Here is an 848,333-nt window from a genome sequence, read left to right as displayed (position 1 = left end):
GTGTTCGGACTGACCCCTGTGGTATGGTGACTGCGTTTGGACTGACCCCTGTGGTCTGGTGACTGTGTTCGGACTGACCCCTGTGGTCTGGTGACTGCGTTTGGAATGGCCCATGTATTCTGGTGACTGCGTTCAGACTGACCCCTGTGGTCTGGTGACTGTGTTCGGACTGACCTCTGTGGTCTGGTGACAGCAGTCGGACTGACCCCTGCACTCTGGTGACTGCCTTCGGTCTGGCCCCTGTAGTTGGTGACTGCGTTCGGACTGAGCCCTGTGATCTGGTGACTGCGTTCGGAATGATCCCTGTGGTCTAGTGACTGCGTTCAGACTGACCCCTGTGGTCTGGAGACTGCCTTCGGACTGACCCCTCTGGTCTGGTGACTGGGTTCGGAATAACCCATGTATTCTGGTCACTGCGTTCGGACTGACACCTGTGGTCTGGTGACTGCGGTCGGACTGACCCCTATGCTCTGGTGGCTGCGTTCACACTGACCCCTGTTGTCTGGTGACTGTGTTTGGACTGACGCCTGTATTCTGGTGACTTCGTTCGGACTGACCCCTGTGGTCTGGTACTGAGTTCGGACTGACCCCTTTGGTCTAGTGACTACTTTCGGACTGACCCCTGTATTCTGGTGAATGCGTTCGGACTGACCCCTGTATTCTGATTGCTGCGTTCGGACTGACCCCTGTGGTTGCGTTCGGACTGACCCCTGTGGTCTGGTGACTGCATTCGGACTGGACCCTGTAGTTGGTGACTGCGTTCGGAATGACCCCTGTGGTCTGGTGACTGCGTTCGGTCTGAGCCCTGTATTCTGGTGACTGGGTTCGGAATGATCCCTGTGGTCTAGTGACTGCGTTCGGAATGACCCCTGTGGTCTGGTGACTGTGTACGGACTGGCTCCTGTGGTTGGTGACTGTGTTCGCACTGACCCCGGTGGTCTGTTGACAGCCTTCGGACTGACCCCTGTGGTCTGGTGACTGTGTTCGGACTGACCTCTGTGGTCTGGTGTCAGCAGTCGGACTGACCCCTGCATTCTGGTGACTGCCTTCGGTCTGGCCCCTGTAGTTGGTGACTGCATTCGGACTGAACCCTGTGGTCTGGTGACTGCCTTCGGACTGCCCCCTGTATTCTGGAGACTGCGTTCGGACTGACCCCTGTATTCTGGTGAATGCGTTCGGACTGACCTCTGTATTCAGATTGCTACGTTCGGAGTGACCCCTGTGGTATGGTGACTGTGTTCGGACTGACCCCTGTGGTCTGGTGACTGCGTTTGGACTGACCCCTGTATTCTGATGGCTGCGTTCGGACTGACCCCTGTGGTCTGGTGACTGCGTTCGGATTGACCCCTGTGGTCTGGTGACTGTGTTCGGACTGACCTCTGTGGTACTGGTGATATTGCAGTCGGACTGACCACTGGGGTACAGATATTTTAGGGAGAATGACCGCTGGGGTACAGATATTTTGGGGAGACTGATGTCTGAGGTGCAGATGTGTAGGGCAGACTGACCCCTGGGGTACAGATGTTTTGGGGAGACTGGCGCCCTGGGGTACAGTTGTGTGGGGGAGACTGACCCCTGGGATACAGATGTTTTGGGGAGACTGACCACTGGAATACAGATGTTTTGGGGAGACTGATGTCTGAGCTACAGATGTGTAGGGAAGACTGACCCCTGGGGTACAGATGGTTTGGGGAGACTGACCCCTGGGGTACAGATGTGTGGGGGAAACTGACCCCTATGGTACAGATGTTTTGGGGAGACTGACCCCTGGGGTACAGATGTTTTGGGGAGACTGATCCCTGGGGTACAGCTGTAGCGGGGAGACTGACACCTGGGGTACCGATGTGTGGGAGAGACTGACCCCTGCGGTACAGATGTTTTGGGGAGACTGACCGCTGGGGTACAGATGTTTTGGGGAGACTGACCCCTTGGGGTACAGATGTATGGGAGAGACTGACCCCTGGGGTACAGATGTTTTGGGGAGACTGATGTCTGAGGTACAGGTGTGTAGGGCAGACTGACCCCTGGGGTACAGATGTTTTGGGGAGTCTGATCCCTTGGGTACAGATGTGTAGGGGAGACCGATGTCTGAGGTACAGATGTGTAGGGGAGACTGACCCCTTGGGTACAGATGTTTTGGGGAGACTGATGCCTGAGGTACAGATGTTTTGGGGAGACTGACCCCTGGGGTACAGATGTGTAGGAGAGACTGACCCCTGGGGTACAGATGTTTTGGGGAGACTGATGCCTGGGGTACAGATGTGTTGGGGAGACTGACCCCTGGGGTACAGATGTTTTGGGGAGACTGATCACTGGGGTACAGATGTAAGGAGGAGACTGACCCCTGGGGTACAGATGTATGGGAGAGACTGACCCCTGGGGTACAGATGTTTTGGGGAGACTGATGTCTGAGGTACAGATGTGTAGGGGAGACTGACCCCTGGGGTACAGATGTTTTGGGGAGACTGATGCCTGTGGTACAGATGTTTTGGGGAGACTGATGCTTGTAGTACAGATGTGTGGGGGAGACTGATCCCTGGGGTACAGATGTGTGGGGGAAACTGACCCCTATGGTACAGATGTATAGGGGAGACTGACCCCTGGGGTACAGATGTTTTGGGGAGACTGATCACTGGGGTACAGATGTAAGGGGGAGACTGACCCCTGGGGTACAGCTGTATGGGAGATACTGACCCCTGGGGTACAGATGTTTTGGGGAGACTGATGTCTGAGGTACAGATGTGTAGGGGAGACTGACCCCTGGTTTACAGATGTTTTGGGGAGACTGATGCCTGTGGTACAGATGTTTTGGGGAGACTGATGCCTGTAGTACAGATGTTTTGGGGAGACTGATCCCTGGGGTACAGATGTGTGGGTGAAACTGACCCCTATGGTACAGATGTGTGGGAGAGACTGATCCCTGGGGTACAGATATTTTGGGGAGGCTGACACCCTGGGGTACAGATGTGTGGGGGAGACTGATCCCTGGGTTATAGATGTATGGGAGAGATTGACCCCTTGGGTACAAATGTTTTCGGGAGACTGATTACTGAGGTACAGATGTGTAGGGGAGCCTGACCCCTGGGATACAGATGTTCTGGGGAGACTGACCCTTTGGGTACAGATGTTTTGGGGAGACTGATGTCTGAGGTACAGATGTGTAGCGGAGACTAACCCCTTGGGTACAGATGTTTTGGGGAGACTGATGCCTGAGGTACAGATGTGTAGGGGAGACTGACCCCTGGGGTACAGATGTTTTGGGGAGACTGATCCCTGGGGTACAGATGTTTGGAGGAGACTGATCCCTGGGGTACGAATGTTTTGGGGAGACTGGCCCCCTGTGGTACAGATGTGTGGGAGAGACTGACCCCTGGGGTACAGATATTTTGGGGAGACTGACCCCTTGGGGTACAGATGTTTTGGGGAGACTGATGTCTGAGGTGCAGATGTGTAGGGCAGACTGACCCCTGGGGTACAGATGTTTTGGGGAGACTGATCCCTTGGGTACAGATGTGTAGGGGTGACTGGTGTCTGAGGTACAGATGTGTAGGGGAGACTGACCCCTTGGGTACAGATGTTTTGGGGAGACTGACCCCTGTGGTACAGATATTTTGGGGAGACTGACCCCTGGGGTACAGATATGTAGGAGTGACTGACCCGTGGGGTACAGATGTTTTGGGGAGACTGATCACTGGGGTACAGATGTAAGGGGGAGACTGACCCCTGGGGTACAGACGTTTTGGGGAGACTGGCCCATGTGGTACAGATGTGTGGGAGAGACTGACCCCTGGGGTACAGATATTTTGGGGAGACTGACCCCTTGGGGTACAGATGTATGGGAGAGACTGACCCCTGGGGTACAGATGTTTTGGCGAGACTGATGTCTGAGGTGCAGATGTGTAGGGCAGACTGACCCCTGGGGTACAGATGTTTTGGGGAGACTGATGTCTGAGGTACAGATGTTTTTTGGAGACTGACCCCTGGGGTACAGATGTTTTGGGGAGACTGACCCCTGGGGTACAGATGTTTTGGGGAGACTGACCCCTGGGGTACAGATGTTTTGGGAAGACTGACCCCTGGGGTACAGACGTTTTGGGGAGACTGGCCCATGTGGTACAGATGTGTGGGAGAGACTGACCCCTGGGGTACAGATATTTTGGGGAGACTGACCCCTTGGGGTACAGATGTTTTGGGGAGACTGATCCCTTGGGTACAGATGTGTAGGGCAGACTGACCGCTGGGGTACAGATGTTTTGGGAAGACTGACCGTTCTGGGACAGATATGTGGGGGAGACTGATGCCTGTGGTACAGATGTTTTCGGGAGACTGATGTCTGAGGTACAGATGTTTTTTGGAGACTGACCCCTGGGGTACAGATGTGTAGGGGAGACTGATCACTGGGGTACAGATGTAAGGGGGAGACTGACCCCTGGGGTACAGACGTTTTGGGGAGACTGGCCCATGTGGTACAGATGTGTGGGAGAGACTGACCCCTGGGGTACAGATATTTTGGGGAGACTGACCCCTTGGGGTACAGATGTATGGGAGAGACTGACCCCTGGGGTACAGATGTTTTGGCGAGACTGATGTCTGAGGTGCAGATGTGTAGGGCAGACTGACCCCTTGGGTACAGATGTTTTGGGGAGACTGATGTCTGAGGTACAGATGTTTTTTGGAGACTGACCCCTGGGGTACAGATGTGTAGGGGAGACTGACCCCTGGGGTACAGATGTTTTGGGGTGACTGATCACTGGGGTACAGATGTAAGGGGGAGACTGACCCCTGGGGTACAGACGTTTTGGGGAGACTGGCCCATGTGGTACAGATGTGTGGGAGAGACTGACCCCTGGGGTACAGATATTTTGGGGAGACTGACCCCTTGGGGTACAGATGTATGGGAGAGACTGACCCCTGGGGTACAGATGTTTTGGCGAGACTGATGTCTGAGGTGCAGATGTGTAGGGCAGACTGACCCCTGGGGTACAGATGTTTTGGGGAGACTGATCCCTTGGGTACAGATGTGTAGGGCAGACTGACCGCTGGGGTACAGATGTTTTGGGAAGACTGACCGTTCTGGGACAGATATGTGGGGGAGACTGATGCCTGTGGTACAGATGTTTTCGGGAGACTGATGCCTGAGGTACAGATGTTTAGGGGAGACTGACCCCTGGGGTACAGATGTTCTGAGGAGACTGACCCCTTGTGTACAGATGTTTTGGGGAGACTGATGTCTGAGGTACAGATGTGTAGGGGAGACTGACCCCTGGGGTACAGACGTTTTGGGGAGACTGGCCCATGTGGTACAGATGTGTGGGAGAGACTGACCCCTGGGGTACAGATATTTTGGGGAGACTGACCCCTTGGGGTACAGATGTATGGGAGAGACTGACCCCTGGGGTACAGATGTTTTGGCGAGACTGATGTCTGAGGTGCAGATGTGTAGGGCAGACTGACCCCTGGGGTACAGATGTTTTGGGGAGACTGATGTCTGAGGTACAGATGTTTTTTGGAGACTGACCCCTGGGGTACAGATGTGTAGGGGAGACTGACCCCTGGGGTACAGATGTTTTGGGGTGACTGATCACTTGGGTACAGATGTAAGGGGGAGACTGACCCCTGGGGTACAGACGTTTTGGGGAGACTGGCCCATGTGGTACAGATGTGTGGGAGAGACTAACCCCTGGGGTACAGATATTTTGGGGAGACTGACCCCTTGGGGTACAGATGTATGGGAGAGACTGACCCCTGGGGTACAGATGTTTTGGCGAGACTGATGTCTGAGGTGCAGATGTGTAGGGCAGACTGACCCCTGGGGTACAGATGTTTTGGGGAGACAGATCCCTTGGGTACAGATGTGTAGGGCAGACTGACCGCTGGGGTACAGATGTTTTGGGAAGACTGACCGTTCTGGGACAGATATGTGGGGGAGACTGATGCCTGTGGTACAGATGTTTTCGGGAGACTGTTGCCTGAGGTACAGATGTGTAGGGGAGACTGACCCCTGGGGTACAGATGTTCTGAGGAGACTGACCCCTTGTGTACAGATGTTTTGGGGAGACTGATGTCTGAGGTACAGATGTGTAGGGGAGACTGACCCCTTGGGTACAGATGTTTTGGGGAGACTGATGCCTGAGGTACAGATGTGTAGGGGAGACTGACCCCTGGGTACAGATGTTTTGGGGAGTCTGATCACTGGGGTACAGATGTAAGGGGGAGACTGACCCCTGGGGTACAGCTGTATGGGAGATACTGACCCCTGGGGTACAGATGTTTTGGGGAGACTGGCCCATGTGGTACAGATGTGTGGGAGAGACTGACCCCTGGGGTACAGATATTTTGGGGAGACTGACCCCTTGGGGTACAGATGTATGGGAGAGACTGACCCCTGGGGTACAGATGTTTTGGCGAGACTGATGTCTGAGGTGCAGATGTGTAGGGCAGACTGACCCCTGGGGTACAGATGTTTTGGGGAGACTGATCCCTTGGGTACAGATGTGTAGGGCAGACTGACCGCTGGGGTACAGATGTTTTGGGAAGACTGACCGTTCTGGGACAGATATGTGGGGGAGACTGATAACTGTGGTACAGATGTTTTCGGGAGACTGATGCCTGAGGTACAGATGTGTAGGGGAGACTGACCCCTGGGGTACAGATGTTCTGCGGAGACTGACCCCTTGGGTACAGATGTTTTGGGGAGACTGATGTCTGAGGTACAGATGTGTAGAGGAGACTGACCCCTTGGGTACAGATGTTTTGGGGAGACTGATGCCTGAGGTACAGATGTGTAGGGGAGACTGACCCCTGGGGTACAGATGTTTTGGGGAGACTGATCACTGGGGTACAGATGTAAGGGGGAGACTGACCCCTGGGGTACAGCTGTATGGGAGATACTGACCCCTGGGGTACAGATGTTTTGGGGAGACTGATGTCTGAGGTACAGATGTGTAGGGGAGACTGACCCCTGGTGTACAGATGTTTTGGGGAGACTGATGCCTGTGGTACAGATGTTTTGGGGAGACTGATGCCTGTAGTACAGATGTTTTGGGGAGACTGATCCCTGGGGTACAGATGTGTGGGTGAAACTGACCCCTATGGTACAGATGTGTGGGAGAGACTGATCCCTGGGGTACAGTTATTTTGGGGAGGCTGACACCCTGGGGTACAGATGTGTGGGGGAGACTGATCCCTGGGGTACAGATGTATGGGAGAGATTGACCCCTTGGGTACAAATGTTTTCGGGAGACTGATGCCTGAGGTACAGATGTGTAGGGGAGCCTGACCCCTGGGGTACAGATGTTCTGGGGAGACTGACCCTTTGGGTACAGATGTTTTGGGGAGACTGATGTCTGAGGTACAGATGTGTAGCGGAGACTGACCCCTTGGGTACAGATGTTTTGGGGAGACTGATGCCTGAGGTACAGATGTTTTGGGGAGACTGATCACTGGGGTACAGATTTAAGGAGGAGACTGACCCCTGTGGTACAGATGTGTGGAGGAGACTGACCCCTGGTATACAGACGTTTTGGGGAGACTGGCCCCCTGTGGTACAGATGTGTGGGAGAGACTGGCCCCTTAGGTACAGATATTTTGGGGAGACTGACCCCTTGGGGTACAGATGTTTTGGGGAGACTGATGTCTGAGGTGCAGATGTGTAGGGCAGACTGACCCCTGGTGTACAGATGTTTTGGGGAGACTGATGCCTGTGGTACAGATGTTTTGGGGAGACTGATGCCTGTAGTACAGATGTTTTGGGGAGACTGATCCCTGGGGTACAGATGTGTGGGTGAAACTGACCCCTATGGTACAGATGTGTGGGAGAGACTGATCCCTGGGGTACAGATATTTTGGGGAGGCTGACACCCTGGGGTACAGATGTGTGGGGGAGACTGATCCCTGGGGTACAGATGTATGGGAGAGATTGACCCCTTGGGTACAAATGTTTTCGGGAGACTGATGCCTGAGGTACAGATGTGTAGGGGGGACTGACCCCTGGGGTACAGATGTTCTGGGGAGACTGACCCTTTGGGTACAGATGTTTTGGGGAGACTGATGTCTGAGGTACAGATGTGTAGAGGAGACTGACCCCTTGGGTACAGATGTTTTGGGGAGACTGATGCCTGAGGTACAGATGTTTTGGGGAGACTGATCACTGGGGTACAGATTTAAGGAGGAGACTGATCCCTGGGGTACAGATGTTTGGAGGAGACTGATCCCTGGGGTACGAATGTTTTGGGGAGACTGGCCCCCTGTGGTACAGATGTGTGGGAGAGACTGACCCCTGGGGTACAGATATTTTGGGGAGACTGACCCCTTGGGGTACAGATGTTTTGGGGAGACTGATGTCTGAGGTGCAGATGTGTAGGGCAGACTGACCCCTGGGGTACAGATGTTTTGGGGAGACTGATCCCTTGGGTACAGATGTGTAGGGGTGACTGATGTCTGAGGTACAGATGTGTAGGGGAGACTGACCCCTTGGGTACAGATGTTTTGGGGAGACTGATGTCTGAGGTACAGATGTTTTTTGGAGACTGACCCCTGGGGTACAGATGTGTAGGAGAGACTGACCCCTGGGGTACAGATGTTTTGGGGAGACTGATCACTGGGGTACAGATGTAAGGGGGAGACTGACCCCTGTGGTACAGATGTGTGGAGGAGACTGACCCCTGGTATACAGACGTTTTGGGGAGACTGGCCCCCTGTGGTACAGATGTGTGGGAGAGACTGACCCCTGGGGTACAGATGTTTTGGGGAGACTGATGTCTGAGGTACAGATGTGTAGGGCAGACTGACCCCTGGGGTACAGATGTTTTGGGGAGACTGATCCCTTGGGTACAGATGTGTAGGGCAGACTGACCGCTGGGGTACAGATGTTTTGGGAAGACTGACCTTTCTGGGACAGATATGTGGGGGAGTCTGATGCCTGTGGTACAGATGTGTAGGGGAGACTGACCCCTGGGGTACAGATGTTCTGAGGAGACTGACCCCTTGTGTACAGATGTTTTCGGGAGACTGATGCCTGAGGTACAGATGTGTAGGGGAGACTGACCCCTGGGGTACAGATGTTCTGAGGAGACTGACCCCTTGTGTACAGATGTTTTGGGGAGACTGATGTCTGAGGTACAGATGTGTAGGGGAGACTGACCCCTTGGGTACAGATGTATGGGAGATACTGACCCCTGGGGTACAGATGTTTTGGGGAGACTGATGTCTGTGGTACAGATGTGTAGGGGAGACTGACCCCTGGTGTACAGATGTTTTGGGGAGACTGATCCCTGGGGTACAGATGTTTTGGGGAGACTGACCCCTGGGGTACAGATGTGTAGGAGAGACTGACCCCTGGGGTACAGATGTTTTGGGGAGACTGATCACTGGGGTACAGATGTAAGGGGGAGACTGACCCCTGGGGTACAGATGTGTGGGAGAGACTGACCCCTTAGGTACAGATATTTTGGGGAGACTGACCCCTGGCGTACAAATATGTAGGAGTGACTGACCGCTGGGGGACAGATGTTTTGGGGAGATTGACGTCTGTGGTACAAATATGGTGACCCCTGGGATGCTGGTGTGGGGCTGACTCTGTCCTCTGTCCCTCAGCACCTACCAACAGCTATGGCGTCGTGCACAGCAAGGTGTCGAGGAGATCCTGCAGCTGGAGTCCAAAGGTGCCAGAGCAGATGGCCAGCTCGAGGAGTTCCGACACCACCACAACCTGTTCGTCAAGTACGTGCGGATCTTCCGGAAGCTTCAGCTGCTGCAAGACCAAGTGGTGCAGCCGCAGAAGTGGCAGCTGGTGGACGAGCTGCTGCGGGCGCTGACGGGGCGGCTGCTGGAACTGCGTCTCCAGATGGTGCAGGCAGGCCTCTCGGAGTTTCATTACATGGACGACACCCTCCAAGACCTGAAGCTGACCCCCGTGAGTGTTCCCGGGAATGGCACTGTCACTGTGGGCGAGGATGTGAGTGTGTGAGAGTGACTGTGCATGTCAATGAGAGGGTGTGTCACTGTGAAGCTGTGTTTGTGTGTGTGGAGGCGTCACTGTGAGGCTGTGTCTGTGCGTGAGTGTGTCAGTGTGCATTCTCACACCATTCACACGTGTGTGTCTGCACAGGCATGGTTTCTCCAGGCACACCAGTTGTCCAGGTGCATGGATGTGTGTGCAAAAGAACCTGTGTGTAAGGAGCACTGAGTTGGGTGAGTTTGTGCAGGATTCTGCGTGAATGAGCACAATGTCTGTGTGTGTGATCTGTCTATGCGTAGGGGAGTGTTGGGGGAGCACACAAAGTGTCTGGGTGTGAGGACACTCTCGATCTGTCACCGACCCTACCCCAGTGTTAATGGACAACCACATCTCTGGGTCTGTAGTTACAATGAGTCAGGAGAGCACCAGCAGCCCCACACAACCGATGAGATTTCCACAATACCCACTCCTCTTACCAACAACATCTGCAGATTAATTCCCTGAATGTAAACTCACAGTTGGAGTTCAGACTCAAACTCACATCCGAAATCCTGGGCAGAGATGGACATTAACCTATCAAATCCGAATGATTTGTGGACCCATCAGAAGGACCCCATTCTACACCTTCATGTCGAGGGAGGAGAGGCAGACGGAGAGGAAAAAAAGAGGAGGAGGGAGGTAGGGCGAGGGACGGGAGGAGTGAGATGAGGACAGAGAGTTTGAAGCACCTGGTACTTGGGCCCATGGAGCACGGTAGGTGTCACAGACGCAAGCTCGGTGCAGACAGACACCAGGCAAGGGGTTAATGTGGGGGCTGTGGTGCTGAATACATAAAACCACTGGGGGGCAGCAGAGCTCCATGTATGAGAGCTGGAACCACAAAGTCTCACACTCAGCCACATATCCACACTCGTCACACACACACACAGCTCTCACAGTCACATCACACTCACACTGCTTTCACAGTCACACTGGTCTCACAGTCATATCACAGTCAGACTGGGAACACAGTCACATCACATTCACAAAAGGGCATACAGTCACATAACATTCACACAGCTCTCACAGACACATCACAGTCACACTGGTCCCACAGTCACATCATAGTCACACTGAGCACACAGTCACACTGAGCACAGTCACATCACACTCACACTGGTCTCAAGGTCACATCACACTCACACAGCTCTCATGGTCACATCGCAGTCACAATGGGCACACAGTCACATCACACTCACACAGCTGTCACAGTCACACAGCTCTCACAGTCACATCATACTCACACTGGTCTCACAGTCACATCACAGTCACACAGCGTCGCAGTCACATCACTTTCTTACTGGGCACATAGTCACATCACATTCACATTAGTCAAACAGTTACATCACAGTCACACTGGGCACACAGTCACATCACAGTCACACTGGTCTCACAGTCACATCCCAGTCACACGGCACACAGTCACATCACACTCACACTGGGCACACAGTCACATCACACTCACACTGGGCACACAGTCACATCACACTCACACAGCTCTCACAGTCACATCACAGTCACACTGGTCTCACAGTCACACAGCTCTCACACAGCTCTCACAGTCACACAGGTCTCAAGGCCACATCACACTCACACAGCCCTCACAGTCACATCACACTCACACAGCTGTCACAGTCACATCACAGTCACACAGCCCTCACAGTCACATCACATTCACACTAGTCTCACAGTCACACTGGGCACACAGCCATATCACACTCACACAGCTCTCACAGTCACATCACACTCACACAGCTCTCACAGTCACATCACAGTCACACTGGACACAGTCACATCACAGTCACACAGCTCTCACAGTCACATCACGGTCACACTGGTCTCACAGTCACACAGCTCTCACAGTCACATCACACTCACACTGGTCTCACAGTCACTTCACAGTCACACAGGGCACACAGTCACATCACACTCACACAGCTCTCACAGTCACACAGGTCTCAAGGCCACATCACACTCACACAGCTCTCACAGTCACATCACACTCACACAGCTGTCACAGTCACATCACAGTCACACGGCACACAGTCACATCACACTCACACTGTTCTCACAATCACATCACACTCACACAGCTCTCACAGTCACACAGGTCTCAAGGCCACATCACACTCACACAGCTCTCACAGTCACATCACACTCACACAGCTGTCACAGTCACATCACAGTCACACGGCACACAGTCACATCACACTCACACTGTTCTCACAATCACATCACACTCACACAGCTCTCACAGTCACATCACAGTCACACTGGACACAGTCACATCACACTCACACAGCTCTCATAGTCACACAGGTCTCAAGGTCACACTCACACAGCTCTCACAGTCACATCACACTCACACTGGGCTCACAATCACATCACAGTCACACAGCCCTCACAGTCACATCACATTCACACTAGTCTCACAGTCACATCACAGTCACACTGGTCTCACAGTCACATCTCAGTCACATTGAGCACACAGTCACATCACATTCACAATGGGCACACGGTGACATCACATTCACACAGCTCTCACAGTCACATCACAGTCACACTGGTCTCACAGTCACACTGAGCACACAGTCACATCACATTCACACGAGTCTCACAGTCACATCACAGTCACACTGGGCACACAGCCACATCACACTCACACAGATGTCACAGTCACATCACAGTTACACTGGTCTCACAGTCACATCACAGTCACATTGGGCACACAGTCACATAACATTCACAATGGGCACACGGTGACATCACATTCACACAGCTCTCACAGTCACATCACAGTCACAGTGAGCATACAGTCACATCACACTCACACTGGTCTCAAGGTCACATCACACTCACACAGCTCTCACAGTCACATCACAGTCACATCACAGTAACACTTGGCACACAGTCACATCACAGTCACACTTGGCACACTGTCACATCACAGTCACAGCTCTCACAGTCACATCACAGTCACACTGGTCTCACAGTCACACATCTCTCACAGTCACATCAAACTCACACTGGTCTCACAGTCACATCACACTCACACACCTCTCACAGTCACATCACAGTCACACTGAGCACACGGTCACATCACGTCACACTGGTCTCACAGTCACATCACAGTCACACTGGGCACACAGTCACATCACAGTCACACTGGTCTCGCAGTCACATCACACTCACACAGCATCGCAGTCACATCACAGGCGTACTGGTCTAATGGTCACATCACACACGCCTTTCACAGTGACACTGGGCAGCAAAGTCACATCACACTCATACAGCTCTCACAGTCACATCACAGTCACACTGGTCTCACAGTCACACTGGGCACACAATCACATCACATTCACACAGCTCTCACAGTCATATCACAGTCACACTGGTCTCACAGTCACATCACAGTCACACTGAGCACACAGTCACATCACGTCACAATGGGCACACAATCATATCACACTCACACTGGTCTCACAGTCACATCACACTCACACAGCTCTCAGTCACATTACAGTTATACTGGTCTCACAGTCACATCACACTCACACACCTCTCACAGTCACATCACAGTCACACTGGTCTCACAGTCACACTGGGCACACAGTCACATCAGACTGACACCGGGCACACAGTCACATCACACTCACACAGCTCTCACAGTCACATCACACTCACACTGGTCTCACAGTCACATCACTTTCTTACTGGCCACACAGTCACATCACATTCACACTGGGCACACAGTCACATCATAGTCATGCTGGGCACACAGTCACATCACAGTCACACTGGTCTCACAGTCACATCACACTCACACAGCATCGCAGTCACATCACAGGCATACTGGTCTAATGCTCACATCACACTCACACACCTCTCACAGTCACACTGGTCTCACAGTCACACTGGGCACATAATCACATCACATTCATCCAGCTCTCACAGTCATATCACAGTAACACTGGTCTCACAGTCACATCCCAGTCACACTGAGCACACAGTCACATCACGTCACAATGGGCACACAATCATATCACACTCACACTGGTCTTACAGTCACATCACACTCACACAGCTCTCACAGTCACATCACAGTCATACTGAGCACACAGTCACATCACACTCACACAGCTGTCAGTCACACTGTGCACACAGTCACATCAAAGTCACACTGGTCTCACGGTCACATCACACTCACACACCTCTCACAGTCACATCACAGTCACACTGAGCACACGGTCACATCACTTCACAATGGGCACACAGTTACATCACACTCACAGAGCTTTCACAGTGATATCACGGTCACACTGTGCACACAGTCACATCACAGTCACACTGGGCACACAGTCACATCACACTCACACAGCTCTCACAGTCACATCACAGTCACACTTGCTCTCCCAGTCACATCACACTCACACACCTCTCACAGTCACATCACAGTCACACTGATCACACAGTCACATCACAGACACACTGAGCACACAGTCACATCACAGTCACACTGGTCTCACAATCACATCACACTCACACAGCTCTCACAGTCACACAGGTCCCAAGGTCACATCACACTCACACAGCCCTCACAGTCACATCACATTCACACTAGTCTTATAGTCACATCACAGTCACACTGGTCTCACAGTCACATCACAGTCACATTGGGCACACAGTCACATCACATTCACAATGGGCACACGGTGACATCACATTCACACAGCTCTCACAGTCACATCACAGTCACACTGGTCTCACAGTCACACTGAGCACACAGTCACATCACATTCACACTAGTCTCACAGTCACATCACAGTCACACTGGGCACACAGTCACATCACACTCATACAGCTCTCACAGTCACATCACAGTCATGCTGGTCTCACAGTCACATCACACTCACACAGCATCTCAGTCACATCACAGGCATACTGGTCTAATGCTCACATCACACTCACAGACCTCTCACAGTCACACTGGGCACATAATCACATCACATTCATCCAGCTCTCACAGTCATATCATAGTCACACTGGTCTCACAGTCACATCACAGTCACACTGAGCACACAGTCACATCACGTCACAATGGGCCCACAGTCACACCACAGTCACAATGGGCACACAGTCACATCACGCTCACACAGCTCTCACAGTGATATCACGGTCACACTGGGCACAGAGTAACATCACAGTCACACTGGGCACACAGTCACATCACACTCACACAGCTCTCACAGTCACACTCACACACCTCTCACAGTCATACCACAGTCACATTAGGCACACAGTCACATCACACTCACACTGGGCACACAGTCACATCACACTCACACTGGTCTCACAGTCACATCACTTTCTTACTGGGCTCACAGTCACATCACTTTCTTACTGGGCACACAGTCACATCACATTCACACTGGGCACACAGTCACATCATTGTCATACTGGGCACACAGTCACATCACAGTCACACTGGTCTCACAGTCACACTGGGCACATAATCACATCACATTCATGCAGCTCTCACAGTCATATCACAGTCACACTGGTCTCACAGTCACATCACAGTCATACTGAGCACACAGTCACGTCACACTCACACAGCTGTCAGTCACACTGTGCACACAGTCCCATCAAAGTCACACTGGTCTCACGGTCACATCACACTCACACACCTCTCACAGTCACATCACAGTCACACTGAGCACATGGTCACATCACGTCACAATGGGCACACAGTCACATCACACTCACAGAGCTCTCCCAGTGATATCACGGTCACACTGTGCACACAGTCACATCACAGTCACACTGGGCACACAGTCACATCACACTCACACAGCTCTCACAGTCACATCACAGTCACACTTGCTCTCCCAGTCACATCACACTCACACACCTCTCACAGTCACATCACAGTCACACTGAGCACACAGTCACATCACAGACACACTGAGCACACAGTCACGTCACACTCACACAGCTGTCAGTCACACTGTGCACACAGTCCCATCAAAGTCACACTGGTCTCACGGTCACATCACACTCACACACCTCTCACAGTCACATCACAGTCACACTGAGCACACGGTCACATCACGTCACAATGGGCACACAGTCACATCACACTCACAGAGCTCTCCCAGTGATATCACGGTCACACTGTGCACACAGTCACATCACAGTCACACTGGGCACACAGTCACATCACACTCACACAGCTCTCACAGTCACATCACAGTCACACTTGCTCTCCCAGTCACATCACACTCACACACCTCTCACAGTCACATCACAGTCACACTGAGCACACAGTCACATCACAGACACACTGAGCACACAGTCACATCACAGTCACACTGGTCTCACAATCACATTACACTCACACAGCTCTCACAGTCACACAGGTCTCAAGGTCACAACACACTCACACAGCCCTCACCGTCACATCACATTCACACTAGTCTCATAGTCACATCACAGTCACACTGGTCTCACAGTCACATCACAGTCACATTGGGCACACAGTAACGTCACATTCACAATGGGCACACGGTGACATCACATTCACACAGCTCTCACAGTCACATCACAGTCACACTGGTCTCACAGACACACTGAGAACACAGTCACATCACATTCACACTAGTCTCACAGTCACATCACAGTCACACTGGGCACACAGTCACATCACACTCATACAGCTCTCACAGTCACATCACAGTCACACTGGTCTCACAGTCACATCACACTCACACACCTCTCACAGTCACATCACAGTCACATCACAGTCACACTGGGCACACAGTCACATCACACTCACAGAGCTCTCACAGTCATATCACAGTCACACTGGGCACACAGTCACATCACAGTCACACTGGGCACACAGTCACATCATACTCACACAGCTCTCACAGTCACACAGGTCTCAAAGTCACATCACACTCACAGAGCTCTCACAGTGATATCACGGTCACACTGTGCACACGGTCACATCACATTCACAATGGGCACACGGTGACATCACATTCACACAGCTCTCACAGTCACATCACAGTCACACTGGTCTCACAGTCACACTGAGCACACAGTCACATCACATTCACACTAGTCTCAGTCACATCACAGTCACACTGGGCACACAGTCACATCACACTCATACAGCTCTCACAGTCACATCACAGTCACGCTGGTCTCACAGTCACATCACAGTCACGCTGGTCGCACAGTCACATCACACTCACACACCTCTCACAGTCACATCACAGTCACACTGGTCTCACAGTCACATCACAGTCACACTGGGCACACATTCACATCACACTCACAGAGCTCTCACAGTCATATCACAGTCACACTGGGCACACAGTCACATCATACTCACACAGCTCTCACAGTCACACAGGTCTCAAGTCACATCACACTCAAACAGCTGTCACAGTCACAACACAGTCACACTGGGCACACAGTCACACCACAGTCACAATGGGCACACAGTCACATCACACTCACAGAGCTCTCACAGTGATATCACGGTCACACTGTGCACACAGTCACATCACAGTCACACTGGGCACACAGTCACATCACACTCACACAGCTCTCACAGTCACATCACAGTCACACTTGCTCTCCCAGTCACATCACACTCAAACAGCTCTCACAGTCACATCATAGTCACACTGGGCACACTATCACATCACACTGACACTCGGCACACAGTCACATCACACTCACACAGCTCTCACAGTCACTTCACACTCACACAGCTCTCACAGTCACATCACACTCACACTGGTCTCATGGTCACATCACACTCACACACCTCTCACAGTCATATCACAGTCACATTAGGCACACAGTCACATCACACTCACACTGGGCACACAGTCACATCACACTCACACTGGTCTCACAGTCACATCACTTTCTTACTGGGCACACAGTCACATCACATTCACACTAGTCAAACAGTCACATCACAGTCACACTGGGCACACAGTCACATCACACTCATACAGCTCTCACAGTCACATCACAGTCACGCTGGTCTCACAGTCACATCACAGTCACACTGGTCTCGCAGTCACATCACACTCACACAGCATCGCAGTCACATCACAGGCATACTGGTCTAATGGTCACATCACACTCACACGCCTTTCACAGTGACACTGGGCAGCAAAGTCACATCACACTCATACAGCTCTCACAGTCACATCACAGTCACACTGGTCTCACAGTCACACTAGGCACACAATCACATCACATTCACACAGCTCTCATAGTCATGTCACAGTCACACTGGTCTTACAGTCACATCATACTCACACAGCTCTCAGTCACGTCACAGTTATAATGGTCTCAGGGTCACATCACACTCACAAACCTCTCACAGTCACATCACAGTCACACTGGTCTCACAGTCACATCACAGCCATACTGAGCACACAGTCACATCACACTCACACAGCTGTCACAGTCACATCACAGTCACACTGGGCACACAGTAACACCACAGTCACAATGGGCACACAGTCACATCACATTCAAACAGCTCTCACAGTCACATCACAGTCACACTGAGCACACAGACACATCACGTCACAATGGGCACACAATCATATCACACTCACACTGGTCTTACAGTCACAACATACTCACACAGCTCTCAGTCACGTCACAGTTATACTGGTCTCAGGGTCACATCACACTCACACACCTCTCACAGTCACACCACACTCACCCTGGTCTCACAATCACACCCACTTACCCTGTTCTCAATGACACTACACTCATATTGGTCTGACAATCACACCACACTCACCCCGGTCTCACAATCACACCACACTCACCCTGGTCTCACAATCACACCACACTCACCCTGGTCTCACAATCACACCCACTTACCCTGGTCTCAATCACACTACACTCACATTGGTCTCACAATCACACCACACTCACCCTGGTCTCACAATCACACCACACTCACCCTGGTCTCACAATCACACCACACTCACCCTGGTCTCAATCATCCCACACTCACCCTGGTCTCAATCACACCACACTCACCCTGGTCTCACAATCACATCACACTCAGATTGGTCTCACAATCACACCACACTCACCCTGGTCTCAATCACACCACACTCACCCTGGTCTCAATCACACCACACTCACCCTGGTCTCAAACACACCACACTCACCCTGGTCTCACAATCACACCATACTCACTCTGGTCTCACAATCACACACACTCACATTGGATTCAGTCTCACCACAATCCCCTCAGTCTCACAATCACAACACAATCACCCTGGTCTCACAATCACACCACACTCACCCTGGTCTCAATCACACCACACTCACATTGGTCTCACAATCACACCACACTCACATTCGTCTCATAATCACACCACACTCACCCTGGTCTCAATCACACCACACTCACCCTGGTCTCACAATCATACCACATTCACCATGGTCTCACAATCAGACCACACTCACTCTGCTCTCACAAGCAGAAACATTGGTCTCAATCTCACCACAATCATTCCAGTCTTACAATCACACCACAATCATCCTGGTCTCACAATCACACCACACTCACCCTGGTCTCACAATCACACCACACTCACCCTGGTCTCACAATCACACCACACTCACCCTGGTCTCAATCATCCCACACTCACCCTGGTCTCAATCACACCACACTCACCCTGGTCTCACAATCACATCACACTCAGATTGGTCTCACAATCACACCACACTCACCCTGGTCTCAATCATACCACACTCACCCTGGTCTCACAATCACACCACACTCACCCTGGTCTCAAACATACCACACTCTGCCTGGTCTCACAATCAGGCCACAGTCACCCTGGTCTCACAATCACACCACACTCACCCTGGTCTCAATCACACCACACTCACCCTGGTCTCACAATCACACCACACTCACCCTGGTCTCAATCACACCACACTCACCCTGGTCTCACAATCACACCACACTCACCCTGGTCTCACAATCACACCACACTCACCCTGGTCTCACAATCACACCACACTCACCCTGGTCTCACAATCACACCACACTCACCCTGGTCTCACAATCACACCACACTCACCCTGGTCTCACAATCACACCACACTCACCCTGGTCTCACAATCACACCACACTCACCCTGGTCTCAATCACACCACACTCACCCTGGTCTCACAATCACACCACACTTACCCTGGTCTCAAACATACCACACTCACCCTGGTCACACAATCACACCACATTCACCCTGGTCTCACAACCACACCACACTCACCCTGGTCTCACAATCACACCACACTCACCCTGGTCTCAATCACACCACACTCACTCTGGTCTCACAATCACACACACTGACATTCGATTCAGTCTCACCACAATCACCTCAGTCTCACAATCACAACACAATCACCCTGGTCTCACAATCACACCACACTTACCCTGGTCTCAATCACACCACACTCACATTGGTCTCACAATCACACCACACTCACATTCGTCTCATAGTCACACCACACTCACCCTGGTCTCAATCACACCACACTCACCCTGGTCTCACAATCATACCACATTCACCATGGTCTCACAATCAGACCACACTCACTCTGGTCTCACAAGCACACACATTGGTCTCAATCTCACCACAATCATCCCAGTCTTACAATCACACCACAATCATCCTGGTCTCACAATCACACCACACTCACCCTGGTCTCACAATCACACCACACTCACCCTGGTCTCACACTCACACCACACTCACCCTGGTCTCAATCACACCACACTCACCCTATTCTCACAATCACACCACACTTACCCTGTTCTCACAATCACGCCACATTCAGCCTGGTCTCACAATCACACCACACTCACCCTGGTCTCACAATCACACCACACTCACCCTGGTCTCACAATCACACCACACTCACCCTGGTCTCAATCACACCACACTCACCCTGGTCTCACAATCACACCACACTTACCCTGGTCTCAAACATACCACACTCACCCTGGTCTCACAATCACGCCACATTCACCCTGGTCTCACAATCACACCACACTCACCCTGGTCGCAATCACACCACACTCACCCTGGTCTGAATCACACCATACTCTCCCTGGTCTGAATCACACCACACTCACCCTGGTCTCACAATCACACCACACTCACCCTGGTCTCAATCACACCATACTCACCCTGGTCTCACAATCACACCACACTCACCCTGGTCTCTCAATCACACCACACTCACCCTGGTCTCACAATCACACCACACTCACCCTGGTCTCAATCACACCACACTCACCCTGGTCTCACAATCACACCACACTCACCCTGGTCTCAATCACACCACACTCACCCTGGTCTCACAATCACACCACACTCACCCTGGTCTCACAATCACACCACACTCACCCTGGTCTCACAATCACACCACACTCACCCTGGTCTCACAATCACACCCACTTACCCTGGTCTCAATCACACTACACTCACATTGGTCTCACAATCACACCACACTCACCCTGGTCTCACAATCACACCACACTCACCCTGGTCTCAATCACACCACACTCACCCTGGTCTCACAATCACACCACACTCACCCTGGTCTCTCAATCACACCACACTCACCCTGGTCTGACAATCACACCACACTCACCCTGGTCTCACAATCACACCACACTCACCCTGGTCTCACAATCACACCACACTCACCCTGGTCTCAATCACACCACACTCACCCTGGTCTCACAATCACACCACACTTACCCTGGTCTCAATCACACCACACTCACATTAGTCTCACAATCACACCACACTCACCCTGGTCTCACAATCACACCACACTCACCCTGGTCTCAATCACACCACACTCACCCTAGTCTGACAATCACACCACACTCACACTGGTCTCACAATCACACCACACTCACCCTGGTCTCAATCACACCACACTCACCCTGGTCTCACAATCACACCACACTCACCCTGGTCTCAATCACACCACACTCACCCTGGTCTCACAATCACACCACACTCACCCTGGTCTGAATCACACCACACTCACCCTGGTCTCAATCACACCACACTCACCCTGGTCTCAATCACACCACACTCACCCTGGTCTCACAATCACACCACACTCACCCTGGTCTCACAATCACACCACACTCACCCTGGTCTCACAATCACACCACACTCACCCTGGTCTCAATCACACCACACTCACCCTGGTCTCACAATCACACCACACTTACCCTGGTCTCAAACATACCACACTCACCCTGGTCTCACAATCACACCACATTCACCCTGGTCTCACAATCACACCACACTCACCCTGGTCTCAATCACACCACACTCACCCTGGTCTCACAATCACACCACACTTACCCTGGTCTCAAACATACCACACTCACCCTGGTCTCACAATCACACCACATTCACCCTGGTCTCACAATCACACCACACTCACCCTGGTCGCAATCACACCACACTCACCCTGGTCTGAATCACACCATACTCTCCCTGGTCTAAATCGCACCACACTCACCCTGGTCTCACAATCACACCACACTCACCCTGGTCTCAATCACACCACACTCACCCTGGTCTCACAATCACACCACACTCACCCTGGTCTCACAATCATACCACACTCACCCTGGTCTCAATCACACCATACTCACCCTGGTCTCACAATCACACCACACTCACCCTGGTCTCACTAATCACACCACACTCACCCTGGTCTCACAATCACACCACACTCACCCTGGTCTCAATCACACCACAATCACCCTGGTCTCACAATCACACCCACTTACCCTGGTCTCAATCACACCACACTCACATTGGTCTCACAATCACACCACACTCACCCTGGTCTCACAATCACACCACACTCACCCTGGTCTCTCAATCACACCACACTCAGATTGGTATCACAATCACATCACACTCACCCTGGTATAAAGCACACCACACTCAGATTGGTCTGACAATCACACAACACTCACCCTGGTCTCAATCATACCACACTCACCCTGGTCTCACAATCACACCACACTCACCCTGGTCTCAATCACACCACAATCACCCTGGTCTCACAATCACACCCACTTACCCTGGTCTCAATCACACTACACTCACATTGGTCTCACAATCACACCACACTCACCCTGGTCTCACAATCACACCACACTCACCCTGGTCTCAATCACACCACACTCACCCTGGTCTCACAATCACACCACACTCACCCTGGTCTCACAATCACACCACACTCACCCTGGTCTCAATCACACCACACTCACCCTGGTCTCACAATCACACCACACTCACCCTGGTCTCAATCACACCACACTCACCCTGGTCTCACAATCACACCACACTCACCCTGGTCTCACAAATCACACCACACTCACCCTGGTCTCACAATCACATCACACTCACCCTGGTCTGAATCACACCACACTCACCCTGGTCTCAATCACACCACACTCACCCTGGTCTCACAATCACACCACACTCACCCTGGTCTCACAATCACACCACACTCACCCTGGTCTCAATCACACCACACTCACCCTGGTCTCACAATCACACCACACTTACCCTGGTCTCAAACATACCACACTCACCCTGGTCTCACAATCACGCCACATTCACCCTGGTCTCACAATCACACCACACTCACCCTGGTCTCAATCACACCACACTCACCCTGGTCTCACAATCACACCACACTTACCCTGGTCTCAAACATACCACACTCACCCTGGTCTCACAATCACGCCACATTCACCCTGGTCTCACAATCACACCACACTCACCCTGGTCGCAATCACACCACACTCACCCTGGTCTGAATCACACCATACTCACCCTGGTCTCAATCACACTACACTCACCCTGGTCTCACAATCACATCACACTCACCCTGGTCTGAATCACACCACACTCACCCTGGTCTCACAATCACACCACACTCACCCTGGTCTCACAATCACACCACACTCACCCTGGTCTCACAATCACACCACACTCACCCTGGTCTCACAATCACACCACACTCACCCTGGTCTCACAATCACACCACACTCACCCTGGTCTCACAATCACACCACACTCACCCTGGTCTCAATCACACCACACTCACCCTGGTCTCACAATCACACCCACTTACCCTGGTCTCAATCACACCACACTCACATTGGTCTCACAATCACACCACACTCACCCTGGTCTCACAATCACACCACACTCACCCTGGTCTCAATCACACCACACTCAGATTGGTCTCACAATCACACCACACTCACCCTGGTCTCAATCACACCACACTCACCCTGGTCTCACAATCACACCACACTCACCCTGGTCTCAATCACACCACACTCACCCTGGTCTCTCAATCACACCACACTCACCCTGGTCTCACAATCACACCACACTCACCCTGGTCTCACAATCACACCACACTCACCCTGGTCTCACAATCACACCACACTCACCCTGGTCTCACAATCACACCACACTCACCCTGGTCTTAATCACACCACACTCACCCTGGTCTCAAACATACCACACTCTGCCTCGTCTCAGAATAAGGCCACATTTACCCTGGTCTTACAATCACACCACACTCACCCTGGTCTCAATCACACCACACTCACCCTGGTCTCACAATCACATCACACTCAGATTGGTCTCACAATCACACCACACTCACTCTGCTCTCACAAGCAGAAACATTGGTCTCAATCTCACCACAATCATTCCAGTCTTACAATCACACCACACTCACCCTGGTCTCACAATCACACCACACTCAGATTGGTCTGACAATCACACCACACTCACTCTGGTCTCAATCACACCACACTCACCCTGGTCTCAATCACACCACACTCACCCTGGTCTTAATCACACCACACTCACCCTGGTCTCAAACATACCACACTCTGCCTGGTCTCACAATCAGGCCACAGTCACCCTGGTCTCACAATCACACCACACTCACCCTGGTCTCAATCACACCACACTCACCCTGGTCTCACAATCACACCACACTCACCCTGGTCTCACAATCACACCACACTCACCCTGGTCTCAATCACACCACACTCACCCTGGTCTCACAATCACACCACACTTACCCTGGTCTCAAACATACCACACTCACCCTGGTCTCACAATCACACACACTCACATTGGATTCAGTCTCACCACAATCCCCTCAGTCTCACAATCACAACACAATCACCCTGGTCTCACAATCACACCACACTCACCCTGGTCTCAATCACACCACACTTACCCTGGTCTCAATCACACCACACTCACATTGGTCTCACAATCACACCACACTCACATTCGTCTCATAGTCACACCACACTCACCCTGGTCTCAATCACACCACACTCACCCTGGTCTCACAATCATACCACATTCACCATGGTCTCACAATCAGACCACACTCACTCTGGTCTCACAAGCACACACATTGGTCTCAATCTCACCACAATCATCCCAGTCTTACAATCACACCACAATCATCCTGGTCTCACAATCACACCACACTCACCCTGGTCTCACAATCACACCACACTCACCCTGGTCTCACACTCACACCACACTCACCCTGGTCTCAATCACACCACACTCACCCTATTCTCACAATCACACCACACTTACCCTGTTCTCAAACATACCACACTCACCCTGGTCTCACAATCACGCCACATTCAGCCTGGTCTCACAATCACACCACACTCACCCTGGTCTCACAATCACACCACACTCACCCTGGTCTCAATCACACCACATTCACCCTGGTCTCACAATCACACCACACTCACCCTGGTCTCACAATCACACCACACTCACCCTGGTCTCAATCACACCACACTCACCCTGGTCTCACAATCACACCACACTTACCCTGGTCTCAAACATACCACACTCACTCTGGTCTCACAATCACGCCACATTCACCCTGGTCTCCCAATCACACCACACCCACCCTGGTCGCAATCACACCACACTCACCCTGGTCTGAATCACACCATATTCTCCCTGGTCTCAATCACACCACACTCACCCTGGTCTCACAATCACACCACACTCACCCTGGTCTCACAATTACGCCACATTCAGCCTGGTCTCACAATCACACCACACTCACCCTGGTCTCTCAATCACACCACACTCACCCTGGTCTCACAATCACACCACACTCACCCTGGTCTCAATCACACCACACTCACCCTGGTCTCACAATCACACCACACTCACCCTGGTCTCAATCACACCACACTCACCCTGGTCTCACAATCACACCACACTCACCCTGGTCTCACAATCACACCACACTCACCCTGGTCTCACAATCACACCCACTTACCCTGTTCTCAATCACACTACACTCAAATTGGTCTCACAATCACACCACACTCACCCTGGTCTCACAATCACACCACACTCACCCTGGTCTCACAATCACACCACACTCACCCTGGTCTGACAATCACACCACACTCACCCTGGTCTCACAATCACACCACACTTACCCTGGTCTCAATCACACCACACTCACATTGGTCTCACAATCACACCACACTCACCCTGGTCTCAATCACACCACACTCACCCTGGTCTCACAATCACACCACACTCACCCTGGTCTCAATCATACCACACTCACCCTGGTCTCAATCACACCACACTCACCCTGGTCTCAATCACACCACACTCACCCTGGTCTCTCAATCACACCACACTCACCCTGGTCTGAATCACACCACACTCACCCTGGTCTCACAATCACACCACACTCACCCTGGTCTGAATCACACCACACTCACCCTGGTCTCAATCACACCACACTCACCCTGGTCTGAATCACACCACACTCACCCTGGTCTCAATCACACCACACTCACCCTGGTCTCACAATCACACCACACTCACCCTGGTCTCACAATCACACCACACTCACCCTGGTCTCACAATCACACCATACTCACTCATTGGATTCAGTCTCACCACAATCCCCTCAGTCTCAAAATCACACCACACTCACCCTGGTCTCACAATCACACCACACTCACCCTGGTCTCAATCACACCACACTCACATTGGTCTCACAATCACACCACACTCACATTGGTCTCATAATCACACCACACTCACCCTGGTCTCAATCACACCACACTCACCCTGGTCTCACAATCATACCACATTCACCATGGTCTCACAATCAGACCACACTCACTCTGCTCTCACAAGCAGAAACATTGGTCTCAATCTCACCACAATCATTCCAGTCTTACAATCACACCACAATCATCCTGGTCTCACAATCACACCACACTCACTGTGGTCTCACAATCACACCACACTCACCCTGGTCTCACACTCACACCACACTCACCCTGGTCTCAATCACACCACACTCACCCTATTCTCACAATCCCACCACACTTACCCTGGTCTCAAACATACCACACTCACCCTGGTCTCACAATCACGCCACATTCACCCTGGTCTCACAATCACACCACACTCACCCTGGTCTCACATTCACACCACACTCACCCTGGTCTCAATCACACCACACTCACCCTGGTCTCACAATCACACCACACTTACCCTGGTCTCAAACATACCACACTCACCCTGGTCTCACAATCACACCACACTCACTCTGGTCTCACAATCACACACACTGACATTCGATTCAGTCTCACCACAATCACCTCAGTCTCACAATCACAACACAATCACCCTGGTCTCACAATCACACCACACTTACCCTGGTCTCAATCACACCACACTCACATTGGTCTCACAATCACACCACACTCACATTCGTCTCATAGTCACACCACACTCACCCTGGTCTCAATCACACCACACTCACCCTGGTCTCACAATCATACCACATTCACCATGGTCTCACAATCAGACCACACTCACTCTGGTCTCACAAGCACACACATTGGTCTCAATCTCACCACAATCATCCCAGTCTCACAATCACACCACACTCACCCTGGTCTCACAATCACACCACACTCACCCTGGTCTCACAATCACACCACACTCACCCTGGTCTCACACTCACACCACACTCACCCTGGTCTCAATCACACCACACTCACCCTGGTCTCACAATCACACCACACTCACCCTGGTCTCAATCACACCACACTCACCCTGGTCTCACAATCACACCACACTCACCCTGGTCTCACAATCACACCACACTCACCCTGGTCTCAATCACACCACACTCACCCTGGTCTCACAATCACACCACACTTACCCTGGTCTCAAACATACCACACTCACCCTGGTCTCACAATCACGCCACATTCACCCTGGTCTCACAATCACACCACACTCACCCTGGTCGCAATCACACCACACTCACCCTGGTCTGAATCACACCATACTCTCCCTGGTCTGAATCACACCACACTCACCCTGGTCTCACAATCACACCACACTCACCCTGGTCTCAATCACACCACACTCACCCTGGTCTCACAATCACACCACACTCACCCTGGTCTCTCAATCACACCACACTCACCCTGGTCTCACAATCACACCACACTCACCCTGGTCTCAATCACACCACACTCACCCTGGTCTCACAATCACACCACACTCACCCTGGTCTCAATCACACCACACTCACCCTGGTCTCACAATCACACCACACTCACCCTGGTCTCACAATCATACCACACTCACCCTGGTCTCAATCACACCATACTCACCCTGGTCTCACAATCACACCACACTTACCCTGGTCTCAATCACACCACACTCACATTAGTCTCACAATCACACCACACTCACCCTGGTCTCAATCACACCACACTCACCCTGGTCTCACAATCACACCACATTCACCCTGGTCTCAATCACACCACACTCACCCTGGTCTCACAATCACACCACACTCACTCTGGTCTCACAATCACACACACTCACATTGGTCTCAATCTCACCACCATCACCCCAGTCTCACAATCACACCACACTCACCCTGGTCTCACAATCACACCACACTTAACCTTGTCTCAATCACACCACACTCACATTGGTCTCACAATCACACCACACTCACCCTGGTCTCACAATCACACCACACTCACCCTGGTCTCAATCACACCACACTCACCCTGGTCTCACAATCACACCACACTCACCCTGGTCTCAATCATACCACACATACCCTTCTCTCAATCACACTACACTCAGATTGGTCTCACAATCACACCACACTCACCCTGGTCTCAATCATACCACACTCACCCTGGTCGCAATCACACCACACTCACCCTGGTCTGAATCACACCATACTCTCCCTGGTCTGAATCACACCACACTCACCCTGGTCTCAATCACACCACACTCACCCTGGTCTCAATCACACCACACTCACCCTGGTCACACAATCACACCACACTCACCCTGGTCTCACAATCACACCACACTCACCCTGGTCTCAATCACACCACAGTCACCCTGGTCTCACAATCACACCACACTCACCCTGGTCTCACAATCACACCACACTCACCCTGGTCTCAATCACACCACACTCACCCTGGTCTCACAATCACGCCACACTCACCCTGGTCTCACAATCACACCACACTCACCCTGGTCTCACAATCACACCACACTCACCCTGGTCTCAATCACACCACACTCACCCTGGTCTCACAATCACACCACACTCACATTCGTCTCAAAATCACACCACACTCACGCTGGTCTCAATCATACCACACTCACCCTGGTCTCACAATCACACCACACTCACCCTGGTCTCACAATCACACCCACTTACCCTGGTCTCAATCACACTACACTCACATTGGTCTCACAATCACACCACACTCACCCTGGTCTCACAATCACACCACACTCACCCTGGTCTCATAGTCACACCACACTCACCCTGGTCTCAATCACACCACACTCACCCTGGTCTCACAATCATACCACATTCACCATGGTCTCACAATCAGACCACAGTCACTCTGCTCTCACAAGCAGAAACATTGTTCTAAATCTCACCACAATCATCCCAGTCTTACAATCACACCACATTCAGCCTGGTCTCACAATCACACCACACTCACCCTGGTCTCACAATAACACCACACTCACCCTGGTCTCAATCACACCACACTCACCCTGGTCTCACAATCACACCACATTCACCCTGTTCTCAATCACACCACACTCACCCTGGTCTCACAATCACACCACACTCACTCTGGTCTCACAATCACACCACACTCACCCTGGTCTCAATCTCACCACAATCACCCCTGGTCTCACAATCACACCACACTCACCCTGGTCTCACAATCACACCCAGTTACCCTGGTCTCAATCACACCACACTCACCCTGGTCTCACAATCACACCACACTCACCCTGGTCTCACAATCACACCACACTCACCCTGGTCTCAATCACACCACACTCACCCTGGTCTCACAATCACACCACACTCACCCTGGTCTCAATCATACCACACATACCCTTCTCTCAATCACACTACACTCAGATTGGTATCACAATCACACCACACTCACCCTGGTCTGAATCACACCACACTCACCCTGGTCTCAATCACACCACACTCACCCTGGTCTGAATCACACCATACTCACCCTGGTCTGAATCACACCACACTCACCCTGGTCTCACACTCACACCACACTCACCCTGGTCTCAATCACACCACACTCACCCTGGTCTCACAATCACACCACACTCACCCTGGTCTCACAATCACACCACACTCACCCTGGTCTCAATCACACCACACTCACCCTGGTCTCACAATCACACCACACTCACCCTGGTCTCACAATCACACCACACTCACCCTGGTCTCACAATCACACCACACTCACCCTGGTCTCACAATCACACCCACTTACCCTGGTCTCAATCACACTACACTCACATTGGTCTCACAATCACACCACACTCACATTGGTCTCACAATCACACCACACTCACCCTGGTCTCAATCACACCACACTCACCCTGGTCTCACAATCATACCACATTCACCATGGTCTCACAATCAGACCACACTCACTCTGCTCTCACAAGCAGAAACATTGGTCTCAATCTCACCACAATCATTCCAGTCTTACAATCACACCACAATCATCCTGGTCTCACAATCACACCACACTCACCCTGGTCTCACAATCACACCACACTCACCCTGGTCTCACACTCACACCACACTCACCCTGGTCTCAATCACACCACACTCACCCTATTCTCACAATCCCACCACACTTACCCTGTTCTCAAACATACCACACTCACCCTGGTCTCACAATCACGCCACATTCAGCCTGGTCTCACAATCACACCACACTCACCCTGGTCTCACAATCACACCACACTCACCCTGGTCTCAATCACACCACACTCACCCTGGTCTCACAATCACACCACACTTACCCTGGTCTCAAACATACCACACTCACCCTGGTCTCACAATCACACCACACTCACTCTGGTCTCACAATCACACACACTGACATTCGATTCAGTCTCAGCACAATCACCTTAGCCTCACAATCACAACACAATCACCCTGGCCTCACAATCACACGACACTTACCCTGGTCTCAATCACACCACACTCACATTGGTCTCACAATCACACCACACTCACCCTGGTCTCATAATCACACCACACTCACCCTGGTCTCACAATCACACCACACTCACCCTGGTCTCACAATCACACCACACTCACCCTGGTCTCACAATCACACCACACTCACCCTGGTCTCACAATCACACCACACTCACCCTGGTCTCACAATCACACCACACTCACCCTGGTCTCAATCACACCACACTCACCCTGGTCTCACAATCACACCCACTTACCCTGGTCTCAATCACACCACACTCACCCTGGTCTCACAATCACACCACACTCACCCTGGTCTCACAATCACACCACACTCACCCTGGTCTCAATCACACCACACTCACCCTGGTCTCACAATCACACCACACTCACCCTGGTCTCACAATCACACCACACTTACCCTGGTCTCAATCACACTACACTCACATTGGTCTCACAATCACACCACACTCACCCTGGTCTCATTAACACCACACTCAGCTTGGTCTGACAATCACACCACACTCACATTCGTCTCATAGTCACACCACACTCACCCTGGTCTCAATCACACCACACTCACCCTGGTCTCACAATCATACCACATTCACCATGGTCTCACAATCAGACCACACTCTCTCTGGTCTCACAAGTGCACACATTGGTCTCAATCTCACCACAATCATCCCAGTCTTACAATCACACCACAATCATCCTGGTCTCACAATCACACCACACTCACCCTGGTCTCACAATCACAGCACACTCACCCAGGTCTCACACTCACACCACACTCACCCTGGTCTCAATCACACCACACTCACCCTGGTCTCACAATAACACCACACTCACCCTGGTCTCAATCACACCACACTCACCCTGGTCTCACAATCACACCACACTCACCCTGGTCTCACAATCACACCACACTCACCCTGGTCTCAATCACACCACACTCACCCTGGTCTCACAATCACACCACACTTACCCTGGTCTCAAACATACCACACTCACCCTGGTCTCACAATCACGCCACATTCACCCTGGTCTCCCAATCACACCACACCCACCCTGGTCGCAATCACACCACACTCACCCTGGTCTGAATCACACCATACTCTCCCTGGTCTGAATCGCACCACACTCACCCTGGTCTCACAATCACACCACACTCACCCTGGTCTCAATCACACCACACTCACCCTGGTCTCACAATCACACCACACTCACCCTGGTCTCAATCACACCACACTCACCCTGGTCTCACAATCACATCACACTCACCCTGGTCTGAATCACACCACACTCACCCTGGTCTCACAATCACACCACACTCACCCTGGTCTCAATCACACCACACTCACCCTGGTCTCACAATCACACCACACTTACCCTGGTCTCAATCACACCACACTCACATTGGTCTCACAATCACACCACACTCACCCTGGTCTCACAATCACACCACACTCACCCTGGTCTCAATCACACCACACTCACCCTGGTCTGACAATCACACCACACTCACCCTGGTCTCACAATCACACCACACTTACCCTGGTCTCAATCACACCACACTCACCCTGGTCTCACAATCACACCACACTCACCCTGGTCTCACAATCACACCACACTCACCCTGGTCTCAATCACACCACACTCACCCTGGTCTGACAATCACACCACACTCACCCTGGTCTCAATCACACCACACTCACCCTGGTCTCTCAATCACACCACACTCACCCTGGTCTCAATCACACCACACTCACCCTGGTCTCACAATCACACCACACTCACCCTGGTCTCAATCACACCACACTCACCCTGGTCTCACAATCACACCACACTCACCCTGGTCTCACAATCACACCACACTCACCCTGGTCTCAATCACACCACACTCACCCTGGTCTCACAATCACACCACACTCACCCTGGTCTCAATCACACCACACTCACATTGGTCTCACAATCACACCACACTCACCCTGGTCTCAATCACACCACACTCACCCTGGTCTCACAATCACACCACACTCACCCTGGTCTCAATCACACCACACTCACCCTGGTCTCACAATCACACCACACGCACTCTGGTGTCACAATCACACACACTCAAGTTGGTCTCAATCTCACCACAATCACCCCAGTCTCACCATCACACCACAATCACCCTGGTCTCACAATCACACCACACTTAACCTTGTCTCAATCATACCACATTCACCATGGTCTCACAATCAGACCACACTCTCTCTGGTCTCACAAGTGCACACATTGGTCTCAATCTCACCACAATCATCCCAGTCTTACAATCACACCACAATCATCCTGGTCTCACAATCACACCACACTCACCCTGGTCTCACAATCACACCACACTCACCCAGGTCTCACACTCACACCACACTCACCCTGGTCTCAATCACACCACACTCACCCTGGTCTCACAATAACACCACACTCACCCTGGTCTCAATCACACCACACTCACCCTGGTCTCACAATCACACCACACTCACCCTGGTCTCACAATCACACCACACTCACCCTGGTCTCAATCACACCACACTCACCCTGGTCTCACAATCACACCACACTTACCCTGGTCTCAAACATACCACACTCACCCTGGTCTCACAATCACGCCACATTCACCCTGGTCTCACAATCACACCACACTCACCCTGGTCGCAATCACACCACACTCACCCTGGTCTGAATCACACCATACTCTCCCTGGTCTGAATCCCACCACACTCACCCTGGTCTCACAATCACACCACACTCACCCTGGTCTCAAACATACCATACTCACCCTGGTCTCACAATCAGACCACACTCACCCTGGACTCTCAATCACACCACACTCACCCTGGTCTCACAATCACACCACACTCACCCTGGTCTCAATCACACCACACTCACCCTGGTCTCACAATCACACCACACTCACCCTGGTCTCAATCACACCACACTCACCCTGGTCTCACAATCACACCCACTTACCCTGGTCTCAATCACACTACACTCACATTGGTCTCACAATCACACCACACTCACCCTGGTCTCACAATCACACCACACTCACCCTGGTCTCACAATCACACCACACTCACCCTGGTCTCACAATCACACCACACTCACCCTGGTCTCACAATCACACCACACTTACCCTGGTCTCAATCACACCACACTCACATTGGTCTCACAATCACACCACACTCACCCTGGTCTCACAATCACACCACACTCACCCTGGTCTCAATCACACCACACTCACCCTGGTCTGACAATCACACCACACTCACCCTGGTCTCAATCACACCACACTCACCCTGGTCTCTCAATCACACCACACTCACCCTGGTCTCAAACATACCACACTCACCCTGGTCTCACAATCACACCACACTCACCCTGGTCTCAATCACACCACACTCACCCTGGTCTCACAATCACACCACACTCACCCTGGTCTCACAATCATACCACACTCACCCTGGTCTCAATCACACCATACTCACCCTGGTCTCACAATCACACCACACTTACCCTGGTCTCAATCACACCACACTCACATTGGTCTCACAATCACACCACACTCACCCTGGTCTCAATCACACCACACTCACCCTGGTCTCACAATCACACCACACTCACCCTGGTCTCAATCACACCACACCCACCCTGGTCTCACAATCACACCACACTCACTCTGGTCTCACAATCACACACACTCACATTGGTCTCAATCTCACCACAATCACCCCAGTCTCACCATCACACCACAATCACCCTGGTCTCACAATCACACCACACTTAACCTTGTCTCAATCATACCACATTCACCATGGTCTCACAATCAGACCACACTCTCTCTGGTCTCACAAGTGCACACATTGGTCTCAATCTCACCACAATCATCCCAGTCTTACAATCACACCACACTCACCCTGGTCTCACAATCACACCACAGTCACCCTGGTCTCAATCACACCACACTCACCCTGGTCTCACAATCACACCACACTCACCCTGGTCTCTAATCACACCACACTCACCCTGGTCTCACAATCACACCACACTCACCCTGGTCTCAATCACACCACACTCACCCTGGTCTCACAATCACACCACACTCACCCTGGTCTCACAATCACACCACACTCACCCTGGTCTCAATCACACCACACTCACCCTGGTCTCACAATCACACCACACTTACCCTGGTCTCAAACATACCACACTCACCCTGGTCTCACAATCACGCCACATTCACCCTGGTCTCACAATCACACCACACTCACCCTGGTCGCAATCACACCACACTCACCCTGGTCTGAATCACACCATACTCTCCCTGGCCTGAATCGCACCACACTCACCCTGGTCTCACAATCACACCACACTCACCCTGGTCTCAAACATACCATACTCACCCTGGTCTCACAATCAGACCACACTCACCCTGGACTCTCAATCACACCACACTCAGATTGGTCTGACAATCACACAACACTCACCCTGGTCTCAATCATACCACACTCACCCTGGTCTCACAATCACACCACACTCACCCTGGTCTCAATCACACCACACTCACCCTGGTCTCACAATCACACCCACTTACCCTGGTCTCAATCACACTACACTCACATTGGTCTCACAATCACACCACACTCACCCTGGTCTCACAATCACACCACACTCACCCTGGTCTCAATAACACCACACTCACCCTGGTCTGACAATCACACCACACTCACCCTGGTCTCACAATCACACCCACTTACCCTGGTCTCAATCACACCACACTCACATTGGTCTCACAATCACACCACACTCACCCTGGTCTCACAATCACACCACACTCACCCTGGTCTCAATAACACCACACTCAGATTGGTCTGACAATCACACCACACTCACCCTGGTCTCAATCACACCACACTCTGATTGGTCTCTCAATCACATCACACTCACCCTGGTCTCAAACATACCACACTGTGCCTGGTCTCACAATCAGACCACACTCACCCTGGTCTCAATCACACCACACTCACCCTGGTCTCACAATCACACCACACTCACCCTGGTCTCACAATCATACCACACTCACCCTGGTCTCAATCACACCATACTCACCCTGGTCTCACAATCATACCACAGTTACCCTGGTATCAATCACACCTCACTCACATTGGTCTCACAATCACACCACACTCACCCTGGTCTCAATCACACCACACTCACCCTGGTCTTACAATCACACCACATTCACCCTGTTCTCCATGACACCACATTCACCCTGGTCTCACAATCACACCACACGCACTCTGGTGTCACAATCACACACACTCAAGTTGGTCTCAATCTCACCACAATCACCCCAGTCTCACCATCACACCACAATCACCCTGGTCTCACAATCACACCACACTTAACCTTGTCTCAATCATACCACATTCACCATGGTCTCACAATCAGACCACACTCTCTCTGGTCTCACAAGTGCACACATTGGTCTCAATCTCACCACAATCATCCCAGTCTTACAATCACACCACACTCACCCTGGTCTCACAATCACGCCACATTCAGCCTGGTCTCACAATCACACCACACTCACCCTGGTCTCACAATCACACCACACTCACCCTGGTCTCAATCACACCACACTCACCCTGGTCTCACAATCACACCACACTCACCCTGGTCTCAATCACACCACACTCACCCTGGTCTCACAATCACACCACACTCACCCTGGTCTCACAATCACACCACACTCACCCTGGTCTCAATCACACCACACTCACCCTGGTCTCACAATCACACCACACTTACCCTGGTCTCAAACATACCACACTCACCCTGGTCTCACAATCACACCACACTCACCCTGGTCTCACAATCACACCACACTCACCCTGGTCGCAATCACACCACACTCACCCTGGTCTGAATCACACCATACTCTCCCTGGCCTGAATCGCACCACACTCACCCTGGTCTCACAATCACACCACACTCACCCTGGTCTCAAACATACCATACTCACCCTGGTCTCACAATCAGACCACACTCACCCTGGTCTCAATCACACCACACTCACCCTGGTCTCACAATCACACCACACTCACCCTGGTCTCAATCACACCACACTCACCCTGGTCTCACAATCACACCACACTCACCCTGGTCTCAATCACACCATACTCACCCTGGTCTCACAATCACACCACACTTACCCTGGTCTCAATCACACCACACTCACATTAGTCTCACAATCACACCACACTCACCCTGGTCTCACAATCACACCACACTCACCCTGGTCTCAATCACACCACACTCACCCTGGTCTGACAATCACACCACACTCACCCTGGTCTCACAATCACACCACACTTACCCTGGTCTCAATCACACCACACTCACATTGGTCTCACAATCACACCACACTCACCCTGGTCTCACAATCACACCACACTCACCCTGGTCTCAATCACACCACACTCACCCTGGTCTCACAATCACACCACACTCACCCTGGTCTCAATCACACCACACTCTGATTGGTCTCTCAATCACACCACACTCACCCTGGTCTCAAACATACCACACTCTGCCTGGTCTCACAATCACACCACACTCACCCTGGTCTCAATCACACCACACTCACCCTGGTCTCACAATCACACCACACTCACCCTGGTCTCACAATCATACCACACTCACCCTGGTCTCAATCACACCACACTCACCCTGGTCTCACAATCACACCACACTCACCCTGGTCTCAATCACACCACACTCACATTGGTCTCACAATCACACCACACTCACCCTGGTCTCAATCACACCACACTCACCCTGGTCTCACAATCACACCACATTCACCCTGTTCTCCATGACACCACATTCACCCTGGTCTCACAATCACACCACACGCACTCTGGTGTCACAATCACACACACTCAAGTTGGTCTCAATCTCACCACAATCACCCCAGTCTCACCATCACACCACAATCACCCTGGTCTCACAATCACACCACACTTAACCTTGTCTCAATCACACCACACTCACATTGGTCTCACAATCACACCACACTCTCTCTGGTCTCACAAGTGCACACATTGGTCTCAATCTCACCACAATCATCCCAGTCTTACAATCACACCACACTCATCCTGGTCTCACAATCACACCACACTCACCCTGGTCTCACAATCACACCACACTCACCCTGGTCTCACAATCACACCACACTCACCCTGGTCTCACAATCACACCACACTCACCCTGGTCTCACAATCACACCACACTCACCCTGGTCTCAATCACACCACACTCACCCTGGTCTCACAATCACACCACACTCACCCTGGTCTCACAATCACACCACACTCACCCTGGTCTCAATCACACCACACTCACCCTGGTCTCACAATCACACCACACTTACCCTGGTCTCAAACATACCACACTCACCCTGGTCTCACAATCACACCACACTCACCCTGGTCTCACAATCACACCACACTCACCCTGGTCTCAATCACACCACACTCACCCTGGTCTGAATCACACCATACTCTCCCTGGTCTGAATCACACCACACTCACCCTGGTCTCACAATCACACCACACTCACCCTGGTCTCAATCACACCACACTCACCCTGGTCTCACAATCACACCACACTCACCCTGGTCTCTCAATCACACCACACTCACCCTGGTCTCACAATCACACCACACTCACCCTGGTCTCAATCACACCACACTCACCCTGGTCTCACAATCACACCACACTCACCCTGGTCTCAATCACACCACACTCACCCTGGTCTCACAATCACACCCACTTACCCTGGTCTCAATCACACTACACTCACATTGGTCTCACAATCACACCACACTCACCCTGGTCTCACAATCACACCACACTCACCCTGGTCTCAATCACACCACACTCACACTGGTCTGACAATCACACCACACTCACCCTGGTCTCACAATCACACACACTTACCCTGGTCTCAATCACACCACACTCACATTGGTCTCACAATCACACCACACTCACCCTGGTCTCACAATCACACCACACTCACCCTGGTCTCAATAACACCACACTCAGATTGGTCTGACAATCACACCACACTCACCCTGGTCTCAATCACACCACACTCTGATTGGTCTCTCAATCACATCACACTCACCCTGGTCTCAAACATACCACACTCTGCCTGGTCTCACAATCAGACCACACTCACCCTGGTCTCAATCACACCACACTCACCCTGGTCTCACAATCACACCACACTCACCCTGGTCTCACAATCACACCACACTCACCCTGGTCTCAATCACACCACACTCACCCTGGTCTCACAATCACACCACACTTACCCTGGTCTCACAATCACACCACACTCACATTGGTCTCACAATCACACCACACTCACCCTGGTCTCAATCACACCACACTCACCCTGGTCTCACAATCACACCACATTCACCCTGGTCTCAATCACACCACACTCACCCTGGTCTCACAATCACACCACACTCACTCTGGTCTCACAATCACACACACTCACATTGGTCTCAATCTCACCACCATCACCCCAGTCTCACCATCACACCACAATCACCCTGGTCTCACAATCACACCACACTTACCCTTGTCTCAATCACACCACACTCACATTGGTCTCACAATCACACCACACTCACCCTGGTCTCACAATCACACCACACTCACCCTGGTCTCAATCACACCACACTCACCCTGGTCTCTCAATCACACCACACTCACCCTGGTCTCTCAAACACACCACACTCACCCTGGTCTCTCAATCACACCACACTCAGATTGGTCTCACAATCACACCACACTCTCCCTGGTCTCAATCATACCACACTCACCCTGGTCGCAATCACACCACACTCACCCTGGTCCGAATCACACCATACTCTCCCTGGTCTGAATCACACCACACTCACCCTGGTCTCACAATCACATCACACTCACCCTGGTCTGAATCACACCACACTCACCCTGGTCTCACAATCACACCACACTCACCCTGGTCTCACAATCATACCACACTCACCCTGGTCTCAATCATACCACACTCACCCTGGTCTCACAATCACACCACACTCACCCTGGTCTCACAATCACACCCACTTACCCTGGTCTCAATCACACTACACTCACATTGGTCTCACAATCACACCACACTCACCCTGGTCTCACAATCACACCAGATTCACCCTGGTCTCAATCACACCACACTCAGATTGGTCTGACAATCACACCACACTCACCCTGGTTTCACAATCACACCACAATCACCCTGGTCTCACCATCACACCATACTCAGCCTGGTCTCACAATCACACCACACTCACATTGGTCTCACAATCACACCACACTCACCCTGTTCTCAATCACACCACACTCACCCTGGTCTCACAATCACACCACACTCACCCTGGTCTCAATCACACCACACTCACCCTGGTCTCACAATCACACCACACTCACCCTGGTCTCACAATCACACCACACTCACCCTGGTCTCAAACACACCACACTCACCCTGGTCTCACAATCACACCACACTCACCCTGGTCTCAATCACACCACACTCACCCTGGTCTCACAATCACACCACACTCACCCTGGTCTCACAATCACACCACACTCACCCTGGTCTCACAATCACACCACACTCACCCTGGTCTCAATCACACCACACTCACCCTGGTCTCACAATCACACCACACTTACCCTGGTCTCAATCACACCACACTCACCCTGGTCTCACAATCACACCACACTCACCCTGGTCTCACAATCACACCACACTCACCCTGGTCTCAATCACACCACACTCACCCTGGTCTGACAATCACACCACACTCACCCTGGTCTCACAATCACACCACACTTACCCTGGTCTCAATCACACCACACTCACATTGGTCTCACAATCACACCACACTCACCCTGGTCTCACAATCACACCACACTCACCCTGGTCTCAATCACACCACACTCACCCTGGTCTGACAATCACACCACACTCACCCTGGTCTCAATCACACCACACTCACCCTGGTCTCTCAATCACACCACACTCACCCTGGTCTCAAACATACCACACTCTGCCTGGTCTCACAATCAGACCACACTCACCCTGGTCTCAATCACACCACACTCACCCTGGTCTCACAATCACACCACACTCACCCTGGTCTCACAATCATACCACACTCACCCTGGTCTCAATCACACCATACTCACCCTGGTCTCACAATCATACCACAGTTACCCTGGTCTCAATCACACCACACTCACATTAGTCTCACAATCACACCACACTCACCCTGGTCTCAATCACACCACACTCACCCTGGTCTCACAATCACACCACATTCACCCTGGTCTCAATCACACCACACTCACCCTGGTCTCACAATCACACCACACTCACTCTGGTCTCACAATCACACACACTCAAATTGGTCTCAATCTCACCACAATCACCCCAGTCTCACCATCACACCACAATCACCCTGGTCTCACAATCACACCACACTTAACCTTGTCTCAATCACACCACACTCACATTGGTCTCACAATCACAGCAGACTCACCCTGGTCTCACAATCACACCACACTCACCCTGATCTCAATCACACCACGCTCAGATTGGTCTCACAATCACACCACACTCACCCTGGTCTCAATCATACCACACACACCCTTCTCTCAATCACACTACACTCAGATTGGTCTCACAATCACACCACACTCACCCTGGTCTCAATCATACCACACTCACCCTGGTCGCAATCACACCACACTCACCCTGGTCTGAATCACACCATACTCTCCCTGGTCTGAATCACACCACACTCACCCTGGTCTCACAATCACATCACACTCACCCTGGTCTGAATCCCACCACACTCACCCTGGTCTCACAATCACACCACACTCACCCTGGTCTCACAATCACACCACACTCACCCTGGTCTCACAATCACACCACACTCACCCTGGTCTCACAATCACACCACACTCACCCTGGTCTCACAATCACACCACACTTACCCTGGTCTCAATCACACCACACTCACATTGGTCTCACAATCACACCACACTCACCCTGGTCTCACAATCACACCACACTCACCCTGGTCTCAATCACACCACACTCAGATTGGTCTGACAATCACACCACACTCACCCTGGTCTCACAATCACACCACACTCACCCTGGTCTCAATCACACCACACTCACATTGGTCTCACAATCACACCACACTCACATTCGTCTCACAATCACACCACACTCACCCTGGTCTCAATCATACCACACTCACCCTGGTCTCACAATCACACCACACTCACCCTGGTCTCAATCACACCACACTCACCCTGGTCTCACAATCATACCACATTCACCATGGTCTCACAATCAGACCACACTCACTCTGCTCTCACAAGCAGAAACATTGTTCTAAATCTCACCACAATCATCCCAGTCTTACAATCACACCACATTCAGCCTGGTCTCACAATCACACCACACTCACCCTGGTCTCACAATAACACCACACTCACCCTGGTCTCAATCACACCACACTCACCCTGGTCTCACAATCACACCACACTCACCCTGGTCTCACATCACACCACATTCACCCTGGTCTCACAATCACACCACACGCACTCTGGTGTCACAATCACACACACTCAAGTTGGTCTCAATCTCACCACAATCACCCCAGTCTCACCATCACACCACAATCACCCTGGTCTCACAATCACACCACAGTTACCCTGGTCTCAATCACACCACACTCACCCTGGTCACAATCACACCACACTCACCCTGGTCTCAATCACACCACACTCACCCTGGTCTCAATCATACCACACTCACCCTGGTCTCACAATCACACCACACTCACCCTGGTCTCAATCACACCACACTCACCCTGGTCTCACAATCACACCCAGTTACCCTGGTCTCAATCACACCACACTCACCCTGGTCTCACAATCACACCACAGTTACCCTGGTCTCAATCACACCACACTCACCCTGGTCTCAATCACACCACACTCACCCTGGTCTGAATCACACCATACTCTCCCTGGTCTGAATCACACCACACTCACCCTGGTCTCACAATCACATCACACTCACCCTGGTCTCAATCACACCACACTCACCCTGGTCTCACAATCACACCACACTCACCCTGGTCTCACAATCACACCACACTCACCCTGGTCTCAATCACACCACACTCACCCTGGTCTCACAATCACACCACACTCACCCTGGTCTCACAATCACACCCACTTACCCTGGTCTCAATCACACCACACTCACATTGGTCTCACAATCACACCACACTCACCCTGGTCTCACAATCACACCACACTCACCCTGGTCTCAATCACACCACACTCAGATTGGTCTGACAATCACACCACACTCACCCTGGTCTCACAATCACACCACACTCACCCTGGTCTCAATCACACCACACTCACCCTGGTCTCACAATCACACCACACTCACCCTGGTCTCACAATCACACCACACTCACCCTGGTCTCAATCACACCACACTCACCCTGGTCTCACAATCACACCACACTCACCCTGGTCTCAATCACACCACACTCACCCTGGTCTCACAATCACACCACACTCACCCTGGTCTCACAATCACACCACACTCACCCTGGTCTCAATCACACCACACTCACCCTGGTCTCACAATCACACCACACTCACCCTGGTCTCTCAATCACACCACACTCACCCTGGTCTCACAATCACACCACACTCACCCTGGTCTCAATCACACCACACTCACCCTGGTCTCACAATCACACCACACTCACCCTGGTCTCAATCACACCACACTCACCCTGGTCTCACAATCACACCACACTCACCCTGGTCTCAATCACACCACACTCACATTGGTCTCACAATCACACCACACTCACCCTGGTCTCACAATCACACCACACTCACCCTGGTCTCAATCACACCACACTCACATTGGTCTCACAATCACACCACACTCACATTCGTCTCACAATCACACCACACTCACATTCGTCTCATAGTCACACCACACTCACCCTGGTCTCAATCACACCACACTCACCCTGGTCTCACAATCATACCACATTCACCATGGTCTCACAATCAGACCACACTCACTCTGTTCTCACAAGCAGAAACATTGGTCTCAATCTCACCACAATCATTCCAGTCTTACAATCACACCACACTCAGCCTGGTCTCACAATCACACCACACTCACCCTGGTCTCACAATCACACCACACTCACCCTGGTCTCAATCACACCACACTCACCCTGGTCTCACAATCACACCACACTCACCCTGGTCTCACAATCACACCACACTCACCCTGGTCTCAATCACACCACACTCACCCTGGTCTCACAATCACACCACACTTACCCTGGTCTCAAACATACCACACTCACCCTGGTCTCACAATCACGCCACATTCACCCTGGTCTCACAATCACACCACACTCACCCTGGTCGCAATCACACCACACTCACCCTGGTCTGAATCACACCACACTCACCCTGGTCTCACAATCACACCACACTCACCCTGGTCTCAATCACACCACACTCACCCTGGTCTCACAATCACACCACACTCACCCTGGTCTCACAATCACACCACACTCACCCTGGTCTCACAATCACACCACACGCACTCTGGTGTCACAATCACACACACTCAAGTTGGTCTCAATCTCACCACAATCACCCCAGTCTCACCATCACACCACACTTAACCTTGTCTCAATCACACCACACTCACATTGGTCTCACAATCACAGCAGACTCACCCTGGTCTCACAATCACACCACACTCACCCTGATCTCAATCACACCACGCTCAGATTGGTCTCACAATCACACCACACTCACCCTGGTCTCTCAATCATACCACACATACCCTTCTCTCAATCACACTACACTCAGATTGGTCTCACAATCACACCACACTCACCTTGGTCTCAATCATACCACACTCACCCTGGTCGCAATCACACCACACTCACCCTGGTCCGAATCACACCATACTCTCCCTGGTCTGAATCACACCACACTCACCCTGGTCTCACAATCACATCACACTCACCCTGGTCTCAATCCCACCACACTCACCCTGGTCTCACAATCACACCACACTCAGATTGGTCACAAAATCACACCACACTCACCCTGGTCTCAATCACACCACACTCACCCTGGTCTCACAATCACACCACACTCACCCTGGTCTCAATCACACCACACTCACCCTGGTCTCACAATCACACCCACTTACCCTGGTCTCAATCACACTACACTCACATTGGTCTCACAATCACACCACACTCACATTCGTCTCATATTCACACCACACTCACCCTGGTCTCAATCACACCACACTCAGATTGGTCTGACAATCACAACACAATCACCCTGGTCTCACAATCACACCACACTTACCCTGCTCTCAATCACACCACACTCACATTGGTCTCACAATCACACCACACTCACATTCGTCTCACAATCACACCACACTCACATTCGTCTCATAGTCACACCACACTCACCCTGGTCTCAATCACACCACACTCACCCTGGTCTCACAATCATACCACATTCACCATGGTCTCACAATCAGACCACACTCACTCTGCTCTCACAAGCAGAAACATTGTTCTCAATCTCACCACAATCATCCCAGTCTTACAATCACACCACACTCAGCCTGGTCTCACAATCACACCACACTCACCCTGGTCTCACAATCACACCACACTCACCCTGGTCTCAATCACACCACACTCACCCTGGTCACACAATCACACCACATCCACCCTGGTCTCACAATCACACCACACTCACCCTGGTCTGAATCACACCACACTCACCCTGGTCTCACAGTCACACCACACTTACCCTGGTCTCAAACATACCACACTCACTCAGGTCTCACAATCACACCACATTCACCCTGGTCTCCCAATCACACCACACCCACCCTGGTCGCAATCACACCACACTCACCCTGGTCTGAATCACACCATACTCTTCCTGGTCTGAATCGCACCACACTCGCCCTGGTCTCACAATCACACCACACTCACCCTGGTCTCAATCTCACCATACTCACCCTGGTCTCACAATCACACCACACTCACCCTGGTCTCTCAATCACACCACACTCAGATTGGTCTCACAATCACATCACACTCACCCTGGTCTAAATCACACCACACTCAGATTGGTCTGACAATCACACACACTCACCCTGGTCTCAATCATACCACACTCACCCTGGTCTCACAATCACACCACACTCACCCTGGTCTCAATCACACCACACTCACCCTGGTCTCACAATCACACCCACTTAACCTGGTCTCAATCACACTACACTCACATTGGTCTCAAATCACACCACACTCACCCTGGTCTCACAATCACACCACACTCACCCTGGTCTCACAATCACACCACACTCACCCTGGTCTCAATCACACCACACTCACCCTGGTCTCACAATCACACCATACTCACTCATTGGATTCAGTCTCACCACAATCCCCTCAGTCTCACAATCACAACACAATCACCCTGGTCTCACAATCACACCACACTCACCCTGGTCTCAATCACACCACACTGACATTGGTCTCACAATCACACCACACTCACATTCGTCTCATAATCACACCACACTCACCCTGGTCTCAATCACACCACACTCACCCTGGTCTCACAATCATACCACATTCACCATGGTCTCACAATCAGACCACACTCACTCTGCTCTCACAAGCAGAAACATTGGTCTCAATCTCACCACAATCATTCCAGTCTTACAATCACACCACAATCATCCTGGTCTCACAATCACACCACACTCACCCTGGTCTCACAATCACACCACACTCACCCTGGTCTCACAATCACACCACACTTACCCTGTTCTCAAACATACCACACTCACCCTGGTCTCACAATCACGCCACATTCAGCCTGGTCTCACAATCACACCACACTCACCCTGGTCTCACATTCACACCACACTCACCCTGGTCTCAATCACACCACACTCACCCTGGTCTCACAATCACACCACACTTACCCTGGTCTCAAACATACCACACTCACCCTGGTCTCACAATCACACCACACTCACTCTGGTCTCACAATCACACACACTGACATTCGATTCAGTCTCACCACAATCACCTCAGTCTCACAATCACAACACAATCACCCTGGTCTCACAATCACACCACACTTACCCTGGTCTCAATCACACCACACTCACATTGGTCTCACAATCACACCACACTCACATTCGTCTCATAGTCACACCACACTCACCCTGGTCTCAATCACACCACACTCACCCTGGTCTCACAATCATACCACATTCACCATGGTCTCACAATCAGACCACACTCTCTCTGGTCTCACAAGTACACACATTGGTCTCAATCTCACCACAATCATCCCAGTCTTACAATCACACCACAATCATCCTGGTCTCACAATCACACCACACTCACCCTGGTCTCACAATCACACCACACTCACCCTGGTCTCACACTCACACCACACTCACCCTGGTCTCAATCACACCACACTCACCCTATTCTCACAATCACACCACACTTACCCTGTTCTCAAACATACCACACTCACCCTGGTCTCACAATCACGCCACATTCAGCCTGGTCTCACAATCACACCACACTCACCCTGGTCTCACAATAACACCACACTCACCCTGGTCTCAATCACACCACATTCACCCTGGTCACAAAATCACACCAGATCCACCCTGGTCTCACAATCACACCACACTCACCCTGGTCTCAATCACACCACACTCACCCTGGTCTCACAGTCACACCACACTTACCCTGGTCTCAAACATACCACACTCACTCTGGTCTCACAATCACGCCACATTCACCCTGGTCTCCCAATCACACCACACCCACCCTGGTCGCAATCACACCACACTCACCCTGGTCTGAATCACACCATACTCTCCCTGGTCTGAATCGCACCACACTCACCCTGGTCTCACAATCACACCACACTCACCCTGGTCTCAATCACACCATACTCACCCTGGTCTCACAATCACACCACACTCACCCTGGTCTCTCAATCACACCACACTCAGATTGGTCTCACAATCACACCACACTCACCCTGGTCTCAATCACACCACACTCACCCTGGTCTCACAATCACACCACACTCACCCTGGTCTCAATCACACCACACTCACCCTGGTCTCACAATCACACCCACTTACCCTGGTCTCAATCACACTACACTCACATTGGTCTCACAATCACACCACACTCACCCTGGTCTCACAATCACACCACACTCACCCTGGTCTCAATAACACCACACTCAGATTGGTCTGACAATCACACCACACTCATCCTGGTCTCACAATCACACCCACTTACCCTGGTCTCAATCACACTACACTCACATTGGTCTCACAATCACACCACACTCACCCTGGTCTCACAATCACACCACACTCACCCTGGTCTCAATCACACCACACTCAGATTGGTCTGACAATCACACCACACTCACCCTGGTCTCAATCATCCCACACTCACCCTGGTCTCAATCACACCACACTCACCCTGGTCTCAATCACACCACACTCTGATTGGTCTCTCAATCACATCACACTCACCCTGGTCTCAATCACACCACACTCACCCTGGTCTCACAATCACACCACACTCACCCTGGTCTCACAATCACACCACACTCACCCTGGTCTCACAATCACACCACACTCACCCTGGTCTCACAATCACACCACACTCACCCTGGTCTCAATCACACCACACTCACCCTGGTCTCACAATCACACCACACTCACCCTGGTCTCAATCACACCACACTCACCCTGGTCTCAATCACACCACACTCACCCTGGTCTCACAATCATACCACATTCACCATGGTCTCACAATCAGACCACACTCTCTCTGGTCTCACAAATACACACATTGGTCTCAATCTCACCACAATCATCCCAGTCTTACAATCACACCACAATCATCCTGGTCTCACAATCACACCACACTCACCCTGGTCTCACAATCACACCACACTCACCCTGGTCTCACACTCACACCACACTCACCCTGGTCTCAATCACACCACACTCACCCTATTCTCACAATCACACCACACTTACCCTGTTCTCAAACATACCACACTCACCCTGGTCTCACAATCACGCCACATTCAGCCTGGTCTCACAATCACACCACACTCACCCTGGTCTCACAATCACACCACACTCACCCTGGTCTCAATCACACCACATTCACCCTGGTCAGAAAATCACACCACACTCACCCTGGTCTCACAATCACGCCACATTCACCCTGGTCTCACAATCACACCACACTCACCCTGGTCTCACAGTCACACCACACTTACCCTGGTCTCAAACATACCACACTCACTCTGGTCTCACAATCACGCCACATTCACCCTGGTCTCCCAATCACACCACACCCACCCTGGTCGCAATCACACCACACTCACCCTGGTCTCACAATCACACCATACTCTCCCTGGTCTGAATCGCACCACACTCACCCTGGTCTCACAATCACACCACACTCACCCTGGTCTCAATCACACCACACTCACCCTGGTCTCACAATCACACCACACTCACCCTGGTCTCAATCACACCACACTCAGATTGGTCTGACAATCACACCACACTCACCCTGGTCTCACAATCACACCACACTCACCCTGGTCTCACAATCACACCACACTCACCCTGGTCTCAATCACACCACACTCACCCTGGTCTCACAATCACACCCACTTACCCTGGTCTCAATCACACTACACTCACATTGGTCTCACAATCACACCACACTCACCCTGGTCTCACAATCACACCACACTCACCCTGGTCTCAATCACACCACACTCACCCTGGTCTCACAATCACACCACACTCACCCTGGTCTCACAATCACACCCACTTACCCTGGTCTCAATCACACTACACTCACATTGGTCTCACAATCACACCACACTCACCCTGGTCTCACAATCACACCACACTCACCCTGGTCTCAATCACACCACACTCAGATTGGTCTGACAATCACACCACACTCACCCTGGTCTCAATCACACCACACTCACCCTGGTCTCAATCACACCACACTCACCCTGGTCTCACAATCACATCACACTCAGATTGGTCTCACAATCACACCACACTCACCCTGGTCTCAAACATACCACACTCACCCTGGTCTCACAATCACGCCACATTCACCCTGGTCTCACAACCACACCACACTCACCCTGGTCTCACAATCACACCACACTCACCCTGGTCTCACAATCACACCACACTCACCCTGGTCTCAATCACACCACACTCACCCTGGTCTCACAATCACACCACACTCACCCTGGTCTCAATCACACCACACTCACCCTGGTCTCACAATCACACCACACTCACCCTGGTCTCACAATCACACCACACTCACCCTGGTCTCACAATCACACCACACTCACCCTGGTCTCACAATCACACCACACTTACCCTGGTCTCAATCACACCACACTCACATTGGTCTCACAATCACACCACACTCACCCTGGTCTCAATCACACCACACTCACCCTGGTCTCACAATCACACCACACTCACCCTGGTCTCAATCACACCACACTCACCCTGGTCTCACAATCACACCACACTCACTCTGGTCTCACAATCACACACACTCAAATTGGTCTCAATCTCACCACAATCACCCCAGTCTCACCATCACACCACAATCACCCTGGTCTCACAATCACACCACACTTAACCTTGTCTCAATCACACCACACTCACATTGGTCTCACAATCACACCACACTCACCCTGGTCTCACAATCACACCACACTCACCCTGGTCTCAATCACACCACACTCAGATTGGTCTCACAATCACACCACACTCACCCTGGTCTCAATCATACCACACTCACCCTGGTCTCACAATCACACCACACTCAGATTGGTCTCACAATCACACCACACTCACCCTGGTCTCACAATCACACCACACTCACCCTGGTCTCACAATCACACCACACTCACCCTGGTCTCACAATCACACCACACTCACCCTGGTCTCACAATCCCACCACACTTACCCTGTTCTCAAACATACCACACTCACCCTGGTCTCACAATCACACCACATTCAGCCTGGTCTCACAATCACACCACACTCACCCTGGTCTCACATTCACACCACACTCACCCTGGTCTCAATCACACCACACTCACCCTGGTCTCACAATCACACCACACTTACCCTGGTCTCAAACATACCACACTCACCCTGGTCTCACAATCACACCACACTCACTCTGGTCTCACAATCACACACACTGACATTCGATTCAGTCTCACCACAATCACCTCAGTCTCACAATCACAACACAATCACCCTGGTCTCACAATCACACCACACTTACCCTGGTCTCAATCACACCACACTCACATTGGTCTCACAATCACACCACACTCACATTCGTCTCATAGTCACACCACACTCACCCTGGTCTCAATCACACCACACTCACCCTGGTCTCACAATCATACCACATTCACCATGGTCTCACAATCAGACCACACTCTCTCTGGTCTCACAAGTACACACATTGGTCTCAATCTCACCACAATCATCCCAGTCTTACAATCACACCACAATCATCCTGGTCTCACAATCACACCACACTCACCCTGGTCTCACAATCACACCACACTCACCCTGGTCTCACACTCACACCACACTCACCCTGGTCTCAATCACACCACACTCACCCTATTCTCACAATCAAACCACACTTACCCTGTTCTCAAACATACCACACTCACCCTGGTCTCACAATCACGCCACATTCAGCCTGGTCTCACAATCACACCACACTCACCCTGGTCTCACAATCACACCACACTCACCCTGGTCTCAATCACACCACATTCACCCTGGTCACAAAATCACACCAGATCCACCCTGGTCTCACAATCACACCACACTCACCCTGGTCTCAATCACACCACACACACCCTGGTCTCACAATCATACCACACTTACCCTGGTCTCAAACATACCACACTCACTCTGGTCTCACAATCACGCCACATTCACCCTGGTCTCCCAATCACACCACACCCACCCTGGTCGCAATCACACCACACTCACCCTGGTCTGAATCACACCATACTCTCCCTGGTCTGAATCGCACCACACTCACCCTGGTCTCACAATCACACCACACTCACCCTGGTCTCAATCACACCACACTCACCCTGGTCTCACAATCACACCACACTCACCCTGGTCTCACAATCACACCACACTCACATTGGTCTCACAATCACACCACACTCACCCTGGTCTCAATCACACCACACTCACCCTGGTCTCACAATCACACCACACTCACCCTGGTCTCAATCACACCACACTCACCCTGGTCTCACAATCACACCCACTTACCCTGGTCTCAATCACACTACACTCACATTGGTCTCACAATCACACCACACTCACCCTGGTCTCACAATCACACCACACTCACCCTGGTCTCAATAACACCACACTCAGATTGGTCTGACAATCACACCACACTCATCCTGGTCTCACAATCACACCCACTTACCCTGGTCTCAATCACACTACACTCACATTGGTCTCACAATCACACCACACTCACCCTGGTCTCACAATCACACCACACTCACCCTGGTCTCAATCACACCACACTCAGATTGGTCTGACAATCACACCACACTCACCCTGGTCTCAATCATCCCACACTCACCCTGGTCTCAATCACACCACACTCACCCTGGTCTCACAATCACATCACACTCAGATTGGTCTCACAATCACACCACACTCACCCTGGTCTCAATCATACCACACTCACCCTGGTCTCACAATCACACCACACTCACCCTGGTCTCAATCACACCACACTCACCCTGGTCTCACAATCACACCACACTCACCCTGGTCTCACAATCACACCACACTCACCCTGGTCTCAATCACACCACACTCACCCTGGTCTCACAATCACACCACACTCACCCTGGTCTCACAATCACACCACACTCACCCTGGTCTCAATCACACCACACTCACCCTGGTCTCACAATCACACCACACTTACCCTGGTCTCAAACATACCACACTCACCCTGGTCTCACAATCACACCACACTCACCCTGGTCTCACAATCACGCCACATTCACCCTGGTCTCACAATCACACCACACTCACCCTGGTCTCACAATCACACCACACTCACCCTGGTCTCAATCACACCACACTCACCCTGGTCTCACAATCACACCACACTTACCCTGGTCTCAAACATACCACACTCACCCTGGTCTCACAATCACGCCACATTCACCCTGGTCTCACAATCACACCACACTCACCCTGGTCGCAATCACACCACACTCACCCTGGTCTGAATCACACCATACTCTCCCTGGTCTGAATCACACCACACTCACCCTGGTCTCAATCACACCACACTCACCCTGGTCTCAATCACACCACACTCACCCTGGTCTCACAATCACACCACACTCACCCTGGTCTCTCAATCACACCACACTCACCCTGGTCTCACAATCACACCACACTCACCCTGGTCTCACAATCACACCACACTCACCCTGGTCTCACAATCACACCACACTCACCCTGGTCTCAATCACACCACACTCACCCTGGTCTCACAATCACACCCACTTACCCTGGTCTCAATCACACTACACTCACATTGGTCTCACAATCACACCACACTCACCCTGGTCTCACAATCACACCACACTCACCCTGGTCTCAATCACACCACACTCACCCTGGTCTGACAATCACACCACACTCACCCTGGTCTCACAATCACACCCACTTACCCTGGTCTCAATCACACTACACTCACATTGGTCTCACAATCACACCACACTCACCCTGGTCTCACAATCACACCACACTCACCCTGGTCTCAATCACACCACACTCACCCTGGTCTGAATCACACCACACTCACCCTGGTCTCAATCACACCACACTCACCCTGGTCTCACAATCACACCACACTCACCCTGGTCTCACAATCACACCACACTCACCCTGGTCTCACAATCACACCACACTCACCCTGGTCTCACAATCACACCACACTCACCCTGGTCTCACAATCACACCACACTCACCCTGGTCTCACAATCACACCACACTCACCCTGGTCTCAATCACACCACACTCACCCTGGTCTCACAATCACACCACACTCACCCTGGTCTCACAATCACACCACACTCACCCTGGTCTCACAATCACACCACACTCACCCTGGTCTCACAATCACACCACACTCACCCTGGTCTCACAATCACACCACACTCACCCTGGTCTCAATCACACCACACTCACATTGGTCTCACAATCACACCACACTCACCCTGGTCTCAATCACACCACACTCACCCTGGTCTCACAATCACACCACACTCACCCTGGTCTCACAATCACACCACATTCACCCTGGTCTCACAATCACACCACACTCACTCTGGTCTCACAATCACACCACACTCACCCTGGTCTCAATCTCACCACAATCACCCCAGTCTCACCATCACACCACAATCACCCTGGTCTCACAATCACACCACACTTAACCTTGTCTCAATCACACCACACTCACATTGGTCTCACAATCACACCACACTCACCCTGGTCTCACAATCACACCACACTCACCCTGGTCTCAATCACACCACACTCACCCTGGTCTCACAATCACACCACACTCACCCTGGTCTCACAATCACACCACACTCACCCTGGTCTCACAATCACACCACACTCACCCTGGTCTCACAATCACACCACACTCACCCTGGTCTCAATCATACCACACTCAGCCTGGTCTCACAATCACACCACACTCACCCTGGTCCGAATCACACCATACTCTCCCTGGTCTGAATCGCACCACACTCACCCTGGTCTCACAATCACATCACACTCACCCTGGTCTGAATCCCACCACACTCACCCTGGTCTCACAATCACACCACACTCAGATTGGTCTCACAATCACACCACACTCACCCTGGTCTCAATCACACCACACTCACCCTGGTCTCACAATCACACCACACTCACCCTGGTCTCAATCACACCACACTCACCCTGGTCTCACAATCACACCCACTTACCCTGGTCTCAATCACACCACACTCACATTGGTCTCACAATCACACCACACTCACCCTGGTCTCACAATCACACCACACTCACCCTGGTCTCAATCACACCACACTCAGATTGGTCTGACAATCACAACACAATCACCCTGGTCTCACAATCACACCACACTTACCCTGCTCTCAATCACACCACACTCACATTGGTCTCACAATCACACCACACTCACATTCGTCTCACAATCACACCACACTCACCCTGGTCTCAATCACACCACACTCACCCTGGTCTCACAATCACACCACACTCACCCTGGTCTCAATCACACCACACTCACCCTGGTCTCACAATCATACCACATTCACCATGGTCTCACAATCAGACCACACTCACTCTGCTCTCACAAGCAGAAACATTGGTCTCAATCTCACCACAATCATTCCAGTCTTACAATCACACCACAATCATCCTGGTCTCACAATCACACCACACTCACCCTGGTCTCACAATCACACCACACTCACCCTGGTCTCAATCACACCACACTCACCCTGGTCTCAATCACACCACACTCACCCTGGTCTCACAATCACACCACACTCACCCTGGTCTCACAATCACACCACACTCACCCTGGTCTCAATCACACCACACTCACCCTGGTCTCACAATCACACCACACTCACCCTGGTCTCAATCACACCACACTCACCCTGGTCTCACAATCACACCACACTCACCCTGGTCTCACAATCACACCACACTCACCCTGGTCTCAATCACACCACACTCACCCTGGTCTCACAATCACACCACACTCACCCTGGTCTCACAATCACACCACACTCACCCTGGTCTCAATCACACCACACTCACCCTGGTCTCACAATCACACCACACTCACCCTGGTCTCAATCATACCACACTCACCCTGGTCTCAATCACACCACACTCACATTGGTCTCACAATCACACCACACTCACCCTGGTCTCTCAATCACACCACACTCACCCTGGTCTCACAATCACACCACACTCACCCTGGTCTCCAATCACACCACACTCACCCTGGTCTCAATCACACCACACTCACCCTGGTCTCACAATCACACCACACTCACCCTGCTCTCACAATCACACCACACTCACCCTGGTCTCAATCACACCACACTCACCCTGGTCTCACAATCACAACACACTCACCCTGGTCTCACAATCACACCACACTCACCCTGGTCTCACAATCACACCACACTCACCCTGGTCTCACAATCACACCACACTCACCCTGGTCTCACAATCACACCACACTCAGCCTGGTCTCACAATCACACCACACTCACCCTGGTCTCACAATCACACCACACTCACCCTGGTCTCAAACACACCATACTTACCCTGGTCTCACAATCAGACCACACTCACCCTGGACTCTCAATCACACCACACTCACCCTGGTCTCACAATCACACCACACTCACCCTGGTCTCAATCACACCACACTCACCCTGGTCTGACAATCACACCACACTCACCCCGGTCTCACAATCACACCACACTCACCCTGGTCTCACAATCACACCACACTCACCCTGGTCTCAATCACACCACACTCACCCTGGTCTCACAATCACACCCACTTACCCTGGTCTCAATCACACCACACTCACATTGGTCTCACAATCACACCACACTCACCCTGGTCTCACAATCACACCACACTCACCCTGGTCTCAATCACACCACACTCACCCTGGTCTGACAATCACACCACACTCACCCTGGTCTCACAATCACACCACACTCACCCTGGTCTCAATCACACCACACTCACCCTATTCTCACAATCCCACCACACTTACCCTGTTCTCAAACATACCACACTCACCCTGGTCTCACAATCACGCCACATTCAGCCTGGTCTCACAATCACACCACACTCACCCTGGTCTCACAATCACACCACACTCACCCTGGTCTCAATCACACCACATTCACCCTGGTCTCACAATCACACCACACTCACCCTGGTCTCACAATCACACCACACTCACCCTGGTCTCAATCACACCACACTCACCCTGGTCTCACAATCACACCACACTTACCCTGGTCTCAAACATACCACACTCACCCTGGTCTCACAATCACGCCACATTCACCCTGGTCTCACAATCACACCACACTCACCCTGGTCTCACAATCACACCACACTCACCCTGGTCTCACAATCACACCACACTCACCCTGGTCTGAATCACACCACACTCACCCTGGTCTCACAATCACACCACACTCACCCTGGTCTCAATCACACCACACTCACCCTGGTCTCACAATCACACCACACTCACCCTGGTCTCAATCACACCACACTCACCCTGGTCTCACAATCACACCACACTCACCCTGGTCTCAATCATACCACACTCACCCTGGTCTCACAATCACACCACACTCACCCTGGTCTCAATCACACCACAATCACCCTGGTCTCACAATCACACCACACTTACCCTGGTCTCAATCACACCACACTCACATTGGTCTCACAATCACACCACACTCACCCTGGTCTCACAATCACACCACACTCACCCTGGTCTCAATCACACCACACTCACCCTGGTCTCACAATCACACCACACTCACCCTGGTCTCACAATCACACCACACTTACCCTGGTCTCAATCACACCACACTCACATTGGTCTCACAATCACACCACACTCACCCTGGTCTCACAATCACACCACACTCACCCTGGTCTCAATCACACCACACTCAGATTGGTCTGACAATCACACCACACTCACCCTGGTCTCAATCATACCACACTCACCCTGGTCTCAATCACACCACACTCACCCTGGTCTCAATCACACCACACTCACCCTGGTCTCACAATCACACCACACTCACCCTGGTCTCACATCATACCACACTCACCCTGGTCTCACACACATCACACACACACTCACCCTGGTCTCACAATCACACCACACTCACCCTGGTCTCACAATCACACCACACTCACCCTGGTCGCACAATCACACCACACTTACCCTTGTCTCAATCACACCACACTCACCCTGGTCTCACAATCACATCACACTCACCCTGGTCTGAATCACACCACACTCACCCTGGTCTCAATCACACCACACTCACCCTGGTCTCACAATCATACCACATTCACCATGGTCTCACAATCAGACCACACTCTCTCTGGTCTCACAAGTACACACATTGGTCTCAATCTCACCACAATCATCCCAGTCTTACAATCACACCACAATCATCCTGGTCTCACAATCACACCACACTCACCCTGGTCTCACAATCACACCACACTCACCCTGGTCTCACACTCACACCACACTCACCCTGGTCTCAATCACACCACACTCACCCTATTCTCACAATCACACCACACTTACCCTGTTCTCAAACATACCACACTCACCCTGGTCTCACAATCACGCCACATTCAGCCTGGTCTCACAATCACACCACACTCACCCTGGTCTCACAATCACACCACACTCACCCTGGTCTCAATCACACCACATTCACCCTGGTCACAAAATCACACCACATCCACCCTGGTCTCACAATCACACCACACTCACCCTGGTCTCAATCACACCACACTCACCCTGGTCTCACAGTCACACCACACTTACCCTGGTCTCAAACATACCACACTCACTCTGGTCTCACAATCACACCACATTCACCCTGGTCTCCCAATCACACCACACCCACCCTGGTCGCAATCACACCACACTCACCCTGGTCTGAATCACACCATACTCTCCCTGGTCTGAATCGCACCACACTCACCCTGGTCTCACAATCACACCACACTCACCCTGGTCTCAATCACACCACACTCACCCTGGTCTCACAATCACACCACACTCACCCTGGTCTCAATCACACCACACTCAGATTGGTCTCACAATCACACCACACTCACCCTGGTCTCAATCACACCACACTCACCCTGGTCTCACAATCACACCACACTCACCCTGGTCTCAATCACACCATACTCACCCTGGTCTCACAATCACACCACACTTACCCTGGTCTCAATCACACCACACTCACATTAGTCTCACAATCACACCACACTCACCCTGGTCTCACAATCACACCACACTCACCCTGGTCTCAATAACACCACACTCAGATTGGTCTGACAATCACACCACACTCACCCTGGTCTCACAATCACACCACACTTACCCTGGTCTCAATCACACCACACTCACATTGGTCTCACAATCACACCACACTCACCCTGGTCTCACAATCACACCACACTCACCCTGGTCTCAATCACACCACACTCACCCTGGTCTCAATCACACCACACTCACCCTGGTCTCAATCACACCACACTCACCCTGGTCTCACAATCACACCACACTCACCCTGGTCTCACAATCACACCACACTCACCCTGGTCTCACAATCACACCACACTCACCCTGGTCTCACAATCACACCACACTCACCCTGGTCTCACAATCACACCACACTCACCCTGGTCTCACAATCACACCACACTCACCCTGGTCTCAATCACACCACACTCACCCTGGTCTCACAATCACATCACACTCACCCTGGTCTGAATCACACCACACTCACCCTGGTCTCAATCACACCACACTCACCCTGGTCTCACAATCACACCACACTCACCCTGGTCTCACAATCACACCACACTCACCCTGGTCTCACAATCACACCACACTCACCCTGGTCTCAATCACACCACACTCACATTGGTCTCACAATCACACCACACTCACCCTGGTCTCAATCACACCACACTCACCCTGGTCTCACAATCACACCACACTCACCCTGGTCTCACAATCACACCACACTCACCCTGGTCTCACAATCACACCACACTCACCCTGGTCTCACAATCACACCACACTCACCCTGGTCTGAATCACACCACACTCACCCTGGTCTCACAATCACACCACACTCACCCTGGTCTCACAATCACACCACACTCACCCTGGTCTCACAATCACACCCACTTACCCTGGTCTCAATCACACCACACTCACATTGGTCTCACAATCACACCACACTCACCCTGGTCTCACAATCACACCACACTCACCCTGGTCTCACAATCACACCACACTCACCCTGGTCTCAATCACACCATACTCACCCTGGTCTCACAATCACACCACACTTACCCTGGTCTCAATCACACCACACTCACATTGGTCTCACAATCACACCACACTCACCCTGGTCTCACAATCACACCACACTCACCCTGGTCTCAATCACACCACACTCACCCTGGTCTGAATCACACCACACTCACCCTGGTCTCAATCACACCACACTCACCCTGGTCTGAATCACACCACACTCACCCTGGTCTCAATCACACCACACTCACCCTGGTCTCACAATCACACCACACTCACCCTGGTCTCAAACACACCACACTCACCCTGGTCTCACAATCACACCACACTCACCCTGGTCTCACAATCACACCACACTCACCCTGGTCTCACAATCACACCACACTCACCCTGGTCTCACAATCACACCACACTCACCCTGGTCTCAATCACACCACACTCACCCTGGTCTCACAATCACATCACACTCACCCTGGTCTGAATCACACCACACTCACCCTGGTCTCAATCACACCACACTCACCCTGGTCTCACAATCACACCACACTCACCCTGGTCTCACAATCACACCACACTCACCCTGGTCTCACAATCACACCACACTTACCCTGGTCTCAATCACACCACACTCACATTGGTCTCACAATCACACCACACTCACCCTGGTCTCAATCACACCACACTCACCCTGGTCTCACAATCACACCACATTCACCCTGGTCTCAATCACACCACATTCACCCTGGTCTCACAATCACACCACACGCACTCTGGTCTCACAATCACACACACTCACATTGGTCTCAATCTCACCACAATCACCCCAGTCTCACCATCACACCACAATCACCCTGGTCTCACAATCACACCACACTTAACCTTGTCTCAATCACACCACACTCACATTGGTCTCACAATCACACCACACTCACCCTGGTCTCACAATCACACCACACTCACCCTGGTCTCAATCACACCACACTCACCCTGGTCTCACAATCACACCACACTCACCCTGGTCTCAATCACACCACACTCACCCTGGTCTCACAATCACACCACACTCACCCTGGTCTCACAATCACACCACACTCACCCTGGTCTCAATCACACCACACTCACCCTGGTCGCAATCACACCACACTCACCCTGGTCCGAATCACACCATACTCTCCCTGGTCTGAATCACACCACACTCACCCTGGTCTCACAATCACATCACACTCACCCTGGTCTGAATCACACCACACTCACCCTGGTCTCACAATCACACCACACTCACCCTGGTCTCACAATCACACCACACTCACCCTGGTCTCAATCACACCACACTCACCCTGGTCTCACAATCACACCACACTCACCCTGGTCTCAATCACACCACACTCACCCTGGTCTCACAATCACACCCACTTACCCTGGTCTCAATCACACTACACTCACATTGGTCTCACAATCACACCACACTCACCCTGGTCTCACAATCACACCACACTCACCCTGGTCTCAATCACACCACACTCACCCTGGTCTCACAATCACACCACAATCACCCTGGTCTCACAATCACACCACACTTACCCTGGTCTCAATCACACCACACTCACATTGGTCTCACAATCACACCACACTCACATTCGTCTCACAATCACACCACACTCACATTCGTCTCATAGTCACACCACACTCACCCTGGTCTCAATCACACCACACTCACCCTGGTCTCACAATCATACCACATTCACCATGGTCTCACAATCAGACCACACTCACCCTGTTCTCACAAGCAGAAACATTGTTCTAAATCTCACCACAATCATCCCAGTCTTACAATCACACCACATTCAGCCTGCTCTCACAATCACACCACACTCACCCTGGTCTCACAATCACACCACACTCACCCTGGTCTCACAATCACACCACACTCACCCTGGTCTCAATCATACCACACTCACCCTGGTCTCACAATCACACCACACTTACCCTGGTCTCAAACATACCACACTCACCCTGGTCTCACAATCACACCACACTCACCCTGGTCTCACAATCACACCACACTCACCCTGGTCTCACAATCACACCACACTCACCCTGGTCTCACAATCACACCACACTCACCCTGGTCTCACAATCACACCACACTCACCCTGGTCTCAATCACACCACACTCACCCTGGTCTCACAATCACACCACACTCACCCTGGTCTCACAATCACACCACACTCACCCTGGTCTCACAATCACACCACACTCACCCTGGTCTCACAATCACACCACACTCACCCTGGTCTCAATCTCACCACACTCACCCTGGTCTCACAATCACACCACACTCACCCTGGTCTCACAATCACACCACACTCACCCTGGTCTCAATCACACCACACTCACCCTGGTCTCACAATCACACCACACTCACCCTGGTCTCACAATCACACCACACTCACCCTGGTCTCACAATCACACCACACTCAGATTGGTCTCACAATCACACCACACTCACCCTGGTCTCAATCACACCACACTCACCCTGGTCTCAATCACACCACACTCACCCTGGTCTGAATCACACCATACTCACCCTGGTCTCAATCACACCACACTCACCCTGGTCTCACAATCACACCACACTCACCCTGGTCTCACAATCATACCACACTCACCCTGGTCTCAATCACACCATACTCACCCTGGTCTCACAATCACACCACACTCACCCTGGTCTCACAATCACACCACACTCACCCTGGTCTCACAATCACACCACACTTACCCTGGTCTCAATCACACTACACTCACATTGGTCTCACAATCACACCACACTCACATTCGTCTCATATTCACACCACACTCACCCTGGTCTCAATCACACCACACTCACCCTGGTCTCACAATCATACCACATTCACCATGGTCTCACAATCAGACCACACTCACTCTGGTCTCACAAGCACACACATTGGTCTCAATCTCACCACAATCATCCCAGTCTCACAATCACACCACACTCACCCTGGTCTCACAATCACACCACACTCACCCTGGTCTCACAATCACACCACACTCACCCTGGTCTCACAATCACACCACACTCACCCTGGTCTCACAATCACACCACACTCACCCTGGTCTCAATCACACCACACTCACCCTGGTCTCACAATCACGCCACATTCACCCTGGTCTCACAATCACACCACACTCACCCTGGTCGCAATCACACCACACTCACCCTGGTCTGAATCACACCATACTCTCCCTGGTCTGAATCGCACCACACTCACCCTGGTCTCACAATCACACCACACTCACCCTGGTCTCAATCACACCACACTCACCCTGGTCTCACAATCACACCACACTCACCCTGGTCTCACAATCACACCACACTCACCCTGGTCTCACAATCACACCCACTTACCCTGTTCTCAATCACACCACACTCAGATTGGTCTGACAATCACACCACACTCACCCTGGTCTCAATCACACCACACTCACCCTGGTCTCACAATCACACCACACTCACCCTGGTCTCAATCACACCACACTCACCCTGGTCTCACAATCACACCCACTTACCCTGGTCTCAATCACACTACACTCACATTGGTCTCACAATCACACCACACTCACCCTGGTCTCACAATCACACCACACTCACCCTGGTCTCAATCACACCACACTCACCCTGGTCTGACAATCACACCACACTCACCCTGGTCTCACAATCACACCCACTTACCCTGGTCTCAATCACACTACACTCACATTGGTCTCACAATCACACCACACTCACCCTGGTCTCAATCACACCACACTCAGATTGGTCTGACAATCACACCACACTCACCCTGGTCTCAATCATCCCACACTCACCCTGGTCTCAATCACACCACACTCACCCTGGTCTCAATCACACCACACTCAGATTGGTCTCTCAATCACATCACACTCACCCTGGTCTGAATCACACCATACTCTCCCTGGTCTCACAATCACATCACACTCAGATTGCTCTCACAATCACACCACACTCACCCTGGTCTTAATCACACCACACTCACCCTGGTCTCAATCACACCACACTCACCCTGGTCTCACAATCACACCACATTCACCCTGGTCTCAATCACACCACACTCACCCTGGTCTCACAATCACACCACACTCACCCTGGTCTCACAATCACACACACTCACCCTGGTCTCAAACATACCACACTCACCCTGGTCTCACAATCACAACACAATCACCCTGGTCTCACAATCACACCACACTTACCCTGGTCTCAATCACACCACACTCACATTGGTCTCACAATCACACCACACTCACATTCGTCTCACAATCACACCACACTCACCCTGGTCTCAATCACACCACACTCACCCTGGTCTCACAATCATACCACATTCACCATGGTCTCACAATCAGACCACACTCACTCTGCTCTCACAAGCAGAAACATTGTTCTCAATCTCACCACAATCATTCCAGTCTTACAATCACACCACAATCATCCTGGTCTCACAATCACACCACACTCACCCTGGTCTCACAATCACACCACACTCACCCTGGTCTCACACTCACACCACACTCACCCTGGTCTCAATCACACCACACTCACCCTATTCTCACAATCACACCACACTTTCCCTGGTCTCAAACATACCACACTCACCCTGGTCACACAATCACACCACATTCACCCTGGTCTCACAACCACACCACACTCACCCTGGTCTCACAATCACACCACACTCACCCTGGTCTCAATCACACCACACTCACCCTGGTCTCACAATCACACCACACTTACCCTGGTCTCAAACATACCACACTCACCCTGGTCTCACAATCACACCACACTCACTCTGGTCTCACAATCACACCACACTCACCCTGGTCTCACAATCACACCACAATCACCTCAGTCTCACAATCACAACACAATCACCCTGGTCTCACAATCACACCACACTTACCCTGGTCTCAATCACACCACACTCACATTGGTCTCACAATCACACCACACTCACATTCGTCTCATAGTCACACCACACTCACCCTGGTCTCAATCACACCACACTCACCCTGGTCTCACAATCACACCACACTCACCCTGGTCTCACAATCACACCACACTTACCCTGGTCTCAAACATACCACACTCACCCTGGTCTCACAATCACACCACACTCACTCTGGTCTCACAATCACACACACTGACATTCGATTCAGTCTCACCACAATCACCTCAGTCTCACAATCACACCACAATCACCCTGGTCTCAATCACACCACACTCACCCTGGTCTCACAATCACACCACACTCACATTGGTCTCACAATCACACCACACTCACATTCGTCTCATAGTCACACCACACTCACCCTGGTCTCAATCACACCACACTCACCCTGGTCTCACAATCATACCACATTCACCATGGTCTCACAATCAGACCACACTCACTCTGGTCTCACAAGCACACACATTGGTCTCAATCTCACCACAATCATCCCAGTCTTACAATCACACCACAATCATCCTGGTCTCACAATCACACCACACTCACCCTGGTCTCACACTCACACCACACTCACCCTGGTCTCAATCACACCACACTCACCCTATTCTCACAATCACACCACACTTACCCTGTTCTCAAACATACCACACTCACCCTGGTCTCACAATCACGCCACATTCAGCCTGGTCTCACAATCACACCACACTCACCCTGGTCTCACAATCACACCACACTCACCCTGGTCTCAATCACACCACACTCACCCTGGTCTCACAATCACACCACACTTACCCTGGTCTCAAACATACCACACTCACTCTGGTCTCACAATCACGCCACATTCACCCTGGTCTCACAATCACACCACACTCACCCTGGTCGCAATCACACCACACTCACCCTGGTCTGAATCACACCATACTCTCCCTGGTCTGAATCGCACCACACTCACCCTGGTCTCACAATCACACCACACTCACCCTGGTCTCAAACACACCATACTCACCCTGGTCTCACAATCACACCACACTCACCCTGGTCTCTCAATCACACCACACTCAGATTGGTCTCACAATCACACCACACTCACCCTGGTCTCAATCATACCACACTCACCCTGGTCTCACAATCACACCACACTCACCCTGGTCTCACAATCACACCACACTCACCCTGGTCTCAATCACACCACACTCACCCTGGTCTCACAATCACACCCACTTACCCTGGTCTCAATCACACTACACTCACATTGGTCTCACAATCACACCACACTCACCCTGGTCTCAATCACACCACACTCAGATTGGTCTGACAATCACACCACACTCACCCTGGTCTCAATCACACCACACTCACCCTGGTCTCAATCACACCACACTCACCCTGGTCTGAATCACACCACACTCACCCTGGTCTCAATCACACCACACTCACCCTCGTCTGAATCACACCATACTCTCCCTGGTCTGAATCACATCACACTCAACCTAGTCTGAATCACACCACACTCACCCTGGTCTCACAATCACACCACACTCACACTGGTCTCACAATCATACCACACTCACCCTGGTGATTCAGTCTCACCACAATCACCTCAGTCTCACAATCACAACACAACCACCCTGGTCTCACAATCACACCACACACACCCTGGTCTCAATCACACCACATTCACTGGTCACACAATCACACCACACTCAGCCTGGTCTCACAATCACACCACACTCACCCTGGTCTCAATCACACCACACTCACCCTGGTCTCACAATCACACCACACTTACCCTGGTCTCAAACATACCACACTCACCCTGGTCTCACAATCACGCCACATTCACCCTGGTCTCACAATCACACCACACTCACCCTGGTCTCAATCACACCACACTCACCCTGGTCTCACAATCACACCCACTTACCCTGGTCTCAATCACACTACACTCACATTGGTCTCACAATCACACCACACTCACCCTGGTCTCACAATCACACCACACTCACCCTGGTCTCAATCACACCACACTCAGATTGGTCTGACAATCACACCACACTCACCCTGGTCTCAATCATCCCACACTCACCCTGGTCTCAATCACACCACACTCACCCTGGTCTCACAATCACACCACACTCACCCTGGTCTCAATCACACCACACTCACCCTGGTCTGAATCACACCATACTCTCCCTGGTCTGAATCACATCACACTCAACCTAGTCTGAATCACACCACACTCACCCTGGTCTCACACTCACACCACACTCACCCTGGTCTCAATCACACCACACTCACCCTATTCTCACAATCACACCACACTTTCCCTTGTCTCAAACATACCACACTCACCCTGGTCTCACAATCACGCCACATTCACCCTGCTCTCACAACCACACCACACTCACCCTGGTCTCACAATTACACCACACTCACCCTGGTCTCAATCACACCACACTCACCCTGGTCTCACAATCACACCACACTTACCCTGGTCTCAAACATACCACACTCACCCTGGTCTCACAATCATGCCACATTCACCCTGGTCTCACAATCACACCACACTCACCCTGGTCGCAATCACACCACACTCACCCTGGTCTGAATCACACCATACTCTCCCTGGTCTAAATCGCACCACACTCACCCTGGTCTCACAATCACATCACACTCACCTTGGTCTGAATCAGACCACACTCACCCTGGTCTCAATCACACCACACTCACCCTGGTCTCACAATCACACCACACTCACACTGGTCTCACAATCACACCACACTCACCCTGGTCTCAATCATACCACACTCACCCTGGTCTTAATCACACCACACTCACCCTGGTCTCAAACATACCACACTCTGCCTGGTCTCACAATCAGGCCACAGTCACCCTGGTCTCACAATCACACCACACTCACCCTGGTCTCACAATCACACCACACTCACCCTGGTCTCAATCACACCACACTCACCCTGGTCTCACAATCACACCACACTCACCCTGGTCTCACAATCACACCACACTCACCCTGGTCTCAAACATACCACACTCACCCTGGTCTCACAATCACACCATACTCACTCTGGTCTCACAATCACACACACTCACATTGGATTCAGTCTCACCACAATCCCCTCAGTCTCACAATCACAACACAATCACCCTGGTCTCACAATCACACCACACTCACCCTGGTCTCACATTCACACCACACTCACCCTGGTCTCAAACATACCACACTCTGCCTGGTCTCACAATCAGGCCACATTCACCCTGGTCTCACAATCACACCACACTCACCCTGGTCTCACAATCACACCACACTCACCCTGGTCTCAATCACACCACATTCACCCCAGTCTCACAATCACACCACACTCACCCTGGTCTCACATTCACACCACACTCACCCTGGTCTCAATCACACCACACTCACCCTGGTCTCACAATCACACCACACTTACCCTGGTCTCAATCACACCACACTCACCCTGGTCTCACAATCACACCACACTCACTCTGGTCTCACAATCACACACACTCACATTGGTCTCAATCTCACCACCATCACCCCAGTCTCACAATCACACCACACTCACCCTGGTCTCAATCACACCACACTCACCCTGGTCTCACAATCACACCACACTCACCCTGGTCTCAATCACACCACACTCACCCTGGTCTCACAATCACACCCACTTACCCTGGTCTCAATCACACTACACTCACATTGGTCTCACAATCACACCACACTCACCCTGGTCTCACAATCACACCACACTCACCCTGGTCTCAATCACACCACACTCACCCTGGTCTCACAATCACACCACACTCACCCTGGTCTCAATCACACCACACTCACCCTGGTCTCACAATCACACCCCACTCACCCTGGTCTCACAATCACACCACACTCACCCTGGTCTCAATCACACCACACTCACCCTGGTCTCACAATCACACCCACTTACCTGGTCTCAATCACACCACACTCACCCTGGTTTCACCATCACACCACAATCACCCTGGTCTCACCATCACACCACACTTAACCTTGTCTCAATCACACCACGCTCAGATTGGTCTCACAATCACACCACACTCACCCTGGTCTCAATCACACCACACTCACCCTGGTCTCACAATCACACCACACTCACCCTGGTCTCACAATCACACCACACTCACCCTGGTCTCACAATCACACCACACTCACCCTGGTCTCAATCACACCACACTCACCCTGGTCTCACAATCACACCACACTCACATTGGTCTCACAATCACACCACATTCACCCTGTTCTCAATCACACCACACGCACTCTGGTCTCACAATCACACACACTCAAATTGGTCTCAATCTCACCACAATCACCCCAGTCTCACAATCACACCACAATCACCCTGGTCTCACAATCACATCACACTTACCCTTATCTCAATCACACCACACTCACCCTGGTCTCACAATCACACCACACTCACCCTGGTCTCACAATCACACCACACTCACCCTGGTCTCACAATCACACCACACTCACCCTGGTCTCACAATCACACCACACTCACCCTGGTCTCACAATCACACCACACTCACCCTGGTCTCACAATCACACCACACTCACTCTGGTCTCACAATCACACCACACTCACCCTGGTCTCAATCTCACCACACTCACCCTGGTCTCACAATCACACCACACTCACCCTGGTCTCACAATCACACCACACTCACCCTGGTCTCAATCACACCACACTCACCCTGGTCTCACAATCACACCACACTCACCCTGGTCTCAATCATACCACACACACCCTTCTCTCAATCACACCACACTCACCCTGGTCGCAATCACACCACACTCACCCTGGTCCGAATCACACCATACTCTCCCTGGTCTCAATCACACCACACTCACCCTGGTCTCACAATCACACCACACTCAAATTGGTCTCACAATCACACCACACTCACCCTGGTCTCAATCATACCACACTCACCCTGGTCTCACAATCACACCACACTTACCCTGGTCTCAATCACACCACACTCACCCTGGTCTCACAATCACACCACACTCACCCTGGTCTCACAATCACACCACACTCACCCTGGTCTCACAATTACGCCACATTCAGCCTGGTCTCACAATCACACCACACTCACCCTGGTCTCACAATCACACCCACTTACCCTGGTCTCAATCACACTACACTCATATTGGTCTCACAATCACACCACACTCACCCTGGTCTCACAATCACACCACACTCACCCTGGTCTCAATCACACCACACTCAGATTGGTCTGACAATCACACCACACTCACCCTGGTCTCAATCATAACACACTCACCCTGGTCTCAATCACACCACACTCACCCTGGTCTCAATCACACCACCCACAGATTGGTCTCTCAATCACACCACACTCACCCTGGTCTCAATCAAACCACACTCACCCTGGTCTGAATCACACCACACTCACCCTGGTCTCAATCACACCACACTCACCCTGGTCTGAATCACACCATACTCACCCTGGTCTCAATCACACCACACTCACCCTGGTCTCACAATCACACCACACTCACCCTGGTCTCACAATCACACCACACTCACCCTGGTCTCACAATCACACCACACTCACCCTGGTCTCACAATCACACCACACTCACCCTGGTCTCACAATCACACCACACTCACCCTGGTCTCACAATCACACCACACTCACCCTGGTCTCAATCACACCACACTCACCCTGGTCTCACAATCACACCACACTCACCCTGGTCTCACAATCACACCACACTCACTCTGGTCTCACAATCACACACACTCACATTGGTCTCAATCTCACCACACTCACCCCAGTCTCACAATCACACCACACTCACCCTGGTCTCAATCACACCACACTCACCCTGGTCTCCAATCACACCACACTCACCCTGGTCTCACAATCACACCACACTCACCCTGGTCTCATAATCACACCACACTCACCCTGGTCTCAAATCACACCACACTCACCCTGGTCTGACAATCATACCACACTCACCCTGGTCTCACAATCACACCACACTCACCCTGGTCTCAATCACACCACACTCACCCTGGTCTCACAATCACACCACACTCACCCTGGTCTTACAATCACACCACACTCACCCTGGTCTCACAATCACACCACACTCACCCTGGTCTCAATCACACCACACTCACCCTGGTCTGACAATCACACCACACTCACCCTGGTCTCAATCACACCACACTCACCCTGGTCTCAATCACACCACAGTCACCCAGGTCTCTCAATCACACCACACTCACCCTGGTCTCACAATCACACCACACTCACCCTGGTCTCTCAATCACACCACACTCACCCTGGTCTCACAATCACACCACACTCACCCTGGTCTCAATCACACCACACTCACCCTGGTCTCACAATCACACCACACTCACCCTGGTCTCACAATCACACCACACTCACCCTGGTCTCAATCACACCACACTCACCCTGGTCTCACAATCACACCACACTCACCCTGGTCTCAATCACACCACACTCACCCTGGTCTCACAATCACACCACACTCACCCTGGTCTCAATCACACCACACTCACCCTGGTCTCACAATCACACCACACTCACCCTGGTCTCACAATCACACCACACTCACCCTGGTCTCAATCACACCACACTCACCCTGGTCTGACAATCACACCACACTCACCCTGGTCTCACAATCACACCACACTCACCCTGGTCTCACAATCACACCACACTCACCCTGGTCTCACAATCACACCACACTCACCCTGGTCTCACAATCACACCACACTCACTCTGGTCTCACAATCACACACACTCACATTGGTCTCAATCTCACCACCATCACCCCAGTCTCACAATCACACCACACTCACCCTGGTCTGAATCACACCACACTCACCCTGGTCTCAATCACACCACACTCACCCTGGTCTCACAATCACACCACACTCACCCTGGTCTCAATCACACCACACTCACCCTGGTCTCAATCACACCACACTCACCCTGGTCTCACAATCACACCACACTCACCCTGGTCTCACAATCATACCACACTCACCCTGGTCTCAATCACACCATACTCAGCCTGGTCTCACAATCACACCACACTCACCCTGGTCTCACAATCACACCACACTCACCCTGGTCTCGCAATCACACCACACTCACCCTGGTCTCACAATCACACCACACTTACCCTGGTCTCAATCACACCACACTCAGATTGGTCTGACAATCACACCACACTCACCCTGGTCTCAATCATACCACACTCACCCTGGTCTCAATCACACCACTCTCAGATTGGTCTGACAATCACACCACACTCACCCTGGTCTCAATCACACCACACTCACCCTGGTCTCAATCACACCACACTCAGATTGGTCTCTCAATCACACCACACTTACCCTGTTCTCAATCACACCACACTCACCCTGGTCTCAATCACACCACATTCACCCTGGTCTCAATCAGACTGCACTCACCCTGGTCTCACAATCACATCACACTCACCCTGGTCTGAATCACACCACACTCACCCTGGTCTCACAATCACGCCACACTCACCCTGGTCTCACTATTTCACCACACTCACCCTGGTCTCACAATCATACCACACTCACATTGGTCTCAATCACACCACACTCACCCTGGTCTCAATTATACCACACTCACCCTGGTCTGCACCACACCACGCTCACGTTGGTCTCACAGACACATCACACTTACACTTGACTCAGAGTCACACCACATGTACACTAGTCATGCTCATATCACTCTCACCTACACATTCCTCCAGACACACTCGCTGCTCATACTTACACTCACACCTTGAACTTTTTGGCCAATATATTGGATCTCCTCCTGTTAATTGCAGCTGATCTCTCTTGTACAAGTCACCCTGCCCAGAAATAGTCCAAATGATCCATGAATTTGAAGCCCTGCCCTCTGCATCAGTGTTCAGTTATTCAAATATCCGTTCTATCTTTGTATTCCTGCCTGGACTCGCACTTGGCACCAGGAGAATGCACAGATTTCTACCTTCAAAGTTCTGTTTCTTGGCCTCTTTCCTAACTCCCTTTACACTCTGCACGGAACCTCTTCTTCCTTTCTCCTGTCACTGATGCCAATACAGCACGGCCCCTGGCTGCTCACCCTCTGCTTTGAGAACATTCTGCATCTCTCCAGAGACATCCTCAACCCTGGCATCTGGGAGCAACACCCATTCAAGCATCTCTTTCATGGTCACATAGCCTTCAGTCTGTACCTCTAAACATCAATTCTCCTATCAGTATCAACTTTACCCCTGGCTGATGAGCCACAGGGCCAGTCTGAATGTCATTGCACTGCCTGACGAGCCACAGGGCTAGTGTGAATGTCACCACCCTGGCTGATGGGCCACAGGGCCAGTGTGAATGTCACTGCCCTGGCTGATGGGCCACAGGGCCAGTGTGAATGTCACCGCCCTGGCTGATGGGCCACAGGGCCAGTGTGAATGTCACTGCCCTGGCTGATGGGCCACAGGGCCAGTGTGAATGTCACCGCCCTGGCTGACGGGCCACAGGGCCGGTGTGAATGTCACTGCCCCTGGCTGATGCTACTGGGCTCTGATAGGTTACCACCCAACCCAGCAGTATCCAGAGGGAAAGACTTGTTGCTGAAGGGAATGGCTACAAGGCATCCTGCACTAACTGCCTGCTCCCTCCACCTTTACCAGTGGGAGTCATTGGTTTAGTAAATTTGCTTGTATGTTCTATGTTGAGAGGGATTTGGGCCAAAAGTGGACACAGAGGACACACTTAGACAGAAACCTTATTCGCCAAGGACCGGTTGGGCTGAAAGGCCTGTTTCTATATACTGTGCCTCTCCGACACAGCTCCTTCATTCTCTCTGACTCTGATCCCCCAAATTCTCTGACTCCGTTCCCCCACTCTTTCTGCCATGTGTTCACACAGTCTCCCTGACTCTTTTCCCCCACTCTCTCCATCGTATGCTCCCCCAATCTCTCAGACTCTGCTGCCTAACTCTCTCTGACTCTGTTCCCCCACTCTCTCTGTCTCTGTTTTCTCACTCTCTCTGTCTCTATTCCCCCAATCTCTCTGACTCTGTTCCCCGACTCTCTCTGAATCTGCTACCCCACTCTCTCTAACTGTGTTTCCTCACTGTCTCTGACTGTGTTCCCTCACTCTCTCTGTCTCTATTCCTCCAATGTCTTTGAATCTGCTCCCCACTCTCTCTGACTCTGTTCCTCACTCTCTCTGAATTTGCTACCCCACTCTCTCTAACTGTGTTCCCTCACTGTCTCTGTGTTCCCTCACTGTCTCTGACTCTGTTCCCCCGCTCTCTCTGTCTCTGCTGCCTCACTCTCTCTAACTGCATTCCCTCACTCTCTGTCGTGTGTTCTCCCGCTCTCTCTGTCTCTGTTTTCTAACTCTCTCTGTCTCTATTCCCCCACTCTCTCTGACTCTGCTGCCCAACTCTCTCTGACTCTGTTCCCCCACTCTCTCTGTTTCTGTTTTCTCACTCTCTCTGTCTCTGTTCCCCCAATCTCTCTGAACCTGATCCTTCACTCTCTCTGACTCTTCTCCCCTACGCTCTCTGAGTCTGTTCCCCCACTCTCTCTGACTCTGATCCCCCACTCTCTCTGACTGTCTACCCCCACTCTCTCTGACTCTGATCCCCCACTCTCTCTGACTGTCTACCCCCACTCTCTCTGACTCTGATCCCCCACTCTCTCTGACTGTCTACCCCCACTCTCTCTGACTCATCCCCCACTCTCTCTGACTGTCTACCCCCACTCTCTCTGACTCTGCTCCCCACTCTCTCAGACTCTGTTCCCACATTCTCTCTGAATTTGCTATCCAACTCTCTCTAATGTGTTCCCTCACATTCTCTGTCTCTATTCCCCCACTCCCTCTGTCTCTATTCCCCCATTCCCTCTGACTCTACTACCCCACTCCCTCTGACTCTGTTCCCCCACTCCCTCTGACTCTGCTACCCCACTCCCTCTGACTCTGTTCCCCCACTCCCTCTGACTCTGCTACCTCACTCCCTCTGACTCTGTTCCCCCACTCCCTCTGACTCTGCTACCCCACTCCCACTGACTCTGTTCCCCCACTCCCTCTGACTCTGCTACCCCACTCCCTCTGACTCTGCTACCTCACTCCCTCTGACTCTGCTACCTCACTCCCTCTGACTCTGTTCCCCCACTCCCTCTGACTCTGCTACCCCACTCCCTCTGACTCTGCTACCTCACTCCCTCTGACTCTGTTCCCCCACTCCCTCTGACTCTGCTACCCCACTCTCTCTGACTCTGCTACCCCACTCCCTCTGACTCTGTTCCCCCACTCCCTCTGACTCTGCTACCTCACTCCCTCTGACTCTGCTACCCCACTCCCTCTGACTCTGCTACCTCACTCCCTCTGACTCTGCTACCCCACTCCCTCTGACTCTGTTCCCCCACTCCCTCTGACTCTGCTACCCCACTCTCTCTGTCTCTGATCCCTCACTGTCTCTGACTTTGTTCCCTCACTGTCTCTGACTCTGTTCCCCCACTCTCTCTGTCTCTATTCCCCCACTCTCTCTACTGTGCTCCCCCAGTCCCTCTGACTCTGTTCCCTCACTCTCTCTGCCGTGTGCTCCCCACTCTCTCTGAATCTGCTACCCGACTCTCTCTAACTGCGTTCCCTCACTCTCTCTGACTGTTTTCTCACTCTCTCTGATTCTCTTCTCTCACTCTCTCTGACTGTCTACCCCCACTCTCTCTGCTGTGTTCCCCCAGTCTCTCTGCCATGAGATCCCCCACTCTCTCTGACTCTGTTCCCTCACTCTCTCTGTCTCTATTCCCCCACTCTCTCTGAATCTGATCCCTCGCTCTCTCTGACTCTGTTCCCCCACTCTCTCTGTATTTGCTACCCTACTCTCTCTGTGTTCCCCCACTCTCTCTGTCCCCTCACTCTCTCTGTCTGTTTTCGCACTCTCTCTGTCTCTGTTCCCCGACTCTCTATGTTCCCTCACTCTCTCTGTCTCTATTCCCTCACTCTCTCTGTCTCTGTTTTCTCACACTCTCTCTGACTCTGCTTTCCGCTCTCTCTGAATCTGCACACTCACTCTCTCTGACTCTTTTCCCCCACCCTCTCCATCGTATGCTCCCCCAATCTCTCTGACTCTGTTCCCCACTCTCTCTGTATTTGCTACCCCACTCTCTCTGTCTCTGTTCCCCCACTCTCTCTGTCTCTGTTCCCCCACTCTCTCTGTGTTCCCTCACATTCTCTGTCTCTATTCCCTCACTCTCTCTGTCTCTGTTTTCTCACACTCTCTCTGACTCTGCTTTCCGCTCTCTCTGAGTCTGCACACTCACTCTCTCTGACTCTTTTCCCCCACCCTCTGTCTCTGCTCCCACTCTCTCTGCCAGGTGCTCCCCCCTCCCTCTGCAGTGTGGTCTCATGGTGAGAAAGGTCCTCCTCATTTCCCTTCTATATCTCTTCCCCTTCCCCCTGAATCTACCTGTCAGAGGGGAAAGTTTCCTGCATACTCCCCTATCTCTACTGTACATAGAATATAGAGCACAGAACACAGGACAGTCCAGCACAGCCGATCATTGACCCGGGGAAGCCACTCCCCACTCCCTCTCCATCACTCCCTCCCTGCTCCTCTTCCCTGCAACCCCCTTTCCCAATCTCACTCTCTCTCTCTCCCCCCACTCCCTCCCCATCACTCCCTCCGCCTCCTCTCTCCTCTTCACTCCAACCCCCTTTCCCAATCTCACTCTCTCTCTCCCCCACTCCCTCTCCATCACTCCTTCCCTGCTCCTCTCTCTCCTCTTCACTCCAACCCCCTTTCTCAATCTCACTCTCTCTCTCCCCCACTCCCTCTCCATCACTCACTCCCCCTCCTCTCTCTCCTCTTCAACCCCCTTTCCCAAACTCATTCTCTCTCTCCCCACTCCCTCTCCATCACTCCCTCCCCCTCCTCTCTCTCCTCTTCACTCCAACCCCCTTTCCCAATCTGACTCTCTCTCTCCCCCACTCCCTCTCCATCACTCCCTCCCCCTCCTCTCTCTCCTCTTCACTCCAACCCCCTTTCTCAATCTCACGCTCTCTCCCCCCCACTCCCTCTCCATCACTCCTTCCCTGCTCCTCTCTCTCCTCTTCACTCCAACCTCCTTTCTCAATCTCACTCTCTCTCCCCCCCACTCCCTCTCCATCACTCCCTCCTCCCATCTCTTCACTCCAACCCCCTTTCCCAATCTCACTCTCTCTCTCCCCCACTCCCTCTCCATCACTCCTTCTCTGCTCCTCTCTCCAGCCCCCTTTCCCAATCTCACTCTCTCTCTCCCCACTCCCTCTCCATCACTCCCTCCCCCTCTATCACTCCCTCCCCCCCTCTCTCTTCTTCACTCCAACCCCCTTTCCCAATCTCACTCTCTCTCTCCCCCACTCCCTCTCCATCACTCCCTCCCCCCTCTCTCTCCTCTTCACTCCAACCCCCTTTCCCAATCTCACTCTCTCTCTCCCCCACTCCCTCTCCATCACTCCTTCCCTGCTCCTCTCTCTCCTCTTCACTCCAGCCCCCTTTCCCAATCTCACTCTCTCTCTCCCCCACTCCCTCTCCATCACTCCCTCCCCCTCCCCTCTCTCCTCTTCACTCCAACCCCCTTTCCCAAACTCATTCTCTCTCTCCTTCCCACTTTCATCCCCACTCCCTCTCCAGAAAGTTCTGATTCATTTACTTTCTGTCGCAGAGCAACGCCGAGATTCCGATCCCCAGGTATATTTCCAGAGAGGCAGAGAAGCTCCGCGAGGAACGGAAGATATTTCTGGGGCAGCTTCTGGAGGAGGAGAGCTCAGCACTGGTGAGCAGCTCTTTTCTGGGATCTGTAGCATTTCTGATCAAAGCCCACTCCTGGAGCACTGAGCGCTGCACTGAATATTCCCTAAGATTGGTACCCTGTCACGGACACCCTGGTGCTGTCATGGACAAGGTTCTGTCATGGACTATGTAGTCCTGTAATGGACTGGTCCAAATATGGATAGAGTGGTCTTGTAATGACAATGGTGTCCAGAATGGGCCAGACGAATGAATGATGTGGCCCTGTAATAGCTATTGATGTCCTGTAATGGCTATTGATATTCTGTAATGGAGAAAGTGGCCCTGTAATGGCTATCGATGTCCTGTAATGGACTGGTTCTGTAATGGAGAATGTGGTCCTGTAATGGCCATTGATGTCCTGTAATGGATGGTAAGGGGGTCCTGTACGGAGGATTTTGATGCCGTACTGCAGCCTCGGTCACAGGGTGGATGCAATATCAGGGATCCGTGGTTGGTGAATGGCACGAGCCACTGTCAAGCACGATCGGCAGCTGGTTGACTGAGTAGGGTCTGCCTGTGCACTGTTTCAGGTGGAAGAAGCACTGCTGACCACGGATGAGGCTGTCCGCATCATCCAGGTGGCAGAACGCGGGAGGCAGGGCCGCCTGCGTGCAGAATTCATGAAGAAGATCTGGGAGGAACAACAGAGGGGCAAACGCAGGAAGATGATGGCCCCCATCTCCATGGAGAGTCAAGAGGCTGCCACACTCATCCAGAAGGTAAGGGGGCAAGGGTCAACCTCTGGGTGGTGGTGGGAGGAGGGAAGGGGTGAGAGTTTTTGAGGAGGGAAGGGGTCAGGGATATGGGGAGGGAGAGGGTGGGTTTTGATGGGTACGATGAGGCTGAACCTCGGGGAGGGATATGGGGTAGGAGAGAGGGTTGTGAGGTGGAGGGAGGAACGAGAGGGATGGGGAGGGGTATGTAGAGAGGGAGAGGAGGAAGAGCAGAAAGGGGGAACTGGGTGGGGAGAAGGAGGGAAGAGGGTAAAGGAAAAGGAAGGGGAAATGGGAGGGAGGGGAGAGTGACAAAGGAGAGAGAAAGAGGACAAGAAAACCCTCTCATCCTGGGAATGATCCCATTGAGCCTTGTTGGGACAGGCTCCAGAGGTACAAAACCCCACAGTGGGGCAGATGGTACGCAGTGCTCGAGCTCCCAGACTCAACAACGCCCTGAATAGCTGGAACAGAAACTTTCTGCCCTGCAGCGGGAGCCCCTCGCGTTGAAGACCAACACACTATTCCCCACCTGAACCACTTGTCCAGGAGCAGTCCACTGATCCGCTGGTCACCCCTTCGCAACCCCTCCCACTCAGCCAGCCCTCTCTTCCTGCTCCCCACAGGTGTGGAGGGGTTACTATCAAAGAAAGCAAACCGTCCGCGAGCGAGCCCAGGAATTTGAGCTCATCGGAATGGTGAGTGCACACGTGTGTGTGTATGTGTGTGTGGGTGCATCAGTGTTTGTGTTTGTGTGCGTGCGCGTGTGTCTATGTGTGTTTCTCAGCATCGACTGAGAATGTGAACAATCCAGGGGATGTTAGAGACGGCCCTTCCTCGGTGTGGGGAAGAGGGTTTCACAGTGGAGAGAAGGACTGACCTATTGGGGAGCGAGTCCTCGGCAGGACAGTGTGTGACACGGAGTGGAAGCTGAAGGTGGTGGTGATCTCCCTCTGTCAACGGGGGTGGGGGGTGGGGAGCTGGGCCAGTAACTGTGGTAATGGTTTGTAGATGGTGCCCGTTGCAATCACTGTGGGGGGTGGTGGGAGTGGAAGAGAGGTTGTTTGGAGGGTTCGGGTGGAGGGTGGAGGTATTGTTTGTGTGGGTGTGTGTGTGTGTGTGTGTGTGTGTGTGTGTGTGTGTGTGTAGGGAAAGGATTGTTTGCTGTACTTGGGAGTGCGTGTTTCAGCAGTGTGGTTTTGGGGGAGTGTTTGTGGTGGGTGAGAGGCTGGAATGTTTTATGGCTGAGAAGTGTTTGGGATTGGTAGCGGAGGGGTGTTTATGGTGGGTGAGGGAGGAGTGTTTATGGTGGGTGAGGGAGGGTGTCTATGGTGGGTGAGGGAGGGTGTCTATGGTGGGTGAGGGGAGGGGTGTTTATGGTGGGTGAGGGGGGTGTTTATGGTGGGTGAGGGAGGGGTGTTTATGGTGGGTGAGGGAGGGGTGATTATGGTGGGTGAGGGGGTTGTTTATGGTGGGTGAGGGAGGAGTGTTTATGGTGGGTGAGGGAGGGTGTCTATGGTGGGTGAGGGGAGGGGTGTTTATGGTGGGTGAGGGAGGGTGTCTATGGTGGGTGAGGGAGGGTGTCTATGGTGGGTGAGGGGAGGGGTGTTTATGGTGGGTGAGGGAGGGTGTCTATGGTAGATGAGGGAGGGGTGTTTATGGTGGGTGAGGGGTGTGTTTATAGTAGATGAGGGAGGGGTGTTTATGGTGGGTGAGGGAGGGTGTTTATGGTGGGTGAGGGAGGGGTGATTATGGTGGGTGAGGGAGGTGTGTTTATGGTGGGTGAGGGAGGAGTGTTTATGGTGGGTGAGGGAGGGTGTCTATGGTGGGTGAGGGGAGGGGTGTTTATGGTGGGTGAGGGAGGGTGTCTGTGGTGGATGAGGGAGGGGTGTTTATGGTGGGTGAGGGAGGGGTGATTATGGTGGGTGAGGGGGGTGTTTATGGTGGGTGAGGGAGGGGTGTTTATGGTGGGTGAGGGGGTGTGTTTATAGTGGATGAGGGGGGTGTTTATGGTGGGTGAGGGAGGTGTGTTTATAGTGGGTGAGGGAGGGGTGTTTATGGTGGGTAAAGGAGGTGTGTTTATGGTGGGTGAGGGAGGTGTGTTTATAGTGGATGAGGGAGGGGTGTTTATGGTGGGTGAGGGGTGTGTTTATAGTGGATGAGGGGGGTGTCTATGGTGGATGAGGGAGGGGTGTTTATGGTGGGTGAGGGAGTGTGTTTATGGTGGGTGAGGGGGGTGTTTATGGTGGGTGAGGGAGGGGTGTTTATGGTGGGTGAGGGGGTGTGTTTATAGTGGATGAGGGGGGTGTTTATGGTGGGTGAGGGAGGTGTGTTTATAGTGGGTGAGGGAGGGGTGTTTATGGTGGGTAAAGGAGGTGTGTTTATGGTGGGTGAGAGAGGTGTGTTTATAGTGGATGAGGGAGGGGTGTTTATGGTGGGTGAGGGGGTGTGTTTATAGTGGATGAGGGGGGTGTTTATGGTGGGTGAGGGAGGTGTGTTTATAGTGGATGAGGGAGGGGTGTTTATGGTGGGTGAGGGAGGTGTGTTTATGGTGGATGAGGGAGGGGTGTTTATGGTGGGCGAGGGAGGGTGTTTATGGTGGGTGAGGGGAGGTGTGTTTATGGTGGGTGAGGGAGGGTGTTTATGGTGGGTGAGGGAGGGGTGATTATGGTGGGTGAGGGAGGTGTGTTTATGGTGGGTGAGGGAGGAGTGTTTATGGTGGGTGAGGGGGGGTGTTTATGGTGGGTGAGGGAGGGGTGTTTATGGTGGGTGAGGGAGGAGTGTTTATGGTGGGTGAGGGGGGTGTTTATGATGGGTGAGGGAGGGGTGTTTATGGTGGGTGAGGGAGTGGTGTTTATGGTGGGTGAGGGAGGGTGTCTATGGTGGGTGAGGGGAGGGGTGTTTATGGTGGGTGACGGGGGTGTTTATGGTGGGTGAGGGAGGGGTGATTATGGTGGGTGAGGGAGGGGTGTTTATGGTGGGTGAGGGAGGGGTGTTTATGGTGGGTGAGGGAGGAGTGTTTATGGTGGGTGAGGGAGGGGTGTTTATGATGGGTGAGGGAGGGGTGTTTATGGTGGGTGAGGGAGTGGTGTTTATGGTGGGTGAGGGAGGAGTGTTTATGGTGGGTGAGGGAGGTATTTCTGGTGGGTGAGGGGGGTGTTTATGGTGGGTGAGGGAGGGGTGTTTATGGTGGGTGAGGGAGGTGTGTTTATGGTGGGTGAGAGACGGTGTTTATGGTGGGTGAGGGGAGTGTTTATGGTGGGTGAGGGGTGTGTTTATAGTAGATGAGGGAGGGGTGTTTATGGTGGGTGAGGGGTGTGTTTATAGTAGATGAGGGAGGGGTGTTTATGGTGGGTGAGGGAGGGTGTTTATGGTGGGTGAGGGAGGGGTGATTATGGTGGGTGAGGGAGGTGTGTTTATGGTGGGTGAGGGAGGAGTGTTTATGGTGGGTGAGGGGGGTGTTTATGGTGGGTGAGGGAGGGGTGTTTATGGTGGGTGAGGGAGGAGTGTTTATGGTGGGTGAGGGGGGTGTTTATGATGGGTGAGGGAGGGGTGTTTATGGTGGGTGAGGGAGTGGTGTTTATGGTGGGTGAGGGAGGGTGTCTATGGTGGGTGAGGGGAGGGGTGTTTATGGTGGGTGACGGGGGTGTTTATGGTGGGTGAGGGAGTGGTGTTTATGGTGGGTGAGGGAGGAGTGTTTATGGTGGGTGAGGGAGGTGTTTATGGTGGGTGAGGGAGGGGTGTTTATGGTGGGTGAGGGAGGGGTGTTTATAGTAGGTGAGGTGGGGTGTTTATGGTGGGTGAGGGAGGAGTGTTAATGGTGGGTGAGGGAGTGTGTTTATGGTGGGTGAGGGAGGAGTGTTTATGGTGGGTGAGGGAGGGGTGTTTATGGTGGGTGAGGGGAGTGTTTATGGTGGGTGAGGGAGGGGTGTTTATGGTAGGTGAGGGAGGGGTGTTTACGGTGGGTGAGGGGAGGGGTGTTTATGGTGGGTGAGGGGAGGGGTGTTTACGGTGGGTGAGGGAGGAGTGTTTACGGTGGGTGAGGGAGGTGTGTTTATGGTGGGTGAGGGAGGGGTGTTTATGGTGGGAGTGTTTGAGGTGCGTCACACCACATACCATGCCTAGTGAAGATGGGGAGGGCTCTCAGGTCTCTGTAGTGTGTAAGGTGTATTTGGTGTGTGGGGCAGTTCCCCTGCTGTCTCTGCTGTTGATCCTCTCGGGGCTGGGAGGGGAGGGACCCGTGGTGGGGGGGGGGGGCAGGACCACTAGAGATGGGAGGGACCCAATTGGAGGGGCAGGACCGGCAGGCTGGGCTGCAGAATCAGGCAGAGCCACACCGAGGTGGTGGTTGGGATGTGGGAGAGGGAGGGTGGGAAGGGGGGAGTGGGAGGCGGATCCTGCGGCGATCACTTACTCCCATTTGAGGAATGAATTTATTTTTGTGCTCGGTACTTGTCCCATTAGTAAGTGTTTAGTTCAGCGTTTTAAATAATTGAGTGTTCTGAATGATATTTAAAATACATTTGGGAGGCAATGAGGCAACAAAGTGCTGAGGTTTTTTTGATGGCCCGCCAGCCATCAGAGGAGGAGAGCGGCCGATGAATATTACAACCTCATTACAGGAGTCATTTGCTGTGAGCGGCGCTCGCCTAATGACAGCTCGGCGGCCCGCTCCAGCCTCCTAATGTCACCTCCATTACGGCAGCCGCAGCTTCCTCACACACAGATTGCATCCCGCTTAAAACACATTCCCTTCCCTATTAGTCCTGTCTCCATGGTAACCGGCAGCGAGATGGAAATGGTAGCAACATGGCTCCATTATACAAACTAGAAATCAGCTCTCAGCCCCCGAGCTGTAACCTGGTTCCTAACTTCACCAGAGCCTCAGCCAAAGGCATGGAATGGTTGGAGGGGGGCAGGTGGGTGGGGGTGGTGGGAGAAACAGTCCTCTTGTGGGAGGGAGATGCGGGTAGAACATAGACAGCAGAGCACAGTACAGGCCCTTCGGCCTACAATATTGTGCCGAACATTTAACTAGCTCTGAAATCAGTCTGACCTTCCCCACATTGCCCTCCATTTTACTTTAACTATGAGCCTATTAAAAAGACTCTTAAATTTCCCTAATGTATCTGCCTCTACTACCACTCCTGGCAGCTCATTCCATGCACCTACAACTCTCTGTATAACAATAACTACCTCTGACACCTCTCCCTATACTTTCCTCATATTATTCCTACTCATATTAGCCATTCTGCCCTGGGAAAAAGTATCTGGCTGTCCACTCTAGGTATGGCTCTTATCATCTTGTACACCTCTATCAAGTCACTTCTTATCCTCCTTCTCTCCAAAAGAGAAAAGCACTAACTCACTCAACCTCTCCTCATTAGACGTGCTCTCTAATCCAGGCAGCTTCCTGGGAATCTCCTCTGCACCCTCTCTAAAGCTTCCACATACTTTCTATAATGAGATGACCAAAAGTAATCACAACATTCCAAGTGTGGGTTAATCAGAGTTATACAGGGCAGCAACATACCTCCTGACTCTAGAACTCAGTCCTTTGACTAATGGAGGCCAACACACCATACACCTTAAACTCTATCACGTTGTGCTTCAACTTTGAGAAATCTATGGACATGGACCCCAAGATCCCTCTGTTCCTCCACGCTGCTAATAATCCTGCCATTAACCCTGTGCTCTGCCTTCAAGTTCAACCTTCCAAAGTGAATCACTCCACATATTTCTGGATTGAACTGCATCTGGCACTTCAAAGCCCACCTCTGCATCCTGTAGTGTGATGCGATACCAGTTTTGGGCATTCCAGAGTTCGGAGTTCAATTCCGGCACCATCCATAACGAGTTTGTACATCTCCTTGTGAACTGTGTAGCTGTCCTCCTGGTGTTCCGATTTCCTCCCTCAGTCCAAAGAGATTCTCAACCACAGAAGTCAGGCTAAATGACCAATAATTTCCTTTCTTCTGCCTCCCTCCCTTCCTAAACACTGGAGTGACATTTGCAATTTTCCAGTCCTCAGGAACCATTCCATAATCTAACGATTCTTCAAAAATCATTACTAAAGCCTCCACAATCTCTTCAGAACTTTGATGTGTAGTCCATCTGGCTAGGTGACTCATCTACCTTCAGATCTTTCCACTTCCCAAGCACCTTCTCCTTAGTGATAGCGACTACATTCACTTCTGCCCCTTGACGCTCTCGAACTTCTGGCATACTGCTAGTGCCTTTCACAGTGAATACCGATGCAAAATACTTATTCAGTTTTTCCACCTTTTCCTTGTCCCCCCATTACTACCTCCCCAGCATCAATTTACCAGTGGTCCGATATCCATTCTCACCTTTTTACGCTTTCTGTATCTAAAGAAACTTTTGGTATCCTCTTTAATATTATTGGCTAGCTTACTTTTGTATCCAAGATATCCAAGATATCTTTGTATCCAAGATATCTTTCTGTGTGACATTTTTAGTTGCCTTCTGTTGGCAATCCTGCTTCCCATCCTCTAAATTGCCACTAATTTTGCTCCATTATATATCCCCTCTTTTGCTTTTATGTTGGCCTTGGCTGCTCTTGTCAACCATTATTCTGTCACGCTTCCTCTGGAATAATTCTTCCTCTTTGGGATCGATATATCCTGCACCTTCCCAGTTGCTTCCAGAATTTCTAGCCATTGCTGCTCTGCTGTCATCCCTGCCAGTGTTCTTTTCCAATCAATTCTGGCCAAGCCTTCTCTCGTGTCCTTTTAATTCCCTTTACTCCTCTGTAATGATACATCTGACTTTAGCTTCCAAATTACAGGTTGAATTCTATCATATTACAATCACTTTATCCTGAGGGTTCCTTTACCTTAAACTCCCTAATCAATTTTGGTTCATTGCACAATACCCAATCCAGAATAGCTGATCCCCTAGTGGGCGAAACCACAAGCTGCTCCAAAGTGTCATCTTGTAGACATTCTAGAAATCCCCCCTGTTGGGATCCAGCACCAATCTGACTTTCCCACTCTCCTGCATATTGAAATCCCCCATGACTATTGTAACATTGTCTTTAGGCATGCATTTTGTATCTCCTTTTGTAATTTGTAGACCACATCCTTACTGTTTTGGTGTCTGTAAATAACTCCATTCATTGTCTTTTTACTCTTGCAGTTCCTTAGCTCTAACCACAACAATTCAATACCTTCCAGCCCTATGTCACCTCTTTCTAATGATTTGATTTCAATTTTTACCAACAGAGCCACACCACCCCCTCTGCTTACCCACCTATCCCTTTGATACAATGTATATTCTTGGATGTTAAGCTCCCAGCTATAAACTTCTTCCTGCCACCACTCAGTGAAGCCCGCATCATACATGCCAATCTGTAACTGTGCAACAAATTCATCTAGCTTATTCCGTATACTGTGCGCATTCAAAGATAACACCTCCAGTCCTGAATTCATCATCCCTTTCAATTTTTTCCGACTTTTAAATTGCAACTCATCCTGTTGACTGCAATTTTGCCCTATCGTCAGCCTCTCCTTGCTTGCAGTCTCACTACACACTGCCTCTGTTTGTAAACTAACTACCTCATCCTCAGCACTTTGTTTCCCATTCCTCCAGCCAAATTACTTTAAACCCCCCTGAACAGCTCTAGCAAACTCACCCACAAGGATATTGGTCCCCTTCGGGTTCAGGTGTAACCCATCCCTTTTGTACAGGTCGTACCTTCCCCAGAAGTGGTCACAATGATCCAGAAATCTGAACCCCTGCTCCCTGCACCATTTCCTCAGCCACTCATTCATCTTATTCTTACCCTCACTGTATCCAGAGATTCCTACCCTGGAGATCCTGATTTTCAGCTTTCTACCCAGCTCCCTAAAATCTCTCTTCAGGACATTCTCACTTTTCCTGAATTATGTCATTGGTGCCAATATGAACCAAGACTTCTGGCTGATCACCCCTGCCCTTGAGAATACCATAGACCCAATCCGACACACCCCTGACCCTGGCACTGGGTGGGAGGCAACATACCCTAGTTTATTAACCCCTTCGTTCCCAGAATCATCCCCGTGAACTTCATCTAGACTCTCTAATGACAATACATCCTTGAGCGAGACCCCTGGATGGTATGTTGCCTCTTATGTACCAGGGTCAGGGACATCTCGAATCAGAGGGAACAGCCAGACGACTTGGTACATATGGGTACCAAACACATAGGAAGGAAAAGCAATGAGGTCCTGAAGAGAGAATTTAGAGAGCTAGGTAGAAAGCTGAGAAGCAGGACCTCCAGGATAGTAATTTCTGGATTGCTGTCTGTGCCACACGCCAGTGAGGGAAGAAACAGGATGATTTGGCAGATGAACATGAGGCTGAGGGGGACCAGTATTCTCATGGGCAGGTTTGTTAGAGCTTTTAGGGAGGGTTTAAGCTAATTTGGCAGGGGGGGTGGGAACCACAGTGATGGGACTCAGGATAGGACGGATGGTAAAAAAGCAAAGATAGCATGCAGTCAGACTGTCAGGAAGGGCAGGAAGATGGTAGGACATAATTGCAGCCAGCAGGGTGAGTATCAGTGCATTAGGGATGCAGAATCAGAATGGGTAGCAAATACGGTACTCAAAGTGTTATATCTCAATGAATGGAGTACAAGAAATAAGGTGGATGATCTTGTTTGCATTATTACAGATTGTCAGGTTTGACGTTGTGGCCGTCACTGAATCATAGCTGAAGGATGGTTTTAGTTGGGAGCTGAATGTCCAAGGTTACACGTTGTATTGGAGGGATAGGAAGGTAGGCCGAGGGGGTGGCGTGGCTCTTCTGGTAAGGACTGGCATCAAATCAGTGGAAAGATGTGACATAGGATCGGAAGATGGTGAATCGTTGTGGGTTGAGTTAAGAAACTGCAAGGGTAAAAGGACTCTGATGGCAGTTATATGTAGGCCTCCCAACAGAGGCTGGGATGTGGACCACAGATTACAACAGGAAATAGAAAAGGTGTGTCAAAAGAGCAATGTTGTGATAGTCATGAGAGATTTTAACATGCAGGTTGATGTTAAAATCTCCCATGACTGTCATATCAGGTTGGTAATGGATCTCAAGAGAGAGAGTCTGTTGAATGCCTATGAGATAGCTTTTTAGAGCAGTTTGTCATTGAGCCTGCCAGGGGATCAGCTATACTGGATTGGGTGCTATGTAATGAACCAGACAGAGGTGATTAGGGAGCTTAAGGTAAAAGAGTCCTCAGGAGCTAGTGATCACAATATGACTGAGTCCAACTCGAAATTTGATAGGGAGAAAGTAAAGTCTGATGTAGCAGTATTTCAGTAGAGTAAAGGAAATTACGGTGGTATGCAAGAGGAGTTGAACAAAGTAAATTGGAAGAAGCTGCTGGCAGGGATGTCAGCAGATCGGCAATGGCATGACTTTCGAGGAAAAATGAGGAAGGTGTAGGACAGATGTATTCCAAAAATGAAGAAATACTCAAATGGAAAAATAGACAACCATGGCTGACAAGGGAAGTCAAAGCTATTGTGAAAACAAAAGAGAGGGCATAAAACAAAGTAAAAAATAGTGGGACGATAGAGGATTGGGAAGCTTTTAAAAACCTTTGAGAGAAAATCAAAAAATCATTAGAAGGGATAAGATGAAATATGAAAGCAAGCTAGCAAACAATATCAAAGTGGATAGTAAAAACCTTTTCAAGTATGTAAAAAACAAAAGAGAGATTAGGGTGGATATAGGACCACTAGAATATGAGGCCAGAGAAATAATAATGGGAGACAAGGAGATGGCAGATGAACTAAGTGAGTGCATTGCTTCAGTCTTCACCGTGGAAGACAGTAGCGGTGTGCCAGATGTCGTAGTGTATGAAGGGAGAGAAGTGAGTGCAGTTACTATTACAAAGGGAGAAGTTGCTCAAAAAGCTGAAAGACCTGAGGGTATATGAGTCACCCAGACCAAATGAACTGCACCCTCTAGGGTTCTGAAAGAGGTAGCTTTAGACCTTGTGGAGACATTAGCAATCTTTCAAAAATCATTGGACTCTGGCATAATGCCAGAAGATTGGAAAACTGCAGATGTCACTCCACTCTTTAAGAAAGGAGGATGGCAACAGAAAGGAAACTACAGATCAGTTAGCCTGACCTCAGTGATTGAGAAGATGTTGGAGTCAATTGTTAAGGATGAGGTTATGGAGTACTTGATGACACAGGATAAGACAGGACAAGTCAGCATGGTTTTCTTAAGGGAAAATCTTGCCTGATGAACCTGTTGGAATTCTTTGCAGGGATTACAAGTAGGATAGATCAAGGGTTTGCACTGGATGTTGTATAATTGGATTTTCAGAAGGCCTTTGACAAGGTGCCATGCATGAGGCTGCTTACCAAGTTAGGAACCCATGGAATTACAGGAAAGTTACTACCATGGTTAGAGCATTGGCTGATTGGTAGGAGGCAGTGAGTGGAAATAAAAGGATCCTTGTCTGGATGGCTGAGAGTGACTAGTGTTGTTCCGCAAGGTCGGTGTTGGGACCGCTTCTTTTTATGCTGTATATCAATGAATTAGATGATGGAATAGATGGTTTTGTTGCCAAGTTTGCAGATGATATGAAGATTGGTGGATGGACAGGTAGTGTTGAGGAAACAGGTAGGATGCGGAAGGACTTAGACAGATTAGGAGAATAAGGAAGAGGGTGGAAAATGAAACACAATGTTGGAAAATGCATGGTCATGAACTTCAGTAGTAGAAATAAATGTGCAGATTATTTTCTAAACAGGGAAAAAATCCAAAAACCTGAGATGCAAAAGGTCTTGGGAGTCCTTATGCAGAACACCCAAAAGGCTATCTTACAGGTTGAGTCAGTGGTGAGGAAGGCAAATACAATGTTAGTATTCATTTTAAGAGGTCCAGAAGATAAGGGCAAGAATGTGATATTGAGGCTTTATAAGGCACTGGTGAGGCCTCACCTTGAGTATTGTGAACTGTTTTGGGCTCCTCATCTAAGTAAAGGATGTGCTGGCATTGGAGATGGTCCAGAGGAGGTTCACAAGGATGATTCCAGGAATGAAAGGGTTATCATATGAGGAACGTTTGATGGCCCTGGGTCTGTACTCTCTGCAATTTAGAAGAATGAGGAGGGATCTCACTGAAACCTTTCAAATGTTGAAAGGCCTAAACAAAGTATATGTGGAAAGGATGTCTTCCATGGTGGGGGAGTCTAGGACTAGAGAGCACAGCTTCATGATAGAGGGGCTTCCATTTAAAACAGAGATGGGAGAAATTTCTCTAGCCAGAGGTTGGTGAATTTGTGGAATTTGTTACCACAGGCAGCTGTGGAGGCCAGGCCATTGGGTGTGTATAAGGCAGATATTGATAGGTTCTTGATCGGGCACAACATCAAAAGTTACGGGGAGAAAGCTGGGAATGGGGTTGAGAAGGGAAAAAAGAGATCAGCCATGATTGAATGGCAGAGCAGACTCAGTGCCAAATGGACTAATTCTGCTCTTATATCTTCTGGTCTTCAGGTCTAAAACTATTGACAATTTGATAATACTCCAAGTGCGACCTGACTAATGTCTTATAAAGCTTCAGCATTATTGCTTTGTTTTTATATTCTATTTCCCTTGAAATAAATGCCAACATTCCATTTGCCTTCTTCATCACAGACTCAACCTATGAATTAGCCTTTTGGGAATCTTGCACGAGGACTCCTAAGTCCTTTTGCACCTCTGATGTTTGAATTTTCTTCCCATTTATACTTTATACTTTATACTTTAGATAATAGTCTGCACTTTTGTTCCTTTTACCAAAATGCATTATCATACATTTCCCAACATTGTCTTCCATCTGCCACATTTTTGTCCATTCCTCCAATTTGTCCAAGCCCTACTGCAATTGCATTACTTCCTCAGCACTACCTACCCCTCCACCGATCTTCGTATCATCTGCTAACTTTGCCACAAAGCCATCAATTCCACTATTGAAATCATTGACAAAAATGTCAAAAGTAGCGGTCCCAATACTGACCCCTGAGGAACACCACTAGTCATTGGCAACCAACCAGAAAAGGCCTCCTTTATTCCCACTTACTGCCTCCTGCCTGTCAGCCATTCTTCTATGCATGCCAGTATCCTTTCTGTAACACCATAGGAATTTATCTTGTTAAGCAGCTTTATGTGAGGCACCTTATCAAATGCCTTCTGAAAATCTAAGTAAATGACATCCACTGCCTCTCCTTTGTCCACCCTACTTGTTACTTCCTCAAAGGATTCTGACAGATTTGTCAGGCGAGATTTCCCTTCACAGAATCCATGCTAATTTTGACTTATTTTATCATTAATCTCCAAGTACCCCAAAACCTCGTCCTTAATAATGAACTCCAACAAATGAGGTTAGGCTAACTGGCCTATAATTTCCTCTCTTTTGTCTTCCTCCCTTCTTAAAAGTAGGATGACATTTGCAATTTTCTAGTCCTCCGGGACCATGCCAGAATCAAGTGATTCTTCAAAGATCATGACCAGTGCATCCAGTATCTCTTCAGCCACCTCTTTCAGGACTTTCGGATGTAGTCCATCTGGTCTTGGTGACTTATCCAACTTAAGACCTTCCAGTCTGCCTCACACTTTTTCCTTCGTAATGGCAATGGCACTCACTCCATTCCTCTTCACCTCTCTTCTCTCCTGATCCACAGCACCAAACTCAGTGCCAGAGACCCAGTCACTGTGGTTCGCCCTGGTAGGCTATCCCGCTGAACAGTATCCAAATGGGAATACTTATTATTGAGGGAATTGGCCACAGTGATGCACTGCTCTGGCTGCCCATTTCCCTTCCTTCTCCTGACAGTCACCTGGTTACCTGCCTCCTGCAACCTAGGGGTGACTACCTTCCTGTAGCTCCAAACTAACACTTCTTCGGTCTCCTGTATGAGCTGAAGGTCATCAAGCTACAACTCCAGTTCCTTAATACATTCTCAGAGGAGCCACAGCACAGTGCACCTGGTGCAGATGTGATTACCCTGATTCTGATCCGATGATAAAGTCAGCAGATGGAATTAATGTTGATACTCTTTTGGAGGACTATTTGAGGGTAGGACAAAGACCATGAATGGTAGGGCCTGAGGGAATACTGAGGAACAGGGAGACCTCGGACTACATGTCCAATGATCCCTGAAGGTGGCAGTGATAGTGGGGAAAGGAAACAGGATACTTGCCTTCATTAGCTGGGGCAATAGCAGAGAACTTAAAGTACAACTTTATAAAATATCATTCGGGCCTCAGCTGGAATCTTGTACACAGTTTTGGTCACCACACTTTAGGAAGGATGTGACTGCACTGGAGATTCCTTCACACATCACAAGTCAAGTCAAGTTTATTGTCATTTAACTACATACATGTGTATCACATATATAATGTATATAGAAACGACAATGTTTCTTCGAACTAGGTGAAAAACATATCACACACAATACCTAATGAAGGTAAGGAGAAAATCTACAGATGAATCACACATAAATAACAAACTAAAGTGTATTAATATCAAATATTGTAAGGTACAGAACAGATTAACCAATGAAACTTCGAATACAATGCGGCCAGGAGTTCAGAAGCCTAATGGCCTGGGGGAAGAAATTGTTTCTCATCCTGACTGTTCTTGCTTTTATGTATCATAGTCTCCTGCCTGATGGTAGAAAGTCAAAGAGGGATGGGGATGGATGAGTGGGATCCTTAATAATACTAAACATTATTTCAGTGCCAGAAATCTGGGTTCAGTTCCACTGTTGTTTTTAATGGGCGGTGCAGGCTCACTGGGCCAGAAGGACCTGATACTGTGCTGTATCTCTGACTGACTAACTTGTTTGCCATCACTTATGTAAGACTCACTGGCCTATAGTTCTGAGGGTTATCACTATTACAATATCCTTATTGAACAAAGAAATAACACTTGCCACCCTCTGATCTTCTGCCGCTATTCCTGTGGCCAGTGCAGACACAAAGATCATTGTCAAAGGTGTAGCAACCTCTTCACTCACTTCTTATCTATCTTATATATCTAAGTATCTTAACGTTTTTCAGAATTTCCAGCATATCCTTTCTTAATGTCGATATGTTCCAGCATTTCAGTGTGTTCTACACTGACCACATTTTTCAAAGTCCCTCTCACTGGTGAATACTGAAGCAAAGTATTCATTAAGGACCCCACCTCCACCACTATCACCTCTTCCAACTCCAGGAGCGTTTCCACTTTTATCCCTGATTGGCCCTACCTTCATTCTAGTCATCCACCTTTTCTTCATGTATGTCTAGAACGCCTTGGGGTTTTCCCTAATCCTACTTGCCAAGGCCTTCTCATATCACTCTTCCTCTTGACTAGATGTTCCACATCTCTTGTCAACCATGGTTCCTTCACCCCACCATCCTCTTCCTGCATCAATGGATCAAACCTATACAGAACACTCCCGAAACAACCTCCACTTCTCTGTTGTGCATTTTCTTGACTACATCCATTCCCAATTCACCATAAAATCCTAAGACATAGGAGCAGAATTAGGCCACTTGGCCAATCAAGTCTTCTCTGCCATTCCATCATGGCTGACTTATCCCTCTCAGCCCCATTCTCCTGCCTTCTCCCCGAAACCTTTGACAACCTGATCAACAAAGAACCTATCAACTTCTGCTTTAAATAGACTCAATGACTTGGCCTTCACAGCAGTCCGTAGCAATAAATTCCATAGATTCCACACCCTCTGGCTGAAGAAATTCCTTCCCATCTCTGTTCTAAGTGGGTATCCCTCTATTCTGAAGCTGTGCTCTCTGGTCCCAGACTAACCAACTACAGTATAAGAAACATTCTCTACACATCCACTGTCTACTCCTTTTGATATTCAATAGGTTTCAATGAAATCCCTCCTCATTCTTCTAACCCCAGCTAGTACGGGCCCACAGCTATCAAACACTCCTCACACCTTAACCCTTTCATTCCTGTGATCATTCTCATGAACCTCCTCTGGACCCTCTCCAATGCTAGCACATCTATTAATTAAGAGGCCCACAACTGTTCACAATACTCCCAGTGCAGTCTGACCAATGCCTTATAAAGCCTTGGCATCACATCATTGTTCTTATATTATAGTCCTCTTGAAATGAATGCTAACATTGCATTTGCCTTCCTTATCACCGACTTAACTTACAAGTTAACACTTAGGGAATCCTACATGAAGTCTCCCAAGTCCCTTTGTACCTCTGATTTTTGAATTTTCTCCCTATTTGGAAAATAGTCCATGCCTTTCTCCCTTCTACCAACGTGCATGACCATACACTTCCCTACACTATATTCCATCTTGCCACTTCGCCCATTTTCATAATCTGTCCTAGTCCTTCTGCAGACTCCCTGCTTCCTCAACACTACCTGACCCTCCATATATTTTTGTATCGTCTGCAAACTTGGCCACAAAGTCATTAATTCCATCACCCAAATTGTTGACGTATGATGTGAAGAGAAACGGTCACAATACTGAACCCTGCAAAATACAACGTCACCAGCAGCCAACCAGAATAGGCCCCCTTTATTTCCATTTTTTGCCTCCTGATGTCAGCCTGTCTTCTATCCATACTAGTATCTTTCCTGTAATATCATGGGCTCTTATCTTATTAAGCAACCTCATGTGTGGCACCTTGTCAAAGGCCTTCTAAAAGTCCAAATATACAACATCCACTGCATCCCCTTTATCTATCCTACTCATAATCTCCTCAAAGAATTCCAACAGGTTCATCAGGCCTTCTGAAAATCCAAGTACTCAACATCAACTGATTCTCCCTTGTCTATCCTGCCTGATATTTCCTCAAGGAATTCCAACAGATTTGTCAGGCAAGATTTCCCCTTAAGGTAACCATGCTGACTTTGACCTATTTTATCATGTGCCTCCAAGTATCCAGAAACCTCACCCTTAACAATGGACTTCAACATCTTCCTAACCACGGAAGTCAGGTTAACTGGCCCATTATTTCCTTTCTTCTGCCTCTCCTTTTAAATAGTGGAGTGATATTTGCAATTTTCCAGTCCTCAGGAACCACTCCAGAATTTAATGATACTTGAAAGATCATTGCTAATGCCTCCACAGTCCTATTCAGCCACCTCTTTCAGAACCCTGGGGTGTATTCCACCTGGCCAGGTGACTTACCTACCTACAGACCTTTCCGTTTCTCAATCACTTTCTCCTTAGTGATAGCAACTTCACTCACTTCTGCCCCCCGACACTCTCAAATTTCTGGCATACTGCTAGTGTCTTCCACAGTGAAAACTGATGCATACTTATTACATTTGTCCACTATTTCTTTGGCCCCATTAGTACCTTTCCAGCGTCATTTTCCAAATCCACTCTTGTCAGTCTTTTACTGTTTATGTATCTGAAAAAAAACTTATGCTATCTTCTTTTATATTATTGGCTGGCCTACCTTCATATTTCATCTGTTCTCTCCTTATAGATTTTTTTTTTGTTGCCTTCTGTTGGCTTTTAAAAATCTCCAAAATCCTCTAATTTCCAACTAATTTTTGCTATATTATATGCCCTCTCTTGTGCTTTTATGCTGTCATTGACTTCCCTTGTCAGCCACTGTTGCCTTATCCTCCCTTCAGAATACTTTTTCATCTTTGGGATGTATCTTGCACCTTCTGAATTGCCCCCAGAAATTCCAGCCTTTGTGGTTCTGCTGTCATCCCCTTCGAATCAGCCTTGGCCAGCTACTCACTCACACCTCTGCAATTCCTGTTACTCCACTGTAATACTGATACATCTGACTTTATCTTCTCCCTGTCAAACTGCTGGGTGAATTATATCATTATGATCACTGTCTCCCAAGGGTTCTCCTACCTTAAGATCTCTAATCAAATCCAATCCAGTATTGCCTTTTCCCAAATGGGCTCAACCACAAGCTGCTTTAAAAAGCCATCTCGTAGGTATTCTACAAATTCCATCTCTTGGGATCCAGTACCAACCTGATTTTTCCAATCTATTTGCATATTGAAATCCCCCATGATTATCATAACATTGCCGTTATTACCTGCCTTTTCTATTTCCTGTTGAAATTTATATCCCGCATCCTGGCTACTGTTCGGGGACCTGTATATAACTCCCATCTGGATCTTTTTACCCTTGCAGTTTCTTAACTCTATCCACAAAGATTCTACACCTTCCGATCCTATGTCACCCCTTTCTCAGGATTTGATTTATTTTTTACCAACATAGCCACACCACCCCCTCTGCCTACCTACCTGCCTTTTGATACAAGGGGTGTATCCTTGGATGTTAAGCTCTCAACTATGATCTTCTTTCAGCTACATCTCAGTGATGCCAACAACATCATACCTGTCAATCTTTAACTGTGCTGCAAGAACATCTATCTTATTTTGTAAACTGCGTGCATTTAAATATAACACCTACATTTATCACCCTTTTCGATTTTGCCCCCATGTTACACTGCAACTCATCCCAGTGACTGCAATTTTGCCCTGTCCTTCCTCACAGTCTCACTACACACTGCATTGACTTGTTTATCAACTGCCCCTCCTCAGCCCTATCGCTCCAGTTCCCAACCCCTTGCCAACTTTAGTTTAAAGTTGAACTAAGTCAAACCTGCTAGAGCAGTTACACTCCTAAGTTCCTACCTAACGGAATGATAATTCTATTATACCCTTCCCCAATTAAATACTTTCTCATACCATCAGCTCCTGTCTCTGTCCAAGGGTATGACAAAGGTCAGGAAGTTGTGGTCACTGTTTCCAAAATGCTGACACACTGAGATATCTGACATCGGAGCAGGTTCATTGCCTAGTACTAGATCCAGTATAGCCTCTCCTTCAATCAGCCCATCTGCATATTATGTATGAATTCCTCCTGGACGCACCTAACATATTCTGTGCCATTTTTGCACTAAGGAGGGGCAATTAATATCAGGGAAGCTGAAGTCACCCATGGAAACGACTCTGTTATTTCTGTATATTTCAAAAATCTGTCTTTATCGATAGAATGCTGGCAGTAGAGTGATTGCTCCCTTCCTTTTACTGACTTCCACCCACACTGACAAAGAAGATAATCCCTCCAGGACATCTTCCCTTTCTACACCTGATAAGCAATGCCGTTTCCCAGCCTCTTTCACCTCTTTCCTTGTCTCTTTTGAAACTTCCAAACCCCAGAACATCCAGCAGCCATTCCTGCCCTTATAACAGCCAAGGCTCTGTAATAGTCACAGCAGCGTAGTTCCATGTACTGAATCCATGCTCTAAGTTCATTGCCCTTGTTCCTGATACTTCTTGTATTAAAATAGACGCACTCCAACCCAGCCAACTGATTGCAGTTACGCACCTCCCACTGCCTATCCTCCCTTCCAGCCTCTACACACAATATACCAAGGTAGCAGGGTGGAATGATGCCTGGGAGAGCGGGGTGGTCCCTCCTGGGGAGGAATGGAGGGAAGGAATGACCCCTGAAAGGGAGAATCACTCCTCTGGATGGAGGGAAGAGATGGTGGGATAGGCAACCCTGGGAGGAAGGAAAAGGGTCAGACCTGCGGAGGTAGGAGGGAGGGAGAGAGGGGGTCATCACTGCTGGCAAGGATGGGACTGACCTTTGGGAGGGAAGATAATCATTTCTGGGAAGGTTAGCAGGGGTGACACTCAGTAGGGAGAGAAGGGTGACTCCTGGGAGGGAGAGGAGGAAGGAGGTGTCTCCTGGGAGAGTGGGGTTCACTCCTGGAGAGGGATGGAGAAGAGGGTGACCCCTGGTTTGGAGAGAGTGAACAGGCAACAGGAAGGAGTCGCTCACCCCCTCTAACTACTGTGTGCTGAGGAGACGATGGTTGCTCTGACTTCAGTCTCAGTTCCATTCCTTCTCTGCTCCACACCTCCCCCCCCCACCTCACTAGTCCATTGGCATCCATGGATCCCCACAGCCCCACAGAATTCCAGAGGGACCACCCTTGGAGAGGAGGAAAAAGACCCCTGGCCCCAGTGCAGATCCAGTAGCTGTAGAGGCGCCACCTGCTGGAGCTCAGAGGGTCAGACAGTGTCAGGGGTGGGGGAGGGGGCGGCGCGGGGAGAACCTTGAGATCCACAGGTCATATCTGTCATTCCTCTCCCCAGATGAGAAGCCACTTTTCTCATCCTGTAAATCTGCCTCATCCATGTTTCCCATTCTCCCCCTCAGAAACGTCACACTGAGCCTCACACACTACCACCCACCCCCGCCCCCGGAACCATCCTCAATCCTCTCCCTACTGCCCTGTACAGGCACAGTGACAGGGAGAACCGACGTGGATACTGTGTGGGAACACTGACCCATGCCCCCCTCCTGTTCTCAGAATGCCTCCATTTCTCCCACCCATCCACGCTCTGGGGCCTGCTGGGGCAGAGTCAGGGGTGTGGGGGTGGGAACGGGGGGAAAGGACCTGTTTTACTTCTTGTGTGTGGCTACAGGTCCCCGGACGGACCAGGTCAGCAGTGTGAGGGGTCTCATGCAGCAAGGGGCTGAGGATGGAAGGTGAGGACCTGTTTTAAGCCATGTGTGTGTTCACAGGTCCCCAGTGTGGACACGGAGAAGCCAGGAGCCGCCTCGGTGGCAGCGGAGGAGGCTGCAGAAAGGATGCATGAGTTACAGCGGCGGCACTGGGCAGAGTTCGTCAGAGACCAAGACCGCATCAAGCAGCTGGTGATGGACACAGAGGGTCCCGACATCAAGGAGACCCTCAGGGACCAGATCCGCAACTGGTTCATCGAGTGCTAGTGAGCCTCACTCCCTTTCACTGGGACTCCACCTCCACACCATGGGAGACCCCAAGGGCTGGGCAGCGTGCCATAGGATAAGGGGGACGGGGGGGAGGCTGGAGATGGTGAAGTTCCACCTTGGAGGATGGGGGCTAACATTTCTACTGGTCAGGGGGACCTCTGAGCAGATTTCTGCATGGAAGGGGTAGGGAGGGGGAGGAGATGGGTGTGGGACCAGGAGTGGGAAGAGGGAAGAAGGAAATGGGTGAGAGACTGAGTGTAGAAGGGAAGAAAATGTAAGACGGATTAGTAGGAGTAGGGGAAAAGGGGTGGGTGAGGGGCCTGGGGTTGGAGGGAGGAAGGGGGATGGGTGAGGGACTGGAGAGAGGGAAGAAGGGGGTGGATGAGGGGTCAGGGGTTGGAGGGAGGAAGGGGATGGGTGAGGGACCTGAGGGAGGGAGGATGGGTGAGGGCCTGGAGGGAGGGAGGAAGGGAATGGGTGAGGGGCCTGGGGTTGGAGAGAGGAAGGAGATGGGTGAGGGCCTGGAGGGAGGGAGGAAGGGGATGGGTGAGGACCGGGGGTTGGAGGGAGAAACGGGATAGTAGAGGGGGCTGGGGTTGGAGGGAGGAAGGGGATGGGTGAGGACCCTGAGGGAGGGAGGAAGGGGATGGGTGAGGACCTGGGGTTGGGGGGAGGAAGGGAATGGGTGAGGGCCTGGGGTTGGAGGGAGGAACGGGATAGTAGAGGGGGCTGGGGTTGGAGGGAGGAAGGGGATGGGTGAGGACCCTGAGGGAGGGAGGAAGGGGATGGGTGAGGACCTGGGGTTGGAGAGAGGAAGGAGATGGGTGAGGACCTGGGGTTGGAGGGAGGAAGGAGATGGGTGAGGACCTGGGGTTGGAGGGAGGAAGGGGATGGGTGAGGACCTGGGGTTGGAGGGAGGGTAGGAGATGGGTGAGGACCTGGGGTTGGAGGGAGGAAGGGGATGGGTGAAGGAGCAGGAGTTGGAGAGAGGAAGGAGATGGGTGAAGGCCTGGAGGGAAGGGCAATAGTTTGCTGAGGTCTGGTCACACTTGCAGGTGTGGGTGCTGGGAGCAGATTAACGGTGTTAAGATGGACGTTAAGAGGGAGGGGGATGTACAGTTCCATTCCCACCCCAGGGCTCTCCATTCCGCCACTCCCCCCTGGGGCAGTGGTTGGGGTGGGTGGGAGTGGGTGGGTTTAATCCTCTGCCCCTCCCCATCATCCCGTCCTTCACCTCCCCTTCGTACCCTAACCCCTCCCACACCTCTCTCCTTCCAGCCCCTCACTCCGCTCTGCTTTTCCCACAGTAATTCCACCGGTAAATTCCCCGATTTTCCCAGTGTGGAACAAGGCGGCTCGGAGATCATTTTCACCGAGAAAACACCAGAGCAGGTCCTGTCTGAGCCAGGAGTGGGCATCGGGGGAGTTTGGGGGTTGGGTGGTCAATGTGTGGTTGCATTAGAATCACAGAGTCAATGTGGATATAGCACATTCTGCCCCAACCAAAATACCCAGCCAGCTAATCCCAATTTCCTGCGCTAGGGTCAGATCCCTTCAAGCCTTGTCCCTCCATGTACCCATGCAAGAGCTTCCTAAGTGATATATTGTACCTGCCTCAACCACTTCCTCTGACTGCTTATCCCATATACTCACCACCCTCTGTGTGAAAAGGAGCCCCTCAAATCCCTTTTAAATCTGTCTCCTCTTATCCAAAACCAATGGCCTGAGTTTTGGACTTCCCTACCCTGAGGAAAAGATTATTACTATCCACTTTTTCCTATGTCCTTCATGATATTATAATGACAATAAGTTTGCCCCTCATTCCAGGGAATGAAGACCTAGCCTATAGCACAGACCCTCTCATCCAGTCAATATCCTCATAAATCTTCTTGGCACTCTTTCCAGTTCAACCACATTTTGCCTACAACAGTGTGACCAAAACAGTACTTCAAATACAGCCTCACCAATGACTTATGCAACTGCAACAGCAAGTTCTAATTTTTCTACTCATTGTCCTGACATTACTGGGGTGTGCGTGTGTGTGTAGCAGTTGTAGAAGTTAGGGTTAGGGTTGAGCCTGGGATTGGGACTGGGGCTGGGATCAGGGGTGGGTTTGGGGTCAGATTCAGTCCGAGTAACTGGGGCTGTGAGAGGAATGAGGAGACAGATGTGTTGACTCTAATCTCTGCTAACATCTGGAATTGCTGTTGTAGCTATTGGCTGAAATGGCAGCAGAAGCTGAGGAGAAGGAACGTCAGGCAGCAAATAAGCGTTCAAAGAAGGAGACGGTGCCTCAGGAGAAGAAGGGTGCGGAGGTGAGGCTGTGTCCACATGTTGAATGCTGTATCCTCCACTCAGCACACAGTGTACAGGACTGTGTCATGCCCTGTACACAGGGCATACAACTGCATTGAGCTGCTGCAGCTAAATAACAAGTTCCATGACATATGTTAGTGTTAATAACCCTGATTCTGATTCATGACCATAAGACCATAAGATATAGGAGCAGAATTAAACCATTTGGCCCATTGAGTCTTCCCCACCATTTCATCATGGCTGATCCAATTTTCCTCTCAGCCCCAATCTCCTGCCTTCTCACTGTATCCCTTCATGCTTTGACTAGTCAAGAATCTATCAACCTCTGCCTTAAATATATCCAATGACCTGGTCTCTACAGCTGCCTGTGGAAACAATTTCCACAGATTCTCCACTTTCTGGCTCAAGAAATTCCTCCTCACCTCTGTTCAAAAGGATGCCCCTTTATTTTGACGCTATGTTCTCTGGTCTTAGACTCCATAAAAAAAAATCCTCTCTGCATTCACTCTATCGAGGCCTTTCAACATTCAATGTGTTTCAATGTCACCCATCATTCTTCTGAATTCCGATGAGTAGAGGCTCAGAGCCATGAAACACTCCTCATATGACAAGCCTTTCAATCTCAGAATCATTTTTGTGAACCTCCTTTGAACCCTCTCCAACGTCAGCACATCCTTTCTAAGATAAGGAGCCCAAAACCGCTCACAATATTCCATGTGAGGCCTCACCAATACCTCATAAGGCCTCAACATTACATCCTTGCTTTTATATTGCAGATGGCATTCAACCCAGATAAGTGTGAAGTGGTTCATTTTGGTAGGTCAAATACCATGGCAGAATATAGTATTAATGGTAAGACTCTTGGCAGTGTGAAGGATCAGAGGGATCTTGGGGTCTGAGTCCATAGGGCACTCAAAGATGCTGAGCAGGTTGACTCTGTGGTTAAGAAGGCATATGGTACATTGGCCTTCTTCAATCATGGGATTCAGTTTAGGAGCCGAGAGATAATGCTACAGCTTTATCAGACCCTGGACAGACCCCACTTGGAGTACTGTGCTCAGTTCTGGTCACCTCACTACAGGAAGGATGTGGAAACCATAGAAAGGATGCAGAGGAGACCTGCAAGGATGTTGCGTGGATTGGGGAGCATGCCTTATGAGAATAGGTTGAGTGAACTCGGCCTTTTCTCCTTGGAGCGATGGAAGATGAGAGGTGATCTGATAGAGGTGTATAAGAAGATGAGAGGCATTGATCGTGTGGCTAGTCAGAGGCTTTTTCCCAGAGCTGAAAAGGCTATCACGAGAGGGCACAGTTTTAAGGTGCTTGGAAGTAGGTACAGAGATGTTAGGGGTAAGTTTTCTACACAGAGAATGGTGAGTGTGTGGAATGGGCTGCCGGCAACGGTGGTGGAAGCAGATACGATGGGGTATTTTCAGAGATTCCTGGATAGAGGGCTATGGGTAACCCTAGGTAATTTCTAAGGTAAGGACATGTTCAGCACAGCTTTGTGAGCTGAAGGGCCTGTATTGTGCTGTAGGTTTTCGATGTTTCCATGTTTGTCCTATCTTGTCCTGTGTCACTAAGTAGTCCACAACCTCATCCTTAACAACTGAATCCAACACCTTCCCAACCACTGAGGTCAGACTAACGGGTCTATAATTTCCTTTCTGCTGCCTTCCTCCTTTCTTAAAGAGTGGAGTGACATTTGCCAGAGTCCAATGATTTTAGAAAGATCATTGCTAATGCCTCCAAAATCTAACACTATCTCTTTCAGAACCCTGGGGTGCAGTTCATCTGGTCCAGGTGACTTACGTCCCCATAGTTTTCAGCTTTTTGATCACCTTCTCTCTTGTAAAAGTAACTGCACTCACTTCTCTCCCTTCACACACTACTACATCTGACACACTGTTAGTGTCTTCCACAGTGTCTATCTCCTTGTCTCCTGTTATTATTTCTCGGGCCTCATTTTCTAGCAGTCCTGTATCCACTCTTATCTCTCTTTCATTTTTTACATACTTGAACAAGCTTACTATCCACTTTGATACTGTTTGCTAGCCTGATTTCATATTTCATCTTTTCCCTTCTAATGATCCTTTCAGTTGCTCTGTAGGTTTTTAAAAGTTTCCCAATCCTCTATCTTCTCACCAATTTGTGCTTTGTTTTACGCCCTCTCTTTTGTTTTTACATTAGCTTCGACTTCCCTTGTCAGCCGTGGTTGTACTATTTTTTCATTTGAGTATTTCTTCATTTTTGGAATACATCTGTCCTGCACATTCCTCATTTTCCCAGAAAGTCTCACCATTGCTGCTCTGCTGTCATCCCTGCCAGAAGCTCCTTCCAATTTACTTTGGCCAACTCCTCTCTCATACCACTGTAATTTCCTTTACTCCACTGAAATACTGCTATGTCAGACTCTACTTTCTCCCTATCTAATTTCAAATTGAACTCAATCATATTGTGATCACTGGTTCCTAAAGGCTCTTTTACCTTAAGCTCCTTAATCGCCTCCAGTTCATTACATAACACCCAATCCAGTATATCTGATCCCCTTGTAGGCACAATGATAAATTGCTCTAAAAAGCCATCTTGTAGGCATTCAACAAACTCTCTCTCTTGAGATCCATTACCAACCTGATATGATAGTCAAGGGAAGTTTTAACATCAATCTGCATGTTAAAATCTCCCATGAATATTATAACATTGCCCTTTTCACACACCTTTTCTATTTCCTGTTGTAATCTGCAGTACACATCCCAGTTACTGTTGAGAGGCTTGTATCATTTATTCTGTCCGGAATTATGAATTGAAATAACAAATATAGGTGATTTCAAAATTATAGTCAGTGATGGGGAAATTTCATGATAATTTCCATGATCAGCAGCCCAAATTCCATAAGGTACACCCAAAAGTATTCAGGAAGCAACATCTGTGTTGCCCAATGTAACCAAAAGGTAGATGTGGGTAGAGCAGTGGATGTTGTCAATTTTGACTTTACGAGGCTTTCAACAAAGTAGGGCATGGTTGGTTGGTCTGGTAGGTTAGATCTCATGGAATCCAGAGAGAGCTAGTTGGATGGATTCAAAATTAACTCTAGTTAGGAAGCAGAGAAAGGTGGTTGAAGACAGTTTCTTGAAGTGGAGCCTGGTGACCAGACATGTGCCCAGAGGGGTTGGTGTTGGGACCCTTGTTATTCAATATTTATATGTGTTTTGGATGCAAATGCACAAAGCTTGATCAGTTGGTTTGCAGATGAAACAAAATTAGGGGGAGTTGTTGACCGTGCAGATGGTTGCCATAGATTACAGGCATTGATCAGATAGGGAAATAGGCCCAGCAGTGACAAATGGGTTTCAATATAGGGAAGTGTGAGGTGATGTAGCTTGGAAAGTCAAAGCTGTGTAGGACTTGTATTATGAATAGCTGGGGACTAGGGTGTATAATGGAACAGAAAGACTTAGGAGTACAGTGCATAGTTCATTGAAAGTAGTGTCACAGGTAGACAGGGTGGAGAAAATGGTGTTTGGATACCCTGTTATAGGAAGGATATAATTAGACTGGAAACAGAACCATGCCGTGTGAAGTCTTTATAGTACAGCACACAGGTCCACGAGTTGCACTGTGGGTTGTGCTTACAGTAATAAGCCTGTGCACTGCACTGTGTGCCGAGTTTACAAATCACAGGTCCGTGCACTGTGTTGTGTGCAGCGTCGACAGTGCAAGGTATTGTGTAGACACTGCACACTTTAGTACACAGATCTGATTACTGCACTGTGTACAATGTTTACAGTATACAGGTGCCATGCACTGAGTTGTGTATAGTGTTTACAGTACATAGGGCTGTGCATATGGTAGATAACAACTTATGTGTGTTATGTGATTTCAGCCGAAACCAGAGGGTATCTCCAAGTTCCTCTCTGATATTGCCAAGGAACACAAAACATACACAGGTACAGAGCACGGTGACTCTGGGCAGAGGGGAGTGGGTGTACCTGGGTCAGTCAGGTGGATCTGGGTGTACCTGGGATGGGCCGTTTGGATTCAGACTTGGGACATCTTATTCACATGATTAGCCCCTTTGTCCCATCTCTCCTGTGCTGACCATGGTGAGTATCTACACAGGTCCCAATGCCCATGTTTGCCCACATCCCTCATCACCTTCCCTCTGAATGTACCTCGTCCCCTTTGAGTTTTACCCTCTAATGTGCCCTCAGGCTAAGGACAACCCACCCACAGGACAACCTGTCCAATCTCCAGCCCACAGGGGGCCACCCTCTCAAAGGGAGAAGGGGAGGGCCCTTCCCCCAGTTCCCACTGAGATGCCCCACCCAGGAGAAGACTGAGATCCAGTGGTGCCCAGTGTGGGAAGAGGTCAGGGCAACAGAGTGAGGTTGTTGGGTAAGGAGTCAGGGGTGTTGCTGCAATGGTCAGGGGGAGGGGAATCAGAGGACTTGGGTGGCAGGGTCAGGGGAGGGATAGCAAGTGGGGGAGGCATGAGGGTCAAGAGGTCAGTGACAATCCCTGACCAGTTCATCTCTCCCAGAGAGGGCTTGGATGCATGGGTTAGGGACCGGGGAGGAGAGTTTGGGGTCAGGGGTTAGGGGTTAGGGAGGTGAAGTGTGTTCAAGGGTCAGGTGGAATCAGAGAGGAGAGGAGGTAGTTTGAATCAGGTTGATGGGGTCACGGGTCAGGGTTGAGGGAAGGGAGGAGGGTGTTCAGGGGTTGGAGATGAGCACTGACCACTCCTTCTACCCCAGCCGTGTGGAAGGAACGGGACGACTCCTCCAACTTACAGCAGCAACACGATGTGGAGCTGGAGAAGGAGGTGAAGAGGAAAGAAGTGGAGGTGGAGATCCGTCAACAGGTATTGACCCACTGACCCACACCAGCAGGGACACCAGCAGGTTCACACCGACATACAGGAGCAAGGATACCAGCAGGAACACGGAGAAGGGAGGGAAAGGAATTCAGTAAAAAATGTATTTATTCCAATGTTCAAGGTTTAACAGGTAAAGCAGACAAACTCAGTGTGGATTGGCTCTGAGGAGTGGGATGTTCCAGTCATAGCAGAAACATGCCTGAGAGAAAGGGCTGGTAGTTCAATGCCACAGACATGACAGAGGTACCAGTCAGAGAGGAGGGGCAGCAGATTTCTTCATAAGGGAGGATAGAACAACAGTGCTTAGAGATGACATTCTTAAGGGACATTCCAGCAAGGCCATGTGGATAGAACTTCAAAGCTCCAGTGGGCTGTATTATAGACCCCTCCCCACCACCTGCAATAGTCAGAGAAAATTACAGGAGCAGGTATATAGAGAAGTTGCTCATAACTGTAAGAATAACTGGGTTGTAGTAGAGAAATGGGTTTAATTCCCCTGGTGCTGACTGTGCCACCCAGGGTTTCAAGGGCCTGAATGGTGGAATTTATGAATGTGTCCAAAAAAGATAAACTGAGATAGCTACACTGACACATATGTTTTGGTCTTATTCTATATTGGAACAGTTCTGGAAGTCAGTTTTTTCAACAATTTCTAAAGCACTTAAAATTAATCTACAACCTAATAAATTAACTGTGCTTTGTGGAATAATTCCTCAAAATATCCATGGTATTTCTGTGTCTGACCAACATGTTATTGCATTTGTTACATTGATAACGAGGAGGGCCATTTTGTTGAAGTGGAAGGATACATCAGCTCCCACTTTGTCACAATGGTTCTCTCAAGTGATGCTATGTCTTAGTTTGGAGAAAATTAGAAGTCGAAGCTTTGAACCTTTATTTGATTTTGAGAAAAGATGGGGCTCATTTGCTCGTTATTATCATTTGAGCTAATTGATAGATTCTTTTCACAATCTCATTGTAAATATTTTGGTATATTTTCTTTTCTTGCTGGTGGTTTGATGTTTATTTTTAGAAGCTTTTTGTATGACGCATGGCTCTGGGGTTGTACACCTAATGGGTTTTTTTTCCCCCACTTTTTCTGCTTAGTAGGTTTTTTTTGTTATCACAAATTTTTTTCAATCTTTAAGATAATGTCTTTTTTGAGACATTGTAAGTGTTGTTACTTCAACGTACTTGTGTTATTTCTTTTGTATAATATAACAATAAGAAGATTTGAAAAGAAAGAAAAGATCCCTGAGTCAATATACAGAGGACCCTACTGGAGGGGGAATCAACATAGGACCTCTTCTGTTGGAACAAGGCAGGACAAGTAACTGAGGTGGCAGTCAAGGAGCACTTTGGCTTTAGTGACCATAATTCAAGTGGTTTTGAGATAGTGATGCAATAGGGCAGATCCACAGGTTAAGGGTGGCCACCATGGTCAGCATGGACTGAATGGTCAGAAGGGTCTGTGACAATGGCGCTCAGCATGCGGGTGGGGTCAGGGGTCGGCTGTCATGTCAGGGTTAGGATTGGATGGTAGGTGCAGTGGGCAGGGATCATAGTTGTTCTCAGAGGTCAGTGGTCGGAGTTGGGTTGAGGGTTAAAGGTTAGGTTGGATGTTGGGTCTTGAATTGGGTCAAGGGTTGAAGGTTGGGGTCAGAGTCTGGTGTTGGGTCAATGATCGGGGTCACTGGTTGGAGTCAAGGGTTGAGGTTTGGGGTCAGGGTCAAAGTCAAGTGTTAGGTCAGCGTTAGTGTTTGGGCACAGAGGTTGAAGGTCAGGTGTTACGTCAGGGATCAGGCTTAGGGTTAGCCTATAGGAAAGGCAGGTGGGACTTGGACAGGGTGAACTTGGGAAGGAGTGGGGCGCCAAATATATTTCAGACTCTAACACCCATGGGATCTGAATTCATTGCTGACAGTGACCTCTGACCCTGGCAGGTGGATGAACTGATGAGGGAGGAGCTGAGGAATTTACGAATGGCGATTGAACAAGATTTCAGTGAACCACTCAAAGCAAAGCCCAGGCCAAAGAAGGTACGACAGGGTTCACTGGTCACGGTGGGGGTCAGATGCCACATCTATGTAATGTGATCCAGAACCTCACCCACTCACCCCTGGTCCCCATGTCCCCCACATCCGGGATACCCCACCACCCCCAGCCCCAGTATCAGTGGGTAGGGGAGTGCGGGAAGGGAGGGTGTGACCGACATCTGAGGCTGGTCGACAGCACCAGGCACCATCAGATTCAGCAATCCAGCCTTTTGCATCACCTGACCCTGATCCCCATGCACTCTGACCCATAACCCCCGTGCACTGATTCCTGACCCCTGTGCTCTCTGTCCTCCTGACCACTGTGCATTGTGACACTGACTGCTGCCTCACTATCTGTCTGTCTCCCTCTCTCTCCAGAAAGGCAAAGATAAAGGTGCAAAGAAGAAGGACAAAGACCTGACGGCGCACAGGTAACCGCACACCCATAGATGCCCTGGGATCCCGGGTGGACCCCTACAAAATGGTACCTCTGTCTCTGCCACTGGATCCCCTAGGATCCTTGTCTGTCCTCAGACCCTGCATAGAAAGGGAGGGTGGGAGTGAGGAGAGAGAACAGGGGCAGAGTGGGGAGATGGAAGGGATGGGCAGATAGGAGTGGGGAGGCATGAATGAGAGTGAGGAAGAGGGGAGGGTTGAAGTGTGAATGAGGAGGGGATGGAAGTGTGAGTTGGGAGGAGGAGGAATGGGTGGTAGTGGGGAAGCTCAGCACAGGCCAGTGAACTGCAGTGATACCAACTGAAGGAGAAGCTCCCAACCCTCATAAACCTCTCACACTCTAGCTCTACCCTACCATCTCCTCTAACAACCATTCCTGATTGTTTCCTCCACCCTCCTGTTTTGGATTTCGTAGCTTTCTCAATTTTGTGTCTGTGGCTATTTTGAAAACATTAGGAACCTTTTTCCTTTGATTTTAAACTGTCTTTAATGACCACCTTTTAAATACACCGTACTTCTTTTCCTGTTATGTTTTCTTGCTTTGTAAACCATGCGTTAATTCTTTGAACGTCAGCCCTTTGTCATTGTACTGAACAGGATGTGGGCTCACCTGACTCCAGAACTTTACCCTCCACACTACTAATAGGCTTAGTTCAGTACACATTACAATATCACTGTACTGTCCTAATCCATGCCCTCTAATAACTCGCTTCACACTCTACCCCATGTCATAGTTCCCATTTGTAGCCAGTGGGCATGGCCTCCATACTCCATTCGAACTCATTCATTTTCCTCATATTGAGTATTTGGGGGCTTGTGCTTGGGATTGTTTTTGGGGCTTTGGGATAGGAGCAGGGAATTTATATCATCTTCATAACAGAAACACTCCACCCAGGAATCCTCTCTGCACCCTCTTCAGTGCAGTCACATTCTTCTTATAGTGTGGTGACCAGACTATATTCCAGCTGTGGCCCAATTACAAAGTTGTACCATAACTTCTCTGCTGTTGCCCCAGTTAACGAAGGCAAATAATTTGTTTGCTTTCTCCACCATCACTGCAATCTTCAGAGATCATTGGACTTGTAGACCGAGGTTCCTCAGTGTTCTCTCAGGCCTTACTATTCGTGGTCTTTGTCCTATCCTCATTAGTTATCCGGAAGAGTATCAGGATTAAATTCCATCTGCCCATCTTACCAATGGATCAGAATCGGAATCAGGTTTATCATCATTGAATTACGTTGTGAAGTTTGCTGTTTGCGGCAGCAGTACAGTGCAATACGTAAAAAATAAGTTACAATAAGTATATTAAAAATGACAAAATAAATAGTTGAAAGAGAGAGCAAAACCATGAGGTGATGTTCATGGACCACTTAGAAATCTGATGCTGGGGGGGAGAAGCTGTTCCTAAAATGTTGAGTGGGGTCTTCAGGCTCCTGTACCTCCTCCCTGATGATAGTAATGAGATGAGGGCTTGGTGTGAGTCCATAATGAGGGACATCATCTTCTTGAAGCATCACCTCTTGAAGATGTCCTCAGTGGTAGGGAGGCTAGTGACCATGATGGAGCTGACTGAGTTTACAATCCTCAGGCACTTAATATCATTCCCTTTCCCATGATCACCTTCCTGCCTATCAGCAACACCAATTTTTGTGTAAACAGCAAAATTATCAATCTGAGCTCCCTTTATCCATACCCAAATCATCATTGTACATAATAAAAGCAAGGGTCCCAGCACTGATTCCTCTTGTACACTGCTAATCACAGGCTTCCAGTCTCAATAGCAACCCTCCATCACTGCCTTCTGCCTCCTTTCATGAGCCAGTTGAGGATCCATTTTGCCAACTTGGCCTGGATCCCTTGATCTCTGACCTTCCAGACCAGAGACAGCAGCGCACCGTGCGCGCGCAGCCCTCCGGTGAAAATAATATCGTATCCATTAAATAGGGGCCGTGGACAATTCTGATTTGATGGAGACAGACGTGAAAGCACAGAGGAACATCTGGAGAAATTTCTGAAATGCCAGTTCGCTGCCGTTGTTACTACGCGATCGAGAAATCTTCCGGAGGGAAGGCGCCAAAATCCCTGGCTTTACCTGTTGCTGGCAACAGAGATTGAGGTCGAATCGTTCGGATAGAGATGGTGCTCAGTACTCGGTGTCGGAGGGCTGATCGGAGGCTCGAAGTTTTTGGATGACTCAGAGTCGGACTGTGGTCGGGCATGGCAGGGATTTTTTTTCTTCCTTCTCCCGTCTGCGTGAGATGTGGGACATTTGAGAGAATTTGAACTTTTTACTGTGCCATGGACTGTTCTTCATCAAGTTATGGTATTGTTGCACTGTTGTAACTATATGTTATAATTATGTGATTTTGTCAGTTTTTTCAGTCTTGGTTTGTCCTGTGTTTTGTGATATCACACCGGAAGAAATATTGTATCATTTCTTAATGCATGCATTACTAAATGACAATAAAAGAGGACTGCGTGTCTTCATAATCTAATCTAAAAGCCTTGCCAAAGTCCATTTGGACCATATCTACACTGCACATTTCATTATCTTCTTGAAAAGAATTCTATCAAATTGGTCAGGAGAATCACCTCTAACAAATTACCCCTCAACTGTCAGTCTCTTCCACGAGAGGGGATAACTTCAATCACCACAACAGTGAACTGATTCCACAGCGTATGGACTCACTTTTAAGGACAGTTTGTTGCCTTTTGCACATTGGTTGCTTGTCCGTCTCTGTTGTGTGTGGTTTTTCATAGATTCTGTTGTGTTTCTTTCTATTTACTGTGAATGTCCTAAAGAAAATGGATCTCAGGGTAGTATATGATGACATATATGTACTTTGATCATAAATTTACATTGAACTTTAAAATGTCTGCTATCTATGATTAATTCTAGCCTGTCCAAGTGCAGAATAATGCTGTCCCTCAGAAGATTTTCCATTCCTCTTGTCCCAAACAGATCTCACTCTTTTCCTAGTTACCCTCTCTAGGCTATAATGTAAAATGCTTTTGATTTTCAAAATTCATGCTGGGATTTCACATTGGGCTATCCTTTTGGGGTTTCACGTTGGGCTATGCTGTTGGGGTTTCACGTTGGGCTATGCTGTTGAGGGTTCACATTAGGCTATGCTGTTGGGTTTCACATTGGGCTTTGCTGTTGGGGGTTCACATTGGGCAATGCTGTTGGGGTTTCAGGTTGGACTATGCTGTTGGGGGTTCACGTTGGGCTATGCTGTTGGGGTTTCACGTTGGGCTATGCTTTTGGGGTTTCACCTTGGACTATGCTGTTGGGGTTTCACGTTGGGCTATGCTGTCGGGATTTCACATTGGGCTATGGGTTTCACGTTCGGCTATGCTGTGAGCCGTATGTGTCCCTTAGGACCCTGTCCTCACTGTGTGACGAGCTGATCAAGCAAGGACTGCTGAAAACCGCGCCCCATGTCCGTCTCTCCAACTATCTGGGTGAGTGAAGCTGGTGCATCCACGCATGACCCCCCCAACCCCACCCCCTCGCCTGATACTTCCTCATCTGCACTCTGACCCCTGACCTAAACCATCAGACACCTGACCTCTAAACCCCGGCAACGAGAAACCAAATTGTTCCAGACCGCGATGGATGACACTGTCTATCAACCCAAACCCTTGCCTTCTCCCCCACCATCCCCCAGCCCCACATTCCCCACCTACTCCCTCAAATCCTCCCTCCCTACGAAGCCCCTGTCTACGCACTGCTGACTGAGGCACTCCATCCCACAGGAGACTTTGGTTACCTCGGCAGTTCTTTGCTGGCCGCCGACATTGAGCCTCAGCCCTCGCTTTGCGACATCCGGCAGATCATCACCACGTATGCCATCTTGCCGCTGGGTGAGTGGGAACAGCGCAGACAGCTGTGGGGTGAGGGGAGGGTGTGGGAGCTTGTGAGGGGTGGGGTGACGCGATGGGGATGGAAGGGCTGAGGGAGATCAAAGGTTCAGAAAAAAAGTTTCGAAGGTTCATTTATTATCAAAGTGTAAGGCAGTATACAACTCTGAGATTTTTCTGTTCCAGATAGCCATGAAACCGAGAAAAACCATGGAAGTCAGTTCAGAGAGAAACAGCAAACCCGCCATCCCCAGCCCGCACATAAAAGAATGACAACATGATTATCAATCCCCAAACCCTCTCCCCTGCACGAAATACAACAAGAACATCATCCTTCAAATTCCCCTCCCCCTATACAAAACACGACAAGAATATCGACCCCGAAATCCCCTCCCCTGCACCAAGGAAACAAGAAAGAATGGGCAAAAGCACAATATAAAAACTGTAAAACAGATAAAAAATGTCCATAGTCTAAATCCATATCCATAAACGCAGATAATCCCGGTAACATCATCTGGGCACAGGATCCCCTCTCCAGCGTATGGTGCAGGGGGATATTGGTGTGGGTCTACGAGGTTAGGGGAGATTTTGGAAATGATATAGCAGCAGACTTGGTCTAACCTAGATCACTAGCTGAAGTACCTCATCATCCCACCCCCACACCCCATCTTCTGTCTCCACCCCCCTCAATTACCTCCTCCTCTGTCTGTATCTGGGTTACATCTTCGGACTGTACCAGTTACAGGTGAACGGATTGGGTCTGTATCAGGGTTGCAGGTCTTAGAACCACAGAGCACTACAGCACAGAAATAAGCTGTTCAGCCCATCGAGTCCATGCCAAAGCACTGTTCTGCCTGATCCCATTGACGCCCTCCTCGACCATATCCCACCATACCCCTCCCATCCATGTACTTATCTAAACTTCTCTGATACAGTTGCATTCAAACCCGCATCACCCTCTGACTAAAGAGTTCCCTCTCAGGTCCCACTTAACTATTTCACCTTTCACCCACCTATGACCTCTACTAGTGTTGCCTAATAACAGTGGGAAAAGCCTGCTTGAATTTACACTTTCTATACCTTTATCTGGGTGGCAGGTGGACATACATCTCTATCAAAGGAGGTGTAAGGTGTTCTTTTCTTCTGCTAGGCTGCAGGCCACCCTTGGGCAAGGTGTAGCACCTGCTTAGCTCCCCAATCAGGGTCACATGAAGCAAAGGAGCAGGTGGTGGATGGTCGTTTGAGCAGCTGGTGCACATCACAATTCCTTATTACACCACCGCCAATGCCAGGTGGACAATCTCTGAAGAGTATTGACAATGACTTGGGTCACCTGTCTTATAAAGACACTGCCCAGAACTGGAACAATGGCAAACTCTGCAGAGAAATTTGCCAAGAACAATCATGGTCACGGATAAGACCCTGATCACCCATGACATACAATACTGCACATAATGATGATGATGATACCTTTATTAGATCGCCCCTCATTCTCCTACACTTCAGGGAAATAAAGTACTAACCTATTCAACCTTTCCTTATAACTCAGGTCAAGTCCCAGCAACGTTCTTATAAATGTTCTCTACACTCTTTCAATCTTATTGATACCTTTACTATACATAGGTGATTAAAACTGCAGACAACAATCCAAATTTGGCCTCACCAACGTCTTGTACAATTTCAGCACACCATACCAGCTCCTCTACTCAATAGTCCTGATGAAAGGTCTCGGCCCAAAATGTCGACTGTTTATTCCTTTCTATAGATGTTGTCTGACACTCTGAATTCCTCCAGCGTTTTGTGTGTGTTGCTCTGGATTTCAAGCATTTGCAGAATCTCATGTACTCAATACTCTGATTTATGAAAGCTAATGTGAAAGCAACGGAAGCTTATGAAAGCAATGCTCTCTTTACGATCCTATCTACCTGTGAAATCACTGTGTTCCCAGATCTCTCTGATCTACCATGCACCTCAGTGCCCTACTATTCACTGTGTAAGTCCTACCCCGATTTGTCCGACCAAAATGCAACACCTTATCTGCATTAAATTCCATCTGCCATTTTTTCTGCTGGTCCAGATCCTACTTCAAGTTTTGATAGCCTTCCTCGCTGTCCACTACGCCCCCATTCTTGGTGTCATCCGCAAACTTATCAATCCATTTTACCACATTATCATCCCAATCGTTGATACAAATGATGAACAGACCCAGAATCAATCAGTATGGCACACCACTAGTCACAGGCCTCCAGTCAGAGAGTAAAACATCATCCCCAACTTTCTGGCTACCCCCACAAAGCTAATGCTCATTCCAATTTAATATCTCATCCTGAATGCCATCTGAACCTTCATGACCAGCCTCCCATGTGGGACTTCGTCAAAGGCCTTACTAAAGTCCATGTAGACAACATTCACTGTCCTTCCTTCATCAAGGTGAAGGGACTGGGTCTGTATCAGCATTACATGTCAAACCATTTGGTCTGTATCAGGGTTATAGGTCATAGAATCATAGAGCACTACGCTCCATCTACTCCTTGCCAAACTGTTATTCAGCTAGTCCCATTGACCCCACCTGGACCATATCCCTCCATACTCCTCATATCCATGTACTTACCCAAATTTCTCTTAAGTGTTGCAATTGAACCTGCATCCACTTCCACTGGCAGCTCAATCCATGCTCGCACCACCCTCTGAGTAAAGAAATCCCACTCAGATTCCCTTTAAACATTTCACCCTTAACCTATGACCTCTAGTTCTAGACTTGTCCAAAATCAGTGGGGTAAAAAGCCTGCTTGCATTTATACTTTTAATAACCCTCATAATTTTATATACCTCTACCAAATCTCCTCTCATCCTCCTGTGCTCCAGGGAATAAAGTCTGAACCTGTTCAACCTCCCCCTGTAACTTGGGTCCTCAAGTCCCAGTGACATCCTTGCCAAATTTCTCTGCATTCTTTCAAATGTATTTGCATCTTTCCTGTAAGTAGGTGACCAGAACTGCACACAATACTCTAAATTAGGCCTTCACAACATTTCAAACAACTTCAACATAACATCCCAACTCCTGTATGCAATATTCTGATTTATGAAAGCCAATGTGCTCTCTTTACAACCCTATGTGCAGTTTCTATCTACCTGTGATGCCACTTAAAAAGAACTAACGTGTCTGTATTCCCAGATTCCTCTGTCCTACCACACTCCTCAGTGCCTTACCAGTCACTGTGCAAATCCTACCCTGGTTTGTCCTCCCAAAATGCAACAACTCACACTTACCTGCATTAAAATTTTCAGCCCATTTTTCCAGCTGATCCAGATCCCACTACCTTCCCCAATGTCTCATCCGCAGGTTTGCTGACCCATTTTACATTATCATCCACATTGACAGGGTTGGCAAACAACAACAGACTCATCACCGATCCACGCAAACAACATCCACTGTCTTTCCTTCATCAGCTTGAAAGGAATGAGTCTGCATCAAGGTGACAGGTGAACTGACTGGGTCTGTACCAGGATGACAAGTGAACAGACAGGGACTGTATCAGGATTATAGATGAAGGGACTGGGTCTGTATCAGGATTACAAATAAACTAACTGCGTCTGTACCAAGATTACTGGTGAACTGACTGGATCTCTATCAGGATTATTGGTGAACTGACTGGGTCTGTACCAGGATTACAGGTGAATTGACTGGGTTTGTATCAGGATTACAGGTGAAGGGACTGGGTCTGTATCAGGGCTATAGGTGAAGGGACTACAAGTGAACTAACTGGATCTGTACTAGGAGTACAGGTGAACTGACTGGGTCTGTATCAGGATTACTGGTGAACTGACTGGGTCTGTACTAGGATTACAGGTGAACTGACTGGGTCTGTACTAGGATTACAGGTGAACTGACTGGGTTTGTAACGGGATTACAGGTGAAGGGACTGGGTCTGCATCAGAATTACAAGTGAACTGACTGGGTCTGTACCAGGATTACAGGTGAACTAACTGGGTCTGTATCAGGATTATCGGTGAATTGACTGGGTCTGTATCAGGATTACAAGTGAACAGACAGGGACTGTATGAGGATTACAGGTGAAAAGACTAGGTCTGTATCAGTATTACAGGTGAACTGACTGGGTCTGTACTGTATCAGTATTACAGGTGAACTGACTGAGTCTGTATCACTATTCCAGGTGAAGGGGCTGGCTCTCTACCAGGATTACAAGCGAACTAACAGGATCTGTATCAGGATTATAAGTGAACTGACTGAGTCTGTGTCAGGATTACAGGTGAAGGGACTGGGTCTGTTTCAGGATACAGGTGAACAGATTGGTTCTGTAACAGGCTTACAGGTGAAGGGACTGGGTCTGCATCAGAATTACAAGAGATTGACTGGGTCTGTCTAAAGATTACAGGTGAACTGACTGGGTCGGTATAAAGATTACAGGTGAACTGACAAGGTCGGTATAAAGATTACAGGTGAATTGAGTGGGTCTGTACCAGGATTACAGGTGAACAGATTGGGTCTGTAACAGAGTTACAGCTGAAAGGACTGCATCTGAATCAGTGTTACAGTTGAACTGTCTGTATCAGGATGACAGGTGAACAGACAGGGTCTGCACTAGGATGACAGGTAAACAGACAGGACACCGCCCTGTGAAAATTCTCTCTTTTGCTCTGTTATACAGGTTCGCAGACACTCCACGAGAAGGCTCCCCTGGTGCGCTCCATTCTCCTGGCCGGACCACCAGGGGTGGGCAAGAGGATGCTGGTGCACTGCATCTGCACTGAAACCAGTGCCAACCTGTTCGACCTCTCCGCCAAGAACATCGCCGGCAAATACCCCGGCAAAGCAGGGCTGCAGATGATGATGCATATGGTCCTCAAGGTAGGAGGGGCTCACCCCAGCAAAGGAGGAAGGAAAGGGTGGGAAAGGGGGTGGAAGAGGTGGTGGGAGGGTAGGGGTGGAGAGGGAGGAAGGGTAGGAGAAAAGATGGAGGAAGGATAGGGGCAGAGGTGAAGGGAAGGTAGAACCTAGTGAGAAGGACATAAGAAAGTGAGGGTAAGGAAGGTGATGGGGAGGTGGGGAGAGATTGGTGTGCTGTCACATTCAATGTTGATAAAACAGAATGGGTGGGCCACTCAGCCCTTCTCTGCCTGATAGCTCCTCCACTTCCAGCCGAGAACATTCCCTGCGAAGTATCAGACAGGGCCAGGAAAACTTCCAGAGCTTGGAAGGACGGGGACAGGGTGACAACCACAACCTGAGAGGAAATGGGAGAACCTGGGTCTGATCAGAGGGTAACAGGACAGGATGGGAATGTGTGCAGTTCCGAAAGAAAACACTGCCTCAGTCACTGCCCCAATGGAGAAGTGGGATTGTACCGGAGAAGGAACATGGATTCGCATGAGCTACAGAGATTCACCTTTGGGACCATATCAGAAAGGGGACATGGATTTACAGAGGGGACAGGGATCCAGCAGGACTTTACTGGGAGTGCAGACACTCCTGTGGGGATAAACTGGAGGAGCCAAGATTGTTGTCTGTGTTGGGGAATGGGGCTGAGGCGGAGGGTGCCTGGGCCACTTTAAATGGTGGGGGCAAGGGACTGACCCAGTACCAGTTCTATGTGTGTGTGTGTGTGTGTGTGTGTGTGTGTGTGTGTGTGTACGTACGTGTGTGTGTGAGACTGTGTGTACACACGCACGCTGACTGGGATAGCATATGTATGACAGGCTGAATGACTAGCTGCTGTGCTCTGGCCCCAGTAGGTGGCGAAGCTGCTGCAACCTTCAGTCCTGTGGATTGATGATGCAGAGAAAACGTTCCTCAAGAAAGTGAGCAAAGAGGAGAGGGCGGTAAGTCCAGCTCAGGCCCAGGCCCAGAGCAGCCTCCTTCTCTCCCTCTGTCCCTCTTTCCGCTCCTCCCCACCTTCTCTCTCCCCTCCTCTCCTTCCTCCCTATGTCCCTCCTTCCCCTCCTCTCCTCCCTCCCCTTCTTCCTCCTCCCCACCCAAACTTTCCCTCTCCCCTCCTCCCCGCACGCTCTCTCCCTCCTTCACCCTTTTCTCTCTCTCCACACTCTCATTACTCCCCTCTCCCTGCCCCTCCACCTTCCACTCCTCCCCTCCAACCCTCACTCCCCTTAACCCTCACTCCTCCCCTCCATCATCTCACTACATCCCTCACTCCTCTCCATCCGTACCTACCCTCTCCTCCCTCCCTCCCCTCCATTTTTCACTCACCTCCCTCACCCACCATTCCACCCTGCCTTTACCCACCCCTCCTCTCTCCCTTCCACTTCTCCCTTTCTACTTCCCCTCTCTTACTCCTCCCCTCCATCCCTTTGCCTCCATCTCCCCCACCCTCCCACTCTCCCTCTCCCTTGTTACCTTCAGAGCCCTGACCTAATCCCTTGTACCTGTCCAGCCTCCCCATCAGCCACTGCCCTGTCAGCGGTCCAGGTGTCCTGGGAATGAGTGGCTGTTTATGAGTGGGGAAGTGTGGTTCCTGGGATGGGATTTTGGGTGACAGTGGAAACACAACATTTCCCTCCACACACATACAACCAGACCGGGGAGGGCTGAGGGGGTCCAGAACAGCACTCTCTCCAATTGTGGATTCAGCTGGAGGAACTGCAGAGGCTTGGCAGGGCCGCTGGGGCTGGGCAGGGTGTCGAGGGGTGGCTGAGAGCAGGAAACCAGTGCTGAGGGGGGCAAGACCAGCTAGAGCAGAGCTGAATATCCTCCTCCCGCTCCATCATTCCCAGTCATACCAAGACCACACAATCACCCATTGCTGTGGAAAGGGACTTCTTCCCAATCCCCCCACCATGTTCCTGGGGAGTGGACTCCCATGCCACCCCATCCCTTTAGAAGGGAACTCCCCCAACCCCAACATCCAGTCACTGACGGAGGGCACTTTTCCCTACCCTCACCTCAGGCCCTGTTGGAGGGTACCTCTCCACCCTTGTACCTATGGGAGGCAACATCCCCACCATGAACCCTCCCACCCCCCCAGTCCCTGTTCTTCACCACACCCCACCACAGCCCTCATTCACATCTCTCCACCATCCCATACATTCCCATTCTCTCTCTCCCTCTCTCCATCTGTCTGTCTCCATTCAGCATCAGTACTGAACCAGAGAGCTACTTGCATCACTGAGAGAGGCTGAGGTGACAGAGGAGCTTGTGGGAGATTCTCACAGTCGGGCTGAGAACATTCTCACTGGGGATGGGCAGGCTCGTTAGGACAGAGAATGATGTGAGACTGTAGGAGACAGATCAGAGGAAGCCTGGCTGAATGCGATAGAGAGGAGGAGCTGGGAGTGGGGGGAAGATGACACCACACAGTGACAGCACGTCATTGGAGAGCAGCAGGTGGGACTGACCAGGGAACAGGGACACGCCAACGGCCACACAGGGGGAAGGAGCTGGCAGAGCATCAGGAGGCTGGAAACCATGGAGGGGGTGAGGACCGAGAGGCGGCGAGTGTAGGGAACATCCACCTCTCACCGTGGATAAATCTGCAGGCCAGGGCAGCCTGGATCCCAATATACAAAACAGAGTTCAATGGTGACAGTGTAGTGGTGGGGTGGTTACAGTGTAGGGAGAAGAGCCAATTGTGAGACAATCGTTCAGGTGCGTGGACATTCAGAAAACATCAAACATAGAACAGTACACCACAAGAACAGGCCCTAACAAAGGTAGTAACTAAATTGGTATTGAAATCCCCAACTAAACCAATCCCTTCCGCGCACACGATGTCCATGTCCTTCCATTCCTGCACATTCCCCTGCCTATGTAACAGCCTCTTAAACACCTCTGTCATATCTACCCCCACCACCACTCCTGGCACAGCATTCCAGAAACATACCCCACACATCTCTCACCTCAAACAGAGGCCCTCTAGCATTTCAACCCAAGGGAAAAGACACAGGTAGTCTCCTTTATCTCTGCTTCTCTAATTTTATTAATCTCTATCAAGCCTCCCCTCTGCCTCAGCTGCTTCAGAGTGAACAGCCCAAGTGTGTCCAACCTCCCCCTATAGATCGTGCTCTCTAATCCAGGCAGCATCCTGGTGAACCTCCTCTGCACTCTCTCCAAAGCCCCACACACTTCCTGTAACAGGGCAGGAACTGCAGGGATCTGGTCAGAAACGTGCAGTGGGTGAGGGTTGCAGTAATTGGAGGGGGCAATGAGTGGGCAGAGGCGGATTGAGTGGGTAGGACAAATGACCCATTCTCAGCCCCACTGACACTGTGAAGGGTGGGTCCCCGAATGGTTGTGGGGATGGGGGTTTTCACTCTGAGACAGGAGATTCCTGGGGCAAAGGCTGAGGGGTGGGGAGAGACTTCCCACACACAGGAATGGATGAATGGAACTTGCCACAGGGCAGGTCAGAGAGCTGGAGGGAAGGTGCAGAAGGTAGTCAGAGAAGGGTGAGAGGATTAACGGGGTGGAGGGCTGGTGAGAAAGGTGCGTCATGAAGTGCCACTAGGGGTGGGAGGTGGTGGGTGGGAGTGTCAGGGTGTGAGAGATAGTGGGGATTGGGTTGAGGGACAGTGGGTGAGGGAGAGTCCTGGTATGGAAGGTTGTTGGGGTTTGGGAGAAGGAGCGGTGGTGGATTCTGAATGGACAATGACCCATGAACACTACCTCAGTGTGTGTGTATATATATATATATATATATATTTGTTTTTCCCCTCATTTTGCCCTACTAATTCAATTTAGTTATATATACTTCTTAGTGTAATTTATATTTTTTATTATTTTGTCTGCCATGTACTGCTGCTGCAATAGAACATATGCCAGTGATATTAAACTGGGGGGGGGGGGTTCTCTGAGGCAGTGTCTCTATGTATGGGAGATGGTGGGGTGGGGGTGTATAAGTGTTGGTTAACAGGGAGGGTATGGGGTGTGGGGTGATACTTGACAGTAGGTGGTGCTGGAGGGGGGAGTGGATGGGAGCCTGTCAGAGCCCACAGTGACCCCCACCTCTGGGGAACAGCTGGAGCCAAAGCGCCTGAGGAAGGAGCTGCCAAAGCTGCTGAAACGGATCGGGACAGCGGACAGAGTGCTTCTGATCGGGACCACGCCGCGGCCCTTCGACGCTGAACCCCGACCCTTCTTCCGGGTGTACGAGCACATCATCCCCATACCCCGCCCGGACTACTCCTCCCGGATCCGTGAGTGCCCCCCACGGGAGAAGGGGGAGGCTGGAAGGGGAGTGGTCAGGGGAAGGTGTGGGGTAGGGGAGAGGTGGGGAGAGGTGAGGAGAGGGGGAATTAGGGGAGAGGAATGGGATCAGAGGAGGGGTGGGGGATGGGGAAGGGGGAATGAGTAGGAGGGTGAGGGGATGTGGTATGCTGTGGGGTGGGATAATGTGAGGTCCTCCTCCTCACTCCTTCCACCCTCCCTCATCTCCTGAGACCCCCACTGCCCCACCATTACGAAACAGAGCTCCTCAGCCCACCGCCCCCACCCTGAGTCTGGGAAGGGGGTGTTATAGATACCATGGCCGTGAGATGGGGGGTTGATGTTACCCAGCTGGCTGATGTGGGCAGACCAGGATCCTACAGAGCCATCGTGATGAGTGGGTGCCCTGGGTGGTGCTGTGGTGCTGGGCTAGGCAGGGGCAGAAACATGCCCCGACAGGGGTATGTGAGAACGGGGTTTATATGGTGTCTGGGGGAGCAGGGTCCCTGGGTGGTGACGCACATGTAGGGTGGGGTCTGTAGCGAGGGAGGAGGAGGGAGGAGGACTTCTGGGGTGCCGTGCTCTGACGGGGAGGGTGGGAATGGGAGGTTGAGGAGTGTGGGGAGGGGTTTTTCAGTTGTGGACATCAGGGTAGCCGTGCTCTGTGAGAGAGCCATGCTCTGACTGTCTGCCGTTTCCCCCCACCCCGTGGCAGTGATCTGGAAGAAGCTGGTGGAACAACAGGGAGCGGCAGTGAGCAGCCCCCTGGAGCTCGGCTCCCTGGCCCGGATTTCGGATGGTTACACCCCAGGACAGTTGGTCCAGGCAGTGCAGACTGTGCTGAATGACCAACGACTGCGGCCACAGACACCCACACCCCTGACTGCAAACAGCTTCATCCGCACCCTCAGCAGCATTACTCCCATCTACATGGACCAGGACGAAGCCTTCAGGGTATGGGGGAGGGGGGGGAATGTAAGGGAAGTGGTGGATGGGGGACGGGTATAGAGGAGGGGGGAAGAGGAGGACAGGGAGGGAATGGGTGCAAGCGGAATAGAGTGAGAGCAGGAGGGAGAGAGGGAGGGAGGAGAGAGACAGGGAGGGAGGGAGAGAGGGAGGGAGGGAGAGAAAGAGGGAGGAGAGAGGGAGGGAGGGAGGGAGAGAGGGAGAGAGGGAGAGAGGGAGAGAGGGAGAGAGGGAGAGAGGGAGAGAGGGAGAGAGGGAGAGAGGGAGAGAGGGAGAGAGGGAGAGAGGGAGAGAGGGAGGGAGATAGAGAGTGAGGGAGAGAGGGAGGAGAGAGATAGAGAGGGAGGGAGGGGTGAGGTGGCAAGAGGGTGAGCAGGAGGAGAAATAGTCAGATGGAAGGGGAGGAGGAAGCAGGGTGATTGGTGAAAAATACAAGGGAGATGGAGAGATAGGTGAGAGAGAAAAGATGGAGACGGGGAGAGAAATTGGAGAGAGAGAGTGGGACTAATGCAGGAGGAAGAAGAGTTCTGGAGAGATATTATTTCTCTCTCTCTCTCATTCCCTCTCTCTTTTGCTCTGTCTCATCCCCTCTCTCCCTCTCTCCCCCTCTCTCTGTCTCATCCCCTCTTTCCCTCACTCTCCCTGTCTCTTTCTCTCCCTCCTCCCCCCACTCTCTCCATCACTAATGCTGTGTCCCTGCTCCCCTAGAACTGGTTTGCTAAGACCCCCCTGATGAAGGCAGCTCTGAAGATCCGTCGGGAGAAGGAGAAATCTGAGCAGGAGGTGGCGGAGAAGGAGAAGAAGAAGAGGAGATGAGGGGCCTTGGAGCCAGTGTCACCACTGCCCTGGGATGGCACAGATTCTGAAATAAAGAGATTGATTTTACAGAGTTACTGAGTAATGAAGCACAGCAACAGGCCCTTCAGCCCATCATGATCATGCTGACCATCGAAAAACCCGGTCCTTCCTGCTGATTCCAATGTTGTGTCAAACACTGTGGGAGTCCCTGCCTCCCCACCCCTTCACTACCTCAGGGAGTGTGGTCGGGGGAGAAAGCTCTTACCCCAACCCTAAACTGATGTCCTCTGGTTTCAGAAACCTCTGTCACAGAACACTTTCCCAATATTTACTCTATCTATGCCCCTTGTGATTTTTCACACCTCAGTCAGATTCCCCCTCAGCATCCTCTGCTCCAAGGAAAACAGACCAAGCTTCTCTACCCTCAACCATATCCCTCCCATTGTATGCTGACCACATGTGTACTCTGAGTACTATAACTGCTCTCGTTTCGGGACGAGACCCTTCATCAGGTCTCGGCCCGAAACGTCGACTGTTCCTCTTCCTAGAGATGCTGCCTGGCCTGCTGCGTTCACCAGAAACTTTGATGTGTGTTGCTTGAATTTCCAGCATCTGCAGAATTCCTCGTGTTTGCGACTATAACTGCTCTACTCAGTTTACCAATGGATCAGTAGTAACATGTTCTGTGCAGATTACCAAAGGATCAATAACAATCTGCTCTGTCCAGATTACCAATGGATCAATCATAATCTGCTCTACCTGCATTACTTATGGATCAATAATAATCTACTGTTCCCAGATTACTAATAGATCAATAATAATCTACTCTTACCAGATTACCAATGGATCAATCAATAACAATCTGCTATACCCAAATTACCAATAGACCAAGATCATCCTGTACCTATGTCATCCAGCTCACTGTTAACACCATCAATGTCTGTGTAATCTGCAATTTTATTGATTACACCCCTTGCCTTCATATCCACATTCTTTGTGGAGAGGAACCAGGAGCAGGACAATCATAAACACAGGAGATTCTGAAGATGCTGGAAATACAAAGCAACACACACAAAATGTAGAAAGAACATAGCAGGTCCAGCAGCATCTATGGAGAGATATAAAGAGTTAACATTTTGGGCTGAAACCCTTCATCAGATCTGTCAAATGTCTGCACACCTCCGCCTCTGGCAACCTGTCCCAGGCACCCACCATTCTTTGTACAATAAAAACTGGACCCACATATCTCCTTTCAACTCTCTCTTCCTCCTCTCTCCTTAAATGTCTTCTGGTGTCTCACATTCCTACCCTGAGAAAAAAACTCAGACTATCCACCCTGTCTGTGCCTTTCATAATCTTATAAACCTCTATCAGGTCTCCCCTCAAACATCCAGAGAAAACAATCCCCCAAGTTTGTCCAACCCCTCTAACCCAGGCAATATCCTGCAGATGGAGTTTAATCCGGGCAAATATGAGATGTTGCACTTTGGGATGCCAAATGAAAGGAGAAAGTATAGAATTAATGTAGATGTCTTAACAGCATTGAGGTACAGAGAGGTCTTGGGGTCCAAGTCCATAGCTCACTGGAAGTGGATACGGAGTTAAAGGGGCATATGACAGGCTTACCTTTATTGGTGAAGGTGCTGAGTATAAATGTAAGGATGTCATGCTGCAGCTTGTCAGTCTGCACTGGGAGTATTGTATACAATTTTGTTTGCCCCATTGTAGCAAAGATGTGGAGAGGGTGTTGAAGAAGTTTACCAGGATGCTGCCTGGATTAGAGAGTATGAACTTCAAATAGTTGGACAAACTTAAGTTGCTCTCCCTTGAGCGTCAGAGGGTGAAGATAGAGTTTATAGGAAAGGCACAGATGTGGTAGGCAGTCAGAGTCCTTTTCTAAAGGTAGAAATGCCAAAAAGCAAAGGATATGCTTTTAAGGTTCAAGTTAGGAAGTTTAAAGGGGAGGTGAGAGGCAAAGTTTTTTTTACACAAAGTGTTAGGTGTCTGGAATTGATTACCAAGGTAGTAATGGAAGCAGGCAGTTTGGTGGAATTTAAGCCACTTTTTGATAGACACAAAATTATGAAGGGAATGGATGAGACACAGGGAGAATGACATTTGCCATCAAGGTCAGCACAGAATCATGGGCTGAATGGCCTGCCCAGTGCTGTATTGTTTTATGTTCTATCCTGGTAAACCAGTTTTGTACCCTCTCCACATTCTCCATATCCTCCCTGTAATGGGATGAGCAGAGCTGCAGATAACACTCCATGTGTGAACGAACCCAAAGTTTTACACAGCTACAATAACTTCCTGATTTATACGCAATACCTTGACCAACACTGTATGCCTTCATTACCACTTTTAGGGACTATGAACCTGAACGCCCAAAATCCCTCCGTACATTAATGTTAACGGTCATACTGTATACTTAAAGGTTGTACTATATTCTGTAAACTGTATACTTTCCCTTATATTTAATCTCCCAAAATGTAACACCTCACATTTATCTGGATTAAACTGTATAGTGTATGGTCTTTTTACATTTGACCTTCCAAAGGGCAATACTTTACATTTGGCCAGGTTAATCTCCATCTGCCATTTCTCCACCCATAATTGCAAACTGATCTATATCCTACTGTTCCTTTGTCTTTCTTCTGCACCATCCACCAATCTTTGTATCATCTGTGAATTTACTAACTCACCCACCTATATTTTAATCCAGGCCATTTGTATATATCACAAACAGGAGAGGTTCCAGGACAGACCTTTGTCACAGATCTCCAGCCAGAATAAGTCCCATTGGCTACTACCTTCTATCTTCTATGAGCAAGCCATTTCTGAATCCAAACAGCCCATGCATCTTAATCTTTTGGATGAAAAGTTTAAGGGTGATGTGTTATATTTTGGAAAGACAAACCGGGGTACGAGTGAATGGCAGGGGCTTGGGTAGTGTTGGAGAACAGAAAGACCTTGGAGTACAAGTACATGGATCCCTGAAAGTGGTGTTGCATATAATTAGGATGGTGAAGAAGGCATTGAGTCAGGAGTTGTGATGTTACGTTGCAGTTGTACAATGATTTATGTTATAGTTGGTGAGGGCACACTTGGAATTTTATGTACCATTTTGATCGCCCTGCTATTGGAAAGATGCCTTTAAACTGGAAAGAGCACAGAGGAGATTTATGTTGTGGGGACTCGAGGAACTGAGTTATGGAGAGAATCTGAACAGGTTGGGACTTTTTTCATTAGACTGAGGGGTGATAATACAGAGGATGTATAAAATCTTGAGGGGCATAGATAGCGTGGACATGCACAGCCTTTTCCTCAACATTGTGGAATCAAGGACTAAAGAGCACAGGTTTCAAGTGAGAGGGAAGAGATTAAATAGAAGTCTGAAGGAATTTTTTTCATTTGAGGCACACACAAGAGGGAAATCAGGACAACTAAGAGAAGGCATCAAGTTACTCTGGCAGACACGGTGAAGGATTTTTATAGATACATTAATAGCAAAAGGGTAGCAAGGGACAAACTTGGTCCACTTGAAGATCAGCATGGTCATCTATGCATGGAGCCAAAAGAGATCTCAAATGGATTTTTTGCATCTGTATTCACTCGTGAGATGGACACAGTGTATAGAGAACTGAGGCAAAACAGGGAGGAGTTCATGGACCATATCCAGATTACAAAAGTGAAAGTGCTTGTTGTCTTGAGGCAAATTAAGATGAATATATTCTCAGGGCTTCACAGGGAGTTATAAGTAATGATTGATTAGGTTGCCAAGTAGAAGATTGAGGGAAGATTTGAGAGAGTTATACAATTTTTTGAGGAGTATAGATAGGGTAAATTCAAGCAGGCGTTTTTCACTGAGGTTTAATGCAACTACAACTAGATGTCATGGGTTAAGGGCGAAAGGTGAAAAGTTTTAAGTGGAACATGAGGGAAAACTTCTTCACTCAGAGGGTTGTGAGAATGTGGAATGAGCTGCCAGTGCAAGAGGTGCATGTACGCTTGATTTCAAAGTTTAAGAGAAGTTTAGATAGGTACATGGATGATAGGGGTATGGAGAGCTATTGTCCAGGTGAAGGTAGATAGAAGTAGGTGGGTTAAATAGTTCTGCATGGACTAGATGGGCTGAAGGGCCTTTTTCTGTGCTGTAGTTTTCTATGACTCTAGTGAGAGAAGCCAGAGAGTGGTAGTAAATGGTTACCTCTCTGACTGGAAGCCTGTGACTAGTGATGGGCTACAAGGATCTGTGCTGGGTCCATTATTATTTGTCATCTATAAAATGATTTGGATGATAATGTGGTAAACTGGACCAGCAGACTTGTGAATGACACAAAGATTGGGGGTGGAGTATCAAAACTTGCAGCCAGATCTGAACCAGCTGGAAAAATGGCATATGGAATTTAATGCAGACACCTGTGAGGTGTTGTAGTTTGGGAGGACAACTCAGGGTAGTACTTACATAGTAAACAGAGGGGCGCTGAGTGGTGCGGTAAAATAAAGGGATCTGGAAATTCAAAACCATTTTTGCTTGAAAATGGTGTCACAGGCAGATGGGGTTGTAAAGAGAGCTTTCGGCACATTGGTCTTCAAAAATCTGAGTATTAAGTACAGGAGATGGGATGTTATGTTGAAGTTGAATAAGACAATGGTGAGGTCAAATTTGGAGTACTATGTACAATTCTGGTCACCTACCTACAGAAAGATTGAGAGTACAGAGGAAAAATACAAGGATATAGCCAGGGCTTGAGCACCTGACTATAGGGTGAATGCAAGGAGGCTTTGTGAGGTTATGTGAAACTTGAACTAGCAAGTGAAAAATGAAACATTTAAGAGGGACAAGGAGGAGCTTCTTCATTCAGAGGGCAGTGCAAGTGTGGAATGAGCTGCCAGTGAAAGAAATGGATGCAGTTTTGACTGCAACATTTAAGAGAAGTTTGGATAAGAACGTGGATGGGAGGTGTACGGAGGACCTCCGATACAGAATAAGTTTGGCATGGTTTCTGAGCTGCAGTGTTCTATAACAAGTAGTACTCTATTTTAAGAAGCACTTGGACGTGTACATTGACAGGAAAGGTTTAGGGGGATATGGGCCATATGCAGGCAAATAGGACTAGCTCAAGTAGGCAATTGGTCATCGTGCACGAGTTGGGCCAAAGGACCTGTTTCCATGCTGTATAACTGTGACTTGGTGGACCTGTCTGCTAACTCTGAGTGACTGGAACACCTAGATCCCTCTTGCAATTTCTCTCCACACAGACAATAATCTGCCTGGTTTCGCTCACTGAAGGGCATGAGCCCACACTCCCTAACACTATACTCCAAATCACGCTCTTCTACCTACGTCCGGCTGTGTATCCCTATCATAATGCATTCTATCTAGTTTTGTATCATCAGCAAACCTGGGACCTTACACACTATTCCTTCCAGACCTTTAATGTAAACTAAACAGTAAACCAAGGACTGAACTCTGGGTTGGAGTCCACTAGGCTAGCCAACCTTAGGAAAGTGACCCTGCCAGTGTGTCACAGTGCAAAGCAAGATCCCAGAAGCAATAACTGTCAAAGTCCACGGGAAGATCTCAAAAGCCAAGTCTGAAGACACCAGTTGCAGCACAGGGCTTGTTACAACTGATCATTCTTCTCACTGGGGCCTTCGCACCTACTCTCCCCACCCACACCCACTCCACCTCGACCCGCACGCGTCGCCACCCAACACCCCATCGACCCCACTCCTCACCGTTACCTTGTACCCTTTCCATGGCGGGACCTTGCCCAGTACCGCTCCAGCACTGAGGAGGTTAAACCGCTCTGTAAACAGTTACGGAAATAGCAGCTGGCCAGAGCCAGGCCCGGCTCTCTGTGTTGATCAGGAGGGTGGCGGGCCTGCCGGTGATGTCCCGCCGCGGCCTCGCGCTGAGGTCTCTGAGCCGGGACAGGGAGGCAGCTGTGTGGAGGAGGAGGTGGGGTCGCGGCTGCCTCCCGCCCCACTCACTGGTGTGTGCGGACAGCTTGGTTCACAACGCCCTGTACACCGGAGACCTGCACAGGGTCCGATGCCTCTTCACCAGGGGCAGCGTCGGGGATCTGCTAATCCCACAGGCTGAGGAGAGCGTGCAGCCGGCACCCAGACTGGGTGAGTGCGGGGAGGGGCTGCACCCGTAGGTCAGGTACACCGCAGAACGGTTCTGAAGGAGTATTGTCTTGTAGGACAGGGCACTGAGGGAGGGGTGGTGAGAGAGGGAGATGGTAAGGAGGGTGAGACAGTGAGGAGGGAGGGCGTTGATGTGGGAGGGGGGTTGAGGGATGGGTGAGCCCTGATAGATCAGAAATCAGGATTTAGTGTGGAGAGGTTTGAAACAGTAGGGGAGTTGGATGGTTGGAGGTGTTGGGATGAGGGTTGATGGGACACACGGGTCTCCCTAGGACCTGATCTCATTACGGCCCGGCCCCGGGATCACTCGCCGACCACGTACCAGGGACAGACAGACCACATGGGACGTGTGGGCGAGGGGAGCCCATGGGGAAGGATGGGAGGGGATGGATAAGGACCGGGGAGGGTGACAGGTACCTTGGACACATTGGCGAGGTCTGGGTCACACCGTCAGAATCAGAGGGACTCTGGGAGGGAGGGGATGTTTTGGCTGTGGATCACTGAGAGCAGGGCTCGCTACCAGAGACCGCATGGGGCAATGGGTGAGTGATCTCCTGGGTCGGGGACTGACTGGGCGGAGCAGCGGTCTGACACCAAATCCTGAGCTGTCTCGGAGCCAGAGCATCACGAGGGGCTGCAGAAAATAGCCTCAGCTGTGGAAAGGAGCAGTCAGACCTCCCACCACGACATGTCCAATGTCATTGTCACCGCTAAGGCAGAAGGTCCCGCCTGGGAATTATGGCACGCCCTGCTACTGGGGGAGGCAGAGACGGTGCTACTCCTGACTACGGACCCCCAGCACCCCCACCTTCACCCCAACGTGGTGTTTGACACCAGCGACGTAGAACAGTGGAGGAACTACCGCTACAACCTGCGGGCCCTGAGTGCGTGAGCCGGGGGAGGGACAGATACGGGGAGTTTCGGGGAGTAGAGGAGTCAGGAAAGGGGAATTACGGGGGGGGGTGTCTGGTGCAGGGTCGGGGGAATTACAGAGGGTCGATGGACAGGGCAGTTACAGGGGCGGATCTGGGGGAAATATATTGTGTTTGGGGGTCACTGGGATCTTCGGGATGAAGAAGTGATCAGTGGGGACAAGGCGGGGTCAGGAACTTCAGGACACGGATTCCTCAGTGAGGGTCTCAAGAAAGATACATACCACGCGGGACACGCCCGCGTCACGGTACAGTCATCAGTGAGGAGGTGCAAGAGCGATTTCAGGACCAGCTTCCTTCCCTCCTCCGTCAGATTTCTAAATGGCCCATGTTCGCTACTCCTCTTTCTCACTGTTTTTGGAAGTTGCTGAAAGTTTTTATGTTTTACACCGTACTGCTGCCAGAAAACAACACATTTCACCGCAATGTCGTGATGATAAACCCGGTTCTGATATAGAGGGGGTGTCCCGAATACATTTCACCGCAATGTCGTGATGATAAACCCGGTTCTGATATAGAGGGGGTGTCCCGAATACATTTCACCGCAATGTCGTGATGATAAACCCGGTTCTGATATAGAGGGGGTGTCCCGAATACATTTCACTGCAATGTCGTGATGATAAACCCGGTTCTGATATAGAGGGGGTGTCCCGAATACATTTCACTGCAATGTCGTGATGATAAACCCGGTTCTGATATAGAGGGGGTGTCCCGAATACATTTCACTGCAATGTCGTGATGATAAACCCGGTTCTGATATAGAGGGGGTGTCCCGAATACATTTCACTGCAATGTCGTGATGATAAACCCGGTTCTGATATAGAGGGGGTGTCCCGAATACATTTCACTGCAATGTCGTGATGATAAACCCGGTTCTGATATAGAGGGGGTGTCCCGAAGACTCGTCAGGGCATTGCTCGGGACAGAGGGTTTCAGTTACGAGGAGACTGGGGTGGCTGGGTTGGATTTCCTTAAGGCGGTAGAGGCTGGAGGGGATGGGACAGCTGACAGCGATGATAAGGGATATTAGGAAACCTTCCTCTGTAGTGACAGTATCAGAGAACACGGAAACGGGCCCTTCGGCCCAACTGGTCCGTGCCATCCAAGCTCACACTACTGTGCCGCCTCATAGAGCGTGTTGCACAGTACAGTATCACACAGACAGATAAATGCGTGGCTGAGGAATTGGTGCAGGGGGCCGTGGTTCCGATTTGTGGATTACTGGTATCTTCTCTGGGATGGGGGAGAGCAGTACAAGATGGCTGGGTTACAGCTGAACTGGAACAATGTTCTGATCAGCACATTTCCTGGTACTGTACTACTGGGGAGGATTTAGACTAGATTGGCGGAGGTGGTGGGATCCAATGCATCAGGAAGGCAAATGAGAGGCTGGAAGCTGATACTGAACTCAGTTTCAGAAAGGTCAGTCGACAAGACAGGAAGCAGCCTGGCAGCAAGGGAGAAAAGCTTGCTGGATTAAACTACATTTCTTTCAATACGAGGAGACCTGACAGGTGGAGCAGGTGAACTCAAATGGTGGTTAGCTATGTGGGACTTGGATGTTATAGCCATTACAGAAATATGGCTGAAGAAAGGACAGGACTGCCAGTTAAATGTTCCAGGTTACAGGTTCTATTGGTGGGGGGGGGGAGTTGCATTTCTTATTAAAGAGAATATCACAGCAGTGGTCTGAGATGATATTACTGAGGCATAGTGCAGTGAGGCTTTCTAATTTGAGCTGAGAAATAAGAGGATAATCACATTGTTGGGCTTCTACATTATGCCCCCAAATAGTCAATGGAATTTGACGAACAAATATTCAGGGAGATTACAGACAGCTGCAAGAATAATGGGGCTGTCAGAGTAGAGGATTTAACTTTTGAAATTCAAAGTAAATTTATTGTCAAAGTACGTATATCACTGTATCCTACCTTGAGATTCAGTTTCTTGGAAGCATACACAGTAGAACAAAGAAATGCAATATAATCAAAGAAAATCTACCCTCAAAGACTAGCAAGTAACCAGTGTGCAAATCAAGACAAACTGTGCAAATACTGAATAGGTAGATTGATGGATAAAACTGAGAACATGAGTTGTAGGATCCTTGAAAGTGAGTCCATGCATTGTAAAATATGTTCAGATTTGTGGTGACAGGAATTATTCACACCGGTTCAGGAACCTGATGGTTGGAAAGTAATAACAGTTCCTGAACCTGGTGGTGTGGGACCTAAGAATGCCATACCTCCTTCTCTATCCACAACCTGGATCAACAGGTTGATAACACAAAATAATCTGCAGATGCTGGGATCAAAGCAACACTCACAACACACTGGAGGAACGTAGCAGGTCGGGCAGCAACCGTGGAAACGATGAGTCGACGTTTCGGGCCGGAACCCTTCGTCAGGACGTATCGTGTGGAGGCGTATCCACAGGTCGATATCGTGTGGAGGCGTATCCGCAGGTCGATATCGTGTGGAGGCTTGTGTGCGTCAAGGACTCCATCAGGCGATGCCAACTCCAGGCCACCCATGTTGGAATGGCTGTGGACAAGGTGCCAGATGAAGATCAATCCAACCCCGCTCCCGAGCAGACAGGCGCGTGTTTGCCCTTTCTGGGCCACACTTCAATTAGAAGTGTGAATGCCACATAAAACAATCTCCTTACCAACGGCAGCAGCAAGAAGAGAGTATGGTCTGGATGGTGGAGGTCCTTGGTTTCTTGTGACAGTGATCCTTGTACATGTTCTCACTGGTGGAGAAGGCTTTGCTTGTGATGGATTGGGCTGTATCCACAAGTTTTTGTGGGCTTTTCCATTCTTGGGCATTGGTAGTTCTACACCAGGCCATGATGCATAGGTATCCTAACATAAACTGAACTGTTGTAGAGCCAAGGGTTTAGATTGGATGGTATTTCCTCAGGCAATATATGAAGGGCCCTACTAGGTAGGGTCATTTGGCAACTGGGAGGGTATTAAGAGTGAGATATGGCAGTTCATGATCTACATGTTCCTGATAGAGTAAAGGGTAAGGATAACAACCTGTACCCACTCCCCTCAGTAATGACTACATCCCCTGTACCCTCAGTAATGACCTGTGCCCTGTTCCCCAGGTAATGACCCATGACCTGTACCCTGGCAATGACCCATGACCCGTCCTTCCTGCAGGGATCTGGTCACTGTGCTACAAGCAGGAGTTCACCACGCCGCTGCAGATCTGCTCGAGCAGGGGATATGACCAGTGTGTGCGGCACCTACTGTCCTGTGGAGCTGAGCCCGACTTTTCTCCCGGAGGGAAGACTGCCCTGCACGAGGCGTGTGAGAACTCCCAGGCTGAGTGTGCACGGCTACTGCTGAGAGCGGGAGCTAACCCAAATGCAGTGTCCGAGGACGGCTATTGTCCGCTGCATCTCTGCACCTCCCCCGAGTCCCTGAGGTAAGTTCAAAACTCACAACTCTACTGCTGCAATATTGCTGTGCTGAAACTTTGGACAAAAACCTTTCAAAGCCCACCCTTCCCCCTTCAACCTTCCCTGATATCCCAGCTTCCCCCCGCCCCCCACCAACCTCATCCTCATCGGACATCCTACCTGCCTAGTATCAAGCCGAGGAACGACCCTGAATTGTTCGGGCAGCACAGTGGTGTCTCACAGAACAAGTGTCCATGGTTCAGTTCCTGCACACTCTCCCCATCACTGCATGGGTTTTTCCTAAGCACTCAGACTTCTCCCACGTCCCAAAGCCATGCTAGTTGTCGGGTTAATTGGCCACTGTGAGTTGTCCCTAGAGTGTAAGCAAGTGGTGGAATCTGGGTGTGTGACAAGACACCAGTGACTACAGATCCTGGAATCAGGAGCAACACACAGTCTGCTGGAGGGACTTCAGCTGGTCAGGCCACATCTATGAGGGAAGAGGAATACTGAAACTCGAAACATATACAATTCCTTTGCCCCCACAGATGCTGTTCAATCTACTGTGTTCCTCTGACGTATTGTATTTGCTGCTGGTGAAGGTCAGTACAAATTCAGTAGGCCACCTGTGTAGCTCAGAATGAGAATCCAGGGTGGGGTTACTGTCTCTGTAGTGCTGGGGTCAAAAATACCTTCGATCACCTGAAAGGAGAGGGTGAGTAGCCCAAAGTCATGGTCCATATTGAGACCAGTGACACAGGCAGGAAGGCAGGTGAGATCCTGCAAAGGGAATTGAGGAGTTAAGTTGAATGTTGAAAAGCAGCACTTCAGAATTGGTAAATTGGTTTATTATTGTCACATGTAACAGGGTAGAGTGAAAAGCTAACCATACAGATCATTTCACCTCATCAGGAGCATTTTGTAACTCGTGACCAAAGTTCCATGAGTTTTAAACTAATTATGGAAAGGGACAGAACAGGTCCACATGTTCATGTTCTATATTGGGGGAAGGCAAATTTTAATGGTATGAATATACAGCACAATACAGGCCTTTCAGCCCATGATGTTGTGCCAACCCTTTAACCAACTTCAAGATCATTCTATTTTACTTAGGGACTCTTAAATGTCTCTAATATACCTGCCTCTATCACCACCCCCCCCCCATAACGTGCACCTACCACTCTCTGTATATTTTTTAAAAACTACTTCTAACATCCCTCTATAGTCTCCTCAAAACACCTTAAAATTATGCCCCCTCATATAGCCATTACTGCTTTGAGAAAGAAGTATTGAGCTGTTCACTGTATCCATCCTCTTATCATATTGTACACCTCTGTCAAATCATCTCTCATCGTCCTTCACTCCAAGGAGAAAATCCCCAGCTCAGTCAACCTTTTCTCATAAGACATGCTCTCTAGCTCAGGCAGCATCCTGAAAAATCTCCTCTACACCCTGTCTAAAGCTTCCACATCCTTCCTATAATGAGGCGACAGAACTGAACACAATACTCTCAGTGTGGTCTTCCTGTAGTAACCTTGTCCAGCTCCGGGGAATTATCTATCTTATGGTATGAGACATGAGCTTGATTGGAATAGGTTGTTTGTGAGCAAGTGGGAGACACTTAAAGGTGAGATGGTGAGACCTCCAGCCCTGCATGTTCCTGTTAGAGTGAAGGTCAAGCCTGGTAAGAATAGGGAACCCTGGATGACAAGGGATAATGAGGCCCTGGCCAGGTAAAAGGGGACAGTGACATGGATCAGGTAGAGACAGCTGGGATCAAGCGAATCCCAGGAGCAGAATAGGAGGTGCAGGACTGTACTCAGGAAGGAAATCAGGAGGCATGGAAGGGGAATTGAGATACATTTGACAGAGAAGATTAAAGAGTATCCAAAGAGATTTAATATACTTATTAAGGAAGAAAGAGTAACGAGAGAGAGAATAGGACCTGTCAAAGACCAAATGGTGCATACTTGTGTGGAGCACAGGAGATGGTCAAGGTCCAAAATGAATACTTTTCCTGGGTTTTTACTATGGAGAAAGACATGGAGACTTCGGAACTAGAAAAAGTAAATGTGGAGGTCTTGGGGATAGTCCATGTTACAATTAGGGAGAGGTCTTAAAAAGTATGAAAATAGGTTGGGCCTAATCAGTTTTTATCAAAGGACACTGTGGAAGGCTAGAGAAGACATCTGTGGAAGGTAAGTTACTGGAAAGGATTATGAAAGATAAGACATGAATACATCTGGAAGGATGGGTTAATTAAGGGTGATCAACATGGCTTTCTGTGTGAGCAATCATTTCTTAGGAATTTGATTAAGCTTCTTGAAGTAACCAAAAGGTCGATGAGAGTAGGGTGCTGGATATGATTTAAATAACAAAGTACAGGGCATGTTAAGTTTGCAAATGATACTAAAATGGTTGGTATAGTAGATAATGAAGAAGGTTATCAAAAATTACACGTGAATCTTCATCAGCTGGGTAAATGAATAAGTGCAGGATGTTGTGTTTTGGGAAGTCAAATCCAGGATGAATATTCACAGTGAAAGGCAGGTGACTGAGGTGTATTATAGAACAGAGGGATCTTGGAGTACAAGGACAAGTTTCCCTAAAAGCGGACTCACAAGTAGACTGGATGGTGAGGAAGGGTTTGTGCATGCTGGCTTTCATCAGACCATAAGATACAGGAGCAGAATTGGGCCATTCAGCCCATTGAATCTGCTTCACCAGTCCCTCGGCTGATCCCGAATCACACTCAACCCCATACACCTGCCTTCTCGCCATATCCTCTGATGCCCTGACCAATCAGGAAATGATCAACTTCTACCTTAAATATACCCACAGACTTGGCCTCCACCACAGTCTGTGGCACAGCATTCCATACATTCACTTCACTCTGGCTAAAAAAATTCCCCTTGACCTCTGTTCTAAAGGGTTGCCCCTCAATTTTGAGGCTGTGCCCTCTAGTTCTGGATATCCCCACCAAAGGAAACATCCTCTCCACATCCACCCTATCTAGTCCTTTCAACATTCAGTAGGTTTCAATGAGACCCCCATGCATTCTTCTGATTTCCAGTGACTACAGGCTCAAAGCTGCCAAGTGCTCCCCATATAACCACTCATTCCTGGAATCATCCTCAAGATTGCATTTATATTCTATTCCCCTTGAAATAAATGCCAACATTGCATTTGCCTTCTTTACCACAGACTCAACCTGTAAATTAACCTTCTGGGAGACTTACACAAGGACTCCTAAGTTCCTCTGCACCTCTGTTTGAATCTTCTTCCCATTTAGATAGTAGTCCACACTATTGTTCTTTTTACCAAAATGCATTATCGTACATTTCCTAACATTGTATTTCATCTCCCACTTTTTTGTCCATTCTTCCAGTTTGTCTAAGTCCTGCTGCAATCGCATTACTTCCTCAGCACTACCTAACCTTCCACCTTTCTTTGTATCATCCACAAACTCGCCACAAAGTAATCAATTCCATTATCCAAATCATTAACAAACAATATGAAAAGTAGCGGTCCCAATTCTGACACTGAGGAACACCACTAATCATTGGCAGCCAACTCGAAAAGGTTCCGTTTATTCCCACTCACTGCCTCCTGCTTGTCAGCCATTCTACTATCCATGCCAGTATATTTCCTCTAAGACCATAGGATTTTATCTTGTTAAGCAGCCTTACGTGTGGCACCTAAGCAAATGAAAATCAAAGTAAATGCCATCCACTGCATCTCCTTTGTCCACCCTGCTTGTAACTTCCTCAAAGAACTCTAACAGATTTGTCAAGCAAGATTTCCCTTCCCAGAAACCATGCTGACTTTGACTTATTTTATCTTTAGTCTCCAAGTAGCCTGAAACCTCAGCCTTAATAATAGACTCCAAAACTTTCCCAACCACTGAGGTTAGGCTAACTGGCCCATAATTTCCTTTCTTTTGCCTTCCTCCTTTCTTAAAGAGTGGAGTGACATTTGCAATCTTCCAGTCCTCTGGGACTATGACAGAATCAAGTGATTCTTGAAAGATCATGACCAATGCATTCATTATCTCTTCAGCAACCTCTTTCAGGACTCTGGGATGTAGTCCATCTGATCCAGGTGACTTATCCATCTTAAGACCTTTAAGTTTGCCCAGCACCTTTACCTTTGTAATAGCAAAGGTGCTCACTCCTGCTCCCTGATACTTACGGACCTCTAGCACACTCCTCGTGTCTTACACAGTGAAGACAGATGCAAAGTACCCATTAAGTTCATCTGTCATTTCTTTGTCCCCTGTTACTACCTCACTAGCATCATTTTCCAGTGGTTTTCCACATTTGAGTGTATGAGTTATAGGAAGAGGCTGGAAAAGCTAGAACTTTATTCCTTGGAGTGTAGGAGACTGAGAAGTGATCTTATAGAAATGTTTAAAATTGTCTTTTCCCCAGGATTGAGGAATCAAGAATTAAAGGGCATAGGTTTAGGGTGAGAGGGGAGATATTTAATAGGAATTTGAGGGCCAATTTTTTCTAACATGATGAGTGGTGCATATGTGCAATTATCTACCAGAGAAAGTTGTTGAGGCAGGTACAATAACAACTTTGAAAAGGCACTTATTGTTGTTCAATTGTTAAGTCAAGTCAGACTCTTCATGACCTCATGGACTTTTCCATAAGGTTTTCTTGGCAAATTACTGGGGTGGGTTGCTACTTCCTTCTCCAGTGGACCATATTGAGTCTGACCTCTCAGCCATGACCTGTCCATCTTGAGTAGCTCCACATGGTATAGCCCATAGCCTCACTGAGATACACAAGCCTCTCACCACAACAAGGTAACAGACCATGAGGAGGCAAAAGGCAAAGATAGGAAATGTTTAGAGGGCTATAAGCCAAACAGGGGCAAATGGGGCTAGCTTAGATGGGAATCTTGATTAGTATTGATCAGGTGGGCCAAAGAGCCTGTTTCCGTGCTGTACGACTCAACGATGAGCAGTGACTCATTGAGTTTATATTTTGTTGAGCGGTGATTGGTTGAGTGTGCTGTTTGGTGAGCAGTGATTTGCTGAGTTCATTGTTTGGTGAACAGTAATTGGTAGAGTGTGTTGTCTGGTGGGCAGTAATTGTCTAGGATGGAATAACTGCAGGTGTTCTTGACAGATGTGCGCAATACTTACTGGAACTTGGTGGCCACGTTAACAGTCGGACCGAGGAAAAGGATGACACTGCACTGCACATTGCTTCCAGGTTTGGCCTGGAGGAGCACGTCAACTTGTACCTCAACTACGGAGCCTCGATTAACCGGTTAAATAAGTGTGGTCAAACTGCCTTACACTGCGTGTGTGGTCAGCCCCACAGCCACGCAGACACTGAGAGGTATTACCGGGTGTGCAGAAAGCTGGTGGAGAGTGGAGCCAGTGTGACAGCTCTGGACGAGGAGCAGCAGTCTGCTCTACACCTAGCCTGTTACACAGCCAACCACAGGATCGTGGACCTGCTCCTCGCCAAGGGCATTGATGTCAACCGCATGGATTACGGTGGCAATGCCCCACTTCACAAAGCCCTGCAAGCTGTCAGCTACAAGCTGGATCATGAGCCCGAGCGCATAGTGCGGTCCCTCCTGAACTACGGATCCATCCGCATCTGGCCAGGTGCTTTTCCCAAGGTGAGGTACAGCTTGCCGTGTGAGTGTCTGTTGCAATGGGTGTGACCAGCACCTCTCAGTTACAGTCTTTGAGTTATACAGAAAGAGGCCTTTTGGTCCAGCTCATCCATGCCAGCCAGTGCTGGTCGTTTACACTTGACCCATATCTCCCTGAACCTTTCCCATCCTTGTCTATGTCCAAATGTCTTCTGAACATTGTAATTGTACCTGCTTATTCCACTTCCTCTGGCAGCTCATTCCAGACACCCACCATCCGCTGTGTTAAAAACCTGCCCCTTGGCTCCTTTGAACTTTTCCCCTCTCACTTTAAAACTGATCTCCAGTTCCAGACTCATCTCTAGAATCTTATTTATACCCTCATAATTTTATAAACCTGTGTTAGGCCACCGCTCAGCCTCCTTCGCTCCAGGGAAAACAGATCAGCCTGTCCAGACCCTCCCTATAACTCAATCCCTCCAGGTCCATCAACATTCTCCTGAACATCCTTTTCACCAGTCCTGATGAAGGCTCTTGGCCCTAAAAACATTGACTCTTCATTCATCTCCATAGATGCAGCCTGGCCTGCTGGTTCCTCCAGCATTTTGGGTTTATTTCTCTGGATTTCCAGCATTGGCAGAATCTCCTGTGTTCATGACATCACCCAGTGATTCTGTCTCCACAGCCCAAGGAGCAGAAATTCTTTCTGGGTTCAGTCCTAAATGGCCAAGGCATTGACCTCTTGAGTTGATGACCATGATTAATACAAGCCTGGGAGGGAATGACACATAGGAAACTGCCTCAGTAACCACACCATCCATCTGCTCCACGACTCCCAACTCTGGGCTGTTGTTGATTCCAGACACACCAACACAATGGACTTGCATACCCTCCCGAAGTAGCCTTGCAAGCCACTCAGGTCAATGCCCACTGAGGATGGTACACTGCCCCCATACAGGGATAATTAAATAACCGAAAAAAAAGCTTGTGCATGGAGACGCAAATCTGGAACAACACACAGACCCAAATGTTGACTATACAGTTCTCTCCACCGGCACTGCATGACCCAATAAGAGCAAGTGCAGGCTCTGCTGTCTGGTGTCCATCCTCTGACTAACCTTTTCCTACCTTTTTCTCCCTCCCTCTCTCCTTCCCCGTATCTACAATCCCCTCCACTATCTTATCTCCCACCCTGCTCCTTCCCTCTCCTCTCCTTCCACTGCCACGCTCCTTTTCCCACCCTCATTCTCTCCCCCTGCCCCTCTCACCCTCTCTCTTGGCGCAGGTGTTGAAATACTGTTCCAAGTCTCCGGCAACGATTGAGGTTCTGCTCAATGTCTACGACCACCTCAAGGTGACAGACGAATGGCTGAAGGCAATCCCACTGGAAGTTCTGCGGGTATGGTCTATCAGCAGGGAGCAGGTTGTTGTGGCAGGGAGTCACAGCAGTCTGTGGGATATGGAGAGAGGGTCACAGGAGACTGTGGGATATGGAGAGAGGGTCACAGGAGACTGTGGAATTTGGAGAGAGGGTCACAGGAGACTGGGATATGGACGGGGGGGTCACAGGAGTGTGGGATATGGAGGGGGGTCACAGGAGACTGTGGGATATGGAGAGAGGGTCACAGGAGACGAATTTGGAGAGAGGGTCACAGGAGTCTGTGGGATATGGAGAGGGGGGTCACAGGAGGCTGTGGGATATGGAGAGAGGGTCACAGGAGACTGGGGTATGGACGAGGGGGGTCACAGGAGACTGTGGGATATGGAGAGAGGATCACAGGAGTCTGTGGGATATGGAGAGAGGGAGGGTCACAGGAGACTGTGGAATTTGGAGAGAGGGTCACAGGAGTCTGTGGGATATGGGGGGGGTCACAGGAGACTGTGGGATATGGAGAGAGGGTCACAGGAGACTGTGGAATTTGGAGAGAGGGTCACAGGAGACTGGGATATGGACGGGGGGGTCACAGGAGACTGTGGGATATGGAGGGGGGGTCACAGGAGACTGTGGGATATGGAGAGAGGGTCACAGGAGACTGGAATTTGGAGAGAGGGTCACAGGAGTCTGTGGGATATGGAGAGGGGGGTCACAGGAGGCTGTGGGATATGGAGAGAGGGTCACAGGAGACTGGGGTGTGGACGGGGGGGTCACAGGAGACTGTGGGATATGGAGAGAGGGTCACAGGAGTCTGGGATATGGAGGGGGGTCACAGGAGACTGTGGAATTTGGAGAGAGGGTCACAGGAGTCTGGGATATGGAGGGGGGGTCACAGGAGACTGGGATATGAAGGGGGGGTCACAGGAGACTGTGGGATATGGAGAGAGGGGAGGGGGTGACAGAAGACTGGGATATGGAGGGGGGTCACAGGAGTGTGGGATATGGAGAGAGGGGGGTCACAGTGGGATATGGAGGGAGGTAACAGGAGGCTGTGGGATATGGAGAGAGGGTCACAGGAGGCTGTCGGATATGGAGAGAGGGTCGCAGGAGACTGGGATATGGAGAGAGAGTCACAGGAGACTGTGGGATATGGAGAGAGAGTCGCAGGAGACTGTGGGATATGGAGAGAGAGTCACAGTGGGATATGGAGAGAGGGTCGCAGGAGACTGTGGGATATGGAGAGAGAATCACAGTGGAATATGGAGAGAGGGTCGCAGGAGACTGTGGGATATGGAGAGAGAGTCACAGTGGGATATGGAGAGAGGGTCGCAGGAGACTGTGGGATATGGAGAGAGGAGCTGGAAAGGGACACAGAGCATTTCATCTGATTCACTCAGTGGCAGGAACTGGGTCACAGAGATTCCAGAAGAGTGAGACCCCTGGATGAAAAGAGACAGGACCTAGCAGGCCATTTGCCTCTGCCTGAAGCCCTAGGTTTCCTTAGCAATAAAAATCCAGCCTTCAGATGCAGGAAGTTCAAAGACACGGTGCCCTCTGCTCGAACTCTTCCCCATCTGGTGCAGAGTTGTGGGTGTGGGATGCACCCACAGTGTCCAGCCCTCCCAATCCCGAACAACCTTATGATGCAGTCGGGTCACCGTTCATTCCGGATACTAGCCATTGGGTTCTCACCTCACACAGCCCATCCCCACGAAACCACCGTCCATCCCAGAATCTCCCCATCAACCCCGTCTGCGCTGCCTGTCAATAACGTACCTGTCCATTAGTGGAAGGCCAACCTGTTCACAGAGTTCCAGCTATGTCTCACCCCAGGTGTGGCTTGAAATAAAACTTGTACGGGGCTGGGGGGCTGAAGGGTTAGGCTGAGGGCTAGGGGAAAGGTCAGGGGTTAAGGTGAAGGTGGGGTGGGGAGGTGAGAATAGGGTGCGGTGTATGTGATTGATGATCTGTCTCCATCTCTCTCTCTCTCTCTCTCCCACACCCGACCCGCAGGAACACGCCGAGTTCTACAGCTTGCTGGACTCGGTGCTGCGCACTCCGCGCTCCCTGCAGCACCTGTCTCGGTGCGTCATCCGCGCTCACTGCCGAGGCTCGTGCGCGAGCGCCGTGCCCGCGCTGCCGCTGCCCTCCGCCCTCAAAAACTTCCTGCTGCTGGAGATCCACGGTTTCCTGATGTAGGGGTGGCAACAGGTCCGCGCACCCGGCAGGTACACCGTCAAGCTAGGGCCACACCCGATCAGCACTGACTCCGCCCACTGGACATTGGCTCCTCCCATCGGAACACAGAACCACCCCCACCCCCCACCCGTCCCCCGGGACCGGCCCCGATCACAGCCTCACGGGAGTCCGCTGTCGAGTGAGTTCAGTGTAGTCAGTGAATGGAAGAGGGTGTGAATTGGGGGAGGGGCAGAGAGGGTCGGGGGAGGAGAAAGAAAAGGTGGAGAATGTGGAGGGGTGCAGGGAGAAGGATGAGGACTTGAGGAAGAGGGACTGGAGAGAAGGAGGAGGGGATAATAGGGTCGGAGGAGAAAGGGAGGGATCGAAGGAGAAGAAAGGGTTGAAGAGGGGAGAAGGGCAGGAGTGGTGGAGGGGTCAGGAATATGAGGGGAGGATGCCTTGTCAGTGAACTCTCCCTGATAGTGGATGTGCTCCACACCCAGCGGTCAGTGAAGTGGGGTTGCAATCGGTGAGGGGATGGGTCCAGCAAGGGGGGGAGGGTGAGTCACTAAAGGAGGTGTGGCTATAGAGGGGTGGGTCGGGAACGGGGCGAGATGGAGCTACATTGTCCTGCGACTGAGCAGATCCTCTGCTCTGGGTATGCTGTCTAATCCTGGGAGCGGCGTCTGGCCAGGTGGGGAATGGGTCTAATCCTGGGGGGTGGCTGGGATGTGTGGGCACGTGGCCAAGTGGTTAAGGCATTGGACTAGTGACCTGAAGGTCGTGAGTTCGAGCCCCAATGACGCGTTGTGTCCTTGAGCAAGGCACTTAATCACACATTGCTCTGCGACAACACTGGTGCCAAGCTGTATGGGTCCTAATGCCCTTCCCTTGGACAACATTGGTGTCGTGGAGAGGGGAGACTTGCAGCATGGGCAACTGCTGGTCTTCCATACAACCTTGCCTAGGCCTGTGCCCTGGAGGGTGAAGACTTTCCAGGCGCAGATCCATGGTCTCGCAAGACTAACGGATGCCTTTAACGGCTGGGATGATGGATGATAGTTCACTGAAGGGTGGGGGAGGGGAAGACCTGACTGGGGGTTGGGGGGTGGGGCTGAATGAGTTTGAAAGTGTGGGGAGTAAGGTGGGGGTAGTGGAAGTGCAAGTGCAAATGCTGAAACTGATGGGAGATCCAGAGCTCCTTCTGCCTGTCCCTCCCCCCACCATCCGAAGGTGGGTTGGGCGCTGGGCCCCAGAGTGACCCTGCCTCCATCCCCAGCTCCTTCATCATCTGGATCGGCTCCAGGGCCCAAGTCTGCAGCCTCCTCCGGAGAGACTTTCATCCAATGAGAGAGCTCCCATCTCCTGTGCAAGACATCTGCGTCTAGTGGCTACAGTCTGAGGGACACTTGCTGATGGAAGGCTGGCAGTTTACGGAGTTTGTGGACCAGATCTGCTCTGTGATTTACTGTACTTCAGACTGTTTAATGCCACTTGTTTAGTGGGAATATGACAGAAGAGTTTTTGTAACACACACACACACACCAGGAACGCTGGTCTCTCCAGACAGGTCTGTGATGTCAGCCCTCCTGCCTCCACCCTCTACACCCCACCCTAGCAGTGAGGCCGCCAAGGAGAGGATACCCGACTCCCACCAGTCGCCATCCGTTTCAGCCTCCGGAAGCAGGTTCACATCCCGAAGCACCCGCAAAATACCCGAGGAACTCAGCAGCATCTATGGAGATGAATAAAAAAATCAACGTTTCAGACCAAGACCTTTCCTCAGGACTGGAAGAGAAGGGGCAAGGTGTCAGAGTGAAAAGGTGGGGGGAGGGGAAGCAGGATAGCTAGAAGGTGATGGGTGAAACCAGGTGGATGAGAAAGATCAAGGGCTGGGGAGGAAGGAATCTGATGGGAGAGGAGAGTGGACCATGGGAGAAAGGGAAGGAGGAAGGGGAAGGTGATTGGCAGGTGAGAAGAGGTAAGAGGCCAGACTGGAGAATAGAAGAAGAGGGAAGGAGGAGTGAAAAAAATACTGGAAGAAGAAATGGATGTTCATGCCATCAAATTGTAGGCTACCAGGACAGAATATGAGGTGTTGCTTCTCCACCCTGAGAGTGGCCTCATTGGGGCACAAGAGGCCGTGGACAACATTCTGGAATGGGAGTAGGAATTAAAGTGGTTGGCCACCGGGAAAATCCACTTCTGACGGGTGGAGTGGGGGTGCTCAAGAAAGCGGTGCCCCAGTTTACAATGGGCTCACCAGTGTAGAGGAGGCCACATCGGGATCCCCTGTTACAGTAGATGACCCCAGCAGATTCATAGGTAAACTGTTGCCTCACCTGGAAGAACTGTTTGAGAACCTGAATGGAGGTGAGCCAGGTATAGCACTTTGGCCTCTTGCAGATATAAGTGCAGATTAGTAGGGATAGACAAACAGACAAGGGAATCACAGAGGGAGTGATCCCTGTGTAAAGTGGAGAGTGCGTGCAACAGCTCATATTCTGTCTGGGCAGTCTCCAACCTGATGACAAGAAAATTAATTTCTCCTTCTGGTAAAAAAAATTTCCCTCCCCCTTCCCTCTGCTGCTTTTCCTCAGTGTGACCTCATCTCTTCTCACCTGCCTATTACCTCCCCCAGTGACCTATCTCCTTCCCTTTCTCCCATGGTCCAATATCCTTTCCTATCAGACTGCTTCCTCTCCAGCCCATCACCTCCTAGCTATCCCCTCTTCCCTTCCCCCACCATTTTATTCTGACATTTTCCCCTTTCCTTTCCAGTCCTGGAGGAGGATCTTGGCCCAAAACGTAGACTGTTTATTCATTTCCATAGATGCTGCCTGATCTACTGAGTTCCTCCAAATTGTGTTGCTTTGGATTTACAGCATCTGCAGAATTCCTTGTGTTTCCAAAAAAACCACAGCGACCGCCCATCGTATCCCTGCAGCCAGAGAGTAGTCATGCAGCACAATCCTCGGTACCTGGCATTTAACATGCCGCTATTTCAGCTTGGGGCATCATTCCAGCATCATTCTGTAAGGAGTCTCTGTACGTTCTCTCTGTGGAATGTGTGGGCTTTCTCTGGGGCCTCTGGTTTCCACCCACAGTTCAAAGATATACCAGGTACAGTAATTTAATTGTGATTGTGAATTGTCCCATGATTCACCGGGGTTGCTGGGGCAGCGTGGCTCAAAGGGCTTACTCTATCACTAAATAGATAAAAAACATAAACTTCACCTCCCCTCCCCTGACAGATCCCTGTCTCTGTGGGTCAGGGCTCCTCAAGGACACTCCCAGGTCTGAAGTCAATGTGTCAGGTATCTTTGCCTCTTAGTGAGGATCTCCTCATTTGCCCTCCAACCCCCAGCTCTGGTCATTGACCCTATGCTCAGGGGAACAGCTCCATCTCATCTACAATCATCATTCACGTTCCCAACAGCCAAACAGCAGACTGCTACTCTCCAGTGATCACTGGGTCTAAGCCCTGGAAACCCTTCCCACCAGCACCATGAGAGCACCTTCATCAGAAGGACTGCAGTGGGTTATGAAGGCGGCTCACCCTCATCTTCTCAGAAACAATGAGAGACAAACAATAAACACTGGCCTGCCTAGAGCTACCCCAGTCCTGAAAAATCCTTATGAATTCCCTCTGCACTGTCTTTGGTGCCATCACATCTCTCTAATGTGGAGACCAGAACTTCCCCCACTGCTCCAGCTGTGGTCAGCACAGTTCCAGCACGCTCTCACTGCATTCAGCCTGGGCTAATGAAGGAAAGCCTCTAGTGGGGTTGGTTAACCACCTTACTGACCTGTTCTACTCCCTTTAAGGATGTGTGGATGTACAGACCACTCAGTACCTGCCATTAACAGTCTGTTCTCTCACCCTGTTCCATCAACCTACGTTGCTCCTAACTGAACTCCATTTGTCATTGTCCTGCCCAACTCCATCACTCTCCCCATCTTCGTGCAGTTTGTCTCCCTCCTCACTGGCTACCACCACCACTTTCTGTATTATTTCTGAGTTTCTTTACCCTGTTGTCTACCCGTCATAGAGAGGGATGTTTATCTGGACCCTGGGACCCCACTGGGAAACGGTCTTCCAGCCCCAAAGCTCTTGTCAACCATCACCCGCCACCTTCTGCCTCTTAGTCAGGTTTGCATCTAATGCCCCTCCCCTGGGCCCATGGGTTTTACTTTGTTGACCAGTCTGCCACATGGGATTTCATCAGGAGCCCTGCTAAAGTCTGTGTAGAAAACATCTACAGCTGCCCTCATTGACTCTCCTTGTTATCACCTTTAAAAGGTGGATTGCATATCAGACATGAACCTCCCTTACCAAATGTGTACTGTGACCCTGATTCATATATGTAAGAAAACTTTAGAAATGATTGATATTTGATGTTGTAGGCATCAGTATCACCATCAGCTTCATCTGGTTCCTGTATACTAATGCGGTGATCAAGGTAGCACCTCAGTGAAAGGACTTCCTTAGGTGTCTGATAAGGTTTAGCATGTCGACAAGGATTCCCCAGACAAAGCTCTCCAGACACACTCTAAAAAGTGTCTTGACAGTGGGTGAGCCTGACGTCAATCGTCGATAAATTATTGGAAGCTATTCTGAGGAACAGAATATATATTTGGATAGACAGGACTTTATTAGGGATAGACAATAATGCCTTATGCTTTACAGATCATGTCTAACCAATCTTAGAGAGCTTTTCAAGGAGGTTACAAGGAAGGTTGATGAAGGTATGGTGATGGACATTGACTACATGAGCTTCAGCAAGCTCTTTGACAAAGTCCTGCATGGGACGCTGGTCCAAAAGATTAAGTCACTTGGCATTCATGATGAAGTAGTCAATTAGATTCAACATTGGCTTAGCGGAAGAAGCCAGAAGGTGGTTGCTCAAGATGGTTGTCTCTCTGACTGCAGGATTGCGACCAGTGATATAGGCTGCAGGGATCAGTGCTGGATCCATTGTTGTTTATAATTTATATTAAAGATTTAAATGATAATGTACTAAACCAGATCAGCAAATTTTCAGATGACACCAAGGTTTGGGGAGTAACGGACAGGTTTGGGGAAGAAGGTTATCAAAGCTTGCAGCAGGAACAGGACTAGCTAGGAAAATATGCTGAAAATGGTAGACAGAATTTAATTCAGAGAAGTGTGGGGTGTTGATTTTGAGAATACAAACAAGGGTAAAGCTTACACCACGAATGGTAGAGCACTGAGGTATGCAGTAGAACAAAAGGACCTGGGAATACAGAATGACAGTTCCTTGAAATTGGCATCACAGATTGATAGAGTTGTAAAGAGAGATTTTGGCACATTGGCCTTCATAAATCAGGCACTGAGTACAGAAGTTGGAATGCTATGTTGTATTTGTGTCAGACACTGGTGAGGCCAAATTTGGAGAATTGTGTGCAGTTCTAGTCACCTGCCTACAGGAAGGATGTCAATGAGCTTGAAAGAGATACAAGAAAACTGTGGATTGGGGGATTGCTTTGTTGAACAGCTTTGCCCACTCTGCTGCAAAAGGCAGAACTTCTCGGTGGCTATCCATTCCAATTCAATATCCCTTTTCCATTCTGACATGATCCGTGGACTCCTCTACTGCACGATGATACCACATTCAAGTTTGAGGAGCAACACCTCATATTCTGTGTGTATAGCCTCCAACCTGGTGGCATAAACATCAATTTCTCTAACTTCCAGTAATTCCACCCCCACCCCAGCCGTCCATTCCTCATCATGGTTACCCTCTCTCCCATTCTCTTCTCACCCACCCATCACCTCCTTCTGGTGCCACTTCTCCTTTATTCTATGGGGCACTAACCTCTTTTATTAGATTCCTCCTTCTCTATCCCTTTATCTCTTCCACCTATCACCTCACAGCTTCTTACTTCAAACACTCCTTCTCCTCACCTATCACCTGCTAGCTTGTGCCCCCCCCCATTCTTCCAGCCTCCTTGTTCTGACTTCTGTCCCTTTCCTTCCAGTCCTGATAAAGGGTCTTGGCCCAAAACATTGACTGTTTATTCCTCTCCATAGATGCTGCTTGACTTGCTAAGTTCCTCCAGCATTGTGTGTGTGTTGCTCAAGATCTCCAGCATCTTCAGAATCTCTTGTGTTTATAATAATATTGTTGGGGCTTGAGGACCTGAGTTACAAGGAAAGGTGAAATAGATTCGGACTGTATTCACTGATGTGCAGGAAAAGTAAGGGAGGACTTATAGAAGGATATATATATATAGGTGAATGACGGGTTGAGGGCTATGGTCCGAGTGCAGGTCGATAGAACTATACAGGAGATCAGGTCAGTATGGACTAGGTGGGTCAAGGGGCTTGTTTCTGTGCTGTAGTACACTATGCCTATATGACAGGTTGCATTTCAGTCTTGTAAGACAGCTGCTCTGCTTGGTCTATTGGAATTTGCGGAGAGTGGTAAACACTGTCCAATCTGTCACAAGCACATAACTACCTTCTATCCGGTCCATCTTCATGGTACATTGGTTCAGTAAGGCTAACATCATCATAAATGCCTTCCATCCTGGTCATTCCCTTTGCTGTCTTCTACATTCTGAGAGAAGACACAGGAGCTTGAATGCACGGATAACCAGACTCAAGAATTCCTTCTTTCCCACTGCTATCAGACTTCTGAACGTCCTTCACATCCCCTTCCCTGTGCGGCTGCCCCATGCTTAGACACTTAACACTACCTCTCTCAGTTTTTCTGTTACTGTCACTTTATCATTTCTTTTTGCACTACTTCAGACTGCACTATTGTCTCTGTACTATCCTGCTGTTTTGTGCTCATCTCTCTACTTATTGTTGTGTTTATTACTAGCTGTTTATTCTGTGAGCTTCACTAAACAAGGAATTTAATTTCACCCCCGTGTATATGATAATGAACTAATATGGTCTGATCTTCGGTTAGGCCACATTTGGAATACTCTGTGCATTTCTGGTCACCCTATTACAGAAAGAATGTGGCGGCTTTAGAGGGGATGCAGAAGAGATTCACCAAGCTGCTGCCTGAATTAGAGAGTATAAGCTATAAGAAGAGGCTGGTCAAACTTGGGTTGTTTTCTCCAGAACAGAGGAGGCTGAGGAGGACCTTAAGAGGTATTTAGGTGGCCACATATGCAGGCAGATGTGATCAGTTAGTTTGGCACCATGGTCAGCACACATTGTGGGCCAAAGGAACTGTTCCTGTGCTGTCTTGTTCTGCGTTCTATGTTCTTTCACAATACAAAGGGAGTCATACAGCAGGGAAACAGACCACTGGATCCATCATGTCCACACCAAACAATGGGAGCCCATCCATACTAATCTCCTCTCCCACAGCCTGGTCCATCACCTTCTAATCAAGTCACATCTATTGAAATTAATTTGGTTTATCATTGTCACGCGTACTGAGATACAGTGAAAAGCTTGCCTTCCATACTGTTCATACAGATCAAATCATTACACAGTGCATTGAGGGAGTGCAGGGAAAACAATAAAAGAATGCAGAATAAAGGGTAACAGCTATAAGAAAGTGCAGTGCAAGCAGACAATAAGGTGCAAAATCATAACGAGGTAGATTTGAGGTCAATAGTCACATAATAGCGGGATAGAAACTTTCCTTGAGTTTGGTGGCACACACTTTCAGGCTTTAGTATTTTCTGCCTGATGGGAGGAGGGAGAAGAGAGAATGTTTGGAGTGGATGGGGTCCTTGAGGATACTGCTGCTTTATCAAGGCTGTGAGAGTGTAGATAGTCCATCAAGGGGCAACTGGTTTCTGTGATAGCCGGCAACACATATAAAAGTTGCTGGTGAATGCAGCAGGCCAGGCAGCATCCCTAGGAAGAGGTACAGTTGACGTTTCGGGCCGAGACCCTTCACCAGCAACTTTTATGTATGTTGCTTGAAATTCCAGCATCTGCAGATTTCCTCATGTCTGTGATAGCTGGGCTGTGTCCACCACTCTCTGCAGTTTCTTGTCGTTTCAGGCAGAGCAGTTCTCATACCGAGCCATGATGCATCCAGACCTTTCTATGGTGCATTGATAAAATTGGTAGGATCACTGGGGACATGCCAAATTTCTTTAGCCTCTTGAGGAAGTAGAGGTGTTCATGAGCGTTTTTGGCCATGGCATCTGCGTGGTTGGACCAGGATAGGCTGTTGATAACATTCATTCCTAGCAACTTGAGGTTCTCAACTTCAACGCCATTGATGTAAACAGGAGTGCACGCATGCCCCTCTTCCTAAAGCAAAGACCAGTTTTTTTGTTTTGCTGATATTGAAGGAAAGGTTGTCATGACACCAGTTACTAAGCTCTCTATCTTTTCCTGTACTCCAACTCATCACTATTTGCGATTTGGCCCACAATGATGGTATAATTTGCAAACTTGTAGATAGACTTAGAGCAGAAACTGACCACACAGTCATGAGTGTACAGGGAGCAGAGTAGGAGCTGACAATGCAGTCTTGTTTTGAAAATAATCATGGATGAGGTGTTGCTGCCTATCGTGGCAGAGGACTGTGGTCTATTGGTCAAGAAGTCAAGGAGCTGACTTCCTGCAGAGAGAAGCATTGACTCCCAGGTCTTAGAATTTGGTGATGAGTTTACTTGGAATTATACTTCAAGATGGAGCTGGAATCAATAAAAATAATCTAACATACAGTAAGTGTATTTACTGTATAGATTCTCCAGAGATGAGAATAAGTCTAGGGAGATGGTGTCTACTACAGAACTGTTTCAGCAGTAGGTGAATTGCAGTGTGCTGAGGTTGCCTGGGAGGCTGGAGTTAATATGCGTCATGACCAAACTCTTGAAGCTCTTCATAATAGTAGATGTCAGCAACACTTGCTGGTAGTTATTAAGACACATAATCATATTCTTTTTAGCTACTTGGATCATAATCTTTTTAAAGCAGATGGGATCCACAAATTTAAAAGTTCAAAGTAAATTTATTATCAAAGTACATATATGTCACCAAATACTTCCCAGAGATTCATTTTCTTGCAGGCATTCACAGTAGAACAAATAAGTGAAATAGAATCAAAGAAAAACTACACACAAAGAAAGACTGACAAATTGTGCAAATACAAAAAGAAACAAGTAATGATAATAATAATTAAATAAATAATACTGATAACATAAGTTGTAGAGTCCTTGCAGGTTATATATGGCGTTGTTGTGAGTGAAGATCTTTAATCTGATTAAAGAGCCTGATGGTTGGAGAGTATTAACTGTTCTTGAACCTGTGGCTTGGGACCTAAGGCTCCTGTATCTCCTTCTTGATGGTAGCAGCGAGAAAAGAGCATGGCCTGGATGGTTGGGGTCCTTGATGATGGATAGTGTTTTCTTGTGACAGCACTCCTTATAAATATGCTCACTGGTGGGGGGGGGGGGGCGCAGTTTCCTGTGATGGACTGGGCTGTATCCATCACTTTCTGTCGGCTTTTCCATTCTTGGGCATTGGTGTTTCTATACCAGGCCATGATGTAACCAGTCAACACACTCTCCACTGCATGTCTACAGAAGTTTGTCAAAGTTTTATATGCCATGCTGAATCTGCATAAACTTCTAAGAAAGTTTGAAAGATTGATCAGGGAGAGGTTAAAATGCCTGTGAATGCCCACGCCAACTGATCAGTGCAGAACGTAAGGACATGGCCAGGGACCGTATCCGAGTTGATGTTTCCGTTCACTGTAAGTGTTTGCGGGTCCATGTGCACTGGAGACAGTCAGGAAGGGTGGTGACATACCCATTCCCTTCTGTTCAAAATTAATGTAGAAAGTGTTAAGCTTCTCAGGAAGGAGGGTGCTATTCTAGACACTTCTTCAAAGCTTTCAGTGCTATCTGTGTCCAACACCCTCTCCAGCTACTCATCGCTCTCTGGGTGAAGGTCCTCCACTCAGAGCACCTATAATCTCTTCTCCATTATCGTAAATCTGTGCCCAAACTACCTTTGATATGGGCAATGGTTTCCTGCATAAGATGTGAAACTTTGTGATCTAAGTGGTTCAGTATAGGATAGTTTAGGACAGTTTGGGTCGATGTGGATCAAGTTTGGTTGGTGTGGTCAGTCAGAGTCAATGGTGAGTATGGGTCACTGTAGGACAGGACGGGTTGATGTAGGACAGTGTGGCCGGTATGGGTCAAGTTTGGTTGGTGTGGGTCAGTGTGGTAAGTGTTGGTTGATGGACAGTGTGGGAAAACATGAGGCAGTTGTGGGTTGTTGTTCAAAGTGGGACAGTGTGGGTCTGTGTTGTCAGTGTGGGTCACTGTGGGACACTAGTGTCACTGTGGGACAGCATGAGTTGATGTAGGACAGAGTGGGTCAGTATAGGTCAAGCAACACACATCAAAGTTGCTGGTGAACGCAGCAGGCCAGGCAGCATCTCTAGGAAGAGGTACAGTCGACGTTTCAGGCCGAGACCCTTCGTCAGGACTAACTGAAGGAAGAGTGAGTAAGAGATTTGAAAGTTGGAGGGGGAGGGGGAGATCCAAAATGATAGGAGGAGGGGAGGGATGGAGCCAAGAGCTGGACAGGTGATTGGCAAAAGGGATACGAGAGGATCGTGGGACAGGAGGTTCGGGAAGAAAGACAAGGGCGGGGGGGAACCCAGAGGATGGGCAAGGGGTATATTCAGAGGGACAGAGGCAGAAAAAGGAGAGTGAGAGAAAGAATGTGTGTATAAAAATAAATAACAGTTGGGGTACGAGGGGGAGGTGGGGCATTAGCGGAAGTTAGAGAAGTCGATGTTCATGCCATCAGGTTGGAGGCTACCCAAACAGAATATAAGGTGTTGTTCCTCCAACCTGAGCATGGCTTCATCTTTACAGTGGAGGAGGCCGTGGATGGACATATCAGAATGGGAATGGGACGTGGAATTAAAATGTGTGGCCACTGGGAGATCCTGCTTTCTCTGGCGGACAGAGCATAGATGTTCAGCAAAGCAGTCTCCCAGTCTGCGTCGGGTCTCGCCAATATATAAAAGGCCACATCGGGAGCACCGGACGCAGTATATCACCCCAGCCGACTCACAGGTGAAGTGTCGCCTCACCTGGAAGGACTGTTTGGGGCCCTGAATAGTGGTAAGGGAGGAAGCGTAAGAGCATGTGTAGGGTTCCCCCCCCACCCCCGTCTTTCTTCCCGGACCTCCTGTCTAATGATCCTCTCGTATCCCTTTTGCCAGTCACCTGTCCAGCTCTTGGCTCCATCCCTCCCCCTCATTTTGGATCTCTCCCTCTCCCTCCAACTTTCAAATATCTTACTCACTCTTCCTTCAGTTAGTCCTGACGAAGGGTCTCAGCCTGAAACGTCGATTGTACCTCTTCCTAGAGATGCTGCCTGGCCTGCTGCGTTCACCAGCAACTTTGATGTGTGTTGCTTGAATTTCCAGCATCTGCAGAATTCCTGTTGTTTGCAGTATAGGTCAAACTTGGTTGATTTGGGTTAGTCGTGTGTGTCCATGGACAGTGTTGGTTGGTGTAGTCATTGTGGTGTGAGATGGACAGTGTGGGAAAGCATGGGGTAGTGTGGGTTAGTGTGGGTCTGTGTGTGGGACAGTGTGGAAAGTGTAGAGCAGTGAGTGTCGATGTGATTCAGTGTATGCGTCAGTGTGGATCAGTATGGGACATTCTGTGTTAGTGTGGAACACTGTAGATCTGTGTGGGTCAGCGCAGGACAGTGTGGAATACTTGGGTCACTGTGGGACAGTGTGTTTGTGTGGGACCATCTAGGTTAGAGTGGGACGATATGTTTGTGGATTTTGCTCCAGGTTTCCTAGTGTCAGTCTAACGGTGGTAAGGCCAAGCCATATGGATGGACATAATGTGATTTCTGTGAAACAGAGTTTCAGCTGAGCAGGCAAACAAGGTACCTTCAGCAGAGACTCTGAAGGTATGGTTATCAGTTTTGTAAAACTGGTTAGACCACACTTCAGAGTATTGTGTTCAGTTCAGGTCACCTCATTATAGGAGGGATGTGCAAGCTTTAGAGATTTATCAGGATGCTGCCTGGATTAGAGAGCATGTCTTATGAGGAAAGGTTGTGTGAGGTTCAGGTTGAGTGTGATACTGGTGTCTACTTCACTGGTTGCAGAGTAATTGAACTTTAATAGTGGGAAGGGACTTCAAAACCCTACCACCCACCACAGCAGACTCCAGCCTGCAGACAGACAAAGCACAAAGCAAATCACTCCTATAGTCTGCATGATTACATCTGTGGGAGCTGCCTACAGGTTTGATTATCTGAGCCTGAATGTTGCCTGGAGAGACACCAAGCTTCATGAGCTGAGTATTACAGGAAGAGTCTGTGCATCTGCAATGTACCTACCGGAATTGATTAGAGAGCTTAAGGTAAAAGGACCCTTAGGGGAAAATGATCATAATATGATCAAATTCACCTTGAAATTTGAGAAGGAGAAGCAAAAGTCTGATGCACCAGTATTATAGTGGAGCAGAGGGAATTACAGAGGCATGAGAGAGGAGTTGTCTAGAATTAATTGGAAAAGAACACTGGTATGATGGCAAAGCAGCAATGGCTGGAATTTCTGAAGCAATTTGGAAGGCACAAGATATATACATCCCAAAGAAGAGGAAGTATTCTAAAGGCAAGATGATACAACCATGGCTAACAAGAAGAGTCAAAGCCAACATAAAATCCAAGAGAGGGCATATAATAGAGCAAAAAATTAGTGGGAAATTAGAAGATTGAGAGGCTTTTAAAAACCAATAAAAGGCAACTAAAAGAAGTCACTAAGGTAAAGATGAACTATGAAAGTAAGCCAACCAATAATATTAAAGAGGATACCAAAAGTTTCTTCAGATACATTAAGTGTCAAAAAGAGGCGAGAGTGGATATCAGACTGCTGGAAAATGATGCTGGAGAGATAGTAAAAGGGGACAACAAAATAGCGGATGAACAGAGTAAGTATTTTGCATCAGTCTTCACTAAGGAAGGCACTCGCAGTATGGTGGAAGTTCCAAGTGTCAGGGGGCATGAAGTGTGTGAAGTTACCACAACTAAGAGGAGGTTCTTTGGAAACTGAAAGGTATGAAGGTAGATAAGTCACCTGGACCAGATGGTATCCCAGAGTTCTGAAAGAGGTGGCTGAAGTGATTGTGGTGGCATTAGTAATGATCTTTCAAGAATCACTGGATTCTGGAATGGTACTGGAAGAGTGGAAATTTGCAAATGTCACTCTTCAAGAAGGGACAGAGACAGAAGAAAGAAAATTATAGGCCAGTTAGTCTGACCTCAGTGGTTGGGAAGACGATGGAGCTAATAATATTAAGGATGAAGTCAGAGTTCTTGCGGGCATATGATAAAATAGTTCGTAGTCTGCATGGTTTTCTCAAGTGAAAATCTTGCCTGACAAATCTGTTGAAATCCTTTAAAGAAGTACCAAGCAGGACAGACAAAGGAGAATTGGTGGATGTTGTGTACTTGGATTTTCAGAAGGCCTTTGACAAGGTGTCACACATGAGACTGCTTAACAAGCTATGAACCCATGGTATTACAGGGAAGATTCTAGCATGGATAAAGCATTGGCTGATTGGCAGGAGGCAAAGAGTGAGAATAAAGGGAGTCTTTTCTAGATGGCTGCTGGTGTCTAGTCGTGTTCCGTGGGGGTCTGTGTTGGGACCATTTTTTTTATATTATATGTCAATTATTTGGATGATGGAATTGATGGCTTTGTTGTAACATTTGCAGATATTATGAAGGTAGGTGGAGGGGCAGGTAGTCTTGAGGAAGTATAGAGGCTAAAGAAGGACTTTGACAAATTAGGAGAATGGGCAAAAAATGGCAGATGGAATACAGAGTCAGGAACTGTGTGGTTATGCACTTCAATAGAAGGAATAAAAGCACTAACTATTCTCTAAATGGAGAGAAAATACAAAAAACCTGAGGTGCAAGTGGACTTAGAAGTCCTTGTGCAGGATTTCCTAAAGGTTAATTTGCAGGTTGAATCTGCGGTGAGGAAGGTAAATGCAATGTTAGCATTAATTTCAAGAGGATTAGAATATAAAAGCAAGGATGTAATGTGAAGACTTTATAAAGCACTGGTGAGGCCTCACTTGGAGTATTGTGAGCAGTTTTGGGTCCTTTATCTTAGAAAGGGTGTGCTGAAACTGGAGAGAGTTCAAAGAATATTCACGAAAATGATTCCAGGATTGAATGACTTGTCGTATGAAGAGTGTTTGATGGCTCTGGGCCTGTATTCAGAGGAGTTCAGAAGAATGAGGGGTGATCTCATTGAAACCTATCAAATGGTGAAAGGCCTTGATAGCGTGGATGTAGAGAAGATGTTTCCTGTGGTCTGAGAGTCTAAGAATAGAGGGCAAAGTCTCAGAATGGGGGTGGTCGTTTAAGAACGGGGATGAGGAGGAATTGCTTAGCCAGAGGGTGATGAATCTGTGGAATTCTTTGCCACAGGCAGCTGTGGAGGCAGTCTTTATGTATATTTAGGTGGAGGAAGATAGATCCTTGATTGGTCAGGGCATGAAGGGATACAGGGAGAAGGCAGGAAGTTGGGGATGAGATTAAAATTGGATCAGCCATGGTGAAATGGTGGAGCAGACACAGTGGGCCAAATGGCCTAATTCTGCTCCTGTATCTTATGTTATCAGAACCAAACCCAGTACAGTGAGAGAACCTGATGGTACAAAGTCACAAGGGCCAAAGAAAAGGTAGGCTATAGGAAACCATTTCCATGGCTAAGCCCTGCAGCCCATCTTGTTCATGCCCACCATGATAAGATCATAAGACATAGGAGCAGAATTAGGCCATATTGCCCATCAAGTCTGCTGTGCCATTTCATCATGGCTGATGCATTTCCCCCTCAACCTCATTCTCTCACTTTCTCCTAAACAAGAACCTATCAACCTCCATCTTAAGATGCACCCAGTGACCTAGCCTCCAAAGCCAGCTGTGACAATGAATTCCACAGATTCACCACCCCCTGGCTAAAGAAGTTCATCCTCATTTCTGTTCTAAATGGATGTCCTCTATTTTGACACTGTGCCCTATGGTCCACTATAGGAAACCTCCTCTTCACATCCACTCTGTCTAAGCCTTTCAACATTCAATAGCTTTCAATGAACCCCCATTCTTCCAAATTCCATCGAGTACAGGCCTAAAGCCTTCAATCACTGCTCATACGATAACCCTTTCATCCCTGGAAACATTCTTGAGAACTTCCTCTGAGCCCTCTCCAATGTCACCACATCCTTTCTTAAATAGGGGGTCCCAAACATCAATACTCAGAGGGAGGGAGGGCTCTCCAGTCCCTTATACAGCCATAGCATTACATACTTGATTTTATATACTGTACTAGCCCTCTCAAAATGAATGTTATCCATTGCATTCACCTTCCTCACCACTGACTCAACCTGCAAATTAACCTTTAGGGAATCCTGCACAAGGATTCTGAAATCCCTTTGCACTTTGTAATTTTGTATTTTCTCCCCATTTAGAAAATAGTCCATGCTTTTGTCCCTTTCACCAAAATGCATGACCATACACTTCCTCACACTGTATTCCATCTGCCGCCTCGTGCCCATTCTCCAAATCTGTATAAGTCCTTCTGCAGCCTCTCTGCTTCATCAACACCACCTGCCCCTCCACCTATCTTCGTATCATCTACAAACGTTTGCACAAAGCCATCAATTTTGTCATCTAAAACATGGACATTCAATGTAAAGAGAAGTGGTCCCAGCGTAGACTCCCGTGGAACACCATTAGTCACCGGCAGCGAATCCAAAAGGGATCCTTTTATTCCCACTCTGCCTCTTGTCAATCAGCCAAAGTTCTATCCATGCTGGCTATCTGCTCTGATCCTATTTCCCTGCATTAAGCCCATATCCCATTACACATTTCCAATACAAGTGCCCGTACAAACTGCTTTTAAATGTTGCAATTGTATCTGCCTCATTCCAGATACCCACTGTACACTACGTGGAAAAACTTACCCCTCAGGTAACCTCTCTCACCCTAAACTGTGCCCTCTAGTTCTAGACGCTAGACTAACCTTGGGTGGACTCTTGTACAATAACGTGGACTCTCAGCCTCACAATCTACCTCATGATGATCTTGCACTTCAGTCTTTACCTGCTCTGCACATTTGTGGTCGTCTCTACACTTTATTCTGCATTCCTATTGTTTTACCTTATTCTAGCTCAATGCACTGTGTAATGATTTGATCTGTATAAAACAGTATGCAAGACAAGCTTTTCATTGTATACTGGTACATGTGACAAAAATAAACTTAGTCCTGAGGAGGGTCTTGGCTCAGTATGTTGACTGTTAATTCATTTCCACAGATGCTGCCTGACCTGTTGAGTTCCTCCAGCATTTTGTGTGCATTGCACCAGCTAGACTCTCCTGTCCTGAGAAAAAGACTATGACTATCTACCCTATGAATGCCCCTCATATGTTTATAAAGCTTTATAAGGTCATGCCTCACCCTCCTGTGCTTGAGTGACAGCAAAGCCAGCCTGTCCAATCTCTCCTTTTAACCACAGCCGTGGGGAAATACTGGAGAATCTCTTTTGCACTCTCTCTATTGCTCCAATATCCTTCCTACGGTGTGGTGACCAGAACTGTACACAATATTCCAAGTCTGGTCTGATTCATGCTTTGTACAACTGCAATATGTCATCCCAACTCTTTTATTCAGTGCCCAGGCATCTGAAACAAATGTACCAAATGCCTTCTTCACTGCCATCTGTGTCACCACTTTCAGGGAGCTACAGGCTTGCACCCCAAGCTCCCTGCACGTCAGTGCTCCTGGCATTCCTGCCATTTGCTCTATATGTCCTAACAGAACTTGATCACCCAGAAAGCATCCCCTTTGACACTGCTCTGTCCAACTTTCTTGGTGATCCATGTGCTGTGATTGTAAATGGCTTGATGGTCAGCACAGGAAGATCCCGTTCGCCTTTTCTGGGATTCCACCTCATTCACCTGTTCACTGTAGCTCATTTGAATTTGCTAACCTTGTTGTTACCCTTAAATAACTGTACAATTGTAACCTTGGACCCAGTGTTCAATCTTCAACAGAATATAAACCTTTCTGTCTGTTTAATCCACATCCCAACACACTGTGCTCTAATTTATTTAATAATCTCTTGCACAGTACTTTGCAGGGAATTCTAAAGTCCAAATGCTTCAAATTGACTGGTTTATTTTACTAAAATTCTGGAACACTCCAGCAGGCTTGCCAAACTCTGCCCTTAGACTTTGTCTCCGAATCCCCATTTCCCTTAGATCTTTGGTCACACAGCCCAAATTTCCCCCTCTCTTCTTTCTCCATCTCCACCCCTCCCATCCCTCTCTCCACCTCCCTCCTCCTTCTTCATCCCACTCCCATCCATCCCTGCCTCTCTCCCCATCTCTCTCACTGTCCTACTCCCCTCCATTCACCTCACCATGCTAATCCCTTCCCTCCCACTCCTCTTCCTTTCCGCTAATCCTTTCACCCAGCTTCTTTTCTCCATCACCCCGCCTTACTCCTTCCTCTCTTCCCCTCTCCCTATCATCACTACCTGCACCTCCAGAAACCCTCCTCACCCCAACCCCCTACTCATCCCCTGACCCCCTCATCCTCTCTCTCAGGCCCTCCCTCCTCCTTCTCACCCTCAGACCCTCTCCCTTCTTCCCCTCTCCCTATCATCACCACCTGCACCTACAGAAACCCTCCTCAACCCCTGACCCCCTCCATCTTACTTCCAGACCCTCTCCTCCTTACCCCGACCCCCTCCTCATTCCTTGACCTCCCTCACCCCGAAACTACCTACCTCCTCCTCCTCCTCGACCCCTGAACACTTCCTCCTCACTCCTTCCTCTATCACCAGCTGCGCCTCCAGAAAGCCTTCCTCACCTTCTGACCTTCCTCCTCCTCCTCCTCACTCCAGACCTTCCCTCCTCCTCACCCTCAGACCCTTCTTCCTCACCCCAAACCTCACCCTCACACCCTCCCTCCTCACCCTCAGACCCTCCCCCTCCTCACGCTCAGACCTCCCTCCTCCTCACCCTTAAACCCTACCTTCCTTCTACTTCTACTTGCTTGCCTCCACCTCCCGCCACTCACACTCTACCCCCTCCCTCTCCCTCCCTCCCGCTTTATTTGATCTCGCAGCCGCGCATAGCTCTGGCTCTGCTCACTTGGAGTCGAGTAGATTGTTTTTGCGCCGTGACGGCCGAGCCGCTGGTTATTTATGGTCAAACACACACCCTTAATCAGGGAAAAGGCTTTGAAACCATCTGCTCCCCACCCCTCTCCTCAGCCGCCCTACCACCGCCTCTCAAACTTTAACAAAGACACTCTTGTCCCACCGCAGCTCATCAATCTCACTTAGTGATAGACCACTGCTCCGGTCCGACACGGAGCGGCTGGGCCGGCACTGGGACCTGTCTCACCCCTCCCTCCATCCCTTCCCACCCTCCCTTTACCCCTCCTTCCCTTCATCCACCCCCTCCTTACATACCCTCCCTCCCCCCTCATCTTCTCCATCCCTCCCCTCTCATCTCCCCCACGCCCTCTTTTCCCCTTTCCCCTCTCTTCCTCCCACTCACTCCCTTTTCCGTCCCCGCCCTCCCCGCTCGGAGGTCTGACATCCCCCCCTCCCCTCCCCTCCCCTCCGCTCGGACAGCCGGTGCAGGGGGAGGAGCGGCCGGTGCGGTGCGGGAAGTGCCGCGCTCCCTGATGATGAATGATGTTGAGGGGGGCGGCCCCTCCGCCGCTCGGCCCCTCGGCGTTTATGATGCCGCGGCGGCGGGTGCCGGGGCTCAGAGTGGAGCGCGGGCGCGGCCAGCACCGACATGCAGCGGCCGAACGGCCCGGGAGCCGCCTTCTCCATCGACTCGCTGATCGGCTCCCCGGCGCCGCGCCCCGGGCACCTGCTCTACACCGGCTACCCGATGCTGATGCCGTACCGGCCACTGGTGCTGCCGCAGGCAGTCCCGCCCGCCCTGCCGCCGCTCGCACCTCTCGCCTCCTTCGCAAGTCGCCTCAGCAATTCGTTCTGTGCCGGCCTTGGCCAAGCCGTGCCACCCATGGTCGCCCTCAGTACCGCACTGCCCAACTTCAGCGACAGCGCCGACAACTTCTACCCTGCGCCCGAGTTACCGGCGTCCCGCAGCCACCCCGATCCCGCCGGCCGCCGGCACGGTAGCGAATCCGAGAGCAAAGGGGCCGAACAATCGTACGGAGATGGGCTGCAAACTCTGCCAGGTGAGAGACCACGAAAGAGTTGGGGGAGCAGCGGGGCGAGGGAGCGAAGAGTTGGCGGTACAACGGGGAGAGAGAGCGAAGAGTTGTAGGTGCGGCGGGGAGAGGGACGATGAGTTGGAGATGCGGCGGGGAGAGGGACGATGAGTTGGCGGTGCGGCGGGGAGAGAGAGCGAAGAGTTGGAGATGCGGCGGGGAGAGAGAGCGAAGAGTTGGAGGTGCGGCGGGGCGAAGGACGATGAGTTGGAGATGGGCGAGCGAAGAGTTGTAGGTACAACGGGGAGAGAGATCGAAGAGTTGGAAGTGCAGCGGAGAGACAGAGCGAAGAGTTGGAGGTGCAGCGGAGAGTTGGGGAGAGAGCGGGCTGTAGGAGGGGAGAGTTGGAAAAAGAGCGGGAAGAGAGAGGCAAGTTATAGAGGGAGTCGAGAGTTGGTGAGAGCGGAGAATTGCAGAAGAATTGGAGAGGTGGGGAAAGAGGGGAATGTTGGAGAGGGAGTGGGACAAGAAGTTAGAGGGAACGGAGCCCGCCGGGTTCCTGGTCCGGTCTGGGCTCTATGGAGCCCCGTGCCACTCGGTCCCGAGCTATGAGTCTGGCTCCGCTCTCTGTGAAGCTCTTGTTGCTGTCTCAAAGTTCGCTCAGAAACTGATGCGGAGGCGCCGGACCGACCTCCCGGTCGCGGACTGAGCCGCGCTCACTTCTTCAGTTCCCCGTGGGCTGTTGGGGTGGGGGCGTGAGGGAAGAGGCGAGCGCCAGGCCAAGATGGGACGGGAGTGGGAGAGGTCGGGAGAGGACCGGAGGAGAAACTGGAGGAGACGGGAACAGAGGTGGAGGGAGCCGCTGTCCCAGCGCACTGACCGCTGTCCGTTGTCCGCAGGGGACGCCCGGGGCTGCAGTTCGGACGAGGAGAAGACGGATTTAAAGTCTCCAGAGCACGGGAGCAGCGAGCGGGAGGAGGAGAGCTCGGCCGACAGCGAACCCGAGTGCTTGTCGGACACGAGCGCACCTTTCGGCGGCCGGGCGCGCAAGGCGGCGCCGCAGGAGGCTGTGGGCTCGGGCAAGAGCCGGCGGCGGCGGACGGCGTTCACCAGCGAACAGCTTCTGGAGCTGGAGAAGGAATTTCACTGTAAGAAGTACCTGTCACTGACCGAGCGCTCGCAAATCGCGCACGCCCTCAAACTCAGCGAGGTGCAGGTGAAGATCTGGTTCCAGAACCGGCGCGCCAAGTGGAAGCGGATTAAAGCGGGCAATGCCAGCAACCGGTCGGGGGAACCGGTGCGGAACCCCAAAATCGTTGTCCCCATCCCCGTGCACGTCAACCGCTTTGCCGTCCGGAGTCATCAGCAGCCGCTCGAGCCCAGCGCCAGACCGTGATCTACTCCCGCCCGGGACAGCGCGGCTCAGACCGGGCACGGTCCTATTGACCTGGGACAGTTTCAGATCACCCAGTGACGCCTGGGACAGCACAGTTTGGACCCAGAACACAACTTTTACTGACGCGGGACAGCGCTGCCGCCCGAAACAGGACACCTCTGGACCTGGGATAGGACACCTCCGGATCCGTTATACGGCTCCCACTAACCCGCGACAGGGTACAGCTCTACCTGGAACACAACTTCTATTGATCCCGGCCATCTCCAGATCGAAACCCTCCCCCACCCCACCCCCGCCGCCCGGGACAGCAAAGCTCGGATCCGGGACTTGGCTCCTACTGACCCAAGACTGTGCCAGGCCGTGACTCGTTGCAGTTCGGCCACTGCTCCCGCGGCAGGACATCACGGATCTCGGACAGATTCCAAAGCGGGAAAAGACCCGAGCTCTGATCCGGGGTCCAGACTGGGTACGGGGAGGTTGTTCACTTCCGGGAAGAGCAGCAACGGGAGAGGCCATTCGGCCCAGCGGGTCTGTTGGGGCTCACAGTGGGTCTCGCCAGGCCGTTCGCCCGCGAGAGGGAGCGTTCGACCCGGCGCCGATTTAAGCCCGCTCGGACCGATGCGCCGCGCCGAACACCCCCTCTCCCTCTCCGCATTCCCTCTCTATCTCCCGCTCCCTCTCTTGCTTCCCTTCTCCTCCCCCTCTCTCTCTCTTCGCTCCCTCAACCGCATTGAACCCCTTGATCCGCGCTCCCCCTCTCCCTTTCCCAACTCCGCTCCCTTGTTCTGATCCCGTCGCCCTTTCACGCTATGTATCCCGGACCCCAGAAACCTTCTCTCCCCTCATCCATCCCCGGTCCGCCTAGGTTCCCCCACCCAGCCCACCTCCCGTCCCCGATCCCCAGACGCCGCTCTCACTGATCCCGCGCGATCTGCCAACGCGGAGCGACCCGATTCCCCATCCTATCACGCCTCCGACCCATCCCTTTCCGGAACCCCCCGTCCTGCCCGGGACTGACCGCCGTCCAGCGCGGGTATCGGCCCCGTTATTCGAGGTGAGGAGTGATGCTCCGGGACGGACTGGGGCCGAGAGCGCGGCCAGGGTAGAGCAGCGGGTTCCCGGGGTACGGCAGACTGAGGGACGAGTTCCCATTTATTTATTAAACCCCGAGCCCACCCAACTTGTGGGACATGTAAATAGCAAATCCCTGCCCCCCACCTGGATGTAATAAATCTGTACATTTTTGTGATTTCAATAAATTAATATTTTCTATGTAAGTGGCGTGTGAGCAACGGAAGAGAACAAAGCCCTGGGCTTGACTAGGGTTATGTCCCCTGCCCGAGAGAGCAAAACATCACAGAAGGAGGGTAACAAAGAAGGGGACAGAGAGAGGGGGAGGTTGGGAATGAATGGAGGGAGAGAGAACACGGAGCCTGGGAAAAGTTTGAGGACGCAGCATGAGAGGGGGAGAAAAGATAGCGAGAACCGGGAGATGGAGAGGGACAGAAAGAGGGGTCAGAGCGGAGAGGAGTCAGAGAGAACCGGGATATGGAGAGGGACAGAGCGGAGAGCATAGAGTTGAAACACTGATCAGAGAGGGAGTGCAGTGGGAAAACAGGGAACGGTCGAGGGGTTACAGGAAGGGGGAGAGAGTTATAGAGATAGAGAGGGGTGTAGGGGCCAGATATGATTAATGGCATTGATCTAATATTGACAAATGTACTGTACCAAGAAAAAGTGAAAAGCTTCTTTGCGTGCTGCCCATACAAACCATTCTGTGCACAAGTTCATCAAGACACTAAAAAGGGAAACAAAATAAAGAGTTAGAGAGAAGGTGCAGCGCAGGCAGACAAGAATGTGCAAGGTCACGGCGAGATGGACTGTGAGGTCAAGAATCTAGTTTATCGTACTAGGGAAACCATTCAATAGTCTTAGAACAGCGGGGTAGAAGCAGTCCTTCAGCCGGGTGGTTCGTGTTTTCAGACTTTTGTTCTGCCCGATCGGGTGTGGGCAAAGAGAGAATGCCAGGGTGGCTGCGGGTTTCGAACACGCTGACTGCCTTACTGAGGCAGCGACGAGTGTAGACAGAGTCCACAGAGGAGACCCCGCTTCCTGTGTCCGCAACTCTCTGCAGTTCGCTTTGTGCGGTCAGTTGCCTTACAAACCGGTCCGGATGATTTCTGTGGTGCCTTGGTAAAAATTGGTGAGCGCCAGCGGGAACATGCCTGAGGAACTAAAAGAGCTGAGCGTCTTCTTGACTCTCGCGTCTGACACAGTCAGTACCGGAACTACAGCAGGGGCCACCAGTCCTGAGGGTAGTGGTGGCTGACTGCAGTCTGTTGGTTAGGATCCAGTCACAAAGGAAGTGATGAGTCTCAGGTTTAGGGGTCTGGAGCAGGGTGCGGGGTGGTGGGGGAGGGACACAGGGAGTTACATCGGCAGGGAGAGATGTAGGGAAGGAAAGGAGCTACTGGGAGGGGTGTGTGGACTGGAGGGTCACTGAGATAGGGAGGGGTGTAGGGGCCAGAGGGGATTGCAGAGCAGGAGAGGTTACAGAGACAGGGTGGCTGGGAGTGACTTCCACCGAGTATCTGGACAATGGACAAGGATGTAAGGAGAGGTGGTTCAGTGTGGAATGGTGCAAGGGAAGCTTTCAGGATCCAGTTCAGGTTGGCCTGTCTGATGACGGTGTGTCAGCGCCTGATGTTCGGGTTGGTGGGGTTATTCCACACCTCTGGATCCTCAACACCAGAGAATCTGGCTATGAAGTTCAGCATCCTACAGCACCCTCCACCACTCCACCACCCCTCCCTACAACCCGAGGTGTAAGCCTTGCCCAGCCAACAGGGAAACTCTGACAACAGATAGCTACCATCCTGAGAAATACCTCACCAGCACACACCTCCCAAGAAATTATTCGTTGTACAGGGATCTCTGCAGGGTCTGGAGGTGAAGAGTCATCACCCGGTACAGACAGTGACTGACCAAACCCCACCCCACCCCACCCCCCCACTGGAAGACTGAGATCCTCTGTTTCCTGTTGCCCCAGAAAGAAACTACCAACAGGATGCAGAGCTGGGCTGAGAGTGACAGACGGAGTTCAACCCGAAAAAGTGTGACGTGATTCTCTGTGAAAAGTCGAACCTGAAGGTAGATTACATGATTAATTGTAGGATTCTTAGCAGTTTGGAGGAACAGAGAGATCTTGGAGTCCACGCCCATAGATCCCTCAGAGTTGCAGCACAAGATGATAGGATGGTTAAGAAGGTACTGGTCTTCTTTAGTCAGAGGATTGGGCTGAAGAGCCACGTGGTAATGCTACAGCTCTTGAAAACTCTGGTTAGACCACACTTGGAATATTGTCTTCTGTTCTGGTCACATTATGGGAGGGATGTGGAAGCTTTAACAGGGTGCAGAGGAGATTTGTCAGATGCCGCATGCATTAGAGAACATGTCTTAGCCAGGGTGTTTCTCTTTGGAGCGACAGAGCATAGTGTTGTATAAGATGAGAAGAGATAGAGACTTCTTCCAGGGTGGCAATGGCCAATATCAAAGGTGAGTGGAGGGAAGTTTGGGAGAGATGTCAGAGGTAGGTTTTTTAAGAGAGGAGTAGTGGGTACAATAGGGACATTTAAGAGACTCTTGCATAAAAGGAAATTGGGCTGTGTCAGAGGGGTGGATTAGGTTGATCTTGGAATCGGTATAAGGATTGGCACAACATTGTGGGCAAAAGAGCCTGTACTGAGCTGTATTGTACATTGTTGTATGCTCTCGATGCTGGTGACAGTGCCAGGAGAGGGTCCAAAGTGGCTACTAGTTCCACCACATGGAAGTCAGCAGCTGGTTTAAGAGCCCTCTGGGGAACCCCTTGGAACAGTCCTCTCATCGGTGGTGATCTAGCCCTCTGACTTTTGCAGTTTGCCGGCCAGACCTCCTCAGTGAGGTTCAGCTCAACTTCCAGGTATATACTCCTCTACGTGAGATCTCATCCCCTGAGGCGAGGAGCCCACCCACCATAGACCTAGCATGTCATCAACATTCCTCCTCATTGATCCATGCAGAGGTTACAGAGAGACAAACCTATCAACCCTCGAGTCCCCTGCCAGTCCACAGTGTCTGTGACCATCAGGGGTTTGTCATTCACTGTGAGAGTGACCTCCATGTCTGACCAGAACAGTGGTAAACCCATCAATCTCCTTCAACAAAGACACAGCAACCCAAAAGGATCAGGAATAAGTGCTGCACAAATATGATGGGGGTCTCTGTCTCCCCCGCCTCTGACAGTGAGGACCAGACCTGCCTCCCTCTGGGCAAATGTGCTCCACTGAGCACTTTAAACATCTGTCCCTGGTCTCACATCACCTTCTACATCTCATCTCCCCCCAACCAATGAAAACAGCCCTGCCCTCTTCAATCATTTCTGATGGCTTCAGGCAAAGTCCTGGTAAACCTCAGCTCCCTCTCCACTGCAGCCCCTTCTGTGGTTACAATATTTCAATGCCACTTGGACAATTACATAGATAGGAAAGGTTTAGGGGGATACGGGCTAAATGTGGACAAGGAGGACTAGATTGGATGGGAACCTTGGTCGGCAGGAGTTGGGTGGAAAGGCCTTTTTCTATGCTGATGACAATGACTCTCTCCTGCATTGGTAACGGAGCAGTATGCTTGTCTGAGTAGAGCATTGGTCAATGAAGTCTCATCCTAATAATAGAAGGGTGATGGAACATACACCATGAATGAAAGGGTCCTTGGTAGTGGTGTCCAAGGATGCTGGAGGTGGTTGTATACTAGCACACAGGGTGTGAAGACGCCATTAATTGTATTAGCCTTCATCACCTGGGGCACAGAGTATACGAGCAGGGATAATTTTATAGAACTTGGGTAAGGTTAGAGCAGTTCATGAGGTGACCACACGGCAGGAGGCTGTGACCGCATTGGGATAAGTGAGGGGAGATCCACCACGACGTTTCCTGGGATGGAGTGTTTCAGTTACAAGGAGAAGCTGGAGTGAGTAGGAAAGCTGGAAAAGCAAAGATTAGAAAATATACAAGCAAGGGATCTATGTGAGCCTCTGAGTTCCCTGCTGATTGGTCGGGCCTTCCTCAGTGATACATCAGTAAGTCAGATACCGCAGGAGAATCCTGGACTGTGACTGGAGGGGCAGTGGGGCTGTTAATGTTTTGGGCCAGAGGGTGTTCAAACAAGAGAAAGGATGGTGGGGGGGGGTATAAAGCGATGGGGGGGTATTGGTTGGTACAACTGGTTTAACCATCCCAGCTTGCAGAGGTGCCGGATGTTTGTGGGATCATCAGGTGGGTCGAACAAAGGAAGAGGGCCCACTGCTGGAGGCTGAGAACGTGCTACTGGCCTGTGAACAACCTACAGGTGGCAGCTGGGTAGGTAGCAAATCTCTGCAGAAATCCCAGGATCCCAGCAATCCTGGCTGATTTCATTGTCTCAGCTCTTAACAGCAAATGGGCAGGTGGACAAGGAGCAGAGGGCAAGCATGCTAAAGCAACATTCTGCAGAACTTTCCACATCTAAATACAATACCAGCTGGAGAGTGGACAACCCTGGGTAGAAACTTCAGGGAATAATGCTGAGCAGATGGGAGAGTATCAGTGGAGGAGCGTCTTGTGGCACTGGTCCTAACTTGGTCAGAGTTCGGACTGTAACAGGAAAGGATAAGGAGGAAAGGTTCCAAGCAAGGTCAGCATATTTTCCTGTACAGAAAGGTGCGCCAGACGCAGTTATTGGAGGGTAGGTAGGTCTGCCAGCAATGGAATGGGTGCAACACGACACTTGGGGGTTTAAACACCTTCCACAAAGAAGATTTGAATTGACTTTATTTCTTACATCCTTCACATACATGAGGAGTGAAAGTCTTCACGTTACATCTCCATCTAAATGTGCAATGTGCAATCATAGTAACTTATAAAAAATAGAACAGTCAATATAATACAGAGTACACTCAAATCAGCATGAGTTCATCAGACTGATGGCCTGGTGGAAGAAGCTGTCCCAGAGCCTGTTGGTCCTGGCTTTTATGCTGCGGTGCTGCTTTCCAGATGGTAGCAGCTGGAATAGATTGTGGTTGGGATGGCTTGGGTCCCCAATGATCCTATGGGCCCTTTTTACACACCCTGTCCTTGTAAATGTCCTGAATAGTGGGAAGTACACAACTACAGATGCGCTGGGCTGTCTGCACCACTCTCTGCAGAGTCCTGTGATTGAGGGAAGTACAGTTCCCATACCAGGTAGTGATGCAGCCAGTCAGGATGCTCTCAGTTGTGCCCCTGTAGAAAGTTGTTAGGATATGGGGGCCCACACCAAACTTCAGGTCCCAGGTGGAGAGGGTAAGGAGTACTGTCAGACACTGAGAGTCTCACACACAACACCTGAAGAGCGTGGGGATTGTGGGAGAAGAAATTAAATCAGGAAGGAAAAGAGGGAATGGAAAATGCAGAAAATTAAAACCAAGGTGTCCATGTTATTTCACCGGTTTGCAAAAGTCAAGGTGATTACCAATTACAGAGTCGGGCCTGTTCAGCCCACTGTGTGGAAGCAGATAATGTGGGGAAAGCAAATGCTGTTGTTCTGGGTGAAATACTGAATTGCAGGAACAGAAGTATGAAGTAGAAGTTTAGTGTCAGTGGAAGTGGAAAACTCAGCGATCTCAGTGGACTAAGATCACAGAACAGTACAGCATAGGAACGGGCTCTTCAACCACCATGTCTGGGCTGAACACGATGCAATGCCATCTGCCTGCACAAAGTTCATACCCCTCCACTCCCTGCCCATCGAAATGCCTCTTAAACATTGCTATCTGCTTCCAGCATCATCCCCGAAGTCTATTCCAAGTACCTACATTTAAAAAACCTTGCCTCACACATCTCCTTTAAACTTTCCCTCTCACCTTAAACCTATGAACTCTTGAATTTGACTTTTCCATTCTGGCAAAAAGATGCTGATTCTATACTTTCCCTATTCCCTGCACAGTTTAATAAACTTCAGTCAGCTCTCCCCTCAACCTTTGATGCTCCAGAGAAAACAATCCAAATGTTCCCAACCTTTCCTTATATCTAATACTGTATAATCCAGGCAGCGTCCTGGTGAAACTCTTCTGCACCTTCTTCAAAGTGCCCACACCCCTCCAGTGATGGGATGACCAGAACTGTACACTGTACTCCGAGTGTGGCCTCACCAAAATCATTTCCTGACTTTCATACATAACGCCCAAACTTATGAAGGAAATATGCCATACACCTTGTTTACCACCCTATGTATTTGTGTTACCACTTTCAGAGATCAATGAAATTCCACCCCAAGGTCCCCCTGTACATCAATGGTCCGAAAGGTCCTGCATTTGACCTCTCTAAATGCATCACCTCATGCTTATCCAAAGTAAACTTTATCTGCCATTTTTCTACCTACATTTCCTACTGGTCTATAATCCACTGAATCCTTTATCCACAACGCCAATGAACTTGAGTGTCATCAGTCCACCTACATTTACATCCAATATATCACAAATAACAGAGGTGCTGAGAGTGACTCTTGCAGAACACCACTGGTCATGGAAAACAGCCCTCCACCACTACCTTCTATGGACAAACCAATTTTGAATCCAATCCACCATGTTTCATGGGTCTCATGGATTAGTCTACATAAGGGACATGCTGACAACATCCACTGCCCAACTCCCATTAATCACCTTGGGAACCTCCTCTAAAACAGAAACCAAATTTATAAGACAGGACTGTTCTTGAACAAGGCTATGCTAATTTTCCCTAGTAAATCCATGGTTTTTCAGATGCAAATAGATCATATCCCTAAGATTCTTTCTCCAGTAGCTTCCGCACCACTGATATGAGACTCACCAACCTCTAATTTCTATTCTTGGTGCCCTTATTAAACAAAGGAACAACATTGCATCCTCTCCAGTCCTCTGGGTCTATGGCCAAAAGATATATAAAGATCGACACACACAAAGTGCTGGGTCTCAGCCTAAATCACAAACTGTTTATTCATTTCCATAGATGCTGCCTGGCCTGCTGAGTTCCTCCAGTATTTTATGTGTGCCGCTCTGGATTTCAGCATCTGCAAAACCTCTTGTGTTTAGGATACAAAGATCTTTGTCACGTCTTTTATAATCTCCTCTACATTCTCCACGTCCTCAGATAGTGTAAGAAACAGGGGAGGGAACTGCAGGACTGCTAAATGTTCATTGACTTGAATATCAACTGTTTCTTTCCCCACATACACTGCTTGACCAGCTGAGTGTTACATTCTTAGAATGGAAAGGCCAGTGACAGAGGGATGCAGCACAGAAACAGGCCCTTCAGCACCAAGGCTGGGATTGAGCCGATGTCTCTGGAACTGTGTGGCAGTGCACAGGGTGGCTGGATTCGGGAATGAGCTGCAGTAAACAACATTTACTGTTGCTGCCTCCAGCACTCAGTCTGGCAGCTCAGTGGTGAGATGACCATCCTCGGACGCACCTACCCAGGTATCTGTACGGGATAGGTGTGAGGTGATGTTGCAGATCGGAGTCTGTGAGTTTGGCTCAGCTGGTGGGAGTGAGCGGAAGGAAGGGGAGGGGTTGGGGTGGTGGGGTGCAGGGAGCGGATGGTGTCAGAGTGCAGGACTGGGCTCGGTCCAAATTCTCTGGCTGCACACTGACTGCCTGATCCAGTCCCACTCAACTCTCATTTTATTCTTCTCTTGTTGGCCGCTTAATGAGTCTGAGAGACAAAAAAACAATTTATCTTGTTGAGGGTAAATGGTTGCTGGCTGCTCAGAGATGGGCCACATTAAATGGCCATTTACTGGTGCATTCTAATGAACCCTTCAATCAATCACCCACATACAGAGAGAGAGAGAGGGAGGGACGAGCTCACCAGTAAAACACAGAGTAGACAGGACGCTTGTTAACCCTGCAATCCCACACCATGTCAGTCAGGCGAGCAGCTAGCATTGTCTGATGCAGAGAAACAAGCCACATGTTGGGGTCACATTCAAACTACACACAGACCAGACGTTCCATATTAAACTCCAACCCATGCAACGTAACAGAAGCCAAGTAATTTCCCTTCTACATCGTCTCATCACGCACTCCTGGGGTCAGACACGAAGCGAAGCTCCCTCTGCACTGTCCCGTCACACAATCTTGGGGTCAGACACAGTGAAATTCCCTCTACACTGTCCCGGCACACACTCCTGGGGTCAGACACAGAGTGAAATTCCCTCTACACTGTCCCGACACACACTCCTGAGGTTAGACACGGAGCGAAGCTCCCTCTGCACTGTCCCATCACATAATCCCAGGATCAAACACAACATCTGAGGCTGCTGGGCTTGGCGGGGACCAGTTGATCAAGTTTGGATTGTTGAGGAAGAAGGGCAGACTCTGGAAGGGAGGGAGGGGTGAGGGGAGGAGGAAGAGTATGAGGTAGGATACCCAGGTAGGAGGGTGTGGAGAAGGTGAGGGAAGTGGTTTCCGGATGATGTTGGGGTGAGTGGAAGGTGAGAGGAGGAGAGGGTGTGGGGAAAGGGTCCAAGGTGAGGTAGGGAGGGCAGGGCGAAGAGCTCCTTGCGAAACAGTGGCACATCTTTGTACAAAACTGAAGGCCACCGGAACTTGTGGCACATGTCAATAAGGTAGTGAAGAAAGCAGACGTAATGCTGGCATTTACAATCAGGGCAGTGAATGCAACGGTAGGGAAGTTATGTTCCAATATTATAAACTCTGGTCAGACCACAGCTGGAGCACTGCATGCATTTCTGGTCAGCACACTATAGGAAAGGTGTGATGGTACTGGTGGGGCTGCACAGGAGCTTCACCAGGACATTGACCCAGGCAACTGCAGATGATGGAATTTAAGTTCAACCCATTTCCCTGCATTTGACCCATATCCCTCCAAAACACTGCTATCCGTCATCTGTCCAAATGTCTCTTATGTGTTGTTGTTGTACCTGTCTCAGCCACTTCCTCTGGCAGCCTGTACCATATATTGACCATCCTTGGTGAAAATGTAACACGAAAATGGTTAATGTTTGCTTTGGGGAGGAGCAATCATAACAGGCTAGGATTTTACTTTAGATAGACAGATTTAAAGTTGTTGCAGTTCAATGCAAAACCAAGGTTTTAAATCTAAAGAAAGGAGGTGTTGAATGTATGGGGGTATGAAGGTAAGATGATCATTTGGGAGAAGCTATCGAAAGATTTAATGATGGAGATGCATTTAAACAGGCGACATAGAAATTACAAAATATATCAGTACGCAAACAGGAAAAGTGGTCCATACCAGCAGATAGGAGTAACATAAGGTACACATCTCCTTTAAACTCTCATAGAGCATAGCACAGTATAGGCCATTCAGCCCACAATGTTGTGCAGACCTTTCCACCTATTCCAAGATTAACCTAACAACATTTTTCCCTGCCCACTAGTATTTGACATTTCTATTCCGGGGAAAAGATACTAGCTGTCTACATGTACATGAAGAACAGGAGGGTAACTAGGGTGAGGGTAGGACTGATCAAGGAGAAAAGAGGAAACGTGCCTGGCGTCAGAAGAGGTAGGGGAGGTCTTTAATGAATACTTTGCTTCAGTATTCACTAGTGAGAGGTATCTTAGCAAATGTGAGGTTAATGTCACCAGGCTAATATGCTCAAACATATCTCAATTAAGGATGAGGATGATTTTTAAATTTTGAAAAACATTAGGAGAGATAATTCCCAGAACTGGACAGGATATGCTCTAGATTACTACAAAAAGCAAGGGTAGAGACTGTTGTGCCTTTGGCAATGATCTTCATTGGCCACAGAAGTAGTACATAAGACGAGGGTGGCAAATGTTATTCCTTCGTTAAAGAAAGGTAATGGGGATAATCCTGGGAATTATAGACCCGTGAGTCTCATGTCAGTGGTGGGTAAACTATTGAAGAGGATTCTTAGAGACAGGATTTATAAGCATTTGGAGAAGCATACTCTGATTAGGCATAGTCACCATGGCTTTGTGAGGGGCATGTCGTGCCTCATGAGCCTGATTGAATTCTTTGAGGATCTGACAAAACAAGCTAATGAAGTTAGAGCAGTGGATGCAGTGTAAGGCATTTGACAAGGTTACACATGTCAAGCTGACTCAGGAAGTCAGGAGGCATGGGATCCGGGGAAATTCGGTTTCCCTGAATTGGCTACTTATAGATGACAGAGGCTGGTAGTAGATGGAGTGTATTCTGCCTGGAGGATGGTGACCAGTGGAGTTCTGCAGGAATCGGTTCTGGGACCCCTGCTCTTTGTGAGTTTGGTGCAGAAGTGGAAAAGTGGGTTAGTATGTTTACAGATAAACGAGGGTTGACAGTGTTGTGGATAGTTATGAGGGTTGTCATAGAATCCAATGGGACATTGATTGGACGCAGAGCTGGTCAGAGAAGAGGTAGATGGAGTTCAATCAGAAAAGTGTTGAAAAGTGATGCATTTTGGAAGGTAAATGTACAGGATTAATGGCAGGATTCTTAACAGTGTGGAGGAACAGAGGGATCTTAGGGTCTATGTCTATAGATACCTCAAAGTTGCCACACAAGCACATAGGGTAGTTGAGAAGGCATATGGTGTTTTGACTTTCATTAGTTGGGGGATTGGGTTCAAGAGCCACAAGGCATTGTTGCAGCTCTAAAAAAAACTCTGGTTAGCCCACCCTTGGAGTATTATGTTCTGTTCTGCTTGCCTCATAGTATGTAGTCCTGAAGAAGGGTGTCGACCCGAAACATCGACTGCTTATTCATTTCCATAGACGCTGCCTGACCTGCTGAGTTCCTCCAGCATTTTGCCTGTTTTGCTTCATATTATAAAGGTTGTTTTGCCTTTGAAGACAGTGCAGAAACGATTTATTAGGATGCTGCCTGGATTAGAGATCATGCCATACGCGGGAAGTTTAAGCGAACTAGGGCTTTTCTCTTCGCAGTGAAGAAGGATGGGAGGCAATTTCATAGAGTTGTATAAGATGATAAGAGGCATAGATTGAGTGGACAGCCAGCAATTTTTTCCACAGGACAGTAATGGTTAATACAAGAGGACATACTTTTAAGGTGATTGAAGAAAAGTATAAGGGGGATGTCAGAGGTAGGTGTTTTACACAGAGAGTGATGTGTGCATTAAATGTACTGTCAGGGGTGGTGATAGAGGCAGATACATTAGGGATGTTTACAGAAATCTTAGGTAGGCACATGGATGAAAGAAAAATGGAGGGCTGTGTGGAAGGGGTGCATTAAACTGATCTTGGAATAGGTTAAAAGGATGAGACAGTATTGTGGGCTGAAGGGCCTGTACTGTTCTTTGTTCTATGTTATATGGACTTTATCTATGCTTCTCATTGTCTTATAAAATTCTATCTGCTATTCCCTCAGCCTCTGCTGCTACAGAGAAAACAATCCAATTTTGTCCAACCTCTCCTTATAGCTTATACCTTCTAATCTAGGTAGCACCCTGGTGAACCTCACCTGCACGCTCTCCGAAGCTTTCCTGTAGTGGGGTGACCAAACCTGCACGCAGTACTCCAACTGTGTCCCGACCAAAGCTGCAACATGACTTCCTGACCCTCACACTCAACATGCAGACCGATGAAGGCAAAGGTCCTGTATGCCTTCCCTATCACACAATCCACTTGTGTTGCCACTTTTTCCTTGGGTAGCAATGGAATTTTCTCCCAAGGTCACTCTGTACATCAGTGCTCCCAAGAGTCCTGCCATTTACTGTAAAATTTCCTTTTGCATTTGAGCTCTCAAAGTGCAACACCTCATACTTAGTCGTATTAAATCTTGGTGAGCACTTTCACCTTTCTCCACAACTACCTTGAAGCTGATGTGACTATAGGCACTGTTCGCAAAGTTTTCCTGCACAGATTCTTCAATCATTTGTCCCTCCTCATTCTCTACACACTGCGACAGGACATTATCTTGCTCCACTAAGCCTCTTGCACTGAGGCAGCCCAGTCAATCCTGGAAAAGCTCAGTTCCCCACTGCTACCACCCTGTGCTTTTACACTCTGCCACCATAAAACTATAAGGCAATACAACATAGAAACAGAACCTGGCCATTAGGCTCATCGAGTTTGCTCTGCCATTCAATCAACACCATTCTCCTGTCTTCTCTACATAACCTTTGACATCCTTCCTAATTGAACTAATTGACCTCCATTTTAAATATACCTAATGACTTGGCTTCCACAGCCATCTGTGGCAATGAATACCACAGATGCACCACCCTCTGGTTAAAGAAATTCCTCCACACCTCTGTTCTGGAGGGATTACCTTCTATTCTGAGGCTGTGCCCACTGGCACTAGACTCTGCCACTACTGGAAATATCCTCTCCACTTCCATTCTATCTAGGCCTTTTAAAATTTGATGGGTTTCAGTGAGGTTCCCCCCTCATTCTTCTAAACTCCATTGAGTACAGGCCCAGAGCCATCAAATACTCTGAAACGTTGAAACCCCAGAATTTAAAGCTGCTCACAGAATATAAGAACAAGGGGGCTATGGAATTTTATAAAATAATACTTTGACCCTACACTAGACCGACGTGAACAGTTCTGGTTACCACACTATAGGAAGGATGTGGTGACGTTGGAGAGGGTAGAGAGGGGACTCAGCAAGGTGCTGTCCGGATTGGAGGACTTTAGTTATGAGGGGAGAGGATGAAGGAGCATCGTGTTTACTTTGGACTGGAGAATATGGAGGGGGGATCTGATAGAGGTGTAGGAAATGTGTACTTTGTAGAGAGAGGGAAGTTTTCTCATTGCTAGGGTATCTAAAACTAAAGAGCATAGGTTTAGGGTAGAAGTAGGAAGTTTCAAAGGGATGGGTGGAAGGACTTGTTCCCCCAGGGTGGGGTTGGAGTCTGGAGCCACTCCCTGAGGGCTGGTGGAAACAGAGACCCCCACAGTAGCTTGGTGAACACTTGCATTGCCAACATGTAGAAGGTGCTGGACTATGTGCCAGTAAGTTTAGGTGGGTCAGCATGGATGTGCTGGGCCAAAGGGCCTGTTTCTGTGCTGTCGGACTCTTTAACTCTGAGGTCGATCAAAACAGAGCAAATAGATTTCTGGAAAGGAGGAGGTGAGCTGTGCAGAATCAAAGCCTCTGTTTGCTCCTATTTCTTTCATTCAAGTTCCCCATTGTTCAGTCCCAATCACTGTTTTCATTTCCCATCTGAGTCCCCAGTTCCCAGCAGCTAGTTCTGTCCCCAATCCCAGTCCTCAGATCCCAGGTCGCATTTCCATTTCCACTTCCCAGCTCCCAACTTCAGCCCTGCTCTGAATTCCTATTTCCCAGTCTGTTCCAAGATCCTCGGCCTAGTTCTCAGTTCCATTCCCAGTTCCCAGCTCCCAATTCCCAGTCCCCAATTCCTTCTCCATTTCTCATGTCTCAGTTCCCAGAGCCCAGTTATACACGTCCCTTTGCCAGTGCGATGCCTCAGGGGGTGTGACAGACCCGTGGGTGATGCAAACTCACATGGATTAAACCACACAAGATAAACAACCGATGAATTTCATCATCACCATCATAGCTTTCATTTGGCTGCCTAATGACTCAGATCTAGCAGATAGATAAAAGTTGTCAGTGACTCCACTCTAATGAATTTCTTGCCACTTGTAATCAAGGCTGCCTGTCGAGGCGGGTGATTAATGGGCCCCTAGAGGATTCCCCACCACTCAGGTTTCATTAGCTTTAATGCATTCACAGGCAAATTAACACTAACTTGTGTACGTGTTTCTGAGAGCAGCACTGATTAATTCTGATGGAAGCAGAGATCGTTTAGGCAAATGATAACTATCCCAGTAACAGGCAGATTCAGAGAGAGCAAACCAGGAAGAGTGAGACAGACAGAGAGAGAATAAGCTGAGGGATGGTTAGAGGAGAGGGGTGTGGAGATTGAGGGTGGAGAGAGGCAGAGAGAATGGGACAGAGAGAGAGAGCAGGAAGTGTTGCAGACAAATTGGGGCAGAGTAAGGAGCTCAGTAGAAGTGGAAAGGTACAAGTAAAGAGGGCCAAGAGAGAAGACAGGTGAAGAGGAACGAGAGAGAAGACAGGTGAAGAGGAATGAGAGAGAAGACAGGTGAAGAGGAATGAGAGAGGGAAGACAGGTGAGGAGGGCCAAGAGAGAAGACAGGTGAAGAGGAATGAGAGAGAAGACAGGTGAAGAGGGCCGAGAGAGAGAAGACAGGTGAAGAGGGCCGAGAGAGAAGACAGGTGAAGAGGGCCAAGAGAGAGAAGACAGGTGAAGAGGAACAAGACAGAAGATGGGTGAAGAGGGCCGAGAGAAAGAAGACAGGTGAAGAGGGCCAAGAGAGAGAAGACAGGTGAAGAGGAATGAGAGAGAAGACAGGTGAAGAGGGCCAAGAGAGAGAAGACAGGTGAAGCGGGCCGAGAGAGAAGACAGGTGAAGAGGAATGAGAGAGAGAAGACAGGTGAAGAGGAACAAGAGAGAAGACGGGCTGAGAGAACGAAACAGGGGAGAAATAGACATGAACAGAATAAAATGGGAAAGGAAGGTAAGAGAGATGCGAGTACAGAGAGGCAAAGAACAAGAGTGGACCTACAGGAAAGAGTACAGAGCAAATTTACAGGAATGTTGCTGGGGCTTGAGTGCCTGAGTAAAGTTGAAAAGATTAGGATTTTAGTCAGTGGAGCATAGGAGAATGAGGGGAGATCTTACAGAGGTACGCAAAATTGTGAGGGGCATAGATAGGGTAAATGCTTGCAGGTTTTCCCCTCAGGCTAGCTGAGGCTAGAAATGGAGATCATACGTTTAGGATGAAAGGTGAAATATTTAAGAGGAATCTGAGGGGGAGCTTCTTCACTCAGAGGGTTGTGTGAATGTGGAACGAGCTGCCAGCAGAAGCAGTGGATATGGTTTCAATTCTGATATTTAAGAGGTCTGGATAAGTATATGGATGAGAGGGGTACAGCTAGATGGATCTAGGCAGACTAGGCCAGCAAGGACTAGATGGGCCGGAGGGCCTGTTTCTGTGCTGAAATGCTTCATGAATCTAAGTGGAGGTTACAGGAAAAGTATCGGAGTAAATGATAGGTAAGGGCTGGGAATGGGTCAAGGCAAGGGCGGCACAGAAAAAAAGACAATTCACACACATGGAGATAAGTGAGGAAGGTTGTCAGAAAAATAACATCTTAGTTAAGAATGGCATGAGACAGGGAGAAAGGGGGGATACAGAGAGGGAGGAAGGAAGAGAGACAGAAAGAGTGGGATGGAAGGAGGAAGGGAGAGGGGAGACAAATAGGTTGAGACAGACTGATAGAGGGAGAGGGAGAGAGAGATCCCAAGTCAGAGCTGGTCACAGACTACACCTCATCTCCCTCTTGCCCTCAGTCCCTCGGCTCACTGACCCCATTGTTTCCCAACACACAAAGTGTTAAATTTCTTGGTGCTGATTTCCCTGCATGGTTTATTTCCCTCCTCCACCTAGGTATCACAGATATCCCACCCTCCTTCACCTGGGACCACAGATATCCAACCTCCTCCACCTAGGTACTTTATACTTTAAACTTTATACTTTATTATCACCAAACAATTGATACTAGAACGTACAATCATTACAGCGATATTTGATTCTGCGCTTCCTGCTCCCTGGATTACAAATTGATAGTAAATATTAAAAATTTAAATTATAATTCATCAATAGAAAATAGAAAAATGGAAAGTAAGGTAGTGTAAAAAAACCGAGAGGCAGGTCTGGATATTTGGAGGGTACGGCCCAGATCCGGGTCAGGATCCATTCAGCAGTCTTATCACAGATGGAAAGAAGCTGTTCCCAAATCTACCACGGATATCCCACCTTCCTCCACCTGGGTACCACAGATATCTCACCCTCCTCCACCTGGGTACCACAGATATCCCGCCTTCCTCCACCTGGGTACCACAGATATCTCACCCTCCTCCACCTGGGTACCACAGATATCCCACCTTCCTCCACCTGGGTACCACAGATATCTCACCCTCCTCCACCTGGGTACCACAGATATCCCGCCTTCCTCCACCTGGGTACCACAGATATCTCACCCTCCTCCACCTGGGTACCACAGATATCTCACCCTCCTCCACCTGGGTACCACAGATATCTCACCCTCCTCCACCTGGGTACCACAGATATTCCACCCTCCTCCACCTGAGTACCACAGATATCCCACCCTCCTCCACCTGGGTACCACAGATATCCCACCTTCCTCCACCTGGGTACCACAGATATCTCACCCTCCTCCACCTGGGTACCACAGATATCCCACCCTCCTCCACCTGGGTACCACAGATATCCCGCCTTCCTCCACCTGGGTACCACAGATATCTCACCCTCCTCCACCTGGGTACCACAGATATCTCACCCTCCTCCACCTGGGTACCACAGATATCTCACCCTCCTCCACCTGGGTACCACAGATATTCCACCCTCCTCCACCTGAGTACCACAGATATCCCACCCTCCTCCACCTGGGTACCACAGATATCCCACCTTCCTCCACCTGGGTACCACAGATATCTCACCTTCCTCCACCTGGGTACCACAGATATCCCACCCTCTTCCACCTGGGTACCACAGATATCCCACCTTCCTCCACCTGGGTACCACAGATATCCCACCCTCCTCCACCTGGGTACCACAGATATCTCACCCTCCTCCACCTGGGTACCACAGATATCCCACCCTCCTCCACCAAGTCTCTTCAGAACCCTTGAATGTCTGCACACATCATAGCTCACTCACCTTCTCCAACTCTCAAAATGTTGCTCCAGTTCTGGGAGGTGTTGGTGGGGCGGTCCAGACATGATCCCAGTGCCAAAGTAAATGCTGTAGGACATTCATAAACCACTGGTCAGGCCCCATCGGCGGGACTAGGTCCATTTCTGGTCACCACACTGCACGGTGGGTGAGGATCTTGGGGATTTCCCCGAAGAGTTCTGGGGAACGGGGTTCACTCAGGAGCAGACACGAAAAGCTGGGCTCAGTAAAGCAGTGAAGGTCGAAAGAAGGTCAGGGGTGGACAGAGAATGGAGTTAAAGGGATGGTGGACCCATGTCCAGGGGAATACAGTCTGGGATTTGTGTGAGGATGTGGGGAGGGACCATTTCCTTAGGGAGTGGGAACAGTCTGAAACCTGCAGTCTGAGAGGGAGGCAGTGATGTTTCAGAAAGGCAACATCCATAAGACCACGAATTCATTCAGGGCCTCACCATCTGGGCCATGGCCTTTCTTGGGTGCTGCCATCAGGACACACTTTCACCTCGGGATTCAACAACAGTTTCTTCCACGGTGCTATCAGCTTATTGAACAAACCTGAGAAGCCCTAATGCAATGCTGTCTATTGTACTTTATCAAGGTCTTCAACAGGATATTGCATGGGAGGCTGGTCCAGAAGGTTAGGTCCCATGGAATCCATGAAGAGCTGTTTAGGTAGATTCATCATTGACTCAGAGGTAGGAAGCAGAGGCTGGTGGGGTGGTGGATGAAGGTTGTTTCTCTAATTGGAAGCCTGTGATTAACAGTGTGCTGATGGGGTTGGTGTTGGAACCCTTGTTATTTGTTACTTTATAAATGATTTTGATATGAATGCACAGGACGCTTGTTTCTGGCAGTAAATTTATGGATGATATGAAATGAGGAGTTATGTCGATAATAGTAAAGATGGTTATCGTAGATTACAAGGGGACATTGATCAGTTAAGGAACTAAGCTGAGGAGGGGCCAATGGATTTTAAAACAGATAAGTGTGAGGTGACGTTTGGAAAGTCAAGCCATCAGAGGATTTGTACTATGAATGGTAGGGCAATAGGAAGGGTAATGGAACAAAGGGACAACAGCATAGCTCATTGAAAGCAGTAGACAGGTTGGTGAATACATCTAGCACACTGGACTTCATCAATTCAGAGACAAAGTATTATAATTGGGACCTTATGTTTGCTGTTGTATAAGTCATTGGTGAGGCCACCCGTGGAGTACCTTGTGCAGTTTGATCACCCTGTTATAGGAAGACATGATTAAATTAGAAAGGATTCAGTAAGAGACTTATGAGAATGTTGTCAGGACTAGTGGGCTTGAAGGGCAACTTTTTCATGCAAAGGCTGTTGAGTACATGGAATGAACTGCCAGAGAAATTGGTTGAGGCAGATACAATAATATTGAAGAAACATTTGGATAGGTACATGCAGAGATGGAGTCCAGAGGGATATGGGCTGAACACAGGAAATTGGGACTAGCTGGGTGGACTCCATTGTCAGCATGGACTTGTTGGGCCGTAGGGCCTGTATCCAGCTATATTGCTGTACGACTCTGTGACACTACCTTGATCTACATTTTTTACACTCTGAATCTAGTGCTATTACTTACTTTGTAGTTTATTTTGCACACACATGTAAGTTATGTATAATTTATGTTAACTGATTTTTAATATTTTTTATGTACTGTGCTGCTGCCGTAAATCCAGCTTTTCATTCCACATGTATACTGGGTATGATGCCCATGATGAACCTGCATTTGAGGGAGCTGACTCGAGGCGACTGGTGGGATTGATGGCATTTTTCTCCCCATGGGCTGGCATCCACTCTGGGGTGAGTGGTTCGCCCTGTGTCTGATGACTCCATTTCAAGTGTGGCTTAAAACCAGCCTGGGAGAGTTTACGGTCCGTGTAACCACATCACACACAGAGGGTGAGAGAGAGAAGCTGTTCATCTCAGGAGGGTCTCCACAGTTCCAGTTCCTGCGAGTGGTTGCAGAGGTGAAAGTAACAAAGAGGGAACTGTTGATCGGGGATGCAAATTGGCAGGGGGATTAAATTGGGGAGATGAATCAGAGGAGTGTAAATGAGGGGGATTAAATCAGCGGGGTGGATCAGGGGTATTAAATCAGGAGGTATGCATTGGGGGATGTGAATCGTAGGGTGTGAATTGGGGGATGTGAATCGTAGGGTGTGGATTGGGGGATGTGAATCGTAGAGTAAGGATTGGGGGATGTGAGTCGTAGGGTGTGGATTGGGGGATGTGAATCGTAGGGTGAGGATTGGGGGATGTGAATCGTAGGGTGTGGATTGGGGGATGTGAGTCGTAGGGTGTGGATTGGGGGATGTGAATCATAGGGTGAGGATTGGTGGATGTGAATCGTAGGGTGAGGATTGGGGGATGTGAGTCACAGGGTGTGGATTGGGGGATGTGAATCGTAGGGTGAGGATCGGGGGATGTGAATCGTAGGGTGAGGATTGGGGGATGTGAGTTGTAGGGTGTGGATTGGGGGATGTGAATCGTAGGGTGAGGATTGGGGGATGTGAATCGTAGGGTGAGGATTGGGGGATGTGAATTGTAGGGTGAGGATCGGGGGATGTGAATCGTAGGGTGTAGATTGGTGGATATGAATCGTAGGGTGAGGATTGGGGGATGTGAATCGTAGGGTGAGGATTGGGGGATGTGAGTCGTAGGGTGTGGATTGGGGGATGTGAATCGTAGGGTGAGGATTGGGGGATGTGAATCGTAGGGTGAGGATTGGGGGATGTGAATCGTAGGGTGTGGATTGGGGGATGTGAATCGTAGGGTGAGGATTGGGGGATGTGAATCGTAGGGTGTGGATTGGGGGATGTGAATCATAGGGTGAGGATCGGGGGATGTGAATCGTAGGGTGTAGATTGGTGGATATGAATTGTAGGGTGAGGATTGGGGATGTGAATCGTAGGGTGAGGATTGGGGGATGTGAGTCGTAGGGTGTGGATTGGGGGATGTGAGTCGTAGGGTGAGGATTGGTGGATGTGAATCGTAGGGTGAGGATTGGGGGATGTGAATCGTAGGGTGTGGATTGGGGGATGTGAGTCGTAGGGTGTGGATTGGTGGATGTGAATCGTAGGGTGAGGATTGGGGGATGTGAATCGTAGGGTGTGGATTGGTGGATGTGAGTCATAGGGTGTGGATTGGTGGATGTGAATCGTAGGGTGAGGATTGGGGGATGTGAATCGTAGGGTGTGGATTGGGGGATGTGAATCGTAGGGTGAGGATTGGGGGATGTGAATCGTAGGGTGTGGATTGGGGGATGTGAATCGTAGGGTGAGGATTGGGAGATGTGAATCGTAGGGTGAGGATTGGGGAATGTGAATCGTAGGGTGAGGATTGGGGGATGTGAATCGTAGGGTGTGGATTGGGGTATGTGAATCATAGGGTGAGGATTGGGGGATGTGTGTCGTAGGGTGTGGATTGGGGGATGTGAGTCAACGGTGTAAGTCAGGAAGGTATTAATCAGACAGGAGTGAAACTTTCCCAGTGTTCACTGCAATTGCCTCAGTGCCACAGGCTTAGGTGGATGGAATTTGTAAAATGCATCTCAGAGGGTTTTCTGACGCAGTGTGTAGAGACGGGTCTACACTAGACTTTATATCAGGGAATGAGGATAAGAACGTTGTTGTAAACATAGTCAAGAAACAGGACAGCCACACACAATCTGTTGGAGGAACTCAGCAGATTGAACAACTTCTGAGGGGGGAAAAAGAATTGTTAATGTTTTAGATCAAAACCCGACATCAGGATCCTGCAAATAGAGTGTTGCTCCAGATTCCAACATTTCATCAAATGCATCAAAGAAAGCACCCTGTCCACATGCATTATGGCTTGTTATGGCCACTGCTCTGTGCGTGACCACAAGAAGCAGCACAGGATTGTGGACACAGCTCAGCACATCACGGAAACTAGCCTCCCTTCCACGACTCTGTCTACACTTCTCGCTGCCTCAGTAAAGCAGCCAGTATCATCAAGAGACCCTACCCACACCAAACATTCTCTCTTCTCCCCTTCCCTCCAGGCAAAAGATACAGATGCTTAAGGGTGTCATCTATCCTGCTGTTATAAGAGTATCGAATGGTCCACTAATACAGTAAGATGGATGCTTGATCTCACAGTCTACATCACTGCACTTCACTACCTGCCCGCATTGCACTTTTCTGTAGCTGTTGCACGTTACCCTGCATTTTGATTGTTTTACCTTGTACTGCCAGAATGCACTGCTGCAATGAATTGATCTGTATGAACAGTATGCAAGATGTTTTTTGCTGTATCTTGGAACATGTGACAATAATAAACCAATTTACCATCTACGGCCCCGTGTGTCTCCATTGATAAAAAGATAATATTGGTGCACATATTCTGGGTCTGGAACAGATGGAAGGTGGATTTTGGAAATGGAAATGGAAATGGTTACGAGCTCTCTGCAGTTCCTTGCAGTCAAGGGCACAGCAGCTGCCATACTGAATCGTGAAGCACCTGGATAGGACGTGCCTAATTTCTTTAGCTTCCTGAGGAAGTAGAGGCACTGGTGACCTATGAATGTGGTTAGACATCACAGGCTATTGGTGATGTTCACTCCTAGGAACTTGAAACTCTTGAAAAGATTTACAAGAATGTTGTCTCGACTTGAGGTTGCGAACTACAGGAAGAGGCTGGGCAGTCTAGGACATTATTCCTTGGAGCATTGGAGATTAAAGGGTGATTTTATGGAATGTATAAAATGATGAAAAGTATAGATCGGGGAAAGCATATGAGCATTTTCCAAGCATGGGGAAGTCAAGACTAGAGGGCATTGGTTTAGGGTGAGAGGGGAAATATTTAAAAGGGACCTGAGGGGCAACTTCTTCATGCAGAGGGTGGTGGGTATAGTGTCATGGTCCGGTCCATGAAGTCCACATTCCGGTTCACGGTCTGGTCCGTGGACTCCGAGCTCCGGGTCTTCCGGCTGTCCCTTGTTTCAGTTGGGCTTAATCATAGGCACCTGATGCTTGTCCTGAGGCTGGGAATATAAGTGGCCCTGGGAGTGAGTGTGGGGGCTGGTTTGTCTTGTCAATATCCCCTTGGAGCAACCTGCTGGTAGAAGGCTAGAGTAGCTACTTGTGATCTCTAGGCCTGGTTAGAGGACCACTGCTTCATGGATCATTGTTGTCTCTTGTCAGAGCAGTCATCGTGGTATGGATTTGGCTGTTTCCGGGGCCAGTTGAGTGGCCATCTGCCACTCCGAGCTAGATATGGATTCGGCTGTTTCTGTGGCCAGCAAAGGTTGCTGGCTGCCCTGAGACCCGGAGCCACCCTGGATTGAGCTCCCTTCCCGTCCTTGCCTCCATGGGGTAAGCCAGGCTGTCTTTGCTGTTACCCTGAGGCTGGTCCGTTCCCTTCCCCTCTCCATCTGAATCCCTGACAGTTTCTTTGGCGGTTTACCTCGGCAGTCATCCCGGCCCGGCATCCTAGAAAGGATTCTGGCCCTGCGTTCCAAGAAAGAGCTCCTCATCCTGCCCAGGAAAGCCTCGAAGAACCCAAGCCTTGGGGTCCACGGTCTGAGCCCGAGTCAAAACCGTCCCTGACTCGGAGTCCAAGCCCGGGCTCCTAGCTCCCAGTTCCTTGTCCTAGTCCTGCTTTCCCAGCCAAAGTCCTAGCCAAAGTCTGTGTTCCTGTCCCAGCTCTTAGTCTGTGTCCGGTCCCGTCCCTATCTCTAGTCCAGTCCAGTTCCCGGTACTTCAGTGTCTGTGTCTTGCATTTGGGTCCACCTTCAGTGCCCCCGTGTGACATATATGGGACAAGTTGCCAGATGAAGGAGGGAGAGAGAAACCGGGGAATTATAGGCCGGTGAGCCTAACGTCGGTGGTGGGGAAACTGCTGGAGTCAGTTATCAAGGATGTGATAACAGCACATTTGGAAAGCGGTGAAATGATCGGACAAAGTCAGCATGGATTTGTGAAAGGAAAATCATGTCTGACCAATCTCATAGAATTTTTTGAGGATGTAACTAGTAGAGTGGATAGGGGAGAACCAGTGGATGTGGTATATTTGGATTTTCAAAAGGCTTTTGACAAGGTCCCACATAGGAGATTAGCGTGCAAACTTAAAGCACACGGTATTGGGGGTAAGGTATTGGTGTGGGTGGAGAATTGGTTAGCAGACAGGAAGCAAAGAGTGGGAATAAACGGGACCTTTTCAGAATGGCAGGCGGTGACTAGTGGGGTACCGCAAGGCTCAGTGCTGGGACCCCAGTTGTTTACAATATATATTAATGACTTGGATGAGGGAATTAAATGCAGCATCTCCAAGTTTGCAGATGACACAAAGCTGGGTGGCAGTGTTAGCAGTGAGGAGGATGCTAAGAGGATGCAGGGTGACTTGGATAGGTTGGGTGAGTGGGCAAACTCATGGCAGATGCAATTTAATGTGGATAAATGTGAAGTTATCCACTTTGGTGGCAAAAATAGGAAAACAGATTATTATCTGAATGGTGGCCGATTAGGAAAAGGGGAGGTGCAACGAGACCTGGGTGTCATTATACACCAGTCATTGAAAGTGGGCATGCAGGTACAGCAGGCAGTGAAAAAGGCGAACGGTATGCTGGCATTTATAGCGAGAGGATTCGAGTACAGGAGCAGGGAGGTACTACTGCAGTTGTACAAGGCCTTGGTGAGACCACACCTGGAGTATTGTGTGCAGTTTTGGTCCCCTAATCTGAGGAAAGACATCTTTGCCATAGAGGGAGTACAAAGAATGTTCACCAGATTGATTCCTGGGATGGCAGGTCTTTCATATGAAGAAAGACTGGATGAACTGGGCTTGTACTCGTTGGAATTTAGAAGATTGAGGGGGGATCTGATTGAAACGTATAAGATCCTAAAGGGATTGGACAGGCTAGATGCGGGAAGATTGTTCCCGATGTTGGGGAGGTCTAGAACGAGGGGTCACAGTTTGAGGATAGAGGGGAAGCCTTTTAGGACCGAGGTTAGGAAAAACTTCTTCACACAGAGAGTGGTGAATCTGTGGAATTCTCTGCCACAGCAAACTGTTGAGGCCAGTTCATTAGCTATGTTTAAAAGGAAGTTAGATATGGCCCTTGTGGCTACAGGGGTCAGGGGGTATGGAGGGAAGGCTGGGTTCTGAGTTGGATGATCAGCCATGATCATAATAAATGGCGGTGCAGGCTCGAAGGGCCGAATGGCCTACTCCTGCACCTATTTTCTATGTTTCTATGTTTCTATGTTTTCTATGAAGTGGTTGAGGCAGCTACAATAACAACATTTAAAAGAAATTTGGACAAGTACATAGATAGAAAATGTTTATAGGGATATGGGCCTAACACAGGAATCAGAATCATGTTTATTATCACTGATTTATCCAGTGAAATTTGTTGTTTTGTGGCGGCAGTACAGTGGAAGACATAAAAAATTATAATTTACTCAATAAATAAATAGGGCAAAAGACTAATAATAAGAGTGATGGTGGGTTCATGGACCATTCAGAGATCTGATGACAGAGGGGACAAAGCCACTTTTAAAACATTGGGTGTGGGTTCTTGTACCTCCTCCCCAAATGTCTAATGTGAAGAGGGCATGTCCCAGATAGTGAGGGCTTTTAATGATTGTTGCTGCTATTTTGAGGCATTGCCTTTTGAAGATGTACAACATAATCATACTCTCAGTTCTAATCAACAAGCTTCAAAACCTGGACCTCTATATTCCCCTCAGCAACTGGATCCTTGACTTCTTCATTGGTTGACCAGTCTGTGCAGATTGGAAATAACATCTCCTCCTCACTGACAATCAGCACTGGTGCACCTCAAGAATGCGAGCTTAGCCCACTACTCTACTCTCTGTACACCCAAGATTGTGTCACTAGGCAAAGCTCAAACACCATCAATAAATGTGCTGATGACACAACTATACTATGCAGAATTTCCATAAGACCATAGATATAGAAGCAGAATGAGACCATTTGGCCCATCGAGTCTGCTTCACCATTTCATCATGGCTGATCCATTATTCCTCCCAGCCACAATCTCCTGCCTTCCCTCTGCATTCCTTTATGCCCTGACCAATCAAGAATCTATCAACCTCTGCCTTAAATATACATAAAGGCTTGATCTCCACAGCTGCCTGTGGCAACTAATTCCACAGATTCACCACTCTCTGGCTAAAGAGCTTCTTCCTCATCTCCTGCATCCTCAAGGTCCTAGACTCTCCCAATATAGGAAACATCCTCTCCACATCCACTCTATCAAGACCTTTCACCATTCAATAGGTTTCAAAGATATCACCCCTCATTCATCTGAATTCTAGTGAATACAGGCTCAGAGCTACCAAACACACTTCATATGAAAGCCATTCAATCCTGGGATCATTTTCATGAACCTCCTTTGAACCCTCTCCAGTTTCAGCACATCCTTTCTAAGATAAGGGGCCCTAGACTGCTCACAAACACCGTGAGGCCTCACCAAAGCTTTATAAAGCCTCAACATTACATCCTTACTTTTCTATTCTAGTCCTCTTGAAATTAATGCTAACATTGCATTTGCCTTCCTCACCACAGACTTAACATGCAAATTAACCTTTAGGGATTCCTGCACAAGGAGTCCCAAATCCCTTTGCGGCTCAGATTTTTGAATTTTCTCTCCATTTAGAAAATAGTCCACTCTCTTATTTCTTCTACCAAAGTGCAAGACCATACAATTCCCAACACTGTATTCCATCTGCCACTTCTTTGCCCATTCTCCTAATCTGTCTAAGTCTTTCAGTAGCCTCTACTTCCTCAAAACTACCTGCTCCTCCAACTATCTTCATATCGTCTGTAAACATTGCAACAAAGTCATCGATTCCATCATCCCAGTCATTGGCATACAACGTAAAACAGATCGGTCCCAGCACAGAACCCCATGGAACACTACTAGTCACTAGCAGCCAGACAGAAAAGTCTCCCTTTACTTCCAGTCTGCCACTGCTTTATCCATGCTAGTACTTTCCTATAATACCATGGGCTCTTAACTTGTTAAGCAGGCTCATGTGTGGCACCTTGTCGGAAGACTTCTGAAAATCCAAGTACACAACATCAACCAATTCCCCTTTGTCTATCCTGCTTGTTATTTCTTCAAAGAATTCCAACAGATTTGTCAAACAAGATTTTCCCATGAGGAAATCGTGCCGACTACAGCCTGTTTTAACATGTGCCTCCAGGTAACCCAAAACCACATCCTTAACAATTGACTCCAACATCTTCCCAACCACTGAGGACAGACTAATTGGCCTATTATTTCCTTTCTTTTGCCTCTCTCTTCTTGAAGAGTAGAGTGACATTTGCAATTCCATTCCAGAATGTAGTGAAACATCATTACTAATGCCTCCACAATCTCTTCAGCCACATCGTTTAGAACCCTGGGATGTATACAGTCTGGTCCTGGTGATTTATCTACCTTCAGACATTTTAGTTACCCAAGAACTTTCTTCCTAGTAATGGCACCTTCATACCTGCCACTCTGGAACTTCTACCATACTGCTAGTATCTTCCACAGTGAAGACTAATGCAAAATACTTACTCAGTTCATCCACCATTTCCTTATAACCCACTACCACCTCTCCAGCATCGTTTTTCAGTGATCCAATATCCACTCTCGTCTCTCTTTTACACTTCATGTATCCGAAGAGACTTTTGATATTTTCTTTAATATTATTGGCTAGTTTACTTTCGTATTCCACCTTTACCTTCTTAATAATTTCTTTAGTTGCCTTTTGTTGCTTTTAGAAGATTCCCAGTCCTCTAACTTCCCACTAATTTTTGCTCTATTATATACCCTCTCTTTGGCTTTGGCTTCTCTTGTTAGCCACAGTTGTGCCATCTTGCCTTTAAACTATTTCTTCCTGTGCCTTCAGCCATTGAAATTGCAGCCATTGCTGCTCTGCCGTCATCCCTGCCAGTGTTCTTTTCCAATCAATTCTAGCCATCTCCTATTTCATGCCTCTGTAATTTCCTTTACTCCTGTGTAATACTGATACAATTGACTTTAGCTCCTCCTTCTTAAACTTCAGGGTGAATTCGATCATATTCTGAGCACTTTCTCCTAAGGGTTCTTTAACCTTAAGCTTTCTAATCAATTCTGGTTCGTTGCACAACACCCAATCCAGAATAGCTGATCCCCTAGTAGGCTCAACCATAAGTGGCTCTAAAAAGCCATCTCATGGGCATTCTAGAAATTCCCCTCTTGGAATCCAGTGCCAACCTGATTTTCCCAATCTACCTGCTTATTGAAATCCCCCATGTTTATTGTAACATTGCCCTTTTGGCATGCATTCTCTATCTCTGCTGTAATTTGTAGACCACGTCCTTACTACTGTTTGGGGTCTGTATGTAACTCTCATCAGGGTCTTGTTACCTTAGCTCTATCCACAGTGATTCAACACCTTCCGACTCTGGCACCTCTTTCTAATGATATGATTTCATTTTTTACCAACAGAGCCATGCCACCCCCTCTGCCTTCCTCCCTGTCCTTTTGATACAATGTGTATCCTTGGACATTAAGCTCCCAGCTATAATCTTCTTTCAGCCGTGATTCAGTGATGCCTACAACATCATACATGCCAATCTGTGAAATAACCTGTACAAAAAGGACAGGTTACACGTGAACCCACGGGAGATCCAATATTCTCGTGGGCACGTTTGCTCGAGTTGTTCAGGAGGGTTTAATTTGGCAGGGTTTGGGAAGCAGAGTGGAAGTGCTGAGGATGAGGTCATTGGTTTACAAACAAAGGCAATCTGTAGTGAAACTCCTAACAAAGCGGGTAAAATTACAGTCAACAGGAAGAGTTGTGATGTAAAAGGCAGAAAAAATCAAAAAGTGTGAATATGGGACTGAAGGTGTTATATTTGAATATTTGTGTACGGAATAGATAGATGAACTTGTACCTTTCACAGAATCTCGTCTCTGTTCCTCCGACTAAGGAATCTCCTATCAACACTGCAGACCTCTTCACCTCTCTGCTCTTCTGAGCCACAACACCAGACTTGGTGTCAGAGACCCGGTTACTGTGTCTCTCCTCCGAGCAGGACGTCCCTCTCGACAATATCTAAAGTTGTATATTTAATATTGAGGGGAATGGCCACAGGTGTACTCTGCTCTGGCTGTGGATTTCACTTCCTCCTCCTGACAGTTACCTGCCTCCTGCATCCTAGGGATGACTACTTTCCTGTAGCTCTATCATCTCCTCAGTTTCCAGTAGAGTCAAAGGTCATCAACCTGCAGCTCCACTTCCGTAATACATTCTCTCAGGAGCTGCAACTCAGTGCACCTGGTGCAGATGTGTTTATCTGGGAGACTGGATCTCACCGAAGCCAGATGAGCCAAAGACAGGCACCCTCAAGAGAAAGGCTGCTCCACTTGCACTCACAGTTTTATATTCGCCCTTTCTAATCAATCCCTCTGTTGACTGGTCGCCCCACAACTCAGATGTGAAGTCACAATTTCAGATGGTGATGGGGAGGTATGCAGTAGTAAGATAGATCTGCTCGTTGAGTGCTGTCATAGCAACATCTTGCACTCAATGTCAGGAAGACCAAGGAATTGACTGTGGACCTCAAGACAGGGAAGTTGAGGGAACCCTCACCAGTCCTCATTGAGGGATCAGCAGTGGAAAGGGTGAGCAATTTCAGGTTCCTGGGTGTCAGCATCTCTGAGGATCTGTCCTGGGCCCAACGTATTGATGTAATTACAAAGAAGGTATGACAGCAGCTATATTTCATTAGTAGTTTGAGGAGAATTGGTATGTTATCAAAGGCACTCAGAAATTTCTACAGATATAGTGTGGAGAGCATTCTAACTGGCTGCATCACTGTCTGGTATGGAGGGTTCACTGAACAGGATCACAAAAAGCTGCAAAAAGTTATAAACTCAGCCAGCTCTGTCACGGGCACTACCCTCTCCGGCATCCAGACATATTCAAAAGGCGATGCCTCAAGAAGGAGGCACTCATCATTAAGGACCCCCTGATTTCATTACTACCATCACCGAGGGGTACAGGAGCCTGAAAACACACATGCAATGTTTCAGGAACGGCTTTTTCCTCTCCGCCAACAGATTTCTGAATGGACGATCAACCCATGAACAACACCTCAGTATTTTTCCCTCTCTTTTTGCACTACTTGTTTAATTTCCCTTTCTTTTTCAGTCCTAAAGAAGGGTCTTGGCCCCGAACAACAACTTATTTTCATAGATGGTATCTGATTTGCTGAGTTACTCCAGCACTTTTGTGTGTTGCAGAACGTCTTGTGTTTATCATTTAATTTCGGTTTCTTTTTTATTTATATACTTACTGCAATTTATAGTTTTTATCATTATGTACTGCAATGAACTGCTGCTGCAGAGCAACACATTTCATGATAAATTCTGGTGATGTTAAACCTGATTCTGATCCTTATGTCCGTGGTGGTGGGGAGGCAAGCTTCCGAGAGGTGACCCTGTCTAAACCCACTGCAGCCCTGTACTCTGCAGGTTCCATGCCAGGCTGTGTTGCAATCAGTCAAACTGCTCTCCACCATACATTTGTAAAAATTTGCATGTTTTTGGTGGCATACCAAACCCCTCAAACTGCTAATAAAGTAGAGCTGTGGGCATGCCTTCTTCATGGTAACAGGACTAGCTCAAATGATAATGGGAAAACAGGGCTAGCTCATGTGAGCGTCTTGGTCATCATGGACCATTTGAGCCAAAGGGCCTGTTTTCCATGCTGTATGATTCTGCCACTCTGGGATGCTATGTTTCTACAACCCACAATCTAAAAAAAACTCTGACTACCCACCCTATCTATGCCTTTATAATTCCATACACCTAAAGCTTTCTCTGCAACCCAATCTGTGATGCCAAATTTTAAGGAATTATGAATCTGTATTGCCAGATCCCTCTGTTCTGCTGACCTCTTCAGTGCCCTACTGTTCACTGGGGAAGTCCTACCCTGGTTTGTCCTTCCAAAGTGCAACACTTCACTCTTGTCAGCATTAAATTCCATCTGTCATTTTTCAGCCCATTTTTCCAGCTGGTCCAAATCCCACTGCAAGCTTTGATAGCGTTGCTTCTGTCCACTACATCCCCAATCCTAGTGTCATTCACAAATTTGCTGATCCTCTTTACCACATTATCATCCAAGTCATTAATATGGATGACAAACAACAATACTTTGTATCCAGGTCTTTCTGTTCACTGACATTCCTCAGTGCCTTACCACGTTCTACCCTTACCTGGCTTCCCAAAATGCATCATGTCACACTTGTCATGATTAAATTCCATCTGCCAGCACTCCATCCAACTTCCAGCTGATCTATATCCTGCTTCACCCTCAGAAAATCTTCCTCTCTACCCACCACATCACCAACTTTGTGCCATCCGCAAAGCTACTAAGCCTATCTTCCACACGTACCCTTCTCACCTACTATTTCCCAGTTCCCTGCTGTCCATTTACGCACCATATTTTCTGATCAATGTCCCTTATCATCTCAGTTCTCTAGTTTCATATTCTCTGCTTTTCACTGAGTCCAATAGACTGACCCATTCACACTCCCATTAAACTCACCAAGGCCACAGTGCCCTTTTGCTTAACAATGGCCTAAAAGAGCTGCAACTATGTTAGGTGTTAGTTCAAACTTCAAGGCACATTTATTATTAAAGTATGTGTCTGTTACCATATACTATCCTGAGATTCACTTCCTTGCAGGCATTCATAGTGGAACAAAGAAATAAGACAGAATCAATGAAAACTACACACAAAGACTGACAAAGAATTGATACGCAACAGACAAATACAAGAAATAATAATCACATTAGGAAATAGATAATACTGAGAACATGAGTTATAGAGTGCTTGAAAGTGCATCTACAGCCTGTGAAATCAGTTCAGTGTTGAGTGAAGTTATCCACGCTAGTTCAGGAGCCTGATTATTGAGGGGTAATAACTGTTCCTGAACCTGGTGGTGAGGGTCCTGAGGCTCCTGTACCTCCTTCCTGATGGCAGCAGCAGGAAGGGAGCGTGTGCTGGATGGTGGGGTCCTTGATGATGGATGATGTTTTCTTGTGACAGAGATCCCTGTAGATGTACTCTGTGGTGAGGAGGGTGTTTCCTGTAATGGACTGGGCTGAAGCCATTATTATTTTGGAGGCTTTTCCATTCTTGGTCATTGGTGTTTCCATACCAGGCCATGATGCAACCAGTCAGGGTACTCTCCACTGCGCATCTATATAAGTATGTCAAGGTTTTAGATGACATGACAAATCTGTGCAAACTCTTAAGAAAATTGAGGTACTGCCATGCCTTCTTTGTGATGGCACAAATGTGCTGGTCCCAGGACAGATCCTCTGAAATGATGACGATAATTTACTGTCCCTCTCCACCTCCAATACCCCAGTGAGGACTGGTTCATGGACCTCCAGTTCCTTCCTCCTGCAGGCACTAATCAGCTCTTTGGTTTTTCTGATGTTGAGGGAAGGGTTGTTGTTAAGGCATCATTCAAACAAAGTTTCAGTCTTACTCCTATATGCCAATTCGTCACAACATTTGATTCAGCCCACAACAGTGGTGTTGTTAGCAAACTTAAATGTAGCATTGGCGCTTTACTTAATCTCACAGTCATAAATGTAAACCAGGTGGCTAAGCAAACTGCCTTGTGGTGCACTTGTGCTAATGGTGATCGATGATGAGATGTTGCTGCCAATCCAAATTGACTAGTTAATTAGTTAATTGATAACAGCCAGTAAAAAGAGGTCAGACTCAATCAGAGTAGCCACTTTGGAATGAGAATTTGGTTCAAGATATTGCAGTGTGAAAAGGTTTGGGGAGTGTGGGAATAGTGGTGCAGTTTTGTTTGGTACCTGCACATATGGGTTTATTGGGTAATGGAAGGGCAGATGTTACAGCAAAACAGGCACTTACTAAATCTGAGATGGATATTATAGTTAATATGGGAGAGTATGAAGCCAAATCTTGTATTAGGTGGGCTGGGAATTGAGAAATAGCAGAAATTGTGGGATTGGAGTGGGAAAGGGAGGTGGTATTACAATGTGTTTCTATCAGTCCAGGGGAGGTACCTTTTGAGAAGGAATCGGAGGAAAAATGTATAGTTGGTGAGACTGAGGTTTTGGACATACGGGTTTGCACTCTACGTTGGCACTTGTTAGTAAGCATGGGAATGGGTGGTGTGATATTTGTAAGGTCCCAGAGATGGTGGAACATGTGGTCATGGTGTGCTACAGATATTTGTTGGAATGTGGGAAGCTATTTAGGTAATTATTGGGTAGGTTTGGAATGCTTAGATTTGCTGGATATTCTAGCACCTGAGGCAGGGATGGGTAAGTTGTGTAGGGCCCTGGTGAACTTGTTAATTAAAACAGGTTTGGGAGGTAGGATCTGATCCCTGTCATGGCTCCCTTCATACTCCATTACTGTAGGTGGCGGTAATGCTCCTTCTGATAGGTACAAGCTGCATTAGCACAAGAGGAAAGGAGGTTTGGGGAGTGAGAGCAGATCTTTAAAACAAAACTTCAGTGAAAAAACACAGGTAAGGCTTTATCTTTCTGTTTATCCTTAGTCCTTGATTCAGTGTTGGTAGGATGTGGGTTAAGGCAGTGGAAAGTTCCTCCTGTGGGATGCTGGAGATCTAGAACACACACAATGCTGGAGCAACTCAACAATTCAGGCAGCATCTATAGAGTGGAATAAAGTCAATGTTTTGGGCCAAGTCCTGATGAAGGTTCTTGGCCTGAAATGTCAACTGTTTCTCCCCTCCATGGAAGTTGCCTGATTTTCTGAGTTCCTCCAGCATTTTGTGTGCATTACAGCATTCTCCCTGCTAGTCCCCATTGCCCATCGAAGCATCTATCCAAAATGTTGCACTTGTACCCTCCTGGACCACTTCCTCTGGCAGCTCATTCCAGCTACTCACTACCTTTGGTGTGAAGCAGCTTTCTCTCAAATCTTCCTCTCCTTATCTTGCATCTGTGCCCTCTAGTATTGGGCTTCTCCCAGCTCCAGGGAAAAGACTATCACCATCCTCCTCATCCATTCCCTTGTGCTTTTACAGCCTTCTATGGCCACCTCTCATTCTCCTACCCTCCGAAGAATGAGGTTCCAGCCTGCCTATTCTCCCTATTACTCAGACCCTCTAGCCCAAGTAGCATCCTTGTAAACCTCTTCTGTACCTCTCCAGCTTGACAATGTCTTCCCATGTAACAGGGTAACTTGAAGCTGGTGAGTCTGGAGATCAGATTCAGGTACATTTTCACTGACATGTTGTGAAATTTGCTGTTTCATGGCAGTCATACATAAAAATCACCAAGTTACAATAATAAATAGAAAATAAATAAAGGTGCATAAAAAAGCAAAGAAATGAGGTATTCATGGTTTCATGGAGCATTCAGAAATCTGATGATGGAGGGGAAGATGCTGTTCCTAAATTGTTGTGTCTTCAGGCTTCTGTACCTCCCCTCTGGTAGTAACAGGAAGAGGGCTTGTCCTGGATGATGAGGGCCCTTAATGATGGGTGGTGCCTCCTCGACATATTGCCTCTAATGCTATCCTGGGTAGTGGGAAAGTTGTGCCCTTGCTGGAGCTAGTTGAGCTTTCCAGTCTCTGAAGCTTTTTCCAGATCCTGTGCATCGGTGCCTCCAGAGCAGGCTGTGATGCAGCCAGTAAGAATGCTCCCCACTGTACACCTGTAGAAATTTGGCTGAGTTGGAGGCCCGATGCCAGAGTCTGAAGCCACACTGTTAATGTTGGAGGCCTTTCCTGGAATTGAAGGCTTGTCTGTGTGCGTGGCTGGGAGGTCAATATGAAAAGGGTTTGTTTTGCTGTTGCTTGTATGTTGGCTGAGTGTTGTTCTGCTGAACATGATATGTTGGTGCTGGAATGTGTGGTAACACTTGTGGGCTGCCCCCAGCAAATCCTCAGATTATGTGGGTTGTTAATGGAAACACTGCACTTCACTATGTTTTGATGTACATGAGATTAATAAATAAATCTAATCTAATACTCCAAATGTGGTCTCATCAATGACTTGTATAACTTACTGCTGTAACTCCTGAAGTCACTGCACTGACTGAAGGCAAGCATGCTAAGTGCTTTCTCCACCACACTGTCTACTTGCACAGCGAACAGTGCGCCTGTAATACCAGGTTTCTCTGTTCCACAACACTCATCAGGGCCCTGTATAGGTCCTATCTTAGTTTGATTGTCCAAAATGCATCATCTCTCACTTAGTTAAATCAAAATCAATTTGCCTTTCATTAATCTCATTTCCCTACCTGATCAAGGTCTCACTGTAACCAAATCATTTACATAAATAGTGAATAACAGAGGTCCTAACACTGACCTGTGGGGCACCCAGTTAGTCTCAGGTCTCCAGTCAGAGAATTGAACTTTAACCATCATCCTCTGCTTCCTATCATCAAGCCAATTCTGAATTGACCTCACTAGCTTCCCCTGAATCCCAAGCAACTCAACCTTTCAGATCAACCTGCCATACAGTACCTTGTTAAAGGCCTTACCAAAGTCCACATTGACAACATCCACTGCTCTGACTTCACCTGTCTCCGTAGTTACCTCTTAGAAAAGTTCAAAGATTCATCAGACATGACGTCCCACGCACAAAACCACGCTGACTCTTCCTGATCAGGCCTCGACTATCCCAGTGATGACAGACTTGTCTCTCAGGATTCCCTCCAGTAACTTTCCTACAACTGAAGTCAGGCTTACGGGCCTGTAGTTCCATGGCCTGTCCTTGCTACCCTTCCTGAACAATGGAACAACATTGGCCTCCCTGCAGTCCTCTGGAATTTCACCAGTGCCTAATGATGAAGCAAATATCTCCACAAAGGTCTCTGCCATTTCTTTCTTGGCCTCCCATAAGGTCTGGGTGTGCACTTGGTCAGGCCGTTGGGTTTTGCTCCATTTAATGAGCTTCGCCTGCAAATGCTTCTTTCCTCACAATATGCATACGTTCTAAGACCTCATTACTTATTACCATTTCTTTGGCATCTATGATATTTTTAGTAAACATTGAAGAGAAATAGACATTAAAAATCTTCCTTGGCTCCATATATAGGCAGCCTTTCTGGTGAACTCACTGAGACCCTTTATCCCAACAGATTTGCAGGTGAAGTGTTGCCTCACACAGAAGGACTCTTTGGGGCCCTGAAAGGACATGTGGAAGTGTGAGACTGTGAATCTGTTGGGGTCTTCTATCGTATCTAGTGCTCCTGATGCCTCCTCTTCACGGGTGAGACCTGACATAAATTGGGGATTGTTTTGTTGAGCACCTCTGCTCTGTTGGCCAACCAGTTTAATTCCTATCCCCATTCCCGTTCTGACAAGGAGGTCCATGGCCGCCTCATTTGCCATGATGAGACCACGCTCAGGGTGGAGCAGCAACACCTAGGTTCTCTCCAACCTGATGGCATAACATTGATTTCTCCTTCTGGTAACTTTTTTCCCTCCCCTTTCCTCCTTCTATTCCCCACTCTGGTCTCTTACCTCTTCACCTCACCTGCCTATCAGCTCCCCCAATGTCCCTCCTGCTTCCCTTTCTCCCGTGGTCCACTCTCCTCTTCTATTAGATTCTTTCTCTGGCCCTTTACCTTTTCCAACAACCTGCCTTCACCTATCACCTTCTTGCTAGTCCTCCTTCCTCTCCCCACACGTTTTTATTCTGGCATCATCCCTCTTCCTTTCCTGTCCTGAAGAAGGGTCTCAGCCAAAAACGACAACTGTTTATTCATTTCTATAGATGCTGCCTGACCTGCTGTGTTTCTCCAACATTCTGTCTGTTTTGCTCTGGATTTCCAGCATCTGCAGGATCTCTTGTGGTTGTGTCAGTGGCTTCAGGTTTGGGACCAACTACAGGGAGAGACCATCTTGGCTTCTGTCAGGCAGAAGAAAATGAAGAGATGAAGATCAAGAGATTGGAGATGAAGAGTGCACAGGGTAAGGGCTGGAGAGAGGGATTCACCCCAAATGCCCCCAGTGAACACTGCTGACTCTGTATCACTGCGATCTTCAAGGATGAGCAGCACTTGGTGAAGGAAACAAGGAGGCATTGTGGTGGAAAGATTGACCTGGGGCTGTGTGGACTGCAGGGCAGTGGGATTAGTTTGGGGAATGGCACATGGCTGAGTGGAGGGAGCGGGGCAGTGGGATTGGTGTCGGACATCCCATTAACAAGGTTTGCTGGAATCATCAGGCTGTTCGTACAACGATGACCAAATAACCTCACTGCCCCCAACCTCAAGCAAGGCTAAAGCATTTCTGCATGAGGGGCAGGGCTGCTTGCAAACAGGCACACAAGCCAGAAAAGACAATTACAAGTGTTGGAACTAGTGAAGCAACCCTTCATTGCCTTTAACAGAATTCATTTACAAAGGCAACAAGAGTGTTGACAGGAGTATATTCTGTGCCTTTGATATGGCACTGTGCTGCAAGGATTTGATTCTCACAACCCTGTAGACTCTCCCAAGTACTTGATTATATTTGGTAATAGGGTATGTAATTAACAGCAATACACAATGACAACAAAATAATTTATCACAGTTCCAAACCAAGCGCAGCAAGTGCCAGCCAATACACACAGCCCTTATTCACTCCAACCCCTGCAGCAGAGAGCCTGACTCACCTGCCCACCCCAACACCGTCAGATCCGGGGGTGGGGGGGGTGCAATTGGTCAGATGTGGTACAATTACAGGGGCTTGTCTGTTACAAGGATGGTGTTGGCTGCTTCATGTTCCAGGGCTTAGATATTTCAGAAGGAATAGGGAGGGAGGTAAATGAGGTGGGGAGTAGCATTGCTGATCAGGGATAGTATCACAGCTGCAGAAAGTGAGGAATTCATGGAGAGATCATCTACTGAGTCAGTGTGGGTAGGAATCAGAAACTGGAAGCAGCAATCACTTTATTGTGAGTATTTTATACCTCCCCAGTTGCAACAGGGACTTTGAGATGCAGATCAGGAGGCAGATTTTGTAACAGTGCAAACATAACAGGGTTGATGGCATGGGAGACTTCAACTTCCCCCATATTGATTGGCAGCTCCTTAGTGCAAAAGGTGTAGATGAGGCAGAATTTGTTAGGTGTGTACAGTCCAACTAGAGGAGAAGCCACAATGGATCTAGTTCTAGACAACGAACCTACTCAGATTGGGAACAAATGTTTCCAGGGAAATGCGCAGCAGAAGTGTTGAGGTTGTTTAGTGAGTACTTACTTGGAGTTCTGGATAGATTTGTCCCATTGAGGCAGGGAAATGATGGTAGGGTGAAGGAACCATGTTGACAAGAGATGTGAAACATCTAGTCAAGGGAAGAAAGAAGTTTACTTGGGTTTAGGATGCTAGGATCAGACGGGCCTCTTGATAGATACAATGTAGCCAAGAAGAAGCTGAAGAGTGGATTTAGGGGAGTTAGAAGGGATATGAGAAGGCCTTGGCAAGTAGGATTAAGGAAAACCCTAATGTTTCCACACAGGTATGAAAAATGAGGATGACTAGAATGAGGGTAGGACCAGTTGGGGAGGTCCTTAATGATACTTTGCTTTCGTGTTCATTAAGGAGAAGGGCCGTGAATGAGAGGATAGTGTACAACAGGCTAATGTGCTAGAACAGCTTGAGGTTAAGAAAGAGATGGTGTTGGAGCTTTTGAAACATTAAGCAAGATAAATCCTTGGGGCCAGGCAGAGTATACCCCAGACTACTATGAGAAATGAGGGAAGAAATTGCAGCATTGTTTGCAATAGTCTTTATGTCGTCACTGGTCACAGGAGAAGTGCAGGAGGAACAGAGGATGACAAATATTGTTCCATTGTTCAAGAAAGGTAATAGGAATAATCTTGGGAATTAGATGAATGAGTCTTGCATCAGTGGTAGGCAAACTATTGGAGAGGAATCTTTGGACAGAATTTAAGAGCATTTAGAGAGTCAGTCTGATTGAGAATAATTGGATTTATGATGGGAGGTTGTGCCTTGGGAGCCTGATTTTTTTTTATCGAGGTAATGAAACAAATTGAAGGTAGATTCAAGATAATCTTAAAAACAAATTGAATGAAGGTAATGCAATAGATGTGGCATATATGGATTTTAGTAAGGTGCTTGACAAGTTGATCAATAGTAGGCTCATTCAAAAAGGTAGGAGGCATAGAATCCAGGGGAACTTGGCTGCATGGATTCAGAACTGGCAGAGGGTGATAGCAGGTGGAGTATGTTCTGCCTGGACTTCAGTGACTAGTAGTGTTCTGCAGGGATATGTTCTCGGACCCTTGCTATTTGTGATGTTTTTAAAAATAAATTACTTAAATGAGCAAGTGGAAGGGTAATTTAGTACAATGCAGATGACATTAATTTGGGTGGTGTTGTGGATAATGTAGAATGTGGTTGAACAGGACATTACCAGAATGCAGACCAGCCTAAGAAGTGGCAGATGAAGTTCAATCCAGAAAAGTGTGAAGTGATACACTTTGTAAGATTGAACTTTATGACAGAGTACAAGATTAATGGAAGTATTCTTAGCAGACTCAGAGGGATCTCGGGGTTCATATCCATACATCCTTCAAAGTTGATAGAATGGTTAAGAAGTTGTGTGGTGTGCTGGCTTTCATTAATCAGGGCATTGAGTTAAAGAGCCATGTGGTAATGTTGCAGCTCTATAAAACTCTGGTTAGAACACACTTGGAGTATTATGTCCAGTTCAGGTGGTCTCATTATAGGAAGGATGTGGATGCTTTAGAGGGGGTGCAGAAGAGACTTACCAGAATACTGCCTGGATTAGAGAACATGTTCTATAAAGAAAGGTTGAGTGAGCTCAGGCTTTTCTCTTTGGTGCAAAGGAGGTTAAGACAACTTGAAAGAGATGTATAATATTAAGAGGCATAGATAGAATGGACAGCCAGCACCTTTCCCCAGGGCTGCAGTGACAAATACCAGAGGGCATTCTTTGAAGGTAAGTGGAGGAAAGATTAGGAGAAATGTCAGAGGTAGGGTTTTCACACAAAGTCAATATCTCTAACACTGCCTCCATCCTGATACCCCTGGTTCCACACCATCAGTGTACATGTCCCCATCAGAAGGGGGTACAAAGAATAACAAATATTCACTCCAACAATGAAAAATTCCAAGTAGGGGTGGATGGGAACAGTATCAGCCTTGAAGATAGACCCAACCAGATGGCCGATGAGCATGTTGGAGAGAAAACAGGCTGACAACGAACCACTTATTGAGGGGGAGAAAAAGGGCTTTCAAGTGAAGCCGCACAGAAATATTGGCTGCCTTAATGACGATCGACAGTGATGAAATGATTTGAGGGATTGGTCATGACTGGGCTGAGCTCCTGCCTCAGCAAGGACCTGGACCCATTGCAACTTGCCTATCGCCACAATAGGTCAACAGCAGATGCAATCTCAATGACTCTCCACAAGACTTTAGACCATCTGGACAACCCAAACACCTGTGTCATGATGCTGTTCATCGACGATAGCTCAGCATTTAATACCATCATTCCCACAATCCTGATTGAGAAGTTGCAGAATCTGGGCCTCTGTATCTCCCTCTGCAACTGTCTCCTTGACTTCCTAACTGGAAGACCACAATCTGTACGGATTGGTGATAACATATCCTCACTGACGATCAACATTGGCGCACCTCAGGGGTGTGTGCTTAGCCCACTGCTCTACTCTCTATATACACATGACTGTGTGGCTAGGCATAGCTCAAATACCATCTACAAATTTGCTGATGATACAACCATTGTTGATAGAATCTCAGGTAACGAGGGCATACAGGAGTGAGATATGCCAACTAGTGGAGTGGTGTCACAGCAACAACATGGCACTCAACATCAATAAGACAAAAGAGCTGATTGTGGACTTCAGGAAGGGTAAGACGAAGGAACACATGCCAATCCTCATGGAGGGATCAGAAGTGGAGAGAGTGAGCAGCTTCAAGTTCCTGGGTGTCAAGATTTCTGAGGATCTAACCTGGTCCCAACATATCGATGTTGTCATAAAGAAAGCAAGACAATAGCTATACTTTATTAGGAGTTTGAAGAGATTTGGCATGTCAACAAATACACTCCAAAACTTCTATAGATGTACCGTGGAGAGCATTCTGACAGGCTGCATCACTGTCTGGTATGGAGGGGCTACTGCATTGGACCAAAAGAAGCTGCAGAGGGTTGTAAATCTAGTCAGCTCCATCTTGGGTACAGCCTACAAAGTACCCAGGACATCTTCAGGGAGCGGTGCCTCAGAAAGACAGCGTCCATTATTAAAGACCTCCAGCACCCAGGCATGTCCTTTTCTCACTGTTACCATCAGGTAGGAGGTACAGAGGCCTGAAGGCACACACTCAATGATTCAGGAACAGCTTCTTCCCCTCTGCTAAATGGACATAATCTTTGGACACTACCTCACTTATTTTAAAATATACAGTATTCCTGTTTTTGCATGTTTTTTAAAATCTATTCAATATATGTAATTTACTTGTTTGTTATTTTCTTAAATTTAATTTATTATTTTTCTCTCTACTAGATTGCATTGAACTGCTGCTGCTAAGTTAACAAATTTCATGTCACATGCAGGTGATAATAAATCTGATTCTGATATCAATGTGAAACCAGGAGCTTCAAGAGATACTTTAACAGAGTAGTTAAAGTGTTGGTCTTTAGAAAGTGAGTTTGGGAAATTTTAAACTAGAAGACAGATGAATTGAATGGGTGCTTTGTTAGTTTTACTACAGAGGGTATAACTAGCAGCTCAGAAATAACTGATCTCCCTAGCTAACTTTTAAACAGAGTTTCAAAGAGGTACAGTAAGTTCTGTGCTTGTGACTTTAACTTTTCAGGAAATTGGGATAAGTTTGCTAATTATTAGTTAATAGTTGATTGGTTCATTAACAACAGCCAAGAAAGAGGTATGGGGAGCTGAGGTTTACATTCAAAGTGAAGTGGTTTTTGTGAGGAGCTACAGGCAAGTTTTTTATTTTGCTGCAAATAAATCGTGTAGCATGGAAGACAGCAGCCCATCTTTTGCAGATTAAAGCACTGAGGAAGATTAAAATCATTGAGGTGAGTGTGGAGAGTGAGCGAATGTTCAGTACCCTCTACCAGCCTCTCAGTCGCTGCTGCTGGCAGACGGTGTTTGCGTGTGGCTCTCTCTCTCTCTCTCACTCACTCACTGATCCCAAGGGAAGGTCCCTGCATTTTGAGTGATCTCTCCCTCTCCCTCAATGCTGTCAAGGGGTGGTGCAAGAGCACGATTTGCAGATCTGGACTCTAATTCAGATTTATGATGTGTTCTAGCAGCTAATGAACAATGAACTGAAATATGCCTTTTTGATTTTGTTTTATTCTGTTTTCCCTCATTTTTCTTGTTGCAGTTTGCACATTTTTTTTATGCATAGAGGGTTTGATGCTTTTCTTTGAATGGGTTGGTTCCATGGCATTTCTTTATTGCATGGTGGTCTGTGGGGAAGACAACTTTCAGGGTTGTATGCTGCATACACACTTTGAATATTGATCCTTAGTGCTGGACTCAGTACAGGCAGGACATGGGCCAGGATTGTGGAAAGCTCCTCCCGAGGGATTTGTGAAGTCAGGGAACCTCGTGGTCTCCCTCATGACTACATCCGTAGGCAGTGCACCCAGCTACAGCTCCTGACACATTGGGTTAAGGTACTGGAGCTGGATCAGAATCATGCAAGAAGCTGAGGGCTTCAGAAATGAGACTTTCACTGAGATGGTCATACCCCAGGTACAGGCTTCAGATTGATGGGTGACAGCCAGGAAAAGTAAGAGGAGTAGGCAATCATTGCAAGGTTCCCTTGTGGCCATTCCTTTCACAAGGACAATGTTACAATAGTTATGGGGCACTTCAATGTGCAAGTAGATTGGGAAAATCAGGTTGGTGCTGGATTACAGGAGGGGGAATTTCTAGAGAGTTTATGAGATGGCTTTTTAGAGCAGCTCATGGTTGAGCCAATGAGAGGATCAGCTATTAGGTATTGGGTGGTTGTGCAATGAACCAGAATTGATTAGAGAGCTGAAGGTAAAAGAACCCTTAGGAGCAAGTGATCATCATACAACCTAATTCACACTGAAATTTGAGAAGGAGAAGCTAAAGTCAGATGCACCAGTATTGTAATGGAATAAAGGAAATTACAAAGACAGGAAAAGAGGAGATAGCCAGAATTGATTGCAAAAGAACATTGGCAGGGATGACGGCAGAGCAGCAATGGCTGGAATTTCTGGAAGCAATTCAGAAGGCACAGGATATATACATCCCAAAGAGGAAGAATTATGCTAAAGGCAAGATGACTCAACCATGGCTAACAAGAGAAGTTAAAGCCAACATGAAAGCCAAAGAGAGGGCATATAATAAAGCAAAGATTAGTGGGAAGTTAGAGGATTGAGAAGCTTTTAAAAACCAACAGAAGGCTAAAAAAAAGTCATTAAGAAGGTAAAGATGGAATATGAAAGTAAGCAAGCCAATAATATTAAGGAGGATACCAAATGCTTCTTCAGGTGCATAAAATGTAAAAGAGGTGAGACTGGATATTGGACCACTGGAAAACGATGCTGGAGAAGTAGTAATAGTGGACAAACTGAATAAGTATTTCACAACAGTGCTCACTGTGGAAGACACCAGCAATATGATGGGAGTTCCAGGTGTCAGGGGGCATGGAGTGTGTGAAATTACCATCACTAGAGAGAAGGTTCTTGGGGAAACTGAAAGGTTTTTAGTGAGATAAGTCACCTGAACCAGATGGTGTACATCCTGGAGTTCTGATAGAGGTGGCTGGAGAGATCAAGGAGGCATTATTTATGATTTTTCAAGAATAACTAAAAAGGAGAGGGGCAGAAGAAAGGAAAGTTAGACCAGTTAGACTGATCTCAGTGGTTGGGAAGATGTTGGAGTTGATTGTTAAGGATATGGTTTTGGGGTACTTGGATGCACATAATAAAATAGGCTGTAGTCAGCATGATCTCCTTACAGGAAAATCTTGCCTGACAAATCTGTTGGAATCTTTGAAGAAGTAACAAGCAGCATAGATAAAGGAGAATCGCTTGATGTTGTGTGCTTGGATTTTCAGAAGGCCTTTGACAAGGTGACTGTTTAACAAGCAATGAACCCATGGTATTACAGGAAAGATTCTAACATGGATAAAGCAGTGGCTGATTGGCAGGACACAGAGTGGGAATAAAGTGATCCTTTTCTGGCTAGCTGCCGGTGACTAGTAGTGTTCCACAGGGGATTGTGTTGGCTTTGATACTTTTTACGTTATATGTCAATTATTTGGATGATGGAATCAATGGCTTTGTTGGAAAGTTTACGGATGAAATGAAGATAGGTGGGGTGGGGGCAGCCAGTCTTGAGGAAGTAGAGAGGCTACAGAAGGATTTCAACAGATTAGGAGAATGGGCAAAGAAATCACAGATACAACATAATGTTGGGAAGTTTATGGTCATGCACTTTGGTAGAAGAAATGAAAGGGTTGACTATTTTCTAAGTGGAGAGAAAATACAAAAAAACTGAGACACAAAAGGACTTGGGAGTCCTTGTGCGGGATTCCCTAAAAGTTAATTTGCAGGTTGAGTCTATGGTGAGGAAGGCAAACACAATATTAGCATTCATTTCAAGAGGACTAGAATATCTAAAGCTTTGGTGAAGCCTCAGTTGGAGTATGGTGAGCAGGTTTGGGACCCTTACCTTAGACAGGACGTGCTGAAACTGGAGAGGGTTCAAGGGAAGTTCATGAAAATGATTCCAGGATTGAATGGCCTGAAGGCTCTGGGTCTGTATTCACAGGAATTCAGAAGAATGAGGGATGATCTCATTGAAACCTATTGAATGGTGAAAGGCCTTGATAGAGTGGATGTGAAGAGGATGTTTCCTATGGTGGGAGAGTCAAAGACCAGAGGATACAGCCTCAGAATAGAGGGGTGTCCTTTTAGAATGGAGATGAGGAGGAATTTCTTTAGACAGGGTGGTGAATCTGTGGAAACCTTTGCCACAGGCAGCTGTGGAAACTTTTGCCACAGGCAGCTATGGAAGCCAAGTTGGAACGTATATTTAAGGCAGAAGTTGATAGATTCTTGATTGGTCAGGGCATGAAGGCATAAGGGGAGAAAACAGGAAATTGGTGCTGAGAGGACAATTGGATCAGCCATGTTGAAATGGCACAGCAGACTTGATAGGCCAAATGACCTAATTCTGCTCCAATATCTTACAAATGGGTATATACTGTTGAAAGGGGTGTTCTTTCAGAATTAGGTTTATTATCACTGATGCGTATGTTGCGTAATTTGTTGTTTTGCAGCAGCAGTCCAGAGCAAGAAACAAAATTACTAAGTTACAAAAATAAACAAGTAGTGTAAAAGACAAGCAACACACATAAAAGTTGCTGGTGAACGCAGCAGGCCGGGCAGCATCTCTAGGAAGAGGTACAGTCGACGTTTCAGGCCGAGACCCTTCGTCAGGACTAACTGAAAGAAGATCTAGTAAGAGATTTGAAAGTTGGAGGGGGAGGGGGAGATCCAAAATGATAGGAGAAGACAGGAGGGGGAGGGATGGAGCCAAGAGCTGGACAGGTGATAGGCAAAGAGGATCATGGGACAGGAGGCCCAGGGAGAAAGAAAAGGGGGAGGCGGGGGAATAACCCAGAGGATGGGCAAGGGGTATAGTGAGAGGGAGAGAGGGAGAAAGAGGAAAGAGAGAAAGGATGTGTGTATATAAATAAATAATGGATGGAGTACAAGGGGGAGGTGGGGCATTAGCGGAAGTTTGAGAAGTCATTGTTCATGGCGGAATGTTCATGGTTTTGCATGATCCTCTCATACCCCTTTTACCCATCCTCTGGGCTTTTCCCCCCTCCCCCTTTTCCTTCTCCCTGGGCCTCCTGTCCCATGATCCTCTCATATCCCTTTTGCCAATCACCTGTCCAGCTCTTGGCTCCATTCCTCCCCCTCCTGTCTTCTCCTATCATTTTGGATCTCCCCCTCCCCCTCCCACTTTCAAATCTCTTACTAACTCTTCCTTCAGTTAGTCCTGACGAAGGGTCTCGGCCCGAAACGTTGACTGTACCTCTTCCTAGAGATGCTGCCCGGCCTGCTGCGTTCACCAGCAACTTTGATGTGTGTTGCTTGAATTTCCAGCATCTGCAGAATTCCTCCTGTTTGTGTGCAAAAGACAAATGGGGTTGTGTTCATGGTTCATTCAGAAATCTGATGGTGGAGGGGAAGAAACTGTTCCTAAGATGTTGATATTGAGTGCAGGCCTTCAAGTTCCTGTACCTTCCCAATGCTAATATCAAAAAGGGGGCAAGTGCTGTTGGGTGAGGGTCCTTAATGATGGATGCTGCTTTATAGGGCACCACCTTTTGAAGATGTCCTTGATGATGAGGACGCTTGTGCCGTGATGGAACGGGCTGAATCTACAACCATCTGCAGCCTTCTCCATTCCTGTATATTGGAGTAATGCAAACAGTCAGAATGCTCCCCGAGGTACATTGGAAGAAATTTACAGGAGTTTTTGGTGATATACCAAATCTCCTCAAACTCCTTATGAAGTAGAGCTGCTGACTGTCGTGATTGCATCATAATTGCTTTACGATGGCGAGAAGGCTGCAGAATGATGTGCGAGCCGATTATAGCTTCCACTGTTCACCAATTAAAGCAATGAGGGTGATTGAGACATCAAGACAAGTGTGGAAGTTTGGAGATTGTTTGGGTGTTCCAGCACTCTGCAGCCTCCGAGAGGATTCCGGGAGGCAGAGGCAGCGTGTGCAAACTTCGTAACAGGCAGGTTGCAGGACGGGATGCAAGCTGATGTTTGGCTCCATTTTGCCATTGTTCATCAATTAAAGTGATGAGGGAGATGGAAGCATTGAAGCGAGTGCGGACGGTGAATGCTTTTTGCTTGCCTTTTGGCTGGTTGCTCTGTACCAGAGAGGGGTGAGCCTGCCATTCCACCCCCAGTGTTGCCCAGGCTTTTTCTGCATTTTGGATGTGGACTTGGAAAATGGACTCTTCTCTTTTCAGTCTTATTTTTTATATTGGTTTTCTTTTTTTGCCTCATCTGTTGTTTGTTCGGGATAAGGGATTTGGAGGTCTAAGTGCCTGATCCATTTTGTTTGTTTTTTTGGTGTGCGATGAGGGATTTGGGGGCTTTATCTGCCTGGACCATTTCTGTTCATTTTTTTGTGGGGAGGTGGGATTTGGGGGTTGATAGTCGTGCTGCCTTTCATTTCATTTTTGGTTTCATAGTTACCCAGAGAATTGAAGAATTTCAAAATTGTATACTTTGATAATAAATGAACCTTTGAATCAAAATGTTGAGCCCAGGATAGATCCACTTGAGATGTTAACTCCCAGGAACTTGAAGCTATTCGTCTTTTCCGCTGTTGAGCCTTCAGTGAGGACTGGTGTGTCTTCTCCTGACTTCCCTTCCCTGAAGTCTGCGATCAATTCTTTGGGCTTGCTGTCATTGAGTGTGAGGATATTGTTGTGACACCATCCATCCGATCTGTCTTGCTCCTGAATGTCTGCTTGTTGCCATCTGAGATTCTGCCAACAACAGTGTCATCATTGGTACTTTACAGATGACGTTTAAGCTGTGCCTCGCTACACTCATGAGTGTAGAGTGTAGAGCCGTGAGCTGAGGATGCATCCCTGAGGTGCATCTGTGGTGATTATCATTGAGGAGATCCACACTGGATTCAATTTTAGAAGGTGGTACCGGCCCAGGTTTTGAACACTGAGGTGTAATCGATAAACAGCCTGAAATGTGTATATTTACATGGGGCTAGCAGCAGTAGTTGGGTGCCACTGTGACCAGTTCTGAGCCTGAAAGGGGGGAATGTAGTCAAACAGGGTGACAGTGATAGAAGACGATAATGAGGAGACTGTCGCCATAGAAGAGGCACCAAAGTGGTGTTGCCAGGATCAAGGATGTCTCTGAGCAGTTGCAAAATTTCTTGAGGGGGCAGGGTGAGCAGTCAGGAGTCGTTCTACATGTTGGTATAAATGTCAGAGGTAGAATGGGGGATGAGGTACTACAGAATGAGTACAGTGAGCTAGGTAAGAAGTTGAGAAGCAGGACCTCAAGGGTAGTGATGTCTGGATTAATCCCAGTTCCATGCACTAGTGAGGCCAGAAATAGAAAGGTGGGCAAGATGAATGTGTGGCTGAAGAGCTGGTGCAGGGAGCAGGTTTTTGAACCATTGGAATTTCTGGGGTAGGGGGTGACCTGTACAAGAGGGGCAGGTTGCATGAACCAGAGGGACCAATGTCCTTGCAAGGAAATTTGCTAATCCAATACAGGAGGGTTTCAATTAGATTGGGGAGGGGGGTGAGAGGGAGAGCAAGTTATGAGGAAAAAATAGCAGCCAATCAGAGCAAGCCTGGCAACCAGGATGGCCAGGAAAACAGTAAAGACAGGGAATGGAATACTCGATTAAAACAAGTTGATTTCAATACTTGAGTTTGTTTGCATTCCCTGTTAAGCCTCGTTCTGTAGACTGGGATGGAGTAGCAAGAACAAAAAGGTTGAATGGAGGACAAGCAGCTCAGTATTCCAGGATACAGATGGTACAGGTAAGTGAGGAGGGAATAGCCTTTTTGATAAGGGAGCAGTTCTTGGAGATAATGTTCTTGGGGAATGGTCCAGTGAGGCCATTTGGGTAGAACTTCAAAACAAGGGGTGGGCCTCTCTACTGGTGTTGTATTGTAGACTTTTCACACCCCACCCCAATAGTCAATGGGAATTTGAAGAACAGGTGTATAGAGAAATTTCTCATCATTGTAAGAAAGCAGGGTTGTATGAGTGGGCACCCAGAAAGTTAAGGATTTGGATGAGGGATGATGTGAAATTGTATCGAGGAAAGCTACCTAAGTCAATACTTAAAACATTGCAATCCTGGAAGAAGGCAGGGCAAGCGACAGAAGTGGCAATCAGGGAGCATTTTGGCTTGAGTGACCATAATTCTACTAGTTTAAGACCATAAACCATAGGAGCAGAATTAGGCTATTCATCCCATTGAGTCTACTCTGCCATTCCATCATGGCTGATTTATTATCCCACTCAACCCCATACTCCTGCCTTCTCTGTGTAACTTGTGATGCCCTCTCTAATAACGTATCTGTCAAGATCCCCCTCAAATATACCCAATGACTTGTCCTCCACAGCCATCTGTGGCAATGAATTCCATAGATTCTGGCTTTAAAATAAAACTAATCTCTGATTTAAAGGGACACCCTTGTATTCTGAGGCTGTGCCCTCTGGTCCTAGACTTCCCCACTATAGAAAAAGTCCTTTTCACATCCACTCTATCTTGGTTTTTAAATATTTTATAGGTTTCAATGAGATACCCCCTCATTCTTCTAAAATCCAGCAAGTACAGGCTCAGAGCCATCAAACACTCCTCATATGTTAACCTTTTCATTCCCAGGATCATTCCATGAACCTCTTCTGGACTATCTCCACTGCAAGCAGATCCTTTCTTAGATGAGGAGCAAGCTGAATCACCTGCAGCTCAACGTCAGTGAGACAAAGGAGATGGTGATGGACTTTAGGAAGATTAAGCCTGCACTGCTCTCTGTTACTATTGCTGGTGAGGACGTGGATAAGGTGAGGACCTACAAGTACTCAAGGGTGGACTTGGATGACAGGCTTGAGTGGAGCACTCACATAGAAGCTGTGTACAAGGGCCAGAGTCACTTTTACTTCCTGAGCAGACTAAGGCTCTTTGGAGTATGCAGTCCTCTCCTTCACATGTTCTACCAATCTGTTATCACCAGTACATTCTTTTATGCAATAGTGTGCTGAAGCAATAACATCAACATGGGTGATGTCAACAGGCTCAATAAACTGATTAGAAAGGCTGACTCTTTTACAGGAGTCAAACTGGATACACTGGAGGCTGTGGTAGAACAAAGGACCCTCCGGACAATCCTGGCAATTCTGGACAATGTTTCTCACCCTCTGCATACTACTTTGGTTGAACAGAGGAGCACTTTCAGTAATAGACTAAGTATATGAGGCTATTAGGCTCTATAATGAGTCAACCTGTCGCTGGGGAAGTGAAGATCCCCTCTTGTCAGACTGTTTGAGGTAACTTATTTTTTATTCTTTCTTTCTTCTCTTCTAATATTTGTATATCTGCACTTGTAATTCTACTGTGACACTAATTTCCTTTGGAAGCAAGAAAGTATCGACCTATTAAAGCTGCTCAAATACCCCAAGTGCAGTGTGACAGTTCCTTCAAGCCTCAGAATTACATCTTTGTTTTTGTATCCTAGTCCTCTTGAAATGAATGCTAACACTGCATTTGCCCTCCTGACCACCAACTCAACCTGTAAGTTAACTTTTAGGGAATCCTGCAAAAGGGCTCTCAATGCTCGACATACCTCTGATTTTCGAATGTTCTCCCAGTTTAGAAAAGTCTATGCCTTTATTCCTTCTACCAAAGTGCATGACCATACACTTCCCTATACTATATTCCATCCATCACTTCTTTGCCCACTGTCCCAATCTAAGTCCTTCTGCAGACTCACTGCTTCTTCAACACTATCTGCCCCTCCACCAATCTTTGTATTGTCCACAAACCATCAATTCTGTCATCCAAGTCATTGACATATAATGTGAAAAGAAGCAGTCCCAACACCAACCCCTGTGGACACCTTGCCATCAGTAGCCAACCAGTAAAAGCCCCTTTATTACCACTCTTTGCCCCCTGCCAGTCAGCCAATCTTCTATCCATGCGAGTATCTTTCCTATGATACTTGTTTAGCAGCCTCATGTGGAGCACCTTGTCAAAGATGTTCTGAAAATCTGAGTACACAACATCCACTGACTATTCTGACTACTATTTCCTCAAAGAATTCAGACAGGCAAGATTTCCCTTTAGGGAAACCATGCTGACTTCAGCCTATTTTATCATGTGCCTCCAATTACTTTGAAGCTCTATCCTTAATAATGAGCTCCAACATCTTATCAACTAAAATCTGGCTAACTGGTCTTTACTCCACTGTAATATTGATACATCTGATTTCTCACCCTCAAACTGCAGGGTGAATTCTATCATATCATCACCAACCCCTAAGTATTCCTTTACCTTAAGCTCCCTTAAGATAGTGATGGAAAAGGTTGGGACAAATCCACAGGATCAGGGCTAATTTTGAGGGATTTAGCCAAGATCTAGCAGAGATCAATTGGGTAAGCTTGTTTAAAGGGAAAGGAATGAATGGCAAGCAGGAGGCTTCTAAGACTATGATATCATGAATCCAAGGGAAGCACGTCCCTGTTAAAGTGCAGGGTAAACCTGGCAGGTTTGGGAACCTATCTGATAAGAGATATTGAAGCTCTGGTCAACAAAAGAGAATGATATACAAACAAGAGAAAATCTGCTGACACTGGAAATCCAATCAACGCACACAAAATGCTGGAGGAACTCAGCAGCCAGGCAGCATCTATGGGAAAGAGTAAACAGTCAAAGTTTCAGGATGAGACCCTTCATCACTCAGGTTGGAGGAGTAACACCTCATATTACAACTGAGAAGCCTCAAACCTGATGGCATGAACACCCATTTCACAAACTTCCAGTAATTGTTCTCCTCCACAACTCTTCTCCCCCCCCCAACCATTCTCATTTCCCCCTCACCTTATCTTCTTACCTACCCATCACCATTCTGGTGCTTCTCCCTTCCCTTTTTTCATGGTCTTCCACCCTCTCCTTTCAGATTCCCCCTTCTCCAGCCCTTTACCTCTTTCACCAATAAACTTTCCAGCTCTTTACTTCACCCCTCCTAGTTTCACCCGTCACCTACCAATTTGTACTTCCTCCCCTCCCTCCACGTTCTTACTCTGATTTTTCTCGATTTTTTTCCCAGTCCTGATCAAGGGTTTCGGCCCAAAATATTGACTGTTTACTCTTTTCCATAGAAGATACATGAAGTTTAGGAGGTCAGGATCAAGCAAATTCCTTGACTATAAAAAAAGATCAGGAATACTCTTAAGGAAATCAGGAGGGCAAGGAGAGGGTATGAGATGGATCTGGCAGGTAAGGTTAAAGAAAATCCCAAGAGGCTCTATATATTAAAATGGTGACTATGGAGAGAGTAGGTCACCTTATTGATCAGCAGGGCCTCCTTTAACTTGAGCCTCAGGAGATGGGTGAGATTTTTAATGAATACATCTCTTCAGCACTTAGGAGAAAATCATGGTTGTTAAAGGGATAAGAATCAAAGATATGTTGCAGAACACTGACGTTGGCAGGTAAGGGGTATTTGCAGTCTTACAGTTCATTAAGTTGGATAAATCCTCAGGGCTTGACCTGGAAATACTTGCTTTGTTGTTAGCCACCGGTGAAGCTGCTAAAGTGGCTAATGCTGATCTGTTTAGGAAGAGTAGCAAGGACAAGCCTGGGAACTACAGGTCAATCAGCCTAACATCAGTAATGAGAAAGTTACTGGAGAGAATTCAGAGGGACAAGATCTACCAACATTTAGATAGACAGTTTGATGAGGAGGAGATAATGGCTTTGTGCTTGGAAAATTGTTCTTGACCAACATCTTAGATTGTTTGAAGAAGTAACCAAAAAGGCAGATGAGGGTAAAGCAGTGGATGTTGTCTATTTGGAATTTAGCAAGGTCTTGCATGGTAGGCTGGTCTAGAAGATTAGGTCCCATGGAATCCACAGAGTGCTAGCTTGGATTCAAAATTGGCCCAGATGTAGGAAGCAGAGGGTGGTAGTTGAAAGTTGTTTCACAGAATGGAAGCTGACGACCAGTGTTGTGTCACAGGGGTTAGTGTTGGGACCCATTATTCATTATTTATATAAATTGGATGTAAATACACAATGCTGATCAGTAAATCAGCAGTTAACTCAAAATTAGGTGGTGTTGATTGTGAAGATTGTGGATTATAGGGGGATCTTGATCAGTTTGGGAAGTTGGCTGTGAGTAGCAAATGGATTTCAATACAGGTAAATGTGAGGTGATGCATTTTGGAAAGTCAAACCAGTGGGAGACTTACAAGCAACACAAACAAAATGCTGGAGGAACTCAGCACACCAGACAGCATCTATGAAAGGAGTACAGTTGATGTTTCAGGCCAAGAACCTTCTTCAGGACTTGTAATATGAATGGTAAGGTAGTAGGCTATGTAATGAAAAAGTAACATGGTGTGCAAGTACATAGTTTGTTGAAAGTGATGTCCTATGTACAGGGCAGTGAAAAGGGCTTTAAGCACACTGGCACTCATCAGTCATTGGTGAGGCTACACTTGGAATTCTGTGTACAGTGTTGGCCACCCTGTTATAGAAAGATATGGTTAAACTTGTAAGAGTGCAGAAAAGAATTGATGTTGCCAGAACTGGAGGGTCTGAGTTTTAAGAAGGTTGGCCAGGCTAGATCTTTATTCAGGAGAATGAGGGGTGGCCCTATGTTTAGAAATGTGAGAGGCATAGATAAAGTGGACGGTAAGTCCTTAGAGTAGGGGAGTCCAAGATTAGGTGGCATAGATTCAGGGTAAGAGTTGAGTGGCAACCTTTTACATACATAGGGTGGAGAGTATATGGAAGGAACTGCCAGACAAAGTGGTTAAGGCAGGAACAAGAATATCATCTAAGAGGCACTAGGATAGGTAGTGGAGGGGTGGGATTTAGAGGGATATGGGCTAATTGAGGGAAGTTGGGGAGGCACCATGGTCAGCATGGACTAGTTGGGCCAAAGGGCCTTAATCAGGGCTGCACTGCTCTAAGACTGAATAACATGAGATATGTGGTTGAAGATGATAAGTTTTGGCAATTTGACCACTTGAGTCTGTAGCTAACATGGGCGCAAAGGCTGTAAAATTCCATTTATAAGAAGCAAATTTGAGCATCTGTAATCACTGAAAATGTCTGTGTTACCAGTGCAGGTGACAGAATAACAATGAACAGTCTGGTTCCAAGCCAGAATCACCCAGACCTGGTCATGCATGTCCAACTCCTGGGTCACTCTGCCATCTTCTCACAAATCCCAGAACATTCTCACCTTCTCCACATGCCCACAGGAACTGGTAATGCATCTCATCCTTGCCTTGACACAGTGCCAGTGATGAGGGTGCTCCTTAAGCCAGACTGTTGAAGAGTAGTGTGAGTGAAAATAGGCATTGTGTTGTACAGCATAGAAACAGGCCTTTCAACCATCTAGTCTATGCTGACCTGATCATCTTACCTAGTCCTGAATGCAGACCATCTCTCTCCAAATCACTCTCATCCACGTAACTATACAAACTTCTTTAAACTTTACAATTGACCTTTCATCTACCACTTCCAGGGCAGCTCATTCTGTATTCTAAATGAAGAAGCTTCTTGCTAAATGTGTCTATGCTGACCAGGGTGCCTTCCTCAGCCAGTTCCATTTACCCACATTCCTCTAAAATTTTCTATCCAAGCAACTGTCCAAATGTCTTTTAAATGCTGCAATTTACTCACCTCTGCCACTTCTTCTGGCAGCTTACTCCATATGATTTTTGTCCTACTGAAGGGTCTTGGCCTGAAACGTCCATATTTATTCCTTTCCATAGATACTGCTTGACTTGTTAGTTCCTCCAGCATTTTGTATATGACTCTGGATTTTCAGCATCTGCAGAATCTCTTGTGTTTATGAGGAACTCATTCCATATATGCTCTCTGGAAAAAGTTCCCCTTTAAATCTTTCCCCTTTCAGTCTAATCCTATGCTCTGTAATTTTTGACTCCCCTACACTTGGGAAAAGACTGTAACCATTCACCTTATCTATGTCCCTCATGATTTTATAAGCATCCAAGGTCATGTTTCACCCTCCTTCACTCCATGGAAAATGGTCCCAGCCTGTCTAGTCTCTTCTGATAACTCAAGCTTTTTAGAATCATCTCTGCACTCTTTCCAGCTGAATGACATCTCTCCTACAGCTGGGCAACCAGAACTGCACTCATGACATGTTATCCCATCAGGATGCTGTGTGAGTTGGAGTGGAAGCTGCCCTTCTCTTGGAGCGGAGCACACTGCAGCAATGGTGCCCCAGTGATGGAGGAAGAGAATGTTAAGGGTAGTGGATAGGGATCATGATTACTCAACATAACATCTTCCTGAAAGAATGAGTTGGGAGTTGACATAAAATCAATGGAAACATTTACTAAGTAATGCCAGACACTGACAAACAACCCTTCACAATCCAGGCTCCTGTTTAGCTCTTTATTCCCCCATTGAGAACCCGTGTGACTGAGTTCCACCACTTGAATGCATGGGAAATGCAGTGATGTATACAAAGTATAGGTATTGTATCAGTTGACTGGACCCCTGCCTTTAACCTCCCATGCACCGAGCACCAGCCACTGCCCACTAGGATTGCTTGTTCAACACTGTCCTCCGAGTACAGCCTCACTTAATCAGACCTCAGTCCTCACTGCTGCACATGAGGCAGCCCCACTCACTTCCTCCCCAGAGTTTACCGACTCATTTGCAATGGGCTGGAATTTCATCAGATCTCAGTCTATAAGCTCCACTCCCTGCTGACCTCTCCTTCTGTGAACAGCTCCACTGCCTAACCCTCCTTCACTGGGACAGAAACCCTTTCCATCTCCAAACAAAAGTGTTTGAGTGTGTGAGAGAGGGACACAGAGGCTGTGGGGTCACCCCGGGAACTGAGCACAGCTGCTGTTTTATTACGCTGTGTATGGATATGTCAGAACTGTCCAAGCATAGAGCAAAAACTGAACACAGCACATCCAAACAATATTTACAGCCGGAAATATAAATATTTCGAATATACATATTATACACAAGTACCGTTATGGTGAGTGATGTTTAAATACGGTAATACCAAACTAATTTCTAAAGTGTAAGAGATTTTAGTGTTTTGTACGATGATTCCAGTATATCACGCTGCCTTGGAATAAAAACCAGAGGATTGAAGGGTTAACAGAAGCTCACACACAGTATTTGGGTGCAAGTTCATCCACAACTGTTAACGGTGACTGATTCAGACAGAAGAGAGTTAACAGACAATTCACTATGATTAGCCCACCCTTAACCATGGTCCAGGAATGATGGGAAGGGGAAGGGGAAGGGGGGAGGGGGTAGAGAAAGACGACCCCCAGGTTACTGTGTTGACTTCAACAGCATTGACTCTCTTTTCCTGGGAGCCCTGACACCCAGAATCTATCCAGCAGCTGAGGTATAACTAGAAGAGGGCAGCATTGGCAAAGGACTTGGCGACTGAACCAGCACTGTGGCAGGATGGGCACAAGTAGTGGGCCGAGTGGAGGGGGGGGTGAGGTGGAACACATAACGAGGTGCTACACAATGACCCGCATGGGCCAGTGAATGGACAGCAGTGTGATTATAGGGCTGGGGTAATCAACCTAGGAGATCTCCTTCCCTGTAATGGCACCACCACATCGTATTGCTGGACAGCGTCCGTACCCACACTGACCCCGTGGCTGGGTGGCCTTTTCCAAGGCCAGGCAGTGTCTGTACCCACACCAATAATTCATTTGTATTTGTACCTAGAGCCGACTGCCAGACATTCACTCCAGGGTGTGGCACCTCTGCATCTGCCAGTATTTGTACCCAGTGATGTCAGACCCCAGAGAAATGCCCGATCTAGCTGCTGGGTGTCTGCTTGGATCTGGGCAGTCTGTCCAAGCTCTGTCCCACTGGCAGTGTCTATGCCAGGAGTTTACACCCTTGGGCAGAGCAGGGTACAGCCCACAGGGCAAGGTGCTGCCTCTCAAGGTGAGACGGTTGAGCCTGGGAGAGATAACCCCACGGGCACAAGGAAATATCCCTTCACACCCCAAGGAAGATTGAGGCACAGCCAGAGATTAAGGGAGGGGACTACTCTGGGGCTGTAAATTAATTCAAAGTATCTTGATCCTGATTGAAGCATTTGACTAATTATTCTTCATTCTAATGTTTCAAACTTTGTTCATGCAATCACTCTCGCTCCTCATTAACCGTTGCACTCCCCTAAGCACACTCAGGTGCAGAAAGTTGGAGGACACAAGCTGATCAAGGGGTGTGCAGCGTGGGTGAAGAACTTGGGCTGAGAAAGGGGCAGCAGCCAGCTGATTCATCCTGCAGTCCATAGCAGAGGAAAACAAGTCTGTGTCCTCCACTGGCTTCACCACGTCACTGAGCGTGCATGGCGAGTTTGCAACGTGCGTGTGGAATAAGCATTCAAAATGGCTGCGTAATGTCTGTAGAATGGGTGTTCAAAGAGAGTGGGCATAGGTGTGCACTGGGCACAAGCCCGTGCAGGACGAGTACTGAGATTCTACAGCAAGTGTGCAGAGTGAGTGTCACTGTTCGCACGCAGTGCCGGTGTCACTGACAAACTGCACAAAAACAGCCCAGGGCAGACTGGTGCCAGAGGCTCTTTCACAGGGACAGGAGCAGGATGTCCTGAGTGTCTCTGAGCCACTGTCTCTAACATCACCCTGCCCTGGTAGAACATAGACTGACCTGCTTGGTGTGGTTCTTCTCACCAACCACAGAGTGGTCATCAGGTCACTGATGGAGGAGTCCCAACCCCACACAGGCAGCAGGAAGGAGAGGATAGTAGGAGTTCAGGGTGGGGGGGGTATCGATGGGGGAAGGATGGTGAGTGGGGTGAGGGGTAATAGATTCCACCATACTGACCCGTTTTGAGTGGATGGAGTGTACCAGGGAGACTCCAGCATGGCATCTGGGGCTGGGGTGGGTTCACGGAGAACCCTGGACTTTGCAAGTGGGAGGGTAGCAGGGTCTAACAGAACTCACCCCTTCACGCCCAAGGTAACCCCAGCTGTGTCCTATCTCTCTGGACTGAGTCATTCTCCCCTATGTCACCCAGCCTTGCCCCCACCTCTCTCTCAGCCTCTTCCCCCACACCCCCCATGTTACAGTGTCGGTGAGTGAGCCCCGACGCTCCTCAGTGACTTGCACCCTTTACTGGGGGAGGGGGGAGGTTGTGGGTGGGACAGTGCCACCCCAGTGCCCCAAAACCACCCTTCTGCCCACAGTACTGAGCCCCTCCAGACATCCATGTTGCCTTCTCAGCCGCTCCTGCGTGTCCAGCTCTGACTCAGAGGTTGGTGCAGCCCTAGTCCAGCAGAGAGCACAGGACGCTGCCCGCATCAGCCGGGGGCAGAAGGGGCTCCAGCAGTCGGTGGTGGGATACGAGGGGGGCTGAGGGACAGCTGCGACAGAGCGGGGCTGGGACCAGTGTTGCTACATTAGATGATGCTGGCACTTCGATACAGCTCCGACTGTGAGTTGTTATTCACGTTGGTGTTCCTGCGTGACAGATTCGGAGTTGGGATTGGGATAAAGTTATCGCTGGGACAGCCGTGCTGTGTGAGAATCTCGATGCACTCTGGGCTTCCTGCCCGACGAGCATAGGCTAACGGCGTCAGTCCTCGTGCGTCTCGACTCTTCACATCCACTCCGTACTGTAGGGGCAAAGGAGGCACTGTCACTCACTGCAACGTGTACAGCTGGTGGGTGTGTTGAATGTGAAATGTGTAAGCAGGTTACTGGAACATTGTACATGTCCAGGTCTAAGCATGTACTTTCCAAGGTGAGACCACACTTGGAGTGCTGTGTACAGTTCTGGTTGCCCAACTATTGAAAGAATGACATTAGAATGTAAAGGGTGTCGGAAAAAAAATCACAAGCATGTTACCGGTGCTGGAGAGTTTGAGTTATAAGGAGAGGCTGGACAGACTAGGACTGCTTTTATAAAATCATAAGCAGTATAGATAAGGTAGATGGTCACAGCGTAGGTTTTAAGGTGTTAGGAGAAAGGTTTAAAGACACCTGAGAGGCAACATTTTCCAAAGAGAATGAGCTACTGGAGGAAGTGATAGAGACGGGTATAATTACAAAAGTTTAAAGGACATTTGGACAGGTACGTGGATAGGGAAGGCTTAGAGGGATAAGGGTCAAATGCAGGCAAGTGGGACTAGCTCAGGAAGTTGGTCTGTGACTGTATAAACTGCAGGGTAGCAAGATGGATAGTGAATGGTTGGAATGTGAGGAGAACTAGGGCGAGGCAACTAATTGTAAAGGTAGGACTGTGAATACTGCGAACCGGACCGATATTGGAACTGAAGCAAACCAGGCAGTCCAGGAGATGGGCTGAAAGGAGATCAGACTGTGCTCTTACCCAAATCAGGAGCTGGGTGATGACAACATTGGCCATGGCGGAGGAGAGGTGCAGTGCTGTCCGCCCATCGCCATCCCCGTACGTTTCATTCACCTCTTCCTTTGTACCATGAGCCAGGAGCAGGACGACCAGACGTAGATCATCTTCCACCACAGCTCGGAGCAGCTGCTGGCCCAGGGGAATGTCAGACTGCGGCAGCGGAGCCAGTAACAGCTTCTGCTCGTACTTTGCTCTGATCCAGCGCTCCTTTTCCTCTCTGCAACACATGGTTCAAATGTGACACAAGGCAGCTCTGAGATTAACGAGAGATATGGTGCACACCAACTAATCCCAATCTCCACTACACACCTACCCAGTTCCCATCTTGTTCTGTACCAGGAACGTGGCCCGTGGTTAAATAACTGGATGCATCTGCAAACCAGAATGGTATTTCTTGCCCATCCCAATCCCGCTCAGAAAGTGGTGCTGAGCTGTCTTAATAACCAATGACATTTCTGTCAGAACTCCAATCGTTGTTGGATCTAGACTCATCCAGATGAGTGGAAAGTGTTCTATCTCGACGGGGGAAAGCTCTGATAATTCACCAAGTGAGCCACTAGCTATGGGATTCCCAGCTTTGGGTGATTCAATGGGAGGTGATTATTAGAACTGGTTTATTCTTGTCATATGTACCAAGATACAGTGAAAAGTTTTGTTTACAAGCCTTCCAGATAGATCATTCCATACATAAGCACACTATTATAGTACAAAGGGAAACATAATGCAGAACTTGAGGGAGTCTAGTCTCCAACTAGAGAGTGAGACACTACATTTCCTATTATGGAATGAGACAGGCCAGATGACAGAGGTTTGTGTAGGGGAACACTTTGCAGCTTGTGATCATAATGCCATTAGTTCCAAGATAATTTATGGAGATGGATAGGTCTGGTCCTTGGTTTGAGATTCTAAATTGGAGAAAGGCCGATTTTGATGGTATCAGAAAGGATCTGGAAAGTGTGGAATGGGACAAGTTGTTTTCAGGCAAAGGTGTGCCTGGTAAATCGGAGGCCTTCAAAAGTGAAATTCTGAGAGTACAGAGTTTGCATGTTCCTGTCCAAATAAAAGGCAAGAATAATAGATTAAGGGAATCTTAGTTTCCAAGAAATATTGAGGCCCTGGTTAAGAAGAAAGGGGTACATGGCAGTTATAGGCAGGATGGAACAAATGAGATACTTGAGTATAACAAATGCAAGAGAGCACTTAAGAAGGAAATCAGGAGAGATTAAAAAAGGCATGAGGGTGCTCTAGCAGACAAGGTGAAGTAGAATCCCAAGGGCTTCTACAAGTATATTAAGAGCAAAAGGCTGTCAAGAAACAACATGGTCCTCCTGAAGATCAGAGTGGACATCTATGCACAGAGCTGAAAGAAGGGGGAGATCTTAAATGGATTTTTTGCATCTTTATTTACTTAGATGACAGTCTATACCAGGGCCTGACTGTGTTCCCTCAGACCTTGTGGGAGACTAGTGCAGAAATTGCAGGGGCCCAAACAGAAATATTTAAAATGTCCTTAGCAACGGGTGAGGGGCTAGAGGATAGTTAATGGTCCATTGTTTAAGAAATACCCTAAAAATAAGCTGGGAAATTGTACACCGGTGAAACCGGCATCAGTAGAGAGTAAAATACTGGAAGATACTCTAAAAGACCAGAGTATTTGGATAGACATGGACTGATTTGGGATGGTCAGTATAGCTGTTTGCAATGTAGGTCATGTCTAACCAACCTTGAGAGTTTTTCAAGGAAATTAGCAGGTCATTTGAAGGCAAGGTAGTGGATATGGTCTACATGGACTTTAGCAAGGCCTCTAAAGACCTGCATGGGAGATCGGTCAAGAAAGTTCTCTCACTTGGCATTCAGGATGAGGTAATGAATTTGCTTCACGAGAGAAGCTAGAGAGTGGTAGTAGATGGTTGCCTCTCTGACTGGAGACCTGTGACTAGCGGGTCTGGGTCTAGTGTTGGGTCCAGTGGAGCTGGGTCCAGTGTTGCTTATATCAACGATCTGGATGATAATATGGTTAACCGGATTGGCAAATTTGAGGATGAAACCTCTTGAGAATGAGGAAGGCTATCAAATCTTGCAGCAGGATCTGGACCAGCTGGAAAAATGGGCTGAAAAATGGCAGATGAAACTTAATGCAGATAAGTGTGAAGTTCGCACTCTGGGAGGACAAACCAGTGTAGGACTTGCAGGTGAGCAGTAGGGCACTGAGGAGTGTGGTAGAACAGAGGTATCTGAGAATGCAGATCCATAATTGCTTGAAAGAGGAGTTACAGGTAGATGGGGTCATAAAGAGAACTTTTGGCACATTGGCCTACATAAATCAAAGTACCAAGAACACGAGTTGAGATGTCATGTCGACGTTGAATAAGATGTTGGTGAGGCCTAATTTGTAGTACTGTGTGCAGTTCTGGTCACTTGACTATGGGAAAGATTACAAACTGCAGAGAAAATTTACAAGGATGTTGCCAGTACTTGAGGACCTGAATGAAAGGGGAACGTTGAATAGATTAGGACTTTGTACCCTACAGCGCAGGAGAAGGAGAAGGAGGGGAGATTTGCTAGAGGTACGCAAAATCATGAAGGGTATAGACAGGGTAAGTGCAAGCAGAGGAAAGAGTGGAATGAACTGCCGATGTGAGTGATGAATGCGGGTTTGATTTCAACATTTAAAAGAAATTGGGATAGGTCCATAGATGGGAGGGGAATGGAGGGTTGTGGTCCAGGTGCAGGTTGGTAGGTCTGGTCAGATTAATAGTTCTAGCATGGAGTAGATTGCCGAATGACCTGTTTCTGTGCTGTAGTGTTCTATCTATCTAACTCAAATATTGTACTACAGCTGCAGGCAGGCAAAGTGTCAGGGCCACAATGAGGTAATAATTCAGTTATTTTCACATATGAGAGGTCTGTTCAAGAGTCTGAATATAGAAGCATGATAGATGCTGTCTTTGAGCTTGATGGTACATCTTTTCAAGTGTTTTTTTTGATCTCCTGACCAATGGGAGTGGGGGAGAGATGACAGAGTGACTAGGATAGCAGGACTCCTTGATTATGTTGGTTGCTTTCCCAAGACAGCTGGAAATGAAGGAATCTTTGATTTGTGTTATGGATTGGGCTGTGTCAACAATTCATCAATTTCTTGCAGTCTTGAGCAGAGCAGTTGCTGTACCAAGCTGTGTTCATCTGGAGATGTTTTGTTGCCTAGTATTTCAGTGGCATGAACATTCACCAGCCTTTGATACATCTGCTCACAGTCTGTGGAGTGAGAGGAACTGGGTAATCATCAGCAAACATTCCTTACAGTGGAGGAAAGGTCACTGGTGAAGCCGCTGAAGATGGTCAGGCTTTGAACGCTGGCAGAAGTTCCTGCAGTCATGTTCTGGAGCTGATGTGATTGACCTCCAACCACAATGTATTGATAGTATGGACTGCTTTCAGGTAGACCAGGGTTCCCTGATCCACACATTCTCCTATGTAGAGTGTACTTGCTCTCACTCCCCTCCCATTTGGCCTGTGTTTGGACAGAGTCTGTGCTGAAGTCTGGAGCCAACTGACCCTGGTAAAACCCAGGCCTGTCGCTGATGCATCACAACTGCTTGGCAGCACAGCCTACAGCACGTGGCTGATGGCTGAGAGCAGAATAAGCCAGATTGGTCTCCGTTAACAGGATCCACCTGGGCAGCCCTACCCACCAGTGTTGTACCTGTACTGCAACTGCATGGTTCAAGACACAGCTACTCCTGGAACACGGGTCTTCAGTACCACAGCTTGGAAGTTGCCTGGTCTCACTGTAATTGGGGTGCCCACTGTTCTCATATAGACTATGAGAGTAACTCAGGGTCAGTGGGTGGCTGAAACCTCTCCTGTGACGGTGGGACTCTCAGGAGGAAGGCGAGGTGGATTCATTCTGTACCTCTGACTGGAGGTAGTTGTGAACGTTTCAGCCTTTCACAGGACACAGATCAGTGTAGCAAAGATGAGGCCCTTTGCCCATCATGTCCCCAGTATTCATGTGCTGGGCATGAACACTGCTGGGACTGGGGACGTTCCTGGTCACCTTCCCCCATTGGATGTGTCATTGCCTCACCATTCACGGTATGGTATGGCATGGTAGTGTAGAGGTAGTACAATACTTTAAAGTACCAGCAATCAGCTATTGAGGTTCAATTCACACAGCTACCTGTAAGGAGCTTGTACATTCTTCCAGCAATTGCGTGGGTTTCCTCTGGGTGCTCCAATTTCCTCCCACATTCCGAAGACATACAGGTTAGGGTAAGTAAGTGGTGGACATGTTATGCTGGCACTAGAAGCACAGTGTCACTTGTGGACTGTCTCCAGCACATCCTCCGAATGTGTAAGTCGTTGATGCAAACAACGAATTTCACTGTATGTTTTGATGATTTGATGTATTTCAAGGGGAACAGAAATATAAAAACAAGGAGATAATGCTGAGGCCTTATAAGACACTAGTCAGGCTGTACTTGGAGTATTGTCAACAGTTTTGGGCCCCATAATCTCGGAAAGGATGTGTTGTCGTTGAAGAGAGTCCAGAGGAGATTCACAAGGATGGTTCTGGGAATGAAGGGGTTAACAAATGAGGAGCATTTGGCAGCTTTGGGCCTATACACATGGGAATTTAGAAGAATGCTGGGGGTTGGGGGGGATCTCATTGAAACCTACCAAATGTTGAAAGGACTACATAGGGTGGATGTGGAGAAGATGTTTCCTATGGTGGGGTATCCAGAACTAGAGGGCACAGCCTCAAAAATGAGGGGCAACCTTTTAGAACAGAGGAAAGGAGAATTTTTTTTTTAGCCGGAGGGTAGTGAATCTATGGAATGCTCTGCCACAGACTGTGGTGGAGGCCAAGTCTGTGTGTGTATATAAGGCGGAAGTTGATATTTTCCTGTGGGGCAGCTTCACCAGGGCAGCACCACTTGTCCAGCACCCACTTCCACACCCCTCACTGAAACATGGAGGACAGGGACGGTGGATCCCTCACCCAGGCTGTAGGTAGAACTAACACCTCCAGTGGCCCAGATCCTCAGGATGGGATGACAGAGAGGGGTTAAAGCTGGGAAGGGCTATAAAGGTCAGTGATTGCAAGGAATGTGCCGGTATGATCTCAGTGATCACTGTGACAAAGCAGCGCTCCGCACTTTATCAGCAGCTTCTCAGTCCATACTGCACTTGTCTCGCGCCTTCGCTGCCATTCACAAAGGCTCCCACTGTTCAGCCACAATTTAACTGCCCAAGGGAGCACAGAATCGATTGGACAGAATAATACACCCACACTGTCCAAGTCACTGTTGACAAAAAGAAATCCATCTCGCTTCATACGGCTTATCCGTCAGGATCTGTCGCAGAAACGGAATCAATACCCTGAATGACGGGCAAGCAGGAGCATGCTCAGTGCGTGGTCACCCTCTGACCCTCTGCATTCACTGATAAGGTTTACAGTCGCCAGGCTGCTTGTCCTGTTGTCTAAGTGAGTGACTGACAGAGGCTCGGCCTGATACTGACGACCAACACACAGCCCCTCTGAGACCACCCCTCCACTTATCAATGTCAGTGCATAATTAACCCTTTCAGTACGCCACACACCAGACTTTCGAGGCTCCATTGCCACGTCTGGCCGATGAAGGGGCAGATAGGAAGGCTCAGCAGCAGCTTTGCCACGCTAGTGCCAGGCAGAGTCCCAGAGAAGGGGAGAGCAGACTCCACCAGGGCAAACAGGATGCCTGTGCTTCAGCACCAGGAGTGGCCATTGCGTTGTCTCACTATCCTCACCAATGGGCTTCAGGGATTGGAGTCTGTTCCCATTCCCAGTGTGCTTCATATCACTGAGAGGCTTGTAATGGAATTAGTCCAGGGATTGGTCACTCTGCTGGCCCCTTGCCACTCCTGTAACCATTCAGCATCTGCTTATCAAGAAACAACCTACCTTGGCCTTAAAGTTCAGCTTCCATCAACCTTTGAGGACACGAATCCCAAAGTTAAAATCACCCCATAGAGAAAACTCTTGCCTGTAATAAATATGTAGCCACTTTAAACAGTGATCTCTTGTTCCAGACTCTCCCACAGGAGGAATTCTCCTTCTACACAGCCTTCCTGCCAACACCCCTCAACTTCTATCACCCCACTTCCCAAACTCCAGCAGACACTAGGCGAAGCAGTCCATCCTTGCCTCTCAGGTCAGCTGGCCAGTTCAGTCTTGCCCACCTACAGTGAGTTCATCACACCTGTCTCAGTGCTCAGACAATCCCTGCACTGTCACAGGTCTGCCCTCTGCCCAGGTTCACACATGGCAGGGAAGCCCTATACAACAGGGTACAGGCTTAAATTGAGAGGAAGTTTTAAAGAGGATCTGAGATTTATTTTTTTTACAGAGTGGTTGATGTCTGGATCTTGCTGCTAGAGTTAGTGATGGAGGCAGATATGTCACTGTGTTTTAGAGACATTTAGAGAGACATGCCAATAGACAAGATATAAAAGGGTACAGTCCTAATGTGGGCAAAGGGGATCAGTGCAAATGGGCAGTAAGATCAATATGGACATGGTGGGGCAAAGGGCTTGCTTCAATGACTCTGCTAACTGCCAGCTGAGAGTCTGCGGAGACCATCTTCCTTGTTCTGCTCTCCACGTTACGGGTCTGCAGGGATGTGGGAGAAGCTGGTGTGCAAGAATGTTCCAGCATGATGCCCTCCTGGAGTGACAGTGCGGGGGCAACGTGGGTGACAGTTGCACCTTTGGACAGGGGGCCAGGCTCTGAAATGACACAGAGTGACTGCTCAGAGACTGGCACATGAGCCAGTAACGAGAGTCCTCCAATGGACCAGGAAGAAGTCCAGTCTCTGGTTGGAATTAAAAGTAGTTTCTAGTGGTAGAGAAACCAGGAGCTGAGATCTGAATAGGTTTTGCAGTCTGTACCACTGGAGAGGGAGAGAGATTTGTCAGGATAAGTAGGGTGGTCACGGACTGAAGAATCATAGAGAATTTATGGCACAAACTTGGCCCATTGTGTCTGTGCCAACAGAAGGAGTTTTGCAGGGCAATCCTAGCAGTTCACAGCTCTGCAGACCACCCATACTGTTAAACTGCAACAGAGGTCGAGGTCTCTGCCTCTCCTACCCTTTCAAGTAGCAAGATCAATACTACCACTACCCTATCCTCTGAGAGAAAATATTTCCCTCACCTTCCTCCTAATCCTACTGTTTGGACGTCTGCCCCTTGTTTACTATCCCTCTGCTAAGGGAACAGGTCCCTTCCACCTTCTCTGATGCAGTCTTGACCTGAAATGTCAACAACCTCAGATTCTGCCTGACCACACCACGCCCCCCCACCCCCACACCCTGAGTTCCTCCAGCAGATATTTGTTGCTCCAGATTCTGGCAGCTGTGGTCTCCTGTGTCCTCTCTGTCATGGCCCCTCATCATCTCATAAACCTCACTTGTCTCCCTCGGACCCTCCAATCTTTCCTCATTTACAGTTCCCCAGTTCCGTCGACATCTCTTTATCTACTCCAATATAACCATGTCTCTCCTGTAACATGGCAATCAAAGTCAAGTTTATTGTCACATGCATACTGTGCACAGGTGCAAGGAAAAGCTTAGAGCATGACAGTCACAGAGCATGAGATAAGCACAACTGTTAACAATGCTCCAGTTGTGATCTAGCTACTGGTGTACACTGTTCTAGCACAACCTTCTTGCTCTCTGACTAGGCCAATTTATTTTTCTTCAGCACTGTCTTGTATAATTTATATTCTATGTGCAGTATGTGCCTGTGATGCTGCTGCAAGCCAGTTTTTTCACTGTTTTGGTACCTCAGTGTACTGTACATATGGCAATAAGCTCAACTTGATCTGAAGGAAAGCCTCCAGCAGACCTTGTAACCACCTTACTGACCTGTCCTGCTCCCTTGGTGGATGTGTGAATGTGCACTCCACGCGGTACCTGCCCATGAACAGTCTGTTCCCTCACCCCACGTTGCTCCTGACTGAACTCCATTTGTCATTGTCCTGCTCAGCTTCCTCACTCTCTCTACTCTCGTGCAGTTTGTCTCCCTCCTCAGTGGCTACCACCATGGCTTCCTATATTATTTCTGGGTTTCTTTACCATGCTGTCTACCCATCATAGAGAGGGATGGTTGTCCAGACTCCTGGGAACCCCACTGGGCAACTGTCTTCGAGCTATAAAGCCCTCGTCAACCACCACCATAAGACAGAGGAGCAGTATTCGGCCATTCTGCTCACCTAGTGTGCTCCACCGTTCAATCATGGCTGATCCTTCTTTCCTCTCCTCAACCCCATTCCCCGGCCTTCTCCCTGTAACCTTTGATGCCCTGTCCAATCAAGAACCTATCAATCTCTGCCTTAAATGCACCCAATGACCTGGCCTCCACAGCTGCCTGTGGTAATAAATCCCACAAATTCACCACCCTCTGGTTAAATAAATTTCTCCGCATCTGTTTTAAATGGACGCCGCTCTATCCTGAGGCCGTACCCTCTTGTCCTAGACTTACACACCATGGGAAACGTCCTTTCCACATCTACTCCGTCTATGCCTTTCAACATTTGAAGGGTTTAGAAACATAAAAACATAAAAACCATACAGCACAATACAGGCCCTTCAGCCCACAAAGCTGTGCCGACCCTTAAACCCTGCCTCCCATATAACCCCCTACCTTAAATTCCTCCATATACCTGTCCAGTGGTCTCTTAAATTTCAGTGTATCTGCCTCCACCACTGACTCAGGCAGTGCGTTCAGACAGAGGAGCAGAAGTCGGCCATTCTGCCCATCGAGTCTGCTCCGCCATTTTATCATGAGCTGATCCATTCTCCCATTTAGTCCCACTCCCCCGCCTTCTCACCATAACCTTTGATGCCCTGGCTACTCAGATACCTATCAATCTCTGCCTTAAATACACCCAATGACTTGGCCTCCACTACTGCCCGTGGCAACAAATTCCATAGATTCACCCCCTCTGGCTAAAATGATTTCTTAGCATTTCTGTTCTGAATGGGCGCCCTTCAATCCTTAAGTCATGCCCTCTCATACTAGACTCCCCCATCATGGGAAACAACTTTGCCACATCCACTCTGTCCATGCCTTTCAACATTTGAAATGTTTCTATGAGGTCTCCCCTCACTCTTCTAAACTCCAAGGAATACAGTCCAAGAGCAGACAAACGTTCCTCATATGGTAACCCTCTCATTCCCGGAATCATTCAAGTGAATTTTCTCTGTACCCTCTCCAACGTCAGCACATCCTTTCTTAAATAATTCCACGTACCAACCATTCTCTGAGTAAAAAAAAACCTTCCTCTAATATCCCCCTTGAACTTCCCACTCCTTACCTTAAAGCCATGTCCTCTTGTATGGAGCAATGGTGCCCTGGGGAAGAGGCGCTGGCTATCCACTCTATCTAATCCTCTTATTATCTTGTACACCTCTATCATGTCTCCCCTCATCCTCCTCTCCAAAGAGTAAAGCCCTAGCTCCCTTAATCTCTGATCATAACGCATACTCTCTAAACCAGGCAGCATCCTGGTAAATCTCCTCTGTACCCTTTCCAATGCTTCCACATCCTTCCTATAGTGAGGTGACCAGAACTGGACACAATACTCCAAGTGTGGCCTAACCAGAGTTTTATAGAGCTGCATCATTACCTTGCGACTCTTAAACTCTATTCCTCAACTTATGAAAGCTAACACCCCATAAGCTTTCTTAACTACCCTATCCACCTGCGAGGCAACTTTCGGGGATCTGTGGACATGTACCCCCAGATGTCTCTGCTCCTCCACACTACCAAGTATCCTGCCATTTACTTTGTACTCTGCCTTGGAGTTTGTCCTTCCAAAGTGTACCACCTCACACTTATCCAGGTTGAACTCCATCTGCCATTTCTCAGCCCACTTTTGCATCCTATCAATGTCTCTCTGCAATCTTCGACAATCCTCTACACTATCCACAACACCAGCAACCTTTGTGTCTTCTGCAAACTTCCCACCCCACCCTTCTACCCCCACATCCAGGTTGTTAATAAAAATCATGAAAAGTAGAGGTCCTAGAACTGATCCTTGTGGGACACCACTAGTCACAACCCTCCAATCTGAATGTACTCCCTCCACCACCACCCTCTGCTTTCTGCAGGCAAGCCAATTCTGAATCCACCTGGCCAAACTTTCCTGGATCCCATGCCTTCTGACTTTCTGAATAAGCCTACAGTGTGGAACCTTGTCAAATGCCTTACTAAATTCCATATAGATCACATCCACTGCACTACCCTCATCTATATGCCTGGTCACCTCCTCAAAGAACTCTATCAGGCTTGTTAGACACGATCTGCCCTTCACAAAGCCATGCTGACTGTCCCTGATCAGACCATTATTCTCTAAATGCCCATAGATCCTATCTCTAAGAACCTTTTTCAACAGCTTTCCCACCACAGACGTCAGGTTCACTGGTCTATAATTACCCAGACTATCCCTACTACCTTTTTTGAACAGGGGGACAACATTCGCCTCCCTCCAATCCTCCGGTACCATTCCCGTGGACAACGAGGACATAAAGATCCTAGCCAGAGGCTCAGCAATCTCTTCCCTCGCCTTGTGGAGCAGCCTGGGGAATATTCCATCAGGCCCGGGGGACTTGTCCATCCTAATGTATTTTAACAACTCCAACACCTCCTCTCCCTTAATATCAACATGCTCCAGAACATTAACCTCACTCATATTGTCCTCACCGTCATCAAGTTCCCTCTCATTGGTGAACACTGAAGGGAAGTATTCATTGAGGACCTCGCTCACTTCCACAGCCTCCAGGGACATCTTCCCACCTTTATCTCTAATCAGTCCTACCTTCACTCCTGTCATCCTTTTGTTCTTCACATAATTGAAGAATGCCTTGGGGTTTTCCTTTACCCTACTCGCCAAGGCCTTCTCATGACCCCTTCTTGCTCTCCTCAGCCCCTTCTTAAGCTCCTTTCTTGCTACCCTATATTCCTCAATAGACCCATCTGATCCTTGCTTCCTAAACCTCATGTATGCTGCCTTCTTCCACCTGACCAGACTTTCCAGCTCACTTGTCACCCATGGTTCCTTCACCCTACCATTCTTTATCTTCCTCACCGGGACCAATTTATCCCTTACATCCTGTAAGAGATCCCTAAACATCAACCACATATCCATAGTACATTTCCCTGCAAAAACATCATCCCAATTCACACCCACAAGTTCTAGCCTTATAGCCTCATAATTTGCCCTTCCCCAATTAAAAATTTTCCTGTTCTCTCTGTTTCTATCCTTTTCCATGATAGTGCTAAAGGCCAGGGAGCGGTGGTCACTGTCCCCCAGATGCTCACCCACTCAGAGATCTGTGACCTGACCCGGTTCATTACCTAGTACTAGATCTAGTATGGCATTCCTCCTAGTCGGCCTGTCAATATACTGTGAGAGGAATCCATCCTGGACACACTTAAACTCTGCCCCGTCTAAACCATTGGAACTAATCAGGTACCAATCAATATTAGGGAAGTTAGTCACCCATGATAACAGCCCTGTTATTTTTGCACCTTTTCAAAATCTGCCTCCCAACCTGCTCCTCGGTATCTCTGCTATTGTCAGGGGGCCTATAGAATACTCCCAATAGAGTAACTGCTCCCTTCCTGTTCCTGACTTCCACCCATACTGACTCAAAAGAGGATCCTGCTACATTACCCAATTACCCACCTTTTCTGTAGCTGTGTATAGTATCCCTGATCAGTAATGTCACCCCTCCTCCCCTTTTCCACCCTCTCTATCCCCTTTAAAGCACTGAAATCCAGGAATATTGAGAATCCATTCCTGCCCTGGTGCCAGCAGTCTCTGTAAGGGCCACTGCATCATAATTCCATTTATGTATCCAAGCTCTCAGTTCTTCACCTTTGTTCCTGATGCTTTTTGCATTGAAGTACACGCACTTTAGCCCTTCTACCTTAGAATTTTTCTAAGTTCCATGTAGCCATCCAGGAGTCTCTTAAAAGACCCTATTGTTTCTGCCACCACCACTGCCACCGACAGCCCATTCCACGCACTCACCACTCTGTGTTTTAAAAAAAAACAAACTTACCCCTGACATCTCCTCTGTACCTACTTCCAAGCACCTTAAAACTATGTCCTCTCATGCTAGCCATTTCAACCCTGGGGAAAAGCCTCTGACTATCCACACGATCAATGCCTTTCATTATCTTGTACACCTCTATCAGGTCACCTATCATCCTCCGTCGCTACAAGGAGAAAAGGCCAAGTTCACTCAACCTATTCTCATAAGGAATGCTCCCCAATCCAGGCAACATCCTTGTAAATCTCTTCTGCACCCTTTCTATGGTTTCCACGTCCTTCCTGTAGTGAGGCGACCAGAACTGAGCACAGCACTCCCAAGTGGGGTCTGACCAGGGTCCTATATAGCTGCAACATTTCCTCTTGGCTCCTAAACTCAGTCCCACGGTTGATGAAGGCTGATGCACCGTATGTCTTCCTAACCACAGTGTCAACCTGCGCAGTGTCAACCTGAGCGTCCTATGGACTTGGACCCCAAGATCCCTCTGATCCTCCACACTGCTAAGAGTCCTACCATTAATACTATATTCTGCCATCATATTCAACCGACCAAAATGAACCACTTCACACTTTTCTGGGTTGAACTCCATCTGCCACTTCTCAGCCCAGTTTTGCATCCTATCAATGTACCGCTGTAACCTCTGACAGCCCTCCACACTATCCACAACACCTCCAACCTTTGTGTCATCAGCAAACTTACTAACCCATCCCTCCACTTCCTCATCCAGGTCATTTATAAAAATCACGAAGAGTAAGGGCCCCAGAACAGACCCCTGAGGCACACCACTGGTCATCGGCCTCCATGCAGAATATGACCTATCTACAACCACTCTTTCAATGAGATTCCTCCACCATCACCCCCCCCCACCATTCCTTCTAATTCCAGCGAGTACAAACCCAGAGCCATCAAACATTCCTCATATGATAAACCATTCTCGGAATCATCCTTCTGAACCTCCTCTGAACTCTCTCCAATGCCAGCGCATCTTTTCTTAGATGAGGAGCCCACCCTCCACTTCCTGCCACTTAGCCAGGTTTGGATTCTTGGGGCCTGTGAGTTTTAGATTAGATTAGATTCAACTTTATTCTCATTGTGCTGAGTACAGATACACAGCCAATGTATCTGTACTCGGCACAATGACAATAACTACTTTATTGACCAGCCTGCCACATGGAATCTTATCAGGAGCTTTGCTAAAGTCCATGGAGACAACATCAAACACCCTGCCCTCCTTGTTATCCCCTTTAAAGGATGAATTGTATGTCAGATATGAACTTCCCTTAACAAATCCATACTGAGTTACTCCGATGCATCTGTACCACCTTCAGTAAGGGTTTACACTCTTCCTCAGAATGGATGTTACCACTCAGGTCAACCTTACTGGCCTGAAAGGACCCATTCCCTTATCCTATTATCCTTTTGTCCAAGAACGGCATTTTTCCAGTCCTCTGGCACTGTTCCTGATGGTCAGACCCTCTGCAATATCCTGGCATCTATTTCATCTGGGACTGGTCTTTTCCCAAGGTGCTGAGACCCTTCAAATATTCTCTTTTACTATATACATCCCATTCATTAATAACTCCCCCAAAATAAAACATTGATCTCCCTGTTGTTATAAAAGGTTTTGAAACCTCTGAGGGAACATGCTTACCCTTATCCCTTTTGAATGCCTAATTCTCTGAGATTGATTTATTGTTTCATAGTGGATCCAATTCACTGCCTGCCCTGTCCTAATTTACACACCTAGCTCCTGCTTTGCCTTTTTCTTAACTGAGCCAAATCAAACTGAACAATAATCACCCCCACAAAACCACTCCCTCCACCAGTCAAGTTTCATTTCCTAAAATAAATCCAGAATTGCTGCCTGTTAATCTTCCTAGTGTAAGAGTTCACCTGTACATAGCCTGCATGTTTTATATGAACTATCTCAGTTACTCTTGATTATACACTCCTTCTGCACTCGTACTTTTGCACATTGGAAATGGACTTTTCAGTTTCTCTCGAGCTGTTGAAAACGCTCAAAAATGGGTCATCTCATCGTTCTTTAGTTCAATTTATGAAGCCAAATTTGATGATTCCTCTAATACATCACCCCGTTTCGTGGCAAGGTTCTTTCACATATAGAGTCATTCAGCAGAGAAACAGGCCCTTCTGCTCACTTTGTCTGTGCCACTGGTGATACCTAACTGCATTCATCCCATAAATACACATCCCTACAACTTTCCTATCCAATACCTGTTCACTTCGGTGAGAAGAGGCAGAAGCTCATTTTATTTTTCTTTCTTTCTTTCTTATTTCACATTTAGAGCAATGATGATGTCTGGCAGGACAGCAGAATGCTGCTCTAATGGGATGGGAGAAGACAGGGAGACCACCAGAGTCCCTGATGACTACACATGCAAGAAGTCCATCCACAGCTTCTTTCACACCAAATTAAGGAACTGGAGCTGGAGCTGGAGCTGGATCTGGATGAACTCCAGATCATTCGGGAGGCTGAGGGTAGTTACATCCAAGGTGCAGGACACAGGACACAGGGTGATTGTCAGGAGGGGAAGAGGGTAGAGACAACCAGTGTGGAGTATCCCTGTGGACATTCTCCTCAAAAACAGGTATACTATTTTGGATATGTTTTGGGGGATGGGGGTGGTTAGGTGACCAAGCAGAGAAAAGCCACAGGGCCAGGTGTCTGGCTCTGTGGCTCAGAAGGGAAGGGGGAGAATAGGCAAAGGATAGAGGATTCATTGGTTAGAGGAACGGACAAGAGGTTCTGTGAATGAGATTTCCGATGGAATTTTGCCTCCCAGGAGCTAGCATCAGGAACATCTTGGATCAAGTCCAGAGCAGCCAGAAGTTGTGGTCCACATTGGTAGGAAGAATGACAAGGTCCTGCAAACTGAGCTCAGGGAGTTAGGTGCTAAGTTAAAAGACAGGATCTCATGCTAGTGAGGCCAGAAGTGGGAAGATCATACATTTTAAAATGTAGCCAAGGAGAAAGTGCAGGAGGGAGGGCTTCAGAGTTTTGGATTATTGGGGTCCCTTCCAGGGAAAGTGGAGCCTGTACAGATAGGACTGTTTGTACCTGAAATGGGGAACTGATATCCTGTGGGAAGGTGTACTAGTGTTGCATAGGGGGGAGATTTAAGTTGGAGTCATAGGGGAATGGGAACAAGAGCACCAGAACAAATAGTGGGGTGGTTGTGGGGAAAGACGTTAAGCCTACATACAAACTCGGGGATCAAAAGATTGAGCATGGCAGGACCAATGTTCTGAGCTGTGTCTATTTCAATGTAAGGGATGCAGGTGGATGAGCTTACCATGGATCAGCACGTGGAATTACCACATTGTAGCCATTGCTGAGACTTTGTTGCAGGATAGACAGTACTGGCAATGTTCCTGGGTTCTGTTGTTTAGGACGTGATAGAATGGGAGGGATTAAAGGGAGAGGGGTGGCATTACTAGTTGGGGAAAATATCTTGGTGATGCTCAGACAGAACAAACTGAACAACTTGTCTACTGAAACAACAGGAATTCTGCAGATGCTGGAAATGTAGTCCTGACGAAGGGTCTCGGCCTGAAACGTCGACTGCACCTCTTCCTACGGATGCTGCCTGGCCTGCTGCGTTCACCAGCAACTTTTATGTGTGTAACTTGTCTACTGAGGCTGTTTGGGTAGAACTGAGGAATAAGAAAGGGATGACCACGTTAATGGGATTATATTATAGATATTATAGACCGAGGGATTTAGAGGACCAAGTTTGTAGAGAGATCACAGACTGTTGCAGGAAACATAAGGTTCTGACAGTAGGTGATTTTTACTTTTCACATATTGACTGGGTCTCCCATATTGTAGAAAAAAAAGTAAATCTCCTATTAGGGAACGAGATAGGGCAGGTGGCAGAAGTTTGTGTCGGGGAACACTTTGCATCTAGTGATGATGATAATACAATTAGTGTCAATATAATTATGGAGAGGGATAGGCCTGATTCTCCAGTTCAGAATCTAATTTGGAGAAAGGCCAATTTTGATGTTATCAGAGTGGATCTGGCAAGTGTGGATTGGGACAGGTTGTTTTCAGACAAGGGTGTGCTGAGTAAGTGGGAGGCCTTCAACATAGGCATTTTGAGAGTACAGAGTTTGTATGTTCCTATCAGAGTAAAAGACAAGGATAACAACTTTAGGGAATGTTGGTTTTTGAGAGAGATTGAGGCCCAGGTTCAGAAAAAGAAAGATGCATTGCAGATTTAGGCAGGAAAGAGTAAATGAGGTACTTTAGTATAAGAAATGCAAGAGAACACTTAAGATGAAAATCAGAAGGGCTTAAAGAAGGAATGTGATTGCTCTAGTAGACAATGTGAAGAAGAATCCCAAAGGCTTTAATGAATACATTAAGAGGAAAAGGATAGCAACGATAAAATTGGTCCTCTGGAAAATCACATTAGCCATCTATGCATAGAGCCAAAGAGATGAGGAAGATCTTAAATGGATTATTTTTAATCTGTATTTACTCAGGAGATGGACACAGTTTATAGAAGTAAGACAAAGCAGCAGTGAGGTCATGGACCATATAAAGATTTCAGAGGAGTACGTGTTTGCTGTCTTGAGGCAAATCTGGGTAGGCAAATCCGCAGGGCCTGACAATCCCCTTAGACCCTGTGGGAAGCTAGGGCATAAATTGCTGGGCCCTAGCAAAGATATTTATAACTTCCTTGGCCACAAGTGAGGTGCCATAGGATTAGAGGATAGGCAAAGTTTTTCCATTGTTTAAGGAAGGCTCCAAGAATAATACAGGAAATTATAAGCCAGTGATCCTGACATCAATGGTTGGTAAATTATTGGAAAGTATTCTAAGGCATCAGTTGCTTGTGCTTCTGTTATGTTATCCATTTGGGCCAACAGAATACAATTCAGAAAGCAGTGATTTTTGATTTTTTTTTACTTTGACCTAAAAATTTTCAGACCCTTGCCAAGATGCAGGGAAAAGATTTTGACACTTGCTGAAAATATTACCCACATGTCTGTGCTGATTTCAACATTTAAGACATGGATGGGAGGGGTATGAAAGGCTATGATTCGGGTGCTGGTCAACAGGACTAGCAGATTAATAGTTTGGCATGGCCTAGATGGGCCAAAGGGCCTGTTTCTGTGCTGTAGATCTAAACAGTGCCTCAGCCTATGTGGGTAAGCATGGGAAATGCGATTTTCACCACCCAATCCACTGCGATCTACAGCCAGCAGAGATTATCTCAGCATCACATCCCTCTGACATTAGTGCTGCCACTGCAGAAACATGTATGAACACCTCTGGATCACATGCAGACACAGGGATGGGAGCAGAATATGGCATGTCACCAAAACTTTGAATCACTTCTATAGATGCACAGTGGAGAGTATCTTAACTGGTTGCATTATGGCTTGGTATGGAAACACCAATGCCCATGAATGGGGAAGTCTACAGAAAGTTGTGGTTACAGCCCTGTCCATCACAGGCAAAGCCCTCCCCATCACTGAGCACATTTACATTGAGTGCTGCCAAATCAAGCATCCTCACCATCCAGGATTAGAATCGGTTATTACCCTATAACCATCAGGCTCCTTAATCAGGTTGGAAAACTTCACTCACCACAACTCTGAACCGATTCCACAGACTCACTTTCAAGGACTCTTTCCAGCTCATGCACAACTATTATACCTTTATTTCCACAATTTGTCGTTTGCACATTGGATGTTTGTCAGTCTTTCTTTATAACAAGGGTCCCTAACCTTTTTTGCACCGCAGACCGGTTTAATATTGACAATATTCTTGCGGGCTGGCCAACGGGGTTGGTCGGGGGGGTGTTAATCATGACCGGAATATAGGTGGTAAGTGGCTAATACACTCAATTTCGTTTCTAAAAGGGTTTATCTAATGAATTTAATATTAAACACACAGCACATATTTTCCTCACATGAATATAGTGATAAGTCAATTATAAGTTACTTATAAGTCAATAGCATCATAACATGTTAAGTAACGTTTGGATATTAAACACACAGCACATATTTTCCTCGTATGAACATATAAAATCATTGCAACACACCAATATCGCTGAATCAGTGGGAGCCCCGGGCTTGTTTCACTGCAACAAGATGGTCCGATACTCAAAGGGGTTCCTTATGCCCCCTTTGAGTCTATTGTGCAATTAAGTTTTCGTTGCAATATATATCGCACATAAACCAGTAGTATTTCCTTATTGTTGACATCGGTAGACTCGTTGACCTGGATAACATGCCATGGTGACTCGTTAAGCCGTTCCAACAGCTGTGCTTCGATGTCCTCCGCTATGTCATCGATTCTCCTTGAAACTGTGGTAGCTGAAAGAGAAACCTGTGCCATCTTGTTAGCTGCAGCTTCTCCCAACAGTTCACGGCACATGTCCTTGGCAGCAGGCAGAATCAGTTCTTCACCAACAGTGAAAGGCTTCTTAACCTTAGCAACATGGCTAGCCACTAAGTACGACGCTCTCAAGCGGTAGAATTTGTGGAGGTGGTGGCTCTCAGCACTTGCTTCCGACCCGCTTGCTCACGTTTTTTCTGCTCAAAAAACTCACGGGTTTGTCTTTAAGTGCAGGATGCTTGGACTCAAGGTGCCGAAGCAGTTTTGAGGGCTTCATTACCTCATTGGACAGCTTGTCTCCACATATCGCACACAGGGGGCTTGGAGCGTGCGAGTCACCGGTTGCAATAAAGCCATATTTTATGTAGGACTCGTCGTATTTTCTGTTGAAGGAAGCTTTCTTTTTTTTTGCAGTCTTGGCCTCAGCTGTCTCTGCATTATCATCATTAGGCCTTTTATGTCCCCTACCACCTCTTCCAAAGAAACTCTCAAGCAACGGTTATTTTTCACTCATCGAGTAGTTGTAGGATAATGACCAACTGATGACCTCACATGACAGGGAATGAGGAAAGGTGCAGCTGACTCACATTGTTTCCTCACGGCCCGGTAGCACATGCTTTGCGGCCCAGTGGTTGGGACTCACTGGTTTATAAGACCATAAGATACAGGAACAGAATCAGGCCATTTGGCCCAACGAGTCTGCTCCACCATTTCATCCTGGCTGATCCATTTTCCCTCTCAGCCCTAAGCTCCTGCCTTCTCCCTGTATCCCTTCATGCCCTGACCAATCAAAAATTTATCAATCTCTGCCTTAAATAGACGTAAAGACTTGGCCTCCACAGCTGCCTGTGGCAACAAATTCCACAAATATACCACTCTGGCTCAAGAAATTCCTCCTCATCTCCGTTCTAAAATGACACCCCTTTTTACTGAGCTGTGTCCTCTGGTCTTAGCGACACTCATACCATAGGAAATATTATTTCCACATCCACTATCAAGGCCTTTCACCATTCGATCGATTTCAATTAGGTCACCCCCTCATTCTTCTGAATTCTTAGGTATAGCTTTTTTATAAATTCTGTTGTATTTTTTCCTAGAAATGCCTGCAAGAAAATGAATCTCACGGTAGTAAATTGTAACACAATGATAACTTTAAATTTGACTTTAAGTGATCTGCACAAAGTCTGGTCTTGTTATAGGAAGGCACATCGCCAGCCACTCCAGGATGTCTACTTCAGTCTCATCTCTCAGCACTCCAGAGTGATCATGGAACCCAATCCATGATAATGACAGTCTCTCTACAATGGACACAAAAGCTGCCTGAACTGTTGCATTTTCCTTTTATTTCCCAACTTACAACTGCAGCGATGTTTAATTCCCACAGTTCCATCATTTTTACTCTGGTCTACCTCTTTTTACATCCACTCCAGAGAGATTAGCTGTGATTAACAAGCCTCAACACACTGACCTGTCAACCCCGCTCTCTATCCTGTCCAATATCCACTTTCTTCTCTATGTCCTTCTCCCTTTCTGTAAGTTGTAACAGACTTGTTCTCAGTTATGCTGAAATGTTATTCCTGTTTTTCCCTCTAGAGATGCTGCTTGACCTGCTGAGCACGCCAGAAACAAAAGCACTGCTGTCAGCACACCACAGTACGCTGGCAATGATTGTACACGTGTCCCTCAGTCAGAGAACAACAGTACACTGGTGATGATCGTACACGTGTCCCTCAGTCAGAGAACAATAGTACACTGGTGATGATCGTACACGTGTCCCTCAGTCAGAGAACAACAGTACACTGGCGATGATCGTACACGTGTCCCTCAGTCAGAGAACAACAGTACACTGGCGATGATCGTACACGTGTCCCTCAGTCACAGAACAACAGTACACTGGCGATGATCGTACACGTGTCCCTCAGTCACAGAACAACAGTACACTGGTGATGATCGTACATGTGTCCCTCAGTCAGAGAACAACAGTACACTGGCGATGATCGTACACGTGTCCCTCAGTCAGAGAACAACAGTACACTGGTGATGATCGTACACGTGTCCCTCAGTCAGAAAACAATAGTACATGTGTCCCTCAGTCAGAGAACAACAGTACACTGGTGATGATCGTACACGTGTCCCTCAGCCAGAGAATAGTACACTGGTGATGATCGTGTACGTGTCCCTCAGTCAGAGAACAAAAGTACACTGGTGATGATCGTACACGTGTCCCTCAGTCGGAGAACAATAGTACACGGTGATGATCGTACACGTGTCCCTCAGTCGGAGAACAATAGTACACTGGTGATGATCGTACACGTGTCCCTCAGTCAGAGAATAGTACACTGGTGATGATCGTACACGTGTCCCTCAGTCAGAGAACAACAGTACACTGGTGATGATCGTACACATGTCCCTCAGTCGGAGAACAATAGTACACTGGTGATGATCGTGTACGTGTCCCTCAGTCAGAGAACAACAGTACACTGGTGATGATCGTACATGTGTCCCTCAGTCAGAGAACAACAGTACACTGGTGATGATCGTACACGTGTCCCTCAGTCAGAAAACAATAGTACACTGGTGATGATCGTACATGTGTCCCTCAGTCAGAGAACAACAGTACACTGGTGATGATCGTACACGTGTCCCTCAGTCACAGAACAACAGTACACTGGTGATGATCGTACACGTGTCCCTCAGTCAGAGAATAGTACACTGGTGATGATCGTACACATGTCCCTCAGTCAGAGAATAGTACACTGGTGATGATCGTACACGTGTCCCTCAGTCAGAGAACAATAGTACACTGGTGATGATCGTACACGTGTCCCTCAGTCAGAGAACAACAGTACACTGGTGATGATCGTACACGTGTCCCTCAGTCAGAGAATAGTACACTGGTGATGATCGTACACGTGTCCCTCAGTCAGAGAACAATAGTACACTGGTGATGATCGTACACGTGTCCCTCAGTCAGAGAATAGTACACTGGTGATGATCGTACACGTGTCCCTCAGTCAGAGAATAGTACACTGGTGATGATCGTACACGTGTCCCTCAGTCAGAGAACAATAGTACACGGTGATGATCCTGTACGTGTCCCTCAGTCAGAGAACAACAGTACACTGATGATGATCCTGTACGTGTCCCTCAGTCAGAGAATAGTACACTGGTGATGATTGTACACGTGTCCCTCAGTCAGAGAACAATAGTACACTGATGATGATCCTGTACGTGTTCCTCAGTCAGAGAGCCGCAGGGTGCTGTCGATGGCTGTACACGTGTCCCTCAGTCAGAGAGTCACAGAGAGCGTCCATGGTGCATTTGGTGCACAAAGCCAACCCCGGGCATCACAGGAGAAAGGTGAGAAGATTGTGACCTGGGAACACAGCTCATGTCTATGGAGCAGCAGTAAGCCCTGTTCTCTGGTACCTTTGAGACTTGGGTGACCTACAGTAAGCACTTCCAGCCTCATACAAGACAGCCTGTCTCTGCAAACTTTCCCCAAATCCATTTGCAGGATGTGGAGCCATGGCAGCCTCCACTCCCAGATCTGACCACATTCAGTTGGATGTGAGGGCAGGAGCCCAGACAGCAGAACCTGATCTGATGAGACACACATAGGCTGTGAGAACACTGAATTCAACAATTCCCCATGACAGTCACCAACCTGTTGCTTGAACCTGTGACATTTTTCTCTCCCGCTTCCTGCAAAGTAAAAGATGTTGATTTCTACCTTTCTCCTAGCTCTGCTGGAAAGTGATTTCCTGAGGTGAGAACACTATTCTTCTCTACATAGATGTAGCTGGAGCTGTCAAAAAGATTTCAGATCACCAGCAACTGCAACTGCTTGCTTTTTGATTACTGTCCCTTTAAGGGTCCAGCCTATATATTCCAGCAGTACACAGCCCTCAGCTAAAGGCAGCCTATAATTAGAATTAATATCAAGCTTCACTTATCCGACTGGAGTCATTCCAAAGGCTGGGTTTTGGGAAGTACCATAACTACTGATTAATTAGTTCCTAACACATTTTAATAGGGAAACACAAATCACTTTCCACTGTTGCCCTCTTTGCTGTAAGCTTTTTCATGTGAATGGAATAGAAATGAGATTGTGAGCACGTTACTGCTCCCAGCCCAAAATGGGCTGTTACCTGCTCGCTGAGAACCCCACTCGCTGTGCCGAGACTCAGCCAATCACTAGTGCTGAGTAGTCCCAACAATAACACCAGGTACTCCACTGTTTTAGTAAAACTTGCAGTTAAATGATCCAATAACATCAAATGTGATGGCCTACATGAATCACAAGAGACAAACCAAGGTCAGACAAGAGCTGACATGTGCCAGATGTGGATGATGCCCACTCTGTTTATGTGCCTCTTAAGCATTGCAATAGTATCTTCCACCATCACCCTTGGTAGCGTATACCTGTTACCCATTACTCTCCTGCACATCTCCTTTAAACTTTCCTCTCTTACTTTGAACCCATGCCCTCAGCTATTTCTACCCTGGAACAGGCTTTGACTGGCCCCAATTCCGTGATCAGCTGCAGTGAGGTTTGCAGCAGCAGAGACCATAAAACATAGGAATAGAATCAGGCCAATCGGCCCATCAAACCTCCACCATTCAATCATGGCTGATTTTTCCCTTACCAATTAACCTTAAATATACCCAACTGACTTGGTTTCCACAGCCATCTGTGGCAATGAATTCCACAAATTCACCACCCTCTTGCTAAAGAAACTCCTCCTCATCCCTTTTCTGAAGGAATGTCCTTCTATTCTGAGGCTGTGCACTCTGGTCCTAGACTTTCCCACTCCTGGGAACATCCTCTGCATGTCCACTCTATTTAGGCCTTTCAATATTTGGTAGTTTTCAATGAGATTCCCCGTCATTCTTTTAAACTCCAGTGAGTACAAGCCCTGACACTCCTCATACATTAACCTTTTCAATTCTAGGATCATTCTTGTAAACCTCCTCTGGACTCTCTCTAATGCCAGCACATATTTTCTTAGATATGGGGCCTAATAGTGTTCACAAATGTGGTCTGACTAATACCTTATTAAGCCTCAACATTACATCCTTGTTTTTACATTCTAGCCCACTAAAATGAATGCCAACATTGTATTTGTCTTCCTTAGAGACTGGGGTCAGGCAGGGGTTTGGTCAGCAGGAAGTTGGAACAATGAGTGCTGTAGCAGTAAAGCTGAGGGTTGAGGAAACTGGAGTTGTTAGTGGAGGGGAGTTCAGTGAGTCTCAGATGGTTAAAGGAAGCAGGCCATTTGGCCCATCAAATGCACGCCAGCTCCATCTAAGAACAATCCAGTTAGTCCCTCTGCTGTCTCTCCCTTTGTCTTCAGCAACTTCTGTAACCAACACATCACTGTAACTGAGTGACAATTCAGCGAGGAAGACCAAAAGGGGCTGGTGGAGGAGACATGCTAATGGAAAAGGCTGCAGACCAAGACTGGAGCAAGGAGGGCACTGGAGGGGGGAGACCAGGGCTGACTAAAACCATGGGTAGATACAGTAGGTCCCTGGGAAGGAGATGCAGTGGGGATGGTCAAGTGGGTAAACAGAGGTAGGATTAGGGATACACGCTGCAGTGGACGCGATGTATCAGCGAACAGGGTGCCGAAGCCATAAATTCTAGGAATACTAGTCCTCTGGATTCCTACACCCCACTAAATCCACCCTCTCTGCCTCTGCAAACCCCTGAATGGGCAGACTCAGCATCCCTGCCTCAGGCCACTCGTGGACATCACACTTTTTCCCAATGACTCACCAGAATTCTCCACATAGTACTGTACTCAAATGACACAAAAGATTTACTTCCCCTCACGGGGCTAACCCAGAACACCATGAAGCTGAGCACGGCCGTGTAAGTCAACAGGGTGGTGAAGAGGCCTTTGGCACACTGGCCTTCATCAGTCAGGGCACTGAGCTGAGGAGTATGTTGTATTTATACAAGTCGGGACTGTTGTACATGGCTTTGGTCACCCTGTTATCGTAAAGCTGGAAAGGGAGCAGAAGTGATTTATGAGGATGCTGCCTGCACTAGAGGGTCTGCGTTACAAGGAGAGGTCAGCCACACTGAATTTTAATTCCCTGTAGTGTAGGAGAATGAGGGCTGACCTCAGAGTATTATAAAACCATGAAGGGCACGGATACGGAGGATGGTCATAGTCTTATCCCCAGGGCTGGGAAGTCCAAAAATGGAGGGCACAGATACAAGAGGGGAGAGATTTTAAAAAGACCTGAGCAAAAACTTCTTTACACAGAGGATCGAGAGGATCTGGAATGAGCTGCCAGTAAAGTGGTCAATTTCAACTTCTAAGAGACATTTGAATAGGTATATTGAGAAGAGAGAGGTTTAGAGGGTAATGGGCTGAATGTGGGCTAGCAGGGAGGTTGCTGTGGTCAACCTGGACCAGTTGGACCAAAGAGCTTGCTTCATCCTCTGTGACTTTATGCTAAATCTAGTAAGCCAACATTTAGAGAAGCTCCTTCCCAAAGTTGTACTCTGACACCAGGTAATGAGATGTGCTAATAAAGACAGTGTGGTCAATGTAGTCTTCATGGATTCCCGTGGGATGTTTTCAAAATCCCACATGGGAGATTGGCCCAAGGCTCAGAGCCCAGGGGCTCTAAGGAAACCTGCTTACCTGAATCCAACTGCTTAACTTGGTGTTAGGAGGCAGAGGGTGACAGTGGAGTGTTGTTTTTGTAAACAGAAGTATGTGATCAGCAGTATACCACAGGGCCAGTGCCAGGACCCTTGCTGTTTCTGTGCTCCGGTGAAGGTCTGCGTGTGTGTGTGTGTGTGTGTGTGTGTGTGTGTGTGTGTGTCCGTCCCTCGTCCCCAGTGAGAGTTGGTGTTTAGAAATGGGACAAGTCCCTGTGGGAATAAAAACATGCATGAAAGAATTACTGAACAACTTACGCGCCTGTATACTGGGGCTCCCAAGGATTAATGAGTCTCGGAGTGTGTTGGTGACACCGATCTCATTAGTAGTACAAGATGCAAGGTGAAGGGCTAGGTAATTAAATTAACAAGGTGAGAGGCAAGGGAAGCTGAGTAAAAAGGCAGGATGCTCAGTAGATGCAGATTAATTAATGTGGCTCAGTGCAGGAGGGGGCAAGAAACTAGAGATTAAAATTTAACCAACCATTAATAGTGTGTAATCAGCAGAGGGGTAAAGTGGTCGAAGACTTGCTCTGTCAGTGAGCATCTCCGAGGATCAGCTTCACACAGACAAGGTTTACCTGTTCACAGCTTGTGGCGGGCATCTGAGGTGCCACACCACCAGCTTCTTCCCTTCAATTATTCAGTTCTTGAACCAAAAAGCATAACCCAAATCATTGCCTCAGTACAGTAAAACCGTCACCACTTTGACCACTTGCATTACTCCGGACTGAGACCTCCAAACCTATCCTCCACCCCCTCCCCACCCCACTGACACCCAACTCCTGCCACTCTTGACACCTCCATCCCATCTTCCTGATGTCCTCCATCCCCAAGACCCCTAGTCAGGTGCTTCACTCCCTCACTGGCATTTTCACAGGTGCAGGGTGACCACTGGAAGCAAGCTGGAAAGGGTTAACAACAGACCTCATTACCAGACACAGCCGCAAAGAGCCAGGTCAGAAAATCAGTTGTGACACAAAGTAGAGGGCACGGATCAGAACAGTTTACTGTCTTGCCCGGGGCAGGTGGGGGGTGGGTGCGAGAGAGCAAGGATACCTGATAGGACAGTTGTAAAGCATGAGAAATGGCGAGCAATGTTGTACAGAGAGCAGAAAGCAGAGGTGAGGAGATTAATGAGGAGGTCAAGACTAATGTAGTGGGGCAGATAGAGGCTGTGGCATCCACACTACCCAACAACATTCCCTGCAGTTAATTACACCTGTCAGGGGAATACAGTGAACCTCTCTGATAATTAAAGCGATTGTGCTTCTATCTGCATTCGAGGTTGCAATGAAATTATACCAACACTTCTAATTTACTCAGCACTAATTAACCTTTACACTGCCAGATCCTTGCCACCAGAATCCAATAATTCTGCCTCTTGCCCTTCCATGACACGACACTTTGCACAGTCTGCAGCATCAAGCAGGAACTCAGCCAAGCACCCGCCTTCCTTCTCAGGGACAGTGCAGCAAAGCCCAAAACCCTGCCTCTCCTCTCCCTAACCTCAGGGTCACTGGATAGTGATCTCTACTTCGGAGACCAACATCACAACATCCTTTAAGAGGGTGAACTCCGGCAAGGTGTCAGGTCCCAACTGCTGGAGTGTTCAAGAACATCTTCAATCTCTCACTGTTGCAGTCAGAGTTTACCACCCGCTTCAAAAAAGATATCAATCATATCAGTGCCCTGCCTCAACTGCTCTCGTCCAGTAGTAGTCACAGCTACTGTGATAAAGTGCTTTGGGAGAATTAACTCCTGCCTCAGAAAGGAGCTGGACTTACTGCTGTTCATCTAATGCTACAACAGATGTATAGCAGATGCAATCTCACTGGCTCTCCACTTGGTTTTGGAGCATCTAGATTACAGCAAAACATACATCAGTCTGCTGTTTATCAATTACAGCTCAGTGTTCAATACCATCATTTACTTCTATTAATCACCAGGCTTCAAAGCCTGGGCCTCTGTACCTCCCTCTGCAACTGAATCCTCGACTTCCTCATTGGGAGACCACAGTCAATATGATCAGTAATAGCATGTCTGGTCACTTACAATCAATACTGGTGCATCTCAGGGATGTGTGGTTAGCCCACTGCTCCACTCTCTCTACATTCATGACTGTGGCTTGTCACAGCTCAAACACCATCTATAAATTCAGAGGTGACACCACTGTTGAACAGCAGACCTCAGATGGAAAGGAGCAGGTGTACAGGAGTGAGATAGATCAGCTGGCTGAGTGGTGTTGCAACAACAACCTCACTCTCAGTGTCAACACGACCAAGGAATTGATTGTGGACTTCAAGAAGTCAGAGAGAACACACCAATCCTCAGTGAGTGGTCAGTGGTGGAAAGGGTGAGCAGCTTCAAGTCCCTGGGTGTCAACATCTCAGAGGATCTTTCCTGGGCCCAACACAGTAATATAATCACAAAGAAGGCATGCCAGCGACTATGCTTCAACAGCAGTCCGAGGAGATTTGGTATCTCACCAAAAGCTCTTGCTAATTTCTAGATGTGCAGAAGAGAGCATTCTGAGTGGTTGTATCACAGGCAGGTATGGAGGCTCCAATGGACAGGGTCACAACAGCTTCATCATGGACACAACTCTCCCTGTCATCCAGGCACCTTCAAGGGGAGATGCCTCAAGAAGGCAGCATCAATCATTAAAGATCTTCACCAACTGGTACATGCCCTCTTATTACTACCACCAGGGAAGAGGTACAGGAGCCTGAACACTCACACTTACTGTTTTAGGAACAGCCTCTTTCCCTCCACTATCAGATTTCTGAATGGCCCATGAACCCATGAACACTACCCTGTTGTTCATCTGTACACTATATATTTTGTATCTTATGGTAATTTTATGACTTTGAACTGTACTACTGCCAGAAAACAACTTACCTTACAACATATGTCAGTGATAATAAACCTGATTCTGAGGTTTGTAGATTCAGTCAGCTATATCATGGGCATAATCTTCAAAAGTTGGGGCCTCAAGATGGCAGCATCCACCATTAAGGACCCTCATCATTCGGACATGCCCTCTTCTTGTTACTATGATCAGGGAGGAGGGATAGGAGCCTGCAGACCCACAGTCTACAATTCAAGAAACAGTTTCATCCCCTCTGCCATCAGATTTCTGTACAGCCCATGAATCCTTGAACACTGCCTCACTGTTTCTTGTGTTTTGTTCTGTAATGTTTTTGCAGTGTACTGCTGCTGCAAAACAACAAATTTCATGCCATGTAAGACAGTGATAATAAGCCTGATTTTGATTTCCCCTCTCTCTAAGCCTGGCATCATAGGGCAGTGAAAGGGAGGAAGAACCCAGGTTGATTCCCCCTCACTGAGCAGTGACCAGGCGAAGGAACCCTGGCTGTTCCTATCCCTCTCTAACCCTGGGGTTGTTGGGCAGGGATGGGAGAGCAGGAACCCTGGCTGTTCCCATCCCTCTCTAACCCTGGGGTTGTTGGGCAGTGATGGGGAAGTAGGAACCCTGGCTGTTCCCATCCCTCTCTAACCCTGGGGTTGTTGGGCAGGGATGGGAGAGCAGGAACCCTGGCTGTTCCCATCCCTCTCTAACCCTGGGGTTGTTGGGCAGTGATGGGGAAGTAGGAACCCTGGCTGTTCCCATCCCTCTCTAACCCTGGGGTTGTTGGGCAGTGATGGGGGAGCAGGAACCCTGGCTGTTCCCATCCCTCTCTAACCCTGGGGTTGTTGGGCAGGGATGGGGGAGCAGGAACCCTGGCTGTTCCCATCCCTCTCTAACCCCGGGGTTGTTGGGCAGTGATGGGGAGCAGGAACCCTTGCAGTAGCTGTGAGCAGGAGGTCGAGCTCTGGCTGGACTGGTCTGTGGAGACAGTGTCACTCAGAAGAGACTGACAGATTGATGGATATTATACAAATCAAGGATGATGGGGTTCAGGTAGAAAGGTGTTGCTGAGATCAAATGTTGGCTGGATGTTGTAGGATGCTGGAGCTGAATGATCTATAACTGGTTCTGCTCACTGTGGAGAGTTTCTTCTCCCAATCCTGAGAAGCAGGGTTGGAACCCACGTTGGCCCTATCTGGGGACGGATGTCCTCCCCTAAAGACCAGTGCGACCACCTGTCGGTTTAACCACAAGGACCTGCAGATGTGTAGAACATGTGTTCCCGCTGCATACTCTGAATGTAAAAAAGCTGGTGAGCAATCACTCAAAGCTGAATGTAAAAGCAGTCAAATGCCCGACCGTACAAGCTCCTGGCACTTTAATGCATTTACAAGGTTCCCTGCTTTAACTCATTAAAAATCGCCTCATTAGTTTTTATTCTGATGTAAAAACCACCCATTTCTTGTTTGTTTGCAGCTAATGCTGCAGAGGGAGGGTGAAGGAGCCGGAGAACGCAGGTCCACACCATCTCAGGACACACCGGACAGGAGTATGAGAGACAGGGTCAGGGGCACACCCACACACAGTGCAGCTACACTCTCCTTCCTGCCCTCGGGGACCAGACTTAGCAAACTCCAACCCTGTTCAATTCAGGATCCACAGTGTGGGAAGAGCACTGGCAATAACTGGATGTCTGTACCCTGGGTGTGGGTGTCTGCACCTTGAGAATGGGTGGCTATACTCTGGTGGGTGTGTTAGGTGTGTATGCTGGATGTGAGTGTCTGTACACTGGGTGGGGGTGTCTGTACCTTGGTAATGGATCACTGTACCCTGAATGGGTATGACTATAACCTGGGTGTGGGTAACTTTACCCTGGGACTGGGTGGGTTTCCGCACCCTGAACACAAAGGGAAGCAGGTCTGCTCGAGTTCTGAGGAAAACTTTGAATAATATATTTCAGTTCCAAGCTGTTTTCAGCACAGAAACGAATGATAAAGACTAGCACAACAAGGTCTGAGACTCCAGATGAGTGGAAGGCAAGGCTTCCTCCCAGACAAACCATGCTCACGCCTGCCTGCGGCACCCAGGCGATGGCTATCCTGCCTGTCAAGTCTCCACCATATCTTCATTCAGGGAACTAGGTTTATTGATTGGCCACAGACAAGATTAATAGGTTCAGACCCTTATGAGAACAGTTACTGAGGCTGAAATGAAAAAGTGAAGAGACTGGCCATACTGCCCCTGGCGACACTGCAAACTTCCCTGCCGCTTAACCCCTTGTGGGCACTCCGACAAGGTGTTAGATCAGGGTGGAACTCAAGATAAGCAATCAAGTCCACACTGCTTACACCAGCCATGTCTTCTCAACCACAACTGTCCACAGTCAAAGTTCAAAGTAAAACTTATCATCAGAGTACATACATATCACCCTGAGATTTTTTTTTCTGTGGGCATATTTAGCAAATCTATAGAACAGTAACTGTAAACAGGATCTGTAAACTGCAAACAAACTGCAAGTACAGATAATAAATAATTAGCAATAAATAATAAGCATGAAATAACAAGATAAAAGAGTCTGTAAATGAGTGTAGTTATCCCCTTTTGTTCAAAAGCCTGATGGTTGACGGGTAGTAACCTGGTGGCGAGAGTCCTGAGGCATTTGTACCTTTCTTCTGATGGCAGCAGTGAGAAAAGAGCGTGGTCTGGGTGGTGAGGATCTTTGATGATGGATGCTGCAACATTTCATGTAGATGTGCTCAGCGGTTGGGAAGGTTTTACCCGTGATGTACTGGGCCGAATCCACTACCTTTTGTAGGATTTTCTGCTCAAAGGGTTTGGTGTTCCCATACCAGGCCGTAATGCAGCCAGTCAGCACACTTTCCACCACACATCCATAGGTTTGCCACAGTTTTTGATGGCATGCTAAATCTCCACAGACCCTTGAGGAACTAGAAGTATTGTGCTTTCTTCACAATAACATTTATATGATGGGTCCAGGACAGGTCTTCTGAGATAATGACTCACATGAACCTCTCCACCTTGGATCCTCCGATGATTACTGGCTCATGGACCTCTGGTTTCCCTCTCCCGCAGTCTACTATCAGTTCCCTGGTCTTACTGACATTGAGTGAGAGATTGTTGTTATTACACCACTCAGCCAAATTGTCAGTCTCTCTCCTTTGATACAGCCCACAGCAGTGGTGTTATCAGCAAACTGGTACATGGTATTGGAGCTGTACTCACCTACATACTCATAGGTGTAAAGTGAGTAGACAGGGGCTAAGTAACACACCTTTGCGGTGCTCCTGTGCTGATGGAGATTGTGGAGGAGATGTTTTTGCCAATCCGAACTGACTGGGGCCTGCAAGTGAGTTAATCCAGAAGCCAATTGAACAGGGGAGTACTGAGGCCTTGGTCTGTTTCTGATTATTTCAGGGGATGATGGTGTTTAATGCCAAGCTATAATCGATGTATGCATCTTTGATGTCCAGATATTCCTGGGTTGTGTGAAGAGCCAATGAGATAACATCCGCTGTAGACCTATTGCTTCAGGGATCCATCCAACATGCAACAGCCCATCCCACCGAGAACAAGAAGGCAGAGAGAAAAATTGACCCACTGGAAGGAACATCATATCTGTGGCTCTGTCCTTGATGAGAGCCCCGGACTCCATTCAAAAGGGTGATAATCATACCAGTGCCCAAAAAGAGCAGGGTGAGCTGCCTCAACAACTATCACCCAGTACACTCATACCTACTGTGATGAAGTGCTTTGAGAGGTTGGTCATGGCCAGAATCAGCTCCTGCCTAAGCAAAGAGCTGGACCCACTGCAATTTGCCCATCGCCACAGCGGGTCTATAGTGGATGTAATTTCACTGTCTCTCCACACAGCCTCGGATCACCTGGACAGTAGCAATGCCTACATCAGGTTGCCGTTCGCTGATTCCAGCTCAGCGTTCAACACAGTCATACCGTCAGTTCTAATCAACAAGCTCCAAAACCTGGGCCTCCGTACTTCCCTCTGCAACTGGATCCTTGACTTCCTCCTCAGGAGAGCACAGTCTGTGCACATCAGAAATAATATTTCCTCCTGGCAAACCTCAAGGATGCATGCCTAGCCCACTGCCCTAATCTCTATACACCCACGATTATGTGGCCAGGCACAGCTCAAACACTATCTATAAATGTGCTGATGACATAATTATTGTTGGCAGAATTTCAGATGGCGATGAGGAGGCACATAAGCCAGACAGATCAGCTGGTTGAGTGGTGTTGCAACAACGATCCTGCGTTCAACGTCAGTATGATCAAGGAATTGATTGTGGACTTCAGGAAACACACACCAGTCGTCTTTGAGGGATCAGAAGTGGAAAGGATGAACAGTTGCAAGTACTTGGGTGTCAACATCTCTAAGGATCTATCCTGGACCCAGCATATTGATGCAATTACATAGAAGGCATGACAGCAGCTTTATTTCATTAGGAGTTTGAGAAGGATTGGTATGTCATCAAAGCTTTCTATAGCTGTACTGTGGAGAACATTCTAACTGATTTCATCACAGTCTGGTATGCAGGGGCCACAGCACAGGATCAGAAAGAGCTGTAGAAAGTTGTAAACTCAGCCAGCTCCATCATGGGCACTAGCCTCCGCAGCATCCAGGACACATTCAAAAGGTGATGCCTCAAAAAGGCGGCATCCATTATTAAAGATCCCCATCACCCAGGACATGCTTTCTTCTCATTGCTACCATCAAGGAGGAGGTATAGGAGCCTGAAGACACACGCTCAACATTTTAGGAACAGCTTCTTTCCCTCTTCCATCAGATTTCTGAATGGACATTGAACCGATGAACACTACCTCAGTATCTCTTCAATTATAGTTTTCGTTACATATTGCAGTGTACTGCTGCCACAAAATAACAAATCTCATGACGTATGTCAGCCATATTAAATCTGACTCTAATTCGAGCGTTACAGAATACTACGACACAGAAACAGACCCTTTGACCCATCTAGTCCTTGCCAAACTGTTATTCTGCCCAGTCTCCATCGACGCTCCATATCCCTCCCATCCACACACTTATCCAGACTTCTGTTATATTTTGTAATTGAACCCACTGGCAGCTCACTTCACCTCGCACTACCCTCAGTATCTGATCAGTCTGCGTTCAGAGGATCTGAGAAAAATCAGCCAATATAACATGGTGGCAGTGGTGTATAACCACATAGAGCCACTGACCCAGGGACAACAGCAGAGTCCAGGGCCAACCGAGTTATCGACCGCAAAGACATCTCTGCCTCAACCTCTGCACACTGGAAATGACTGAACATAAAAAGTCAAAATACTCTACATGTGAGTGAGGGTTAGAAATTGGAGAAAATTAAGGGCAGAGGCCGATCGGAGGCAGAAAAAAAAAATGTGCTCATTGAAGACTTTCCATCAGTCTCCACTGAGCAGAAGACACTACTAGAGTCTTCTCAAAGGGGGGGTTACGGTTATAGAACACAGAACATTACAGTCCAGTACAGAGCCTTCAGCCCAAGATCTGCTCTAAAATCAATCTAACTTTTCCCTCCCACATAGCCCATTTATCTTTCATCCATCTGCACATAATCCTTTCATCGTATTAGCAGATGTAGTTCAAGTAGATTTTAAACCAGTTGGTTGTTGAGGGCCAGAGGCTCCAACCAAATACCCTCAGATTCAGGAGTGCTGCTTGTCGCAGATGTTCGAACGTTCTTCACTGTGTTTCTCTCTCGCCACAGATGCTTCCCAGTATTGTCTTCAGGTTTCCAGCATCTGCACTGTAATTCCTCACCAGTATCGACAGCCAAAGGTTCTCCTGACAACATCCTCCAGCATTTCAACAGGAAACCGCACCATGTGCACGCACAAAACACGCACATACATACACATGCACAAAATCAGTGCTCATGTACACGGACACACTCACAGATGTGGGGACACAAGCTGTGCCCTTACCTGCTGCTGTCCTGGGTGGGTTTAACCAGCCCCTGAGTTGAGTCCTCCCACACACTGTTAGCCATGGTGTTCCCAATGCCGGTCATCACCATGATCAGCTCAACCGGCCAGTCATCCAGGTCCAGGGAGCGCACCCGCGACAAGTGCGTTCCCAGGTTCCGATGGATACCTGAACATTCAATGCAGATCAAGGCTCCGAGGTTCAGACTCGCCCAGTCAGGATCTGTGAAAGAAAGCAGGTAACATTCAGCTATGGTGGAAATGAGAATGGTGTATCAGCCTGTAACATAGGGACACGCAAGAGCAGTGGCCAGTAATGCTACGAGCAGTGACCTGTAACAAGGAGACACATGTGCAGTAACCTGTAACACATAGGAGCAAAGGCCTGTAACATCAGGGATACACAGCAATAGAATCTAACACTGCTGGTAAAGACCCATAGGAGCCATGTGGCCTGTAACACATTGACACACAGGAGGCATGTGGCCTGTAACACATTGACACACAGGAGCAGTGGCCTGAAACGCAGGAACGCACAGGAGCAGTTGCTTGTAATGCAGAGACACAGAGGAGCAGTGGCCTGGAATGCAGAGGGCTGTGGTCTGTAACAGAGAGACACAAACTGACTCTGCTGACAGCTATAGGCAGCATAGTGTGTTGGGTAACCTCAGGATGTGAATAGGGCCTGCGAGGAGATCAGGAAAACTGCCCATTAGCCCAGTTACGTTCCATTTCCATTCGAGCCAGGAATATAGCCTGGGTGCGGGTGGATGGCTCTAGGTAAAAGGAGCAGGTCGGTGTGGTCTAGGTGGGCTTAAGAGTCTGCTTCTGTGCTCATCTCAATGGATCAGCACAGCCCACCACAACCCATCCACCTTCTCCAACACTCGGGCCCTCAAATTGCTGGCAGAGGGCATTGGGTGCAATTATCGCGTGCCTTGATCCTCATTACAGCCCCATTTGCGTGGCAGCGTAGCGGTTAGCGCGATGCTATTACAGCTCAGGCGTCCGAGTTTGGAGTTCAATTCCGATGTACGTCCTCCTTGTGGAATTGTGGTTTTCTCCAGGCCCTCTGGTTTCCTCCTATAGTCCAAAGACAAACCGCTTAGTAGGTTAATTGGTCATTGTAAATTGTTCCATGTCAAGGCTAGGGTTAAATCAGAGGTTGCTGGATAGTGTAGCTCGAAGGGCTGGAAGGGCCAATTCTAGACTGTCTGTCATTACAGCCCCATTTCATCCCACCTCGTCCCTGGTTACAGCCTCGTGCATGATATCCAGTGTTCCTATACTATTTCTCAGGACACAGTACTCACTGGGTGCATCGCAGTCAACGCAGAAGCTGTTTCCTCGCACGTTCCGGATGGACTGGATGGCTACGGCATCACTCTGGCTCCCCAGTCGAGACTAAATCAAACAGAGGAACGGTTACTTGATCTGGGCATCACTCCTCATTGTCCGAGGGCAGAACAGCTGAGTGGGAACTTTCTCTGACATCCGGTATAGGATGCCAGACACACATCACCTCCCACAGGGCCTTCCTCCCCAAAATCAGATGTATTTGTCCCATCCCCTGTGAAGTCTTCTCTCAGCGAATTCATCCCTTGTACAAGGTAAGGGAACATATAACAAACACTACACCACATACAAGCCCTTTGGCCCGTGATGTTGTGCCGACCTTTTAATCTAAGATAAGTTTAATGCTTCTCTCTCACATAGCCCTCCAGTTTTCTTTCATCCATGTGCCTATCTGAGTCTCATAAATGTCCCTAATGTATTTGTCCCTACCACCATCCCAACAGTGTGTTCCACGCTCCTACCATTCTCTGCGTAAAAGTCTTACCACTGACATCCCTTCTATACTTTCCTCCAATCAGCTATGTTCCCCTGTATTAACTATTTCCACACTGGGGGAAAAGATATCTGACTGTCCACTCTATCTATCCCTCTTATCAATCCATACACCTCTATCAAGTCACGTCTCATCCTCATTCCTCCAGAGAGAAAAGCCCTAGCTTGCTCAACCTTTTCTTACAAGTCATGCTCTCCAGTTGAGATCCTGGAATCCTCTATAAAGTTTCCACATCCTTCCTGTGGTACAAACCAGAACCAGAAGTGAACACAATACTTCCAGCGTGGTCTAAGCAGAGTTTTACAGAGCTGCAACATTATCACACAGCCCTTGAGCTCAGTCCTCCGACTAATGAAGGCCAACACACCATATGCCTTCTGAACCACTTGCATGGCAATTCTGAGGGATCTATGGACATGGACACCACCTATCTGTTCCTCCACACACCTAAACTGCTGCTGTTATACTGACACTCTTGTACTGAGCTACATCCCTGGGAAACCTGCACACAAGCTGGTTACAGTAATGCAAAAAGTGGGCTCTTTACTCCAGCAAGTCAGCTGCAGGTCCCATCCAGTATCAAACTGACCTGTGTCCGACAATTTCGTGTGCTTGAGACACAGACCAAGTACTGCTCTGTTGCACGTAATGTAACGATAAACCATTTTGATGAAAATGCACGTTATCTGATTTGCAAGTTTGCAGACAATTGGTGGAGATGTAGATACTGAAAAAGGTTGTCACAGGATTTGGCAGAACATAGATAGCTGTCAATTTGAGCGGATGAGTGGCAGGTGAGATTAGAACATAGAACAATGGAGCACAGGGAAAGGCCCTTAGGTCCACAATGTCTGTGCTGACTGCGATGCCGATCCAAACTAATCCCACCTGACTGCATGTGGTCCATATCCCTCCACTCCCTGCTTGTTAATGTGACTATCCAAATGCCTCTTAAATATTCCATCATACCTGCCTCCACCACCTACCTCGGAGTGTGGTCCAGGCACCAATAACTCTCTTTGTAAAAACCCTGCCTTGTAAATCTCCTTTAAAGCTTCCCCCCTCACTTTAAACCTTTGTCCTCTGGCCTTTGACAACTCCACCCTAGGAAAAAGACTGTCTACTCTATCTATGCCTCTCATTATTTTATAAACCTTTATCAGATCTTCTCTCAGCTTCTGCCAGTCTACGGATAACAATCCAAGTTTATCCAGCTGTTCATTATAGAACATGTCCTCCAATCCAGGGAGCATCCTGGTGAATCTCTTCTGCACCCTCTCCAAAGTCTCCATATCCCTCCTATAATGGGATGAGCAGAACTGTAGAAATACTCAAAATGTAGCCTGACTAAAGTTTTATATGGCTGCAACTTGACTTTCTGACATTTTTACTCAGTGCCTTGACCAATGGAGGCAAGCATGCCTTCTTTACCATCCTATCCACTTTCAGGGAGCTATGGATTCTCACCTCAAGATCCCTCTGTTCATCAATACTTCTAAGACTTCTGCTATTTACTGTATAATTTTCTCTTACATTTGACCTCCCAAAGTGAAACACCTCACACTTATCTAGAATAAACTCCACCCACCATTTTTATGCCTACATTTCCAAATGGTTTACATCCTGATGAATCCTTTGGCAACTTTCCCAAGCATCCACAACTTCACTACCTTTTGTGTCGTCTGCAAACTTACTACTTAGACTACCTAGATTTTCATTCAAGTCATCTATATACAGTGGATTCCGGTTAATTGGGACACATTGGAATGAGTACATTTTGGCAAAATTAGGTGGCTGCCTAATAAAAAAGACAAACTACCTTTTAACTGAGTAACAAATTATGTATTTAAATGAAATGCAGAACAAGTTAGAACACTACCAATACTACTACAGTACTATAAAACTGTATTTGTTCCTAATTGTTATCGACAGATGAATTAATCCAGTATACTCTACCATGTACTTTTGATTGATTGTGAATGAACAAAATTAGTGCAGACACCTCATGCTGATAATCTGATAATACAGGGGTCCCCAACCATTTTTTGCAACGCGGACTGATTTATTATTGACAATATTCTTGCAGACCGGTCGACCTGGGGTGGGGGGGTGGGGGCGGTGGTAAGGTTGCCAACAGACAAGAAATAGCAGTCAAATACGTTGTGTTTACCCCGACAAGACTACAATGACCATGAAGCTTTGCGCATGTGTGTACGTGCCGATTTTCTTCTACAAATCGTTTTTAACGATTCTGTTCGGGGAGGTGGTGGTAGTGTTAATCACGACCGGAATATAGGTGGTAAGTGGCTAATACACTCAATTTCATTTCTAAAAGGGTTTATCTAAATGAATTTAATATTAAACACACAACGCATATTTTCCTCATGAATATAGTGATAAGTCAGCTATCAGGGGAGGACAGGGGAGCTTGAAGTAAGTGTTGAACAAACATCCAGTAAAATGGTAAAGGCAGTTTTGATATTATCATTTAAAGAAAAATTGGATAGGTATATGGACAGGAAAGGAATGGAGGGTTACGGGCTGAGCGCAGATCGGTGGGACTAGGTGAGAGTAGCGTTTGGCACAGACTAGAAGGGCAGAGATGGCCTGTTTCCGTGCTGTAATTGTTATATGGTTATATAAGTCACTTATAAGTCAATAGCATCATAACATTTTAAGTAACGTTTGGATATTAAACACACAGCACATATAAAATCATTGCAACACACCAATATCGCTGAATCAGTGGGAGTCCTGGGCTTGTTTCCTTGCAATGAGATGGTCCCATTGAGCAGTGATGGGAGACAGCGATACTCGAAGGGGGTTCCTTATGTCCAGTCTATACCGCAATTTAGTTTTCGTTGCATTCATTGCAGAGATATGTTGGAAATGGAAGCAACGTTTTCAGTGCTTTCATGGCTATCTCAGGATACTTAGCCTCGAGTTTGATCCAGAATGCCGGCACAGATGTTATGTCAAACAAACTTTTCAGCCCACCGTCATTTGCAAGCTCAAGCAGTTGATCTCCTTCCTGCGCTGACATGGATGACGCGTGGGTCATCACCTCGCGTGCGTTCATGCTCAACAGTGGGTGTGACAGGGAATGAGGAAAGGTGCAGCTGACTCCTATCGCCAAATCATATCATTTCCATGCTTTGCAGCCCAGTGGTTGGGGACCGCTGTGATAATGGACCGCCATCATACAATGCTTTCAACAAATGCATTCCCCAAATCTTCATTTTCATTGTAACATTTGAGATGATTGTTGATACCTTCAAATGCTTCTTAGATTATAACCTATTGAGATAGTGAAGTCATTTCATTTTCACTCTCAGCTGTTTCTGGCATCTCTAAGCATGAATGCTTGAAACCTCAGTGAGCAAAATAGCAAAATAGTTCTAAATTGTCTTACTGCTTATTTCTTGCCAACTATCAGCAACCAAAAAAATCATTGTGTTTTAAACTCAAACAAACTCAAAAACTGTCGCTACTTAAAAACTATTCACTCTCAGCATGGTGTAGTGTCTAATGGCCACACAAACTCACGCAACCTTCACTAGTTAGAAACTGTTTAGCAATAGTCTCCTGTCCCAATTAAGCGGCACAGTGTCCCAAATAAATGAAGAGAATCCTGGATATTTTCTTGAATTCTTCACCAGGAAACCATAATCAGTGTGAATCCGAAATAACATCTCCTCCATGTTGGCAATTAATACTATCACACCTCAAGGATGCGTGCTTAGTTTAGTCCACTGCACTACTCTCTCTACACCTACAACTGTGTGGCTAGGCACACCTCAAATGCCATCTATAAATGTCCTGATGACATAATTATTACTGGAAGAATTTCAGATGGTGATGAGGAGGCATACAGGAGCGAGATACAGTGGCATGCACAAGGTTGGGTACCCCTGGTCAAAATTTCTGTTACTGTGAATAGTTAAGTGAGTAGAAGGTGAACTGATCTCCAAAAGTCATAAAGTTAAAGATGAAACATTCTTTTCAACATTTTAAGCAAGATTGGTGTATTATTTTTGTTTTGTACAATTTTAGAATGGAAAAAAGGAAAGGAGCACCATGCAAAAGTTTGGGCATCCCAAGAGATTTGAGCTCTGAGATAACTTTTATCAAGGTCTCAGACCTTAACTAGTTTGTTAGGGCTATGGCTTGTTCACAGTCATTGTTAGGAAAGGCCAGGTGATGCAAATTTCAAAGCTTTATAAATACTCTGACTCCTCAAACCTTGTCCCAACAATCAGCAGCCATGGGCTCCTCTAAGCAGCTGCCTAGCACTCTGAAAATTAAAATAAATGATGCCCACAAAGCAGGAGAAGGCTATAAGAAGATAGCAAAGCATTTTCAGGTAGCCGTTTTCTCAGTTCGTAATGTAATTAAGAAATGGCAGTTAACAGGAACGGTGGAGGTCAAGTTGAGGTCTGGAAGACCAAGAAAACTTTCCGAGAGAACTGCTCGTAGGATTGCTAGGAAGGCAAATCAAAATCCCCATTTGACTGCAGAAGACCTTCAGAAAGATTTAGCAGACTCTGGAGTGGCGGTGCACTGTTCTACTGTGCAGCGACACCTGCACAAATATGACCTTCAAGGAAGAGTCAACAGAAGAAAACCTTTCCTGCGTCCTCACCACAAAATTCACCATCATAAGTTTGAAAAGGAACATCTAAACAAGCCTGATGCATTTTGAAAACTTGTCCCGTGGACTGATGAAGTTAAAATAGAACTTTTTGGCCGCAATGAGCAAAGGTATGTTTGGAGAAAAAAGGGTGCAGAGTTTCATGAAAAGAACATCTCTCCAACTGTTAAGCACGGGGGTGGATCAATCATGCTTTGGGCTTGTATTGCAGCCAGTGGCACAGGGAACATTTCACTTGTAGAGGGAAGAATGAATTCAATGAAATACCAGTAAATTCTGGAAGCAAACATCACACTGTCTGTAAAAAAGCTGAAGATGAAAAGGGGATGGCTTCTACAACAGGACAATGATCCTAAACACACCTCAAAATCCACAATGGACTACCTCAAGAGGCGCAAGCTGAAGGCTTTGCCATGGCCCTCACAGTCCCCTGACCTAAACATCATCGAAAATGTGTGGGTAGACCTCAAAAGAGCAGTGCATGCAAGACGGCCTAAGAATCTCACAGAACTAGAAGCCTTTTGCAAGGAAGAATGGGTGAAAATCCCCCAAACAAGAACTGAAAGACTCTTAGCTGGCTACAGAAAGCGTTTACAAGCTGTGATACTTGCCAAAGGGGGTGTTACTACGTACTGACCATGCAGGGTGCCCAAACTTCTGCTTTGGGCTCTTCTCCTTTTTTGTTATTTTGAAACTGTAAAAGATAGAAATAAAAAAGTAATCTCGTTTAAAATATTAAAGAAATGTGTCATCTTTAACTTTATGCCTTTTGGAAATCAGGTCTTCTTTCACTCATTTAGCTATTCACAGTAACCAAAATTTTGACCAGGGGTGCCCAGACTTTTGCATGCCACTGTAGATCAGCTAGTTGAATGGTGTTACAACGGCAACATTGTACTCAATGTCCACAAGACCAAAGAATTGATTGTGGATTTCAGAAAGGGGAAGTGGAATCGGTGATCAGTTTCAAGTTCCTGGATGTCAATATCTCTGAAGATCTGTCTTGCCTCCAACGTACTGATGCAATTACAAAGAAGGCATGACATTATTCCATTAAGAGTTTGAGGAGAATTGGTGCATCACCGAAGATTCTGCAAAATTCAATGGATGTATCGTGATGAACATTCTAACTGGCTGCATCACTGTCTGGATTGGAAGGGCCACTGCACAGGATCAGAAAAAGCTGCAGAATGTTGTAAACTCAGCCAGCTCCATCGTAGGCTCTAGCCTCCCCAGCATCCAGAACACCTTCAAAAGGCGATGCTTCAAGATGGCTGCATCCATTATTAAGAACACCCATCACCCAGGACATGCCCTCTTCTCACTGCTACCATCAAGGAGGAGGTACAGAGCCTGAAGACATACATTCAACATTTCAGAAACAGCTTCTTTCCTTTGGCCATCAAATTTCTGAATGGACGATGAACCCGTGAACACTACATCATTACTTTCTTTTCTCTCTTTTTGCACTATTTAATTTAATGTTGTTATATATTTCTTACTGTAATTTATAGTTTTTAAAAGTATTACCCTGTATGTATTGCTATGTTGTGCTATTGCAAAACAACAAATTTCACAACATATGCCAGTAATATTAAACCTGATTTTGGTTCCAATGGTTTTTGTTCTTTAAGAGTTGTCCCAAATAAGTAGCTGCCCCAATTAACCAATTATTTGACCAAATTCACTAGAATCTACACTGAGTCCACACAGAAACAACTGAGACCAGAAGACCTTGGAGCAGAATTGGGATATTCGGTCTATCGAGTCTGCTCTACCATTCCATCATGGTTTTATTATGTCTCTCAATCTCATTCTCCTGATTTCCATTAGTAACCTTTGATGCACTGATTAATCAAGAACCTCTGCCTTAAATATATCCAATGACCTGGCCTGCACAGCTGCCTGTAGCAAAGAATTACACAGATTCACCACCACCTGGTTAAAGAAATTTTTCCTCATCTCTGTTGTAAATGGATGCCCTCTTTCCCGAGGCTAGGTCCTCTGGTCCTAGACACCCCCATGACAAGAAACATTCACTTCGCATGCACTTTATGGAGACTTTTCAAAATTTGTTAGGTTTCAGTAAGTTGCCCCCCATCATTCTTCCAAATTCACTGAAGTCATCATATGTTAACCCTTTCATTCCTCTGATCATTCTTGTGAACCTCCTCTGGAATTTCTTCAATGCCAGCACATCTTTTCTTAAATAAGGGGCCCAAAACTGCTCTCAATATTCCAAGTGTGGTCTGACCAATGCCTTATAAGGCCTCAGTGTTACATCCTTGCTTTTGTATTCTAGTTCTCTTGAAATAAATGCTAACATTGCATTTGACTTCCTTACCATCAACTCAACTTGCAAATTAACTTTTAGGAAATCCTGCACAAGGACTCCCAAGTCCCTCTGCACTGATGAGTTCTGAATTTTCTCCCTGTTTACAAAATAGCCCACACCTTTCATCCTTCTCCCAAAGTGCATGACCATACATTTCCCTACATTATATTCCATCTGCTACTTCTTTGCCATTCAACTAATCTGTTTAAGTCCTTCTACAGACATCCTGCTTCCTCAACATTACCTGCCCTTCCACCTATCTTTGTATTATCTGCAAATCTGGCCACAAAGCCATCAATTCCCTCTTGTCTCCCCCTTAATCAGTATATCTGGAAAAACTTTCTGAAACCTCTTTTATATTATTGGCTAGATTACCATTATATTTCATCTTTTCTTTCTTTAAGGCTTTTTAAATTGCCTTCTATTGGTTTTTAAAAGCTTCCCAACCCACTACCTTCCACTAATTTTTGCTCTATTATTTGCCCTCTCATTTACTTCTATACTGTCATTCACTTTCCTTGTCAGTCACGGTTGACTCATCCTCCCTTTAGAATATTTCCTCATCTTTGGGATGCATCAATCCTGCACCTTCTGAATTGTTCCCAGAAACTCCAGCCATTGCTGCTCTGCTGTCATACCTGCTAGTGTCAACTTTGGAGAGCTCCTCTCTCAATAACCTTTACTCTACTGTCATACTGTTACATCTCACTTGAGTTTCTCCCTTTCAAATTACAGGGCAAATTCTATCATATTATGATCACCGTCTCCTAAGGGTTCCTTTACCTCCCCAATCAAATCCAGTTCATTGCACAACATCCAATCCAGAATAACTGATCCCCTAGTGGGCTCAACCACAAGCTGTTCTCAAAAGCAATCTTGTAGGCATTCTACAAATTCTCTCTTGGGATCCAAAATCAGCACCAATCTGATTTTCCCAATCTACCTGCATATTGAAATCCCCCACAACTAATGTAACATTGCCATTTGAACATGTATTTTCTATCTCCTGTCGTTTGCAGCACACATCCTGGCTACTGTTCGGAAGCCCGTATAACTTCCATCAGGGTCTTTCCACCCTTGCAGTTCCTTAACTCTACCTACAATGATTCTACATCTTCCAATCCTATGTCATGTTTTTCTAAGGATTTGATTTCAGTTTTTACCAGCAGAGCCACAGCACCACTGCTGCCTACATAGCTGTCCTTTCGATACAATGTGTATCCTTGGATTTTAAGCTCCAAACTATAAACTTCTTTCAGCCATGTCTCAGTGATGCCAACAACGTCATACCTGCCAAGCTCTAACTGTACTACAGATTATTTACCTCTGTTCGCATACTGTTCAAATGCTTCAGTTTAATAACAGAGAATGTATTTAGAATGCACACTGAAATTCTTAATCTTCACAGACATCCACCAAACAAGAGACCCCATAGAATGAATGATAGAAACAGCAGAACTCTGAAGCTCACCCTCTCCGTTTGGAATGCTTGGACCTGATCCAAGATGTCCCTGGCCCTGGCACATGGGTGTTTCTTACATGCCCCAAAATCTGCTTTCTAATCTTTTAATTATATAATCCTCTATCACTACTGCACTCCTCTTCTCCCCACTTCCCTTCTGAGCCAGAGCCAGAGCCAGACCCAGTGCCAGAAACCTGGTCATTGCGGCTTCTCCCTGGTAGGTCCACCCTCCCCCTCAAACAGTATCCAAAGTGGTATACTAATTATTGAGGGAAACGGCCAAAGGAGCATTTTACACTGACTGCATATTCCTTTTCCCTTTCCTAACAGTCACCCAAGAGCCTGCCTCCTGTAACTTAGAGGTGACAGAAGCTACATCCCTGTAGCTCCTAAATATCACCTCCTCATTCTCTCATATGAGTCAAAGGTCATCAAGCTGCAGCTCCAGCCCCTTAACACAGTCTCTAAGGAGCTGCAGCTCAATGCACTTCATGCAGACGTAGTTATCAGGGAGACTCTCAAATTTCCCACATCTCACACAAGGAATATACCACTACCTCTGGATCCATTCTCAGTGCACTAGCTACGTACTTACAGAGAAAAAAAAAAATTCTAAAAGCTTTCTTACTTACTTACTTCAGACTTATTGTGCTTGCGTAAGCCTGTTGAGCTAAAGCTAGACCACTCTAATAATGCCCCATTCACACAATGACCGCTCTGCCTTTCTTTTTATTGGCCCCATGCTGATTGTCACTTGCCAAGCAAGAAACAAAAAGCACCAGAGCTCTTTTTAAACCTTGCAATGCGTGACCAACGAACAATCTCTTGTGCTGATTGCAGCCTGCCAAAAGAAAAGCCAAAAAGCTCCCAAGCTTTTTTTAAACCTCACGCTACATCACCAATGAACAATCTCTCACACTGATTGCTGCCCGCCGAGAAAAGAAGAGGTCCCAGTACCAGTCCTGATGGAACACCACTGTTGACAAACACATCTATAACTGCTTTGAACTGAGTGACTTGCAGGGACATTTAATAGTCAACTGCACCGGGTATTTAGGACCAACCTCTTGGCTGTGCCAGGAAAAGATGGCAGATTTCTTCCAACACAAATTCCTGAAGAAGAATTTTCCCCCACAAGCTGGTGGTTTTGCTGAATTCATTCCACTGCTACCTTATCTGAACTTGGAACTATGCCTTGAATAATCAGTAACCACAATCTTACAATGATCAAAGAAACTGCAGAGATCCCCACCATCAATTCTCTTCCTCCCTGGGCATGGGAATGGTGCTGCAGAATCAGAGGATGCAAAACATGGCATCGTTAATTACAAAAGCATGGAAGGGATCAGTCAACTTTTATCTTTAATTGCCGGAAAATTATTGCAATTATTTCTGAGCCTTTGGAAAGGCACAAGTACACCTGGAACAGTACATGTGGGTTTCTCAGGAAAATTGTGACAACTCTGCTTTCAGAGAAAATGAGGATTACTGAGAGTGCTACAGGGATTTTCAAAAGGCTTTTGATAAGATGTCACATGGAAGGTTGGTCAAAGAGCAGTGAGAGCACTGACAGTGTCTCAGTGACAGGAAGTGGGCTCGGGACCGATTCCAGGGATGAGCTACAGGCATGAATACTGTGGGGCCAGTGAACTTTTTCTGTGCCATGATGTTCTACAGTTCCATGAATCTCCATAGCACTAGAGTGAGAACAGCAATCCACCCTCTCTGCTCCTAGGGGCTGGTGTCAGGGGGTCAGGGGGTCAGCTGGGGCTACACTGAGGTACTCACAGCTTCCTAACTGCCCAGTCAGGCCTGAGGGGCCTTTCCCAGTTTGCCACCCACTTTCCATGGGACAGACCCACAGGAGATCTGCCCTCCCCAACACACCAACCTTATTTTTGCTGCTTTCACAAGACTGGAGACTGGCGAAGATCTGACTCTCGATGGCCAGGACCCACGATTCCCTCTCTTCAGAACTTGAGGCCTCAAAGTGCCACGTCTGCCCAGTCAGCGAGACAATGACGAACTCGTAGCTTTCTTCCACATCTGTGAGAGAGAGGACGGGGCAGTCACAGCAGGGGTCAGTGATGGACTGGGACACAACATCCCATCCAAATGTCCAACTCACAACCCTCCCTTCCCTCCCGTCACCTCCCCACCATACATCCTTCCCCCACTCCTCTCTCCATCACACCCTCGCCCCCTCCCTCCCTACACTCTACTCTCTACCTTACATCGTTCCTCTCCCCTAGCCCCACCCCATCGCCTCCCACCCTTCCTTCTCTATGCTTTGTCCTCTGTGCACTCTCTCCCTCCCCTATCCCCACCACAACTCTCTCCCCTCCCTCTCCATATTACCTTCCTTCCCTGCTCTCCCCAAACCACAGGGTGACCATGGAATAGACGGTTATTTGGTCAATGGGAGTAATCAGAGTGAGAACACAGAGAAAGCAAAGTAGAAGCTGTGAAATGCAGAGCCAGAGGACACATCCGGCTGGTCAGTAACTTCCAGACGACCGCAATCCCTCACTACAATTCTCCCAACTCATTCTCACCCATACACTTTCCACCTCTTGCCTCCCCTACCTTACTGCAACTCTGGCTCCATCACACTGACTAACAACTCCGCCGCGCCCACCCCCCAATGTAATATCCCAAACTGCTCTGATTAACTATGTATGAAGTGCTGTCTTTAACAATGTGAAATTTGAATCCCTTACAGTCTGTAACTGCAATGACTGAGAGTGAAATGTGCCTCACAATCCCCCTCCTCCTGCAATCTTCATCCTCAGAATGAGTGGTCCTCTCCGCACTCTCTGTACTTCAATCTGCACCAATTCCTTTTGGTGCACCACAGAAAGCATCCCATCCAGATGCATCACAGATTGGTATGGCAATTGCTCTGCCTATGACCATAAGGAACAGCAGAGTTGTGGACACAGCCCATCACATCACCGATTCCAGCCTTCCCTCGATGTACTTTGTCAGCATTTCTCACTGGCACAGTAAAGCAGCCAGCATAATCAAAGAACCTCATCCACCCAGACATTCTCTCTTCTCCTCCCTGCCATCAGGTATAAGATACAAAACCCTGAAAGTACATACCACTAGGCTCAAGAACTGTTTCTACCCTGCTGTTATCAGACTATTGAACAGTCCCCAGTTTTGATAAGATGGACTCTTGAACTTGCAATCTATCTCATTATGATCTTGCACCTTATTGTCTACCTGCACTGCACTTTCACTGTAACTGTAACACTTAAATAGACAGTGGGATACAGATCAGTTGCAGATCTGGGCAGAGAAATGGCAGATGGAGTTTAACCTGGCCAAATGTGAGGCACTGCACCTTGGTAAGTCAAATGTAAAGTCTTTACATTTGACTGTTAGGGCAAGACCCTTAACAGTGTTGATGAGCAGAGGGGTCTTGGGGTCCAAGTCTATAGCTCCCTGAAACTGGTGACAGATCAATAGGATATGACAGATTGATAAGAAGACATATGGCACATTTGCCTTTACTTGTCAAGGCACTGAATTCAAAAGCAGGAAGTTATGTTGCAGTTTTATAAAACTGTAGTAGGGCCGCATCAGGAGTATTGCTAGCGTTCAGGTCACTGCATTATAGGAAGGATATCAAGGCTTTGGAAAGGGTGCAGAAGAGATTTACCAGGATGCTGCTTGGATTCAAGGGCATATGCTATAACGAGAATTTTGACAACTTGGGTTGTCTTCTCTGGAGCGGTAGAGGCCAAGGGGAGATCTGATAGAGGTTTATAAGATTATGGTAGACAGGCAAGAAAAAATCTGTAAATACTGGAAATCCGAGCAACACACACAAAATGCTGGAGGAACTCAGCAGGCCAGGCAGCATCTATGGAAAACAGTACAGTCGACGTTTCGGGCTGAAACCCTTCAGTAGTACTGGAGAAAGAAAGCTGAGAGTAGTTTTAAAAGGTGGAGGTAGGGGAGAGAGAAACACCAGCTGATAGGTGAATCTGGAGGGGGAGGTATGAAGTAAAGAACTAGGAAGTTGATTGGTGAAAGAGACAGGATGCCATGGAAGAGAGATAAAGGGAGAAGAAGCACCAGAGTGAGGCCATGGACGGGCAAGGAAATGAGACGAGAGAGGGAAAGGGGGATGGGAAATGCCGCCCGCCCCCCATCCTTCACCATTTCCCCTAACTGGTAGTAGTAGGTTAATAACCTACTAACTGGTACATCTTTGGATTGTGGGAGGAAACCGGAGCACCCGGAGGAAATCCACACACACACATACACAGGAAGGATCATACAAACTTGCTTACAGAGGACGCTGGAATTGAACTCCGAGTTCTGACGCCCGGTGTTGTAATGGCGTCACGCTAACCACTATGCCACTGCAGCACCCCAGGTTTTAAGCGATATTTAAATAGGCACATGAATGTGAGGGAAATGGAGGGATTTAGACGTTGTGTAAGCAGCAGTTTAGTTAGACATTTGATTACTAATTTAATTGGTTCAGCACAATGCTGTGGGCTGAGGGCCTGTTCCTATGCTGTACTGTTCTATGTTCTAGGAACGCTAAAGCTGCATTTGTCTCCCTTACTACTGACTCAACCTGCAAATTAACTTTTAGGGAATCCTGCACTGGAACTCCCAAGTCCCTTTGCATCTTTGACTTCTGAATTCACTCCAAATTCAGAAAAGTCTACGCCTTTATTCTTTCCACCAAAGTGCATGACCATACACTTCCCTACAGTGTATTTCATCTGCCACTTCTTTGTCCATTCTCCTACCTCAGCACACGTGATGATTGAACCACCTTCCAGCACTAGGAACAGAAAAGAGGCAGGAACAGAGACAGGAAGCATGATACCATCTGGTCCAAGAGACCCCACACCCAAGACCAGAACTTTCCCTCCCAAAATTTGACCCTATCATCAAAAGAACTGCTCTTCGGACTCGATCGGCAAAAGGAAACAGTGAACAGCAAATGATACATCTTCACACATACTTGATCACATAGCAAACAGATTAGTAATTACCTAATTAGGGTTATGCAAATACAATACTCATTTGCATAATGCCTCATTCCCTAAGCTCTGTAAGCTGTCGGCCAATTGCTTTACGCAAGACAAACGGCAAAAAATATCTGTATCACTGCACGGCTCAGCAACTCAATAACTTCATCCAAGTCTAAATCGGAGACGAGGACCCTGCACAGGCAAGGAGGGAACAGGCCTTCTGATCCAGGAGATTCCCATGTAGCAAAGAGAGAGCCTGGCGTTCAGAAGCTATGGAAGAGGTGGACAGCTATTTCAACCGTGTGACAAGGGCATCACTGACAAGGTCAGAATTCACTGACCATCACCCTCTGTCTCCAGCCGTTAGTGAGAGGCAGCAAGTCCAGAACACTGCACTCGCTGTGTGAAAGTGCTCACACACTCCAGCACCTCCTCCACCTCTCCAGCATCTTTCACAGCCCAGAACATCCACAGCAGCTCACAGACAGTGAAGGTCTTTTGTAGAATGGCCACTCCCATAATAAAGTAATGATCACAAGAGCAGGCATACAGCATGAAAACACGTCATTCGGCCCATCAAGTCCAAACCACTGGGCAATCGCCTGCATTAATCCCATCTCTCAGCACTTGGCCTGTAGCCTTCAATGCCCGGCAATTCAAGTTCTAGGCACCTCTTCAAGAGTGTCAGTGACTTTGCATCCACTGCTCTGCAGTGTGTCCTAAGTATTCGCCTTTCTCTGGTCCTCCTCAGATCCCTCCAAATCTCTGCCCACTTAACCTAAATCCTTTGCTTCATATGCCTTAGATGAAGGGAAAGGTTCTCTGCAGTCTACCCCCGTCTATACTCCTCATTATTTTATATACCTCCATTATCCTTACTTATTACTTAGCCTCCATTCTAGGGAGAACAGACTCAAACTCTCAAGTCTCTCCTCTAACTGAAACACTCCATTCCAAGCAGCAACTATTGTTAGCAGAATTTCAGGTGATGACGAGGAGGTGTAGAGGAGTGAGATAGATCAGCTGGTTGAGTGGAGTTGCAACAAGCTTTCACTCGGCATTCGTAAGACCAAGGAAATGACTGTAGACTTCGGGAAGGGGAAGTCAAAGGAACACACTTCAGTTCTTATCACAGGATCAGTAGTGGAAAGGGTGAGCCGCTTCAAATTCCTGAAATTTCTAGTCTCTGCAGACCTATTCTGAGCCCAACACATTGATGCAATTGCAGAGAAGGGATGGCAGTGGTTATATTTCATTAGGAGTTTGAGATTTGGTGCATCAGCAAAGACTCTAGCAAATTTCTACAGTGTACCATAGAGAGCATTCTAACTGGTTGCATCACCGTCTGGTATGGCGGGGGCCACTGCACAGGATCGGAAAAAGCTGCAAGCTCAGCCAGCTCCATCGTGGGCACTAGCCTCCCCAGCGTCCCGGACATCTTCAAAAGGTGATGCCTCAAAAAGGCAGCGTCTATCATTAAGGACCCCCATCACCTAAGACATGCCTGCACTCATTGCTACCATCAAGGAGGTGGTACAGCAGCATGAAGACACACTCTCAAAATTCTTCCCCTCCGCCATCAGATTTCTGAACAGACAATGAATCCATGTATACTACCTCACTATTTTTGCTCTGTATTTGCACTATTTATTGAATTTAATTTTAATATATATTTCTTATTGTAATTTATAGTTTTTTTTATTATGTATTGCAATGTACCACTGCTGCAAAATAACGAATTTCACTAAATATGCCAGTACGAGGAATTCTGCAGATGCTGGAAATTCAAGCAACACACATCAAAGTTGCTGGTGACGAAGGGTCTCAGCCCAAAACGTCGACTGTACCTCTTCCTAGAGATGCTGCCTGGCCTGCTGCCTTCACCAGCAACTTTGATGTGTGTCACTAAATATGTCAGTGGTATTAAACCTGATTCTGATTCTGATTCTGATTCTAATTCTGATGAATCTTTTCTGCACTCAATCACATTGTTCCTGCCCAGAACTTCCTGACCTTTACTATAACCTTGGAGAGGGATAGGAGAAGGTGGTACGGGCAAGTATTTAATTGAGGGAGGCGTTATTATGATGCTATTTGGCAGGAACTTGGGTATATAAACTGGAATGGGGGCACTCAGGGAAATACACAACAAAAGTGTGGAGGTTGTTTTGGCTCAGGGAAAGAATGGTAGGGTGAGGAACCATGGTTGATAAGGGATTTGAAACATCTAGTCAAGAGAAAGAAAGAAGCATACTTAAGGTATAGGAAGCAAGGATCAGAAAGGGCTCTAGAGAGGATTCTGAAGATACACAGTCAATGTTTTAGGAACGGTTTCTTCCCCTTCTCCATCAGATTTCTGAATGGACTGAATCAACCCATGAACACTATCTCACTAGTTTTGCTCTCCTTTTGCACTACCTTTTAACTTGCGTCGTAAATGCACCCCTATTATTTGTTGTAATATTATTTTATGTATTGCATATGTAGTTTTATGTATTGCCGTGCACCTTGGTCTGGAGGAACATTGTTTCATGTGGTGATATACTGTACATGCATACAGATGAATAACAATAAACTGAATTTGAACTTCGACATACTTCAACATACTTCTCTTAACAGGGGCAGAGAATTCACATGTGGAGAAGGGGTAGAGGAAGATGAGGGAAATATTCACACCAAGAGCATGGGAGAGGTGCAGACCTCACCACCTGACAGGGTGAGAAAGGCAGAGACACTCCATGGAATTGAATGGTACCTGGCGTGCACATGAACAGGGTTACCTTACCGTCTCCCTCTCAACTCCTGAGAGCTGCTGGGCACAACGGTAGTTTAAAGCATCTGAGAACTAAAGACCCACCTTGGGGAAGTGGGTTTCTCGTCTTTGTCCAGGGGGTCAAATGCCTTCTTCCCTATCAGAAACCTTTCATCATTCCACGCTTTACTCTACCACAAGTACGTCTTTCCTCACAGAGAACAGATCTGTAGCTGGGATTCCAAGTCCTGTCTCAATGGGCCTCTAAATAAATGGAGCAAGACATCTCTACTCTCGTATAAAGATCTCCCTGTAACAGGCCAAACACACCACCGGCTTTCCCAGCTGCACATTACCTCCCAGTGATCAATATACCAGCGTACAGGTCTCTCTGACCACCAGCCCACTCCTCACCTGATAAAAACCTTCCAACTTCAGTGGATAACTTCATACTTTCTTGCATCAAGCTGCAAGGCCTAGCACATTCACATAGCTTGCATAGCCCATCTGAATCTGAGGTTATAGACTGAAGTTACTGACAGGGTGAGGGTGGTTGGAACCTGGAATGCACAACTTGAAGAGGAGGCAGAGACTCTCAAGCATTTGAGAAGCGTCTAGTCGAGCAGCTGAAGTAATGAGCCAGATTGTGTAATAAATAGGATTAAGGTCGATGAGCATTCAATGGATGGCATGGAGGTGGTGGGCTGAAGGGCCTGTCCCTGTGTTCAGTAACTACATGATTTGGGTGTATTACACTTGGTTACCGTCTGTGAATGGATGGAACGCCGGTACTGACCCCCCCACCCCCCAAGAATGACCCACCCCTACCTCCCTCAATAACTCCATGATTTGGGTGTATCACACTTGATTACCGTCTGTGAACGAATGGAATGCCAGTACTGACCCCCCTCCCAAGAATATGGTCTAATTGTCTTTAAAATTGTCTGCCACGCACCTCAGCAAATTATTAAATCCATTAGATGGACGAACACTGCCCTCTGTCGAAAGTTAATTGGGGATAGGTAATAAATACCGGTCTGGCCACAATACAGGGAGCCACTGCCCTGGGTGCTGGAACCCCTGGCTGGTGCTGTTTTCTGTTCAGCAGTGAGCGAGGCTCGTTTATTGGTCTAAACCAGACCGACTGTGGCATTCAATAATCAGAGTGCTCATTAGAATACCTGAAATAATGAGAAAAAACAGGACCTCTTGAATTGTTCCTAATGGGCACGATTAGAAGATGGAACTCTCTCATCTCACGCTAGATAAACCAGTCCGAGAACTCAATGGGTTTTTGGAACTTGCCAATAAACAGCAACACAGCAGGAGGCTTTTGTCATTACATTTCTGCTCTTCTTATTAGCGTGTGGCTTTGTCTCTGCCGTACAAGGTGGATGCTTGTGCAGTCTGCTTCATCACCTGCAGCTCATCCACACCAGGCTGATGGACCAGGCTCTTCCAGCAACCTCTAAGGGACCACACCAGGGAAATACACAGAACATAGAACAATCCAGCACAGGAACAAGCCCTTCAGCCCATAATGTTGTGCCAAACTAACTAAATTAGTGATCAAATGCCCAGCTAAAGTAATCCCTACACAATATCTATAGCCTTCTATTTCCTGCATATTCATGTGCCTATCAAAGAGCTCCTTTGAACACCACCACTCAGCTCATGCTTTCTTCTCGCTGCTGCCATCAGGAAGAAGGTACAGGACCCTCAGGACTCTCATTAGCAGGTTCAGGAACAGCTATTATCCCTCAACCATCAGGCTCCTGAACCAGAGGGGATAACTTCACTCAACTTCACCTGCCCCAACACTGAACTGTTCCCACAACCTATTGACTCACTTTCAAGGACTCTTCACCTCATGTTCTTGATATTTATTATGATGTATTTTTCATTCCTTTTGTACTTGCACAGCATACCGGCTTTTGCACACTGGTTGTCCGTCCTGTAGGTGCAGTCCATCATTGACTATATTATGGTTATTGGAGTTATTGAGTATGCCCGCAATAAAATCAATTGCAGGGTCGTATATGGGGACGTGTACGTACCTTGATAATAAACTTACTTTGAACCTTGAACTCTGTGGTATTTGCCTCCACCACCACCCCTAGCTGAATATTCCAGGCACCCACCTACCACCTTGAATGCATGCCCTCAAATTAGGAACTTCAACCCTGGGAAACCGATACTGTCTATCTATTCTATCCATGCCTCTCATAGTTTTATGAATCTTCATCAAGTCTTTGTCACCCTCTGCCGCTCCAGTGAAAGTAACCCAAGTTTGTTCAACCTCTTGTTATAGCTCATACTCTCTAATCCAGGCAGCATCTTTTGCATCCACTGCAAAACCTTCACACCCTTTATAGAATGGAGCAACCGGAACTGAATACAATACTCCAGATGAAGTCCAACTGAGTTTTTCAAGCTGCAATGTAACTTCCTGACTCCTGAACTCAACAAGGGGGAAGAAATTTTTTCTTTCAGGTGCAACTTTTCTGTTTGTAGGTCAACCTATAACTGCCGCTGCATCAACATGCCCAAACCATCTCTGCACGGCAAGCTCACACACACACTCACACACAGTGATAACTGGCGGTGTAGAGGAGAATCCACAGCTCCCCATCAAACAATGAACTGTTGATCACCATTTCTCAAATGCATGGGAAGTAGTCACGTCTGAAGAATGACAGATCTGTGATAGCTGAGCTCATAACAAGCTGACACCCACTCAACACACTCATAACCTCAACACACATGGTCGCATTAGTCCCAGCAATGGCACTAGCTTGCACACTGGCATCAACTCACAAACTGGCACTGACACACACTGGCACTGGCTCATACATGAGCACCAAAACAAACACACACAGGTACCACCCTGTGTACCACACTGGTTCATATTCTGGCACTAAATCGTACTGTGGCGGCAGAGTGGACCCAATAGTAGGGCCACTGCCTCCAAGTGCGAGAGAATTGGGTTCACACCCGACCCCCATTCCTATCCTTGTGGAATTTGCATTTTCCCCGTGACCAGGTGGGTTTCCCCAGCTGCTCCCGTTTCCTCCCAAATACTAAAGAAGTGCAGGTTGCTACATTAATTGGCCACTGTGAATTACGTCTCACATGTGGGTGAGAGGGAGAATCTGGGAAGAAACTGCAGAAAATGTGAAGAGAATAAAATGGAATTAGTGTAGGATTAGTGTAATCGGATGGTTGGGTGCCAGCATAGACTCAGTGGCCTGAATGGCTCAGTTCCATGCTGCATCTCTGACTATTGATCAGCCACACATCCACGGCCAGTTTTCCATGTGTGCACAGATCAGAATTGGTTTCTGAAGGAGCCTGAACAGATTTGTAAATCTGCATTTGCAAACAATTCTGATTATCATCTGGTGCTCCACAATATTGTTGTAACTGCACAGTGCAGCCGTTCCCGAATTAGCCCTCCTCTGAAAGTGAGGAATATAATATCAAATCCCCAGAGAAAGGGAGCAAATACAAATTCACCAATGGCACTCAGTGCCTGAGTAATTAGGGGGCAGCAAGAGAAAACAATCCAATCCAGCACCTAGTCTCGTTATTATTTAATAGGTTTTTAAAAGCCTAAGACCATTCAAAGTGAATCAGAGAACCTGCAGCTTGTAATGCATGTTAACCCTGCGACCCTGCCTCACACACTACACCAGCAACAAATGCTTTCAAATTAGAGGTAAATTAAGGAAGGACGCACTCTGTTGCATGGATGAAGAGATGCAATTTAAATCCAATACCAAAGTCAGCCACAGTAAAAGGACAAATATGATTTTCCATTAATTAACAGACGGCAGTAGAAAAGAAATTAAACAATCTGGTTGTAGCTTGGGGGGGATGGGTCAGAGGTGCATAGGGTGCTGTCACTGTCCTGCTGCTCTCAAATTTTGGAACTTGTCATCCTGTCATGGGGTCAGCATGTACATGATAGCTCGGCACACCACTCTGGTATCTGGTACCAACAGGTAAACAAACTCGCCCATTCAGGATGGGAAAAGAGATCCCTCCACCTCCCGTCCCCTATTCACAGGTCATCACAAAGCCTTCCCTAACATTAATAGAAATGTGAAAAGGCTGCCACCAACTAGTGCACAGCAAGTAATTTGATCAGCTGAGTGATAATAACCCGATAATCTGTTTCTGTGATGTTAGTTCAGAAATAAGCAATGTTCCAAACTTCTCACTCCGTGGTTACAGCCCAGATATCCATCCAACACAATTGACATGAAAAGCCTTCAAATAAAGCATTCCCAGCAGTGCACATATGTCAACACTATCTCTCCACCGCTGCAGTACTCCCTCAGTACTGCCCCTCCACAGAGTCACCCTCCCTCAGAACCGCCCCTCCCACTGTCACCCTCCCTCAGTACCGCCTCTCCAGTGTCACCCTCCCTCAGTACCGCCCCTTCCAGTGTGACCCTCCCTCAGTACCGCCCCTTCCAGTGTCACCCTCCCTCAGTACCGCCCCTCCCAGTGTCCCCCTCCCTCAGTACCGCCTCTCCAGTGTCACCCTCCCTCAGTACCGCCCCTCCCACAGACTGACCCTCCCTCAGTACCGCCCCTCCCACAGTGTCACCCTCCCTCAGTACCACCCCTCCCAGTGTCACCCTCCCTCAGTACCACCTCTCCAGTGTCACCCTCCCTCAGTACCGCCCCTCTAACAGTGTGACCCTCCCTCAGTACCGCCTCTCCAGTGTAACCCTCCCTCAGTACCGCCCCTCTAACAGTGTGACCCTCCCTCAGTACCGCCCCTCCCAGTGTCACCTCCCTCAGTACCGCCCCTCTAACAGTGTGACCCTCCCTCAGTACCGCCCCTCCCAGTGTCACCCTCCCTCAGTACTGCCTCTCCAGTGTCACCCTCCCTCAGAACCGCCCCTCCCAGTGTCACCCTCCCTCAGTACCGCCTCTCCAGTGTCACCCTCCCTCAGTACCGCCCCTCTAACAGTGTGACCCTCCCTCAGTACCGCCTCTCCAGTGTCACCCTCCCTCAGTACCGCCCCTCTAACAGTATGACCCTCCCTCAGTACCGCCCCTCCCAGTGTCAACCTCCCTCAGTACCGCCTCTCCAGTGTCACCCTCCCTCAGAACCGCCCCTCCCAGTGTCACCCTCCCTCAGTACCGCCTCTCCAGTGTCACCCTCCCTCAGTACCGCCCCTCTAACAGTGTGACCCTCCCTCAGTACCGCCCCTCCCAGTGTCACCCTCCCTCAGTACCGCCCCTCTAACAGTGTGACCCTCCCTCAGTACCGCCTCTCCAGTGTCACCCTCCCTCAGTACCGCCCCTCTAACAGTATGACCCTCCCTCAGTACCACCCCTCCCAGTGTCAACCTCCCTCAGTACCGCCTCTCCAGTGTCACCCTCCCTCAGAACCGCCCCTCCCAGTGTCACCCTCCCTCAGTACCGCCTCTCCAGTGTCACCCTCCCTCAGTACCGCCCCTCTAACAGTGTAACCCTCCCTCAGTACCGCCTCTCCAGTGTCACCCTCCCTCAGTACCGCCCCTCTAACAGTGTAACCCTCCCTCAGTACCGCCCCTCCCAGTGTCACCCTCCCTCAGTACCGCCTCTCCAGTGTCACCCTCCCTCAGTACCGCCCCTCTAACAGTCTGACCCTCCCTCAGTACCGCCCCTCCCAGTGTCACCCTCCCTCAGTACCGCCCCTCCCAGTGTCACCCTCCCTCAGTACCGCCCCTCTAACAGTGTGACCTTCCCTCAGTACTGCCCCTCCCAGTGTGACCCTCCCTCAGTACCGCCTCTCCACAGTGTCACCCTCCCTCAGTACCGCCCCTCCCAGTGTCACCCTCCCTCCCTCCCTCAGTACCGCCCCTCTAACAGTGTGACCCTCCCTCAGTACCGCCTCTCCAGTGTCACCCTCCCTCAGTACCGCCCCTCTAATAGTATCACCCTCCCTCAGTACCGCCCCTCCCAGTGTCAACCTCCCTCAGTACCTCCTCTCCAGTGTCACTCTCCCTCAGAACCGCCCCTCCCAGTGTCACCCTCCCTCAGTACCGCCTCTCCAGTGTCACCCTCCCTCAGTACCGCCCCTCTAACAGTATGACCCTCCCTCAGTACCGCCTCTCCAGTGTCACCCTCCCTCAGTACCGCCCCTCTAAAGGTGTCCCTCCCTCAGTACCGCCCCTCCCAGTGTCACCCTCCCTCAGTACCGCCCCTCTAACAGTGTGACCCTCCCTCAGTACTGCCCCTCCCAGTGTGACCCTCCCTCAGTACCGCCTCTCCACAGTGTCACTCTCCCTCAGTACCGCCCCTCCCAGTGTCATCCTCCCTCAGTATCGCCTCTCCACAGTATCACCCTGCCTCAGTACCGCCCCTCCAGTGTCACCCTCCCTCAGTACCGCCCCTCTAACAGTGTAACCCGTCCTCAGTACCACTCCTCCAGTGTCACCCTGCCTCAGTACCGCCTCGCCACAGTATCACCCTCCCTCAGTACCGCCCCTCCACCGTATCACACTCCCTCAGTACCGCCCCTCCAGTGTCACCCTCCCTCAGTACCGCCCCTCCAGTGTCACCCTCCCTCAGTACCGCCCCTCTAACAGTGTAACCCGTCCTCAGTACCACCCCTCCAGTGTCACCCTGCCTCAGTACCGCCTCGCCACAGTATCACCCTCCCTCAGTACCGCCCCTCCACCGTATCACACTCCCTCAGTACCGCCCCTCCAGTGTCACCCTCCCTCAGTACCGCCCCTCCAGTGTCACCCTCCCTCAGTACCGCCCCTCTAACAGTGTAACCCTCCCTCAGTACCGCCTCTCCAGTGTCACCCTCCCTCAGTACCGCCCCTCTAACAGTATGACCCTCCCTCAGTACCGCCCCTCCCAGTGTCACCCTCCCTCAGTACCGCCTCTCCAGTGTCACCCTCCCTCAGTACCGCCTCTCCAGTGTGACCCTCCCTCAGTACCGCCCCTCCCAGTGTGACCCTCCCTCAGTACCGCCTCTCCAGTGTCACCCTCCCTCAGTACCGCCCCTCCCACAGACTGACCCTCCCTCAGTACCGCCCCTCCAGTGTCACCCTCCCTCAGTACCGCCCCTCCAACAGTGTCACCCTCCCTCAGTACCGCCCCTCCCAGTGTAACCCTCCCTCAGTACCGCCCCTCCACAGTATCACCCTCCCTCAGTACCACCCCCCCAACAGTGTCACCCTCCCTCAGTACCCTCCCTCCACAGTGTCACCCTCTCTCAGTACCGCCCCTCCAGTGTCACCCTACTTCAGTACCGCCCCTCCCAGTGTCACCCTCCCTCAGTACCGCCTCTCCAGTGTCACCCTCCCTCAGTACCGCCCCTCCCACAGACTGACCCTCCCTCAGTACAGCCCCTCCACAGTGTCACCCTCCCTCAGTACCGCCCCACCCACAGTGTCACCCTCCCTCAGTACCGCCCCTCCCAGTGTCACCCTCCCTCAGTGCCGCCCCTCTAACAGTGTCACCCTCCCTCAGTACTGCCCCTCTAACAGTGTCACCCTCCCTCAGTACCGCCCCTCCCAGTGTCACCCTCCCTCAGTACCGCCCCTCCACAGTATCACCCTCCCACAGTACCGCTCCTCCAGTGTCACCCTCCCTCAGTACTGCTCCTCCAGTGTCACCCTCCCTCAGTACCACCCCTCTAGTGTCACCCTCCCTCAGTACCGCCCCTCCACAGTATCACCCTCCCTCAGTACTGCCCCTCCAGTGTCACCCTCCTTCAGTACCGCCCCCCACAGTGTCACCCTCCCTCAGTACCACCCATCCCACAGTGTCACCCTCCCTCAGTACCACCCCTCCCAGTGTCACCCTCCCTCAGTACTGACCCCCCACAGTCACCCTCCCTCAGTATCGCCCCTCCACAGTATCACCCTCCCTCAGTACCGCCCCTCCAGTGTCACCCTCCCTCAGTACTGCCCCTCTAACAGTGTAACCCTCCCTCAGTACCACCCCTCCAGTGTCACCCTCCCTCAGTACCGCCTCTCCACAGTATCACCCTCTCTCAGTACCGCCCCTCCACAGTATCACCCTCCCTCAGTACCGCCCCTCCAGTGTCACCCTCCCTCAGTACCGCCCCTCCAGTGTCACCCTCCCTCAGTACCGCCTCTCCACAGTGTCACCCTCCCTCAGTACCGCTCCCTCAGTACTGCCCCTCTAACAGTGTAACCCTCCCTCAGTACCACCCCTCCAGTGTCACCCTCCCTCAGTACCGCCTCTCCACAGTATCACCCTCTCTCAGTACCGCCCCTCCACAGTATCACCCTCCCTCAGTACCGCCCCTCCAGTGTCACCCTCCCTCAGTACCGCCCCTCCAGTGTCACCCTCCCTCAGTACCGCCCCTCCCAGTGTCACCCTCCCTCAGTACCACCCCTCCAGTGTCACCCTCCCTCAGTACCGCCCCTCCACAGTATCACCCTCCCTCAGTACTGCCCCTCCAGTGTCACCCTCCCTCAGTACCACCCCTCCCACAGTGATTCTCTCTCAGTACCACCCCTCCCACAGTGTCACCCTCCTTCAGTACCGCCCCCCACAGTGTCACCCTCCCTCAGTACCACCCATCCCACAGTGTCACCCTCCCTCAGTACCACCCCTCCCAGTGTCACCCTCCCTCAGTACTGACCCCCCACAGTCACCCTCCCTCAGTATCGCCCCCCCACAGTGTCACCCTCCCTCAGTACCGCCCCTCCACAGTATCACCCTCCCTCAGTACCGCCCCTCCAGTGTCACCCTCCCTCAGTACTGCCCCTCTAACAGTGTAACCCTCCCTCAGTACCACCCCTCCAGTGTCACCCTCCCTCAGTACCGCCTCTCCACAGTATCACCCTCTCTCAGTACCGCCCCTCCACAGTATCACCCTCCCTCAGTACCGCCCCTCCAGTGTCACCCTCCCTCAGTACCGCCCCTCCAGTGTCACCCTCCCTCAGTACCGCCTCTCCACAGTGTCACCCTCCCTCAGTACCGCTCCCTCAGTACTGCCCCTCTAACAGTGTAACCCTCCCTCAGTACCACCCCTCCAGTGTCACCCTCCCTCAGTACCGCCTCTCCAGTGTCACCCTCCCTCAGTACCGCCCCTCCCACAGACTGACCCTCCCTCAGTACCGCCCCTCCACAGTGTCACCCTCCCTCAGTACCGCCCCACCCACAGTGTCACCCTCCCTCAGTACTGCCCCCCCACAGTGTCACCCTCCCTCAGTACCGCCCCTCCCACAGAGTCACTCTCCCTCAGTACTGCCCCCCCACAGTCACCCTCCCTCAGTACCGCCCCTCCCACAGTATCACTCTCCCTCAGTACCGCCCCCCCAACAGTGTGATTCTCTCTCAGTACCGCCCCTCCCACAGTGTCACCCTCCCTCAGTACCGCCCCCCCAGTCACCCTCCCACAGTATCGCCCCTCCACAGTATCACCCTCCCTCAGTACCGCCCCCCAACAGTGTGATTCTCTCTCAGTACCGACCCTCCCACAGTGTCACCCTCCCTCAGTACCGCCCCCCCAGTCACCCTCCCACAGTATCGCCCCTCCACAGTATCACCCTCCCTCAGTACCGCCCCTCCCAGGGTCACCCTCCCTCAGTACCGCCCCTCCCAGTGTCACCCTCCCTCAGTACTGCCCCTCCCACAGTATCACTCTCCCTCAGTACCGCCCCCCCAACAGTGTGATTCTCTCTCAGTACCGCCCCTCCCATAGTGTCACCCTCCCTCAGTACCGCCCTCCCACAGACTGACCCTTCCTCAGTACTGCCCCTCCCACAGTGTCACCCTCCCTCAGTACCGCCCCTCCCACAGACTGACCCTTCCTCAGTACCACCCCTCCCATAGTGTCACCCTCCCTCAGTACCGCCCCTCCCACAGACTGACCCTTCCTCAGTACCGCCCCTCCCACAGTGTGATTCGCTCTCAGTACCACCCCCCCACAGTGTCACCCTCCCTCAGTACTGCCCCTCCCACAATGTCACCCTCCCTCAGTACCACCCCCCAACAGTATCACCCTCCCTCAGTACCACCCCTCCCACAGTGTCACCCTCCCTCAGTACCGCCCCCACACAGTCTCACCCTCCCTCAGTACCGCCCCTCCCACAGTGTCACCCTCCCTCAGTACCGCCCCCACACAGTCTCACCCTCCCACAGACTGACCCTTCCTCAGTACCGCCCCTCCCACAGTGTCACCCTCCCTCAGCACCGCCCCTCCCACAGACTGACCCTTCCTCAGTACCACCCCTCCCAGTGTCACCCTCCCTCAGTACCGCCCCTCCCACAGACTGACCCTTCCTCAGTACCGCCCCTCCCACAGTGTGATTCTTTCTCAGTACTGCCCCCCATAGTGTGATTTGCTTTCAGTACCGCCCCCCCACAGTGTCACCCTCCCTCAGTACTGCCCCTCCCACAGTGTCACCCTCCCTCAGTACCACCCCCCAACAGTATCACCCTCCCTCAGTACCGCCCCTCCCACAGTGTCACCCTCCCTCAGTACCGCCCCCACACTGCCTGACCCTCCCTCAGTACCGCCCCCACACAGTCTCACCCTCCTTCAGTACCGCCCCTCCACAGTGTCACCCTCCCTCAGTACCGCCCCTCCCACAGTGTCACCCTCCCTCAGTACCGCCCCTCCACAGTGTCACCCTACTTCAGTACCACCCCTCCCACAGTGTCACCCTCCCTCAGTACCGCCCCTCCCACAGTGTCACCCTCCCTCAGTACCGCCCCCCCCACAGTGTCACCCTCCCTCAGTACTGCCCCTCCCACAGTGTGAATCTCTCTCAGTATTGCTCCTCCCACAGTTGGGAATCCCTCAGTACTACCCCTGGAGAGTACAGCACACCTCCAATGCCATCTCCAAGGTGGTGTTGGGAGGTACAAGGGGAGATGGGTTTGCTGGGCATGAAGGGAAGGTGAGGTTGGACGTCCAGGTAAAGATAGAGTTAGGGATACATGGAGAATGGTACCGGGAATACAACGAAATCCTGAGAGTGAGAGATGGAGAAGAGGTGGGGAGAAAGGGAGTTCAGGAATTTGAGTGTGCTGGGCAAAGGTGAATTAGGGGATAAAGAGAAGAACGTGCAAACACAATAATCTGGAGTAGAGGTAGGCTACTCAACCCTTCAAACCCCCCCACTTAATAAGATCATGGCTGTTCTAATTGTAACCTCAATTCTACATTTTTGTCTATTCCCAATAACTTCCACTCCTTTGCTAATCAACAATTTATTTCAGGCAGAGTCCTGATTGAAAATGTCGATCATCCCTTGCCCACACAGATGCTGCTCGATTCACTGGGTTCCTCCAGCAATTTGTTTTTTTTGCTCCACATTCCAACATCTGCGGTCTCTCGTGTCTCCTGCTGTTAAAATACTTACAGTTTCTGCTTCCACTTCAGGAAGAGAAATCCAAATAGCCTGGCCAATGAGGGGAAAAAAAGTATTTTTTTCTGCAAAGTAGTTGAGCCTTTAGTTTTTAACAGTGACTAGAAGGGTGGATAATGTTGTGCTCTCTTTTAAGCAGGTTGCAAGGACAAGTCAGGGAGCCTAATATCATGGTGGGAAAGTTAATAGAGATGATTCTGAGACAGCATGGGAAATTATGTCTTCTAAATTAATAAGAGTTTTTTGAAAAAGTGACCAAGAAGATTTACCACAGCAGGTCATTAGGAGTTATCTTCATGGACTTTAGCAAAGCCTTTAACAAGGTCCCTTATTGTAGGCTGGTTCTGAAGGTGACATCACTTGGGGTTCAGGGTGAGATAGCCAACTGGGTACAGATTTAGCTTGGTGGTAGGGGTCAGTGGGAGGTAGTGAAGGGTTGTTTTTTCAGATTGGAGGCCCATGACCAGTGATGTGCTGCGGGGATCGGTGCTGGGTCCAATGCTGTTTGTCAGATATATTTCCTATTTTGGATGAGACTGCAGATGGCATAGTTAGTAAGTCTACAGATGACCAACTTCTGGTGGGGAAGTTGTCAAAGGTTACAGCAGGATCTAGAACTAGGTCTAAAGGAAAAGTGGACAAAGTAATGGCCGAAGGAATTTAATTCAGACAAGTGTGAAGTGATGCAGCTTGAGAAATTAAAGCAGAGCAGGATTTTCACAGTGAATGGCAGAGCCCTGGGGAGTGTTTAGAACAAAGTCTGAGGATATAAGTCTCTGAAAGTGGTAACACAGGTAGACAGGGTGATGAAAAAGGTGTATGAAATGCTAGGATGGGGCGATAAGTTCAAGAGTTGGGATGTCATGTTACTTGATGAGATGCACTTGAAGGATTGTGTGCAGTTCTGGATGCCATATTATAAGGAGGATGTGATTAAGCTGGAAAGGGTGCAGAAAAGATTCACGAGGATGTGGTTAACACTCGAGGGTCTAAGTTATAGGGAGAGTCTGGACAGGTTGGGACTACTTTCCCTGGACAGAAGGGGGATGAGGGGTAACCTTATAGAGGTTTATACAATCATGAGGGGTGCAGATAGTCAGTCTTTTCCCCAGGGTAGGAGAGTCTACACTAGGGGGCATGAGTTTAAGGTGAGAGGGGAGAGATTTAAAAGGGGCTGAGAAGTTACTGCTGGCTCTGTTTTCCCACAGAAGGAAATTATCTTTTCATCCAAGCTGTCACCCATCTCACTCCAGCAGATACAGTCTAACCTGTTCAACCTTCTCGTAAGAGAATCTGCCAAACACAGTACCAGATGTAAATGTATTGATGCCCTTTACAACAAGCAAATCCCCCTGTTCACCCTTCCCCAACTTTTGTTTTAAATTCCCCAGCGGTAAACAACAGCATTTGATCCATTTTCCTAAGCAGGGGTGGGGAGGTGGGGAGGTGGGAAGAAGTGGTGCGATGAAGTGAGGAGATATTGGGCTGGACAAAACATGAGAAGGTGGGGCTTGAGTTGGGGTGAAGTGGGGCTGGTTCCTGGAAGTTTATTGTGACAGCTCCTAATCCCTTGTGCTCTTTTCTCTGTACCAGATGGTGTCACTGCTGTACTAGTGCTGATTTGGTTCTAAGCAGCAAAAGACACCAGTACAGTGCACAAAGTAATAATTGCTCAGCCCACGTTCAGAAACAACTGCTTTCCGAGGCTCCTGTGATACACCACCTGAGCTGTACCAGCACTCAGTCCCACTGAACAGGCAGATTCAGTAACACCATCACCTGCAAACAAGCAGAGCCTACACCGAGTGGTCCCAATTCCTCCACTGATGGCTGGGGGGGAGGCGCACAGATTTTCTAAATTCCACTGTGAGGCAGCGAGTGTATTTGATTATGACAGGGAAGTGTATCGGGACGGAGAGAGGACAGTAAATTGCAGAGGTGCTGCAATCACAAACAAAGCAACCACCATCTGTAAATGTCAGCGTACTGCCTCCTCATTTTGCAGATCATTACACCCAATATTCCTAACCTGTATTACTATAATCAGACCTCAGCCATTATGGAGATACAGGCCTGGGGGAAAGTGCCAGGAAAGGAAAGCAAGTGAATTAGAAGTAGGGGAGGTTGCTAGGTAAACTCAGTGCTCTGACTTGTACAGAATGAGTTGAGATCCCAGCCCAGTTCACTGAGGTTAACCAGCAGCTCCCTTTAATCAAACAGATGCAAATATACCAAACACTCTCCTGCCACAGAGACACTATTTTATAAATGCCCTGTGTGTGTCTAATGGAGACTGATAGCAGGACAAACCTTATCTGATGTTGCTTCCCAGCAGGACATCAATTTCCTAAATTCAGGGTTAAAACTCCAGATTTAGGAACCAACTGAATAATGGATTTTAACCATTCGTCAGTCATTTTTAAAGAAAAATAAAGTCAGATTGAATCGGAGAACTATACAGCTCAAAGGATCACCATTGAGCCCATGATCTGTGCCGGCCTTTTTAAGGAACAACCTAATTAGCAAAGCAAAAAGCAGGTCCCATCCCCCATCTCCATAAATGCAGTCCCGACACTGATGCAAACTTTTTTATTCATTCAAACAATGTGGGTTTTGCAGGTTGAGACAGCACTTAATTGCCCATCCCTAGTTGCCCTTGAGAAGGCAGTGGTGAGCTGGAGGTGTGCCTACAATTCAGTGCCAGCAAAGGACTCTAAAACTCATTACCACGACAGTCCTGTCCAATTTACAGGCCATATTATTAACTGCCCAGCGCACTGAAAGAGTTCTACTTCTCCGCCCCTCCCTAGCCTCCATCAGGGTCACCCTCACTTTCATCCTTGCCCTCAATAACAGGCTCTGGTCAGAACTCCCCAAAACTCCTTTAAATTCTCCTCAGTCAGGTGCCATCTGTGTGAATTCAGTACTCGTTCTATGTCCAGAAAGATCCCATGAGTCCTGTCCATGACTGGCCTGGCTGCAAACCATCGGGGGGGGAACTTCATGAACATCAGTTTCCAAACATCACAAGGCCCTCTTCGCCTTGGTGTCCAATTCCTGCCACCAACATAATACCTTTGGGGATAAAGTTCCATTATTGTCATAAACGTGTTAACAAAGTTTGGGACACAGCCAACTTATCCTCCTTCCTTTCCCACCACTCAGCTCCCTTCCACCTCCTGTCACTCAGCCTCATGGAAGAAACAATGAGGCAAGTATACATCAGAGACAGGCGGAGGGAATGAGATAAGCCAATGGGTCAATCCAGAGGATTTCAAAAAATGAAACAATAAATATCATAGCACCATAAAGTTCACCATTGACTATATTATGTTCAGTGCCCCTCTGTCTGTTGCCTGCTTGGTCTTCCTTACCAAAAACTAGGCCCACCCTTACACTTCCTTGTCATAGAGTTAATCAGCATGGAAACAGGTTCTTCAGCTCATTCATCCAGGGCAACCAAGCTGTCTATTTGAGGTAAGCCTATTTGCCTTTATTTGGCCCACATCCTTCAAAATCTTTCCTAGCCACGTACGTGTCTAAATATCTTTTAAACAGTGTACATACTTCCACTGCTCCCATGGAGCTCATTTCATGTACCCACCACCCTCTGTGTCATAAGAAGTTGCCCCTCAGATCCATTTTAAGTCTTTCCTCTCTCACCCTAAACCTACAGCCTCTAGTTTTAGACTCCCCCATCCCTGGGGGAAGGACTGTGACTATTCACTTTATCTATGCACCCCCCCGCCCAATTGATTTTTAAGCCTCCATCATACCACCCCTCAACTCCAGATAAACAGTCCCAGCTTGTCCAGTCTCTCCTTGAACTCAAGCTTTTTAGTGCCAGCAACATCTTTGTGAATTTCTTCTGCATGCTTTCCAGTTTAGCTGGGTGTCCAGAAATGTACACAGTACTCCTAGTGCGGTTTCACCAATGTCTTGTACAGTTGTAACATGATGCCCAAACTCTTGTACTCAATGCCGTTGTAGATCTAACAACTGACCTAATATCCCTCTTTTATCATTTCTTCAGAATCTCCCCTGCCCATGATCCTTCCCCATGCTCCAAGGATCTGATCTATCTTGTGGCATTTGTAGAGTTTCCACTCTACGACTCCACTTCCTCAGAAGCAGGGACATGATGAGTTTCAGTGGTAAATAAGGTTCCTGGTCCAACCAGGCCATTTCCAGTGAAATTAGGAGTGGTCAGTTCCCTAGAAAGTAACAGTACCTTGTGTTAGTGAGCCTCACAGTCTGCTATCCTCCTCCAGAGTCCCTTCAGTAGGGAGGGGTAGTGATCCAGGCAACAGGCTTCCCATTTTGGTTACCCTCTCACTCTTTTCTTCTCCTTAATTACCCATTGTCCCCCTCTGGTTTCCCTCCTCCTTCCATGGTCCACGGTTCTCTCCTATCAGACTCCTTTTTCTTCCCTTTACCTCTTCCATCTCTCGCCTTCTAGCTTCTTACTTATTCCTTCCTCTCCCACCTTCCACCCTCTCTGACCTCACTTATTACCCGCCAGCTTATGCTCCTTCACCCTACCCCTACCTTCATATTCTGGGTTCCGTCCCCTGCCTTTCCAGTCCCGACGAAGTGTCACAGCTCACTCTGTCGATTGTTTACACATTTCCAAAGATATTGTCTGACTTGCTGAGTTCCTGCAGCATTTCCTGTGTCTTGCTCAAGATATTCAGCATCTGCAGACCCTCTTGCTTAAGCTTCAAACCTTTTCACCCATCTTCATTTCTTTTTGATGAAAGGCCTTTGACCAGAAAGACTGACAGTCCCCCCCGTAGATGCTGACTAGCCTACTGAGCATTATGCATTTTAATCTACTCTGGTAAACATCAATTAGCCCATTTTGTTGTGAGTTTCTCCTCCAAAGAGTGCGCAATGAGAGGGGACAACAACAGAAGATACTAAACGATTCCGGATACATCCCTCATCAAGATTGTGCCATTTCCATTTCACAGCTGCCATTTATTTAAAAAAATGCCCTGAAGGAAACAAAATCTCAGCAGCGACTCCCAGGAACAGGGTCTAATTACAAACACAGTTTAAACACAATTTGTCAAAACATTTATCGTGTGCAGCCGGATTAAATGCAATTAAGGGTAAGTCACGGCAAGATGTCCAGTGTTTCCAAAAGCCTGTCCTTTCACAGAGGAGGCTGACAAGGAGTCCCACCCTCCATACAGGTGTCCTGCGCCCCTGCCCGCATCCTCACTGACTCACCGAGTTCCAGCACAATGACCTAGCTGTCCTTGATCCTTTCGATAATAGTTTGTAAGACTCACAGAGAGACAGAGAGAAGCCCTTCCTGCCGAAGGGTTTTAGCCCAAGAAGTCGACTGTACTTTTTTCCATAGATGCTGTCTGGACTGTTGAATTCCTCCAGTACTTTGTGTGTGTTGCTCGGGTTTCCAGCATCTGCACATTTTCTCGTCTGTGATTAGCTTTGTTTGTCATATGTACATGAAAAAACATTGAAACACATGGTGAAATGTGTTGTTCAATTCAAATCAAATCAGTGAGGATTGAGCTAAGAAGCCCACAAGTATGCTTCCGGCAACAACATTGCATGCCCTCAATGCAATAACCCTAACCGTTCGTCCTTACTTGGAACGTGATTTGAAATTAGAGCACCTGGAGGAAACCTATGCGTTCACTGGGAGAATGTATAACCTCCTTGCAGACAGCAGTGGGAAATGAACCCCAATCAATGATCATTGGTGCTGTAAAGCAATGCTCTAACTGCTATGTTACCATGTCGTCCCTCTAGCCACATTTCCAGTACTGTCCCAGTGAGGAGTAGGTATTACATTGCAGCTGATCTGTACCACAGTTCTGAGATCATCAGGGCAAGTGTCCACTCCGGCCTCAACCTCACCTCAACATTTCCCAGCCAAGAGAGGTGCCAGGACACCATAACTCCTGTAGGAAACATAGAAATCTACTGAATCCACTCGATCAACACAGGATCTCACACATCATCGACACAGGCCCTTCAGCCCATTATGCCCATGCTGACCATTGAGCACTGATGTATGTTGATCCCATTTACCAGCACTTTGTCTGTAGCCTGTGCTCTGGTGACTCAGAGTGGGAGTATTTTCCTCCAACATCCCCTCAGGCCATACATCCTAAACTCCAGTCATTCATTGTGTAAAAATCCCCTCTCAATGCCGTACTCTGCCTGAAGTCTAGATGTCTTTGCTATGGGGAAAACTTTCTCACTTGATCCTGATGTCTGTACTCCTCAAAAATTTGATAGTGATGTTTTAGAGGCATTTAGATAAGGCACATGAACAGCAGGATACGGATTAGTTTAAATTGGCATCATGGTTCGCACAGACAATGCGGGCTGAAGGACCTGTTCTCATGCTGTAATGGTCTATGGTCTATAAAACCAGAATGGCCAGAGAATTTGTTTTTAGAGATGCTCATTGAAAAATAAATATAGACCAGGACAGTGGAAAGAGTTCTCTGGTTCTATGACCCCACTGCTCATTCTCCTGACCTCAGCAGTGAACACAGGCTCACTCACCTCAGTACCTAACCTGAAGCTGACAGCTGTGACTGTCCAGAACTCCCTCAGCACACCTACCCAATGGCACGGCAACATTCTGTACTGTTTCCACATACTGCCTCTTTCACGTCAGTAGTTTCCAAAGTACTGTCCCCTGATAGTGGGGGACTCCTTTACTACTGACACTCTGACAGTCTGGGGCTCCCTCCGTACTGTCCCTCTGACAGTGTGGGGCTCCCTCAGTACTGACCCTCTGACAGTGTGGAGCTCCCTCAGTACTGACCCTCTGACAGTGTGCAGCTCCCTCAGTACTGACCCTCTGACAGTGTGGGGCTCCCTCAGTACTGTCCCTCTGACAGTGAGACACTCCCTCAGTACTGACCCTCTGACAGCGTGGGGCTCCCTCAGTACTGACCCTCTGACAGTGTGGAGCTCCCTCAGTACTGACCCTCTAACAGTGTGGGGCTCCCTCAGTACTGACCCTCTGACAGTGAGACACTCCCTCAGTACTGACCCTCTGACAGTGTGGGGCTCCCTCAGTACTGACCCTCTGACAGTGTGGAGCTCCCGCAGTACTGACGCTCTGACAGTGTGGAGCTCCCGCAGTACTGTCCCTCTGACAGTGAGACACTCCCTCAGTACTGACCCTCCGACAGTGTGGAGTTCCCTCAGTACTGACCCTCTGACAGTGTGGGGCTCCCTCAGTACTGACTCTCTGACAGTGTGGGGCTCCCTCAGTACTGAACCCTCTGACAGTGTGCAGCTCCCTCAGTACTGACCCTCTGACAGTGTGGGGCTCCCTCAGTACTGACCCTTTGACAGCGTGGGGCTCCCTCAGTACTGACCCTCTGACTGTGTGGGGCTCCCTCAGTACTGACCCGCTGACAGTGAGACACTCCCTCAGTACTGACCCTCTGACAGTGTGCAGCTCCCTCAGTACTGACCCTCTGACAGTGTGAGCCTCCCTCCGTACTGTCCATCTGACAGTGTGGGGCTCCCTCAGTACTGTCTGTCTGACAGTGAGACACTCCCTCAGTACTGACCCTCTGACAGTGTGGGGCTCCCTCCGTACTGTCCATCTGACAGTGTGGGGCTCCCTCAGTACTGTCTGTCTGACAGTGAGACACTCCCTCAGTACTGACCCTCTGACAGTGTGGGGCTCCCTCAGTACTGTCCGTCTGACAGTGAGACACTCCCTCAGTACTGACCCTCTGACAGTGTGGAGCTCCCGCAGTACTGACCCTCTGACAGTGTGGGGCTCCCTCAGTACTGTCCGTCTGACAGTGAGACACTCCCTCAGTACTGACCCTCTGACAGTGTGGGGCTCCTTCAGTACTGACCCTCTGACAGTGCGGGGCTCCCTCAGTAGTGACCCTCTGACAGTGAGACACTCCCTCAGTACTGACCCTCTGACAGTGAGACACTCCCTCCGTATTGTCCCTCTGACAGTGTGGGGCTCCCTCAGTACTGACCCCCTGATAGTGTGGGGCTCTCTCAGTACTGACCCTTTGACAGTGTGGGGATTTCTAAGAAGAAAAAGATAAACATTAAATTGTGGAGCAGATTCAAAGGGCCACATGGCCTACTCATGCAACTAATTTCTCATGGTTACAACCTTCTAGTTCCAGCAACATCCTCTGCACCATCTCCAGGACAGTCAACATCTCTCCTGCAGTGTGGTGATGAATTTGCCACAGTGCGCAGGCAGTGGTCCAGCTGTTGCTGTACATAGTTCTCCCTGTTACCTCGGCTAGGGGCAAGCATCCTGCCTGCTTTGCCAGTCACACTGTTAACCTGTCCTGCTACATTTAAAACTCTGTGGACAGTTCCCCCATACCACTCAGCATCCTCCTGTTTAATACATGGCCTGTTACACCTGCCAAATGCATTAACTCCGAGTGCTCTGGACTAAATTGGAGTTAGTTTAGACCCGGTGCTTACAAATCTGGTGCGAGATGGAGCCATTCAACTCAGCAGGTACCTGTAATTGATGCCCACAGAGCTTTCCAGCACCTGACCCTGCGATTTGCCCCAGCAGCTCAGCCACGCTACACCTCCAATTGAGGAAATAGCCACAATCACTGACCCGACCACACTACCCTGAACAGCATGTGTCCATGCCTCAAAGCTGAAGAGATCTCTCACACAGTACCATATAAAAGATGCAACTCGTGTTATTTGAAATGCAGTAAATTTACACCAAGCTTTCGAGACAGACACTGGCACTCAGCATTAATCATAAACACCGCCCCAGAACAGAATCTTCCCTGGCCATCAATTCTGGTGTAGGTTTAAAGAGGAGGAAATAACTAAGACAAAGCCCATCATTCTCAGAGCTGTTGAGAAACGTATTAAGAGCTGTCAGTAAAATCTCCATGCATCCTGCATCATTCTTAAGCACATGAGAAGTTCATTATCTCTGCGTGGTCTGTCAGAGATGGTGAGCGGATTAGAGCGGAGAGGTCTGTTTCTGCCACTTATCCTTCAAGATGCTGCCTGTGGAACGCGCAACAGGCACCCTTTGATTTATGACACTTCAAAACAGCTAAAATTCAATTTCAGAGTGCGTCCTCGGACTGTGATTACCTGTTAAATGAGATAAACTGATGGCAATTTGTTCTCACTCCTAACCAACTTTCAAAAAAAGACCTGAAATGATTTTCCATGACTGGCTGGGGTATTTACATACACAGTCTGTATTCTGTGCCATGACTGCCTCGTTACCAAATCATGTCTTTCTCCCAGCCTCCTTCAGATGGGTAATGAGGAAAAAGATTCACACCTATGGACAACAGCAGCCACACAGTGGGCTCCCTGGAGCTCTGTCACTCCCTGTAGTTCAGCCCAGGAACTCACAGCCCTTTGCATAAAACACTTCCTCTTTAGCCAAGTTATTTTATCAGGGCACTGTATCCAGCTGGTGCAGTGACCAGATCTTGTGGCTTCTGTTGGACACCCTCAGCTGGTGAAGAGTCCACAGATCTAGATCTCCTCAATGATCCTCTGTTAATTCCCCCATAAGACTTGGCTCCGTAACTTGGTCAATTACTGCCACAAGGTTTCTGTACCCTTTACAACCAGTCACATGGGCTGCCCTGAGGAGCTGGCTGGAGGCAGTTCACATTCACACGCAGTGTAGTAGTGGAAAAGGCGCTGGAGGCAGTTCACATTCACACACACACACAGTGTAGCAGTGGAAAAGGCCCTTTGACTCACCATGTCTGTGCTCACACAATGCCAATTTAAACTAATCCCACCTGATCCATATCCCTCCAGCGTAAACCTCGTCATGTGCCTGTCTTAAACATTACTATTGTATTTACTTTCACCAACTATCCAAGTCGCTGCGTTCTAGGCACCTTGATTAAAAACAAAACTTTTCTTATAATTCTCATATAAGGTACTACAGAAATTTCTGCTTTAAACTTTCTCCCTCCCATCTTAAATTTATGCACTTTGGTATTTGGGAATAAGACTCTGATTGTCTACTCTATGTATCTCTCCTAATTTTATAAACTTCTATCTGGTCTCCCCTCAGTCGCTGACGCTCTGGAAAAGAAAACAGCCCAAGTTTGTCCAACCTCTCCTTATGGCTAATACTTTCCAATCCAGTCATCATCCTGGTGAATCTCTGCTGCACTATCTCCAAATCTTTCCTGTAACTGGGTGACCAAAATTGCACACAATATTCCAAGCGTGTCCTAACCAACGTTTTGTAAAACTGCAACTATTTCCCAGATGTTATTCTCAGTGACCCGACTGATGAGTGCATGTATGCCGCATACCTTCTTTACTACCCTATCCATTTGTGTTGCCCCTCTCAGGGAGCTATGGACTTGCACCCAAGATCTCTCTGTTCATCAGTTCCCCTATGATTCTGGTTCCTGTTCCCATTCCCTATCTGTTCCTCGGCCTTCTCCTTGCTACAGAGGGACAAAAGGGAAAACAACAGGACAAAAACCATGTTACACTTGGGTTGTTCACTACCCAATGACATGGGTGTCACCAACTTCAGTAACTCTCATCCCTGGTGTTCTCCTCCCACATGCATTCAACATCCATCTGGATTTTCTCACCCTCCCATCACCTTCCTCACCTTCCTCATCTGGTCCCACCTACCCCACCTACCACTCCTGTGCCACCTACACCCCTCATGCTATTAAATACAAGCTACTTTTCTTGAAAGCTGTGTAAAAGATGGTAGGATGCATAAATACGAATGGACAGCCAGTGACTTTTCCCCAGGGCAGTGACGGCTAATGTGAGGGGGAATCATTTTAAGGTGATTGGAGGAAAGTTTGGGGGAGATGTCAGAGATAAGTCTTTTACACGGAGAGTGGTGGATGCATGGATTGCACTGCCAGGGGGTGGTGTTAAGAGGCAGATAGATTAACAACATTTAAGAGACTCTTAGAATCGCACATGGATGAAAGAAAAATGGAGGGCTATATGGAAGGGAAGGGTTAGATTGATCTTGAACTGTGCTGTATTGTCCTGTGTTCTAAGTACACCCTCAATGACAAAATATTGGCCTTTGCAGACACTGTTCAGTTTGCTTAGAGCTTCTGGCTTTCTGTCTAGACTCCACATCTGCAGTTTTGTAAATGTCACTTCAGGGTGTGGCTGGATGGAGACACAGGGTTCATCATCTCTGGGGCTTCGGCTCAACCGACAGAACCTGATTGGCTGGCTGAGGAGGGTTAGCTAACATCATCGTGGTTGGCTGTGATTGCTGACTGTCCCTAACTGCCCCGGGAGGATGGTGGATCGCTGCCCTTAAGAGGGGCTCCCACACCGTGCAGAGTGATTGATGGGGGGGGGGGAGGGGGTCAGGCGATTCTCCTCAATAGAGCTCCAGTGCATGTCCTCAGGGTGTTGAATGAGGAGGTGGGGGTGTGAAGGTTGATAGTGGTCTGTTTGGCCTGACACTTGGACACCATGTCCCAGCTGCTAACAAAAAACAGGGCTGCAAACCTCATGCTGCTGAAGCTGTTTACTCTCTCCCTTCCCTGGTCTGAGGGCACCAACTTTCCTCATTCAGACATGGACATGATGCGGTTAAAGCTACACATTGAAAGGTCTGGACAGCGAGGGCGTGGAGTAAATGTTTCCAATAGTGGAAGAGTCTCGGACCATAGGACACAGCCTCAGGATGCAAGGAGGTCTGTTTAGAACTGAGATGAGGAGAAATAACTTCAACCAGAGGCTGGTGAATCTGTGGAATCACTGCCACCAGCATCTGTGGAGGCCAAATCATTGGGTATATTTAAGGGTGTCAAAGGTTACAGAGCTGAGGGGGAAAATATATCAGCCGTAATCAAATGGTGCAGCAGAATCGATAGGCCAAATGGCCTAATTCTGAACTGCTATACTATTATGGTTACAGGAGTCTGAACTGTACACTGTGCTAATGAAAATGAACAATTAATGATACTGCCACTCCATCGGGGTGAGTGTGCCTCATAACCTGACTGCCTCCCTTAGCTGCCTGTCAGCCCACTCATACCAGCAGTAGAACAGGAGGAGGGAAATCAGTGCACTGACACAGCCGTGTCACATTTCCCCCCAAAGTTCTGTCAGCAGATTAACATCCTCCCAGCCCTTGAAATAAATGATCATGGCAAATCACTTCTTCTCCGGCTGCCTTGATTGATGCTTAAATTGTTTTTGCAGTTTCCCATTACTTTGCTGTGTACAGGCTGGTGCACAAAAGTAACAGTGAAACTAATGTAATCAGATGATAATGGATGTGGATATCAGGACAAACGCATTTAACACATCGTATTTAGGATGCACCAGTTACAAATCAGTCTGCCACCAGCGGCAGGCACTTAAAGGGGCAGCACCCTCTGTCCCAACACTTAAAAGGGGCAGCACCCTCCGTTCCAACACTTAAAAGGGGCAGCACCCTCCGTCCTATCTCAAAGGGACAGGCTCCTCCATCCCAACACTTAAAGCATTCTCCGTCCCAACACTTAAAGGGGCAGCATCCTCCATCCCAACATTGAGGGGGCAGCCTTCTCCATCATATTATTTAAAGGGGAAATACCCTCTGAACCATCACAAAGGGGAAGCACCCTCCAGTCCAATTTAAAAACATGCACAAAATCAAGGGAGTGAACCTTCCATTTATCTATAATCTTGACACATGGATTATAGTGAAACAGTTCATCTAACTCCAATAGAAAGTATGGAGAAAGCTCCCACAGTGGGAGGGTGGCACTGAGGTAGCATCTCACTGCAGGAGGAGCGGTACTGAGGGAGCATCTCACTGCAGGAGGAGTGGTACTGAGGGAGCATCTCACTGCAGGAGGAGCGGTACTGAGGGAGCATCTCACTGCAGGAGGAGCGGTACTGAGGGAGCATCTCACTGCAGGAGGAGCGGTACTGAGAGAGCATCACATTGTGCGAGGGGCCGTACTGAGTGAGTTCCAGGATTTCAGTCATCCAATGTGGGCGCATGGATTTTGGACACTCAGTCTAGAACCAGGGACTAGACATCCCATCTAGCCACAAAAAAATCCACTCACTCACAAAGATTAAGAGAAGGACGAAGCTGTATAGAATTACTTAGCAAGGACACTGATAGTAAGGCACGGAGGTTCACTGTTCCATCTTTGTTTCTGTATCCTGGAATCCCTGCCCACTAGCACCCCAGGAGCACCTTCACCAGAAGGACTGCTGTGGTTAGCCCCATCTTCCCAGCACTGCTAACAGGCAATACATTCTGGTCGTACAAAGCAAGCATCAAACTCTGCAACAAGTTGCCTTTATGTTGCATTTATGTAGTGAAAGCCAGAAGGTGATTCAAAAGAGAACTGTCAAATGCAATGGGACTGACCAGATAAAGGAGGTGTTAGGAGAGGAGACCAAAAGCCGGGTCCAAGATGTATATCTCAATGAAGGATGAATGCTCTGGATGAGCACTTGAAGGAATGGAAGGCCACGGTCAGAGTACTGGTAGATGGGAGTAGTGTATTAGCATAAGCATAGTGGGCTGAAGGCCTGTACCTCTGCTCTCTGACATTCACACCTGGTCATGAGGAAGGCAGTCTAACTATTCACCAGGCTGGTGCTGTAGGCACCCTGTGTTTCCCAAGTTGACAGAAACCTAATACATCACCCTAGCAGGATGGAGACACATTGAGGGAAGAATTTTATACATAATCCTATCATTCAAGCTCAACATTAAGGATGTCATTAAACTGGAAAGGGTGCAAAATGATTTATGAGGATGTTACTGGGACTGGAGCATTTGAGATATTAGGAAAGGCTGATAGACTGGGAGTTTTCCCTGAAGCGATGTAGGCTGAAGAGTGACCTTTTACAGGTTTAGAAAATCATAAGGGGTATAGATAAGGTGGATGGTCACAGCATTTTTTCCAGGGTACGGGAGAACAAAACTTGGAAGGCAAAGGTTTAAGGTGAGAGGGGAAAGATTTAAAGGAGGTGTAAGCAGCAACTTTTGCAACGCACATGATATATGAAAATGGTGGAAGTAGATAGACATAAAGTTTTAAAGACACTTGGATGGGTAGAGTTGTAGAGTTGTAGAGTCGTACAAAAGTACAGCACAGAAATAGGCTCATCAGCTCTTCTAGTCAACGCCAAACTATTTAAACTGCCTACTCCTATCGGCATGCCCTCCATACCCTTACCTTCAGTGTACCTATCCAAAATTCTCTCAAACCCCTACTATCAGTGTACCCATCCAAACTTCTCTTAACTTCCCCAAAAAACACTATAAGATTGGTTAGAAATTATCTAACAAGCACAAAGTCATGTTGACTATCCCTAATCAGTTGATGCCGCTTTGCCTCCCTTCCATAGACTCCATGTCCTGAATAAATACAGATGCAAAAAATTCATTTAAAATCTCCTCCTTTTCTTTTGGCTCATGTATAGATTACTATTCTGATCTTGCATAGGACCAATTTCATCCATTGCAATTTCAATGTTTCTTAAACATTGAAATCGAGCTTGCATTGCCCTACCCTACCATTTGCTGTGTTAGACCTACCCTGGTTGGTCCTAATGAAGTACAACAACTCACACTTGTCTGCATTAAATTACATCTGTCATTTTTCAACCCATTTTTCCAGCCGATCCAAATCCCCTTGCAAGCCATGATAGCCTTCCTCGCTGTCCACTACACACCCAATCTTCGTGTCATCTGCAAATTTGCTGACGTAGTTAACCACATTATTATCCAGATATAGATGACAGACAACAAAGGACTCAGCTCCAATCCCTGCGACACTCCACTAGTCACAGGCCTCCAGTCAGAGAGTCAACCATCTACTACCATCTCCAGCTTCTCCCACAAAACCAATGTCAAATCCAATTCACTACCTCATCTTGAATGCCAAGCAACTGAACCTCCTTGACCAATCTCTCATGCAGGACTTTGTCAAAAGCCTTGCCAAAGTCCATGTAGACAACATCCACTGCCTTACCTTCATCAACTTTCCTGACAATTTCAGCAAAAAACTCCATAAGATTGATTATTCATGACCTACCATGCACAAAGCCATGCTGAAAACTCCTAATCAGTTTATTTCTATCCAAATACTCATGTATCCAGTCCCTTAGAAAACATTCCAATAACTTTCCCATTGTTGATGTCAGGCTCACCAGCCCACAATTTCCTGGTTTATTTTTCAAGCCTTTCTTAAACAGCAGAACAACGTTGTCTATCCTCCAATACTTCACCTACTACTAAGGATGAATTAAATACCTCCCCTACGGCCAAGCAATTTCTGCACTTGCCTCCCACAAGGTCCAAGGGATCACCATGTCAGGCCCTGGGGATTTATCCACCCTAATTTCCTCAAGACAGCAAACGCCTCCTATAGGGTCCATGATTGATGCCACTTTGCCATACTTCTACAGACTCCCATCTCGTAAGTAAACACAGATGCAAAAAAATCACTTAAGATCTCCTCCATCTCTTTTTGCTCCATCCATGGATTACCGTTCTGATCTTCTGGAGGATCAGTGTTATCCCTTGCAATCCTTTTGCTCTTAACCTATCTGTAGAATCCCTTAGGTTTCTCCTTCACCTTGTCTGCTAGGGCAACCTCATGCCTTCTTTTAGCCCTCCTGATTTCTTTAAGTGTTCTCTTTAATTTCTTATACTCCATAAGAATCTCATTTGTTCCTACCTACCTATACCTGCTATGCACCTCCTTTTTTTTTCTTAACCAGGGCCTCAGTATCTCTTGAAAAACCAAGGTTCCCTACTGTTATTTTGACCTTTTTATTCTGACAAGCACACAGAAGCTTTGTACTCTCAAAATTTCACTTACTAAGTACACCTTTGTCAGAAAACAGCCTGTTACCAGTCCACACTTGCCAGATCCTTTCCATGGTGACTGTCTGTCCTTAACTGTCCCAGGAGGATGGTGGATAGCTGCCTTAAGGAGGGGCTCCCACACTGTGCAAAGTGATGTTGACCGGGGGCGGGGGGGGGGCAGTCAGGTGATTCTCCTCGATAAAGCTCCAGTGCATGCCCTCAGGGTGTTGAATGAGGAAGAGGGGATGTGGAGGTTGATAGTGATCTGTTTGGCCTGACACTTGGACACCATCTCCCAGCCACTTGCCATGGTACATGGATAGCAAAGGTTTAGAGAGATACAGTCCATATGTAGCAAATGGGTCTTAGCTTACATAGACGACTTGGTTGGCACTAATGAGCTGGGCTGAAGAGCCTGTGATCTGTGCTATAGAGTTCTGTGACTCCATTCATGACCTCCCTAAATGAGACTTTCCTCATAGTGCTGGGAGCTGGGGCCCAGTGCCCTTTCACCTTTGGAGACTAAGCCCAGCGATGACAGAGGCATTGTCTCTGAATAGAGATGTACCAAATTATGAGGGATATAAATGGGTAAATGCAAGCAGGCTTTTTCCACTGAGGAAGGGTGGGACTACAACTAGAGGTATGGGTTAAGGGTGAAAAGTGAAATGTTTAAGGGGAACATGAAGGGAAACTTCTTCACTCAGAGGGTCCTGAGTATGTGGATTCAGCTGTTAGCATAAGTGATACATGAAAGCTTGACTTCAAGTTTAAGAGGTTTGGGTAGGTATAAGGCTATGGTCCGGGTGCAGGTTGATGGGAGTAGGCAGTTTAAATGGTTCTGCATATTGTCAATGGGCCAAAGGGCCTGATTCTGTGCAACTTCTCTGTGACTCTATGGAAATGGAGTGTGCAGAAAGGGCGACCGTCTCCAGTCAAGTGAATGTGTGAGGCTGAGGATCTCTTCCCTAGAGCACAGCTGAAGCTGCAGACTGTCCCCTCAGCTCAGATGGATAAACTTGGATGGGTGTGAGAAGAGCACACACTGTAGATCATTAATGCTTAAACGACAATTGGTAAGAAAAGAAATCCAAATGAAGCTGCTCTTCAACGAGTGCAAAAATCTAATAGCTATTCTGAAGGCTGCCGGCTGTAATAGCTGGTTTGAAAGTCATCAACAATGTGAAGTTGGTCTGTGGGTGTCCAGAGAAATTAAATTACCGTCTGCTTGAGAAATCCCTCTCTGGCAAAGAGCAGCATGCATAATGTGTTACCTTTACTCTGCTCTGTTTCTCCGTATGCTCTCCCAGCACTGAAACCAGCTGATCCAGTCACTGTCCAGCCCAACCCCTGGAATAGCACACTTCTTATCCATCTCAAACTGGCCCCTTCCTCAGCAATCGAGGACTGAAGAGTGGAGTGCCTGCCCTTCAACTATCCCAATCCTCTGCCTCTTCTCAATGTTCCTTCACTCTCTCAAAAATACAACACCGCAGGTGGTGAAAACCTGAACCGAGAAAATGATGGAAACACTCAATAAGTGTAGATGTTAATGTTTCTATGGAAGAGTCTTCATTAGTAAGGATGAAGGAGTGGAGGCCAGTCACCTTTGATCCAAAGAAGACCTATTTAGTATGAACCAGCAAGGCTAGACTAACAAACTTGTCTCTTTCTCAGTTTGTATATTGTTAGTCCAGCTTTCATTCTATTAATCTACCTTTCCACCTGTTGCTGTGCCAGCCACACTCAAGTTGGTGTATCTTCACTCCCTTCCTCCAGGTCACTGATATTTATTGTGAGCAGTTCCAGTCCCAGCACTGGTTTCTGTGCTACTCACAGGTCACGGGTCACCATTACTCCTCTCATTGCCCGTTGCCCGAGTCCAGCCCTCCATCCATGCACCAACACAGCTGTTAGCCTGGATCCTCACCTTATGTTGGCCTCTGATTGAACACCATCTGGCAGTCCAAAGACAAAACATCCACCAGGTCTCTCGACCCACTCTGATGGAAACACTGTCTGATGCCTCTTCCCTCTCACAACCCTGTTCCTGCCAATATGACCTTACCATTCTCCAAAATGTTGCTATTAAAACCCTCCTCCTGTTGGGCAATGACATTCTGTCCTCTTCCCACCTCACTTACTTCTAGCCCCAGCTGTACTTTCTTGCCCCATTACATCCTCTCTCCATCTCACCCCCTCCCCTCTTGGTCTCTGTCTTGCCTTAGTTGGGTTTCTGCTGCTTCTGAGCTCCCTTTCCCATCCCAAACCATCACCATCCCACCTACATTCCCTCAGTTACTCTCCTGCTGTTTCTGAGCATCTCCTTCCCATCCTACACCTCCCTGTCCTCTGTCAATCCAACCTCCTCCCATCTCACCCCTCCTATTGTCTCCCAATCTCATCCCCTCTGTCCTGTCCCATCCATCTGCCCCCCTTCTACACCTCCCCTATCTCTGTCCATCTTCCCCAGTCTCATTCCTTTTCTGTCCTGTCTGTCTTCCCCTATCCTGTCTCTGTTCATCTCTTTCCCATCTCCATCCTCCCCCATCCCAAATGCTCCCCATCTTATTTCCCAGCCTCATCCCTTCCTGTCCCCACATCCTGTCCTTTTCTGCCTGTCTCCATCTGTCCTCCCCTCTTCCTGTCCCTTCCCTGTTCTCCCTGATCCTGTCCCTGTCTGTCCTCCCCCTTTCCCATCCCATCCCATCCCATCCCATCCCATCCCATCCCCTCCCCAGTCCTCTGTTCAGCCCCCTGCCACTCCTGAGCAGTGGTGCTCAAAGTTGATGGAACGTGTGGAAGCTCACTCATCTCCAGCCCCTGGCAACAACATACAACATTTATCTTCAATCACATCATCTGTTACAATTAATAGCAGAATTAGAAACAATCGCAGGCTTCTCTAATTACTCTCAATTACAGCTCCCTAATCAAGCTCACAGCCTCTGGATTCTGTGCTCAACACTAAATGTCAAATTTCATTACAGACCAGGAACAAAATCAAATGCTGACATTCAATTTTATCACCTCAAAAAAGAGAAGCTCTTAAAAATCTTAATTTAATGCTGATTTTGAGCAAAGAGGCTTTTAGAAATGCAGCAAGATACAATTTCAGCCCAATTAGAAGATCATCAAGGAGGCAGTGATCAACATCAAGGAGGGGCTCAGACACTAGGGTTGGGGCCAAAGGAAAAGCCCCCACCCAGCACCACACCAGGTGAGCAGTCAGAGGAACACGCATGGTTCACACAGCTTTTTACTTAAAGGCACCACACATCCAACCTCACACTGAGAACTGGGCTCAATCTTTGAGGCTGAAATGGAACAAAATTGTGACCATAGCTGTGAATTTTTAATTAAGGCTGGCACCAATGACATTGGTAATTTACACTAATCGTGCAGCTTGTTGAGCCTAATGCAATCAGTTAGGCAAATATAATCTATTGGTGCTGCTTCCTGAGTACTTTAACCCCTGGACAATTAAATCTGGAGGGACTGACGGGCAGGGCAGAGAGGTGACAGAAGACTTTAAAAGGGTTTATCCCTAAAGGAATCAATCAGTGTTTTATCTTCAAAAAAATCTTAAACAGGTTAACTTTCTCAGAATTTAATGGGATTATTCACTATTAATTGGCAGCTAATGAGGCTTATCCCTGTAGAAATCTCTTGGGGCTTATCCCTTCTGGAACCTTTTGGGAATTTTAAGAATACAAGGAGCAGGATGAGAAGTAGGTCCCACAGTCTGTATTCCGATCCTGATCCACTGTGTAATACTTCCCCACTGAATCTCTGCTTCCCTTCATTCCCTCAGCAGCAACCAAATGGCCTTGAATAAACTCAGCAATCACAACACTGAGGTTGAGAATTCATGTACAACCTCTGAGAAGGTGGGTGGAGCCTGGCATTAATGGTAACTTATCCTGAGAGTATTTCTAGAATCTTCCAGAATTCATAAATTCAACATATGGGATGACTTGTACTGGGCCCAGCACATAAATGAAATCACAAGGAAGTTGCACCACCAACTTTGCTTTCTTTGGAGGTTAAGGAGATTGAGCTTGTTATTGAACACACTAACAATCTTCTATGGATGTACTGTTGCAAGTATCCAAACTGGCAGCATCATGGTCTGGCACAGCAATTCGAATGCACAGGAATGTAAGAAGCTATTGAGAGAGGCATACGTAGACCAATACATCGTGGGCATCTCCCTCCCAATCATTGGTAGTATCTACAGGGGCAACATCCATAATCAAAAGATCTATAATCAACATCTATAATCAAAGATCCCCACCATCTGGGCCATGCCATCTTCTTGCAGCTACCACTGGGTAAGAGTACAGAAGCCTTAAGTTCCACACCACCAGATTCAAGAACAGCCACTTCCCTTCAACTATTCAGTTCTTGAACCAACCAGCAAAACTATAATCACTACCTCAGTATAGGAGGTATCCACAAAGTGTGTCCACTTAGATTACTTTGCACTAAAATGGATATCCTTTTTCTCCAAATATGTTCTTTCTTGTAAAGATTGTATATAGTTTGTGATTAATTTGTTTTTCTTTGAATGCTGCTTATAAGATGTTATGTGCCTGTGATGCAGTTGCAAGTAAGATTTTCATTGCACCTGTTGCATATGTGTCCTCGTGCTGATGGCAATAAACCTGACTTTGATTTTCTAAATCCCCCTAAAAACCCAGCAAAACCTGAAAGAGAATGATGCCAAGCCACGATAAGGAATATCAGGGAAAGAGATTGAACGTTTATTCTTAAGGAACATCTCAAAGGAGATAAGAGAGGCAGAGAGGTTTACGAAAGGAATTCCACAGTCTGGAGTTTCAGCTTCTGAAACTTTGGTTAATCTCATCATGCCCAGGCTAGAACTGGAGAAGTGCTGACTGGGTGGCAGGAGTTTACAACAGGATAAACAACGGTGTGTCACTGAGCATCAGGGGATGGAATGGATGTGGTTCAGTCAAGGTAGCAGAGCGAGGGATGGGTCACAGCATTTGAAGAGTTAAACTGAAGTTCTAAATTACTAAATATGATTCTGCTTGGTTCAAGATTATTTGAGTTATTTGTGCCAAAATTAACAATCAAAAGAACTAAATTTTTAGGTAGGGGCCAGCCTTTATGATGGACACAGACAATAATTACCAGGACCAACAAATTAGAAGCTCCAACAACTCAGGAAGCTCACCACTATCCAGGGCAAAGTTACCTGCTTGATCCTTATCTCATCCACCACCTAAACCTTTGCTGCCACCACCACTGATGCACCAGTATGGACCAGCTACAAAATGCATTGCCATTACTCACCCAGTCTAAGTCAACACCATCTCCCAAACACACAACCTGTGCCACTGGGAGGGAAAAGAGCAGCAGAGTGCATCAGACACCACAGCCAATCACGTACCCATCTTGCCTTGGAAATATATTACCATTTATTGATCCTGGAAATCCTTCCCCACCAGCACTGTGGGAGCATCTTCAACAAGAAGAACTGCAGTCATTCAAGAATCTGGCTCCCCACCAATTTCTCCAGGGCAACTGCGAATGAGCAATAAATGCTGGCCTTGACAGTAACACCCACAATGCTGTGAACAAATAAGTAAACTGAATTCTCAGCACCACACTTTGGAGAGCTGGGTGAGAGCCAGAAGACCTCCAGACTGTAAAAAAGAACCAATTAACAAAGTAAGCGTGGTCTGGGATTTCCCCATCTTTACTGACCACCTGGTCCGACACAGGGTACGTGTGGGGAGGAAGTGACAAGCAGTGAAAGTGAACCCTCAGGAAGGAGTGTGATGTAGCACAGGCTTGCTGTTGGCTCCTTGATTAGGGTGTGTCCTCCACATCTGTCAGGGGGGGAAGGGACGTGATGTATTAATGCTCAGTGACATCATTACCATCCCGTGAGAGTACCCGTTCGCCTGCGCTGTACCTCCGGCAGTGCTAACAATCTGATTAATTCTCTTTCAGTGGGGTGCTGATGGCTTTGATGATAAAGACCTGGCATCAGCCTTTGTGAAATTGATAGTTTTTCACAGTTATAAATGAGGCCCTTCTCATCTGCAATTCGTAGGCTGCACAGTCAGACTCCAGTAATGATCATCGAAAGCACGCTTTAAACTGCAAAAACCCACGGGAGCACGAGGGGGGAGCTGCTGTACTAATGAGAAGTACGAGGGGACAGGAGATAGCGAGAAATGGCTGTTACTCTGCTGATGTACATTTAAGTGCTTTTTTACAGCCACACACAGAAACAGAAATAAAGGTTGATGAATGTCCCTGAAAAGCATTTATCTTCCAATTTCTCAGAAGTGGAATCGAGGGAGTAAATGTATTATTTTATTTCACTGAACTGCACTGAGATCTTGGTCAGAGAAACAATGTGGAGAAAACAGAAAGTAGCAAGCCTGTGAGCTTGCAGTAAAAATCACTGCAGTTGGCCAGGGGATGGGAGAGGGCAGCTGAGCAGGCCAATGAGTTAGCAAGTGACACAAACATTTGCACACTCTGTTCAACATTCCAGCCGCACACAGTTCAGACTGCTGCACCCTTACAGAGCAAACGGGGGGCATGTTATACTAATCCCTCAGAATTAGGGCTGAATCCTTCATGTTTTATTTTACAAATCAAAATGAGATACAAGGGGAAGTGGCAAAGGTGCATACAATGTTGAAAAGACATTTGAACATGTAGATAGATAGTAAACATTTAGAAGAATGTGGATCAAATTCAGGCAAATGGGATAACCTCAGGAAACCACCTTAGTCAACATAGACGAGTTGGGCCTAACTCTGACTCAGTACGACATCTATGGCCGTTAAGGCTCTCCATCAGTCCGAGAACCAGACTGGCTCTCCTGGGCTGGGTGGACTCTGCTCTGACACACGTCTCATCTTCCTGAAGAGATTTTAACCTGAGGCTCTTTCTCGAGTCGATGCAAACAATCACAAAGCACAACTCAATGAGGAACAATGTCGTGGCCAAATAATTGTTTCATCATCCAGAAGAGATTTTAGCCTGAGGCTCTTTCTCAAGTCGAAGCGAAGAATCACAACTCAATGAAGAACAATGCTGAGGCCAAATAATTAGCCCACATTAACCCAGCAGAATAGATAAACCGATAATTATTTAATTTGGGATCTTGCTGTGCACAATAAACTGTTACATTTCCGACAAACTGTAAATGCCAGCACTTTGAAGGCACCTCGGTGACAGTAAGTTTCTTGAACTGGCAGAGAATCTGAGAACTAGGTTAGACAGAGCCCTTCTTTCTCATTGTGACTCCTGGGCAGTGAGCAACTCTCTCCAGTCCTAGAGATGTCCAGCACTTCACCTCTGTTAGCTGCACAAAGATTAAGTACTCAAATGTTGTGGAGTATTTTGTTTACAAGTCCAAGACTGAAGTTTCAGATGATCTGCACTGATAGCCCATTACCAGGGCAACTGGTAAACCTGCCCAGATCTTCTGCACTGTGAGTGTGGCACAACATATACTGACAGACATTGAACACTGCACACCACTCCATAAACCTGTACTAAACTCCTAGAGCACCCTGTTACATATTACCTTACTGAACTTGTACCAGTTAAATTTTGCACAAAGCAATTTATGGTGATGCCTTTGATCAGGGCATTGCACTCTTACCTCAAACCAGAAGTGTGACCATAAAGCCAAGGTCAGTCTACTCCTGTGCTGAATGGGGAATGACGCAATGTCAAGGGCTCGTCCAACGTACTGCATGAAGTTCTGGTCTCCGCATTACAGGAAGGATAGACATTCAGTGGAAAAGGTACAGAAGAAATTCATCAGGATGTGGCCAGGATTAGAGGGTATATATTATAATGGGAGGTTTCACAAACTTTTATCTGGAGCATTGGACGCTGAGGGGAGATATGTAGAAGTTTATAAAACTGCAAGAGCACAGAGAGACAGTCAGATTCTTTCTCACAGGGTGGAAGTGTAAGGCAAGTTTTTTCCAGACAGAGCAGTGGATGGCAGGGAAGGTGGGGTGGAAGCAGATATAATAGCAATGTCTAGGAGGCTTTTAGGCAGATAGATGAATAGTAAGGAATGGAGGATATAGACCATGTGCAGGTAGGTGGGACTAGTTTAAATTAGCATCGTGGTCGGCATAGACATTGTGGGACAATGAGCTTGTTTATACGTTCAGAAAAGCAGTACTGAAAGCCCCACACTGTCAGAGGGTCAGTACTGAGGGAGTGTCTCACTGTCAAGAGGGTCAGTACTGAGGGAGCCCCACACCGTCAGAGGGACAGTACTGAGGGAGTGTCTCACTGTCAGAGGGTCAGTACAGAGGGAGCCCCACACTGTCAGAGGGTCAGTACTGAGGGAGTGTCTCACTGTCAGAGGGTCAGTACTGAGGGAGCCCCACACTGTCAGAGGGTCAGTACTGGGAGATCTCCACATTGTCAGCAGGACAGTACTGAAGAAACCCACATAGTGAGGGAACAAGTCTACTTGTGTTCAGGTCTGCTCTAGCTTAGGAACACCTGATCTATAAATGAGCTTTTGGAGACCGGTGGAATGGATGTTGCAATTGCTGCAGGATTGCAGTTTGACACTGAAAATATTTGGTCAAAAACCAACATCTGAACAAAGGTATAAAGGCAAAGCTGTTAAAGCAGACAAGAAAACAGATTAAAGGGTGAGACAATAAATAATCAGAGGGAGACTTTTCATGGAGACCTCCCAGAACACTCAATGAGATCTATTCTGAAGCAAGAAGCAAACTGGTGGAAGAGCTCAGCGGGTCAGGTCACACGTTTGGAGGCAGAGGGACAGTCAACGTTTCGGGTTGAGACCACGTTTGAGCTGCCTGACAAAATGAATTCCAGTCTGCAGCAGCTGCAGACTCTTGTGCCTCCAGAAATATTTTCCACAGGAATAAAGACACAAAGAGAACAGTGATACGTCTGTAGCAAACTAAGGTATCAAATAAAAAGAAATGAAAATAATATTGTGATAGGGTAGAAAGCTGAGAAAACTTTAGAAATCAGTAAAGGATGACAAAAGTGCATAAAGGAGAATAGTATTATGAGAGCAAGAGGTATAAACAGACAGTAAGAGCATCTATGAGGGTGCCAAGCAGAAGAGATTAGCTGAGGTAAATGTCGATCTCCCAGAGGATGGGTCCGGGGATTAATAATGGGAAATAAGGTAATGGCAAAGATGTTGAACAAATAACCAATCTGTCTTCATGCCTGAAGCCACAAAAAGAGCAATCCAGTGATAAGAAATTAATAGGGTAGAAGTTAAACCTCTGGGGAGTAATTACTGGGCAAACTATTGGATTAAAAGCTGACAAGTCCCTTTGGATGCGATGACCAGAGACTATCAATATTCCCTACCTGGAGCTATCCCTTTGGATTGGAAAACCTTAAATTTAACACAGCTATACAAGAAAGGAGAGAGTCAGAAAACAGTCAACGGTCCATTTCCCCCAAAAGACACACTGAGTTCTGCATTTTGTTTGTTGCTCCAGAGTCCATTCAATGTCTGCACAAGAGAAACTGCAGAAATGCTGGAAATCTGGAGCCACACACAAAATGCTGGAGGAAATTCATAAGGTCAGGCACCATCTATGGAGGGAAATGAACAGTCGATGTTTTGGATTGCGACCCTTCATCAAGACTGGAAAACAAAAGAGGGCAGGTGAATAAAGGACAATGACTAGATGGATTTTATATGGATTTTCCAAAAGGGTTTCACTAAGGTGCCAGAGAAAGGACACTGCACCTCAGCTCCTGGTAATGATTCATGGGAAGAGATAGGGGCTTGGTCAACTAACAGAGAACAGAGCATGAGCGTAAATAGATCATTTCTAAATGGCAAGGAATTCTCTACTCTCCTGTAGAGCCATTGAGAACATCCAAGTTGGAGTCAGAACTCTAGTCTGCAAGGGAATCAGGGAGCAGTCAGGAAATGCACCTTATTATTTGTTAATTTATTTCTGGTAATGTGTTTTGTGTGTGAATTATATGTACCGTGTTGTGCACCTTGGCTTGGAGGAACGTTGCTTCATGCAGTATTATGTGCACAACACTGTCTGAGAAGTAATACTAATGGTATTCTGCACGCTCAGAGAAGCAGCATGGTGGAAACCCTGTACTGAGGAATGGCCACACTTTCAGAGTTGGAGTTGCAGGAATATCATGTTGTTTGAGGAACGGTTCTGCACTGTCAGGGATATGTGTGATATATAAGGGGCTACCTTTAAGTTGAGAAATTAAACTGAGGACTTATTTGCCCCCACAGGGGCATCGGTATCCCACAACTGCTGATGGATTTCTGCCTAAATGTTGGGAATGAAAATTGTCCCTCAATGAGTCCCTGAAAGAGATTACCTGTTGACTATTGCAATAGTGTTAGTGACAAATTGCTGCTGTGTTTCATGAATTGCTTCAAGGGAAGGAGAGAGACCTCCTGCCTGTCCTCTGACATACCCGACTAATGGGGAGAGCCATGTGTGATTTCACTCATCAATATTAAGAGAACAATGCAGCACTGGACAGGCCATGCGGCCCACAGCAATACACTGATAATGGTAGGACGTGGAACAAGGAAACTCGAAAGCTGATCATTCATTTCAACGTATGGAACCCAGACATGGGACTGACTCCTAGTGATGGACAGACCCTGGGACAGACAGTTTACAGGAGGACGATCAGTGTATCACTTATTTTGATTCGAACTGCTGGTGGTCAGAAACTGTAGAGCAGAACGCCTCAGGAGGAGCCGTGTGTGTGAGTAAATGCTGCTGGTGCCTGGATTTTGCCATCATGTCCCTCTTACTCAGACTCACAACAAAACACACAGGGCACAAAGGGTTACCCTTCAGAACCAGCTCCCTCCCTCTGCTCATTTCTTCAGGGTGACAGTGAAAGCTCTTCAGATGGTAATCATATGCGAGTGAGTAATAAAAGCGGAGATTTTAATGATAGCTTGCATGTTCCTATCAGTTCTGCTTGGTCTCCCTCCCATCCTGTCTCCCAGAGCTCCACTGTTCAGTCAGTTTAAACCAAATATCACCGGCTTCGATGTAAGCAGTTAGAGGAACACTTGTAAATGACACCGCTGACTCGTTCTCTAATTAGAGCTTAATTAACAAGATACACTCAGGACAGTAATTATCTTGCTACAGCCCCTGACTGTCATATCTCTGAGTGCCTATGAATAGAGGCAGTCTAAACCAACTGCCGCTGCTCATTCTCCCCAGCCCAGTAAGTGAATAGCACATTTGCCACACCATTTTGCTCACTTATCAAAGCTTTTAAAAGTTAATAACTTTCCTCAGGAGATTCTCAGTTTATGGAAAGGATGTTAGGAGGCTGTGTGTAATTTTTTAAAGATGTTTCACAGGCTCTGGTTGGAGAGGAAGTTGCAGACTTTCGGACAGAGGCTGAGTGGACTGAAGAGTGACCAGCAGATGCTGGCCTGCCTCCCTCCTGAAAGAGCTGGAGAACTCAAGGGTCTCACCAGTCCTTCCATGTACATGCCCATCCAATATACCACCTACCCAATCTCCCCCAAGGGCTGGGAGAACAATGATTACTCAATGCTGTCCTTGCATCTCACACACACGACACACTAGTCACATTTATTCTGCAGTGCTACCATGAAAGAAATACAATGCCTGCATCCAATCCACAACCCCAAAGGAAGGATAATACTCAGGGAAGTGAACAGAAATGGAACTATTCAATAAGACCCTGGCTGATCCCTTCAACTAAAATGTGCTTTCCTACACTAACCTCATACCCCTCAATCCCTTTTTATTTAGAGATACAGAGTAGAACAGACCCTTCCAGCACTTTGAGCAGCGCCCCCAGCAACCCTCGATTTAAACCTTGCATAATCACAGGACAATTTATAATGCCCACTTAACCTACTAACCGGTACGTCTTTAGAATGTGGGAGGAAATCGGAGCATTCAGTCTCCTTACAGATGACATCAAAATTGAACTGTGAACTCCAACACCCCAAGCTATAATAGCGTTGCATAAGCTGCTAGTCTCCCATGACGCCCCTTACCAGTCAATAACTATCAAACTCTTCACATAAAGCAAGCCACTCAGCCCACTATCTCCAAGCTCCCATCAAAACAATCCATTTTACTGTACTTGTCCTTAGCTTTCTATGCCTGAGTGATTCAAGAGCTCAGTTAACTACTTCTTAAATGCAGTGGGTCTCTACCTCCACCACCCATGCAGGCAGTGTAGTCCACATTTTTCTGCCCACCTCTTACACCTTTCTCTAACTCCGCCATGGGTGGTCCCAAAACTGGCTGCAAAAGGAGGGGTGTTGGGGCATGGGGCTAGCAACCCTATCCCATAAAAACCCAGAGCTCCAGAAAAGACAACAGAAGATCCAAAGATCTCATCCCTAGAAAAGAAAAGGATACACCAAGAAGATGGACTACACCTGGGAACAACATGAACGTCTGGCCCAGGACAGAGGACTCTGGTGAGCTACCTAGGCCCCAGCAGGGGTGAAGGGCTTAGGTAAGTACCCCTTACTCTAAACCTTGGCTATCTGTGGTAAAATGTTTCTTATGGTCTACCTTATCTATGACATTTATAATTTTACGTATGCCAATTAGGTATCCAGCAACCTTCCCCCCTCCCCCCAGCCTCCTCAGTACCATCCCCATTGGAATCACGCGGTTCCTGTAATGTAGTGACCAGATTTTCTGTACAATCCTGCAGCTGTGACCTAACTAATGTTTTATAAGCCCATAAGACAAGACACAGGAGCAGAATTTGATCATTCAGTCCATTGAGTCTGCTCTGCCATTCCATCATGGCTGATTTCTTATTGTTCTCAACCCCATTCTCCTGCCTTCTCCCCATAACCATTGATGCCCTGACTGATCAAGAACCTGTCAACCTCCACTTCAGAGATACACAAAGACTTGGCTTCCACGGCCACCTGTGACAATGAATTCCACAGACTCCACTACCCTCTGGCTAAAGAAATTCTTCCTTATCTTTTTTAAATGATAAAGGGCCCAAAATTGCTCAAATAACTCCAAATGGAGTCTGACCAATGCCTTAGTATTACATACTTGATTTTATATTCTAATTCTCTTGAAATTAATGCTACCGTCGCATTGCCTTCTCTACCACCAACTCAACCTACAAGTAAACCTTTTGACTCCAAAGTCCCTTTGCACCTCTGATTTTTGAACCTTCTCCCTGTTTAGAAAATAGTCTAAGCCTTTATTCCTTTTACCAAAGTGCATGACCATACACTACCCTACAAAATATTCCATTTGCCACTTCTTTGCCCATCCTCCCAATCTGTCTAAGTCCTTCTGCAGTTTTTATCTTCCCCAAAACTACCTTCCCCTCCATCTATCTTTGTATCGTCTGCAAGCTTGGGCCCAAAGCCATCAATTCCATCATCCAAGTCGTTGACATATAACATGAAAAGAAATGGTCCCAACACAGACCCCTGAGGAACACTACTAGTCACCAGCAGCCAACCAGAAAAGGCCCTCTTTATTCCACTCTACGTCTCCTGCCAGTCAGCCAATCTTCTATGCTAGTGTCTCTCATGCAATGCCATGGGTTGTTACCTTGTTAAGCAGCCTCATGTGTGGCACTTTGTCAAAGGCCTTCTGAAAATCCAAGTATACAACATCCACTGACTCTCCTTTGTCTATTCTGCTTGTTATTTCCTCAAAAGGTTCCAACAAATTTGTCAGGTAAAATTTCTCCTTAAGGAAAACATGCTGACTTTGATCTATTTTATCATGTGCCTCAAGTACCTTGAAATCTCATCCTTAATAATGGATTCCCAACATTTTCCCAACCACTGTAATCAGGCTATCGGGCCCAATCATTACTAGTATCTCCACAATCTCTTCTGCTACCTTTTTCAGAACCCTGGGGTGTAGTCCATCTACTCCAGGTGACCTATCTATCTGCAGAGCATTCATTTTCTCATGCATCTTCTCCTTAGTAATAGCAACTACACCCACTTCTGCCCTCTTTTATATTATTAGCTAGCTTACCTTCATATTCCAACTTTACTCTCTTTAAGGTTTTTTAATTGCCTTCTGTTGGTTTTTAAAAGCTTCCAAATCCTCGAACTTCCCACTATTTTTTCCTACATTATATGCCCTCTCTTTTGCTTTTATGCTGTCTTTGAGTTCCTTTGTCAGTCACGGTTGCCCCATCCTCCTTTTAGAATGCTTTTTTATCTTTGGGGTGTATCTTTCCTGCATCTTCCAAAACTCCCCCAGAATCACCAGTCATTGCTGTTCTTCCATCATCCCTGCCAGTGTCCCCTTCCATTAACTTTGGCCAGCTCCTCTTACGTGCCTCTGTAAATTCCTTTACTCCACCATAATACTGATACATTTGACTTTATCTTATCATATTATGATCACTGTCTCCTAAGAGTTCCTTTCCCTCAATCTCCCTAACTAAATCTGGTTCATTACACAACACCCAATCCAGAATTGCCTTTACCCTAGTGGGCTTAACCACAAGCTGCTCTAAAAATCCATTTCATAGTCATTCTACAAATTCCATCTCTTGGGGTCCAACATAAGTTGTACCTTAGCCTCCTGCCATTATATTCAATTCAGCCAAGTATTCCATTAACTTCCTTCACCAAATTAGCAACTTACCTCCCTGTGCTGCCATCTTCAGTGATCACTAGACTGAGCAGAATTAAATTCTGCCCAAAAAAAACAAACGTTGGGGTAACTCAGCAGATCAGGCAGAATCTGTAGAATGAAATAGCAAGTCAACATTTTGGGTCAAGACTGGAGTCAATGAATGTGAAAGGTCTTGGCCCAAATGTGGACTTTCCATTCCTCTCCATTTCCCAAAGGTCAATATATAGATTACCACACTGATCCTTAAATAATCCATTCATGCCTGGAGAAGGCAGCATGTATCATTAAGGACCCTCACTATCCAGGACATGCCCTCTTTGCATAACTGCCATCGAGGAGGTGGTACAGGAATCTGAAGACCCACACTCAACACTTTACAAACAGTTTCTTCCCCTCTGCCATCAGATATTCAAGTGGTTCATAAACCAATGAACATTACATCACTATTCCTCTTTTGACTGTTTATTTACTTATTTATTGTAACTTAGCCCTCCCCACCATCGAGAACATCTTCAAAGGGCAGTGCCTCAAGAACGCAGTCTTTAATGACCCTCATCATCTAGGGCATGCCCACCTCTCATTACTACCATCAGAGAGGAGCCACAGGAGCTTAAAGATCCAGAATCTTCATTTTAGAAACAGATTCTTCCCGTCTGCCTTCAGATTTCTGAACTGTCCATGAACCCATGAACACTATCTTGTTATCCGTCTTTTCCACTATATATTTTTTGTAACTTATATTTTTTATATCTTTCCCTCTTGTGTACTGCAGCTGCAGAACAATGAGTTTCACAACATACGTCACTGTATAAACCCCATTTTGACCTATTCTCTACCTTGCTGCTCCTTTACTTATAGAATGTTTTGGGATTCTCCTATATCTCGTCTGTGTTGTACATTCTATATCTGCCAGGGATATCTCAGTTTTGCCCCCCCTCCCCCAGTTTCCCTCTTGTGTACTCCTACATTCCTTATATTCCTTAAGGAAATGAAGCTTGCAGGTTGCCTATATTTGACCCATGCATCTTTTTTTTCCTGACCAGCGCCTTAATATCCTCCATCAGCTCGGGTTCCCTGCTCCTGCCAACCGTGCCTTTCACTCTAATAGGAAAATGCTGGCCCTGAACTCTCTTACTCACACTTACAATAGCCTCCCACTTGCCAGACATCCCTTTACCTGTGTTTACCCTCTCCCAATCAACATTTGTAAGTTTCCATCTGTTGCCCTCAAAATTTGCTTTCCTCCATTGAGGACCAATCCTATCTTCTCCCACAACTATCCTGAAGCTAATAGGGTGACCAAAGCTGTCACCAAATACCTTCAACAAATGCCTTCTGATAATCCAGACATGCAATATTGTTCACCCATATCTATCCTTAAGGGAGTCCCCTGGACTTAGAGATGATTTGCTTCCACTCCTTCATCACCTCTGATGAAGAGCCTTCACCTGAGAATCTGTTCTTATGTTGCCTCCATTCTAACTCTGTGCCATTGAAGGTGACTGATGTGGGATCCACAAACCCTGACACAGGGAGGCCCAAGGCAACTCAGCAGTGGGTGGGCAGCTTGAGTGGTGAAGCCTGATGGAAGTATCTTCACATGCATTAATCGGGCAGATGGTCAGAATCTTTTTCTTGTGGAAGAGTGTCAAAAACAGCAGGGCTTCAGTATGAGGTGAGTGGAAGGAGATTTAAAGGGGATCTGAATGGGAAGTTTGTTTCACACAGTTGTTGATACATGGAACTTGCTGCCACAGAAAGTGGTGGAATTGGTTACAATTATTACGGTTAAGAGGCATTATATGTTGCTGTTGTATAGTTGTTGGTGAGGCTGCACTTGGAGTATGACGTACAGTTTTGGTCACCCTGTTATAGAAACGATGTGATTAAACTGGAAAAAGTGCAGAAAAGGTTTATAAGAATGTCACAAGGACTGGAGAGCCTGAGTTGTAGGGAGAGGTTGGTCAGGCAAGCTCTTTATTCCTCGGAACATATGAGATGTATAGAAATGTTTAACATTAGGTTTAACACAAGGAGTATTGTGAACAAAGCGGATGAGCTTAGAGCATGGATCAGTACTTGGAGCTATGATGTGCTGGCCATTACAGAGACTTGGACGGCTCAGGGACAGGAATAGTTACTTCAAGTTCTGGGTTTTAGATGCTTCAGAAAGGACAGAGAGGGAGGCAAAAGAGATGGGGGCATCGCACTGTTGATCAGAGATAGTGTCACGGTTGCAGAAAAGGTGGACGTCATGGAGGGATTGTCTACAGAGTCTCTGTGGGTGGAGATTAGGAACAGGAAGGCTCAATAACTTTACTGGGTGTTTTTTATAAGCCGCCCAATAGTAACAGGGATATCGAGGAGCGGTAGGGAAAAAGATCCTGGAAAGGTGTAGTAATAACAGAGTTGTCGTGATGGGTGATTTTATTTTCCCAAATCTAGATGGGGTTCTCCCAAGAGCAAGGGGTTTAGATGGGGTGGAATTTGTTAAGTGTGTTCAGGAAGGTTTCTTGACACAATATGTAGACAAGCCTACAAGAGGAGAGACTGTACTTGATATGGTATTGGGAAATGAACCTGGTCAGGTGTCAGATCTCACAGTGGGAGAGCATTTTGGAGATAGTGATCATAATTCTATCTCCTTTACAATACCATTGGAGAGAGATGGGAACAGACAAGTTAGAAAAGCGTTTAATTGCAGCAAGGGGTATTATGAGGCTACCAGGCAGGAAATTGGAAGCTTAAATTGGGAGCAGAGGTTCTCAGGGAAAAGTACAGAAGAAATGTTACAAATGTTCAGGGGATATTTGTGTGGAGTTCTGCATAGATACGTTCCAATGAGACAGGGAAGTTATGGTAGGGTACAGGAACCGTGATGTACAAAGGCTATAATAAATCTAGTCAAGAAGAAAAGAAAAGCTTACAAAAGATTCAGAGAGTTAGGTAATATTGGGGATCTAGAAGATTATAAGGCTAACAGGAAGGAGCTTAAAAAGGAAATTAAGAGAGATAGAAGGGGCCATGAGAAGAGCAAGAGGATAAGACGTGAAAGAATAGGACCTATCAAGTGTGACAGTGGGAAAGTGTGTATGGAACCGGAGGAAACAGCAGAGGTACTTAATGAATACTTTACTTCAGTATTCACTATGGAAAAGGATCTTGGTGATTGTAGTGCAGACTTGCAGCAGACTGAAAAGCTTGAGCATGTAGATATTAAGAAAGAGGATGTACTGGAGCTTTTGGAAATATCAAGTTGGATAAGTCGCCGGGACCAGATGAGGTGTACCCCAGGCTACTGTGGAAGGCAAGGGAGGAGATTGCTGAGCCTCTGGCGATGATGTTTGAATCATCAATGGGGATGGGAGAGGTTCCAGAGGATTGGAGGGTTGCGGATGTTGTTCCTTTATTCAAGAAAGGGAGTAGAGATAGCCCAGGAAATTATAGACCAGTGAGTCTTACTTCAGTGGTTGGTAAGTTAATGGAGAAGATCCTGACAGGCAGGATTTATGAACATTTGGAGAGGTATAATATGATCAGGAATAGTCAGCATGGCTTTGTCAAGGGCAGGTCATGCCTTACGAGCCTGACTATATTTTTTGAGGATGTGACTAAACACATTGATGAAGGTAGAGCAGTAGATGTAGTGTATATGGATTTCAGCAAGGCATTTGATAAGGTAACCCATGCAAGGCTTATTGAAAAAGTAAGGAAGCATGGGATCCAATGGGACATTGCTTTGTGGATCCAGAACTGGCTGCCCACAGAAGGCAAAGAGTGGTTGTAGATGGGTCATATTCTGCATGGAGGTCGGTGACCAGTGGTGTGCCTCAGGGATCTATTCTGGGATCCTTACTCTTCGTGATTTTTATAAATGACCTGGATGAGGAAGTGGAGGATGGGTTAGTAAGTTTGCTGATGACACAAAGGTTGGGGGTGTTGTGGATAGTGTGGAGGGCTGTCAGAGGTTACAGTGGGACATCGATAGGATGCAAAACTGGGCTGAGAAGTGGCAGATGAAGTTCAACCCAGAAAAGTGTGAAGTGGTTCATTTTGGTCGGTCAAATATGATGGCAGAATATAGTATTAATGGTAAGACTCTTGGCAGTGTGGAGGATCGGAGGGATCTTGGGGTCCGAGTCCATAGGACGCTCAAAGCAGCTGCGCAGGTTGACTCTGTGGCTAAGAAGGCATACGGTGTATTGGCCTTCATCAATCATGGAATTGAATTTAGGAGCCGAGAGGTAATGCTGCAGCTATATAGGACCCTGGTCAGACCCCACTTGGAGTACTGTGCTCAGTTCTGGTCGCCTCACTACAGGAAGGATGTGGAAACCATAGAAAGGTTGCAGAGGAGATTTACAAGGATGTTGCCTGGATTGGGGAGCATGCCTTATGAAAATAGGTTGAGTGAACTCGGCCTTTTCTCCTTGGAGCGACGGAGGATGAGAGGTGACCTGATAGAGGTGTATAAGATGATGAGAGGTATTGATCGTGTGGATAGTCAGAGGCTTTTTCCCAGGGCTGAAATAGTTGCCACAAGAGGACACAGGTTTAAGGTGCTGGGGAGTAGGTACAGAGGTGATGTCAGGGGTAAGTGTTTTACTCAGAGAATGGTGAGTGCGTGGAATGGGCTGCCAGCAATGGTGGTGGAGGTGGATACAAGAGACTTTTGGATAGGTACATTGAGCTTAGAAAAATAGAGGGCTATGGGGAAGTCTAGTAATTTCTAAGGTAGGGACATGTTCAGCACAACTTTGTGGGCCGAAGGGCCTGTATTGTTCTGTAGGTTTTCTATGTTTCTATTATGAGAGGCATAAATAAGGAAGATAGTAACTTTGTTTTTCCCAGGGTAAGGGAGTGGTTTTTAGGGTAAGAGGGGAGAGATTTAAAAGGGACCTGACGGGCAACTTTTACAAGCAGAGGGTGATGAATATACAGAATGAGCTGCCAGAGGAAGTGGTTGAAGAAGCACTTGGATCAGTACATTGAGGGGTGCAGTTGAGAGGGACATGGGCTGAATGCAGCAAATCCAGACTAGCAGGGTGGCACTCTAGTACTTGAACTGGTTGGGCTGAACTGTCTGTACCTATGCTGTATAGCTCTATCATCCATTTAGGCATATGTTTGAATACAAAAGAAGGCTGACATGAACAGTGTGGGCTGAAAGGCCTGTTTTCATGCCTCTGTTCTCAGTGTATTCACTGGGTTGCTACTATCTCACACACACACACACACACACTATTTGCAGCCTTAGTAATTCAATTAATGAGGACATAAACTCAGTGGCCACTTTATTAGGTACACCTGCACACCTGCTCATTAATACAAATATCTGATCAGCCAAGCATGTGGCAGCAAATCACTGCATAAAATCTTGCAGATGTGGTCAAGAGGTTCACTTGTTGTTCAGACCAAATATCAGAATGGGGAAGAAATGTGATCTAAGTGACTTTGACCATGGATTGATTGGTGGTGCCAGACAAACTCAGGTTTGACTATCTCAGAAACTGTAGATCTCCTGGGATGTTCACGCATAACATTCTCTGGAGTTTACAGAAAATGGTGCAAAAAAACAAAAAGCATCCAGTGAGTGGCAGTTCTGTGGATGAAAACAGCTTGTTAATAAAAGGGATCAGAGGAGAATGACCAGACTGGTTCTGTTCAAGCTGACAGGAAGGCGGAAGTAACCCAAAAAACCTTGAACAACAGGAATTCTGCAGATGCTGGAAATTCAAGCAACACACATCAAAGTTGCTGGTGAACGCAGCAGGCCAAGCAGCATCTGTAGGAAGAGGCGCAGTCGACGTTTCAGGCCGAGACCCTTCGTCAGGACTAACTGAAGGAAGAGTGAGTAAGGGATTTGAAAGCTGGAGGGGGAGGGGGAGATGCAAAATGATAGGAGAAGACAGGAGGGGGAGGGATAGAGCCGAGAGCTGGACAGGTGATAGGCAAAAGGGGATACGAGAGGATCATGGGACAGGAGGTCCGGGAAGAAAGACGGGGGGGGGGGGGTGACCCAGAGGATGGGCAAGAGGTATATTCAGAGGGACAGAGGGAGAAAAAGGAGAGTGAGAGAAAGAATGTGTGCATAAAAATGAGTAACAGATGGGGTACGAGGGGGAGGTGGGGCCTAGCGGAAGTTAGAGAAGTCAATGTTCATGCCATCAGGTTGGAGGCTACCCAGACGGAATATAAGGTGGACACATTCACAGCGATTACGCAACCACCAACTGCGACTCCAGCCTTGAACTCCGGGCTGGGTCTTTATGTGCTGCTGTTGTGACTCCCGTCTCCCCTTCCCCAACCACCACTCCGCAGCCCCGTCTTCCTCAGATCCCACCGTCAGCTCCTGGGCCCTCAGAGGCTCCATCTTCCTCTCACCCCAACCCTCCCCTCTCCATTGACACCCCCAGCCTCCCCCCTCCCTCCTCTGATCCCAGCTCTCATCCGTGCCGGGTCTTTACCATCCCCTCCGACCTTCAACTGTCGGAGGCAGAACGCTCTGTTCTCAGTAAGGGCCTCACGTTTGTCCCCCTTCGCCCACACCTCAGCGAGTTCCGTGTTCGCCACGATGCGGAACTTTTCTTCCGCCGTTTCCGTCTCCGAGCCTACTTCTTCGGCAAGGACTCTTCCACCCCCACCGATGACCCCTTCTCCCGTCTTCAACCCTCCTCTTCTTCATGGACACCCGGCTCTGGTCTTCTGCCTGCTCTGGATCTCTTTATTGCCAACTGCCGACGGGACATCAACCGTCTCGACTTCACCGCACCTTGTCCCCATTCCAACCTCACTCCTTCGGAACGCTCTGCTCTCCACTCCCTCCGCACTAATCCTAACATTATTATTAAACCCGCCGATAAGGGGGGTGCTGTTGTAGTCTGGCGTACTGACCTCTACCTTGCCGAGGCACAGCGACAACTCGCGGATACCTCCTCTTATTTACCCCTCGATCGTGACCCCACTAAGGAGCACCAGGCCATTGTCTCCCACACTATCAACGACTTTATCCGCTCAGGGGATCTCCCATCCACTGCTACCAACCTTATAGTTCCCACACCCCGCACTTTCCGTTTCTACCTCCTACCCAAGATCCACAAACCTGCCTGTCCTGGCCGACCTATTGTCTCAGCTTGCTCCTGCCCCACCGAACTCGTTTCTGCATACCTCGACACTGTTTTATCACCCCTTGTTCAATCCCTTCCGACCTATGTTCGTGACACTTCTCACGCTCTTAGACTTTTCGATGATTTTAAGTTCCCTGGCCCCCACCGCTTTATTTTCACCACGGATGTCCAGTCCCTATATACTTCCATCCCCCATCAGGAAGGTCTCAAAGCTCTACGCTTCTTTTTGGATTCCAGACCTAATCAGTTCCCCTCTACCACCACTCTGCTCCGTCTAGCAGAATTAGTCCTTACTCTTAATAATTTCTCCTTTTGCTCCTCCCATTTCCTCCAAACTAAAGGTGTAGCTATGGGCACCCGTATGGGTCCTAGCTATGCCTGCCTTTTTGTTGGGTTTGTGGAACAATCTATGTTCCGTGCCTATTCTGGTATCTGTCCCCCACTTTTCCTTCGCTACATCGACGACTGCATTGGCGCTGCTTCCTACACGCATGCAGAACTCGTTGACTTTATTAACTTTGCCTCCAACTTTCACCCTGCCCTCAAGTTTACCTGGTCCATTTCCGACACCTCCCTCCCCTTTCTAGATCTTTCTGTCTCTGTCTCTGGAGACAGCTTATCCACTGATGTCTACTATAAGCCTACTGACTCTCACAGCTATCTGGACTATTCCTCTTCTCACCCTGTCTCTTGCAAAAACGCCATCCCCTTCTCGCAATTCCTCCGTCTCCGTCGCATCTGCTCTCAGGATGAGGCTTTTCATTCTAGGACGAGGGAGATGTCTTCATTTTTTAAAGAAAGGGGCTTCCCTTCCTCCACTATCAACTCTGCTCTTAAACGCATCTCCCCCATTTCACGTACATCTGCTCTCACTCCATCCTCCCACCACCCAACTAGGAATAGGGTTCCCCTGGTCCTCACCTACCACCCCACCAGCCTCCGGGTCCAACATATTATTCTCCGTAACTTCCGCCACCTCCGACGGGATCCCACCACTAAGCACATCTTTCCCTCCCCCCCTCTCTCTGCATTCCGCAGGGATCGCTCCCTACACAACTCCCTTGTCCATTCGTCCCCCCCATCCCTCCCCACTGATCTCCCTCCTGGCACTTATCCGTGTAAGCGGAACAAGTGCTACACATGCCCTTACACTTCCTCCCTTACCACCATTCAGGGCCCCAAACAGTCCTTCCAGGTGAGGCATCACTTCACCTGTGAGTCGACTGGGGTGATATACTGCGTCCGGTGCTCCCGATGTGGCCTTTTATATATTGGTGAGACCCGACGCAGACTGGGAGACCGCTTTGCTGAACATCTACGCTCTGTCCGCCAGAGAAAGCAGGATCTCCCAGTGGCCACACATTTTAATTCCACATCCCATTCCCATTCTGACATGTCTATCCACGGCCTCCTCTACTGTAAAGATGAAGCCACACTCAGGTTGGAGGAACAACACCTTATATTCCGTCTGGGTAGCCTCCAACCTGATGGCATGAACATTGACTTCTCTAACTTCCGCTAGGCCCCACCTCCCCCTCGTACCCCATCTGTTACTCATTTTTATGCACACATTCTTTCTCTCACTCTCCTTTTTCTCCCTCTGTCCCTCTGAATATACCTCTTGCCCATCCTCTGGGTCACCCCCCCCCGTCTTTCTTCCCGGACCTCCTGTCCCATGATCCTCTCGTATCCCCTTTTGCCTATCACCTGTCCAGCTCTCGGCTCTATCCCTCCCCCTCCTGTCTTCTCCTATCATTTTGCATCTCCCCCTCCCCCTCCAGCTTTCAAATCCCTTACTCACTCTTCCTTCAGTTAGTCCTGACGAAGGGTCTCGGCCTGAAACGTCGACTGCGCCTCTTCCAAAAAACCTTGTACAGGTTGACCTTCACTAATCCAACTACCTGTAATCCGGTTCCTTTGATAATCCGGCACTGATTATGTTTAATGTGATCCTTCTGTAATTCAGCATTTTCACTAATCCGGCACTCCTCAGGTCTCAATGGTGCCGGAGTAGTGAAGGTTAGCTATTGCTTAATGTGATCCTTCTGTAATTCAGCATTTTCACTAATCCGGCACTCCTCAAGTCCCAGTGGTGCTGGATTAGTGAAGGTTGACCTGTATTACAAGAGTGGTGTGCAGAAGAGCATCTCTGAATGCACCATTCATTGAACCTTGGACGACAGCGACAGAAGACCACACCGGGTTCCACTCCTTTACCTAATGAAGTGGCCACTGAGTATATATTTATATATTCCTACATGTTAGATAACAGTTAGATAGACTTTCATATATCAGGGAATGAAGGGTTATGGAGAAAAGGCAGGTAGGTGGAGCTAAGTCCACGGCCAGATCAGCATGATCTTACTGAATGGTGAAACAGGATCTATAGGCCAGAAGGTCTAATCCTGCTCTGTCCTTAAGTGAACGTTGTGCTGTTGAATAGCTTCTGTTAATTGAGCATTGCTGCCAGCATCCAATGCCCCAGGTGGAGCAGATAGCAATGATCATAAGAGGGCATGTTCTGCAGGATGTGCTGGGAACATTAGAGGAGATGGCAAGGTGTAGCAAAGCAGAGGGTTTGCAAAAGAGGAGAAACATTTTACAACTGAGGAAAATGAGGAGAGGAATTTTACAACTGAGGAATACTTTTCAACAGGATATGGGGAGGAGGATCAGAATAGAGAAATTCCACTACTTCTTCGGAAGGTTAAGGAAATTTGGCGTGTTCCTGATGATTTTCCAACTTTTGCAAATGGACCATATTATCAAGATCCATCACAGCATGGTATGGCAAATGCCCTGACCGTGACTGCAAGAAACTGCAGAGGGCTCAGCACATCACAGGAACCAACCTCACCTCCATGGACTCAGTCTAAACTTCTCGCTGCCTCAGTAAAATAAATTCAAGATAATTCAAGATTGTTTAATGTCATTACCTGTACACAGGTGTAAAGAGGAATGAAATAATTGTTACTCCAGATCCGATGCAGCACAAAAAGCCCTCACAAAAGATAAAGAACAGAATAAATATAAATATACATGACAGCTTATATACATCGACTGATTGTATGTCCTTAAAGTGATGCTAGGTTGTATATAAGGTGACTGACAGGAAATAATAAAGTAGCAATGCAGTTAGTAGGTGGAGGCGTTGATCAGCCTTACTGCTTGGAAACATAACTGTTTGAGTCTGGTGGTCTGAGCATGGATGCTACATGGACTCCTCTCTGATGGGAATGGGACAAACAGTCCATGAACAGTGTAGGTGGGCTCCTTTATGATGATACTGGTTCTTTTCCAGCACCTTTCTCTGTATATGTCCTTGATGATAGGTTAGCTGATGCCAGTGATCCATTGGGCAGTTTTGACCACCGTTGTAGAGCTTTCCTATCCGCTGCAGTGGAGTTTTCATACCAAGCAGTGATGCAGCTTGTCAGGATGCTCTCTACTGCACATCTGTAGAATGAGATGAGTACACATGTGTAAAGTCCAGCTCCCTTCACCTTCCTTAGAAAGTAGAGTTTTCTTGACCATGTAGGACGTGTTCTGGGACCATGTGAGGTTGTGTGTTATGGGCACTCCCAGGAGTTTGAAACGGCTCACAGTTTCTATTACTGTGCTACCAATGTAAAGGGGGTTGTGAATGCTGCGAGTTCTCCTTAAGTCGATAATCATCTCCTTTGTATTGTTGACATTAAAGAAGCGGGTATTTGTCTGGCACCAGGCCTTGAGCTCTTCCACCTCCTCTCTGTAGGCTATTGCATCGTTGTTGCTGATGAGCCCTGCCACTGTTGTGCCATCGTTAACCTTGACAACGTGATTGCTTGGGTGTTTGGCCATGCAGTCAGATACGAGCAGAATGTACAACATACAGCCCTGGGGGGGGCAGCTTTGTTGAGGATGATGGGGAGGGAGGAGCGGTTGTGCTCCTGACATCTGTTCATTACGAAGTTCAACACTGTGTTTGTACAGTGGTGTATTTAGTCCAAGAAGTATGCCTGATATCAAAGTCTGTGGATCAATAGTGTTGAACAAGCTGAATATTCAAAGACCCCACCTACCCTACCCCTCTTCTCCCCTCTCCAATCAGGCAGAAGATACAAAAGCTTGAAAGCACGTACCACCAGGCTCAAGGAAAGCTTCAATCCCATGTCTTTTGAATGGAGCTCTTTTTCACTTAAGGTATCTCTCAATCTACTTTGTTGTGGCACTTGCACTTTATTTGCTAACCTACACTGCACTCGCTATATAACTCTGTAATGTTCTGCATTTTGCTTTTCTTTTTGATACCTCAGTGTAATTAAGTATAGCATGATCTATCTAGATGGCATGCAAAGTTTTCCACTTTGATACACATGACAATAATAAACTAATACAATACAATAAACAAACAACAACCTTGCATCAGCAAAACCAAGGAAGTGATTGTGGACTTCAGGATCCCCTCATTGAGGAGTCAGTGGAGGAAAGGATCAGAAACTCCGAGTCCTGGGAGTCAACACCTCAGGATCTATCCTGAGCCCAGCGGATTAATGCAATTTCAAAGAAGGCATGCCAGTAGCTATACCTCATTAAGATTTTAAGATTTGGTATCCATTCAAAGATTCTAACAAATTTTACAGATGTATCGGAGAGAGCATTCTTACTGGTTGCATCACTGCCTGGTATGGAGACTCCAATGCAAAGGATTGGAAAAGGGTCCAGAGGGTTGTAGCCTCAGCCAGCTCCTTCATGGGTACTGGCCTCTCTACTATCAAAGACATCGTCAAAAGGTGGCGCCTCAAGAAGGCAACATCCATCATTAAGGACCCTCACCCTCCTCTCAATACTACTATCAGGGAGGAACTATAGAAGCCTGAAGACACAAACTCAATATTCTATGAAATGCTGCTTTCCCTCTGTCATCAGATTTCTGAACAGTCCATGAACACCATCTCACTATTTTGCTGTCTTTTTGCACTATTTATTTATTTTTAATATATTTCCTATTGTAACATAGTAATTTTTTTGTGTATTGCATTGTACTACTTCAGCAAAACCCAAGTTTCACAACATATGTCAGTGACCCACTTATAGGGAAGGAGACAGGTGGGGAAAGGTGACTTAATGAACCTAATGCACAGTTCAGTGTATTGGAGGCCAGCGAGCGTGCTCTACAAATGCCTCTGCATTACCCCACAACTTGGTTTTAAAACAGCCCTTAGCAGATCCCCCCAGCCTGGCTGGGTAGTGAAGGGTTAACTGCTACACTTTATATTTTCCCATTAATGTAAAACTGGCCTGTGGTGATGCTTCCTCCAGGCGATAATATTTTTCAATTAAGCAGTGACATTGATTAGTCACCAAGCACAGTGCTGTCTTTTATCACTATTTAACTTTAGTTTAGCCTTTTCTTGTCTCTCTCTCTCTCTCTTTCTCTTTCTTTCTCTCTCTCCCCCTCTTCTCTTTGATGCTACCTCCCATTTGAACAGATTCGCCCTGGGCACTGCTGTCAGCTCTGACCACACACTTCACACCACCACGCTCCCCTGTCAGTATCTGAAGTTCATCTCCTCCCTGCCTGCCTCTCATTAGGATAATTTTAGTAAATCGCTCTCCGCAAAATCAGTTTAAAATATTCCGGCAGAAAGCTCACCTGATTTTCTATTATCTAGCAAGAAATTAAAGGATCTGAAAATGATCATCAGGAATTCTAATCTCAGGCAGAGAGAGAACGTTTATTGAGCACCCTCAAAAATTAACAAACACTTCAGGCGATCATTATTTTGATTTAGAAGCATGATCAGAGTGAACAGATGATGCCAATCTCCGGGACCGATGATCCCAGCACAACCAAACCCATACGCCAGCCCCACACGCACACATATCAGTCCCACACTTACAGTACCATACCATACTTACATACCAGACCCACACATGCACACTCATGTCCCATGCTCACACATGCACACCACACTCTCAACACACACAGCCAGCCCCACACTCATACCTCAAACACAATAGATCCACACACACCCAGACCCACAGTCACACCCAGGCACACTCACACACAGACACTCAAGTTCCACACTCACACACCAGCCCCCACCCTGCTCCCCACAAAATCAGTCCCACACATAACAACCCCAGTCTTAAACTTGGCACCTTTTCAACAGTGTCAGTGGCTCTGCTTCTACTACTCTCTCCATAGTGTGTGCCAGGTACTCACCACTCATGGTTGAGAAACGTTCCCCTCAGATCCCCTCTAAATCTTTTCCTCCTCACCTAAACCTGTGTCCTCTAGTTTTACCAACCTCTGATATAGGGATAATATGCCTGCAGTCTCATCTATCTATACCCCTCATCTTTTAATATCCCTCAGACATAATCACTCAGGTGTCTGTAGGCCTGTACTGGATCATATTAGAGTCATAGAGCACGACAACACAGAAACAGGCACTTCGGCCCATCTTGTCCTTGTTAGCCTGGTTTTTTTGCATAGTCCCATCTACCTGCACCGGGACCCTCCATACGCCATGTATCCGTGTACCTATCTAAACTTCTCTTAAATGTTACAAAGTGGCTGACAGGGTGGTGAAGAAGACATGTTGTGTTGACCTTCATTAGTCAAAGGATTGAGTTCGAGAGCTGTGAGATAATGTTGCAGCTCTATAAAACTCTGGTTAGATCACACTTAGACCATTGTGCTCGGTTTTGGTCACCTCATGTGGAAGTTTTAAAGAAGTGCAGAGGAGGTTGCTTAGATTAGAGAACACGTCTTACAAAGAAAGGTTGAGTGAGCTAGGGCTTTTCTATTAGAAGTGAAGGGGGAATAAGATATGGCTTGAAAGAGGTATATAAGATGATAATAGGCATCGATAGAGTGCACCGCTGGCACCTTTTTCCCCAGAGTGGCAATGGCTAATACATGACAACATACTTTTAAGGTGATTGGAGGAAAGCATATGGGAAATGTTAGAGGTAGATTTGCTTTTACAGAGAGTGGCAAGAGAGTGGAATATACTGTCGGGGTGGTGGTAGAGGTAGATACATTAGGAACATTTAAGAGCATCTTAGATAGGCAAATGGATGAAAGGGAAATGGAGGACTATGTTGGACAGAAGTGTAAAGATTCACCTTAAAGTAGGTTAAGAGGTCAGTACAACATGGTGGGATAAAGGACCTATGTTCGAATTGAACCTTCATCGACCACTTCCACCAGCAGTTCATTCCAGACTCATACCATCCTCTGAATAAAGTAGATCTCCCTCAGATTACCCTTAAATATTTCACCTTTCACCCTAAAAGTATGACCTCTAGTTCTAATCTCAGCCAACCTCACAGGAGAAAACCTGCAAGCGTTCACCCTATCTAGACCCGTCATAATTTTGTACACCTCTATAAGATCTCCCCTTGATCTCCTGTGCTCCATGGGAATAAAGTTCTAACCTACTCAAACTATCCCTATAACCCTGGTCCTCAGGTCCCAGCAAAACCTGTGTAAATTTTCTCTGCATTATTTTCCTGTAGGTAGGTGATCGATACTGCACAGAAAACTCTAAATTTGGCCTAAACTTCAACATAACATTTCTACTCTTGCTTCAACATCCTGATTTATTAGGGGCAATCTCTTTATGACCCCATCTACCTGTGATGACAAGTGCAACATCTCACACTTATCTGCATTAAATTCCCTCTGCTATTTTTCAACCACTTTTCCCAGCTGGCTTAGATCAAGCTGCAAACTTTTTGATAGCCATCCCTGTTGTCCATGATTCCACCCAGTCTTGGTGTCATCTGCAAATTTGCTGATCCAGTTTACCACAGTATCATTTACACACAGTGGCCATCTTATTAGGTACAGTTGTTCGTTAATGCAAACATCTAATCAGCCCAATCAACATTGGCAGCAACTCAATGCATAAAAGCATGTAGACATGGTCAAGAGGCTCAGTTATGGTTCAGAGCAAACATCAGAATGAGGAAGATATGTGACCTAAGTGACTTTGACTATGAATGACTGTTGGTGTCAGACAGGGAGGTTTAAGTATCTCAGAGACTGCTGATCTCCTGGGTTTTTCACGCACAACAGGCTCTAGAGTTTACAGATAATGGTGCGAAAGACAAAAAAAAAATCCAGAGAGTAGTATTCTGTGGGAAAAAAGTGTGTTGTTAATGAGAGAGGTCAGAGGAGAATGGCGAGACTGGTTCAAACTGACAGGAAGGAGAAAGTAACTAAGAAAACATGCATTACAACAGGGATGTATAGAAGAGCTGCTCTGAATACAAAATGCATTAAACCTTGAAGTGGATGGACTACAGCAGCAGAGGACTATGAGTATATACCCAGTAGCCCCTTTATTAGGTATAGGAGGTACCCAGCACCGATCCCTGTGGGATACCACTACACCATTCTCTGGCTTCTCCCACCGATGTTAGATACAACTGACTACTTCATTCTGAATGCTCAGTTACTTAATCTCTAGGGGTCTGGAATCCCTAAGGTGGGGGGAGGGGGTGTCTGGAATCTCTCCAGGAAGATCCGAGATCTCTCTGGGGAGGGTCGGGGATCTTTCCAGAGAGATATGTGTGTGTGTGTGTGTGTGTGTGTGTGTGTGTGTGTGTGTGAGGGTGGTTAGTGGGGGTAGTGGTCCAAGATCTCTCCAGGAGAGTTCAAGTTCAAGGTCACCTCTACAAGAGGGAACCTGGATCTCTATGAGAGTAACTGGGATCTGTCTTGGAGGGTCAGGATCTCCAAGCAAGGGTCGGGGATGTCTCCAGGAAGGCCATGGACCTCAACAGGAGGGACCTGCATCTCTCTGGGAGAGGGGGACCAGGATCTCTCTCAGAGTTACTTAGATCTCTCTCTGTGAGTGACCATGATTTCTTTGGGAGGGTCAGAGGGGGATCTCTCTGGGAGGGTTTCTACTCTCTGGGACAGTAGTAGATTGGTGAAGGAGCTACGGAAGGGCTCTGTCCTGGTGTATGGAGAGGGAGGGGCAGTGGCCTTTACAGGATTTGGGGGATTTGTGGAGCCCTTGTCTCAGGATGGGTGGGCCGGGATACTGAGTTCTCCCCACCACAGGCAGTAGAGCACACATAGCTGAGGCCTTGGAGGATAATGAGAGGGGCAATGAGGTCTCTGCTCAGGGCTCAGACTGTGATGCAGGGCTACAGCAATGAGGGGATTGGGTTTGAGACATCCACCCCTCCAGGAGTTCAGAGCCCCAAAGGAACAGTGCAGAGATGGTGAGTTCTCAATATATGGTATATTTCTCTGTCCCTGGGGTCTGCGTACCTCTATCTCAGACTGTGGGCTCTATGCACCTTTGTCCCTGGAGTCCATGTATCACTGCCCTTGAGTCCGTGCTGGATCACCTCAACAAACATCACCACTGTGATGAGCAGAGTAAAAACTGTCACAAGAAGTAAATGAATTAAGATCCATCATTTTCAATTTTGTAAGCGATTTAAATTTCTTGTGGTGCGCCGCACTGCAAATGAACATGCCATCCGTGTTAATTTCATTAAACGCAATTCTCTCCTCTCATACAGAGTAATAACAGTGTCTATCCAGTAATTAGCTCTAATTAGTATCGGTAATTAGCCTGTTAGACCAGACTAAATTAATCTTTCATTTCTCACCAGGGGACACTTGGAAGAAAAGATGTAGGGAGCTGGGGGGGGGGGGTTTGCTGGAGAGGAGGGGGGTGGGGTGGTGGAGGGAGGGGAACTGGAGAAAGGATCCAAATCTCCTTAATGTAATAGACCAAAAAATACATTGATGGTTTGCCACAATGACTCAATGCAGCAACATTAAAAAACAAATTGAAAATCAACAGTGGTATAATTTTGACGTTAAAAGGCTGGCATTTTTTGAAAGCTATTTCACAGAATCGTGCCACCGTGAAAGGTTTCGCACAGGGCCAATCAATGAAAAATTACGCCATTGAGAAATTATTCATCCAGTCTCTTTATCAGAAAAAGAATTTACATCAGCTTTCATAACGCAGCATCAAACTTCAGCCAGTACAAGGGAAAGCTGCGAGGTTTAAGCTGCTGCAGGAGCAAACTCGGAGCGACTGATTCAGGGCACAGCAGTCTCCAGGCAGGTCATGGTCCCACTTTCAGCCAAGGTGCACAGTCAGAGTTCAGGGCAAAATCCCTATCAGGGTACAACTATCACCACATCAAGTAGAATCCGCCTCTCACTGGGGTGAAGCTCAACACACTGTCCAATGCCTGGACTGGTACGTAGATCACAGGTACAGCTCTTCAGCACACTCTGTCTGTGTCACCAATGATGCCAGTTTAAACTGATCCCATGAGCCTGTACACAATCCATATCCCTCCATTCCCTGCCACCTTTGTATCTGGTTCCCTCACTTCCCCTTGCATGTACTCGAGGCACCCGCTACACTTGTGTAAAAAAAAAACCTGCATCATGCATCTCCTTTAAACTTCTCCCCTTTCACCTTAAACACTTGCCCTCTGAAATTTGATGTTACCACCCAGGGAAAAGGACTCTGGTGACCTACCCATCTGTGCCTCTCGTAACTTTACAAACTCCGACGTCTGTCCAACCACTATATATAGCGGATACAATCCATGCAAATTCAGTGAACTACTTCTGCACCCACACCCTTCCTATAATGGGGTGACAGAACTGTTGACAGTAACTCCAGATGTGGCCTGGCCAAAGCTATGAACTTGCATGCCAAGATCCCATGATACATCGATGTTCCCAAGGGGTCCTGCCATTGGGGGCTGCTCCTCACCTTCTGGTTCCATTTTAACCCCACCCTCTTCATATTTGGTCATCTAGTATAGAGACAGCAGGGAGGGAGGAGGATGTCCTAGAGAACTTGTTCCTGGGATTACTCAAGTTAGCTATCTCTGGGGTTGTAGAGGTGGGCAGAGGAGGGATCTGCTTGAGCTGACTACCTGGCAATGTTCCAGGGGTATATCTGTGCCTGGCTAACCCTGGTGAAATAACACACAGTGTCCACGGGTACTCTGGAGGTGTTCCAGAGCCATTAGGCACCACAGATGAGAATGGGAATATTTGAATTTAGTTTGTGATAGATAATGTTGTTGTTGAAAGATACATTATTTTGTTAAAAAAAAGTCCTGCCAGTTACGATATACTTTCCTTTTATATTTGATCTCCCAAAGTGAACACCTCAGGTATACCTGAATTAAACACCATCTGCCTTTTCTCTGCCCACTTTATCCATTGATCTATATCCTTTGAAAATCTTCTTCACTATTCACAATTTTGCCAATCTGCATTTTTGTCCAAATCATCTGTATACATAATGAACAACAGAGGACCCAGCACCGATCACTGTAGAACACCACTACTCACAAATCTCCAGTCAGAATCACACTCCTCCACCATGACCCTCTGGCTTGCATAGACAAGCCAGTTCTGTCTTCAATCTATCAAGTTTCCATGTTCTTTACAGGTGGGGGTACAGTCAGACTCTCCGTTGGGGTACATTCTCCTGATCCGCACACAGAGCTAATGGCATGTACACCAAGCCCAGTCTGCTAATGTATCACGAAGGCTTGAACAGTGGTTCATCACTTCCCCCTGCTTTCTGGCTCTTGCATATCTGCACAGTTCCCCTAATTCCAGGAGTTTCCACGTTGTTCCCCCCATTGGTCTCCAGTCCTGATCTGAACTATGAAGTACTCAGTAACTGAGGCACCCGAGGCAGGATCCAGTGAGCAGTTTGAACAGAGTGTTTCCTTCCACTCTGGCACAGAGTGAAGCGGGGGGGGGAGGGGGGGCATCCACATACGAATCATCAAAAGCCCACAGAAATTCAACAGCAATTTCTTCAGCCAAACAGTGATGGGAGCGTGGAGCGTTAACACAGGGAGCTGTGGAGTAATTCAGGGAATTACAGATAAGCTGATGAGAAAGAGGGATTCAAGTTTCCTACAGACAATTTGAGGAGGAGGCAAGACCAGGGACACCAACCTGAGGTTGGGCTTTTTTGCCATGCCATAAATTCTAAGGATCTACATCAATTCTCTTCCTCAAAGAACTCTATCAATTTGCTCAAGGAGCAATTAATGTTAATAATTCCACCTTGGCTTTCATTCATTAATCTAATTATTCTCATTCCAATTCACTTTAAGATTGTTGTACTTCCAGCAGACTTGCCAAGTGTCACCCCCCTCCCCTCCTTGAACGATGATGTAGTTCTCCATATTTAAGGACTAGAGGCTGGGGCCAGGTCTGGGACACTGCCTCCCTTACCTCCCATTGCATCAGGTCATCCCATCTGCAGCCAGAGGTTTTGTCCTGGAGTAATGCCTTCTCTCTACCTGCTGCACTGATCTTCCCCTGCAGACCAAGTTTAAGAGTGTGGCTGTGAATTGCTTGTTCAAGCCATCTGTATTCGGGACAAGGTGGTGGTACAGTCCAAGTGTCTGTGTTTGGGACAGGTAAGGTCTGGACATATATCGACCAGCTTAGCCATCTTCAGTTGGGATACCATCATCTGCTAAAAACAACAAACAGATCCATCTGTATATAATGTGGAGCAAACGTGTGACCATTTACTTGGACGGACAAGTTTGATCAGGTACTTGTGTTCTGCCAAGATGGGTAGTGCTGGACCGAGGCAGATTCTCGCTGGTCAGGACAGACTCTCTGTCTCTGAGCTGGATATACTGGTTTTATGTAGACTGACAATGGGTGAGCTTGGGATTTTTTGAGCAAGATGTTTTAAGGTTTCTTCAGTGTTGTTTCCACAGGTCCAGTAACTGAGGTCAGATCCTGATTCATCATGTTATACAGGCCCTTCAGCCCGTCATCAGCTCGAGCTCTTTGCCCACCTGCACTAATCTCATGTGATTGCAGGAGGGCCATATCCTTCAATGCCTGTATCTGATTCCAGCACCTCCTTTGGTAGTGAGTTCCAGATCTCAACCACTCTCTGTGTGAAAAAAATCCCCTACAAATCCCTCACTTTAAACCTATGCACTTTTGTCTTTGATACCTCTCCCATGGGAAAAAAGATTCTGACCAGCCACCCCATCTTTCCTTATAACCTTAAACACCTCAATCAAGTCACTCTTAGCCTCCTTCAGTGCAGGGAAAACAATTATGCAATCTCTCCCCATAAAAAAAGTTCTCCAATCCAGGCAACATTCTGGTGAATCTCCTCTGCACTCTCTCCAGCACAAACACATCCTTTCTGTGATATGGTGACCAGAACTGTACACAGTGCTTCAAGTGCAGTATAATGAATGTTTTTTAAGGTAATGTTCCAATTCTATAATCCAAGCGCTGACCTAAAAAGATAAGCATGGCATACACCTCCTTCATCACCCTGTCTATCTGCGATGCCACTTTCAAAAAACTATGGACCTGAACCTCTCGGTCTCCCTATTTATCAACATTCAAAGTTCAAAGTACGCATACTATATGCAACCTGGAAATTCATCTCCTTACAGACTGCCACAAAACAAAGAAACTTCAAAAGAACCCATTAAAAAAGACTGTCAAACAACAGAGAGAGAAAAAAAACTTGTGCAAACAATAAAAGCAAGCAAATAGTTGCAGAACTTCAGATGACATGAAGCCAGGCATCACTGCCACTGGAGAAGGCCACAGCCTCAATTCAGCGCGGAGCTGAGGAAATGTTGTGGAGCAGCACGCAGAAGCAGCCACCATTTTGTCTCCAGGCCTTACACCCTGACCTTTTCAATCTGGTCTGGTGCTTAAATCACCCAAACAATGGGTCGTTCCTTGCTCTCGGACTGCTCTTCGGCCCATACTCAACCTTTCCAATTCAGTCCGGTGCTTAAAATGATCAGACATCGGGACTTTCCTCACTCTCAGGTCACCGTGACTTTGCCTTGACTCTGCTTCGACCCTGCCTTGATCATGCCTCGCCTGCACCTCTGGCTCCGCTCACCTCTCCATTGTTAGCGTTGATTGTTATTAATAAAGTGTATTAATAAGGTTTTTAGTAGTTTTGTTTTTTTTTGCTGCCAGTAATCAGTCACTGGGCATTACACAATGGGCACTGTTCTTCAGTACCCCACCATATAGTATATATATCACACCTGTAACTTGACTTTCCAAACTGATCACCTGCATGTGTGGGGTTTCCACATTCTTCCTGTAACTCTCTGAACACAAAGTTTCAGCCCACATCCCAGAGCTGTGTGGATTAGTGGGTTAATTCACTGCTGCACATTGTCTCCAGTGTGCAGTTGGGAGTACAATCTGTGGTGGGGGGAGAAGTGGGTGGGAACGGTAGTCGATGGGAATATGCAGGGAATAAAATGGGTTAGGGTATGATTGGTGTAAATGGGTGGATGTGGGTTGGTACAGACTCTGTGAGCTGAAAAGCCTGTCTCTGTGTAGTGTGTGCCTACGTGTGAGGTCACAGGTCAGCAGCCGGGTGATTGTTCAATTATTTTTCTTTTATTTCCTGTCTACTCTGATGGATCAAGTATTTTAAATCAGGGCACATCAATGTGAGCAACTCCTGCATTTTTGAAGTGGTGAAATCTAATATAAACTGATAATTAGAAGAGATGGCTGGTCTAGCTGACATGTTGTAGCTACAACATGTGGGAGTTGATGGACCCCAACAGTGAACACATCCACTCCAGTAACTTTGGCTCTGAGTTGATGAGCTAGAGTCTGAGCTCTGAACACTGTGACAGGAGAGACTGGCCTGGACATGGTATCTCAGGACAAACCAAGGTGGGTGAATATTTATGGTAAATAGTCAGGGAGAGGATAGTGTGACTGCAGAGCGGTCTGGGGCATAGTTCCAGATGAGCCCCAGCCATTCCCCTTGCCTGAGACTCTGTAAGATATTGGCCGCCAGTTTATATTTGGAGTACTGTGAGCAGTTTTGGGCCCCATTTCCAGGAAAGGATGTGCTGACATTGGAGAGGGTCCAGAGAAGGTTCAAGAGAGTGATCCAGGGATGAAAGAGTTAATGCATGAAGAATGTTTGATAGCTCGAGGCTTGTACTCAGTTGCAGTTCAGAAAAATGAGGGGAGGGGGAATCCCACTGAAAACTGCCAAATATTGAAAGCTTTAGACATGGACAAGATGTTTCCTATCGTGGGAGAGTCAAGAACCAGAGAGCACAGCCTCAGAATAGAAGAAAGTCCCTTTAGAACAGAGATGAGGAAGAATTTCTTTAGCCAGAAGATGGTGAGTCTGTGGAATTCATTGCCACAAAAGGCTGAGGAGGCAAAGTCATTTGGTATATTTCAAGTGGAGGTTGATGGTAAGGGTGTCAAAGGTTACAGGGAGAAGGCAAGAGAATGTAGTTGAGAAGGAAATGAAATCAGCCATGATCAAATAGTAGAGCACTCGATGGGCCAAGTAGCCAAATTCTGCTCCTATGTCTTACAGTCTTATAGTCTTGTCCCATAAGCATGGGGTTCTTGCCCCCTGTGTGGATGATAGTGCTCACTGCAGGGAGGGTGATAAACTGTCCGTAGCACCAGGTTATAGGGAGAATTCCTCTGCAGCTAAGACAGCATCCCAAACGTTGTGTTGACTGTCTTCTGCTAGGGTTAAGAACATCTCTTTTGGTCTGGAGAATAACTTGGAATGGAAGGGGGAGGATTCATTTGTTGTGGTCCAAAAAATACTGGTGGGGTATGAAAGGAGATTCGAGGAATTGTGAAGAACTTGGAGCTAAACTGAAAATAGGAAGCACAATCCTCAAAGCTTGTTGTGAGAGAAATGCGTTTAGGGGAAGGAAAGAGCTGTCCCATTGGGATGGGCTTCACTTGAATCCTGCTGGGACCAGGGACCAAAGTTGGACACAAGGCCTCACAGGGGGGAGAGAAACAAATACAGAAGATGTAATAAGTCAAGAGAAAATGAGTTGTGCACAGGACAGAGAGGGGGAAACTGACAAGCAAAGTGTAACAGACTGAGGCAAAAGTATGCGGCATATCAGGGCAATCTATAAAAAGTCAAAGCTTAGCACCTTTATTTGAATAAAAAAAATGACAAAATAAATGAGCGGACAGCAGAGGTGGTGTTGTATGAGTATGGTCCAAAATCTGTGGCTGATGGGTGACAGGACTAGGTGTTCACATTCTAGGTCATACACTGTTCCTCAAGACCAGACCTGAATGGATCAGCCATGACCACATGGTGCAGGTTTGGCTGCTGACTCTTGCTCCTGTGTTCGTGTAATACCCAAGGGAACTTTTTGAATAAATTGCCGATTTATACATTTGGTATAGCAAGATTCAGGGTCAGCACAGTCAGAACCACATTGTCTGAACCTGACCATACCTGATCTACACCTAGGTGAAGCTTGCAAGTTTTAAGAGCCACTCCTGTGCTAATTGTTCACCTATTCAGCTCCCGACCGATGCCACACTCTGCTGCACATCTGCAGCTTCAGTAATTCACCTCCTGGAGTTCAGGAACCTTTCATCTTCCCTGGGTGAACATCAGTCCCTCTGGTCCAGACCTGCAGACTCTCATCTCTATTGTAGTTTGGTGGGGGCACAACAGTCACTCAGTTACTTAAGAAGGTTTCTCCCAAATTGGCATCAGGCGGCCAGAGGTTTTTGTCAGGAATTCATGAGCCACAACTCTGTTCAGACCTCACGTTGTGTTAACACCATTATACACAGAGTAGAGTAATGAGGCTTAACCACTAATGCTTCTGACTGCTCTTTCTCCATGTAATCCGCAGTCTTTCTACCAGACCAAGTCATCAACTTGCTTAAAGCACATCGGCAGCCTCTGGTGAAGAATTTTAGTTGTACGTAATGCAGACTGGCACAGGTCATCTGCTGCTCTTAACCGAAACCAGAGCGGCCAATCCCACCACAGCCTGACCAGTTGAAGCTTAAAGGCAGGGTAGGACAGGGCAGACAGTGCCTAGGGTACCTTGGATAGGGCTGAGCTAGTTTGAACTGTAAAGCGCTGGGCTGGTCTGGTCTGGTCTGGTCTGGACTATTAGGACTGACCTGCGTTAACTTGGGCAGTACTAGGCTGAGCAGTGTCTATCCTCTGCACCCACCTGCCCTGTTGCTTCGACACTAACAGAACCACCAGTTCTCCAGTAGCCAATTCTCAGCCCTGACCAGACCCTCAGGGACACAAACCTCATTGAGACAGAACCACAAACCTCACAGCAAGGCACCACAAATCTTACGTCAAGACAGGATCACAGGCCTCATGTCAAGGCAGAACACACTGGCTGATGACTCAATCAGTGCAGATGTTGCAGACGGCATCAGTATCGTCCTCAGCTCACCCTGCCCATTGCCAGCACCTAAACTTAAGTCCCACAGCACTGTCAGCCCTCCTTACTGGACCCAAGCACTGTGTCAGTCTGAAACACTGTAACCAGTAACAGCAGCCATATTACATAGCAAGATGCCACAAGGGATGATGGTTGTACAGGGAGTGAGAATATAGGCCTGTACAGTGCTGTATCGCCAAACCTACACTCTGGGAGGAACAGCTCACAGTATGGGTGCAACATACAGGAATGCCATTGGGCCCATCAAGCCAGTGCCAGCCACTGGTCAATCTTCTGAGTGAGTTTATCGGACAGCTCCCAGATATAAACGCGACATCCAGTCAGCCCCGGGGAACTGCCTGGCAGGTGAACAACCGTTGTCCGCACACTCCTTATCAGCACACACCACTGCTGTCACACTGAATGTCAGCCAGCATCTTCATATCAAGAGATTTTAATCTGTACAGTCAATGTGAAAAGAAATCAATGGGCTGGTTTAACCCCTAACCCAGGCTGACGACTGACCCATTGTGAGAGAGCTGGAACTGCCACACACATACACACAACACATTCCCCAGAGTATCGACCAGAGCTCAGCAGACAGCAGAACATCAGCACAGCCTTAGCACTGCCATCTATCTGAATTAGGCTGCGGTTCAGACTGCATGGGTGTGCATGAGGGGTGTATACACAGCGTAGGTGTAAATGCAAGGCAGGTGTACACAGAGTGAGGGTGTACACACACAGTGGATAGGTAGTGTCTTCAGTGTGTGACAGGACAATGCCGGAGATTAGACTCCATACCTCTGCACCACCTACCCGTTCCCCCAGCACACCCTCCACTCACTGCAGAACATCGGCCCACACTCTCAACCTCTTCCCCCACACCATCACCACTTCTCACACATTTGCACACACCGACCCTCTCCCCGCAACTTCATTGCCCTTCCCACACCGTCCCTCCATCCCTATCACACCATCACTGCCACTCACACATCCTCAGCCACTCCCACACACTCACCCTCTCCTACAACTTCATTGCCATTCCCACACCGTCCCTCCTTCCCTCCCAAATCCTCACCCTCTCCCATAACTTCACTGCCCCTCCCACACTGTTCGCCCTCTGACTGTAAGGCAGTAAGACAGAGGAGGAGAATTAGTCCATTCAGCCCATCAAGTCAGCTCTGCCATTCCCTCATGGCTGATTTATTTTCCCTCTCAACCCCATTCTCAACCCTCTTACTAACCAAGAACCTATCCATCACTGTTTTAAATATACTCAACGTCTTGTCTGCCACAGCTGTCTGTGGTAATGAATTCCACAGATTCGCCACCCTCTGGCTAAAGAAGTTCTTCCTCATCTATGTTCTAAGGGGATGACCTTTAATTCTGAAGCTCTGCTATCCTCTCCCATCTTTTCCACATCCACTCTTCCTAGATCTTTCAGATTCCAGTAGGTTTCAATGAGATCCCCCCTATTTGGTAGGTTTCAAGGAGATCCTAGCCTTATCCTTCTGAACTCCCTTGAGTACAGGCCCCAAGCTACCAAATGCTCCTCATAGATTAACCCTTTCATTGCTGTGATCACCCTCGCCGACCTCCTATGGACCCTCTCCAATGCTGGCACTCCTTCCTTAGATATGGCATGTAGAACTGCTCACAACGCTCTACACGTGGCCTGACCACTGCCTTATAATGCCTCAGCATTACGTCTTTGCTTTCATGTTCTAGTCCTCTCAAAATTAATGCTAACAACGCATTTGCCTTCCTTATTACTGACTCAACTTGCATGTTAGCCTCCAGGACTCTCAAATCTCTTTGCACCTCCGATTTCTGAATTTGCTCTCCATTTAGAAAATAGTCTTTGTCTTTATTCCTTCTACCAAAGTGCATGACCATATACTTCTGTGCACTGTATTCCATCTTCCACTTCTTTGACCAGTCTCCTAATCTTGCCACGTTCTTCTGCAGACTTCCTGCTTCCTCAACACTATCTGCCATTCTACCTGTCTTTGTATTGTTTGCAAACATGGTCACAAAGCAATCAATTCCATCACTGAGATCATTAATGTATAATGTGAAAAGTAGCAGACCCAACACTGACCACTGAGGAATGCCAGTAGTCACTGGCAGCCAATAAAGGCTCCTTTTATTCCCACTCTTTGCCTTCTGCCAATCATCCAATCTTCTGTCCATGCCAGTATCTTCCTATACTGCCATGTGCTCCATTCATCTCTCCAGGATGACTCTCCCCTCAACACTCACCAGTTGTCCCCTGAATTGCTGTCAATGGTCAAGGTGTGGAAAGGGTTAATCAGTTTACCACCCAAGAATCTAAATATGCCGGAGAGGTCTTTAACCATTAGGAAAAATGTTCCCAGTCACATCCCTCTGATGGATCACCCACTCCCCTCCTACACAAACTACATTTGTTCTAAAGGTTAATTGTTTGTGAGCTCTGATTTGAAAATAGAGTCTCCCGTGCACTCTTCTCATCTTTTTCCCTTCCTCTGGACTAATTAACCTTTCTAGGAATTCATGTCTGAATCTTTCCACCTCTAACTCCAAGCAAGTCCGGTGGGACCAGGACAAAGCTGCCGAGACATGAAATGCACCAGCCGAGCGTTCCACTAAACACTCCCAGCAAAAGCTGATAATTACCTGACTGCTTACACCAGTCACCACAGAATGGAGGTATAAGTAAAGGTGACTGCCACAGCATGAGCTACAGTCATGAACAAGGGGAGATACAGTCCCACACAGACAGGAACAGGGGGAGATAAAGTCCACACAGAGAGGAAAAGGGTTAGACACAGTCCCTCACAGAGAGGAAAAGGGTTAGACACAGTCCCTCACAGATAGGAACAGGGTTACAGTCCCTCACAGACAGGAACAGGGGGAGAAACAGTCCCTCACAGACAGGAACAGGGTTAGATACAGTCCCTCACAGACAGGAACAGGGGGAGATACAGTCCCTCACAGACAGGAACAGAAGGAGATACAATCACTCACAGACAGGAACAGGGGGAGATACAGTCACTCACAGACAGGAACAGGGGGAGATACAGTCCCTCACACACAGGAACAGGGGGAGATACAGTCCCTTACAGACAGGAACCGAGGGAGATACAGTCCCTCACAGACAGGAACAGGGGGAGATACAGTCACTCACAGACAGGAACAGAGGGAGATACAGTTCCTCACAGACAGGAACAAGGGGAGATACAGTCCCTCACAGACAGGAACAAGGGGAGATACAGTCCCTCACAGACAGGAACAAGGGGAGATACAGTCCCTCACAGACAGGAACAAGGGGAGATATGGTCCCACACGAGTAACAGGAACAGACAGATATGGTTCCACACAGACAGTAATAATGGGAACTACAGTAACACATAACTGGAACGAACTACAGTAACACACAGACAGGAACAGAAGAACAGTCCTCATTGAAATACCACTTAAATTCCATTTTATCATCTCTCCATCTGTAGCCTACCCTGCCTTGCTGATAAGTGCCCCTTTAGCTACTTCTCCCCTGCTGTGGGAGTGTCAGTCTCCACCACCCCTCAGACAGTGTTGTCCACATTCCAGCCCACCTCAGGGAGAAACAAAAGACTTATTCCCTCCAAACTTCCTAACCCTTAAACCATACCCTCTGGTTTTCTATCCTTTGGACACTTTTAGAACTACCTCCCATACCCATGTCCTCCAAACAACCCCAGCCCATCCAGTCTCTCACTGTACCTTCACCAGCACTGCCGTATCCACTCTATGGTGTGACAACCAGAACTGCACAACACACACCAACTGAGACCCAAATAATGTTTCATCAAGTTTCACCGTGACCTCCCAGCTCTTATATTCCGTGTGCCTCAAGATAATGAAGGCAAATTTCCCACACCATCCTTCACCACTTTATTGATCTTTGCTGACATCTTCAGGGATCCATGGACTCAATACACTAAGGTCATTGCATACCCCAATACCACCAAGGAGCCTATCATACACTATGGATATCCTATCATTGATTTTCAGAGAGTACATCACCTCACGTTTATCAGGTTCAAATTCTACCTTCCCATTGAGCAGAAACATTGTGAAATCATGCTGCAATTGTATAAATCTTTGATTGGCCACATCTGGAACTTTGTGTGCAGTTCTGGTTGCTGCATTACAGGAAGATTGTGAAGGGTTTCAAGAGGCTGCAGAACAGGTTCACCAGGATATGGCCTGTATTAGAGGATATTAGCTATAAGGACCGGTCATATAACTTACATTGTTTTCTCTGAAGTGTCGGAGGCTGAGGTCCGATCTGCAACAGCGTACTAGGTCAAATACAGGGAGAAGTACAATGGAGAAGTTGTTAAAGACTCAGTCTCCAGAAGTGAATGAGGTGTTCAGCAATGTTTGCTATCTCCAATGTGAGAAACCTGGAAGGGCAGATACAGTACAAGACCTTGGAACACGCAAACGTGTTTTCTGTTCCCCTCACCAGTCCACACTCTGACTGGACTGATCTTTTCAGGAAGTTTTAGACTACTCTTCTGGCTCCACCAGCACCCACTCCCCTTCTCGAGGCACCTTCCTGTCATTCTGCGACCCAAACACTCCTTGCAATTGAAATCCTGATATACCTGCACTATTCCCAGCTTCTTTACACCTCTAGTCACTCACAACGTGATCTGCTCAACAAAGGACCACCATTCTGCAATATTTATAGCTTCTTTTATTCCAGATTTCAACAATGCTTCTGCAAATTCAGCAAACATTTCTGCATTTCACTGAGACTTTTAGTTTTCTGCATTATCGACTACTTGCATTTAGACTCTGTTCACTGGCTGCTCTCCATCCTCCCTCCTTCCTTCCCCTGCACCCTAGGACCTACTCCCAGTTCTGGAATGTAGATGTAGGGTGGCCCAGCGGTGCAGTGCCTTGCGTAACAGTTTACAGCACCAGCGATCAGGGTTCCATTTCCGCCATGGTCTCTCTTCCTCCCCATGACTATGTGGATTTTCTCCCACATTCCAAAGCTGTATAGGTTAGTAAGGGTTCCTAAGTTGTGGGAATGCTACATTGGCACTGAAAACATGGCGACAATTGTGAACTGCTCCCAGCATAACCTTGGACTGTGTTAGTTGTTGACATAGACAGCACATTTCACTGTGCGTTTCAATGTACATGTGACTAGTAATACTAATCTTTTCTTATCAATTGTTTCCCTGCAGAGTACTTCCAGCATGTTCTGCTGTTATTTCAGTTCTCCAGCATTTTACATCAGTAACAAGTCATGGGCACGGTATGCGTGGCTTCAGGGTCACTGTCTGTATTTGGTTGCCTGATAAACTCAGAGTCTTCACACGTTAACACATCAAGCCAGAATGACCTCCACTGCATTTCAAGGTAATGTGGTTTTGCAGGATGAACGATCTTGTACCAAAGTGAGCATTCAAAAGTCCACCACAGGTTTATCCCACACTTTCTGCTGGAAAACTGTGCACCCTGTTTCATCCCAACTGCTCACAGACATGGCATCTCCATTTTATATGACTTCCATCTTACCCAGCTTTCCAACAGGGGCATTGCCTCACATCACTCTCATTCCAACTGACACAAGACCGTGACCAATCCTCCAATTACATCAACACTATGTTCAGCAACGGCCCTGGGTTTGCGGCAAATTCACACAACACTGACCCAACATTCACCATGTTATGCTCACAGACTGGGGAATGGCAGCTCGCATACCTTGACTAGCTGCCAGCTGCAGATTGCTCCTGTCCTTGGTGAGGCCGTTGGTCTTGGGGCTGGCTCCAGGAACGTTCCCAGCTGAGGCTCGTGGGAGCCGTTTCCCCGGGACTTTGACCGTTGTGCGCAGGAGGTCGATCTCCTTACCGTGGACATTCTGCATGTAATCCTAAAGGAGCAGACAGAAGCATTACGAGTCTTATCTGCCGCAACATCACAACTGTAACAGTCAAGCAGGCAGTAAAATAATCACACAGCACCATGTAACACCAGAACATCTCACACAGTCATCTCTGGCCATACAGAGAAGGGTGGGACTTCCAGCTGATGGATGAAAGCCTCCAAGAATCACACAAGGATGGAAAAGCTGGATCTGGTCAAAAGATTCCCATCGGGGAAAAAAAATTAGATATTGAACAATTTAGGCATCCCAGTGGCTCTACTTTATTAGGAGTCTGAAAAAACTTTGGTATGCCACCAAATTTCTACAGATGTACTGTGGACAGCATTCTGACTCATTGCATCACCGCCTGGTATGGACTCAAGTGCACAGGATTGCAAGAGGATATAGAGGGTTGTAGACTCAGACATTTCCATTACATGCACAACCTGTGGGGTAAGCACGTACAAGGCTTCTCCTCTGAGGTTGGGTGAGACTGGAACTAGAGGTCGTAGGCTTAGATTCAAAGGTGAAATATTTAAGGGGAACCTGGGTGGAACTTCTTCAATCAGCAGACAGTACGAGTGTGGAAAGAGTTGCCAGCGGAAGGGATGGATGTGGGTTAAAATTGCCACATTTAAGAGAAATGTGGATAGGTACATGATTAGAGGGGTTTGGAGGGATATGGTCCAAGACCAGGTAGATGGGATTAGGTAGAAAAACAGGTCCGCATGGACCAGATGGACCAAATAGCCTGTTATAGCACAGGCCATTCAGCCCATCAAGGCAGTGCCAGCTCCTGGTACTGCAATCACATCCATTTCAGTAATCACAACTTTCCCACTGCCCTGCAGGTTATCTTCTCTCTTGTTGAAAGCCCTGACTGATTCCATTTCAATTGACCAGTTAACAACTATTCTGATTCCTCTTGCATACAATGACCAAGATCTCCAATTTGCAGCCTTGACTTTTGAACCACCTGTTAGTAGGACAGCTTCCTTCCATTTGCCCCATTTGAACCAGCAGAACCCTGAATACCACCGTCACATCTCCTCTCAAGACTTTTAGCTCTACTGCTCCTGTCTATCGAGGCTGAAATCACTCACCCTAAAGGTCACCCAAAGCCTCTCTCGGATCTTCACTTCCTTATTACAGTGTGCTGACCTGAAATAGATGATCTGTCCAGGCTCAGGTTCAGGTTCAATGCAACTCTGCTGCATTGCTGCAGGATCACAGGGGTTTTTACTGACTGTGCTCTCAACACCCCCTGACACTTCCACAGAACTTCTTCACCAAACAACCAGCAAGGTGCCAGACTAAATCACTGTGGCCCTCATGGACTTAATTACCTGATCTGGGGCAAGGAACTGATGAGAAGGTGTGGGGGTTCGGGAGTGAACATGAGAGTGGAGAGGGGATCAGGAAGTGATGGTTCGTGATGGGGTCTGGGATGTGGTGAAAAGTTGGGTCCATGTGGTTGAGATTATGGGAAGAGGCTACATCAGATGAGAGTGGAGACCCAGGGAGAAGCTGAGTACCAGAATGTGAGAAGTAACAGCAAAGAATTATTGCTGGTTATAACATGAGGTGAGACAAGCATAGAGGGGCACAGGCAGCCAAATAGGATTCGTGTAGATAGGCATCAAGGTCAGCATGAACAAGGTGCCCAATGGGCCTGTTTCTGTGCTGCACAACTCCAATGACAGAATGATTCTATAAAATTATCAAGGGCTAAAATCTTTTTCCTACAGCTGAGGGATAAATAACTAACTACAAACACAAATGACCCCTTAACCTACTTAACCAGTATGACTTTGGACTGTGAGAGGAAACTGAGGACCAGAGAAAACACACGCATTCCACGGGAAGGACATACAAACTCCTTACAGATGACATTGAAATTGAACTTCAAACTCCAATGCCCCGAGCTGTAATAGTGTCACACTAACCTCTACGCTACCGTGGTGCTACCATGGATGGGCAAAAAAGACAGCATTGATAGTGGGCCGAAGGGCCTGCTTCTGTTCCGTACAACTCTGTGACTGTAACAAAATCATAGACGTTCTTTGGCACAGCAATTGGCCTCTTATTGTATCATGTTCATCCAAGCCATGCAACAGAAGCTGAAGTTAAACCCATTTCCACAAAAGGTTTGGGCCATAACTCTTCCAATGGTCATTCTGGGTAGTTCTCAATGTGTGACACTTTCAACCTCCATCATTCTTCAAGTCACTGAGTTCCAATCTTCCATCACTCTGGGTGAACTCCCCTCGAATCATTTAGCAATTAACTTGGAATCATGTTCCCTGCTTAGTTATCTCTCAGCTATGGGAAACCAAATCTCTCCATTGCTCAGCCTCTGACAATTTTATGGACCTCAGTTAAATTCACCTTCCACCTTTCTTCATCCAAAGTAAACAAGCCCAGCTCAGTCTCTCTTCCTAAATGATTTCCTGCCATTTCTGACAAAATTCCTGTAAATCTCTGCCTCCTTTTAAATGTTATCAGCTTTTACCACTTATTATAGCAATCAAACATCTTGAGGGTTTGGCCAAAGGTTCAGTAACTCAGCAATCACAATTCAGATTCCCATTTAGGGCTAGCTTCTCACAGAAAAACTTCTGATACAAATGTCCCACCACAGTGAAAGGGCAAGGGGTAATGTTGGGTCAGTTTGGGGCCTGGGAGATCTGCAGTTAATATTGTCTGAGGCCAACATTGCCCGCCAAGGACCAAGGTAATCACCCAACAACTTGAGGATCCCTGCCACACAATCATACAACAATGACCAGGGCTTAACTTTGAGGCTTGTGGGTCAGAGTTCTTGCCTTTTCCATCTTTGTTCAAAGTTGGCCTTGGACAATGTTAACTGCAAGGAAAGTGTCACAGTCCTTGCCATCTCTCAGTTCCCTCACGCACCACCAAGTGTGGCCATGAACCAGAAGATCAGGCTATGATAGTCCTCTCGCTGCCCCTCACTACTGAGACACTCACATCACTAGTGTCCACTAACAAGAAGAGACGTAACAGCACAGTCAGCCGTTCAAGTCCAACACTATGCATTTCACGGAACCGTGATCTTCTGACGTGGGGCAGAGTGAACGGGAATGGGACTGCCACCCATGCAGGGCATGAAGACAGCCAGTAAATCCAGTGGGACTCACGGTGAAAAGAGGGGTGTTATCAAATGGGGGGGAGGGGGGCAGAAACACTTGCCTCTTTAAGACTCAATTGACACATGGGACCAGAGTGCAAATTAAAAGGAAAAATTCAGAATCAGCAGCTTGCAGTGAGAGTCCGTCGGAATTAGGTGCCAACACACTCCCTTTATTACAAGCCATAAAGCACTAATTTCTTCACAAGCCACCTCGCTAATTACACAGCCAGCGCACTCATTTCATTTTATTACTCGAATTAACAGGAAGTTCAAACCGTGTAAAGCTATTAAGATGTGTGATTAAGCCACATTCAATTAGTTTCTACAAACAATTTAATTGATGTTGCAGATAGGAATTAACAGAAGGTGAACGTGTGAATTACTCGGCTGTCGGGAGTGATTCCGTCTCCATCGGCCGCGCCTCAACAATCTCACACCAAGCACAATATCTTATTCTGCGAGCCATGATAAGACCATGCAGCAAGCTCACATTTCAGGGACACCTACCCCGGCAGGGTGGGAGTAACACACACCTTGAGTTTATGGGAGAGAGAAGGAAAAGTGAACAGGGAGGCACAAATTAAAAGCGAAGAAGGTAGCGACAAGTTCAGTGAGTGGAAGAGTGAGAGAGCGCGAGTGTGAGAAAGTGAGCTCGAAAGATGAACAGAACCTCAAAATGAGAAGGTACGATTATCTGTCTGGGACACTGCATCAGTTCGGAGGGAACTCTGTCCTCTCAACTGGGACACCAGATTGAGCCTTGTCATCAGGCATGACAGACTGAGCCGTCAGCTTTTCCAGGTGGACATGAAGCTTCTCTGTGAGGCTGCAAGGACCAGAAGGATTCCCTGGTCTTCTGAGGTCAATATTTATTTCAATGTCACCAAGAAAACTGTCCGATGAAGGGTCTCGGCCTGAAACATCAACTGTTTATTTCCCTCCATTGATGCTGTATGACTTACTGAGTTTGTCCAGCATTGTGTGTGTTGACACACAAGAGTGGCAGTATTGGAAGAGCACTGTTAGAAACCACTTGGTGAACAGAGCCCACAATGGCTCCCACAATCTCTTCACCCCATTTCCCTGCCACGTCCCAGTGTTCCATGGTGTATGAACTGCAGGTTATCCCAGGCTCTGGCCTGAACTTTGTGTTATAGAGTTAGCCTCTCTGAACTTGTACTCTGTGGTTCTACTCATGAAGACTACAGTGCCAGGAGCTTTACCACTTGCTCTTTCCAATATGCTTCTCTGTGTTTTATGCCCTGTTTCTGGAAGGGTGTAGAAGTTTGGAGATGGTACAAAAGGCATTCACAAGGATGTTGCCTCAATGAGACAGTATTAGCCAAAAGGAGAGATTAGACAAACTTAGATTATTTTCTCTGGAGCATTGGAGGGTGAGAAGAGACCTGATAAAAGTTTATAAAACTATGGGAGGCATACATAGGTGAGGTAGTCTGAGTCTTTATCCCAGGATTGAAATGTCAAATATGAGAGGAAATCGCTTAAAGGTGAGAGGGGGAAGTTCAACTCCAAATCCAATTCCAACTCTGACTTGGATGACGTAGGGTTTGGAGGGGCTGTGCTATAAAGTTGAATGGACTGAGACTGTGCTTAATAGAGTTTAAAATAATAAGAGCTAATCTACTTGAAATATATAACATCCTTAGGGGGCTAGACAAGGCAAATGTTGGAAAGATGTGTCCCCCTGAAGGAGAGTCCCAGACCAGAGGTAATGGTCTCAGAATGGAGGAGAATCCATGCAAGCCTGAGATGAGGAACATTTTTTTCTCTCAGAGAGTTGTGAGCCTTTGAAACCTCTTTGTACAGTGAAACTAGAATATATTCAAAGCTGAGAGAGATGAAATTTTAATCATTAAGGGAACCAAGGGTCACAGGGTGAGAACTTGAGAAAAGTTGGATTTTCCTACTTAATTGAACAATGGAGGAGCTGGAAGCACTGAATGACCTGTTCTTGCTCTTTATGTTTTCCTGATCTCACTTATCACTGCCATGCGCCTGCACGCTCTGCCAGCCAATCCACTTCCTCACTCTGTACCACACTTCGAACTTCAGTGTTAAACTTATACCCAAGGATTGAGCTTAACATTGACGATGAGTGACAGGAATTCACAGGCAGGCTAATGGACAAAACAGAAAATGTAATGAATAATCACATGGACATCAAAAGGGAAATCTTGTTTAAACAACCGCATTAAATTACTTCATGAGCTAACACAGAGATCTGGCAAAGGAGATGCAGTCAGTTTGTTCTCTGTTTGGATTTCCAAATGGCTACAATAAGGTACAAGCTCGGAGATTAATGGACAATGGGCAGCAGAGCAAACAGTGATAGGAATCACTGAACAGCACGGTAGGTAGCTGTTCAGTAATCAGCTCCAAAAACCAGAGCCAGCTGATCAGATCAAGAGGGAAGATGTCACTGAAGAGACTTCAAGGAGACACAGAGAAGCTAACTGGGCATGTGGGTGGAGAACTACCTGGAAAAATGTGGGAATATCCATATTTGTGGAAAACCAGGAACACTAAGTATTTTTATTAAACAGTGAAAATGAGAAATGTTTATGCTCATAGGGAGCTGACTGTTTCGTATGAAAGCCACTAAACACTAACAAGAAGGTGTAGCCGGTAGTTAAGGAGACAACTGGTATGTTGGCTTAAACTGCAAGGGGATTTGAGTGTAAGAGGAGAAATGGCTTATCACAACTTTGTTGGGCTTTGGAACACTGTGTACCATTTTGGTCTATGTGCCCGTCAGGATTCACCAGACAGATAGTGAGGGTGTTTGAACAACCACATGAGGAGAGTGCCAAGGACAGGTGATTTCATTGAAAAATGCTGAATTATTTGGACTTGACAGACCAGAGGCAGGGAGGGTGTGGAACTAATTTCTCTTATAATCTGCACTGTTCTTGTTGTGATTTTGTTGGATACTTACTGTAAATTTATATTAATTCTTCATACATTATATCTATCACTGCCTATCCATCCCAGCTGCTTATCTCTCATATCACAGTCACTTGTTTCCACTAACACAGTCCCTTACAGAGGGTGGGGTGGAAAGACATATACTTCAGGTAGCTAATAGACGGGAGACAATGGCATGCCATTGAACATACACTGTTCTTGAATGTACATTGGAAGAAACACAACACCATGAGCTGCAGGGTGACTGATCCAGTGCTGAATGGAAGGGGGTTGGGGGGAGAAGAACTTAGCTGGCACCAACACAAAGGGCTGAATAGCCTCCTTTGTGCAGGAAATTTTGTACATGATCTCAACAATATAATTTGCATATTGTGGTCACTCTTTACAAGGGATCTCCTTATGACAAGATTAACCTTTTCTCCTTGTGCATCAACTTTGTATGCATTCCAGAAGAGCATCCTCTACATTGATGGTCACTGAACGGGATGGAGTTGGAGGACTCCAGGACTGGTCTGCTTGATGATCACCCATTGTCTCTGCGCAAGGTGACTACCTCCCCAAGTGTGCTACCCACAAAATCCTTAGCCTCACACGTGAACCAGCTCCAGGAACAGCTTCAGCTCTGTGTGTCAAAGATCAAGACAGTCCCTGGACTGAGCAAGTGCAGCAATACAGAATAACTCCTCTCTCAAACTCAGGGACACTGAGGAGTTTATGAAGAGGAACCCAGGGAGATACTGCCTCACTCTTTAACATAGGGTCACTGTGCCGCGAACAGAAGCAGGATTCCACCCCCCTCAAAAAATTCAGGGGTCACTGGGCAATGATCAGGGAAAGAAATCCTGTCCAATTTCCTCCCCCCTCTCTCTCTCTACCCTGGGGGTTATTGGGCAGTGATCAAGAGCAGAACTCCTTTGCTGATTCCCCCTCTCTCTAAACCAGGTGTCAGTGGGCAGTGATCAAGAGCAGAGACATTGGCTGATTTCCCTTCTTTTTGACGAGTGAACTGATTGAGAGCAGGAAGCCTGATCAAGTGACAGCAGCTTTTCCTGCATTGTGTACAGACAGGGTAACATTCATAAGCCACACTTCAAAATATAAAAGTTCACTCATCATCTGCAGGATTTTTCAGCACTGAATTGACTTCAAGTGACCAGAACTCAGCAATAAATCAGCTGCTTTAAGTAATTGAAAAAGTATTAGAAAGCTCATCATCCATGCAATAAACTATAAAATAATAATTTATTGTCTATTAATTTCCATTTCTGAAGCACAACTGCTAATGACCATGAGGATTTAATGCAGTTTTTATAACCTCAACTGTATATTCAGGAGCGGGTAGATGATGCACTCACATGGAGACACAAAGCACTTACAGCAGGCAAACTCTCCAGCCAAACACTGGGCAGGGAGCCTCAAACGGCAGAGGGGCTTGGTGCATAGAATAACATGAGAGGCATGAGACATGGGGAGCAACACAAGGATCACAGAGGGCAAACAGAACACAGAGAACAACTCGGGAATCACAGGGGACGACACGGGACACAGAAAACCCCAGGGATCATAGAGGACTAAATGGAACACAGGGAACAATGCGGGGATCACGGGAGACAACATGGAACACAGGGAACAACCATGGGGATCATAGGGAACAACACGAGATACAGGGAACAACATGGGGATCACAGGAGACAACACGGGACACAAAGAACAACATGGGGATCATAGGGGACAACATGAAACACAGGGAACAACCACGGGGATCATAGGGAACAACACAGGACACAGAGAACAACACGGGGATCACAGGGGACAACATGGGATACAGGGAACAACCACGGGGATCATAGGGAACAACACGGGATACAGGGAACAACATGGGGTCACAGGAGACAACATGGGACACAAAGAACAACATGGGGATCACAGGGAACAACACCGGGATCACAGGAGACAACATGAGATGCAGGAAACAAGAGAGGACACAAGAACAACCCCCAGGAGTCACAGGAGACAACATGGGCTCAAAGGGAACAAGACAGGGATCACAGGGGACAACATGGGGCAGAGGGAACAACCCTGGGGATCACAGGAGACAACATGGGTCACAGGGAATAAGACAGGGATCACAGAGAACAAGACAGGGATCACAGGGGACAACATGGGGCAGAGGGAACAACCCTGGGGATCATAGAAGACAACATGGACTCACAGGGAATAAGACAGGGATCACAGGGGACAACATGGGGCAGAGGGAACAAGACGGGGATCACAAGGGGCAGCACAGAACACAGAGAACAACATGGGGATCACAAGGAGCAATCCAGAACAGGGAACAAATGCATAGCAGTTAGTGTAACACTTTACCAAGCCAGAAACGCGGGTTCAATTCCACCATTGTCTGTAAGGAGTTTTCACTGTGACCACGTGGGTTTCCGCCAGGTGCTCCGGTTTCCACATTCCAAAGACGTAGGGGTTAGTAAGTTGTGGGCATGCTACGTTGGCATCTAAAGCATGGTCATACTCAAGCGCTGCCCCAGCACATCCTCTGACTGAAAACAATGCATTTCACTGGATGTTTTGATGTACATGTGACAAGTAAAGCTAATCTTATAAAGCAGAACACGGGAAACATCACGACACGTGATGTGCCGACCTCTGCAACACAGGACAGGGAACAGTAAACACTGTGCTTCAGTTACTGGACTAGATCCGAGGCCGAGAGATGCAAATCCAATTCCTGTCACAACAGCTGGAGAAATTTACAACAAGGAACCACATAGAATTGGAAGCAGGATAGTAGATGCTGGTTCTGGTTCTAACGAAAACCAATTTCCCCCAGGATCAATAAAGTATGACTATGACTATGACTATGGTAACCTCAAAGCCATTGTATCTCTATAAAAATAACGGTGACTATGTAAGGCTGACCTGCTGACCTGGGAAGAACTGACCTCTTCCAATGACTTAGATATGAACACATTGGCCAAAATGGGCTCAAGGTGAAAGGGCAGAGATTTAAGAGGAACCTGAGGGACAACCGTTTCAGCCGGAGGGTGGTGGGTATATGGACGAGCTGCCCAAGGAAATGGTTGAGGCAGGTACATTGACAACATTGGACAGGCACAAGGACAGGAGAAGGTAAGAGGGAGATGGACCAGTCACAGGCAAATGGGACTGGCACAGATGGGAATCTTGGTCACAATGGACAAGTTGGCTAAAGAGCCTGTTTCCATGCTGTATGACATACTCTATGACTCTAGAATTACAGGACATGCAGATCTGCACAACATAAAACACACAGACCGAAATAATGTAAGACATGTTAGCTGCTTCAACATACAAAACACAGACTGAAAGAATACATAACACAGATACAAAGGCCAAAACAGTATATGACATCCAGAATTACAACAAAATGGAAAATGCAGATCTAAATGCAAGACAAACAGAATACAACATGCAGACTATGCAGAACAGCAGAGGGAGAAATGCACACACACAGCCTTGGCCAAGTCACCTCAGCTGAGTAATACTTGCTATGCTGTTACTGAGGTGAATCCAAATGGCAAAGTTAGAGTGGTTTAACCATCTTGCAGCAAAAAGACAAATTACTCCAGAGAATGGATACAATTCCAGTATTAATCACACCACTAGTTAAGCTTACCTTATAAGCTCTGACATCTACCTGCCAAGGATGGAAATACCTAGGTATGCCCTGGTCACAAAATTCAGAACAAATCCAATCCAACTAGCTACTGCCCTATAAGTCTTTTCTCAGTGCCCAGGAGGTGTCATTGACATCAAGACTGTGATACCTACTCATCAAGAACCTGTTTGCCCATTCTGGGTTTCACCAGGACCAACAGCTGGGTTCTAGGGGTGGGTCAACAGTGAGGACGCAACATCAAGACAATATTTCACAGAAAGTGGTCTCAATGAGCTTTAGGAACAGCTGATGTGAAAGGGTAACAAGACAAAAATACTCTCGGTGGAAGGGAGAGTCAGATCTCACACAAAGGAAGACAGTATGGTTGTTGAAGATGTCAGGATGTCCTGTAGGAGCTCTTCAAAGCAGTGTCCTGGGACCAACCATCTGCAGCTGCTTCATCAGTCATCTTCCTTCCATAAGAAGGGTAGAAGAGGGAATATTCACCAAGGATAGTGCAATATTCAATCCCATACCTTAACCTTCAGAAGTGCCTCTCTGACAGTCCAAAACTCCCTCAGTAATAACTCCAACAATGTAGCTCTCCTTCCATCTGCCCCACCAACTGTGCACCGCACCCTCAGTAGCACCCCTCCCACTACGTGAGGGGAAATCAGTGATAAAGTGATGAGAATCTTCAGGCACAAACCTGGAGCAGAGAGTTTGGCATGTTGTAGGGCTGGGTAGAGTTAGGGAAGTTGAGATTTCATCCTGGTGGATTTGACAGGGATAATTGTAAAACTCTTGTGTTACCTGTCAGTGAGCAAGGGATGGGCAATCGCTCAGGGAAGCTGAATGCTAGGGAGCAGGCAGCACTATGTGAGAACATCAGCCTCCACAGAATGGTGCCACGTGCCAGTGAGGGTGATTTGGCAGATTAATAGGTGGCTGAGAAGCTGGTACAGGGAGGCAGGTCTTCGGGTTCTTGGATCATTGGGATCACTTCTCAGGGAGGTGTGACCTGTTCAAAAGTGACAGGTTGCCCTGAACGCAAGGTGAACTGATATTCTCTTGGGTAGGTTTGTTAGAGCTGTTGGGGAGGGTTTAAACTAATTTGGGGGGGGGGGTGGTGGGAACCAGAGTACAAGGACTCAGGATAGAAGGGATGGTAAAAAAGCAAAGATAGCGTGTAGTCAGACTGTCAGGAAGGGCAGGAAGATGATAAGACATAATTGCAGTCAGCAGGGTGAGTATCAGTGCATTAGGGATGCAGAATCAAAAAGGGTAGCAACTACGGTACTCAAAGTGTTATATCTCAATGCACAGAGTATAAGAAATAAGGTGGATGAACTTGTTGCATGATTACAGATAGAAGGGTATGATGTTGTGGCCATGGTTGTAGTTGGCAGTTAAATATCCAAGGTTACACGTTGCATCGGAGGGATAGGATAGGCGTGGCTCTGCTGGTAAAGAATGGCATAAGACAGTGGAAGGATCTGACAGGATCGGAAGATGCTGAATCCTTGTGGGTTGAGTTAAGAAACAAGGGTAAAAGGTCCCTGATGGCAGTTACATACAGACCTCCCAACAGTAGCTGGAATGTGGACCACAGATTACAACAGAAAATACAATAAGATCAAGGCGGATACAATAGGGTCTTTTAAGAGACTCTCAGATAGGTACGTGGAGCTTAAAAGAGTAGAGGGCTATGCGGTAGGGTAATTCTAGGCAATTTCTAGAGAAGGTTACATCGTCAGCACAACATTGTGAGCCGACAGACCTATAATGTGCTATAGATTTCTATGTTGTATGTTCTATGAAATAGTTTTTGTGTATCAAAATGGCAACTTTATGATAGTCATGGGAGATTTCAACATGCAGATCAATTGGGAAAATCAGGTTGGAAATGGATCTCAAGAGAGTGAATTTGTTCATTGCCTACAAGATGGCTTTTCAGAGCAGTTTGTTGTTCAGCCTACTAGGGGATCAACTATATGGGATTAGGTGTTACGTAATGAACGGGAGGTGATTAGGAAGCTTAAGGTAAAAGAACCTTTAGGAGGCAGTGATCACAATATTCAACTTGAAATGTGATAGGGAGAAAGTAAATAGGGAGCAGTATTTCAGTGGAGTAAAGGAAATTACAGTGGTATGACAGAGGAGTTGGCCAAAGTAAATGGTAAGGAGATGCTGGCAGAGATGACAGCAGAGCAGCAATGGTGTGAGTTTCAGGGAAAAATGAGGAAGGTACAGGATAGATGTATTCCAAAAATGAAGAAATATTCAAATAGCAAAATAGTACAATTGTGGCTGACAAGGGAAGTCAGAGCTAATGTAAAAGCAAAAGGAAGGCCATACAACAAAGTACAAATTAGTGTTAAGGCAGTGGTTTGGGAAGTTTTTAAACTCAACAGAGAACAACTAAATGAATCATTTAGAGGAAAAAGATGAAATATGAAAGCAAGCTAGCAAACAATATCAAAGTGGATAGTAAAAGCTTTTTCAAATATGTAAACAATAAAAGAGAGATGAGAGTGAATATAGAGCCGCTAGAAAATGAGGCTGGAGAAATAATAACGGGAGACAAGGAGATGGCAGATGAACTAAATGAGTATTCTGCATCAATCTTCACTGTGGAAGACACGAGCAGCATGCCAGATGGTGAAGGGTGCAAGGGAAGAGAAGTGAATGCAGTTACTATTACAAAGGAGAAGGTGCTCAAAAGCTGAAAGAGATAAGGCAACATAAGTCACCTCGGTGAACTGCACCTTAGGGTTCTGAAAGAGGTAGAAGTAGAGATTGTGAAGGCATTAGTAATGATCTTCCAGAAATTACTGGATTCTGGCATGATACCAGAGGCCTGAAAAATTGAAAATGTCAATCCACTCTTTAAGAAAGGACCAAGGGAGCAGAAAGGAAATTATAGACCAGTTAGCCTGACCTCAGTGGTTGGGAAGATGTTTGAGTCAATTGTTAAGGATGAGGTTATGGAGTATGTGGTGACACAGGACAGGATAGTACAAAGTTGGTGTCGTTTCCTGAAGGGAAAATCTTGCCTGACAAACCTGTTGGAATTCTCTGAGGAGATTACAAGAAGGATAGATAAATGGGATTCAATGGATGTCATATACAGATGTCCCCGCTTTTTGAACGTTCATTTTACGAAACCTCGCTGTTACGAAAGACCTACATTAGTTACCTATTTTCGCTAACAGAAGGAGTTTTCACTGTTACAAGAAAAGGCAGCGCGCAATAAAAGGCAGCGCACGCCCCAAGCAGCCGCTCTCCCCCGGAACTGCATTCTCGCCGGCAGTGCTTAAACACGTGCTTGTGAGCAGCCGTTTGCAAGATGAGTTCTAAGGTATTGGAAAAACCTAAAAGAGCTCGTAAGGGTGTTACACTTAGTGTAAAACTAGACATAATTAAGCATTTTGATCGTGGTGAACAAAGTAAGGACAAGCAACACACATCAAAGTTGCTGGTGAATGCAGCAGGCCAGGCAGCATCTATAGGAAGAGGCGCAGTCGACGTTTCAGGCCGAGACCCTTCGTCAGGACAAAGTGAGTTTGGCTTGTGGAAGTTGACGAAGATGATGTTGAAGAGGTTTTGGCATCCCATGACCAAGAACTGATAGACGAAGAGCTGATGCAATTGGAAGAGGAAAGGATAACATTCGAAACCAAATGCAGTAGCGAAAGGACCGAAAGTAAAGTCGTTCAGGAACTGAATGTGAAGCAACTGCGTGAGATTTTCACTGCAATGATTGCAGAAAAGTACGACTTTAATTTTGAAAGGGTATGTTGGTTTAGGGCAAATTTGCAGGATGGTTTGAGTGCTTACAAAGAACTGTATAATAGAAAAATGCGCGAGGCTAAGCAGTCAAGCATACTGTCGTTTCTCAAGCCTTCCACATCAGCCACAGCAGACGACAAACCTTGACCTTTGACATCGAGGCAGGCAGACATAGAAGAAGATGACCTACCTGCCCTGATGGAAACAGACGACGATGAGATGACACCCCAGTGTCCCACCACCCCAACCCCCGGGCCGCGGACCGATACATTGCCGCGGAGAATGCAGCAGTAGTCAGGATGCACCCAGCACATCTTTAAGAAAAAAGCTGAAATAAACAAGCTAATTCATTAGGTGCCGTCCGGCACATAAATGTCAGCCCAGATCAGAGGCGATTGCCGATTGCGTCTCCTCGGATCTGGGCCGACATTTACGTGTCGGGCAGCGCCTAATTAATTAGCTTGTTTATTTCGGCTTTTTTCTTAAAGATGTGCTGGGTGCGTCCCGGCTACCGCTGCATTCTTCGCGGATCGGTATTGGTCGATGGCCGCAAGGTTGGGGACCACTGCACCACCTCAGCCTCCGACGACTCAGCCTAACACACCATCATCAGTGTGCTCCGCGCTGTCTTCCCGATTCCAGTAAGTGATACTACACTGTACATACAAACCCCATTTCCAGAAAAGTTGGAGTATTTTCCAAAATGCAATAAAAACAAAAATCTGTGATATGTTAATTCACGTGAACCTTTATTTAACTGACAAAAGTACAAAGAAAAGATTTTCAATAGTTTTACTGACCAACTTCATTGTATTTTGTAAACATACATAAATTTAGAATCTGATGGTTACAACACACTCAACAAAAGTTGGGACAGTTAAAATAAGATTGAAAAGTGTACAGAATATTCAAGTAACAGCGATTTGGAAGACTCCACATTAAGCAGGCTAATTGGTAGCAGGTGAGGTATCATGACTGGGTATAAAAGTAGCGTCCCTCAAAGGCTCAGTCTTTGCAAGCAAGGATGGGTCGTGGCTCACCTCTTTGTGCCAAAATTTGTGAGAGAATTGTTAGTCAGTTCAAAAGGAACATTTCTCAATGCAAGATTGCAGAGAATTTAGGTCTTTCAACATCTACAGTACATAATATTGTGAAAAGATTCAGAGAATTCACAGACATCTCAGTGCGTAAAGGGCAAGGTCGGAAACAACTGTTGAATGCGTGTGATCTTCGAGCCCTCAGGCGGCACTGCCTAAGAAACCGTCATGCTACTGTGACAATTATAGCCACCTGGGCTCGGGAGTAATTCGGAAAACCATTGTCACTCAACACAGTCCATCGCTGCATCCAGAAATGCAACTTGAAACTGTATTACGCAAGGAGGAAGCCATACATCAATTCTATGCAGAAACGTCGGCGAGTTCTCTGGGCCCGAGCTCATCTCAGATGGACCAAAAGACTGTGGAACTATGTGCTGTGGTCAAATGAATCCACATTTCAGCTAGATTTCGGAAAAAACGGGCATCAAGTTCTCCGTGCCAAAGATGAAGACGACCATCCAGATTGTTATCAGTGAAAGGTGCAAAAGCCAGCATCTGTGATGGTATGGGGGTGCATCAGTGCCTATGGCATGGGCGAGTTGCATGCATGTGAAGGTACCATTGACTCTGAGGCGTATATTAGGATTTTAGAGAGACATATGTTGCCATCCGGCGACGTCTCTTCCCGGGACGTCCATGCTTATTTCAGCAGGACAATGCCAGACCACATTCCGCACGGGCTACAACAGTGTGGCTTTGTAGACACAGAGTGCGTGTGCTTGACTGGCCTGCTGCCAGTCCAGATCTATCTCCTATTGAAAATGTATGGCGCATCATGAAGAGGAGAATCAGACAACAGAGACCACGGACTGTTGAGCAGCTGAAGTCTTATATCAAGCAAGAATGGACAAAATTTCCAATTGCAAATCTACTACAATTAGTATCCTCAGTTCCAAAACAATTAAAAAGTGTTATTAAAAGGAAAGGTGATGTAACACAATGGTAAACATGCCTCTGTCCCAACTTTTGTTGAGTGTGTTGCAGCCATCAAATTCTAAATTTGCGTATGTTTACAAAATACAATTAAGTTGGTCAGTAAAACTATTGAAAATCTTTTCTTTGTACTTTTGTCAGTTAAATAAAAGTTCACGTGAATTAACATATCACAGATTTTTGTTTTTATTGCATTTTAGAAAATATCCCAACTTTTCTGGAAATAGGGTTTGTATATTATTTCTACTTTATATAGGCTGTGTATTTTTATGCGTTATTTGGTATGATTTGGCAGCTTCATAGCTTAAAGGTTACTGGAGAGAGTGTTTCTGCTGAGAGCGCTTGCATGAGATTTTTGCTACGGAGAACAGTGCGGCAATGATTGCGGAGAAGTATTTCTACTTTATATAGGCTGTGTATTTATCATATTGTTCCTACTTTTACTATATGTTACTGTTATTTTAGGGTTTATGTGTTATTTGGTATGATTTGGTAGGTTATTTTTTGGGTCTGGGAACGCTCAAAATTTTTCCCATATAAATAAATGGTAATTGCTTCTTCACTTTACAAGATTCCGGCTTACGAACCGTTTCATAGGAACACTCTACCTTCGGATGGCAGGGGAAACCTGAATTTGGACTTCCAGAAGGCCTTTGACAAGGTGTCACATATGAGGCTGCTTACCAAGTTAAGAGCCCATGGTATTACAGGAAAGTTACTGGCATGGTTAGAGCATTGGCTGATTGGTAGGAAGCAGCAAGTGGGAATAAAAGGATCCTTTTCTGGTTGGCTGCCAGTGACTAATGGTGTTCTGCAGGGGTTGGTGTTGGGTCTGCTTATTTTTATGCTGTATATTGATTATTTAGATGATGAAATAGATGGCTTTGTTGCCAAGTTTGCAGATGATACGAAGATTGCTGGAGGGGCAGGCAGTGTTGAGGAAACAGGAAGGCTGCAGGAGGACTTAGACAGACTAGGAGAATGGGCAAGGAAGTGGCAAATGAAATACAATGTTGGAAAATGCATGGTCATGCACTTTGGTAGTAGAAATAAATGTGCAGACTATTTTCTAAACAGGGAGAAAATCCAAAAATCTGAGATGCAAAGGGACTTGGGAATCCTTGTGCAGAATACCCTAAAGGTTAATTTGCAGGTGGAGTTGGTGGTGAGGAAGGCAAGTACAATGTTAACATTCATTTCAAGAGGTCTAGAATAGAAGAGCAGGGATGTGATGCTGAGGCTTTATAAGGCACTAGTGAGGCCTCAACTTGAAAATTGTGAACAGTTTTGGGCTCCTCATCTAAGAGAAGATGTGCTGGCATCAGAAAGGGTGCAGGGGAAATTCACAAGGATGAATCTGGGAATGAAAGGGTTCCTATACAAGGAATGTTTGATGGCTCTGGGTCTGCACTTGCTGGAATTTAGAAGAATGGGGGTGGGGAATCTCATTGAAACCTTTCCAATGTTGAAAGGCCTAGGCAGAGGAGATGTGGAAAGGATGTTCCCCTGGTGGGGGAGTCTGGGACAAGAGGGCATAGCCTTAGGATAGAGGGGCACCCATTTAAAACAGAGATGTGGAGAAATATCTTTAGCTAGAAGTTGGTGAACTTGTGGAACTTACTACCACAGGCAGCTGTGGAGGCCAGGTCGTTGGGTGTATTTAAGGCAGAGCTTGATAGGACACTGCTGGGGAGTGGGGCTAAGGAGGAGAAAAATGACTCGATTCTACTCCTAGGTCTAATGGTCTTATGATCTACATGGACCCACAGAATGGAAGTAAGCCCTTTAACCAACCCAGTTCACACTGACAATCAGACACAAGCACATCAGCCATAATTGTATTGAATGGTGGGGCAGATTGAAAGAGCTGGTGATCTACTCCTGCTCCTAACTCAATGTGTTTCCATATCTCAAGGGGCTAAGGCGGAGGTGGTAAATCTACAGAGCCTGAGGTAAGTGTCCGAGTGATGGTAGAGATACGTGATTGGAATATTACCTCACGGTCACCAAACGCCTCAGATTCATACCAGGGACTGGGTTGGGGGCAGTATTACAGAATAGAATTTCCAGCGAGGTTTTAAATATCTCCATCGTGGGAAAAAGTTTCTTATTTTACCTATTTAATCCCCTTATAATCTCATACATTAGGTCCTCCCTAAGGCTCTATTCCAAAGAAACAATTCCATCCTGTGCAGTCTCTGCTCAAATTTGAGACACTTCACCCCAGGCAATATTCTGGTGGATCCCCTCTGCAGCCTCTCCAGTGCAACCACATCCTTCCTTCAAGTCTGGTGACCAGAACTGCATACAGTACTCCAGCTGTGGCCTAACTACCGTTGCATAAAGGTGTAGCATAATCTCTTTGCTCTTATGCTCTATAACATGGCAGATGAAAGCAAGTATCCTGGATGCCTTCCTCACCACCCCAGCTACCTGGGTTGTCACTACAGAGACTTCTACAGTAAGGTGCCTCTGTTCCTCAGTATTCTCTGGCACTTAAGGTGTACGTCCTACTCTTATTAGCTCTTCCAAAATGGCATTCTGATGGGGTCATTGAGAACTCTGCTTTTTTATATATAAATTTTAATTACTTAGTTTTGTGCAGAATAGACATTCCAGACATAAGATGACAGCAAGCTTGGAACTACCAGTGTAACTCAAAGGAAATCTTTCACATACAGCAAGGAATTATGATCTGGAATTCACTCTGTGAAGAACTGGAGTGACTTAATCATTCTTCTTCCAAATAAAAACTGAGGGAGAAGAAAGTTCAAAGCTGAGAGGAAAGTGTCAAGTAATGGGACTAACCGGATGGCTCTAGCAAAGGGCTAGTATAGTCTGAGTGGGCCCAGTGGCTAGTTCAATGCTATAAAAATGAAAGCTAGAGAGTGCTTTTATTTAAGAAGGGCTAGAAGGACAAGCCAGAGAACTACAGAGAGTAAGCCTGATATCTGTGGTGGGAAAGTTATTGGATGGGATTCTGAGGGACTGGATTTATCTGCATTTGGAAAGGAAGGACTGATTAGGAATAGTCAGCATGTCTTTGTACATAGGCGGTGGTGCTGATTTTATTGAGTTTTTGAAGAGGTGACCAAGAATGTTGACAAAGGGCAGGTTGGTGGACATTATAATTAGACGTTAGAAAAGGTCCTGCGTGGTACCCTAGTCTGGAAGGTGACCCAGGGTGAGCAGCCAATTCAAGGAGTGCATACCAAAAACACAGGCTTATATTTGAATTGGCTTGGTGGTAGGGCTCAGAGGATTTGTGGAGAGCTGCTTTCAGATTGGAGGACTGTGACATTGGTGTGTCACAAAGGTTAGTGTTGTTTACACTGAGATGAGAATGTATATGGCATAGGTTTGTAGATTAAACCAAAATTACCGGTGTAATTGACAGAGAGAAAGGTTGTCTAAGGTCACAACAGAATCTAGATCATCTGGGAGAGATAGCAAAGGAATGGCAGATGGAATTTAATTTAATTCGGAAAAATGCAAAGTGCTGCACTTTGGGAAGTTAAACCAGGGTAGAACATGAACAGTGAATGGCAGGACCCTGGGGGGGGGGGGGGGGTGTTGTAGAACAGAGACGCAAGTGCACAAATACAGAGATTCCTGAAAGTGACAACACATTTAGACAGGGTGCTAAAGTAGGCATTTGGCACACTTGCCTTTATCGAACAGGACAATGAACAGAAGAGTTGAGATATCATGTTAGAGTTGTACATGATATTGGTTAGACTATACTTGGAGTATTAGTCACATTTGCAGTCACCCAGCTATAGGAAGGATATAAGTAAGCTAGAGAGGGCACAAAGAAGATTTACAAAGATGTAATTGGGACTGGAGGGCTTTAGATGTAAGGAGAGATCAGACAGGCTGGGACTGTTTTCCCTGGAGGAAAGGAAGCTGAGGGGTGACCTTATAAAGGTTTATAAAGTCATGGTGGTCGTAAATCAGGTGATTGGTTACAGTCCTTTTCCCAGAACAGATGGCATAGTGGACACATGGAAAAAGCTGCCAGAGGAAGTGCAGAAGTCGACTCAGTACCCATGAGTTGTTTTGGTGCCATCAGGCAATTATGAAACAAAAGAGAAATGGTGGAAATTCACAGCAGGTGAGGAGAAACCAATGTTCAGGTCAATATCCTTTCCTCAGAAGAAAGGTTACCAACCTGAATGTTACCTCTCCATGGATGCTGCCTGACCTGCTGACCAGTTGAGGTTTTTCTTTTTGTTGCTTCGGTTTATTGAGTTCCAAAAATTGCAACATGTTGTTCTAGAACCCAGTGCTTAGGCTTTACTTCTCTGCAAAGTGCCACCCCCTGTCGCTCTGAGTGTAAACGTTTAACGACCACAGACAGAAACACTTACATGTAAACTGGGATGGTAGGTCAACACACCATTGTCGCAGAGTGTGACATACTTCTTCTTCCACTCTTTGTTGAGTGACTTTCCGCTCCGCTTCAGCAGAATTCCCTGCAGAATAACAGAGAGAGTCAGAATTGCAAACACAGGGCACCAGATCCCCTCCTGTAGATCAGGGTACAGTTCTCCCTTCTCTTACAGGGGCCAGTAAATGGAGGAATGGACAGGACAACTCACACACTCCAGTAGCAGGAGAGAAAACTTCATATGCAAACATCAGGGACAGCATAGTCACGTTGGGCTGAAGGGCCCGATTCTGTGCTGTACTGCTCAATGTCTGAGAACCTGAACTGCATGGGCTGGAGGATCCTTGCTGAGACTTTTACGACTGGTACTGTGACTGACAGTATTACAGCAAGGACACTGATACCAGCTGTGTAGTAGTTGGTAAGCAATGTGTAAATCATAATAACATTTTCTCAAACTGCTTTTTGCTGAGAATCTGAATCTGAGCTCCAGAATGAGTCACAATCACAGAGCATGGAAACGGGTCCTTTGGCCCAACTTGTGCATTCGACTGCTTTGCCCATCTAGTCCCATCTGTTTGTGCTTGGTCCTTAGCCCTCTAAACCTCTTCTATCCACGCACTAACAACAGGAATTCTGCAGATGCTGGAAATTCAAGCAACTCACATCAAAGTTGCTGGTGAACGCAGCAGGCCAAGCAGCATGTGTAGGAAGAGGTGCAGTCAAGGTTTCAGGCCGAGACCCTTCGCACTAGGTGACTTTTAAATAATGTTGACGAGCTCCCCTCAACCACTATTTCTAGCAGATCGTTGCAAATATGCATCATCTTCTGCGTGAAGAAACTGCCTATGATGTCCCTTTTAAAACCTCTTCTCTTAAACCTTGTTTTAGCACCCCGTCGCTGGGAAAAAGATCATCTGCTTTCACCTTGTCTTTGCCACTCATGACCTTAGATATCTTCCATAGGCACATGAGTAACTTGTCAGGACAACAATGTAATATAACGGTCCCCATGGATCAGGAAGATAATTACAGCAATGCAGAGTGACAAGTTATTCAAATATGTAAACAGTGCTGAGATAAATCACTATAAAACCTGCTCTGTTGCTCTTGGCTGAAGGATAGTTGCCCATACTTCTGCCAATTCAGCAATGGAACGGTTGGCATCACTTGATAAAACAGGGTCAGCTCAAATTGATTGAAAAACAAAATATTGCACGGTTTGAAAATCTGAAAGTAAATAGGAAATACTGGAAACTCTGAGCAGCTCAGACAGCATCTGCGACGGAAGGAGCAAAGGTAGTGTCTCAGGCTGACAATCTTTCTTCAGAAGATAGGTCATCAACTCTCCTCTCTCCACGATACTGTTGTTTGAGGATGTGAAATGTTATAGTTAGGGTTAGAGGCGATGGAGATGAAGTTAGAACCATAACCTCATTACATGATGGCACAGAAGGAGGGACCAAGTTACCTAGTCTTGCTGCTAATTCGTTTGTTCAAATGCAAGGCCCAATATTTTGTCCTAATGCAGGGCCATATATTTGTCCTTGCAACAAGAGGTACTACACAGCATAAACACAAACTCTGCATCACTGGACAGTGATTAGGAGGAAACAGCAAATTTACAACTCTCCCTGCCCCAGGGTCAGAGATCAGGAGTGTTTTGTACTTAATATTTCAGTAATATTTTAGTAATCTGGTAAAATATTGTTTGATTAAATATTCTTTGTTGTTTCAATGATTTTTTGCAGATTATATATAAAAGTGTGTGCGTGGCATATATCATCACACTACAATGTCATATGCGCATGTTTTGCTTAAAGTAAGAGTAGATACATTATTCCCAGCTCTGTGTTTTTGTTTTTAATTAGTTTTATGCTCTGGAGTTACAAAACGTAACAGTAGTGACAAAGAAGTTCTAAACGAACCCAAGACGACCACCTACCTGTGGAAGTGCAGCGAGACGATTCAGTTTTTTTTTAAAAAAGCAGCGCAGCACTTGTCTCTTTGGAGGGTGGAAGAAGAAATGGTTGAATTTTTAAAAAAGGCAAAATCAGACTGAATGACGGGTTCATAAACAGTGAGGGATAATAATCATGAATTTTTTAAAAAGTAGAAATGGCTAGCTACATCGGAAAGATTGATGCGCTCAATTGCACAAGAGATAACTGGGTATTGTATACCAAGCAAATTGAGCATTATATTGAAGCAAATGAAATAGCCAATCACAAGCGAGTGCCAATTTTGCTGTATGAATTTGATTTAAAGGCATATAGTTATCTTAGAAGTCTAACTGCTCCAACCAAATAGCCGAAATGAGCATTGCCAATATCATGAAAGTAATGTGAAACATTTAGAACCGAAACTATTGTTGATTGCAGAATGCAGGGTTCATACGCGGAATCAAAAGGGAGACAATTTCTGTGTATGTGGCTGAATTGAAGCAGTTATTTGAATATTGTCCGTTTGGTAATGGGCTTAATGATGCACTGAGAGATCATTTAGTTTGTGGAATCTTACAAGAAAGCATTCAAAAATGCCACCCAACTGAAGCACAACTTACAGGTACATTTAAAAGAGCAATTGAAATAGCTGTATCAATGGAAACAGCAGACAGGGACACAATTGAGTTGCAGTCAAGAATGAAAATGAGCATGAACAAAATTGCAACATCTAAACAGAAACCAGTCTGACCAAACAAATTGTGTTATAATTGTGGCAGGACTCACATACACTAGACTAGCATAGATCTAAAGGCAAAACTTGCAGAGAATGCAACAAAGTAGGGCACATACAAAGAATATGTCAGGCAAACAAAAATAATAGTTCACTTAGGGAAGAGTTGAAGATAAAAAGTCAAGTTGCAGTTTCAAAAAGAGCACTGATCTGTACGCTGTTATTGAAAAATATGAGAATGATGGAATGACACAGGACTGAGTAGCCTTGAGATTTACAATGTAAAAACAATCAATAGACTAGCAATATGGCTTATACCAAAAGTGAACAGCAAATTAATTAAAATGGAGTTGGACTCTGGCTCAGCTGGTTTAGTTATTCCACAAAATGAGTTTGAGCGGCATATCAAAGAAACTGAACTGAAGCCTGCAAATATTCAGCTAAGAACTTATACTAGAGGAAAGCTAACTCCTGTGGGAATGATATTCATAATAGTAAATTACAACAACCAACAAGCCACATTGAGCTTGCATGTGGTAAAGTCAGGAGGGCTAGCATCGTGAGGCCATGAGTGGCTGAGACAAGTACAACTTGATTGGAGACCCATCCACAATTTGATGACACATCCCCTCCAATAGTCAACTGAAAGCATATTAAGAAAGGTACTGAATGATGCCACAGTAGTGTACAAGGGTGGTATTGTAAACATAAGCATATAAAGGGTAAAATAGCGTTAAATGAAAACACCACATCCAGTTTTATAAAGCCCATCCAGTTCCTTATACCACCCATGATAAAGTAGCCAGTGATCTAGACCACATGGAGGCCGAAGAAATTCTTTCCAAGGTTGAGTGGGCAACATCCGTGCCCAAGAAAGATGGGCCTGTCAGGATCTGTGGTGATTTTGAGGTCACCATAAACCCAGAACAAAAATGAGATCAATACCCTCTGCGCAGGATAGAGAATATCTTTGCAAACCTTTCTGGAGGGAAATACTTCAGTAAATTGGACTTAGTTGAGGTCTACCTACAGATGGAGATCGAAGAAGAGTCCAAAGTGTTTTTCACCATAAACACTCATTAAGGGCTTTCTCAGTATAATAGGCTTATTTTTGGAGTAGCAGCTACACCTGCACTCTGGCAGAAAGCTATGGACCAGGTGCTGCAAGGCTGTCCAGGTACTCAGTGCTACCTATATGACATCACTGTTACCATTAAGGATGACATCTCCATAATCTCAAGAAAGCATTAAAAAGATTAGAATATTATGTGATCAGAGCATGACACAACAAGCGAATGTTTTAAATTAAACATTACTTACTGTGGTAACACCATTGCTGCACAAGAATTACTCATGTGCTGAGAAAATTCAAGCAGTGATGGATGCCTCAAGACCAAATGATGAGTCACAGTTGAAGTCCTTTTTAGGATTTGTCAATTACTATAACAAGCTCCTGCCAAACCTGGCTACTGTGTTGCATCCCTTGAACTCATTACGATCAATCAGGAAGAAATGGTAACAGACAAAGCAGTATGAAGTGGCTTTCCAAGAGGTAAAGGAAATGGTGATGTCTAACACTGTACACATTATGGTTCACATCATTTCCTTAACTTTTCTTGTCAGCCACGGATGCCTACCCCTGCCATTTGAGAACTTCTTCCTCTGTGGGACATATCTACCCTGCACCCCCTGAACTATTCCCAGAAACTTCAGCCATCTCTGCTCTGCTGTTTTTATATATTTATAGGGTTTTAAGGTTTGATATATATAGGGTTGGTGGTGGTGAGGCCACTACTAAGGTTTTCAAAAATTTAGGCCAGTTAGAAGAGTGGGCTGAAAGATGGCAGATGGAGTTTAATGCTGAAAAATGTGAGGTGCTACATTTTGGTAGGACTAATCAAAATAGGACATACATGGTAAATAGTAGGGCATTGAAGAATGCAGTAGAACAGAGGGATCTAGGAATAATGGTGCATAGTTCCCTGAAGGTGGAATCTCATGTGGATAGGGTGGTGAAGAAAACTTTTGGTATGCTGGCCTTTATTAATCAGAGCATTGAGTATAGGAATTGGGATGTAATGTTGAAATTGCACAGGGCATTGGTAAGGCCAAATTTGGAGTATTGTGTACAGTTCTGGTCACTGAATTATAGGAAAGATGTCAATAAAAAATTGAGAGAGTACAGAGGAGGTTTACTAAAATGTTGCCTGGGTTTCATCTCCTAAGTTACAGAGAAAGGTTGAACAAGTTAGGTCTTTATTCTTTGGAGCGTAGAAGGTTGAGGGGGGACTTGATAGAGGTTTTTTAAATTATGAAGGGGATTGATAGAGTTGACGTGGATAGGCTTTTTCCATTGAGAGTGGGGAAGATTCAAACAAGAGGACATGAGTTGAGAGTTAAAGTTCAAAAGTTTAGGGGTAACATGAAGGGGGAACTTCTTTACTCAAAGAGTGGTAGCTGTGTGGAACGAGCTTCCAGCAGAAGTGGTTGAGGCAGGTTCAACGTTGTCGTTTAAAGTTAAATTGGATAGATATATGGTTAGGAAAGGAATGGAGGGTTATGGTCTGAGTGCAGGTCGGTGGGACTAGGTGAGAGTAAGAGTTCGGCATGGACTAGAAGGGCCGAGATGGCCTGTTTCCGTGCTGTAATTGTTATATGGTTATATGGTTATTTAGTGAAGTTTGCCATGTTCCAGATGTGAAAGTGTGTGCGTGGCATACATCATCACACCACCACATCATATGCATGCCCCTTGATTAAAGTAAAAACTAAGAGTACACATGGCTCTATGTTTTTGCTTTTAATTAGTTTTATGTTTTGGAGTTACAAAACACAACAAGGAGCAGCAGCCATTCCTCTGACCCTGCTTATCATGCTGAGCAGAGCCTGAAGAAAGTTGTATGTGTGTAGCCCTGAGGAGCAATTTCCACCCCATGATGCATACATGGAGCAAGATGTAGAGGAAGTGATGGAGGTGAGCACCATTACTATGTTTAGACAACACAACCAAATGCAGGCACTCGGTTGAGGATGAGGCAGACATGGTCAGGATGGAGAAGCTGGCCAAAGGACTCACTTGGTGCCTTAAGGCTCAGACACCAAGGGAGGTTTTCCTTTGAAGTGCCAGGAGGGCACTATTATCCAATGGCAAAGAGCAGGCAAACTCCAGCTGCTCCTCAAGCTTCTCACAAGATGAACATCCTACCCCCACACCAAGCAGCTCAAGAAAGCAAATCCACAACAAGCAGAGACCAGGCACAGAGTGTGGATGGAATGAAGCTCATCAGCTGCACAAGCCTGGTTGTGTGCACCCAGCAGCCTATGAACATTGACATTACTCAATTTCTGTAATGTTCATTAAAGTTGATGACTATCATTATCCATATTATGTTCCATTGGCCTTGTTTTCCCCCCTCTCCCAAGCTGTGTACATCCCATTCAAGACCACCAGAGCAATATTGTTTCACTTGGTTGTATATAAGTACAGTCAGATAACAATAAACTTGAACTTGAAGACCCCCTCCAACCTCTGAACTCACAACAGTTAGTGCCATCAGCACACTTGCAAATGACACAGTTTGCTTTCCTGGCCAAATCATGAGTAATTGGGATCCAAGTATGATTCCTCACCACCCACAGCCTGCTAACCTGAGAGTGATCAGATTATTTCCACTCTGTTCTCTGTGCAATAACTAGTTCTCAATCCACAGCATTACATCATTCTCAATTCCACATGTTCTAATCCTGTTAACCAACCTTATGTGTGAGTATTTCAGGAATGAAGTAGCCAGTTTTCAGGATGAAGTAGTCAACTGGATTCAACATTGGCTTCGCTGAAGAAGTCAGAGTGGTATTATTTGGCTGCCTCTCTGACTGGGGGCCTGTGACTAGCGGTGTGCCGGAAGGATTATCATTTACCATCAATATTAATGATCTAGATGATAATATGATAAACTGGATCAGCAAAATTATGGATGATACCAAGAATGGAGGCACTACAAACAGCAAGGACGGCTATCAAAGCCTGCAGCGTGATCAAGACCAGCTGGGAAACTGCAATTTAATGCAGTGAAGTGTGAGGTGTTACACTTTGAAAGGACAAAGCAGCGTAAGATGTACACAGTGAATGCTAGGGTACCAAGGTGTGCGGTAGAACAAAGGGACTGGGAATACAGACCCAAAATTCCCTGAAGGTGGCATTACAGGTAGATAGGGTCTAAAAGCACTGAGTACAGAGTTAGGATATTATGTTGAAGTTGTATAATGCAATGATGAGGCTGAATTTGGCACATTATGTTCAGTTCTGGTCACTTACCTACAAGAGAGTTATCAATAAGCTTGAAAGGGCAGAAAAAATATACGAGGATGTTGCTGGGACTTGAGCTGGGTATAAAGAAAGTTTGAATAGGTTCGGACTTTATTCACTGGAGTGCAGGAGAATGAGGAGAGATCCTATGGAAATACAAAAATTATGAGATGTATAGAGAGGGTGAATGCTTGCAGGCTTTTTCCCCTGAGGTTAGGTGAGATTTGAACTAGGAGCCAAACGTTTAGGGTGAAAGGTGAAATATTTAACTTAGAGGGTGGTGTGAGTGTGGAATGAGCTGCCAGTGGAAGTGATAGATGCAGGTTGAATTGAAACATTTAAGAGCAGTTTGGATAGTTACATGGATGACTGAGGTATAGAGGGCTTTGGCCCAGGTGTGAGTAGATGGGACTAATAAGCAGATCAAATCAGCATGGGCTAGATGGGCTAAAGGGTCAGCTTCTGTGTAGTAGTACTCTATGGCTCTAATCCTAATACATCCTCAACATGCCTCATTATCTAATCTAAGCCTTATATCCTTCAGGAACTCCAGCAGACTAGTCAAACTTGATTGCTCTTTCATAAATCCATATTAACACTGCTAAATGTTATTATTCTTTTTAAGTTGTTCGGAATTAGATTCTTCATTTCAGATTCCAGCATGTTCCCTACCACTGATGGAAGGCTAACAGATCAGTAGTTTCAGTAGTTATTTCTCTTAATTTGACTTGTCCAGTATACATGTAGATTAAAATCTTCTATAATTACTGTCCACATTATTACACCCCCATCTAGTTTGCTGATTTATGCCATGCCCAATTATTACTTCAACAATTTGTAGATCTGTAAGTAACTCCTGCCAATAATTTTGTCCTTTATTGGTCTTAGCTCAACCCAAAATGATGCTAGTTCAACATCATGACATTCTGAGTCAAGATCATTTCCCACAATTGAAGCATTCTGCTTACTAGGACCCTGTTGATTTCTTGAATATTTGTTTCCCCTCCCATCCGACAATCACCGTATCTCTCTGTTACCCTGAATCCAGTCTCCAATCTTTTACACATCAAATAAGGCCAAAGTACAGAAAGGTGTTAAAACAGGGACATTAGAGGCATCCAATCAAATGTTGCCAGTGCTCACAATGCGGCAGATGAAGACAGGTGAATACTACTGTTCAATTACCGCTACAGAGATGTGGCTGCTGGAGGACGAGGGCTAAGCTCCGAATGTTCAAAGATATTCAGCATTTCAGAAGGACGAGCAAAGTAATTAGGGGGAGGGGGTGATTTGGTACTTTTTCACTATTTATGTATCTACTTTTATCATAATTTGTTATGCCTGCACTGTACTGTTGCCACAAAACAACAAATTTCATCACTTATATCAGTGACAATCAACCTGATTCTGGTAATAATAGTGAGATCAGTACAAAATTATGAGGCACAGCTAGGATAGAAAATGGATTTTTTCCCCCTTAACAGAAGTGTCAAAAAACTAGACAGCACAGGTTTAAGGTGAGAGGGAGACATTTAAAGGAGATCTGATGGACAGGTTTTTCACACAGAAATGGTGAGTATTTGGATTGAGCTATCAGAGGAAGTGGTAAAAGTGGGTATAATTTCAATGTTTAGAAGGCATTGGACAGGTATTTGGATAGACCACAGGACTAATGGGACTAGAGTAAATAGGCCTCAAGGTCTACATGGATGAGATTAGACATAAGGGCCCAGTTCTCTTCTGTTTTTTTATATGATACCACTTGCCACCTCAATTGCCTTCTGGACCTGCTTGTGATCTTTCAATGATGTGTACAACACCCTAGTTCCTCCAAACGTCAATATTTCCTAATCTCTCACCCTTTCCAGTTATCCCACCAAAGTAGGTCACTAAATATGTTCCACACAGTACTTCATCTGCCTACTTGCTTGTCTTTTATCTCCGAAGCCTCTTTGCATCCTTATCACCACAAACTACTTTCACTTAAGTTATATCACATCAGTAAACTTTAAATCAAAATATTTGATGTTCTTACCAAACTACCGAGTTAGTCCATGAATAGCTGGGTCCTGGCAGTAATCCCCTAGTCAACCAGGGAAGGACCTGTCTATTCCTACTTGCTGTTTCATACTTACTAACGCAATAACATCAGCACTGCTATGTTTCTTGAGTTCCATGTGCAGCACTTTAACCATGTCCACCCTGAGTGGGACCTTGTCAAAAACACTTCTGAAAATCCAAATATTTCAGATCCATTGTTTCTCCCTCATGCTCTCTGTCTCATATGTACTCAACCCTAACAACTCTGCCAAAGATATTTGACTTTCATAGATCCGTATTTCTCTGCTCAATCAAAGTAGAGTGGTGACAACGTGGTCAGCACTGATGAGTTGTCCGAAGGGTCTGTTTCCATGCTGTATTACTTGATGGCTTTTTTCTAATGTTATTTTTGGTATCTTTATGTCGCACATCCTTTCAGCATTTTCCCTACAACTGATTCCCGGCTCATAGATCACCAGTCCTCCACTTTCCCTCTCCTTACTTTCTTAAGTTGTAGGGTTACACTTGCTACCTTCCAAGTCTTCCTAAACCAGTCTGGAATCTATAGAATTTTAGAATATAATAAACAGAGCATCCAATAACTCCACAGCCACCACTTTCAAAGCTTGGGAATGTAGATCATTAGATACTTTGGATTTATCAGTTTTCAGGCTCATTACCTTCTCAAATACTACTTCTTTACTAATATTTAGCTTTTTATTTCCTTGTTTGCACTGGACCCTTGATCCTCCAGTGTTTCTGGAGATATTAACAACAATTTTGCTGATGATACAAAGATTGGAGGTGTAGTAGACAGCGAGGAAGGTTTTCAGAGCCTGCAGAGGGACTTGGACCAGCTGGAAAAATGGGCTGAAAAATGGCAGATGGAGTTTAATGCAGACAAGTGTGAGGTATTGCACGTTGGAAGGACAAACCAAGGTAGAACATACAGGGTTAATGGTAAGGCACTGAGGAGTGCAGTGGAACAGAGGGATCTGGGAATACAGATACAAAATTCCCTAAAAGTGGTGTCACAGGTAGATAGGGTCGTAAAGAGAGCTTTTGATAAATTGGCCTTTATTAATCGAAGTACTGAGTATAAGAGCTGGAATGTTATGATGAGGTTGTATAAGGCATTGGTGAGGCCGAATCTGGAGTATTGTGTTCAGTTTTGGTCACCAAATTACAGGAAGGATATAAATAAGGTTGAAAGAGTGCAGAGAAGATTTACGAGGATGTTGCCAGGACTTGAGAAATTCAGTTACAGAGAAAGGTTGAATAGGTTGGGACTTTATTCCCTGGAGCGTAGAAGAATGAGGGGAGATTTGATAGAGGTATATAAAATTATGATGGGTATAGATAGAGTGAATGCAAGCAGGCTTTTTCCACTGAGGCAAGGGGAGAAAAAAACCAGAGGACATGGGTTAAGGGTGAGGGGGGAGAAGTTTAAAGGGAACATTAGGGCGGGCTTCTTCACACAGAGAGTGGTGGGAGTATGGAATGAGCTGCCAGACGAGGTGGTAAATGCGGGTTCTTTTTTAACATTTAACAATAAATTGGGCAGATACATGGATGGGAGGTGTATGGAGGGATATGGCCTGTGTGCAGGTCAGTGGGACTAGGCAGAAAATGGTTCGGCACAGCCAAGAAGGGCCAAAAGGCCTGTTTCTGTGCTGTAGTTTCTATGGTTCTATGGTTCTAATTTATTTTACAGTGTTAGTTAATAACAAACAACAGTCGTGCAGTAACAGTTAGTGATGTGGTCACCAGGAAGTGGTTCCTTGAACCTGTCATCAGAGATAACTTGCATTTGGGGACTTTGGTTGGCTTTAAAGGTGAATAAAAAGCTTTGCATTGAGTCGTTGAACAAGTTAAGAATTGGGTAAGCTTAGAAAATTGGTGAAGGGGTTAACAGGTATCATATATTATTACTCCTCAGACCCAATAAATGCAAATCCTGTGTCACATGGGAAATCCAGGGTTGTACTGGGCAACCACAAAAGCAAAGGCCAAGTGTTCTTTGGATAAATTGAGCAGCACAGGCTCTTTGGGCCAGAAAGGCCTGACACCAGGCTGTATGTACGTATCAATCAATAAATAAATGGACAGATAGATAAATAAATAATTCTAGAAGTAGAAGCACAGCAAAAGGGGTTGCAGACAGAGTGAGAATGAGAACCAGACCGGCATTCTACAGTCTCTCTGAACATTGAGAAGACAACAGTTCCTCGGGGGAGAGGTGGAGTAAGGAGTCAGGTCCAGAGTCCTGAGGGGGACTCAGGTATACAGAATGGGGTTAGGAATGACAAAATAATCAAAAAAACAAAATAATCCAAGGGGAGATATTTCCTCCCTGGCGCCAGAGCTGGGAATGCCACATAATGGTTGCCCACATTTGAAGAAGGAATGTGCACAGCAACAGGCCATGGAGCAAAGAGGCAGCAACCATCTCCACATGTACTCAGAAGGGAAGTGAAGGGGTAAAGGACACCAGCATCCTCACAAGCAGCTTTCCGTTTTGTACACAATTTCTATCTTCTACCAATGAAGATAGAATAGCATAGCACAGTACAGGTCCTTCGGCCCACAATGTTATGCCGACCTACATAAACCTGCTCTATGATCAATCACTTTATAGGGCCTCTGCCCCTTCCCTCTTCAGTCCTGATGAAGGGTTCTGGCCCGAATCGTCGACTCATTGTTTCCACGGATGTTGCCCGACCTGCCGAGTTCCTCCAGCGTGTTGTGAGTGTTGCTTTGATCAATCACTTCCTTCCTACAGTCCATAACCCTCCATTTTTCTTACTTCCATGTGCCTGAGAGTGACTTAAATATCCCTATTGTATTAGCTTCTACCACCACCCCCAGCAGTGCACCAACCACTCTCTGTGTAAAATCCTACCTCTGAATTCTCCCCTTCTACTCATACTTCTACAGATGTCCTCCGGAATTGCCCATTACTGCCTTGGGAAGAAGATGCAGTCTGCTCACTCCAACTGTGCCTTTCATAATCATATATACCGCTATCAAGTTGTCTCTCATTCTCCATTGCTTCAAAGAGAAAACACTAGCTTGTTCAATTTTTCCTCTCAAATCATGTTCTCCCATTCAGGTAGCATCGCAGTAAACCTCTTCTGCACCCTCTCTAAAGTTTCTACATACTTTCTATAACAAGGCTACCATAACTGAACACAATATTCTGAGTGTGGTCTAATTAGAGTTTTATAAAGCAGTAATTGTACTTCAATCTGCAACCATATACCCTTTTAACCACGCTATCAACAGTGTGACAACTTTAAGGGAATAATGAATGTGGACCCCATGGTCCCTTTGTTCATCCACACTGCTAAGAATGAATCCATATGTATACCCTAGACAACATAAACGCTTTGAGAAGTCAGGCAATGGATCACTGCCTCTGGCTGTTCCTGCAGCTACAGTGCTGAGTGAGTAGCTCCATGCAATTTTGGCTAGTGGTGGTTCTTGAGTGTTGAATATCAAGAGGTGGCAGGTGCTTCAACTGCTGGCTTTGTCCAGTTTCAGTTCAGACTCAGCACCCACAGGTTCTTGCTTTTGTAATGGATCGCAGTAGCTCCCCAGCTGAATAAAGAGCTTTGTTACTAGCTCTGGGGGTGGGGGGGGGGTGGGTAATGATAGCATAGGCTACCTTTGATCCTGGTACCTTCTCCGTTTGATTAGATTATTGTGAAACAATCCTCCATTAATTGGATGAAACTGGCAAAAAGTAGTTGTGTAAGCTTTGATCCTTTGTGTGTTGTGGTAATACATGGTGATTCAGTATTCCAGTTCCTCTTGTCTGTGTGGAAAACTCAAGAGCTCTAATTAAATTAGACAGAATCGGTGGCTTTAATTTGTAGATCAATGAGATTTAAATATTTAAAGAGCTTTGGGCCTGACCCTGATGTGTCAGCAGGATCCTGCATGGTCTGAATGTATTCATGAGGTGCTTTACATGACTAATCCTCTGTGATTCCAGGCATCCTGAAGGCAGAACTTGCTCATGTCCTCAGCTGAAATAGGACGGCCTTTTGACCTTACCTGCTGTGGCAATGAGAGAAGGTGGTGACAATTCTGTGATAGAGATACAAACCTTTACGTGGAGGTGAGCCTTCATTACCAGAACATGAAGGTTGGAGAGAAACAATATGCCCCATTCACTATCCCAGAACTTCACCACCTCCTTCTCCAGAACATTGTAAATGGGCAATATACACTGCACTGGCCACAGATAGCCAGCTCATGGAACTAAATCGAACACTAACCCTGCCACCCGGCTTTCTCTGCTACCCGGCTTTCTCTGCTACCATCCATGTCTTTGACTAACTCAAAGGACCCTAAACACCAAAAAAAACTGCAAATACTGGAATAAAATCAGAAACTGCTGGAAACATTCTGTATGCCAGGCAGCACCTGTAGAGAGAGAAAAAAGTTAAAATTCTCTCTTCACACATCATGTTTTATCTGCCAAGTACTCCAGCATTTTCTGTTTTAATTTTACACATTTCATTTCCCTGGGACCTCAGTACAACTCAAGCAACGTGGAGTGCTGTACTTTACCCAAAGCTATCCCCTTGCACCCAGCTTTGTATTACCTCTCTGTTGTCTTGCCTTGCCTCCATTGTTCATCCCTTATTCTGGTCCACCTTTACCTGGCCCCCGTAGCTCACCCCGCATCAGAATCAGGTTTATTATGTTGTGAAACTTGTTGTTTTACTTCAGCACCACAGTGCAAAGATATAAACATTACCATAGCTACAAAAGGAACTGATCAGTACAAGAGAGCAGTAACAAGGTAGTGCTCATGGACTGTTCAAGAAGATGACGGTGCAGCGCTAGAAGCTGTTTCTTAACATCGAGTTGCTGTTTATGGATTATACCTCAGTACTCAATACCATCATCCCCACACTACCAATTAACAAGCATCAAAACCTGTTCCTCAGTACCTCCCTCTGCAATTGGATCCTCAACTTCCTCACCGTAGGGTCACATGCCGTTTGGATCGATGATCACATATCCTCCTCACTGACAATCAATACAGGCACACAGCAAGGATGCAAGCTTAGCCCACTGCTCTACTCTCTCTCTACACTCATGAATGTGTGGCTCGGCACAGTTCAAATGCCTTCTATAGATTCGCTAATGACACCATTGTTGTTGGCAGAATCTCAAATGGCAACGAGAAGGTGTACAAGAGTAAGATAGATCGGCTGGTTGAGGGGTGTGCAACAATAACCTTGCATTCAGTGTCAGCGTAACTGTGGACTTCGGGGAGGGAAGGTCAGGAGAACACACAAACCAATCCTCATTGAGGGGCCAGTGGGGGAAAGCTCTCAGAGGATCTATTCTGAGCCCAACCCATTGATGCAATCATGAAGAAGGCACACCAGTGACTCCACTCCACTGGGAGTTTGAGAAGATTTGGTACGTAATCAAAGACTCCAGCAATTTTTTAAGATGTACGGTGGAGAGCATTCTGACTGGTTGCGTCTTGCGTCGCCACCTGGTATGAAGGTTCAACATACAGAATTGCAAGGAGGCTACAGAGGAGTTATAGACTCAGCCAGCTTCACCATGGGCACAACTTTCCCCACATCCATCATAAGGACCCATGCTATCCGACACATGCCCTCTTATTAATACCATTGGCCAGGAGCCTGAAGACCCACAGTCAATGTTTTAAGGTAGCTTCTTCCTCTCTACTATCAGATTTCTGAGCGGCCCATGAACAGAACTTCATTATCATCTTTTACAATGTTTATTATTATACGTAATTTAAAATAATTTCATGTCTTGCACTGTACTGCAACCACAAAACAAGAATGTCAGTGATTATAAACCTGATTCGGATTCTGAGTGTGGGTCTTCAGGCTCCTGTACTTCCTCCTCAATGGTAGTACTGAGAAGAGGGCATGTTCTGGATGGTGAGGGTCATTAAAAAGGCCACAGCCTTCTGCTCGTCCATACTCAATTACCTGTTCCAGCCCCCACAAAGGTCTATGATTAGTTACACCAATACCTACCAAAGTCTGCTCTAATATACCAGCAAATCTCTTCAGGCCACACTAACCTTTTATTGTCTCTTCCGCCGCACTTCCCCGACCTACCACCCATCCCATGCATACTCTGCTCTCCCCGGGCGGTTTCTTTCTGCTCTGCTCGTTGTCACTGGGTCTGCTCCTCCACTTTCCCACCTCATTGACCTGTATAACAAAACTGACTCTGACGGACAAATAGGCAGCCTTACCAGTGAGATCCAGCAGCCAAAATGAAATGCAAGTAGCTGATTTCAAGATTCAAGATTGTTTAATGTCATTTCCAGTAAATAATTGTAAAGGAGAATGACATAATTGTTACTCTGGATTGAATACAGCACAAAACAAACAATAAGGTAAAGGAATATTTTAGTAAATAAAACAGAATAAATATAGATATCTAAGATAGCTGATATACAGTATACAGTGCCTGTAAAAAGTATTCACCCCCTCCCCCTGAAAGTTTTCATATTTTACTGATCTACATTGAATCACATTGGACTAAATTTGACTTTGACAATGATCAACAGAAAAAGACTCTTTTGCGTCAATGTGAAAGAAACTCCTCAAAGTGATCTAATTAATTACAAATATAAAACACAAAATAACTGATTGTATAAGTATTCACTCCCTTTAATTTAACACACCAAATCATCACTGGTGCAGCCAATTGGCTTTAGAAGTCATATATTAGTTAAGTGGTCTCGATCACTGTGTGCAGTCGAGGTGTTTCAACTGATTGTAGTAAAAATACACCTGTATCTGGAAGGTGCAAATGCTGGTGAGTCAGTATCCTGGCAAAAACTACACCGTGAAGATGAAAGAACATTCCAAGCAACTCTATGAAAGGGTAATTAAAAAGCACAAGTGAGGAGATGGATACAAGAAAATTTCCAAGACACGGAATATCCCTTGGAGTACATTTAAGTCAATCATCAAGAAATGGAACGAATATGGCCCAGATGTAAATCTCCCTTAGAGCAGGCCGTCCTATTGAAAAAAAACTCAGATGAAATCGTGGCTGGATTTGCTAGCTTGCTAGATGGCATGTGGAGACTCTGAAGTCAGTGGGAAGAAGGTTCTATGGTCTGATAAAACAAAAATTGAACTTTCTGACCATCAGACTAAACACTATGTTTGGTGTAAGCCAAACACCACACATCATCAAAAACACACCATCCCTACCGGGAAGTACCTTACATAAAGTACATAAAGTATCTTCACTGCAGCAGGCACTGGAAGGCTTGTGAAGGTACAGGGTAAAATTAATGCAGCAAAATACAGAGAAATCCTGGAGGAAAACCTGATGCAGTCTGCAAGAGAAATATGACTTGGGAGAAGTGTTGTTTTCCAGCAAGACAATAACCCCAAACATACAGCCAAAGCTACACAGGAATGGCTTAAAACAACAAAGTTAATGTTCTAGAGTGGCCAAGTCAGAGTGTAGACCTCAATCCAATTGAGAATTTGTGGTAGGACTTGAAAAGGGCTGTTCACTCACAATCCCCATTTAATCTGACAGAGCTTGAGCAGTTTTGTAAAGAATGCAGAAAAATTGCAATGGCCAGATGTGCAAAGCTGATAGAGACCTATCTACATAGACTCAAGGCTGTAATTGCTGCCAAAGGTGCATCTACTAAATACTGAGTTGAAGAGGGTGAATACTTATGCAATCAATTATTTTGTGTTTTATATTTGTAATTAATTTAGATCATTTTGTAGAGATCTGTTTTCACTTTGACACAAAAGAGTCTTTTTCTGTTGATCAGCGTTAAAAAAGCTAAATTAAATCCACTGTGATTCAATGTTGTAAAATAAAACATGAAAACATTCAAAGTGGGGGTGGGGTGAATACCTTATATAGACACTGTATATACATAAAGTGGCGCAAGGTATAGGACTGTCTGTACGTCTTTAAATAAGGTAGCTCTGACAGGAAATGATAAAGTATTGGTTGTGGGGTGGGTTAGTGGGTGGAGGTGTTGATCAGCCTTACTACTTGGGGAAAGGAACTGTTTTTGAGTCTGGTGGTCCTGATGTGGATACTACATAGCACCCTCTCTGATGGGAGTGGGAGAAACAGTCAAAATAAGCAGGGTGGGTGGGATCCTTTAAGATATTGCTGGCTTACTCCTAGCACTTTTCTGTATATATATCCTTGTTGATGGGTAGGGTGGTGCCCAGCAAAAGCTGATATGGGAAGCTTCTGCCTTCTACAGAGCAGAAACTGAGTGGGAAACAAGAGGCTTATCATTTTGGAATGATAAATATATAGAATTTCCAAACTCATGGGATTATTCAATGGACGTTATTCCTAAAGATGAGCAGCCTTGCCCTCGGTGTTCAAACTGTGCCTAATACAGTGAAGAACCATAACTCCATCCGAATATTAGTCTCAACCTCCTTATTATCCTTCCAAACTTTTTTTTTAAGATTTAGTTTGGTAAAGTCATTGCCAAAGTAGCCAAAGAAGCTGGGCCCAATTTGAAGGGGAGGAGAGTTCTCTCCTGGATCCCTCAAAAAACAATCACCAGAACTAAAGAGCTGCTCCCTTCAACATTGCGTTTTGTGAATCAGAATCAGAATCAGGTTTATTATCACCGGCATGTGACGTGAAATTTGTTATCTTAGCAGCAGCAGTTCAATGCAATGCATAATATAGAAGAAAATAAACAATTAATTAATTAATTGAACGAATGAATGAATAAATAAATAAATAAGAGGCCACCCTGCACTCACTAACTATTTCCAATGTCAAAAACCTGATAGACCTCTGAAGTATTTCATTGGCTATAAAATTGTAGAATGTGCAGCAGAAACATGGGTTTTTTAAGGGAACCCATGGCCGTTGTAGATGCTGGTGCTTCTACAGTAGAAGTAACTGTTTACTACTCGGAGCTTTATAACCTCATGAGAAAATATTCTGTTTACTTTCACTTTATCAAATCCTTTCACTTCAAATAAATTGCCCTCAAACCTCTTCAGAAAGTGCAGTGTTAGCCACAATGTGTTGGACCTAGCATAACATTGCAACCACAAAGGCGGCATGCCAATGACTCTACTTCATTAGGAGCTGGAGGAGTTTCAGTATGTCACCAAAGACTCTTACAATTTTCTTTTACAGATGCACAATGGAGAACATTCTGATGGTTGTATCCCAGCTTAATGTGCAGGACTGAAAGAGGCTGCAGAGAGTTGTAGACTCGGCCCGCTCCATCATGGCACAACCCTCTGCACCATCGAGGACATCTTCAAGAGGCAGTGCTTCAAGAAGGTGGCATCCACAGTTAAGGACATTTACCATCCGGGACATGCCCTCTTCTCATTACTACCATCACAGAGGAGCTGCAGGAGCCTGAGGAACCACTCAGAGATTCAGGAACAGCTTCTTCCCCTCCACCATCATATTTCTGAGCAGTTTGTGAACCTATGCACACTACCTCAACATTCTTTTTCTTCTGCATTAATTACTTATTTTGTATTTTTTATTTATTGTTTTGTTTATGGTAATTTTTATGTCTTTGCACTGGGCTGCTGCCACAAAATAATGAATTTCATGACATACAAGTTAATGGTAATAAACCTGATTCTGACTCTGAATACAGCCTTTCTTCCCATGAACCCCTCATGTCTGATAGGTGAATGCATGAATCCTTCACAAGCCAATGTTTCTTTCATAAGGTGTAGTGTCCAAAAGTACTTACAGTTGAGGTAAAATCAATATTATATAACTAGCCGTTCCTTTGGTGGTTCAAATTCTACTCCAACCAGGACTACTATGCCGGATCCAAAGCATGAACAAACTTTGCCACTGCTGCAGCAACTGGACTCCAGCTCCCGACCAGCCACCCTCTCTCCACAGGCTGGTGCCATTTCTCAATCAGAGCAAACTGCCTTGTCAAGACCAAATTAAAACTTTGTATTTCAGCCGAGTCCCTCGAGGGGAAAAGAAAATTGTATCAATCAAAATGAAAATTACAGTGTATTGTTCTATTCAAGAAAGCAGAAAGTCATTCCTGAAAAACTGCACCCACAGATCAGGTATGCACAGTGTGCTGCAGTGCTCTGATGTTAGTCAATGTTTCAGTTTCAATTTTCCAAAATTCCCTGAATTCTGGGTGATCCCATTATTAGAAAGCAGTACAAGTAACATTTATATAAAAAAAACAACTGAAGGAGGTAGAAAATACCAGACAGTTAGTTTCTGTCACTGGGAAAATGTTAATAGCTGTTATTAAAGACATTATAGCAGGCCATTTAGAAAAAAATCACAGTGATCATGCAAAATCAAATTGGTTTTGTGCAAAATAAATCATGTTTGATCAATTTATGGCAGTTTTTTTTGAGGAAGTAACTCATGCTGTGGATAAGGAAACAGTTATTGCAATCAAAGAGAGAATGCACATAATGGAAATCTAGAGCAACACACAAACTGCTGGAGGAACTGCAGCATCCATGGAGGGAAATGAACAGTGAACAGTCAATGTTTCAGGTTAAGATCCTTCATCAGGACCAGAAAGGAAGTGGGTATAAAAAGGTGGAGTGGATGAGTTGGAGCAAGAGCTGGCGGGTGATAATTGGATCCTTGGATTTTCAGAAGGCCTTTGACATGGTGCTGCACATTAAGGCTGCTTAACAAGGTAAGAGTTCATGGTATTACAGCAAATATACTAACATGGACAGAAGATTGGCTGACTGGCAGGAGGCAAAGAGTGGGCCTTTTCTGCTTGGATACTGGTGACCAGTGGTGTTCCACAGGGATCAGTGTTAGGACTGCTTCTTTTCACGTTATATGTCAATAATTTGGATGACAGAGTTGACGGCTTTGTGGCTAAGTTTGTGAACAATACAAAGCTAGGTAGAATGGCAGGTGGCGTTGAGGAAGCAAGGAGTCTGCAGAAGGGCTTAGAGAGATTAGGAGAATGGGCAAAGAAGTTACAGATGGAGTATAGTGTAGGGAAATGTATGGTCATGCACTTCAGTAAAAAGAATGAAAAAATATTTTCTAAACAGGAAGCAAATTCAGAAATCAGAGTTGTAAAGGGACTTGGGAGTCCATGTACAGGATTCTCTAAAAGTTAATTTGCGGGTTGAGTCAGTGGCAAATGCAATGTCAGCAATCATTGCGAAAGGATTAGAATATAAAAGCAAGAATGTAATGCAGAGGATTTATAAGGCATTGGTCATACCACACAGAGTACTGTGAGCGATTTTGGACCTCTTATCTAAGAAAGGATATGCTGGTATTGGAGAGGGGCCAGAGGAGGCTCAGGAGAATGATTCCAAGAATGGAAGGGTTAACATTTGAAGAGTGCCTGATTACTCTGCACCTGTAAGAAGAATGAAGAGGGATTTCATTGAAACATATCGAATACTGAAAGGCCTAAATAGAATGGATGGAGAGAGGATGTTTCCCATAGTGGGAGAGTCTAGGACCAGAGGGCACAGCCTCAGAAGGGCATCCATTTAGAAACAAGATGAAGGAGAATTTCTTTAGCCAAAGGGTAGTGAATCTGTGGAATTTATTGCCACAGATTGCTTAAATAAACTGGAGTTCGAAAGGTTCCTGATTAGTCTGGGCATCAAAGGTTACGGGGAGAAAGCAGGAAAAATGAGCTTGAGAGTGATAATAAATCAACCATGACGGAATGGCTGAGCCGAATGACCTAATTCTACTCCTTTACCTTATGGATCCAGGTGAGGAGGGGACAGGAAGGCAGATGGGAGAGGGGTGGTGTGGGAATAATGTAAAAACCTAGGAGGTGATAGGTGGAAATGACAAAGGGCACTAGGTTGAGGATCTGGTGAGGACGAGCAGTGTGTGTTGCAGTCAATGCCTTCAGTTTTATGATAAGGTGCAGAACTAAAAGTTATTGCATACAACTAGAGGAGCATCAGTCTGACAAAGTTGTGTCTTTCAGTAGATCTTGCCAATCATTCATGTGAAGTATCTGAGGACATTCTACTACATTTAAAGGCTCATAATAAAGACCTGCTGCTGCTATTTTGTTGCTGCTTGTGCATCACAGAAACAGTGCAGTGTAATCCCATCAAGTCAGTATTAACGCCTCTCATAGTCCTGATCAATATTACCTGCCCCGTTCCCATATCCCTTCATCATTCCCAATCAGAATCCCCTCCAGTAACTTTCCCACCACAGATGCCAGGTTCACCAGCCTGTAGTTCTCTGGCTTGTCCTTGCAGCCTTTCTTAAATAGAGGCACAACATTAGCCCCCATCAAGTCTTCCAATACATCACATGCAGCTAAGGAAGGCAAAAATCTGTGCCAGGGGCCAGCAATTTCCCCTGGTCGGGAGAAATCCCTGCCTTTATGTTCAGCTCCTGAAACATCAACCTTTCCCATCAGAGTGCTACCATGTGTGAGAGCCTTACCACCTCTACAGATGAAACAGCATCACTGGCAGGAGTTCAGACAGGATCTGCTGCAGGAGTTCTGTGGGAAGGAACTGTTGGCATATCAGGTCTAAACTTTGGATCAGGATGCAGGGCAGATACTGTGAGATCAGACAAGATCCCTGGTGTTCTTCCTAATATTCATCCCTCATAACATCAACAAAACCCAAAAACTGGCTGTTGGGAGGTAGGATAACCACCTCATCGCACCTTCTCCCAGCACACACACCCAAGTCCAGTGTGACTATAATGAGTGTCTCTGCCTCTCCCGTCCTTTCAGCTGTACGTTCCTTTGCCCCTAACCCCCTGGGCAAGAGTTCTGTGTAAGCTTCAGTCTAACTGGTCTTGTACACAGTTCCAGAACAATCTCCCTGCTCCTCAATCCTAAGTTTTGGCTAATAAATGAAAGCACTTCTCTGTTCACCCTTCCATTCACTGTCTGTTCCACTGTCCTATTTCACCTCCCCAAGTACTTCAACTTACGCTCCTCCCAATTAAACTCCATTCATTAATTTCCACTGCAACTGACCAGATCATCTCAATCTCCCTGTAGTTCAAAGTTTTTCCATTGTGTCAAGTGGGGCTCCAGGGAAGTAGGACAGTGGTGAAGATGCTCTTATCATTGTCCATTCCCGACATTTGGGCACCATTGTCTCTCACAAATTACCTGTGAGCTGAGGGTCTAGGGAATATGGGTCAAACAAGCTGGTGGGGCAGAAGCCACATGAGGGCAGCAGACATGAATGAGCCAAGTACATTCTTAAATTAATAATCCAGTTGTTTTATTGTCAAACAAACATTTCCTTCTGCATTTATTTCCAGAATATGAAGGTGGAGGAGCAGTTAAATTATCAGATTGGTAATCCATGGACCTGGAGGAACAATCCAACAACCAGAGTTGAAATCCCAACAGGACAGTTGGGAAATTTAAACTCAATTAACAGTATCTTTTTTTCCACGAACTTCTCATGAGTAATGATGCCTGATAAATAACAGATTATCATGAAATCCATCTGGTCTACTAATGTTCCTCGTGGGAGGATATCAGCAATGGTTACCTCATTTACCTAAACATGTCTCAGGATACATTAATGTGGGACTCTTCAAACATTCTCCAAACAGCACAGTTAGCGAGGAGGTGGAATGGCTAAAAATGCTGACCTCATTGACTCAGTGATTCACAGCCGTCACACCACCCTACTGATAAAATGTAGAAAACACCTCCTGCAATTGGTTTGAACACTGGAGTGCTCATCTTTCCTGCCCCCGTCACACACACGGAGCTTTATTCCAATTTACTGCCACAAGAACAAACAGAATTCTAATCAGATGTAATCAGATGCAACCTTTGGTTTGGTTCAGTTGGAGTCAGAGGCTTTGCTCTTTTCTCACTGCAAAGGATCAAGGTACAGGTTAACTTTCCAATCCTGTAACCATTCAGGTAAGTGCCCTCATTATTCCAAGACAAATTGGGGTGCTCTTCATGAGACTCGTCCATGGTCAACACCATCAAACACTGATCAAGTAGTAGTTAAATAATGATTGAAACTTCATTAGTGATTTACTGTATGCACAGTACTTTGGGACACAGTGTTCCTACTCATGCTTGGTGAATTAATAGCCCATTAATATTTCGCAGATTGTCCCACACTAACATGATTAACAGGCTCACAGTGCAACACAAAACCCATTATTAATGCTAACAAACCCATTGCTCTTTACTCCTGTGCAAGGAGAGATTAGCTTTATTTGTCACGTGTACATTGAAACAGACAGTGAAATGTGTCATTTGTGTTAAATCAAATCAACGAGGTTGATGTCCACATGCTTCTGGTGCCAACATAGCATGCCCACAACTTAATAACCAGGACAGCAAAGAAGTGGCACAACAAATGCAGGCATGTAGAATTTGTATTACAACCATGAAGAGGACAACTAAGGAATATTACGTCCATTCGGGATGAAAAGATAACCCTCATGTTGATGGGGATATGGACAATGATCCGATTAAAGCCTGCACAAAAGAGGGGGATGTCATTCTGGCTGGAAATGCACAATCAGTGGTGTTCCACAGGGATCAATGTTCTGGTTGTCCCATTATTGGAAGGATATGTAGGCTTTGGAGAAGGTGCAGAACGATTCGGCCTGAGGAAATGAGCTATCAGGACAGGTTGGACAAAGTTGGATTGTTTTCTCTAGGGTGCTGGAACAATGATGAGAGACATAGACAGGATAGACAGAAGCTTTTTCACAGAGTGGTAATGTCAAATACTAAAAGGCATGCATCTAAGCTGAGGGGAAAAGTTTAGAAGGGATGTGTGAGGCATTTTGTTTTACATAGAAAGTGGTGGGTGTCTGGAATGGGTTAACATGGGGAGTGGTGGAGGCAGATATGATAGTAGTGTTTAAGAGGCATGATAGACACATGAAGATATAGGGAATGGAGAGATATGGATCATATCTGGCACAAACATGATGGGCTAAAGGGCCTGCTCCAGTACTGTAATGTTCTGTGTACTACGTTGTATGGCTGCACCACTGCCTCCGAATTTTTTTGCAGTCTCTTGTGCCATAGTGTTATCTCCAACAGGAGTAGAGCTGATCTTCAGAACTAATGGAAGCAGTTCCATCTACGGTGATTGCACTCCTGGTTTTGTCAGTCCATGCTGAATGTCTTTGTGCTTCCACAGTTCTCAGAGCCAACATTTTGCCTGTCACCAAAGTTAAACTAAGTGGACTTGAATTACTTATGTTATTTCTTTGTATTAGCAATATTACCAGTTGTCCATGTCATTATTACAGATGACAAACAGATGTCCCAGCACTGATCCCTGTGGCACTCCATTATTTCCTGCCAATCCAATAATGACCCATTTATCCAGATCTTGTATCTGCTGAGGCACAGACTACAAGAGTTAGGGAGGTTATGCCCGAGCTGTATGCAACATTAGGGTGGCCACGGTGTGAGTACACTCATGATCAGCATGCTACAGTAAAGATGGGGTGGGTGCAGAGCAGATATATGAAGATGTCAGGATTGAAAACCTGTAGCAATGAAGACCAAACAGGCTGGAGTATTTTTGGATCAAAGGGAGTTAAGGGAAACTTAAATGAAGAGCATTAAATTAGGGAGGGTAAATAGGATAGAAATTGTCCCCTTAGCAGAGTGTTCAAAAACATTCCATTACCCTTCCTAGTTCCTTGCTGTATCAACAAGTTAGCATTTTGTGTTTTCTGCACTGGGATCCTCAGATCTAACAAAACATTTCATAGATTCACATGTTTTTACAGTTCAAATGGGATTGCTTAAAATCACATTAAAGAGAAGTAGGAGAGGTGGTGGGTGCCAGAAACTCAATGTGTGAAGGGTAGTAGAAGTATAGACATAGACCACATTTACATATGGACAGTCATGCTTAAACGTTGATAGGCTTTGAATGGGAAGGTGGCCTGAGGCTGAAGAGCCATTTACAGCATAGACATCATGGGCCAAATGGCCCCTTTCTGTAAGTTTTCAACAACCTCTCCATACCTCCACAGACAGACCACCACACACATGTCAACCTCTGCTGGTCCATAAAACAACAACATGAATGTATGCCCTGCCTCAACAACTTAAGTGTTTCACACAAGCCTTCTCAGGTAAATGGCAGCGAAAACCACACAAGGAGACATAAAGGAGCAATGGGCCCAATCAGAGGATTAGGTTTATGGTAGTAGTTGGGTGGGGGGAAGGACAAGATGCAGGAAACAGGGTCGTGAACGGTTAGCGTAATGCTATTACACTGCTAGCAACCCTGGTTCAGTTCTGCTGCTGTCTGTAATGAGGTTGTACGCTTTCCTCATGACCATATGAGTTTTTTTCCAGGTGCTCTGGTTTCCTCCCATATTCCAAACACATACAGGTTAGTAGGCTAATTGGTTATTTGGGCGTAATTGAGCAGGGCAGGTTTGTTGGGCCAGAATAGCCTGTTACCGTGCTGCAAAATAAAAACTATTTTAATGCCCAATTACTTTCCTTAGTGTAATGTTGCCAGGTTTGCTGAGGTTACAGACACTGGTGGGGAAACACATTTTGAAGAGGCCAAGAGTCTGCAAAATGGTTACAGATGGGGTAAAGCAAGTGGCACATGTGAAATGATTTATGTAGAGAGTTGTAGGTACCTGGAACAGGTTACCAGGGCTAGTTTGTGGCTTTTAGATATGACACATGTATATAAAGGGAATAGAGGGATATGAATGATACACAGGAGGAGAACGTCATTTAGTATAAATTGGCATCAAGATCAGCACAACATCATGGGCCAAATTCTGTCCAATCCTGTAATGTTCTATGTTCTATCTAATGTGGGAAATAAGGTTATACACTTGGAAGGAAGAGGAAAATAGAATATCGTTCAAACAGAGAGACTGCTGAATGCTGAAGCACATGTATGTAGATCATTACTAAAGTAGCAATGAAATACAGTGTACAGCTACAGCTGGCGGTAAGGAAAGCAGAATCAAAATCAGGTTTATTATCACCGGCATGTGACGTGAAATTTGTTAGCAGCAGTTCAATGCAATACATAATCTAGCAGAGAAAAAAAAATAAAATAAAAATAATAATAAATAAAATCAATAATGTATATTGAATAGATTAAAGAAAATGTGCAAAAACAGAAATACTGTATATTAAAAAAAGTGAGGTACTGTCCATTTAGGTATTGGATGGCAGAGGGGAGGAAGCTGTTCCTGAATTGCTGAGTGTGTGCCTTCAGGCTTCTGTACCTCCTACCTGATGGTAACAGAGAGTAAAGGGCATGCCCTGGGTGCTAGAGGTCCTTAATAACGGATGCTGCCTGAGTACTTTGTAGGCTAGTACCCAAGATGAAGCTGACTAGATTTACAACCTTCTGCAGCTTCTTTCGGTCCTGTGCAGTAGCCCCTCCATACCAGACAGTGGTGTAGCCTGTCAGAATGCTCTCCATGGTACAAATATAGAAGTTTTTGAGCAAATGAAATGTTTATCTTTCTTGCAAAGGCAATGGAGAATAAATATATGAAAACCTAGTATAGGGCACTGGTAACACCATACTTGGGATATGGTATAAAGTTTTGGTGTCCTTATTTATGAAGGGTGTACTTGTATTGTACCATTTCAGTAAGAGGATTAATGTTACAGGCTGAAGACTCTTCTTCAGGACAAGGAATTGAGAAAACAGATTTGTTTTAAGTTGCAGAGAGGGTGGGGGTGAGATGGCGAGGACCAAGGGGGAGCCGCTCTGGGGGTTGCCATTGTGACTCAGATGTTTGTAGTTGTCAGGTTCAAGAGCAGATAGAGCGAGGGAAAAGGGGCAATCGGAGCAGCACAGGTCAGAGCTGCTGTTATGACCTAGAACTAAAGGGAGAAAGCTAGAGATTCCCAGCGGATGAGGCAGTACCGATGGGGTGCTTAAAATAGTCACGCTTACAGACAGATAACTCACAGCAGAACTAGACCATAAACACAAAAAGAAAGTTATCTGGAATTACTGAGTTAGATATTGATCTGAGGCTGAATCATTAAATAAATTTAAGAATGAAATGAGCAGAGTTTGGTAGCTAGAGATTATAGACACTAGGTAGGAAAATGGATCGGCAGCTGAGATCAGTTCAGCAATGGCCTTATCCAAAGAATATGCTCAAACGGCAATTTGGCCAATTCCTGCTACTATTAAATGAATACACACAGTTGTATTATCCCACATTTTACTGTGGGAGAGGGACACCGAGAAACAACCTTCACAGCAAGTGAATCGCTGCCCAATTTGGATGATACACCACTAATTAAATGAAATTTAATATTTAAGATTACTGCAGTCAGTTGTGAGTTGTGGACGGCAGAGATGGACTTTTATACCAGCGCATGTACTTGCCAGTGGCAGAGTAGTGACTGACAGTACAACAGTTCCACCTGCTGGTGCTCAACAGGAAGTTAAATAACATTGCTGCACACACATTCACTGACTGGAGAGCAGTCAGTGAATGCAGACTGAGAACTTTAAACTGGTGGAGTGAGGAGAACAGGGAAGTTATCAATGAGGGAGGGAGGGACATAACAGTTGCACTAACAGAGAAAACAGAGAGCTTGCAGTTTGTATTCCATTGAGTGACTCCATCCCAGACTTGACTAAATATTATTTTCACATCAGTGCTAAAGTGTTTAAGATCAGTGTTAGAAGTTTCAGCACATATCAATGGCTCGACAACCTTCTGTCAAGCTTCTATCAGAAATCTTTGTGATTGTGTCGCCCAATGATACAGGGGTCAGGATCCTGGTGACGGTGCAGCAGGGAGACTCGATGGAGGCCAATGTCAGTAAACTAGCTTAATCCCACCTACACCCCCCCCCCAAGAAAACTTGATACAGAAAAGATTAAAGACAGTGTGGTCAACCCACTATAACTTGCTGAGTGGCCCACTCTCAGGCAAGCAGTGTGTTTATCATTGAACTGTTGCAGTCCCTCCCTGCTCCAGTGGTCAGTCAGGCTGAGAGGCAAAGTTCACCTGAAGGATGTCTCTATCCGCAACTCCCCCCAGACCACTCCGGACAGAACACACCTCTTCAATGTGCTTGTCCATAAAACCAAACTCACTTTAAAGACACGGTCAAAAAAAAGTTAAGGCAACTCTTCAAAGTAAATGTGCAACAACTCACATTTTAATAATTGAACGCCACTTTTTATCATAATTTAGGTTTTTATTGGCTTTACAACAAGAATACAGAGGAATGCATCAGCCGAAGCAGCTCCTTGTACAGGGAACAAGCAGACGAGATACCAAGCACACTGTAAGACAATCCGATGGTTACAACGTACATTAATCAGTTTGCTCTTAATATTATAGTGAGAGGCAACACTCCATGGATTCAAGTCAGTCAATTGATTCTCTGGTAAAACACAGCTGGTCAGCAAGAGTCCACCGGCATGGATGCTGGCTGTGGATTTGGTCAGATGAAATGTGTGAGCCTCAGATGTCCCAAAATTCTTTCCAGAAGAATCCAGCTCCTCTTGTGCGTGACATGACAGGTGCTTGCAGGCTTCCATACCAAGTGTTAATGGGGTCCGTTCTTCCACTGTGGAAAGGTGTCGCAGTCCTGCCTAGTACTGTATCAAGAGAGTGAGCACTGACTTAACTCCCTCCTCAGAATGGTGCAGCAGAACACATTTCCTTCCACTTTCAAACAACACATTGTCCCGTGTGGACTGCTCTGGGACCACTTTACCTTCCAAGGTGCTCAGACAATTAAGAAGCTTTTGAACACCATTTGAAGGGAGTGATTTCTCATCATAGCAGTCTCCATTCTCCACCACTTAGTAACTAGGGAAGCTGGTACTGTACAGTGTCCCTTCCCCTTCCCAGCCCATGCCCAACATGAAGGAATCGGACTGACAGGGGGACTAATAGCAAATGGAAATCAGAGAGCTGAAGTCATAAAGAAAGGGAAAGATGAACAGCCAAGAGGAACCTCAATGGCCGAGAGGGGTTTGTGAGAAGTTTTACCAAATCAACCTGGTGAGGCAACAATCACCAGCAGGTAGGACAGAGATAGTGTTATGTAGAAACGTTCAGGAGTGAGAATGGTAAAAACTTTTATCCCAGGAAGAAGTTCTGAAAATGGGCCCACAGTAGACTTTAAATCTGATAGTCATGGAACACTGTTAATGAAGGAACATTGGGAAAGAAGCAATATAAGGAGTTAGAGCATGGATTTAAGATTATCACAAACAATTAAGGGCAATTTAGGAAGAATATTTTCATAGGGAACATGTAAAGGTTACGGTCCTATGGAGAAAATTATGACACAGACAAGTCTTCATTTCCATGCCCTAATACAAAGATTCTACACAAAGCAGAAAGTAAACCAAAGACAGAGCTCAGGAAGGAGTGACCAGGAAGTGGGTGGCAGCAGATTGTGGGAAGGAGCATGGGGGAAATCATTCGGGGAGGAGGACAGAAAGCAGGAGGCTGGATAGGATGGGATTATTTTCTTTGGAGCTAAGGGGTGACCTTATAAAATCATGAAGGGCATAAATAAAGGTGAATGTTTACTGTCTTTTTCCCAGGGTAGGGGAGTCTAAAACTAGAGAGCACAGGTGAGGGGAGAAACATTTCAAGGGGACCTGAGGGGAAAGTTTTTCTGCACAGAAGGTGGTGGATATATGGAGTGAGCTGCCACAGGAGCTGGTAGAGTGGAACTATAACAAATGTTGAAAAGGTACTCGGAGGTACATTGATAAGACCAAAGATATGGCCAAAGGGACGAGTTCTGGTAGACTTCTCAGCATTTATGAGTTGGGCCGAAGGACCTGTTTCCATGCTGTATGACAGTGACGGAGCTTGCGAAGGAGGGCAGCAGGAGGGCCAATAATGGGCAGATGCAAGGGATTTGATACTCTACAATACTATTGCAATTTACATTCCAGGAACTAATTACAAAAAGTAATTGCTATCAGGAATGAGCTACCAGAGATGGTGAAGGCAGGAACAGTAACAACATTCAAATAGCATTTGACAGGTTCTTGAATGAGCAGGGCATAGAGGGACAGGGAGTTAATTCTAGCAAGTAGGATTACACAGATAAGGCAAAAACTTTGGCAAAGACAAAATGAGCTGAAGGGCGTGTTTCTGTGCTATACAGTTCTATTACAGAAGAAAATAACTAGACTGAGGAAACACAACACAGAGAAAACCTGGGGAAGATGTTTCTTTACCCATCTGCAGAACTTGCTTCACTGAATGAAACAAAATAAGTTTGAAAATAAAGCTCTGTTGGACATGGGGAAGTGCCTTAGTTTTTATACACGTACAGAGGTAAATGCAGGTGTAGAACACAAAGCTGACCGGACTGGGGAAAGAGGTAAAGATGGGGTTCACTCCCAGAATTAATGGGTAACTTCTTCACACAGAGGGTGGTACAAGTCTGGAATGTGCTGTCAACGGAAGTAGTAGATGAGAGATCAATTTTAACATTTAAAAAGTTTGGATTGGTATGTGGATTAGGAGTTTGGAGGGCTATGGTCCAGGTGCAGGTAGAATGGGACTAGGATTATCAGGCTGGCATGGACTAGATAGGCTGAAAGGCTTATTTCTGTTGCTGTAGTGCTCTATGACTCTAAAGAAAAAACAGGTCAACATCCTAGAGGAGGTGGGACTGTGCAAAACAGCAGCTAGAGGAATATGCCTTGAAGCAGGCAAATATCATTAGTGTCATTAGCTTGACTGCAACATGGATAGTTAAGACCTGAATACACTGTTTAAAGTCAATGTCAAGTTCATTGTGCATATGCACTGGTGACACACAGGTTCTTGGCTGGTGAAACAAAGTGGGGCTGAGGTGAGAGAGTTCACTGAGTCATGGACAGATGTAGCATGCAGACAGGCCCTTCAGCCCATTGAATCCACCCAGACCATTAATCACGTAGTTACATCAACTTTATGTGAATCCTTTTTTGATTACCCTCCCAGACTCTATCTCTCACACACAGACTCAGGATTATTTACAATGGCCAATTACAGGCGGGCCCCTCCCAAAGCCCACCGCCTGTGCAGTGTAGGAGAATGAAGATGTGCAATGGTGAGCAGCTATCACTCACTCGATCATACCTTTCGCCAAGTGTAGCGTTCCGTTTGGCTGAACACTGCACTTTCAACTAGGATTGAGGATGCCTCGGCAGAACTGAGGAGATCCTCAAGCAACAAGACTCAGCAATGGCGCCAAATCGCCAACGAAGCCTACAGGAAAATAATGGGAAAGAAAAAAGCATGATAAATTTCATGGGGGTGGGGGACAGACGGCAAGGTATGATCGAAGAGCATTCATGGTTAAATGGCCTAGTGCGTTACATCAGACAATGGAGGGTGGTGAATGACTGCAGAGATTGGCCTGAAGGTCTCAAGCTTCAAGCTTCAGTCTCCTGGCACAGAACAGCCAGTCCCCAGTGTTGGCCCGGAATAGGTGAGGTACAGGAATTCATCCTCAGGCCTTGAAATACTTGAAACCAGGGGTTCAGCAATGGAACCAATTGATCAAATGTATTGATCAGAATTCAATGCTTTCATGCTCCATGGAGCAAGTGTTATCAACCTCAAGGAACCAAATCTATTCACAATAATCTGCTTCCAATTCTCTAGTTTATTCATCTGTGGTCTTTATCCTGAGCTGCTACATTACCTCACTGCTTCAACTCCCTGTTGTCTACCTACAATTCTTTGAAATCTGCCAGGTTCCCCACTGGCCTGTCTAATTCATCCATTCATCTCTAGTTTGCACTCTAATCTCTATCAGCCTCAACTCTGCTGCCCAGCAGACAGTTCCAACACATAGTCAAAGTCCCATTATAAGTCCAGAACACTGCTATCAATGTGACAAATCCATCCTTTTCTGTTCTCTCTTTTTCCATTCTGATTTCTAGATAACAAAATAGCAACAGAAAAAGGCCATTCGACCTCTTCAGTCAGCCCCACCATACAATATGGTGATCACAACTGCCTCATCTCCTCTCTGTGACATTTCTTCGTACCTTTCTGTTCCTCATCTATCAAATCTTTATCCACCGCCACTTTAAATACTTCTAATGATTCAGCTTCCACTACCCACTAGGCAGAGAATTGCAGAGATCCATCACCCTTTGTGGAGGTTTTGACACACCTTAGTTTTAAATGACCAGCCCCTTACCTTGCAGTTATGTCCCCTTGATTGTTACTCCCTCACTGCTGAAAATATCCCAACATCACTTATCAGGTCCCCTGCGGATCTTATGTGTTTGAATATCACTACCCCTCATTCATCTAACCTCCAAAGAATATAGACCCAACTATTCAGCCTCTCTTGGCACGACAAACTATGTGAATCTCCTTTGCGTCTACCTCTGATGTTGTTATGTCCATTTTAGGTAAGGTGAACAAAACTGCACAATACTCCAGGTGTAGCCTCACCGACACCATGTAATTGCAACAAAACCTCCTTAATTTTAAACTCCAATTCCTTTGCAATGAAGGTCAAAATGCCAATTGCCTTCTAAGGTACTTGTTAGACCTGGCAGTTAGCATTTCGTGTTCATGCACTAAAACACCTCGATGCCTCTGAACTTCATTCACTTACAATCTCTCCCTACTTAGCCAATAATCTGCCGGCTGGAGTGCCTGAGTTATAGAGAAAGATTGAATAGGTTTGGACTTTATTCCCTATAATGTATGAGAATAAGGGGGAGATCTTATAGAGTTACACAAAATTATGAGGGGCATGGATAGGGGAAATACATGCAGGCTTTCCCCCCTGAGGATGGGTTAGAATTGAACTAGAGGTCATAGGATTAGGGTGGAAGGTGAAATGTTTAAAGGGAACCTGAGGAGGAACTTCTTCACTCAGAGGTTGGTGCGATTGTGGAATGAGCTGGCAGTAAAAATGGTAGGTGTAGGTTCATTGCAACATTTAAGATAAGTTTGAATAGGTACACGGATGACAGGGGCATGGAGGGCTATGGTCTGGGTACAGGTAGATGGGACTAGGCAGAAAAAATCGGCACAGACTAAATGTGCCAAAGGGGCCTGGTTCCATGCTGCAGTATTCTATGACTCTTATTTCCATTTTTCTTTCTTAAGGGCATGAGTTCACACTTCCCCACACTGCACTCCAGTTCCACACCTTTATCCACTCCTTCACTCTATCCACATCCCACTGCAGAATCAGATTACCTTTATCACAAAATGCCCTTCCACATCACAATTGATACCGGTAGTTCTTTTGCCTTCTGTCTTTTCCCTTTTTTGAACAAATCAAATCAGCTGCTTTTAACCAATGGATCCACTGTCTTTGCAGCCATTTCCTTTAAAACCCTAGTGTGTAGTCCTTTCAGTCATGGTGACTTATCTGTCTTTTGCCCCTGAGTTTCTCAATACTTTATCTCTTGTAATTGGGATTTTTGTAACTTCTGCTATGTTACCTCATGTAATAACTTAAGTATATTAACAATGTCTTCCACAGTGAAGACTGATGCAAAAGAGTTATTCAACGTATCCGCCTTTTTGTTTGCTGTTATTAATTCACCAACTTTATACTCTGGAGGCCCCACATTTACTTTAACTGCCCTCTTCCTATCCATTAATCCATAGAAACTTTTACAGTTTGCTTTTATTCAACATGTAAAGTTTCTCCCAAAATTCTACCATATTATGAGCTTTGTAGTCTTCTGCCGCTGGATCCTTAAAGACTTCTCAGTCCTCTGGTCCATCACCAACCATGCCACTTCGTACGCTCCCATTTTCAATTTAATACCAATTTAATTGATTTGATTTTATTTATACTTTAACATCTTAGTTTATTTTAGATTATGCTTCTCTCTTATGGAATCCCATTCTAACATTCCCAATAACCAGCTTTGCTCTCTGCTTAATTTAGAACTGAATATACTCCTTAAAACACAAATGTTGTCTGCAGTGTTGACCTCATTAATTCAGAAAGGTGTGGTAACACTGGAAAGTATATATGCAAGGGTTAAATTTATGGGGATAGACCAAGCTGAACGGGTTAGTTTTCTTTGTAACTAAAAAGACTTAGGAGAGATTTAACATGTAAAAGTTATAAATGGCTGAGAAAGCCTGAATTAAGAGGATTTATTTTACTTTATAGGTAGATCAAAGACTTAGAGGGAACCAAGGAAAATTTAAATTCACCTAATGAGCAGTAGGGTTCTGGAACTCATTCCCTGGAAGGTGGTACAGGCAGAAAGTCTTATAACTAAATGCACGTGGGAAGTGTGTGTACACTAAATGGACTCTTTTTGCTAACAAAGAAATATTGAGCTAAATGGCCTCATTCTGTGCTGAACATCTCGATAATTCCACGAGCTCTTTCTTTTTTATCCATTTCTAAATCTGTTTCCTTTTCCAAATCAATTGGGCAACTTTGGCTCCCATTTCCTTCTCCGTCCACTTTTGCAATTCCCATCCTGATGATTTCAACTTTTGCTATGTGGCATTCCTAGCACCTCAACAGATTTAGTTATAAATCTTGACAGCAAAGCCACTGAAAGGTTGATCACAATTAAGCTTAGGAACTAACCAGCTTGTAACAGAAAGTGCATATACTCTTGTACCCAGCACAATCATTGCAGCTCTCTTAGCCCTGGGCTCTGAATATTTACAGGTACATAGCCCTCCTAGTTTAAAAATTGCATCTACTCAGCCCAACGTCACGCTATTATGAACCCAGTTTTCCTGCACTATGAATTGAGTAGTTCATAATCGTCACTACATTCAACTGCAGACTAAAGCACTGGGGTGACCCATCAGGAACATGGAAAGCAGACAAAGTCCTTACAAAAGAAACCAAGGGAGCAAGGACAGAGGGCCAAATACCAACGGCAGGCAGGATTAAGGAAAATCCAAAAACTTTTTAAGTTTACTAAGGGCATGAAGGTAACCATGGAAAGATTATGTAATGTTAGAGAGCAAAGGGGCAACTTGTGTGTGAAACCAGGGAACATAGGTGAAAGCCTCTCATCTGTATTTGCTAAGTAAAAAAGCATTGAAGCTGTAAAATTCAGGAAAGGGGCAGTGAAATTCTGTAATGTGTCACCATTAAACAGAAACAGGTATAAGGTGTGCTAACAGATTTAAAAATAGATAAATCCCCAGGACCCAGTGAGATGTTCCCCAGGATGCTATGGGCAGCAAGGGAGGAGATTACTGGAGTTTTCAGTTTAAATCTTTGCTGACCTTTATTTGATACCTTTATTCAAGAACAGCAGAGATAAGTTAGGTAATTATGAACCGGTGACTCTTACATCAGCAGTAGGAAATTATATGAAAAAATAATTAATTCTGGAGGGCCAGGATTAGCCAGCACTTGGAAAGGCAGGGTTAAATTGAAGATAGTCAGTATGGCTTTGTTAGTGGCAGGCCTTGTCTAACGTATTTGATAGAATTTTTTGAAGGGGTGATAAAACATGTTGATGAGGGCAGTGAAAATGGTGTTGTCTACATGTTCTTCAATGAAGCCTTTGACAGGATCCCAGGTGGGAGATAGGTCCAAAAGGTTAGAGTACTGGGATCTAAACAAGTAGACAAATTGGATACAAAATTAGCTTGGTGAAAGAAGGTAGAGGGGATGGTGGAAAGGTATTTTTATGAATAGAAGTCTGTGACCAGTGGTCAATGCTGGGACCATTACAGTAGTCATATACGTTAACCATTTGAACATGAATTTAGAAGATAGAATTAGTAGGTTTGCGGGCAACATGAAAATTGGTGCTGTTGATAAGGATTGTCTGAAGTTACAAGATGACATTGACAATATTAGCAGCAATATAATTATTATAAGTGATACTGATTTGAAGGAATTATAAGAGTGTGACTTATGCAATAAATAGTAGGGCTGTATGGAGTGCTGAGGATCAGAGGGACATCTGAGAGCAAGTCCAGAAGTCCCTGAAGTCAGCAACACTAGTAGAGAGGGACTCGTAGACAGTAGTGAAGAAGGTATATGAATACTGGTCTTTATTAGCCAGTGCATTGAATGTACAAGCAGGTACAATTTTACAAAACATTCGTGAGTACTGTGTGAGTTCTGATCGGTTTACTCCAGGAATTGCACTGGAGAGGACGCAGAAAAATTCGCCAGGATATTGCCTGGGATGCAGTGTTTTAGTTACGAGGAGAAACTGGTTGGGCTGGGTTTGTTTTCATTGGAGCTGAGGGGAATCTCACAGTAATGTACAAAGTTATGAGGGGTAATAATAGGATGGGCAATGGGAAAGTTAGCCCCAGAACAAAGGTACCGATGACTAGAGGACAATAGTTTAGAGCAGGGAGAGATGATGTTGAGAAGGGATCTGAGGAAGAATTTTTCTTGCCCAGGGGTAAATAGAATCTGCGTGGAGGTGGAAGCAAATGATCTCACAAAATACAAACAATACCTAAACAGCAATTGAATTGCCAAAGCACAGGAAGCTAAAAGCATGAGCTGGTAAATGGATTCAGCATTGATGGGTAGGCGATGGATGGCGTGGACACATTGGAGTAAAGGGGTTGTTTCCATGCTGCAAGTGAAGGCTGGTGTTAGGATGATCAGGCAAGCAGTATGACCAAGATGTGGACTGCTCCACAGCCGTCACGGTGAATATGGGTCTGCAGGAGACTGGAGATAGCTGTCCCAGCTGTTGACAGATGGCCCAAATCCAACTCATTGGTGTTGGATATGATAGAAGCAGGTGTCTCTCCTGACGAGCCTTCCTACCTGTACAATCCCTGTCTAACAAAGAGCACAGAACATTACAGCACTGTAGGGGCCATTTGGCCCACATTGTCATGTAAATTTAACCAGCTCCATAATCAATCTATCCTGTCCCGCTTGCATATCCAATAACTTTCCATTCTTTTTTCATCAATGTGCCTATCTAAAAGTCTCTTCAATGTTTCTCAACCTGGCTCTTTCCCTTCTAAGCATCTACCTCTGCCTGAGGATGTCATCTCTGACCCACAAAGCTAGACCCTGGACTTCACAATCTGCATTGTTATGACCTTGTACCTTATAGTCTGTCTGCACTGCATTTCCTCTGTAGCTGTTAATTTTATTCTGCATTCTTTTATTGTTTTGCCTTATACTACCTCAGTGCACTGTCTATTGATCTGATCTGTATGAACAGTATGCAAGACAATTTTTTTCACTGTTTCTTGGTACATGAGAATAATTAACTAATTCCAACCATCTCTGAATCTTTTTACACGACTACCTCTTCGAATTCTTTGACATTAAATCTATTGCTTTTTCCACATTAGCTCTCCCGGAACTGGGTGATCAACTGTACCGTACCATTCCTGCTTGCACTGTACCTTTCACACACAAATATCTTCCATTCTTCCGCACTTAATGCTAGTTGGAAACCATTCCTTTCTTTGGCTATACAAGTACTAAACTATTGAAGTGAATTTGTCTTGAGGACTTTAAAAACATGGATGAGTGATCTCCAAAAGAATCAGCTAACAGTGACTGTCTGCAATGATTCCCACTAGTTGGATTGACTCAATCTGATGTTAACTTCCAACATGGAACCAAAACCAGATGGTACAGGTTATGGAAGCTGAGCATTAACCACTCTGCCTGGCTAATCAAGTACTTGGACCTCCAGCTTTCAGTGGCATGATCCATTTTCAACAGAAAACATTGAGACGCACTGAGAATGGTGCAATAATACAACAGAAACAAGATGAATGAAGAGAAGCAAGCCACAGCCATTGAAGCCAGATGCTGTCCAAACTATCTGATCACTCCTAGCAGAAGGATTCTCTTGTTGATAATTCACTGCCATTGATCTAGAATTGCAAGGTTATTTATTGTGTGAGGCTTGTGGAGTGGTGGTGAATGTGCACCTTTCCTGAGGAGCAGAGGATACTGCAGCTCAGAACCTCTCTCCCCAAGACCTTTTAGCATGGCCAACATTCTCCAACAGCTCCCTACAGGCTGACCTTTGAAGGCTGTAACTTTACTGCTGAAGAATTTGTATCATCTCTAATGTCAAGCAAATGGAGGCCAGCAATTGGCTGATAAATTCCCGAGCAGTCATTGTACTTGTAAAGCAACAAGCCTTGACTTTTAGTTGGCATGCAGTAACACATACAAGGTGTCAATAAGACGGGGGAATTCGCAGTTCAGGTAAATGTTGGAACATGGAATGTGGTTACTAGGGGGTGGGAGAGGAATAGAAAAGGGAAGAAGCTAAAAAAAAACAGAAAAGCTGCTCCATGCTGGTTTAGTAATCCCAACCTTCATATCAAACCTATTTAACCAGCTCACTTTTAGATATTTCACCACCCCAGTGAATTCCCAATTACAACAATTATTGAAAGAAAATCTCCTCTGGACCTTGAACAGAACTGAAGTTTCTCACATTGAGCTACAATCTTGTTTAAATAGTTTGGGCAAAAATGTAGGTGGCCTGATTTGTAAGTTTGCAGATGTCACAAGTTTGATGGAGTTAAGGAGAGGTAACAGTTGTGAGCTGCTCCAAGCACACCCTTCGGTGTGTTGGTTGTTTACGCAAACAACACATTTCACTGTATGTTTCTATGTATATGTGGTAAATACACCTGAACCTGATCTGAATCTGAGGAAGGCTGTCAAAGTACTCGGTGGGATATAGATCTGTTGGAAATGTGGGCAGATGAAGTTTAGTCTGTACTAGTGTGAGGTGGTATACTTCAGAAGGTTAAGTGTAAGGGATAATAAACAGTAAATGACAAAATCCTAGCAGCACTGAGGAATCTTGTATACAAGTCCATAGCTCCCTGAAAGTGCCAACATAAATAGATGGTGTGGTGAATAAGACATAAGGTGATGAGTATAAAAGTCCAGATGTCATGTTGCAACTGCATAAAACATTGGTAAGGCCATATTTGGAGCACAGTATGCAGCTTTAGAGAGGGTTTGGGAGGGATTTATCAGGATATTACCTAGATTAGAGAGTATTAGTTTAAAGAAGAGGTTTGACAAATTCTGACTGGAACATCAGAGGCTGAAGGATGACCTGAGAGCAATTTATAAAATTATGGGAAGAACAGGCCGGGTACATGGGCACTGTCTTTTTTCCCGGTGGGAATGCCAAATACTAGAGAGCATAAGTTTAAGGTGAGAGGAGAACAAGTTTAAAGGAATTGTGCGAGGCAAGTCTTATTTTACATAGAGAGTAGTGGGTGCCTGGAATGCACTGCCCGGATGGTGGTGGAAGCAGATACAACAGCAAAGTTTAAGAGGCATTCAGACAGACATATGAACAGGCAGGGAATGGAGGGATATAGACCACATACAGACAGATGAGTAGTTTAAGTTGGCATCATGGTCACCACAGACATGGTGGGCTGAAGGGCCCAAACCTGTGCTGTATTGTTCTGTGTTTAAAGGTAAATTTCCCCCATATTTTCCTTGATAGAGCCCAGAAAAGGATGCTATAATCCATCTTGGGTCCGACTGACCAGTTAGAGAAGAACTGGAACATCAGTGGGAAAGGAAAATCCATTTCATCTTTTGAGCCTGTATGGCCTGATCTTTAGCTTCAGCTGGAATTCACTGCCTGACTCTTTGAAACTCTATCTTAGCCTTCAAATCTAAATGATTTAATCTCCACAGATCTCTGGAGTGGGAATTGCCAAAGATTCACAACCTTCTGGGAGATTGATGTAGCATCAGTGTGAATGAGTGCGAGACAATCAGTGTGGACACAGTGGTTTGAGGGACCACTTCCAATGCTGTATTTCCCTGTGACTCCATTTTCACCTCTCAGGTCTCTAAACGTCAAGGCTCATTCTGATGTGTCACAGAAAACAACACAAGCTTGTCCAATCTTTCCTTGAATCTAATAAATTCCAATCCAGGCAACATCCTGGTGAAGTTTTTCTGCACCCTCTTCAAAGCTACCATATCCTTTCTATATCGTGATGACCAGAACTACACACAGTACTCCAGATATGGCCTAACTGAAGTCTTATGGAATCATAACATATCTTACCAACATTTAAACTAAATGTCCCAACTGACTGAGGCAAGTATGCCATACATCTTCTTTACCACCTTATCTACTTGTGTTGCCACTTTCAGCGAACAATGGACTTGCACCCAAGATCATCCTGGATATCAGTGCTTCTAATGGTTCTGCTTTTTACTATATACTGCCATTTCCAATAAGTTCCCAAACTTGAATAGAAGTTGATGCCCAATTACTCTCCAAAGTTGCATCTAACTTTTCTTCAATTCTCAACTTCAGACTTCAGTCTCACATCTTCTACTTTCATAGCTTTCAGCTCATCTAATCTGCAGCCGCTTCTTTAACTTGCCCCTGCACTTTAACTCAACCACTACACCCACTCACCTAAAGGGAAATCTTTCTATGGTAACGGCAGTCTTTAAAAACTATTACTCATACTCATAAGACTGCTAAAAATATCAAAATGACACAGTGAGAACCTCAACCTGAATAAACCACCTCAGTGCAGTTATAGTGAAAGACCCCCACTAAATATAAACAGGGCATTTCAACAGTCACACCAAGTAATTGGTACTAAAGGTAAACAGGAACCTCTTACAGTTGACCTAAAAACAACCAGCCCTTCAACATGGACAATTGCTCAACTGTATCATTCAATGAACTACAGCAGAATTATCTTCATCCTTTCTATTTTTCTGAGCACATTAGGAATCTGAGAATTTAAACTAACTTCCTCCCAGTCAAATCAATTTCACATCTTAGTCCACAAATCCATATGCAGCAGAATTAGGCCAGTTGGATCATCATGTCTGCTCCACCATTCAATCATAGCAGATTTTTTCATCCCCTTTCTTTCACTTTCTCCTTGTAACTCTTAACCTTCTTATCAATAATGCAATCAATTTCTGCCTTAAATACAGTACACCCATTGACCTGGCCTCCACGGCTCTCTGTAACAATCAATTCTGCACGTTCACTACCCTCTAGTTGAAGGAATTCCTCATCTCAGTTTTACAAGGATGTCCCTTTATTGTGTCCTCAGACCCTAGACTGTCCATATCCACACGATGCAGTATCCAATGGATTTCAATAAGATTCATCCCACCTCCCCATCCTTCTGAACTTTAGCAAGTCCAGGCCCAGAGATACCAAATATTTCTTATGTGATAAGCCTTGCTTCCCTGGAATCATTCATGTTAACCTTCTCTGGTCTTTCTCCAATGCCCAGCACATCATTCCTTAGATATGGGGCCCAAAACTGCTCACAATACAGTCTGACCAATGCCTTATAAAGCTTCAGCATGGCATCCTTGCTTTTATATTCTAGTCCTCTCGAAATGAATATTAACGTTGCACTTGCCTTCCTTCCTACAGACTCAATCTGCAAGCTAACCTTTAAGGGTGTCCTGAATTAGAACTACCAAGTCTCTTTGCAGCTCAAATTTGTGAATTCTGTACCCAGTTAGAAAATAGCCAACACCTTTATTCATCCTCTCCATGCTTTCCTCCACTGACCTACACTTGCCTAATCTGTATCCTATCTTAAATCAGCTGTAGGAGCAACTTTTCTTCTGGACGTCACCATATGACACATGTTGGGGAGGGGCTGGGTCACCCCAAAAGCAGGGCAATTTGGACACGATTTACAGAGGGGAGAAGAGAGAGACTAGTATATGAGGGATATGCTCAGGAGGTAGCCTCGACTTGAAACACCTGCTTGCAATTCGAAGCTCAGCATTCCACACAGCACGTGTGGCACTCAGAAGTAGCTCTGTTCCGGATGGCAGGGCCAAACAGTTCTACTGAATGGGCTGAGCTCTTCAGAGCTAAATTAAAGCTCCCTGCTTTGTTTCCTGGGGATAGGAGCTGAAACAGGAGCAATTAATTAAATTATTCCAATCCAAGACCTCAGGGAGAAGCTGCAGCAAGAACACTCGCATGAGATGCCAGAGGACAAATGAGCTGAAGAGTTGATTGGTGGGACCCAGTGAAGTAATCCAATCTCTCCTGTGTGCTGTGCCTGCACCGGGAGCTCTGGCCTCTACTGAGGGCCTCCTGTTGTATTGAGTCTGCACACGGGCTCATTTCTCTGTACGGCTTCGATGGCAATGGCGGTGATGGTGAAGGCAATGATGGCGATGGTGTTGTCCACGTTCAATCTCGACACGATGTGTAGCTGCTATAGAACAGCGGCTTGCATGGGCGATCAGCTCGCACTCTCTCGCTCTGCCACCAACACAATGGGAACACTGCTTCCAGCAGACACCTCCAACCGCGAACAAAAGGACACAAACACATTGCAAAGCATTGAGTGCAGGCTGAGATATCAAAATATGCAGGGACTCTATCCCACTGCAGCTGGGTGAGATATGAGTACTTGGTTCTCTCTGAGTTCAGAAACATTTACAAATGTGAAGAGATACACAGACAGACAAGAAGATTTCAAGCTTTCACTTCCCTTCCTGCACAGCGAGAGAAATGCTGAAAATCAGTTGCCAAATGGTCACTCAGAAATACAAACAGGTCAGCGATGGAACAGCTGCAACAAGCTGGCAAATTCAACACACTCTCACATGAATAAAAATCAAAAATCAAAACTTGCATTCTCCACAAATTAAATCAGAATACAAATAAATCAAACAGAAAGGAGATGGGGAGGACAGTCTGAGGCTATCCATTTCCTGCAGGAGAACATCTCCTGGTCATTTAATCCACTGTTGCCTGCAGGTAGTTCCCTTAACTAGTTTAATACCACAGGGTGCAGGTCCAAGAACTGGAAAGGTTTAACAGCTAATGCAGCCCTCGAGTTCCATTCGCAGTACAACATCCATAAAAGCAGCAGAAAACACAACACCTACCCTACTAATACACCCAGAGCATTTTGCCACCAAAATACCTATAAAACACACACTACCAACACATTCATTAAATACATGTACTACATATGAGACATACACTACAGAAATGCCCAGACATGCTATCAACATAAACATGCATATATTTTGTAAACGTCCAATAAGAACACAGATTTGCAACATTTACATGACTACACATGCTATCAGCGTGCTCCCTCTATTTCACACACACACACAAATTATAAACATAAAAGACAACAAAGACTGAATAGCACACATTGAGGGGGGGAACAGAGGGTCATGGAATACGTGAGCAAGTCTTTGCAAGTTTCAGGGCTTGTTGAGAGAGTGGTTGGGAAAGCGGGGGGGGGTGGACACTGAGATTCATAAATAAAGGCACAGAGTAAAAGGCAGAAAGCAGAAAATGCTGGTTAGTACACAGTGGGGGAATTGCGTCTGATTCTGGTGAGTACAGTGTAGGAATGGTCCAAAAGTCTGAGAGGAAAGCTTTACTGTATTGGCTCAAGGCTAAAGGATTTCAGCTCCATCATTAGAGCAGAAAAGGAGGGCTACTCTATCTGAAATAAATGAGCTTGAGAGGAGTTTTGAGAGATGCATGCAAGATTAGAGTGGGCTTAGGTTGGGTAAACTGAGGAAAATTGTTAGGATGCAGTAGCATAATGGCCAAGTTAGAGCAAGAGACCAGAGGCACAAGACCAAACCTCAATACCAATTTAAGTTATTTAAATTTGAGCTATGATATAAAACTGGAACTAAAAATAACTCCAGTAATAGTACCCATGACACTGACCTATTTTTACAATTAAAAAGCACATCTGGCTTGGTAATGTCTGCTGTCCTGACCCATTATGGGCCATGTGTAAATTCCAGACTCATCAATATGCTTGACTTATCTGCTTCCACGGTTTAGGAATAATTGGGGAAGAGAAATAAATGTCTACACTGCCAGTTATGCCCGTACCTCACAAAAATAATTAATAAATATTAGACAAGATGGCAAAGAAGGCCTATGGCAAGCTTGCCTTCATAGGTGAAGGCATCGAGTATAAGTTGGGATCTTACATTGCAACTTTACAAAACTCTAGTTAGGCTACGCTCGGAGTACAGTGTACAGTTCTGGTTGAAGTACTATATAGGAATGATATGATTAAGCTAGAAGGGTGCTGAAAAGTTTCACAGACTGTTGCCAGGACTGGAGGGCTTGAGTTATGAGGAGAGACTATTTACCCAGAAGCGAAGAAGGTGACAGTATAGAGGTTCAGAAAATGACGAGGAGCACAGATAACACAGATAGACTTCGTCCCAGGATAGGGGAGTCTAAATTAGAGAGAGGTTTAAAGTGAGAGGGGGAAGATTAAAAACAGACCTAAGAGGCCAGTTTTCCCACACACTGTGTGCTGGGTATATTGAAAAAGCTATCAGAGAAAGAGTCGGAGGTGGATACAATTCAAGATTTCAAGATTGTTTAGTGTCATTTCCCGTACACTAGTATAAAGAAGAACAAAATAATTGTTACTCTGGATCCGCAGCACAAAAATAACAAAAAAAAAACACATTAAAAAAAACTATAAACATATAAGACAACTTATATACACCGATTGATGGTACGTCCATAAAGTGACTCTAGACTGTACATAACGTGACTAACAGGAAATAATAAAGTAGAGGTGGAGGTGCCTTACTGCTTGAGGAAATCTCCAGATGCTGGAATTTCAAGCAACACACATAAAAATTGCTGGTGAACGCAGCAGGCCAGGCAACATCTATAGGAAGAGATACAGTCGACGTTTCGGGCCGAGACCCTTTATCTCGTTCACCAGCAATTTTTATGTGTGTTGCTTGAGGAAAGTAACTGTTTTTGAGTTTGGTGGTCCTGGTGAAAATGCCACACAGCCTCCTCCCTGAGGGGAGTGGGACAGACAATCCATGAGCAGGGTGTGTGGGATTCTTCATGATGTTACTTACTGGCCCTTTTCCAGCACCTTTCTATATATATTTCCATGATGGCATGGAGGCTGGTGCCGGTGATGCCTCGGGCAGTTTTGACTACCCTTCCCGTCCACCGCAGTGCAGTTCCCATACCAAGCAGTGAAACAACTTGTTAGCATGCTCTCTACTGAGCATCTGTAGAATGACATGAGTATGGATTTTCAAAGTCCAGCTCCCTTGACCTTCCTCAGAAAGTTGAGCTTTCCTGACTGTGTAGGATGTGTTCTGGGACCATGAAAAGATATTTGTGACCTGCACACCTGGGAATTTGAAACTGCTTGCAGTTTCCATTGCTGTGCAGCCAGTGTGAAGGGGGTTGTGAATGGTGTGAGTTCTCCTGAAATCGATAACCATCTCCTTTGTCTTGTTGACATAAAGGAAGAGATTACTTGCCTGGCACCAGGCCTTGTGCTCTTCCACCTCCCCTATGTCAGCCATCTCAACTTTGTTGGTGGTGAGCCCCACCACTGTCATATCATTGGCGAACTTGATGATATGATTGCTCAGGTGTTTGGCCGTGCAGGCACGTGTGAGCAGAGTGTTCGGCAATGGGTTCAGCACACAGCCCCGAGAGGCACCCGTGTTCAGGATGATGGGGAGAGAGGAGCAGTTGTGCATCCTGACTATCTGAGGTCTGTTCATTAGTACATCCAACATCCAGTTGCTCAGTGGTGACTAAGAAGGAGAAGTTTATTACTATGGTTTGTGGGACAACAGTGCCAAAAGCCAAAGTGAAATCCAGAAACTGCATTATATCCGTGTTTTCTAGGCTAGTCAAGGCCAGGTGCATGACAGCTGCTAAGGCATCTGTCACAGGATATTGTTAAGTGTCCAATGTGGCAGGAATGGAATTTTTGATAGGTGCCATTACTAGCTGTTCAAAGCACTTCATGATGATTAGTGCCAGTATCACTAGGCAGCAGTTATTTAGTTCTGAAGGTATAGAGTTCTTTGGTACAGGGATTTGGTGGCTGATTGGAAATGTGGGGACAGCAGCCTGGATGAGTGAAGTGCTGCAATGCTAAAAATGCTAAAAAGACATTCAGGCAGTTACATGGATAGGAACAGCTTACAGGGATGTGGGACAAACGGAGGCAAAAGGTACAGTCTCAGAGAGACATCTTTGTTGGCGTGGACCAGTTGGGCTTGTTACCCTGCAGTAATCTCTGTGTCTCTAACAATCGGTGGATGTTTCAATGATCAGAGACCCAGCCTCATAGTGATGGGCAAAGTGCACAGGGGAATTGTGGAGCCAGCTATTTTACACAGAGAGTAATACAGGCATCCCTGTGTTACAGGGTATGGGGGACATTCTCAGTTAATCAGCCCTTTGTTCATTTACTTTGTTTTACAAACATGTTATAAGTATACCTCTTATACACGGCACTCTGTACAACACAGCCTCAAGAGAAATAACAATGACATACACCATATACACTCATTAGTATTAGACACCACACAATATAAATCACTTTCTAACAAACAGATCTGTATACACAATTCACAGAGGCATGCAACACTCAGTGTTCATGCTACATCCAAGCAGGGAACAGCACAAGGCACATTACTAAGGGATCTGTAGCTCAATAGCACATGTAGGATTGATAGACAGACATTAAGAGAGGCAGAGCAGGAGAAGCCATTGAGCAAACAGCTCCTGTTACTGAGATGGCAGTGGTACAGTGGTACATTATTCTCTTCTGCATGTTCAATACAATAGGCCCAAAGCTCTCCACAAACCACACACCTGCACCTTGTGGTACAAACAGCCTAAATCTGATAACCATAATGAACTCCCTGAAACCTTCAAATCACAGTCAGACTCAATATCAAGCACCAAGCTTCTATCAGCCACATGGAGATCATCTGAAATCTCTGTAAATGTGGCAGCGACGTATGATGGGGCATTGGTGCAAACACCAGACAGCCACCACCAGATTCATGCTTCAAAATGTGGCCTCTGCAGCCTTCACTATCTTCCTGAAACCCAGCTGCCTTTCTACAGAACATGTGGGGATGGGTCTGCTCCTGACACCAGAATGGACTTAGCTGACCCCTGCCGTCAGGATGAGGAATGTTCAGAGCGATATGAAGAAAAAGCCCAAAGAAGCAAACCAAGCAGCAGACAGGCTCCTTACCTGTTTGATGGGGATTGCTCGTCCACTTCCAATATTGTCTGTTTTACCATCGAGGCTCTTCTTGTCCTTGTCTGTGTCAGTGCCTTTGCGAGACTGAAGTGAACAGAGAATGCAAATAAATTCCATGCTGAATGGCAGGTGCATGGCTACACATAAACTGCAGGGCAGAAGTCCCCTTCCCAACAACAGCCAGAGGAACTCACCACACCAGTAGCACACTCTAACTCCCCAGTGCCATCCCAGAAATTTCATACTCTCTATCCTCTACAAACAACTGATACATGCTCACCACATCTTCCCCCATTCCCAATACAAATTTGATTCCATCGTTCAGTGTGATGCTTCCTCAGTGCCTCACTGACCAGTTTGCCGTCACGTTTGGTGATGGCATTTGAGGGGTTCAACTGTTGGCAGTGGGATTGCACCAGGCAGAGTGATGAGCCGAGAAATTCACCCTCATACCGAGAGAATCACACCAGGGGCGGTACCGAGGGAGAACTATACTGTAGGAAGGGTGGTACTGAGGGAGAACCACACTTTGGGAGGGGTGGTACTGAGGGAGAACTACACTGTGGTAGGGGCGGTACTGAGGGAGAACCACACTGTAGGAAGGGCGGTACTGAGGGAGAACTACACTGTGGCAGGGGCGGTACTGAGGGAGAACTACACTGTGGCAGGGGCGGTACTGAGGGAGAACTACACTGTAGGAGGGGTGGTACTGAGGGAGAACCACACTTTGGGAGGGGTGGTACTGAGGGAGAACTACACTGTGGCAGGGGCGGTACTGAGGGAGAACTACACTGTAGGAGGGGTGGTACTGAGGGAGAACTACACTGTGGCAGGGGTGGTACTGAGGGAGAACCACACTGTGGGAGGGGCGGTACTGAGGGAGAACTACACTGTAGGAGGGGTGGTACTGAGGGAGAACCACACTGTAGGAAGGGTGGTACTGAGGGAGAACTACACGTGGAAGGGGCGGTACTGGGGGAGAACTACACTGTAGGAGGGGCGGTACTGAGGGAGAACTACACTGTAGGAGGGGCGGTACTATGGGAGAACCACACTGTAGGAAGGGCAGTACTGTGGGAGAACCACACTGTAGGAAGGGCAGTACTGTGGGAGAACCACACTGTAGGAAGGGCGGTACTGTGGGAGAACCACACTGTGGGAGGGGTGGTACTGAGGGAGAACAACGCATGGAAGGGGCGGTACTGAGGGAGAACCACACTGTGGGAGGGGTGGTACTGAGGGAGAACTACATGTGGGAAGGGCGGTACTGAGGGAGAACTACATGTGGAAGGGTCAGTACAGAGGGAGGACCACACTGTGGGAAGGGCGGTACAGGGGGAGGACCACAGCGTTGCAAGGGCAGTACTGAGGCAGTGTCACACTGTTGGAGAGACGGTTCTCAGGGAAGGGCCGGCACTGAGAGAGTGTTACACTGTGAGAGCGGTGGTATTGATCCCTGTACATTGATGACCTGGGGTGGAAGGTGTTGCATAGGGCAGTACCATGCAGCAGCTTGTTAAGGTGGTGCGTTGACACTCCAAGTACCTATCCTTTCTGCGGCTGAGATGAAACAGTGCAGCATGTTTATATGGAGTGTGAGAGCCTGCAGCCCTTGTTCAAGTACCTGAAAGGGCTGCTGCTCAGATTTTGGTTGCACTTCAGCCTGCACTTCTGATAGACGGGCACCCATTACAGGGGGTGGGGGCGAGGGTCACTTGACAGATCTACTTGTGGGCTTGCTACTGGGCCTGGCCAAGATGGCCATTTACAGGTCCAGGTGGCACGTAGCCGAGGGCTTTCCCCAGCAGACTGCCTGCCCCTCTTTCAATGTTACGTTCATGTCTGGTTGACCTTGGAAAGCGAGCAGATGGTCACTATGGGTATAGTGGCGGATTTCTGGGAATGACACACCCCCTCCCCCAGGGAATTGAGTGTTTTATAGACAGTAGTAATCATATTGTAATTTTGAAATTGGTGACAGTCTTGTAATTCCCTGATGTTTGTATTTTGTGTATTTTATGTGTGAATAAACTTATGTAAAACAAAAAGGAGGAGTAGTATTGAGGGAGCGTTACACTATGGGAGGGGCAGTATTGAGGGAGAGTCACACTGTGGGGGGGCAGTATTGAGGGAGAGTCACACTGTGGGGGGGCAGTATTGAGGGAGAGAGTCACACTGTGGGAGGGGCAGTATTGAGGGAGAGAGTCACACTGTGGGAGGGGCAGTATTGAGGGAGAGTCACACTGTGGGGGGTATTGAGGGAGAGTCACACTGTGGAAGGGGCAGTATTGAGGGGGTGTTATCATCTGGCAGCGGAGGAGGTCCCCAGTGGAAATCTCTATGCAGGGGTGCTTCCCCTGTACATTGGGGACCTGGAGTGGAAGATGTTGCATCAGGTAGTCCCCGTACAACAGATTCCTGAGCAGGTTCACTGACACCCCATCCAGCTGTCCATTCTGTGGGCGAGAGGAGTCAGAGTACCACGTGTACATGGAATGTGAGAGGTTGCAGCCGTCCTTTGAGTTTCTCAGAGTACAACTGCTGAGGTTCTGGCTGCACTTTAGTTCCACACTCCTCATATACAGGCCCCAGTTCAGGAGGGGGAGGGGCGTGAGGAGGATCTCCTGGTGGGCTTGGTCGTGGGCCTGTCCAAGATGGCCATTCATAGGTCTAGGCAGCGGAAGGAGGAGGACACTGCTCCGGCCGACAGCCTGCCCCTTTTCCAAGAATATATCCGTGCCCGGCTGTCCTTGGAGAGGGAGCACCCAGTCATGGCTGGCACACTGGGGGACTTCCATGAGCGGTCGTTCCCCAGGGTATTGACTGTTTTATAGTTGGTAGTAACCCTATTTTAATTAGAGTATACCTCCTGTCTTGTAAATATTGATTGTGTGTATGTGTTGTAAATAAACTTTTATAGTTTTGTTAAAAAAAAGCGGCAAATGAAGGAGGGTCTCACTGTAGACGGGTGTTAATGAGGAAGGGTGGATTACACTGTGGGAAGGCAGTACTGAGGAGGGCATACTATGGGGGATGGTACAGAGGGGGGATCATACTTTGGGAGGGACAGTCCAGAGAAAGGATCACACTGAGGTAGGCAGTACTGTGGGAGTTTCATTCTGCAGAAGGGTTACACTGTGGGAGGGGTAGCACCGAGGGAGGGTTCCATTGTGGGAGGGGCAGGATTTCAGTTGCCTCTCCTGAGAACTCCTCCAGTGGCCTGGTGTAATTTCCATCAGTTGAGCAACTTCAGACATGAGGGGCTTTCCCAAACGTCACCTTGCCTTGTTGTGTTTGAGAGTATGAGGGGCTGGCACCTCTCTCAGTTTTACAGAGTAGCATTCCTTCTTGAATCAACACTAGCCAAATATAGTAACTGTCTATTCACCTTTGCTGCTTGTTGGATATTGGTAAGGGCTAAATGGGGCCTGAACTGCTCAGAGGAAGCAGTGGTCCATTTTTGAAGTTCTGGTTGTTAACTTTGTGGTAGAGCAGTTAAGTACCATCTAAAGGAGGTGATAGAGGTAAACACTGGTGTTCAGAGATCTCCTTTTTTAAAACCAGAAACAGGACAACAATATCCAAGTCATTAGAATGGCAAATAAAGGGTCATAAATCTGAAATATGAAGTGTGTCTCCCTCTCTCCTTCTCCCTCCCTCCCTCTGTCCACAGATGCTTTCTATCCTGTTGTACATCTTGAACAATTTCATTTTGAGGGAAGGGATCAATCTGCTCCCTGATGTGAGGAAAGATACCTCTGCCTCAGGGCCACAACAGAAATGTTTCATGGAGCTAATTACTGGGCTGGAGATGATTTTATGTGGAAGCATACAGCTGTCTGCACCTGTACTCTCTGGGCAATGGGAGATGATCTCATTTAAACTTTTAAGGGGTTTCAAAAGATGATTGCTGCCAAAGTGTTTCCTGTCTTACAGGTACAGACAATAATCGGGCCCCTCAGCCCTCTGGTGGTGCCAGGCTTGCCAATCTTTTGGATCGATGGATGTGACTCCGAATCCTGGTGACTTTAAATGAAGTGTGAGAAATGAGGCCCCTGTGAGCTAAAAGGGAGTGGAAAACAAAATCCAGTGAGGAAGATACCAAATGCTCAGGATTAATGAACAGTCATAGACCAGCTATTGGAGATTTACTGTGTCTAGAACCAGGATCATTGTCTTCGGATAAATAAACACTCAGTGAAGTTTGGAGAGAGAAGAAATGGCTCGAGTCATTGGAATTTTACCACTCCGCATGGCTATGGAGACAAATTCACTGGGGACACTTTGAGAAGACTGACATATATTTGAATGATCGGGGAATTGGGGGCAACACACACAAAATACCGGAGGAACTCACCAATTCAGACAGTATTTATGGAGGGGCAAAAACATCACTGTGTTGGGAACTGTGACAATTGAAGGCTAATGGAGCCCGGGGAAGATCAGCCATTATCAAGCAGAATGCAGTAGTAAACCTGAGAGGCCTGGCAGCTAATTCCTGCTCCAATGTGTTCTGGATGATGAGTTCTCCACGCATTTGAGAGCAGGATAAGTAGATGTTGGGCCCAGCAGGAAATAAAGAATTACAAAAATCAGCCCCAATTTAATTCAATATCCTGACAGGTGGTATGGCCAGTTCCAGCTCCTGATTCCTCTTTGTTTAACAAAGCCATGCAATCATTGGCCTCATACTTACTGTAAATATGTTTGAGCGACGTTTGGACTGCTTGCGGATGGGGGTGGGAGTACTGGAGGCGGCGATTGGCTCAATTCGCAGTTCCTTCTGGCTCATACTTGGCGTGGATGGGACTGATGAGGAGTAATCACTGAAGACTCCTCCATTAGCAGCCTGTGGGCATCACATCAGATTTAAAAACCCACCAGCAAATCACATCACCAGACTAACGAGCTGCTCCATATTCAGCATTTTACATGACCACACCTCCAATACACTGATTGTAAAATTCCCCCAGTTCCTGGGTCTGTGGATGCTACTTTAGAAAAGCACATTGCTCTGATGTTTTAAGGATGTGGTGGGGTAAGGAGGAGATTTCTCAGGACATTGCCTGGGATGAAATGCTTCAGTTCTGAGGAGAGACTGGAGAAAGTGAGTCTGTTCTCCTTGCAGAGGAGGAACCGAATAGGGATTTACAAAATCATGAGAGAAGAGGGAGATAATTAGAAACCTTACCCCACGTCCAAGCATCTTAGGCCAGAGGACATCGGTTTAAGAACAGGAACAAAAGGTTTGGGGGGAATGCGAGGAAGAAATTTTCATCCCAGAGGGATGCTGGAATCCGGAACACATTGTCTGAGGGGGTGGTAGAGACAGAAACTCTCACAGCCCTTCAAAAGCACTTGGGTGAACATCTGAATCACCCAAGTAGAGAAAGCCTCTAATTAAGCACAGGTAAATGGGATTAGTGCAGATGGGTAACTGATGGCTTGCATAGACACGTGGGCCAATGAATCTGTTTCTATACAGTATAACACTGCAATAAGTGACCTCACTAAAAGGTTCAATGTTCTCTCAGAGTTTGGTGGGGTTGAGGCAGAGACAATGTTTCCCCTGACTGGTGTCTAGAACCAGTAAGCACAGACAAAAAGCAAGGGCTCATCCATTCAAGACAGAGAGGAGAAATTTCTTCACTCAGAGGATGGTAACTCTCTGCAATTCTTTGCACTGGAAGGAAGAGAGGTTTGATTACTGGGCATATCCAAGGAATCAACAAGGAATCAAAAGACATGGAGACATCATAAGCTGAAATCTGGGGCAGTCTACTGCAGGAACTTAGTGGTCAAGCAGCAACTGTGATCGGAAAGGAATTGTGTCCTGATGCAGAGTTTTAACCTGAAATGTCAACAGTTCACTTTCTCACACAGATGCTGCTTGGCCTGTTGAGCTCCTCCAGTAGACTGTTGATCAAGAGACATGGTATTGGTGAAGGAAAAGATGCCAAGGTAAAATATTAGCCATTACTTTATCAAATGGCAAGCAGGCACAAGGGATCCAATGGCCATGTGTTTCCCCCCCACTGTCAGTGCGAGTTCAAGCAGCCTCATCATTCATCCTGTAACCATGTCTTTTGTTCAATATTCTACCACTAACAGATATGCTGTGATGTCTCCCCGTCAACCCCTGCACAACCAGTAGGATTCCACCTCCCCCCTTCTAAACTCCAAAGATTACAATTCTACTTTCTTTAGCCGCCAGTTCAACGTCGAACACTGCAGCTGACACACACTAAAAAAGTGTTGCCCCAGTGATAGTCCCATTGATAGAGAGAGATGGCTCACCTGGTTGATGTGCACAGACGGGATAGAGGCATTGGGAACAGAGGAATGACTGGGGGAGTTTGGCAGTGACTTGCAAGGTCCGATCGATAACTGCTGCTTCTTCCGTAATGCTACAATCTTCTGAGCCACTAAACAAGAGAACAGCAGATACAGCTAGGAATGCTGACAAATCTGATCATTTATCTGCGCGGATCTTGTACAAAGGGTCAGCTCTTCCACTTCCACAAGATACTGCTCTGTTCAAGGAGTTTCTAACAACTGCTGATCCAAAAATCTCTCTACTCATATCCACTAAACTGCAGTGCGCTCAGTTAAAATTCCCCTCTACAACTAAGGATTTGATACTACTTGTAGTCTAACTTCCCAGAAGAGTGGAGTAGGGAATCTCTAGAAAGTTCAGCATATACAATGACTGGAACTAGACTGATATTCCTACTACCCAGCACCTAATAGTCTGAAGTTTCTGGGTACAGCAGCAATTCCTCAGTGCACCACTGCAGGGCACCAGCGAGGCCTGTCCCAGGGACTGGATCACACTACCATCTGCTGGAGAACTGCAATACTGCAGCCAGTCTCCCCAATCAGGATACAACTTTACACTGAACATTGACAGCAACACAAACTAACCTACAAAAACAGAGCAAACAGCACACTATCATTATAAAAGAAAAGATAAAAAAAGACAAATGAAAATTGTATTTCCTGCCAGAAACTACAGCAACAAAGTGTTCAAGTTTGGCTATAGAATGTCAAGAAGGTGATATTACCATCCTGGAAAACTCGTTCCACATTCAGTCCATAGGTAGCACACGTCTCGTAGTATGTGCACCGCTTCAAGTCATTGGACAGCTTTCGTGCACGGGCATCATCAATGACCCGAGGGTTTGTGGCACTGATTGCATCTGATAAATAGATACAGTCAGTTAATAAATGTTCACCAATCAAATGCAGGAAGTTAACACCAGTGTCAATATAACTACAGCTGGTGAACTAACAGTCACAGAACAACTACAACAAGATAATAAACAATCACAGTTTAACTGCAGACAGTTAACTACAAACAGTGAGTACAGTCACAGATCAAGCACAGTTGGTAATAAGCATCAACAAATTAACTACAGGTGATTAGTAACAACTATATCTAGTTCTGTTGGGTAGTCAGTGAGAGAATCACACCCTCATTTCTCAGGGGTTAAACAATGATAGGTCACACACATATCCCTACCTGTACAACTTTTAGGTGACAGTCATTCACTATATGCTTCGAGCAGCACAGGTAACCTACTGATCACGAGTCCAGCACACATTGTGGCACAGATTTAGACACACCTACCATCAGACTGAGAATCTCAACACATTCTGTCAGTGTCGCAGGACACACAGCTGTCAGACCGTGTCCCAAGACACTGGACACCTGGCTGTCAGATTGGGTCACCCTGGACACCCAACGTTGATGCTGACCAAGTCAGGGATGAAGATGAATGGAAAGGCCCAGAAGCAGGAAGGTGTTCGGGGAGATTGGTTACAGCAGGTCAGTTAAATGTCTCATTCTATCTCAATGCACTTGTGTATTGACTTGATCTGTACAAACCCAATCTTTTCACTGAATCTTAGGACATGTGGCAATAATAAATCAATAATTAATACCACACGAATGCTGTGGGATATTTGTTGTAAATAATAAACATAGGAACTAGGAGCAGGTGTAGGCTACTCAGCTTCTCATCAATGCTGCCCCAGTTAATAAGATCATTTCTATCCACTTCCCCCTAAAACCATTCCAAGCCACTACTTCACCACCCTTTGAGGAAGAGAAATCCCAAGGCTCACAACCCTCTGAAAGAAAAAAAGTTATGCCTCATCTCAGTCACAAATGAGCACTCTTTAATTTTAGAAACAGAATCAGGTTTTTACCACTGACTTACACTCAGTAGCCACTTTATTGAGTATACCTGCTTGTTAATGCAACATCTAATCAGCCAATCATGTGGCAAGCAACTCAATGCGTAAGATTATATAGACATGGTGAGATTCAATTGTCATTCAGACCAAACATCAGAATGGGGAAGTAATGTGATCTTAGAGACTTTGGCAAACTCAGGTTTTGGTATCTCAGTAACTGCTGATCTGGGATTTTCACACACAATATCCTCTAGGGTTTAGAGAGAATGGTGCAAAGAACAAAAAGTACCTAGTGACCGGTAGTTCAGCGGATGAAAAACGTCTTGTTAATGAGAGAGGTCAGGGGAGAATGCCCAGACTGTTTTAAACTGACAGGAAGGAGACAGTAACTCAAATAACTGTGTTACAACAGTGGAGTGCAGAAGAGCATCTCTGAATGCACAATATGTCAAACCTTGAAGTGGTCTTCTACAGCAGTAGAGAACCACGAATGTACACTCAGTGGCCATTTTATTAGATACAGGAGCTCTATTTAGGTACATGAAATCTATTGTTTGGCAGTAGCAGTACAAACATAAAATTATTATATATTATAAAATAAATACAGCAAAAAAAAAGAAACATTTATCCTTCATCTAGATTCTCCCACAAGAAAAAAATTCTCCCCACAACCATCTGGTCACAATCCCTCAGGACCTCATCTCTCAATTGTCCCCTTTCAATATGCTAAACTCCAGCAGATAGAACCCCAGTCTGTCCAACCTCTCCTTAAAAAACATTTCACCCACTCTCGGTATCAAGAGACCTTCCCTGAACTGTTTTCCATCCATTAGCATCCTTTTTTTAAATGAGAAGACACTGTATTAATGCTCCACTGGTCTCAGCAATGTCCTGTACAACTGAAGCAAAACCTCCCTCCATTGATATTCAATTCCTCAAACTATAGACAAGAGCATTCTGGTAACTTTCTTTGTTACTTGGTCTAAGTATACACTTAGATTTTGCAGGTCATGGACCAGGACACCTGGATCCATTCTATTTCCATTTAGAGAAAATGCTTTTTCTCCTGCTAACCATTTCACATTTTTCTGTGCCCTGCTATAACGACTTTAATAATGTCTTCAACTTGGTCAACATGGACAAGTTGGGTCATACAGCACGGAAACAGGTCCTTTGGCCTAACACATCCATGCCAACTGTGTTGCCATAGCCCTCGAAATCTCTCCCATCCATTTAATTATTTAGATGGCTATTAAATGTTGCTAATGTGTCTACCTCAACCACTACTTCTGGCAGCTCATTCCAAATACACACCACCCTCCGCGTTAAGAAGCTGCCGCTGATGTCCCATTTAAATTCTCTCGGCACTGATGTTAAACCTTTGCTCTCTTGTTTTTAGCATCTCCTCCCTGGGAAAAGACGATGTGCTTTCACCCTGTCTATCCCCCTCATGATCTTACATACCTCTATCACACCACTCCTCAATATCCTATATTCCAGTCTACACAACTTCTTGGAACTCAAGCCCCCAGAAGTCCAGGCAACATCCTGGTAAATCTTTATTGCACTCTTTCTGGCTCATTAGCATCTTTCCAAAAATGACCGAAACTGTACGCAATATTCCAAATGCAGCCTCACCAACATCTTATAACTGCGACATAACTTCCCAACTCCTATATTCAATGCCTGGCTGATGAAGGCCAGCATGTCAAAAGCCTTTTTCACTATGTACCTTTAACTCTGTTGTATTACATTCCCCAGGACCCAAATAATGATTGTATGTTCAACCCTAGTCTGATCTCCCAAAATTCAGTATCTCACATACACCTGGACTGAAATCCATTTGTCAATCCTCAGCCCATGTACTTAGATTCCCCCTGGCCAATCAATGGCTTAGATCCCCTGTAATTATCCTTCTTCAACATCTACTATTTTATCATCTGCAAACTTGTACATTCATATTCAAACTGTTTGTGTGCTGTACAGTACTCTAATAATGCCTCTTAATACTTTCCCAATAACATGTTTAGTTAACAGGCTTGTAGTGTCCTACTCTCTATCTCGTCTTGAGTTAAGGAGTTCGACTTACTGTTTTCCAATCTAGTAGGATCTTCCACAAATCTAGGAACAGCACAGAAACAGATTCACTGCTTATACTCCCCACATTCCCATTTGTCTATACTTCTCACTCCTCAAGCAGCCAACATAATCAAAAACCCAACCCACCATGGACATTCTCTCTTCTCTCCTCTTCCATCAATCGGAAGACACAAACACTGAAAGCATGTACCACCAGACTCAATGACAGCTTTTACCTGCTGTATTAAGACTACTGAATGGTTCCCTCATGTAAAATGAATTCTTGACCTCCCAGTCTACCTCATTATGAACTTGCACATTATTGTTTACCTGCATGTGTAGTTGTTACATTTTATTCTGCATTCTGTTGTGGTTCTACCTTGTTCTACTTCAGTGCACTGTGTAATGAATTGATTTGTATGAACAATATGCAAGATAAGCTTTTCACTGTATCTTGATATATGTGCAACAATAAACAAACTCCAATTACCCACATCCCACAGACAAGCCCATTAACGTACCAGCTTTCAGTTTTTGGGGGGTGGGAGGAAACCGGAGTACCCAGAGGAAATCCATAGTCACCGGGAGAACATACAAACTCTACACAAACAGCAGCCAAAGTCGGGATGGAAGCCAGGTTGCTGGTACATAGGGAAAAATTAAAACCAATGCTGAGCCACTGCACTAACCACGTCTTTTCAAATCCTAAGAGGATGTCCATCAGGACTCAAAGACCTGTCTGCCTCAGCTCCAACAATTAGCTCCGTATTACTGCCCTGCTGTTTCGCGATTTACCCCGTCTCTTCCTTTTCCTGTAACTTGTACCTTCATCACAGCAGGTGTAAGTCACCACCCTCATCCTGCAGGTCCCTGAAGATGGAGGACCCATGAAGGAAAAGCTTGCTTACCTTGTGTACCCACGAGCACCATCGGAATCTCAGCTGTATTCCGGTAGGTAGAGAGTCGCATGTAATAATTGTAAACTGTCTGAAAGCTGATTTCATCCTCCAGACTGAAGACAAAGATGACGGCATCCACCCACGCTGCAAACTGAGGGCAACAAATCCACTTCATGTCAGCAGATGTCAGAGCAAATACATTCCCCACATCCCCAGCCACCCCTGACACTAGACGCACTTACTTCCAGCCCCGCTAGAGCCCAGCAACCATCCTGACCTCAGCACTCAGCTTCTATTCATTCTCACATCGCAGATTCTTCCCACAATCATTTGCACCCATAAACCCATCTTCCATCATATTAAAAACATATTCCCTACCTCATTCCCCCAGATCCATCTATTTCCCACAAAGCCATATCGTCTCTCACTCAGCATGGTACCCCGCCAGCAGCAGTCCCTGAGACCCATTGGACTCCGGCCCACCTCTGATCCCTCGGACCCTGTGTCACTCAGTTCCACCCTTTAAGGAAGGAAACCCATCACACAGTCTGACCTGCACGTGAGCCATGTCCCAACTAACAGTGATAACAAAACTTTCCACAGGTAGGAGAGTCCAAAACCAAGCAGTTTAGGGTGAGAGGGGGAAAAATTTTTAAGGGTCATACAGTGTTGAGTACGTGGAACAAGCTGTCTGGGGAGACAAGTACAATAGTATCTCTTAAGAAGCGCTTGGACAGGTATGTGAGGGGCAGGTTTTGGAGAGGTATTAACTGACTGCCAGGAATTGGAACTGGATGGGTGGACACCATGGTCAACATGGACTGGTTTGGCTGAAGGGCCTGTATATGTACTGCATTGTTCTAGAACACAAAGTCTATGTTTTAGCTGACTCAGTACAAATGTAGCATTACAAAGCGGTGATGCAAGGAAGGAGGTCATGTGGTCCATCAAGCCTGTCCCAATCCAGCTAGTCTCTCGGCTCCAAGCTTCCCCTCTGTAACCTTGTGAATGTTACAGTGGAAACTGCTCAACTCTTCACCTCAGGTAGTCCTCATCAAACCACAGCCACGAACTCTCATTTACTTCACCTTTGCCAATAACCTTTATTTTGTGCCCCCTAGCTCTAGACTTTCAACCACTGGGAAAAATTTCTATTAGACAACTATATCGATATCCTTCATGGTTTTAAATCCCATCTGTCAACTTTCTCCTTCAAGAAATACAATCCCAGCTTCTCCAATCCACCAACGAAACTGAAGTGCCTCATCCCCAGCAACACATGGGTAAATCCCTTTCTCATCTCCTCCCTGAAGTCCTCTCGCCAGTTGTGCAATCTATAAAGGTTCCCTGTGATCTCTGCAGCATGGATTCCTGGGGAGACATTGGAGATAAATCCCTTGCACATTCTCTCCTGGAAGTGTCGAACCCACAATCTTCCAGCTGCGTGGTTTATAAAGGTTCCCATGATCTCGGCAGCAGGGACTCCTGGGGAGAGACTGGAGTCTAATATTCACCTGCACCTCAGGAGGACCCCCTTCATCCCGAATCAGCAGAAGGTAGCTCTGTCCATCAACCACAATCTCTTTCTTAAACCGACCACCTGGGAAGTAAAAAAAAAAGAGGTGTTCAAGCGGCTACCATCCTCAGACACTCATGTACTAGAGAGGGCTTGAGGGAGCAACAGACCATATTTCCAAGGACAGTCCCACAGAGGGGGACTTTCATTAATTTTCCTCACAGGTAAATATTAGAGGCAAGATGTGATAAGGGCAGAGTTTGGCCAAGTATACCCACTTGGCCAAACTCTCTCGTGAAGGCTGCTTTTCAGAAGACAGTAAGTTTTTCAATGCACCTGTGTATATGTATATTCGTGCAGATGACAATAAACTTGGCTTGGTCTTCAAAAAGTTCCATTTACGGGGGTGGGGGGAATCAGTGACTCAAAGAGACAGGGAATTGGCAGCAGACAGGAGTGAAGTGAATGGTTTTATACAGAGTAGAACCGTGAGCTGGCAGGGCAGTGGAGACAGAGCCAATGAGATCTTTTAAATAGAATATTAAAGGAATGTCATCTCCCACAGGATCCTACCACCAAGCACATCTTTCCATCTCTCCCTTTTTGCTTTCCGCAGGGATCACTCCTTAGACAACTCCCTTGTCCATTCGTCCCTCCCCACTGATCTCCTCCTGGCACTCGTCCTTGCAAGCGGAACAAGTGCTACACCTGCCCCTACACCTCTTCCTCTCTAGCATTCAGGGCCGCAAACAGTCCTTCCAGGTGAGATGACACTTAACCTGTGAATCTGTTGGGGTTGTATGCTGTGTCTGATGCTCCCAGTGTGGCCTCCGGTGTATTGGTGAGACCCAACGTAGATCGGGAGACTGCTTTGCGGAGCACCTACACTCCATCTGCTAGAAGAAGCAGGATCTCCCCATGGCCACCCATTTTAATTCCACTTCCCATTCCCATTCCGATATAGAAACATAGAAAATCTATGGCACAATACAGGCCCTTCAGCCTACAGTGCTGTGCCGAACATGTACTTACTTTAGAGATTACCTAGGGTTACCCACAGCACTCTATTTCTCTAAGCTCCATGTACCTATCCAGGAGTCTCTTAAAAGACCCTTTCGTATCCACCTCCACCACCATTGCTGGCAGCCTATTCCACGCACTCACCACTCTCTGTGTCAAAAACTTACCCCGACATCTCCTCTGTACCTACTTCCAAGCACCTTAAAACTGTGCTCTCTCATGTTAGCCATTTCAGCCCTGGGAAAAAGCCCTTGTCTATCCACACGATCAATGCCTCTCATCATCTTATACACCTCTATTAGGTCACCTCTCATCCTCTGCCTTTCCAAGGAGAAAAGGTTGAGTTCACTCAACTTATTCTCATAAGGCATGCTCCCCAATCCAGGCAACATCCTTGAAAATCTCCTCTACACCCTTTCTATAGTTTCCACATCCTTCCTGTAGTGAGGTGACCAGAACTGAGCACAGTACTCCAAGTGGGGTCTGGCCAGGGTCCTATAAAGCTGTAACATTACCTCTCAGCTCTTAAACTCAATCCAACAGTTGATGAAGGCCAATGCACCAGCAGCTTTGAGTGTCCTCCGGACTCGAACCCCAAGATCCCTCTGATCCTCCACACTGCCAAGAGTCTTACCATTAATACTATATTCTGCCCTCATATTTGACCTACCAAAATGAACCACCTTACACTTATCTGGGTTGAACTCCAACTGCCCCTTCTTAGCCCAGTTTTGTATCCGAGCAATGTCCCGCTGTAACCTCTGACAGCCCTCCACATTATCCACAACACCCCTAACCTTTGTGCCATCAGGAAATTTACTAACCCATCCCTCCACATCCTCATTCAGGTCATTTATAAAAAGCACGAGGAGAAGGAGTCCCAGAACAGATCCCTGAGGCACACCACTGGTCACCGATCTCCATGCAGAATATGACCTGTCTACAACCACTCTTTGCCTTCTGTGGACAAGTCAATTCTGGATCCACAAAGCAAGGTCTCCATGGATCCCATGCCTCCTTATTTTCTCAATAAGTCTTGGATGGGGTATCTTATCAAATGCCTTGCTGAAATCCATATACACTACATTTACTGCTCTACCCTTATCAACATGTTTAGTCACATCCTCGGAAAATTCAGTCAGGCTCATAAGGCACAACCTGCCTTTGACAAAGTCATGTTGACTATTCCTAATCATATTATGCCTCTCCAATTGTTCATAAATCCTGCCTCTCAGGGTCTTTTCCATCAATTTACCAACCACTGAAGTAAGACTCACTGGTCTATAATTTCCTGGGCTATCTCTACTCCCTTTCTTGAATAAGGAAACAACATCTGAAAAACCTCCAATCCTCCAGAACCTCTCCCATCCTCATTGATGATGCAAAGATCACTGCCAGAGGCTCAGCAATCTCCTCCGTCGTCTCCCACTGTAGCCTGGGGTACATCTCATCTGGTCCCGGAGACTTATCCAACTTGGTGCTTTCCAAAAGCTCCAGTACATCCTCTTTCACATGGATATGTCAATCTATTGCCTCCTCTACTGTCACGATGAGGCTACACTCAGGTTGGAGGAACAACACCTTATATTCCATCTGGGTAGCCTCCAACCTGATGGCATGAATGTCAATTTCTCGAACTTCCAGTAATGCCCCCACTTCCCCATTCCCCTTTCCCCTCTCTCGCTTTATCTCCTTGCCTACCCATTGCCTCCCTCTAATGGTCCTCCCCCTTTTCTTTCTTCCATAGCCTTCTGTCCTCTCCTATTAGATTCCCCCTTCTCCAGCCCTGTATCTCTTTCACCAATCTACTTCTCAGCTCTTTGCTTCACCACTTCTCCTCTCGGTTTCACCTATCACCTTGTGTTTCTCCCTCCCCTCTCCCCACCGTTTAAATCTACTCTTCATCTTTTTTTCTCCAGTCTTGCTAAAGGGTCTTGGCCTGAAACTTTGACTGTACTCTTATCCATAAATGCTGCCTGCCCTGCTGAGTTCCTCCAGCATTTGTGTGTGTTGCTTGGATTTCCAGCATCTGCAGAAATTTTCTTGTCTGTACTTAAAAGAATTCTTTGGAGAAGTCTTTTCAATGGGCAGCACAGACATGATAGGCAAAGTGACTTCCAGCTTTCAAATCCCTTACTCACTCTTCCTTCAGTTAGTCCTGACGAAGGGTCTCGGCCTGAAACGTCGACTGCGCTTCTTCCTATAGATGCTGCCTGGCCTGCTGCGTTCACCAGCAACTTTGATGTATGTTGCTTGAATTTCCAGCATCTGCAGAATTCCTGTTGTTTCCTCCTTTGCCTGATTGTGATTAGTGGCTTTAAACTGATATCCTCTTGTTTTTGATATCCCTACTGTGGGAAAACAATTCTGATGCAATCCTAGCAATGCCCCTACCAATTTGATTTCCTTCTGTCCTTTGCTCCCTGGAAAACAAGCCCAGAGTATCTAGTCTCAAGTGGTGGAGAATGCCCTCCGTGTGCTCTCCAGCACAACCAACCATTCCTACAGTGTGGGCTCAGACGTGGCAAATATGGCCCAATGTGAGGAAGTGTGAGCTCAAAGGAATGTGAAGCAGACTGTCATCTAAAAGCACAGAGAGTGCTCATGAATGAACTGCAAAGTGATCTCTGTACAAATTAAAAGCATTACTCTTGTGCATTCACCACAGGACGTCAGCAGGCAAGTACAGCGAGTAGTTACCAACGCGACTGGCAGAGAGTGGGCTGAAGCTCAGAAATAGAAAAATATCATCACAACTGTGCCAGGTGTTCAAAGTTGAAATTAAATTTATATACAACCCTGAGATTAATTTTCTTGTGGGCATACTCAATAAACCGATAGAATAATAACCACAACAGAATCAATGAAAGACCAGCCAATCAGGGCAGTCAACCAGAGTGCAGAAGACAACAAACTGTGCAAATACAAAAAGAAGAAATAATAATAATAATAAACAATAAATATCGATAACATGAGAAGAAGGGTCCTTGAAAGTGAGTTGAGGTGCCCATGTTCTTGCAGTTACCACCACAGTGCAATATTAACAGAGCATTCACAGTCAAGACCAGATATGACTACTATCCAAGGTTTATCATATTGCTGGGTGACAAGGCAGCAAAACTTGCCCATTGCCCAGTACCTCCACATATAAACACCCTACTAGGCACACACACTCACCCACAGGTGTGAGTGTGGCCATGTCTGAAGTACTGTGTACGGGTTTGGTCCAATTATTTAAGATGCATTCATACCAGAGTCAATCCAGTACAGGTACGCCAGGCTACTTCCTGGGATGAAGGGCTGTCCTATCAGTGAATGGGAGGTGATCTTATTGCAAGATATAGAAACCTAAGGGGTTTTTGAAAGGGTAGGTGTTGACATGTTATCACTAAAGATTGTGGCTTCAACAAGGAGATGTAGTTTTAAGATCAAGGGACAGTTCTTCACAGGAATTTCTTCTCACGGAGGTCAGTCATGGTCAGATAGCACAGAAACAGGCCCTTCAGCCCATCATGTCCATGGTGACCACTCTATGCCAATGATCTGCATTGTTCACAGTGGCAGGTGCCTGGAATGCACTGCCAGTAGCAGTAGGTACAATAGGATTCAGACAGGCAGATAAGATTAGTTAAGATTGTCATCATGGTCATCACAGACATGGTGGAGTGAAGTACCTGTGCAGCACTATTCCATGTTTTTCAGTTACTGTGACAGCGCAACATGAATGGACATTCACAGTCAAACAGATATGAATGTTAACCAAGGTTTATCACATTACTGGGTAACAAAGCAGCAAGTCTTGGCCACTGCCCAATACATCCATGTATAAACAGCAACCCCTCCCCCCCCCCCCCCCCCCACGCGCACACACACGCACACACACACACACACACACACACAAATACCTTCAGGTGACTCCTCCTGCACATAGGTTCCAGTCAAATATCGGTGAACTAGAGCAGATTTTCCACTTGACAGGTTCCCTACAATTCCCTGATAAACAAATACACACAGTGTTAGTTCAGTCACAGAGTCATAGAATAATGCAGAAGGGGAAGAGGCCTTTTGGCCCAACATCAATGCAGACCAAGTTGTCCATGCAAAATCTGGTCCTATTTTTCCAACAAACTACTCCTATCCATGTATTTATCCAAATGTCACAAGGAGACAGAGTGGTTAAGAAGACGTACGGAGTGTCAGCCTTTATTAGTCGGGGGACTGAGACATCACATAATGCTGCAGCTCTATAAACTCAAAAGGACTTGGTATAGGATTCCCTAAAGGTTAACTTGCAGTTTGAGTCGGTGGTAAGGAAAGTTAGCATTCATTTTGAGAGGACTAGAATATAACAGCAAGGATGAGATGCTGAGGTTTTATAGGGCATTGATCAGACTACACTTGGAGTATTATGAACAGTTTTGGGCCCATTTTTAAAAAGATGCATTAACATTGGAGAGGGTCCAAAGAAGGTTCACAAGAATAATTCTGGGAATAAAGGGGTTAACATGAGGCACGTTGATGGCTCTGTGCCTATGCCTGTTCCTGTACTCACTGAAGCTTAGAAGAATGAGGGAGAATCTCACTGAAACCTAATGAATATTGAAAGACCGAGACAGAGTGGATGTGGAGAGGATGTTTCCTATGGTGGGTGAGTCTAGAACCAGAGGGCACAGCCTCAGAATATAGAAACATCCATTTGTAACAGAGATGAGAAGGTATTTCTTTAGTCAGAGTGGTGAACCTGTGGAATTCATTGCCACAGACGGCTATGGGGGCCAAGTCATTGAATATATTTAAAGCAGAGGTTGATAAGTTCTCGGTTAATCAGGGCATCAAAGGTGACGGGGAAAGGCAGGAGAATGGGGCTCAGAGGGATAATAAATCAGCCATGATGGAATGGTGGAGCAGTCTCGATGGGCGAAGTGGCCAAATTCTGCTCTTATGTTTTAAGGTCTTATTTACCACGATTCTGCATGGAATAGAGAGTATGTCTTAAGAGGATAAGGTAAGTGAGTTGGGGCTTTTCTCCTTGGAGCAAAGGAAGATGAGAGTATATTTGATAGAGGTGTACAAGATGCTAAGAGGCATAGATAGAGTGGTCAGCCAGCGTCTTTTTCCCAGGGTGGCAATAGCTAATAGGAGAGGGCATTAAAGTGATTGAAGGAAAGCACAGAAGATGGCAGAAATAGATATGTTACACAGAGAGTGTAAGTGCATGGAATGCACTGACTGGGCTGTTGGTAGAGTCAGACACATTAGCAAAACTTAATAGAATCTTAGATAGCACTATTACTTTTAGCAGGTATGATATTATAGACATCACTGAATCATGGCTAAAGGATGGTTGTAGTTGAGAGCTGAATGTCCAAGGTTACACATTATATCAGAGAGATAGGAAAGTAGGCAGATGGGCTCTGCTAGTAAAGAATGGCATCAACTCAGTAGAAAGATGTGACATGGGATCGGAAGATGTTGAAACCTTGTGGGTTGAGTTAAGAAACTGCATGGATAAAAGGACCCTGATGACAGTTATATACAGGCCCCTGAACAGTAACTGGGAGGTGAACCACAGATTACAACTGGAAATAGAAAAGGCGTGTCAAGAGGACAATGTTATGATTGTCATTGGAGATTTCAACATGCAAGTCGATTGGGAGAATCAGGCTAGTAATGGATCTCAAGAGAGTGAGTTTATTGAATGCCAACAAGATGGCTTTTTAGAGCAGTTTGTTGTTGAGTTGACTTGGGGATCAACTATACTGGATTGGGTGTTACGTAATGAACCAGAAGTGATTAGGGAGCTTAAGGTAAAAGAACCCGTAGGAGGCTGTGATCATAATATGATTGAGTTCAACTTGAAATCTGATAAGGAGAAAGTAAGGTCTGATGTAGCAGTGTTTCGGTGGAGTAAAGGAAATTACAGTGGTATGAGAGAGGAGTTGGCCAAAGTAAATTGGAAGGAGATGCTGGCAGGGATGACAGCAGAGCAGCAATGGCATGAGTTTCTGGGGGAAAAAATGAGGAAGGTGTAGTTCAGATGTATGCCAAAAATGAAGAAATAAATACTCAAATGGCAAAATAGTACATTCATGGCTGACAAAGCTAATGAGAGGGTATACAACAAAGCAAAAATTAACAGGAAGATAGAGAATTGGGAAGCTTTTAAAAACCTACAGAGAGCAACTAACAGAATCATTAGCAGGGAGAATATGAAATATGAAAGCAAGCTAGCAAACAATATCAAGGTGGATAGTAAAAACTTTTTCAAGTATGTAAAATATAAAAGAGAACTGAGAATGTATATGGGACCACTAGAAAATGTGGCCAGAGGAATAATAATGGAGGGCAAGGAGATGGCAGATGAACTAAATGAGTATTTTGCATCAGTCTTCACTGTGGAAGACACTAGCAGTGTGCCAGATGTTGAAGAGTGTGAGGGAAGAGAAGTGAGTGCAGTTAATATTAGAAGAGAGAAAGTGTTCAAAAAGCTGAAAGACTTAAGGGTACAAAAGTCACCTGGATCAGATGAACTGCACCAGAAGGTTCTGAAAGACATAGCGATAGAGATTGTAGAAGCATTAGAAATGATCTTTCAAAAATCATTTGACTCTGGCATGCCGCCAGAGGACTGAAAAATTGCAAATGTCAGTCCACTCTTAAAGACAGCAGGAAGGCAGCAGAAAGGAAATTATAGACCCATTAGCCTGACCTCAGCGGCTGGGAAGATGTTGGAGTCATTATTAAGGTTAACTATTGAGTTAACTATTAAGGATAAAGTTATGAAGTACTTGGTGACACAGGATAAGATAGGACAAAGTCAACAGGGTTTCCTTCAGGGAAAATCCTGCCTGACAAACCTGTTGGAATTCTTTGATGAGATTACAAGTAGGATAGATAAAGGTGATGTAGTGGATGTTGTATATTTGGACTTTCAGAAGGGTGACAAGGTGCCACTCATGAGGCTGCTTACTAAGTTAAGAACCTGTGGTATTACAGGAAAGTTACTGGCATGGTTAGTGCATTGGCTGATTGGTAGGAGGTAGTGAGTGGAAATAAAAGGATACTTTTCTGGTTGGCTGCTAGTGACAAGTGGGGTTCTGCAGGAGTTAGTGTTGGGAACGCTCCTTTTTATACTGTATATCAATGATTTAGATGATGGAATAGGTGGCTTTGTTGCCAAGTTTGCAGATGATATGAAGATTGCTGATGGAGCAGGCAGTGTTGAGGAAACAGGTAGGCTGCAGAAGGACTTAGACAGATTTGGAAAATAGGCAAGAAAGTGGCAGATGAAATATAACGTTGGAAAATGCATCGTCATGCACTTTGGTAGTAGAAATAAATGTGTAGACTATTTTCTAAACAGAGAGAAAATCCAAAAATCTGAGATGCAAAGGGACTTGGGAATCCTTATGCACAACACCCTAAAGGTTAACTTGCAGGTTGAGTCAGTGGTAAGGAAGACAAATGCAATGTTAGCATTCATTCCAAGAGGTCTAGAATACAAGAACAGGGATGTGATACTGAGGCTTTATAAAGCACTGGTGAGGCCTCACCTTGAGTATTGTGAACTGTTTTGGGCTCAGCTAAAAAAAAATGTGCTGGCATTGGAGTGGGTTTAGAGGAGACGCAAAAGGATAATTCCAGAATGAAAGGGTTATCATACGAGGAACATTTGAAAGCTCTGGGTCTGCATTTGCTGGAATTTAGAAGCATGAGGGGGGATCTCATTGAAACCTTTTGAATATTGACAGGCCTAGACAGAGTAGATGTGGAAAGGATGGTTCACTTGGTAGGGGAGTCGAGGACAAGAGGGCATAGCCTCAGGATGGAGCAGCATCCATTTAAAACAGAGATGCAGAGAAATTTCTTTAGCCAGAGGATGGTAAATATGTGGAATTTGTTACCACAGGCAGCTGTGGAGGCCAAATCGTTGGGTGCATTTAAGGCAGAACTTGATTGGTTCTTGATTGGACACAGCATCAAAGGTTTCTGGGAGAAGACCAGGGAGTGGGGCTGAGGAGGGGAAAAAAGGATCAGCCATGATTAAATGGTAGAGCAGACTCGCTGGGCCAAACGGCCTAATTCTGCTCCTGTGCACATGGATGAAAGAAAAATGGAGGGTTCTCTGGGAGGGAATGGTTAGCTTGATCTTGGAGTAGGTTAAAAAGTCAGTGCAACATTGTGGGCTAAAGGGCCTGTACTGTTCAATGTCCTTTGAAATGTTACTAGTGTACCTGTCTCAACCACATCCTGTGGTTGCTCATTCCTTATACTGATCATCCTCTGCATGAAAAGGGTGCTGCTCAGGTCCATCTTAAATCGACTCATTCTAACTCTAAACCTATGCCCTCTAGTTTTTAGTTTCACAACCTGGTGAAAAGACTCTGTGTGCTCACATTATCTATGCCCATCATAATTTTACAGACCACTACAAGGTCACCCCTCAATCTCTAGTGCTCCGAGGAATAAAATCCTAGCCTGCCCAACCACTGTCTATAAACACCATAACGTGTCCTAGTCCTCTGTAAGTCACAGGCCAAGCTGGGTGCGATCAGCAGGTTCCTCTCCCACCAATACATCAGTGATCCACAGCAATCTAGTAGTTTTTCTAACACTTTACCTGTTGTTGTGAATTCCCAAATTTAGGTGATTCACTTGCCTAAATTGCCTCCTTTGGGAGTTGAACGTGTTGCCTGTTCATACCCAAAATTAAAGAGCAGCACTGAAGGAGTGCCACACTGTCTGGGGATTGTAGGGAAGGAAGTAGTGTTTGATGCTGTTGTGTTGAAGGGGGCAGCACTGAAGGAGCGTCATAGTGTCAGGGATGCACACAAAGAGGGTAAAGCAAGAGCATAATAACAAAAGCACCATACTGTCAGAGGAGTGGTACTGAGGGAGGGTCACACTGTGGGAGGGACAGTACTGAGGGACAGTCACACTGTGGGAGGGACAGTACTGAGAGTGTCACACTGTGGGAGGGACAGTACTGAAGGAGAGTCACACTGTGGGAGGGACAGTACTGAGAGTGTCACACTGTGGGAGGAAAAGTACTGAGGGAGGGTCACACTGTGGGAGGGACAGTACTGAGGGAGAATCACACTGGGAGGGACAGTACTGAGGGAGAGTCACACTGTGGGATGGACAGTACTGAGAGTGTCACACTGTGGGAGGGACAGTACTGAGGGAGAGTCACACTGTGGGAGGGACAGTACGGAGGGAGAGTCACACTGTGGGAGGGACAGTACTGAGGAGAGTCACACTGTGGGAGGGACAGTATTGAGGGAGAGTCACACTGTGGGAGGGACAGTACTGAAGGAGAGTCACACTGTGGGAGGGACAGTACTGAGAGTGTCACACTGTGGGAGGAAAAGTACTGAGGGAGGGTCACACTGTGGGAGGGACAGTACTGAGGGAGAGTCACACTGTGGGAGGGACAGTACTGAGAGTGTCACACTGTGGGAGGGACAGTACTGAAGGAGAGTCACACTGTGGGAGGGACAGTACTGAGAGTGTCACACTGTGGGAGGAAAAGTACTGAGGGAGGGTCACACTGTGGGAGGGACAGTACTGAGGGAGAGTCACACTGTGGGAGGGACAGTACTGAGGGAGAGTCACACTGTGGGAGGGACAGTACTGAGAGTGTCACACTGTGTGAGGAAAAGTACTGAGGGAGAGTCACACTGTGGGAAGGACAGTACCGAGAGTGTCACACTGTGGGAGGGACAGTACTGAGGGAGAGTCACACTGTGGGAAGGACAGTACTGAGAGTGTCACACTGTGGGAGGGACAGTACTGAGAGTGTCACACTGTGGGAGGGACAGTACTGAGGGAGGGTCACACTGTGGGAGGGACAGTACTGAGGGAGAGTCACACTGTGGGAGGGACAGTACTGAGAGTGTCACACTGTGGGAGGGACAGTATTGAGGGAGCGTCACACTGTGGGAGGGACAGTACTGAGAGTGTCACACTGTGTGAGGAAAAGTACTGAGGGAGAGTCACACTGTGGGAAGGACAGTACCGAGAGTGTCACACTGTGGGAGGGACAGTACTGAGGGAGAGTCACACTGTGGGAAGGACAGTACTGAGAGTGTCACACTGTGGGAGGGACAGTACTGAGGAGAGTCACACTGTGGGAGGGACAGTATTGAGGGAGAGTCACACTGGGAGGGACAGTACTGAGAGTGTCACACTGTGGGAGGGACAGTACTGAGGGAGAGTCACACTGTGGGAGGGACAGTACTGAGGGAGAGTCACACTGTGGAAGGGACAGTACTGAGAGTGTCACACTGTGGGAGGAAAAGTACTGAGGGAGAGTCACACTGTGGGAGGGACAGTACTGAGGGAGTGTCACACTGTGGGAGGGTCAGTACTGAGGGAGAGTCACACTGTGGGAAGGACAGTACTGAGAGTGTCACACTGTGGGAGGGACAGTACTGAGGGAGAGTCACACTGTGGGAGGGACAGTACTGAGGGAGAGTCACACTGTGGGAGGTACAGTACTGAGAGTGTCACACTGTGGGAGGGACAGTACTGAGGGAGTGTCACACTGTGGGAGGGACAGTACTGAGGGAGAGTCACACTGTGGGAGGGACAGTACTGAGAGTGTCACACTGTGGTTGGAAAAGTACTGAGGGAGGGTCACACTGTGGGAGGGACAGTACTGAGGGAGAGTCACACTGTGGGAGGGACAGTACTGAGAGTGTCACACTGTGGGAGGGACAGTACTGAAGGAGAGTCACACTGTGGGAGGGACAGTACTGAGAGTGTCACACTGTGGGAGGAAAAGTACTGAGGGAGAGTCACACTGTGGGAGGGACAGGACTGAGGGAGGGTCACACTGTGGGAGGGACAGTACTGAGAGAGAGTCACACTGTGGGAGGGACAGTACTGAGAGTGTCACACTGTGGGAGGAAAAGTACTGAGGGAGAGTCACACTGTGGGAAGGACAGTACTGAGAGTGTCACACTGTGGGAGGGACAGTACTGAGGGAGAGTCACACTGTGGGAAGGACAGTACTGAGAGTGTCACACTGTGGGAGGGACAGTACTGAGGGAGGGTCACACTGTGGGAGGGACAGTACTGAGGGAGAATCACACTGTGGGAGGGACGGTACTGAGGGAGTGTCACACTGTGGGAGGGACAGTACTGAGGGAGGGTCACACTGTGGGAGGGACAGTACTGAGAGTGTCACACTGTGGGAGGAAAAGTACTGAGGGAGGGTCACACTATGGGAGGGACAGTACTGAGGGAGAGTCACACTGTGGGAGGGACAGTACTGAGAGTGTCACACTGTGGGAAGGACAGTACTGAGAGTGTCACACTGTGGGAGGGACAGTACTGAGGGAGAGTCACACTGTGGGAAGGACAGTACTGAGAGTGTCACACTGTGGGAGGAAAAGTACTGAGGGAGGGTCACACTGTGGGAGGGACAGTACTGAGGGAGAGTCACACTGTGGGAGGGACAGTACTGAGAGTGTCACACTGTGGGAGGAAAAGTACTGAGGAGAGTCACACTGTGGGAGGGACAGTACTGAGGGAGTGTCACACTGTGGGAGGGACAGTACTGAGGGAGAGTCACACTGTGGGAGGGACAGTACTGAGAGTGTCACACTGTGGGAGGAAAAGTACTGAGGGAGGGTCACACTGTGGGAGGGACAGTACTGAGGGAGAGTCACACTGTGGGAGGGACAGTACTGAGAGTGTCACACTGTGGGAGGGACAGTATTGAGGGAGGGTCACACTGTGGGAGGGACAGTACTGAGAGTATCATACTGTGGGAGGGACAGTACTGAGGGAGGGTCACACTGTGGGAGGGACAGTACTGAGAGTGTCACACTGTGGGAAGGACAGTACTGAGGGAGTGTCACACTGTGGGAAGGACAGTACTGAGAGTGTCACACTGTGGGAGGGACAGTACTGAGGGAGGGTCACACTGTGGGAGGGACAGTACTGAGGGAGAATCACACTGTGGGAGGGACAGTACTGAGGGAGAGTCACACTGTGGGAGAGACAGTACTGAGGGAGTGTCACACTGTGGGAGGGACAGTACTGAGGGAGAGTCACACTGTGGGAAGGACAGTACTGAGAGTGTCACACTGTGGGAGGGACAGTACTGAGGGAGAGTCACACTGTGGGAGGGACAGTACTGAGGGAGAGTCACACTGTGGGAGGTACAGTACTGAGAGTGTCACACTGTGGGAGGGACAGTACTGAGGGAGTGTCACACTGTGGGAGGGACAGTACTGAGGGAGAGTCACACTGTGGGAGGGACAGTACTGAGAGTGTCACACTGTGGTTGGAAAAGTACTGAGGGAGGGTCACACTGTGGGAGGGACAGTACTGAGGGAGAGTCACACTGTGGGAGGGACAGTACTGAGAGTGTCACACTGTGGGAGGGACAGTACTGAAGGAGAGTCACACTGTGGGAGGGACAGTACTGAGAGTGTTACACTGTGGGAGGAAAAGTACTGAGGGAGAGTCACACTGTGGGAAGGACAGTACTGAGAGTGTCACACTGTGGGAGGGACAGTACTGAGGGAGAGTCACACTGTGGGAAGGACAGTACTGAGAGTGTCACACTGTGGGAGGGACAGTACTGAGGGAGGGTCACACTGTGGGAGGGACAGTACTGAGGGAGAATCACACTGTGGGAGGGACGGTACTGAGGGAGTGTCACACTGTGGGAGGGACAGTACTGAGGGAGGGTCACACTGTGGGAGGGACAGTACTGAGAGTGTCACACTGTGGGAGGAAAAGTACTGAGGGAGGGTCACACTGTGGGAGGGACAGTACTGAGGGAGAGTCACACTGTGGGAGGGACAGTACTGAGAGTGCCACACTGTGGGAAGGACAGTACCGAGAGTGTCACACTGTGGGAGGAAAAGTACTGAGGGAGGGTCACACTGTGGGAGGGACAGTACTGAGAGTGTCACACTGTGGGAAGGACAGTACCGAGAGTGTCACACTGTGGGAGGAAAAGTACTGAAGGAGGGTCACACTGTGGGAGGGACAGTACTGAGGGAGAGTCACACTGTGGGAGGGACAGTACTGAGAGTGTCACACTGTGGGAGGGACAGTATTGAGGGAGGGTCACACTGTGGGAGGGACAGTACTGAGAGTATCATGCTGTGGGAGGGACAGTACTGAGGGAGGGTCACACTGTGGGAGGGACAGTACTGAGAGTGTCACACTGTGGGAGGGACAGTACTGAGGGAGGGTCACACTGTGGGAGGGACAGTACTGAGGGAGAATCACACTGTGGGAGGGACAGTACTGAGGGAGTGTCACACTGTGGGAGGGACAGTACTGAGGGAGGGTCACACTGTGGGAGGGACAGTACTGAGAGTGTCACACTGTGGGAGGAAAAGTACTGAGGGAGGGTCACACTGTGGGAGGGACAGTACTGAGGGAGAGTCACACTGTGGGAGGGACAGTACTGAGGGAGGGTCACACTGTGGGAATGACAGTACTGAGGGAGAGTCACACTGTGGGAGGGACAGTACCGAGAGTGTCACACTGTGGGAGGGACAGTACTGAGGGAGAGTCACACTGTGGGAAGGACAGTACTGAGGGTGAGTCACACTGTGGGAGGGACAGTACTGAGAGTGTCACACTGTGGGAGGAAAAGTACTGAGGGAGGGTCACACTGTGGGAGGGACAGTACTGAGGGAGAGTCACACTGTGGGAGGGACAGTACTGAGAGTGTCACACTGTGGGAGGGACAGTATTGAGGGAGGGTCACACTGTGGGAGGGACAGTACTGAGAGTATCACACTGTGGGAGGGACAGTACTGAGGGAGGGTCACACTGTGGGAGGGACAGTACTGAGAGTATCACACTGTGGGAGGGACAGTACTGAGGGAGGGTCACACTGTGGGAGGGACAGTACTGAGGGAGAGTCACACTGTGGGAGGGACAGTACTGAGGGAGAGTCACACTGTGGGAAGGACAGTACTGAGAGTGTCACACTGTGGGAGGGACAGTACTGAGAGTGTCACACTGTGGGAGGGACAGTACTGAGGGAGAGTCACACTGTGGGAGGGACAGTACTGAGGAGAGTCACACTGTGGGAGGGACAGTATTGAGGGAAGGTCACACTGTGGGAGGGACAGTACTGAGGGAGAGTCACACTGTGGGAAGGACAGTACTGAGAGTGTCACACTGTGGGAGGGACAGTACTGAGAGTGTCACACTGTGGGAGGGACAGTACTGAGGGAGAGTCACACTGTGGGAGGGACAGTACTGAGAGTGTCACACTGTGGGAGGGACAGTATTGAGGGAGGGTCACATTGTGGGAGGGACAGTACTGAGAGTATCACACTGTGGGAGGGACAGTACTGAGGGAGGGTCACACTGTGGGAGGGACAGTACTGAGAGTATCACACTGTGGGAGGGACAGTACTGAGGGAGGGTCACACTGTGGGAGGGACAGTACTGAGGGAGAGTCACACTGTGGGAGGGACAGTACTGAGGGAGAGTCACACTGTGGGAGGGACTGTATTGAGGGAGGGTCACACTGTGGGAAAGACTGTACTGAGGGAGGGTCATACAGTGAGAGGGGCAGTACTTGAGGGAGTACCAAATCTTCCTGCTTTGATGGACAGGGAAGATTCCATGGAATGAGAGCCTGAGAATGTTTATCCACACAGTGACAAACAGATGCACTCATCATTTATCATGTCCTGCTGTTCCACTCTGAGTCATGAAGAGGAGCTTCACCACCCCCCTGTATTAATCTAATGTGCTTAGTACTTGATACTGGCACTAAAATCACCTCAACCTTCTGCTCAAGGGGGCAGGAAAATAGGGAATGTCAAAAAGGTTGTGATATCTCATCACTGGATCTTTGTATCAGCTGCCATGTTTCGTGGTAGAACCAGAGGTTGAATTAATGTTGAGAGTACATAACAGGGAAGAACACTGTGTGTATACAGACAGCTCAACTAGTTTATACAAAGCCCCAGCTCACTGCAGAACCTGGCTCGTTGCTCCCTGATCTTTTGTATGAACCAACACTTTTCCTCACGCAACAAACAATTGAACAGTGCACACTATGAAAAGCTGACAGCTGAACTCAAATTTACATTTACGGGGCAAATAAAGGGCTCAGGAAATGACAGAGAAGGAAAAGGAACTTGTTTATGACTTCACTGCATGGGGATGGTTGACATCATCAGGGCCAAGGTTCTCTGGGGTACAATGTCTTCTTTCTCCCGCTTCCTGCAATGCCCATTCTGCCTCTGTCTGTCTGTCTTTGGTATCTTATCTACCTTGTCTACATCTTAGTAATAATCCCAGAAACTCACTCTCTTTCTCCCTCTCTCCTTCTGTCCATGTCACTCATAGATGCTCTATCTCAGACACATATTTCTCTCTCTCTCTCTCTGATGAACAAGAAACAACATGCCAATATCAATACAAAGAAATCACAGTAACTCATTGTACGTGCAGCACTAAGTTATGTATGATTAGTGGTTATGTAACAACCTTTGAGTGTTTTTAAACAGGCTGACTCTGCTGTTGTGGGCACTCGGCCTGTTTTCAACCTGTGGATACGCACTTTGCTTCATGTCAGCATCGACAGTAATTGCAGGGAACAGCCCTAAATCAACAGCAGATGCAGCCCTTCATTAACTGAACAACTGGCTCTTGATCATTCTCAGCAATCAACCAAGAGGATCTGTGCCAGAACACACAGTTCGCCCACCAGGGAAAAGTGAACAACACCAGGCCCCTGGGTCCCAGGAACTCCACAGGTTTACAAGGTCACAATTCAATAGGTGTCATCAAGTTGCACAATACACAAACAGGTCCTTCAGCCCATTATCACTCTGCTAACCATCTTGCCTATCGATACTAATCGCACCCACCCTCATAATTCCATGCTCCTTGATGCCCTGCTCATTCAAATGCCTCTTAAATGTTGTTACTATTCCTGTTTACATCACCAGATTCATTATGCCAACTACTCTCTGTGTGGAAATTTACCCCAAAGATCCCCATTACATGACAATTAGCTTTATTTGTCAAACGTACGTCAAAACATACAGTAAAATGCATCATTTGCATTAAACTGACACAATCCGAGGATGTGCTGGGGGCAGCTTGCAAATGTCACCATGTTTCCAGTGCCAACAAAGCATGTCCACAACTTACCCACCTGTACATTTATGGAACGTGGGAGGAAACCGGAGCACCGGGAGTAAATTCACACAGTCAAGGGAGAATGAACAAACTCCTTACGGACAGTGGTGGGAAATGAACCCCATTTTCTGATCACTGGCATTGTATTATGCTAATTGCAATGCTCTCATACTACCCTTTTTAACCTCCTCCCTCTTACCTTAAACCTTTACCCTCCAGTCTTAGGAGAAAAACTCTGGGTATCAACCCTATCTATGCAGCTTATAATTTTACATACAGTGCCTATATAAAGTGTTCACACCCTACTCCTTGGGAGTTGCCATGTTTTATTGTTTTACAACACTGAATCACAGTGGATTTATTTTGGCTTTTTTGACACTGATCCAACAAAAAATGACTCTTTAGTGTCAAAGTGAAAACAAATCTCTACAAAATGATCTAAATTAGTTACAAATATAAAATACAAAATAATTGATTGCGTAAGTATTCACACCCCCCCCCCCTTAATGTGACACACCAAATAATCACTGCTGTAGCCAATTGGTTTCAATTGATTGCAGTAAAAATACACCTGTATCTGGAAGGTCCAACTGCTGATGAGTCAGTATCCTGGCAAAAACTACACCATGAAGACAAAAGAACATTCAATGCAACTCCACAAAAGTTATTGAAAAGCACAAGTTAGGAGATGGATACAAGAAAATTTCCAAGTTGCTGAGTATCCTTTGGATACAGTTAAGTCAATCAAGAAATGGAAAGAATATGGCATAGAAATGGAAAGTGTGGAAGAAAATATCAAGGCGTTACATTGTAATGGGCATTGAGGGGCTAATGATTTGTTTTAAAATGTGAATTCGAAGTCTACAATCATTTATCCGTAACTAATGTACTCTGAGTGACTGAAATGTGCCTCGCAACCGAAATATAAAAATAACTGTGTCTGTACTTCTTTGTTCTGAGAATTTTTATATGTTTGCGGTTGAGCCAGCTTGCCTGATTTTTTTTGAGTAGAATGTGTAGCTGCTAAAGGACATATTTTTGCTACTTCACTATTCGGTAGCATTGCTGGAGTTCCACTAAAATACTAAAAAACTGATTGCTAAGCTTTGCCTTGAATTCGTCATGCAGAATGTAGTGGACTAATTCTACATTGTTCTCTAAAATGGTAGACAAAGGTTCAAAGAAGGAATTACCTGGTCATACAATGTCCTGAGGCACATGACCTTTACTTCTGTAAAAATCCACCTAAGTGTCTCTTGTCACGTACCATTCATGTATAAATAGGACTGAGTTTTCTTGTTTGAGAGTTTCAAGACCCCGCTTTTAGGAGCTTCGGCTCTCCACGATATCATGTATCAATAAAGATTTTCCAAAGCAGCTCCCTCCGGGTCCAAGTGCTCTTTTCCACGACAGAAAAAATATGACAAATCTGCCTAGAGCAGGCTGTCCTCAAAAAACTATGCAAGAAGGGGACTAGTGACTATGCAAGAAGGGGACTAGTGAGGGAGGCCACTATGAGACTCATGACAACTCTGGAGGAGTTACAAGCTGAGATGGGAGAGACTGCGAATACAAAAACTGTTGCCTGGGTGCTTCACCAGTCGCTGCTTTATGGGAGAGTAGAAAAGAGAAAGCCACTGTTGAAAAAAAACTCACATAAATTCTCGGCTAGGGTTTGCCAGAAGGTATGTGGGAGTATCTGGTCAGCTAGAAGAAGGTTCTATGGTCTGATGAAATCAAAATTGAGCTTTTTGGCCATCAGACCAAGCACTATGTTTGGCGTAAACCAAACACCGCACATCATCAAAAACACACCATCCCTACCATGAAGCACGGTGGTGGCTGTATCATGTTGTGAGGATGCTTCACTGCAGCAGGCCCTGGAAAGCTTGTGAACGTAGAGTACAAAGTACAGGGAAATCCTGGAAGAAAACCTGATGCAGTCTGCAAGAGATCTGCGACTTGGGAGAAGATTTGTTTTCCAGCAAGACAATGACCCCAAGCATAAAGCCAAAGCTATACAGGAATGGCTTAAAAACAATAAAGTTAATGTCCTGGAGTGGCCAACCCAGAATTTGTGGCTGGATTTGAAAAGGGCTGTTCACTCATGATATCCATGCAATCTGATAGAGCTTGAGCAGCTTTGTAAAGAATGGGGAAAAATTGCAGTGTCCAGATGTGTAATAGAGACCTATCCACACAGACTCAAGGCTATAATTGCTGCCAAAGGTGCATCTACTAAATACTGACTTGAAGGGGGTGAATAGTTAATACAATTATTTTGTGTTTTATATTTGCAATTAAATTAGATCAGTTTGTAGAGATCTGTTCTTACTTTGATACAAATGCATCTTTTTCTGTTGATCAGTGTCAAAAAAGCCAAATTAAATCCACTGTGATTCAATGTTGTAAAACAATAAAACATGAAAACTTCCAAGATGAATACTCTTTATGGGCACTGTATCGTTCGCTACAAGTCATCCTTCAACCTCTTTTGCTCTAGAGAAAACAGCCTATCCAGTCTTTCTTTATAACTCAAGCTCTTCAGTCCAGGCAACATCCTTGGAATCTAGTCTAGTCCCTAGGTCAGTCACATCTTTCCCAGAGTGTGGTGACCAAAGTGCACACATTATTCCAGATGCTGGCCCAACAACATTTTGTACAACCTCAAGGTAACATCTAAACTTTTATTCTCAATGCACTGGCTGCAGAAGGCAAACATACCACATCACCCTGTGTTCTTCACAAGAGAATATGAATAAACTGCATATAATGCTTTGGGAAAAAGACGGTAAATGTGCCATGAGAAACGACAAAGATCAACATATCACAAAACCAGCCTCCCCTTGATTGAGTCCGTCTACACTTCTCACTGCCTTAGTGAAGCAGCCAAAATAATCAAAGACCCCACCCACCCTAGATATTCTCTGGCTGATGGGGTTTGTCTAAATTGGCATCATGGTCTGTGCAGACGGTGGGCCAAGCTGCCTGTTCCTGTGTTGTAATGTTCTGTGTCCTATTTCTTTCTTTATTTATATATACATTTTTTTTGGTTTGTTTGTTTATTTATTTATTTATTACTTTATTTTTATCTTATTTTGGTCTGAAGATGAGGATTTAATTGAAGTACAGAAACCATGGGACTGAAATTAATAAGGAGCAAGAAAGTGAATTGCGACAAAAAGAGGAAACAATCTCATCACAGCATCAAGGCAACATTTAAGTGTTGTATCATGACCCCTAGTAAAAATGATATCAATGGGAAGAGTATCCATTGGGTAAAGTTATACATGATAAGAATTAGGTGTACAAGTCACCATCAGGCAGCCATCCTGCTCCCATCCATCAGACGATGGCTCATCTTCTGCATTCCCGTACCTCACATTAAAGGTGAAAGGTGGGTTGATAAAGTCAGTCATCTCAATCCCAGGACTCTATGGGCTATTGTCAGAAGCATAGTAATCATCATTATTAGAAGTGAGAATGTTCATTGATGGTAAATTGGTTCATTACCGTCACATGTACTGAGGTACAGTGAAACAAATTGTTTTGCCTGCCGAGCATATAAATCATTTCATCACAGCAGTACATTGAGATAATACAAGGGAAAACAATACAAGAATGCAGAATAAAGCATCACAGGAACAGAGTAAGTGCAGTGCAGATAGACAACAAGGTGCAAGTTCTTCACAAGGTTAATTATGAGGTCAAGAGTCCATCTTATCTTGGGACCACTCAATAGTCTTATAACAGTATGGTAGAAGCTAACCTTGAGTCTGATGGCTTTTGTTATCTTTTGCCTAATGAGAAGAGAGAATATCCAGGGTGTGTGGCTGGGGTCCCAATGTCCAAATTCATTAGCAGTTCCTCAGCAAATGAAGCAGAACATAGCTGCACATAGCAACAACTGGACAGTATTCAGGCCTGGGCTGATAATTTAACTTCAGTAGCACTATCGTCCACAAGACAGAGACCACCATCAATTAGCCACTTCTTAAACCATTCCATAATTATATTTAACGATGTTGTTCCTGTGAATGCTGCTTATCTGATGCTGCAGCAGGTAAGTTTTTCTTGCACCTATTCATATACAGTGAATTCTCTGATTAATTGGCACACATCGTGAGCAGTACATTTTGGTCCATATGGTGATGCCCCAATTAGCCAAAGTTTCATGGAAATAATTAAAAAGGTATATAAAAAATTAAATTATTTAACTAACAAATTACATTTTAAAAGTGATCTTGGCCTTTTCTCCTTGGAGCAACCGAGGATGAGAGGTGACCTGATAGAGGTGTATAAGACGATGAGAGGCATTGATCATGTGGATAGCCAGAGGCTTTTTCCCAGGGTTGAAATGGCTAACATGAGGGGGCATAGTTTTAAGGTGTTTGGAAGTAGGTAAAACGGGGATGTCAGAAGTAAAGTTTTTCACACAGAGAGTGGTGGATGCTTGGAATGCACCGCCAACGAAGATGGTAAAGGCAGATACAATAGGGTCTTTTAAGAGACTCGTAGATAGTCTCTTATGGAGCTTAGAAAAATAGAGGGCTATGCGGTAGGAAAATTCTAGGCAGTTTTTTCCCCCTGGGATCAATAAAAAAACGTTACGGACCGAAGTGCCTGTAATGTTTTATAGATTTCTATGTTTCCTTAAATGAAATAAAGAACAAATTAGGACACTATCAAAACCACTTCAATACTATAAAACTTGTTCTGTATTTCACTTAAATACATAATTTGTTACACAGTACTATAAAACTGTGTATTAGTTTCTAATAGTTATCAATCTTTTGACCGACTATAAATGAATGAAATCAGCACAGACACCTAGTGTAGATAATGGACTGCCTTCAGACAATGTTTTTAAAGGTTGCATCTACCCTTCATTTTCACTATAACATTCAAAATGATTGTCAATACCTTCAAATTCTTAGTAGTTCCTAACCTGTTGAAATAGTGAAATCATTTCATTTTCACTCCTAGCCATTTCTGGCCTCTCCAAGCCGAAACACTTGAAACCACAGTGAACAAAACAGTTCTGAATTATCTTATTGCTCATTAAGCACCAACTATCAGTGCCAAAAATCACTGCTTTTTGAACACAAACACGCGCAAGTGATGCTATTTAAAAACTATTTGCTCTAAGCACAGTGTAGTGTCTAAGGGCCACACAAAATGCACACAGCTGATGCACTGGAAACTGTTCGGCAACAGTCTCTTGGCCCAATTAAGGGGCATAGTATTCCAAATAAATGAAGGGAGTCCTGGCTATTTTTTCAATTTGTTTTTTGTTCTTTTAGACTTGTTCCAAATGAATGGCTGCCTCGATTAACTGATAGCCAATCAACCAGAATCCACTGTATGTATTTGTTCACATGACAGTAAAGTCAACTTTGACTTTACTTTGGATCAATTGCATTAAAACCGCGGCCAGAGTGGCATATCACAGGATAGGCTTTCTGCAGCTCATGACTCATCCACCTACTTCCCAACCCTTTACGTCACCCCAAAGGCATGTCACGAGTGTGAAGAACTACTCTCCAGCTGTCAAAACTAAAGGATTTTGAAGTTGTCCAGAATAAATCAAGGACTCAGTAAGCTGAAGACGCACATGCTATACTCAAACCGACACACAGGTATCCTGAATGGGGGCTCAGGGCTCACCTGTTCACACGGCCAGAATGCATCTCTAACCTAAGGGATGATATTGTCAAAATCACCAACTGAAAGGCATTGTAGTGCAGAAGGCAGACACAAAATGGTTACTCACCACTTTCAGTTCTGGGACAGACCGGCTCAGCGTCCACTCCTGACTGTTCACAAATGAATCTGTAACAAACACAGGTTGTGTCAGTAGACAGTTCTCTCCCCAGCCACACCACCTATTCGACTATTGCTAATTTAGTGACCTTTACAAAAGTGGTTCACAATCAGTAGGTTACCTGTGAAGAAAAGTTTCAGTTTTTACAGCCACATTCACAATATCTCAGAAGAGCCTTACATCCAATGACATAGAGTAAGAATCAAACACAGACACTGTCCCTTTGGCTAATCACGCTCATGTTGACCTACTTGTCCACCATACTAATCCCATTTGCTGCATTAGGATCGTAACCCTCTATCTACCCGCCATCTAGAACATAATACTGTATACAGAAGGTGCTGGAAAAGGGCCAGTAACAACACGAAGGATCATACCCATCCTGCTCATGGACTGTCTGTCCCACTCCCATCAGGGAGGAAACTACTTCACATTCACACCGGGACCTCCAGACTCAAAATCAGTTACTTTTCCCAAGCAGTAAGGCTGATCAATACCTGCACCTACTAACCCACCCTCCACTACTTCATCATCTCCTGTCAGTCACCTTATGTACAGACACTCCTGTGCTCAGAATCACTTTGTGATTATACAATTAATCTCTGTATATAAGCTATCATGTATTTATATTTATGGTGAATTTTTATTATTATTGTGTTCTTTATCTTATTGTGTTTTTTTTCGTGCTGCATCAGATCCAAAGTAACAATTATTTCAAGCAAAAGAAAATCTGCAGATGCTGGAAATCCAAGTAACACACACAAATGTTGGAGGAATTCAGCAGACCAGGCAGCATCTGTGGAAAATAATATAGTTGCCATTTCAGCCCGAGACTCTTCATCAGGATCTAAGCCCAAAATGTCAACTACCTGACGAAGGGTCTCAGATCGAAGTGTTAACTATACTCTTTTCCATATATACTGCCTGGCCTGCTAAATTCCTCCAGCATTTTGTGTGTGCTGCTAACAATTATTTCATTCTCCTTTACACTCACATAATGGAATGAAATTAAACAATCTTGAATCTATGCTTTGCCTATTCAAATGTTTGTCTAAACAACTTTTAAACATAATGATTGTATCTGACTCCACCACCTTCTCTAAAGCACCTTCCAAATATCAACCACTCCCTGTGTAAACAACTTTCCTTTTAAAATACACCTTCAACCTCTCGTTTTTGATACCCCTACCATCAGAAAAAGATTCTATCTACATTATCTTAAGGTTCTTGTAATTTTATATACCTACATCAGGTCAGCCCCTCAGCCTCCTTTGCTGCTCCTGGGAAAACAAACCCAGCCTATCCAATCTCTCCCTTAACTAAAATCCTACACAGAGTCATAGAGTAGTAAAGTTCAGCCCAACCTGCCTGTACTAACCAAGGTACCCATTTGCTCATATTTGGCCCCATATCCCTCCAACATTTCCTATCCATGTAGTTATCAAATGTCTTTTAAATATTGCTACTGTACCTGCCTCAACTACTTCTCTGGCAGTTCATTCCACATACAAAGTACCCTCTGAGTGAAGAAGTTGCTCCTCAAGTCCCTATTAAATATTTTCCATCTCACCTTAAAACTGTGCCATCTAGCTTTTGGTTCCCTTTCCTTAGGAAAAGAAAGACTATGTGCAATCACCTTATCTATATCCTTCGTGATATTATATACCTCTATAAAGTCAACCTTTAGTCTTCAATATTCCAAGGAATAAAATCCTAGCCTGCCAAACTTCCTTTAACTCAGGTCCTTGAGTCCTGGCAACAGTCACGTAAATTTTTTCTTCATTATGTCAGGTCAATGACATTTTTCCTATATATGGGTAACCAAAAATGTACAATCCTTCAAGTGCAGCTTCATTAATGGCAACATAACATCCTATCTCCAACACTCAGTGCTCTGATTGATAAAGGCCAGCAAGCCAAACACTTTCTTCATCAACACGAGAAAGTCTGCAGTTGCTGGCAATCCAAAGTAACACACACAAAATTCTGGAGGAACTTAGCAGGTCAAGCAGGATGTATGGAAATTAATAAACAGTCAACATTTCCTGCTGAGATCCTTCTATCACCCTATCTACCCTCAACGTCACTGGGTGTAAAGCACAGCACTGAGCCCCTGTGATCAGCTGCTCACTGCAATTCATGGAGCGGCTTCCAGCTGCCCAACCTCTCACAGCACAGAGCTGGCATGACCCTCTACTCATTATAATGCATGAAGCAGCTTCCTGATCTCCGTCCTGTACAAGATATTATACCCCTACATCTCTACCACAACACTCCCCAAGGGCACCATGCACTGCATAAGTCCTAACCTGTTATTAATATGTATCATAATCAACAAGGGTCAGAACTCGACCATGTGATATACTATTGGTCATAGACTTCTGCCCACCATCCTCTGCTTCCAGAGTGACCATCATCCAGTAGCACTTACATCCATGGTAATGAAGTGTTTTAAGAGGTTGGTAATGGTACATTTTAACTCCTGTCTGAAAAGTGACTTGGATCCACTTCAATTTGCCTACCAGCACAACAAGTCCACAGAAAATGTCAGCTCATTGGCTCTTCACTCAACCCTGGAACAACTGGACATCAAAGGTGCATATACATCAGGAAGCTCTTTATCGATGGCAGCTCAGCATTCAATACTATCATTCTCTCAAAAGTTCACAGTAATTTTTTTTATCAAAGTACAAATACATCACCATATTCAACCCTGAGATTCATTTTCTTGGGGGCATACTCAATAAATCCAATAACCATAATAGAATCAATGAATTACTGCATCAACAGGGTAGACAATCAGTGTGCAAAAGACAACAACCAGTGCAAATACAAAAAGGAAAAAAATAAAGAAATAATAATAATAATCAGTAATAAATATCAAGAACATGAGATATGAAAAGTCCTTGAAAGTGTATATAAACATTGACCACAATAATAAAAACTTCCTCTGATCTTCAACAGACAGGATCGCCTACATCCACATGGTCTTCATTGCAAGGTACAACTGAAAGCCAACAATACTACACAGGAATGTGAACTTCGATATGAGCTCATATCTCTGAAACTTACATGAGCAGGGCCATTCAAGGACAAAGGAGGGAATTTATGCTTAGAACCAGAGGAAGAAGCAAATTACCAAACAAATACTTAGCATTGGTATTCACCAAAGGGAAGGGTATGGAGGAAAGCAAGATCAGGGAGAGCAATGTTGATAATCTAGGACATGCTGATATCAAGAAAGAGGAGGTGTTGGCACTCTTGAAGAACATTAAGGTAGGTAAGTTATAATGACATGATGAAAACATACTCAGGTTATTGAATGAAACAAGGGAGGAGACTACTGGGTCTTGACAGGTGAGGTCCCAGAGGACTAGAAAACTGCCAGTGTTGTTCCTTTGTTTAAGGTCAATAGAGACAAACCAGCAAATTATAGCTCACTGAATCTTACATCAGTGGTAGGAAAAAATGATCAGAGAATATTCTTGGGATGGGATCTGCTTGGATCTGGAAAAGTATATTTATTAGGTATAGCTAGCATGGTTTTGTGTGAAGAAGGCCATGTCCTCCAAACTTGATTGATGTTTTGAGGAAGTAACAAAGATGACTGATGAAGGTTGGACTGTGGATGTTGTATACGTGGTCTTTAGTAAAGGTTTTGGCAAGGTCCCTCGTGGTAAGCTAATTAAAACACATGGGATCCATGGAGACTTGGTAGACTGGATTCAAACTTGGCTTGGCCATGAAAAACATTGGGCAGTGATGGAATATTATTATTCTGATTAGTCTATGACCAGTGGTGTTCCACGGGGGGTCATGGCCAGCACCTTTGTTATATAAAGGTATAAATAAAAGGGCACAAACAGAAAAAAATGATGGGGTTATGAATAGTGAGGAAGGTAGTCAAAAGGATTCAGCAGGATATAGACCAGTTGGAAATGTGGACAGAGAAATGGCAGGCAGAGTTTAATCCAGATGTGTGAGTTGTTCCACTTTGGCAGGTAAAATGCAAGAGAAAAGTGCACAGTAAATATCCGAGCCCTTTGAAGCACTGCTGTACAGAGGGACCTTGGAAAGCATACTGCTTTTATCCTTCACAATTCTTTCTTGTGACAGTGGAAAGCTCCATTCTGTGATATCTCAGCGACTTCAAAGTACTTCCAGAGAATTTTCCAAAATTCCCTAAAACAAGTGGAGCAAACTGCAAGGGAGACTCTGAGCATTCTCCGAGGAGCTGGAAACTTCATTTCTCCAATTATCTGATTCACTGGGGCTAATGGCAGTTGTATAGAATTAACAGAGAATATCTGGAGTCTAGGATATGTCAATGTTCACGTCATGTTACAACACATCCTCAACAGTATTCTCATAACAATGTTCTAAGATAGTTTCTGAAAACCCACATGGTCACAAAAATGGATAAGGATCAGCAAAACTTAAAATACCAATATCCCTGTGTTCTGACACAGTTCCCTTATCATTCTCTATCACAGATCATCACCTGAGCAAACACAGTGATTAAACCCATGGTTTAGAGTACCGCTAGAGGTTCCAAAGTCAGTGAATTATTTATTCACCACGTGCTTTATTCTGGGGTGAGCCAAACTACAGACTGCACCCAAAAGGACGGACAAACAACTCGTGTGCAAAAGACAACAAACTGTGCAACTGCAAAAGAAAATAAGCAACTCAGTCGTAAATAAAGAAATATCAAGAGCAAGAGATGAAGAATCCTTGAAAGTGAATCCATAGGCTATGGGAACAGTTCAGTAATGGGGTGAAAGAAGTTGAATGAAGTTATCCACACTAGTTCAAGAGCCTGGTGACTGAGAGGTAATAACTGCTCCAGAACCCAGTGGCATGGGTCCCGAGACTCCTGTACCTTCTTCCTGATGGCAGCAGCGAAAAGACAGTATGCCCTGATGGTGGGAGTCCTTGATAATGGATGCTACTATGCTGCGACAGTGCTTTTTGTAGATGTGCTCAATAGTAGGGAGGGCTCTACCCATGATGTACTGGGCCATATCCACTATTTTTTGTAGGCTTTTCTGTTCAAGGGCATTGGTGTTTCCATACAGGCCGTGGTACAACCAGTCAATATACTCTCCACCACACACCTACAGAAGTTTGTTTAAGTTTTAGGTGTCATGCTGAGTTTTCACTAACTTCTAAGGAAGTAGAGGCACTGTCGTACTTTCTTCACAATGGCACTTACGTGTTTGACCCAGGGCAGATCCTCTGAAATGATAACACCAAGGAATTTCAAGTTGCTGACTCTACCTCTGATCCCCCGAAGAGGACTGGCTCATGGACCTCCAGTTTCCTCCTCCTGAAAATAATAATGGTCTTCCTAACATTGAATGAGAGGTTATTGTTGTGGCACTACTCAGCCAGATCTTCAATCTCCCTTTGCTGACAGTACTACCTTTGATTCGGCCAACAACAGTTGTGTCATCAGCAAACTTAAATATAGCATTGGAACTGTGCTTATCCTCACAGTCGTAAGTATAAATCAGGTAGAGCAGGGGGCTAAGTAATCAGCCTTGTGGGTCACTTGCACTGATGGAGATTGTGGAGGAGATGTTTTTGCAACGTTTGTCTTGTACTTATATAAAGGCAATTTCAAATGAAAGTGTTGGCTGTTATTGGTTAAGAAAATAGATTAGTCACTTGGGAGATACACATTGTTGTTGGAGATTTCAGCTGAGATGGTGAAATTCTAGATCACATGAAGATTAAAGAGGACATTCAGTGTCTTAGCGGGAAAACAGATTGATAAATCCCCAGAGCCTAATGAGATGCATCCTAGGCTATGATGGGAAGCAGGGAAGGAAGCTGCTAGGGTCCTGACAAAGAATCTTAAATCCATGCTGGATATGGGTAAGATGCCACACCACTGGAAACAGCAAATATGGTTCCTTTATTGAAAGAAGGTCGCAAGGACGTGCCAGGTAATTTCAGGCTTGTTAGGAAATTGCTGGGAAAATATTCTGAAGGGCAGGAATCACCTACAGTTGGAAAAGCAGATATTAATCAGGTATGGTCAGCATGGCTTTGTTGACTGAAGATCCCCATTGGTTGAATTTAACTGAGATTTAATTGCATTTTTTGAAAATGTGACTAAATACATAGATGAGAAAACTTCGGAGAACATGGAGACTTTGGGCACATTGGCTTCCTTCTAAGTTGTAAAAGCTCTCTGTTTCTTTAAGTCTACTGGCATACTATAACTCTCTGTAAAGATGACCGCAACAAATTGCAAGGTACTCTTCAGCAACACCTAGAGCAGGGGTCCCCAACCTTTTTTGCACTGCGGACCAGTTTCATATTGACAATATTCTTGCGGACCGGCCGACCGGGGGGGGGGGGCGGGGGGCATGGGTAGGGTTGGCAACGGACAAGAGTAGCAGTCAAATACGTTGGGTTTACCCCGAGAAAGACTACAATGACCATGAAGCCTTGCGCGGGCATCAGTGCGCATGTGTGCACGTGCCAATTATTTTTCTACAAATCGTTTTTGGCGATTCTGTTCGGGGGGGGTAATCATGACTGGAATATCAGTGATAAGTGGCTAATACACTCTATTTCGTTTCTAAAAAGGTTTATCTAACAAATCTAATATTAAACACACAGCGCATATTTTCCTCTCATGAATATAGCGAAAAGTCAATTATCAGGGGAGAACAGGGAAGCTTGAAGTAAGTGTTGAACTTCCAGTAGAAGTGGCAGAAGCAAGTTCGATATTATAATTTAAAGTTAAATTGGATAGCTATATGAACAGGAAAGGAATGGAGGGTTATAGGCTGAGTGCAGGTCGGTAGGACGAGGTGAGAGTACTGTTCGGCACCTACTAGAAGGGCAGAGATCGCCTGTTTCCGTGCTGTAATTGTTATATGGTTATATAAGTCAATAGCATCATAACATTTTAAGTAACGTTTGGATATTGAACACAGCGCATATTTCCCCCTATGAACATATAAAATCATTGCAACGCACCAATATCGCTGAATCAGTGGGAGCCCTGGGCTCAAGACGGTCTTATCGAGGGGTGATGGGAGACAGCGATACTCGAACGAGGTTCCTTATGTCCAGTCTATTCCGCAATTTAGTTTTCGTTGCATTCATTGCAGAGATATGTTGGAAATGGAAGCAACGTTTTCGGTGCTTCCGTGGCTATCTCAGGATATTGAGCCTTGACTTTTGATCCGGAATGCCGGCAGAGATGGAATGTCAAACATACTTTTCAGCTCGCTGTCATTTGCAAGCGCGAGGAGTTGATCTCCTTCCCGCACTGACATGAACACGTAATGACCTCGCGTGTGTAATGGCTCAACAGTGGGCGTGACAGGGAATGAGGAAAGGTGCAGCTGACTCGTATCGCCAAATTATATTGTTTCCTCGCAGCCCGGCAGGGAATGAGGAAAGGTGCCGCCCATGACAGGGAATGAGGAAAGGTGCAGCTGACTCGTATCGCCAAATCTATATCATTTCCTCGCGGCCCGGTAGCGCATGCTCTGCGGCCCAGTGGTTGGGAACCGCTGACCTACAGCAAGGCAAAAGAGTGATCCTGAATCAGTTGGAGGAGCAGACACCCTACACATGCAGCAACTGTGGCAGAGCCTGCTGTTCCAGGATCGGCCTCAATAGCCACAGTCGACGCTGCTCGACAAACCAGTGACTACCAGAGGCGCAGTACCCATGGTCAACCACGACCAACAGAGGCTACACAAAAAAAATAATGCATCTTAATACAAAGCCTTTGCACAAACCCTCAGCTGCAGCCTTGTGCTAATATTTAGACTGGAAATTCCTCAGTTCCAGCATATTTAGTATTGGAAGAATCAAGGCAGAATCCCCACAGACAATCAGAGCAATCAACAGCTTTCTTCCTGAGACTACAAATGGGAGCATGGGGAGGGGGGAGGAACTTGCTGACTTAAAGGTAAGCAGTCAGAGCAAACTACTCTCTTTCAGAATGAGGTACTGTAGAAAAGTGAGCTTTTGCCTTCAGGCAGAATCACTGTATAAATGCTGATGATACAAAGGGCGTGGATTACTCAACTACTCCTGGAGATATTTGCTTTGGTTGAATTTAATGACCATGCCCAATGCAAGTGCAAAGCTCTGGAGTGGAGAAGCCTGTTGGATTGAACTCAACTTGAAAATAATGCAATGAATAAGGTAACGTGTTTTCACCTGCCTTCCAAGCAGGGGAACGGGGGGGGGGGGGTTGGTATAGGTAGAGAGGCAATTCTAACTAAAAGCTGAGGCTACAAACATGAATTCTCCTGAGTCTCCATAGTTCTCTTCCTCACTCTTCAGCTCAGGGCCCAAGCATGGGTGTGCTTAACATTAGCATCCAATTAGAACGCAGCATCTCTTCAAAAATGCTGTCATGGAGGATTTTTGTGGACTTGTTTCCAACCAATGGTCCACTACCCTGATAGGGATATTAGAAACGGGTGGTAAAAGGCAGGTGCTTCAAAGGTGTTCCCAGGAAACCCTCCCACATGTCAAGAGAGAGGAAATTTGGATATTTCTCCTTCAAGGAAACGAAGACTGGGTCAGAATTTCAAAAGTAAGACTAATTGGAAAAAAAACAGAGCATTGAAATGGATTTCAAAGGAGCAGCTACGTGACACCTCATGGAGTGGAGAGATACTTTCAAGACTCTTTGTTATGCTCAATGCTGACTGTCTAAGCATTATCTACATGTGCTTGAATTTCCACTCAGCTCTCTGCTTTGTTTCTATCATTCTCCTGGAATCCACACATTCCTACTGCAACACCACTGGAGCACAGCAGAGTGGTCCAGTTTGGGACAGATTCCATCAGGTACCTCCAAAGGCAATAACCAGAGATTGTCATATTGTTCCAAGTAGAACTCGAACAGGAATCAGACAAGAAAGCAGGGTGCAACAAACAATCTGCCAGAGGAACTCAGCAGATTGAGCAGCATTTGTGAGAGGGGGAAATTGTCTGTTTCAGGTTGAATGCCTGCTTGAGGACCAGGATGACCAGGGCCATTTCCAGAGAAAGGAGGACATTTGGTTCTGTTTCTACAGTTACAAAGTTGGTCCTTGCACCCAAATTACCAAGAACAATTTAAATGCTCCACCCTCAACCCAACCAGTTGTGAAGACAAAATAGTTCAAACCACTGACAACACAATCCTGACGAAGGGTCTTGGCCCAAAATGTTGACTGCTCAAATCCAGCCCTGATGGAAAGGTCTCGGACCAAAACTTTGACTTTCCATTTCTCTCCAATGACGCTGCCTGACCTGCTGAGTTCCTCCAGCATTTATTGGGCATTGCTGTTGCATGACGTGTTCACCAGACCGAGTAAAAGAGGAAGGGTTTCCTGCTTTAAGGACATTTTTAAACCAGCTGAGATTTTAACACAATCCAACAGCTTCAAGCTTCAAGAGCTCATTTTATTTAACTGTATTTATTAAATTAAAATTTGCAAATTCAGATGGCACATTTGAACTTAATTACTAGTCTAGCAGGATTCAAAGTTCAAAGTAAAGAAAATTTATTTTCAAAGTACATATATATCACCATGTACAACCCTGACATTCATTTTCTTGTGGGGATACCCTGCAAATCCAAGAAACATAAGAGAATCAATGAAAGACTGCACCTAACAGGACAGACAACCAACCAATGTACAAAAGACAACAAACTGTGCAAATATAAAAGAAAAAATAAATATTAATGACAAATAAATAATCAATAAATATCAAGAACATGAGATGAAGAGCCCTTGAAAGTGAGTCGATAAACAGTTCAGTAACGGGGGGAGTTCAGTGAAGGTATGTTCAAGAGCCTGATGGTTGAGGGGTAAAAATAGTTCCTGAACCTGGCGGTGTGAGTCTTGAGGCTCCTGCATCTTCTTCCTGAAGGCAGAGGAAGGAGAAATCATGACCTGGGTGGTGGGCTGTCCCTGATGATGTTGGTGATTATTAGAACATCAGTAAAATTTGAATCCTGCCACAACACATAATGGGAAGGCAGAAATATTTTGTGAAATGACAGGGAAAAACTGGAACTGATGGCAAGCAAACTGGACCATCACACCAGTAAGAGGAAAAGGATGAAAACTGAAGACACAACCCAAAAGTACACAATTAGAGCATTGTGAATGACAAATTGTTCTATGTGCATGTTTCAGTGAGATGTGGTAAGGCATCTTTTAATTGTGCTAAATGAAAAACAGTTGTCTTGAAGCACCCAGCAGGGTGTCAGCACAATTTTGTTTAAGAACCATTCAGTGGGAAACACATCAAACCAAGCATGCACTCATGATAGGAACCAATATCATGCAACAGGGGTGTCCAGCTATGTTCCCTCTAAGCTGTGTGCGTGCGCACACACGTTTTTCAACCAGCGCACAAAAGGTTAGTTACCTAAAATAATAATTATACTTATTGAAAATAATCTTTTAGCTAAATGCTTCTGTTAACTAGTTAGTCGGTTTTTCAAATACCACAATGCACGTCACTAATTTACATCACCTCACCTTTCCTGTTCCGGTTTGTAAAACTGCATCACTTCACACTTCAAAATTAACAAGATAAGAAAGCGGTATCTGGGAGACAATGTTTCATGGAGTGACAAAGTTAAAGTTTTGCTAAGCCAACAACGTGAAGAAAACGTCACAGTAGATACAAGTTCGCTGTTAACTTTTATAAATAGCCTTTGTGTTCATTTAGAAGAAAGATTTCTTGAAGATGAGGTACAATATTGGTCAGTTTTTGATTTCTCCACAATTGCAGATTGTGACTTCACATTTGGCGATGAACAAGTTAATGCCTTATGTCTGAAATATCATGATTTTCTAGCTGAAAATTCTGTAATAGTTAGACAGTTTAATGATTTCAAATTTTCCATGCAAGAAAAAAATAAATCCAAACTGATTTCAAACTTTGCTCAAATGGTGGCATTTGTACTTCAAGATGAACTGTTTTGTGACCTTGCACAATTGATGCACATTAGGGAAATCTTTCTTGCGTCTAGTGTGGACTGTGAGCGAAGTTTTTGCCTAATGAATCAAGTCAAAAACAAGCTGAGAAACCGTTATGGTGAATGCCATTTCGATATGTTAATGAGAATAAAAGGCTATCAATTGGATGGAAGTTTTATTAGTCTAGATAAAGATTGGGTAAATGCCAAAGACAGGAGAGAGAAAAAATAACTGAGTAACTTAAATATGTATGTTATTTTGTTGTTATTCTGTGCATTTTTATGTCAAATATTTTGTAAACCTACATAAACTGTGCCAAGTGTGCATTCAGTGCGCACATACTTTTGTCACAGGAAGAAAATTTGCACAACATAAGATTTTTACGCACACTGACTACTAAAAATCAGAGGGAATGTTGGTGTCCAGGTCACCTATCTTCACACCCACACCTACGCACTTTTGTGTTAGAATCATTTGCCTAAAACAAGTTGTAATGCTTTGATTTCAGATTTAGCCATCGAGATAACAGTGCTAGTAATGGCCCCATCCAGAGCCCCCACCCCCACCCCCGAATCTTCTACAGAAAACACACCAACAACCTGGGCTTTGGGAGTGCTGGTTCACAGCTGGGACATTCCACCTCTGCAACCAAAGTTCAAAGGAAATTTATTATCAAAGTACGTATACATTGCCACTACAATTCAGTCTGAAAGATGCTGAAGTTTGGTGCAGACACGAGGAAAGCTGCAGATGCTGGAAATTCAAGCAACACACACAAAAAATGCTGGTGAATGCAACAGGCCAGGCAGCATCAATAGGGAGACGTACAGTCGACGTTTCGGGCCGGGATCCTTCGTCAGGACTAACTGATAGAAGAGATAGTAAGAGATTTGAAAGTGGGAGGGGGAGATCCGAAATGATAGGAGGAGAGGGGTGGATCTAAGAGCTGGAACAGGAAGAGGATCATGGGATGGGAAGCCTGGGAAGAAAGAGAAGGGGGGAGGGGAGCCCAGAGGGTGGAGAACAGGCAAGGAGTTATAGTGAGAGGGACAGAGGGAGAAAAAAGAGAGAGAGAAAAAGGGGGGGATAAAAACACATTTAAAAATATATTAAATAAATAAATAAGGGTTGGGGTGTGAAGGGGAGAGGAGGAGGGGCATTAACGGAAGTTAGAGGTCAATATTCATGCCATCAGGTTGGAGGCTACTCAGACGGAATATAAGGTGTGGTTCCTCCAATTTGAGTGTGGCTTCATCTTGACAGTAGAGGAGGCCATGGATAGACATATCAGAATGGGAATGGAACGTGGAATTAAAATGTGTGGCCACTGGGAGATCTTGCTTTCTCTGGCAGACAGAGTGTAGGTGTTCGGCGAAATGGTCTCTCAGCCTGCGTCGGGTCTCACCAATATATAGAAGGCCGCATCGGGAGCACTGGACGCAGTATATCACCCCAGCCGACTCACAGGTGAAGTGTCGCCTCACCTGGAAGGACTGTCTGGGGCCCTGAATGGTGGTGAGGGATAAGTGCAAGGGCATGTGTGGCACTTGTTCCACTTACAAGGATAAGTGCCAGGAGGGAGATCGGTGGGAAGGGATGGGGCAGACAAATGGACAAGGGAGTCGCATAGGGAGCGATCCCTGCGGAAAGCGGGGGGGGGGGGCGCGGGGAGAAGTGCTTGGTGGCAGGATCCCGTTGGAGGTGGCGGAAGTTACGGAGGATTATATGTTGGACCCGGAGGCTGGTGGGGTGGTAGGTTAGGACAAGGGGAACCCTACTCCTAGTGAGGTGGCGGGAGGATGGGGTGAGAGCAGATGTGCGTGAAATGGGAGAGATGCGTTTGAGAGCAGAGTTTGGTGAGTTGGTGCTGCAAACCTCAGCTTGCTCTGTTAATCCTACACACTGGTGATTGAAGACTGTGGATTACAGACAGATTAGCCAGCAACAATACTTGTTGCTGTGTGCTGTCAGTTTAGTGATTCCAGCTAAACTGGTGCAATACTCCAGTAAACATACAGCAGTAACCTTATCAATCAGAAGGTCTCACACACACACACATACACACACGATAGTAGTTGACAGTCTTTGCACTATAAACTATATTAAATCAGTACAGCACCCTATGTAACACAAGGACAGACCTATACAATAGCATACCTCCACCAGTACTTCATCCCTGTGTTATATACTGACAGACCCATCCCCACGAGTATGGAACCCCAGCGTAACATTTCCTACTGGTATTGCATCCGAGTGTTATACATGACACATCCTTTCCCACCAGTACTGTACCCCAGTGTTATATAGTGACAGATCTGTCCCCACTGGTATCATACCTCGGTGTTACACAGTGACAGACCCATCCTCACTGGTACTGTATCCTGGTGTTATATATACAGCAACAAACCCATCCTCACCAGTACTGTACCCATTGTTATACAGTGACAGACCCGTCCACACCAGAACTGTATCCCAGTGCTAAGAGAGCATCAATACAGATATTGCAGGTGCTGGATTCTGGAACAACACACACCCTGTTGGAAGAACTCAGCAGATCGAGCAGCATCAGTGGGATGGAAAAGAATGGTCAACATTTCAGGTTGAAACCCTGACTCAATGTCCTAACATGGGATTTTGAAGTAAAACATCAACAATTCACCCCTTCCTTAAAGATGTTCTTCAACCTGTTGAATTCCAAGAGCAGATTGAGGCTCAATAATCAGACTGCCAAAAGCCAATATCAAGGGGATTATATGCCTAAAGGTGGGCTCACATCTTGCATGTGGTAAGATGACTGTGGTAGTTGGGTGCCACGGTAGCATAGTGGTTAGCACCACTCTATTACAGCTCAGAGCTTTGGAGTTCAATGCCAGTGTCCTCTGTAAGAAGTCTCTGCACATCCTCCCTATGGAATGTATGGGTTTGCTCCAGTTTCCTCCCACAGTCCAAAGATGTGAGTAGTTTAATAGGTCACAGTAAATTGCCCTGTGATTGATTTAGGGTTAAGTCGGGGTTGCCAGGCAGCATAGGTCAAAGGGCCAGAAGGGCCTATTCCACACTGTATAAATAAATAAAAATAAACATCCCAGTGACAGGACTTTATTGTAGGATCCCTTACAGGAGTTTATTTACTCTGATCTTGCCGCTGGGGGAAAAAACAGCATTTATTGCTAATTTTTTTTTCTTTAGAAGATGGTAGCGATATCCCACTTCCGTGAACCACTGCAGTGCACGTGAAGATTCTCACACAGTGCTGTTGGGAAGGGGTCCCAGCAACAATGTAGGTACAGTGATATTTTCCAAGTAAGGATAATATATAACTTGGAGGAGAATCTGCAAGAAGTGCTGGTGAGAGTGCATCCAGTTAGCATAAGAACACCAGAAAATAGGAACAGAAGTAGGCCACCAGGCATTGCGGTGCAATCATGGCTAATCTACACCTTGACTTCATCTGCTCTTCTGAACCAGCTCCATTGCCTTGATTCACTAATCTTCCAAAATTACATCCACTTCTTTTTAAATACCTTGTCTGACTATAATCAAATATTTTTGTATTCACCTTTGCTAAGCTTAGCTGTCCTTTTTATAATTACACACCACTACCTGGATTTCATTGAAAGGAGTAGCAGGCACTATGGGTCGAATTGTCTCCTCCTGCTCCTGTTTCTTATGTTGTTAATGGAATTCAAAAAATTTTGGAAGGCCCTCACAAAAATAAACACAAACCACTAAAAGACTCATGGAAATGTACCAACCCTGCTGAAGTCCTGAATAAATGACAAAAGCACCAGTGTGGTCACTCCAAGTTCCAAGGAGTAAACTAAAAAAAGAGAAAAGATTAGCATTCAGCAGCTGATGAAACAGAGCAGTACATTCTTGACCAGAATGTTCCATTGATGAGGAGATGCTATGCAAAGCATCAGTAGCAGGACCCAGCACAGAGGCAAATTCACCAGTGCCACACCGATTCATTGCTCTGGCATTTGTCTAATTTAATAGCAGCACAACAAACTAAACAAATGGGTAAGTGTTGAAATCTCTCCTCCCATCATGAAAGAGACTTCCACACAATACTTTTCAGTTCTACTGCTTTGCTGAACCTTTAATCAGATATTTCATTCTTTAAAATTGTATTTTGCTGCCTTCCAGCAGTTGCAAAGCATGATTCAGACAGTTGCCTGGTTTGTAGAACCAGAAGGAGCCTGGAAACAGAGGCTGGGCATGTTCAGATTCAGCAGCAGGCAGAGGCGTTGCCACAAATGGAAGCTTGCATATTGCTACAATATGAGCCATTTTACCCACTCATAGTCTACAAAAACCCTTAAGTGCTACTCATGCATTACACTTCTCCAACATGTAGCTGATTGAAAATAGAAAACCAAATGCATTTACTTCTGAAAACAATGTTTTGTGATTTCTTTTGAATCAGATTTTTTGATGGGAAGTGAGTGCCTCTCTAAAGCCAACATTTGTTAATCCTTCCTAACTGAGCTGGGGATTGCTCTTCCATCTCCTCCAGTTGTCCTCATGAAAATCCTCCCACAGTACCACAGTGAGGAGTCCAAGATTTCAATCCAGTGATCAGGAGACATCTGCTCTACACCTACCCTGCCAAGCACTCAAGGTGCTTTGATGGGGTGAATGTGGAGGGTGTGCTTCCTTGTGGAAGAATCTAAACCCTAGATACCCATTTAAGATAGAGATGGGGCAATTTCTTTTCCCTCAGTACATTTTAAGTATTAGCCGAGAGACATACAGATGACATGGCTTGCCCAATGAAGCCAATTTGACTGCAATTAGGGTCTCAGTGCTGGGGTTGCTGGCCTGGGGAAAGGCAATTGACAGTGGTTTACTTATCCTGCCAGTGCGTTTGGGGGATCTAATGGAAACAGTACTTACTTATCTCTCTAAAATAAAGAATGAATGATTGCAGATCTACTTTGTTAGGAGTTTGAGGAGATTTGGTATGTCGCCAAATCTTGTAAATTTCTACAGATGTACAGTGGAGAGCACTGCTCGTTGGAAACCAGACTGGTTGCAACACAGTCTGATATGAAGGATTGCAAAAGGTTGCAGAAGGTTGTAGACTCAGCCAGTCTCATCGCGGGCACATCCTACCCAACCATCAAGGTCATCTTCAAGACGCGGTGCCTCAAGAAGGCAGCATCCATCACTAAGGACTCACATTATTCAAGACATACCCTCTTCTTGTTACCACCATCAGGGAGGAGGCACAGGAGCCTGAAGATCCACACACACAATTCCAATGCAGTTTCTTTCTCTCTGTTATCAGATTCATGGAATTGTTCATGAACCCATAAACATGACCCCAACTTGTTGCATTATTTACATATTTTTGTAACTTACAGTAATTTTATCCTTCTACTGTACTGCTGCCACAAAACAACAAATTTCATATCACATAAATCAGTGATAATAACCCCAATCTGCAGGTGAGAGGAACATACAAGAGAGCAGGGTTCACAACTGTCTGGTAAATCACAGGCTTCCTGTCGGTTTGAGACCTTAATTGCAAGTGGGTTAAAGGTCTATGGGGAGAAGGCAGGAAAATAGAGTTGCATTAAAAAGAGCCATGATTGAATGGTGGAGCACTTTTTTCAGGAATGAGGACAATTTCCACTCTAGATTAGTCCCACTCCAGTGAAAAGACTTGTTTGAAGTGAAGTGTAGTGTTAGAGCAGGGAAAAAAATCTGAAAACAATGTTGAAGCATTGGTTGATGCCTTTCCTTAATAGTCTCAATAGTCTCAGCAACGTAATAACTCCCAACCTACAGAGGTCCATGTGTCTACAGTGTCTGGACCGCCCTGAGGTCCTTCACAATTACAAACAAGAGAAAAATCGGCAAATGCTGGAAATCTGAGCAACACACACAAAATGTTGGAGGAGCTCAGTAGGCCAGGCAGCATCTCTGGAAAAAAGTACAATCGAGATTTTGGCCCAAAAGTCAACTGTACTTTTTTCCATAGACCCTGCCTGGCCTGCTGAGTTCCTCCAGCATTTTGTGTGTGTTGTCCTTCACAATTACATGTGAAGAGACTTGGTTTTTCCACTGCGGACTGGTTGGTTGATGAAAATGTCCAGGAGATCCCAATAAGTACAAGGAAACACAAGGCATTACTGGATAGTAAGTTCTGCCATTGCTCATTGGAAATTAAACCATTTGGAGGGATTTGGGACCTGAGTGCACTATCCATCCAAACAAATACATTTCTGGAAACAAGAGTGAACCGGTTTAGCCTGAATGAGGAAACTACAGCAGAGTTTTAGACGAGCCCAAGTTTACAAAAGCTGCATTCTGCTGGCAAGATTGGCACCAAATCTAAAACTGGCAAAGGTGTGAAGCAGGGTGTGCAAACTGTCTTATTCAGCATGCGAAAGCAACCAGGAAAAGGAAAGAGTCATTGGATTGTTGACATTTTCAAATTTTTATCCATTTTTCTGAAGGAAAGTTGTGCTCATCCATTACTGGATAATGGATCAAACAGAAGGAATAATCGTGAGGCAGGGTGAGGTTGAGGTGCTTAATGTTTTTCAAACAGTATTTATATAGTTCAAACACCTCACAAATCATATTGTTTATGCTGCAACTACTGTATAGTATAGTATAGTCATACTTTATTGATCCCAGGGGAAATTGGTTTTCGTTACAGTTGCACCATAAATAATAAATAGTAATAGAACTATAAATAGTTAAATAGTAATGTGTAAGTTATACCAGTAAATTATGAAATAAGTCCAGGGCCAGCCTATTGGCTCAGGGTGTCTGACCCTCCAGGCAGGAATGACTTCCTATGACACTCTGTGCTGCTCTCAGTGGAATGAGTCTCTGGCTGAACGTACTCCTGTGCCCACCCAGTACCTTATGTAGGGGATGGGAGACATTGACCAAGATGGCATGCAACTTAGACAGCCTCCTCTTTTCAGACACCACCATGAGAGAGTCCAGTTCCATCCCCACAGCATCACTGGCCTTACGAATAAGTTTGTTGACTCTGTTGATTCTGAACCTGAATGGAATTCTATAAAATGAAACTAACCCAAACACAATTAGACAAGACTTGCCAATTGACACATGAGCCAGGCTCCTTCCTCAAAGCTACAGTATAGTGCAAAAGTCTAAGGCACATATACGTAGCTAGGGTGCCTAATACTTTTGCACGCTACTGTATTTATCAATGTGAAGTGGTGAGCGAGGTTGTAAATCTGGCGGGAGCAAAGGATGTTGGGAATAATGAGGGTGGATCACCACAGGAGGGATTTGGAACAGGTTGCAGAGAAGGAGTGCCAAAGGCATGGGGTGGTTCAGATGCAGATACACCCAGCCCTGAAACATCAGGCAGGGTCATGTGATTCCAAACAATTCATTTATTGATCCTACCAAAATGCCTGCCTGGTGCTCCCTCCCTTCTCCTTTTCCCAACCATGATTCCCCTCTCTCGTCCCCCTTCCCACTCTCAGTCCACAATAGAGGCCCATTATCAGGTTTATCATCGCTCACATAAGTCATGAAATCTGTTATTTTTATTGTGGCAGCAGTACAGTTCAATACATAAAATTACTCCTGGACTATGCAAAAGTCTTAGGCACCCTAGCTATATATTTAGCTAGCTAGGGTGCCGAAGACTTTTGCACAGTATTGTACTTGCCTCAATTCACCACAATCCTTACAGAGCATTCTCAAGGAAAGCCTGAACAGCAAGAGCCACCCAGACTGGACTGATGATGAATGCAAACATGAAGCTCACCTCATCCTCCTCACGTATGTGAAGGATGTAAGAAATAAAGTCAATTCAATTCAATCCCACATTTCTTCATAACATACTGTGCATTACAGAGCAATCCCACTCCCCCATTCACTTCCCCTGTGACTTATTTTCCCCCAGTTCCCAGAGAAAACCTACAGGGTCATAGAGAGAACATGCAAACTCTACACAACATCCAAGTTCAGGCCCAAACCCAAGTTACCTGTGTTTTGTATTATACATTACAACAACACACAATAAGCTGTAGGAACTCAGCAGGTCAGGCGGCACTTGTGGAGAGAAATGGACAATCGGCATTTCGGACTAAAATTCTGGAAAAATGATGCCTGATGCTATTATGAAAATCACTGATATAGACGGTGAGCAGCAGAGGCTGAGCAGGATTTTTTTTTAATTTCTCTGTCACTTTAGAATCACAGAGTCAGCACAGAAACAGGCCCTTCTACCCAACTCATCCAAGCTGCCAACCTGCGCTAATCCCATTTGCCTACATTTGGCCCATATCCTCCTAAACGTTTCCTATACATATATATGTTTAAATGTGCTTTAACTGTCGTAATTTAAACCACTACTACAATTTCCTCTGGCAGCTCTTTCCATATATCCAATACTGTATGAAAAAATTGACCCTCCATTCCCCTTTATATATTTCCCTTCTCTTCTAAAACCTATGCCCTCTCGTTTTAGATTACCCTCCCCTGGGGGAAAAGACTGTGACAATCTTTTATGCCTTTCATGATTTTACGTACCTCTGTAAGGACACCCTTTAGCCTCCTATAATCCAAGAGGAAAAAAATCAGCCAATCCAGTCTCTCCTCTTAATTCAAGCCCTCTAGTCTCAGAAACATCGCCATGAATCTTATCAACACCCTTTCCAGCATTCTTCCTGTAGGCAGGTGACCAAAACTGTCACAATATTCCAAGTAACGCACACAAAATGCTGAAGGAATTCAGCAGGCCAGGCGCATCTATGGAAAAAAGTACAGTTGACGTTTGGGCCGAAACGCTTAATATTCCAAGTATGGTCTTGGCAACAAAGGTGACATGTCATCCTAACTTCCGTACTCAATGGCATCACCACTGAAAGTATGCATTACAAATGCCCTATTCACCACTCTACTTGTGTTGCCACTTTCAGGAAACTATGCACTTGTATCCCAAGGTCTCCCTGTTTGACACCACGTCCCAGGAGCCTGGCATTTACTGTTTAAGTCCTGCACTAGTTTTACTCCCCAAAAAGAACCACTTTACACTTGTCAAGTTCCAAGTTTTACTTTAATCCAATAAATTCTTTTTTTTGCCACAAACTGACGACATTTCTTGTTGGGATTTTTATGCCTCAAAGGTGTGTATTGTCGTAAATATGGTAGGCAACAAGATCACAGCGAATACCAAAAGGAAATCCTGGAAACATCAGGTCAAGCAGCATCTGTGATTAGGAAGTTACGTTTTATGCAGCTGGGTGAAGGAGGCTGGTAAAACTGGTGAATGACAAGACTTATACCTGAGGAGGTGCCAACAGGCAGGATTGAATTAAATGTTCATGCCATCATGAGAAAACATCATTCTAGCCTCTCCCTGATGAAGGTACTCGAGACAAAACATTGACTGTTCATTTTCCTGACCTGCTGAGTTCCTCTAGTACAGGGGTTCCCAACCTGGGATCTATGTATAATGGTAGGGGCCCAAATATAAAAGGGAACCCCTGTTCAAATGTTTTGTGTGTGTTGCTCCGATCCTCTCATAAAATTCTTTCCATAGTACTTTGCTCCACTCTTCCGTTTCATCAGTACTTCTCCCATTCAACCACAGGAGATGAAACTCTTGCCCTTTTACCTTCTCCCCCAAAGTTGTCCATTCATTGGAGGTGAAACAGTGATTTACCTGCTCATATTCCAACGTTGTAATTGCACTCAATTTGTACAATATAGTCTCCCCTGTAGTGGGAAAATTGAAGGTGAAGTGGGTTGAAGCATTGCTGAACAGCCCTGATAAGTTCACAAGGATGACTTCCACTGTCTTTAGCCTCTTACACTCTCCCAGATAATCCTCAGCAACACAGAAAACAATCAAGAGTATAGAAGGTACAGGTGGCACTTAAAGAAAATAGCAGGGCAAAGAGGGGGCTTGATATAGCATTAGCAAACAAGGTAAGATCTATAAGGTGAACACGAGGAAATCTGCAGATGCTGGAAATTCAAGCAACACACACAAAAAGTGCTGGTGAACGCAGCAGGCCAGGCAGCATCTATAGAAAGAAACACAGTCAACATTTCAGGCCGAGACCCTTCATCAGGACATACATAAGGTACATTAGAAATTAAAATTGCAATCTGTGCATGAAGCCAGAAGTTAGAGGCTTCCATAAGCCAAAAATATTTTAACTGGGAAATTCAAGGAATGAGAAGGAAATTTCAGAATGCTACCATTAAAAAGAAGATATTAAGTCTTTTATCAGGCTAAAAGATGGAGTAATCAGAAAAATATAAATGCAATAGCATCATAGTAATGGGGATTTTAACTTTCCCAATATTGACTGAGATTTCCTTGGGAAGGACTTAGATCAAATGTTGAATTTGTTCACTGCATCCAAGGTCATCTTTTGAGACAGCATGTAGATAGGCATATCAGAGAGGGATTGTATTTCATCGCACATTAGGAAATGAAAACAAGCAGGGGTGGTGAAAGTGGAGAAGCAAGAGAGGGCAGATGCTGGAACAGTTGGGAAACACTTTGGAACAGTGACCACAATTTTGTAAACACAACAGATTTTACAGATGTTCGAAATCTTGAATAACACACACAAAATTCTGAGGAACTCATCAAGTCAGCAGCATCTATTGGGAGGGGGGTAAACAGTTAACATTTCGGGCCAAGAACCTTCATTTGGATGGGGAATGAAGGAGAAAGAAGCCAGAATAAGGAGGTGTGGGCTGGGGAAGGAGTAGAAGCTAGCAGCTGAGAGGTGGAATCAGGTGAGGGGAAAGGTGGGTGAATGGGGGAGGGGAAATGATATAAGAAGCCGACAGGCAATAGGTGGTAGAGCTAAAGGGCTGAAAGAAGAGGGATCTAATAGGATAGGACCGTTAACCATGCAAGAAAGGAAAAGAAGAGGAGCACCAGAGGGAGGTGTTGGGCAAGTAAGAAGGGGTGAGAGGGTAACCAGAAGGGGGAGGGGGAGAAAATTCCATAAATTCTCAACCTGGGATCTACAAATCCCATTCTTAATGTTATTGGTTCATGGCATAAACAAGGTTGGGAACCCCTGAGTCAGAGAAATTGATTTTCATGCCATCAGGCTGGATGCTATCCAGACAGAATATGAGGTATTGTTCCTCCAACCAAAGTGTGGCTTTATCGTGGCAATAGAAGAGCCATGAACCAACAAGTTGGAATGGGAAGTCGAATTGAAATGGGTGGCTACCAGGAAATCCCACTTTTTGTGGCAGATAGAGTGAAGGTGCTTTGGTAAGCAATCCCTGCAATTTTGTGCAACATTTCGACTTGAAATATTGACATTTCTTTTCCCTTCACAGATGTTGCTTCACCAACTGAGCTCTTCCAGAAAATTGTTTGTTGCTCATAGAATATCTATGGCAGATAAAATTAAGTCATTATACAAGTATTTTAGAAGCAAGAGGGTAGCTAGGGAACAAGAGGGTAGCTAGGGAATCTATGTGTGGTGCTGTATTTGTTGGCAAGATCCTAAGTGAATACTTCTCATCTGCATTCACTAAGGAGAGGGACATGGGTGATGATGGGTTCAGGAAGGGTTAAGTTGATAGTCTGAGTTTAAATATGAAGAAGGTGGCGGGGTTAGATGTCCTGGAATGCTAAAGAGTGAATAAATCCCCAGGGCCAGATGAGACTGATCCCAGAATTCTAAGGTAAATAAAAGAGGAAATTGCTGGGGCCTTGACGCGGATCCTTAGTTAGCCACAGGTGAAGTACCAGAAGAACAGAGGATAGTTGTTGCTTTATTTAAGAAGGACAGCAGAGATAAGCTATAGGCAGATAGGCTAGTGCAGAAGACATAAAATATGTTTGTCTTCAAAAGGAAAGACAAAGAATAAACAAGTTGCAATGTTATTATGCAAATTTACATTTAGTGGGTGACACACTATAGAGGCTATATGATTATGCTGGAGAGAGTACTGAGGAAATTCACCAGGATGTTAGATGGAGGGTTGAGCAGAAAATGCTGCTGCCCATTTACCTTGATTGATGCTGCATGACCAACTGAGCTCCTTGAGCATTTTGTTATCTTGCTCCAGATTCCACTACTTAGGATGTGCATGGCACAACTGTCAGGTTTGTTTACAGACACTTAATCTCTCCCTCTCCCAGTGTAGAGTGCTCTTCTGCTTCAAAGCATCCACTATTTTTCCTGTACCTAAAAAAACCAAGGTACCATGTCTGAACGTCATATCACATTCACCTCAATAAAAACGAAATGCTTTGAGAGGCTGGTCAAGGACTAGACTGCATCTGCAGCATGCTACTACCCACACTGTACCCCTACAATTCACCTACCGACACAACCAATCGACAGATGACCCAATAGCCACAGCTCTACACACTGTCCTTACACATCTGGAGAAGAAGGATGCTTACATGAGAATGCTGTTCTTGGACGACACATCAGCATTCAACACCATAATTTCCTCCAGGCTTGACAAGAAGCTCAGAGACCTTGGCCTTCACCCTGCCTTGTGTAGCTGGATCCTGGACTTCCTCCGCTGAGGTGGTAAAAGGGGCTCCCTCACCTCTGCCCCTCAACACAGGAGTCCCTAGGGCTATGTCCTAAACCCCCTCCTTTACTCTCTGCATACCCATGACTGTGTCGCCACCCACAGTTCCAATCTGCTAATTAAATTTGCTGACAATACTACATTGATTGGCCTTATCTCAAATTATAATGAGAAGCTTACAGAGAAGAAGTCATCACCCTGACACAGTGGTATCAAGAAAACAACCTTCTCTCAATGTCACAAAAACAAAGGAGCTAGTTGTGGACTACAAGAGGAATGGAGTCAGGCTAACCTCTATTGACATCAATGGATCTGGGGTTGAGAGGGTGAACAGCTTTAAGTTCCTCGGCATACACATGACTGAGGATCTCACGTGGTGTGTACGTACCAGCTGTGTGGTGAAGAAAGCTCAACAGTGCCTCTTTCACTTAAGACGGTTGAAGATATTTGGTATGAGTCGCCAAATCCTACAGACTTTCTACAGGGGCACAATTGAGAGCATTCTGACTGGCTGCATCGCTGCCTGGTATGGGAACAGTACTTCCCTCAATCACAGGACTCTGCAGAGAGTGGTGTGGACAGCCCAGCGCATCTGTAGATGTGAACTTCCCATGATTCAGGAAAGTTACAGGGACAGGTGAATAAAAAGGGCCCTGAAGGATCATTGGGGACCCAAATCACCCCAACCACAAACTGTTCCAGCTACTACCATCTGGGAAATGGTACCGTAGCATTAAAGCCAGGACCAACAGGCCCCGGGACAGCTTATTCCACCAGGTCATCAGACTGATTAATTCATGCTGATACAATAGTATTTCTATGCTATATTGACTGTCCTGATGTATTTACTATTTATTACAAATTACTATAAATTGCACATTGCACATTTAGACGGAGACGTAATGTAAAGATTTTTACTCCTCATGTATGTGAAGGATCTAAGAAATAAAGTCAATTCAATTCAATTTAATTCAGTATCTGCAGTTTCTTTTTTTCATCACAACGCTGGACTCTTTTCTTCACCACGGTGCTGAATTTTTTTCCCATGCAAGGAGTATCAAAAATAAAAGGGCACAAGTTTAAGTGAGTTGGAAGAGTTTTAAAGGGGATCTGAGGGGTCGGTTTTTCTATACAGAGAGTGGTTGATGTCTGGAACATGCTGCTAGAGGTAGTGACGGAATCAGGTTTGATCACTATGTTTGAGGCATTTAGACAGACACTTAAATAGACAAGGTATAGAAAAATAGCACAATGTGGGCAAATAGAATTGCTGTAGCTGGGCAAGAAAAGAGGCATGCACAAGTTGGGCCAAGGGGTTTGTTTCTGAGCTATAACTGAAGGGATTTGGACTATGTGTAGGCAGAAGGAATTAGTTTAATCAGGTGTCATTAGCAAGTAGCCTTGCACAACATTGTGGGCCAAAAGCCTGTTCCTGTGTTGTTCGCGGTTCTTCATGCTATAAAACTGGCAGGAGGAGGAGCTTAGGAGAATCAACGGTGCCTAATGGTGGCTCCTTCGCTTGCGTCTTCGGAAACAGCTCTATTTCTATCTTTAATATCTCTATTTTTCCCTTTCAGGGTTCTTTTGAAGACCCTGACCTGGAGTTATATGCTGACTATGGCACTTTGTAAGAATGGGACCCGCTCTCGGGGTTTCACAACTGGTCATTATTCAGCATGCCAAGGGCGTAACCTAAGAGCTTCGCTTGCCTTGAGATTTCGTGGCTCTGGAGATGGTGGAGGGGGTGGGAGGGATCAGAGGTGGTGTCTAGGCAGGAGATCGGTGTGTCGTGGGAGTTGGAAGATCAAAGGCTGTGTGCCCAGAGACCTGAGATCACAGAGCTCGTAAAAAGCGACGCAACGGACTTTTAACATTGTAAACCAGTGAGTTGTTTGTTATGTCTTCCCTGTTGCTGTGAAATGGAGACATCTCTTTCTCCCTTATTAAGGAGAGAGACAGCCTGTGGTGTGTCGAAAACCAAGTGAACAAATAGTCTTTGGAGTACTACGAGTCTGTGTCTTTGCTGTAAGCTTTGAGTGCTCAGTGGTGGATGCTTTTTTTTGCTGGTGAGGGGAGGGGATCGTTGATTGCTGCTGCTTACGCGCAAGAGGGAGGGGCACTGGGAGGGGATCGTTGGGTTCTAACATTTCATTGCCATTCATTATTCGGGGGCACTCCTGTTTTTCATGGATGGTTGCGAGAAAAAGCACTTCAGTATGTATATTGTATACATTTCTCTGACATTAAATGTACCTTTGAAACTTTATCACTAAGTACCTTGCATCTAATGTCTCTTGGTACCTGGGAGGGAAGGGAATCCTAAAAGAGACACAAAAATCACTGGCCAAACATTAACTGATACCTTTATTCAAAAAGACAGAAGGAATTTGCCGGGTAATAACAGCACTGTTAGTCTAATGTCAGCAGATAGAGAATTAATCGGAATCAGGTTTAATATCACTGGCATACGTCATGAAATTTCTTGTTCTGCGGCAGTACAGTGTAATGCATAATAATAAGATATCTATAAATGCAACAAGAAAATATTTTGAAAATGTTTTACTAAATAGTGAAAAAAGAGAGCAAAAAAGAGAAGTGAGGTGGTGTATGTGGTTTCATTGTCCATCAAAAAATCTAATGGCAGAAGGGAAGAAGGTGCTCCTAAAATGTTAAGTGTATGTCTTCAGGCTCTTGTACCACCTCCTTGATGTAGCGATGCCCTAGGTGATGGGGGTCCATAATGATAAATACATCCTTTCTTTTTAATTGGGAAAAATTCTGGAGGAGATAATTAAACTTCAGATAGAGTTGCAGCATGCACAACACGCTGGAGGAACTCAGCAGGTCGGGCAGCATCCGTGGAAGCGAACAATCAACGTGTCAGGCCGAGACCCTTCATCATGACTCTGTACCTCCCTCTGCAGTTGGATCCTCAAATTCCTAACCAGAAGACCACAATCTGTGCAGACTGGTGATAACATATCCTCCTCGCTATCGATCAACACTGGCACATCTCAGGGGTGCGTGCTTAGTCCACTGCTTTACTCTCTATATACATCATGACTATGTGGCTAGGCATAGCTCAGATACCATCTACAAATTTTCTGATGATACAACCATTGTTGGTAGAATCTCAGGTGGTGACGAGAGGGTGTACAGGAGTGAGATATGCCAACTAGTGGAGTGGTGTCACAGCAACAACATGGCACTCAACGTCAGTAAGACAAAAGAGCTGATTTTGGACTTCAGGAAGGGTAAGACAGAGGATCACATATCAATCCTCATAGAGGGATCAGAAGTGGAGAGAGTGAGAAGTTTCAAGTTCCTGGGTGTCAAGATCTCTGAGCATCTAACCTGGTCCCAACATATCGACGTAGTTATAAAGAAGGCAAGACTGCGGCTATGTATCATTAGGAGTTTGAAGAGATTTGCCATGTCAACAAAAACACTCAAAAACTTCTATAGTTGTACCGTGGAGAGCATTCTGACAGGCTGTTTCACTGTCTGGTATGGAGGGGCTACTGCACAGGACCGAAAGAAGCTGCAGAGGGTTGTAAATCTAGTCAACTCCATCTTGGGTATGGAGTGGTATCTCAGAAAGGCAGCGTCCATTATTAAGGACATCCAGCACCCAGGGCATGCCCTTTTCTCACTGTTACGATCACACAGGAGTTACAGAAGCCTGAAGGCACACACTCAGCGATTCAGGAACAGCTTCCCCTCTGCCATGTGATTCCTAAGTGGACATTGAACCCTTGGACACTACCTCACTTTTTAAAATATACAGTATATCTGTTTTTTGCATGTTTTAAATCTATTCAATATACGTATACTGTAATTGATTTACATATTTATTATTATTAGTTTTATTTTTTTCCTCTTCTAGATTATGTACTGCGCTGAACTGCTGCTGCCAAATTAACAAATTTCACATCACATACCAGTGATAATAAACCTGATTCTGATTCTGAACGGCAGGGATTGATCAAAGATAGTTGTGCTGGCTTTTTAAAAAGAAAATTTTGTCTAACTAATTTGATTAAATTTTTGAAAGCATTAACAAAATGGTGAGGATGGCTCAGTCTTTCAGTGAGGACTTTGACAGGGCACCACATGGGAATGAGTCCAAAAGGTTCGAGCCCATGGGATACTGGCAAGTAGAAACCAAAAGTATCTTGCAAATAGAGGCAGAGGGTGATAGTTTCAATGGGATGAATGACTTCCTTCCTTACGATAACCATTCTGTGATTCAGTTCTGATAAGAGGTTATCAACCTGGAACACTGACTCCCTTTGTCACTCTTCCTTACCTGCTGAGTATTCCCAGTATCTTTGAATTTTACTTCAAATTTTCACTATATCCAGTTTTTTTCTTAAAGTTCTACCAAATCCTTGAGTGTTTTTCAATAAAATTCATCTCAAAATATTAATTCCATATGGAACACAGAATTTCAACCAAGGATTTAATTCCAGCAATGAAATTTAGAACTTAGAAACCAAACTCCACAATATTTACCAAGAATCGCAGTGCTAGTGATACAGATTACAACAGTAGAGTACAGTACCAACTTCAAACTCTGCAGTGGTATTCAAGAATGCCGGACCTTGAACACAATGCAGGCACACACTTCAGTATCTGCAATATTGACCATGGATCACAACACAGGAAGACAAAACAGACATCAACTGTGTAATATTAACTCAGGCCAGAGGCACTGACAATAAACACTGCAACCAGGGGAATATAGGATTATGAACCCACACTCTGCAATACTGACAACAGGTCACAGCACTGAAATACAGCTTAAACACGGTACAGTACAGTACATGGGCAGCACAGTAGTGTAGCGGATTAGTGCAACACTTTAAAGCATCAGTAGTCAGTGTCTGTGGTTCAATTTTCGCTGCATTTTGCAAAGACTTTGCACACTTTCCTCATGACTGCATGGATTTCCTCCGGGTGCACCCGTTTTCTCCCGCATTCCAAAAATGCAAAGATTAAGGTTAGGATTAGCAAATTGTGGTCATGATATGCTGGCGCTGGACGTATACCAACACTTGCGGGCTACCCCAACACATCCTCAGCCTATGTTGATCATTGATGCAAAACGATGCATTTCACTGTATGTTTCAATATACAAATGTTTGTACATGTGACAAATAAAACTAGTTTTTAACACCAACCCTACACTACAAAATCTTCACAGTTCTCCTTGCTTGGTTGAAGAATAGTTGTAGACAATAAACAACACAATATTAACCAAGGCTCACAACAATGGAATTCAAATAAATTAATCTAATTTGTGCAGAGTTAAGTTAGATTTGTAACATTGGAATAGAGCAGAACTAACCTCAAACTGTTAAATATTAACCAAAGATCACTACACTGAAACTAACACAGACATTAAATACAAACTGCAATGTTAACCCTTCTCTAACACTGCAGTGTTAAATGAGGATCACAGCACTGGAAAAGAGTGCCAGCATTGACCCCAAACACTGGACTGTTTACTGATGACCACAGCAGTGGAGTTCAGAATAGTCTACCTAAACTATGCAGGACTAATTTAGAGTTACCCTACTGGATAAAGAGCAGAACAGTATTCTATTCACAGAGAACTGGAGCACTGGAATGCAGTATGGAGATCTACCTCAAACTCAGCAATATTAATCAAGGATTAATATTGGAGCATATTAATTTGAGTGTAGTACAAACACAACCCTAAATGGGGTAACATTAACCAAGGCTCTTAATGCCCCAAACTGCAAAGTATTCTCCACATTTTGGAATGCTGGAATACTCTACAGACCCGCAAACCATGCAGGAGTATCTGAGAATCTTGGATTTTGAGTACAGAGCAAACGCACGTGGGCTGATAACTAACAAGTAACAATTGTCCTGAAGAAGTGCCAGGCAATAACCATCTCCAGCATAAGAGAATATTACCATCTACCCTTAATATTCAATTGCATAACCAATGCCAGGTCCCACAGATCTAAAGGGTGACCAGAAACCAAAAACTCAACTAAATCAGCTACTTAAGTACACGACCCAGAAGCAGATCAGGTGCTGACTATCCTGTGATGAGTGACTCAACTACCGACACCCAAGGGCCTTCCACCATCAACAAGGCACAAGCATGATGTAATGGAATATTCTCCACCCCCCTGGTAAGTCCAGCACCAACAACTCTCAAGCTCAGCACCACCCAGAATGAAGCAGCCCACCCGATTCCCTTCCACCACCCTAAACACTCATTCTTTATCTGATAAGCACAGAGTGGCTCCAGTGGACTGCAGTTATTCACCAACACTACTCCAACAGTACCTCCCAAACTCAAGACCACTACCACCATGGAGAAGATATCACTGACAACTTAAGATTTACCTCCAAGTGAATCTTGAGAGGGGGAAGCATAAGTCACATGTATCAGAATCACAGTGGAATAAAGGGGATTACAGAGGCATGAGAGAGGAGCCTGCCCAGGTGGGTTGGAGGATGACAGCAGAGCAGAGATGGCTGAAGTTTCTGGGAATAGTTCACAAATGGCAGGGCTAGGAACTGTGGCTGACAAGGGAAATTAAGGACTGCATAAAAGCCAAGAAAAGGGCATATAATGTAGCAAAAGTGAGTGGGAAGTTGGATGATTGGGAAGCTTTTAAAATCCAACAAAAGGCAACTAAAAAGACTTTAAGAAGGGAAAAGATCAAATGTGAGGACAAACTAGCCAATAATATAAATCAGGATACTATAAGTTTTTTCAGTTATGTAAAAAATAAAAGGTAGGTGATAGTTGATATTGGACCACTGGAAAATGATGCTGGTGAGGTGGTATTGGGGTGGGGGGGCAGAGAAATATCAGATGAACTTAATAAGTACTTTGCATCAATCTTCACTGTGGAAGACACGAGCAGTGTGCCAGAGAGCAGTAAGTAAGTACCATTGTTATTACAAAGGAAAAAGTGCTGGGCAAACTGAAATGTCTTAAGGTGGGTAAGTCACCTGGACCAGATAGACTACATCCCAGAGTCCTGAGAGAGGTTGCTGATGAGATAATGGATGCATTGATCATGATCTTTCAAGAATCACGTGATGCTGGCATGGTCCCACAGAACTGGAAGATTGCAAATGTCACTCCTCCCTTTAAGAAGGGAGGAAGGCAAAAGAAAGGAAATTATAGGCCAGTTAGCCTAACCTCAGTGGCTGGGAAAGTGTTGGGAGTCTATTATTAAAGATGAGTTTTCAGGGTACTTGGAGACTAATGATAAAAATAAGTCAAAGTCAGCATGGTTTCTGTAAATGGAAATCTTGCCTGACAAATCTGTTAAGAGTTCTTCAAGTAGCAAGCAGGGTTGGCAAAGGAAAGGCAGTGGATGTCATTTACTTAGATTTTCAGAAGGCATTTGATAAGATGCCACACATGAGGCTGCTTAACGAGATAAAATCCTATGGTGTTACAGGAAAGATACTGGCATGGACAGTGGAAAGAATGACAGGCAGGAGGCAGCAAGTGAGATTAAAGGGGGCCTTTTCTAGTTGGCTGCTGGTGACTAGTGGTGTTCCTCAGGGGTCAGTATTGGGACCGCTGCTTTTCACATTGTTTGTCAATTATTTAGATTATGGAATTGATGACTTTGTGGCAAAGTTTGCAGATGATACGAAGATAGGTGAAGGGGCAGGTATTGCTGAGGAAGCAATGCGATTGCAGCAGGACTTAAGCATATTGGAAGAATGGGCAAAAACATGGCAGATGGAAGTCAGTGTTGCGAAATGTACAATAACGCATTTTGGTAAATGGAACAATAGTGGGGACTATCATCTAAATGGGGAGAAGTTTCAAACAAAAAAGCTGCAGAGGGACTTAGGAGTCCTTGTGCAAGACTCCCATAAGGTTAATCTACAGGTTGAGTCTGTGGTAAAGAAGGCAAGTGCAATGCTGGCATTTATTTCAAGGGGAGTTGAATAGGAGATCATGCTGAGCCTTTATAAGCCACTAGCCAGGCCACACTTGGAGTATTGTCAACTGTTTTGGGCCTCATATCTCAGAAAGAATGTGCAGTCATTGGAGAGAGTCCAGAGAAGGTTCACGAGGATGATTCCGGCGATGAAGGGGTTAATATGTGAAAAGCGTTCTGCAGCTTTGGGCCTGTACTCACTGGAATTTAGAAGAATGCAGTGGGATTGCATTGAAACCTACCGAATATTGAAAGGACTAAACAGGGTAGATATGGAGAGGATGTTTCTAATTATTAAAGATGAGTTTAATAATAGGAAACAGAGGGCACAGACTCAAAATTGAGGGGCGACCTTTTAGAACAGAGGTAAGGAGGAAGTTTTTTAGCCAGAGAGTAGTGAGTCTGTGGAGTGCTCCGCCACAGTCTGCCGTGGAGGCCAAGTCCATGGGTATATTTAAGGCAGAAGTTGATAGTTCCCTGATCGGTCAGAGCATCAAAGGATATGGCGAGAAGGCAGGTGTATGGGGTTGAGTGGGATCTGGGATCAGCCATAATGGAATGGTGGAACAGACTCAAAGGGCTGAATAGCCAAATTCTGCTCCTATGTCTTATGTCCTTTTGGTCTAAAGTCACATGTCACCCTGACTCAGAACTTACAGTGGAACAGTACAGCACAGGAACAGGCCTGTCAGCAGTGCCAATCATGCTGCCAACCTAAACTAATCCCACCTGTCTGCACATGGTCTATATCTGTCCATGCCTGACATGTTCATGCATGTACATTGTCTCTTAAATGTTGCCAGTATATCTTCTTCCACCACCTCCCCTGGAAACACAGTCCAGGCACTTACCACTGTCTAAGTAAAAAAAAAACTTGCCCTACACATCTCCTTTAAAACTCCTACCCACCCCCAATCTTAAACTGTGCCCTCAAGTATTTGGTATTTCCACATCAGGAAAAAAAGTGACCATCTACCTTATCTGTGCTTCTCGTACATATATATCCTTCTATCAGGTTGCCCCTTAACCTCTGAAACTCCAGCGGCAACAATCCAAGTTTGTCCAACCTCTCCTTATAATCAATACCCTCTAAGCCTCTGGATCCTCTGGATCCCCATACCACCTTCTGCAACTAGATCCTTGACTACAGTGTGGATCGTAATAATACCTCCGCCTCATTGACAATCAACATAGGCACACCTCAAGGATACATGCTTAGTCCACTTTTTTTATTGTGCAATCGTGAACAAAAGCCAGATCAGAAATGCTGATCAAGTCAACTAGTTCCCAAAGAGAACTCTGATAGGCCAGTCAGATGGTTCACTGCTGCTCAGTGATAGAACACAAAAAAATCATATGTACAATAAAGAAACATTAAAAAATAGTAGAAATACTGGCGCCATTGCTCTACACTCATGACTGTGTTCATCATAGCTCAAGCGCTATCTATAAATTCACTGATGACATCATTGTTGTTGGCAGAAGAGAAATGCAGCAGAAAATTTTCTGGTTGAGTGCTATTGCAACAACAATCTTGTACTCAACAACAGGAAGACCAAGGATTTGATTGTGGACTTCAGGAAAGGGAAGTCGGGAGAACACACATCAGTCCTCATCGGAGGGTCAGTTGTGGAAAAAGCGAACAGCTTCAACTTCCTGGGTGTCAGTATCTCAGAGGAACTCACAGGATCTAACCAGTGTCCAACACATGGATGCACTCACAAAGAAGGCGCACCAGCAGTCTTACCACATTAAGTTCCAAGATATTTGTATCTCACCAAAGATTCTTACAAATTTCTAATGATGTACAATGGAGAGCATTCTGACAGATCTGCCTGGTATGGAGGCTCCAGTGTGCAGGATCAAAAGGCTGAAAATGGTTGTAAACTCAGTCAGCTCCATCATAATCACAATCCTCCCCACCATCAAGGGCATCTTCAGGAGGCAGTGCCTCCAGAAGGCAGCATCCATTTGGATACTCTCTTTTCATATGCCCTCTTCTCACTACCACCATAAGGGAGGAGGTACAGGAGCTTGAAGATGCACACTCATCAATATTTAAGGAACAGCTTCTTCCCCTCTGCCATCAGATTTTTCATGGTCCATGAACCCATAAATACCACCTTGCTACTTCACACTATACAATATGTTCATTTATTATAGCTTATAGTAATTGTTATGTCTGCTCTGTACTACTGCAAAAAAATTACTAAGTATGTTAGTGATAATAAACGTGATTCTGATTTGGATCCAGGCAAACTACTGGTAGATCTCCCCTACACCCTCTCCAAAATTTCCACATATTTCCTACGGTACAGCTACCAGAACTATGCACAATATTCCAAATGTGGCCTCACCCAAGTTTTATACAGCTGAAATATGTCTTGCCAACTTTATACTCAATGTCCTCAGTAATGAAGGCAAAGCATACCATACACCTTTTACCACCCTATCCACTCAGTGTTACCACTTTCAAGGAGCTACAGCCTTGCACCCCAAAATTCCTTAAGCAGCAATTACGTGAAAGCTCCTAAGGGTCCTGGCATTTACTGTATATTTTCCTCTTGAAGCTGACATGCCAAAATGCATCACCTTGCACTTAAGTCATAAAGTCATACAGCATGGAAACAGGCCCCATGGCTCAACTCATCTATGCCAACTATTGTCCAGTGGGCTGCTTCCATCGGCACAAATTTGGCCCTGAGCCCACTAAACCTCTCCAATCCATGTACTTATCTAGATGGCTTTCAAATGTTGCTAATGTGCTCATCTCAACCAATATTTCTGGCAGCTCATTCCAAATACACATACCTGAAGAAGTTGCCCCTGATATCCCTTTAAAATCTTTTACCTCTGATCTGAAACCTGTGCCCTCCTGCTTTGGGGAAAAAGATGAAGTGCTTCCACCCTTTCTATGTCCCTCATGATCTATGCCACTATCTGGATTACAGTCCATCTGCTATTTCTCTGACCAAATTTACATATAATCTCTATTTTGCTATATCCTTTGACAACTTATCTCACTATTCAAAATTTTACTGTATTTTGCAAAGTTACTCATCATACCACTTATATTTTCAATTATGGTAAGCAACATTTTAAGGCAAGGAGTATTATGAACAAAGTGGATGAGTTTAGAGTGTGGATCAGTACTTGGAGCTATGATGTTGTGGCCATTACAGAGACTTGGATGTCTCAAGGGCACAAATGGTTACTTTGAGTGCCAGGCTTTAGATGCTTCAGAAGGGACAGGGAGAGAGGCAAAAGAGGTGGGGGTGTGGCACTGTTGATTAGAGATAGTGTCACAGCTGCAGAAAAGGAGGAAGTTATGGAGGAATTGTCTACGGTAGGGGTCACCAACCCGTCAATCGCAATCGATCAGTCGATCTTTGAGACTTTCCCAGCAGATTCCAAAAAAAAAATCAAAAATAAATACACAAATACTGTTGTAATGTGAGCATCATAGAAATAAGTAATACTAATTAGGATAATGGTAATTTAGCAATACTTTTACTATTGAACGCTGTTTATAAAGAGCAATTGTATCCATGTTGCGGGGTTTTAGTTCCCTTCCTTCTGCCCAGTGCGCATATGTGTAGCTCCCCCACCATGCACCGCGTTTTCAGCATAGCTTGTGCTGCATCAAAGTGACCAATTAGATTAGATAAGCGTACAGACTGTCCCAAACATCAATATATAGCAGTGTCCCCAACCTTCGGGCCGTGGACCCATACCGGGCTGTGAAGCATGCAGGGATGCAGCAGTATCCAGAACCCACCCAGCGCATCTTCAAGAAAAAAAGCCGAAATAAACAAGCTAATTAATTAGGTGCTGCCTGGCACATAAATGTCAGCCCAGATCAGAGGCGATGCAATCGGCAATCGCCACAGAAGCCAGCGTAAGCACCGGCCTGATGGACCACAAGGCTCCAGACAGACTTTAACTTTAACCCCCAAAGAGCACAATATGTGCCTGGAAAGTTGAGGAGCTGAAATCAGGGTTGAAGGCCCAGCAATCGTTTTTCACAAAAAAAGCTGCTCAAAATAAGGCTGATATTGAAGCATCATTTCATGTAAGTCACCTTTTGGCTAAACACAAGAAGCCTTTTACAGATGGTGATTTATTCAAGGAAGCAAGGCCATTACCGCACAGACTGTTTTTAATGACTTTAAAAACAAAAACGACATCACAACCGCAATACATAATATACTGCTTGGCCCTGCAACAATGACAAGGAGGGTAGAGTCACTGTCAGAGGACGTGGATTGACTTGTCACTCTGTGAATATTTTTCATTATAGTTCGATGAATCCCTGGATGTAATGCAAACAGCTCAGCTTGTATTTGTCAGAATGGCTTTCCAGGATTTTACAACAAAGGAGGACTTCCTCACTCTTTCGCAATTAAAGGAGAGAACGACAAGTGAGGATATTTACGATGAGTTTTAAAAAATATGTTCGTGAAAATGACATCCCCATTCATAAACTGGTGGCAATTACTACTGATGGGGCCCCAGAAATGCGCAGTGTGCGCGTTGGTTTTATAGCGCTAAAAGTCTGTGTCTACTTTGGGTCAACTTATCTATGTGAAATTGCATTTTCTCGGATGAAAATTATTAAATCTAAGTACAGGAGCTGTCTTACTGACAGACACCTCACAGACTGTCTCAGACTGGCTGTCTGTAGTTATGAGCCAAACTTCAGGGAACTAGCAGAGAGTATTCAGCCCCAGTCATCACACTGAGTGCAACAGTCAATTTTTATTCATTTATTTTTCGTGTTGAAATAAAATTAAATAATGAAACTTAGAATTAAAGGTGTGAAGTATTGTAATATTCTTAAAGAAAGACAGCTATGGCCTGTTTGATATGCTAGTTACAGTGTTTTCTTGGTTGAATTAATTTGAGAGTTTGACAAAAGTATTTTGTGTAATTCAAATACAATTAGCCCAAATAAAAGGCCTCAAATTGGCAGTACAATCTGAGCTGCTTTTTCTCTGAACGATTTAGTAGGTAGATCTTGCTTTTCACTAAGGTCAAGGTAGGGGACCTTGGCTTAAAAAGGTTGGTGACCACTAGTCTACAGTGTCTCTGTGGGTAGAAGTTGGGAACAGGAAGGGGTGAATAACTCTACTGGATGTTTTTTTTATAGACCACCCAATAGTAACAGGGATATCGAGGAGCAGACAGGGAGACAGATTCTGAAAAGGTGTAATAATAACAAGGTTGTCGTGGTGGGAGACTTTAATTTCCTAAATATCGATTGGTATCTTCCTAGAGCGAGGGGTTTAGGTGGGATGGAGTTTGTTAAGTATGTTCAGGAAGGTTTCTTGACACAATATGCAGATAAACCTACAAGAGGAGAGGCGGTACTTGATCTGGTATTGGGAAATGAACCTGGTCAAGTGTCAGATCTCTCAGTGGAAGACCATTTTGGAGATAGTGATCACAATTCTATCTCCCTTACCATAGCATTGGAGAGGGATAGGAACAGACAAGTTAGGAAAGCGTTTAATTGTAGTAAGGGGAAATATGAGGCTATCAGGCAGGAACTTGGAAGCATAAATTGGGAACAGGAATTCTCAGGGAAATGTACGGAAGAACTGTGACAAATGTTCAGGGGATATTTGTGTGGAGTTCTGCACAGGTACATTCCAATGAGACAGGGAAAGGATGGTAGGGTACAGGAAACATGGTGTACAAGGCCTGTTGTAAGTCCAGTCAAAAAGAAAAGAAGAGCTTATGAAAGGTTCAAAAAACTAGGTAATGATAGAGATCTAGAAGATTATAAGGCCAGTAGGAAGGAGCTTAAGAATGAATTTAGGAAAGCCAGAAGGGACCATGAGAAGGCCTTGGTGGATAGGATTAAGGAAACCCCCAAAGCATTCTACAAGTATGTGAAGAGCAAGAGGAAAAGACATGAGAGAATAGGACCAATCAAGTGTGATAGTGGAAAAGTGTGTATGGAACCACAGGAGATAGCAGAGGTACTTAATGAATACTTTGCTTCAGTATTCACTACGGAAAAAGATATTGGCGATTGTAGGAATAACTTACAGCGGACTGAAAGTCTTGAGGAGCATGTAGATATTAAGAAAGAGATTGTGCTGGAGCTTTTGGAAAGCATCAAGTTAGGTTGCTGAGCCTCTGGCAATGATCTTTGCATCATCAATGCGGACGGGAGAGGTTCCGGAGGATTGGAGGGTTGCAGATGTTGTTCCCTTAATCAAGAAAGGGAGCAGGGATAGCCCAGGAAATTATAGGCCAGTGAGTCTTACTTCAGTGGTTAGTAAGTTGATGGAGAAGATCCTGAGAGGCAAGATTTATGAACATTTGGAGAGGGATAATATGATTAGGAATAGTCAGCATGGCTTTGTCAAAGGCAGGTCGTGCCTTACAAGCCCAATTGAATTTTTTGAGGATGTGACTAAACACACTGATGAAGAAAGAGTAGTAGATGTAGTGTATATGGATTTCAGCAAGACATTTGACAAGGTACCCCACGCAAGGCTTAACGACAAAGTAAGGAGGCATGGGATCCAAGGGGACATTGCTTTGTGGATTGAGAACTGGCTTGCCTACAGAAGGCAAAGAGTGGTTGTGGACAGGTTATATTCTGTATGGAGGTCGGTGACCAGTGATGTGCCTTGGAGATCTATTCTGGGACCCCTACTCTTCGTGCTTTTTATAAATGACCTGGATAAGGAAGTGGAGGGATGAGTTAGTAAATTTGCTGATGACACAAAGGTGTTGTGGATAGTGTGGAGGGCTGTCAGATGTTACAATGGGACATTGATGGGATGCAAAACTGGGCTGAGAAGTGGCAGATGGAGTTCAACCCAGAAAAGTGAGAGTTGGTTCATTTTGGTAGGTCAAATATGATGGCAAAATATAGTATTAATGGTAAGACTCTTGGCAGTGTGGAGGATCAGAGGGATCTTGGGGTCCGGCTCCACAGGACACTCAAAGCTGCCACGCAGGTTGACTCTGTAGTTAAGAAAGCATACGGTGCATTGGCCTTCATCAATCGTGGGATTGAGTTTTGGAGCCGAGCGTTAATATTGTAGCTATATAGGACCCTAGTCAGACCCCACGGAGAACTGTGCTCAGTTCTGGTCGCCTCATTACAGGAAGGATGTGGAAACCATAGAAAGGGCGCAGAGGAGATCTACAAGGATATTGCCTGGATTGGGGGACATGCTTTATGAGAATAGGTTGAGTGAACTCGGCCTTTTTTCCTTGGAGCGACGGAGGATAAGAGGTGACCTGATAGAGGTGTATAAGATGAAAGAGGCATTGATCGTGTGGATAGTCAGAGGCTTCTTCCCAAGGCTGAAATGGCTAGCACGAGAGGGAACAGTTTTAAGGTGCTTGAAAGTAGGTACAGAGGAGATATCAGAGTTAAGTTTTTTTATGCACAGTGGTGAGTGCGTGGAAAGGCCTGCCAGTGATGGTGGTGGAGGCAGATACAATAGAATCTTTTAAGAAACTCCTGGATAGGTACATAGAGCTTAGAAAAATAGAGGGCTATGGGTTACCCTAGGTAATTTCTAAGGTAAGGACATGTTCGGCACAGCTTTGTGGGCTGAAGGGCCCGTATTGTGCCATAGGTTTTCTATGTTTCTATGTTCCAGCACTCATCCCTCCAAGACACCACCAGTCACAGACCCCTAGTCAGAACACACCTCTACCACTAATGTCTTCCTGGACCAAAGCAATTGTGGAGCCAATTCACCAACTAACTGTGGATACCTATTATAAACACCCAGGGCCTAACAAGGTGTTCTCTCGGACCCTATGGAAGGCTAGTGCAAAAATTACAGGGACACTAGCAGAGATATTTAAAACATCTTTGGCCATCTTTGGGACTGACATCAGTAGTGGGTAAGTTACTGGAAGGACCAAATATGTAAGTATTTGGATAGACAAGGACAGAGTAGGGACAGTCAACATGGCTTTGTGTGTGAGTAGGTTATGTCTAACCAATCTTAACATAGACACATAGAAAACCTTCAGCACAATACAGGTCTTTCAGCCCACCAAGCTGTGCTGAACATGTACTTACTTTAGAAATTACCTAGGGTTACCCATAGCCCTCTATTTTTCTAAGCTCCATGTACCTATCCAGGAGTCTCTTAAAAGACCCTATCGTATTCTCCTCCACCACCATTGCTGGCAGCCTATTCCACGCACTCACCACTCTCTGCGTAAAAAACTAACCTCTGACATCTCCTCTGTACCTACTTCCAAGCTCCTTAAAACTGTGCCCTCTCGTGCTAGCCAGTTCAGCCCTGGTAAAAAGCCTCTGATTATTCACATGTCCATAGGGTTGATTTCAACATTTAAGAGAAATTTGGATCGGTACATGGATGGGAAGGGTATGGAGGGCTATGGTCCGAGTGCAAGTCAATGGGACAAGGCACATTAATGGTTCAGCACAGCCTAGATGGGCCAAAGGGTCTGTTTCTGTGCTGTAGTGTTCTATGACCACCTTGGAGCAGCCTACCATGAGGAACCTTGACAAATGCTTTATTAAAAGTCTATGCACATAACATCCACTGCTTAACCCTCATCAAGTAACTTCAACACTTTCTCAGTGAGGCAGGGCGATAAATGCTCATCTTGTCAGAACCCAAAAATGAAGATGTAGGGAAAATAATGGGCCTAAATTCTGCAACATTTACTAAAAATAATAGTTCCAGATATAGAACCCAGAGTGTTCAATTATGAATATTCATAGCACTCAAACAAAACACAAGCAAAGATCCTGAACTCTAAATTTTAAATGATCATGCAGGATAAACACAGACACAGAAATCTGTATGCTTTACAGAGTGCCAAGCACTGGAATACAGTACAGATACAGACCCCAAAATGTGCAATATTTTCCACTAACTGTATTGCTGGTCCATGCGAAAGCACGGCTGTGGCTGGTTTGTAAGAAGCCGATTTTGAGAATTTTCCTTCCTTTTTCCCTTTCTCCCCCAGAGGCTCACTTTATACATTGCTGACATCCAAAACTGGCAGTTTGCCATTGCTGCTAATTACTCATTGAGAGAGGACCCTATTGTGGGATTTTCTCAAGTGGTCAGATGCTCTCGAAATCCTGAGAGGCCAGCTTATTAATAGAGGCTCGTATTCAATTCCCACCACAGTAACTGGGAAAGTTAACTTCCACTTCCATATTTCATATGATACAGATGATATTGATAAGATGGCTCAGAAACAATCCCATCCATCCCACAAATGTCCCTGCAATCTATTCTCCCAAAATTTTCATGATAAAACAGTATAGATGAAGTGATTACTACACAATCCTTATGGAGACATTATCAAGGGGCCTGAACTAATAAATCCGCAGCAAGTGTCATGTTAAGTCATTCACTGAAACATGCATTCAACATCTATAAGTGCAGGGTCTGCTACCGAGCTGTCCTACTGCACCACACTATCCTCCAACAATAAAGGTTCACAACAACACCCTGGAAAGGGAGAATCACCAGACCACTAATATCAATGCATCAACACATGCTTTGCGTCTATTCAAAACCTCAAACTGGGTACAAAGTTCATGGGCTACCGGGCAGCAGTGACCCCTGCTCTTCTAAATACTTCTGTGAACTGGACTACCGACTCAATGTATGAGAAAATATCACCACCATTGTCTCTGCAATATTTTACAAATTCTCCAGCAGCAGCTCTCCATATCCAACATCTGTAACTGCTCTCCAGTCCTCCCTGTCCAACGTCTGTACTCTCTCTGTAATCCCTCCTCATCCAAAACCTGTTACCTCCCCCCAGATGAAACCATACATCAGGATAGTTGACCAAAATGTCTATTATCCTTTTACCTCCACGGATACTGGCTGACCCACTAAGTTCCTTCAGCATTCTGTTTTCTGCTGAAGAAGACAGTGGGGTTGAGTATTAAAGATCAAGCGATTACACGTCATCATAATCAGATGCACAATGGAACAACATGCTCTAACCCAGCCACCTGAGATCAACATCCATCTCCAGTTACATCCCTGCAGGTAGGACAAGAGGGAGAGGTAAGGGAGTGCACTTAGTGGACTTCAAGCAACAAGGTACAGGACAGACTTCACATTACGCAGGTTTTCAGAGCAAAGAGAAAATAGCCAAATGATGACGGTTTAACAAAATAAAACTCATGCCTGAACAGACTATTTATACAGAGAACAGATTAATAATGCATCAGAGATTGTGAAAAAGGTGGCGCTCACGCTGGATTTTAAATCCCGTTTGCATTCCGCAGATAAGCTCGACCACAGACAAGGTCACTTACTTCAGCTTAAGGACAAACAGATGATTTTGCAGTCTCTCCTCTGCAGTGCTTCCCACCACACAGCTTAAATCAGAACTCAGCAGCAACTGCAACACTCACACTTTTTATAGTCATGCTTCCCACATCATAAAAACAGTTCCTACAGATCTCAGTGAAAGACTTTAAGACTGAATCCTGGTGTTGCACATGAACATACACGTACACCTTTCCAAGTATAGGAAAAATCAGGGTATGGGCAGGACTACAGAGAGAGGAGTGGGCACACACCTGACCTGAGTCTCAAACAAGAAAGGCTTTAAATAAGAAAACACCTCTTGGTTAGAAAGGAGGCAATTTTAGAGCCTGATTTTCACAGAAGAATACAGCACCAGACCTCATAGTAAGTAGCCTTGGCCCAGAAATGGACAGAAGACAGGCCTGACAGAAGGCACCCTTGATGTTAAGGCTGCAGCTGACTGAATACAGCATCAAGTATGAAACTGAACTCAAATGGCATCAAGGGGAAAACATTCCACTAAACAGAGCTATGGCTTGCACAATGGAAAATGGACATAGTTGTTGGGGGTAAGTCACCCCAACATCACTGCAGGAGTTTGTCAGGATAGTGTCCTGGGTCCGACCATCTGAGCTGCTTCATCAACCTTCCATCAGAAGATTACAGGTGAGGAAACATGCCGGTGTTTGTACTATGTTCCATCGCATTCGCAGATCCCCAGGAGCAGATGCAGCACCTAACTGTAAGCAGCAACATCCAGACAATATTCATAGAATTGCCTGAAAAGCTGCTGAGCTGCCATTAAAGCATAACTGTTCTTTCAATGCCCTAAAGAGAAATATGTCTGTTTTGGCTGGCTACGATTACAATGCAATGCCCTTCAATAACTTCCCTTAGCAAATGTTTAGACATGCATGGATGGGCTAGAACAACCAAACTGAAAAAAACAGGAAGCAGCCCTGCACAGAGCCATTGGCAGGCAAAGACAGAGGCTAAGGTACAGAGAATCACAGTCAGTGTTCACAATGATGGACAGAGTACAGATAAAAGAGTAGCTAAAAATGTCAAACCTGGAGAAAAGTCATCTTTCCATTTAGAGTCACAGAGTCCAAAAGCACAGAAATGGACCCATCAGCCATCCAGTCCACAGCAACCCAATCTTCTACCTGGTCCCACTTACCTGGACTCAGACCAAATCCTTCCAAAACCCTCTTATCCTTTTACTTATCCAAACTTCTGTTAAATATTACAGTTGAACTCGCATCTACTCAATCCAGAGGCAGGTTCTTCCACACCTGCACAACACTCTGGGAAGAAATTTCTCCTGGGAGTCCCCTTGAATGCTTCATCCTTAATCAATGATCTCTAGTTCGAGTCTCACCCAACCTGAGGGGAAAAAGCCTACATACATTCACCCTATCTAGATTCATAATTTTGTACACCTCAAAAAGATTTCCCCTCATTCTCCTGCACTCAGAGGATAAAGTCTTAATGTATTCTTGGGGTCTACATACATCAATCCCTCCTACTAATTTGGGAAAACTAGCCTTCAAAGTTCTTTTATATTAAACGCAAAGCCTAACCAGGTCTGGAAAAATAAAATTTGCCGAGAAGACCAAATCTAGTCGAGAAGAAAAGAAAAGCATACAAAAGGTTCAAAAAACTAGGTAATGATAGAGATCTAGAAGATTATAAGGCTAGCAGGACGGAGTTTAAGAATGAAATTAGGAGAGCCAGAAGGGGTCATAAAAAGGCCTTGGCGAACAGGATTAAGGAAATCCCCAAGGCATTCTACAAGTATGTGAAGAGCAAGAGGATAAGATGTGAGAGAATAGGACCAATCAAGTATGACAGTAGAAAAGTGTGTATGGAACGGAGGAGATTGCAGAGGCACTTAATGAATATTTTGCTTCAGTATTCACAACGGACAAGGATCTTGGTGATTGTAGGGATGACTTACAGCAGATTAGAAAGCTTGAGCATATAGACATTAAGAAAGAGGATGTGCTGGAGCTTTTGGAAAGCATCAAGTTGGATAAGTCAACCTGGACTGGATGAGATGTACCCCAGGCTACTGTGGGAGGGGAGGGAGGAGATTGCTGAGCCTCTGACAATGATCTTTGCATCATCAATGGGGACGGAAGAGGTTCCAGAGGATTAGAGGGTTGCAGATGGTGTTCCCTTATTCAAGAAAGGAGTAGAGATAGTCCAGTGAGTCTTACTTCAGTGGTTGGTAAGTTGATGGAGAAGATCCTGAGAGGCAGGACTTATGAACATTTGGAGAGATATAATATGATTAGGAATTGTCAGCATGGCTTTGTCAAAGGCAGGTCGTGCCTTACTAGCCTGATTGAATTTATTGAGGATGTGACTAAACACCTTGATGAAGATAGAGCAGTAGATGTAGAGTATATGGATTTCAGCAAGGCATTTGATAAGGTGCCCCATGCAAGGCTTCTTGAGAAAGTAAGGAGGCATGGGATCCAAGGAGACCTGGCTTTGTGGATCCAAAATTGGCTTGCCCACAGAAGACAAAGAGTGGTTGTAGACGAGTCATATTCTGCATGGAGATCGGTGACCAGTGGTGTGCCTCAGGGATCTGCTCTGGGGCCCATTCTCTTCACAATTTTTATAAATGACCTGGATGAGGAAGTGGTGGGATGGGTTAGTAGATTTGCTGATGACACAAAGGTTGGGGGTATTGTGGATAATGTGGAGTGCTGTCAGAGATTACAGCGGGACATTGATAGGATGCAAAGCTGGGCTGAGAAGTGGCAGATGGAGTTCAACCCTGTTAAGTGTGAGGTGGTTCATTTTGGAAAGTCAAATATGATGGCAGAATATAGTATTATTCTATTCAATATGTGTAATTTACTTGTTTATTTATTATGTTTTTTTTAATTACTTTATTTTCTGTCTCTGCTAGATTACGTATTGCATTGAACTGCTGCTGCTAGGTTAACAAATTTCACATCACATGCCAGTGATAATAAACCTGATTCTGATTCATGGTAAGACTCTTTGGCAGTGTGGAAGATCAGAGGGATCTTGGGGTCCGAGTCCATAGGACATTCAAAGCTGCTGCACAGGTTGACTCTGTGGTTAAGAAGGCACATGGTGCACTAGGCTTCATCAACCGTGGAATTGAGCTTAAGAGCCGAGAGGTAATGTTACAGCTATATAGAACCCTGGTTAGACCCCACTTGAAGTACTGTGCTCAGTTCTGGTCACCTCACTACAGGAAGGATGTGGAAACCATAGAGAGGGTACAGAGGAGATTTACAAGGATGTTGCTTGGATTGCGGAACATGCCTTACTAGAATAGGTTGAGTGAACTCGGCCTTTTCTCCTTGGAGAGGTGGAGTATGAGAAGAGGCTCGAAAGAGGTGTAAAAGATGATAAGATGCACTGATCGTGTGAGTAGACAGACTCCCAGGGCTGAAATAGTTAGCATGAGAGGGCATAGTTTTAAGGTGCTTGGAAGTAGGTACGGAGGAGATGTCAGGGGTAGGTTTTTTTTACACAGAGAGTGCTGAGTGTGTGGAATGGGCTGCCGGGCGACGGTGGTGGAGGCAGATATGACAGGGTCTTTTCAAAGACTCCTGGATAGGTACACGGAGCTTAGAAAAATAGAGTACTATGGGTAACCCTAGGTAATTTCTAAAGTAAGTACGTTTGGCACAGCATTGTGGGCCGAAGGGCCTGTATTGTGCTGTAGGTTTTCTATGTTTATATGTTTCTAAGGCAGTGGGTGCAAAGAGCAACAGCATGCAAGCTACAAGCACAGGGTCAGCTTGGTTAAGCTTTAGCAAGTATTTTGACAGGATGTGACTGAGGGTTATGGTTTCAGAGGGACAGAGTCTCATTTAGAACTGGTTGAATTTCAGTCAAGTAGTCGAGGTGGTGTTCACTCGTGGAATAAACTACATGAGCTGAAGCCCACACAGTTTTTTCTGTCCCTTGCTATATCCACATCACTGTCAAAAGAACTGCGTACAGGCGCTGTTCTGGTTTGAGACCAGTCCCCTCCCTCATTTTACTGCTTCTCCCCTATGTTCCACACTATAATCAGCCTCATAACAGTCACCAGCATTTCAACAGCAAGGTCTTTATTTCTCACAGCCCACCCCTCACAGACTGTCATACGAGACAAAGCCAAACTCCCTACTTTGCGAATGAATAAATGGTAACCTGACAGTTCCATTTTGTGTTTCACTATCACTGTACGTGCAGGTCATTAACAAACTGTCTCAAAGTTCAAAATAAATTTATGATCAAAGTATGTATATGTTACCATATACTACCTGGAGATTCATTTTCTTGCAGGCATTTACAGGAAAATAGAGAAATGCAATAGAATTTATGAAAAATTATACATAAACAAAGTCTGGCAACCAATATGCAAAAGATGACAAATTGTCCAAATAAGAAAAAATAATACTGAGAATATGAGTAGTAAAGTTCTTGAAAGTGAGCATGTAGATTGTGGAACCAAGTCTGCTTATGTACTTTCAGTATTAATCCCTTGCTGTGATGCCAGAAGCTGCAATTTTCTCTGATAGGCCCAGTAGTGCACACATTGAACAGGGATCAGACAAAATGGTGAAGGAACCCAACAGTTCAGGCAACATCCACAGAGGGCCTCAGTTACCGTTTCCACACTCTCCTCCTCCTTTTGCCTATCAGTTCCAGATCTTGTCCCACCCCTTTTACCCACGACTTCATACTGGCCATCTCCCCCTTCTCTCTCAGTCCAGATGAACATAAAAGATCGACTGCCCATTTTAAACCCAAGGATGCTGCTCAAATCACCGAGTTCCTCCAGCTTTTATCATGTGGCTGCTGAGTCTCGTGTCTCCATGACACAGCTCCCCTGATGTTGACACGCATACACAACCATTGAACCCAGTGTAACTCCCAACTCCACTGAATGAACATACAACCCGAGTGTAAGTCACACCAGCTCTACTTGTTTCTGTTCACTTTTCCTTCCTGCCAGTTCACTAATATTGATACCAGTACTCAGGCCACATGGAACTTTTCGTTATTCATTCACCCAGTAACCCAACATGAAGATGCTTGAACTGAAGTGATGATAGGCATCTGCCCTCAGATGCGCTCTGGTTCCAACGCTGGCTTAAGGTCAGTAAATCAGTACTACAACTTGCATTTATATACTGCATGGCCAACAACCCTAATTGTCAGGTAGGGCAGCAGAAAAATATAAAAAGTATATAGAAACAAAAGGTATATAAAGAGCAAAAGAGGCAAGAGTGGACATCAAACAGCTGGAACATGACAGTGGAGAGGTAGTAATGGGGAAAAAAGAAATGGTGGACAAACTCAGTAAGTAATTTGCGTCAGTCTTCACTGTGGAAGACACCAGAAGAACACCAGAAATTTGAGAGTGTCAGGAGGCAGAAGTGAGTGCAGTTGCAATTACTAAGGTGAAGGTGCTTGGGAAGATGAAAGGTCTGAAGGTAGATGAGTCACCTGCACCAGATGGACTGCACGCCAGGATTTTGAAAGAGGTAACTGGTGGATCCATTAGTAATGATCTTTCAAGAATCACTAGATTCTGCCATAGTTCTGAAGGACTGGAAAATTGCAAGTGTCACTCCACTCCTTAGGAAGGGAGGGAGGCAGAAGAAAGGAAATTATAGTCCAGTTAGCCTGACTTCTGTGGCTGGGAAGATGTTAGAGTCCACTATGAGGTTTCATGTGCTTCGAGATACATGATAAAATAGACCGAGTTCAGCATGTTAAGGGGAGATCTTTCCTGACAAATCTGTAAGAATTCTATGAGGAAATAACAGACAGGATAGACAAAGGAGAGTCATTGGATCTTGTTTACTTGGATTTCCAGAAGGTCTTTGACAAGGTGCAGCATATGAGGTAGCTAAACAAGGTAAACCACAAAAGAAAACACTAGCATGGATAGAATAAAAGGGGTCTTTCTCTGTTTGGCTGCTGGTGATTGGTGATGTTCTGCAGGAGTCAGTGTTGGGTCCACTACTTTCTGATTATCTATTAATGACTAGATGATGGAACTGATATTTGTGACCACGTTTGTGTATGGCACAGAGATAGATGGAGGTGCAGGTAGTGTTAGAACATAGAAAAGCACAGCACAGTACAGGCTCCTTGGCCACGATATTGTGCCGACCTTAAAATTTACTCCAGGATCAATCTAATGCTTTTCTCCCACATAGACCTCCATTTTTCTTTCATCCACGTGTTTACCTAAGAGCATCTAAAATGTTCCTGATGTAACTCACTCTACCACCACCTTTTGCAGCACATTCCATAGAGCCACCACGCTCTCTGTAAAACATCCCCCTATATTTTCCTCCAATCCCCTTAAAATTATGCCTTCTAATGTTAGCTACCACTGCCCTGGGGAAAAAGGTGCTGGTTGTCCACTTGATCTAAGCCTCTTATCATCATATACATTTTTATCAAGTCATCTCTCATCCTCTTCCAAAGAGTAAAGCCCTAGTTCGCTCAGCCTTTCCTCGTAAGACATACTCTCTAATCCAGGCAGCATCCTGGTAAATCTCGTCTGAACCTTCTCTAAAGCTTCCACATCCTTCCGAAAATGAGGCAACCAGAACTGAACACAATATTACAAGTGTGATTTAAGAGCTTTATAGAGCTACAACATTTTTTCAGGGCTCTTGAACTCAATCCCACCAATAAAGACCAACAAATCATAAACCTTCTAAAGCACCCTATTGACTTGTGCAGCAACACTGAAGGATCTATGGATGTAGATCCCAAGATTCCTCTGTTCCTCCACTCTGCTGAGAATCCTGCCATTAACCCTTTCCTCTGCCTTCAAGTTCAACCTTCCAAAGTGTATCAATCACTTGACACTTCTCCAGAGTAAACTCCATCTACCACCTTACAGCCTAGCTCTGCATCCTATAAATGTCCCATTGGAACCTATGGCAACCTTCTAAACTTTGGGTCCCATCTCTAAGAAAGGATGTTCTAATATTGGAAGGGGTCCAGAGGAGGTTTACAAGATTGGTCCTTGGAATGATAGGGTTAATATATGAGGAGCATTTGATGGCTCTGGGCCTGTATTCACTAGAGTTCAGAAGAATGAGGGGAATCTCATTGAAACCTACTGAACATTGAAAGGTCTAGACAGAGTAGATGTGGAGAGGATACTTCCAATATTGGCAGAGTCTCGGACCAGAGGGCACAGCCTCAAAATAGAAGGGCATCCCTTTAGAACAAAGGTGAGGAAGAATTTCTTTAGCCAGAGGAAGGTGAATCTGTGGAATTCATTGCCACAGATGGCTGTGGAAGTCAAGTCATTGGGCATATTTAAAAGAGGTTGATAGTTCTTGATTAGTAAGGGTGTCAAAGATTATGGGGAGAATGCAGGAGAAAGGGGTTGAAAGGGATAATAAATCAGCCAAGATGGAATGGCGGAGCAGATTTAATGTGCTGAAGGGCCCAATTTTGGCCCCTATGTCTTACAGTCTTTTGGTTATGGTGAGAACCAGGAGAATGGAGTTGACAGAGAAAATAAATCAGCCATGATTAAATAATAGAGCCAATGGCCCGAACAGCCTAATTCTGCTCCTTTGCCTTCTGAAACTCCACTCAGCTGAATGGAACACTATTCCCTCAATAACAAACGACTGCCATCTCACTGGGTGACCTGTTCTAACTAAGCCTCAGCTAGAAAGCCGTGAGCAGTGAAAGATCTAAAGGGTTAAGTGTAACTGGAACTCCAGCTTTGATGAACGGAAAAAGTTACTTTAGAAAAAAAGGTGTATAAATGTTCTAAAAATGCTTTACTAGCACGGTAAATGAAACAACAGCAGATGGATGACACAGAGCAGCAGCTCAAACCCTCCCATCAGGCAGATTATAAAATTCTCATACAACTGGAGCAACTGTTGAATGCTGGGAAAGAAATCAGGTTCTGTTCCTGCAGGAGAACACTGCTCAGTTGTGTCATGCTTCAACTCCTCCCTTCACCTTCAGCCACTGACTCACAAGTAACCCTGTAATTTAGACTGCAAGGTCACACCCAGGCTTTCGATGTTGCAAGGGTTAATCAAGCAACCTTAACCTTTCCGATTGACTCATTATGCCATCCCTGCCCCCAAGCTGATAACAGTTCAATGGACAGCCAGCACCACAGGTAACTAAGATAAACATTTCCTGGGTTCACATCCATAATTCCTCAGGCAACACAGTGTGAATTCCCCAAACCTCCTTAACTCCACACCAGTTAATGGCACATGCATGTTCAGGGTTCAGGAAGGATTTCTGCGACACAACACATTAAGTTTATTAGTACAGAGCTACTCCATTTCAACGTTGTTAGTTGAAGTTTGGTTAATACATCTCCCAATAACAGATTAATTTCATCACTTAGATCCAGCCCCATACAACAAACACCTTCTTTGCCAAAATCTCCCCAAAGATTGTTGCTATCCTTTGCTGACCCCAGGTTGTGTGACACACTTGGAAACCAGTTTACCTTCCACTGATGGCACTTCACCTCTGACCCTCGCTCCAACAATGGCGAGAGGCTCACTACTCCTACACTGGGCCACATTCTGTCCCTCAGTTAAGGAAGTCCAGCCATTGTTCCGTCTCTCTGATTGTAATTGATCAGTTTTCTGTGGTTCTTTGGTGCCAAAAAAGTGCTTTTTGCGAAAGTGGGCAGTCAGGATCTTCCACCAGCTGCTTTGCTCATTGTTTGCTTTTGGGGAACATGCAGAATTCCCTCTGCTGGGTAAAGGTGGTGGCTGCCCCGGCCAATTTTTACTTTCCTCTTGCTTTTGTGACTCACGGGCATGGGGCTGTGGTCTTTGTGGAAAAGAGTCTCCAACACTCTGTGTTCTGACCCTGCTGCCCTCGGGCTCCTTTGTCTCGGGCACCCTCTTCAGCCGGAAACTCAAGCTTCTCCTCAGTGATTTGAATAATACCTTGGAGTTTTGGGTCTTGAGATCTGTTGCTGTCTCTTTTGCAACTCCAATTTTCGTAGATGAGCATGCCCGTCGCTGACTGGACCATCGATAGCCTGTTCGCAGGAAACGGCCACTGTCAGACCTGGTGACCGTGCGGGTCTGCGGAGTTTCAACAGCAGCCACAGACTTGACCTCACCTGGTGAAGAGGTTTTGTATGTCTCAAGGAAACTCATACTGAGAGGTCTATGTAACTCCTTCCTGCCAGTACGTACGGATACTGCTGCTTCACCATCCTGCGGCGAAAGCTCCCTTTCAGACTGTGACTCGAGATCGATCCCTCTTGCTCCGTTTAGCCCTGCTGATTCCAGCTCTAGCTGTAATCCGATCCTGTCCCCCGGGACACAGATGCTCCTGGGACGTCTTGGTCTGTTGCTGAAAGATCCCGGCAGGGAAGCCACCATTAGTTTCCTGGAGAACCCGACCGCGTCACAGGGGTCGGCCTCCTTCCGGATACAAGCCGCCTGGCCCTCAGTCAGTCTCTTCAGTTTAACCTGTACAGCCCCGGTAATATTTACCTGTTCAGTCACTGCAGGCTCAGCCTGTTCACCAGCTGGGTGGCAGCAGGCACACTTGTTTGCAGTGAGCTTGCACTGCGCTTGCAACATCCTGCCGTGCCCCGGTGAACAGCCCTGCACCTCCAGCTCTGTCCTCAGAGGCAGGACCACACAATCGGCTCAGCCTCACATCAGTGGACCTCGCACACTTCCCCCCTGTGATCCCCACCACGCTCCGTAGCAGCCTTCTGCCCACCGGCCTCTGCCCGTCAGGAGCTGCCACATTCGGGGCCCGTCAAGCAGCACCAGCATCTTCTACTCTCAGCAGAGTCGCTGGGTGCTGCTGTCTTCTCGCTTGAAGGAGAACATTCTTCTCTGCTTGAGTCACCTCAGAATCGGCAGCCAACCAGCTTTAATAACAATCCACACGGGGAGGGTCAGCAAGCTCTTATTGAACAGCAGCTACCAGAACGCAGGTCTGCCAGGATGGGTCTCACACCTTACAGCATGCAGTGGCCAGCTCAGCTCGTCTCAACAGCGAAGGACTCAGGGCCCTGCACTGAAGTTTCTTTCCTCAGTGCTGCAGCCCGCAATGCTGCTACGAGCCTGCGGCTGAAAGCTTCTTGTTGTAACTTGCACTGAGAACTGTGACATGTCAGCTCCTTCTGCCTCAGACCTGGACGTAATTAGTTCAGAAATACTCTCTCACACACTGCTCCTGCATGCCTGTACCTTGCACTTTATCTGTCAACAGAGGGAGAGGGAGAGAGAGAGGAGAGAGGGAAAACATGGAGCGGATCTACTTAAATCCCAGTGCCTGTTAGGTTAGGTTAGCTTTATTCGTCACGTATATTGAAACATAGTGTGAAATGTGTCACTTGCATCAATGACTAACACAGCTCAAGGATGTGCTGGGGTCGCTCGCTTCCAGTGCCAACATAGCATGCCCACAACTTACTAATCCTTACTAACCCAGAAGTCTTTGAAACGTGGGAGGAAACTAGAGCCCCCAGAGAAAGCCTGCATGGTCACAGGGAGAATGTACAGACAGTGGCAGAATTGAACCCAGGTTGTCGATGCTAACTGCTAGGCGACCATGCTGCCCTTTCTCATCCACTGCAGAGACCAAAAGACAGCGCAGTGAGGTCAGGGCAAAAGCATCAGCTCACTGAAGACAGAACAAGCAGCAGGAGAAAATCCTGATGACTAGGTAATAATAAACAGAAAGTGCTGGAAACATTCAGCAGTCAGGCAAGGAACGAGTTAACAGGTCAGATTAAGTTCTCTTCATTGAGTTAATGTCTGCTTCCAGAGAAGCTACCTGACCAGTATCTGTTTTTATTTCAGACTTCCAACATTGGCAGTCTTTTAATTTTCAATACCTGACAACATGGGGCTGTGCCTCAACAGACTGTTAGTTTCACCTGCCCTGGCCTCCAGTGCCAGGCTCAGACTTGAAACCAGGCAGGAGAACCTCTGGTTCTGTACTGCCTATACTGAGGGATCTCAGGACACAGAGAGTGGCTATGATGCAAAACTCAACGCCTGCAAAGGCAGTAGCAACATTCAGCGCAGACGCACTTTCAAGACCTCCTTCCAACTCATGTTCACATTATTATTTTTATTTGTATAGTTTGTCTCCTTTCTCACATTGATTCTTCATCAGTGTTGTCTGTTTATACATAGTTTTTGTAAAATTCTACTGTGTTTTTCCTGTAAATGCCTGCAAGAAAATGAATCTCGAGGTAGAATATGGTATCATACCTGTCTGTCTGATAATAAATTTACTTTGAACTCAGAAATTCCAAAGGGGGATCTTACAGAATATGAAGGGCAATTAAGTACAAGCATAAAGTAAGATTGTTCTCAAGGGACCAAGCACAGACAAAATGAATCACATTTCCTTCTGTAACTGTATTGATAATCTATGGGGAAGCACAGTTGACAAAGAGTGCCACAATGTCAGTTGTGCAGTTGTTCCTCAACACATTAAGTCTACCCTGTTGAGCAGGACTGAAAATCCAATATTGGAAAACAAGAAGGTTCTGCTCAGTGTCCTGAGGCCAATGTTTGTCCCTCTGCTATATCAATAAAACAAGGTGATCTGGCCATCATCCCATTGCTGTTTGTGGGACCTGCTGTCTCAATTCATTTCTCCCACATCATAAGAACTTACGCTCTTCACTTTATGTGAAGTGTTTTGGAATGTTGGGCCATGAAATGAGCTATGGAAATGCGAGCTCACTTGGACAATGAAATGAAGAACCTGGGATGGAAATCAATGCAGGCAAAATGTAATTCCCCACAATTCACTGAGCAATCCAGGAAATTCGCCTAGTGACCCAACCTTGTCCAAGGAATTTTAAACAGAATTAGCTGACTTACGACCATACAGTGAACAAACAAGGTGAGAATGCAAGCTACAAATACATTGTACAAGTATACAGCTTGCTGAAAGTGGCATCATAGGTAGGCAGTGTGGAGAAGAAAGCATTTAGCATGCTGGCCTTCAACAGTCAGGGCACGGAGTAAACGAGGTGGGACATTATGTTGCAGTTTTAAAGAAGAAAGTGAGACCACAACTAAAGTATTGTGTACAGTTTCAGTTGCCCCGCTATAGGATATACATCATTAAACTGGAAAAAGATGCAAAGATTTACAAGGATGTTACATGTATATAAGTGCCTGAGCCAACAGGAAAGGTTGATCAGAGAGGACTTCATTGCTGATTGAGATATGATCTTAGATGTTTATACAATCATGAGGGATATAAGCACAGTCCTTTTTCAGGGAAAGGCAACTACAAACAAGAAGGCATAGGTTTTAAGAAGGCAACGATAATCCCTGTGCCGAAGAAGAGCAAGGTGGTATGCCTGGATGACTATCGACCTGTGGCGCTGACAGCAATTGCTATGAAGTGCTTCGAGAGATTGGTTATGGCACACATCAACTACAGCCTACCAGTCAACCTCGACACTTTGCAGTTCGCCTACTGGAGCAACAGGTCAATGGCAGATGCCATCTCTCTGGCCCTACATTCCTCCTTAGAACACCTGGAGAATAAAGACGCATGTGTAAGGCTCCTTTTCATTGACTACAGCTCTGCCTTTAATACCATCATTCCAAATAAACTGATTCCTAAGCTCCGGAACCTGGGCCTTAGCACTCTGATCTGCAGCTGGATCTTCAACTTCCTCACAGACAGGACCCAGGCTGTAAAAATAGGGGACAAGCTCTCCTCTACAATCACTCTGAGCACCGGTGCCCCACAAGGCTGTGTACTCAGCCCCCTGCTGTACTCACTGTACACCCATGATTGTGTGGCCAAGTTTCCATCAAACTCAATATATAAGTTTGCTGATGACACAACAATTGTAGGCCGTATCTCGGGTAATGATGAGTTTGAGTACAGAGAGGAAATTAAGAACCTGGTGGCATGGTGCGAAGACAATAACCTATCCCTCAACGTCAGCAAGATGAAGGAATTGGTTGTTGACTTCAGAAGGCGTAGCGGACCGCACGACCCCATTTACATCGGTGGAACATGTCAAAAGCTTTAAGTTCCTCGGGGTCAATATCACAAATGACCTGACTTGGTCCAACCAAGCAGAGTCCACTACCAAGAAGGCCCACCAACACGTTTACTTCCTAAGAAGACAAAGAAATTTGGCCTGTCCCCTAAAATCGTCACTAATTTTTATAGATACACCGTAGAAAGCATTCTTCTAGGGTGCATCACAACCTGGTGCGGAAGTTATCCTGTCCAAGACCGGAAGAAGCTACAGAAGGTCGTGAACACAGCCCAGCACATCACACAAACCAATCTTCCGTCCTTGGACTCACTTTACACCGCATGCTGTCGGAGCAGTGCTGCCAGGATAATCACGGACACGACCCACCCAGCCAACACACTTTTCGTTCCTTTTCGCTTGGGGAGAAGGCTCAGGAGCTTGAAGACTCATACGGCCAGATTTGGGAACAGCTTCTTTCCAACCGTGATAAGACTGCTGAACGGATCCTGACCCGGATCTGGGCCGTACCCTCCAAATATCCAGACCTGCCTCTCGGTTTTTTTACACTACCTTACTTTCCATTTTTCTATTTTCTATTTATGATTTATAATTTAAATTTTTTAATATTTACTATCGATTTGTAATCCAGGGAGCACGAAGCACAGAATCAAATCAAATATCGCTGTGATGATTGTACGCTCTTGTATCAATTGTTTGGCGACAATAAAGGTTTAAGGTGAGAAGTGAAAGATTTGAAAAGGAGTTGAAGGGCAACTTTTTCATGCAGAGGGTGATGTATATATGGAATAGGCTACTGGAGACAGGCAAAACACCAATATTTAAAAGACATTTGGATAAGAGGGATGTAAGACCATCAGACATCAGGCAGGAAGTATTAGACTACCCGGGCATTGGGTCTGCTCTGCCATTCAATCATGGCCGAATTATTTTCCCCTCATGGGCCATTCTCAGCAAAAGTGTCTAGGTTAGTGCTCCCTTCCATGCTAAACTACTCTATGACTGTATACAAAATCTTGGGAGGCATGGACAGAGTGGATATGGAGTGGATGATTCCTTTTATGGGAGACTCTAGAACGAGGGGGTTACTGTTTAATAAAAATGATCACTCACTGAAGACAGAAATACAGTAAATACTTTTTCTCTCAGAGGAACACGATTCAATAAAACACAAGAACCGGTTCTTCAGCCCAACTTGTCCATGCCAAACAAGGTGCTACCTAAGTCAGTACCTCCTGCCATGTTTCGCATATATCCTTGCAACTTTCTTCTGAAACCATAAGACATAAAATTAGAGTTAGACCATTTAGTCCATTGAGTCCGCTCCACTATTTCATCATGGCTGATCCCAACTCCCAGTAAACCCCATACACCTGCCCTCTCACCATGTCCCTTGATGCCCCAAACAACTTCCGCTTTAAATATACCCACAGAAATGGCATCCACCGAAGCCTGTGGTAAAGCATTCCACAAATTCACCACTCTTTGGCTTAAAAAAAATCCTTCCTACTTCTGTTCTAAAAGGTTGCCCCTCAATTTTGAGGCTGTGCCCTCTAATTCTGGATACCCCACCAGAGGAAACATTCCTTCCACATCCACCCTATCTTTTCAATATTCAGTAGGTTTCAATGAGATCCTCCAACATTTTTCTAAGTTCCAGTGACTACAGATCCAAAACTACCAAACACTCCTATGTTAACACCTTCATTCCAGGAATCATCCTCATGAACATCCTCTGGACTCCCTCCAATAACAACTCATCCTTTCTGAGACAAGGGGCCCAAAACTGTTGACAATACTCCAAGTATGTTATAAATCCTCAGCATTATCTCCTTGTTTTTATATTCTATTCCCCTTGAAATAAATGCCAACTTTTCACTTGCCTTCTTTACCACAGACTCAACCTATGAATTAACCTTCTGGAAGTCTTGTACGAGGACTCCCCATGTCCCTTTGCACCTCTGATGTTTGAATTTTCTCCTCATTTAGATAACAGTCTGCACTATTGTTCCTTTTACCAAAATGTATTATCATACGTTTCCCAACAATGTATTCCATCTGCCATGTTTTTGCCCATTCTTCCAATTTGCCTAAGTCTTGCTGCAATCATATTGCTTCCTCAGCACTACCTACTCCTCCATATCATCCACAAACTTTGTCACAAAGTCATCAATTCCATTATCCAACTCGCTGACAATGTGAAAGGTAGCAGTCCCAATACTGAGCCGTGAGGAACACCTCTGGCAGCCAAACAGAAAAGACCCCCTTCATTCCCACTCGCTGCCTCCTGCCGGTCAGCCTTTCCGCTATCCATGCCAGTATCCTTCCTGTAATGCCATCGGATTTTATCTTGTTAAGCAGCCTCAAGTGTAGCATCTTGTCAAATGCCTTCCGAAAATCTAAGTAAATGACATCCACTGCTTCTCCAAGTACCCCAAAACCTTGTCATTACTAATAGACTCCAACATTTTCCCAACCACTATTAGGCTAACTGGCCTATAATTTCCTTTCTTTTGCCTTCCTCCTTTCTTAAAAAGTGAAGTGACATTTGCAATTTTCCATTTCTCCGGGACTATGCCAGCATCAAGTGATTCTTGAAAGATCATGACCAATGTATCCATTATCTCTTCAGCAAACTCTCTCAGGACTCTGGGATGCAGTCCATTTGGTGCAGGTAGCTTGTCCACCTTAAGATCTTTCAGTTTACCTCGCACTTTTCCTTTGTAATAGCAATGACACTCATTCCTGCTCTGACTCTCACAAACCTCTGGGATAGAGCTAGTGTGTTACACAGTGAAGACAGAAACCAAGTACTTAATAAATTCATCTGTCATTTCTTTGTCCTCACCAGCATCATTTTCCAGTGGTCCAATATCAACTTTCACCTCTCTTTAATTCTTTATATAACTGAAAAAACTTACAGTATTCTGCTTTACATTATAGGCTAGTTTGCCCTTGTATTTCCGCTTTACCCTTCTTAAAGCCCTTTTTAGTTGTCTTTTGTTGGATTTTAAAACTTTCCCAATCATCCAGCTCACTTTTGCAATCTTATATGCCCTTTCCTTGGCTTTTATATCTACCATAACTTCCCTCGTCAGCCACGGTTGCCTAGCCCTGCCATTTGAGAACTTCTTCTGTGGGGCCTTGTGAACTATTCCTAGAAACTTCAGGCACCTCTGTTCTGCCATCATCCCCACCGTTCTTCATAGTCTGATGGATCCAAACTCACTCTACTTTAAAGACAGTACTGTATAGATTGATACTTGATGAACTACAGAATGATAGGTTATTTGGGAAGGCAAGAATGCAGAGCTGAGGTTATAATCAGATTGAGCACAATCTTATTGAGCTGTCAAGTTGGTTTGAAGGGGCAGCTAGGCGATACTTGCTCTGAATCCAAGTTTGCACTAATCTTTGGATATTCACTGTTGATCCTGCCACTTCTCTGGTGCATGCACTATAACTTCCTGTTCTTTTCCAAAATAACGCACCTGCTTTACAAACTGCACCTATGCTCTGGACAAGAACACCACCCAAGTATCTCCCTGTCTAGCCAGTGTACTGGCAGCCAGTACGAAAGCTAGAGAGAAAGACAAAAGTTCCTGGACAAGAGCAGTGGTTCACTCAGCTACTCCAAGAACACAAAGGGGAAACCAGCGGTTAGAGATAACCTCAGTCCCAAACACCAGAGATTCTGCAGATTCTGGAAATCCAGAGTAACATGCACAAGCTGCTGAATGAGCTCAGTAGGTCAGGCTGCATCTATGGAAAAGAATAAAGAGTCAAAAGTTTGGGCCAAGACCCTTCATCAGGACTGGAATGACTGGGGGAAGAGGCCAGAATGAGAAGGTAGGGGGAGAAGGAAGAGTACAAGCTAGAAGGTATAGGTAAACCTAGATCAGGGGGATGGTTGGTGAGTGGAGGAGAGAGGATGAAGTGAGAAGCTGGGAAGTGATAAGGTGGAAAAGGTAAAGGGCTAAAGAAGAAGGAATTCTGATAGGAGAAGAGAATGGAACAAGAGAGAAAGGGAAGGAGAAGGGGCATCAGAGGGAGGTTCTCAAGTACCATCGCTCTGTCCACAACAAGCAGGATTTCCTTGTGGCCAACCATTTTAATTCCACTGCCCATTCACATTTGGGCATGTCGGTCCTTGGCCTCCTCTACTGCCACGATGAGGCCACTCTCAGGTTCTGTCCGGGTAATCTCCAAGCTGAAAGCATGAACATCAATTTTTCTAACTGTCAGTAATTTTTCCCCCTCCCGCCTTCTCTCTTTTTCCATTCCCCGTTTTGGCTCCCTTCTTACCCCTTCTCTTCTTCTATTATGTCTCTGTAGTGCGCCTCCTCCTTGCCTTTCTTCCGTGGTCCACTTTCCTCTCTTATCCCGATTCCTTCACCTTTACCTTTTCCACCTATCACCTACCAGCTTCTCACTTCACCCCATTCACCCCCTTTACCCACTTACCTTCTTCCTTACTGGTTTGATCGCTCACCTTCTAGCTTGTACTCCTTCCCCTCTCCCACCCCCACTATCTTATTCTGGCTTCTTCCCCCTTCTTTTCCCATCCTAATGAAGAGCCTTGGCCTAAAAATCAACTTGTTATTCCTTTCTACAGATACTGCCTGACTTGATGAGTACCTCCAAAATTTTGTGTGATTACCTCAGTCCCCCCCCCACCCACCCAGCCAGGTGAGAAGGGTGACTTCCATTCACCTGCTGTACTCAATGTGTGCACCCAATAACAACATGCAAGTTCAGAGCAGAAATTGGCCAGTTGGCTCCTCAAGCCTGCTTAACAATTCAATAAACTCCTGTATATTGTAATCTCAAGTCTGCATTGCTGTTAGTAACCATCAACCTGATGTTCATCAAGCATCTATCTGGGCTCCTAGTGACCTCTAGTGATCAGAACCTGAACTGCACTCTCAGGCAATAGCCTGAACAGCAATCAGTGGGAAAATGGAAGCACTTATTCATTAAGTGCAAGTAATTCCAGGACTGGAACATTACCAATTTCACAGTCTCAAGTCTGAAATAACTTAAGACTGGGGAGCAGCAGGGAATACCTGGAGCCTCACCTTTGGACATCAAAACAGTGAAATGTGCTGTTTGCAATAACGGCCAACATAGTGCGAGGATAGGGGCAGTCCATGTCACTATGCTTCGGGTGGCAACATAGCTTGCCCACAACTTACTAGCTCAAACCAGCACACTTTTTTGGAATATGGGATGAAACTTCAGCACCCAGAGGAAACCAATGCAGTCACAGGGCAAACCTACAAACTGCTTACAGACAGCGATGGGAATTGAACCAAGATCAGTGTTCACTGACATTGTAAAGCATTGTACTAACCACAATACTACTGTGCCTCCCCTCTAGGCCTTCTACCAATTAATACTACAACCTGTGCTTACTGGACCCTCTGCAAGGGAAGGTAGGTTGCAGTGGCCCCATATATAATATTGCATTCAACTCTGGTCAGCCCTTTATCAGAAGCTTGTGAAAGATTTAGAGAGGGTGCAGAAGAAGTTTACTACATTTCTGCCTGGGTTAGAATGAATGTGGTATAAGTTTGGACACACTCGGGCCGTTTTCTCTGGAGTGGAAGCTGAGGAGAGACCCAAAACATCAACTGCACTTCTTTCCATAGATGCTACCAGGCCTGCTGAGTTCCTCCAGCATTTTGTGTGTGTTGCTTGGATTTCCAGCATCTGCAGATTTTCTCTTGTTTGTGATTAGATGCTGAGCATGTTGGGACTGTTTATTATTGAAGTTAGAGAATGAGGAATGACAATAGAGAAATCATGAAGGACACAGATAAGGTGAATGTGCACAGTCTTCTTCTCAGGGTTGGGGAATCTGGAACTAGATAGCATAAATTTAATAGGAACCTGAGGGGTAACATTTTTAGCCAGAAGTAGTCTGTATTTGAAATGCGCTACCAGATGAAGTGATTGAGGTAGATACATTAATATGTTTAAAACTTATTTGGACAGGTATATGTGTAGGAAAGGTTTAAGACCATAAGATACAGGAGCAGAATTGGGCCATCCAGCACATCAAGTCTGTTCCACCATTTCATCATGCCTGTTTCATCATGCTTTTCTTGTGAATACTGTTTATATGATGCTATGTACCTGTGATGCTGCTGCTAGTAATTTTCTGTTGCATCTGTGTCTACATGTTCTTGTATTGGCATTGGTTTATTATTGTCACATTACCGAGATAGAGTGAAAACTTGATTGCATACTGCTACTAAAGATCAAATCATTACCAAATGCATTGAGCTAGAATAAGGTAAAACAATAACAATGCAGTATAAAAGGTAAAAGCTACTGAACCTGTGCAGTGCAGATAAACAATAAAATGCAAGATCATAACAACTGTGAGGCAACAAATCCATCTTATCGTACAAGAGGTCCATTCAGGACGCTGGTAACAGGAGGGCAGAAGCTGCCTTTGAGCCTGGTGGAACATGCTTTCATGCTTTTGTATTTTCTGCCTGATGGGAAAGGAGAGAAGAGAGACTGTCTGGAGTAGGTAGGTTCTTTGATATGTCGGCTGCTTTACTGAGGCAACAAGAAGAGTAGACAGAACATATGATATTGCACTTGACTTTGACCTGTTTACTTTGCTCCAAAGAAAATGATTCCCATCAGGACAAAAGTTCTTCATTGCTGTAATCAACAAGGGAAGAGGCTGAAGGTTAGGAATCACATTTCATTTAAGTGCTTCTTTGGCTGACTCTTTTTTGGAGCTGATTACAGAACAGCTACCAACTGTGCAGTAAATTATCTATCACCCTTCATTCTGATGCCCATTGTTGGAAGCTGTAGAGGTGGATACAATTATAACATTTAAAAAGACAAAATTCAAAGTAAATTTATTATCAAAGTGTGTATATTGTATACTTGCAAGCATTTACTGGGGAAAAAAAAACAATAGAATTTTATGAAAACCATATAAACAACAAATACTGACAAACACTCTAATTTGCAAAAGACAAACTGTGCAAATAAAAAATAAAATTGAGAACATAAATTGTATAGAGTCTTTGAAAGTGTGTCAGTAGTTTGTAGAATCAATTCAGAGTTGAGTATTGTGAAGTTATCCATGCCAGTTCAGGTGTCTGATGTTGAAGGGTAATAACCGTTCCAAGAACCTGGTGGTGTAGAACATAAGGCACCTGTACCACCTTCCCAATGGCTGTACCTAAAAGAGAACATGACCTGGATAGTGGGCATCCTTTATAACGGATGCTGCTTTTTTGTGGTAGCGTTTGTTATAGATGTGCTCAATAGTGGGAAGGACTTTTCCTGTGACAAACTAGGCTGTATCCACCACTTTTTGTCGGCTTTTGGGCATTGATGTATCCATACCAGGCCATGATGCAACCAGTTAGGATACTCTCCACTGTGCATCTATAGAAGTTGGTCAAAATTTTTGGTGACATGCTGAATCTATACAAAGTTCTGAGAAATTAGAGGCACGGCGGTGCCTTCTTTGTAATGGCACTTACATGCTGGTCACAGGACAGATCTTCTGAAATGATAATGCCAACGATTTTAAAGTTAATGACCCTCTCCACCTCCAATCTTCCAATGGGGACTGGCTCATGGACTTCCAGCTTCTTCGTTCTGTAGTCAATAATCAGCTCTTTAGCTTTGCTGACATTGAATGATATCTTGTTGTTGTGGCACCACTCAACCAGATTTTCAATCTCCCTCCTATACGGCAATACGTCACCACCTTTGATTTGGCCAACAACAGTGGTGTTGTCAGCAAACACAAATATGGCATTAGAGCTGTATGTAGTCACAGAATCATAAGTATCAGGTGAGTACAGCAGGGGGTTATGCACATAGCTTTGTGGTGCACCTGGTCTGATGGTGATTATGGAAGAGATGCTGCTGCCAATCCCTATGAGCTGAGGTTTACCAGTAAGGAAATCAAGGATCCAATTTCACAGGGAGGTATCAAAGTCCAGGTTTCGGAGCTTAGTGATGAGGTTCAAGTCATGGATGGGAAAGGTTTCAAGAGATATAGGCCAAACAAACACAAATGGGCACACTCAGGAAGGTACCTTGGTTGGCATGGACAAGTTGGGCCAAAGAGCCTGTTTCTATGCTGTATTACTAATGATTCTAGAAACCAATTGCATTACCCGTAACAACTCTGATGTGTAAAGCGTACAAGATTGCTGATGACAAAAGGTAGGTAGAAGTATAGGCTTTGAGGAGGGTGCAGAGATACTTCATGGGGTTATATGGAGTCTTGAGTGAATGGGCAAAGACAATGCTAATAGAGATAATGTGGAAAAATGCAGAACATCTACTTCACTGTGAAATATTAAAACAAAAAATATTTTAATGCTACATGATTGAAATATGTTGGTATTCAGAGGGACCTAGTTATTCTTGTACATAAACCTTTAAAATCAGCATATAGATCCAGTAATCAATTATGAAGACAAAGCGTGCTGGCCTTTATTGTAAAAAAATGTTTTGGATCAAGGTTCCTCACTCCAATAATAGAGTCCTGGTGAGACTTTATCGGGACTATTGCAGGTAGGTCAAGTTCAAACTGCCTGCAGACACTACCCAAGTGTCTATGTAAGCTCCCTCGCAATAACTGAAAACTATAGCCACATTCCACATGTTCATCAAATATTACTATCCATCGATCTAAAAGAGTGTGGATAACTATATTTACTTGGGAGATAGATACAGAGACTATAGAAATGAGGGAAAGTGGCATCAACTTCATGGACCCTGTACAGATTCAAAGGAGGTGGTGTTTCTTGCCCTGAGGCAAATCAGGGTGGATAAATCCCCAGGGCTAGACAAGGTTTTCCTTCAGACCCGACGGGAGGCAAGCGTGGAAATTGCTGTGGCCTTAGCAGAGATATTTGAAACATCCTTAGCGACAGGAGAGGTCCAGAAGATTGGAGGATAGCCAATGTTGTTCTGCTGTGTAAATAAAAAAACGGAAACCAGGAAATTATAGGCCAGTGAGTCTGATATCAGTTGTGGGAAAGTTATGGGAAAGTATTCTCAGGAACCAAGTATATAAGATTTGGATGGACATGGACTGATTAAGGATAGTTAGCATGGCTTAGTGCATGGTAGGTCATGTCTAACCAACCTTATAGAGCTTTTCGAGGAAGTTACCAGGAAAAAGGATGACAGCAAGGCAGTGAATGTTGTCTACATGGATTTTAGTAAGGCATTTGACAAGGTCCTGCATAGGAGGCTGGTCAAGAAGATTCAGTCACTCAGCATTCAGGATGTGGTAGTAAATCGGATTAGACATTAGCTTTGTGGGAGAAGCCAAAGAATGATCATAGAGGGTTGCCTCTGACTGGAGGCCTGTGACTAGTGGTGTGTCACCAGGATTCGATGCTGCGTTATTTGTTGTTTGTCATCTATATCAATAATATGGTTGACAATGTGGTTAACTAGACCTGCAAGTTTGCAGCTGACACAAAGATTGGGGGCGTAGTGGACAGTGAGAAAGGCTATTATAGCATGCAGAGAGATCTGAATCAGCTGGAAAAATAGGCGGAAGAATGGCAGACAGAATTAATGCAGACAAGTGCAAGTTTTTTGCACTTCAGTAGAACCAACCAGGAAAGGTCTTACACAGTGAATAGTAGGGCACTGAGGGATCTGGGAATACAGGTACATAATTCATTGAAAGTCACGTCACAGGTAGATAGTGTTGTAAAGAAAGTTTTTGGCACAATGACCTTCAATGTATTGAGTACAGAAAATGGGATGTTATGTTTAAGTATAAAACGTGGTGAGGCCTAATTTGGAGTATTATGTGCAGTTCTGGTCATCTACCTACAGGAAAGATGTAAACAAAGTTGAAAGAATACAGAGAAAATTTACAAGGACATTGCCGAGTCTGTAGGACCTGCGTTATAAGGGAAGATTAAATAGGTTAGAACTGTATTCTTTGGAATGTAAAAGATTGAGAGGAGATACAATAGAAGTATTAAAAACTATGAGAGGTATAGATAGGGCAAATACAAGCAGGTTTTTCCCACTGAGATTAAGTGGGACTACAACCAAAGGACATGGATTAATGGTGAAAGGTGAGGAGTTTAAGGGGAACATGAGGGGAATCTTCTTCACTCGGAGAGTGGTGAGATTGTAGAATGAGCTACCAGCAAAGGTGGTGCACGCAAGCTCAATTTTAATGTTTAAGAGAAGTTTGCATTGGTACATGGATAGTAGGAATATGGAGGGGTATGGTCCAGGTGCAGGTCAATGGGAGTAGGCAGTTTAAATGGTTTCAGCATGGACCAGATGGCCAAAGGGCCTGTTTCTGTGTTGTACTTCTCTAAGACTCTATGAGACAGAGAAAATTATTTAGCATTCACCGAAACCAGGTCTCCAAATGAAATGGAATAGTTCTATGATTAACAGTGAGTGAATAAGCTGAGGTACACCTGTCTTCAGACAAGATTAACATGGAGCAGAAACCAAAAACAGAGAGTAAACAGAGGTGGACTTTCCCCATTTGCCCGCATGCCAAATGGACCTGGCTCCCAACAATGATCACCAACACCTTGTCTTCTTCCTTCTCCTGTGATGCAGTTTATGCAGCCATTTTGCTTCCACAAACATCATGTCTCCATCAAAAACTTCCCTTTGCAAAGCTACTTGTGCTTGCAACACTCCACAGCATTGCTAAACCAGAAAATCTAGCATTCACTTGATCCTTGAGTGCTATACACCAACAGGGTCCTTGTCAACACACAGCGCTCCAAACAAACTGGCCATTGATAAGAAACCAGGTTATATTTATGGTTCAAAATTGACAAATTCCCCAGCCTTTGCTTTAGGATCACAATCACTGTCAGTGCTTTTGCTATCAAGTCACAGTACAAACACAACTTTAAACTTAAAAAAAGACCTGACATATGGACACGAGTTCTGCCAAAGTATCCCATTTATGAACTACCAACGGTTTCTCTTATACACATGACTGTGTGGCCAGGCATAGCTCAACCACCATCTATAAATTTGCTGACAATACAAACATTGTAGGTAGAATCTTAGGTGGTGACGAGAGAGTATACAGGAGTGAGATGTGCCAACTAGTGGAGTGATGTCACAGCAACAACCTGGCACTCAACGTCAGTAAGACGAAAGAGCTGATTGTGGACTTCAAGAAGGGTAAGACGAAGGAACACATACCAATCTTCATAGTGGGATCAGAAGTGGAAAGAGTGAGCAGCTTCAAATTCATCAGATTATCAGCACCCAATTGCCCACCATTGAGAACATCTACCATAAACGCTGCCTGGGCAGGGCGAAAAGCATTATCAAGGATGCATCTCACCCTAACCATGGACTTTTTATTCTCCTAGCATCCGGTAGGCACTACAGGAGCCTCCGCTCCTGGACCAGCAGGCACAGGAAGTGCTTCTTCCCTGAGGCTGTGACCCTGCTGAACCTCACATCACAGCGCTAAACAGTATTGCACCCATATTGTACTGTCTCAGTACTTTTATATTTGTATGCTGTAGCACTTACTTTTTATTTGCAGTTATTTTGGAAATAACACTATGCTTTGCATTTCTGGTTAGATGCTAACTGCATTTCATTGGCTTTGTATCTGTACTTGGCACAATGACAATAATGTTGAATCTAATCTAATCTAACCTAAGATCCTGGATGTCAAGATCTCTGAGGATCTAACCTGGTCCCAACATATCGATGTTGTTGTAAAGAAGGCAAGACAGCGGCTATACTTTATTAGGAGATTGAACAGATTTGGCATGTCAACAAATACACTCAAAAGCTTCTATAGCTGTACCGTGGAGAGCATTCTGACAGGCTGCATCACTCTCTGGTATGGAGGAGCTGCTGTACAGAACCGAAAGAAGCTGCAGAACGTTGTAAATCTCCATTTTGGGTATGAGCCTATAAAGTACCTAGGACATCTTCAGAAAGGCAGCATCCATTATTAAGGACCTTCAGCACCCAGGGTATTCCCTTTTCTCATTGTTAACATCAGGAAGGAGGTATAGAAGCCTGAAGGCACACACTCAGCAATTCAGGAACAGCTTCTTTCCCTCTGCCATTCGATTCCTAAATGGATATTGAAACTTTGGACATTACCTCACTTTTTTTTAAATATACAGTATTTCTGTTTTTGCACATTTTTTAAAAATCTCTTCAATATTATTTATTTGTTTATTTGTTTATTTATTATTTGTTTATTTGTTTGTTTATTGATTTATTTGTTTAATTTTTTTCTCAGCTAGATAATGTATTGCATTGACCTGCTGCTGCTAAGTTAACAAATTTCACATCACATGCTGGTGATAATAAATCTGATTCTTTCCACAGATGCTGCTTGACCTGCTTAGTATTTTCAATACTTTGTGCTTATTGTGCCCTATCCAATGCCTCTCCAGCAGCTAATTCTCAAATTCTAACACTGAGACTTCCTGACCAACTACACAAATCCTTCTGATCTACATTAGACCTACACTTGCAGATTGGACCACAGGACCAAGACGAGGTCACTGAGCCTCTCAAATTATTTTTGATTCAATTCAATTATCACCAATATGTACATTAAAACCATATATCTACCTTAATTCTGCAAATATTAACAATGTTATTTCTTTATTTAGGGATACAGTGCAGAACAGGCCCCCCCCCCCACAAGCCACAGCGCCCAGCAACCCATCTATTTAAGCTTAGCCTAATCACAGGACAATTCACTGTGACCAATTAACCTACTGCCTAGTACATCTTTGGACTGTGGAAGCAAACAGGAGCACTTGGAGGAAACACACATGGTCACATTACTATTGATGCACGCATGACTGGGTACCTGGTTATTATAAACTGAGGGTATAATTCCAACACAGCAAGGGCAGTGACCACCAAGCCTGCTCAGACATAACTGCACAGATATAAGGTTGTCAATTTGGAGTCTCTTTTCAAGCTTCATCTATATCTGCTCTGTTCCATAGCAGTGACTGACAATTTCCATACAAGAGTAGGGATGTCATGTTGTAGTTGCATGAAAGTATTGCATTTGGCTCTGATCACCACACTACAGAAGGATATGGTAGCAATACAGACAGTGGGGAGGGTGTTGCCTGAAAAAGTGGAGACAACAGATAGCAACATACATCAAAGTTGCTGGTGAACGCAGCAGGCCAAGCAGCATCTATAGGAAGAGGTGCAGTCGACGTTTCAGGCCGAGACCCTTCGTCAGGACAAAGGGTCTCGGCCTGAAACGTCAACTGCACCTCTTCCTATAGATGCTGCTTGGCCTGCTGCGTTCACCAGCAACTTTGATGTATGTTGCTTGAATTTCCAGCATCTGCAGAATTCCTGTTGTTTGCGAGACAACAACAGGGGGTTTATTCACAATAACGTTGGAGACTGAAGGGTAAATTTATAGATATTTATAAAGTTGTGAGAGGCATGAGTAGAATAGTTAAGTATTTTTCACAGGACTTGGGAGTCCAGAACTAGAGAGCACAGGGTTAAGATGAGAGGGAAGAAATTTAAAGGAAATCTGAGAAGTAAGCTTTCCCACAGAGGATGGTAAATATACTACACAAGCTGCAAGAGACAGGTACAATAATAATATCTTAAAGGTATTTGGACAGGTAATTGGCTAGAAAAGGCATAGGTTTAATACAGGACAACGGAATTGGCATGGATAGGCACCATTGCTGGCATGGATGAGGATGGCCGAGAGACCTGTTTCTGTGCCTGTACAACTCAATGATTCTATGATGAGGAATTCATTTCAGTCTAACATTATATCTTCATTCATCACTCCCCATCACCCCACTAGTTTTCCCTTAATCTCCTCTCCCCATTTCATCCACATACTAATATACAAGAAGCAATTTACAATGACGAATTAACACACCAACCCACACGTCTTTATGGCGAATACCGACAGCATTGGAGGTCATGATCGAACTCAGGTCCCTGAGGCTGTGAAGCAGCAGCTCCACAAGCCTCACCACTGTGCTCTTGTTCAGTGTTGATAAGCCTGCTGATCCCCCTTACCCAATCAGTACATTACCTCAAAGTTCAAAGTAAGTTTATTACCAAGGTACATATATGTCACCAAATACTACTCTGACTCTGAGATTTATTTTCTTGGGGGTGTTCACACTAGGTACAAAGACAAGCAATAGAATAAATGAAAAAATATACACAAACAAAGCCAAATCTGCACAAACTTCTAAGAAAGTAGCGGCACTGCCATGCCTTCTTTGTAGTGGCATTCACATGCTGGTCCCAGGACAGATCCTTTGAAATGATAATGCCAAGCAATTTAAAGTTACGAATCCTCTGATGAGATCTGGCTCATGGACCTTTGGTTTCCTCCTCCTGTAGTTAATAATCAGCTCTTTGGTTTTGCTGATGTTGAGTTAGAGATTGTTGTTGTTGCATCATTCAACTAGATCTTCTACCTCCCTCCAATATGCTGACTCATCACTACCTTTGACTCAGCCAATAAACATCAGCAAATGTAAATATGGCATTGAAGTTGTACATTATAAGTATAAAGCAAGTAGAGCAGGGGGCTAAGCACACAGCCTTGTGCTGCACCTTGCTGATTGTGATTGTGGAGGAGATGTTTTTGCCAATCCGAACTGACTACGATCTGCAAGTGAGGAAATCGAGGATCCAGTTGCACAAGGAGGTATTGATGCCTAGGTCTTGGAGCTTACTAATTAGTTTTGGTGGGATAATAGTGTTGAATGCAGAGCTATAGTCAATGAAGAGCATGTTTATGTATGCACGTTTGCTGTCCAGATGTTCCAGCTCACTAGAAACTCAGATGTGCCTGAGCTCCTAGTGAACAGTGACAGTAGATGGTGTCTAAATTAAAACAGAAAGTTCTGAAAACCCTCAGTAGACAGATATACAATATAGAGCTCCAATGAACGGTGAGGCAGACAACAATCGTCTTCAGGGCATACAGACAGGGTAGTAAACAGGTGGCAGGAGTATGCTGGGATATATCAGAGAGTTATATTTTGGTCGAATGAAACCTGTGACCATTCGAACGAAAAGAGACAATGTATGCTGGAGTGTGCAATTACAACACTGTACTGAAATGGGCCACATGCCTTCTGAGGAAAGTTCAAACAAAATTGAAACCTCGATTGATCCAGAGGAAACCTGATAGGGAGATTACTCCTCCGTAGAAGAATCTACAATGTGAGGCCACAGTTTAAAAAAAATGATGGATCACCCATTTAAGACAAGTTTTTTTTCTCTTAAGTTTCTTCAGAACTCATTGAAGTGGGAGCAAAGTCTGAAGGCAGAAACAGACAGGTACTTGATTAGCGGGAGGATAAAAAGTTACCACAGTAGATGAAAGTACAAAATTTAGGTTGCAAATCATTTAAGTTGTAGAATCACAGAGTAAGAACAGGCCCTTCAGCCTATCGTGCTCGTGACAACCATTTTGCCCAACTACAATATATCTACTTATTCACTTTCAGGCCATATCCTTCCATGCCTTGCCTATTCACGTGCTTTTCTAACTGTCTCTAAAATATAATGATTACATCCGATTCCACCAGTTCCTCTGGTAGCATGTTCGAGATATCAATCACACTCTGGAAAAAGCTTTTCCTCTTTAAAACTCCATCCTCTCACCTTAAACCAATATACCCTCTTCTTTTGATACGCTTGTTATGGGAAAAATACAGTGGATTCTGGTTAACTGGGGCCGCCACTTATTTGGGACAACTCCTGAAAATACAAAAATAATCGAGAAAATAGCCAGGGTTCCTTTCATTTATTTGGGACACTATGTTGCTTAATTGGGACAGGGGACTGGTGCCAAAATGTTTCTAACTAGCATCAGATATGTGAACTTGTGTGGCTTTCCATGCTTAGAGCGAACAGTATTTCAATAGTGTCAGTTGATTGTGCTTCTGCTCAAAAAGCAGTGATTTTTGTTACTGAAAGGGTAGCGAGAAATAAGCAGCAAGACAATTCAGAACTGATTTTCTCACTGTGGTTTCAAGCATTCAGTCTTGGAGATGTCAGAAACTGCTGGGATTTGAAATGAAATGAATTCACTACTTGAACAAGTTAGGTACTACTTAGAATTAAGGTATCAGCAATCATCTTGAACGTTACAATGAAAATGAAGATTTGGAAGATGCAATCATCGAAAGCATTGTATGAAGGCAGTCCATTATCTGCACTACGTGTCTGCACTAATTTTGTTCATTTACAATCAATCGAAAGAACACGGCAGCGTGTTGGATGTCCGTTGTATCCAACAACAAGAGTGAAACCTGCGCAGGAGAGTTTTTAAAGTGGAAAGCCACTGCACTTAGACAGTTCCTCTCTCTCAATCTCGGAAGTCCGAGTCCAGTGATATGAATAGTCGCCACAAACTGCATCTTCTTTGGTTGCAATGGATAACCATGCTTTCTTCTACACCTTAACATGCGATTTGCTCTCCACGAAGCACTGCAAAACCACCTTCTTGGCTGTTGATCTCACTGTTGATCTCATCTGCCCAGTCCGCCAGAGCTAACTTCACAACTAGGACGGGCATGTCTCTACTTCAGCGCGATGAGGCCCACCGACTATCGTCACCTGGTTTAGTCCACCTGTCAAAACTGTTTACCGGGGTGTGGCCCTGTTGTATGCAAACAGATACTTGGTGAGAGCTGAGCATCTGGTGGGAACCAAGGGTGAGTGAGCTACCCTAGAATGGACACAAGAAGCCCCTGTACCAAAGGTGCCACACCTCCCTGGGCACCTTGTACATGGCAGTGTATTCTGGATAAATTCCTCCATCAATAACTGTTAGGAACTAATACAGTTTTATAATACTGTAGTAGCAAAGATAGTGTTTAATTTGTTCTGTATTTCATTTAAATACATAATTTTTTACTGTTAAATGGTAGTTTAACTTTTTAATACCTTTTTAACTATTTCCATGAAACATTGGCTAATTGGGGCAGCTGCTTGATTGGGCCATAATGTACTGGTCCCAATTTGTCCCAATTAATCAGAATCCACTGTACTCTGGTTATCTACATTATCCATGATCTTATAACTATATATCCCTCTATCAGGCCACCCTTCAAAGCCTTTCAATCCAGAGTAAGTAATCTTTCCTTAAGTGAAGCCATCTATCAAGGCCATGCACCTTCTCCATGCAGCCACAGTCTTCCTACAGTATGGTAACCAGGACTGTTCACAATACTCACAATTGACCCAACACACGCTCTTAATATGTATTGCTTATTTATTATTATTATTTTTGGCTCTTTCTCTTTCTTTTTGTATTTGCACAGTTTGTCGTCTTTTGCATACTGATTGTCCATCCTGTTGGTGCAGTCTTTCATTGATTCTATTTTGGTTTTTGGATTATTGAGTATGCCTGCAAGAAAATGAATCTCGGGCTGTAAAAAGTTACAGATACGTACTTTGATAATAAGTTTACTTTGAACTTTGAAAGTTGCAATACAACATCCAAACTTTAATATTCCATACCCCGATCTATGAAGATCAGCCACCTGTCAGAGAACTGTGGACTTGAACCCCAAGGTCTCTCTTGTGATCAACATTCCTCAGTGCCTTACCATCTACTGTATATGTCCTCCTCCTATTTGTCTTCCCAAAATGCATCATCTCACATTTGCGGGATTAAATTCCATCTGCCAACACTCTATCCAACCTTCCATCTGATTCTATTTCCTGCTGCATTGTTTGACAGCCTTGCTAACATGGAACAACACAGTATAACAGGCCCTTCAGCCCAATGTTTGTGCCAACCACGACACCAATTTAAACTATGCTCATATCCCTTTATTCCCTGTCTGTTAATATACCTGTCTAAATGCCTCTAAAAATGCAACTGTCAAGCCGACTTCCACCACTTCTCCTGGCAGTGTGATTCAAATACCCAGCACTCTCCATGTAACAAACTCACCCCACACATCTCCTTCAATTGCTCTAACTCAGAGCGCCTTGGTCTACATCTCCTTTAGGGAATAACCACCAGTCAGCTATCTCAGTGAGCAGCATGATCAAGAATGACACAGCGTTTATGCCATGGGCAACCACCTGCCCATGATGTCCCTATCCATTGAGAAAGAGCAGCCAAGCCTAATCCCACCACTCAGCATCCAGCAGGCAAAGGCTTGTACAAATGTAAAAGGTTTTCTGCTTCTACATTACACCACAGCTGCTGCCTGACACTATGAGAAACCCAGACTTGATCCTGATCTCTGACACTTTGCAAGTTCTCCCTGTGACTGTGCGGTTTTCCTCTCCTTTATCAAAGATGAGCTATTGGTCAGTTAATTGGCTGCTGTAAATTGCCCTCGTGAGAGGGTGGGAGGTGAAATTTGTGGGGCGGGCAAGGTTGATGAGATTGTGAGAAGACAATTAAATAGGATGAATGTATGATTAGAGTAAAAGGGTGTTTGATGGCTTAAGAACCTGTTTTTATTCCATATCTTTCCATTACTCCACATCAACCACGTGTCATTGCACAAGGTTTAAGATGAGAGGGAAAGATTTAACGGGGACCTGCAGCATAACTACTTCACACAGAGGGTGATGAGTAAAAGGAACAAGCTGACAGAGAAAGTGGTAAAGCCAGGTAAAATAACAACATTCAAAAGATATTTGTACACATGTATGGATAGGAAAGGTTCAGAGAGATACAGGCCAAATGCAAGAAAATGGTATTAGCTCAGGAAGCCACCTTGGTTGGCAGGGACCATGTTGGGACAAAAGGCTTGTTTCCACACCATATTACTCTTCATGTTGTCTTACTACTACCTATGGGAGCTTATTGCATGCACATTATAAGGCCATTCGGGCCATTATACCTATGCTTGGACTCCAATTAGTCCCAGTACGCTGCAAGTTCTCCCTTTTCAAGCGTACATTCTGTGTAATTGGGTGAGCTGGAGGATTTGGCTCAGATCAGAACCTATTCACATCAATTATCCTGCTATAACCATCAATTTTGGTTCATATTTGATCAATGCCCACATGGGTCAGATTTTGGGGTTTTCTGCTCGCCACAGAATTGTGCCAAAGGAGACTGCATAGGAGTCAAAGAAATAAAATTGAATTAACACTGGACAAGGCTGTAGGAACTGTTACAGGAGCCACAAGAGGGCAGTAGTGTCCCTGACAACCTAGGGAAGTGCACGAATACTGCAGTGAGCAGAATCGTTAGTCAAACTCTAGATCTTGCAGTTAACAACAGCTTGTATTTATATAGGCCAAGAAATTCAGAGCAATATCATTGTCTTTCAGTGCTATGTAAATGATAATCAATTTCCCTCACTGCGGAGGTCAATTACACTGGTTTCCAAATCAAATAACCACATTCCAGATATTCACCTGGATGTCTGGACAGATCATGCATTCTCTGCAATAGATATGCCCAGTTTCACTCAGCTGAAGCATCTGAATGGTGAGTAAATACGTCAGCAGAATTCCCCACCGACTACAACTCCAGAGCACCACCAATTAGGATTAACAAGCTGACATCAAATCACACCATAAACTATGGAAAAATACTCTACTTCTCCTAGGCAAGTTCATCATTGCAGAATAGATCATGTAGTGAATGGTCAAAGATGATTTGACAGCTAAGCTATTTCAGCACCAACACATAACCAGCTAAAAAATCCAGATTGAGTAGAACAAAATTTCTAACACCTGAAGGCAGAGAAGGTGGATTTACTTTGCACATTCACAGCAGTGATCACCAGATGAAGGAATCAAGGGATACAAGCTATCATGTTGCAGCTGTACAAAAACATTGGTCAGGTCATACGTGGAGTATTCTGTCAAGTTCTGGTCACCATATTACAGGAAAGATGTGGCAGCATTAGAAAGAGTGATAATGAGATTCACCAGGATGTTTCCAGCAATGGAGGACTCTAACAGCGAGAGATTGGACAGGCTTAGTTCATTCTTAACTTGTACAGAGGAGGCCAAGCTTTATACAGTTAGGAGGGACGTGGATAGGGTAGTTTTTTGTCTCGGCAAAGGTAATGAGGCATTGGTGAAAGAGGACAAATCTAAAGGAAATTTGCGATATGTGGAGCAAACTTCCAGAGGTGGTGGCAGATAGAATAACAAGGTACTTGGACTGGACAGGTGAAAAGGGATACAGGTGTACTGTGGGCAAATAGAATTAGTGTAGATGGGCCAACAGATCTGGGTGAGGTGAGCCAAGGGGTCTGTTTCTGTGCTGTACAACCCTGAGACTCAGCACGAAGCAGGGCATGAACAGCCTCCCCCTGCTTTGAATGTTCATTTCTTGTTGAACTGAAATACCAAAGGAAGACCAGTACGGATACATACAGGATACAAAATAATATAGAAAAAATCTGAAATATAACTTTACATTAATAAACTAGTCACAGAGGGTTAACACTATAAAACAGGACAAGTTCAGGTAGATATTTTAGCCAGCATGAACAAGTTAGGCCAAAGGGCCTGTTATCATACTGTTTAATTCTATGACAAAAAAGAGAAATATAAATCTTCTGGAATCATTATGAAATTTTGGGTCACAAGGGTTCTTAAGAACTCTTTCTGAGAACTAAAGGGGCAATATCACCTTTTGCATCTTTAATTATTTTATGATCCTCTCAGCTAGGTGGTCCCACTCCAACAGGCAAACAGAGCAACAACATCAATGAATCTATGAACAGAAATGTTCCATGCCTCACTGCCACCTAAATAGAAATCCGTGGTTCTCACAGTGAGATTAACTCATTTCATTTTGAATGAAATAGAGCTCTAGCAGACTCAGCAATATATACTTGGACTGATGAGATCATAATGCTCTCAGAAACAGTCAGATAATTTGGTACACCTTCAGTTCCAGAATAAAGATATGCTCTTCCATCCCACTGATACCAACATGAGCTCATCTACAACTCCTGGTCAATGAATGTGCTTAAATGGCAGTAGATAGACTCTGCAACAAAGTATGACAGATTAGAAAATCAACTGCTCGAGGAATTCTGTGCATCAGGTAGTATCAGTGGAAGGAAAAGGATAGTTAACGTTTCAGGTCGAAACCCTGCATCTGAACTGAGAGTGCAGCAGACAGATAGTATAACAGCTGAAAGAGGGCAGCAGTGCAAGAACTGTCAAGCAATAGGTGGATACAGGTGAGGAGGGTTTGAATGGAAAATGTCAGGTGTGGGAGGGAAGGGTGAGATCACGACAGATGTTGGGAGGTAGGTGATAAGTGGAGACACCAAGGTCTACATATTATGGAATATGATCAGAAAGGAAGATGACTAGTGAAACCATATAAGAGAGGGATGAAGAACAGATGGGACATCAATGGTGGAAGTGTGTGGGTGATGGGCATATGGTGGAGATGGTGGGGGAGGGGAAGGGGGAGATTAACCTGGGTGATTAACCCCATTTAGGATATACCAGAACCCAAGAAGACTATAACCGAAGAAACAGAAGAAGTAGATCATTTATCTCCCCCTTCCTGCCCCCACCAATGCCAGCTCCACTCTTCCATTAGATCATAGCTGATCTTTATCCTGCAATAACCTCATATCCCCTCATTTTATGAATATAAACCTATCTGCCTTCAACATAGTGACACAGCCCTCCTAGCCAGGTGAAGTGGCTCAAGGGATTCAACTTAAGACTGACAAATTGCATTGAAATTTGTTGGCGTGGCAGGAAGCAAAGGCTAACTGTAGACTTTGTGTTTGTGCACTCAGAGGTGAGTTACCACTGGGATTCAGCGTGCAATCTTTGCTTTCTGAATAGATCTTTTAATTTACTTAAGTGTAAACTACTCAAAAATGATACAAAAATCAGCCATGTACTTGATAATGGAGAGAAAACTTTAGACTGGCAAGTTAGAAGTATGGATTGGGGTGAAAACGCGACAAATGGAATTGAAGGCACAGCAATAAGTAATCATACTTTTTGAGGGAGATGGAACGAGGCTAGGGAACATAATGTAAATTTAAATGGAAAGATAGCTTAATCCCTACGAAAAGGGGAAGGAACAGAAATGGGGCAAAACACAAGAAAACCTGCAGATGCTGGAAATCCAAAGCAACACAAACAAAATGATGAGAAACTCAGCAGGCCTGGCAGCATCTATAGAAAAGAATAAACAGTCAACGTTTCAGGACGGGAAAGGAGTCAGACTAAGAAAGTGGGAGGAGGGGAGGAAGAAGTACAAGGTGGCCAGTAATAGGTAAAACTGGGGGAGGAGGGGTTGAAGTAAAGAGCTGGGAAGTTGATTGGTGAAAGAAAATAAAGGGCTGGAGAAGGACAGGAGAGGACTGAAGAAAGGGAAGCAGGAGGAGCACCAGAAGGGGGTGATGAGCAGGTAAAGGAGAAGTGGTGAGAGTGGGAAACAGTAATGGGGTGAGCAATTATCAGAAGTTTAAAAGTTGATGTTCATGCCATCTGGTTGGAGGCTACCCAGGTGGAATATAAGGTGTTGTTCCTCCAAAATGAGTGTGGCCTCATTGTGGCAGTAGAAGAGGCCATGGACTGACATGTCGGATTGGGAAGGGGAAGTAGAATTGTAATGGGTGGTCAGTGGGAGATCCCCCTTTTTGTGGCGTGCAGAGCGTAGTTGCTTGATGAAGCAGTCTCGCAATCTACACCGGGTCTCATCAATATAAAGGAAGCCACACTGGGAGCACCGAAAACAGTAGATGATCCCAACAGACTCACAGGTGAAGTATCGCCTCATGTGGAAGGACTGTTTGGGGCCCTGAATAGTCGTGAGGGAGGAGGTGTAGAGGCAGGTGTGGCATCTGTACCACTTGCAAGGATAAGTACCAGGAGGAAGATCAGTGGTGAGGGATGAATGGACAAGGAAGTCGCAAAGGGAGCAATCACTGCGGAAAGTGGAAAGTGGGGGGAGCCGTGGGGTGGGGAGGGGGAGGAAAGGTGTATTTGGTAGTGGGATCCTGTTGGATACGGTGGAAGTTATAGAGAATTATGTGCTGGGCTCGGAGGTTAGTGGGGTGGTAGGTGACGACAAGAGGAAACTGATCCCTAGTGTGGTGGCGGGAGGATGAGGTGAAGGCAGATGTGTGCGAAACGGAAGAGATCCAGGTGAAGGCAGCATTGATAATGGAGGAAGGGAAGCCTCTTTCTTTGAAGGAGGAGGACATTTCATTAGTTCTGGAATGAAAAGCCTCATCTTGAGAGCAAATGCGGTGGAGACCGAGGAACTGAGAGAAGGGAATGTCATTTTTGCAAGTGACAGGTGGGAAGAGGTATAGTCCAGACAGCTGTGAGAGCCAGTGGGTTTATAAAAGATATTAGTAGATAGACTGCGTCCAGAGATGGAGAAAGAGAGATTGCTTAAGGAGAGCGAGGTTTCAGAAAAGGACCAAGTAAATTTGAGGGCAGGGTGGAAGTTGGATCAAAGCTGATGAAATTGACAAGCTCAGCGTGGGTACAGGAAGCAGCACCAATTCAATCATCGATGTAGCGTACGAAGAGCTGGGGAGTGATGTTGATGTAGGCTTAGAACACGGATTGTTCCACGTAGCCGACAAAAAGGCAGGCATGGCTGGGACCCATGCGAGTGCTCATGGCTGCACCTTTGGTTTGAAGGAAGTGGGAGTAGCCAAAGGAGAAATTGTTGAGGGTGCAGACCAGTTCTGCCAGGCAGAGGAGAGTGGTGGTGGAGGAGAACTGGTTGGGTCTGTTGTCTAGTAAGAAGCAGAAAGGTTTAAGGCCCTCCTAATGGGGGATGGAAGTGTATAGGGACTGGACATCCATAGTGAAAATGTGACAATCAAGGCTAGGAAACTTAAAATAAATGTAAAGATAGAGTGTGTGAAGTGTCAAAGATGTACATAGAAAGGAAGGGACCGAACCAGGGAGGATAAAACAGAGTCAAGGTACGCAGATACAAGTTCAGTGGGGCAGGAGCAGGCTGAAACAATGGGTCTATTTGGACAGTCAGGTTTGTGGATCTTAGTTAGGAGGTAGAAATGGGAGGTGCAGGATAAGGGAACTATGAGGTTAGTGGCAATGGGTTTCAGAGAGGGATTTGTTGTAGAAGTGCTGTCTTACAATTAGTCACAAGACAATTGGTCAGAATTTTTAAAAAAACAACCTCTCACCAGGGCTCATATATAAACTCTGCTAACAGCCATGCAACTCAGCAGTGAGAAGGCCACCTTCCATAAACAATATATGTCTAGGGTCAGTATGATTTGGGGTTCAACCAAACAGGAACATCGTGATGTTCCGATTAAAGGAACCTCAAATTGAGCGAATGCTGTGTAAACAGGGCCCATACACAATTATCAGTCGGCAAGAAATAACAGTGCGTACACCGCATAAAATTACAAAGATTTGTATATTTAACCAACTTCAGCATTATCAACAGTTAATAGGAAAAAGAGACAAGGGCCCATTACAGTTAAACCAGTCTAATGTGCACATAATATTGGCGCTCATCCTAGAGTCGTTAGGTGTGTTTTTCTTCATTCACACGCTAGATCCACAGTCTGTGTGAAAGCACCCTCCCCATTCCCAACTTCCCTCAGCGTCCATCTCGAACAAACTGGCTCTCCCTCACGAGTATTGCTGTGCAAAGCACATTTTGCAACAGAGACTCTCCTTCTAACATCATTCTGTGGCATCCTCCCTTCTGTCCCACTCCACAGCTCCTGCCAACAGACTCTGAACCAGACTACTGGCTGTCACAAATCTCCCTCCGCCCAGCTCTCTCCAGAACCTTCTCCCAATCTCACCATCTTGATTGGCTGACACAACATTTCTAAGGTGAACAACAAGGCTTCTTATCTTCAGCCGAAACCAAAACATTCCACAAGCAGGACACACGGCTTTTACAGAAAACTGCAAAAATGAAATACCTACAGCATAGCAGTAGAAATCTTAACCAGGGCATTACACACAATTATTTTCAAAAGTGATTATGGGATGATCTGGAAAGTGAGTAACAAGTAACAAGTAGGGGTAGACTAATGAGACATGAAAGGTGTTGGGAGCAAGAAAAAAGTGGGATAAGGATTAATCGGTTTAATGGGTGAATGATATTAGACTGAAGTGGATACATAAAAGTGAAGAAGGATTAGATTAGAGAGGGGAAACAATCAGGGTAGAATTAGAGAAAATATACAGCTTGGAAAAGCACATGGGCCAATCACACCACTGTTTATTGCTCCCTGAGCATACACTCCACCTTGAGTTCCATATCCACTCTCTTTGAATACACTTTCTCCCAAGTTCCTCGTTTGATTTTAGTCCCTTTCTCCCAATGATTGCATCTGGTTTTGAAACTAATGCCATTAATGTTATGTATCTAGTGCTTCTTCAGGCATTTTATAAGTATGATGAGGGGTTCTACCTCTGTTCAGATCACCACTCTTTGGCTAAGAAAAGGGATGGGCTGATGAATGAACAGAGTCAGCGCAGATCAGAAATAATATCTCCTTCTCGCTGACAATCAACACCGGTGTACTTCAAAGATGTGTGTTTAGCCCACTGCTCTACTCTCTCTACAGCAACAACTGTGTGGCTACACACAGCTCAAATGCCACCTATAAATTTGCCAATGACAAAACTGTTGACAGCATTTCAGATGGTGATGAGGAGGCCTACAGGAGAGCAATAGATCAGCTGGTTGAGTAGTGTCACAATAACCTCACACTCAATGTCAGTAAGACCAAGGAATTGATTGTGGTCTTCAGGAAGGGGAAGTTCTAGAAACACACACCAATCCTCATGGAATGATCACAGTTGAAGTGGTGACCAGTTTCAAGTTCCTGGGTGTCAACATCTCTGAGGATCTATCCTGGGCCCAGCATATTGATGTAATGACAAAGAAGGCACGACAGCTGCTTATTTCATTAGGAGTTTGAGGAGACTTGGTATGTCACCAAAGACACGTGCAAATTTCTACTGATGTACCTGGTTCTAATTGGTTGTGTCACTGTCTGGAGGGGACATTGCACAGGGTCGGAAAAAGCTGCAGAAAGTTGTACACAGCCAGCTCCATCATGAGCACCAGCTTCCCCAGCATCGAGGACACCTTCAAAAGGTGATGCCACAAAAAGACTGAAGACACACATTCATTGTTTCAGGAACAGCTTTTTCCCCTCCGCCATCAGACTTTTGAATGGACGATAAATCTTATTTTTTTCTTTTTTGCTCTCTTTATTAACTAGTTATTTAATTTAATTTATATATATTACAAGAAATTATGTATATTTATTTCTTATTGCAATTTGTAGTTTTTTATTATTATGTATGACGATGTACTGCTGCTGCAAAACAACAAATTTCATGACACATGCCAATGATATTAAACTTGATTTTGATAGGTGAAAGAATATACCTGGATGGAATCAATCTGTGTATAAAAGAATGAAGATTGTCAGTTGAGGTTAGAACGGACTGGTTCAGCCTGAGACACTAGTCAAGTACAACTGGGTTGCTGCCAAGTTTATGGCAAGATGCAAGGGTAACAGCACAAGCCTACCCAACTACGTGTTGGAGGAGCCTGTCGCACCTATGGGATTGGATGCTGGAGAAGCAGTCCTTCAGCAGTTTAAGAGATTACAGGGAGAGAGGGCAGTAAGGTAGCGTAAAACTATTACTGCACCAGCAACCTGGGTTCAACTGCAGCGCTGTCTGTAAGGAGTTTGCACATTCTTTCCGTGACCAAGTCTGTTTCCTTCCACATTCCAAAGACATACAGGTTAGTAGATTAATTGGTCACTTGGGTACAACTGGGCATCACAGGCTCATTGGGTTGGAAGGGGTCTGTTACTGTGCTACATCTTGAAATAAAATATAAAAGAAATAATGCACAGGCACCAAGGCACAAATACCAGCTGACCTTAAATCTTCGAAATAGTTAAGGTAGAGGATAGCCCAAACAAGAAAAGAGGACTAGGAAACATCACACATAGACAATGGAGGAGGTGGTCACCTAGTAGTGAAAAATAAGGACACAGGCCTGTCCTGCGGAGAGGATAGAGAGCACCACATGTAGAGAATACTGACACCAGGGCTGGAGGTTAGAGAACAGTATGGGTGTTGCCCTGAGGATATTGGAGAAATCCCACTGTTGATGACCTGGTTTCAGATAGATATACACATCCAGGCCCTACACCCCTACCCCACCTCCTCCAATGTCCGTGAATACTATCCTTTCTCACCTCTCTAACACTCATGGGACAATACCTCTGTCCAAGGTGCTGATTTACACAGTTGTGTCATAGAGTCTCCAAGCAATATAGCATGGATACTGGCCCTTCAGCAGAGAAGTCCATGCTGACCATTGTGTCCACCCAGCTAATCCCAACCTTGCATTTGGCTAATATCGCTTTAAGCCCTGCCCCTAAATGTACCTAACCAAATATTTCTTCAATCATATGATTATACCTGCCTCAACCACTTTCTCTGGCAGCTCATTCGTTATCCTCACCACCCCATGTGAAAATTTGCCTTTCAAAAGTCAAAGTACATTTATAATCAGGGTAAATACTACATACAACGTTGAGGTTTATCTTCTTGCAGGCAGCCACAAAACACAATAGAACCCATTAGAAAAACATACACACAACAACAGACAGTCAAACACCCAATGTGCAAAACAGGAACAAATCATGCAAAGAATAAAAAAAGTTAACAAATAACACAGAAAACACTAGCTGTAGACACCCCAAAAGTGAGTCCACAGCCATGGAGCCAGTTCAGTGCTGAGGTGAATGAAGCTGGTCCAGGAGCCCAGTGACTGCAGGCCACATCCTCAGAGCCCATTCAGTGCTGAGGTGAATAAACCTCATGGAGTAGTGAGCTGAAACCAGTTGATCCTTCACCTTGTCCTTGATGCTTTTAACTTTTTATTCTGGTTGGCGCTTAAATCAGCCAAGCCTTCCACTTTGATCTGGCCTCAAGTCCACTCCAGCAATGGCTGCTGCAGCAGCTGCTGAATTTTCCAGAGTTCAGTTCACCAAATACAAACGTACTTCAGAATATCACAAAAATGCCAAGTTATGCTTTTGAACCGTCCGTACAACTCCTAAAGGGAAATTACAGGTTGTGGATTGCAGTGATCGTAGATTCAGAAAAAGTGCGATTAATAGAATACAGTGGATTCCAGTTATTTGGGATACATTGGGACCAATACATTTTGGCACAATTAGCAACTGCCACAATTAGCACAAGTTTCATGGAAATAGATCAATAGGTATATAAAAAAATACAAACTGAGTAACAAATTATGTATTTAAATGAAAATCAGAACACTACCAATACTACTATGTTACTATAAAACTGTAGTCCCTAATAGTTATCAACAGGGGAATTCATCCAGTCTACATTGCTATGTTCTTTTCACATCTTTCCCCTCTCACCCTAAATCTATGCCCCTTTAATTTGGACTCACCTACCCAGGGAAAAAGACTGCTACCATCCGCCTTATCTATGCCTCATAATTTTAAACGTTTCCACACGTGTTGTATCTGAGCTATGGATCATCTACTAGCACCATTCCAAAAATCAGCAGAGCAAAAACCATGATCACACTTCACATACCCTAAATGAGGAAGAGAGACATCATCATCATCATCATGGTTCCGTCTGTCTAAGTAGACAATGGATGCGCCCGTCTGGGGCGCAGACCTGGGCGATGAATATGGAGATCCTGGGCTGCCCAGATATCAAGATCCCCCTCTCGGCCTCGCAGGTGTGGTCCAAAGGAATGCGAAGCAGTACATTTGGCATCTGCTTGGCTGCAGGAGCTACCAGGAGGTGACATGAGGGGCTCCACTCCGGATTTGTGTGGGGTTTACTCCTTAGCCTTCTCTTCTCCCAAAGATACCCACAAGGCAGTGGGATCCGTAACCCTGGATAGGGGCCCATACCGGGTACTGTCAGCCGGAGCCAGCTGAGCCCAGGACTCATGTAAGGCAGGGTCGTCATGCCCTGTAGTAGTGACATATGGAGCCACTACCCACTACCTCTAGGAAGAGAGACAACTGACCTGTTAACCAATACGTGACAGGATAGCTTAATGGCTGTGATGCTAAACAAGTACCTAGTAGTTTACACCAACAATGCATTCAGAGTTCAAATCCCAACACTGCCATTGAACTGATATGAACTAATTTTGGAATATATAGTGGGTATCAATATTGGTTACCATGAATCTACGAAACTGTCATAAAACTTCATCTATTTCATTGAGGTCATGGAGTCATAAAGTACTACAGCACAGAAACAGGCTATTGGGCTCACCTCGCCTATGTCAACCTGGTCTTCTGCCTAATCTCACCTACCTACACCCAGACCATAAGCCTCCATACTTCTCTCATCCATGTACACCTGGCTAAACTTCTCCTAAATGTTACATTTGAACTTATACCTACCACTTCTGCAGGCAGCTTGCTCCACTCTCACACCACCCTCTGAAGAAGGACCCCCTCAGATTTCACCCTAATCTGATGACTTCTAGTTCCAGTCTCACCCATACTCGGGGGAAAAAGCCTGTATTCCTTCACCCTATCAATAATTTTGTATACTCTACAAATACCTCCTTGGAATCTCCAGTACTAACCTATTCAACCTTTCTCTATGACTCAAGTCCCAACAACATCTTTGTAAATTTTTTCTGCACTCTTCCAAGGTCCTTCAGGACAGAACACTACTGACATATCCTGTCTAGCTGAGGGGAGGTGGTGTGGAAGCATGGATTCAGGCCCACAGAATGTAATCAACTTCACTGTACACTAAATGGCCTTGTCATCCCACAGTGTTGAGGGGATATTAGAGATCCTGGCCTTGATAGCTACATTCTCAACCTGTGAACAATAAATAAAAAAGGCTCAAACCTATGGTTTTATGTCTGGAATCAATTAAAAAGGAAACTAGACATCAAAAATCTAGCTAACAAAATAATCCACTCCTCTGCAACTACACCCACACCCATAACATGCAGCAATAGTTTGTGCATATATCATTCCTCCGTTTCCATTCTGAGCCCCTCTGCTTTCAGGAGCCAGGAATTGATCAAGTCCATAAATCTGCACAATACCACAAGTTCAGTCAGTCTACAACAACTTGAGGGCCAGCAAAACAAAGCTTTATTAAAAGGAGGTGCATAAAATAAGCAGAAATACAGATATTTCTTTTTCTTTCATTAACAGTTTTTCCAGGAGAGAAAGAAAAGGAGAAAAGGTCAGATGCATCCAACTTGATGAGGGCATGCTGAGAAGCCTTTGTCTACATTGCCTCCCTCCCACCCACGTCCTAGAACCTGCAGGAGAGTTAAACATATTCCAGGCTTATGACAGCTGCTTTCTTGAAATTCTGTTCCAACTCACACAGCTCTAAAGCATAGATTCAGAAGTAAACAAGCAAGACACACATACGTGTTTTATAAATGTGTTGTGTGCGGTAGCACTGCTTTCCTTCAAAACTAAAACAGCCATGCAGACACGGCGTGCTCCACTGCGCCTTGCTTTTTATAGCAACAGCACCATGCAGTGTGTCTAACCATCAAAGCACAGAATTATTCAGCGATCAGAGTCCTGACGAATACACAATACATCTGCTAGATAGCAGCAGCAGTGTCAGATGAATTAATCTCAAATTAGAATCAGCAACCATACAGACAAAAAAAACAAAGGTCATTTCATCTTGGCTCATCCAGCTGGACATATTTTGGGTGAATTTACCAAAGTGACACTGCTCCTAACAATAATATATGATGTCCAGACTTGCAGCTAGCCATCTGATGCTTTCCCCTGACTATCAAAACTAAGAAAAGCTATCACTGAACCATTGTTTTGCAGCTGAAAAGGAAACAGAACTCAGACTCAGTATTTCTGGGCGATAATGGAACAAGGATGGAGAAGGCAGGTAACTGAAGGATGTACTAAACCAGGCTTTCACAGAAAGATCCCAGTTTAGGTGTTTTGAAGGATTCAAACAGCATGTCATTAATGGAAAACAAGTTACTCTTAGGAGTAGAGACCATCCACGAGGAACAGCCGTCAGGAAGCTGGGGAACCTGACCCGGATCTGGGCTGTACCCTCCAAATATCCGGACCTGCCTCTCGGTTTTTTTGCACTACCTTATTTTCCATTTTTCTATTTTATATTTATGACTTATAATTTAAATTTTTATATTTACTAATTTTTACTATTTTTAATATTTAATATTTGTAATCCAGGGAGTGTGAAGCACAGAATCAAATATCGCTGTGATGATTGTACGTTCTAGTATCAAGTATAAAGTAAAAGTTTACTCTCAGATTGCTGACTGTGAGTTTTCTACAAACAATGCCCAATCTGAATCAACAGTAACTGATGCCCACCATTCCGACTTCCCGTCCTCTCAGATCTCACCTCATTGGTCAAGTGACAGACTGCACAGTAGCTCTGCTTGTGTGCCACTGTGAATGGTGTACAACATTTACGTACTTGTATGTTCACAGCACCTGTGCACTCATACACACGCACTATTACTATGCTTGTCACTGAGTAGTACAACACAGAAAGCAACCCTTCAGCCCACCACGCTCATGACTGCCATTAGTAAGGATAAACAGCAACACCTCCACCATCATTATTCTCAACACTGGTGCAACACAAGTTTGCATCTACTTACCCCTACTCTACTCCCTGTACACTCTATGTTGCCAGATTCTGCTCTAACTCCTTATGCGAGTTGTAGGTGATACTAATGTAGTGGACTGCATTTCAAATAATGAATTGGAGATAGTGTCATGGTGTTGTGACAACAACCTTTCCCTCAAAGTTCAAAGTAAATTTATTATAAAAGTACATATATGCCACCATATACAACCCTGAGGTTCATTTTCATGCAGGTATACACTTTAAATCCAAGAAACATAACTGATTCAATGAAAGATTGCACCCAACAGGACAGACAAGCAACCAATCTTTATTGATAAGACCATACAAAGCATTCTCTCTGGATGCATAACAGCTTATTACGGCAGCTGCTCTGCATGTGACAGCAAGAAACTGCAAAGCGTTGAGGACATACTGTAGCTCAGCCTCTCCTTGATGGACTCTCGCTGCCTCAGTAAAGCAGCCAGCATTACCAAAGACACCAGCCACCCCAGACATTCTTCTTTCCACCCCACCACCCCAACATCAGGAAAAGATACAAAAACCTGAAACCACATGCAACCAGCTCAAGGAGAGCATCCATCCCTCTGTTATTAGACTCTTGAATGGATCTCTTGTACGATAAGATGGCCTCTTGGCCTCACAATCTATCTCGTTATGATTTTGCACTCGATGATTTATGTGCACCGCATTCTTTCGGTTGCTTTTACACTTGATTCTGCATTGTTATTGTTTTTATCTTTTTCGAGCTCAATGCACTTTGTAATGATTTGATCTGTATGAAGAGTATGCAAGACAAGTTTTTCATTGTACTTTGGTACTTGTAACAACAATAAACCAAAACCAAAATTCAACCTACTGGCCCAGTCACACCGATCCCATTGGGCTACATTACACCCACAAGCCTTGCCTGTTTAAATATCTGTCCGAATGGTTCTTCAACGTAGTGATTGTTTATGATTCCACTACCTCCTTAAGCAGCAAGTTCCAGATATCTCTGTGAAAAAATAACCTTTCCCCTCAAATCCACTTTAAAACTCCTTCCCCTCACCTTAAATCTACTCCCCCTCTTGCTTTTGATATCCCTATCATGGGAAAAAAGATTCTGACTATCCACCATATCTGTGCCTTCGTGACCTTGGTTACTTCTTTCAAGTCACCCTTCAGCTTCCTTCGCTCCAGGAAAAGCAAGACAAGCCTATATGAAAGAAAGATGGAAGGTTATGAGCTGAGTGGAAGGGAAGAGTTAGAGTGCTCGTGCAGCAGGTTAAAAGACTGGCACATCATTTTATATTGTTCCATATTCTATTCAATCTTGTGGCCTAACCAGTGTTTTCTAAAGTTGCAACACAATGTCCCATTTTTAACATTCTATGCACTTCACAGTGTGCACAGTAATGCTGCTTAGACATTACTCTGCATGGTACAGTATCTCGGTTCATGTTCTACTCTGCTAAATCTCTCAGCTCGCATCCATGTGCAGTGTATCACAGTGCTCATAGATGACAATATCATTGTGCTGTATTAGCTTGCAGCACGTTAGTGTCTCAGGATTAGTGTGCTATTGTGCACAATATTGCTCTCCTGGGTAAGAGCATGCAGGGATGCTGCTTGTCTGTTGGAGAACACAACACACCCCTGTTCTTGCTATTGCCCAGCATCTATGTGCCCCTGTGATTACCAGCCTGTATTCACTTTCATGTATTTGGATGTGCACTCTAATTGCTTGTATGTTGGTGTGCACAGTGGAATATTCATCTGATTGTAGGTCACTGACCTAAAACATTAATTCTGTTTCTCTCTCCAGAATCTTCCTGATCCCATTTCTGTTATGGATTTCCAGCACTGACAGTATTTTGTTTCTGTTTGCTGTTGTATCATAACGAAACACTGCTGGAATATGGCTGGTGCCTGTGACGCTGCTTTGACTGCACTTCGTGATATACCTCCGATAATCTGATAACTGATTAATGAGAAATCCTAACTGTTCCTCATCTGGCTCAATGAATGCTGGTTGTCACCCTCCCTTGAAAAGATGCCCAGCCTGTGGTTCCCACACTCCCTTTGACACATCGAAGCCCCAGATCCTGCCAACTCCAAACACTAAGGTCTTCGTTCCTGCTTTAAACTTACCGTGTTTACCGGAAAATTTATCATTTTACTACATATATGCTGAAAAAAAAGTGAATTGGAATTAATAAAATCCAATAGACTGAAAAATATACTAATCTGGCACCAGCAAAGTCTTGATCATGGTGGAAAAATGCAATTTTAAACTTGAATGAGAATCTTCCAAGTATTTGTGGTATTTTCCTATTAGAATGATTTTACATACCAGCAGCTGGTAGTCTAGCTAGTAGCTAGAAGTCATTCCTGCCTGTGGCCATCAAACTTTACAACTCCTCCCTTGGAGGGTCAGACACCCTGAGCCAATAGGCTGGTCCTGGACTTTCATAATTTACTGGCATAATTTACATATTACTATTTAACTATTTATGGTTCTATTACTATTTATTATTTATGGTGCAACTGTAACGAAAACCAATTTCCCCCAGGATCAATAAAGTATGACTATGACTATGTCTAGTAAACACACAATACAAACCTGAGACAACATAACAACAGGAATTCTGCAGGTGCTATAAATTCAAGCAACACACATCAAAGTTGCTGGTAAACGCAGCAGGCCAGGCAGCATCTCTAGGAAGAGGTACAGTCGACGTTTCAGGCCGAGACCCTTTGTCAGGACTAACTGAAGGAAGAGTAGTAAGAGATTTGAAAGTGAGAGGGGGAGGGGGAGATCCAAAATGATAGGAGAAGACAGGAGGGGGAGGGATGGAGCCAAGAGCTGGACAGGTGATTGGCAAAGGGGATACGAGAGGATCATGGGACAGGAGATCCGGGGAGAAAGACGAGGGGGGGGGGAACAGAGGATGGGCAAGGGGTATAGTCAGAGGGACAGAGGGAGAAAAAGGAGAATGAGAGAAAGAATGTATATATAAAAATAAATAACGGATGGGGTACTAGGGGGAGGTGGGGCACTAGCGGAAGTTAGAGAAGTCAATGTTCATGCCATCAGGTTGGAGGCTATCCAGATGGAATATAGGATGTTGTTCCTCCAACCTGAGTGTGGCTTCATCTTTACAGTAGAGGAGGCCATGGATGGACATGTCAGAATGGGAATGGGACGTGGAATTAAAATGTGTGGCCACTGGGAGATCCTGCTTTCTCTGGCGGACAGAGCGTAGGTGTTCAGCAAAGCGGTCTCCCAGTCTGCGTCGGGTCTCGCCAATATATAGAAGGCCATATCGGGAGCACCGGACGCAGTATATCACCCCAGCCGACTCACAGGTGAAGTGTCGCCTCACCTGGAAGGACTGTCTGGGGCCCTGAATGGTGGTAAGGGAGGAAGTGTAGGAGCATGTGTAGCACTTGTTCCGCTTACAAGGATAAGTGCCAGGAGGGAGAACAGTGGGGAGAGATGGTGGGGGGACGAATGGACAAGGGAGTCGCGTACCGAGCGATCCCTGCGGAAAGTGGGGGGGGGAGGAGGGAAAGATGTGCTTAGTGGTGGGATCCCATTGGAGGTGGCGGAAGTTGTGGAGAATAATATGTTGGACCCGGAGGCTGGTGGGGTGGTAGGTGAGGACCAGGAGAACCCTACTGTTAGTGGGGTGGCAGGAGGATGGAGTGAGAGCAGATGTGCGTGAAATGGGGGAGATGCGTTTGACAGCAGAGTTGATAGTGGAGGAAGGGAAGCCCCTTTCTTTAAAAAAGGAGGACATCTCCCTCGTCCTGGAATGAAAAGCCTCATCCTGAGAGCAGATGCGGCGGAGACGGAGGAATTGCGAGAAGGGGATGGCATTTTTGCAAGAGATAGGGTGAGAAGAGGAATAGTCCAGATAGCTGTGAGAGTCTCGGCCTGAAACGTCGACTGCACCTCTTCCTAGAGATGCTGCCTGGCCTGCTGCGTTCAGCAGCAACTTTGATGTGTGTTGCTTGAATTTCCAGCATCTGCAGAATTCCTGAGATAGAGACAGAAAGATCTAGAAAGGGGAGGGAGGTGTCGGAAATGGACCAGGTAAACTTGAGGGCAGGGTGAAAGTTGGAGGCAAAGTTAATGAAGTCAACGAGCTCAGCATGCGTGCAGGAAGCAGCGCCAATGCAGTCGTCGATGTAGCGAAGGAAAAGTGGGGGACAGATACCAGAATAGGCACGGAGCATAGATTGTTCCACAAAGCCAACAAAAAGGCAGGCATAGCTGGGACCCATATGGGTGCCCATGGCTACACCTTTAGTTTGGAGGAAGTGGGAGGAGCCAAAGGAGAAATTATTAAGAGTAAGGACTAATTCTGCTAGACGGAGCAGAGTGGTGGTAGAGGGGAACTGATTGATACAAACCTGAGAGCCTTTTTTTATCAAATCTAATTTATTTGTCTTCTGCATAAGTACATGTATGCTCAGCTGTAATGAAAAGCTTACTTTCAGCATCATATGAAAAATCATAATTCAATATAAATTATACATAATTTTTAAGAGAAATGACAGAATTAAAAGAAGTCCACTTTAGTGCAAAGTGACCAAAGTGACGAGAGCATTGATAAATTGTAGTGATTGGGGTTTTGCCACTTCATTCAAGAACTCAATGGTTGAAAGGAAATTGTCAGTCTTGAACCAAGTGATGAGGCTTCTGTCCGATGGTGGCTGCAAAAAGATAATGTGACCAGGATGACCTTTTATTATAGATATGGCCTTCTTAAGGCAGTGCCTCCCATTGATACTACCAATGGAGGGATGTGTCTGTGATGTATTGGGCAGACTCAACTATTCTCCACTGCTTCTTATATCCCTGTGCATTGATTAAGGATTCAAATGTTTTCACAACAATCCACCAGTTTCATGGTCAGCACTACTGATACCAGCTGTTCACTCGAGATCATTTAATTAGCTGAATTTCAACAATTAGCATCGTTGCCAAGGTACCTATTTCAATTCCCCCAGTCACATGGCTAGACTTCTGGATTGCAAGCCAATAACACAGCACCATGTCACTGTATCTATGAAAGCACTTGCATAAATCACTACACTTCAAACTGAAGAGTGTGATTGACAGATTTTGCACATAGAGGCAGCAATTCTCAAACCGCAGGTTGTCATGCAAATAAGGTTGCCCTGACCTGACCTGCCAGTAGTCAGGCCTATAGGTAAAGCTGCTTTGATGCTTCCAAGCAGCAGGAATGTAAAGAGAAACAGAAGAGAGAGCAGGAGGAGGGAATGGTATGAAGATCACTACTCTTTTTCAATCCTTATGAATAACTTGGACTTCGATGTACAGAGTACAGTTTCCACAGAAGCAGATAGAGGTGAAGTGAACTGTGAGGACAGTAATAGACTTACAAAGACCACTGCATCGACAGAGAGGTGTCAGATATCCAACCCTTTGTCAGGTGAAGGGCGTCAGATAGATTGTCCAGCAAAGAACAATGGTGTGAGAGATAGAACGAACAGAAGAAAATAAAATTCAGACATTATTACTGACTGATATAACATGAAAATAACAGGGGGGGAGGGAGGGAGAGAGAGAGGGAGGGAGAGAGAGAGGGAGGGAGAGAGAGAGGGAGGGAAGAGGGAGGGAGGAGTGAGGGGGGAGTGGAGGGAGTGAGAGAGATGGGGGAGTGAGAGAGATGGGGAGAGAGAGATGGGGAGTGAGAGAGATGGTGGGAGTGAGAGAGATGGTGGGAGTGAGAGAGATGGGGGAGAGAGAGAGATGGTGGGAGTGAGAGAGATGGGGGGAGTGAGAGAGATGGGGGAGTGAGAGAGATGGGGGGAGTGAGAGAGCACAAAGCACAGTAGAGGGAGAGAAAGCTCTGCAGAAAGAAAACGGGGAGTACAATTGAGAGAATGAGAATTGAGGTCAGAGGGATAGGGAGGTTCTGGTTGACTGCCATTAACGCTCTGATATGATTTTGAAGATGATATTAATTATAAATCAGAGAATAAATTAATAAATCTGCTTCAACAGTTGTTAGAGCAATAAGCAGACCAACAGGAAAATGCTGAAACTCATCAACTGAATATACCAGCTTAGGAGGGATAATGGCACCTAATGGCGACTCCATTGCCTGCATCTTCAGAAACAGCTCTACTTTCAGCTTTAATATCTTTATTTTTCCCTTTCAGGGTTCTTTTGAAGACCCTGAGCTGGAGTGACACACAGGCTTCGGTTCTTTTCAGGAATGCAACACATTCTTGACATGCCAAGGGTTCGGCCTGAGAGTTTCGCTCGTGTTTGGAAGCCTAAGATCTCAGGGCTCTGGAGAAGGGTGGATTGAGGGTCGGTGTCATGGCGGGAGACGTGTTTGTCGTCAGGGAGGCCGGAAAATCTTTCGCTATGGGACCGAAGACCCGAGGTCTTTGTGATCTTCGGACAAAGAATTCGAAAAAAGTGACGAAACAGACTTTTAACATCGTAAACCAATGGGTTGTTATGTCTCCCGCTTGCTGTGAAAATGGGGGGACACCTCCCTCTCCCTTATTAGGGAGAGAGAGAACCTGTGATTTGTCGAATGTTGGATGAAATGCGAAGCCTTTGGGGTAACTTTGGTCTGTGTCTTTGCTATTGCTTAGCACACATTTGGGCTCGGTGACGGTACCAATGTGCTTTTCTTTGCTGGTGGGGGCGGGGGGAACATTGCTTGCTGGTGCTTACACGCAGGAGGGGGGAACTGGGGAGAGACTTTGGGGTACTCACGCTTAACAGTTGTTCATTCTCTAGGACACTTCCCTGTTTTCATGGATGTTTGGGAAGAAAAGTATCTCAGGATGTTTAGAAACATAGAAGACTGACAGCCCAATAGAGGCCCTTCGACTCACAAAGCGGTGCCAAACATGTCCTTACTTTAGAACTATCTAGGCTTACACATAGCCCTCTATTTTTCTAAGCCCCATTTACCTATTCAGCAGTCTCCTAAAAGACGCAATAATTTCCGCCTCCACCACCGCTGCCGGCAGCCCATTCCATGCACTCACCACTTTCTGCGTAAAAAACTTACCCCTGACATCTCCTCTGTACCTACTTCCAAGCACCTTAAAACTGTGCCCTCTCATGCTAGCCATTTCAGCCCTGGGAAAAAGCCTCTGACTATCCACACAAATGATGCCTCTCATTATCTTGTACACCTCTTATCCTCCGTTGCTCCAAGGAGAAAAGGCCAAGTTTACTCAACCTATTCTCATAAGGCATGCTCCCCAATCCAGGCAAAATCCTTGTAAATCTCCTCTGCACTCTTTCTACGGTTTCCACGTCCTTCCTGTAGTGAGGCGACCAGAATTGAGCACAGTACTCCAAGTGGGGTCTGACCAGGGTCCTATAAACCTGCAACATTACCTCTTGGCTCTTAAACTCAATCCCATGATTGATGAAGGCCAATGCACCGTATGCCTTCTTAACCACAGAGTCAACCTGCGTAGCAGTTTTGAGTGTCCTATGGACTCGGTCCCCAAGATCCCTCTGATCCACACTGCCAAGAGTCTTACCATTAATGCTATATTCTGTCATCATATTTGACCTCCTAAAATGAACCACCTCACACTTATCTGGATTGAACTCCATCTGCCACTTCTCAGCCCAGTTTTGCATCCTATCAATGTCCCGCTGTAACCTCTGACAGCACTCCACACTATCCACAACACACCCAACCTTTGTGTCATCGGCAAATTTACTAACCCATCCCTCCACTTCCTCATCCAGGTCAGTTATAAAAATCACTAAGAGTAGGGGTCCCTGAACAGATCCCTGAGGCACACCACTGGTCACCGACCTCCAGGCAGAATATGACCCGTCTACAACCACTCTTTGCCTTCTGTGGGCAAGCCAGTTCTGGATCCACAAAGCAATGTCCCCTTGGATCCCATGCCTCCTTACGCTTTGCATGGGGTACCTTATCAAATGCCTTGCTGAAATCCATATACACTACATCTACGGCTCTCCCTTCATCAATGTGTTTAGTCACATCCTCAAAAAATTCTATCAGGCTCATAAGGCACGACCTGCCTTCGACAAAGCCATGCTGACTATTCCGAATCATATTATGCCTTTCAAATGTTCATAAATCCTGCCTCTCAGGATCTTCTCCATCAACTTACCGACCACTGAAGTAAGACTCACTGGTCTATAATTCCCTGGGCTATCTCTACTCCCTTTCTTGAATAAGGGAACAACATCTGCAACCCTCCAATCCTCCAGAACCTCTCCCGTCCTCATTGATGACGCAAAGATCTTTCCCAGAGGCTCAGCAATCTCCTCCCTCGCTTCTCACAGTAGCCTGGGGTACATACCGACTGGTCCAGGTGACTTATCCAACTTGTTGTTTTCCAAAGCTCCAGCACATCCGCTTCCTTAATATCTACATTCTCAAGCTTTTCAGTCCGCTGCAAGTCATAGCTACAATTGCCAAGACCCTTTTCCACAGTGAATACTGAAGCAAAGTACTCATTAAGTACCTCTGCTGTCTCCTCTGGTTCCTACACACTTTTCCACTGTCACACTTGATTGGTCCTATTCTCTCACGCCTTACCCTCTTGCTCTTCACATATTGGTGTCCCCCACTTTTCGAACGTTCCCTTTACGAAACCTCGCTGTTACGAAAGACCTACATTAGTTACCTGTTTTCGCGAACAGAAGGTGTTTTCACTGTTACGAAAAAAGGCAGTGCGCGATAAAAGGCAGCGCGCACCCCGAGCAGCCAAGCTCCTCCCCAGAACTACATTCTACCGACATTGCTTAAATTGCCTGTGAGCATCTGTGCATTATGTCGATTTATTTTGAGCATCCGTTAGCAAGGTGAGTTCTAAGGTATCGGAAAAGCCTAAAAGAGCTCGTAATGGTGTTACACTTAGCGTAAAACTAGACATAACTAAGCATTTTGATCGTGGTGAACGAAGTAAGGTCAACGTGAGTTTGGCTTGTGGAAGTTGACAAAGATGATGTTGAAGAGGTTTTGGCACCCCATGACCAAGAACTGATAGATGAAGAGCTGATGCAATTGGAAGAGGAAAGGATAACAATCGAAACCAAATGCAGTAGCGAACGGACCGAAAGTAAAGTCGTCCAGGAACTGAATGTGAAGCAACTGCGTGAGATTTTTGCTGCAATTGACAATGATGATTGCAGAAAAGTACGACTTTAATTTTGAAAGGCTACGTAGGTTTAGGGCATATTTGCAGGATGCTTTGAGTGCTTACAAAGAACTGTATGATAGAAAAATGCATGAGGCTAAGCAATCAAGCATACTGTCATTTTTCAAGCCTTCCACATCAACCACAGCAGATGACGAACCTCGACCTTCGACATCGAGGGGGCAGGCAGACATAGAAGAAGATGACCTGCCTGCCCTGATGGAAACAGACGATGATGAGATGACACCCCAGGCTGAGTCGTCGGAGGTTAGGATGGTGCAGTGGACCCAAAATCCGGGCCACGGACCAATACCAGGCTGCGAAGAATGCAGTGGTGCAGTGGTAGCCGGGACGCACCCAGCACATCTTTAAGAAAAAAGCCGAAATAAACAAGCTAATTAATTAGGTGCCGCCCAGCACGTAAATGTCGGCCCAGATCAGAGGCGATCGCCGATTGCGTCACTTCTGATCTGGGCCAATATTTACGTGCCGGGTGGCACCTAACTAATTAGCTTGTTTATTTCAGCTCTTTTCTTAAAGATGTACTGGGTGCGTCCCGGCTACCACTGCACCACTGCATGCTTCGCAGATCAGTATCGGTCCGCAGCCTGGAGGTTGGGGTCCACTGCACCACCCCAACCTCCAACGACTCAGCCTAACACACCATCATCAGTGTGCTTGGCGCTGTCTTCCCGATTCCGATAAGTGATACTACACTGCACATACATTATTTCTACTTTATATAGGCTGTGTATTTTTATGCATTATTTGGTAAGACTAGGCAGCTTCATAGCTTAAAGGTTACTGGAGACAGTGTTTCTGTGGAGAGCACTTGCATGAGATTTTCGCTACGGTGGACAGTTCAGCAATGATTGTAGAAAAGTATTTCTACTTTATATAGGCTGTGTATTTATCATATCATTCCTGCTTTTACTATATGTTACTATTATTTTAGGTTTATGTGTTATTTGGCATGATTTGGTAGGTTATTTTTTGGGTCTGCGAACACTCACAAATTTTCCCCATATAAATAAATGGTAATTGCTTCTTCGCTTTACGACTTTCCGGCTTACGAACCGTTTCATAGGAACGCTCTACCTTCGGATGGCGGGGGAAACCTGTATTTGTAGAATGCCTTCGGGTTTTCCTTAATCCTGTCTGCCAAGGCCTTCTGGCTCTCCTCATTTCAAGCTTCAGGTCCTTCCTGCTAGCCTTATAATCTTCTAGATCTCTATCATTACCTAGTTTTTTAAACCGTTCATAAGCTCTTCTTTTCTTTTTGACTAGACTTACAACAGCCTTTGTACATCATGGTTCCTTTACCCTACCATCCTTTCCCTGTCTCATTGGAACGTACTTATGCAGAACTCCACACAAATATCTCCTGAACATTTGTCACATTTCTTCCGTACGTTTCCCTGAGAACATTTGTTTCCAATCTATGCTTCGAAGATCCTGCTTGATTGCCTCATATTTCCCCTTACTCCAGTTAAATGTTCTGTATACATTTCTCTGACATTAAATACGATCTTTGAACCAAGCCACTGTAACTGAAGTCCAGGACTATGAATAGGAAAAATACCCTGGATTGAAGTTAACACAATTAAAGACATTGGAGTTTCTGGGGTTTCTATCTATATACTACTGAAACTCTCATGCTCTGTCTGTCTGTTTGTCTGTTTGTCTGTTTGTGACCTCCAACTAGTGCAAACGGTGCATTACAGTGGCACTTTTTTTGCTCAATCGAATTAAAATGCGCTAACTTACAGAATGCAGGCAAAGTTCAGGGTTATATATTCGTATATTCGCCAAAAATCAACAGGCTGGCTTTCACCCAAGACCCGATCGGCCATCATGGAAATCGGGACGCGACAGCCCGACACATGCGCATGGCCAGCCTCAGCAGCGACACCTACCAGAGCAAAAGGGCAGGGCAGCTCTATTTCGAGGGGTCACATTCTGCTAATCACCATCAGCATGTGCAGGATTGGGACACTTCTAACTGCCACCCATCAATAAGAGATAATTAAATCTTATTGTAATGACGTACTTCCAGACACCCATAAAACTGTTTGCTGCAGTCATAGGACAGCGGTGACTACATCACATCTATTTAGGGGAGCGCCAACCACATCAAGAATAATCAGCATCCTTTGGTGTTAGTGCTTCATATCTTCTATCCAGCATTAGGGTAAAAAAAAATGGTCAGCCTAATCATGCCACGTGGAAAGGGAAGGGGGACATTATGGTCAAGAGATGACGCCAAATGTCATCGGGAAGCGGCAAGGAGAGGGAGAGAACAAGAATCGGATGAGGCCAGGGTCGCACAACTCCAGGATCAAAGAGTCAGGACAAAAAAAATGAGAGAAGAAGAGGCAGAGGAGAGAGGCATGCACGTCTCCAGGATCAGAGACAAACAACAAAAGCAGAAGAGCTGAAGAAACAGGGGATGAAAGGGCTGCACGTATCCAGAATGACAAGGAGAGGCACGAGGGTGGTAGATAAACCAAAAATGATGCCATCAAAAGTGTCCTTCATTAAACAAGGAGGAGCTATATTTGCTTTGCTATGCGTCGTCCTTCCTTAATAAACTGAGCTTTTCTACTTCAGTTTCCAAAGCAAAGCGACACCAATAGCATTCAGGAAAATTTAATGTTCATTTTGGTCATATCAGACTGCACTTCCCTTCTCTCAAAGGGTGCCCCAACGGGTCACCCCCTAGTCTAGTCATGTATAACACTCTGAAAGAAGTAGCTGAAGAGATTGTGGAGAATTAGTAGGGATGTTTCAGGAATTGCGAGACTCTGGAATCGTTCCAGAGGACTGGATACAGTCCGCCCTCCTTATCCGCAAGGGATTGGTTCCGGGACCCCTTGCGGATACCAAAAAACGCGGATGTTCAAGTCCCTTATTCAACCTATCTAAATACGGTGGACCTTAGGACCCAGCGGAACCCCGGACCTTATTTAACCTGTCTCAGTGCGGTGGACATTAAGACCCGGCGGTGGAGCTCTGAATCCGAGAGTTTCTGTTCACAAAAATAATCACAATCGCAATTTAAAATAAAGTGGAAATAATAAAGCGATTGGAAAGAGGTGAAACACCATCGGTCATTGGAAAAGCGTTAGGCTACAGTTGGTCAACGATTGGAACAATTTTAAAGGATAAAATGAGAAAAGCCCTGCCCCGATGAAAGCTACAATTATTACTAAGCAATGCAGTGGTTTAATTATTGGGTTTTGGGGTTTGGGGTTTTGAGTTTTTGATCCTCTACATCAACCCGGCGGGGATGGAGAGCGCTCAGGAGCAGTCTGTCACTGGATCGAACTCGGGAATTTCGGTTCCTGAGCCCGGTGCTGAAACATACGTTTCTTAAGTGTTTTATATGCATAGAAAGGTAAAATATATACTATATACTAAGACAAATGTTTGACTAACTGACACTAAATAATACCAGATGTACCTGTTCCGACTTACTTAGTTAGAGAACTTCCGGGTTTTTTTTTGATCCCGATCCACCATAACCTACGCACATCCTCCCGTATACTTTAAATCATCTCTAGATTACTTATAATACCTAATACAATGTAAATGCTATGTAAAATAATTGTTATACTGCATTGTTTAGGGAATCATGACAAGAAAAAAAAGTCCGTACATGTTCGAACAACGAGTGCTGGAAGAGCACTTCCGGGTTTTCTCGATTCGCAGTTGGTTGAATTCACGCATGTGGAACTCACGGATAAGAAAGGCGAACTGTAAATGCAGATGTCACTCTGCCCTTGAAGGGAGGAAGGCAGAAGAAAGGTAAAGCTAGTTAGCATGACCACAGTGGTTTGGTACAATGTTGGAGTCTATTATTATGGAAGCTTCAAGGTACACTCGACAACGGGGTGACTCGTTGGGGCACCCTTTGAGAGAAGGGTAGTGCAGTCCAATGTGACCAGAATGAATATTAAATTTTCCTGAATGTTATTGGTATCGCTTTGCTTTGGAAACTGAAGTAGAAAACCTCAGTTTATTAAAGAAGAATGACGCAAAGCAAAGCAAATATAGCTGCCCCTCATTTAATGAAGGACACTTTTGATGGCATTATTTCTGATTTATCTGTCACCCTTGTGCCTCTCGTTGTCATTCTGGAGATGTGCAGCCCTTTCATCCCTTGTCTCTTCATCTCTTCTGCTGTTTGTTGTTTGTCTCTGATCCTGGAGACGTGCATGCCTCTCCTCCTCTGTCTCTTCTTCTCTCATCTTTTTTTGTCCTGACTCTTTGATCCTGGAGTCGTGCGGCCCTGGCCTCATCTGATTCTTGTTCTCTCTCTCTCCTTGCCACTTCCCGACAATGTTTGGCGTCGTCTCTTGACCATAATGTCCCCCTTCCCTTTCCACTCGGCATAATTAGGCTGACCATTTTTTTTTACCCTAATGCTGGATAGAAGATACGAAGCACTAACACCAAAGGATGCTGATTATTCTTGATGGTGTAGTTGGCACTCTCCTAAATGGATGTGATGTAGTCACCACCATTCTTTGACTGCTGCGAACGGTTTTATAGGTATCTCGGAGTACGTCATTACAATAAGATTTAATTACCTCTTATTATTGGGTGGCAGTTAGAAGTGTCCCAATCCTGCACATGCTGATGGTGATTAGCAGAATGTGACCCCTCGAAATAGAGCTGCCCTGCCCTTTTGCTTCAGTAGGTGTCGCTGCTGAGGCTGGCCATGCGCATGCGTCGGGCTGTCGCGTCCCAATTTCCATGATGGCCGACCGGCTCTCGGGTGAAAGCCAACCTGTTGATTTTTGGCGAATGAGCAATTTTATACGAATATATAACCCTGAACTTTGCCTGCATTCTGTAAGTTAGCGCATTTTAATTCGATTGAGCCAAAAGAAGTGCCGCTGTAATGCACCATTTGCACTAATTGGAGGTCACAAACAGACAAACAGAGCACGAGAGTTCTAGTAGTATACAGATGAACATACATGATAAAATAGACGGAAGTCAGCATGATTTCCTAGATGGGAAATCTTGCCTGACAAATCTGCTTGGGGGGGGGGGGGTCCATGGTAACGTAACGGTCAGTACATTGCTCTACAGTGCCAACAATCCATGTTTATTTCCAGCCGCTGTCTGCAAGGAGTATGTACATTCCCCCCATGACCACATGGATTTCCTCCAGGTGCTTCAGTTTCTTCCCACATTCCAAAGACGTATGGGTTAGTAGCTTAATTGTTCACATGGATATCATTGGGCAGCTGGGGTTCATTGGGCTGGAAGGGTCTGTTACCATGCTGTATTGCAAAATAAAGTAAATAAATGAATTGGTAAAATAGATAACGTAGAGTCAGTGGATGTTGCTGACTTGGATTTTCAGGAGGCTTTTGACAAGGTGCTAAACATGAGGCTGCTTAACAAGATAAGAGCACTTGGTATTACAGGAAAGATACTAACATGGAGAGAAGATTGATTGACTGGCAGGAGGCAAAGAGTGGGAATAAAGGGGGTTTTTCTGGTTGTTTGCAAACTACCAGTGGTGTTCCACTGGTGTCAGTATTAGGACTGCTTCCTTTCATGTTATATGTCAATGATCTGGCTGATGGAATTGATGGCCAAGTTTGCAGATGATAGAAAGATAGGTGGAGGGGCCTGTAGTGTTGAGGAAGCAGGGAGTCTGCAGAAGGGCTTGGACAGATTGGGAAAACAGACTAAGATGTGACAGATGGAATATAATGTCGGGAAGTGTATGGTCATGCACTTTGGTAGAAGGAATAAAGACTTAGGTTATTTTTTAAACAGACATAAAATTCAGTAATCAGAGGTGCAAAGGGACTTGGGAGTCCTTATGCAGGATTCCCTGAAGGTTAACTTGTAGGCTGAGTCAACTGTGAGGAAAGCAAGTGCACTGTTACCATTCATTTTGAGAGGACTAGAATATAAAAGCAAGGATGCAATGCTGAGGCATTTATAAGGCATTGGTCAGGCCACACGTGGAGTATTGTGAGCAATTTTGGGCCCATTCTCAAAGAAGGGATTATGCTGGCATTGGAGAGGGACTTGAGGAGGTAAACAGGAATGAAAGGGTTAAGTATGAACAGTATTTGATGGCAGTACTCAATAACAGCTGTGGAAGCTAAGTTATTCGGTATATTTAAAGTGGAGGTCGATAAATTCTTCACTAGTAAGGACGTTAAAGGTTATGGGGAGAATGCAGGAGAATGTGATTCAGATGGGTGATATGGTAGAATGGTATGATAGAATGGCAGAGCAGGCTTGATGGGCTGAATGGCCTAATTCTGCTCTTATGTCTTACATTATGTCTCTTACACACAAGACATGCCCTCACCATTCATATGTATGCACATATTAACAAGTGATATGCGTGAAACTGATATGCAAACAGCTCTGTTCTCAGCCACACTGATTGAGGACAATCAGTTGCTGGCATACATCTGATTCAGTTGACCAACTTCACACCAAACATAGAATGCAATCCAAGATGACATGTACTAACACTGTGATTTTCCAAACAAGAAAGCCACCTTTAAAATAACCTGCAATGTTCATCTCCACACATTAGTCACACATCTACAGGTGGTGTTCAATTTTTACTGAGATCCATTCAGAGTCTGGCACTTGGTCATGTCCACTCTCCCAATGGTGCAGGAGTAGATGCTAGTTGTCCAGGTAATGAAGTTTAGAAGTGAACCAGACTGACATTCCATGATGCCTCTCTATCAAAACAGTTCCACTCCCTTACCTCACCACAAATTATTGGCAGTTCCCTCTTGAAGCCACAACAGAATCTTCTTCGAGCACATCTGCGGACTGTATTCCAGACTCCAACACTGTATTCTAGACTCCAACCATATGCTGGCGAGAAGTAATTTCCTTCTGTCGCTCTTCCTTGTGGACTTTAGATACAACACTGAATCATGTCATTTGGAGAAATGATGACTCTGATGACTCAGCAATAGTTGGGTGCATAAAGGGAGGACCGGAGGATGACTACAGGGCCCTGGTGGAGGACTCTGTCAAATGGTGCAAGGGTGAATCATCTGCAGCTCAACAAGAGTAAGACAAAGAAGATAGTGATAGAATTTAGGATGACCAAGCCTGCACTGCTCCCTGTCACTATGTGGATGCGGTGAGAACCTACAAGTACCTGGAGCTGTACCTGGATGACAAACTTGAGTGGAGCACCAACACAGAGGCTGTGTACAAGGAGGGCCAGAGTCACCTCTACTTCCTGAGGAGACTGAGGTCCTTTGGAATATGCAGTTCTCTCCTTCACATGTTCTACCAGTCTGTTGTCGCCAGTACAATCTTCTATGCGGTAGTGTGCTGGGGCTATGGCATCAACATGAGTGATGACAACAGGCTCAATAAACTGATTAGAAAGACTGGCTCTGTTACAGGAGTCAAACTGGACACATTGGAGGCTGTGGTAGAACAAAGGACCCTATGGAAAATCCTGGCAATTCTGGACATTGTTTCTCACCCTCTGCATGCCACTTTAGTTAAACAGAGGAGCACTTTTAGTAAAAGACTCTGACAACTGTGCTGCTCCAAAGAGCGCTCTATGAAGTCACTCTTACCCTCGGCCATTAGACTCTATAAATGAGTTAACCTATAACCAGGGAAGTGACGATCCCCCCTCCTGTTAGACTCTTTGAGGAAATTTTTTAAAACATTCTTTCTTACTTCTCTTCTAATATCTGTATACCTGTGCACTTGTAATGCGACTATGACACTGCAATTTCTTTTGGGATCAATAAAGTATCTATCTAATTTTCATTCCCTGCATTTTAGAAATGTGATCTGTAGTCCTTCATGCCTTTGCCAAAGGAAATGTCCTCCCACTATGGTGGCAGAGGGGGAAAACCTGTTCCTGATACATTGAGTGTGTGTTCTCAGGCTCCTTTACCTCCTCCTTGATGGTATCAATGAGAAAAATGCATGTCCTGGATGATGGAGTACTTAATAATGGAAACCACCTCACTCTTCCTTCAGTTAGTCCTGACGAAGGGTCTCGGCCTGAAACGTCGACTGCACCTCTTCCTATAGATGCTGCTTGGCCTGCTGCGTTCACCAGCAACTTTGATGTATGTTCTTTGAGGCATCGTCTTTTGAGGGTGGCTTCAATGCTCAGGAGACAGGTGCCCAAGATGGAGCTGGCTGAGTTTACAACTTTCCGTAGCTTTTTCTGATCCTGTGCAGTGGCCCCTCCATAGCACACAGTAATGCAACCAGTTAGAATGCTCTCCATGGTACATCAGTAGAAATTTGCGAGTGTCTTTGGTGACGCACCAAGTCTCCTCAAACTCCTAATGAAATATAGCCACTGTTGTGCCCACTGTGTAATTGCATCAATATACTGGGCCCAGCATAAGTCTTCAGAGATGTTGATACCCAGGAATTTGAAACTGTTCACCCTTTCCTCTGTTGATCCCTTAATGAGGACTAGTGCATCTTTTCACAATTTCCCCTTCCCTAAGTCCACAATCATTCCTAACTGACTTTGAGTATAAGGTTGCTGTTGCAACACCACTCAGCCAACTGATCTACTTGCTCTTGTACACCTCTTCATTATCATCTGGAATTATGCCAACAATAGTTGGCATAATTTATAGATGGCATTTGAGTTGTGCCTAGTTACACAGTCGTGGGTGTAGAGTAGAGCAGTGGGCTAAGCACGCATCATTGAGGAGTGCCAGTGTTGATTGTCAGCGAGGAGGAGACGTTATTTTCGATCTGTACAGACTGTGGTCTCCCAGTAAGGAAGTCAAAGTCCTGTTGGAGAGAGAGGTACAAAGGTCCAGATTTTGGAGCATTTTAAGTAGAACTGAGGGTGTGATTGTGTTGAACACTGAGCTGTGATCAAGCCTGACGTAGGTTTTACTATTGTCTAGGTGATCCAAGTCTGAGTGGACAGCCAGACATTGCATCTGTTGTCCTATTGTGGTGATAGGCTGACTGTAGTGGGTCCAGGTCTTTGCATAGGCAGAAGTTGATTCTGGCCATGACCAACCTCTTAAAGCACTTCATCATAGTAGATGTGAATGCCATTACGCAATAGTGAGGTAGCTCACCCTGCTCTTCTGAGGCACTGGTACGGTTGCCATCCTTTTGAAGCAGATGGGAACATCTGACTGCAGCAATGAGAGATTCAAGATGTCCTTGAACACATCCACAGGTTTTCAGAGCCCTTCAGGTACACTATCAGGGCCTGACACTTTGCAACGGTTCACACTCCTGAAAGATATTCTAACCTGGGCCTTAGCACTCAGATCTGCAGCTGGATCTTCAACTTCCTCACAGACAGGACCCAGGCTGTAAAAATAGGGGACAAGCTCTCCTCTACGATCACTCTGAGCACCAGTGCCCCACCAGGCTGTGTACTCAGCCCCCTGCTGTACTCACTGTACACCCATGATTGTGTAGCCAAGTTTCCATCAAATTCAATATTTAAGTTTGCTGATGACACAACAATTGTAGGCCGTATCTCGGGTAATGATGAGTTTGAGTACAGAGAGGAAATTAAGAACCTGGTGGCATGGTGCGAAGACAATAACCTATCCCTCAACTTCAGCAAGACGAAGGAATTGGTTTTTGACTTCAGAAGGAATAGCGGACCGCACGACCCAATTTACATCGGTGGTGCGCAAGTGGAACAGGTCAAAAGCTTTAAGTTCCTCGGGGTCAATATCACAAATGACCTGACTTGGTCCAACTAAGCAGAGTTCACTGCCAAGAAGGCCCACCAGCGCCTTTACTTCCTGAGAAAACTAAAGAAATTTGGCCTGTCCCCTAAAACCCTCACTAATTTTTATAGATGCACTGTAGAAAGCATTCTTCTATGGTGCATCACAACCTGGTATGGAAGTTGTCCTGTCCAAGACCGGAAGTAGCTGCAGAAGATCATGAACACGGCGCAGCACATCACACAAACCAATCTTCCGTCCTTGGATTCACTTTACACCGTGCGCTGTCAGAGCAGTGCTGCCAGGATAATCAAGGACACGACCCACCCAGCCAACACACCTTTCGTCCCTCTTCCCTCCAGGAGAAGGCTCAGGAGCTTGAAGACTCGTACGGCCAGATTTGGGTACAGCTTCTTTCCAACTGTGATACGACTACTAAACGGATCCTGACCCGGATCCGGGCTGTACCCTCCAAATATCCGGACCTGCCTCTCGGTTTTTTTTGCACTACCTTGCTTTCCATTTTTCTATTTTCTATTTATGATTTACAATTTAAATTTTTAATATTTACCAATTTTTACTATTTTTAATATTTAATATTTGTAATCCAGGGAGCGGGAAGTGCAGAATCAAATATCGCTGTGATGATTGTATGTTCTAGTATCAATTGTTTAGTGACAATAAAGTATAAAGTGTAACATTACAAGGAGACAGAGATCACAAGGTCATCAGATGTTGCAGGGATTCACACAGGTGTGGTTTTATTCTCCCTTTCAAAGCATGCATAAAAGACGTTGAGCTCATCTGGGAATGAAGCATCATGGTCATTCACGATGGTAGGTTCGCTTTGTAGGAAGTTGTTGTTCCTCTCAGTGCCCTGTGGCACATCAGGCAGCAACCTTGTCGTTTCTTTCGCACTTGTTTGTTTGAAAGGCCGAGCTGCTTGCTTGACGCTCAACCCAGCATGGATGGAAAGCTTGCAAGGAGCTGGCCAGATTGAAATGCAGGACCAGTCGCCTCAGAGTCTGGTGCAGATGCCACTACGCCACTGGCTTTGTAGGAAGCTATGCCCTGGAAACCCTCCCGAAGCTGACATGCATTCAATTCTGTCTCTAACCTCAACCAGAAATGTTTACTTGCTCTTAAAATAGTCTTCCATATGTCGTACCTGAACTTCTAGTATAGTTCTGGATCACAGTCTTGAATAACAAAGATCTAGCCCTCAGCAGGCTATGAATTTCTTGGTTCATCCACGGCTTATTCATTCAGGTTCAAAGATGAATCCCTGAATATTGTCCAATTCACTTATTCAAAGTAGTCCTAAATACGCTCCTCTGCCTCCCTTGACCATACCTTCTTGGTCCTCACCACTGGAGCCATGATCTTTAGTCCCTGTCTGTATGCTGGGAGTAGAAGTACAACCAGCTGATTGAACTTTCCGAAGTATGGGTAGGGGATGGTATGGCAAGCATTCTTGATGGTGACATAACAGTGGCAAGAATGTTGGGTCCTTTGGGTCCATAGGTGATATGTTGGTGGTAGTTGCTCAGACTTCTTCAAGCTGGCCTGGTTGAAACCCCTACAATAACATGGAAGACATCAGGGTGGACTGTTCTGTGACTGCTAATTACGATGCTCAGTTCCTCCAGTGGCTGTCTGACATTGGCGCAAGGTGAAATGTAAACAGCAAACTCAGCAGGGAGTTTTCTACCAAGGATGACAATTTACTGCTTGATGTTCCAGGTCAGGAGAGCAGGACTAAGACAGAACTGCCACGTCTATGCATGATGAGGAGTTAATCAGAAAACATACCTCACCTTTAAAAGACTGAGCTATCCTGTCTATGAGGCCATCAATCCGCAGCGCTGCATCTGAAATGGTGAGGGATAGTCAGCCATCCCTAGTACAGCAATCCTGCTCTGAGATCTTAAATTTTATTTTCCAGAGACTGTACATTCACCAGCAAAATAGTTAGAAGTGGTGGTCAAAAGCTTCTGTGTTTCAATCAGACCCATAGACCAGCGTGCCTTCCCCGCTTCCATTTACTTAAAGGGCATCTGCACTCACAAATGGAGTTTACAGTTCAGGATCTGCTGACTTTGAGTGTTGATTGCTTTTTTTAAACCTTCTAAAACAATGTTGCTTAGTTGTAGCCTCTCGGCCACCCTCAGGATCACTCGGCTCGCTGTTGTCTAGGGAAACAGCCTCAGCCCCGCCGAACTGGGTAATTAGTTTGTGTGGATGCTGTGTGAGGTACCCCACCCCGCCCAAATAACAGACAATACACCAGATAGGATTAAATGATTTACAGTTTATTGATATTACTGGAACTATATAATTAATAGAGAATAAAATATAGAAGGAAAATAAAAGGCACCACACTTATCAAAGTTCAATCTCTTCGTGCACAACACAGTTGGAGCTCAAGAACCACCTTCTTCACCCTGCGACCCCTCGGACCACCTCGACCAGCCGCCTGGGACCAACAACGGTGGTCGACCAGACGCTCCACACGACTCCGTCTCCTCGCCGAACACCCTCCTCGGGGTCCGACCCCGTTAGCGGACATCACAGCACCTGGTCCATCCTCTGTCTCGCTCTCCCGCCTTCTACCTCAAAACCCCGCGCATACAAATCTTCCAGATACACCAAAGTCATAACAACTATTCCAATTGGTTCGTAACATCCTCTTATCACCCCTTAACCCACAACAAGCTGCTAGAGCAAAGCTTTCTCAGCATTTAACATAACAAAGAAGCATTCCCTATTATAACATAACAAAGAAGCCATTTTAATTAGCCTACACAATAACATAAGAGACGAAACCCCCTTACATAGTGAAAGCAACAGCTGTGACTATGAATTTTAGCTAAATGGGAACATTATGTTGCCACTGAGTCCTTGTGGGTGGAGCTGAGAAACAGGAAAGGTATGGCCACATTAGTGGGATTGTATTACAGACCACCCAATAGTCAAAGAGAATTGGAAGTGCAAATCTGCAGAGAGATAGCAGGCAACTGCAGGAAACATAAAGTTGTGGTGGTAGGGGATTTTAATTTTCCATATATTGATTGGGTCTCCCATACCGTTAGGGGTCTAGATGGTTTAGAGTTTGTAAAATGTGTTCAGGAAAGTTTTCTAATTCAATATATAGAGGGACCAACTAGAGGGGATGCAATATTGGATCTCCTGTTAGGAAACGAGTTAGGACAAGTGACAGAAGTCTGTGTAGGGGAGCACTTTGGTTCCAGTGAGTGATCATAACACCATTAGTTTCAACTTGATCATGGACAAGGATAGATCTGGTCCTAGGGTTGAGGTTCTTAACTGGAAGGCGGCCAAATTTGAAGAAATGAGAAAGGATCTAAAAAGCGTGGATTGGGACAGGTTGTCCTCTGGCATGGATGTGATCAGTAGGTGGGAAGCCTTCAAAGCAGAAATTTTGAGAGTGCAGAATTTGTATGTTCCTGTCAGGATTAAAGGAAAGGTGAATAGGAATAAGGAACCTTGGTTCTCAAGGGATATTGCAACTCTGATAAAGAAGAAGAGGGAGTTGTAGGACGTGTATAGGAAGCAGGGAGTAAATAAGGTGCTTGAGGAGTATAAGAAGTGCAAGAAAATACTTAAGAAAGAAATCAGGAGGGCTAAAAGAAGACATGAGGTTGCCTTGGCAGTCAAAGTGAAGGATAATCCAAAGAGCTTTTACAGGTATATTCAGAGCAAAAGGATTGTAAGGGATAAAATTGGTCCTCTTGAAGATCAGAGTGGTTGGCTATGTGCGGAACCAAAGGAAATGGGGGAGATCTTAAATAGGTTTTTTGCATCTGTGTTTACTAAGGAAACTGGCATGAAGTCTATGGAATTAAGGGAAACAAGTAGTGAGATCATGGAAACTGTACAGATCGAAAAAGAGAAGGTCCTTACTGTCTCGAAGAAAATTAAAGTGGATAAATCCCCGGGACCTGACACAGTGTTCCCTCGGACCTTGAAGGAGACTAGTGTTGAAATTGCAGGGGCCCTGGCTGAAATATTTAAAATGTCGCTGTCTACAGGTGAGGTGCCGGAGGATTGGAGAGTGGCTCATGTTGTTCCGTTGTTTAAAAAAGGATCGAAAAGTAATCTGGGAAATTATAGGCCAGTAAGTTTAACATCGGTAGTAGGTAAGTTATTGGAGGGAGTACTAAGAGACAGAATCTACAAGCATTTGGATAGACTGGGACTTATTAGGGAGAGTCAACATGGCTTTGTGCGTGGTAGGTCATGTTTGACCAATCAATTGGAGTTTTTCAAGGAGGTGACCAGGAAAGTGGATGAAGGGAAGGCAGTGGATATTGTCTACATGGACTTCAGTAAGGCCTTTGACAAGGTCCCGCATGGGAGGTTAGTTAGGAAAATTCAGTCGCTAGGTATACATGGAGAGGTGGTAAATTGGATTAGACATTGGCTCGATGGAAGAAGCCAGGGCGTGGTGGTAGAGAATTGCTTCTCTGAGTGGAGGCCTGTGACTAGTGGTGTGCCACAGGGATCAGTGCTGGGTTCATTGTTATTTGTCATCTATATCAATGATCTCGATGATAATGTGGTAAATTGGGATTAGCAAGTTTACTGATGATACAAAGATTGGAGGTGTAGTAGACAGTGAGGAAGGTTTTCAGAGCCTGCAGAGGGACTTGGACCAGCTGGAAAAATGGGCTAAAAAATGGTAGATGGAGTTTAATACTGTCAAGTGTGAGGTATTGCACATTGGAAGGACAAACCAACATAGAGCATACAGGGTTAATGGTAAGGCACTGAGAGTGCAGTGGAACAGAGGGATCTGGGAATACAGATACAAAATTCCCTAAAAGTGGCGTCACAGGTAGATAGGGTCGTAAAGAGAGCTTTTGGTACATTGGCCTTTATTAATCAAAGTATTGAGTATAAGAGCTGGAATGTTATGATGAGGTTGTATAAGGCATTGGTGAGGCCGAATCTGGAGTATTGTGTTCAGTTTTGGTCACCAAATTACAGGAAGGATATAAATAAGGTTGAAAGAGTGCAGAGAAGGTTGACAAGGATGTTGCTGGGACTTGAGAAACTCAGTTACAGAGAAAGGTTGAATAGGTTGGGACTTTATTCCCTGGAGCATAGAAGAACGAGGGGAGATTTGATAGAGGTATATAAAATTATGATGGCTACATGTAGAGTGAATGCAAGCAGGCTTTTTCCACTGAGGCAAGGGGAGGAAAAATACCAGAGGACATGGGTTTAGGGTGGGGGGGGGAAGTTTAAACGGAACATTGGGGGGGGCTTCTTCACACAGAGAGTGGTGGGAGTATGGAATGAGCTGCCAGACGAGGTGGTAAATGCGGGTTCTTTTTTAACATTTAAGAATAAATTGGACAGATACATGGATGGGAGGTGTATGGAGGGATATGGTCCGTGTGCAGGTCAGTGGAACTAGGCAGAAGATGGTTCGGCACAGCCAAGAAGGGCCAAAAGGCCTATTTCTGTGCTGTAGTTTCTATGGTTTCTATGATGAGCACCATCTTGAACATCCATCAGATCCCCCTCAGTCCTTTCTAAAGCAAACAGTCGAAGCCTTGCTAATTTGTGATTATATATGTAACAGAGGGTTGGGGCAGGGTCTGGGGGTGGAAATATAGGGCAAACACAAGAAATTGGAGCAACACACATCAAAGTTGCTGGTGAACGCAGTAGGCCAGGCAGCATCTCTAGGAAGGGGTACAGTCGACGTTTCAGGCCGAGACCCTTCATCAGGACTAACTGAAGGAAGAGTTAGTAAGAGATTTGAAAGTGGGAGGGGGAGATCCAAAATGATAGGAGAAGACAGGAGGGGGAAGGGATGGAGCCAAGAGCTGGACAGGTGATTGGCAAAGGGGATATGAGAGGATCATGGGACAGGAGGCCCAGGGAGAAAGACGGTGGGGGGCGGGAACCCAGAGGATGGGCAAGGGGTATAGTCAGAGGGACAGAGGGAGAAAAAGGAGAGTGAGAGGAAGAATGTGTGTATATCAATAAATAACGGATGGGGTATGAGGGGAAGGTGAGGCATCAGCAGAAGTTAGAGAAGTCAATGTTCATGCCATCAGGCTGGAGGCTACCCAGACGGAATATAAGGTGTTGTTCCTCCAACCTGAGTGTGGCTTCATCTTTACAGTAGAGGAGGCCATGGACAGACATGTCAGAATGGGAATGGGATGTGGAATTAAAATGTGTGGCCACTGGGAGATCCTGCTTTCTCTGGCGGACACAGCATAGGTGTTCAGCAAAGCGGTCTCCCAGTCTGCGTTGGCTCTCGCCAATATATAGAAGGCCACATCGGGAGCACCGGACGCAGTATATCACCCCAGCCGACTCACAGGTGAAGTGTCGCCTCACCTGGAAGGACTGTCTGGGGCCCTGAATGGTGGTAAGGGAGGAAGTGCAAGGGCATGTGGAGCACTTGTTCGCTTACAAGGATAAGTGCCAGGAGGGAGATCAGTGGGGAGGGATGGGGGGGATGAATGGACAAGGGAGTCGCGTAGGGAGCAATCCCTGCGGAAAGCGGCGGGGGGAGGGAAAGATGTGTTTAGTGGTGGAATCCCATTGGAGGTGGCGGAAATTACAGAGAATGATATGTTGGACCCGGAGGCTGGTGGGGTGGTAGGTGAGGACCAGGGGAACCCTATTCCTAGTGGGGCGGCAGGAGGATGGAGTGAGAGCAGATGTGTGTGAAATAGGGGAGATGCGTTTGAGAGCAGAGTTGATGGTGGAGGAAGGGAAGCCCCTTTCTTTAAAAAAGGAGGACATCTCCCTCGTCCTGGAATGAAAAGCCTCATCCTGACAGCAGATGTGGCGGAGACGGAGGAATTGCGAGAAGGGGATGGCATTTTTGCAAGAGACAGGGTGAGAAGAGGAATAGTCCAGATAGCTGTGAGAGTCAGTGGGCTTATAGTAGACATCAGTGGATAAGCTGTCTCCGGAGACAGAGACAGAAAGATCTAGAAAGGGGAGAGAGGTGTCGGAAATGGACCAGGTAAACTTGAGGGCAGGGTGAAAGTTGGAGGCAAAGTTAATAAAGTCAACGAGCTCAGCATGCGTGCAGGAAGCAGCGCCAATGCAGTCATCGATGTAGCGAAGGAAAAGTGGGGGACAGATACCAGAATAGGTATGGAACATAGATTGTTCCACAAAGCCAACAAAAAGGCAGGCATAGCTAGGACCTATACAGGTGCCCATAGCTACACCTTTAGTTTGGACGAAGTGGGAGGAGCCAAAGGAGAAATTATTAAGAGTAAGGACTAATTCCGCTAGACGGAGCAGAGGGGAACTGATTAGGTCTGGAATCCAAAAAGAAGCGGAGAGCTTTGAGACCTTCCTGATGGGGGATGGAAGTATATAGGGACTGGACATCCATGGTGAAACTAAAGTGGTGGGGGCCAGGGAACTTAAAATCATCGAAAAGTTTAAGAGTGTGAGAAGTGTCACGAACATAGGTAGGAAGGGATTGAACAAGGGGGGATAAAACCATGTCAAGGTATGCAGAAACGAGTTCGGTGGGGCAGGAGCAAGCTGAAACAATAGGTCTGCCAGGACAGGCAGGTTTGTGGATCTTGGGTAGGAGGTAGAAACGGGAAGTGCGAGGTGTGGGAACTATAAGGTTGGTAGCAGTGGATGGGAGATCCCCTGAGCGGATAAAGTCGGTGATGGTGTGGGAGACAATGGCCCGGTGCTCATTAGTGGGGTCACGATCCCCACTAAATAAGAGGAGGAATCCGCGAGTTGTTGCTGTGCCTCAGCAAGATAGAGGTCAGTACGCCAGACTACAACAGCACCCCCCTTATCGGTGGGTTTAATAGTAAGGTTAGGATTAGTGCGGAGGCAGTGGAGAGCAGAGCGTTTGGAAGGAGTGAGGTTGGAATGGGAACAAGATGTGGTGAAGTCGAGATGGTTGATGTCCCGTTGGCAGTTAGCAATAAAGAGATCCAGAGCAGGCAGAAGACCAGAGCGGGGTGTCCATGAAGAAGAGGAGGGTTGAAGACGGGAGAAGGGGTCATCGGTGGGGGTGGAAGAGTCCTTGCCGAAGAAGTAGGCTTGGAGACAGAGACAGTGGAAGAAGAGTTCCGCATCATGGCGAACACGGAACTCGCTGAGGTGTGGGCGAAGGGGGACAAAGGTGAGGCCCAAGAAATTGGAGCTAGCCAGACTGGCACTGTAGTTGGCATGGACTTGTTGAGTCATAGGGCCTGGGTGCATGTATTGTTCTATGATTTTATGCAGTCCCTCACCCCAGAAACATTCTTGTAAATTTTGTCTGAAGCATCTTCAGTGCCATGTCCTTCCTTTCCTGAGGTAACCAGAAATGAAAACAATACTCCAGCTGAGGCCAGCCAGAGCTTTATAAAGGTTGAGCATATTTTTCCTGCCTCTATTTATACCCAGAAGTGTGTGTGCCTCAAGAACTGCACAAGCTGTGTTACTGAGTACAATCAAAGGCAGAGAAGAATTGGTATTATGTACCAATGGAATCAGCAAATATGGCACTGGATAGGAAAGTGTGGTTTTGGACTAATTATGACATTGCAAGTGCCAAAACAAGCTCGAGGTAACAGGGCTGACCACCATAATTATCACACTTATGTGTCACTTGCTTCCTGCCACTGTTCTGAATCCAACTTTCCACTTTTCCGTGGATCTCTTAGGCTTTTACTTCCTCCACCAGTATCTACTTTAGTTTTAAATACACAACTTCTAGCTTGAAACTGACTGCCCAGAATAGGACTGTCTCTGCGATTCTACAGTACAATTTACACAGTTCAAGAGGTACTTCAGGACAAAGTCCATCTTTCTGTGAACATGTACTCATTCTCACTGCTGAGACTAAGTAATGCCAGCATTAGCATACTGGTGCGAGATTGCTCAGCATAGATGTCACAAACTAAGTGCAACAATGGAAATGCAAAATCAATCAATAATTTGAAGCTTTAATTACAAAACTTTCAACAAGAGTATTTAAATACTTTTAAATTTCCACTCATGCTATCTGGATGGTTCAAAGCAGGTGAACACTTCTGTCATGTAATCGCTTGCAGTTTATGAAGTGAATGAGCATGCTTCTACATACCAAGATTCCACAATCAGAATCGTGATATACCATCCAGTTTATTGACCTGAACATTAAATAATGGTCTCTTAATAAGCGGTTTCATGGGCTTGGTGTTGTAATCAGGTCCATATTGTTAGGAATAGAATACAAAAGTCCAAATGAAGGGTCTAAGCCCGAAACATTAACTGCTTATTTCCCTCCATAGATGCTGCGTGACTTGCTGAGTTCCTCCAGCATTCTGTGTGGGTGGCTCCGGATTTCCAGAATCTCTTGCATTTCTATAATGCTAGGGCTAGCATGTCTGACTGATGAAGCATTGCCCATAGCCACTGCCACAGGACAACAGAATGAGGTGGATACTTCCACTCAGTGGATGATTACTGAACTCAACAAGCTGCCCTTAAATTACATAAGATCCAGACACAGCTTAGTTGAATCACCGATGCAAGGTTTCTCACAAAAGCTCCACAGTGATGATCTTCCATTGAAGGGATCAGCTTGAAATGGGCTGACCCAGTGTTTTTACATCATAACTGACAGGTCATGAAGCTTGTTGTTTAAATTCAGTTGCTCCTCTAATGACTGCAGTCAACAGCCTGAACATGCTGCTGTCACTACACCAGTCTCACACACATTACAGATCTCAAACCCAGTGGCAGCACTTCTCCAAGTGAAAGCAATCAGGTCCTTCATGATAAAAATCACCCACATTCAATCCTGAAAGATTCCAACCAACAAAAATATCATTTCCATTTGGTTGGGAACAAGGTCCACCAACTATCCAGTTAAATATGTGCTTCAAGGGTGAAGGACAGGAAGGATGAAGAAGAAATCATCTGTACTTACTGCTTCTGATAGCTTTGAATTTCAATCCTTTCAAGGAATCATTCCATCTAGTAAAGCATGATTGCTTGAAAGTGGTATCATAGGTAGAAAGGATGGCTTCCTAGCAGGCAGGTTTGCTGTGCTACACGGGAGGTAGGGTGGGAGTTAAACCAGAGTTGCAGGAGGATGGGAACCAGAGCACCAGAACAGATAGTGGAGTAGCTGTAGAGAAAGATGTTGCTAAGCCTTCCCTACAGGAATCAAAAGGTTGAGCATGGTGGGGCGAATGTTCTGAACTGCGTGAACTTCAATGGAGTATTGCAGGAAAGGCAGATGAGCGAAGCGCTTGGATCTGCATGGAATTATGACTGTAGACATTAGTGAGAGATGCAGTAGGGACAGGACTGGCAGCTCAATGTTCTGGGGTTCCGTTGTTTTAGGCATGATAGAGCAGGAGAGATTAAGGGGGTAGAAGTGGCATTTCTAGTCAAGAAAAATGTCATGGCAGTGCTCAATCAGAGACTGAGAAGCTCATATGGATAGAATTGAGGAATAAGAAAGGTATTCCCATATTAATGGGATTATATTATACACCACAAAACAGTCCATGGGATTTAAAGGAGCAAATTTGTAGAAAGATGGTATTATTGCAAGAAACATAAGGTTGTGATAGCAGATGATTTTAACTTTTCACATATTGACTGGGACTCCCATAATGTAAAAGGGTTGGATGGGAGTGAGTTCATCGAATATGTTCAAGAAAGTTTCCTTAACAGTATATAGAAGTCCCAACTAGAGGAAGTGCGATACTAGATCTCCTAAAGAATGAGACAGCAGGTGACAGGGCAGGGGAATATTTTGCACCGAGTGATCATAATGCCATTAGTTTCGAGTTAAGTATGGAAAAGGATATCTCTAGTCCTTGGGTTGAGATTCAGAATTGGAGAATGGCAATTTTGAAGCAATTAGAAAGGATATGGTAAATGTGGATTGGGATATGTTGTTTTCTACAAAAAATGTACAGTTGGCCCTCCTTATCCATGAGGGATTGGTTCCGGAACCCCTCGTGGATACCAAAAAACGCGGATGCTCAAGTCCCTTATTCAACCTGTCACAACACGGTGGACCTTGGGACCCAGCGGAACCCCGGACCTTACTTAACCTGTCTCAGTGCGATGGGCATTAGGACCCGGCGGCGGAGCTCTGAATCCGCAGTGTTTCTGTTCACGAAAATAATCACGATCGCGATTTAAGATAAAGTGGAAATAATAAAGCAATCAGAAAGAGGTGAATCACCATCAGTCATTGGAAAAGCGTTAGGCTACAGTTGGATAAAATGAGAAAGGCCCTGCCCAATTAAAGCAACAATTACGCAGCAACGTAGTGGTTTAATTATTGGCTTTTGGGTTTTTGATCCTCCGCATCAACCCGACAGGGATGAACGGCGCACTCGGGAGCGATCTGTCACTGGATTGAACTCGGGAACGGAAGTTCCCAAGCCCGGCGCTGAAACATACGTTTCTTAAGTATTTTATATGCATAGAAAGGTAAAATATATGCTATATACTAAGACAAACGTTTGAGTAACTGCCGCTAAATAATACCAGATGTACCTGTTCCGACTTACTCAGTAAGAGAACCTCCGGTTTTTTTTCAGTTCCCGATCCACGATAACCTACGCATATCCTCCCGTATACTTTAAATCATCTCTAGATTACTTATAATACCTAATACAATGTAAATGCTATGTAAAATAGTTGTAATACTGCATTGTTTACGGAATAATGACAAGAAAAAAAAGTCTGCACATGTTCGAACAAGTGCTGGAAGAGCACTTCCGGGTTTTCTCTATTCGCGGTTGGTTGAATTCGCACATGCAGAACTCGCGGATAAGGAGGGCCGACTGTACCTGGTAAATACGAGGCATTCAAAAGTGATATTTAAAACACCCTCAGCCACGGGTGAGGTGCCAGAGGATTGGAGGATAACTCATGTTGTTCTGTTGTCTAAGAAAGGCTTCAAGAATAAACCAGAAAATTATAGACTGGTGAGCCTGACATCAGCAGTGGGAAAGTTATTGGAAGGTAGTCAAAGGGTCCAGATATACCAAGTATTAGAATGGACATGGACTGCTAAGGGATAGTCAACAAAGATTTGTGTGATAAGTCACGTCTAACCAAACTTACAGAGTTTTTAAGGAAGTTACCAGAAAAGTTGATTATGGCAAGGCAGTGGATGATGACTACATGAATCTTAGTAAGGCCTTTGACAAGGTCCTGCTTTTGAGGTTGGTCAAGAAGGTTCAGTCACGTGGCATTCAAGATGAGGGAGTAAATTAGATTACATACTGGCTTCACAGAAGAAGCCGGTGAATGGTTGCCTCTCTAACTGGAGGCCTGTGACAAGTGGTGTGCCACAGGGATGTTGCTGTGTCCGTTGTTTGTCATCCATATCAACAACATGGAATGGATCTTCAAAACTTGAGGACGGCACCAAGATTAGGGGTCTACTGGAAAGTGAGGAAGCCTATTAAAACTGCAGCCAGATCGAGACCAGCTAGAAAAATGGCAGATGGAAGTTAATGTAGAAAGTATGAGGTGTTGCACTTTGTGAGGACAAACCTGGGTAAGTCTTATACAGTGAGTAGCAGGGCACTGAGGAGTGCAGTAGGACAGAAGGATCTTGGAGTAAAGATCTATAATTCCTTGATAGAGACATAAAGAAAGCTTTTGGCACATTGGCCTTCATAAATCAATGTATTAAGTAGAGGAGTTGGGATGTTATGTTGAAATTGTATAAAACATTGGTGAGAAAATTTTAAGGATGTTGCAGGACTTCAGGACCTGAATTATATGCAACCAGGCTTTTACCACGGAGGTTTGGTGACACTCTAACAAGAGGTTAAGGGTGAAAGATGAAAGCTTCAGAGGAACGGGGTGGGGGGGAGAAAGGAACTTCTTCACTCAGAAGCTGATGAGAGTGTGGTACGAAGTGCTAGTGCAAATGGTGGATGCAGGGTTGATTTCAATATTGAAGAGAAATTTGGATAAGTACATGGATAAAAGGGGTATGGAGACCTATGGTTTGGGTGTAGGTCGATGAGACGAGGCAGATTAATGGTTTGACACAGACTAGATGGGCCAAAAGGCCTGTTTCGGTGCTGTAGTGTTCTATGATTTGACGATGATGTAAAAGGCCTTTGGCACACTGGCCTTCATCAGTCAGGACATCGAGTAAAGATTTAAAGATAAGCTTTATTTTTCACATGTACATCAATATATTGAAGCATACAGTAAAATGTATCACTTGTATCAACAATGAACAGACCCTGGACTGTGCTGAGGGTAACCCATTAGTGTCAGCACAGTTGGTGCACCAACAGAGTATGCCCTCAATTAACTAACTCAAACCCGTACGTCTTTGGCACATGGAAGGAAACCCAAGTACCAAGAGGAAACCCACGCGGTCACAGGAGGAACGTACAAACTCCTTACAGACAGCAGTAAGAAATGAACTCCGGTTGGTGACTACTGGTGTTGTAAAGCATTGTGCTAACTGCTACACTACTGTGCATTCTTTACAGAGTTGTACAAGAGTTGGGTTGTTGTGCCGCATTTCTACAAGGGAGGGACATCATTCGGAACATTACATTCAGCTTTCGTCACCCTGCTATAGGAAAGCTGTTATTAAGAAAGAGTGCACAGAAGATTTACAAGGACTCTAAAAACTCAGTTACGGACAGAGTTGAAAAGGACTGGAAAGGACTTTCATTGGAATGGAGGAAAATGAGGAGTGATTTTGTTGGGGTGTATAAAATTATGAGGTAAATGCATAGCCTTTTTCCAAGGGGTGGAAAATCAAGAATGAGAGGGCACATGTTTAAAGTGAGAAGCAAGATTTAAAAGGAACCAGAGGGTAAATTTGCCACCCAGAAAGTGGATGACATGTTTTTCCAGTAGGCCATTCGAATTGGGAGTAAGAGAGAAGGCAACTCACAGGTCCCCGAGTAGGATTTAACCCTTACGTACTGGTCGGGTCAAATTTGACCCGTTCTGACATTTGACAGCAGTAAAAACACTCTAAATGCCATTTTTTTAAGCAGAAATTTGATGTCTTTTCCTAAAGTCATCAAAATGCGCAAAAATGAAAAACTATTCCTCTTCCCACCCTGTCTCTCGCAAAAATGCCATCCCCTTCTCGCATTTCCTCCGTCTCTGCCGCATCTGCTCTCAGGATGAGGCTTTTCATTCCAGGATGAGGGAGATGTCTTCCTTTTTTAAAGAAAGAGGCTTTCCTTCCTCCACCATCAACTCTGCTCTCAAACGCATCTCTCCCATTTCACACACATCTGCTCTCACTAGGAATAGGGTTCCCTTTATCCTCGCCTACCACCCCACCAGCCTCCAAGTCCAATATATTATTCTCCATAACTTCCGCCACCTCCAGATCTTCCCCCCCCCCACTTTCCGCAGGGATCGCTCCCTACACGACTCCCTTGTCCATTCGTCACCCCCATCCCTTCCCACCGATCTCCCTCCCGGCACTTTTCCTTGTAAGTGGAACAAGTGCTACACATGCCCTTACACTTTCTCCCTCACCACCATTCAGGGCTCCAGACAGTCCTTCCAGGTGAGGCGACACTTCACCTGTGAGTCGGCTGGGGTGATATACTGCGTCCGGTGCTCCCGGTGCGGTCTTCTATATATTGGCGAGACCCGACACAGACTGGGAGATCGTTTCGCTGAACACCTATGCTCTGTCTGCCAGAGAAAGCAGGATCTCCCAGTGGCCACACATTTTAATTCCACATCCCATTCCCATTCTGATATGTCTATCCACGGCCTCCTCTACTGTCAAGATGAAGCCACACTCATGTTGGAGGAACAACACCTTATATTCTGTCTGGGTAGCCTCCAACCTGATGGCATGAATACTGACTTCTCTAACTTCCGTTAATGCCCTTCCTTCCCTTTACACCCCATCACTTATTTATTTATTTATTTTATATTTTTTTTATTCCCCCCCCCCCCTTTTTTTCTCTCTCTCTTTTTTCTCCCTCTGTCCCTCTCACTATAACTCCTTGCCTGCTCTCCACCCTCTGGGCTCCCCTCCCCGCTTCTCTTTCTCCCCAGGCCTCCTGTCGCATGATCCTCTCCCTTCTCCAGTCTGGTATCCCTTTTGCCAATCAACTTTCCAGCTCTTAGATCCACCCCTCCCCTCCTGTCTTCTCCTATCATTTCGGATCTCCCCCTCCTACTTTCAAATCTCTTACTATCTCTTCTTTCAGTTAGTCCTAACAAAGGATCCCGGCCCCAAACGTCAACTGTACCTCTTCCTATAGATGCTGCCTGACCTGCTGCGTTCACTAGCATTTTTTGTGTGTGTTGCTTGAATTTCCAGCATCTGCAGATTTCCTCGTGTCTGCATATTTAAAAATGTTATACTTTTGTACAGGTAATACAAATTTTTGTACATTGAGGCTGTTCAAATTTGACCCGTATCTATTGAAATGGATTTTAGATCTCTAAAACATTAGTTAAGGATTAATAACCCATTTATTAATGTCATATCAGCTATTTATACATTCTAAATAGATCTGTGATTCAAAATTTGGTATAGACACTTATTATGAGGGGATTCCTGGGCCGGGTCAAAATTGACCCGGACCATACTGTGAAGGTATAGAATACGAACAGTATGTAAGGGTTAAAAAGGAGCATTCATGGGCTATCAGCATTTACCAGTAGCCCAATCAAATCGTGATTCATTAGCAAGGACAAACAAAAATAAGGCAGGAACAAGCAGAGCGGCCATTGTTGGAGTGGGGCCGGTGGGGGGAGGTCGCTTTGGCTCATCAAGTAAGTATCTGGTAACTTTCCTCTATTTCACTCTTCATCTGTTAGTTCATAGTTAGAGCAGTAACAATGGCTCGGGGGACTATGCTATGTTCTCTATGTGAGATGTGGATGTGTTTCCAGAATTCCCACATCAGGTACACCAAGCTGCAACTCTTCAGAGAACAAGTTGGGAAACCGGAGCTGCGGCTCGATGACCTTTGGCTCATATGGGAAACTGAGAAGCTGAAAGCAGAGGGAGGTAATCATGCCCAAGTTGCAGGAGGCAAGTACCTCAGTGATGTCAGGAAAGGAAAGGGAAATGGGCCAGCAGTAAATGCCCTGTGGACATTCCCTTTAAAAATTTCCATTTTGGATACAGTTGGAGTGGACGACCTACCGGGGGGGGGGGGGCACCACGAAACTCAGTCTCTGTCACTGAGATTGGCACTGTGGCCCAGAATGGAAAAGACGAGGACTGCAGTCATGATTGGAGATTCCATAGTTAGAGGAATAGACACAAAAGTCTGTTGGTGTATTAGAAACACCCAGATGGTATGTCGGCTCCCAGGTGCCAGGATCAGGGACGTTTAGGGTAGGGCTCATGGAATTCTAAAAGAGGAGGGTGTGCAGCTAGGAGCCATATAGCCACCAATTACATGGGTAAACAAGAAAAAGGAGGAGGTCCTGAAGAAAGAATTTAGAGAACTTGGGTACAAAGTTGAAAAGCATAACCTCCAGGAGACTAATTCCTGGATTGCTGCCTGTGCCACATGCCAGTAAGGGTAAGAATAGGATGAGACAGCAGGTGAATGCCTGGCTGAGGAACTGGTGCAAGGGGGAGCAGTTCAGATTTATGGATCATTGCGATCTCCTCTGGAGAAGGTATGACCTATACAAAAGGGACGTGTGACACTCACAACACAATGGAGGAACTCAGCAGGTTGGGCAGCATCCATGAAAAAGATCGGTCGACGTTTCGGGCCGGAACCCTTCGTCAGGACGGTAGGGGGAAGGGCAGAGGCCCTATAAAGAAGGTGGGGGGAGGGTGGGAAGGAGAAGGTGGGAAGGAGAAGGCTGGTAGGTTCCAGGTGAAAAACCAGTAAGGGAAAAGATAAGCAACACACATCAAGGTTGCTGGTGAATGCAGCAGGCCAGGCAGCATCTTTAGGAAGAGGTGCAGTCGATGTTTCAGGCCGAGACCCTTCGTCAGGGGAAAGATAAAGGGGTGGGGGAAGGGAGGCAGGGAGGTGATAGGCAGGAAAGGTGAAGAAAGAATGGGGGAAACACACAATGGGCAGTAGGAGGCGGAACCAAGAGGGAGGTGGTAGGCAGCTGGGGGAGGGGGCAGAGTGACATCGGGATAGGGGAAGGGAGGGGGAGGGAACTACCGGAAGTTGGAGAATTCTATGTTCATACCAAGGGGCAACTATGTGATAATCATGAGGGATTCCAATATGCAGGTATATTGGGAAAATCAGTTTGGTGCTGATTTTGAATCCCAAGAGAAAGAATTTGTAGAATGCCTATGAAATGGTTTTTTAGAGCAGCTTGTGGTTGAGTCACTTGGGGATCAGCTATTCTGGATTGGGAGTTGTATAATGAACCTGATTTGATTAAAGAACATAAGGTAAACAAACCCTTAGGAGGCAGAGATCATAATATAACAGAATTCGCTCTGCAATTTCAGAGGGAGAAGTTAAAGTCAAAAGTATCAGTATTACAGTGGAGTAAAGGGAATTACAGAGACATGAGAGGAGCTGGACAAAATTGACTGGAAGGGACAATAGCAAGGATGACTGCAGCAGCAATGGCTGGAGTTTCTGGGAGCAATTTGGAAGGCAGAGGATAGATACATCCCAAAGAAGAAGTTGTATTCTGAAGGGAAGATGACGCAACTGTAGCTGACAGGGCAAGTCAATGTCAGCATAAAAGCAAAAGAAAGGGCATATAATCGAGCAAAAATTAGTGGAAAGTTAAAGGATTGTGAAGATTTTAAAAAACAAAAGAAGGCAAATGAAAAAAAAAACGGAAAAAATTAAATATGAAGGTAAGAATCAGAATCAGGTTTATTATCACCAGCATGTGTCGTGAAATTTGTTAACTTAGCAGCTGCAGTTCAATGCAATACATAATATGGAAGAAAAAGTAAGTTACAGTATATGTATATTGAATAATTAAAAATTGTGCAAAAACAGAAATAATATACATTAAAAAAGTGAAGTAGTGCTCATGGGTTCGATGTCCATTTATGAATCAGGTGGCAGAGGAGAAGAAGATGCTCCTGAATCGCTGAGTGGGTGCCTTCATGCTTTTGTAACCTCCTATCTAATGGTAACAATGAGAAAAGGGCATGCCCTGGGTGCTGGTGGTCCTTAATAATGGATGCTGCCTTTCTGAGACACCACTCCTTGAAGATGTCCCGGGTATTTTGTAGGTTAATACCCAAGATGGAGCCGACTAAATTTACAACCCTCTGCAGCCTACCTTCCCCATACCAGACAGTGATGCAGCCTGTCAGAATGCTCTCCACAGTACATCTATACAAGTTTTTGAGTGTATTTGTTAACATGCCAAATCCCTTCAAACTCCTAATTGTATATAGCTGCTGTCTTGCCTTCTTTATAACTGCATTGATATGTTGGGACTGGGTTAGGTCCTCAGAGATCTTGACACCCAGAAAGTCAAAACTGCTCACTCTCTCTACTTCTGATCGCTCCATGAGGATAGGTATGTTTTCCTTCATCTTATCCTTCCTGAAATCCACAATCAGCTCTCTCATCTTACTGGCGTTGAGTGCAAGGATGTTGCTGTGACACCACTCCACTAGTTGGCATATCTCACTCCTGTATGTCCTCTCATCACCACCTGAGATTCTACCAACAATGGTTGTACCATCAGCAAATTTATAGATGGTATTTGAGCTGTGCCTAGCCACACAGTCGTGTGTATATAGAGAGCAGAGCAGTGGGCTAAGCACACACCTCTGAAGTGCACCAGTGTTAATTGTCAGCAAGGAGATATTATCACCAATCCGCGCAGATTGTGGTCTTCCAGTTTGGAAGTCGAGGATCCAACTGCAGAGGGAGGTACAAAAGCCCAGGTTCAGTAACTTAGCAATCAGGATTGAGGGAATGATGGTGTTAAATGCTGAACTATAGTCAAAGAACAGCATCCTGACATAGGTGTTTATATTGTCCACGTGGTCAAAGAGCCATTGAGGTAAGCTACCCAATAGTATCAAAGAGGATACCAAAAGTGCTTCCAGAAAGTAAAAGTGAGGTAAGTGTAGACATTGGACTCTGGAAAATTATGCTAGAGAGGTAGTAATGGAGGACAAGGACACGTCAGATTAATAGAATAAGCATTTAGCATCATTCTTCCCTGTGGAAGGCACTAGCAGTGTGCCAAAAGTTTTAGAGTATCAAGGGGCAGAAGAGAGTGCAGTTACTTTTGCTTGGGAGAAGGTCCTTGGGAAGCTGAACAGTCTGAAGGTAGATAAGCCACCTGGGCCAGATGGACTGCATTGCAGGGTTCTGAAAGAGGTAGCTGAGGAAATTCTGGAGCCATTATTAATGATCTTTCAAGAATCACTAGATTCTGGAATGGTTCCGGAAGACTGGAAATTTGCAAATATCACTCCACTCCTCAAGAAGGAATGAAGGCAGGAGAAAGGAAATTAGGCCAATTAGTCTGACCTCATTGTTTGAGAAGATGTTGGTATTGATTGTCAACGATAAGGTTTCGGGGTACTTGGAGGCACACAATAAAATAACCCAATGTCAGCATGGTTTCTTTAAGGGGAAATCTTGCCTGACAAATTTCTTGGAATCTTTTGAGGAAATAACAAGCAGGATAAACAAAGGACAATCTGTGGAAGCTGTGTACTGGGATTTTCAGAAGGCCTTTAACAAGATGCTGCACACGAGACTGCTTAGCAAAATAAGTGCCCCTGATATTTCAGGAAAGATACTAGTATGGATAAAGCATTGGGTGATTGGCAGGCGATGACTAGTGGTGTTCTGAATGGGTCAGTGGTGGGACCACTTACTTTTATGTTGTACGTCAATTATTTGGATGGTGGAATTGATGGCTTTGTGGCCAAGTTTGCAGACAGTATGAAGATAAGTGTTGAAGAGGTAGGAAGGCTGCAAAAGTACTGAAACAGATGTGAAAATGGGCAAAGAAGTGACAGAATACTGAGTCGGGTAGTGAACGGTCATGCACTTTGGTCGAAGAAATAAAAGCATAGACTATTTTCTGAAAGGAGAGAAAATTCAAAAATTCAAGGTGGAAAGGGACATGGGAGTCCTCGTGCAGGATTCCTTGAAGGTTGAGTTGGTGATGAGGAAAGCAAATGCAGTGTTAGCATTCATTTCAAGACGACTAAAATACAAAAACAAGGATGTAATGCTGAGGCTTTATAAGGCATTGGTGAGGCCTCACCTTTGGTATTGTGATCAGTTTTGGGCCCCTTCTCTAAGAAAAAATGTACTGACATTAGAGAGGATTCAAGGGAGGTTCATGAAAATGATCCAGGTGGGAAAGGCTTATCACTTGAGCAGTATTTGATGGCTCTGGGCCTGTACTCACAGGACACTGGAAGATTGAGAGTTTCAATGAGATACCCAATCATATGTTGAAAGGCCAAGATAGAGTGAATGTGAAGAGGATGTTCCTGATAGTGGGAGAGTCTAGAACCAGAGGGTACAGCCTCAATAAAGAAGGACGTCCATTTAGAATGAAGCTGAAAAGAAATTTCCTTACCCAGAGGGTGGCAAATCTGTGCATTCGTTGCCACATACCACTGTGAAGGCCAGGTCATCGGGTGTGTTTCAGGCAGAGGTTGATAGGTCCTTGATTAGTCAGGGCATGAAAGGTTACAGGGAGAAGGCAGGAGAATGGGTTTGAAAGGAAAATGAATCAACCATGGCAGAGTGAACTCAATAGCACAAATTACTTAAACTCTGCTCCTACGTCTAATGGAATGAGCTGCCAGAGGAAGTGGTCAAGGCAGGTAAAATAACAATATTTAAAAGGCACTTGCACAGGTATGTGTGTAGACAAAAATTATAGGGATATGGGCCAAACACTGACAAAGGGGAAGGCTTGGATGGGAATTCCGATTTGCTTGCACCAGTTGGGCCAATGATCCTATTTCCATGCTATATGACTTTATGATCACTTTCCCTGCCAATCACTATATCTCCTCCTTCTCCTGCCCAGAGTCACACTTTCTCCCAAAATCCTGACTCATTACCCTCTGTCAACTGACTAGAATGGCCTCCCCTCAGTCAGAATGTCCCCTTTCACTCAAACTAATTAGTGAGTCCTTCTCAGCCTGCTCCATCAGAGTGCACCCATCTCCTTATTCCACTTGGCCAGAGGCCCCACCAGGACCAGGCCAGCCCAAAGGAAATGAGAGCTGACTTTACCCTAAACTCTGCTACTGCAGTCCAGGAATTTGTGGACATTTTCTCTATGAATTACCCCAGATGCAAGCTATCCTAAAATGCCTTTGAGTAGAAGATGCATCAATATCATTCACTGCTCCAGGCAATTCAAATTTGAACTCTTTCTTTGACAGTTGACTGTATTTAAAATCATTGAAGACCTACTGCTTTGAAGATTAAAGAGATCCCCCAAACAACCATTCATTTACAGTAACCACCATTCTGGAGACATTAAGTTTCTGTTACAGAGCATTCACAGGCAGTGAGACTGGACCCTCACCTGTCCTCCACTACTATCCTGAACACTGGTACACCACAAAGTTGTGTATTAAGTCCCATACTCTACTCACTCTTCACTTACGACTGTGTACCTGCATTTAACACGAATACCATCCTCAAATTTGCAGACGACACAACAGTGATCGGGTTGATCTCCAACAGAGACGAATCAGCGTACAGAGTGGAGGTACAGAACTTAGTGAGCTGGTGCTCAGAGAACAACCTGTCTCTTAATACAGCAAAGACTAAGGAGCTAATTATCAATTTTGGAAAGTCATGGGATGATGAGTACGCTCCAGTCTACATTTTATATTTATTTATTTTTATTGAAGGAATGACACAATACAGAATATATAATGGATTACATTTTCCTCCATTTTGCTTTAGTATCGTACCCCCAAAACAAACCTCCCCCCCACCCACCCTCCCCGAACATATCATGGCAGCTAATATATCTACAACACAACAATTCACAAATACAAGTATGGACATTTCACAACCGTACCCCCACACTACTTCAATACGACAGCTCATACACATCTGCAACATGTCAGATGATCCAAAATACACTCATATTTACAATTCATCAACCACCCTGTGAGGTAAATTATAAGTGTGTTAAATGGGAGGCAACTTCCTAAGTACAATCAAATGCCCTCAACTAGTAGGTAATTCCTTAAGACTCCCAAAATATGATAAGAAAGGTCCCCATTTTGAATAGAACTTTTTCACAGACCCCCTCAAAGTGAATTTAATCTTTTCTAATTTCAGAAAAAACATTACATCTTCGAACCAAGCAGCAGCAGTTGGGGGAGTGGCAGATTTCCAAACCAGCAAAATTCTCCTACGGGCCAATAGCGATGTAAATGCAATGATATCCGACTGGCTTGCATTTAAACCCAAATCATCATCTGCCACACCAAATACAGCTATAAGTGGGCAAGGTCTCAGTGTCACCCCCAAAACCTCACTGATAATTTTAAAAACCAGTGCCCAATAGTCATCAAGCCGAGGGCATGACCAAAATGCATGTATTAAACCAGCCGGAGAGAAGGAACACCTGTCACAGCCAGCGTCTGTCCCAGGGTATATGTCTGCCAGTCTGGCTTTACTTAAATGTACCCTGTGTAAAACTTTGAATTGTATGAGCCCCAGTCTAGCACATGATGATGAGAAATGAACCCTATTCAATACTTTTGCCCAATATTCTTCCGCAAGGTCCATACCGAGGTCGTCCTCCCACCTACTCGTAGTTTTGTTTAGATCTTGAACTCCCAAAGACATCAGCTGAGAGTATAGTTCAGAAATCAGCCCCTTATTGTTAAAGCTAAGAGTGAATTTTTCCCATAACATAGCAGGTGGTAGAACAGGAAAAGAGGGAAATTTTTCCTTGACAAAGTGGCGAATCTGCAGGTATTTAAAAAAATGATTATGCGGAAGGCCATACTTACCGCGCAGGTTATCAAAACTATCAAATATGTTATCAGTATACAAATCCTTAATGTGCATAAGACCATTCAAACCCCATTGTCTAAAAGCTGAATCGAATGTGGAGGGAGGAAATAAATGGTTTTTATGAATGGGGCCCAAAACTGAAGCTGATATGAACTCATAGTGGCAGCGAAATTGATAAAAAATTTTGAGGGTAGAGAGCACGACCGGGTTAGATGTGAATTGAGAGGATTTCAATGGTAAGGAAGAATACACCAAAGCTGGGAGAGATGAGGAGTGGCAAGATCGTGACTCAAGCAGGCACCAGATTATATCTGGCCGGTGAAGCCAAAATAATACTTTTTGAATGTTCGATGCCCAGTAATAATGAATAAAGCTGGGAAGACCCATTCCACCTATGTCACGACCTCTTTGAAGAATGCGCTTATTAATCCTTGGGACCTTATTTTCCCAAATAAAGGAGGTTATAGCTTGATCAACTGATTTAAAAAATAACTTAGATAAGAAAACTGGCAAACACTGAAACAAATAGAGAAATCTAGGAAGTGTAGTCATTTTCACTGACTGAATTCTCCCAGCTATAGTAAGGGGTAAACTGCGCCATCTCTCGAAATCAGCCTTCATTTGGCTAACCTGAGGCCTGTAGTTAGCTTCAAACAGAGATGTAAAAGAGCGAGTAATATGTATTCCTAGGTATACAAAACCATCTTGAGATAAAGGAAAGGGCAAGGATTCCTGTCGGATCTGTAGGGCCAAGTTATTAATGGGAAAGCATTTGCTTTTTTGAAAGTTCAGTTTATAGCCAGAGAAGGCTCCAAATTGACCTAATAATGACACAATAGCAGGACTACTACCTATAGGGTCGCTAACATAAAGTAAGAGGTCATCAGCATATAGGGAAACACGGTGTTCCATGTCCTCTCTTATAACATGTTCTAAATGTCGTTCAGAACATCCCCTTCCCAAGATAATTTCAGATGATCAAACAGGTTTTATTAAAAATTGCTATTCTTTTTTTAATATCCGTCGACTGGCTGATGTGGTTTATTCACTGAGTGATTCTCCAAGTCCAGAGGTTGTTATCGCCTTGGACGCGGAGAAGGCATTTGATAGAGTGGAATGGGTATACTTATTTAGTGTTTTGGAGAAATTTGGATTTGGCAGTATATTTATAGCTTGGGTTAAGCTATTATACCACTCGCCTTCAGCGTGTATACAGACAAATTATTTTCGATCTGGCTATTTCCCATTAAAACGTGGCACTCGCCAAGGCTGCCCACTGTCCCCTCTTCTTTTTGCAATTGCAATTGAGCCTCTTTCTATTGCAATTAAGTCAGCTCCAGTCTACATTAACGGAGACATAATAGAGAGAGTGTCCAGTTTCAGGTTTCTGGGAATACACATCTCAGAAGACCTTACGTGGCCCTGTAACACCACTACAATAGTTAAGAAAGCACGGCAACGCTTGTTTTTCCTCAGGACGCTGAAGAAAGCTGGTCTACCAGAACAGATGCTGGTGACCTTTTACCACTGCACCATAGAGAGCACCTTAACATACTGCATCTCTGTGTGGTATCTCAGTTGTACAGCAGCTGATAGGAAAGCACTTCAGCGGGTCGTCTCCAAGATCATCCGGACACAGCTCCCAGCCCTGGAGTACACCTACAGCTCTCGCTGCCTAAGGAAAGCTACAAGCATCTGTAAGGACAATATTCACCCATGCAATCATCAGTTTGAACTCCTTCCATCCGGCAAACGTTATAAGATTTTCTATGCCTGCACTTTCAGACTGAAAAATAGCTTTTTCCCCAGAGCTATAATTGCTCTGAACCAATCGATCAAGCATCATCCATAAATTTGTTATACTGCTACTTTAATACTGGTTTTATGGCTGTCATGTATCTGAGTTGTGTTTTTGTACTGCTGGACATTGTTTGCACTGGCTGGTTACTTGATTTTATTTATTGTTTATTTATTTTATTTGTTGTTTTACAGTATCGAGTACGAGAGTTGCAAACTCATTTTCGCTGTATTGGTGCATGACAAATTGTACTATGCAATGACAATAAAGATACTTCATTTCATATTTCTCTTCATTTCATTTCAGGGTCTCTTTTTTCCCCTCACTGTACCTAGTGTAGTAAGTGGCTGTTGTGTGCTCTTCATGCTGGATGTTCAGAGTCCTGGGAGACCCAGAGTCTCCAGGGAACTACATCTACGTGAAGTGCATCTGGCTAAAGCACCTTGAAGACAGTGTCAGAGATCTGGAGCAGCAGCTGGGTGACCTTTGGCTTGTACGGAACAGTAAGGAGATCAGAGTTATAGGAAAGCAACACACACAAAATGTAGGAGGAACTAGGCAGGCCAGGCAGCATCAATGGAAAAAAGTACAGTCAACGTTTTAGGCCAAGATCCTTGGGCGGGACCAGTTGATTGTTGCTGGTAAAGAATGGCATCAAATCAGTAGAAAGATGTGACATGGGATTGGAAGATGCTGAATCCTTGTGGGTTGAATTAAGAAACCACAAAGGTAAAAGGACCCTGATGCCAGTTATATCAAGGCCTCCCAACAGTAGCTGGGATGTGGACCACAGATTATAACAGGAAATAGAAAAAGCGCATCCAAAAGGGCAATGTTTTGATTGTCATGGGAGATTTCAACATGCAGGTCAATTGGGAAAATCAAGTTGTAAATGGATCTCAAGAGAGTGAGCTTATTGAATATCTATGAGATGACCTTTTAGAGCAGTTTCTCGTTGAGTCTACCAGGGATCAGTTATACTGGATTGGGTGTTATGTAATGAACTGGAGGTAATTAGTGAGCTTAAGATAAAAGAACCCTGAGGAGATAGTGATCACAATATGATTGAGTTCAACTTGAAATTTGATTGGGAGAAAGTAGAGTCTGACAGAGCAGTATTTCAGTGGAGTAAAAGAAATTATAGTGGTATGAGAGAGGAGTTGGCCAAAGTAAATTGGAAGGTGATGCTGGCAGGGATGACAGCAGAGCAGCAATGTTGTGAGTTTCTGGGTAAAAAATGAGGAAGCTCCACGATCAATGTACTCCAAAAACAAGCAATTCTCAAATGCAAAAATAGTACAACTGTGGCTGATATGGGATATCAAAGATAATGTAAAAGCAAAAGAGAGGGCATACAACAAAGCAAAAATTAATGGGAAGACAGAGAATTGGGTAGCTTTTAAAACCCAACAGAGAGCAACTAAAAGAATCATTAGGAGGGAAAAGATGAAATATGAAAGCAAGCTAGCACACAATATCAAAGTGGATAATAAAAGCTTTTTCAAATATGTAAAGACTAAAAGAGAAATGAGAGTGGATATAGGACCACTAGGAAATGAGACCAGAGAAATAACAGGAGACAAGGAGATGACAGATGAACTAAATGAGTATTTTGCATCAGTCTTCACTGTGAAAGACACTAGCAGTGTGCCAGTTGTTGAAGAGTGTGAGGGAAAAGAAATGCATGCAGTTACTATTACAAGGGAGACGATGCTCAAAAAACTGGAAGACTTAAGGGTACATAAGTCACCTGGACCAGATGAACTGCACCCTAGGGCTCTGAAAGAGGTCGCGTTAGAGATTGTGGAGGCATTATTGACAACCTTTCAAAAATCTTTGGAGTTTGGCATGGTGCCACAGAACTGGAAAATTGCAAATGTCACTCCACTTTTTAAGAAAGGAGGAAGGCAGCAGAAAGAAAATTACAGACCAGTTAACCTGACCTCAGTGGTTGGGAAGATGTTGGAGTCAATTGTTATGGATAAGGTTAAGGCGACACAGGACAAGATCAGACAAAGTCAGCCTGGTTTCCTTAAGGGAAAATCTTGCCTGACGAATCTGTTAGAATTCTTCTGAGATTACACGTAGGATAGATAAAGGGGATGCAGTGGATGTTGCATATTTGGACTTTCAGAAAGCCTTTGACAAGGTGTCATACATGACACTGCTTACTAAGTTAAGAGCCCACGGTGTTACAGGAAAGTTACTGGCATGGTTAGAGCATTGGCTGATTTGTAGGGGGCAGCAAATGGGAATAAAAGGGATCCTTTTCTGGTTGGCTGCCAGTGACTAGTGGTGTTCCTCAGGGGTTGGTGTTGGGACCACTTCTTTTTATGCTGCACATCAATTATTTAGGTGATGGAATAGTTGGCTTTGTTGCCAAGTTTGCAGATGATATGAAGATTGGTGGAGGAGCAGGTAGCATTGGGAAACTGGCAAGTTGCAGAAGGACTTAAGACAGATTAGGAGAATGGGTAAGACAGTGGTAAATGAAATACAATCTTGGAAAGTACACGGTCATGCACTTTGGTAGCAGAAATAAATGAGCAGACTATTTTCTAAATAGGGAGAAAATCCAAAAATCTGAGATGCAAAGGGATTTGGGAGTCCTTGTACAGAAGAACATCCTAAATGTTGACTTGCAGGTGGCTTGTGGTGAGGACTGCAAATGCAATGTTACCATTCATTTCAAGAGGTCTAGAGTACAAGAGCAGGGATGTGCTACTGAGGCTTTATAAGGCACTGGAGAGGCCTCACCTTGAGTATTGAGAACAGTTTTGGGCTCCTCATCTCAGAAAAGATGTGCTGGCATTGGAGAAGGTTCAGAGGAGGTTCACAAAGATGATTCCAGGAATGAAGGGGTTATCATATGAAGAACATTTGATGGCTCTGTGTCAGTACTCCTGGAATTTAGAAGGATTGGTGGTGGGGGGGGGGGGGGGTCTCATTAATGCCTTTCGAATGTTGAAAGGCCTGGACAGAGTAGTTGTGGAAAGGATGTTTCCCATAGTGCAGGAGTCGAGGACAAGAAGGCACAGCCTCAGGATTGAGGGATGTCTATTTAAAACAGAGGTGCAGAGAAATTTCTTTAGACAGAGGATGGTAAATATGTGGAATTTGTTACCACAGGCAGCTGTGGAGGCCAGGTCGTTGGGTACATTTAAGGCAGAACTTGATTAGACACGGCATCAAAGATTGGACGGCTAGGGAGTGGGGCTGAGGAGGGGAAAAAGGATCAGCCATGATTGAATGACGGAGCAGACTCGATGGGCCAGATGGCCTAATTCTGCTCTTATGTCTTATAGACAATTAGCACATCAATTCAGGCAGCATTTATGTGGTGAAAATGAACAGTAGACGTTTCCAGTCAAGACCCTCATCGGGACAATCTTGATATATTTTCCAGTCTTCCAGGGTTGTCAAGTGAACAGGAGAAATAACTTTCGGTTGGAAAGAAATCTCTTTTACTGCATTTTGCATCTTGTAATGCAGATTATTTAATAAATGCAGGTGAACAAAGCTTTAATTGACCACACAGAATATGTTTCCTGCCCCTTGTTTAGTGCTCTGTGGATCTGAACAACTGGAAAATGAAATACATCTAGCTCATCTTCAGAAAATTACTTAATGAAAATAATAATGGAGTAATGAGTAAGAGTGCCAATATATTCTGCTAGATTTATTTGTTAGAGATTAGGATAAAATGAGGTGAAATGGCACTGTGGAGTGTGTGGAATAAATGAATTATGAGCTAATTTCCAACTAAACTCACTATTTTACTTCCTGACTCCCTGTTAAACAATACTAGTAACCTCCTCAGGTAGTTTTCTTTACTCCAAATCTGTCTTCATCATCAACTGCCTTTCTACTTTAAAGTCCATAAGTAAATATCACTTCGCAAGATCTTTCCCAAATCTGCTTGTCTGGTACCTACCAACCACTGTCGTAAAAAGGCTCTTATCAAGGACACAAATAGCAGCTGTATATGTAACAATGGCAATCTACCCTTGTCCAGATTGGCTTGCATAAAATTTTTGACAACATTGACCACACTCCTTCTCTAAGGCATCACTGTCACCATCAGGCTAGCTGGGTCCACTCCTATCTAGTTCTATCCTTAGGCAACACACACAAAATGCTGGAGGAACTCAATAAGTCAGTTTACAACCGTAGAGGGGAGCTGACATTTCAAGATGAGACGCATCATCAGGAAGGAACCCTTTGTGCTTAGTCTGCACCTACCATACCTTCTCTTCCCACATCTTCACAACATCCATTGATGTTACCTTCATGGATCTATCTTTGAACCTCGACTTCTAATGCACATTTACCTTGGTTAGAAAACACAATATCAGTTTCAATACATTTACCTCTGCATGAAACTGAACCAGAATGTTTGCAACCATGATGTCAAACTTAACCTCAACATAAGCTTCTGATCACACATCTTTCCTTGTATTGCTGCTCAATGTTGCAATGGCATCTCCTCTTTTACACCCCATGATGGCTGAAGAGTCTATACCTCTAACATGGAGTTACTGATCCTGATCCTCTTTCTACCATGTCTCCAAAATATGATAGCGACAATATTGTAACCCCATGTGTCCATCAATGCTCTAGGTTCACTTGCCTTACTGGTCAGACTCCATGCATTAAAATAAATGCAATTTAATCTTCAGTTCCTCCCACACACATGCAATGCCCACATCTGCACCAACGAACTTAGTTTCTTTCCAAATTTCTCTTAAACATGCATCCATTCAACATCCCATGCTGCTGCCAAATTAGTCTAAAACAGTTCAAAATGGAAAGCACTCCTGAACTCCATCTGCTGCTTGCTGATCACCATTTCTTCTCTCAATACCTTTCCCTAAACTGTGAGGAGGAGAACACCTCTATGAATATGCATTCCACATAACATTCAGCCTCTCAACCTCCAACTACACTCAAGCTCCAAATCCAGGAGTTCAAGCTGACCAAACCACAAGCACTTCTCACAGGCCTCACAGACCATAAGGAACACACTGGAGTTCCCACATGCTGCCATCTGAGCTCTCTTGCCATAATTTCAACTTAGAAAGGGTCTCTTAAAATGTACCTCAATCTGTTTCATTACTGTATTTGAAGTGTAGGAGTGAAAATACTCATTGACCTTCTTCCAGACTGGCATCAATATTACACTGTCCAACCAAAGTCCAGTGTGGGGAAGTCCCTATACACCCTTCCTTTTCACTGCCCTTCATTCAACCACAGTCTATATGCTAAAACCAATGCACTTGAAAATTATCCAGAGACAATATTGTGGCACAATAAAAAATGCACCATCAGATCTGCTGAATTTTAGTTCTTTTCTCATTTTATCAACTTTGCTTTTCCTGTGAGGTGCTGGCAGGTTTTCTCATAATTAAGTTGCAAGTTCCTAAATATCAAAAGAAAAATATTGAGTGACAATCTAATTCGGTACCAAAGCATCAGCTTATTGCTATGGTGCTGCCTTTTAGGTGAGCTTCATTACCTGGCTTCACTGCACATTTCAAGGAAAGCCAGGGCATTATGTTCCAATGATGAGACAGCCGACAAAGAGGAGGTGAAAGAGTTCAAGGCCTGCTGCAGGCCAATAACCACTTCTTTAATGTCAACACGACAAAGGAGATAGTTATTGACTTCAGGAGAACTTGCACCATTCACACCTTCCTTAACATTGGCACCACAGCAGTTTCAAACTCCTGGGAGTGCACATCATGCACAACCTGTCATGGTCCTAGAACATCTAGAACACTGTAAAGGTAAAAAGGCATGATGGGAGTTATATACAGGTTTCCAAACAATATGGATGTGGGCTAAAAATTACAACAGGTTCAGAAAAGGCAGGACAAAAAGGGAACATTGTGATCATCATGGAAGACTTCAATGTGTGTTGATTGAGAAAATCAGTTTAGTGCTGATTTTGAGTCCCAAGAGAGAGAACGTAGAATGCCAATGAGATGGCTTTATAGGGCAGCTTGTGTTTGAGTTCTCTGGGTGATCAGAATTCTGGATTGGGTGTTCTGTAATGAACTGGATTTGACTGGGGACTTTAAGGTAAAGGAACCCTTAGGAGACAGTGATCATAGTATGATAGAATTCACCTTGCAACTTGAGAGGGAGAAGTTAAAGTCAGATACATTAATTTTACAGTGAAGTACAGATAATTAGAGAGGCATGAGAGAGGAGCTATCCAAAGTCAATTGGAGGGGCTCACGAGCAAGGATGACGGCACAGCAGCAATGGCTGGAGCATAAAAAAGTGTTCTAAGATGAAGTAGTATTCTAAAGGGACGATGAGGCAACTGTGACTGACAAGGGAAGTCAATGACAGCTTAAAAGCAAAAGAGAGGGTATATAATTAAGCAAAAATTAGTGGCAAGTTAAAGGATTATGAAGCTTTTAAAAAATATAAGGCGGCAACTAAAAAAACTATAAAAAGGGAAAAGATTAAATATGAAGGTAAGCTACCCAAAAATATCAAAGGGAATACTGTAAGATTTTTCAGAGAGTAAAAGTGAGGCAACAGTAGATATTGAACCACTGTAAAATTTTGCTATACAGATAGTAATGGAAGACAAGGAAATGTCAGACTAACTGACTAAGTATCTTGCATCATTCTTCACTGTGGAAAGCACAAGTAGTATGTTGGAGGTTCGAGAGTGTCAGGGGCAGCAGTGAATGCAGCTGCTATTGTTGAGAAGGTCCTTGGGAAGCTGAATGGTCTGAAGCCAGCGAAGTCACCTACACCAGGCAACGCACATAAAAGTTGCTGGTGAACGCAGCAGGCCAGGCAGCATCTATAGGAAGAGGTACAGTCGACGTTTCGGGCCGAGATTGTTCATCAGGACTAACTGAAAGAACAGATAGTAAGAGATTTGAAAGTGGGAGGGGGAGGGGGAGATCCGAAATGATAGGAGAAGACAGGAGGGGGAGGGATGGAGCTAAGAGCTGGAAAGTTGATTGGCAAAAGGGATATGAGAGGATCATGGGACAGGAGGCCTAGGGAGAAAGAAAGGGGGAGGAGGAAGCCCAGAGGATGGGCAAGGAGAAGAGTGAGAGGGACAGAGGGAGAAAAAGGAGAGAGAAAAAAATAATAATAATAATAAATAAATAACGGATGGGGTATGAAGGGGAGGTCTTACTATCTCTTCTTTCAGTTAGTCCTGACGAAGGGTCTCGGCCTGAAACGTCGGCTGTACCTCTTCCTATAGATGCTGCCTGGCCTGCTGCACTCACCAGCAATTTTTATGTGTGTTGCTTGAAATTCCAGCATCTGCAGATTCCCTCGTGTTCACCTACACCAGACTGACTACACCCCAGGGTTCTGAAAGAGGTAGCTGAAGAGATTATGGAGAATTTATTAATGATCTTTCAAGAATCACTAGATTCTAGCATGGTACTGGAGGACTAGAAAATTGCAAATGTCACTCCATTCTTTAAGAAGAGATGGAGGCAGAAAAAAGGAAATTATAGGCCGGTTAGCCTAATCACAGTGGTTGGGAAGATGGAATACAGACCAGTAAGTTTATGGTCATGCACTTTGGTAGAAGGATTAAAAGCGTAAACTATTTTCTAAATGGGGAGAAAATTCAAAAATCCAAAATGCACAAGGACTCCAAACCTCCCGTGCAGGATTCCCGAAAGGTTAACTTGCAGGTTGAGTTGGTGGTGAGAAAGGCAAATGCAATGCTGGCAATCACTTCAAGATGATGAGAATATAAAAACAAGGAGGCAATGCTGAGGCATTATAAGGCACTGGTGAGGCCTCATTTAGAATACCTTAGGCAGTTTGCTGCCCTTATCTAGGGAAGGATATGCTGACATTGGACAGGGTTCAGAGGAGATCACGAGAATGATTGCAGGAATGAAAGGGTTATCGTATGAGGAGCATTTGATGTCTCAGAGCATGTACGCGCTGGAATTTTGAAGAATGAGGTGGGATCTCATTGAAACCTATTGAATGTTGAAAGGCCTGGATAGAGTTGATATGGAGAGGTTGTTTCTATAGTGAAGGAGTCAAGGACCAGGGGCTGCAGCCTCAGAACAGATGAACAACCATTTAGAGTGGAGATGAAGAGGAATTTCTTTACCAGAGTGTGGTGAATCTGCAGAATTCATTGCCACAGACGTCTGTGGAGGCCATATCATTGGGTGTATTTAAGGCGCACTCTGTCTCCCGTAAGAATGCTAATCTCTTTTCTCAGTTCCTTTATCTCCACTGCATCGGCTCCTAGGATGTGGCTTTCCTTTACAGGACATCAGAGATATCTTCCTTCTTCAAAGAACAGGGTTTCCCTTCCTCCACTATTGATGCTGCCCTCATCAGCATCATCGCCATTTTCTGGATATCCATGCTCAATTCACCTTCCTGCCGCCTTAACAGTGATAGAGTTCCTCTTGTCCTTACCTACCAGCACCCTATGAGCCGCCGCATCCAACAAATCATTCTCTGCAACTACCACCACCGCCAAACCACCAAACGCATCTTTACTAGCACCCCCCCCCTCTACTTTCTGCAGGGATTGCTCTCTCCATGATTCCCTTGTCCATTTGTCCTTCCTCACTAATCTCTCTCCTGGCACTTATCCCTGCAAGTAGCCAAGGTGCCACATCTGCCAATTCACCTCCTCCCTCATCTCCATTCAGGGCCCCAGATAATCCTTCCAGGTGAGGCATAACACTTCACCTGTGAATCTGCTGGGGTTGTTTATTGCGTCCAGTGATTATGATGTGGCCTCTTTGACATTGGAAGACCTGTCACACATAAACTGACAGACAGCTTCGTCAAGCACCTCTACTCCATGCACCAAAAATAGAACTTCCTGATGGCCAAACATTTTAATTCCAATTTCCATTCCCGTTCCGACATGTCAGTCCATTGTCTCCTCTTGTACCATGATGAGGCCACCCTCAAGGTGGAGAAGCAACACCTTATATTCCATCTGTAAAGCCTCCAACCTGACGGTATGAATATTGATTTCTCCTTTTCATACAAAAAGTTTACCCTTCCCCCTCCACTCTTATTCCTCAATCTGGCCTCTTACCTCTTCCCACCTGCCTATCACCTTCTCTGGGTCCCCTCCTCCTTCCATTTCTCCTGTGGTCCACTCTCCTCTCCCAACAGATTCCTTCCTCTCCAGCCCTTGACCTTTCCTACCCAACTGGTTTCACCAATCACCTTTTAGTTATCCTTCTCCCACTCCCCCCACCACATCTTTTTACTCTAGCATCTTTTCCCCTTCCTTTCCAGTCCTGTAGAAGAGTCTCAACCCAAAACGTAAACTATTTATTCATAAACACGAGAAATTCTGTAGCTACTGGAAATCCAAAGCAAAAAAAGACATAAAATGTTGGAGGAACATAGCAGGTCAGGTAGCATCTATGGATAGGAATAAACAGTCAATGTTTCGGGCCAAGATTTTTTATTGTTTTCTATAGGTGCTGTCTGGCCTGCTGAGTTCCTCTATCATTTTATGTGTGTTGCTTTGGACTTCCAGCATCTGCAGAATTTCTCATGTTTAGCATAAGCATAGTATCATTTTAATAAATCCCTCTTCTCCAACTGTTTCACTGAAGTGCAATGCTGAGAATTGTGGCTAAATCAAGGTTTATGACTGTTCAATAGACTTTTCTTGCTATGGTGACAGAAGAGAGGATTCTCTGTGTTCTGAGAAAAAGACTTCAACCAGGAATGTTAACTCTTTTTCCTACTCCACAGATGCTGCCTGTTCTTCTGAGTGTTTCCAGCATTTCCTGTTTTTATTTGATCGTTGCAGCAGATTTTTGGATTTCCATTTTCTGGCCATCAATCACATGACCGTGTTGAGTGCCTGCTGTATACAACTTGGTTCTGGTGCTCCCTACATCACGATAGTGATGCTATTTTAAAAGCATTTCATAGGTTATAAAACACTTGGAAATCCCAAAGCCTTAAACAGTGCCATGGAATATAATGCCCCTTTTCCAAACTCTACAACCCACAAATGCACCCTTCTTCTCTTGGTTCTGTGGTATCTAACAGGTGAGTCTTTACAGTTATTTCACAGTTGGTTAAATTTATTTCATTCACACACTTTCTCCTTCTCATGATACATCCTCATTCTCCATTTCTCATTCTATTCTTAAATTCCAATAAATCCTAAACCCAATGTAGAGCCATGCATCCACTGCTTGAACCTGCACCTTGCCACACATCATACCAAGTAACGAGGCTTTCCTTTAGCACGTCTAGTTCATCATTATTATCTTCAGCTCAGTCCTGTTGGCCACACAGTGCTGTGACAGTCTAATGTCCATTCTTGCTTACAGAGCAAAGTTGCTGCACTTCAGGAAGTAACTCAATGTGTGAAGCACTATATATAAATTCTCAGAAACAGCAGGAAAACGATCCACACTGCTCAATAAGGAAGTGTGGCATAACAAATCTAATTACATACTGAATCCCACAATGTGTCATGCCCTTCTCTGAGCCGTAGCCCCCTCCATATGCTCATTACTTAAACCAAGTGTCACATCAATAACTTCACAGCTGTGTCATATGGTGAAAATAACAAATCAGAACCTTCAATGGCCTGGAGCAAATCCAAAGTAGAATTCAAGCTGATGGCAATGAGAGTTGACAAGACAAGAAAATATTCTGTGGAAGCTCACCTTAGTCAACCCTTACTGCTCAGTCAAGCATTGATGAGCAAGAACATTATCTCATGCGTTCCATCTGCATTCACCTCAGTCCATCTCAGACGAACTTGGCCTCACAGCTCAGGAGGTAAACGTACCACATTTTCCTCCTGAGCTGTGAGGCCAAGTTCCCCTTCCCCCTCCCACTTTCAAATCTCTTACTAGCTCTTCCTTCAGTTAGTCCTGACGAAGGGTCTCGGCCCGAAACGTTGGCTGTACCTCTTCCTAGAGATGCTGCCTGGCCTGCTGTGTTCACCAGCAACTTTGATGTGTGTTGCTTGAATTTCCAGCATCTGCAGAATTCCTCGTGTTTGCGTTTTTAAATATACCACATGATCTATTATATTTATATCCATTGATGAATTGGCAAGGCCAGAGTTTTCTGACTGCTCGAATTCCGCTTGGGAAAAATGATAGTAAGCCACTTTGACTCTTGTCGGGATTGTCCTCCAGTTGTGCTCTTGGGGAGATAACGCCAGAATTTTTAACAATCACTATCGAAGGAACAAGGATGGTATGTGACCAGAAGAAAAAGGTTTATGGGGCAGGGTTCCAATGCACACACTGCTCCAGTCTTTTGGGATAGTAGCAGCCACAGGCTTGCCAAGTATTGTCAGAGAACCTGGAGATAGCAAGTCATTGTAGCCCATCTTGCAGATCTAGCCTGAAGCCATAATGTTAGGGTAGTGGTTGGGGTACTGATTAAGTGAACTGCTTTAATCTGAATGGTATTGAGCTTGTTAAGTGTTATTGGAACAGCACTAACAGAGGAGAGGTATAGAGTATTCCAGCACTTGTACTGAGCATAAAGGCTTCAGATATTTGGAGGTAATTCAGTCCTTCATCAGCTCCAGCAGTCAACAAAATGTGACTGATTCATACAAGTTTCAAATCCACCTGCGTACCCAAAACCACAGAAGCCTGAAGATGGTGAATTTCTTAATAATAGTATCACTGAATGTCAGGGGAAGTTGATTAGATATCCTCATGGCAGGGCTGGCCACTGCTTTGCATTTGAGAGGTCAGTAATAATCGGTTCATGACCGATTAATGTCCAGCACCAGCTGCATGGAAATATGGACATTCCACGGGTATTAATCATATTACAGTTGCAGAAAACGCTGGTTGAGCTGCACTTGGAGTACAGCATCATGTATAATTTTGGTTTCTACACCAAAAGGTTGTGATTAAGGTAGAGGGTGCACAAAAGATTCACAATGATGTTATCTGGACTGCAGGGCTTGAGTTATAGAGAAATTTGATAGGCAGGAACTGTATTCCTTGAGCAAAGGAGGCTGGTAGGTGACATGATAGAGCTATATAAAATTGAATGTAATAGGATAGCCATTGTCTGTTTGCTATGGTAGGGGTGTTTAAACTGGAAGGCATAGGTTTAAGGTTAGAGGGAGGGGATTTAAAGGGGTATGTAGGGTCAATCTTTGACAAAGTATAGTTGGAATGAGTTGCCAGAGGAGGTAATGGAGACAAAAACAGTGAAAACATTTAAAAGCCATCTGATCAGGCAGAATTAATGCAGTCGCCCAATGATCAGCCACGACACAAATATGAAACAATATACAAAGTGCGAGTAAAGAATTATACTTTATAGCAAATTTTTGGTGCTGGGTTAGTAGCAGCAACTACATGAAAAGGCGCCACATAAGAAACCTATCAGTCTTGTGCATATAATATTTTAATACGTTGGAGCTCACGCCTCCGATTCCATCCACAACATCCTTCTGAGTCTCCGGCCACCCTCCAAACGCCCGAGGTCCAGTGTCCGCCACCTGGGAACCACCGTCCGTTCCTCACATGTCCATCCTCTCTGCTCGCCTCCCGAAAAAGCCCGCGCTCCTCAACTCAGCACACATATACAAGATTACAGAAGATGACTTCCATTGGCTAACAAATGAAAATAATTTCCATTATCTCCCTGTATAACCCAAACATTGCAGTTACAGACAACCCCTTGCTCAGCAGTTAACATTACGAGAAGCAATTTCAATATAACACTTCAGAGAAGCCATTTTGGTAATAAGCCATCAACAGTTAACAGTCCACCTCGTATACTGAGAGCCCTACAAATATACAGTATTTCTGTTTGTTGCACATTATTAACATAATCTATTCAATATATGTAATTTACTTGTTTATTTATTATTATCTTTAATTTTATTTATTATTACTATTTTTTTCTGGCTCTGCTAGATTATGTATTGCATTGAACTGCACTGAACTGCTAAGTTAACAAATTTCAAGTCATATGCCGGTGATAATAAACCTGATTCTGATTCTGAGAATAGTGTAAGAACAAAGAAGTGTTTGTTACATGAGAAAGCTTCTCTGTCTACCCTTATTGTTGCAACCTTCTTTCGATCTACCTGATGGAAAGACACCACGTACTACGGTGATTGGAACTTTAACTCTTTATTAGTAGCAAGCTACCAGAGAGAACCCTCCTTAAGCACTCTCTTGGAGGCTGCTTTGGAGGTCCCTGGCTTCTAAAGCAAATACAGCTCTTTTTCTCTTTTTTTTATACACATGCAGTCACGTACACAGATACACGTGGGTTCACCCCCTTAGCTCCTGTACAGATGAGTACTGTTAACTTTATCAGCCATAAATTGTTCGTGTAACAGTTTTAATTGCCACTATGCCTGGATACAGACAGGCACAGGCTTACCATTCAAAGCCTTTAAATAGCCATTCTTTTTAATGCTTATCTTGCAGGTGCTATAGTGAGTACAAAGCAGGGTATGTCTCTTACAGCAATTAATCAAGCAATGATAGAAGTTACTCTAAGCAAGAACTGAAGTTAAGCACAGGTCGCATACCAAGGATAATGTCACCCACTCAGTTTATCTTATAAGAAAACATTTGTACTTCTATACTTTTTTCAAAGTCTAAGCCGCTATGACCCTTACAATGTCACAAGAGGCCTACAAGATGCGACCTTCTTAACATCTCATTATCAAAGTATGTATGTGATAACGAATGTATATCAGCAGCCCTGAGCATACTCGGTGGCTTACTTGATTGCAGAGTTTCCCAGGCTCAGGGATTGGGGACTCTGTTTTGTCAACTGAGCAATGCAAGCTTGCTAATAAACAGTATGTACTTTTAAGTAAACTGTGTTTGACAAGTATTCTCTGGGTCTGAACCTAAAGTTCTCTGGTAGAGAGGCAGATCAACATGGCCAGATCAGCCATAATCTAACTGAATGGTAGAACAGGCTCAACAGGCCTACTCCTATTCCTATTTCTTATGTTGTTATGTTCTACCAGGACACAGACTGAGAATTGGACTGTGGAATTTGTCTTTCAGCTAGCATGGACATGATAAGATGAACAATTTCCTTCCGTGCAGTGAATTCCAATGATTCCATGATATTGCTATGACCAATGTACATTGACCATTCATCACCTTCCACAATTCTTCTTTGACCTGTAGCCAAATTTAAATCAAGAATGGATTTAATTCATAGCCAGCAAACAATGACTAAAAATTGACCTAAATTTTATCCCCGCATGCCATGAGAAATCAGAGGACTTTTTAATGAAATGGCTTGCTGAAAATTTGTGAAAGGTGTTGTTATTCAGTATTGTCAAGGATGTCTGTTACCCTGTCCATTCTCTTTTCTCTCTTCCACCTCCTGAAGAAGATAAAGCATGAAAGCCCAGATGACCAGACTCAAAACCAGCATTTTTGTTGTTTTGTGCTTATCATTATATTTATTATTAATGTATATACCATTTGTTCTGTGATCTACACACAAGTAGGAAATTTCATTGCTCCCTGGTGTATATGGCAAGAAACTAATATGAATCTATTCAAAGACACGGATTACTTCAGTACTTTCAATAGAGAGCTTCTACAGTTTGTCTACATACAGAACTTTCAAATCATCATGTGCTCACTAGACTGGAAACTTTAATACTTTATACTTCATTGTCACCAAACAATTGATTCTAGAACATACAATCATCACAGTGATATTTGATTCTGTGCTTCCCGCTCTTTGGAGTACAAATCGATAGTAAATATTAAAAATTTAAATTATAAATCATAAATAGAAAATGGGAAGTAAGGTAGTGCCCAAAAAAACCGAAAGGCAAGTCCGGATATTTGGAGGGTACGGCCCAGATCCGGGTCAGGATCCGTTCAGCAGTCTTATCACAGTTAGAAAGAAGCTGTTCCCAAATCTGGCCATACGAGTCTTCAAGCTCCTGAGCCTTCTCCTGGAGGGAAGAGGGACGAAAAGTGTGTTGGTTGGGTGGGTCGTGTCCTTGATTATCGTGGCAGCACTGCTCCTACTGCATGTGGTGTAAAGTAAAAAGGCCTTGAGTTAATTAATGCCAAGGCTGATTAAGTAAAGCAATGCAAAGACTATTATAGTGTATTATCTAAAATGGGGAGGAGAAATGCAAGATTTTCACACACAGACCAGAAGCTATCTGAAACCAAAAGAGATGGCAGTGCAGATACCAATACATTGTTTCAAGGGCATTTGGACAGATTCTTAGAAAGGAAAAACAGAGAGATACAGGCCTAATACAGGCAAATGGAATTAGTGTAGATAAGCAATATGATCGGCACAGACAGAGTGAGTAGACAGTGCTTGTTTCTTCCCTGTACAATTCGATAACTAGATATAAATTTTGTTAATTAATTGATTTTTGTATTATAAAAAGTTGGGGGGGGGTCAGTTAGCAAATAAGTGGCAAGTTGCAAGGTTCCATGAACAAAATTGATGAACTGTGCACATGAAATGAATTCTCTAAAAGATCGACCACCATGGGAGGCTGTATTTAGAATCAGATTTAGAGAGAATTACACGTTAAAGTTACTGTAACAGTAAAACTTTAAATCAATGCAAGGTTGTTAGAGAAGAGATTGTATCAATGCATGGCAGTATTTTTATAGACATAGTCATAGACATACTTTATTGATCCCGAGGGAAACTGAGTTTCGTTACAGCTGCACCAACCAAGAATAGAGCATAAATATAGAAATACAAAATCCACAAACAATCAAACAACAATATGCAAACTATGCCAGATGGAAATAAGTCCAGCACCAGCCTATTGGCTCAGGGTGTCTGACCCTCCACGGGAGGAGCTGCAAAGTTCGATGGTCACAGGCAGGAACAACCTCCCATGACACCCAGTGTTGTATCTCAGTGGAATATGGCCGGAGTCCAACAGCAAAAAGTTCAATATCCGGGCTACAAACACGTTCCTCAATGGTAATATGACCAGGATTGCACCATCCGTTGTTAACCAGAACGGCAAGCCCCCAACTCCTTTACGCTTACCGCTTTCAGTGCACTTCCGGTCAGCCCGAACAGTCTGGAAGCCCTCCATGGAAAAGTTTTGGACGGGTATGACCACGTGCAGTCCAAGTGGAGAACTCCTCTTCTTCATAAGTCTCTGTTGTCTCGACCCGGTCCTCTTTCCTCGCCTTTTTGATCCCCCTCTGCATCCTCTGTGTGTTTTCCTCCAAATTTCAGCCGGGGTGTCCGCCGCTCTGTTCGCTAAACCGGCTGGCATAAGCACAATCAGCTGGTCCCTGAAATAAACAATGCGACCATACTGCTGCCTCACCTGTAATATATTAGGTCACAAAATGTTTCTGTACTTTCTTCTGATATTTTGTTATATTATTTAAATGTCATTTTATATCAGTTGTAGCTTTTACATTGTTTTAATAAACTTTAAGAAAGTCTCCAAATAGTACTGATTTGGAAATTTTAGCCATTTCCCTCATCCAGATGGGTGCAAGTAGAGCTCACAGAACAGGTGTGAAAAAGAACTACCAGTGCTTACAGCTTTTCATTGAGCTTGTCTGTTCCATTGTTTTTAAATCCAGAGCAGAAATCCACATTAAATTCTTACAATAGTTTTGTTCACTTTCATAATCTATTCTTTTCTTTGTCAGGTAATACTTCCACTTAACACTGGAAGATCAGACATGTGGAAAAATTGTGACAGTGTTGAAATCTGAGCTACAGGGAGGGGAAGAGCTTCCTGGATCACTTAAACCAGGGAACAGTAGCAGTCCTTAGAACAGGTCTAGATTTGGGTGCTCCTGGTCTGTTCACTATTTATAGTTCAGTTTAATTGCACACTCCATTATGTGGCACTGTTATAGAAAAAACATAGAAACAACTTTTTATATTGGATACTCTGGATTTAAAAAAATGAATAAGGCTCAGATGAGGTGAAAGAGCTTCAAGGTCCTACCCGAACTTATACATAGATGTAATTATCAGATAAACAGAGTTGAAGGAGAGGTGCATTCTCCATGCTTAGTGTGGTAAAGGAGGCTTATGGTATACCTTACCTTCATTGGTCAGGGTGTTGAGTATAAAAGTCAGGAACTGAAAGTATAATTGTATAAAACTTTGATTAGACATTTGGAGTATAGTGTGTAGTTCATTACATTACAGCAATGAAGAGAATGCTTTGGAGAGGGTACAGAAGAGATTCCTCCTGATGTTGCCTGGATTACAGAGTATTAGCAAGAAAGAGATGTTGGTCAAATTTGGGCAACACCCACAAAATTCTGAAGGATCTCAGCAAGTCAAGCAGCACCTATGGAGGAGAATTAACAGTCCATGTTTCAAGTCGAGACCCTTTATCAAGACTGGAAAGGAAGGTGGCAGAAGCCAGAATAAGATGATGGGACTATTTTCTCTGGAGCGTCGGAGGCTGAGGGGCAATCTGACAGAAGTAGATAGGATAGACCAAGAAAAAAGAAAATCATGAATGGAAAAATGGCACAAATGTGGCTAACCAGAGAGGTTAAGGTTAAAATGAAAGCAAAAGAGACAGCGTACAAGGAAGCAAAAATTAGTGGGAAAACTGAGGACTGGACGACTTTGAAAAACTTACAAAAGGAAACTAAGAAAGTCATTGGGAAAGAAAAGATGAATTATGAAAGGAAGTTAGCAATTAACATAAAAAAGGATACTAAGAGTTTTTTTAAATATATGAAGAGTAAAAGAGTGACACGAGTAGATATAGGACCGATTGAAAATGATGCTGGAGAAATTATAATGGGTAACAAAGAGATGGCAGAGGAACTAAGTGAGTATTTTGCATCAGTCTTCACAGTGGAAGACATTAATAACATACCTGATAGTCAGAGGTCTCATGGAACAGAATTAGGTACAGTCAAGATTACTAGAGAGAGAGCTAAATGGACTAAGAATAGATAAGTCTCTCGGACCGGATGAGGTGCACCCACGGGTTCTGAAGGAGGTGGCTTTGGAGATTGTGGAGGCGTTGGAAATGATCTTCCAGGAATCAATAGACTCTGGCATAGTTCCGGAGGACTGGAAGGTCACAAATGCAGTTGCGATGTTTAAGAAAGGAGGGAGGCAGCAAAAAGAAAATTACTGACCTATTAGTCTCACATTGGTAGTTAGAAAGTTATTGGAATCGATCCTCAAGGACGAGGTTATGAAATACCTGGAGGTGCATGACAAGATAGGCCCAAGCCAGCATGGTTTCATGAAGGGAAGATCCTGCCTCACCAACCTATTGGAATTTTTTGAGGTAACCTCAAATAAGATTGACAAGGGAGAGGCTGCGGATGTTGTCTATTTGGATTTTCAAAAGGCCTTCGATAAGGTGCCGCATAAGAGGCTGCTCAATAAGCTGAGAGCCCATGGAATTACAGGAAAGATATTGGAATGGGTGGAGCATTGGCTGATAGGCAGAAAGCAAAGGGTGGGAATAAAGGGATTCTGTTCTGATTGGTAGCCAGTTACTAGTAGTGTTCCACAGGGGTCGGTGTTGGGGCCGCTTCTTTTTACAATGTATATCGATGATTTGGATTATGGAGTAAATGGTTTTGTAGCTAAGTTTGCGGATGACACCAAGATAGGTGGAGGACCAGGAAGAGTTGAAGAAATGGAAAGGTTGCAGAGAGACTTGGTCAGTTTAGGGCAGTGGGCAAAGAAATGGCAGATGAGATACAATGTTGAGAAATGTACGGTTGTACATTTTGGAAGAAGATATAATCGGGCAGATTTTTATTTAGATGGGGAGAAAATTCAAAAATCAGAAATGCAAAGGGACTTGGGGGTCCTCGTGCAGGATACCCTGAAGGTTAACCACCAGGTTGGATGAGCAGTAAGGAAAGCGAATGCTATGTTGGCATTCATTTCAAGAGGAATCGTGTATAAGAGTAAGGAGGTGTTGATAAGGCTCTATGGGGCACTGGTGAGACCTCATTTGGAATACTGTGTGCAGTTTTGGGCACACTATCTTAGAAGGGATGTTCTGATGTTGGAGGGAGTTCATAGAAGATTTACGAGGATGATTCCTGGAATGTAGGGGCTAACATATGAGGAGCGTTTGTCGGCTCTTGGACTGTATTCATTACAGCATAGAAGAATGGGGGGGGAGTCTCATAGAAATATTTCGAATGTTGAAAGGGTTGGACAGAGTAAATGTGGAAAGGCTGTTTCCCTTGATGGGCGAGTCCAGGACAAGAGGACATATCTTAGAATTAGAGGGTACCCATTTAAAACAGAGATGAAGAGAATTTTTTTTAGCCAGAGGGTCACAGATTTATGGAATTCGTTGCAACATACAGCTGTGGCAGTCCGATCATTGAGGGTGTTTAAGGAGGAGATTGATAGGTACCTAATTAGTCAGGGTATCAAGGGATATGGGGAAAAAGCCGGAAATTGGAAGTAGATGGGAGAATAGTTTGGCTCATGGTGGAGTGGCAGAGTAGACTCAATGGGTCGAATGGCCTACTTCTGCTCCTTTGTCTTGTGATCTGGACAGTCAGAGTTTCTCCCCCAGAGCAGAAATGTCAAATACTAGAAGGTCATAGGTTTAAGGTGAGAAAGGGAGAGTGACAGGTGCCTGGAATACACTGTCAGGGGAGGGTGTGTAGAAAGTATGATAGCAATGTTTCACAGACATTTAGAAAGGCACAAAAATAGATAAAGAATGAAAGAAAATGGACACTGTGAAGGCAGATGGGATTAGTTAAAAGTGGCATTGTGGTCAGCAGGGCCTGTCCTGTGTAGCACATTCTTTGTTGGTTCTTACTCCAGGCACTCCGGCATCAGCTACATGAAATGGTCCAAATCACCTTTACCTTGAGAATTCACAGCATGCCTCAAAAAGAAAGCTTGCTTCAATGGAGTGCTTCTGCTTACGTTTTCAAGGAACGATACACACAGTTTTTTACTTGTCACTTAACACAAAGCAGAAAGATGACTTGTGTTAATACAGTGCTTTTTACATACCTTTGGTGGCCATTACATTACTTAAATAAAGATTGGATAATTATTGCAAACACTATTCTGCAGTAATTTATACATTTATATGGCAGAATATAGATATACATATTGCTGTATGTTCTCATTAGAGAAGTCAAGGGTTTTGGGAATCTTGCAGGAAAGTGTTCATATAGTCACAGAGAGATACAGCACAGAAACAGGTCTTTCATTTCACCAAGTCCATGCTAACTATCTGTCACCCATTTATACTAATCCAACGACTAATCTCAATTTTATACTCCTCACATTCTTCACTCATCCGTACACAATGGATAATTTACAGAGGCCAATTACCAACTCATAACACATTGGTGGGAGGAAACTCACAGGGAGTATGCGTAATCTCTACACAAGAAGCACTGGAAAACAAAGTTGTACCAGTGAGACACAGGTCTCCCCAATTACACCAATCTGCTGCCCCACTAGAGAGTTAAGGCTATCAGATCAACCATAATCTTACTGAATGGTGGAGCAGTCTCAAGGGGAATAAATGGCTAAAATGTTCTCTTATTTTCTTGTAGAGTAGACTTGAAACATCAGTCAAATACAACACTGTGAAAACATATCTTGACAGATTTACAGCAAATATTTCCAGGCAAAGCAGCAATTCACTTCCATTTCTTCTAATCTAAGGCACAGACCTAACATAGATTAATGACATCAACACACACAAAATACTAGGGGAACTCAGAAAGCCACACAGCATCTGTAGAAAAGAGATGAACTTTCAGGGTCTCAGTTCAAAACATCGACTGTACTTTTTCAATAGCTGCTGCCTGGCCTGCTGAGTTCCTCCTCCAGCATTTTGTGTGTGTGCATCTGCAGACTTTCCCTTGTTTGTGAATGAATAAATGGGATTAGTGCATTTGGTCAAAAGGGTCAACATGGACACAATGGACTGAAAAGGCCATTTCTCTGCTGTACAATTCTATGACCCATATCTTATGTTTCAGTTCAATAACCTTTCATTATTATAAATACTTGCAGATACAAGTCCAGATTGCCTAACCTCTCCTTTAAGACAGTCTATCCATTCCATTTACAGCACACGTTAAGGAAGATCAACATTACACAATACTCCTGATTTGATTTTACCTGGGAGTGAACATCACCAATAATCTGTCTTGATCCAATCACATAAACACCTTAGCCAAGGGTGCTCATCAGCATCTCTACTTCCTCAGGAGGCTAGAGAATTTTGGTACATCCTTTCTGAGATATAGGGCCCAAAACTGTTGACAATACTCCAAGTGCAACCTGACTAGTGTCTTATAATTCCTCAGCATTATCTCCTTGTTTTTATATTCTATTCCCCTTGAAATGAATGCCAACATTGCATTTGCCTTCTTTACCACAGACTCAGTCTGCAAATTAACCTTCTGGGAGTCTTGCACAAGGACTCCCAAGTCCCTTTGCACCTCTGATGTATGAATGTTCTCCCTGATGTTTGAATCTTCATGTTGAGTGACTGGAAAACATTTAGTCAGCTTACTCAAATGTGATCAAGACTTGGAGTTGAGGGATAGGCAACTTTAAGGAAAAGGAATTAAGAGAGTGGAGGCTGAGAGTGGCTGAAAGGTGATTGAATAGAGGGGGTGGGTTGAAAGGAATACAGAACAGGGAAAGAACTGGCTCAAAGGGGAAAGAAGTTATAGCTTGGTGATGATTCAGGGCACACAGAGGAGTACCTTGGAGGGGGAGTGGGAGAGACTGGGGATGTGATGAGTGGGACTATCTGGAAGCAGCATGATAGCAGGAGAAAGAGAGGGAGGGCTGTGGTGGGAATGAAAGGTAGGAGAATGATTACTAGCTGGCTGAAGGAGCAAGGAGTTATTGGAGTGAAAATCAATCAGAGGAGCTGCATGCCCTTTCACTAATACTGCTTATATCCATAAATGTGCCAGAAATTAAAAACAGCACGTGCTGCAAACACTCAAGATATCAGGCAACACCCATAGTAAGAAAAACAAAAGTTAATGCTTCATCAGAACTGGGAAATGTTGGGAAGCAAACTTTCTTGTAACAAAAGCAGAATGCTGGAAACAAACAGCAAGTCAAGCAACATCTGTGGAAAGACAAACAATCACTGTATTGGGTCTGTGTCCTTTTGTCAGAACTGGTAAGAGAGATAATGTTCTGCTCTGGCTGCTGAGGTGACTGGTCCCAATCCTATTACTGTGAGTGTCGGGAGAGCGCACGGAAGTGGAGGGACTCTGACTGTACTACCACGCAATGTGCTCGTCAGACCCAGGCCTCAGGAGACCATACGGAACAGGCTCCCACATATCATGAGTTATCTTGCGGAGATGCCCAACATGCCGTTTCATAACGCTCTGAAGTGTTTCTTGTATGGGCTGCTCCTGCACACTTTTCACTTCCTTGTCTTCCTCTGCTGACCAGACTCGCCTTCGCGGTCTGTTACCATCTGGCAGCGGAGGAGGTCTCTGGTGGAAGTCTCTTTACGCAGGGGTCCTTCCCCAGTACATTGGGGACCTGGGGTGAAAGGTGTTGCATCGGGCAGTACCGGACAACAGGTTTTTAAAGCAGGTTCACTGACACTCCGTCCGCATGTCCATTCTGTGGGCAGGAAGAATCAATGTATCATGCTTACACGAAATGTGAGAGGTTGCAGCTCCCGTTTGAGATTCTGCTTTGGTTCTGATGGCATTTTAGTCCCGTGATCCTCATATACGGGCACCCAGTTTGGAAGGGGGCAGGTTGTGAGGAGAATCTCCTAGTAGGCTGGCTCCTGGGTCTAGCCAAGATGGCAATTGACGGGTCTAGGTGGCAGAAAGTGGAAGGCACTGCCTGCCCCTCTCCCAAACATACATACGTGCCCAGCTGTCCTTGGAGAGGGAGCATGCAGTCACAATGGGCACACTGGGGGACTGCCAGGAGTGGTGGGCTCCCTGGGGCATTGATTGTCTGATAGACAGGTATAACCATATTTTAATTTGAGTGTGCTCATTATCTTGTAAATACTTAATGTTTGCACCTTGTGTATTTGTGATGTAAATAAACTTTTATAGTTTTGCTAAAAAAGAGGTGCAAGTGGGTTTTCTGTCAGAGGGAAACTGTATGGAACAAAGAAAAGGTCTGCAATAAGATTAGTTGAATGGCTTCATGGAGATTTATCAACTCAATACCTTAATGTATGATAGGTTGGAAACAAGAGACAATGCTTAAGGAGTACAGATGTCTGGAGAAGGTATAAATGGACTGAGAAATGATGAGGGGCAGATGCAAAAAAAATTGCTGAAAGGGCACAAACAGAACATCGCCAAGTTCCACCCTGTCTCAGCTCATCAACTTTCATTCTTGCCTTTCTTATTGGTTTACTATTGCCAAACAAAATTGGCCAACCTGCCCAGTTTTATTCGACCACAACTAGAAATCATCTAAATCTCAATTATCTACATCCCAATTCCCACAAAGCTCCTTTCCATCAACATTTCTTATATTCAAATAATTACAAGAGGATAGTGAGATACCTTTACATTAAATAAGGAGCATGCATCAGTTAAACATCAAGACTCCCAGCTAATCTATGCCCGCTTTGAACATCAAAACATGAAAGTCATCACAAACTCCCACATCCCCTGATGGCCCTACCTTTTCAGTCTCTGAAGCCAACATATAAGCAGCCTTCAGGAGGGTGAACCCATGAAAAGTATCCAGCCCAGATGGTGTACTTGGCCAAGTACTAAAGATCTATGCTGATCAATTGACTGGTGTGTTCACTGAGATCTTTAACCTTTCCGTCTGGCTATGTGCAGTACCACCTGCTTCAAGCAGGCTTCAGTTACAATGGTGCCCAAGAAGAGAATGGTGACTTGCCTCAATGACTATCACCCTGTAGCACTTACTATATATCAACAGTGATTAAGTGCTTTGAGAGCTTGGTGATGAAATGCAGGTTCACTCTGTGGTTAAGAAGGCAAACTGTGTATTGGCCTTCATCAAATGTGGCATTGAATTTAGGAGCCGAGAGGTATATAGAACCCTGGTCAGACCCCACTTGGAGTACTGTGCTCAGTTCTGGTCGCCTCACGACAGGAAGGATGTGGAAGCTATAGAAAGGGTGCAGAGGAGATTTACAAGGATGTTGCCTGGATTGGGGAACACGCCTTATGAAAGCAGGTTGAGTGAACTCGGCCTTTTCTCCTTGAAGCGACGGAGGATGAGAGGTGACCTGATAGATGATGAGAGGCATTGATCATGTGGATAGTCAAGGGCTTTCTCCCAGGGCTGAAATGGTTGCCACAAGAGGACACAGGTTTAAGGTGCTGAGGAGTAGGTACAGAGGAGATGTCAGGGGTAAGTTTTTCACTCAGAAAGTGGTGAGTGCGTGGAATGGGCCGCCGACAATGGTGGTGGAGGCAGATATGATAGGGTCTTTTAAGGGACTTTTGGATAGGTACATGGAGCTTAGAAAAATAGAGGGCTATGGGTAAGCCTAGTAATTTCTAAGGCAGGGACACGTTTGGCACAACTTTGTGGGCTGAAGGGCCTGTATTGTGCTGTAGGTTTTCTATGTTTCTAAACATACCAACTCCTATCTGAGAAGCCACTTGGACCTGCTCTAATTTTCCTCCTATTCAGAGCAATAGGTCCACAGCAGACACCATCTCATTGGCTCTTCACTCAACCCTGAAACAACTGAACAGCAAAGATGCACACATCAGGATGCTCTTTATTGGGCTACAGCTCAGCATTCAATATTATCATCCCTTCAGACTAATCAATAAGCTTCAAGATCTTGGCCTCAATACCTCCTTGTTCAATTTGATCCTCTATTTTTTCACTTGCAGGCGTTCAATTTGAATTAGCAACATCTCCTCCGCAATCTCCACCAGTAAATGTGCACCACAAGGCTGTGAGCTTACCCCTGCTCAACTCACTTTACACTTATGATTGTGTGGCTAAGAACAGCTCCAATGCCATATTCAGATTTGCTCATGACACCACTGTTGCTCACTGAATCAAAAGGTGGTGATGAATCAGATGTGTGGTGGAGAGTATATGGTCAAAAATATGTACTTTGAAAATATATTTACTTTGAACTTTTGAACTTTGAAATGCTCAGGTATAGAAGGCCACTAGCCATGGACTGGGAAGTGAGAATGGTGCAGAGAGATATTTGACAACCAGCATCGATTCAGAAGGCTTAAGGATCACTGTGGTCAGAAGACTGAACTGACTCCACGATAAACACAAGAACAAAAGAAATTAGGAGGTCCTTGAGCCTGCCCTACTATTCAATAGGATTAAGACTCAATTAAGCTTGCTTCTCTATGGCAGTTCCTGATAACACACATTCCTCGCTAGTTTAAATATTTACCTAGCTTCACCTTAAACGTATCTACTGATCAAGCCTCCACTACCATCAAGGGCAGAGAATTCCACAGCTTCATTGCCTTCTGAGAGAAGAAATTTCTACACAACTCAGTTTTGAAATGACTAGTCCCTTATTTTGTTGTAATATCCTCTTGTTTGTGACTATCCCACCAGTGAAAATACAACATGGACCTTGACAAGCTCCCTCAATTCTTCTAAACTCCATAGAATACAGATCCTCTCTTCATAGGACTACTCTCACACCCAAGTGTAATATCACAGAATACAGCACAGTACAGAACCTTCAGCCCATAATGTTGTGTCAATCATTCAACCTAGGCTTAAAATCAATCTAACTATTCCCTCCTACAAAATTCTCCATTTTTCTATTATCTATGTGCCTATGTAAGAGTTTCATAAATGCTCTAATGAATCTGCTTCTCCAACTACCCTTGGCAGGGTATTCCATGCATCCATCACTCTGTGTAAAGAAATTACCTCTGACATCCCCCCTACAGTTTCCTCCAATCACCTTAAAATGATGCCCCTTTATATAAGCTAGTGAATATCTTGGTGAATTTCTTTTCAATTGGTCCTATATTACGATATCCCTGTAAGGGGATATCCTTATAAGGAGACCAAAACTCTGCACAGGTGGTAGCCTCACCAGCACTGCACCACTGTAACAAAATCTCCCAATTCAAACTCCAGTGCCTTCCCTATAAAGAAACAAGATGCTTACCTTCTTGATCACTTGTTGGCACTGGCTGCTAACCTTTGGTAATTGAAACACCAAGACCCATCTGACCTTCACTCATTTGCATTATGTCTCCATTTAGATAATAAACTATTTCTTAATTCTTTTACTTAGGTGCATATATCAGTGATCTCAGACTTCCTTACATTGACCTCCCTTTGTCAAGTTTTTATTGAAGAATGTTAAGAAGCATCTCCACGGGCTGTCTAGCAATGCCTGACAGATTGTCTCAAGTTAGTTTTCTACCTTTGTCAAGCACCTGCTAACTATCCACCAATTCTCCTTTCTGGCACCTGAGACAACTTCCTTAGTCTAATACAGATAACCTCAATCTGAAGTGGTGCAATGCTCACTGCAACCACTATTTGTCTTTATGACCTAATCTCAGAGAGTCTAACATCACAGAAACGGGCCAGGCCCTTCAGACTAATTGGTCCATGCCTACTAAGATGCCATTTGCCTGCATTTGGCATTGGGACCCCATCCCTCTAAACCTTTCTTATCCATTCTATGTCCTTGTTTAACTGACTTTTTAAAGCTGTTATTGTACCTGCCTCAACCATTTTGTCTGCCAGCTCATTCCACATACACATCACACTCTGCACAAAATTGCCCTTCAAATTCTATGAAACATTCCCCTCCCCCTCACTTTGAACCAATACTCCCGAGTTTCTCCAACCCTAAGAACAAGTATATTTTATTTAGAGGTATAGCACAGTAACACGTCCTTCCGGGCCAATGAGCTCACACCACACTATTACACCCATGTGACCAATTAACCTGCTAACCCGTACACCTTTGGAATGTGGGAGGAAACCCGAGCACCCAGAGGAAACCCACACAGCCACAGGAAGAACGTATAAACTCCTTTCAAACAACGGCAGGAATTGAACCCAGGTTTCTGGTGCTGTAAAGTGTTGCATTAGCTGCTATGCTACCATGCTGTTCTTTTCGTATTTACAGAACATTGCAGGGAATTGATGTCATCAGCCCAAATGGCAGTCAGACCATAGACCTCTCCCCTTCACTAAGAATCTGATTCAACTTCCATTCCTTCGACACATCCACCACTTTCAGTTGACTCCATGGGGCTCAGAGGCTTGTTTCTTCTTTCTATTTTCCAACCCACTCTTGTCCCACGTTTAATATTCTTCTGACCTCATAACACTGAACAAACTCCACCCTGCCAACCATCCTGTCTCTAGTCTTCCACCCAAAGACAATCAGACCACAAATGACACTGCACTGCTTTCTCCGAGATTACATTACACCAATGTCACCAGCACTGCAAGCACAAAACAGGGTGCGGAAAGAAAGCACATTACCAGGGGACAAGAATAAAAAAAGAAAGTGTTTCATTGCTACTTGTTAAATGTTCCTCGTGCTCTGAATCACAATGCAAAAGGTTCCTCCCCCACAATGTCCCACCCACTCACCCCTGCATCACGCTCCATCTTGCTTCACCACACTAGTCCAATACTGCACTTTACACAATGGAGCACAATTTAAATCAGACACTTACCCACCCCCTCAGGCACATGGAACTTACAAGAAGGAGGAGGAAGGTTCCAGCCCCAAGTATACAGAGCTCAAGAGCCCCTCTAAACAATGCCCTCAAGGTTGGGGCATTCAGAACAAAGGGTCCACAACACCTGCACAGGAAGTTCATAGCTCTGGCCCACAATGTACCCAGTGGCCTCACCCAACCACTTTGTCTGGAATATTTATGAGTGTAAATACAACCACTTGATGGAAGAGAGAAAAACACCAGTTAAGTCAAGATAAATACTGTATCCAATTCAGTTTATCTCAGTTCAGACAAATATGCTTGAAACGTCAGGCCCAAATTTGCCACACAGCCCATGCACAACACTCTTCTGTGCAAGAGCGAGTGCCATTATTTTCACAGTGAAAGGTTATTATTTCTCTCTACAGCCCTCTCAAAAAGTCACATTGTCCAAAATCAACTAAAAAACGTTCTGATTGCTTCTCCATCCCTTCCTTCTGTATCCAATTCTCTCTTCTGCTAACCTTTTTAAGACCTTATCCAATCTACCAGCCAAGTGTCTATGTGCCTCAGCCTGGTACATTAAGCTCAAGGGGAGAGAAAGAATGAAAAACCCTACCACAGAAAAACATATTTCTTCTGATGGCCCAGCAAACCATGGGCTGCAACAATTCTGAGGGCTACAACAGTTCAAAGGCTGCATGGGATAAAATCAAGCAATCGTCTGCCAATTGTTGTTAAAAACCTCAATCACAACTTTTCCCCCTATGCTGTTGTTTCAAGATCACCAACCCTCAGACCATTAATTAATTACCCAAAGCCAAAAGAGATTATAAGTTTTAAAGACAAATTCAGGGTAATCAGTATTTTTCCAACTACTATCAGTAATCTTTTCCTCCACTTTCCCCATCAACCACAGCACTATATCAGAATTTGCACCTTCAGCCCCATTCCACATTCCTTCATAGCCTTGGATCTCAGGGACAACACTGCTCTTTCAGCATTATCTCAGCATTACTGGCAAAGCTGTTATTCATCTAGCAGCTCAGAATCATAAATCTTTCACATAAAGGAAGAAACATGGCCCACTGTAACTGTACTGGTTGAAGTACAGTGGGGGGGGGGAGGGAATTCTTCTTTGAGCAGAAGACTGAGAGAAGATCTGACCGTGATGTGTTTAGATAGCAGAGACACCAAAGATTAGAGGACATAAATTCAAAGTGACTCTTAAAAGATCCATGACCTGTGCCCCCAAGATCACCAGTTACTATGATTGGGAATACAATACTTAAAAGTATGGTGGACATCAAATCCATTGTAACATTCACAAAGAAATTAATAAATATCTAAAGATTTAAAGTGTCAGGCTATAGAACTGAGCAGAGAAACAGACTGACTGGATTGTATTATGAAGAGCTAATACAAGCAACTATTAAGAGCTGTTATATTTGAATGCATGCGGTATACAGAATAAGGTAGATTATACTGTAGTGCAGTTACAGATAGGCAGGTATGATGTTTTGGGTATTGTTGAGTCATGGCTGAAAGAAGATCACATTTGGGACCTAAACATCCAAGGATATACACTGTATCGAAAGGATAGGCAGGTAGGCAGAGGGAGTGAGGTGGCTCTGTCAGTAAGAACTGAAATCAAATCCTTCGAAAGAGCTGACATCGCATCAGAAGACATAGAATCCTTGTGAATAGATTTAAGAAGCTGCAAGGGTAAAAAGACTCTAATGGGAGTTATTTTCAGGTCTCCGAACAGTAGCCAGGATGAGCAATGGGATAGAAAAGGCATGTTAAAATGCATTGTTGCAAAAGTCATGGGAGATTTCAATATGCAGGTAGATTGGGAAAATCAGGTTGGTGCTGGATCCCAAGAGAGGGAATTTGTAGAACGCCAAAGAGATGGCTTTTTAAGAACAGCTCACAGTTGACCACACAAGGGAAACAACAATTCTGGATATGGTGTTATGTAATGACCCAGATATGATCAGGGAGCTTAAGGTAAAAGAACCCTTAGGAGACAGTGATCTTAATACGAGGGGTGATTGATAAGTTTGTGGCCTAAGGTAGAAGGAGTCAATTTAAGAAAACCTAGCACAGTTATTTTTCAATATAGTCCCCTCCTACATGTACACACATAGTCCAGTGGTCGTGGAGCATACAGATCCCTTCTTTGCAGAAGTGGTCCACAGCAGGGGTGATTGATAAGTTCGTGGCCTAAGGTAGAAGGAGGTGAGTTATTAACTTCAAACTTTCTGCATTTTCACTCAAAGAGTTGAACTGCACATGCATATAACGAGCAACACACATAAAAGTTGCTGGTGAACACAGCAGGCCAGGCAAAATCTCTAGGAAGAGGTGCAGTCGACGTTTCAGGCCGAGACCCTTCATCAGGACTAACTGAAGGAAGAGTGAGTAAGGGATTTGAAAGTTGGAGGGGGAGGGGGAGATACAAAATGATAGGAGAAGACAGGAGGGGGAGGGATAGAGCCAAGAGCTGGACAGGTGATTGGCAAAAGGGGATACGAGAGGATCATGGGACAGAAGAAAGACAAGGGGGGGGGGACCCAGAGGATGGGCAAGAGGTATATTCAGAGGGACAGAGGGATAAAAAGGAGAGTGAGAGAAAGAATGTGTGCATAAAAATGAGTAACAGATGGGGTACGAGGGGGAGGTGGGGCCTTAGCGGAAGTTAGAGAAGTCGATGTTCATGCCATCAGGTTGGAGGCTATTGATGCCATCAGGTTGCAGCAACTTTTATGTGCGTTGCTTGAATTTCCAGCATCTGCAGTATTCCTGTTGTATGCATATAACGACAGTGTCTTGGACCTCCATGTGGTCCACAGCAGGGGTGATTGATAAGTTTGTGGCCTAGAGTAGAAGGAGATGAGTTATACAGCTCTCGTTACATGCATGTGCAGTTCAACTCTTTGAGTGAAAATGCAGTAAGTTTGAAGTTAATAACTCATCTCCTTCTACCTTAGGCCACGAACTTATCAATCACCCCTGCTGTGGACCACTTCTGGAGGTCCAAGACGCCAACTTCTACAAAGAAGGGATCCGTATGCTCCACGAACGCTGGACTAAATGTGTAAATGTAGCAAAAAATAGATGTGCTAGGTTTTCTAAAATTGACTCCTTCTACCTTAGGCCACGAACTTATCAATCACCCCTCGTATAATAGAATTCACCCTGCAGTTTCAGAAGGAAAAGATAAAGTCAGATGTATCAGTATAACAGTGGAGCAAAGGGAATCAAAGACGCGTGAGAGAGGAACTGGCCAAAGTTAATTGAAATGGGACACTAGCAGCGCCCATATTAACAGAACAGCAATGGCCGGAGTTTCAGGAAGCAATTTGGAAGGAGCAGGAAAGATGCATTCCAAAGACGAAGAGTATTCTAAAGGGTGGATGAGACAATTGTGACAAGGAAAGTTAAAGACAGCATAAAAGCTGAAGAGAGAGCATATAATATAGTAAAAAAAGTGGTAAGTTAAAGGATTGGGAAGCTTTACAAAACCAACAGAAATGCCATAAAGCGAAAAAAGATGGAACATGAAAGTAAGCGAACCAATAATATAAAGGAGAATACAAAAAGTTTTTTTCACAGATATATAAAGGGTAAAAGAGTGGAATTCAGACCACTGGATAATGACACTAGAGAGGAAGTCATTGGGGACAAAGAAATGGCGGACAAACTGATTAAGTATTTTGCAGCAGTCTTCACACTGGAAGTCACTAACAGAATACCAGAAATTTGAGTGTGTCGGGGGCAGAAGTCAGCGTCATTGCTATTACCAAGAAGGTGGTTCGGAAATTGAAAACTCTGAAAGTAGATGGACTACACCCTAGATGTAGAGAGAAAGGCAGCTGAAGAGATTTTAGAGACTTTAGTAAGGATTTTTCAAGAACTACTAGAATAGGGAATGGTTCTGGAGGACTAGAAAATTGCAGATGTCACCCCGCTCTAAGAAGGGATGAAAGCAGAAGAAAGGAGAATATAGGTCAGTTAGCCCAACTTCAGTAGTTGGAGTCTATTATTGAGGATGTGGTTTCGGGCCAAAGTCAGCATGGTTTCCTTAAAGAGAAATCTTGTCTGACAAATCCGTTGGAATCCTTTGAGGAAACAACAGGCAGGAATGGTATATATAACTATCTGGATAGACAGGGTCTGATTAGGAACAGTCAACATGGATTTGTGCATGGAAGGTCACGTTTGACAAATCTTATTGAATTTTTTGAAGAGGTTACAGGTGTCCCCCGCTTTTCAAACATTCGCTTTACAAAACCTCACTGTTACGAAAGACTTACATTAGTTCCCTGTTTTCGCTAACAGAAGGTGTTTTCACTGTTACGAAAAAAGGCAGCGCGCGAAAAAAATCAGCGCGCAATAAAAGGCAGCCCGCACCCCGAGCAGCCGCTCTCCCTGGATTCGGAATGGCATTCTCGCCAGCGTTGCTTAAACACGAGCCTGTGAGCAGTCGTTTGCGAGATGAGTTCTAAGGTATCGGAAAAGCCTAAAAGAGCTCATAAGGGTGTTACACTTAGCGTAAAACTAGACATAATTAAGCGTTTCAATCGTGGTGAACGTGTAAGGACAAAGTGAGTTTGGCTTGTGGAAGTTGACGAAGATGATGTTGAAGAGGTTTTGGCATCTCCTGACCAAGAACTGATAGATGAAGAGCTGATGCAATTGGAAGAGGAAAGGATAACAATTGAAACCGAATACAGTAGCAAACGGTCCGAAGGTGAAGTCGTCCAGGAACTGAACGTGAAGCAACTGCATGAGATTCTCGCTGCAATGATAAAGTACGACTTTAATTTTGAAAGGGTACGTCAGTTTAGGGCATATTTGCAAGATGGTTTGAGTGCTTACAAAGAACTGTATGATAGAAAAATTCGCGAGGTTAAGCAGTCAAGCAAGCCTTCCACATCAGCCACAGCAGACGACAAACCTCGACCTTCGACATCGAGGCCGGCAGTCATAGGAGAAGATGAGCTCCTTGCCCTAATGGAAACAGACGACGATGAGATGACACCCCAGTGTCCCACCACCCCAACCCCCAGTCCCCGGACAGATACCGATTCGCGGAGAATGCAGCGGTAGCCGGGAGGCACACAGCACATCTTCAAGAAAAAAGCCGAAATAAACACTCCGCCTCTGATCTGGGCTGTCAATTACGTGCCGGGCGGCACCTAATTAATTTGCATGTTAATTTCGGCTTTTTTCTTAAAGATGTGTTGGGTGCGTCCCGGCTACCGCTGTACCCCTGCATCTTCACGGATCGGTATCGGGTCACTGCCCAGAGGGTGGGGGCCACTGCACTATCCCAACCTGTGATGACTCAGCCTAACACACCATCATCAGTGTGCTCTGTGCTGTCTTCCCAATTCCCGTAAGTGATACTACACTGTACATACATTATTTCTGCTTATATCGGCTGTGTATTTTTACGTGTTATTTGATATGATTTGGCAGCTTCATAGCCTAAAGGTTACTGTAGAGAGCGTTTTGCCAACAGCGCTTGCGTGAGATTTCCTGCCGAGAGCGCTTGCGCCGTGTTTTTGCCAAGAGCGCTTGCGTGAGATTTTCGCTAAGGAGAACAGTGCAGGCAATCGTTGTAGAGAAGTATATCTAATTTATATAGGCTGTGTATTTATCATATTATTCCTGCTTTTACTATATGTTACCGTTATTTTAGGTTTTATGTGTTATTTGGTAGGTTATTTTTGGGTCTGCAAACGCTCACAAATTTTTCCCATATAAATAAATGGTAATTGCTTCTTCACTTTACGACATTTCAGCTTACGAACCGTTTCATAGGAACGCTCTATCTTCGGATGGCGGGGGAAACCTGTACTAGGAAAGTTGACAAAGGTAAGGCGGTGGATGTTGTCTATATGGACTTCAGTAAGGCCTTTGACAAGGTCCCACATGGAAGGTTGGTTCGGAAGGTTCAATCGTTAGGTATTAATATTGAAGTTGTAAAATGGATTCAGCAGTGGCTGGATGGGAGACGCCAGAGAGTGGCGGTGGATAACTGTTTGTCAGATTGGAGGCTGGTGACTAGTGGTGTGCCTCAGGGATCTGTACTGGGTCCAATGTTGTTTGTCATATACATGAATGATCTGGATGATGGGGTGGTAAATTGTATGAGTAAATATGCAGATGATACTAAGATAGGTGGAGTTGTGGAAAATGAAGTAGGTTTTCAAAGCTTGCAGAGAGATTTAGGCCAGTTAGAAGGGCGGGCTGAAAGATGGCAGATGGAGTTTAATGCTGATAAATGTGAGGTGCTACATTTTGGTAGGACTAATCAAAATAGGACATACATGGTAAATGGTAGGGCATTGAAGAATGCAGTAGAACAGAGGGATGGTGCATAGTTCCCTGAAGGTGGAATCTCATGTGGATAGGATGGTGAAGAAAGCTTTTGGTATGCTGGCCTTTATAAATCAAAGCATTGAGTATAGGAGTTGGGATGTAATGTTGAAATTGTACAAGGCATTGGTGAGGCCAAATTTGGAGTATTGTGTACAATTTTGGTCACCAAATTATAGGAAAGATGTCAACAAACTAGAGAGAGTACAGAGGAGATTTACTAGAATGTTGCCTGGGTTTCATCACCTAAGTTACAGAGAAAGGTTGAAAAAGTTGGGTCTTTATTCTTTGGAATGTAGAAGGTTGAGGAGGGACTTGATAGAAGTATTTAAAATTATGAGGGGGATAGATAGAGTTGACATGGCTAGGCTTTTTCCATTGAGAATGGGGGAGATTCAAACAAGAGGACATGAATTGAGAGTTAAAGGGCAAAAGTTTAGGGGTAACATGAGGGGGAACTTCTTTACTCAGAGAGTGGTAGCTGTGTGGAACGAGCTTCCAGCAGAAGTGGTTGAGGCAGGTTCGATGTTGTCATTTAAAGTTAAATTGGACAGCTATATGGACAGGAAAGGAATGGAGTGTTATGGGCTGAGTGCAGGTCGGTGGGACTAGGTGAGAGTAAGAGTTCGGCACGGACTAGAAGGGCTGAGATGGCCTGTTTCCGTGCTGTAATGGTTATATGGAATGACAAAGGAGAGACAGTGGATTTTGTTTATTTGGATTTTCAGAAGTCTTTGACAAGGTGAAATACATGTGGCTGCTTAAAAAACTAGCATGGACAGAAGATTGGCTGACTGGCAGGAGGCAAAACAGTTGGTATAAAGGGGCCTTTTCTTGTTGACTCGTGGTGTGCTACAGGGGTTGATGTTGGGACTACTTTTCACATTATATGGCAATGATTTGTATGAAGCAGTTGATGGCTTTGTGGCCATATAGGTAAAGGGGCAGGTAGCATTGAGAAAGCACTATATCTGCAGAAGTGCTTGGACAGATTGGGCGAATGGGCAAAGATGTGGCAGATGGAATATAGTGCAGAATATATGTGTGAACTATGTTCTAAATTGGGAGAAAATTCAAAAATCAGAGGTGCAAAGGCACTTGGAAGTCCTCGTGCAAAGTTCCCTAAAGATTAGCTTGCAGGTTGAGTCGGTGGTAAGGAAGACAGATGCAAAGTTAGCATTCGTTTCAAGAGGACTAGAATATAAAAGCAAGGATGTAATGCTGAGGCTTTGTAAGGCATTGGTCAGACCACTACTGGAGTATTGAGAGCAGTTTTGCACCCTTTATCTCAGAAAAGATGGGCTGGCATTGGAGAGGGCACACAGGAGGTTCACAAAAGTGGTCCCAGGAATGAAAGAGTTAACGTGTGAAAAATGGTTTTGTTCTGTATTTTTTGTGCGGGGGGGGGATTTATGCTTGATCCATTTTGTTTGTTTTTGCACGGGAGCAGGGATTTGAAGGTCAATGTGCAAGTTCCATTTCTGTTTTTTTGCAAGGAGGTGGGATTTGGGTGTTGACGATCGCGCTGCTTTTCTTTTCTTTCTGGTTTCATGGCTGCCCAGAGAACTGAAGAATTTCAGAGTTGTATACTTCAATAATAAATGAACTTCTGAACATTAGAAAGTTTGATGGCTCTGGGCCTGTACTGACTGGAGTTTAGACAAATGAGTTAGGGATCTCATTGAAACCTATTGAATATTGAAAGGCCCAGAGAGAGTGGATGTGGACAGGATGTTTCTGATAGTGGGGGAACATAGGGCCAAAGGGCACAGGCTCAGAATAGAGGGAAATCCATTTAGAACAGTTCATGTTCTACATGGAGGACGGTGACCAGTGGTGTGCCTCAGGGATGTGTTCTGGGATCCCTGCTCTTCGTGATTTTTATAAATGAACTTGGTGAGGAAGCGGAGGGATGGGTTAGTAAATTTGCTGATGACACAAAGGTTGGGGGTGTTGTGGCTAGTGTGGAGGGCTGTCAGAGGTTACAACAGGACATTTATAGTGGCAGATGGAGTTCAACCCAGATAAGTGTGAAGTGGTTCATTTTGGGAGGTCAAATATGACGGCAAAATATAGTATTAATGGTAAGACTCTTGGCAGTGTGGACGATCAGAAGGATCTTGGGGTCTGAGTCCATAGGACAGTAAAAGCCGCTGCACAGGTTGACTCTGTGGTTAAGAAAGCATACGGTGCATTGGCTTTCATCAATCATGGGATTAAGAGCTGAGAGGTAATGTTGCAGCTATACAAGACCCTGGTCAGACCCCACTTGGAGTACTGTGCTCAATTTTGGTCGCCTCACTATAGGAAGGACGTGGAAACCATAGAAAGGGTGCAGAGGAGATTTACAAGGATGTTGCCTGGATTGGGGAGCATGCCTTATGAGAATAAGTTGAGTGAACTCGGCCTTTTCTCCTTGGAGCGACAGAGGATGAGAGGTGACCTGATACAGGGGTACAAGATAATGAGAGGCATTGATCATGTGAATAGCCAAAGGCTTTTCCCCAGGGCTGAAATGGCTAGCAGGAAAGGGCATAGTTTTAAGGTGCTTGGAAGTAGGTACAGAGGAGATGTCAGGGGTAAGTTTTTTTTTTACACAGAGAGTGGTAAGTGTGTGGAATGAGCTTCGGCGGTGGTGGTGGAGACGGAAACGATAGGGTCTTTTAAGAGACTCCTGGATGGCCACATGGAGCTTAGAAAAATAGAGGGCTATGGGTAAAGCCGAGGTAGTTCTAAGGTAGGGACATGTTCAGCACAGCTTTGTGGGCCAAAGGGCCTGTACTGTGCTGTAGATTTTCTATGTTTCTAACAGAGATGAGCAAAACTGCTTTAGCCAGAAGGTGGTGAATCAGTGGAATTCCTTGTCACAGATGGCTGTGCAGGCCAAGTCTTTGAGTATATTTACGGCCAAGGTTGATAGGTTCTTGATTAATCAAGGTGTCAAAGGTAACAGGGAGAAGGCAGGGCAATGGGGTTGAGAGGGGTAATAAATCTGCCATGATGGAATGGCGGTGCAAACTCGATGTGCTGAATGGCCTAATTCTGCATTTACGTCCTATGGTCTTATACAGACACAAATGGTCTCCTATGCTGCAGTTATGATATTTTTCCACTTGCAAGCATGACCAGAATTCAAGATTATTAAAGGCAGTTATGTAAAACTTTTAACATAGATTTACAAAAACTTCTTTACCACGAGAGTGGTAAAAACATGAAATTAACTACCTTGTGGAGTTATTGAAATAAATACAGAGACATACTTACAAAATTCTAAATACATCTACAAGACAAGACAGAAAGATACGTACAACTTCCAGAAAGTTATTTGGAATGAGCCATCAGAGAAGGTGGTGGAAGCAGATACAATTGCAGTGTTTTAAAAGCATTTGAACAGGTATTTTGATAAGAAAGGAGAACAATAATACTGGCCTAATACAGAGAGTTGGGTTTAAAATAGATTAGCATTGCTGTCGGCATGGACGAGGTGGGCTAACGGGGTCCATTTCTGTGCTGTATGATTTTATGAAATCAGTCAACCTCTGTCTTAAATGAATTAAATCAGAAGTCTCCATTGGTTAGAGAATTCCAAAGGATCATCATCAGTCAAGGGTTTTCTCCTCATGTCAGTCTTAAATGGCTTATTCCTTACACCAAAACACAACCGATTCTTCATACAATTTCAGCTAAGCATCAAATTTGGCATCCAAAGAACAAATACGCAAGTAGAGATCATGAAAATGATGAATAGCCTTGAGAATGATCATGGCAAGATTGTTCCTATAGAGAATACTCGATCTCAGGAAGCATTTGAGACCCAAATACTAATTACAAAATTACTATGGAACCCATTTTAAATAGAACATAAAATTATATTTTATGCCATGGAAATGAGACTAGATACACCAGCACTAGCAGACAGAATGGAATGAAGGACATCCTCTGGTTCAAATCACAATGAAAATTGATGAGGAAGCCAAAATGATGACACAAGACACTGCAGATGCTGGGATCTGGAGCAAAAAACAATCTGCTGGAATAACTAAGCAAGTTGAGCACATTTCCCTCCACAGACCCTGCCTGACCTACTGAGTTCCCCGTCGCAGATTTTTTTTTGCATAAGGAAACCAAAACTAGCTGCCAGAGCACAGTGTTGGAACTTCTTTCCTCGGCTAGAGGGCCAAACAGCAAATACCATCTAGTCTGACAGATAGAGAATAAGCATTCTGTCAAGGTACCAATGCACAAATGCTCAACACAGCAAGCACTGCATAAAAGACCTCAGCAAATGTCTAGCAACACACATCAAAGTTGCTGGTGAACACAGCAGGCCAGGCAGCATCTCTAGGAAGAGGTACAGTCGACGTTTCAGACCGAGACCTTTCGTCAGGACTAACTGAAGGAAGAGTTAGTAAGAGATTTGAAAGTGGGAGGGGGAGGGGGAGATCCAAAATGATAGGAGAAGACAGGAGGGGGAGGGATGGAGCCAAGAGCTGGACAGGTGACAGGCAAAGGGCATATGAAAGGATCATGGGACAGGAGGTCTGGGAAGAAAGACAAGTGGGGGTGGAACCCAGAGGATGGGCAAGGGGTATAGTCAGAGGGACAGAGGGAGAAAAAGGAGAGTGAGAGAAAGAATGTGTATAAAATTAAATAACGGATGGGGTACGAGGGGGAGGCGGGGCATTAACGGAAGTTAGAGAAGTCAGTGTTCATGCCATCAGGTTGGAGGCTAACCAGACGGAATATAAGGTGTTGTTCCTCCAACCTGAGTGCGGCTTCATCTTTACAGTAGAGGAGGCCGTGGATAGACATGTCAGAATGGGAATGGGATGTGGAATTAAAATGTGTGGCCACAGGGAGATCCTGCTTTCTCTGGTGGACAGAGCGTAGGTGTTCAGCAAAGCGGTCTCCCAGTCTGCGTCGGGTCTCGCCAATATATAGAAGGCCACATCGGGAGCACCGGATGCAGTATATCACCCCAGCCGACTCACAGGTGAAGTATCGCCTCACCTGGAAGGACTCTAACAATATATGTAGATCTTCAACCCACAAGAACAACTGGAAAACACTACTCTACTCACAGATCATTAAAAAAAATCAAAAGTTAGTGTCCTCCTCACTAAGAGACAAATGGTAGGTGTGTGCCATTCTTATGACCTACCTGACTGCCTCCTTTATAAGTTTAGATTGCTTCCAAGTTTTGACTATTGAAATACACGAGGGCAAATTAGAAACAACCAAGAATGGCATATTAGGAATGCACTGAAACTTTTAATCTTTTAGTACCTCCATCAATAATATTCCCCACAGAATCAGAGATGAGCAAGTGTTGGACATAATCCGCTCCAAATCCTCTATTCACCCAACATCAACATTTGGAGACTTCAAATGAATACAAATAAGAAATGGAAATTTAACTTGAAATAGATAGGCATACACTTCCGAGGTCATGGCAATTAGCAGTTAACTCAGCCCTGAGATTTTCTTTCTTTCCATTCTCAAAGGCAAGACACATTTCTTACTCTTATCTTTCTATATTTTTTTCCAAAACAACAGCTCATCATCACATGAAATAACAATGACAAATTTAACTTTTGTCTTAACCACTCTGGGTATTGTTGGAAAGTCTGCCATTCATTACATGCTCAGTCACAGTGCTCACTACACATTCCGTTCATTAATTAACCATCTGGAAATAAGTATTCTTTGTTCACACAGGAATAATGGACAGAAAAGTGCAGGCGTGTCTCTGTGGGTCCGACCGTTCGCGCACACAGATCAGGAGGAGGAGGTAGAAAGAAACTGCCAGACTGACTATTTTTCTTGAGCAATGGCACAGGGACTCCCAACAGGTGCAGGTGGTGAGGAGTAAATCAAATCTTCTTCAATCTGCACTCTTGAAGTTTTACTCCCCCCTGCTGCCCCTCCCCAAGTTTTGTTCAATCATTGGAGACAACGGGCATTTATAACTTTCTCACACTAAAATCCTTCAGGCTCAGCTATACTCCCACACTGCAGTCTCTTACATAACCTAATTTGCAGTATTTAAATACTAAGAAGTAGAGTGACTAATCACACAGTGAATCTTCAACAATCTTACAGTTAATACAGGCTTGTTACACCAGCTGGCCAGAAGGCCTACGCGATGCCAGCCTTAGTGGCAAGCAGAGAGCTCATATCCACAGATGGCGAACATGTGAACTGGTGAACAAAGACAAGAAAGTGAGTGAGGCTTGCCGTATTAAGAAGGGCTCAGCCAAAAAATTAGCTCACAAGATGCCTGTCAGTTAGGCCATTTGGCCCCTTCTCAGTTCACCCATCAGTTGTAGCATCAAAGAGTTTCACAATTAATACAAATGTTTCTGCATACACATGCTATCTGTGCATCCACTTCGCTCTACCTGCTTTCCAATTCATTCTCAAGATATTAGCAAGACTGGCAGGGCCAGTGTCTATGCCCATCACTCAGCACCTCAAGAGCTGAAACTACTGCCTTTGGACACCCTCTTCTACTGCAGCTGAAACATCTGCCTTTGGACATCCTCTTCTACTACAGCTGAAACATCAGCATCAAAGCAAAATACTCCAGATGCTGGAATACTGACGTAAAAACAGAAAGCTCTAGAAAAAAATCAAACAGTCAGGCATCTCTGATGATGGGCAGTTAACCCAAAAAAAAAAGGCACCAAAGCTTCTAATCAGCCAGGGGTTCCCAACCTGGGGTCCACAGACCACTTGCTTAATGGCATTGGTCCATGGCATAAAAAGGTTGGGAACACCTGTTCTCAACACTTCAGACAATGAATGGTACAGTGACGTAAGACTCTCAAATGAAGACCCCCTGAGACAACTGTATTTAAAGGAAAGTCAATTTATTTATGCAGAGTGATCATCGCAAAAAAACAATATTTATTGCCCATTGCTACTTACTTGCCCTTGAAAAGGTATTTTTTGAGGCAACCTGCCTGGTGACTGTGTTCCTAGTATTGTTTGGTAAGGTGTTCAAGACTTATACTAAGTGATAATGAAATCTTTACCAGAGAGGGGCAGCACTCAACCTTGCCTGAAGAACTGAAACTGGGTAGGTAGCAGACAGGTGGGCCGGGGGTCCCTATCCCAGTCACTTTCACAACTCCAGGATTCTCCTTCCACCGCCTGCAATGGACCTGTCCACTACTTTATCCTCTGCCAGATTCACACTTTCAATTGCCGGTTCTTTGACTTTCTCACGTCCTACAAGGATTGGAAGATGTATAAAGTTGGAACATATCCTCCCTACTTCTCTCTTCAGTGCTTTCTCTAATGATGGTCAATGTCCCATATGCCTTCCTAACCACATTATTAATCTGCATTGTTACCTTTAAGGATTTATGAACGAGTACTCCAAGATCCCTTTCTTCCTCAGTGCTCCCTAAGAAATCTACTACTCAGTATATATTTTAATCTCATTAGTACTCCTAAAATACATCACCTTATATTTGTCTGGATTAAACTCCAGTTGCCACATTTCACCAACTAAGTCTCAGCAGCCCAATACCACCTTCCACACAATCAACAACTCTACCAATCTTCTTGTAAGCTGTGAATTAATTGATCATGGCTCCCACATCCATGCATATTTCAATCAGCAAGGGTCCAAGCACCAATACTTCAGGGACACCACCAGTCACTAGTATCAACCATCTAATCATCACCTATCGTCTCCTATCACCAGCCCATTTTAATTACAGTTTGCCAATTTGCTCTGGATCTCATGGACAACCTTTTAAACCAAACTGCTGTGTACGATCATATCAAAGGTCTTATAGTCAATGAAGTAAACCACATCTATCGCCTTGACTTCATCAATAAGCTCTGTTATCTCTTCAAAAAATTGAATCAAAATGGTCAGACCTGATCTGTCCTTAACAAAGCTAATGATGCTCCTTGATTTAAGGGCAGCTGGGATAAACCAAAGACAGTGTGTTTTACATCAGTGGCAGGGATATTACAGGACAAATTCCCAAAGAATTGGATCTATGCACATTTCATAAAGCAGGAACTGTTCAAGGATATCAGCCTGGCTTTGTTCAGGGGAAATCGCGCCTAATTCATTTGAATATTCTGAAGAGGACTGATGAAGGTGCGGTGGTATGACATTGTGCAGTGAAGATTACAACAGAATATAGATCAACTGGAGAAGTTGTCCATGGAATGGCAGGTGGAATTTAAGGTCAACAAGTGCAAAGTGTTACAGTATGGGAAGTTACACTTAGTATGGCTTGAGTTAAAAAGAGTGGTTACACAGACTAGGACTTCATTCCCTGAAAAGTAAGAGACTGAAGCGTGGCCAGATAGATCAGGAAGAGCATAGAATGAAAAAGCACATCATTATTTTCCCAGGGGAAAGAGCGCAGGTTGTAGATCAGAGGCAAGCCATTTACAAGGGACATCAGGCAGCTTCTTCATGCAAAGGGTGGTGCATATGTGGATTGAGCTGCCAGAAGTAGTGGTTGAGGTAGGTACATCAACAATATTTAAAAGTCATTTGAATAAGCATGTGGATAGGTCTATGAACCAAATGCTGGGACCACCTCGCTGGGCAACACAACCAACAACTGGCATGGTCGAGTTGGCCTAAGGGCCTGCTAACTGATTAGGGTATTGTATGCAGTCTGGTTTCACACTATAGGAAGGATGCGATCACAGTGGTGAATGTGCAGACAAAATTTATCAGGATGTTGCCTGTATTGAAGAGTTTAGTTGTGGGAAGAGATCAGATAGACTGGGTTTATTTTCCCTGGAATAAAAAGGGCTGTGGTCACTTGATAAAAACTTTCAGATTATGAGAGGCATTGATAGGATGAACAGTCAACATCTTTTTTCCCCCCCAGAGTAATTGTATTGAAAACAAGAGGACATGGTTTAAGGAGAGAGCCAGGAGTTTTAAAGGGGATCAGAAGGTAAGTTTGTTTAGATTTTTTTTTTTACACAGAATGGCTAATATCCATAACTCTCTGCCAAAAGAGTGGTAGAACGAGATACAATCAATATGATAACATGCAAGGCACAGAATTATATGGACCTGGTGCAGTCAAATGGGATTAGTGTAGATGAACAAACAGTCAATGTGGATGCAGTGAGCCAAAGATGTGCTGTACAACTCTATGAATCTATTAAAGAGCTGTGATGCATTTCCAAGCCAGGATGGACTGGAAGATACCTGATGGTTTGCACCCCCCGCTCCCGCCACCCCGTAGATGAAAGAGGTTGCAGAAACCTTGACAAGATGTTATTGTGCAGCTTATAAATGTGCTCACTGCAGCCACTACCAGTGTGCATTAAATAAGTTACCTATCACAAATTCCCTCTCAAGGTCTACATCATGTCTACATTAAAGGCACTATATGAATAAAATTTGTTGCCACCCCTTCCTTAAATTCAACTATTAGTGCAGCTTTTCCACTACCTTTTCCAATATATCCTAGTTTAGCTTAGTATTCAGTTTATGTCTGATTATGTTTCTATGAAGCCCCATGGAACTCTTCTCCCTAAGTTAAAAGATTTTATATAAATGGAAACTATTGCTATCATTAACAGAAGTATTGCATAACAAGTCTTACGAAAGTTCTCCTGGACGAAGCTCTGCAAAAGAAACTCCATGGTTTGATTCCCAGACAAATTACACTCTCTGACCAGTGGCAGCAGGCCACAAAACTACTAAAGTTACAGGTGAGGCTGTGAAAGGTATAAATCAGCGGCCATTGACATTGCAGTCACTCACGGCCCCATTACCACTGCTGGAAAGTAACCACAGGAAAGGCAGGGAGGGCCCAGGAACTCTGTGCCATGTCTTTCAATGATTCAGTCAGATCCACCTTCCCCTGATCTCACCTTAACTACATCTTAGTGTCAGAGTTACACAGTATGGAAAAAGATCCTTTGACCCAACTGAACCATGCCAATCAAGATACCTTCCAAGCTGGTCCCATTTGCCTATATTACATGAAAACTATCCTACCCATGTACCTGCCCAAATATCTACTAAATGTTGTTAATTGCACCTGCCTCTACCACTTCCTCTGGCAGCTCACTCCAGATACCACCCTCTGTGAAAAAACATTTCCTCTCAGATCCCTTTTAAATCTTTCCCCTTTCGCCTTAAACTTAGTTTTAGCCCTCTAGTTTTAGACTGTCCAACACTGAGAAAAAGATTGTGAGAATCCATCTTATCCATGTGGCTCATGATTGTTCCTATTTTCTTTTTTCTATCATTACACCTGCTTTCACCAGCCTTTCAACAGTAGCCTCTTGATCAGCTGCTCCCTTGCTTCCATATCATAGGATTGACAGGAGGATCAAATCAAAGTTCCAGTTGCCCCAATTTGTGAATATGTTTCTCTCATACACCAGCAAGGGCAGAATCTCAGCAGATCATTTAACATCTTGTCCACCCAAACAACAGCAAGGAAATAAAATCCCAGAATATAACCCTTTAAATGTTTTAGCCTTGGGTATGTTTATACAAAAGCACCCAATGAAATGCCTTACAATGTCACAATAACTTTGCTTTGTTCGGCACCCCTCTATAAATTGTTGTGTTGCTTAGCAACATCATTCAGTTCCCAGCAACTGAAAGCAATCAAAGTCAATACCTGCGATCTTTTCCACCCATCCCCCGATAACAACCCAGCGAGCAAGTGCATTGGGAAACAGAAATGATACTCCACATGATTCTAATTTGAAACATGCCTTTTCTTCTCACCATGACACTTTGATCAGTGGTAAAGGAGCAGAGGTAAAACATCAGCAGTGATCATATTAAATGGCAGAACAGGCACAAGGGGTTGAATGGCCTCCTTCTGCTCTCATTTATTTTGTATATTCTTCTAACCTTAAAGATAATTTAGTTCCCAACCAAGTCTTTCTAGCCTTTGAGTACAAACATCAGAATTTCAGCAATCCAGACACTAGTTATACTCTGCCTTCAAGTTTACTCTTCCAAAGTATATCACTTCTCACTTTTCAGATTGAACTGCAAAGGGTGGCATGGTATTATCACAATGGTATTATAGCCTCAGCGATACAGGTTCTATTCTGCTGCTGTCTGTAAGGAGCTTGTATGTTTTCTTGGTGACTGTGTAGGTTTCCTTCATGTCCTGCAGTTTCCTCCCACATTTCACAAATGGACAAGTTAGAAGATTAATTGGTCAAGTGGGTATAATTGAGTTGCGCAGGCTCGTTGGGCCGAAAGGCCTTGCTACCGTGCCATATCTCTAAAAAAAAGTACATAAACTCCACCTATCACTTCTCAGCCCAGCTGCATCCTGTCCATATACCTTTCTGGCATCTGCTAACTTACTAACTCACCTGTCCATTTCCACATTCATTTATAACACTCACAAAGAGCAGAGGGATTGACTGACAGGAAATACAGGAAGGTAACTAATGAGATGACCGTCAGGATAGGGAAAGAGGATGGGCAGCCAGTGCAGGGTACCCCTGTGGCCATTCCTGTCAATAGCATACAGTTTTGGATATTGTTCCTCCAGCATTTTGTGTGTGTAGCTTTGGAAATTGTTGTGAGGGACAACCTAGCAGAAGAGAGCCACAGCAGTCAGGTCTCTGACACAGAGTCTGGCACTGTGCCTCAGAAGCGGGGTGGTGGGGAAGAGAGAAGGGATTCAATGAATAGAGGAATAGACAGGAAGTTCGGTGGACAAGAATGAGATTCTCGATGGTATGTTGCCTTCCAGGTCCCAGGGTTAGGGACATCCCAGACTGAATCCATAGCATAATTATGGGTGGTGGTACACTTGGTATCAAAAACATTGTCAGCAAGGGTGACAAGGTCTTGCAAAGTGAGTTCCGGAAGTTAGGTGCTAAGTTAAAGGACGGGACCTCAGGGCAATGATCTCAGGAAAGCTATCTGTGCCATGTGCGAGTGAGGACAGAAATAGATAGACAATACAGTTTAACACATGGCTGAGGAGATGGTGCAGGAGGGAGGGCTTCAGATTTTTGGACCTTTGAGCTCTCTTCCAGGGAAGGTGAGACCTGTATAGATGCAACTGTTTAAAGCTGAACTGAAGAAGGACCGATATCCTTATGGGAAGTTTGCTGGAGTTGCACGAGGATGGGAACCACAGTGCTAGGGCAGATAATGGAGTAGTTTTGGGGAAAGCTAATGTTAAACCTACATACGAAGACAGCTCTGTTTATTTCAATGCAAGGAGCATTGTAAGTGAGCTGGATGAGCTTTGGGCACTGGATCAGCATGTGGAATTATGACATTGTACCTATTAGTGAGACTTGGTTGCAGGAGGAGCAGGACTGGCAGCTCAATGCTCTTGTGTCTTGGTTGCTTTAGACATGATAGAGGGGGAGGGGTAGCGTTACTAGTCAGGGAAAATGACACAGCAGTGCTCAGACAGGACAGGTTGGAGTGCTACCTACTGAGGCTATATGGATAGAACAGAGGAGTAAGAAAGGAAAGACCACATTAATGGGATATTATAGACCACCCAATAGTCAAAAGGATATAGAGGAGCAAATTTATAGAAAGACCACAGACAATGGCAAGAAAAATAATGTTGTGATAAATGACTTAAAAAATATTGACTCAAACTCCCATCCGATAAAGGGACTGGATGAAATAGTTTTTTCGAATGCATTCAGGAAAAGTTCCTCAATCAATAAAGAGGTCCCAACTAGAGAGGGGGTGATACTGTATCTCCTATTAATAAGATGACAGGGAAGATGACAGAAGTGTATGTGTGTGTGTATAGGGGAAAACTTTGAATCTAGTGTTCATAATTCCATTACTATTAAGATAATTATGGAGGAGGATAGGACTGGTCCTCAGGTTGAGGTTCTCAATTGGAGGAAGGCCAATTTTGATGGCATCGGAAAGGATCTCGCAAGTGAGGATTGGGGTAGGTGGTTTTCTGGCAAAGGAATCCTTAATAAGTAGGAGGTGTTCAAAAATGAAATTATGACAGGACAGGGTCTGCATGTTGCACTAAGGAAAAAAAAGTAAATATAACAGGTTCAGATAACTTTAATTTTTGAGGGATAGTAAGATCCCAGTTAAGAACAAGGACATGCGTAGCAGGTCTAGGTAGCAAGGAATAGGTGAGGTGCTTGAGTATTAAAAATTGCAAGAGAACACTTAAGAAGGAAATCAGGAGGGCTAAGAGAAGGCAAGATGCTGCTCTGGCAGACAAGGTGAAGGAGAAAGGATTCTACTGATATATTAAGAGCAAAAGGATTGCAAAGGACAAAATTGGCTTACTTGAAGATTAGGATGGTAATCTATGCATGAAGCCAAAAGAAATGGGGGGATTTTAAATGGATTTTTTGCATATGTATTTACTCAGAACACGGATACAGTGCATAACAACTGAGATAAAACAGGAGTGAGGTCATGGACCATATATGGATTACAGAGAAGGAAATGCTGGCTGGCTTAAGGCAAATTAGGTGGATAAATCCCCAGGCCCTGATAGGGTGTCCCCTCAGATCATAGGGGAGACTAGTGCAGACATTGCAGGCTCCCTGGCAAAGGTATTTAAAATGTCCTTAGCCACAGGTGAGGTGCTAGAGAACTGGAGGATGGCTGATGTTGTCCCGTTGTTCAATAAACCAGGCAATTATAGGCCAATGAGCCTGACATCAGTTGTGGGTAACATATTGGAAAGTACACGAAGAAACCGGACATAAGTATTTAGAAATACAAAGCCTGACTAGCGATAGGTGACTTGGCTTTGTGTGTGGGAGGTCATCTCTAACCAATCTTACAGTTTCTCGAGAAGGTTACCATGAAAATTTATGAAGGAAAAGCAGTGGACATTGTCTACATGGACTTTAGCAAGGCCTTTGACAAAATCCCATACGTGAAGCTGGTCAAAATGGTTCAGTCATTTGGCATTTAGGATGAAGTAGTAACCTGGACTCCACATTGGCTTTGTGGGAAAAGCCAAAGAGTGGAGGTTGATGGTTGCCACTCCGACTAGAGGCCTGTGACAAGTGGTATGCTGCAGGGATCAGTGGGTCTGTTGTTGTTTGTCATCTATATCATTGATCTGGGTTATAATGTGGTAAACTAGATCAGTAAGTTTGCAGATGACACCAAGAGCGGGGTGTGTAGTGGACAGCAAGAAAGGCTTTCAAAACATGCAGCAGGATCTGGACCAGCTGGAAAAATGGGCTGAAAAATGGTAGATGGAATTTAATGCAGTTAACTATGAAGTGTTGCACTTCAGGAAGACAGACCAGAGTAAGACTTAGACAGGGAATGATAAAGCACTGAAGAGTGTGGTAGAACAGACGGATCTGGGGAAACAGATCCATAACAACACACACAACACACATCCATAAATCAACAGTGGAACAGATCCATAATTCATTGAAAATGGTGTCACGGGTCGACAGCATTTTAAAGAAAGCTTCTGGCACATTGGCCTTCATAAATCAAAGTACCGAGTACCCGAGTTGGGGTTTTATGTTGAAGTTCTATAAAGCGTGGTGACATCTAATTTGAAGTATTGTGTGCAGTTCTGGTCAACAACCTACAAGAATGATATAAGACTGAAAGAGTATAGAGAATATTTACAAGGATGTTGCCAGGACTTGAGGACCAGAATTACAGGGAATGACTGAATAGGTTAGAACTTTATTCCCAGAGCATAAGTGAATGAGGGGAGATTTGACAGATACGAACATTTGTATATACAAAATTATGAGGGGTATAGATAGGGTAAATGCAAGCAGGTTTTTTTCCCACTAAGGAGGATGAGATTAGAACTAAAGGTCATAGGTTAAGGGCAAATGGTGAAATATTTGAGGGGAACCTAAGGGGGAACTTCTTTACTTAGAGAGTGGTGCAAGTGTGGAACAAGCTGCTTGCAGGTGTGGCAGACACGGAATCGAGTTTAACATTTAAGAGAAGTACTTAGAAGGGTAGAGTTAGGAGGGCTATGATCCAGATGCAAGTCAATGAGTCTTCAGGACTTCCCTGAAGAAGGGTCTCATCCCAAAATTATGATTGTTTATTCATTGCCATAGATGCTGCCTGACCTGCTGGGTTCTCCAGCATTTTGTGTTTGTTGTTTTTTAAAAAATTCTGCCTGATCTCCTCTAACATCTTTACTCTTTATCCTAAATCCTCTAATTTCTGAGAGTTCTATAATGAGAAGATTCCTACCATCTACCCTGTGTACGTTCTTAATAATCTTGTACACATCACTAAGGTGCCCGTCAGCTTCTTCTCACACAACTAAAATGGTCCACCTCAAGCAACATCCTCTTGACTCTCCACTGCAACCTTTCTAACACAATCACATCCTATCAAATGCTTGGCGACCAGGTTTGCGCACAGTATTCTATCTGTAGTATAGGGTTACTGGTAGATAGCAAGGCAATCAGATTAGTTTGGACTGATCTAGGATAGACATAGGAGTGTGAGGCTTAAACAATCACAGCCCAGTGGCATTTGTACTACATGCAAGCTAAAAATTATTTCTGTTCCCTGTGGTCGCTCACATTTTCTACCAAAGGAGAGCATGACACATGAAATTAGCTCATTACTCTGGGCATCCTATGGCTGTGCCTTGCCAAATGCTGGTGCAGGATACCAGGCAAAACTAGCATCTCATGAGTTTAAACCAGAGAAGGGAAGAAAGACAGTTGCCAAGCTGGGAAAGGGAGAAAATCAAGGTTGAGGGAAATACCAACATGGAGGCCACTTGCTAACTTAACAAATTAAGCTTGTTAGATAAGGTGACAAGCAAGTACACATCAAGGGAATTCAAATCTAAATAGCACCTATTTTAATTATGTTTGGGAAATTATAACATTCAGAGCTTTAGCTAGGGTAGATAGCCAGAATCTTTCTCCCCCAGGATACAGAATATAAGCTTTAATGTGAGAGCAGGGAGCGTTTAAAGGAGGTTTAAGTGGCAAGATTTTTACAGTTATTAACGGCTGGAATGCACTGCCAGGGGAAGTGGTGGAAGCAGATATCACGTGCAGACAGATATTAGTCTGGATTGGCATCACGGTCAGTATAGACTTTGCGGATCGAAGGCCTGTCCCTGTACTGTACTGTTCTATGTAAACACTCAAGGCAGGCCAGGATTCACCATACACTTACATGCTTCAATGAAGTGGAAGAAAATCAGAACTAATTACAATTTCAACCTACTGACATGTTTGTTTTACAAGAACACTGTTGACATTGTACATTTCACCAAGCAGAATAGTAATAGCTATAATAGTCTTTTCATAGGATTATCGAGCTGCTACAACACAGGGGCACACATTTGGTCCATCCAATTTGTGCTGGCTCTTTATATTGCAATCATTGAGCCCCAATTCACCACTCTTTCCTCAAAGCCCTCAAACATTTTTGTGATAACTATTTATCCACTTTTCTTTTGAAAGCACAATTGAATCAACATTCATCACTAGAATGGGTTTCGTCCAGGCAAGTGTGAGGTGTTGCACTTTGTTAATGTAGAAACCTTAACAACAATAATGTACCAAAGGATCTTGAGATCCAAGTCCACAGCTTCCTGAAAGTGGCAATGCAAACACAGAGGCAACAAATCAGAAACAGAAGAGGTTCTGCAGATGCTGGAAATCCAGAACAACACACACAAAATGTTGGAACTCAACATGTCAACAGCATCTACGAAAATGAATAAAAAGTTGTTTCGGGCCAAGACCCTTCCCCAGGATTAGAAATTGGGCTGTTTGGGTTCAGAACTGACGTGCACATAGAAGACAGTGGGAAGTGGTTTGAAGGGACTTATTTGAGCTGGAGGTCTGTAATTAGTGGTTACCACAGGGATCTGAGCTGGAACCTCTGCTGTCTATGATGTGTATAAATGACCTGGATGAAAATGTAGATGCGATTGTTCTCCTTGGCACACGGAAGACTGAGGTGTGAGTTCATGAAACAATAGATTTCTGTGTGATGATCTGGTTCACAGGGGTGTGTATGTCCCTTGAGAGTTTGGTGATACTCTGCAAACTTCTGTATTGGCGCCCGAAGACTAGGATATTGCAGTATAACGTGACAGCTGCACTGCCAAAGAGGCAATGAAATCAAAGCCAACTTGTTCGCACAAGTGGATTCCATACAACTGGCAAGCTCTCTCACCCAGTCAGGTTGTTTTTCCACAGATTAATGGCTGATGAATTTTTATGTCCAATTGCCATGGTTGTGGCTGTATATCTGGAGTGATACAAGTCTCCAAAATGTTAATGCTGAACTACTGCTTAAATGCAGAGCCACAGTTTCTGATCTGTGGGGCTGTTATCTGGGATGTTCTCTGAGTCAAGCCCAACTAACTCTCAACTCGCACCCACCTACAGTGTTCAATGTGGCCATCCCTCCTGTAATGTATCCCCCACACTGCTGGATATCCTTCTCCCCTGTCATCATACTCACCCTTTTCCTCCTCCTCCTCTCCCTTCTTCCAACAACTGTCTCCTCCTCAAATATACCTCTTCTTTCCTACCCTGTTGGTTGAATGCCCTCCGCCTCCAACACCCGTAAACATCTCTTCTCCCCTACCTTTGCGCCCCACCCCCGCAGGGTAATGCTCTGCTTCCAACCTTTCACTGCATTCGAAGACTTCTCCTTCCAAAAAGGCCTTCGTCCCATGGGCTATCTGCCCTCTGCAATGCACCCCTGACTCTTCAGGCCTTTAGTTGCTCTCAGGTCATTGACAGAGTGACATAATTTTTTTGTTCTATTTCTGTTCAGGGGACAAAATACAGATGAGTTTAACTGGAAGGTGATTAAATATGGGTGTCTGCCCTCCCGCAGCTTCCTCTGTGCCTGGCAAAAGCTACTTATATACAGCAGTGTAGAGTTATTGCTATCACACTGAGTTAGGTGTGTGGAGCTAATTTGTTTATGTTATCAGTGTTACTCAGTGAAAGTGTTATCCTGTGCACACAGTGCTGTGGTGCTTCCCCTCTGTGCCTTGCATCTTGTTTATATAAAGATTTATTTTTGTTCTCTATATGCTGGTGAAGTGTGGAAGGAGAGCCTCTAGTGTGCTTCTGCCTCAGGCAGCAGGGCTGTGGGAAGCTGAGCGCAGGCATTCCTGTGACTATAGTTTGACATTTTCTGTCTTTTCTTTGCTGCTGCTGCTGTTTCCTAATTGCATCTAAATATCTGTTTTGAGATCTGTGAGGCTGGCTTGTGTCGCAGGGTCAGCTGATGCCTTTCTTTTGCCACAAGAGTTTTGATGTTGCTTTCCTGTGTATAGAATGGTCCTGAAGCTTTTTATTTTATGCTGAGTGCTGCCATTTTGTTACTTTGGGCAACTTCACCGCTTGATCTTTGAGCACGGCACCCTCTCTAAGTGGCGGCGGAATTATCCTCAATCCAAGTATTCATTGAGAAATTTTTGAAACCTTGGGCAGAGTATTTTAGCACTGAGGGTAGAGTTTGTTGGCTTGGCTTTGAGAATGAAGCTTGCTACAGCCAGTTGCTCCACTGTGGTGTTGGGAAGTCAGGGTTGTTCTTGGAGTGGGAAGACTCTTAAAACCTGTTAGCTATAAGGAGAGGTTGGACAAATTTGGGATTATTTTCTCTGGACTGTCAGAGGCTGAGGGGAAATCTGATAGAAGTGTATAAAATTACTATAAGCATATAAGAGTAGGTATTTAGATTCTTTTTCCCAGGATGGAAATGTCAAATGGTTGAAGGCTAGTTTTAAGGTGAGAGGGGGGACATTTAAAGAAGATTTAAGAGCCAGAAAATTTTTACAAAAAGGGTTCTCAGTGCCTGCAACAGGCTGCTGCGGTCGGGGAGGAGGTGCTAGAAGCAGACACAAGAATAACATTTAAGAGGTACTTAGACAGGCCCATGTACAGACAGAGGATGGAGGGATGTAGTCCATGTGCAGACACTAAATTAGGGTAGCGGTTAGTGTGATGCTATTAATCTCAGGGAGTTCAGAGTTCAATTCCAGCGCTGTCTGTAAGGGGTTTGGATGTTTTCCCCGGTGCTCAGGTTTCCTCCCACAGTCCAAACACGGACCGGGTCGGTTAACTGGCCATTGTAAATTGTCGTGGGATTAGACCGGGTCGGTTAACTGGCCATTATAAATTGTCGTGTGATTAGATTAGGGTTAATCGAGTTTGTCGGGGGTTGCTGAGGTGACGTTGCTCAAAGGGCTGGAAGGGCCTACAACATGCTGTATCACTAAATAAATAAAAGTAGATATGCAGTTTAAATTGGAATCGTGGTCATCATAGAGATTGCGGGCTGAAGGGCTTGTTCCTGTGCTATACTGTTCTACGTTTTATCATGTAATATACAATATCTTGGCAACTAAGTTAAGGTACAGGTTTCCCCTGCTATCCAAAGGTAGAGCGTTCCTATGAAACCGTTCGTAAGCCGAAATGGCGTAAAGCGAAGAAGCAATTATCATTAATTTATATGGGAAAAATTTTTGAGCGTTCCAGACCCAAAAAATAACCTACCAAATCATACCAAATAGCACATAAAATCTAAAAGAACATTATAGTAAAAGCAGGAATGATATGATAAATACACAGCCTATATAAAGTAGAAATAATGTATGTACAGTGCAGTTTCACTTAACAGAATCGGGAAGATTTAGCCAAAACCGATCTGCAGAAAAGAAATCGGCATGTACACATATGTGCCCACACCTGCCCACGCAAGGCTTCATGGTCATGGTAGTCTTTCTTGGGGTTGTCACATACCCCGTGACGGGTTAAAGAACCAGCAGGGATGGAAACACTTTGGAGTCTAGTATTGCTATTAACTAATATTATTTATTAGTAACTAAGCAATACAGTAATATAAAATCAGATATATAAAACAGGTTAGCAATGATTATATATAAGTAAGTATATCAGTAAGTGTGGAAATATATATGAAAAACCAAGCTTCTTCAAGTCTAGGGGTAACTAGATAGTCTTATGATGATGAGTAAAGTTCAGTTCAGTTCAGTTCGTGGTGCTGAGTTGAGTAGTGATGGAGAGAGGGAGAGGGGGAGATTTGAGTCTTCAGGTGAGCTGACGCCATCGATCTTCTCGTTGTCCTCCAAAAGCCTTTAAAAGTCACTGACTGTAACTTCAACAAAGGGGACCGTTTTTCTGTGGTGGAGCTATCAACCCAGGCAAGGATTGGACGCATGGACAACTCCCCACCGGTCAATCACTTTTCTCACTGCAAGAGCCACTGCCTGATCGATCCTCCAAAAACCCACTTTTTCTGTGGGCACAACAAAGCTCATTCAGTGTCCAAAAACATGTACCTGAGGTCTATCATCTGACCTCCTATTTATCCCACCGTACTGAGTACCAACTGTCTCTCAAATAACTCCTCCTTCCTTTGCCTGTGTAAGAAATGTACAAGCAGGCAATATCCTTGGAGAAAGTATAAACATACTCCAGAGAAACTATAACATCGATTGTCCATCAAATAACACCACCCTCCGTCACCATAGTGACTTACGAGCTGCTCGGTGCTCTCTCTCTCTCTCTCCAACTCAGCAGAAAAGTTAATCTCAGTTCCTCCTCGTGCCTTAAAGTGACAGTCCAAAAGTTAGTCTTCGTCTCGCTCTCTCTTTTTTTCTCTCTCTCTTTTCAAAACACGATATCGGTGTTAAATAACTCTCTCTCTCTTTTCAAAAGCACAGTTCATAGGGGTAATTCAGGACCCTGTCACAGGATAAACACAAGTTTAAAGCAGGCGTCTTTTTTCGTAAAAGCAAAAATCCTCTTTCGGTTAGCGAAAACAGGTACTAATGTAGGTCTTTCGTAAAAGCCAAGTGGCGTAAAGCGAACGTTCGTAAAGCAGGGGACACCTGTACTTAGGAAATGGTTGAGTGTGGCTTATCAAACAAGGACCTTGAAAGGAAAGTCAAGTTTTACACATTTAACAGGGAGATAGCAGGACAGATTGAGGAAAAAAAACAAGTGACTACCATATCAAGTACCCTTTAAGAAACTGCTAGACAATACACAGGCTCTTACAGTTGAAGGTAATACATTACATAGACAGTGGATTGATTAGACATAAAGCAGCATAAAATGTGTCCTGCCAAAGGGTTTTGGTCCAAAACATCAACTGTACTTTTTTCCATTAATGCTGCCTGGCCTGCTGAGTTCCTCCAGCATTCTATGTGTATTGCTGGGACTTCCAGCATTTGCAGATTTTCTCTTGTTTGTGAATAAAACGATAAAATACAGATGCTGAAAATCTAGAATAAGAATACAAAATACCCTAAGCACTCAGAAGGTCCAGTAATATCAATGGAAAGATATCAAATTTTCCAATTTTCAGAAACTTGCTCTTTCTGTCTGTACCAGAACTGGCCAGTCACCCCTGATTCTCAGCTCCATCTCTCTCTTTCTACAAGCACAGTTTGTCCCCTTAGCCACATCACCACATCCAAAACTCTCCTATTAGAACACTTAACACAGCCAAAGCAGCATAACCTGCCTCTAACTCCAAATTTATCCATTTGGTCTCACTGTATCATTAATAAGGGGTGCATGGGGCGTCAGGGAGGGGTAGCGCCTCTGGTGGGGAAACATGTCGCGTCCTTTTCAAAGCAGTTTGTCCACCTCTGGTCCCCACCTGGCACTCAGCTCTCACCTGTGGCTCCCCGTAGCTGTTTGCATGTGACAGCGGCCACACCCCAGGCAACGGCTTCAACAAGCCAGCTAAACCAGGTGAAGGTAGCGACAGGTCTCAAACCCGCGGTGATATAGGGAGCTGTCTATCCCAGCATGTGAAGACAGACTCCGGCTGATTGAGCGGACGAGACCAATGGAAAATCCAACAGTCAAGAAGGCAGTCTCTGCAAACGTCGTGGAACACGTAGAGCAGGACAAGACACAGAAGACATCCGGGTCATCCACTGCGCTAGTCCCATCTCCAGCCGTCTCGACTCTGTCTTGTCACTGGATCCAGATGGGAATTGGGTAGAGAGAGTGAGGCTGACGCTGCGCACTTAAATCCAAATCAAGCGCTAGTCTCGACATCACAAGCCGGCTGGTGGCGCAGTGACATCAGCGTCGGACTCTAGGAGCGAAGGTTCCCAAGTTCGAATCCAGTCGGGCCGCCCCCGGGCATGCTTTCCATCCGTGCTGGGTTGAGTGTCGAGCTCGCAATTCGACCTCGTAAAAAGTACTAATGGTGTCGAGGTCTTCATCGATGACGATGGACAAACCTTACCATGAATAATCCCTTTGTTGTTCCAATCTTGTCACTTCATCTGCAGTTGAAACTGACTCTCTCTCCCAGTTCTCACAAAACTTTGAGAGAGCAGTAATAAATTTGTTGTTTTCAAGGGACAGACCTAGATTCACAGGTATTCATTACTTATGGCTCAGATAAATAGCTTTTCGTTTGAAAGAGCCAACTGTGAAAGTATTCAACTGTAGGAGAATCCAAAGATTCAGCAAACGGACAGCAACAGTCAACAGTGCAACAATGTCGTAAATGTAATGGAAAAATGTGAGACTAAAATCTTTGAAGAAGAGGTTGAAAAGCTATTTTTCTAAAACAGTAAATAAAACCAGGTATGTCATACTTATACTGCTGTCTCATAACACCAAAGACCTGTGTTCAATCTCCTTCTCAGGCACTGTCTGTGAGGAGTTTGCACGTACACCCTGTGACCACTGGTTCTCTCCCACCTCCCAAAGATGTGCAAGTTGGTTGATTAATTGGATAATGAAAGTACTTTTTTAAAATTTAGAGATACAACACGAGAACAGGCACTTCCACCTAACACACCTCTGCCGCCTAATTACACCCATGTAACCTACTAACCCACAAGTCTTTGAAATGTGGAAGGAAACCAGAGAACCTGAAGGAAACCCACACAGTCACATACAAATCCCTTACAGACAGTGGTGGAACTGAACCCAAGTCACTGGCGCGGTAATTTGCTATTATGTAACATTATATAGGTTGAGATAGGAGGCATCGCTAAATAAATACTGGCAGCTATGCTGCCCTACCGTCACCTCTAGTCTGTGGTGAGCGGTAGAATCTGGGGGAGCTGATGGGAATGTGGGGAGAAAAATATGGGATTAGTGTAAATTGGTGGTTGATGGTTTCGAACTGATGGGCTGAGGGGCCTATTTCAACACTACATTTCTGTATGAATAAATGCTGGTGTCTACTGAAATATTTTGTGTGCTTGTTCACAGAAGTTGATATACAGATACATAAGCAATTAGGAAGCCAAATGTTGTGGGCGTTTGTTGCAAGCATCTTGGAGTACATAAATAAGGAATTCTTTCTGAGACTGAACAGGGCTTTGATGAAAATTCATCTGAAATACACTATGTAGTTTTGTTCTCCTGGTGTACAGCACTTGGGTCAGAGCAGTGTATATTTACGAGACTGATTCCTGCGATGAATGGATTGTCCTTCAAAAGTGAGTGAGAAACCAACATTCATTGGTTAAAAGAATGGCTGGTGATCGCACAGCGCCATCTATGGCTAGGAGAATTGATGTCAAGAAGTTGATATCAACTAACTGTATGGCCTGCAACAGATGAAGAATCACCCTTCATTGGGAGGAGGAGAAATTCTTTCAGAGTGAGCTGCTTTTGCTGCTTTGTCATCGTGTATTTAAGACAGAAATCAATAGATTTTTGGGCTGGGGGCATCTCAGCATGGAGGATTAGGTGCAAATGTGAACAAGGCACAGGATCAGCCATAATCATATTAAAGGGAGAGCATTCCAAGATGGTGAGTCACATGGACTACAACTGCTTCTTATTCTTTATAGTCTCAGGAGAAAAAAAAACAATTTAGTGATATCCTGTCCACCCCTAATGTACTGGGCAGATGCAAACTGTTTACGAAAGGCACAGTGGCACCTACTACAACAGTACTTCACTTTCTAGGTCCTGGAAGAATGAGGATAACAGTGCACTGAAACTTCACCACCTGGTGGTTCCCTCCTAGCCACACAAGCAAGACCTGAAAATATATCAGAAACACAAGAAAATCTGCAGATGCTGGAAATCCAATGCAGCACACACAAAATGCTGGAGGAACTCAGCAGGCCATGCAGCGTCTATGGAAAAGAATAAACAGTTGACCTTTCGCACTGAGACTCTTCATCAGGACTGCCATCAAAATATACCGCTGTTCCTTCAGTTATCATCTTGAAACAAACTTATCCTTACTGTCCTATATTCTCCTCTTGGGTGTCCCAACCTCAACTTTATTACCTTCACCAGGCAGACTGGGACAGCTTGAATCTGCACCAGGCAGCAGCTCACTATATTTAACACTATACTATACAGCTAGCAGTTTCATAAACCTCCTGATCTTCAATCTTATCTGTACAGAGTTCATACATTCCACCTGCAACCACGTGAACTTCCCCCAGATGCTCTGCCTTTCTCTGTAGCTCAAAGATGTGTATGGATTTAGGGAGGAAGTTCAGAAGCCTAAAGACCCACATTCAATATTTTACGAACAATTTCTTCTCCTCCACCAACAGATTCCTGAATGGTCCCTGAACACCCTTCATTATTCTGTTTTTGCACTTTTATTTACTTTTCTGATTTTTTTTTCTTGCCGCAAAGCAACAAATTTCCCAACAAATGACAGTGATAATAAACCTAATTCTGATTAATTGGCTACTCTGCATTGTTCACAGTGTATAGGTAAGTGGTGAACCTGGGGGAAGTTGATAGGAATAGGAAGAGAATACACAACAAGGGAAATTAATGGGACTGGGATTGCTCTGTGACCCAGTATAGGCTCAGTAGGCAAAATAACCATTCTCTATCACAACTTTCTTCTCCCCTTTTTCACTGACTGGAAATGTCCCTGAATGAAAACTACGTTAAGCAATGCGACAATTGACGATATCAAAAAATGTCAACGTGTCAGAAATAAGTCGATATTAGAGTGTTAACGATTGTTCTCAGGATGATGGCTATAGTATTACACCCAAGTGCTGATGTCCTACAAACCAAGACAAACAACAACTCGCAGAACAACCCACCAAGCAGATGTGGAGAGGCAGTTTGAAAGCAAAGGCACGGGTTGTGAGAAGTATTCCTCTGGAGACAGCAAAACAGAATTAAGTTTCAGATCAATGACATACCAGCAGAACTGCCTGACCTGATAAATGCCTCCTGCATTTTCTGTTACTTCATCTTTCCTGCAATCTGTCAGATTTTTCTTTTCAAGGTTTCAAAGCAGTTGGGAAGGTTGCACTCTAGATTCATTGAAACATTTATTAGCTGATTTGCAGGTCCATCTGACGAGACAGGGAAGGCTGCATTTGATGGTTAATTCACAGCCTATTAGTGCACAGCAGGAGAGCTAATGGAATTTATGCAAAACCTGATTTAAAATTAAGAGGAAATTTAACAGCAGTTTTTTATGGTAATGTAGAAGATTCAAATCAAATGTGAGAAGGCCAGCTACTCTATAACATGGATACCTAAATGGCATCATTTAATGTAAACATATTGATGCATATAATATCGGGGGGGGGGGGAGTTAATAGGGATATGGGGATATGGTGCCAGAATGCTTCCCCTGGTGTGTTATCTAGAACTAGCTTCCAAATAAAGAATTGTGTCCATTTCAGAAGGGGATGAGGAGAAATTTCTTCACTTGGGTATCATGACACTTTGGGATTTTCTCCCCGAGAGAATGGAGATTGAGTCACCAAGTATATTCAAAGGGGAGACACGGATGTTGAAATGGTGAGGGAGTTGAGAGACATGAGAAGAGCCAGAGAGTGGTGTTGAGGATGAGTAGATCAGCCATGAGCTGACTGAATGTCTGAGCAGACTCTGGAGGCTGAGCGACCTCACCTTGTTTTCTAATATATTTCAATGCTCTTGTGCTTAAAAGAACTGCTGGTGATGTGCAAACTGACCTTCATTTCTCATTGATAATTTACTTACAAGATGTCACTCAGATAGAACAGTCATTCAGTAGAGGGTCCCTGCAGATCAGAAGACAGCAGGATCTGTTCTCAGTCTATCCATGAGTTGCTGTTCCCAACATTAAAACACTCATCCCACATAACCACTGCAACACTAACCCACCCACTGCAAACAGATTGCGCAGCAAGAAGGGAACCACAGTCATCCAAAGTTCAGAAGTTCAAAGTAAACTTATTATCAAAGTTTGTTATCTTGAATGTGTTGGAGCCTGTATTTTGCAGTTTAGACAACACACATAAAATGCTGGAGGAACTCAGCAGGCCAGGCAGCATCTATGGAAAAAAAGTACGGTCGACGTTTCGGGCAGAGTCCCCTCAGCATGACTGGAGGAAAAAGATGAGTAGATTTAAAAGATGGGTGAAGTGAGAGAGAAACACAAGGTGATAGTTGAAACCAGGAGGAGGAGGGATGAAGTAAAGAGCTAGGAAGTTGACTGGTGAAAGAGGGCTGGAGAAGGGTCCAATAGGAGAGAACAAGTCATGCAAGAAAAAAAAGGGGGGAGGAGCACTGGAGGGAGGCAATGGGCATGCAAGGAGATGAGGTGAGAGAGGGAAAAGGGGATAGGGAATGGTGAGGGGTGGGGGGGGGGGGCATTACCAGAAGTTTGAGAACTCGATATTCATCCCATCAGGTCAGAGGCTACCCAGACGGAATACAAGGAGGTTGTTTTGGTGCTTCAGCACTCTGCAGTCTCTGAGATGATTTCAGGAGGCAGAGGCTGCATGAGAGACAGTGGCGAGAAGGCTGTAGGATGACGCACAAATTGATGTTTGACCCAATCTCACCGATTATAGCTACCATTGTTCACTGATTAAAGCGACAAGGGCGATTGAAACAGAGGCGAGTGCTGATGTTTGGAGATCATTTGAGTGTTCCAGCGCTCTGCTGCCTCTGCGAGGATTCTGGGAGGCAGAGGCAGCATGAGCGAACCTTCTTAGTGGGCAGGCTGCAGGATGGGGCACAAGCCAATGTTTGGCTCCATTTCACCGATTATAGCTACCATTGTTCACTGGTTAAAGCCACGAGGGAGATTGAAGCAACAAAACGAGTGCAGACAGTGAGCACCCGCTGTTTGCTTTTTTTGATCAGTTGCTCTGTACCGGAGAGGGAAGAGCCTGCTGCTATGCCCAGAGAGTGTTGCCCAGGTTTCTTCTGTGTTTTGGATGTGGACTTGGAACATAGACTCTTTTTTACCCCAGTCTTAGAGTTTTCCCACCATTTCTACTGTTTTCTGTGTTTTCTCACCTGATCTTCTGAGTTTCTTTTAGTGCAGGGAGGGGGATTTGGGGGATGATGTGCCTAAATCAGTTTTGATCGTTTTTTTGTCAGGGAAGAAGGATTGGGGATCAGATGTGCCATATCGTTTTGTTCAGTTTTATGTGCAGGGAGGGGGATTTGGAGGTTGATGTGCCTGTTCAGTTTTTTTTTGCAGGGACATAGGATTTGGGGGGGGGGGGTTAATGATCATGTTCCCTTTCTTTTCCTTCTTGGTTTCATGACTACCCAGAGAACTGAAAAATCTCAGAGTTGTATACTTTGATAATAAACTAACTTTTGAACAACCTACAACCCCGATATTCATTTTCTTGCAGGCATACTCAATAGATCCATAGAATAATATGCATAACAGAATCAATGTAAGACCACACTATCTTGGACATATAACTAGAGCGCAAAAGACAACAAACTGTGCAAATACAAAAAAAAGTAATAAATAAATAAATAAGTCTCAAGCACATGAGATGATGAGTTCTTGAAAGTGAGTCAACAGGCTGTGGAAACATTTCAATAATGGGGCAAGTTAAGTGAAGTTATCCCCTTTGATTCAAGAGCCTGATGGCTGAGGGGTAGTAACTGTTCCTGAACCTGGTGGTGTGAGTCCTGAGACTCCTGTACCTTCTCGGGGTCCATCCTCGGGGTGCACTTTTCTTTTTAAAATACCCTTTTTTTTAAAAAAATGATCGTACTACTATATTGGATTCCAGGAACAATAGGTATGGAAGGTCTACCTCATCAGTGAGCCACTCATTGTTTGGAGCAGCCAGCCAGGCATTGAAGGAGCCGAGAGGTGAGTCAGAGAAGGATGGGCCAGCACTCGGGCTGGAGAATGTTTGGAGGAGCTGACCTGGGCGCAAACCATGTTGCTGCCTGCCACTCAAAAATATCAGAGTTGGTGCGTGAAAGCAGCATGCATTGTAACCATGAGCGACTGTCTTGGACATTTCTCTTGCAATCACAAGATCCTGCTGGACATTGTCCTGACGAAGGGTCTCGGCCTGAAACGTCGACTGCGCCTCTTCCTATAGATGCTGCCTGGCCTGCTGCGTTCACCAGCAACTTTGATGTATGTTGCTTGAATTTCCAGCATCTGCAGAATTCCTGTTGTTTGTGGACATTGTTAATGTAAGACACTGCAGGCCTGTCTCCCTTGTTTGGAGGTAAGCCAGGCAACAGCATGGCCTTGGTTGTTGCGAAGACTAGGCCTCAAGCCACGGGCTTTCCTGCTATTGCAGTCCAGTTGAGAAGACACTGCAGGCAATGTAGCAATGAGTCCGTGCTTGGTTGGGAGGTGGTCTCTTCTGTCAGTGCTGCCCTCCAGTGTTCAATTAGTGGAATGACAGGCAAGTTGATGGTACAGCTCTGGGAGCTGTACTATCAACTTGCGTGTCACTCATGGACTTGCACTATACATGTGTTTCTTGCGTAACAATGTGTGCTTTTTTTCTCTCTTACTAATTTGAATGTATGTTATGAACCTTTGCTTGAATAATTAAACTTGATTTGATTTTGATTTCTACCCAATGGCAGCAGCGAGAGCGTGACATGGGTGGTGGAGGTCCCTGATGATAGATGCTGCTTTCCTGCGACAGTTTCATGTAGACATGCTCAAAGATGGGGAGAGCTTTACCTGTGATGGACTGGGCTGTATCCACTACTTTTTACAGGATTTTCCATACAAGGGATTCGGTGTTTCCATACCAGTCTGTGATGCAGCCAGTCAATATACATTCCACTACACATCTCTAGAATTTTGTCTAAGTTTTAGATGTCATCCCAAATCTTCTCAAACTCCAAGGAAGTAGAGGCACTGCTATGCTTTCTTTGTAATTGCACTTTGTAATTGTGCTGGATCCGCTGAAACAATAACACAAAGGAATTGAAAGTTGCTGACCCACCCCACCTCTATCCTCCGATGAGGACTGTCATGAGGATAGTTTTCTTTCTCCTGAAGTCGATAATCAGCTTCTTGGTCTTGCCGACATTAAAAGGTTGTTGCTATGGCATGACTCAGCCAGATTTTCAATTTCCTCCCTGTATACTGATTCAAGACCACTTTTGATTCAGCCTGCGACAGTAGAGTCATCTGCAAATTTGAATATGTTATTGGAGCTGTGCTTAGCCAGACAGTCATAAGTGCACAGCAAGTAGAGCAGGGGGCGAAGCACACGGCCTTACAGTGCACCTGTGTTTACAGAAATTGTGGAGGAGATGTCAATCCCAATTGACTGGGGTGTGCAAGTGAGGAAATCGAGGATTCAATTGCACAAGAAGATATTGAGGTCAAGGTCATAGATTGGTTTTGAGGGGATGATGGTATTGAATGTTGAGCTGTAGTTTGCTGTCCAGATGTTCCACGATTGAGTGAAGAGCCAATCAGATGGCAACTGCTGTGGACCTGTTGCTCCAGTAGGTAAAATGGATTGATGCAAGACACAAGGAAATCTGCAGATGCTGGAAATTCAAGCAACACACACAAAAAATGCTGGTGGAACGAAGCAGGTCAGGCAGCATCTATAGGAAGAGGTACAGTCGACATTTTGGGCCAGGACCCTTCGTCAGGACTAACTGAAAGAAGAGATAGTAAGGGATTTTAAAGTAGGAGGGAGAGGGGGAGATCTGAAATGATAGGAGAAGACAGGAGGGGAGGGGTGGATCTAAGGGCTGGAAAGTTGATTGGCAAAAGGGATACCAGACTGGAGAAGGGAGAGGATCATGCGACAGGAGGCCTGGGGAGGGGGGGGGGGAGTTAGAGGGTGGAGAGCAGGGAAGGAGTTATAGTGAGAGGGACAGAGGGAGAAAAAAGAGAGAGAGAGAGAAAAAGAAGGGGGGGAAATAAAAATATATTAAATAAATAAAGGATGGGGTGTGAAGGGGAGGAGGGGCATTAACAGAAGTTAGAGAAGCCAATATTCATGCCATCAGGTTGGAGGCTACCCAGACGGAATATAAGGTCTTATTCCTCCAACCTGAGTGTGGCTTCATCTTAAAAGTAGAGGAGGCCGTGGATAGACATGTCAGAATGGGAATGGGACGTGGAATTAAGCAGGCTTCAGTTATACTGGTACCCAAGAACATGCTGACCTGTCTCAAACTGTTGTCCAATAGCATTTACATGCACAGTAATGAAATGTTTTGAGAGATTGGTGATGAATTGTTTTGCGAGGCTGGTAATGAAACATCAACTCCTGCCTGAGAAGTGACTTGCATCACACACAAAAAATGCTGGTGGAACGCAGCAGGCCAGGCAGCATCTACAGGAGAGAAAGCAGGATCTCCCAGTAGCCACACATTTTAATTCCACGTCCCATTCCCATTCTGATATGTCTATCCACGGCCTCCTTTACTGTCAAGATGAAGCCACACTCAGGTTGGAGGAACAACATCTTATATTCCATCTGGGTAGCCTCCAACCTGATGGCATGAATACTGACTTCTCAAACTTCCGTTAATGCCCCTCCTCCCCTTTTTTTCTCTCTCTTTTTTCTCCCTCTGTCCCTCTCACTATAACTCCTTCCCTGCTCTCCACCCTCTAACTCCCCCCCCCCCCTCCCCAGGCCTCCTGTCGCATGATCCTCTCCCTTCTCCAGTCTGGTATCCCTTTTGCCAATCAACTTTCCAGCTCTTAGATCCACCCCTCCCCTCCTGTCTTCTCCTATCATTTCAGATCTTGCCCTCCCCCTCCCACTTGCAAATCTCTTACTATCTCTTCTTTCAGTTAGTCCTGACAAAGGGTCCCAGCCCAAAATGTCGACTGTACATCTTCCTATAGATGCTGCCTGGCCTGCTGCGTCCACCAGCATTTTTTGTGTGTGATGCAAGTCACTTCTCAGGCAGGAGTTGATGTGTTTCATTACCAGCCTCTCAAAACAATTCATCACTAATCTCTCAAAACATTTCATTACTGCGAATGTAAATGCTACTGGACGACAGTTTGAGACAGGTCACCATGTTCTTGGGTACCAGAATAACTGAAGCCTGCTTGAAGCAGGTGCATACCTCAGACTGCTGAAGCAAGAGGTTAAAGATCTCAGTGAACCCTCCAGCCAGTTGATCAGCATCCATGAAACCAAGGTCAAGTAGTCAACAAACATTCAGAGTAACTTACATGTCTTAAATGGGAAACCCCTCTTTCTGAAGTTATGCCCCTCCTCCTACTTTCCTCCAGGCTGGGAAATAATCTCTCAGCATCTTTCCTAACATACTCTCTCACAATCCAATGCATTAATGGGTAGCTTCCAGAGGAGAATGGAGTCTTATGCAACACATTTTAGAACATCCTACTGAAGGAGGAGTTTGCAAACTGGGGTCCATGGATCCCTTGGTTCATGGTAAGGCTCAAAAGCATAAAAAGATTTGGAACCTTTAAAAGAGTGATTGCAGGAAACCATCAAAGTAGAAAGATAACCACAGATATCCTAATACTGAGATATTCCATCATACCTTAATGAAATTTTAAGATCATTAAGAAAACAGAGCAGATGTGATCTTGCAAGACTTTTGACAGCCTTGCATGGCAGGTTGGTCCAAAAGGCACAAAGAATGCAAGCCGTATTAACAAACTGGATCCAATATTGGCTTGGTGTTGGGGGGGCACAGGGCCACGGACAACACATATTTTTCTGAGCTGAAATGTGTGAGCAGTTTTGTACTACTGGGACCTTTGTTCTTTGTCATATAAATAAATGACGGGTAAAAATGTAAGTGGACAGCTTACAAAGTGTTTAAACTATTATGAGACTAGCATATAGCAAAGAAGGTTGTTCAAAGTAAATTTATTATCACAACTCTTACGTCACCATATACAACCTTGATTTTAATTTTCTTCCAGCCATACTCAATAACTCCAATAACAATAGACCGTACCAACAGGGCGGAACAACAAGTGTGTAAAAAACAATAAACTGCACAAATACAAAATGAAAGAAAACAGAAATAATAATAATACATAAATGATAAATAATAAATGTTGAGAACATGAGATGACCCATGAAAGTGTGTATATAGGTTGTGGGAACAGCTCAGTGATGGGGCATTTGAAGTTGAGTGAAGTCTGCACTGGTTCAGAAGCCTGATGGTTGAGGGGTAATGATTGTTCCTGAACCTGATAGTGTGAGTCCTGAGGCTCCTGTACCACCTTCCTGATGGCACCAGTGATCTGAGTGGTGGGGGTCCCTAATGATGAATGCTACTTTCCTGTGACAACTCCTGTGTAGATGTGCTCAATGGTGAGGAGCGTTGATTAGCCAGGGCATTAAGGGACATGGCAGGGGAGCAGGGATGACTAGAAGAATTGGATCAGCCCATGACTGAATGGCAGAACAGACTGGATGGGCTGAATGGCCTACTTCTGCTCCTATATCTTATGGTCTTATTGTTTTACCTATGATGGACTTGGCTGAATTCACTACTTTTTTTATTATTACTGGATCTTCCATTTAAGGGCATTCCTGTTTTCATACCAGGCTGTGATGCAGCCACTCAATACACTCTCCATCATACAACTGGGGTCTTAAAGGATATAGAGGACATAGATCAATTGAAAAGTTAGGTGAGACAAAAGCAAACGGATTTTAATCCAGACAGCGTGAAGTAATGCATTCTGGGACGTCAAGTACCAACAGAACATATCAACTAAAAATGGCAGAAATTCATCACCATATTGCCTGGAATCAAGGGCTTCACTTATAAGTGATTGGGTAGACTGATCTTGTTTCCCTAAGAGCAAAGAAATCCAAGAGGTGACCTAACAAAGTATCTTGAGATTATGACAGGCATAGATGGGGAAGATAGTCAAAATATTTTCCCCCATGCTAAGGATATTAAAAAACAAGGTTTCAGGTGAGAGGGATGAGTTTTAAAGGGGACCTGAAGTGCAAGCTCTTTTGTTACACAGTGACTGGTATCTGGAACTGGCCATACAGAAAGCAGTAGAAGTAAATACATGTTTAAGAGGCATGAAGACAAATACTTAAATAGGGAAGGCATGATAGGATATGGACTTCAACCAGTCAAATTGGATGAACATAGATGGGCAAATAGGTCAGCACAGATGCAGTGGGTCGAAGGACTCATTTCCATGCTGTTCAACTACATGAAACTATAATTCAAAAGCCTCTTATAATTCTCAAGTCATTTAAATCATGTTATTCTCACTGAGGAAACAAGGCAGAAAGAGCAGCAATCCTTAGCATCCTTAATTACAATTGACAAGAAGAAATTGACGTGCCTGCTCATTTTTCTGTCTATTGCACTAATTGTGCAGATTTATGTTCAGACCTTAATTGTAATGATCTGCTGCAGCCACTACAGAAAGAATTTTACATAATCACAGCCAGCTCACACCAAGCTTTTCACAGCCCAGACCATTGATGACTAAATTTATTTCCATGAAAAACTAGCTCATAAAAGATTATTTATACTGCACCTCTAATGTAAAGCAAGAACTTAAATCATTTCACAGAACAGCCATAAAAATATTGAACCCAAACCAGAAAGTAAATGCAAAGCAGAAGTTCAGAAGCTCAGCAAGGTTGTTTCAAACAGGATCCTGTAAAGATGTAGGCAGGATTCAGAAAGGAACTCTAGGTGCCTTTGTCAACCTTTTATTTTCCTTTCTCCTTCCCCATACCATTGGGACATCCCTTCTGCAACACTTTGGTTCATTCTTCACTGATGTACTGACACTCTCTGTCCCACAGTACTACTCACATACTGAAGATACAACACCTGCCCCTTCCCATTCTTACACAGACATGTTCCATGTGAAACACGTACATCAGGAGGCTTGTTGCCTTGTGTGTGCACTGGAGAAGTCGGAGGCCTGATGTCTGCAAGTCTACCAGTCCACGAGCCCACAGGAGGCTTGGAAGAACAAAGGCAGCTTGTCCCAGTGTTGGAGGCCTGTGCGTGTGACAGACAGTGTGTAGGCAGGAGGAAATTAACTTATTTTGCTGTTGTTTTGTTGTTGCTTGTGTTCTGCTGAATATTGTGTGTATGCTATGTTGGCACCAGAATGTGTGGCAACCCTGGCAGGCTGCCTCAGCACATCCTTAGGTTATGTTGGTATGTTTCAATATACTGTACATGTGATAAATAAATGAATCTGAATCGAAATTTACTGATGCTTTCACAATTTAGTGCATTCACTATTCACAAAAGTTACCTTCTCTATATCAAGCTGGCCAACCCAGGTTGGGCGAGCCCTCTATGAAGCACCTATCCAGCAGCTTGTCATATGAATTCTTCATCACTTGTACACACAACCTCAGTCTCTGACATTGTTACAATAAAGAGGTACAAAACCATCATCTTTCATTTAGGAAACCTCAGGTTGGAATCATGGTTATCATTTTCTCCAGCAGCTTTTGTTTTTAATGTATTCACAAGAAGTGTGGGCCATTGACAAGGCTGACATTTATTGCACAGGAACTGTGCAGATCACACAGCCATTTCAGAGATCAGTGAGCAGGCAACCACATTGATGGGGGTTCCACATTCGGCCAAAATGGGATGGTAGATTTCCTTCCCTTATTAGTGGAACAGATGAGGTTTTATGATAATTTGGCTGACAATTATGGTTTCCATTATTGAGACGAGCTGTTTATTCCAGATTTAATTAATTGGCTGAACTTAAATCCCACAGCTGGTATGGTGTTTGAATCAGAATTACTGGATCAGTGACCAAAGCAAAATGCAACAAACGCAAGGTGTCACAAATGTGAAGTGACAATGTTGTTTCTCACTCCAACAGAAGCTTCCTAAAAGCTGAGTATTTCCAGCACTTTCAGTTTCTATTTAGGATTACTCGACCAGTAACAAAAACAGGTTATGAAGAAACAAAAATACTGCAAAAGATATAAATCTGGGATAACACAAAATGCTGGAAACATTACCATGTTTCCAACAAGTAAATTGTTTATTATTGTCACATGTATTGAAGTGCAGTGAAAAACTTGTGCAGACTGTTCATACAAATTATACATTGAGGTAGTACAAGGGGGAACATTGATAGAATGCAGAATAAAGTGTTACAGTTACAGAAAAATTGCACTGCAGGCTATAATGAGCAAAGTCATAATAAGGTGGATTTCAAGGTCAAATATACATCTTCTTATACGAAGGCACCATTCAATATCTCATAACAGCTAGGTAGAAGCCATCACAAAGGTGAGAGGTCTTCTGTCCTGTCCCATCAGATTCCTTTGTCTCCACCTTTATCTCAATCACCAATCAACTTCCCAGATCCTTTCTTCACCCTTCCTACAGTTTCACCTATCACTTTGTATTTCTTCCTCCCCTCCCCACACTTCCTTACTCTGACTTCTCTTTCTTTCCAGTCCTAATGAAGGGTCTCGGCCTGAAATGTATCTGTTGCTCTTTTCCAAAGATGCTGCCTGGCCTGCTGAGTTCCTTCAGCATTTTGTGTGTGTTGCTTCGGGTAGAAGATATCCTTCAGCCCAGTGGTACATGCTTTTTAGGCATTTTCATCTTCTGCCCAATGGGAGGAGAAGAAAAGAGAATGTCAGGGGACAAGTCAGACAGTTAACATTTTAGGTCGATGACCAATCAGCAGCATTTGGAAAAGATAGAAATCAAACATATTCTGAGTTGCAGAGATGGCAGAGCAGTGGACAAAATAAAGGCTCAAACACAATTAAATGCTATCTGTAAATTCATCAATGACACCACTGTTCCTGGCAGAATCTCAGATGGTGACAAGGAGACATACAGGAGTGAGAAAGATCAGTTGGTTGAGTGCTGTCACAACACCAATCTTGCACTCAACATCAGGAAGACCAAGGAATTGATGTGGACTTCAGGAAGGGGCCTCTGACCACAGTATAAGCAATGGATCAAAATAGATTTCCTGCAATTATACATTAAAGCTTCTCCCTCAAACAGCAGCACCCAAAAGCAGATCATCTCAATATTTTTCAAAAAGAGGAGGGGGAATAAAAAAAATAAGGAATGGGGTAAGAAGGGAAGGAGGGGCATTAACGGAAGTTACAGAAATCAATGTTCGTGCCATCAAGTTGGAGAACTTCCATTAATGCCCCTCCTTCCCTTCTTACCCCATCCCTTATTTATTTTTATTTCCCCCTTTTTTTCCTCTCTCTGTCCCTCTCACAATCACTCCTTGCCTGCTCTCCATCTTCCTCTGGGCTTCCCTCCCCCTTTCTTTCTCCCTAGGCCTCCCCTCCCTTCTCCAACTCTGTATCCCTTTCCCCAATCAACTTTCCAGCTCTTAGCTTCATCCTTCCCCTTCCTATCATTTCAGATCTCCCCCTCCCCCTCTCACTTTCAAATCTCTTACTATCTATTCTTTCAGTTAGTCCTGACGAAGGGTCTTGGACCAAAACGTCGACTGTACTTCTTCCTATAGATGCTGCCTGGCCTGCTGCGTTCCACCAGCATTTTCTGCGCGTTGCTTGAATTTCCAGCATCTGCAGATTTTCTCGTGTCTGGTTTATTGTTACTGACTTATATTGAACATGGAACAAAGGACAGTACTGCACAGTACAGGCCCTTTGGTCCACTATATTGTGCCAATCTTAGTCCAAGATCAATCTAATCCTTCCCTTCCACATAACTCTCTAGTTTCCTTTTATCCTTGTGCCTAATGAAGAGTCTCTTAAATGTCCCTAATGTATCTGCCTCTACCACCACCCCATCATTCCATGTACTTACAACTCTGTAAAAAAGAAGTTACCTCTGACATCTCTCCTATACTTTCCACTAATCACTAAAAAGTGTGCCCTCTCATATTAGCCACTGACACCCTAGGAAGGAGGCCCTGGCTGTTTACTCTATCAGTGTATCCTACCATCTTGTATACACATGTACCGTATACTGTGAAAATTGCTGGGTTGCAGCAGATACATTATTACTAGGAGTTACAAAATAAATAAATAAATAGTCCGAAATAAAAGGAATAATGATATAGTGCTCATGGACCATTCAAATATCTGATGGCAGAAGGGAAAGAAGTGGTTCCTGAATCATTTCAGGCTCCTGTAACTCCTCCTCAATGGTAGTAACAAGAGGGCAGGTCCCAGAGGTGAATCTCATTAGTAAAGGATGTCACCTTCTTGAGGCACCACCTCTTGAAGATATCTCGATGGTGGGGACAGTTGTGCCCATCATGGAGCTGGCTGAATCCACGGCCCTCTGCAGTCTCTAGCGATTCTGTGCAATGGAGGCTCCACACCAGTCTGTGATGTAACCAGTTAAAATGCTCTCCACAATCATCTATAGAAATTCGCAAGTCTTCGGTGACATACGACATTGCTTCAAACTGCTAGCAAAGTAGAGTAAAACAAAGGTGATTTTGTAACCTGGAGGCTGAGGATTGAAGCAGTCATCACAAAAATAGAATGGGTAGACTGTACTGCCATAAAAGACATTTCGAGGTTGCCACAAATTGCAAGAGCAGTTAACGGTCTGTGAGTGTAAAAAAAATTAAAAAGCAGAGCAATAATGACAAAATCTAATGGATTCTGAATCAGGAATTCTTGTGAAAAGCCATCTTCAATATCTCAATGTAACATTCTCAGCTTCACTCAGTGACAGTACCAAAATAGGATGCCCCAACAGCTCAAAGGCCTAATAAATTTGAGACAAAGAGACAATGACTGACTGATTGGGTGGAGAATACACTCCATTCGTATCAGAGTGTCTTAATTGCAGATATAAGAGCTAATCATTGTCATAGAAACCTCAAAGCCTCAATTGAGACAAATACTTTAGCGATGATGAATCGTCATCAGACCCACAAGAAGAGAAAGGTGTTTGCTTGCATAAGCTGCCAGGACTAAACGGTACTCCTCTGTACCTGAGTGGTTACAATAGTAGGATGTTACACAATTGAAGTGGAAAATGAAGGTGATACAGTGACAATGAATATTCTAGCTAAAATGGGTCAAAACTAGACTACATACTGATGTGGTATAGTCTCACTGCAGAAAAAGAGAAGGAATGAGAAAAAAAAGGTCATGAAAACTCTACTGAACAACAACCCATCACCAACACCTACAAAGGAGGAATTCTGAGTCTGGAATACAGAAAATGCTGAGCATCTCAAGTCTGAAACAGATCACCTCATGTTTTGATGGATAGTACACAGTGCAAGCTATTTAAGTCAAAATTGTTTGCAATTAAGAGTTTAAGTAGAGTATACCCATCACTAGCTGTCAAAAGTATGACTCCAAATACAAGTGCAAATTCAGCACTAACAAGTGGCCATTGCATAATAACAAAAGAGTCGAACAGAGAAGAAATCTGATCAAAGTTGGACCATGATTCGGGTGATTTTATGATTTCTAACTTGAGGGTCAGATTAATATTGCAATAAAAGGCTAACAAATACTCACCAAGGGAAATGTCAGGCATTTTGTGGAAATGTACAAATAGGTGCCAAGTGGAAGAGAGACAGCCTCACACCAAGAAAAACAACAAATGCTGGAATGGGTCATCTAATGAAGAGATTTTTTTTCCTTTTCCTTTCTCCATAAGTGCAGCCAAACCTACTTGGGTCTGCCACCATTTACTGTTTTATTTCATATTTCCAGTGTCCAAAGACTTTTTTTTGATTTTCATAGTCTTCTGCCAATTTCTCAGGTACACCGCTCAGTTCTTTTGTTTTTGTTCAGGTTCAGATTTAATGCAAGGATATCAAAATTGTTTGGCGACCATAAAGTATAAAGTATAAAATAGGGGTTTGCTTTCTCTCCTTAAACATACATTTTAGTAAAGGCAAGTATATGTCAATTCCAGGGATGGAATGTCTCGGTTATGAGGAAAGAATGGATAGGCTGGACCGTTTTCATTACAGCAGAGAAGACGGAGAGGTTTCTGATAAAAGTGTATGAAATTATGAGTGATGTGTATAGGGGAAACTGGTAATTTTTCCCCTATTATAAAGGTGTTCATAACTGGACGATACAAGTTTAAGACAAGGGGATAAGAGGTTTCGAGAGGCGATAGGAATGATATCTTTCACCAGTCAGATTTTGTTTGATGGTGCTTCTGTGATGTTTCTTGAGATAAATTGCTGTACTAAGGAATTTGTGACGGGGTTTGGAATGCACTGTCTGAAAAAGTGTCAGAGACAGAGACTTCTGCAAATTACAAGTATCTAGGCAAGCACTTGGATCACTAAGGCACGGAAGACACCAGACCAAAGTGCTGGTGAATGGAATTGGTATAGATACTTGGTCAACATAGACAGCGTGTGCCTGCCTCTGTTCTCCATAACACTTGTGAAAATAGCGAAGGAACTCTTCTGCTGCCTTTATTGCAAAGTTGGATTACCCTAAAACAAAAGCTGTTGTACTGCACATTCTTCACTTATTCTGAATACAAAAAAATCTTTGGGAGCTTTGTGAAGATATTCTTTAAGAATATTAATTGTTTTATAGTTTATAATAAATCATATGGAAACAAGCCCTTTGGCCCAAATCAAAATGGAAAGTTCCTTTACTGAACACACCCACAACTATTTGGCTGGGAAAGAGGTGGAAATGTATAAGTATACTGAAAACAAAAAACAAGGCACAAGGTAAAATAGTGACAGGAACTTGCACAATGGTGACTGGTTAAACCATTAACTGGTATGTGTGCCATTGACTAGAGGATCTCCACAGGACTGTACTCAATTTATTTCTAAGAAACAAGTACCCCTAACACTTAGAGAATGTATACACACTTACACAGGCATCTGACACTATCCAAATGTTCCTCCATCTCAGGTACCATGTGTATTTTATCAATTTATCAGAATTTAAGCAGCTTGGATTATAGTTTCACATCTTAGGAGGAAATACCTTTTTCCCTACTGTTCTTGAGATGACCTGAGAAACACTAACACTAACACTACCTGGGAATATATTACTTTCTCACTCTCTCAATCCAGCATCAGTGTCATTAATTTTTTTTTTTGCACATTTGTAGGTTATGTATAATTTGTTATTTTCAGTTATGTTACCTTATGTTTGTCTTGTCATGAACAGTGCGGCTTCTGTAAACTAATTTTCACGGTATTTATACCCCGTATATCTGTGCCTGTGTCAACAATAAACTTAAGAACACATATAGTCTGGAATGCACTACAACCGCAAGTATGGTGAATGCAGACTAACTGGATCTTTCAAAAGCAAACTGGATAAATACAGTAAATGACAGTAAAATATATACATTTATGGAGGAAGAGTGAAGGAACGGGAATGACTAGAATCCAACTGGTCGACCAGAAAAGTGGCCGGATGGTTACGTCCTGTGCTCTAACAATGCAAGGAATTGGAAATCAGGAATAAGTACTTATACAAGTTCTTCACCACAGTAATACATCTGAAGAAGCTTCACAAAAGCATTATTAAACAAGATTTGCCTTTCAACCACCCAAGCAGAAAATTATGTTGATGATCAGAAACCTGGTCAAACTAAATACTGGAGCAATGGAACGAGTTAGGAAGGGACAGCCAGAGGTTTGGCATTTGAGAGCAATGGTGGAAATCAAAAGAAAATGTCAAGTATTGAGAGAAGCGAGAGATTAAACAAAATGTTTCTAAGTTAAGTGATCAACTGGAGATGCTGTAATTGTTCTTGAAACAAAGAAGGTCAAAAAGAGATCAGATCGAGGTATGGATTCTTTAAGAGTACAGAGCAGATTTAGCTAAACTGCTCACACAGGAAATGGGTTAAGAAAGAAAATGACAGTAAAATAACCGAAACTAACATGGTGGATAATTTTCTTTTCCACAAGTGCTTTGTTAGCAATAGAGGCACATTTGACTGCATCATTGTTGAAAAAGAAGATGGAAAGATATCTGAAAAGAGAGAATATACTGGTGTAAAGGAAGAGAGCAGGGGAGTGGGTCCAGCTAGATTGTTCTTACATCAAACCCATCTAGTGCATCAAGTGGTGTCTATTGTGATCCTGTAAAATGGCTCGAATTAGAGAATTGCAGAGATCTCAAACTGGAGATTGCAAAGAAAGATTATAAAAGGATTGGTTAATAAAGCAGAGATTTTTTTTAATCAAGGTATCGCTCTTCTGAGAGTTATCACAGGCATAAAGGAACTATAATTTAGGATGAAACATTACACCAAACTTGTAATCATTCAGGTTTATTGTGCAATTCATAAGTTATTATTGAGCTATTTCTTGGCATGTCTATCCCTTTAAGGCCAAAATCCTGAGGTTAGTAGGGTAACAAATATCTGTGGGTTGGCAAGTACTTGTACATATCCAACTTCAAGTTAGAAATAACATACTAACTGCCTTCCATTCCTCTCCTATAAGTTTGTAGCATACAACTGAACGGCAACACACCACATGCATCTGAAACCCATTTATTTGATTGATGAGGTGGAATATATATTCACCAGTTATAGTCATAGAGACACTACAACACAGAAACAGACCCTTCAACCTATCTAGTCCATGCCAGCCTGTACTTCTGTAGAGTTCCATCTACCTGCACCTGGTCCATAGTTCTCCATACCTCTCCCATCCATGTACATAATCAAACTTCTCTTCAATATTACAAGTGAACTTGCATCTACAACGTTCGCTCATTCCACACTCTCACCACCCTCTAGTGATGAAGCTCCCCCTGAGATTTCTCTTAAATATTTCACCCTTTATCCTAAATCTATAACCTCTAGGTCTAGTCTTCCCCCAACCTCATGGGGCAAAGCCTGCAAGCATTCACCCTTTCTATACTCTCATAATTCTGTATACCTCTACAAGATCTCCCCTCGATCTACTGCACTCTAGTGAATAATGTCCTCACCTATTTAACCATTCACTACAACTCTGGTCCTCAAGTCCCATAACAGTCTTGTACAAATTTCCTTGCATTCTTTTAAGCTTATTGCTATCTTCTATTTTTCAATAATTCTATTCATGACAAGTATGCATGTACAAAGTGTACATGCGCCGGTCGTGCATGCAGCCTGGTACAGCCGTTCCGATCTATTCTTACTTTCTTCTTCTTACTTTTTAATTTACGTTATTTTTTGTATTTTTTTTCTCAAGGTAACACGTTGAAGCTACACCCTCTCTAACATGCTGGTAGAGAGAGTTTTATTTGAGTTTTCTTTAGCGCTGGAAATGGTTACATCCCAACACGCGGGACAGAAGCAAGGTCGCATTGTGTATTCCACGGACCAGCAAATACCGGCCGGCTTAGCGAACAGAGTGGCGGACAACCCTGCTGAAATCCGGAGGAAAACACACAGAGGATGCAGAGAGGGATCACAAAGCCGAGGAAAGAGGACCGGGTCGAGACAACAGAGACTTTTGGAGAAGAGGAGTTCAGTGGGTAATACCGTTCCGGCTGACCAGAAGTGCACTGAGAGCGGTAAGCGTAAAGGAGTTGGGTGCTTACTGATCTGGTTAACAACGTATGGTGCAATCCGGGGTATATTACAATCAAGGAACGTCTTTGCAGACTGGGTATTGAACTTTTTACTGTTGGACTTTGGCCACATTCCACCGTGATACAACACCTGGCGGCACGGGAGGTCGTTCCTGCCTGTGGCCGTCGAACGTGCAGCTCCTCCCGTGGAGGGTCAGACACCCTGAGCCAATAGACTGGTCCTGGACTTATTTTCCATCTGGCATAGTTTGCATTTTGTTGTTTGATTGTTGGGGTTTTTTGTATCGCTATATTTACGCTCTATTCTTGGTTGGTGCGGCTATAACAAAACCAAATTTCCCTCAGGATTAATAAAGTATATCTATCTATCAGCAGGTCTTAGATCAAATCATAGTACAGAAACTGCATTGCTTGAAGTAGTTAATGACTCACAGCTTAATGCTGACACAGGTAGCATATCAGTTCTTGCTCTCTTAGATTTGAGCACAGCATTTGATACCATAGATCACAACATTCTCATAAACAGCCTTAGTCAATAGATAGGTCTTTCTGGTACTGCCTTCAATCTTCTATAACAGGAAAAAATTCCTTTGCTACTGTGGTGATTATGGGTCTAAAATGCATGACATTGTGTTTGGTGTGCCACAAGGATCAATTCTTGGCCTGTGGTCTACTTGTTCCCATTACATTAGATTATTTCAAAACAGAAGGTAAATTACCACAGTTCTGCAGAAGACACAAACATCGTATTTGTCTCTTATGCCAGATGACCCTGAAGCTCGACACCCTCTGGTCCAGCGTCTTACCAGTATCACAGAATGGATGAGTTCTAGTTGCTTTAAATTAAATAAAGAAAAAAAAAACAAAAACTTCAGTTACTGGTAGCAATAAAAATTATGAATCTTAGAAATAAACCTGATCATCTGGCCTTACAAATCAAGCTAGAAGTAAAGGTGTTATTGTCGACTGAGCTAAATTTCCATCACACATTAACCATATTACTAAGACTGTGTTCTTTCATTTAAGGAGCATTGCAAAAGCTTGATTTTTAATAACATCTCAAAATGCAGAAAGCTTGATACACACTTGTTTTTAGCCGACTAGACTACTGTCATGCACTCTGCTCAGGACTGCCTTAGAAAAGTACAACAAGTATAGCTTGCTCCAAATGCAGCAAGAATCTTAACCAAAAAAAGAAAATCTAAGCACATTTCACTGATTTTGTCATCATTACACTGGCTGTTTGTGTCCGTTAGGATCAATTTTTAAAATACTTTTAACTGCATATGTATTGGTTGTCCATCATTTCTGGCAATGATATAAACTGCATGGGAGGAGTTTTACAGTGAAAAGACTATTGCACTGGGGCAGTTCCATTCTCTCAGACTCAAAAATCTTGGTCCAATGGTATGAAAAATTGTCACTGCCAGAAATTTCCTCGGCTGCAGTAGATAGCCATGATGCCTTCTGAGCCTGGTCATGCCCTTCATCTCCATGAAGCGTTGCAGCACTGACTTCTTAACCATTAGATCTCTTAGTTATCTCAGCTGCCCAATCTGCCAGAACTGCCTTTGCGTATTGGGGGAGGCATACCCCTATCTCACTGGAGAGGTTCCTGGCTACCCTCACCTAGTTTAGCCCACCTGTCAAATTGGTGTACCAGGGTGTGGTCACTGTCACATGCAAAACAGTTACTTGGAGCCACAGGTGACAGTTGGGTGCCAGGTGGGAAGCAAAGGTGGATGAGCTGCCACTGGGTGGAGCACGACAAGCCGACCACCAGAGGTGCTGCCCCCCACCCCACCCCTGGGCACCCTATACACTGTATACAAGGCTCTGAATAATCTAGCTCCTCCGTGTATTTTAAAATGTTTGTCTCACCTGATCCAGGAACACCACTGGGATTGTGAAACGGGCCCAGCAGAGATTGTACTTTCTGAGGAAGCTTAAACAAGCATCACTCCCCACTAACATCTTAACTACATTCTACAGAGGCGTAGTTGAGAGTGTGCTGACCTTTTGCATCACAACCTGGTACTCCAGCTGCAGTGCTGTTGACAAAAAAGCCTTGCAGAGGGTGGTTAGGGAAGCAGAGAAGGTTATTAGGGTCTCCCTGCCTTCTGTCCAAGACCTCTTTCAGAGTTGATGCCTCCAGAAGACACGGTACATCATTAAAGACCCCCCACACCCTCTCCATGAACTGTTTGTTCTCCTGCCATCAGGCAAACGTTACAGGAGCATCAAAACTAAAACCACAAGGCTACTAAATGGTTTCCTCCCACAGGCAGTCAGACTGCTAAATAGCTGCTCTACCTGACTCTGCTTTGGACACTTTTAACTTGCACTGGACACTTATAACTTGATTTTAACTGACATGTGGCTGTTATGTTTTACTATTTATTGTTATGTTTATTATTTAGTGCTGCGTTTGTTATGTTATGATTGCACTGCTCCTGGGAAACGCTGTCTCATTCTGCCCTGCAGAGCTGATGTACAGTTAGAATGACAATAAAGTTTTTTGAATCCTGAATCTTGAATCTTGAAATCATAATCTTAGATCAGAGAATGATGAATTGCTTAGTGTTCCTAGAGCCAAGCAAACAAGAATGGGTTATGCAGCTTTTTGCTCTCGTACTCCAAAAATCTGGAATATTCTACCAACTGAAGTATACCAGGCTAGTACTGTGGAACGTTTCAAAAAACTTCTAAAAACTTGGTCTACTTATAGGATTGCTTGATGCCTGTTGATGCTTATATACTGTTGATATTTATATAATCTGGTATATTCAAATACATTTTATCCTATATAATGTTTGTCTTTACTTATGATTTTTAATTTTGTTTTGTACTTAAATGACTATATTGATTTATCTTTACAATCTATGCAAAGCACTTTCAGCCTGGATCTTATAGTATGAAAGGTACTATATAAAGTTATTATTTTTAACTTTCCTGCAAGTATGTGTCAAGAACAGCACACAATACTCCAAATTCATCCTATCAACATCTTAGATAACTTCAACATTACATACAAATTCCTGTTGTCAATGCCTTGATTTATGAAAGCCAATGTGCCAAAAGCTCTCTTTATGACCCAAGGAAATGTATCGTTTGATACTGTTATAAGCAGCTGGCAAAGAGCCATTCTTCCTTAAGTCTTCATAGACTACTTATTTAAAAGATGGAAGGAAAACATTACAGTTGAGGCTTGTGAAACAAGGTCATATTGCCCACGTATGAAATAAATACAAAAAATAAAGAATGGTGGTGAGCAGCTAGCCTGATAAATTCTGCTGCAGAACGTCCTGTGGACTCTTATCACCCCTTTGCCTCCTGCAGATTATTTTACCTTGACAGGAGTGCACAACAGCACATCCTTTGCAGGAACAAGTTGGCAAGTGATTCCGATTTGGGCAGCTACTGCTGCTGTTTTTCAATATATGGGTGAGGGTAGGAAAGCCTTCCCTAGAAACCAAGATCAGAAATAAATAAATAAATTATTGGAACAATAAGTAAATGGAACCACTCTCTCGTTGAATCTAGTTACCATTTTCAAATATGTTCTTAGACCATAAGATATAGAGCAGAAGTAGGCCACACAGCCCATCGAGTCTGCTCTTGTTCTTGTACTTCATTAATAAAGACCCCCCCCCCCACCCCAGATGAAACAGGCCTCAACTAGTCTCTACACATTGGGATATGAAGGTTCAACAGATACATATGACCATGCAGCAATATGCTTAGTTTATCAGCTTCCATTTCTTAGGTCACGACATCGCCCCCAAGCAAGGGAACACAGGATGTCTTTGTCAGCCACGACCTGAAAGATGTCAATGACTGCAAGACAACCAAAGTGAAATCCTCTGTTTCCTGTATCAAAGAAAATCAAAGTCAAGAAGTCCCAAAGATCCCACAGTGAAAGCTCTTCTTCATCATCATCTGAAGCAACTTGACAACCTCATTCAACAGGAGCCACAGAACAGTGTCTCACGGGCCTGGACTGCTGTAGTACCAGTGAGAAAATTTCTGGGTCCTCTCCCAGAAAATACTGGGACTAGGCTTGATGACAAAGAGATCCAGCAGCTAAATCACAACAAACACAGGGCAATTTTTAATTGGAACCTCCTCCTTTGGGAAAGGGAAATAAAACAAAAAATTTCTGCAGGCACCTGATGGCATTCCAACAATTAATAAAAAAAACTTCTGACAATAAAATGTGGCATGAAATGAACTGGCTGAAAACAAATATTTGTGAACAGTGACAATCTCAGGAGGAAGCTGATAAAGATTATCTATTCAATTGTTCTAACCAAATATGATTACAAATGCAACACTAAACCAGATAATAATTATGGCACTAAAGGAACCCATTCAACCCATCATGATCTGTGGTGACTTTTCCCACAGTCCTCCTTTACTGCTCTAAGATTTTGCTCACCATATATTTTATCAATCTGCCTTGAAGGCCACAATGAATCCTCTCTCCATATCCCCAGGCAGAGCATTCAAGATTCACCTACTTGCAACATGAAGCAGATTTTGCTCACGTCATAGAAACATAGAAAAACTACAGCGTAATACAGGCCCTACGGCCCACAATGCTGTGCCAAACATGCACTTACTTTAGAAATTACCTAGGGTTACCCATAGCCCTCTATTTTTCTAAGCTCCATGTACCTATCCAGGAGTCTCTTAAAAGACCCTATCGTATCCTCCTCCACCACCATCGCCGGCAGCCCATTCCACGCACTCAGCACTCTCTGCATAAAAAAAACTTACCCCGACATCACCTCTGTACCTACTTATGGGTCTTACAGACTTGAAATGTTACATTTACTTAAAGGAAGCCCATTACACACAATGATGCCAAATGGTAAAACGTCATTCTTCATTTCCTTCTGATTTATTTTAACCCTGTGGCCTATTGCCCCTCTATCAATGGGAAAAGATTCCCATTATCCACTCTGCTCAGAAGCCTCATCATTTCATATAGTTTCCATTAAATCTTTATTCACCCTTCTGCAGGTAAGACATTCCCAGCTTATCTAATGTGTGTGACTGTAGACCCTTATTTAACTCCTTCAGCACCCAGAAGATAAAGCCTCTCCCTATTAGTTCTTATTTGCCATTACCACAAACAAGAAATATTGAATTGGAGAATAACAATCCGATCTGTTCATTGTGGCAACATACATCAAAGTCGCTGGTGAACGCAGCAGGCCAAGCAGCATCTATAGGAAGAGATGCAGTCGACGTTTCAGGCCGAGACCCTTCGTCAGGACTAACTGAAGGAAGAGTGAGTAAGGGATTTGAAAGTTGGAGGGGGAGGGGGAGATCCAAAATGATAGGAGAAGACAGGAGGGGGAGGGATAGAGCCGAGAGCTGGACAGGTGATAGGCAAAAGGGGATACGAGAGGATCATGGGACAAGAGGACCGGGAAGAAAGACAAGGGGGGGGGGGGTTGTGACCCAGAGGATGGGCAAGAGGTATATTCAGAGGGACAGAGGGAGAAAAAGGAGAGTGAGAGAAAGAATGTGTGCATAAAAATGAGTAACAGATGGGGTACGAGGGGGAGGTGGGGCCTTAGCGGAAGTTAGAGAAGTCAATGTTCATGCCATCAGGTTGGAGGCTACCCAGACGGAATATAAGGTGTTGTTCCTCCAACCTGAGTGTGGCTTCATCTTTACAGTAGAGGAGGCCGTGGATAGACATGTCAGAATGGAAATGGGATGTGGAATTAAAATGTGTGGCCACTGGGAGATCCTGCTTTCTCTGGCGGACAGAGCGTAGATGTTCAGCAAAGCGGTCTCCCAGTCTGCGTCGGGTCTCACCAATATATAAAAGGCCACATCGGGAGCACCGGACGCAGTATATCACCCCAGTCGACTCACAGGTGAAGTGATGCCTCACCTGGAAGGACTGTTTGGGGCCCTGAATGGTGGTAAGGGAGGAAGTGTAAGGGCATGTGTAGCACTTGTTCCGCTTACACGGATAAGTGCCAGCAGGGAGATCAGTGGGGAGGGATGGGGGGGACGAATGGACAAGGGAGTTGTGTAGGGAGCGATCCCTGCGGAATGCAGAGAGAGGGGGGGAGGGAAAGATGTGCTTAGTGGTGGGATCCCGTTGGAGGTGGCGGAAGTTACGGAGAATAATGTCTGTTGCATGCTTAGTTTGTAGATTAACATGCTTGTTCTCATTATTTAATTCACCTGCCAACTGATAATGTTTCATTATCCTTGATGCTGCTCTTCATGTGCTTCCTCATTTAACTAGGGTTGATTCACAGGGAAAGGGTTATGCTGAGTCCTCAGTTTACAGATTGGGGTGCAACGAATGCCCTACAAAGCCTCAGCATTACATCCTTGCTTTTGTATTCTAGTCCTCTCGAAATTAATGCTAATTTTGCATTTACCTTTCTTACCACTGACTCAACCTGCAAGTCAACCTTCAGAGAATTTTGCATGAGGACTCCCAACTCTCTTTGTACCTCTGATTTTTGAATTTTATCCCCATTTAGAAAATAGTCCACGCTTTTATTCCTTCTATCAAAGTGCACGACTATGGTCCTTCTTACACTGTATTCTAAGGGACTAGAACAAGGGGACATAGCCTCAAGATTCGGGGTAGTAAATTTAGGACAGAGATAAAGAGGAACTGTTTTTCCCAGAAAGGGAATTCTCTGCCCAATGAAGCAGTGGAGGCTACCTCAGTAAATATATTTAAGACAAGGCTGGATAGATTTTTGCATAATAGGGGATTTAAGAGTTGTGGGGAAAAGGCAGGTAGGTGGAGGTGAGTCCATGGCCAGATCAGCCATGATCTTATTAAATGGTAGAGCAGGCTCGACAGGTCAGATGGCCTACTCCTGCTCCTATTTCTTATGTTCTTATATACTCTATCACTTCTTTCCCCATTCTCTTAATCTATCTGTCCTTCTGCAAACTTCCTCGAAACTACCTGCCCCTCTACCCATCTTTGAATTGTCCACAAACTTAGCCATATCATCAACATACAAGGTGAAAAGAAGCAGTTCCAACACCAACCCCTGCAGCATACCACTAGTCACCGGCAGCCAAACAGAAAGGCCCCCTTTAGTCCTCCTGCCAGTCACACAATCTTCTAACCATGCCAGTAACTATCCTGTAACAGCATGGGATCTTATATTGTTATGTAGCCTTGTCAAATGCCTTCTGAAAATCCAAATAAACAAGATCCATTGATTCTCCTTTATCTACTGTGCCTGTTATTTCCTCAAAGAATTCCAACTGATTTGTCAGGTTTCCCCTTAAGATAACCATGCTGACTTTGGCCTATTCTAAACCTCATCCTTAATGATAGACTTCAACATCTTTCCAACCACTGAGAACAGGCTAACTAGCCTACAATTTCCTTTCTTCTGCCTCCCTCTTTTATTAAATAATGGAGGGACATTTGCAATTTTCCAGTCCTCAGGGACTATTCCAGAGTCTAGTAATTCTTGAAAGGCCATTACTAATGCCTCCACAGTCTCTTCAGCTACTTCTTTCAGAACACTGGAGTGTAGTCCATCTGGTCTAGGTGACTTATCTACCTTCAGACTTTTCAGCTTCCTGAGCACTTTCTCCTTAGTAATAGCAATGACACTCAATTCTTCCCCGTGACACACTCAAATTTCTGGTATTTTGTCAGTGCCTTCCACTATGAAAACTAACACAAAATACTTATTCAATTTGTCTGCCATTTTTTTGTCCCCCATTACTACTTCCTCATCGTCATTTTCCAGCTGTCCAAAATCCACTTTCATTTTTTTTTAAACCATGAATGCATCTGAAGAAAACTTTTTCTTATCTTCTTTTATATATTATTGACTAGTTTACCTTCATATTTCATCTTTTCTCTCTCTTTTCTTTTTTAGGTGCCTTCTGTTGGTTTTTAAAAGCTTACCAATCCTTTAACTTTCCACTATTTTTTGCTATATTATATGCCCTCTCTTTAGCTTTTATGCTGTCTTTAAGTTCCTTTGTCAGCCACAGTCGTCTCATTCTCTCTTTAGAATGCTCTTCATCTTTGGAAAGCATCTTTCCTGTACCTTCCGAATTGCTCCAGCCATTGCTGTTCTGTCATCATCACTGCTAGTGTCCCCTTCCAATCAACTTTTGCCAGTTCCCCTCTCATACCTCTGGAATTCCCTTTGCTCCACTGCAATACTGATGCATCTGATTTTCTCTCTCCTTCTCAAACTGCAGGGTGAATTCTATCATAGTATGATCACCATCTCCTCAGGGTTCCTTTACCTTAAGCTCCCTAATCAAATTGGGTTATTACATAACACTTGCTCAACCACAAGCTGCTCTAAAAGCAATTTCATTGGCATTCTACAAATTCCCTCTCTTGGGATCCAGCACCAACCTGATTTTCCCAATCTACTTGCATATTGAAATCCCCCATGACTATCTCAACAATGCACTTTTTACATGCCGTTTCTGTCTCCCGTTGTAATTTGTAGCGCATATATTGGCTACTGTTTGGAGACCTGTAGATAACTCCCAACAGGGCCTTTTTGCCCTTGCAGTTTCCCAACTCTACCCACAAGGATTGTACATCTTCCCATCTTACGCCATTTCTTTCAAAGGATTTAATTTCTTTTTTTTTACCCAACAGAGCTGCCCCACCACCTCTGTCTACCCACCCGTCCTTTGATACAATGTATACCCTTGGATGTTAAGCTCCTAGCTATGATCTTTCAACCATGACTTAGTGATACCCACAACGTCATACCTGCCAATCTCTAGCTGTGCTACAAGATATCTACCTTATTCCATATACAGTGTGCATTTAAGTGTAACACCTTTAATCCTGTATTCATCACCCCTTGAATTGTCCCCAGTTTCACTGCAACTCATCCCACTGATTGCAATTTTGCCCTATCATCATCCTTCCCCACAGTCTCACAATACACTGCATCGCATTGTATACTAACTGCCTATTGTCAGGCCTATCACTCCAGTTCCTATCACCCTGCTAAACAATCAGTAACAACTGACTAGATTGCAGGGACATGGAGCATCCGAACTCCATCAGGTACCTCTGACCACACCTGTGACAGAGTCTGTGGATCTCAAGTTATCCTCATCAACCATATCCAAGTCAGAACTTGCAGAAATGAGATGGAAGGAAGTCGTCCTCAACCCTGACAGACCGCCTGAAGAAAAGATAGAAAGTGCTATACCCAACTATCCTGGCACCACTCTGTGGGCAAAAACTGGTCCAGACACAATCCTGATATCTTATGCACATATAGGAGGCCATTGGTGAAAAAGGCACCTTCTCTTTGAGGTGCTTCTCCCCACTCAATTGTCAGCCTCTTCAGAGAGGGAATAGGGACTCTTAGGAAAACTATATCAAGTGAATGACTCTCTCTCTCTGTGTCAAAAGAATTATCAGCAATTTTTTGCATAAAAATGAAAATGAGGCTTATCTGTTGTCATTTACGTTCCTACTTCCAATCCTACGATTGAAACAGGATTTTTTTCTTGGTGTATAATAACAGTGAAACCATGACAACAGAGCTTTCAGAACCTGTGTGCTGGCCTAGACCAATAAACAAGAAAAAATAATATAAGGTCTGTCTATAGCACATTTCAGTCTTCACTGTCATTGGACACTCCTTAAAAAAAGAAAAAAAACTTATTCCAAAATCCCTGCAAACCTATAAAATAAACCACATTTCAGAGAATACTTCATTACTGACGTATTGTTCTAAAACCGAGTCCATTATGGTGCAAGAAAACACAGCAGCCACTTTGCACATAGCAAGAGCTCACAAACATGATGATGGACATGAGTTGATTTTAGCAGTACTTTGTCCTGGATTAAAAACCCTACCTTACATAGCTCAATTTTATCGAGTTAAAAAACAATCTCTTAGCATGTGCATTTTCATTAAATCCAAAAGGAAGATATATTTATCTTTCAAAAGAAAGTGTTCACTTTTGATTGACAATTAGTCAAATCTGGAGTCGGAACTACAAAACTGATCAGTGCTCAGTGATAATGTTTTGCTAAGATCATGCTTTTAATTTAATTTAGGCTAATACCAGGTGACAGAGGAATAAACAGTCATTTTCTTTCAACTCAAAGCTAATAAGCTCATCTCCACACCTCATTTAACTGTCATGGAACAGGCTGCTTGCAATTTAAAAGTAGATGAAGCTATAAATCCTTTATCTCCTTATGACTGATTCAAGAAATCAAAAAACAAATATCAACAATGCCCAGCCTGTGTACCACCTGTAAATCAAGGGGATTGCATTCAGAAACCTTGCCTCCCATGGACCAACAGCCAGCTCCATATTGTAGTAAGGTTAGGTAATTGATCAGAAGTAAGTGCTGCAACTTCCTTTGCCGCACAGTTGCCAAGTGAATTTCACAATGTTTTACAAAGCCATATAAACCAAGAAGCCTCAGATGGATAGGGTGCTAAAATTAGCATTACCATCCTGAAAATAAGGAAGGTACAATAGCCAGAGATCCTGCTCCTGACAACATCTGACAAGCTGTGCCAGAAAGTACATGTGTGGGCACATCTGCTGCAGGCTCAGTAATGTGCCATGCAACCATCCTCCTGCTCGCCACTCCTGCTAATTTTCCAGCCAACACTTTTATAGGTTGTACAAACATTGAAGTACAGCCAGATGTGGTGCCAAAGAATCAGCATTCTTAAAACAGCACCTCAGCACCAATTAGTACCTTCAGGAATGGGACCTGGACAATATAACTTCCACATTTACAAAAGTCACCATCAAATTGCAGTCTATCCACTGTATTCTCTCAACTGCTGTGCCAGCTTCTTTGGCAAGGGGTGAAAATTAGTCACTCTGTGGGTTCTAAAGTGGATGAAAACATCTATGAGAGCACCACAGACTCCACTACTGCTAGAAACATGATGGCATGCTTGGTGGGCCAAGGAAGATTTGTGCTCCATCATTTTCACTTGACCTATGTATGTTTACAAAGAGATCTGAGTTCTTCCCAGATGCTCCTTGTCTACTTTAAAGGTCACCGACTGAGGTTTCCTATGGATCTGTGAGGATGATTCTTTTTTTGTGCAAGAATTCAGAATATCCATAAGTTGCTTTCTGGAAGTCTCCTGGAGTGACAGATTGAAACAGATATTGGGAGTCCTTGGGAGTCCAACCATGCACACTCATTTTGCCCATCAATTTTTGGAGCCTATATGTAACCTTAAAGCTAGGAAGGCAGGACAGGATGCTCACAAAGGTTTGTTTACCTTGTCAACATATTGGGAAGATTTTTGGAAGGTATTATCAGGCAGCAATGACATACCTCTCTGATATTTTGAGGGGTCTTACATAACGTTTTTGAAGAGGCGGTCATCTTTGCCAGATGTATAAGGCTAGACAGACTTTTGGCTAACTAGGGGTTGAAAAATTATCTGAGTGAATGGTATTGGAGTTTGAAGTTCCCATTAGATCAGCTATGATTATATTGAATAGTGGAGCAGGCCTGAGAAGTCAAGTGGCTGAGGTCATGCTTAATTTATATGTTAAAAACCTCAGAAATCAAAGAGTCAGAAGTATTTTAGGAGTCCTCACACAGGATTCTTGCTGATTGAGTCGGTGGTAAGAAAGCCAAATGCAATGTTAACATTCATTTCGAGAAGACAAGAACATAAAAGCAAGGATATATTACTGAGGCTTTATATGGGATTAGTCAGACCACACTTGTGGAGTATCGCGAGTAATTTTAGGCCCCCTATACAGGAAGGATGTGCTGGCATTGCAGAAAATCCAAAAGTGGTTCATGAGAATAATCCTGGGAATGAAAGGGTTAATACAAGGAGTGATTCATGGTTCTGAACCTGTACTTGCTGAAGTTCAGAAGAATGGTGGGGGGGGATCTCATTGAAACACATCAAATATGTAAAGGCCTAGATAAAATGGATGTGGAGAGGATATTTCCTTCAGAGGGGAGTCTAGAACCAGAAGGCACAGCCTCAGAATACAAGACATCCCATTAGAACAGAGGTAAGAGGGAAATTTTTTAGCCAGGGGGTGGAATTCTTTGCTACAGACAGCTGTGGAGGCAAAGTCCCTGAGTATATTTAAAGCAGAGGTAGATAGGTTCTTGGTGTGGAGGGGTGTCAAAAGTTATCAGGAGAAGGCAGGAGAATAGGTTGGAGAAGAATAATAAATCAGCTATGGTGGAATAATGGAGCAAACTCACAGGGTTGAATGGCCTAATTCTGCTCCTACTTCTTATGGCTTTATGGTTTGTGTGTAAGCTTAATCTACTGTCAATTATTCAAAATCATTTACTCATTACCTTAGTGTTACATTTATCCACCAGAAGGGTTTTTATGATTTGTTTTAAATAAAAGTTAAGCTTAATACATAACCCAAGGGGACAAATAAGCTTGAAGAGTTATGGAATAATACTGGACCTATCTCAAACCCCCAACAATGAACTGGGGTTCTCCGTCACTTCATTTTCTCCAATGGTATGAAAACCTTTCCAAGTTGCAGTACAATTCCATACATCAAGTAGTACAGTGGACCCCATCTTCACTGCTCAATAACTCCCCAAAAAACTCAGGATACAACATCTCCCTCTCTGTGTGGCCTTTTGCAACCCTGTAAATGCCTTGATTCTAAAGAAATGGGAGGTGGGAAATGGAGAAAAGGCTTCCCTGTATTGGCTGCATTTATTAAGCAAACTTCCCCAGTCCTCAGCAGCCATGATTCAATATCAGTGCAGACTGATGTCAAGCATGATTGCATCACCTAAATTCAATTCAATTCAATTCAAATTCAAACAACTTCATTGTCATTCTAACGGTACATCAGCTCTGCAGGGCAGAATGAGACAGCGTTTCTTAGGGGCAGTGCAATCATAACATAACAAACGCAACACTAAATAATAAACATAACAATAAATAGTAAAACACAACAGCCACATGTCAGTTAAAATCAGTTAAAGGTGTCCAGTGCAAGTTAAAAGTGTCCAAAGCAGAGTCAGGTAGAGCAGCTATTTAGCAGTCTGACTGCCTATGGGAGGAAGCCATTTAGTAGCCTTGTGGTTTTAGTTTTGATGCTCCTGTAACGTTTGCCTGATGGCAGGAGAACAAACAGTTCATGGAGAGGGTGTGAAGGGACTTTAATGATGTACCGTGTCTTCTGGAGGCATTGACTCTGAAAGAGGTCTTGGACAGAAGGTAGGGAGACCCCAATAACCTTCTCTGCTCCCCTAACCACCCTCTGCAAGGCTTTTTTGTCAACAGCACTGCAGCTGGAGTACCAGGTTGTGATGCAAAAGGTCAGCACCACTCTCAACCACGCCTCTGTAGAATGTAGTTAAGATGTTAGTGGGGAGTGATGCTTGTTTAAGCTTCCTTAGAGAGTGCAATCTCTGCTGGGCCTGTTTCACAATCCCAGTGGTGTTTCTGGACCAGGTGAGATTGTCTGAGATCTGCCCCCCAAGGAACTTGATGTTTTCCACTCTCTCCACTGTGGAGTCGCTGATGCTGAGGGGTGTGTGCTCAGGCTGAGACCGTCTGAAATCGACGATCATCTCCTTGGTTTTGGTGACATTAAGCATCAAGTTGTTATCCCAGCACCAGCTCTCTAGGTGTTTGACCTCCTCCCTGTACATTGTTTCATCATTTTTGCTGATGAGCCCCACCACTGTGGTATCAACTGCAAATTTAATGATCAGGTTCTCCTTGAATCTGGCTGCACAGTCATGTGTTAGCAGTGTAAACAGCGATGGGCTAAGCACACAGCCTTGTGGGGATCCAGTGCTCAGTGTGATGGAGTCAGAGATGTTCCTGCCAACACGGACGACTGTGGTCTCCCTGTCAAGAAATCCAGAATCCAGCGACACATGGTAGTGCTAAGGCCAAGCAGCGACAGTTTCTCCACTAGTCTCTGCGGGATGATGGTACTGAACGCTGAACTGAAATCAATGTACAGGATTCTGGCATAAGTGTCTTTGTTGTCCAAGTGAGAGAGAACTGTGTGCAGTGTGGTGGATATTGTGTCCTCCGTAGAGCGATTTGGACGATAAGCAAACTGTAGAGGTTCCAGCGATGAAGGGAGGCTGGCTGTGATATGAGGCTTGACAAGCCAGTCAAACCATTTCATCACTATGGGGGTCAGGGCAACGGGACGGTAATCATTCAGACAGGCTACAACTGATTTCTTTGCTACAGGGATGACTGTGGAGGTTTTGAAGCATCTGGGGACAATAGCTTGACTAAGGGAGATGTTGAAAATGTTGAATATTAAATGTTAGATGTTAAATCACTCAACCTCAGTCATCAAGCCGCTGCATACAAGTGACATTTGCTTTCGTGCGTGCACTATCAAGCTCAAAGGTACTATTGACCAAAATGTGTAAAAGAATGGGCTTTATATTAAACACAGAAAAAAAAATCCACTACCAACATGTCTCTGTGGCACAACGTTACTGCCATACTACCTCTCCTCACACCTGTCAACAATAAAAACCCACTCAAAACACTGAAAAAGGTGGAACCCTTTCCATGAGCTGCCTGTCAGTGAAGGCAAGCAAGAATTTAAAATGAAGTGAGTCATTACAACCCTTTGGAATCTTATTGGTGGGGGGGAGAGTTTAAAACCAAGGCCTCAATCTGAGGTCTTACTCCTGGAACAAAGACCCTGTTTTTACTGGCATTTGAAGAAGAGAATTCTCAAGACTCATAACCTCTGAGAAAAAATTTAGCTTATTTCCATTATTTTAAACAACGATCCCTAATTACACATTCCCCCCCTAAGAAACATAATTCTTATCCTTTCTAGGCCCCTCAGGATCTTATATATTCCAATGATCACCTCCCACTCGCCATCATTCCACACATTTTATAAATATAAATCAGATTAAACCACGAGGATAAAACCAGCCCACACAACAAAGGACAAGCATACGAATTGGCACTCTCAGTATAATTGCGCCCTATCCTAATTGATTACATATTCTGGACATTTTTGCATTTCAATTCTAAGCAGTAATTTCCATTTAATAAGAGCACGTGATGGAGAATACACAGACATCTTACACCACAGACATTAAATGGATTGCAGTTCTCTTTCTACATGTGATTCTTCCCTCTTCCCTGGACCAAAACTTGCCCTGAAAATGCACAGATATCTAAGAGAAGGCGAGTCCCCTCGTCATCTCAGAGGTGCCAGAATATTTGCTTGGTCTTCAACCTCCCAACAAAAACAGCTGTCTGATAAGTTTATCTGTAAGCATTTAATGGCATAACATGTATTGTCTCGGTCATTGCTAAAGACAAGATAGAAATGGGATGTTTTCTTGCACCACAGAATGCTTCCAGTGCATGGAGGTGAGGGTCAACACACTGAAAGACAAATGAATCAAACCTAATTTTATTCCAGCAGAATCACACAGAAATGAATTGAGGGAATTCAAGTCAGTAACAACATCAGAGTTTCCCTCAAAGTTAAAGTCAAGTTTATTGTCATATCCAGAAGTAGATTTATGCACAGGTGCAATGAAAAACTTTCAGCAGCATTGCAGGCAGATAACAAAATTTACAGCAGCAACATTCACAAGAAAACCCTAAACTAAACATAAATCATACACGATTTTTTAAAGAAAGAACACAATTAGAATAGAAGAAAACAAGGTTCATTTGGGTGCAGTGATCAAAGAAAAATGAGGCGGGGATAAAAAATGATTGGCAGAAAATGAAGAAAAATCACCTGTAAAGCACCTAAATAATGGCCTTTTCAAAGGAGAAATATTCCAGCGAGACTGAAGCTGTTCATATACGGTATCACAAGGACTAACTCAACCTAAACATCACACAGGGAAAGAAGGGCAACTGGTATAAAGTTCTTGGCACCCTGGTCAACATCCTTTCCCCAACCAACACCAGCGAAGGTAATTATAAAAACAAGAGAAAATCTGCAGATGCTGGAAATTCAAGCAACACACCCCTACAAATGCTGGAGGGACTCAGCAGGCCAGGCAGCATTTATGGAAACAAGTCAACTTTTCAGGTTGAGATCCTTCATCGGGCTGGAGAAAAAAGATGAGGTCAAGAAAGAAGGTGGTGGGGGGGGGGGGAAGAGGTGAGGAAGTAATACAAGGTATCAGGTAATAGGTGAAACCGGAGTGGGATAGGGGTGAAGTAAAGAGCTGAGAAGTCAATTGGTGAAAGAGGTAAAGGGCTAGAGGAAGGGGAATCTGATAGGAGAGGACAGGAGGCCATGGGAGGGAAGGGAAGAGGAAGGAGCACCAGAGGGAGGTGATCGGCAGGTAAGGAGATAAATCCAGAGACGGAAATGGCAAAGGGGAATGACCCCAACAGATTCACAGGTGAAATGTCGCCTCATCTGGAAGAACTTGTTTGGGGCAATGAATGGTAATGAGGGAGGAGGTTAGCACTTGTTCAGCTTGCAAGGATAAGTGCTGGGAGGGATGAATGGACAAGGAAGTCAAGTAGGAAGCGATCCCTGCAGAAAGCAGAAATTGGTGGTTGGTGGGGGGTGGGGTGAGATGTATTTGGTGGTGGAATCCCTTTGGAGATGACAGAAGGTATGAAAATTTACATGTTGGATGCGAAGACTGGTGGAGTGGTAAGTGAGGACAAAAGCAACCCTATCCCTGGTAGGGTGGCAGGAAGGCAAATTTGCACGAAATGGAAAAGATACAGGTGAGGGCAGCATTGACGGTGAAAGAAGGGAAGCCCTTTTCTTTGAAGAAGGAGACAGTTCCTTTGTTCTGGAATGAAAAAGCCTCATCCTGAAAGCAGGTGTGGCAGAGACAGAGGAATTGAGAGAAGGGGATGGCATTTTTACAAGTAACAGGGTGGGGAGAGGTATAGTCCAGGTAGCTGTGAGAGTCAGTGGGTTTATAAAAGACATCAGTAGGTAAGCAGTCTCCGAAGATAGAGACAGAGATCGAGAAAGAGACAGGTAAATTTGAGGGCAGGGGTGTAAGTTGGAGGCAAAGTTATAAAAGACACTAGTAGATAAGCTGTCTCCTACAAAATACAGCAGTAGATAAGCTGCGTAAGCTTTATAATTATTATAACAAAAATACTGAAGGATATAGATCAGTGGGAAAGTTGATGGAGTGGGAGAAGACGGAAGTTAATCCAGACAAGTCTAAGGTAATGCATTTTAGGATATCAAATATTAACAGGGCATATTAAGTAAATGCAGGGGCTAAGGAGAGTTGATGTACAGAGAAAACATGGGGTCCTAGCTCAGCTGTGAAAGGAGGTGGGTTGGGCTGTGCTACAGAAACACCAACAGAAGCTCTAAAGACCTCATCCCTTGTAGAGCAAGGATGAACTAATGCACAAACATCACTGCTTTTTGAACACAAACACACACAACTGTCGTTATTTAAAACCTGTTCACTCCAAGCACAGAGCAGCATCTAATGACCACACAAATGCGCGCAACTGATGCCAGTTAGAATCTGTTTGCAACAGTCTCCTGTCCCAATTAAGTAGCATTGTGTCCCAAATACATGAAAATAACCCTGGCAATGTTCTCAATTAGTTTTTGTTCTTCAAGACTTGTCCACACTTCTGGGACAGAGCTATAAGGACACCAACAGTGACTCCCGTAAACTCATTTGAGGAAATGTTTATTTTCTACCTTTGAAGTCTCTCTTTTTCCTTTCAGGGTGGATGGAGTTCTGTTGGAGACTCTGACCTGTAGTTACACTCAGACTTTGGTTCTTTGTAGTGGTGGGCCCGCACCTGGGGGCTCACAACCAGCCACTTTTCAAAATCCCAAGGACACAGCCCAGAAGATGAGCATGCCTTCGGGGTTCTCAGGCTCTGCGGCCCTGTAACCAGCTGATTCTTGCCGGTGCCACCAACTGAAGTGCTGTGGGAGAAAACAGAGCATCAGGAACAGCGTATCAGCTGTCAGAAACTCTGTATTTGGCGAATCGTGCTCTCTCTCTTGTTGGCGGTGGAGAGTTTATTGCCAATTGTTAAGTCAATAAACTTGGGGAAAGAAAAGCGATGCGACAGGCGTTATCATCACAAATCAGCAGGATTATCAGATGAATGATTTTCGTTGTACTGAAGATCATGCTTTTTCTTCGTGGGTGGAGGGTGCTGATGCTTTTATTACGCAAGTGAAGGGGGGAGGGTTGTTGCTTTGCTGCTGATAGTGCGTGGGAAGGCTTTGGGGTTCTAATGTTTATACTGTCACCCATTCTTTGGAGCACTCTTCTGTTTTCATGGATATTTGTGAAGAACAAGAATTTCAGGATATGCAGTATATTGTATACATTTCTCTGAATTAAATGGAACTATTGAAAGAAGTGGCTGCCCTGATTAACCATTAGCCCAATTAACTGGAATTCACTGCATTTCTCTACAGAGTTTGCAGCACTGGACCACTACAAAGTCAGCTTCTGGAAGCATACCTTTAATCACTTTTTTCCACTGGGTAAAGTATGATCTGCCTGAATAGAATATGCTGTTTGTGAATGGACAATGATAAAATTGCACGTTGCAAGGACAAACCAACGTAGAACATACAGGGTTAATAGTAAGGCACTGAGGAGTACAGTGGAACAGAGGGATCTGGGAATACAGATACAAAATTCCCTAGAAGTGTCGTCACAGGTAGATAGGGTCGTAAAGAGAGCTTTTGGTACATTGGCCTTTATTAATCGAAGTATTGAGTATAAGAGCTGGAATGTTATGATGAGGTTGTATAAGGCATTGCTGAGGCCGAATCTGGAGTATTGGGTTCAGTTTTGGTCACCAAATTACAGGAAGGATATAAATAAGGTTGAAAGAGTGCAGAGAAGGTTTACAAGGATGTTGCCGGGACTTGTGAAACTCAGTTACAGAGAAATCCAATCCACAGGAACTGATCCTGAATCTATAGAACATTGGAAAATGATTACCAATGAGTCCACGGTTTCTAGAGCCACCTCCTTAAGTACCCTGCGATGCAGACCATCAGGCCCTGGGGATTTATCAGCCTTCAGTTCCATCAGTTTACCCAACACCATTTTCTGCCTAATGCAAATTTCCTCCAGTTCCTCCGTCACCCTAGGCCCTCTGGCCACTATTACATCTGGGAGATTGTTTGTGTCTTCCCTATTGAAGACAGATCCAAAGTACCTGTTCAGCTCGTCTGCCATTTCCTTGCTCCCCATAATAATTTCACCCGTTTCTGTCTTCAAGGGCCCAACTTTGGTCTTAACTAATTTTTTCCTCTTCACATACCTAAAGAAGCTTTTACTATCCTCCTTTATATTCTTAGCTAGCTTACCTTCGTACCTCATCTTTTCCCCCTGTATTGCCTTTTTAGTGATCTTTTGTTGCTGCTTAAAAGTCTCCCAATCCTCTGGCTTCCTGCTCATCCTTGCTATGTTATATTTCTCCTCTTTTATTTTTATACTGTCCGTGACTTCCCTTGTCATCCATATTCGCCCCTTACTCCCCTTAGAATCTTTCTTCCTCTTTGGAATGAACTGATCCTGCAAATTCTGTATTATTCCCAGAAATACGTGCCATTGTTGTTCCACTGTCACCCCTGCTAGGGTATCTTTCCAGTCAATTTTGGCCAGCTCCTCCCTCATGGGTCCATAGTCCCCTTTGTTCAACTGTAATACTGACACTTCCGATTTTCCCTTCTCCCTCTCAAATTGTAGATTAAAACTTATCATATTATGGTCACTACCTCCTAATGGCTCCTTTAGCACGAGTTCCCTTATCAAATCTGGCTCATTACACAACACTAAATCCAGAATCGACTTCTCCCTGGTAGGCTCCAATACAAGCCGCTCTAAGAATCCATCTCTGAGGCATTCCACAAACTCCCTTTCTTGGGGTCCAGCACCAACCTGATTTTCCCAGTCTGCCTGCATGTTGAAATACCCCATGACAACTGTAGAATTACCTTTGCGACATGCCAAATTTTTTAACTCTTGATTTAACTTGCACTCTATATCCAGGCTACTGTTTGGGGGCCTGTAGATAACTCCCATTAGGGTCTTTTTGCCCTTACAGTTTCTCAGTTCTATCCATACTGACTCTACATCTGCTGATTCTGTGTCCCCCCTCGCAAGTGACTGAATTTCATTCCTCACCAACACAGCGACCCCACCCCCTCTGCCAACCTGTCTGTTCTTTTGATAGGATGCATACCCTGAATATTCATTTCCCAGCCCTGGTCCTCCTGCAGGCATGTCTCTGTTATTCCCACAACATCATACTTGCCAATTTCCAATTGAGCCTCAAGCTCATCCATTTTATTTCCTATACTCCATGCATTCATATATAATACTTTTAATGTTGTCTATATGGACTTCAGTAAGGCCTTTGACAAGGTCCTCAGGGGTAACATGAGGGGGAACTTCTTTACTCAGAGAGTGGTAGCTGTGTGGAATGAGCTTCCAACATAAGTGGTTGGGGCAGGTTCTATGTTGTCGTTTAAAGTTAACTTGGATAGATATATGTACAGGAAAGGAATGGAGGGTTATGGGCTGAGTGCAGGTGGGTGGGACTACGATAGGGTAAGAGTTCGGCGTGGACTAGAAGGGCCGAGATGGCCTGTTTCCGTGCTGTAATTGTTATATGGTTATATGGTTATGGTTAAAGGTTGAATAGGTTAGGACTTTATTCCCTGGAGCGTAGAAGAATGAGGGGAGATTTGATAGAGGTATATAAAATTACGATGGGTATAGATAGAGTGAATGCAAGCAGGCTTTTTCCACTGAGGCAAGGGGAGGAAAAAAAGAGGACATGGGTTAAGGGTGAGGGGGGAAAAGTTTAAAGGGAACATTAGGGGGGGCTTCTTCACACAGAGAGTGGTGGGAGTATGGAATGAGCTGCCAGACGAGGTGGTAAATGCGGGTTCTTTTTTAACATTTAAGAATAAATTGGACAGATACATGGATGGGAGGTGTATGGAGGGATATGGTCCGTGTGCAGGTCAGTGAGACTAGGCAGAAAATGGTTCGGTACAGCCAAGAAGGGCCAAAGGGCCTGTTCCTGTGCTGTAGTTTCTATGGTTCTATGGTACTGAGGGGTCAGAGGTTTTGAAAAATACACTGCCGTGAGTAAAAGATCAAAACTGCTATAGGGAAGTTAGAGTATACCTTCTTTTCATCAATGCACTGACATGAGAAAGCATGACCTTTCTCTTTACTCTGCTATGATCAATTAACTTAACTGTGTTAAGAAAATACTGGAGGCAGTCAGGCAGCATTCATGGAAAGCGAAGCAGTTATCTTTTCATATCCAGGACCCTTCATCAGAACTTAAATATTCTTTTGATTTTTAATCACAAGTTATTGTAAGCCTTGTTATATTGATGGAGAACACAAATCTGTACTATTGGACTAAGTCAATACTATCATCCCCTCAAAACTAATCAATAAGCTTCATGACCTTGGCCTCAATGCTTCGTTGTGCTATTGGATCCTCGATTTCATCTCTTCCACAATCTCCATCAGCACAGGTGAACCACAAGGCTCTGTGCCTAGCTCCCTGGTCTACCTGCTTTACACTTATGACTGTGTGGCTAAGCACAGCTCCAATGCCATATTTAAGTTTGCTGGCAACATCACTGTCATTGGCGAATCAAAGGTGGTGACAAATCACTATATTGGAGGGAGGTTGAAAATCTGGCTGAGTGGTGCCACAAGTCATCAAGCATAAGAGGCTGAATATTGACTTCAAGAGGAGGAGACCAGAGGTCCATGAGCCAGTCCTCACTGAGGGATCAGAGTGGAGAGGGTCAGCAACTTTAAATTCCTCAGTGTTATAATTTCAGAGGACCTGTCCTGGGCCCAGCATGCAAGTACAATTACGAAGAAAGACTGGCAGACCTCTACTTAAAATCCTACAAAGATTCGGCATGGCATCAAAAACTTTGACAAACTTCTATAGATGTGTGGAGAGTAGACTGGCTGCATCACATCCTGGTACAGAAACACCAATAACCTTGAATGGAAAATCCTATGAAAAGTACAAAAGTTCAAAGATTAATTTATTATCAAAGCATGTACCCATGTACAAATCTGAAATTTGTCTTCTCCAAATAGCCACAAAACAATGAAAGTCATTCAGAAAGAAACATCAAAACCACAAAAATGAACAGAAACACAATCATCAACCCCAAAAACCTCTCACTTCGCACAAAATGGAAAAAATAAACCTCCCCCACACAAAGAGAACTAACACAAACACAACAAAATACCAACCCGCCTCAATAACTCAATCTTCCTCTCTGCTTTAACCAGCGATTAATGAATGCTTCATTCAGTGAAATGGAGTCGAACATCTGCTGGCGCCCTATTTCAAAATTTCTTCGCATCAGGACTGTCCAAGTATACATTCGTTTCCCAAAATCTTACTACCTTACTTTCCATTTTTCTATTTTCTATTTATGATTTATAATTTAAATTTTTAATATTTACTATCGATTTGTAATCCAGGGAGCGGGAAATGCAGAATCAAATATCACTATGATGATTCTACGTTCTAGTATCAATTGTTTGGCGACAATAAAGTATAATCTTCTCTCGGAGACAGCAAAATGGTGGATTATTCAATCGATCTCCAAACTGTAAATTGCAGGCTCACAGTTCCAAAAACACATTTAAGGAATAAAACAGACAGAAAAGAAAACCTTAAAAAGTGACTTTCATGCGCTATCTGGAAGATGTCGACCGAGGGAGCATTGTATGCTGATGCAAACTTGATTTGGATACAGCTCAGACCATCACGGTTAAAGACTTCCCCACCAGTGAGTACGACCACACAGAGCATTGTTGCAGAAAAGCAGTATCCATCATCAGGGATCCCCATCACCCAGGTCGATCTGTCTTCTCGCTGATGCCATCACCAGGTTCAGACAGTTATTACCCCTCAACCATCACATTCCTGAACCAAAGGGAATAACTTCACTCCATTTCACTTGCCCCATCACTGAACTGTTCTCACAACCTATGATCTAACCTTCATGGACTCTTCACCTTATGTTATTGATATTTTTGCCTATTTATTTACCATTATTTCTTTTGTACTTGCACAGTTTCCTGTCTGCCCTGTTGGGTGTGGTCTTTCTATTGTGGTTACTGGATTTACTGAGAATACCTGCAAGTAAACGAAATTCAGAGTTGTAGTATATATGATGACATACACGTACTTTGATAATAAATATAGTTTAAACTTTGAAATCACTGCAGGACAGGATACTCAGTTAACTGGTGTATAAAGGGGACTAGGCGCAGTAACAACCTTGCAGTCTATGTCAGAAGAGCAAGGAATTGATTGTGAAATTTTGGAAGGGTAAGTCGGGGGAACACACACCAGTCCTCATCAAGTAATCATTAAAGGAAAGGGCGAGTACATTCAAGTTCCTGGATGTCAACATCTCTGAAGATCCATCTTGGGCCCAACACGACTGATGCAATTACAAGGGCATGACAGCAGATACATTTCATTAGGAGTTTCAAGCTTGGCACATCACTAAAGAGACTCTCAAATTTCTGTATATGTACCACGGAGAGCATTCTTACTGGTTGCACCATTGTCTGATATGGAAGGGCCACTGCACAGGACTGGAAAAAGCTGCAGAAAGTTACAAACTCAGCCATCTCCACCGTGGACGTTAGCCTCCTCAGCATCAAGGGCATTTTCAAAAAGTGAAACCTCAAAAAAAAAAGGGGGCACCCATCATTAATGACCCCCATCAACCAGGACATGCCCACTTCTCATTGCTGCCATCAAGATGATGGTAGGGGAGCATGAAGCCACAAACTCAGCATTTTAAGAACAGCTTCTCTCCCTCCACTATCAGATTTCAAAATGGCCAATGAGCCCATCTCACTTTTTTTCTTCCCTCTCTTATTCACACTACTTATTTTTTATATTTTAGATATATATTCTAATGACATTTGCCAGGGATATTAAACCCGATTCTGAGGCTACTGATACAATTCATGTCACTGAATCATAGGTGTTCTAATTGCAGCATGGTGGAGGTCACATTTTACTGCTAATAAAAGCCTTTCACTATTTGCTCTACTTCCAGTCTTTTGGAGTGTGATAGTGCATCAAACCTCAGGTGGGACGTCAGGAGCACTTCTGCCTCCATGTCTTCTAAAACATGCAAAAGGCAGCAAATAGTACAAATCTGCTTCAAAATCAAAGTTCAAAGCAAATTTATTATCAAAGTATGTATATATCACCATCCTTGAGATTAATTTTCTTCCAGCCATTCATAGTAGAATGGAGAAATACAAAAGTTAAAGAGACAGAGACAAGAGCATGGCCTGGATAGTGGATGCCTCTTTCTTGTGGCACTACTCCTTGCTGATGTACCCAGCTGTGGGAAGGGCTTTGCCTATGATAGATTCAGCTGTGTTCACTATTTTTTGAAGACTTTTTCCATACTTGGACATTGGTATTTCCATACCAGGTTATAATGCAAACAGTCAGGATACTTTCTACTGAGCATCGATAGATGTTCAAAGTTTTAGATGACATGCCAAATCTGTGCAACAAACTAAGACAGTAGAGCCACTGTTCATGCCTTCATTGCAATTGCACTTGCATACTGGTACCAGAACAGATACTCTGACATGATAACGCCAAGGAATTTCAAGTTAACAACCCTCTCCACCTCTGATCCCCTGATGAGGACTGGTTCGTGAACTTTCAGTATCTTCCTCCTGTAGTCAATATCAGCTCTTTAGTTTTGCTGACATTGAGTGAGAGGTTGTTGTTGTGGCACCATTCAACCAGATTTTCATTCTCCCTCCTACAAGCCGATTCGTCAGCCCCTTTGATTCTACATAAGTGTAACAGTTTGAATTTCAGTTTCTTTGAGTACTGCTTTGATCATTCTATTCACCGGGAAAAGTATGATCTTCCCTTGTAGTAAATGTTGTTTGCACAGCTTTAAATCACCCACTGAATGACTCTGAACACTTGCCAGGTTTCCAAAGCTGGTCATTATAAGTAAAGATAATAAATGCAAGATTCAAAAAACACAAAATCAAGATAATTTGTTGATTCAAGTAATAGCAAGGGTCTAGAAAAAGCAAGAGTAAAAGGCATCATGCACAAATGGATAAGTGCGGCACAGTCAGTTCAAACACAGATTAGCTGATCTCCCACAGCGCAGAAGGCAAGACTTTTAAACCTACTCATCTTGCATTACACACAGTTTATTGTTCCAATGCAACACACACAAAATGCTGGAGGAACTCAGCAGGCTAGGCAGCATCTATGGAAACACTTCAGGCTGAGACCCTTCTTCAGGATCGGAAAGGAAGGGGAGACGTCCAAATAAGAAGGTGGGGGAGGAGAGGAAGTAGTACAAGGGTGATAGGCGAAACTAGGAAAGAGGGAAGGGTGAAATGAAGAACAGGGAATTTGATTGGTGTAGGAGACAAAGGGCTGGAGGAGAGTAAATCTGATAGGAAAGGACAAAAGACCATAGAAGCAAGGTCCCAACTATGCCTGCCTTTTGGTTGACTACGTGAAACAGCCCATGCTCCAAGCTTACACCAGTATCACTCCCCAACTCTTCCAATGCTACATTAATGACTGCATCGGTGCTGCTACCTGCACCCATGCTGCGCCTTCATAAACTTTGCCTCCAACTTCCACTCTGCCCTCAAATTTACCTGCTCCATTTCTGACACCTCCTTCCCCTTTCTCAATCTCTCTGTCTTCATCTCTGGTGACAGTCTATCTACTGATATTCTCACAGCAACCTGGACTATACTTCTTCTCACCCTGTCACTTGTAAAAATATCATCCCCTTTTCTCAGTCCCTCCATCTCCGTTGCATCTGTTCTCAGGATGGGGCTTTTCATTCCAGAATTAATGACATATCTTCCTTCTTCAAAGAAAAGGGGCTTCTTTACCCCCACCATCAACGCTGCCCTCACCCGTATCAATTCGATTGCACACATGTCTGCCCTCACCCTATCTTCCCACCGCCACAGTAGGGACAGGGTTCCTCTCGTCCTCACCTACCAACCCATCACATCCAGCACATAGTTCTCTGTAACTTCTGCCATCTCCAATGGGATCCCACCTCCAAGCGCATCTCCCCATCTCCCACCCACCCGTCCACCCCCACAACTTTCTGCAATCCACTGGGATCACTCCCTACGCAACTCCCTTGTCCGCTAAACCTTCCCTACTGATCTCCCTCCTGGTACTTATCCTTGCAAGTGGAACAAGTGCCAAACCTGCCCCTACACCTTCTCCCTCACCACCATTCAGAGCCCCAGGCAGATCTTCCAGGTGAGGCAACAATTCCCCTGTGAGTCCACTAGGGCCATCTATTGTATCTGGTGCTCCCAGTGTGGCCTCCAATATATCAGTAAGACTCAACTTAGATTGGGGCAGCACTTCACTGTGCGCAAATGCTGTGTCAGCCAGAAAAGGTGTAATCTCCCAGTGGCCACCCATTTTAATTCCACTTCTTATTCCAACATGTCTCTACTGTCGTGATGTGGCCACATTCAGGTTGGAGGAGCAACACCTTGTATTCCATTTAGGTAGCCTCCAACCTGATGCCATGAACATCGATTTCTCGAACTTCCGGTAATTTGCCCCGTCGCCATTTCCCATTCCTGCTCCTTCTGTCATCTTATTTCCTTACCCACCCCTCACTTTCATCTGGTGCTCCTCCATCTTCCTTTTTTTATATGGTGTTCTGTCCTCTATCAGATTCCCCCTTCTCCAAAGTTTCCTCCTTTCCATAGCTGCTGCCTGACCTACTCAGTCCCTCCACATTTTGTGTGTGTTGCACCTGTAGATTTTCTTGTTATTGTTCCAATGTTCCACTGTCTGACAAAACACAGGCCTAAGACATATGCTTTGTTCTTTGAAATTTCTGAAACAGGACCATTCAAACCAAATTCCTGACCTTCAGTGACAGACTGAATTGCCTAAGGGAGGTTTTTCCTTTCTGTCATAAACTCTCAACATCTTGGAAACCTACATTAAAATACTTTTATAGTCTCCATTCTAAGGAAGACAGGTCCAAGCCACTGTAAGCTATCTTCACATGGACTCTCTCAAGTCCAGAAACTGGTCAATACTCAGTGAACACTACCTCATTATTCCTCTTGTGCACACCTTTTTTTTAAATTGTAATTTGTATTAATTTGTTATGCCTGCTAGTGCCACTACAGTAAACCAAATTTCACGACTTGTATCAGTGACCATAAAATTGATTCTGATACTTCTGCAAATCACAATCATTCTGTCCAATTTCTATTAGTACTCATCACTTCACACTTTGAACTCTACCCTAAATCTTTATCAATTACATCATGATCATTGATCTATTAACCAGCTATCTCAAACGCCCATAGCAATGAGTCAGCGGATATGTATCCTATGATGACGCTGTAGTATATTTAAATGATGATTCTCTGCCTGGAATTGTTTATCCTGGAACAAAGGAGACTGCAGTCATGAAGGACGCTATCTTTTAACCAGGGTAGGGTAACACAAAGCCAACAGAACATAGATTTAAGGGGAGAGAAGAGATTTAAAGAGGATCTGAGGGGAAGATTTTCCACACAGAGTGTACAAGTTGCTAGAGATGGTACAGTAACATTTAAAAGACATCTGAACAGGTACACATGGAAAGGAAAAGTCTGAAGGGATATGGGAAAAATCCAGGCAAGCAGGACTAGCTCAGAATGGAACCTTTTATCAGCATGGTCGAGTTGGGCTGAAGGGCCCGTTTCCATGTGGTATCACCCTGTAACTATATAACAGAGTTGTCCCCAGGTCCTGATCAAATCAGGGTCTTAAAAGAAGTTGCTTGTGGGACAGGTTTTTATGTTGGCTCTAAACGTAACTCAAAAGGGAGATGGGTGGGGTACAAAGGACTGTCAGCTTAACACATCTTTGGAAAAATATTAGAAAATATTATTAAATGTTATAGTACAGTTGGCGCGTGGACACGTGATTAAGGCGTCGGTCTAGTGATCTGAAGGTCGCTAGTTCGAGCCTCGGCTGAGGCAGCATGTTGTGTCCTTGAGCAAGGCACTTAACCACACAATGCTCTGCGGCGACACCGGTGCCAAGCTGTATCAGCCTTAGTGCCCTTCCCTTGGACAACATTGGTGGCGTGGAGAGGCGAGACTTGCAGCATGGGTAACTACTGGTCTTCCATACAACCTTACCCAGGCCAAGGCGCAAATCCATGGTCTCACGAGACTAATGGATGCCGATTATAGTACAGTATAGAAAATGCCTGGTAGGCAGGCAAAGGTTGGCATGGTTTAAGGAAAGCAACAACCAGTTCTCAGAAGTAACACTGTTGTGCATAAGGAGAATTAGTGGATAAACTACACTAAGGTTTCTACAAGGCACTAAAACTCATTGCAGAAAATAAAAGCCGGTGGTGTATGAAGTAATTTATTACCATGGATAAAGGATTGCTGAATAATGGGAAATATGTGGATTTTTACAGTCTTTTAATAGTTGGCAAGATGCAACGGGTGAAATATCATAAAGACTGGCACCGAGACCTTTTTAGAAGTTATAAAAATGGTTGCTAAATCTGCCAATGACATGGATAGGCTGGGAAGTAAATCATGATGAGGACTCAGGAGGATACAAAGGGATGAGTGAGTGGAAAGAGATCTGGCAAATGGAGTATTATACCTATACGGCTAAGTACAGCTGCAACGCAGTACTTAAGTTTGCTGATGTCTCTATTCTTGCTGGTTGAATCAAAGTTGGTGACAAAATGGCATACAGCAGTGGAGATTGAACATCTGGTTGAATGGTGCCACAGCAATAATCTCTCACTCAACGTCAGCAAAACAAAGATCTGATCATTGACTACAGGAGAGAAGCCAGAAGTCCATGAGCCAGTTTAACATCCTTATCAGGAACCAACCCTTATTAGGGTATATGCTGTGGAATCTGTCCTGGGACTAGCACACAAGTGCCATAACAGAGGCGGCACAACAGCACCTCGACCATCTTCGAAATTTGGTCAGATTTGGTGTTATCTAAAACTGGCAAACTGCTATAGATGCACAGTGGAGTTACTCTGACTATTTGCATCACGGCCTGATATGGATAAACCAATGCCCACAAACGAAAAGTCTACAGAAAGTGGTGGATACGGCCAAGTACATCACAGGAAAGCCCTCTCCACAACTGAGTATACTTACATGCAGCACTGCCACAAGAAAGCAGCATCCATCATCAAGGACCCTGCCAACCACACCTTGCTCTCTTCTGATTACTACTATCGGGCAAGAGGTACAAGAGTCTCAAGTCTCACACCACCAGGTTCAGTTATTCTCTTACAACCATCAGGTTCCTGAATCAACATGGATAACTTCACTCACCACAACTCCAAACTGACTCACTTACAACTCACTCCATAACTCTGAGTCTACAACTCATTCTCAGTATTATTTATTTTTTATTTGCACAATGTAATTTTTTGTACATTGGTTGTTTGTCAATTGTTGTTTATAAAGATAAAGTTTTCATAAATTCTATTGTACTTCATTTTCCTGTAAATGTCTACAAGAAAATGAATCTCAAAGCAGTATATGGTGACATATTCGTTCTTATTCACAAATTTATTTTGACTTAATGTGAAATTGCTCATTTGGCAGGAAAAGCAACAGAACATTCTATAAATGGTAAAAGTTCAGAAAGTTCTGAGATAGTCACGAACCTTGGGCCAAGCCTGCCCACACTGATCATCACATAAATGGCCTATGCCTGTTCCCATTTTCTTGTTTGCACCCATCTATGCTCATCCCATTTGCCTGCACATGAAAATGCTGCCTTCTGTGCTATGGTGATTTAAGATGAGTGCATAACTTGTTCTAAATCAAATCAGATCACTGTTTCAGGAAGAAAATTGTTTAAGGATATGTCCAGAGACAATGGGATTAGGGTGAAATTGAAGAGTGAAACGAAATTGAGATCAGAAGAGATGGGATATTAAAAAGGATGAAAATTCACAGGAGTGTGTGGTTAAAGTATATGGTTTAGAAATAAAGACCATTGTATAGTCTTGAAAGATCTAAATACCACTCAGAGAAATAGTAAAAGGAAAAAAAATGTCCAAATGAGGGAGATGTTTGAGAGATGATGATTGGGTGAGGAGATGCAAAACTTGTGACATTAAATGGAAGCCCATCTTCCTTCTCCTGTGATTGGGAAAGGTCCTGCCCTAATATTGAAAGTAAAGCATGGGAGATTGTTCAGTCTTGTCTCCTTTTCCTCTCTTTGTTCTCTCAGACAGTAGAGTAACTTCATTACTGATACGCCATACAGTTTCAGTGAATGATGAAGCTGTACTTTCTGATACCTGCAGTAAATGAAATCTGCACCGTGCAGCTTGACCCAGACTTATCACATATGACAATTTAAAATACCCTTTTGTTAAATAATAACAATATCCTTAACCACTAGCTTGTTGTCAAATCAGATTTTTCACTTCCCTCCACTTTTCGCTCTCTCCGTGACCCTTTGCCCACTCATTCTTCCCCACTGACCCCATTCCAGCTACATTTCTCTGCAACTGTGCTAACACCTGCCCCTACATCACGCCCTCATCACTATTCAAGGCCCTAAACAGTCGTTCAGGTGAGGTAGTCCTTCATACGTGAAGCCATCAGGGTCATTTATTGCATTCCGTGCTCCAAGTTGATGTTAGGTGCAGCTTTGAGCAACAAGACATCATATTCTGCACTGATAGGTGCGAAACTGATGGTATGAGTATTGATTTCTCTAGCTTCTGATACGTCATCCCCTTATCCCTTCTTTTTTCCCTTATCCCACTGTCCCCATCACACCTTCTATTTCCCTTCCTCTATCCTCTCCACCTAGCCATCATCTACACATTCCTCTCTCTGGTTCCCCTCCTCACCCCTTCCCCTATATCCTATGCTCCACTGTCCATCTTCTTCAGCCCTTTGTCACTTCCATTTATCACCTCACAGATTTTTAATCATTCCCACTTTCCCTCTCCTTCACCTGGATCCATCTATCACCAGAATATGCGGCAACACAGGGCGTGTGTTGGGCGTGTTGGTTGTTAACACAAATGACACATTTCCCTGTATGTAACAAATAAATAGGAATCTTGGAATCACCCAAGATCTCTTGCTCCAACATTTCCCCTCACCCTTTATACTGGCATCTCCCCTGTTTCTTTCCAGTTTAGATGAAGGGTCTCGATCCAAAATACCAACTGTCCATCCACTCCACGGATAATGTCTGACCTGCGGAGTTCCTCCAGCTTCCTCGTGTGTTGTTCCAGGACTACTTTATTCTTTTTTTTAAAAACAGGAGAGGAGAATGTTGCTGTGACTGCTCTAGACTGTCAATAAAACACTGCAGCTATCAATTAACAGACTTGCTGTCTGACAGAAGCAGGTGCACTGTGGTAACAAACACAGATTGTTATGGCTTCAGTTCATTCCATTTACAGCACTTGTGCAACCATGTCTACATTTATTTTTGTGTGAATGAGATCACAGGGGTTATGTCGGGATACAGCCTCGTTATCTGTCTTTTGCATTATTTATTTATTTTTGTAACTTAGTAGTAATTTTTATGTCTTACACTGTGCTCTGCCACAAAAAAAACAACACACACAGAATGCTGGAGGAACTCAGCAGGCCAGGCAGCATATTGTTCAGCATTTTGTGTATGTTGCTTTAAATTTCCAGCTTCTGCAGACCTTCTCGTGTTTGTGAAATTTTACAAAATACATCAGTGATAATAAACCTGATTCTGATACTACAGGAGGTTTCCACAATGAACAGATTCTGTTTGTACAAATGTTAAGTCAATTTTGTCCATAAATTGGAAAATTAAGAAATTGAAAAACTGCCACTAGTAGGTCAGAAAATACAAATAAAATAAATAGTTATGTTTAAATCAGTAATTTTTGATCAGCTCCATTGTGGACCAATGGCCTGTCTAGTGCTGGTCTATGTTATATAGATGTAATATTCAAGCTAAATGAGAACTACAAAAGCAGTCTGAACATAATTAATACTGAAAGTTATTTTTGTCTTAACCAGAGACCACTCCCACTGCCATGTTATGTGTACTGCCTATTTTCTTCAGTTCAACAGGCACAGAGAGAAACTTGCGGCACTGAAGATTTGCAAGGATTAGCTGAGCTGCCAGGTATCAATTTATAGAGTCACACAGCACTCAGTACAATATCTTACCAACTAGTGAGTACCCTTCCATATTAATCCTATCTTCCGGCATTTGGCCTGTAACCTTCTGTGCCAAGGTGATTCAAGTACTGAAACATTCTCCCATGGGTTCTCGTTAAATGTTTCTATGTCATTAGTTTTAGACTCCACCAGAATGGGAAAAAACATTCTACCTTATGTATGCCCCTTATAATTTTATTAATTCCCCAGCCTTCCAGGTCTAACCTATACAATCCCTCCTTATAATTCAAACCCTCCCCCACCCCCACCACCCCAGCAATGTTCTTGTGTATCTTTTCTGCACCCTCTCCAGCTTAATCACATCCTTCCTATACAATATGACAACCAAAACTACACATAACATTTCTGTGCATTCTCACTTCTGTCATGCATCTTTGTAGTATGACATCACTATTTTTGTGCTCTTTTTATGTCTTATTGTTTTAAGCTATACTACCACCACAAGACAAATTTCACAACATATGTCAGTAGCAATAAATCCAGTTCTGATTCAATGCCCCATTTAATGAGGGCAAGTGTTTTGTACACGCTCTTCACCACTTGTCCATCTGTGTTACCACTTTCAAGCAACTATGCACTTGTATGTCAAAATCACTATGTTCTACAACACTCCCCGAAGCTTGTTCATTCACTGTGTATGCCCTGCCTTGGCTTAACTTCCTAAAATGCATCACCTTGCATTTAAATTCCCTTTCCTACAGTTGATCTCGATCCTGTGGTAGCCATTCTCCATTGTCCACGCCACCAATTTTGGTGCCATCCACAAAATATATATAAAACAAACAACAGCGACCCAACGCTCAACCTTATGGCACACCACTGGTTACAGTCCTCCAATCTTAAAAACAAACCTCCATACAACCCACTACCTCCTTCCACCAAGCCAGTTTTGTATCCAATTGGCTATCTCAGCTTTGATTGCATGTAATCTAACCTTTCAGACCAGCCTATCTTGTGGGACCTGGTCAAAGGCCTTCCTGAAGTCCATATTCACAATGTCAACTGCCTTGCCCTCATGCATCTTCTGTCACCTCTTCAAAACAAAAATTTCAAATTTGAGAGACACAATTTCACAATGCTGACTGTCCCTAATCAGTCTTCAACTTTCCAGATGTAGATAGATCTCGTCTCTCAGAATCTCCTCCCACCCAGGAACTTTCCCACCTCAATGTTAGACTCATCAGCCTCTAGCATCCTGGCTTGACTTTACAGCTTCTCTTAAATAAAGACAACACTGGCCACCTTCCAACTTTCCAGTACCTCGCATGTGGCTAAAGGAAGTACAAAAATCTCTGAAAGGACCCATGAAATTTGCATGTTTGCTTCCCAAGATATCCAAGGATGCACTTGGTCAGGACTCGGAGACTTATTCACCTTTATATGCTTTAGGACCACCACAATTCTCCTCTCTTGTCGTGTCGAGATGCTTCAGGACCTCGTTTGTCACTTCCCTAAATTTCCAAGTTTCCATTACCTTCGCCACAATAAATGTAGGCAACAGTAATCATTTAGGACTTCACCCACCTCCTGTGGTTCCACACAGCCAATCACAATGATACTTAAAGAGCAGAGATAGAAGAGCTGCTGCTTCACAACTTCAGGCACCTAGTTTCAATCTAAATCTCCAGTGCAAACTGTGCAAAGTTTAAACATTCTCCCTGTGGGTTTGTTGTAGGTGCTGTAGTTTCCTCCCATATCCCAAAAATGTCGGCTGTGAAATGCTCCTGATATAGGTGAATGGTGGAACATGGGGGGAAACAGATGGGAAGGTGGGGAGAATAAAACAGATAAGATGCATGTAAAAAAAAGGGTGCTTTCTGGTTAGCTCATGTCCCTGTTATATAGCTCCATGAATAAAACTTCAGAATTTGTGGTAGTGAATTCTATTTTCCAAATACAATTTAGTTTTAATTTAGGCAAAAAAAAATTTAATCCCTGTTGATTTAGCTCTACTTTTACATCTTTGTTCACTGGTATTAACAAACATCATAGGAGGAGGTTCTCAGTTGAGCGAAGTCCAAGCCTACTCAACCAGAAGTATGTTGGGAATAGGTCCTTGAAAAATAAAGCATCAGTAGAATTCACCGGAGAAAATAGAGTCTGCAGAACAAATATATTAAAATAAAGAGAGAAGGGTGGAACCCATCAAGTTAAAGAATCACGGTTAATAAATGTACACAAATCAGAAAATAGGAAGCTAATATCAAACATTGAGGGTTAAATGATACAAGATATTTAGAGAAATATTCTGTTGAGACAATACAAGATTGGGGTTCAATTAACATCTCTTCTTTAAAACCTTTTGATAGATTTAATGAAACACACAAAATGCAGTAGAAACTCAGCATTTCCTGTGTGTTGCTTGGATTTCCAGCATCTGCAGATTTTCTCTTGTTTGTGAGAGATTTAATGGAATTTTCTTTTAAAAGAGTTGTACAGCATGGAAACAGGCTCTTTGACCCAACCTGTCCATGCTGACTGTGATGACCAGCAAGCTAGTCTCTTCTGCCTGCATTTGGCCCACAGACCTCAATACCTTTCCTATCCACGTCCTTATCTGAATGACTTTTAAATATCGCAAGTGTACTCCCTACAACCACCATTTCCAAGTACATGCCTATGTTTGCATGAAGAGGCTGCCCTGATGTTCTTTTTAAATATCTCGGATCTGACTCCTTCTTCAACAATGGTACCACATTAGCCACTCTCCGGTCCTCCAGAATGTTACCTGTACCCAGAGATGCTGAGGCTGCATGGCAGCATAGTGGTTAGCAAAACTCTTTTGGTGACCTGGGTTCAATTCTCACTGCTGCCTGGAATTCCCTTGACTGCATAGGTTTCCTCCAGGTGTTCCACTTTTCCTCCCACAGTCCAAAGATGTACTGATTGGTAGGTTAATTGGTCACTGTAAATTGTCCCATGATTAGGTTACGATTAAATTGGGGGATTACTCGGCAGCGTGGCTTCAAGGGCCTTCTCCACACTGTATTCTCAATAAATAAATACAAATTTCTGCAAGGGCCTTACACAATTCCTTCCCTAGCTTTCAACAAGTTCCATGAAGGCCCTGGGGATTGATCCATCTTCATGCACTTTTAGGTCTCCAATCTATCTTCCCAGCTAATTTTTATGTGTTCAAGACATCACCACACATTTCCCCCAACTCCTTACCTTCCATCGATTTCTCCACAGTAAAAACTAAGAGAAATATTCATTAAAATCTCACCCATTTCTTCTGGTTCCATACATAAAGAGCAATGCTGATCTTTAAGGATATCTATTCACTCCCTACCCATTCTTTTACTCTTACTCTTTGGATGTAGCGGCACCTTGGCTGCCAGATCCTTCCCATATCCTCTTTTTGCCTTTGTAACTTCTCTTCAGTGCACTCCGACGCTTCAGGTGATCAAGAAATTCACTAGTTCCAAACTGCTTATGCACTGCATACATCTCCCTCTTCTTCTCAGCCAGGGTCTCAGTATATTTATTACCCATTACCTGTCAGCTTGTGCTCCTCCTCTCCCCATACCTTTTCATTCTGGCTTCTTTCTCCCCACCCCCCACCCCACTTCCTTTCTAGTCTTGGCCCAAAACATGAACCGTTTATTCCCCCTCCTTTGATGCTGCCTGATCTGCTGAGCTCCTCAAGCATTTTATGTATGTTCTTCAATAACCCTCATCCGCCAATGTTCCTGAAATCTGTCATCATTGCCCTTCACTCTAATCAGGAACATGCAGGCTATGAACTTTTGACATTACATTTTTAAAAGCCTTCCACTTGGCAGATACCCCTTCCCCCATAAAATATCTTGCCCAGTCAGCCCCTGCAACACACAACAGCTCCAATATTTACTCTAATGCAGTTCAGGACCCTGACCTGTGAACTGGTCACATTCTTCTACAGAACTATTTTAAAACTTATAGAGTTATAGTCATTGGACCCAAAGGGCTCACCAACAGACACTTTCACCACTTGCCCTACTTCATTCCTTGCAAGGAGGACCAGTGTTGCACCCTCAATCATAGGTCTTTTAGAATCAGTTGATATTGTGCATTTGGATGTTTAAAAGGCCTTTGTCAAAATGCCACACGAGGCTCTTAACAAGCTACAAGCCCATGGTATTATAGGTATTTCTAGTATGGATAAAGCAGTGGCTGACTGGCAGGAGGTGAAGAGTGGGAAAAAAGTGAACCTTTTCTGTTTGGCTGCCAGTGACTACTGGTGTTCTCCAGGAGTATGGGTTGTGACCGATTTTTTTTTTACGTTTTACAATGATTTGGATGATGGAATTGATGGCTTTGTTGCAAAGTTTGCAGACGATACGAAGATAGGTGGAGGCGCAGTAAGTTCTGAGGAAGTAGAGAGGCTGCAGAATGACTGAGACAGATTGGGACAATGGAGCAGATGCAATACTGTATTGGGAAGTGTATGGTCATGCACTTTGGTAGCAGAAATTTTTAAATGGAGAGAAAATACAAAAAACTAAGATACAAAGGCACTTGGGAGTCTTTGTGCAGGATTCCTGACAGGTTAATTTGCAGGCTGAGTCTGTGGTGAGGAAGGCAAATGCAATGTTTGCATTAATTTCAAGAGGAATAGAATATAAAAGCAAGGATGCAATGTTGAACCTTTATAAAGCACTGGCGAGGCCACACTTGGAGTATTGTGAACAGGTTTGGGCCCCTTAGAAAGGATGCACTAAAACTGGAGAGGGTTCAAAAGAGTTTCACAAAAATGAAGAGCATTAGATGACTCTGTGCCTTTATTAACTGGAATTTAGAAGAATGAGGAGTGACCTATTAAAAACTATCAAATGGTGAAAGGCCTTGATAGAGTGGACGTAGAGAGGCTGTTTCCTAATGTGGGAGGTCTAAGACCAGAGGACACTGCCTCAGAATAGAGGGGCATCCTTTTAGAACAGCGATGAGGAGGAATCTGTGGAATTCATTGCCACAGGCAGCTGTGGAGGCCAAGTCTGTATGTATATTTAAGGCAGGGATTGATAGATTCTTGATTGGTCAGGACATGAAGGGATATGGGGAGAAGACAGAAGACTGGGGCTGAGGGGTAAAATGGATCAGCCATAATGAACTGACAGAGTAGACTTGATGGACCAAATGGCCTAATTCTGCTCTTATGTCATGATCTTATACGTTGATAAAAGAAACTTTCTTTGACACATTTCACAAACTCCACTCTGTCCAAGCACATCATAATATGGTTGGCCTTGAACTATTGGAGATGTTAAAATCTCCCACTAATACAACCCTATTACATTTACAACCAATTGCAATCTCACTACATATATGCTCCTCCAATTCCCACCTACTACTTGGGGGCCAATAATACAACTCCAGAGTAACCATTCTCTTCTTGTTTCTAAGTTCAACCCTTATAGCTTCACTGAATGATGCCCCCCAAATAACATCCTCCTTAAGGATGGCCTTGTCCACTTTTATCAAAAATGCAACTCCCCTTCCTCTCTTATCTGCACCTCTGTCACGCCTGCAGCATCCATATCCCAGAACATTGAATTACCAGTCCCTTCCCTCAGCTCTATTTCTGTTATGGCTATGATACCCTGATACGAGTATGATATAATTAGTGTTTGATTTTATAATTAATTAGGACACACCAAGAATAGAACAATGCAATTCCTCTCCTTGAAAGAAATCAGATGTCTCTTTATTGGGAACGGAAAACTAACCCATCAGTTAATTCTGGAAACATGTATCCCTATACAATTTAGGCCTGAAGAAAGCTGCTATCCATTATGACAAACTTTGCTACAACCCTTAAAACCTGAGGATTTCATCTAGTGCCAAAATGCAGAGTTTTAATATAAAAGATTCGCAAATGCTGAAAATCCACAGCAACAAACGCAAAATGCTGGAGAAACACAGCATGTCAGGCAGCTGTGGAGAGGAATGAATAGTCGATGTTTCAGACCTGATGAAGGATCTTGGTCAGAAGTGTCATCTGCAAATTCCTCTCCATTGATGCTGCCTGAACTGCTGAGCTCCTCCAGCATTTTGTGTTGCTGCAGAGTTTTAATCCCAACTAAAACGACAGGATTCAAAGGACTTAAGTGGAAGTTCACGAGAATGATTTCAAGAATGAAGGAGTTTATGAGGAGTGTTTGGTGGCTCTGTGCCTATACTCACCAGAGTTTAGAAGAATAAGGAGGAGGATCTCAAGTATTAAAAAGCCTAGGTAGTAAATGTGCAGAGGATAATTCCAATAATGGGAACGTCTAGGACCAGAGGCCAAAGCCTCAGAATATGACATTGAGAAAGTATTTCTTTAGGAGAAGAGGGGTGAGAGGGAAAATAAATTCACCATAATTGAATGGTGAAGCAGACTCGATGGGCCGAATGGTCTAATTCTGCTGCTATGATTTATGGTAGTATAGATTAATTTAATAAGGAAGTATTTGTTTTTCACGGGATATTTGTACATAGAAATTGGTACAGTTGCACTATATTCTATGATTGGTTGCACCCCTCTTTGCAAATTACTTTAAGAAGTGTTGTGAAACAGAGGGATCTGGGAGTACAAGTGCACAGTTCAGTGAAAGGGGCAAGTGGATAGACCTGTGAAAAAGGTGTTTAGCACACTGGCTTTCATCAGTAAGGACATCGAGTTTAGCAGTATACTGCAGTTATACAAGTAGTTGGCAAGACTGTATTTGGAATATTTGTTCACCCTGTTATAGGGAAGAAACTGTCAAGCTGGAGAGAATACAGAAGAAATTTCAAGTATGCTGCCTGGGCTAGAAGGTCTGAGTTATTGGAAGAGGTTGGCCATGCTGGATCTTTATTCTCTGTAGTGCAGGAGAATAAGGGACAACCTCATAAAAATTTAAAATGATGAGGGATATGGATAAAGTAGATGATCATAATCTTTTCCCCAGGTTTGGGGAATCCAGAAATAGAAAGCACAGATACTAGATAAGAAGGGAGAGATTTAAAAGAAACCTGAGAGGTAACTTCTTCACACCGTGGGTGGTGAGTGCCTTGAAAAGTGGCTGAGGAAGGTACAATTTCACATGTATTTGAATAGAAACATGGAGTACAGGGGCTTGAAGGGTTATGGGACAAGCAGAGAGGATGTTACATTCAGCAAGGACAAGTTGGACCAAGGGCCTGTCCGTATTACTCTATGACTCAAATTTAAATTTGAAAATCTGCTTCAGGAGTCACAGCATAAACTGAAACGCTGACTTCCCATGACTGCTTTGCCATTCAAAATCATGGCTGAAGCAAAGCAAATCAAAACTGCGATAGGAACTCTACAGATGTGGTCTCCTCGACTGCCACATTGAAGCCAGTCACACATTGGAGTAGCAACACCTCATATTCTGCCTTGGCATTCTCCAGCCTGATGGCATCAACATCTATTTCTCTATCTTGCAATAACCATTCCCATCTATTTCACACTCCCCCCACCCTTTTGTCTTCCCTTTTTCCTGTGGTCCAGCTACCCCTTTTCTTTCCCCTATCCCATGCTCATGACCTGCACCTTCCTCCCTCCAGTTCCTCTCCTCCTCCCCCTTCCTTCATGCTCCACTGTCCTCCCCTCTCCTATCAGATTTATTCTTCTTCGTCTCTTTGCCTCTTCCATTTATCAGCTCCCAACTTTTAAAATTATTCCCTTTGTCGTTGCCCCCATCTTCCCCATCTCACTTGACTTACCCATCACCCACCAACCTGTTCTCTTTCCCCTCCTTCAACCCTTTTTATTCTGGCTTCTACCTCCTTCTTTTCCAGTCCTGACAAAGGGTCTTGGTCCAAAGCAACAACTGTTTATTCCTCTGCATAGATGATGCCTGACCTGCTTAATTCTACCAGAACTTAGTGTGTATTCAAGGAATTCTTTTCCTTGTGATTCCAATACAGTGACTAACTTCAGATTTCAAATTTATTTTTCCATTCTTTGATACTATTCCCAGTGCCCTAACAGCAGGCATTATCTTAGTTTGAAAACACAGATCATCAAAATGAGGACAAAAGCTCTCTGGTACATTTTGTCCATGGAATTGACTTAGGTTAATCCTAGTTCTCTGTCTATGGCCACAGAAATGACAATTTGTGTACATTTTACACATGTTGAGGATTTCTACCTTAACCACCCCCTCGAGCCTGGCCATCCAGACCTCTACCTGACTGCTAAATTAAAACATTCCTCAACTCCCCTCCAATCCTGCCACAAATTAATGCACTCTCCCACCTTCTAAATTTTCTTATTTTACCCTGGAAGCCTCAGGTTTCTCTGTGCTATTAAATCCTCAGTAATAATTATGCTTCTACAAACGTGGTATTTTGCTGAACCCAAATCTTCAGACAATCACAAAGGTACAGCAAGGAGGATGCCATATGGCCAGTTAAGTTTACACCAAATCTAAGAGAAATAGATCCTGCTGTCTCCCCAGAGCCCTGCAACTTTGTGTTTTTTCTATAAATAGATGTGGACTCAGAAACTAGCTACTTTTTGTTCTCATATCTGCACTCCCTTTGATTAAGATCATGGCCAATCTTTTTCCTCACCATCACTCTCCAACACTCACCCCATTTTATCAATATCGTATCAATAAAGCAATTAAGCTCAGGAACAAAATTCCAAAGCTTCACTACAAGTTTGGGTAATTAGAAACATAGAAATGTAGAAAATAGGTGCAGGAGTAGGCCATTCGGCCCTTCGAGCCTGCACCGCCATTTATTATGATCATGGCTGATCGTCCAACTCAGAACACCACCCCAGCCTTCCCTCCATACCCCCTGATCCCCGTAGCCACAAGGGCCATATCTAACTCCCTCTTAAATATAGTCAATGAACTGGCCTCAACTGTTTCCTCTGGCAGAGAATTCCACAGATTCACCACTCTCTGTGTGAAGAAATTTTTCCTAATCTCGGTCCTAAAAGGCTTTCCCTTTATCCTCAAACTGTGACCCCTTGTTCTGGACTTGCCCAACATCGGGAACAATCTTCCTGCATCTAGCCTGTCCAATCCCTTTAGGATTTTATACGTTTCAATCAGATCCCCCCTCAATCTTCTAAATTCCAACGAGTACAAGCCCAGTTCATCCAGTCTTTCTTCATATGAAAGTCCTGCCATCCCAGGAATCAATCTGGTGAATCTTCTTTGTACTCCCTCTATGGCAAGGATGTCTTTCCTCAGATTAGGGGACCAAAACTGCACACAATACTCCAGGTGTGGTCTCACCAAGGCCTTGTACAACTGCAGTAGTACCTCCCTGCTCCTGTACTCGAATCCTCTCGCTATAAATGCCAGCATACCATACGCCTTTTTCACCGCCTGCTGTACCTGCATGCCCACTTTCAATGACTGGTGTATAATGACACCCAGGTCTCGTTGCACCTCCCCTTTTCCTAATCGGCCACCATTCAGATAAGAATCTGTTTTCCTATTTTTGCCACCAAAGTGGATAACTTCACATTTATCCACATTAAATTGCATCTGCCATGAATCTGCCCACTCACCCAACCTATCCAAGTCACTCTGCATCCTCTTAGCATCCTCCTCACAGCTAACACTGCCACCCAGCTTCGTGTCATCCGCAAACTTGGAGATGCTGCATTTAATTCCCTCATCCAAGTCATTAATATATATTGTAAACAACTGGGGTCCCAGCACTGAGCCTTGCGATACCCCACTAGTCACCGCCTGCCATTCTGAAAAGGTCCCGTTTATTCCCACTCTTTGCTTCCTGTCTGCTAACCAATTCTCCATCCACATCAATACCTTACCCCCAATACCGTGTGCTTTAAGTTTGCACACTAATCTCCTGTGTGGGACCTTGTCAAAAGCCTTTTGAAAATCCAAATATACCACATCCACTGGTTCTCCCCTATCCACTCTACTAGTTACATCCTCAAAAAATTCTATGAGATTCGTCAGACATGATTTTCCTTTCACAAATCCATGCTGACTTTGTCCGATGATTTCACTGCTTTCCAAATGTGCTGTTATCACATCTTTGATAACTGACTCCAGCAGTTTCCCCACCACCGACGTTAGGCTAACCGGTCTATAATTCACCGGTTTCTCTCTCCCTCCTTTTTTAAAAAATGGGGTTATATTAGCCACCCTCCAATCCTCAGGAACTAGTCCAGAATCTAATGAGTTTTGAAAAATTATCACTAATGCATCCACTATTTCTTGGGCTACTTCCTTAAGCACTCTAGGATGCAGACCATCTGGCCCTGGGGATTTATCTGCCTTCAATCCCTTCAATTTACCTAACACCACTTCCCTACTAACATGTATTTCGCTCAGTTCCTCCATCTCACTGGACCCTCTGTCCCCTACTATTTCTGGAAGATTATTTATGTCCTCCTTAGTGAAGACAGAACCAAAGTAATTATTCAATTGGTCTGCCATGTCCTTGCTCCCCATAATCAATTCACCTGTTTCTGTCTGTAGGGGACTTACATTTGTCTTTACCAGTCTTTTCCTTTTTACATATCTATAAAAGCTTTTACAGTCAGTTTTTACGTTCCCCGCCAGTTTTCTCTCATAATCTTTTTTCCCCTTCCTAATTAAGCCCTTTGTCCTCCTCTGCTGAACTCTGAATTTCTCCCAGTCCTCAGGTGAGCCACTTTCTCTGGCTAATTTGTATGCTTCTTCTTTGGAATTGATACTATCCCTGATTTCTCTTGTCAGCCACGGGTGCACTACCTTCCTTGATTTATTCTTTTGCCAAACTGGGATGAACAATTGTTGTAGTTCATCCATGCAACCTTTAAATGCTTGCCATTGCATATCCACCGTCAATCCTTTAAGTGTCATTTGCCAGTCTATCTTAGCTAATTCACGTCTCATACCTTCAAAGTTACCCCTCTTTAAGTTCAGAACCTTTGTTTCTGAATTAACTATGTCACTCTCCATCTTAATGAAGAATTCCACCATATTATGGTCACTCTTACCCAAGGGGCCTCTCACGACAAGATTGCTAATTAACCCTTCCTCATTGCTCAAAACCCAGTCCAGAATAGCCTGCTCTCTAGTTGGTTCCTCGACATGTTGGTTCAAAAAACCATCCCGCATACATTCCAAGAAATCCTCTTCCTCAGCACCTTTACCAATTTGGTTCACCCAGTCTACATGTAGATTGAAGTCACCCAGTATAACTGCTGTTCCTTTATTGCACACATTTCTAATTTCCTGTTTAATACCATCTCCGACCTCACTACTACTGTTAGGTGGCCTGTACACAACTCCCACCAGCGTCTTCTGCCCCTTAGTGTTACGCAGCTCTACCCATATCGATTCCACATCTTCCCGGCTTATGTCCTTCCTTTCTATTGCGTTAATCTCTTCTTTAACCAGCAACGCCACCCCACCTCCCCTTCCTTCATGTCTATCCCTCCTGAATATTGAATATCCCTGAACGTTGAGCTCCCATCCTTGGTCACCCTGGAGCCATGTCTCTGTGATCCCAACTATATCATAATCATTAATAACAATCTGCACTTTCAATTCATCCACCTTATTACGAATGCTCCTTGCATTGACACACAAAGCCTTCAGGCGCTCTTTTACAACTCTCTTAGCTCTTATACAATTATGTTGAAAAGTGGCCCTTTTTAATGCTTGCCCTGGATTTGTCAGCCTGCCACTTTTATTTTTCTCCTTAGTACTTTTTGCTTCTACCCTCACTTTACACCCCTCTGTCTCTCTTCACTGGTTCCCATCCCCCTGTTGTGAACTAACCTCCTCACGCCTAGCCTCTTTAATTTGATTCCCACCCCCCAACCATTATTAGTTTAAAGTCACCTCAGTAGCCCTCGCTAATCTCCCTGCCAGGATATTGGTCCCTCGAGGATTCAAGTGTAACCCGTCCTTTTTGTACAGGTCACGCCTGCGCCAAAAGAGGTCCCAATGATCCAAAAACTTGAATCCCTGCCCCCTGCTCCAATCCCTCAGCCACGCATTTTCCTCCACCTCATCGCATTCCTACTCTCACTGTTGCATGGCACAGGCAGTAATCCCGAGATTTCTAATAAATTCAATAACTTTGCCCACATCAAAAGAAAACCACAATTACAACTATCCTGCAAAAGCCCTTTGGATTTTGTGTATTTTAACTAGATAATTAAATATTCTCAACTTGCAAGTACAGTCCAGTCTATTTAATCTCTCTTCAAACAAATCAATTTCCCCTATGTCAAGAGCCAAACTATTGAACCTTAGTGCACTTCCTCCTTTACACATATATACTACCCAGGTAGTGAGGTCAGACCCAGCTTAAACTTCCAGCAACAACGACACCAAGAACTGATCAATCTTGCACTCATCCTCTTGCAATTAAGGCCAACATAACATTTCCCTTGTCTACAACTTTGCCACATGCATCCTCACTGCCTTCACATGCCCCAAATGACCAATCTCCTTTAGTCTTCCACCATTTCAGAAAGTATTCCTCTTTCCATTCTATAAAAATAATGGCACAATTGCTACATGTTATATTACATTTGCCATAGCCTAAGCTAATCATTCAGTTTAAATAAATGCCTTGAAGCTTTGCTGCATCGTCCTCACAACTCCCACTACAGTTCAGCTATTTATCATAAGCAAACCTGGATTCATTACACCTGATCCCCTTGTCTAGATCTTTGGTCGGGAACATGAAGTCAAAATCCCAACATTGTTGCAGCTGTAGAAAACTTTGGTTCAGCTGCATTCCGGCTATCATGTACATTTCTTCCCCCTCATCCTTTCAAGTGTTGAACCTGCCTTTAGCACCGCCAACATACCACAACCCCCACAGCAACTCCAAGACCAACACCCCACACTGTCTCTATTCTGATAGAGGCTTTGTAATTTTAAACACCTGTCAGACCACTTCTCCACCATCTCTGTTCTACAAACAACCCAGCTTTTCCATGTGAAACTATATACCTCAAGACTCATGTTTTCTTACAACACAGAAGGCCATCCAATCCTGAGTCTCATTCCTCCAATTAACAACAATATAACAGCCAATTAATGCTGGGGTCTTGCTGATAGTAATATCAATAGATGTTAATAGACCATCTTGTTGGAGATAATTTTTGCCTGATATTTGGGGAGTGAATGTCACGTGAATCATCAGCTGGAGTCTGAATACTGTCTGCACCGTAGTGCATGCAAGCAAGGTCCAACTGATCTTCCTATGATTTGCAAAAGAAATCACCATCTTGTACAAGTGATATGGTGCTAAATGGTGTTGGTAAAATCCAAACATATGACAGTCAGCAGGGGGGGTGAATAAATGTACCTGACAGCACAACCAAAAAACAGCTTCTGTTACACTTTTTGAAGATCAAGAGTGGTCTGATTCGGCAGTAATCAGTACATTCAAGGATGTCACTATTTCCCACAGTTTCATTCTGCATGCACAAACGCAGGTTTAGTCCATGCCCAGTGCCAGAATTGTTATCCAAAAGGACACATTTTCTTACACCCAGTTTCAAGATAAAATCAATTTAAATATATACAAGATAGAGATTTTTTAAATTCTCAACATGCTAAAAGAAGCTTTTCCAAAGCTAACAATGTTTTAAATCAATAAGTAAAATTGAGAATTAAAATTTTTTAAAAGTCAGTAGTAATTCAGAACTCATGATTTTTTTTATTTATGTAGTTTGCATTCAGAAGTGGTTGTACACTGAAATATAACAGAGTTCAAAGTAAGTGTATTATCAAAATATATTAATGTCAGCATATACAACAGTGAGATTCATTTTCTTGCAGGCATGCTCAAACAAATGCAATAAGCATAATAGAATCAATGAAAGACAGCACCAACAGGGCAGACAATCAGGGTACAAAAATTCAGAATTAGGTTTATTATCACTGGCATGTGACATGAAATTTGTTTACTTAGTAGCATCAGTTCAATGCAATACATAAACTAGCACAGAAAAAATAATAATAAAGTAAATCAATTACACATATTGAATAGATTTTAAAAAACATGCAAAAACAGAAATACTGTATATTAAAAAAAGTGAGGTAGTGTCCAAAGATTCAATGTCCATCTAGGAATTGGATGGCAGAGGGGAAGAAGCTGTTCCTGAATTGCTGAGTGTGTGCCTTCAGGCTTCTGTACCTCCGACCTGATGGTAACAGTGAGAAAAGGGCATGCCCTGGGTGCTGGAGGTCCTTAATAATGGACGCTGCCTTTCTGTGACACCGCTCTCCAAATATGATCTGGATACTTTGTAGGCTAGTACCCAAAATCGAGCTAACTAGACTTACAACCTTCTGCAGCTTCTTTCAGTCCTGTGCAGTAGCCCCTCCCCCCCATTACCAGGCAGTGATGCAGCCTGTCAGAATGCTCTCCACAGCACATCACAGAAGTTTTTGAGTGTATTTGTTGACATGCCAAATCTCTTCAAACTCCTAATAAAGTGTAGCTGCTGTCTTGCCTTCTTTATAACTACATTGATATGTTGGGACCAGGTTAGATGCTCAGAGATCTTGTCACCCAGGAACTTGAAGCTGTTCTCTCTCTCCAGTTCTGATCCCTCTATGAATATTTGTTATGTGTTCCTTCATCTTACCCTTCCTGAAGTCCACAAACAGCTCTTTCATCTTACTGACATTGAGTGCCAGGTTGTTGCTGCGACACCACTCCACTAGTTGTCATATCTCACTCTTGTACGCCCTCTCGTCACCACCTGAGATTCTACCAACAATGGTTGTATCATCAGCAAATTTATAGATGGTATTTGAGCTATGCCTAGTCGCACAGTCATGTGTATATATAGAGAGCAGAGCAGTGGGCTAAGCACGCACCCGAGGTGCCCCAGTGTTGATCATCAGCGAGGAGGATATGTTATCACCAATCCGCACAAATTGTGGTCTTAAAGAAAGAAAAAATACTTGTAATTATAATAATATTAGGAAACTTCAAACGCCTGGCTCAGAGTTGGAGACCTCTTCCCAGAAACAGAAAGGTTCCTTGTGGCAATACAGGACCAGGTGGTTAACACAAAAGATTATCAAAAATAGATAATAAAAGACCAGCAATTTCAAGATGATAAATGAAAATGCCAAGAAAAACCAGAAACAATCCAACACATTACAGGATCCTGTAGCAGTTTAAACACAAACTGATTACTTACACCGGCATCATCAAGTGGCAAACATCATTCATCAAAAACTTGCTTTAAAATACAAACTCATAAATGAAATCATACCCTACTATAAATACAAGCCGGATCCAGTTTTAGAATCAGAATACCACAAATTATATTATGACTGATCAGTTATTACAGACAAGGCAATCTGTAATAACCGATCAGATATAATAATGCAGGATAAGCAAGCAAGAAGTTACTTAATAGATAATGGCATTCCAAACACACATAACTTACAGAAATCAATAAGTGAAAAACGCCAGAAAGATGCTGAATCAAAACAGGAAATTGAAAGACTTTGGAATATGAACAAGGTATACATTGGTATATATCATCCCGATATTAATCCACAACTGGTGTCATCCCAAATACACTACACAATAACATTAAACAATTAGGGCTACACAGTAACATCAACGTAAATCTCCATAAAGCCACAATACTCAACACCACTAGAATAGTCTGAAAGTTCCTAGCAACTGACAAATGAGCGTGCTTGGCTGCACCCGAACCTCAGGTTGTACCAGCTTGAGCTGAAAAAAAACTATTATATACCATATACTATATTAACATGTTCTTTTGGCATAATTTCTTCATCCAAAACCAATCTGGAAAATTTACAAAGACAAATAAGAACTAAAACAACAAATTTTGGAAAACAATATTAAGCAAACTTGTTTAGATTAACACAACCTTAGACAGAAGGAGGAAGAGAAAAACCAGACATAAAAACTTCACATAACAGTCAGATAAATCAATCCATGCAACCATATGCAATTCTGATAAGTGGTACACACCACTAAACATAAATGAAAGCACAACACAGAAAAATGAATCACTGAAGGAAAAATGTTAACCAATGGAAGAGCACAACCCTCCATGGAAGACATCCCACAATCTGAGCACACTCAATATCAACAAGGAAGCATCACACCTCTTTCCACACTGTTACCTGTAAAAATGCCATCCCCTTCTCTTAGTTCCTCCGTCTCTGACACATCGGCTGTCAGGATGAGGCTTTTCATTCCAGAACTAATGAGATATCCTCCTTCTTCCCTTCCTCCACAATCAAACGCTGCCCTCACCTGCAATTCTACCATTTCACATACTTCTGCCCTCAACCCATCCTCCTGTGACCACATCAGGGATAGAGTTCCTCCTGTCCTCACCAACCACCCCATTAACTCCCACATCCAGCACACAATTCTCTGCAACTTCCACCACCTCCAGTGGGATCCCACCACCAAGCACATCTCTCCTTCCACCCGCCCCGCCCCACCCCACTTTCTGCAGGAAAGTGACTCCCTTGTCCATTCATCCCTCCCCACCGATCTCTCTCCTGGTAATATCATTGCAAACAGAACAAGTGCCATACCTGTCCCTACACTTCCTCCCTCACTACCATTCAGGGCCCCAAACAATCCTTCCAGGTGAGGTGACACTTCACCTCTGAGTCTGTTGGGGTTACTTACTGTATCCTGTGCTCCTAGTATGGCCTCCTGTATGTCAGTGATACCCACCATAGATTGGGAGACACCACCGAGCACCTATGCTCAATATGCCAGAAAAAGTGGGATCTCTCAGTGGCTACTCATTTCAATTCTACTTCCCATTATGACGTGTCAGTACTCTACTGCCGCCAAGTGGCTACACTCGGGTTGAAGGAGCAACACCTTATACTCCGTCTGGATAACCTCCAACCTGATGGCATGAACATCGATTTCTCGAGGGATAGCTCAAGCAAAACGGCCAGTGAGTGAGTGGGCCAGTGAAGGAGTGGAGCTTTGAGGCTTTGACTCTAGAGGCTTCAACGAGAAGAGGCGGAGGTCAAGCTTGCTTGCAGTTAGTTTTTACAATGTCTCCTGAGACGGTGATGTGCCTCTCATGTGAGATGTGGCAGTCTTGGGGGAACTCCCCTCTCCCGCAGAGTCACATCTGCCAGAAGTGCATACGGCTGGGTGATCGGGAAGACAGTGTAAGGAATCTGGAGCAGCAGCTGGATGACCTTCGACTCACAGGGGAGAATGAGGCAGTCATAGATGAGAGCTATAGGGAGGTAGTCACACCTAGGCTGTCGGAAGCAGGTCGTTGGGTGACAGTCAGAGGGGGGAAAGCGAAGGTGAATAGACAGGTAGTGCAGAGCACCCCTGTAGCCATTCCCCTGAATAATAAGTTTACCGTCCTGGATACTGTTGGCGGGGACGACCGACCAGGTGTGAGCCACGGTGGCAGGGCCTTCGGCACTGAGTCTGACCCTGTGGTGCAGAAGGGTGGGACGGAGAAGAGGAGAGCTGTCGTCATTGGAGACTCTATAGTCAGGGGAGCAGACAGGAGATTTTGTGGACGTGAGAAGGACAGCCGCATGGTTTGTTGCCTCCCAGGTGCCAGGGTCCGGGATGTCTCTGACCGGGTGCACGACATCCTGGTACGAGAGGGAAAGCAACCAGAAGTTGTGATACATGTTGGGACCAACGACATAGGCAGGAAGAGGGATGAGGTCCTGAAGTGTGAGTTTCGGGAACTAGGCAGAAGGCTGAAGAACAGGACCTCAAGGGTGGCATTCTCAGGATTGCTGCCAGTGCTACGTGACAGTGATGGTAAAAATTGGAGGAGATGGCAGTTGAATGCGTGGCTGAGGAGTTGGTGCAGGGAGCAGGGTTTTAGATTTTTGGATCATTGGGATCTCTTCTGGGGAAGATGGGACCTGTACAGATTGGATGGGTTGCACCTGAACTCGAGGGGGAGCAATATCCTTGCAGGTAGGTTTGCCAGCATGGTTCGGGAGGGTTTAAACTAATCTGCGAGGGGGATGGGACCCAGAGCGATAGAGCAGTGAAAGAAGTGCATGGAGTAAAGCCAGATCTAACATACAGAGAGGCTTTGAGGAAAGAGAAGCAGAATAAACAGTGTAAAGACAGTAAGGTAGAAGGGCTGAAATATGTGTACCTCAATGCAAGAAGCATCAGGAACAAAGGTGATGAACTGAGAGCTTGGATACATACATGGAATTATAATGTAGTGGCCATTACAGAGACTTGGCTGGCACCAGGGCAGGAATGGATTCTCAATATTCCTGGATTTCAGTGCTTTAAAAGGGATAGAGAGGGCGGAAAAAGGGGAGGAGGGGTGGCATTACTGGTCAGGGATACTACTACAGCTACAGAAAGGGTGGGTAATGTAGCAGGATCCTCTTTTGAGTCAATATGGGTGGAAGTCAGGAACAGGAAGGGAGCAGTTACTCTATTAGGGGTTATCTATAGGCCCCCTGGTAGCAGCAGAGATACCAAGGAGCAGATTGGGAGGCAGATTTTGGAAAGGTGCAAAAATAACAGGGTTGTTATCATGGGTGACTTTAACTTCCTTAATATTGATTGGCACCTGATTAGTTCCAAGGGTTTAGATGGGGCAGAGTTTGTTAAGTGTGTCCAGGACGGATTCCTGTCACAGTATGTGGAAAGGCCGACCAGGGGGAATGCCATACTAGATCCAGTACTAGGTAATGAACCGGGTCAGGTCACATCTCTCAGTGGGTGAGCATCTGGGGGACAGTGACCACCACTCCCTGGCCTTTAGCATTATCATGGAAAAGGATAAAATCAGAGAGGACAGGAACATTTTTAATTGGGGAAAGGCAAATTATGAAGCTATAAGGCTAGAACTTGCGGGTTTAATTGGGATGATGTTTTTGCAGGGAAATGTACTATGGACATGTGGTCGATGTTTAGAGATCTCTTGCAGGATGTTACGGATAAATTTGTCCCGGTGAGGAAGATAAAGAGTGGTAGGGTGAAGGAACCACGGGTGACGAGTGAGGTGGAAAATCTAGTCAGGTGGAAGAAGGCAGCATACATGAGGTTTAGGAAGCAAGGACCAGATGAGTCTATTGAGGAATATAGGGAAGCAAGAAAGGAGCTTAAGAAGGGGCTGAGAAGAGCAAGAAGGGAGCATGAGAAGGCCTTGGTGAGTAGGGTAAAGGAAACCCCCAAGGCATTCTTCAATTATGTGAAGCAAAAAAGGATGACAGGAGTGAAGGTAGGACCGATTAGAGATAAAGGTGGGAAGATGTGCCTGGAGGCTGTGGAAGTGAGCGAAGTCCTCAATGAATACTTCTCTTCGGTATTCACCAATGAGAGGGAACTTGATGATGGTGAGGACAATATGAGTGAGATTGATGTTCTGGAGCATGTTGATATTAAGGGAGAGGAGGTGTTGGAGTTGTTAAAATACATTAGGACAGATAAGTCCCCGGGGCCTGACGGAATATTCCCCAGGCTGCTCCACAAGGCGAGGGAAGAGATTGCTGAGCCTCTGGCTAGGATCTTTATGTCCTAGTTGTCCACGGGAATGGTACCGGAGGACTGGAGGGAGGTGAATGTTGTCCCGTTGTTCTAAAAAGGTAGTAGGGATCGTCCGGGTAATTATAGACCAGTGAGCCTTACGTCTGTGGTGGGAAAGCTGTTGGAAAAGATTCTTAGAGATAGGATCTATAGGCATTTAGAGAATCATGGTCTGATCAGGGACAGTCAGCATGGCTTTGTAAAGGGCAGATCGTGTCTAACAAGCCTGATAGAGTTCTTTGAGGAGGTGACCAGGCATATAGATGAGGGTAGTGCAGTGCATGTGATCTATACAGATTTTAGTAAGGCATTTGACAAGGCTCCACACGGTAGGCTTATTCAGAAAGTTAGAAGGCATGGGATCCAGGGAAGTTTTGCCAGGTGGATTCAGAATTGGCTTGCCTGCAGAAGGCAGAGGGTGGTGGTGGAGGGAGTACATTCAGATTGGAGGATTGTGCCTAGTGGTGTCCCACAAGGATCTGTTCTGGGACCTCTACTTTTCATGATTTTTATTAACGACCTGGATGTGGGTTGGCAAGTTTGCAGACGACACAAAGGTTGGTGGTGTTGTAGATAATGTAGAGGATTGTCAAAGACATTGATAGGATGCAGAAGTGGGCTGAGAAGTGGCAGATGGAGTTCAACCCGGAGAAGTGTTAGGTGGTACACTTTGGAAGGACAAACTCCAAGGTAGAGTACAAAGTAAATGGCAGGATACTTGGTAGTGTGGAGGAGCAGAGGGATCTAGGGGTACATGTCCACAGATCCCTGAAAGTTGCCTCACAGGTGGATAGGGTAGTTAAGAAAGCTTATGGGGTGCTAGCTTTCATAAGTCGAGGGATAGAGTTTAAGAGTCATGATGTAATGATGCAGCTCTATAAAACTCTGGTTAGGCCACACTTGGAGTACTGTGTCCAGTTCTGATCACCTCACTATAGGAAGGATGTGGAAGCATTGGAAAGGGTACAGAGGAGATTTACCAGGATGCTGCCTGGTTTAGAAAGTATGCATTATGATCAGAGATTAAGGGAGCTAGGGCTTTACTCTTTGGAGAGAAGGAGGATGAGAGGAGACATGATAGAGGTGTACAAGATAATAAGAGGAATACATAGAGTGGATAGCCAGCGCCTCTTCCCCAGGGCACCACTGTTCAATACAAGAGGACATGGCTTTAAGGTAAGGGGTGGGAAGTTCAAGGGGGATATTAGAGGAAAGTTTTTTAATCAGAGAGTGGTTGGTGCGTGGAATGCACTGCCTGAGTCAGTGGTGGAGGCAGATACGCTAGTGAAGTTTAAGAGACTGCTAGACAGGTATGGAGGAATTTAAGGTGGGGGCTTATATGGGAGGCAGGGTTTGAGGATCGGCACAACATTGTGGGCTGAAGGGCCTGTACTGTGCTGTACTATTCTATGATCTATGTTCTTCCTGTAATGCTGCCCCCCTCCACCATTCCCCTCTCTCACATTATCTCCTTACCTGCCCATCACCTCCCTCCAGTTCTCCTCCCCCTTCACTTTCTACCGTGATTTTCTGTCCTCTCCTATCAGATTCTTCCTTCTCCAGTCATTTCTCTCTTTATTTCACCCCTTCACCTCTCCCAGTTTCACCTATCACCTACTATCTTATTCTCCTTCTTCCCCTCCCCCCAACCTCCTTCTCATCTTTTTTCCCCAGTCTTGATGAAGGGTCTCGCTCTGAACTGAAATGTCAACTGTTTACTCTTTTCCATAGGTGCTGCCTGGCCTGCTGAGTTCCTACAGCATTTCGCGTGTTGCTTAGATTTGCAGCATCTGCCGATTCTCCTGTTTGTGATTTAGATCTAATACTCCTTTGCAAATGGATAGTTCTTCAAATCTATGGGAAAGAATATGGTTGACGCTTTGGGCTGAGATGCTGCAGATTTTCTCTTGTTTGTGATTGGAGTTCCAAAAGAAATGTTTCAACGACCCAGAAATACCCAACACATTGGCTTTGGAAACAAAATACAGTGGATTCTGGTTAACTGGGACACATCAGGACCAGAACATTTTGGTCCAATGAAGCAGCTGCCCCAATTCGCCAAAGTTTCATGGAAATAGTTGAAAAGGTACAAAAAAAAGACAAAAGAGACAAACTACCATTAAGCTAAAAAATTACATTTTAAACGAAATATAGTACAAATTAGAGCACTATCAATACTATTACAGCACTATAAAACTGTAGTATGACAGAGGAATTAATCCAGCAGACATTGCTGCATTCTTTTGATTGGCTGTAAATGAACAAAATCAGTGCAGACACGAAGTGCGATTAATGGACTTTCTTCATACAATGCTATCGACAACTGCACCCTCCAAATCTTCATTTGCACTGTAACATTCAAAATGATTGTCAATACCTTCAAAATATTCATAGTTCCCAATTTACGGTGGTGAAATTGTTTCATTTTCACTCCAAGCCATTTCTGGCATCTCCAAGCCTGGATGCTTGAAACTGCAATGAACAAAGCAGTTCTGAATTGTCTTACTGCTTATTTCTTGCCGAATATCAGTTACACTGTTTTTTGAACTTACACTATTTAAAAGCTGTTCACTCTAAACACAGTTCAGTGTCTAACTGCCACAAACTTGCATGTTTGATGCTCGTTAGACACTGTTCGGCAACAGTTCTCCTGTCCCAATTAAGCGGCACAGTGCCCCAAATAAACAAAGGGAATCCTGGCTGTTCTCTTGATTAGTTATTGTTCTTTAAGAGATATCCCAAATAAGCAACTGCCTCAATTAACCAATGCCCAATTAACCAGAAATCACTTTATTAGACAAAAGTTTACACCATACCCTTCAACAAATTAAGGTAACTGTGACACATTTTTATATTAAGAACCAGCTCTCCTTGTCCCAGATGCACCCAATTTTCAAATCACTAGCCATTTTAATTAAAGTAGCTGATCAGGAGCACTTCATCAGAATAGTGGTTCAATTCAAACTAGTGCAGCAGGCTCCAGAGAACTTGAGTCATCAAATGGAGGTTTCAGAATGCTCAATAAAAACTGAGCAAAACCAAACAATTTAAGTGTATTGGTCTGGACTCCCTTACATATATTGCTTTTAACTGTAAAAAAAAATACATCTCTGATGAATCCTACTATTAATTCCTGTGCAGCATGATCAAAAATAGACAAAACTAGTGTACAAGTGCAATTTCAATCTTAAATCATGTCCAGCATAACTTGATCTTCTAATATTTCTCACTAGAATATATTAAAACAAAAATCACCTCATTCACAAGTTCACAATTCTCATTCAAATTAATTTCCAGTGATAGGTTCTACGAACTGCAACCATACGAGGTCTTCAAAAAAGCTCTGAAAATTCAACTGGCTCTATGTTTGTAAGAATTGCAGTATTTCTCCATAAGCATTGATGCTGATTTGCAACAGTATCAAAGTCGTATTTAAAAATGTTTGCACCTGTTGAGTACTGAAACATTGCACAGTGTGTTACACTGATTCGGCTGCAGTTGGGAGTACTGTGTACATTTCCAGTCACTACACTTACAGGAAGGCATTAGAAACAGTGCAGTAGAGATTCACCAGGATGTTACCTGAATGGAGGGATGGAGTTTTAAAGAGAAAAATGGATAGGCTGGGTTTATTCTCACTGGAACGTTGGAGGCCAAAGGGTGACCTGATAGAGGTTGAGAAAATTCTGAGGGGTATATCTAGAATAGTCTTTTTTCCCCCTCAAGGCAGGGAACAAGGCGGCACAGGATTAAAGATGAGAAGCAAGAAATTTATAGGAGATCTGAGGGGAGATTTTCCACTGAGGTGGTGGAGACAGATACAATTACAATGTTTAGAAGGTGCTTATGCAAGTGCTTAGTTCAGAAAGGTGTAGAAGGATAAAGGGCCTTGTGTGGGACAAATGGGATTAGCGTAGAAGGCATTGCTTCTCTAATTCCAAGATTCTATGAGATACCTAAAGCAAAACTTATTTTTAGATCACATCTTAAAACAATGCCTTATGGTAGATTTTCCATTGGTGCAAGTAAGTTTGATCTGAAACCTGGAAAGAGGTTACACTCATCTACATGAGGACAATTTAAGCGTAGAGAGTCAGAAAGATACAGCACTGAAATAGGTTCTTATCCTCCACAACGTGTGCCACCTCCAAAGAGATCCTACCACTAAACATATCTTTACCTCCCCCCCTCCACTTTCTCCCTCCGCAATTCCCTTGTCCATTCATCTTCCTGGCATTTATCCCTGCAAGTGGCATAAGAGCTACACGTGCCTGTACACTTCCTCCTCCATCTCCATGCAGGGTTCCAAACAGTCCTTACAGGTGAAGTAACACTTCACCTGCGAATCTGCTGGGGTCATCAAATGTATCCAATGCTCCCAATGTGGCCTCCTCTACAATGGAGAAACCCATTGTAAACTGGGGGACCACTTCATCCAGCACCTCCACACCACATGCCACAAGTATGACTTCCCAGTGGCCAAACATTTTAATTCCCATTCCGACTTGTCAATCCATGGCCTCCTCTTGTGCCAAGATGAGGCCACCCTCAGGGTGGAGGAGCAACACCTTATATTCCAACTGCTTATCTCCCACTGATGGCATGAATATCAATTCCTCCTTTAAGTGAAGAAATTCCTCACCCCCTCTATTCCCCACCCTGACCCTCCACTTCTTCTCACCTGCCTATTACTTCCCCCCGGTCCCCTCTTCCTTCCCTTTCTCCTGGTGTCCACTCTCCTCGCCCATCAGATATTTTCTTCTTCAGCCCTTGACCTTACCCACCCACCTGGCTTCACCTATCACCTTCCAGCTAGCCTCTTTACCCTCCCCTCACTTTTTTTTAAATCAGGCATCTTCCCCCTTCCTTCCCAGTCCTGGAGGGGCCCTGGCTCGAAACGTCGACTGTTTCCTCTTTTCCATGAATGCTGCCTGACCTGCTGAGTTCCTACAGCATTTTGTGTGTGTTATTAACGGGTTCTTCAGCTTACAAGATCTATGCCGGCCATCCACCACACATTGATAGTAAACCTACATTAATCTTTTTTTAAAATTCACCCCACAACTCCAACTACTTGCTTATATACCAAGGACAACACAGAATGGCCAATCTACCTACCAATCCACTCATCTTTAGCATGTGGGAGAAAAGCAGGGCCCCAGGGAACGTGAAAACTCCATACAGACAGCAGAGAAGGTCAGGATCGTATGGAAAGCTCTGGTGCTGTGAAGCAGCAGCTCGACTAGCTGTACCTCTGTCTGCATTGCCAAATGCACGTGAAGTAGAAAGTAGAGGGAGATTTTAAAAAATCTTTGGTGGATGTGAAAATAAAATGGAGAGCTATGTAGGAGGAAAGGGCAAGATTGATTTTGGAGTAGTTTTAAAGGTCGGCTCAACACCATAAGCTGAAGGGCCTGCACTGTGCTGTACTGTTCCACGTTCAACCACTAGTATTTCATGCAATGTCACTCAAACCTAATTTAGAATAGGACAACAGAAATGTTGAATTGCAAAAGCTGTAATATGTTCTCTCTTGTAAAAGTTGTGTATAATTTACATGCAATTTGGTCTCATAAATGTTGCTTACATGATGCTACAAGCCTATGAATTTGCTGCGAGTTTTTTATTGCACTTGTGCATACATGCACTGGTGTATTTGACAATAAAATCCAATCTGACTTTCTCTGTGACAATAAAATCCAATCTGACTTTCTCATTTACAAATTGATTTCACAGTTCAAATAAACATAAAGGGGGAATGTTACACGACAACAATATTGAATAAAGCCTTCAAGTACCAGCACCATACATTTTCAGTATAGATTCTCAAGAAAAGATATTCTTCTATCTCCCTCTATCTTCACCTTATTATCAGAGCCTTAACTTGAGTCTCTGTCCATACAGTTACACAACAGTGAGAGCAGGTAACAAACATAAAGCTGCATGGAACTCTGTCCCCAACTCATTCAAAATCCTGGGACACTTTAAAAGTCAAATGTTGCAAAATACTCAAAGCACCAATAAAACTCTTCTCATAAGACTCTCTTCTCATCACATTAAACAGACACGGTGAACACTGATTATTTGAGACCTTCCCAGCAGTGTCATTAGGATTTTGGAAAGATGACTATTCAAGTCCACATAGGCAGCAGAAGCAATTTCAAATGTTCCCCAAGGAACACAAGAGGACCATTAAACCACAACCTCAAAATATTACACGTGTAGCAGACTCTGCAGAAAGGTTTGTAAAGAGATTAACACTCCAAGGGAAAATAAAAGAAAAAAAATGGTAATCTTTTGACCAAGTTTGTAACCAGTTTTAGACATGGTTCTAAATTAAACAAGTACCAGAAGATGCAAGCAAGAGCCCAACACACATCCTGGCACCACCAGTAACAAGCAGGTTTTAGAGGTTAAAGAGTACTGCATGGGGAAACTGCCATCAAAAAAGCAGACGTAGTACAAGGCAGCTAAAATGAAAGAAATGGTAAAGGCACCTTATGCATTCTTACTCACAGCACTCTTCAAAAAACATCAGATGTCAAACACGGTCGACTTTGTCTAAGATGTTTAAAAATACAGGAAACTTTCAATAGCTGAAGACAGGTCTGACAAAACCTAGGAGCTTCCTCTTGTTATGGAAGCTGCTTGGGCAGCTAATTGTTTCAGCATGCATTCTTTTGTCTGAGATGTTCACCTCAGATTTATTTTTAAAAAACAGCTTAACCCCACTCCCCAGCCATACCAATAAAAACATTGCTCATCTGCATCCAAATTCTGTATGGTAGTAACACCAGTGGTAAAAAAGAATCACAATGCCAACTTCCAAGGGGTATGTGGTAGTGCAATTCCACCAAACCCTGCCACAGGAACACTAAAGCAAAGTATGTACCAACATCCTTCTTAATCTTCCACAATAATCTTCCATTTGCCCAGATAATTGGAATTGGAATTGCTTTATTATCACATGAACAGAGATACAGTGAAAAGCCTGTTATGCAAACTCTTCACGCAAAACAAATTATTACACAGTGCATTGAGGTAAAGCAAAGTAAAACAATAACGAAATGCAGAATAAAGTGCAACAGCTACAGAGAAAGTGCCATGCAAGATCATAACGATGTAAATTGTAAGATCAAGAGAATGGTTTTCTCGTATCACCTTATTGTACCTAGGATCCATTCAAGTCTTATAACAGTGGGGTAAGAAACTGTCCTTGAGCCAAATGATAAGTGCCTTCAGGCTTTTGTATTCTCTGCCTGATAGAAGAGGAGAGAGGAATATATAAAACTAAATACGCAGTGCAAGCAGAAAAGGAAATAAAATAGTTTTCATGTGTTCATTGACCATTCAGAAATCTGATGGCGGAGGGGAAGAAGCTGTTCCTGAAATGTTGAGTGTGGGTCTTCATCTCCTGTACCTTCTGATTCATTGTAGCAACAAGAGGGTATTTCCTGGATGATGAGGGTCCTTAATAATGCTTGTCACCTTTCTGAGGCATCACCTTTTGAAGGTGTACTCTATACTGGGGAGGCTAGTGTCCACAATGGAGCAGGCAGAGTTAGCAACTTTCTGCAACTTTTTCAGATCCTATTCAGTGGGCCCTCCACACCAGACAATGATGCAACCAGTTCGACTACTCACCACACCAAGCCTCCTCAAACTCCTAATGAAATATAGCTGTTGTCATGCCTTCTTTGTAATTGCATCAGTATAATGGGCCTGAGATAGATTTTCAAGATGCTGACACACAGGAACTTGCAAGTGCTTACTCTACCCACTGATGATCTCTTGATGAGAACTGGTGTGTGTTCCCTCAACCTCCCCTTCCTGAAGTCTACAATCAATTCCTTGACCTGACTGAAGTTGAGTGCAAGGTTGTTGTTACAGCACCAGTCAATCAGCTGATCTATCTCTCCTCCTCATCACCATCCAAAACTCTGCCAACGATAATTGTATTGTTGGCAAATTTACAGGAAGTGTTTGAGCTGTGCCATGCCACACAGTTGTGAGTATAGAAAGAGTAAAGTATTGGGCTAAGCATGCATCCTTGAGGTATGCCAGCGTGGATTGTCAGCAAGGAGAAGTTATTTCTGATCTGCACAGATTGTTGTGTCCCGTGAAGAAGTCAAGGATCCAGTTGCAGACGGAGGTACCTACTTGTCCAGGTGGAACGAGTAAGGTGTTGCTCTTTGACAAGACAAACCAAGTTAGGATTTACAGAGTGGATGGTAGGGCTCTGAAGTGTGCAGTCGAACAAAGGGATCTGGGAATACAGATCCATGATTCCTTGGAAGTGATGTCACAGGTAGATGACATCATAAAGAGAGTTATTACCACACTGGCCTTCATAAATCAGGGCATTAAATACAGGAGCTGTTGAGCTGTTATGAACAAGATGTTGGTGAGGCAGAATTTGAAATACTGTGCGCAATTCCGGTAACCTACCTGCACAAAATAAAAAATTTACAAGAATGTTTCTGGGACTTGATAACCTGAGCTATCAGGAAAGGCTGAATAGGTAACAACTTCATTCCCTGGAACACAGGAGAATGAGGGGAGATTTGATAGGGGTATAAAAAATGATGAGTGGTATAAATTGGGCAAATACAAAGCAGGCTTCTTCCCCGGTTGGGTGAGATTAGAACTAGAGGACATAGATTAAGGGTGAAAAGTGTAATGTTTAAGGGGAACCTCTGGGGTTCCTCTTAAATATTTCACTCTGACAGTGGGATCCTCCAGTATGTCTAAGCCCTGGATAAATATGTTCAACTATGAAACAACACGATCTACCTGAAGGTATTAGTTTGTTTTTAACTTGCAATACATGATTTCTGTTAAGGACTGATGATGTAATTTTGGACTATCAGGAGGAAACCCTTAGGGAATGATTACTCATGGTCCACATCAGCACCAGCCTCCCATACAATATTGACCCCTTGCAATTTGCTTGCAAGAAAAATAGATCTGTGGAAGATGCCACTGTCCTTGCACTGTTGTCAGCTATGGATCACCAAGACAACAGGAATCTATTTGTCGGGACCCTAATCATTGACTACAGCTCAGCCTTCAACACTATTAAACCTAATAAGCTCATTTTAAAACTCTTCAACCTTGGCCTTGGAGGCCCCCATCTCCAACTGGCTTCTTGACTTCTGACCGGCAAACCTCAGTTAGAATTGGTCATAACATTTCATTCACATTGCTCCTCAATACTAGAGATCCTCAAGTTGTGCTCAATCCGCTGCTCTGCTCCCTGCATACCCATGACTTTGTGGCCAGAAACAGCACTTTGATCTTTAAGTTCATCACTGTCATTGGCCAGATCAACAATGATGCGATGGAGTACAAGAAAAAGATCATAAACTTTGTATCCAGAACAAACCAATCCTTTGCATCAGCAAGATGAAACAGCTGGTTGTTGATCGAAGGAAGTGAGGGCTGTACACAACTCCATCCTCATCAACTGAGCTGCTGGAGAGGTCAAAAATTCAAGTTCTCTGGAATCCATATCACCAGCAATTTCATCTGGTCCCTTCACACCAACACAGTGATCAAGAAGTGCAACAGCATTATCACTTTCTTTGGCAACTGTTAAGATTCTGTCCGTCCCCAAGGATTCTCTCAAAATCCTGTAGATGCACTACAGAAAGTTATATATCAGCATTGCATCATCTGTTCTGCTCGAGTATCTAAGTTTCCAAAAAATAACAAACACAGCCCAAGTCCCTCACATTAGCACTTCCTTCCACTCAGTCCACCTTCTTGAAGCATTAATGGTATCACAGACGCCTTCCCACCACCCTGGCCAATTCACTTTTCTCTCCTCTACCTTCTGGGAGAAGGTACAGGAGCTTGAAAGCCTGGACAACCAGACTCAAGAACAGCTTCTTCCCTACTGCTATCAGACTCCTGAACAGATCCAGTTCTCATTTACATCCCCTTCATGGTGGTGCTGCAACATTCTCAGATTCTTAACTCTGTTATTAGACTATTGTGACTTCAGTACATTTTTGTTACACTTCTTCAGGTTGCACTACAATCTTTACACCATACTGTTTTCTTGCTCAATACTGTACTTATTATTACCATGTACACAGTTTACTCAGTGAGCTACAAGCAAACCAGGAATTTCATTGCACCCCGATGTATATGACAATAAACTAATCTCATCTAATCCATTCTTGCAGCCGAGTGAAGTCTCAATGATTACTCGGAAGACTAAATTTTACAAGGCTGCACTCTTGATGATCCGAGTACATATTTCCTGCCTATTTACCATTGTTCCTCACAAATATGATCAACGTTTCCTCCAAACTATGTACTTATAACTGCCCTATTCTCCCACCTATATGTATGCCCCAACAACTCAGTGTGTGGTTAAGGATACAAAACAGTTATTCCAACAGGCTATTACTCGTCCATAGAGTATTGTACCATGAGCACAGGTTCTTCAGCCCACCCATTCCATGCTGACCCAATCATCTGCCTAGTCCCAGTTACCTGCATCCAGAGCATAACCCTCCAAACCCCATCCATATACCTATCCAAACTTCCATCAAATGTTATAACTGAACCTGAATCTACCACTTCCAAAGGCAGCTCGTTCCATACTCACATCACCCTCAGAGTAAAGAGCTTTCCCTTGATATATTCCCCTTGAATGTTTCATCTAGCATCCTAAGCCTATGATATCTAGTTTTAGTCTCACCCAATGTAAGAGGGAAAAGCCTGCATGCATTCACCCAATCTATACCCCTTGCAGCGGTTACTTTCAAACAAACTAAAACTGCTCGGAGACAAGCACAGGAAACTGACACCGTGACACAGTCTCCAAATAATGAAGTTCTAAAGTCAAAGAAAGTAGATTCAATTCTTTATTGAGAAACCAGCAGAGACAAACTATCTTGTAATAATAAAACTAATGAAACTAAACTAATGATGTAACAAAATTAGCAGTCTAAGCATATTCAAAGGTACTTAAGCCAAGCATTCTTAAACGTATTTAAAAGATAAACAAAGCAAAAAGTAACCAAGCAAAGCAGTCAACAAAATAAAATCACTTCCAGCTGCCTCTAACTTTAACCAGACTAAAAATGAACTAAAGACAAAGCATGAATACATAACTATACTCTTCACTTCTACCACGCCACAACCCACATGACAAATTACCCATAATAAACGCACAACACAAAATACAATAGACAGATAGAAAATAGATACATGGCTCCTACATTCTAGCCCCATAATCAACTACATACTACTGAAAAAATAGGAGACATGAAATCTTAACGTTCATACAAATGTCCTCTTCCTCCTTCTTCCAGACAAGTCTTGCAACACTCATCTAAGCTAGCGGTTACCAGCACTTAGCCCAGTGCAGAGTGATCTTTACCATCACTCTGTTAAGTCAGCAAGTCAAGTCAAGATCATGGCAACACTCACAACACGCTGTTGTGCTGCTGAGTTCCTCCAGCGTGTTGTGAGTGTTGCTTTGACCCCAGCATCTGCAGATTATTTTGTGTTTAAGTCAAAATCATGAAGCTTCTAGAGCTGTAGCACCTCAAACCTCTGCTTCCTGTAGAGGACAGATCTTGGTTATAGGCCTATCTAGACAGCTGGTCTTGGTCTTGATGTGTACCTGCTGCGCAAATCCTCTACTGTCTGGAAAGACTAGAATAACTTTCCTAACTAACGATCCATGAGTTGAGACACTGTGTTATCAACACAGGAAATTGCGTCTTATACCTGACCATTTCTAAGATTCCTGTAGCTGTGGTAAATACCCCTTGACCAACCATTACGAAGACAAGTTTGACGTGTAGTTGATTTACTTCTATCTACAATGAGTATAAACATCTTCCGTTTGGAACTCTCCCAGTTGGTAAGGATGATGAGTCTTCAGAAGCAACAGATGGCTAGATGTTAACACTTCCAAATCACTGGGATCAGATGGTCCCTTAGCAATTGGACAACCATTGAAAATATATTCTATTTAACAAAGAATTGTGCAAAACGCTCTTCATTAAGATTCTGCACCTTCATGGTAGAACTGAAACCTTTCTTACAACCTCTCCCATGTTCCTCCATAATGTGAACCAACCGGGGAGGGGAAGGGTTAAAAAACCACTTAATTTCTTTCTGAAGAAGGGCATCGCTCATCCATGAATGATTCCACTTCTCAATGGTTTCTCTCAACTCACGCTCAGCTCCAACAAAGTTTGTCACATTCTCAGAGTGTAGTTCATGAATCTGTCCTCATCTTGCTATAAAATGCTGAAGTTTATTAATAAAGGAATCTATGCCCAAAGAAGATGTGATTTCAATGTGAACAGCGCATATAGCTGGACACATAAATATGAACCTTTACTTCTTCACTGTATTTCTTCTGCTTTTCACCTCAAAAGATCCGAAGTAGTCAACTCCTGCAAGGGTAATCGGAGGTTCATTTGGAGAGACCCTATCCAGAGGTAGATCCACCACGTGCTGACAACCTGGAGATGCATGTAACCATCGACAAACAACCTACTTAGACTGGATTCTTCTTATAGCTGTACTAGCACCAGGAATCCAGTATTTTTGGCACAACCTAGACAACATGTGGTTATGGTCACCATGTCCCACCTCTTGATGCGCATGCCTCAGAATGAGGTCTGAGATATGAAGACCCTTCGGTTGTATAACAGGATGTTTAGACTCTTCAGGCTGCCCTACTAAGCTGTCCGCCAACTCTTAAGACACCATCTTTTAAATACCAGATTGAGCTTGAAAATATGACTGTTTCTTTGCACACTTTCTCCCCTTTGCAAACTCAAGAACTCATCTGGAAATTTCTTTCTTCGGCAAAAACCAACCATCTCCCTTTCAGCTTTTCTAAGATCCTCCAAGACAATCTCGGCCAATCTGACCCTTGGCCTTCTCAATCTCTCTCCAAAGAGTACTCTTGTTGCTCTTTATTCAAGTCAGACTAAGCAAGAATGATATTCAATTACTTCCTCTTCTGACTAAGAAATAAGAGCAGGCTTTTAAATCTAAGAATCCAAGCCACTGTGTTCCTCAAACAGGTCCAAGATGAGAAGAGATGGATTATACATATTACCTCATCCAGTTCCTCTTCTACCTGCATGGCAATGATCATAACAATACCCTTGACTTCTGGATCATCTAGCAGAAATTCTCCAGAACAATCAGGATTCACAGGCCATTCCCTCTTAGGCTGAAGATACTGAGGCCCTGACATCCAAGTCTTCTTCTTCAGGAATGCTTTCACCTTCAGCCCCCTAGAGGTAACATCTGCCAGGTTGCTTTAAGTATTTACCAATCTCCGTTTAGGTGCTTGTGGACCTTAAGATTTTGTTTGCAAGGAAGGTTTGAAACCTGGAAGTTTCATGCTTGATATACTTCAACAGAGAAGTACTATAAGTCCAAAAATACTTCGACATGAAGCTGTATGCGCAACTCCTTCCTCAACAATGTGTCTTCGTAGCAGTGATGAGCTCCATACAAGAAATAGAAACCAACTTCGACGGGGATCCCCTTGATTTTCCCATGATAAAAGCACTGTGCACCTGAGAACATGTGCCATGCAACAATAGGTAGGTCACTGCTCCGTGGCCATCTTCACTTGCGTCTGTAAAGTGGTGTAACTGTGCAGGAGTAACTCCTCCAAAATCCAGTTTCAAGCAACTAACAATCTTGAAGTCTTCCAACTGGAAGAGTTCTTCCAGCCAGCTTGTCCACTGATGAGCAACTAATGTTGGTATACCATCATCCCAGCCAAGCCCTTTCTTACATAAAGTGTCGTCTTAGCAGATAACACCACCAGACTCAAGATTCCAAAGGGATCATAAATGGAACTAATTGTGGAGAGGGTCCCCCTTCTGGTAAGTGGTCTGTCTTAGATCATGATCTTAAACTTGAAAGTATCAGACTGAATGCACCATTCATTGTGTACCCAGCACTCTCTCCACCAAAGGAATACCCTGATCCAAATCGAAATCCTTCATGTCTTTCACTCTTTGCTCTTTTGGTATCACAGATAGCACACTTGCTTAATTACTTTATGAATCGAAAGCCACCTTTGGCACAGATGGACACGAGGTCATGATAGAGAGACACCGCTTCTTCCTTAGAGGACACTGACACAAAGCAATGAAACAACGCAAAACTTTATCTGCCATCTCAAGGCTGAACTGTTCTTCATTGTCTGCTGCGCATTTCCGAAGAGCAAAATTGGCACAACTCAGTGATGGGGTTGCTCCTTCCTTCTCCAAAGCTGTTCATGTGTCTGTTCCTCTTGCTATTCCGATGCATGTTTATCCTTCGATAAGTGTTGCCATGTAATTAATGCAGCTAAATTAGCGCCCATTTTAATGCATGAAGCGGAGGTATTAGATACAGAATTTACTTAGAACTTGGAGTATGCACATTTGGCACACTGTTGCTCGGGTGTATATCACCCTGTGGATTCTCAGCTTTGTGCAGAGTCAAAACAGGCTTTGGAATTTGAGAAACATTTTCACTTGTTTCAACAACATGACCTTCAATATCACGTTTGCTTCAGTATCCCTGTGACTGAATTTCTAAGGGTTTCAATATCTGCAAAACTTGAAGTTAGTTTATCTTGTTCTGACCCTGAAATTAAAAACAACACATGGTGTAGCTCAGCAACAGCTTCATGGAGATCAAGTCTTTAAGTTGAGACTACACTTGCAAGGCATTTTCCTCATCTCCCATAAGACATTTAATTGATGGTATTAAATATTTGCTCACATTTTTTTATATTGCTTTTGAGAACTTTTGATTCTATTTGCTAAAGCTTTCGCAGGAAGTTTAATTTCTCTTTTCATCCTGACCTCAAGGTCACTCATGTCAGTTCCACTCATGTTGCTTTCCATCTGCACCACTCACAGTTAACTTCATTACAAAGTAATGTTATGGCACCATAAAACTCTGGTTAGAACTTACTTGGAATATTGTGCTCAGTTTTGGTGCCCTCATTATAGGAAAGTTGTGGAAGCTTTAGAAAGGGTGCAAAGGAGGTTTTCCAGGATGCTGCCTAGATTAGAGAGCATGCCTTAGGAGGATAGGTTGAGCGAGCTAGGATTTTTCTCTTTGGAGTGAAGGAGGATGAAGGCGACTTGATAGAGGTATATAAGATGATAAGGGGCAGAGATAGAGTGGACAGCCAGAGACTTTTTCCCAGGGCAGCAATGGCTGATACAATATAATTTAAAGATGACTGGAGGAAAGCAAAGGGTGAATGTCAGAGGTAGAGTTGTGGGTGTGTGGAACACACTAATGGGCCTGGTGTTAAGAGAGTAAAAGGTCAGCACAACACAGCGGGCTGAATTGCCTGTACTATGCAGTATTGTTCCATGTTCAAGTTTTCCCTATTACTCATGTACTTAAAAAGATTTAATGTTATTCTCTTAGAGATAAACTGATAGAAACTAAAATAGGTGACTGAATTGCCCTGTGTTAAATTGCATCATTAAATACAGATTCTCCAACGCAGAGACCCCTGAACATCTGAAGCAAATAATGAATAAGCAATTGAATTCATTGATACAACAAGAAATTGGGTTGCTTTGGGCTTTTAAATACAGAGCTGGACTGGTAAAAGAAAAATTCAGTGCACCGTCACAGACATGTATTTTATTCCAAGTGTGTCATGCTGTTGTCACTGCACAATCGTAATAGTAGTTTCTCCTGGTATTCCTAGAATAATGAAGGGTGATAAACAAGGTAATTACCCAAATTTTGTCCTTTTGAACTGATCTACAGTGACTGTCAATCCTTCAAAAGATCAGACTAAACTAAAAAAAACCACATGGTCAAATATTTTACAGGAAGATGCTTGGTGAAATACAAGCAGCAACTTCAACCATATTAAGCAAACCATCTACTGGAGGAACTCAGCAAATTTAGAGCATCTGTGGAAGAAACTGCCAATGTTTCAGGTCGAAACTCTGCAATGGGACCAAACTTCTACCATATTGTAGTTATTTCCTTTTTTAAAAAAAACAGCATAGTAGACTAGTCTTTAGTCTGTTCCAGGTATCAAAGTATTCCTTTTAGTCCCATGCCCCACTTATTTCCCTGTAATTCAGTCTTACTGGCACCCAAAAACTCTTCCCCCCCCCCATAGCCACACCCACACACCCAAAATACTCTTACCCACCAATACCAGAGGCAATTTTCTGCAGCCAATTAGCCAGCACACAGAAGGAATCTGGAACAACCCACGGAAATCTACAAGATCTCAGGAAGAATACAGCCACCAAGGTCAGGGAGAAATCCAAGTTGCCTGAATTGTGTGGCCATTTTACTCATTCCATCTTTGAAGGGCAGCTTCCTCATCTTGGGAATAAATGTGTATCAATCCTAAGTACAGGTATGCGTCACTTAACGTCCACAATACGTTCTGTGAAATCTGATGTTATGTGATTTGGACGTTGTGCAAACACTATATTAAATACTTAGCAAACCTACATGGAGTACTGTAGTGTACCTGTATTGACTAAATCCATGTCATTAGCAATTTCTCCATATCCGATGTAGGTCACTCTCTCATTTTCGTGAGCTTTGTAGTTTTCAGTGAAGCCGATCTTTTAACAGCTTTGAGAATTTTTTCTTTATTTTTCAGGATTGTCGTGATTGTTGAGTGCGACATGTCTAAATCCCGAGCAATAGCATTCACTGGTTTTCCACCTTCATATTGTTTAATAACCTTTTGTTTCACTTACAAATCAATACTTTTCCTTTGCTTCTTGCTGCTGCTATCAGTAGGAATGGTTTTGCTGCCTTTGGAAGCCGTGATGCACTTTACGGTAATACTTTCGAAAGAAAATTAAACAGAGAGATAACGCTACTACACTCAAGAGACGCGTGATACACGAGACTGGTTACGTCCGCTACGTTACGTTCTCCCATCAGGACTATGGACGTATATGCGATCGGACGTTGTCCGAATGGACGTTAAGCGGCACACACCTGTATAGCCAGCTTTAGAAACTACTTCACAAAAATATACACCTAAAATGGCATTAACCCACCTGGTCAGAATCAGTCAATGCAATACCACACAGAGTTAAACCCTACATTGATATCCACTAATTAGAAAGTGTCCAGAGAAAGGAAGACAACATACAACAGACCATAACTCAGCTAATCGTTGCTTCAGCTGGCTGTCAAAGTAATCGGTACCTTTGACAATAATGTGGCTTGCCACAAAAATTATGTGATAAACAGCAAAAATAAAAGGCAAAAATATGGGCAAAGCAATCTCATAACCAATAGATCAAATCAAAGCCCAGCAATCCTATCATGTTTAATTTATCATAACTGGTAAACAATTAAAGAGCTAACAGGAGGAGGCAGTTACAAGGACATCCCATCTTCAAAGATAGCACTCACATTCTGGACCCTGCCAATATCATTTAGCTTGAAGTGTCAAGCAGATGATCCATTTTGACTTCATCCTGTGACACTCTCCACCTCATCAAAGCAAATAATCTTCAGTCACTCCATTTACTTCAGGTAATATCAAGATACTACAAAGACTATGGACTATTTTCTCAATGCAAAAAAGCCATTCAGCATATCAGGGGCTTACTGAAGCCCAGTGAACAAACACGCCAATTCCATCCGTCTTTCAATTCCCCACCTAACTCCATTTGTTATTTTTCCCCTCTCTCCAGTTAATCTATATTGACCACAGGTGACTCCCAATTCCGCTCCTCCCTTCCCAGCACTGCTGCCCGTCATCCCTCTATTGCCTATCAGACTCTGCCTCATCCTTCCCTCTCAGCTTTTCATACTGGCCACCTCCTCTCTACAATCTCAGCCCTGATGCAAAGCCTCCACCCGAAACACTGACTACCCCCTTCACATCCACGTTTGTTTGACCTGCTGTGTTTCTCCAGCAGTTTGTTTTTGCTTCAGATTCTAGCATCTGTAGTCTCCAGTCTGAAATATATTCTTAATGTGGCCATCAATTCCCCAAAAGGCAATTTGTAGGAATCATTCTACCGACGTGTCTTGAGGTAGAACTAGGAGTTCCCGATAACAACCCAAGTGTTTACAAAAATAACATGGCAAGTCCTAGAACCCAAGGTCCAAATTGAACCAGGGTCCCTGGAGGTGTAAGATAGTAATGTAAACCACTGTACCACCCACAAGACCACACCAACAGTACAAAAGTGGGCTCCAGAACCAGCCACAGCCCTACAGAAGCCAGCTACTACTCAACAATGTGGAAATTTGCCCAAGAATTCTGATTTTTATAAACTGGAAACAATTCTAACCTGATTCATTACTACCCAGAGAGATGGGGGACAGAGCAACCTCTGAACATTCAGTATTGTGCCCACTTTTGGCCACTCTGCTATAGGAAAGATGCATTAGATGCTACTCGGACAATGAAGCAAAGTTGAGTAGACTGTCTCTATTCACTGGAATGCAGAAGAAAAAGGGGTAATTTTATAAAGTTGTACAAAATCATGAGGGCCATAGATGGTGAATGCACACAGTCTTTTCTCAGGATTGGAGAATCAAGAACTCGAGGGTATAGGTTTACAATGAGAGGGGAATGACTTAAAAGGAACCCAAGAACAATTTTTTCCGCAAACACGAGGAAATCTGCAGATGCTGGAATTTCAAGCAACACACATAAAAATTGCCACAGGCAGCATCTATAGGAAGAGGTACAGTGGACATTTCGGACCAAGACCCTTTGTCAGGACTAATTTTTTCCACTGAGAGTGGTCAGTTGATAGAATGAACTACCAGAGGGAATGGTTGAGGCAAGCACATAAACGTCAATTAAAGACACCTGGACAGGTACACAAATATGAAAGATTTTGAGGCATATTGGCCAAATGGGACTTGCTTAGATGGGGATTTTAGTTGGTTCTGAAGGGTCTAATTCTGTGTGATATGACAATCACAGGACCTCATGTGCTCTGTACACACCAGCTGTGTGGTGAAAAAGGCACAATAGCGCCTCTTTCACCTCAGACAGTTGAAGAAGTTTGGTATGGGCCCCCAAATCCTAAGAACTTTCTACAGGGGCACAATTGAGAGCATCCTGACTGGCTGCATCAATGCCTGGTAGGGGAACTGTACCTCCCTTAACTGCAGGATTCCGCAATGTAGTGCGGACAGCCCAGCACTTCTGTAGTTGTGAACTTCCCATGATTCAGGAAATTTTCAAAGACAGGTATGAGAAACAGGCCCGAAGGACCATTGGGGATCCGAGTCACCCAAACCACAATCTATTCCAGCTGTAACCTTCTGGGAAATGGTACTGTAGCATAAAAGTTCCGGGACAGCTTCTTCGACCAGGCCATCAGACTGATTAACTCACGCTGATTTGAGTGTATTTCTATATTATATTGACTGTTCACATTTATTATGCATTATTATGATTGTACATTGCACATTTCGATGAAGACGTAATGTAAAGATTTTTCCTCATGTATGTGAAGGATGTAAGAAATAAAGTCAATTCAATCCAATAACCTAGTCTATTGCAATCATCAAAAGAGTGGAAGAGTTATCACCTATGCTACCCAGCAGCACTACTCACAAAAAGAAATTCTCACTGCTCAGCTCCAAACGTCAGAACCATAGAATACTTAATGCAGAGGAGGCCATTCAACCCATCATGTCTGCGATGGCTTTGTAGTTCCACCCCACTCCTGGACCATTTCCAATAGCCTTGTCAGATTTTCCTCATCAACATGATGGGCCAAATGGCCTAATACTGCTCCCATGTCTTATGGTCTTAAATATTTATCTAATTTCCTCTTTGACATCACAACAGAACCCGTGTCCACCATATTTTCAGGCAGTGAATTCCAGTCATCCTTCATCTCTTCCCTTTTATATCTGTGTGCTCTTATCTTATCATCAACCCATCCACCAAACTGGAAAGCCTCCCATCCTTCACCCTCTCCAAGTTCCTCATCATTTTATAAACTTCCATAAAATCTTTAATTTTCCTCTTCACGGGATAAACAGAGCCCCAGTCTCTCTAATCTGTGTGTAACACACGTCCTTCATCCCAGGAACCATTCTCACAAATCATTCCTAGGCTTCCCCTCGCTAATGGTTTCACATACCTCCTATCATGATGCCACTAGAAGTGACCAATATTCCTGCCTATATCCTCCATGCTTTTAATCTTAAAATTTAAGAAATATCTGCACAAACATTTGAATTTCCAAAGCAAACTGGTTACAGACCAAGTACTGGCAAATATGATTATAGTTAAATACTTGGTAGGCATAGTCATAGTAGGCAAAAAAATGTTTGCATGCTGTATGACTATGATAGAGCTAACAATTGTGTAATCCTGCTAACTACATTTTCAACCGGCCTTGCCCTCTTTCAATGAATAAACGAGGTCCCATTACTCTTCAAACAATATCCTTCATACATGGTTCACACCACGCATGTTTCGTAACCAGTTTTGCAACCACCTCAGCCTTCTATGCCTTAACAATTCAAGTGTTTGCCTCGGTGCTTCCCAAGTGTTGCAAGAGTATCTGTCTCAACTACCTCGCAGACTGCGTATTCCAGATTCTAGTACCCTCTGAGTGGAAAAATTTCTTCCTCAGGTTGCCTCTAAATAACCTAACTGCATTTACACCAATTCATTCTGGTCTTTGACTTTCCACCATGTTCTAAACTCCAATCTACCACCCTTTGACTTTGTAAACCACAACAAGGTCACTCTTCAGCCTCCTCCATTCCAAAGCAAAAAAACAATCTGATCAAACTTTCCTTACAATTAAAAGGCATCAGTGAGGCCTCACTTGCAGAACTGTGAGCAGTTCTGAGCCCCTTATTTTAGAAAGGATGTGGTAACATTGTGGAGAGGGTTCAGAGGAGGTTCACGAGAATGATTCCAGGAAAGAAAGGGTTATCATATGAGCAGTAATTGAAGGCTCTGGTCCTGTACTTACTGGAATTTAGAAGAATGAAGTGGCGAGGGGTGGAAATCTCATGGAAACTTATCTAATCTTGAAAGGACTAGATAGAGTGGATGTGGAGAGGATATTTCCTCTGGTGGGGGAGTCTAGATCCAGAGGACATAACCTCAAAATAGAGGGATGTCCATTCAGAACAGAGAAGGGGAAGAATTTCTTTCGCCAGAGGATGGTGAATCTGTAGAATTTTTTGCCACAGGCACCTGTGGTCAGGTCACTGGGTGCATTTAAGGCAGAGATTAATAGGTTCTTGATTAGTCAGAGGAGAATGGGGTTGAGAGGGAAACGGATCAGTTATGATGAAATGAGGAGCAGACTCAAAGGGCCAAATAGCCTAATTCTGCTCCCATATCTTTTGGTCTTATCCCAGCTCTCTGCCACAGCAGATGAAGACAATTATCCCATGTGCTTTTCTTCACTACCATTATCAAACTACTACTTCTTTAGAAAGATCTATAGACTTGTTTCTTAGGGAATTACCAAATACTCTATACGCCCTTATATGACTTTTCAAAGTGCATTGTTTCATTCTTGAGGATTAAATTTCTCCTGTCATTTTTCTGATCAACTTTCTATCAATGTTTGCTTTGGGTACAAAATAATACAAGGGGACTATCCTTCTTGAATTCTAAAAATACAAGTCAAAGTAAAATTTATTATCAAAGTGTGTATACGTTACTATAATCTTGAGATTCATTTTCTTGCAGACATTTATAGGAAAATAAATATACTAAAATATATGAAAAACTACACATCAACACTGACAAATGAGCAATGTGCAAAATGCAAATTGTGCAATAAAAATTTACTGAGAACATCAGATCATATATTGTAATGAGTCCTTAAAAGAGAGTCTGTAGGTTGTAGAATCAGTTCAGAGTTGTGATGAAAATGTACCAGATATACCTAAACCAATACCAGTGGATGAATCTGGAGATTTGTAGTCTTCTGAGGGTTAGATTTATGGCATTGAAGACCAGTGATCCAGAACTATACAAAAAGTCCAGGTCTAACCTACAGAAGGCTATTTTAAGAGCAAAGAAACAATCCAATTGAAATTAGAGATAGAATTGAATACACATCAGCTCTGGCAGAGTTTGCAAGGTATCACTTCCTATAAGGCAAAACCTAACATCTTGAATGGCAGTGATGCTTCACTCCCAGATGACTCAAACTCCTTTTGTGCACATTTTGAAAGGGAGAACAAAACCACACCTGTGCAAATCCATGCAGCATCTAGTGACCTTGTAATTTTCATCTCAGAGGATGATGTCAGAACATCTTTCACGAAGGTAAACCTTTGCATTGCGCCAGGCCCTGATGGTGTATCTAGTACAGCACTGAAAACCTGTGCTAACCAACTGATGGGAGTGTTTAAACACATCTTCAGTCTCTCACTGCTGCAATCAGATGTTCCCACTGTTATAATGTAGCACCATCAGTGCCAACCCACTGCTTCAAAAAAAGGCGACAATCATATCAGCACCCAAGAAGAGCAGGGTGAGCTGTCTCAAGGACTCGGTAATGCCAGGTGGATGAGCAGCACAATTATTGACAATCACAAGACACCTATTATCGAGGTTATTTTCTCCACAGTATTTTTCAACAAAAGGACTAACGTATCCACTCATGTACTCAGAAAAAAGCACTTAGGTATTCCAACCACTTGGATGTGAACGGAACACAACAGGAAGTGTTTTCTTATCAACGCCTTTAAGTGCCCTCGGATTTTCTGAATGGTACACTAGTAGAGGCTTAAGGACAACATCATCAGTGGCGTTAATAATAGGCATTAGGGTAAACCTGCCCTTCGATGCCTTGCGTCCCTTAGCCTGCTTTTCTTCTATCAAAATAAATACCTTGCTCAGCAATTTTTTCCAATAAATTGCAGTTTCGTCACAGTTAAACACTTGCTTATACGAATAACCACTTTCTGTAATTATTTCTTCAGTTCTGCTGGGAACTTATCGGCAGCTTCAGTATCAGCCAAAGCACTCTCTCCAGTAAACGTTAAACTATGAAGCTGCCCTCGCCTCAAAAACCGATCAAACCACCCATGACTACCTTTAAATTCGACTTTCATCACCATCATCTAGTGCTTTCTGTTTCAGCTTTTTAAAAAGACTGACTGATTTCTCCTTAAGTATAAGAAAACTTAACGGAACACCACGCTTTGTACACCTATCAATCCACTCAAGCAATAGACTTTTCCATTTTATCCATTATTGGATGCCGACTAAGAGAGATCACTTTGCTACGAGCAGAACCAACAATAACATCGGCAGCTTTCAAAATTCTTTCTCTCTGCGTTTAAATAGTGCGAATGGTGGACGCAGGCAAGTTCAAAGCGCAAACAATGTCCTTACTTGGTTCACCATGATCGAAACGCTTAATTATGTCTTGTTTTACGTTAAGTGTAACACCATTACAAGCTCTTTTAGGCTTTTCCGATACCTCAGAACTCATCTTGCTAACGGATGCACAAAATAAATCGAGATAAAGCACGTGTTTGAGCTATGGCGGCTAGAATGCAGTTCCGGGGGAGGAGCTTGGCTGTTCAGGCGCGTGCTGCCTTTTTTCATAACAGTGAAAACACCTTCTGTTAGCGAAAACAGGTAACTAATGTAGGTATTTCGTAACAGCGAGGTGTCGTAAAGCAAACGTTCGGAAAACGGAGGCCACTAGTACCAACAATCAAGGTGTTGTTCATTGATTACAGCTCAGCATTCAACACCATCATACCCTCTGTACTAATCAACAAGTTCCAAGACATGGGCCTCTATACCTCCCTCTGCAACTGGATCCTTCACTTCAAAGGTTCCCCATTGGGAGAACACAGTCTGTGCAGATCGGAAATAACATCTCTTCCTCACTGACGATCAACACTGGCGCAGCTGAAGGTGTGTTTAGCCCACTGCTCTACTTTTTACACCTACGACTGTATGGCTAGACACAGTTCAAACACCAAATACTTATATTGACACAACTACTGTTGGCAGAATTTCAGAAGACGACAAGGAGGCATACAGGAAAGAGATCAGCAGGTTGAGTGGTGTCAAAACAACCTTGCACTGAACATCAGTGACCAAGGAATTGATGGTGGACTTCAGGAAGGGGTAGTTGAGGGAACACAAACCAATCCTCATTGAGGGATAAACAGTGGAAAAGGTAAACAGCTTCAAGCTCCTGGGTGTCATCTCTGAAGATCTATCTTGGGCCCAACATATTGATGCAATTATAAAGAAGGCACAATAGCAGCTATATTTCATTAGGATTTGGTACATCACCAAAGACTCTCACAAATTTCTGCACTTTTCTGCAAATTTCACCATGGAGAGCACTCTAACATTGCATCACCATTTGGTATGGAGGGGCTACTGCACAAGATCGGAAAAAACTGCAGAAAGTTACAAATTCAGCCAGCTCCATCATGGATGCTAGCCTCCCCAGCACAAGAACATCTTCAAAAGACGAGCCTCAAAAAAGGTGCCAAGCATCATTAAGGACTCCATCACCCAAGACATTGCTTCTTCTCATTGCTACCATCAAAGTGGTGGTACAGAAGCCTGAAAACGCACACTCAAATGTTCAGGAACATCTTCTTTCCCACCGTCATCAGAATTATGAATGGACTATCAACCCATGTATTTCTTTTTTTTGCTCTCTTTCTGCACTACTATTTTTTTTTTAATTCCAGTTATTTGTGATACACTGAATCCAGTACATTTTGGCCCAATCAAGCGGCTTCCCCAATTAGCTGAGGTTTCATGATTGAAGTTGGATGATTGTCGATACCTTCAAATTGTTTGTAGTTCTTAACTTGAAGGAGTGAAATCTTTTCATTTTCACTCCTGGCCATCTCCAAGCCTTAATGCTTGAAACCACAGTAAGTAAAACATTTCCGAATTGTCTCACTGCTTATTTCTCGCCAACTATCAGTGACAAATACTTCCTTTTGAACACAAACACGTGCAACTCGTGCTATTTCAAAACTGTTCACTCTTAGCATGGTGTAGTGTTTAACTTCCACACAATTGCAAGCGACTGACACATGGAAGAAACTTCCACAACAGTCTCCTGTTCCAATTAAGCAGCATTGTGTCCCAAATAAAAGGGAATTCTGGCTATTTTCTCAATTAGTTTTTGTTCTTTAAGTAAGTGCTGTCCCAAATGAGTGGCTGCTTCAACTAAGCGATAGTCCAATTAACCAGAGTCTTGTAGGGGTTCATGTTTTTTTAAATTATGTATTGCAATGTACTGCTGCCACAAAGCAACATATTTCATGACATATACCAAGGACATTAAACCTGATTCTGATTCAGGATATTGCCTGGAATGGAGGGCTATCATTACAAGCGATTGGATAGGTTGATTTTTTCCCCCACACTAAAATGCAGGAGATCGAGTGGCATAGAAAAGATAGGCAGTCAGAGTCTTTTTCCCAGTAAAGAGGAGTCAAAATCTGGAGGGCACATATTTAAAGGAAATCTGAGGGACAAGTTTCAGGAACTGTCAGAGGATCACACAGGAGATACAGAATATCTGAAATGAACTGCCAGAAGTGGTGTTAGAGGCAGATACAATTACAATGTTCAAAAGCACTTGGACAGATACATGAATGAAAGGCACAGAGATATGGACATTAGGCATCAGCATGGTTAAGTATCACAGTCTGCTTTAGACTAGTAAGGCTGTACACTTCCATGAGTGTGAGAGCATAACTTGCATGGATAAATACAACTCCAACGATTCTCAGCAATCTTCACAGCAGCTTAGACAAACAGCTAAGCCACCAGCCTAAATATCCACAATTTACTTGTCTCAGCTTATATGTCAGCACATCTCTCCACAAAAGGACAAAGGTTTCAGGAGCATGAAAACACTACCAGCAGACTTCCCTCCAACACTGACTCTTTCTTGGTGTGGCAATATATTTTCTATTCTTCCACTGTTGCACGGACTAGATCCTGAAACTGTGTCCCCCACACCACTGTTAGGATACCTTCACCTGAAGGAATGCTGCAGTTCAAGGAGGCACACCTTGTCCAGATCAACAGTGAGCACTAAAATATCACAGATGTCTTGCCTTCAATTCTCAAAATATTAACAGCCAGGGTTTTTTTTTAATTTACTTACTTTTCAAGGCCTCCGAATTATTGGCAGAACCAATAATTAGACTGACCTTGGAACCAGCCAAGTCATCTTGGGGGGGAGGGGGTCCCCTGAGATACCATTTGCTGTTTTATCCACTTCCTCTATTCTGCCACTTTCAAATAAGACATTAAGCCCCAGATATCTCTACTCTGTAAACTCCTATTAAAACTATCCCCTAAGTTTACAATGCCTCTTCTCATTCTCCTGACAAAAAAAAACATTCTCACAATTACACTTCATCAGCCACATACCCACCAGTTCCATCAGCCTTTCTACATCCCCTTGAAGATCATTAAATCTCATCCCTGTCTACTGCACCACCAGGACTCGTGTCTTTTGCAGATTGGGAAACTATTCCCCGTGTTACCTATCCAAAGACATTTATTCATAACCTCAATCTATTAACTGCCACATTATCAAACACATTTGTGTATATGTATGTATGCGTTAAGTAGTACAGGTAGCAAAAGTTACACTGAAAGATATATAGACTGGAACATTGATAGAAGAGTTTGAAAGGGATACAAATGCAAGCAAATGAAACTAGCTGAGGAAATCACCTTCGTCAGCATGGACAAATTGGGCTGAAGGGACTACTTTCATGCTGTACAGACAACTCTTGACCAAGTTAAAAGAACTGATTTGTTTGCTCTGGATTCAAGCAGCCTACTCTAAGTAAATCCAGTGACTGCCAATTTTCCCTCTGATTATCTTTTTCCAGAACTTGCCTGTGGTTGCAATATCTAACTCTACATCCTTTTATTGACCAAAGGGACAATGTTGGCAATGTTCCAGTTCACAGGCCAAACTCGCCCCCCCACCAACCATATCTGGCAGTATTTCGTTGATGAAATCTACAAAAGTACTTAAAAATGATAAAACCAAGCATTTTAAACTCTTCTTCTCTCATCTTTTTTTGTCCTGACTCTTTGATCCTGGAGTCGTGCGGCCCTGGCCTCATGCGATTCCTGTTCTCTCCCTCTCCTTGCCGCTCCCGCCGACATTTGTCGTCATCTCTTGACCATAATGTCCCCCTCCCCTTTCCGCGTGGCATGATTAGGCTGACCATTTTTTTTTTTATCCTGATGCTGGATAGAAGATACGAAGCACTAACACCAAAGGATGCTGATTATTCTTGATGATGTGGTTGGCGCTCTCCTAAATGGATGTGATATAGTCACCGCTGTCCTTTGACTGCAGCGAAGGGTTTTATGGATGTCTCGAAGTATGTCATTACAGTAAGATTTAATTATCTCTTATTGATGGGTGGCAGTTAGATCTGTCCCAATCCTGATGGTGGTGATTAGCAGAATGTGACCCTTAGAAATAGAGTTGCCCTGCCCTTTTGCTCTGGTAGGTGTCGCTGCTGAGGCTGGCTGTGCGCATGCGTCAGGCTATCACGTCCCGATTTCCATGATGGCAGATCGGGTCTCAGGTTTATTTTGGCAAATGAGCAATTTTATATGAATATATAACCCTGAACTTTGCCTGCATTCTGTAAGTTAGCGCATTTTAATTCGATTTAGCCAAAAAAAGTGCCGCTGTAATGCACCGTTTGCGCTAATTGGAGGTCACAAACAGACAGACAGAGCATGAGAGTTTTGTATATAGGTTAGTTTAATTAGTTCGGCACAACATTGTGGTCCTGTGCTGTACTATTCTATGCCATCTCCATATACCCCTCAACTCACATGGTTCACACGCACTTCCTCCAATCTTTTACTGCACGCAGTGCTCTCAAGCAAGTCCTTGACTGCACTTATGAGCCCATACAAAGACCATGTGATCACTTTACAGAATACCGGGTTTCTGACCATGACAGCCATCCTGCACTCCCAGTGATACATCATGTCAACACTCCTCTTCATTCCTACACCAACCCATTTGTTCTTAGAAACAAAGAAAACCTACAGCGCAATACAGATCCTTCGGCCCACAATGCTGTGTCAAACATATACTTCACCCAAATCCATTACTAACAAGGCCAAATAAAAACTAGAAGAGCAATATTCTGCTTGAGTATTCTCCAGCCCAATGGTACAATTCCCACCCCCCCCCCACCAATTTCAGGTACTCAATATCCCTGTTCCTTTCTCTCTCCCAATCCACTGAGGTTCTTAACCCTCTTTCTCCCCAAACTCTACTCTCTGAGCCCCACTCCTCCCCCAGTTTAATTCCCTTCACCCACCTGGTTCCATCTATCACCCACACACTTCACTTACTGGATCTCTTCAGCACTCCTCCATCTTGCCATCATCCATTCCTTATTTGTTCCACTTACCACCTTCCTTACTCTCGTTTCCAGCATCTGCAGCCTCTTGTGGCTCCACATCACCTTCCAGCCTCTGTCACAACCTCCATCCTCTCCTCTCCCCATCTCACTCGATGTTGGCCTCTATTCTCTCTCCTCTTATCTATCTCTACAAATTATCCACCAGCAAATTCCACCACCTGCCAGCACCTGCTTCAACCCTCCCTCTCACCTCATTACTGGTGTCTATACACTCAGTCTCGACCCCAAAATGCTGACCATCCTTCTGCCTCCATAAATGCTACTCAACCTGCAAAAAGTATAACAAGAGATTCTACAGATGTTAGATGAACTGAACAAGTCAGGCAGCAACTCAGGAGGGGAATAAACAGTTGACGTTTCGGCCACTACCCTTCATTAAAACTCAAGTATAACATGCTGAATTGAAATCTGTATGAGAAAATTGCACTTGGGCCCTTGAGTAGTAAAAGAAAGTTAAAAGTAATAGGACAGTCAGGAAGTAAATCCTGAGAGAGATGGAGCGAATCAAAACCACAGGATAGCTAATAAAATAGTAATCTTACATATCAAGATAATACTATTATCTGTACAAATGAAAACACTTGACTCTGAGAAAGCAGCTTTACTTTGGTAGTTAAGACATAAATTAATTCCAGCAGGTTGGTTCTCAGGCGATGCAGGGTCGGGGGTTCAATACCGTTGTAAAAAGACATTACTTTCTTGTCACATGAAGCATGTTTGATAGCTTTAGGCCTGTATTCACTGGAATTCAGAAGAATTAGGGGTGACCTCTTTGAAACCTATCAAATGGTGAAAGGCCTTGCTGGAGTGAACGTGGATAAGATATTTCCTATGGTGAGAGAATCTAAGACCAGGGGGGACAGCCTCAGAATAGAGGGGTGTCCTTTTAGAACAGAGATGAGGAGGAATTTCCTTAGCCAGAGAGTGCTGAATCTGTGGAATTCTTTGCCACAGACAGCTGTGGAGGCGAAGTCTTTTTGAATATTTCAGGCAAAAGTTGATAGATTCTTGTTAGGTCAGGGCATGAAGGGATATGGGGAGAAGGCAGGATTCTGGGGCTGAGAGGAAAATTGGATCAGCCATGTTGAAATGGCGAAGCAAACTCGATGGGCTGAATGGCTAATTCTGCTCCATAATCTTACGGTCTTTCAAACAGAATCAACACCCAACACTAAAAATGCACTAAGCTCATGCACACAAGTAGCACTATCCAAAGGAAAAAGGCTGCTCTTGTGAAATGAAAGTCAGTGTGACAACTTAACTATAATAATAAAAAGTACATCAGCTGCAAGTCTCAAAATATTTTCCTTCAAATACATTTTTTTCAAATCTTGTGGGTAATGTCCAGAGTCAGCATGAAATACCAAGGAGATGGAAATGAAAACAACAGCTGCAACTCACCATGGTCACAACAGCTGCTTCCTGAAATTATCGTCTACCACTACCACCACAGAAGCCTGCAGGAATTGGAGAATCTTGCTTCAAATCATGTGTGCAACTCCCGTTAAGTTTAATGAACACAAATAATTGACATAATATGTTTTCTGATGTGATTTCATGCACAGCAAATACAGTGGAGAAACAAAATGTTTCATTTACTGAGGAGCGACAAGTGCTTTGCAAAATATTTCCACTGACTTCGTGTGTCCAATTACTAATCAATTCTTGGTCCCTCTTCTAGTCTAACCCCACCCCTTTTGGCCAATGTAATTCAAATGAAACTCAATGCAAGACGGCAGTCAGATCTCTTTGCCTGATGAGGTACGATACAGCCTTTCATATTCTCTGCAACACACATCAAAGTTGCTGGTGAACGCAGCAGGCCAGGCAGCATCTCTAGGAAGAGGTACAGTCGACGTTTCAGGCCGAGACCCTTCGTCAGGACTAACTGAAGGAACAGTTAGTAAGGAAGTGTTGTTTGTTGTCTCATATTCTCTGCTGGGTTCAACATTACAGAAAATCAGCATTACAAACATTTGCTCTGAATTTAAACAGAATCAGATTTATTATCATTGACTTTTCTGTCATTAAATTTGGTCTTTTGTGGCAGGAGTACAGTGAAGGATATAAATTTCATACATAAATAATGCAAAAATGGAATAATGAAGTAGTGTTCATGGGTTTCAGGAGCCGCTGAGGAATCTGATAGCAAAGGGAAAGAAGATATTCCTGAATCATTGACTGCGAGTCACTTTGTTGGGTTAGGTGAAGGAAGCTGAGTGAATGTTGGATGCAATATTGCAGAATGCAAAGTCTAAGTGAGCAGCAGAGCAAATCAACCATTTAGTCGATTCATTAATTTTTCAGGATCTGGACATCACTGGCAAGGCCAGCAGGTAACTGTCTATTCCTGGTAGTGAGCTGCCTTACTGAACTGCTGCATTACTTGTACTGAATTACAAAAGGAATTCCAAAAGATAGACCCAGTAATTTCTTAGTTATGCCGAAAGTATTTTATACATTAGTCAGTATTATTACACAAACATCAACTTAGATTACACTTACATTCATCCTGCATTCTCATCAACTACTCAACTTTCTACCACCTACACAGGAGAGGAAATTTACAGAGGTCAATTAACCACCAGCCTGATTCAGGTTTGTTTTTTGTCATAAACACTAGAGTGCAATGAAATTCCTTGCCTGTGCGAAGTTTATGGTGTAAACAGTGATAATAACTACATTGAATACAGTGACAAACACAAAATAGCAGAATGGTGCAGAGACAGTGGTGCAGTCTTAGATACTGCAAAAACAAATGCTGAAGTGACAATAATGGAATAACTGAGACAGGTAGAGTTAGGAGTCAGAGAACATGGCAGAACCACCAGGACAGAGATGTGAACAAGGGGACTGATTCAGGAGTCTGATAACAGTGGGGAAGGATCTGTTCACGTCTGGTCATTTATGCTTTCAAGCTCCTGTATCTTTTCCCAGCTGGTAGTAAAAACAATGGCCATGATGAAAGAAATCCTTCATAATACATCTCGCTGATGCAACAAACCACGAAGATGAATCAAATGCATGGGGACTTATGTGCCTGTGATGGACTGGACAGTATTTACCACTGTCTGCAGGTCCATAATACAAAAAGACCATAAAATGAAGGAGCAGAACCAGGCTATTTAGCTCACCAAGTCTGCTCCACCATGACTATTCCTGTCAAGCCCATTCTCCTGCCTTCACTCTGAAACCTTTGACTCCCTGATTAATCAAGAACCTATCAACTCCCACCTTAAATATACGCAATGACCTGGCCTACAAAGCTGCCTGTGGCAATGAATTCCACAGACTCACCATCCTCTGGCAAAAGAAAGTCCTCCTCATCTCTGCTCTAAATAGATGTTTCTCTTTTCTGAGATTGTGCCCTCTGGTCCTAAACTCCCCCAATAAAGGAAACATCCTCTCCACATCTACTCTATCTAAGCCTTTCAATATTTAATGGGTTTCATTGAAATCCCTCCTCGTTCTTCTGAACTCCATTGAGTGCAGGCCCAGAACCATCAAAACCTCCTCCTACATTAACCCTTTCATTCCTGGATCATTCATATGAACCTCTGCCAGACTTTCTACAACACCAGTACATCTGTTCTAAGATAAGGGCTGAAAACTGCTCACAATACTCCAAGTGTGGTTTGACCAATGCCTTATAAAGCCTCAGTCTTACATCCTTGTTTTAATATTCTATTTCTCTCAAAATGAATGCTAACATTGTATTTACCTTCCTTATGAATGACTCAACCTGCAAAGTAACCTTTAGGGAACCCTGCACGAGTACTCCCCAAGTTCCTCTGCATTTCATGTTTTTGAATTTTCTTCCCATTTAGAAACTGGTCTCCACCTTTATTCCTTCTACCAAAGTGCATGAACATTCACATCTGGGAAACGGTACCACAGCATAAAAGCCAGGACCAACAGACTCTGGGACAGCTTCTTCCACCAGGCCATCAGACTGATTAATTCATGAGACACAACTGTATTTCTACATTATATTGACTGTTGATATTTAACCATCTTGTAAGTGTCCTGTTGTACATACTATTTATTAAAAATTGCTATAAATTGCACATTGCACATTTAGACAGAGACGTAATGTAAAGATTTTTACTCATGTATACTAAGGATGTAAGTAATAAGGTCAAATCAATTAAAAAATATATAATCCATCTACCACTCCTTTATCCATTCTCCCAATCTAAGTCCTTCTGCAGACACCCAAGCAGGGTGTCTCATCGGTCCAGAGCAGAACAGTTGCCAAACCAGCCTAGGACAAAACCCATCAATATATTTTCTATAACACATCTGTACAAGTTCAAGAGAATCCTCATGGACATGCTGAATCATCTCAGGCACCTAAATACACATTCGGATGCAAAAGAGGTATAATTTAGAAATATTGTGCATTGCCCGTAGAACATCACCATGGTTCACCGGTGCCATCCTGCACTATTTTCACTGAACATAATGCACTTTCTTGATCAGATGAAGTTGTTGGTGCAGTCCAAGAAACAATCAGCTCTTTCAACTTGCTGATGATAAGGGCAAGGTTGTTGTTCTTACAGCAAGACATAAAGCTCATTTTCTTTTCCCCGTACTCTGTCTCAACACTGTTGTTGATCTAACCTATAACAGTGCACTTAAAAGATCAAGTTGGCACTGGATCTGGCCACACAAGTAGTACAGGGAGATTCAAGAAGCCAATTATGGATGAAGGCCCCTCCCCCAAGGGCAAGGTCCAAGAGTTTAGAGTTAAGCTTATCAGGTTTCATGGTGTTGAAGGCTGAGCTTTCGTTAACAAATAGCATCCTAACGTACGTATTCTTACTGTCAAGGTGATGCAGAGCTGAACATAATGCAAGAAATGGCATTCTCCTCAGACCTATTTTTTTTGTATGTAAATTACAAAGAATCTAGTTTGTCTGTGAGGTTGGCGCTGATGTGGGCGATTACCAACACTTTTAATTTTCTGAGGGACTGGAATAATGGGAGCAGTAGACTATTCAATTTAGAGCTTGAAAATGAGAGCAAAGACAGTGGCCAGTTGGTTAGTGTTTGATTTCAAAACCCATTCAGGGACTCTATCTGGCCCAGCCACTTTGAGAAAGCAGATTCTGATTTCTGCCACTAAGGGACAGAGCCAGCCGAAGGTTGGGGGGAGGGGGGAATAGGTCTTTAGGAACTTTGCTTGCCTGCTCAAAACGCACATCTTTGAGATGTGAGAATAAATTGGAGCACCAGGAGGTCACAGGAAGAATGTGCAAAGTGCACAGAAACTGGTCTGGATTGAACTTGGTCTGTAATTGCGAGGCAATAACTTTACTGATGTGTCACTGCATCACCCCTTTGAAACTAAGGATCTTTAGGGAACATGATCGGTAGATGTCGAGATGCTTCCACCAAGAATAGTTGCAGTTGAGAGAACAGGATTACAAGACTACAGAGTAGTTATTTAAAACTGAGATACATTGTAATTTCTCAGCACAGATGATGAATCTCTGGCATTCTCTACTTGAAGCAGAAGCTGGGATGTATCTGCAGAGGTTGTAGCTAAATTCTTGAAAGATCATGGAAGTGGGGAACTGGTACAGAAAAAACCTGGGACATATTCACCATGGTCATATTCAATAGCAGGGTAAATAAGGGGGCCTTGTCCTGCTCAGTGCTGTTTAATGATTATATCAATAATAAGACTTAAGTATAGAGACATGATTTGGAAATTTGTAAATGATATAAACATTTGCTTGTGAGAAAAAGTTCAGGACAGCAGGAATGGTTATGGTCAGATAAACAAAAGAAATGCAAAACGAATGCCATCTGAGAAGAGTAAGCTCATGCATTTTAGTGGAAAATCAAAGCAAAGGAATAAATTATTTATGGTAAAATTCCAAGAAATGCAGTACTGAAGGATTGAGAGCAGTGGTCCCCAACCACCGGGCCATGGACCGGTACCAGGCTGCAAAGCATGTGCTACCAGGCGACAGAATTCGAGCGATACTTCCCAACCGCAAATGACCCAAGATATGCAAAGGAATGGGTCTGTGACCCATTTGTGAATGTCCCCGGTGAATCATCCATGTCAGCGCGGGAAGAAGATCAACTCCTCGAGCTTGCAAAAGTCAGTAGGCTGAAAAGCATGTTTGAAATAACATCTCTGCCAGCATTCTGGATCAAAGTCAAGGCTGAATATCCTGAGATCACCATGAAAGCACTGAAAATATTGCTTCCATTTCCAACATCATATCTCTACGAAGCGGGGTTTCCTGCAATGAATGCAACGAAAACTAAATTGCGGAACAGACTGGACATAAGGAACCCCCTTCGAGTATCGCTGTCTCCCATCACCCCTCGATGGCACCGTCTTGTTGCAGGAAAACAAGCCCAGGGCTCCTGCTGATTCAGCGATATTGGTGTGTTGCAATAATTTTCCATGTTCATACGAGGAAAATATGCACTGTGTGTTTAATATTAAATTCGTTAGATAAACCTTTTTAGAAACAAAATTGAGTGTATTAGCCACTTATAAGTGACTTATAGTTGACTTACCACCTATATTCCGGTCGTGATTAACACACACACCACCCCCCACCCCACCCCGGTCCGCAAGAATATTGTCAATATTAAACCAGTCTGCAGTGCAAAAAAGGTTGGGGACCCCTAGTTTAGAGACTATGTCCACAAATTACTGAACACACGTCAGATGAATAAGGAGGTTGAGAATTCATGTGGAATAATTGTTTTTATAGACTGAGGCATAGATTTTAAGACATCTGTCGGAATTGCAGGAAACACTAATTTAGACAGAGCTGACATATGCAGTGCTGGTCAACACATTACAGGAAGGATGTGATATCATGAGAGGGGGTAGAGAAATGATTTGAAGATGTTGCCATATATGGACAAGTCTTTTAAAAATTAGGACAAACACAAGAGATTCTACAGATGCTGGAAATCCAGAACATCAAACACAAAATGTTGGAGGATCTCAGCTGGTCAGGCAACATCTCTGGAGAGGAATAAACAGTTCAGGTTTTGAGCTAAGACCCTTTGCAGACTCAAGGAAATTAGGTTTAGGTGGAATTATTTTTCCCAAAACAAAGGTGAACATGAAGAGATGAATATCAAGGTGAATAAATAATGTCTAGTCAAGATGTTAACAAAGAAATGTTTCCTTGGTAGAGTGGTCAAAATTTTGGGACATGACTTCATCCTATGACCACTTTTCATGTGAGCTTTGTGAAGCATATTCTTCAACTAGAATTGAAATTGAAACCAGTTTATTATTGCCACATGCACCAAAGTACATTGTAAAGCTGGTCTTGCATACTGCTCATACAGATCAGATCATTACATGATACATTGAGGTATACAACGTAAAACAATACCATGCTAAATAAAGTGCAACAACTACCAAGAAATTCCAGTGCTGGTGAACAATAAAGTGCAACATCACTGTGAGATCAGGAATCCATCTTATCATACTAGGATAATCTTTCAATAGTCTTATAACAACACTCAGAGGAACTGCGATTCTCCTATCCCAGAAGAAAAAGTCCAAGCTTAATTAAATACGCCACATACAAATAAAGAATCAAACATGAATACAGGTGTTCCCTGCTTTTCGAACGTTTGCTTTACGAAACCTCACTGTTACGAAAGACCTACATTAGTACCCTGTTTTTGCTAACAGAAGGTGTTTTCACTGTTGAGAAAAAAGCAGCACATGAAAAAAAATCAGCGCACGTCCCGAGCAGCCGCTCTCCCCGGGATTCGGAACTGCATTCTTGCTGGCATTGCTTGAACACGTGCCTGTGAGCAGCCGTTTGCAAGATGAGTTCTATGGTATTGGAAAAGCCTGAAAGACCTCGTAAGGGTGTTATACTTGGCATAAAACTAGACATAATTAAGCATTTTGATCGTGGTGAACGAAGTAAGGACTAAGTGAGTTTGGCTTGTAGAAGCTGACGAAGATGATGTTGAAGAGGTTTTGGATCCCATGACCAAGAACTGATAGACGAAGAGCTGATGCAATTGGAAGAGGAAAGGATAACAATCAAAACCAAATGAGTAATGATAAAGTACGACATTAATTTTGAAAGGGTATGTAGGTTTAGGGGATATTTGCAGGATGGTTTGAGTGCTTACAAAGAACTGTATGATAGAAAAACGCGCCAGGCTCAGCAGTCAAGCAAGCCTTCCACATCAGTCACAGCAGACGACGAACCTCGACCTTCAACATCGAGGCAGGTAGAGATAGAAGAAGATGAGTTGCCTGCTCTAATGGAAACAGACGACGATGAGGTGACACCCCAGTGTCCCACCACCCCAACACCCAGGCCGCGGATACCGATTCGCAGAGAATGCAGCAGTAGCCAGGAGGCACACAGCACATCTTTAAGAAAAATGCCGAAATAAACATGCTAATTAATTAGGTGCCGCCTGGCACGTAATTAATTAGCATGTTTATTTTGGCTTTTTTCTTAAAGATGTGCTGTGTGCCTCCTGGCTACCGCTGGACCCCTGCATGCTTCGCGGATCGGTATCGGTCAGCAGCCCGGAGGGTGGGGGCCACTGCACTTCCCCAACCTCCAACTCAGCCTAACACACTATCATCAGTGTGCTCGATGCTGTCCCAATTCTGGTAAGTGATACTACACTGTACATACATTATTTCTACTTTATATCCGCTGTGTATTTTTAACATGTTATTTGGTATGATTTGGCAGCTCCATAGCTTAAAGGTTACTGGAGAGCGCTTGCGCCGTGTTTTCGCCGACGGCGCTTGCGTAAGATTTTCGTTACAGAGAACAGTTCAGGCGATGATTGTGGAAAAGTATTTCTACTTTATATAAGCTGTGTATTTATCATATCATTCCTGCTTTTACTATATGTTACTGTTATTTTAGGTTTTATGTGTTATTTGGCATGATTTGGTAGGTTATTTTGGGGTCTGCAAACGCTCACAAAATTTTCCCATATAAATAAATGGTAATCACTTCTTCGCTTTACGACATTCCGGCTTACCATCAGATGGCAGGGGAAACCCGTGTTCATTCATAGTGGCTTAACCAAAGGCCACTAAGCAATTGAAAAATTGAATTGTCAACTGTTCAGAAGCTGTTCTGCACATGAGATATGCCAGCCAACCTTAAAGATTCGTCGACACTTCAAATAACAATAGCAACTTTTGCTAATATGTTAACAAGATTCCTCCCTCCATTATCAAAAGTCAGATTTCTTGGTATTTAATCTTATTTTCTTTGTTGCACATAATATGGCTGTCATATTTATCCACAATGCAACTGTAAATTTAACAGATAATATGATTTATATTGATTGGAATATTTCTAAGAAGTATTATTAAAATGCCGAAACCAAAACAAGTTTTATAATAGATATTATTATGGTGACTACATCATCCCTCGACTCTCAAGCAGATTCATCTATTGTCTGTACCAGCTCCAAAAATTAAACTACAGATATTATTTCCTAATCTAAAATGCAGGGGGGAGGGGGAGGACAGAAGGAACTCTGATGCTGTTCCAAACATTTAATTATGGTTCTAAATATAGTGATATTCAGAATTTTATTTTAATCTAATTCTGTGGCTCCTGGGTGTCCAACCCCAGCTCTAATTATTACAGAATTTCTCCTTAGAATAGCAGTTTTATTATATAAATCCCAGTGCTGTGAAGATAACATGTCAAAAGATCTAAGACAGAAAATTTATCTCATGCAAAATTTGAGATCCCAGCAATCTCTGATTAGCAAGTTTTTTTTCTAACCAACATCAACTTTATACACACCAGAACTAGGAACAGGTGCAGCCCACTGAGCTCGTGAGCTTGCTGCACCATTAATCAAAATCATAGCTGGTATTCCACATCAGCACATTAGTAAAGTCAGGTTAAAATAGAATATTTACTTGTCAGTGTGCAGGTCAACTCAAAGTCCACACCACAGCAAACAGCCCTATGAGCAATATCAAGCCTTACCTCCCAAAGAGTCTGGACTATTAAACAGACCATATCCATACAGACCATCAATTTTACCAGCTCACAATTGTAACCTTCCATGCCCTGAGCAATATAAATGTTCACCAGGATACAACTCAGATGCTATGAAGAGTACTACTTCCACCAAACCATAAGACAATGCATTTCAGATTCCAAATACTTCCTGGGTGATCAAATGCTTCCTTACATCCCCTCTCAACCTATTCATCCTTACCCTTTACATGACCTGGTATAGCGCTCTTTGGAGCAGCGCTGTTATCTTAGTCTATTACAAAAATTGCTCCTTTGTTCAGCAAAGGTGACATGCAAAGGATGAGAAACATTGTCCAGAATCGCCAGGATTTTCCAGAGGGTCCTTTGTTCTACCACAGCCTCCAGTGTGTCCAATTTGACTCCTGCAACAGAGCCAGTCTTTCTAATCAGTTTACTGAGCCTATTGGCATCAACCATGTTTATGCTATTGCCCCAGCACACCACTGGTTAGAAGACTGTACTGGTGACAACAGACTGGGAGAACATACGAAGGAGAGGCCTGCATATTCCAAAGGACCTCAGTCTCCTCAGGAAGTAGAGGTGACTCTGGCCCTTCTTGTACACAGCCTCTGTGTTGGTGCTCCACTCAAGTCTGTCATCCACCTGCACTCCCAGATACTTCTAAGTTCTCACCACATCCATATCCTCACCATCAATAGCAACAAGCAAGCAGTGCAGGCTTGGTCTTCCTAAGGTCTACCACCATCTCCTTTGTTTTACTGATGTTGACCTGCAGATGATTCAGCTTGCACCATTCGACAAAGTCCTCCACCAGGGCCCTGTATTCATCATCCTGTCCTCCCTTTATACACCAAACAAACTATTGCTAAATCATCAGAGAATTTCTACAAATGACGTGACTCAGCATTGCATCCAAGTCCAAGGTATACAGGGTAAACAGGATGGCAGCCAATACAATCCCCTGTGGGGCCCCAGTGGTGCTTTTTGCCATGTCTGACACACAGCTTAAAGCCACAGAATATGTGGTCTGCCAGTCAGGTACAATGGAAGTGCCAATCTGCATTGGATGGAGCTTCTCCTCCCAGCAATGAGGGCTGAATGTTACAAAAGGCCCTTGAGAAATCAAAAAACATGATCCTCACAGTACTGCCCTGCTTATCCATATGGAAGTATGGTCTGTTCAGCAGGTAGATGACAGCATCATCGACTCCAATGTGCCCCTAGTAGGCAAAATGCAGGGGATCGAGGGCTGATCTGACCAAGAGTTAGAGGAGAGCCAGGACCAGCCTCTCTGGGGACTTCATGAATTGTGAGGTCAGAGCCACTGGACAGAAGTCATTCAAGACTTTTGGTTGGCCCTTCTTGGGTACTGGGACTATGCATGATGTTTTCCACACCAAAAGGACCCTTTTCAGCCCGATTGAAAATGTGCGGTTGAACTCCCACACAGCTGCTCAGCACACTCCTTCAGGATCTTGAGATTCACATCATCCGGTCCCAATGTTTTATCTTTTCTGAGTTTCCCCAAAACCCTTCTCACCTGCTCAGTAGTGAAGGTGAGTCTATGATGACTGGGGAGCTGATGGAAGGTGGGGGCTGGGGGAGGTGAAGATTGGGACAATAGTAATTGGTATGCGGAGGTGTGGTTGGTAGGTGCAAGGCAAGGAAAGGATGTAGACAGTGGTAGCCTGTGTTGTTCATCCATATGTTGAATTGGAGGGGGTTGGAAGGAAAAGGGGAGGTGTTGGTGCTGAGGGAGCAATGGGTGCCTCTGCACCTAGACCGGTGTGCTGAGGGGGTTATGAACAGGAGGGCAGTTGTCAAACCTATTGAAGAATTGTTTTAACCCTTACGTACTGTTTAGGTCAAATTTGACCCGTTTTGACATTTGACAGCAGTAAAAACACCCTAAATGCCATTTTCTTTAGCCAAATTTTTTTCACTTTTGTGCATTTTGGGTCACTTTAGGAAAAGTCATCAAATTTCGGGGTTAAAAAAATGGCATTTAGGGTGTTTTTACTGCTGTCAAACCTCAAAATGGGTCAAATTTGACCCAAAAGTATGTAAGGGTTAACTCATTAGCCCCATTCATGGCTGCATTCTAGGTTGATTGAAGCCAGTGATGTTCTTCATGCCTCACCACCTCCCATGTGCTATTCCGCCCAAGCTTGTTCTCTTGCTCTCTCCTGTATTCCTTTTTATCCACCTTGATCTTCTCCTTTCGCTCCCTCTGTACGTTTCAATTGCTCAACATCTCCTGATCAAAAGGCTCTCTTTCTGTGGTTGAGAAGAACATTTACATCACTGGTGACCCATGTTGTTAGGGAAGCAGCAAACAGACCTTGATGGGATTACAGTATCCACACAGAAGTTGATATAGCCAGTGATGCAATCAGTAAGTCTATTAATGTCCTCCACATATGGTTTCACAAAACATATTCCAGTCAGTAACCTCAAAGCAGACCCTTGAGGCCTCAATGGCCTCTGGGACCACTTCTTTACTATCTTCGTGGCAGTTAGCTGTTGTTATATTTTGGGTTTATACAAAGGCATGAGATGAACTGGTTTGTGATCTGATCTCCCAAGTGGGGAGTGGGAAGAGCTGTAGAGCTGGATGCTTCTTTAACATTTGCATACAAGAGATCCAGTGTTTTCTTTTCTCTTGTATGACACTTGACAAACTGGTTGAAGGTGGATCAGGTTGTCAAGAAAGAATCATGGTCAAGGTCTCCCAATACCACAATGAACAATTTGGGGTGTTGAGTCTGGAGCCTTCACCACCTTCAGCTAGCAGTGTTGTCTCTTTCAGGGATACTTGGACTTGTATACCAAAGTCCTTCTGTATACTCTTTTGGGTGCTACTATTCATGGTATATGTCTCCCAAACCATTGCACAGATATATTGTTTAACATCAAGACTGCTCTACCCAAATTAGCTCAAGCTTTACCCATAACCGCATGGAAAGTAAAACTGTTCAGTTAGCCCTTCAGTTTTGCTCTACCATATACATCATAGCTAATCTACATCTCTACTCAAATGACAACTCAAACATTTCCCGTGTTTACCAAAGCGTTGGCAGCAGATTTATAACACAAATGGGCAAGGAGTTTGACAGAATTGCAGTTCCCAGATTTATTTGAGGGGGACATCATTGACATATTCCTTGACAAATTATCCGCTTCACACCATAAACTTCAGAGAGACAATAAGCCATGGGCAAATAGCCTCAAAAATGCCAACAATTTATACACAAAATAAGGGAACAATTACAAAATGAATCCAAGCATTATCAATATGACCCACCTCACTCAATTTTGTGCAAAACCATAATGAGTTAAATAAAATGTAGTCCATGAAATAAAATTCTCATGTTTAATATCTTCTTAAAACTATCCAATTTTTATAACATAGCAGCAACTACAGTGATCCATAGATACTTGGACATTAAAAGAATGTAGGAATTTGTACAATAAAGTGGTGAGGAGGAAAATGATCACAGCTAATCTTACAGAATGGAACAGCAGGCTTTGAGGGGTGACAGCCCTTCTCCTTTTCCTACGTTCTTAAAGCCCATGATTACATTGTTGGGGCAAGTTCTCCAGCACACAGGCATATTGTAGCTAAAGCCGCCCCATCACTGACATCAACAAGCTCAGCATGGATAGGTTGAGTATATTTTTATCTGTTTTATATTTTGTGTTAACATTAGCCAGGTTTGTTTCAGAAGTTCATGATTATTCTCAGTTTATAGCAATATCCCAAATTAAGTCAGCAAGAATATCATCATTAAATGAGTTGGAGATGGGGCAGGGGATGGGGATGGGGAAGAGTAGAATCCAAGAAAACATTATAAATGAATATCTGAACTGGCTTTACCATTGTAGTGTCCTGGGTAAATAACTTGAACTCAGGATGAAGAGACTGAGCTCTCCCAGACATACTTCAGTCCTCTGGAAAGTGACAACAAAGCAGTTAATGCTATCTGGAATTTGAATTAATTAATTATTGGAATCTATTTACATATTTAAAAACAAATTATATTCCCTTAGGGTAGGGGTTCCCAACATGGGGTCCACAGACCCCTTGGTTAATGGTAAGGGTCCATGGCATAAAAAAGGTTGGGAACCCTTCATAATTCACAGCATTGTTGCCTCAAGGCCAAAAAACCTGGTTTCAATCCTGCCCTTGTGTGTTGTCTGTCATTCTCCGTGACTACACTGGTAAATCTCCAAATGTTTTGTGTTCCTCCCACATGCTGAAGACAGACTTGATTGATAGGTTAATTAAACTGCCTCTAGTTTGGGTGTGTGATAGAAACTATTGGTGGAGGGATTTAATGACAATGCATAAAGAGATTTACTTGATTCAGCACTGCAGAGGAACAGACCCTTCAGTCCACATTGTTGTACAGAACTAATTACACATCTTACTAAACAAATCCTTTCTACTTAAACAATGTCCACAAGTCATTGTGTTCAGTTTTGGTCACCAAATTACAGGAAGGATATAAATAAAGTTGAAAGAGTGCAGAGAAGGTTTACAAGGATATTGCCGGGACTTGAGAAACTCAGTTACAGGGAAAGGTTGAATAGGTTAGGACTTTATTCCCTGGAGCGTAGAAGAATGAGGGGAGATTTGATAGAGGTATATAAAATTATGATGGGTATAGATAGAGTGAATGCAAGCAGGCTTTTTCCACTGAGCCAAGGGGAGAAAAAAACCCAAGGACATGGGTTAAGGGTGAGGGGGGAAAAGTTTAAATGGAACATTAGGGAAGGCTTCTTCACACAGAGAGCGGTGGGAGTATGGAATGAGCTGCCAGACGAGGTGGTAAATGTGGGTTCTTTTTTAACATTTAAGAATAAATTGGACAGATACATGGATGGGAGGTGTATGGAGGGATATGGTCCGTGTGCAGGTCAGTGGGACTAGGCAGAAAATGGTTCGGCACAGCCAAGAAGGGCCAAAGGGCCTGTTTCTGTGCTGTAGTTTCTATGGTTTCTATGGTCTCCATTCTCGGCACTTGTGATTGTAAAAGAAAACCAGAACAGCCAGAGAAACCAGCTGTCACAGAGAGAACCTGTAATCTATCACTGACTGAATGAGAACCTATCTGCATCAATGATGCTGATTTGGGGACAGTTGAGAGCTTCAAGTTCCTTGGTGCAAACAATAGCTTGTCTTGGTCCAACTATGCAGACTACTGCCAAGAAAGCACAACAGCACATCAATTCCCTCAGAAGGTTAAGAAAATTCAGCACGTCCCTGTTAACCCTCAATAATTCTTACATCAGCACATAGAAAACATCCCACCTGGATGCATCACAGATTGGTATGGTAACTGCTATGCCCAAGACTGCAAGAAATTGCAGAGAATTATAAGCACAGCTCAGTCCAATATGAAAACCAACCACCCCTCCATGGACTTTGTCTGTACTTCTCATTGCCTCAGTAAACCAGCCTCACACCCCGGAAAGTCTTTGTTCTCCTCCCCCATCCAGCAGATGATTCAAAAACTTTTTTTTAAATACCACCAGGTTCAAGGACAGCTGTTCCCTAATCACCGTCATAAAACTTTTCAATGGATCTTTTTGCACAATAAACTTTAACTCGACCTTATAATCTCCTTCACCTTTGTACCTTCCTTCCTACCTACACTACACTTACAGCACTGCAAATGTAATACCACATTCTGCATCCTCTTCCCTTAGTACTGCACTGCAAATGTAATACCACATTCTGTATTCTCTTCCCTTAGTACTACCTTGATGTGCTGATGTGATGAAATGATCTGTATGGATAGCATGCAAAACAAAGTTTTACGCTGAAACTCATTACATGAAATAACAACAAACCAATTAAACCCAGGTCATTTTGAGGCAGAGGTACATTAACTGCCATATTACTATACCATCCCTATCAAAAGTATTCAGTTCCCCTCTAGTTTTTACCCCAAACTTTGTTATAATTATGTTGTTTTCCTTGTCTTCCAGCAGGATGACAGATATAAGATACTTGTATAAATCTATTTCGTAATTTCTTATTAATTCCTCAGTCTCATCTTTGAAAGGACCAATGTTTCCTTTGGGGACATTATACACTTATGGCTATTTTATTCTTCTGTTCTACTTTTTCTCATCAGCTTTTGCTGATTTCCAGATTTCCCAACTTCAGAACATTATCTTCTCTTTGAATTTGATATTATTTTTATCTCTCTGAATTAGCCAGAAATGGGTCATCCTTCTTATTGTCACGATTTCTATATGGAATATACCCATGTTGAAAATTATTAAATTTCTCTTCATGTCTGTCAATGTTATCTACTATTTTTCCAGTCCACTATAGCCAACTCTGCTTTCATTCTTTGTAAATGTTTTTTTTAAATTTTTGAATAAAAGTCTCAGTTGCAAGTCTTTTGGTTTTTAATTGAATGTGAAATTCTGTCACTTTACGGTCCTTTTACTATGAAACCACGTTATTCATATCTTCTTACAACTAACAAGATCTAAATTGGCCTGTTCTCTATCATCGCACAATATTTGTTCTGAGTAACTATCTCAAGTACCCTGGGATTTCTTGAATCCAGATGACACAGTACATCTCGATTTATGAAGTCATTTGGTAAAGTCCTACATAAAAATGCGATTACTTAAAATAATTTCTCACGAGATAGTTAGGAGAATGGTACAAGGACAGAAAGCAGACCCAGTATAAACGGTAATCTTCAACTTGGCATTGTTACTAGTTGAGTACCACAACGATTATAAACTTTTCAGCTATTTACATATTTATAATCTGCACTGATAACCCAGAGTGGGAGGGCAGTTGGGAGTGCAGCAGAACAGAGGGATCTTGGAATACAGATCCGTAATTCCTTGAAAGTGGTATCACAAGTAGATACGGTTGTAAAGACAGCTTATAATACATTGGCCTTCATAAATCCAAGTAGTGAGTCTAAGAGTTGGGATATTATTTTGCAGTTGTATTGGTTGAAGACATCTGTAAGGCCTAATTTGGAGTATTGTGTACATACATCTACAGGAAAGTTATCAATACGATTTAAAGAGTATACAGAAAATTTACAAGAACATTGACAAGACTTGAGGGCCTGAGTTATAAGAAAAGGATGAATATGTTTGGGCTTTAGTCCCAAGACTGTAGGGGAATGAGGGGAGATTTGACAGAGGTATACAAAATTATGAGGGTTCGACAAGCAGACTTTTCCCGCTAAGGTTGGGGGGACTACAACTAGAAGTCATGGGTTAATGGTGTAAGGTGAAATGTTCAAGGGAAATATTAGGGGACTCATCTTCACTCAGAGGCGGGGTTAGAGTGTGGAACAAGCTGGCAATGAAAATGATGGATCCAGGATTGATTTCAACATTTAAGAGAAATTTGGATAGGTACTATACATGGATGAGAGTGATATGGAAGGCTATGATCCAAGTGCATAAGTATTAATCCTACACAGATTAATAGTTTAGCATGGACTACATGGCCCTATAATGTTCTAATACTCTAAGACAGTGTTTCCCAACCTTTCATAGCCCAATGCTCCTCTTAGGTACAATATACTTTCCAGTGCCCCCATAGTGTAGAAATGTGTCTACCAAATGCTGACATGAGAAAAATGATTCTGCTTTAAATTTTTATTTGTCTTTAAACCTAGCTTGCACAGTACTTGTGCTCTGTATAGCAGTTTCAGTATCAATGTGATCCTTGAGTTTGATGGTTTTTACCAAGAGTTGAAATATCTGGTTCAAATTGTGCCAGCAAAAGCCTTAAGACCCCACGCTTAACAATGTCCAAGCCATTTCTGTTTTTTTTGTATGTGGTTCACTGCATTGATGCCTTTTTCAACAAGGTAAGCGGATGGAAATGCAATGAAGAGCAATTTGGCTCTTCTCCAAAGACCAGGAAACTTTGTATGAGAGTGTAGTCACATACCAAAAAAAATCCAACATTTTTGCTTCTTCATCATGCTGAATTTCGATAATTTCTTTCTGTAAATTCTCTTCCTGTTCTTCCACCTTGCAAAGAAATGGGTTAATTACCCAGTACAGAATTTCCAGATCATTCAAATTCTTGAATCAACAATGAAAATCTTTCTTCACTGACTGCAGGCATAAGCAGTACTCTTGCAAATCACCATCTGTGAAAGAGAGTGCATACTTTACATGCAGGGCAGCTGTGAGAACATTCTTCTCCCAATGTTTTGCTTATACATTTCCAATAAAAGTGGACACCACACTTTTTGCCTGGATTAAATTGAAATTCTCACCCTGCAGTTTCATATTTACAATGTTCATTTTGTCATACAGAATGGCGAGGTATGCCACATCTCCACGTAGAAGTTCAAACTCGTTTCCCAAGCTCCTGTTGACTTTGACCAAAAATTCAACAACAGTGTCAAAAAGATCAAAGAAACATTTTAAACCGCAGCCTTTTGACAGCCTTTTTTTGACTTCAGTGTAAAGAAGCAATCACTCAAACTTTTCATCATTATCTTGGCATAACTGGCAAACTATTCTGTTATTTAATGGATGAATTTTAATTTTGTTGATAGCAGATATTACAATAATCATGCTTGAAAAAAGTCACTGGCTGCGAGATGTTGACATTGAATTACACAAAGGACTGGAAACAGACTTGGGATTTCTCTTTTCCTAACTGCCACTAAACCAGCATGGCGACCTGTCATATATGGTGCTCCATCTGTTGCAGAAGAAATCATGTTCCTAATCGGAACACTTTTATCCTCAATATACATTTAGAGCTCGCTGCAGATTGATTCTCCATTGATATTTGTTTTTAATTTTTTTACAAAAGAGAATCTCTTCATAAACTATTGCATTTTTGATAAACCAAACATATGCCATTAGCAATGCCTCATTGTCTCGCACAGTTGACTCTTCCAGTTATATCCCAAATTCTGTTTTCTGTAGCTCTGTGCATAGTTGATATACTCAATGTCTACACTCATTTTGTCAATATAATGAGCTGCAGAGTTATTACTCCAAGGAATTGATTTTAAAATACTAGTATCCATTTTGAGAACAAGGATAAACACTTCTGATGCAGCAAGCATTATTAATCTTTCACCAATTGTATGAGATTTTCCCCATTTTGCTATCATTTTTGAAATATTATAAGCAATGAGACCACTATCAAGGTCATTTCTACCTTTCTTCGCAAATGACTTAAGTGTTCAACGCATTTCAAATGCTCCTTTCATCTTCTAGAACTGAGCAGTACCACAAGTAGCCTTTTCAGGGTGTCTTTTACGAAAGTGTTCCAGCAATCTTGACTGTTTCATAGCTTCATTAGACAGTACAGTGTTACAAATAAGACACATGGGCATCACTGATGTGATGGGAATGGAATAAAACCGTACTCCAGGACAGCACTGGCGCACTTTCTGTAGCTTCTGTTTCTTAGCAGGTTTAGAATTCAAGGCTTCACCACCTCCAGACTCAGAGGTCGCGCAGTACGCATTTATTCATCATTAACAGGGCTAAATGAAAATAAAAAGTTAACACAAACTGAGAATGCCTACCGGATGTTGGCAACGGCAGCGAGTTGACATGGTCGGTCATACCTCATGCCTCAAGTTAGGGTACCACTTACCCTCCAGCCCCCCAAGAATCTTCAACATCCCCCAACAACTTTTACTACCCCCATTGGGAATCAGTGCTCTAGGAAAGACCAACTATACTGTATTGAGTTTGCTAATAGAAGGTATGGCAGAAAAGCAAGCTGGAAAGGGGGAAACAGATTTTCTGCAAATGGTTAAGGATAGTGAATGTATACTATGGCAAGTGACATGATTTTCTCTTGTTTGTCATGGAAAATGCAAGGTTATCTATTTCATTTGGAAGAACAGTTAAATGTGACACAACCGTTGGTTGATAACATGCAGAAATTTATAATACAGATCCAGCGATCAAGTTTGCACAGTAATACAGGTAGAGGAGGCACCACCACAGCTCCAGCAGTCCAGGTTTGATCCTGAACTCTGGTGTTGTCTGTGTGGAGGCTGAAACTTCTTGGTAACCACATGGATTTCCTCCAAATGTTCTCCTATCTCCCACATTCCAGGAACATGTGGATTGGTAAATTAACTGGCCACAATAGACTGCCTGCGGTGTATAGGTGAGTAGTTTCAGCAAGAAATGAACGGGAATGAGAGATGAATAAAATGGGATAATAACAGAGTAAGGTAGTTGTGTATTTGATGGTCAGCACAGACTCAGTGGGCTGAAAGACCCATTGCTATGACAAAGATAATTAGGCAGATAAATGGTATGCTCCTTTTTATTGCAAAGAGTTAGAAGACTTGCCATAATTACAGAGTTGTGTTGAAAATTTATACGTTTGTCCATACTTATTTGAGTATACTGAAGACTGAGATCAATAAATTTTAAGACAAACATTTGAATAATGGATCCAAAACCTCTGATATACTCACAATAACAATGTGAGGAGGCAGAATGCTGCAGTTTATAACACGGATGACATCAGTCTGCTGCAGTACATCCTTGGAATACAGCAGGATTCAATAGTGGGCAGCAGAGCTGGAATCCTTAGTAAAAGAGTTATCAGAAAGCCAAATTACAATCCATATTACAGAAATATGAAGGCTAAAAGGTAGTGGAGCAGATGAAAATGTCACAATAAAGCAGAAGGAAGACTTGAAGAACCTTGCAGTGCAGAGAAGAGGCAGAATCTTTATTTTAATTATAAAGAATGGACCAAACTTTAGGTGCATAGTTACACAGTTGTTAATTTACTAGACTTGTAACCCACAGGTTTGAACTAGTGACAGAGATACACAAGTTCAAATCCTATAGCAGCTGTACAAATTAAATTTAGTTATCTAAAGAATTTAAAATACCAACAACGAAGCTACAGAATTGTCATGTAATTCCACGATTCACTTAAAGGAAGAAAAATTTGCAACATATCCCTGATGCTGATCACAACTGCCCTTAATATGGCTGAGCAAGCCATTCAGTTCAAAATCCACTGGGGATTGACAACAAACTTTGGTCCACAGGTGGTATCCATATTCCAAGAATGAATTAGAAACAGGAATGACAAGCGGGTAGGAACAAATTGATCCAGATCTAGCAGCAGCTGTTACCTCAACTGCAATCATATCTCTGCATCCTCTTCCAGTGTGCTTTAACATTCTTCTTGAAACATTTATCCATGTCCCTTTTACATAATGTTATAGCCTCTGGCACAAAATCTACTTAATTTCCTGGAAGAAAACTACTACCTTAAAAAAAATCATGAGAGTTCAATCATATCACTACCAATTTTTTCTTTAAATTAGTGGCCTGTGTTTATCAAACAAATACATATACACAATCCTCAAAAGTACAAAAACATACTAGACCAGTAGTTTACTGTATATTCCTGTATATTCATATATTCCTGAAAGCTGCAACTGACATGAATACAATGGGCCTAAAGAACTTATCACAATCAAAATAGCCATTACACTGACCTGCCAAATAACCAAATTGGTTACATTATTCCCGTGAATTACACACACAGTTCTGCTTCTCCCCATGGTTTCATATAAATAACCTTTGCAATGTTTCATCAATCTTCAGGACCCAGTCAATGTAATCCCACATTATTCACATCATTACATAGTTGGAGGGTGGGTTTGGCTGGCTGAGGCTTGAGAATTAAAAGGAACTTTGAGAACAGGAAAGAAATCCAGCCAGAGCCCTCTCCTGATCAAGGTCTGCAAATACCGTGACATCAGGACTTCACTCTGAACGTTTGACAGATCCGCAAACTAACCAAGGAACAGTATTTGAACGTATGCAAACATATCCAGACATATCCAGGAAAAAGTGGGGGGTGAGGGGAGGTTAATAAAAAACATACAGCTCCAGATGCAGCCCAGAAAACATCAAATGGGTACGACTAAGCAAAGGTAAAACTGTCTAAAAATAAATCAAACAACAGGAATTCTGCAGATGCTGGAAATTCAAGCAACATACATCAAAGTTGCTGGTGAACGCAGCAGGCCAAGCAGCATCTATAGGAAGAGGCGCAGTCGACGTTTCAGGCCGAGGCACAAAGGGTCTCGACCTGAAACGTCGACTGCGCCTCTTCCTATAGATGCTGCTTGGCCTGCTGCGTTCACCAGCAACTTTGATGTATGTTGCTTAAAAATAAATCAATATTGTTCTGGGAACAACAAACTAACTTGCATATTTGCACAAGTAACTCAGCAGACAATCCAGCAACTGGATCTCATCTCTGTCACAGGACAGAGAACAGTACAGAACAGGAATTAAACTCTCTCTTTTCTGCCTGTACATGATCCAAATCCCTCCTGTGAGCTCTGGACATATTTTTATTATAATGCAGCCGTATGAAAAAAAAAGAAAAAACTGACTTACATTTTATTTCTTCAATTGAACAAGCAAGCCAAAGATGAAATATACTTACAAACACAGTTTTAAATCTTTGTTACAGGAGGTCTCAATGCTAATGACAATACTTGAGCCCTGTCCTACATATTATTATGCCAGATATACAATAAATCTTCTATTCACATACACATACATTTACTTAGCACCATCTGCCATATCAAAACCAACCTCTTCATACAATTATTACCAAATGACTGAGGGCAAATGATCTAAAGCTCAATCGAAGATGTAACCTTGAAGAAGCCCTTCAGGACGGGTAGTGATTTAGGGCATGAATTGATCTCGATGCAAGTTTGCCAATTGCAAACAGCAGAATTAAAGCAGCACAGAATGTCACAGGGTTGGGGTGACTACAGACACAGGGAAGGGGAAGCACCACACAGAGATTTGCAAACAAGTAGTATTTAAACCCAAGCCACCACTTAACCAGTTGTTTGTGGATTTCAGATAGTAAAGGTGCAATTAGTGAACTGAAGGTGATGTGATTTAGGTCACAGGCTGCAGTTTTAGATGACTTCAAGCAATAAGGTCAGTCAAAATACTGGTCCAAAGATGCAAGGTTGGGAGTCAGAGTAACACAAGGAAGCAGCCCCTTTAACCCAAATCATCCATGCCAACTAAGATGGCCTCTAAGCTAGTCCCACCTGCCCAAGTCCCTCAAAACCTTTCCCATTCATGTACTTGTCCAAGTCTGTTTTAAATGTTGCTATTGTCCTTTATTGTATCACTTTCTCTGACAGGTTGCTCGATATACCGACCATCCGTGTGTGAAAAAGTTACCCCCACAAGTCTCTTTTAAATCTCTCCACTCTCCCCTTAAACCTTTATCCTCTAATTTTTGATCCTCTTTCCCTAGCAAATAGAGTGTGTGCAATCACCCTACCAATGCCCCACATGATTTTATAAACCTCTATAAAGTCATTGCTCAGTTTCCAATGCTGCATGGAATAGAGTCCCAACCTCTCCCCATAACTCAGGCTCTCAAGTACGGGCCAAATTCATAAAAATCCTTTGCACTTTTTTTTTTGGCATGTACATCTGTGTGCGTGCGTCCATGCATGTGCAATGTTGGCAGGACGATGTCTTTTTCACGCCTTTACAAGGCACGGAGCGAGAGAGAGAGAGACTGTGTGGCGCGCCACTCCCCACACAGACATTTCACAGCACTTTTCCCTTTTATTTTTACGAGGTCGAGTTGCGATCTCGTCACTCAACCCGGCACGGATGGAAAGCGTACTCGGGAGCAGCCCCGTCTGGGTTTGAACCCGGGAACCCCCATTCCAGAGTCCGGCGCCGATGTCACTGCACCACCAGCTGGCCCCCTTTTCACTCTTTCAAGCTTGATGACATATATTCCGTAACAGAGCAACCAGGACTATACACAATACTCCAGATACAGCCCTCACGTATACCTTATACAACTGCAACATGATATTCTAATTCCAAAATCCAATGCCCTGACTGATGAATGCTAGAAAGCCAAACATCTTTTTTATCATCCTACTACCACTTTAATGAAATTACGTACTTTTTCTCCCAGGATCCTCCCAAGTCCTACTGTCAAGTGAAAATTCCTGACCCTGTTGTGACTTCCCAAAATGCATCAATGCACTTAACTGAATTGAACACCACTTGCCATTCCTTTGCTCATTTACCCAGCTGACTTAGATCCTCTTGTAATTTTTGATAACATTTTTACTGTCTAAAAAACCACTTATTTTAGTCTGTTACAGGTGTAAATGTCACCAAAAAATGCAACAAATTTATCTTACAGCTTGAAGTTGCATTTTGAGACTCTACGTATTGAGCAGTTTCCCTGTATTTATAGATCAACTCCATGTGCCCAAAATGTACAATCCCAAGGTATCCAGTTGAAAACTGTCTTGCCACCTCTTTGCAATTTTACTAATTCATTACTATTATCTCCAAACCTTTACTCATTCCATTGCTTTTCCAGCTTTATCTTCTCACCACAATTGAATCCTTGTTACTTTTACTTCGGACAAACGAATTCAGGAGCTGGAAAAGGAACATGCAACCCTGAACAAATATACCCCACCCCAACCTCTCCAAATGCATGTTCCATTATAAGCTAATCATCTCACAGCTGTCAAAGAAACTTAAACCTCACTTTCAAGCACAAATAACAGGCAGAACAAACTGACGGTTAAGGGGCAAAATCAAACTATCAATGAGCCATTAGCAAACGACAATGATCCAACATGCTATCATAAAGAGTCCTCTATTAACTCACGCACACAAATTACAAGAATATTTTAATAAAATGAAGCCACACAAGAAAGCACCCATTGGTAAACTCTGGAATGGAATTCACATATTTGTCCATTAAGTTTCTTCCAGTGGTCAAGTAAAGCAGTGTTCGCCACATACTCCAAATGACTGGGACGCCCACACATTGTTCTGTTACAATGCTGCATTAAAACTAATATTAGGCTCATGAACTTTACAAGATGGGGTCCTCCAGATATGGATTTCACTGAAACAAATGGCTTAATATAATCACATTTCTGCCTACCACAGTGCAGAGCTTGAACAGCTGGGTAATACTGCAGAGCTGTCAATTTGATGAGGTCTTCATTCAGACTGCGACAGTGTCACACAGCACCAGTGCTCAGGTTGCCCATTCCACTATCATTTGTACTCACCGTCCTGCTCTAGTTATGTTACATAAACAAGCAAACATGCACTCAGTTTCAGGACTCTATACTGTGCATCAAAACCGCTCCATTGTTCAGAGTTGCAGGATAGAAACTTGATAATGAACTCAAGCTCAAACCAAGTTCCAGAAATACCCTCTTCTCTTCTAGTACATGACGTGACAAGGTCTAATACGAGGTAAATAAACTGTATCCCTTTTACACAAAGACCTTATTTCAGTGTTAGAAATGGTGGGGGGGGGGGAGGAAGAGATCACCTAACAGACACAAAGAAATATACTATTAATAGCTTGGAGCATCACATCTTATGCCTGTAAATATACTTAAACGTTACCAGGTTCCTAAAATCTTCTCTTTGTAAATTTAGTTATTGGCCGATTTTCATTTCAGTTCAATAAAGATGCATATTAAAGACATGCAACATTTAAATGACGATAGATCCAACCTTCTGAACTCAGTGTAATCAATGGGGCTTTCAAAAGCAAAAATCATCCAGTTATCAAAACCAAAATTGGTTGAAGTTGATCTTCATTCCTCAAATGACAATTCAAACAATCTCAAATATGAAATTATAGGGACCTAAACATATCTGCTCAACGTCGAAAACATACATCTTAATTTCAGTAAATCTGCCATCCCCTCAGACCTCACTATTCAAAACACCATTACTCCAGAATCACATTCAATTCATAAGTGTACTCAGCATTAACCAACACATTACTGACACAATAGTATAACTTAACATCGTATGCACTCAAACTCTGAATCCAGTTAATCCAGCTCCCCATACAGAAATACCCTGCAAATATTCTAAAGAATGCATTCATTACAGTATTTACAAAACAGATATTCCAAATAATTGCAACCCGCTTTAGTTATTAAACACGAATTAAAATATTCAAGACGAAATAAACGCAGATAAATGTCAAATTAACTCGATTACAACTAGTCGAAAGACGATCGGGATTCGAGCGGCGAGTGACCCAGAGGTACAGAAGTGACATCTGCAACAATAGGCAGTCGATAACCGGTGCAGGTGCTCGGTGGTCAGGGTCTATCGATAATCAGGAGTTACTAAACTGTGTTGGTGCCTACATAGATAGGAAGGGTATCGAGATAATAGTCGGAAATCAGTAATCCCTATAGATTCCAGGCGGTGAAGGGAAATCGTTAAAATAATCGGAAAACACTATTAGTGCCCAGTAGTGAAGGGCATCATTGCAATAATCGGAAATCAGCCAGTGCGGCTGCACGACAGTGAAGGGCCCGTTAATCCGCAATGGAAAAAAAAGGTATCGGTGCTCCATTGTGTGAGAATATCGATGCAATAATCGGGAGTCAGTAACCGGTGTTGATTCTCACGAATGATACAATATGCATTGATACAATAATGTGGATCAGTATACGGTGTCCGTTCCCAACAGTGACAGAATACCTAGTCAGTATTGGTTCTCAGTAGTAATTTGCTATCGACAACGATCGGAAAGTCAGAAATCGATGCATTCATTAATTGTAAATCAGTAATCGGTGGGGTTCCCGGTAATCCGGGGTCAGTCATTGTGCTGCTTCCCAACACTAATCGGGTAACGATGCAATAATTTGGGGTCTACATCGGGTTTAATTACCGGGTCTGTAATCGATGCTGGTTCCATTGGTGAGGGTGTATCGATTAAACAATCGGGTCCGTAACCTGCTTTGATTTCAAATAGTGAGGACTGTCAACGCATTAATCGGGGGTCAGCAACGGGTGTGATGAATCAGTAACTGGTACTGGTTCCCAATAGTAATTGGCTACCAATGCAATAACCGGATTTCTGTCGCCAGGCTGGGGAGCGATCGAATGCCAGTGCCTACCTTCGATGCTGATGACATGCTCCCGAATCTGGTTCTGCAGCCCCACGTCCTCGACCCTCTCGATCAGGTCGTAGATGGCGTAGATGTTGGGGTGCACGCTCTCGAAGCGCTGGATCTCCGCCCGGATAGCCGCCGAGTTGGACAGCGCCGGAGCCGGGGAGGCGGCAGAGGCCGAGCTGGAACCCGAGTGCGATAGCACTGGCATGGAGCCGGAGCCCGAGCCGCATCCCAAGGCAAGAGCCCCGCCGGGCGGCCCCAGCACCGACACTGAGCCCCCGGAGCCCGAGCCGGAGCCGGAGCCAGAGCCAGAGCCCGGGGAGCCGGCCAAGAGTGCCGGCGGAGACTGGAAGTTCATGGCCAGCGGCCGAGGTGAAGGGGTCGGGGGCCGGTCAGGGAGGGGAGACCGGGTCGGGAGGTCGGGTCAGGCGTGGCCCGGGCCCGGGACCCTCGCCGCTGATCACAAAGGCCGGTCCGTTACCTCAGCGTAGGGTGCAGCCGCGAGCCTGATGCCGGAGGCCGGCGCCGCTCCGCTCCATCCCCCGCCCTGCTGCTGCTGTTGTTGCCGCCGCCGCCCACCCGCCCGGGTTTATTGTTTGGATTTTCCGCCGCCCGCCCGCAAGCTCCGCTAATTCGGGTCAAACACCCTCCGCGCCGCCCGCACTCTCCGCCCGCGCACGCCACACGCACACTCACGTCAGCGCGCCAACACTCCGGGCACGCCCCTGGTCACGCCTACCACGTGCTCCAGCCCCCGCCCGCCTGGGTCCGCAGCTGGAGCGCGGGCATATGCGACTCACAGCTGGAATTGGGGGCGCATCGCAATCCGATGCCCTCATCAACACAGTAGTCCCGTCCCCCCTCCCCAGGGTTATGTGTACCGTACTCCCACCCCTGTAACACCCTCTCCAAGGTCTTGCACCGGCGGACCTCTTTGAACAGCATTCACTGTTGATCTGGCCATGGACTCGGCTGTACTTGTCCGCTTTTTCCACATAACCCTGAATCCCCCGCTGTGCAAAAATCTATTTAATTGTGTCTTAAATATATTTTATGAGGTAGTGCCTCTGCTACTTTCCTAGACAGAAAATTTCACCGATTCAGTCCTTGCTGGGAAAGACAGTTTCTTCTCATTTCTATCCTAATCTATTACCCTGGATTGGTAAGGCTATGTCCCCTAATTCTGGTCTCATCTTCCAATGGAAACAACTTTACTACCTGTATCTCATCTATCCCTTTCATAATTTCATATGTTTCCATTAGATCCCTTCTCAGTCTCAATTCCAACAGGTACGATCCTGGGTAGGTACAGTCTCCTCATAGGCCAAACCCCTCATCTCCAAAATTAACAGTGAACCTCCTCTGAATCACCTCCAAAGGCTGTATATCTTCTGTCAAGGGGACAAAAACTGCACATATACAGACATTGACCGTGTGATTGCCAGCAAGGAGAAAAGCTTTCAACTACAGCAAGATATATGCACGTTCAGTGGAGGCAGAGCAAACGGATGATGGTGCTAAACGACAACTCCTTTGCTTGCATCTTCAGAAATAGCTCTATTTCCATCTTTAATAACTTTATTTTTCCCTTTCAGGGTTCTTTTGAAGACCCTGACCTGGAGTTACACACAGCCAATGGGTCTTTGCAGAAATGGGACCTGCTCTCGGGGTTTCATAACTGGCCATTGTTCGGCTCGCCAAGGGCTCGGCCTAAGAGTTCAGCTCACCTTTGGAGGCCTATGGTCTTGGGGCTCTGGAGACAGGCAGATCGAAGGTTGGTGTCACGGCAGGAGACCCATGTGTCGTCGGGGGAGTTGGAAGATCTATGGCTGTACACCCAGAGACTCAAGATCTTTGGACACAGAGCTCAAAAAAAGCTACATAATGGACTTTTAACATTGTTAACATATCAGCGAGTTGTTTGTCGTGTCTCCCCACTCGCTGTGAAACGTTGATATCTCTTTCTCCCCTATTAGGGAGGGGGGGGAGAAGAGGGAGAGAGACAGACAGACAGACAGACACGGAAGTATGTCGAATGCCAGGTGAATAATGTAGCAACTTTGATGTGTGTTGCTTGAACAATGTAGTCTTTGGGGTAACTGCAAGTCTGTGTCTTTACTGTGCTTTGTTTATGCTTGAGCGCTCGATGGCGGGTGCCGATGCTTTTTTTTGCCAGTGAGGGGGGGGATTGTTGCCGCTGCCGCTTGTGCACAGGCGAGAGGGAAGCTGGGGGGTCTTTGGGGTTCTAACTTTTGACTGTCATTCATTCTTTGGGGCACTCCTCTTTTCGGGGACGGTTGCAAAGAAAAAGCTTTTCAGGATGTATATTGTATACATTTCTCTGACATTAAATGTACCTTTGAACCCTGTGATATCAGCAGAATGGTCATAATCACACTGAATGATGGGGCAGGATTTAAACATCCCCCCTCTTATCAGGAAGCATTGATTTCTTGATATGTTCTGTTTCATATGATCTCTGACCACTACACTTTCTCTGTAACTGTAACACGTTATTCTGCAATATTACTATTTTCCCTGAAATAACCTCAATGCATTGCATGATGAAGAACCTTTCCAAAACCTAGCACATACCGAGGTCAAGCCTCAATGCTTTTCAGAAATGTTTTAGAATTATGATCACTATTCTCAAAATGCTGTCCCACTGAAACTCTAAGCACCTGGCCAAGCGCATTACCTACAGTATGGTCCCTTCCCTGGGTGGATTACCTGCATACTGTTCTAAGAAGCTACAGATGCTGGAAAGCTGAAGTTAAAAGAGAAAATGTTGGAAAAAATACTCAGCAAGTCATGCAGCATTTATGAAGAGAGAAGCAAAGTTAAAGTTTCAAGTTGAAGACTTCTCATCAGAGCTCTGAGACCTAAAATAACCAACACACAGGACCACTGTTCCACCACCATCAAGAGTGCTTAACATCCTATCTCATGCCCACACTTTGGAAAGTCTGATCACCTCGCCATACTTCTTCTCCCTGAGTGTGGGCAGAGACTGAACACTGTCGCATCAGAAGGAGGGCCAAGAAGGTATGGACAAGGGAAGCACAGGAATTCTTACAGGACTACTTTGAATTGGTGGACTGGACTATACTCAGGGATTCATCTTTGTGTCTGAATGGGAATGCCACAGCTGTCACTGACTTCATTAAAACCTGTGTGGGTGAGTGCGTGTCTACAAGATCATACCATACATACCCAAATCAAAAGCCGTGGATGAACCATGAGGTTTATAGTCTGCTGAGGGCTAGATCTGTAACATTCAAGTCAAGTGACCCAGGTCTGTACATGAAAACCAGGTACGACTCGCAGAGGGCTATCTCAAGAGCAAAGGAACAGTTCCAAACAAAGTTAGAGGCGAAATCCAATGCACATCAACGCTGCAACGTTTGTAAAACCATTACTTCCTCCAAAGCGAAACTAAATATCCTGAATGGCAGTGAAGCTTCATTCCCAGGTGAACTCAACGCCTTTTAATCACACTTTGAGAGGGAGAGTAAAACTACTGCTGTGAAGATCTCTGCAGCATCCGATGACCCTGTGTTCTCTGTCCCAGAGGCTGATGTCAGGCTGTCTTTCAGGAGGGTGAACCCTTGCAAGGCGACAGGCCCCAGTGGAGTACCTGGTAGGGCTCTGAAAACCTGTGCCAACCAACTGGTGAGAGTATTCAAAAATATCTTCAATCTCTTATTGCTACAGTCAGAAGTTCCCACCTGCTTCAAAAGGGCAACAATTATACCAGTGCCCAAGAAGAGCAGGGCGAACTGTCCTAAAGACTGCCCTAAAACTGTCCTCTAGTAGTACTCATATCTATGGTGATGAAGTGCTTTAAAAGGCTGATTATGGCTAGAATTAATTCCTGTCTCAGCAAGGACCTGCAACCATTGTAAACTTGCCTTTCGCCACAATAGATCTACAGCAGATGTGATCTTCATTGGCTCTTCATGTGGCCTTGGATCACCTGGACAATTCAAGTACCTATGTCACGATGCTGTTTATTGCCTTTAGCTCAGCGTTTAACAATCATTCCTGTAGTTCTGATCAAAAAGCTCCAGGACCTGGCCCTCTGTACCTCCCTCTGCAATTTGCTCCTTGACTTCCTAACCAAAAGACCACAGTCTGTGCAGATTAGAAACAACCATAAAACCATAAGATATAGGAACCAAATTAGACCACTTGGCCCATCGAGTATGCTCTGCCATTACATCATGTCTTATCCTTTTTTCTCTCAGTTCCAATTTCTTGCCTTCTCCCAAATCCTTTCATGCCCTGACCAATCAAGAATCTTTCAACCTCCGCCTTAAATATACGTAAAGACTTGGCCTCCACAGCCACCTGAGGCAACAAATTCCACAGATTCGCCACTCTCTGGCTAAAGAAATTCTTCCTCATCTCCATTCTAAAAGGATTCCCCTCTATTCAGAGGCTGTGTCCTGTGGTCCTAGACTCTCCTACCATAGGAAACATCCTCTCCACATCCTGCTGACTGTCCTGCCAAAAGGTCTCAACCTGTAACATCGTCTGTACTCTTTTCCATAGATGCTGCCTGGCCTGCTGAGTTCCTCCAGTATTTTGTGTGTTGCTTGGATTTCCAGCATCTGCAGATTTCCTCTTGTTTATAGCTGATGTTATTCCATTGTTCAGGAAGGGGACCAGGTATAATCCTGGAAACTGTATACTGGTGTGCCTCCAGTTGGTGGTAGGGAAATTACTGGAGAGAATTCTTAGGGATAGGATTAATGAGAATTTAGAAAATCTAATATGGAGAACCAGCATGGCTTTATGTCGGGCAAGTCATGTCTTACTAACTTGATTGAGTTTTTGATGAGGTGATGAGGGTTGTTGATGAAGGTACAGCTGTGGAACTTAGTAAGGTGTTATGACAAGGTACCTCATGGGAGGCTCATCCAGAAGATTAAGATACATGGGACCCAAGATGAATTAGCCATTTGAATTCAAAACTGGCTTGCCTATGGAAGTCAGAGAGTAGTGGTTGAAGGGATTATTTCTAGTTGAGAATAGAATAATATAAAACAAATATAATAGAATCCACCCTGCAATTTGAAAGAAGCTGAAGTCAGGTGTATTGGTACTACACATTCTATTGCTCCAGGTTTCTTAGGAAGAGTGATAAATACTGATTTTTTTCATCTCTTCTGGTATTATTCCGGTCTCATTGATTAAATCAGTAAGTTTTTCAATTCCATAATCTTCAAGGGCGATAATTTGTTCTATTACTAATTCATCAGGGCCTGCTGCCTTTCCTTTCTTCATCTTATATATTGCATTACGAACTTCAGATTTTAAAATACTTGGACCTTCAATGTTTTTCTTAATTTCTGGTTTTTCGCCTCAATCGTCTTCAAACAATTCCTGAATATACTCAGTCCATCTGTTCATAATCTCATCTTTTTCCATGATAATGGTACCGTCCTTTGCTTTCAAACATCCACCTGAAGAACAGAGAAGCTTTTTACCAGTGATATTCTTGATTTGTTGATGTAACCTGGAGCAATAGAATGTGAATTACATAGGACCATAAGTTTAATGAGTCATATCACCAAGATACTTCTAAGAATTTTGATGACAAGAGCTAAAAGTAAGATGCAAGCTGAAATAGGCAAAAAACAATGTGGTTTTGTGAAAGACAAAGGTACAAGATACGCAATATTGATGTTAAGGATACTATCAGAACAAGCTATTCAAGTGCAAAAAGATTTGTTTGTTTGTTTTATTGACTTCACAAAAGCATTTGATAAAGTGAAGCACAATAAGTTACTTGAAATATTACAGAAAACTCTAGACCTAGATTCGAAAGACCTCCGCCTAATCACAAATCTGTACTGGGAACAAACTGCCGCTGTAAGAATAGATGGAGAAGTGAATCAGTTTACGAAAATCAAGAGAGGCATTAGACAAGGGTGTGTTTTCTCCCCTGATTTATTTCATGTGTACAGTGAAACAATATTACAAAAAATAACAGACATCTTGGGAATCAAAGTTGGCGATAACATCAATAATTTCAGATATGCAGATGACACTGTGTTAATTGCAAGTATGGAGGAAGAACTACAAAACTTAATTGATATAATTGTTGAAGAAAGTGAAAAAATGGGTCTATCTATCAATTGCAAAAAGACAGAATGTGTGGTGATATCCAAAAAGAAGGAGAATCCTATCTGCAGACTGAGAATAAACAGGGAAGACATAAAACAAGTACAGAACTTTTGCTACTTAGGAAGCTGGGTGACATCAGATGGCAGATGCGACTTGAACATCAAAAAAAGAATTGGGATGGCAAAAGACACTCTTACGAGAATGAAGAGTATACTAACCAATACTAAACTAGGCATGGCAACCCACCTCAGAGTACTGAAATGTTACATTTATCCAGTTATGTTATATAGCTCAGAATGTTGGACAATATCTAGTAACATGAGGAAACAAATTGAAGCAGCAGATATGTGGTTTTTGAGGAGGATGCAAAGAATATCATGGACAAAACAATTATCTAACGAGGATGTCATGAACAGAGCAAACACAAAAAGAGAAATAACGTATGAGATCATGAAAAGGCAACGTAACTTCATTGGACATGTGATGAGGAAAGAGGAGTTAGAATGCACGGTAATTAAGGGAAAGATTGAAGGGAAGAAAGCAAGAGGAAGACAAAGACAAATGATGATGGAAACAGCAGCCAGAGAACTGGAAATGAATACCAATGAATTGATCCACTTGACCCGAAACAGGAGTGTGTGGGCCATGGCAGTCAAAGCTCAAACTGGGCATGGCACCTGATGATGATGATGATTGGTACTACAGTGGAGTAAAGGGAATTACAGAGGCATGAGAGAAGAGCAAGCCAAAGTTGATTGGAAAGGAGCATTAGCAAGGATGACAGCAGAGCTGCAGTGGCTGGAGTTCCTGGGAGCAATCTGGAGGGCGTAGGATAGACACATCCCAAAGAAGAGTAAGAATTCTAAAGGCAGGTTGATGTAACTGGGGCTGACAAGGGAAGTCAAAGCTAAAGGGAGGGCATATAATAGAGCAAAAATTAGTGGGAAGTTAGAGAATTGGGAAATTTAAAAAATATATCAGAAGGCAACTAAAAAACAACCATAAGGGAGGAAAAGATTAAATATCTAAGTTAGCCAACAACATCGAAAATGATACCAAAGGATTCTTCAGATATATAAAGAGTAAAAGAGAGATGAGAGTAGATATTGGATTGCTGAAAAATGATGCATGGTGGACAAACTGAATAGGTATTTTGCAACAGTTTTCTCTGTGGAAGACCTGACTAGAAAGCCAGAAGTTCGAGAATGTCAAGGAGTTCAATTGTAATTACTAGGGAGATGGTGCTTGGGAAACTGAAAGGTCTGAAGTTAGATAAGTCACCTGGACCCGATCGACCCCACTCCAGGGTTCTGAAAGAGGTAGCTGAAGAGATTGTGGAGGCATTGATAATGATCTTTCAAGAATCAATAGATTTTGGCATGGTTCCAGAGGACTGGAAAATTGCAAAATGTCACTCCAAGAAGGGAGAGAGGAAAAAATGAAAATATAGGCCAGTTAACCTGACCTCAGTGGTTGGGAAGATGTTGGAATCAATTGTTACGGATGTGGTTTCAGGATATCAGGAGGCACATGACAAATTAGCCAAAGTCAGCATGATTGCCTTAAGGGTAAATCTTGCCTGACAAATCTGTTGGTCTACTTTGAAGAAATAACAACCGGGATAGACAAAAGAAAATTGGTGGATGTTGTGTACTGTACTTGGATTTTCAGAAGCCCTTTGACAAGGTGCTGCACGTGAGGCTGCTGAACAAGATAAGAGCCCATGGTATTACTGGAAAGATTCCAGCATGGATAGAGCACTGGCTGATTAGCAGGATGCAGAGAGTGGGAATAAAGGGATCCTTTTCTGATTGGCCACCAGTGACTAGTGTGTTCCACAGGGGTCTGTGTTGGGACTGCTTCTTTCTAAGTTGTATGTCAACAATTTAGCTGATGAAATTGATGGCTTTGTGTCCAGTTTTATGGAGGATATGAAGATAGGTGGAGGGGCAGGTAATGGTGAAGAAGCAGAGGAGGACTTAGATTAGAAGAATAGGCAAAGAGGTGGTAGATGGAATACAGCATCGGCAAGTGTATGATCATGCATTTTGATAGATGGAATAAAATCATAGACTATTTTCTAAACAGGGAGAAAACTCAAAAATCTGAATTGCAAAGGGATTTTGGAGTTCTTGTGTTGGGTTTCTTAAAGGTTAATTTTCAGGTTGAAATGGTGGTGAGGAAGGTGAATGCAACGTTCACATTCATTTCAAGAGGACCAGAATATAAAAGCAAGGATATAATACCGAGACTGTATAAAGCACTGGTGAGGCCTCACTTGGAGTATTGTGAGCAGTTTTGAGCCCCTTATTTTTGAAAGAACGTGCTGACATTGTCAAGGGTTCAGAGAAGGTTCATGGGGATGTAATGAAAGGGTTATTAGATGAGCAGCAATTGAAGACTCTGGGCTTGTACTCACTGGAATTGAGAAGAATGAAAGGGAGATCTCATGGAAACCTATCAAATCTTGAAAGGCCTAGATAGAGTGGATGTTCATTTATAACAGAGGCGAGGAGGAATTTTTTTACCCAGAGGGTGGTGAATCTGTGGAATTCGTTGCCACAGGTGGGTGTGGAGGTCAGGTCACTGGGTGCATTTAAGGCAGAGATTAATAGGTTCTTGATTAGTTAGTGCATAAAAGGTTAAGGGGAGAAGGCAAGAGAATGGAGTTGAGGAGGAAATGAATAAGCCATGATGAAATGGCAGAGCAGACTCGATGGGTTGAATGGCTTAATTCTGCTCCAATGTCATGGTCTGTGATTAGTGGTGTTTCACAGGGATCTGTTTTGGGACCTCTGCTGTTTGTGATTGATATATATATATATAAATAAATGACTCAGTTGCAAATGTAGTTGGGTGGGTTACTAAGTTTGCAGATGATATGAAGATTGGTGGTGCTGTGGATATTGTAAGTGACTGGCAAATAGTACAACAGAATATTGACCAGTTGCAGATATGGGCAGAGAAATGGCAGATGGAGTTTAATGTGGACAAATGTGAAGTGTGGCACCTTCATAGGTCAAATGTACAGACAATACAATGTTCAGGGCAGGAAGCTTAACAACATACATGAGCATGGGAAATTGGGGTCCAAGTTCATAGTTCCCTGAAAGTGGCTACACAGGTTGATAGGGCGATTAAGAAGACATATGGCATGGTTGCCTTTATTCGTTGAGGCATTGAGTTCAAAAGTCAAGAAGTTATGTTACAGCTTTATAAAAGTCTAGTTAGGCTAAATTGCATACAGTTCTGGTCATCCCATTTTAGGAAGGATGTTGAGGCTATGGAGGGGGTGCAGAAGAGGTTTACCAGGACGTTGCCTAGATTAGAGGGCATGTGCTATAATGAAACCTTGAAGAAACTTGGGATGTTTTCTCTGGATCGGTGGAGTCTGAGGGTAAACCTGATGGAGGTTTATAAAATTATGAGAGGCATAGACAGAGCAGACAGACTGTATCATTATCACAAGGTTGAAATGTCCAATACCAGAGGGCATGCATTTAAGGTGAGAGTGGGTAATTTAAAAAGAGATGCGAGGGGTAATTTTTGTACAGAGAGTGGTGGGTGTCTGGAATGCACTTCCTGGAGCGCTGGTAGAGGTAGGTACATAGGAGACTTTCCAGAGACATTTGGATGGGCACATGAGTGTGAGGAAAACGGAAGGATATGGACCTTGTGTAGACAGGGGGTTCAGTTGAGTTGGCTATTTGATTGCGAATTGGTTTGGCACAACATTGTGGGCCAAAGGGCCTATTCCTATGTTGTACTGTTCTCTGTTCTGCAGTATGTTCGAACCCCAGATTCATTTGTACCACAAAATGACATATGCTCATTCTGTTTAATTAATAACTTGAGAGCAAACTAAAGCACATGAAGACACCAATCATTCTCTGTTGTGTTATAGAATAAGATACAACTTAAAATAACTTGTTAATCAAGATAAAACTTTAAAAAAACAATTAATAATCTGCGACATCTTTCACTTCTGTTGAAAAGTGAACTGTTTTCTCTCTCCATTAATACTGTCTGATTTTCTGAAAGGCCTACTCCTTTCAACATTCAATAGGTTTCAATGCGATTTCCCTCCACTTCCCATTCTTCCAAACTCCAGTGATTACAGGCCCAGAGCCATCACACATTCCTCATATGTTAACCCTTTCATTCCCAGGATCATCCTCTCTAGACCTTCTCCAAAGCCAGCAACATCCTTTCTCAGATAAGGGGTCCAAAACTGCTCACAATTCTTCAAGTGTGGTCTGACCAATGCCGAACAAAGCCTCAGTGGATGGTGGATGACTTCTCTTTAGACCAGGTAAATTAACATCAGTGGTGGGGAAAAGCACTGCACTATATTATGTAAGAACAGAACACTTAGAAAGGATCAATAGAATTGGGAGCATCAGCATGTGTTTATGAAAGGCAATTCCTGCTCAATAAATCTGCCTGGGTTTTCTTTCGAGGGTGTTACTTATAGGATCAGCAATAGAGAACCAGTGGTGGTAGTGCATTTCGACTTTCAAAAGGATTTTTATAACAGGTTAGCAAGCAAAACTGAAGCAGTTGGAATTTGAGGAAATGATTGGTATGGTTGATAGACATGAAAAAGAAAAGGAATAAACTGGATATTTTCCCATGGTAAGCAGAGACAAATGGGCTGCTAAGGGCTCACTGCTGGACGTTGGACCCATATTCACTAAATGTATCAGTGATTTGGATGAGGAAATCAAATGTAACACTTCAAGAATGCAGATGACACAAAGCTGCGTCTTAGTGTGAGATGGAATAGGCTGTGAGGAGGATTTAAAGAGGCAAAATTGTGATTTGGACAATAAATGAAAAGCAAAATCCTGCAGATGTAGGAAACCTGAGGCAGAAAAAAATATAATGCTGGAAACACCAAGTACATCATGCAGTATCTATAGAAAGAGAAAAACAATTAATGTCCCGTCAGTATTGATCTGAAACATGAACTGTTTCTTGTACCACAGATGCTGCGTGACCTGCTGAATTTCTCCAGTTACGTATAGGTCCCAGCATCTCCAAACACTCATGTTCCCAGCATGCACCGGTAGTATTCCTGGCGCTCACCATGAAAACAGAAAATATCAGCAAGAATAGGTCACAGCCCCTCAAACAGGCCCTGCATTCAGTGTGACTGTGGCCGATCTACACTGGGCCCATCTCCTCTTTAGTGTTATTGCTCCATACTCCTCGGTTACTCGATCTATCACATATTTATCCATCCCCACTTTAAATATTTGGAGTTGAGAATCCAGTAACCTTTTGCTGAAAGAATTTCTATGTATCCTCATTTTAAATGACCGTCTCTTTACCTTGTAGTTATGTCCCCTTACTCAAGAATCTCCCGATGGTGAAAACATTCCAATACCCTTGTCAAACCTCCTTAGGATCTTGCATGTTTGAATAACTTCTCCCCCCACCCCCCCCCGCCAATCTCCTGAACTCGAAGGAATACAGACCCAAACTATTTAGCCTCTCTTTGTAGGACAAACTCACACTCCAGGAATTACCCTGGTGAATCTCCTTTACACCTACTTCCAATATGACTAGGTCCAATTTTAAGTCAGAGAATCAAAACTGCACACGGCACTCCAGGTGGGGCCTCATCAACCCCCTGTACAACTGCAACATGCCCTCCAACCTTTTTGTAATAAAGGTCAAAATGCCATTTGCCTTCTTATTTGGGGGACTGAACTCAAGAGCCACAAGGCAATAATGCAGTGCTATAAAACTCCGGTTACACTACAGATGAAGAGTTGTGTTCAGTTCTGGTCACTTCATTATAGGAAAGACGTGGGACATTTAGAGTGCCTCAGAGGAGATTTACCAGGATGCTGTCTGGATTAGAAAGCATGTCTAATGAGGAAAGGTTGAGCGAGCTAGGGTGTTTTTCTTTGAAGAGAAGGATGAGAATAACTTGATAGAGGTGCACAAGATGACAAGAGGCATTGATAGAGTGGACAGCTGGAGACTTTTTCCCAGGGTGCGAGTAGCTAATACAGGGGGCAAAGCTTTAAGTATTTTGAAGGAAAGTATGGAATGATGCCAGAGTTAGTTTTTTTATATTGTATATACAGAGAGTGGAAGGTATGTGGAATTCGCTGCCAGAAGTAGTGATAGAGGCAGATACATTAGGTTCATTTAAGAAACTCTTAGATAGGCACATGGATGATTGAAAAATGAAGAGCTATGTGTGAGGGAAAGGTTAGATTGATCTTAGAATAGGTAATGGTTCAGTATAACACAGTGGTCCAAGGACATGTACTGTGCTACATTCTACATTCTGTGATAATAATGCCTTATTGTCTGCCTGCATTGTGCTTTATCTGTAACTCTAACACTTTACTCTGCATTATTATTGTTTTACCTTGTACTACTTCAATGCACTGTGCAGTGAATTGATCCGACTGAACAGTATACAAGACACTAGACCTCAGTACACGTGATAATAATAAAGTAATTAATTTGCAGCAGTTTATCAGGCATACAGCATCAGATAATCAGCATGCACAAGAAAAACAAATTATATAATACTTTCTACAAGAAAGAACACAAAAAACGAAGCCTATTGCAGTGCAATGTGGTCATAATACTGCGGTACTGAGGTAGTAATGAGGGTTGTGCAAGTTGATTCAAGTACCAAATGATTGAAGGGTAGATGGCACGGCCCAAACGTTGCCTCCAGTGTTTGTGCTGTGACAATTTCAAGCAATTCCTTTGTGGATGGGCATGCCCTTCACAGCAGTGGTGGTGATGATGAGGTCCCCATATTGATTCTATTTCAGGACTTCTGCAAGCATGGGAGAGGAGAGGTTGATCAGCTGAGGGACGATGGTAGGTGGAACTTCTCTTGTTTCATTTCCAAAAAAGTACCTTCAGTCCTGATATTTCTTCAACTCATTGCTGCTTTAATGGGGCATCCAGAGACACACAGAGATACATAAAGAAAGACAGAGAGAGGGAGAGAGAGACACACACAGGGCAAAAGGTGGTTTTGCCTAGACTATTTCCATTCATTGCACTCGCAACTTTTGAGCTCGTCCACTGACCCTGTGCCTCTCAGTCAGGAGTCACCCAGCTGGGACCTCCACTGGGCTTCTGCCTCTCAGTGAATTGGCCATTGAGAGGTTCTGGACTCCTGTGAATAATTTCATACCCTGCTCACATTCACCCATCCCACAAAATGCCACAGCAACCAGTTCAGCCATTCTACTTCTCTGATTTTATAAGAAGTGTGAGAAGTAGATACACACCAGGCTCAAATGGTAGGTTCACCCACAACTCCAGCCCAACACCAATAATCAAAAATAGTGACCTTCTGCCAAGCCTCCCTGCAAATGCCAGATTCTCCCAGGAATGGTGAACAACCTGATCTTCTCCCCTAATTCCCTGCAAATGTCAGTTTCTCTGAGACCCATGGCTAATAACGACCCTTTCCCTACCGAGGTTTCTGCTAAATGCTGATCCTTTTACTCTGACTGACACACTTCCCAGAAAGTGTAACCATCTTCCTGGTACCTGCCATAAATATTAAGCATCATCTGCACTCCTCTTGAGGCCTCCTCAAAGTTGCTGATGAACGCAGCAGGCTAGGCAGCATCTCTAGGAAGAGGTACACTCGATGTCTCAGCCTGAAACATCGACTGTACCTCTTCCTAGAGATGCTGCCCGACTTGCCGCGTTCACCAGCAACTTTGATGTGTGTTGCTTGAATTTCCAGCGTCTGCAGAATTCCTGTTGTCTTGAGACCTCCAATCGTTGATACATTCAATCAAAATCACTGCAGGTAACACTGGGTACTCAAAGACTTCTTTGCCAATTCACACCCCTCCCTCCTGCATCATCTTACAGAGTTCACTCCAAAATGCACCGCAACAGGTCCACAGCAGATGCCATTTCATTAGCCCTTCACTCAACCCTGGAACATCTGGACAGCAAAGATGCATACATCAGGATGTTCTTTATTGACCATAACTTGGTGTTCAATACCATCATCCTCTCAAAACTAATCACTAAACTCTGAGACTTTGGACCCAATACCTCCTTATGCAATTGGATCCTCGATTTCCTCACTTACAGTTCCAACAACATCTCCTCCACAATATCCATTAGCACAGGTACACCACAAGGCTGTGTGCTTCGCCCCCTGCTCTAACCGTTTTACACTTATGACTGTGTGGCTAAGCACAGCTCCAATGCCATATACAAGTTTGCTGACAACACCACTGTCATAGGCCAAATCAAAGGTGGCGATGAATCAGCATATAGCAGGGAGATTGAGAATCTGGCTGAGTGATGCCACAACAACAACCTCTTACTCAATGTCAGCAAGATCGAGGAGCAGGAAACCAGAAGTTCATGAGCCAGTCCTCATCGGAGGATCAGAGGTGGAGAGGGTCAGCAACTTAAAAATTCCTCAGTGTTATCATTTCAGAGGACCTGCCTTGGAAAGCACAGCAGCGCCTTTGGAGTTGTGAAGATTCAACATGTCATCTATAACTTTGACTAACTTCCATAGATGTGCGGTGAAGAGTACATTGACTGGGGTTGCATCACAGCCTGGTATGGAAATACCAATGTCCTTAATGGAAGATCCTACAAAAAGTAGTGGATACTGACCAATCCATCACGTGTAAAGTCCTCCTCTCCATTGAGCACACCTACATGAAGTGTTATCATAGGAAAGAAGCATCCATTATCATGGACCCCACCACCCAGATCATGCTGTCTTCTCACTACTGCCATCAGGAAGAAGGTTCAAGGGCCTCAGGACTCACACCACCAGGTTATGAACCTTCAACCATTAGGCTCCTGAATCAGAGGGGATAACTTCACTCAACTTAAAATGCCCCATCACTTAACTGTTCTCACAACTTACGGATTCATTTTCAAAGACTCTTCATCTCATGTTCTTGATATTTATTATTATTAATTTTTTTTGTACTTGCACAGTTTGTTGTCTTTTGCATACTGGTCCGCACCTTTGATGCAGTCTTTCATTGATTCTATTATGGTTTTTGGATTTATTGAGTATGCTCACAAGAAAATTAATCTCAGGGTTGTATATGGTGACATTTATGTACTTTGATAATAAACTTACTTTGAACTTTGCAGATGGTACTCTCACAGTAAGCACTGACACATTCCCATGCAACCCTCTAACCCCAGACCTTCAAGGACAGCTTTCAAGAAGACATCATCTATCATTAACAACCTTCAATTCTAGGACATGCCCACTTCTTATTACTACCACCAGGGAGGAGGTACAGGAGCCTGAAAATCCACACTCAGAAGGTCACAGTTTATATTAGGGAAGTTGAAGTACCTCTTGACAACAACCCTATTGTTTTTACACCTTTCCTTAATCTGCCTGTATATCTGTTCCTCAATGTTCCAGTGGCTATTGGGGGGTCTGTAGTACAATTGTATAAGGGTGATTGCATCCTTCCTATTTTTGAGTTCTACCCATATAGCCTCAGTGGACATGCCTGCCATTATATCCTTTCTGAATGGAAAGGATAGCAGAGCAAAGAACCTTGGTTTCAAGAGATGTGGAACATCTAGTCAAGAGGAAGAAAGAAGCATGCTTAAGATTTAGGAAGCAAAATATCAGGCAGGATAAACAGAGAACAGAAAATATAGAACTGTAGAGCACAAGACCAGGTCTTTCAGCCCACAATGTTATGCCAGACCAAATAAATTAGTAATCAAGTGGCTCACTAAGCTCATCTCTTCTGCCAACATAATGTCCATATCCTTCCATTTTGTTCACATTCATGTACCTACCTAAACATCTGTATTTACCTCTATCTGCATTCCAGGATTCCACAAGTTTGTGTAAAAAACTTGTCCCTTATATCCCTTTGAAATTACCCCTTCTCAACTTAATTGCATGCCCTCAAGTATTAGACATTTCACCCCTGGACAAAAGATATTGTCTGCCTACTTTATCTATGCCTCTCATAATCTTATAAACCTCTATAAACCATCAGCCTCCACTGCTCCAGAGAAAACAACTCAAGTTTCTCCAGCCTTGCGTGATAGCACATGACCTCTTGTCCAAGCAGCATTCTGGTAACCTTTTCTATACCCTCTCCATAGCCTCGACATCAATCCTATAATTGGATGACCATAAATGTATGCAATACTTCAGATGCGGCCGAACTAGAGTTTTATAAAGCTGCAAAATACCTTCCTGACTTTTGAACTCAATGCCTCGACTAATAAAGGCAAGCATGCCACATGCCTTCTTCACCATCTTGTGGGTCTATGTAGCTACTTCCAGGGAGCTATGAACTTAGATCCCAAGATCGCTCTGCTCATCCCTCTGTCTCTTTACATTTGACCTACCAAGGTGCAACACTTCACACCTGGTCTCCATCTGCCATGCACCCATATCTGCAACTGATCTATATCCCGTTGTATTCTTTACCAGTCGTTTACAATATCCACAACACCACCAATCTTCATATCATCTGCAAACTTACTAACCCACCCATCTTTATTTTCATCCTAGTCATTTCTATCAATCACAAACAACAGAGGTCCCAGAACAGATCCCTGTGGAAGACCACTAACCACAGACCTCTAACTAGAATAAGTCCCTGCGAACGTCAACCCGAGTTCTATGGGCAAACCGGTTCTGAATTCAAATGGCCAATTTAATATTGATCCCATGCATCTTAATCTTCTGGATGAGCATCCCATGTGGGACCTAGTCAAACACCCTATTAAAATCTAAGTAGTCAACATCCACAGCTCTACCTTCATCAACAACTGTCATCCCCTCAACATAAAACTCAATCAAGTTAGTAAGACAAGATTTGTCTTGCCCAAAGCTATGCTGGCTCTACCTAATTAGGCCATGGCTTTCCCAGCACTCATAAATCCTATCTCTTAGAATTCTTTCCAGTAACTTTCCTACCACTGATGTGAGACTCACCGGTCTATAGTTTCCAGGATCATCCCTGGTTCCTTTCTTAAAAAATGAACAACATTAGCTAATTGCCAGTTCTCTGGGACCTCAGCTGTGGCTTGAGAGGACACAAAGATATTGGTCAAGGCCGCAGCAGTTTCTGCATTCGCATCTCTCAATAACCTGGGGTATATCCCATCAGGCCCCAGAGACCTATCCACCTTAATGCTTTTTAAAAGACCCAACGCTACCTCTTCCTCTACTTCGAAATGCACTAATGTATCAACACTGATCTTCCTGTCCTCCACATTCTTCTCCTTGGGTCAATACTCATGTAAAGTACTCATTAAGGACGTCACCTGCAGTCTTTGCATCCAAGCAAATATCCCCCCTTTATTCTTGAGTGGCCCCACCTTCTTCCTAATTATCCTCTTACTCCTGGCATATGTACAGAATGTCTTGGGATTCTCTTTAATCCTTCTTGCCAAGAACTTTTCATGTTCCCTCCTTGCTTTCTTAATTCCCTTCTTGAGTTGTTTTCTAACTTCTTTATAATCCTCAAGAACTCTGTTTGATTTTAGCTTCCTAAGCATTTCATACACATCATTTTACTTCTTGACTAAATTCATCACCTTTCTTGACATCTAAGGTTCTCTGACTTTGCCATCCTTGTCCTTCCTTCTGACTGAAACGTACCTGTCCTATACTCTGTGCAATTGGTCTTCAAACTCCCCTCATATGTTGGATGTGGATTTGCCAAAAGCAGCTGTTCCAAATTAACTCTTCCTAGTTCCTGCCTAATGCTCTTGTAATTTGCCTTACTCCAGTTTATTACTTTCCTGGAAGGTCCATACTTACCTTTATCCATAGCTATCTTAAAACCTTAAAGGAGTTATGGTCACTGTTCCCTGATTGCTTACCCAGGTCAGTCACCTGGCCAGGCTCACTACTCAACACCAGGTCTAGTCCAACCCCTCCTCTTGTTAGACTATCTATATATTGATTTAAGAAATCCTTCTGGATGCACTTAACACATTCTGCCCCATCTAAACCAATTGCACTAAGAAGGTCACAGATAATGTTCGGGAAGTTGAAGTCCTCCATGCCAACAACTTTATTGTTTTTACGCCTTTTCTAACCTGCCTGCATATCTGTTCCTCAACATCCTGATAGCTATTGGGGGCTTGTAATATAATCCCATCAGAATGACTGCACCCTTCATATTTTTTAGTTTTACCCATGTAGACTCAGTGGAAGGGCCTTCCATTATGTCCACTGAGTGGAGCTGTGATATTGTTCCCGATTAGAAGTGCAACTCCCACACTGCTTTTACATCCCTCTCTTTTATTTTCAAAAACATCGAAAGCCAGGAACATTAAGCACACGTTCCTGTTGCTCTCAACCAAATCTCTATAATAACCACAACAGCATTGTTCCAGGTACTGCACCATGATCTGAGTTCACCACCTTTGCCCATAATACTCCACGCATTAAAATATACACACTTCAAAATGTCCATCCCATTGCACCTATTACTTTGCTCCTGCCTGCATTTACTGGCCCTGATATCTACCTTCCTTTCAATCCCTCCACTTTCTGACCTGGTGCTCTGGTTTCCGTCCCCCTGCCAAGCTGGTTTAAACCCTCTCGAGTTGCACGAGCAAACCTCCTGGCCAGGATATTGGTTCTCCTCCACTTTAGGTGCAACCCATCCCTCTAGTACAGGTCACCCCCATCCCAGAAAATGTTCCAATTATTCAAGAACCTGAAATCCTGCCCCCTGCACCAGTTCCTCAGCCATTTTATCTGTACTATCATCCTATTCCTACCCTGACAAGCAGGTGGCACTGGAAGTGATCCAGAGATTACTATCTTGGAGGTCTTGCTCTTTAGCCTCTTCACTAACTCCCTATACTCACTATGGAAGACCTCTTCTACTTATGTCATCGGTGCCAATGTGCACCACAACCTCCGGCTGATTACCCTCCCTCTTGAGAATATTCTGCAGCTGCTCCGAGACATCTGTGACCGAGCACTTGGGAGGAAACTCACCAACCTGGTGTCTCTTTTGTGGTCACAGAATCTCCTGTCCATCCCCCTAACTGTCAAGTCTCCTATCACTATCACTCGACCAGACCTCACCCTTCCCTGCTCGGAGCCAACAGTGCCACTGGCCTGGCTGCTGCTACTGCTGAGTCCTGATAGGTCCCCTCTGCCAACCACAGCAGTATCCAAAGGGGTATACTTGTTGCTGAAGGAAATGGCCACGGTGAACCCTGAATTAACTGCTTAATCCCCTTACTTCTTCTGGTGGTCACCCATCTACTCTCTGAAGCCTAATCTCTGGGTGTGACCACCTCAGTAAAAATTTCATCTATGAGGTTTTCAGCCTCCCAGATGAACCTGAGTACATTCAACTTAGCTCCAGTTCCTTAACCTTGTCAGGCAGGAGATGAAGTTGGGTGCATTTCCTGGAGACTGTTAAGTACCTTGAAGTCCCACATCTCACAGGAGGAGTATCCCACCACCTTAAACATCCTGCCTGCACTGCAGGTGGATTTTTGGTCGTATAATCCCCTGCTGAAATCTGTAGGAAAACACACAGAGGATGCAGAGGGGGATCACAAAGTCAAGGAAAGAGGACCGGGTCAAGACAACGGAGACTTATGGAGAAGAGTTCGGTGGGTAATAAAATGGACGAGTTCATGGCGCTAGCCAGGCGTCAGAGAACATTTCGGGAGTGCAGTGTTATGTGTTTCACTGGAACGGGGCTGCATGAGGACATACCCGATCAAAACTTCTCCATGGACGGCTTCCAGACCATTCCAGCTGACCAGAAGTGCACTGAGAGTGGTAAGCGTAAAGGAGTTGGGTGCTTACTGTTCTGGTTAACAACAGACGGTGCAATCTAGGTCATATTACGATCGAGGAACATGTTTGTAGACCGGATTTTGAACTTTTTACTGTTGGACTTCGGCGATGTTCCACCGAGATACAACACTGGGCGGCACGGGAGGTCGTTGCTGCCTGTGGCCGTCGAACTTGCAGCTCCTCCCATGGAGGGTCAGACACCGAGCCAATAGTCTGGTCCTGGACTTATTTTCCATCTGGCATAATTTGCATTTTGTTGTTTGATTGTTTGTGATTTTTGTATGCTCTATTCTTGGTTGGTGCGGCTGTAACAAAACCCAATTTCCCTCAGGATCAATAAAGTATATCTATCTATCTATCTATCTAATGAAGCCAGAAAGGAGCTTAAAAAGGGACATAGGATAGCTGTAAAGGTCTGTGAGAAGGCCTTAGTGAATGGGATTAAGGAAAATTCTAAGGCCGTCTACACGTACATGAAGAACTGGAGGATGTCTAGAGCTTAGGGATAAAAGGGGAAACCTGTGACAGAGGAGGTTTTGGAGGTCTTTAATGAATACTTCAAAGGAGAAGAACTGTGATGAATCTGAAGTCAACCTAGAACAGGCTACATGTGCTGGAGTATGTTGAGGTAGCATTAGAGCTTCTGAAAGACATTAGAATAGTTAAGTCTCCAGGACTGGACAAGAAATATCCCTTATTTCTACAGGATGTGAGGGAAAAGATTGCTGGGGTATTAGCAATGATCTTTATGTCTTCCATGACCACAGGATAGAACCAGAGTAATGAAGAATGTTCCATTGTTCAAGAAAGGTTGCAGGGACAATCCTAGGAATTACAGACCACTGATTCTTATGTTAGTGGTGGGCAAACTATTGTGGAGGATTCTTAGTAACAGGATTAACAAGCATTTGGAGAAGTGCAGTCTTACTTGGGATATTGGCGAGGTTTTGTGAACAGCAGCTCAAGTGAGTTTTTTTTGAGGAAGTTACAACACAAATTGATGAAGGTAGAGTAGTGGATGTGGTGTATATGGATTTTAGGAAGGATGACGAGGATTACGGGAGGCATAAATAGAGAGAAAAGCCAGCTCCTTTTTCCTAGGGCAGCAATGGCCAATACCAGAGGACTTCCATTCAGGTGAATAGATGAATATTTAGGGGAGATGTCAGAGGTAGTTTTTATTTACACAAGCAGTGGTGGGCGCCTGGAACAAATTGCCATGGGTGGTGGTAGAAAATGATACGATAGGGACACAAACTTGAATCAGTGAGTGATTCTCAACAGCTCTGGCAGGGCTTGAATGCTGTCACCTCTTATAAAGTTAAATCAAGCTACATGGGCTTTTATCCCAGATGAGCTCCATGCCTTCTATGCTTTCTTTGGCTGTCAGAACGTGCAGGAACCATTGCGACAACTTCCAATGATCCGATGATTTCCGTCTCTGAAGCTGACATGTGAGCTGCCTTCAGGAGGGTGAATCCGCTGAAGGCATTCAGACCAGGCGGGATACCTGGCCACGTACTAAAGATATGTGCTGATCAACTGGCTTGTGCTTTCACTGAGATCTTTAACCTCTTGCTTCAGCAGTGTGCGGTACCCATTGCTTCAAGTAGACTTCAATTGTACCGATGCCCAAGAAGAGCATAGTGATCTGCCTCAATGACTACCGCCCAGTTGCACTTACATCCACAGTGATGAAGTGTTTTGAGAGGTTGGTGATGAAACATACAGGCTCCTGCCTGAGAGGTGACTTGGATCCACTCCAATTTGCCTATTGGAGCAACAGGTCCACAGCAGATGGCATCTCATTGGCTCTTCACTCAATCCTAGAACATCTAGACAGAAAAGATGCATACATCAGTATGATCTTTATTGACTACAGCTCAGCATTCGATACCATCATTCCCTCAAAGCTAATTAATAAACTCCTAGACCTTGGCCTCAATATGTCCTTGTGCAATTGGATCCTGGATTTCCTTACATGTAGAACCCAGTCAGTTCAAATTGGCAACAACATCTTCTCCACCATCTCCATCAGCAGAGGTGCATCACAATGCTGTGAGCTCAGCCTCTTGCTCTACTGACTTTACACTTATGACTGCGTGGCTAAACACAGCTCCAAGTTTCCTGATGCCACCACGGTTGTGGGCCAAATCAAAGGTGGTGATGAATCAGCATTAAGGAGGGAGATTGAAAATCTGGCTGAATGGTGCAATAATAACAACCTTTCACTCAATGTCAGCAAGACCAAGGAACTGATTATAAACATCAGGAGAGGGAAACCAAGGGTCCATGAGCCAGTCCTCAACAGAGGATCATAGCTGGAGAGGGTTAGCAACTTTAATTCCTTTGGTGTTATTATTTCAGAGGACCTGCCCTGGGCCCAGCACGTAACTACAATTGTGGAGAAAGCACAGCAGCGTCTCTATTTCCTTAAGAATTTTGGCATGACATCTAAACTTTTGACAAACTTCTATAGAGGTACTGTGGACAGTATATTGATTGGCTGCATCACAGCCTGGTATGGAAACACCAATACCTTTGAATGGAAAATCTCATAGAAGGTAATGGATTCGACCAAGTACCTCACAGGTAAAGCCCTTCCAACCATTGAGCACATCTACATGAAACACAATCATTGGAATGCAGCAACCATCATCAGGTTCCCCACCACCCAGGTCATGCTCTCTTCACTCTGCTTCCATTGGGTCGAAGGTACAAGAGCCTCAGAACTCGCACCACTAGGTTTAAGAACAGTTACTAGTCCGCAACCATCAGGCTCTTGAACAAAAGGGGATAATAACACTCAACTTCACTTGCTCCATCATTGAAATATACCCACAACCAATGAATTCTCTTTCAATGAGTCTTTATCTCATGTTCTTGTTATTTATTGCTATTTATATTGGCATTTACACAGTTTTCTTGTCTTCTGCACTCTGGTTGATCTTTCATTGATCTTGTTATAGTTACAATTCCATAGATTTGTTGAGTATGCCCACAAGGAAATGAACCTAAGGGTTGTCTGGTGACATCTATGTACTTTGATAATAAAATTTACTTTGAACTTTTAAAAGACTCTTACTTTGGCACATGGATGTAAAAAAATGGAGGGTTGTGAACAGGTAAGGATTGGATTGATACTGGCCGGCACAACATCGTGGGCCAAAGGCCCATACAGTGCTGTACTCTTCAATGTTCTTTGCTTTTCAAATCTTTTTATTATTTTTTTCCAAAATAACCACGAGTACATCGAAGTAAACAATACTTACAATGTCTCAAGAAAAAAAAATTATATAAAGATTGAAAAAATTTTGTGATTAAAAAAAACCCTACTAAGCAAGAAAAGTGTGAAAAATGAAAAATCCCATTAGGTGTTCAACCCTGGAGCCATGCGTCATACATAAAGCTTCTAAAGATAAACATCGAACCGCCAGCAAAAAAAAGTACCAAAAAAAATTTACAATTAGATTGTGGAGAATCCATCAATTAACACAAATGATAATAACGAGCAAATGAGCCCCATCTTTTCTCAAAATAAAAAATAGGTTCAAAGGTTTAACTTCTAATTTTCTCCAAACTAAGACATAGCATCACTTGAGAGAACCACTGTGACAAAGTGGGAGCCATTGTATCCTTCCACTTCAACAAAATGGCCCTCCTAGCTATCAATGTAACAAATGCAATAACATGTTGGTCAGACACAGAGATACCATGGATATTTTGGGGAAATATTCCGAAAAGCACAGTTAATTTGTTAGGTTGTAAATTAACTTTAAGCGCTTTAGAAATTGTCGAAAAAACTGACTTCCAGAACGGTTCCAGTATAGAGCAAGACCAAAACATATGTGTCAATGTAGCTGTCTCAGTTTTACATCTATCACAATAACCATCAACATTAGGAAATATTTTAGACAAACTGTCCTTCATCAAATGGTAACGATGTACAATTTTAAATTGAATCATTGAATGACTAGCACAGATCGAAGAAGAGTTAACCAGCTTCAGAATTCGCATCCAATCTTCAGTCATAAAAGTCAAATTGAGTTCCTTTTCCCAATTTTGTTCAATCTTAAATAAAGGTCACTTTTTCCATTGTAATAATAAATTATAACTTTTTCCAATGGAACCCTTCATCGAAGGGTTCATACTCATAATAGTATCTAACAGGTCAGCATCCAATATGTAAGGAAAATTACTTAAGTATTTTTCTAAGATATGTCTAAGTTGGAGATATCGTAAAAAGTGTGAGTATGAAAGAGAATATTTATGAACTAATTGTTCAAAGGACATCAGTCTACCTTCTTTAAATGAATCCAAAAAAGAATTAATACCTTTATCTTTCCAAAGTAAAAAAATTAGATCACTCAATGAAGGCTTAAAAAAGTAGTTTCGATAAATTTAACTACAAAGCTTAAATTCTTCTTCTATGTTCTACATGTATGCACATGTGTTGTAGTGTTCTCATGCAGTGTGTTAAAACTCTGACTAAACACCAAGTTAAACCGGAGCCAATGAAGACAGGGTCGTAGTAAGGTTAACCATTTACTGTGCACTCTTCCACATTAACATCGTATGGTGAAAACTGTTGATAAAAAAGTACAAACATATACAGCGTCCAGTTAGTTCTGACGAAGGGTCTCGGCCCGAAACATCGACTGTACCTCTTCCTAGAGATGCTGCCTGGCCTGCTGCGTTCACCAGCAACTTTGATGTGTGTTGCTTGAATTTCCAGCATCTACAGAATTCCTCGTATATACAGCGTCTGTTTCATTCTGGAGACCACGTGTGCTCTCTTCATTTAGCGAGTGCCTCCAGCCATCCCAAGTAGCGGGCGAGGGGGTCCCATCAAACTGCCGCCGGGCCCGAGCCCACCCATTTGAAATTGAAAAGCCGACACGCGCGCCACCTGAACCGCCGCTTCCTTAACAGAAACCGTGTTAATATTTTTACTTCAAATACTTCCATAGGAACTTACAGCGTTGCTTCTATAATGTTTCTTTGTGGGTAGACACGGAGCTCTTCACGATCATGCTGCACGCATGGCACCCGCCTTCTCACCTTCCCGAACCGGAGGTTACACATAAGACGCAGCGAAACCGGAGGTGACGTCATCACATGCCGCAATATACCATAGACAATGAATTTACCTTTGTTATACTGTAACTTAATTATCAACCTTTAACTTTAACTAGAAAATAGTTACAAACAAATCATTTAAAACATAGACCCAACAAAGTCAAATAAATGCCTTAAGGGCAACACACTCCCTGCCTGACCTTTGTAAGGTCACTATAAACATGGTATAGAACTTCAGTCTCTCGATCAGTCTTTAGGTAGAAGTAGAACAACCTCTGTAACTGGTTTCAGGGTTCGTTGTAAAGATGTGAACCGGTTGACTGCCTGATCTTTGTTGTTTGGCAAGCGCTGGCATGGTACTCTGAATGGTAGTGGGGTGACCCAATTGTTCGCCTCATCTCTAAAGACCTTTGTGTCCATTATTTTTAAGAAGATGGCATCTTCCACCGATGGAGCAAGTTTATTATCATGCTTAGTTTGAGCGAAGGCTGACTGTTCCAGTGTCTTCTCAGTTACTTTACTATGCTTGTGCCTTTCTTGTGCTTCCTTGATACACATAACACTTGTGGAAGGCTGAGGAATTGAATGGCAGCCACTGTCTAGCACATTAGTCTTGAGCGTGTTAACTGTCAGTTTGTGTACGTTGCCAGGGCACACCTCCCCGATCACCACTCCACCCAGATCCAGACGTTGGGCAAAGGGGGCGTTGTGTGGTCCATTGACCTGCTGCCTGACTTTGTGCACCCTAAGAACATCTCTTCCGAGTAGCAGGAGTACTTCTGCTTCCGGATCCAGTTCTGGGTTGTGCTTGGCAATGTGGTGGAGATGGAGCTGGTGTAGCACTGCGCTTGGTGTCGGAATCTCGGATCGGTTTTTTAAGATTTCATTGCACTCTAAGAGTGGAGGGAGACTGATGACGACTTTGCCATCCAGCGACTCGAGCTGGAAGCCTTCTGCCTTCCTGCCATTTGTTTCTGCAATGCCAGAGCAAGTTCTGAGGTAGTATGGGAATGGATTACCCTTTACGCTGAACAACTCAAAGAACTCTGGTCTCACTACTGAGCGGTTGCTCTGGTCGTCCAGAATTACATAAGCCTTGAATGGCCTTGTCTTTAGCTCCCTTAGGATATACCTTAGTGAGGCAGATCTTTGAGCAGGAACAGCTCGACTGACCTGGACTGCAAACTTCTGTGCAGCTCAAGCTGACAATAATTATGTCAGGGTGATGCTCTCCCTCCCCGCCATCCTCTTGAGGGAGTGGAGGAGTCTCGGCAGTTTGCGGTGACGGGCCGGGATGTATGGCTCCATCGTGATTACTGCTGTTACATTCTGAGCACTTTTCGGGGAACATACACTCTTCAGTGAGGTGGGAGGTAGAGAACAGCACTTAAAACATATTATTTTTTCCTTGAGAAGGGCCTTTCTTTCGTCAAAGGGTTTGTTTCTAAACATTCTGCATTTTTTGAGGGGGTGGGGTTTGTTGTGCAATGGACAATTCTTGCTAGGGTCATCGTTGATTGCAGAGACTTCGGTTTTATGCACTGAGACGGGTTTATTGATGACAAAATTGTTTGAAATGGGTTTGACTGGGTTGGTGTGAGTTGCGGTGCTACCTTGATTCATGAAGCTAGGGTCGTTTCGCCTCTTCGCCTCCTTGCACACAAACCTACTAAAATACTCAAAGGGAGGGAATCGATCACCGTTCTCTTCCTTGTACCCTGAACCAATAGACACCCATCTTTCCTGCAGCCCAAATGGAAGCTTGTCCACAATTGGTCCAACTCCACGTGAAGTATCCAGATATGACAGGCCAGTTAGATAGCTGTCTTCTTTAGCACCTTGAATCTCCATGAGTAAATCTCCGAGTTCTCATAATTTAGTGTGGTCTTTGGCTGACACCCGAGGAAAATTGTCCAGCCATTGAAATAGCGCCCTCTCAATAATTTCAGGGGCCGCATAGCAGTCCCGAAGTCTCTCCCATGCTTTGTGTAAGGCTAGCTTGGGGTTGTTGACGAACACTGAGCGTATGCGTTTCACCTGTTCACTTGATTCCTTTCCCAGCCATTTAGTCATAAGGTCCAACTCTTGGATTGCTGTGAGCTGGACTCCGCCGGTGGCACTGCTGAATGAGGAGTGCCACGCATGGTAATTTTCAGGCTTATCGTCAAACTAGTACAGTCCTGAATTGACGAGGTCTCGTCGCGCTAAATACTGTGCCAAGGGTTCTGCTGCAGGTGGCGTACTAGCTGGGGGAATATGTTGGGGAACATATGACTGAGCGTGTACGTTCATGATGGGATTTGATGTTCTGACTTCAGCCTTTCTCTCTGATCTCACCAGATCTGGTAAGTTTGGTGCCAGGAAGTATTCGTAGTCAGCCCTTTCATACTTGAGTTTGTGGCAAGGTTGCAATTGTGAGTTGTCTTCCCCAGGTGGACGCGATGCAACGAAGCTTCCTCGTGATTTCATATGAGATGGGATGCCAACAGGCAAGTATGGAGAGGGAGAATGAATCTGCAGGTCAATTTGAGATTGGACATATTCGCTGGTGCATTCCAATTTGGCCCTCTCTGACATAGATTTTCATGTTTTGTCTAGAACGTGCATTTCTTCAGCGTTTTCCAACACTTGTGTTTCCACTGCGGCCACATCAGCTTCTCGTTGTAGCGTGAGCACTTCTAACTCTGTATCTATCCTTGCCTTTTCCTTCTGGTTTTCCGCATCTCTGGCAGCCTTTTCCATTTTCAGTTTTGCTTCTTGGTTAGCGTATGACGCTCGCACCTTGGCGGCTTCTGCTTCAGCCCTTGCGAGGGCAGCCACACTTGTCGACGTCCTACTGCTCTTGGCGCTGAGTGCAAGCGACTTGATGCTTGATCACGAAGCCATCGTACCACTTGTCGAAACATCTAATGATTTCGCCTTTTCACTGTTGTGTTCTTGTGCAGCGTGTTGAAACTCTGACTAAACACCAAGTTAAACCAGAGCCAATGAAGACAGAGTCATAGTAAGGTTAACCATTTACTGTTCACTCTTCCACATTAACATCGTATGGTGAAAACTGTTGATTAAAAAATACAAACATATACAGCGTCTGTTTCATTCTGGAGACCACGTGTGCTCTCTTCTTTTAGCGAGCGTCTCCAGCCGCCCCGAGTCGCGGGCGAGGGGGGTCCCGTCAAACCGCCGCCGGGCCCGAGCCCACCCCGCGTTTGAAATTGAAAAGCCGACTCGCGCGCCACCTGAACCGTCGCTTCCTTAACAGAAACCGCGTTAATATTTTTACTTCAAATACTTCCATAGGAACTTACGGCATTACTTCTATAATGTTTCTTTGTGGGTTGACACGGAGCTCTTCACGGTCATGCTGCATGCATGGCACCCGCCTTCTCACCTTCCCGAACCGGAGGTTACACATAAGACGCGGCGAAATCGGAGGTGACATCATCACATGCCATAGACAATGAATTTACCTTTGTTATACTGTAACTTAATTATCAACCTTTAACTTTAACTAGAAAATAGTTTCAAACAAATCATTTAAAACGTAGATCCAACAAAGTCAAATTAAGGGCAACACACGTGTAATTATAAACTTGCTTGATGCAGCGTCACAGTCACATAGCTTAAATGCTGGAATGTGAACCCGAAACATTTGCCATCTTTAAATCTACAGCTGTTGTTTAACCAGCTAATTTCCGTCTGAAGTTGGTTGGTTGTTTGCTCAGTAAATGGAGTTATTTGTAAGGATTTGCTTTCCATGGCAACACATACAAAATGCTGGAGGAAATCGGCAGGCCAGGCAGCATCTAAGGAAAAGTGTCAACAGTCGACGTTTCGGACTGAGACCCTTAGGACTCGAAAGGAAGGGGAGAAGTCAGTGGAAACGTCGACTGTTGACTCTTCTCCATAGTTGCCATCTAGCCTGCTGAGTTCCTCCAGCATTTTGTATGTGTTGGTTTAGATTTCCAGCATTTACAGATTTTCTCGCATTTGAGTTGCTTTCTGTGTTCAGTCGGAGACGCAATGGCGAGTGAATTTCCCAGTAACCTATGCGGCCGTAGTGGCGCTATATTGAAAGAAGAACACCCAGTGGTTTAAGGAGGACTTTCCATACGCTTAGAACGCTAGGTGGAAAAGTTACTATAACTACTGTATTCCTGGCTCTGAACGCTTACACCCATCTCAGAACTTTGTATGCACATTTCCCGCCATAACAACATCAGACGAACACTCCCCCATTTTGTGTGCACACATACTACCACTGCTGTTATTTACTGTCCAGCCTGGCGATCACGCAAGTACTACGGGGATCGGCGTTTGTCGATCGCTGACATCAAGCGCAGCTGACGTACGCCGCCTCCTGACGTAGTTTGTATCGCGAACGCCGTTTCCAGGTGCCAACGCCGTGTACGCAGTGACGTCACGGACACTGCGTGATGACACTGTTGGCCCGCCGGTTTGCAGTTACGTGACCGTGGAGGCCGATCTTGCGGCCTGGGCCTGGAGTGGGCACCATGGATCCGGTGATGACGGCAGTGAGTACCTCGGGCTCGAGGGGCGGGAGGCAGCTGCAATGAATACCTAGGGACTGGGGGCCGGGGGCTGGTTGACCTCTGTTGGCTGTGGGCTCCGATGTGGCTCGCCCTTCGACTGTTCCTGCCCGAAGGAGAGCGTACAGTGGGGAGGTGGATGGTGTCGAGAGAGGTTGGATCCACTCATCCAGACAGGTGGAAGGCGTCCATCAAGGGTATGGATGAGGTAAATTCCTCGAGGTGTCCCTGCAGCAGCCCCAGCCTCTGGCTGCAGTTGTAGCCACGATATTTATATGGCTGGTGCAGTTGAGCTTCCAATGAGTGGGTAGTTAGATTCTGTGTTATTGCCTGTAACTTGGATGTGTGCCACTAAACTTGTACAGGTCTTGCTTGTCAAATGTGGTCTGTCTTCTTAACGGGAAAAGAATTCAAAAATAAGAGGTGCAAATTGGAAGTCCCTGAAGATTAGATTGAGTTGGTGGTAAAGAAGGAAATGCAATCTTAGCATTCATAGTAAGAGAACTATAATATAAAAAAGCAAGGTTATACCGCTGAGGCTTTAAAGGATGTTGGTCATATTGTATGTAAAATGTTGTGAGAAATTTGTGTCCTGTATCTAAGGAAAGGGTCCAGAAAAGATTTAAAATAACGATCCCAGGAATGGAAGGCTTAATATATTAGCAGCATTGGTTATTCTCTAAACCTGTACTTGATGGAGTTCAGAAGGATGAGGGGGATCTCGTTAAAACCTACTGTATGTTGCAAGGCCTGGATAGTGTGGTTATGGAGAGGATGCTTCCATCAGTAGAGTCAAGGTTCAAAGTTCAAAATAAATTTATTATGAAAGTACATATATATGTCAGTATAAACAACTCTGAGATTCATTTTCTTGAGGGCATTCACAGTAAATACAAAAGACACAATTAAATAACACACTCAACAGGGCAGGCAAACAACCAATGTGCAAAAGATAACAAACTGCAAATATAAAAAAAAGAAAAATTAATAAACAATAAATATTGAGAACATGGGATGAAAAGTGCTTGAAAGTGAGTCAATATGTTGTGAGAACAATTCAGTGAGGAACTTTGTCATGTCCTGTACACAAGTGTAAAGGAGAACAAAATAATTGTTATTCTGGATCTGATGCAGCTCAAAAAAACTACAAAAGATAAGTAACACAGTCAAGGTTTTAAAAAAAACACACAATCAGTATAAATACATAAGATAGCATATATGCATTGATTGTATGTTCAAAAAGTGATGCTTGGCTATATATAAAGTGACTGATAGGAAATAATAAAGTAGTGGTGGAGTTAGTGGCTGGTGGTGTTGATCAGCCTTATTGTTTGTGGAAGGTAACTTTTTCAGAGTCTGGTGGTCCTGGCTTAGATGCTATGTGGACTCCTCCCTCATGAGAGTGGGACAAAACAGTCCACGAGCAGAACAGGTGGGATCCGTCATGATGTTACTGGTCCTTTTCCTGCACCTTTCTGTTTACGTGTTCTTTATGGCGGGTAGACTGGTGATGGATTGGACATCCCATCCGCTGCAGTACAGTTTCTGTACCAAGCAATGATGCAGTTTGTCAGGATGCTCTCTACTGCACAACTGTAGAATAATGTGGGTATGCCAGGACCACTGGACTCAAAAACATAAAAAAGTACTTTCCCTAAGCAGTAAGGCTGATCAACACCACCACCCACTAACTCCACCACTACTTAATTATTTCCTGTCAGTCACCTTGTGTACTGCCTGGCGTCACCTTATGGATATACAGTCTATTTATGTAAGCTATCTTATGTCTTAATAATTTTTTTTTAATGTGTTCTTTACCTTTCATGATTTATTTGTGCTGCATTGGATCTGGAGTAACAATTATTTTGTTCGCCTTACACTCGTGTACAGGAAATGAACCCTCTCTCTTTAAGTCATTTCTTTGTTGTTGGTGATGAACCCCACCACTGTTGTGTCATTGGCGAACTTGATGATGTGAGTGCTCAGGCTGTGCTGTCGTGTGTGAGCAGTGGGCCCAGCACAGAGCCCTGGGGTTAGGGAGGTACCTGTGTTGAGGAAGATCGGGAGGAGGAAGCGGTTGTGCATCCTGATTATCTGGGGTCTTTTCATTAGGAAGTCCACACAGTTGCTCAGTGATGTATTTCGACCAAGGAGTAGGAATTTGTTCACCAATGTCTCTGGGACAGCAGTGTTGAATTCCAAACTGAAATCCAGAAACTAATGAAAATGTCCTTGTTGGTGTCAGGGCCAGGTTCATGACAGATGCTGTGGCTGGGGATCATTTATCAGACAGAATCTGAGGGCACAGCCTCAGAATAAAGGATTTCCCTTCAGAAATCAGATGAAGAGGAATTTCTTCAGCCAGAAGGTAGTGAATCTGTTGCATTCCTTGCCACAGAGGGCTGTGCAGGTCAAGTCATTGGATGTATTTAAGGCAGATGTTGATTGGTAAGGAAGGTAAGGGTTATTGGGAGAATGGAGGTTTAAAAATAAGATTTAATTGAATAGCAGAATATACTTGGTGTGCTGAACGGACTAATTTTGCTCCCACAGTTGCAAGAAAAAGTTTGTGAACCCTTAGCAATTACTTGTTTTTCTGTATTAATTGCTCATAAAATGTGGTCTGATCTTCACCTAATTCACAATAATAGACAAAACAATCTGCCTAAACTGATAACACATAAACAATTGTACTGCTTCTCATCAATACTGAGTAGACCTTTTAAATGATTACAGTCTAGGTTCAAAGAAGTATGTGAACCTCCAGGGTAATGCCTTCTACAAAAGCTATTTGGAGTCAGGTGTTTCAATCAATGAGATGAGATTGTGGTTTGTAGCGGTGTCCTGCCCCATATAAAAAAGACTCACAAAGTCAGGTTACTGACAGAGCCGGCTCTTCTCAATAAAGATTTGTTTATGTGCACCATGCCTCCATCAAAACAACTTTCAGAGGACCTTAGAAAAAGAATTGTAGATACATCAAGCTGGAAAAGGCTACAAAGCAAATCTAAAGATCTGAGTATACATCAGTCCACAGTACGAGAAATTGTCCACAACTGGAGGAAATTCAGTATTGTAGCTACTCCCTAGGAGTGGGCATCCTGCAAAGATCACACCAAAAGCACAACATGCAATGCTGAAGGAGGTGAAAAAAAACCTAAGAGTAACAGCAAAAGACCTGCAGAAATCTCTAGAACTCACTGAAGTCTCTGTTCATGCATCCACTGTAAGAAAAATAACTGAACAGGAATGGTGTTCATGGAAGGACACCACAGAGAAAGCCACTGTTCTCAAAAAAAACATTGCTGCAATCTCAAGTTTGACAAAGACCACCTGGATGTTCCACAAAGCTTCTGGGACAATGTTCTGTGGACGGATGACCCAAAATTTGAACTTCCTGGCAGAAATGCAAACCACAATATTTGGAGGAAAAAGGGCACTGCACACCAACATCAAAACCTCTTCCCAACTGAGGAGCATCACGGTTTGGGGCTGCACTTTGTGTTTCTCCTTCCTCTTCCCCTTTAACTCTGCTCTTCATTTTTTTTCCTCCAGTTCTGCTGAAGGGTCTCAGTATGAAATGTTGACTGTACTCTTTTCCATAGATCCTACCTGGCCTGCTGAGTTTCTCCAGCATTTTGTGTGTGTTGCATGGCTTGGGACTGCTATGCTGCCTCAGGGCCTGGACAATTAGCAAACGTTGAGGGCACAATGAATTCAAAATTGTGTCAAGATATTTTACAGGAGAATGTCAGAGTATAGTCTGTCTCCTGAAGCTTAATAGAAGTTAGATGATGTAACAGGACAATGATCTGAAACACGAGTAAATCAACAGCAACATACGGTATAGAAAGAAGAAAATTTGTGATTCGGAATGGCCAAGTCAGAGTCCAGACCTTAACCCAATTGAGATGCTGTGGCATGACCTGAAGAGGGCTGTTCATGCAAAGTATCCCAGAAATATGAACTGAAACAGTTTTGTATGGTTTAAAATTCCTCCTCGCCAATGTGCAAGTCTGCTCAGCAGCTGCAGGAAACGTTTGTTGGAGGTTATTGCTGCTAAAGGAGGTTCTATCAGTTATTAAATACAAGTTTTCACATACTTTTTCCAGCCTGGACTGTGAATGATTAAACAATGTGTTCAATAAAGACCTGAAAACTATAATTGTTTGTATGTTATTAGTTTAGGCAGATTGTGTTTGTCTTTTATTGTGACTTAGATGAAAATCAGACCACATTTTATAGATAATTTATGCAGAATCCAGATAATTGCAAAGGGTTCACAAACTTTTTCTTGCAGCTGTGTATCTAAATAAAGCACCAGATGACCATAAGACAAGTACATGGACAAACACAGACAAATGGGACTAGTTTGGAGTGAGAATCTGGATGGAATGGACAAGGTGGGCCGAAGGGCCTTTTTCCATGCTCCAGTGGCATAGCTGGAAGAGCTGCTGCCACACAGCTCCAGTGACCTGTGTTCAATTCTTGCATGTTCTCTTTGTGTCTGCCTGGGTTTCTTTCCACCTCCCAAAGGTGTATGGGTTAATTGGCCACCTTAAATTACTGTAGGTAAAAGGTACAGTGTGGACGGAGTTGGTGAGATGGTGGAAGGATTAAAATGGAATCAGTATAATAGGTGCTTCGTCATTGGTGGGGCTCTGGGTGGGAGGTTCTAATTAACTCAGTAATTCTTCAGTTTCTACTGTTCTTCATTTTAGTTTGAGGTGTAACTGTTTCTTGTAACTTTTGCTACTAATCTTATGCTGTGAGGTTAAAGGATAAAATGTAGTTGGGTGCTACACAAGTAATTGGAATTGGTTTATTATTATCACATGTACAAGGTACGTTAACAAAACTTATTTCTGCTTACCATCCAGCATCATCATCATCGGGTGCCATGCCCAGTTTGAGCTTTGACTGCCATTGCCCTCGCACTCCTGTTTCAGGTCAAGTGGATCAATTCATTGGTATTCATTTCCAGTTCTCTTGCTGCTGTCTCCATCATCATTTGTCTTTGTTTTCCTCTTGCTTTCTTCCCTTCAATCTTTCCCTTAATTACCGTGCATTCTAACTCCTCTTTCCTAATCACATGTCCAATGAAGTTACGTTGTCATTTCAAGATCTCATACATTATTCCTGTTTTTGTGTTTGCTCTGTTCATGACATCCTCGTTAGGTATTTGTTTTGTCCATGATATTCTTTGCATCCTCCTCAAAAACCACATCTCTGCTGCTTAAATTCGTTTCCTCATGTTACTAGATATTGGCCAACATTCTGAGCCATATAACATAACTGGATAAACGTAACATTTCAGTACTCTGAGGCAGGTTGTCATGCCTAGTTTAGTATTGGTCAGTATACTCTTCATTCTCGTAAAGGTGTCTTTTGCCATCCCTATTCTTCTTTTGATGTCCATGTCGCACCTGCCATCTGATGTCACCCAGCTTCCTAAGTAACAAAAGTTCTGTACTTGTTTTGTCTTCCCCATTTATTCTCAGTCTGCAGATAGGACTCTCCTTTTTAGATATCACCATACACTCTGTCTTTTTGCAGTTAATAGACTCATTTTTGCACTTCCTTCAACAATTATATCTATTAAGTTTTTTAGTTCTTCCTCTGTACTTGCAATTAACACAGTGTCATCTGCATATCTGAAACTATTGATGTTTTCACCGCCAACTTTGATTCCCAAGATGTCTGTTATTTTTTGTAATATTGTTTCACTGTACACATGAAATAAATCAGGGGAGAAAACACACCCTTGTCTAACGCCTCTCTTGATTTTCGTAAACTGATTCACTTCTCCATCTATTCTTACAGCGGCAGTTTGTTCCCAGTACAGATTTCTGATTAGGCGGAGGTCTTTCAAATCTAGATCTAGAGTTTTCTGTAATATTACTTTTAGCTCTTGTCATCAAAATTCTTACCATCCATACCAACCCTAATTACAACAGTGCATTGAGGTAGTTCTGTGCACATCTTTTTAAAAATAAATGTTTACCTTCTTTCCAACTAGAACTCAAGTGGAAACATGACCAGGTTGTTTGTACCGATTTTTGCATACAATAAGATCAAAACTAATCTTTTACCTCCATACATTGTCTTCTAATCCCATGTCCCTTAATATCTAAAAACCCATTGATGATCACTTTGAACGTATTCTGTGATTAATCCTCTCCAATCCTGTCAGGTAATGAATTCCAAAGACTTCTCTTCTCTGTCCTGAAGAGCACTCTGATCCTTGGTTCTAAATGTGCCAGCAGGATAAATATCAACTCCACTCTGTCAGGACTTGTATGAATTTTTTACCTTTCAATGGAATCATTTCTCATTTGTCAAACAGTTCAGGGCTCATCTCCTTAATCTCTACTCTTGTGACAATATCTGGCAAGATCCTGGTGAACCTATGCAGCGGTCTTTTTATTGCATAAGGTAGGAAGACCAGAAATTGCACGTAGTATTCCAGATGCATCTTACCAGAACTTTATATAACTGGAGCAAGATGTCTCTTGTGCTCAAAACACCTTGCAAAAAAATGACAATTTTGACATTTGCTGGTAGTACTATTTGCATGTTAACTTTCAGCTGTTCATGTACAAGGACATTCCAGTCCCACTTGCCATTTAAAAGTAAATTCCACCATTCTCATTTTTTCACATTGTACCCCATTGTACGTCCTCACGCACTCACTGAAGCACCCCTCTCAGTCCAGTCAGCCACCTAGCCTTTGCTTTTTTGGTGTATTTATTCCCCAGTCTAAATAACTGTGACAAGCTGGGGCCGAAAGCATCAATCTTTGCAGCGTCCAGAGTATGTTTTAGTTTGTAAACTGATCATCAGTCGCCAATAGTATATTGCCCAAATACTGTGTGCTGTAGTTTTAATCGTTTCTTGTGTGGCAGCTTATCAAAACCCTTCTGAAGATTCAAATCTGTCATACCCACTCAACTTGTAGAGAAAATCACACAGAGAGCATAGAAATAGTCTCTTTGGTCCATCGAGACAAGCATCATGTGTTAATTTTTAGTTAAAATTATCCTCACATTCTCATGAACTCCAGCTAGATTGCTACACACAAAATAGGCAATTTGCAGTGGCCAATTAATCTATCAACTGTACATCTGATGTGGGTAGAACCAGAGCATCCGGAGGAAGTCTGTGTCGTCACAATGTACAAACTCCTTGTAGTCAGCACCTGAGGACAGATCTGAATCCAGGTCTCTGGCACTGTGAGGCAATGGCTCAAATAATTGCACCACTCGTTCATAGTTTGCTAGTTGCTACCTTGAAAGCTCCTCATAGATGTGCTAAAATTAATCATGTTGGCTCTGGCCAGTGTGAGGCTGTAGAATTTCAAGTCAAGTCACTTTTTACTATCATTTCAACCATAACTGCTGGTACAGAACATAGTAAAAATGAGACAATGTTTTCCAGGACCATGGTGCTACATGAAACAATACAAAAACTACACTGAACTACGTAAGGAAAAACACGAAAACTACGCTAGACTACAGACCTATCCAGGACTGCATAAAGTGCACAAAACAGAGCAGTCATTACAATAAATAATAATAAATAAACAAGACAGTAGGCACAGTAGAGGGCAGTAGGTTGGTGTCAAGCCAGGCCCTGAGTATTGAGGAGCCTGATGGCTTGGGGGAAGAAACAGTTACATAGTCTGGTCGTGAGAGCCCGAATGCGTCGGTGCCTTTTTCCAGATGGCAGGAGGGAGAAGAGTGCGTGGGGTGCTTCATAATGCTGATGGCTTTGCGGATGCAGCATGTGGTGTAAATGTCGGTGATGGCGGGAACAGAGACCCCGATCATTTTCTCAGCTGACCTCACTATCCGCTGCAGGGTCTTGCGATCTGAGATGGTGCAATTTCCAAACCAGGCTGTGATGCAGCTGCTCAGGATGCTCTCAGTACAACCTCTGTAGAATGTGGTGAGGATAGGGGGTGGGAGATGGACTTTTCTCAGCCTTTGCAGAAAGTAGAGATGCTGCTGGGCTTTCTTTGCTATGGAGCTGGTGTTGAGGGACCAGGTGAGATTCTCTGCTTGGTGAACACCAAGAAATTTGGTGCTCTTAACGATCTCAACGGAGGAGTCATCGATGTTCAGCGGAGAGCGGTTGCTTTGTGTCCTCCTGAAGTCAACAACCATCTCTTTTGTTTACATTCAGAGACAGGTTGTTGGCTCTGCACCAGTCCGTTAGCCGCTGCACCTCCTCTCTGTATGCTGACTCATCATTCTTGCTGATGAAACCCACCACGGTCGTGTCATCGGTGAACTTGATGATGTGGTTCGAGCTGTGTGTTGTAGCACAGTCGTGGGTCAGCAGAGTGAACAGCAGTGGACTGAGCACACAGCCCTGGGGGCCACCATGCTCAGTGTGATGGTGTTGGAGATGCTGCTACCAATTCGGACTGACTGAGGTCTCCCAGTCAGGAAGTCTAGGATCCAGTTGCAAAGGGAGGTGTTCAGGCCCAGTAGGCTCAGATTTCCAATCAGTTTCTGAGGAATGATTGTGTTGAATGCTGAACTGAAGTCTATGAACAGCATTCGAACATACGTGTCTTTTTTGTCCAGGTGGGTTAAGGCCAGGTGGAGGCTGATGGCAACGGCATCATCTGTTGAACGGTTGGGTGGTACGCATCATCAGGCACGATGATAATGAACAGCACGACTGATGTTAGCCGAACAGGTGGACTAACATCTGTTTTTCTTTTCCTCTTCATTCTTTGTTCCTCGACATATTGATCTACATAAGTTTCCAAAACATTGCAGTCGTCTGATTTACACAAGCCATATGCAGATTAAAATATTAGATTATATTACCGTAAGATATAGGAGCACTTTGGCTCATTGAGTCTCCTCCGCCATTCCGTCATGGCCGATTTAAGATCCCTCTCAACCCCATTCTCCTCCCTTCTCCCGTAACCTTTGATACCTTTACTAATCAAGAACCTAAGAACTTCCGTTCTGTGACAATGAATTCCACAGATTCACCACCCTCTGGCTAAAGAAATTCCTCCACATATCTGTGGTAAAAGGACATGCTTCAATTCTGAAGCTGTGCCCTCTGATCCTAGACTCCTCCACTGCAGGAAATATCCCACAACTCCACTCTATCTAGGCCTTTCAATATTCAATAGGTGTCAATGGGATCCCTCATTCTTATAAACTCCAGCATATACAGTCCCAGGGCCATCAAATGCTTTTCATACATTAAATCTTTTATTCCCAGAATCATTCTCGTGAACCTCCTCTAGACACTTGCTATGTGCACATGCAATTTTCTGATTTATTCTTTCCCTTACATTGCTGTTTCTATTTGTGGGCCAGTCTAAGCTCCCACCTATATCTTGTTTCGTGGTTCCATCCAGGGATCCCTCTTCATGTTTTCTTTTTTCCCTTCCTCCTTGTTCCATTTGCTTAAGTCTCTTTCTTTCTTCCCAAAATAGCAGATCCTGGAATCAGAATCAGGTTTATTATGACGAGCACGTGTAGTGATATTTGCTAACTTTGCAGCAGCAGTACAATGCAATACCTGATAGTACAGAAAAAAAAGTAAATCAGTTACATTAAGAATATATGGATATTAAATAGATTAAAAATAGTGCAAAACAGAAATGATTTTTTTTTAAACTGAGGTAGTGTTCATGGGTTCAACGTTCATTTAAAATCCTATGGCAGAGGGGAAGAGACTGTTCTTGCGTCACTGAGTGTGTGCCCTCAAGCTTCTGTACTTTCTTCCTGATGGTAACAATGAGAGGAGGGCATGTCCTGGGTGATGAGGTCCTTATTAATGGACACCACCTTTCTGAGGCACCGCTCCTTGAACATGTCTTGGATACTATAGAGGCTGGTACACAAGATGGAGCTGACTAATTTTACAATTTTCTGTAGCTTCTTCCGGTCCTGTGCAGTAGCCCCCCACTCCCCCACCATACCGAACAGTGATGCAGTCTGTCAGAATGCTCTCCACAGTACATCTACAGAAGTTTTTGAGTGTTTTAGGTGACAAACCAAGTCTCTTCAAGCTCCGAATGAAATATAGCTGCTGACTTGCCTTCTTTATAGCTACATTGATATGTTGGGATCAGGTAAGATCCTCAGAGATCTTGAGCCAGGAACTTGAAATTGCTCACTCTCTCCACTTCTGATCCCTCAATGAGGATTGGTTTGTGTTCCCTCGTCTTGTGACCCTTCCTCAAGTCCACGATCAGCTCTTTTGCCTTACTGACATTGAATGCAAGGTTATTGCTGTGACACCACTCAACTATCTGGTATGTCTCACTCTTGTACACCCTCTCATCTCCATCTGAAATGCTTGTGTCATCAACAAATTTATACATGGCATATGAACTATACCTAGCCACACAGTTATAGATATAGAGGGAGTAAAGCAGTGGGCTAAGCACACACCCCTGAGGTGCATCATTGTTGATCGTCAGTGAGGAGGAGATATTGTCACCAGTCGCCACAGATTGAGGTCGAGGATCCAATTGCAAAAGGAGGTACAGAGGCACAGGTTCTGTAGCTTATCGATCAGGACTGTGGAAATGATGGTGTTAAACACTGAGCTATAGACAACGAACAGCATCCTGACATAGGTGTTTGTATTGTCCAGGTGATCTAAGGCCATGTGAACAGTCATTGAGATTGTGTCTGCTGCAGACCTATTGTGGTGATAGGAAATTTGCAATGGGTCCAGGTCCTTGCTGAGGCAGAAGTTGATTCTAGCCATGACCACCTCTCAAAGAGATTGAAAATGTCCTTGAATACTCCTGCCAGTTGATTGATACAAGTTTTCAGAGCCTTACTCCGTGTCCCAGCGGGGCCTACCTCCTTGCGAGGGTTCACCCTGCTGAAAAACAGCCTGACATCGGCCTCCGAGACAAAGATCACATGGTCACCAAGTGCAGCAGGGATCTTCAGAGCTGTAGTTTTATTCTCCTTTTCAAAACGGGCATAGAAGGCATTGAGCTCATCTGGTAGTGAAGCATTGCTGCTATTCATGCTGTTGGGTTTCACTTTGTAGGAAGTAATGTCCTGCAAACCCTGCCATAGTTGACATGCATCTGATGTCGGCTCCAACATCGCTCAAAATTGTTTCTTTACTCTTGAAATAGCCCACTGCAAGTCCTACCTGGTTTTCTTGTAGAGATCTGGGTCACTGGATGTAAATGCTACAGATCTAGCCCTCAGCAGAAAACAAACCTCCTGTTTCATCCAGGGTTTTTGGTTGGGGAATGTACAGCGAGTTTTTGTAGGCACACTCATCCATACAGTTTTTAATGAAGTTGGTAACAACTGCAGCATACTCATCCAGATTTAAAGGTGAAGCCCTGAATACGGTTCAGTCCACCGATTTAATGCAGTCCTGTAAGCACTCCTGTGCTTTCCTCGTCCATACCTTGATCCTCATTATTGGTGCTGCAGTCTTCAGTCTCTGCCTCTAGTCAGGGAGTAGAAGTACAGCCAGGTGATCAAACTTTCTGAAGTGTGGGTGTGGAATAGCACGGCAGATATTCTTGATGGTGGTGTAATAATGGTCCAGTGTTGTTTCCTCCGGTACTACAAGTGATTTGTTGGTAATAATTATTTAGTGACTTTTTCAGCTAGCCTGATTAAAATTCCCCAAAATGATGGTGAAGCCATTAGGGTAGGCTGTTTCATGCATGTTTTTCCCATTGCTCAGATCATCTCGAGCCTGTTTGACATTGGCCTGAGGTGGAATGTGCACCACTGCCAAAATGATCACTGAAATCTTCCATGGCAGGTAAAATGGATGGCGTTTAATTGTGAGACATTCCGGGTCCGGTGAGCAGAATTAGGACATCACTGACACAATTGTGCACGAAAAGGAGTTGATTGTGAAGCATACATCTTCACCTCTGCTTTTGAGAGTCTCTATCCTGATGGTGTATAATGAACCTGTCAATCTGAATAGCTGCATCCAGCACGGAGGGGGTTAACCAGGATTCTGTGAAACAAAAGGCGCAATATATAGTCCCTCTCTTGGTCACCTTACAACTATTTATCTGCAATAACTGTTAGTCTGTTATTTGTTACTATTTGAATATTTGTTTATTATGGTCACATAAGACCATAAGACAAAGGAGCAGAAGTCGGCCATTTGGCCCATCGAGTTTGCTCCGCCGTTCTATCATGAGCTGATCCATTCTCCCATTTAGTCCCACTCCCCCGCCTTCTCACCATAACCTTTGATGCCCTGGCTACTCAGGTACCTATCAATCTCTGCCTTAAATACACCCAATGAATTGACCTCCACTGCCATCTGTGGCAGCAAATTCCACAGATTCACTACTCTTTGGCTGAAAAAATTTATTCGCATCTCTGTTCTGAATGGGCGCCCTTCAATGTACTAAGGTAGAGTGAAATTGTATTGTTTACCACTCATACAGATCAATTAATTAAAGATTACTTAGAGCAGTGCATTAAGTTAGTACAAGGGTAAGCAATGATAGCAATGTGCTGGGTTCAGGATAGGTTTGTCCTACTGAGGCAAAGAAAAAGTGATAGGAAAAGGAAACAGGACCTCAAGGGTGGCGTTCTCAGGATTGCTGCCAGTGCTACGTGATAGTGATGGTAAGAATTGGAGGAGATGGCAGTTGAATGTGTGGCTGAGGAGTTGGTGCAGGGGGCAGGGTTTTAGATTTTTGGATCATTGGGATCTCTTCTGGGGAAGATGGGACCTGTACAGATTGGATGGGTTGCACCTGAAATCAAGGGAGAGCAATATTTTTGCAGGTAGGTTTGCTAGCATGGTTTGGGAGGGTTTAAACTAATTTGCAAGGGGGATGGGACCCAGAGTGATAGAGCAGTGGAAGAAGTGCATGGAGTAAAGCCAGATCTAACATCTAGCGAGGCTTTGAGGAAAGAGAAGCAGAATAAAGGGTGTAAGGGTAGTAAGGTAAAAGGGCTAAAGTGCGTGTACTTCAATGCAAGAAGCATCAGGAACAAAGGTGATGAACTGAGAGCTTGGATACATACATGGAATTATGATGTAGTGGCCATTACAGAGACTTGGCTGCCACCAGGGCAGGAATGGATTCTCAATATTCCTGGATTTCAGTGCTTTAAAAGGGATAGAGAGGGGGGAAAACGGGAGGAGGGGTGGCATTACTGATCAGGGATACTATTACAGCTACAGAAAGGGTGGGTAATGTAGCAGGATCCTCTTTTGAATTGGTATGGGTGGAAGTCTGGAACAGAAAGGGAGCAGTTACTCTGTTGGGAGTATTCTATATGCCCCCTGGTAGCAGCAGAGATACCAAGGAGCAGATTGGAAGGCAAATTTTGGAAAGGTGCAAAAATAACAGGGTTATATGGACATGTGGTCGATGTTTAGGGAACTCTTGCAGGTAATTGGAGGAATTTAAGGTGAGGGTTATATGGGAGGCAGGGTTTTTAGGGTCGGCACAACATTGTGGGTCGAAGGCCCTGTACTGTGCTGTACTATTCTATGTTCTAAGTGAGCGAGATCCTCAATGAAAACTTCTCTTCGGTATTCACCAATAAGAGGGAACTTGATGACGGTGAGGACAATATGAGTGAGGTTGATGTTCTGGAGCACGTTGATATTGAGGGAGAGGAGGTGTTGGAGTTGTTAAAATACATTAGGACGGATAAGTCCCCGGGGTCTGATGGAATATTCCCTAGGGTGCTCCACGATGCAAGGGAAGAGATTGCTGAGCCTCTGGCTAGGATCTTTATGTCCTTGTTGTCCACGGGTATGGTACCGGAGGATTGGAGGGAGGCAAATGTTGTCCCCTTGTTCAAAAAAGGTAGTAGGGATAGTCCGGGTAATTATAGACTAGTGAGCCTTACGTCTGTGGTGGGAAATCTGTTGAAAAAGATTCTCAGAGATAGGATCTCTGGGCATTTAGAGAATCATGGTCTGATCAGCGACAGTCAGCATGGCTTTGTGAAGGGCAGATCCTGTCTAACAAGCCTGATAGATTTCTTTGAGGAGGTGACCAGGTATATAGATGAGGGTATTGCAACGGATGTGATCTACATGGATTTTAGTAAGGCATTTGACAAGGTTCCACATGGTAGGCTTATTCAGAAAGTCAGAAGGCATGGGATCCAGGGAAGTTTGGCCAGGTGGATTCAGAATTGGCTTGCCTGCAGAAAGCAGAGGGTCATGGTGGAGGGAGTACATTCGGATTGGAAGGTTGTGACTAGTGGTGTCCCACAAGGATCAGTTCTGGGAACTCTACTTTTCGTGAGTTTTATTAATGACCTGGATGTGGGGGTAGAAGGGTGGGTTGGCAAGTCTGCAGACGACACAAAGGTTGGTGGTGTTGTGGATAATGTAGAGGATTGTCGAAGATTGCAGAGAGACATTGATAGGATGCAGAAGTGGGCTGAGAAGTGGCAGATGGCGTTCAACCCAGAGAAATGTGAGGTGGTACACTTTGGAAGGACAAACTCCAAGGCAGAGTACAAAAGTAAATGGCAGGATACTTGGTAGTGTGGAGGAGCAGAGGGATCTGGGGGTATATGTCCACAGATCCCTGAAAGTTACCTCACAGGTAGATAGGATAGTTAAGAAAGCTTATGGGGTGTTAGCTTTCATAAGTCGAGGGATAGAGTTTAAGAGTCATGAGATAATGATGCAGCTCTATAAAACTCTGGTTAGGCCACACTTGGAGTACTGTGTCCAGTTCTGGTTGCCTCACTATAGGAAGGATGTGGAAGCATTGGAAAGGGTACAGAGGAGATTTACCAGGATGCTGTCTGGTTCAGAGAGTATGCATTATGATCAGAGATTAAGGGAGCTAGGGCTTTACTCTTTGGAGAGAAGGAGGATGTGAGGAGACATGATAGAGGTATACACGATATTAAAGAGGAATAGATAGAGTGGACAGCCAGTGCCTTTTCTGCAGGGCACCACTGCTCAATACAAGAGGACATGGCTTAAAGGTAAGGGGTGGGAAGTTCAAAGGGGATATTAGAGGAAGGTTTTTTTTCACTCAGAGAGTGGTTGGTGCGTGGAATTCGTTGCCTGCGGCCATGGTGGAGACAGATACACTAGTGAAATTTAAGAGACTAGTAGACAGGTATATGGAGGAATTTAAGGTGGGGGTTATATGCCCCCTCAAGTTTACCTGGTCCTCCAACTTTCACCCTGCCCTCAAGTTTACCTGGGCCTCCAACTTTCATCCTGCCCTCAAGTTTACCTGGTTCATTTCTGACATCTTCCTCCCCTTTCTAGATCTTTCTGTCTCTATCTCTGGAGACAGCTTATCTACTGATGTCTACTATAAGCCTACTGACTCTCACAGCTATCTGGACTATTCCTCTTCTCACCCTGTCTCTTGCAAAAATGCCATTCCCTTCTTGCAATTCCTCCATCTCCGCCACATCTGCTCTGAGGATGAGGCTTTTCATTCCAGGACGAGGGAGATGTCCTCCTTTTTTAAAGAAAAGGGCTTCCCTTCCTCCACCATCAACTCTGCTGTCAAACGCATCTCCCCCATTTCACGCACATCTACTCTCACTCCATCCTCCCGCCACCCCACTAGGAATAGGGTTCCCCTGGTCCTCACCTACCACCCCACCAGCCTCTGGGTCCAACATATTATTCTCCGTAACTTCCGCCACCTCCAACGGGATCCCACCACTAAGCACATCTTTCCCTCCCCCCCCCCCGCGTTCCACAGGGATAGCTTCCTACATGACTCCCTTGTCCATTCGTTTCCCTCCCCACTGTTCTCCCTCCTGGCACTTATCCTTGTAAGCGGAACAAGTGCTACACATGCCCTTACACTTCCTCCCTTACCACCATTCAGGGCCCCAGACAGTCCTTCCAGGTGAGGCGACACTTCACCCATGAATCGGCTGGGGTGATATACTGTGTCCGGTGCTCCCGATGTGGCCTTCTATATATTGGCGAGACCCAACGCAGACTGGGAGATCGTTTTGCTGAACACCTACGCTCTGTCCGCCAGAGAAAGCAGCATCTCCCAGTGGCCACACGTTTTAATTCCACATCCCATTCCCATTCTGATATGTCTATCCACGGCCTCCTCTACTGTAAAGTTGAAGCCACACTCAGGTTGGAGCAACTATACCTTATATTCCGTCTGGGTAGCCTCCAACCTGATGGCATGAACATTGACTTCTGAAACTTCCGCTAATGTCCCACCTCCCCCTTGTACCCCATCCGTTATTTATTAATATACACATATTCTTTCTCTCTCTCTCCTTTTTCTCCCTCTGTCCCTCTGACTTATACCCCTTGCCCATTCTCTGGGTTCCCCCCCCACCCCTTTTCTTTCTCCCCGGGCCTCCTGTCCCATGATCCTCTCATATCCCCTTTGCCAATCACCTGTCCAGCTCTTGGCTCCATCCCTCCCCCTCCTGTCTTCTCCTATCATTTTGGATCTCCCCCTCCCCCTCCCACTTTCAAATCTCTTACTAGCTCTTCCTTCATTTAGTCCTGACGAAGGGTCTCGGCCCGAAACGTCGACTGTACCTCTTCCTAGAGATGCTGCCTGGCCTGCTGCGTTCACCAGCAACTTTGATGTGTGTTGCTTATATGGGAGGTGGGGTTTGAGGGTCAGCACAACATTGTGGGCCAAAGGGCCTGTACTGTGCTGTACTATTCTATGTTCCATGTTCTGGAGTGCAGAATAAAGTGTTGCAGTTACAGAGGAAGTGCAGTGCAGGCAGACAAAAAGGTGCAAAGACATAACGAGGTAGATTGTGAGGTCAAGAGTCCACCATTAATTCACATGCCTTGTCACAAATGCTGCATGCTTTCAGGTAACGGACCTTCTGATACCACCCTTAACAGTCCTCCCAAGATGTTGTGTAAATATATCAGAAGCAAATGGGGAGACTGTTAAAGAGTGAGTCCCTTGAGCAACAGAGGGCTAATCTATGTGGAGACAGGGATACGAGTGAGATCCTAACTGAATATTTCTCATCTGTGTTCAGTTTTAAGAACATGGAGGTGTTAAGTTTATTGTACTCACAAAGTTTAATAAATCACAGGGCTGACAGATCTGCTCCTGGTTGCTGTGGGAACCAGGGAAGCAGGTTGCTGGATCCCAATGGAGTTTTTTTTGCATCTTTTATAGGATTACTGATTGTTTTTAATTTAACAGTGAACTTACAGGGACAGCAGGGATAAGCTGAGCAGTTACAGGCTGGTGAGCCTTATATCAGTGGCACAGTATGCTGTTTGTGTACATTTGGAAAGGCAAAGGCCAATGAGGGATGGTCAGCATGGCTTTGTGTGGAGAATATCCTGTCTCAGCAATTAGATTTTCGTTGAGGGGAATAAACAATCAACGTTTCAGGTTGAGACCCTTCGTCAGGACTGGAAAGAAAAGGGGCTGAAACCAGAATAAGAAGATGGAGGGAAAGGAGTGCAAGCTGGCAGGTGGTAAGTGAAATCGGATGAAGGGAAAAGTGCCTGGGTGGGATAAAGTAAAAGGTTTGGAAGGGATAGGTAGAAGAGGTAAAGGGTTGACGAAGAAGGAATCTAATTGGAGACAGTGGATCATGAAAGAAAGAGACAGATGGGAACCAGAGGGAGATGATGGTCGGTTGAGAAGAGAAGGAGTGAGAGAGGAATTAGAATGGGGAATGGAAAGAGAAGTTGGGGGGGGCGGGGAGAGGAAGTAATGAAATTGAAGAAATCAATGTTCATGCCATCAGGTTGCAGGGTACCTATATGGAATATGAATAAGTTTGGCCTTATCGTGGCAGTAGAGAAGGCCGTGGACAGACAGACATGTCAGAATGGAATGGTAAGTCAAATTGAAATGGGTGTCCAGCAGGAGATCTTGCTTTTTATGAAAGATAGAGTGATTCATTCATTGGGAATGATTAGAATCTGGAATCTGCTGCCAGAGGAGTGTTCAAATGTTCAAATTGAACACAATTTCTACTTTTAAGAGAAGTATAGGTAGGCACTTAAATAGACAAAGCAAGCTGATCCCGTCCGAATGCGGGAGGATGGTATTATTGTAAATGGAGCAGTATCAACGTGATGGGACTAAGGGTCTATCTGTGTTCTGTACAACTCTGCAGATCTACAAGGTGTGACTGCCTCCTGGAACAAGTTGTACTCGCAGCTTTCCCCTCCTTGATGCACTGTTGATCCAGCTCCCCCGTTGTGAACATAATTCCTCAAGCTACAGGTAATAAAAGGAAAAATTCTTCTTTTCTTTCTCTCTCACCATGTCACTTCTCATAAGAACTGCCTTGACTGGAACCAGCAGATTCCTATTGTCAGGTGCCGGTTCCTTTGTCACTTGATTTCTATTAACCAGTTGTTATCCGATTACTTAGGAGACTAGTTGTTTACTTATCATTGATAATTTCAAACCATAAGCTTCAGGAAGTATAACTGCAAATCCAATTCAGTTAACAGTTTTTAAATAAATCAAACCACCTTACCATAAACCGCACTGAATGGACACAGCAGAGGATATTGAGATAATTACAGTTGGTGCAATAAAACACTTGCATGGTGGCACCCACGAAGTATTCTCAGATTTCGTGCTTTCTCTTGTCCCTTATGACAGAGGGAGGCTATTTAGACAACTGATTCTGTGCTAGCTCCCAAACACACCTGTCAGTCACATGCCCTGACTTTTCTCCTTGCAAGCTAGTCTCTCACATGCTCATTGAACCCCTATTACCACATTATTCTCCAACCACATTCCTGCATGAATGGCAATTTACAGCAGCCAGTTACTCTACCAGTCTGCACATTTTTACAACGTGAGAAAGAAGCCACAAGAACTTGCTGACTCCATACAGTGCCAGAGGTCAGAATAAATTTAGGTCACTGGAATTGAGATAGCAGTGCTACCCTGAACACCAATACCTAGTGAGGTCATTTTCAAAGTCTGATGTTCTTGTTAGTGTTTATCTGTATGGGCGATCTATTGTTTTTTGTGTGTGAGAGAGGGTATTTGAGGATTTGATGCTATTGTCGCTGTTTTCTGTGAGGGAGAGGGTTGGGGTTTGATGCTATGTTGCTTTCTTTGCGAGGGAGGGGATTTGGGGTTTGATGTTCCAGCTGCCGTTTTCCATGCGGGCAATCTGTTTTTTGTGTGAGGGAGGAGTTGGGGGGAGGGTTTGGGGTTTGTGAGTTTTATTTCTTTTTCATGCCGGGAGTGGGTTGATGTCTTTTCTTTCAACAACACCCGTGGTTTTTCTGTATTTCATGGCTATCTGGAGAAGGCGAATATCAGAGTTGTACATGTATACTTTGACAATAAATTGAACTTTTGAATAGGTGTAACACCATGTTGGAAGGTTAACAGAGAAAATCTAAGAAACAAGCCCTTCAGCCCACCATGCTAGTGTAAACTAATCCTATGTGCCTCTTAAACATTGCCATCATGTCTGTTTCTATCACTTCCCCTGGCAGTGTTGTCTAAGCATCTACCACTCTGCAAAACACCAAATACTGGAGGAACTCAGCAGTCAGGCTGCATCCATGGAAATTGACAATCAGTTGACATTTCAAGCCAAGACCCTTTTGCGGGAAGGGGTAGGAGATTAGCTAGAAGGTGATAGGTGAAGCCAGGCACCTACCATTGCCTTTTTTTTAGAAAAGAACCTGCCTTACACATTCCATTTAAGCTTTCCCCTTTCACCTTAAACCTGTGCCTTCTCATATTCGACATCTTCACCCTGAGAAAAGGACTCTGACTGTGCCCTATCTATGCCTCTCATAATTTTATAAGCTCCTGTTATCAACCCTTCAGTTTCTGATGATCCAGAGAAAACAATCCAAGTTTGTCCAACTCCTGCTTATAACATAATACATTAAATCCAGGCAACACCCTGATGAACCTTTGCTACACCCTATCCAAAGTCTTCACATCCTTCCTGTAATGAGTTGACCAGAACTGCACAGAATAACCCACATGTGGCTTAACCAAAGCTTTATACAGATACACCATGATTTCTTAACTTTTATACTCAGTGTCCTGACCAGTGAAGGCAAGTATGCCTTCTTAACCACTCTATCTACTTGTATTCCTGCTTTCAGAGAGCAATGAATTTGCATCCCAAGATCCCTCTGTACATCAGTGCTCCCAGGGGGCCTGCTGTTTACTGTATACTTTCCTCTTCCATTTGATCTCCCAAAGTCTAACTCCTTACACTTTTCTGGATTATCTCCAACTGCCATTTCCCTGTCCAGATTTCTAACTGAACTATTCCTTTGACAACCCTATTCACAATGTACAAGTCCATCATTTCTTGTCATCTTCAAACTAACTAATCAGCCTACCAACATTTTCATCCATATCATAGCACAATATCAGCATTCCCAGCACTGATCCTTGTGGATCACCACCGGTCATAGTCCTCCAGACGGAGAAACACTCCACCACTAACTTCTCTTGTATGACCAAGGCAATTTTGCCACCTCACCATGAATCTTCATCTGCTGGATGGGCTTGATCAAATGCTTTGCTGCAAGCTGCGTAGACAATTTGACAGATTTATCACCTTCATCACCCCTCCCCCACAGTCAGTCAGATTTCTGAGATGGGGACAATCTGCCCCACTCCCAATCCTGACCATCTTGCTAGCAAACATGCAGTCTCTGGTGATTAAAATCGATAATCTCAGAGCTGTGCTGCTGAATCAGAGGGATATGAGGACTGCGTGTGTCCTTTGTTTCACGGAATCCTGGTTAACCCCTTCTATACCGGATGCAGCGATTCAGATCAACAGGTTTACTATACACCGTCAGGATCCATAGAGTCCTCAAAAGCAGAGGTGGAGAATTATGCCTCATGATCAACTCCTCTTGGTGCACAAGTATATCACTGCTGTCCTAATTTTGCTCACCAGAACTGGAATATCACACAACTAAGTGCCATCCTTTTTTACCTAGCTTGGAAGATTTCCATGATCATTTTGGTAGTGGTATACATTCCACCTCAGGCCAATGTCAGTCAGGCTTTAGATGATCTGAACAATGGGTTCAACTAACATGAAACAGCACACCCTAACACCTTCACCGTCATTTTGGGGGATTTTAACCAGGCCAGTCTGAAAAAAAAATCACCGAACAATTACCATCGACAGATCACTTGCAATACCAGAGGAAACAACACACTGGACCATTGTTACACCACCATCAAGAATGCCTGCCATGCTATTCCACACCCTCACTTCAGGAAGTCTGGTCACCTGGCTCTACTTCTACTCCGAGTATAGGCAGAGACTGAAGACTGCAGCACCAGTAGCGAGGACTGAGAAGGTATGGACAAGGGAAGCACAGGAGTGCTTAGAGGATTGCTTTGAATCGGTTGTCTGGACTGTATTCAGGGATTATCTTTGAACCTGGATGAGTATGCTGCAGTTGTAACCGACTTTTTTAAAACCTGTGTGGTTGTGTGCCTACAAAGACTTGCTGTACGTTCCCAAGCCAAAAGCCGTGATTGAACCAGGAGGTACGTCATCTGCTGAAGGTTAGATCTGTGGCATTCAAGTCTGGCAACCCAGGTTTGTACCAGAAAACCAGGTATGACTTGTGGAGGACTATTTCAGGGGTGAAGAGACAATTTTGAATGAGGTTGGATGTACAACAACTCTGGCAGGGTTTGCAAGACATTACTTCCTACACTGCAAAACCCAATAGCATGAATGGCAGCGATACTTCACTACCAGATGAACTCAACGCCTACTATGCCAGCTTTGAAAGGGAAAATATAACTGCAGGTATGAAGATCACAGTGACCCTGTGATCTCTGTCTCTGAGGCCTGTATTGGGCTGTCTTTAAAGAGAGTGAACCCTCGCAAGGTGGAAGGCCCCAACAGAGTATCTGGTAAGGCTCTGAAAACTTGTGCCAACCAACTGGCAGGAGTATTCAAGGACATTTTCAACCTCTCACTGCTATAGGAAGAAGTTCCCTCTTGCTTCAAAAAGGCAACAATTATACCAGTGCCTAAGGAAGATAATGTGAGCTGCCTTAATGACTATTGCCGAGTAACACTCACATCTGCAGTGATGAAATGCTTTGAGAGGTTGGTCAAAAGTAAACTGAATTCCTGCCTTAGCAAGGACTTGGACCCACTGCAATTTGTCTGCCGCCACAATAGGTCAACGGCAATCTCAATGGCTCTTACGACCTTAGACCACCTGGACAATACAAACATCTATGTCAGGGTGCTGTTCATTGACTATAGCTCAGCATTTAACGCCATCATTCCCACAATCCTGATTGATTAGTTACAGAACCTGGACCTCTGTACTTCCCTCTGCAATTGGATCCTTGACTTCCTAACCAGAAGACCATAATCTCTGCAGATTGATGATAATATCTCCTCCTCACTGACGGTCAGTACTGGTGCACCTCAAGGGTGTGTGCTTAGCTCACTGCTCTGCTCTCTCTATATCCATGACTGTGTGGTTAGGCATAACTCAAATACCATCTATAAATCTGCTGATGATGCAACAATTGCTGGTAGAATCTCAGGTGGTGACGAGGCGGTACAGGAGTGAGATATGCCAACTAGTGGAGTGGTGTCGCAGCAACAACCTGGCACTCAACGTTAGTAAGACAAAAGAGCTGATTGTGGGCTTCAGGAAGAGTAAGACGAAGGAACACATACCGATCCTCACAGAAGGATCAGAACTGGAGAGAGTGAGCCGTTTCAAGTTCCTGGATAACAAGGTCACTTATGGACCTAACCTGGTCCCAACATATTGATGTAGTTATAAAGAAGGCAAGACAGCAACTATATTTCATTAAGAGTTTGAAGAGATTTGGTTTGTCAACAAAAACACTCAAAAGACTTCTATAGATGTACCATGAAGAGCATTCTGACAGGCTGTTTCACTGTCTGGTAATTGGGCAGGGGAGGGGGGGGGCTACTGCACAGGACCGAAAGAAGCTGCAGAGGGTCGTAAATTAGTCGGCTCCATCTTGGGTACTAGCCTATAAAGTAGTTAGGACATCTTCAAGAAGCAGTGTCTCAGAAAGGCAGCATCCATTATGAAGGACCTCCAGCACCCAGGGCATGCCCTTTTCTCACTGTTAACATCAGGTAGGAGGTACAGAAGCCTGAAGGCACACACTCAGTGATTCAGGAACAGCTTCTTCCCCTCTGCCATCTGATTCCAAATGGACATTCAACCCATGAACACTACTTCACTTTTTTAATATATATTATTCCTGTTTTTTGCACGATTTTTAATCTATTCAATATACATATATTGAAATTTATTTATTCATTTATTTTTTCACTCTGCTGCTAAGCTACAAATTTCACAACACATGCTGGTGATAATAAACCTGATTCTGATTCTGACATAACGTCATGCTGACTTTCCCTACCAAATCCATACCTTTCTAAATGTGAGTAAATGCTATCACTAAGAAAATGGTCTAACAATTTCCTTACCTCTGATGTGAGACTCAGTTGCGTATCATTTTCCAGATTATCCCTGTTGTGGATAAAAGGAACGTTGTTCTCCAGTCTTCTGGGACCTTGTCTGTGACACCACCTGACAATTGGTAACCTACCTTTCCTGTTAATCTCACCAGCATCTCTCAGAGATCATGGTCCCATTCTTGTTTCTTATTTCTGTGTTTTATTCCTTCAGCTTCCCAACTGAATGACTGTGGGAGATCGTGGTCCAGGCCATGGCTTTAATCGAAGGAGTGGGTGATGAGGTGACTGTGCTGTTCAGCCTGGTATTCATCTTGCTGGTTCTTGTCCTGTCATGGGCTTCCACTCACACCATCGATCAAGGCGACCAAGCACAGCAACTTGCTGATGGTTCTCCCGTGGAGCTGCAGGACCCTACCTGCCCATTTTCCACTGAGGCCTCGGCACAGCCTGCAGCATCTGAGACTGGAACAATAGCAGCAGGATGCACAGCAGAGAGACAGAGGGACGGTGCAGAGGGGGAGATGGAGAGACAGAGGGACAGTGCGGAGGGGGAGGTGGAGAGACAGAGGGACGGTGCAGAGGGGGAGGTGGAGAGACAGAGGGACGGTGCAGAGGGGGAGATGGAGAGACAGAGGGATGGTGTGGAGGGGAAGAGGGACGGGGCGGAGGGGAAGAGGGATGGGGCAGAGGGGGAGGGGCAGAGAGACAAGGAGGAGCAGGAGTGGCAGAGGGATGAAGGGCGGGAGCAGAGGAACAGGTCAGAGGGGCAGATGGACAGGGTGGAGGAGGAGAGGCAGGAGAAAGAGAAGAGAAATGACATAGAGGTGCAGGTTGTGCCTGAACCTGAGGAGGCGTGGCCCACAGTCAGTGCCACTGAGGACCTGGTTTCAGATCCTGTGCCTGTACAGTTACGGCAGCGACTGACCACAGCAAGAGGCAGGGATGCAGCTGAGACTCTGGCCATCGTTGGCCATCTTCCCCACAGTGACTCTGCACAGGACAGCTCCATGGTGATGAGACTGAAGTTTTTAAATGATACGGAGAGAATAGTTCAGGTCAGACCTGAACATACGATTGGACACATAAAAAGGTAACGTCACCACCCTGATTCCACACTGTCATCACTTCAACTTTATTTGAGCGAGAAGTGTTCTTCATTACTCAAGCACAAATCTCCCTGCATATCCCACCTCTTCATACTTTGTCGTCTGTCCTCCAACCTCCATCCTCTGCATCAATGCAATAGACAGTTGGCCTAGTGGGAACTTGGGTGTGTCAGCTCTCAGTAGCAGTTGGTTGACCGATGCAGCTATGTGTCCAGTCACTAACCATGCAGCCTCTGCTGGGCTGAGTTGTCCTTGTGCCTTGTCTCTGCCGGGTCATCGAGCTGTCTTCCCCTTTAGGTGTCTGATGAGGACAGCATATAATTTGGAGGTGACCCACTCATGGGGTGACGACCTCCCAGTGAATCTCTGTGACTTGGACCACACTTGGAATGCGTTTGAGTGAAGGCAGGAGCAGGAGGCCAAGCCCTGAAACCAAACATCGGCAGAGAGGCTGATTCAGATTAATTTATTTATCACACGTACATTGAAGCATACAGTGAAATGCATCGTTTGCATTAACAACCAACACAACCTAAGGATGCGCTGCAGACAGCCCACACATGTTGCCACACATTCCAGTATCAACATAGCATGCAGGCCATATTCAGCAGAACAACACCAGCAGTAATAACAACAGCAAAACAAACCCTTTTCCCACCTACCCACCTGCTTATTCACGCACTCATTTGTGATCTGTATCTGTAGCTGGCTGGTGCTACCTGCAGCCGCTTGTTAATCTGCATGTCTGTCTTCCCCCTGCCAGGACTCAGTTTCCCCACCAGGAGCACCAGGTGCGTCTTATATACCAAGGGCAGCTGCTGGGAGATGACACACAGACACTCTCCTCACTTCACATCACGGGCAACTGTGTAGTTCACTGCCACATCTCGCAGAATGCAACTCCACAGTCTCCAGCAGGGAGCCATGCAGCGGAGAACACTGACACCACCCTCAACATCGGGGGTCTCATGCTGCCCCTCTTCCTCCTTATGCTCTCCATTCTGTGGTATTACCAGATCAACTATCGGCACTTCTTCACACCACCTGCTACGATCTCGCTGGTCGGCATAACCATTCTCTTCAGCTTTGTGGCTTTTGGAGCTTACCGACGATGAGATTGTGAGCTGGCTGTGTACTCCATTCAGGACTGGCATCAATGCCAATTTTTATCAATTGAAACTGGCAGTCATTTTGAAGGTGTGATTATAATGTTACTGTGTGGTTTTCTGCTTTGTTATGGAGCTGTTTGATAAGGCAATAGTGCTGTCACTGACATCGATAAAGCTCTTTGCACCTTATGACTGCAGTCTGGTCATTGTTTTACCCCCTGCCTACTCTGCAGGGGTATGTAGCGATTGGGGATTCTCATCACCTTATCCACCATTGTCCATGTTGGGTCCAGCCTGGCCAGGGAAGCTTCATATATGTGCATGCTTCTGAAGGGGAGATAAAACAAAAACAAGGTGTTCCTCTGCTCCACTAACTGGAAGTTGAAGGGCCAGCTTCATAATCCAAGTCAGTTACGGCTGGAAAATTTAAAAAATCCTGGAGCCATTTAACCCATCTACTTGACTCCTGCTTTTTCCATACCCCTGTATTATTCCCAAGCTTAACCCCAGTGACCTATTCTCTCAACCATATCCCATTGCTTTTTTTCTTTAGTTGTATTGATTCAAGTATTTTTCCAGTAGTTTCTTAAAAATGCAGTGCATTTCATCCTATTATTCCCTGCTCTGTCATTATTCATAAAAGGAGGTCTGGATGTTTCCTGGGGTTGAGCGGTTTGATCTTTACTGCAAGTCTTCCAGCTTTCTAATTACTGGCTCTACCTGTAAACTTTGTGTTTTGATCTTGTGTCACTTAGGTATACTTATTTGTTATTCAAAGATATTATAAAAACTCCACTCTCCCTTTACGCATTTCTTTAAAAGGCTGAGGTATGGAAATTATCTGGATGTAGACAAAGGGTAGTGATTGATGGAAATTGTTCTTGCTGGATGTTTGTGACTAGTGATGATCAATGGGGATCCATGCTGGGACCTCTCCAGATTGTGATATACTGTAAGTGACCTGGATGAAAATGTGGATGGGTGTGTCAGTAAGTTTGCAGGCAATATGATGCTTGGTGGCAGGCCCTCAGAGGCTCAAGTGTTGTAGATAATGATATCATATTTTAATTTGAAACTGTAAATAGTGCATTTAATTAAAATCTAAATGTTGCTTATTTGTACATTGTGATATTGCAGTCATTTAAACAAACTTCTGTATTTTGAAAAAAAAAAGATTGATGGTGGATCAGAGGTGCAAATGGACTTTGGAGTCCTCATGCAAGACTTCCAGAAGGTTAATTTACAGGTTGAGTCTGTGGTAAAGAAGGCAAATGCAACATTGGCATTTATTTCAAGGGGAATAGAATATAAAAGCAAGGAGATAATGCTGAGGCTTTATAAGACACTAGTCAGGCCACACTTGGAGTATTGTCAACAGTTTTGGGCACCTTATCTCAGAAAGGATATGTTGTCATTGGAGAGAAACCAGAGGAGGATGATTCCAGGAATACAGGGGTTAAGATATGAGGAGCATTTGACAGCTTTGGGCCTGTATTCACTGGAATTTAGAAGAATGTAGAGGGATCTCATTGAAAATTGCTGAATGTTGAAAGGACTAGAAAAGGTGGATGTGGAAAGGATGTTTCCTGTGGTGGGGGTATCCAGAGCTAAAGGGCACAGCCACAATATTTATAGACTTTATAGAACAGAAGAGAGGAAACTGTGTTGACTAGGTTAAGGCTGGGGCACTGTGCATTAAACAAAACATTGAAAATGATAGGGAAACACCAGACAGTATTGTGTGAGGAATGTCGGGAAGAGGAGTCAGTAGAACATGTAGTTCTGAGTTGTAGGAAGTATGGGATACAGAGAGAGATGATGAGAATTAATCTAAGGGAATTGGGGGTGCAAGAATTCACATTAAAAGGGTTGCTGGACATGAGTGAGAAAGCACAGGTCAGGGTATTTTTAGCTTTCTTAAGAGGTACAGGGGTTTTTTATAGGATATGATGGATAAGCAGGAATAGGGTACGAGGATAGCCAAAGACGGGAGGATAAGATGTAGTTAGGGTATGTGTGTGTGTGATTGGGTGAAGGGATTTAAAATGTAAATCTATTACACACTTTGGAACAGAAGGTGACGCTAATGCACCATCAAGCTGGGTGCCAGCCACCATAAAACAAGAAGAAGACCTTATAGAACAGAGGCAAGGAAGATTCTTTTTTAGGCAGAGAGTAGTGAATCTATGGAATACGCTGCCACAGACTGCGGTGGAGGCCAAGTCCATGGGTATGTTCAAAGCGGAAGTTGATAGTTTCCTGATTGGTCAGGGCATCAATGGATATGGTGAGAAGGCAGGTGTATGGGGTTGAATGGGATCCGGGATCAACCATGATGGGATGCTGGAGCAGACTCAATGGGCTGAATGGCTTAATTCTGCTCCTATGTCTTATGATCTTGCAGCATAGAAGACTGGCAAAGGGTACAGTGGGATATAGATCAGTTGAAGAAATGGGAGATGGAATTTAACCTGGCCAAGTTTGAGGTTTTGCTCTTTGGGAGATGAAATGTAAAGGGACGGTACTTTCTTGATGGCAAGATCCTCAACAGTGTTGATGGAGAGAGGGATCTTGGAGTCTAAGTTCATTGATAAGGTGGTAAAGAGGATGTATGGCATGGTTGCCTTTATCAGTCAAGGAACTGAGCTCACAAGTTGGGAAGTTATGTAATTGTATAAAACTCTCTCGGCCATGTCTGGATTTTGCATTCAATTCTGCTTGACTCATTACACTGGACAACAAAGTTTTTGCTTTCTGTATACTTTTGGGTGTATTTTTGGATTTTGGGCTGCTGCTCATGAAAATCACCACGAAATTTCTCTACCACGCACCAATTTTTTTGAAATTGCTGCGGTTGCTATTTCAATTCATGATTCATGTCAACTAAAATGTTGCCAACAACATAAGCTGAAAAGTTTTTTTTTATCTAGTCCAGCCATGCCTGAGCATGCTTGGGCAGGGCAAATGCATGGCAGGATAGGTTTTAGAAAGACTATAAAAGCATCACGCACCCACCGTTCTTTGCATTGCGTTTACTTGTAAATCAATTTGCAATCACGTTGATGTGCCTGCTGTAGGGGCACAGTATATTGTGTGTACTCATTATAATAAAGTAAATGTATTTTCAAGAGTATTTGTGATAGCAAAATGTCTTGCCAATGTTACAACAACCATGATATTTTGTTATATTGGTGATGAATATACACCTGAATCTCAAAGACTGAGCATGACTCCTTACTAAGAAAACCTATGTTGGGTGTAAAATTTGCACCCAAGACAAAGCCTGGGCTCCTCATATTTGTTGCTCAACATGCACAATCGATCTTGGAGCTTGGCTCAGCGGAACTCAGAAGTCAATGCCGTTTGCCATCCTGATGATATGGTGAAAGCAGAAGGATCATGTGACATACTGCTTCTTCTGTCTGACCAGAAACAAGAAATCTATTGAATACCCCAAAATCCCTTCAGCTGTAAGACCGATGCTGCATGCCGGTAGTCTTCCAGTACTGAAGTCACCAAAGAAATGCAGTCTAGAGGAGGCAGACAAAGAAGCTGTGATGCATGAGCCAGGAATGGAAAGCAACACCGATACTGATACAGATTTTCAATCCTTTGTCGAGTGAGCGTCATCTGATAACCTGATCTGAGTTAAATGATCCAATCAGAGACTTGGATTTGTCAAAGGCAAAAGCAGAATTATGGGGTGTAAGACTGCAAGGGTGGAATCTGCTGTCGCCAGGCACAAAATTTCTCCAGAAGGATTTTTACTATTTGAGAAATTTCAGAATCGGGTTTATTATCACCGGTATGTGTCGTGAAATTTGTTGACTTAGCAGCAGTAGTCCAATGCAATACATAATATAGAAGAAAATCTATTAATTACAATATATGTATATTGAATAGATTTAAAATTGTGCAAAAAACAGGAATAAAATATTTAAAAAGTATGATAGTGTTCAAGGGTTCAATGTCCATTTCGGAATCAGCTGGCAGAAGGGAAGAAGCTGTTCATGAATTGCTGAGTGTGTGCCTTCAGGCTTCTGTACCTCCTACCTGATGGTAACAGTGAGAAAAGGGCATGCCCTGGGTGCAGGAGGTCCTTAATAATGGATGCTGCCTTTCTGAGACACCACCCCTTGAAAATGTCCTGGGTACTTTGTAGGCTAGTACCCAAGATGCAGCCAACTAAATTTACAACCCTCTGCAGTGTCTTTCAGTCCTGTGCAGTAGTCCGCCCCCAATACCAGACAGTGATGCAGCCTGTCAGAATGATCTTCACACTATATAGAAATTTTTGAGTGAATTTGTTGACATACCAAATCTCTTCAAACTCCTAATGAAGTATAGCTGCCCTCTTGCCTTCTTCATAACTGCATCGATATGTTGGGACCAGGTTAGGTGCTCAGAGATCTTGACACCCAGGAACTTGAAACTGCTCACTCTCTCCACTTCTGATCCCTCTGAGGATTGTTATGTGTTCGTCTTATCCTTTCTGAAGTCCAATCAGTTCTTTCGTCTTACTGACATTGAGTGCAAGGTTGTTGCTGCGACACCACTCCACCAGTTGGCATATCTCGTTCCTGTGCGCCCTCTCGTCACCATCTGAGATTCTACCAACAATGGTTGTATCATCAGCAAATTTATACATGGTATTTGAGCTATGCCTAGCCACACAGTCATGGGTATAGAAAGAGTAGAGCAGTGAGGTACACCAGTGTTGATCGTCAGCAAAGAGGAGATGTTATCACCAATTTGCATAGATTGTGGTCTTCCGGTTAGGAAGTCGAGGATCCAATTGCAGAGGGAGGTACAGAGGCCCAGGTTCTGCAACTTCTCAATCAGGATTGTGGGAATAATGGTATTAAAAGTTGAGTTATAGTCAACGAACAGCATCCTGACATAGGTGTTTGCATTGTCCAGGTGGTCTAAAGCCATATGAAGAGCCATTGAGATTGTGTCTGCTGCAGACCTATTGTGGCGATAGGCAAATTGCAATGGGTCCAGGTCTTTACTGAGGCAGAAGTTCAATCTAGTCATGATCAACCTCTCAAAGCATTTAATCACTGTAGATGTAAGTGCTACTGGGCAATACTTTTTTTTAATGTTTCCCAGAATAACTGATGCCAAGATTAAGGAAGGCTTTTTAGCTGGTCCACAAATCAAACAGGTCATCAATGACAGGCAATTCAAAGGACTTCTAGTGTGACTAGAGAAAATCGTATGCAAGGCATTCAAGGATGTTGTAAATTTTCTTGGTTTCGTGCTGCTAGTTGACAACATGCTTCAACCATAAAACCCATGAAGTGCAACATGTCACTAAAGATTCATTTTCTGCATTCCCATTTAGACTTCCCTTCAAATCTTTATGCTGTCAGTAGAGAGCATGATAAAAGGGTTTACTGGGACATTGGAGTCATGGAGAACCAGTATTAGGGCAACTGGAATCCATCAATGCTGTCTGATTATTGTTCTCAAGCGAGAAGCCTCGGACAGGACACTGAGTGCAAACGAAAATCATTAATAAAATATTTTTAGCTTCAGCACCATTATGCAATTAAATGCATTATATTCAATAAAAATTAATTTATTTTTTCTTTGAATTCCTACATGATCAAAATAGTCTGAAATTATGTTTGTGTTCAGCTTCAAAATTTCTGTCCAGTGTTATAGGAAAGATGTAGAGGCTTTGAAGAGGGAGTAGAAGAGGTTTACCAAGGCAACACTTCACCTGTGAGTCGACTGGGGTGATGTACTGCGTCCAGTGCTCCCGATGTGGCCTTTTATATATTGGCGAGACCCGACGCAGACTGGGAGACCGCTTTGCTGAACATCTATGCTCTGTCCACCAGAGAAAGCAGGATCTCCCAGTGGCCACACATTTTAATTCCACATCCCATTCCCATTCTGACATGTCTATCCACGGCCTCCTCTACTGTAAAGATGAAGCCACACTCAGGTTGGAGGAACAACACCTTATATTCCGTCTGGGTAGCCTCCAACCTGATGGCATGAACATCGACTTCTCTAACTTCCACTAATGCCCCACCTCCCCCTCGTACCCCATCTGTTACTTATTCTTATGCACACATTCTTTCTCTCACTCTCCTTTTTCTCCCTCTGTCCCTCTGAATATACCTCTTGCCCATCCTCTGGGTCCCCCCCCTTGTCTTTCTTCCCAGACCTCCTGTCCCATGATCCTCTCGTATCCCCTTTTGCCTATCACCTGTCCAGCTCTTGGCTCTATCCCTCCCCCTCCTGTCTTCTCCTATCATTTTGGATCTCCCCCTCCCCCTCCAACTTTCAAATCCCTTACTCACTCTTCCTTCAGTTAGTCCTGACGAAGGGTCTCGGCCTGAAACGTCAACTGCACCTCTTCCTACAGATGCTGCCTGGCCTGCTGCGTTCACCAGCAACTTTGATGTGTGTTACCAAGATACTGTCTGGATGAGAAGGTATATGATCTAAGGAGAGGTTGGATATATCTTGGTTGCTTTCTCTGGAGTGGCAGAGCCCGTGGGGAGACTTGATAGATGTTTATAAGATTGAGAGGCATAGACAGGGACAACCAGTATCTTTTTTCCCCAGGGTTGAAATGTTTAATACCAGAAGCCATGCATATGTGGACAGAAGTAAGTTAAAAGGAGATGTGTAAGGCAGGTTTTTTTTCATTCAGAGTGGTGGGTGCATGGAATGTGCTGTCAGGGATGATGGAGGCAGATATGATAGACACCTTTAAGAGGCTATTTGAAAGATTCATGAATGTGCAGGGAATGGAGGGATATGGACATCATTGGGCTCTCTTTTGGGGAAAATATCTGTACGAAAGAGATGGGTTGCAACTAAACCCGAGGGGGACCAATATCCTTGCAGACAGGTTTGCTAGAGCTGTTGGAGAGAGTTTAAACTAATTTATCAAGTGGATGGGAACTAGAGGATGTTGGTATACAACAAGATGCAGTTGCAGTGAGACTGTCAAGTCAGCAGGCAGATGAAAGGAAATAATTGCAGTCAGTGAGATAAGTTGCAGTGTAGCATCGGGACAAAATCAAAAAGGGAGATGAATACACAACTCAAGGTGTTATATTTGAATGCGCACAGTATATGGAATAAGGTAGATGCTCCTGTAGTGCAGTTAGAGATTAGTAGGTGTGAAGTTGTGGGCATCAACGAGTTGTGGTTGAAAGAAGATCATAGCTGGGAGTTAACATCCAAGGATACACGTTGTGTGGAAAGGATGGGTAGGTAGGCAGAGGATGTGGAATGGCTGTGTTGGTTTAAAAAAAAAAGGAAATAAAATCCTTAGATGAGTTAGATCGGAAGATGTAGAATTCTTGTCAGCAAAGTTAAGAAACTACAAAGGTAAGAAGACCCTGATGGTGTTATATACAGACCCCAAACAGTAGCCAGGATGTTGGGTACAAATCACAATGGGAGATAGAAAAGGGTAATGATAGACATGGGTGATTTCAATATGCAGGTAGATTGGGTAAAATCAGGCTGTTGCTGGATCCCAAGAGGGGGAATTTGTCGAATGCCTTTAAGATGGCATTTTAGAACAGCTTGTGGTTGAGCTCACTAAGGGAAAGGATATTCTAGACTTGTTGTATGATGAACTGAATTTGATTAAGGAGCTTAGGGTAAAGGAACCCTTAGGAGGCAGTGATTATAATATGATAGACTTCACCATGCAATTTGAGAAGGAAAAGCTGAAGTCAGATATGTCAGTGTTATGGTGGAGTAAAGGAATTTATAGAGGCATGAGAGAGGAGTTGGCCATAGTAAATAGGAAGGGAACATTAGCAGGGATGGTGGTAGAACAGCAATGACTAAAGTTTCTAGGAGAAATTTGGAAGGTGCAGGATGGATACATCCCAAAGTAGTAGTATACAAGGGCAGTATGACACAACTATGGGTGAAAAGGGAAGTAAAAAAACAACATAACAGCAAAGGAGAGGGCATATAATAAGAGTAAAAAATAGTGGGAAGTTAGACAATGAAGGATCTTGGCCCAAAATGTTGACAGTTCAATAGATGCTGCCTGACCTGCTGAGTTCCTCCAGCATTTTGTATGTTTCGCCTTGGATTTCCAGCATCTGCAGACTTCCTCGTATTTGTGGTGCAGAAGGACTTAGATTAAGAAAATTGGCAAAGAACTGGCAAATGGAATAAAGTGTCAATGACTGTTGAAGAAACAAAGCATAGCCTGTTTTAAACTGGGCAGAAAATTCAAAAATCCAAGGTGCAAAAGGACTAGAGAGTCCTTGTTCAGGATTCCTTAAAGATTAACATGCAGGATGAGTAGGTGGTGAGGAAGGCAAATGCAATGCTGGCATTCATTTTGAGAGTTCAAGGATATAAAAGTAAAGATGTGATGCTGTGGCTTTATAAGGCATCGGTGAGGCCTCACTTGGAGTACTGTGAGCAGTTTTGGGCTCCTTGCTTAGGAAAGGATGTGCTGACATTGGAGAAAGTTCAAAGGAAGTTCAAGAGAAAGATTCAGGGAATGAATGATAGTATGAGGACCATTTGATGGCTGTGTCTGCTCTTGCTGGAAGAAAGGGCTAAATAGTCTGGATGGTTTCTCTCATGGGAGATTCTAGGATCAGAGGGCAGAGCCTCAGAATAGAGGGACGTCCATTTAGAAAGGAGATGTGGAATTTCCTACCAGAGAGTGGTAAATCTGTGGCATTTATTGCCACAGGTACATGTGGAGGCCAGGTCATTAAGTGTGTTTAAGACTGAGGTTGTTAGGTTCTTGATTAGTCATGGTGTGAAAGATTTTGGGGAAAAGGCAGGAGAATGAGGTTGACAGGGAAAATGGATTTACTATGATGACATGGCAGTGCAGACTCGATTGGCCAAATGGCCTAATTCTCCTATCTTTTTTGATTTAGGGTCTTGTATATTCCATTTAGTTTGGAACAACATTGTGTGCTGAAGGGCCTGTTCCTGTGCTGTGATCCAGCTCATCATTTTCCATCAATTAGCACAACAATATTTTTGAAATGTTTAATTCTGTATCTGCTGATGTTGCCAAGTCCTGATACAAGTTGGTCTTCTTTCTTACAGATTTACACTATTGAGATTTAAAGCAAGTTCTGTCATTTTGTCTTATTGTGGAGCTTTTTTAAATACTTACACAGAAGAGTAGAGCACAAGACAGCCTTTGGGCCCATGATGTTGTACCGAACTAATTAAACCACTGACTCCTAATTAACGTCACCCTCTTTCCCACAGAAATCCAGTGGTTGACCTATTCTGTTTGAATTATCAGTGGCTTTTCCATCATCTTGTTTCTGGAGGAGTGTTGGTATACCTGATGTTATGATTATGGTAAAGCCAGCATAATTGCTCATCCATGAATACCCTTGGAAAAAGACTGCTCTCCCTTTGAAAGTTTGGTAGGAAATTCTATGTTCTAGATCTAGTGATCTTTATTATTAAGTGGGTATGGAAGATGGGGGGAACATTTTAAGGGGTGGGATCACAATGTACTGCTGTTCTCAGAGGTTAAAGTTGCAGTTTTGTGATATGCAGCCACTGTTGCTTTGTTGTGAGCCAGAGTGTCACTTTGGCTATTCCTTCTCTTAGTGTCCCCAGACAACAGAACTTTTCAAATGAAGTCTCACATGTGGCGACAATGGGTGATAGACATCCATTTCTCACTTTTCCCAAACTTGTTGAGAGTTGAGAAAAATGGCCAACATGAAATGGCTGTATTACCTTGCAATTAGATCATATCATAAATCACAGTGGGAGTTAGCTGTGTGACCCTTTGGGCTAGATCATGCCTTATCCTCCTCAACACCATTTCCCCTTGTAGTCCTTGCATGCTTTGATTCCAGTATCAGCAAGGAAAGTTTTCCCTCCAAGAAATTTCTCACCTCAGTCCCAATGCAATGGCTATGACCAATTCTACTATGGTAGCCTAAGGAAACTCCATCAGAATTTCAAGATCACAAAATTTCAAGATCAGAATAACAAGATCACTTCCACTCAATCACTACTTGCCAGGGAACTTCCTTACCCCAGGAATTGATTTATGAGTCTACATCGCTGAACTTCCAAGGCAAGAATGGAATTTCTTATGTACAGTACAGAATTTCCCACAATTTTCCAGATGTAGTCTTATTAAACCTTCATATACTTGTTAAAAGACACTTGCATCCCAACACTTTGCTGCTGCAGATTGGCTTTCTGTGACGTATGAACCCATACACTCATTTCTCACTGTGTACAAATGTTTATTAAATTTCTCATTACTTGAGATTTTTATGTGTAACAGGATCCTTGTCTTCCTGACCAATCATCTGCAATCACTAAGTATAGGCAGCAACATCTCTGCACTGATAATCCTCAACACTGATGACCCACAAGATTGCATCCTCTGCCCTCTACTTTATTCCGTATACACTGTGTAGCCCATTCATTTTGAACTTCATGTGCAAATTTGCAGGTGACACCACCAGGGTGGGTTATCTCAATGATGAGTCAGAGTGTAGAAAGGAGATAGCTTAATGGCATACTGACATTGAAGGACACCAATACATTTTAGAAAATTTGCATCAATGGTGCTGAGATGAAGGTAGTTGACAGCTTCAAGTTCCTAAGTGTAAACATAACCAATAGTTTATCCTAGTCCAACTACATGGACGCCATACTTAAGAAAGAACAATAGTGCTTCTACTTTTTCAGAAGACCAAGGAAATTTGGCAAATTCCTGCTGCCCCTCACCAATTTTTATTAATACAGTATGGAAAGCATCCTATCCAAATGCATCACAGCTTGGTATGGCAACTACTCTGCCCGTAACTGCAAGAAACTGCAGGGAGTTATGAACACAGCTATCTCCCCTCAATGGATTCTTGTAGCTAGAATTATCCAAGTTCCCTCCCACCCTGGACATCCTTTCTGCTCTGCACTCGCGTTGGGCAGAAGATACCAAAGTCTGAAAGCACGTATCACCAGGCAGAAGGACAGTTTCTACACCACTGTTGTAAGACTATCGAAAGGACCTCTTGTACAATAAGATGGGCTCTTGACCTCACAATATACCTCATCTTGACCTTGCACCTTATTGTCTGTCTGCATTGCACTTTCTCCATACACCTTGGTACATGTGATAATAAATCAATTACTTCTCACCAAAGTGCATATTCTCATATTTTATTCCATCCAACACCTCTTTACTTATCTACCTTTCCCTGTGATGCCTGTCTTCTGAGTTCACTTTTCATCCAAATTCTTGGAATTTGTATTTATGTTGTCTATTCTTAACATCTGAGAACCCAGACCTCCAAGAAGACTACAATCTTGTAGGGTTTGGAAACTTGCATGCCTCAATGACCTGGAAAGTTATGTTGGCTGGAGTCGGGGCCTTATGCTTTGGTTCTTGGTAGGGTCACCCATGCCAAATAGGTCAAAGGGTAGAAGCCAGACCAGAATCTAAACAGACAGAAATGGAGGACGTTTATTGCTGCCCTAAACACCAGCGGTGTAACAGGCAGTAAGAGAGCCAGGAATTGATTGTAGTGATACCCCACCAATGACTGCCCATTTACCTTGGCTCCATGTTTTTGTCCTTTGACCTGTCCCCTCTCCACATTGAAACGTTATCACCAACCTTGCAAATTGTGCAGCATCTTGTCAGTCACCTTTTGAAATTCTGCATACAATATATCCACCAATTGCTCTTTCCTATGCTGGGAATTACATCTTCAAATCCTTTGTACTCAAATATACTTATGTTCATAAAGAAGCTATGAGAATCAAATAATTTTTTAAAAAAATATGCTGAAACCATATTGCTAACAATGGAACCTGTCATTTTTCACTACATGTTCAGCTAATTGGTCCTGATTCTTGTTTTCTTTCACCGTTTCTTGGAGTCCAGGTTACATTTGCACAGCAGAGAACCAAATAAAAGGCTGTCATTGCAAAGCAATGATTTTTTAATACAGGTGCAGCCCGATGAATATTTATTTAATTTCATTTCTGGACTGTTATTTTTGTAGTGTTATCTTAGCTTGTGTTCTGTAAATTTCAATTATTAAAAAGAGTTATAATCCATCAACTTTCAGTTTATCGAGAATGAAATAATATATGCATATTTAAAGCCCTAACTTGCTACTTGGGCTCAGCACTTGTTTTACAAGAGTATTTATACAGGAAATAAAGATATCTAAATATAGAATCAAGATGGATGCCCACATCTGGATACTAAGACTTTTTCCAACAGTGCTTACAGGATAATTTGATAGTTGTACACCTCCCTCACCCATCCACTACTGTTTTCCTCCTCTGTTTGTTCTTAGAGGCAAGTTTCAACTTGATAAAACTGGCTGTTCCTGCATAAAACAAGACAGTGCAGTACAGCACAGGAACAGGCCATTCAGCCTGCAATGTTGTGCTGAACCAGCTAAAAAGCAAATCGCCGATGGAGTAACAGCTCTCTACTGCTGCTCCTAATTTACCTACTTTTCTCCCTAACCTTTTGAAATATTATTGTTAGACGGGATATTATTTTAATATGCCTACTAAAACAGGTTTGGAAGCTATTACAAGTTCAATTCAAAAACTTACTGAGGAGTTTCAAAAGTTTAGAAAATAAATCAGCACTGAAATTAAACAGATAGGTATGAAACCAGAAGATAGTCAAGCAATTCTAACCGAACATGATAAGAAGATAAAGGAACATGAAGATGTTATTACTTTACTGGACTGGAGAATGGATGATATGCACAAGCTATATGAAAAACAATTTAAAACCAATAAAATGATGAGACAGAAGATTGTTGATTTGGAAAACAGAAGTAGGAGGAACAACTTACGAATCTTGGGACTTAAAGAACAAACGGAAGGAGATAATCCTAAAGAATTCTTTACAAATCTATTGATGGAACTATTCCCTGATATTATAAAGTCTCTGCCTTTGATTGATCATGCTCACAGGTCACCTATGTATGGATAGGCTTCAAAATCTAAACCAAGATCAGTCATTATATGTTTCCATGAATTTCAAATAAAGGATCGTCTGATTCGAGCTATGATTCAAAGGTATGATTGACTACCAAGATCAAAAGGTACGTATTGTTCAAGTTATGGCAGAATGTTCTAAGTTCAAAAAAGTTATGACGGAGTCATACAGTCAAAATTTTAAACCCTCTGTTCGTTCTCCGGTTCGACTGAGGATTACATTGGAAGATGGATCATTTAAATGGTTTTATACGAAGGAACAGGCACAAGAATTTATAGACTTAAAAAAAAAGAATGTATGTATATATATTGAATAGACTAAAAATCTTGCAAAACAGAAATACTACATGTTAAAAATGACTTTAATATTTTAGTATGAATAATTGTTATTTCTGTTTGATAAACCCATCTAAGCTTGTTCCTCACTGTATTTTATTTAGTCTTGGTTGGAATATTAAATAACCTTGAATTCTTGGAGCGGTTCCAACAGGCTTTCTAAGGGAATGTATTTAGGGGAAGGAGATATCAGTTGCTCTATGACCGAGTTTCTCTCTTTGGGAGGGGGAGGAGGGATGGGGAGTCTTTTTTTCTTGAAACTGATTTGGGAAACTAGTCAATTCTGTTGCTTAGTTAATATATTTCAAGGTTTATTATTTGGGTTTGATATATATTTTTCTGATTGCTATTTTAATCTTTCTTATAAAGAGCCTTAAAATGGATCAAAGTATTAATTTACTTAGTTTTAACGTAAAAGGATTAAATCACCCCGTGAAAATAAATAAGATTTTTGCCTATATTAAAAAACTTAAGGTACCCGTTGTTTTTCTTCAAGAAACACATGTACGTAAGTGTGATAATTCACGCTTTTTTATTGATGGAGAGGATCTCATTTTCATTCTTCATTTCAGACTAAAGCTAGGGGGGTTTCGATCCTCATAGATAATAATGTTCCCTTTGTTCAACATAAAGCAATTTCTGAAACTAACGGGCATTTTGTTATAGTATCAGGGAAACTAAATAACAAATTAATGGTATTTGCCAATGTATATGCTCCGAATATAGATGACCCAGGTTTCCTGAGCATTTTTTTTCCATTTTTGCCAGATCTAAGTCTGTACTCATTGGTGATGGGTGGAGACTTTAATTGTTGCTTAGATCCAGTTTTAGTTTGTTCATCTTTTAAACCAATGATACCAAATAAATGAGCTGTGTTTATTAAATCTTTTTAAATTAAATGTGGCATTGTTGATGCCTGGTATTTTTTTTTCATCCAGCAGATAAGGAATTTTCAATTTTTCTCATGTTCATCATACATATTCCAGGATTGATGTTTTTTATTGATAGCCGAATTATTCCATTAGTTTGATCCTGTGAATATAAAGACATTGCTGTTTCAGATCACGTTCCTGTGTTTCTATCTTTAAATCTTCCTGGTCTTCTTCAAACAAATAGATTTTAGCAATTTAATCTAACTTTGTTATCTGATAAAGGTTTTTTAAAGTTTGTGGAGAGACAAATTACCTTTTTTTTTGGAAGGGAATTAGTTAGAGGAGACTTCCAGTCTTATCAGATGGGATGCCTTTAAGGCGTATATTAGAGGACAAATTATTTCTTATACTGCAAGTATTAAGAGGAAAGGTAATAGAGAAGTGATTTAGGTAATCAGCTGAAACAGTTAGACCAAGAGTATACCTTGGCTCCAGAACCTGCTTTATATAAAAGACATGTTGAAATTAAAACTAAATATGATCTTCTTTTAACTTATCCAATTGAAACCCAACTCCTAAAAGATAAAAGTCAACTTTATATTAATAAAAGATACTTTCAGAGAATTTTACTCTAAACTTTATAGTTCTGAATCTTCTAAGGATGATACTGTAATGAGCAATTTTTTAGATCAACTAGATATTCCTACAATTTCTGCCAACAACAGAAAATTGTTGGAACAACCTATTTCTTTTGAGAAAATTGTTGAGGCTGTGCACTCATTACGTTTGAAGAAAGCTCCGGGTCCAGGTGGATTTTCTGGAGAATTTTACAAGATCTTTTTCTCACTGCTTATACCTCATTCATGTTCAGTTTTTTTTGGATTCATTTAAGTTGGGCAGACTTCCTCAATCTTTTTATGAGGCTTCCATTTCGCTCATTCTTAAAAAGAATAAGAATCCAACTGAATGCTCTTCTTAGAGATCAATTTCTTTACTTAACGTTGATGCTAAGATCTTAACTAAAGTTTTGGCCCATAGGATTGAAAATATTTTACCGTCTGTCATTTCTGATAACCAAACTGGATTTATCAAAAATCAATATTCTCACTTTAATATTCGCCAGTTATTAAATGTTATTTATTCTCCTTCTAACATGGTATCGGAATGTGTGGTATCCCAAGATGCTGAGAAGGCTTTTGACAGAGTTGAATGGAATTATTTATTTAAAACTTTAGAAAAATTTAATTTTGGACCTGTTTTCATTCAATGGATTAAATTACTTTATTTAGCCCCTTCTGCTAGGGTTATCACTAATTTTCATAAGTCCAAACCATTTAAGCTTCAACGTGGCACTAGACAAGGTTGTCCGTTGAGCCCTTTGCTTCTTGATCTGGCCTTAGAACCTTTAGCCATTGCTTTTCGAGAATCTAATGATATCACCAGTATTTTAAGGAGAGACACTATTCATAGAGTCTCATTGTATGCTGATGATTTGCTGTTATTTATTTCTAATGTTGAGACTTCATTACCCCATGTGCTTTCCTTACTCTCCTGTTTTAGCCAGTTTTCAGGTTATAAATTAAACCTACATAAAAGTGAACTTTTCCCTTCGAACAATTTGATACCAATAAATTCTAACTTTCCTTTTAAAATGGTAAGAAACCAAGTTACCTATTTAGGTGTAACAATCACTAAAAATTATAGATGTCTATTTAAAGAAAATTTTCTTACTCTATTGAATCATGTAAAAATAATACTATCAAATTGGTCGCCTCTTTTGTTATCATTAATTGGTCGAATTAACTCTATCAAAATGAATATATTACCTAAATTTATATATCATTTTCATGCATTGCCGGTTTTCATTCCTAAAACCTCTTTTGGTTCTCTTGACTCTATTATGTCTTCTTATATATGGAAGAATACGTGTTCTAGATTAAATAAAATTCATCTTCAGAAAGATAAAAAGAATGGAGGATTAGCCTTACCAAATTTTAGATTTTATTATTGGGCAGTTAATATAAGAAATCTTACATTTTGGTTATATTATATAAATCGTGAGGATTGCCCGATGTGGGGTTTTTCAGAAGCTAATTCTGTTAATAAATTCTCTATTATTTCTCTTCTTGGATCCTCACTTCCTTTGTCTTTGAGTAAGTTAACTGATAATCTGGTAGTTAAATACACTGTGAGGATTTGGATGCAATTCCAAAAGTATTTTGGTTTATTGAGATTTTCTCTTTGGAGTCCCATTTTTTCTAATTACTTTTTAAACCCTCTATGATTGATGTGGCTTTTAAAGAATGGAATAGATTATGTATTAAATGCTTTCGGGACTTGTTTGTAGAGGGAAGTCTTTTTTCGTTTGAACAAGTGTCAAATAAATATAGTTTACCCAAAATGCATTTTTTCGATATCTACAAATAAGAGATTTTTTACGGTCTCAAATAAGTACACTTCCTGAAAGTCCTGATGAGAACCTACTAGATGTAATCTTTAATATGAAACCTTTTTATAATGGATCTATATCTAATATTTATAATATGCTGTTGGGAATGACAAGTGTTCCTATAGATAAAATTAAAAATTTTTGGGAATAAGATTTACAGATTTCAATTTCTGAGGAAACTTGGAATAAAATTTTTAAATTGGTCAACACCTCATCGTTATGTGCCTGTCACTCTCTCCTTCAATTTAAAGTGGTCCATAGGGCCTATATGCCTAAGGATAAGTTGTCTCATTTTTATTTAGATATATCTCCGTATTGTGATAAATGTAATAATGGAGAAGCTTCACTCATTCATATGTTTTGGACATGTCCGAGTCTTGGAAAATATTGGGAAGAAGTATTTCAAACCTTTTCGATACTTTTTAAAGTAAATTTCAAGCCTAATCCTTTGACTGCTTTATTTGGTATTGTTGGAGGAAAGGATATTATTTTGGAGCCATTTGATTTGCACATTTTGACTTTTGTGTCTCTTATGGCCAGAAGGATGCTTTTGCTTAAATGGAAAGATGTGGCCCCACCTATTCACGCCTAATGGTTATGTCATGTTTAAATTTAGAAAAGATTCGATGTTCAAACTTTGAATCTAATCAAGACTTTCAAACATTGTGGGGACCTTTTCTGAATTATTTTCAAAACCTTTGATTTGCTGTTAAGCACAGATGATGACTAACAATCTTTTTTCTTTCTTTTTTTTAACTAATCAGCTTCCGTCTTGGTAGTGGGTTAATAAAATTATTATTTTTCAGTGTTATGAACTAATTGACTTGTACGAATATAGGGTAAGGAGTCTTTATATGTGATTTAGTTTAATGTATTGACATTTTTTCCTGTACTCTGTATTCTTATATATATACATTAATAAAAATATTGAAAAAGGAAACCTCTATCAGCTTAGCAACACTGTTAAGGATTTTGCCATTAACACTGTAATGTGTCTTTGCATTTGCCCTACCAAGGTCCAACAGCTCACATTTATTTGGGTTAGACTCCATCTTCCATATCTGCAACTGATCTATATCACTCTGTATTCTTTGCCAATCTTCTACACTATCCACAACTCTACCAATCTTGGTATCATCTGCAAACTTACTAACCCACCCATCTACATTTTCATCCAGGTCTTTTATATACATCACAAACAGCAGAGGTCCCAGCACAGATCCCTGCAGAACACTAAGTACAGACCTAAGCTCGAGTAAGTCCCTTCAACCACTACCCTCTGTTTTTTATGCAAAAGTCAGTTCTGAATCCAAACAGCCAATTTGCTACGGACCCCATGCATCTTAATCTTCGGGATTTGCGTCCCAAGAGGTACTTTGTCAAATGCCTTACTAAAATCCATGCAGACAACATCCACTGCCCTATCCTCGTCAACCTCACTCATTATTTTATCAAAAAGCATGCGGTGCTTTGCATATCACTATGAAAATACTTGCCATAAAATTGGTATATATGTTGCAGTCTTTGCCGCATGAAGCTCATCAAAATCATCTATTTGTTTGCTTCAGCTAGGGTGCAAATGTCTCATAAGCCAGTTCAATTCTGATCTCTGGCACTTTCTATATGGAGTCCTCCTGGTCCTCTGGTGCCTTACCACATCTCTAAACCACATTGATGGTTCATCGAGTTTTGTAAATTGCCTCTAATATAGGTGGCTAGTAGGAGGTTCAGAGTGGAGTTAATAGGCACAAGAAAGAGATTGGGATAGACTTGATAGGTTGAAGGGCTATCTATCCCATTATTTCACCACAGTTTAGGAAAACTTGCCAAGCGGCTTATGTTTCCGGTCTCCAGGAGTGGCTCGGAAAACATGCACCTTCGGGGTGCAGACCTGTGGATGACCCGATTCCTCACCGATGTTGCCTTCTGAAGTGTTGCAGGAGATCAAAACATCAAGACAGTGGGCACAGCTGTCGGATCTATCTGCCTGTCTAAGGGTTTTGGGCTGACATCAACAGTACTCTTTTCCATCGACCCAGCCTGCTCAGTTCCTCCAGCATTTTGTGTTTTGTTTGGATTTCCAGCATTTGCATTCCCTCTCCCATTCTCATTCTCATTCCCTCCCCCCCTCTACCCCTCCCCCTCCCCCTCCCCCCTCCCCCCTCTTCCCTCCCCTCCCCCTCTTCCCCCTCTCCCCCCTTCCCTCTCCCTCTCTCCCCTCCCCCCCTTATGAATTTGCTTTAGTTGCAGCAGCCACCCCTCCAACTAGACATCTCTCCCTCTGTCGAGGTAAGAACAATGATTGCAGTCCACACCTCACTGTCATTCCTGACAACGACTGGCTAACTCTGTGCCACTTTCTGAATTAGAATCAGGTTTTATTACTGGCATACCGTATATTGTGAAATTGTTGTTTTACGGCAACAGTAGTGCAAGACAGACATCATTATATGATAAATATTGCAAAACAGTAAATAAAAAATAGTTAGTGTTCATGGACCAAAAATATGATGTGGGGGGGGGGGTGGTGGTTAAGAAGCTGTTTCTAAAGTGTTGATTGTGGGTCCACAGGCTCCTGTACCTCTTGCCTGATGATAGTAATGAAAGAAAGCCTGTCTCTGATGGTGAGGGTCCTAAAAGATGGATGTTGTCTTCTTGAGGATCCACCTCTTAAAGTTGTTCTCAGTGGGGAGAACAGTTTTGGCTATGATGGAACTGGCCGAATTTACAACCCTCTGCAGCCTCTTGTGATCCTGTGCATTGGAGCCCCTATTGCCAGGCTGTGGTGCAATCATTCAGAATGCTCTCCACTGTAAATCTGTAGAAATTTGCTAGTCTTTGGTAACATACCAAATGTCCTCAAACTCCGAATGAAGTACAGCAACTGGCATACCACCTTCATGATTGCGTTAATGTGTTGGGCCCAGGATAGGTGTTCTTCACTTAACATCTATATTTGGGGGAAGTGCTTGAAACTATCATGAAAGAGGAAATAGTGAGACGTCTGGATGGAAATGGTTCCATCAGGCAGATGCAGCATGGATTCATGAAGGACAGGTCCTATCTGACAAAAAACTGGAGTTTTTTGAGGGTGTAATGAGCACACCATTGCAGTCATTATATATCAAAGAGGGGAACAGGTGGATGTTGTAAATTTGGATTTCCAGAAGGCATTCAATAATGTGGCACATGGAAGACTTATCCATAAGACAAGGATTCATGGAGTAGGGGGCTAATGTATTAGCATGGACAGTGGATTGCTTAACCAATAGAAGGCAGAGAGTTGGGGTAAATGGAGTTTCTCTAGTTGGCAGTCAGTGTCGAGTGGAGTGCCACAGAGATTGCAACTGTTCACAATGTGCATTAATGACTTGTAAGAGGGTACAGAGTTTGCTGATGACACTAAATGAAGTGGAAAAACAAATTGAGCAGAGGATGTGGACAGTCTGCAGAGTGATGACCTCCTCCGGTTAGACTCTTTGTGGTAACTTATTTTTTATTCTTTCTACTTCTAATATATATTTAAATCTGTGCACTTGTAATGCTACTGTGGCATTGTAATTTCCTTTGGGATAAATAGTGTATCTATCTATTTATCTATAAGTTAACGGAGTGGGACAGATGAAGTACAGTGTTGGAAAATGTGAAGTTATCCACTTTGGAAGGGAAAATAGAAGATCAAATTATTAAATGATGAAAGAATGTCGCATGCTGTTGTACAGTGGGACTTGGGAGTGCTTGTGAATGAATCAAATAAGTTTGGTGTGTCAGAGCAATATGTTATCAAGAAGTCAGATGGAATATTATTAGAACAGTACAGCACAGGAACAGGCCCTTCAGCCCACAATGTTGTGCTGAACCAATTAAATTAGTAATCAAATAGCCAACTAAACTAATCCCCTCTGTCTACACAACGTTCATATCCTTCCATTTTCTTCACATTCATGTAGCTATCTAAACGTCTCTTAAAAAACTCTAATGTATCTGCCTGTACCACCACCCCAGGCAGCCTTTTCCAGGTACCCACCACTCTCTGTGTAAAAACTTGCCCCCCACACCTCCTTTGAAATTACCTCCTCTCACTTTCAGTGTATGCCCTCTGGTATTAGACATTTCAACCGTGGGAAGCAGATTCTGTCCGTCCACTCTGTCTATGCCTCTCATAATCTTAAAAACTTCTGTCAGATCTCCCCTCAGCCTCGGCTGCTCCAATGAAAACAACCCAAGTGTGTTCAACCTCTTCTTATAGCACATCCCGTCTAATCCAGGCGACATCCTGGTAAACCTCTTCTGTATCCTCCCATAGCCTCAACATCCTTCCTATAATGGGGGCGACCAGAACTGTAGGCAACACTCCAGATTCAGCCCAGCTAGAGTTTTATTAAGCTGCAAGATTCTGACTTTTGAACTCAATGCCTTGACTCATAAAGGTAAGCATGCCACATGTCGTCTTCACCACCCTATCAAGCTGTGTAGCCACTTTCAAGTAACTATGAAATTGGACCCCAAGATCTCTCTTCTTATCAACACTGTTAAGGGTCTTGTCTTTAATAGTGTACTGTCTCTTTTGGTCAGGTTAATTTCCATCTGCCATTTCTCTACCCATACCTATAACTGATCTATATCCCACTGTATGCTTTGCCAATTTTCTTCAGTACCAACACCATCAACCTTAATATTATCTACAAACTTACAAACCCTCCCCCCATCTACATTTTTACCGGGTCATTTATATACATGACAAATAGCAGAGGTCCTTGTACAAATCCCTGCAGAACAACACTAATCACATACCTCCAGCTAGAAGTCCCTTTGACCACTACCCTGTCTTCTACGGGCAAGCCAGTTCTGAATCCGAAAGGCAAATTCACAATGGATCCCATGCATCTAAAGCTTCTGGATGAGCCTCCCATGAAGGACCTTGTCAAACACCTCACTAAAATCCACCCGGACAACATGACAATATACACAACTCTACTTTCATCAATCAACCTCGTCACTTCATCAAAAAACTCAACCTGACTTGCCCCACACAAAGCCATGCTGACTGTTCCTAGTTAGGCAGTAGCTTTCCAAATGTTCATAAATCCCAACCCAAAGAATTCTCTCCAGTTACTAACATGTGACTCACCAGTTTTCAGGATTATCCATGGTTCCCTTCCTGAACGTTGGCCTTCATTGCTAGTGGAATTGAGTTTAAGAAGGGGAAGGTTATGCTTATGCTGCAACTGTGTGTGGTACTAATGAGACCACACCTAGAATACTGAGTGCAGTTCTGGTCTCAATTGAGGAAATATATACTAGCACTTGAGGTGGTGCAGAGGAGGTTCCCCAGGTTGATTCCAAAGATGATAAAGTTAGTCCATGAAGAGAGAATTCAGTCACCTGGGATTATAATCACTGGAATTCAGACGAATGAGAGAGAGTCTTATGAAAATATAAAAAGTTATGAGAGGGATATTTGACAGAGGCAGAATAATTGTTTTCACTGGTAAGTGAGGCTAGAAGTAGGAAACAGAGCCAAAAGATCAGGGGACTGGATTTATAATGGAGATGAGGAGAAATTGCTTTTCCCAGAGAGCAGTGAATCTCTGCCCAGTGAATAGTAGAGGCTAACTCATTAACTATATTTAAGATACAGATTTTATATAGCAAGTTTATGCCAAAAAGGCAGGTAGATGGAGCCAGATCAGCCATAATCTTATTAAATGGTGGAGCAGGCTGAACAGGTCAGAAGGCCTACTCCTGCTCCTATGTTGATACTCAGGAACTTGAAGCTGCTTACTCTCAGTCCTTGTTCACCCAGTGAACCAGCCAGCCTCAACCATTGCTCCTAGCCTTGTTACCTTGTTGCCCTGTTGTGTGAAGTATGTGTTCTCTCTTGTTTTGTGGTCCCTCATCCCTTGTTTTTTTGCAGTTTATTAGTAAAATATAATTTACTGCTATGTCGTCACCACTACTCTGCTTTTGGGTCAAGCTTCTTCTCCATTTTCTGACAGGAAGGGAGAACCAATGGTTGACCCAGCGGAGTACATTCACCTGAAGGAAGTTGTCCATTGACAGGAGTGCACGATCCTGTGCAAGTCAACCTCGTCCCTCGGAGCCCCAGATTCTGATGCCCAACTGCTTCAATGGATCCCCAACCTGATGCCACACCCATCCCAGTGTGTCTTACACGTCAAGCTTCAGCCATCTTTGTATTCTACAAACCAAGCCAAGGTTGCCTTCATCATCTCTGTGCTGACTGGTCAAGCTCTGACCTAGGCCGCCACTAACTGGGACAATAAAACCACTTTTTGCAATAAATATGAAGAATTCACTGCTGAGATGTGCCGTGTTTTCGACCATCCAGGAAGTGGAAGGCAGGTAGCAGATTGGATACTTTGCCTGCGTCAAGGCTTACATTTGTTTCTGGGTTACCCCGTGGATATCAGGACCCTCAGTGCAGAGTGTGACTAAAATGCATAAGTGCTGCTGGTCCATTACCATCATGGCCTCTCAGAGCACTTGAGAGATGAGCTGTCTGCCCAGGAGATGCCCATTGACCTTGAAAGCCTCATCAATCTTACCCTTTAGATCATCAGCCAGAACCCCAGTTCCATTCCCTGCAGCATTTCAGGCTGCAGGACTCTCATCATCAATGCCTCCAGAACTTATTCAAGGTAAGTTTATTATCAAAGTAAATATATGTTACCATATACAACCCTGACATTAATTTTCTCACAGGCATACTCAATAAATCCATAATAGAATCAATGAAGCACCGCACCAACTGAGTGTCAACCGGTGTGCAAAAGTCAACAAAATATGCAAATACAAAAATAAAGAAATAATAATAATAAATAAATAAGCAATAAATATCAAGAACAAGAGATGAAGAGTCCTTGAAAGTGGGTTCATAGGTTATGGGAACATTTCAGTGATGGGGCGAGTGATTCAAGAGCCTGATGGTTGAGGGGTAATAACTGTTCCTGAACCTGGTGGTGTTAGTCCTGGGGCTCCTGTACCTTCTTTCTGATGGCAGCAATGTGAAGAGAGTGTAACCTAGTTGGTGGGAGTCCCTGATGATGGTTGCTGCTTTCCTGCACAGTACTCTGTTTAGATGTGTTCAATGGTGGGGAAGGTTGTAATCCTACAAATCCACTACATTTTGTAGGATTTTCTGTTCAAGGGCATTGGTGTTTCCATGTCAGGCTGTGATGCAGCCAGTCAATATGACCTCCATGACACATCTATAGAAGCTTGTCAAAGTTTTAGATGTTGTGCCAAATATTCACAAACTCATAAGGAAGTAGAGGAACTGCCATGCTTTCTTCATAATTGCACTTATGTGCTGGGCCCAAGACAGGTCCTCTGAAAAGATAACTCCAAGGAATTTAAAGTTGCTGACCCTTTCCACCACTGATCCCCTGATGAGTACTGGCTCAAGGACCTCTGAATTCCTCCTCCTGAAGTCCATAATTAACTCTTTGGTCTTCCTGACTTTGATTAAGAGGTAATTGTGGTGCCAGATTTTCAATCTCCCTCCTATATACTGATTTGTCACCACCTTTGATTTGGCCAATGACAGTTGTGTTGTCAGCAAATGTGTATATGGCATTGGACCTGTGGCTTAACAACACAATTATGTGTAAAACAAGTAGAGCAGGGGGCTTAGCATATGTGCTGATAGAAATTGTGGAGGAGATTTTGTTGCCGATCCAAACTCAGCTGGGTCTGCAAGTGAGGAAACTGGAGATCCAATTGCACAATGATGTATTTTGAGGCTAAAGTCTTGAAGCTTATTGATTAGTTTTGAGGGATTTATAGTATTGAATACCAAGCTGTAGTTGATAAAGAGCATCCTTTTGCATGCATCTTTGCTGGCCAGATGTTTCAGGATTGAATGAAGAGCCAAACGATGGTATTTGCTGTGGATCCAAGTTGTACCTCAGGCAGGAAATGATGTGTTTCATCATCAACCTCTCAAAGCACTTCATCGCAAAGGATGTTTTTTTGATTTCTCAAGTACCTTCAATACCATACAGCCCTAATTTCTCGAGGAAAAGCTCCATTCAATGCAGGTTGGCACTTCCCACTGTACGCAAGATAATGGACTACCTGACTGGTAGACCACAGTTGGGCAGATTCAGAGCTGTGTGTCAGACATGGCTATAAGCAGCACAGCCCCATGGGGGTGGGGGGGGTGTTGGTGTGGGAGGGGGTTGTGGGAGACTGTATTGGCTCCTTTCCTGTTTACCCTTTTACCCTGTAAACCTTGGACTTTAGATGTAGTAGTGAGTCACATCATCTGCAGACATTCTCTGATGACTCAGCAATAGATGGGTGTAGAAATGGAGGACGGGAGGATGAATACAGGGCCCTCGTGGAGGACTTTGTGGAATGGTGCAAGCTGAATCATCTGCAGTTCAACATCAGTTAGACAAAGGAGATGGCGATTGTCTCTAAGGAAGACCAAGCCTGCTCTGCTCCCTGTTACTATTGATGTGGTGAGGACTGATAAGTACCTGAGATGACAGATTTGAGTGGAACATCAAAACAGAGTCTGTGTGCAAGAAGGGCCAATGTCACCTCTACTTCCTGAGGAAGCTGAAGTCCTTTGGAGTATGGAGGCCTCTCCTCCACATGTTCTACCTGTCTGTTGTCGCCAGTACAATCTTCTATGTGGTGGTGTGCTGGGTCAATGGCTTCAACGCCGGTGATGCCAACGGGCTCAATAAACTGTTTCGAAAGGCTGGCTCTGTTATAGGAGTAAAACTGGACACACTGGAGGCTATGGTAGAACAAAGGACCTACGGAAAATCCTGGCAATTCTGGACAATGTTTCTCACCCTCTGCATGCCACTTTGGCTAACGGGAGCACTTTCAGAAATAGACTAAGACAACGGCGCTGCTCCAAAGAGCGCTATATGGGGTCATTCTTACCCTCGGCCATTAGTCAAACTATAGCTGGGGAAATGATGACCTCCTCCTGTTAGACTGTTATTACCTTCTGTTTACCAGAGCTTTGCTTAGCTCTGTTTACCACACCCTGCTATTGCGGACAGCCTGTGCAATACTTTGCAATACTACCATCACTTCTTATCTGGACAGTGTGAATGTGCACCCATTATTGTATAATATTACGGTAATGCTTGCGCTACCACCTTATCAGTGTGAATTTGTAAATCTTGTAATCTTTGACTTGTAAATTTGTACATCTTATTTTTAAGGTAACTTATTTTTTATTCTTTCTTGCTTCTTTTCTAATATTTGTATATCTGTTCACTTGTAATGCTAAAGTGACACTGTAATTTCCTTTGGGATCAATAAAATATCTATCTATCTACCTATGTGCTACTGGACGATAGTCATCGAGGCAGGTTACCACGTTTTTCTAAGGCATCAGTAGAAGTGAAGCCTGCTTGAAGAAGGTGGGTACCTCAAACTGCCAAAGCAAGAGGTTAAAAATCTCATTGAACACTCCAGCCAGTTGATCAGCACAGGTCTTTAGTACTTGGTCAGGTACCTTGACTGGTCCAGTTGCTTTTTACAGGTTCGCCCTCCTGAGGGATACTCACACATCAACCTCAGAGACTAAAATTACAAGATCACTGGGGGCTGTGGGAGTTTGTGATAGTTCCTCCATGTTTTGGCAGTCTGAAAAAAGAAGGCATTGAGCTCCTCTGGAAGTGAAGACCTGTTGTTGCCTATGTCACTTGATTTTACTTTATAAGAGGTGTTAGCATTCAAGCCCTGCCATAATTGTTGAGCATCCTTCGTTGATTCAAGTTTAGTCCGGAATTGCCACTTAGCCTATGAGATGGCTTTCCGGAGACTGTGAAATCTGTAGTTCATAAAGTCAATTTAAAAGTACATTGCATAAAGGGAAATTACATGCTGCAGATTGTAGTGAGACTAATTCAAAAGAAGTATATTTATAAGTATTGTACATAGCCTGCAGAATGTCATCATGATTTACCAGTGAAATCTTGCTGGTCAGGATCTCCCTTAACTCCTTGGTGAAGGAACATCTTCTGTGCTTGCTGTGGAGCCACAGATCACCAACGCATCAAATGCCCTCTGCGCCTGGAAAAACAGCACTACCGTGTAGAGACAAGGTAAGTTCCCCCCGGCCTCTTGTTCCAGCTCAATAGCTTGACTCGCTCTCTTTGTCCTCCTGCACACTCCAATGGCTCTATGCACACAGGAGGCTCTGGTGGATTCCGGTGGAGCAGGCAACTGTCTGAACCAGATTCAGTGTATGCAGCTTGATCTCTCTGCTGAGGCTATCTCTCTCCCTTCTGCATTATGGCCATTGAAATACGTCCTTTGGGATCTGTGATGGTCTGAGAATGCAACGCATACACATCTATCTTTTGCCTTTTCCAAATCTCTGATGTACATTAACATCAGAGAGCACCACAAGTTCATCCAATCAGCTAGTGGAGAAGTTTCTATGATGTTTCGTTGCCTCTAACCCTTCCAAATGGAAGAAGTATCTCACAACCTACACACCTCCTCTCCCACAAGCATGTCACCCTTTGAAGTGCTTCAGGGATATCAACCCCCATTGTTTCCTGCAGAGGAGGTCTCATCCACCAAGGCACTGGTTTGCTAATGCTGGAATGCTTGGAAAAGGTGACAGAGGGCCATCCTTGCTGCCAACCATGTCTACTGCTGCCAGGCTAACCACCATCGGTGCTGAGCCAGCCTACTCTGACCCGGAGACTCTGTCTGGCTGTCCAGCCATGATCTGCCACTGTGCACCAACTCCTGCTAGCTCTTGCCACAGTTGTGTATTAACTAGTCTTTAGGCTTCTATGCCCCAGTGAGGACATCAATGCCTCTGCCTCCTCAGGAGGCTAAAGAAATGTAGCATATTTCTCTTGACCATTACCAATTGTTAATGATGCACCTAAGAAAGTATTCTTAGTAAAGCAGCCAGCATTATCAAAGACCCCCACAACCCGGACATTCTCACTTCTCCTCTCTCCAATTGGAGAGATGAATCAAAAGCTTGAAACCATGTACAACCAAGCTCAAGGACAGCTTCTACCCCACTGTTATCAGACTGTTGAACAGACCTCTTGTAATTTCAGGTATACTCTCGTCCTCACAATCTTCCTTGTCATATATGATATTGCACTTTATCATTGACCTGTACTGTATATTTTTTGGTACCTTTTACACTTTATTCTGCATTGTTACTCTTTTTACTTTGTTCTGCCTTGATGCACTTTGTAATGATTTGATCTGTATAAACAGTAGGCAATACAAGCTTTTCACTGTACCTCAGTACATGCAACATTAATAAATCAATACCAATGATCAATGTGTTAAGGAGATGCAAGGAATACATTTTTCAAAGACGATCTAGAATCTGGAATGAGCTGCCAAAGGTGCTAGAAGTAGGAGCAGTAACAACATTTAAGAGGCATCTTGACAGGTATATGAATGACCAGGGCACAAAGGGTAGGAAACACTGGACAAGAAAGATGTTGCTTCCTGAATACATTTGGGTGTATCTTACGGATTTTGGGCTGCTGATCATGAAAATCGCCATGAAATTTCCCTATCACACACCATTTTGTTAAAAAAAAAAGCTTATATTTGTTATTTCAATTCATAATTCAAGTCAGAATAGTTGATGCCAAGATTAAGGAAGGCATTTTTGTTGGTACTCAAATCAAGCAGGTCATAAATGGCTGGTAATTCCAAGAACTTCTAGTGGGACTGGAGAAAATCGCATGGAAGGCATTCAAGGAGGTTGTTGAAAATTTTCTTGGCAATTAGAGAGCACCAAACTATATGCAGCTGGTTGATAATGTGCTCCAAGCATACAAAAACCATCTCCCTGCAAATCTTGACACTGTCAGTGACGAGCATGGTGAAAGGTTTCACCAGAACATTGTGGTCATGGAGAAACAGTGTCGCAAATGGAGTCCATCACTACAGGCTGATTATTGTTGGACACTTAAGCAAGAAGCCTCAGATGTTGAGTACAAATGAAAATTATCAACATAACATTTTAAGCTTAGTTGAATTGTTGCAAAGCTCAGCACCATTATGTAATTAAACACATAATT

The 848,333-nt window shown here is 45.0% G+C and overlaps 5 protein-coding genes across 12 annotated transcripts in view; 4 read left to right on the top strand and 1 right to left on the bottom strand.

The window, feature by feature from the left end:
* The window catches only part of LOC134348022 (dynein regulatory complex protein 11-like), a 146,162-nt gene extending 21,760 nt beyond the window's left edge, over positions 1-124,402 (top strand). Inside the window, exons 2-19 of the mRNA XM_063050814.1 lie at positions 9,595-9,913; positions 79,289-79,399; positions 79,947-80,135; positions 80,756-80,827; positions 99,685-99,890; positions 101,202-101,286; positions 102,108-102,209; positions 106,094-106,157; positions 106,965-107,071; positions 109,030-109,125; positions 109,501-109,553; positions 112,961-113,043; positions 113,338-113,445; positions 118,113-118,312; positions 119,197-119,283; positions 122,433-122,610; positions 123,336-123,574; positions 124,295-124,402. Of these exons, the coding sequence (XP_062906884.1) occupies positions 9,595-9,913; positions 79,289-79,399; positions 79,947-80,135; positions 80,756-80,827; positions 99,685-99,890; positions 101,202-101,286; positions 102,108-102,209; positions 106,094-106,157; positions 106,965-107,071; positions 109,030-109,125; positions 109,501-109,553; positions 112,961-113,043; positions 113,338-113,445; positions 118,113-118,312; positions 119,197-119,283; positions 122,433-122,610; positions 123,336-123,574; positions 124,295-124,402 (2,407 nt within the window). The remainder of the gene's footprint in view (positions 1-9,594; positions 9,914-79,288; positions 79,400-79,946; positions 80,136-80,755; positions 80,828-99,684; positions 99,891-101,201; positions 101,287-102,107; positions 102,210-106,093; positions 106,158-106,964; positions 107,072-109,029; positions 109,126-109,500; positions 109,554-112,960; positions 113,044-113,337; positions 113,446-118,112; positions 118,313-119,196; positions 119,284-122,432; positions 122,611-123,335; positions 123,575-124,294) is intronic.
* A 5,697-nt stretch (positions 124,403-130,099) lies between these two features.
* Positions 130,100-145,802, top strand: asb10 (ankyrin repeat and SOCS box containing 10). 3 transcript variants are annotated; one of them, XM_063041133.1, is made up of 6 exons: positions 130,100-130,525; positions 134,639-134,906; positions 140,019-140,523; positions 141,785-141,898; positions 143,888-144,102; positions 145,332-145,440. In XM_063041133.1, the coding sequence occupies exons 1-5, from the start codon at positions 130,285-130,287 to the stop codon at positions 144,071-144,073; spliced, it is 1,314 nt and encodes a 437-aa protein (XP_062897203.1). In that variant the 5' UTR covers positions 130,100-130,284; the 3' UTR covers positions 144,074-144,102; positions 145,332-145,440. The 3 variants fall into 3 exon arrangements, with proteins under 3 accessions (XP_062897203.1, XP_062897212.1, XP_062897194.1); XM_063041142.1 differs by lacking the exon at positions 143,888-144,102 and having other exon boundaries at positions 145,332-145,802; XM_063041124.1 differs by lacking the exon at positions 145,332-145,440 and having other exon boundaries at positions 143,888-144,371.
* Positions 145,803-162,878: 17,076 nt separating this feature from the next.
* On the top strand, positions 162,879-164,659 carry gbx1 (gastrulation brain homeobox 1). Its single transcript, XM_063041110.1, has 2 exons — positions 162,879-163,290; positions 164,163-164,659. Exons 1-2 carry the CDS (start codon positions 162,879-162,881, stop codon positions 164,657-164,659), a joined length of 909 nt encoding a protein of 302 aa, XP_062897180.1.
* A 55,030-nt stretch (positions 164,660-219,689) lies between these two features.
* LOC134353179 (arf-GAP with GTPase, ANK repeat and PH domain-containing protein 3-like) lies at positions 219,690-765,128 on the bottom strand. Of its 6 annotated transcripts, none has more exons than XM_063061195.1 (17): positions 764,434-765,128; positions 450,508-450,566; positions 432,497-432,584; positions 427,570-427,655; positions 426,065-426,206; positions 421,943-422,077; positions 421,176-421,303; positions 419,575-419,727; positions 414,870-414,962; positions 367,857-367,961; positions 347,750-347,918; positions 269,912-270,066; positions 264,861-264,917; positions 259,037-259,127; positions 257,724-257,946; positions 223,675-223,930; positions 219,694-222,958 (listed from the first exon to the last, which is right to left on the bottom strand). In XM_063061195.1, exons 1-17 carry the CDS (start codon positions 764,786-764,788, stop codon positions 222,743-222,745), a joined length of 2,511 nt encoding a protein of 836 aa, XP_062917265.1. In that variant the 5' UTR covers positions 764,789-765,128; the 3' UTR covers positions 219,694-222,742. The 6 variants fall into 6 exon arrangements, 5 of the variants coding, with proteins under 5 accessions (XP_062917255.1, XP_062917265.1, XP_062917246.1 ...); XM_063061176.1 differs by lacking the exon at positions 764,434-765,128 and adding an exon at positions 500,822-502,532; XM_063061185.1 differs by lacking the exons at positions 264,861-264,917; positions 764,434-765,128 and adding an exon at positions 500,822-502,535 and having other exon boundaries at positions 219,690-222,958.
* Positions 765,129-793,885: 28,757 nt separating this feature from the next.
* Positions 793,886-823,554, top strand: tmub1 (transmembrane and ubiquitin-like domain containing 1). Its single transcript, XM_063050686.1, has 6 exons — positions 793,886-793,983; positions 798,879-798,968; positions 812,079-812,188; positions 817,630-818,056; positions 818,120-818,508; positions 819,288-823,554. Exons 4-6 carry the CDS (start codon positions 817,670-817,672, stop codon positions 819,637-819,639), a joined length of 1,128 nt encoding a protein of 375 aa, XP_062906756.1. The 5' UTR covers positions 793,886-793,983; positions 798,879-798,968; positions 812,079-812,188; positions 817,630-817,669; the 3' UTR covers positions 819,640-823,554.
* Positions 823,555-848,333: the final 24,779 nt, after the last annotated feature.

The sequence above is a fragment of the Mobula hypostoma genome, chromosome 1 (genome assembly GCF_963921235.1).
Source record: "Mobula hypostoma chromosome 1, sMobHyp1.1, whole genome shotgun sequence".
NCBI classification, from domain to species: domain Eukaryota; kingdom Metazoa; phylum Chordata; class Chondrichthyes; order Myliobatiformes; family Myliobatidae; genus Mobula; species Mobula hypostoma.
Note: the sequence above shows the minus strand (reverse complement) of the source record. Positions and strands in the feature narration are given on the sequence as shown.

Bases quoted from the DNA above. Each gene is read 5' to 3' on its own strand.
- asb10 (XM_063041133.1), top strand. From the start codon at position 130,285: ATGTCCCGCCGCGGCCTCGCGCTGAGGTCTCTGAGCCGGGACAGGGAG. The intron at 134,907-140,018 runs GTAAGTTCAAAA...TGTTCTTGACAG, and splicing joins ACCTCCCCCGAGTCCCTGAG to ATGTGCGCAATACTTACTGG. The intron at 141,899-143,887 runs GTATGGTCTATC...CCCGACCCGCAG, and splicing joins TCCCACTGGAAGTTCTGCGG to GAACACGCCGAGTTCTACAG.
- gbx1 (XM_063041110.1), top strand. From the start codon at position 162,879: ATGCAGCGGCCGAACGGCCCGGGAGCCGCCTTCTCCATCGACTCGCTG. The intron at 163,291-164,162 runs GTGAGAGACCAC...CGTTGTCCGCAG, and splicing joins TGGGCTGCAAACTCTGCCAG to GGGACGCCCGGGGCTGCAGT.
- LOC134353179 (XM_063061176.1), bottom strand. From the start codon at position 501,920: ATGTTGCAAGCGCAGTGCAAGCTCACTGCAAACAAGTGTGCCTGCTGC. The intron at 427,656-432,496 runs GTATTTGTGTGT...TTTACTTCCCAG, and splicing joins GCAGGAGGAGTCACCTGAAG to GTGGTCGGTTTAAGAAAGAG. The intron at 347,919-367,856 runs GTAAGTGTTTCT...CTGCTCCTTTAG, and splicing joins CCTACCATCCCAGTTTACAT to GATTACATGCAGAATGTCCA.
- tmub1 (XM_063050686.1), top strand. From the start codon at position 817,670: ATGGCTTTAATCGAAGGAGTGGGTGATGAGGTGACTGTGCTGTTCAGC. The intron at 818,057-818,119 runs GGTGTGGAGGGG...GGGGAGGGGCAG, and splicing joins AGATGGAGAGACAGAGGGAT to AGAGACAAGGAGGAGCAGGA. The intron at 818,509-819,287 runs GTAACGTCACCA...TCCCCCTGCCAG, and splicing joins ACGATTGGACACATAAAAAG to GACTCAGTTTCCCCACCAGG.